Genomic DNA, 1,023,980 nt, shown 5'->3' with positions numbered 1-1,023,980 from the left:
CAGTTTCTGTGCTGTGTTGTTCTATGTTCTAAAATAGCAACAGCGAATAAATAGAAGTTACTCAACACCCACAAGCATACCTTTTCCAGGTAAAATCATTAAATGGCTGTCAGAATGGGAGCTCTCTAAGTGTTTTAACGTTTTCCTCTTTGTCCATTTGTTTGAAGCTATAATGGACTGTATTTGTTTCAGTTTCTCAGAAAGTCTTTGCCACGGTTTTGCATTGTAAACTGATGGCAAAGTAACAGAGTGGAACATAAAGGTGAAGCTGAATAAATAATTGGTAAAGAACTATACAGACACAATTCCAGGAAAATGAAGATTTGACCAGCTCTGCTGGTCCCAGCACACTGATGGAAGGGAGAGATAAAAGTAAGTCAGCCCTGTTGAACATTGCCTTGTTGGAAAGAACATGAATGGGCACTGGGTAAGTTCACACAAGCGCTGCTGGAAGAACTCAACAGGTCGAGAAGCATCACTGGGAGGAAAGAAGTTGTTGATGTTTCTGGGCTGAAACCCTGCAACAGGACCGACTAGAGAGGTGAGATGGTCAGCTCGGAGAGGAGGAAGGGAGTGGTATGAATGGACTCCAACCAATTGGGTTCAACCTGGAGTGTGAATCAGTGGTGAGAGCTGTAGTTTGTGCTGATGTCTGGAAGGTGGTCATTTTACTAGAGGAAGTTTTGAGTCTGCTAGATGATTAGAATGCAATAAAATCAGGCTACTCGACATTATAAATATGTGAGTGTGCTAAGCATAGATTTTCTTTTACTTTAGCAATATACTTTATACTTTATTGTCATCAAACAATTGGTACTAGAACGTACAATCATCACAGCGATATTTGAATCTGCACTTCACACTCCCTGGATTACAAATATTAAATATTAAAAATAGTTAAAATTAGTAAATATTAAAAATTTAAATTATAAATCATAAATAGAAAATAGAAAAATGGGAAGTAAGGTAGTGCAAAAAAAACCGAGAGGCAGGTCCGAATATTTGGATCTGTAATATGTCTGTATTCCTGAGACAATGTGACTTTAGCTTGTGGTTTGGAACATCAATTTTCCCAAGCAACGAGCTACCACACTTGTTCTTCCTAGGTGATTTCCAAATCAGCTACTGATCAGAATCTTCTTAACTAAATATCAGCGGAGGCCATGACAATAACACAGCTCCATCACTCCCCAACAAAGGTAAATTATTAAATATTTATGATATTGAAACAGACCATATCTTTGGAAATACTGCAGAATCTGCATTTTGGTATCAGAAAGTTGGTCAAGTTTATGTATGAGGCACATTTTAAATGGAAAATTGTTACTGAAAATGCATTATATTTTAAGTGATAAAAACATTGTTTTTTTTTACTAACTTCCTGTTCACAACATGTTCACAAATTTGTGGGGGAAAGTTTTAAATTTTGCCATTGCTTGACTCTTGTTTATTTCCAAATTGAAATTTGGGAAATGTTGGTTCAACAGGCCAATATGAGAAGCTTTCTTTGCTTAAGATATTGAACTCTGAATTCATTATTCCCTGAAGCATCTCCGGTGGAATGATTATAGAGCTATAGAGAAATGCAATGTGGATAAAGGTCCTTCGGCCCATCAAGTCCATGGTGTCCATCCAGCTAGTCTCAATTTTCTGTGTTTGGTTCCTATTTCTCAAAGTCCCACCCCTCCACGTACTTTTCAAAGTGGATACAATCGTACCTGCCTCAGCCACTTCTTCAGGCAACTTGTACCAGATACTCACCTGCCTCCGTGTGTGAAAAAGGTTGCCTCTCACGTCCCTTTTAAATCTTTTCCCTCTCACCCTAAACCTCTGCTCCCTAGTTTTGGACTCCCCTACCCTGGGGAAAAGACTGCTACCATCCACCTTATCTATGCCTCTCATCATTCTAAACACTCCTTTGAAGTCACCCCTCATGCTTCTACATTGCAAGTCTGGTGCGAGCTGTGGTCTCCGTCGAGGTCACAGATCAGATTTAGTTGTTTTTTAGGTTTGCAGGGATAGTTTAGGGTACAGAAAGGGGAGCTGGTGGTCAGGTTAGGGCTTGACGACTGGGTTATAGGGGGAATTAAAGATCAGGCCAGAGTCTAAGCCTCCACTCTGAGTTCAGAGGCCAGCAACATGGTCGTGGGATATCCATGGTCAGATGTTCTGCCAGTAGACTGTTAAGGATAAGAGCTGATGCACCACCCGCAGTCAACAATTTGTCAGTGGGTTCTGGTGTCTGAGTTCCACATGGCCAGGAGGAACAAGGTCTGATGACTCCCTGGGTTTGCAAATCAGTGAGACCGGAGTTTGAGGCCTAGTGTTTTGGGCCCCATCATTTGTGAGTACTGTACAGGGTTTAAGGTCTAGTGTTCATTAATTGGTGGGTCCTGGGGTCAAGGCCAGGTATGGAAGCTTGAATCAGAAGTTGAAGCCCATTTGCTGCAGCCCAAGTCTGTGACTCTCTGCAGGTCCACTGGTGAAACAGAAGCCCGATGTCTGCAAGTCCAAGTCTGTTGGAGCTTGAGGATGGCCTGTCCTGGAGTTGGAGGACTGTGCTTGTGCGTGGGAGGGAGGGAAGAACTGTTTTAGTCTTGTTGTTTTGCAGATCGTTGCACTGGAATGTGTGGCGACACTTGCGGGCTGCCCCCAGCACACCCTTGGGTGTGCTAGTTGTTAACACAGGTGAAGCATTTCATTGTACTACGTTTTGATGTACAGATGGTAAATAAATCTGAATTTGAATTTTGAATCTTGGCCAATCTCTAAGCAAAGAAGCTCAGGCCTTCTAATCCTGGCAACATCCTTATAAATCTCCTTTTGTATTCTTTCTAACTTAATCATTTCTTTTCTATAATAGGGCAACAAAAAACTGTCTGCAGTACTCCAAATGCAGCCTCACCAATGACTTATGCAAATGCAACTTAATCTCCCAAGTCCTCTTCTCAATACTGTACCCTGTCTATCTGTGATGCCACTTTTAACAAACAGTACACTTGTACCCTCTGCTCCAGCATCTTATCATTCTTAGTACAAGTCCTACACTTGTCTGACCTGCCAAAATGCATCACCTCACACGTTATCTGTATTGAAATGTATTTGCCACTTCTCGGTTCACTTCCCCAACTGATCAAGATCCTCCTGTAATTTTCAACTACCTTCTTCACTCTCAACAACACCTAATTTTCAGTCAAGTTTCAATCAGTGGAATTGTTGTGTCTGTACAACTACGTATCAAATAAATGAAAGCACTCACTTTGTGGAGATGTGGAGACCCGTATGTTCACATTAAAGGGAGAGAGAGATCAATGCGCATACATAGACAACAGATCAGAGCACACAGGTAAGTTATCAGCCCTTACGTAGTGGTAAGGGGACTCATTGCTCTAAAAGAAATAGATCCATACATTACATTGCACTCCCTCCCCTTTTAATGTAACATAAAACTGTATTTATAACAAAACATCCAATTTCCCTTTCACAAGCCATATTCAAATCAACATGCTTTCACAGTAACATTCCTTAACTATACTAAAGATTCGGTCTTTTGGGTGGAGCTCTGTTTCTTTCAGGATCTGTGGAGTGGTATCAGGTTTGACAGGTGTCCTGTCAAAGACAACCTTCTCTGTTGCAGGTGTCACGTTGCTGTTAGTGACATCGTCACTGAGAGGCAAGTCCGGGTGGATTTAATGTGTCCATCTTGTTGGATGCAGGTGACCCAGGTGTATTCTTCAGCTGAGCCTCCAGTATCTGGTCCACATGACATCTCCACATCTGATCTCCAACATCCATGGAGTACATCAGTGGTCCAGTTCTTGTAGCTACCCTACCGAGTGTCCACTTGTCTTCTCAGTAATCACGCGCTAGGACTTCCTGTCCAATCTCAAAGCTCCTTGCTGGTTCACTTGGCAACTGGATGAACTGTTTATTCTGTGCTTCCCTGTGTAGATCTGGTTTCAGGAGGTCTATGTGAGATCTCGGATTCCTGTTCATGAACAGCATTGCAGGTGTTTGATTTGTCGTCGCATGAACAGAGTTCTGATACGCAAAAAGGAAGTTGTCCACCTTGTGTTGTAGGGAAATGTTCTCCTTGTCCATTGCTTTACTGGACTACTCGAAGGTTTGGATAAACCTTTAAGCTAACCCATTTGTTCCTGGGTGGTAAGAAGCTGACTTAAAATGTCTGGTGCCATTTTTCTTTATGAACAGTCTGAATTCTTCTGACATCTATTGTGGTCTATTGTCAATCACAATTTGTTCAGGTAAGCCACTTCTGGTGAAGATAGTCCTCAGAGTGAAGACAGTTTTTTGAGGTGGTTGACTTCATTGGTATAACTTCTGGCCACTTTGAATGAGCATCCACAGCAAACAGAAACATGGAGTCCATGAATGGCCCAGCAAAGTCAATATGTACTCTTTGCCAAGGTGACAACAGCCACTCCCAGGGGTGTAACGGTGCCTGTGGGGATGCATTCTGAACTTTTTGGCATCCTGAATGGCTTTTGGCCAAGTCTTCAATCTGCCTGTCTATTCCCGGCCACCATATATAGCTCCGGGTGAGACTCTTCATCTTGACTGTACCCAGGTGTCCTTCATGCAGATTTTCTAACAACCAGAACACAAGATCCACACATCAGCATTATCTGATGTACAGACAGTTGCTCCTGTCTCACTGAGAACCCTGGAAACATCGGGTTACCATGATCTGGCCATCCTTGCATGGTGATTTAATAGACTTTTCACAAATCGGGTCATTCCTTATTTCCCCTTTTATTTTGGCTTTTGTAACTGGCAACTGTTCCACCAATGTGGCGTGGAACACTTCTGCTGGGTCACAATCTGAAGACTTTCCTCCTTCAGTTGCCAATGGTGGAAGATGTGACAAGCCATCAGCATTGCTGAGTTGTTTGGTACCCTTGAACTCCATGTCATAAGAGTGGGCTCCTAGGAAAGGTGCCCGATTTTGTAACCGGTTAGCAGTCATCACTGGGATTGAAAATGGACACAGGGTGCTGGTGATCTGTCATCAGTGTAAACTTCTGTCTGTGAGGGTAGTGGTGGAACTTCTTCATTCCCCATACTAAACTAAGGACCTCTCGGTTGATCTAGGTGTAGTTGCATTCAGTGCTTGTCAGCGATCTTGAAGCATATGCAATCGGGTGTTCAGATCCATCTTTCATAAAGTGTGAGAAAATGGGTCCAATGCCATGAGGGATGCCTCGCATGCTAGTCTGATGGGCAGAGATGGGTCATAATGGTGAACAGTCCATCTGATGTGATTCGTCTCTTTGTTTCCTCGAATACATTTTCACATCTTTCTGACCATTCCCACTTTGCTCCTGCCTGTAACAGAGTGTTCAATGGATGCAGCACTGTAGCAATGTTTGGGAGAAACCAGTGGAAGTAGTTTACAGGGCCCAAGTATGACCTGAGTTGTGACATGTTTTCTGGTTCGGATGCCTGTCGCACTGATTCAATCTTCTCTGTAAGCCATGCTTGTCAATGACATGTCCACAATATGAAATTTCATCCTTGGAAAAACTTACATTTCTCTCTCCTCGCACGCAGACCATACTCACTCAGCCTGGTAAGCACTTTACCAAGGTTCTGGAGGTGCTCTTCATCATTTTTACCAATCACGATGATGTCATCCAGGTAACATCGCTTTCCTGGGATATCTTGGAGCACTTGGTCCTATTGCTCTTTGTCAAATTGCTGGAGCTGATGTGACAGCAAGGACGAGACAATCATATTGGAACAGTGCCTTGTGAGAGTTGATTGTGAGGAACTCCCTGCTTGACTCCTCAATCTCCGTTTGCAGATAGACTTGTGACAAGTCAATCTTTGAAAACCTCTCCGTGCCAAAGGTGCAAAGTGTCTTCTATTCATGGCAGGGGATACTGCACAGTACTCAGGATAGGGTTGATTCTCACTTTGACGTCCCCGCATGTGCGAACAGCTCTGGCCTTCCCTTTCTTGATCACAAGGACAATGGGCATGGCCCAATCACACAACTCAGCTTTGGAGAGAATTCCAAACGTCTCCAAGCTCTGCAGTTCAGAATTCACTTTAGAATGTAGTATGTAAGCCACTGGACGTGCTTTATGGAACCTTGGTGTTGCTGCCTCATCCAGTTCATTTTGGCCTCGTGCCTTTGAGTTTACTGATCACCTTCTCAAACACTTTCTCACTAGCATTAAGCAGTGGTGACAGTCTCTGGTTAGTGCTACCATTTGGGCTGCAGTTGCCTATTAATAACACATTGAGAGCTTTGATTGTGTGCCAGTCTAGTTGGATATTTTTCAACCATTCATGTCCAAAAAGTGCTGGCTACCCGCTTTTCAATTCATAAACCTCCAACTGGTGTGTTTGGCCTCCATACGTCACATTCACTTTCAGTTTGCCTTTGGGAGACACTTCTTTGCCTGTGTAGGTCTTTAGCATTACCGAGGTCTTTTTAAATGGTAGCTTAGAAAACAGTCTGTTATAGTCGGCCTCCGAAATTATAGACAAAGCTTACCCTGTACCCAGCTCCATTTTCAGTTTTACACCTGACACATCTATGGTGATCCACATGATTTTGTGATCTGCCTTAGTAATGCTATGCAGTTCTAGGCATGACAGCTCACCGTTGTCAGATTCCTGTGTTGTCTGGTTCTGTTTCACGTTTCCTCACTTTATGCATTTGTTTAGTTTTGTGTTTGAAACTTTTCACTCTGTGTGGTTTTTCTGTTTGGTCTTGCTTTTTGTCTGACTTGCACATTCTCTCTGTGTGACCTTGTCTGTGACACTTTCTGCAAACTTTTTCTTTGAACCAACAGTCATTTGCATCATGGAAGGATTTGCCACATCGATAACATGTTTGGCTTTTTGGACCATTCAGGGATATTTTGTGCACATCACATTCTAAATTCTTTTCCTGCAGTTCTACTGCATCCTTTACTGCAGTCTCTAACTACATTGTAATGGACAATGCCCATTCCAAGTTTAGGTCCCTTTCTGACAGTAGCCTCGTTTGAGTGCTTTGACTATGCATGCCTGTCCCTTAGTGCATCAGAAAGTCCATCTCTAAAGTCATAGTATTGGGAAAGTTTGCGCAGCTCTGCAATGTGTTGAGAAGTACATTCATCCTTTGACTGGTTCCTTTTGTGAAATCTAAATCTCTCAGCTATTACCAAAAGTTTAGGGCTCAAGTGATTTTAAAAAATTGTAACAATTTTGTCAAACGTCTTGCATGTTGGTTTTTCAGGAGTTAATAAGTTACGTAAGAGGCTGTCGGTTTTAGCACCCATTAAGCTAAGAAGCACGGATACTTTCTTCATCAATGTCATTCACTTTACAATACAGTTCATCCCTCTGAATATATTATTCCTAGTCCTTATTAGGGCTATCAAATTTGTCAACTTTCCGGACTAAAGCCATCATCATGTTATTTTCACTTTAACTTTGCTAGCTGTGCGTCTTCCACTATGTATTATGCAGTTGCTCACGCGTCCTTTTGTTAGGATCCATGACCGCCTTCTCCGTACTGTTTAACTCTTTCCTCTCGCTGTCTCTTCCGAAAATTCTGTCGTCCCGTAACTGTCAATGCTGTTGGTGTTATTTGTTGACTCACAGATTCATACTCATTGCCAATTTGTTGTGTCTGTACAACTACATATAAAATAACTAAAAGCACGCATGCAGAGATGTGGCTTTAAGTGGTGCATTCACATTGCAGAGAGAGAGAGCGCATTGTGCATACACAGACAATAGAACAATGTGCATAGGTAAGTTATCAGTCCTTATGTAGAGCTAAAGGGAGTCATTGCTCAAAAAGAAATGAATCTATATATTACAGGAAGAATTGAACTTAATGATATATTAAAGTGTTTCAAAGGCTCATTTGCAGATGACTAGTAGTTGGAAGTCCGGCCTGCTTGTTTACTGGAACTAGGACAGGTGCAAAATTGAAAATACCACAGCGAGCTGTTGACTGCAAAATGAAACTTTGTAAAAATATCTCAGATTCAACAGAAAGATGTTTTCACCAATAACACAGCATTTTGAGATTTCCTTGAAATGGCCATGCCGCAATACTGGAGGCGGAGTCTCAATGAGATGCTGTGCCCATGGGGACATATTGTCATCAGAAGAATCTCAAGTGCATGAAACCCGTTCTGTGGGTCAAATCACAGTTGACTTTCTCAGCTGATTGCTCATACGTTCATTGCAAGTTATTCCACATTTCTGAACATCTAATCTATTTGGGTTTATATTTCATTTTCTAAATGTAACTCATTTTGGGAATAGATGTTCACCCCGGCAAAGAAACGTGACTCTCATTCTGGGGAATGGCTCACTCTCATGCCTAGTGGTTTTTCCAGATTTCTCCCTAACTGAGTTGCTGAATTTAATAGAAGACTGTAATAAATCTCATTCTTTGTGGTCATACTACTCCCCCTTGTGCACATTTAAAAATATATCGAGCTGTCTCATGCTGGTTGCTTAATTTTTGGCACATTAACTGTTGTTTTCAGAAACTTCGTGTGTGTAGTTAGATACAGCATTGCAGTTTTAAACTCACGAAGTTCCATGGTTTACAAATTTTTGCTGTAATACTATTGACTTTTGGAAAATCTGTCTTTGATTTGCAAAGCTATTTTTCACTATAATTGTGCACCACTCTCCTTGCATCAAAATACCCAAAATGCAAAGTTACGAAATGTCGATGAAAGAAGTATTTTCTCTGAGCATATTGCTTTTCATACAGAATTCCAGTACTAAGTCCGAAAAGTGGTATGTACTTGTAGGCATTCTCCTTTTGTATCTTATTACGTTCTATAGTCTACATTTTCTTTCCTGAAGGAAGTCTCCCTGTGAAAGAAATGTATCACCATTGCATGCTATCTGACAAACTCTAGGTAGTGGAACTCCAAAGGATCTGAAGATGGAGAGTCACCACTGGGCACAGAAGCATTCCACTCGTTTGGAAAACTTAGTACCATGTTAGAGATCCAGTGTCTCCTCTTGTCGTAGAAGAAATCCACCAGCTTTAACTGGATTTCAGCAACAAAAGCTTCAAAGTGACCGAAGGGTTCCTCAACACTGAGGCCATCATCTAGTTTATGGCCCCTGTTGAAAAGCAACTCTGTTCAATGTCCTAGGCAGACGGTGACTTTTGCTTTCAGTTTGCTGGTCAGGCTTCATCAGTGGGTCTTGTGTAGATTCTCAGTTAGAGGAGGTGCATGATGCTCCAGTTGAATGGGCTCTCCTCCTCTAGCAAGGAGTCCATTCATTACTGAAGAACTTTGCCCTCTTTTGATCCGTGTGGAAGATGCAGTTGAAAAGATTTGCTGGTCGGGGGGGATCTGTGAACATTGGCCTAAGCTGAGACAACAACCTTTGTGGCCAGCCATGCCAAACCAAACCTATCAATCTCCTCCAAAGGCTCAGGGATCTCCAGACATGGAGTATTCCTCAGATGCTTCTCTCCTAAAGCAAAGGGGCGCCATCAAGGAGATGCTAACTTTAACCAGGTGCTTTGTAGCAACATCAAACAGTTGGCCAAATGCAAAATGCAGTCCAAGTCCAGATACACAACAAAGTCCTCGAAAGACATTCATAATCTGCCCAGTTAATTGTCTTCTCCTGACCCTCTTGGAAAAAGGTGAACTAGGTCTCAGACTGAACGAACGTCCTGAACAGAGCACGATAAAAGGTGCTGGAGGAACTCAACAGGTCAAGTAGCATCTATGGAGGGAAACAGATAAGACAATGTTTTGGGTCGAGCCCTTCACCCAGACTGGAAGAAAAAGACAGAGAACCAGTAGAGAAAGGTGGGAAAAAAGGACGGAGTAAGAACTAGCAGGTGATAGGGAGGATCTGGAGGAGGTGTACGATCAGCAGACAAGGGGAAGAACGGTGTCAGCTGGGAGGTAATAAGTTCAAGTGACAAAGGGCTGAAGAAGATAGAATATGGTGGAGCATAGAATAGAGGGAGGGAGCTGGTGAGGGGAACTGGTGGGAAGATTTTGTGGGTGATGGGCAGATGTGAGGGTGGGGGAGGGAAAACAGGGTGATGGGGGCCAGTTGGATCAGAAGGAGTGAGGGGGGAAAAAAAAGAAAAAAGGGACAAGAAACAGAGGGGAGCAGTTAGTAGAAGTTTGAGTATCTGATGTTTGTGCTGTGAAGTTGCAAATATGCGAGATGTTGTTCCTCTAGCTTTTGTCTGACTGTGACCTGGTAACGGAAGAGGGCATGGACAGGTAGGTTGGAGTGGCAATGGGGAATGTAATTGAAATGGTTTGCCACCAGGAAATCCCAGCTGGCCTGGTTGACCGAGCGGAGGTGCTTGACGAAGCAGTTCCCCAATACATATCCTGCTTCACCAATGTAGAAAAGGCTGGGAGCATCTCCAAAGCCTTTTGTGTTGCTCTGGTTTCCAGCATCTGCAGTCTCTTGCATCTCTGTTGTCCTAACTGGACAGGCTCGGGATTAAATTGGTTTTAATCAGGTTGAATAATGGGGTCAGCACAGAGCCAAAGTGGTTAGATATGGCTCATTCAAAGATCTTGCAATCCATGCTCAGGAGAGAGACTTGGTACTGAACCAGTTTCTTAAGAGGTCGAAAGGGTCTTCATCTCTCCACGGTTTTGCCACAATCAAGATCTTATCTCATTAAATCTTTCACCACTGCTCAATGAATTGCCTTTAGACTGGTTTGCCTATTGGTCTAAAGTCAAGAGAAATTTCCCAATGCCGATGTGGTTCCTGTAAACAGACGTAAAAGCACATCTGAATGTAATTGCTTGAGGAGAGAGTAGTGGAATTGCAATATTTTGCACGTGGAAATGAGCAACATACACAGCATTTTTTTCTATTCTTGAGGATTTTTCTGTTGCAAAACTAGCAGAAAGCTGAGTGGTACATTAGGAAGGGTGGAAGTGCGATACTAAGCATATTTTGTTAATGCCCGAGCAGCATTCATTTCAAGTCACAGGGTCTCTTTCTTAAGTAGTTAGGACATAATTTTTCAGCATCATTTGCCAGGGAACGTTGCAAATTGAAATACAGTATGCTAGTCAGTTTGAGGAAAAGCATCAACTTTTTTTTTATCATCACGTTCTTTAGGAAGGAATAATGAACACAGGCTGTCCACGTTGTACTTCTCACGTCCAATTACTGTTTAGTCTTGCGTAGCCTGAATTAAAAAAAAATCGAGTCTGTTCCCTGTTGTACAAAGCATTGCATTATTCACTTGATGCTTCTTCATACTTGGAAAGGGTTCATCTGCTTCCTCAGCAGATTTTGTTTGTAAACTAGCAGACAGCATGCGCAATTGCTCACAGTTCATTAGAAATGTGGTAATTGAGGCTGAACTTCGAAAGGAAGTGGATATGCCATTGGTAGGCAGCATGCAGTGCCTGGGAATACGGGAAATCTTTGTCTGCAGATTGAACGTTCTCTACTTCAGAACAAAAGGGATTATAATCTGCTGGGTACGTGCTGCCCATTGTGTGGTTTACAATAAATAAAAACAAGCTTACTGGCACAGCTCATAGAGCACTTGCCTCATAGCACCACAGACAGGGTTTGAACCCGACCTCAACTGTGTGCATGCCCTTCCTGTATCTGTGTGAGTTTCCTCCAGTTACCCCCCACATCCCAAAGGTGTCTGGGTTGGTAGATTACTTGGCCACAGCAAAATGCCCTTACTGTAAAGGTAAGTTATAGATTCTAAGAAGAGTTGTTGAGAATATGGGGAGAATTTTTAAAAAATGGTTCAGTGGAGAATTAGCAGCGTATATCTTAAGCAGCCTCTGACAACCATGTCCAGCTCCTGGCCTTCATGTGTGGCTTAACTACTAAGCCCGGCAGAACCATTTCTACTGACAGGAGAAGGGGCAAAGGTGGGTTACTGGCACCTTAAAACCAGTTGCTTTAGGCAGATGGGGTTTGTCAGCCACAGTTGGCAGCTCATCTAGGAGAAGGAAAACTCTGATCTCAAACTTCCGCTGCCTTGCAGCTATACCCACTGATGGGGAGGGCTTCAGGGAGTAGACCCCGATGGAAAGATCTAGAGCTGGAGTCCCTAAAGCAGTCCTACATTGAGCTTAACGCTAACCGGCACTCCTGCGATGCTGCTGGTGCCAAACTGTATCGGTATCTCCCGTTCCATTGAATTCATCAGATTCCACAGCTTGTTCTGCATATTGTACTGCCCTGGCTTGCATATGACACAACAACCATTGTCGATCCTGACCAACGCAAATTCTCAGACAACATCCCATGGTTCCCCATGTTTTACTATAATGTATGAGGGAATTTTGCAAATTCAATTATAATTGTCAATTTTGTAAACAAGGCTAGCTATTTTACTTTATTGTGTCCGTCATGAACGCCTTGAGTTCCTGCCAGAAAACTGAAATGCCTACATGGACTGTGTACATCTTACATTAATGTTGGGGTTAAGTGACAGAACCACATGTTTTGGATGCAGTGAGGCAAATGCACAAAACATAACTTATAATCAGGCTCAGATATAAATTGATCATGTTTGTCAGAACTATCAAGTGAGTGTTAGTTCATTTCCATTGGTCATTTTATTCTGACTTGAAATATAGGAAACTTCCTTCAGTATCTGATATTTTTTAGATAGTCTCTTCCATGTGTCTCTTTGTGTCAATTGTTCCTGCAAAATAGAAAATTTAGATTACTTTGTTTATATGTTTTAGTTCAAAATTACTTTGTTTACTACTTTCTGTTCAGTGGGTATGAGGTATTTATCAGTTGGTTGATGGGTGGGGTATTGCTGGAATCTGGGAATATTGCAGAAGTGTTATGTCAAGCAATGTTTTGAAGAATTATCCTCTTTGCCCCTCCTGTCCACTAAAACACTGAACGAATTCTTCTGTAAGAACTGTACTGCCCACGGATAATGGAACCCCTCTGTCCTGGGGTTCACTTCAGGCCTCAGATTCCTCTGTCTCCGTACTTTTTGTGAGTCCATTTTGTGTCATTTCTGAAGTCAAACTGCTGACCTTCACTGCGCTTGAGGAAACCACCACGTGGCCACTTCTCACGTACTTGTAGGATATCCATTACATGAGAGTCTGTTCCAGGTCTTCCCATGGCTTGTCTGCACAAGCCCTAGGAAGTCCCTCTTAGTCCACAGTCTGAGGATGTATTAGAGGCTCCTTGGTATGCGCACAATGTTATAAACCTGACAGATCCCAGGGTGACAAGGACAGCCCTCATTTATCAGCAGTTCCTACCACTCAGCAAGCATGGCGTTCAACCATTTTGGGGGTGGGGGGGGTGCACAAAGAACTGAAAAAGCCATGCAGGAAGACAGTACCTGTAATTCCAATATCTGGTGCCAGTTCCTTAACACCAACCAGCAAGGAAAACTTACTTGTACAAAAATAATCAAATTAATTTGCCGATCAATTAGACTGTGCTTGGTAAACCAAGAGGCCAAGAGCTGGTGTGCTGCTTCTTTAGAATTAGCCTAGGGACATCATTCAAAGAAAAACTCTTGTCTCGACTGCCGTTTTAAAACTGTGAATGGAAACTCATCTCAAGTTGTCCCAGGTTCTGGCCGAGGTGTAGAAATCCTGTGTAACGTCCTGCCCTGTTTATCGCTTTCCTCCAAAGTCAACCGGCCTAGGTTTCCTACTGGTAGAAGGCTCTGTAGTCTCTCAACTGTGAGACCAAGCAGCAAAAAGGCATAGTCGATTAAACAACACAGGAAGCGTGCCTTTTTTCATCAGCTTCCAGTACTTCACTGTATTCTAAAATGCAAAACTGATTCTATCTAAGTTTTTTTTCAAAAAACTGTGAAGTCAAATTGGACATTGCTTAGACAAAGAGTTCAGAGTTGCGATATTTGTCTCAGAGGGAGAGTGGTCGATGGGGAGATGGTGCAGAATTAGAAAGGGGTAGGTGAAAAACTGTGGGTGGAAAGCAAAAGGAAAGATGAAAAAATAAGCATTTTGAATAGAGAAAAATCGAATGCAATAGTTGAACTGTGCATGAAGGCCTGGACATAAAGGGCTCATACCTGTACAGCTTCTGAGCCAACACACATAATTATAAATTTACACATATAAAAATCAGAGATTCTTTTTATAGAAAGTTTACAGCATAGAAGGAAGACTTTCAACCCATTGTTTCCAAGCTGAGCATCGTGTCTATTCCCATATGAAGTGTGATAATCTGTGGTTGTTGGCAGTTAATAACTATGAGCTCAGAAAATGTATTTTTCCAAATTAATTCAAGAAATAGAATGCTTTTTTGGCACAGGAGCAGGTATGCCCAAAATTAGTTAGCTAAATAAATATTTGCAGAACTCATTGGGGTTGGTCAATAGACATCCCAGTGTCTATATCCAAAAAAAATGAATGAGATAAACTGAGTGAAAAAATAATTAATATCAGAGCTCAGTGGTTTAAACAGTGCGTGTGTTCCGTCCACAATTCAAATAAATCTTTGGAATTCTCTCCTCTAGAGGGTTGTGGATGCCAAGTCATTAACTATATTCAAGGATGAAATAGACTTTTTGACTTTGGGGAAATGAGGGGGTTCTGGCAGGGAAGTGGAGTTGAAGCCAACAATCAGATGGGCCATGATATTTTTGAGTGGCTGGGTAGATTCAAGGGACTGAGCAGCCTGCTTCCTGCTCCTGAAAAAAAGACTGAGCAGGATAGTCCAGCTGTCCCAGAGTTAACAAACAAAATAATTGATATTGACATTGAATGGTTATTTGGATATGTTATAATGCTACCTAGAGCTAGAAGTTCTGAAAAGAATGTAATGGAAGTTTCTGCTGAAAAGCAGTTCCAGGCATGCCAAAACTGTGGCAGCTGAGCTGAGAAAATTATGACAGTTAAAAACAGACAGGCACATTTCATATGTTAGCATACTTCCTGTGCTTATGTTCACAGATAGTTGGAATAAATTATAGGAGGTATGTGTACCAAGGAGCTTTGTCAGGTTTGGGACCTTTTTAACTTTGAAGACTTTTTGCAGTCCGGTAGCACCGGGAGAGTGCCTGGTAAGGCTGAAGAGGGATCTTGGATTTATTGTACGATAAGGATGAACTCTTGAACTTGCAATCTACCTCACTGTGGCCTTGGTACCTTATTGTCCTGCATTGACTGTAACACCTTATTTGTGTTCTGCTTTTCCCTTTGTACTACCTTGACATACCTGTTGTTTGAATGACCTGTATGGATGGCATGCAAAACAAAGTTCTTCACTGTTTCTTGGCTACATTGGAGATATTATGACAATAATAAACCAATTACCAGTTACGAAATAAATTAATGGATCTGCTTCTCCAAACCCTTCCTACCGTGCACTCTAAAATGCGGCCAGTCACCATGTAAGAGAGTTTCATTTTGCCTCTTTTATTTTTAAGTTGGCTTTATCTTCTGCCATGCATTCTCCTGTGGGCAGTTTATCATTTTCACTTCTCAGTGAATAGGGGTTGCTGACTTTGGGGAGCAAGTCCAGAGAATGCATGCCAAGGCTGGTGAGACTAGGGGTTGAGTTTTGGAGCATGGCAGTGGGTACTGGAGAATTCTGACAGAATGAGCTGGGGAATTCCAGAATCTGGTAATATTGGAGTGACAAAGGGGTCCTGTAATGGATTGTGGAAGGAAAGAGAGTTTACTTGGGATAAGTGTGATGGGGCTTATAGGATTGAGTTTAAGAATAATAAGGTCTATTCTTTTGAGTTTTTTAAAAGAAAGATTGTGATGATTTGGAATGAAGTCATAGAATCAGAGCACTACAGCACAGAAACAGGCCCTTCAGCCCATCTAGTCCATGCCAACTTGATCTTCTGCCTAGTCCTGTCTATCCACACCCAGACCATATCCCTCCAATCCCCACCTAGCCACGTACATATCCAAACATCTCTTAAATGTTACACTTGCACCCACATCTGTCACTTCTGCTGGCATTTCGTTCCACACTTGCACCAATCTCTGAGTGAAGAGCTTTCTAAGTTGGGTCAAGAGGCCTCTTGCTAGGCTGCATCAACTAAGAATTCCATAACTTCCCCTCCTTGCCCATCCACCCACGATACACTGACATCAGATGTCCCAGGACCTGTGCAGTGTTCCCAAACACTCAGAGTCCTGAAATCTTATCCTTGAAAAAGAATTAGTGAAAACCCTTGGTCCTGCTGGACCAGTCACAAATGCAGATCCATCACTTTTATCCACCTGGCTGTATCTGGTTTGCCTGCCTCACTGGCCACAACTTTAGCAGCCTCGGGCACAAAGGGCCCATCTTGTACACACCTGACAGACATAGAAGAAGAAAGAAGAAAGCCCTTAACTCCGAATGGAGTCATCAGGATGCCGTCATGACGGCGTTTTTTTTAGCAAGCTTTCTTATTTTTACGAGGCTGAGTTGCTAGCTTGACGCTCAACCCAGCACGGATGGAAAGCGTGCAAGGGAGCCGGCTGGATTTGAACTCGGGAACCTTCGCTCCAAAGTCCGGCGCTGATGCCACTACGCCACCAGCCAGCTGACAGACATTGACATATGGCAAATCTAGGCGTGAGTCTTAATGAAGGTTTGTGGGCCAAAACGTCAAATGTTCATTTCCCTCCATAGATATTGCCTGGCCTCATGAGTTCCTCCAGCACTTTCTGAGTCTTGCTTAAGATTTTCAGCACCTGCAGAACCTCTTGTGTTTAAAACTAGGGGCGGAGCTTTGCCTCTTGTCAATGCTGTCAAGGATATAATGTTTTTAAATGTCACCGACATTTACAGTGAAAATTACACAGACTGAATTAATGACCGAACAATTAAATAACTAGATTTTAAAACATGGAAACAAAGAAAAAACTTAGAATGAATTAAAATATTAAACAAAAGAAATACTTTAAAAACACAATGGTTGAAGCTTGAGGTTTGCTGTAAGACGGCAATTGTATCCAGCAAGATTCACCTCTGTGCTTAGACATCGAAGTTAAAAGATAAATAATTTGTGCAAAGGCACTTCTTTGACTAGAATAGAAAGCGGATACCTCAACTACAGGTGCAGCAGATGTTATAGGTATCTGAGGAGCTCAGGACATAATTTATGATGAAAATGCTATTATTTGCCATAAATGTTTGGAATTCGGTCTCCCTTCAAGTTGGAAAGTCTTTTGGGGAAAATTCCAATTCAAGATTTTCATGAGCTCAAGGACCATCAGTTCATGGTGAGGAGCTGAATGTTCGCAGTTTGCTTGTATTTGGATTACAGCTGTGACTGAGCTGTCTGCTCAAACACAGAAACATCTCCCACCTTACCCATACTTGAGAACTGTAATGATGCAGTAATGTCACGGGTGTTATGAGATGGGAGAACAATTTGGGGATTTAGGGATTGGAAGCAAAATAATCATGCAATTGGTCCAGCAGTTCAGAGATTTGTTTTAAAGGCCTGGAGAGACGTGTTCAAATTCCAAAACAACAACAGAATTTCAATTCAGTTAGCTATGCAACTCTGAATTAAAAGATTAGTAATATAAACTTCAAAATAAATTTATTATCAATGTACATGCAAGAAACATAATAGAGTCAGTGAAAGACAACACCCAACAGGACCGAGGATTAACCAATCAGCAAAGGGCAACAAACTTCGCAAACACAAAATAAGTAACAATAATTAATAAATAAGCAATAAATCTCGAGAACATGAGATGAAGAGTCATTGAAAGTGAGTCGACAGATAGTGGGAAAAATTCAGTGATGGGGGCGAGTGAAGTTATCCCCACTGATTACAGATCCTAGTGGTGTAGGTGCTGAGGCTCCTGTACCTCCTTCCTGATGGCAGCAGCAATAAGAGAGTAGGGAAGGGTACGTGGCCTGGGTGGTGGGGGTCCTCGATGATGGATGCTGCTTTCCTGCGTCAGCACTTGTGTAGATGTGCTCTGTTATGGGGAAGGTTTTCCCTTCGATGCCATTGGTGATTTCATATTAGGCCAGGAGGCAACCAGTCGATGTACTCTACACCACACATCTATAAAAGTCTGTCAAAGTTTTAGATATTACGCCAAATCTTCACAAAATTCTAAGAAAGTATAGCCACTGCCGTGCTTTCTTCATAATTTCACTACGTGCCAGGTCCAGGGCAGAACTTCTGAAATGAGAAAACTGAGGAATTTAAAGCTGCTGACTCTTTCCTCCTCTGATGCCCCGATGAAGACTGCCTTGTGGACCTCTGGTTTCCTCCTCCTGTGATCAATAATCATCTCCTTGCTCTTGCTGACATTGAGTGAGAGGTTGTTAGTGTGGCACCACTCGGCCAGATTTTCAATCACCCTCCTGTATGCTGATTTGTCACCACCCTTGAATCAGCCAACGACAGTCATTAAAGTTAAATATGGCATTGGCGCTGTGCTCAGCCTCAGTTATAAGTAAAAAGCGAGTAGATTGGGGGCTAAGCACATAGGCTTGTGGTGCACTTGTGTGTGACGGAGAGTACTTGGTAAATGCACTCTGCAATGGAGGCTTGAGAAGTATACTGGTTCTCCTGCCTCTGTTGATGTTTGTACAGATGATGTACTCATTGATGAAGACTCAGAAGAGGTTGTGGAGGCCTGGAAGGAGCCTGGGAAGGTTGACCTCTCCCATCTCGATGACTGCCAACCAGTGGAGCTGCAGAGGGTGTTTGCTGGTTTTCCACAGAGACCAGGGCTGACAAAGGTCCTAAAGCCTTCCACCAGGGTTCAGTACGCCGACTACACAGTGCCAGAGCCAGTTAGTTTGAGGACTGCAGTGCGGCTTACGTAGATGACAAGGCCGTCCACAGTCAGACGTGGCCAGAGCACCTGGACCATCTGCGCAGGGTTCTGGGGAACATTCATGCTGCCGGTCTCACCCTCAGTCCACAAAGATGTGAGTGGGCAGAAAGGGGAACCAGGTACGTTGTCTGCCAGCTGGGACATGGAGAGGTTCGAGCACAGATGGACAAAGTGGAAGCGACCTTGATCCGAAAAGGAAGTGAAGTCCTTCCTAGGTCTGGGTAGGGTGGTATCGCAGGTTCATTCCCCAACTGCTACTGTGCTGCATCTCTGACTAGTCTTACTGGGAAGCTTGTAAGCAACCCAGTGACGTGGACAAGCCAGTGGGAGAACACTTATCAAGCCCTTAAGGCCCACGTGTGATCTCCACCTGTCCTTCAGAGCCCAGACTTTGACAAACGGTTCCTTGTCTAGGTGGAGTAGGCACTGGAGCTGTGCACAGAGAACCTGGACAGGAGTGACCTGTCCTTTACCTGAGCCAAGAACTCCCCCCAAGGGAAACAGTTAATCTACCATTGAAAAGCAGTATCTGGCCATTTAGTGGGCCCTTGGCAACCTCTGGTACTACCTCCTCAGCAGGGAGTTTGACCACAGAGCATTGACATGGATTCAGCCAATAAAAGACTGTCATACCAGGGAGCCATGGTGGTACCTGGAGTTCCAGCCCATCCAGTTCTGTGTCCACCATAAAGCAGGGCAAGGAAGTGTTACTGTGGACCACCTTTCTCAGATGCTGAGCATCCTTGCTGCAGGAGTAGAGGGTGGTAATGTGACGGAGAATAGTTGGTACACACACACGTTCGTTCTCTCACTCTCACTCTCACACACGCATTGTCTTGTCATTCTGCTGTTGTGATGAGTGAATGCACTTTGTCTTTCCCAGAATATTCTCATAATGGGCCCTAAACTGAGCTGATGTGCTCAGGCTGGTTTTCCCACCAAACACAGCAAAAAATACCATTTCTTTAGTAATGTGGCTATGTAAATGAGCATATATATTTTGTATACTGTATTTAATTAAGATACTTTTTTTGTAATATGATTCTGTATGTTATTCTAATTCACGTACAGTCTTAAGTTAACTTTATTGGTAATTTAAAATGGTATGTCCTAGTGTTTTTTTAAAAAAAGGAACTGATTGCCCTCAGTAGGGGAGAGAGATAAGGGCTGCTGGGAGTTCACACCGGACAAGAATAAGTAGACAGATATTATTATATTTTCTGGTAGGTATCTTTTTGTAAATATTGACAGTTTCCACTCTTTTCACTATTTTTTGTAAGCTTGATTTTTGACACATCTAATAAATGCACTGAAGGGCTAAGCGACTCCACCCATTTTTTTCTCTGGTCATAACCCACATGTCCAGCACTGTGTTAATGGAGATGTTGTTACCAATGCAAACTGACTGGGTTAGCAAGTGAGGAAATTGAGGTTCCAATTGCATAAAGAGCTATTGAGGTGAAGGTCTTAAAATTTATTGATTGGCTTTGAGCGGGTGATGGTATTAAATGCTGAGCTGTAGTCAATAAAGAGCATCCTGATATATGCATCTTTGCTGTCCAGACGTTCTGGTGTTGAGTGAAGAGCCAATGAAATGGCACCTACTGCGGACATGTTGTGCCGGTAGGCAAATGGGAGTAGATCCAAGTCACTTCTCAGGCAGGAGTTGATGTGTTTCATCAGCAACCTCTCAGAGCACTTCATCATAGTGGATGCAAGTGCTACTGGGTGATAATCTTTCAGGCAGGTCACCACACTCTTCTTAGACACCGGTGTGATTGAAGCCTGCTTGAAGCCGGTGGGGACCTTAGACTGCTGAAGCGAGAGGTTAAAGATGTTGATGAACCCTCCAGCACAGGCCTGTAGTACTTGGCCAGGTACCCCGTCTGAGCTGGATGCTTTCTGTGGGTTCACACTCCTGAAGGATGCTCTCACATCGGCCTCAGAGACTGAAGCCACTGTGTCATCGGGGCCTGTGGGAGTTTGTGAAGGTTTCTCTGTGGTTTGACGGTCAAAGCGAGCATAAGAGGCATTGAGCTCACCTGGGAGTGAACCTTTGTTGCTACTTCTGTCACTTGGTTTTGCTTTGTAAGAGATAATAGCATTCAAGCCCGGCCACAGCAGTGCAGCACCCTTCAGTGATTCAAGTTTGGTCCAGAACTGCCCCTTGGCAAGTGAGAAGGCTTTCCAGAGATCACACCTGGACCTCTTGTATCTTAAGTGGTCACTGATCTGGCCCTCAGCAGATTGTGTATCTCATGGTTTTTCCAGGGCTTCTGGCAGGGGAAGACTCTGAGTGGTTTTGTGGGGACATGCTCGCTTATGAGTCTTCAAAACGTCTGATCTGTGATATTAAAAAAAAGCAATATGAAGTGCCAACAGCAAATGCTGGAAACACTCAGCGAGTCTGGCAATGCCCATGGAAAGAGAAATAGCCATGACATTTCTAAAGGGATACCCTTCATCAGAACTGGAAAAGAGAGGAAACCAGTCGGAGTAGTTTTAAGTTACAGAGTGGGTGGCGTAGGGGAATGAAGCTAGGACAAATAAAGTGGCAACGAGACATCTGGTTGATAGATCAACGAGGAAACACACAAACATACGAGCTCTATGGGCAGTTAGAGAGAGAAACTATAAAGAAAAACAATGTTAAAACCGTAGGAAATGCCCAGCATTTCTGTAGGAAAACTATAGGGAATGCTGGTGGGGGAAAGGCAATGTTATATGTTGATAAACCACAGCAGAACCAACTAATTCTGAGTCAAATAGAGAATGAAAAAAAAATGCCTGCAATTGTGGAGTTCAGTGAGTGTGGAAAGCTGGAATGAAACTAGTTTATTTATGCCCCTTATTACTGTCAGCTGTATATGATTCCAGACTCTACATTGACTCTGAGCTGGTTAAATAGGTAACTGAACTATATCCTTGCCAACTGCACAGTCCGAGTATCTTCTCATATGGACTGCAGTGATTCAAGAAAGCAACTCACTACTGCCTCCTCAAGGGAAGATAGTGATGAGCTATAAATGCAACACACATAAAAGTTGCTGGTGAACGCAGCAGGCCAGGCAGCATCTCTAGGAAGAGGTACAGTTGACGTTTCTGGCCGAGACCCTTCGTCAGGACTAACTGAAGGAAGAGTGAGTAAGGGATTTGAAAGTTGGAAGGGGCGGGGGAGATCCAAAATGATAGGAGAAGACAGGAGGGGGAGGGATGGAGCCAAGAGCTGGACAGGTGATTGGCAAAAGGGATACGAGAGGATTATGGGACAGGAGGTCCGGGAAGAAAGACAAGGGGGGGGACCTAGAGGATGGGCAAGGGGTATATTCAGAGGGACAGAGGGAGAAAAAGGAGAGTGAGAGAAAGAATGTGTGTATAAAAATAAGTAACAGATGAAGTACGAGGGGGAGGTGGGCATTAGTGGAAGTTAGAGGTCGATGTTCATGCCATCAGGTTGGAGACTACCCAGACAGAATATAAGGTGTTGTTCCTCCAACCTGAGTGTGGCTTCATCTTTACAGTAGAGGAGGCCGTGGATAGACATATCAGAATGGCAATGGGATGTGGAATTAAAATGTGTGGCCACTGGGAGATCCTGCTTTCTCTGGCGGACAGAGCGTAGGTGTTCAGCAAAGCAGTCTCCCAGTCTGCATCGGGTCTCGCCTTTTATATATTGGCGAGACCCGACGCAGACTGGGAGACCGCTTTGCTGAAGCCTTTTATATATTGGCGAGACCCGACGCAGACTGGGAGACCGCTTTGCTGAACACCTACGCTCTGTCCGCCAAAGAAAGCAGGATCTCCCAGTGGCCACACATTTTAATTCCACATCCCATTCCCATTCTGACATGTCTATCCACGGCCTCCTCTACTGTAAAGATGAAGCCACACTCAGGTTGGAGGACCAACACCTTATATTCCGTCTGGTTAGCCTCCAACCTGATGGCATGAACATCGACTTCTATAACTTCCGCTAATGCCCACCTCCCCCTCGTACCCCATCTGTTACTTATTTTTATACACACATTCTTTCTCTCACTCTCCTTTTTCTCCCTCTGTCCCTCTGAATATACCCCTTGCCCATCCTCTGGGTCCCCCCCGCCTTGTCTTTCTTCCCGGACCTCCTGTCCCATGATTCTCTCGTACCCCTTTTGCCAATCACATGTCCAGCTCTTGGCTCCATCCCTCTCCCTCCTGTCTTCTCCTATCATTTTGGATCTCCCCCTCCCCCTCCCACTTTCAAATCCCTTACTCACTCTTCCTTCAGTTAGTCCTGACGAAGGGTCTCGGCCTGAAACGTCGACTGCACCTCTTCCTATAGATGCTGCCTGGCCTGCTGCGTTCACCAGCAACTTTGATGTGTGTTGCTTGAATTTCCAGCATCTGCAGAATTCCTGTTGATGAGCTATAAATGTTGTTGTAAATTATCGGCAATACCCATGGTCCATGAACTGTAATAATATCTTACGCTGCAAATTCTAATCAACCAATTGTCTTAAAGCAGACAAGCATCTATTAGGGTAACTTCAGAAGAGGTGCACTCAATCAGTAGCCAAGGCAGAGAGAACCATGCCTCCCCAGAGAACTAGTTTTATTTTGGTATGTCTTGGAAGGTAACAGCAAAGATAAAGAGAATGCAGTTATAAAGACAGATCATTAATGGAGCAATTACTTGTTAGAATGAAAAAGGAGTCTCTTTGAGAAGTGGCTGAAAGCAGTACTGACCTCCATAATAAACTGCAAATGTCCCAGCTTGCCTATTTTGATCCCTAAACAGTCTGTGAGAATGTGTTGTTTATGTATTGGCCTCTGCTGGAATACCTGCATGCTATCTCTATCTCTACCACTTGATGGCGATCTTGTGTCATTTTTACAGCAGGATTGCTGTCTCCATATTTCCCTTCTGCTGTGATTAATCCATTGACTGTGAGCAAATCCTCTGGCACCAATTTACCAAGTGTTACTGCCACAGTTTTATCAGACCCCTTTCTTCAATTTGGGGGATGACATTGCTGCAAATCTCTTAATGACAGAAACCATCAGGCCCATGCTATACTTTCTCAAAACCCCATTCCTGATTGTCTTGGTGTTGCTATTCATGATGATACTGTTTATAAAACACCTTCCTTTACACTGATTTATTTTCCCAAAGGTTGCATTGTCCGTAGGACAACATTCACAGAACTCTTTCCTGTTCAATGCCAGGCTACCCAAATCACAATCGAAGTTGTTTTCGCCTGAATTTGCACAGTTGTTTTATTTCATTGTCTCTTCCACTAGAGAAAATTCCATTGAAAGAACTTTGACCTTGAGCAATAATTTTGTTTCTCTTTCCATAGATGCTGCATTATCTTTTGTGTTTGCAGTTTTCATTGGTTTTATTTCCTATTGAACCTGGGTAATTCATTTCTGATTCCACCTATTTTCTAACCCTAATTCAAAAAGGCTAGTTTTCTATGTGTGGAGGTGTTGAGATGTTGCTGTGCTGATGGGGGCAAGTTGTGGCAGGGAGTTGTGAAAGAGTCCACCTTGTGTTAAATGTTGCACAAATACAATTGCTTTAAAAAAAAACCAATAATTTTGATTTCCTAGAAGTTAACCAACTTTTGGCTGAAGAATATTTGTTAACTCCTTCCCCAAATCTAATCTTGTCCTGGTTTTATTGAGTAGAAAAATTTACCATTTTTCACTTAATGCACTACAACTTTACACCGGACAATGAAGTTGTTTATCAGCACACCTTTGCACAGAATTAAATTTGTAATCAGTGTCGTTGAATTGGCACAAGATTGAAAAACATGTACTAAATAGTTTTTTGGAAACAAATAGCAGTACATATTTGTTTGAATCATCGTACATCCTGTTCACACAATATTTACGGGATGCACCATGATGCATTGCATTTTTGACATTTCACAAAGTCATCTAAGTATGTATAACAATAGGAGGACGAGACAGTTGGCTGTAGCAGCTGGGAAACTTTGTTCCACATTTCTTCTCATGATTTTAATATTTTCAGCATAAATCTGAACACAATAATGTTGTGGGAAATTTAGATGTTTATGTTTCAGAAATGTCAAGCAACACAATTTAAAACTGTTGCTGTGTTATTTCAGCATCCGCACCCCCCCCACCCCCGTAGCTTATTTTATTTGTTTTACTGTCTCATGGTTCATCAGCATCACCTGCTCTTCATTACAATGACAAAGCAGCCCGTCCTATAGTGGGACAGTGAATGTCAGTCAGCTATTCAGTCCTGGAGGACATCACCTACCACATCCAACCCTACTCTCATGTGACATTCAACCAAGTACATTTTTGGCATGACCCAGGAGATGACAGAATTCAGCGAACACTGGAATGAATTGCTGGTCCCTATCCATGTCTTGTTCACATTAACATGGACTAGATATTAAAGCTTCGCAGCACAGAAACGAGCCTTTGAGAAAAATTTTTCAGCAAAGTTGCTAGAGAATGGGAAAAGGGTTCAGTTTTTTTTGGGACACAGATACTGCCAGCAAGGCCAGCAATTAATACCCATTTATCACTGTACTTGAAAAGGCAGTGGTGAAACATCTTCTGAAATGCCTACAGTCCTTCTGTTGAAAATACTCCCACAACATACTTGATTAGGACAGATGAAGGAAAGCCAAGTTAGGCCAGCTCGTATTAACTAGTTAGTATTCAAGATGGCACCATGTATAGCAGCCATGTTGCGAACTCTGTTCCAAATCTACAGTATTCTTTAGATGGAGATGTAACGTAAAGATTTTTACTCCTCATGTATGTGAGGGATGTAGGAAATAAGGTCAATTCAATTCAATTCAAGTTAAGTTGGTTTGTGACTTGGAATGACATCTTCAGGTAGTGGTGTTCCCATATAGTTCCTACTCTTCTCCAAGACTGCAAAATGCTGTAAGGGTAACTTGACAAGTAAAACAATGCACTTTGTTGAGAGAACATATTGCAACTCTGGTGCACTGGAGGTGGAGGAATGTGTGATCAGGGCAGTAGGTTGTTTTAAACCAGGGCAGCGGCCACTCCGGTGAATGATATCTGTTATCTGTCAATTAGGGTGCTGTGCACAACCCTGATTTGATGGAGACAGATGTGAGAGCACGGAGGAACATCTGGTGAAACTTCTGAAATGCCTGTTTCGTTGCCGCTGCTACTGTGTGATCCAGAATCTCTGGAGGAGAAGGCCCCGAGTCCTTGGCTTTGCTTGTTGCTCGGCGGCCGGGGCGGGGTCAAAGCGCTCGGCAGAGATGGTGCTCGGTGTCGGAGGCTCGTAGTTTTTGAATGGACTCAGAGTCGGCTGTGGTCGGGTGCTTCCGATGGTGCTGTGGTGCTGGAGGTTCATGGCAGGGAGAGTTTCTCCCTTCTACCATCTGCGTGAATGATGGGCTATCGGGACTTTGAGACTTTTTTTTTCCGTGCCCATGGTCTGCTCTTTATCAAATTATGGTATGGCTTTGCACTGTTGTAACTATATGTTATAATTATGTGGTTTTTGTCAGTTTTAGTCTTGGTGTGTCCTGTGTTTCTGTGATATCATACTGGAGGAACATTGTATCATTTCTTAACGCATGCATTTCTAAATGACAATAAACGAGGACTGAGTGTCCTCAAAATCTAAGCTAATCTTTCCTGGGTTGTCTGGAACTACTTGAATAGTATTTAAGTGGTAGACAGTCCACACTTCTGACTTCCACAGATGATGAAAAGGACTGGAAGTATTATGGGGCAGGTCATGCACCATGGAGTACCAGTCCAAAGCTACTCTTAGAAGCATAGTATTATAATCACAGGTGTTAGATTTGGGAGCCAGTGGCAGATAGGTGGTAGGTGGTAGCAGACCAAGGGAAACAAAGGCAGATGGAGTCAAGTCTGGGAGGGCAGAGTGAAGGTGCAGACAGAGGCAGGAACATAAAGGGTACAAGTTCTGGAATCTTGTAATTAACGAAGGTGATAATGGTTCCATTTAAAAGTGAGATGAAGGGTGGATAGAATCACATTGGAGAGGGGATATGATGTGGATGGAATAAGGAGAGTGATCAAAATGGATGAATGGGAGGGAGGGGGTATTAGTGGGAAAGGGAACAAGAATAGGATAATCAAAGGTGGATCATGAGGGGGTGAATGCAGGGGTAAAGGTTACCTGAAACTGGAGAATTTAATGTTCATATTATTGGATTGTAGACTACCCAGGTAGAATGTTAAGCCGCCTTCTTGTTGTCCCACAGTCTGTGTTTCACTCTAGATTCCAGCATCTGTAGTCTCTTGTGGTCCAGTAACCTGGACCTACTTGTTGACCTGAAAATGCATTTGTACGTCAGTAGGGGTACTGACATTCTTTTGATTCAACTCAAGCTCTGTCCTGAAATGCCAACCGAGTAATGAAAGTGTTTGCCCAGACTGCACCTAGAGCTGAGAGTAAGATGTACTGGTCTAGATAGCAGGAAGGACAGCTGCCAGCACTGTGGGGTGAAGGAAATCACTAACATACACAGTGTAAGGATGGAAGTATTTCAAAGAGGAATAGAAGAGGCATGATTGAGCAGGCTGAATGATCCACTCTTCCTTGTACTTTTGTGTGTTTCCAGTTAGCCATGAATTCATTTAATAAACTAGTGCTGGCTTTGTCTAATCAATCAAACTTACTCAAGTGATGGCAATTCTGTCCACAATTCAACTTTTCCACACCACTGAGGTTAAACCAGCTGCTCTGGAGTTTTTGGGTTTATTTCTGAGCAAGGGTGTAAATGTCTGCAGTTTTGCAGTCCTCAAGCCTGTCTTTAATCTACAAATACTTGGAAGATCTCTACAATTTCCTCCTTCGTTCTCTCTGCAACATTAGACGTGTCAACCAGAGATTTTACGCACTTTAACGAAGTTATCCTCTTTATCAATTTTCATCCCATCCAGAATATCAGTAAAACCTTCTTTACTGAAGCTCCAGGAGCATTTTACTCTTTAATAAAGAATCCCTCATTTCCTTGCTTCCTTCCTCTCTGACCTTCCTCGCTCGGGTTAACAATGTGACATCCGCTATCGTGCTCTTTTTCTGCTCTTTTTTACTCACTATATTTTTGCTCATCCATGAATTTCTGGCTTTAATTTCCCAACCTTCCCCTTGCTGGAAATGTACGTAGATCTTAAAGGAAACATAATTGTTCTGATTCTTTTATGATTTCCAAGTTTTGATTCCAGTTTTCCAGGACATGATCTGTTCTTATCCCATTGAAAATGGTCCTTCTCCAGTTGATCAGTTTTACCTTGGGGATGGTCTGTATCCTTTTCCATAGCTATTTAAAATCTAACAATATTATGATCACTATTTCCTATGTTTCTCCACTGAGAGATTTTCCACTGAACATGTCTTATTTCCCAGAATTAAATTATACAATTCTACCTTCCTCCAGTTATATCCTCAAATTAAGCAACACACATCAAAGTTGCTGGTGAACGCAGCAGGCCAGGCAGCATCTCTAGGAAGAGGTACAGTCGACGTTTCAGGCCGAGACCCTTCGTCAGGACTAACTGAAGGAAGAGTTAGTAAGAGATTTGAAAGTGGGAGGGGGAGAGGGAGATCCAAAATGATAGGAGAAGACAGGAGGGGGAGGGATGGAGCCAAGAGCTGGACAGGTGATTGACAAAGGGGATATGAGAGGATCATGGGACAGGATGTCTAGGAAGAAGGAAAGGGGGAGGGGGGAAACCCAGAGGATGGGCAAGGGGTATAGTGAGAGGGACAGAGGGAGAAAAAGGAGAATGAGAGAAAGAATGTGTGTATAAAAATAAATAACGGATGGGGTACGAGGGGGAAGTGGGGCATTAGCGGAAGTTAGAGAAATCAATGTTCATGCCATCAGGTTGCCCATCCTCTGTTTCCCCCCCACCATGTCACCCTTGCCCATCCTCTGTCCCCCCCCCTTGTCTTTCTTCCCGGACCTCCTGTCCCATGATCCTCTCATATCCCCTTTGCCTATCACCTGTCCAGCTCTTGGCTCCATCCCTCCCCCTCCTGTCTTCTCCTATCATTTTGGATCTCCCCCTCCCCCTCCCACTTTCAAATCTCTTACTAGTTCTTCCTTCAGTTAGTCCTGATGAAGGGTCTCGGCCTGAAACGTCGACTGTACCTCTTCCTAGAGATGCTGCCTGGCCTGCTGCGTTCACCAGCAACTTTGATGTGTGTTGCTTGAATTTCCAGCATCTGCAGAATTCCTGTTGTTTGCGTTCCTCAAGTTAAAATTGGCTTTTAAATTATCCATGCCTATCCATGTTATTTTGCAAATTATATGAATAAATCTTCTTGCTTTTGGTATTTTCAACATCTAGAAAGCATTCTAATCAATCTTATTCAATCTTAAAATCCTTGTATATAGAGTATTATCCATTTGCCAATGTTGCCCATTGACTTAAACTCTTCAGAGTTTAGGGTTAATTATATTGACTGAAATGGTGAAATCGCAGATATTAAAATAAAAAGGGCGGTGAGATTGGAGTGACTAGTTTAAAATGCACATGATGTCCTGGACAAGAGGTTTATGAGTTGGCAGGACAATGACAGATGAAATTTCATGCAGATGAATGTAAAGTGTCGTAATAAGGATGGAAATAGGAATAAATTGTGTAATAATTACAACTGAGATATTATCCATACAACCCAACCACTCCATGATAATGTTTAAGTTTCTTCATCTAACTTGATTGAAATCATCCTCTTTGTTCTTCTTTCCCATAAAGGCATCCATATTATTCTCCTCAACACAGTCTGGTTTCTCTTCCCATTCGGAGACAGTTATTTCTGTAATTCTTGCCCTCCTTTCTTGTCTCTTCTATATGCTCTTTCTCGAGATCACCTGAAGCAACTCACACTGATAACTCTGTGCTCTACCTCACTATGACCTTTCCAGAGTATCTCAGATTTGTCCACCACTCCAATATTAGATAAACAGACACCTCCTACAGCTAAATACAGGGAAGAATGAAATCAATGGAGCTGGAACAGGAGGTTCCAGTACTGAAAATTGTACAATACTGGTCTGAAGAAACAGATGAAATTCTACACAACTATACTGAGCTGGTAGATTGGTCTATGTTCAAAGACTCAGCCACCAGCTGAGATGAGCATGTCACTACCATCACAGACTTTATCAGCAAGTATGTTGAGGATTCTGTACCACAGAGGACAATCTGGGTGTTCTGAAACCAGAAGCCATGAATGAACTTGAGACACACTCCCTACTAGCAGTGAAGCATTCAAATCAGTTGACCTTGACCTTTACAAGAGATCTGTAAAGCTATCAGAGATGCTAAGAGACAGTACTATTCCAAAATCAAGTCCTGCACTAGCCCTAAGTTGGCAACATTGCTGACAACCCACACCTTCCCAATTAGCCTAATGCATTCTATGCACATTTTGAACAGAAGGAAATGGACATACTGTATTACCATTCTCCCTGACAGCCTCCCAGACATCCTTAGTCACCACAGTTCACCTACTACTGATACAGGTTTAAGGTGGCTGCCGTCTCCTTGGCCCTACCCTCATAGCTGGAACATATGGACAGTGAAGAAACCTACATTAGACTATTGTCCATTGACCACAGCTCTGACTTCAATACCATGATTCCATGCAAACCCATCACCAAACTTCAACACCTGGGAGTCAACAGCTCCCTCTGCAGCTGGAAACTTCGACTTCCTGACCAATAGATCACAATCAGTAAGGATCTCTACAACAATTATTCTAAACGCTGGTGATCCACAAGGTTGCATCTCAGTGACCCTTCCCCCATGCAATCAATGTGTTCATCCAGAGTTACTGATTCCTGTGTGCCCAAATCCTGCTCTAACCCCAACTAGAAGTTTGCAGATGATAACTACCATAGCGTGTCGTATCTCAAATAACGATGAGTAGGAGTACAAGGAGGAGATAGAGAGCTTAGTAACATTTCCCTCAATATCAGCAAAATGAAAGACTTTATGAAGGGGGGGGGGAGTGCACATGTCCTTTTCTACATCAATGGTACTGAGGTTGGAAACTTCAAGTTCCTGGAGTGAACATCGCCGATAGGCTGCCCAGGTCCAATCATGTTGATGTCACGGCCAAGAAAGTTCACCTATACCTCTTCTTTCTCAGGAGACTGAAGAAATTTGGCATGTCCTATTGACCCTTACCAGTTTAATTAATGCTCCAAAGAAAGCATCGTGGCATTACACACCACGGTAATGCAGCAGTTAGTGCAATGCTGTTGCAGCTCAGGACATCGGAGTCTGGAGATCAGTCCCGGCGTCCTCTGTACGTCCTTCCACTGGAATGCTCGGGTTTTCTCCAGGTGCTCGGTTTCCTCCCATGGTCCAAAGCCATGCAGGAAGTTTAATTGGTCATTGTGAATTGTCTCCTGATTAGATTAGAGCTAAATCGAGGTTGTTGGGCGGTGCAGTTCGAAGGGCTAGAAGGGCCCATTCCGAGCTGTCTCTAAATAATTAAATACAAATCTACACATTACCACAAAAGACCGCAGCCAGTTGTGGACGCAGCTCAGCACACTATGAAAATTAGCCTTCCCACCATGGATTCTGTCTATAGCTCTCACTGCCTCAGTAAAGCAACCAGCATAATTAAATTAACACCCACCCTGAAAATTCTTTCTTCTCCCCCTTCAATCAGGCAGAAGGTACAAAAGCCTGAAAGTTTGTACCTCACCATTATATGTTACCTCGTACCATCAGATGGGGCCTGGACTTTACAGTCTACCTCACTGTGATCTTGCACCCTTATTGTTTACCTGCACTGCATTTTCTCTGAAGCTGTTACACTTTATCATGCATCGTTCTTGTTTTCCCTCATTTTGCTCTAAAGCACTGTTGTCTGTATGAACAGTATGCAAGGACAGCTTTTCACTGCATCTTGGTACATGTTGCAATAATAAACCATTTCCAATGTCCTTGATCCTCACCACAAATTCAATTTCATGCTCATGACTTCAATTGTAAAAAATGCTTGAAGATGAGCCTGATTATTTGTGGTATTTGTTGTGTTTGACACATAGTGGAGGTATGTCTATTTTATCATTAAGTCAGCTTTATTCCACCTCTGTGACGTTGTGTGGCTCACCCCTGCCTTAACTCATCTGCTCCTGAAATCATCATCCACGTCTTTGCTACTTCTAAAGTTAACTATTCCAGTGCACCTCTGGTAGCTTTCCATTTTCTACTCTGTACGGACATCTTCGTCGTTAGCCCATACCTTCACTGATTCCAGTTTTCATTTAGCCATTATGTCTACAGAGTCACAAAGTCATAGAAAAGTACAGCACAGAAACAGGCCCTTCAGCCCATCTAGTCCGTGCTGAACCATTTAAACTGCCTACTCCCATTGACCTGCACCAGGACCATAGCCCTCCATACCCCTACCATCCATGTACCTATCCAAACTTCTGTTAAACATTGAAATCGAGCTTGCACGCACCACTTGTGCTGGTAGCTCATTCCACACTATCACAACCCTCTGAGTGAAGAAGTTTCCCCTCATGTTCCCCTTCAATGCTTCACCTTTCACCCTTAACCCATGACCTCTGGTTATTGTCCCACCTAACCTCAGTGGAAAAAAGCCTGCTGTCACATACCCTATCTATGCCCCTCATAATTTTGTATACCCTTATTAAATCTCCTCTCAGTCTTCTACGTTTGAAGGAATAAAGTCCTAACTTATTAAATATTTCCTTATAACTCAGGTCCTCCAGTCCCAGCAACATCCTTGTAAATTTTCTCTGTATTCTTTCAACCTTATTTACATCTTTCCTGTAGGTAGGTGACCAAAGCTGCACACAAAACTCTAACAACACACATCAAAGTTGCTGGTGAACGCAGCAGGCCAGGCAGCATCTCTAGGAAGAGGTACAGTCGACGTTTCGGGCGGAGACCCTTCATCAGGACTGGTGCTGCCTGGCCTGCTGCGTTCACCAGCAACTTTGATGTGTGTTGCTTGAATTTCCAGCATCTATAGATTTCCTCATGTTTGCACACAAAGCTCTAAATTAGGCCTCACCAACATCTTAAACAACTTCAACATAACATCCCATCTGTACTTAATTCTTTGATTTATGAAGGCCATTGTGCTGAAACCTTATCTATCCTACCTACTTGTGATGCCACTTTCAATGAATTATGTACCTGTATTCCTAGATCCCTTTGTTCTAGCACACTCCTCAATGCCCTGCCATTCACTGTGTAAGACTTACCCTAGTTGGTCCTACTAAAGTGCAACACCGCGCACTTGTCTGGATTTAATTCCGTCTCCCATTTTTCAGCCCATTTTTCCAGCTGATGCAGATCCCTCTGCAAGCCATGGTAGCCTTCCTCACTGTTCAGTACACCCCCAGTCATGGTATCATTCACAAATCTGCTGATCCAGTAAACGACATTATCATCCAGATCGTTGATATAGATGACAAACAACAACAGACCCAGCACCAATCCCTGTGGCACACCATTAGTCACAGGCCTCCAGTCAGGGAGGCAACCATCTACTACCACTCTCTGGCTTCTCCCACAGAGCCAATGTCTAATCCCATTTACTACCTCGTCTTCAATGCTGAGCAACTGAACTATCCAGACAAACCTCCCATGTGGAACCTTATCAAATGCCTTGTTAAAGTCTATGTAGACAACATCCGCTGTCTTGCCTTTATCCACTTTCCTGATAACTTCCTTGACAAATTCTATAAGATTGGAAGATTGGTTAAACGTGACCTGCCACGCATGAAGCCATGCTGACAATCCTTAATCAGTCCATGTCTATCAAATACTTACATATCTGGTCCCTTAGAATAGCTTCCAGTAACTTTCTCACTACTGATTTCAGGCTCACCAGCCTATAATTTCCTTGTTTATTTTTAGAGCCTTTCTTAAACAGTGGAACAACATTGGCTATCTTCAGTCCTCTGGTACATCACCTGTTGCTAAGGATGATTTAAATATCACTGCTGGGGCCCCTGCAATTTCTGTACTTGCCCCTGGCAGGATCCGAGGGAACACCTTGTCGGGCCCTGTGGATTTGTCCACCCTGATTTGCCTCAGGATAACAAGTGCCTCCTCCTCTGTAATCAGTATAGGGTTCATGAAGTTGATGCCATCTTGCCTCACTTGGTGTCTGTCACCTGAGTAAATTCAAACAGAAAAAATTAATTTAAGGTCTCCCCCATTTCCTCTGGCTCCACACATGGATTATGATTCTGTTCTTCCAGAGGACCAGTTTTGTCCCTTTCAATCCTTTAGCTCTTACCATATCAGTAGAACCCCTTAGGAGTCACCTTTGTCTGTTAGGGCAACCTCATGCTTTCTTTTAGCCCTCCTGATTTTCCTCTTAAGTGTTGTCTTGTATTTCTTATCCTCCATAAGCACTTCATTTGTTCCCATCTGCCTATACTTGCAATGAACCTTTTATTTTTCTTAACCAAGGCCTCAATATCTCTCCAAAACCTTTTTTTTTGACAGGCACATATGAGCTTTGTACTCTCAGAATTTCACTTCTGAAGGCCTCTCACTTACCAGTTACACCTTTGCTGGAAAACAGCTTGTCCCAATTCACACTTGGCAGATCCTTTCTGATACCATTAAAATTGGCTTTCCTCCAATTTAGAATCTCAACCCACAGGCCAAGCCTATCTTTTTTGCATATTTCCCTTGAAACTGATATGGCATTGTGATCACTAGATGAAAAGTGTTCCCCTACACAAATTTCTGTCACTGGGCCTGTCTCATTCCCTAATAGCAGATCAAGTATTACACACTCTATTGCTGGGACTTCTGTTATTGCTGGGACTTCTGTGTACTGAATACGGAAACTTTCCTGAACACATTTGACAAACTCTATCCCATCTAGTCCTTTTACAATATGGGAGTCCCGGTTAATACATGGAAAGTTATAATCACCTACTATAACAATCTTATGTTCCTTGCAACAGTCTGCGATCTCTCTTCAAATTTGTTCTTCTACATCCCTAGGACTGTTGGGTGGTCTGTAATATAGCCCCATTAACGTGATCATACCTTTCTTATTTCTCAGTTCCACCCACAACGCCTCACTAGTTGAGTTTTCCAGTCTGTCCTGACAGAGCACTGCTGTGACATTTTCCCTGACTAATAATGCCACCCCTCCTCCTTTAATGCCTCCCATTCTATGGCGCCTAACACAACAGAAACATGGAGTATTGAGCTTTCAGTCCTGTCAGTCCTGTCAGCCCTGCCCCTCCTGCAACCGAGTCTCGCTGAATGCTACAATAGCATAATTTCAGGTTCCAGGTGTTGATCCATGTCCTGAGCTCATCTGCCTTTCCCACGATACTTCTTGCATTGAACACTAGTTGCACAATGCTCAACCTTTGGATTCCTGACTTTGTGTGAGGTCTTAACAACATCTGTCTACACAACCTCTGTTCTGGCACTCTGGTTCCCATCCCCTTGCAACTCCAGTTTAAACCCCACGGTACAGCATGATATATTTAGTAACCTGCACCAGTTCCTGCTCCAAATGCTTCAGTTTTAAGATCCTTGCCCTTGCTTTCATGTTTTTCTCATGGCCTTGTTACCTTCCTCCTTCAGCCCACCTCTTCAGTCTCTTCGAACCCTCAGATGTAGCCTGTTGCTGCCTTTAATCCCTCCGCTGGCCTTGACCCGAAGCTTGGAACTTCCCTGCCTAAAATTTCATTACTTTTTACACTTCGTCCCTCCTAAATTTTATACAGCTCAGGGAAATATTTGTTTTAGAATATACAAATTAATCGTACTAAGTCTTATCTTATTTTAAACGGCAGGCCGTGAATGCAAGTTGTTGCTGTTATTGTTGCTACAGTAAGTGAAACATTCTTATCATTCCCCACACCAATTGACGATTGTCTCATATTCGTGACCTGTCGTAGCCATTTTCAAACGGCATCAATACTTGCCCTGTGCTGACCATTTTATAATTTAAAGGATTCCATTTGTTAGACCCCCATTCTTCCATTTTGGAGAGAAGCATGACATAGTCTATTTATCATTTCCTGAAAGATATAATCTTTCAGTTCCAGTATCGTCCTTGTGAATCTTATTTTGTACCTTCTCCGTTGCTTCCATTTATAATGTGACAACGCGCACACCGCACCCGCACAAAGATAGCACCCAGGATGAGGATTGAATCCAGTCGTCCAACACCCTGAGGCACCAGCTCGACCAGTGGTGTCCTCTGATCATATCTATGCTGAATGTAATTTGTCAGTTATCTACACATTCTGCAAATTCATGGGAATTTAGAATTTGCTGTAATCAATGTGTAGATTAATTCCATTCCACACTGCTGCCACCCCCACATTCCTTAAGATGGGAGTGGAATTAGGTAATACAGATGGGGAAGGAAACTGCCACTGGCCATGGATGGACGAAGAGGGAAAAATGATAACAAGCAGTTTGCAACGTGGACATGTGTTAAGGTCAGGTAATGTAGACACAACAATGGAAATCAATTTGAATTGGTGAGTAACATTACGAGCACACAAATGATTAAAACCTATAAAAATAATGAATGTTGGACTTTATCAGAGACAGGTTTCAAAGGCAAGGATGTTGTATGATAAGCCTTTAGAGCCATTATTGGATCTCCCTGCTAGTACTGTATGTAGTTTTGAGCTCTTACATCAAGAAAGCACATGATTATTTTGGTTGGAATACAGGGCAGAGTCACTGGAATGATACCTGTCCCTAAAAGGTGCATAATGATGGAAGATGTTAAGAGTGTGAGTTCTTCCAAAGCTCTTCTGTTTGTACCATAACTCACAGTCACACTTTTTGGAAATGCTGGCCGACCTACAAGCTACTGTAGGTTCTCATATTTCATTCAACCCCTCCCAGTCCACCCCTCCCACCCCTCAACCCCAGTTCAATTATGGCTAATTTGCTATCTCAGAGCCATACTCTTTCTCTCTCTTTGTACCTCTCGCTCCTTTTTAAATACAGTCTGCAACCTGACCCCAGGACTCCTTTGTGGTAGTTGATAACACACGCTCATCATCCTTTGAGTGAAGAAGCTAGCTTGATAATTTTTGATGAAGTTACAGGAGGGCCCATGGGGGAAAATATAGTTGGAATGCCATATATGAACTTCCAAAATACGTTAGATAAGTCACCATATGGTATTCTTGTTATCAAAACTGAGGAGGATAGAATAAAATGGCCTGGATCTGCCTGATACAAAGTGATTAAGGAAGAACCAGTAGGAGTGAAAGGACTTGAGTAAAGATTTCCCAAGGATTACTGATTGAACCATTGCTTTTCTTACTTCGCATTCTATTAACCCCTTGGCCTTGGGTAGGGTAGGGACAATTTCACAATTTCCTAACTCGGAGATGTAGTGAGCTGTGAGGAGGATAGTCGTAGGCTTCAAAGGAATGTAGACAGGCTGGAGGGATAGATGGATAGGTGGCAGATGAAATTTGATAGTGAGAAGTTGGACACATTACCTTTTAATAATAAGAAATAGAAGACAGAAAATAGCTGAGGGCACAACTCTAAAAGGGATAGAAAGAATCTGGAGCTGTATGTCTGCAATTCATTGAAAGTAGTTAAGCTTTATAGATGCCTGGAGTGCAAGAGGAAGGAACTTAACGATGAACCTTTAAAATTATAGGTCATAGAACAGTAACATACTTTGGCCCATTTTGGAGAGAAGCATGACATGCTATGCTGTCAATGATGCCAATATTAACTAATCAGCTGTATACACATGATCTGTATCATTCTATTTCCTCCCTGTTTAAGGCTGTCTAGATGCCTCTTGAATGTTGCACCTAGCTTTCTCTGAGTAAAAAGATGCCTGCCTTGCAATGCTCTAAAACAATGAAATTGCCTCACTGGAGAACTGTGTACATTTCCGGACGTCACACTTCAGGGTGAGTATGAAGGCTTTGGAGAAAGTGTGGAAAAAACTGAAGGATTTCAGTTCTACGGTGAAATTGGATTTGTTCTCTATAGAATAGAATAGATTACAAGGGGATCGAATACAGGCTTTTAAAATCTATATGGGGACTAGATAGAAGGCAAATTCTTTTTGGAAGGGACAACAATCAGAGGACATACACAAACAAATTGAGGAAAATGATTTCCACACAAGGACTAGAAAGCACACTCCTGCAGAGCAGAGGAGACAGTTTCAATTGTAATGCTAGAAACATGAAAAGGGAAGAACTTGCAGGGTTGTGGGAGTGAGATAGCAGATTTGTTCTTACAGAGAGCTGGTATTGATTTATCCACCTCCTTCTGAGCTGTAACCATTTTGCAAATTGAATTCAAAACACCAGTCAGACCACATCCCTGGCACACATCTTACAAAGGTCGAAGGTGCCCAGCAGAGGATGGCGCTCAGGAGGTTGTATTGGAGGGGCTGGTTGGAGGTTCAAAGTTTTTGGACTGACGGACTCAGTGTCGGCTGTAGTCGGTTGCTCCCAAGGCATCGGCAAGTTGACGGTGCCTGGAGGTTTATGGCAGGGAGTTTCTCCCTTTTGCTGCCTGCTGTCGGGAACTTGGGAGTCGATCGACTCGGGACTTTGAGACTATTTTTACCATGCCCATGGTTTGTTCTTCATCAAATTATGGTATTGGTTTGCACTGCTGTAATGATATGTTATAATTATGAGGTTCTGTCAGTGTTAGTCTTTGGTCTGTCCTGTTTTCTGTGATAGCACTCTGGAGAAACATTGTATCATTTCTTAATGCATGTATGCATTTCTAAATGACAATAAAAGAGGACTGACTGTTCTCAAAATCTAATCTACATTGACATTTGCCAGAATAAATTTCAAAGGAACTATGTTAGAAAAGTCACTACACAACTCTTAATTAATCAAAGCTCACACTTTATTGTCTCTGCACAAACAACAACATAACCCTGCTGACCCCAAACCAACAACTTAAAACATGATTCCTACTGTTCTCGCCGTACCATTACTCACTCAGACCACTTTTCTGATTTATAACACTGAAATAGGAGAACTCCCTTTCTTCTCCCAGCCCATGGCATGGGTCTTCTTCCTTGCGATGGTGGGTCTCTGGAGAGATATTATATTCGAAAACCTCTGCTTGAATATTCATTCCTTACTAGTTCAAATGTTGCATTTCAGTGTTATTGGCTATGGATCATCTGTTTGATCTTTAATACCTTCTTATTGGCTCCTGTCCAAGCCAGCATTCATTTACTGCACTTCTTCCATAAGTGACAGCTGGTAATTTATGGCCCTTTGTTTTAAATCGGTTACCAAACCAGCAACCAGCTCAAACACGAGGAATTCTGCAGATGCTGGAAATTCAACCAACACACATCAAAGTTGCTGGTGAACGCAGCAGGCCAGGCAGCATCTGTAGGAAGAGGTGCAGTCAACGTTTCAGGCCGAGACCCTTCGTCAGGACTAACTGAAAGAAGAGCTAGTAAGAGATTTGAAAGTGGGAGGGGGAGGGCAGACACAGACCCCAACATTCACAAACCTGCATGTTATATCTAACCAAAGAACACCCCATAAATAACTTCTTACTGTATTTGGAAATTATCTCTAGTCCAGCAGATTACCTGGAACATTATTGTGTCTACTTTAAAACGTTGAAAGCCAAGCAACTCCAATTCACAAAAAGGAAGGCATAGAGCAGCTTCACAAAATGGCAGCCTCCATTCCTTAAACCCCATGGCAAGAACAAAGGCAACTGGTTTGTCTTCTTTCACTGTCCCCAACCCACTTGAGTTAAGCATTTTCCTTCATATTTTAATTCCTCCACAGCCCACTCAGATCTCTATCTAAAACTACTTTTGTTGATCGAAATTCCCAGGTTACCTTCTGATAATTGTGTCCATTATTTTACACTAGTTAGATATATGAAGAAAAAGAAATATTTAAAGGTTTAGTTATTATCTGCTGTTACTTTTTATAAATGTAGACACCATGTTAACCATTCTCTAATATGGCTGTACCACTCCAGCTTCTTTGTAATGTTTGTCAATGTCGAACAATATGTCTTCATCAGTTCCTGACAGAAATTATCCTATAGAAAGTGGATAACCATAGGCTTTTTGTTTTAAGTCACTGTTATCTTTCAAGAATTTTGTCCTCACTGAACCATTTTGTTTTCTGTCATACAGCACATTTTATAACATGATCATATTTTATATGCAATACACAAAATTATTTTGAAAAAAATAAGATGAATTCCTTGCATTTGCTCTAACCTATTCAGATTGCCCAGGTTGGACAAGTGTCTTACTGGAAACTGCCAAAATATGTGAAAGTTGCATGGAGCTTATAAGAAAGCACAATTTTAACACAATGTATGTCAACAATGGCAGAAAAAAATCAGGATAAAAGCTCTGTGGTTTAGGGACAGTCCAAAGGGATAACTACATTTAGCACTCTTCACGCTGTACCTCAAAAAGAAACTTTCAATTCTTAGGTTTGGATTTAATGTGAGTGATAAAAAGATAATTTTTCCCAAATGGATGCCTCTTTCCTAGGAGCGTGCAAATATGGTTTTGGCATGTTACTCTGGAATGTGGAGTATGGATGAAACTAACAAATTGCTCCCAGAAGAGTGGAGTCATGAAAATACAGAATAACATATTCATTACGTACTGTTCCAATTAATTCCTAAGTTAATAGCAATAAATGCATGGCAGCTAAATTAAAAAACTTTATTTGCACAGGTTGTAATTTTTTGTATCTCAGGGAAATATTGAGGCATTCATTTACAGAAGGCAATTTTCCATTTGTTGTGATAATTCAGTCAACAATATTGAAAATTAATTTCTATTTTTTGTGATTTTGACCTTTTACATGATTGCGTCGAGGTGTTGGTCCCAGGATGGACCCAATACCTTCAGCTGAGTTGTCCTTAATGAATATGAATAAAAGACCATGGATGACTTATTTTTTAAACTCCTTTCCACTCTTCTTAGCATTCTTGAGGAAGCTTAATTTAAAGACTGACTCAAGTCACACCTGGGATCCGCCTACCAAATGACTTGAGTATAGATATCACATCATAGCTCTGTGACCATATTTTGAGGCTATATTGCATTTAGGTATTATATTGCCTCTTTATTTTTACATTATTTAGACTCTTGCTGAGGAACCTAGTTGTATTTAAACCATTAATTCTAGGAAAATTGAATAGCGCATGTACTGCATAGTGTTGAAATTGCTTATAATTCCAATGATTCATGAAAATTTTCACCACATGAGTAGGCCATTTGGCCTACCATGTGAATGTCAGCAAAAAAATGACCTTTTGTTAATTAGCTTCCTATCTTTTGCTCTATAATCATGCAGGTTATGTGTGCCCAAATGCTCATCCAGGTAGTTTTTAAATGTGGCACAAGTTTCTGCCTCAGTCACCCTTTCAGGAAGTGAATTCCAGATCCCTGTCAATCATCGAATAACATTATTTTCTTCCCAGCTTCTCCCTCAAGCTTTACCAACTAGCCCAAACTCAGCCTCCTGGCTACAGACTTCCCTGCCAAAGGAAATAGCCTGCTCTACCCATAATTCCATACAACTTAGACAAATTTTTCATAATGATCATTCTCCAGCCTGGCACAGTCTTGTAAATCTTCTCTGTTCCCCATTTAATGCCATCAGATTCTTTTGGTAGTGTGCTGATCAGAAATGTGCATCATCCTCCAGCTGCAGCCTGACTAATGTTTTATACATTAAAAGAATGATCTCTCCACTCGTTTACATAATGCAAATACTACAAATGTTATTAATCTCTCCTGCTACTGTCAGCGATTTGTATGCTTTCCATGTCCCTCTATTCTCTAAGTTAGTGCTCTGCAATTTATCATGTGTCCCCTTGCCTAGTTTCACCTACCCACATTCATTACATCATCATTTTCCATACTAAAATCCATCTGTTATTTTTGTGCCCTCCTAATCTGAGCATAGGTAAATCACCTGGACCAGATGGACTATACCCCAGGGTTCTGAAAGTGGTGGCTGAAGAGATTGTGGAGGCATTAGCAGTGATTTTTCAAGAATAACTCGTTTCTGGATTGGTTCTGGAGGAATGGAAAATTGCACATGTCACTCCACTCTTTAAGAAAGGAGGGAGGCTAAAGAAAGGAAATTATAGGACAGTTAAATTGACACAGTGGTTGGGAAGATGATGGAGTTGATTGTTAAGGATGAGTTTTCAGGGTATCTTGAGTACCAAAGTCACATGGTTTCCTTAAGGGGAAATCTTTGCCTGACAAATCTGTTGGTGTTGGTTACTCGGATTTTCAGAAGGCCATTGGCAAGGTGTTGCACATGAGGGTCTTTAACAAGACAAGAGCACATGGTATTACAGGAAAGATACTGGTATGCAGTTCTTTAAGGTTGTCATAATGGTGGTGGGGAGGGGAAGGGTTGTGGGGTCAAACTTCCAATGGTGTACATCTCAAATAGCTTCTGACAACTAAGTCCGGCTCCTGGCCTTCACATGTGGCTTTGCTACTAAGCCTGGCAGAGCCATTTCTATTGACAGGAGAAGGGGCAAAGGTGGGTTAACTGGCACCTTAAAACCAGTAGCTTTGGAAGCTCATTTAGGAGAAGGAAAACTCTGTTCTCTATACCCACATATGGGGAAAACTTCTGGAGTAAACATAGAGGAAACAAATCTGAAGCTCGAGTCCCTAAGGCTGTCCTACGTTGAGTTCAATGCTGACTGACAACTCCTGAGATGCCACTGGTGCCAAATCGGTCTCTGCCTACTACCTGGGCAATAGCTCGCTCTCCATATCGTACTCCCCAGCCTGCATATGACAGCTAGGAAAGTCGACTCTGACCAACGGAGGGTCTCATATTACTAGCATGGATAGAAGTTTGGCTAAGTGGCAGGATGCAAAGGATGGGAATAAAGTGGGCCTTTTCTGGTTGGACTCTGGTGACTAGTAGTGCTGTGCAGGGGTCAGTTTTGGGACCACTTCCATTCACATCATATGTCAATGATTTGAATGACTGAGTTGATAATTTTGTGGCCAAGTTTGTGTGGAGAGGCAGGAAGTGTCGAGGAAGCAAAGCGGATGAGAAGGATTGGACAGATTAGGAGAATGGGCAAAGAAGTGGCAGATATATATAGTGTAGAGAAGGATATGGCCATGCACTTTGGTAGAAGGAATAAAGGCATAGACTATTTTCTAAACAGGGGGAAAATGCAAAGATCAGAGGTGCAAAGGGAATTGGGAGCCCTCGTGCAGGATTCCCTAATGGTTAATTTGCAGGTTGAGTGGTGAGAATGGCAAATTCAGTGTTAGCATTCATTTTAAGAGGAGTGGAATATAAAAGCAAGGATGTTACATTGAGGGTTTATAAGGCATTCGTCAGACTGCATTTGGAGTACTGTGAACAGTTTTGGGCCCCTTAGAAAGGACATGTTGGTGTTGGAGAGGGTCCAGAGAAGGTTCATGAGAATGATTTGGGGACTGAAAGGGCTAATGTATGAGGAGCGTTTGATGGCTTTGGGCCTGAACTCACTAGAGTTTAGAAGAACGAGGGGGAATCTCATTGAAACTTATTGAATATTGAAAGGTCTAGATAGAGTGGATGTGGAGAGGACGTTTCTTACAGTGGTGGAATCTAGGACCAGAGGCCACAGCCGCAGAATAGGGAGATGTCCCTTTAGAACAGAGATGCGGAGGAATTTCTTTAGTCAGAGGGTGGCGAATCTATGGAGTTCATTGCCTCAGATAGCAGTGGAGGCCAAGTCACTGGGTGTATTTAAAGCAGATGTTGAAAGGTTCTTGGTTAATAATGGCTTCAAGGCTTATGGAGAGTAGGCAGGAGAATGGGGTTGAGAAGGACAGTAGATCATCCATGAGTGAATGGTGGAGCAGACTCGATGGGCCAAATTCTGCTCCTATGTCTTATGGTCCTTTGATATTTTCCTATAGCCTTGAATTCTTTCTCTCACTGTCAACCATATTGTCAGATTGTTATTACCAAACGTTTCATTGTGGTGCCTATATTTATGTTTAAATCAATTACATTTAAATTAATAGACCAATTAGCCTGCAGCACCCCACCACATAAAGCCTTACAGGCGCTAACATTTCCTTCTATCATCATGCTTGTTTTCTGCCAAAGAACAAATTTTAATCCAGCTGTCTCTTTTACAACGTGACATTTCTTCAAACGCTTTATGAAATTCATGTATACTATACCCTACACTCATCAGGGCTTCAGGCGAAACTGACCTTCCCCTAACAACTCCATGCTGACTGTCCTTGATTAGCCCATGCTCCTTTAGATTCACTGTCTTCAGGAACTCTTCAGCCATCAGCTGTGGATAACTTCAATCACCTCAACTCTGAACCGATTCCAATAGCTATGGATTCACTTACAACTCCCGTTCTCAGTACTTTATATATACTTTTTTGCACATTGGTTGTTTGTCAGTATTTGTTTGCGTGTAGTTTTTCATTGATTCCATCATACTTTTTGTTCTATTGTGACTGCCTACAAGAAAATTAATCTCAGGGCAGTATATGGTGACATATACATACTTTAACAATAAATTTACTTTGAACTTTAGATAGTGATTTACTCTATCTTTTGGAACTTGTTTCCCAATAATTTCCCATTCACTAAGGAAACAGGTCTGAGTTTATTAAGTTTAACCCTTTCTGATTTTTGAACAATGATACCATAGATGAGCTTTGAAATCTTGCCTGTAGGCAAAGATCTTTGAAAAATGATGCTTCATTTATGAATCTGGGATACATTTTAGTTGACTTGATGAAACATCCACTTTTAAATATTCAAGCTCTGAGAAGTTATCTGCTTCCTCTGTGTTTACCATCTCCATTAATGTTACCCCAACCCCCACATGCAAAATCTTCACTCAATATTCTATATTGTGCCTTTTCCCTGCACACTCAGAGCTCTATTTTGGTCTCTAATATTCTTGGGTTTTTCACTGACTTTACCTCCTAATATTTTTTATACACTCTTAATTTTCATTTTTGGTTTCACCCTGCACATTCTATACGCCTTTACTTCCATTTCATCTTTGACGCAGGAAACGTGCATTCATAATGTCAAATCTTTGAAGTTAAAACCAAAAATGGTCAATTTTAAGAGCTTCCAATATGTTTTACGTAGATCTTCTCAGGAACATAAATGACTTTCCATTCATCATGCAAATGCTTGGCAGTTCACGCTTAGCCAAGTCTGCAGTGTTTCAACATATTTAAAGTATGCGTCTTCATGTCAAAGACAGGCCCATTCCTTCACATCAAATAATGAATGAAAAATATTGGATTAAATTTATTCATAATTTCTCACAGAACTTGAAATTCAATAATCTTTATTATATTTAAGAGTTATTTTTGTTATATATGATAATTTAAGTGTTGTTGATATCATTTAGCTGGATTGTACTACCAGCTGTCGTATGTCTTTAGGAAAATTTAATTACTAAAATTGAAGTTTCATTTTATAAATTATAAAATTTCTAAAACATTAACAGGACACTATTTCCATTTGGCAGTAAATCTTAACAATGTTCTTTCTCTAACGTTTCATTACCTTTAATAGATATAGTACTTGCTCAGTACATGGTGGAATTATGAAATCTTTAGAGGTGGGTTCTACACACAACGGTGATTTTTATTCGGTACCTCCTGTACCACTCTGGCCATTCTCCTCCAACCTCTGTCATTAGCAAGGCATTTTCACCCACAGAACTGCTGCTTACTGGATGTTTTTTGTTTTCAGAATTATTCTCTGTAAAGTCTGGAGACTGCTGTGCATGAAAATAGTTTCTGAGATACTCTCACCACCTTGTCTGGTACTAACAATCAGTCCATAGTGAAAGTCACTTGGATCACATTTCTTCCCCATTCTGATGTTTGGTCTGAAAAACAACGGAACCTCTTGACTATCTATGCATACATTTATGCATTGAGTTGTTGCCACATGATTGGCTGATTAGATATTTGCATTAATGAGTAGGTGTACTTAATAAAGTGGCCACTGATTGCATATTTCATTGCTTGAAAATCATATCTTGCACCTCTAAAATAATTTATTCTTGAAAGATTTTAATCAAGTTGTATCAACAACTTTAAGACTAAAAATTACTGCGGTAAAAATGTTGCCTCTTTGGTTGGAGGTTCACCTCTCAGTAGGTAGATAGTTTCTTTAAGTCCCGCTCAGGAAACTTTGAGCACAGACACTCCCACACTTTTCTGAACGTTCGCTGGACTGCCAAAGATGCAATCTTTCATTCCAGATGTTAAACAAAGCTCTGTGGATGTAAAAGATCTATTGCATCTCCTGAAGGGCATTGGAAGCATTCAAAAGATTACCTGGTTATTGTCACACTGCTGTCTCTGACTTTTGACTGAATGCAATTTGGTGTACCATTTTAGTAATAGAGACTGCAGTTACAAATGTGCTTTACTGTATAGTATTTGTGGTACTTGCAATCAATGTATCAAAGTACGTTTCTTTCTCGCTGAATGAAGCTGTCAGCCATACTTCACATGGACTTCAATTCATTTCACTGACATTTCAGCTCCAGCCTTGCATTATCATTTTGAAGGGCACCATTCCTTTCTTTCTGAAGGTGATGTCTTTCAAAAGCTTGTTGTCCACACTTTAATCTCAGAGAGCACTGACCTAAAGCAGGAAACCATATTTGCTCCTTGTCATCCTCCTCTGAATCTGTTTTTCATGTCTTTGTGCCCCTCCCCAATGGTAATGCCTGGCTGGGGTGACAATTCACAAAATTATTAGCCATTGTTCCCATTTAGACTCTTCAAAAGAGCTCTTTCGAGCTGTAGTTGTACCAACGAGAATCACGTGCAGACTGGCATTCAGTAGCCCTTGAGAGTCCAGCTGTAAAAAATCAGCTGTAGAGATGTTCTGCTCTATTGTTATTTAAATGCATATGATCAAAATATTTTATATTTGAAACGATAACCAAATTCCAATTCAGAGGCATTTAGGCAAATTCCGCAGAAACCATTTGCGTACTAACCAAGTTACAAAGCTTGGTTTGTCAAGGAAATTATTTCCTAATAGAACTGAGGCAGAAGCAGGAGAGGGAGAAGACTTCTCTCAAGTGCAGGATCCTATCGATTGTACCCGGTTAATCATCACAATCTGAGAACTAATCCCCTGTAAATAGGATTCCATCCATAGAGTGTACTAGTTCACCCTCAGCAGAACCTGCACCTATTCTAGATGACTATGGTTACTTTTATGACTTATCAGGGTCTCGTATATCTGTTAGTTGGATTGTAGTCTAATTCCACCCTTGCCTGTCAGAAGTGCAGGACCTTGGCTTAAAAATGAATGGGGTATAAAACTATAGCCATATCCACATCTCAATGGGTTCATGAGCTTTATCTGTGATTGGGCATAACTAAATAATGTTGTGCAGACATTTGTTCTAGAAAATCATTTAGTGAATGTGAAATAATTTTAGGATTGATTATTTTCAATTAGAATATTCTTCATTAGACTGAGACTGACATATGTATACAACAACTGGCTACCCAGTTATCCGGGAATCTTAAAGAGTCACCTTGGTTATTCATCAGCCACAAGAAAATCAACCTGCAGATATCTCAGATGTCGATGCTTAATGAATATTTAGAAATACATCCTAATCAAGTTTTATACAACTATTAAATGATTATAATTGCCTATATCCTATTCTTGTACTAAGGTTGTAGCCCTGAAACCCAAGCACTTTGGTAATACACCACACCACAACAACTGTTGTAATGGTGTAATCCCAATGTCTTGTGATATAAGGCACAGTGTGCTGATGGAGGACACCAGCAGTCTGTCTCCTGGTTAGGTTGGCTTCAAGCAGCATTCCCCCATGACATTTCGACACTCCTTCCAATTGTCACACCGACCTATCTCTCCTGTCCCTTTTCCATTCCTACAGTAAGACCAAATGCAAACAAGAAGAACAACACCACATTCCAATGGTGTGAACATAAATTTGCCAATTTTGGGTAACCAACTCTATTTACCTTTGTTCTCTTTGGTTCTCTCTCCCTTTGATCACCTTTTCCATTCCCACCTTCCCCCGACTCCAACATTTCCTAGATTTGTTACCTTGGCCCCTGGTCCCATCTGCTCATTACCTATCTACCTTGGTTTCTTCTCTTTATGCCGAACTTTCTAGTCCCTTCACCCAGTAGGTTTTATTTGCCCATTGTTCCTCCCTTATAAATTGCACATCACCTTCCAGCCTTTGTTTCTACTTTCATCCTCCCCTGCCACACCCTGGCTCCACTTTCTCATTTGTTCTTCTGTATCTGTTTCCACCTGCTTCAGTCTCAAGATTTCCCCTCCATTACTTGTTTCCGTCTGCCTATCAGCCTCCAATTCACTTGGATCTGCTTGTCACCTACCAGCACGTGTCTCTCCTGCCCCTCTCATCTCTCTATGCTGGGTATCTTGCCTCTACACTCTCAGTCCTGATGCCGGGTCTTGACTTGAAACATTGACCATCCCTTTGTATCCTCAGCTGTTGCTTGACTTGCTGTGTTCCTCCAGCAATTTACTGTTTTTCTCTTAAATCTAATCACTATGACTACATCAAGAAGCTTATCTAAAGAGTTTTGGCTTGATGTCAGAGAGGACCATATTTTTGCTTGAAAATTAAGGTTTAAATAGTTTTGCTTATTTACTTTGGGTATTAATCTTGTTTATTGTTCTACCTCTGCTCTGATAGTTGTTGAAACAGAACTTTTTCTGATATTTGTAAGTATGAGGAAATTAGTTTACAGAGTTCTATGAGGCTTCCATGGGTTAAACAACTGCTGTTCAGACCCTGCTGCTCAGCAGATTTAAATACAGTGGTGAGGGACAAATGTGGCAGTACCACCAAATAATGCCTGGTATTTCCTCCTGATGGCACGCTACAATTTGTTTTTGTGCAGTTAATTAATCAGCTGCTTTCTGGCATTGTAAAGAGATTTGGTATTTGGCACTGTCACTTTTTACAATGGATGTATTAATATATTGCTGAGTACTTGACATGGAATGACAGAACTACAGAAATCTAATGGGAGTAGAGTTTCTGAAGACTATTTGAAGAGTGTTTTATTAAAGTAGCACATTCCTGCTTCAGAGCTGCGAGAAACCTGATCCACATCAGTACAAGTGATAGCACAAGGCAATTATTTTCCTTGTACACCATCCATCCTAGAGAGAGATAATTCAATTATGATTAGAAATAGAGTGAAAACACTAACAATAATCTATTAGTGGAATTAAATACATTTCTTGTAAACAATGTAAAGAAGTGAATGTTAAGATTGACTAAATTTTTAGTCAGCATGTTCCAATTCAAGTATTGTGGTAAGCAACTTTTTAACTCTCATCCATTTTATTTAAGTAGAGCCATTTCATTATGTGGTATAATTCTTCCTTTGGACATCTTTTCACCCTTTCTAATTATGAACCTGCACCTCTCTTTCAGAATTCCTTATATGCTATTGGAAATCATGAGTCGGGAGTTGCCGAGGAAGGAGATGAACTTACATCCATTTGAAGCTGCCTTGAATTTTGTCCAAATTAAGGATGGATTTGGAAAGTAACTTCATCTGCTGTCCCAAACACAAGAAAGTCTGCGGATGCGGGAAATCCAAAGCAACACAGATAAAATACTGGAGGGGCTCAGCAGGTCAGGCAGCAACTATGGAAATGAATAAACAGTCAACATTTGGGCTGTGACCCTTCTTCAGAACTGAGAAGAAAAGGGGGAAAGTGCCAGAATAAAAAGGTGGGGGGAGGGGAAAGAAGCTCGCAGGAAGGTGATAGGTGAAGCCAGGTGGGTGGGAAAGGTCAAGGGCTGGAGAAGAAATAATCTGATAGGAGAGAAGAGTGGACCATAGGGGAAAGGGAAGGAGAAAGGACCCAGGGGAAGTAATAGCAGGTGAGAAGAAGTGAAAGGTCAGAGTGAGGAATAGAGGAGTGTTGGGAGCGGGGTGGACTTTGTTTACTGGAAGGAGAAATCAATATTTATGCCATCAGGTTGGAGGGTAACCAGACGGAATATTAGTTGTTGCTCCTCTACACTGAGGGTGGTCTCATCTTGGCGCAAGAGGAGGCCATGGAGTGACACATCAGAATGGGAATGGGAATGAAAATGTTAAGTGCTCAATGAAGCAGTCCTCCAATTTATGATGCCCTCACCAATGTAGAGGAGGCTGCATTGGGATCACTGGACACAATAGACAACCCCAGCAGGTTCACAGGTAAAGTGCTGCCTCACCTGGAAGGATTGTTTGTGGCCCTGAATGCAGGTAGGGGCAGGTGTAGCACTGAGGGAGGTTAGTGGGGAAGCTGAATGGACAAGGGAATCGTGGAGGGAGTGAACCCTGCGGAAAGCGGGGGATGGTAAGGTAAAGATACGTTTGGTAGTGGGATCCTTTTCGAGATGGCGGAAGTTGTGGAGGCTGATGGGATCGTAGGTAAGGGCAAGAGAAACTCTATCACTATCGAGGCAGAGGGAAGATGGGGTAAGTGTAGGTGTATGGGAAATTGAGAACATGGGGGCGAGGGCAGCATCAGTAGTAGAGGGAGGGAAACCTCGTTCTTTAAAGGAGGAGGACATCTCTGATGTCCTGGAATGGAAAGCCACATTATGAGAACAGATGCAGCAGAGGCGAAGAAGTTGGGCAAAGGGAATAGCATTTTTACTGGAGATAGTGTGAGAAAAGGTAGAGTCGCGATCTGCTGTCAGCAAGAGTGACTGTTATTCACTAGCTGCTCAGTTTTTACCTCTTTGCTTTGTCACTTTGTGATTGTTTAATTATTGTTCTGTGTTGGTATTAACCTACACTTTGGTAAATATGATAGATTCACCACATTAATATGCTCTGTTTGTTCATTTGCTAACCTTAAGATAATCCAGAAGAATGTGAATGTATAGATGACTAAACACAACCACATAGACAATATAAATCAAAATTAATTCTTGCATGTAAACAAGTTCAGTAATTCAGTACTATTCTTTGCAAGTCCAGTTAGAGTTGTGAAATTGGTAAGAAACTTCCAGCTCCTAACAATTTAAGCACGACAGATTTTATCAACTCAGCTGGTATTGATCATCAAAGAATTTAACAGACCAAACTTCCTATTTCATCCACACAATTAACCATAATATCTATGGTACTTTCTGTAATTGTGAAATAACTTTCAAAGAATACCATTTATGTTCACCACAGCAGCACCTCAACTATTTCCTTTGACAGCTCACATTTTTCTCAACCAATTGATTAATTTTAAGATGTATTCTTTATTGCTTTACAAACAAAAGCAGCAACCATTTTGCACCCGATAAACACATGACAGGGGTGACATATTAATCTCTTTTCAGGGGGTAACGCAGTATAGAAAAACGCAATTCCTGTTGGAGTCTCACAGCTCAAAGTCGACACAGGTGGCAGGCACTGCACCCTACCCATTCTCCTTCAATTGAAATCAATGGAAAAAAATACAGGGGAGATGCATGTGTCCATTTTGCTGCCTTCCTTTTTATATCTCCACTGGAATTGCTGTTTTTCTTTCTTCACCTAGTAGATACATAGCGTTAGAATAGAGGGCAAGAGATTTGGAGGAGATTTTATGAATAATTTTTTTCTCTGCTGGAGAGTGGTTAGCTTTTGGAACATGCTTTCTGAGGAAGTGATGGAGACAGGTACTCAAACAAAGTAGAAGTATCTGATGAACACTTGAATAGGACCAGCTACTGATAAATGGGATTAATATAGATGGGCATTTGACGGTCAGCATGGAAAGAACAGGCTACACGGTCTATTTCTGTGTTGTCTACGTTATTTGTCAGTAAAAATTCCATCTTTGCATCAATGCCAAGCCGTGTTTCAATTGCTGGAATGAGTCTTTAGATACATTATCAACTGTATGTGTAGTGTTAAAGCAAACTTAGATTAAGTTTCAAAATTAATTCAAAGTGACATGGGAAAATGTGTCCATTTTATCAAGTGAACTAAATAAAACATTTAACCCCTACCAGTGTTAAGAATGTTTTCTATTGACTTCCTAGAATATTATCAGAAAAGGCCCATTTGTAAAAAATCATCAAACATGAAAGCAGTGCCACTTTATGAAAAGCAACCAGCCTTACAAATCTCCTTTACACTTCCCTCTTTCACCTCTATGCCCTCTTGTATTTACATTTTCACACTGGGTAAAAGACTCTGGCATCCATGCAAACTATGCTTCTCATAATTTTATATGATACTAAAAAATCCAATCATTCTAAGCTCATCCAACCTCTTCTTAAAGCTGCTACTTTCCAGTTTAGGCAGCATGTTGGTGACCCTGCCTTGCAATTGTTCCAAAGACACCACATCCTTACTGTACCGCTGCGATCAGTATTCCATACAATGTTCCATATGTGACCTAATGTAAGTTTTACACAAATGCAACTGTATTTGCCAACTTTACTGCTCAGTGCCTCAACGGATGAATGCAAGAATGGTGTACACTACTGCTCTATCCACTCAGCTTGCCACTTTCAAGGAGCTATAGATTAGACCCCCCCCCCCACAAGATCCCTCTATACATCAATGCTCCTGAGGGTCTTTACATTTGCTATATTATGCTTTTTTCTTATATTTGACCCTCCAAAAGTGCAATATCTCACATTTGTCCAAGTGAACTCCATCTGCCATTTCTCCATCAATCTGATTTATATCCCGCTGAATCCTCTGACAATCATCCTCACTACCCACATCGGCCAATGTTTGTATTTCCTACAAACTTACTAACCAGCCCACCACCGTTTGCTATCGACCAACTGACCAAGTCACTATGGATCCCACACATCTTAATGTTCTGGACCAAGAAGGGAACTTGCTGAATGCTTTACTAAACCACGTAGGCAACATTCACTGCCCTATCCTCATCAAAAACTTTCATCACCCACCTCAAAAATCTCAATCATGTTTGTAAGACCTTGTCTGCCCCGCACAAAGCAATGGAGACGATCCCTAGCAAGACCTTGCTTTTCCAAATGAGAGTATGTACCATCCCTAAGAATATTTTCCATTAAGTTCCATATAATTGATGAAAGGCTTATGCCCTATACTTTCCTGGAGTGCCCTTCTTAAACAGAGGAAAACTCTGGCTCTTCTCCAGTCCTCTGGAACGTCACCTGTGTCTAAAGAGGGTATAAAGATCACTACCAAGGCTCCAGCAATCCCTTCTCTTATCTCTCTCAATGACATAGGATAGATCCCATTGGGAGATACAAGAGACTGCAAATGCTAGAACCTGGAGCAACAAGCAATCTGCTGGAGGAACTCAGTGGGTGGAAATGAGTTGTCGATGTTTCAGGTCAAAACCCTGCATCAGAACTCCTATGTTCTTAGAGAGAACCAACTCCTCAATGATAGCAACATGTCCTAGAGTAGTGATTCTCAACCTTTTTTTGGCCACTGCCCCCTTGGGAGCTCTTCTCAGGTTCCAGGGCTGCCCTTTCAAACAGGGATACACACGACCAGATAGACAGAAAATCATTTATTATTGAACACCAAGATGGTCCCCTTCAAATGTGCCAGGGCCCCCAAGGGGGCCATATGGCCCCCGTTGAGAATGGCTGCCCTAGAGTATCAGCATCCTCTTCCCTTTTCTCACGGTGTTCCGTGTCCTTCTCTTTGGTGAATACCGAAGCAAAGTGCTCATTTCGTACATCACGCTCTCCCTTTGGCATCAGGCATAAATTCCCTTCATTTCCAACCCTTAGCTCCCTAGCTACCACCTTGTTTTTAATGTATGTGTAAATGCCTTGGGACTTTTCTTAATCCTACTGTCCTTAGACATCTCATGTCTTGTTTTAGCTCTCCCGATCCGCTCTTCATGCTCTCTCTTACTTCTTTTATATTCCTCCTCCAATTTTATAGTCCTCCTCCAATTTCAATTTCCCAAACCTCACATATGCTTCCCTTTTCTTTTTGACCAAAATCTGCAACATCTCTCATCATCCAAGGATCCTCAACCTTGCATTCCTTCTTTTGCCTGCATATTAGTCCTGACTTCAGACTCGTTGGCCTTTAAATGACTCTCACAGGTTAGATGTGAATTTAACCAATAACAGCCACTCGCTGCTCTCTGCAGTTCCTGCCTAATACTACTGTATTGTAATTAGTCTTCCCCCAATTTAGCAGTTTCCCCTAAGTCCTTTTGATGTTAAACCAGCAAATCAGCTGTGTATATTGAAGATCTATGATTTTTTATTATTGTTTGGAATATCAACAAATCCTTACATCCTTTGTCAAAATTAAATACATTAACCAAAAAAAAAACCTCGCAATACACTGAACACTTGCTGTATTTAATATTCTGCATATTTGAGGTACAAAATGTCCTAAGCTTTATGTCAACATTTTTTTTCTTTTTAAGCCTCTTCACTTTCACAATCTACTCTAAAACAAAGAACATAAACCTGTGCAGCACAACAGGCCATTTGGCCCATGATGTTGTGCCAAACTAATTAAGCCAATGACATCTAATCTCTTCTCCTGGTCTATAGTTCACACCCCACCATCTGCTATGTGAAAAAACACTTGCCCCACACATCTCCTTCTGAACTTGTCCTCTCTCACCTTAAATGCATGCCCTCTAGCATTAGACATTTTGATCTTAGGAAAAATATACCAGCTGTCTATGTATGCCATGCATAATTTTGAACATGTCTCCCCCAAACTCCTGCTCAAGAGAAAACAACCCTTGTTAAAGACCATAAGACGTCGGAGCAGAATTAGGCCATTTGGCGCATTGAATCTCCTCTGCCATTTGATGATAGCTGATTTATTTTCCCTCTTATCCCCGTTGTCCAGCCTTATCCCTATAAACCTTCATGTCCTGACTAATCAAGAACCAATGAATCTCTACTTTAAATATACGCAATGACTTGGCCTCCACAGCCACCTGTAGCAATGAATTCCACAGATTCACCACCTTCTGGTTCACGAAATTCCTCCTCATCTCTGTTGTAAATGGACATCCCACTATTCTGAGGCTGTGCCCTTTGGTTCTAGACTCTCCCATTAAGTGAAACATTCTCTCCATGTCAATTCTAAAAGGCTTTTCAATATTTAGTTTTAATGAGATCCCCATCATTTTTCTAAACTGCAATGAGTACAGGCCTAGAGCCATTAAACACCTCTCACATGTTAATTCTTTCATTCCTGGCAACACACACCAAATGCTGTAGGAACTCAGCAGGCCAGGCAGCATCTACGGAAAAAAGTACAGTCGCTGTTTCAGGCCAAAACCCTTCAGCAGGGACTCGGATTTCCAGCACCTACAGATTTTCTCTTGTTTGTTCTTACATTCCTGGGATCATTCTTGTAAACCTCCCTTGTTAGATAAGGGACCCAAAACTGCTCATAATATTCCAAATGTGATCTGACCAATGCCTTATAAAGACACAGCATTACATTCTTGCTTTCATATTCTAGTTCTCTCAAAAGGAATGCTAACATTGCAATTGTCTTTCTTACTAGCAGCTGAACCAGCAAGTTAACCTTTGGGGAATCCTCCACTGGAACCCCCAAGTCCCTCTGCACCTCTGATTTATGACTTTACTCCCTATTTAGAAAATAATCTCTGCCTTTATTCCTTCTATCAAAGTGCATGACCACTTTGTCCAATCTCTCCTTATACCACATACCCTGTAATACGGGCAGCATCCTGGTAAACCCCTTACAGCACATACACTGTAGTACGGGCAGCACCTTGGTAAACCTCTTCTGCATCCCCTCCATAGCCTCCATGTCCTTCCTATAATGGGGCAATACTCCAGATGCAACTTGATGAAGGTTTTTTAAAGCTGCAACATAACTTCCTGACTCTTGACAACAGGAATTCTGCAGATGCTGGAAATTCAAGCAACACAGATCAAAGTTGCTGGTGAACGCAAACAATAGTCCTGACGAAGGGTCTCAGCCTGAAACGTCGACTGTACCTCTCCCTAGAGATGCTGCCTGGCCTGCTGCGACCACCAGCAACTTTGATGTGTGTTCCTGACTCTTGAACTCAATGTTTCGACCAATTGAGCATACCGTACACCTCTTACTGTCCTATCAATGTATGCGACTACTCCAAGGGGCTACAGACTTGGACCCCAAGATCCTTCAAGATAACCAGTTAATGAGTTCCACAGCTGCCATTTGGGATTTGACCTTATGCCTCTGGATTGATTGTTTAGATTACCAGTTTGATAACTTTACTGCTTCACCACCACCACAGCCTCTGCCACACAGTTCATGTTGTTATTTCTATCAGAGTATATTGCTTCACACAAACTTTATCTGGATCTTCTCTGGCATATTATTCCATGGTCTACTATCCACTCCTAAAATAACCCTTCTTCGGTCCTTTACCTCCTTAACCTATCATCTCTCATCCTCACTTTTCCCCTCACCTGATCTCCCCTCACCGATCATCTTGTATTCCCTTCCCTCCTCCCCCACCTTCTTATTTTGGCTTCTGTCCTGTTTCTTACCTGTCCCGATCGAGGGTCTCAACCCAAAACTTCGGCTGTTAATTTCCTTCTGTAGATGCTGCCTGACCTGCTGAGTTCCTCCAACATTTTTTGTGGGTATTGGTTAACTTGATCTAGCACTTGCCTGCAGCTTTTACTTGCGTCCTGTGGTCCCCTGCTGCTCACCTTACTGTTTATCCCACGATTGATATAGTTTGTAGATTTTGAAATTATCATAGAGTTGTAGAAAAGAACAGCACACCTTCAGCCCATTGCCTCCATGCCGAAACCATTTAAACTGCCTACTCCCATCAACCTGCACCAGGACCATAGTCCTGTATACCCTACCATCCATGTACATATCAAAACTTCTGTTAAATATTGAAATTGAACTCGCATGCACCAGTTGCGCTGGCAGCACATTCCACACTCTCACGATCTTCTGAGTGAAGAAGTTTTCCCTCATGTTTCTCTTAAACATTTCAACTTTCACCCTTAACCCATGACCTCTGGTTGTAGTCCCATCCAATCTCAGTGGAAAAAGCCTGCTTGCATTTACCCTGTCTATATCACTCATATTTTTGTATACCTCTATCATAGTCATACTTTATTGATCCCGAGGGAAATTGGTTTTCATTACAGTTGCACCATAAATAAATAGTAATAAAACCATAAATAATTAAATAGTAATATGTAAATTATGCCAGGAAATAAATCCAGAGCCAGCCTATTGGCTCAGGGTGTCTGACCCTCCAAGGGAGGAGTTGTAAAGTTTGATGGCCACAGGCGGGAATGACTTCCTATGACGCTCAGTGTTGCATCTCGGTGGAATGAGTCTCTGGCTGAATGTACTCCTGTGCCCAACCAGTACATTATGTAGTAGATGGGAGACATTGTCCAAGATGGCATTCAACTTGGACAACATCCTCTTTTCAGACACCACCGTCAGAAAGTCCAGTTCCATCCCCACAACATCACTGGCCTTACGAATGAGTTTGTTGATCCTGTTGGTGTCTGCTACCCTCAGCCTGCTGCCCCAGCACACAACAGCAAACATGATAGCACTGGCCACCACAGACTCGTAGAACATCCTCAGCATTGTCCGACAGATGTAAAAGGACCTCAGTCTCCTCAGGAAATAGAGACGGCTCTATCAAATCTCCTTTCAGTCTTCTATGTTCTAATGAAGGAAGTCATAACCTATTCAATCTTTCCTTATAACTCAGGTCCTCCAGACCCAGCAACATCCTTGCAAATTTCAACTTTATTTACATTTTTCCTGTAGGTCAGTGACCAAAACTGCACACAATACTCCAAATTAGGCCTCACCAATGTCTTATATAACTTCAACGTAACATCCCATCCCCTGGAATCAATAAACATCCCATTACCATTCTGACATGTCTATCCACGCATCCCATTCCCATTCTGACATGTCTATCCACGCATCCCATTCCCATTCTGACATGTCTTTCCACGGCCTCCTCTACTGTAAAGATGAAGCCACACTCAGGTTGGAGGAACAACACCTTATATTCCGTCTGGGTAGCCTCCAACCTGATGGCATGAACATTGACTTCTCTAACTTCCGCTAAGGCCCCACCTCCCCCTTGTACCCCATCTGTTACTTACTTTCATACACACATTCTTTCTCTCACTCTCCTTTTTCTCCCTCTGTCCCTCTGATTATACCCCTTTCCCATCCTCTGGATTCCACCCCCCCCCCCCGTCTTTCTTCCCGGACCTCCTGTCCCATGATCCTCTCATATCCCTTTTGCCTATCACCTGTCCAACTCTTGGCTCCATCCCTCCCCCTCCTGTCTTCTCCTATCATTTTGGATCTCCCCCTCCCCCTCCAACTTTCAAATCTCTTACTCACGCTTCCTTCAGTTAGTCCTGACGAAGGGCCTCGGCCTGAAACGTTGACTGCACCTCTTCCTAGAGATGCTGCCTGGCCTGCTGCGTTCACCAGCAACTTTGATGTGTGTTGCTTGAATTTCCAGCATCTGCAGAATTCCTATTGTTTGCCCTGTAATCAATACATTGATTTATGAAGGCCAAAGTGCCAAAAGCTTCCTTTATGGCCTATCTACCTGTGATACTACTTTCAATGAATTATGTACTTGTATGTCCAGATCCCTTTGTTCTACCACACTCCTCAGTGCCCTACTGTTCACTGTGTAAGACCGACTTTGGCTGGTCCTACCAAAGTGCAACACCTCACACATGTCTGCATTAAATTACATCTCCTATTTTTCATCCCATTTTTCCAGCTGACCTAGATCCCTCTAAAAGATATGATAGCCTTCCTTGCTGTCCACTACACCCCCAATCTTGGTGTCATCCACAAATTTGCTGATCCAGTTAACCACATTATCATCAGACCCAGCACCGATCCCTGTAGCGCACCACTAATCACAGGTTTCCAGTCAGATTACTGCCTCATTTTGAATGCCGAGTGATTGAACCTTCTTGACCAACCTTCCATATGGGACCTTGTGAAATGCCTTGCTAAAGTCCACGTAGACAACATTCACTGCCTTGACTTCACCTACTTTGCTGGCAACTCCTTCGAAAAAATTCTATAAATTTGGCTAGACATGATCTACCACGCATGACGCCATGCTGACTATCCTTAATCAGTCCATGTCTATCCAAATATTTCAAAGGTTTCAAAGGTACATTTAATGTCAGAGAAATGTATACAATATACATCCTGAAATTCTTTTTCTTTGCAAACATCCGCAAAACAGGGGGGTGCCCCAAAGAATGACAGTTTAATGCTAGAACCCCAAAGTCCTCCCCAGCTCCCCCCTCCCACACGTAAGCAGCAGCAAAGCAATGATCCCCCCTCCTGCACCAGTAAAAAAGCGTCGGCACCCCCTCCCATCAAGCACTCAAGTGTGCAGCAAAGCATGAGTAAAGACACAGACTTGCAGTACCCCAAAGACTACTCATTCACCAGGTAATTTGACATACCACAGGCTCTCTCTTTCCCTAAAAAGGGAAAAAGAGGTGTCCCCTTTTCACAGCAAGAGGAGGGACATAACAAAACAATTTGCTGATTTATGGTGTTAAAAGTCTGTTACATCGCTTTTTCTGAGCTCTGTGCCCAAAGAACTTGGGTCCAGCAGCCAGCTCTATGCTTTCACTGCTTTCGATCTTCTGTCTCCCACGACACAACATTTTCCTGCGGAGGCACCAACTTTGAGTCTGCCCGCCTCCAGAGACACGAACTCCCAGAACCTTGAAGGTACACTAGTCTTCTAGGCCATGTCCTTGGTATATTGAATAGTGGCCAGTTGTGAGATCCCCGAGAGTGAGTCCCATTCCTGTAAAGAACTGAAGTCAGCATGTAACTCCAGGACAGGGTCTTCAAAAGAACCTCGAAAAGGAAAAATAGATCTCATAAAGATAGAAATACAGCTGTTTCCGAAGATGCAAGCAAAAGAGTCGCCGTTAGGTGCCATTGTCCTCTTAAATATTTACATATCTGGTCCCTTAGAATACCTTCCAACAACTTTCCCACAACAAACATCAGACTCACTGGCCTATAATTTCCTCAGTTATGTTTAGAGCCTTTCTTAAAACAGCAGAACAACAGTGGCTATCCTCCAGTCCTCTGGTTCCTCACCTGTCACTAAGGATAATTTAAATATCTCTGCTAGGGCCCCGGCAATTTCTGCACTTGCCTCCTGTAGGGTCCGAGGGAACACCTGGTCAGGCCCTGGGGATTTATCCACCCTGATTTGCCTCAGGACAGCAAACACCTCTTCCTCTGTAACCTGTAAATGGTTATAGGGTCCATGAAGTTGATGCCGCTTTGCCTCACTTCTATAGACTCTGAATCTATCTCCCGAGTAAATACAGAGGCCAAAATAATCATTTAAGATCTCCCCCATCTGTTTCGGCTGCATACATGGATGACCACTCTGATCTTCCAGATGACCAATTTTGTCCCTTGCAATCCTTTTGGTCTTAACATAATCCTGGAATCCTTTCGGGTGCTCCTTCACCTTTGTCTGCTAAGGCAACTTCATGCCTTCTTTTAACCCTCCTGGTTTCTTGCTTGAGTGTCCTTAAACCCCAAGATCTAATTTATTAATATGTAGGTGGCCCTATGCTGACCTCAAGGAACACCACAGTCTGTTCATTACTATCTTACTATCTACCACTTTAACCAACCTTGTGATCATCTGCCCTAATGTTTCCTCCTTTAGGTCAATGTAAGGTTTTTCAGGGGGCGATAAAGCCCTCATGAAACTTCTTCAGTGTTTATTTTTAATGTTAAAGAGTGGTCTCCCTCACCTTTGCCCCTCTGACCCTCAACACAGGTGCCCCTAGGGCTATGTCCTAAGCGCCCTCCTTTACTCTCTGTATACTCATAACTGTGTCACCATCCACAGCTCCAATCTGCTAATTAAATTTGCTGACGATACTACACTGATTGGCCTAATCTCAAATAATAATGAGGCAGCCTACAGAGAAGTCATCACCCTGACACAGTGGTGTCAAGAAAAGAACTTCCCCATCGATGTCGCAAAAACAAAGGAGCTGGTTGTGGGTTACAGGAATGGAAATAGGCTATCCCTTATTTGACATCACTGGATCTGGGTTTGAGAGCGTGAACAGCTTTAAGTTCCTCAGCATACACATCACCGAGGATCTCGTGTGGTCTGTACATACCGGCTGTGTGGTGAAAAAGGCAAAACAGCACCTCTTTCACCTCAGACGGTTGAAGAAGGTCGGCATGAGTCCCCAAATCCTATGAACTTTCTATAGGGGCACAATTGAGAGCATCCTGATTGGCTGCATCACTGCCTGGTATGGGAACTGTACTTCCCTCAAACGCAAGAATCTGCAGTGAGTGGTGTGGACAGCCCAGCGCATCTGTAGATGTGAACTTTCCACTATTCAGGACATTTACAAGGACAGGTGTGTAAAAAGGGCCTGAAAGATCACTGGGGACCCAAGTCACCCCAACCACAAATTGTTCCAACTGCTACCCTCTGGGAAACAGTACTGCAGCATAAAAGCCAGGACTAACAGGCTCCGGGACAGCTTCTTCCACCAGGTCATCAGACTGGTTAATTCATATTGACACAACTGTATTTCTTTGTTATATTGTTGTACATACTATTTATTACAAATTTCTATAAATTGCACATTGCACATTTAGACAGAGACATAATGTAAGGATTTTTACTCCTCATGTATATGAAGGATGTAAAGTAATAATTTCAATTCAATTCAATTCTATGTTTTACGACATTAAAGTTGTATATAAATAATATGAAAACATCTCCCTTGCATCGTTTCAAAGGGCATTCTTAATTGCGGGAGAAGATCTGTAACCTAAGCATGTAGTCACTGGTTAATCAGTTATCTAACATTGGCAGGAAAATTCTGTCATTTGGAACATCATTCACTTAATCTTTTTGGAAAAGGCTATAACATTCAGAGTTTTATTGACCAAATTAAATCTCTTCTTTGAAAGTATCTAAGTGGCCCTATCTACTCTGGGATCTGGATTCCATTGGAGAGCAGCTGACGCAAAAGCATGAAGTTGTACAAAACAACAAATACTGTATTGAAGCAGTTACAGTTCCTCCTGATGACTGTGTTATGATAGGCATGATAGAGAGTGGTTACTTTACATCTGACATTGTTGTTCCTGACCTGTGGAGTTAACTGTGCAAACTGCACAGCAGAGATTGATAAGATTTAAATTTCCCAGCAGAGAAATTCACAAAAATTATAAAGTGATTTGAATTCATGGGGTTAAGTAAAGGATTATGTTAAAGTAAAAGTAGTTTTTATTAAGCATTTTTAGCTGAAAGCCGGCCTGAACTTTTACTATGGGTCAGCTGTCTTGATGAGTCATGCAGTTTTCATAAAGTTTAAGTAAAACAAAAGCAGTTTGTTGGACAATAACATAATCGTTCCATGGAAACCACTAGCGATTGTTTTATTTCTGACCAGCCAAGGGTGACTAATTCATCTGGCATCATGTTTCCACATTTACTGTAGTTTTAAGAAGGCAGCAGAAGTCTCAATAATATTAGTTTTGCTGACAGAATTGTTTCTAACATAATTTATTAATCTCATATTACCTGCCATAACTTGGGAGACACATAAACACGAGCAGTGGGTTTGTTGGTCATTGTAGCAACTGGTAAAGGGTCGAATTTTAAACTCTGATGTGATAATCCTGCAGTGGGAGATTCCTTGCTTGATAATAACCACCCTTTAAGTCCAACAGATGCCATATGTTTGATTTGTCATTTTGAACATCGGTCGCCAAAATTATAGTGCTTTTATTCCAAACCATTGGTCCTGACAGATACGGTACAAGCTCTGAAAGGGATGAGAGGTAGAAAAACAAGAGCTAGAAAATAGATTGAGGATAGTAAATCATTAGCACCAGACTATTTTGCAGCAATTTGGTTTAAGTTTTCTTGTTACTCTGAAACAGTAGTGAAAAGCCTTTGTGGTGTATTCTTCCAAAGAATCTTGAAGGTGAATTTGGAAACTTAGCAAAGTCAGAACTCTTAACCGGACAGACTGTGCTTCTCTGATCCAAGACATTACCCAGAGTTCCAAAGCATATTATAGATTCTGCACTGCAATGATGCCATGGAGTTTGCTTTTTCCTTTCTTTGCTTCTATGTTTTTTTTTCTGGGCGACCCGGAATCTTGTCACCCAGAATGATGTCATTGGAAAATGAATGACATCATTCTGTTCACAAAGGCTTGATGAGTGTACATAGAAACATAGAAAATCTACAGCATAATACAGGCCCTTCGGCCCACAATGCTGTACTTTGACAATAAAATGAACTTTGAACTTTGAGTGCTAGAATGTACGAGACTAGAAGGTCCATGGTTCAGTTTTTCAAATATTGTCATTCACAAAGCATGACTACATCTCAACTTGCTGTCTGTAAATATCTAAATTCAGATACCCAAATCTGGAAATAAGTGTTACATTATTCAATATCCAGGCATCTGGTCCCTCCTGTATACTAAATTGTTACTTATCCCTGTTCATGATTTGTGAATGACGCCTTACCTAAAATCCCAGCCACTTTACCCCAGCTTAAAAGATCTCAAATTTGTTACAAAATAATTTGCAAGTGAAAACCATATATTGTTGATCATAAACACGAGGAAATCAGATGCTGGAATTTGAAGCAACACATATAAAATTGCTGGTGAACGCAGCAGGCCAGGCAGCATCTATAGGAAGCGGTACAGTCGACGTTTCGGGCCGAGACCCTTCGTCAGGACATAGTCGACGTTTCGAGCCGAGACGTCAACTGTACCTCTTCCTATAGATGCTGCCTGGCCTGCTGCGTTCACCAGCAATTTTTATGTGTATTGTTGATCGTAATGAGTGCTGGAGAAGGGTAAGTGGGCCAAATATTTAGTGTTATACGACTAATTTTACACATCATGCACATTTCCAGTTTTGGATTAAACAGATACAAACTCTTCTGCTTGAAATGGATGTCAAGTTAATACTTAAGAGAGCTGTCATTACATCATTTAGAAAATGCATTTTCTGACACTGATTCATGGTGCTTCAAATTAAGAATTACATCAATGATTTGGGGAGTATGATATCTGAACATGAAGAGGGAGTATGATATTTATCCTTCCTTTATTTTATTTTTTATTTTGAAGATTTAGTATGGAATAGGACCTTCCAGCCACACGGCCCAGCACCCACCGATTTAACCCTAGCCTAATCACAGGACAATTTATAATCACCAGTAAACCTAGTAACTGGTGTGTCTTTGGACTGTGGGAGGAAACCAGAGCACCCAGAGGAAACCATGTGGTTACTGGGAGAACATACGAATTCCGTACAGACGGTGCTGGAATTGAACTCTGAACCCTGACACCCCAAGCTGTAATAGCATTGGACTAAGTGCTATGCTACCGTAGCACACACTTCTCTGCTGATGCAGGCTTCAGAGTTATTGTGGCATTTAACATGACACAGCTATTTTTTCATTAGTGGCATAGCTCACACCAATAGTGGATTTGCCTGTGGGACTCGTCCGTTGTGACTAATGAAGTAACAGCTGCATCGGGGATTTCTGTACCCACCCCCTGTAGCTGAGAACTTACACGGGTTGAGGTGCTCTTAACTTGATTTGCAGAGTCCACTTCCATCAGAATAGATCCAGTGACAAGAAGACAGCCTGTGAAGTCCTGTCAGTGGTACCATAATACCTCGCAGAGCAAATTTGCTTCATTCACCAAGATACGACTCATCATATCTGAAAGGTCCTGAGAACAAAGAGCTGGCTTTGTAGACTAAAGGCCATGATCGGACTTCCCCACACTGCCATCCACTTTTAAGTCTAAACGTTGTTTGATTTGAATCACAATTTTGAACTTTACCATTAAATAGCTGCACAAGATTAACTATATAGTATGGTACTGATTAATTATAATAATTGACTCTGACTACATGGTCTTCTCATTCCAGTGTGGCATGTGGCCAAGTGGTTAGGGCGTTGGGCTCACGATCTGAAGGTCATGGGTTCGGTTCTCGGCCAAGGCAGCATGTTGTGTCTTTGAGCAAGTCACGTAACCACACAATGCTCCAGTCCACCCAGCTGAAAATGGGTACCGGCAAAATGGAGAAAAGAAGATGAGGAGTCAGAGTTAAAAGGTGGGGGGAGGGGAGGAATAGAAGGTGGGAGGAGGGGAGGAATAGAAGGTGGGGGAGGGGAGGAAGAAACACAAGGTGAAGGGTGAAACCGGGGTTGGGGGGGGGGTGAAGTAAAGAGCTGGGAAGTTGATTGGTGAAAGAAGTACAGGGCTGGAGAAGGGGGAATCTGACAGGAGAGGACAGAAGACCATGGAAGAAAGAAGAGGGAGGAGCACTAGAGGGAGGTGATGGGCAAGTAAAGAAATAAGGTGAGACGGGAAAGGGATTGGGGAATGGTGAGGGGGGCATTACCAGAAGTTCAAGAAATCAATGTTCATGCCATTGGGTTGGAGGCTGGTGGAGCTTTCTGGTGGATAGAGCACAGGTGCTTGGCGAAGCTGTCTCCCAATCTGCGTCAGGTCTCCCTGATAGACAAGAGGTCACACTGGGAACACCGAATACAGTAGATGACCCCAAATGATTCACAGGTGAAGTGTCGCCTCACCTGGAAGGACTGTTTGAAGCCCTGAGTGCGAGTGAGGAAGGAGGTGTAGGGGAGGGTGTAGCACTTGTTCTGCTTACAAGGATAAGTGCCAGGAGAGAGATCAGTGGGGAGGGACAAATGGACAAGGGAGTCACGCAGGGAGCGATCCCTGTGGGAAGCAGAAATTAGGGGCGGGCAGGAGGGAAAGATGTGCTTGGTGGAGGGATCCTATTGGAGATGGTGGAAGTTACAGAGAATTATATGCTGGATGCAGAGGCTGGTGGGATAGTAGGAGGGGGCAAGAGGAAGCCTATCTCTGGTGGGGTTTTGCGAGGATGGGTGAGGGCAGATGTGCACAAAATGGAAGAGATGTGGTTGAGGGCAGTATTGATGGTGGAGGAAGGGAAGCCCCTTTCTTTGAAGAAGGAGGACATCGCCTTCGTTTTGGAATGAAAAGCTTCATGCTGACAGCAGATGCGGCGGAGATGGAGGGATTGAGAGAAGGGAAGTGCATTTTTACAAATTACAGGGTGGGAAGAGGTATAGTCCAGGTAGCTGTGAAAGTCAATTGGTTTATAATAGACATCAGTAGATAATCTGTCTCCAGAGATAGAGGCAGAGAGATTGAGAAAGGGGAGGGAGGTGAGGGAAATGGACCAGGTAAATTTGAGGGCAGGGTGGAAGTGTGTTGAGAAGCCTCTTCTCAATGACTGGTGTTCCAGAATGCCTAGTCAGAGACAATGGACCACATTTTGTGGCAGAACAGTTTCAGTCATTCTTCAAAATGAATGCAGTAAGACATACTACCTGCACCATACCACCGCTCCAGTCCACCCAGCTGAAAATGGGTACCGGCAAAATGCTGGGGGTTAACCTCGCGATAGAGTGGTGTCCTGTCTGGGGGGGGGGGCGGGGGGGAGTCTCATACTCTCAGTCGCTTCAGGCCACGGAAATTGGCCTGATGAGCCTTTAAGGCTCGGGACAGACAGGGCCCAAAAATGTCCTTCCAGATGAAGCAACACTTCACCTGCAAATCTGTTGGAATTGTCCACTGTAATCACTGCTCCCAATGCAGCCTCCTTTACATCAGTGAGACCCAACATATATTGGGACTGTTTTGTCAACCACCTCTGATCCAGAATTTCCCAGTAGCCAACTATTTTAATTCCATTCCCATTCCTGCTCTGACATGTCAAATTCAAAGCAAATTTATTGTCAAAGTGGATATACGTCACCATATGCAACCGAGATTCATTTTCTTGCGGGCATACTCAGTTAATCCAATAACTATAATAGAATCAATGAAAGACCACACCAATAGGGCAACAACCATTGTGCAAAAGATAACAAACTGTGCAAATACAAAAAAAGAGAAGAAATAATAATAATAGTAATAATTAATCAATAAATACTAAGAACATGAGTCCTTGAAAGCGAGTCCAAAGATTATGGGAACTGTTCAGTGATGGGGCAAGTGAAGTTATCCCCTCTAGTTCAGGAGCCTGATTGCTGAGAGGGAATAACTGTTCCTGAACCTGGTGGTCTGAGTACTGAGGCTCCTGAACATTTTTCCTGATGGCAGCAGCAAGAAGCCAGCATGTCCTGTGTGGTGGGGATCTGTGATGATGGATGTTACTTTCCTGCACCAACACTCCTTGTAGATGTGCTCAGTGGTGGGAAAGGCACTACCCTTGACGGACTGGGCCATATCCACTACTTTGGGTAGGATTTTCTATTCAAGGGCATCGGTGTTTCCATATCAGGCTGTGGTGCAGCCAGTCAATATACTCCCCACCATACATCTATAGAAGTTTGTCAGAATTTTAGATGTCATGTCAAACTTTCACAAACTTTGTAAGGAAGTAGTGGCACTGCTGTGCTTTCTTCATAATTGCACTTACATGCTGGACCCAGGTCAGGTCCTCCGAAATGATAACACTGAGGAATTTAAGCAATGCACACAAAATGCTGGAGGAACTCCGCAGGCCAGGCACCATCTATGGAAAAGAGTACAGTCAATTTTTTGGGCCGTGACCCAAACATTTTGTATGTGTTTCTCTGGATTTCCAGCATCTGCAGATTTTCTCTTGCTCAGGATGGAGGAATTTAACTTTGCCATATCTCTCCACCTCTGATCCCCCGATGATCATGGACCTCCTGTTTCCTCCTCCTGAAGTCAATAATCAGCTCCCTGGTCTTGTTCGCACTGAGTGAGAGGTTGTTGTTGTGGCACCACTCAGCTAGAGTTTCAATCTCTCCTGTATGCTGATTCACCACCACTTGTGATTCAGCCTACAAAAGAGGTGTCGCCAGCAAACTTAAATATGGCATTGGAGCTGTGCTTAGCTGCGCAATCATAGGTGTAAAGTGTAAGTGTATGTCAGTCCATGGCCTCCTCTTCCGCCACAACAAGGCCACTCTCAGGTTGGAAAAGCAACACCTCATATTCCATCTTGGTAGCCTCTAACCTAAAGGCACGAATATCGATTTCAACAACTTCCAGTAATCTTTTCCTCTCTCTGCTCTCTTCAATTCCCCTCTCTTTCCTCTTCTCCTGACCCAGGAGACCCCTCTTCCTTCCCTTTCTCCCTTTCCTATTCCTTCTCCAGGCATTTGCTTTTTCACCTATCATCTCCCAGCCTCTTATTGCATTCCCCCTCCCCAACCCACCTGGCATCTCCTATCACCTTCTAGCTTCTCCTCCCCTGCCCACCTTCTTATTCTGGCACATTCCCCTTCTTTTCCTGTCCTGATGAGGGGTGTCAGCCTGAAACGTCCATTTCCATAGATCCTGCTGAGTTCCTCTGGCATTTTGTGCCTGTTGCCCTGGATTTCCAGCATCTGCAGAATTTCTTCAGTTTATAATTTGCTATTCAGAGGTTCCTCTTGCCTATGGACTGCTGAGCCTAATTTACTTGCATTCATCCGTTATCTAGAAATGTTCTCGTAGCTGTAAAACAAATCAAACATTTGTCTTACAAGCCAGTCCAAACCACTATGATATATAAAATTGATATTATATGAAATAACAATTAAATTGTTAATACTGTCTCCTAACAACTGAAAACATTATGAAGGTGAACCCGCGACGTTTTACCATTGAGACTAATTGGCCAATTTGAACAAGGCTGTCCTTTACATGGGCTCCGTTCTGCCTTTCTGCGAGTTGGCAGCAGAAACTACTATTCCTCATTTCACCCCACCCATAATATTAAACACCTGTGCAGCCGGCGTTGTCTTTTAGCACTTGTGACAAACTGGTTGAGAGCAGCTGCAAGTAATGAAAAGAATCAGCTGCTGATTCTACAGAGCTTTAAGACACAATATCTCCACTTCTCCAACACGACTCAACTGTAACACGTACTGTATCTTCAGTCTCGTGAAGTGCTCCGGGTTACTTTGTTTCAAATTAACTGTCCAATAAATTTAGAGAGGGACCGATGAATTTGTAAGAACTCTTTTATTTACTGGGATTTACATAGAATGAACTGTTTTATCTGTTCGTCCATCACATTTCTTCCTCTTAAAAGCGACAGATTTCAGTATTACAAGGCAATAAATTTTTTTTGTGGGGGGGGTTTACTAGGGAGGCTGCAGGTTAACTCTGAAATTGCGGGCTTCGACAATCACGTCTGTTGAACTGTAGAATTTATTATAGAGTTTCAGAATGTTTTCGTATAGCTCATACTAAGGCAACGTTTATTTTCCAGGCTCAATGGTCCAGCATCAAAGGTAACTTTTGAAAATAAGAATAGCAAGTTAATGGATTTGGTAGTTTCAAGGTAAGCAAAACTCTACTATTTCATAGCTAAGGGTTATTTTGTTGCACCTTTATTTATGCATTTTGTATGCAGAGTGAGCGGGTGTTCAATTAAACAATTATCCTTGGAAAATCGGAATGCACTATTACTGTTTATCGGACTGAATGCAAATATCCCAGATAGTTACCGGATTTTAGGGGTTCGTTCACTTATCCACAGCTCTTCGATATTTCATATCATATCTTTGAGCACATGATACATCACATGAGCCACAAAATAATCTGAAATGTTTAATTTTAAACAAAAATGAGAGGATAATAAAACATTGCGAGCGTTTGTAGAGTAAACTGGTCTGCTCCTTTGGGTCACAAGGGTAGCGAACTTGCATAACCCAATTAATTGAATTTAAGCTGACACTGTCGCTGGTGACGCCTTGATGAATCGTGTTTATTTTGTAGCCGATGAACGATTGGTAAATCTTTTTAAACATGTGGCACGCGTTAAGGTTAATTTTCTATAGTGTGTTATATTTAGGACTCAGTTTCTACCTTCCGTGGCAATAGTAGCGACTTTGCCTTTCCTTCTGTTCTACGACTCTGGGATACGGAATTATTTGCCAGCTTCAATGATGATAGGAATTTTTCCCCGATTGGAGAACTGATGCAGAGTACTGATCTAGTATTTCTAGTGACAAATGTAGAAGGCAGATTAGGTTGTTTTAAACCGTTCTTGATTTTTGACTAGAATACGCTGCTTACCTAAAGTTCTTAAATTTACCGAGACGATCCTGGATTTCGGAGAGTGGTCATTCCGGTTACGTTTCACTATTCAATGGGCCCGGTCATGATACCCATTAATACGTTAGTCGGGGCCTGACACTAAAACGGAAGCGGGGCTGTTTACCAGTACCACGGGGTATCTGTATCCCTATGTTGTTACCATACTTCAGTGTAAAGACGCTGGGAACAGTTCCACGTGGCTATAATAGGAATGTTTGAGCCCGGATAAAACTAGCAGCAGGTGGGTGAGCGCAGTCCAGAATCCCTCTTTAAAAAAGGATTCCTAGAGGTTTTCCACAAATGAGATTACTTCCAGCTGACATCCCCATTGACAGCATTTTCTTTTTGAGCCTCAATTATTCTATTCTATTCGCCACATCTTCTCTCCAAATGCTTAGGATTTTTTAAGAGTAGCCTCGGCATTGAATAAAATGTAAATTAAAAGGAGTTGAGACATAAAATGCCCTCCTGCCCTGACCTTCTCTCATTCTTTCTCTGGTTTCGAGGGAACATTGTTGTGAGATTGCTAAAGATCTAAGTGGTGTGTAATGTTCCCTCTAATTTGTAATAACCAGTCTGTACAAAAATCTTGTGCTGTGTAGTGTTTTTTTGCCCGGTGACAACATGTGCGCACTGAATAAAGGCATCCGTTAGTCTTGCGAAACCATGGATCTGCGCCTGGAAATTCTTCACTCTCCAGGGCGCAGGCCTGGGCAAGGTTGTATGGAAGACCAGCAGTTGCCCATGCTGCAAGTCTCCCCTCTCCACGACACCGATGTTGTCCAAGGGAAGGGCATTAGGACCCATACAGCTTGGCACCGGTGTCGTCGCAGAGCAATGTGTGAGTAAGTGCCTTGCTCAAGGACACAACATGTTCCCTCTGCTGGGGCTCGAACTCACTGAATAATTTGTTCAAAAAAAACCCGGTATAAACCAGTTCTAAAATCTGTAAACAAATCAACATTAACTCCACATTGTCAACACTGTCCACAACAGAAATTGGAAAAGTAAATGTGATTGTGTACGATCATGAAAGATACTCGACAGGCCAATGAGGTAGAGGGTGACAACCTTTTGTGCGCAGTTTAAAATGCCTTTGTGCACTAGTAGCAAAAGATGTATTCGCACGCACCTTAGGGAACTTTGGCTTGTAGCTTTTGATTTACAGATCTCTAAAACCATCTGTACATGTCTCCAAGCATACCAAATGATGAAACAGATGGTAAAATTTACAACATAAATCCAAAGAGGCTACTTAGAAATCAGTTAAAAGTTGTACAGGTAATAGGCTTTCTTGTGTGGTTGAAGATTCTATGGATCTCTACACTCTGCTAATAATAAGTTTTCATTCCTTTCTTTCCCCAATGAAAATAGCAACTCCTTTTAGCTCAAACAACAGGAATTCTGCAGATGCTGGAAATTCAAGCAACACACATAAAAGTTGCTGGTGAACGCAGCAGGCCAGGCAGCATCTCTAGGAAGAGGTGCAGTCGACGTTTCAGGCTGAGACCCTTCGTCAGGACTAACTGAAGGAAGAGTGAGTAACGGATTTGAAAGGGGGAGGGGGAGATCAAAAATGATAGGAGAAGACAGGAGGGGGAGGGATGGAGCCAAGAGCTGGACAGGTGATAGGCAAAAGGGATACGAGAGGATCATGGGACAGGACGTCCGGGAAGAAAGACGGTGGGGGGGGGAGGGACCCAGAGGATGGGCAAGGGGTATAATCAGAGGGAGAAAAAGGAGAGTGAGAGAAAGAATATGTGTATAAAAATAAGTAACAGATGGGGTACGAGGGGGAGGTGGGGCATTAGCGGAAGTTAGAGAAGTTGATGTTCATGCCATCAGGTTGGAGGCTACCCAGACAGAATATAAGGTGTTGTTCCTCCAACCTGAGTGTGGCTTCATCTTTACAGGAGAGGAGGCCATGGATAGACATGTCAGAATGGGAATGGGATGTAGAATTAAAATGTGTGGCCACTGGGAGACTGCTTTGCTCCTTTTATATATTGGCGAGACCCGACGCAGACTGGGAGACCGCTTTGCTGAACATCTACGCTCTGTCCGCCAGAGAAAGCAGGATCTCCCAGTGGCCACACATTTTAATTCCACATCCCATTCCCATTCTGACATGTCTATCCACGGCCTCCTCTACTGTAAAGATGAAGCCACACTCAGGTTGGAGGAACAACACCTTATGTTCTGTCTGGGTAGCCTCCAACCTGATGGCATGAACATCGACTTCTCTAACTTCCGCTAGGCCCCACCTCCCCCTCGTACCCCATCTGTTACTTACTTTCATACACACATTCTTTCTCTCACTCTCCTTTTTCTCCCTCTGTCCCTCTGAATATACCTCTTGCCCATCCTCTGGGTCACCCCTCCTCGTCTTTCTTCCCGGACCTCCTGTCCCATAATCCTCTCGTATCCCTTTTGCCAATCACCTGTCCAGCTCTTGGCTCTATCCCTCCCCCTCCTGTCTTCTCCTATCATTTTGCATCTCCCCCTCCCCCTCCAGCTTTCAAATCCCTTACTCACTCTTCCTTCAGTTAGTCCTGACGAAGGGTCTCGGCCTGAAACGTCGACTGCACCTCTTCCTAGAGATGCTGCCTGGCCTGCTGCGTTCACCAGCAACTTTTATGTGTGTTACTCCTTTTAGCTGTAAATTTTGAAAGGGACTTTTCCTGGCTTGATAATCTTCCCAACTTGACACCACATTCCAAAGAACCACAGGTTTCTGGCAGAGAAAGAAGTGTTCAACTTGGTCCATTTTGGGTTTCTGCTAGGGATCCAAAAGTATTCACATTCTTTCACAAATATATCTGGTGTATCCAGTGGTCTGTGCATTTTCCACTATGTTGTGCCCACATTTATAATCTTAAGTGAAAGTTTTTTCCACTGATATTATCCCCACCCCCAAATCCTACAAGCATAGGTTCCCAAAAAGACAACAGATTTTCTTCCTTATTCAATCAAAATTTATCATGAATAAAAGCTATTGAATCTTACCGATGTTCTCTGTTCTATTCAAAATGCTTCCAATATTTCAAGCTGCTCGCTGCCCTTGGTTTTCATGATGCTAGTCCATTACAGTGAATGATCTTGGGAATACTACTATTCTGGTATGATTCAGTCAATGGCTCTTATTTTGTGTATTTGAACCATTTTCATGCCTGTGCACCCATTGTATTGAAGTCTTTCAATTGAGCAGTAATTCCATTCTTTCTCTAAAATATATAGGCAATTTATTTGCAGAGGATAGCTTTGCTTGTTCGATTGAAACCTACGTACCTTGCTAAATGTTACTTTACCTCTCCAAGCTATGTTACCCATAATTCCATCCAACCAGCCTTTGCTAATGTTTATGCCCCATCTTGTCATCTTCAAAACCTCAGTGTAACCAGCTTGCCATTGTCTGTAAGGAGTGTGTATGTTCTCCCTGTGACTGAGCAGCTTTCCTCCGGATACTCTGGTTTCCTCCCACATTCCAAACGATATATGGGTTGATTGGTCACATGGGTGTAATTGGGTGGCGTGGGCACATTGAGCTGGAAGGGCCTGTCACTGTTCTGTATGAATAAAAGGACATAAATTTAAGAATTTCCCTTTCAATATATTTGTGTACAATTCACTTCAGCTCCATATTGGCAAGTTTCTTCTGAACTTCATGTGGTGACCATCTTGCATCTTCTGTAGAGACCTGAGGGGTGCAAAATGTCTGGTTGGAAGGTGAGGTACTATTCCTCCAGCTCGCATTGGAGCAACGTAGGAGGCTGCAGGAGGAGTTCAGTGGGGGTTGAATGGGGAAGTGACGGGTGACCCCATGTTTGGTATCACTCACACCAATTTCTTTAGTATTGAGACCACGTTATGAACACTGAAAGCAACGCACTAAAATGTAAATGTACTATTAAATCCTGAGAGGGCTCTTTGGGTCCATTACTTTGTATTTTGGAACATTGTTGTCCTTGGGGCTCTTATTAAAGTCAACAACTTTGGGTGATCAGCGCTCTTTCCCCGTCTCCATAGGTGTCATCAAATGTTTCTGTTTCTACCTGCCAGTAACATAATGGTTCCACCTGCACTCTCACAGACTTGCAGAAACCCATGTGCGCCCCCTCCTTCTCAGCAGCTTTAAACATGCTCACTTCCTCACTGCATTTTCTGGGAAAGGGTTAATTGGAGGGTTATTGGCCCCTCGCTGGATGCCTCTGGAATTTTCCATGTTGTTTTTGACTTCCAATATCTGCAGCCTTTGCCTTCCATCTCTCGTGACCCTCCCCCCAACATACCTGATCACCTCCGCCTGCTAGGGACACTGTTCACAATCTGATTCAAAGTTAAAAGTGAATTTATTATCAAAGTACATATGTCACAGTATGCAACCCTGAGATTTGTTTGTTTCTTTTTTGTGGGCATACTCAGTAAATCCAAGACCCATAATAGAGTCAATGAAAGATCACAACCAACAGGGCAGACAAACAAACAATGTGCAAAAGACAGTCAACTGTGCAAATACAAAAGAGAAGAGATACATAAATATGCAATTAATATCGCAAACATGATATTAATTGCATATTAAGTGAGTCCATAGATTATGGGAATAGTTCAGTGATGGGCTAAGTAAAGTTATCCCCACTGGTTCAAGAACCTGATGGTAGATGGTAATACGTTTACTAAACCTGGTGGTGTGAATCTATCATTGAGCCCACTTGGGGATCAGCTACACTGGATTGGGTGTTATGCAATGAACTGGAGGTGATTAGGGGGCTGAGGGTAAAATAACCCTTGGGAGGCAGTGATCGCAATATGACTGAGTTCAATTTGAAATTTGATAGGAAGAAAGTAAAGTCTGACATAGCAGTATTCCAGTGGAGTAAAGGAAATTACAATGGTGTAAAAGGGGAGTTGGCCAAAGTAAATTGGAAGGAGATTCTGGCAGGGATGATAGCAGAGCAGCAATGGTGTGAGTTTCTGGGGCGGGGGGGGGGGGGAGAGGAAGGTGCAGTATTCCAAAGAGAAAGAAATACTCAAATGGCAAAATAGTATAACCATGGCTGACAAGGGAAGTCAAAACTAATAAAAGCAAAAGCGAGGGCATACAACAAAGCAAAAATTAGTGGGAAGACAGAGGACTGGGAAGATTTTAAAAACACAGAGGGAAGCTAAAAGAATCATTAGGAGGGAAAAGATGAAATATGAAAGCAAGCTAGCAAACAATATCAAAGTGGATAGTAAAAAGCTTCTTCAAGTTTGTTTATTTTATTTATTTTTAAAAGATGAAAGTAGACATAGGAGCACTAGAAAATGAGGCCAGAGAAATAATATTGGGGGACAAGGAGATGGCTGATGGACTAAATGAGTATTTTGTATCAGTCTTCACTGTGGAAGACGCTAGCTGTGTGCCAGATGTTGAAGGGTGTGAGGGAGGGAAGTGAGTGCAGTTACTATTACAAGGGAGGAGGTGCCCAAAAAGCTGAAAGACTTGAGGGTACATAAGTCACCCCGGCCAGATGAACTGCACCCTAGGGTTCTGAAAGAGTTAGTGTTCGAGATTGTGGAGGCTTCAGTAATGATCTTTCAAAAATCATTGTACTACTGCCAGAGGACTGGAAAATTGCAAATGTCAGTCCACTCTTTAAGAGGAAGGCAGCCGAAAGGAAATTATAGACCAGTTAGCCTGACCTCAGTGGTTGGGAAGATGTTGGAGTCAATTGTTGATGATGAGGTTATAGGGTACTTGGTGACACAGGACAAGATCGGACAAAGTCAGTATGATATCCTTAAGGGAAAACATGCCTAATGAATCTGTTGGAATTCTTTAAGGAGATTACAAGTAGATAAGGGAGATGTAGTGGATGTTGTATATCTGGACTTTCAGAAAGCCTTTGACAAGGTGCCACATATGAGGCTGCTTACCAAGTTAAGAGCCCATGGTATTACAAGAATGTTACTGGCATCATGGTTAGAGCATTGGCTGATTGGTAGGAGGCAGTGAGCGGGAATAAAAGGATCCCTTTCTGGTTGGCTGCCAGTGACTAGTGATGGTCCACTGGGGTCAGTGTTGGGACCGCTCATTTTTATGCTGTATATCAGTGAATTAGATGATGGAATAGTTAGCTTTGTTGCCAAGTTTGTAGATGATATCAAGTTTAGTGGAGGGGCAGGTAGTGTTGAGGAAATGGATAGTGTTGCAGAAGAACTTGGATTGGGAGAATGGGTAAGAGAGTGGCAAATTAAATAATGTTGGAAAATGCATGATCATGCACCTTGGTAATAGAAATAATTGTGCAGACTATTTTCTAAATGGAGAAAAATGAAAAATCTGAGACGCAAAGGAACTTGGGAGTCCTTGTGCAGAACAACCTGAAGGTAGAGTTGGTGGAGAGGAAGGCAAATGCAATGTTAGCGTTCATTTCAAGAGGTTTAGGAGACAAGCAGGGATGTGATATTGAGGCTCTATAAGGCACTGATGAGGCCTCACCCTAAGTATTGTGAACAGTTTTGGGCTCCTCATCTGAAAGATGTGCTGGCATTGGAGAGGGTTCAGAGGAGGATCACAAGAATGATCCCAGAAATGAAAGGGTTATCATATGAGGAGCATTTAATGGTTCTGGGTCTGTACTCGCTGGAATTTAGAAGGATGAGGTGGGATCTTAATGAAACCTTTTGAATGTTGAGAGGCCTAGAGAGAGTAGATGTGGAAAGGGGGTTTCCCATGGGGGGGAAATCTAGGACAAGAGGACACAGCTTCAGGATAGAGAGGTGTCCATTTAAAACAGAGCTGGGGAGAAATTTCTTTAGCCAGAGTATGGTGAATTTGTGGAATTTATTACCACAGGGAGCTGTGGTGGTCAGTTTGTTGGGTGTATTTAAGGCAGAGCTTGATAGGTTTTTATATGGACACAGCATCGAAGGTTATGTGGAGAAGGCCAGGGAGTGGGGCTGAGGAGGGGAAAAAAGAATCAGCCATGATTGAATGGCAGAGCAGACTTGATGGGCCAAATGGCTTAATTCTACTCCCATATCTTATGATCCCCAGCTGAAGACCTTTGGTTTCCTTCTAGCCTTGCTGACATTGAGAGAGAGGTTGTTGTTGTGGCACCACGCAGCTGATTTTCAATCTCCCTCTTGTATGCTGATTTGCCACTTTTGATTCTGCGAACAACAGTGATGTCATCAAACTTAAAAATGTCATTGGAGCTGTACTTAGCCTCACAGTCACAAGTATTATATGAGTAAAGCAGGGGGCTAAACTCAGCATTGTGGTGAACCTGTGCTGGTGGAGATTGTGGAGGAAATATTGCCAATCCAGATTAACTGGGGTCTACAAGTGAGGACATGGAGGATCCAATTACACAAGAAGATATTGAGGCCAAGGTCTTGAAGCTTATTGATTAGTTTTGAGGGGATGATAGTATTGAATGCTGAGCTGTAGTCGATGAAGAGCATCCTGATGTATGCATTTTTGCTGTCCGTGTGTCCCAGGCTTGAGTGAAGAGGCAACGAAATGGCATTTGCTGTGGACTGTTGTGCTGGTAGGCAAATTGGAGTAGTTCCAAGTCAATTTGGCTGGTATCTGCTGCAGAAGTGGTGTCAGCATCAGAAAAAGAAACAATTCTTTCCCACCTGCTTGTCAGCCACTGGTTAACTCTCCTGACATTTGGTTCTGTGTTGTAAGTATCTTGGGAAAAGATTCAGGGGTGATCAGGCTTGAGCTGCTTAAGTTTTGAGCCTATCTCCTGATGGTACTACTTCAGCAAGTCCTGCCCCTGCCCCTGCTTCTACCCATACCATTGTTGCAGCATAATTCATGACACTAGATTTATTCCCCTATCCTCCTCTCCTAGTTCCTCTCCTGCGTGTGGGATGTTGGATAGCTTGGCATCGGGTGTGCAACTTGCCCTTTGGGATTCTACCTATTTCCCTAATTTGAAGGGTCCACATTTTGTTCTATTTTGTTCTCTTTTCGGTATCAGTCTTTGTTTTAGCAACAACACCACCAAACCCTGGCACAAAGGCCAATAAAGAGATGTTAGGCTTTGCTAGCAGAGCATCAGTTGTGGAAGTAGCCGTTGTGTAAGTTGACTAGTCTTAGAATAGGGAGTTCAGGCTTTGGGTCGTACAGGCTTCGGCGAGGAGATACAGAGGCTGTTCGTAGTTTTTCTCATTTAATTTTTCTTTCTCTCTTTTTCTTTCTTTCTTATTCCACAGTTAGAGCAGTGGAGATACTAGGCAGGATAGTGGAATGTTCCCCTGTGGGGTGTGCGAAGACAGGGAGACTTCCAGTGTCCCTGGTGAGTACACCTGCAAGAAGTACATCCAGCTGCAGCTTCTTTCAGACCACATTAAGGAATTGGCCAAGTGGTTAAGGCTTTGGACTAGCTACCTGAAGGTCATGAGTTCGAGCCCCAGCCGAGGGAATGTGTTGTGTCCTTGAGCAAGGCACTTAATCACACGTTGCTCTGTGATGACACTGGTGCCAAGCTGTCTGGATCCTAATGCCCTTCCCTTGGACAACATTGGTGTGATAGAGAAGGGAGACTGGCAGCATGGGCAACTGCTGGTCTTCCATACAACCTTGCCTCGGCCTGCGCCCTGGATAGTGAAGTCTTTCCAGGCACAGATCCATGGTCTTGCAAGACTAACGGATGCCTTAAGGAATTGGAGCAGAAGCTAGATAAACTCTGGGTCATTTGGGAGGGTAACCAGTTGGTAGACAGGACATAGAGGGGGTAGTTACATCCAAGGTGCAGGACATGGGTATCTAGGTGACTGTCAGGAGAGGGAAAGGGGGTAAGTAGCCAGTGCTGAGTATCCCTGTGGCCATTTCCCTCAACAACTGGTACACTGCTTTGGATACTGGTTGGGGGTGATGGGATGATCTGGCACAGGAAAGTCACAGTGGCCAGGCTTCTAGCACTGAGTCTAGCTCTGTGGCTCAGGGAATAGGGAATTCAATGGTTAGCGGAATAGATAAGAAGTTATGTAGGTGTGAACAAGATTTTCAAATGGTCTGTTGTCTCCTAGGTGTCAGGGTCAGTGATCATTTTGGATAGAGTCCACAGCATTCTTAAGTGGGTGAGCAACCAGAGGTTGTGGTCCATGTTGCTACCACTGACATGGGTAGGACAGATGACAAGCTCTTTCCTGCAAAATGAGTTCAGGGAGTTGGGGTGCTAAGTTAAAGGACAGGACCTAAAAAAAGTTGTGATCTCAAGATTGCTACCTGTGTTGTGTGCCGGGGGGGCCAGAAATGGAAAGATTATATAGTTGAAATGTGGCTAAGGAGATGGTGCAGGAGCGAGGGCTTCAGACTTTTGGATCATTGGGCTTTCTTCCAGGGAAGGTGGGGCCTGTACCGAAGGGACCGTTTTCACCTGAGCTGGAGCGGGACTTGTATCTTTAGAAGTAGGTTTGCTAGTGCTGCATGGCATTGGAGGAGAGGGTTTCAAAGCTGGAGTTGCAGGGGGTTGGAACCAGAGCTGCAGAGCAAGTAGAGGAGTTGCTGTGGGGAAAGATGTTAAGCTTATGTACGAAAGGCAGGAATTGGAAGATGGAGCGTGATGGGACTAGTGTTCCGAGGAATGGAGGCTAATGTTCCGTTGTTTAGGAAAGGCACCAAAAATAAGCAGGAAATTATAGGCTGGTGAGTCTGGTATCAGTTGAATTGAGGGCCTCCATTGATCAGAGTTGACCATGGATATTGTGTCCTGGCTGTCCAGTTGCAAACTTGGGCAGTCTGATCTGGTAATTTAGCTGTTATCCATGTACCAAGCTTCCCTCTCCACCTCCCCCACGCTTCTAATGAACCCAAAGGAGTGGCAGAGACTGATACAGTTTGGTACCAGAAGCATTTCAGGAGTTGCTAGTCAGCATTGAACTCAATGTAGGATTGCCTTCAGGACTCCGCCTCCAGATTTTTCCTCAGGGTTTACTCCCAAAGCCTTCCCCAGGAATGGGTATAACCACAAGGCAGTGGAGATTGGAGATCAGAGCTTTCTTTCTCTTGGATGAGCTGCCCCATTTGCCTGAAGCGACTGGTTTAAGACACCAATAATCTGCCTTTGCCCCTTCTCCTGTCAGTAGAAACTGTTCTGGGCGTAGTAGCTCAGCCACACATGAAGGCCGGCAGCTGGACTTGGTTGTCAGAGGCTATTCGAGGTGCACGCCATTGGGAGCATTTAGTAGGCAGTGGAAGCTTGTCCCTATTACCACCCCTGTCTGTAACAACCTTAAGGAACCCTGGCATCAGCAGTGGTAAGTTATTGGAAGGGACCGGATATGTATATAAATATTTGAATGGGACGAGGCTGTGGAATGATTGTTCAATTTCAGCGTTTAAGAGTAACTTTGATAGGTGTATGGAAGAGAGGGATATGGAGGGTGAAGTTCTGGGTGCAGCTCGATGGAACTAGTCTGTTTATTAGTTTGGCATGGACTAGAAGGGATGAAGGATCTGTTTCTGTGGTGGTCTATGACTCTGAAAAACCATGGTTTTTCTCAACAACACTGAGGAACAATGCAGTGCTCTGTATGGTGGTTAACTTGTGCCTCCTCCCACCTTTTTCTGTTGGTGGATATATTGTAGTTGGACTACATCAGTGTCTATGGAACAACCTTCTCAACTTTGTTCCTTCATTGCTACCTTGTTTGCTAATGGGCACATTCTCCCCTTCCAGAAACGGAGCATTCTTCTGGAATGTGACTGTACCTTTGTTACAATTGTCCAGAAGTTTCTGCCTTTATGTTGGAATGCCACCCATTCCCAGTCCAGCTCAAATTACCCACAGCATGTTGGACAGTTTATCTGGAAGCTCCCACGTGCTGCAGTGCAGCCACAAACTAATCTGCAGTATCTTGGTTATTTAATGTACGAGTCCTTTAATTAAACTCAACCCATTATAGTTTATGGTTTTCTGATCTCAGTTAAAGAGAACCTTGTTTTGGCCAATTAACTTCCTGCTATCTTGTGATATTTTTGGAGCCTCTCTCTAACACTGAACCACCCACAGCTAATTGGAAGAAGTTTGATGACAATCACCATTTTCAATGATGGTGAAGCTCAGCAGACAAATGAAAAATTAAAGGCCATTTTCAGCTAGGAGAGATGAATGGATCATCTACTTTGGCTTCCCCTTGACATCTCATCATCATAGAAGCTGATCTTTAGTTCATTGTATTGATGTCTTTGCGATCAAGAAAAGGGTACTGGAGTTACCAAAGGCAAGGAATCTTGGCATATATTACTGAACACATGCTTGTACTAGCTAACATTGTTCCAAAACTGCAACAGTCCTCATGCTTGCCTAACCAAATGGAACTTGTCTTGGGTATGATCTGTCCATAAAGTCTGTCAACTAACCATTACAAACGCTTTGGTCTGGAAGGAATCAGCAAGTCAACAGCATCTTTTGAGGCAAATGGATGGTCGGTGTTTCGGTCGAGGCCCTGTATTAGGATGCTCCAGATTCCAGCAACTTCACTTTGCTGGTGAAGTAGATGAGTGGGATTGGAGATGCAAGAGACTGTAGATGATTTTGTCAGTGCTCTTGAGCAGCACACCGCCATCCTGCCGATGCTCAGTTTGGTTTCTAGCAATACCGCTCCACTCCAAACCTTGTGCTTGTTCCAAATTTTGGCGAAGCATAATACCAGAAGTGAGGTGATATCAGGTGGTGTTCGATTATGTGGCTTCAAATAGCCCCAGTAAATTTTATATCATGGAAAATCGAAGTGCGAGAATAGTATCTCAACTGCTAGGAGTGGTACCTAAACAAAATAGTCCAAATGCATCACTATAAGAGTTTCTATAAATAGTACTTTGGGCCCTGAAATCGTCCATGCTTTATCAACTGTTTCTCCTCATAATCTCAGATGTGAAAATATTCTAGTCCTTGTAATAAAGCTGCGTTCAGTTAGCAAAACCGAATTTTGGCTAATGAGTGATTTAAATTTGACACACAGCTCTCCAACTCCCAAAAAAAAAAGTAATTTGTCAGTATTGCCACCATACAGTGTACCCTAGTAACAACATCCTGATCAAGTCCCACGAATGTCTCAAAATTTGAACATTCAACCACCAGCGACTTAATTCCGAAAGCTTTTCTACATCAGGAGCGTAATAATTACTGAGAAGAGATGAAACAATCTGCTTGCTCATCTTGAGGAGCAATTTCTTCTATTTTTAAAAAAAATGTTTATCATGAGATATTAATATAATGTGAGCAATTTTGGGAAGAGAAATAATATAGTTGAGAACGTTTGACAAGTAATAAAACAAAGCACCTGGTTATGTATATGAATTTAAGCCACCAAACAAAATTAAATCAAAGGCGATGGAATGATGTAAAAGCCAGTTACTTGCCTTTTAAAATAGAGATGAAGTCTCAGATTTTCAAGTGATTAATGAGGTCTTTGCATAACACTTCAGTAATGGGAAGGAGCAATTTGTTCAGAAGTACAGTAAGGCTGAACACTGAATTCCTTTAGCTGTAAGTTATACATACCTGTATATGCAGGTAAATTTGCTTGCAACCAAATGGGAGTGAATTGGTAAAGAAGTCCATATGAAAAGTACAACCTGGCAAGATCATAAAGTGCAACTGGGAGATGTTAAGACTTTGTTTAGATATTCATGGTCCTGTTTACAAAAATGTTTAGTCAAATACAGTTATAAAATTTTACTTTTGCATTTCAAGTTGTTTCAAACAAGCTTGTAGACGACAATGAACAGCTGTTTTTATCCAGAACACATTCACATTTCCAAGATTTGTGTAACAGTATAAACAGGATGGAGTCCTGCTGTGATTATTTTCAGACCTATAATCAAATATTACTATCACATTCCTCTAGTGCTTTTAAGTGGATGATGTCAATAGAAAGACCAGTTGGGGCAGTCAGCAGATGAAGACACTGAAAACGTCTGCACTGCTGGCCAGCACCTTGTCTGATCTGGCTTAAGGTTGTATGTCCCTGGATTGTGTGTCTACTTTGTTTAATGTATGTTATCCAAATAACTTCATTGAATACATTTGTTCCAAAGCTTTCTGTTGTCAATTTGGCTTGTGTTGCACCTCACTGTAAAATTTAATAACATCTTCCGTAAAGTATATTACAAATAAAGAGCAGTACTCAACCAAAGCTCTGAGCCATAGCATCTAGAAGGATGAATGCAATGTGTATGTGAGGTTCCCTCTTGTTTCTTGCCAAGATGTGTATTAACTTCCTGCTTTAAAAAAAAATCTGGAAATCCCCATTTAATAACACTGATACAGTCAGCAACCTCCATAACTGACCACAAAATCTTCTCCACAACAATTGTAGACTGCACGTGTAACCCATTGTCCAAGAAAGAAAGAGAACAGGTTTGTTGCTGAAGGCTATTTAGTTGAGCATCTGCTATTGGCAAATTAGTGGGGCCATTATTAAGGAAATAGTATCAGAATATTATCACATACACCCAAGTGTTTTTAGAAGGGGAAGGTCACTTGACAAACGTAGTAATTCTTTGAGATTGTAATAAACAGATGGATTAGGGGGAAAGCAGTGGAAATATAGATTTCCAAAAGGCAACTCATAATGTGTCATAAGATTTCTACACAAATCTGGGCTCATGGCATTGAAAGTAGTATATCAGCATGGCAGAGAATTGATTAACTGACAGAAAAAAAAGAGTGAACATAAATAGCTCCCTTTCACCTTGGCAAACACACTGCTGAGCTATCACTGGAATTGGTGCTATGTCCGCCAGTTTATATTGATGACTCAAATGATGGTCAGAATGTTGTACTATTTCCTAACTATTCAAAGAGAAGAGGAAAAGTGAGCAGGTTTGTAATGGATATGAATTGATTTAGGCAAATGGGCAAAAAGATAAAGAGTATAAGAGTGTGAAAATATGAGAATTGACCAGGTCCTGCATGGGAGGTTGGTCAGGAAGGTTTAGTTGCTTGGCATTCAAGATGAGGTAGTATATTGGATTAGACATTGTCTTTTTGTGAGAAGCCAGAGTAGTAGTAGATGGTTGCCTCTCTGACTGGAGGCCTGTAACTCGTGGTATGCCGCAGGGATCGGTGCTGGGTCCTTTGTTATCTGTATCGATGATCTGGATGGTGTGGTTAACTGGATCAGCTAATTTTAGGGGTGTAGTGGACAGTGAGGAAGGCTATCATGGCTTGCAGAGGGATCTAGATCAGCTGGAAAAACAGGTTGAACAATGGCAGATGGAATTTAATGTAGACATGTGCAAGGTTTTGCACTTCATTAGGACCAACAGGGTAGGTCTTACAGTGAACAACAGGGCACTGAGAGGTGGTAGAACAAAGGGATCTGGGTATACAGGTACATAATTCATTGAAAGTGGCGTCACAGGTAGAGCCGCAAAGAAAGCTTTTGGCACTTTAGCCTTCATAAGTCAAAAGTATTGATTACAGGAAATGGGATGTTATATTGAAGTTGTGTAAGACGATGGTGATGCCTAATTTGGAGTATTGTGACCAAAACTGCACACCTACCTACAGGAAAGATGTAAGCAAGGTTGAAAGAGTACAGGGAAGATTTACAAAGATGTTACTGGGTCTGGAGTACCTGAGCTATAAGGAAAGATTGAATAGGTTAGGACTGTATTCCTTAGAGAGGAGATTTGATAGAGAGATACAAAATTATGAGGGGTATAAATTGGGTTAATGCAAGCAGGGTTTTTTCCACGGAGGTTGTATAGGACTGCAACCAGAGATCATGGGTTAAGGGTGAAAGGTGGGAAGTTTAAGGGGAACATGAGGGTAAATTTCTTCACTCAGAAGGTTGTGAGAGTGTGAAATGAGCTGCCAGCAGAAGTGGTGCATGTGAGCTCTATTTCAACATTTGAGGTTTGGGAAGGTATGTGGATGGTAGGGGTATGGAGGGCGATGGTCGATGGGAGTAGGCAGTTTAAGTGGTTTCGGCATAGACTAGATAGGCCAAAGGGCCTGTTTCTGTGCTGTATTTATCTATGACTAATATCCATTTTGGCAGGGAGAATAGAAAAGTGCAAAGATGTGATAATATCGGTTGCAGGATTATCAAACCTTTGATACCTGCTGAGCCACCTAGTACAGGTTGTGATTGAAATCTTTTCTCAGAGGCACTTTCCAGTTCCAACTCTTTGGAGGTGTGACTTCTGTTTCCTTATGTACAAGAGAAATACAAAGTTAACAGATCAGTATTGTAAATAATTAGGCAACTGAAATGGCACTTATTGAAAAAGCAATGGAGTTTAGAATTAATGAACTCTTGAAAATTTGTTCTCTATTTAAGGAATGCACTTGTATTGGAAGCATTGCAGAAATTTTGCTGGATGGTTTCCTGGGATAAAGCAGTTGCCTTGAAACAATCAAGTAAATTAGGCCCATGCTTAACCTTGGGAAAATGGGACAATATTATTAAAATGTAAGATTGAGTTTTTTTGACAGGGTGGATGCTGCTAAATTACGGGGCAAAATCTCAGGGTAAAAGGATGCCCATTTAAGATGGTGATGTGAAAATATCTCTTGATTGAGAATCTTGGAATTTTTTCCTTGGAGAATCATGGATGCTGAGTTATAAAGTAAATTTATGGCTGGGAAGGATTCTTGTTTTCCAAAAATCTAAAGTTATGGAACAGGAAGGAATGTACAGTCCATGCCAGCTATCAGATCAGCATGATCTTATTAAATAGTGGAGCTGCCTTAAGAGGCCCTATACTCTACTGCTGGTCCTATCATATTGTTGAGGTCTCCTGACAATTGTGTCCTTCCTCTCGTGTATAGGCTTTGCATGACTACATCCTATCATTACTTTGAAAACCTTAGAGAATCAATTGAAAGGCTATTTCACAAATTTTCCATGGATTCCTCCAAATTAGCAACAGTATATAATAGCTGTAGCAATGAAGTGAACTACACAGATGTTCCAGTTGTTTGTTCAAAGTTGTGATTTCAGCATTTGATTGCAAGCATACTGAAGTAATATGACCAGCAATGTCCTGTGTCTTCCTTGGCCTCATTTGAGCATATTAAATAGACCTCCATCTTCTCCATCCCTGCAAACAGAAACAGGTGAATTGATTATGGGGAGCAAGGACATGGCAGACCAATTGAATAATTACTTTGGTTCTGTCTTCACTAAGGAGGACATAAATAATCTTCCAGAAATAGTAAGGGACAGAGGGTCCAGTGAGATGGAGGAACTGAGAGAAATACATGTTAGTAGGGAAGTGGTGTTAGGTAAATTGAAGGGATTGAAGGCAGATAAATCCCCAGGGCCAGATGGTCTGCATCCCAGAGTGCTTAAGGAAGTAGCCCAAGAAATAGTGGATGCATTAGTGATAATTTTTCAAAACTCGTTAGATTCTGGACTAGTTCCTGAGGATTGGAGGGTGGCTAATGTAACCCCACTTTTTAAAAAAGGAGGGAGAGAGAAACCGGGGAATTATAGGCCGGTTAGCCTAACGTCGGTGGTGGGGAAACTGCTGGAGTCAGTTATCAAGGATGTGATAACAGCACATTTGGAAAGCGGTGAAATGATCGGACAAAGTCAGCATGGATTTGTGAAAGGAAAATCATGTCTGACGAATCTCATAGAATTTTTTGAGGATGTAACTAGTAGAGTGGATAGGGGAGAACCAGTGGATGTGGTATATTTGGATTTTCAAAAGGCTTTTGACAAGGTCCCACACAGGAGATTAGTGTGCAAACTTAAAGCGCACGGTATTGGGGGTAAGGTATTGGTGTGGGTGGAGAATTGGTTAGCAGACAGGAAGCAAAGAGTGGGAATAAACGGGACCTTTTCAGAATGGCAGGCGGTGACTAGTGGGGTACCACAAGGCTCAGTGCTGGGACCCCAGTTGTTTACAATATATATTAATGACTTGGATGAGGGAATTAAATGCAGCATCTCCAAGTTTGCGGATGACACGAAGCTGGGTGGCAGTGTTAGCAGTGAGGAGGATGCTAAGAGGATGCAGGGTGACTTGGATAGGTTGGGTGAGTGGGCAAACTCATGGCAGATGCAATTTAATGTGGATAAATGTGAAGTTATCCACTTTGGTGGCAAAAATAGGAAAACAGATTATTATCTGAATGGTGGCCAATTAGGAAAAGGGGAGGTGCAACGAGACCTGGGTGTCATTATACACCAGTCATTGAAAGTGGGCATGCAGGTACAGCAGGCGGTGAAAAAGGCGAACGGTATGCTGGCATTTATAGCGAGAGGATTCGAGTACAGGAGCAGGGAGGTACTACTGCAGTTGTACAAGGCCTTGGTGAGACCACACCTGGAGTATTGTGTGCAGTTTTGGTCCCCTAATCTGAGGAAAGACATCTTTGCCATAGAGGGAGTACAAAGAAGGTTCACCAGATTGATTCCTGGGATGGCAGGTCTTTCATATGAAGAAAGACTGGATGAACTGGGCTTGTACTCGTTGGAATTTAGAAGATTGAGGGGGGATCTGATTGAAACGTATAAGATCCTAAAGGGATTGGACAGGCTAGATGCGGGAAGATTGTTCCCGATGTTGGGGAGGTCCAGAACGAGGGGTCACAGTTTGAGGATAGAGGGGAAGCCTTTTAGGACCGAGATTAGGAAAAACTTCTTCACACAGAGAGTGGTGAATCTGTGGAATTCTCTGCCACAGCAAACTGTTGAGGCCAGTTCATTAGCTATGTTTAAAAGGAAGTTAGATATGGCCCTTGTGGCTACAGGGGTCAGGGGGTATGGAGGGAAGGCTGGGTTCTGAGTTGGATGATCAGCCATGATCATAATAAATGGCGGTGCAGGCTCGAAGGGCCGAATGGCCTACTCCTGCACCTATTTTCTATGTTTCTATGTTTCTCTATTGACCAAACCTGCAGAGCTGCCCTCCTACAATTCCAGTTTGTTAGTATAGTTTTTCCCAATTATGCTCATTCTTTAGTCATTCAGAACCCTTCAGTGATCTACGCTTCCCTTTCTTCATTTACATGTTTCTCTGAGACCAGGAAGAAATGTACAGTTCATGTCAGTTATCATATCATCATGATCTTATTAAATGGTGGATCTGACTTGAGGTCCTATGCCCTACATCATGTCCATGACAAAAAGTGAAATTTCCATTATTATTTCTTGCCACGTTCCTCAGTCCCGCAATCAGTTTTATGCTAACAGTGTGTTAGCTGAACATTTTGAATGATGAGCAGGTCAAAATTTAATCTTGAGTACTGCTGCCCAAATCTTTTTATCTCCTTTCCTACTATTTACTGCCATCTTCCCATCCCTTCCCACCACCATTTGGGATCAAGAGCCTAAACTCCACTAAATAGTATGAAATTTCAACTTTTTGTATAATTTGTGCGGAATTACAAATCCCATGTCCCCTCACCTCACCATCCACCAGAACTCTGATCATGTCACCACTTCTACTGGAATCACTTACTGGTGATCCCAGTAGAAGTATCTTTAACATCCTTGCCATTCTCTCAACATCCACTTCCTGCTCAGTGTGTAAATAGCAACTTGTTTTTTGTTGAAACAAGGGCATTATTTAATTCAAATTTTATTATATTTTCATTCCAAGAAATGTACTAAGGTGAAAATTGGTTGACTTGGGTCACAGCTCCAGCTCTGTTCTTGATTGGGTCACTTTGACTGTTTTCAATTCTTAAGTAAATATTTTAGAGTGACAATTATGTCTTCTGCAGATTTAATTCTTCCCCAGTATCCAATTTATCAGTAATTAATTATTCAAACAAGAATTGTCCAATCTGTTGAATAACCAGATTTCACCTTTTGAAGAATTCAAGCCATGAAGAAATGGTTTTTATTTAGTTCCTCTCGCTTCTGCATCTTAAACTATACACTGATTACAATTCACTGAACATCTCAATGCCTTCAAGAGGCCATACTTCCTTGGTACATTTCAGGGCAATGAGAATCAGTGTCTTCAGTTGTTAAGTTCCTTTCGAGCTTTTGTCAATGGAACAAACTCTTTCATCTCAAAGTTGATTTATAACATCTTAATCACTGTCCCCATTGAGAATAGACTAAATGATTGACCCAGCACAAAAACAAAAACTATTGGTGGATCAAACAGCATCTGTGGAGTCTCAGGAATAACTGTTTTGGGCCAAAACCCTGCATCACCCAAAATGTCTACTATGCCTCTGCCTCTGCCTTTACAGAGCCTGTCTGACCAACTCTTGTTCCTCCACCCAGTTTTCAAGTTTTGCTTCCGGTCTCCTAATCAAACCTAATACACCTTTAGTCAGTACATACAGTAACAATTACATACTTTGTAATGGAGTTACCATTAAAGCAGCATTGGTATCAATCAGTTCCTCAAAAAGAGCAACATAGAAAGAATTTTATGTGGCTATCTATGACAATAACAACAGCTTAATTGTGCATCTGACTGGAATACTTGGCAGCACATTAGGCTGTCATCATTGGAGTCCAAAGCAGCTGAAGAAATATCCAGTACGTTCAAACTGACAGCTTGTTAACGACAGTTCAGTTCTGAAGGATGAGCAACTTTCATTTTTCTGTTGGAAATCAGAAGCTTTCAAATAAATCTGTATCCTGAAATTTGCTTATTTGGAAAATTGACCATGTCTGAATTTGATCAATTAGTATATAAATCAATCTTGTTATAAAAGAAATAGAAACTCAAATAATAATGAAATTTGTTATCCTTTCTTTACAAAGCCAGAATTAATGAGAACACAATGTGAAGCGTCTGAGGTGGAAGCATACAAGCTAATGCTTTTAAACGATTGTGTTCTGATTGTCCCTATCAAATTCATTATCTTGGAATGACCTGTTTTTATTCTGGTTAAATGGCATGAATTAATAATTTTTTGGGATAAAGGTTACTGTATAATTAATAAAAGACAGGGTGACTTTGTATTCAGCATGCTTCAAGACTCCACACTGCCATTTGTTTTCATTTTATTGCTTCCACTCCTGCCCTCATCTGTTCTTGCATTTTTTAACATCTTTGTGTGGAATATGTTATCCAGAAAATATGCTTGAGTGGGTGGGTCGCACTAGAAAGAAGTAAATTGCTGCTTATATTTAAGTAATTTCATAAAGAAAAATTGGGAAGAGGAGAAAAAAGGCTTGTATCACTCTTGAGGACTGCAGCAGACTCTGCCAAATATACAGGAAATTAAAAGTGTCGAATTCCAAAAATATCTAGTGATCCAATTGCAAAACAAAAAAATGTGGCTTACATGCTTGGGTCACTAAAGGGACATTCTCAGTACTGTTAAGCCAATAATGGATGAAAGTTGGTGGGTGGATGGATAAGGAGCAGGTTGCATGGGGAAGGTCAAAGGGAGTGTAGTGGCTACCAAATTTGTTCATCCTTTGTGTGGCTTGATTCTTATTCTTGCCCAGGTCATTATAAAAATGCATAGAATTACATTCTTTCCTGGGAAGCTAGTATTGAATGAAAGTTTACACTTTATAGCATTTATTTATATTCAACAACTAAACATCAATATTTCAAAAGAGCATGTTGGAAATCTGAATTTAAAGCGAAATGCTGGAAACACTCATAGTTAGGCAGCGTCTGTGGAGAAACAATATCTCAGTCAAACATCCTTCGTCAGAACTGAAAGTGAGGAAGAAATTAGTTTTAATTTGCAGTGGGCATGGGAAAGAGATGGACAGGATAAAGGAAATGTCTCTAATAGTGTGATGCCAAGATTGCTGAGATGGTTATGGAGCTGTATCAGAGATAGATCATTAAAGTTTAGGAAGAGAGGGGGGAAAAAGAAACAAAAACGTGTCAGAGCTATTGCTAAAATTGGAAAGCACTAAGTAGAATGCTAGATATGCCCAATGCAACACACCAATGCTCTCATTTTTAGTGAGAAATGAAAATAAACTATTTCATATTACAGATAAAGAAACCCGGTCAATTCACAAGCAGAATTAGGTAAGTCTGTATCTGGGTAATAAGCAGGTTTTTTTTTCAGATATCCTTAATTCAGTTTTGTGGTATGTCAAAAAACAAACTATATCCTGCTTTTGATCAAGTTTTCCCCGTTTTCTCAAGCCAGTCCTGGCGTAGTTGTAGTTGAAGGTGGTTTTATTAATCTCCAACGCGTTACAGTACGCAAGGAGCTGGTGTGAAAAGACAGTACTTTTCAGCGTTGTAACAAAATGCAGATTCCTTGACTTCCAAATGGCTTCTAACTGACTGAAATGTACAAACGATATAAAATGGCTGCCCTGATGACGAATGCTAATTGCATAACAACATGATAATGAGCAATCAACAGCAGCTGTGAACCTACAATTAGTGAGATAAGGTAACAATCCAAATCAGGGAAGATGTACCATACTAAGATCACTGGATATGGTGACCATATCTCCACAGTACTGCAGTAAATTGCATCAAAAACACACACGATTGATAAGAAAGAGCAATGTGCAAAAGTAGAGCGAGAGAGAAACTAGTTCTGACTTTCATAGGAATGAATGCATGTACGTACTTCAGAATTTTGAATTTAATAATGAGTGCTGATGCACTATCAATTACCCCAAAAGACTGGAAGTAGAGTAAATACTGAAATGCTTTTATTAACAGTAAAATGGATCCACTTCCATGCTGTATGTATGTCTGTCCTGGACTGTGGGAGGAGCAGTGACACAACCACCTTTATTCAGGGAACTGTGGGAGGAGCCACAGGAGCAAGTCAGCAGAGGGGCATGTCCAGGCATGTCCAGACAGGTAACCCAGTTACAACCTATATACACGGTTTACCACAAGTGCTTATTCATGTGTTTTGGTACCTATGTCAGGCATTTGTAACCTGGATATGGCCTGTGTCTAAAATAGTTGAAACCAATATTGAGTCTTGAAGATCGCAAAATACCCGGACAGAAGGAGCGCTATTGTTCCCTCTTGAAACAGACCTTGTAACAATGCACAGACAGATAAGACAGAGCAAAATGAAGAATTAAAGTGACAGGCAATTGAATGATCAGGGTCACCCCCATGGACACAACTAGGTTGCTGCATAAAGCAGTCATCGAATCTACATTTGGTTTCTCTAATGAAGAAGTGGCCACATCTTGAATACAATGCAAGAAACTAGACTGTATGAAATGCAAAGGGATCGCTGTATAACCTGAAAGGACTGAACAGAAGGTATAAGGTAAGAGAACAGGTGTTGCATACTCAAGTGTTGTCAGAAGAGGAGGGACCAGTGGAGGTGGACTATGGCATTAGGAAGTCACAAAGTGAATTGTCTCTTTGAAATACTGAAATGAGAGTCTCATGGAAGGGGGGAAATTGCAAATGCTGGTTCAGTGAATGCAGAGGGTAAGGGGAACTCTTTGTTCCCCATTAATGTGGCAGACAGATACCTCTGTAAACTGTGGAATCAATGTTAGGCTCACCTTACTGGAAATATTTTTATTCATCCCTCATGACAATCTCATCTCTGCAACTTATTACAAACTTCCCTCATTTTCAGTTTAGATGAAGGGCATTTAGTTGAAATATGAATGTTGTTACCTCTTTCACAGATGCTGGCTGACCTGCTGAGTATTTCTAAGCTTTTAAAAATGCTGGGTGCAGTTCCTAATGAGTGTTGAAGAAATTTACACTGAATGATCCAAATTATTGTCTTATTTGTGTGTCATTAATTTTATGTTAGTTTTAAACAGATTATTTAAAAAATTTCTAGCATGTCAAGTCTATTGCCATTTAACTATATACATGCATATAATGTATATAGAAACGAGACAATGTTTCTTCAAACCACTGTGTAAAGCACAGTAGTACATATTACACACTATAACTTATGAAGATAAGAATAAAACCTACAGATGAATCTCACATAACAAACTAAAATGCATTAGTATTAAATATTGTACTGAAATGGATTAACCTGTGACACTTCAATTTATTACCCCATGAATTTCTGTATTTGGTAATAAATCCACACTCTGAGCAAATAATAGGCCAATAAACTTCTGAAACATCATTGTGTGGTAGTACCTTTGATAGGGAGAATTATTTTACTTGGAAGCTATGATCTTTGTACAACAGCAGATAACAGGGCTGACAACAAATACACAATTTAAACATTGTACCACAAATTAACAATAGTATTTTTTGAAAATAAAAAGCAAACAAAGGATAACACACCATTTCCAAAGGAATAAAATTGAAAAGTAAGAAAGTTGTCCTTGAACATGTATTGAATCTCAGCTAGAGTACTACACAGGGCAGCACTTGGCACAGCTTGTGGATATCACAGCATAAGAATCCAGGTTTAATCTTAAATCCCAATGTCATCTGCGTGCAATTTGCACACAAATCCCTGTTGCCATGTAGGTTTCCTCTGGGTACTTTGGTTTCTTCTCACATTCCAGAGATGTGAGAGTTGCGAGGTTAATTGCCCCGGTGCTGGGCTGAATTGATAGAAAGCAAGAAGAAAAGGTTTCAAGTAAAATTTAGTAGAGTAATGGGATTCTTCCATGAACCCATGACTCGATAGGCGCATTGCTCGCCTTCTATATCATAAAGAAATATGGTATATAACATGAGTTGCTGTATGAATTGTCTTTAAGAGCACTGAGAGGGGGCAGATAAGATTTACAAGAGTGGTACCAGAAATGTGAAGATGTATGAAGTAAGAAAAGGTGATCACATTGGCCAAAGGTGTTGAGGAGTGAACTGCTTTGATAGACTGGATACAGGGTGAATGTTTCTTCTGGGGAAGACCATCACTGGAGGATATCAGTACAAAATGTTTTTCATAAGCTTCTAATAGTCATTCAGCAGACACCTATTCACCCAAAGTTATGAAGCTGTGGAGTGAATGTGCAGCTGCATTTAAGAGGAGGCCAGATAAATCTGAGGGGGGGAGAGAAGAGAGAGTCACACTGGTAGGTACAAGTACCACACAGACTGATTGGGACTCAATGGCCTGTAGCATTACTTAAGACCAATGATGATATATTTTTAACAAAAGCTTGTGTAGGCTTTTTAATTAGACCTGAGAGAACATACAGTATTTCTTGCTGTATAAATAATTCTGTACCAGTCATGGCACAAAATAGTTTACAGAAAAATCACTTTCAATCTATTGATGACACTTGGGGAAGTGACAGGGAAGTGTTTTTTTTTCATTGAGATGTCCATCATACGAACAATGCTGGTAACATTTGATCTCGAGCATCACCCTCTTCTTAAGGGATGCATCAGTGGGCAGAATTATCTTCTAGTGTGCAGGTATAGAAACAATGAAAGGAATTAAAGATACAAGTGTCTGTGGAGGTAAAATCAGAGTTCATTATAAGTGGATAATCTCGCTGCAGAACTGATCAGTTCTTATATGGAGACAAATGAGATGGGCTATCTGAAATGTTGTAAGGAAGAGGAGTCTCTGTTCCCCAGGCTAAAATGGGGTGTCATTGGAATAGTGGAGGACAGAGCAGATATTCTACTTAAAACTTGTAATTCTATCCACTTAGTGGCTAAAGGGAAGGAAGCAAACTACACTGCATGGAAGCAGTTTGACAATGCAGAGTTAATTTTAATATTTAGTCTTTTTCAAGGAATAACCTTAGAATTCACTGAAAATTTCAATTTTGTATCAATGTAAAGTCTCAATAGTTAATTGTATTCTATAGCTTCAAGAGATGCTAAAGTTCTAAGTCATATTGCAGTTGTTCTTCTCCCCTACTTCCCCTCATTTTCCTTCAACTTCCACCTCCTCATTCCCCTCATTCTTTCTCAAAAGAAAATAATTTTCCTTTGAACTGTTTAATAAAACAGAGTTCCAATGTTCAAAGTGAGATTTAAAAACACAGATGCTGAAAATCTGAAATAAGAACAAAATGCAAGAAATATCATCAGATTCTGTAGAATCTGTGGACAGGGAAGCTGATTTTAAAATTTCAGGTCGATAACTCTAAGTTCATGTCTGTACCTGTTTATCAGGTCATTTATTTACCCTTTAATATTTTTAATCTTCCTAAATCTTAAACATTAACATTGAAGGAAAGCTACCTTTGAAAGTAGCTTTATTTCAGTGTGTGATTGAATTATATTTCTCATTACAAAAATTCCAAAGATTTATATGACCATATTCTATTTATTCTTTGCCTCTCTTTTGCTGTGAATTTCTGTCCTTAAACTCCTACGCTGGTGCAATGAACTTCAGTGGAAGCCCAAGGAACATTACTTTTCAATTAGGCATTTTATAGGTTTCCGGACTCTAAATTGAATCCAACAATTTTGGATCAGAATCTGTTTGTTTTTTAGACAGCAATTGCGAGTATTGAATTTCATGTTATCATTTTCAGTTCCTTAGTCCCAAAACTTCCCTACATTTTATCTTTGTATTAGAATATCTTTCCTTCATGTATTACGCCTCTTACTATTCTATCCAAGACCATCCCTTGCAAATCATTCCATACTCTTCCCTCTTCACTATGAATTCCATTTGAACATGTGTTCTTCACTATAATTTCATTAGTTGAGCACAGAGAAAGCTTGAAAGCTTGTCCATGATTCATTAATAATGGACATTAATTTGATTTCATATTTGACTCTTCAAAGCCATCCATCATTAAGGACTCTCACTATCTGGGACATGCTTTCTTTTTATTGTGCCCATCGGGGTAGGAGATACAGGAGTCTGAAGACCCATGCTCAATGTTTTAGGACAGCTTCTTTCCCTCGGCCATCAAATTTCTGAGTGGACGATGAACGCTACCTCACTTTCTGCTCTTTTTGCATCACTTATTTTTTTATTTTTCTTGTTGTAACTTGTAGTAATTTTTATGTATCGCTCTGTACTGCTGCCACAAAACACATGTCAGTGATAAACCTAGTTCTGATTCCAATTTAATTTTCTTTTCTGTTGCAATCCCCTGTGCTGTTGAAGCGCGTGCAGAGAAGTTTCTGTCCTTCTGTCTTTTCTCCCTGTCTGCCCCACTTGGCTTCAACCTGAGCCCGGATTTTGGATCCTGAATGTATGCGGTCAGCCATACATTGTTGGATTTGTACCTTTTGATTTGTGACTATTCTACTTAACAGGAGAGTTTTCCGCGATGATTCCAACTGCAGTTTACATACTGCCAGAGGTTGAGGTACTGAGTGCAGCCGTCACCAAACAAGCAGTCTACCCCGATGCCTTTCAAAAAGGCTTTTTTGAATAAACCTCTGCCCAATTATCATCAACATATCACCTGCAACACCAGGGGTTCCAACACACTTGACCATTGCTATACTACGATTAAGAATACTTACCGTTCCATGCCTAAACCGCATTTTGGGAAAGCTGATCACTTGGCTGTTCTCCTCCTACCTTCAGAGGCTAAAGAGCAGGCTCCAGAAGTAAGACAATGAAGTGGCTACCGGATTGCTTTGAATCAGTGGACTGAAACATGTTCAAGGGCTCCTTCAGAGGATCTGAATGAATATACAATGGAAGGCCTGTCTAGATTTGATATTCTATAACAATTAGGAGAGAATTCTGAGTATGAAACTTCTTGAGCCTTTAGGAACAAGTGATCAGAACATTGTTAGTCTCAAAGTTTTTTTTTAGGAGAGTCTATCAGTAAGAAACAAAGCCATTACCTTGAATTTCAGAAAGCCAAAGCCTGTGCAGATGCAGCAAAGACTTCAGTAGGTAAGCTGGAAGGAACTGCTTCTCATAGAGTCAGCTGAGGAACAATGGGGTCGATCTAAAGAGGTAATACACGCAGTGCAGGAAATGTTCATACCCAAGGTCGGGAGAAGCAATAAAATAGATCAACTACATGGATGAATAAAGATGTACATAAAATTACTGAAGAAAAGTCAGCTAGATAAGGAATACAGAAAAATAGTAATGATGTTAACTGTAGGGCATATGGAAATGAGAGCTAAAGTCCAGAGGGAAATTCTGACTGCCAGAAGATGGTTGAGAAGGATGCTAAGATTGACACAGATTTTCTTCAATATTTTACTAGTAAAAGAAAAGTCAACATGTTTATTAGGAATAACAGTGGGTGATAAGGCATGTGGAGAAGGACATAGCAGATGGTCTCAACTAATGTTTTGCTAAAGTATACGCCTGTGAAGATGTTAGCAATATGCCGGTTTGTGTAGAGAAAAATAAGGTTGTTTTAAGTGACTTGGAAATCTTAGAAAGTAGGTCCTGCTTCAGTTGAAAGTTAATAAATCCTGAAGGTCAGACAACATGTATCCAAGGGTACTTAGAGGTCGTGATTATATATTCAAACCCTTTTCGTGTATTTTTCATAAGTCAGTGAAGACTGGTGAAATCCACAAGGATGGAAATGGGCTAACATTGTCCTGGTACTGTATACAAGAAGGGTGACTGCACTGACCCTGGTAACGATAGACCAGTAAGCTTAAAGTGTATTGTAGGCAAGATGATGGAAACATTAGTAAAGAATGAGATGGGAAAGCAGTGGATAAGAACAGGCATGTTAGCAGAAAGCCAGCATGGGTTCAGAAAAGGGAAATAATGTTTTACTAATACGCTGGAGCTTTATGAAGGGGCAACTAAAATTTATAACAATAGAGCAGTTGATATTTACTTGGACTGTGAGAAAGCTTTTGACAGGGTACCGCACGAGGTTAATAATCAAATTACAGGAGGTAGGGATTCAGGGTAAGCTGTGTGAATGGGTGCAGAATTAGCTCAAAAACAGAAAACTATGAATTATGGAGAGAAGATCATTTTCAAACCTAGATGTTAAAAATGGGTTCCGCAGGGATCAGTTTTGGGGCTGCTGATATTTAATTTACAATGATGACTTGAATCAGTACATAACAAAAAGTAGTAAAGTCTGCAGATGGCACTAAATTTGGGGGGGGGGACTGATAACATTCAGGCAGCATAATCAGTATAGATCTAAACAAAATCCAGATGTCGTGTGGGCAGACAAATGGTGGATGAAATTTAATGTAAGTAAATGTAAACTACATATAGGAAGTTACAAGGGGGGGAGGGTCTTGAGTTAGAAAGTGCAGTGTATGAGAAGGATTTGGGCATCCAGGTTGACTCAACGCTATCAACATCTAGATAATACAAAGTGGTTAGGAAGGCTAATAAAATGTTGGGCTGTATAATGCACTCAGTGGAGTTCAAGACTAGAGATGTTCTCCTTAAGCTGTATAATGTGCTTGTGAGGCCACGCCTTGAGCACTGCGCACAATTTGGGTCGCCATATTTTGTGAGGGATGTGAAGGTACTGGATAGAGTTCAGAGAAGGGCTACGAGGCTCAATCCAGGTCTGCAGGGCGTAAGCTGTGAAGAAAGATTGAAATAATTAAATCTTTTTAGCCTAACTAGACGCAGAGTGAGAGGAGACATGATAGAAGTGTTAAAAATCATTAAGGGTATAAGTAAGGTGGATGCCAGTTGCTGCTTCAAAATTAATCCATCAACGAGGACACAGGGCCATAGATGGAGACTGGTTAATGGGAGATTTCAGACTAACATCAGGAAGCATTTCCTTGTGAACACATGGAACAAGCTACCTAGCTGTGTAGTTGAGAATCAGTACCTTGGACTTTCAAATCAATTTTTCTGATAATGACTTCTTTGAGATTCTGAAATACAAACTTTTTTATCTACAGATTCTGCTTAACCTGGACATTTTTTTTTTACTTTTATTGCCTTTTTGTTTGTGTTATTTCTCCTTGCATCCATCTTGTGTCAGATTTCTGACCTACATCATGGAAACAATAGCTTTTTCAATGTAATGTGGAAAAAAAAAGATCATGGTAAACTTTCTTTTTGTTCTTATTCAGTAGAACTTTCTCTAAACTCTTCAGTTTTACAATCCTCCTCCAGTTCTGGTCTTTAGCTGTCATGTTGCTTCACCATTGAATTATTTCTCTATGCCTTTGTTAAGTCAATGTGGTCCTTAAAATCTACTTTTTTGACAAAGTTTTTAATTATCACCTCTGGTATTTCATTAGGTGACTTGGTATTGGATTTTACTTGCAATGATCCATGAAACTTTTGTATGATGTTTAATCAATTTAAAAATTGTGTATGAATTAGCATTTTCTTTGTTGATTGGAAGTCTATCATTCAGAGACGTAATTCCATCTGTCTGTGCAGATGAGACTACTGTTTGTTGAAAGTGTAGTCATAGTCAATTCATTCACAAACTTTCTCATTCAACAAGCAGAGACATTGCTATTTCTATTACTCAAATGGATGTAACTACAGTAGCTGTTTAACAATTGATACTAAAGGGAAAAGCTGCCAACATTTTTGTGCAAATTTCAAAGATCTATGCTGGGGCTGCAACTACTTATGATATTTATAAACAACTTAGAGTTGATGACTTAGAAAGCTATATATCTGACAAGATGACACAAATGCAGCTAGCAGTGAAAACTGTTTATTAGAAAGCTTTAAAATTAAATTAAGTAAAGTAAAGGCATCCGTTAGTCTTGTGAGACTATGGATCTGCACCTGGAAAGTCTTCACTCTCCAGGGCGCAGGCCTGGGCAAGGTTGTATGGAAGACCAGCAGTTGCCCATGCTGCAAGTCTCCCCTCTCCACGACACCAATGTTGTCCAAGGGAAGAGCATTAGGACCCATACAGCTTGGCACCAGTGTCATCGCAGAGCAATGTGTGATTAAGTGCCTTGCTCAAGGACACAACACGCTGCCTCGGCTGGGGCTGGGGCTCGAACTCACAACCTTCAGATCGCTAGTCGAATGCCTTAATCACATGGTTAAATTAAGCAAGTAGATAAACATTGGCAAAGTAACTTAAAGGTTGAAGGTCCTTTCTTAACAGCATAAAGGTAACTGCATTGTTCATGTTTATAAATTAAAATATTACAAGAAATGATCAGCAAAATTTGCCTTTAAAAGACTTGAGTCTGAGGGTGGTATTAAGTTTTTACATTCATACCATGTCCTCTCAGCCCACATGTGGGACTCCTGTGTGCAATTATAGGGCCACATCTTAAGAAAGGAATGCAATGTGATAATATCAGAATGCTAATCAAAGAGCACTTAGAAACAGAGCTAAAAATAGAGTTAAGTTTTTCTTCTCTTTTCAGACATACTGCCTGACCTTTTGAACATCTCCCACAGTTTCTCTCCTTATAGCAGGTTACCTGGATTCCAAAGATTAAATTATGAGTTAATGCAAAAAAGGGATTATAGTTTTTGAAGTTCAAAAGGTTGTGGGTGCTTTGATGTTTTCACAATATCAATGAAGAGCAATATGAAAGAGTGAAACTAACTATGGTGGTTGAGGAATCTAGGAACGTGGACTTATCTGAACCAGTTTTTGGGGTTTCTGTAGGAAATGCTTCTGAATGCTCTGCAAAAGGCTATACTGATGTTGTATCAATTGAGATTGATATTAATCAGGTTTTAAAAAGTATGGGGGGGGGCGTGAGAGAAGGTGGACACATGACTTAAGTCGTAGATAATTTTTAAAAAAAGGAAAATGTTAGAGATACTCAGCCAGTCAGGCCACATCAGTGGAAAGAGAAAGTTAACTTGAAGACAAGTTGGTTTGAAGTTGCCAAAGAGTGTGAAGGAGGGATGGATAGGACAAAGTCCTATCCCGTCCTCCTAATTTGGACAAGCTCCAAGACCTGGGCCTTGATTTCCTTGTACACCACAGTCAGTTTGGATTGGCAACAACATCTACTCCACATTCGCCGTCAGTACAGGTGCACAACAAGCTGTGTGCTTGGCTCCCTGCTTTACTCACTTTATACTTGTGTCTAAGCTCCAATGCTGTATTTAAGTTTGCTGATGACACCACTGTTATTAACTGAATCAAAGATGGTGACAAATTGACATAAAGGAGGGAATTTGAAAATCTGGTTGAATGCTGCCAGAACAACCTCTCACTCAACATCAGCAAAGTCAAAGAACTGATTATTGACTCCAGGAGGAAGAAGCTGAAGGTCCATGGGTCAGTTCTCATTAGGGGATCAGAGGTGGAAAGGGTCAGTACCTTCAAATCCCTTACTGTTATCATATCAGAGGATCTGTCCTAGGAACAGCATGTAAATAGCATCACAAAGAAGGCACAACAGCACCTCTAGCTTCTTAGAAGTTTGTGTTGATTTAGTTTGTCACCAAAAGCTTTGACAAACTTGTGTATATGCACAGTGGAGAGTATCCCAGCTCCACTGCATCATGGCCTGATGTGGAACATAAATGCCCAGGAATGGAAAAAAAAACACTACGGAAAATGGTAGATACACCCCAGTCCATCACAGACAAACCCCTCCGCACCACTGAGTACATTTACATTGTGCAGGAAGTACTGATGGGTTGTAACCCTTGGGACCTTAACCACCCGGATCTGGAACAGTTACTACCCTACAACCATCACACTCCTGAGATGACATGGATAACTTCACTCACCACAACTGGATTGATTCCACAACCTACAGACTCACTCTCAAGGTATCTTTACAACTCATCTCCTCGGTATCTTTGTTTTGCGCAGTATGTCTTTTTCCACAATGGTTGTTTGTCAATCTTTACAGAGTTTTTCATAGGTTCTATTGTATTTCTTTACTTTCCCTGTAAATCCCAACAAAATATGTATCTCAAGGTAGTATATGGTAACACGTGTACTTTGATAAATTTACTTTGAATTTTGAAAGGGAATGACTGTAAAGTGAGTCCAGCATTGATGTAGGGAGAAGCTATAACTGGGTCATTAAGTGCAATTGGTGTGTACAGAAAGGAATATGAAGGTTGTGAAATGCAGAGGTGTAGGATGTGAACAGCAGGTCAGGCAGAGCAGTGCTGAGGCAATACCCTGGATGGACTGGCCTGTTCTGATACAAAGCAACAGAGTGAGTTACCTGAAGTTGTGAAATTCAATATTGAGTCCTGCAGGCTGTACAGTGCCCAGGTGGATGAAGAGTTGTTCCTCAAACTTCTGTTGGTGATTGTTACAACAGTGCTGGTGACTATAGTTAGGTCAAGATAAAGTATTAAAGTGGCAGGCAACAGGAAGCTCAGCATCTCTACTAAGCAGTCATTACCTTTGTACTAGGTTAGTCATGGTCTCATTAAATTGTGGAACAGACTTGGCCTGGACAGGTAAACAGCTGTCTCCTGATGAAATACTTTTTTCTGTGTCTCACTGGCAGTTCTGAAAGGAGATGTACAAACCAATTGGAACAGATCAGATTAAATTTGACCACTGACTGGATATAGAAATCTTCTGTTTGCAGTGCAATAATTTGACAAATTATTTGATTAATTGTGCAAGCTATCATAAAAGGAATTGCTACAGCATTTCGCAGCAAAGCCAAGCCTGGCATCATTTTCCACCTATACACTATATATATAAAAAAAATTCTATTGAGTAAGAGCTGGTTTAATAAAATTCCACACATTTGAATCATTACACAGGCAATGACAATACCAGTTGTCATACTTGTTACAAATTTTTAAAAAATGTATTTTAGCATATGGGCACCATGGGCAATGGCAGCATTTACTGCCCATCAAGTGCCCTTGAGCTGAGTCATGCGCTACAGGACTTTGAGCCTGGAGTCACATGTAGGTCAAGCTACGTGAGGATGGCTATTTTCCCCTCCGAGGTTTTTTTAAAATTACTATTTGATGGGTTTGTGGCCAACATTAGCATTGTAAAGCATTTGTTTTAAATGTCCAATCATTGACTGAATTCCGATGTCACAGCTGAATTAGGACCTCTTCACTGTTACTCCAATAATTTATCTGCTGCTCAACATCACACTCAGATGGAAGGTCAGGTTAAATGTTTGCCTTTCAACACACATGTGGCTCCCTACACTAAATGCCAATCCGCTCCAGTGCCCTTTGGACGTCACTCAAATATTTCCTTTTTCAGCCTGATCTTCTGATCCCAGCAGTGGCACTATCTCAGGCCGGTAGTCTAGTGTGGATCTTCAGCCCCTTCCATACCCAATCCCTTCATCTTTAGCCCTCAGTGTTTTGGAAAGGTTACTGCTGTCTGCTGACATCAGAAGGGTGCAGTTTCCTATCTGGGTGTGATGGCACATAGCAACTAAATTACTGTACTAAGAGGCAGAGACCAGTGTTCAGTCATGAAATTCAAATTTGGTTAATGATCAGGAATTTTAACACAAATCTAGTGAATAATAATGATGGGCACAAAACACCAGCCTATCATAAAACCTCCTGAGAGGAAAACGACCATCGCCACCATGTCTGATCTACATGCAACTCCACACCCACCAGCATGGTTGACTCCTAAATGGAAGGTTGACAGCTCAGAGGACATTTGGTCGAACGGGCTGATTCATCCCATCCAGGGAAGTGATTCATGTGCCTGCTTACAATCAGACTTTGCCTTGGTTTATCTATGTTGCTCTGCACCATGAGACCCAGACCATCTCTTCCTTTTCCTACTACCATGGAATCTCCATGCATGATAGAGCCATGACTACTCTGTCACAGAGTAGTAATTTCTATAAAAATGTATTGATGAATACTGAGTATCAACATGTTTAACATTAAGGACTCTTCCACCCCCACAGATGACCCCTTCTCCCATCTTCAACCCTCCTCTTCTTCATGGACACCCTGCTCTGGTCTTCTGCCTGCTCTGGATCTCTTTATCGCTAATTGCTGACGGGACATCAATCGTCTCGACTTCACCGCACCTTGTCCCCATTCCAACCTCACTCCTTCGGAACGCTGTGCTCTCCACTCCCTCTGCACTAATCCTAACCTTATTATTAAACCCGCCGATAAGGGGGGTGCTGTTGTAGTCTGGCGTACTGACCTCTACCTTGCCGAGGCACAGCAACAACTCGCGGATACCTCCTCTTATTTACCCCTCGATCGTGACCCCACTAAGGAGCATCAGGCCATTGTCTCCCACACCATCACCGACTTTATCCGCTCAGGGGATCTCCCATCCACTGCTACCAACCTTATAGTTCCCACACCCCGCACTTCCCGTTTCTACCTCCTACCCAAGATCCACAAACCTGCCTGTCCTGGCCGACCTATTGTCTCAGCTTGCTCCTGCCCCACCGAACTCGTTTCTGCATACCTCGACACGGTTTTATCCCCCCTTGTTCAATCCCTTCTGACCTATGTTCGTGACACCTCTCGCGCTCTTAAACTTTTCGATGATTTTAAGTTCCCTGGCCCCCACCGCTTTATTTTCACCATGGATGTCCAGTCCTTATATACTTCCATCCCCCATCAGGATGGTCTCAAAGCTCTACACTTTTTGGATTCCAGACCTAATCAGTTCCCCTCTACCACCACTCTGCTCCGTCTAGCGGAATTAGTCCTTACTCTTAATAATTTCTCCTTTGGCTCCTCCCACTTCCTCCAAACTAAAAGTGTAGGTATGGGCACCCGTATGGGTTCTAGCTATGCCTGCCTACCTTGTTGGGTTTGTGGAACAATCTATGTTCCGTGCCTATTCTGGTATCTGTCCCCCACTTTTCCTTCGCTACATCGACGACTGCATTGGCGCTGCTTCCTGCACGCATGCAGAACTCGTTGACTTTATTAACTTTGCCTCCAACTTTCACCCTGCCCTCAAGTTTACCTGGTCCATTTCCGACACTTCCCTCCCCTTTCTAGATCTTTCTGTCTCTGTCTCTGGAGACAGCTTATCCACTGATGTCTACTATAAGCCTACTGACTCTCACAGCTATCTGGACTATTCCTCTTCTCACCCTGTCTCTTGCAAAAACGCCATCCCCTTCTCGCAATTCCTCCGTCTCCGCCGCATCTGCTCTCAGGATGAGGCTTTTCATTTTAGGACGAGGGAGATGTCTTCCTTTTTTAAAGAAAGGGGCTTCCCTTCCTCCAGTATCAACTCTGCTCTGAAACGCATCTCCCCCATTTCACGTACATCTGCTCTCACTCCATCCTCCCGCCACCCCACTAGGAATAGGGTTCCCCTGGTCCTCACCTACCACCCCACCAGCCTCCGGGTCCAACATATTATTCTCCGTAACTTCCGCCACCTCCAGTGGGATCCCACCACTAAGCACATCTTTCCCTCCCCCCACTCTCTGCATTCCGCAGGGATCGCTCCCTACGCAACTCCCTTGTCCATTCGTTCCCCCCCCCCCATCCCTCCCCACTGATCTCCCTCCTGGCACTTATCCGTGTAAGTGGAACAAGTGCTACACATGCCCTTACACTTCCTCCGTTACCTCCATTCAGGGCCCCAAACAGTCCTTCCAGGTGAGGCAACACTTCACCTGTGAGTCGACTGGGGTGATATACTGCGTCCGGTGCTGCCGATGTGGCCTTTTATATATTGGTGAGACCCGACGCAGACTGGGAGACCGCTTTGCTGAACATCTACGCTCTGTCTGCCAGAGAAAGCAGGATCTCCCAGTGGCCACACATTTTAATTCCACATCCCATTCCCATTCTGACATGTCTATCCATGGCCTCCTCTACTGTAAAGATGAAGCCACACTCAGGTTGGAGGAACAACACCTTATATTCCGTCTGGGTAGCCTCCAACCTGATGGCATGAACATCGACTTCTCTAACTTCCGCTAATGCCCCACCTCCCCCTCGTACCCAATCTGTTACTTATTTTTATGCACACATTCTTTCTCTCACTCTCCTTTTTCTCCCTCTGTCCCTCTGAATATACCTCTTGCCCATCCTCTGGTTCCCCCCCCCCCTTGTCTTTCTTCCTGGACCTCCTGTCCCATGATCCTCTCATATCCCTTTTGCCTATCACCTGTCCAGCTCTTGGCTCCATCCCTCCCCCTCCTGTCTTCTATCATTTTGGATCTCCCCCTCCCCCTCCAACTTTCAAATCCCTTACTCACTCCTCCTTCAGTTAGTCCTGATGAAGGGTCTTGGCCTGAAGTGTCGACTGCACCTCTTCTTACAGATGCTGCCTGGCCTGCTGTGTTCACCAGCAACTTTGATGTGTGTTGCTAACATTATGCTTACCACTTTTATCTGTGTGTGTGTGTGTGTGTGTGTGTGTGTGTGTGTGTGTGTGTGTCTCTGTCTCTCTCTCTGTCTCCCCGCCCCCCCACCCATTGTTCTCTTTTGAAACTATTGCATTCATTGTTTTCAATAACTAGAAGCTTCTTCAGAAGAATGAGGTGTGATCTCATTGAAACCTATCGAATATTGAAAGACCTTGATAGTGTGGACGGGGAGAGGATGTTTCCTATGGTGGGAGAGTCTAGGACCAGGGGGGCAACCTTTTAGAATGGAGAGGAGGAATTTCTTTAGCCAGAATGGTGAACCTGTGGAATTTTTTTTTGCCACAGGTGGCTGTGGAGGCCAAATCAATGGGTTATTTTTAAGGCAGAGGTTGATAGATTCTTGATTAGTCAGGCCATGAAGGGATATGGGGAGAAGGCAGGGGCTGAAAGGGAAATTGGTGAGACTCATTGAGCCAAATGGCCTAATTCCGCTCCTATATTTTATGATTATCCATATTGTAAAGTCAATCCAAATACCCACTGAGTCACCCTATTGAGAAGGGAGAAGAGGGCATGTCAAGGGCTGAGTGCCTGATAGTAGACAAGTTTGGAGAACTGGGTCTCAACCTTTGCAAGTGTCTTTGATAATATACCATTCTTGAACAGGCTCAATGTCTGCTAAAAATAACAAGAAATCTGGAGCAAGTAAAATCTCTGCAGAGTATTATACACAAAATGTGGTAGAGCTACTAGGACTTGATGTTTCAGTCCCTATGGTAAGTTGGCACTCTCGATGTTGACAGTGGGTTTGGAGTGGTGACAAGGAGGGAGGGTAGGTATGTCATCGGGGTCATCAGGTGGGCGCCCTCCTTTGACGTCTTGTTGATAAGCCAGGAATAAATTTATAATCTCATCTCCGTAATCTATGGAAGCATATCACAATCAGGACAATTTTAAGAATAGGAGTAGTCATTGAAAGGGTCCAAGGATTCCACCCAATAAGATATGACAAGCAGGATTTATACCACACAGCAACTCCAGGGGAAAAAAAAATGCACTGAGCAGCATCAAAAATTGCATACGGCCTTTCTCAATCTTCCAGAAGCCTTTGAGTGGGGTAATGGAAAAACTTCCACAGAAGTAGGAGGCCTTTGGATTTCACTTCCCCTTTTTGCAACATAATAGAAACATAGAAACATAGAAAATAGGTGCAGGAGTAGGCCATTCGGCCCTTCGAGCCTGCACTGCCATTTATTATGATCATGGCTGATCATCCAACTCAGAACCCAGCCTTCCCTCCATACCCCCTGACCCCTGTAGCCACAAGGGCCATATCTAACTCCCTCTTAAACATAGCCAATGAACTGGCCTCAACAGTTTGCTGTGGCAGAGAATTCTACAGATTCACCACTCTCTGTGTGAAGAAGTTTTTCCTAATCTCGGTCCTAAAAGGCTTCCCCTCTATCCTCAAACTGTGACCCCTCGTTCTGGACCTCCCCAACATCGGGAACAATCTTCCCGCATCTAGCCTGTCCAATCCCTTTAGGATCTTATACGTTTCAATCAGATCCCCCCTCAATCTTCTAAATTCCAACGAGTACAAGCCCAGTTCATCCAGTCTTTCTTCATATGAAAGTCCTGCCATCCCAGGAATCAATCTGGTGAACCTTCTTTGTACTCCCTCTATGGCAAAGATGTCTTTCCTCAAATTAGGGGACCAAAACTGCACACAATACTCCAGGTGTGGTCTCACCAAGGCCTTGTACAACTGCAGTAGTACCTCCCTGCTCCTGTACTCGAATCCTCTCGCTATAAATGCCAGCATACCGTTCGCCTTTTTCACCGCCTGCTGTACCTGCATGCCCACTTTCAATGACTGGTGTATAATGACACCCAGGTCTTGTTGCACCTCCCCTTTTCCTAATCGGCCACCATTCAGATAATAAAGCAACATACATCAAAGTTGCTGGTGAACGCAGCAGGCCAGGCAGCATCTATAGGAAGAGGCGCAGTCGACGTTTCAGGCCGAGACCCTTCGTCAGGACTAGATTCAGATAATAATCTGTTTTCCTATTTTTGCCACCAAAGTGGATAACTTCACGTTTATCCACATTAAATTGCATCTGCCATGAGTTTGCCCACTCACCCAACCTATCCAAGTCACCCTGCATCCTCTTAGCATCCTCCTCACTGCTAACACTGCCACCCAGCTTCGTGTCATCCGCAAACTTGGAGATGCTGCATTTAATTCCCTCATCCAAGTCATTAATATATATTGTAAACAACTGGGGTCCCAGCACTGAGCCTTGCGGTACCCCACTAGTCACCGCCTGCCATTCTGAAAAGGTCCCGTTTATTCCCACTCTTTGCTTCCTGTCTGCTAACCAATTCTCCACCCACACCAATACCTTACCCCCAATACTGTGTGCTTTAAGTTTGCACACTAATCTCCTGTGTGGGACCTTGTCAAAAGCCTTTTGAAAATCCAAATATACCACATCCACTGGTTCTCCCCTATCCACTCTACTGGTTACATCCTCAAAAAATTCTATGAGATTCGTCAGACATGATTTTCCTTTCACAAATCCATGCTGACTTTGTCCGATGATTTCACCGCTTTCCAAATGTGCTGTTATCACATCCTTGATAACTGACTCCAGCAGTTTCCCCACCACCGACGTTAGGCTAACCGGCCTATAATTCCCCGGTTTCTCTCTCCCTCCTTTTTTAAAAAGTGGGGTTACATTAGCCACCCTCCAATCCTCAGGAACTAGTCCAGAATCTAACGAGTTTTGAAAAATTATCACTAATGCATCCACTATTTCTTGGGCTACCTCCTTAAGCACTCTGGGATGCAGACCATCTGGCCCTGGGGATTTATCTGCCTTCAATCCCTTCAATTTACCTAACACCACTTCCCTACTAACATGTATTTCACTCAGTTCCTCCATCTCACTGGACCCTCTGTCCCTTACTATTTCTGGAAGATTATTTATGTCCTCCTTAGTGAAGACAGAACCAAAGTAATTATTCAATTGGTCTGCCATGTCCTTGCTCCCCATAATCAATTCACCTGTTTCTGTCTGCAGGGGACCTACATTTGTCTTTACCAGTCTTTTCCTTTTTACATATCTATAAAAGCTTTTACAGTCCGTTTTTATGTTCTCTGCCAGTTTTCTCTCATAATCTTTTTTCCCCTTCCTAATTAAGCCCTTTGTCCTCCTCTGCTGAACTCTGAATTTCTCCCAGTCCTCAGGTGAGCCACTTTCTCTGGCTAATTTGTATGCTACTTCTTTGGAATTGATACTATCCCTAATTTTCTCTTGTCAGCCACGGGTGCACTACCTTCCTTGATTTATTCTTTTGCCAAAATGGGATGAACAATTGTTGTAGTTCATCCATGCAACCTTTAAATGCTTGCCATTGCATATCCACCGTCAATCCTTTAAGTGTCATTTGCCAGTCTATCTTAGCTAATTCACGTCTCATACCTTCAAAGTTACCCCTCTTTAAGTTCAGAACCTTTGTTTCTGAATTAACTATGTCACTCTCCATGTTAATGAAAAATTCCACCATATTATGGTCACTCTTACCCAAGGGGCCTCTCACGACAAGATCGCTAATTAACCCTTCCTCATTGCTCAAAACCCAGTCCAGAACAGCCTGCTCTCTAGTTGGTTCCTCGATATGTTGGTTCAAAAAACCATCCTGCATACATTCCAAGAAATCCTCTTCCTCAGCACCTTTACCAATTTGGTTCACCCAGTCTACATGTAGATTGAAGTCACCCATTATAACTGCTGTTCCTTTATTGCACACATTTCTAATTTCCTGTTTAATACCATCTCCGACCTCACTACTACTGTTAGGTGGCCTGTACACAACTCCCACCAGTGTCTTCTGCCCCTTAGTGTTACGCAGCTCTACCCATATCGATTCCACATCTTCCCGGCTTATGTCCTTCCTTTCTATTGCGTTAATCTCTTTTTTAACCAGCAACGCCACCCCACCTCCCCTTCCTTCATGTCTATCCCTCCTGAATATTGAATATCCCTGAACGTTGAGCTCCCATCCCTGGTCACCCTGGAGCCATGTCTCTGTGATCCCAACTATATCATAATCATTAATAACAACCTGCACTTTCAATTCATCCACCTTATTACGAATGCTCCTTGCATTGACACATAAAGCCTTCAGGCGCTCTTTTACAACTCTCTTAGCCCTTGTACAATTATGTTGAAAAGTGGCCCTTTTTAATGCTTGCCCTGGATTTGTCGGCCTGCCACTTTTACTTTTCTCCTTTGTACTTTTTGCTTCTACGCTCACTTTACACCCCTCTGTCTCTCTGCACTGGTTCCCATCCCTCTGTTGTGAACTAACCTCCTCACGCCTAGCCTCTTTAATTTGATTCCCACTCCCCAACCATTCTAGTTTAAAGTTACCTCAGTAGCCCCCGCTAATCTCCCTGCCAGGATATTGGTCCCCCTAGGATTCAAGTGTAACCCGTCCTTTTTGTACAGGTCACGCCTGTGCCAAAAGAGGTCCCAATGATCCAAAAACTTGAATCCCTGCCCCCTGCTCCAATCCCTCAGCCACGCATTTATCCTCCACCTCATCGCATTCCTACTCTCACTGTCGCGTGGCACAGGCAGTAATCCCGAGATTACTACCTTTGCGGTCCTTTTTCTCAACTCCCTTCCTAGCTCCCTATATTCTCCTTTCACATGACATTCTCCTTTTATAATGACATACAGGTTCTCATTCCAGCAAGCAGCTACACCATCGCTCAATGTCACTGCAGACCGGGGTCAAACTTTGTGTCGTTGCTCAAGCCCTCATCTCAAGCCTCACAATGTAGATTTCACTTCAAACAAATGGGGTGCAGTCATCTACAGGAACAATGGAAAATTGTTCAACCTTCACTGTATGGTCTTAGAACCAAGGTCACTGTCTGTAGCCATCAAAGATGTAAATGCTCTTGTCTGTGTACACTGAGCCACCATTGACTGGTTCACTGGTGCCTATGAGAGAATGATGTTGCACTGAACCACCACTGCAGCCAGCAATAAGATTCCACGAGAAAACCCAAGGAAAATATGTTTCACTTTACATATTTTGTGTGCTACTTCTCAGCACTTGGCTTCATATAAGCAGTATTCTCAAAAAAACCAGAAATTAATTATAAATTTTTGACAATTGTTATAAGAAAGCACAATTAGAACAAAATAAAAAATCCATTTTGGTGCAAGGTGGTCAAGCTGGTCATAGTGTTGCTAAACTATTGTAATTAGGATTTTGCTGATTGGTTCAAGAACAGAATGGTTGAAGGGAAGAAGCTATTCTTGAACCTGATGGTATAGGACTTCAGGCTTCTGTAGCTCCTGTCCAAAGATGCCATGTGAAAAGATACCATAGCCTGGATGGTGACAATGTTGCCATCCCGAGGTGCTGCTGTCTGAAAGGTTTATTTATTATCAAAGCATGTATCCATATACAACTCTGAAATTTGTATTTCTCCAGGTAGTCACGAAACCATAAAATATAGGAGCAGAATTAGGACATTTCTCAAATTTTCTCTGCCACTTCAATCATGCCTGATCCATTTCCCCCCCCCCCCACCCCCTCAGCCCCACTCCCTGTAACCTTTGATGCCGTGTCCAATCAAGAATCTATCTAGCTCTGCCTTAAATACACCCAACCAGAAAGTGTCCACAGATGGGTGACTGATAAGTTCGTGGCCTAAGGTGGAAGGAGATGAGTTGTACAGCTCTCGTTACATGCACATGCAGTTCAACTCTGAGTGATTATGCAGAAAGTTTGAAGTTAATAACTCATCTCCTTCTACCTTAGGCCACGAACTTACTAGTCACCCCTGCTGTGGACACTTTCTGGAGGTCCAAGATCCATTTGCTCCACAACCACAGGACTATGTGTAAATGTAGGAGGGGACTATGTTGGAAAAATAAATGTGTTGGGTTTTCTAAAATTGACTCCTTTTACCTTGGGCCACAAACTTACCAATCACACCTCATACAGCATAAAAAGAAGCGGTCCCAAAACTGATCCCCGTGGAACAAAGGAAGAACATGAAAGTCATTGAGACAAACAACAAACCCACCTGCCCCCCCACCCTACAAAGAAAATCCCGATTATCAATCCTCCCTCCAAACAGCCACCCCAACACAAAATGGAACAGAAACATCGGACTCCTCCCCCCCCCCCAAAAAAAACTAACAGAACATCGACCCTCAAACACCCTCCCCTTGCACAACAAAACGTAAAAGGAACGGGCAAGTTTTAAAAAAAACACAATACAAAAACTGTAATTGTGAAGAAGTCCACAGTCCATTAACGCAGAACCACGATACCATCTGATGATATTACCGCCAATCATTGAAAGCGAGGGACACCACACGATCGCAGAGAGGCCTACCCGCCTGCCACAGCAAGCCACATAGCAATAGGCCGCTCACAGATTCCTGCCCTGGCAGCGATCAAATAGCAGGCAGGCAGTCATTGCTGAAACTCGCGTTCGCATTTTTCATTCGCCTCAATGTCTTGGTCTTCCTCGCCACTTTAATTGGTGATTAACGGGTGTTTTAAATGGCGAAATGGAGTCAAACACTGGCTCGCACCCTGTCTTGAAGTTACTTCACATCAAGGCCATCAGCGTACAGGCTCACTTCCTGGAATTTTCTTGGAGTCAGTAAAGCACTGGATCAGTCAAACGATCTTCAAACTGTAAATCATGGACTTTAACAGTCCCAGAAACACATTTAAGATGGAAAAACATATGTAAAAGAAGTTTTAAGAAAAACTATTTTTGTTTGCTCTCTGGAAAATGTTGACTGAGGGAGTATTGTATGCTGGCCCCATCTTGACTGGATGTAGATACTCCATTGGTGGTGAGGGATATGCCCATGAATTATTGGGCAGCGTCAACGACTTTACAAACTTTTACATCCCTGTGCATTTGAATTGTTGTACTAGACCACGATGCAACCACTCAGGATAGGTCCAATAGTACATCTGTGGAGATATGTTAGCGTGTACAATGAGAAGACCCAAAACATCCCACCCTGCAAAAACTCATTTCAGGGAGGTAGCACCACCACCCCCGCCCCCTGCAACCCCCATATTCCTTGTTGGGTATTTTGTTGGCAGTCTCAATGCTAATTCAAACAGCTTTTCTATTTCTTTTCCAAACTTTCCTTGTACTGTTATGTGGCTTGCTTGGCAGATTTGAGCATTTTGCTGCAAGTCTGAACCTCATAGCACTCTGTGTCAATGAATTTGTTAATCTTGCAAGACATCAAATTCACAAAATTCACTATTATATTATCATGGAGTCGTTTTTTTTATTCTATGACAACTTTAAGCAAGTCTACAGGGAGTTTGGCCTCATCACATAAGACAGCAATAGAGTAGCTCCTTAGCAGCTAGCCAGCTAGTTTAAATAACGTTAGATATGCTAATGAATGAATGACACCTGTTAAACTCACCTCAACATGTCTTTTACAGTCATTTAACCCACCATGGGTGATAGAAAAGTCACTGTTGCAAACAGTGCAGCGAGCAACACTGTCATTATTTTTGACCCCTGTTAGGCAGGGGTACACTTTAGTGTAGTCCGGGGTGAAGTAAGTTTTATATTTTCTTTCTTTGGAACACTCTGCCATGGTTCCGCAGGACACGAAACTGAACTGATGGACAATGAAAGAGAGCAAGAGGTCGACTGTAAAGCCCGCCCACAGAGAAAACTGATTGGTCTCTCTTTGTGCTAAGCAGACCTATCGAGATCCCTATTTCACCCCCCCCCAAAAAGAAATCGATTTCCAGGATATTGTATATAATTTGCGGGTGTCAGTTTTCCCTCCCCCTCCCCCTCCCCCTCCCCCTCCTTCCCCCAGGGAGCCGCTATCAAAAAGCAGGAAACTCCCGGAACTTCTGGGAGAGGTGGGATGTCTGTCTTAAATGCATACTCTCATTATGATTGTGTATAAGTGTTGGACGTAGGATAGGTCATCTGATACAGGAAAACTGCAGCACAATACAGGCCCTTCAGCCCACAATGCTGTGCCGAACATGTACTTTAGAAATTACCTAAGGTTACCCATAGCCCTCGATGTTTCTAGGCTCCATGTACCAATCCAGGAGTCTCTTAAAAGACCCTATCATATTCACCTCCACCACCATCGCTGGCAGCTCGTTCCATGCATTCACCACTCTCTGCGTACTTAAAAAAAAAATTACCCCTGACATCTCCTCTGTATCTACTTCCAAGCACCTTAAAACTGTGCCCTCTCGTGATAGCCAATTCAGACCTGGGAAAAAGCCTCTGACTATCCGCATGACCAATGCCTCTCATCGTCTTATACACCTCTATCAGGTCACCTCTCATCCTCCATCGCTCCAAGGAGAAAAGGCCAAGTTCACTCAACCTATTCTCATAAGGCATGCTCCCCAATCCAGGCAACATCCTTGTAAACCTCCTCTGCACCCTTTCTATGGTTTCCACATTCTTCCTGTAGTGAAGTGACCAGAACTGAGCACAGGACTCCAAGTGGGGTCTGACCAGGATCCTATATAGCTGTAACATTACTTCTCGGCTCTTAAACTCAATCCCATGGTTGATGAAGGCCAATGCACCGTATGCCTTCTTAACCTGCACAGCGGCTTTGAGTGTCCTATGGACTTGGACTCCAAGATCCCTCTGATCCTCCACACTGCCAAGAGTCTTACCATTAATACTATATTCTGCCATTATATTTGACCTACCAAAATGAATCACCTCACACTTAACTGGGTTGAACTCCATCTGCCACTTCTCAGCCCAGTTTTGCATCCGATCAATGTCCTGCTGTAACCTCTGACAGCCCTCCACACTATCCACAACACCTCCAACATTTGTGTCATCAGCAAACTTACTAACCCATCCCTCCACTTCCTCATCCAGGTTATTTATAAAAATGATGAAGAGAAGGGGTCCCAGAACGGATCCCTGAGGCACACCACTGGTCACCGACCTCCATGCAGAACATGACCCATTTACAACCACTCTTTACCTTCTGTGGCAAGCCAGTTCTGGATCCACAAAACAATGTCCCCTTGGATCCCATGCCTCTTTACTTTCTCAATAAGCCTTACATGGGGTTCCTTATCAAATGCCTTGCTGAAATCCATATACACTACATCTACTGCTCTACCTTCATCAATATGTTTAGTCACATCTTCAAAAAATTCAATCAGGCTTGTAAGGCATGACCTGCCTTTGACAAAGCCATGCTGACTATTTCTAATCGTATTGTGGCTCTCCAAATGTTCATAAATCCTGCTTCTCAGGATCTTCTCCATCAACTTACCTACCACTGAACTAAGACTCACTGGTCCATAATTTCCTGGGCTATCTCTACTCCCTTTCTTGAATAAGAGAACAACATCTGCGACCCTCCAATCCTCCGGAACCTCCCCCATCCCCATTGATGATGCAAAGATCATCACCAGAGGCTCAGCAATCTCCTCCCTCGCCTCCCACATTAGCCTGGGGTACATCTCTTCCGGTCCCGGAGACATATCCAACTTGTTACTTTCCAAAAGCTCCAGCACATCCTGTTTCTTAATGTCTATATGCTCAAGCTTTTCAGTCCACTGTAAGTCATCCCTACAATCACAAGGTCCTTTTCTGTAGTGAATACTGAATCAAAGTATTCATTAAGTACCTCCGCCATCTCCTCTGGTTCCATACGTGCTTTTCCACTGTCACACTTGATTGGTCCTATTCTCTCATGTCTTAGCCTCTTGCTTTTCACATACTTCTACAATGCCTTGGGGTTTTCTTTAATCCTGCTCACTAAGGCCTTCTCATGGGGCCCTTCTGGCTCTCCTGATTTCATTCTTGAGCTCCTTCCTGCTGGTCTTATAATCTTCTAGATCTCTATCATTACCTAGTTTTTGAACCTTTCATAAGCTTTTATTTTCTTGACTAGATTTTCAACAGCCTTTGTACAACAGGTTCCTGTGCTCTACCATCCTTTCGCTGTTTCATTGGAATGTACCTATGCAGAACCCCATGCAAATATCCCCTGAACATTTGGCACATTTCTGCCGTACATCTCCCTGAGAACATCTGTTCCCAATTTATGCTTCTAAGTTCCTGCCTGATAGCTTCATATTTTCCCCTTACTCCAATTATACACTTTCCTAACTAGTCTGTTCCTATCCCTCTCCACTGCTATGGTAAAGGAGATAGAATTGTGATCACAATCTCCAAAATGCTCTCCCACTGAGAGACCTAACACCAATACCAGATCAAGTACAGCCTCACCTCTTGTAGGCTTATCCACATGTTGTGTCAGGAGATTCTGTAGATAATCCCTCCATATACTTAAAAGTTGCTGGTGAACGCAGCAGGCCAGGCAGCATCTCTAGGAAGAGGTCCAGTCGATGTTTCGGGCCGAGACCCTTCGTCAGAACTAACTGAAGGAAGAGTTAGTAAGAGATTTGAAAGGGGGAGGGGGAGATCCAAACTGATAGGAGAAGACAGGAGGGGGAGGGATGGAGCCAAGAGCTGGACAGGTGATTGGCAAAAGGGATATGAGAGGATCACGGGACAGGAGGCCCAGGGAGAAAGAAGGCCCTAGGGAGGAGGCCCTAGGCCTCCTGTCCCATGATCCTCTCATATCCCTTTTGCCAATCAACTGTCCAGCTCTTGGTTCCATCCCTCCCCCTCCTGTCTTCTCCTATCATTCTGGATCTCCCCCTCCCCCTCCCACTTTCAAATCTCTTACTGGCTTTTCTTTCAGTTAGTCCTGACGACGGGTCTCGGCCCGAAACGTGGACTGTATCTCTTCCTAGAGATGCTGCCTGGCCGGCTGCGTTCACCAGCAACTTTTATGTGTGTTGCTTGAAATTCTGGCATCTGCAGATTTCCTCGTGTTTGCCCTCCATATACTTCCTCCTTTTCTGCAGCCATAACATTATCTCTGATCAGCAGTGCCGTGCCCCCACTTCTTTTGCCTCCCTCCCCGTCCTTTCTGAAACATCTAAAGCCTGGCACTCTAAGTAACCATTCCTGCCCCCGAGCCATCCAAGTCTCTGTAATGGCCACAACATCATAGCTCCAAGTACTGATCCACGCTCTAAGCTCATCCTCTTTGTTCATGATGCTTCTTGCATTAAATAGACACATCTCAAACCATCGGTCTGAGCGTATTCCTTCTCTATCACCTGTCTATCCTCACTCTCACATTGTCTCTAAGCTTTCTCTATATGTGAGCCAACTACCCCTTCCTCCACCTCTTCAGTTCGGTTCCCACCCCACAGCAATTCTAGTTTAAACTCTCCCCAATAGCCTTAGCAAACCTCCCTGCCAGGATATCGGTCCCCCTTGGATTCAAGTGCAACCTGTCCTTTTTGTACAGGTCACGCCTGCCCCAAAAGAGGTCCCAATGATCCAGGATCTGAATCCCTTCCCCCTGCTCCAATCCCTCAGCCACGCAGTTATCCTCCACCTCACTCTATTCCTATACTCACCGTTGCATGGCATAGGCAGTAATCCTGAGATCACTATCTTTGAGGTCCTGCTTCTCAATTTCCTTCCTAACTCTGTAATATGTTTTCAGGACCTCCTCCCTTTTCCTACCCATATCGTTGGTACCAATATGTACCACGATCTCTGGCTGCTCGCTGCTCACATCCCACTTCAGGATATCGTGGATGCGATCAGAAACATCCTGGACCCTGGCACCTGGGAGGCAAACTACCACCCACGTTTCTTTCCTGCGTCCACAGAACTGCCTATCTGACCCCCTAACTATAGAGTCCCCTATCACTGCTGCCTTCTTCCTTTCCCTACCCTTCTGAGCCACAGGGCCAGAGTCTGTGCCAGAGGCGCGGCCACTGTTGCCCCCCCCCCCCCGCCCCGCAACAGTACTCAAACAGGAGTACTTATTGTTAAGGGGGACAGCCACAGGGGTACTCTTTGGTGTGTGACTCCTGCCCTTCCCTCTCCTGACTGTTACCCACTTATCCGACTCCCAAGGCCCCGGTGTGACCACCTGCCTATAGCTCCTCTCTATCTCCTCCTCACTTTCCCTGACCAGACGAAGGTCATCGAGCTGCATCTCCAGTTTCCTAACACGGTCCCTAAGGAGCTGCAGCTCAACATGTCTGGTGCAGATCTGGCCATCTGGGAGGCTGGGGGTCTCCTGGATTTCCCACATTTGACACCTAGTACAGAACATGACATGACATGAACAGACATCCTGTTTCTATTCCTCACAGGTAACTCGACCTGATATTGCCGAAGCCCGAATGAGCCAAAGCCCTACCAATCTGCCTCAGATCACTATGTCCATGACTGCTCCTTTGATGACTGCTCTGCTAGGCAGTGTCCTCCTTTTATGACTGAACCTTCCCTGCTCTTTAACTCACGATGGGTGCTCCAGTTATAGCTGCTGATAGGCCACGTACAATGGACTAACGCTCTCAAAGCTCCCTTTTTAAATAACCGCCACCAATCTGTGAGAAATCCCTCTTGGTAAAGCTCTGATGCTGCTGATAGGCCACGTACAATAAGTTATCATCCAGGAGTTATCATCCCACTCATCCCCCAAAATAGATGCAAGTTTGCTCTCCTTCCTTCCTCTTTCTGAAGTCAATAATCAGCTATTTAGTTTTATAGACATTGAGCAAGAGATCGTTTTGTGGCATTATTCAAGCAGATGACCTACCTGCATGATTGTTTTAGAATCCAAATCAGGTACTCTGCTCCCAGCTCCATTACAGCAAGAGGAAGGTAGGGGTGATTCATAGCCTCCTCCACGAACATGTACAACCTCACAAATTCAAGGTATTCCCTGACCTGTCTCCAATTGAAGTGGAAAAGGAATATTAGGAATGCAGTGATCACTTTTGAGTCTCTTCAGGAAAACATGGAGACAGAGGGGAAGTTGAGAAAGATGTGTGGAATCTTCCACACAATCCACTTGCCCCAGAGTTTGCAGATCCTGTGTAGGTCTCTTGGGCCAACTCAGAACCTGAATCCATAGGGACAGTGGAAGGAGCAGAGCAGCTTGTAGAATAGAATGGAATGTAGATTAACTTGCTAAAGAGTAAAGTTCAAAAATGTTTATATATGATTCATCGAATGAGTCACACTCATTCTTTTATCGCTAAATGATTACATATGATTTGGAATTTAGATGTTTTTTGCCACTCTGTCTCTCCTCCTCCCCCACCCCCCTCCCCACCCTACCCTCTCTCTCCTCCCCTCTCTCTCCTCCCCTTCCACCCCACCCATCTCCCGTTAGAGGATGGTGCCAGTGTTCTGGGTCTTGGGCAAGGTTTAATTGATGCTGTTTGTGGATCGGACTGTTCACGTTATGATGTGTTTCTGTTCACTCTTTTGTTGGTTGTTGCTATTTTGAGCAGTTTTGAATTGAGGTGGCCTGCAGATAACAAACACTGAACTGGACTCTTGTATATGTGTTCTATATTCTGTGTTTTCTTGCTTTTTTGAGTGTTGCCATTTGTGTGATTTGTTTTTCTCATGTGGTTTGATGTCCTTCTTTGAATGGATACCATAGTTTTCTTTGTTTCGTGGCTGCCTATGGGGAAGACAAACATTACATACAATCAAGCAGTGCTCTTTCAATTATAAAATTGCATGACCGGATGCTAGAGTAATGGTAAAGGGTGGGAGAAGTATAGAAGTATAGAATGCTCCTGGGTGAGGCGGGGTGGTGTGGGAGAGGAGTTTGCAGTATTTTGAACAGGCTGGTTAGGAGCATCGCCCACAGGAGGCCTGTTCCTTGTGAGGGGAAGCCATGAAGACCCTAAAGAGTACCAGTTTAGAGCTCCCGGGAGGAGGTTTTTAGGCAGATTTGGTAAATTGGTTTGTTTTTGTCATGTGCAGAGGTACAGTGGAAAAACCTATCTTGCATGCTGTTCATACAGATCAGCTGATGTCAACATTGCACTGAGGTAGTACAAGGTCAAACAACAACAGAGTGCAGAAGAAGAGCTGGAACTACAGAGTGCAGTGCAGATAGATAGTAAGAGGCAAAGAAATAAAGAGGTAGATTGGGGTCAAAGTCCACCTTGTTGTACTGGGGAAGTATTCAATACTCTTACAACAGTGGGATAGAAGCTGTCTTGTCAGAATCAGCATCAGGGTGAAGATCACCGGCATATGTTGTGAAATTTGTAAACTTTGTGGCAGCAGTACAATGAAATACATGATTTAAAAAAAACTGAATTACAGTAAGTATATATGTGTATGTATGTACTATATATGTATATATGTTTGTGTATATTTAATATATAGTTTAGTTTAAACACAGAAATTTTTTTAAAAGGTAGTGAGTGTTCATGGTTCAATGTCTGTTTAGAAATCGGATGAGCCTGTCGGTTTGTGCTTTCAGGCTTTTATATCTTCTGCTTGATTGGGGTGGGGGGGGAGAAGAGAATGTCTGGGGTGAGTGGAGTCTTTGATTTTTGTCTCTGTTACCAAGGCAACAAGTAGTGTAGACACAGTCCATAGAAGTTTCCATGATACTCTGAGCTGCGGCATGCATATATATAAGATGCTTTTTCTCAGTGCATTGATAAAACTTGAGGGCTGGAGGGAGCACGCCACATTTCTTGAGCCCGCTGAGGAAGTAGAGGCACTGCTGAGCTTTCACAGCTGTGGCATCTGCCTGGTTGGATCTCGACCCTCTCCACCTTGGCACCATTGATTTAAACAGAAGCATGTGCACCAGTCCCCTTTCTGAAGTGAATGGCCAGCGCTTTTGTTTTGCTGACATGTTGTTTTCATGACACCATGTCACCAGGCTCTCTATTTCCTTGCTGCATTCTGATTTGCTGTTATCTGAGATATAGCCCACTGTGGTGGTGTCATCTGCAAATTTATAGATAGTTTAGAATATGACCACACAGTCATAAGTGTACATGGAGAAGAGGAAGGGACTTAGAATATAATGTTATGGAGCACCAGTGTTGAGAATAATAATTCTGGAGGTGTTGTTGCTCCTTACTGATGTGCGGGAAGTCAGGTCTAAGCTATAAAGGATGGTGTTGAGTCCCAGGTCTAGGAGTTGAGTTTACTTGATAATATAGTATTGAAGGTGGAGCTACAGTGAATAAACATTTGTCTAATAGGTGTCTTTATTGTACAGAATCTCCATAGATGAGAGAAGGGCCAGGGGAATGGTGTCTACTGAAGACCTGTTTCAGTGCTAAGTGAATTGCAGTGGGTTGAGGTTATCTGGGAGGCTGGAGTTAATGTATGCTATAACCAGCAGGTCCGAACACTTAATGATGGAGAATGTCAGAGCCATTGGATGGTAGTAATTAAGATATGTTGCCTTGTTTCTGTAAGGACTTAACTACAGTCTGTGATGAGTGATCTGTGTCAGCAGAGAGCATCAGACTGAAATGTTACAATGATCTGCAGTAAAGGTCTAGAAATTTACTGAAGCTATGGCCCCAAGTGTGGATGTGTGAGGTTCTGTCGGTGGTTGTTCTAGGTCATAGACCTTGGTTGGGATGCAGATAGTTGGCCCCCTAAATAACATGGTTCTAAGAGAAGTGGCGTTAGAAAAACTTTGGTTGTTGTTTGAGTAATCAAGCATTATAATTTTTCGAGCCCCAGAGATTAAAAATCTCTCTGCAGGTATTTTTGTTGTTGTACTATTGATCTCAAGTGGGATCAAAAAATGCCTTTCAATTTTGCTTGCATCATTATGAATCAGATTTTTACTGTCTTGAGATTGTGGAAAAGGACGTAGAGGAATTGAAGACTGAAAATTCTGAGGCACTCAGCCCTATTGACAGCTACCAAAGCACATTTTTGGCTATTAGATTTTTGAAAAATGACCTGCTTTGTGGGGATTTTCTGGCCCAAAAACAGGATTGCATTGTGACACAAGATCTGATCTGGCCACCCATAGGGACTCACCATTTTGGATTGGGACAGCAAGTGAACACTGATGGATTTGAAAATATCTGTAGGTGGCAAAAGTAGACAGTTCACTGCTGCTAATAAGAATTGGCCTATAAAATCTTGCTTTGGTAATTCGAACGGTGACTCTGTTTATCTCATTCGTGCCTCAATAGACCAATAATATTTCTTGTTCATTTTCCAGCTTCTTCCATCATCTGTTGTTGTCACTTTGTCTGATGACTGGTCTTCAATCTTAAATATTAGCTGTGTTTCTCCTTTCATAGATCTGTCCATGTTGTATTTTGTTTTAGAATTTTCTTTGCCTTCAGATCATCTTGCTTAGACCTCTGTCATTGGTTTCCCAGGCAATAAAACACAAATGCATACTCGTGATGACTGATACCTAGTTGGGCATTTCCCGATTCAGCTCTGTAATCAACAATTTCTTATCATCGCTCGGTCACTTATATTCAGGCCTCTTTTAGGTCCACCTTTTGCTGTTTTGCATTTCACAGTCACCCGCTTTGCTGGAAACATCATTATTTTTATCACTGAGTCTCTGCTCTCTTGTACCGCATGCAGAATTTAACATTTAGCCTAGCCCCACTTTCGTGGGCATCTTTAGTTTTCAATGGAGATTATTGCTGCATGAATGAAGTCACCAGAGAAAATTACTAGTAGATACAAAGCAGCTTCTTTATTCAATAAAACAAGGTACAGCAGGCATCATATGGAGACCTTTCTGTTGAAAGGTCTGTTGGCATATCGTGGGGCTCGATATTTCATGTGCCAAACATCAGAGGACAATTCCGTATTTACAATGTATAGACAATGCTTTCTTTGAAACTACATACAACCTTCACACCTGATTCGTGTTCACAGCCCAGACATCCAAACGAATTTTAATCAGCATTGTTTGATCTAGGATTCACTGCCTTTAGGAATCCGTTATTCCGAGTTGCACTCCAAATTAAATCCACAATACATATTCAGATATGAATACTGGTAGCCAAAATCAATTGCTAAATGAAGATGTCCCAAACCCAGAGAGTCACTCTAACAGAGATCATCAGTCTGAAATGCTGCAGACAAATGTCCCTGGGCACACTATTTGTGGCATTTTAAAATTTTTGTGCATGTTTCACGCTTGACTCTCCTGGGTTGTAACATGACCTGCAGTATGCTTACAGCATTTTCTGTTTACAGATTCCAACACCTGCAGTTTTGTTTTGATATGCAATATCAAAAATGCTATTCATGAGTTTATTGAATATGACCTAGTAGATATCTATCATTGCTAATGCTTTATTTATAGGAAACTTTAAAACATTGAAAATAGTATCAATGATTTTGAAATAAACAAATCAACATTGGTCTTTTTAATGTGCTTTAACAAGAATAGGCAAATACATTCTTCATGGCACAGAAGAGATTACAAGTGCATTTGATGGAGACATTTGATATCGTGAAGGGTAGACAAAGTTGATAGAAGCTCTGCCCCCACTGGTCAAAAACCTGGGGAAAGAAATAGAGTGCAAATGATTGGCAAAAGTATTAAAACAAATGTGCAAACCTTTCAATGCATGGTTAGAGTCTGAAACATATTGCCAGGATAAGCAGAAGAGATACGTTTTATTGTAATGTTCTAATAAAGCCTGGATAAGTATCTGAAAGAATTTGCGGACTCATGGGGTGGCTGGAGCAGTAGGCTTCTCTGGATCGCCTCTTCCTTAAAGCCAGTGTGGATGCAACTGATAAAATGGCCTCATCTTGTTGGGTAGCTGTCCCTAGTTTCTGGAACTTTTTTTAAAAGTTGCCTTTATTATTTTCATGGTCGCGTAGCTGCACAACACCATCTGTAATATTTCGTTATAAAATGAGAACTGCAAATTTCTGTGCTAACTTGGACGAATTTCTGGAAAAAAAAACATGTACATCATTTTACAAATACCACAGAGAGCAATGTAATTCAGGATAATTTGCTTATACTTTCTGCAACTACAGTCCATTTAAGTGAAGAAGTGTGTGATTTTTTTTCATGTTTGTGGTAATCAGTGAATGCTTTTGCTTCGGAAAAGTTGTTTCTGTCCAGTTTTTCCATATTTTGCTGTTAAAATTTCATTTTCTTTTTCATAATTTCTACAGTAGTTCAATGACAGAAGGTTGATGGAATTGCTGAGGAAATGTCTCTTTCTGCTATTTCTCTGGAAGTTCCAAACGCCTTCAGCTAAAATATGGCAGAAGACAAGGGCAACCCTGTGGAAAAGTGTTCCTTGGAAACTATCTGGTAACTTTGTGCTAAAACAGAATTGACACTGAGGAATTCAAGCTGACAAGTTACATCATATTTTGGCAAAGAAGAAGAGGCTTCATGACAAGAAGATGAAAATAATATAAACTCTGTTATGAGAAGAGGTTTGGCTGTTGGAAATATCTTTCAAAAATTTCCAACATTTTAGCCCGTTTTTGTTTCTGTTACTCTCACTGTCAAATTGGGAACAAGTGGGCTGGGAATATGTTGAATTTGACAGTGTATTAAAGTATTTGAATCTGTAAAGTGAAATAAGTTAAGTGAGGAGGCAGAAACTTGTCAAACGGAGTAAAATGTGGGGAAATGCAAGGTTATATTAGTATAAAGGAAAAGTAAAAAGCACAATATTGTTTAAATGGAGTAAAACTACAGGTTGCTGTGATATAAGGACATCTGAGTTTTTATATGTAAAACAAATGGGTATATCAATTACTGAGGAGACAAATGGCATGTTAACCCTTAGTACAGGGGAGATTTAAATAGTAATTTAAGCAGAAGATGTAGGTAGTCAACAAGACAGGCAACATCTATGGAGAAAGAAACAAAGTTAACTTTTTTATTAGATTAGCTTTCAAATGAACTAGCAATAGTCAGAAAGCAATCATGTTTTAATTTGCAGGGAATGGGTACAGAGCCAACGTGGGGAATGCCTATGATTGGGTAGAGGGCATCTTCTCCTGGGAGAGAATGGGAAAGCCTTGTGCTAATCTGGATGAGTTTAGGTAAGAGATGAATGAGGACAAGGCGAGAGGGGGAGAAAAAGCAGTGCTACAATTTGGAAACATAAAATACAGAAGTGTAAGGTAAGTTGAAATATAAAAAACTGGAAATACTTAGCAGGACAGACTGAGGAAAGTGACAATGTGTGAGTCAAAGTAGGTGACCTTTCATCAGAACTAGTCAGTTAAGATGCTGCTTAGCTGAAATTGTTGAGTTTTGCATTGAGCCCTGAGAGCTCTAATATGGTTAGTCAGAAGATCTGTTTCTTGATTATGCATTGGTTTCGTTGGAAAAAGAGACCAAAGAAGTCAAAGTGGGATCAATGTGGAGATGGTGGTCAGCCCTGCAGGTTGACTGCTTGAGGTATAAAAGGAGGGGCATCTAGCTAATATTGCACTTGTAGTACTATGTACCTTTTTGGTTTCCCTAATGCACTGGCAGCAATTTAAAAAAGGTCTACCAGGTTGTTTTCTATGATAAAGGGATTGTCTTGCAAGGTATGTGTTTTGAATCTGGACATTGGAAATTTTAAACAACTGAGGAGATTTTATTGAAACGTATGAGGTTCTGAGGAGAAGTTTAGAAGTTAGATGCTGAGAGGCATTTCCCTTGCTGGAGGAATTTGGGGGTATAGTTTTAGCGCTAGTGGGTCATCCATGTCAGACAGATGAGAAAATTATTTTCTGAGAATTGTGAAGTTTTGGAATTCTTCACTCTTGAGCTGTGGAGGCTGAATCATTGAATATACTCAAAACTGAAACTGATGGATTTTTGGGTCTAGAGGGAGTTGAGTTATAAGTAACACACAAGGAATGGAGCTGAGGCAAAGGTTAGCCTTGATCTCATTTAATGATTGAACCTGCCTGAGAGGCCATAGGACCTATACATGTTCCTCTGTTCTTTATTTTCCACTTTTTGTGTCATGGAACTTGCAACTTACATTAGTGAACTGCATTTTTGAAGTAGCTTCAGCCTAGTTTCAGACTCCAGAAGGAATGTATCACTGAAAATTAACGAGTTGGCATATTTCAGGCTTATGTTTGTGAAATGCTCCTCGTGTCAGTTTAGACTGTTTTGTTAGTACTGTGGTGTTACTGTGCTTGAGTGATCAGATTCTTGTTGCATTCTGCAACAGGGATAAAACTCGGATAAAAATTCTGTCTGTGTAAACACATTACAGAAGTATGAATACTCTGTAAAGATTTCATTATCATTTGGTTCCTTGTAATGGAAAATATGGGGATGTTTTATCAAATATTTTGGCTTTCAGAGCAACATCTTGATTGTATTAGCTTCAATTATGAAATCGTTAATGACTCCAGTGAATCCAACAAAGTAAATAAAAAGACAAACATAAAAACTTGATCTTTTTTTCTAATGGTTTCCATAAGAACTCATGAAAATTTTTTTTAAATATGGATGCTGGAAATCTAATATAAATATAGAAATTGGTAGAAGCACTCAGCACGTCAGGCAGCAACTGGGAAAAAAGATCTGCTGTTAATAGTTCAGGTCAAAGGCACTTTATTCATTCTACTATTAATTCCGATTCTGTTTTCACAAATACTTTGTGCCCAACGCCGGCTCCCAAGGCCTGAGTCGACGTAGTAGTAGTTTCACAAATACTTCCTAATTTAAATGTTTCTTGCATTTTCTGTTCTTATTCTATGGAATATGTATTGGCTTCTCTAACTGACGCTTTGAGGATAGCATGCAATTTATGTGTTTTCTCTCAGCATCAAGTGATTTGAAAAGCAACACACACAAAATATTGGAGAAACTCAGCAGGCTAGGTAGCAGCTATGGAAAAGAGTAAACAGTCAATGTTTCAGGAGTCCCTTCAGCATTTTGTGTGTGTGTTGCTTTGGATTTCCAGCATCTGCAGGTTTTCTTGAGTTGAAAAGCAAAATGCTTAAATTATTGCAAGTTCATTACTCCAAGAGCTTAGTTTGGTTTGATGCATATTCTTCTCTGTTGCCCATCTCCCTTTCTAGAGATTTTATAATAACAAATATTGTCCTTAGTAACTAGTTCTGCCTCAGCTTTGCCCACATCTATCATGGTCTGTACATGATTTGATCTAAATAATTACTATCTAGCAATCCAAAGTGTGGAAAATTATATGCTGAATATCTCTCATTATTTCCAACCATTTATTTGTATATAGAGGTTATGATTGACATATTATGTGTTCTGTGGGGGAGAAATTAGAAAAGAGCTGAATAATCTGTTTATTTTTGCAGATATCTTTGTTTTTGAGAAAGCATCTTCCTTGCAATGGAGCCACTTTCGTATTCTGTCTCAGTCAGATTTTTCACCATGTTGCAGAGGCCTGGCAATGGAGAAGAAAGATATTTGAAGCTCTGTCAATGTTGTCAGAGATTAGAGGAAATGTAAGAGCAAATTTTTAAAATGTGTGTTTGATCATTTTGTATGTTACAATTTAACCCCCTTTGGCAAAGTTTGCAAGGGAGCAATCCTTGCTAATATTAAAATTATCAAATAAGTTGATGACAAAAATTACTCATAAGTTTAATGGAAATGCCCATTTTTTGTATCTTTATCTTAGGGGATGCATTTAATATACATTGGTAACTGCACTTGAAAAGTTAGCAGTGAGCCATGTTTCTGACTCACAGCAGTCCATGTGTTGAAGGGGACTCCAACTATGCTTGCAGATGGATTGGATCTAGGAACTTGACTGATATTAGGGAGAAGGTGCTTGGGAAACTGAGAGGTCTGAAGTTAGATAAGTCACCTAGACCAGATGAACTATACCCCAGGGATCTGAAAAAGGTAGCTGAAGAGATTGTGGATCTTTTAAGAAGATTCTGGCATAGTTCCAGAGGACTAGAAAACTGCAAATGTTACTCACTCTTCAAGAAGGGAGGGAGGTAGAAGAAAGGAAATTATAGACCAGTTAGCGACCTCAGTGGTTGGGAAAATATTGGACTCAATTGCTAAAAATGTGGTTTTGGAGTACTTGGAGGTACGTGATAAAATAGACCAAAGTCAGCATGGTTTCCTTAAGGGAAATCCTTGCCTGACAAATCTGTTGGATTTCTTTGGGGAAATAATCTATGCAGAATTATCTGCAGCTTAATGTGAAAAAGACTAAGGAGCTGGTGGTAGACCTGAGGAGAGCTAAGGTACCGGTGACCCCTGTTTCCATCCAGGGGGTCAGTGTGGATATGGTGGAGGATTACAAATACCTGGGGATACGAATTGACAATAAACTGGACTGGTCAAAGAACACTGAGGCTATCTACAAGAAGGGTCAGAGCCGTCTCTATTTCCTGAGGAGACTGAGGTCCTTTAACATCTGCCAGATGATGCTGAGGATGTTCTACGAGTCTGTGGTGGCCAGTGCTACTATGTTTGCTGTTGTGTGCTGGGGCAGCGGGCTGAGGGTGGCAGACACCAACAGAATCAACAAACTCATTTGTTAGTTGCATCATAAATAATAAATAGTAATAGAACCATAAATAGTTGTGGGGATGGAACTGGACTCTCTCACAGTGGTGTCTGAAAAGAGGATGCTGTCTAAGTTGCATGCCATCTTGGTCAATGTCTCCCATCCACTACATAATGTACTGGGTGGGCACAGGAGTACATTCAGCCAGAGACTCATTCCACCGAGATGCAACACAGAGCGTCATAGGAAGTCATTCCTTCCTGTGGCCATCAAACTTTACAACTCCTCCCTTGGAGGGTCAGACACCCTGAGCCAATAGGCTGGTCCTGGACTTATTTCATAATTTACTGGCATAATTTACATATTACTATTTAACTATTTATGGTTCTATTACTATTTATTATTTATGATGCAACTGTAACGAAAACCAATTTCCCCCGGGATCAATAAAGTATGACTATGACTAAATAACAAACAGGATAGACAAAAGAGAAACAATTGGATGTTCAGAAGGCATTTGACAAGGTGCTGCACATGAGGCTGCTTAACAAGAGCTCATGGTATTAATGGAAAGATTCTAGCATGGAGAGAGCATTGGCTGATTGGCAGGAAGCAAAAAGTGGGAATAAAGGGACCCTTTTCTGATTGGCGGCTGGTGACTAGTGGTGTTCCACAGGGGTCTGTGTTGGGGCTGCTTTTTACATTGTATGTCAATGATTTAGATGACGGAATTAATGGCCTTATGGTCAAGTTTGCGGATGATACAAAATAGGTGGAGAGGAAGTTAGTGTTGTGGAACCAGGGAAGTTGCAGAAAGGCAGACAGATTAGGAGAACAGGCAAAGAAGCAGAAGATGGAACACAGTGCTGGGAAGCATACGGCCATGCACTTTGGTAGAAGAAATAAAAGCATAGATTATTTTCTGAATGGAAAGGAAATGCAACAACCTGGGGTGCAAAGGGACTTGGAATTCCTCGTGCAGGATTCCCTAAAAAGTTAATTTGCAGGTTAAGTCGGTGGTGAAGAAGGCAAATGCAATGTTGGCATTCATTTCAAGAGGACTAGAATACTAATTTATTTGAGATGCAGGGTGGAATAGGCCTTTGAGCTATGGAATTCATTGCCTCACGTGGCTGTGAAGGCCAGGTCATTGGGTGTATTTAAGGTGGAGATTGATAGGTTCTGAATTAGTCAGGGTGTGAAAGGCTGCAGGGAGAATGCAGGAGAATGGGATTGAAGGGGAAATGGATCAGCCATGGTGAAATGGCAGAGCAGACTCGATGAGCCCAATGGCCTAAATCTCTGCCTATGTCTTATGGTGTTGACGGATTGATGGAGCAACTGGAGCAAACATTTTGGTAAGGAGTCTGATTCGAAGAAAAAACTGCAGGCAGCATTCCCATTGACCTGTTGCCGTTGTCATTCTGGGCAATAAGTATTTTGGGCCAACATGATCAATCAAAACATCTGAGTTGTGTTCATAACAGCTGCCTTTCCCCCAAAATACACTCTATTTATAAAATAGTCATTGATTCAAGGAGACGTGTTACTATTTTCATTTACTCTGCCAAACAATCTGTTGCATTATGTCAATGCTTCTAATGTCTTATCCCCAAATATCACACCAGGGAGAATTTGAGAGGCTCTTCTATGGAGCCGAGCTCCTCATTCCAGTAATATCATTCCTGGTCTGTGTCCTTTCCCGCGCAGCCTTTGCTGGGGCTGTACTGAACTCCACTGCTTCTGTCAGTCTGGCAGGAAGGTGCCAGCATTTGCTTGTGGGTGTCTCCCTGTACTGGAAGACCAACAACTTTTGGACAGAGCAAAGTGCATGTTTCACTGAGTTGATAATCTTCCAGCAGCAGTTGATATTTGTCTCAGTGTGTGTCCCATGGAATACATCACTGAGTACAGATACTCCATTAATTCAGTTGCTCAGGATGAGCCACAACAAAGACCACTGCATCCTTTTCCAAGCACTCTTGGCAAACACAGAAGTCCACAAGGAGATGCCTGACAGTCTTGTCAAAGTCAAAATAAATTTATTATCAAAGTACATATATATTACCCTTGAGATTCTTTTTGCAGGCATTTACAGGAAAAATAAAAATGGAATCTTAGAAAAAATCATGCATAAACAAAGGCTGACAAACAACCGATGAGTGACGAGCAAGAGAAGACAAACTGTGCAAATAATAAAATGAATCCTGAGAACATTAGTCCTCACGGAGTCCTTAAAAGTGAGTCATCGATCAGTTCGGAGTTATGGTCATTAATGTTACCCACACAGATTCAGGAGCCTGTGGATTGCAGCAAGGGTAATAACTGTTCCTGAACAAGATGGTGTGGGTCTCGGGCTTCTATACTTTATGCCTGATGGTAGTAATGAGAAGAGAGCGTGGCCAAGATGGTGGGGGTATTTGCTAGATGCTTTTTTTTCTCCTGTCAGTGCTCCATTTAAATGTACTTAATGGTGGGGAGTGCTTTGCCTGAGATGGACTGGGCTGCATCCACCACTTCCTCTTTGTTTCTGTTCCTGGGCACTGGCCTGTCCATACTAGGCCATCATGCAACTGGTTAGGATGCTCTCCACCATGCATCTATAGAAGTTTGTCAAAATTTTCTGGTGACATGTTGAATCTACACAAACTTCCAAGAAAGTAGAGGTGCAGTCGTGCCTTCTTTGTGATAGCATTTACATGTTTATCCCCAGGACTGATGCTTTGATATGTTAATGTCAATGAAATTAAAGTTACTGACCCTCTCCACTTCTGCTCCCAGGACTGGCTCATGGACCTCCAGCTTTCTCCTGCTGTAGTCAATAATCAGCTTTTTGGTTTTGCTGACGTTGAGTGGCAGGTTGTTGTGATGGCACCACTCAACCAGGTTTTCAGTCTCTCTCCTATACGTCGATTCATCACCACCTTTGACTCAGCTAGCAGCACTGGTGTTGTCTCTCATCACAGCAGTGTGTGGTGAAATCAACATTCCAGCATATGTGAAGAATCAAACAGAGAGAGCCCTTCTCATATCGGGCAAGAGAGCTCTTGGTCCTTGTTTGAGAATCCTGGTGACAAGGTATTCTACCAAGGTACTCATTGCCACAGGTGGCTATGGAGGCCAAGTCATTGGGTGTAGGTTGACAGTTTCTTGATTAGTCAGGGTGTGAAAGGGCCTCCTCCCTGATGGTAGTGATGAGAGAAGAAGGTATATTCCATATGGTGAGGGTCCTTAATGGTAGATACCACCTTCTTGGGGCACCACCTCTTGAAGATGCTTCCCCCCCCCCCCATATAGCTCTGCCCCACTCCCTTTTCTCTGGAGAACAGTACATTATATCTATAGATGCTGTTCCTTCATAGGGCTAATACAGTAGCTGTTTCATGTTGCAGCCATTGTACACCGCTGAAGGCAGTTAAGGCTGATTTATACTTCTGCGTCAACTTGACCCGTGAACCCTATACAGAGCCTACGCGGATCCCTACGCCGTAGCCTGGCGTGCACCTTTCCCAAAATGTAACTATGCGTCGCAGCAACGCAGACCGCAGTAACTGTGATTGGTCCACTTGGTAGCATCGCATTTCCTCCTATGCTGCAATAGCTTCCCATTGGGTGACTGAAGGGCAGGGAAGCAATTCGGGCTGCAATGTTTTCCATAAAGCTTTACAGACCTCCGAAATTATGGAGGACACATTTCGCTTTAACGAAAAAAGACGCTCGCTTTAAACTTGCTTATCCCGGAAAGACTACAATGACCATGAAGCCTTGAACGGGCAGGTGTGTACACATGCACGGCGTGCCCGAATTGCAGAGCGACGCAGACAAACCAACGCACAAGTATAAATGCTCACAACGCGCCTAGGTCACTTGAGTAGATTACGGCGTCGATTTGACACAGAAGTATAAATCCACCTTTACACATCACAATCATAGTGCACTGCAGTGAGAGAAGGAGATGTGTAGTTGATTGCTGGCAAAAGTTGGCAAACCGAAGGTCTTGTTGGCAAGCTGTACCTCTCTGTGACCCTTTGAGAGTGATACTCTTGTGGTGTAGTGTTGGAGGGAATGGTACAAGTCAATCATTGTGCTTTGATGTTGGGAAGAGTAGTCTACAATTGTCAGACTATACCAATTCAAACAGCAGATAGACCTATGACTAGTGTCTGGTGTTGCTCCATTGTTCCACATAGTCTCTATAGAACACTCCTTTGAAGCTAGAATTAAACCCCAAATATGAATTAGAAATTTTTAACAGTCCATTCAACATCTGCCATTGGCAGTTCACAGCAAAATATTCCTACTTTGCTTGGATGCTGATTGAAACGGAAATCAGGCAGTGAAGGATTACATGCCTGCAAATGAGATCACCTGATTTCCTGTACACGTTCTTCACAGATGGTGTTTATTTGTATTTCCTTTTATCATATAAGGAAGCCATTCAACCCATGTACACTGTGCATGCTTGCTGAACATCCTCATCAGTCCCAATCCCCCACCTCTTCCTTTGTCGTCTGTTCTCTTGAACGTGCCCATCAATTGCCCTGATATTCCCACCTCTCGCCTTCAACAGGGAAACATACAGCCTGTTGCATCTTTGGGATGTGAGGAGCAAACCACACAGTCAGATGGAGAAGACTGAAACAGGGGCAACATTGAGCTGGATGCTCGAGACTACGTAGCAACAGCTGCCATGGCACACTTATGGTTCGATATAAATTGAAAACAGTGTTGTTACCAAAAATAGATCAGAAATATGGGTTAGTGTTTTAAATTTTCAACCAAAGGAAAGAGTCCTTTGACGTACAATGCAATGATATGGTTAAATGAAAAATGCCCGTTTATGAATAAATAGAAAACTAATCAGTATCTTCACAATTTTGATTAATGTTAATATTTTGCACAATAATTTCTTCTAGAATTGTTCATCTTTTCCAACACAAACAAACTAACAGGAAGCCATGCCTTTATTCAAATTAATTATTTCTTGAATGGATGATTTATATTGCTGATAATTCAAAATGATTGTCAAAAAATTTTAACTCAATTGTACAATGCAGAAAGTCATGCAGATCACAATCAGCTGCATTGACTCTGGAAGCTGTCCACTGAATACTCTGGCACTTTGAGTAAGTGTTATTTTTGGAGATGGATTGTTTTAGATGTAATGGAAATTTATGATCTTTGCTCTCTCAGGTGAATATTTCATGGCACTAGTTCTAAAGAGGGATGTGTCCCAGATATCTCAGCCACATTATCCCTCAATCAATAGCCCTGCTTTCAGCTATTACATTGCTGCTTACAGGGGCTTGTCATACATAATTGTCATCTCTCCTACATGACAATAGTACCTATGCCCTAAATAATTGATTTTTCTTAGAGTTTTGGGACACCCCACAAACATCAAGAAATATGCTTCAGACATGCATCAGGATTACATAACTGCACATCTCTGCTTTGGCTGTTGTTATTCAAGATGCCGTTCTTTAAATTGAATCTTCATGATGATCTCAAACTTGATGTGGATAATGAAGGGCTCTTGGATTCATCCATCTATAACACAGCCTAATAAAACATTTGAGTATTTCTTATTATAAGAACGGAGTGGGGATATAATCATTTTAGATGACCATCTGTGAGATTACTGCTGACAAAACAATGAAAGAAATGCAGTAGTGATAACGTGTGTGCATTTTCTAATGATGTTCAGTGAGGTATTTCAAAGGAGCTTTGATCTGTTATTTCAGTCAGTTGTCTAAAGGAGTGCTTAATTGTACATTTATTTATCCACCAAATATGGACACAGCTGGAGAGGTAGGTATTTATTGCTCATCCTTAACTGCTCCCTGAACAGAGATTTGCCCAGCCACTTAAGGGAGCAATTAATTGTCATAGATAGGTCTGAAGTTACACAAGGGCTGAACTCAGAAAGATTGACAGATCACAGTTGATCAAACAACAACTCAGAATCTACAGGAGGTGCTGCCTTGAAGATTATTACCATCTGTGTCATGCTCTCTTATTGCTGCTGCCATCAGGCAGGAAGCACAGGAGTTTAAAGTTCCGCCTCACCGGCTTCAGGTAAAGTTACTCAGCTACAGCCATGAGGTTCTGGAACCAACCTGCGCAATCCTAACCCGACCTCAGTAATAGAATACCACCTCTTGTGCTACTGTGGACTTGTCCCTGATGTTGTCTTTTTTTTTGTGCTAGTTTTTTTTTTGCTTTTTTATCCCCTTCACTCTTGACTGCCTTGTATAATTTATATTTTGTGTGTTGTCTGAGTCACCATGCCTGTGATGCTATTTTCTGTTGCACCTGTACCTCACTGTACTTGTGCATATGGCAATAAAGTTGACCTTCCTTCTCAGTGGGACGTTAATGAGGCAGATGGATTTTTTAGAACAATCACTTATACTAGCATTGCACTATTTCAGTTTTGTTCTACTGTCAACCATTGGAGAAAGGAGAAAGGACCCTGGTGACATGGCTGAACTAATTCCATGACAAATTCTCTACAACAGCAAAGAAGGTCTCTCACAGGTTCATACGAGTATGCGATATGTATATTTTAATTTTTTTGTATATCATAATCAAAAACAGCTTGTAAAGAAATAGTTTATTTGGATTACTGTATTATCACAACAAAGCTTACAGGTAGGCCCGGCTGGTGGTGTAGTGGCCCCAGCACTGGACTTCCAAGTGAGTGGTCCTGGGTTTGAATTTGGCCTGCTTCTTGAACACTTTTCATCCGTGCTGGGTTGAGTGTCAAGCTAGCAACATGCCCTCATTTTTTAAAAAAAAGGCAAAATGCTAAAAAAAAATGGCAAGGTTGCCCCCTGATACGCTGCAAGACGCAGAGAGGAATAACATCAAAGCTTACACGCGCTCAAGATGTGGAAATTAGAATAGTGTTTACTTTATAACAGCAGTCATGTACCTCAAGAAAAAATGCATCAACCGTAAATGTACTGGAATATCCTGAATCAGTAGAAGACGGTATTTAAATCCTCGTTGCTTACTGTTTGACAAAGTGATTCTCTTTGTCAATTTAATACATATATCTACAAGGTCCCCTCTTGGCAATTTACATTCATGGTTATCAACTTCATGTTTTTTTTTCCGGTCAATCCTAAGTCTTTCAAAAACTCCATGTCTGTCCTTAGCACCTTCTCTTGAGATTGATGTCTGACATCTCAATGACCAAAACTGGCCTTGGTACAAGGCCTGATAAGAGTTTTGTGCAATATTAGCTTGCTTCATCTGTGTTTAGATCATCCATTTTGGCTATGAAATGTTGTACTTGTTGCTTTGAAAGTCATCTATTATATCACATCTATTATAAGCACACATGGCTTTCAGCTCCAGCGTCACACTTTCACCAAGTCATGGTGTATGAATGTTATCTAATTATCCACCTTGCTACTCATTTACACATTTTCATCAATTTAATTTTGTTGACAATTGTTCAACTCTTCAAATGTAACTATTCTCTCCTGCTGTCCTTTGTGCTAATTAGAGCAGTTTGGATGGAGTCTGAGAGGTCATTTGCGAACAATAATTTTGCCTCAGTTACTTCTAGTTCCTCTGTCTATAACCACATGTTTAACATTGCATGCTTTCTGCCTATTGCTTCCAGGAAATTTGTTGAACTGCATTTAAAGACGGGATGGACAATCCATCTGGTGATGTGAAACCAATTTGCTGCCTGCTGAGATAATTAACAGCTGTGGAATTACTGGAAAACTGGGACTGCCATGAGGTTCTGCCTGGTGGAGCATTACTACATGGCACCGTTCTGATTTTCCACGAGAGGTGCAGCTACTAAACCCACGCCAATATTGGCAGGCACACTGTTTGGATGTGTGTGTGTTTTTTTTTCTGTCAGATTGGCCAGGAACTTTGCTTCCCTAGTGGAATTGGGCTCCACAGACTTCAGGGTGAGCAGGAAAATCTTGCATTCTGGAAAGTGAATTGGACCCAGAGCTGGAAAGGTGCAACAGAATGGAGAAAGAAGATCTAACCTTTGACTGATTCCAACCACCCCTCCCCATTGAAAAATGTTACCAAAGGAATAACAGATATAATTTTGTGTTGTTCAGTTTCACTACCCAATTTTTGATGTAAGAGAATACTCTAAAACAATTATAAAAATATCTGGGATGTTAGTGGCAGAGAAACACAGCAGAAGCTGCTTCACTGAGCCAGTTGAAGCAGTGTGTAGCTGCGCACAGCAGGAACTACCCCTTCTTGGGAAATACCTCGGGATCAGCTTAGAATAAGGCAGAGAATAGGGTGCCCTAACTAAACAGTTTTCCCGAGACTGACAGATGTTTGAACCACAAAGAAATTGCAGGGTATGGGCCGAGCAGGGAATTGTGTGTGTGTGTGTGTATGTGGTCTTGGTTAAAGGCCCAACAGACTCGGAGGACTGGTTAGCCTACTTTTGTTCCTGTTTCTTATATTCTTGTGTGTTGTACTTTCTGCAGAAATTACCCACTCTCTAATAATTTAGATCCTTAAAATTGGGGTTGAGGTCCATATAAGATCCTCATACTCTGCCTCAGGTAGGGTACATGCTTGATGGTACAGGTGTCTTGGCTGTAGGGAAGGTGTCCTCCTCCTGCCACCTGTGTGTCACTGACAAAATGTATCAAAGATTCTTGGTGCCTTTCCAAATACTTCACTTCTATTCTGATCTGTCAAGGACCAGGAATACCTAGCGGGGGACATTGGTGCTCTGGACAACACACACGAAATGCTGGAGGAACTCAGCAGGCCAGGCAGCACCTATGGAAGTAAAGTATAGTCAACGTTTTGGGCCGAAACCCTTCAGCGGGACTGGATTAATGTTCTGGAGGTCAGTTCGTTAGCATTCTTGAAGCATGTTCTCTTTTGTCAAAGTAATTCTTTGCTGTGATGGAGTTTAGTTTAGAGTTTCTACTTTGTGACTCTGGTGTTGTATATGTGAACAATGTAGCATGCCAGTCAGAGCCCTGTGTAATTAAATCTTGATGTTGGCTTGGGAGAGGATGTTGACATTTGGGAAGTACAGAATATTTTGCTGTAAATGCGTCTGGTTTTACTTGATGTGCACTCACATTAGAACATTCCTTTGCAAATTAGTAGTATTAGAATGTTTTAGCAAAGGAACATGCCCAATGAATGTTCTCCTTGCTTTCTCTTGTCTTTTTGGCAGCTATATTGAGTCAGGCGTCCATCCCACAGGATTAGGACATGTTTACAGTGAGCTCAGGTTGAAAATGTGGAAAAGGTGGAAAGGGTAGCAAGGGGTGGGCATTTGGTCTTTTAGTTGAAGCTCCACTGAGTTTGAATATACAGTTCAGTGTCAACACTGCCTTTTTTATCTTCAATGTGTTCTTTTAACTTCTTTAATAAATACGGACCTGGTTATCACTTGTAACTAATCAGGTTATCTTAATTGCATTATCTGAAAGAGTAGTCATTTTCCTACACCTTGAGATCAAGCTTCAACCAAAATATAATTAAACCATCTTATTCCCAATAAATGGGTTTCATTCCAATCACAGCAAGATAATAAGTTTGTCAGTAGGATAAAATACCAATATTTGAAGTAAAGTGGGAGAAATGCACAACAGGAGATCATTAAAACTTGAGAAGAGAAAAGGTAGGTTAGCAGTTTAATACAATCCATTTACTGGATCACCTGGAGGGGACACGCCAAAAATGTTGATCTCCTCTCCCTTTGCAAATGGTAATAATTCTGCATGCCTAGAAATGTTATTTCAAAAAGTAGCTGATCCCTGTACACCCTGAATTCAATCAGACTGTGTTTAAATAGTACACATTGGAGCATTGCAGGACTAATATGTATGTTCATTCTGTGTTATGGTTTTCAATTTTAAAATGAAATCTGCTTTCTAATGCACACTGGTTCAGAGGTTCTTTAGAATAACAAGTTGTTTGGCAAATTACTAAGCCCACTTCACCTTGAGCAGATCATTCAACGACAACAACTGGAAGAACCCTCTAATTTATCAAATTCAGGACCTTGAGATTGTAACTCCTGTAGATATACTTTGAAGGCTAACTAAGCCGGGCTTAAACTCTTGAAAGTCACCTAACAGTTTTAAAAATAAGGGTATCTTTGACTTTCACTTGCATTCAAAATCTACTAGTATTAAAATTTTTTTTGAAAAAAATTTAAAGGATAATAACTTAAAATTGTGAAATATGCTTAACACAACCAAATAAATAAAATGTAAATGACTTGAAACTTGCTTCTCTCCCTTGCAATCATTTCTCTACTTTGAATAATTGGAGAGGTTGCACCTCTGACAGGCCTAATCTGATGGGCTGATCGTCTGAGCACAACAGTGATAAGTTGTGAGCAAGTTTGAACTTGTCTTTTTACATGGATAGAACTCTAACTTCCTCACAGTCATGAGATAAATGCTGCCAGTTGTGTGTGTTCAGCCATTACTTTGCCAGGCTAAGAAGTATCGCACCAGAGATTCTGGTTGGTGCTAATAAAAACTTCACTTCCAGGGACTGAAGTTATTTTAAAAAAAAAGTTAAGATTAATCGTTAATTTATTTCATTTGTGGGGCTGTCAGTAATTTTAGACGTAGGACTGCAAATAATTGTAATGACAACATTTCTCAGCTTGGGTACTGGGTCTATTTAAAATCTAACACATTTAATTTTTTTCAAATGATAATTGCTTACTACTTCAATGTAGTTCATAGTTGTGGTGATCCTTTTATCATTGCTGATTTGGTAGATTTCATCTGGTTCAAGAAAGTGGCATGCACCCCTCTTTCCCAGGATAAAAAAACCATTGAACCCCAGAAAGTGTGAATGATCCCAAACAAATCTTTGATATTTCCTTCCTTGTGGTCTCTAGGTTTCTGCAAACTTGCAATCAGGTTATGGTTTACCAATTATGGTAAAATAATTAAAACAGATAGCATAATATAATACTATCCCTGTTTACTATTGGTACTTGGAAATTACAGCATGGCAATATTGTCATGCTTGTAGGACCACATTTTCAACATTGTCAAGATTCAGCATGTCATTGAAAACTCTGATAAACTTCTGTAGATGTGTGGTGGAGAGTATACTAACTGGTTGCATCATGGCCTGGTACGGAAACACCAATGCCCTTGAACAGAAAGTCCTGCAAATAGTAGTGGAATAGGCCCAGTCCACCACAGGTAAAGCCCTCCCCACCATTGAGCACAACTGCACGGAGCGCTGAGCAGAATGCAAGTATGATGTTGAATGTGCACCAATGTTCAATGATGGAAGTCTTTAATTCCTATGGAAACTTTTAATTTCCAACAAGAGTCAACGGGAGGTATGTAGCATGTATTGTCTGTTACATGTTCACTAATACAGAGTAAAGGAAATTGTAACCAGAACCACAAGACAAAAAAATAGAAACTTGAAATAGAATTTGAAGTAGGAAATCCACAAAACATATGAAGATAATTTAAAGAAATTGTCTTTGTGGCTGTCCGCCTGCTGGAAATGTCAGTTGAAAGTCCTAAGGGGCCTATGTCCAGATCGTTCTCCTCTTCAGTGGAATTTAGTCCAAGAATCTTGCAACTTTGCTGACACTAGTTCATACCAACTAAATCAAAGTGCCAATGATTGTTCTGGTTTTGATCATTAATCATTGTACTGTAACACAAAATGCAAAAAATTAATCCTGTGGCGTAAACATGTTTGTATTCTTGCTTTTTGTAAGTCATTCATTTCAGTGCATCTTCTGTAAACATCTGTGTATGGTGATGTACTTGGGCTGCCTTAGCTATCTCAAGTTGCTAATCGTAAAATGTGCAAGATATTTTGTAGTAACGTAATCACTGAAAAATCCAATATATTACATACTTTCAACTGCTGGTTTAATTCTGCTGGTGTACATATGGCCAAGCAGCTTGGATTTATATTTGGCTAATGAGGAAGAAAATATAAAGCTATTGTGCCGCAAACAAAACAGATCACATTTTATTCTTTTTAGTAACAGATTTGGATCTGATCTTGGGTACTATCTGTGTTGACCCATGGGTTCTCTGAAGCCACGTTGCTTTTGTCCAGGCGCTCTGGTTTCCTCCAACACCCCAAAGATATGGGGATTAAGTTAATGAGTCAATAAAAAATGGTCCTATTGTGTCAGTGAGTGATGGAATCAGGGTTGTGTGCAGGTTGGGGGTGATTTTATTGGAATTTGGGGAGAATAGAAATGAGATTAATGTAAATGGTGATTTGTATTTGGTGTACTCGGGTCAGAGCCTTTTTCCATGCAGTATTGCTCTGTGATTCTGTTGAGATTATTGTTGTTGATTAAGTACTGCCTTTTCTTCTGACATGCACTGTAGATTTTTTATGCTTTGCATCTTTTTGTCACTGCCCTGCCAGGGGACTAGATTGGCAATGTGTGCTCTGGTGTTGCAGTTCATGTTACTAATTATTAGGAGGTGCACAAGATTGCCCCTGGGCCAGATGCCAGTGAAGTTCTTTCCCCATTACAGTGCAACCAATGTTTGATTTCTAATTGTCACCCCACAACCTCCATCTCCAAACCCATTCCCCTGGTTGAGTTTTAAAAAAAAAAGATTCAAAGCACACTTTTAAAGCAAACTACTATATTTATTTATGGACAGAAGCAGAAAGGGGTTGGTATGTCTAAAGAAAATGTTCTTTTGCTTTGGGTTCAGTTACTAGTGTTTTAGAATTGATAAGGAGAGGCATGGCATTTCTTTCATCTGAAAAGGAAGAAAATTTAACTCTGTTATTGAAAGCAGCTCACTTTTCACCATTTGGGAGTCATTATGCTTGTCTGATGATCTTATAGTATCTATCTATCACCTGTCAGACAGATTTTAATGATAGGTTGATAAATAAGGACTCTGACCCAGACCAATTGACAACATGAATTCTCAGACAACAAACATAGAGTTTTAATCGTCCTTCCAACTGCTACGCCCCTCAACTTTAATTCAAACTTTTCTATGTCTATGTTGCTAACACCCTCCTCACCTCTACCTCCTGTGACTGTTGGTTGGGATTTTCCTTCGCCTGTCTCCAGTTCGCCCTAGGGCTCTGTGCTACTATTTGCTCCATTAAGAAAATGAATGCCGTTGCACAGTGGGAGGAAATTCTGAGCACTTAATTGAATTCTTCTTCATGGCTACCACTTCAGTGGCCTCAATATCTTTAGAGCAGCAATAGGAAGAAGGGGATTGGCAAGAAACTAGATCTATTATTTTAATCTGCGTGGATATGTAAAGTAGCAGATAGTTGAAGGGATTATATTTGTGCAGATAGACATTAAAAGACGTTCGACAAAGTACCATGAATAGACGGAAGATTAAAAACCACAAGATAAAAGGGGAAATTATAGCACAGGTACAAAATTGACCAAAGGACAAAGAGCCAGCTGTCGTGTTGAGTGATCTGTTTTTTAGGCTGGAGGGTTAGTGTTGGGTCCATTGATTATATTAAGGTCCATTAATAGCCTGGACTTCTACAAGTTCTACAGGCATTATTTCTGGTTTGGCAATTGGCACAAACTAAATTTAAAAAGTAACACAATTTAAAAAGTAACAATTTAGAAATGTTCAAGGGGAGGAGGGCGTAAGAATGTGCATGCAAAAATATTTGAATGTAACAAGAAAAATGCGGGGAAACCATTAAAAATCACACATTTCCCTGGACATTACTGGAGGCAGAAGGCATCTGAGCTAAACATTAAATAGTGGTTGTCTAAGCTGAGGTATTGTGTTCATTTCTGAGCACCCGTTTTTGGGAAGAATGCCAAAACTTTGGCATGAATGCGAAATAAGGAGTTTGAAAGGTGTCATGAATGAAAGTCTTCATCTTATGGAGAGACTGCAAAGATTGGAGTGGTTTTCCTTTGAGTCGGAAGGGTTAAGAGGAGATTTTGTATGTATAGATGTTGAAAATTAAAGAATATTTTTGATGAAACTTGAGGCATCAGAAGGATTAGTGACCAGCACTCTCAGATTTAAATCGATGGGCCAAAGAAATAGTGGATTTTTCCACTAAAACAACTCTCAAATGCACAACCTAAATTAAAAACAGATTCAATAATAACATGAAGATAGAAGAAAGAGAAGAGTAGGGTATGAAACTAACTGGGAAATTTGGTGTTTACTAAAATGAATGGTTTCCCCCAGTGGTGGCTCGATCTGTGATGCCACCTGCTCATAATGCTGCTCATGGCAGAGGTGGTGAATGCCAGGTAGGATGATTTAACTTGAAAAGTTAGTTTTTTGATGTTACCTGCTCCATCCTTGTCTTTCATTCTAATGAGACGTACATGAAAGATATAGATGGAGTATCCAATGACCACCTTGTGTTTCTTCAGTGGCATCTGATTATTCTGTGATAGGGATCTCCTTTACATGGATCTGGTGCATTACAGGCCCTAGTGTAGCACCTAAAGGCAGCTTGCCAATTGGAAAGAGTATTCTTATGTTTGTTGACTCCATATAATAAACTGTAACCAAATATTGCACACTTTCCAAGCAGCCACCAAATTCCTACCAAATGTCAGTCGTCAGGAGGCTCATTCACCTACAAATACAGTGAAGTACGTTTGTATTTTTGGTGTGCATTTTCCCAGCTTATATTTTAGGGAATCCCAGAGTTGCAATTATGACCTAAATCAGGAGTGTGTTCCAGTTGCCCAACTCAGGAAGTAAGTGACTTGATATCTGTTTCTGCCACTATCAGCTCATTTCTATCAGCCACTTACTCTAAAATTTGGATTCTTGATTTGATTTAATTTTGATACCTGAGCCCTACAGTTAACCCTGAGCTTAAGGCATTAGTATACAACAAAAAAAAACAATTGCAGTTATATTTATAAAGTGGCTTAAAATCAGCAGAGTGGAGACACCTTCAGCTACTTTACTGCAGAGTCCACTAATCCTTGCAAAAATATATAAATGCATATGAACAAGTTTGGTCAAGCAGGTATGTTTAAGAAATGTATTGTAAGAACAAAGAAATATAGAATGAGAACTTGCACAGTTTGTCTAGAACAACAAAGTGTGGTTAGCATTGATCAGACAACTGCAGGTGATATATTTAAGAGATCAGTATTGAAAGAGTGCAAATAAACTGGAGGGTTGTGGGGGACTGCAGAAATGGAGATAGATAAAGATAAGATTAAATAAGACTTGAAAGTATGAGTACTAAATTTGAGATCTTACTTAGGCAGGAGCCAATGTATTTCAACGAGTAATGAGGAAGGATAAACAGAGAACGTAATGCAAGTTAAAACATGAGTGTCTTGGATGGTCTCAACTTCAGGAATGGTGAAATGACAGGCAGACGTGGGTGTAGTGGAATATTCTATGGATATTAATTTCTTTAACGTGATTGACTTGAATCTTTTCCTTGTTCACTCTCTGACTGACTGCTTCAATCACTTTTTGTTTTTGTTTCAAATTTCCAGGGTGTGTAGCATTTTTGCTTTTGTATCGAATTTTCATTAGGCGATGACTGATGCTGTTCACTGCTTAACTTTGAAACTGCGTGTTCTGAGCTAAACACAGGAATTCCACAGCAAGCGAGAGGTCAGGGCTTGATGTATCTGATCTCCCTCTCTGCTAATACACCTAATAGTGAGTCCCACTAAGGAACACACTCAAATCATGGCCATTTATTTGCCTGGCGTAGCTGAATCTAAATATTTTAATTATTTGTATTTAAAGGGCTCTAAATTAAAATGATTTAAACCCATCTGAATTGGGTGCTTTGTTTCTATAAGACAAAACGAGGTCAAAGGCAACGATACCACAGCAAACTTGCCGTAGCCTCTCGATATTTTTTTTTTAGTACAAAGATTTGTTTGATTCTAGCTGCAGGTGATGAGACTGCAGTAGTTCTGCACAATCCAGTCCAGTATTTTTAAGAACTATAATGAAAATGCAAAGGAAATAATATTTTTAAAAGTCAGAATAGAATTAAAAGATTGGACAAACAATTGTGTTTTGCGTCAGAAATGTGTAAAATGTAGTCCTTTTTATCTTTTGCAGGAGCCATAATGTTTCAACACACTAATGGCTTGTATTAAGAGTAAAATCTTATTTGCTGGTAATATTTTAGAAGGCATTGTAAATTAATAAGTTGCAAATGGATATGAGTGGGCAAAACTATGATGGGTGAAGTTCAGTAAGAAGAACTGTGTTTGATAAATTAAGTTAGAGACTGAAAGAGCAAATAGTTTCGATTACACAGTTGACAAAATGTAAGTGTAGAAGTGAAAAGAATCTGTAATCTATCTGACTGGTTCCAAAAATCCTGCAGATATTCATTCTTCCAATTTTCCTTCAAATTCTCCCTTCCCAAATGGATATTTCTTAATTCTAAGCACCCAAGGGAAGCCAGAATTGAGATTAATTTATTCTGCAAAACTTCATTTTAAGTGATTCAGTACATGTTTGGGATTTTTTTGCTAAATTGGAAAATCGATAATTCAAACAGCCAACCAATTGTCTTGTATCTAGACTAAGTTCAAAAAGCTGAAGCCATTTGCCCGGAGCTATGTTAAGATTAACAATGAAGAAGGGGGAATCATTCCAGCCAACCTCTCAATCTCCAGATGCTCATCTGCAGGTTTTTAATAAACTAAATTTTATTTATAAGTAATTTTGGGAGAGGATCCTGTTGGACTTGGGGATTTTATTTATTTTCTGAATGCTGTTTAAGATTCCCTCATAATATCAATAATTAACTGTTTTAAAGTGCAGTGCTCCATGTTCAGCTGTGTTTGAGTAAACTGGCACTCAGTCACATGCAGAATTTTATTGTAGGTGATGTTAACCAGTAAGCTCAGAAGTTAAAATTAACTATTGTAATTTCCAGATAAATGTATTGTTTCAGAAATTAACTGTGTGCACTTAGCCAGTTTCTTTCTTTTGTAATTAGCTCAGAGTTTGTCAGAGGGAAATAAAAAAGCAGACTTTGCCCATAATGACTTAGAAGTACCTGTATGGCAGCACATCATATAAATAGATTCTTCAGATGCTGAAAATCTTGGAAATACACACAAGATGCTGGAGGAACTCAGCAAGTTGGGCAGCATCTATGGAGGGGAATAAACAATCGAAGTTTCAGACCAAGACCCTTGATCAGGCCCAAAATGTTTATTGTTTATTCCCCTACATAAGAGCTGCCTGACTTGCTGAGTTCCTCCAGTATTCTGTGTGTATTGTTTTGGCTCCAGATCAACAAGAGTGCTATGGTGGATACAATAAAGCAATTACAAGCCTTATAAATGCCACTTTAACAAGTTTATAATTTAGCCTTTCTAGAATTGACAAGGGGCTGAACTGGTTGCTTTTCCAAAGGAAGGAAGGGATATTTTCAGATAAGCTACTTTGTTTTCTGTTCAGGTACCAATTATAAACATTCAGCAAGCTATTACATATGTTGAAATCTAAATACTGGCAGTTATGAAATATTTCTAACTGGTCCCACTCCTGTTGTAGTGAATTCATTGCGGCAACTGAAATACGAAAACACATAATAAGCAATAGTTTGCAAATCGTGGAAGGTTCTTCCCTCAGCAAACAGTATCTGAGATGCTCTTTGTAGAATTTTATTCTGGATCAAGAAAAACACACAAATATTTGCCAAATTTTGACCAAATTCTGATAAGTTAAACAGCTGTCTACTTGAAAGATTACACTGCTGAAACAGCTTGAGCATCAACTACCACATGTTGAAACCTGTATGAGAAATTTGCAAAATAACAGAACCCTGGCATTTATGAAATGTCAGAGAAGGAAGGTAAATGCATCTAATTAAAGTAATACTTTCTCCTTTTTTTTTCCTAGGAATTTAGTGACAAGAGGTACATTTGTGTAGACGGCATGAGCTTTATTGAAGCTCTGTTTTTAACTCATTTCCTTACTGTCACGTACATAGAATTTTTTTAAAAAAGCTACAGGAAGGAAAATCGAAAAAGAAAAAACATGATGGAAGTCAATGGAAGAAGGCCAATACCGAAAAGTTTAGAAGCTCACCCTGCACTGAACCTTAGGACAGAATGCTACACCAGTGACCCCATTCCAAACCCTGAGGCCGAGATCCTTCTCATCAATGGTCAAGCAGTGCTGCCTGGACGAATGCGATAAAGGGTAAACACAAGAAATTCTGCAGATACTGGAAAGCCAGAGTAACACACACACACACCAAATGCTGGAGGAAATCAACAGGTCAGGCAGCATCTATGGCAAGGAATAAAGAGTTGACGTTTCAAGCTGAGACTCTTCATTCGGGACTGAAGGGTCAATAAAGGGTCCAATCTTGTATATTGCCTCCACTGTTGGCTGTTTTTGTTTTAATTGGCCGGATGAATGTGTAACTAGCAAGATCAGCACTTATCTCTCTTGAACCGCACGGTCTGTTAAGTCATTTCAGAAGACAATTATAAATCAATCATCTTGTTTTGACCAGATCTTCAGATTACAATCGATGAATGGAGTAGTAACTTTTGTATATTTAATAAAAGGTCACCAAATGACATTTTAGTCCATTTTAATTAATGAATTAAATTCCCCTGTTACTGAGACTGGGGTTTAAATTCTTATCTCCATGTCTTAACACAGACCTTCAAGTTCCTAAACCAGTAACATGCTTACTGCTGCTACAGTCGTTCAGCGTGTCTCTGAATGACCACCACAGGATTCCTCTCCAAGATCCAGAAGTGTAGCCCTTTTTGTTTAGATCATAAGTACCAGAGAGAAAAAAGCATTTTCATTAATTGAAATGGCAAGGCAGTTTGTGACTGAGCTGATTGCAGCCATGTACCAGTGAATTCTAATGATCAATTTAATTTGCCAGCAAAAGCCACTGACATTATTTGTAGCCATCATTGTCTGACTGTGGCAATGTTTTTTCAGGCAAGGCCAGATCATCAGTAACTTCACCATTAAGTGGAATACTTGTAGATGACTATAGAGAGTGTTTGCTTCTGTTTTGATGGCTGTGTCAAGCAAGAACAATATTCGGCTGATAAATGTCAAATAGTTGTGATTAAAAAGAATGTGGGCATTGTCTATTTTCAATAAGAGAATCTAACTGTTCTTTCTTGATATTCAACATGAAGAATGTTACCAGCTCCTCCAGCTCCAACTATAACAACAATGAACCGCATTTGTATATGTCCCAGATTATGATACTTACAGCACAGTAAAATGTATGAGGGGTGATTGATAAGTTTGTGGCCTAAGGTAGAAGGAGTAAATTTTAGAAAACCTAGCACATTTATTTTTCCTACATTTACAAACTTAGTCCAGCAGCACTCAAGACCCTCAAAATCATTCAGAACAGTAGCTATCTGGGGCAACCACTCTGCTCAACACAGGCAGCCACTGGACGCACTATAGTGCTCCTTGAATCTGTGCACTAATTTTGCAGGATTTGGATCTATTGGCAAGGGCACTATTTATTCTCTGATTGACCCTGTGAAGTGGGAAGGGAAGCATCTTTAAGGGAGATACTCTGGCAGTAATGCTGGGAAGGAAACCCCAGATGATATAGGGTAGGCGATATATTTCCAAGATAATATTGTGTTTGACTTGAAGGATTGGGGTGTAGGTGGGAAATGGTGGCCGGTGCTGTTTCATTGTCCTTCCTGATAGTACACACGGGGGGTTTGGGCAGTGCTGTCGGAAATGACTAAGTGAGTAAATGCAATGCATTTTGTAGATTGCAAATGGTGTAGTCACGTTCTGCTGGTGCTGACAGGAATGAATGTTAAAGGTTATGGGTGGAGCGTCAACCTGTAGGGCTGCTTTACTTGGACATTCGTTAGGTTTTTGAGCATCATTGGAACTGTACTAATCCAGTCAAGTGGAGGGCATTCCAGCATAACACATAAAATTAAGTTACAATAAGAAATATTTTTTAAAAATTAAGTAGTGCAAAGAGAAAGCAAAATAGTGAGGTAGTGCATGGCAGAGGGAGAATAAGATGTTGAGTGTGTACCTTCAAGCTCCTGTATCTCATCCTTGGTGGTAGCAATGAGATGAGGGCATGTTCTGGGTGTTGGGGTCCCTTAATGTCGGGTGCTGTCTTTTTGAGGCATTGCCTTTTGGAAACGTCCTCAATGGTGAGGATACTTTTGCCCCTGGTGGTGCTGGCTGGGTTTACAATTCTGCTTTTCCAATCCTGTGTATTGGCCCCTCCACATCAAACAGTGAGGCAACCTGTTAGAAACTTACTAGAGTCTTTGATGACATACAAAATCTCTACAAACTCCTAGTTTATTTTAATGTTTTTGGGCTATATGTTACTATCTAACCATCTTGCTTTGATTTTCATTTACTTTAATCATTCTTATGTGTCTCTGGATGGCTGGTTTGCCTGGTGTCTCCTTACAGCACAACCCAGGCGCTATTACTACTCAGACAATGCAATGGGCTCCATGGTGTACGTGTCTGGTGAGACAGGTCCTCTACACCCTGTCACTATCAATGTAGTTTGAAGGGACCACAGTTGGTGATTGTGGGTGGGAAGACTAAACCAGCAATGTTTGTCTATTAATTCAACACCTAGTGGCTGAAGCAATGGAAAGCCAGACTTTGAAACACCCAACTATGCTAAGTTCAAAGTAACTTTATTATCAAAGTTCACATATGTTTCCGCATACTATCCTGAGATTCGTCTTCTTGCACTCAATCACAGTAAGTACAAAGAAACAATAGAGTCAATAAAAAATGACGGAGACAAACAACCAACGTGCAAATACAAAAGGAAAAGAAAAAATAATTAAAATAAGTAAATAAGCAATAAATATCAAAAACATGAGTTGTAGAGGTCTTTAAAAGTGAGTGCATAAGTTGTGGAATCAGTTCAGTGTTGGGAGTTCAAGAGCCTGACGATTGAGGGGTAATAACTGTTCCTGAACCTGGTGGTGTGAGACTTGAGGTTCCAGTGTACCTCCTTCCTGATGACAGCAGTGAGAAGAGAGTATGGCCTGGATGATGGGGCTCCTTGATGATGGATGCTGCTTTAATGCGACAGCGCTCAGTGGTGGGAGGGCTTTACCTGTAATGGACTGAGCTGTATTCATAGCTTTTTGTAGGCTTTTCTACTCAAGGGTGTGATGAAACCAGTCAATATACTCTCCACCACTCATCCATAGAAGTTTGTCAAAGTTTTAGATGATGTGCTGAATTTTTGTAAATTTCTAAGAAAGTAGAGGTGCTGCCATGATTTCTTCATCATGGCACTTGCATGCTAGACCCAGGACAAATCCTCTGAAATGTTAACAGAAGTTTTTAAAGTTGCTGACCCTCTGACAACTAGCTAATAGACTTGCAGTTTCCTCTTCCTGAAGTCAATAATCAACTCCTTGGTCTTGCTGACATTGAGTGAGAGATTGCTGTTGTGACACCACTCATGCAGGTTTTCAATTTCTTTCCTGTGTGCTGATTCGTCACCGCCTTTGATTCAGCCAAAGACAGTGGTGTTTTCAGCAAACTTAAATTGGAGATGTGCTGAGCCTCACAGTCATAAGTATAAAGCCAGTGAGGCAGAGGGCTCAGCTCACAACCTGGTGGTGCTCCTGTGCTGATGGGGAGATGTTGCTGCCAATCTGAACTGACTGGGTTAGCAAGTGAGGAAATCGAGGATCCAGTTGCTCAAGGAAGTATTGAGGCTTCGTTCCTCAGGCTTATTGATTAGTTTGAGGGGATGATAGCATTGAATTTGAGCTGCTGTCAATGAAAAGCATCATGATGTATGCATCTTCACTGTCCAGATGTTCCAGGGTTGAATGAAGACCTAATGAAATGGCATCTTCTGTTGCTCTGTTGTACTGGCAGGCAGATTGGAGTGGATCCAAGTCACTTCTCAGACAGGGATTGATATGTTTCATCCCTGGCCCCTCAAAGCACTACATCACAGTGGATGACAACCATTGAGGGAGGTTACCACATTCTCGTGGGCATGGGTATAATTGAAGCCTGGTTGAAGTAGGTGGGTACCTCAGACTACTGAAGCGAGAGGTTAGATATATCAGTGAACACTCCAGCCAGATGATCAGTATAGCTCTTTAGTACTTGGCCAGGTGACCCATCTGGGCCAGAGGCTTTCCGTGGGTTCACCTTCTGAAGGATGCTCTCACGTCAGTTCAGACTGACATCAGGGACTGTTGGAGTTCACGAAGGTGCATCCATCCTTTGATGGTCAAAACGAGCATAAAAGGCATTCAGTTCATTTAGGATCAAAACCAAGTGACATACTGTTGTCACCTACAGTATGTCCCTTGGTTTCACTTTGTAGGAGAAGATAGCATTCAAGTCCTGCCACAATTGTTGAGCATCCTTTAGTGATTCAAGCTGGGTCTGGAATTACCACTTTGCACATGAGATGTCTTTCCAGAGATTGTACTTGGACTTCTTGTATCTTACTTGGTTGCCAGACCTGAACAATACTGATCTAACCTTTTGCAGATCTCATGGTTCATTCAGGGCTTCTGGGGAGCACTGATCAAATGTGGGGACACATTCGTCTATTACAGTTTTTATAAAGTCCGTAACAGCCACGGTCCTCTGAGTTCTTGAAGACACTTTATCCACTGACTTGAAGCAATATCCAAAATTCAGTAGGGCATGGAGTACAAGAGTGAGTAAACCAATCACAAACAAGAGAAAATCTGCAGATGCTAGAAATGCAGTCCTGCCAAAGGGTCCCAGCCCAAAACGTTGACTGTACTCTTTTCTATAGATGCTGCCTGGTCTGCTGAGTTCCTCCAGCATTTTGTGTTAAAAGTATCACATTTTTCTGATCAATGAGACTTTGTGCTGTTCCAGAGTGACATATGGACCAATGAGCATAGTGACTAGTGCTATCTTAGAAGAGGAAAGCTATTAAGAAGGGCTATACTGCAGAAATATTATGAAATCTTCAGTAATGCACTCTAAATTAAGCTTATGCTCTTTAAAACTATGCAGCAACTAGACTTCACCACTCAGGCATGATCTGCTTTTGTCATCGAGAGCTGTGTTATTTATCAAACTATATTTGAAAATCACAAGGATTTCAATCATCCATAATACACTGTCACCCATCGAATGTGCCTAGTGATTTCAATGTGTTATTGCATCGTATGCTGGGGTGGCAATGTGATGACTTACTCCCCCTGAGGGCTCTGAATTTTCCGTTGGTGAAAGCAACCTGTTTTTAAGGTAACAAGGGAGAATGGGAGTTCAAGGTGGATGTTAAAATGTAATTGTTAAAACAGCATTCCTCAATCGAGGTGAAGACAGGTTGGAGGCTGAACTGGTTAATACATTACTGGCACTATACCTCATCCACTGGATTATAATTTGTTTTGTGCAAAGCTTCTCAATTTTATTTTTCTTAATGACTATTTCTCAGTATAAAGACTTAACACTGTAGGTCAACATTTTGCTCCATATGGGCATATTTTGTCTACATATGTTTGTTTTCCTTTAGTTTATCTCTCTAGGTTAACTTATTCAGTTTATATAATTTCTTTAAATCTGTGTGTGATCTTCCTCCTTTGCCTCAAACTTAATGCCAAATGCTATCATGTAATGGCCACTGTTTGCAATATGATTCTTCACAGTTAGATGCAATCTGGCTTGTGATAGATGACTGTTTCTAATATGACCTGTTCGCCTGCAGGTATTAGAGCTTTTTGCAACAACAGGAGGTGGATTTTGTACGTATTCTTGTTGATGTTAGTATAATTGAACAAGAGCTTGACCCTCATCATTTACAGTAAAGGTTATATCAATAACAGGAGCTGCCAATGGCAGAGATTCAGATTCTGAGTTCAATCCTATTTCATCATTGGACTAATTTATTGCTGGTCTGCTCTGCAGCCAAGTTTATTTCAGATATCATTCCTGTTTTTTTCCATAGACTCTGGGTTACTATTTGGATCACTGGGGTCATGTTACATCTGTCAGTCTCCAGTTCAAAACGACCTTTGCATATTTTCTGCAGTCGCACTGCTGCTTTACATGAACCCGTGACCTTCTGACTTTGAGGCAGATTGTGGAGGCAGTGACCTTAAGGATCAATGTATCAGGGAGATGTGTACTTAACTCCTGATTGACCATTATTGATCACTAGTTGATCAAAATCTTACCCAGAAGGCAATGAAAAGCCCCTGATAAGCAGCAGTTTATTTAAAGAATCTGTAAGGAGAAGTCTTTTTTTTCATAAACAAGATTGACCCAAGGACAAGTTAACTCATCTGTGTTTTTCCACAAGGAATTTGCAGTCTGTTTGTTTATGGAATTGTAGGAATAATTTTTCCAGGTGCAGATGGTCTCAGTGTTCTTCCCCATTTCAACTCTTCAGTGTAAATTGAGGACACAGGACTCGCTTGGTTCAACTTGGCTTGGGAGGCATAAAGTCAATACAGAAAGGACACTCTCACGGGGAGGAATTTGAGAGAATTAAATGCCACTGTTTTTTTTAATATAAAAGGAGGAATTTGGCTTTAAACCAGGCCAATTTTCTGAAGAAACTATGGGCAATTTGATTTATCTATGCAGACAGGGCCAAAATAAAACCATAAGAGAGAAGCAAGGTTAAGCCATAGTAGTCATAGTCATACTTTATTGATCCCAGGGGGAAATTGGTTTTCATTACAGTTGCACCATAAATAGTAATAAAACCATAAATAGTTAAATAATAATATGTAAATTATGCCAGGAAATAAGGCCAGGACCAGCCTACTGGCTCAGGGTGTCTGACCCTCCAAGGGAGGAGTTGTAAAGTTTGATGGCCACAGGCAGGAATGACTTCCTATGACGCTCTGTGTTGCATCTCAGTGGAATGAGTCTCTGGCTGAATGTACTCCTGTGCCCAACCAGTACATTATAGAAACATAGAAAATAGGTGCAGGAGTAGGCCATTCAGCCCTTCGAGCCTGCACCGCCATTTATTATGATCATGGCTGATCATCCAACTCAGAACCCCACCCCAGCCTTCCCTCCATACCCCCTGACACCCGTAGCCACAAGGGCCATATCTAACTCCCTCTTAAATATAGCCAATGAACTGGCCTCAACTGTTTCCTGTGGCAGAGAATTCGACAGATTCACCACGCTCTGTGTGAAGAAGTTTTTCCTAATCTCGGTCCTAAAAGGCTTCCCCTCTACCCTCAAACTGTGGCCCCTCGTTCTGGACTTCCCCAACATCGGGAACAATCTTCCTGCATCTAGCCTGTCCAATCCCTTTAGGATTTTATACGTTTCAATCAGATCCCCCCTCAATCTTCTAAATTCCAACGAGTACAAGCCCAGTTCATCCAGTCTTTCTTCATATGAAAGTCCTGCCATCCCAGGAATCAATCTGGTGAACCTTCTTTGTACTCCCTCTATGGCAAGGATGTCTTCCCTCAGATTAGGGGACCAAAACTGCACACAATACTCCAGGTGTGGTCTCACCAAGGCCTTGTACAACTGCAGTAGTACCTCCCTGCTCCTGTACTCGAATCCTCTCGCTATAAATGCCAGCATACCATTCGCCTTTTTCACCTCCTGCTGTACCTGCATGCCCACTTTCAATGACTGGTGTATAATGACACCCAGGTCTTGTTGCACCTCCCCTTTTCCTAATCGGCCACCATTCAGATAATAATCTGTTTTCCTATTTTTGCCACCAAAGTGGATAACTTCACATTTATCCACATTAAATTGCATCTGCCATGAATTTGCCCACTCACCCAACCTATCCAAGTCACCCTGCATCCTCTTAGCATCCTCCTCACAGCTAACACTGCCACCCAGCTTCGTGTCATCCGCAAACTTGGAGATGCTGCATTCAATTCCCTCATCTAAGTCATTAATATATATTGTAAACAACTGGGGTCCCAGCACTGAGCCTTGCGGTACCCCACTAGTCACCGCCTGCCATTCTGAAAAGGTCCCGTTTATTCCCATTCTTTGCTTCCTGTCTGCTAACCAATTCTCCACCCACACCAATACCTTACCCCCAATACCGTGTGCTTTAAGTTTGCACACTAATCTCCTGTGTGGGACCTTGTCAAAAGCCTTTTGAAAATCCAAATATACCACATCCACTGGTTCTCCCCTATCCACTCTACTGGTTACATCCTCAAAAAATTCTATGAGATTCGTCAGACATGATTTTCCTTTCACAAATCCATGCTGACTTTGTCCGATGATTTCACTGCTTTCCAAATGTGCTGTTATCACATCCTTGATAACTGACTCCAGCAGTTTCCCCACCACCGACGTTAGGCTAACTGGTCTATAATTCCCCGGTTTCTCTCTCCCTCCTTTTTTAAAAAGTGGGGTTACATTAGCCACCCTCCAATCCTCAGGAACTAGTCCAGAATAACGAGTTTTGAAAAATTATCACTAATGCATCCACTATTTCTTGGGCTACTTCCTTAAGCACTCTAGGATGCAGACCATCTGGCCCTGGGGATTTATCTGCCTTCAATCCCTTCAATTTACCTAACACCACTTCCCTACTAACATGTATTTCGCTCAGTTCCTCCATCTCACTGGACCCTCTGTCCCCTACTATTTCTGGAAGATTATTTATGTCCTCCTTAGTGAAGACAGAACCAAAGTAATTATTCAATTGGTCTGCCATGTCCTTGCTCCCCATAGTCAATTCACCTGTTTCTGTCTGCAGGGGACCTTCATTTGTCTTTACCAGTCTTTTCCTTTTTACATATCTATAAAAGCTTTTACAGTCCGTTTTTATGTTCCCTGCCAGTTTTCTCTCATAATCTTTTTTCCCCTTCCTAATTAAGCCCTTTGTCCTCCTCTGCTGAACTCTGAATTTCTCCCAGTCCTCAGGTGAGCCACTTTCTCTGGCTAATTTGTATGCTTCTTCTTTGAAATTGATACTATCCCTAATTTCTCTTGTCAGCCACGGGTGCACTACCTTCCTTGATTTATTCTTCCTTGATTTATGTAGTGGATGGGAGACATTGTCCAAGATGGCATGCAACTTGGACAGCATCCTCTTTTCAGACGCCACCGTGACAGCAAGTCTCTCCAGGGTCTTCATGATGTGGGAGGTCAATGCCACCAGTCTGTAGTCATTGAGGCTGCTGAGGCGCGGTGTCTTCAGCACAGGGAAGAGGCAGGACATCTTCCACAGCACAGGAACCCTCCGGAGCCTCAACCTCAGGTTGAAGACATGGCAAAGTACTCCACATAGCTGAAGGGCACCGGCTTTGAGCACCCTGGTACTGACACCATCCGGTCCTGCAGCCTTGCTTGGGTTGAGACGTTTCAGCTGTCTTCTCACCTGTTCAGCTGTGAAGCCCACTGTGGTGGTTTCATGTGGGGAAGGGGTATAGTCATGAGAGCAGGGTGAGGGATTGTGAGGAGGGGTAGGAGGGGAGAGTGGAATATGTGTTGGTTGGGGGCTGACAACAGATGACTCCTGTGGGGGATGGGCAGGGGCCATAATGTCAAATCTGTTAAAGAACAGGTTAAGTTCGTTGGCCCTGTCCACACTGCCTTCAGCTCCTCTGCTGCTAGTTTGCCGGAACCCAGTGATGGTCCTCATCCCCCTCCAGACCTCTCTCATGTTCTTCTGCTGGAGTTTCCACTCAAGCTTCCTCCTGTACCTGTCGTTAGCCTCCCTGATCCTGGCTTTCAGGTCCCTCTGTATTGCCCTCAGCTCCTCCCTATTTCCATCTCTAAATGCCCTCTTTTTAGTGTTCAGCATGTCCTTAATGTCCTTTGTTACCCATGGCTTGTTATTTGAATAACAAAGGACATTTCTTGTCAGAACATTGCAGATTTGGTCCATCGAGTCAGCTCTGCCATTCAAAAATGCTGTTATGGTTTCAACCCCTTTCTCCTGCCTTCTACACATAATCCTTAACCCTCTTACCAACTAAGAACATCAACTTCTATCTTGATATACCCAATGACTTGGGGTCCACAGCCCTCTGTGGCAACGAATTCCACAGGCTCAGCACCCTCCAGATGAAGAAATTCCTCTCCATCACAGTTTTAAAGGAACATTCCTTTATTCCGAGTTTTCCCTTTCTATCCTAGACTCTTCCTACTAATGAAAACATCTCCAGGTCCACACATTCCTTGCAGTATTCAATCGTTTTCAGTTGAGATAACCCCCCCCATCCTTCAACCCCACTGAGCACAAACCAAACACTCCTTAAATGATGACCCTTTTTTGTTCCTGAGGTAATTTTTGTGAATGCCCCCTGGACCCTCTCCAGAGCCAGTATATCTTTCCTTAGATATGGGGGCACAAAACTGATCACAGTATTCCAAATATGCTATGACTTATGCTTTGTCAGGCCTCAGCAGCACATCCTTATTTCTACATTTCTGGTCCTCTGGAAATGAAGGCTAACATTGCACTTGCCTTCCTTACTACTGACTCTACCTTACAATTAACCTTGAGAGAATTGGGATCTCCCCATTTAAAAAATAGTGTATTCTTCCTACTAAAGTGGATGACGCTTGCACTGTATTACATTTGCCACTCCTTTGCCCACATTCCTAATCTGTCAAGGTCCTTCTGCTGCCTCCCTACCTTTGCAACTACCTGTCTGTTCCACCTCCACCTGTCTGTTATACCTATCATCTCTATATGGCATTGGGGTGTATGGGGTGGCAGGGAGGGGTAGCACCTCTGGTGGGGGAACATGTCGTGTCCTTTTCAGGGTGGTTAGTCCACCTTTGGTCCCCACCTGGCACTCAGCTCTCACCTGTGGCTCCCCGTAGCTGTTTGCATGCGACAGTGGCCCCTCCCCGGGCAATGGCTTCTACAAGCTGGCTAAACCAGGTGAGGATAGCCGACGGGTCCCAAACCCTTGGTGAGATAGGGAGTTGTCTGTCCCAGCAAGTGAAGACAGACTCCGGCAGATTGAGCGGACAAGACCAATGGAAGGTCCAACGGTCAAGAAGGCGGTCTCTGCAAGCGTCATGGAACGTATAGAGCAGGACCTCCTAGTCATCCACTGCGCGTAGTCCCAACTCCAGCTGTCTCGACTCTGTCTTGCCACTGGATCCAGATGGGAATTGGGAAGAGAGAGTGAGGCTGACGCTGCACAACTCTCCCTCACTTAAATCCAAATCATGTGCTGGTCTCGACACCATCAGATGGTATCAAGGTCCTCATCGACGTCAACGATGGACAAGCACACATATGGCATAGGCTCCCAAACTTTTTTATGCCATTGATTGAGGGGGCAGTAGACCCCAGGCTGGAAACCCTGCTATATGGGAATAGTTATGTTCCAAATCAGAAGGTGGAACTAATTACAGAGAAGCTGTAGTTACAGCAAGAGATAAATTATGTGTAAGATCATGAGAATACTGTGATTTTTTTTAAAAACTAGAAAAGAATGGTTGATATTTTGGGTCAACCCCTGCATCAGGACTCAGAGCAAGACTGTGGCTGGTTAGCCAATGTAGGGGAGTGTTGAGGCAGTGGCTGGCAGGAGTTTGATGTTCCATGGTGGATTATAAGTAGGCTGAGCTAGTTGATGTTGAGGGCAGGGACTGTGAGTGAATGGTGGAAGCAAATAAAGAAAAATGAGCAGTAGGGACCAGGTGGGATGAAGGGAGAGTGAAGGTAGAGCCAGGCTGGAAGGTGGTGGATGGGTGCACAAGGGATGCAAGTCGTGGACACTAAAAAAATAAAGCACGGTGATAGGTCAGAGTGTCCTGGAGCACTACAAACCAGACATAGGCCCTTTGGCCCATCTAGACCATGCTGAAATGTTATCCTACTTAATCCCATCAACTCGCATCTGGACCATAGCCTTCATTATCCCTCCTAGTCATGTCACTATCCAAACTTTAATGTTACAGTCAAACCCATCTCCATTAACTCTGCTGGCAGCTTGTGAGGAAGTCCCACCTCAGGTTCCTCTAATGAACTAGAGCTCATGGGTTAAGGGTGAACCTTTTACCCTTAACCCATGACCTCTAGTTTTAGTCTCAACCAATACCAGTGGGAAAAGCCTGCTGGCATTTGCCCTGTCTATAATTGTTCATACCTCTATCAAATCTCCCCTCATTCTCCTACACTCCAGGGAATAAAGTCCTTACCTGTTCAACCTTTCCCTATCACTCAGGTCCTCAAGTGTGTCCTCAATAGTCTTGTAAATTTTCTCTGCACTCTTTCAAACTTAGCGATATAATTCCTGTAGTAGGTGAGCAGACCTGCACACAATACTCCAAATTAGGCCTCACCAAAATCTTATACAACTTCAACATGACATCCCAACTCGTATACTCAGTGCTCTGATTTATGAAGGCCAATGTGCCAAAATCACTCTTTACAACCCAATCTACCTGTGATGCCACTTTCAAGGAATTATGGATCTGTATTCCCAGGTCCCATTGTTCTACTGCACTCCTCAGTGCCCTCCCACTCACAGTTTACGTCCTACCCTTCTTTGTTCCCCCAAAGTGCCACAACTCACACTTACCTGCATTAAATTCCACCTGCATTTTATCAGCCCGTTTTTCCAGCTGGTCCCAGATCCCACTGCAAGCTTTTGTCGGCTTCTTCGCTGTCGACTACACTCCCAATCTTGGTGTCATCACAAAATTTGCAGATCCATTTCACCACATTATCATCCAAGTCATTAATAGAGATGACAAGCAGCAAACCAAGCATCGATCCTTGCAGCACACCACTAATCAGAGTCAATCATCTACCAGCACACAGAGGAGCTTGGTAAGAGAGGGTAGCATGCAGAGGGGAGAGGGGAGAGAGGACCTTGTGGGAAAAGGGTGAGAGTCCAATACAGCCAGGTTGCAGAGAGGATCGAAATTTGTGACTGGTGAGGAGGTTTGAAGGGGTATGTTGAAATTGTGGAGGACTTAAGGTGATCAGAAGAGGAGAGAGGGAGATGGCCACTGTGATCTGAGTGCAGGTGCCTTGCAGCCTGGTAACAACGTAGAGGAGGCCATATCGACAGTTTGAATGCAGTAGACAAAGCCGAGGAAGGTGCCCAGAATCTATACCTTGATGAATTTTGTGCATGAAACATGCTAGAGTCATTCTATGTGCTTAACAGAAGCCACAGCCCTTTACTTCTATTACGAACTAACCAAAAGCAGTCGCCTTACACTGATGTCATTACATCAGACCGTCTCTTAAAATGAACACAACAACTCAATGATGGTGTTTGGGAATTATGTAGAACAGTTTCTATTATGAACAATACGTGTCATCTACACTACACAGGACACCCAGAATTCACCAAAACTGGCATTGTGAATCTGGCTGGAGCCTGGCTTGGGTCCTACATTCCTTGGTTGGAGTAACAGCAGGAGCCTCTGGCTCATCAGGGCTGTGCTGATGTACATATCGTCATCTCATGATGCAGGGGGTTTGTTAATGGAACCACCCAGGTGTTGGTGGTCTGGTTTAAGGTGATCTACAGAAATACATTCAGGTTTATCCTTCCTATCTATGGCACAACAAAAGTCTTTTTGTCCCGTTCCAAAACACAGAATGGGCCATCATAAGGGGGGCTGCTGATGGCATCATGGTGGCCAGAAATGAACGAGGTAGAGCGTAGGTCAACTGGAACCCAAGAGTGCTGAACACTGTAACGGGAGCCAGGAACAGGTGTAAGAGAACTGAGTTTACTGCGGAGAGTGGAATGCTGCTGAAATGCTGACCAGGTAGTCATGGCATCAGGAATAAAATCACCCAGCACTCAATGCAGCTGCTCGTAGACCGGCTCAGCTGTGGAGGACTGCAGGACCTCTTTCAGAGCCATTCTAAACCCCAGCAGGACCCACGGGAGATGATGGTGTTGACAATCGTCTGTCCGGGAGTCCTCAGAGCAGCCTTCAAGGAGCGGCGAAACTGCTCATGTAGGCCATTGGACTGCAGGTGATATCCCATGATATGATGCAAATTAACACTGAGCTTCTAGAACATTGCGGCCCAGAGGTCTGATGTGAATTGATGTTAATTGTCACCTGCTGACAGACAACACAGGCTGCTCTCCAGTCTCTCATGTTTTTCCTATGGTTGTGCCTCACAAACTTTTAAAGCAAGCAGTTTCTGTGAAGCCTTCCCACCTGGATGCAAGAGGCTGTGAATAGAGTTTTAAACAATACATCTCCAGTTTGCAGGTGCTGTTGGGGGGGGTGCAATGGGTCGATACGTTGCACAGGGGAGAAACTCCTGCATCCTCAAGCTTAAAGCCAGTCAGCCATAAGCCCATGACTACTGTCCCATAAACCTGGACCTCTGGGTCAGTAGCTTAGTTGGTTGCCATGCCAGCATAGTCAACCCCATTGTGTATGGCATCAACAGCGGGCCATGAGAGGCAATCAGCCACAGCATTATTTTTCCCTTCGATGTGCTGTGTGGGTCATGAATTCTGAGATGTATGTGAGGTGGCATTGCTGCCGTGCAGATCAAGGGTCTGATGTCTTGGCCATTGAGCGCACGATAGGTTTGTGGTCAACAAACGTCGTGAAATGCTGACCCTTTAGTATAGTGGTCGCCAAACAGTCGATCGTGATACATTATGCCTGATAAACCTTTTGATGCAAAAGCAAATTTTACCCCTACAGCATTTTTAACCCACACTTACAATATTTATAATGAGTTTTAAAAAATATCTGTGAAAATGACATCCCCATTCATAAACTGGTGGCAATTACTACTGATGGGCCCTAGCAATGCGCGGCAACATCGAGGACATAGAGATCGTTAAGAGCACCAAATTTCTTGGTGTTCAACTGGCGGAGAATCTCACCTGGTCCCTCAACACCAGCTCCACAGCAAAGAAAACCCAGCAGCATCTCTACTTTCTGCGAAGGCCGAGAAAAGTCCATCTCCCACCCCCCCATCCTCACCACATTCTACCGAGAGCATCCTGAGCAGCTGCATCACTGCCTGGTTCGGAAATTTCACCATCTCGGATCGCAAGCCTCTGCAGCGGATAGTGAGGTCAGCTGAGAAGATCATCAGGGTCTCTCTTCCCGCCATTATAGACATTTACACCACACACTGCGCCCGCAAAGCAAACATCATTATGAAGGACCCCACACACCCCTCATACAAACTCTTCTCCCTCCTGCCATCTGGCAAAAGGCACTGAAGCTTTCGGGCTCTCACGACCAGACTGTGCAACAGTTTCTTCCCCCAAGCCATCAGACTCCTCAATACCCTGAGTCTGGACTGACACCAACCTACTGCCCTCTACTGTGCCTATTGTCTTGTTTATTATTTATTGTAAAGCCTGCACTGTTTTGTGCACTTTATGCAGTCCTGGGTAGGTCTATAGTCTCGTGTAGTTTTTATGTAGTTCAGTGTAGTTATTGTATCGTTTCATGTAGCACCATGGTCCTGAAAAACGTTGTCTCGTTTTTACTGTGTACTGTACCAACCAGCAGTTATGGTCAAAATGACAATTAAAAAGTGACTTGTCTTGGTTTTATAGCACTGTGCCATAATGACCCTGATTTTCTTGACTTCCTGAATTATCACTGTGTGATTCATCAGCAGGCCTTGGCTGGGAAGGTCATGGACTTTTCTCATGTAATGACACTGGTGGTCAAACTGATAAACTTGATACGCGCAAGAGCGCTCCAGCATTGCTTATTCAAGGCGTTATTGAATGAGCTCAATGCTGCTTATGGAGACCTACTTCTTCATGCTGATGTTCAGTGGTTGAGTGGTGGCAAAGGGCTGCAACGATTTGTTGACTTGCTGCCTGAGATAAAGACTTCTCTGTCGACAAGAAACGAGGAGCACGAGGAACTGTCAGATGATGCATGGCTACTGGATTTAGGGTTTCTGACAGACCTAACGGCTAAATTAAATGTACTTAGCAACGAGCTCATGGGGAAAGATTCACACCTAACCCACATGATAGGCGCAGTAAATGCATTTAAGGCCAAGCTCGGCATTTGGATTTCAAATTTAAGGAATGGGAGGCTGACACACTTTCCCAACTTGGAGAAATGTTACAGGCCATCAAGGAACAAAATGCTTGTTGTCCTAAGCAGTACCGTGCTTACCTAGACAAACTGGCAATAGAGTTCCATCGGCGTTTTGGGGAGTTAAACATCATGAAAGATATTGCTGCATTTATTTCAAACCCATTTCTGCCGATCGATATAGACAATAGACAATAGGTGCAGGAGTAGGCCATTCGGCCCTTCGAGCCAGCACCGCTATTCACTGTGATCATGGCTGATCATCCACAATCAGTACCCCGTTCCTGCCTTCTCCCCATATCCCTTCACTCCGCTATCTTTAAGAGCTCTATCTAACTCTTTTTTGAAAGAATCCAGAGAATTGGCCTCCACTGCTTTCTGAGGCAGAGCATTCCACAGAACCACAACCCTCTGTGTGAAAAAGTTTTTCCTTTACTCCGTTCTAAATTGTCTACCCCTTATTCTTAAACTGTGGCCTCTGGTTCTGGACTCCTCCAGCATCGGGAACATGTTTCCTGCCTCTAGCTTGTCCAATCCCCTAATAATCTTATATGTTTCAATCAGATCCCCTCTCATCCTTCTAAATTCCAGTGCATAAAACCCCAGTCGCTCCAATCTTTCAACATATGACAGTCCCGCCATCCCAGGAATTAACCTCATGAACCTCCGCTGAACTCCCTCAATAGCAAGAATGTCCTTCCTCATATTTGGAGACCAAAACTATACACAATATTCCAGGTGTGGTCTCACCAGGGCCCTGTACAACTGCAGAAGGGCCTCTTTGCTCTTATACTCAACTCCCCTTGTTATGAAGGCCAACATGCCATTAGCTTTCTTCACTGCCTGCTGTACCTGCATGCTTACTTTCAGTGAGTGATGAACAAGGACACATAGATCTCGTCATACTTCCACTTTTCCTAACTTGACACCATTCAAATAGGAATCTGCCTTCCTGTTCTTGCCACCAAAGTGGATAACCTCACATTTATCCACATTAAACTGCATCTGCCCACTGACCCAACCTGTCCAAGTCATCCTGCATTATCTCAACTCCTCCGCACATTTCACACTGCCACCTAGCTTTGTGTCATCTGCAAATTTGCGAATGTTACTTTTAATCCCTTCATCTAAATCATTAATGTATATTGTAAATAGCTGCGGTCCCAGCACCGAGCCTTGTGGTACCCCACTAGTCACCGCATACCATTCTGAAAGGGACCTGTTAATCCCTACTCTTTGTTTCCCGTCTGCCAAACAATTTTCTATCCATGTCAGTACCCTACCCCCAATACCATGTGCTCTAATTTTGCCCACTAATCTCCTATGTGGGACCTTATAAAAGGCTTTCTGAAAGTCCAGGTACATTATATCCACTGGCTCTCCCTTGTCCATTTTCATAGTTACATCCTCAAAAAATTCCAGAAGATTAGTCAAGCATGATTTCCCCTTCGTAAATCCATGCTGACTCAAACTGATCCTGTTACTGCTATCCAAATTTGCTGCTATTTCATCCTTTATAATTGACTCCAGCATCTTCCCCACCACTGATGTCAGGTTAACTGGTCTATAATTGCCTGTTTTCTCTCTCTTTCCTTTCTTAAAAAGTGGGATAACATTAGCTACCCTCCAGACCTCAGGTACTGATCCTGAAACTTATAGAACATTGGAAAATGATTACCAATGCGTCCACGATTTCTAGAGCCACCTCCTTAAGTACCCTGGGGTGCAGACCATCAGGCCCTGGGGATTTATCAACCTTCAGTCCCATCAGTCTATCCAACACCATTTTCTGCCTAATGTGAATCTCCTTCAGTTCCTCCGTTACCCTAGGTCCTCTGGCCACTATTACATCTGGGGGATTGTTTGTGTCTTCCTTTGTGAAGACAGATCCAAAGTACCTGTTCACCTCATCTGCCATTTCCTTGTTCCCCATAGTAAGTTCACCCGTTTCTGTCTTCAAGGGCCCAACTTTGGTCTTAACTAATTTTTCCTCTTCACGTACCTAAAGAAGCTTTTACTATCCTCCTTTATATTCTTGGCTAGCTTGCCTTCGTATCTCATCTTTTCTCCCCGTATTGCCTTTTTAGTTATTCTCTTTTGCTCTTTAAAAGTTTCCCAATCCTCTGGCTTTCTGCTCATCTTTGCTATGTTATACTTCTGTTTTATTTTTATACTGTCCTTGACTTCCCTTGTCATCCATGGTCGCCCCTTACTCCTCTTAGAATCTTTCTTCCTCTTTGGAATGAACTGATCCTGCACCTTCTGTATTATTCCCAGAAATACCTGCCATTTTTGTTCCACTGTCATCCCTGCTAGGGTATCTTTCCAGTCAACATTGGCCAGCTCCTCCCACATGGCTCCATAGTCCCCTTCGTTCAACTGCAATACTGACACTTCTGATTTTCCTTTCTCTCTCTCAAATTGTAGATTAAAACTTATCATATTATGGTCACTACCTCCTAATGGCTCCTTTACCTCGAGTTCCCTTTTCAAATCCGGTTCATTACACAACACTAAATCCAGAATTGCCTTCTGCCTGGTAGGTTCCAGTACAAGCTGTTCTAAGAATCCATTTCGGAGGCATTCCACAAACTCCTTTTCTTGGGGTCCAGTACCAACCTGATTTTCCCAGTCTACCTGCATTTTAAAATCTCCCGTAACAACCGTAGCATTACCTTTGCGACATGCCAATTTTAACTCTTGATTTAACTTGCACCTTATATCCAGACTACTGTTTGGGGGCCTGTAGATAACTCCCATTCGGGTCTTTTTGCCCTTACAGTTTCTCAGTTCTATCCATACTGATTCTACATGTCCTGATTCATTGTCACCCTTCGCAAGGGACTTAATTTCAATCCTCACCAACAGAGCCACCCCACCCCCTCGGCCCACCTGTCTGTCCTTTCGATAGGACGTATATCCTTGAATATTCATTTCCCAGCCCTGGTCCTCTTCCAGCCATGTCTCTGTTATTCCTACAACATCATACTTGCCAATTTCCAACTGAGCCTCCTCATCCACTTTATTTCTTATACTTCGTGCATTCATATACAGTACTTTTAATCCATTACTCCCCTCACCTTTCACATCGATTCCAATTGCACTTGGCCATACTCTCCGATCCCTTCCTGAGCTTTCTGCCCCGTTAATTCTGTCGTCTTTCTCAACTTCCCTTATTCTCTCTTTCCCTTTAACTCCATCCTTATATTTCCTCTCCTTCCCCCACCCCCCACTACTTAGTTTAAACATAGAACAGATATAGAACAGATAGCAGCCAAATTCCAGCAAGTATTTGGTATGCCAAGTGCTATTGAAATGGAAATAATTGATCTGCAAAATGACATTGAGCTTAAAGCAAGATCAAGGGACGGTGACCTTTTAAGTAATTCAAGTACAATTAGCCCAAATAAAAGGCCTCAAGTTGGAAGTACAATCTGAGCTGTTTTTTCTCTAAATGATTTAGTAGGTCAATCTTGACTTTCACTAAGGCCGAGGTAGGGGATCTTGGGCTTAAAAAGGTTGGCGACCACTACTTTAGTAGAAGATAAAAATGGCAGATGGCCAGATAGAGACTGAGAACCTTGCGGTCAAACGTGCTGTACTTCCTCTCATTTGGTTTGGTGGGGGGGGGGGGCGTGTGGGGTTTGAGGATGGAGCTGCTGGCTGAAGAAGGCAAATGGCTAACACATGCATCCAACCAACCATTCATACACAGCATAATGTGAGGCCTCAGTAGGGATGACTACATGTGCATTGGCGAGTGAGTGCAGCAGTAAAGTTGTGTTTGAAAGAGCTCATTTGATGTCATATCCGCTGACCAGTCAAGCATGTGATTAGAGGCAATGGCAGAGCTGAACCAGGAAAATTGGGACTACACATTTGTACAATGTTGCTGAATCTGTTGGCATCAGGATAAATGAATGACACGTAATGGCGGACACTTTCCAGCAAGATACTGACAAATAAAGAATCTTTCCAAGCAGATTTAAGGAGGGAATGTTTAATTTGACCATTAAGTTTTTGGAGTAACAAATGGTGGGCAGAACTGATGTTCATAAGGCCGCCAAGGACTTAGCAAAAGTTAAAAAAAAATGCTGGGGTTAATATGAACAGATCAGTTATCAAAGGTACATTTAATATCAGAGAAATGTATACAATATGCATCCTGAAATGCTTTTTCTTCGCAACCATCCATGAAAATAGGAGTGCCCCCAAATAATGAATGACAGTTAAATGTCAGAACCCCAAAGCCCCCCCCCAGTTCTCCTCCCTCCCACGTGTAAGCAGGAGCAAAGCAACGATCCCCCCTCCCCCACTAGCAAAAAAATAGCATCGGCACCCACCACCGGGTACTCAAGCATCCTGGTCCCATTGTTCAGTTTGTAAACAATAAAACTGCAGATACCGAAAATCCGAAATAAAACAGAAAATGCTAGAAGCAATCTGCAGGTTAGGTGCCAGCTGTGGAAAGAGAATAACAGAATTAGCGTTGTATGGTCTTGGATCTGCAAAATGTTTGCAATATTTTCTGTTTTGTCTCTGCTTTGTTTGTTTTTTTTTACTTGTGGTGAGGTTTATAACACAAAGGTTGTGTGCGCAGACCTTGATTTTTTTCAGAAATGCAAGGGCAACAATGTGGAATGGTCTTGGCTCAAAAGAACTGAATGAAGATTCAGTAAAAGTAGCCATAATCTTGTAATGACACAAGGACATGTTCAGCTCAACAAACAATCCGCTGGAGGAATTCAGTGGATTGCAGCATCCGTGGGGTGAAAGTAATTATTAATATATGTGGTTGTAGCCCTGACACACTAGGTCCTGATGACCCAAAATTTCAAAAATCATTTCCTCCCAAAACTGCTGCTTGACTCGCCAAATTCCTCTAATAGATTGTTGCTCCAGATTTCAGCATCTGCTTTCTCTTGTGTCCTTGGGATATTCAGCCCATTGGGTTATGCCAAGGATCAATCCCATTGGTCTCATCCCCTCTTCCCCCAGCTGCCCATTTTTTCTGCAAAGGGTTAACTTACAGTAGCCAATTAACCCGTGAGAACATCTTTGGAATGTACAGTACCGTGCAAAAGTCTTAGGCACATATATATAGCAAGGGCGTAGAAACATAGAAAATGTACAGCACAATACAGGCCCTTTGGCCCACAAACATGTCCCTACTTTAGAACTACCTAGGCTTTACCCATAGTCCTCTATTTTTCTAAGCTCCATGTAGCCATCCAGGAGTCTCTTAAAAGACCCTATCGTTTCCGCCTCCACCACCGTCGCTGGCAGCCCATTCCACGCACTCACCACTCTCTGCATAAAAAACTTACCCCTGATGTCTCCTCTGTACCTACTTCCAAGCACCTTAAAACTATGCCCTCTCATGCTAGCCATTTCACCCCCAAGGAAAAGCCTCTGACTGGCCACACAATCAATGCCTCTCATTATCTTGTACACCTCTATCAGGTCACCTCTCATCCTCTGTCGCTCCAAGGAGAAAAGGCCAAGTTCACTCAACCTTTTCTCATAAGGCATGCTCCCCAATCCAGGCAACGTCCTTGTAAATCTCCTCTGTACCCTTTCTATGATTTCCATGTCCTTCCTATAGTGAGGCGACCAGAATTGAGCACAGTACTCCAAGTGGGGTCTGACCAGGGTCCTATATAGCTGTAACATTACTTCTCGGCTCTTAAACTCAATCCCACGATTGATGAAGGTCAATGCACCATTTGCCTTCTAAGAATTTTGCACAGTATTGTAGTAATTTTATGTATTTTGTTATGTACCCCGTAACTGGGTTGCCAAACCGGCAGAAATGGAACACTCATTGGAGTCTGTGATTACTAGGAACTAATAAAGTTTTATTAAAGAAATAAGTAATACAGTACACTAACCGCAAGGTTATAAACGTAACAGGTTAGCAATGATAGTATACACATATACACAGAAATAGGGTAATAGGAATCAACCAAGCTCTATCGCAGTCTAGGGGTAAAATGATCAGTCTTAAGGTGAAGGAGAGTTCAGTTCAGTCTAGTGCAGTTCAAAGTAATCGCTGTTGTACCGTTGCAGAGAGAGAGATAGAGAGATAGAGAGATAGAGAGAGATGCAGTTGGTTTCAGGCAAACCTTTCGATGCCTTCTGATCCAGCTGTGGTTACCAACTGTGACCCCTCTGTTCCGGATGCGATCGTTCTTCTGTGGTGAACCCGGCACCCAGGCAACGGCGGACACACACCAGGTTTTCACTTATCGTATCTTTACACCCTGTGAGCCTCTGACCGATTCCCGTGAACTAGTCCTCCAAACTCCCACCAACTTGTGGGGCACAATGCTCTTTCCAAGGTCTCGTGGCGTGTGTCTTGTGCCTTAGCAAACCCGCTATTTTTATCCCCCTAATGGAGTATCACCTGTCCATCAAACTTCAAACAGTTCAGGTTCAAAGCAAACTGTCTGTGGCAGACTGCAACATCTGAATTATGTGTCTCTTTCTCGTTAATCTCTCTCTTCTCTCTTATTAGCATTTTGAATGGTTCTCCATTGTCTCTTGTTATCTCTCTAATTAGCATCATCCATTCTGCAGCTCTGCTTGGCTTCACACATGACAATTACACTGTACTGCTGCTGCAAAAAACACATTTCATGACATATGTGACTCTGAATTGGTCTCTATTGTGTACTGAGAGTGGGAAGAGGGCAGGGGGTGGTTGGGAAAGGGGAAGGAGCTAGAAGCACCAGAAAGACATTCAGTAATGATCAATAAACCAATTGCTTGGAATCAAATGACCTTGACTAGTCTCAGGGCTGGGTATGTTTGCACCCGTGCCAGCCCCTGCCAATGGCACTCCTTCTCTGCCACCTGCCCCTCACCCCTCCTTTGGCGCTTCACGTTCACCATTCCCAATATTCTCTGCTCCCGCCAGATTTACGAACTCACTCTCCATTCCACGTTGACAAATACAGTACTATACTGCAGGCTTAGGCACCCTAGCTGTATATTCGTGCTTAAGACTTTTGAACAGTATTACAGGTAGGTATGTGTCTTGTATGTAGAACGCACGTTAGAATATCGATACTAGAGGGAATGAGATAGGACGGGTGACAGAAGTCTGTGTAGTGGAACACGTTGTATCTGGTGAGCATAATGCCATTAGTTTCAAGATAATTATGAATTAGGATAGGCCTGGTCCTCGGGTTGCAATTCTAAATTGGAGAAAGGCCAATTCTGATGGTGTCAGAAGGGATCTAGCAAGTGTGGATTGGGACAGGTAGTTTTCTGGGAATGGTGTTCTTGGTAAGTAGGAGGCCTTCAAAAGTGAAATCTTGAGAGTACAGAGTTTGTAAGTTCCTGTCCGAATAAAAGGCGAGCTAACGAGTTTAGTAAACGTTAGTTTTTGAGAGATATTGAGACCTTGGTTACAAAGAAGAAGGTGGTGCAGAGCAGGTATAGGCTCGTGTGAGATACTTGTGCAGAATAAAACGTGCAAGAGAACACTTAAGAAGGAAATCAGGAGGGCTAAAAGAAGGCATGAGGTTGCTCTAGCAGACAAGTTGAAGAAAAATCTTAAGGGCTTCTACAGATAGATTAAGAGTAAAAGGATAGCAAGGGACAGAATAAGCTGGAAGATCAGAGCAATACTCTGTGCATGGAGCCAAAAGAGACGGGGAGATCTTAAATAGATTTTCTGCATCTATATTTACTCGGGAGGTGGACACAGAGTCTATAGATGTGAGGCAATGCAGCAGCGAGGTTATGGACCCATACAGATTACAGAGCTGGTGGTCTTTTCTGTCTTAAGGAAAATTAGGATGATTAAATCTCCAGTGGCTGCCAGTGTGTTCCCTCAGACCCTGTGTGGGGCTAAGTTCAAAAATTGCAGAGGCTCCAGCAGAGATAGCCACAGGTGAGGTGCTGGAGGATTAGGGGATAGCTAATGTTGTTCTGTTGTTTAAGAAAGGCTCTAAGAATAAGCCAGGCTAGTAGTGGGAAAGAAATTGGGCAGGTATTCTAAGCAACAGGATACAGTATATGAATATTTGGATAGACTGACTGAGTAGGGATAGTCATCATGGCTTTGTGCATGGTACGTCATGACTAACCAATCAAAACAGAGTTTTTTCAGGGAGGTTACCAGGAAAGTTTTTGAAGGCAAGGAAGTGGATATTGTCTATGTGGGCTTTAGCAAGGCTTTTGACAAGGTCCCACATGGGAGGCTGGTCAGGAAGGTTCAGTCGCTCAGCATTCAGGATGAGGTGGTAAACTGGAACAGACATTGACTTTGTGCGAGAAGCTAGAGGGTGGTAGTAGATGGCTGCCTCTCTGACTGTAGGCCTGTGACTGGTGGTGTGACACAGGGACTGGTGCTGGGTCTGGGTGCCGCTCGATAGGACAAGGCAGATTCATGGTCTGGCAGAGACTAAATGGTCTGAAGGGCCTGTTTCTGGGCTGTGGTGCTCTATGACTGTAGGAGGAAACCCAAGCAACTCTGGAGGATGACATACAGTAACAGGGAGAATGTGCAAATTCCACTAACTTGTGCACCACCAGGGACTGGGTTAACACCAGACACATGTGCTGCTGGAAGTAGTTTATGGGATTTGCAGCAGCCAGATCACTATTGGAAAGAGTATCACTCTATAAATAAGGGATTGTTAAATAGAAATAAACAATTGGTCAGAGTGAATTAAATTTGTAAATCTAATTGGAAAATTAGTTTATAATTTGCTTTCGGGATAATTTCCTGGAGTAATATGCTGTGGAAGAAATACTTACACCTTGGCCTGGTATAATGGGATAAGGTTAATTAGTAATCTCATAATAAATGAAAAGTGGCCTCATGAGTCTGGATTTTGCTGGGATTTGCTGGCATGTTTGGATCTCATGTGGATGAGGAAGGCTCCACTCAGCAGATTAAAGAAATGTCAGACATTTATTTCAATTCCTGAGGGATATAACTGAGTTCAAAATGAGTATCTTGAACTTGCAACTAATTACATAGGTATGAGGACTGAATTGGCTCTGTGGACGGGATAATTAAGCAGTTCACCAGTACATAAATGATGACAAACATTCATAGAAATATTTCAAAATCCCCATAGGAAGTACATCCATTGAAAGATGAAAGTTTGCCAAGGAAGTGATCCACCCGTGGCTCTGGAAGTTTAGGAACTAAGGAAGTTAAGGGTAGAAGTAGGCTGAAAGTAGCAGCTTATCATTTTGTCATGAGTCGTAAACGTGAAGACAGAGGAAAGGAAGGAATGAAGTACGATCAAAAATACTGACAGTAGCATAAGAGTAAATTTAGAAATATATAAATGATTATTTACACCTTCGCCTGGTACAATGGAATAGGGTTTCTCTACTGTTGTACAAAGGAAGAAGAGAGCAAAGATAAAGGTGTTGTTTGTCATCTATATTATTGATTTGGATAATAATGTGGTAATTGGATCAGCAGCTTTGCGTACGACACCAGGATTGGGGGCGTAGTGAAGAGCGAGGAAAACTATCAAAGCTTGGAGTGTGATCTGGACGAGTTGGAAAAATGGGCCAAAAAAATGGCAGATTGAATTTAATGCAGACAAGTGTGAGGTGTTACACTTTGGGAGGCAATCCAGGGTAGGGATTATACAGTGAATGGTAGATCAAAGGGGTCTGGGAATACAAATCTATAATTCCTTCAAAGTTGTGACACAGCTCGATAGGGTTGCAAAGAGTTTTTGGCACATTAGCCTTCATAAATCAGAGTACTGATCACTGGAGCTGGAATGCTATATTGAGACTTTGGTACGGCCAAATTTGGAGTATTGTGTGTAGTTCAGGTCAACTACCTACAGGAAGGATATCAATAAGATTGACAGAGTAAAAGAACATTAACAAGGATTTTGCCGGGTCTTGAGGGCCTGACTTATAGGGAAAAGTTGAATAGGTTAGGATGTTATTCCCTAGAGCATATGAGAATGAAGGGAAATGTGATACAAAATTATGAGGGGTACAGATAGAGTAAATGCAAGCAGGCTTTTTTCACTAAGGTTAGGTAAGGCTAGTACTACAGGTCATTGGGTTAAGGGTGAAAGGTGAAATGTTTAAGGCAAATATGGGGGGGGGGGGCGCTTCTTCATTTGGAAGGTGGAGCAAGTGTGGAGCGAGCTGCCAGCAGAAGAGGTGGACGTAGGATCAACTGGAAAATTTAAGAGAAGATTGGATAAGTACATGGATGGGGGGGTGGGGGGGGGTGGCTATTGAGGGCTATGGCCCAGTTGTAGGTTGATGGGATTAGGTGGAGTAACTGTTTGGCATGGAGTAGATGGGCTATGTAGTCCTCTATGACTACTTTAGAGGCAATCAAATGACAATGAAATTGGCAATAAAGAAATGTCAGAGTCATTAAATAAATACTTTGCTTTCACTCTGGTAGACAGATATGTACCAAAAGAAGTGAGAAGCCAACAGTCGAATGACTTAATGGAGTTTGAAATAATTAATATCATTAAAGAATACGCTGGAAAAATTAAGGGAGTGGGAGTCTAACATGTCCCTAGAACATAAGTGCCTTCATCCTAAGATTTTAACAGAAGTGGCAACGCTCATCACTAGGAAAGCCCACCAGAGATTGTTCTTCCTATGCTAGCGGATGAAACAACATTTCAGAGTGTATCCTGATGAATTTTCACTCAGCCATCATTGAGAGTGTTATAACCACCTCTAGCACCATTTGGTTTCCTGCCGCTTCCTCACTCTCCAAATCCAAGTTGCAGTGAGTGGTCTGCTCAGTGGAGAAGATCATTGGCTATCAGTTACCAATATTGAAAGACCTGTTCATTGCCAGAGCAAAGAAAAGAAGCTGAAAAAAATTACTGCTGTCTCCACCCACCCTATCAGTCAACGATTCACCAAATTGCCATTGGGGGATGCTACAAGTCCATCACCACCAGGACTACACATCATCGCCAAAGCTTCTTTCCTGTAGCTATCCAGCTTTTCAACAACACTCACTTGGGTGTAATACCCTCACTGTCCCTGTACAACATTGTTAAATGGTCTTTCCTGCTCTTCTTGTTCTGTTGATATTGTAGCCTGGGGAAAAGTACACACTCAGGACAACAAATACTTCTTCGGGTTTTAATTCCTTTATCTGTTTAGATGTTTAAGTGCCAGAAGAGGGTTGCAAAACAAAACGAACGAATTTACAACCAGTTCTTGCCCTTACAATCTCAGTTTAACTTTCGATCCACACTCTTGTGTATGAACGGAATTGCGTATGCAGTATAAAAAATACCAGAACTAATACGGTACTAATACGGTAGTGGCAATCCTGAAGGAACACAATACAAACAACATTAGAATCCCACCCACCCTGCATCTTATACATAACAATGAAAAATTAAAGTGAATACATCTCATCTAAGGCGTACACACATGCTGAACTTCTGAACAGAGACTAAACATTCACGTTACGCGGTTACATGCACAATCAGTCCTGATACAATAAAGTTAGACAAAAGGTACACTTTAGCACAACTTTTACTAGGTATTGCCTGGTAGTTAAATTACAGGAAGACTGACCTACTTGGATGGTGAAGAACTTTGCATAATCCACGCGATCCAGCGTCGATCCCTTTACTCGTGAAAATGTAAAGCATCCACATGTAAAACATGTCAAATTACTAATATTCTCAATTCGCCAACAAGCATAAACAAATTCACATAGATATCATCAACTAATGCTCACCTTTCCTCTCCATGCCTAGTCCCGGGGAGGAACTCAATTCCAACGCCCCATCAGTGTCTTCAGCAGAAAACAAAATGGTCTCCCCACCATCCCGCGCGTGCATAATCACATCACCGTCTCCCTTAAAGGCACAGATAACTATTCTAGCATTACCCGGATGGGTGCCTAAGTACACTTTTAACGATACTGAATAAGATCCGACGGTCACCCAGTTACAATATTATTGTGTCTGTTGAAATGTTCACATTTATTTAAGTTTGATTATTGACATTTGTGCATGTGACCATTCTGCTAATTGTTGATTGCTCAAGGCTGTTCGCACTATTGTCTTGTAAATTGTTGGTTACTTTGTGCCTTAAGAGTGACACAATGCAAAATGCATCAATCTGAGAGATGGAGGGAGAAAATTGATGATCAGAGGCCAAAATTAATGGGTAAAGATCGGGATTTATTCCTCCTCTTTCCAGCTCCTAATCATCAGTGACATAAATTGTCCCCATTCTGGAAAAGTATTATATAGAAATTCTTATCTTTGCTTTCAAATCCTTCTATTGTCCCTTCATTCCCCACATTTTGCAACCATCTCCAGACCTGTAACCCTGCAAGATTCCATCCAATTCAGGCCTCTCCGCTATTCCCAAATGTCTATCCAGCACCATTGGCTGACAGCCCTAGCTCTAAAGAGGCCTGCTATTCTCTCTTTTTAACAAGAACAGAGCACTGGAACAACTCAGTGGGTCAAGCAGCATCTGTGAAGGCAAAAAGTGTCAAATGTTTCTTGTCAAGACCCCATATCAGAAACAGAAATAACTGCCAGAATATAGGGGCTGTTAGGTCATAGGGGGAACCAGATAGAGAAGGGATGATGGGCAGATGGGAGGGTGGGTGAAGAGGATGAGAGGGATAAATAAGGAGAGAATAAGATTAGGCAGACAGGTGATAGTGTGTTAGTGGCAATTTAGCAAATCGTGATAAGAGGCAGAGAATCATTATTGAAGGTTTTGTGATTGGAAGCCTGATATACCATAGGGCTCTGTGCTGTTTTCTATATACATAAAGCTGATAAATTAAGAGTTGGTAAATTGGTTTATTATTGTCACATTAAGAATGTGCGGAACATCTGGTTTGAAATAATACCGAGCTGCGATGTCCGTCAAGGTTGTGGTTCAGACATATAGGTTCGTAGGGACAGTGCAGAGAGTTAGAAGTCAGATTAGGGTTTTGGGACAAGGATGAGGGTAATAGAATCAGAATCAGGTTTAATATCACTGGCAATGTGAAATTTGTTAACTTTGCGGAGTTAGAGATCAAGGGCAGTACAGGAAGAGTCAGAGGCAGGAGCTAGTAACTGGAGTCCGAATTGGAGCACTGCTCAGCTGAAGACCAGTGTTCCACAGAGGCTGAGTCGGCAGGCATTGAGTATGAAGACAAAGATCCCCTTGATCAAGAACTGTGACTGGAGGGCCCTGAGGTAGACAGTGACCTTCGATCAGCAAATCCTTGGGTTAGAGGTCTGTGCAGACAAGAGGCATGAGGGTTAGAGCTTAAAGTCCCATATCATTGCCTCTTCAGGTCAACACTGGGGATAGAGTCCAGAAGTTGAGGTCCGATGTCTGTAACTGAGTCCAGATCAAGGACTGGAGACGGAGGCCCATTTTCTGTGAGTCTAAGAGTCAGGGGCTAAGGACTCTTGAGGTAGCCGGTACTAAGGTTGGAGGCCTTGTCTTGTTTGTGTGAGTGAGAAGGTGAGAAAGGACTTTTTTGCTGTTAGTGTTGTTATGCTGAAGCTTGTGTGTATGTTAGTTTTGTGCCAGTGTGTGTGACAACAGCTGGCCCCACATCCTCAGGGTGAGTTGGTGTTAACGCAAACAACCCATTTCACTGTATGTTTTGATGTACATGAACCTGAAATCTAAAGCAGTCATTGAGCACGTAGAATATCATAACTGAGAGTGGATCTGATTGAAACATATAAGATTATTAAGGGATTGGACACGCTAGAGGCAGGAAACATGCCCCCAATGTTGGGGGGGGGGGGGGCTCCAGAACCAGAGGCCACAGTTTAAGAATAAGGGGTAGGTCATTTAGAACGGAATTGAGGAAAAACTTTTTCACACAGAGCATTGTGGATTTGTGGAATGCTCTGCCTCAGAGGACAGTGGAGGCCAATTCTCTGGATGCTTTCAAGAAAGAGTTAGATAGAGCTCCAGGGTTTTGTTTTTGTTTCTGTTTATTATCATCACCAAAATGAAGTAAAAAGCATGCCTTGCATACTGTTCATACAGATCAAGTCATTACACAGTGCATTGAGCTAAAACAAGGTACATAATAACAATGCAGTATAAAGTGTAAACTAACAAAAGTGTAGTGCTGGTAAAGGATAAAAGACATAACGAGGTATATTGTCAGGCTAAGAGTCCATTTTATCATACAAGAGGTTCATGCAAGAGTCTGATAAGTGAGATAGAAGTTGCTCTTGAGCCTGGTGGTAGCTTAAAAGACTATTAGAGGTAACACAATACTCCAGGTGTGGTCTGACGAGAGTTTTATAGAACTGCAACATTACCTTGTTGTTCTTGAGCTCAAACCCCAACTAATTAAGGCCAACACACTATATACCTTCTTAACCATCTTATCAACTTGCACAGGAACTTTGAGGGATCTATGGACATGGACCCTCAAGATCCCTCTGTTCCTCCACACCGCTAAGGATCCTACCATTAACCTTGTTCTCTGCCTTCAGGTTTAACCTTCATACTTCATAGATTGAACTCCATCTGCCACTTCACATCCTAACTCTGACTTCTGTCAATGTTCTGTTGTAACCTGTGACAACTCTGTATACAAGAGATTCCTAACCTTTTTGAAGCCATGGATCCCTATCTTTAACTGAAGGGTTTGTGGGCCCCAGGTTGTGAACCCCTGTTCTACACTATCCACAACACCACCACCCGTCATATCATCTGCATACTTACTAACCCACTTCAAAGTCACTGATAAAAATCACAAAGAGCAGAGGTCCCAGAACATATCCCTGTGGAATATCACTAGTCACAGACCTCCAAGGAGATTTGCTTCAGCTACTACCACCCTCTACCTCCCTCTACCTACTGTGGGCAAGCCAATTCTGAATCTATGCAGGGGAGGTTCCCTCGATCCCATGCCTAATGACTTTCTGAATGAGCCTAGTGTGGAGAACTTTGTCAAATGCCTGTTAAAATCCAGATACACCACATCCACTACTCTACCTTCATCAATTTGTTTTGTCACTTCCTCAAAGTCAATTGGGCTCGTGAGGCATGACACTCCCTTCGCAAAGTGCTAATCAGATCATGCTTCTCCAAATGCTCATAAGTCCTGTCTCTGAGAAGCTTGTCCAATAGCTTTCCCTCCATGATATAAGACTCACGGGTCTATAATTCACAGGGTTATCCTTACTACCTTTCTTGAACAAAGGGATAACATTTGCCACCCTCCAATCATCTGGTACTACTCTTGAGTCAGTGAGGACAGCACTGGCAGTGAGGATTGCACAGCAATCTTTTCCTGAGCTTCTCATAGTAAGCTAGGGTATATCCCACCCCGCTCCACAAATTTATCTATCTTAAAGTTTTTCAAAAACTCCAGCACATTCTCTTTCTTATCCTTGACATGTTCCAGCATATTTGTCACAACCACGGATTCGGCAGCACAACAGATTCGGTATTGCGCTTGTGAATATGCACGTTTCAGCTAATTATTATTTCATTGTGATAGTATTTAACTCCATTCATTCCGTCGTAGTGTTTGTTGAGACTTGGACACAGTACAGCAATGCTTCGCTACCTGTTTGCATTCGGGCTTGCCTGAGAAATTGGACTGTTGAGTCAACTGACTCTGAAGGCCAGCAGTATTCGTTTTATATTTAGCTACTCTTTTCAGCCGCAGTGTAGACTTCGTTTTCCATTTCAGAGTTTTAGTTAACGGCCCTGTTTGGCCTAGCGTTTATTGTATTTTTTTCCCCCTTTAACACTGTTCGCATTAAAGTCTGTGAACTAGCAACCCACTTCAATGCCTCTCACTCTGCATTTGGGCCATATCCAAACCGGGTGACAATATTAACATGTTCAGCACTGAGCTCAATTCATAAAGGTCCTGTTCACTGGGGAATATTGAAACAAAGTATTCATTAAGGCAGTGGTCCCAAACCTCTGGGCCGCGGACCGATACATTGCCGCGAAGAATGCAGCGGTACAGCAGTAGCCGGAATGCACCCAGCACATCTTTAAGAAAAAAGCTGAAATAATCAAGCTAATTAATTAAGTGCCGCCTGGCACATAAATGTCGGTCCAGATCAGAGGCGATTTCCAATTGCGTCACCTCTGATCTAGGCCAATATTTACGTGCCAGGCAGCACCTAATTAATTAGCTTGTCTATTTTGGCTTTTTTCTTGAAGATGTGCTAGGTGCATTCCGACTACTGCTGCACCACTGCATTCTTCGCGGCAATGTATCAGTCCGTGGCCTGGAGGTTGGGGACCACTGCATTAAGGACATCATCTACCTCCTGACTCCAGGCACATGTTTTATCCCTGAATGGTTCTATCCTCATTCTAGCCATCCTCTTGTTCTTCACCTACGTGGAGAATGCCTCGGGTTTCCTTAATCCTATTCACTAAAGCCTTCTCTTGTCCCCTTTTAGCTCTCTTAAATCCCATCATAAACTCTTTCCTGGCTATCTTATAACTCTCAAAAGTTCTGTCTGATCCCTGCTTCCTAAACCTTAAGGATGCTTTCTTTTTCCTCTTCCTTAGATGCCCCACTTCCTTTGTCAACCATGGTTCCTTCATTCTACATCTTTCCCCTGCCTCAATGGACTACCCAATCCAGAACCCCACCCAAGTGCTCCCTAATCAACCTCCACAATTCCATTGTCCATTTCCCTGAGCACATCTGTTCCCAATTTACTTTCCCAAGTTCCAGCCTGATAGCATCATTATTCACCGTCCCCCAGCTGAATACTTTCCCATAACATCTGCTCCTCTGTCCAAATCTGTGCTAGAGGTCAGGGAGTTGTAATCACTGTCTCTAAAATGCTCATCCACCAGGAAATCTTTCATCTAACACGGTTTATTGCCTAGTGCTGGAGCCAGTATGGCCTCTCCTCTAGTTGGCCTGTTCGCACATTGTGTCATGGATCCTTTCTTAACAAATTCTGTTCTATCTAAACATTTGAAACTGAGGAAATGACAATCAATATTCGGGAAATTGAAGTCACCCATGACAACAACCATATTATTTTTGTCCCTTTCTTGACTCTATGTCATGATCTACATCTCAATATCTCTGTTGCTGTTGTGGGGAGGGTCTATAGAATACTCCCAATAAAGTGATTATGCCCTTCCTTGTTTCTGACTTCTACTTACACTGACTCAGTACATGATCTCTGCACTATGTCCTCCCTTTCTATAGTTGTGATACCATCCCTCATTAGCAATGCCGTTCCCCCACCTCCATTCCTGTCCCTTCTAAAATATCTAAACACCGGATCATCCAGCAGCCATTCCTGCCCTTGTGACAGCCAAATCTCTGTAATGGTCACAATGTCATAATTCCATGTACTGATCCATGCTCGAAGTTCTTCACTCTTGTTCTTACAATTCTCCTTTCAGAGCAGGCACATTTCAACCCTCCAACTGCCTACATTTATACCTTATCCATTGCCTGTCCTTCCTCACTGTCTCTCTATACATTGCATCTCCCTTTGCACCAACTTCCTCATCCTCTGATCTATCAGTCTGGTTTCCATTCCCCTGCCAAACTAGTTTAAATCCTCCCCAGCACCCAGAGCTCCAGAAAATCTGCCTGCAAGGGCATTGATCCCCCTTAAGTTGAGGGTAACTCTCCCTTTTGTATCAGTCATATCTTCCCCTGAAGAGATCCCAATGATCCACAAAACTGAAACCATGGCCCCATGCACCAATTCTTCAGCCATATATTTATTTGTCTGCCATATCATCTTGGTTATACCTCACTGGCATGTGGCACAGGCAGCAATCTGAAGATTACTACCCTTGAGGTTGTGCTTTTTAGCTTCCTCGCTAGCTCCCTATATTAGCTCTTCAGGGCATCATCCCTTTTCCTACCCATGTCATTGGTACCAATATGTACCGTGACTTCTAGCTGCTCAACATCCCTTTTAAAATGTTGTGGATGTGATTTGAGACATCCCTGACCTTGGAACCTGGGAGGAAACATTATATCTAGGAGTCTCTTTCACATCCACAGAATCTCCTGTTTGTTCCCCAGACTATTGAATCATCTATCATCACCTCTTTCCTTTTCTCCCTCCTTCCTTTCTGAGCCACAGAACTAGACTCAGTGCCAGAGACCCAGTTGCTGTAGTTTTACCCTGGTAGGTCATATTTCCACTCCCCCCCCCAACAGTATTTGAGAGGAACGGGCACAGAAATGTTTAAAATTACAGAAGGCACAGATAAAGGGGTTGGTAACAGACTCTCTCCCCAAAACTAGAAGGGATGGATTTAGAGCGAGAAGGGAAAAAATCAAAAGGGGTCCTGAGGGGCAACTTTTTTGACCAAGAGGGTGGTGATTACGTGGCTTGAGCTATCAGGGGAAGTGGCTGAGGCAGGTACAATAGTATAGTTTAAGAGGCACTTGGATAGGTAACCTGAGGAGATGGGCTGAACATTGGAAATTGGCACTAGCTGGGTGAGCACTATTGTCGGTATTGGCTTTTAGAGCCAAGGGGCCCATATCCTTACTGTATTGCTCGATGGCTTCACCCGAACAAATTTCAGTTGTTTTAACTATACATGTTTGAAACATCCAACTTATCTGCAGCCTGTACCTATGGGTGAGCATTTGGGAGACTGTTGGGATGGGTGAGCATTTGGAAGACTGGTGGGATGGGTCTGCCAACTACTGCACAGCTGGGCCAAGCCAAGTAGGGCAGGGGGTGCTGAGCAAACTCACTGTTCTTCCTGTACCTACCCACTCTCCATCATAGCAATCTCTCTGATCTCTCCCATAATGTTTTTATTCCTTTTTGACTTACTGGGTTATGAACAGTTCTCAGGAATGGAAGTTTCTCATAACGTGGGGACCGCCCTGTAGTACATCTATCTGTTTTCACAACTCCCATTTCCCCTTGTACTCAACATTATTTCTGTCTACCTCATGAGAGGTAGAAGTAGATACGTTATGGACATTTAAGAGACTCTTAGGAGTACATGAATGAAAAGAAAACGGAGAGCTATGTGGGAGGGAAGGATTAGATTGATTTTGGATTATTTTAAAAGGTCAGCACAACATCGTGGGTGTAACAGCCTGTACTGTGCTGTACTCTTCTAAGGTCACTCTTCCTTCTATATTCCAGAGAATAAAGGCTGAGCCTGGCCAACCTCTCCTGAAAATTCAGCCACTATAGCTCTGGCAATGTCCTCATAAATCTTTTCTTCACTCTTTCTAGTTTAACTACATCTCTCCTATAACAGATGAACCAAAAATTGTACAAAATACAACAACTTACACAACTGCAACATAATATCCCAACTCCTACAATCAATGTTGAACACCAGTGTCCCAAATGCCCTTTTCAACGTTCAAAGTAAATTTATTATATACAGTGTATGTCACTATATACAACCAAGGGTAGTCATAGCCGAAGGGTGGTCGTGGGGACGAGCTCCCACTGCTAAACAAATGCTCTTCATGGCGTGCATCTCAAACAGCCTCTGACAACCAAGTCCAACTCCTGGCCTTCAAGTGTGGCATCGTTTTATGCCCGGCGGAGCTGTTCTCACTGACAGGAGAAGGGGCAAAGGCGAGCCACTGGCGCCTTAAAACCAGTTGCTCCAGGCAGATGGGGCTCGCTAACCACGGATGGTAGCTCTTCTACGAGAGGGAAAACTCCGATTTCAAACCTCCGCTGCCTTGCGGCTATACCCCCTCACGGGAAAGGCTTTGGGAGTAAACCCCGAGGAAAACTCCAGAGTCGGAGTCCCGAAGGCGGCTGACTGCTGTACCCAGCACCGGCACAGCACCTCCTACTTTCGTCATTCCTTTGGACCTGTCATCAGCATGGAGAGGGGGTCCCACTGCATGGACAACAGACGGATCTCCATATCAACTCTGCCCTGGCTTGCGCCCGGGAGAGGCCACTCCCAGTGACTACCAGAGGCGCAGTACTCATGGTCGACCACAACCGACGGAGGCCACACACATACACCTGAGATTCATTTTCTTGCCAGCATTCACAGTAAATACAAGAAACACAACTGAATCAATGTGAAAGAGTGTGTCCAACAAATCAAACAACCAATGTGCAAAAGACAACAAACTGCAAATACATAAGAAAAAAAAAGAAGAAATAATTATAATAATGTGCCAGCCGACGGTGTAGTGGCACCAGACTTTGAGGTGAGTGGTCCCAGGTTCAAAAATGGCCAGCTCCTTCCACGTTTTCCATCAGTGCTGGGTTAAGCGTCGAGCTTGTAACTTGGCCTTGTAAAAAACAGTCAAAATGCTACAGAAATGGCAAAAGTGCAACCCGATGTGTCACAAGGCGTGAATAGGAACGACAGCAATAATAATAAGTAAATCAACAAAAAATATCGAGAACATGAGATGCAGTGAGTACAAACATTGTGGGAACAGTTCATTGATGGGGCAATAAAGTAGAGTGAGTTTATCCCCTCTGGTCCAGTAGCCTACTGGTTGACAGGTAGTAACTGTTCCTGAGCCTGTTAGTGTGGGTCCTGAGGCTTCTATACCTTTTTCCTGACAGCAGCACTGGGTGGTGGAGGTCCCTGATGATGGATGCTACTTTCCTGCAACAATACTCCATGTAGATGAGCCCTATGCTGGGGAGGGCTTTGCCTGTGATGGACTGAGTTGTACCCACTACTGCTTGAGGTCTTTTCCATTCAAGGGCATTGGAGATTCCATACCAGGCTTTGAAGCAGCCAGGCAATATACCCTCCACAATACATATATATAGAAATTTGTCAATGTTCTAGGTGACATGCTGAATCTTCGCAAATTTCTAAGAAAGTAGAGATGCTACGGCGCTTTCCTCATAATCGTTCTTGTGTGCTGGACTCAGGACAGATCCTCTGAAATGGTAATACCAAGGAATTTAAAGTTGCTGATCTAATCTATTTCTGATCCCCCAATGAGAATTGACTCAAAGTCTTTCGGTTTCCTCCTCCTGAAGTCAATAATCAGCTCTTTGGTCTTCTCACATTGAGTATGCGATTGTTGTTGTGGCAATTTGATACCTGTGCCACAGCTATATTCTAGATTGGTAGAAAAATGTGGCTACATCACATAAAGACTTGCAGGGCTGGGGGTAATGAATTAGTATGTATATTGGATTGGTTAAAGTACGGGAACCTCATTTTCAGATTGCCAGTCTATTGCAAACATGGTGCCACAAGCATTATAATAGGGCACCAGCTACCATCAGCAAGCATCATAATGAGGCACCAGCTACCATCAGCAAGCATCATAATGGGGCACCAGCTACCATCAGCAAGCATCATAATGAGGCACCAGCTACCATCAGCAAGCATCATAATGAGGCACCAGCTACCATCAGCAAGCATCATAATGAGGCACCAGCTACCATCAGCAAGCATCATAATGAGGCACCAGCTACCATCAGCAAGCATCATAATGGGGCACCAGCTACCATCAGCAAGCATCATAATGAAGCATCAGCTACCATCAGCAAGCATCATAATGGGGCACCAGCTACCATCAGCAAGCATCATAATGGGGCACCAGCGGCAAGCATCATAATGGGGCACCAGCGGCAAGCATCATAATGCGGCATAAGTACAAAATAATCTGCAGATGCTGTGATCAAAGCAACACTTTCAGTACGCTGGATGAACTCAGCATGTCAGGCAGCATCAGTTAGAAATGATGAGTTGATATTTCCGGCCGGAACCCTTTGTCAGGACTGAAGAATGAAAGATGGGGAAGGATTTGAAGAATGCTTGTAGCTTCAGTTGAAAGACCAGTAATTTGAAAGACAAAGGGGTGGGGGAGGGGAAGCATTGATGTCATAGCCCTGAAAACTATGGGTAGTAGGAGGCAGAACCATGAGGGAGCTGGTGGAGGGGGCAGAGTGACATAGAGATAGGAGAAGGGAGGGGGAGGGAATTACTGGAAGTTGGAGAATTCTATGTTCATACCAAGGGGCTGGAGACTACCTAGCTGGTATATGAGGTGTTGCTCCTCCAACCTGAGTTTAGCCTCATCATGGCAGTAGAGGAGGCCATGTATGGACATATCTGAATGGGAATGGGAACCAGAGTTGAAGTTGGTGGCTACCGGGAGATCCTGTATGTTGTGGCGGACGGAGTGGAGGTGCTCGATGAAGCGGTCCCCCAATCTGTGTCGGGTTTCACCGATGTAGAGGAGGCCGCACCGGGAGCACCGGATGCAATAGATGACCCCAACAGACTCACAGGTGAAGTGTTGTCTCACCTAGAAGGACTGTTTGGGGTCCTGAATGGTTGCAAGAGATGAGGTGTAGGGACAGGTGTAGCACTTACACTTACTGGGATAAGTGCGGGGTGGGAGATCAGTGGGAATGGACATGCGGATAAGGGAGTCACGGAGGGACCGATCCCTGTGGAAAGTGGAGAGGGGTGGAGAGGGAAAGATGTGCTTAGTGGTGGGGTCCTGTTGAAGGTGGCGGAAGTTGCGGAGGATAATGTGCTGGATCCGGAGGCTGGTGGGGTGGTAGGTAAGGACAAGGGGAACTCTGTCCCTGTTGTGGTTGCAGGAGGATGGGGTGAGGGCGAAGTGTGGGAAGTGGAAGAGAACGGGTGAGGGCATCATTGATGATGGTAGAAGGGAAACCACGATCCTTAAAGAAAGAGGACATTTGAGATGTCCTGGAATGGAAATCCTCATCCTCGAAGCAGATGCGGCGGAGACGGAGGAACTGGGAATAGGGAATGGCATTTTTTCATGTGGCGGGGTGGGAAGAGGTATAGTTGAGGTAGTTACGAGAGTCAGTGGGCTTGTAGAAGATGTTAGTGGACAGTCTGTCTCCAGAGATGGAGACCGAGACATCGAGAAAGGGGAGAGAAGTGTCAGAGATAGACCAAGTGAATTTGAGGGCTGGGTGGAAGTTTGAAGTAAAGTCGATGAAATTGACGAACTCAGCATGGGTGCAGGAAGCAGCACCAATGTAGTCGTCAATGTACCAAAGGAAAAGTTGGGGAACAGTACCAGAATAGGTGTGGAGCACAGACTGTTCCACATAACCAACGAAGAGGCAGGCGTAGCTGGGTCCCATGCGAGTTCCCATAGTTACACCCTTAGTCTGAAGAAAGTGGGAAGAGCCAAAAGAGAAGTTATTGACTGCGAGAACCAGTTCCGCCAACCGGAGGAGGGTAGTGGTGGTGGGGAACTGGTGAGGTCTATTATCCAGGAAGTAGCGGAGGGCTTTGAGGCCTTCTTGATGGGGAATGGAGGTGTATAAGGATTGGACATCCTTATGATCCTCGACCACATCATAATGGGGCACCAGCTACCATCAGCAAGCATCAAAATGGGGCATGCAAAGAGATGCACACAGGCTAAGTGGGAAAAAAGTGGTAGAATACTCCGGTCACTGAGCAGCATCTGTGAAGAGAGAAGCAAAGTTAATGTTTCAAATTGTTTTGCTCTTCTTTTAGAGCTAGGAAAAATAAATAGAAAATAAGGATGTTTTAACCTGCAGAGAGAGGTGAGGGTGGATCACAGAGAACAAGGTGAATTACCATAAGCAGGAAATCAGGAGATACTAAATGATGGAAACTCAGGTGATGTTGGTTAAGAGAAGGTGGTAAAGACTTGTAGCTAATTTGTCTGGAAAGGCGTAAATAAACAATTGAATGAGGACGAAGGAAAAAGCATAACCTCGGATCTGTGAGATAGAGAGCGCGACAGCCAATGGAAATTGGTAAATGGAAATGAAATAAAATGCTAATAAATACCCAGTTGGTCAGACAGTATCTGTGGAAATTGAAAAACAGGCTTACATAATGTTTTATTGACCCCGAGGCATATCTGGACAGTCCTGGCACATTTATTATGTGAAATTATTGAACTTAACATTGAGCCATGAGGGTTTTGATGGATAAGATGCTAGTTCTCAAAGTTACATTAGGAACCATGTAAGAAGCCAAAAAGCATGTCTGGGTGGGAATGGGATGGAGAATTAATGTGAGAAGCAATTTGAAGCTCACCCCCATGGACTGATTGATCTGCAGATCAGTTATATATTTGTTTTTGGTTTCTCCAATGTAAGACCACATTATAATCACCAAAACCAGCGCAGTAATTTGGAGGATATGCAAGGGTATCATGACTGCATCTTGAAGAATTGTTGGGTCCTTGGATGATGAGAAGAAAAGTTAAAGTGCTAGTTCATCTACTGTTGCTTGGGAAGGAGAATGGGTTTTGATGGAGATGTAAAAGTGAATCTGGGAGTAGCAGAAGGAATGGTCCCTTTGGATGCGGAAAAGGGAGGAGAAGGTGTGTGTGGTGGTGGCACCTCGTCGAGTGTGACAGAAATCATGAAGGATCATCTATTGAATGTGGAGGCTAGTTGGATGGAAGGTGAGAACAAAGCAAACTTTATTTTTGTTCTGGTTGGAAGGAAACAGAAATTAAACAGATATGGTTGAGAGACCTGTCAACGATTGTGGAGAGAAAGCCACAGTTAAAGGAAAAGGACGAGATCTTAAAAGAAATGTAAATTATTCCTGAAATCTGGTTGATCTTCTTTTAAAAGCAATGCCTTCCTCAAAACGTGTACAATTACATTTTCATATAAATTCTAAAAGCAATATTACAGATCATTAGAAAAAAAACAGATAAAAACTAATTATTTTAAAAAGGCTAATTGTTCATACCTTCCTCCTGAAGGATTTATCATTACTTTTAATCAGGAAACTAGATACTTTTCATTCCAATTCACTCCCAACAATCTCCAACTGGTAGCATCAACTTTATCTGGAAATCCCATATTTATTTGTCTAACAAAAATAAAATGTGGAAGGGAGGACAGAGCAAAGTTAGTACTTTGAGGGAAGTTACCATCCACTGGAAGGGAAACAGTTCTTTAAATGAGCTTTTTGAAGTTCCTGATAATGCTACTGCAAAATCTGAATTTACCAGTAATAGACTGTCTGTTGTACAGAAATGAATCTATCCTCACCATCCGTATTTTATAGAAACAAAGAAACATAGAAAATCTACAGCACAATACAAGCCCTTCAGCCCACAAAGCTGTGCCCAACAAGTACTTACTTTAGAAATTACCTAGGGCTACCCATAGCCCTCTATTTTTCCAAGCTCCATGTACCTATCCAGGAGTCTTAAAAGACCTTATTGTATCCAACTCCACCACAGTCGCCGGCAGCCGATTTCACGTACTCACCACTCTCTGCAAAAAACTTACCCTTGACATCTCCTCTGTACCTACTTCAAAGCACCTTAAAACTGTGCCCTCTCATGATAGCCATTTCAGCCCTGGGAAAAAGCCTCTGACTATCCACTTGATCAATGCCTCTCATCATCTTATACACCTCTATCAGGTCATCTCTTATCCTCCATTGCACCAAGGTGAAAAGGCCAAGATCACTCAACCTATTTTCATAAGGCATGCTCCCCAATCCAGGCAACATCCTTGTAAATCTCCGCTGCACCCTTTCTATAGTTTCCACATCCTTCATGTAGTGAGGTGACCAGAACTGAGCACAGTACTCTGTGTGGTATGACCAGGGTCCTATACAGCTGTAACATTATCTCCCAGCTCTAGAACTCAATCCCACAGTTGATGAAGGTTTCATAAGCTTTTCTTTTCTTCTTGACTAGATTTTCAACAGCCTTTGTACACCAAGGTTCCTGTACCCTACCATCCTTTCCCTGTCTCATTGGAACGTACCTATGCAGAATGCCACACAAATATCCCCTGAACATTTGCCACATTTCTGCCGTACATTTCCTTGAGAGCATCTGTTTCCAATTTATGCTTCCAAGTTCCTGCCTGATAGCTTCATATTTCCCCTTACTCTAATTAAACACTTTACTAACTTGTCTGTTCCTATCCCTCTCCAATGCTGTGGTAAAGGAGATAGAATTGTGATATCTTATGATAACTCATCTGTATTGCACAGATGTACAGTGACAGATCTATACCGTACTATACCTATACAGTACTGTAATCCTGTGCTTAGCTGTTGTGGTTAATACCTCAAATATATCTTTAAATATCAGAAGTTGAAGGCGTTGGAGAGAGGGTGAAGAAGTGCACCAGCCGCATTGTTCCAATCTTTTTTTCAATAGGCTGTAATCATCGCGAAAGGTCATCAGTAGGTGAGCTTGTGTGAGGTTTAAAAAGAGCTTGGGGCCTTTCAGAACATTTTGGCGGGCTGCAATCATCGCAGTTTTAGGCCAATAAAAAGAAATGGGATATGTGGAATGGCCATTGTGGGAGCGGGCCAGTGTTAGAGTGCTCAACAGGCTTGGGCGAGAATAGATGCAGACTAGAATTTAACTTGAGCCGTAACGAATGTAGGCAAGATGGCAGTTCAGGCTCCTCCGGTGACATGTAGGATTTCAGGGTACTTAGTGGTCTCCGTGATGACTACATCTGCAGCAAGTGCACCCAACTTCAGCTTCTAACTGACAAGGTCAAGGAACTGGAGCTGGAGCTGGATGTACGCAGGACCATCTGGGAGGATGGAAACTTCATAGACGAGACTTTCACTCAGCTGGTAAAACCCAGAGTGCGGGCTTCAGATAGTAGATGGGTGACCACCAGGAGAAGAGATAGGAGCAAGCAGTCAGTGCAGGGTTGCCCTGTAGCCACTCCCTTCAGCAACAGGTATACCCCTTTGGATCTAGCGGCAGTCATATGTCAGCAGTGGGCTGAGTATACATCCCTGGGGAGTGCCAGTGCTCAGCATGATGGAGCTAGAGATGTTTCTGCCATCATGGACTGACCATGGCTTTTCTGTTAAGTTGTCCAGAATCCAGTTACAGAGAGAGGTACTGAGACACAACAAGGCAGCTTACCCACCAGCTGCTGAGCTATCATCATATGGAATGCTGGGCTGAAGTCAATAAACTGTACCCTGGCATATGAAGCACTATGCAGAGGCAATGGCATCAATGGTGGACCGATTTGCATGATAAACAGACTAGAAAGAGTCCAGTGTAGCAAGACTATGGCATTTAATGTGATCTCTAATCAGATGCTCAAAGCACTTCATTATTGTTGAGTTCAGTACCACTGGATAATAGTGGGTTGAGGCATGTAATTATTGCCCTCTTGGATGTCGGGATGATGATAGCTTTCTTGAAAGCTGAGGGGACAGTGTGGACTATTCCATAAAGATATTGAAGGTTAACTCAGGAACTTCAGTTATCTGAGCTGCACAATCCCTCAGCACTTGACCAGGTATTTATTCAGGCCCCACAGTTTCATATGGGTTGACCCTGGCTAGGGTCTTCCTCACATCAGCTCCGACCAGACACAGTGCCTGCTCCTAGAGTGGGGAAGGAAGGTGGGGGCGGGTGGAGCTTCCTTGCTGGCACACCATTCTGAGCATCAACCCAAGTGTAAAAGATATTCAGCCTATTAGGAATTGGTAGAGATTTGCACACCAGGACATTTTGTAGAGATTGCTAATTAGACTGTGGCCTAAATGGTGGACACCATGGTCGTCTGGATGAACTTGGTCAAAGAGTTTTTTTGTCCATACAATATTACTTATTGCTCAATATACTTAATTTTTTAAATTTGCATGCAGGACTGCAGATATTAACTTTGTTTTCATCTCCCTCTCAATGGAGAAAAACTATAAACAGATGTACAGAACAACTTCCCCCAATTTTACAAAGTAAAAATCAAGAGCAATGTAGTAATAGAATGAGGTGGAGGATAAATGCGTGGCTGAGGGATTGGAGCAGGGGGCAGGGATTCAGATTTCTGGATCACTGGGACCTCTTTTAAGGCAGGTGTGACCTGTACAGAAAGGGCAAGTTGCACTTGAATCTCAGGGGGATCAATATCCTGGTGGGGAGGTTTGGTAAGGCTTTTGGGGAGAGTTTAAACTAGAATTGCCGTGGGATAGGAACCAAACTGATGTGACGGAGGAAAGGGATGTTGGCTCACAAATAGAGAAAGTTTGGAGACAGTGTGAGAGGGAGGATAGGCAGGTGATAGAGAAGGGATGCGCTCAGACCGACGGTTTCAGATGTGTCTATTTTAATGCGAGGAGTATTATGAACAAAGCGGATGAGCTTAGAATGTGGATCAGTACTTGGAGCTATGATGTTGCGGTCATTACAGAGACTTGGATGGTGCAGGGGCAGGAATGGCTACTTCAAGTGCCAGGCTTTAGATGTTTCAGAAAGGACGGGGAGGGAGGCAAAAGAGGTGGAGGTGTGGCACTGTTGATCAGAGATAGTGTCATGGCTGCAGAAAAGGAGGACGTCATAGAGGGGTTGTCTACGGAGTCTCTGTGGGTGGAAGTTAGGAATAGGAAGTGGTCAATAACTCTACTGGGTGTTTTTTATAGAGCACCCAATAGTAACAGGGACATCGAGGAGCAGATAGGGAGACAGATTCTGGAAAGGTGTAATAATAACAGGGTTGTTGTGGTGGGAGATTTTAATTTCCCAAATATTGATTGGCATCTCCCTAGAGTGAGGGGTTTAGATGGAGCAGAGGTTGTTAGGTGTGTCCAGGAAGGTTTCTTGACACAATATGTAGATAAGCCTATAAGAGGAGAGGCTGTACTTGATCTGGTATTGGGAAATGAACCTGGTCAGGTGTCAGGTCTCTCAGTGGGAGAGCACTTTGGAGATAGTGATCACAATTCTATCTCCTTTACCATAGCATTGGAGAGGGATAGGAACAGACAAGTCAGGAAAGCGTTAATTGGAGTAAGGGGAAATACAAGGCCATCAGGCAGGAACTTGGAAGCATAAATTGGAAACAGATAATCTCAGAGATACGTACGGAAGAAATATGGCAAACGTTCAGGGGATATTTGCGTGGGTTCTGTGTAGGTACGTTCCAATGAGACAGGGAAAGAATGGTATGGTACAGGAAGGGCCTGTTTGTGCTGTAGGTTCTCTATGTTCTATGTTCTAATATTCTGTGTTCAAAAAGCATTAGGAAGATTAATGGTGCCAAGAAGATGTAATGGGGAGGTTCACAGGATAGGTAAAAGAGGTAAGAGGTACTAAAAGCACATATTACTGACAATTACAAACAGAAATAAGCAAATAAAATTCTATCTACCCTGTACTGCTAAAACTAGGGCCAATGGAGTTGACTAGATGTGCAGGCTGTGGTTGGTGTGAGCTGGAAGGTCCAAATACAAGACCTCTCTAGTGTCTTGGTTCAATAGTATATTAAACACACTTGGAGTTAAAGGTGAGGCTAGCTCATACTGTTGACCATTACATTGCAGCATATATGTGGTTTTTCTTAGTAGCTACTGGCTTCCTATGTAACATATTCTCGCCTAAAAGCTGAATATTTAGTTCCAGTTAGCAACATCAGTCAAAAACAAGCAGTTTTCCAAATGCAGCTATCAGTGCACAACAGAAAGAGAACAAAAAAGCAAATGTAATTTATTTTTTATAATCATTGTGTCTGACAATTCCAATATAATAGTGTGTATTGGTTAAACATTTGCTGCTGGGTTCATCCAAGTCCAGTCATTTATCATAGTCTACCGTCTCTTTCTATTGTGACATCAGGCTGTTTTGACACAAAACGTTTGCTCCAGCCAGCAGATTTAAAGCACAAGACATAATAATAAGGGTAGATGAAGATATCCCACAATATATAAAGTTCTGTTAAGTTTTATCTCAGCACAGAATCAAGGTTGATGTTTACACATTGTACATGTGCAGAAACAAGAGTATATGTCACTTTCTATCCAGTTGTTAAATCAGGAGCAGCAATCTTTGTTTTTTCCTTCCACCTCGTATTCCTCTTATACATACTTTGTAAAACAATGAGACATCAGCCACAACATTAAAAGAGGATCATATTTTGGGATTTCCTGGACTGCATGAAATAGTGCTATAGCAAATAGTCCACTTATATACTTGAGGCATGATTATATATTGAATTTATTTACTGCCCTGTGTTAACACAGTGATAGCGACTTGGAGAGTTTTTATGGTCATCTCACGTCTCACTTGGTTGGTCTGAAAGTATTTTGAATATTCTGTTTTTTTCTCTATTAAATAACATAATTGTTATGTGAATCCCAGATGTTAAATTTTAGTCTGAGAATATTAATGGCAATCTGGTGATTCACAAATTTTTGGATTTTAACTGGCTTGTCTGCAAAACAATGTGTTCTAGCTTGCTTCCTGATGCAAGTACTTTGCTTATATGACTTGTAAACAGCTTACCATAAGACATAGGAGCAGAATTAGGCCACTCAGTTCATCAAGTCTGCTCCAGAACTTGGTTCATTTTCAGTTTAAAATCCACGTTGCATGAATCTTGCATTGAGAATTTACTCCAGCATTACATTCCCTTCTCTCTCAATGCCAGTTTAAAACAGCCTGCCAAACGAAACAATATAAATGAAGCCCATGCTGCAGAAACAGTGGTAGCTCTTAAAATGTAGGAAAAAGCTCAAATTCTATCTCATGACTACAGAAAGAATAATATTTTCCCAAAAGTAGATCAAACAAGTTGTATGGATCGGAGTGCTCAGTTTGGACAGTTGACTTCCTAGCACGATGGCACAGTGGTGGAGCCAGTAAAGCTTCTGCCCTACAGCTCCAGCAGCCAGGGTTTGATCCTGGCCTCCAGTGCTTTTATTTATTTAGAGATACCGCACGGTCCACCGAGCCCGAGTTGGACAACCACACCCATGTGACCAATTGTCCTACTAACCCATACGTCTTTGGAATGTGGGAGGAAACCCACGCGGTCACGGGGAGAACATACAGACTCCTTACAGACAGAAGCAGGAATTGAACCTGGGTCACTAATGCTGTAATAGTGTAACGCTAATCACTACACCACCATGATGTTGGTGTTTCGTTTGAGCATTCTTCCTATCTCAAAGAGAGCAAAATATGAAATACATAAATACATAAAACAGTAGTACCTACAATGTACCCTGGGGATAAGAGTGCTATTGGAATTAGCATTATTTAAAGATAAATATTATATGGGACAGTCAGATGGTTTTGTGAGGGGCAGGATGTGCCACATGAGCCTAATTTTTTTTTCCCAGGAGATGGCAAAACAAATTGATGAAGGCAGAGTGGTGGATGTGGTGTATATGGACAGGGCTGCTTTGAATTGGTAGTCTGGACCGTATTCAGGGATTCATCTTCGAATCTGGATGAGTATGCTGCAGTTGTTAAAACTTGTGTGGATGAGTGCTGTACATTCCCAAACCAAAAGCCATGGATGAACCAGGAGGTACCTCATCTGCTGAAGGCCAGATCTGTGGCCTTCAAATCTGGCAACCCAGCTCTGTACCAGCAAACTAGGTATGACTTGCAGAGGGCTATTTCAAGGGTGAAGAGACAATTTTAAACGAGGCGACATCAGATGTACGACAACACTGGCAGGGTTTGCAAGACATTACTTCCTTCAAAGCAAAACTCAATAGCATGAATAAACACTCACAACAAGCTGGAGGAACTCAGCAGGTCGGGCAGCATTGGTGGAAAAGATCGGTCGACGTTTTGGGCCGGAACCCTTTGTCAGGACTGTAGAGGGAAGGGGCAGAGGCCCTATAAAGAAGGTGGGGGTGGGGTGGGAAGGAGAAGGCTGGTAGGTTCCAGGTGAAAAACCAGTAAGAGGGAAGATAAAGGGGTGGGGGAAGGGAAGCAGGGAGATGATAGACAGGAAAGGTGAAGAAAGAATAGGGGAAAACACAATGGGTAGTAGGAGGTGGAACCAAGAGGGAGGTGGTAGGCAGCTGGGGGAGGGGACAGAGTGACATAGGGATAGGGGAAGGGAGGGGGAGGGAATAACTGGGAGTTGGAGAATTCTATGTTCATAGCAAGGGGCTGGAGACTACCTAGACGGTATATGAGGTGTTGCTCCTCCAACCTGAGATTAGCCTCATCATGGTGGTAGAGGAGGCCATGTATGGACATATCTGAATGGGAGTGGGAAGCAGAGCTGCAGTGGGTGGCTACTGGTAGATCCTGTCTGTTTTGGCAGACAGAGCGGAGGTGCTCGACGAAGCGGTCCCCCAATCTGCGTCGGGTTTCACCGATGTAGAGGAGGCCGCACCGGGAGCACCGGATACAATAGATGACCCCAACAGACTTGAGTCTCCTCTACATCGGTGAAACCCGACGCAGGTTGGGGGACCGCTTCGTCGAGCACCTCCGCTCTGTCCGCCAAAACACACAGGATCTCCCAGTAGCCACCCACTTCAACTCTGCTTCCCACTCCCATTCGGATATGTCCATACATGGCCTCCTCTACTGCCATGATGAGGCTAAACTGAGGTTGGAGGAGCAACACCTCATATACCGTCTAGGTAGTCTCCAGCCCCTTGGTATGAACATAGAATTCTCCAACTCCCAGTAATTCCCTCCCCCTCCCTTCCCCTATCCCTATGTCACTCTGTCCCCTCCCCTAGCTGCCTACCACCTCCCTCTTGGTTCTACCTCCTACTACCCATTGTGTTTTCCCCTATTCTTTCTTCACCTTTCCTGCCTATCACCTCCCTGCTTCCCTTCCCCCACCCCTTTATCTTCCCTCTTACTGGTTTTTCACCTGGAACCTACCAGCCTTCTCCTTCCCACCCCACCCCCACCTTCTTTATAGGGCTTCTGCCCCTTCCCTCTACAATCCTGACAAAGGGTTCCGGCCCGAAACGTCGACCGATCTTTTCCACGAATGCTGCCCAACCTGCTGAGTTACTCCAGCTTGTTGTGAGTGTTGCTTTGGCCCCAGCATCTGCAGATTATTTTGTGTTTTCAACAGCATGAATGGCAGCAATGTTCCACTACCAGATGAACTCAATGCCTTCTATGCCCACTTTGAAAGGGAGAATACAACTGCAGCTGTGAAGATCCCTGCTGCACCCAGTGATCCTGTAATCTCTGTCTCGGAGACCGATGGTAGGCTGTCTTTAAAGAGGGTGAACCCTCGCAAGGTGGAAAGCCCCAACAGAGTACCTGGTACTGCTCTGAAAACTTGTGCCAACCAACTGGCAAGAGTATTCAAGGACATTTTCAACCTCTCACTGCTAAGGGCGGAACTTCTCACTTGCCTCAAAAAGGCAACAATTATACCAGTGCCTAAGAAGAATAATGTGAGCTGTCTTAATGACTATCGCCCAGTAGCACTCACATCTACAGTGATGAAGTTCTTTGAGAGGTTGGTCGTGACTAGTCTGAACTTCTGCCTCAGCAAGGACCTGGACCCACTGCAGTCTGCCTATTGCCACAATAGGTCAACAGCAGGTGCAATCTCAATGGCTCTTCACATGGCCTTAGACCACCTGGACAGTAGAAATACCTATGTCAGGATGCTGTTCATTGATTATAACTCAGCAATTAACACCATCATTCGCACAAACCTGATTGAGAAGTTGCAGAATCTGGACCTCTGTACCTGTCTCTGCAATTGGATCCTTCACTTCTTAACTGGAAGACCACAACCTATGTGGATTGGTGATAGTATCTCCTCCTCACTGATGATCAATACTGGTGCACCTCAGGGATGCATGCTTAGCCCACTGCTCTACTCCCTCTATACCCATGACTGTGTGGCTAAGCCCAGCTCAAATATCATCTATAAATTTGCTGATGATACAACTATTGTTGGTAGAATCTCAGGTGGTGTACAGGAGTGAGATATACCAACTAGTGGAGTGGTGTCCCAGCAACAACCTTGAACTCAATGCCAGTAGGATGAAAGAGCTGAATGTGGATTTCAGGAAGGGTAAGACGAAGGAACACATACCAATCCTCATAGAGATATCAGAAGTGGAGAGAGTGAGCAGCTTCAAGTTCCTGGGTGTCAAGATCTCTGAGGACCTAATCTGGTCCCAACAAATCGATGCAGCTATAAAGAAGGCAAAACAATGACAATACTTCATTAGGAGTTTGGAGAGATTTGGTATGTCAACAAAAACACTCAAAAACTTCTATACATGTACCATGGGGAGCATTCTGACAGGCTGCTTCACTGTCTGGCATGGGAGGTGGGGGCTGGAGCTACTGTACAGGACCAAATGAAGCTGCAGAGGGTTGTAAATTTAGTCAGCCCAGTCTTGGGTACTACCCTACAAAGTATCTCCCAGGACATCTTCATGGAGCGGTGTCTCAGAAAGGCAGCATCCATTATTAAGGACCCCTAACACCCACAGCATGCCCCTTACTCATTACCATCGAGTAGGAGGTACAGAAGCTTGAAGGCACACACTCAGCGATTCAGTAACTGCTTTTTCCCCCTGCCATCTGATTTTTAAAATATATATTATTTGTTTTCACATGATTTTTAATCTTCTCAATATACATATACCGCAACTGATAATTCATGACACATGCTGGTGATATTAAACCTCATTCTGATTCTTTAGTGAGGTATTTAACAGTGTTCCCCATAGTAGGCTCATCAGGAAGTTTATAAGGCATGGGATACATGGAAGCTTGGCTGCGTGGATTGAAATTTGGCTTGCGCACAGAATGCAGAGGATGGTGGTAGATGGATCATATTTTGCCTGGAGGTCAGTGATTTGTGGTGTTCCACAGGGATCTGGAAGAATAGAAGGACCTTGGGTTCCAAGTCCATAGGTGGCTCAAAGTTGTTGCACAAGTTGATAGGGCTTTTGAGAAGATGTATGGTATGCTGGCCTACATTATTCAGGGGCAGAGTTTAAGAGCCACAAGATCATGTTGCAGCTCTATAAAACTCTGATTAGACCACACTTGAAGTATTGTGCTCAGATCTGGTCATTTTATAGGAAGGACACAGAACTTTTCGAGAAATTGCAGAGGAGATTTATCAGAGTGCTGCCTGGGGTAGAGAACATTGCTAATATGGAAATGCTGAAAGAGCTAGAGCTTTTCTCTTTGGAGTGACGGAGTTTGAAAGGTGACTTGATAGAGGTGTATAAGGTTAATGAGAAGAATAGAGAGTGGACAGTCAGCACCTTCTCATGGAATGCACTGCCAGGGGAGCTTATAACAATTGCTCTAACAGGGATATTTAAGAGACTCTTATATAGGCACATAGAAGGTTATAGGCTGTGTAGAAGGGAATGTTCGGATTGAACGTGAAGTAGGTTTATATAGAGCAGACTGAAAGGCCTGTATTTTGCCATATAGTTCAATGTTCGAGAAATGATTTGTTTCCACATTCCAACAATAAATTGTCTACAGTTCACTGTGGAGATACTGAGAAGCAATACTAGGCTTCAAACTGGTTAACAGTCTAATATATTTAGAATTATACTGACATGTGATGCGAAATTTGTTGTTTTTTGCCAGTACAGTGCGAAGACATAAAATTAATAACAAATATAAATAGTGCAGTTAAAAGGCATAATTAGGTAGTGTTCATGGACTATTCTAACAACAAAGGGGAAGAACAAGTTCAGAGCTCTGGGGCCCAGGACTACACCCTGGCAGAGACTGAGTGGCTTCTTCATACAGTGGCAAGCAAAAGTTTAGGCACCACTGGTTGGAATTTCTGTTACTGTGAATAGTTAAGTGAGTAGAAGATGAACTGATCTCCAAAAGTCATAAAGTTAAAGATGAAACATTCTTTTCAACATTTTAAGCAAGATGAGTGTATTATTTTTGTTTTGTACAATTTTAGAGTGAAAAAAAGAAAAGGAGCACCATGCAAAAGTGTGAGCACCCCAAGAGATTTGAGCTCTCAGATAACTTTTAAGAAGTTCTCAGACCTTAATTAGCTTGTTAGGGCTATGGCTTGTTCGCAGACATCGTTAGGAAAGGCCAGGTGATGCAAATTTCAAAGCTTTATAAATACCCTGACTCCTCAAACCTTGTCCCAACAATCAGTAGCCATGGGCTCCTCTAAGCAGCTGCCTAGCACTCTGAAATTAAAATAAATGATGCCCACAAAGCAGGAAAAGGCTATAAGAAGATAGCAAAGCGTTTTCAGGTAGCTATTTCCTCAGTTCGTAATGTAATTAAGAAATGGCAGTTAACAGGAACGGTGAAGGTCAAGTTGAGGTGTGGAAGTCCAAGAAAACTTTCCGGGAGAACTGCTTGTAGGATTGCTAGAAAGGAAAATCAAAACCCCGTTTGACTGCAAAAGACTTCAGGAAGATTTAGCAGACTCTGGAGTGGTGGTGCACTGTTCTACTGTGCAGCGACACCTGCACAAATATGACCTTCATGGAAGAGTCATCAGAAGAAAACCTTTCCTGCGTCCTCACCACAAAATTCAGCGTCAGAAGTTCGCAAAGGAACATCTAAACAGGCCTGATGCATTTTGGAAACAAGTCCTGTGGACTGATGAAGTTAAAATAGAACTTTTTGGCTGCAATGAGCAAAGGTATGTTTGGAGAAAAAAGGGTACAGAATTTCATGAAATAAACACCTCTCCAACTGTTAAGCACGGGGGTGGATTGATCATGCTTTGGGCTTGTGTTCCAGAATGAATTCAATTAAATACCAGCAAGTTCAGGAAACAAACATCACACCATCTGTAAAAAAAAAAGCCAAAAATGAAAAGAGGACGGCTTCTACAACAGGATAATGATCCTAAACACACCTCAAAATCCACGATGGACTACCTCAAGAGGCACAAGCTGAAGTTTTTGCCATGGCCCTCACAGTCCCCCGACCTGAACATCATTGAAAATCTGTGGATAGACCTCAAAAGAGCAGTGCATGCAAGACAGCCCAAGAATCTCACAGAAGTAGAAGCCTTTTGCAAGGAAGAATGGGTGAAAATCCCCAAACAAGAACTGAAAGACTCTTAGCTGGCTACAGAAAGTGTTTACAAGCTGTGATACTTGTCAAAGGGGGTGTTACTAAGTACTGACCATGCAGGGTGCCCAAACTTTTGCTTTGGGCTCTTTTCCTTTTTTGTTATTTTGAAATTGTAAAAGATGGAAATAAAAAAGTAATCTTACTTAAAATATCAAGGAAATGTGTCATCTTTAACTTTATGCCTTTTGGAAATCAGGTCATCTTTTACTCGCTTAGCTATTCACAGTACCAGAAATTTTGACCGGGGTGCCCAAACTTTTGCATGCCACTGTAGATATTAGTGATGGTACCTGCTGTCTCCTCTCTTTGTTTAACTTCACAGCTCTTTCCCTGCCTGCAGATGCGCACTGATGAGCTTTTAACCATGGTGATGAGAGAGACTACCTGATGGGGCTGCTGGCAGACCCCAATAGTAGCCTCTTGGTACCAAGAAGTGGGTGCTTTCATTATTGAGAGAGCACCTGCAGAAGGCAGGGATCCATTCCCTCTTTTTTGCAGAGCAGAACATAGTGAGCCAATGCCTTAATTAGAGGGGGGAGATTACCAGTGACTGTTGGGATTGGAAATGAACAATACTCTGTGGAATAGCTCAGTACTGTCTATGTCAAACTAAATCAAAGCAGGTCTGAAGTGGTTATTGGTTAAATAGACTTATCACTTTATACACTAGATCTACATTAAAAAATAATTGCTACCAGAAATGATTTATAATTTTAGAATTCCAATAACAAAACATTATTGATTTGTGAGATTAATAATACAAGGCTTCAATATTGGGAATTAACTTTAGCAGTCTAATATATTTAGAAAAATAGAAACAGAAGGTACAGTAGGTAATGACTACTGATATGACCATCAGCAATCCAGAAATGAAATCAATGTGGAGAAGTAAAAGGCAGGGTTATATTTGATATAAATATGAAAATAATATAAAGAAATTGATTGGAGGAAAGTAAAAGTTCAATTGGATGGGATGAATACCTGGAGAACAAGCACAACACAACTTGAAAATGATGATTTAGATGATTTAAAGGGGGTGTTCTTTAATGACTGTGATGTAATATGTCCCTGGGGTCTCAACTTTCATTGTGTGTTACTAACAGCAAAAGGATAAATGAATGTCTAAAGAGGCACAGCCACATTTGTGGATGGGAAGACAAATACATAAAGGGATGTGGATGGATTTAAGTGTGTGGGATCATAAGATTCAAGGAGTAACAAATGCTCATACAATATACAAAGCCCTTTGGCTTTTATGCTTTTAAATCAACATCCATCTGCTCATTTCATACCCTTTAAATCTGCCTTCTCCCATCTACAATTCTTATTGTGTCTCATAGCTTAGTTACTAAAATTGAAGGTGAAAGCTCAGGTTCCTTGGAACACCATCTCTCTCACAATCCCCTACTATCATTCAATGTGTCATTCTAGTGAATTTACTCTAAATAATTTTCAAAGACATTCAACTTGGTCACCTTGGAGCAGCTTGTACTTTGTGTACTATCAATACGTATATTAAACTGACTAATTATTTGTAATATTGTGATCAATAATAATCTTTTGAGCAGGAAGAGGAAACCTGATTATAACCTGTAGTTTGAATTTTATCAAATGTAGGACACAAATCTGTTGCTGAGGCTTAACTGATATAAAGGCTTAACTTAAAAGTATTTTTACCATAATTTTACTTTCAATGCCTATATTTATAAAGTAAAAAATCCTTTCATGATATTTTAATGAGCCAGATGTATATCCTGCACTCCTTAAATTTATACTGATTTGTTCAAATATACAGGTTGATGTGATCAATGTACTAAAATATTTCTGCTTTTCCTTCAGTAAACTTGGTATGTGTCCCTGTTTTTCCCTCCAGCCCAAGTCTTCCTGAGTTCTATTCCTTCCCATCTTAGAGTCTATTACATTTCCAATTTTGTAGCATTGGCTTTGAAAGAAGAACTAGAAGGAGCAATTAAATAATATTAGTTGCATTCCCTTGCATTAACAGTACAGTACTTAAGTATTTAAAAATATCGTGAATCACAGAATATGCAGATGACTGGATCTAAATGTTAATGAACAGTCATGGACAAGTACTTGCAAATAGTATTTACTAACTAATTGAGTTTAGGCTTCCCGAGGATTCCTGACCCTTAATACAAAAGTGGAATGAAGAGCTTATTCAAGAATGACTGTCATTGACTTCAAAGTACGCTGAAATTGGCAAAGAAGGCTGATTATGTGTCTATATGAAACAGGTTCAATTTTCTATAAATAAATTCTTCCTTCTTTGTGAATGGTAATTTCTGCCCATATCGATTGTAAGTGATTAAGCGTTAGATCTTCAGATTATGAATAAACTTACATAAAAGTTTCCATACTAGGGGTAGTGGAGGTATAATTTGTCCATCTGTGCTGATCACCCCATCCTTGACTAAGCTGTTCCACCGTGAACATGATCTGTTATGAGTCAACGTGATGCTTTCAGATCAGGTCATGCAAAGCACATACCTCAGCCGCACTGCTCAGGTGTGTTTCTGGGGTACAGGGGCTAGCAACCCTTGTGCCCGTTATGTTCTATCGCTGAGCAGCAGTGAACCATCTGATTGGCCTATAAGAGTTCTCTTTGGGAACTAGTTGACTTGACCAGCATTTCTGATCTGGCTATTGTTCACGATGGCACTTAATTAAAAAAAATGTCTTCGGCAAGAGTTGAGCTTTAACCTCCAAGGTATTAAAAATCATGAGTGAAGCAACTTGTTCTAGATTTCAGTTTGTCAATGCAGACTTAATAGGAGAAAAATTGAGAGGAGCTCATGTGCTTCCAGTTTTTGTTGATATTTTCCTACAGTTGCTACTTTCTGTAAATTTCAGAATAAAGGATACGTGGACCCAGTTTCTGGAATCAAAAGGTTTACATTTTGTTTCCCCTCCAAATAAGCTCCTCATTTGGCTCATTTTGATATTGCTCAGACTGATCTCAGTTTCCTCTAGCCAATGCAAAAGAGTAAACATCTCATCCATCTTGCTATGGCTGGGACAATCCAAGGTCACAGATAAACTTGAATTGTTTGCATTGTTAAAATGGAATTTCTCCCTTCAGTTGTTTTAAAAGTTCCTTTGCCTGCCTTCAATTCAACCCTGTCATTAAAAGAATAAACATAGCCACATTGTACAAATTACAAAAAGTCACATTTAGCGCTCATTGTTTTATAAGCACTTTAGTATAAACAAGTCATAAAACTCAATGCCACACGAAGCAATATACATAGAGCTGTTGGTGGAAAAAATTAGTGACTTTGCATTTAATTCAACAAAGAACTACACAAGATCAGTATTTTACAAAGCAGATGAATGATATATACAGACTTTACAAATTAAATATGTGCAAATTGAGGCTACTATTTGTCAATCTTTAGCAAGGTCATAAGATGCAAATGGTGGAAACTGTTTGCCAATCTATCCATGCTAATAAGAAAATATGGACATTTTAGTTGATTTTAGCCTCCAGGAAATGCACACTTATTTTCTTTCCCTGTGCATGATAAATCTTTTGGTCCCATATGCAATGACTACTATGTGAAATGTATAATTTGCTAGTGCTCCTTAAAACAGTTAAAATTGGGCAGAGAATTGTAACCAAATTAAGCCATATATACACTTTTTTCAAAAATACAAAACGTAATAAACATATAAACATGCTATAAAGACACCACAGAAACATATCACAAGCTACATAAAAGTTAAAATTTTTCCACTAAATAATGTGAAAGTGTTAAAAGGTGGAATAAATTCTCCATTAGGTAACACAAACATTCTCCAAATGCTTTTTCAAAAATAAGTATGAACTGTAAAAAAAATAAGAAACCATTAAATTTTAGTGTGCAAAACCTCTTTAAATATCAAGGTAAGCTACCAAAAAACATTTATTTACATACTCTACAGAAATGCAACCGAAATGAACTGATCATTAATGACTACATTAATTGTGAGTGTACTGCACTCTCTGCCTCATAGCTTTAAGTGCAAACATTCCAATGCAGTTCTGATGTGGTATATTTTAAAAACTTGAGTACTGCTGAGATAGGTCTTTGTTTTACTTTAGATATTGATATACAATAAAATACAAAATGTTATGTTACAAATTAATTTTGAGGGTTGTAAAATCATGCTATCCAGAACATTTCAGGACTTAAAATGACTATAAGCTGCATGCAAATCTATGAAAGCAAAGATCTCATTTATATTACATTATATTAAGGTCTTTAGTGGTTGAAGTTTACATTTCACATTGTTAAAGAGCGATGCGATGTGTTAAGATGTCAGTGCAAGTTTCCCGTGCTGAAGCAGTTTCCCAGATCCTTCTGCTGAACAATTGGTGGTCTTTGTCTTAATTTACTGATGTATTCTTTTGACACCCTTATCTTTTTATTTTCTTAGAGGTTGTAGGGCTTTAATCTCCTGTGGCTGGTTTGATCCTTCATGATCCTTTTAAAATGTATCTTGTTAGGCATCTGAAATGCAGTTCTGGATTTTGTCCATCCACTGCTGTGCAATCTGCACATCTTGTGCACAGAAATTATAAACACGTTTATTTGTCTTTAGCTGTATTAGAAAGAGAAAAAAAACTTGTAATTCAACTGAAAACATCCTAAGCACTCAAATTTTTAAAAAAATGACTTGTTTTTTCCAAATTCTAGTTTGTATACATGCTTTTAGTGATTGCATACAGTAATATGACTGACATTCAACGCTTCTAGATTTAGGGAGATGCATTAAGGGACTAGTATAGCCAAAAGTATTGTCTAAGAAGAACAAGACTTATGATATCTCATAATTAGCTAAATTCTTTATCACAGTTTTACTCTTAATTACTTGATATCATTTCCATTTACCAAAAATAGAGCATATTGTAATAAATCTAATTTACCAATGAAGTTAAGTACAAATTATCTCACAGGTTAGCTTGAATTCGTAAATATAATTTAATGCTTTCCAAGTACAAGTATTTGAAGAGGTTTTTAATTGGTTGCTTTTAAAAAAGGTAATTATTTTATTTCAAAAACACATGAATACCAACACTAATAATGTGCAACTGAAGAACAGTAGTAAGCTTTATGTCAATATATCTTACAAATTAAATATATTTTGATTGACTGATTTGACCTTTAGATTTATTGTTCAATGCTCCTTTATAGTACTAATGAAACAAACTACACATTTAGAGAAGTGAGAGGTACCCAATAATTTGGCTTTAACTTTAAGTACACCCACAAAAATATAATACAAATAAATTATGCAATTTACTGGGATTCTAATTGTGTTTCATCCCTCTATAAAATAAAGGAATAATCTATGGTTGTAATACACACAAGATGCTGGAAGAACTCAGCAGGTCAGGCAGCATCCGTAGGAAGGAATAAAAAGTTGACATTTCAGGCTGAGACCATATGTTGACTGTTTATTCCTTTCCATAGATGCTGACTGACCTGTTGAGTTCCTCCAGCATTTTGTGTGTATAACTCAGGATTTCCAGCATTTGCAGAATATCCTGTGTTTATTATCTATGTACCTAATGAAAACCAGTCTGCAAGTATTTTAACTCCAGTAGTCAATCTTCTTAGCAAGTAGAACCCAAAAAGTTAGTGAACTTTTGCACTCTCAGAAACAATCACTTACTTAAAAGATAAATTTTTTATTGCTAGCCTAACTAAAAAAATAAAAGAACCTGTGATTTGTATGGAGAATTTTAATAACATCAGTTTAATGAGAAGGCATTAGGTATTTTCTACTCCCAGCAGTCACAATCAACAAAGAATGTCTCCTGATCGTGCAATGAAATCTGACTATGCATTAATAATGATATTTTACTAATGGTCAGAAGGAATAGACCTAATGGAAGTATAATTTTAGTTTTCTCATTGGCACATATTCTGGGAAACAGAGATGCTATTTAAAACAGAACTAAATGAGTCAAAGTTGATAACCTACACTACCAAGATTAATGCTCTAAACACCAAACAGACTTATCAACCAGATATCCAAAGTGAAGGGTAAATCTGACAATATTCAGGTTTGGAGATGCACCCTGTTTACTCTTATTGTTTACTTAAGAGGCTTTTCAGCTGTGCATAGCAGAAAGGTGATGTAACTTATTTTTCGCAGCAGCAATGTGTTCTGTATCCTTGCGGGATTTCAGCAGTGCATATTAGATTGATGATGTAATCTAATTCCATTTCAGATGTGAGATTTTAAAATGAATCTTGTTGGTTTTGTGGATTTAATGCCATGGTGGCTTTTTAACAAGATTACTGCTGAAAATTCATGACCATACTTCATAGGAGAACAAAGACAGACCAGAGAGGAAGAGAACAACAAATCTTGAATAGCTGTATAGCGAATGGTTCAGGATGTAAAGAACGAGCAGCAGAAAATAGTTTACTTAGGATAGGGAGAAAAATTAAGGGCGGAGTAACTGAAATGTTTACCTACACCACGCAGAGCCTCGAAATTATAAGCTTTTGGGACTTAATATTCAAGTGGGTAGCATTTGTGTAGTCACAAATCAAGAATCCTAGTATCACACACAAAATTCAAATTTGCTACTTCTCCAAGAAGAGTATTTTAAAGGAATTATGGGTCAAGATGGCATAATCAATTGTCATGAAACATGTCAGAACCAACAAAATGGCAAGTATGAAGGTTTTGCTGAGGGATCAGCAAGAGCTGGGAAGTAAATTAAAAGAAGATCTCACTGATGAAAACCTCAAGGCCCTGTACTAATTGAGACAGTGATAGACAGATAAGATGTGTAAACGTGGAATAGTAGTGTTAATATTGTGTCCCTGTAGTAAAAGTAAATTGGGCAGTGGAATGGATTTCAAACTAGGGAAAAGGAAGGGAGTCTGTTTCGACAATGGTAGATTGATCAGAAGGCAAAATCCAATGTAACAATAATTCAGTGGATTAAAAATTAGCCCAGGGCATAAACAAAGAGGTTAATAGGACCTCTTTGTTTAGTGACTGGGGCTTGTAGGGCTTAGGACTTAGCCCATTACTTTTTGTCATTTATATTAATAACTTGGATTTCAATATTAAGCCATGATTATATAGTTACCAAAATAATTTGTGAGAGTAGTTGCACAAAGTTAAAATGAGCTGATTTTGGGGAAGGACACCAAAGTGGCAAATGGGATTCAGTCCTGAAAAGTACAAGGTAATGCTTCTCAGGAGGGAAACCATGACAAGGCAATAGGGAATAAATAGAAGGTCACCATGAAAATGTATAGGAGTGCATGGCTAAAGATTCTGGAAGGTAGGACATCAGGAGGATTATTTAAGAAGGTGCATGGATATTTGCCTTTAGTATACCAGGCCACAGTTACAAGAGAAAAGAGAACATATTGGAACTGCATTAAACATTAACTAGGTCAACATTTATCATACTACTAGGATATAATAACACTAGAGATGGTACAGAGGAAATTTATGAGCACGTTACAAGCAATGAAGGGGAAATTTAATCGAATGCATAAAACTGAGAGGCAAAGACCAGGCGAAAAGGAATAACTCATTTCTTTTAGCTGCAATAACTCTGGAACTTGGATTTAAACTTGCTTATAGATTTACTAGAAGAGAATTGAAAAATATATTTTTTCACATAATGTCCTAAGTGGGCACTTTGGTATTTTTCATGGATTCAATCAGTCAACCCCTGCTTTAGTGCAGTTGCTGATCTGACAATGACTCAAAATCTTTCGGGTTTATATCAAGGAGATATTACAACATACTGATTTGGCAATTTCTACACGAAAATATACTCTAGAATTTATGTCCTGTATGTTTATAACACCAATGGCTCCTAAGTTACAGAAAGAATCAACTTAACTATGGCTTTTAGACTAAATGTATTTTTTAGACTTCAACATCAATGATAAGCACTGAATGTAAAAAGTGTAAGATATATTTACACAGAAACAGAGCTTGGCAGTTTTACTTGACTTTTATGGATGCGAACATAGTTTAAAAATTCTACAAGGTAGCAGCCAAAGTGCAAACACTTCAGGTTGGATTTCAAATTTGTTCTGTTGAAATAAAGAGTTTTATACTTTTAAACCATATAGTAAACTATTTTAACAAGAAGTGCTTGGTCCCAAGTCCTTCTCTCAAAGAGAGATTATGTTTCTACTTGTCCCAATAAACTAAAAATTAACAGCATTGCCTGGCACAGAAATACAATGTTATTTTGTTGTAAATTTCTAGTATTCTGAGTGGCATCGCAGCAACAATCTCAGTATGGAGAAGGATAGGAACTTACATCAAAGAATGCTCTTTCATTTGAATGCTTAGGCGCACCCAGAGTTGATGATGCTGGAAGAACTGACTCGACCTCAGCCAGATCAATGAATCCTCTGGGGTTCGTATCTTCACCACTATCATAGTACCGCAACTGGAGTAGAAAAACAAATAAATTAATGTTAAAATAGTGAGCATCAAAGTGAAAGCTCACCATCTTCAAGGAGCCAGTGAAACTTCCCTTGTGAAAACTTTTCTTTTTTCTGCTATTAGTTGTTCTGCAAGTGCTTTCTTTGTTTATCAACTGTAATGTCATCAAGCTGTCTAAGCAGCCAATGACATTAAGGAATTCTAATATTCACCAAGCCAAAAGAAAAACTTTAAAAAAACTTACACATTACAAAGCAAATATAACTGAGTGCAGCATATCATGCTTTTATTTTGCAATCTATTGGCCATTATAGTATTTGTGAGGGAATTAAAAATCAATAAGCAAAATAAGCTTTTTTTAAGTAGCAGTGAGTTTACAAAGTGGTGGGTGTCGAAGGCAAGTCCAACATTGGAGCAGTTAGAAAATCCCTGGTAAAAGTTGGCCAGCATGTTTGAGATTTCCTGTTTAGCCTAACTATCAATAACTTCATAGTGCTTAAGCTGAGAAACACCAAAAATTACAGCAAATTCTGGTACATTCACAATGGAATATTTACTCAAGTACAGGAAAACAGAAATCATGTTTAATTTATAATTTCCAATAAAAGATATCATAGAATAATACATAAAATTTTAAAGTTGCATTTACATCAATTGTCAATGCTGTACCTGATGTTTAGTTATATCTAGAACAAACCACCGAGGTTTCCATCCTTTTAGTAAAGCACCTCTCTTGTAAAGTACACCTTCAAATGATCTACAGAAATAGAAATAACAATGATTCAAAACCTGTACAAAAATCATTGCATATTTTTAAATAAGTTAAAGTAGCAGTTTAAAGAAGCATTTTTACATTTCCATCTCCTTTAGGTTAATACTTTATAGACTGGATAACTACATCGTTACTAATAAAGCCTTTTATGTGAAATGCTGATATATAGCTAATTATTCATTATTGGTGAAGGTCAACTAACTGAAGGTTAGTTTATAAAGAAGAGAACTGAGGGGATAGAATGTGACAAGTTCAAAATATTATCACACCTGTTCTCCACATCCTTTGAAGTAAATTGATTGTACAGAGTTGCTGCTCTCCTTGTATTTACTCCATTTGAGGGTGATGTAGTGGTGCTCCGATCATTCTCACCAATCCCACTGTCTGCCAAATGTAGCATGGACCTTCTTTGGAAGGACTGCACATTAGATGCCATGAGTGATGAAGTAACTCTCTGTTACAACAAAAAGTGAAAACTGAGTGTGAAAAGGAAAATCAGCATTCCAGAGCTTTTGGCAATACCTGGCCGATAGTCACCCTGTTACCTGACACAAATTCATATGGTTGCAAAGTAACCAAAGTTGGGAATTAAGTACTTTGTGGTGATCAGTATCCAGACAGGATAAATAAAATGAAAAATAAGGATACATGTCCTGATAACAAAGGATAGGATTAACACAGCAGAGGGGAAAAAGTCTTGACTCAGAAAATCAAAGAAATGAAATAAATTTGATCAGAAGTCAAAACAGCATGAAGTGGCAAATATTGGTGTATTAATTTAGTTCAATTACCTGATATCAGGAGCAGTGGGAATTAGGACTAGACAATCAAAGGGAAATCGTAATTGACAAATATGCATTAAGTTCTGTTTGAGCCAGTTGCCAGAAGAAAAAATAAGGGAACGTCAGTGGATGTGCTGTGCTTGGACCTTAAGAAGGTCTTTGATAAGGGCTCATGTTGAGACTATGCGGCTAATTTAGAGAACCTGTAATAGACAGATTATAAGAAATTGAAGGTTATAACGAGTTGGGTGCTACAGAGATTGGCTGTGGGGCTCCAGCTGCCCTCTGTCAATGATATAAATGATGACATAAAGCATAATGTGTCCAGGTTTGCTGATGATAATAAGTGGTAGTGAGTGTTGTGAGGAGTATACAGAGGGGCTTCACTGGAATAGAGACATGCTATATAAATGAGAGAGGACATGCAGATAGATTGTAAATTTGGCAAAAAATGTGAAACCATCCACATTGAAAAGCATGCAATGATGTTATTCAGTGAGACTTGGGTGTCTTAACCCATATATAATTTAATATTAACATGTTGATACTCAAGACAATTTGAAGGTTAGCAGCATACTGACCTTCCTTGCAGGTTTGATTACAAGTTTAAAACATCTTAAGCAATTATGGTGAACCCATGCTGGAGTATTACATCCAGACCAATTTTCCCTTCCAATGGAAGTACAGCGGATTCTGGTTAATTGGACCATTGCTTAATAGGGGCAGCCGTTTATCTGGGACAACTCTTAAAGTACAAAAAATAAATTGAGAAAATAACTGGGATTCCCTTAGTTATTTGGGATACTATGCCACTTAATTGGGATAAGAGATTTTGCAAAACAGTTTCTAACCAATGTCAGCCACTTGTATTTGCATGGCCGTTAGCTCAGATTGAACAGTTCTTAAATAGTATCATTTGCGTGTGTTAGTGTTCAAAGAACAGATATTTTTGTCATTGATACTTGGTGAGAAATAAGCAGTAAAAAAAATTGGAACTTTGTTGTTCACCACAGTTTCAAGCATTCAGGCTTGGAAGTATCAGAAACGGCCGGGAGTGAAAGTGAAATGATTTCATTACTTCAACAAGTTAGGAATTATGAAGAATTTGAAAGTATAGACAATCATCTTGAATGTTACAATGAAGATCGTAAAGATTTGGAAGATGCAATCGTCTAAAGCATTGTATGAAGGTAGTCCATTATCTGCACTGATTTTTATTCATTTACAGTTAATCATAAGAACATGGCAGATGAATTCCTCTGTCAATAACTATTAGGAACTAATGCACAGTTTTATAGCACGGTAGAGGTATTGGTAGCTTTCTAATTTGTTTTCTTTTAATTTCATTTAAATACATAACTTGTTACTCAAATAACTATTTAAAAAAATGCCGAAGAAGAGATAATGCCTAAGAAGAGTTGTGCGAGGTGCCTTAATGACTATCGCCCAGTAGCACTCACATCTACAGTGATGAAATGCTTTGAGAGATTGGTCATGGCCAGAATGAACTCCTGCCTCAGCAAGGACCCGGACTCACTGCAATTTTCCTAACACCACGAGAGATCTACGGCAGACGCAATCTCAATGGCTCTTCACATGGCCAGAGATCACCTGGACAATACAAACACCTATGTCAGGATGCTTTTCGTTGACTATAGGTCAGCGTTTAACACCATCATTCCCACAATTCCGACTGATAAGTTACAGAACCTGGGCCCCTGTACCTCCCTCTGCAATTAGATCCTTGGTTTCTTAACCGGAAGACCACAATCTGTGTGGATTAGTAATAATATCTCCTTCTTGCTGATGATCAACACTGGTGCACCTCAGGGGTGTGTGCTTAGCCCACTGCTCTACTCTTTATATGCACATGACTGTGTGACTAGGTATAGCTCAAGTTCCATCCGTAAATTTTCTGATAAAACAACCATTGTTGGTAGAATCTCAGATGGAGATGAGAGGATTTACAGGAGTGAAATGTACCAGCTAGTTGAGTGGTGTCACAACAACAACATGGCACTCAATATCAGTAGGGCGAAAGAGCTGATTGTGCACTCAAGAGGGCGAGACGAGGGAACATGTAGCAATCGTCATAGAGGGATCAGAAGCGTAATGAGCAAGTAATTTCAAGTTCCTGGGTGTCAAGGTAGCTGAGGACCTAACCTGATCCCAGAAAGAAGCTACAGAACGTTGCAAAATTAGACAGCTCCACCTTGGGTACTAGCCTCCATAGTTCCCAAGACATCTTCAAGGAATGGTGCCTCAGAAAGGCAACATCCATTATTAAGGATGCCCATCATCCAGGGAATGTCCTCCTCTCATTGTTATTGTCAGGAAGGAGGTACAGAGGCCTAAAGGCACACACTCAGCAATTCAGAAACAGCTTCTTCCCCTCTGCCATGATTCCTAAATAGACACTGAGCCCATGAACATTACCCCACTTTTTAAAAAATATATTATTATTTCTGTTTTTGCACTATTTTTAATCTATTCAGTATACACATGTATATACTTACAGTAAATTATTTACTTCTTCTTTCTATATTACTATGTATTGCATTGAACTGCTGCTGCTAAGTTAACAAATTTCATGACACATGCCGGTAATGATAAACCTGATTCCAATACTGATTATTTCCATGAAACTTCAGCTAATTGGAACAGCCATTTAATTGGGCCAAAATGTGCAGGTCCTGATGTATCCCAATTAATCTGAATCCACTCTATACACCTACTATAGTCACAGTGCAACAATGGTTCACCAGGTTGATTTTCTGGATGTTCTATGAGGAGAGGTTAAGTAGACTACGGCTATAATCTAGAGTACAGAGTAATAAAAGATCATCTCATGAAAACAGGGAAAGTTCTTATAGAGTTTACTGGGCAAGTCCAATGGTGCTGAGCTATCATAAAATGGTGGGAGTGAACAATTGGCCTCTAACTGTCTCTAGTTGCTATATTTTCAAACAACTGAACAGAAATATATAAAAGATGCAGACATGTCCATCATTCCAAATATGATTTACACTACAATATTTTAGGATTGAATTGACAAGTTCAATTTGCCAAGGATGCAAACGCAATAAAGCAATGGACCAACAAGGGTTATTTTCTTTCTCATATTTAGGTTTAGCCTACTTCACAATCAAGCTGCTTTCTATCAGGTCAATCACCATCAACCAAATCCACTGTTATTCCTTCGTCGCTGTACATGCATCAGTGGTTCATGGACTTCCACACTTGTGATCTTCAGTGTGAAAACTGGAACTAAGCAGGCCAAAAGAATTTGTATTCAATTGAGTGGTTCAACTTTGTTAAGAAGTTAAATTTAGTTAAGTCTTTTTAGTTTCATTTTTAAAATAATCTACAATATTTTAAATTGTGTATTTTTTTTCAAAAAATACTTAACTTTTCAGCATTTCTAAGTGGCAACTGTTACCTGTTGTAACTGCAAAACATAAAAATAATCGAAAGAAAAACAGGCCTGGGAAAAACATGTATACTTCATTCTTACTTTAGTGAGGCGTGCTCACATGACATTATGGCGTGATGACGTACGCCATTTATGCACTTGTACATATAACCCATAATCAATTATGTAAACAAAGAATGTTTAATCAAACAATATATCTCTACAATATTACTGAAATATTAAATTATACAACACTCCACCCTGCTGAGCTATAAACTCCAACTCAATATAGAATGTATCTCAACTTATAGACATATATACTGTATACAGTATACTATATATTACAGCTACTATATAGACATTCACAGTAAATTTTAAATTGTCCTATTCAGGCCTAAAGATTTAATTACTGTGAGGTTTTCTTACTCTTACGAGATAACGTCTTTCCTGATTGGGGGTGGGTCATTCTGCTTGGTAGGAGAAACCTGTGGCTGTGAAATAATCTTAGTTTCTAGGGTCTCCTCCATCGTGGTTGTGGAAGTTGACTCTGGGACTGCAAGAAATGGTTCTGACAGCTCTGGACACCTTTATTTTCTAACAATTGACTCTGCTCTTCTCAACTATTGATGTGTTGTCTCCAGATGACATTAGATGCAATCTCCACTGTGTAGGAGAGTGGTCCAGTTCTGTCCTTAATCTTTCCAAGTACCCACTTTTGATCACCTCTGTAGTCCCTCATCAGGATTGTTTGTCCAGGAGTCCGGAGTGAAACATCGAACCTCCTTGTTGGTGGAGACCTCAATTTGTCTCAGCTATTTGTCTTGCATACTCTTCCTGAGATTGAGTTTGAGGAGATCCAAGCATGAGCACAAGAGATGACCCAGAAACAGCATCTCATTTCTCCAAAAAAAAATATCATGACCTTATGAAGTAAGGAAGATGATCCTACAGCATTATGAACATCGACACCCCACACTTGCACAAAATATCCCACACCCTCCTAAAACCCTATTTCTACCTCCATCCCTCTCTAATATAGATTGTTTATACATGTATAATAAACTTAATTTGTATCTGTTTGCTCCACTGGCATAGACATTGCCCACATAGGGGCCAGATGGAAAGAAAGAACACCCTCTTAAGACACAGTGCCTCACTGGAATAAGAAGATGGTCAACTAAGGCACTTATTAAATGAGTTGCCCAATAGGAATACTCTCCAAAACACACTTTTGGCTAATTTGAGCACTTGATAGGTGTGTGAACGATCTCCAGAGAGTTCTGGAGCTCCCTTGTGATGAGTCTGTTGCAAATCAAAAGTAACATCTATTGGCATCTAAATGCAAAACTTAAGAACTTATTTTCTTGTGACTGGAATGACATATCATCTTAACTGAAACTACTCTAGTCCTCAAATAGGTGCTTTTCTTTTATAATCATCATCCTCAGAAACGTGCAAACAACATACAGGTTTCTCTCTCAACTATTTCTTTTGACTCTTTTGGTTTGTCAGACCCCTTGTCTGATATCCAAATTGAATAAACTGCAATTGAATGCTGAGAAGATTTAAACCAATAGGATTGTTTCCTGTTGCAAATTTCATTTTCTAACCACCTGCATGTCCACTGAGTAACTCTATTTGTGTTCAGCATATTGTTCATCAGATACTTTATGATTAGTATAGATTAGTTCAGCTCAAATAATACTGAACCCCAATCTAACAGCAGCTCCCAAACCCATAATCTCTACTTGGTTGCAGGATGGAGAAGGTTCAATATTACAGGGTTCTGTTGTTTTAGACATGATAGAGCTAGAGGGACCAGAGGCGGATGGCTGGCATTACTAGTCAGGGAAAATGTCACATCTGTGCTCAGATAGGACAACTAGTGGGCTTGTCCATTGGTAGATTTGAGGAATAAGAAAGGAATGACCACGTTAAATTGATTATATTATAGACTATCCAATAGCCAGTATGATTTAGAGGAGCAAATTTTTGAGAGACAGCTGACAGTTGCAAGAAACATAAGATTGTAATAGTCGTGATTTTAACTATCTACATATTGACCAGGACTTTCATAAAGGGCTGGATGGGATAGAGGTTATCACATATCTTCAGAAAAAATTTCCTTAATCAATATATAGAGGCCCTAACTAGAGAGAATGTGATGCTGTATCTCCTATTAGCGAATGAGACAGGTTGGGTGACTGAAGTGTTTGTACAGGAACACTTTGGATCTAATTCAATTAGTCGCAAGTTAATTCAGGAGAATGGGGTGGGGGGGATCTCATAGACACATTATGAATGGTAAAAGGCCTGAACAGATTAGACACGGCAAAGTTATTTCTCATGGTAAGAGAGTCCAGGACAAGAGGGCACGACTTCATGATTGAAGGAAGTCCATTAGAACAGAGAAACAGAGAAATTACTTTAGTCAGAGGGTGGTAAATCTGTGGAATTTGTTGCCATGAGTGGCTGTGGAGGCCAAGTCATTGGGTGCATTTAAGGCAGAGACAGATAGGTTCTTGATAAGCCAGGGCATCACAGGATGGGGGGAAGGCAGGGGAGTGGGGATGACTGGAAGAATTGGATCGGCCCATAATTGAATGGTGGAGCAAACTCAATGGGCCGAATGGCCTACCTCTGCTCCTATATCTTATGGTCTTATAATTATGGAGATGGATAGACCTGGTCCTCAGGCTGAGATTCTAAATTGGAGTAAGAACCTGCAAGTGGAATAGGTTGTTTTATGGCAAAGTGCTGCTTGGTAAGTCAGAGACCTTCAAAGGTTTATATGTTCCTGTCAGAATAAAAGGCAAGGCTAACAGCTTTGGGGAACTTTGGTTTTCAAGAGATACTGAGGCTCTGGTTAAGAAGGTGGTTCATAGCAGGTACAGGCAGCAAGGAACAAATATGGTACTTGATGAGTATGAGAAATATTGAAGAACACTTACGAAAGAAATCAGAATGGCTAAAAGAAGGCATGAGGTTGCTGCAGCAGACAAGGTGAAGGAGAATCCCAAGGGCTTCTATGGAGTATTGTATACACTTCTGGTCACCTGACTTGGAAAGACTCAATACCCAGAGCCGGGACTGACACCAACCTACTGCCTTCTACTGTGCCTATTGTCTTGTCTATTATTTATGGTAATGCCTGCACTGTCTTGTGCACTTTATGCAGTCCTGGATAGGTCTGTAGTCCAGTGTAGTTTTTGTGTTGTTTTACGTAGTTCAGTGTAGTTTTTGTATTGTCTCATGTAGCACCATAGTCCTGAAAAACATTGTCTTGTTTTTACTGTTTACTGTACCAGCAGTAATGGTCGAAAATACAAAAAAAAGTGACTTGACTTGACTTGATAGCAATAAGATTGAAAAAGTAAAGAAAAAAGTTGCAATTTGCCAGGACTTGAGGATTTGAGCAATGTTCCTTCTAATTTGTAATGACCAGTGTGCACAAAAATCTTGTGCTGTGCAATTTTTTTGCCCAGTGACAACAATATGTGTGCACTGAATTTTTAAGTGGAAGTAAATCTGAAGCTATTCTTCCCACTTGCAAATTCTCCAGCAACTTTTGCATCATGACAATACACACAGGTAACACCAATTTCTGTATTGTACATAAAAATTTCTCACAGCTGCATGTTCCTGACCTCATGAGCTTTCAGTGTACTAGTTTCTACCGTTTCATTAAGCCGTTCGACGTTAAATGAACTAGCAGTTCTTTTGCGCTTCATGCCCTTTGCTTCTTTGGAATTCCACATAGTGAATTAATACGTTCTTCAGCAAAAACAGTACAAGTAAGCCAGTTCTAAAATCTGCAGATAAATCATCACAAACCCCACGTTGTCAACACCATCTGCATCAGAAACCGGAAAAGTAGATGTGATTGTGTATAACCGTCAAATATACTTAATGCGCCAATAAGATAGAGGGTGACAACCTTTTGTGCGTAGGTTAAATTCCTTTGTGCGCTAGTAGCAAAAGACGTGTGCATATACACACCTGAGAGGGAGCACTGGATTTGAGTTATTGGGAAAGACTGAATAGGGTAGAACTTTATTTCCTGGTGCATAGGAGAATGAGGGGAGATTTGATAGTGATAAACAAAATTATGAAAGGCATAGATAGGGTAAATGCAAGCAAGCTTTTTCCACTGAGATTGGGTGAGCCTAGAACTAGAGGTCATAGGTTAAGGGTGCAAGATGAAATACTTATGGGGAACTTGAGAGGGAACTTCATCACTTGGAGGGTGGTGACAGTGTGGAACGAGCTGCTGGTGGAAGTGGTGGATGCAGGTTTTGTTTCAACATCTGAGGGAAATCTGAATAAGCAGTTAGTTGGGATGGGTGTGGAAGACTATGGTCCAAGTGCAGGTGGGTGGGACTAGACAGAACAATAGTTTGGCACATACTAGATGAGCCAAAGGGTATGCTTCTGTGTTGTAGTGTTCTATGACTCTACCGTCAGGAAGGACAAGTACTTCAGATGCATAAAGTATACTGAATAAGATTTACTTATTATTGTTATTTCTTCTATATTATGTATTGCATTGAACTGCTGCTACTAAGTTAACAAATTTCACGCCATATGCCGGTGATAATAAATCTGATTCTGATTCTGAACACCATCACTTGCAAGTACCCCTCCAAATCTTTAAATCCTTATCCAGTCATACATATCATTGGAACTCCTTTTAATAGCACTTGAATACTTAGGTCTTCTGAAAAAGCAGCACATAGTGATATTAGCACGTTAACTGCATGTACTTACAGTCTGTTCTGGTATAGCTTCCTCCTTATGGCCAACTTTTACACGATCCCAGGTTGGTTTCCACTGTTCTGGATTTTGATTCAGTTCATTCTCCAGCCTTTCAATCTCCTGTAATTACAAAATCCCACTGTAAAAACTACATCACAGATGCAGAATATTTAATTATGTGCACCAAAATTGAACTTCTAGGCAAGGAAACAAAGCTCATTTGGAATAATCAAGCAAACAAGTGACGTTAAGTTATATGTTTACCTTTAACTGACATGTAATTTTGGCACTGTTGTAGTTTATAGCAACACTATCTATTCCCTTCCTCCAGAGCACTATATAACTCCTGTAAATGTAAATTCAGCAGATATATGTTTAATATTGCACCAGAAGGTTGTCTTTAATTATATCATGATTAATCTGTATTTGAACTTCATTTACCTGCCTCTGTTGTGCACTTCTTGATGACATTACCTGATAAATATCAATTGATCATATTTCTGGAATTGATAGTTTACGGTGTACCTTTGGGAAAGTGTGCTCAATGTTTCTACATGAGGGAAACAACCTTCTTTATTTTATTCCTGAATGGCTTGTTTCAAATTTCAACACTATGCCCTGTACCCTTTTGCAGCCAATATTCTGGAATCCCACCCAAACAGCTTATTATAACTAATTCTATGAAATTATTTTTTGACAATTTAAAGATTTTGACTAAGTACCTTCAAATTTTTTAAAATTTAGCAAATAACTTCATAAGCTAACCTTTTTTTAAATCTTAGATCCACTTTATTGAATCTTTACATAGTTATCCAGATATGAAAACAATATACAGATGGAATATGGTCAATATATTGAAAATGATGCATTATTTTTCTGAGCAACACACATCAAAGTTGCTGGTGAATGCAGCAGGCCAGGCAGCATCTCTAGGAAGAGGTACAGTGGACGTTTCAGGCCGAGACCCTTCGTCAGGACTAACTGAAGGAAGAGTTAGTAAGAGATTTGGAAGTGGAGGGGGGGGGAGATCCAAAATGATAGGAGAAGACAGGAGGGGGAGGGATGGAGCCAAGAGCTGGACAGGTGATTGGCAAAGGGGATATAAGAGGATCATGGGACAGGAGGTCTGGGGAGAAAGACGGGGGGGGGGAACCCAATGGATGGGCAAGGGGTATAGTCAGAGGGACAGAAGGAGAAAAAGGAGAGTGAGAGAAAGAATGTGTGTATAAAAATAAATAACAGATGGGGGGGGGGGCATTAGCGGAAGTTAGAGAAGTCAATGTTCATGCCAGACGGAATATAAGGTGTTGTTCCTCCAACCTGAGTGTGGCTTTACAGTAGAGGAGGCCATGGATAGACATGTCAGAATGGGAATGGGATGTGGAATTAAAATGTGTGGCCACTGGGAGATTCTGCTTTCTCTGGCGGACAGAGCGTAGGTGTTCAGCAAAGTGGTCTCCCAGTCTGCGTCGGGTCTCGCCAATACATATAAGGCCACATCGGGAGCACTGGACGCAGTATATCACCCCAGCCGACTCACAGGTGAAGTGTCGCCTCACCTGGAAGGACTGTCTGGGGCCCTGAATGGTGGTAAGTGTAAGGGTATGTGTAGCACTTGTTCTGCTTACAAGGATAAGTGCCAGGAGGGAGATCGGTGGGGAGGGATGGGGGGACGAATGGACAAGGGAGTCGCATAGGGAGCGATCCCTGCGGAAAGCGGAAAAAGGGGGGAAGGGAAAGATGTGCTTAGTGGTGGGATCCCGTTGGAGGTGGCGGAAGTTACGGAGAATAATATGTTGGACCCGGAGGCTGGTGGGGTGGTAGGCGAGGACCAGGGGAACCCTATTCCTAGTGGGGTGGCGGGAGGATGGAGTGAGAGCAGATGTGCGTGAAATGGGGGAGATGCATTTGAGAGCAGAGTTGATGGTGGAGGAAGGGAAGCCCCTTTCTTTATAAAAGGAGGACATCTCTGTCGTCCTGGAATGAAAAGCCTCATCCTGAGCGCAGATGCGGCGGAGACAGAGGAATTGCAAGAAGGGGACGGCATTTTTGCAAGAGACGGGGTGAGAAGAGGAATAGTCCAGATAGCTGTGAGAGTCAGTAGGCTTATAGTAGACATCAGTGGACAAGCTGTCTCCAGAGATAGAGACAGAAAGATCTAGAAAGGGGAGGGAGGTATCAGAAATGGACCAGATAAACTTGAGGGCAGGGTGAAAGTTGGACGCAAAGTTAATAAAGTCAACGAGCTCAGCATGCGTGCAGGAAGCAGCGCCAATGCAGTCGTCGATGTAGCGAAGGAAAAGTGGGGGACAGATACCAGAATAGGCACGGAACAGAGATTGTTCCACAAAGCCAACAAAAAGGCAGGCATAGCCAGGACCCATACGGGTGCCCATAGCTACACCTTTAGTTTGGAGGAAGTGGGAGGAGCCAAAGGAGAAATTATTAAGAGTAAGGACTAATTCTGCTAGACGGAGCAGAGTGGTGGTAGAGGGGAACTGATTAGGTCTGGAATCCAAAAAGAAGCAGAGAGCTTTGAGACCTTCCTGATGGGGGATGGAAGTATATAGGGACTGGGCATACATTGTGAAAATAAAGCGGTGGGGGCCAGGGAACTTAAAATCATCGAAAAGTTTAAGAGCTTAAGAAGTGTCACGAACATAGGTAGGAAGGGATTGAACAAGGGGGGATAAAACCGTGTCGAGGTATGCAGAAACGAGTTTGGTGGGGCAGGAGCAAGCTGAGACAATAGGTCTGTCAGGACAGGCAGGTTTGTGGATCTTGGGTAGGAGGTAGAAACGGGAAGTGCAGGGTGTGGGAACTATAAGGTTGGTAGCAGTGGATGGGAGATCCCCAGAGTGGATAAAGTCGGTGATGGTGTGGGAGACAATGGCCTGGTGCTCCTTAGTGGGGTCACGATCGAGGGGTAAATAAGAGGAGGTATCCGCGAGTTGTCGCTGTGCCTCGGCAAGGTAGAGGTCAGTACGCCAGACTACAACAGCACCCTCCTTATCGGCGGGTTTAATAATAAGGTTAGGATTAGTGCGGAGGGAGAGGAGAGCAGAGCATTCTGAAGGAGTGAGGTTGGAATGGGAACAAGGTGCGGTGAAGTCGAGACGGTTGATGTCCCGTCGGCAGTTAGCAATAAAGAGATCCAGACCAGGCAGAAGACCAGAGCGGAGTGTCCATGAAGAAGAGGAGGGCTGAAGACGGGAGAAAGGGTCATCGGTGGGGGTGGAAGAGTCATTGCCGAAGAAGTAGGCTCGGAGACGGAGACGGCAGAAGAAGAGTTCCGCATCATGGCGAACACGGAACTCGCTGAGGTGTGGGTTCAAATCTCTTACTAACTCTTCCTTCAGTTAGTCCTGACGAAGGGTCTCGGCCTGAAACATCGACTGTACCTCTTCCTAGAGATGCTGCCTGCCCTGCTGCGTTCACCAGCAACTTTGATGTGTGTTGCTTGAATTTCCAGCATCTGCAGAATTCCTGTTGTTTGCATTATTTTTCTGATATTGCTTGCTCAGGGATAAGGAACACAATTACAAAGGCTAATAAAATTATGTTTTGTATTGACCCACCAGTGTTTTGGTAATTTTGTAACACAGATTTTGTACCTGTGTACATACACCTACTGATTCTTCTGGACACATCTCCAGTGATGTTCCTGGAATCATCGGGTGTTTCCGGTCTTTCAACATCATACAACCTCCTCCAGGTGACCCACCCGGGGCTGATCAGACCCCAGCTTGTGTCCAGATGGCTAGTTACTTTTGACTCCATGGCTCCCCTCTTTTCAGCCACAGCCATCTTGAGGCCCTCTCTGCCACACTGGTGGTACTGCGGATGGCTCTCCTCTTCCTCTCTCCCTCGATGCCCAAATTGCTGAAGGCTCTAACTAAGGAACAGGCTGCGAATCCCCTACAACCAACCTCCACTGGGAGACACCTCGCTCTCCGTCCAGCCTGCTGACAGTTGCTGACCAGTCCTGTGTACTTGGAGAGCTTCCTTTCAAAGGCCTCTTCCAAGCTATCTTCCCATGGGACTGTCAGCTCCAGCAGCACCACTTGCTTAGTCGACTCAGACACTAGGACAATGTCTGGTCGCAGGGTGGTGGCTGCGATATGGTTGGGGAACTTCAGCTGCCGTTCGAGGTCCATCAACAGCTGCCAATCCCTTGCAGAGGTCAGGATGTCTGCAGATGTTCTTTTGGCAAGTATTGGCTGCTCCCTCGCTCTGACAAAGGCAACGGTCTGCTTGGAGGGTCGGGACCGCTTCGCCCACTCAACTCCTGCGCCGACGGCTTCAGCAATGGTCTTCAGGACCTGATCATGCCTCCACCTGTACTGTCCTCACCAAGTGCCCTTGCGTAGCCGCTGAGGATGTGCTCCAGGGTTCCTTGCTTGGAGCACAGTGGGCACACAGATGACTCTGCCTTGCCCCCCATGTGTGCAGGTTTGATGGGCTTCGAAGCACATCGTACACTGCCTGGATGAGAAATTGGTCAAATTTCTCTTCTGCTCTGCTCTTGCTAGTTAATGACCAATGAGAAAACATCCTATTTTGTCTTTGAGCTCAAGTAGATAGACTCATACTTTCCCATATTATTTTCAATGTTCTCAGTTTTTAAATCTATGTTTTGTAATTCCCTGCTGCTATATGATTGTAGTATAGTCCTTACTAACTTGTAGGCAAGCGATTAATTTTGGGGAATGTGCAAGTTTTGATTACAGTCCCATGAAAATCCATCTCTTTAATTAAGTTAAGGGAACTTGCCTTGTTTTCTAGTATATGCCAGTTTTCTGATTTCTTCTTATACAGTCCTCTGGAACTCTAACATCAGTGATGAACATCAGGCTACCATTTCCCAGATTGTTATAGATCTCATCATTGGGGAATCTCCTATCCAGAGCCTTCAATTTCCTAATGCCCTGGCCCTACACTTCATGGTTCTAACCCTTATCTAAGATTCATATACAAAATTGCCTTGCTAGGCCCATTGTTTCTGCCACTACCTGCCCTGCAAAATTCATTTCTTCTGTGAAAGTGAAGTGAACTGTCCAAACCCTTCCAACTTTCATCTAGGAACCTTCTCATGTCAGTGAACATTTTAATTTTCTAACTCCCTGGTTCCAATCAGCTCATCTTTACCATGGAAGTGTAAGTCTCTGTAGACCCAAAACCATATCAGGAAGGTCACAGGAGCCCCTGATTCTGTCTTGAAGAAAGACCTAACCAATTCCTTTCCACAAACACCCTCATCTGACTGACTTTACACAACTTTTCTTTCCATTTGTCCCACTTTCTGCAGAAGAAAAGTATAGCCAAGCCTCTTCTGGTACACCTAGCCAGCTCTTTCACTGGTACATCAATGCTGCATTTGTACAGAACTCACCATTTTTTTCACCTTTGCCACTATTTTCTACCCTATCCTCAAATTCACTTTCTTTGGCATCCCTCTTTACTGGAACTCCATCTCAAGAGATAGAGATCTCACTGACATCTTCCATAAACCCACCAACTCCCACAGCTACCTCAACCATACTTCTTCCTTAAAGGGTGTTAATTCATTTTCTCCCTAAAGGATGCCATGTCATTTTCTCAATTTTTCCATCTTTGTTGCAATTGATCACAAGATGTGGGCTTCTGATCTACAGCTTCTGAAATATCCTCCTTCTGGAAGTGCAGCTTTCCCCCATCATTGTTAATGGAATCCTTGCACAATTTCCTTCATTTCCCAGATGTCCGCGATGACTCCTGCTCCCTTTTTAGGAGGTGCAACTACTATCCTTTTGCTCCTCCCTCACTGTCACCTAGAGATGTAAACAGTCTTTCTAGGTGAAGGAGAGGTCACTTGCACTTCTTCCAAACTGGATTTGGAGCTTAAAAAGTAGCCTCCTCCATACTGATGTAACCTAGCGTTCTCAAGATGACTATTTTATGAAGTATCTGTGCTGTGTCTATCATGAGCTTCCACTTGAATGTTATTTTACCTCTCTTCCATTTCCACACTGCATCTGTCCTTCAGCCTTCTCCATTGCTAAAGAGGCCAAATGCAAACCAAAAGAACAACATCTCGCATTCCAGTTGGGTAGCTTACAAACCATGGGTACAAATACTGAACTTTCCAATTGTGGGTAACCTACACCCTTGGTGCTTTCCTCCCACACACATTCGCTTGTCTGCCTAGTTTTTTTCTTTTATTCATTTCACCAACCCCTTTCCCTACCTGCTTCCATCTGCCCATCATCCTCTTCTCATCTGACTCCAACTATCAACTACCAGTTTCTGTCCCACTTCTCTCTGCCACCACTTGGTTCCATCTATCACATACCAGATTTATCTCACCCACCCCTCCGCCCCTTTAGTACTACTTTCTTGATGCAGGGTCTCGACCTGAAACATTGACTTGCACCTTTTAACCTCCTTAGACGCTGCTTGTGCTGCTGAGTTCTTCCACTGTTGTTTCTGAAAGGTAGGACAAGCTATGGCCAGTAGATGACATTTGGCCCATGCCATTTTTAATGGCCCCTATATGCTATTCAATACACATGTGGCAACAATTCTGGCTTGCGGCTTTTTGCTCTGATCTGGTACTCAGAATCCAAAAATTTGGGCATCCCAAGCCTAGGTATGTGTGAGATATCTATGCTTGCTCTTACTAATTGCATTGTACCACTTAAAAACATAATTATCATTTGGCTTAATTTGTTTATACCTCGAGGAGCTTGGTAATGGCATCCGGCTGCACTTTGCTGACATTGTCATAACATGGCCATACCACTTTTCGATGGGTTTGCGGCACTGAACCATCCATCTGCTCAAGTTCATCGGATGCACCTGCTTTTGTTGTGATCATGTCCCAGTCGTAGGACGGACCACTGGAAAGAGTCTCTCCCGTGTAGTAATCCCATTTCTTCAGAGCAGAGATATTTATGCAGGGCCTTAGTATATATTTCTACAAAGAATGATGTATATAAAAGTAAATAAAATTGAATTGCATGCATTTCGATTTTAAATTAATGGAAAAAGTGTTTAATTGCAATTATTTAAGTATCATACCTCCCCTTCTTCAGGACTATACAAATAGCTGAAAAAAACAGGTCCTTTCTTATGAATCCGCTCAATGCATTCCCAAATACAAATTCCTCTCTTTGCTTGTTTATCTATTTTATCTTCAAATAAAATTCCTAGAAAACAATGAACAATACCCACATTATGTATACACAGGTGTTAATTTGTGTGGGAAAAGATATACTCAGAAGAAACTTTTATTAATACAAATAGTCAAAGACAATGCTTAGAGTATTAATTAATTCATTACTTAAATCAGAAAGATTTCTGAATTTCTGATACACTATGCTATAAATTTAATTGTGATCCACTAAGAGTATTTTACCTATAGAAAATAAGAAGCTTCAATGGGTATTTTTATGGAGATGTTAGGATCATACTTAAAATGCAGAACTAAAATATTTTCATTGCTAATAATAAAGAACAAAATATAGACATAACAGATGCTACAACTAATATGATACCCTAAATTACGGAAGTACTCTCCTCTTCTTGGCTATCCCAACATCTGCCAACAAATAACTTTGGATTTATTTCTAATTTACAAATAAACAGTGAGCATTTGTAATTAATCTTGACAACCCATTCAATACTTTAAATGCAAGAGTGCATGTTCAGCTATTTAATCTTAAATGTTTAGAACACTTAATACAACTTGTAGTGATTTGTGTGTATATCTTGGATTTTCAATGTTAAAATATTTTTCAAAGTCAATCCTCCTGTCATAATGTGTAGTCTGTAGTCAGCAGTATAGTGAGATAATTTTAAAAAAATACATACCAGAACTCCCTCGTTAACAATCATTTTGACAAAAACTCATGTGCATTTTGGAGTTGGCTGGGATATCAAGTGGTAACCACTATGAACACCAATGTGATTTAAGATTAACACCAAATTTATAACACTTGCAAGCCATCAGATAGAGGTCAAGCATTTGTTTCTTTTGAAGTAGGAAAGAAGAAATAATGGGCAAGTAATTTTATGACATTTTTGTGCAGTCTTGAATTAGGAATAGTGGCTGAAAGTGCAAATCTCCAGTGTGTACTTTTTGGAAAAGATGCAGAGAAAATAATCTCAGAAGTAGGACAGAATATAAAGACATCCACATTCCCACAATCTTCATTTAAAGCTGAGTTTGAATTTAATTTAAAAAGACATCATCCTGTACTCTGGACCAAATAAATGCAGACTATTGTTACAACTTTATTAAGAACATACTTTCATATTTGGAATGCACATACTCATAAATTTTGCATAAATTATATAACTTTTCTGTAGACCCCACTTAATGATGCAGTAACAACTTCTTCCCCTCTGCCATCAGATTGCCAATTTTGTATAAATTACAAAAATAGTGTTAAATAAAAAGGAACAACACTCATTGTTCCTTTTTATTTAACACTATTTTTGTAATTTATACTAATTTTATGTCTTTGCACTGTACCACTGCTACAAAACAACATTCATGTCATCTAAGATCATAATAATAAACCTGGAGTCTACCCCACTAATCTAGTCCATAAAGCATTAACGTTGGCACGTGGTCAAGTGGTTAAGGTGTTCGTCTAGTGATCTGAAGGTCGCTAGTTTGAGCCTTGGCTAAGGCAGCGTGTGTGTCCTTGAGCAAAGCACTTAACCACATATTGCTGTGCAACAACACCTGTGCCAAGCTGTTTGGGTTCTAGTGCCCTTCCCTTGGACAACATCGGTGGCGTGGAGAGGGGAGACTTGCAGCATGGGCAACTGCCGGTCTTCCATACAACCTTGCTGAGGCCTGTGCCCTGGAAACCTTCCAAGGTGCAAATCCATGGTCTCATGAGACTAATGGATGCCTGTATAAAGTATTAGGTTAGATCAGGAGTCCCCAACCTTTTTCGCACCACGGACCGGTTTAATATTGACAATATTCTTGCGGACTGGCCGACTGCGGGTGGGGGGGATTGTTCAAGTAGGGTGAAACTCACCTCAACATGTCTTTTACAGTGAGGGTTGCCAACTTTCTCACTCCCCCAAATAAGGGACAAAAGCAGCAGTCAAATCCCGGGACACTTTACCCCAGGAAAGACTACCATGACCATGAAGCCTTGCGCGGGTACCTGTGTGCACATGTGTGATGTGCTCATGTGCGTACGTGCCGACTTTTTTCCCCACAAATCGGTTTTGGCTTAATCTTCCCGACTATACTGTACATACATTATTTCTTCTTTATATAGGCTGTGTATTTATCATATCATTCCTGCTTTTACTATATGTTAGTGTTATTTTCGGTTTTATGTGTCATTTGGTATGATTTGGTAGGTTATTTTTTGGGTCTGGGAACGCTCAAAATTTTTTCCCATATAAATGAATGGTAATTGCTTCTTCGCTTTACGCCATTTCCGCACGAAAGGTTTCATAGGAACGTTCTACCTTAGCGGGGGAAATACGGGACAAGGGCAGTCCCGTATGGGACAAACCAACTTGGCCCAATATATGGGATGTCCTGGCAAATACGGGATAGTTGGCAACCCTATGTTCAAGTTCAACAGTGCGTGACAGGGAATGAGGAAAGGTGCAGCTGACTCGTATCGTTTCCTTGCGGCCGGGTACCAGTCTGCGGCCCGGTGGTTGGGGACTGCTGGGTTAGATGGTAACACTTCTTCTTTTGTGGCAGATATTTGCAAGTTCCAGATTCACATTTGCAGTAATAGTTTCATATTAGGAACTCACTATTAATGAGATGGTAAAAATAAATTGCCTAACAGGCACAGTGTTAGTTTGATGAAATTCAGCAAGTTTTCTCATTGTCTGAGCCAATATTCCCCACAAGCTAAAATCATTAAAATGATCTGTTTTCATTCATTTGTTGTTTGAAGAATCTTGTTCTATGTAAATTTGTTGTTGTGTTTATCTTTTTAAAGAAAAGAGCCTGTACTTTAACAGTGTTGCTTGGTTGGGTATTGTTGAGGATGCAATATAATTCTTTATATATGCAGATTCATTCCATCTTGTCAAGAGATGATGTATTTACCCACATAAAGCACTAAACTACAAATCATAGAACAATGCTGTTTCATAAAATTAAAGAATACAACTCCTTTGAAACCTAATAGACATATTTTGATATTTGTAAAGTTTACCGTGTTCAATTCGTTCATAGTCAGAATCCAACAGGAAGGTTTTGAAACGATTGGACACATAATGGTAGGCTAGAAACTTCAAATAATATTGGTTGAACTCAAACTCCATTGGGTACTGATGGTGAATCTGTAAGGAAAATAGAAAGAAAGTAATAATACTATAAAAGAAAAACCTGAATTCCTGGTAGAAAGCGACAGGCAACGGAAACAAAGCTGGGCTAACTTAAGGGGTGATGATGACTACGTTAACTTCACAACAGACAACAGCTCCCAATGATTTATGTGGTGTCACCAAGTAGTTATCACTTTTATAGTCAAAGCACCATACAAAAAGTCTTGAGATTCATTTTCTGCGCACATACTCAATAAATCCAATAACCATAATAGAATCAGTGAAAGACCATACCAATTGGGTGCACAACCAGTGTGCAAATACAGAAAGAAAGAAGAAATAATACCAATAATAAAAAAATAAGCAATAAATATCAAGAACACAAGATGAAGAATCCTTGAAAGTGGTAATAGGTTGTGGTAACATTTCAGTGATGGGGCAACTGAAGTTAAGTGAACATCCCGTTTGGTTATAAACCCTGATGGCTGAGGGGTAATAACTGTTCCTGAACCTGGTGGTGTAGGTCCTGAGTCTCCTGCACCTTCTTCCTGATGACAGCAGCTGGAAGAGAACATGACCTGGATGGTGGGGGTCCCTGATGAGGGATGCTGCATTTCTGGGACAATGCTCCATGTAGAGCGGCTTTATCCGTGACAGACTGGGCCAAATCCACTAGTTTTTGTAAGATTTTCCACTCAAGGGCATCAGTATTTCCACAATAGGTCATAATGCAACCAGTCAATACACTCTCCATCACACATCTATAGAAGTTTGTCAAAGTTTTAGATGTCATGCTGAATCTTCACAAACTCCTAAGTAGAGGCCCTGTAATGCTTTCTTCATAATGGCACTTATGTGCTGGGCCCAGGACAGGTCCTCAGAAATGATAACACTGAGGAATTTAAAGCTGCTGACTCTCTCCATCTCTGATCTTCCAATGAAGACTGGTTCATGAATCTCCTGTTTCCTCTTCCTGAAGTCAATAATCAGCTGCTTGGTTTACTGACAATAAGTGAGAGGTCGTTTTTGAGGCACCACTCAGCCAGATTTTCCAGCTCCTTCCCATATGCTGATTCGTCACCATCTTTGATTTGACCAATGACAGTGGTATCATCAGCGAACTTAAATATAGCATTGGAACTGTGCTTAGACACTGTGACAAGTATAAAATGAGGTGAGCAGGGGGCTAAGCACACAGCCCTGTGGTGCACCTGTGTTGATAGAGATTGGCAAGTGAGGACATCGAGGATTTAACTGCACAAGGAGCTATTGAGGCCAAGGTCTTGAAGCATATTGATTAGTTTTGAGGGGATGATAGTATTGCATGCCGGGATGTAGTCAACAAGAGCATCCTCATGTATGCATCTTTGCTCCAGAGTTGAACGAAGAGTCATTACACCCCGTCATCTCATATGACATAGAGGCTGAGCCATAAAAAGGTCTCATGGAATCTCATCCAATGTCAAGCTTGTCAGTAGTAAGTCTTCGAGTGATGGGCACTCATCTAATTTTATTTGATTATGGAGGAAAACAACAAATCACATACGCACAATAAACTCATATTTAACCCCTATTAGAAGCAGAATCAACTTGGAATATACTTCTAATGTGCAGGCTGTACCACTCTCCTATAATAAGGGTTGCAACTTCACCTCACAGTAAGGGATTTCAAAGATTGAAAGGTTATTTATTATCGAAGTATGTATACAGAATACAGCTCTGAGCTTCGTCCTCCTGGAGACCGCCATGAAACAAAGAAACACAATGGAACATGTTCAAAGGAAAACATCAAACACCCAATGCACAAAGTAAAGAATAGCTTGAGCAAACAGCAGAAAGCAAGCGAACAATGCATAGAATATCAACATCAAACCAGGAGTCCAGGGGTATTCAGTTTAGCTCAGTTCAGCACCACGCTGATGGCCAACTGCAGGCTGCAGAGCCAGTATTCACTGAGCTGGCCCAATCCATATCAACTGCCTGCTTTAACCAGTCAAAAACAGTAAAAAGGAGTAACTAAAATCCAGAAACACGTGTACCATGGACCTCAAGGTCCCCAAAATGAGTCCACAGCCACAAGCCTCGCCAATTAATCCTTGCAACATGGATCCCAAGACGCCTGCACTTTCCTCCGACAGCAGCTAGCGAGAGGGAGCGGAAGACTGGTCAAATGCAGGCAGATGCCACTGAACACCCGCCTGTCCTCTGCTCTCGCCTTTGTTGACTTCAACCTTATTCAACACCTCAATCGGAAAGAAGCAATAAAGTGGATCATGGGCTCATGCTCTCAGCGCCTCTGTTGGACAGAAGCAATGGAGTCGAGCTCATGCTCTCAGAGCCTCAGTCGGAGAGGAGCAATGAGGTGGATCATGAGCTTGTGTCTTGTGTCCTGTGTCCAGGCTTCCTGGCTACCACAGCGCATACTCCACTCCCAACCTCACTGAATTCCCTCAAAGACAGGAAAGTACCAGATCCCTCAATTGGCCCAAAACACACCGTTAAAATGTAGTCTCTGGTTCAGTGGGCTCTCAATGTCTGGCCTGATTGTTTAAGCCACATTCAGAAAGAAAAGTGTCCAGGAAACATTGAGCTATTATATTGGGGTTCAACAAATATTTTGTAAAAATTGTAGATCTTTCCTCTTCTAGAGACAGAAAGATCTCACAGTATGCTTTATTTTCCTTCCTCTATCTTCTTTATTATTGTCTATAGTCATTGTTGCCCACAAGCTTCATCCATAAGCTATCTCATATTCTTGGGATACAAATGTTTTTAACCACAACACACCATAAAATAAAATCAATACTTTTTAAAAACGCAAACAACAGGAATTCTGCAGATGCTGGAAATTCAAGCAACACACATCAAAGTTGCTGGTGAATGCAGCAGGCCAGGCAGCATCTCTAGGAAGAGGTACAGTCGACGTTTCAGGCCGAGAGCCTTCGTCAGGACTCAGGACTCTTCCTAGAGATGCTGCCTGGCCTGCTGCGTTCAACAGTAACTTTGATGTGTGTTGCCTCAATACTTTTTAGCCCAGTGAAATTAACTGTACAAGGAGACAAAGGCCTGGTTATCCTTTTGACTGCCAGAGAAACAATCTTCAAAAATAAATTCAACCCAATATATTTTACTTTAACATATTAATAAAACAACAAGAGCATATAAGTGTGATACAGCAACTTCGTGATGCTATTTGAATTCTATATTACATCAACAAACTTCAGCTTGTGTTAATAGCTTGCTGGAGCCACATTTCTAATTTCTTTAAATGCTACCTACCACAAATAGCTCTCAGCCAGGGACAAGGTTTAATGTACTGACTGGCTCTTTGGGCTTTTCACTATTCTGAAATGAAGCTATAAAATCTCCTTACCTGATGTACACAATCCAGAAACTGCAGGAAAACTGGAGCAAAGCCACTCCCCTGGCTGTTAGGAGTTAAATTACTACGCTGGCTGAACTTGTGGCCAAAGGACAACCATTCTTTTTCAATAAGTATTTTAAAGCCTTCCAGTGTTCTGTAGAATGGGTCACATAGGAGTTGTGCAAGTGAAACAACCTGGGAAAATAACAGAGAAAGGCACGTGAAGTGGCCAGTCTAAGAATCCATAATGTCTTGTAAATTCACAGCAATCTGATAAATTATAAGGGTGTTATCACGCTATATTCTTTATTTTCATGTACCAACCAAAGGTGAAAACCTTTTAACCACTGAATTGCCTCATATCGATTATCCAGTTATAAAGACAATTTCCTGATTTTGGTCTTTCTGATTACTTCTGGAGGGAAACAGTTGTATTCAAGGCATTGAACAGTATATTGTGCATATTACATGTCAAAGTACGTTGTTATGCACTTATCCTTCCCACATTGCTTCTTAATGAATTCTGGAATTATTCATACAAGACTATTAAATGTATATGTTAGCACATTCCAAGAGCCTGATCTTTTCTTAATCTGATATTCCAAAGTAAGGGAGAAAGCCAGTTCAAGCTGGGGAATTAATTCCAGAAGTTGGAGCTAAGGCAGCTGAAGACTGGGCTTTGCTGGTAAATTAACTGGTATCAGGTACACGGGAGAGACCGGAATGGCAGAAGTGGGAGAGATACAAGCACAGTGGAGTTGCAGGTAACATAGTTTAACATCTATGCATCATAGCAGAATCCTGAGCCCTTGTAGTCAGTATATCAGAGAAGGACCAGCCAGACATTACCAAAATTACAAAATAGAAAGTAGAGTTATAAATAACCTTAGTTTAATACAGAATATTGCAATGATAAGGTCAAATCTAGAGATTGCAAAGACAAGGATGAGAGCTTAAACAGCAGATGTACTTTCAGATTGGAGAGTTGTGACTAGTGGTGTCCCACAGGGATCTGTTCTGGGACCTCTACTTTTCATCATTTTTATTAACAACCTGGATGTGGGGGTAGAAGGGTGGGTTGGCAAGATTGCAGACGACACAAAGGTTGGTGGTGTTGTAGATAGTGTAGAGGATTGTCGAAGATTGCAGAGAGACATTGATAGGATGCAGAAGTGGGCTGAGAAGTGGCAGATGGAGTTCAACCCGGAGAAGTGTGAGGTGGTACACTTTGGAAGGACAAACTCCAAGGCAGAGTACAAAGTAAATGGCATGATACTTGGTAGTGTGGAGGAGCAGAGGGATCTGGGGGTACATGTCCACAGATCCCTGAAAGTTGCCTCACAGGTAGATAGGGTAGTTAAGAAAGCTTATGGAGTGTTAGCTTTCATAAGTTGACGGATAGAGTTTAAGAGTCGTGATGTAATGATGCAGCTCTATAAAACTCTGGTTAGGCCACACTTGGAGTACTGTGTCCAGTTCTGGTCGCCTCACTATAGGAAGGATGTGGAAGCATTGGAAAGGGTACAGAGGAGATTTACCAGGATGCTGCCTGGTTAAGAGAGTATGCATTACGGTCAGAGATTAAGGGAGCTAGGGCTTTACTCTTTGGAGAGGAGGAGGATGAGAAGAGACATGATAGAGGTGTACAAGATATTAAGAGGAATAGATAGAGTGGATAGCCAGCACCTTTTCCCCAGGGCACCACTGCTCAATACAAGAGGACATGGCTTTAAGGTAAAGGGTGGGAAGTTCAAGGGGGATATTACAGGAAGGTTGTTTACTCAGAGAGTGGTTGGTGCGTGGAATGCACTGCCCAAGTCAGTGGTGGAGGCAGATACACTAGTGAAGTTTAAGAGACTACTAGAAAGGTATATGGAGGAATTTAAGGTGGGGGGTTATATGGGAGGCAGTGTTTGAGGGTTGGCACAACATTGTGGGCCGAAGGGCCTGTAATGTGCTGTACTATTCTATGTTCTATATAAAACAGAATCAGACAACATTTCAGAAGCATTAACAACAGGAATTCTACAGATGCTGGAAATTCAAGCAACACACATCAAAGTTGCTAGTGAATGCAGCAGGCCAGGCAGTACCTCTAGGAAGAGGGACAGTCGATGTTTCAGGCCGAGACCCTTCGTCAGGACTGATGAAGGGTCTTGGCCTGAAACGTCAACTGTACCTCTTCCTAGAGATGCTGCCTGGCCTGCTGCGTTCACCAGCAACTTTGATGTGTATTGCTTGCATTTCAGAAGCATATTGTCTTAGTGCTGGATAGGATTTGTTGTCAAGGAGTTAGCTCAGAACAAATATCACAGCAAATGTACAAATAAATTTATTCATCCAAAGGTTATTTGGATGGAAAATGGTGGCTTGAGAACAAAGATCATAAAGGGGATTAAAGCTAATGCTTATACTCTTTCTAACATTTAGCTGGAGAGAATGTGTCCTAATTTACTACTGGTGAGATGATGGATCTGGACAGACAGACAAGGTGACAAATCAGAAACCGTGGAAGGGCTCAAGAGAAAGTCTCACGCTTGGACTAGATGTGACATTATTTTGGATAAATTTGTGAGGAATAGCATAGGAAATAGGGTAGGGGTAACAGTCAATATTGAGGGGTGGGGCTCCAGATAGAAACCTGAGAAAGAAAAACATTTGCAGATAATCCTCAAGCTAAAAATGGGACAAAATAAAGGCAGTTCCACTTAGAGGTACTGCAGTAGGTCCAGGTATAGAGAGGGTATGGGTGGCGTTTTGGAGATAAAGGTGGAAAAGGGAGTACCTGTTCAGTTGGCTATATGAACAGAATAGCTCATGGACAAAATGAAGCCAAACTAAGAAATGTCATCGGGATGAGAAAGAATAATGGGCAGAAGGGTTCCAAATGCTCATGGGCTGACTGAGCAGATTTCACAGTTGCTCATTTTGATTCTGATTCTGATTATCCTAAATCTATCCACATCTGCTGGTGTTATAATAATTTCATTGCATCACCCGGCTTCAACTATTTGCAGCAATAAAGTAACTAAATTGTAAGACTTCTTTGGACAATATGGCATTCTAACCACTGAGAAATACAAGTTTTTTTTTTCTCCCACAGTCATCCTTAAAGCATCTCAGATAGTAAGGGCTATGAAATTATTAAAAAATTACTATATATAAAATCTTTATCTATAAGATTTTATATATTATAACATGAAATAAATATTCATTGAATATAAAAATAGTAAGCAACAATTTAAATAACCATCAAATACCTATATTAACTTTAGGAGGAAGAAACTGGAGGTACATGGACCAGTTCTCATCGGAGGATCAGCAACTTTAAATTCTTTGGTTACTAATTCAGAGAATCTGTCCTGGGCCCAGCACACAAGTGCAATTATGAAGAAAGCATTTCAGCACCTCTACTTCCTCAGAAGTTTGTAAAGATTGGAAAAACATCTAAACCCTTGACAGGCTTCTATAGATGTATGGTGGAGAGCACATTGACTGGTTGTATCAAGGCCTGGTATGGAAACACCAATGCCCTTGAATAGAAAATCCTGCAAAAAGTAGTGGATATGGTAGTCCATCATGGCTAAAGCCCTCCCTACCATTGAACAGATCTACACAAAGTGATGTCGCAAGAAGTAAGCATTCATTATGAAGGACTCCCATCACCCAGGCCATGCTCTCTTCACTCAACTTCACTCGCCCTATCACTGAACTGTTCCCATAAACTATGGATTCTTCATCTATGTTCCCGATATTCATTGTTTATTTATTATTATTATTACACTTTTTTTCTTTTGTATTTGAACAGTTTGTTGTCTTTTGTACATTAGTTATTTGTCCTTTTGGATGTGTTCTTTCATTGATTCCATTATGTTTCTTGGATTTACGGAGTATGCCTGCAAGAAAACAAATCTCAGTGCTGTGTATATGGTGACATATACTTCAATAATAAATTTATTTTGAACTTTGAAATACCTGCCTCCAAAATAGTAACTTAAAAATTTTTTGGACAGTTTATTAGGTAATCTGGTTTGAAATGAGCAGAATCCAAACATTACTTTGTTGGTTTAATATGATTTAGGATTGATAAAAGCAGTCTAATAATGTGCTAGAAGGCTGATTTATGATTTTGCAGTTTCTTTTTAAACTACTGATGAAGGGGAACTATTTAAATGATAATTATTTTATGGATTTGGCAAAGAATTATCCTGTCCTTATGACTTTATGCAGAAATAATTTTCAGAATTTAACATTAATGGAACAATTAATGTCTTGTTATATTTCGGTTACTTTCCTTTTTCACGTCTTAATTTTGCTACATAAAATCCTGAAATCTCCCTAATACACTTGAACTGGAATAAAACAAAGCAATAACATTTATGAATAAGTACCATATAGTAAATAATATCAGCATTATTGACAACTAAGGATTACGTGTGAGCACTTGCTGAGTGACATAATCTGCTAGGGAAAAGACAGAATTTGTAAATGGGGTCTCCTTGTTGCTAATGTGCATTGTAACTGGCACATAAAATAATGAAGTTTAAGATACTGGCTATGAATCCATCCCACTGAAATACCACTTCCGTGCAAAGCCCAATGGTAAAACAATGGGCAGTGCTCTACTAGACCCAATGTTTTGCAGTTGCAAAATTTTTTCTTTAATTGAAGGTGTTGCTAGTGTTACTGTTTTGGTTGTTCTGGACTGAAGACGGCCCATAAATCTTGCCAATAGAAGCCAGAACCCAACAATGTACAAGGTCTACTCAGGTTATAGCAGGTTTCCATTCCTGTGAACTGTTCATAGCCCAAATAATTCATAAATTGGAAATTCAGCCATGAACTGAGTTCCCACACAGCAGAAGATGCCTTCAGCCCCGCAGCATCTAGCAAATCTATACTGGTTTTCTCAGATTTATCCATATTTCACGGTTGTAGATTGGTTGGGTGTTTGTAAGATGGGGAAGACCTGTATGTTACTGATTATTAAGACATTGCTAAACATGTAAATAAAAAAAATAAGTTATTTCAAAGAAAGATAAAAGGATGAATTTGTTTAAAACATGATAAGCTGCTGTAATTAATAAAAATGTAAAAATGCGATGAAATAAGGAAAAACAAAAATCTTACTCAAACTTTCCTTCTATATTAATGGTAACCACCCATTCGAGTGCATGTGGCTGTACCTTTTCTAACATAGGACCTTGATTTAACAACTAATAGAATTCTCCTACAGGTGATGGTAAAATTGGGGTGCAGGAGAATGGTAGGTACACTAGTTTCTAGGCTTCAAAGTGCTCCAGTGTCAAGGTGTGGAATTCCAAAATGTGCTGTTGATCACATTGGGGCTAGTCAGTAGCTCTCTATGGAATTGCTGACTAGCTTCAGCATATTTAGGGTCAAAATTGCACATTTTCAGTTCCACAATGGAATTGCTATTTAAAAACCATTTGAACAGGGATCCGTATCCGCAAGTGCAGATGATGACAAATTGAATTTAATTTAGTGCTATATGGCAGCGACAATGAAGTCAGAAAGAGGAACAAATGCTTTCTATAAAAGAGTAAAAAGAATTTTAAAGTTAAGAAAATCTATAAGGAGGTTAACATCTGAATGCAGTTTGATAAAATACAGACTAAACAATTTCAAACATAAAGTAAGGTGACCTTAAAGGAGTACACCCCACAGTTTACTGATCTTAGACCACAAGACAAAGGAGCAGAAGTAGGCCATTCGGCCCATCGAGTCTGCTCCGCCATTTTATCATGAGCTGATCCATTTTATCCTATTTAGTCCCACTTTTTTTTTAAGTCCATAAGACCATCTTAATATTGAATGCTTACAACTGTATTCAACAAAAGCAGTAAAAATGATTTTCTGTCTATCATCTTGCTGGGAGGTAAACACTTGTTACTGAAGTCAGTTTGATATATCATTGACATATATACGACATGACTAATTCCTGTGGGATATCAATGCCTACTGGGCTCTGCAGCCAAACATTTCAAAAATAGTTTACAAAATAAATTCATAACTGAGAATAGGCAGCAAATACTTACTTACCTTGAGATATACACTCTATTCAAAGTTACTACAACGTATTTCCCTCTTTAAAACTGCTAAATGGGATCAACAATTTGATTTGGCAATGATTTATAACCAGTAACCATATAACCACTTAAAACTCCCATTGGGCATGAAAAGGTAAACGTTTGCTCAGGCCTGCAGGAGTATGTAATGCCAGTAAAGAATCAAGTGTCAATGGGATTTTAAAACTGTGTATTTAGTTCATTGCAGCTGATTTCAGCACTTAAATGGCAAAGCATAACCATCTAGTATTGCTTTACATGTTGTTGATACTGGATATTCTTTGAGGTAATTCCAGAAAAAAAAGCACTGACAGAAAAAAGCGAGATGTGTTACAAACTATTGGGTGGTCAGATTTCTTGCTTTCTCACTTAGGGACAGAGCTGAGGGCTTCATCGCCAGTAAAAGGCACAAACATATACCAGAGACCAATTTTCACTTCAGTGGGGTCACATCAGTGATTCCCAAGGCTAGGGCAAGTGTTATGCTGTCCTAATTTTCCAGAGAAAGAAATCATATTCACTGAGGTTAACGTCAGTTCAAAGGGATTATCCTGATAGAGAACCTACAGGTCTATAGCCAGGTAATTTAGGAAGGATGCTGCAAGGGAGCTCTAAGGGAGTCTTCTCTTAATGCTTGTATCCACTCTGACTGCCCATGATCCCAAAGGAGATGATGTAAAGAAAAGAGTTCCACTAATCTACCTAAAAGAGTAGCCATTAACAAACTGAGATGTAGTATTTATCAACAGAGGTGTGCTTAAAGGATTCCAAGGTCAGAAATTATAGGTGCCTTTATTCTTTTGCATCCCAATGTCATCCAAGAAGAGTAATGAAAATATCCAGACAAATTGTATGCCATTTTTGGTGCCAGTGAATTAATCGGAGAGTGCTAAGCTTGAGTATGTAGAATGGTGAGTAGTAATCTGCTGATGAACATTTATGGTGTCTGAAAGTGTAATTAACATTCAATTTGACTTCAGCATGAATAAAACCTAGTTCTTCTGTGATTTTGTTTTAGTATTCATTTTCTAGGGTTTATGATGCACCAGCAAAGCCAGCATATATCATCGCCCTGATTGCTCTGGAGAAATGGCAATGATTTTTGAACTGCTGCATTGCCTTGGTACCTTATTTTAGAATTGCCAAAATATGTCACTTCCAATAGTATGTAGCAAAGTAACAAGCCTTTGAGTGTAATTATACTCTCAATTTTCTGAATCAAGTATCATACTGAACAAATGCTGATGGCAAGGAAGAATGACATCTCCATAAGTAGGCTTGGCAAATTAAAAGCATCAAGTATTCTGAATGAATTCAACTTCCAAATATTCACAGGAGAAACATAAGATATCTTTGAATAAAAGTTTCAAGTATAAATGAAATGGAATTCTTAGAAACCACTGGTTCCTAGGGAAATGAATTTCCAAGGATAGATGTTATTTAATCTAGAGCTTTAAAAAACTACAAAGAGAATTGCCGAATAATGACAATCAAGACAGACACTAGGGAGACATAAAAAGACAGGAAACAGACTAATGCAGTGGCACATTCAAACACAGACCCATCAATCTTCTACTTCAAGGAAATTATACAATCAGAGTAAATGTGGATCAAATAAAAATGCTGCCTAACAAACCAATTGAATTTGCAAGGAAGTGACAAGGCAAGCTAGCTATGTAACCTGACTGATATAGCATATCTTTACTTCTAAAAGCTTGGTAAATTCCATATGAAGGGCTTTTAATTAAATTCGAAAGGCAGTAGAATTAAGAGGAATTCCTCTAAATGATTCAGGGTTAAAAAATGGATGCTTGTGAAAGGAAATAAATCAGTGGAAGGAAAAGTAATGGCTCAAAATGTCTGTAAAAATAGCTCCCAGTACGGGGCTGTACTTTCCTGTGGACACAGCAACCGCCTGATGGGTTTTTGCCTGTTGTGGACAAATCGCCTGAGTGATAGATCACAACAGCAGCATTTTTAAAAAAGTGCTTTCTCTAATGCAAATACAACAGCAAATTGAATATCATAAAGTCACCAAATAGGCAAAGATTTTACCTTGGGTATATAATTTCATTACGCATGCAACAGAGTTTTACTGCACCCATGTAAACTAAAATAATTAGAGTGTATGAGCAGACAATTTTCTGGGTAATTTACAGATGACCATGTGATATAATAATACAAATTACAGATGATAATGATAATATTTCTCCAACATTTTATACAGACTAAGTAATCAATAAAGATTCAGACATGACCACTGTCTGCAGTTGGTTGCTCATTAAGATCTTTCATCATAAGTTCAGGATCAATTAATCTACATTTGTTATCATAATCCTGTTTGAAGACTTGTCATTTATACAAATTCCTCTGGGTTATTTTACACCAACAATTTCTGCTAGAAATACAAATTCATCGTGGCTGAGAAAATACTGAAAGTATATTATCAGTGACATAACAGAAAAGACCATAAGACCTAGAAGCAGAATTAAGCCATTCAGCCCATCCATTACTCCACCATTCCATTATGGCTGATTTATTATCCCTTTCAACCCTGTTGTCCTGCCTTTTCCCAGTAACCTTTGACACCCTGATTAATCAAGAACATATCTACCTTAAATATACCCAATGACTTGGCCTGCACAACTGTCTGCGTAAAAGAACTCCACAGATTCACCACCCTCTGGCTAAAGAAATCTTTCCTCATCTTTGCTCTAAATGGACGTCCCTCAATTCTGAGGCTGTGCCTCCTAGTCTTAGACTCCCCACAATGGGAACCATCTTCTCCACATCCACTCTATCCAAACCTTTCAATATTCAATAGGTTTCAGTGAGACTGCTCCCCCCCCCCATTCTTCTAAACTCCAGTGAGTACAGGCCCATAACCATCAAATGCTCCTCATATGTTAACCCTTTCATTCCTGGGATCCTTCTCCTGAATCTCACCTCGACTCTCTCCAATGCCAGCTTGTCTTTTTTTAGATAATGGACCCAAAATTGCTCAGCAATGCCTTTTAAAACCTAGCATTATATCCTTGCTTTTGCATTCTAGTCCTCTTGAAATGAATGTTAACATTGCATTTTCTTTTCTTAATATCTATTCAACCTGCAAGTTAACATTTTGAGAATCGTGCACACGGACTCTCAAGTTCTTCTGCACCTCCGATTTATGAATTCCCCTCATTTAGAATATAGTTCACAATTTTATTCCTCTTGGTGAAGTACATGACTGTGCACTTCCCTGCATTATATTCCATTCTCCACTTCTTTGCCCATTCCCCCTACCTCTCTAAGTACTTCCACAGACACCCTGCTTCCTCAACATTGCCTGCCCTTCCACCTGTCTTCACATCGTCCAGAAACTTGGCCACAAAGCCATCAATTTCTTCATCCAAGTCATTAACAAAGAATGTAAAAAGAAGTGGTCCCAATACTGAACCTGTGGCACACCACTAGTCATGAGCAGCCAGCCAGAAAATGCCCCCTTTATTTCCCACTCTTTGCCTTCTGCCAACCAGCTAATTCTCTATCTAATCTAGTAACTTTTCTGTATTACCATGGGCTCTTATTTTGTTAAGCAGCCTCATGTGCAGCACCTTGCTAAAGGCCTTCTGAAGTTCCAAATAAACAACCTCCACTGACAACACACATCAAAGTTGCTGGTGAACGCAGCAGGCCAGGCAGCATCTCTAGGAAGAGGTGCAGTCGACGTTTCAGGCCGAGACCCTTCGTCAGAACCTCCACTGACTCTCCTTTGTCTATCCTTCTATTATTCCTCAAAGAATTCCAACAGATTTGTCAGACAAGATTTCTCCTTTAGAAAACCATGTTGACTTTGGTCTACTTAATCATGTTCCTACAAGTACCCCAAAACTTTATCCTTAATAATAGACTCCAACATCTTTTCAAGAACCAAATTCAAAGTAAATTTATTATAATTAGTATATATAAATCACAATATGCAACCCTGAGATTTGTTTTCATTTCAAGTTTGATTGTCATTCAACCAACAATGAATACCCATGAATACAACAAAACAAAATAGCGTTACTCCAGGCCAAGGTGCAAAACACAGTACCAACAGTCATACATAGCATAAGGTACATATAGCACATATAAGATAGCAAGCACATGTAAGATATCAATAAAATACAGTCACAAAATATATATATATATATAGTCTAACACCCTGAGTCCATGAATATTACAGCAGTTTGCAGTCGAATGCAATACAGCTTGCTTTTGCTGAGCGAACACCAGAGTACAGCAGTGTCTCCAACTTGGATGTCACACCATACTCCCCTCAAGATTCTGGTGGAGCGCATTGACTCCAATGCCGCCCTCCTGGGCGGCTGCAAACAGGTGACAGCTCGGCCTGAGGCCCAGTCCTCGCCATGACCAAGGCTATGAAGCTCCCCTGCTGTCTTTCCTCTCTTTATGGCTTTTTATTTGTCTTCTGTTGGTTTTTAAAAGCTTTCCAAATCTTTACCTTTCCACCAATTTTTGCTATATTGTATAACCTCTCTTTTGCTTTGATGCTGTCTTTGACTTCCTTTCTCAGCCAAGGTTGCCTTATCCTCCCTTTAGAATACTTCATCATCTTTGGAATGTATCTTTCCCGCATCTTCCCAATTTCTCCCAGAAGCACCACCGATTGCTGATCTGCCATCATCCCTGCTAGCGTTCCCTTCCTATCAACTTTGGCCAGCTCCTCACTCAGGTCTCTGTACTTCCTTTGACTCCACTCTTTTAATGATACATCCAATTTTAGTTCCTCCTCTTCAAAACTGCAGGGTGAATTCTATCATATTATATTCACTGCCTCCTTAGGGTTCCTTTACCTTAAGCTTCCTGATCAGATCAGTGTCATTATATAACACTCAATGCAGAAATGCCATTCCCCTAGTAGGTTCAACCACAAACTGCTCTAAACAGCCATCTTGTAGGCATTCTACAAATTACCCCTCTTGGGATCCAGCAACCACCAGATATTTCCAATCTAGCTGCATAGTGAAATCCCCCATGATTATTGCAACATTGCCGATATTACATAACCTTTCTATTTCCCATTGTATTTTGTAGCCCACATCTTAGCTACTTTTCAGAGGCCTATATATAACTCCCATCAGGGTCTTTTCACCCTTGCAGTTTCTTAACTCTACCTACAAGGATTCTACATCTTCAGATCCTATGTCATCTTTTCTAAGGATTTGATTTCATTTTTTTTTTAACCAATAAAGCCACCTCATCCCCTGCCTATCTGCCTGTTCTTTCGATAGAATATGTATCCTTGGATGTTAAGCTTTTGAGGATAGAAAAGTTTGAGCCGATGAATGAAATATTTGTATCTCCAATACATCATTTATGTTGCTAAAAAGTATTTCAACATATATATTTGTATATTTCACCTTAAGTAATTAACAGAATAACTTAAACCAATGTGGCTGTGTAATGAATACATTCTGTAACACGTGGATGGGCAAACTGCTGACATTGGCTTTCCACAGCAAAGCAATGGTAAATATCAGAAGCTATTGTCTAGATGTTGGAATATTCATTCTCAATACTTTGAAAAACATAATATGTAAATAAGTAAATTTAATTCAGTGCAGCACTAGAATGTAATTCGCTTAATTAGTCAGTCTTATTTTAATGAAATAGTCTCATTCAAAAAAGGCGAAGAGAAATACAAAATATCTAATTACTTTTTCAAATCTTGGGTGTCCAGACTTAAGAAAAGCTTCTTCCCCACTACTATTAAATGTCAAACCAATCATCTCTTTCACACCCTTTTCCTCATTCTCACACTCCTATTTCTACCCCTCTTGGATATTCCATTATTGTCACTTTAGCATTTCATTTTTCAATACTTCAGTCTGCACCCCAACCTTTGCGGTATTCTGCTCTGGTCCACTCATCAGTATGTACTGTTGCATTTATTACTACAATGTATACCATTTACCCTGAGCTTCACGTGAACAAGAAATTTCAATGTATATCATCTGTTGAATCAACGTTTTGATGGCGAGTTCTCCAAGATTTAAGCATAAAATAGAATTGATTCAATTTATAATGTATTGGAAATTTTAAAAATGCAACTGTTCCACAGGTTCACTGTAGATAATTATTTCATAGAATTACCTGTGTTGTAATGTCCATGCCATCTTCCAGGCTTACCATTACTGAGGAGCCACTTTCAAGCAGCTCTGCTATCACCACAGCCAGTTGCAGTATTCTATGTATCTGAGAAAAAAGAACAAATGCTACTAGAACTCTGGCAGAACGTCTTTGATTTACTAAACACTACACGTTATCAATATAATGCAACTGCAATTAGCTTACACATTTTGTTGCTTTATCAATATACTTGTATGATCTTGTTAATGTATTAGCTGACATTTGTCCATCAGTAACAAGCCTCTAATACTGTGACTCAGTAATAATAGTCACAGAGTTATAGTGCCTGGACACAGGCCCTTTGGCCCAACTCATCCCTGCCAACCAACAGGTCTAGATGAGCTAGTCTCATTTACCAGTGTTTGGGCCACATACCTTTCATAGTCTCTTATATCAAAATGGAGAAAAATACATAATATTGCTGTGTATATTCATAACTAAAAATTCACTCATTCATTAACGCAGCTTACCATCATTCTAATGAGCGCATTCAATTAAATGTATAAACTGAAAGAAAAGAACAAATAGCCTTGCTCGGATGAATGAATTTCTCAGGTATGCTTATACTCAACAGAGAACATTTTCCACCTTTTGTTTATAGTTCTTTAGAAACAGAAAACCTACAGCACAATACAGGCCCTTCGGCCCACAAAGCTGTGCTGAACATGTCCTTACCTTAGAACTACCTAGGCTTACCCATAGCCCTCTATTTTTCTAAGCTCCATGTATCCATCCAGGAGTCTCTTAAAAGACCCTATTATTTCCCCCTCCACCACTGCAGCTGGCAGCCCATTTCACGCACTCACCACTCTCTGCGTAAAAAGCTTACCCCTGACATCTCTGTACCTACTTCCAAGTACCTTAAAAACTATGCCTTCTCGTGCTAGCCATTTCAGCCCTGGGAAAAAGCCTCTGACTATCCACACAATCAATGCCTGTCATTATCTTGTACACCTCTATCAGGTCACCTCTCATCCTCCGTCGCTCCAATGAGAAAAGGCCGAGTTCACTCAACCTATTCTCATAAGGCATGCTCCCCGATTCAGGCAACATCCTTGTAAATCTCTTCTGCACCCTTTCTATGGTCTCCACGTCCTTCCTGTAGTGAAGTGACCAGAACTGAGCACAGTATTCCAAGTGGGGTCTGAGCAGGGTCCTAAATAGCTGCAATATTACCCCTCGGCTCCGAAACTCAATCCCATGATTGATGAAGGCGAATGCACCGTATGCCTTCTTTGGTATTGGATATTATATAAAAACATTAATGTCTTGATTTTAGTTAATATCTCAAAATGCAAATTACAAGAGCCTTTGCTGTTAGAGAACTAAAACAACATTTTCAATTACAGACATTATGTGGTAAGAACTGCAACATATAGTAACCAATGTGTACATAAAATGTAACATTTTCAGAACTTAAAAGAAGCAATTCCTACTTCTATATTATTTATTGAATTTTGTTCCTGTTATCTGTCCTCATTCCTGAGGAGGAAAAAAAATAGGAGAAAAAATTATTTTGCAAGTCATCCTTTTCTCAAAATGTGTATTGTTTCACTATAATCTTCACTGTCTTCAGTGCTAAGGAATTAAATAAAAACTAATTTTAAATAACTAGCACAACGTAAATTATATACCTGGAGCAGCCATTCTGATTCTCCGAGAAGCTTGTACAAGGTCATGTCTGTGTCAACAGGGACAGTACTGGGCACACATGCCCTCATTAGCTTTTTGAAACTAGCTTTCACCTGTCGAACATCGACATAATCCACAGGTATGAGCTCACAGTTAAGAGCAAGGTCAAGTTTAAAGCCCTGAAAATAAAAATCTTGTTAACATTGCTGAAAGTGTTGAAATAAACCTGATTCAATTATATACATGGTATAGGCATACTTTTACTTTTCTTAGTTGTTGCAGAGTACTAGACTGGGCAACTGTAAAAAGAGGAATGATAAAAGGAGCAAAGTAACATCAATAGAGAAGAATCTTTAAGAAATAATAGTCGAGATTTTTGGCAGTTTAGAGCTAGCTTGTAAGAAAGGTTTTGCATAACAAGTACTCGAATTTTCAAAAGCATTTCTTGAGAATCTTATGAGAAATTGATACTAGGTTTTTCATACATACATCTCATCACCCATTCTTTTTATTTATTCAAAATGAACTAGATTAAAACATTTTTTCAAATTGTTTTTGTTTTCTCTTTAGCAATTTGAAAATAATAGTCTATAAAATTCACACTAGCAGTATTTTAGTGTTTGCAATCTAATTCAAGAATAACATGAATACATAAATGTGACGAATTCTATAAATAATTTAAGCTAATAATGGATTAGGTTTTATGTTTGCAAATTACGTTTATAATTTTGCAGGTGATCTAATCAGAATGTAAAGTGAAATACAATATAAAATTAAATCCTGTATGGAAATAATTGAAAAATATGAATGGAATCCAGTTTCAACTTACTCTTAGCTGAGATTTTTCCCCGAACAGGTATAGTGCTGCTTGGTGCTTGAGGAGCTGGCTCTGCAGAGAATTGTCACAGCCTGCTGTCACAGGGGATTCCTTTCCAGCTAATCTGGCGCCTACATCAGTGGTTGAAAACTGGGCATTGAAGCGACTACTGGAGCGCAGGCTGGCCCACATGCCTAAAGAGAAAAAGGAAATTAACTTTGAGAGATACTAGGATTAAATACTGAGACAAAAGTAGTAAAGAGGCTACTCATGCGATCTTGGATAGAAGGTTATCATGCTGCACAATAGTTCATTTGGCACTAAACTTGCTGAGTGCAGCAAAGTAATCATACTTGCTAATGATCTCAATGAAAGATTATCACAAATATCCAATGATCTGAAGCAAGAACATTAATTTTTCCTAAAGTCCTATTCAATTCAATACAATGCAGTACAGATCATTACAAAACAAATTACATTTATAAAATTTCAGACAGCAAATCACAAAGAGTAAACCAAAATTATTAGTTACATTACAAACATGTTAATAATGATTTTTATATCATTAACGAAAGGCGAAATATCCAAGTCTTTGAAATAATAAAAAGGTAAAACCCATTATATTTTAAAATGTCTCAGAGAAAACTTATGCATTTCATAGTATTTTAATCACAGAATCAATTTATAAATGGGTTAATTTAATGTTATTTCAAATGATTTTTAATAATTTGGAGAAGACCAAACAATAAAGATGACCTAATTTTCTGGTAGCAAACACAGAATTTCTTTGCTAAAACATGTATGCATGTTAACTTTGGAGACAAATACATTAGGCTAGGCTTAACTCAACTTAATAGGCTAGGCTCAAAACCAATCAAATAGGTTAGTAACTATTAAACACATTTTACCAGTACAACCTCATTACTCAACATTCTTTTCAAAGTGGATTCTAGTTTTTTTTGTAAGCCAGTTATCCAGAAATACAAGAAATGAATATTATGGACGGGAAAAAAAGCTTCCAAAATCATAACAGCTGATTTCAAAAGGAACCATTATTTTTGGAAGAAATAATGTACTCCCCATTGCAAGTATTTAGAATCAAATCATCCAATGCTGCATAAAGCATGTAAGAAAAATATTTTTGTATTCCAGTAAAAAAAATTACTATCTAACGTCATTGCAGTTAATTAAATAAATACCAGAGTTGCATAAATAAATTATTCGAGTAATGGCCATTTTTGGTTTAGAATTACAAATAAATATTAATCGTCAGATCGTAATGAACAGTAGAAGTTATCTATTTTGTTTCTCTTTCCCATGCCATCTTTCAAGAAATTCATGCATGAGTTTTTACTTCTGGATCATTTTTCTCCACTGAACCCATCTCGCGTGATTTCCTTAGTATCTTAAAAAAACTGATCTCTATGTTGAATATTCTGAGCAACAGAGTCTCAGCAGCCTTCTTGGATAGATTTTTTCCATCTTTTCTTGAATGGCTAACCATTTATTTTGAGATTGTCACCCACAGTTCTCAGTGAAACAACTTGGGAAGCCATATAACCTCACAAGCCTTAGGAATTTTGGATGTCTCACCTCACTCTTTTTAAAATCAAGAGACTATAGATTGACTTTGCTTAATCTCTTTTCAAAATACAAAATACATTACTCCAAAAATCAATATGGAAATCTTCACCAAAATATATATCAATCCTTGGTGCAAGATGTCTCTCAACATATACTCAAGTCTGCTAGTAATAGAGGCCTAAACCTGTCTGTTTCCTCTATGGTCAGCTGGGCCTGGATAGATACTTTGCCCAGCCACTTAATCCCTTCATGCAAATCATTGATATGTATAGTTTCAAATGGGGCCCAATCCCTCTCCACATTTTGGCACATTCGTTACAACCACCCAACCCAATAGTGATCCATTTATCTCTAATTTGAATTTCTATATGTTAACAAATTCTCATTCTACAACATTGTTTTATTGCTGATACCATATGCACTAAATTCAGAAATTCAGATCCTATAATTCTCGTAAAAACTATGAACAATTTATGGGGGTTAAGTAGAACACCAACTTGCACATCTTTGGAATGTGAAAAGAAACTGGCGTACTGGGGTAGGGGAAAGATAGAACCAAATGATCCCAGACCTGCCAACTCCACACAGACAACATGAGATCAGGGTGAACATTGCAGCTGTGAGGTAGCAGCTCTTTTAGCTGCACCACTGTACCACCCCTGACAAACCTGGTTTGACTTTCATAAATCCACACACAAATCCAGCATGTAAGTGCCATTATGAAGAAAGCACTGCAGCAACTCTACTATTTAAGAATTTGTGAAGATTCGGCATGTCATCTGAAACTTTCACAAATTTCAATAGATGTATGGTGGGGAGTATATTGACTGGTTACATCACGGCCTGGCATGGAAACACCAATGACCTTGAAGAGAAAATCCTGGGATATAGCCCAGTCCATCATTGGTAAAGCCCTTCCCACCTTCGAACACATCTACATGGAGCGTTGTTACAGGAAAGCAGTATCCACCATCAAGGACCCCCACCACTCAGGCCATGCTTTCTTCTTGCTGCTGCTGCCATCAGGAAGGAGATACAGGAGCTTTAGGACCCACAGCACCAGGTTTAGGAACAGTTATTACCCCTCAACCATCAGGCTTCAGAACTAAAGGGGATAATTTTCTCAACTTTATTCAGCCCAACCCTGAACAATTCCCACAACCTATGGAATAACTTTCAAGGACTTTCCAAATCAAATTCTCGATATTCACAGTATTGCTTATTTATTTTTTATTTTAGTATTTGCTCAGTTTGTTGTCTTTTGCATATTGGTTGTCCGTCCATCTTGTTGTGCGAGGTCTTTCACTGATTCTATTTCTGAGGAAAGTTTCTGGAAACTATGCAAGTCTGGAAGATGACTACTTCTCCCATCTCAGTCTAAATATAGATTATCAAGAAACTTATCCCCTTACATCCAACTATTTTTAAAATAATTTTCTTTGAGCCATTTATTCCCTCCAAATTTGTAGTTCTACATAATTTACAAGACTTTTTTTCTGTCTTGTTCAATGATGATAAATCATTTGTTTAGGTTTTTTTGTCATTTCTCTATTTCTTTATCTCAGTCCTTAATTGAACCACATTAACCTCAACTAACCTTTTTGTATGTACAACTTCTATATTTCTTGCCAAACTCTCGTCTTTCATCCTAATGTCCTGCTCTCCTTTTGCTGAATTCTGAAATATTCCTACTCTTCAGTCTTTCTGCTACTTTGGGAATGTTAAAACATTTTGTTTTGATCAAATGTAACTTTAATCATCTTGAATTCAAGGATATTCTACTTCTCATGTTCAATTCTAGTTTTGTCTTAAAGTGACATGTAAATTATGTATTCTTTAAATGTTACCAAACCTTCTAATGTAATTTCCCAATCTATCATAGCCAACTCACACCTCATGCCTTTGAAGCTTAGACAGCTTAATATTTATTGGTTTCAGATTGAACATAATCATTTTTCTTTTTTCTCATAAGCACTTCAACATTGTAGTAACTGTTCTCTCAATGCTTCTCACCGACCAGATCAATGATGACTGGTTTTTCATGACATCATATTAGACCTCTGTAGCTTTTACCAATCCTGTGCACTGATGCCTCCTTACCAGATGGTAATTCAACCAGTTAGAATGCATTGCTGTGAAGATGATGAAGGAAAGCCAACAACCATATTTCATTAAGAGTTTGAGGAGACTTGGTATGTCACCAAAGAATCTAGCAAATTTCTACAGATGTACTAAAGAGATCATTCTGACTGGTTGCACCACAGTCTGGTATGGTGACGCTAATGAACAGGATTGGAAAAAGCTGAAGGGGATTGTACACTCAGCCAGCTGCATCATGGGTACCTTTCAAAGGCAATGCCTTATATAAGGCAGCATCCATCATTAAGGACCCCCACCACCCGGGACATGACCTCTACCCATTACTACATCAGGGAGGAGGTACAGGAGCCTGAAGGCACATACACAATGATTTTGGAACAGCTTCTTCCCCACTGCCACTATATTTCTGAATGGTTCATAAACATTACCTCACTCTTTCGCTCTCTTTTTGCCCAACTTAATTATTTTTTATATTTCTTATTGTAACTTATAGAAATGTTTATGTATTGCACTGTACCACTGCCACAAAACCACAAATGTCAGTGATAATAAAACTGATGCAGATCTGAAATAGCCTGCTTCTTCATCATACACATTAGTAGCAAGAGCAGGCTGCCGAAACCCATCAGTTGACTCCATCATTTAATAAGATTATGGCAAATCTGACTGTAAACTTAACTTATTTTTGTCTACCAATGGTCTATTATGTCTTTGCTTATTAACATTCCTGCTTTAAAAATATTGAAGGATATTGCTTCCACCACATTGTAGGAACAGTCCCAAAGTCTGACTATCATCTAAATGGAGACAGACTACAAGTGAGTCAAACTTGAAGGGATTAGGATATTCCAGTGCAATAATTACTAAAAGTTAACTACTTGTTGCAACTGCCTATTCAATTGTTAGCCCTTATAGCAAAGAGGTTTGAATAGAGAGGTTTTATTGTACTTGTATAGGATGCTGTTGAGGTTACATGTTGAATACTATGCCTGGTTTCGCCCCCTTTACCTAAAAAAATGATAGAGTAGCAGTGGAGGTAGTCCCAAGAACATTTATCAGGCTAATTCCTGGGAGGAGTAGGTTGTCCTTTCAAGAGAGACTATACAGTTCAACTGTCCTTCTTTGGAGTAAGTAAGAATTAGGGGGTGACCTCATTTAAATATACAAGATCCTAAGGGGGCTTGAGCATAGTTGTTGAAATGTGTCCACTCATGAGAGAGTCACAAACAAGGGAACAAGTCAACAAAATAAGGCAGGCCACTTCTCTGCCCAAGGTCGTTAGATATATTAAAGGTGGAATAAATAAACACTTCCAGTCAAGATGGCGTCAGCGAACAATGATTTCTCAGGCGTCATCTTTCAGATAGCCAACCTCTTCAATTATTTCATGTTTTCTATGCCTTCTGCTTGTTCTTTTTGTCTTAACTGTTTCAGAGATTGTTGGAGCCTGTGATGTTCAGTTTGGAGTTTGATCAAAAGACCTGGCACTCTGCTGTCTCTGAAGAGGACCGTGAGCACGGTTGCCTCGTGCAGAAGACCCAGGGCCATGATCGACTTTCAAAGCGTCGAGGAAGATTGAAGCATCCAGGTGAATGTGGAGGAGGTCAGCAGCTGCTCTCCATGAACGCCACGGGTCAATAGTGGTTGCAGCTGGGTCAATGGCGTTCGGAAGGCCACAGGTCAGTGGTACAGCATTCGCTCTTCGCAGAAAGACTGAATTCCAATGGCTGCTTTCCTTGGTTCTGGCAAGAGGATGTTTCTGAAATTTATGTAATTGTTGGACCTTAGTTTATATTGCTCTCCTTCAGTTTTCTTTCTTGGTGCTGATTGGCAGGTTGGGGTTCCAGTTGGGCGATGTGTTGGTTTTTTTTTGCAAGGGAGAGGTTGGGGATTTGGGGTCTGATGTTCTTGTCATTTTTTTTCCTGTGTGGGCAATCTGTTAGTTTTTATTGTGGGAAAGGGGATTGGGGGTTTGGTGCTGTTATCGCTGTACTTTTTTTTTGCGGGGATGGGGGTTTAGAGTATTTGGTGTTTCAGTTGCCATTTTTCATGTGGCGATCTTTTAGTTTTTTGTGCGAGGGAGGAAGTGGGGGTCTGGGATTTGCAAGTTGTTTCTTTTTCCTTTTCATTGGGGGGGCTGATGTCTTTTCTTTCAATGACTCTTGTGGTTATTCTGATTTTCATGGCTTTCTGGAGAAGACAAATATCAGAATTGTATTATACATGCATACTTTTGACAATAAAAATGAACATTTGAAAGATTGAAAATTGTGGGTAATGGGAAATTGGCACAGAAGAGGAGTTGAGGTCAGCACAAATCAGCCATGAGATTTAAGATTGAGATGAGTGTTCTTGTGTTCTTCACGTTACTTTACAAAGACCTCTCAGAATATGAGATGTTTCAATCAATTACCTTTTCAATGAATCAAAAAACTCTCTCTTCTATGGTCCATGCTATTACAGTGTCTGATGGGGTGCAGCTCAGATTATGGAGATATTGCTACATTAAATGTTGGAAGGCATGGCAACCCTAGGAAGGATACAGTGATGAAAATTATACATTAAAAAAAAGATTTGGCTCCTCTTAAGATTCTTGAGGTATAATTGCAGCAGTGCCCAGGTGGGGACGGGGTAAGTACATCACTGCATAATTTTTTTTATCCTCAATGAAACACTGTGAAGGTGAATGTTATCACATGTAGTTATGAACAGATTTAATAAGGCAACCTCCTGGGATGTGCATTCAAAATGGAAGCCCATTATTGTGCTTATATGAAATTTCTGACCAAAATTAGATAAAAATAAAGGATTATGTACATATTTAAACTATGTCAAATAATTAAATGCACTTAAGGATGTTGAGTCAGAATTTGTTTCCTGTGTCGATTTTCTTCCGTCCACTACAAGCATTTGTGGGAAGGGCAGATTCACTTTTTATTGACCTCTTACCTTGAACTTGCATTCTGCTCTGATATGCAAGACCCTGAGTGGCATCCAGATCTCATGTAAAATCATGCTGTCCTGTGAGTCATCATACCAAGTCCTGCCCAACAATGACTGAAAAACTGAGACTGGCTAACCATTACCAAAGGCTTAGCTGATAGTTAAACTAGTCAAAGACTAAGTGATTATGACATTTAGATATATATAAGACCAATTAAAATCAGAAACTATTCCATTTTTAAAAGATTAAAAAAATTAAATGCTCTTAAATAAACACAACTATTCAATTGCAATTTACTTAAAAATATAAATCACATTAAATTTTCCCTTGCAGCTCACAGCTATCTATCTTCATACAAATGGATGGGCTTACTGTTCCGGCACTGGTAAATTAAGCTGATACATGTTCAGTTGGTAGGTTCACCCATTTAAATTTGTGCTCCACCTCTGGATTCCATGAGAAAACCAATACCGGAGCTCTGCCAGAAAATTACCAACTGCTTGGCCAGCTAGCTTGTGACCGTCACGTTTGTAAGATTGTTTGTAGGATTTTTAAAGTTGCTGATAATTACGGGGTATATGGTGGAAGTTCAGACTGAAATTGCCAATATTCTGCAAGCTCCTGTTCAATATACTATTTGAAACAGTATACCACTTAATGCTCTAAACAATGTGTCAGCAAACAAATGTACACATTTTTCATTTCATCCAGTCACAAGATGCAAATTTCAAGCTAGCGATGGGAAAGTATCTGAAATAATTTAATGCATGCAATAAGTTTTGGATGTGGTTTGCTGATATTCATCTCCGGAAAATAATTCTGACTGAGAAACCACTGTTTATATTCTTGTCGCCTAACCACAATCTAAGACACATGTCTTGAACCATGACAGTTATTCTCATAATTGGAAGAGGTTATTGGAGATGGAAATGAATGACATGAATTCATAGTTGACATACTTGAATTAACCACTTATATTACTACCATCTGAATCTCTAACAATAAATTATAGGGACCATAATGGTTATAATGGTTAATTCAGTGGCTGTCTGAATAATTGTTGTTGTTCTTCTCAGTGTCTTGTGGCGCATTGGGTGGCAATCTTGCCGTTTCGTTTGCATTTGTCTGTTTTTTTATGAGGCCGAGTTGCGAGCTCCATACTCAACCCAGCATGGATGAAAAGCGTGCAAAGAGCTGGCCGGATTTGAATCTGGAACCACTCGCCTCGAAGTCCAGTGTGGATGCCACTACACCATCAGCCACCTATAGCCCCTGACTATCAAGCTTTTAATAATAGTCTCAATCAGTTGGCATGTCTGACCAATACAGAGACAGGAAAATAGGATCAGAATCATATAATGCAATGTAGTACCTTGGTTGAAGACTCTTCCTTTAACTGTGCTCTTTTGCTGAGACTGAGGAAACAGCTTATCTCTGTATCCAAGTACTGGTAGAGAAAGAATTTGGAGAAATTTTAGCATTAACATCAAATCAACTATTAAATTGCAACCAAAAGACATACAAATCAGGACTGTGCCAACAGATGTCCTTAAAATTCACTGGGAGATGATTATGCTGATAACACTGGTTTGCTTAGACTATTATTTATTAACTACAGCTCTGTCTTCATTACTATAATTCCAAGCAAATTCATCTCCAAACTCATAAACCTGGGATTCAAAAGCTATCTTTGTAACTGGATCTTGAGTTCCTGACCAACAGACCACAATCATTTAAGGATAGACAGCAAATCCACCACAATTATCTTTAACACTTCTGCCCCGTAAGACTGCACCCTCAGCCCCCTACTTAACTGGCTCTACATTCACAACCGTGTGGCCAAATTCTGCTTTAACTCCATCTACGAGTTTACAAATAGCACCACCATTGTGAACTAAATCTAAAATAACGAAGAGTCAGAGTGCAAAAGATAATAGCCTGATGGTATGGTATCATGACTACACCTTTCCTTCAATATCAATCAAACAAAATAGTTGGTTATTGATTTCAGAAAGGGGGTGGGGAGCTATTGTACATGCTCTCATTTACATCAATGGTGCTCAGGTCAAGACAGTTGAAAGCTTCAAGTTCCTAGAAATGAACATCACCAATAGCCTGCACTGGTCTAACCACATAGACACCATAGTCAAGAAAGCACATCAATGTCTATACTTCCTCAGGAGGCCACAAAATTTCAGCATACACTTATTGACCTTCACCAATTTTTACAGATGCATCCTTGAAAGCGTGATATCTCATCACAACTGCTATGCTCAAGACAAAAAAGTGAAGCAATTTGTGAATATAAGAACATAAGAAATAGGAGCAGGAATAGACCACCTGAACCTTCGAGACTGCTCTGCCATTTAATAAGGTCATGGCTGATCTGACTATAGACTCATCTCCACCTACCTGCCTTTTCCCCATAACCCTTAATTCCCCTACTATGCAAAAATCTATCTCACCTTGTCTTAAATATACTTACTGTGCTAGCCTCCATTACTCCACTGGGCAGAGAATTCACACAGATTCACCACTCTTTGGCAAAAGCAGTTCTTCCTCATCTCCATCCTAAATTTACTCCCCCGAAACTTGGGGCTATGTTCCCTAGTTCTAGTCTCATCTACCAGTGGAAACAACTTTCCTGCCTCTATCTTATCTATCCCTATCAAAATTTTATGTTTCTAAAAGATCTCCTCTCATCCTTCTGAATTCCAGTGAGTATAGTCCCAGGCAACTCAATTGCTCCTCATAGTCTAAACCCTCTCATCTCTGAAATCAACTGGTGAACCTCCTCTGCACTGCCTCCAAAGCCAGTATATTCTTCCTGAAGTAAGGAGAACAGAACTGCACACAGCACTCCAGATGCAACCTCGCCAATACCCTATATAGTTGCAGCATAACCTCCCTGCTCTTAAAATTCAATCCCTCTAGCAATGAAGGCCAACACTCCACTTGTCTTCTTGATAGCCTGCTGTACCTGCAAACCATCCTTTTGCAATTCTTGCACAAGCACTCCCAAGAAGAAACATACAAATTAACCAGAAAAAGCAGCACACCTGAGGACTGGGAGAAATTCAGAGTCCAGCAGAGGAGGACAAAGGCCTTAATTAGGAAAGGGAAAAAAGATTATGAGAGAAAGCTGGTAGGGAACAAAAAAACTGTAAAAGCTTTTATAGATATGTGAAAAGAAAAAGATTGGTTAAGACAAATGTAGGTCTTATAGTCAGAAACAGGTGAATTGATCATGGGGAACAAGGACATGGCAGACCAATTGAATAACTACTTTGGTTCTGTCTTCACTAAGGAGGACCATAAATAATCTTCTGGAAATAATAGGGGACCGTGGGTCTAGTGAGATGGAGGAACTGAGGGAAATACAAGTTAGTAGGAAAGTGGTGTTAGGTAAATTGAAGGGATTGAAGGCAGATAAATCCCCAGGGCCAGATGGTCTGCATCCCAGAATGCTTAAGGAAGTAGCCCAAGAAATAGTGGACGCATTAGTGATAATTTTCAAAACTCTTTAGATTCTGGATTAGTTCCTGAGGATTGGAGGGTGGCTAATGTAACCCCAGTTTTTAAAAAAGGAGGGAGAGAGAAACAGGGGAATTATAGACTAGTAAGCCTGACATCGGTGGTGGGGAAAATACTAGAGTCAGTTATCAAAGATGTGATAACAGCACATTTGGAAAGCGGTGAAATGATCGGACAAAGTCAGCATGGATTTGTGAAAGGAAAATCATGTCTGACGAATCTCATAGAATTTTTTGAGGATGTAACTAGTAGAGTGGATGGGGAGAACCAGCGGATGTGGTATATTTGGATTTTCAAAAGGCTTTTGACAAGGTCCCACACAGGAGATTAGTGTGCAAACTTAAAGCACACAGTATCGGGGGTATGGTATTGATGTGGGTAGAGAATTGGTTCACAGACAGGAAGCAAAGAGTGGGAATAAACGGGACCTTTTCAGAATGGCAGGCAGTGTCTAGTGGGGTACCGCAAGGCTCAGTGCTGGGACCCCAGTTGTTTACAATATATATTAATGACTTAGACGAGGAAATTAAACGCAGCATCTCCAAGTTTGCGGATGACATGAAGCTGGGCGGCAGTGTCAGCTGTGAGGAGGATGCTAAGAGTATGCAGGGTGACTTGGATAGGTTAGGTGAGTGGGCAAATTCATGGCAGCTGTAATTTAATGTGGATAAATGTGAGGTTATCCACTTTGGTGGCAAGAACAGGAAAACAGATTATTATCTGAATGGCGGCCAATTAGGAAAAGGGGAGGTGCAACGAGACCTGGGTGTCATTGTACACCAGTCATTGAAAGTGGGCATGCAGGTACAGCAGGCGGTGAAAAAGGCGAATGGAATGCTGGCATTCATAGCCATTAGAGTACAGGAGCAGGGAGGTACTACTGCAGTTGTACAAGGCCTTGGTGAGACCACACCTAGAGTATTTTGTGCAGTTTTGGTCCTCTAATCTGAGGAAAGACATTTTTGCCATAGAGATGGTACAAAGAAGGTTCACCAGATTGATTCCTGGGATGGCAGGACTTTCATATGATGAAAGACTGGATCGACTAGGCTTATACTCTCTGGAATTTAGAAGATTGAGGGGGGATCTGATTGAAATATATAAAATTCTAAAGGGATTGGACAGGCTAGATGCAGGAAGATTGTTCCCAATGTTGGGGAAGTCCCGAACAAGGGGTCACAGTTTGAGGATAAAGGGGAAGCCTTTTAGAACCGAGATGAGGAAAAACTACTTCACACAGAGAGTGGTGAATCTGTGGAATTCTCTGCCACAGGAAACAGTTGAGGCCGGTTCATTGACTATATTTAAGAGGGAGTTAGATAAGGCCCTTGTGGCTAAAGGGATCAGGGGGTATGGAGAGAAGGCAGGTACAGGGTTCTGAGTTGGATGATCAGCCATGATTGTACTGAACGGCAGTGCAGGCTCGAAGGGCCGAATGGCCTACTCCTGTACTTATTTTCTATGTTTCTAAGTCCTTCTGCACAGCAGCATACTGCAATCTTTTACCATTTAAATAATAATCTGATCTTCCATTTTTTCTTCCAAAGTGGATGACCTTGCAATTATCAATATTGTACACCATCTATCAGACCCTTGCTCACTCACTTAACCAATCTATCTCTCTGCAGGCTCTCCATATCCTCTGCACCATTTACTTTTCAACTCAACTTAGTGCCATCAGCAAACTTAGATGCTCTACATTCAGTCCCCTCTTCCAGATTGTTAATGTATATGGTGAACAGTTGCGGGCCTAGCACCGACCCCTGCGTCACACCACTCACCACTGATTGCCAACCAGAGAAACACCCATGTATCCCATCTCTTTGCTTTCTATCGGTTAACCAATTCTCTATCCATGCTAATACATCACCCCCCAACCTTACGCATCCTTATCTTACGTGGCACCTTAGTGAACGCTTTCAGGATATCCAAGTAAATAACGACCATCTGTCCCCTTCTATCCACTGTGCTTGTTATATCTTCAAAGAACTCCAGTAAGTTTGTCAAACAGGACCTGCCTTTGCTGAATCCATGCTGCATCTGCCTGATGGATCCATTTCTTTCCAGATGCCTCGCTATTTCTTCTTTAATGATCGCTTCAAGCATTTTCCCAACTACAGATGTTAAACTAACTGGCTTATCATTACCTGCCTTTTGCCTACATCCTATTTTGAACAGTGGCGTGACATTCGCCTTTTTCCAGTCTGCTGGGACCTGCCAGAGTCTAGAGAATTTTGATAAATTATCACCAAAGCCTCTACTACCTCTGCCGTTTCTTTCAGTATCCTGGGATGCATTTCATCAGGACCAGGGGACTTGTCTATCTTTTGGCCCACAAGTTTGCTCAGCACTGCTTCTTTAGTGATAGCTATTGTATCGAGGTCCTCACCTCCCATTGCATCCATATCATTTCTCTTTGACATGTTAGATGTGTCCTCCACCAGGAAATCGACAAAAAATAGTCATTCAAAGCTTTGGCCATTTCCTCATTACCCAATATCAATGCCCCCTTCTCATCCTCCCAGAGACCTAAGTTCACTTTGGCCACCTTTTCCACTTCATATAATTATAAAAAAATTTTACTATCCATTGTTATATTTTGTGTTAGTTTATTTTCATAATCTATCTTCCCTTTCTTTATTGCTCTTTTCGTGGTTCTTCGTTGCTTTTCAAAATTTTCCCAATCTTCCAATTTCCCATTACTCTTGGCGACTTTGTACACAAAAGTTTTTAGTTTGATGCCTTCCTTTATTTCCTTAGTTATCTATGGCTGGCTCACCCCACGCTTACTGTCCTTGCTTTTAACTGGAATATACTTTTGTTGAGCACCATGAAAAATCTTCTTGAAAGTCCTCCACTGTCCCTCAGCCATAGCTCAGTACGTCATAAAAAACAACACCTCCACCCCCCCCCACCCCAGAGATTCTGTTTACACTTCCCTCTGCCTTGGTAAAGCAGCCAACATAATTGAAGAGCCCACTTATCCCAACAGCCACTTTCTCCACCTCCATATGGCAGAATACAAAAACCTGAAAGTATTTATCATCAGGCTTAAGGACAGCTTATATCTTGCTTTTATATGACTATTGAATGTTTCCCTTGTATGATAAGATGGAATCTTGACCTCAGAATGTACCTTGCTATTGCCTTGCACCTTATTGTCTGCCTGCTCTGCACTTTCGCTGTAACAGAAACATTGTATTCTGCACTTTGTTAATGTTTTTCCCTTGTCCTACCATGATGGACTGACATGATGAAATGATTTGTATGGATGGCATGCAAAACAAAGTTTTTCATTGTACATCAGTACATGTGACAATAATAAACCCATTAACTAAATTAAGCCAATAGTCTTTGCAGTGCACTCGGCTTTATTTATGTGGTAGGGTTTGGTCAGAATAGTGATTGGGAGGATACCAGCACCACTTTTACAGATTAAATACATATACATTTGTGCTTTTGCTTTCCAGAATCATTGGTGCCCATTGACTTATAAAGCAAACTGGGATTCCAAATCACTCGCCTCACTTAAACCAAGAGCAAAATCTATTCATGCTCTTGAAAAGTCTACTTATCGGCACTATTTGGATTACAGCTCAAAACTACTATACCAGGCACACTCCAGCCTTGGAACTATATCTATGCTGGGCATCATCTATCAATTAAAATGTAAATAGGTTTCATCTCTACAGGACTCGGAGAAAACATCAAAATTTGTTGGACCAGACATACTCAAGTTTTTGCCAATTTCCTGGTGTTTTGGCAGGACATTGGCAGGAATCCAGCGGAATTTTGGATCAAAATCAATTTATCATATCCATAATTTACAATCTTCAAATAAAAACTCATGTTTGTCATATGGTAAATTGATTACATTAGTAATTAATATTCACAAATATGCAAACTGTTGGCACAGTTCTAAATGAATTGAGCACGCAAATAGGAACAAACTACCAAATAAAATTAACACAAGATATGCAAATCTAAAAGTACAATTTAATAAAGTGAATTGTTGCAATAATTTGCAATTACTATTAAGTTGACTCATTTTATGAAACAGAATTAGTGGAATGTAAATACCAAAGAAAGGGAACATAATGGAATGATTATAGTAACATTCCCGGTACTGATTGTTGAGAAGGCACCAACAAAATTACACAATTAAAATAAATTCAGCCAGCGCACATAATTTCTTCATGTTGCATGCAACTTTTAAAGAAATTACAAATTAACCACATACATTCCAAAAGCCAATATGTGCCAGCAGAAAATTTTTCATCCTGAAGTTGACCAAATTGTAGAATGCTCAGTCCATGATACAATATCAAATTATGGTAATATTGCACAGTTGTCAAGAGCAGCAAATGGTGAGATAGCAGAACACAGTAAAGTTGTGATCATCCAGTATCCAATTGTTTGGAAATACTGATGATTCAGCATCTAGAACACTCATTGATCCAGAACCAAAGCCAGAGACCAAGAGCAGAGGTGAGGGTGTGCAGCAAATGGGTTTGGCTGCATGGTCAACGCCAAGGTTGGGGTTCAGAACATCAGGGATCACAAACTTGACCAGGTTTTCAGCAGAAGGTGGGATCCAGTGCTCCTACATATTTTACATTATCTTTAAGTTAGCTGGGTTTATCGTCAAATTATTATAGCGTAACATGTTTAAAAAAAAAAGTGAAATCAAAGTGTGCTTGAGTTTTCCCAGAAATATCAACCAACAGTCTATAAAATCTGCTGGACTAGCATAACGAAAGACCCATGACTACAATTTAAGTGGTTTGCATGTACATATATCGGAAATATTTTAAATAAAATTTCAAGAGATATAGTAAAGTAGCTTCTATTATGTGGAAAATTGGAATTTGAGACACAAACCTAAAACTTAGATATTTCAGAATTATAACTATTCTAAAATACATTAATACAGAGAAAAATATCTCCCAAAACCTGTCATTTACTACAGACTTATACCCACTTTATTCTCAAGAAAAGGGATAAATTACCTATGCTTGTTGTAAGGAGAAATTAACACAAGGCAGGGATGGCTATGCTGCAATTACATTAGGCACTGATGAGATCCTATATGGTGTATTATGTACAATATCGCCTTATTTAAAAAGAGATGTTAATGTACTGGAAGCAGTTCAAGAAGGCTTACTAGTTGTCTTATGAGGAAGTGATGGACAAACAAGGCTTGTACTTGCAAGAATATGATTGATACATATAAGATAATTAAAGACCAAGAGAGCATGGGCACAAAGAGGATGTTTTCCCTTGTTGACAAATACAGGAATATGGGCCATATTTTAAAATAAAAGGGAATCACAAGTTTAAAGGCAGAGATGGGGTCAAATACTCTCTCTCAGAAGGTTATGAATCTTTGGAACACTTTTCCACAAATGGCAATGGAAGCAGGGTTTTTGAATATGTTTAAGACAGAAGAAGATAAATAAATGAAACCAAGAGGATGAAAGGTTACAATGAATGTGGAATTGAGATAATTATCAGAACAGCCATAACCTCATTAAATAATGCACCAGGCTTGAGAGGCTTCTGCTGATTTTAATTTGTATGCCCCGCGTCACAGCGTTTTTACTTCACAGCTTTAACTTTATGGTTAAAGTAAAAAGGAAAGATGCACTTAAGGGAAAAAAATAAGGGAGAAAGAAATTGAAAAATATGATTAGAGGAAAAGGGCTGAAGAACACGAGCAGATTAGTAAACTGTTGGGTCAAAGGGCCTTTTCCAGGATGTAAATGCACTACAAAATAAAATAAATAACTGAAGCAATTTTAATGTTGAAGGCAACATAATCATATAGAGTTTTTTCAAGGAAGTTACCAGGAAGGTTGATGAAAGAAAGGCAGTACACGGTATCTATATGGACTTCAGCAATGCCTTCTTGCATGAGCAGCTGACCCAGAGGTTCAGCCGGTTGGCATTCAGGATGAAGTAGTAAACTGGATTCAACTTTGGCTGAGTGGGAGAAGACAGAGAGCGGCAGTAGATGGTTGCCTCTCTGACTGAAGGTCTGTGACTAGTGGAGTGCCGCAAGAATAGGTGCTGGGTCCATTATTATTTGTAATCTATATGAATGATTTGGATGATTTGCAGAAAACTGGATCAGCAAATATGTGGGTGACACCACGATGGGGGGACCCACTGACCAGTGAGGAAGGCTAACAAAGATTGCAATGGCTTCTGGATCAGCTGGAAAAATGGGCAGAAAAAAATGGCAGATGCAATTTAATGCAGACAAGTCTGAGAATTCACACTTTGGGAGCACAAGGTAGGACATGCACATTCGATGGTAGGGCACTGAGGAATGCAGAACAATGGGATCTGGGAAAACAGATCCATAATTCCTTGAGAGTAGTGTCACAGGTAGATAGGTTTGTAAAGAGAGTTTTCACAAGTTGGCCTTCATAAAGAAAGTATTGAGTATAGGAGTTGGGATGTTATGTTGAAGTTGTATAAGACATTGTTGGGGCCTAATTTGGAGCATTTTGTGCAATTCTGGTCACCTACCTACAGGAACGATATCACTGAAAGCGTACGGAGGAAACTTACAAGGATGTTGTTGCGACTTGAGGACCTGAGTTATACAGAAAGGTTGAATAGGTTAGGATTTTATTTCCTGGAGCATAGGAGATTGAAGGAAGATTTGACAGAGGTATACAAAATTATAAGAGATATAGATAGGGTAAATGCAAGCAAGCTTTTTTCATTGACGGTGGGTGAGACTAGAACCAGAGGTCTTAGATTAAGGGTGAAATGTGAAACATTTAAGGGGCACTTCACTCAGAGATGTTTGGGTGTGGAATGAGCTGCCAGCAGAAGTGGTGGATGTGGGTTTGACTGCAATATTTAAGAGAAGTTTGGATAAGTACATTGATGGGAGAAGTATGGAGAGCTATGGCCAAGTGTGGGTCAATGGTACTAGGCACAATAACAGTTCAGCACGGACTAGGTGGGCTGAAGGACACCATGACTCTATGACAATCTCCTTTCTAGTTCTTGCAAATAGATACCATAAATACTAAACACTCCCTTCTTGCCTTTAATGTCATGTGAGTGCCAGTAAAGAATCTAGAGCAGATCAATGAGCTGAGGAAGTGAGAGAGAAGTGATTGAGGTAAACCGAATAAACTACCAGAGGAAATGCTGAAATAGTGGTACTTTCTCATCAGATTCTTCAATTTTGTCAATCTCACAGAGTAGATCTGCATAAGCTGCCATTATACTTTGGCAGCTAGGTACAGAAGGAACCTGTACAAAATTTCAAATATACTTTTAGGCTTCACAACAAAAGACAGACTTTATAGATAACTCTGGATATCAGGAGTGGTGATGATGCGAGGATAGGTGCTTGGGTGTGTAGAATTTGTGTGCATATGGATAGACAGCACGGTAAAGTTACCAAGTTTTAGTTTAGTCTACTTCCATCACATCCTATCTGCAGGCTGGGAATAAACGGGGAAGACATAAAACAAGTACAGAACCTTTGCTACTTAGGAAGCTGGGTGACATCAGATGGAAGGTGCGACATGGACATCAAAAGAAGAATAGGGATGGCAAAAGACACCTTTACAAGAATGAAGAGTATACTGACCAATACTAAACTAGGTATGACAACCTGCCTCAGAGTACTGAAATGTTACGTTTATCCAGTTATGTTATATAGCTCAGAATGTTGGACAATATCTAGTAACATGAGGAAACAAATTGAAGCAGCAGAAATGTGGTTTTTGAGGAGGATGCAAAGAATATCATGGACGAAACAAATATCTAACGAGGATGTCATGAACAGAGTAAACACAGAAAGAGAAATAATGTACGAGATTATGAAAAGGCAACATAACTTCATTGGACATGTGATTAGAATGCATGGTAATTATGGAAAAGATTGAAGGGAAGAAAGTAAGAGGAAGATAACGACAAATGATGGAGACAGCTGCCAGAGAACTGGAAATGAATACCAAATGAATCCACTTGACACGAAACAGGAGTGTGTGGACCATGGCAGTCAAAGCTCAAACTGGGCACAGCACCTAATGATGATGATGACTTCCATCACACTGGCCATTTGTAATATCTCAGTGTGTGTGTAAAAAAATAATTTCCCCCTTTGGTACTTCTGAAATTATTTTAAGATTGTGTTTTCTAATTTCTGACGCTCCCATGTCAAAAAAGATCCTTGTTATTTATTCTATTTAAAACTATACTTAAATTTCAAACTGACCTCTCCTTTAATTACGACAATGCTAGGTTCTCTAGTTTCTGCACATAACTGATCCTTAATCCTCGGTACCATTCTGGGGAGGTTCCTCTGGAACTTCAGCTAGACTTCAACACCCTTCCTGATAATGTGGTGCCAGAACACATTGTTCCTGCTAATGTTTAGCTATTGGTTTGAAATATTTTACTGTAAACTTTTTGTTTTTGTGCTCCATCACTATGTTCTTAAAGACAGAGCAACATGTGTTTTGTTTCTACATCTAGTCATGTATTTTAAGGTTACTAATTTAACTAAAACCATTAGTTATTCAACAAGAATAACTTGTTTATTGTTATTCAACAAGACGCATGTATACTGCCAAACAAAACAGTGTTCCTCCATTTCAAGGTGCACAACAGAGTCCATACAACTCACATACAAAACACAAAGTAATATAACTACAAATATATTAACAAATAATATGGTGCATTTAAGACACAAGTTAAAAAGTAGCAGCATAACACTGCTGGTGCTTCACACATGTTGAGATCTGGGTGGTGGCAGTGAGTTCAGCACATCTTTGGGTTGCAGGGCAAAACTGACCCAGGGAATAGCAATAGAACACAACAGAATCTTACAGGGAAGCCAGAATTGCAGCCAAGTCACTGTGGCAGTGAGGTAGCAGCTCGACTGCACTACCGTGCCACCAATTTCCTTCAAGTTAATTACAGCAATCTTAAAGGTAGTGTGTTAAGGAACCTGGAGACTCAAATACAAAATTATGTATTCAAAGATGAGAAAAGTTAAGGTGTTTTTAAATGAAGCATGGGTAAATAAATTTACATATAGCCACTCAATCAATGGGAAGTATTTAATGTTTGTCCATGTCCTTTTCCATATAACAATTTTAATCAAATTCAGAGAGTCCTCAGCTATGCGACTGTAACAACGAGGAACTGGTTTGGACTGCTAAATCCAAACCTTACTTCAAGTTATAATTCAAGTTCATTGCCATTCAACTGTACATGTATACGACCAAACGAGGCAATGTTCCTCTGGACCAAGGTGCACAACACCGAAAATGTAACTCATGCACATAACACATAAAGTAATATTACCACAAATAAACTAACAAATAATAAGGTGCATATACAATACAAGTTGAAAAGTAAACAGCATAACACTACAAACACTTCATACTTGATGAAACCTGGGTGGTAGCAGCGAGTTCAATAGACTTACGGCCTGGGGGAAGAAGCTGTTTCAGTTGTTGGATATATGGGAAGGATCACTGACAATGCCCTGCGTATGCAGCACCCTGATACAGTAAATGTCTCTAATGGGTGGAAGGGAGACTCTGATGATCCTCTCAGCAGTCCTCACAATTCTTTGTATGAGCTTGTGGTCAGAAGCGTTGAAACTCCTGTACCAGACGGTGATGCAGTGGGTCAGGACCCTCTTGATGGTGCTCCTGTAAAACTTAGTTAAAATGTGCGCGTTGGAGGTGGGGAATCTCACTTGCCTCGATCTCTTCAGGAAGTGGAGATGTTGCTGTGCTTTCTTCACTGAAAAGATGGTGTTAAAGGACCAGGTGAGATCGTCCATTATGTGCATTTCCAGAAACTTGGTGCTCCTTACTCTTTCCAAGGAGAAGCGGTGTACGTGCAGTGAGGAGTGGTCAGCCTGCACCTTCCTGAAGTCCACAATCAGCTCTTTGCTTTTGTCTACATTGAGACTCAAGTTGTTGTGCTCGCACCACTCTACCTCCTCTCTGTATGCAAGTAATATTGAATCAGCTTCGCAGTTCTGGCAAGTGAGACAGGAAATGCATTGACTTCGAATAGGTTTGTTCATCATTTATTTACGAACAATAAAAATCCGACCAAACACGTTCCCCAAGTTACAGACACTACAAGTCTGAATATTCAACAAACACACTTAGTTAAAAGTGCATGCAGAGCATACCTTCCCAATCTTCTTGCCTTAAACAAAGAAAGAAGAGAGCAATCCCCTTCCACGTGCTATTTTATATACTCAGGCTATTTGAAACTGGACATCAGGCAACTATCCAATGGTAAAAGCAGCTGCAGTTTCTAAACTAACCAATCACAACGGAACTGAATTTGGACAATCAGAATAAGGCACACCCCCACAGGACAATGCCATCTCATCATCACTGTTGATGAGGCCAACCACTGTCGTGTCATCAGCAAACTCGATAATTCGGTTTGAACTGGATCAAGCAGTGCAGTGATGCGTCAGCAGCAGGCTGAGCACACAGCCTTTGGGAAGTGCCGGTGCTCAGTGTGATGGAGGTAGAGATTATTCTGCCAACAAGGACTGACTGTAGTCTTTCTGTCAAGAAGTCCAAGATCCAGTCACAGAGAAGTGTTGAAACCCCATGAGGTCAGCTTACTCAGCAGCTTTTGAGGGATAATTGTATTAATCACCAAGCTGAAGTCGATAAAACAGCATCCTGGCATATGAGGCACCATTTTCCAGTGGTTCAATATGGAGTAAAGAGCAGAGGCTATGACATCATCAGTGTTCCGATTTGAGCGATAAGCGAACTGGAAAGGGTCCAATGTAGCAGGAAGATGGGATTTACTGTGATCCATAAACAGCTGCTCAAATAACTTCATTATTGCTGAGGCCAGTGCCACTGGACAGTAGTCGTTGATGCAGATTAATGTTGCCCTCTTGGGCACCGTGATGATGGTGGCTGCCTTGAAGCTTGAGGGAACAATGAGCTGTTCCAGACAGATATTGAAGATATCTGTTAGAAGCTCAGTTAACTGGGCTAGACAGCCCCCTCAGCACTTGACCAGGTATGTTACCAGGCCCCGCAGCTTTACATGGGTTGACCCTGGCGAGGGTCTTCCTCACTTTAGCTGAAGCCAGAGAGAGTTCCTGCTCCTCAGGGGGAAAGGGGCCTTCCTCACCAGCACATCATTCTGTGCATCAAACCTAGTGTAAAAGACATTCAGCCTACCAAGAAGAGAAGCGTCACTGTCATTGACACACAGAGTGGAATGTAGTCTGTTCTAGTCCGAATGCCCTGTTACATTAGCCTCATGCCTCTGGTGTCAAAGAAATGGCTGTATATTCTCTGTGAATAATCCCACTTTGCTCTTCTTGATGGTGTGGGAAAGTGCAGCTCTTGCTGACCTGAGAGCCGTCTTATCACCAGATCCAAAGGCAGCATCCCGTTCTCTCAGCTGTGCCTGGAACTCTGCTTTCAGCTATGGCTTTTGATTTACCCTCACGTGGATGTGTTTATTAATGGTGACATTCTCAGTGCAGTTCTCTAGCTATAGATCTCTCATATTCATCGATGTTAATGTGAAGGTCATGGGTAGCCACTTCCCTGACCACGTTACAGTCCGTATTTTCAACAGTCCCGCAATGCTGAGGTTGTTCCTTGGCCAGGTTATTATCTTCTTTTAACAACGCAAACACGAGGAAATCTGCAGATGCTGGAATTTCAAGCAACACACATAAAAATTGCTGGTGAACGCAGCAGGCCAGGCAGCATCTATGGGAAGAAGTACAGTCGACGTTTCAGGCCGAGACCCTTCGTCAGGATGAACTGAAAGAAGAGATAGCAAGAGATTTGAAAGTGGGAGGGGGAGGGGGAGATCCGAAATGATAGGAGAAGACAGGAGGGGGAGGGATGGAGCCAAGAGCTGGACAGTTGATTGGCAAAAGGGATATGAGAGGATCATGGGACAGGAGGCCTAGGGAGAAAGAAAGGGGAAGCGGGGAAGCCCAGGGGATGGGCAAGGAGTATAGTGAGAGGGACAGAGGGAGAAAAAGGAGAGAGGGAAAAAAATAAATAGATAATGGATGGGATACGAAGGGGAGGTGGGGCATTAACGGAAGTTAGAGGTCGATGTTCATGCTATCAGGTTGGAGGCTACCCAGACGGAATATAAGGTGTTGTTCCTTCAACCTGAGTGTGGCTTCATCTTGACAGTAGAGGAGGCTGTGGATAGACATATCAGAATGGGAATGGGACGTGGAATTAAAATGTGTGGCCACTGGGAGATCCTGCTTTCTCTGGCAGACAGAGTGTAGGTATTCACAAATGGTGTCTCAGCCTGCATCGGGTCTCGCCAATATATAGAAGGCCGCATCGGGAGCACCGGACGCAGTATATCACCCCAGCTGACTCACAGGTGAAGTGTTGCCTCACCTGGAAGGACTGTCTGGGGCCTTGAATGATGGTGAGGGAGGAAGTGTAAGGGCATATGTAGCACTTGTTCCGCTTACAAGGATAAGTGCCGGGAGGGAGATATAAAAAAAGATAAGGATCCTATTGAATGTTCATCTTATAGGCCTATATCTTTGCTGAATGTGGATTCTAAGATTTTTTCTAAAATATTGGCAACGAGACTGGAGAATGTATGTCCTCAAATAATTTCTGTTGATCAGACTGGATTTATTAAAAATCGTTACTCCTTCTTTAATATTAGATTAATGAATATTGTTTATACTTCTTTACCTAGAACTCCAGAATGCGTCATCTCATTGGACGCTGAGAAAGCTTTTGATAGAGTCGAATGGACATATTTGTTTAATATGCTTGAGAAATTTAATTTCAGTCCGATATTTATATCTTGGATTAAATTGATATACCTTACTCCTTTGGCTTCGGTATTTACCAGTAATCAAAGATCTCCCTTTTCTCAGTTATTCCGTGGTACTAGGCAGGGTTGCCCTCTTAGTCCATTATTATTTGATATTGCCCTGGAACCGTTAGCTATTGCTATTCGCGACTCTCCTAATATATTTGGTATTACCCGTGGAAATGAGATACATAAATTATCACTATATGCAGATGATTTACTATTATATATTTCTAACTTTGAGAAATCCATTCCGGCAGTATTATCTTTGCTTGCTCAGTTTAGTAGTTTTTCTAGTTACAAATTGAATCTTGGTAAGAACAAACTTTTTCCATTATAGGCAGGTTCCCATTTATAGACATTCAGATTGATTACTGACTATTTTACTTATTTGGGGGTTAAAATTGCTAAGAGACATAAGGACCTATTCAAGCTCCATTTTCCACCGTTAATTAGTCAGGTTAAACAATCGCTTAGTAAATAGTCCCCATTGTCTCTATCACTGATTGGCCAAATCAATGCTATTAAAATGATTATTTTACCTATATTTTTATATTTATTTCAAGTGGTACCAATTTTTATTCCTAAATTTTTTTTGGTACTATTGATTCTAAGATTTCCTCTTATATATGGCAGAATAAAAATCCCAGGTTAAGTAAAAAATATTTACAGAAGTCCAAGAAAAATGGTGGTTTAGCATTGCTGAATTTAAGGTTCTATTACTGGACACAAGATTGGGATATAATTCCAAGTCCACAATGGGTTAACCTTGAAGGATACTCTGTACAAGGGTTTTCATTGGTTTCTATTTGAGGAACTTCACTTCCCTTCGTATTTTCTGAATTGAATAAACAATTGGTTAATCCAATAATTAAACATACATTATAAATATGGTTCCAATTTTGTAAAATTTTTTGGTTTGAACAAATTCATATTATCAAGCCCTATTATATCTAATTTTTTTCAACCCTCGGTTATGGATCACATCTTTTTGATATGGAAAATGAAGGGTATAACATGTTACTGTGATTTATTTTTGAGTAACTGTTTCATGTCTTTTGAACAGTTATCTAATAAATATAACTTGCCCAGATCCCAATTTTTTAGGTATTTACAAATAAGAAACTTTTTAAATACCATGCTGCCTACCTTTCCGATTTCACACTCTACTGATATCATAGACCAAATTTTAGGTTTAAATTCTATCAGAAGGAATTAATAGCAATTATTTATGATACAATTATGAAAATACAGCCAGGTATATCTGATAAAATTAAAAGTGAATGGGAAAGGGAACTTCAACTTCACCTACCTATAGAGAAATGGGAACAAATCTTTCAATTAGTTAGTTCTTCCTCTATATGTGAGAAAAATACGCTGATAGAATTTAAGATAGTGTATAGGGCCCACATATCTAAAGGTAAACTAGCTTGTTTTTACTCCCATATAAATCCTATTTCTGACAGATGTCACTCTGAAGTGGCTTCTTTGACTCATATGTTCTGGTCCTGCCCTCTCTTGGAAAAATTTTGGAAAGATATTTTTGATATTATTTCAACAGTTTTGCGTTTTGATTTACAACCCCATCCTATTACAGCAATTTTTGGTTTGCCAATGACGGAACGTAGATCTCTATCCTCTTCAGCCTGTTGTATGATCGCATTTGTTTCCCAAACTATATCATGTTTAAATTTAGAAAAAAATCAGAAGTGTCATTTTTGATCCTTCGGTTAAATTTGAAGAGACTTGGAAGCCATTTATTCAACATTTTCATATGATGTAGTAATTTCGGAGCGTGAAAAATGTCACGAACATAGGTAGGAAGGGATTGAACAAGGGGGGATGAAACAGTGTCGAGGTATGCAGAAATGAGTTCGGTGGGGCAGGAGCAAGCTGAGACAATGGGTCTATCTAGACAGGCAGGTTTGTGGATCTTGGGTAGGAGGTAGAAATGGGAAATGCGGGGTGTGGGAACTATAAGGTTGGTAGCAGTGGATGGGAAATCCCCTGAACAGATAAAGTTCACCAGCAATTTTTGTGTGTGTTGCTTTTGTCTTCTTTTGAACTGCTTGATTGCTTTAATCAGTGGTCAGCACCAGTAATTAGCATAATAGATCAGTGGTGAGGGCGGGGAGCTGCTTTCTATGTAACAGGGATGTTGGTTTAAACTGGGGCTAATGTGTTCTCACCTCTGGTAGCAAAATCAGCATGCTGATAGAATTTAGTCAGGAATGTTTTTAAGTTAGTATGGCTGAAGTCGCCAGCAACCATGAAGTAAGCATAAAGTGTGGTTTGCATGTCACTGCTGGTGCCACAGAGCTCAAGTAGTGCTTCCCAAGCCTCATTACAGAGGGGATATATTCAGCCACACTCACAATAGCTGTGAAGTCCATCAGCAAACATAACGGCCTGCACTTCACTGTTAAGAATTCTACCAGAGGCGAACAGTGGGCCGTCACTACCGAAGCATTCACACAGCAGTCCTTATTAACATAGACACACACACTTTCACCATGGGTCTTGCCAGAGATGACAGGAATTCTATTGACCAGAAAAGAGATAAAATCCTCTTGCTGGATGGCCGCTTCAGGGGTGGTATTCCGTAGCCACATTTCCATCAGGATGAACGCACAGTATTCCTTCATCCCACACTGATTCAGTCTCAGATGCAGGTAATCTTGTTAATTTTCTAGTGACCAAACATCTGAAAGCAAAATTGCCTCTGTTTCCTCGTGCACCACTTCCAATGGTGTCTCCTGGGTGGCTGTAGCAGGCGACAACACAGTACACAATAAGCCCATACTGCGGAGCTCAACTGCTATCCAACAACTTGCTAGTAAGGTAGACTTGCGGTACTTGGTTTTCTTAAATAACTTATTTAAATGTTACGTCTTTATTAACAATATTTAGTAACTTTGTTTTATAACTTAACAGCTCAGTTCTGAGCAATCCTTTTGACTCTTTGCATTTATGATTATGTTTATCCCATTGCAACTACAACTGCATATCACGCTCTTTTCCATTGCGACTTCAGATGATTTAATAGCAGGGCTAGTGATCATTTGTCTCACTCATTAAAAAAAAATCTACTGAGCCCTGAGTTTCAAGGAGGATATCTAATTCTACACAATGCATGTGCCTATTTTTGATGGTATTTGGGACCAATAGCTCATTTCTCTTGCCTGTACGCATCTGAGAGCATGTTATTCTTCTTGGAGGTTTGCCATCAGTTTCTTCAGCTTGGCTTTCCTCCCTGCTGCTGTTACCTTTTTACTTTGGTATTATCATTGGTTCTTTGGTTCCAAATCCCACCGCAGGATTAGGTCTCAGCCTTTCCTAATATCTTACATTAATTCTGTATATAATTGCTAAATGCTATGAAGTCCCTACATCTGCCTCAGCCCTGTTGATACAATGCCTCAATCAGAATTTTGAGCCTTTATATTGCCTTGCTTATTTAAACTTACTCCTTATCCTTTTAGATCACATCCTTTTAAACTTGTGTTTTTTTCCCCAAAATGAACTTTAGCTATTTTCTGCGCATCACCCACACCCATGTCTGAAAATTCAAGACTTATTCTCAACACAAGAATCAAAAAGTTTTGCAGTCACCTTCTTGGGACACTAATTCAGTTTGACATTTTCTTGGTTGCCTTCTGGAACTTGGCAAGACCCTAGCAATGCTGGCTTCATGAGAAGTGTAGACCAAGACTTAAAGCCAAATGTTCAAAAGTTCAAGAATCAAACTCCTTCCTTCCATAATTATTGTTCCAATGGGTAGTTTAAAAAGTACAAATATTCCCTGATAGTAGGTAGAAAGGCAAAATTAACATTCAATTTCTAATCACCTCTGAAGGTAACCATATTAAAATACTTGAAAAGAATGCAAGCTGTTAATACCATTAATATCCTCCTGAAACAATTAACAATTTTTATATTTGCAAATTTGTTATTATTTCTACAGAGAAGTAAAGGCTTATACCATTACCCAGAAATAACAAATGTCATTGAAGGTGAAAATTTTAGGTCATTCCAACCAATTTTGGGGTCATAATTCCTGTTATAATATGTGCAAGAGTTGGGGCTCACATCCAATGTGCTTCCTTACTGTCAGTTTCCCCACAAAGCCAAGCAGGCTTATGTAACCATTAATTAGTCTTCTCTGACATCAGTACAAGCTTAAGTACAGCTGATTTTATCATAAAAGCCAGGTTAGCCAAGCTTGTGCTGAAGACAAACAACATTATCCACGTCATAGATAGGAGTCAAGGCATATTCCGCTGGCTTGTTTTCCTCATCGTCAAGATATATGGCTGATTAATACATCTAAAAACTGAGTTCAGAAGACACAATCAAATAAACTGATAAAAAGATAGCTGAAATATATACAATGCTACAATAAAGCATGTTGAGGCTTAAACTAACTCAGTAAATGATCACTTATTTTTGCTAATACTTCTTGCTTGTGTAAGAATCAATTTAATATTCTTGCTCCTCCTCCTGAGCTACATTCCATATATATCTTACTCAGTTCCAACCAAGGATTCTATGGACAAGATAACTGTTCTATTTGAAGTGGCACAAACATTGATTTTCTTGCCTTAACCAAATGCATACTATCCCTTGGCAATGATGCTGAAATCAACAATTCGCTACACAGTTAAGTCTCCTCTGCTAACATAATTAGCTTTATTTTCTGTCATCATATTTCATAATCTCATATTTAAGGCAATGAAACACAACAGGGAAGACTCTAAAAGTCTGTGAAGTCTTTGAACCTGAACTTTGAGAAAAGATTGGAATGTAATGTGACCAACCTCCACGTGTAAAACTGTTTGGAAGATGCACATCCAAATATGTCGGGACCACCTGCTTTACTACACTGGTTGCACGAGAAGATCGTTTGTCAATGGGCGTATCTAAAAAAAATTTTTAACAGTTTGCGTTTGATTCAGCCATTTACACGATTCCATAAAAAGGTAAACAAAATCTTTTTTGATGACTCAATTGGTTTGTCCAGTCAACAGATAAATCACATGACCAAGAAAGCCCCAGATACAACATTTGGAGTCATGGGGATAAACAGCACAGAAACAGGCCTTTCTGCCCAACTCGTCCATGGCAACCAATCTATCCCTTCCAGTGGAGGCAACATGTCCAATGCCTTCTTCACCACTGTCTACCTGGGTTGTCATTTACAGGGAACTATGTACTTGTACCTCTACGTCCCTCTGTTCTACAACGTTCCCCAGGGCCCTGTCATTCACTGTGTAAGATCTGTCCTGGTTTAACTTCCCAAAATGCTGTCCAAGTTAAATTACATCTGCTATTTTTTGGCCCACTGTCTCAGTTGCTCGAGCCCATTGTAACAACAAAATTCTTCACTGTCTTCACACCACCAATTTTGGTATCATCCACAAACTTACTAATCATGCCACCTACATATTTAGTATGTTGTTGTTATAACCACTGATCACTGGTGGCAAATCTGAAAAATAACCCTCCACTACAATCTGACATCTTCCATCAAGCCAATTCTGTACCTAACTGGCTAGCTCACTTGGGATGCCATGTGATGTCACCTCCTAGACCAATCTATCCTAAGGGATCTTGTCAAAAGTCTTGCAATGTCCATGTAGACAACATCTACCATTCTGCCATCATCAATGTTCTTGGTCACCTCTTCAAAAAGCTCAATCAAATTCATGAGACATGATTTCTCCTGTCCAAAGCCATGTTGATTATACCAAATCAGTCTTTATTTTTTCAAATGCAGATAGGTTGTCTTCCAGAATCCCCTCTAGTAATTTTGCCACCATTGAAGCTAGCCTCACCTGTCTGTAGCTCCCCGGCTTGTTGTTGTAGTCCTTTTTAAATAAAGTCACAATATTTGCCACCCTCCAGCATTCAGTACATCACCCACAGTTAAGGAAGATAGAGAAATCTCTGCCAGGAATGCAGCAATTTATTCTCCTGCTTCCACAACATCCTAGGATACACTTGGTCAAGCCCCAAGATTTATCCACCTTTATGTGCCTTGAGACTGCCAATTCTACTTCCTTTGTATTACTGATGTGGTTCAGTGCAATTCACTGATCTACCCTCCATGACAGTCTACAGAGTAAATAGAGATGAGAAATATTAATTTAGGATCTTGTCCATCACCCATGGCTCTACATACTGATCTTTACGGGGACCTTTTCTCTCCCTTGTTACTTTTTTGATCATAATATGCTTATAGAATCTCACACAGGATTCTCCTTTACCTTAACTGCCAAACAGATATCAAGTCCCCTTTTTGCTCTTCTAATTTCTTCTTCATTCTGACCAGTTGCATCACAGGCTGGTACGGAGGCTCCACAGCACAGGACTGTCAAGTGGTTGCAGAGGGTTGTAAACTCAGCTGGATCCATCACGCATCTAACCCTCCCCACCATCAAGGAAACCTCAAGAAGGTGGAATCCATCACTAAGCTCCTTCACCATCTGTGCCATGCCCTCTTCTTGTTACTAATACCCACACTCGATCATTCAGAAATAGTTTCTTCCCTTCCGGCATCAGGCTTTCAAATGGTTGGTGAACATTTCATCTTGTTATTCCTTCTTTTTTATACTGCATTATTTATTTGTACAATTTATAACTATTTTATGCATTAGCACTGCTGCAAACAAAAATGTTCACATCATAAATCAACGATAATAAATCTGATTTTGATTATCTCTACTTTTCTACAGCCTTGCTCTTCACTGTAACAAGAAGATGTTGGCCTTGAACAATCCCTATCAACACTTTTATGAGGCTCCTCCTTGCCAGATGTCCCTTTAACTAGTCAGCAGCCTCTCCCAATCAACCTCAGCAATCCCTGGGTAACACCATCAAAATGAGCTTTTTCCTAATTTAAGACTTGTACACTATATTGTGTTAACAAATTTAATTTCAGAAACGTTTGAATCTGACTCACATATGCTGGTGCTAGGAAGAAGGACATTTATCCAAGTTGCTAATCCTGATCAGTATTTAAAGTTCCATATAAACATAATAATACAAAAAAGGTCAGCTGATGTCTCACTAGATGTCTCAAAAATCACTTGAATAAAAATTGAAAAATTTTGGAACACTGGAAAAGTAGTTGAGTAGAAAATCAAATTCTGAAAAAAAAGAGAAAAACTGCAAGGCAAAATTTGTCTTTAAAATGCATTTTCATCCTTGATAAATCGCTTGTTACTTTACATGTCAAGACTGGAAATGAAGGGATCTATAAGTTCAGACAAAGTATACAAAGATATTCATAAGAACTGCAGCAAAATGTGTTTGATTATTTTGCATAAGAATGAAACATAGACTAAATGCTTGATTTGATTAGTTCAAAATAATGTGTCGAGCAGTCATGCTTTCCAAATCATATATGTTCATATTACAATTACATTAAATGACCCTGTTACTGGTAAATTCCACTGAGCAAATTACTATCTAAAATTCCCCTTTCACTAAACTGTTATTCAAAAATAAAACACAACAGGATGATTGTTCTAAAGAAAAATCTCACAATCATTTATGTTGCAACAAACATCTTAGATTATAATTCAAACACATTAAAATTTCTTATCCAAGCGAAGCTACATGGACATGTAGATGGGTGCACTGGACTGCCAATCAATGAGTCTCCAAATAATATTCTATAACAGTATAGAGCATTCCAAAGGCAGAGCATGTAACTTTCCAATATTCCTACAGAGAAAAAAAGCTGATTAACCCACCATAATCACAATTGCATCACTTATCATAACAAATAAGCATTTTTAATACTTTTAATGCACCTGGAGAAAGAATGATGTTGGGGTGACCAGTAAGTGTGCTGCACCCATTCATTTTGGACAAGCTGGGTATTGCATTCAGCAAGGCTTGTAGGTATTTTTCTTGTTCAATGCTACTTGACGATTCTGTGGATGCAGGAGCTAAATGGAAAGATAAGACCAATGTTACATGAAAAATATTAAGGAAATTCAAGATGACAAACAAACAATATGCCAAAGACAACAAACTGTACAAATACAAAAACAGAAACAGTCAAAATAATAGTAATATTAAATAAATAAGCAATAAGTATTAAGAACATGAGTTGTAGGGTCCTTGAAAATGAGTCTATAGGTGTAGAACCATTTTAATGTTTGCATGAATGAAGTTATCTCCTCTGATTCAAGAGCTGATGGTTGAGGGTAATAACTGTTCCTGAACCTGATTCACATATCTAACACCGTGTTGCATTATCTGCCTCATTGATCATCCTGCGCCTCATACCAAGTGACTGCTTCAGTGCAATGGAATGTGTAGATGTGGCGATACCTACTGAACCTTCCTTCACAATATTTGTCCTCAACTCTTTGGCAACCTTCTTTGTAGCTTGTCAGGGGTAGACCACATTGATGCTATTACGAGCGACAATATCTTAGCAGATCCAAAGGTCCAGGAAGTACAGGAATTTTCCCCCAGTGGAAGAATAGTTGGGTAATAGCATTTGCAATTGTGTTCAGTTGGCTATCTGAGGTAGTCCGATGGGATAGTGCAAAAATCATGGGAATGGGGAAAGAGAAAAATTAACTTTGAAAAGAAAATATTAATTAATTCTATTTAGAGCAGTGGATTCTAAAATGGGCAATATCGTACCCTAACCCCCATCACTGGGGTAGTGGAAGTTTGTAATAGGGTGATATAGATAAAGGGGGTGGTGGGGGGAGGGTGCTTGGTAGCAATGGGGGCAGTTGAGGGATTACAGACTTAATCTAAGAAATGAATTACTTATTATAAGCATTTTATCCTCAGTGCTTCATAATTGATTACAATGATATGCAATCACCTCATCTCTTGTTAGCGCACCATTCTCTTAATCTTTGATCAAAGAACATTACAGTTATTGAAAAATGAAGTGATACTTCTATATTTGGTATTTGAGAAATCTGGACTGAAGAAATCATATTATTTCTAGGCCCAACCTGTGCCAGAGAGCGGGGTATGAACCAATGTTTGGCCATTGCTGGAACTCACTTAAAGGCGATTTGATCTGGCAGAACTGAGGTGAGGCAAGGCAAGCCAAGCAGAGGTGAGGCAGAGTCTGGGCCTGAAAGTGAGGAAAGATCTGAAGTTTGATTGATTTAAGGACCAGGCCAAACTGGAGAGGTCGGGTACGGGCCCATCGAGGCAGCAGGGCCTAGGTCCAAGAGCGAGAAATGGCCCAAAGTTTGGATGATTTAAACAACGGGTCAGATTGAAGAAGTGCAGATGTTGGGGTCATTGGCTAGGGATGGGCCGGTTCAGCTCAGTGCTCTACGGGGTTTACTCTGCACTGAACTGAGGTTGCGGCCTGCAACTATTGAACTCCTGAATTGGCTGCAGTGATGCCTGGCTTCATGTCTGTGACTCACTTTCATGCACGTCTGTTCTGAATGCTATTTGTTTGCTTTTATTGCTTACACCATTTGTTCTTTTTCTCTGCACGTTGGTGTTCAACAATCTTATTTTTTTAAAAGGGTTCAATTGGGTTTCTTTGTTTAGTGGCTGCCTGTAAGGAGATGAATCATTCTTTGATCATATACTTTGAACTTTGAAATAAAATCAAGTGCCATGCTGTCAATTTTTGACTACTTTGAGAGCTTTGTATTGAGAATGATGAACAGCTTGAATGCTTGCTGCACACAGAAGTCAGATGGCTCTCAAAAGGAAACACCCCTTGATGCTTTTATGTGCTTTTTGAAACTGATCAAATTCTTTGAAGACTCAAAAGCAATGTTAGGCATGACATAAACATGAGAAAGTCTGCAAATGCTAGAAGTCCAAAGCTACACAAACAGAATGCCGGAGGAACTCAGCAGGTCAGGCAGCATCAATGGAAATGAATTGAAATTTTGGATTGGCATCTTTCTTCAGGCATTACATCACTTATTTGTCAGAATTATTTGCAGAGTTTAATAAAATCAATCTTCAGTTGCAAGGAAATAATGTGAATCTTGTTAAAGTCAAATCAGTCGTTCTCCACATTTCTGTCCAAGTTAACCTTACTTAAATGCAATATTGGCCATCGTGATCTTTTCCAGTTTCCGAGCCTTTCTGCCTTGGACGAGAAAGAAAGAACACCAGATGATGATCTTCAAGTATACTCTGCCCAGCAGGGTGAACTGCATAAAGGCATGACAGAGAAATTCCAGATTGGGTGATAAATCCATTCCTTAACACTTATAATGAGGAAATAACTAAGGATGGAGAAAGAACTGTTCTTGCTACCAAATTACTTTGTGTTGAAGTCAAGGTTCAAAAAATCATATCGAAGTATTTTGGTTGCAGAAAGAAATCTCTGAACGCTATACTGCATTCTGAAAAAAGGACAAGATGTTCTTTATTGTTTTTTCAACAAATTTAGAGAAGCGTGATTTCAGTGCAGTCACCCAACTTCTTTCCAAGCAATGAAACAGTTTGCAAATTACTGGACGTGGGGATCTGAGGCTCCTTCTGAATGACATTCAGCTTGATGTTGAGAAAGTACTCACTGAAAGGTGAAAAAGCAGCGAATAGTTAAACTACTAATGTACACACTAAAATTGCTCATGAAAATTGTTTTTTCTGTAATTAAATAAAGAAATACTTTTATTTGTAGCTTTAAATAGTTTTGAATAATTTTTGCAATTATTTATCACTGCTGTGAATTTGCAGTTCCTATTTTCTTTCACTGCGTCTCATAATGGTCAGAATGGCTTTTATGTAATGGTCAGAAGGGAAGAAAGGATGCTGGGAATGTGGTTTGGGATCCAAGGGGATGGTAACTCAAAAACGTGTGTGGGAACCACAGATGCAGAGATACAGTGTGGAACAGGCCTTTCCAGTCCAAAGAGCGCACCACACTGCAAACCACCTATTTAACCCTAACCTAATCACAGGACAATTTACAATGACCAATTAACTAACCAGTACATTTATGGTCTGAGAGGGGAAATTGGAGCACCTGGATGCTCAGGAAAAGGAGGTACAAACTTCTTACAGAGGACTCTGGAATTGAACTCCGAACTTTGAGGCCCTGAATTATAATAGTGGCGTACTAACCACTCTGCTATCGTGGAATTCTTCCAGGTTTCAGAATCAGAATCAGATTTATTATCACTGGTATTGTCGTGAAATTTGTTAACTTTGCAGCAGCAGTTCAATGCAATACATAATATAAAGAAGAAAATAAATAAATAAACAAACCACAGTATATGTATATTGAATAGATTAAAATCATGCTAAAACAGAAATAATATATATTAAAAAAGTGAGGTAGTGTTCACAGATTCAATGTCCATTTAGGAATCAAATAGCAGACGGGAAGAAGCTGTTCCTGAATCACTGAGTATGTGCCTTCAGGTTTCTGTACCTCCTACCTGACGGTAACAGTGAGAAAAGGGCATGCCCTGGGTGCTGGAGGTCCTTAATAATGGACACTGCCTCTCTGAGACACTGCTCCTTGAAGATGTCCTGGGTACTTTGTAGGCTAGCACCCAAGATGGAGCAGACTAAGCTTACGACCCTCTGCAGCTTCTTGTGTAGTAGCCCCCCATACCAGACAGTGATGCAGCCTGTCAGAATGCTCTCCATCTATAGAAATTTGAGGGTTTTCGTTGACAAACCAAATCTCTCCAAACTCCTAATGAAATATAGTCGCTGTCATACCTTCTTTATAGCTGCAGCAATATGTTGGGATCAGGTTAGCTCCTCAGAGATCTTGACACCTAGGAACTTGAAACTGCTCACTCTCTCCACTTCTGATCCCTCTATGAGGATTGGTGTGTGATCCTTCGTCTTAACCTTCCTGAAGTCCACAACCAGCTCTTTTGTCTTACTGACATTGAGTGCAAGGTTGTTGCTGCGACACCACTCCACTAGTTGGTATATCTCATTCCTGTATGCACTCTCGTCTTCATCTGAGATTCTACCAACAACAGTTGTATCATCGGCAAATTTATAGGTGGTAGTTGAGCTATGCCTAGCCACACAGTCATGAGTATAGAGAGAGTAGAGCAGTGGGCTAAGCACACACCCGTGAGGTGCACCAGCGTTGATCGTCAGTGAGGAGGAGATATCATCACTGATCCACACAGATTGTGGTCTTCCAGATAGGAAGTCGAGGATCCAATTGCAGAGGGAAGTACAGAGGCTCAGGTTCTGTAACTTATCTGATACAACCTACAGCACAATACAGGCCCTTCGGCCCTCAAAGTTGTGCCGAACACGTCCCTACCTTAGAAATTACTAGCTTACCCACAGCCTGCTATGTTTCTAAGATCCATGTACCTATCCAAAAGTCTCTTAGAAGACCCTGTTGTATCCAAATAAGTCAAGATTGTGGGAATAATGGTGTTAAATAGTGAGCTACATTTGAAGAACAGCATCCTGACATAGGTGTTTGTATTGTCCAGGTGGTCTAAGGCCAAGTGAGGAGCAATTGAGACTGCATCTGCCGTTGTGGTAATAGGCTAATTGCAATGGGTCCAGGTCCTTACTGAGGCAGGAGTTCCAGGACAAATAGAAGTTTTATTTCAATTAAATATAATTAGAAATGAAATAATTTGGACTTCCAATTAAATAATCAGAAGTTTTACTTAATGCTAACCAACAGACAGTCTTAGTTTTGCACTGACTGATCAAAAATAAAGAAATGGGTTGAAGCTACTTCGAAGTAATGAGATTAAGTGTGTTCTGTTTTTGAAGACGTCTTTTAAAGGTATATATGCATCAGCGAACGAATTAAGAACACATAGGGATCTTACCAGCAGAGTGTGGATTCTGTGATTTAAAGAGCCCCACAACTCCCTTTCCAAGGAACCCACCAGAACGCAACAAAATGGCTTTTGTTTTGCAGTGTTTCCAACACACCACTGGCAGTCTGTTGTGGCGATAACAACGTGCAACTTTCTGTAAGCTGCTATCTAGCACAGACTGAGGCACAACCAGAAGTCCAGGATAACTGTTAAAATAAAAGCACAATCATCTATTCAATGGAGCTTTAGTGATACAGAGCGTAATACCTGCTACTCAATAAAATTTCAAAGGACCCAAATGATACTTAAGTTGTGTGTTCTGCATGTAGAACTAGTCAGCACAGTTTACCTTTCTGGTGAGGGTTTCCTTGCTACTTCTGAATTGAAAACCCAGGAATAATTTGGTAAATTGTTTTTCTGGAGCAGAGTACAGCCAAACAGTGAGTATTGCTAAGCAATCTGAAAGTGGACAGAAATCTTACCTATTGAAGGTGGATTCTGAAATTAAAAGAGCACCACAGCTGTTTCCAGGAGGCTCTCACCTGATTTTAAAACTGCACAACTGCCCCAAGTCATTTATCAGAGTTAAAAGTGTTTCTTTATCCCTGATAAAAGATACAGTATTATTTTAGTTCCAACATCACATTTGGATCAGTTTCATTTGCCAGCTATCCATACTTCGCACACTTTCTGCAAGTCCAATGTGAAAAATAAAACATAAATCCACTAGATGGCAGCATCAGGCTATTTGCTCAAGTTCCCATAGCCCAACTTGGTAGAAAATACTAAGTCCTCAAATTTGTCAGCAGCAATGCTGATCTGTAAGTTATTTTAGATATCAGTGTTGCACCTAAATATTTAGCATGCTGATGCTGGAAGGCAATATCACACTATTAATGCTTTCTAGTATTGAAGGGATTCAGGTTTTCAGAAACCAGTCGCATATCTCCTTGCTTTTGTCAGTATTTGTATGTAACAAAAACATAAAACTAATTTTAAAAGTTCTGCTAGTACTATGGACATCTTGAATTTCAACTAATTGCAAATTACTGAATATTAGGTTTGTTTTTTTTAAAGTACATCTGAATTCTCATTAATGGTATTTGGATGAAATGCTTATCCTTTTGCCACCTTCACAGGCAGCTTCCGAACTTGTGAAGCAGGTCAGTTTACCAAGTTGGAATTTGCCCAAATGCATCGTGTGGGAGGGTATTATTGCAGCATTTTGGGGGAAAGGGATGAGTACAGGTGAAGACACTTTGTAAACTGGCAACAAGGAACATCATCCCAGTTTTCAAGGTGAAAATTTACACCTTGCTGCACCACACACACGTTTCTGTGCATTAATTTCATGAAGATAATAAGATGGTTAAGATTTAGCAAATTAAAATGTTTAGGCAAGAAAGAAGGCCTTCAGCGTACAAACAGTGTGAAACCGCCAATCAGAAAAGTTGAATCACATTTTGGAGTTTCAAGTTTGCCAAGTTTTACTCTGGAAATGTTTTATTTGTGCCTGTACTATGAAATAAGCAGACTCCCAAGAGACCATTGCAAATTACAAAATGTGCTATTTGTAGGTATCAATCTATTCCATTTTCTGTTACCAAAGCTAAATATCAACAGAATAGAAGTAGGTTTTAATGTGTGTGTGGCCACATGCACAGGGCAATTTCAAATCCTCAGCCAAGGAGCAGGTGACCTATTCCACAGGATTATTATATTTCAGCAACAGCTACAGCAGACTGAAGATCTATTTCCAAACTCAAAGTGAAATACACTATGACCATTTCTGGGATATTTAAAATCACTAAAGCAATTTGACAGGGCACTTCACAAATGATTTCTGTCTTCAAATGGTGCAAAGCTTGCAATACTGGGAAATGAATCCGTCTTGGGACAAGTCAGCTTTAATAGCACAGCGCTAGACAGGACACACTCAGCAGTCTCACTTACTTTCTGTTGTTTGGCAATAGAACCCTTAGATTACCTAACATGAGACACCCCCACCCTACAAAGTGCCAGCTTTAGAACAGTCAAATCAGTACGCCACTCCCCTTACAGCAGCACCCTGCAGGATACTAACTATAGGCAGTTTTCTGACGTTTGGTTTTGGATGCCATCTTGGAAAAGGTGCAATTGTTGTTTAGCTTCATTGTGAAGGACGAGTGAAACTGGTGTAATAGACTCAGATTGAACTGATTACATGTGCAATTTGCAATGACCATACACAGCATGCCTGTTACAGCACATTATAATATCTGGGCCAGATTTTGCTATGAGAGGATTATTGTTTCTTGTTTAAAGTCACTTTTTTAGATATAGTTTGCAGTAAACCATTCTGTATAATTCACTGATGTTGAAATTAGGAGTCAAAATCTCGAAAGAAAACATGTCTTTTTTGTATTATTGAGCAAAGTTGCGAGATATAAAGAAAATGTGACACTCTTAATCACTGAACAGATGTGAAAATAAATAAAAGACCATAATTATTTCACACTCTTGGCAGGCTAGTTGTTTTCCATTCTATTTTATACAACTTTAAAAAAACAATTTCAGTTATGTCATGTTTTTGGCCTACCTTATTTATGTCCAAGTTATTTTAAGGAAAGGTCATGCTACTTTCCATTACCAAACTTCCACTAGTTTGTCCCTAGACAATGAATGTCATGCACTTGCTAAAGGCAATATCCAAATAAATAAAATGCACATGTGGAGTATATTTGAGTACTGCAAAAGTGATGACCACATACAGCAATTATTTCAGCACAGGCTTTTTCTTATCAAACTCAAGCTTCCATTGCCAGGTTTCTCAATGCATTTTTTTCCCAGCATATAGATCGCTGGACTAATATTTCCAAATCAAATTAAAAGTAAAAAAAAACTTTGAAAATTTCATCTTCTCACTTCATCCCTCCTCCCCCACCCACCCACATTTCCTCTCTCTAGCTTTGCCGATCACCTGCCGGCTTGTACTCCTTCCCTCCTCCCTTTTCTTTTGCTGATGAAGGATCTCACCCCAAAACAGTGACTATTTATTTCTCTCCACCGATGCTGCCTGACCTGCTGAGTTCTTTGTGCATGTTACTCTTGCTCTCCTTGGTCAGGTGTATAGAATTAAAGTCAGTTGAAATGCTAACCCCGTCTCTCTTGCAGCTGATGTCACCTAACTGCTGAATACTTCCAGGATTTTAGAGTGATAGTACAGTGATAGGGTTGTAACAGAGTTACACTCATCCACAGCTGTGGATGAGTGTGTCCCCACGAATTCGTTCAAGGTTTACCCCAATCAGAAGCCCTGGTTGAACCATGAAATCCGGAAACTGCTGAGGGCCAGATCAGAGGCATTCAAGACTGAAGATCAAGAATGCTACAAGAGATGATCTCTGGAAAACCATCTCATGGGTGAAGTGGATATTCTGGACTAGATCGGAATCAATGAAGGATGCTTGACAGCTGTGGCCAGATTTGAATGCCATAACCTCCTACAAAGTTAAATCGTGTGACATAGTGGACAGCAGAGCTTCACTTCCAGGTGAGCTAAATAGCTTCTATGCTTATTTTGACCACCAGAACAGGGAGGAACCATCGCACACCCCCATGTCTCCCGATGATCCATTGGTCTCAGTATCTGAATATAATGTGCAGGCTACCTTCAAGAGAGTGAATCAAAGAAAGCATCCTGCCTGGATGGATTATCTGGCCAAGTACTGAAGACCTGTGCTGACCAACTGGCTAAGAAGAGAGGGAGGCAGAAGAAAGGAAATTTTAGGCCAGATAGCCTGACTTAAGTGGTTGGAAAGATGTTGGAGTCTATTATTAAGGATAAGGATTTGGGGTTCTTGGAGGCACATGACAAAATAGGCCCAAGTCAGCACGATTTCCTTCAGGGGAAATGTTGCCTGACATATAAACTGTAATTCTTTGAGGAAATAACAGGCAGGAAAGACAAAGGAAAGTCCATGGACACTGTTCATTTGGATTTTCAGAAAACCTTTGGTGTTCTGCCAGGTCAGTGTTGGGACTGATTCTTTTCATGTTATATATCAACAATTTGGATGAAGGAATTGATTGCTTTGTGGCCAAGTTTGTGGATGATATAACAATAAGTGGAGTGGCAGGTAGTATTGAGGAAGCAGGGTGTCTGCAGAAGATTTAGACAGATTGGGATAATGGGCAAATAAGTGGCAGATGGAATATAGTGTTGAGGTGTGCATAGTCATGTACTTCGGTAGAAGGAAGAAAGGCGTGGACTATTTTCTAAATGGATTTTAAAAAAACTCAAAAATCAGTGATACAAAGGGACTTGAGAATCTTCATGCAGGATTCCCTAAAGGTAACTTGCAGGTTAAGATGTTGGTAAGGAAGGCAAATGCAATGTTAGCATTGATTTTGAGAGGACTAGAATACAAATGTCAGTTTGTAATGCTGAGGCTTTATAAGACATTGGTCAGACAGCACTTGGACTACAGTGAGCAGTTTTGGGTCCATTGTCTAAGAAAAGATGTGCTGGCATTGGAAAGGGTCCAGAGGATGTTCATAAGAATGATGTCAGGAGTGAAAGGGTTAACGTATGAAGAGTGTTTGTTGGCTCTGGGCCTGTATTCAATGAGGGGGGATCTAACTGAAATCTATCAAATATTGAAAAGCATAGACAGAGTGGATGTGAAGAAGATGTTTCCTATAGTGGGGGAGTCTAACACCAGACAGGACGGCCTCAGAATAGAGATGAGACAAGATTTTGTAGCCAGAGGATGGTGAATCTGTGAAATTCTTCTTCACATATTGCTGTGCTGGTCAAGTCATTGGGTATATTTAAGGCAGAAGTATATTTAAGGTTAATTGGTCATTGTAAATTGTCCCGTGATTAGGCGAGGATTAAATCAGGGAATTGAATTAGAATTAGAATGTATTTAAATCTTATGTCCACCCCACATGTGAGGGAGTAAAAGTCTTTGCGATATCACTCTGTTGCAATGTACAGACATGTGAATTTAAAAGTCTAATGGCTTGTAGAAAGAAGCTGTCCTGTAGCCTGTTGGTTCTGGCTTTAATGCTGTGGTAAAGTTTACCAGACGGAAGCAGCTGAAACAGTTTATGGTCGGGGTGACTGGTATCTGCGATGATCTTCCAGGCCTTCTTTCTGCACCTGCTGCTGTACATGTCCTCAATGAAGGCACAACATATTCTGCAGATGCTGGGGTCAAAGCAACACTCACAACATGCTGGAGGAACTCAGCAGGTCGGGCAGCACCCGTGGAAACGATCAGTCAATGTTTCAGGCCGGAACCCTTCATCAAGACTGATCGTTTCCACGGATGCTGTCCGACTTGCTGAGTTCCTCTAGCGTGTTGTGAGTGTTCCTCAGTGGGAGGGAAGTTTTCATCCACAGATGCACTGGGCTGTCTGTACCACGCTCTGTAGCGTCCAGTGATCAAGGTTGGTACAGTTTCCTTACAGGCGGTGATACAGCCAGTCAGGATGCTCTCAGTGGTGCCCCTGTAGAAGGTCTAAGGATTTGGAGGCCTATGCTGAACTTCTTCAGTCACCTGAGGTGAAAGAGATGCTGTTGTGCATTTTTTTGCCAAAAAGCCAGTGTGTACAGTTCAGGTGAGATCATCGGTAATGTGCAAACCGAGGAACTTGAAACAAATCACCCTCTCAACTGCAGACTCATTGATGTTGATCGGGCCGAGCCTATCACCGTCCCTCCTGTAATCCACAATCAGCTCTTTTGTTTTGTGGACGTTCAGGGAGAGGTTGTTATCCTGGCACCACTGTGTCAGGGTATCAACCTCTCCTCTGTAGACTCTCTCATTTCCGTTAGAAATAAGGCCAATCAAAGTCATGTCATCTGCAAATTTGATCAGCAGATTGGAGCTGTGTGAGGCAGTACAGTTGTGGGTGTAAAGGGAGCAGAGGAGGGGACACAGGACACAACTCTGGGGGGGCACCTGTGTTGAGGGTCGGAGGGGCAGAGGTGAGGCAGCCCTGGGGGGGCACCTGTGTTGAGGGTCGGAGGGGCAGAGGTGAGGCAGCCCATCCTTATCACCTGTTGGCGATCCAATAGGAAATCTAGGATCCAGCTGCACAAGGTGGGATGCAGGCCGAAGTCTCCCTGTCAAGTCCGGAGGAAATTATGGTTTGAATGCTGAACTGTAGTTCAGGTAGCATGGTTTGAAGAGCAGGAAGTACCTACTCTTTGCTGTATCTCAATCAATCAATCAATCCAATGGTTCTGGGGAAAAGTATTTATCATTGTGAAAATGATTGCATATGATAGAATCCTGAACCAGTGTCATTTTGCCCTGAGGAGAACTGCTTTATTTAAAAGCTTTGGTTTCTAATACAATTTTTTCCTGATAAACATGTTGTAGTAGGTAAAGTCATTTAAGATGAAATGATTTTGGTACCTATATATGGGGTGAAAATGAAAGAAATCAAATGTATAAACTATTGGTGATGAAGTTGTAGCAAGCACATAATGCACATACACTAAGATGATGCCAGAAATGGACAGAGATATGAGGAAAGATATGTCAGGGGTCCCCAACCTTTTTTTTGCACTGCGGACCGGTTTAATATTGACAATATTCTTGCGGACCAGCCAAACCGGGGTGGGGGGGGGGGTGTTCAAGTAGGGTTAAGCTCACCTCAACATGTCTTTTACAGTTAGGGTTGCCAACTTTCTCACTCCCAGATAAGGGACAAAGGTAGCAGTCAAATCCCGGGACACTTTACCCCAGGAAAGACTACCATGATCATGATGCCTTGCGCGGGCACCTGTGCGCATGTGCGTACGTGCCGGTTTTTGTCCCACATATCGGTTTTGCCTTCATCTTCCCGACTATACTGTACATACATTATTTCTACTTTATATAGGCTGTGTATTTATCATATCATTCCTGCTTTTAATAAATGTTAGTGTTATTTATTTTCGGTCCTATTTGTTATTTGGTTTGATTTGTTAGGTTATTTTTTGCATCTGGGAATGCTCAAAAAATTTTCCCATATAAATTAATGGTAATTGCTTCTTCGCTTCACGCCATTTCGGCACAAAAGGTTTCATAGGAACGCTCTACCTGAGCGGGGTAAATACAGGACAAGGGCGGTCCTGTACGGGACAACGCAATTTAGCCCAATATACAGGATGTCCCGGCAAATACGGGACAGTTGGCAACCCTATGTTCAAGTTCAACAGTGCGTGACAGGGAATGAAGAAAGGTGCAGCTGACTCGTATCGTTTCCTCGCGGCCCGGTAGCACATGCTCTGTGGCCTGGTACCGGTCCGCGGCCTGGTGGTTGGGGACCGCTGAGATATGTGATATGAGAATTACTGCCACTGAATATTCTGAGGCAGATACTTCTATGACAGGTTTTAAACAGATGAAGTAGGGAATTATTTCTTCTTGCTTGCAAAATAATACTGTCAATTTAAATTACAATTACAAAAGCAATAGCAAGAAGTTAGAAAAAATCTGTCAGGGAAGAGTTGGAAAAAAAACACTTCACCAGAACGCAGTTGTGACAAGAAACTAATATACTTTTTTTAACAAGATAAATACATTAAATATGAAGAAAGAGTGAGAGAAAATAATAAATTTGGATTTGTCTGGAGACAACCTGCCACAAATAAATAAAATTCTATTCTGTTAGCATCTGTTTTCTGTCATTCAATAGAATTATAGTTTCAGCTGTGACAACCCCACATAAAAAAATAAATATCTAAGATCACTGATAGTCTCGGATAATATCCTAGAGGCAGTGATGTAGATTAGTGCTCCAGAATTACCCGCAGTACTAGTCAAACTCTTCCAGTAATGTCAATCTAATAATTCCCCTGCAAGGTTCTATAGAGACCTCTTTATAAAATTGCATTCAAGGCTAATACAGTTTTTGAAGTGTTCCTGTATGTCTAATAATACCCTTAATTCAGGATTGATTTAAAATAAATTAGTGAATTGAAGGGAAGACCAACAGGGTAACTAATGCTTTCTACATGTAGAAATCTGCATATATCAGAAAGCATATTTGATAAAAGCAAATCTTTTTATACACTTTTGAAATTTTAAATCCTGCCTTGAAATTAAGTTTTCAACTAGAAACTCAACTGAACCAACCATATAAATACCACAGAAGCATAAACAGGTGAGCGAGTCATCTATTTTACTCCCCAGATAAACATACTTCGGTGCATTGCAATTCAATGCTCTAAACCAGGGGTGTTACTAGTATAGCTTGTGCAGTCGGAGGCAGAAACAAGCAAATCTGGCCTCTAGCATTGGGAGGCTGATGGCAAGCCCTGGGAGTGAGTGAGTGAGTGAGAGAGTGAGCGGGTGAGAGAGAGAGATAGAGAGAGGGATAGATAGAGATAGAGATCAGAGACACTTAAGGCTGGAGCAGATAAACTAAACTGGCTTTGGCAGAACTTGAACTTTCCGCAATGTCTTATTTCAGACAGGCTTATAGCAGTGATATTCCCCAAAAGCAATCTCAAATGTGCTTTGCACATTAAGTTCACTGCTTTGTGCCCATTGGCTTTTGTGCAAAGGGAGTCAGCTTCATAATTTTTCTCATTGAAATCCTGTGCACATATAATAATGACAAGTTTTCTTAAAACAGAAGTGCTGGATGAACCAGGAGATTCAGGGTCTGTTGAGGGTTAGATTTGTGGCGTTGAAAACCACAAATCTAGAACTCTACCAGTCCTATGCAAGGACATCATGAGAGCGAAAAGGCAATTCGTGTGAAATTGGAGACTACTGGATGCATAACAGCTGTGGTAGGGTTTGCATGCCATTTCTTACTGTAAGGTGAAAGGTAAGAACATAATAGCAGTGAAGCATCCATCCGAGATGGGTTCAACACTCATGCTTTGAAAAGGAGAATAACACTACACCTATGTGAATCCCCAGAGCATCCAAGCACACCCGTGATACCTGTGCAGAGGCTAATGTCAGACCATCCAGAGGATAGGCCCTGAAGGTGTAGCTAGCTGGGTACTGAAAACCTGTGCCTGAGAAAGGGCTTGCACACATTGCAATTCATCTAATGCCGCAACAGGTTTACAGAGAACACAATCTCACTGGCTCTCCACTCTACTTTGGAGCAGCCAGATAACAACAAAATATACATCATACTAGTGTTTAATTACAGCTCAGTGTTCAATACCATCATCACTCAGTACTAATCAGCAAGCTCCTAAACCTAGGTCTCTATACATTTGTCTGAAAGTGGACTACTGATTTCCTTTTTAGGGAACAACAGTTAGTGAGGATCAGTGAAAATGTCTCCTCCTCACTGGCGATCAACACAGGCACAACTCAAGGATGTGTGCTTAGTGCACTGCTCTACTCTCTACACTCATGACTATGACACTACTGTCGGTAAAATCTCAGATGGCAATGAGGCGGCATTCAGGGGTCAGATGGATTGGCTGCCTAGGGAGCATTGCAACAGCAACCTTGCACTCATCATCAGCAAACCGAGGAATTGAGGAAGGGGAAAGGGGTTAGGGTTGGGAGAACATGCACCAGTCCTCGTTGAGGTCTCAGCAGTGGAAAGGGTGAGGAGCTTTTAGGCTACTGGGTGTCATTATCTTTGAGGATCTGTCCTGTGCCCAACAGATTGATGCAATCATGAAGAAGGCATGTCAACGCTTTGCTTCATTAGGAGTTTTATGAGATTTTGTAGTCAGACACTCTTGCAAATGTCTATATGTCTACAGCAGAGAGCACTCTGATTCTTGTGGTTTTAGGCCTTTGATAGCTTCGACATTGCTGAAGAATTAATAGACTTTTTTTTCAATGCCATACCAAAATCCCCTCCCTATTTTAGACAGGGCCAAGGTTTTCAACATGTTGGCAGGGATGTGAGTGAATATTTGTCCGTCTTTGTCCATCTCTTGCCATGATAGAGCTCAGGAAAGTGTGTTTCGAGTTATACGGGCATATGCTGCTGCTGTTTAGAGCTGTTTAAATGCAGTTAGTATCCCAATACTAGGAACGTTACTCTGGAAGAGATTATTAACATCTGTTCACCTCATTTTACAAAAGGATTTCTCAGAGACATTTGTTGTTTCTCCATTTCCTTTCTGTAGCTAATGGATGTCTCAGATATTCACAGGATGGCAGGGGTCAATGGTAGACCCAGAGCTTTCAACAGATAATGCTTCATAGAGATGTGGCTCTTGAAATATGGGGAACCTGTTTTCCAAGGTCTTGATGTAGAACTTTATTGTTGATGGGCAATATAATACAACAGAGGCGGTCTGGTAGAGGACTTGTTTTCAGGATGCTAGTGTAATGCCCTTTCTATTGTATGAAAGAGCTGATGATGAGCTGGAGTTGGCTTCCAGTCATGGTGAGGTACTAGTTTCAAGGTTACTACAGCAAAAAGACCAAAATTACAGTGAACTTGCTTCGGCAGCAAAGGCAAGATAGGTTGGACAGTTTTCAACTTATTAACTGCAAATATAATCTTGTAAAACTGCCAATGCAAAAGGTATAATGGGGAACAAAAATCCCAAATTCCATTCAAGAGAACTTTTTCAGCTAGCATGCAACTATAAAAATTGAAGCAATATAATTCTGGATCTAGTTTCGAGAAATGAAGCTGGAAGGGCAGCAGGAAAATCAGTGGGAAAGTACTTTAGTTGTAGTGACTGAAATTCAGTTAGACCACACAACTATGTAGATGGTCTCTAAAATGGGGAAAGGGCAATTTTCCTACCCTGAGAACTAGCTTAGCAAAAGTGAACCAAAATCAGCTATTTTATGACAAATCAGTCACAATTTGAAGAGGAGATTCAAAAGGACTTGGATAAACAATGCAAAAACAAAGCAAGTCTGTCAAAGCAAAAGACTCTTAACATGATAAAAATTGTCTACGAGTTGACTGGGATGAGAAAATCTCTCGATTTTGGGAGGATAAAGATAGGCTGCACAGTTGGGCATATGCCTAAAGGAAGAAAGATGAGAAACGTAGAGGTTCAATGGGACCTTGGAAGGCATGTCTACAGAACCTTAAAAGTAAAAGGCAGGCTGTTAAAAATATATTGAGTTTACTTTCTTTTACTGTCTGTGACACAGAATGAAATGATGCACTGGAATTGTATGCAGGAATTGATAGGCCAGAATTTGAGCACTGTGTACTGTTCTGGTCACTATATTACTACAGAGATATGACTGCACTAAAAGTGGTGTAGGAGAGATATATAAGGCTGTTATCAGGACTGGAGATTTTTAACTATAAAAGGAAAGACCGAGTAGACTGTGGCTGTTTCCAGTGGAGCAAAGGGGAGACAACTGAGCTATACAAGTTCATGCTGAGCTTAGCTATAGTAAATAAGAAGGCAAACAACAGGAATTCTGCAGATGCTGGAAATTTAAGCAACACAAATAAAAGTTGCTGGTGAACGCAGCAGGCCAGGCAGCATCTCTAGGAAGAGGTGCAGTCGACGTTTCAGGCCGAGACCCTTCGTCAGGACTAACTGAAGGAAGACTGAGTAAGGGATTTGAAAATTGGGAACTTTCAAATCCCTTACTCACTCTTCCTTCAGTTAGTCCTGACGAAGGGTCTCGGCCTGAAACGTAAATAAGAAGGGTCTATTTTCTTTATTTGCAGATTGAAGTCCAGCGAGCAAGGATTAGCAAAAGCTAATTTTTATGGTATTTATACCTTGGGTATGTATGCCTAGGACAATAAACTTGAAATCTTCAGACCATGCCACTTAGGAACTATTATTTTGTGACTGTATGTGTGATCATAACTATATGTGCTGTGTGTTTCTGTATGCATTTTGTTTTGCATCTTGGCCCCAGAGGAACAATGTTTTGCTTAGCTGTATACATGTGTGTAGTTGAACTGGAAATGAAACAGTTCTATTTACAATATGCACATATAAAATGGGACAATGACCTCCTTCAATAGCTAAAATTTTCAGAGCATTTGACTCACAATATAGCTTCCAAACATATGGCTGTTTGGCTAAGCACACCTCCAATTCAAGTTTGCTGACGACACTGTCATAGGCCAAATTAAACGTGGTGATGAATCAGCATATAGAAGGGAGAGTGAAAATCTGGCTGAGTGATACCATAACAACAACCTCTTACTCAATATAAGCGAGACCAATGAGCTGATTATTGACTTCAGGAGAAGGAAACCAGAGGTCCATAAGTTAGTCCTCATCAGAGAATTAGAGGTGGAGAGGGTAGGCAACTTTAAATTCCTTGTGTTATTATTTCGGCAGACTTGTCCTGGGATTAGCATGTAAGTGCAATTACAAAGCAAGTACAGCAGTGCCTCTACTTCCTTAGTTGTTTGCGGAGAATCAACAAACTTCTATAGATATGCAGTGGAGAGTATATTCAATGGCTACATCAGTCTGGTATGGAAACAGCAATGCCATTGAACAGAAAAATCCTACAAAAAGTAGTGGATGTGGCCCAGTCCATCACAGGTAAAGCCCTCCGCATCATTGAGCACATTTACATGAAACGCTGTCGCAGGAAAGCAGCATCCATCACCAGGGATTTCCACTACCCAGGACAGGCTCTCTTCTCTCCTGCTGCCATCAGGGAGGAGGTACAGGAGCCTCATGACTAGCACCACCAGGTTCAGTAACAGTTACCATCTCTTAGCCATCAGGCTTTGGAACGAAAGGGGATAGCTTCACTTTCCCCATTGTTGAAATGTTCCCACAACCAATGAACTCACTTTTAAAGACTCTTCATCGCATGTTCTCAATATTTGCTGCTGATTTATGATTATAATTTCTTACTTTTTGTGTTTGCACAGTTTGTTGCTTTCTGCACTCTGGTTGAAGGCCCAAGTTGAGCGATCTTTCATTGATTGTATTTTAGTTATTAGTCTATAGATTTACTAAGTATGCTAGCAGGAAGATGAATCTCAGGGTTGTATATGGTGACAATATACTTCGATAATAAATTTACCTTTGAATTTTGAAACAGATCTCTTAAGTTGTCCCTGAGCTTTTGCAAACACTGTTCCAATCAGTTATCACATTAATGTATTGCTCAGTGTGTAAGTGAAGAATAAACTTGTTTTTTATTTGTTGGACATCCTGTAAAGTGGACTTGACTCCAGTGAGATGGAGGAAAAAGATGTGTTCATAAAATCAACAGAATAAAAATCAATAAATTACCAAAATTAGTTGGCACTACTCATAAAAGCAAGGCATAAAGAGTATATAGGAAATCTGAATCCACTCCATACATTACAAAAACTAGCCTTTGAAATTAATCTAACAGCTGTACAAAACAGGACTATTAAAAAAGTTGAGGTACACTTGCTGGGAAACATTATTCCTATATTAGTGTTTAAAAACAAAAATACTGTTTATTCTAATGAACACAAGATACACAAAACTTTTAACAGGTAAATACTTAGCTATTTGATTTGTTTCTGTGTGATACCATCTGCAAAGATACATGCTACAAGTATCAAATAATCATGTTAAAGATGTTAAATGTGAAATATTTTTAATAGCTTGTGTTTGACAGAAGAATGTCCTAATTCTCCGACTCTGAATGTGAGGGCATCTTCTCACAACCAATATAAACCAAAAATTATTTTGTCATTTATATCATTGACTATGGTGGATGCTTATGTTTGCCTAAATAACAGCAGCAACTATTTCAAGAATACTTAATTGACTGTGGATGTATCAAGATTTGAAAGGTATCACAAAATAGATACTATAGACATAATAAATAGAAATTACTTTATTTTCCATCAGCTCTAATAATTATTTTCTTATCTCATTAATTCTCTAACCCAATTCCTGCTTTGATTCCCAAGTCTCATACTTCCTTATTCCACAAGTTATTGTTCCGCACTTTGTTCTCCAGCTGGTCTCTGCTAGAGGCGGCTTGGTCACTTGTTTTTCAGCCTCACCTGTCCTAGCCCAAGGTCTTCTCATACAACTGATAAATCATGGAAACCTAAAACAGGATCACCTGTGTTATTCAACCTCTTGCAATAAAAGAAGTACCGGAGAAAACATATCTTAACTTTATTTGTTTCAAGTTATTGTCCATTATCTAATTTGTGGTGACTAAGGTGATGAAGGTTCTCAAACAATGTCAGACCTGAAGAAACCTGACCTACATCATTAGCAATTAATAATTAAACACACTATCTTGAGTGGGAGTATGAAACAGCAGTTACAGGGGCTCTCAGAATTTTGAAAGACTGACTTACACAACCAGAGTTTACACAAATTTTCCCATAAATTTTAAAGCATTTTCCAAGATAGTAACACACACAAAATGCCGGAGTAACTCAGCAGGCCAGGAAGCATCTATGGAAAAGAACACAACCAACACAGTCAATTATGTGTCAAGCATATAGACATGGTGAAGCTATTCAATTGTTGTTCAGACCAAACATCAGAGTGTGGAAGAAGTTTGATCTAAGTGACTTTGACTGGGGAATAATTGTTGGTGCCAGACTGGGTGATTTGAGTATCTCAGAAACTGCTGATCTCCTGGGATTTTCATGCACAACAATCTCTAGAGTTTACGGAGGATGATGCAGACATCCCACCTCTCCCGGAAGTTCCGGGAGTCTCCCGCATATGAATAGTGGCTCCCTGATGCCCGCAAATTATACACAATATCACGGAAATCAATTTTTTTGAGAGCGACCGAGCGCCAGAGCAAGCAAGCAAGAGCACGCGAGCGAGAGAGAGCGTGCGAGGGAGAAAGCGAGAACACGCCATGGCAGAGTGTTCCAAAAAAAAAGAAAATATAAAACATACATCACCCCCAGACTACACTAAAGTGTACCCCTGCTTAATAGGGGTCAAAAATAATGACAGTGTTGCTCGCTGCACTGTTTGTAACAGTGACTTTTCTATTACCCATGGTGGGTTAAGACTGTAAAAGACATGTTGAGGTGAGTTTAACAGGTGTCATTTGTTCATTAGCATAGCTAACGTTATTTAAACTAGCTGGCTGGCTGCTAAGGAGCTACTCTATTGCAGGCATCCCACCTCTCCCGGAAGTCTCCCACAAATTGATGATGCTACCTCCCTGAAATCAGCTTTTGCAGGGTGGGATGTCTGGATGATGCACAAAACAAAAAACATCCAGTGAGCAGCAGTTCTGTGAGTAAAAATGCCTTGGTGACGAGAAAGGTCAGAGGAAAATAGCTACACTAATTAATGCTGACAGGAAATGACAGTAGCTCAAATAACCATGTATTAGAACAGTGGTACGCAGAACAGCATCTCTGAATACACAACACGTTGAACCTCGAAGCAGATGGGCTGCAGTGGCAGAAGATCATGAACATATACACTTAGTGACCATTCCACTAAAACATGATTAGTTTACTACCATCATTCTGATTAACCTACTTACTTGTTACTGAAAAGATAAACATTAATATACAAACCTTCTGCACAGTAAATACATCCTATTGGCAGCAGTTATCCTGAAGTGTTCTGTCTTTGATCGAGATGAGCCTGCACCAATAGTTCCAAGACCCAGGCGTTGGTAGTCCCGAAAACATGCTCGTTCTACTAGTTGTTCCATGGTTGACTTTTCTGAAGCTTTCAAAGTGCTGCTTGTGGGAAGTTCGCCATCATCTGAAGCTACAAGATGTGATAATACAAACAGTATTAATAACAACGTGATGATCACAATATATTTACCATAGGGTTGTTTAATATTTTATTAAACCAGTTGTGCAGATCATAATGGCATTTTAACCTTTTTTTTCTCAGAATGGTCTGCAAGTATCTTCCTCATTTCAATTTTTTGCATGCAATTAGAATCAAAAATGACTTAGAACATCTTTGAAGTTTCATATTTCAAGGTACTTTCATTACATTCAAATATTCACAGTTAACATTCTTAATAGTATTTTGTAACGCCTGTTCAAAAATGAAGAGTGGATATGAAAGTAAATGTAGCATTCAAATGTTGGTTGTAAATTGATTTTAAAATTCTTCATCACAACCACTTGATATGCTGGAAAATGGACAAGCTAATCCCTCACCTCAAATAGTGCATTCCTTGAAAAAAAGATCACCAAATTTGAGTGGAGGAATCTTGCTTGCTGCGGGGTAGTGGAAAGGCTGCGTGACATTACCAGCTCCAAGCTAGTATATGCGCATTCACATTGACATCAGGACATCAGGAAGAAAAACTACCAACCTTGTCCTCTGTCATTAATCCCAATGAATTATATTCTTAATTATACATTCTTTTCATATATAATCAGTACAACAATGGAAAAAGAGACAGAGTTGATGGAGGGAATGTAATACAATGGAAGGTCAGCTTTGCATTGTGATTAACATCCAGCTTGAGGATGGCTGGTTAGAGGGTCCATTCCAGTAATCTGAACACATGGTTTAAAATTGCAATAGAATGTCACAGAACACAATTCTCTTATATTGCTATTAAGTTGCCAACATACTGGGTAACTAGTTGTGGCAAAAACAGCATAAAAATTACTCCTCAAATAATTATTTTGATATCTATGCAGATCTTATTAAACATCATTTTACCTGAAACATCATCTTCCTCATTCCAGCCTGATCGATTACCTCTTTCATCTATTGCCAAAACCATTGGTTTCTTTTTCACTGTAGACTGACGACCTATGGTCATTTTTCCAGCCTTCTTTGCACTTCTTACAATATTCTTGGATAGTGTGCTAGAAATAAATCCCAGAAATGTTAATAAATATATTTTAAAGCACAGACTTTGAAGCCAGAATGGAAACAAATTATTTTTAGAAAACTTTGATAAGAAATGTTGTCCAATTTTGGATATTATACACTGTAATAATAAAAAGAACGCAGACTATCTACATTATATGGATAAGGCAGTTGATGATTAAGCAGAAGCAATTTTTGTTCTTAAGTACTGTTGACCTCAAACAATTTTAAATCTTTTTTTAAATGCAAGGACATGCAACAGCTTGGTGCCATATTTATCCCATGAAGACAGAAGATTGAGTCACAGCCTTTTCTCCGATAAGCAACACTTCTCATTGACCTAAGAACTTGGGAATATGAAAGCACAGGAGTTAAATTATTAGAACAGAAGTCCAGAGGTATATAGTGGCATGCAAAAGTTTGGGCACCCCTGGGTCAAAACTTCTGTTACTGTGAATAGCTAAGTAAAAGATGACCGGATTTCCAAAAGGCATAAAGTTAAAGATGACACATTTCTTTAATATTTTAAGCAAGATTACTTTTTTATTTCCATCTTTTGCAGTTTCAAAATAACTAAAAAGGAAAAGGGCCCGAAGCAAAAGTTTGGGCACCCTGCTTGGCAGTACTTAGTAACACCCCTGTTGGCAAGTATCACAGCTTGTAAACACTTTCTGTAGCCAGCTAAGAGTCTTTCAATTCTTGTTTGGGGGATTTTCACCCATTCTTCCTTGCAAAAGGCTTCTAGTTCTGTGAGATTCTTGGGCCATCTTGCATGCACTGCTCTTTTGAGGTCTATCCACAGATTCTCGATGATGTTTAGGTCAGGGGACTGTGAGGGCCATGGCAAAAACTTCAGCTTGCGCCTCTTGAGGTAGTCCATTGTGGAGTTTGAGGTGTGTTTGGGATCATTATCATGTTGTAGAAGCCATCCTCTTTTCATCTTCAGCTTTTTAACAGACGGTGTGATGTTTGCTTCCAGAATTTGCTGGTATTTAATTGAATTCATTCTTCCCTCTACCAGTGAAATGTTCCCCGTGTCACTGGTTGCAACACGAGCCCAAAGCATGATCGATCCACCCCCATGCTTAACAGTTGGAGAGGTGTTCTTTTCATGAAATTCTGCACCCTTTTTTCTTCCAAACTTACCTTTGCTCATTGCAGCCAAAAAGTTCTATTTTAACTTTATCAGTCTACAGGACTTGTTTCCAAATGCATCAGGCTTGCTTAGATGTTCCTTTGCAAACCTCTGACACTGAATTTTGTGGTGAGGACGCAGGAAAGGTTCTCTTCTGATGACTCTTCCATGAAGGTCATATTTGTGCAGGTGTCACTGCACAGTCGAACTGTGCACCACCACTCCAGAGTCTGCTAAATCTTCCTAAAGGTCTTTTGCAGTCAAATTGGGGTTTTGATTTGCCTTTCTAGCAATCCTTTAAGCAGTTCTCTCGGAAAGTTTTCTTGGTCTTCCAGACCTCAACTTGACCTCCACCGTTCCTGTTAACTGCCACTTCTTAATTACATTACGAACTGAGGAAACGGCTACCTGAAAACGCTTTGCTATCTTCTTATAGCCTTTTCCTGCTTTGTGGGCATCATTTATTTTAATTTTCAGAGTGCTAGGCAGCTGCTTAGAGGAGCTCATGGCTGCTGATTGTTGGGACAAAGTTTGAGGAGTCAGGGTATTTATTAAGTTTTGAAATTTGACATCACCTGGCCTTTCCTAACGATGACTGTGAACAAGCCATAGCCCTAACAAGCTAATTAAGGTCTGTTAAGGTCTGAGAACTTCTTAAAAGTTATCTGAGAGCTCAAATCTCTTGGGGTGCCCAAGCTTTTGCATGGTGCTTCCTTCCCTTTTCCCCCCCACTTTAAAATTGTACAAAACAAAAATAATACACTAATCTTGCTTGAAATGTTAAAAAACGTTATATCTTTAACTTTATGACTTTTGGAGATCAGTCCATCTTCTACTCACTTAACTATTCACAGTAACAGAAATTTTGACCAGGGGTGCCCAAACATCTGCATACCACTGTGTATTAATAATTGAGATATATGCATTCAAAGTAGATAATTTTAAAATTATATTCCAGAATTCTAAAAATACTATCAATGCAGCCCTTTCTGATTAAGAATTCATAAATTATGGATATTTTTTACATACAAATAAGCTCCTATAATGTTATTAAATTTAAAAATCCAATGTTCATACATTTGTTCCTATGAATGGCATAACTAGTTTCCTGTCTCCCTCTTCATCCTTACTAATTGATTTTTCTTATCCGGCTTGTGTGCTTGTCATGTCATTCATTACAATACTGTGAAAGTATCGCAACCTTATTGAGTACTTTTTGTGTGTTTTCTGACTTACGAATGAATGAATCAATCAAATTTATTTCAGTCAGTACAAACATAACAAAACACATCATTTTCAACGACGATTTCATAACTTATGGACAAAATTGACATAAAGATGTCTGTAAAAAAACAGCAACTTGTTTGTTGCCCAGGGTCAACTTATTATCGTAATTGGGAATTATCAAATAATTTGAAAGACCCATCACTGGTGTCTTTTAGGAATGGACAAAGATTGTCCTTACACCATTCAGATATACTGATGCCAGATTCACATCCATGCACCCTCAAGAAAAAGCCTAACCAGCAACACATTTCAAAGGCACAGTTTGATTTGAAGCAAATTGGTTTACCCATTTATTTATTTGCCCTATCACCATTTGAGAGCAAATCTGTGTTACAAAGTAAAGTGCATGTACAGTAACTTATAAAACAAAGGTTAAAAAAAGACCCAAATTTTTAAAAATGTAAGTTTTCTATCAGTTCTCATAATTATTACCATTCTGGATAGGATGCTAGGAAAAACAAAGGTTCGCAGGAAAATAAGCTTTCTAAGTCTTTTAAGAACTATCAAATCAGATCATAGGAAGTTAATAGACCTTTCTAGCTTTCAATATTTGCTACCAAACTCTCAGGATTACACAACTTTGAATGAAAGAAGCACCTTGCTTACTATTATCAGCTATTTAATGCATTTACTACAAACATCAATGGTCTCTCCAGCTACAATGTTTCCTTTTCTATTCTCTTTTTATCCCCTTATTTATTTTCCTGCAATTTCTAGGCTCTGCACAGTTGCTTTATTCCTCTTCATTCAAATCCTTCTACAAGGAGTCAGTGACATTTTCCTCTTCTATCCAAGTACTCTTATTTATTTGACACACTGAAGACTTTCATCAAAATGTTCCTGAAATTTGACAGTGCTCAAATGTTATACTAGCACATAATTATTTGAAGGAATGTTAAAACTTCCCCAATTATTTATTACTGCAGATTGTAAAACATATGCATTTTTTAAAGAACTTTGGCAAGACTAAACTTAGTACACTAAGTATCAGTAACATAGCACTTATATGTGTTTTTTTGTTTACTATGGCATTCACTTCCCAATTTTCACATTCTGACTTGTTTTAAATTACTATTGCTTCCAACTAGTAGCATAGTAATACAGAACCCATTGCAAAGTTTGGATGAACAGAGTAACCACCCCCTTATTATTAAAGCCATATTGTGAACAGAAAAAATCATTGTAACTGTTTACAACCAACTGGCCTCATAATCATCCACCTTTTCACACTTACCGAAATGAAGTGTTTTTTTCCTTTTGTTTTGGCAAAATTATCTGTGGTGCATTTTGACCTGCTGCAAAGGCAAAAGTGCTGAAGATTGATTGTGGATACCGAAACTTCATTATGTGCTTCTTAAAGATTTCCACCATCTCTGAGTTCACTTCTTCATCAAAGGCTACTTTAATTATCTGTAACAGTATATAACAAAATTTATCTAGCTGCGTTGATTCTAGTCTATTCGTATAACATAAATTTGCACTACTTTCCACAAATATAATGTTAATTAGTCTGAAAGAAAATCTGTGAATAAAATAGACCTGAAAAGTTGCTGATCGAATCTGCAGTCCCTCTTGCATATTTTGCTGCAGCTGATTTTGTATGCTTATTTTTTTCTCCTTTGTCATTGATGCAATAGGAAAGCTCCGAACTATAGTTTGTTCACCAACTATACAAAATACATAAACAAAATAGATATTAACAGCAAATTATCATTGTATAAAAAAATTTTATTACCCCAAAACGATAAAAGATAAACACCAAAATGAATAAGTGCCTATTTTTAATCTTTCATATTTACATGAATGTTCAGTGTCTTTATCCCAGATGCTAAAAATACAATGTAATATTTTGATACTATAACCAACCTATGTTTTTGTGCATTATTATGCACAATCAAAATTATATTTAATATAGTTTTTGAAAGGATCTCCAACATTTTTTATATTTCAAAGTGTAAGAAATTTCAAGCATAACAGCCTTCAAAATCTATGATAGAAATTTGATCTGCTCCAATTTGCCTACCAGCTCATTGGCTCATCACTCAACCCTGGAACATCTGGACAGCAAAGGTGATTTCATCAGGGTGCTCTTTATCAAGTACAGCTCGGCATTCAATATTATCATCCCTCAAAACTAATCAATAAGGTTCAAGACCTCAATATCTCCTTGTGCAATTAGATTTCCGAGTTCCTCACTTGCAGACCCCAGTTAGTTCGGATTATCAAAGACATCTCTCTCACAATCGTGATCAGCACAGCTCCAATACCATATTTAAATTTGCTGATGACACCACTGTTGTTGGCTAAATCAAAGGTGATGACTAATCAGCATATGGGAGGGAAACTGAAAATCTGACTGAGTGGTGTCACAAGAACAACCTCTCTCGCAATGTCAGCAAGACCAAGGAGCTGATTATTGATTCAGGAGGAGGAAATTGGGGGTCCATGAGTCAGTCCTCATCGGAGGATTGAAGCTGGAGAACATCAATTCCTTGGGTGTTATCGTTTCAGAAGAACTGTCCTGGGCCCAGCATGTAAGTGCCATTATGAAGAAAGCATGGCAGTGCCTCTACTTCCTTAGAAGTTTGCAAAGGTTTGGCATGACATCTAAAACTTTTACAAATTTCGATAGCTATGTGGTGGAGAGTATATTGAGTGGTTGCATTACCGCCTGGTATGGAAACACCAATGACATCAAACAAAAATCTTACAAGAAGTAGTAGATATGGCCCAGTCCATCACAGGTAAAGCCACCCCCCCCCCCCACATTGTACATCTAGCACATCTACGTGGAACACTGTTGCAGGAAAGCAGCATCAATCATCAAGGACCTCCAGCACGCAGATTCTGCTCTCTCACTGCTGCCATCAGGGTGGTACTGGAGCCTCAGGACTCTCACCACCAGGTTTAGGAACAGTTAATACCCCTCAACGATCATACTCTTGAACCAAAGGGGATAACATCACTAAGCTTCATTTGCCCCATCAGTGAGCTGTTCCCACAACCTATGGACTCACTTTCAAGGACTTTTCATCTCATGTTCTCAATATTTATTACTTAGTTAGTTATTATTATTATTTCTTCTCTCTTTTGTATTTGCAGTTTGTTTGCCTGCCCTATTGGGTGTTGTCTTTCATTGATTCTATTATGCTTTTTGTATTTACTGAGAAAGCCCCCAAGAAAATGAATCTCAGGATTGTATATGGTGACATACATGTACTTTGATAATAAACTTACTTTGAACTACACATAGGGCCATATATTAAGATCACTGTTAGCATAGGAAATCAGGCTATATTAACCAAAGAAATTAATCTGTCAATCCAATGGCTACAGATGCCAAGAAGTGTGGATCATTCCAAGTTTAAAAACTGACTGTGGTACAATATTAGTTATTTTATAATGTAGGAAGAGTATCAACATACCTCTCCCCATAATTTTTAACTGAATAAATGTATATTTTTGTGTGACAAAATGTGAGGTAGCAACATATAAACTGCTGTAAAATTGGTGGGATACAAAAAAAAACTTAGCATGTAACATTAAACTGAATAGGCACCTCCAAAGTATTGAAGAAATATAACTGACATTATTCTGTTCCTCAAAAGTTACCATACAAATATCAAAGCATCTCAGTCACAAGAATTGATGAAAATCTGCAAAATGTTTTGTTTCATCTTGACAGTTAAAAAGTTTACATTATAAAATTATTTTTTAATAAATTATACATGATTAGCTTTTAATGTCATAAATGTAAAGTTTTTAAAAGCCTACCCAAGGGATCATGTGGGGTGCCTTTGAAAATAATTCGATATGTTGTTAGAAATAAAGCCCCCTCTGCAGGAAGAATGTGTGGTCCACCCAGGGCTCCCCCTGTTGCTTCTTCTCGACCATCTGGGTCCAGAACAACACGCAACCCCTCTCCAACAAACTCTTCACCAGGTAATAGAGCTGGCCGTAAAATTTTGGGCTGTAAAAGTATGGGAAAAATAAATTGCAAGAATCATATAAATAACAAACTTCAAAGAGACCATATCCCTTCTGTTGATGAATACAAGGATAATAGAAAAACTTGATTCTAGTGAGCATGTAACATGCATTTGGTTGTAATTATGTTTTTATTTGCTGCTCAAATGAACTTAATTTATACTCAAAGCCCCAATTTGATGATAAACATTAGTTCAAAACTTTAATCCAGAAAAAAAATCATTGCAAAACAACCCAACAATAGAGATATGCTCTTCTTAATGAATGTAGGAAATAGTCATCCTCTTAAGTAAGAAGTTTGAAACAAATTGTAGTGGTACCTACTCATCAGTCCTTGTCTGTAGATCTTCAATGCCAGGTTGATTCGTCATTTCTGCCACAGAGTACTGTATATAAGATGTGGGAAATCTTCTACACAACCTCATCAGGTTGCCTAGCTGTAATTGTTTTAAGGTCTGGGAAGTAGTTGATGACCAATACCAAGCATTTCAAATTTCCTTTTTAAGTTAATGTCCTAGTCAGTTACCAATTAATGGCATTTCTTTGCATATTCTGGTTTTGCTTCATAAATACATGTACCATTAAATTTGTTGAATTTCTAAACCATTCATTTACATTTTTTATTTATTAAACTTTATATATACATGTGTTATTGCATCATTGTGTTCAAGTTTGAAAATAGATTTTCATCCAAGATATAAATAGTAGTTTACAGAATTCTTAAGTGGATGAAGATCTCTCTGGCTACGTGTCTGTAGTTGACAATTGCCAGGGCTTTTTGATGTTTAAATTCTCGTGTTAATAAAGGCACATTTCTGCACAGCATCCTAAAACGTTCACATATATGATTTCCATGATTTCTGACAGTTGCACCAAACATGATAAAAGCATTTTTGAATTACTGATTTGTTAATTAGTTACTGGTTGAAGGTGTCTCATGTTTTTTAAAGTTCAAATTAACTGTCATGTTTTGGATCCATTCAACGACCTTTATATTTTCTGCACGTTGTGAATGAAGACTCAAAAACTCTCATTCATCAGGTCCAACATTTCTTTAGTCTCTCTTTATTAACATGTTACACATAATTACTTTGGTATCTTCATGTAACTGGAACTACAGTTTCTTGAATTATATTATCTGGAACACGAATATTCTCTCAAAATTCTGTTGATCGTAATTTGTTTAGTTCCATTTACTATAGGTTTACAGATCACAGAGGTTTGGTCTTTCTGAACAGAACTGGATTCATAGGAAATTCTATATGGGGCAGCTGCCTTCAAATTGACCACATAGTCTTCAAGTTTTCCAAAAGTTTCTTTTCTGTCACTGGATTCTCAGTATATTAGCAAGTTTTTAGCAGCCCACAAACTAGACAATGACATGTCTAGTAATACATCCAAAATTGCATCTGGCTCCACAGTGTAATTCCTCTACTGTTTTGGGGGAAAAGAATCAGCCTCCTAAAAGCGAGAAAAAGTTTCGACTTAATGATGTAGGATTTTAAATCTGGACCCATTATTTGAATGAATCTAAGATGAAGGAAAACTGGTACGATTTTCTGCAGCGTGCAGAGTTGCCGATGTATGCCGGTGGCAACTTGAATGGATTTGGCCCAGTACATCTCAGATAAAACCCTCCTAGCCATTGAGCACATCTACATGAAACACTGCCGTAGAAAAGCAGCATCCATCAACAAAGATCCTCACCACCCAGACCATGCTGTTTTCTGGCTGCTGTCATCAGGTAGTAGGTACCAGAGCACCAGTACTCGCACCACCAGGTTCAAGAACAGTTACTACCCCTCAACCATCAGGTTCTTGAACAAAAGGGAATAAACCCCACTCATACTGCTCCTGGCATTCCATAATCAATATTCTCACTTGACTCTTTATCTTGCTATTTCATGCTTGTAATTTATTGCTATTTATTTATATTTTCATTTGCACAGTTCATTGTCCATTGATCCTGTTTACATTTATTGTTCTATAGACTGCTAACGATACCTGCTAAGCATGTATGTACTCCGATAATAAATCTTATTTTGAACTTGGAACTTCTTTTGAAATATTGCATTATGTTCTCTGATGAAAGATGTTTATGGGGAAGATCTGCTCATGTTATTAACATTTCACAGACTAGCTGCTGCTTTGGTTCTTGGTCACATACTGCAGGGTAGTCTCCATTCACAGATATGTTCATTGATCCCATTTACCAGGGTGCTACTGGGTATCCATAGATGGCGTTTCTGCACATTTCTGACTTTTTTGCTGTACATTTAATTTCTCTTGACAGCCCTGTTTATCTCAACATATCGATTACCTTTTTGAACTGATTTGCTTCCAGAGATCTCATGGCTCTGGAGATAGGCAGATCGAGGGTTGGTGTCCCGGCAGGAGATTGGTGTGTCGTGGGAGTTGGAAGATCTACGGCTGTGTGCCCAGAGACCTGAGATCTTCGGGCACAGACTCGGAAAAAGCGACACAATGGACTTTAACATCGTAAACCAGTGAGTTGTTTGTTATGTCTCCCCTCTCACTGTGAAACAGAGACATCCCTTTCTCCCTTACTAGGGAGGGAGGGAGGGAGGGAGGGAGGGAGGGGGAGAGGGAGAGAGAGAGAGAGAGCGAGAGAGCTTGTGGTAAATTGAACACCGGGTGAACAAGTAGTCCTTGGGGTACTGTAAGTCTCTGTCTTTGCTGTTGCCTTGCTGCACGCTTGAGTGCTCGGTGGTGGGGGCCGATGCTTTTTTTATGCTGGTGGGGGAGGGGGATCTTTGTTTGCTGTTGCTTATGCGCAGGAGGAAGGGGAGCTGGGGAGGACTTTGGGGTTCTAACATTTAACTGTTATTCATTCTTTGGAGGCACTCCTCTGTTTTCAGGGATGGCTACAAAGAAAAAGCATTTCAGGATGTATATTGTATACATTTCTCTGACATTAAATTAAGTCATATCCTTGGAGTTTTCTCGTGAGATTTTGATATCAATTTGAAATATCAATTAGCAATAGACACAAAATGCTGGAGGAATTCCTCCAGCATTTTGTGTGCTGTTCAAGATTGCCATCATCTGCAAGATCTCCTGTGTTTATGAGAAACCATTAGCCATTTTATATCAATCTCTGGTATACATTCTATGACTATTAATGAGGACCAAAGTTATTTGTTCATCTATATTCTATTAAGTACAAATCTGACTAAATTTATCCAAGTTCTTCCCAAGGGTCCTACTGAACATTATGTTCACTCCTCTTTGGATCTAGAAATGCTAGTTTCGCTTTCTACAATCTGAGGTTCATAATTTATTTGGTTCTTTGCTTAGCCTTTGACGTCTGACTCCTATGGTCAGTATTTTTCTTCAATATCATCTATTCTCTTTCAGGTATCTTGAGAACTTCAATTTCAATTTACATTGGAAATCCTGGAAGGGCACCATGGTAGCATAGTGGTTAGCATGACACTATTATAGCTTGGGGCATCGGAGCTCGGTGTTCAACTTCAGCTCTGTCTGTAAGGAGATTGTATGTTCTCCCTGTGACTGTGTGGGTTTCCTGCTAGTGCTCTGGTTTCCTCCCACAGTGCAAAGGCATACCAGTCAGTAGGTAATTGGTCATTGTAAGTTGGCCTGTGATGAGGTTGGGTTAATAAATAAGTGGGATGCTGGGCAGCCGCCTCGTTGGACTGGAAGGGCCTGTTCCACCCTGTTAATTCATTTTCCAGAAAAATTTGTATCCTTCTAGTTTCTGAAAACAACCGGAGTCTCTTGATATCTCAGATCAAAATAAAGGAAATATAATAAACTTTTAATCAATTATAGTTTGTATAAAGGCTGAGAGGCACACGATACACTACTGCAGCCTAAAAGTTACAGTTACCCAGCATCAATACTGAACTGCGATGCTATTTGTGTGGAGTCTGCATAAACCGCCCCCGCCCCCCCCCCCCGTGACCAGGTGCTCCTGCTCCTTTCACACCTTCAAGATTGGTGGATTAAATGATACAATATATTACCAAGAGTGAGTAGCTGGAAGGAGATTCAGAGTGAGGTTGAAGGACTTCAGAGACAGAATAGATCACAGTGTGGAAATGGCATTGCTGGGAATGCTGACAAATGGGACACACTGAAAGGGTTGAATGGTCTCCTATCTCAGAAGAAAATATGAGATAAATATGAAAATTTTCCTTTCAGTCAAATACACTGAAATGCTGCATCATTTTCCAACAATACCTTTTTTGTTGGAAAAGGAGTTTAATAAATCAACTAGCAGGTTCTTGAAATACATACTGGAGAAACATTTTTAGTGGTTATAATCAGTTCCTTCAGTAATGGCTGTTCTGCACTTTCTATGTGGCAATTACCAATAGCTATCTTAAGGCATCAGGCTAATTTGGCGTTTGATGATAATTCATTGCAAAGAATCAATTCTATACTGAAGATATAATGTCCAGGAAAATGTTGGCTTCATTTCCTTTCGAAACAAAAAAGAAGCGAGTACTGCTTTAAAGTTATCAATTATTCTCTGTCTATCTAGCCTGCACTTCATCAGTATGGCAGAAACCTGAACATGATGGAGTGTTGAGTTAAAATGTAAAATTCGAACATATAGAATAAAGCCTGTTTTCAAGACTTCATTTATTTTTAGGTTCTCCAGTTTTACCTACATTTTGAAAAATACTTGAGATTTGTTGTAGAACTAAACTAAGCTTTCTCTTTAGATATCTTTATGTTCATTTTTACATGTAATTTCAGCCGCTTCATTATTTTTGCAATAACTTATTGAAACATTTCTGCACTATTTCCAGTCAAACTGTAGATTCCTATTGCTTACAATTCTGCTCTGAAAGCTGCACTACTTTTAGTTTAAAAGGAAAAAGTATGTTTGTATTTTAAATAACAGCTGTTTTAAAGAATGTTGCTACACAGGGGGAATATAAAATACTAAGAACATAGTGGAGCCAAGTCAATTTTCAATGCCAAAAAAAAAAGCATTTTAAAGAAGCAGCCTGGAAAACATTTTGTTTGAAAAGAGGGAGAAGCTATGAGGAGATGCAATGAATAGTATTTTTACAAGTCTGTACAACCTTCATCAAAAAAAAGATTCAGTTGATCTGATCTCATCTGGATTCCCAGGCTTTCACCAATTCGAATAATTATCCTGTAATATTACAATTTACTTTTCATAAAATATTGGCAGTTCATTCAGCCAACATTTAAAGGAAATTATATTCATAATGTGATAACTTTTGGGACACTATATTGGTGATTCCCAAAGAGCATATCTTTTAAGATGTCCATAAAACTGAAACATTAAACAACATTATGTTGCTTTCCTGATTATGCACCAAAAACTTAAGAGTATCAGGTTCTAAAAATAGAACAGTTAACCATAGATATGAGACTGAAAAATTTAACACACTGCAAGAATATTAAAGAATTGCTTAAAAAATTGTTGAAATGCAATGGATAAGATCATTTTAGACTGAAACAATTTCTATGGTAAGCAATATCTGACAATGATATAGTGGCCAAAAATGGCCAACAACAAATAAAATCAAAAATTCCACTTGTCTAATTTTTGGACCAAGAATAACTGGAAGGTCTCTGCAGTCCAACAGACTAACTGTTGTGATACCAGATGCTTATCATTAGGTGGTGCTGCAGTGATTTAATACAAGTGTGGATTACCCTCCAGCCCTATTTACTTGCACCAATCTGAAAGAAGAAAGCAAAGAATAAGGAAGTTTAAGAAGCATGGAGTTAAAGTAAAACTACTACTATTAACATAAAACAGAGTAAATGAAATAAAGAAAACAAACCAAAATATAGAAATGGTAAAGAGAGATGATTATAGGAAATTAAAAGTCAATGATTATTAAAGCAAAAGGAATTAAATCTTATAACCAGTTCTATCAGGTATGAAGAGCAACTAATGAGAGGCCTAATCACCAGAGCAGATTTAGGTTATCTTACTTTCTTTTTGGAGTGTAGGGATACATGCTAAAATAAGTGATGTATTTGTTTACCTTCTGTATTGGTGGAAGCCTCCTGCTTTCCCGATGAACAGCCTCCAGTGTCTCAATATGCATTGCCACAATTCCTTAAACAGTAAAACCACAGTCAATTTAACTATTTGTTAAAAATAAATTATTCTGAAGCATAGCCTCTATAGCCTTTATTTCATGACATACATACATACATATATAATTAAATCTGGAAGGTTAGTTTTGGGGAATAATGAGATTAGACACATGGCAAGTACAAACGTTTGTAGAACAGACTATTAAGCCTATTATTAAAAAGTGATCATTGTATTTGTTTGCTGAAGAAAATTAAGCCTTCACATTTTGCTGCCCTGCTACATACCAGTCTAATTTGTACTATAAAAATGATAACAACATATTATAAAACACATTTTATTTGCTGCTTTCCCCATAGCATTATCTATTCCTTAGACCAGAATGGTCTGTGTGTCTCTGTGTGTCATTTCATCTGAGGAGAACTTCGTCTTCTAATGGCTTCAAGTAACCCAGGCAGTTTTTATTTTTCTCTCATATTAATGAATGAATTACAGGCATTCAGGTTATAGAATTTATACTTCTACAAGTCAGTGAAGCAAACAACTAAATCAAAAACAACATAAAACAGAAAACAAGAAAAACCTGCAAGGATGTTATCATGAAGAGTGTTAGACTCATTAACAAAAATCACTCTAAATTTAAAATGAATGATTACATTGCATAAAGAAAAAGTTACTGCAGTTTTTTCTTAATAAATTCACAGATATTCTTAAGTCAGTGAGTTCCAGAGAGTTAACTAAAATTGCACTGATTGTGCTGTTTTGTCTCTCACGGACCCCTAAGGTAACAGAACAAAATATTTCGGTCTAACCATAACTACATGCAGCCTAATCAGGATTTCTGAATCATCCATTTCTTTTTTATGTGCATAGAGCCCTATAGCATGGAACGAGGTCCTTTGGCCCAAGTCAACCATGTCCTGAGCTCCTCCCATTTCTTGTACCTGTCTTTTAAACATTGTAATTGTACAACCTCAACCACTTCCTCTGACAGTTGGCTCCATTATTACCCACTACCCCAATGAGAAAAACATCTCTTTTAAATCTTTTGTGTGTCATTTTAAACATGTCCCCTATAGTTTTAGACCAGTGTCCTGGCAACAAGATATTGACTATCCATATTACCTTTGTCCCTCATGATCTTATAAACCATTATAAAATCATCTTTCAGACTCCATCGCTGCAATACTAGTCTATCCAGTCTCTCCTTATAACTCACGCCCTCCGGCTGCTGCAAACTCCTTGCAAATATGTCCTATACCCACCCTTTTGTATCTCATCCTTCCTGTAGTATAGTTTCCAGAAATGTACAGAATATTCCGGTATTCTATACATTTGTAAAATAAATCCCAACTGTTGAATTCAGTACCCCATAATAAGTTTTCTTCACCACCCTGTCTATCTGTGTTGCCAGTTTCAGGACGTATGCACTGGAAATTTTGCCACATTTATGATTTTCAGAAGCCATACACTTAGATATTTCTTTCTATCAATTCCAGTGCTATGTCTGATTCTAAGGTCTGTAGAATTTGTAAACTTCATACATCTTTTATACCAATCTGAAATGGCTAGCTCCACAGAGGGTTTGGGAGATGATTATACCAGTTATGCAAGCCAAGGATTTGCATATACTATAGACTGTAGTAGTAGTAACACTTAAACCAATCTGAAATTCTGTAATGCATAAAAATTATGATTGCAGCTGTGAATAAAGCCAATTCCAGCTGAATATTGTGGCAGAGTACAAAAGTGTTAGTATTAGCTGCATCAACAAACCTAAACTTCTAAAATTCAACTATCAAACACTCATACGATAAGCATGAGCTAGAAGTTAATTAACAGAACCCTGAATGCTGCCAGTGATCCTTTTAAATAGCACTAATGTTAGGCTCCTTTCTACTGCTGAACAGTTTAGCTGTGGGGAGTAAGAAAGCTATGTATTCTAGTCTTCTGGTTTTCATGATTTGGCAGGTATGTCCCAAAATGGAATCAATGGCATAAAACAGGACAGATCCATCTACTCCAGTGACGTTGTCTTGCTGTTGGTTGAAACTGTGCCAACATGCCGCTCTTGGGGAGGGGTAGGGGGTGGGGGAGCAGAGGTGTGAATATCAGTATGAATGTATAAATCAACATAATTTTGGAACTGAAACAGCTACAGATTAAAATTTTTGTACTGCGCCCAATTCTGATGAATAGCAAGGACTCTGTACAATGATACTAATGGTAACATTTCTGCGCAATTGTGGTAAAAAAAAATGAAAACAGTAAGAATCAAAAACTTCTCTGCAAATCAGTGGACAAGTATCTATAAAACCACTCACTCTTAGATTTTTTAATGTAAAACACTTTATATCCCAACCTGGTATCATGCAATGCAAATTCTTGATATGGTCCTGTGTGACCCCGCTCTCAGTGCAAACTTTGTCAACAAATCTTGTTATAAAACGAACAACTGCATTGGCAACATCATTATTCTCTGCATCTTCAAACCCACTTTCGGTGTCGTAACTTTCAGCGACACTGCCAGCAATGCTGAAAAATAAACAGTAAAAGGTTTCAATAAACTGTGGAACTCACAGCATCATTACAAACATAACTTTCATTTTCAAGCTTTGAACAAAGATATGTGGCTTTGTGAGTGGATTGGTATAAGGGGTGCGAAAAGTAATTTGAGTTTTCAGAGTCAATGATCACTGCTATTTGTTCAGCACTGTTCTTGAGGCTAGAGCTTTATGCTCTGTCTGTAGCTACTTGAAAAACTTATAGTGCAGCCTAATTACAGAAATGGTTCTCAAAATTTTCTTTTAAGAAAGTGCTTCCTATTATTCTTTCAGCAGGATATTATTATAACAACTATCACCTACAAGAGTGTCCCCAAAGCAGCAAGCCATCTCCGTCTACAATGGCAATCAAAAACAGACTGGATGGTGGTGTGCTTCAACCAGTACAACTGACTGGATCCTATTAAGACCAATATGTTGAGCCTTCAGGGTTATTTCAGGAGGAAACACTGGTAAGATAGACATTGTAAATCACAGTGGAAATCTTGGCCTGATCCAGCATTCATTTGAGTGTTCATTTAAACATTCATGTGAGAAAGGTTTTAGAGCAGAATACCATAAGATATCGGAGGAAAATTAGGCCATTTGGCCCATCAAATCTGCTCAGCCATTTCATCATGGCTGATCCAATTTACCTCTCGGCCCCAGTCTCCTGTCTTCTCCCTGTATCCCTTCATGCCCTGACCAATCAAAAATCCATTGACCACTACCTTAAATATACATAAAGACTTGGCTTCCACAGCTGCCTGTGGCAAAGAATTCCACAGATTCACCACACTCTGGCTAAAGAAATTCCTCATCTCTGTTCTAAAAGGACACCCCTCTTTTCTGAGTCTGTGTCCTCTAGTCTTAGACTCTCCTCTCCACATCTACTCTATCAAGGCCTTTCACCATTCAATAGGTTTCAATGAGGTCACCCCTCACTCTTCTGAATTCCAGTGAATACACGCACAGAGTCGTCAAACTTTCTCATATGACAAGCCATTCAATCCGGGAATCACCTTTGTAAACCTCTTCTGAACCTTCTCTAGTATCAGCACATTCTTTCTAAGATAGGTGGCCCAAAACTGCTTACAATACTCCAAGTGAAGCCTCACCTGTGCTTTATAAAGTCTCAACATTACATCTTTGTTTTTATATTCTAGTCCTCTTGAAATGAATGCTAACAATGCATTTGCCTTTCTCACCACAGACTCAACCTGTAAATAAACCTTCAGGGAATCCTGCACTAGGATCCCCAAGTCCATTTGTGCCTCAGATTTTTGTATTTAATCTCCATTCAGAAAATAGTCAACCCTTTCATTACTTCTACCAAAGCTTCTGATCATACACTTCCCGACACCGTATTCCATCTGCCATTTCTTTGCCCATTCTCCTAATCAGTCTGAGTCCTTCTGTAGCCTCTCTACTTCCTCAGAACGAACTGCTCCTCTACCAATATCCTCTGCAAACATTGCAACAAAGTAATCAATTCCATCATCCAAATCATTGACATATAACGTAAAAAGAGTTGGTCCCAACACAGACTCCTGTAGAACAATATTAGTCACCGGCAGCCGGACAGAAAAAACTCCTTTTATTCTCTCTCTTTGTCTGCTGCCAATCATAGGCTTGTAGCTTGTGAAGCAGCCTCATGTGTGACATCTTGTCAAAGGCTTTCTGAAAATTCAAGTACACAACATCAACCAATTCTCCTTTATCTAATATTATTTCTTCAAAGAATTCCAACAGATTTATCAGGCAAGATTTTCCCTTGAGGAAACCATGCTGACTACTGCCTATTTCATCATGTGCCTCCAAATACTGTGAGACCCCATACTTAATAATCAACATTTTCCAAACCACTGAGGTCAATCCAACAGGCCTTTAGTTTAATTTCTTTTGCCTCTCTCCCTTCTTGAAGAGTGGAATGACATTTGCAGTTTTCCTGTCTTCCAGAACCATTCCAGAATCTAGTGATTCTTTAAAGATCATTACTAATGCCTCCAAGATCTCTTTAGCTACCTCTTTAAGGACTGTAGGGTGTACACCATCCTGTCCAGGTGACTTATCTACCTTCAGACCTTTCAGTTTCCCAAGAACCCTCTGTCTAATTTTGGTAACTTCACACATTCGTGCCCTGACACCTGGAACTTCTACCATACTGCTAGTTTCATCACAGTGAAGGTGATGCAAAATACTTACTCAGTTCATCCGCTATTTCCTTGTCCCCCATTACTACCTGTCCAGCGTCGTTTTCCAGCAGTCCGATATCCACTCTCGCCTCTCTTTTGAACTTTATGTATCTGGAGAACTTTTGGTATTCTCTTTAATATCATTGGTTAGCTTACTTTCGTATTCCATCTTTACCTAATGACTTCTTAAGTTGCCTTCTGATAGTTTTAAAAGTTTCCCAATCCCCTAACTTCCCACTAATCTTTGCTCTATTATATGCCCTCTCTTTGGCTCTTATGTTGGCTTTGACTTCTCGTTAGCCATGGTTGTGTCATCTTTCCTTTAGAATACTTTCTCCTCTTTGGGATGTATATATCCTGTACCTTCTGAATTGCTTCCAGAAATTTCAGCCATTGCTGCTCTGCCATCTTCCCTGCCAGTGTTCTTTTCCAATCAATTCTGACCAACTCCTTTCTTTTGTCTTGGTAATTCCCTTTACTCCACTGTAATACTGATATATCTAACTTTAGCTTCTCCTTCTCAAATTTCAGGGTGAATTCGACCAGACTATGATCACTTTCCCCCAAGGGTTCTTTTGCCTTAAGGTCTCTAATCAATTCTGGTTCATTGCACAATATCCAATTCAGAATAGCAGATGCTCTAGTGGGCTCAACCATGAGCTGCTCTATAACGGCACTCTAGAAACTCCCCGGAAGTTCTGCCCTTTAACTTAGCAGCTAACTCCCTGAACTCCCTTTGCAGAATCTTGTCACTCATCCTACCCATGTCATTGGTACCTACATGACCACGACTTCTGACTCCCACTTAAGAATGCTGAGGACTCTATTTGAGATATCCCAGACCCTGGCACCCAGGAGGCATCATAGCACCCAGAAAACTCGTTCTCACATACAGAACCTCCTGTTCATTCCCGTGACTAACGAATCACCAATCACCACAGCGTGCCTCTTCTTCCCCTTTCCCTTCTGAGCCACAGAGCCAGAATCAGTGCCAGAGGCCTGACCACTGTGACTTTACTCTCTCAAGTCATTCCACAACCATCCCCCCCCCCCCAGTATCGAAAGTGATATACCTGTTGTTGAGGAGGATGGCCACAGAGGTACTCTGCACTGGCTCCTTTCCCCTCTCTGACAGTCACCCAGTTTCTTGTGTCCTGCACCTTCAGTATAACTACCTCTCTATATGTCCTTATCTACCATCTCATCAGCCTCCTGAATGATTCGGAGCTCATCCAGTCCAGCTCCAACACCTTAATGCCGTTTGTTAGAAGCTACAGCTGGATGCACTTCTCACAATTGTAGTGGTCAGGAATACAGGAGATCTCCCTGCCTTCCCACATCCCACAAGAGGAATATTGCACTATCGTGCCTGTTATCTCTACCTAGCTGAACAGATGCGTAAGTATTCATTTTCTGCGAAAAGGAATATTGCCCATCAATCTACACTGCACATTGTAATAAAAATACATGTTGAAATGCACATGCCCCATTCAAGCCCACTTCACTTTCCTGCCAGTTGCCATTGTCATTCAAATTGTCGAATGTTGAAACATCTATTGATGTCAGATTTTAATATATGAGCAACTGAATACGAATACATTCTACAAAAAGAAATGGCTCATGATCTGATATTAATGGCTATTCTTGTGCCCTGATGTTATGAGCCCCATCCTAGACTTCTCAGGACGTAGAAGAGTCTTTTAGTCTACCCTCTAAGAGTCTTGAAGATCTCAATGCAATCACCTGAGCATTCTAAATTGAAGTGATAATTCAGCATTTTAGGATACAATCTGGAAAATCTGCAATGCACTGAGTCTAAAGCATGTATATTCTTCCTATGGTTTGGAGATCAAAATCTCACCAAGTTTTTCACAAGAGGTCTCACCAAAGTGTTCCGCACTTAAGTTTCTCATAGTTTCAAAACAGTTTCTCATTATTTAAAAGATTTTCTATTTTTCAACAAATAAGATATGATTACATTATGTTTTAAAATGTGATACTCCACATATCATCTTCTTGTTTACTGAGCTAATTGATCTACTTCAGTTGCAGACTGAATACTCACGGATCACTTTTTCATCTGGCTCTGAGCCATCAGCAATAAATTATCAGCATTTCAAACTATAAAATAATGCTGACAGTAATGAGAACATTACCTGAGTGTAATTATCATACCCCCTACCATATGACTATTTCTTCAAGTTTCAAATTAAATTATTTCTTACTGAACATGTTCTAATTTCATGCTATCTTGAAATGACTAATGGATTTCAAAACACCAATCTGAAAACTCAGTTTTTGAAAACATGCAAAGGATTTTATTTGAATGTTTCTTATTAATTGTTTACTTGGAGATGCTATCCCAGAGGTCTTTAAATAAAAGGAAAATATCTCAGATTTTGCTGCTTTTAATAAAATAATGTTGTCAATGCAATCACTTTCTTACTTAATATATATATGTATAGTTTATGAATTTGCTACATATACATGCATTTGCTACAAGAGCATATTGATTTTATTGAAATCCAGTTTATGTAATGCATTTGTTTATTATAGAGGATGTACAAGGTTGATATGAATATTGTTTAGTTGAATGGTAATGAAGTAACTGCCAGAACATCTTGATGATTTGCAAACCTTTCAGCAGCACTTCCAGAAGCAGTGATAAATTCCATTCCTAGCATTGTAAAAAGACCAAAAAGTTGACGTGACCAACCTCTGACCTTGAAAGACTTCAAGTTCAGTCACATTATGCGCAACATTCCAATTTAATCTTGTTCATGTACTGAATGCCAAGAAAAACATGCTACATAATGTAGCGGAAAAAAATATCTGTGAACAACCACTTCTCTTCCTTTCTCAGGAAGGTGAGATGTTGGAGACAAGATGGCCCAGTGAGTTTCACATTTAACCTTCAACTTTGGGAAATAGTTCAATCCAACTAATGTTGCACAACACAACGACTCGGCAGATAATTTTGAAGAAATGCCAACTCATTCCAACTTCCACTTTTTTGGCAAAATGCTAACTTAATAAAAAGTATTAAGTACAAGATATTATATTTACAATTAGATATGCAAATAGGTAAATATGAGAGATGATTTCAGTTTAGAAAGCTTAGTCACAAGAATTTGGGGAAAAAATCAGATCTGTTGAAGGGGAGAGATAGAAATGCTTTTCATGTTAAAGAGAATCAGCTTATAGTTCTATGAGACTGGCAAGCAAAAACTTAGAACTGTATGATACTTAAACAGCAAAAGTGTTACTGTATAAATCTAAACCATACTTTTGCAGAATCAGTAGCTGTTTTAAGATTAGATACAAGTCTTCAATCCATGAGATTTTCAAAGTTTAATTGAAAATGAAACTGTTTAATTCTGAAACTTACATTCAAAATAGAGACTTACAGATTTTGGATAGTAAGAGAATCAAGGGCTATGCACATAGTGCCAAAAAATTTAGCTGAGACAGAATATGAACAACAATCTTAATGAGGATGGCCTTCTCCTGCTTCTAATTCTGATGATCTTATGATCAACAGATCTTTATATTGATGCACTTCTTCTGGGCCTTATGGGCCAATATCTCACACAAGCTTATTATATATGCTACATACATGTTTCCATTTTCTGCAAACTTCTAACTAACCTGTAACATACCAAAGTCTCCTTCCTAGTTGCCTCCATCTTCACGTGTCACTGTCTCCCAATTCCATCCCTCTGGCTCCCATATCTGCTCATCTTCTTTGACCTATATACTGACCATTGTATCATCACTTCTCTTCCCCTTTACACTGGCTAGCTTTCCTCTCCACTCTTAATCCTGACCCAGAGTTTTAACCTGACACATCAACAATTTCTTTCCCCTCTCCACAGATGATGCTTGTCCCACTGAGTTCCTCCAACAGATCATCTTCTGTGCCAGATCCTAGCTCCTGCAGTTTCTTGTGTCTCTTGAGTTAAGCAAAATGAATAGCTTAAAAACAGTGTTTTGCTATTCTGACCAAACATAATCTACTTCAGGCAACCAGAGAGGAAATACATTTTCCAAGATTTTTATTTTAAACCACTATCATTAACTGCTCTTCAAAATTTTCAGAATTCTGACACAAAACTATGCAAAATGTATGTAAACAAAATATTTAACATGACTTTATACAAACCTGTTAGTGACAAAACTATTACTCCCACTCTCCCAATCTCCTGTTGTAGCATTTCGAAGCAACTTGTTTTTGCTTGTGTCCAAAGGAACCAGCAAGTATACCATGAGTTGGGAATAATGAATGGCTTGACTAAACACAGTGTTTTCTTCTCCTTTTTCCAGCTCCTGCTGTTTCTCTTTGTGCAGCGTTGGCCATAAACGCAACTGCTCTGCTGCAATGTCCATGACTGTTTTTTCTTGCTCTGTTGGTAGTGGATCTTTATCCTAAAATAAACAAAATGGAGATCCACATCTAGATACATTCTTTTCTCTTCCAGGTCTTATAGCTGTATGTATGTCTTTTGCAAAAGCTAAAGCACATGGATGAGCTACAGGTAGACAACAGATTGACTAGTGTTATAAGGCCATAAAATATGGAAGGGAAGGATAGGTTGAAGCACACTAGAGGTAGCAACAAAATAAGAAATATGTATGTGGAATATATTTCTCAATATATAGTACTGTACAAAATTCTTAGGCACCATATACAGAGCTAGGTTGCCTAAAACTTTTGCACAGTACTGTATTTGTCAACATGAAATGGAGAGTGAGTTTGTAAATCCTGCAGAAGCAAAGGATGTTGGGAATAGCGAAGGCGGAGCACCGTGGGAGGGTTGTGGGACAGTTGGCAGAGAAGGAGTGATAGGTGTGTGGAGTGGCGTATGTGCAGACACACCCAGCCCTGAGAACCAGGCAAAGTCATTTAATTCCAAACAAATGGTTTATTCATTATTACAGAATGTCTCTCTAGTGCTTCCCACTCCCTTCCCCTTTTCCCAACCATGATTTCCCTCTCCTTGCCCCCTTCCCACTGTCAGTCCACAATAGAGACCTATATCAGAATTAGGTTTATCATCACTCACATATGTCACGAAATGTTTTTTTTCTTGTGGCAGCAGTTCAGTGCAATACATTAAATTACAGGCACTCTTGCTAAAATATGTGCCTAAGACTTTTTCACAGTACTGTATACTCATCTTTTTTTCAAAAAATCCTTCTCAGGATAAACAAGTTATCATAGTGAAATATCTTTGCCTTATTTAACTTCCAACAAACCAAACTATTCTACTGCATGTTACAGAAAACTGACATTCTAGTGCACATTAGAAGCAATTAAAACACTTAGGTTCCAATGATATCCTTAAATCTAAACATTTGAACCTCAAATGTGATACTGCCTATATCAATGTTTTACGTAAACTAAAACTTAAAAGAGATTTGACTGATGCATAATGCAAGAGAAAAAGCACGTGTGGAAAGAGAAAGATCAATTTAAATCACTTGCCTGTACCCAAAGTGGAGTAAAACGTTGAGTTAGATAATAGTAAATAATTAACAGTTTTTATTCTGCATAAACATTCTATCACACTGTGAACAATGCATGCTACCCGGAGACAAATGTATGTCACACTCCTTTGTGTCGTATGGGACTACCATTGTGCTAAATGGGATAGATCTGAGAATAGATTTGGCAGCTCATAACTGGGGATTCTTGAGCTTATGTGGATAACCAGCAACAGCAGAAATGTACATCATGATAATCTCTAATGTCATAGACCACTCAAACATTTACAATAAAGTCAGGAGACCAGCCTTGTTCAATGAACAGTGTAGAAGGACATGCTAGAAAGCAGCACGAGGTAAAAAGAAAATTGCCAATATGGTGAAATCACACCACAGCACCATGTGCGTGCTAAACAAAAACAGCATGCTATAAACATATCTAAGCAATTCCACAACCAATGGATCAGATCAAAGCTCCACAGTCTTACCACATCTAGTCACAGATAATTAAACAATTAAAAGGAGCAGGTAGCTCCAAGAACATCCCCATCCTCAACGATGCAAGGTTCATCATTTGAGTGCTAAAAAACAAGGCAAAAAAAATCACAACCAATTTCAGCCAGAACTGCAGAATAGGTGATCCAGCTTGACTGCATTCTACAGTCGCCATTATCATAAAACCCTGTGTCAAGCCCATTCTAAACACTCCATGTAAAATCAAGAAATGCCTGAGCATACTGGATAGAGCAAAGGCAAGAAGAACCAAAAACATTAGGGGAATACTGAAAACCTGCAATCAAGGATTCTCTTGTCAAACTGTTATGGTATAGTTACATCTGCCTGACAATGTTGAAAATTGCACAGTTATAACTTGCTCACAAGAAAAAAAATCTGGATTAATTGCTACCCAACTCGTTAAACCTTAATTTATCTAAAATGGTGGTAGTGATATTGATAATACCAGCAGTTACTCACCAATAATGTGATGAGTATTCAGTTTGTTTTTTGCTTGGGCCACTTGGTTTCAGACCTCATTATATTGTCAATCCAAATGTGGACCAGAGTTGAATACCAGCACCGTGACAAAAGTGACTGTCTTTGTCATCAAGGTACCATTTAACTCTATTTTCCCTGAAGCGAATAGGTGTCAGGGAAAGAACACCAACATTTGGGTTTGTACCATGCAGTGAGGTCTTCAGCAATAACTTTTCATCTACCATTTGATCAAAATATTGTCAATTTTTTTTTTTAGTGGCAACACATAAAATGAAGCAGTATCACCTGCATTGCAGCAATACCTGGCCTATGTTCAGGTAAGGGTTTATAAGTGGCAAGTAACATTTGAGCCACAAAAATGACATTCAATGACCATTATCTATAAGCTTTTAATCACCTACTCATGAAATGGCTTTGTGATCCGCAATGACCAAAAACTCAATTGACCCAGCCACATAAATAAAAAGGGTAAAAGAACAGATCAAACCCTGGGTATTCTTTAGTTACTTGCCTTCAGTCATAGAAAAGCTTCTTCCACTGAACATAAAACCATCAACAATGCTGCAACTTCTATAAATCTAGACAATAAATTGTATCATTTCATCAAGTACAATCACCCTATGATCTCAACAACCATGAAGAACAAGAACACCAATTCTGTGGAGGAATTCTCATGTCACCCACAATCCTGGACATATTCTGATATTCTGATTCATAGAACCAGATAATTCCTAAAGAAAAGCCCAACAAAAAAAGGTGAATGTGGATGAAGAAAAAATCCTATTACTGCCCACACAAGGTCTATTGGTAATGAATGAACATTTTTTATCTACACTCGAAAAATAAAAATAATTGATGGACAGAATGTGAAGAAATATTTAAGAAATGCAAATTTGTTTTTCCTTTCCAGAGGGAAAAAACACTTTTGCTTCCTTTAATCTTAATGTGTTGTTATTTTCACTGATAGCCGGCTGGTGGTGTAGTGCATCAGCACCAAACTTCGAGGTGAATTGTCCTGGATTCGAATCCAGCCACTCCTTGCATGCTAGGTTGAGTGTCGAGCTAGCAACTCGGTTTCATAAAAACAGACAAACGCTAAAGAAACAGCAAGAAGAAATATGCTGCCTGATGCACCACTGATATTATAAAACAATGATTTAGGAAAATAGTTGTCTAAAAAATTGAAGTTTTAAAGTAAATGGGCTGGATTAGTAATAGTCTAGAAAAATAGTAAAAAGAATTTCAGTAGCGTAGTATTCAATATTTTTATTAAGCAAGGCCTTTCTTCTCTTGCTTCCGGTTTATAAAGTAATACTGTGATGCATAAACCGAAGGTGAGAAATATCTGTAATTACCTTTTGCTTGAAATTCGATACAAAATTTTCATTTCTAGAGGTGAGGTAGAGTGCTCGAATCTGATTCTGCACATCATTGTAGAATGTAGCTTCCCAAAACTGTTGGTTAGCCCAGATGTGATGGTCTTGGACACATGTGTAGGCAAACTGGTTGACACCCGTTGCTAATTTCTGAAATAACCATAGAAAAGTTTTAAATATTTACATTACATTTATCAAGCATCAGTATAAGAGTTGTTCTTATATTACTGATATACACAATATAGTTCAGTGGGTGTCATCATCTCAGTTAAATCAATAACTATTCTATTTTGTTTCTGCATCAATGTTTAAATTACAAGTCAAAATGGAAAGAACATGGCTGCTATGTTCCAAAATATCTGCTCTTGATTGCTGATGGATTTTTGTCACAACATCCCAAACTGACCAAGAGGACCTAAATGTACTATATATGTTTATTTTAGGCTACTGTTAATAAATTCTAAATTTTTGAATATGTGCTTCAGTAGTTTGACTTTCTCTGCTCAGTTATTGGTTAACCTATAACTACAATGATCAAGATCTCTGTAAATTAAGATAAAACATACTATTAAAGATCTGATTTCTTATGTAATTAACAAATAACATATTAGCTCAATAACACATTAAAACTAATGGATGTTATAAATAATATAGATATAAAAAGCTGAACCAAAATTTGCACTCTTCCATCAGAGGGCAGCAGATTTCCACACCATGTTGGAATTCAATCCTTCCATAACTAAAATATGCAACCATCCAAATAACAACTCCAAAATTTTTAAATTTTTCTCTGTGGTAAATACATGTATCTGACATTAAACATAATACTGATAAAAATAAAACACATAAACATCCTCACATATTGAGTATATAATCTAAAATAACAAACTAGGACAAAAACCCCCCACAGATATTGAGCATATAATGGTCCCTTTCAATTTTGAAATGTCATTTGATCTGTGAGAGTTTATGTTAATTATAAACACATATGACCAATTAATTTAACTGAACTCTTAAATGATGCAAAATCAACAATTTTATCATTTAAGATAAAACTATAGAGAAAACACCTGGTGCAGCAAAAGCTAGGCCAGTTCCACTGCTGATCTAGTCACTTATCATTTATGCTGAAATTTGCACAATATTTCTTATTCAAATTCATTCCATTGATAATACAGAAATATAGTTTGGCATAATACCAGCATAGAACTACTTACAAGTGAAAATCTGGAAGGAAACAAAATACACCACTCTAATTCTGTGCTTGGCCAAGACCTTCCAGGAAATTCCAATGGTGTTTCAAAAACCATTGGGTCAATAGGTGGTGCTAAAATCCATGCCGGTATAGTTCACAGGAAAACTGATTGTCTTAATGGTGTTGGGGTGGAATTAAGTTTTGCATTTTAAAAAAAAGATAAAGTAGATGACTTGCAGAAGAAATTAAACAGAACATACCACATGTTAGTGTATTTAGTCAGTATTTAAAGAGTTAAAATATCTTCAGTCATAGCAAATCAAACTTATCCTCTGGGCTGAAATTCCAATGCAACCAAAATGCCTGTTTGTTCGTTATGTGCCGTGCTGCAAGTGAAACAGCTAAAAATGTTAGCACTCAGAAAATGTGACTATGATATATTCCAGACACAATGTGAAGGTACCAGAATGTACTGCCAGTCAAGTTTGTGTAGAGCGCTGGGCTACTAACCAGCTATTCCAAAGTAACACTATAACTACTATAAGCAATGTTATAACCTGAACATGTATTAGAAATTATTAAAAAAACTGTTCTTTACTTATATGACTGATTCGATATGAGGCTATCAATAGTAATGAACTGGAAAAAGATAGCTTAATTTTTCTGAGCTAGTAGTATGCTTTTCAATTATCAGCATCATAACAACATCAAGACTTCTTCCTTTCGAAGTAAATTTGTGCTCCTCATTAGTTACAAAAATTAATAATACAACTACATTACTTCTACCCTGCTGAATACCAATTCATTACAACATTCCAACAAAAATAATTTTCTCGAGCTTCATGTTTACTAGGATCCTGGTATCCCACAGTAATAAACGGGATAGTACTGGCAGGCTGCTGTTCATTTCTGAGGTGTGAGCCATAGCACTACATTCTGGCCGGCACATCATCACTGAGGAGTGGGTAATAGTCCCTGCGCTGAGGACAGCTGTTTCGCCAAAGACAGAAAGACAGCAACTTGCATTACATTCAAGGGAAGGTGATCAAACAGAACACAAGATCGAGGGGTGAGGGCAGGAACTTGGTCCAGGTTCAGCCTGTAGCAGTGAAGAGAGCAGAAGTTCACATTAGCTTTGTGGCACAACCTCTCTCTCTATGTAATGCCCTCATACCTGGGAATATAAAATAGAAGATTCATTACGTACAAGATTTCTATTTTATTAGCCTTTCCTACCAAAACAAAATACCCCAGGAATACAGATCACACTTCACAGAAAAAAAGCCACAGAAAATTAACAATAAAGGAGGTGATTCAACCCATCAAGTCCATACTGATTGAAAAAGAACTGCCCGTTGTCAGGCACCTGATCCGTAGTTTTACAGGCCACAAGTGCTCAAATGAATATCCAGGCAGCTGCTAAATCTGTTCAAGGTTTCTACCCTTAATACACTTTCAGACTAAAAATTTTAAACCCTAATCATTCTGTAAGTGGTGTGCCTCAGGGATCTGTTCTGGGACCCCTACTCTTCATGATTTTTATAAATGACCTGGATAAGGAAGTGGAGGGATGGGTTAGTAAATTTGCTGATGACACAAAGGTTGGGGGTGTTGTGGATAGTGTGGAGGGCTGTCAGAGGTTACAGCAGGACATTGATAGGATGCAAAACTGGGCTGAGAAGTGGCAGATGGAGTTCAACCCAGATAAGTGTGAGGTGGTTCATTTTGGTAGGTCAAATACGACGGCAGAATATAGTATTAATGGCAAGACTCTTGGCAGTGTGGAGGATCAGAGGGATCAGAGGGATCTTGGGGTCCGAGTCCATAAGACACTCAAAGCTGCTGCACAGGTTGACTCTGTGGTTAAGAAGGCATATGGTGCCAATCATGGGATTGAGTTTAGGAGCTGAGAGGTAATGTTGCAGCTATATAGGACCCTGCTCAGACCCCCCTTGGAGTACTGTGCTCAGTTCCAGTCACCTCACTACAGGAAAGATGTGGAAACCATAGAAAGGGTGCAGAGGAGATTTACAAGGATGTTGCCTGGATTGGGGAGCATGCCTTATGAGAATAGGTTGAGTGAACTCGGCCTTTTAACTTGGAGGGATGGAGGATGAGAGGTGACCTGATAGAGGTGTATAAGATGATGAGAGGCATCGATCATGTGGATAAGTCAGAGGCTTTTTCCCAGGGCTGAAATGGTTAGCAGAAGGGGGCACAGTTTTAAGATGCTTGGAAGTAGGTACAGAGAAGATGTCAGGGGTAAGTTTTTTTTTACGCAGAGAGTGGTGAGTGCATGGAATGGGCTGCCAGCGACGGTGGTGGAGGCGGATATGATAGAGTCTTTTAAGAGACTCCTGGACAGGCACATGGAACTTAGAAAAATAAAGAGTTATGGGTAACCCTAGGTAATTTCTAAGGTAAGGACATGTTCCGCATAGCTTTGTGGGCCGAAGGGCCTGTATTGTGCTGTAGGTTTTCTATGTTTCTAAGTGAAAATTCTTTTTTTACCATCCTTTGTTTAAAACAGAGAAGGCTGAGGGAAGTTCTAAGTAAGATGGATAAAATGTATTAAGTGCTTAGATAGTATAAATATTTTCTTTAGCTACGAGAAAAGTAATTAGCTAAACATTAGCTAAATAAATTATTAATTAATTCTCCCCTCAGCCCCCTAAACATCCACAGCCCATCTGATCTTTCCTCACAATGAGATTCTTCAGTCTTGACAACATCCTCATAAATAAGTTTAGTGCAATTTCCAGCACAATCACTTCCTTCTGTAATTCAGGGAGCAGAAATGTATACAATGCTGAAAATAGAGCTGCAGGAGCATTCCTATCATAACTTCCTTGCTCTAATATTCGTACCACGGCTTAAGAAAGAAAGCTCCATCTGCTTTGTTTTAAATTCCCTTCTCTAGCTTTACTGCTGCCTTTGAGAATTCATTCAAAGTTCCTTATTTTCCTCCATAATTTCCACATAATGTACATTCCTTTCTTAGCCGTAGCTCTCCCTTACTTGAGGATCTATCAAACAGAAACCCTTCAATCTTTAGCTTCACAAATTATTAATTTGAATTTGTGCCCTGTGATTCACATAACAAGCTGGAAAATATATTACAGAATAATCCTGGTCTTATTAAATTTACAACAAGTAATGCTGTAAAATGTTTGCCACCTCATTCCAGTGTATGCATAAAATGTATGGCATAAAACAATCTCACAAATGCATAGTGCTTTTCAGCACCTTTCAAGTTGCAAAACTCTGCTCAAGCAATTACATTCTAAGTGACCTCAGAGTCGATATATTGCAGCATTGGGGCTTTAAGACAGTCCATTTTTGACATGTTGAAACTAATTGTCACGATGGTAGTCTAGAACTAAATTATTTTTATTCTGTAAAAATCAACTAGCTATCCACAATCTGCAGATTAGCATGTCCCAAGACTTCCACACACATGCAGCCAAATTTGAGATGAGCTGGAGGTCAGATGCTGACACATCTGACCTCCCGCTCAGCTGCTGGACTCACCAATAAGTTCAGCAGCAGGGCAGAAACACAAGCCAGGGCAGTACGATACGGAGAGCAAGCTGTTACCCGTGCAGCAGGCTCCCCCTCTGCACAAAGCTAATGTAGCCAAAGGAGCAACAGAGACTAATACAGTTCTACACCAGCAGCATTGTAGAAGTTGCCAGTCAGCATTGAATTTTAAGTAGGACTGCCTTAGAGACTCCAGCTCCAGACTTTCCCCCTGGATTTACTCCTGAAACCTTTCCCATAAATGGGTATAGCTTCAAGATAGCTGAGTTTTGAGATCAGCAGAGTTTTGAGATCAGCAATGTTTTAAGGCACCAGTAACCCACCTTCGTTCTTTCACCTGTCAGTAGAAACAGTTCCACCAGGCTTAGTAGCTAGGACACACGTGATGGCCTGGTTATCAGAGGCTATTTGAGATGCACGCCATTGGGAGCATTTAATAAGTAGTGGGAGTTTATTCACTCTACCACCCTAAGGCTATATTAGCCTTAATTTATTCAAAAACATGACTTTGATCTTTAGAAGTGTCAGCTACGATGTTTAGAAAGCTGAGCCTGGAAAAAACAAGACACCCCCTGGCCTTAAGGCAGTTAATATCCATCACACCCTCCTCTTGCTAAGCGAAGATTTCTATCCCAGCTTCTTCCTACAAATATCAGTTTCAAGATCAGACTCCAGCCAAAACTCCTCTTGCGAGCAGAATATTACTCCACCAGCTGTTCCAGTAGGTTACCAGTGCTAGAAGAGGTCTCCTCATCAGATGCTCAAAGAACTCGTTGAGTACTTCCCAATGTAGGTGTTTCTCTGTGACTCTCTCTTTAGAATATTCAATTCCTTAATCACAAATGCGCCAATATCTCAAAGGAATGCTCCCATTATAATTTTCTATAAATATGCAACAATGATGCCCAAGTTATAAGTCCATATTAGTCCATCTTTAAGATTATCTTCCTCACAAATAGATTTTGCTATTTCCTTGATGAAAGCTGGGATCACTGTCTTTGTCACCATTAATTCATCTAGTCAGCCGACAATGTCTTTCACTATGCTGAAAATAGTTCACTTCCTTCAAAGAGTTGTTCACATTGCTTTCAATGTGATGCATGACTTTTTTGGATTTTCTAAAAATGAGTCTTGTAAACAAGTTACTGATTGTATATTGTTGTCTTCTCTTGCCTAAGCATTAGTAATCTCACATTTTAGTTATAGAAAAATATATTCATTGATTACGTGGTTCACAATATATCGGAGGTTCCCATCCTTTGTTATGCCATGGCCCAATACCATTAAGCAAGCGATCAGTGGACTCCAGATATACATAGTGAAACATTTATAAAAGTAACCTGCCTCTATATGTGTAATGAGGTAAGAAGAGTACAGTTCTCCTGTTGAGGATTCTGTCTGTATTTTTAATTCTGAACTTTTAATTCTGGGTGACTAGAAAAAGAAGTCAGAACATAGGGACTGGTTATGTCCCTCCTACAGGAGTGAAGACTCATTGGTATGCTGTAACTTAGCATTCTGATACCATTCATACCATCTAAACAACTTTCTTCCCATTTTAATGGTTCTGGACTCTGGGTATAATTGTCCAGGCCTTCCCCTTTTCATTGGAGCTAACTGAGAAGAATTGACATATCTCTCAACTTTTATGTTTTCCCAGGAAACTTTAATTGAGCAAGGGCTCCCCAGTATGTTCTGTCAGACCATGAAATTTAGCCAACTAAATAAACAAACTGTTCTTTTACTATTAAATATAACACAAATAGCAGTATTTGTAAGCCTAGTGGTCCTACTTTTGCATTGTAAAAGTACAACATACGAAATATACTGTATATGCCTATAGTAAGTGAATAGCAAACACATTCAAACAGTTCTATATCTTGTGACAATATAATGCTTTATAAACCTTGGAGGCCCTAGGATTACATCGCTGTTTCCAAAAAAAAAATCCCAACAAATTAAGTTAAAAAGTTATCAGGAGTATAGCATTCCTCAAGAGGAGCTGCATTTCTCCTTGTCAGTCTTTTACCAGTGTACAATATAACACACAAGGCATAATAAGACTGGTTGGTTTGAATATAAAAATCAAAGGTGAAAACTATGATTGTATAATACCATCATTAACAGTGAACAACACATTTACAAGTACATTATATAAAGTTTTAAGAACGATATTATATTAAAAGTTACTCATGTTAGAAAGTAAATGTGAAATATCTAAATTGGTTAGTGAAAAATTGGACAAAGCTAAAGATGACGCCAGAGATGTCTCTCTTTCCCTTTTCAGGGTGGCTGGGGTCCGATTGGTATCTTTGATCTAAGGCAGCATTCAAAAACTGTGGTTCTGCATGACAGCGTGTTCTGGTTCTTGGAGCTCGCTGATTGGCCGGGTTTCGGTATGTCCAGATTCGGCATGAAGTCAGGTGACTTTGGGGCCTGCGTGGTCCTTTGGACATGAATTCTTGCCGGTGTCATGTACTGAAACACAGTGGGAACTGGAACATTGAAGACAGCAAGGGCTCTGCATTTGCTAACTGATTTGCTGATTATTGAACAGGGAACTCAAAATAAAAACACAACTCTTCAGACTGACTGTAACATCGAAATAGTAACTGTTGTCTCCTCTATCGCTGCAGAAGGAGCGTTATCTGTCTTTCCCTTGTTGGTGAGAGAGACAGCCTGTGGGATGTTGAAATATTGGAGTGAACTGTTAGTTTTTGATGGACTGTAGACCATGACCTCTCTTAGGGGGCTTTGCTGTTGCTTGCATGGTGAGTGTTGCTTTATGCTAGAATAATTTGGGGTGGGGGGAGGGTTGATGCTGGTTGCGCCGTGGGAGGAGGGCAGGGCATTTCGGGGTTCTTACACCTTTTTTCTGTCGTTTATTCTTGGGGGGGGGGAATTTCTTCTGTTTTGAGCTTGTCTGCGGCGAGTAAGAATTTCAGGTTGTGTATTATATACATTCTCTGGTATTAAAAGAAACTATTGAAATAATGTTTGCAGACTCGACATCTTTCTGTGGGATTGTGTCATTAGAGTAATTATTTGCAACAGACACATCTCAAGTCCCCTCAAGATGAGGTGAGAAACATACCTAGCCGTTTGCAACATTAATGATCAGGACTAGGAAAGAAGAGGAGTAAGGATAACATGATTAGGGCAGTCCCTGCTCTTCACACTTCCAGGGTTGAGGGCAAACCAGAGTAATAGGTAAAAGGCAAGTACAAGGCAAGGGATAGCAAAGCAGTCATAAGAGAGATAACCCATTGTAGTGCAGGTCAGGAACTGGAGTTCATGGAGTCTTAGAAGTGGAGCCATTATATAAAAAAAAGCAGAAGTCACCACACTTCAGTCCTTGCAGGCTTCAATGTTTCAACAGAAGAAACACTATAGAAACAATAATTCCAATGGCAAGGGAATGGTCCATTGGAAAACTTGCAAGAAAAATCTTCAACCCAATTTAAAGTAGTGCCAATGCACCTGTAAACTGTGTTCACTGCTGCGGAAGTTAAAAGTTGCAACAGCTAGAAAGGTTTTAGCTGTTGTTTCAGCTAGAGCATTAAGCTAATCAGGGGCTTATTATGGGTCTGCAAAGGAAACTTGTGAAAGAAAGTGCCCCGCTTGTCTGATTGTGTCCATCCAGTTACTCTCGCAGTGTATCGAGAAATATTCCTTTTTTTCCTTGCCTGCTGATGATAATACCATACGACTGAATACACAGCAATAATTGAAGGATTGTCTGTCTATGTAACATAGTCTATTCGGGGAGTAATGTTATCAGTTTAACCCCAAGATTTTAGCATTATCATAACACAAGATAGTCTGCAGATGCTGGAAAGCCAAAGCACCACACACAAAATGCAGGCAGCATCATTTGGAAATGAATAAACAGTCGATGTTTCAGGCCGAGACCCTTCTTTCAGGACTCTGCAATTGGTCTCCAAGAATAAAATCTGTTTTAAGCTTATTTACCCATTTTTCAACTTGTAGTTAAACTCCATTAGAAATATAGTTGAATTCATAAGAACACCAACAGTTTGGAACTAATTTTTCTTGTAAGGTATTATTTGCACCTCAGCACGAAGTAGTCCCAACTGTTTGATTAAGGGTGAATAGGAAATCTGGGTAGATAGAATAGTCTATAAGGACTAAAATCTCTAAAAAGCTTATTGGACTTCATCAATTTCAGTTGACCAGCGAGGAAAACGTTTTCTTTTTATCTTGCCTTCTGCTTCAGTTCCACCTTATCTTCCCATGCAAAAAAAAACAGATCAAGGGCTTCGTCAACCATTTAAAACATAACCAGTAATGCAGAAAATTGTCATATTACCTTGACATTTAACAATGGAGCGGAACAGTGGCCATAAATGGAGAAAAGGAAACATCAAAATTGTTTGGAGTAAGTGTGTTCATATACTTAGTGGCCATAAGGGGAGAGTGTATTAAGATATCTATCTAATGAAGAAGAGTCTTCATTACAAAATAAAATTGTTTTTCACAACAATCTAGTCTAACAGGTTCAATATCATATTCCTATGATGCTTTCCTTCAAGTATAGGGGGATCCATCTCAAGGGATTCCTCTATTATTTTACCTTCAATATCTGGGATAGAAGCTTTGTTTTGTTAGTGTGTCATCAATAATTTCTGCATGTAATTCTTTGCCTTCCCATGTATCTATGATCATTTCCTCTGCAATGCAGATAGAGTGAATGTTTAAGTGAATGGGAATAATCACTTTGCCAGAGCAAGGATTAGGAGTTCCAGTATGTTAGTTCACATATGACCAAAGGGCAAGGGCCATTTGGTGATATTTAACTTAAAATCATCATTGCTGGTAGAGATTCTTAATCTAAAATTCCCTGAGGTTTAAGTTTAGGGGTGTCTGAGCCAGATGAGATAATTTTCATATTAACCTCAACTTTGCCTGCTAAAAACCAAATGGTAAGTAAGGCAGCCTTGAATTATATTGTTACCAGTGCAAGTATGACAAGTATAACAAGAGCAACATTTCTCTCTGGAGCTTGAGTCTTACTCTGAAAATAACTTTGCATTTTGGATGTATTATCTCTGGACAATGTATCCATGAGATCTTCCTAAAGCGAAAAGAAATTTTACATTTCTTTTTAGACCTACGCATATATTTTTTTTCTTTTCAATACATCTCACTCCACTTCCCGTCAGGATATAGTGGTTTCGTGGTGGATCCATGTCTAATGTAAGGCTTCCACTCATATTGGGGTGATAAATTCTGCTGGGGCAGGTTTGATGTTACCTATGGAGAGATAGCTTTACTTACTCTCGTTTACACCACAGGAAATGGTGTCGCATCCATCATTAGGCCCCGCCACCCAGGTCATGCTCTCTACTCGCTGCTGTCATCAGGAAGAAGATACAGGAGCCTTACGACTCACATCACCAGGCTCAGGAACAGTTACTACCACTCACCATCAGGCTCTTGAAGTAATGGGGCTACCTTCACTCCGCTTCACCTGCCCAATCACTGAAATGTTCCCACAAACTATGCACTCCCTTTCAAGGACTCTGCATCTCATATTCTTGATATTTATTGCTTGTTTACTTGCTTATTTATTTATTCTCCTCTTTTATATTTGCACAGTTTGTTGTCCTTTGCATGCTGATTGTTTATCTGCCCTTTTGGTGTGGTCTTTCATCGAGTTTATTATGGTTCTTAGAATATGCTGACAAGAAAATGAAACTCAGGGTTGTATATGGTGATGTATATGTACTTCCATAATAAATTTACTTTGAACTTTATTTCTGCTAGATTATCAACACATTCATAATATCAACCTGCGCAACTACTAGAAAACAGGATGGCGACCATTTTATAACACAAGGTGCCTGAGCACTTGTTGCACACACTCAGAGTTGGACTACTGCTAAATAATACCTTTGGTATAACATGACAACATTGGGCATCAACTGTGATAGGACTGAGTTTATTGATTACGAAGAACTAAACCCAGATTAAGACCTTAATCCCGATCTGATATAAACTGCCACAAGTACCCTCACTAAAAGGTGGCTATACTATAACTACCCAATCTTCAAAGACTAGTTCACTACACTGCTTATCCACCATGGCAAGTTTAGCTGCCAAACCCACTATTTGAGCAGTGGGTCCCCCCCCCCGCCCCACAAAGGAGAAGTAACTTCCAGCTAACAAAATAGTTTAAACACAGTTCATTTATTTTCAGTAATACGTTTAAATTCAAACATTATTATAACACATTTACAACTCACGAAAGATTTCTATCATAAAAGACTTCCAAATTACAAATCATTTCTTACATACACAGGATCTGGATAGGTGAACCAGACATCCATTGCAGGAAGCGAAGGCAGAGGAATGGATTCCAATTCACCTTGTGTTTCTGTCATACTTGGACCATTCCTAATAAGCCTGAACTGCTGTGTAAATTCATACTGTTTCTTTGCCAATTGGGTGACTTCACACATGATTGTTTTCAAATACCTTTTAACAGAAATGGTCTAAAAGCTTCTGAAGATAGAGATCCAAGGTACCCACAATTAATGCTGTGAAGCTAACTCCATAAGTACAAAAACCTTCCAATTTATCAATCAGCTATTGATTTACCAAATGAAAATATCCATCTGGTCTGCAAGCTTCTTTGAACTAAACAACTTAGCCAGTGTTGTCTATTTTGAAACAAGCCCAATTAAATAATTAAAATTTCTACTGCACCTCTTCAGCAGTTAGAACCAGTGCTGTGGGGCCAGCACATCTGCTATAGACAGTGCTTATTTTCAAAGCTGTCTCTTAAACTTCAAACTAATTACTGCTTTCCATTTACATTATGAACTGAAGACTAGCTCTGGTTTATGGCAAGAAGATAATCAAAGACTATTGGTTGGAAGTTTAATTTATCCAAAATCAACAGTTTAATCTTTACAAGTGTCAGCTTCTATGTTTAGAAACCTGAACTTGGCCAGAAACAAGAGACCCCTGGCCCCAAGAGTGAATATCAATAACACAGCCATAAAAAGCATCCATCATTAAAGACCCCCACCAGCCATGCCTTCTTCTCATAACCACCATTGGGCAGGAGGTATAGTTGCCTTAGGTCCCATACCACCAGGTTCAGAAACAGTTAGAACCCTACAACCATCATGCTTCTGAATTGGCATGGATAACTTCTAGTGATTCTATGATCTATAACAACACACACAAAATGCTGGAGGAACTCGGCAGGCCAGGCATCATCTATGGAAAAAAAGTACAGTCGATGTTTCGGGCTGAGACCTTTCGGCAGTCCAGCATTTCGTGCATGTTGCTTTGATTTCCAGCATCTCCAGATTTTCTCTTGTCTATGATCTATAAACTCACTTTCAATGACCCTTTACAACTCATGTTCTTAATTTTATTTTTATTTCTAAAGGTAAGTTTTCTTATGCACATTGGTGTTTATCAGTCTTTGTCTACATATGGTTTTTCATAAAATTCTGTTTGTATTTCTTTGTTTCCTGTAATGCAAGAAAATGAATCTGAAGGTACTATATGGTACTTTGATAATAGATTTATTTTGAACTTTCAATATAAAATACAAACATTAATTAAAACTCAAAAATAGTAAATAATTTATTTGAAACAATACCTTATAGATTTTACTTTAAATTTAATTGAGAGTTGTTTGCAGCAATGAGTGAGCTTCAAATAAAGTACATATACTATACACACACACACACACACATATATATATATATATATATATATATATACATACACACATATATATATACATATACACACATATATACACACACACACAAACCCCATTTCCAGAAAAGTTGGGATATTTTCCAAAATGCAATAAAAACAAAAATCTGTGATATGTTAATTCACGTGAACTTTAACTGACAAAAGTACAAAGAAAAGATTTTCAATAGTTTTACTGACCAACTTAATTGTATTTTGTAAACATACACAAATTTAGAATTTGACGGCTGCAACACACTCAACAAAAGTTGGGACAGAGGCATGTTTACCATTGTGTTACATCTCCTTTCCTTTTAATAACACTTTTTAATCATTTTGGAACTGAGGATACTAATTGTTGTAGATTTGCAATTGGAAATTTTGTCCATTCTTGCTTGATGTAAGACTTCAGCTGCTCAACAGTCCATGATCTCCGCTGTCTGATTCTCCTCTTCATGATGCGCCATACATTTTCAATAGGAGATAGATCAGGACTGGCAGCAGGCCAGTCAAGCACACGCACTCTGTGTCTACAAAGCCACGCTGTTGTAGCCCATGCAGAATGTGGTCTGGCATTGTCCTGCTGAAATAAGCGTGAACGTCCCGGGAAGAGACGTCGCCTTGATGGCAACATATGTCTCTCTAAAATCCTAATTTACGCCTCAGAGTCAATTGTACCTTCACATACAAGCAACTCACCCATGCCATGGGCACTGATGCACCCCCATACCATCACAGATGCTGGCTTTTGCACCTTTCACTGGTAACAATCTGGATGGTCGTTTTCCTCTCTGGCACGGAGAACTCGACGCCTGTTTTTTCCAAAAACTAGCTGAAATGTGGACTCATCTGACCACAGCGCACGGTTCCACAGTCTTTCGGTCCATCTGAGATGAGCTGGGGCCCAGAGAACTCGCCGGTGTTTCTGCATAGAGTTGATGTATGGCTTCCTCCTTGCGTAATACAGTTTCAAGATGCATTTCTGGATGCAGCGACGGACTGTGTTGAGTGACAATGGTTTTCCGAAGTACTCCCGAGCCCAGGTGGCTATAATTGTCACAGTAGCATGACTGTTTCTTAGGCAGTGCCGCCTGAGAGCTCGAAGATCACGCGCATTCAACAGTTGTTTCCGACCTTGCCCTTTACGCACTGAGATGTCTCTGAATTCTCTGAATCTTTTCACAATATTATGTACTGTAGATGTTGAAAGACCTAAATTCTCTGCAATCTTGCGTTGAGAAATGTTCCTTTTGAACTGACTAACAATTCTCTCACGAATTTTGGCACAAAGGGGTGAGCCACAACCCATCCTTGCTTGCAAAGACTGAGCCTTTGATGGACGCTGCCTTTATACCCAGTCATGATACCTCACCTGCTACCAATTAGCCTGCTTAATGTGGAGTCTTCCAAACCGGTGTTACTTGAATATTCTGTGCACTTTTCAATCTTATTTTAACTCTGTCCCAACTTTCGTTGAGTGTGTTGCAGCCATCAAATTCTAAATTTGTGTATATTTACAAAATACAATTAAGTTAGTCAGTAAAACTACTGAAAATCTTTTCTTTGTACTTTTGTCAGTTAAATAAAGGTTCACGTGAATTAACATATCACAAATTTTTGTTTTTATTGCATTTTGGAAAATATCCCAACTTTTCTGGAAATGGGGTTTGTGTGTGTATATATATATACATACATACATACACACACACATTGGAAATACACAACAATAAACTTTATTAAGTTTTTTATTGTTTAAAAACAATTAATGTATCACAAAGGAATTTCAATTAAGGCAGATCAAGCTGCCATGTAATCATAGTGAAATAAAAGGTCAACATCCGAGGACCAACCAAGTTACATCATGAATGACATTCCTTCATATAGTTAAAAATGGAAAGTTCCTAATAATTGCACATTGCCAATTCCATTTGCAGTGTTTTGAAAAACAAAAGCTGCATGCACCAGGATCCAGTGAACATGAGGACTTAACTCATAATTGACAAGTAACATTAGTGCCACAACAAATGCCCCAAGCATGATCATATCCAAAATGAGAGCATCTAAAATATTGCCATCAGTGAAGGGAAGTCACCAATAGCCAGAAACTCGGCAAGACTAGTCACCTACATATTTTTAACCACAAACGCAGCTACGAAGCAGGATTCTTCAGCAAATGAATTATCTCCAAAGCACCAGCTACTGCTGCAGCTTCACTGCTCTAATGACTTAGGCCCCAGATCACTAGAGGGAAGGGTGCCCCCAGTCAGTTCAGATTGGCAACAACATCTCCTCCACAATCTCCATCAGCACAAGTGCATCATAAGGCAGTATGCTTAAGCCTGATTTATACTTCTGCGTTAACTCGACGCCGTAACCTACCCAAGTGACTTAACCGCGTTGTGAGCATTTAAACTTGTGCGTTGGTGTGGCTGCGTCGCTCTGCAATTTGCGCACGTCACGCATGCGCACACACCTACCCGTGCAAGGCTTCATGGTCATGGTAGTCTTTCTCGGGGTAAACAAGAAGCCAGTGTCTTTTTTCGTAAAAGCGAAATGTGTCCTCCATAATTTCGGAGGTCTGTAAAGCTTTATGGAAAGCATGGCAGCCAGAGTTCCTTCCCTGTCCTTCAGTCGCCCACTGGGATGCCACCAAGCGGACCAATCACAGTTCTTACTGTCTATGTTGCTGCGACGTGCAGTTACATTTTGGGAAAGGTGCGCGTCACAGCAATGCAGGCTCTGGCATAGGGATCCATGTCGGCTTTGCGTAGTGTTTGTGGCGACGCAGTATTTATGGCGTTGCCTTGACGCAGAAGTATAAATCAGGCTTTAGCCTCCTGCGCTACTTGCTTTACACTTATGACTGTGTGGTTGAACACAGCTCCAATGCCATATTCAAGTCTGCAGATGACACAGCTGTCGTTGGCTGAATCAATGGTGAGGATGAATCAGCATGAGGAAGGAGATTGAAAATCTGGTTAGGTGGTGCCATAACACCAACTTCTTATTCAGTATCAGCAAGACTAAGGAACTGATTATTGATTTCAGGAACAGGAAACTAGAGGTCCATGAGCCAGTCCTCATTGGAGGATCAGAGGTAGAGAAGACCAGCAACTTTAGATTCCTCAGTGTTATCATTTCAGAAGACCTGTCTTGGGCCCAGCACACATGTGCAATTACAAAGATAGTACAGCATTGCCTCTACTTAGGAGTTTGCAGAGATTTTTAAATGATATCTAAAACTTTGACAAACCTCCATAGATATGTGGTAAAGAGTATATTAACTAGTTGCATCACAGCCTGGTATGGAAACACCAATGCCCTTGAACGTAAAATCCTGCAAAAAGTAATGGATATGGCACAGTCCGTAACAGGTAGAGTCCTCCCCCACCACTGAGCACATCCACATGAAACGTTGTTGCAGGAAAGCAGCATCCATCATCTGGGACTCCCACCACCCAGGTCATACTCTCTTCTTGCTACTGCCATCAGGAAGGTGGTACAGGAACCTCTGACACACAGCACCAGGTTCAGGAATAGCTATTACTCCTCAACCACCAGGCTCTAGAGTAAAGTTATCCCCTTTCGTTCAACTTCACTTGCCCCAACATGGAAACGTTCTCATAACCTATGGACTCACTTTCAAGGACTCTTCATCTCATGTCCTTGATATTTATTGCTTATTTATTTATTTTTGTATTTGCACAGTTTGTTGCTTTTTACATTTTGGTGTGTTCCTTCACTGATTCTACGATGGTTATTGGATTTATTGAGAATGACTGCAAGAAAAAGAATCTCATGGTTCTTTCTGGTGACATACATGTACTCTGATAATACACTTATTTAAATTTTGATTTGGAAACCGACTATTGATGATGTTAGTATGGAGTTTGCACATTCTTCCCATGAACATGTGAATTCTTTCTGGGTGTTTCAATTCTCTCTGATGTGCTGAGAGATTAATTGGATTTGTATCCTGAGCAATAAGTGGGTGGGAGAAGAATCAGGGTGAAGTTGATAGCATGTATGAGAGGACTGACTACAGGGAAAGTGGGAGAATAGACTTACAGGGCTGCTTTGAGAGCCAGCATAAACTCAAATGGTTCAAATGTAAACTCTTCTATATTGTAATAAAACGTGAAAATATGAAATCAGAAGTGCGGTGGAATACTGGATGAGTGCAACTCCAATAAAGTAAAGTAGCTCAACACCATTGAAAACAAAGTGGACAACTGATTGTTTTTGTATCCACTATCTCAAGCATACCATCCACAATTGCACAACAGCTTTCTGCCTAACCTATTCTGAGTACATCTTCTACAAGCATGACCTCTACCATCAAGAAAGACAAGGGGAACAGATACATCGAGCCATCAGCATTGACAGACTTGCTTCCAAGTTGCAAACTATCCTGACTGGGAAATACATGAGTATTTTTGTAATGTTAATGGATTAAAATCCTGGAACTTTCTACTCAACAATGTTGTGGGAGTACCTTCACTGAAAGGATTTCAGTGGATCAAGGAGGTTGTTCACAATCACCTTCTCAAGGGTAACTGGAGATGAGCATTATATGCTGACTTGGCCAACAACAGCTATGTTCCTAAATATGAATAAATAATAACAGCAAATAAGTTCTTGTAGATTTAATTCATGTCAGATTATTAAAAACCTGAGAAATTTTAATGCTGAGAGATGTCACTGTAAATTAGTTGGGAATTACAAACATTGTCAGATGAAATAGAGGATGAACATTTAAAGCAAAAGCTGCTGGAAGAGCTCAGCAGTCAGGCAGTACACATGCAGGCAAAAGAATAGTCAATGTTTTGGCCGTGACCTTGCAAAAGATCTAAGAATGTAGAATGAAGATAGCCAACATGAAGAGGTGACAGGAAGCTTTGAGAAAAGAGTATTTAAATTTCAGTCCAATTGCTCCCAAAATGCCCATATCTTGCAAACTCATATCTCTATAACCTAAAACTGCACAAGAATTCCAAAGTAATTATGCTAAATAATTCATATGTTTAAAAAATCCTCTACAATACATGAGAACACATTTCACATGACATTTTTTTAATCAAAGCCAACTATATAAAAACAGCATGATAAAGTGAATCATCCAACTCCTGAAGCCTAGCCAAAAATGCATTAAAACTTATGGGAACTTGAAACAAGAGTGCAGATGTTTTTCTTAAAGTATATATTTATAAAGCATTGTATTTTCTTATAGTTAAGACATCCATTTTCCCATGTATACAGTCTCAAAATTAGATTTCTAACAGACAGCTTTGAACCTGTACCACAGAGTAATCACAGAAGAAACACAATGAGACCCAAAATGTTACACTGCAGAAGGAAATTCTCAATAGAGTCAAGCAGCATTGAAAAAGGCATTTCAGCCCACCATATCCATACCAAACATTTAGTATCTAACTATGTTAATCCTACTTTACAGCACTTAGCGCAATATCACTAAGTATTTATTTGAGAGAATACTCTCAGGCAGTATCTTCCAGACTTCTCCAAAATGAATAATTTTTTTCCTCAATCTCTTGTAAATCCAGACCTTACCTTTGACCAACAGCCAATCCGGACATCGGAAACTTGGAGAAGAGGGGACTTCAGACAGATCCACTGTCCGAGGATAAAAAACAGAAGCGGGTTGCAGCAGCATAATAAAAGCATTGACCAACAGCCAATTGGCATTTGGGATTGATTAGTCAAAGTAAATTAAAAGAAGGCAAGGGCATGTACAGTGAACGTCGTCTGAGTGGACATAGTAAGAGTGGTGACCTTAAGGCTTTAGCTCTTCAAGGCTTAAATGAAGAGAGGCTTCACTCAGAGAAAGCAAAGGAACAAAAAGCTCAAGTTTTTTCCTTTTCTTCTTCATGTCTGCACAGCTAGGACAGTAGAGATATGAGGCAGCATAGTGCAATGCTCCTCTTGTGGGAGGCAGGGAGACCTCCAGTGTCCCTAACCACACCGCTACAACTGCGAGAAGTGCATCCAGCTGCAGCTTCTAACAAACCACGTTAAGGATTCAAGCTGGAACTGGATTATCTCCAGATCATTTAGGAGGCTGAAGGGGTGATAAAGACATATAGCAATGTAGTGACACCCAAGATGCAGGACAGGACACAAGAAACTGGGTAACAGTCAGAAAGGGGAAAGGGGTTAAGCAGCCAGTGCATAGTACTCCTGTGGCTATCCTTCTCAACAACTGGAAATATCACTTCGGATACCGCTGGGGTGGGGAGGATGGGATACATTAGATAAGGGAACAGACAGGAGGTTCTGTGGGCAAGAACAAGAATCCTGGATGGTATATTGCCTTCCCAGTGCCAAGGTCCAGGATATCTTGGATAAAATCCTCAGCATTCTTAAGTGGGAGGTGAAGAGCCAGGAGTTGTGGTCACGTAGGATGAGTGACGAGATCTGCGTAGAGAGTTAGGTGCAAAGTTAAAGGGCAAAACTGCAGGGCTGTGATCTCAGGATTGCTACCCGTGCCAAGTGCTAGCGAGGCAAGAACTAGTAAGGATGTACAGTTTAATACATGGCTAAGGAGTTGGTGTAGGAGGGAGGGCACAAAACTTTTGGATCATTGGGCTTTCTTCCAGGGAAAGTGAGACTTGTACAGAAGAGATGGTTTACACCTGAACTGGAGGGGGAATAATATCCTAGTGAGAAGCTTTATTAATGCTGGATGGTGGGGTTTAAACTAGAGTTGGAGGGGGATGGAAACTAGAGTGCCGGAAAGTTAGGAATCAAAAGGTTGAACATGGTGTGACAAAATCGAAAAGGATGAATACAGGACTAAAAGTGTCGTATCTGAATACGCGCTGTATACGGAATAATGCAGATGAATGCAACACAGCTGCAGATTGGCAGGTATGATGTTATAGGCATCATTGAATCACGGCTGAAAGATTATAGCTGGGAACTTAATGTCCAACGATATACACTGTATTGACAGGACAGGCAGGAAGGCAGAGGGGCTGGCATTGCTCTGTTGGCAAAAATCGAAATCAGATCATTAGAAAAAGTGGCACAGGGTCAGAAGGTGTTGAATCATTATGGATAAAGCTAAGGAACTGCAAGGGTAAAAAGACCCTGATGGGAGTTTTATAGAGACCCCCCAAACCATAGTATCGGCTATGGCCTACAACTTACAATGGAAAATAGAAAATTAATGCTAAAAGGATAATGTCACAGTAGTCATGGGGGACTTCAACATGTAAATTGGGAAAATCAGGTTGGTGCTGGATTACAGGAGGGGGAATTTCTGAAGTGCCTACGAGATGGTTTTTTTTTTAAGAGTAGCTCATGGTTGAGCCCACTAGAGGATCAGCTATTCTGGATTGGGTGTTGTGTAATGCAGCGGAGCCCAACCACCGGGCCGCAAAGCATGTGCTACCGGGCTGCGAGGAAACAATATGATTTGGCGATATGAGTCAGCTTCGCCTTTCCTCATTCCCTGTCACGCACTGTTGAACTTGAACGCATGTGTCATCCGTGTCAGCGCGGGAAGGAGATCAACTCCTCGAGCTTGTAAATGATGGCGGGCTGAAAAGTATGTTTGACATAACATCTCTGCCAGCATTCTGGATCAAAGTCAAGGCTGAATATCCTGAGATAGCTACTAAAGCACTGAAAACGCTGCTTCCATTTCCAACATATCTCTGCAATGAACGCAACGAAAACCAAATTGTGGAATAGACTGGACATAAGGAACCCCCTTCGAGTATCGCTGTCTCCCATCACCCCTCGATGGGACCGTCTTGTTGCAGGAAAACAAGCCCAGGGCTCCCACTAATTCAGCGATATTGGTGTGTTGCAATGATTTCATACAAACGTATGTCCATACAGGGAAAATATGTGCTGTGTGTTTAATATCCAAACGTTACTTAAAATGTTATGATGCTATTGACTTACTTATATAACCATACAACAATCACAGCACGGAAACAGGCGATCTCGGCCCTTCTAGTCTGTGCCGAACGCTACCCTCACCTAGTCCCACAACCTGCACTCAGCCCGTAACCCTCCATTCCTTTCCTGTCCATATACCTAACCAATTTAACTTCAAATGACAACATCGAACCTACCTCGACCACTTCTACTGGAAGTTCGTTCAACACTTACTTCAAGCTCCCCTGTCCTCACCTGATAATTGACTTATCAGTATATTCATGCGAGGAAAATATGAGCTGTGTGTTTAACATTAAATTCGTTAGATAAACCCTTTTAGAAATGGAATTGAGTGTATTAGCCACTTATCATCTATATTCCGGTCGTGATTAACACCACCTCCCCGAACAGAATCCGCAAAGGCGATTTGTAGGGAAAAATCGGCACGTTCACGCATGCGCACTGGTGCCCGCGCAAGGCTTCATGGTCATTGTAGTTTTTCTCAGGGTAAACAACGTATTTGACTGCTACTCTTGTCCGTTGGCAATGCTACCCTCCACCTCCCGGTCGACCGGTCCACAAGAATATTGTCAATATTAAACCGGTCTGCAGTGCAAAAAAGGTTGGGGACCCCTGGTGTAATGAACCAGAATTGATTAGAGAGCTCAAGGTAAAAGAACCCTTAGGGGAAGTGATCATATTATGATTAAACTCACTCTGAAATTTGAGAAGGAGAAGCTAAAGTCAGATGTATCATTATTACAGTGGAATAAAGGGAATTACATAGGCATGATAGAAGAGTTGGCCAGAATTAGAAACACAGAAAACCTACAGCACAATACAGGCTCTCCGGCTCACAAAGCTGTGCCGAACATGTCCTTACCTTAGAAATTACCGAGGGTTGCCCAGAGCCCTCTAGTTTTCTGAGCTCCATATACGTGTCCAGGAGTCTCTTAAAAGACCCTATCGTATCTGCTTCCACCAACGTCGCCGGCAGCCCATCCCAGGCACTCACCACTCTCTGCGTAAAAAACTTACCCCTGATATCTCCTCTGTACCTACTTACAAGCACCTTAAAACTGTGTCCTCTCATGCTAGCTATTTCAGCCCTGGGAAAAATTGATTGGAAAATATCACTGGCTGGGATGACGGCAAAGCAGCAATGGCTGGAATTTCTGGAAGCAATTTGGAAGGCACAGGATAGTATAAAAACATCCCAAAGAGGAAGAAATATTCTAAAGGAAAGATGACACAACCGTGGCAAACGAGAAATCAAAGCCAACATAAAAGCCAAAGAGAGGACATATAATAGTGGAAAAATTAGTGGAAAGTTAGAGGATTGGGAAGCTTTTTAAAACCAACAGGAAGCAACAAATTATTAAGAATGTAATGATGGAATACGAAAGTAAACTAGCCAATATTATTAAAGAGGATACCAAAAGATTCTTCAGATACATTAAAGTGTAAAAGAGAGGCAACACACACAAAATGCTGGAGGAACTCAGCAGACTGGGCAGCACCTATGGAAAGGGATGCAGCTGACGTTTCAGGCTGAGACCCTTCAGCAGGACTGGAGAAAAAAAGATGAGGAGTAGAGTTAAAATGTAGGGAGAGGGGCAAGAGTGGATATTGGACAACTGGGAAATGACGGTGGTAAAGTAGTAATGGGGGACAATGAAATGATGTACAAACTGAATAATAGTTTGCATCAGTTGTCACTGTGGAAGACACGAGCAGTACAGTGGAAGTTCCAGGTATCAGGGGCATGAAGTGTGTGAAGTTACCATAACTAGACAGAGGGTTCTTGGGAAACTGAAAGGTCTTAAAGTAGTTAAGTGTCCTGGCCCAATTGATGTACACCCCAGAGTAAGGAAAGAGGTGGCTGAAGAGATCATGAAGGCATTAGTAATAACCTTTCAAGAATCACTAGATTCTGGAATGGTCCCAGAAGACTGGAAAACTGCAAATGTCACTCCACTCTTCAAAAAGGGTGACAGGCAGAAGTAAGCAAACTATAGGCCAGTTAGCCTGACCTCAATGGCGGGAAGACGCTGGCATCAATTATTTGGATGAGGCCTCAGGGTACTTGGAGACACGTGATATAATAGGCAGTGGTCAGCATGGTTTCCTCAAGGGAAAATCTTGCCTGATAAATCTGTTGGATTATTTGAAGAAATAGCAAGTAGGATAGACAAAGAAGAATAGCTTGATGTACTGTACTTGGATTTTCAGTAAGCCTTTGACAAGGTTCCACACATGAGGCTGTTGAACAAGCTACAAGCCCGTGGTATTACAGGCAAGGTTCTAAGGAACGATGTGCTGGCTTTGCTGGCAATGTGCTGCACCTTTGTTTTGTCTTTCACTCATGTTCTACTTTCACAATCCTTTTTAAAAGCCTTGATCCTGCTTTGCTGAATTCTGGAATGTTCCCAGTTCTCAAGCTTACTGTTTTCTAAAACATTTATACATTTTTTTCATCTGTGACTACAATGGATTTGTTAATCATACCATTGGTTATTCAGGGCAGTTGCTTATTCAGGACAACTATCAAGGACAAAAACTAATCAAGAAAATAGCCAGGATTTCCTTTATTTGTGACATTATGCCACTTAATTGGGGCTAGAGACTGTAGCCGAACAGGTTCTAGCTAACACCAGTCATGTTTACTTGTGCAACTGTCATGCTTAGAGTGATCTGTTTTTAAATCACATCAGAGACATGTATTTGTGTTTAAAAAGCCATAATTTTTGTCACTGATAGTTGGTGAGGGATGAGCAATAAGACAATTCAGAACTGCTTTGCTCACTGCGGTTTCAAGCGTTTAGCCCTGGAGATGCCATAAATGGCCAGAAGTGAAAATACAATGCTTTCACTACTTCAGCAAGCTAGGAAATAAAAGAATAATTTGATGGTATCGACAATCATCTTGAATATTACAATGAAAATGAAGATTTGGAGGATGTAATCGTCGATAGCATTGTATGAAAGCTGTCCATTATCTTCACTAGGTGTTCGCTCTGATTTTGCTCATTGTGTACATTGGATGAATTCCTCTGTCAATTACTATTAGGAAATAATAGTTTAATAATACTGTATTCATATTGATAGTGTTCTAATTTGTTGTGTGCTTCATTTAAATACATAATTTGTTTCCCAGTTAAATGGTAGTTTGCCTTTTTTATACCTTTTTACTATTTTCATGAATCTTCAGCTAATTGGGCACCCAGTTAATTGGGCAAAATGTACTGGTCCCAATGTGTCCCAATTAACTAGAATACTCTACATGGCTGGACAATTGTTTTTTTCTGCCATTTTGGATTAAAGAGATATATGAATTATGTATTTTTAGTACATCCAATGTTTCATCACAGTCATTTTTTAAATACAGCCAATTCACAATTCATGTTTTTGTAATTTGCTTTATTCATATTTATACCTTGTTTTCAGACAGATCTAAATCACTTCAATTTTTTTATCACACTTTTATCATGTTGGGCACGTGGCCAAATGGTTAAGGCATTCGTCTAGTGATCTGAAGGTCACCAGTCCAAGCCTCAGCTGTGGCAGCGTGCTTGTGTCTTTGAGCAAGGCCTTAATCACACACTGCTCTAGTGTCTGTGTGAGGAGTGGCGCCCCACACAGACTTCCAATCTGCGCCTTGTAGGGTATGAAAATGCCCGACGCAGGCCTCTCATGGTCTGAGTCCACGTTCCCTCCCCTTATCGTGTTATGAAGACCCCTTAGCGACATGAAGTAACCCTTTCTCATTAGACATGTTAAATCCAAGATAGCCTGTTCCCTTGTCAGTTTCAATCTATTCACCTCATCAAAATGCATCCGGATATTAATAAGCCATTTCTCTATGAATTCATCCTCCAGAATATTCTTGCTGATTTGGTGTGTCCAGTCTATATTCAGATTAAAATTCTTCTTGTCACACACACTTCTAATTGCTGTCCTGCATTATTACTACTGTATCTATTAGCTTTACTCAAACTGATTCTACTTTTTGATTTTCTGAGGTAACATCCTTCCCGTCTTCGGCCTTTATCCTTAGATTAATAATGGAGCAAGACCATTGTTTCCACTTCCCCCATTTCACTAAAAGTTCATTATTCTAAGAAATTTAATTCCCAGCTTTGGTCACTTTTGAAAACATGTTTTTGTAATGACTGTTAAGTCATACCCATCTATTTTTATTTGTACCATGAATGCATCATCTTCTCAGAAGTGCTGCATGCATTCATTTGAAGGACTTTCAAGTTTGTTTTTATTACCACATTTCTCTGTGCTGACTCCAGTGATTAATTCTCAAGGGAAATCGATTCCAATTCTGCCCAGGGAAGGAAGAATGAAAAATAACAGTCTACAGCATGTTTGGGAGAGGTGTCATGGAGCTGAGGGACAGAGGGTACAGACATGGTAGGGCGAATACAGCATTGGACAAGAAGGAAAAACTCTAGGGGGAAGTGGTAAATTGAATACACTCAGCTGTGATCCCGGCCAAGAGGAACTGGGAAGTCTGAGAGCGGAGCTAGAAGCCAAGCAGGACAATATGGCCCAGCCAAATATCGAGGAAGGACACGAGGCTGAGGTAGCAAGTTTAGTTGAGAACAGGATTGCAAAGCAGGAGAGCAGTAGAAATCACAATCACAATAAGGAGAGAGGGACTTACAGAACTCCTATTGAAGAAAGTCTAACTTCTTCAAAGTAAATATTTGGAATACTTTACTCCACAGAGCTGTGGAAGCAGAGTCAATACATATAATCAAGTAAGAAATAGACTTTCAGTCTAGAGCGATGTCGAGGATTTTGGGAAATGCAGGAAAGTGGCACAGAGGCTAAGGTCAGATGAGCCATGATTTTACCAAAGGAGAAGTGTAAGTAAGATTCATAGCTGCTCCTTCCCTTTTTTTAAAATGAGCTCATTAAAGTATTTTTGGTCGTTGCATTTGCCATGGCCAATAAATGGTCACAATTGGTAAACTGGTATGTTAATAAGCTGGCACTTATTCCTGGAAAAACATAACTATAGTCATGCTATCCAGGTAGGAAATGCATTCTGCAGAGACCTCACCTTAAGCACATTATATCGAATTGGACCACATCTACTTAAGTAGCTTGGGTCCAATGAAAGTTTCAATTGTTCGTCTTTTGCATCTTTTTCGCGATCGCAAGACACTGAAAGGACATCAAATACTGCAGGACAATCCCACAAGTGAGTTGCTGATTAGTGCTGGAGCTGGACTTGCTACCTGCTTCAGCCACCCAGGGAAGAAAGCGATCCAAAGGACATCGTGGGATATTTCTGTTGTGACCGCAATATCCTATTAGACATCGGCAGAATACTGCAAGTCCAATTAACTAGCTGGTTGGTGAGACCAATGGTGGGGGAGCTGCATGGCCTCAGTTGTGGCACAGACCAGGCCTTCATTTATGCATCATGGCCGCCTGTTGCGGCCACGTAGGAAGGAGACACCAGAGTTGGCTGCATGCCAATGGATTCCACTCTGGGTTGGAGGTTGGCCCCTTCTATCCGTGCTGCTCTCCAGTGAAAGCTCAGCGGAAGACACATTGGATTGACTTCATCTGTGGCTGCACTGCATGATATGAGGAATTGCTGTGGGTTGTTTTTCCAGAAACGTGGTTCCAGGAAAACATCCAAGCACCATCAATCTGCAGGCCATGCAACTCACAGACTTGGGCTATATAATTACTTGGATTGGAAACTATGATTTTCTGCTATCTTAATTATATTTGCTATATGTGCTATCTGTGATTGATGGTTTTGTGCTTTGCACCTTGGACCAAGAGGAACACAGTTTTGTTTGGCTATATTAATGCGTCAGTATATTCGATGAGTCAGTATGGGTGGAAGTCATGAACAGGAAGGGAGCAGTTACTCTATTGGGAGTTTTCTATAGGCCCCCTGGTAGCAGCAGAGATACCGAGGAGGAGATTGGGAGGCAGATTTTGGAATGGTGCAAAAATAACAGGGTTGTTATCATGGGTGACCTTAACTTCCCTAACATTGATTGGCATCTGATTAGTTCCAAGGGTTTGGACGGGGCAGAGTTTGTTAAATGTGTCCAGGACGGATCCCTGTCACAGTATGTTGACAGGCCGACTAGGGGGAATGCCATACTAGATCTAGTATTAGGTAACGAACTGGGTCAGGTCACAGGTCTCTCAGTGGGTGAGCATCTGGGGGACAGTGACCACCATTCCCTGGCCTTCAGCATTATCATGAAAAAGGATAGAATCAGAGAGGACAGGAAAATTTTTAATTGGGGAAGGGCAAATTATGAGGCTATAAGGCTAGAACTTGCAGGTGTGAATTGGGATGATGTTTTTGCAGGGAAATGTACTATGGATATGTGGTCGATGTTTAGAGATCTCTAGCAGGACGTTAGGGATAAATTTGTCCTGGTGAGGAAGATAAAGAATGGTAGGGTGAAGGAATCATGGGTGACAAGTCAGATGGAAAATCTAGACAGGTGGAAGAAGGCAGCATACATGAGGTTTAGGAAGCAAGGATCAGGTGGGTCTATTGAGGAATATAGGGAAGCAAGAAAGGAGCTTAAGAAGGGGCTGAGAAGAGCAAGAAGGGGGCATGAGAAGGCCTTGGCGAGTAGGGTAAAGGAAAACCCCAAGGCATTCTTCAATTATGTGATGAATAAGAAGGATGACAGGAGTGAAGGTAGGACTGATTAGAGATAAAGGTGGGAAGATGTGCCTGGAGGCTGTGGAAGTGAGCGAGGTCCTCAATGAATACTTCTCTTCGGTATTCACCAGTGAGAGGGAACTTGATGACGATGAGGACAACATGAGTGAGGTTGACGTTCTGGAGCATGTTGATAATAAGGGAGAGGAGGTGTTGGAGTTATTAAAATACATTAGGACGGATAAGTTCCCGGGGCCAGACGAAATATTCCCCAGGCTGCTCCACGAGGCGAGGGAAGAGATTGCTGAGCCTCTGGCTAGGATCTTTATGTCCTCGTTGTCTATGGGAATGGTCCCGGAGGATTGGAGGGAGGCAAATGTTGTCCCCTTGTTCAAAAAAGGTAGTAGGGATAGTCCGGGTAATTATAGATCAGTGAGCCTTACGTCTGTGGTGGGAAAGCTGCTGGAAAAGATTCTTAGAGATAGGATCTATGGGCATTTAGAGAATCATGGTCTGTTCAGGGACAGTCAGCATAGCTTTGTGAAGGGAAGATCGTGTCTAACAAGCCTGATTGAGTTCTTTGAGGAGGCAACCAGGCATATAGATGAGGGTAGCGCAGTGGATGTGATCTATATGGATTTTAGTAAGGCATTTGACAAGGTTCCACACGGTAGGCTTATTCAGAAAGTCATGGGATCCAGGGAAGTTTGGTCAGGTGGATTCAGAGTTGGCTTGCCTGCAGAAGGCAGAGGGTCGTGGTGGAGGGAGTACATTCGGATTGGAGGGTTGTGACTAGCGGTGTCCCACAAGGATCGGTTCTGGGACCTCTACTTTTCGTGATTTTTATTAACCACCTGGAATTGGGGGTAGAAGGGTGGGTTAGCAAGTTTGCAGACAACACAAACGTCGGTGGTGTTGTAGATAGTGTAGAGGATTGTTGAAGACTGCAGGGAGACATTGATAGGTTGCAGAAGTGGGCTGAGAAGTGGCAGATGGAGTTCAACCTGGAAAAGTGAGAGGTAATACACTTTGGAAGGACAAACTCCAAGGCAGAGTACAAAGTAAATGGCAGGATACTTGGTAGTGTGGAGGAGCAGAGGGATCTGGGGGTACATGTCCACAGATCCCTGAAAGTTGTCTCACAGGTAGATAAGGTAGTTAAGAAGGCTTATGGGGTGTTAGCTTTTATAAGTCGAGGGACAGAGTTTAAGAGTCGCGAGGTAATGATGCAGCTCTATAAAACTCTGGTTAGGCCGCACTTGGAGTACTGTGTCCAGTTCTAGTCGCCTCACTATAGGAAAGATGTGTAAGCATTGGAAAGGGTACAGAGGAGATTTACCAGGATGCTGCCTGGTTTACAGTGTATGGATTATGATCAGAGATTAAGGGAGCTAGGGGCTTTACTCTTTGGAGAGAAGGACGATAAGAGGAGACATGATAGAAGTATACAAGATATTAAAAGGAATACATAGAGTGGATAGCCAGCGCCTCTTCCTCAGGGCACCACTGCTCAATACAAGGGGACATGGCTTTAAGGTAAGGGGTGGGAAGTTCAAGAGGGATATTAGAGGAAGATTTTTTTTTTACTCAGAGTGTGGTTGGTGCGTGGAATACACTGCCTGAGTCAGTGGTGGAGGCAGATACACTAGTGAAATTTAAGAGACTACTAGACAGGTATGTGGAGGAATTTAAGCTGGGGTGTTATATGGGAGGCAGGGTTTGAGGGTCGGCACAACAATGTTATCTATGTTATGATAATTAAATTTGAACTTGAACTTGATAAGCTAAATAGTTTCTGGGCTCCTCACCAAAATTTACATTGCTATTTGTATTTATTAAAAAGAACTTATGTATACTTCTCATTTCACTGTCCCAAAGTTCCTAATTATCACCTTTGGCTTGATACTAATACAAAAGAATGCATTTTATAAAGCTTGTGCTCCAGATTTCTAAACTCCTAATGGTCACTGCCATTACACAGTGGAACAGAGAATGTTTTAGGGAATGTACATATTCTTTGATATTTCATTTACTTTCTCCACAAATTACACCCAATTACAGACCCGTCCTCCCTTTCATTCTCTCCCCTTCATTAACACTCAGCATCCATTAACTCTTTTCTCTGCATTTTAAAACTCTTATCTTTAAAGCTCTGTTCTGATGAAAGGTGCTTTGACTTACATTGTTGATTCAATTTCTCTCACAGAAATGTTGAACTTTTTCAATTGTTTTTTTAAAATTCAGATTGCTAGTATAAGTCATTTGCTTTTAGTAAGTATAAAATAACTGCCATTTTTAAATTATTGTCCAAACACATTTCCTCAGGCAGTAGGTGGATAAATAGTCACAAACCTGAGAAAATTTGCAGGTGCTGGAAATCCGAGGCAACAGAGCAGGTCAGGCAGCATCTATGGAAAGTAATAAACAGTCGATGTTTTGGACCCTTCATCAGGAAATTAGACTCTTTATTCTTTTCCATAGATGCTGCCTGGCTTGCTGAGATCCCCCAACATTTTGTGTGTGTTGCACTGGATAAATAGTGTTTTTTTTTAAATTAGAGGTCTGGGTTATCTGTTTCATGAAGATTTGAGCAATCATTGTTTGTGAGTATGAGATTAAAGTCTGCTACAAACATATTAGGTGCCATAAAAACAAAAACATTGGAAACTGGCCAGCTTACAGATGTACTTCATAAGATGGCACATTTATATTTCACACTATTAGGGTGCTTTAATTCATCTCAGTTTTAGATTACTAGTGTAACTTGGTGGGACACGATGGTACTTTTGCAAAATTCAACTGCTTTTGAAGAATAGCTGGATACTTATAGCAAACGTGGAGAAAAACAATAGGAGAGATTAATTTACAAAAGGGACAATGGAGCAAGATGAAAGAGGATGGAAACGACAAATATCAAGTCAATTTAGTAATTGTTCAAATTTGTGAGACAGAATCATTATCTATAATCTGAGGCAATATGCACTTCATTAAACAAAGATGATCATTTAGCTTAAAATTACAACAAACACTTCAATTTCCTGCATAAAACTGAAAAATATTACAACAAGCAAACAGACGAGAGTTTAACAATATTTCAGCACAATTATTTTCAAGGTGGTAATGCAGAATGCTCTTTCTGGGAATCATAAAACACTAAGCACCCTTTGATCTGTACTGAAAACAATGCCTTTTGGTTGCAATAGACAACATTGGAAAACTAAAAACACATTCTTACTTTCACTCATTGTTGCTATTTCACAAGCTACTATAACGCTAAACATAGTATAAATGAAAGGATGCTATAGTGAAAAGAGCTCTAGAAATTAGAGATCTTTGGATGTATATTGTGAAGGAGACAAATAAAATCAAAAAACAAGTTAAAAATGGAGCCATTGATTTTAATGCAAAGGCAGAATACAAAATAACAAGGAAGGTGTGCTAAACTTTTAATAAAATGTTGGTCACACCTCAGTTTACACACTGGCTTGCTCTGATCATCAAGAATTATCAAAAGCACCAAGACATTTGAGAAGTGCAAAAGACATTCAAAGGAGAACTAAAAAGAGTTGCTGGAATGGCACCAAGGATGAGGGATGAAGCTACATGAAAAGACTAGAGAAGTTGGAAATGGTGTCTTGGGAGCAGAGAAAAGCAGAAGAAATTATAAAGCTGTTCAAAATCATAAAGAGTAATTTAACACCAAAAGTACATAGATTTCAGATGACTGTGAATGCACCAAAGACATTATGAGGCCCCTTCTTAACCTCAGCAAAGTAATAGATCTGGATTACATGGGTGGAAAGAAAATGAAGGCAGGTTTATCAGTAATGATGAAAAAGGAACTAAATAAATATTTAAAGAAGGAAAATTGATCTCCTGGACAATAGGAATACCTACATCAGGCTGTTGTTTCATGATTACAGCTCAGTGTTAACACAATCATACATTCAGTTCTGATCAACAAACTCCAAAACCTGGGCCTCTGTACCTCCCTCTGTAACTGGATCCTTGATTTCCTCACTGGAACCATAGTCTGTGCAGATCAGAAAAAGCATCTCCTCCATGCTGATAATGAACACCAGCGCATCTCATGATCTGCGCTTCGCCCATTCTATATCCGTGACTGTGTGGCTAGGCACAGCTCAAACGTCATCTATAAATTTGCTGAAGAACTATTATTGGCAGAATTTCAGATGGTGATGACCAGATGTACAGGAGGAAGATTGTGGTTGAGGTTGAATAGTGTCACAACAACAACCTTGCACTCAATTCAGTACAATCAAGGAATTGATTGTGGACTTCAGCAATGTCAAGTCGAGGGAACACACACCTGCCCTTATTGAGGGATCAGGAGTGGAAAGGGTGAACAGTTTCCAGTTCCTCGTGTCAGCATCTCTGAAGATCTATCCTGGGCCCAACATATTAATGCAATTACAAAGAAGGCATGGCGATGGCTATATTTCATTAGGAGCTTGTGCAGATTTGGTAAGAAGGACTTTCCAGCTCTTTCCTTTTCCTACCCACCTCTCTTCACCTCTTTCTATTCCAGCATCTTCCCCATTCCTTCCCAGTCCTGATGAAGGGTCTCAGCCCAAAACATTAACTATTTATTCCTTTCCATTGATGCTACCTGGTCTGCTGAGTTCCTCCAGAATTTTGTGTGTTATTTTGGATTTCCAGCATCTGCAGAATTTCTTGTGTTCAGAATCAGAATTTATAGGAAGGTGATCAAGTCTCACAGACCATTTTAATTAGCCCCTAACCCATATTTTATGACACAACATGGCATCTTGGTCTCCTAAAATGAACACAGCCATATCTTCATGACTGTAATAAACCTTTTCATGTGAAATTTCACATACTAAATCAGATTGTTTCATGTCTTTTCTAGTACACAAGTGTAAAGGAGAATGAATTAATTGTTACTCTGGATCCGATGCAGCACATAAAAAAACACAGTAAGATAAAGAACACAATAAATATAAATTCATTCGAAAGCTTATATACGTAGACTAGACAACGGGGTGACCCGCTGGGGCACCCTTTGAGAGAAGGGTAGTGCAGTCTGATGTAACCAGAATGAACATTAAATGTTCCTGAATGCTATTGGTATCGCTTTGCTTTGAAACTGAAGTACAAAACTTCAATTTATTAAAGAAGAACTAAGCATAGCAAAGCAAATATAGCTCCTCCTCATTTAACGAAGGACACTTTTGATGGCATCATTTCTGGTTTATCTGCTATCCTTGTGCCTCTTGTTGTCATTCTGGAGATATGCAGTACTTTCATCCCCCATCCCTTCATCTCTTCTGCTGTTTGTTTCTGATCCTGGAGACATGCATGCCTCTCTTCCTCTGTCTCTTCTTCTCTCATCTTTTTTTGTCCTGACTCTTTGATCCCGGAGTCATGCGGCCCTGGCCTCATCCGATTCTTGCTCTCTCCCTCTCCTTGCCGCTTCCCGACGCTTGGCGTCATCTCTTGACCAAAGTGTCCCCCTTCCCTTTCCATGTGGCATAACTAGGCTGACCATTTTTTTTTTACCCTAATGCTGGATAGAAGATACGAAGCAGTAACACCAAAGGATGCTGATTATTGTTGATGATGTGGTTGGTGCTCTACTAAATGGATGTAATACAGTCACTGCTGTCCTTTGACTGCAGCAAAGGGTTTTATGGGTGTCTCAAAGTACGTCATTACAGTAAGATTTAATTAGCTCTTATTGATGGGTGGCAGTTAGATCTGTCCCAATCCTGCACACGCTGATGGCGATTAGCAGAATATGACCCCTCGAAATAGAGCCGCCCTGCCCTCTTGCTCCGGTAGATGTCGCTGCTGAGGCTGGCCGTGCGAATGCGTTGGGGCGACGCATCCCAATTTACATGATGTTGGATTGGCTTTTGGGTGAAAGAGAGCCTGTTGATTTTTGCAAATGAGCAATTTTATATGAATATATAACCCTGAACTTTGCCTGTATTCTGTAAGTTAGCACATTTTAATTCGATTTAGCCAAAAAGTGCCACTGTAATGCACCGTTTGTGCTAATTGGAGGTCACAAACAGACAGAGCATGAGAGTTTTAGTAGTATATAGATTGATTGTATGTCCAGAAAGTGATGCAAGGCATTGGAGTAATTGTACCTATGGTGACTGACAGGAAATGATAAAGTAGTGGTGGAGGGGTGGGTTAGTGGGTGGAAGTGTTTATCAACTTTACTGCCTGAGGAAAGTAACTGTTTTTGAGTCTGGTGGTCCTAGCATGGATGCCTCCTTCATAATTGAAGTGGAACAAACAGTCCATGAGCAGGGTGGGTGGGATTCTTCATGATGTTACGGGCCTTTATCTGTCATCTTTCTGTATATATGTCCTTGATGGCGAGTATGCTGGTGCTGGTGATACATTGGTGCAGTTTTGATTATCTATTGTAAAGCAGTCTTGTCAGCTGCACCATAGTGATGCAGCATGTTAGGATGCTCTCTAATGCGCATCTGTAGAATGACACGAGGATAGATGTGCAGAGTGCAGCTCTCTTCAGCCTCCTCAGAAAGTAGTGGCATTGGTGAGCTTTCCCAGAAGTGTGTTGTGGTACCATAAGAGGTTGTGCGATACATACTTCCAGGAGCTTGAAACTGCTTGCAGTTTCCACTGTTGTGTCGCTGATGTAAAGAGGGGAGTGAGTGGTGGGAGTTCTCCTGAAGTCGATAACCATCTACTTTATCTTGTTGACATTGAGGAAGGGGTTATTTGCCTAACATCAGGCCTCAAACTCTTCCACTTCCTCTCTGTCAGTTGTCTCATTGTTGTTGGTGATGAGCCCCACTACTCAGCGAACTTAAGAATACGATTACTCTGATATCTGTCCATGCAGTCATAAGTGAGTAGTTTACAGCAAATGGGCTCAGCACACAGCCCTGGGAGGCACCTACATTGAAGATGATTAAGAGGGACTGGCTGTGCATCATGACTATCTGAGGTCTGTTAGAAAATTGTATGGTTAGGAAGTTTTGTGTGCTACTGAAGGGCTTAAGACTATAAAATATAGGAAAAGAATGAGACCACTCTATCCATCAAGCCTGCTCCACCATTTAATGGTTGATTTATTTATCAATCCCATTCTCCTGCTTTCTCCTCAGAACCTTAATCCCTTTATTAATTAAGGAGCTGTCAATCACTGCCTTAAATACATCCAATGATGTGGCTTCCACAAGCTTCTATGGCAACGACCTCCATAGGTTCACCAACCAGTGGCTAAAGAAATTCCTAACTTAGCTCTAAAGGAACAACCCTTAATTACAAGGCTGTACCCTCAGGCCAAGGTCTATCTAGATACATCACACATTTCATTCTCAGGATCATTCTTGTGAATCTCATCCAAATCCTCTCCTGGTCCGGCATATCTTTCCTTAAATACAGGGAACAAAATTGCTTACAATTTTCCAAACGTGGCTTAATCAATGCCTTATAAAGTTTCAGCAATAAATCCACACCTTCATGTTCTCGTCCTCTGAAGTTCAAATCTAACTGTCATTCAACCGTACATGAATATCCATGAATACATCCAAACGAATCACTGTTACTCCAGGGACAAGGTGCAAAACACAGTACCAACAGTCATACACAGCACAAGGAACATATGAGATAGGAAGCACAATTAAGAAAGCAGTAAAATACAGTCACACAAAAAATATATATAGCCCAAACCCGGGTCAATGAATATTGTAGCAGTCTGCAATTGAACACAATATAGTTGGTCTTCTGCTGAGCGAACACTGGAGAGCATCACCAGCTGTAGCATGGACACTACTCCACACCATCTCCAGCACTCTGTGGAGCACACTGACTCCGATGCCTCTCTCCTGGATGGCTGCAAACAGGTAACACTGCCGCTTCAGGCCCAGTCCTCGCTGCGACTGAGACCACAAAGCTCTCCTGTTGTCTGCCCCTGCCTTTCCCCAATAAACCAATGAATCAGTCTTGCAGCATTCCACATTTTGAAATACAATCAGGGTTTTGTGATCACAAGAAAAGTGACTAAAACAATCACTCACTGTTAGAATGCACACTGCCTTAAAGTAACGACCCCAGCACCTCTCTGATGCAGGTAGCAGCACAAGTCCAGCTCCTTTAATTTCACCACCAATAAGCAACTCTCTGATGGAGTAGACCCACAGTACTTTTAAGTTCTTAATATCCAGCAGTATCTTGCGATCATAAAAAATGATTAAAAATAGACAATCACACTTTTGATTGGCCTTGTAGATGCCACAGTGTCTAAGTGCATTTGAACTCTCAAAATGGATGCTAACCTTCCATTTGCCTACCTTACTACTGAGGCAACTTGCAAGTTAACCTTGAGGGAATCCTGGACTAGGATTCTGTTGTCACTTTGAATGTCCAAGGTCTGAAATCTCTCCCAATTAAAAAAAAAGGTCTATCATTTTACTCTGCCTACTACAGTGCATAGCTTCACACTTCCCTATGCTGTTTTTCATCTACCACTTCTTTGCCCATTTTTAATCAGTCCAAGTTCTCCTACAGACTCCCTGCCTTTGCAATTTTCATTACCTATTCACTGTATCATCTGCAAACCTGGACAGAATGCCATCAGTTTTTTCGTCCATATCATTAACGCATGATATGACATGATAAGGTCCCAATATGGACTTACGCAACTTCACTAGACATCGGCAGCCATCCTGAAATGGCCTACTCTCTGCCTTCTGCCACTCAGCCAATCTTCTATCTATGCTGGTAGTTTGCCTCTCACACCTGGGCTCTTATCTTATTTAACAACTTTGAGTGCAACACCTTGTCAAAAGCCTTCTGAAAACCCAAGTACACAACAACCACTGACTCTCCTTTGTCTATCTTGCTTGTTACCTCCTCAAAAAATTCTTCACAGATTTGTCAAGCCCTTAAAGTCTGTCCTTAACAAATCTGTGCTGACTTCACCCTAGTTTCTCACATGCCTCCAGGCCAAAAGGAGTGTGCTAGAAGGCGGAGAAATGAGAAATACTGTCTCAGATGTTGCGACTGCAATAATTGCTAAACCATCAGTATTTACTTTCATTACCTGCGATGGCATAGAACAGAAGAAATTTGAGGAATTTCATTTAAGCAAAGCCCAATATAGAAGTTCAAATTTTCAAGCACTGGTTCAGTCCTCACCACGGACTGCTTTGTTTTAATGCTGCCCCAGTGGTAGAAAGAAAGTGGAGTTCAGCTGACAAGAACTTAGTTTATCAATAAGTAGTTTCATGGCAAAATACCTTGAAAACATTGCATATTTTGCCATAAGTAGCCTTTAAATAGTTCGTCGAGATGTAATTACTGTTTAGTATACTCTCTGAGACTGAAAGAATTATTTTTCCGTACTCCAGCTATAACAGATTCAAACATTACCCATGGGGCAGCACAGCAGCGTAAAGGGCAGCCTGATAGCATTGCAGCTAGCATAATGCTTTACAGCGGCAACTGTGAGACAGAGGTTCAATTCCAACTGCTGTCTGTAGGGAGTTTGCATTTTCTTCACATGCATATGTGGGTTTTCTATAGGTGCGCCAGTTTTCTCCTATATTCCAAAGATGGTTAGTAAGGTACGGGTTAGCATGGTATGTTGGTGGCAGACGCATGGCGACACATACAGCTGCCCCCAGCGTATCTTTGATGTTATCAACAGCTCATTGTGTGTTTTGATGTACGTGTGACAATAAAGCTAATCTTTAACATTAAGACTCTAGATTACAATGAATTCCATGCTTTAAATTTTTTTAAAAATCTCACTCGTGTATATTCTAACCTTTTTTTGAAAGTTGGTGGCTGCTTAGCCAACTTGATGAAGTACAGCTCCTGCACTTGACAGACTGCATGTAAAGGCACCCAATATCAAATAACATTGTAGGTGAAAAATAAAGATAGAAAAGCGACACAATGAAGACTGCTGGATCTTTGTGGGTGGCTTTCTTTGAAGACTGCACTGCACTGTGAATTCATCATTAACTGTAAGATCCTAGGCATCATGGCAAATGATCTAATCTAATAGTTCACAAATGGAAACCACTAGGACATTTGTTTATACTTGTATTAAAATCTTAAAGCAATCAATTTATATTTTAAAAATGCAAACAACAGGAATTCTGCAGATGCTGGAAATTCAAGCAACACACATCAAAGTTGCTGGTGAACACAGCAGGCCAGGCAGCATCTCTAAGAAGAGGTACAGTCGACGTTTCGACCCTCGGTCTCGGCCTGAAACGTCGACTATACCTCAATTTATATTTTGTTGTTTTTTTCAATTTATCAGAATATATCAGCATATTTTTGCCAAGAGCTAAACATTTCGGATAGTTCAATAATTACATATTTTCCCCCAAACACTCTTGTGCACTTCACAGAAAAAAGATTGGGGGATTGCTGCAACATCAAGTCCATGTATGGGCCACAACTTGAAATACACTAGCAACAGAAAACTAATTTTCTTTTCACAATAACCCGACTGGAAATAGACTCAGTGCAATGAAAATGCAGCGTCGTTGTAATAATTTATTCAGATGTAATTTGCGGTAAATATATAGCTGTAGAACCAAATTTCCTCAAAGTTCTTGCTTCTTCTTCATATCTATGATATGCAATATGCACAAACTGGTGAAATTTGTTAAAGAAACTGCAGTAAAGCTGCTTTTCTAGTCTCTTCCCCCACCCCCCAAATGTAACAAAGTTCAACTGTTCTTTCTGTCTAAAGAATTCCTAAGATGTTCTGCTGGTTATTCTAATGCATTCCTCAGCTCAAATCAGAATTTCCCCCAAGTCACTAAATTCTAGTCCAAAACCATCTTTGACCTCAAATATAGTGGTTAATTTGCTCAGCATGAGAGTAACAGCAAACCATTAACCTTACTTCAAAGTCAAATTCCAATGCTTAGCCAACTGACTCCACTCTAATAATTTTGAGTCACATAAACAAAAACAACGAAAAGCCTGTATTTTATCGAAAATGATTCAAGATGTGGTCTTATCCCTTTAAAATGCACCCAACAAGTTGCTATCTATGAAATTCAGCTATGCATGATTGTGCCAACATTTCCCATGTTAAAACAAAAAATGTATACTGTGAATTAAGATGCCAGATTGAAACTTCAGCTGATAGTTCAGTGATGTAACACAGTATTGACACTCGATCATGGTTGATTTTATTAGATTCAATGCAAGAGTATTCATGAACTTATCATAATAAATGAGGCAAATGATTTCCATGTCAATAAAATCATTAAAATGTACATCTAATCTGAAAGAAAATATAACATGTTCTATTGTTATTCCATAATCATTCTTTTTTCCACTCTCCTCATCTCTCAAACTATCACTTTGTTTCCTACTCCCTTAGTTCGCAGTCCCTAATCTTGCTATCAATGTTTACTTCTCAAAATAATCTCCAATCTCTAATCTTCCTCATCTCCAAAAATTTATTATTGCTTTCCAGTCTACAATAACATTTCATCCAAATTTCTTCAATCTAAGTTCTCTTGCAGAATCATCCAGATTAAAGACATAAAGGTATGAGTAACTGTGAGACAACTTATTTCTTTATATTTTTCAACCTGTCCTGAAGTTCTAACAGGCCTAATCACAGCATTATTTGGCTCTATACTTCTTGTGTTGCCCACTTCTACCTGCCATGCATATTTAGTGCTTCTCCAGCCGTAGTTTCTTTTCTGTCTGTCACACACACACACACACACACACACACACACACACAACCCCACAAGAAAATCAGAAGATTCTTTTTTTTTAATTTTATTCTTATTTGGATAAGGAATTCACAAGTATCATGTACTTTTTCCACACTTATAACCTTTTCCATTTTTTTATATGTATAAAACTATAATTATTTATACATTCTTAAGTACACATTGAGATGATATAAAAGGAAATTAGACACTTAAATAGATAATTATGTACAGTGGTAATTCTAATCTATTAGGCGAAGTAATGGTATTAGTTGTTAAGAAACATAGTAACAATAGTTTCCATATATCTCTTCTGGACCATTTCTTTCTGGTCCAAAATGTTGTATGTAAGCCTATGGAACAACCATTGTAGGTGTTTATATCCTAACTTGTTCATGCTTGCTCCTACCCCCAGACATAATTATCCAATCCCTATGTAGACATAATTATCCAATCCCTATGTAATTATTTACTTAATTTTACATTTTTTATACCTTTCCCAAATCTTTTCCTTTACTTGTATTAATTCTCTATTTTCCAAAAGAAAACAAAAACAGTAAACATTTAGACTAGGGGTGCTTACGTTAGCAATATTACTGTGTTGATGAGAAGAGCAGTATAAATCATTAGGAGAGTCATCTAAAGTCTGCTCGCATTGGGGTTATATATTCAATCCATTTATTCCAGGTTTGATAAAATTTTTCTTTTTGAATGCTCAGGGAGTAAGTCAACTTTTCCATTTTAAATATTTCCAAGATAATTTCGTGCCAATCTTCTAATGTAGGTGGTATTGGATTTAGCCACTTTCTAGTGATTGATTTCTTACTTGCCGCTAAGAGGGCCTGCAGCAACTTTATACCTTCCTTCTGTTCAAGAAACAATACATGCCCCAAACAGAGCGTCTCAAAGTTCAGAGGTATCTGGGATCTAAGTACCTTAACTAATGTTCTATGAATACCTTCCCAATATATACTTAATTTAGGGCAATCCCAGAAAATATGAAAATGATTTGCCTCCTTGGAGCCACACCTTCTCCAACACGTCACGTTTGTATCTCTATATTTTTCCTGATATGGGGTCTTGAAGTATCTTATAATATTTTTCCAACAATGTTCTCTCCAAGTCAAAGAATTAGTCGAGGACCACTAAAAGCTGCATATTTTCCCCCAAGCCTCCTCTGAAAGTATCAACCCCGCTTCTTTCTCCCACTTCTCTTTAATATACAATGTGTTTACATTTTAGCATGGGAGCGTGCATTATATAATCGAGAAACTGATTTACTAGGTATTGAACTGCAAGCCGAATTCAGGATCTTGAAAATTCTAATTCTACTGTTGATAGGTCTGTATATCTACAACTCTGGTTAACATAGTTTCGTACTTGAAGGTACCTAAAAAAGTCATTGTGTTCTAGGTCATGTTTGTCCTGCAGGATTTGGAAACTTTGTAATACTCTTTTATCTATAAATGAGAGGTAGGTTGTAAGACCTTTCTTTATCCATAATTCAAATCTTCTATCTCCTCTGTTGGGAAGGAATTCGGTATCATATGCACACCATCTGAAGAGTTTTAACATGTTATTAATTCCACATGAATTAATCACCTTCTGCCATACTTTTAATGTAAGATTTATCCAACTGTTTTTAAATTTTTCCAATTGGGCCATCAATCCTTTGTCAGCTATTGAGGCCTATAGAGGAAAACTGTCAACTAATCCAAATTCTATTTCCTTCCATCTAGCCTTATATTCCCTATTACACCAATATAATAGAGGGGTTATCTGTGAGGCATAAAAATAATTTCTCAGGCAAGGAAGAACCATACCTCCTTCCTTCCCTAACTGTAAGGTGTTATATCGAATTCTAGGTTTCTTTCCTTGCCAAATGAAGCGGGAAATCCATTTGTCCCATTCCCTGAATTGATTATCATCCACCTCCACAGGTAAAGTACGAAAAGATACAGTAACCGAGGAAGAATATTCATTTTTATAGTATTTATCCTTAAATTTAAACTTAAAAAGGGGATAAGATTCCATCCATGCATATCTGCTTTTATCTCTGAGATTAATGGCCCATAATTTACCTGTGACAGCGTTGAAATATCCTTCGGCAGGGTTATTCCTAAATATTTTAATGATTTAGCTTCCCACTTAAGATCGTATGTATCCTGCAATTTTTTGGATGGTGTATAATTTAGGGACATAACCTGCGTTTTCTTTACATTTATTTTATAACCTGATATTTTCCCAAAGTCATCCAACAGTGTAAACAATCCTATAAATGATTTTTCTGGTTCACTCAGATAGACCAAAACATCATCTGCGAATAACGCCACTTTCTGTTCAATCCCTGCCACCTTGATACCTTTTACGATTTCGCTCTGTCTTATAGTTGGGCAAGCGGTTCAATATATATCGCAAAAAGGAGAGGAGAAATTGGGCATCCCTGTCTAGTGCCTCTCTCTAAGATGAAGGAGTCAGAGAGGTCCCCATTTATCTTAATTCGGGCTGTAGGGCTATCATATAGAGTCTGAATTACTTTAATAAACTTTTCTTGAAAGCCGAATCTTCCTAACACTCTGTATAGGAATGCCCAACTAACCAAATCAATAGCTTTCTCAGTGTCTAATCCTACTACCATTGTTTCTGTCTCATTCTTATTAACCTGTTCTAATATGTGTAGAGTTCTCCTTAAATTGTCCTGTGTTTGTCTTTGTTGAATAAATCCAATCTGGTCTAAATGGATTAGGCCAGGTAAAAACATTTCCAATCTGCGCACTAATATAGATGTAAATAGTTTGTAATCTAAATTAAGAACACTAATTGGCCGATAATTGCCACATTCCAGTTTATCTTTACCCTCTTTAGGAATAACTGAAATAATCACTTCTCTCCAGGAAGGTGGAGTTTCTCCTCTCTGCAAGATCCAATTAAAGGTGTTAAGTAGTAATGGGGCTAACTGTGACTTCAGGGATTTGTTGCACTCTGAGGTAAATCCATCAGAACCCGGGGTCTTTCCGGCCTTTAACCTAGAGATGGCCACGTTCAGTTCTTTGGCAGTTACTGGTTCTAATAAACTTTCATTTTGTAAATCTGTAAGTTTAGGTGTAGATCTAAAGAATTCAGTAAACTGTCTATATAGGGCTCACTGGGGGCCCGGGGTTGGAAGTACAGCTCTTGATAATATGTTTCAAAACTCTCTTGAATTTTCCCTATTGTACTCTCCACAAGCTTTGTCTTTGGATTCTTTATTTTATGAATTGTATTGTCTGCTTGTTGTTTTCGTAATTTATATGCTAATAGAAAACATAGAAAATAGGTGCAGGAGTAGGCCATTCGGCCCTTCGAGCCTGCACCACCATTTCTTATGATCATGGCTGATCATCCAACTCAGAACCCTGCACCAGCCTTCCCTCCATACCCTCTGATCCCCCTAGCCACAAGGGCCATATCTAACTCCCTCTTAAATATAGCCAATGAACTGGCCTCAACTGTTTCCTGTGGCAGAGAATTCCACAGATTCACCACTCTGTGTGTGAAGAAGGTCTTCCTAATCTCAGTCCTAAAAGGCTTCGCCTTTATCCTCAAACTGTGACCCCTCGTTCTGGCTGATTTACCTCCTACTTCATAATTCTTTTGTCTCAGGTAAAGAAAATTTCTTTGAGTTTCCGATGTATAAATATCGTCAATTTCACTTTGCAATTTCTTAATTTCCTGTTTTAGATTTGAATTACTTTTGTTGCTATCTACAACTTGAAGTTGTTTTAATTTACCTTGAAGGTCTGCTAATTTTTGTGCATTGATTTTTTTTCATGTGAGTGGTAATGGAAATACTTTTCCCTCTCAGTACAGCTTTCAATGTATCCCATAAGATCACTGGTGATGTTTCTCCCGTGTCATTAAGGTCTAGATATTCTTTGATTTCTCCCCTTAATCTCTCCATTACTTTCAGGTTATTGAGTATATGTGAGTTTAGCCTCCATAGTGTTTTCCTCATTTTCCTTTCCAGGATTAGAGACATAGAGACTGGGCTATGATCCGACAGATCAATTGTTGCAAATATTACAGTTTTTTATCCTGAGTCTATCTGTATTAAAGATGAAGAAATAGTCTATCCTTGAATAGGCTGAATGAGGGAAAGAGTAATGTGTATAATCTTTACTAGTGGGGCGTAATTCCCTCCACACATCTATAATTCCCAACTCCTCCATCAATAAATTCATTTTCCGAGTCAGAGGTTTATTCTGAGTAACTATTCTTGAAGAATCTAATACAGGATTTAATCTAATATTAAAATCCCCTCCACAAATTACTACCCCTTGAGAACTGACCATTAGGTCAAAAATGTGTCTATATAATGACCATTCACAACCTGGAGGAGCATAAACATTCAGCAATGTTATTTCTGTACCTTCTATTCTTCCTGTAATTTTTACAAACCATCCATCTTTGTCTTTAGTCTCTGAAATATGTTCATAATTAAGAGTACTTGATATTAAATTAGCTACCCCTCTTTTGTGACTCAATTTATATGATGAATAAAATACATGCTTAAAGCCCATTCTTTTTAATTTTCCATGTTCAGATTGGCTCATATGTGTTTCCTGGAGGAAAGATATTTGTGCCCTCTCTTTTTTCAATTTAGACATAATCTTATTTCTTTTAATTGGATTCAAAACCCCACTAACATTATAGGAAATTATTTTTACCAATTCAGTTTGCATTTTTCTCTAGTAGAAAAAAACTCTCCTTTTCTAACCAACCAGTAAGCAATCCCTTCTCAACAGTAAACCAAGACATATAACCACACCCTAGACATTTTTGAACATTTAACATTTGAAAATTTTTCCCGACTTCCCACAGTGAGGCCTGAGCACCGACCTGCCTCAGTTCAGAGGGATAACCTCTATCTTCACTATGATAGAGGGCCCTCAAGCAGTTTGAATAGTCACAGAGAATTTTCTCCTATTTATGTCTCGACCATATTGCTATCATTCAAGTTATTCCGTCTAGTTTATTTTCAGTTACCAGCTTTCATTTCACCTTTAAGTCCGATTTACTCTTTTCAGTCATTTCTCTTAATTAGTCTGTATTCTCTGTACATTCGTGACTGAATATTTGCAGCTTTTCCTTGTAGTTTGACACTCTGGTTCGTGTGGAGCGTCCTCGCCACACTGGCTTCCACGACCTCTGCCGACTCCTCTCCAGTAGCGACTCCGGTTGGGTGATAACTTTAATAGGTAGACCCTGGTCCACCAGGTCCGACGTTGCCTCCTCTGCCGTAGCGTAAGTTTTTGTTCCTTCGTCGTAAAAGACTTTCAGCCGAGCTGGATACAGGGTCTGAAATCTGATGTTGTTTTCCTTCAGGACCCTCCGTGTTTCCGCATATTCCTTCTGTCTGGCAAGAATCCCCCGTGTGTAGTCGTGGTCTAAACTGATTTTACAGTTGCTCCACATGAAACCTTTCTTTTGCCATGCCCGTTTAAGCACCTCTTCCTTCGTTCTGTAACTAAGAAATCTGACCAGAATCAATCTGGGCTGGGCGCCTGCCGGAGGTTGTGGTGCCAACGTGCGGTGAGCCCTTTCTATCTGTAGGTCTTTTGCGACCGGTATATCAAGGTTCTCTCTAAGCAGCTTCTCCACGAAGGGAATCATCAACCCGGGTTTACCTTCAGTTCCTTTGGGAACTCCGTAAATCCTCACATTTTCCCTTCTTGAGCAATTTTCTTGATCTATGAGCTTCCACTGGAGCTGCTCTTGCAGCTTTAGCATTTCTGCTATCACTTCCTCTGTGTTTTGTAGCTTCTCTTCAATTCCAACAATCCTCGCTTCGGCTTCATCTATCCGCGAGTTAGTTTTTACTATTTCTCCTTTAATATCTTCCAGCTGTTTGCTGTTATCTTGTCGGAACTTGCGAATCTCTTCGAGAATCAAAGACAGAGTCACCGATTCCCCCTCATTCTCTCCGTCCTGGCTTGCCGTGGGGGAGCTAGGCCCGTCACCTTGCTGCGTCTCTTTATGTTTATCAGCCTTCGGAGCGGACTTTTTAATCTTGTTCTTAGACATCATCCTTGCCCCTTTTATTAATATAGTTATGCAATATTAAGTATTTGTCTAAATTCGATTTTGGGGCAGTTTACCTTCTTTTTTGTCGAGAGACCTTTTCCTTACGCCGCCATTCCCTTGATGACCCAGAAGTCGACCCCGAAAATCAGAAGATTCTAAACTTCCAACTGACTGTCACCCTTAATCTATTTATACATTCTGATTTACTACAAAGCCCTTCCCACTAACCTCCCCACTTCATTCTGTATAAGTTATAACTTAATCATGAAACATACTGTACCATGTTCATTTCTATACTCCTAGTAACTCAGGCTCTATATTCTACGATGACCTAAATTTAAAACCCCCATCAGTAAATCTCACCAAGGAATGCTATAAATCTGCATCAACTTCACTTTTAATAATTCTGGCCTTTCTGACCTTTGTTCCATGAATGTTGATAGATACTTCGGCATGCAGTCAAAATGTAACATTTTGATTAAGCTATCAATCATTAGCAATCATATATTCAAGCAGCCCACTGAGATATTAAACCAATTTTGTTCTCTATATCTGAGAAGATGGTGAAGGCAGGTACTTAAATGAACACTTCTACCATAATGGCAAAGAAGGCCAAGTGCTGATAGTTATAGTCATACTTTATTGATCCCGGGGGAAATTGGTTTTTGTTACAGTTGCACCATAAGTAATAAATAGTAACAGAACCACAAATAATTAAATAGTAATATGTAAATTATGCCAGTAAATTATGAAATAAGTCCAGGACCAGCCTATCGGCTCAGGTGTCTGACCCTCCAAGGGAGGAGTTGTAAAGTTTGATGGCCACAGGCAGGAATGACTTCCTATGACGCTCTGTGCTGCATCTCGGTGGAATGAGTCTCTGGCTGAATGTACTCCTGTGCCAAACCAGTACATTATGTAGTGGATGGGAGACATTGACCAAGATGGCATGCAACTTAGACAGCATCCTCTTTTCAGACACCACCGTGAGAGAGTCCAGTTCCATCCCCACAACATCACTGGCCTTACGAATGAATGAGATAAATCAGATAAGTACAGATAGGCACAGACATAGTGGACTGACGGGACTATTTCAAAGCTGTGATTTATCAATCACCTCAGTTACTTCCTCAGACAACTCAATCATGTTAGAAGGCAGGATTTTTCTTACACAAAGCCTTGCTGACTAACTCTGATCATCCCCAGCCCTGCTTTCCCCAATGTACATAAACCCTATCCCTTAGAACTTTTATAATATCCCTATTCTTAACCTAACACCCACCAGCCTGTAGTTAGCTATCCTAGGTGCCCTGGGGATTTATCAACCTTTATGTGTTCTGTGACATCTAACACTTCCCTTGCTTAATGCTTCAGACTTTCATATACCTCTCCCTGAATGTTAATTTAAGTTTATGTTAACTTATGATTGCAATGTTACTGCTGCAAAAAGCTAATTTTGTTGCATTTATACCCGGGGTATGTATACCTATGACAACAAACTTGAACTCACTATCTTCTACGTTTTACACACTGAATACAGGTGAGAATATTCATGCAAGATCTTGTTAACATCTCCTGACTCCACACAATAAAGGTACTGCATTTTTCAAAAACCCTTTGAAACTTCTCCTGTCCACCTAGTAATTACTTCCCAAGACAGAGCTCAGAATACACCACCAACACTTGCTTGGTGTTGACAGGTGAACCATGTACATGATTGATGCCTGGGCAGTGCTGGGTAAGGTGACAATCTGCCCTCAGCAAATGGCTGGAACAACATTCTAGCATGTGGGGGAACCATAAGTAGTGCAACAGTAACATCCTACAACATGCTTCAAGCATCGTCAGGCCTGCTTGGTACAAGGTAAAATGTAGATGGACATACGAAGTTTACATTAGAATTCCTCGACCATATCAGATGAAATGGCTTAGTGAACATTCTAATCCTTGGCAAAGATGTAGGTCATAGTTTAACTGAAAGAAGCAGGGTTAAAATATTTGCTTGACTTCAGCTAAAAAAAAAAGTCTAGTCATAGTCATACTTTATTAATCCCGGGGGAAATTGGTTTTCGTTACAGTTGCTCCATAAATAATAAATAGTAACAGAACCATAAATAGTTAAATAGTAATATGTAAATTATGCCAGTAAATTATGAAATAAGTCCAGGACCAGCCTATTGGCTCAGGGTGTCTGACCCTCCAAGGGAGGAGTTGTAAAGTTTGATGGCCACAGGCAGGAATGACTTCCTATGACGCTCAGTGCTGCATCTCGGTGGAATGAGTCCCTGGCTGAATGTACTCCTGTGCCCACCCAGTACATTATGTAGTGGATGGGAGACAATGACCAAGATGGCATGTAACTTAGACAGCATGCTCTTTTCAGACACCACCGTGAGAGAGTCCAGTTCCATCCCCACAACATCACTGGCCTTACGAATGAGTTTGTTCATTCTGTTGGTGTCTGCCACCCTCAGCCTGCTGCCCCAGCACACAACAGCAAACACGATAGCACTGGCTTTGGAACATCAATAATATGGCCTGGCATCACTATCTAATTTAGGCCTTAATACAAGGAATTGGCTGACATGTTGGTTGACATATACTGTCAATGCATTTGGAGGAAGTTTGCAGTTACAGCAATGATGGGCTTTCTCCTGTGCTGTAAGGTGCCTGCAATGCTTAGTCTAAATCTCAAAAGCATACATAGGGACAGAAATCAGAGGAAGATAATATGCTTCTTGCCAGACTTGAAATTTGAATCTTCATATACTTTCCCCCAACCCGAGGGCCAAAGGCTATGTATAATCAGAGGCAGTGCTTCAGGAGATCAATTATTCATGCACTGAGGCTCACAAGACAATGAGCATTGCACTTAATGTTCACATGACAATGCCCTCCATCAACATGTCTTTGCTATGTAACACTGCCTACCATCCAGAATGAGATGTTGGATTACATGAACCACATCTCAGGAGTCACCTCTCAGCATAGGTAGACGTTGATGAAATTCACCATCACGCATTCTAAATACATTCCCTAATGGAGGCAAATTTCAGGAGACACAGGTTTGTGCTTAAATCTATTGCTAATTCTGATGAAACTGGATTATTGCCACAGCTGCTACTTTTTAATCAGCAAAGCTTGTGTAATTACATGGAACTGGTAACTGTAAAACATTTATCTATTTCATAAATATAACAGATTTTGGGGATCTCTCTGCACATACCAACGATCTGACTGCTCACAAATATATTCACACACATAAGAGTTCTGTGTTATCTGTAACCTTGCTATTTCAATTTGCACCTCTGGTAGTGAATGCAGTGGTGGTGAGATTTAACCACTGAAGTCTGCAAAAGGCAGTAAGCTTACATTCACAGGAACCTAAGAGCAAGTATATTGAAGTGTTAAGCATCTTTAAGTGTCTGCACCTTAAAGAAAGAGAATACTAAAAGATTAAGGTAGCTGGGTGAGAATTTGAAAATAAGATGAGGAAGCAGACAAGGCTGAAAGAAATTTAGAAGGATAAATGGCACCGTATGAAATGATCATAGCTAGACTGTGAACATATAAAGCATTACAATAAAAGACTGGGAATTCAAGGTGAATACATGGCATCTATGGGGAAGGGGAGGGAGGACCAAGTGAATCCAACCGGATTAATTAAATATCATTCTTTAAGGGAAAGATTAAATACTGAGAGATATTTTGCATGTGCTCAGAATTCAATTGTCTTTGCACAATTCAACCTCAGTCTGTTCCTTTGGAAAAACAGCAGATATCCTAATGTTCTTCAACACCTGGAAATTAACTGATTGTAACTAACTATGAAAGTGAGTATTGCGCTTTTGTCAAAAGTACCTCCATCCATTAGCTTGAGATGGTAAGTGGACTTAAATTGTGCCTCATCACAAATCTTCTAAATATAATTTAAGCTCAATAATTTAGCTTTCATCATAGAAATTTGGGTCAGCAAATATGTTTGTTATTTTTCTCCCACATAGACAATAAATGGTATGATTAAGCTTGCAATTGTCATGAAATCTGATGGAATTGTCGTTAGTGAAGAAGGTTGCCAGAAATTACAATATGACATAGATCACTGAGTAGCGCAGTGGCAGATGGTATTTAAAACAGACAAGTGTGAGCCGATGTACTTAGGATGTCAAATTCTGATATTGCATACACACTCAATAGCCACTTTATTAGGTACATCCTGTATCTAATAGAGTGGCCACTGAGTGTATGTTTGCTCTCTTCTGCTGCGACCATCCACTTCAAGGTTCGAGATGTTGTCGTCAGATACGTTCCTCTGCACACCACTGTTATAACGCATGGATATTTAAGTTACCGTCTAGCCATTCTCCTCTGACCTCAGTGATTAACAAGGCATTTTCGCCCACAGAAGGGCTGCTCACTGGATTTTTTTTTGTTTTTCACATTATTCTCTGTGAACTCAAGACAGGTGTGCATGGAAATCCCAGGAGATCAGTAGTTTCTGATATAGTCAAACAGCCTGTCAGGCACCAACAATCATTTTACAGCCAACATCACTGAAATCACATTTCTTTCCCATTCTGATATTTGGTCAGAACAACTGAACCTTCTGGCCATGTCTACATAGTTCTATGCATTGAGTTGCTGCCGTATGATTAGCTGATTAGACATTTGCATTAATGAGCCAGTGTACCTAATAAAGCGGCCATCGAGTGTCGAGTAAATGGCAGAGACTTTAGGAGCATTGATAAACAGAGAGACATGGGGCTGTAAGTTAATAGTTTCCTGAAAGTGGCAACACAGGTGAATAGGTGACTGAAAAAGGCGTGAGGCCTGATTGTCTTCAGTGGCAGAGACAATCAGTATAAGAATTGGGACATCATCTTGCAGTTGTCCAAAACAATGGTTAGGCTACACTTAGAGAACATTGTGTACTCTTTTTGTCACCACACTACAGGAAGGATATTGTCACACAGAGAAAAATTACTAAAAAGATTCAATCAAAATATTTCCTGCAATGAAGAGTTATGGTTCCAAGCAGAGTCTGGAAAGGGTGACTTTATTTCCACTGGAAGCTCAGAGACTGCAGGATGACTTTAGAGAGATTTATAAAATTATATTGGACAGATAGATAGACAGTCAGAATCTTTTTCCCTGGAGAGAGAAGTTTACAACTGGTGGTTTAAGTTGAGAAAGGAGAAACTTAAAAGAGATTTGAAGGGTATGTTCCCCCACACAGAGGATGGAGAATGTTGAAAATGAGTAGCAGAAATAAAACCCTATTATCATGTTTAAAAGACATTTAGGCAGGTACTGGATAGAAAAGGAGTTAAGAATGTGGGTCCAATGCAGGCAAATAGGATTAGCACAGATGGACAACATGGACAAGGTAAGCTCTGAGGGCCCATTTTTGTGCTGTAGGTTTCTAATACTCTTTGATTCTATGTGCAAAAGTAAGCAATTTAAAAACTTCCACAAATTTGCCTATAAGCTATGTATGTCCAACTTTCACAACATGAAACTAAAAAAGAACCAAGCTCTAAAAAAATAAGTAAATATGGCTTAATTCCTGGAGTTACACCGTTAGTGGTGAATGATTTTGACAAATTTGTTTGCTTTCTTTTCCCCTTGTATTTTTTCTCCATATACCATAGGCCTTTTAAAAAAAACCTGGAAAGGAGTAAGAGTTTTTCCATGATAAACATAAGATCATGCTGCAAAAGAAGAAAATTTACAGAAGCAAAATAATGGATAAGAATTCTTTTTACTTTTTGTGACACTCTTGATACCAGTGTTCATTTTCTACAAGGAGAATGCCAAAAACTGAATAAAATTAACTACAGCTGAGGCCCAACAAACTATGCTGGACATTCCTGACATATAAATCTAAAATATTCTCTGTTGCTAGCATAAGTGTTAACCTCGATGAATTTTTTCTAACATATCAAGCCCATTCTCCCCACTCCCTAATAACAAAAAAACTCACATTATGTTTATATAATATTAGCAATAAATGAATTAGCTGCAATTGAATTCATGTACTTCACATTTTACTTTAGGTACAAGTCATAATCTATCAGATTTAACACTTCCCATGTGACAAATAATCAATCTAATTACTTATTTAACTAAATATGTTATTAACCAGAATAGATGACATCCTATGTATTTGCAAGATGTTCATCATAAAAATAGCCAATGGATAATAAAAAATCATTGTATTTTTTAAAGCCAGGTTCAGTTCACACTTGGATTCCCTGAGCAATGTCATGCTACTCTATCCAAAGTACTTCAGTATATTAAGTATAACTTTGCGAAGTCCACTGCCGATAATATGCATATTCTAAAGTGTCACATCATTCTAGAATCAGAAGATTATTCTAGAATCAGAAAGCTTGCTGCTTACAAGCTCTTTTTAATAAACTCAACAGCTACATTTTGTACCTAAACCCCCTTTTCTGCAATCAAATCCAGACAAGACTGAATTTACTCTCGGGAGTTGAGGCATGAAATCACATGGGCTTACCCGGTAAAATGCTGTTGTCAGTGGCAGCAATGTAGCAGCAACATAATATTCTTCAGAAGCTGAACAATCCTGGAGGAAAAAAAACAGGAAATCATAAATCTTGATACCTTACATTCCAGTCGCTCATAGTCAAATTATCTCAACTCAATTACCACCCACCTGTTTGATAAAGAGGCAATGCGTGGAAAAATATAATTAACTGGCCCCAACTATAATTTACTACAGACGATCTTTGGGGACCTATCACTTAATCTTTAGTGTACTATTGGGATACAAGCTGAGTTCTGAATGAATAACATGAAACAGAATCTGCAGCAAATTAAGAAAACTATTCCTTAAAAGGTCCTAGATTAATTTCTATACTACTATACCTTCTCCAGAAGATATGCAAATTTAATTAAGATTATTCTCTTACACTCAACATTAATTATTCAGACATTGATTAAGACCAACTGTCTATCCAAAATGGCTTGATACATCTGAGTTATTTTAACCAAAATGCCAAGCATGTTTCTGAATGCTGTCATGAGGCCCACAGCAATAAAGTTCACAAAAAATCAGGCTATAATCTTCTAGTTAGGAAATGTTTGGAATGCCAAGATGCACTCTGACTTTTAGACCACAGCAGGACTCCATTCATGCAGACTATGTCCAAATTTTAAATAACAACAGATGCACTTTAAAGTCATGGACACTTCTGAAGTCATTGTAGGGAGATTGTTTAATTAAAACTGCAACAGCAACTCTTATGTAATGGTAGGACTCGCACTGCAGAAAAGCATGTGTAGCACTACAAGTCCCTTTTCCCATTGAATTCCATCTCATAAGTGTAGCAGATGACTTGATGACAGAGTGAGGCCAACAGCGGTCTCGGGATGAACAAGGCTCATCCAAAAGAAACAAATAATTCAGTTAATCTTAATTTTTATTCAAAATACTTTGGGGCAATAAGATGTGAATATGATGTCACTGCATCGATTGGGTAGGCAGTCTTTCCTTAGTTATGAACATTCCAGTCTGAGGACATAGTAACTATGATCAAAGTGCAGTGCTACTAAGCTGTTGATTTGTGAAGCATTTGCTCTGACACACAACGCTCATGAATTACAAAAGGATTTTTCAACAGGAGATATCAAAGAAAGGGATGGGATTTGAAGATTGGGATTCATGGGGAAAAGGCAAAGGAGGAGTTCAGGGAGGTAATGGGTTAAAGGGTAGTGACAATGGAGGTGGAGTATTCTAAGGAGTTGACCATGACTGTTGTGGCATCTCACAATGCAGCAAGTCCATGTGTCCACAGATAGAAGAGAACATGACATAGGAGAGACTCTGCTGTGACTACCAACCCAACTGACGCAGTGACATTGTGAATATATTTTAGTGCCCCACAGTATTAAGTGATTAAAAATAAAAATGATAAAATTTATCTCTTTCACATCGTGTTTATTTTTTCACATACTGAATAAAATTTGTCTCTCAGAATATATCTTAACAATTCTTAAGCAGCAGTTTATGAGTGAATTTCTGTAACCTAAACAGCCATAACGAAGAAGTCACCTGTTCTTAAGTAAAAAGTGCTGACTTTACCAGCAGACCTATACCAATAGCTACGGAAAATTACAACAGGCTATAATTTTCAAAGTATTCCCAATGGGAAAACTTGCAGTTGATAATAAATTTTATTTCTGCTAATCAATTACTTATATTGTATTTCTGGAAGACACACACATTCATTATGTCCACATGCATATTAATAAACAAGCTTTAATAGGAATTCAATGTTAACATCTGAAATTGCCCTTTATTGCTGTTCCTTTGATGGGGTAAGGGTGAAAAGACACTTTGTCAAAATGTGATGCTGAAACTGTCCAATCGTTGTTTCATTTTCCTGGTTCAGAGTGATGGGCATGAAAAAATAGTGTTTCAGCTCTGAACGTTAATTGTGATAGATGGCAGCTACGAGCAACAGCATGTGGTGGAATTCTTCCCAGACAGCCCCCTGGGGTCAGGAATGACTTAATTGGATTTATTAACGGTTAAAAGGCCATCAACTGGAAAGACAACGGGGCAAAGTCTAACAACGTTTTGAAAAAAATCATAAAATATTAAGTATCATTTAAAGATTATAAAGATAAGGACACATGTCTTGATGTTACTATGATGTACAAGAGATTTTAATATTAAATTTAATAAGTGGGCAAATATCAGACTCCATCACACAATGCATTCAGAAATGATTAAACAATATCAGTTATATGACAATCTTCTGCTGTCTTAATGCTATTGTGGTGTTAGGGAAGAAATTATGGTGCAGAAAAGGGCAATGAATGAAGGGCTCACCTGAAACATAGAGCACAAACATCTTTGCAGAGGGAATAAATGTTCTGTATTTAATATTTGAGTCATATTGTGAATTTATTGTTTGATTAAGCATTCTTTCTTTGGTTACAAAATTTACTACGGGTTATATTTATAAAGTATGTGAATAACATACATCATTATGCCACCACGGCATATGAGAGCGCCTCACTAAACAAAAGAAACTAAGTACACTCTTATCTCCAGCTCCCATGATTTTCATTCAATTATTTTTATGTTGTGGAGTTACATATCATAATGGTGGCTACAAGAAAGATTTAAAACGGCCCCAAGATGACCACCTACCTGTTGAAGCGCAGCAAGACAGTTGAGTTTTTTACCTCAGATAAATATTATGTGGAGATTTGTGACAAATATGATTATATGATATATATGTACAGTATCTGAAATACATCTTATGGAAATGTTTGTTTGATGATGAAATTCAATAAAAAATAACTTACAAAAAAGCACAGCATGTTGATGCTCGAGTTAAAAAGGCAGAAAATAGACAAAATTTGCAGTCTCATAATCAGTGATAATAATCACAAATCATAAATAAAAGAACAAGCAGAAATAACTGGCTACATTGGAAATGTTTTCATTGCACAACAGAAAACTAGATGTTGCATACTGAACGAATTGAGCAGTATCTTGAAGCAAAAAATGCCTGTTTTGCCAAACATAATAGGTGGAAAAGCATACTTATTGCTTAGAAGTTTGACTGCTCCAACCAAACCAGAAAAAAATGAGCTTTGCTGATACCATGAAAGTAATGCTGGGATATTTAGAACTGAAATCAATATTGATTGCTTTAGGTTTCATAAGCAGAATGAAAAGGAAGAGGAGTCCCTATTACAAAAGATTTGAATCAAAGAGAATCCAGAAAAGACCCCACACTGTCTGAGGTCCACCTAAAATGGCTGGAATATGCAGAAGAAACTCTAGTTCCTCCATATTTATTAGCGCCAGGATGAACTTGACCTCGATGGGGGAGGAGGGTTTGCCTTATTTGGGGATTGAGAGTTGTTGTACCATCCAGCCTTTTTAAGTTTTAAGCAGCCACATGCCAGTTTTCTAGGCATGGTCAAAATGAAAGCATTGGCTTGAAGCTTTGCATGGTGACGTGGGATAGACCAACAGATCAAACAGCTTATCATGCACTATTCGGGTTGCCAACACATCCAGAAGATGCCAAGTGCAGTGCCTCTCCATCCCTGGGAATGGTTTGTATCGCCTGGCAGAGGATTCATCTGGATTTTGACAAAATATTCATAGGCACAAATTTCTTGGTAGTAGTACATGCAGCTACAAAGCAGCCAGAAGTGTTCCCAACAGCCTCCACTACAGTGTTGCACACTGTTGATGTGTTAGGAAGCCTCTTCTCAGGTTCTGGTGTAATGAACACTTAGTCAGCCACAAAGGACCACAGCTTCTTGTGGAACAGTTACAGCCATTCTGGAAAATGTATGGATTAAGACGCATTACATCTGCACTGTACCACCCAGCTAAAATTGGCCGGTCCAGAGTCTAAAGAACGCACTGTGAGCAATGTCAATGGAACACATTACACAGAGTGAATCAGAATCCAATTTCCTCTTTGCACATCACACTCCACAACCAACAACTCACCAGCTATGCCGTTCCTGGGTCATCCCTTGCATTCACACTTGGAATACCTCAAGCCCAATCTCAGAAGGAGAAGTATGCAGGACAAACAGCTAAGGCAAAATGAGGGCTTCTTAAGGAAGTTTGAAGTTTCACTCTTGGACAAGCAGTCCTGGCAAGGGATTACAGAGATGATCAAAAGTGGGTAATTGGAAAGATTAACAACGGAGCTGGATCACTGTCCTACACAATGGAAATTGCATCTGATATTATCTGGAGACAACATATTGATCAATTGTTAGAGAAGAAAGGTGTCCAGAACTGTCAGAACCATCTCCTGCAGTCCTGGATTTAATTCCTACAACCACCACAGAGGGGGCCCTAGATTGTTTCACAGCCCCAAGTCTTTCCTGCCAAGCACAATCATCCCCGCCCCTCATCAGAAAGATGCTATTCCACAAGAGTAAAAAATCCTCCACGACGATTAAATTTTTAGGCCTGAATAGGACTACTTAAAATTTACTATGCTGTGGATGTCTATATAGTAACTATATTTTATAGTATGCTGTGTATACAGCGGAGATGCATTCTATATTGAGATGGAGTTTATAGCTAAGCAGGGAGAAGTGTTCTGTATTTAATATTGCAGTAATACTTGAGTAACATTGTAATTATATTGTTTGATTAAGCATCTTGTTGTTTTCATAATTCATTATGTTATTTGTTAGTAGTACATGAATGGCATATGTCTTTAGGCCACCACGTCAAATTTGCATGCCTCAGTAATGTAAAACTAAATGTACATGAGTCATCCTTGGCTCCCATGTTTTTCTTTCAATTAGTTTTATGTTTTGCAGCTACAAAACATAAAATTAAACATGAGCAGCGAGGAACTATCTGAAGACCATAAGACACAGGAGCAGAATTAGTCCATTTAGCCCATCGACTCTGCTCCACCATTCCATCATATTATCACTCTCAAGTCCATTCTTCTGCCTTCTCCCTTTAACCACTGATGCCCTGATTAATCGAGAAACGATCAACTACTACTTTAAATATACCCATTAACTTGGCCTCCATGGCAATGAATTCCACAGATTCACCACCCTCTCGCAAAAGAGGTTCCTGCTCATCTCTGTACTAAATGTACGCCCTTCTATTCTGAGGCTGTGCCCTCCAGTCCAAGGACTTTTCACATCCACTTTATCTAGGCCCTTCAATATTTGATGGGTTTTCATAAGATCCCCCATAATTCATCTGAACTCCAGTGAGTACAGGCTCAGGGCTATCAAAAGCTCATCATACATTAACCCTTTCATTCCCAGAATAATTCTCATGAACCTCCTCTGAAACCGCACGTCTTTTCTCCAAGACCAACATATCTTTTCTAAGGTAAGGGGCCCAAATCTGCTCACACTACTCCCAGTGCGAGCTGACCAATGCCTTAGAAAGCCTCAGCATTACATACTTGCTTTTGTATGCTAGTCCTCCTGAAGTTAATGTTAACATTGCATTTGTCTTCCTTGCCACCGACTTAACCTGTAAGTTAACTCGTAGGGAATCCTACACAAGGACTCTCAAGTCACTTTGAATGTCTGAATATTGAATTTTCTTCCTGTTTAGAAATCAGTCCACACCTTTATTCCTTCTTCCAAATCGCATGACGACATTTCCCGACACTACATTCCACTGTCACTTCTTTGCCCATTCTCCCAATCTGTCTACATCCTTCTGCAGACTCTCTGCTTCCTCAACAACACCTGCCCTTCCACCTACCTTTGTATCAGCTGCAAATGTGGCCTCAAAGCTATCAAATCCATCATCCAAATTGTTGATTTATCATGAGAAAAGAAACAGTCCCAATACCAACCCCTGCGGAACACCACTACCCACCAGCAGACAACCCGAATATATCCCCTTCAGTCCGACTCTTTGGCTCGTGCCTGTAATACCATGGGCTCTTATCTTGTTAAGCAGCCTCATGTGTGGCACCTTGTCAAAAGGCTTTTGAAAGTATAAGTAAAGAATGTCCATTAACTCTCCTTCATCTATCCTGCCTGTTATTTCCTAAAAGAATTCCAAAATATTTGTCAGGCAGGATTTCCCCTTAAGGAAACTATGCTGACTTTAGCCTAATTTATCATGTGCCTCCAAGGACCCCGAAAATTCATCCTTAATTACGGACATCTTCCCAACCACTGAAGTCAGGCTAACTGGTCTATAATTTCCTTTCTTCTGCCTCTCCCACTCTTTAAAGAGAGTAGTGACATTTTATATTTTCCAGTCCTCCTGAACTATTCCAGAATTTAGTGACTCTTGAAAGATCATTACTAATGCCTCTACAATCTTTTCAGCTACTGCTTTCAGAACCCTGGGATGTAGTCCATTTGGTCCAGGTGACTTAACAAACTTCAAACCTTTCAGCTTCCAAAGCACCTTCAATTATAATTTCAACCATATTCACTCCTGTCCCCTGACATTCTCAAATTTCTGACAAAATGCCAGCGTCTTCCACTTAAAGACTGATGCAAAATACTTATCTAGTTTGTCCCTTATTTCTTTGTCCCAACATTGATACCTCTCCAGTATCATTTTCTAGTGCTCTGACATCCAATCCCGCCTCTCTTTTACTCTATAAATCTGAAAAACTTCAGGTATCTTCTTTTATATTATTGGTTAGCCTTACAGCTTTTGGTTGCCTTCTGCTGGTTTTTAAAAGTTTCCCAATCCTTTAACTTCTTGCTAATTTTTGCTTTATTATATGCTCTCTCTTTGCTTTTACACTGCCTTAGCTTCCCTTGTCAACCACGGTTGTCTCATCCACCCTTGAGAATACTTCTTCATCTTTGGGGTGTATCTATCTTGCGCCTTCCAAATTGCTCCCCAAAACTGTAGCCATTCCCGTTCTCTGCCGTCATCCCTGTTAGTGTTTCCTTCCGATGAACTTTGGCCAGCACCTCTCTCATGTCAGTATAATTCCCTTTACTCCACTGTAATACAAATAAACCTGACCATCTTCTCCCTCTCAAACTGTAGAGTGAATTCTATCATATTATGATCACTGTCCCCAAAAGGTTCCTTTACCTCAAGCTCCCTAATCAAATCTGGTTCATTACACAACACACAATCCAGAATTGCCTTTCGCCTCGAAGGCTCACCACAAACTGCTCTAAAAAAACATCCCATAGGCCAGGGCTTCCCAACCTAGGGTCCATGGACTCCTCGGTTAATGATAGGACTCCGTGGCTTAAAATAAGGTTGTGAACCCCTGCCACCGGAATTCAACAAATTCCTTCTCTTGGGATCCAGCACCAAATTGATTTTCCCAACCTACCTGCATAACAAAATCCCCCATGACTAATGTAACATTACGCATTTCACATGCCTTTTCTATCTCCTGTTGTACTGTGTATCCCACATCCTGACTCCTGTTCAGAGACCTTGTTATAATTCCTATCAAGGTCTTTTTACCCTCGCAGTTTCTTAACCCTACCAGTTTCTTATCTCTACCCAAAAGGATTCTGTTGTTTTCTGATCCTATGTCACCTTGAAGGATTTGATTCCATTTTTTACCAACAGAACCACCCCCATCCCCTCTGCCTACCTGCTTGTCCTTTCAATATAGTACAGTGGCATGCAAAAGTTTGGGCACCCCTGGTCAAAATTTCTGTTACTGTGAATAAGCGAGTAAAAGATGAACTGATTTCCAAAAGGTATAAAGTTAAAGATGACACATTTCTTTAATATTTTAAGAAAACATTTTTATTTCCATCTTTTACAGTTACAAAGTAACAAAAAAGGAAAAGGGCCTGAAGCAAAAGTTTGGGTACCCTGCATGGCAGTACTTAGTAACACCCCCTTTGACAAATTCGATTTTAACTTCGTCAGTCCACAGGACTTGTTTCCAAAATGCATGAGGCTTGTTTACATGTCCCTTTGAACCTTCTGAATAGAACTATTTGGCCACAATGAGCAAAGGTATGTTTGGAGAAAAAAGGGTGCCACTGTATGTACCCTTGGATGTTAAGCTCCCAACTATGATCTTCTTTCAAGCCAAGACACAGTGATACCCACAGTCATTCCTGCCAATCTCTAACTGCACTACAAGATCATCTACCTTATTCTATATACTACATGCATTCAAATATAACACGTTCAAGTCCTGTATTCATTACCCTTTTCAATTTTGCCCCCATGTTGCACATCAACTCAACGCACTGATAGCAATTTTGTCCTATTATCTGCCTGCCTTCCTCACAATTTCATTATACAATGCATTGACTTGTATACCAACTACACCATCTCAGCCTTTTCACTCCGGTTCACATAACCCTGTCAAATTAGTTTAAATGAAATTGTCAAACGTGGAGGAAAGGACCAGCAATATGTTTCACAACCTCAGGATATCACTTCACCTGTGAGTCTGCTGGTGTGATATACTGTGTCCGGTGCTCCCCGTGTGGCCGTCTATCTACAGTCGGCCCTCCTTATCCATGAGGGATTGGTTCCGGGACCCCTCATGGATACCAAAAAACTCAGATGCTCAAGTCCCTTATTCAACCTGTCTCAATGCGGTGGACCTTAGGATCCAGCGGAACCCTGGACCTTACTTAAACTGTCTCAGTGTGATGGGCATTACGACACAGTGGCGGAGCTCTGAATCCGCAGTGTTTCTGTTCACGAAAATAATCATGATCGCGATTTAAAATAAAGTGGAAATAATAAAGCGATCAGAAAGAGGTGAAATGCCATCGGTCATTGGAAAAACGTTAGGCTACAGTCGGTCAACGATCGGAACAATTTTAAAGGATAAAATGAGAAAGGCCCTGCCCAATGAAAGCCACAATTATTACGCAATGCAGTGGTTTAATTATTGGGTTTTGGGGTTTTGGGTTTTTGATCCTCCACATCAATCCGGCAGGGATGGACAGCGCACTCAGGAGCGATCTGTCACTGGATCGAACTCGGGAATTTCCGTTCCTGAGCCCAGTGCTGAAACATACGTGACTTAAGTATTCTATATGCATAGAAAGGTAAAATATATACTATATACTAAGATAAACGTTTGACTAATTGATGCTAAATAATACCGGATGTACCTGTTCTGACTTACTTAGAGAACTTCCGGTTTTTTTTTGGATCCTGATCCACGATAATCTACGCACATCCTCCCGTATACTTTAAATCATCTCTAGATTACTTATAATACCTAATACAATGTAAATGCGATGTAAAATAGTTGTTATCCTGCATTGTTTAGGGAATAGTGACAAGAAAAAAAAGTCTGTACATGTTCGAACAACAAGTGCTGGAAGAGCACTTCCGGGTTTTCTCGATTCGCAGTTGGTTGAATTCGCGCATGCTGAACTTGCAGATAAGGAGGGCTGACTGTATTGGTGAGACCTGATGCAGATTGGGAGACTGCTTTGCTGAACACCTACGTTCTGTCCGCCAGAGAAAGCAGGATCTCCCAGTGGCCACACATTTTAATTCCACGTCCCATTCCCATTCCGGTATGTCAATCCATGGCTTCCTCTACTGTCAAGATGAAGCCACACTCAAGTTGGAGGAACAACACTTTATATTCTGTCTGGGTAGCCTCCAACCTGATGGCATGAACATTGATTTCTCTAACTTCCGTTAATGTCCCTCCTCCCCTTCTTACCCCCCCATCCCTAATTATTTATTTATTTATTTTCTCTCTCTTTCCCTCTCACAATAACTCCTTGCCTGTTCTCCATCTTCCTCTGGTGCTCCCCTCCCCTTTTGTTCTAAGGCCTTCTGTCCCATAATACTCCCCCGTCTCCAGCCTCGTATCCCTTTTGCCAATCAACTATCCAGCTCTTAGCTTCATCCTTACCCCACCTGTCTTCTCCTATCATTTCGGGTCTCCCCTCCCCCTCTCAAATCTCCTACTATCTCTTTTTTTCGTTAGTCCTGACGAAGGATCTCGACCCGAAATGTCAGTTGTACTTCTGCCTATAGATGCCACCTGGCCTGCTGCGTTCCACCAGCATTTTGTGTGTTGCTTGAATTTCCAGCAACTGCAGATTTTCTCGTGTTCAGGATATCATAAATTACTTCACAACCAAAGTAATTGTTTTGAAAACGCAAACAACAGGAATTCTGCAGATGCTGGAAATTCAAACAACACACATAAAAGTTGCTGGTGAACGCAGCAGCCAGGCAGCATCTCTAGGAAGAGGTGCTGCCTGGCCTGCTGTGTTCACCAGCAACTTTTATGTGTGTTAATTGTTTTGAAAATAGTTCAGATGTACAACATATCTGATTAAAAAGTAAAGTTCAAACTTCAGTAGCTTCAATTGGAAACTCTGGAAAAGCAATGATTTCTTCAAGGTCAGAAAAATGGCAGGTCATTAAAACCAATTTAAAGTCGAGCATGGTGAGGATAATACAATGGTTGACAGAATTTTGGTGAGGCAAAAGCCAAAGTCCCCATTTATAGCATGTTACTTCACAAATTTAACATGTAACCTTTCTAGCTGCTTATTAACATTTGATATTAATCACCTTCCAATGACATTATGGTGTAGCTTATACATACAATATTGAAGTTAGAATAGAATTTTTCAGTGCAGGTCTTAAGAATTCTCAGGTACTGAAGAAAACCAGTTCTTCTTTACAATTTATTATAATCACAAATATTTGGAATAAATTTCCATAAAAAGTTAATCCTGCTTGAGAAGAAGCCAGTTGATTACACCCTATCCTCGTTATACGTGGGGGATACGTTCCTCGCAGTTGACACATAATGTGAAATCGCATAATGTGAGTAATTATTTAAGTGGAGAAAACAGGGATGCGTTCCAGAGGGCTTCCTAAATATGTTTTATCTGGAATTTATTCACATTTTCATGCCAATATGACACAAAAGCAGTACTACAAGACATTTGTATTATATTTCATCAATTTAAGGTAATATTCAATGTAGTAAATCATAGAAAGTTAATATCTCAGGGTGTACAGTACTCACCAACAGTGGCAGGTGTGTTCGCTCTGGGAGATGAATGGTTGTTGTGGTGTTGGGCAGCTTTACATGGATAAGGTGGATGGTTGTGGTCGTCAGGATAATATCAAGTACAGCAAGGGGTGAAGGAAGACTCACAGAACTCTTAGAACTGCTAGCAGAAGGTGTTACCGATTTGAATAAAGTAGTGAGGGTTGTTTGCTTGGCAGCATTTTGTTTTAAATTTGCTCGTAGTGAAGAAGGGTTGACGGCAGGGAACGACTGAAATGCTGACTCCGTTCTAAACTTGGGTCCATGTCCATTGCCATTTGTGCCAAATGTTCCAACTTCCACCATTCCCTCACTGTTCGTAAACTCCAGGGATTTTCAAAATCGTCTGTTGCTTGCAGCATCTGAGAAATAGTTTACGGTAAAAAACCACGCACACCTTGAATGTGGATCACACCGGAAGAGTGGTTGAATCAGCGATGTTGCATTAGGCGGCGGGAAACGCACTGTTATGTTAGGATGAATGCTGTCCAAATGTTTAGGATGGGCTGGTGCATTGTCAAGCAACAAAAGAACTTTAAAGGCAAGATTCTGTTCCAGCAGTAGCGTCCCAGAGCTGTGTTACCTTCAGCTGATGCCACGCTGTTTATAATTTCCAACCTTTTTTTCAAGTGTTAAAGCGGTTCTCTGCCGCTTGGCTGACGGCCCAAGACATGACATTGGACGCTTAGGAGGCATAGTTAAATATTTCAAGCACAAAATCACTGCACCGTAGGTAAAAAAACAACAGAAGTTTAAGACTGTGCATTCACACCTTGCCAAAACCAATGCGAGAGTGGCGGGAGAGAGATTGTGAGGCGCGCGCACCTGACTTGTATTGGCGGGAAAGTGGTGCTTCTTGTCCCAACAGTGAGACTGTGAGGTGTGCGCATGTGACTTGTATTGGCGGGAAAACAGTGCTCCTCGCATAACTGTAAGTTTTGGATGCATATAACAAGACGTTGGTAGAAATAGGTTCCTCGCATAACTGTGAATCTGCATTGTCTGAAGACGCATATAACGAGGACAGGATGTATTTGCTAATGTCTAAAGGCAAATATAAATATTCAGATGTTCATGTTAAAAAGAAGAAACCGAGTTTTAATCCCATGTACACAGTCTGTCATTTCTTTTTCAAACCAGTTAATTAATGGTCACACACTCTCAACTTGCATCTCCACCATGAGTAATACAATTCAAAAAAAAATGAAAACACAAGAGATTCTGCAGATGCTGGAAATCCAGAGTAACACATGCAAGATGCTGGAAGAACTCAGAAGACAGGCAGCACCCATGGAAAGGAATAAGCAGTCAATGCTTTGGATCGAGACCTTTCATCAGGACTGGAATGGAAGGGGGAAGAAGTCAGAAAAAGAAGGTAGGGGCTGGGGAAGAAGTATAAACTGGCAGGTGATATTTGAGATCTGGCAAGTGGTAAGGTGAGTGGGTGAATGGTGGTGACGGAGGAGAGGGAGATCATTGTGGATGGATGAATGGACAAGGGAGTCATACAGAGAGTAATCCCTGCAGAAAGCAGAGAGTGGGGGTGGGAAGGAGAGGTGCATTTAGTGGTAAAATCCTACTAAAGATGGCAGAAATTACGGAGAATGATATGCTTGATTCAGAGGCTCCTGGGGTCGTAGGTAAAGGCAAGGAGAATTCTCTCCCTATTATGGTGGTGCAGTGAGGGCCAATGTCCAGGAAATGGAGGAGATATGGTGAGGGCAGCATTGATGGTAGAGGAAAGGAAACCCCGTTTCTCTACCGTCAATGCTGCCCTCCCCACAATGAGGACATCTCACATGTTCTGGAATAGAAGCGTCATCCTGAGATGTGGCGAAGATAAAGGAACTTAGAACCATTAAAAAAATGTAACTGCTCTGTTCAAAATCTCTTACATTGATTTCTAAAGATAATGAGTCCTAGAGTTAAAGTGAATACAGCACAGAAACATGCCCTACAGCACACCAAGCCCATACTAATCACAAATCACCAATTTATACTAATCCCACATTCACCCCAGATTCCACCACTCTCCTTCATTTAATCTATTGTACTAATGGCATTTGCTATTGGTATCTGCAACATCCTGTAGAAATCCTTTCAATTTTCTCAACCCTTTTTCTATTGGTCCAATGCTGTGTCACATGTGATCCTGAGGGTTCATAAGCATTCACTATTACATCCCAAATCTTGAAAATACACAGAGTACTAGAGGAACGCAGCAACTCAAGCAGCTTTTATGGAGAAGAATAAATGGTTGATGTTTTGGACCAAGACTTCCATCAGTACAGGAAGGGAAGGGGACAGAAGCAAGAAGAAGGTGGGGGGGGGGGAGGGAAGGATTATAAACTGGCAGGTGATAGGTGGTGGAAAGTGGCAGGGTGGAGGAGGGGCTTGAAGCTAGAAGCTGTGTGGTGTTAGGTGGAAGAGATGAAGGGTTGAAGAATGAGGAATCTTATTGGAGAGCGGACCATGAAACAGAAGGAGGGAGGTGATGAGCAGGTGAGGAGGAGAAGTGAGAGGGAACCAGAATGGGGAATGGAAGAAGACAGAAGCGGGAGGGGGAAAATTCACCAGAAGTTAGAAACTGATGTTCATGCCATTAGGTTGGAGGCTACCTATTGGAAAATGAGGTTTTGTTCCTCCAACCTGAATGTGGCCTCATTGTGACAGTAGAGGAGACCATGGACTGGCAGGCCAGAAAGGGAAAGGGAAATGGGTAGCCACCAGGAGATTCTGCTTTTTGTTGTGGACGAAGAGATGGTGCTTGAAAAATTGGAGTCCCAGTTTATGTCGGGTCTCATTGAGGCAGGGGAGGCTGCACCAGGAGCACCAGATACAGAAGACCCCGACAGACTCTCAGTCTAAGTGTCATCTCACGTGCAAGGACTGTTTGAGGCCCTGAATGGTGGTGAGAGAAGAGGTAGGGGAGGTGTAGCACTTGTTCCATTTGCAGGGATAACTGCTAAGAGGAAGATCTGTAGGGATGGACAAGAAAGTCACACAAAGAGAGATCGCTACAACCCAAATCTTCCTTTTACCACAGTACTCAGTATTCCATTAAACTTATAACATGACCTATTAGTGTGTTACTTTTACACCTTTTAATTCCACAACAAGATATCATTTGAAGTACAATTTAAACTCTTCATTTTCTAACCAGCAGAGAATCTTTTTGCACATTTGCAGGCCCTAAATTCTAGTTACAATAGTCTTAGAATTAATTACTATTATTTGTAGGGAGAATAAACAAGGGTCCCCTACCTTCTGTGCCACATCTTTTTGATCCTGTTGTCAAAAGCACTAATACTACCCCAAACTATAGATCTTTCTCCTCTCACAATTAAAACTATGATTTTTAAAATTTTGTCTTACAAATTATGTACAATTTATGTTAATATAAGTTAATGTTAAGTTAGGTTTGTCATGTTTGCAATCTACTGAGCTGCTGCTGCAATAAACTAATTTTTCATGACTTTCCTACACTATATATACATGTCTATGACAATAAAACTGAACTCTTATTTTGTTATCGTCTGCAACTCATATATCATTCTCAAACATTACGCACAAAACTGTTAATCTTTACCATACATTAACTTAATTTTGGTCATCTTTTATAACCTGCCTCATTTAACTATTCTTTTGCAATACTTTTCATAATCAAAGTCAGATTTTATTCAATTCTTTCTGTGCGGTTAAGTTGCACAAGCCATAGTCAACGGATAAGTATGTATTCTGAATTCAAATTTTTGATGCATGACGATTTTTTTTGCCAATGCCGGCACTGGCAAAATTAGCAGTGTTAGCACATATTTGTGGCTAAATTCTTTTTTATCCCGTAACCTCATTTGCACTAAACTCCATATAGTGTTTTATGTTAATGTAGAATAAAATTGTTAAACTTTACCTAAACTGTTTCAGTCAAAGGCAGTTCAAACTATTAAGCTGTAAGTTAGATGATTTACTATCATTAAATTTCTTGGTTTACTGAGCATAAATGCATTTACTTATTTAATAACTTTAAAGAGGAAATTAAAGACCAAGGAAATCCTACTCGTAACAAAAAGTCAGTACACACCACTAACTCATGCACAAAGTATGAACTTCATTTCTGTTGGTTTGACTTTGTCAATGTGCACAACCACATTGGTGGATGTTCAGTGGGAAGAGATATTGACTTACCCACGTAAATGTAATGATGTGGTGGGAAGGGCTGCTCATTAAACATGAAGATGCATACATCAGGATACGCTTCATTGACTACAGCTCTACAAGCAACACTATCATCCCCTCAAAGCTAACAGTAAGCTCCAAGACCTGGACCTCAACACCACTTTGTCCATCTGGGTCCTCGATTTTCTCACTTGCAGACCCCGGTCAGTTCAGATTGGCAACATCTTTTCCACAATCACCATCTGCACAGGTCCACCACAAGGCTGTGTGCTTAGTCTCCTACTCTACTTGCCATAAACTTATGATTGAGAGGCTAAGTACAGCTCCAATGCCTTATTCAAGTTTGCTGACAACACCATTGTTGGCTGAATCAAACATTGTGACAAATTGGTATATAGAAGGGAGACTGAAATCTGGTTCTTACTCAAAACCAAAGAGCTGATTATTAACTACAGGAGGAAACCAAAGGTCCATGAGCCAGGCCTCAATCAGAGGAACGGAGGTATGGACACACCTTTGCCTATGAATGGAAAATCTTATTAAAAGCAGTGGATACAACCCAGTCCTTTACAGGAAAAGCAATCCCCACCATCAAGGCCATGCTGTCTTCTCGCTGCTGCCATCAAGGACAGGAGCCTTGGGAAATACAGGAATTAGGTTTACCATCAGGCTCCGGAACCAGCATGGATAACTTCACTCACCTCGACATGGAACTGATTCCACAACCTAAGGACTCACTTTTGACACCTCTACATTTTAAGTCAATACTATTTATTACTTACTTATCATTATTTGATTTTTTTTTTAATTGCAGTTTGTCTTGGACATTGGATGTTTGTCTACCTTTGTGTAGTTTTTCAATGATTCCATTGTATTTCTTTGTATTTACTGAGAATGCCCACATGAAAATGCATCTCATGGTTATATATAGAGACATTTATGTACTTTGATAATAAACTTACTATGAATAACTGCCTAAGCTTTTGTTTCTGGCTAACCTTAACCAACTGACAAACCTGTCAAAACATTACAATTTCAGGAAATTTTTCAGACAGTAAAATCGTTAAACAAAACCATATCTCAAAATATAAAAAGAGTTTTAAATAATTAAATACTGTTTAAAATTGTCAATTAATTCAAGCAACACAACTTTCCAAAATGCTGCCACACCAGCTTTCTAACCATTCTTTCCATTCATTAGAACGCAAAAAACTTGAGAAATAGCAGACCTAGATTATTCAATAATGAGCCTGCATCTCCCTCCTGGATTGTATAGAAAGGTGGGGGAGGGGGAGGGGGGAAACAGAAAGAACTGGCAGGTGATTGGTTGATGCAGGTGAGAGCAGGGCCATAGACAAGTGAGAGAGGGAGGAGAGAGGGAATAATGTTAGAAGTTTGAAAGTGATAGATCAAAGTGCCAAAAGACCCAGTCTATAGTTTACATGCTGTTACTCCATAAATGAATATTTATTCCACACTGGGATATTACCCCCGAACCGGATGTTTAGTTGTTTCAATAATTTCTTGTCTTCCGACTTAATAACAGCTTTCTGAACATCCAAATACACTATACCAACTGGTTCACACACAATCGTGTATCTTCAGAAACATCCATGTCTTCCCCAACTACAAGTCGTGGATATGCAGGAGATTTATAATCTGCTGAGGGCTTTATTTGTGGCACTTCAGTCTGGCAATCCACAATCACAAAATACCATTGTGAATGTATAGAGGCTGGAATCACAGATGAACACTCAATAGCACTCATAGGACTTGCACATTATCATTTCCTACAAGCTGAGCTCAGTTAGCACAAATGACAACAACCCATCACTCCTGGATGAATTCAATGACTTAAATGCATGCTTTGATAGACAGAACTATGACACTCCCACACCAGCCCTCATTTCGAGATGACCCTATAATATCAGTTCCTGAAGGTAACGTCTGTTCATCCTTTAAAAGAAGTGAATCCACCAAAGGTATCTGGTCCAGACAATGGACCTTTCTGAGTACTATATATCTGGGCAGGTCAACTGATGGAGATTTTGTGGATATAATTCAACCTTTTGCTTTTGGAGTTTGATGTTTCTACCTGCTTCTAAAAGGCATTTATTGTACAGAGCCCAAGCATGTAGTGACCGACTCAGTGATTACCACCTGGTAGTATTTACATCAACTGTAATGAAGTGCTTGGATAGCTTGATTCTGCTCGACAGCAGATGCAATTTTTCTGGCTCATCATTCTGCTCTGGACCATCTGAACAATAGGAACACATGTAGTTATTGAGTACAGGCAGGCATCCAGCATAATCATACCAGCCAAGCTTGTCAAGTTTCAAGACCAGGGCCTCTATACCTTCCTCTGCAACTGCAGTCCTGACTTCCTTAGTGGCAGACCTCTGTCAGTGAGGATTTCTAACATCATCTCCACCTTGCTAACCATCAACAAACATGCTGCGTGCTTAGCCCCATGCTCTAATCTCTATAAACATTTGACAGAACACAGCTCCAATGCCATATATAAATTCGCCAACACCAATTTTGTTGGAAAAATCACAGGTGGTGATGGATCAGTACACTGGAGCAATGTAGGGCACATACTTGAATGGTGCTGTGAAGCTAAAGAAATTATTGTTGACTTCAGGAAGGGGAAGGAGCACAAACATGCACCAGTCTACATTGGAGGATCAGCAGTGCACAGAGTCAGCAGCTTGGGTATCAAACACATCAGATGACCTGGCCTAGGGCCAGCACATAGATGCAATTACAAGGAAGGCATGCCAACACCTCTACTTTCTTAAAATATTAAGAAGGCTTGTTATGTCATCAAACATGGTAATGAGCTTCTACAGATGTACTCTTGGAAACAACCTGATTGGTTACATCATGGTCAGATACAGCAATTCAAAGATGCAGGAACAAAAGAAGTTGGGTGAGCAGTGGACTCAGCCTAATATATCAAAGCCACTTGCCTCCACACTATCAATAAGGCAGCATTTATCACAAATGATCCTCATCATTAAGGCAACGCTACCTTCTCACAGCTACCATTAAGCAGGAGGTTAAGAAGTCTAAAGTCCCACACCAGCAGGTTCAAAAACAGCTACTTCCTTTCAATCATTCAGTTCTTGAACCAATCCACAGAATCCTAATCACTACTGCAAAATGCTAACAATGTGACAACTCTGCACTACAATGGACTTTGTTTCTTGTAAAAACTGCATAATTTACAGTGGTGTGCAAAAGTTTGGGCACCCCTGGTCAAAATTTCCATTACTGTGAATAGCTAAGCGAGTAAAAGATGAACTAATTTCCAAAAGGCATTAAGATAAAGATGACACATCTCCTTAATATTTTAAGCAAGAAAACTTTTTTATTTCCATCTTTTACAGTTTCAAAATAACAAAAAAGGAAAAGGGCCCAAAGCAAAAGCTTGGGTACCCTGCATGGTCAGTACTTAGTAACACTCCCTTTGGCAAGTATCACAGCTTGTAAATGCTTTTTTTAACCAGCTAAGAGTCTTTCAATTCTTGCTTGGGGGATTTTCGCCCATTCTTCCTTGCAAAAGGCTTCTACTTCTGTGAGATTCTTGGGCTCTATTCAATGCACTGCTCTTTTGAGGTCTATCCACAGATTCTAGATGATGTTTAGGTCAGGGGACTGTGAGGGCTATGGCAAAAAGTTCTATTTTAACTTCATCAGTCCACAGGACTTGTTTCCAAAATGCATCAGGTTTGTTTAGATGTTCCTTTGAACCTTTTGAATAGAACGTTTTGGCTACAATGAGCAAAGGTATGTTTGGTGAAAAAAGGGTGCAGAATTTCATGAAAAGAACACCTCTCCAACTGTTCAGCACAGGGGTGGATTGATCATGCTTTGGGCTTGTGTTGCAGCCAGTGGCACGGGGAACATTTAATAGTAAATGGAAGAATGAATTTAATTAAATACCAGCAAATTCTGGAAGCAAACATCACACAGTCTGTAAAAAAGCCGAAGATGAAAAGAGGATGGCTTCTACAACAGGATAATGACCCTAAACACACTTCAAAATCCACAATGGACTACCTCAAGAGACGCAATCTGAAGGTTTTGCCATGGTCCTCACAGTCCCCTGACCTAAACATCATCCAGAATCTGTGGATAGACCTCAACAGAGCACTGCATTCACGACAGCCCAAGAATCTCACAGAACTAGAAGATTTTTGCAAGGAAGAATGGGCGAAAATCCCCTAAACAAGCTGTGACACTTGCCACAGGGGGTGTTACTAAGTACTGACCATGCAGGGTGCCCAAGCTTTTGCTTTGGGCCCTTTTCCTTCTGTTATTTTGAAACTGTAAAAGATGGAAATAAAAAAGTTTTCTTGCTTAAAATATTAAAGAAATGTGTCATCTTTAACTTTATGCCTTTTGGAAATCAGTTCATCTTTTACGCACTTAGCAATTCACAGTAACAGAAATTTTGACTAGGGGTGCCCAAAGTTTTGCATGCCACTGTATATTTAATTTGTTTTCTCATGAATGTTTCTTATATGATGCTATCTGCTTGTGATGCTGCTGCAAACACGTTTTTAAATTGCATCTATGCATACATGTATTTGTGCATATGACAATAAACTTGACTTTGACTTTATCCTTAGTTTGGAGGTTGGAACTAACAGAATAATTAACATAATTTGCCTTTCATATATTCATGCTCACTCTTCTCATTCCATTTGATAACATTTAATTAATTATAGATTGCAGCATTTTCCCAACAGCAGCTCTTAGCTTCTTAAATGATGGAATTACATTTTCTCTCTTCCAGACTGTTGGAACCATCCTCTAATCAATGGAATATTGAAAGATGACAACCAATGAATCCACTTCAGGTAGTTCTGCTGTAACACAATTACTTACTTAAGAAACTTCACATTACAGGAAGTCACATTATAGCAGAAAAGGCCACCATTACCTTCAAAGCACTGATATAAAAAAGTCTTCTCAATTGATCACTATTTAGCCAATGCAGCCTGTGTAATGCAAAATATTCTCTAATCCATCAATTATATTATAACCAATTTGCACCACAGAAACATGCAGTATAATAGAAATACAGGTATGCGCATACATACATCCTACAAAACGTTTGGATATAAATCATCATGTTCTGAGAATGTATTGCTTTTCTGCCCCATTAATTTCTTCAATACTTATGTCTTACGAAAATAAATCTCTTTGATAGTAGAGTAGTAGAGCTACTAGGACTTGATGTTTCACTCCCTATGGTAAGTTGGCACTCTCGATGTTGGCAGTGGGTTTGGAGTGGTGACAAGGAGGGAGGGTAGGTACGTCATAATTTAGTCTATACATATTTTTTGGAAGATTTCTTCTTCTTAAAAGATAATAAAATAATAATAATGGTTCTGTACATTCCCATTTTACACTATAATTTCTTTTCTCTCAGTCAGTAAGGAATTAACAGGCAGAACAGACAAAGGAGAGCCAGTGGAAATTGGTTACTTGGAATTTCAGAAGGCATTTGACATGATGCTACACATGAAATTACAGAAAATATACTTTTGACATTGAGCCAGGACCCCAAATTTGGGCCAGCGGTACCCTCTGGGGGAGAATAATTCTTATAGCAATTTTTGGCAAGGTGTACACCCCTAGTGCTAGAAAATATGTGATAGCATTGCAGCAGTAGTAGCTTTCTGTGTGTAATCACTCGATATATAACCCCATGCCAAAACACACTTTTCAAAACTATACATAGCACAGAATAAAGCATTCTACTTCACACTGATGGTTCTCTCTATTATTGACTCTTTGTCTTTGAAAATTGGTGGGCGTATAGCTCAGACTATATGTTTTTCAGAAAAGTTGTTAAAATTAGCATCTCTACAAATGTCATCTATTACTGGCAGTGACAACACAGTAACTATACATTATATAAGATGTACTTCTGTTTTCATGTTCTGTTTCACATTTATATCTTTATACCACCATTTATACATACATTTATATCACCTTTGCAGCAGGTGCTTTTTTCACCAGCAATGTTAATGTGATTTTTTTCTGTTTCAGGTACTGTGTTGGTGGGATAGTCCTGCACAATAGAGGAGAGAGAAGAGTAGAGTACATTTAGATCTGGAGTAGCTGAGTCACTTTGCTTCAGAATGGAGAGCCATAAGCACAAAGAATCTATTAAGAAGCATACACCAGAAAACATCAAAAGAAGATGATGACCATCTAGGTAGTCCTCAAGACTACAAATCCTGGAAAATATTACTTGAAGCAGCCAAAGTGAGAAACTATGCCCCTATTTTAGACGTTGTTAAAGAACTTGGAGAAAAAGAAGTCCCAAGAATCTACTATCATCGAAAATGCCGAAGTCTCTTCACCATGAAGAGAGACTTAGAGACTCTGAAAAGGAAAGCCAAGGAAAGCATTACTGATGAAGCTGGTGAGAATACCTGTACATCAAAAAGGCCAAGTAGGAGATCTTCATCAGAAGCAAGGGTGTAAGATCAAATCTGCATTTTTTGTAATAAGGTGAAATTTCTGAAGGGTTAGGGAAAAGCTTACACAAGCTGTACAACTCAGAACTGACCAAGTACTACGAGAATGTGCAACCCAAAAGGAAGATGAAAAGATTCTAGCAGTAACAAGCAGAGACATAGTTGCTGCAGAGGCCCACTAACATGTTTCATGCTATAAGGATTATACCAGAATCAAGAAAAAGGAATCTGAGTACAAAGAGAATGATGATGAAACAGATGGTGATGAACTGTATAAAAGGACTGAAAGGGAAGCCTATAAAGACCTTTTCTAGTATATCAGAACTGATATCATACCCAATAAGATGATTGTACAAGTCACTCCTCTGGTCACGAAACTTGAATCTTTCATGCTATCTGGTGGAGTTACACTCCTGCAAGATTCTACAAGGAAGCACATTTGTAGAAAACTGGAATCTGAGCTGAGCAATTAAATATATATACTTGCAGATGACAAAGGAAAATTGTTAATGGTTCATGAAAGGGTATCATTAGGGATGTTGCCTTGGAAAATCAAACTCTACAGGGGGAACTCAAAGTTTGGAGGGCCAAGGAAACCAATTTTGAGCATTAGAAGAGCAACTCCCAGGAAACTCTACTACAGTGGTTGATAGAATGAACTTGGTCCAGAGAGTGAAAGGTGATCAAGTTACTTTCAAAGGTGTTGCCACAACAGTTCTGGGTATGGCTCTGAGGGAAGGCAGCCAGAGTAGCAGAACAGATGTTGTGTTCGACACATACAAGGAGAACTCTATCAAGAACACTGAAAGATCTCTACGGGGTGAAGAGACTGGTCATGAGTTGCAAGGTATCACAGGCACACAGATGATAAGGCAGTGGAGGAGCTTCCTGACCACAGTCAGTAACAAAAATAGTCTCATTAACTTCATAGTCCATGAATGGAGGAAGGCGGAGTACAGGGCAAAGCTACAGGAGAAGATTCTGTATGCAGCTGTGAATGACAAATGTTACAGAATCACATCTCAAGACAATGAGGAGGTGTCAGCTCTTCAGTGTCAACAAGAAGCAGATGGCCGCCTACTTCTCCATGCTGCCCATGCCATAAGAGAGGGATACCAATCTATAGTGATCTGCTCAGAAGACACAGATGTCTTTAGCATTTTGTGACAAGATTGAGGCCCCATTGGTCCAGAAGTGTGGCACTAGAACCCGTACAAGGCTTGTAGACATCAGGAAGGTTGCTGCCACTGTTGGCATAGAGGTTTGTAGGACTCTCATCGGGTTGCACGCATATACAGGATGTGACACTGTAAGCGCTTTTGCAGAAAGGGAAGACAAGTGCCCTAAAACTTCTGACCAGCAACAGGGAAACTCAGGACACATTCTTAGAGTTGCGTCAGGAATAGGACCTCTCCTAACTGGAGGCATATACATGTCTTCTGTATGCCCCAAAAGTGTCGACCACCAAGGTCAATGAGCTCGGGTATCACCTTTTCTGTGCCAAAAAAGGTGAAATCGAAAGTCATCAACTCCCACCATGCAAGGACTGCTTAACAAAACATGCACAGCGAGTCAGCTACCAGGCTGGTATATACAGAAGATGTTTGAAGAAGGACCCACAAGTGCCAAGACCTGTTGGCAGAGGATGGAAGATGGAGAGTGAAGAGGAAGCTGAACAGTTGGTGGTGCACTGGATGGAAGTCCAGTCAGCATCCTGGATCTACTGGCCTGTAACTGTCCAAAAAAATGTTCACTCCCAAGATGTATGTGTGTGTTGCAAATGGCCTCAGGTGTACTGACATGTGTAGACTGGCAGATTGTGAGAACCAGGCATCCACTTCAGAGAGTGTGGAAAGTTCAGATGAAGATGTAGAAGACGTGGAAGACTTGGAAAATTATTATGATTATTAGTAGGTTATGAAAGTATGGAAAACAAAGTATGGAAAGCAGTCTTTGATTAAATATATTTGTTTTACAACAAAATGGGGCCCAGGTTATGGCCCTGTGGAACCCCACATTTGAATTAAAATGGTTTTGATTTGATACAACAATATGGAAAATATCATGACATTGATAAAACTCCAGAAATCTCTCTAAATGAAGTTTTCTTTTACCTTTTCGGGGTTGGGATAACATTTTCTGCTGTACTGATGTTAGTATGGAATATATACAAAAAGTGATTACTTATTTGAATTCCTGAACAAATTCTCTACAAATCCTATGGTTTTTATTGACTTTTCCAAAAGTAACAATGGACAAATATTTTTCTAAAAATGAAATGATTCACCCTACTGAAATTGGGCACTGTACTGTGAGTGTCACCAATGACAGTTTTCAATGTAGAATTTTATAACAACATTTGATGAAAAGTGCTTGAACTCAGCTATCGTTGTGATAAATTTCAATGTTGAGGGATCACTGATGACAAAATACCACTAGGTTAAATATATATGTTGTACTTTATATTGGCCACTTTTCAGAAATGCTTATTTTACGATAGTGTTATAAAATGCATGATAGCACACATAAAGCTACCACTGGTGCAATGTTATCACATATTTTCTGAATCTAGAGATGTATACCTTGCCAAAAATCATTATGAGCATTCTGCCCCTCAGATGGTATCGACCAACCCTACTGGCTCACGGACTACTAGCATTGACAGAAGAATGGCTGACTGGCAAGAAGCAAAGAGTAGGATTAAAAGTGGCCTCTTCTGGTTGGCTACCACTGACTAGCGGTGTTCTACGGGGGTCGATGTTAAGTCGGCTAATTTTCACGTTATATGATCTTGATGATGGAATTGATGGCTTTGTGGACAAGTTTGCAGATGATACAAAGATAGGTGGAAGGACAGGTACTGTTGAGTAAGCAGGGAGCTTGCAGAAGGACCTAGGGAGATTCAGAGAAAAGGCAAAAAAAAAAATGACAGATGGAATACAGTGTCAGGAAGTGTATGGTCATATATTTGGTAGAAGGAATAAAGACAGACTATTTTATAAATGGGGATCAAATTCAGAAATCAGAAGAGCAAAAGTGAAATGAGATTCCTAGTGTAGCATCCCCGTAAAGGTTAACTTGCTGGTTGATTCAATAATAAGGAAGGCAAATGTAATATTAGCAGTCATTTCAAGAGTACAAGAATATAACAGCAAGGATGTAATACTGAGGCTTTAAAAGACGTTGGTCAGGCCACATTTGTAGTACTGCGAGCAGTTTTGGACCCCCTAAGTAAACGTGCTGGTATGGATAAGGTCCAGAGGAGGCTTACAAGAAGAATCCCAGGAATGAAGGGGTTAGTGTATGAGGACTGTTTGATGGCTCTGGGCCTGTACTATCTGGAGTATAAAGGAGTGAGGGGTATCTCATTGAAACTTACTGAATATTGAAAGGCCTAGATAGAATAGACATAGAAAGGATGAGTTTCCAATACTGGAAGAGTCGAAAACCAGAGGGCACAGTCTCAGAATAGAATGACATCCTTCTAGAACAGAGATGAAGGGAAGCTTCTTTAGCCAGAGAATGGTGAATCTAGTCATAGTCATACTTTATTGATCCTGGGGAAATTGGTTTTTGTTAGTTGCACCATAAATAATAAATAGTAACAGAACCATAAATAGTTAAATAGTAATATGTAAATTACGCCAGTAAATTATGAAATAAGTCCAGGACCAGCCTATTGGCGCGGGGTGTCTGACCTTCCAAGGGAGGAGTTGCATAGTTTGATGGCCACAGGCAGGAATGACTTCCTATGACGCTCAGTGCTGCATCTCGGAGGAATGAGTCTCTGGCTGAATGTACTCCTGTGCCCACCTAGTACATTATGTAGTGGATGGGAGACATTGACCAAGATGACATGCAATTTAGACAATCTGTGGAATTAATCACCATGACAGCTGTGAAGGCCAAGTCGCTGGGAATATTTCGAGTGGCGATTGATAGGATCTTAATAAACCAGCGCATCAAAGGTGATAGGGAGAAGTCAGGAGAAAAGGGTTGAGTGGAAAAATATACCAGCCATGATCAAATGGTGGAGCCGACTTGATGGACCAAATGGCCTAAACCCACTTCTATCTTTATGGTCTTATAGGTTTGTAAAGTACAAGCTCCCTATTGGCTGAAGTAAGAGACAATAAGATGTGAGAGAGTGAGAAAATGGAAGATGTCTGCCATTGCTCAAAGATGGCTCACAAGATATAGAAAGCATTCCATTTTTACAGAGTCTTCCTATAAACCTTTGTTGTCATAAGTCTGTGTAACCAGCAGGGTCAAATTGTAGAGCACATGTCTTGCAGATATTGAGGTTAAAGTTCATACTTCAGTGAAACAATTCAGAATAGCTTGGTATTTAAGATTTCAGCATTCTCAATATTGCCCTCTATAAAATTTCTGCCCATTCAGAACTAGGCGTCAAAAGATTTTAGAGACAATGGAGAAATTGGATGGGGGAGGGGGAGGAAGAAGCAGAAAATACTGGAAGAACTCAGCCACTGAAGCAGTATCCGTGGAAAGAGAAATCAACAAATGCTTCAGGTCAGGCAGCCTACCCCAGTACAGGAACCAAGAGAAATGGTGGAAGGTTAGAACAGGGCTGTAGAACTAGGCAAGAGGCACTGCGTAAATTGCAAATAGCTATCAATAAGTAAGACTGCAAATTCATGGATATATTCTTACGGGACACCAGAAAATGAACTAGATCTTCTATTCCCATGCTGGACGCAGTTTCCAAAGACAGCACGGGAATAAAGCTGGCACCTCTGCTGTACTATCGGGCAAGCTGTTATAATGAACTTCACATGGAATCCAATGGGCAAGCTTTTTGGTTCTTAGGTTAAACTTGGCAAAAGCATATCGATTCCAATTAAGATGAATGGAGGACACTAGCTGTTGGCAGAATACCAAGTACAGCTCATGTTATTTATTTACAGTATTATAGGTTTAGCTCTTAAGTGTGCCCATGTTTTCAGCATGATAAATGAAATAAAGGCAATATTATCAATTTTGACAGGTCCAATGTATTATTGCATGCTTATAAATATATCAAAAACTGCTTGGGCCATGCTGGACTGAACAACCAAGCCCAGGGTTGAAATATAAAACAAATTAGAACACTACCAAAATTGCTACAGTACTATAAAACTATGTATTTGTTCCTAGCAGTTATCAATGAAGGTATTAATCCAGTGTATGCTGCTGTGTTCTTTTGATTAACTAAATGAACAAAACCAGCACAGTCACATAGTGCAGATAATGGACTACTTCCAAATAATGTTTTCGACGATCACATCTTCCAAGTCTTCATTTTCACTGTAACATTCAAGATAATTGTCTATACCTTCAAATTCTTCATAGTTCCTAACTTCTGGAAGTATGAAATCATTTAATTTTCATTTCTGGCTGTTTCTGGGATCTTCAAATTGAAAGCATGAAACTGTGGTGAGCAAAACAATTCTGAAATGTCTTATTGTTTATTTCTTGCCAACTATCAGTGACAAAAATCATTGCTTTTTGAACACAAACACATGCAAATGACCTTAAAACTATTTACTCTAAGCACAGTGTAGTGTCTTATGGCAACACAAGTGCATATGAATGACGCTAATTAGAAACTCTTCGGTAACAGTCTTCTGTTCCAGTGTTCCAAATGAACAAAGGGAATCCTGCTATTTTCTCAATTAGTTTTTGCTCTTTAAGAATTGTCTCAAATAAGTGGCTGCTCCATTAACTGATGGCCCACTTAATGGAATTCCACTGTAAATAGATCTTTACTGCCAATACCCATCCAAACCAGAAGACGGATATTCTTATTGATCATAAGCTCACACATTTCCAAAAATAATTCATGAACAAACCCTATTATTTTCTTTAAGTTCTTTGTCAACGAGAAAGTTGATTGAAAACTTTATATTTGAAATCTGTTTGATGGGATGGTGCAATAACCAAATTTTATATGACTGGAATCTTTCTGTTGCTGACTTGCAGGGAAGTTATAAATCAACTAAAAAGCTTTGGTGCAATCTACCACCGGAAATGTGCACAAATAGTTGTTCATTGATAAAATATGAAAAAGCTGACAAAAATTCAGTTTCTTAGTCCAAGTTCAATGAGGGAAAAAAAGTGTTTGTCCAGTGTGCTGCACAATATTTTTTAAATCATTCCACATGAGTCACATATTCCAGCACAGAACAGATAACAATAAAAAAATGAAAGCAAATAGAGGGAAAAATATTTTGAGAACTATTCACAAGAATGAATGTGCCGAAACAGAATTGTGTTTACATTTACAACTCACTAAAAACTGACCACTAAAGCATCTGTTTATTTAAAGCAATCGATCGTATACTTTACCATGGAGAGACCATTCTGTTGTCTTGTGATTAAAAGAAACACCTGTGTTATTTTAATATCCTTCTAAAGACATGAATGATAATAAAATGATTAGGCTTTGGCACACAGCAAATCCGTCATAAACACAAGAGAATTTGCAGATGAAAGTAATATTGAATAACAAACACAAAATACTGGAGGAACTCAGCAAGCCAGACAGCATCTATGGAGGGGAATAAACAGTCAATGTTTCAGGCTGAGATGCTTCATCAGAGCTCCCATCAGAATCCTTGAGTGGAATCCGTGATAAGCCAGTTCCTTGGCATTACTGGAAGTGTGAAGTAATGTGTCGACATGGTTATCCCTCAAGGTCAAGGATGATGATCTTTGTTCTGTTGATCTACTTATGGGTTCTCAAGTGGCTTATGAGTCTAATCTTGGCTTTGAAAGTTCTTCAGGACAGGTAGTTGCAGATGGCACATCGGGCTTTGGTTGTTGCTGTCTCTCTTTCCATTTTCTTTTCTTTTCTTCTACTTCTGCACATCTGTTGGCTTCGAAAGTTGCTGTTCCATCTTGGATGATGGCTTGCCAGAGTTTCCTGTCCTTGGCATTGGTTTCCCAATTGTTGATGTTGATGTTACACTTCTTCATGTTGGTTTTTAAGACGTAATTGAATCTCTTCTGTTGTCCGCCTCTTTTACGTTTGCCTTCTTTAAGTTGGGAGTAGAAGATTTGTTTCAGCAGACGTTCGTCCTTCATCCGAACAACATGACTGCTCCATCGTAGTTGGTTCTTGATGACGTAGGCTTTAATGCTTGTTGTTTTTGCTTCATTTAGCACGCTGACATTGGTTCTTCTATCTTCCCAGCTGATATTTAAGATGTTTCAAAGACAGCGTTGATGGAACTTTTCAAGTGCCTTCAGATGCCTTCGGTATGTTGTCCAGGTTTCTGATGCATACAGGAGCGTTGGGATTACCACTGCTTTGTACACTAACATTTTGGTGTCTGTTCGGATGTCAAGATCATGAAAGACTCTTGTTCAGAGACGTCTAAAGGCTGTTCCAGTGCATTTAAGACGATGTTGGGTCTCGTCATTAAGGTCAACATTGGAAGAGAGGTGACTTCCAAGATACGGAACGTGGTCCACATTTCCCAGGGTTATTTTGCCAAGTTGAATTAATGGTTCTATCCGATTTGTCTCAGTTGGTGACAGTTGATAGATGATCTGAGTCTTCTTGGAACTGATGGCAAGTCCAAGTTTCATGTATGCACAGTTGAAGACAATCAGAATCTGTTGTAGGTGGTTTTCTGAAAGAGCTGCAACACTGTTGTGATCTGTGCATTGGAACTTGATGAGGGCAGTCGTGGATGTCTTCGTTTTGGACTTGAGACAGGTAAGGTTGAAAAGTCTGCCATCTGTTCTGTAGACAATTTCGATTCCTGGGGGTAGGTCATTCTTGATAATGTGGATGATTGTCGCAATGAAGATGGTGAACAAAGTTGGTAATGTGTATGGTAAATAAAGAGGAACAAGTGGATAGACTGATCTATCCACTTACATTTCCTGAAGACATTTGATAAGGTGCCATATTAGAGGCTACTGTGAAAAAATAAAGCCTCTGGTCTAAGAGATACGAGATTAGCTTGGATAGATGATGAGCTGGGATACAGAAAACCGCACATACACAGGTTGTTTTCTTTTGACTAGCAAAATTATAATAAGTGATGAACGATAGGGATTGGTATTGGGTATGATTTTTTAATAAATAGGTTATAGAAATGACAGAACAAGGCACTGAAGATGTGATTGCTAAATCTTTCGACGTCACAAAGAGAATTAGTAAAGTTAGTTGTGATTCAGGCGCAAGGGCAATAAGGAAATACTGATGAACTAAGTGAGTGGGCAAAGATCTGACAAATAGAATAGAATATGGGAAAATGTGAAATTGGAAGGAAATGATATTGAAAGGAAAAGCATATGATTTAAATAGTGAAAAATTGAAAAAATCCAACATACATGAGATCTGGGTGACCTACTAATGACTAGGTGTATAAGGTGATAAGGCGCATAGGTTGCGTGGATAGCCAGAGGTTTCTTCCCAGGACTGAAATGGCTAACACGAGGGGGGCATAGTGTTAAGGTGCTTGGATATAGGTACTGAGGGGACGCCAGGGATAAGTTTTTCCACACAGAGAGTGGTGGGTGCATAGAATGCACTGCTGGCGGCGGTAGTGGAAGCAGACACAATAGGGTCTTTTAAGAGCCTCTTAGGTAGGTACATGGAGCTTAGAAAAATAGAGGGCCAAGTGCTAGGAAATCCTAGGCAGTTTCTAGAGTAGTTGCATGGTCGGCACAACATTGTGGGCCAAAGTGCTTGTAATGTGCTGTAGATTTCTACATTCTATGTATTGCATAATTTGTATGGCCAGTACATTGGTACAGCAATTAATTCAAAAAGCTAATAAAATGGTATTGTTTGATGCTGGAGGAATTGAATACAAAAAAGTAGGGAGGTTTTGTTTCAGATTTATAGACATAGACGTGGGTACGCTTTTTTCCATTCAGAGTAGGGGAGGACATGAGTTGAGAGTTAGGGGGCAAAAGTTTAGGGGTAACATGAGGGGGAACTTCTTTACTCAGAGGGTGGTAGCTGTGTGGAACAAGCTTTCAGCAGAAGTGGTAGAGGCAGATTCAATATTGTCATTTAAAGTAAAATTGGATAGCTATATGGACAGGAAAGGAATGGAGGGTTATGGGCTGAGTGCAGGTTGATGGGACTAGGTGAGAGTAGCGTTCGGCATGGACTAGAAGGGCAGAGATAGCCTGTTTCCGTGCTGTAATGGTTATATGGTTATTGGTAAGACTGTATCTGTATACAGAACATTAGTTCTTCAGATGTTTATCCACCTGATACCTGAAACAGGTAGATTATTTTATTGAGAAAGGTTGAGTAAGTTGGTTTATATCTGCAGGTATCTAGTAGTGTGAAAGGAAACTTGACTGAAACATAAAAGATGGCAATTGACCTTTACAAGGTAAATCTGGAGAGGATGTTTCCATGTGTTGGGAGAATTTAAACTAGGGGTCATTGTTTAAAAGATGGAGTGAAATATTTTTCTCTCAGAGTGGTATGAGTCACTGGGACTCTCTTTAAGTGGTGAAAGCAGAATTTTTGAATATTATTAATACAAAGGCAGACAGATTGCTGATATGTGGTGAAAGGTTACCTTAGGTGGACTGTAATACAAATGTAGGCCCACAATAAGAATGAACATGATTTTGTTTATGTTTTAAGAAGGCCATTTGACCTGTTCCCACTTCATATATACACACGTGCATAGGTTCTGCTCATTTTACAACCAAGTCAACATGCTCTCAAAAGTTTCAATTCAATCACCAACTATTTCTCTCTCATGAAAATATAAGCTTTGTTATTTCAATGCCAGCAACACCTTGGTGGAAGTGTTCCTGGTAACCAAATAACACTCAAGAACACTTGTGGCAAATGTAGTGCACCTCATCCTCTTCAACCTCTGAGTACCCTTTGATATATTTGATCACAAAATTGCCTTCCATTGCACTTCTTTAACAATATTCTTTCATAGTCAACAAAATCTAGAACATTTGACACAAAGACCGTGCTTCCCCGCCCAGCTTCACATCTTGTGGAGCCCATTCGATATATCCCTGTCCCGCCTGTTCTTTGTCGGCCTGTTGCCCTACTAAAGACCCATAATCAGCTGCCACATGAACATCTATGGTATATTTTCCTATCATCTTTCTACATCATGAATCTATAATTAAACAGCTAATTTACATATATAGAGAAGAAAAGACAAGGCATTTTTATCAAAATATCTTTCAGCAGAAATGCAAACTGAACCACCACGAAACTTGAACTTAAAAACATTCTATAGTTCATCTTTATTATAAGATTAAACAAACTTGGAGTAATCTGTTATCATCAATGGTTAGATATTCAGGACTGTTCATCTTCCTTCACTGCTGAATAGCTAATACCAATACAGCATAAGGATTTACCTGTAATGCACAATTCATCATTCTGACGATGTAGTCAAACTGCTGGTGATCCAGAATTGCTCGATTTTGTTGAACATGCAGACTTAATTCTTCAATGAGGCACTGCCGAGCTACTCGACCCTTCAAGGCACGCAGTGCAGCTGGTAGAGTCTAACAAAGCAAACATAATAATTGTAAATGTAAACTTTATATCAAAATCCTTTAAATATTATAAGACAGCTTCTAATGGACATTTCAGTATTAGAGTGCCACATACATACCATTAAAGGATTTTATTTCAAATTATTTATTTGAAACCACCCATGTACCACTGTCATATAATTTAATATCTCCATAAACTAAACTATGGAACCCCTTCTGGTTAGATTTATGTGTGATGGCATTCAAAAAATTATTTCATCTATTCTGTAGTATCAAATTACTGCTTTGTGGATCTCATAAAAATGTTTGTCATTGCAAAATTTAATTTCCAAAGTACCCACTCAAAATAAAAACCAAGAAAACCTTGTGTAATGAAAATGGAATTATAATTTATAAAGAGAATGTATGTGAAGAAATTCTCTTCTGAAGTGAGGTTTGGAATCATCACAACTGAAGTACAAAGACCATGAAATATTATTCATTATAAGCATTCTGATTTTACTAAAATAGGCTTAAATATATCCAACAGGCTTACCTAACATCATCTACATAAATACTGTGGTGTCATAACATTTGAGGCTCAATATCAGTGATTTCATGAAGCTAAGCCCTGAGCTGTGGTTTACTTTGGGGTACTGGACAAGACTGCTCCAATAGTTATCCAGCTGCTTCATCATAAATCACAGATTATTTGCAACATACATGCCAGCTTATTCTTGACTTCTATGCTGTGCCCTGCAGCGCTGATGTATAGAACACTGGAAAGTCAGGTGCGACTTAAGTGACCTTGCCCTCAACCCCAGTCATTGCTTAGGGATGTTCCATAACTTACTGGACAGGGAGGTTACTTATCTAGCACATCATTGTAACACTAATAGCCGACACATACAGCACGACCCTATTCTCTTGAATGTTTTATAACTCTAGTCAAAGAGTTATGTAGAACAGAAACAGGGCCTTTTTCCCACTGAGTTCATGATAACCGTAAAGCATTCATTTTTGCAACCCATTTTATTCATCCTGTATTCCCAAAGCTTCCGCGGATTGTGAAATTGCCATTTACGTACTTACTGATGGAGATTTACAGTGGCCAAAATAACAACTAATATGGACATTTTTAGAATGTAGGAGATAAACCACACACTCACAATCACAAAAAGAACTTGTATACTCCCACTAAATAACATTAGAGGCTGGGATGGAATCTAGGTTGATGGATCCATGAGGAAATGGCACCAGCTGTTCATTATTAAAAACGTTGAGTACAGGCAAGTGGTTTGCTTTCTTTTAAATTATATTTTAATTTATATTACTGTTTTTATTTACAGCAGATAAAAGCTTTTTGAACAAATTTATTTTCTAATTCACTCTTTTTTATTGTTTCAAAAATCTCTGATCAGAGGCCAACTGGAAACAGTGAAATAACCTGATGGGAGAACTGTGGGCCTTACCTCTCCCACCAACCATAGTCAGGATCAAAATCCAAACCAGAGTTTAATATTACTGGCATATGGCATGAAATTGTTGTTATGCAACAGCAGTAGATTGCAATGCATAATAAAAAAACTATAAATTACAAGTATTTATACATAAAGGAGAAAATTAAATTAAATAAGTGGTGTAAAGAGAGAGGGGGAAACACTGAGGTAGTGTTCGAAGTTTCATTGTCCATTCAGAAATCTGATGGTGGACATGAAGAAGCTGATCCTGAAACGTTGAGTGTATGTCTTCAGGCTCCTGTACCTCCTCCTTGATGGTAGCAACAAGAAGAGGGCATGTCCTGGGTGATGGGGATCATTAATGACGGCTGCCGTCTTTTTGAGGCCTCCCCTTTTGAAGGTGTCCACGACACTGGGAAGACTATGTCCACGATGGATCTGGACGAGTTTTTTGCAGCTTTTTCCCCGAACCTGTGCAGTAGTCCCTCCAAACCAGACAGTGATGCAACCAGTTAGAATGCTCTCCATGGTACATCTGTAGAAACTTGCAAGAGTCTTTGATGACATACCAAGTCTCCTCAAACTCCTAATGAAATATAGCCGCTGTTATGCCTTCTTTGTAATTGCATCAATATGTTAGGTCCATGATAGATCTTCAGAGATGTTGACAGCTATAAATTTGAACCTGCTCACCCTTTCCACTGCTGATCCCTCAATGAGGACTAGCGCATGTTCCCTCAACTTCCCATTCCTGAAGTCCATAATTCCTGTGACACCACTCAACTGGCACACCTATCTCACTCCTGTACTCCTCCTTGTCACCATTTGAAATTCTGCCAACAATAGCCGTCTTGTCAGCAAAATTACAGATGCGGCTTGAGCTGTGCCTAGCCATATAATCGCAGGGGTAGAGATAGAAAAGCAGTTGGATAATCATGCATCCTTGAGGTACACCAGTGTTGTTTGCCAGTGCAATGTTATTTCATATATGCATAGACTGTGGTCTCCAGGTGAGGAAGACAAGGGTCCAGTTGGAGAGGGAGGTACAGAGACACAGGTTTTCAAGCTTGTTGATTAGAACTGAGGGTATGATTGTGTTGAACACTGAGCTATAGTCAATAAAAAAACCGTTGACGCGGGTATTACTATTGTCCAGATGTTCGGGGAGCCAGTGAAATTGCATCAGCTGTAGACCCATTGTGGTGATCTGCAGTGGATCCAGATCCTTGCTCAGGCAAGAGTTGATTCTATCCATGACCAATCTCTCAGAGCAACTAATCACAATACATGTGAGTGCCACTGGGCAATAGTTGCTGAGGTATTTCCTTTGCCATTCTCCGCTGGGTACAATTGCCACCCTTCTGAAGCAGGTGCGGACCTTCGACTGCAGCAGTGAGAGATTGAAGATGTCCTGGAATACCTCTGCCAGTTGGATGGCACAGGTTTTCTGAACCCTATCAGAGCCTGGCGCTTTGCAAGAGTTCACCATAGGCATAATTGTGGCTGGCAGCGCGCAACACCTCAGATATCAACGAAAGCAGTGACACCAGCAGAAACACAAGAGCCTCAGGGCCACAAAATATAATAACAACTTTGGGGCTACAGTGGCAGGTAAGTGCAACTCTCTGGACAGGACAAAGGTAATCTGGCTCAATATCATTTAATCATACTTTGCTCCTTTCCTGAAACTCCTGAGTTTTTTTAAATACATAAATAGCAGAGAATATCACTTGCTTTTATTTTACTGTAACAGTAACTTTTGATGGAAATTGTAATAATTAAAATTTGGTTGCATCAGAACACTAGCTTGGTTGCTTCCTTGTGGTACTTTGATTTTTCACCTCTGGTCTCTGGTGATTACTTCAATGTCAGTGGTGTTGCCTACAAACTTTTATCAGTTTAACTGATCGATCACTGGGAATGCAGTCATTGGTGTATAGAGAAAATAGGAGAGGGGAGAGAACAAACCTCTGTGGCTGACTGAGCTGGATGTGGAAACGTGCTTGCCTAATGTCACTTATTGCCTCCTGTCAGAAAAGAAGTTTGTGATCAACCTGCAAAGAGGATTTGATACATTAAGATTGGAGAGTCTCTCTTAGGGATGACGGTATGAAGGCTGAACTGACATCGTAAGTGAGAATGCTGACACACGTATCAGGGGAGTTGAGGTGCTGTAGTATAACATCCAGACCAATAACAACTACATCATCTACAGACCTATCAGCTCTGTAGGCAAATTGCAGTGGTTCTCGAAAATTTTGAGTTATGGATTTAAGAAATGACACGACCAGCCGTTCAGAAGTTTTCGTTATGACTAATGTGAATGCAATTGGCCTGTAGTCATTGAGTCCAGTGATCTTTGATTTTTTTTGGGGGGATTGGAATGCTAACAGATTTCTTGAAACATGCTAGAACAGTACATAGTTTAAGAGACTGATTTAAAATGTCAGTGAAGACGACAGACAGCTGGTTAGCGCCATGTTTAGGCATGGCAGGAGAGACAGAATTAGGGGATGGCAGTGGAGCAGCCTTCTTGATATTTTGCTTCCAAAATATCTTTCTCACCTCCTCCCTGACACAAAGAGAGTGATAGTCTGGCTGAATGGGCATTTGAGGGGGTTTTTGAAGTGTGATATGCCAGTCAAATCGGCAGTGGAACTCGATTAACCAGTTTGGGAGGAAGGGGTCATTGGGGAGGGAGTGCCTTCTTTTTGTAGTTAGTAATGGGTTGAAGACTAATAACTGGACTAAAAAGTAAAATGGCAGCAATACATAACATGGGCTTTAAGTGAATCCAAATGCTTTCAGCTCAAAAATACATAATTTTGAGAATGCCTGGTCAACATGGAGTTAAATTTCTTTCAAAATGTGGTATTTAAAAAGGATAATCATTGCCTTCTGGGACAATAAGTTATAAATCAGTCAGGATTGTCAACCACATTCCAAGTAAGTTTAAGCTTAAAGTCCCAAGACGCATTTAATGCAAAAGTGAAATAAATGTGTGATAAAAATAACTCTAGTTATTTCCGTAGATGCTGCCTGACCCGCTGAGTTTCACCAGCGTTCTGTGTGTGCTACTCTGGATTTCCAGCATCTGCTGAATTTCTTCTGTTTATGATTTGCTGCTCCACTGCAAAATCTCTTTGATGGATGCCTACCCTGAAGAAACTTAAATCTCCTCTTCAACGGGAATTCAGTAAGATCCTGTCTCACTGCTCCCCTGTGATTTCTGGTGCTCTCTGACTCTTTGAACATGTACTCACCAAGACCCACTACCGCAGCACCTTCTGGTTAGTCCTCGTTGCCCTCCCCTCCCCTCCCCCTACATTTATTCTGGCATCTTCCTTTTCAGTCCTGAAGAAGGGTCTTGGCCCAAAACACAGCATCAAAAACACACCATCCCTACCATGAAGCATGGTGGTGGCTGCATCATGCTGTGGGGATGCTTCACTGCAGCAGGCCCTGGAAGGCTTGTGAAGGTAGAGGGTAAAATGAATGCAGCAAAATATAGGGAAATCCTGGAGGAAAACCTGATGCAGTCTGCAAGAGAACTGCTACTTGGGAGAAGATTGTTTTCCAGCAAGTCAATGACCCAAAGCCAAAGCTACACAGGAACGGCTTAAAAACAACAAAGTTAATGTCCTGGAGAAGCCAAGTCAGAGTCCAGGCCTCAATTCAATCCAGAATTTGTGGCTGGACTCGGAAGAGCTGTTCACTCATGATCCCCATGCAATCTGACAGAGCTTGAGCAGATTTGTAAAGAAGAATGGGGAAACCCTACAGTGTCCAGATGTGCAAAGCTGATAGAGACATATCTACACAGACTCAAGGCTGTAATTGCTGCCAAAGGAACAGCTACTAAATACTAACTTAAAGGGGGTGAGTAATTATGCAATTAATTATTTTGTGTTTAATAATTGTAATAAATTTAGACCAATTTGCAGAAATTTATTTTCAATGTCAAAAAAGCAAAATTAAATCCACTGTGAAACAATAAAACATGAAAATTTCCAAGCGGGGGGCATATACCCTTTATAGGCACTGTGCCTTCCAAAATGCCCCCAGAAACACCAGATCTTGCTGTTTTGCCACCATCACCTCTAATGTCCTCTTCCATCAACTTTAGCCACCTCCTCTCTCATGTCTCTGTAATTCTCATTTACTCCACTTTAATACTGATACATCCTATATTAGCTTCTCCTTCTCAAACTACAGGGTGGATTCTATTATATTATGATTACTGTCTCCTGATGCTTTCTTTATCTTAAGCTTCCTAATCCAGTCTGGGTCATTACTTTACATCCAAAGAATTGTCAGTCCCCTAGTGGGCTCAGCCAGAGACTGCTCAAAAAAGCCATCTCATAGCCATTCCTCAACTCCCTCCTGGGAAACAGCACCAATCTGATTTCCCCAATATACCTACATATTGAAATCCAACCACCCCCCCCATGATTATCACAACATTGCCCTTTTTACATGGCTTTTCTATCTCCCAATGTATATAACTCCCATCAGGATCTTTTTTACCCTTGTGGTTTCTTAACTCTACCCACAAGGATTCTACATCTTTTGATCCTAGTTCACCTAAGGATTTAATTTAATATTTTTTAAACCAACAGAGCCACCCACCCCCTCTGCTTACCTGCCTGATCTTTCAATACAATGTGCATACTTGGATGTTAAGCTCCCAACTATGATCTTCTTTCAGCCAAGACCCAGTAATGCCCACAATGTCATTCCTACTAATTTCTACCTGCACTACAAGATCACCTACCATATTCTGTACACTGGATGCTTTCAAAAATAACACCTTCAGACTTGTATTCATTACCCTTTTTGATTTTGGTCCCCCCCCCCACCATTACACATTAACTTATCCCATCAACTACAATTTTGCCCTATCATCAGTCTGTCCTTCCTCACAGTCTCACTAAACACTGCATATAGTTTTATACCAATTGCCCCATCCTCAGCCCAATCAACACACATCAAAGCTGCTGGTGAACGCAGCAGGCCAGGCAGCATCTCTAGGAGGAGGTACAGTCGACGTTTCAGGCCGAGACCCTTCGTCAGGACCCTTTGTCTTGGATGCTGCCTGGCCTGCTGCGTTCACCAGCAACTTTGATGTGTGTTGCTTGAATTTCCAGCATCTGCAGAATTCCTGTTTTCTCAGCCCAATCACATTGGTTCCTATTCCCCTGCGAAATTAGCTTAAACCCCTTCCATATCGTCTCACAAACCTGCACGAAGGATACTGGTATCCTTCAGGTTCAGCCGTAACCTATCCTTTTTGTGCAGGTCATACCTTCTCCAGAAGAATTCCCAATGAAACTGAAATGTGACATCCTGCCCCTTGCACCAGTTCTTCAGCCACGCATTCATCTGCAAATCATCCTATTTTGATCCTTACTGGCACAAGACACAGGCAGCAGTCCAGAGATTACTACCCTGGAGGTCCTGTTAGTCAGCCTTCTACGTAACTCCCTACATTCTCTCTTCAGTACCTCCCTGCTTTTCCTACCTATGTATTTATTACTGCTATGTACCACAACTTCCGGCTGTTCACCCTCCCCCTTTAGAATGCCAAGGACAAGATCTAAGACATCCCTGACCCTGTCACCAGGGAGACAACATACCATCTGAGTGCCCTTTCACATTTACTACTGCACTCCTCTTCTCCCTACTTCCCTTCTGAGCCGCAGAGTCAGACTCAGTGCCAGAGACCCAGTCGCTATAGCTTCCACCGGTAGGTTGTTCCACCTCCACCCACCCTCCCCAAACAGTATCCAAAGCTGGATACTTAGTACTGAGGGTCATGGCCACAGGGGTACACTGCACCAGCTGCCTATTTTTTCCCTCTCCTGATAGTCATCCAGGTACCTGCCTCCTGCAACTTAAAAGCTCCCTGCAGCTCCTATCCATCACCTCTTCATTTTCCCAGATGAGCCGAAGGTCATCGAGGTGCAGCTCTAGTTCCTTAACATGGTTTCTAAGTAGCTGAAGCTCGATGCACTTCATGCAGATGTAGTTATCAGGGAGACTGGAGATCTCCTAGAGTTCCCACATCTCACACAAAGAACATACCACTGCCTTCGGACCCATTCTCATCATAGTAACAGAAAAAAAACTTAGAACCTCAGCCTGTGCTTGTTCAAGTCTGTTCTTGCCCAAGCCTATTAAGCCAAGGCCTACCCATCCTAATACTGCCCCACTCCAACAATATCCATTCAATACACTTCCTTTATTTTTTTAGTAGTAATCTGCCGAAAATACAAGTCAACAGATTCAGGAGTAATGATTGAATCCACACTGCTACATGAGGCGCAACTTTTCAGCCACACCCCATCTTGAGACATAGTAACATTCTGAACCACATGACTATAATACATAACTTTTTTTAAAACCCACATTTTTTTTTAAGATCCACATTAAACTGTTGAATTTTTTGAGGATGTGACTTAAGACATTGATGAAGGTAGAGCAGTAGATGTAGTGCATATGGATTTCAGTGAGGCGTTTGACAAGGTACTCCATGCAAGGCTTATTTAGAAAGTAAGGAGGCATGGGATCCAAGGGGACATTGCTTTGTGGATCCAGAACTGGCTTGCCCACAGAAGGCAAAGAGTGGTTGTAGACAGGTCATATTCTGCATGGAGGTCAGTCACCAGCGGTGTGCCTCAGGGATCTGTTCTGGGACCCCCCTGCTCCAGGATTTTTATAAATGACCTGGATGAAGAAGTGGAGGGATGGGTTAGTAAACTTGCTGATGACACAAAGGTTGGGGGTGTTGTGGATAGTGTGGAGGGTTGTCAGAGATTACAGTGGGACATTGATAGGATACAAAACTGGGCTGAGAACCGGCAGATGGAGTTCAACCCAGATAAGTGTGCAGTGGTTCATTTTAGTAGGTCAAATATGATGGCAGAATACGTATAGTAATAATGATAAGACTCTTGGCAGCGTGGAGGATCAGAGGGCTCTTGGGATCTGAGTCCATAGGACACTCAAAGCTGCTGCGCAGGTTGACTCTGTGGCTAAGAAAGCATATGGTGCATTGGCCTTCATCAATCATGGGACTGAGTTCTGGAGCCAAGAGGTAATGTTGCATCAGAATAAAACCCTGGTCAGACCCCATTGGGAGTACTGTGCTCAGCTCTGGTCGCCTCACTACAGGAAGGATGTGGAAACCATAGAAAGGGCGCAGAGGAGATTTACAAGGATGTTGCCTGGATTGGGGAGCATGCCTTATGAGAACAGGTTGAGTGAACTCGGCCTTTTTTCCTTGGAGCAACGGAGGATGAAAGGTGACCTGACAGAGGTGTATAAGATTAGAGGCATTGATCGTGTGGATAGTCAGAGGCTTTTTCCCCTGGGCTGGAATGGCTAGCACGAGAGGGCACAGTTTTAAGGTGCTTGTAAGTAGGTACAGAGGAGATGTCGGGTAAGTTTTTTTTAAACGCAAAGAGTGGTGGGTGCGTGGAATGGGCTGCCAGCGACAGTGGTGGAGACGGATACGATAGGGTCTTTTAAGAGACTCCTGGACAGGTACATGGAGGTCAGAAAAATAGAGGGCTATGGGTAACCCTTGGTAATTTCTAAGTTAAGGAATTGTTCGGCACAGCTTTGTGGGCCGAAGGGCCTGTATTGTGCCGTAGGTTTTCTAAGTTTCTTTGTTTGCTTCTAACAAATTTCCTGTAGTGGCAGAGCCAATCTGAACAAATCAGAAACTGTTCTTCAACTGCACTCCAGAACCAAGTTGACAGCTACAGTTTTGTTGAGCTACAGTGAAGTACACACTTATCTGTGCACACCATTGGAGGTCAAAATTCAAGTCATCTTTGATTTATTTGTTGTTCCATGAGAGGATAAGCATAACTCTCAGCAGAGACATTACAAATGTCTCCCACTAACCTGCTCCTGTTGCATCTCATTTCCCTTTCAAAATAAGGTTCATGACCAGATCCTACAAAACATTAACATTTTTTCCCTCTCAGGAGCCACTTCTCGCTGAAGGCAGACTCGGATGATGAACTACACCGTCACCTTCTATGTCCTAGCAGAGTTTTGCACATGCACAAAATCAGAGAATGAGGTCCAAGAAATCAACTCATTCTCCATGCTACATGAGTAGATGAGCTTTACACTTAACATTTTCAAAGAAAAAAAAACTCTTAACTAATCTGCCCCTACTATACAACACCACCCTCCAAGAATAAAGATTTCAAAGGGACTGGACATGAACCATTTCCCATGCCAGAAGCTATTTCTCAAGCACTATCAATGATGATATTTACTACTTACTTCAATGCACCAACATAATCCATTGAAGAAAATGGTGTTTGAAGATCAAGCTTGATACCAAATTTATAATCTAGCAGGCAACATTGATCCATGTGCTTTTATTTGCTTCTAAAACAAGGACTATCTACAACACAGAGTGTATAGGGTGCCCAGGGAGGGAAAGCAGGTTTGTTGTGGTCCACCCAGGGGCAGCTCATCCCCCTTTGGTCCCCACCTGCTTCCCAGCTCTCACCTGTGGCTCCAGCTAACTGTTTGTATGCGATAGTGGCCACACCCCAGTATATTGCTTTGATGGGCGGGCTAAACCTGGTGAGGATAGCCAGGAACCTCCAATCCCAGTGAGATGGGGATATGCCCACCCCAGCAAGCGAAGCCAGTTCTGACAGGCTGGCTGGATGAAATCAACTACAAGATCCAGTAGCCAAAAAGGCGGTGGTTCGTGGCAAGCGAAAGGCATGACAAGGCAGAGAAGGCATCGGGGCTATCCACTGCAGCCGAGGAAGCCTCAGGTTGTGACAATTTTTCAAAACACTGGACCAAGATTTTTTGAGGCTGAGAGAGTGGAATTGCACCTGTGCAATGGCCTTTTCACTATAAAAATCCTCCCGCACAGGTTTTACTCCATGCAGCTCTTTAGTTGCACAGACAAACATCATCGCCAGGAATGACAGATAACCAACAATCTACAACACACTCATCAAGACACAAGAAGGATGCCATCAATATTCTCATCTTAAAATCCTCACAATCTACTAGAACCTCCAGTGCAACCAAGTTATCCTTAATTCTGCAGGGCTACCAAAGAAGAAAGTGCAAGGCCACAAACACGAGAAAATCTGCAGATACCGTAAATCCAAAGCAACACATACAAAATGCTGGAGGAACTCAGCAGGCCAGGCAACATCTATGGAAAAGAGTAAACAGTATATGTTTTGGGCCAAGACCCTTCACAAGAACTGGAATGAAAGAGGAGAAGATAGAATAAGAAGACCCCTCAGTTAATGGTAAGGGTCCATGACATAAAGAAGGTTGGGAACTCCTGATCTAGAGAGTATAAGTTTAAGGTGCAAGGGTAATTTACTGTATGCAGAATCAGCTGCCAGAGGAAGTGACTAAGGCAGGTATAATGAACACTTTTAAGAGATAGTTGGGCAGGTACATGGATTGGAAAGGTTCAGAAGCTTATATGCTAAATGCAGAGAAATGGAACTACCCTGGTTTTCTCTGGGTGCTCCAGTTTCCCCCCATCCCATAGCCCAAAGATATACCAGTTCGTAGATTAATTGCTCATCATAAATTGTCCCATGATTAGGCTAGATTTAAATGCACTCCTCGAAGGGCTAGAGGGGCCTATTCCAGACTGTATCTCAAAAAGAAGTAAATTCCAACTAAAAAAAGTCATGCATCTGCCCAGACCTCAAAGTGTCATGACAACAAGGCCACAGACAACAAATCAATTAACGGATGGTGTACATTTTCCAAAATTGACTAACAGCAGGTCTTTTGCCATCCGACTAATATAAATAACACAAACCAATGAAACTAATTTTTCCATTAAAGAATATTTTATTCAAAATTACAAAAAGTGTTTAAATGATTTAATAATTCTTCAAGGAAGCTAACTGAGCAATATGCACGACCTTTTAACAGCAGAAATTAATACAATATTTGACCTAACTATTTCACAACATAGGCTAGTGATATTAAACCTTATCCTATTACTTTTAAAAACATAATCATTTGTAGCTTCCTTATCTCCGACATTAGAGCATTAAAGGACATCACAAAATAAGTGGGGATTCAGGGGGATGGGTGTAAGACAGCAGTGTAATGGAAACTAGAATGAGGATGCAAGGAACTACCACGCAACATTGAGAAGTTGGATAAGTGGGTAAATGTGTGGCAGATACAGCTTTACACGGTTAAATGTGGTTCTCAAAGCAGATATATCATTACTGTCCATTGACAGACTGGGGAAAGGGAAGATGAACAAGACCTGGATGTCCTTTTACACATAACATAGAAAGCAAGTGTTCAGATACAGTTGGAAAGATATATACTATGCTTCAATGCAAGAGGGTTTGAGAACAGGAGCAAGGATGCCTTGCTGTAGTTATGTATGACCTCCATGAAACTTCACTGGGGTTTTCTTCTACTCTGAAGATATTGTTGTCAAGGACAGACGGCAACAAAGATTTTCTAGACTGATTCATGGGACACCAATTACGAGTTATGAGAGATTATGTCATTAGGCCTGAATTCACTGTAATACAGAACAAAAGGGAAATCTCACAGAAAACTATAAAAGTCGAACAGGACTAGATCGACTAGATACATAAAAGGACTCGCTGGAGAGTTCAGAATCACAACTCAAACCCTCAGTAAATGGGGTAATCAGTTAAAACCAAGATCAAAAGTTTCTTCATACAAGGGTCCATGATTACATTGAACTGTGGAGCAGGTCCAAAGGACCAGATGATTTTCCAATTCTCCTCTTTTTATAGCAAGTTTTTTTTGTATTTAGTTACAGTTAATGCAAGTGGTCTGTAGTAAGAAGCAGTTAATAGCAGAGGTATCAACCTATGTGGTAAAATCTGGACAGCAATTGGATAAATGTTAATAATGTCAAGCAATGACTATCTCATTCTCTGTTATATTCAATATCATCATTTTGCTCCCCAAACGTTATTATTTTGAGCTCACCAATGGCCCAGATACCAACCAGGAACACACACAGGTCAACTCATTCTGCATCAAGTGGACCACATACGAATTCCTTACAGTTTCTCTCTCCCCATCCATCCCCATAAAAAGCATTCCAAGTAAATGCAAAACAAAGTAGGGGGCATGACTCAGTATCATTTTTCCATGCAAGAGCAATTCCAATGCAATAAAATTCAGAATAACCTAACTCGCAATCTATCCACTTCCACAAAATTCAAACCATTCATCATTAAGAGCCGATGGTATTACAGGAAAGATACCAGCATGGACAGAAAATTAGCTGGCTGGCAAAAGATAAAGAGTGGACTGAAAAGAAGCCTTTTCTGTTTGGCTGCCAGTGACTAGTGGTGTTCCACAGGGGTTCGTGTTGGGCCAGCTACTTTTCATGTAATCTGTCAATGCTCTGGATGCAGGAATTGGTGGCTTTGTGACCGAGATCGTGCCCGACACAAATTTAGGTGGAGGAGCACATAGTGCTGAGGAAGCAGGGAGTTGCAAAGGAACATGTACAGATTCATTGAATGGGCAAAGAAGTGACAGATGGAATACAATATGGGGAAATGTATGGTCATGCATTTTATAGAAGGAACAAAGGTATAGATTATCTTCCAGACTGAGGGCAAATTCGGAAAGGTGCGAAGGGACTTGGGAATCTTCCTGCAGGATCCTCCAAACTTTATAGGGTCTCAAGCTTAACTTGCAGATAGCAACGAAGGCAAATGAAATGTTAGCATTCATTTCAAGAGGACTAGAGTATAAAAGCAAGGATGAAACACTAATGCTTTATAATGCACTGGTCAGATGATATTTTGTGTAGTCCTCTATGTAAGAAAGAAGGTGCTGGCAATGGAGAGGATCTAGACCAGGCTTATGGGAACGATCCCTGGAATGAGAGCGTTAATGAAGGGCTCTAAACCTGTACTCACTTGAGTTTAGACGAATGAGGAGGGATCTCATTGAAACTTATTGAATACTGATACTGAATATCCCCATAAAGTTCAGCTATGGTTAAAAATTCTTCCCACTTCTCACAAGTCACTCTGTGACTTCAAATGTGTTTGAATCTGGCTTTACTTAATTCTGAGTTCAAAGTCCAAAGTAAATTTATTATCAATGTACGTATATGTCCGTGGAAGAGATTAAAGCCTCACCACGTATCTACGAATCGTATGCTATGCACCTAGTTAGAAGAGATAAGATGAACTCGGGCGCTGCACCCTGTGCCTGAACCTACCCAAGGCCTCCGCCTAAGGAAGGGCCGAGATCGAAGAAGTGGTCGCGGCTGGAGGCTGACACGGCCTCGGGCTCGAGTTCGGCGGGGGCGGTGGCAGGCGGTGCCATGGCGGCCAGCGAGAACAAACTGGAGGAGAGAATGCACTCGGTGCTGTCGCAAGATCGAAGAAGATGGAGGTGCATAGCCACCAACCCCGGATTCGGGACAGCACCCACTGATTGACTGACTGACTGACATATATGTCACCATACATAACCCTGGGATTCATTTTCTTGTGGGCATACTCAGTAAATCTACAGAATAATAACCTTAATAGAATCAATGAACCACCTCACCAACCTGGGCTTTCAACTAGTTTGCAAACATCAACAAACTGCAAATACAAAAAGAAAGAAATAATAATAATAATAATTAACAAATATAGAGAATATTACATGAAGAGTCCGTGAAAGTGAGTCCATTGGTTGCAGGGACATTTCCATGATGGGGCAAGTGAAGTTGAGTGAAGTTATCCCCTTTGGGCTGAGGGGTAATAACTGTTCCTGAACCTGATGGCGTGAGGCCTGAGGCTCTTGTACTTACTTCCTGATAGCAGCATGAAGAGAGCATGTGAGTGGGGGGGGGGGGGGGAGGGCTGATGATGGTTGCTGCCTCCATGCGACAGCGTTTCATATAGGTGCACTCAATGGTGGGGAGGGCTTCACCTGTGATCAAGCGGACTGTATCCACTACTTTTTGAAGGATTTTCCTTTGGAGTGATGGAGGATGACAGATGACATAACAGAACTGTATAAGATTTATGAGAGGCATTACCCAGGGCAGCAATGGAACATCACAGTTTATGGGATTTGCTGGAGGAAGGGTTTATTTTTGAAACAGAAAAAAGATAGGGAAAGTGGTAATAAGCTGATACAACAAGGATATTTAAAATACCATTAGACAGGTACATGGATGTAAGGAAAATGGAGCTTTGTGGGCTTTGTTGGACTGAAGGGTTAGATAGATTGTGGCATGGGTTTATGTAGGTAGGTACCACATTGTGGGCTGAAAGACCAGTACTGTGCTGCACTATTTTATGTTCCATGTTCCAAGCTGCTGAACCATTTGTACATAAAGATGTCCAGCTGCTCTGACTGCAACTTTATCTGCTGATAACTTCATCTACAAGTGACACCAAATAACATTTTGACAATGATACGCATAGCTGATTGTAACTACTTGCCTCCCTATTGCTGACCATTACTGCCCACCATATAACATTTTTCTATTCAGGACAACCATAAGTGGTAATCAAACTGTTTAGTCCCACAGAACAGCTTAATTTGGAGTAGAAGAGTATAAGAAATAGTTGTTATAGTAAGAAATAGTAAGAAATATGTTGTATGACCACCAAATAAATTTGCGAGCTGATCTAATTTTGTCCTCAGTGTCAATTTCCTGGTTGTTCATTCATTTCCCTTCTAGATCATAAATATGGCTAGAGCACCAGATATTAGTTGTTTTCACATTATATGATTCTCATTATTTAACCATTCTTATAGTAAATAAAAGGTGTCACTTCAAAAAATCTTGGAAAGGAAATGTAAAGAAAAATATCATTTGAAAATTGCTTAGAATGTAATTAATTTCCAAAAAATGAAACTCCATACCTACCAATGTAAATTTTCAGTGTCAGAAAAGGCTGTTGGTAGCAGTTAACATACACAGCTGTCAAAATTTCAATTAAACTTAAATGGACAACCACAAGGTTTTCCTGATATATTAAGTTGGCACTTAATGGGCATGTATTTGACACTCATCTGGCACTTCAGCTTTCAGTTTCTCAGCAACCTAAGGAATACAGTGAACTTTCAGATTTCATTCTTTAACTGTGTTAGGCTGTTACAGCCAACAAGCAGTGAAACAGGCCCCTTCACCCAAGCGGTCCACACTAACCAAGATTTCCTTCTAAGCCCGACTTGGCTGCCCCTGTTCGGCTCATATCTCTGTAAACCTTTCCTATCCACGTACCTAATCTAGTAATTTGTATTCTAATTGCTCCTTAAAATTGTTTAATTTTGATTCCTAACAAAAAATCCACATCAGTGTTATCTCTTTGAAATTACAAGATGGGAACCATGATTTGGAAGTATCTTTAGAAACTTCATCAAATTTCTCAAGCAGCTACCCAAGCAGCTAGGTATGAAACCTAAACAAAAATATTGCAACAATACACATAGTTAAAAAGGAGTACAGTTTCTGTCAGTGTTAGTTTGCAAATATTTATATACATCGATAGAATTAATAAAGCCAAAATCAACTTAAATCTTAGAAAAGAATATTTTATTTCTAGAATAAAAGCTCCAATTCCTTCATTATCTGCTTAACTAGATTTTTTAAAAATGTGCTTCACAGCACCTAAAAATTATGTTAATGGACCACATTAGAGTTACTAAACTTGAGATGTTCATGATGGATATCAGACTGCCACAAAGCAAAACCCTTATTGTTACTTAAAGTCTCAATCACAGGACATCACTGACAGAACTCCACAGTGAAATGTTCAAAGCCGATCATCTTTAGCTGCTTCAACAGTGACCTTCCTTCCACTACAAAGTCAGAAATGAGGATGCTTATAAACAATTGTGCAAGATTCTATTCATAACTCCTCAGTAAATGAAGCAGTCCATGCATGTAAGCAGCAAGACGCAAGCATAGGCTTAAAAAAAATTGCAAAAAGGTCTCAGCCGATGATCACCTGCAAGGTAACACAGCCTAACCATATACCTTTGCCATTCAATATCATTATCATCAGCAAGTCCCCCACCATTAATATACTGGTGATTATCACTGAACAAAACTGATCTGGACCAGGCGTATAAAGAATAGATATTGAATATTCCGCAGTGTGTGACTTACTTCTTGACACCCGAAAGTTTTCTATAGTCTCCAAAGCACAAGAGTGCAGTGAAATACTCCCCACTGACTTGCACAAGAGCAGCTCCAATAACACACAAACTCCACAGAAACGTATCCTACTTGACTAGCACCCCGTCCAAAAACTTCAGCAATCTCTAAAACACCAATGCACCCTGCATATTTGACAAAATGCACTGCCAATAATTCACCTATATTTCTGTAACAGCACTTCACCTTTAAAATCCACAACTTTCATCACCAATAAGAGCAAAGGGACTGAGAAACCCACCATCTGCATTGTCCTTTCCAAGTTGCAAAACTATCTGACTTGAAAATATATGAATGCTCTTTCACTGTCAGTGGAATTAAATCCTGGAAGACCAACAATGCTGAAGCTACTCAATATCATGCTGGATTCATTCTGCAGAAGGACCGAGGTGATTCAAGAACATGGCTCATTATCCACTCGTTCAAATGGCAATTAGGGATTGGCAGTAAATGGTGACCATGCCCCACAATGTCCAGGTTAAGAAAAAAATTTTTTAAAAACATCAAGCTGTCACATCTAAAATACTGTACACCTTAAGGCATTTTACATAACTATACTGTATATATTAATAATTACAGAATATAACCAGCAGACTCAAGTTGATATACATGTTAACACCAGTGCATATCACACTCTCAAAGAGGCAAAGTAATGAAAGACAGTAGCATCAAGGTCCAGAAGGCATGACCCCTATAATGGAGTATATGTCTATTTCTCATCCTTAGCTCTTCCCTTACTTCCTGGCAGGTCAAAAGAACTCCATAATGAGTCAACAACATCCACCCACTGATCCTTCCAATACATAAATGCCCAGTGCAAGACTGAATGTGGAATACATACTGTAATAATGAAAAGTTATTTCACTGCATTTGTATCTGCAATAAGCAGACTTACACAAATGTATTTACTGGCATTTAATCTTGTGTATGGAGTTTGCCTCTTGCATTCCAAGAATATTATTTAGAATCTATTTTAAGTTCAATTAATATACAGTGGATCTGGTTCACTGGACACCTCAGGACTTCTATATTTTGGCCCAATTAAGGTGCAGTCCCAATTAAATGAAATTTCGTGGTAATTCTTCAAAAGGTATAAAAAAATGCAAACTACCATTTAACTGAGTAACAAATTATGTATTTAAATAAAAAGCAGAACAAATGAGAATACCACTAATACCTCTACAGTACAATAAAACTGTGCATCAGCTCCTAAGTTATTGACGGAGGAATTCATCCAATGTACGCAGCTATGTTCTTTTGATTGACTGTAAATGAACAAAATCAGCACAGACACCTAGTGTAGATAATGGACTAGCTTCAGACAATCCTTTTGAAAATTGCATCCTTAACTCCTCATTTTCATTCAAGATGATTATTGATACCTTCAAATTCTTCATAGTTCCTAACTTGCTGAAGGAGTGAAATCCTTTCACCTTCTCTCCCAGCCATTTAACGCATCTACACCGCCTGAATATTTAAAATTGCAGTGAGCCAAACAGTTGTGAATTGTCTTACAGCTTATTTCTCAGCATCTCTCAGTGACAAAGAACCACCAACACACGCAACTGACACTATTTAAAAACTGTCCACTCTAAACAAAGTGTTGTACCAAATGGCAGCACAAATGCCCATGAATGACACAAATTAGATACTGTTTGGCAACAGTCATGCCTCAATTAAACAGCATCTGGTGAGCGGGCTGTGCACTGGCTTCTACACCGCCAACCAGAGGTATTATTGTCTTTTGTAAATGTACTTTTGATGATCACAAGTCCCTGTTGGACATTGAGAACCTGGAGTGCTGCAGGACTACCTCATCAGTGGGTTGCTCGTTGGTGGAGGAGCTCAGCTTGGTGCAAATCGTGCTACTGCCTGCATCAGGGAGGCATCGAAGCAGTTGGAGCATGAAGGCAGGGTGCAGTCTGACAGCAGGTGATTTTCTTAAGTCACTTTTCTTGTGACTGAGACCTTCTGGTCATTGTTGGTATGGAATGCTGCAAGTCCAATTCACCGGTTTACTGGGGGGACAGTGAGGGAGCTGCATGCCTTTGGTCGTGGTAAGGACTGGGCCTCAGGCCAGTGTCACCTACTTGCAGCCGTGCAGAAGAATGCCAGGGGCAGTGTGTCACAGAGTCGGTGTTGCCCTCTAGTGTTTGCTGATGCAAGCTATACTGTGTTCGACTGCAGACTGCTGTAACATTCATGGATTCAGGGTCTTGCACTATATTTTGTTTGGTGTGACTATATTTCATTGATATCTTATATATGCTATATGTTCCTTGTGCTGCGTATGACTGTTGGTATTGTGCTTTGGACCTTGGCTCTGGAGTAGCACTGTTTCATTTGGCTGTATTCATGGATACTTGTGTATGGTTGAATGACAATTAAACCTGAATTGAATTGAATTAAGTATCCCAAACAAATGATGGAAATCCCAGCTATTTTTTTGATTAGCTTTTGTACTTTAAGGGTTGGTTCAAATCTTCTTTGACTTCCAAGTAAGATGACGATAGGTTAATCACTTAAAACTGTCTCTCCGTTTCATTTCTTCCCTCCGCACTTCTTATCTTTTTTCTACCCCAGGCTGCTAATTTTTTTTTTGTTCTTCTACCTGCCTGCGAATACACCTGTCCTACAATGGCTTTCAAGCCCTCTAAAGCTGGGAAAAAGGAAGTCTCTGCGACTGTCTCCAGCTCCTCTGCTGACATTATTGCCATTTTGGATCAACGTCGACAAGAGATTATATCTGAACTTAAGTCCAAATACAAGTTTCCTTTCAGTTCGTTGGAGTCAAAATTCCAAAGTGGAGAATCATGCTGTTCGTCTCTCTCATCTTGACTCAGAAACCGAAGATATAAAATGTCGTGTTCAGCAGCTGGAAGCCGTTGGCTCTAATTTGAATGAGTATAACACCAAGTTATCATCTAAAATAGCTGATCTCAAAGGTCAGAGCAGAAAGCATAATCTACGAATCCTCAGTCTGCCAGAGGCTATCAGAAGCGGAGCTCCTGTTGAATTTTTTTCTTCTTTACTTTGTGAGATTTTTGGGAAAGATACTCTTCTGAATTTACCCCAGTTAGAGAGAGCTCACCGTACATTTCAGGTCAAGCCCGAGTTGGGCTCTCGGCCATGCCCAGTTATACTGTTTTCATCGATATCAGGTGAAAAACCTTTTGATTATGGAAGCAAGTCGGACAGGAAAAATGCATTATGAGGGTCATTCCATTCATATTGTTGAAGATTATGCTCCTCAAGTTTTGAGGCTGCGGGCCAAATACAAAGTCATTATGAAAGAGTTCTACAATCGTGGATTCAGGCCCTCTCTGCGTTACCCTGCCCATCTCCGAATAACTCTCAGTACTAGGGACAAAAAATGGTTCAACTCAGTTACAGAAGCTCAGGGATTCATTGAAAGTCTCCCTGCCATTAAAACTTCTTCAGACTAGATCTGATTATTTAAAATGGCTGATTACTCCTTTTTTTTCTCTCTTTGGTTTTTAATTTTTTTTGTGTTTTCCTTTTAAATTAAATTTTTAAATTACTGAAAATGGTTTACCTCTGTTACAAGAAGTTCACAAAATTTGTTGAAAGTCTCTTTGCCAAGGTGACTCCTTCAGATTCGATTTGATTATGTAAAATGGCCGATTAGTACTTTTTCTCTTTCTTTTTTTTCCCTTTAAAATTAAATTTTTAATACTGAATTGTTTTTATAGTTTTTCATGGGTATGGTACTATGGATTATTATTTTCAGTTAAGTCTAATACTTTTTGATAGTACTGTTTCATTTTTTTCTTTATGTACAATTTTAATTTGAAGTGCATAAGCTCTCTGGTTTTTTTATGCACTGTTAATTAAACTGCAGTTATGAAGATATTCAGAAACTGGAAGTTGGGTTTAGTAGTAGTTTTTTTCCTGAAGAGCTTGCTGCTGTTCTTTCGTAGCTTTCTTGCTTTGGGATTGGAGGGCGGGGGAGGGTTTCCTAGTGCCAAGACTATTAATACAACCCTTAGTTATTTTTTTGTTACTCAGGACTTTTTTTGGTCCTGATTTTCTTGTCTTATACTTTTGCCCCAGAGCTGTTATTAGAATGTTTGTTCCTATTTATGCCTACTACCCTATATGCTTTTTTATAATGGTTAGCCCGTTGAATCTTATAAGCTGGAATGTTAAGGGATTGAACCATCCTGTTAAAAGAAGGAAGGTGTTTTCACATCTTAAGCAGCTTAAAGCTGACATTGCTTTTTTGCAAGAAACACATATTCGTAGTTTTGATAACTCTCGCCTTACGTCTAGGTGGGTGGGACAGCACTTCCATTCTGCTTTTCCGGCTAAAGCCAGATCAATCCTTATTAATCAGAATGTTCCCTTTGAGCTTCACAACAAAATTTCGGATACAAATGGTCGTTTTATTACTGTCTCTGGGAAATTGTATAATAATAGGGTAGTCTTGACTAACCTCTGTGCTCCCAACTCAGATGATGTAGACTTTTTTTGATCGATTTTTCTCTTTATTGCCTGATTTGAGTTTGTATTCTCTCATATTGGGTGGTGATTTTAATTGTTGGTTAGATCCAGTATTGGATCGATCCTCCTCTGTTCCTAGACTCCCTAGTAAATCTGCTTTATCTATTCACTCTTTTCTTTCTAATTATGGTATCTCTGACGTGTGGCGTTTTTTCCAACCTACTGAGAGAGATTATTCATTTTCTTTACATGTCCACCATACTTTTACTAGAATTGATTATTTCTTAATGGATAATCAGTTGATTACATCTGTTCGCTCTTGCGATTATCAGAGTATATTGATTTCGGATCATGCCCCAGTTACCCTGTCCATAAATTTCCCTGGTTTCCCTCAAATGAATAAACATTGGCGTTTTAACCCGACCGTGTTGTCGGATAATGATTTTGTAAAATTTATGAAGGACCAGATAACTTTTTTTTCAAGTACTAACATGTCATCTGAAATCTCATCCCAAGTTGTCTGGGATGCTATGAAAGCATATTTGGGGGGGGGGGGTCAAATAATTTCATATACTGCAAATCTGAAAAGAAAGACCTATTTAGAGTGATTAGACTTGATTGGTCAAAGTAAAGCAACAGACTAATTATATGCCCAGACCAAAAGTCGCGAACTGTATAAGAAGCCAATAGAACTTCAAACTAAGTTTGACCTCATCTCCACTCAGCCAGTTGAATGCCAACTTCCAGAAAGTAAGAGTCGATTTTATATTCATGGTGATAAGTCCGGTAAGTTTTTAGTTAACCAACTAAGATGGTCTAAAGCTAAACAACAAATAACAAAAATTCAAGTGGGAAATGGGAACATTGCTTCGAATCATTCTAATATTAATGATACATTTAAGAACTATTATTCTCGACTTTATACCTCTGAATCTTTAAATGATAGTATCACTGTTGAGCATTTTTAAAAATAGTTTAAATATTCCTTCGCTCTCCTCCAACTTTAAAGCAAAACTCAATGAACCATTATCATTAGAGGAAATATCATCTGCCAGTTCTGAATTACAATCAGGTAAATCTCCTGGACCTGATGGCTTTTCTGCAGAATTTTATAAATCATTTTCTTCACTGCTTTCGTCTCAATTATTTTTAGTTCTATCTGATTCGTTTAAGCATGGTAAATAGCCTGCTTCATTTAATGAGGCATGTACCATTCTTTTAGCTAAAAAAGGTAAAGATCCAACAGAGCGTTCTTCGTATAGGCCGATTTCTTTATTAAATGTCGATGTTAAAATTTTGGCTAAAGTTTTGGCTCGTGGATTAGAGAACATTATAAATTCTATTATTTCTGAAGATCAAACTGGTTTTATTAAAAATCGCCTTTTTTAATATACGGTGCTTATTTAATATCTTATATTCACCCTCAACTGGGACTCTTGAATGTGTTGTTTCTCTTGATGTGGAGAAAGCATTCGATCATGTGGAGTGGAATTACCTTTTTGCGGTTTTAGAAAAATTTGATTTTGGACAAAGTTTTATTGCATGGATTAAGTTGTTATATTCATGTCCCACTGCTTCGACCAACCCTCAGCAATCCCAGTCTTTCAGCCTTAAACGTGGCACTCGTCAAGGTTGCCCTTTAAGTCTCTTACTCCTCGATTTGGCTATAGGGCCACTGGCGATTGTGTTTCGTAGCTGTGCTGAATTGATGGGGATTTGGAGGGGAGGTGTTGAGCATAAAGTTTCCCTTCATGCTGATGATCTTTTACTTTTTATATCAAACCCAACTAGCTCCTTACCCCCAATGTTTTCACTTATTAATAAATTAGTCCGCTTTCTGGTTATAAACTTAATTTACATAACAGCGAACTCTTTCCAATTAATAGAAAAGCACAAGCTTTAGTATTCCATGACCTCCCTTTTAAAGTAGTTAACAATCAATTCACTTACCTTGGTATTACAGTAACAAGGAACTTAAAGAATCTTTTTCGAGAAAATTTTACCAATCTTCTAAACTCTACAAAACAGAGTTTGACACAGTGGTCACCCTTGTCTATGTCTCTCGTAGGTCGAATTAGTGTTATTAAAATGTATATCCTTCCTAAATTTTTGTATCTGTTTCAGTCTTTACCAATTTTTATTTCTAAAGCTTTTTTTTTGATGCATTAGATTCTATTATTTTGTCCTATCTATGGAAGGGTAAACGCTCTTGACTTAATAAAGTTCACCTTCAAAAATCTAAAAAGGAAGGTGGTATGGCCTTGCCTAATTTTCATCTATATTATTGGGCAGCCAATATTTGTCGTCTTATTTTTCGGTCTTTCTTCCATAATCAGTCTGACTGCCCAAAATGGGTGGCAATGAAGTTGAATTCTAGTAAGGATCTTTCCATTTCTGCACTTCTCCGTTCCGCACTTCCTTGTCATTTGCCTAGACTAATTGTTAATCCTCTTATTAGACATACTCTGAGAACATGGGCTTAGTTCAGAAAATTTAATGGTCTACATCCTTTTTCTCTCTAGCCCTATTTTACACAATCATCTTTTCCTACCTTCTATACAGGATTCAACATTTTACGATTGGAATAGAAAGGGTATTAGGCACTTTGAAGATCTTTTCATAGATAATAGATTTGCAACTTTTCAACAACTGTCTGTAAAGTTTAACCTACCTAATACTCATTTCTTTAGGCATCTTCAAATTAGACATTTCATTAACCCTTTAATATCAAACTTTCCTGAGATGCCTGAGAAAAATGCTCTGGATCTGTTTCTTTGTATCAATCCATTGGGTAAAAGTTTAATATCTGCTATTCAGGATAAAGTAGTGATTTTGAGACGTGCCCCCTTCAATAAAATTAGAACTGCCTGGGAACATGATCTAAATATCTCCTTATCTGATGCGGTTTGGGATTCAATTCTTAATTATTCAGTTAACTCAACCTCGTTATGTGCTCGCCATGGCCTTTTGCAGTTTAAGGTTGTACATAGGACTCACATGTCTAACACTAAATTATCGCAGATTTACCCTGACATTAGTCCCATTTGTGGTAAGTGTAAAGGGGCTGAGGCTTCTCTTATCCATATGTACTGGGCCTGTCCTAGTCTAGAGAAATTCTGGAGAGAAGTTTTTTCAACCCTATCTCATATTCTTAATTGCCATTTAGAACCTAACCCTCTGGTTGCTCTTTTTGGCACCGTGAGTCTGACTAAATCAAACATTATCTTTTGCCTCTCTCTTGGCTAGACAGTTAGTTCTCCTTAGGCAGAAAGATGCTGTCCCACCCACTCACACTCAATGGCTTAGTGATATTATGTCCTGTTTAAACCCTGAAAAGATTCATTATTCACTTCTTAATTCGGACATAAAGTTTCATAAGGTGTGGGGACTTTTTCTTGAATATTTTCACAACTCCTCTTCAGGTTAAGTTTATCCTTTTTTTTGTATGCTACAATCCCTTACTTTCAGCTTATTTTTTCCTGTAAGTTTTACAGTTTTTTGTTGTGAATTACATTATAGTTTTGGTAGTCGGCATTATACTTTCTTTTCTCTTATATATATTTACAGCTCTGAGGGGTTGAATGCTCTGATTAATTTTTTTTTCTTTTATACACAGAAATGGTTGGCCTAGGTTTTTTTTTCCCAGTGGGAAGTTGGGGTGGATACTAATCTTACATGATTTTACTTTGTTTGCTTTTTTTTATTGTTATCAATTATATATTGGACTTGTTTGTTTTGCACTGTATAAATCTCCATTTTGTTGATCGGTTTTTTTTCTGTAGCACCATCGTAGAAACACATAAAAAAATTAATTTTTAAAAAAAGAGCTGGCTCAAATAACAGCTCACCCAATTAACCAATGACACAATTAACTGGAATCCACTGTGCTTCTTTACTTAAAGATTCATACAAAATTTACTAGGATATTATGGATTTATCCAAAATTCCAAATAAGCAATTTTTTTTTGAAACCATATTCACTAAACATAGTATTTGCATTTATGAAACACTTCTCACAACCTAACATTCCAAATCATCGGTCAATGAATTACTTTAAAATTGATTAGCTTGGCAGCCGAAGTACATTTTACCCAAGACACCAAAAATTCTCTGAAGCTTTTTTTGCATCTTCCACTTAAAAATGTAGATGGGGTCATTAGCTTAACGTTTTTCCTCAAAGAAAATACTAAATCTCTGCGCATTTTAAACACCAAAGGAGACTGGAACTGTTGTTTTTCTTCAACACAGTATGCTGCTTACTCAAGATACAACTCAAGGAAAACATACCACTTTGTTTTAAACCGGGACAAATCTCTAATTATGCAATAAAGTTTTTTTTTGGCTGGGTCATTAAGATGGAAAATTCTTTAAATGTCAAATCAAATCCTTGGCTAAGTCTAGAACAGGTGTTCCCAACCTTTTTTATGGCATGGACCCTTACCATTAACTGAGAGGTCCATGGACCCCAGGTTGGGAATCCCTGGTCGAGAGGCAATTTTGCATTCATATTGTGCACGATTGAGACTGGTGTAAGAAACTGAGAGAATCATTATCTTCTTCTATTGATCCACAAATGATAAAATGCTATTCTTAACAGAAGGTCCTTCAGCCCACACAACAGGTCTGTTGTTCTACAAATAAGACCAATTCAAACATTACCATTATAAATATTGATTATAGACAGAATTCAGTAGACGACATGGGGCATGTGTGCAAAGGATGAATGAAACTGAAAATAATGTTGAAAATAAATCAATAACTATTAATAGTTGTACAATTAAAAGAAGCTGCAATGTTTACCAGTGAAATAATGACTCCACAGTTAGAACATTCAACCTATCAAAACTGAAGGCTGGTTAGCATGATAAAGTCTCAAAGTAAATCAATGAACACTGTGAATTATTTTTAAAATAATACACATCAATATTATAAATTAATCAATTCCAGCAAGAACAAACTTACCTTTTCAGTCTCTAGTACTTTATTTTCAAAAACGTAGGAGATGCAGTTTCGAACAACCTCCAGCCTGCGTGCACTGTTAAAAATTGATCCCATTCTATCCAATATTGAAACTGGAAATACGAACAATAAAATGAAATTCTGCAGTTTACTTTAGAGAGCAAAGCCAAGACTTTTGTAATGGTGAAAAGTTATGCAAAAATACATTTTTAAACTGGAGCATGCAATCCAAAATGGAATCCCAAGTACAGCATGAGAAGGTTTTCGGCAATCCCAAACACAAGAGTTCCTGATCAACACACACAAAATGCTAGTGGAACTCAGCAAGTCAAAAGGGTCTCTGCCCGAAACGTTGACTGTTTATTCATTTCCATAGATGCTGCTTGACCTGCTGAGTTTTGCCAGCAGTTTGTATGTTGCCTTGGGAGATTCCTCCAAGAAACGTTTCACAGGAGAATTGGTTTAGCTCGATGTAATCAAGATTTTTAAAAAATAAATGATCTGATCAGATTTGCTAGATACTTTATAAACTTAAAACCATTTTAAGCATTACATACAGAAAAAAGTGCATATGCACTTTTCAGTATGACTCAGACTCAAATAATCCCGTTTTAATAATGTGTACTCTCAGAGCACGAGTTAATTGCCTAATGTAAATAAAGGTAGAATATTTATGCCTTTATTCTAATTACAAAAGGCTATTAAAAGCTATAGAATATTCTTCCATACTTTTCTATATCCACCTAGGCAGGAAGGCATAGGCAGTGGAGTGGTTCTGTTGGTAAGAGATGGAATTGCATCTTTAGAAAGAGGTGACATAGGGTCAGAGAATGTTGAATCTTTGTAGGTGGAGTTAAGAAACTGCAAAGGTAAAAAAAACATGAGAATCATATATAGGCCTTCAAATAGAGCCAAGATGTGGGGTTGAGATTGCAAAGGAAGCTGGAAAAGCCATGTTATAAGGGTAATGATTCAACTATAATGGGAGACTTCAAGGAGGCTAGGAAAATCAGGTTGGTGTCGGATCGCAAAAGAGGGATTTGTTGAATGTCTACAAGATGGCTTGTTAGAGCAGCGTGCGCTTGAGTCTATGCGAGGAAAGGTCATCTTAGATTGGGTATTGTGTAATACCCCAGAACTTATTAGGAAGCCTAATGTAAAGGAACCCTTTGGAGGCAGTGATCATAATATGATTGAATTCATACTGCAATTTGAGAGGGAGAAGCATAAGTTCCATGCATCAGTACTGTAATGGAATAAAGGGAATTACAGAAGCATGAGAGAGGAGCTTGCCCAGGTGGATTGGAGGAGGATACTGGCAAGGATGACGGCAAAGCACAGATGGTTGAAGTTTCCAGGAATAGTTCACAAGGCACAGTCTAAATATGTCACACAGAAGAATAAGTTCTCAAATGGGAGACGCAGGCAACCGTGACTGACAAGGGAAGTTAAGGACTGCATAAAAGCCAAGGAAAGGGAATGCAAGGTAGCAAAAGAGAGTGGGAAGTTGGATGATTGCGGAGCTTTTTGAATCCAACAAAATGCAACTAAAAAAGGCTATAAGAATGAGAAAAACAAGGCAATAATATAAAGCAGGATTTTAAAAGCTTTTTCAGTTATATAAAGAGCAAAAGGGAGATGAGAGTTGATACTGGACGACTGGAAAATAATGCTGATGAGGGAGTAATGGAGGTCAAAGGCACATGAACTTAATGGGTACTTCGCATCAGTCTTCACAGTGGAAGGCACCAGCAGTGTGCCAGAGGTCTGTGAGCGTCAGGGAGCAGGAGTGAGTGCCACTGAATTTTGAATTGACTTTATTACTTACATCCTTCATATATATGAGGAGTAAAAATCTTTACCTTACATCTCCGTTTAAATGTGCAAGTTATAGTAATTTATAATAAATAGTATGTACAACAGGACAGTCAATATAACATAGAAATACAATTGTATCAGCATGAATTAATCAGCCTGATGGCTTGGTGGAAGAAGCTGTCCCGGAGCCTGTTGGTCCTGGCTTTTGTGCTGTTGTACTGTTTCCCAGATGGTGCAGCTGGAACAGTTTGTGGTTGGGGTGACTTGTGTCTCCAATGACCCTTCGGGCCCTTTTTACACACCTGTCTTTATAAATGTCCTGAATCGTGGGAAGTTCACGTCTACAGATGTGCTGGGCTGTCCGCACCACTCTCTGCTATAACAAAGGAAAAAGTGCAAGGCAAATTGAAAGGTCTTAAGGTGGATAAGTCATCTGGACTAGATGGACTACATCCCAGAGTCCTGACAGATATTTTTGAAGAGATAACGGATGCATCAGTCATGATCTTTCAAGAATCACTTGATCCTGGCATGTTCCCGGGGGACTGGAAGATTGCAAATGTCACTCCACTCTTGAAGAAGGGAGGAAGGCAAAAGAAAGGAAATTATAGGCTAGTTAGCCTAATCTCAGTGGTTGAGTGCTAGATTCAATTATTAAGGATGAGTTTGCAGAGTACCTGTAGACTAATGATAAAATAAGTCAAAGCATGGTTTCTGTACAGGGAAATCTTGCCTGTTCGCGTTCTTCAAGGAAATAACAAGCAGATGGACATCATTAACTTGGATTTTCAGAAGGCATTTGATAAGGTACCACACATGAGACTGCTTAACAAGATAAAATCCTATGGCGTTACAGGAAAGATACTGGCATGGATAGAGGAATGGCTGACACGCAGGAGGCAGCAAGTGGGAATAAAGGGAGCCTTTTCTGGTTGGCTGTCAGTAACTAGTGGTGTTCCTCAGAAGTCAGTATTGGGACCGCTACTTTTTACATTGTTTGTCAATGACTTGGATAATGGAATTGATGGCTTTGTGACAAAGTTTGTGGACGATACAAAGATAGATGGAGGGATAAGTAGTGCTGAGGAAGCAATGCGATTGCAGCAGGACTAAGACAAACTGGAAGAATGGGCAAAAATATGGCAGATGGAATACAGTCACAAACGAGAGAAAATCTGCAGATGCTGGAAATTCAAGCAACGCACACAAAACGTTGGAAGAACTCAGCAGGCCAGGCAGCATCTATGGAAAACGAGTACAGTCATGCTTCGGGCCAAGACCCTTCAGTGGGGTACGAGAGAAGAACAGGATTAATGCTTGATGGTCAATACACAGTTAATAGACCAAAGGGCCTGTTTTGTGCAGCTGGACTCTATGTATCAACAGTGCATGCATTAAATTGTTTATAAGCACAAATGCCAAAAAAAATGGGGAAAATAAGATAAAGGACCAATGATCACATTCTAAGGAATTCTCTCCTAGCTCAACAACATATTTCCATTGTACTCAAGCATGCAATTTTTTAAATCATAAATACATATGATACCTGAATGTCAAAGCTGTTCTTAAGGCAAAATATTGATACATACCAACTGCTGGGCCAGCAGGTACAATGCATTTTTTCTCAACCCGAACAGCAGGAGGTGAATTTAGGTGCTTAGCAAGGCCTTCTTGGAGAAGAGTCTCTACTTTGTCTTCATTTATCTTGGGGAATGGAAGTACATGTACTCTCATATGTGAACCTTCGGTTGGTTTAGGAACTTTCTGAAACGCCATGTGTGGATTTGGATTTTCCTAATTTAAATTTTAAATGGAAAATTTGATAAGCAATTTTTAATATGAATTGCATTTCTAATTCATAAAGGAGACTATCACCATGAAGGAATGAATTAAGCAGCATAACAAATATCCTTGCAATTTATCACATCAATGTCCCAGATTTTCATCAAATAAAAACTAATGCCTAGATTGGGGGAAGAGACAGGTTTTAGCATATCTTAATGCATGATATACCATCTGGAAAAAGACAAGGGAGAAAGATAATAGAGATTGAACAAGAGCACAAAACTACACAAGATGAGTTCAGTCTAGGAAAACAAAACATACCATTCACTTAGTGACAATAATGACAAATTAGAATTATTTTTTAATGGCAAGATACAAGGAACAATGAAAGATGGATCTAGGTATCTGTATAAACTATTCCCCCAAACTACTGCATAGTTACTAGCAGATTTCCTTACCTATAAAACAATGGCATCTTAAAATTTGTATTCATTTTGGGATAAAGAGCTGTGGGGTAGGAATACAGTGGGCAGGTTTGGGACTGAAAATAGTGGGATTCTCTTCTATGCCTGGAGAAGGTGCACTGAAGGAACTTGAAACAATTTCCTGCTTTAGATTTTGTTTCTGTTTCTGCTTTGTGAAAGCTCCTGGTGGAAAGGCTCAGCAATCCAGATTTACTTTTCATCCACAGTGGAGAGAAAACGTGCTGATCTAAAGATGATGCATAGCAAGTTCTTCTGGAGTACCCTAACAAATTCATTCCCACTGTTGCTGGCCAAATCAAAGACGGTGCTGCATCGGCATAAAGGAAGGAGATTGAAAATCTGGTAGAATAGTGTCGCTACAACAACCTCTCATCAACATCGGTAAAACTAAAAAGCAGATTATTGATTACACAAAGAAGGAACCAGAGGTCCATGAGTCAGTCCTCATTAGGGAATCTGAGGAGGACAGGATCTGTCCTGGGACCAGCATGCAAGTGCTATTAAAAAAAAGGAATGGCAGCGTCTCTACTTAGAAATTTGTGCAGATTCAGTATGTTATCTAAATCCTTGTCAAATTTCCATAGATGCTCAGTGGAGAATATCCTGACTGCATCATGGCCTGGTATGAAAACACCAATGCCCAGGAATGGAAAAGCCTACAAAAAGTGGTGGAAACAGCCCAGTCTATCACAAAAAAAGCTCTCCCACCATTAAGCACAACCACAAGGAGTGGTGCCACAAGAAAGCAGCATCATCATTCAGGACCCCCAATACATTGGCCATACTCTCTTCTCGCTGCTGCTATCGGGAAGGAGGTACTGGAGCCTTAGGTCCCACACCTGCAGGTTCAAGAAGTTATTTTCCTTCAACCATCAGGCTCCTGAACCAGTGTGGACAACTTCACTCAATAGTAAACTGATTTCACAATCTATAGTCTCACTTTCAAGGACTCTATAACTCATGTTCTTAGTACTTATTTACAAACGTATTTACTTGATTTTTCTCTCATCTTGTTGCATTTCCAAAGTTTGTCTTTTGCACACTGATTATTTGTTAGTCTTTGTGTGTAGTTTTTCAATGATTGTGTTGTATTTCTTTGTTCTATTGTGAATACCTGCAAGAAAGTGAATCTCAGGGTAGTATGTGCTGACATACATACTTAGATAATAAATTTACTTTGACCTTCAGACAATGTAATACATAATGAAATTTAGTTCAACCAATACATCCTTTGTTCTTTCTCTACATTGAGTAAATTGAGTTTTGTTCCTTTGTACAATCAGATGCCAAGATCTGGCAGTAGGAATCAACTGGGACACCAATGCTCATCACAATTTCACTGAACATATCAAGTCTTCTTCCCAAATCAATTTCTTCTTAAACTTTACGAACTTGTCAATTAACTTTTCACAAAATAATAATTGAAAAATAAATATTCTACCAAACAATAAATTATAGCATTTTAGTTATTTTTATTATTGTACTAAGTGGACATTTCTGGTAAGCTCAGGATTCATTGGCCATCCATAAATGAACTTATGCCTAATTATTCTATTTCAGGAGGCAACCTCACAATTCTGCAGTTACAAAAGCCTGAGTGGCTTAGGGTTGCAAGTTTTAGTCCTTGAAGGGCATAGCGAAACAAATGTTTTTAAAGGAAATGCGCAAAATTTAATTTTCTTCCCTTTATCCCATGATTTACTGTCCTCTCCTATTAAATTCCTCCTTCTCAGCCCTTTGCATCTATCACCTCCCAGCTTCTCAAATCATTCTACTTCCAACACAACCCATCTCCCACCTTCTCACATCATTCCTGCTTCCAACTCAGCCCGTCTCCTACCATCCCTTTCTGTCCTAGATTCACCTATCATCTGCCAGCTTGTGCTCCTTCCCCTCTTCCCACCCTTTGATTTGGCCTTCTGTCTTTTTCTTTCCAGTCCTGAGAAAGGTCTCAGCCCAAAACATTGACTGTTTCCCTCTATAGATGCTGCCTGAGCACCAATATTTTGAGTGTGTTGTTTCAGATTTCCAGCATTTGCATTCTTTCTTGTGTCTTCAAGGTACATTTATTATCAAAGTGTGTACCCAATATACAACCTTGAAATTCATTTCCTAACAAAACAAAGAAACCTAAAAACAAACCTCATATATATGCGTGCGTGTGTGTGTGTGTGTGTGTGTGTGTGTGTGTGTGTATTTATTTTTAAATACATATACACACAAACATAAAAGACTGTCCAACATCCAATGTACAGAGAATAAAAACCACATCAAGCCCAGAAAAAAATAAAATAACCATTAAAAAAGACTGTCAAACTGAAGTCCATAGAGAGTCCCATAACTCAGCGCAGAGTATAAACATCTTAAGAGTAGTGATCTGAACTGGCCCATACCCCACCTCGGGCCCCAACACCCTGACCTTTTCAATCTGGCCCAGCACTTAACTCTCTATCCGAACAACAGGTTCCGCCACTTCGAGCAATGATCTGAACTGGTTTGTACCTCACCTCAGACCCCTGACACCCTGACCTTTTCAATCTGCATAAAATTTTCAATATCAAAATTGCTTGAGGCCCATGGTCATGGATGTTGTGTCTCAGCTACCTACGTGAAACACAAGCCAGTATAGTATGCAAAAAAGAGCAGTGGGATATGGAGAGCAAGCTGTTGCCCATGTAGCAGGCTCCCCCTCTCCAAGCAGCTGACAAATCCAAAGGAACACGTTAGACTGATACAGCTTGGCACCAGCAGTGTCGGCAGAGCTGCCAGTCAGTGTTGAACTCAATGAAGAACTGCCCTAGGGACTCCAGCTCCAGATTTTTCCTTGGGATTTACTCCCAAAGCCTTCCCCACAAATGGGTACAGCCGCAAGGTAATGGAGGTTTGAGGTCAGTTTTCCTTCTCCTCGATGAGCTGCCAACATCCGCTGACCAGAGCTATTGGTATTAAGGTGTCAGTAGCCCACCTTTGCCCCTTCTCTTGTCAATAGAAACTGTTCCACGGGGCTTAGTAGCTAAACCACATTTGAAGTCTAGGGACTGGACTTCATTTTCAGAGGCTATTTGAGATGTTCTCCATTGTAAGCATTTAATAGGCAGTGGGAGCTTATCCCCACTACCACCCCTGGGTATAACAACCTCAGGCAAAAAGATTACTAAGATTTCTAATGGTAGCTTATTAAATCAGATTTATTTAACTGAAACTCACACTGAAATTTGAACGTGTCTCTAGATTAATGGCTCAAGTCTCTGGCTACCCATTAAAGTAGGTCTGTCTGTCTGTCTAGGTACCATATCCAATGCGGATTTTGGTGGCCATGGTTTTCCATATAGATCTATCCTTCGTTTTTTGGATGACTTCCATTTCCTTGATGTGTAGCCACCTGGCTAGGCTTTTGATGTACAGAAGCCGAGGTCTTCCTCTAGGTTTGCTCCCCTCAATCTTTCCAGAGAGTATGAGTTTTTCTAGTTCACCTTTCCACATGATGTGTCCTAGGAATCTGAGTTGTCTTTCTCTTATTGTTGGTTTGAGTGATCGAACTGCTTGGGCTTTTCTGAGAACTTCATTTGATATGTGTGTGGTCCATGATATTTTTAACATTCTCCTGTGGAACCATAATTCAGCTGCTTCTAGTATCCTTTCCATTGCTGGAGAAATGGTCCAGCATTCACTTTCATATGTCAGGATAGAATAAGTGTAGCACTGTAGTATTCTGTTTTTAGTGTACATGCTCATCTTTCTGTCTGTTAATATGGTCTTCATTTTTTGGAAAGCTTCTTTCACCATTGCTATTCTGTATTTGATATCTGTGTCGCACCTGCAATTACTTGTTATTAGGCTGCCAAGATATTTGAATTTGTTGACTTGTTTGCTGTTTGTATTTCTGATCTTGATCACACATTGTGGGATGTTTGTCTTTCTGGAGATGACCATGCTTTCTGTCTTCTTGGTGTTGATTGAGAGGCCTCTGCAATTACTTTCTGCTGCCACTATAGTGAGTAGTTCTTGAAGTTTTGTTTCTGAGTCAACTATTAGTACGATGTCAACAGCATATCTGATGTTATTTATATTATGGCCTCCAATTGTGAATCCTTTGATACTTCTCAAGATATTTTCACTATACAGGTTGAATAAGTCTGGCGAAAAGAAACAACCTGCCTGACTCCTCTCATGATATTCACATACTCACTCACTTCTCCTTCTACTCTGATTGATGCTGTCTGGTCCCAGTATAAGTTTCTTAAGAAACGTACATCTTTCCCATCTATGTCAAGATCTTGAAGCATTTCCAGAAGATCTTGCTGTCTGACAGTGTCAAAAGCTTTTCTATAGTCAATGAAATATAGGTAGATGTCTTTTTGTACCTGGATGGCTCGTTCACAGATCATCCATAGCATGACAATTGCATTTCTGGTTCCAGTGTTTTCCACAAAGCCGCATTATTCTTTACTGATTTCTGGTTTTATACAGCATCTTGCTCTCATCATGATTACTCTGAGAATAACTTTTGCCACGTGGCTCATCAGGCTTATTGTACAATGTAACTCACATCCTGTTGCTCCCTCTTTCTTTGGAAGTGTGATGAACACTGATTTACTTAAATCATCAGGTATGTCCCCATGATCATAGATTTCATTTGCTATTTCTGTTATTTCCTCTATTCCAAAATCGTTTAAGGCCAGTATCATTTCAACAGCGATGTTGTCTGGACCAGTTACTCTGTTATGTTCTGTTTTATTTATGGCAGGTTAAAGTAGGTAATGTAAATAAAAAGGCAGTGGTATGCTACAAAAATAAACTTCAGGCAATTTCTTCTGCCCATCGAGGGAAATCAGCATATAATTCTACAACGTGGACGACATTCAGATAAATATTCAAATTTTTATTAGGCAGGACCGTTATGTTCTATTACACCTGAAGACAACAGATGAGGCAGAGCTACGATTGCACTCAACAGCGACTTTTTCAAGCCCATCCATGGAAACAGGCTAATTTCTACCTTTGCCATGTCTCTGTTTCCCTTTCAAGGCGGAAGGGGTTCCGTCGAAGACCCTAACCAAGAGCTACACTCAAACTTCGGTTCTTTGTAGTGATGGGACCTGCTCCCAGGGCTCATCAATCGGCCAGTTTTCAATATCTCAAGCCTAGTAGCGAGCGTGCTTTTGGGGTTCCAAGGTTTTGCGACCCTGGAGACAAGCCGGTACTATGCCAATGCCACCGACTGAAGCATTGTGGGAGGAAGCAGAATATCAGGAACAGCAAGTCAGCTGTCAGAGGGGTCTGTGCTTGGATCGCGCTCCCTCCATCTTTCTCACAGTGGTGGGGGAGAGCTTGTTGCCAATTTTTGAGTCCGAAAACTTGGAGGTTTTGCTTTTGCTTGCTTAGTGGGTGGAGGGCACCAATACATTTTTTTTGCTGAAGTAAGTGGGAGGGGGTCATTGTTTTGCTGCTGCTTGTCTGTGGGAGAATGGGGGAGTAGAGGCACTTTAGGGTTCTAACATTTTTACTGTCACTATTTCTTTAGGGGATTCTTCTGTTTTGGTGGATGTCTGCAAAGAACACAAATTTCAGGTTGCATACGTATACACTCTCTGATAATAAATGGAACGTTTGAACTATTGAACAATTGAATTATACAGATATGAGAAAAATACATGTCACCAAGTCAGGTTTCCACAAGCTCTTAAAAATACATGGTGTTGGTGGTCAGAATTTATGGCAGCCAAATCTGTATCATAGGTGGATTCTGGAAATAAATGCAGCCTAGGTTAAGTTTTTTTTAATGCAGAGAGTGGTGAGTGCAAGGAATAGGCTGCCGGCGACGGTAGTGGAGGCGGATACAATAGGGTCTTTTAAGAGACTCCTGGATAGATACATGGAGTTTAGAAGAATAGAAGGCTATGGGTAACCCTAGATAATTTCTAAAGTACGTACATGTTCAGCACAGCTTTGTGGGCTGAAGGGCCTGTATTGTGCTGTAGATTGTTCTACGTTTCCAAGTACATTTGATATTTACAACAATCACCCAGAAAGAAAAACTCTTACAAAAATTAAAACTGGATTACATTTTTATATTAAACTTTACTTGTGAAGCGATTTGTGCAACGTTCTCCTAAAAACCAACTAATAAAAAAGAGACAGAAGTGACATTTTTGATATTGGTGCTGAAGTCCGTTGCAGTTGTTTAATACTGATGTATGGAAATACATCAGGTTTTCCATAATCAGTTCTTTTTATTACCTGTTCTTGAATTATTCACTTCAATATCTGTTTAATAATTTAAAGTGAGAAATAAGAACCAATATCCTTTTGATAAGATATATTAAAGAATTTAGGAATGGCTTTAAGAATGAATCCCTTTCAGCTCTTACAAATTATAGGATCACCATCAGCACAAGAACTGTAGTGGTACACTGCTATCTTGATATTGCATCCTTTTACAGAAGGCTTGTTTGTAGGAAATGCTTGGTCTACACCTTTCAAGGCCTGACATCCCAGGCATAACAACCATAGAAACATACTTTGAAATATCGCCTCTTTTAGACTTATTTAAAGGTCAAAGGTCGTAGTAACTGTGCATCACACCAAATAATAGTAACTGAGTACTGAAAGATATTTTATATCAAGACTCCATTAAAATCTTTTATAAATGAATGTTGGAACCGAATGACTAATGTTATTTCTGAAAAAAATTTATATTGAAGAACAAATAATACAGCCGTATGCTCTCAATTCTCAATCTATATAGTGAAATTAAGAGGTTGATCCATTTCCTTTTTCATTAATAAACATCCAATTAGCTTAAGCTCTCAGTTGTGATAAAATGAAGCATGGTGATAATTTAAGATTCAGTACTGTAGTCATTGTATACTTTTTCATAAATTCTATTGTATTTATTTTCCTCAAAAATGTCTGCAAGAAAATTAATCTTATATTAGGTGTATATAGTAACATACTTGCACCTACTTTGATAAAACATTTAGTTATATACTTACATGCTTACATGTTTCTATATTAGTTACAATATTATATTTCTTTAAAATTAATAGCTAATAAACACTTACATTCTTGTACAGCTGTTCTGCAAGCTCTCGTATGTGCTTCAACATTTTTGGTGGAATCCCCTCCTCACTTTTGATTCTTTCCACATCAAAGGCAACCAACTACAAAAAGGAGAGTTAAAACTGAAAAACAAAACAATTCTGCAAAGAATTACATGTACTTTCGAGCTAAATACATCTGCTTGCGATTTCCAATAAACTTCATATACTCCAAATAGGCTTTAAATAAGACCATAAGACATAGGAGAAGAATTAGGCCATTTTGCCCATCGAGTCTGCTCTGCCATTTGATCATAGCTGATCCATTTTCCTCTCAATCCTATTCCCCTGCCTTCTCTCTGCAACCTTTCATAACTTGACAACAAGAATCTATCAACCTTAATTGCACCCTATGACCTGGCCATCACAGCCACCTGTGGCAATGAATTTCACATATTCACCACCCTCTGTCTAAAGAAATTCCTCATTTCTGTTTTACATGGACATCCCTCTATTCTTAGGATGCGTCTGCTGCTCCTAGACTCCCCCACTATAGGAAACATCCTCTCCACATCCACTCAAATAGGCCTTTCAATATTAAAAACATTTCAATGAGATCCCTCCCTCATTCTTCTAAATTCCAGACAGTACAGGTCCAGAGCCACCAAACACTCCTCATACGATAAGACTTTCATTCCCCGCATCACTTTCATGAACCTCCTTTGAACCCTCCCCAATGTCAGCACATCCATCCTTAGATAAAGGGCCCAAAACTGCTTTCAATACTCCAAGTACAGTATGACCAGTGCCTTATAAAGCCTCAGCATTACATCCCTGTTTTTATATTCTTGTCCTCTCGAAATGAATGCTAACATTGCATTTGCCTTCCTCACCATCATCTCAACCTGCAAATTAACCTTTAGGGAGTACCTGCACAATAACTTCCAAGTTCCTCTGCATCTTGGATTTTTGAATTTTCTCCCTGTTTAGAAAACAGTCTGTTTTTGTTCCTTCTCCCAAAGTGCATGACCATACACTTCCTAACATGGTATTCTAACTGCCACTCATGCCTTATCTCCCCATCTGTCAAACACTTGCTACAGCCTCTCTGCTTCCTCAATACTACCTGCCCCTCCATCTTTGGATCATCCGCAAACTTAGCCAAAATGCCTTCAATTCCACGATCCAAATCATTGATACATAATGTAAGAAGAAATGGTTTCAACACCGACCTCTGTGCAATACCACTAGTCACCACAGTCAATCAGAAAAAGCTCTCTTTATTCCTACTCTTTGCCTCCTGTCAATCAGCCAATACCCTATTCATGCCGGCATCCTTCCTGTAACACCACGGGCTCTTATCTTGTAAAGCAGCCTGAGGTGCAGTACCTTGTCAAAGGCTTCTGAAAGTCCAAGTACACAACATCCACCAATTCTTCTTTGTCTATCCTATTTGTTATTTCCGCAAAAGAATTCCAACCGATTTGTCAGGCAGGATTTTCGCTTAAGAAAACCACACTGACTTTGGCCTATTTTACCATGTGCCTCCAAGTACCCTGAAACCTCATCCATAATAATCTGCTCCAAAATCTTCCTGTCATTGAGGTCAGGCTAACTGACCTATAATTTTCTTTCTTCTGCCTCCCTCCCTTTTTGAAGAGTGGAGTGACATTTGCAACTTTCCAGTCCTCCAGACTAACTTTTAAAAAGGTGTCCTCTAAATTGTATCTTTCGGACTAAAAAGTGAACACTTCATACTTCATTCTAACTGCCATGTATCTACCCATTCTCTGAGACTATCCTTAATTACATAATGTCTCCTACTATCCTCACAGTTCACAATACCTCCAAGTTTTTACCATCTGCAAATCTGGGAAGTGTGATTGTGCTGTTGTGACAGTAACTGAGATCAGGCTAAGAAAAAGCACAATAATGTCTAAATATTCCTAATACAAGATGTTGAAAAATGGTCTTGAAAGATAATGAAGGATTAGGATTGACAGCATGCAAAGCTAGAGAATTATTTAACAGCAACAATTACCACTCCTGCCTTCTTTCCAAATCTATACTAAGGCAATAACATAAATGATTCTTTGCATATTTGTAGTATCTATTTTATGGTTTTATCTGTCATATAACACATCACAATTTGGAGAAACAACCTAGATTCATATTACCAGGCAGCCTAGTTAACTTGAGCATCTGAACATTTGTTCAAATCAGAACCATATCTCACATGTGGCTTATTCTGCTGTCCTGTGAGGCCATCAAAATAGGAGCCCCTTTTAACCAACGGGTATCCTGTATTTAGTTCCAAATTGAATCAAGGTATGTCAGCCACAAATGATACTGGTAGTAAGAAAAATAATAGTATTTCAAATCAAGAAGCAAAGACGAACAGGAAACCAAAAACATAGTAAATTGTAAGGAAGTCTTATTTGACCAGCATCACTCTAATTCTTTACAGGCGTACTTACAAGTTAAGAGTCAATGCAACGTGGTTCAACTTTTGAACAACACAACTGTAAGGTGAAATATGTATAAAAAGTGGGAATTCAAGTCCTACAATATCAGTTCTGGGATAGGATAATATTCATACATTTTATTAAAAATTCCTAAATTTAAGTTAAGTGCAATAAGTAGCTTTGCATCTAATTCTTTGTCTTGTCAGCTTCACTTAAATGAATAAAGTTCAGGATCTTGCACTCGGTTTAATCCTATACGTTATCTGAGGTAATCTTTTAATTCAATCAGTGAAGTCCTATCATAAAAGGATACTGGATGTTTACAGCAGTCTAAACAGTTGAATTTAAATACACAACCATTTAAATGAGTAACAATTTATGTATTTAAATGAAATACAGAACAAATTAGAACATTACTACAGAACAATAAAATCATATTAGTTCCTAATAGTTATTGGAGGAATTCATCCAGCGTATGCTGCTTTTTTTTGATTGACTGTAAATGAACAAAATCAGTGCAGACCCCTATTGCAGGTAATGGACTACCTTCATACAATGCTTTTGATGATTGCATCCTCCAAATCTTCAGTTTCATTATAACATTCAAGATGATTGTTAATACCTTCAAATTCTTTGCAGTTTCCAACTTAAAGTAGGCCACTTCTCCCATCTCCAAGCCTGAATGCTTGAAACCACAGTGAGAAAAACAGTTCCGAATTGTCTTACTGCTCATTTCTCGCCAACTATGAATAACAAAAATCATTGCTTTTTGAACACAAATACATGCAACTGACACTATTTATAAACTGGTCGTTCCAAGCACTGTGTAGTGTCCAATGGCCACATAAGTGCATGTGACTGATGCAAGTTAGCAGCCTCGTGTCCCAATTAAGTAGCATGGTGACCCAAATAAACTAAGGAATTCCAGATACTTCCTCGATTAGTTTTTGTTCTTTAAGAGTTTTCCCAAGTAAGCGGCTGCACCTTCTCTAAGATTTGTCTCAAATAAGCAACTGCCCTGATGAACCAATGGCCCAATTGACTGTTATCCACTGTAGTGTGATATGGGCATATACATGCATACACAAATGTGGAACCGAAGTAGGCTACTAAGCACCTTCACCTTGATTTGTGCTGCAATATGGTCATAGCTGATCCAATATCGTCACCTTGCCACAATCATCTTAGATTCTTAATTTGCAAGAGGGTCTAACAAGGTGACCTTAACCACCTCGGACTTCCTAACAGTGCATTCTAATGAAAAGACACGCGTAATTAAGATGCAAAGTGACATAAATCATAAAACCAACAAAATGTACAGAGATGGGCTTTTATAACCCATTTTGTTAATGCCAACTGTGATGGCTAGCTGTGTTAATCCCATGTTCCTTATTCCTTTCCATGTCAAGCACTTGTCCAAATGTATTTTAAACCTTGTAATCAAATCTGTCTCCACTTCTTCTTTTGACAGTTTGTTATGCATATTTCACCTTTTGCATGGAGAACTTACTTCTCAGATCGCCTTTAAATTTTTACCCTCTCACGTTAAATCTGTGGCAAGTAGTTCTTGACTCTCTTACTCTGAGAAAAAGATTCTCATTATCTCTCCAACTAATGCCTTCCAATTTTATAAACCTCCATTAGGACACTCATCAAACTTATATGTTCCACTGAGAATAAAATCAGCGGAGCCAATCTCTGCTTATAACTATGCTCCTCTCCATTCTATCCTTAAAATGCATACATTTAATTAGAATACTGAAAATAATTACACAGATTTGTGGTATACTGGCCCTTGCATCAAGTGGACTGGAGTACTACGAGATGCATGAGATCAGACAGCAATAGCAATAGTTGGGTAAGTGATACTTTTAAATACTGTGAGTGTAGGAAGAACATATTGGCCTTGGAGGGACAGAGCTAGGGGGATTTACCTGAAAACTACCTGGGCTTTAAGGGTGACACTATGAGACTGCAAAAAAAATGGATGTACAGTATATTCATAGGAATTTGGAAACCTGGAGGGGTAACATTATCGAACCCTTAAAGTTCAGAAGGTGGAGGGGGGCCCAACAGCTCTGTGATAGCCAAGTGCAGGTTCTTCAGTACTGTAAAAACCATCCTGGGAACTTCTGATACACGGCAGGTCAAAGTGCCAAAGCAGCACCTGGGATGATATTGAGGATCTCAAGGCCTTGTCTGAAGAGGACACAGAAATTCTGAAGTAGCAGAAAATGCTCTGCTACTCACTAGGTACTTACCTGCCCATCCCAACAGTCACTTTCTACCACATCCACAGATAATTCTGCTCATCTTTCCTATTGATGCCCCTCATCATGTTATAAACTTCCATCAGGTCACCCTCAATCTTCTATGAACCACGGGATGGAGATAAATTGTTTCTGCTGGGAAATTCGGAAACACTCTATACAGTGGTTGGCAGGCATTCAGAGAATCTGTGGTTCATATATTAGCTCAGCCGTTTCAAAACCCACAAAAGTGGAATCGTCATCCTCAATCTTGTAGTATTGCTTGTTAAGATGAAAATTGGCCATGGAAGGTACGCTGCATGGATTTACAAGAATGTAACCTAGACCACTGTACTTTGGTCAGCCTTTATGAATTAAGCTGAAGGATCTACTTCCATGCCGTTTTGCTCTAACACTCATATCGATAAAACTATAACGTTGCATGAGACAGAATTTCAAAGCCTGAAGGTAATCCAATGGAAGTTCACAAGATTTTAAAGACAAGTGACAGAAAAAATGGAGATGAGCTATTTCTGTTTACCAGATGGTCTATGACCAGATGCTTGTGACTAAAAATCAGAGTACATTCTCTGGGAGTAAAATTGGGAAACACTCTATCCAGTGGTGGTAAGAACCTGCAAGACTCCAACAGGTGGCAACTGATAATAGATTTAATATCAGCAATCGATCAGAAACTAATAATTGTAAATTTATTTAAAATATTAAAACTCTCTGAGGATGGTGATGATATTAGTCAAACTTTTGGGACTAGATTGCTCAGGGACGTAAAGTCCTTGTGTGACACAGGACTGACAAAATAAACTAAGGACAATTCTAGGAAAGTTGCAAACAAGTAATGACTGGGTCATTAAAAAAAGCTGAAATTTTAGGAAAGGTTTTTTAAAAATTTATGTAAATGAGGGATTTATATTTGGGGAAAAAGATACCAGAAGAGGGGCACATGCAGCGCTAATTTTCAAAATAAGGCTTTCTGTTCTAGGATCTGTCTGGAACCACTAAAATTATTTAAACTGAGTGGCTCTTGGATGAGTTGGTATTAGCGACTAAAGTTGGAATACTATTGGCCCCTGGCAACACTCCACTGATGCTCCCTGGAATAACCCTGTGAGTTACAGTGTGATATGATTCTTCTCAGACAAGGTTCACTGAGGATCTTGGTTGCAGACCTGGCTGCAATGAACACAGTTTCTTAAAATCTTCATGACTCTTATAGTCTCCAGAGATAAATATACTGTGAAAGGTCTCCAAATGTACATCTGCTTTAATATATCCAGCTGGATGGATGGTGCCAGGACTGTCTAGCTATTCACGTGCACTTATCAATTAAAATGTTGCTTCTTTTATATTGAAAATTCCATTAGAAAGCTAATTTTTCACCTTTCATATACCAGCTCCATAATTGTTTTTACATGTAATGCTCTCCAAGGATTACTAGGAATGTAAATGAATACTTTCCAGGCATTTTTCTTTTTTTTCTCCCATTGAACTTGTAGTAAGACCTAAAGTTACCACAAGCAATCCCACTTAAGGCATTTCCTTTAAAAAGTACTTTAGTTTTGATGAATTGGTCTTGACAAAGTTGCATGGAAATGGAAAGTTTTAAAAAAGGCTGTATCATCCTCACACTCCATCATGCAAATCTGAATGGAAATTACTTTGGTGGCTTCTGCAGATGACACTCTGATGATACTGGATCTAGCCCTAGGAAATGGAACAGTAGAGGACAGGAGCAGGCCCCTTGGCCCATCATGTCTGCACCAACCAGGATGCCACCCTAAACTTGCCCCATCTGCCAGCTCATGGTCATCTCTCCTCCACATTTTTAACAGTTGCTCTTGTATTTGTTCCTACCATCTTCACTGGCAGTGCATTCCAAACACCTAACACTATGTGAAATTAACCTGCCTCACAAATCTCCTTTAAACTCTCTCTCTCTCTCAACTTAAATCCACCTGTTTTCTGTACATTGGGAAAAATCTTCCTTATGTATTTCATAATTTTATATTGGTAAATTGATTTATTATTGTCATATGTACCAAGGAACAGTTAAAGGCTAGCATACTGTCTAGGCAAATTGATTCTTTACAACAGTACATTGAGATAGTACAGTAACAGAGTGCAGAATAATGTACTATTAGGTTACCTCCTAGTCTCTGACAATTCAGAGAAAATGATCCGAATTCATCAAACCACTCCTCATACTTAATAAAGTCCAATCCAGACAACATTCTGGTGAACCTGTTTGGCACCCACTCAATATATCCTATTGTATCACAACCTGAACTGTACTCAATATTCAATATTCCAAAACTGGCCTAACCAAAGCCCTTTTAAGAAAAAGCTTTATAGAGCTACATGAAGCGTCAACCCTACAGTCAATGCCACAAAAGATGAAGGAAAGCATGTTGCACACTTGCTTTACCACACAACCCACTTACGTTGTCACTTTCAGGGAGCTATGGACTTGCACTCCTTTGTCATCAATAATCCAAAGGGTCCTGCCATTTACTGTGTACACTTCCTAATGCATTTGACTTCCAAAGTGCATCAACTCAAACTTTTCCAGATTATCTACCATTCTCCACCCAAATTTCCCACTGATCAAAGATTAAGGCCACAGTAGTCCCCTTCCTTTCCTTCTTCAGAATATCTTTGGATAAAGCTCATCAACCCAGAGGAGTTATCTGCCCGAATGCTTTTCAAGACACCCACCTACTTACTCCTTAATATCATTGCATCTTAGAGTATCAACAGATCCCTCTCTAATCTCACCATTATCCCTATCCTCCTTCATGAATACCAATATGAAGTACACCTTAAGGATATCGCCTACTTCCTTTGGTTCCACGCATAAATTCCTTCCTTCATCCTTGATCAAACTGAGCTTTTTCCTAGCAACCCTCTTGCTCCTAATACACATATAAAATGACTTGTAATTCTTCTTAATTCTATATGCAAAAGGCATTTTTAACCCTAACGTCTTGTTTAAATTCTTTCCAGCTTCATTTGCATTCCTGAAGGCCCTTGTCTGATTTCAGCTTTTACTTGTTGGCTAAACTTACAATATCCCTTCTCATCCAAGGTTCCCTTACTTTTATTTTTTTATCTTTCACCCTCACAGGCACATGCTGTTCCTGAACTGTAATCAACTGGCATTTGAAAGACTACCATATGTCAGATGAGGATTTACAGTGGTGCTAGAAAGTTTATGAACCCTGCATAAATATGACCTAAAGTGTGATCAGATCTTCTTACAAGTCCTAAAACTAGATAAAGAGAACACCCAATTAAATAAATAACACAAAACATCATACTTGTCCATTTATTTATTGAGAAAAATTATCCAATATTACAAGTATTTGTTGGACCAAGTATGTGAACCTTTGCTTTCAGTAACTGGTGTGACCCCCTTGTACAGCAATAACTTCAACTAAATGATCCCTCAACAACTGCAAGCTGTCCTGGCCCTGAGGCAGCACAGCAGCCCCTAACAATGATGCTCCTTCCACCAGGTTTCACAGTTGGTATGAGGATTTGGTATTGGTATGCAGTGTTCTTTTTCCTTCAAGCATAGCAATGTGCATTTTCCCCAAAAAGTTCAACTTTTGTCTCATCTGTCAACAGAACATTGTCCCAGAAGCGTTGTACAACAACTATATGGTCTTTGGCAAACTTGAGACATGCTACAATGATTTTTTTGGAGAGTAGTGATTTCCTCCGTGATGTCCTTCCTTGAACACCATTCTTGCCAGTGTTTTTCTTATAGTGGACACATGAACAGAGACTTCAGTAAGTTCTAGGGATTTCTGCAGGTCTTTTGTTGTTACCCTTGCGTCCTTTTTCACCTCCTTCAGCATGTTATGTTGTGCTCTTGGTATGATCTTTGCAGGATGCCCACTCCTAGGGACAGGAGCAACAGTACCGAGTTTCCTCCATTCGTAGACAATTTCTCTGTGGACTGACGAACACTCAGGTCTTTAGAAATGCTTTTGCATCACTGTTCACAAAATGCTCCCCCGAATGAAGTTGCCATCAATTAGCTCAGCCCACTCTCAAGTATAATGTCTAGTAAGATCCTAACCTAGCTGAACTGTCCATGAATTCCTAAGCCCCAAGATTCAAACAGAAAGTTGGAATTACCCCAACCTGGGAATTTTGATCCCCATGTGCCTTGAACAACTGTGAGAAAATAAAGTCAGCATTCAAGCTTATTTTGCAAGAATTCACTAACATAATGCCATTGTTGGCACAACATGAGCTCAGCTATGCCAAGAAATTTGGAAAAAATGCTTTCATTCATGTGGCATCTCACACATTCTCAGGATCTGCTGAGATCACACAATAAATTCTTGAGTGTAGCTTGAACATATTAGCTCCTGATATAAAAGTGGGAGATGCTGACAATACAAAGAACATGATTCAATAAGTTTTCAATGACAGCAAGAAAAAAATCATTTTTGCAAGTATATTAGAGTTTAGAAGACATCTAAAAGACGCCACGGAGTTGTCATCTATGAAGTATGTGCACATTGAAAGGTGAGCAAGTCTGGTTGTTAGAACCATCTAGTCTTTGTTTCCAGTGAAACATGTTATGATCTTGCTATGAATCAGACTCTTCAGGCTTCATCAGACTCAAAACAGCAGAGATTTTGAAAATAATTCCTGTGATGTTATATACTCTGACCATTTTATTCATGTTTTACGAAGAAATTAAAACACTAACATCTAAAATTCATCATTAATTCATGATACCTCCATTTCTGAAAGTCATAAGTCAACTAAACTGTATTTTAATAAAAGTGGAGTTTCCACTGCTAATGCACCTTGTCACATTAGCATTCCAATTTGCACTACATCAATTTATACAGCTCAACTTCGCATCATTCCATTGTTTTTGTGCTTGTTGCTGTACTTACTGTATTTATCATTACCATGTACATACTGAGTTTCACAAGAACATGGGATTTCATTGCACCTTGGTGAATATGAAAATAAATAAATCTAATCCTAAATTGCAACAAGACTGAAAAATATCACCCAAAATGCAAACAAAATTGTCCCACTATTAAACAGCTGCTGCATGCACAGAGCTGTGTAAAATAATTTTCCAGGCATCCAAAAGGTTTCTCTTCAACTAGTCTTGGGCCAATCAAACTACTTCAGGTCAAGGCAGAGTTGAGAGTAAGAAACATGCCACAAGAACAATTACAAGTTAATGTTACAGACTATTTCTTCGCATTGTCAAATTTGCATTTACCCATACAGAGAAAATATTCATTTTTATTAGCTGAACAAAATGATTGCCCCATTGCAAAAAACAATGCTTTCTTAAATTTAGACACCTTATGTTTCATAATTACTATCACTAATGTAAAAAATAAAACCTTAATAACAGGATTGAAAATAGTATTTCTCAAAATAGGTGAGAAGTAATTCTGAAATGCTCCAGAGTTTGGAAAAGTGCTATGCAAAACAACGTTGTTTACGTTCAAGACTTAAATCGTGAAGCATCTCATTCAACAATTAAGTAGTCGCTCTTTGCGCCAACTTGGAGAGAATCTAAACCACAATCAAAAGCAAAATGAGGTTTATTGGTCAAGATCAAGGCTAAATAGAAAACAATGATGCCAGAAGGGAACATTCCAAAATAGCATGTTATTATTGCCTGCATAACACTGAAAGCAATTCTTGGAAACCTAACTATCAAGTAAAGCTAATGGGACTAGGAGTAATTTATAACACATGCACAAAGCAATTATTCAAACCATTTTGATTGTTAAAATACTAGCACAAGTCATTTCAATAACATTCATAACGTAAAACACTCCTAAAACTATAATCATTGAAATATTTTAAAAAGAGAATAAAGGAATGCTAGAAAATTCTTACATCATCAAACAAATCGCAAGATCTGTAGGGAGGTCCCCTTTCTGACACAAATCCTGCAAATGCCATTCCATCAAGAACCTTTGTCAAAAAGTCATTTTCAATCAATCCACGTTGTCCCAGAAAGGCTGCCTGCAAAATGACCAAATATTTTCAAATAAATAACAATAGATTTGTTCGTCACTGAGCATCACTTTCCATTTCACACGTGAGCCTCAACTTTGAAAAATATCAGTGAATGATATTCAATTAATGTCCTTTTGAATGCATAACATAGTGGGAAATAAAAATAACAAAAATTGGATTTACGAAGCATACAACAGATGCTGGGATTCATGGTCAATGGCACCACAAGTCTTAGTTTTTGTTGGATGCTTAGTAAATACAATTACTCTTGGGGCTATTATGCAAATACATTCAATTACAACTTTATTTCCTCAAGGATTATTAATGAAAAGAATTTTGTAAATTTAAAATGTGTTACAACTGAAGGTGACAGGCCACACATGTTATTGGCATGCTGAGTAAGAAAAGCAACTAGGGTATTTTATAAGGTTGATTCCAAATGAGATTATTTCACATACAAAAAAATCCTGCACTCTCAACTATTACAACTGATTAGGATTTAAGCCAACAAGGTAGAAAACTATATTTTTGATGGCAGTGGAAAATAAAAAATGTAAGCCTTTAAATTTGTTGAAGATGATGAAAATGCAAACAGGTATAATTTTCCAATTTTATTACGGTCTATTTTTAAAATGTTTTATTTTATAAGGCTCTTTGTAAAATACAATCAACTCCTGTCATTTCTCCCCAACAAAAACTTGGCTGTTATTTTTGTAGTGGTTCTTGACATATGTGCATATTCAAACAGTTTATCAACACCTCTACTTCCTGAGAATGCTGAAGAGAGTTGGACTATGCACTTCCAATACTTGCATCCACCTAGAGATGCGCAGTAGAGAGCATCCTAACATGCTGTATCACTGTATGGTACCGAAACTGCACTGAAGTGGTCAGGAAGGCTTTACAGTTGGGTAGTCAAAACTCCCTCACGCATCAGCTGCACCAGCTTACCCACCATCAAGAAAATATATACAGAAAAGTGTTGGACAAAGACCAGCAATATCATAAAGGATGCTACCCACCAAGCTCATGGCCTGTTTGTCCCACTTCCATCAGGGAGAAAACTATGTAGTTTCCATGCCAGGACCATCAAATGAAAAATAGTTATTTTCCCCCAGACAGTACAGCTGATCAACACCTTCACCCACTAACCCACCCACCACAACTTTATCATTTACTGTCAGCATCACCTTTATGTATATACACTCCTTTACCTAGTATCACTTTATTTACATATAATCCATCTATGTATATAAATTATGCATATTGATAATTATTTCTGTTTTTATTATTATATTCTCTACCTTAATGTGCTTTTAAATTCTACACTGGATTTGGAGTAACAATTATTTTGTTTTCCTTTACACTTGTGTACTGGAAATGACCTTTAATAACCTCGGATCTTTCATCTTGATTCTTGAAATACTGGACTCATTTTAACCCAGGAGTGCAGAATTAAATTGTGCAGATACCTTTGTGCAACTCTAAACCTTTGACAAACTTTATTTCCAATGCAGAAACACGGGTAAGGTTTACTATGTTAAAAACTAAACAGCTAAATGTGGAAACATACAGAACAAAGTAAGTGTAAAAATGATATGTAATTCTATTGTCCATTTCAGACTTAGATACCTTCATTGTGCTTCTGACCATAATTTGTTCAAATACACTTCACTAAAAGCTACCAGGTTCTTATTCTGTTAAATCCCATGCTGCATATTTATACGCTGGCAGTATATTTTTTGTGTTCAGTTTAAAAAAAAAATCATTACATGCTGTCATAACAATACTTGCTGGTATGTAATTGAATATTAAAACATACCTTGTAAATTCTCTACCATGGAACTTTATTACAAACGTACAATGCCTGCCATACAACCATTAAGCTGTCTATGAGTATTATAGAGTTATAACACAAAAAAAAACAGGCCCTTTGGCCAACTCTTCCATGCCTATGATGCTCTTTTTCTGAGCTGGTCTAATTTGCCTGCATTTTACCCATAACACACTAAACCTCTGCTCTCCATGAACCTATCCAAATGTCCTCTAAATGTTTAATTCTACATGCCTCTATTACTTCATCTGACATCTCATTCCAAACATGCACCATCCACTATGTGAAACATTTGCACCTCATCTCCCTCAAATTCCTCTCCTTACACATATTCTCTCTAGATTTAGACTTCGCTACCCTCAGGAAAAGCCCATCCATCTATGCTCCTCATCATTTTATAAACCACTATAAACCATAAAACCATAAGATATAGGAGCAGAATTAGGCCATTTGGCCCACTGAGTCTGCTCCACAATTTCATCATGGTTGGTCCAATTTTTCTCCCAGCCCCAATGTTCTCCCTGTGTCCATTCATGCCCTGACCAATCAAGAATCTATCAACCTCTACCTTAAATATACATAAAGACTTAGCCTCCACAGCTGCTTGTGGCAAAGAAGTCCACAGGTTTACCACTCTCTGGCTAAAGAAATTCCTCCACATCTCCATTCTAAAAGGACACCCCTCTATTCTGAGGCTGTGTGCTCTGCTCCATGACCCTCTCACTATAGGAAACGTTCTTTCCACATCCACTCTATCAAGGCCTTTCACCATTCCATAGGCTTCAATAAGCTTACCCCTTATTCTTCTGAATTGCAGTGAATCTTGCAATCATTTTTGTGAACTACCTTTGAACCCCTTTCAGTTTCAGCAAAACTGCTCACAATAATCCAAGTAAGGCCTCGCCAGTGCCTTATAAAGTCTCAACATTACATCCTTGCTTTTATATTCTAGTCCTCCTGAAATGAAAGCTAACATTGCATTTGCCTTCCTCACCACAAACTCAACCTATAAATTAACCTTTAGGGAATCCTGCACAAGGACTCCCAAGCCCCTTTGCTACTCAAGTTTTTGTATTTTTTTCTCCATTTAGAAAAGTTAATCCTTTCATTTCTTCCACCAAAGTGCATGACGATGCACTTCCCAACACTATTTTCTATCTGCCATTTTTTTTACCCATTTTCCTTCTGTAGCTTACTTCCTCAAAACGACCTGCACCTCCATCTACCTTCATATCGTCTGCAAACTTTGCAACAAAGCCATCAATTCCATCATCCAAATCACTGACACATAATGTGAAAAGAAGCAATCCCAACACAAACCCCTATGGAACACCACTAGTCACTGACAGCTAACTAAAAATGCTTCCTTTATTCCTACTCCTTGCCTTCTCCCAATCAGGCATTGCTTTATCCATGCTAGAATGTTTCCGGTAATACCATGGGATCTTAGCTTATTAAGCAGCCTCACTTGGGGCACATTGTCAAAACCCTTATGAAAATCCAAGTACACAACATCAACCAATTCTCCCTTGTATATCCTGCTTGTTATTTCTTCAAAGAATTTCAACAGGTTTGTCAGGCAAGATTTTCTCTTGAGGAAATCATGCCGACTACAGCCAAGTACCCTGAGATCTCATCCTTAATAATTGACTTCAACATCTTCCCAACCACTGAGGTCAGAATAACTGGCCCATAACTTCCTTTCTTCTGCCTCTCCCCCTTCCTGAAGAATGGAATGACGTTTGCAATTTTCCATTCTTGCAGAACCATTCCAGAATCGAATGAAAAGATGACTACTAATTCTTGAAAGATCTTTATTTATGCCCCCACAATCTCTTCAGCCACCTCCTTCAGAACCCTGGGGTGTACATCATCTGTTCCAGATGACTTATCCACCTTCAAACCTTTCAGTTTCTCCAGTTATGGTAACTTCACAAACTCAGCCTACTTCACTCAGGGGAAAACAGTCCCAGCCTAGGCAGTGGCTTCATAGTCATAGTCATACTTTATTGATCCCGGGGGAAATTGGTTTTCGTTACAGTTGCACCATAAATAATAAATAGTAATAAAACCATAAATAGTTAAATAGTAATAAGTAAATTACGCCAGGAAATAAGTCCAGGACCAGCCTATTGGCTCAGAGTGTCTGACCCTCCAAGGGAGGAGTTGTAAAGTTTGATGGTCACAGGCAGGAATGACTTCCTATGAGGCGCTGTGTTGCATCTCGGTGGAATGGGTCTCCTTATAACTCAAGCCTCCAGTCATGGCAACATCCTTGTGAACCCTTTCTGTACTTTTTTCAGCTTAGTCACATCCTCCCTAGAGCACTGGGATCTGAACTGCACGTATTCCAGTACAGTTTTACCAACGATGTGACATCCCAACTCTAGTACTACCTCCCCAACTGCGAAGGTCTATCCTCACCATATTCCCCTTTCACTACCTTGTGTGATTTTGTCATCATTTTCAGGGAACTATGTACTTGTACTCTAGGTCTCTCTATTAAATAGCGTCCGCTAGGGCCCAACAATTCACATGAAATGTTAGCCCTGGTTTAAATCCCCAAAATACTATACTTCACATTTGTCTGAATTAAATTTCACATGCTTTTCCCTTCCCCAAGTTCTCAGTTCATTTTTGTGCTGACGTATGTAAACTTTGGAAACCTTCATCATTGTCCACCATAACATCAAATTTGGTGTCACCCATAAACGTACCAATCATGCCACCTACATTCTCATCTAACTCATTACATAGTGGCATGCAAAAGTTTGAGCACCCTTGGTCAAAATTTCTGTTACTGTGAATAGCTAAGTGAGTAAAAGATGACCTGATTTCCAAAAGGCATAAAGTTAAAGATGACACATTTCTTTAATATTTTCAGCAAGATTGCTTTTTTATTTCCATCTTTTACAGTTTCAAAATAACAAAAAAGGAAAAGGGCCCGAAGCAAAAGTTTGGGCACCCTGCATGGCAGTACTTAGTAACACCTCCTTTGGCAAGTATCACAGCTTGAAAACACTCCTTGTAGCCAGCTAAGAGTCTTGGGGGATTTTCCCCCATTCTTCCTTGCAAAAGGCTTCTAGTTCTGTGAGAGTCTTGGGCCATTTTGCATGCACTGCTCTTTTGAGGTCTATCCACAGATTCTCGATGATGTTTAGGTCAGGGGACTGTGAGGGCCATGGCAAAACCTTCAGCTTGTGCCTCTTGAGGTAGTCCATTGTGGATTTTGAGGTGTGTTTAGGTTCATTATCCTGTTGTAGAAGCCGTCCTCTTTTCGGCTTCAGCTTTTTTTTTTACATATGGTGTGATGTTTACTTCCAGGATTTGATGGTATTTAATTGCTCATTGCGGCCAAACAGTTCTATTCAAAAGGTTCAAAGGAACATCTAAACAAGCCTGATGCATTTTGGAAACAAGTCCTGTGGACTGATGAAGTTAAAATAGAACTTTTTGGCCGCAATGAACAAAGGTATGTTTGGAGAAAAAAGGGTGCAGAATTTCATGAAAAGAACACCTCTCCAACTGTTAAGCACGGGGGTGGATCGATCATGCTTTGGGCTTGTGTCGCAGCCAGTGGCACGGGGAACATTTATTGCTGGAGAGAAGAATAAATTCAATTCAATACCAGCAAATTCTGGAAGCAAACATCACACTGTCTGTAAAAAAGCTGAAGATGGAGAGGATGGCTTCTACAACAGGATAATGAACCTAAACACACCTCAAAATCCACAATGAACTACCTCAAGAGGCGCAAGCTGAAGGTTTTGCCGTGGCCCTCACAGTCCCGACCTAAGCATCATCATCGAGAATCTGTGGATAGACCTCAAAGGAGCAGTGCATGCAAGACGGCCCAAGAATCTCACAGAACTAGAAGCCTTTTACAAGGAAGAATGGGCGAAAATCCCACAAACAAGAATTGAAAGACTCTTAGCTGGCTACAAAGAGCATTTACAAGCTGTGATATTTGCCAAAGGAGGTGTTACTGAGTACTACCATGCAGGGTGCCCAAACCTTTGCTTTGGGCTCTTTTCCTTTTTGGTTATTTTAAAAATGTAAAAGATGGAAATAAAGAAGTTTTCTTGCTTAAAATGTTAAAGAAATGTGTCATCTTTAACTTAATGCCTTTTGGAAATCAGGTCATCTTTTACTCGCACAGCTATTCACAGTAACAGAAGTTTTGACCGGGGTGCCTAAACTTCTGCATGCCACTGTATATGCCAAACAACAGAAGGACTCAGCACCAATGCTCCGTCTAATACTTTTTCTTACAGCTCTGTGGACCAACCATTCCTCTGAGCAGGAAATGATTCCACGGCCTGAAAGTTGCAAGGCATTTAAAATATTTTTTGTAATAGGCATATTATGGTGTCAGCATTCACCAGGCTGGCAGTCTACTAACAATAAGCAACCGATTTACATTCTGTGTTTATTGTTACAATTTGTAACATCGTTGTAACTTGAATGGTTCCTTAAGGTTATTATAGCCAGAGGATGATAGCGAGGATAAACTACCGCTACCTATTAAGTGTTTCCTGAGGCATGCATCTCAAATAGCCTCTGACAATCAAGTCCAGCTCCTGGCCTTCACATGTGGCTTATCTCCTAAGCCTGGTGGAACCATTTCCACTGACAGGAGATGGGGCAAAGGCGAGTTACAGCTGCATTAAAAAAAGTCACTTCAAGCATATGGAGTTCATTAGCCATGTATGGTTCACATCTCATACAAAAGAAAAACTCTGATCTCAAACCTCCACTGCCTTGAGGCTATATCCACTCATGGGGAAGTCTTCACCAGCAAACCCCGAGGAAAAATCCAGAGCTGGAGTCCCTTACGTTGAGGTCAATACTGACTGGCACCTCCTGCAACACCACTGGCGCCAAACTGTATAAGTCTCTGATGTCTTTTGAATTAATCAGCTACATGGAGAGGGGGAGCCAGCTACCGGGAGAACAGCTTGCTTTCCAATACCTAGTGCCTTGCATATCAAGTAAGCAGCTGGTGACGCAACATCCAGGGTCGACCCAACCAACGGAAGGTCTCTGTAACTTGAAACACTGACAACATAAATAAGTTGAAGCTCTAAAATGTTACAAAGAAAATGGTGTGGTATATTTATTTTTAAAACTTTATGGTTTATTTTCATTAATATAATTACAGAGCATTTCACAATCATATCAGCATAATTTCAAAATTATATTAGCATTTTATAAAAGAAAATTCCAGCTGAACGGCAACAAAGGCAACGTGTGCAGGAGCATTTCAGTTACCGTGTGGCCGCGTGCAACTGAGGGGGAACCATGTCCAGCACCAATCCCTGTGGCACACCACTGGCACAGTCTTTTAAACTGGAAAGCAACCCACCACTACCAATCTGACTATTTTCACTAAGAATATATCAGGTGCTAGGAATTTTTAAAACTTATGTAACCAGGTGAGCGCTGAATATCTTTTTTTTAATTGTTAAAGTACACTTATGTATTCACCTTAGTAATGCTAAAATAGCTACCTGTGCCTTTAAGAGAAAATGGTGACGTCATTTTGCAGGTATGGAGTAGAACAAAGAGTTGCCATGTTCTAGAGAGAACAACATTCGAGTACTTTTCCCAGGTTTGGTGAGGAAAGATTTTTACGAGTAAATTGATCAGCGCAGGATTGCTTGATTGGGTGATGTTCCTTATCCGCCTAGAAAGTTAGTCTTTTTAGTACTTCAACTACAAGGCAATATATTGTAAAAGTTTATTTTTGTGTTATTGTTTCATGACTGAATGCGAATGTAACAGAATAGTGTGAATGTGTTAATCTCCGTACACACAGCATGAGTGAGAAGAATTCGTTTCAAGGTCTAGCCTACATGTGTTTGGAAGTTAAGCACGTATCTCTCTTAGTTAAGATGAGATGTACTTATTCATATTTTTGATGTTGTGTATAAGGTACATGGTTGGTGGGATTCTAATGTCGTTTCTAGTGTTCTTTTAGAATTGCCACTACCATATTGGTTTCGTATATTTTGTTTTAGTTATTTTCCATACTGAATATGTAACAAGGGTGTAGACCGAAATTAAGCCAAGATTGTAACAGCAGGAACTGTGTTTTTTTTCCAATTCATTTCGTTGTTTTTATTTCAATACCCTTGTTCTGCATTAAAACATCTAATATAAATAAAGGAATTATAAAACACAAGTATTTGTTGTCGTGCAAGTGTATCTTTCCCCAGGCTACAAGACTTATATTACAAAAACAATCAATGATGGACAGTGAAGATTAGAAATGAAAGCTATTCTGACTCTTCTGGAGGCTGGAAACATTGTTCTGCTGCAATGGATACTTACACTGTACTGACGTCCAAAATATACATGACAACCATATGGACTCTTGCATTGTTCCATCAGAACAGCAGTACTTTTTATTCAGTGCACTCTAATGAGATAAAACTTCAGAAATTTGCCTACATTAGTCACTAAGTGAACAAAATTTAGAAAGGATATCTTAATTTTTTTTTTTGTTTTACACACACACAGCAGTGGGTGTTTGGAATGTGCTGCCAAGTAAGTAGTAGCATTTAAGAGGTTTTAGGTAGACACATGAGTATGCAGACACTGGAGGGATAAAGACAATGTGAAGGCACATATCATGGGCAATAAGACCTGTTCCTGTACTATACTGATCTTTTTCTATACATAGCTATCACTGAAGATGGCAATAATGGTCATCATAATGCAACTCAGATAAACAGAAAGAAAATTTGCACAAAAGCATATTAAATCAAAATGAAAACTATACATATAGGATGGTGAAATCACCAATTGCCTAACCAAACTGATCTTCTTGTAATTCCTCACTATAACTTCCTTCAAAAGATCAAGACAAAATATTTTTGTTTTATATGATTTGGGGGATTGATGTGCTTGATCCGTTTTGCTCGATTTTTATGCAGGATGGTGGAATTTGGGGGTTGATGATGGTGCTGCCTTTCTTTTCTTGTTCTTTCTTGGTTTCGTGTCTACCCGGAGAACTGAAGAATATCAGAGTTGTATATTTTGATAATATATGAACCTTTGAATCAATGACTAAAAAATGCCCATGTCATTGATTCTACAATGTTCCTCACCATTTTAGACACACTGACGTACTAATCCCAGTTGGAAAGGAGATGAGTCTATATGAATTACTTTCAAACATAATGTCAAAGTTAAACATCTGAGTTGATCAGGCCTGTCTTTGAAAACAAGTCAACTAAATTTCTCTCCAATACTCAACTTCAGTCAGGTACCTGACTTCAAAATTGCTGTCCACTATTTTCAGCACAACTTAGTGCTCATGCGTATAAGAATGTTTCTCGCCTTTTGGACGCAATCACAACCGAAATTCTCACTTATAAAAAATGATTAACATAAAAACTGGAATAGTATTATTGCATTTAACAACAGTTCAATTAAATTGAAAATCATGGGAAATCTTTCCATAAGTTATCTCAAATATTTAAGAATGGGACAAATATTTTCAACACAATTAATCTTTCATCTATTACTGACTTACTTGAAGTCTGGTGAGACCTAAAATGTTTTTTGCAGCAACTTTCCTCTCATTGAACATTGTTGGGGAAACTAAATATGTAATACAGCAAAACTTTTTAAACTGCCAACATAACTCTTGATTCGATCACTCTGTTGGCAAAAGGAATAAATCTTAATTCAGCTCTTTAAGAAACCTAACTAAGATAGACCAGTGTCATATTCAACGGCACAAGAGATTCTGCAGATGCTGGAAATCTTGAGGACACATACACGGTGGGTGCTGAAAGAATTCATCAGGTCAGGCAGCATAAACAGAGAGGAATAAACAGTCAACATTTCAGGCTGAGACACTTCATCACGTGTGGCTGATAAAGGGCCTCGGCTTGAAACATCCATTGTTTATTGCATGCATTCCTCATATTCAATAGTTTTTTAAAAAATGATTTTAGACCTTTAGCTGCAATTCACTCCAAAAAATGATTACTTTGTGGGTTTGGAGGAATCATCTAAAATATGAATCCTAAATTTATCTTTCCCAAGTTTGACTTGCGCCTCAGTGGTAATTATACAAGTCTGGATTTTGGGTTTATCAATCAGTTCTTTTAACATTCTGAAACAGTCAATATGATAACCAGCTGATCCCTACAACGTAACCTACAAAAATCATATTTCAACTTTCTTTGACTCATTTGGATCTTTGCTAACAAGAATCTTAATTGTAATACTTAACTGCATTGTTTTCAGGTTAGCAAAACTAGGCATAGTATTATCACAGCTTAATACAACTTCCTTTTGGTCAAATCCATCAATTATACTTTGGGGTGTTGGCTATTGTCCTGTCGTAGTTAGGTTCACTGGCAAAGTTACAAAGACTTCTAGCTATCTTTTCATTTCATCACTGGATACCACAGCTTTTGTTTTAAAAAAATGATAGGTTTCGTCAGCATTTAATTTTACATACTATTACTCTTTTGACCTTCTTTTAAAAAATTTAAACCATTCAGCAATTTGAACTTTAATTCTACCAGCTCTCTTATTATGCAATATATACAAATTCAACTTTCTATTAACTTTTCATGTCCAGGCCATAACTGTCAATTTAAACAATCAGTGATTCCACACAAAGACCAAATATTTCACTCTCTACACCAAAGCAACACTGATAAATATACTTGCTATCCTATTATTCATTTTTAAATCCATTTTCAAATCATAACCAACAGCATTTGGTATGGAACTCTAACAAATGCCTTTTGTGTGTCTACATTCATGTAACATTGAAAAGCCTAGATAGAATGGACATGGAGAAGATGTTTCCTGTAGTGGGGGTGTCTCAGGTCAGAGGGTACAGCCTAAGAATAGAAGGATGTCTCTTTAGAGCAGAAATGAGGAGGAATTTCTTTAGCCAAGGTGTGGTGATTCTGTGGAATTAATTGCCACAGGTGGTTTTGGAGGCAAGGTCATTTGGTATATTTAAAGAAGTGGTTAATTTGTAAGGCTGTCGAAGGCTACATGGAGAAGGCAGGGGAATGGACTTGACAGTGATAATATCTAAGTCATGATGGAATGGCAGAGCAGACTTGATGTGCTGAATGGCTCAATTCTGTTCCTATGACTTACATTCTAATATAGAGGACGCCATTAAAGAATTAATGAAGGGTTGCCCAGGCAAGATCTCCAAATCCACCATGGGCAATTTGTGCAGGATTCTTACAGGAGAGCTCTTCACATTTAATATCTGAAATCCCCTTATTTTCAACATATTGTATATAAAGCAAATGAGTTTGTCATGCCCTGCATCTCATATCAGTTTCTGAACAGTGGCATAATTTTCAAAGCTAATGACATCCTAAATGCAATTGTTTGTGCCTCAGAAATTTTATCCTCAATGCCTTCCAAAACTATGGAAAGTACCTACTGTCCCAGGAGATTTATTTGCTTTGATCACTTTCAGCCTACAAAAGACTTCCATTAAATTTATATTTTACTGTAATCTTCAGCTTTTGCTGCAAATATTTGTTCTGTATTTTTGTTCAACTATGGTCTGTGTTTCTGTACTTCTTTAACATTCAGTCTTATGAGATCATTCCCCTTCTCCTCTACAGGATATTTAGACACTCTTACCTTGTCTATTTTGTCACCATTTGCCTTTAAATGTATTTAAGAATACATTTCTTTAGTTGCGTTTGCGGATTTTGAGTTTGTATTTGGCCCACTAATTTTCCAGAGCTCTTTTCAGAATTACTCCACATTCACTTTACATGGATTAACAGATAATTGTTTTAAGGCTGAAGTACCTAAATTATTAATACCAAACCATAAATATGTAAAGAATTCCTACAGTCAGCGTAATTAAACAAGCTTTCTGAAGGATGTTTAAGCTTTGGACAGACTGAATTTGGTATAAAATTATCACTACAACAAATAGGAAAATTCAAGCCTCTGTTTTCTTTTGGTTGTAAGAAAATACATTCCTCCAAAAGGAGTTAGGCCTGTCTGTAATTAGCATAAACCTACTTTCACCCTGAAATGATGCTTCTACAGTTATCTCAAAAATAACACTCCATTTGCATCATTTTCTAACCTTTCCAGTCAAAAGCAGAGTGAGCATTTCAACCACTCAAACACACTGGTGTCAAACTTCTACAAAGAATCACCAAGATCCACCAGTCAGTAAAAGAACCTCTGTCTCCTATTTCAGAGTTGCAACATCAATGAGGAAAATTCCACACCTCCAAGAAATTACTTGTTTTTTAGCATACAAATTCAACAATCATGTTAAAATAAAAATGAGTAAACTGCTGCCTTGTCACACAACCATGCACGCTCCAATAATGTCAGTAGTACATGACGAAAAACTCCCAGGATAGTACTAAATATTTCCAAGACCCAGTTACTGATGGTTTGTTACTGACCTTGTGAAAGTGTATCACAGGTTCAGGATGAATTCGAATCAGTTGCAAGCACGATCGATACCCCTGAAAGAGCTGTGCAAACAATCTAAGAAATACTGCCCTGATTTCCTTATCCTAGAGAGGAAAAAAAGTTAAAATTATTAGTTTCATACAACTTGAATGAAGGAAAAGAAATTTGGCGAATTTATTACACATACCAACATTCGAAGGTTAGAAGGAGCAGTACGAACAGGGGGAAAAGCATAATCAGCTACCTCCAGATCTGGATGAATAACCTAAAAAAAATAACAGTTCAGATGTTCATCACATTATTAAATAATCACAATCTCCTTAACCAGCATGGAATTTAGTGCTATTCAAACAATTAACCTCTAGCTCAAGTAAATCTGCTTTGGCGATATCAATGCATGATGAGAGATTGATAATTTATAACCTGAGAGATGAGAGTTTCTCATTTTTAATTACTGCTCACTAAATTACAAAGAAAACCAAAACTGAAAAATGATAAACAGCAATAATATTGGATTGAATTATATGTTCAAAATCAAAACTATCATAATTTAACAGATGTATATATATTAACACAATAAACAGTGACCATTGCCAAAGTTGCAGATGGAGCAAATGGACAAAAACGTGTTGCCATAATAACTGTGCTTGCAAGAGTTTTTGGCTCTGGAATATAGCAAGTGCTAAAAGGAATACCAGACAACAGACAAAAAGTGCAAAGAGATGAAAATGGAAACTAAGAAGCAGAATAATTAAAGGAGGTCACAAATGGCTTTGCCAGATCAGTGAGCTTTGATAAGCTTCTAAGAAGGGCAATCACATGATTGAATAAACAGCTGATACACAGATCAGAATCAGATTTATTATCACTGGCATGTGTTGTGAAATTTGTTAACTTAGCAGCAGCAGCTCAATGCAATACATAATATAGAAGAAAATAAATAAATTGCTGTATACATATATTGAACAGATTAAAATCGTGCAGAAACTGAAATAATATACATATTTAAAAAGTGAGGTAATGTTTTATGGGTTCAACGTCCCTTTAGGAATTGGATGGCAGAGGGGTAAAAGCTGTTCCTGAATCACTGAGTGGGTGCCTCAAGATGTGAGGAGAACTTATTTGAGATACTTATTAACAATAATGAAAATTCTGAATTTATTCTCGAAAGAACTGGAACATTAAGCCCATTAAGTTTGAGCAAGCTTTCAAAGAACAACACAGATAGTGCTATCCCTCTTACTCCTTCCCATTTCTATGTTTATTTACAATGATTTAAAGCTTAAATTGTTTATCTAATACCTTTGTGTTAGCTACCAATGCAGCCATACTGTCCATATTATCAGCTAATGCCATCCAAATCTCAACCACAGCACAGAAAAAAATTGTCTTCATGCTACAACTCGCTGTTTGCTCCTTTTTAATCTACATTCTGAGCAAGCAGATACAAATACTCTTTCCTTGATCCTGTAAAACACCATTCCTGGAAACATCCTTATAACTTCATTCTGCATTCATGTCAACAAGTCAGTTCAGAATTCAACGTAGTCAAATGGGAGCCAAACTACAGTAATAATATTCTGCGCTTTGCATTCTTTGGCACTTCATAAACTCAGTAATCCCAAATGCTTGATTAACTGTTCTATTCACTTAACATACTGTCTTCAATTATTCATGCACAAAACATCACCAGGCCTTCACGTTATCACACTGCCTTTCAAATTTTACCATTTACTTTGTATTCTTTCTTACATTCTTTTGCTGATTATATCACTTTCTACTTTCCATACTAAATTTATTTTCTCATATGTCCGACCATCCCATCAGTCTTTCTCTGCCCTCTCACAAGCCTACTATCATCTTCAAGTTTACTACATTTCTGTTTTATGCCATGCACACATTTTGAATCTGGCCTAATGACCACATTCAAATCATCAATGTACAGCAAAACCAGCAGCATTCCTAGCAATAAATTTGACAAATACCAATGCATAACATGCTCCGTACCAAACAATAGCCATTCACCACAACTCTATCCTTTGGCCAATTTTAAATTCTTTAATTTTCAAATTTGAAAAATAAATTGGAGAAATTAAGCCAGAGATATGAGAAACTTGTAGGGCAAAGGATAACTGGAGATAGGTAATGTTTATAAAAAGTATTGGTACTAGCTTTGACACAAAGATTAAAGTTAAATGGAACATCAATGATGTACAAAGTTGTGTCCAACATCAGCGACAATCTTGGGAAGGCTTTGCAATTGGGACTGGTGAAATCGAAGCTGAAAGAAAAGGCTTATGTCATTAAATCATTGTCAATTAAGATACATTTGCATTTGCTTTGACAGTAATAAAACCGGCTAAGAAGATTTTTTTAAATTCATTTTTCCATGGTCTCATTCAGAACTTGATTCACTGGTCTTGTTGAGAAGATACAAAACTGGAATGAAGCAGTGCTATAGAAATAAACACTGGTGGAGTAACTATAGCTGAGAAAAAAAGCCCCCATAACATCATGCCTTCATATAATTTTTAATCTAATTTCAAACAGAAAAATCCAGGACGGAGCACGACTTGTTGCAGGTTTCTCTGGCATAATTGTTCAGTAATGTGTGGTGGGCCACAGTGGTGTCCAACAATATACAGTCCATGTCTGGTTGCCATTTCTAGAATTTCTATTTACATTGGATGGGGCCATGCCTTCAACAAGCTATTTCATATACACAAAGTGTCTGCAGGAGCTGCTTTTGAGAGACCAAAAGAGACTTCCTCTGAGTAGGCCCTAGCTACTGCCCCTCATTCAACTTCAGTGGGATGCTTTAAGCTACTCACCCCGAGCACTTTATAATTCTTGCTTAACTTGAGCTTGAAGTTCACCAGGTTTCCAGAGTTCTGCCTCCACCCAACAACCTAATCAGCCAATTTCCTCTATGTATCTTTTCACTGACTACCCAAGACGACCACTGTAATACACGTTTCGATCTGCTCCGCCCCACGACTGCCCCCGCGCCACACCCTAAGCATACAAATTTTCAGGCCCATCATCAATACACTCATTAGCATCTATACACCACTGCAGTAGTTTAGAACATTCTAGGCTTTAGAAAAATAGTTAGATATTGTCAGGAGATTTGCAAGGACAAGGTAGACATGACTGATAAATGGTTATGGTACTAAATCTTACGGCATTATCTTATGATCTAAATGAGTTTTCAGTGGAAATGAATTCAAATTAAATTGCAAAATTCAATTCAAAGATGAAGTAATTGATGAAATGATGTAGGTCTACTAGAAAATCTAAACATGCAGCTATCTGCAAAGCTCCCTTGCAACTCCAACTGAGTCGCTATTACACATGCACTTCTCTGTTACCAAAGCATGCATAAGAGCTCACATGGAATCTCATGAAGATTCAATCCCTTTCATTGCTGAGCATTCAAAAACTATTAAAAATGAATAAATGATTTTTCAAAATAAAAATTTGAAAATAATCTAATATCACGCAGTCACTTGGATTTAAAAAACAATGCAAACACAGGCAAGTTAAAAAATGTAATTTTCCCATGTTCTTATCTATCTGCTGAAATCTGTAAAAATCATCGTTGAAGAGAATGGGCTGAAAGATCATGAGGGTAGGATCAAACCTGTTTGGGATCCATGTCTTCCATCAGAATTCTCAAATGCAGTGTGCAGTGGTGGAATGCACTGACACGCTCACTGTCAAGATTCTAAGTTCAAGACTTCTACATTTAGATATGTTTGCACAGTAAACTACCAACTGCATGCCATGAACAATTGGTATTTATCAACAAGATTTAGCCCAAATTTTCCTAATCACTGTTTTCTATCAGATGCCCAGAAAGAGAACAGTACATATATTCTTTACAGCAAACTACATATTGATTCACTCATTCACCATGGAAACACATGAAAATTAGACTAAAGAGATTCAAATATAAAGGGCATGATAATTGGTTAGGCAGGTAACCAAACTGATCCAGACTAAAAGTTGATAACAATAAACAACAAGTATGAGATTGTAGGTGAAGAACATGATTTTTTTTTGCTGTTATTGATACTGGCTATCATTGAAAATGTGTGAGATATTTGTGTAGCTAAAAACAAGAGAGCATCAACATACACACAGCATTTCTAGCTTGGCATTTCTAGCTTGGAGGTATAGTTGAAAATGCCAAAGACAGTAAAAAAATTATACAATTTGTAGAACAGTCAAAAGCTGAGGAAAAAGATAACAGAGATTCAGAATGAACTGGGAAAGAGTGGAAAAGATACTGAGTTTTTGATAAAAATCTGTTGGGATAAAAAAACAAAGGCATGGCTGATTCTATAACAATGACAACAACTGTAGAAAAGTAAACCATCACTACTCATGCCAGATGGCATCATTAAACTAAGAAGGGGGTGAGGAGGAACTGTTAAAATTATTGCCACAGCAATTACTGAGACAACAAAAGACCAGACTAAATCAACATTTTCATGAACTGAAATTACAAATGTAAATAATACTTTTTTTAAAACCATGTTTTTAATCAGAAATCCAACTTACAAGAGAAAGTGCTTCTTGTGTTTGATGTAATAGAGGCTCTGGCAACTGAGAGAGATGAATACATTCTGGTATTTTAATGGTACCTCCATCCAAATCAGCAATAATAACATCCAACTAGAAAAAGAAAACAGTTAAAAGAGGATCTCTGAGATCTAAAAAATTCATATTAAAAATTAATAATGACATCTAAAAATTAAGCCACTGGTGATAGATTATTTAAAAACTTAACAGGACTTTACAGGATTGCTTTAGTTGACAGCCAGCGTCTTTTCCCAAGGGTGAAAATGATTAATACAAGAGCGCATAATTTTAAGGTAACTGAGGGAAGTATGTGGAGAATATCAGAGGTAAGTTTTTTGAAGTAGAGAGCAGTTGGTCCATGGAACATTCTGTCAGGGTGGTGGTAGAGGCGCATACATTCAGAACATTTAACAGACTCTTAAAGATAGGCAGAGACTGGATTCTGCTGTACTGTTCTATGTTCTAACCACATAAGTATTACACTGTGGCATGGGAATTACCAAAGTTAGATAGACCTATCAGTCCAAACCATCCACAATGCCATTTATTCTCCACACAAGCATGAATATAATTCCTAAATGTCAATCTTCACCTCATATGCTTCATCCCCATTTTTCCTGATGTGTCCAAATTCTTTTTCAATACTTGTAGTTTTTACTATAGTGTCCATCTGTCAGTGTAGGTTTATCTAACTGTCTTAACGGACTTGTATTCAACTGTGTATAATGTCCCAAACCTGCCCCAATATCAATATCTGACTGAAATATACAATTTTATTAGTGTAATCCCAATCGTGAAGATTAATATTTTCAGAAAATTTCAAGGCTTTCAAATCTGCTTCCATATCCATTGTGGTGCTATAGTGTATCATCTTCACAATGTTTAGCTACTAGCTCTAGATCATGAAAATATTAGATCTCAAAATGGACTGAGACACCATTGGTAATGCTGGCTATAAAGGTATGATGGTTGAATTATTGGAACAGCAACAAGGATCTGGAAGATTGATCTAAAACAGCAGTTCCCAAAGTAGGAAATATTGTCCCCTTGGTGGCATGGGGATTTCTAATGGAATGATAAATATAAAGAGGCAGTGAAGGGGTAGCAAGGAGGGCAGCTGAGGGATTACAGGCTTAATTTAAGAAATGAATTACTTTTTATGAGCATTTGATCCTCAATGCCTCAATATTGATTACAATGATCAGGTAAAACAGATTATCTCTTGCTAACCCACCATTCTCTTAGACTTTTCCCAAAGTCTGTTATAGCTTTTGAAAAACAATGTGACACTTCTGTATTTGGCATATCACAAGAAATCTGGACCGAAAAAATTGTGTTATTTCTGGGCCCAGCCTCAGCATTATTGCTGTTCACTACTGCTGTATAGTGTAAGCTAGTACAATTCCCGTATCGTAATCATGCAGTGATGCAACTCCTGTGAATTAGGACATGGCGTTTAATGGGGTGAAGATCAGAATCAGCCCTTTAAAATATTCTTGACCACATTTATCTAGCCCACTGCCCAACAGGGATATTGCTGTCCTACTTGATGCACCTTCAGGCAGAGTCAGGTTTCGCCTCAGCTTTCACACCATAACCTTCCCCTTTATTGATTGCAGCACTTGAGGTTGGACTTAAACAATACATGATTGACAATGATCATTATTCCATAAAGAAAATAGCAGAAGCAGACCAAACAAAACGAAACGAAAAGTATAGACAGTATACTGTAGAGTATCTAAAATTTGGATTTACACCAGCACCAAGCAACAACAGCAGCCAACATGCCTGTTATGTAAAAAAGCTTTTTATCCCCCCCGCCCAATGAGGAAATGAAACTGTCCAGGCTTCTTGAACATTTGAAAAGAATACACACTGATAAAGAAAACAAGAACTTGGCTTATTTTCAGTCACTTTGTGAAAACATTTAGAAACAGAAAACATGCTGCGCATCATGGTAGCGTAACAGTTAGCCCGATGCTTTTACAGCTTGGGGTTTTCCGGAGTTCAGAGTTTAATTTCAGTACCCTTCTGTAGGGGATTCTATCCATTCTCCCCATGGAATGCGTGGCTTTTCTCAGGGGTCCTCTGGTTTGCTCTCACAGTCTAATGATGTAATGGGTAGGTTAGCTTGTCACTGTAAACTGTCACATGCTAGGGTTAATTGGGTTTGATGGGGCAGAATGGTTTGAAGGGCCAGAGGGGCCTATGCAACACTGTATTGCTAAACAAATAAATAAATGTTTGCCACCATTTCACAACAAAACACTGAAGGCTTGCATCCTTCATACACTTATTTGCTTATTACTGGAAAGCCCTATATAAATGGAGAAGAACTGATTCTGCAAGCAATCAGTACGGTCCTAAGTATGGTTTTGCAGAAGTCAGCAGATCAAATAATTAAAGTGATTCTGCTCAGCAGCAACGTTGTTTCAAGATGAATGGTTGAAATGTCTGAGAATGTGGAAAGCACGTTGTGCAACATACTTAGGACAGCAGAATTTGCTCTGCAGTTGGACGAGTCAACTTTGCCAGGCAATAAATCTTTGCTTCTTGGTTATGTTTCCTTCATAAAAGATAAAAGCATGGTCCAAGAGTTGTTACTTACAAGGGGACTACAACAGATATGAAAGAGGAATCAATATTTCAGGCTGTTGAGCAATTTTTCAAAAGAGAAGGATATTCCGCTCACCAATATTCTTGTACAACATCACTGACAGGATGCCACCGTGAGGTTATTATTACTCCCATGAAAAAAAGCTGTACCTAATGTATCTGCCATTCACTGCGTAATTCATAGATAACAACTTGTCGCAAGAAATTTAAATGATCAGCTGCAGAAATGATTATATACTGTTATCACAGCACTAAATAAAATCAAATAGCACGCTCTCAATTCTCAACTATTTTGAGAGCTTTGTATGAGAAATATGAAAAATGTGAATACTTGCTGTTGCACACAGAAGTCAGAAAGGCTCTCAAACTGAAACTGCAGGAGATGCTTGTATCACAGTTTCAAAAAAAGCATAAAATTCCTTGAAGACTTGAATACTTCATTCTTAATCAACTGAAGATTATTAGGCATGACATTGCTTATTTTTCAGAATTATTCGCAGAAGTTTAATGAAATCAATCTTCAATTACAAGGAAATTATATGAATCTTATCAAAGTCAAATCAATTAGACATCTCCTTATTTCTATCCAAGATACCCCTATTTAAGTACAACACTGGCCGTCACAACCTTTCTAGTTTCCAAGCCACTACGAGTTGGAAGAGACTGTTGCTGTGTACATACATCTACTGATGCTTCTGGACACATCTTCAGTGATGTTCCTGGAATCATCGGGTGTTTCGGGTCTTTCAACATCATACAACCTCCTCCAGGTGACCCCACCGGGGCTGATCAGACCCCAGCTTGTGTCCAGATGGCTAGCTACTTATGACTCCATGGCTCCCCTCTTTTGAGCCACAGCCATCTTGAGGCCCTCTCTGCTGCATCGGTGGTACTGCGGATGGGTCTCCTCTTCCTCTCTCCCTCGATGCCCAAAACGCTGAAGGCCTCTACTAAAGAACGGGCTACGAATCCCATACAACCAACCTCCACTGGGAGACACCTCGCTCTCCATCCAGCCTGCTGACAGTTGCTGACCAGTCCTGTGTACTTGGAGAGCTTCCTTTCAAAGGCCTCTTCCAAGCTATCTTCCCATGGGACTGTCAGCTCCAGCAGCACCACTTGCTTAGTAGACTCAGACACTAGGACAATGTCTGGTCGCAGGGTGGTGGCTGCGATATGGTTGGGGAACCTCAGCTCCCTTCGAGGTCCACCAACAGCTGCCAGTCCCTTGCACAGGTCAGAATGCCAGCAGATGTTCTTTTGGCAGGTATTGGCTGCTCCCTTGCTCTGACAAAGGCAATGGTCTGCTTGGAGGGTCGGGACCGCTTCGCCCACTCAACTCCTGCACTGATGGTCTTCAGGACCTGATCATGCCTCCACCTGTACTGTCCCTCACCAAGTGCCCTTGCACAGCCGCTGAGGATGTCCTCCAGGGTTCCTCGCTTGGAGCATAGTGGGCACGCAGATGACTCTGCCTTGCCCCATGTGTGCAGCTTTGATGGGCTTGGAAGCACACCGTACACTGCCAGGATGAGAAATTGGATACGGTGTGGTTCGGCTTTCCAAAGATCAGCCTAGGTCACTTTCCTCTCAACCACATTCTCCCATCTTGTCCAAACTCCCTGTTGCTTCATTCCCACTGCCTTGCAGGCTCTCATCTCCTCCACTACTGCTCTCACCTCCTCCTGAACTAGATGATGCCTTTCCTTCCCTCTGGTGTCCATTTGGGGAGTTGGAAAGGATCCTAGCCCAGCTCGGCCTCGTGTGACCACTCCCACCAGCCTCCTATGACGCAGCCTCGCCTCTGCCTCCTGAACAGCTTCCTCTGCCCTCCACTTCCTGCCAGTACTTACTTGGATCCCTGGTCTAGCCACCTTCAAGTCACTTGAGTCCCTATACTGTAGCACTTCTCTGGCTCTTGTTACCTTGAATTCTTCCTCCAAGGATTTGAAGGGCAGTTGCAGTTTGTTGTGGTGTCCATAGAGTGCGATGCTGCTCAGGCTCTTTGGCAGCCCCAGCCATCTCCTGAGGTGGTTGCTAACCCTCCTCTCTAAGGTTTCGACTGTCGAGATCGGAACTGCTTAGATGAGGAGGGCCAACAGGATTCTGGGAAGAATGCCATGCTGATACACCCAGGCTTTAAACTTCCCCGGTAGGCCAGACTTGTCTACAGATTTCAGCCAGCCAGCCATCCAACTCGGTGCAGGTTGCCTGAATGGATGTTGTGTCCCTTAAAGAGCTGTCAAAAACTTTGCCTAAGCTCTTGACTGGCTTTTCTGTGATGGTTGGGATGGCTGTGCCTGCGATGCTGAACCGGAACTTGTTCTCCACCTTCCCTTTCCTCAGCAGCATCGATCTTGATTTGGCAAAGAAACAATACCAGCTGATGATCTTCATGAATACTGTGCCCACCTGGGTAAGCTGAAAGACATGTCAGAGAGATTTCAGGATCTTCTCTCGATCCAAATTCCAGATTGGGAAATAAATCCATTTCTGAACACTTGCAATGAGAAATTAACAGGAAGGACAGAGGAAGAACTGGTGTCACTGCAAAATGACTTTGAACTGAAGCAGAGGTTCAAAAAGTCGTATCAAGACTTTGCTTGCAGAAAGAAAACTCTGAATTCTATCCGCCACCATAGAAAAAGGTCAAGATGTTCTTTATTGCCTTTCCAACATCATATTTAGAGAAGCATGGTTTCAATGTGGTTGTCCAACTTATTTCAGAGAAACTGAACAGACTACAAATGACTGAATATCGGAATCTGAGACTCCTGTTGAGAGACATTCAGCCTGAAGTTGAGAAGCTGGTATCACTGCTCTAAAACGTTGATGAAAATTATTTTTACTGTAATTTAAGAAATAATTTTATTTGTCATTTTAAATAGATTTGAATAACATTTGCAATTATTTGTCACTGCTTTGAATTTGCAGTGTCTATTTTCTTTCACTGTGCACTGCAAATCAAAATTCTTTATAGTTTTTATGTGATGGCCAGAAAGGGAGAGGGTGGCAATGGGGATGTGGTCTGGGAGCCAAAGGGGCAGCAACCCAAAAAAGTTTGGGAAGCACAGATCTGCAGCAATGATTCCGAATCTATGGCAACTGGGGAATATAAATTCAAGTAATTAAATAAAGTGCAATTCAAAAAAGAAGCTAATCTCAGATTGGTGAAATTAACGGCTTGGCTTTTGAAAGCTTATCTGGTTTGCCTAACTAGTAAATTATATGGTCAGGTCTCTAGACTTACTAAAGTGATTGAGACTTAACTACCCTGTTTAGGGGCAATTATCGTTGAACAGCAAAAGTCCACTTTCTGTGAACAAATAACAAAAAATCTCGCAGGCTGATGATCATCGTGATCCACTAACATCTTCCTCCAATTACTCAACCAAAGTTTCTGTTCGATTCCAGTTCCAACTTTTCCAGAGGAACTGCATTACTGTCATGTGATTTTATCAACTGCTGACTGAACCAAGTCCAATGGCATGTGGAGCATTCCAAGACAAAGATAACATATCAGTGAAAATATCTCTTTAATGAATGTTAAAAGCTCAAGGATCAAAAGTGCAAAATAATATAAATGAACGTAATTACACATCTAATAAATTTCCTAATAGTATGCAATTTAAATCCAGAAAGAAGTATCACACCACAAAGGTTTACTAACAACACATACTTGAGCTGTGTAAAATCTGACAAAAGCTAAACTGTTCTTCTAAACATACGAATGGGCTACACATACCAGTTCATGAATTTCACTGTGAAACATGGAGTGTACACCAATGATAAATGGAGTTGGTGAGCTTAGAACTTCCAAAAGCTGTGCAGGGAGAATCGGAATGTAAGGGTAACTGGGGAAAAACAAAAAGGAAACAGTAGTGGCAGCATTAATCACAACTTGCAGAAAAAAAAAATCTAGTCAATTTATTTTCCTCTGTGTACACTTAGTCAGTACCCCCAAGGGCTGTTCTATTGACAGATTTTAATAAATAACAGATCTAAAAATATAAGCTCAGCTCCTTCATGGAATTATGGCTAATAAAATGATTTGCCGACCTACAATTTTCATATTTAATTTTAAATACATGCAAATAAGAAAGCAACTGCAACATTCTTGGCTCAATTAGTTAAGCTTATAGCTTATAACTAAAATTAAAATGAAACCATTTAATAATGAAAACTAGAATTTAAGCTAAAGGAAATACTAGATTGCCTGACATTCTCCTATAATAACAGAAAAGTAAAAACATATCTCATTTAATTGACAGCCAGGACTGGAACAACTAATTTCTTTCTTTAAAGTTGGTAAAATACTACAGTGAAGTTTTTGAAATTAAACATTGCTTAATTCTTACAAAATTTGTATTTTACAACAAAACAGACTGCCTTCACTCTCTGTTTAACCTCAAGGAATTTCAGATATTTACCTGATCTAATTAGTATCAAGGCTGACTAGTTCCAATACAAGAATAGCAAATGGGGAAGCACTGCATGTCATGAGGCAACTGTGTTGCAGGATGAGAGTCAGAGGATTGGATGAGCACCTTTGGTGATATCTACTATGACCTTGCCCAATCACCCATGGCTCCACACACGAAGATATCCACAATGATCCGTAAGGGGATCTATTCTCTTCTGAGTTACCCCTTATACTTAACAAAACTTTTGGATTCTCCTTTACCTTATCTGCCAAGAATGTATTCTTTTGGCCCTCCTGACATCCTTCTTTGGTGTGCTCCTATATCCCTTAAATTTCACAAGGAATTTGCTTGATCACAGCTGCCTATCCCTTGACAGCTCCCTTTTTTTTTTCCTGACCATAGTCTCAATATCCCTTGTTAGGCAAGGTTCCCAAATCTTGATGAACCTTTCCCTTCACTCTGAGCAGAACATGTTGACCCAGAACTCTCCCTATCTCACTATTATAAGCCTGCCACTTATCAGATGTGATTTTACCTGCTAACAACCTCTCTCCCAATCTTAGCCTCATCCTAATTTAGTACTTCATCCTATCTTTTTTATAATTTTTAACGTATTTTTACTTAGAGATGCAGCATAGAAACAGGCCCTGAGCCCACACAAGCCAGTTACACCCATGCGACCAATTAATCTACTAACCCTCATGTCTTTGGAATGTGGGAGGAAACCAGACCACTTGAACAAAACCCAAAAGTCATGGTAAGAACATACAAACTCCTTACAAACAGTGGCAAACTGAACACAGCTCGTTGGTGCTGTTGTACAGTATTAAGGACTACACTGTCTTTACATAACTATTTAAGAAACAATAGAATTATGGTTACTGATCCCAAAGTGCTCCCTGATGACCCTTCAGCCACTTATCCAGCCTCACTTCCCAGAAGATGAAGATGATTGCTGCCCCTGCTCTGTTGATGGGAGCACTGGTTCCCCTCCGTACGACACTTTAGTTCAGTTCCCAGTTAAACATTTCAGCCCTAAATTCACTGCCTTGATAAATGCTGTAAACTAAATTATAGATAAACTGGATCTACAAATTATGTTTTAAGCATGTACAAGGACGTGTACAAAGACTAAATTGCATGCAATTTACAGATATAATAAGAATTAAGGTCTCACCTATACTTCAAAGGGAATATTAAAGCCTCTAGTGCTCTAGATGCTTCACCAAGCCTCTGATAGCTAGTTGAGTGAAAAATAATTTTGTTTTCTGTGAGCACGGCACAGAAAAGGCTGAACACTTGCTGGATTCCTTTAAATAGAAAAATAAGTCAATTAAAATGACATTGCAACCCAAAAACTTTTCATTGGTTTATGGCCTAACTTAGTATCAGGAATATTAAGTAAATTGAATACCAGTTAACTTTCATGAACCATTACACACTTATACATTAATAAGTATATTTTGTAGGTTCTTTAATGCAACCCATACAAGATTAACAATCAGCAGTTCATTTGTTCACTTTAGCTTTCCCAATTTCATATACTTCATAGAATATATAGTGTACTAATTATTATACTGTACTCCAACACTAACATTCACTTAACTCAACTGGTTCAGCAAATTCAATCTACTCAAAGCTTGTCTGGCCAACATATGACTATTTCTAAAATACATGTATTTTACTTAATACCCTTAAGTTGATTATGAATTAGCTTTAAATGTTGTCTTAGCACATTCACCCAGGTTCCAAGAGGGGGCATTTAGGAAGCAAAATAAATAATGCAGGGCAATAGCAGCGAAAGTGTATTGAAAATGGGTAGCGTGTACAAGCATAAGAGCGCACCAGCAAAGTGACAGAGTTAAGAACATTGTTAACATAAAACTAAAAACAAAAAAAAACAAGAAATGGCAAATACAGCTCACACAAAATTTGCTTTGTATAATAATTTTACTGAGGTGAGTGAAAATAGAAATAATTTAACTACGTTTATTGTATCATGTATGTATGTGAATGTTCAAGTACAGCAAGTTTCCCGCCTCTTCTGGGAAATTCTGACTCATAACTATGAAAAGCAAGAGTATTTATGATGAGAACCTCAACATCTTACATCAGCATGGTAGCAGCACACTACCTGACAAATTACCCCACACCCCGTCTGTGAAAGAATTTGTAGTTCTCACCTGGCCTCACTAGCAATGTCAGAACTCACAATTCTGAAGTGGAATTATCATCCTCTCTCCTGCAGGACTGGGCTAAAAGTTAAATAAAATTATTGCACCCTCATCCAAAGTAAAAGTGAAAGAGATAGTAGAGGAACTAAATTCATAAAAAAATGATAGCATGGAGTTAATAGAAAAGTTGGCTGCAGGTAAAGTAGTTGTATCATCAGGGCTCGTTGGAAACCATCCTAGAATTCTGAGGGAACAAAAGGGAAAACTGTGAGAGTACCAATTTCCCAATGCTCTTTAAATAGAGGTAGACTGGTGGATGATTAAAGTATGACAAATATTACTTTCTTGTTCAAAAAACAAGTGAGATTAAGCTCAACGATGCAGGCATGTTACCTTACTTTCAGCACTAGGAAAGGTGTTAAGAAGGAAGAAGCAAGAAGAAACAATGCGGAGAAAAAATGTTGCTCTAAATTGGCTACACAATTAGCAGCATCTGCTTGAATGAATGTAAAAGTTAATGAAACTGACAGGTGGTTGAGAAAAGAGTTAATGAAGTGTGCACAATTCTGGGCTTTATCAATAGAAACATGGTGTACAAAAACACAGTTGCACTAAAATTTCATAAAACACTAGTCCAGTCTCAAGTGAAGTATGATGTTCAATTCTGATTGCCCCATTCTAGAAAAGTTGCGAATACCTTAGATAGAGTACAGAAAAGATTTAAGGGAACAGTTCCTGCAAAGAGGGATCACAATTCCAAAGACAGAGCATCTGGGACTGTTTTATTTATAGAAGGCTGAACTGTAACATGAAATGATGAGGGATCTGAATAGAGTGAACAGTCTGAGGTCGTTCACATTGGTAGAGGAATCACAGACTAGAGGCCAAGATATAAACTAAAAGGGATGAGAATTAAAAGTAACATGAGTAATTTTTTAAATTTATATACACCATGCAGTTACGTCTGGAATGCACAGCCTCAGATTTCATCGTGGCCTTCAAAAAGGAACTGAGTAAATCATGGTAAGGAAACATTTGCAAAGCTAAGTGGGGGGGGGGGGGGGTAGTGGAAGAAACAGCCGGGGGTGGAATTGATGAGGTGCTTGAGAGGAGAACTAGTAAGACGATAAGACCTAATCAGATTTAGACCATTCAGCCGATTGAGTTTGCTCCACCATTCGGTCAGGACTCATTTATTTTTCCTCTCAAGCCCATAACATTTGATGCCCTTACTAATCAAGAACCTATGAACCTCAACTTATAATACACCCAATGTCTTGGCCTCCACAGCCGTCTGTGACAATGAATTCCACAGTTTTGTCATCCTCTGGCTAAAGAAATCCCTCCTCATCTCTGTTCTAAAGGGACTTCTTTTAGTATTGATATGATGAGCCAAATGGCCTCCTTCAGTGCTGTAAACATTCTATGGTTAGAGATGAACAGAGTTATATTTAGGGTGTTATTTCTACTTACAATACCAAAACCAACTGGATACAAATAAATAACACTAAGAAAAAACAAAACTGTGATACTAAACATAAATGATTTACTTTCAGAGAAAAAATAATATTTGCATTTTTGCATTAAAAGATGATCACTTTATTTAAAGGCACCTATTTTGTGCTTTTTAAATTTACCTCCATTCGAAAGCAAACTATCACGGAGCTCAGATTTGTCTATGCTGTAAATTGAAATGAATGCCAGAATTCATCATTACACACATTCCATTTAAAGTATGCAGAGAACTACCCACAGATCCCTTGAGGCAGCTTTTCCTATGTTTTGAATAGAATCCAATGTGTTTTTAATTATATTCTTAATAGTGAAAATACAAAATAAGCAATGCACAAAAACAAACCTGGCCAAAACAAAATATCATTGGGCTACCTTTTAAAGCCATTGTTCACAAATGTTATTTTGAAAAGTATTGATCACAGTGTCCTTAGTTCACATTTCCTGAAGCATATCATGTGATCTGGCATTGATCATGTGTGTTTCCTGTTTTGCTTGCTGCAGCTGACACAGTAGAGCAGCCCATTCCATGTTAAGTGAATAATACACCTAAAAATGATCCTCCTTACTGACCAGCAGCATTTTTTAATCACCCAATACAACATATTGGAGAATTTTCTAAAAGATTTATAATTTGGCATTCAAGTGCAGTATGAAAAAATACTATAAACCAAGTGATACTACACAATTACAATCATTCTTGTCAACAGAATCACCTTGATTGCCATTTGTTTTACCGTAACCCAAAACTGCTTGTGATAGAAGTGACAGCAATTATTTGAGACTTTTTCCAAATAGGAACAATGAGCAATTGTACATCAATTGCTATTCAATTTCTGTCAGAAATATTTACATTCGGCTCTGAGTATCAGTCATTCTCAGGTGTTGTGGTGTGTTGCCCAGTCTTATAACCCTAATTTATTGATCAGTGTCCCATTTCATATCAAACAAGACAGATCACCTTTTAATTAATTTCATTTTCAAAAAGGTTCCGAAGAGACCTATAACCAAATAACTTTTTCTGCACACATTAATTACTCTGGTATGCAAAACTCTTGATTTCGACTATTTCACAGTAACAGATTGTTTACCACTTGTGTTGATAAAGAAAATAAATCATGTTTTTAAGGTTATTAACTTTCCAATTTCCCTGTTGTCACAGTACTTTTAGCATATTGTACAATATGCAATTCTACATTGTACATTCTGCAAGAGTAATTATAAATATACAACTGCCAATATACAACACTACAATATAGAAATGTACTTTGATGCTATAAAGTTGGAATGTCTATTATTAATCATATTCTATTTTAAATAGTAATAGAGGGCCTATGGGTATACCTAACATTTTGAAGTCATGAGCCAACATTGCCATCAAACATGTTTGCTTCTTCAATGTTTACTCAACCTCTTCACGTTGCTGAAAGGGCAATTAATTTCCTGTACTAAATAACATTCATCCATAACAATCATCAACAAAACACTACAACCCATCAACAGATCGAATTTTTCATCTTTAAAAAAAGTAACCACATCCTGCTGATAACAGAGGCACACAGATATATCCACAAAAAATTTATTTGGAAATAACTTCCGTTTCCTGGCTTCAATGTTAAAAATCTACAGGACATGAAATAAATTTATAATTTGCCTGAACAATTTCAATCACTTTATGAAGTATTTTTATGTACCACATTTTAACATTATTTGTGAGCATAGAAATTGTTCCATCTTATTAATGTAACAAGTTATAAAAACATCTTAAAAGGAGATTTCTAAAGGCATAACTTCCAAAACCATAGCCTAGAATTAATAACTTTAAAGAAAAATTTGTGCAATCTTAAAAAGTTTCAAACTGAAGAATGTTCATCTGATAATTTAAGAAAAGCTTGAAGTGAGATAACAACATTCACCACAAAGCAATAAGAATCCAATCTAACCAACACAATTCCAAATCATATGAGCATCGCACTGCTCATGGCTGTAGTTGTCCTTATATGACAGAAAAGGAGCAAAAACGAAGTAAACAGCTTGAGCAGGAGAAATTAGCCTTTTCTACATATGTAACTTATCAAAAATGCTAGGAAATATCTCAAATAAGGCACATTCAATAGATGTGCAAACAATTATAAAAGGTTTGCCAAAACAATCTAAGAACAGTTCAAGATCTCAGAACAACTGACCTCTAAGAAGGAACTCAAACACATTGTATGAAACAACCAAGTATAATTTATGGTTCAACCACTGACACCATCCATCTCTCTGGCAGCTGCCTGAGGCAGATGCAGAATATTCACAGGTTTACTGCATTTTTTTTGTCTTGGTGTTGATCCCTTCTTATTCACTTCATCAGAAGACTGCCTGCTTCCATTTCAAAACATCCAACTTGTGTATCCTACTTTAGTTTGTGTTGGTAGTTAAAATTTGGGCAAAGTTTTCTAATCCCATTCACACATCACCTCTGCCTCACTAACCTCATCCCTCTCTTTCCGTATTATTCTGATCTTGCTAGCCTTCATAATATCTAGATTCAATTAACTCACAACTTGGCTTTCATTATTCTATCCTTAACAACCTTGGCTTCAGTCCTAAGGCCTAAAGCGCAATAATTCTGCTCCTAAGCTATCACCTTATTTTCCTTAAAAATGTATCTTTTAAATCAAATTGTAATTTGGTAAACCAGGAATATGAAACTAAAGAGCGCTCAGAATAAGAAATATATTTATTCTTGTTTAGTAGGCTTCTCATGAGAGGAGAAATTCACAAGGTTTAAACTTTATTTGAGTTTAAATGAATGATATATGACTGCATTGAAACATACAAATTTCCTGCAGGGCTTGACAAGATAGAAGTAAAGTTCTATTTCCCCAGCTGAGCTGTTAGGTACTAAGAGGTCATAGCAGCAAAATAAATGGATGGCTACTCTGTGCAGAGGTAGAAAGAAAATTGTTTTAATCCAGATTCACTAACCAAGTCAGTTGCAAAGCCTAAATTTGGAAATTAATAGAATCAGGATATATAGGGCTCGAGCAGGAAAGTGGCAGTGAGATAAGAAGAGATATAACCTCACTGTACAGTACAACCAGTACAGGTGGTCAAAAGGCCAACTTCTTTTTTCTTGAATTCTGATGTCACTGCAGTGCAAGCAGATAATAAGGTGCAAAGCCACAATGAGATAGACTGAGGTCAAGAGTCTATCCTGATCATACTACAGGACTTTTTATAGTCATGATAGTGAAATTGAAGCTTCATTTGAGCCAGGTAGACATAACTTTAAACCTTCGTATCTTCTCCTTGAGGTGAAGAGAGAACATCCAAGATAGGCTTGCTTATGTTGGTTGCTTTATCGAGGCAAAAGAAGTGAAGACAGAGTCCAATGATGGGAGGCTAGTTTTCTTGATATGCTGAGATGTGTCCACAACTCTGCAGCTTCTTGTGGTCTCGGGCAGAGGAATTGCCATACTAAGGCATAATGCATCTGGTTAGGATGTTTACGTAGAACACCACAGCATGGTACAGACCCTTTGGCGCACGATGTTGTTCCCACCACATAACATATATCACTGTCCGTTGGCACTATGTTTTCGTTATATAACCATATAACAAAAAGTTGGCACCAGCAGACAATACAACCTACAGCGATTTCCTGCAGACAGTTCACGAAACTACGTCATTTACTTCTTTTTCTTTTAAATACAATTCTACTATTAAGCTGTTTGTGGTTAGAAACTACAACTTAGATTTGATGGTGTGTTTTCGGGTCGATTGACTGATCTGGCGCTTTGCGGTCTCCAAGGGAGGTTGCTGAGGTTTGGAGCGGAGTGTGCAGCCTGGAGGACGGGAAGCCTGGAGGCGGGGCACGAGGCCATGATCAACTCCACTGCTTCTCTCTAATCAAAGCATCAAGCAAGGTTGAAGTCTATAAGACCATAAGACATAGGAACAGAATTAGGCCATCTGGCCCATCAAATCTGCTCTACCATTTAATCGTGGCCGATCATTTTTTCACTCTTTTCAGCCCTACTCTCAGGCCTTCTTTCCGTAACCTTTGATGTCGTGTCCAATCAAGAACCTATCAATCTCTGCCTTAAATACACCCAACGACCTGGCCTCCACAGCTACCTGTGGTAAGAAATTCCACAAATTCACCACACTCTGGCTAAAGAAATTTCTCTGCATCTGTTTTAAGTGGAAGCCCTTCTATCCTGAGCTTGTGCCCTCTTATCGCAGACGTCCCCCATCAGGGGAAATATCCTTTCCACATCTACTCTGTCTAGACTTTTCAACATAGAAGGAAACATAGAAAACTTACAGCACGATACAGGCCATTCGGCCCGCAAAGCTGTGCCGAACACGTCCCTACCTTAGAACTACCTAGGCTTTACCCATAGCCCTCTATTTTTCTAAGCTCCATGTAGCCACCCAGGAGTCTCTTAAAATACCCTATTGTTTCCACCTCCACCGGCAGCCCATTCCACGCACTCACCACTCTCTGCGTAAAAAAACTTACGCCTGACATCTCCTCTGTACCTACTTCCAAACACCTTAAAACTATGCCCTCTCCTGCTAGCCAATTCAGCCCTGGGGAAAAGCCTCTGACTATCCACACGAACATGCGAAAAGTTTCAATGAGCTCCCCCTTTATCCTTCTAAATTCCAATGAGTACAGACCAAGAGTCAAACTCGTATATGATGATCCTTTCATTCCCGGAATCATCCTTGTTAACCTCTTCTGAACCCTCTCCAATACCAGCACATCATCTTTTATGATGATGATCGGGGATCAAAAGTTCTACTGCTACTTTTTTCCAAACTAAGACATAACATTACTTGGGAAAACAACAGGAATTCTGCAGATGCTGGAAATTCAAGCAACACACATCAAAGTTGCTGGTGAACGCAGCAGGCCAGGCAGCATCTGTAGGAAGAGGTGCAGTCAACGTTTCAGGCCGAGACCCTTCGTCAGGACTAACTGAAGGAAGACTGAGTAAGGGATTTGAAAGTTGGAGGGGGAGGGGGAGATCCAAAATGATAGGAGAAGACAGGAGGGGGAGGGATAGAGCCAAGAGCTGGACAGGTGATAGGCAAAAGGGGATACGAGAGGATCACGCGACAAGAGGTCCGGGAAGAAAGACAAGGGGGGGGGAGGGGGACCCAGAGGATGGGCAAGAGGTATATTCAGAGGGACAGCGGGAGAAAAAGGAGAGTGAGAGAAAGAATGTGTGCATAAAAATATGTAACAGATGGGGTACGAGGGGGAGGTGGGGCCTTAGCGGAAGTTAGAGAAGTCGATGTTCATGCCATCAGGTTGGAGGCTACCCAAACGGAATATAAGGTGTTGTTCCTCCAACCTGAGTGTGGCTTCATCTTTACAGTAGAGGAGGCCGTGGATAGACATGTCAGAATGGGAATGGGATGTGGAATTAAAATGTGTGGCCACTGGGAGATCCTGCTTTCTCTGGCGGACAGAGCGTAGATGTTCAGCAAAGCGGTCTCCCAGTCTGCGTCAGGTCTCGCCAATATATAAAAGGCCACATCGGGAGCACCGGACGCAGTATATCACCCCAATCGACTCACAGGTGAAGTGTTGCCTCACCTGGAAGGACTGTTTGGGGCCCTGAATGGTGGTAAGGGAGGAAGTGTAAGGGCATGTGTAGCACTTGTTCCGCTTACACGGATAAGTGCCAGGAGGGAGATCAGTGGGGAGGGATGGGGGGGACGAATGGACAAGGGAGTTGCGTAGGGAGCGATCCCTGCGGAATGCAGGGGGGGGGGAGGGAAAGATGTGCTTAGTGGTGGGATCCCGTTGGAGATGGCGGAAGTTACGGAGAATAATATGTTGGACCCGGAGGCTGGTGGGGTGGTAGGTGAGGACCAGGGGAACCCTATTCCTAGTGGGGTGGCGGGAGGATGGAGTGAGAGTAGATGTACGTGAAATGGGGGAGAGTCAGTAGGCTTATAGTAGACATCAGTGGATAAGCTGTCTCCAGAGACAGAGACAGAAAGATCTAGAAAGGGGGGAGGTGTCGGAGATGGACCAGGTAAACTTGAGGGCAGGGTGAAAGTTGGAGGCAAAGTTAAGAAAGTCAACGAGTTCTGCATGCGTGCAGGAAGCAGCGCCAATGCAGTCGTCAATGTAGCGAAGGAAAAGTGGGGGACAGATACCAGAATAGGCACGGAACATAGATTGTTCCACAAACCCAACAAAAAGGCAGGCATAGCTAGGACCCATACGGGTGCCCATAGCTACACCTTTAGTTTGGTGGAAGTGGGAGGAGCCAAAGGAGAAATTATTAAGAGTAAGGACTAATTCCGCTAGAGGGAGCAGAGTGGTGGTAGAGGGGAACTGATTAGGTCTGGAATCCAAAAAGAAGCGTAGAGCTTTGAGACCTTCCTGATGGGGGATGGAAGTATATAAGGACTGGACATCCATGGTGAAAATAAAGCGGTGGGGGCCAGGGAACTTAAAATCATCGAAAAGTTTAAGAGCGTGAGAAGTGTCACGAACATAGGTCGGAAGGGATTGAACAAGGGGTGATAAACCCGTGTCGAGGTATGCAGAAACGAGTTTGGTGGGGCAGGAGCAAGCTGAGACAATAGGTCGGCCAGGACAAGCAGGTTTGTAGATCTTGGGTAGGAGGTAGAAACGGGAAGTGCGGGGTGTGGGAACTATAAGGTTGGTAGCAGTGGATGGGAGATCCCCTGAGCGGATAAAGTCGGTGATGGTGTGGGAGACAATGGCCTGATGCTCCTTAGTGGGGTCACGATCGAGGGGTAAATAAGAGGAGGTATCCGCGAGTTGTTGCTGTGCCTCGGCAAGGTAGAGGTCAGTACGCCAGACTACAACAGCACCCCCCTTATCGGCGGGTTTAATAATAAGGTTAGGATTAGTGCGGAGGGAGTGGAGAGCGCAGCGTTCCGAAGGAGTGAGGTTGGAATGGGGACAAGGTGCGGTGAAGTCGAAACGGTTGATGTTCCGTTGGCAATTAGCGATAAAGAGATCCAGAGCAGGCAGAAGACCAGAGCGGGGTGTCCATGAAGAAGAGGAGGGTTGAAGATGGGAGAAGGGGTCATCGGTGGGGGTGGAAGAGTCCTTGCCGAAGAAGTAGGCTCGGAGACGGAGACGGCGGAAGAAAAGTTCCGCATCATGGCGAACACGGAACTTGCTGAGGTGTGGGCGAAGGGGAACAAACGTGAGGCCCCTACTGAGAACAGAGCCTTCTGCCTCCGACAGTTGAAGGTCGGAGGGGATGGTAAAGACACCTTCCTGATGGTGTCCATCACAGCTATCTGGACTATTCCTCTTCTCACCCTGTCTCTTGCAAAAACGCCATCCCCTTCTCGCAATTCCTCCGTCTCCGCCGCATCTGCTCTCAGGATGAGGCTTTTCATTCTAGGACAAGGGAGATGTCTTCCTTTTTTAAAGAAAGGGGCTTCCTTTCCTCCACTATCAACTCTGCTCTTAAACGCATCTCCCCCATTTCACGTACATCTGCTCTCACTCCATCCTCCCACCACCCCACTAGGAATAGGGTTCCCCTGGATCTCACCTACCACCCCACCAGCCTCCGGGTCCAACATATTATTCTCCGTAACTTCCGCCACCTCCAACGGGATCCCACCAGTAAGCACATCTTTCCCTCCCCCCCCCCGCTTTCCGCAGGGATCGCTCCCTACGCAACTCCCTTGTCCATTCGTCCCCCCCATCCCTCCGCACTGATCTCCCTCCTGGCACTTATCCGTGTAAGCGGAACAAGTGCTACACATGCCCTTACACTTCCTCCCTTACCACCATTCAGGGCCCCAAAGAGTCCTTCCAGGTGAGGCGACACTTCACCTGTGAGTCGATTGGGGTGATATACTGCGTCCGGTGCTCCCGATGTGGCCTTTTATATATTGGTGAGACCCGACGCAGACTGGGAGACCGCTTTGCTGAACATCTACGTTCTGTCCGCCAGAGAAAGCAGGATCTCCCAGTGCCCACACATTTTAATTCCACATCCCATTCCCATTCTGACATGTCTATCCACGGCCTCCTCTACTGTAAAGATGAAGCCACACTCAGGTTGGAGGAACAACTCCTTATATTCTGTCTGGGTAGCCTCCAACCTGATGGCATGAACATCGACTTCTCTAACTTCCGCTAAGGCCCCACCTCCCCCTCGTACCCCATCTGTTACTTATTTTTATGCACACATTCTTTCTCTCACTCTCCTTTTTCTCCCTCTGTCCCTCTGAATATACCTCTTGCCCATCCTCTGGGTCGTTTCCCCCCCCCCATCTTTCTTCCCGGACCTCCTGTCCCATGATCCTCTCGTATCCCCTTTTGCCTATCACCTGTCCAGCTCTTGGCTCTATCCCTCCCCCTCCTGTCTTCTCCTATCATTTTGGATCTCCCCCTCCCCCTCCAACTTTCAAATCCCTTACTCACTCTTCCTTCAGTTAGTCCTGACGAAGGGTCTCGGCCTGAAACGTTGACTGCACCTCTTCCTACAGATGCTGCCTGGCCTGCTGCGTTCACCAGCAACTTTGATGTGTGTTACTTGGGAAAACCATTGAATTAGTGTAAGAGCAGAGGTATCTTTCCACTTCAATAAAATAGCCCTTCTTGCCAACAATGTAACGTATGCAATTACATGTTGGTTTGAAAATGAAATACCCTGAATATGATGCGGAACTATTCCAAATAGAACAGTCAATGTATTAGGTTGTAAATTAATTTTCAAAGCTTTAGAAATTGCAGAAAATAAAGATTTCCAAAAAGATTTCAATGAGGGACATGACGAGAACATACGTGACAAAGTAGCTACTTCATTTTTGCACCTATCATAATAATTATCTACATTAGGAAATATTTTGGATAGCCTCTCCTTTGTTAAATAATAACAGTGAACAATTTTAAATTGAATTAAACAATGATTGGCACATATCGAAGAAGAATTAACCAATTTCAGAACTCATAACCAATCTTCATTAACAAAAGTCATATTAAGTTCTCTCTCCCAATCTTGTTAATCTTTAGTGAGAGGTTATCTTTTTGTAGTAAACATCTTCTTTTAGATGAGGAGCCCAAGACTGTTCACAATACTTAAGGTGATTCCTCATCAATGCCTTATAAAGCCTCAGCATCACGTCCCTGCTCTTGTATTCCAGACCTATTGAAATGAATGCGAACATGGCATTTGCCTTCCTCACCACCAACTCAGTCTGCAAGTTAACCTTTAGAGTGTTCTGCACAAGGACTCCCAAGTCCCTTTGCATCTCTGATTTTTGGATTTTTTTTCCCCGTTTAGAAAATAGTCTGCACATTTATTTCTACCATCAAAGTACATGACCATGCATTTTCCAACATTGTACTTCATTTGCCACTTTCTCCCCCATTCTCCTAATCTAAGTCCTTCTGCAGTGTACCTGTTTCCTCAACACTACCAGCCCCTCCACCAATTTTCATATCAGGTGCAAACTTGGCAACAAAGCCATCTATTCCATCATCTAAGTCATTTATATACAGCATAAAAACAACACCAACCCCTGCTGAACACTGCTAGTCACTGGCAGCTAACCAAAAAAGAATCCTTTTATTCCCATTCACTGCCTCCTACCAATCAGTCAATGCTCTAACCTTGCCAAAACTCACCTTGTCAAAAGCCTTCTGAAAATCCAAATATACAACATCAACTGCATCCCCTTTTATCTATCCTACTTGTAATCTCCTCAAAGAATTCCCAAAGGTTCATCTGGCAAGATTCTCCATTAAGAAACCATGCTGACTTGGTCATATCTTGTCCTGTGTCACCAAGTACTCAATAATCTCATCTTTAACAATTGACTCCAACATCTTCCCAACCATTGAGGCCAGGCTAACTGCTCTATAATTTCCTTTCTGCTGCCTTCATCCTTTCTTAAAGGGAGTGGAGTGACATTTGCAATTTTCCAGTCCTTGGGCACCATGCCAGAGTCCAATGATTTTTGAAAGATCATTAGTAATGCCTCCACAATCTCTACCACTACCTCTTCAGAACTCCAGGGTGCAGTTCATCTGGTCCAGGTGACTTGGGTCTTTCAGCTTTTAGAGCAGCTTTTCCCTTGTAATAGTAACTGCACTCATTTCTCTTCCCTCACACCCTTCAACATCTTGCACACTGCTAGTGTCTACCACAGTGAAGTCAACAAGGACGAGGGTAAAGGACAGGCGGGTTTTCTGTGCTGCCAGACTGCGTTTCACCGGTCTTTCTTTCCTTTTCACTGGCTGCTCTCGGAGGAAAGTGCAGGAGTCTTAGGATCCACATTGCAAGGACTGATCGGCAAGGCTGTGGACTTTTTTTGGGGGACTTTGAGGTTTATGTTGCATGCGTTCCTGGATTCCGATTACTCCTTTTTTTTTGCTGTTTTTGAGTAGTTTGATTCAAACAATCAAAGTGGACTGGGGCGCTTTGGTGAAGAATGCCCATGCAGCAGCAGCAGACTAGCCACTGAATACTACTCGACTCCTGGTTTGATATTTGATATTCTATGTGTTGTTCAATTACTTTATGCCATTTGCACAATTTGTTCTTTATTCTTGCATTGGGTATTTGATAATTTTTTGAACGGGTTCCATGATGTTTCTTTCTTGCCTGCAGGAAGATGAATCTCAAGAGTTGTATTCTGTATACATACTTTGATAAGAAATGTACTTTGAATCTAAGATAAATCTATCCCTTCCCTCCTACATAGCCCTCCATTTTTCTATCATCCATGTGCCTACCTATCTAAAATACCCCAGATGTACCTGCCTCTACCACTTAGCAAGGCATTCCACACACCCACCACTCTCTACAAAACTTACCTCTGACATCTCCCCCTGTACTTTTCTCCAATTAATTCAACATTATGCCCCCTGGACTAGCCATTTCCACAGTGGAAAAAAGTCTCTGGTTATCCACTCGATCTAATTATCAAATCACCTCTCATCCTCCTTCACTCCAAAGAGAAAAGCCCTAGCTTGCTAAAACATCCTCACAAAATCCTCTCCAGGCAGCATCCTGATAAATCTCCTCTGCACCCTCTCTAAAGTTTCCATATTTTTATTATGAGGTGACCAGAACTGAACACAAACTAAGCTTCCAGTCAATCACTTGACAATTTTACAGATTGAATTCCATCTGCCACTTCTTAGCTCAGCCCTGCATCCAATCAATGTCCTGATGTAACCCACACCAACCTTCTACACGATCCACAACTCTTCCCATCTTTGTGTCATCTGCAAACTTACAAGCATACCATTCCACTGCTTCATGGAAGTTATTTATAAAAATCTGCAACAGTAGGGTTTCCAGAACAAATCCCTGTGGAACACCACTGCTCACCGACCTCCGGGCAGAAAATGTTTCATCTCCAACCATCCTCTGCTTTCTATGGGCAAACCAATTCTACATCTACACAGCCAAATTTCCATGAATCTTACTCTTCCTAACTTTCTGAATGAACCTACCACAAGAAGCCTTATCAATTGCCTTACTGAAATCCATTTACACCACATCTAGTGCTCTACATTCATCAATCTGCTCAAAGAATTCAATCAAGCTTCCGGTTAAGATGGTGTTAGCAAGCAACAATTCCTTATATATCTTGCAGATAGCCAATCTCTTAAATTATTTCACTTTTTCTATGCTTCTGCTTGCTCTTTTTGTCTTGATTACGCTTCAGACACTGTTGGACCTGTGACATGCAGTTTGGAGTTCGATCAAGTGATCTGGCGCTCTGCTGTTCCTGAAGAGGACTGCGAGTATGGCTGCCTCATGTAGAAGACCAGAAACAGGGCATGGAGCTATGATCAACTCCATTTCGAAGCTTCGAGGAAGATTGAAGCGTCAAGGCGAATGTGGAAGTGGTCAGCATTCATTCTCCATGGAGGTCACCGGTCGACAGCGTAATGGTTGGAAGACCGTAGGACAGGGTCACAGTGTTCATTCTTCGCAGAAGGACCGAGCTCGAGTGAGCATTCTCCTTGGTTCTGGTGGAAAGATGTTTTTGAAATTCTGAGACTTATACGATTATTGGACTGTAGTTTACATTGCTCTGCTTCAGTTTTTCTATGTTTTATTTCTTGTTGTCAATTGGCAGGTTGAGGTGGGTTTTTGTGTGAGGGAGAGGTTAGGGATTTGGGGTCTGATGTTCTTGTTGGCTTTTCTGTGTTGGTGATTGTTGGTTTTGGCGTGTGGGAGGAGGGTTAGGAGTTTAGTGCTGTTAGCACTGTTCTTTATTGCAGGGGAGAGGGTTGGGGGTTTGATGTTGCTTCTTTTTGCAAGGGAGGGGGTTGGGGGTTTGGGGTTTTTGATGTTCAGGCTACTATCTTCTGGGTGGGTGATCTGTTGGTTTTTGTGCGAGGGAAGAGTTGGGTGCAGGGTTGGTGTTCCAGCTGCCATTTTCCATGTGGGCAATCCATTAGTTTTTTGTGTGTGGGAGGGGGTAGGAGGTTTGTTTCTTTTTCCTTTTCTGTGGGAAGGGGTGTTGATACCTTTTCTTTCAATGACTCTCCTGGTTTTTCTGTATTTAATGGCTATCTGGAGAAGACGAATATCAGAGTTGGATTGTACATGCATCCTTTGACAATAAAATGAACCTTTGAAGCTTATGAGACATCACCTACCCCTCACTAAGCAATGCTGACGATATCTAATCGTGACTTTTGGCTGTTCACCCTTCCACTTTAGAATGCTGTGGACCCGATCAGAGATGACCCTGACCCTGAAACCTGAAGCAATAAAATACCCGACAGCCTCTTTCATGCCCACAGAATTTGCTCTCTGCTCCCCTAACTACTGAACTATTGACTACACTAGTGTTGCTTCATGCTTGTCAATTCCATCAACTTTGCCTCTAACTGCCACCCTACCCTGCACTTGATCCATTCCAGACACCTTCCTCCCCTTTCTCGATCTCTCTGTCTCCATCTCTGGAGACAAACTGTTGGTTAACATCTTTTATACACGTACTGATTCCCACATATTCTTGACTATACCTCTTTCCAGCCTGTCTCTTGTAAAAATGTTATTCCCTTTTCTCATTTCCTTTGTCTCCATCCCATCGCATCTGTTCCCAGGATGTAGCTTTCCTTTCCAGGACAGCAGAAATGTCCTCCTTCTTCAAAGAATGGGTTTTCCTTCCTCTACCATTGATGCTACACTCAACTACATCGCCACCATTTCCCGAACATCCACGCTCACCACCCCATCTTCCCACCCTCCTTAACAATGATATAGTTCCTCGTTTTTATCTACCATCCCATAAGCCTTTGCATTCAGCACATCATCTTCTGCCGTCCTACCATCAAACATATCTTTACCCCTCCCCCCACTGGCTCTCCGAATTTCCACAAGGATCGCTCCTTCCATGATTCCCTTGTCTATTCAACTCTCTCCACTTATCTCCCTCCTGGAATTTATCCCTGAAAGCAGCCAAAATGCTACACCTGCCCACTCACCTCCATTCAGTTATTCCACATGAGGCAACACTTCACCTGAGAATCTGCTGGGGTTGTCTATTGTGTCTGGTGCTCATGATTTGGCCTTATCCACAGTGCCAAGACCCATCATAAGTTGGGGTCCACCTCATCGAGCATCGCCGCTCCATCCACCAAAGATGGAACATCCCAGTGGCAAACATTTTAATTCTGACTCCTATTCCAGGTCCAACATACCAAGATGATGCTGTCCTCAGAGTGGAGGAGAAACACCTTCTATTCCATATTGGTAGCCTCCAATCTTAAAGCATGGATATTGATTTCTCCATGTGATAAAAAAAAACTGCCTCCCCCTCCCCTTTTCTTCTATTTCACACTCTGGCCTCTTACCTCTCCTCGCCTGCCTACCACCTCCCTCAGAGTTCCCTCCTCCTTCCTTTTCTTCTATTATCTGCTCTCCTCTCCTATCAGATTCCTTCTTCTCTAGCCCTTTATCTGTCGTACCCACCCAGATTCACCTATCACCTCCTTCCCCCACTCCTACCTTTTTTATTCTATATTTCCCCTTCCTTTCCAGTCCTGAAGAAGGGTCTTGACCCAAAACATCGACTGTTTATTCATTTCCACGAATGCTGCCTGACCTACTGATTTCCTCCAGCATTTTGAGTGTTCTGCTTCAGATTTCCAGACTTTCTCGTGTTACTGAATCCCCTATCACCACTGCACTCCTCTTCTGCCCCACTCCCTTCTGAGTCACTGAGTCAGACCCACTCACCCACCCCTTCCCTCACCTATCCTATGTGGAATACTTGTATCGAAGGAAATGGCCACAGAGATACCCTGCACTGTCTGCCTATTCCCTTTCCCTCTCCTGACAGTCATCCAGTTACCTGCCTCCTGCAGCTTAGGTGTGACTGCATGTTTTCACAAATAAAACAGCGTGGAGCTGTTGTAATGAGGGCAGTCTTCTTTGCTGCTTTATGTTGGTGGAGCAGCAGTGCTGGTGATGCAAAAAGACTAAATAAGCTTATAAAAAAAGGCTGGATCAGTCCTTGACTACAACCTAGACTCTTTTCAGTAAGTGGCAGAGAGGAGGTCACTGAACAGACTGTTATCCATTATGGACAATCTGTACACCCTCTCCATGACCTACTGAATAAGCAGCAGAGCACCCTTTTGAACAGGCTCATTCAGCTCCACTGTCACAAGGGTCATTACAGAAAATCTTTCCTACCAAATGCAATAAGCATATACAATAGTTCATCTCTGTGCGACAGGACAACACACATCATAGTACAATAGTCTCTGCTTTATTTCGTACATTATTATTGCACATTGGTACATTGTGTATATTATTATTCTGTACTTTATTATTAGTTAAGTCTACACACCGCTAAGTGTGTTTTTAAATGCTGCTGCTCTAACGAAAGAATTTCCTACTTGAGATCAATAAAGTACTTATTATTATGTTTCAAGAAAAACCTTCTCAACTCATTTATTGAAATCGAAACACTGAACATAAAGAGCGGTACCAGTATATAACGTAATTACATCATCACGGCAGACCAGCCTCTTAAAGTGAACCCCAGCTTAACGCCAATGGTTGTGAATTATGTATGTTTCCACCAATTAGATTACCCTACATGACCTCCCTGTAGCTCTTATCTATCATTTGCTCATTGTCCCATACGAGCCACAGTGCATCCAACTGCAGTTCCAGTTCCTAACATGGCTCGTAAGGAGCTGCAGCTGAATGCACTACATGCAGATATAGTTATCAGGGAGACTGGAGGTCTCCCAGATTTCCAACATCTGGCAAGATGAACGCACTACTAAACCTGGACTAATTCTCACTGTGCACTAATAGACAAAGAAAGAAAGAAAGAAACTTGCCTTCGACTTTGTGTCACCTTGCTGAAGTCTCTTGAGCCAAAGCCTGAACAGGCTTCAGCAAAACAAAATAGCTGGTCATTGACTACAGGAAGGGTTTTGTTTACATCAATGGTGCTAAGACCAAGAGCGTTGAGAGCTTTATATTCCTGCAAGTGGACATCACCAATAGCCTGACTTAGTCCAACCACTTGGACACCATGGCCAAGAACTCTCGTCATTGTAATAATGGCCCACTCACACAATGGCCGCTCTACTTAAACCTAACTTCTTTTTATAGGTCCTTGCCAAGTGTCTAAAAAAACCACAGTATCTCAAGCCCATTGAAAAGTTCCAGAAGGCTCCGATCACATTTTAATTCTCAGCTCATTCACCTCAAAAACAAGCAATTGTTCATTATATCTCAAGCCTGCCGAACAATTCCCAAAGGCCCCACTCTCGTTTTAAATCTCATACACAGCTCAATCATCTCAAAACAAGCAGCTACTGTCAATACTTCAAGTCCACCAAAACGTTCTGATAGGTCCGACTCGCGTTTTAAATCTCGCACACAGTTCACTCACCTCCAAGCACACAACTGCTTGTCATATCTCAAGCCCACAAAAAAGCTCAGAGAGGAATTCCATGGTGCAGAAATAAAAATATGTGACATGCCAAATTTCTTTAACCTCCAGAGGAAGTACAGGTGCTGGTGCACTTTCTTGGCCATGATGTCTAAGTGGTTGGACCAGGCCAGGCAATGTTTAATCATAGGAACTTAAAGCTCTCAATCTTCTTGACCCTCAGCACCACTGATATAAACAGGACCCTTCCTGTAATAAAATGACCAGCTTTTTTGTTTCACTGACATTGAGGGAAAGGTTGTTTTTGTGACACCATGCTATTTTCTCTACCTCTTTGCTGTACTCTGAGATATCATTATTTGAAATATGGCCCACTGTGATGTAAACTGCAAACTTAGAGATGCAATTAGAGCAAAATCCTGCTGCGTGATTGTGAATATACAGGCTATTCCTCTTGTTTTTTTACAATGAAGATTTTGAAATCAACTGGAGTCCAATTGTAGATCCGTGTCTCATACATTTCAAATTTTTAAGCCAGTCTTAACTTAATCTTCGCAAAGATTGAATTAGAAGTTTCAAACTATCATTTCTGAACTTTTGATGGAGAGTTTAATAAACGCTTTTTTCAAATAGAATTTTTAAAACCTTACCAGTTGAGCATATCAAGCATGGTATCTTTATACTGCTGCTCAATGCAAATTGCAAGGAAATTCAAGCAACACACATCAAAGTTGCTGGTGAACGCAGCATGCGTTCACCAGCAACTTTGATGTGTGTTGCTTGAATTTCCAGCATCTGCAGAATTCCTGTTGTTTGCAAGGAAATTCTAAGCCTTTTGCTAGGCTTTTCAGGGTTTTGTTCAAAAATTGGTTGAAACACTAATTCAGGACTTTTGAACACGATCATGTTGTTCCTTAAGTATTTGAATAAAACTTCCAAACTTACCTAAATTGGTCTAAGGCACTTCAGGATAACTTGACTAAGTAATAGACTCTATTAATACAATCCATTTCTTTGTAATCCTATTAACATGTTTGCATCGCAGTATAAAAAATGTTTACTTCAAAAAAGTCATCTGAATTCAAAAGAAATAGACAACAATGGAGAAAGATGCTCTAAATGAATTGATTTTCTCTGTATCAAGTCATTTTATGAAGTTCAACAAACTATTTTATTACAACTTAATTGCAAACACATTAAGTTACCCAAATCAGCATGACTCACAAGCATTCCTGAGTTACAATTTATGGTACCTTTAAAATCACAGCTCTATCTTTCTCCAATATTGGAAAAAAGTGTGTTTATTTTTAAAATTTTGGTTAACCAATAGAGCATATTCAAACATTCCAATAAAATCCCAGAACCTACAGAAAATAACTTTAATAGTGCTGGAGCCAGCCAACTCCACAAAATCACTACCTACATTGCCACTGTTCCCACCCAAGATTTAGTTTCTCTGGGTGTATAAATCAGGTTAACCCATTGCATCCAGCAAGAATCTAGTAAAGCAGAGCAGGCCTCAGGCAGCATACTGCTGATAGCCTGCACCTAGACAAATTTTGACAGCCTTTTGAACAAAGTTTAAACTATGAGACATTACACATGTTCACAGATGTAAATATTTAAAAACAAAGAAATTAAAATATAAAAAATAAATCACCATTAAAAAGCAATAAATAAATGGAAAAAGTAAAATCTCACACAAAATGCTGGAGGAACACACAGCAGGTCAGGCAGCATCTGTAGAAAAAGAGTAAACAGATTTTGTCTGAACTGCAGAGTTTCTCCAGCATTTTGTGTGTGTTGATTTGGACTTCCAGCATCTGCAGATTTTCTTGCGAAAGTAAAATCTCTTTTCTTCCCTCATAGGATCAGCTTTAATTTTCCCTACAAACTTATTACCATGCTCTATTCTTTCTCCTCTTAACTAAACTGCAGTTCCTCTTCTACTGCATTCCAGTCCTCATATCCATAGCCTTTTTGGACTAATTTCCTTGTCTTTTCCTACACACTATTACTATTCCTCATTTCCCTTGTTAACCACAATCGAGCCTCCTTTGCAGTTTTATTTTTGACCAGATAGGAGGAATATGTTGCTGTTATAGTTCACATACTTTCTCCTTCTCTTCTGGAGTATGGGTGACCTTTATATGGGAGATAGATTGCAACTTAACTGGAGGGGAGCCAAGGTCCTTGCCAGCAGGTTTGTTAGTACAGGTTTCCCCCGCCATCCGAAGGTAGAGCATTCCTATGAAACGGTTTGTAAGCCGGAATGTCGTAAAGCGAAGAAATAATTACCATTTATTTATATGGGAAAATTTTGTGAGCATTCGCAGACCCAAAAATAACCTACCAAATCATGCCAAATAACACATAAAACCTAAAATAACAGTAACATATAGCAAAAGCAGGAATGATATGATAAATACACAGCTTATATAAGTAGAAATACTTTTCCACAATCATTGCCTGAACTGTTCTCTGTGGCGAAAATCTCACGCAAGAGCCGTCGGCAAAAACACGGCGCAAGCGCTCTCCAGTAACCTTTAAGCTATGAAGCTGCCAAATCATACCAAATAACACGTAAAAATACACAGCTGATATAAAGTAGAAATAATGTACGTACAGTGTAGTATCACTTACCGGAATTGGAAAAGTGCGGAGCATACTGATGGTGGTGTGTTAGACTGAGTCGTCGGAGTTTGGGTGATGCAGTGGCCCCCACCCTCCGGGCAGCGAACTGATACCGATCCACGAAGCATACAATGGTTGCCGGGAGGCACACAGCACATCCTTAAGAAAAAAGCCCAAACAAACATGCTAATTAATTAGGTGCCGCCCAGCACATAATTAATTAGCATGTTTATTTCGGCTTTTTTCTTAAAGATGTGCTGTGTGTCTCCCGGCAACTGCTGCATTCTCCACGAATCGGTATCTGTCTGCGGCCTGGGTGTTGGGGTGGTGGGACACTGGGGTGTAATCTCGTCGTCTGTTCCCATTACAGCAGGCAGCTCATCGTCTCCTATGACTGCCCGCCTCAATGTCAAAGGTCTAGGTTCATCGTCTGCTGTGGCTGATGTGGAAGGCTTGCTTGACTGCTGAGCCTCGCACATTTTTCTATCATACAGTTCCTTGTAAGCACTCAAACCATCCTGCAAATATCCTCTATACCGACGTGCCCTTTCAAAATTGAAGTCGTACTTTATCATTACTCATTCAGTTTCGATTATTATCCTTTCCATCTCCAATTGCATCAGCTCTTCATCTATCAGTTCTTGGTCATGGGATGCCAAAACCTCTTCAACATCATCTTCGTCAGCTTCCACAAGCCAAACTCACTTAGCCCTTACTTCGTTCACCACGATCAAAATGCTTAATTATGTCTAGTTTTACACTAAGTGTAACACCCTTACGAGCTCTTTCAGGCTTTTCCGATACCATAGAACTCATCTTGCAAACAGCTACTCACAGACACGTGCTTAAGCAATGCCGCCTAGAATGCAGTTCCGAATCTGGGGGAGAGCGGTTGCTCGGGGCGCGCGCTGCCTTTTATCACGTGCTGATTTTTTCGTAGCAGTGAAAACACCTTCTATTAGCGAAAACAGGGTACTAATGTAGGTCTTTCGTAACAGTGAGGTTTCGTGAAGCGAACGTTCGAAAAGTGGGGGACACCTGTACTACTCAGGAGGGTTTAAATTAGTTTGACAAAGGAATAACAACTAAAGCATCAGGTCAGAGAGTGGAGAGATTCAGAGGAAGGTTCTTGCCATGATCAGTAAGAACAGACAGGAGCAAAGTAATAGGCACAATGGGATAGTCAGGTTGAAGTGTGTGTATTTTAATTTTGGGAGTATTATGATGAACTTAGATCATGGATCAGTACAGGGAATCATGATGTAGCCATATCGAAGACTTGGTAGAGAAAGGAGCAGTAATGCCAAAGGGGATTTGATAGTTTAGAAAAGATAGAGTAGATAAAAGAGGTGGTGGTAGGGTCACATTGTACTATTAATCAGTAACAACAGCACACCTCCACAAATTCAGCCTACTAGATGGCTCGCCTACAAATAGGACTCAAAAAGTAAGAAAGATGGAATTACTCTGATGAGGTTATACTACAAACACACCCCCCCCCCCCCACCACCTCCCCAAAAGCCACCGGGGCACTGAGCAACAGATAGACAGGCAGATTAGGGAAAGATGTAGAAACAACAGGGTTGGTATAATGGGTGATTTCAACGTCCCCAACATTGACTGGAACGTTCAGAGTGCAAAAGGCTGAGACAGAGCAGATTTTGTTTGAGTTTCTTAAATGAACATGTAGGTAGTCCAATAGAAGGACGGCTATACTGAACTTGATGTTCAGTAATGTGCTTGACCAGGTGACTGATCTTTCACTGGGAGAATAGCTAGGGAACAGGGATTACAACTCCTTAAGTTTTAAGATAACTATAGATAATTAAGGACCTTGCGGGAGAAAAGGTTTGCAGGATAAGACATGAGGATGTTCTAAGCAGGAAGGATGAAGGAAAGCTTGAGGGGGAAGATACAAAGTAGTGCTGCAAAAAGAAAAGGGTAAGACATAAATAGACTAAGACCTTGACATATGCAGAAGAGAAGGGCTGGAAAGACAGTGGGAGAGAAGTTCTGATGACAGGTCTTTTCTTTCACAATGAGTGCTCTTGACCTTCCAGGATTTTCAGATTTTGTTTCCCATAACTTTTCAAAAACACTGACTTAACTACTTAACTGCTAACATTCTCAAACTTCCATATCAAATTTGGTAACTTCAATCAATTGCCTGAGTGTACACTAGTTTCAATATAACTAATGACCTTTTAACTCTGCAACATACACTCAGTAGCCACTTTATTATGTAACGTACCCCTGCACATTAATTCAAATATCTAATCAACCCATCATGTGGCAGCAACTCAATACATAAAAGCATGTAGACATGGTATAAAGGTTCAGTTATTGCTCCGAACATCAGAACGGTGAAGAAATGTGATCTAAGTGACTTTGACTGTGGAATGATTGTTGATGCCTGATCGGGTAGTTCGACTATATCAGAAACTCCTGATCTCTTGGGATTCTCACACATAACAATCTCTAGAGCAGGGGTTCACAACTTTTTTAAATTGCCATGGACCAATACCATTAAGCAAGAGGTTCATGACACTAGGTTTGGAACCCCTACTCTAGCGTCTATAGAGAATAATGCGAAAGACAAAAAAAAAACACTCAGTGAGCTCCAGTTCTGTGGTCAAAGGAGAATGGCCAGATTTGTTCAAGCTGACAGGGAAGTGACAGTAACTCAAATAGCCATGTATTAGAACAGTGGTGTGTAGAAAAGCATCTCTGAACGTGCAACACATTGAGCCTTGAAGTGGATGGGTACAGCAGCAGAAGACCTCGAACATACAGAACATGTACAGAAGGTATCTACCAAGTTTATATCTATATGAACTAAAACAAGAGAAAAATATCATGGAATCAGTTAGACCTACCTAGTTGTTGAAAGAGAAGGGCTACACTTGTGCTCGTCACAGGAAGACCATCGTACAAAGGAGTTTGAATCAACTGTCTATCTCCAGCTCCCAATGAGAAAAGTTTCTACGGGTAAAATGTCATAAATATTCATAAACTTTTACAGCAAGTGATGCCAGTGGCTATTACCTAGCTTTTTTCCCCAACTTGGGACTGATCAACCTCTTGTGCTTGCATGAAATTTGTACTTTAAAATACCCCATCATTGCACAAGATCTCAGGGAGCAGATTCTCCCCACAATTTCCAACAGAGTGAACTACAGAAGGGATGTCCAAATTTAAGTTAGCTGCAAATGTAATTTTGGCACATTATTTCAGCAGGTGAACAATGAATCTATGGAACTAGCAGTCGGAGAAAATGCACCAATTCATTTAGTGTTAACTCTTTCAATCAACATAAAATGAATTCCACCCCCCACAAGTTTAAAAAAAGGGTACAGAACTTGAGTGTATTTGAGAGGTAACTTCAAATTAACAAATGCTTGATAAGATCAGATGACATGTGATTCACAATTCCAAAAGTTTTCATTATGTTTCAGTCTTTTAGACCATGGTACATTTACTCCCATAATTAGTAACAGTCATTATCGCAGTACACATCAAACAGAATAGTGTGGATGAACTGCATAGTCATTAACTAACATTGCCCAGCAAATTCTATGTTACTCTGAAAAATTGCTGTTTTCAACTGTTACCACCTAGTTAGGATGTAGATATTTCATGCATCCCTTTCAAGTGCACGAGACAATTTGTACATACAGACGAACCCTGTGTTAAAAGGGGATGATTAGCCTGTATCGTGACTTAATGACAGTTGGATCTGGCATAGAATCAGAGTATCCGTTTGTTTGAATAGGGATATTCAACCTATACTTTTGCAGGGCTTACGCTCATCATGAATCATGTCACTACCAAGCAGCATACAGATTTATTACTCTTCCCATTTTTTTTTTCGAAGTTTTAGATTTGATCAGAAAGTCTTTCTTTTATTTTTGGTCATATCCTCAGCATGGACTGCCAGTCCCTTTTTTTTTGGTTTTTCTTTGTATAGTGTTGTGGGGGTTTTTTCTTCTTCATTTAACCTTCAAAGTTTTTTCTTTCCTCTTCACGAACTGATAAGAAGAGAATTGCTGTTTTCTTTTTTATTATATATTATATACTAGCTTAACACTATGCATGATTTTGATAATGTCTATCTCAATCTCGGTTTGTATTGTTATTGATATATATATTTGAGATAATTCTCCTCTTGTTTGTATTTATGTTCCTTTTAAATCAATGAAAAGATTAATAAACAAAGATAGAAAGCAGTTCTTTAAGTATAAATGGCACCTGAGAAAATAACATTGGAAAACTTGGAAATCAACAATCACCACTGACTGAAATGGCGTGACTACAGTAACGGTAATTAACTGCTAGCAGCTTAGGTGAACTGATTAGTGAATAAAGAATAAATCCCTAGCAAATTTATGAGCAATGTAAATGAAACTTCATACATTATACTCTGGAAAATAGTAACACCATACCCTATTAATACATCATTGCTTTGTCTCAAAATCTCAGAAGCTTCAGGCCCACTTGCTAAGTCTCTAAACAGAATGCCACAGCAAAGAAAGAGTAATTTATTCATATTTTAAATTATCTGTAAGGTAAGATATTTGCCTTACCTGAGATCCTCCAGCAACAGGCACAAGGCACGTGAAAAGATTGGTAATCACATTTTCCAAGTTTACATTGAGACTGTCAACATACACAGTATAAATGAGGCCCAGGCATGCCTAAAATGTGAGGGAGATAATTATCATTCAGTTAATTTAACAAAATTCTCTGAAAGAACATCAATGGATTTCTCTCGTGTCCTGACCAATTTTATTCATCAATCAGCATTATAAAAAAAACTAACATTACTGTTTATGCTTGTTTTCTGTTTACGAATTAGCTGTCCAAATTAAAATACAACAAAAATGACAAATTTAAGAAGAATAGCTTTGTTATAAAACTGACCTTGTGCATTTACAAGGCTGCCTGCGTGTTCTCAGATTTACAGAGTCACATTGCATGGAATGGGCTTTTTGGCCCACTGCTTCTACACCAACCATAAAACACCCAGTTACACATGTCTTATTTTATTGGCCCACATTCTTACCAGTTCCCCTACCCTCCCCCAGAGCCTACCAACCAGTTAAACTTAGGGCCTAGCCAATTAACCCTCGAGTGTGCACATCTTTGAGACATAAGAGGAATTTGGAGCATCCCGAAAAAACCCTAATGAGCATAATAAGCACAGGCTATTACTGGGAGCTGGCAACAATAGTTCCATGAAATGACAGACCACCAGATCTTGCAGTCTCTCTCATCAACTCTGACCAAAGATCTCCAAGCTTGTTCCTATGGAGTAATCACCAGCCTACAGAGAATTCTGCAGCTAAAAGAAAGACAGCAGTTATCACAAGAAGGTAACAGGAGGAACTGCATAACATAGGTGGTCAACACAGGAAGTAGGTTGGGGGTGCAGGAATTCACATTAAAAGGGTTGCTGGGCATAGGTGAGAGAGCACTGGTCAGGGCATCTGTAGCTTTCTTAAGGGGTACCGGGTTTTTTTAATAGGATATGATGGGTAAGCAGGAATAGGGTACTAGGATGGCCAAAGATGGGAGAATAAAGTGTGGGTTAGGGTATGTGTGTGTGTGTGATTAGGTGAAGGGATTTAAAATGTCAGTCTATTGCACACTCCGGAGCAGAAGGTGGTGGTAATGCCCCATTAAGCTGGGTGCCAACCACCGTAAAACAAGACGGAGAAGAAGAGGAGGAAGTAGGTTATATCACTCCCCAACAATGAACACTAAAGTCCGGTATTGCAGCCAGTTTGCTCACCTGGGCCAGCCCAACATCAGCCTCTCCACACCGAGCTGTGCAATGATTCATTGTTGCCAGAACACCAGTTGAGGTTGGGGTGGGTGGGGTAGTGAATCTGCACCAGGTTCCCAGGAGAGCAGCGAGACACTCAAGTAGATATATTATTTAAATTTAAGGGAGAGGTACTTATTCAGATAGCTGGAAGTTTCAGCAGGAAGATCAAGAATGCTTTGGTGAATCAATGGTCTGTGAATTCCAGTGTACAGGTCTAAGGCTAACAATCCCAATATTCAGTGATTAGACATACTTTTACTATTAAATAAAGTTATAAAATTGATAACTCTGAGTTCCCATTTTTCATAACCCTAATGCTCTAATTTGACTTTCAACTTGCAGTGTTTCTTCAGAATACAATTCCTGCATTGCTTGTAGATTAACTCTATTTGCAAGTCAAGATGAAGATGGTGTGTGTTCCTATGTACCTGCTGCTCTTGACGCTTAGATGTCAGTGGATGCACATAGAGATGCAATCCTAGAAGCTGTGGTATGTTACTTGTACTCCAATCTCATACTTAGTACATATAAAATATATAATTTTATGAAAGGGATAGGTAAGATAGAGGGAAGAAAGTTGTTTCCACTGGAAACTAGAACAAGGGAATATAGACTCAAGATTCAGGAGAATCGATTTGGAATGGAGTTGAGGAGTTACTGCTTTTTCTAGTGTGATGAATTTGTGGAATTCTCTGCCAAGGCTATATATTGAAAACATACTCAGCCCCAGCAACTATTTTCATATTTTACTGTGTCATTTTCTAAATTTAAATATATATTGAAATAGGATTTTTGTGCTAATTTGCAAAACTATGTGCATCATGTCAAATCAAAAGGAAAATTCCAAAACTTGTCCACAGTTTACTAAACAATAAACACTAAAATTTTGAGACTAAAGAAGTATTCATCCCCTTTGTAATTAATACACTAACAATCCTCAGGTACAATTTACAGTATCATCATACCAACTCACCCAATTTGTTGATTTAGAAAATTGGAGGATCGCTTGTTTTCACTGCATGGTACAAAAACTGCTCTGCAACAGACAGGCAGGCTCTACAATGGGCAGGCAAAACTGCCCAATGCGAGACCGGTGCTAACCTACACACCATCAAGGGCATATATACAGAAAGGTGCCTGAAAAAGGCCAGTAACATCATGAAGGATCATACCCACCCTGCTCGAGGACTGTTTGTTCCATTCCCATCAGGAAGGAGGTAACGTAGCCTCCATGCCAGCACCACCAGACTCAAAAACAGTGACTCTCCCCAAGCAGAAAAAACTGTTCAACACCTCCACCCCTCCACACACACACATGCTATCTTATGCATATATAGTGTATTTTTTATTATTGAGTTTTTGAGACACAGTGGCAAGTTTTTTTTGTGCTGCAGTGGATCAGATTTAACAAATATTTCATACTCCTTTACACTGTGTACTGGAAATGACATTAAACAATCTTGAAACAATCTGAAATGTTATCAGCCCAAGTCTCTAAATAAGGCACATGTAATTAATAAGGCAAGTGAACACTTATTAGCTCAAACCTGAACATTGTTCAAGTCTTCCAACATGCAAGTGGAGAATGTCTATTTTTTGTGAGAAGTTGCAAACACTAAATACCTGCCAAGGTTGCTTTGCTGACTGTGGGCAATAAACAAGAAAAAAGTTTTATCCATAGGATAAAATCACACTCCTAAGAACTTTTACAGGTCTTGAAAGAAAGCAAGAAGTTATGATCCTGTAAGGTTAGCTTTCCTAGCCATTACTTAACTTGTCTGCGATCCAGCTAGCCCAATTCTGACCTGCCAAATAGTTGAGATGCATTTTCCCAACTTGATGATATTCTTTTGCAATATTTTTCAGTAACCTTTCAGAGAAGCTGCCTACTAGACAAAGACCAGTCTTTCATAAACAAGTAACACAATTATAGAGACACAAGAGACTGCAGATGCTGAAATCTAGAGCAATAAAGAACCTGCCAGAGGAACTCAGCTGTTACTGATTACTTTTCATTTCCACTTGATGCTGTGAACAATTTAAATTTCATATTCTACAAGTCATTAATTCAGCCCTCTAGGATACCAGTCCAGAGCACAGTTATTTCAACAGTGGAAAGCAAAATTATCACAGAATGTTATTTTTTTCATCCAGTACACATTGTGCAGATTTAATTCCATTTTACCTGAATTAGTTTGAGATTTGCAAGCTACTGTTCCTTTTTGCGCAGTCTCTTGAAATTGAAAATGATATATACTCTGATTCAACACACACAAAATACTGGACGAGCTCAGCAGGTCAAGTAGCATCTATGGAAATGAATAAATAGCCAATATTTCAGGCCGAGCTCCTTGTTCAGGACTGAGAAGGAAGGGGGACGATGCCAGAATAAAAAGGTGGGTGAAGGGAAAGAAACTAGTTGGAAAGTGATAATGTGAAGCCAGGAAGGTGGGAAAGATCAAAGGCTGGAATCTGATTGGACACGAGAGTGGAACAAAGGAGAAAGGGAAGGGGGGGGATCCGGGAGAAGTAATAGGCAAGTGAGATGAAGTAAAAGGAACAGGTATTGGAATTAAAATGTTTACCCACCGAGAAGTCCCACTTGTAGCGGATGGTGCGGAGGTGCTCGATGAAGGGTCCCCCAGATGGCCTACCCTTGTCCTTTTTTTTGTTTTTATGATGGGTCTCACCAATGTAGAGGAGGCCACATAGGAAGCACTGGACATAATAGACTGACTCTGTGGATTCCAAGGTGACTAATTATGTCAAAATGTGACTCCTCCTCAATAAAGTCAATGTGAAAGGGATGTTGTACTTTCTCAAGAAGGCTTTTGGAACACACTTGAATCTTTTCCATCTTTTCCTATGATAGGGTTCAGAACAGAATGTCCATTTGAGAAGTCCAGTGTCAGGACTGCGAACAACCAAGCTTGCTTAATGGAGGCAACAAAGTAAGTAATTAAGGCTCTAATCCTAGGAATACTGGCCTGGGAAAAGGCGCTAACATTGATTTACTATTTTCCAGTTGATGTGGAGGATTTTGCAGAGATAAGTGTACTGGAAAAGCTTCATGAAATTAAGTACTGCTGTATGTAGCACAAAACTCAGAAGGGCAGGAATCACTGTGGCCTGGTAGGTAACAAGCTTAATACTGGATTTGAAGACTTGTGCTTAATCTTCAAACATCCCTTTAAACAACCAGCTAAGATCTATGCTGGCACATAAAAGCAATAATGAATGTCATCACTAATCTCTGCCTTCGCTGAGAGGTAGCCCTTGAGATATTGAAAGTGGTCTAACTTTTCCAGAACTTCACCACGAACCTTTAAAGTTGAGAGTGGCATGCATAGCAGGCTCAGCTTACAAGAATTGCAGTCATTAAGGTCCATCTTTTTTTTTTTATGCAACTTGATGATGACATGGGGCAAAGCCTCCAAAAGACTGCAAGCACACATGCAATGTGCCAGTTCAACTTGGTTCTGGAGTGAAGGCATCACAGGCTGAACAGTTTCTAATATTAGTCCTTGGGTTAAACTCCAACAGGAAACTTGTTGGCGATTAGGTTCAGCACTGCAACAAAAAAAAGGTTTCAAGTGTGAGGGCAAAGAAGCAGCCTTGCTTGATGAGTCATCACTTACTCTCAAAGATATCATCAAATCTATGGTTTACATTGCTCTACATTTTGATTTCAGCCATAACCTTCTAGAGGTTTACAAAAGATGAAGGACTGCCAACATTCTCTCCAACACATAACGGTGTCAGGCCATAGAAAATATTGTCTCCACAGGAAATAAAATTGAATATCGTGGTCACCAGGTGGTTTGCAAGCTAGAATGCAATGGATGTGCTGAGCAACACTCACAACATGCTGGAGGAACTCAGCGGGTCAGGCAGCATCCATGGAAACGATCACTCAACGTTTTGGGCTGGAACCCTTCGTTAGGGCTGAAGAGGGAAGGGGCAGAGGCCCTATAAAGAAGGTTTATAAAGGGTTCCAGCCCGAAACGTTGACTGATCGTTTCCACTGATGCTGCCCGACCTGCTGAGTTCCTCCAGCGTGTTGTGAGTGTTGCTTTGACCCTAGCATCTGCAGATTATTTTGTGTTATGGGTGTGCTGAGCTTGGTCATCTCCATTTTTGGAAGTAATTGGGTTCCTTTCTATCCATTTTGTCTTACAGTTACTAGAGTGTCAAATATCCACTCAGTGGTCACTTTTCTTCTGCAGTTGTAGCCCATACACTTCAAGATTCAACATGATGTGCATTCAGAAATGCTTCTCCGCACACCACTGTTATAATGTGTGGTTAGTTGAGCTACTGTCATCTTTCTGTTAGTTTGAACCAGTTGGGCAATTCTCCTCTGACTTCTCTCCTTAGCAAGCTGTTTTCACATACAGAACTGCCATTCGCTGCATTTTTTTTTGTTGCTTTTCGCACCATCCACTGTAAACTCCATAGACTGTTGTGAGAATCCCAGGAGATCAGGAATTTCTGAGATATTCAAACCACCCTATCTGGCACACACAATCATTCCACGATCAAAGTCACATTTCTTCTCCAAACTGATGCTTGGTCTGAACAACAATTGAACATCTTGACCATGCCTGCATGTTTTTAGGCATTGTGTTGTTGTCACATGATTGGCTGATTAGATATTTGCATTATTAGGTACACCTGTACACCTTGTTAAAGTGGCCACTGAGTGTGTAATCCATTGTTTAAGTTGGGGATTTTAGCCACAATTCAGTCGTGACCTCCTTGTGTACTGTCAGCAAACCAAGCTTGATGGGCACTGCAGTTGTCATTTCTTTGGCAACAATATGATATTGATGGCAACTCGTCTTTCAGGTAATGTAAACTTAAAACTGAAGAACTATTTTACATTCTTAAATGGTGATTAAATAGTAAATTTTCAAACTCAACTAATTCTATAATTTTGACAATTACTACCTTTCATCATACACTGGGGTGCACTCTTCAGTTATCTGATGATGTAACAGTAGCTTTTGGCCAGAGGCAGATGTTGTCAGGTGGTGCCCAGCCTTCATAGAATGCTTCTGCCCATAACCACTACACTCTCCAGCTGGCAGGTCAGCAGTGGTGGTCAAGTCACTGCCCATCTGCTCCTGACTTCCTGCTCAGCGCCTCTCGCCTGCTCCAAATCCAGTAAGAGGCTCTTTCTGCTTCCTCCCCCATCCTGCGAGCTGCTTGGTTCTTGCACTTTTCATTAAGGCCCAGCACAGACAGCATCTTCCATCTACAGCTGATGTCTATGGGGAATAGCCATGTCTACTATCCTTTGACCCTGCTCTCCTGGACTTCCTCTTATAAGCCTCCTTGCGTCCTTCCTCCCATGGTACTGTGAGTTACACTAGGATGATTTTCTTGCCTTCGGTGGACCAGAGTATAATGTCAGGCTGAAGTGTGGTTGCCACCACCTCCGGGAAATGCAGCATCCTCCCCACATCGACCCTCATCTCCCATGATTTGACAGTTTGCAGCAGATTGGATTTAGGCCTCTTTTGTATGACTGGTGTGGTCCTCTCCTTGATGAAAATCAACCCCTCTTTGCCTCTCTGCCAGCTGGTCTCCTTTTAAACCTCTCCCGCTCCAGTGTGTCAGTTCCGTACCCCTGTCTGGACCACGTCTCCCCTATCCCTTGCACTTGCAGTCCTGCATCATTGGAAGTGTGCAGAGCTGAGGCCTTGCCATCTAAGGCACTGATTGCTGATGTTCTTCAGTCATAGGGAGCTCACTGCCAGGTCTATGGCCGAGATGGTGGCTCACTTTCAGTCTTATCTTGTTGTGACTCCTACTTGATTTATTAGCTTGTCATTGGAGACCCTTAGTGTTAATGCAACTCTACACTTTGCCACCTTGAAATCCACCACTACAAATGATAATGGGAGCCGGTATGACCTTATGTAGAGCCCCACTGAAGAAAAACTTGGGGGGGGGGGGGATCCCCAGTCACCTGCATAGGTGCTTGTTAACTTTCCTCCCGATGCCTTCTACAGTGGTCATGGGGAACTTGCACATCATGAAAAGCCAGAGCAGTCTTGGTAGAAGACCATGCTGGTACAACCATGTCTTAAATTTAACAGGTTGTCCAGTTTTGTCGATCGTCTTCAGTCTACATTAGTGTTGGTGATGTTGGCGCTGTCATTGCTGCATTAAACCACTTTCCAAGTCATTTGACTGGATTGTCCTCTATGGATGGAATGACTTCTCCCTGTACTTGAAGACTGAACTTGCTGGTAACCTTGCCCTTCTTGATGACTATGCATCTGGACTTCCTGGCCTTGAAGATCATCCTATCCCAGGTAGCTACATTGTCCAGGGTTTCCAATACCCATTTTGCTTGGTCATGGGTTACAGTAGTTACTGTGATGTCATCCGTGAACACCCGTATAGCAGGCTGTCAGATCCCGGGTTCCAACACTGGACCTCGGGTTACGTCTGCTGTTGCTGATATGAGGAGGTTCATACCCATGACAAACAAGGTGGAGGAGGTATCTATCAAGTTTCTTAATCCTGATAAATGAGAATTTTAGGATCTTGGCGAGCCCAACTTTTCAGCTTTACATTAGAGATACAATTTAAATGAACGGATACAAGAGGCTGAATCTGCCTCCCAACTAAAATGATTAAAATTTCTACTGTTCCATTATTAGCTTATTTCTGTTCTCAGTGCAATTGCTACCCTTTCAGAATTCAACTTTTGGTATTTGTTTTGCAGTGTTAAACTTATCTTTGTATTTAGCATTATGAATTTTGAATTATTCGCATTCTCATTAATATACAAGTAAATACAGAAATTATTGAAGCAAATAAATACTTCCCAAGCTCACAAAAGAGATAATATCAATCAGAATGAGGGTGGAAACTGAAGGTGAAGCAAGCAAAACTTCTACTTGAGAAGCTTTCTATAAGATTTTTGAGTAACAGGTTGCAACAACTTGCAGAGAACAGTTCAGTGTTGATCACAGGAAGTACTAACAGATCTACAGCAGATGCTACTGTATCTCTTTGGCTCCTCACACAACCCCAGAACATCTGGGCAGCAAAGATGCATACATCAGGATGCTCTTTATCAATTATAGTTCAGCATTTAACACTATCATCCCCTCAAAACTAGTCAATAATCTCCAAGACCTACGCCTCAATACCCCTTGTGCAATTGGATCCTGAACTTCCTCACTTGTAGCACTTGTAGATGTTTTTGGATTGGCAAAAACATCTCCTCCACAATCTCCATCAGCAATGGACCACCCCACGCCTCCTGCTCTAATCACCTTACACCTATGAATAGGTGGCTAGGTACAGTTCCAACACCATATACAAATTTGCTGACGACACCACTGTTGTGGACTGTATCAAAGGGGGTGATGAATCAGCATACAGGAGGGAGACTGAAAACTTGGCTGAGTGCTGTAATAACAATAACCTCTCACTCAATGTCACTAAGACCAAGGAACTGATAGTAGACTTCAGGAGAGGGAAACCAAAGGTCCATGAGCCAGTAATCATCTGAGGATCAGAGGTGGAGAGGGTCACTAATTTTAATTCCTGGGTGTTGCCATCTCAGATAACCTGTCCTGGACCCATCATATAAATATTACTGCAAAGAAAGCACAACAGTGCCTCTACTTCCTCCGTGGAGATTTGGCATGTCATTGAAAACCTTGGCAAACTTCTATAGACATGTGGTGGAAAGTGTGCTGACCGGCTGCATTACAGCCTGGTACAGGAACACCAATGCTTTTGAGTGAAAAATCCTACAAAAGGTAATGGATTCAGCCTAGTATATCACAGGTAAAACCCTGCCAACCATTGAGCATGTCTACATGAAATGTTGCACTAGAAAGCAGCATCAAAGATCCTCATCACCCAGGTCATGCTCTTTTCTCACTGCTGCCATCAAGTAGATTGTACAAGTGCCTCAGGACTCACACCACCAGGTTCAAGAACAGTTGCTACCCCTCAACCATGAGGCTGTTGAACAAAGGGGATAGCTACACTCATTTAGGACTGTTATCTTGTTATTTCATACTTGTTATTTATTGCTTTTTAGTTATAACTGCATTTGCACAGTTTGTTTACAGTTAACAGTTCTATAGAACAGAAAAATAATCTCCTGGTTGCATGTGGTGACAGGTATGTACTCTGACAATAAACTTTACTTTAAACTTTGAAGTGGAGCTCAGGTATAAAGTTAAAGCTCAAGATGAAGACAGCCAGTCTAACCAGATTTATAATTTTTCTCTATATTGAAAATGACAAGGCAATAAAAGTTAATATCAAGAGAATCACTTTTGGACATGCATCAATTGCCCAATATCTCCTGTATTTCAGACTGGGAAAACGCCTTGCTGAAAGATAACTGGTGTGTTTCAGCTTGGCAAAGTACTGAGCAGCCCCAGCCCTACCTGAATCTGATCCATATTTCCTTTCATGTCCAATTCAACATGAACCCCACATACGTAGTCAGTTTACAAGTAAGTATGAGAAGGTTTATGCTTCGCTTTCACATTTTTAATCTGACTTTATCACATTATAATCTGACTTTTTGGGACAACTTTTTTCTATTTGCATACATTACCCTTTTACCATGGTAACTCTAATGTCAAAAGTACAAGACATAGAACATTGAAATTTTTAGCCTCCCTACTTAAAAACAACCTACTTCAATCAACTTTAACCAGTTCCCATCTAATCCCATTAAAATCACCCATGCTCCAATTTAGAACGTTAAATAGTTATGAAAAAACTATAGAAATTGTCCACAAGTTAAAGACGAATAAAACTGTAGTCACTGGTCACAAAGTACTCCTCACTGACACCTCAGTCATTTCTCCTCCCCCATTTCCCAAGATTAGGTCAAGTTTTGCCATCTCAGTTGTAGGGTCTGCTGTATATACAGCCACAGGAAACTTTCTTCAACACACATAAATTCCATTTTACCAGAATCCTTTGTACAATGGTAACCCCAGTCTACATTTGGAAAGTTAAAATCCACTAATCTGACACCACCATTATTCTTGCAACTCTCCTCAAACTCACAATAAATTTGTTGCTCTAATTCACTATTTGAGGACAACCCAAAGGAGGTAATCACTGCCTTTATTTCTCAGCTTCAGCCATAAAGCTTCACTGGATTAACTATCAGAAACTATCTTGAATTTCCAGCATCTGCAGAATTCCTGTTGTTAACCATCAGAAATTTCATTTTTGTTTATTGCTATGATGATCTCGTTAATCAAAAGTGCAACTCTCCCTTTCTTTCGTCCACCCCTATTTTGCCTATAGCTGACAGTACTGTCCCTCCCTTAGCCATAATTCTGTAAGTGACTATAATAACCCACTCACACATATCTATCTCTGTCCTGAGCTTCTCCACCTTCCCTTTCATGCCTTTAGTACTGAAATAAACACACTTTAATCCAGCAGTCATTTGTCACTCCCTGCCTGTATGGTCAACTGAAATTGACTTTGAATCATTTACCACTTTACTCTCCTGTTAATCTAGTTTAAACCCTCCCTGGCAGCACTAGCAAATCTGCTTGCCAGGAAATCAGTCCTCCTCCAGTTCAAGTGCAACCAGTCCTTCTTTGTACAGGTCACTGCTGCCCCAGAAGAGATTCCACTGGTCCAAAATTCTGAATGTCTGCCCTCTTACACAAGCTCTTTGGCCACGTATTCATCTAGCCTATCCTTCTCTATTTCTGCTCTCACTAACACATGGCACTGGGAGTAACCTCAAGATTTCTAACCTTGAAATCCTGCTGATTAACTGTTTGCCTAACTTCCTATTTTCACTCCAGAGAATCTCAGCTCTTGGTTTAAACCTATGAAAAACTTTTAACTGCTCAGCTTTTCCCATTGAGAATGTTCTGTAACCGCTCAGTGGCATTCTCTACCTTGGCACTAGGGAGGAAACAGGTCATCCTGGAGTTTCATTTGGAGCCACCAAATCTCCTGTCTGTCCTCCTAACGCTCAATTCCCTATCATTACAGCCATGTCTAACTCTACCTTTTCCCATAGTGCCTAGAACCAGTCTTGGTGCCAAAGACTCTACTGCTGCTTTCTCATGGGCAATTCCTGCACTCATTTTACTTTTCCTTTCATCCAACAACTAATGATGTATACCTATTGTCATTGATCACATCAATGACACTTCTAGCATTCCAATGATGCACAGGATGTCCCGCTCCTTTGTATGGTCAGTCAGGAACCGCAACTGGACATACAGTGGCATGCAAAAGTTTGGGCACCCCTGGTCAAAATTTCTGTTACTGTGAATAGCTAAGCGAGTAAAAGATGAACTGATTTCCAAGAGGCATTAAGTTAAAGATGACACATTTCTTTAATATTTTAAGCAAGAAAACTTTTATTTCCATCTTTTACAGTTTCAAAATAACAAAAGAGGAAAAGGGCCCGAAGCAAAAGTTTGGACACCCTGCATGGTCAATACTTAGTAACACCCCCTTTGGCAAGTATCACAGCTTGTAAACACTTTTTGTAGCCAGCTATGGGTCCTTCAATTCTTGTTTGGAGGATTTTCGCCCATTCTTCCTTGCAAAAGGCTTCTAGTTCTGTAAGATTCTTGGGCTGTCTTGCATGCACTGCTCTTTTGAGGTCTATCCACAGATTATCGATGATGTTTAGGTCAGGGGACTGAGACTGCCATGGCAAAACCTTCAGCTTGCACCTCTTGAGGTAGTCCATTGTGGATTTTGAGGTGTGTTTAGGTTCATTATCCTGTTGTAGAAGCCATCCTCTTTTCATCTTCGGCTGTTTTACATACGGTGTGATGTTTGCTTCCAGAATTTGCTGGTATTTAATTGAATTCATTCTTCCCTCTACCATTAAATGTCCCCCGTGCCACTGGCTGCAACACAAGCCCAAAGCATGATCGATCCACCCCCATGCTGAACAGTTGGAGAGGTGTTTTTTTCATGAAATTCTGCACGCTTTTATCTCCAAACATACCTTTGCTCATTGCAGCCAAAAAGTTCTATTCAAAAGGTTCAAAGGAACATCTAAACAAGCCTGATGCATTTTGGAAACAAGTCCTGTGGACTGATGAAGTTAAAATAGAACTTTTTGGCTGCAATGAAACTGTAAAAGATGGAAATAAACAAGTTTTCTTGCTTAAAATATTAAAGAAATGTGTCATCTTTAACTTCATGCCTTTTGGAAATCAGTTCATCTTTTATTCACTTAGCTATTCACAGTAACAGGAATTTTGACCGGGGTGCCCAAACTTTTGCATGCCACTGTACTTCTTACAGGTGTAGGGCTCAGGGACACTGGACGTTTCCCTGATCTACTACATCCTGAAGGAGGTGCACACCACAGTCCTAACCGCCATTCTGACTACATTAAAGTTAAAGGAAGCTGAAAATAGCTTGCCCTGATGTTCCTCCTCACTGAAGCCCCTTGAGTGAAAGCCTCAGCACTTGCCCTCAATCATAGCACATAGATCTCAACAACAGTCACTCCCAAATATGGCTGTTCCAAAATGGCTTCAAAAGAGCCTTTGAGCATTTTCCCCCCAGTATTAAAGATGCTTTCTAACCACAACATATTAATGTTGTATAACTAGCCTAACAATTACAGTGAAATATTACTGGAGTTGACTATTTACATCAAGAATATTAAAGTTACATCAAACAAGAGATAACACAATCAATAAACTTCTATTAATGAACAAGTGCTGCCACAGTCTTTCCAGATAAAATGCTCTACAGGAAAAGAAAATACTTCAAAAATGTTGAATGGTTTCCATACGTGAAGGTTAATGTTAACAGTATGTTATCGTAGTTATTTTATAAAAGGAATGTGTGCTGAATGATCTAATGAAATCAATGCTGGCAATACTTTATCATCTTTATCACTAAGATTAATATCAACAACTTAATCAATTAGAGAGGCACAACACCAACAATCACTGATTGGAGTTTGTTTCCTGGAACTGTCTGTCAGGAGTTTATATGTTCTCCCCTTAACCGTGTGAGTTTCCTTTGGGTTCAATGGTTTCATCCCACATTCCAAAAGACGTACGGTTAGGGTTCATGAGTTTTGGGCATGCTATGTTGGCGCCAGAAGAATGTTGACTCTTGACGTGTGCTCCCAGCACATCACAAATTATACAGATGATGCATTTCACTTTATGTATGTAAGGTGGTTTTGATTTTTTTGTTACTGCGGAGGCTAATTAAAATGGCGTCTTTGTTATGTTAATCTGGGGAATGCGGCTTTGTTGTCTTAAACGCTGAGAAAGTTTGCGCTAGCAGCTTGTTGTGGTTTAGAGGGTGATAAGAATTACGTTATTAACCAATTGGGATAGTTGTTACGGTTTTGGTGTAATTGAAGATACTGTTTGCGAGGGGGTTTTGGGGGCAGAAGGCGGGAGAGCGAGACAGAGGATGGACGAGGAGCTGTGAGTCCGCTAACGGGGTCGGACCCCAAGCAGGACGTTCGGCAAGGAGACGGAGACTGATTCGTGTGGAGTGTCTGGTCGACCACCGTTGTTGGTCCCAGGCGGCCGGTCGAGGTGGTCCGAGGGGGTCGCAGGGTGAAGAAGAAGGTCCTTGAGCTCCAACGGGTTTGTTTGTGCACGAAGAGATTGAACTTTGATAAGTGTGGCGCCTTTTATTTTCCTTTTATATTTTATTCTCTTTTAATTATATAGTTCCAGTAATATCTATAAACTATAAATCATTTAATTGCATCTGGTGTATTGTCTGTTATTTGGGCGGGGTGGGGTACCTCACACAGCATCCACACAAACTAATTACCCAGTTTGGCGGGGCTGAGGCTGTTTCCCTAGACGACAGCGAGCCGAGCGGCCCTGAGAGTGGCCAGGGGGCTACATTGTGGGGGCTTTGTCCGGGATGCTTGAGTCTGTTGGTATGCTGTATGGGTGCCCTGTTTAAATCTGTAGCGTGTGTCTCTGTGGGTTATTTGCTGTTGATTGCTGTATGCGTTGTGGGTGCGGTCTTTGTTCGAGTTCAGGCTGGCATTGACGAGTTGGAGGTGGCACTCGGGGCTGTCCATGCAGTTGGGAGAGAGAGGAAAGAGTGGTCTGATTTGGAGGTAGAGTCTGCGAATAAATGTTCTAGCTCTGGCAGGCTCCGCCTGGCACTTGGGATAGTGTCCACCCCAAGGGGGCGGAGACTAGCAAGACGTGGGCGGAGCGGATCTCTCAGTTGTTAGTTGAGTGGCAGTGCTCGATTGAGGGAGAGCGACAGGGATTGGTTGAAAGTTTGAGTAGGCGGGCTGGTGATGGTATTAGAGCTGTCAGGTTCACTTACACCGTAGTGACAGCTGTCAGTTATTTGAAAGAGGGGGGAAAGTTTTCAGTGTGTCTTCTCTGGCGAGGAGGGCGGCTAAATTGCTTGCAGTGGCAGGGGGATCATTTCAGGGGATCAGTTGTTCAGCTGATCAGAGAGGTGTCGGGAAACTTAGTGGAGGCCCAGTGGGGGAACGGCCTGAGGTCTCTGGGGAAGCACGTTCCCAGCAATGTACCAATGAACTTCCGAAAGGAAAAGACCCTATTCCTGAAGGCTTAGAGGGGCCACGCCCCAGGGTGTCGCTATGGATAGAGGGAAGCGATGCTAAAGCTATCCTCGACCCCGGGGCACAGATCAAGTTGTTGTATAGTTCGTTTTACAACCGGTGTCTGAAGCATTTATCCTTGACAACCGCAAGGGCACCGGAGACTTTGGGTACTAGTGGCAGTAGTTATCCAGAAGACGATGATTGGTTAATGACCCTGGAGTTCATGGAGGCATTTTCTGGGCACCCAGCATGTCGAGTTGCTTCTGAGGACGTGTGTAGCAGCCTTGAGCCGGTACCGAATTTAAACCAGACCCAGCGGTGGTACGGCTTGGGGAAAGTAGTTGAGGGTGAGACCCTCTTAGTAGATGCTCCGAACTACCACGAGGGAGGGGAGTTGAGCGCTGAAGACACCTCAGTGAGAGAGAGGTCGCGGCAACTGGACCCTAGTGGCGTGGAAGATGAAGGCAGCGAGTGTGTGGATTATGCGATGTGGTTTAATGTGCTGCATCTGAGGAGTGGATGTTGCCAGATCCTGAGGAGTGCGGCTGTTGAGCTGAAGATGGCCTTTACTAGTTCCCTAGGATTCTTCCAATCCGAAAAGATGCCCAACGGCATATCCGGAGCCCCTGCATCCTTCCCGCGGGGCATGAGGAAGACCATGGGGGAAGTGAAGGTGTGTGGAGTTTTGACGTATGTGGATGACTGCCTAGAGCTTGGATTCGCCTGGGGGGACTATGAGGCGAGGCGAGTGGCTGAGCCTGGGCGACTGAAGCGAAGTGTCAAATGTGGAGGAGTTTTTGGCCGGAGGAGTTTGGTGCAATGTGAGGAAAATGACCCGACATACCAGTTGAACTTCCTGGTGTTGGGACAGACGGTGGTGGACCGGGGGATGGAAACCCAGGTCGTCAATCTGAATGAGACACAGGGAAGAGAGGAGATTTACACCGCACTGCGGTCATGTAATGATGAATTAATCCAGCGACAAGAAACGATGACCCACCTTCGAAGGGATCAGCAGAAACTCAAGACGTCGATTCGGAGCAGATTGGAAGATGTGCAAGTTGGGGAAGATCATGGAAGTGTTCTGACTAAGGTCAACAGAAAACCGAGAGCCCAGGGAGGGGAGTTTGACTATGCTCCCAAGGAGGTAAAGAAATGGAGGACAGATCTCGGAAAGCGGAGGCGGACGCTTGAAAGGAACCTGAAGATGACTATCGCGAGTTTAAATGCAGTGGAAAAACTGAACGTTGACCTGGAGGACACCCTCAGGAAGAAACAACCGGAGGCTGAACATTCTAAACTGCTGCTTTTCAGGTCAGGGCGGAAGAAGCTGGTGGGGTAACTGTGTCCCAGATTGAGATGGGCAGGAACCCTGAGTCAGAACTGCGGAGGCTGTGGCGAGAGTTGAAGGACTCCCCGAAGAAGCTGACGTCTTGACTGCAGGAGGCTGAAGGGGTAGCCCCGGCTAAATGTTTCAGTTTGGAGAAACTTAACCAGCAGCTATCGATCGAGGGAATGAGGAAGGATACGGATTCGAAGGATGATGTGCTGCACATGTGGAACATGCTGCCTTTCGCTAACTTCCCCGTGATTGAGGAAGAGATCTTTGGCCCTTCTCCCACTGAGTCAGGTGTAGTGGGGAGGGCTAGCTGTGGGCAGTCTGAGTTGTGGCAGGATTGGGAAGGAGGAGAGGCGGGGCCCTGGACACGGGACTGGGGGCTCCGAGCTGTAGTGGTGGCCTGAGTGAGAGAGGAGTTGGCAAGCAGGCCCGAGGTATCCCCAGTAGTGTCTGAGCCTTTTGGGTTTAGGTGAGGGGGTACGGAGGTCTCAGAGGGTTAAGAAGCTCCCAGATAGGTTGGCCTATTTAGCGCCCGTGGGACGGGAGTAAGGTCCACTGTTTGGGGAGCACTGTCACTGTGTGTATCTGTGTATGTGTGTGTTGTGTGTCTGTAGGATTGGGTGGCGAGTTATTTAGAAGTCATGAGGACATGACTTTATTTGGTGGGGGGAGAGTGTAAGGGGGTTTCGATTTTTATGTTACTGCGGAGGCTAATTAAAATGGCGTCTTTGTTATGTTAATCTGGGGAATGCGGCTTTGTTGTCTTAAACGCTGAGAAAGTTTGCGCTAGCAGCTTGTTGTGGTTTAGAGGGTGATAAGAATTACGTTATTAACCAATTGGGATAGTTGTTACGGTTTTGGTGTAATTGAAGATACTGTTTGCGAGGGGGTTTTGGGGGCAGAAGGCAGGAGGGCGAGACAGAGGATGGACGAGGTGCTGTGAGTCCGCAAATGGGGTCGGACCCCGAGCGGGACGTTCGGCAAGGAGATGGAGACGGATTCGTGTGGAGCGTCTGGTCGACCACCGTTGTTGGTCCCAGGCAGCCAGTCGAGGTGGTCCGAGGGGGTCGCAGGGTGAAGAAGAAGGTCCTTGAGCTCCAACGGGTTTGTTTGTGCACGAAGAGATTGAACTTTGATAAGTGTGGCGCCTTTTATTTTCCTTTTATATTTTATTCTCTTTTAATTATATAGTTCCAGTAATATCTATAAACTGTAAATCATTTAATTGCATCTGGTGTATTGTCTGTTATTTGGGCGGGGTGGGGTACCTCACACAGCATCCACACAAACTAATTACCCAATTTGGGCGGGGCCGAGGCTGTTTCCCTAGACGACAGCGAGCCGAGCGACCCTGAGGGTGGCCAGGGGGCTACATGTACATGTGACTAAAATATTTGCACAGTACTGTCATTTTATACATTGCATTGTACTGCTGCTGCAAGAGAAAAAGCACATTTCGTAGTATGTGAATGATGATAAACCTGGTCCTAATATGGGTCTCTACTGTGGAATGACAGTGGGAAACATCCTTTGCTCCCGTTAGAATTACAAACTCCCTTTATGCTTGAAGTTGACTAATACAGTACTGTGCAAAAGTGTTAGGTGCCCTAGCCATATATGTGTCCAAGACTTTTGCACAGAGCTGGCCTGAGCAACATTTGACAAAACTTAAGTTCTCCTAATAGTAGCAGCCTCCATGTGAAATTTTGGTATGTACAGATAACACTAATACAATGAAAATCTGCCGTGTTAAGATGTTTTACATTCAAACTGCAGTAGTGATTCTCAAATCACTTTATTTCTATGCCCAAATTCTGTGTTTGATGGAGAAGAAAGGGCATTTGTTTCTGTCCTACAGAATGGTCACTCGCAAATTTTTAAGCAACCTCCCGAGCATAAATTTAGTACAGGTTTCCCCCGCCATCCGAAAGTACAGCGTTCCTATGAAACGGTTCGTAAGCCGAAATGTCGTAAAGCAAAGAAGCAATTACCATTTATATGGGAAAATTTTGTGAGCGTCCGCAGGCCCAAAAATAACCTACCAAATCATGCCAAATAACACATAAAACCTAAAATAACAGTAACAAATAGTAAAAGCAGGAATGATATGATAAATACACAGCCTATATAAAGTAGAAATACTTTTCCACAATCATTACTGAACTGTTCTCCGGAGCGAAAATCTCACGCAAGCGCCGTCGGCAGAAAATCTCACGCAAGCGCTGTTGGCAAAAACACGCAAAAGTGCTGTTGGCAAGAACACTCTCTCCAGTAACCTTTAAGCTATGAAGCTGCCAAATCATACCAAATAACACGTAAAAATACACAGCCGATATATAGTAGAAATAATGTATGTACAGTGTAGTATCACTTACGGGAATTGGAACAGCGCCGAGCACACTGATGATGGTGTGTTAGACTGAGTCATCAGAGATTGGGTGGTGCAGTGGCCCCCCACCCTCCAGGCTACTGAGGGATACATTACCGCGAAGAACGCAGGGGTCCAGCGGTAGCCGGGAGGTACACAGCACATCTTTAAGAAAAAAGCCGAAACAAACATGCCAATTAATCAGGTGCCACCCGTAATTGTCGGCCCAGATCAGTGCCCATTTCCGATTGTGTTGTCTTTGATCTGGGCCGACAACTGCGTGTCGGCGGCACCTAATTAATTAGCATTTTTATTTCAGCTTTTTTCTTAAAGATGTGCTGTGTGCCTCCCGGCTACCTTTGCATTCTCCGCGAATCGGTATCTGTCCATGGCCTGGGGGTTGGGGTGATGGAACACTTGGGTGTCATCTCGTCGCCTGTTTCCATTAGAGCAGGCAGCTCATCTTCTCCTATGACTGCTCACCTCGATGTCAAAGGTCAAGGTTCGTCGTCTGCTTTGGCTGATGTGGAAGGCTTGCTTGACTGCTGAGCCTTGCGTATTTTTCTATCACACAGTTCTTTAATAAGGACTCAAACCATCCTGCAAATATCCCCTAAACCAACGTACCCTTTCAAAATTAAAGTCGTACTTTATCATTACTCATTCAGTTTCGATTGTTATCCTTTTTTCTTCCAATTGCATCAGCTCTTCATCTGTCAGTTCTTGGTGATGGGATGCCAAAATCTCTTCAACATCATCTTCGTCAACTTCCACAAGCCAAACTCACGTTGTCCTTACTTCGTTCACCATGATCAAAACGCTTAATTATGTCTAGTTTTATGCTAAGTGTAACACCCTTACAAGCTCTTTCAGGCTTTTCTGATACCATAGAACTCACCTTGCAAACGGCTGCTCACAGGCTCGTGTTTAAGCAATGCCGGTGAGAATCTGGGGGAGAGCAGCTGCTCGGAGCGCGCTGCCTTTTATCGCGCACTGATTTTTTTGCACGCTGATTTTTTATCGTGCGCTGAATTTTTTTTTCGTAACAGTGAAAACACCTTCTGAAAGCAAAAATAGGTCTTTCATAACAGTGAGGTTCTGTAAAGCGAATGTTCGAAAAGCGGGGGACACCTGTACACAGCACTTTGAATTTGGCGCCATCTGTAGGGAATCAATGTGAATAACAAAAATGTTTATTACCTTGTAGGGTACTCAACCAGTAATAATTTTTTTTTTGAAACAGGAATGAAGGAAGTTTTTAAATACAAGATAAAATTCACATTATTAAAGTGACATTACTAAATCAGTGAATTAGAACTTCTGTTTATACAACGTTTAACAAGACTAAGTTCCATGCAGTTTACATTAAAGCACTGCACATATCAAGCTTCCACAAACATCAATACGATAAATACATAATCTTCTTCTGTAACAATGATTCGAACATATTACATTGTAAATAATTATCCTATTTTTCAAAAAAGTGTTATAAGATCAGTTATCAACTGCACAAAAGGATCGGGTTATGTATATTGGATTAAAAGATCAGCATAAAGTTTTAAAAATATACAAGGTAATGTTTCTGCAGACCCAAACAACAGTGAAAAATTAGATATTCCAGGGCTAACTATTTGGCAATTTAAATATGACAGTGTGACATCATGACATTTGTGATATTAAAATCTCAGTTGCTCATAATTAATAAGACTCAATATGTTTATTTTGCTTTAAAAACAGCAAGCAAGCAAAAATAAGTTCATATTAAATGTGTCTTTAGTTGATTCCATTTATAACAGCACTAACTTTTGTGGAGGAATAGTATAATAACAGTAATTTGCAGATTTGCAAGCTTATCTATGCTTGTATGGAGACCAGAAGTTACTGGAAGTTATTGCGAGCTTCACAGAACTATAATTCTATAAAAGCACTATTATTAAAGACTGCTGAACGGATCCTGACCCGGATCTCGGCTGTACTCTTCAAATATCCGGACCTGCCTCTCAGTTTTTTTGCACTACCTTACTTTCCATTTTTCTATTTTCTATTTATGATTTACAATTTAAATTTTAATATTTACTTATTTTTACTATTTTTAATATTTAATATTTGTAATCCAGGGAGTGGGAAGCGCAGAATCAAATATCGCTGTGATGATTGTACGTTCTAGTATCAATTGTTTAGCGACAATAAAGTATTTTTGCACCTATCACAGAACCTGTAGTAAATTATGTAATACAGTTGAGTATGCATTAAGGATTGATTTTGACCACATGAATGAACAAAGGTTTCAGAGAAATTTACAGCAATAAAGGTTGAATTTTAAAGGCCCAGTGAAACGGCTCTTCAAGCCAGCTGGCATAAAGAGTCAGCAATTCACAACATATCCTACCCTGGTCTGTGACAGTAAAATAATATGGCTTAATTAAACACCTGCTAGTTCAAATATTATTAGCTGGACAACTTATGGCATTATATGAAAGAGATGGGAAGTTATCCCTTGCACTCTGAACTATTTCTCACATTCAGTATTGCAGAAATGGAATATTTAGGCCCACCTGTACTGGGCAAAATATTATGGGCATTATGTTTCCAAAATTGCAACGCTCACTACATTTCAAAAGCACCAAGCTGGTTATAAAATAATTCGGAACAACCTGAAAAGGGACATGAGAGATAGTATCAAAATGGTAATCTTCCTTATTCTTAATAAGACAGCATATTTATTGTGAATAAAAGAATATTAACAGAAATATTACAATGACGAACAAGCATAGATGGGCACAAAATACATGTCCAAATATACATAAAGCATAGTTGAATGATATGTTGGTGTAACACTTCATAATCATTGTATTAATTTATTCCTTGTATCTTAACTTTTCATGACAAGCAAGGAACACTCAAACAGCCAAGAAGAACTACACAGGAAACTGGGGACAGAAAGGCCATTTGGTCAAAAAGTCCATACCAACCTTTATAATTTGCTTTAACCTCCTCGTTTTTTCTCATCAAATTTATTGGCAAGGCAGTCGATTCCTAATACATTTCGAATCTCCTCAATATCTTTTTAATAATTATGGTGACCAAAATTGCACACAATACACCATGTGCAGATGAGGAAGGTCCAATACAAGTTTATTAAAAACCTTTCAAGTTCTCTATTCCATTCTTTTAAAAATAAACCACCGTGTTTAGTTTACTCTCTAAACAGCTCTACCTATAGTATAATCTTTAGGTTTTTTAAAATTTATTTTGAGATACAGCACAGACCCTTCCAGCCTAATGAGCCCATGCTGCCTAATTGCATCCATGTAACCAATTAACCTAATAACCAATACATCTTTGGAATGTGGGAGGAAACCCACATGGTCATGGGCTGAATGTACAAACTCAGACCAGACATTGACGGAATTGAACCCAGGTGACTGGCTCTGTACTGGCACTCATGCCACCCCCAAATTGACAATGAATTGTCCAATTTCAGATAGCCCTCATCCCCAGTATTCTCTTCCATACACACTCACTTGTCCACCTAGGTTTCTTTTTCCTTTGTTCACCTTTCCCTTCTCTTTCCTTAACTTACCTTGTTCTATGTTCTCATCATCTCCTTCCACCGCGCCCCCCCCACCCCAATCCATCTGGTTTCATGCATTACTTATAAGCCTCTGTCCCACCCCTCCTTAATACTGCTAATATAGTGGCAATTTTTCCTTTCAGTTATGATGTAGGATATTGACATTGGTTAATATCTTTTAGCTCCACAGATGTTACTTGACCCATTGAATACAAAAATCTGGGTTTTCCTTGTTTCAGATTCTAACATGTGCAGTCCCATTTGTATTCAACTTTGAGTGTTTGCTGCATAATGTACTCCAATATCCCTTTGTTTCTCTATTCTACTTGGATTCAAACATTCCTATTCTTCCCAGTGGTGCAGCCAGTAGAGGTTCACAACTCTAGCAATCTGACCTCAGATGTGGCATTTACACACATTTCTTGAGAGCATTTCATCTAATTGCTCTGGGGAATTATAGACCAGTAAGCCTGACATCGGTGGTGGGGAAAATGCTAGAGTCAGTTATCAAAGATGTGATAACAGCACATTTGGAAAGCGGTGAAATCATCTGACAAAGTCAGCATGGATTTGTGAAAGGAAAATCATGTCTGACGAATCTCATAGAATTTTTTGAGGATTTAACTAGTAGAGTGGATCGGGGAGAACCAGTGGATGTGGTATATTTGGATTTTCAAAAGGCTTTTGACAAGGTCCCACACAGGAGATTAGTGTGCAAACTTAAAGCACACGGTATTGTGGGTATGGTACTGATGTGGATAGAGAATTGGTTCGCAGACAGGAAGCAAAGAGTGGGAATAAACGAGACCTTTTCAGAATGGCAGGCAGTGACTAGTGGGGTACCACAAGGCTCAGTGATGGGACCCCAGTTGTTTACAATATATATTAATGACTTAGATGAGGGAATTAAATGCAGCATCTCCAAGTCTGTGGATGACTCGAAGCTGGGCGGCAGTGTTAGCTGTGAGGAGGATGCTAAGAGGATGCAGGGTGACTTGGATAGGTTAGGTGAGTGGGCAAATTCATGGCAGATGCAATTTAATGTGGATAAATGTGAGGTTATCCACTTTGGTGGCAAGAACAGGAAAACAGATCATTATCTGAATGGTGGCCGATTAGGAAAAGGGGAGGTGCAACGAGACCTGGGTGTCATTATACACCAGTCATTGAAAGTGGGCATGCAGGTACAGCAGGCGGTGAAAAAGGCAAATGGTATGCTGGCATTCATAGCAAGAGGATTCGAGTACAGGAGCAGGGAGGTACTACTGCATTTGTACAAGGCCTTGGTGAGACCACACCTAGAGTATTTTGTGCAGTTTTGGTCCCCTAATCTGAGGAAAGACATTCTTGCCATAGAGGGAGTACAAAGAAGGTTCACCAGATTGATTCCTGGGATGGCAGGACTTTCATATGATGAAAGACTGGATCGACTAGGCTTATACTCTCTGGAATTTAGAAGATTGAGGGGGGATCTGATTGAAACATATAAAATTCTAAAGGAATTAGACAGGCTAGATGCAGGAAGATTGCTCCCAATGTTGGGGAAGTCCAGAACGAGGGGTCACAATTTGAAGATAAAGGGGAAGCCTTTTTGGACCGAGATGAGGAAAAACTACTTCACACACAGAGTGGTGAATCTGTGGAATTCTCTGCCACAGGAAATAGTTGAGTCCAGTTCATTGGCTATATTTAAGAGGGAGTTAGATAAGGCCCTTGTGGCTAAAGGGATCGGGGGTATGGAGAGAAGGCAGGTATAGGGTTCTGAGTTGGATGATCAGCCATGATCGTACTGAATGGTGGTGCAGGTTCGAAGGGCCGAATGGCCTACTCCCGCACCTATTTTCTATGTTTCTATGTTTCCACCCTAAAATACCTATTGGCAACTGTAAAATTGTCCTAGGTGGAGGTGCTTGGTGGAATTGATGGGAATGTGGCGAAAATAAGTTACAGTGAAAATTCAGTAGGGGAATGGTACTGCTGTGAGCCAGCACAGACTGATTTGGCCAATTAGCCTCATGAATTGCCAAAACGAAATATAGGAATGTACTACTTAAATTTACCTATGTTAAGGTTCAACTGCAAGTTATTTGCCCATCTGCAGTTTATTAATACTCATTTCAGTTTAGTTGTTCTAAATATCAGCTTATGCACCCCTCCCCCCATTACTTGGTATTGGCAACATTTATAAATTGCATTCTTGATTCCAAACTGTAAACTACTAAGGCAACTTGCAAACTGGTCTTAGTGTTGATCCTTATGGAATACCTATTTCACACTGAACAGCTAACTCCTCATTCCATTTTACTTTATCTGTGGACAACAGCCAGCAATCCATCTGCTATTTGTCCTCTAACTCCCTGCTCTTTGGCAGAATTCATTTCTTTGCTATCTAGTACCTTGTAAAAGAATAAATAAGTGAAGTAAGTGAACAAAATATAGAGTATAACATGGAAAAGTGTGATATTTTCCATTTTCGCAGGAATTAATTTTAAAAAGCATACAAAGAAATGGCTGTTGTACAGAATGATCTGGGTGTCTTGATCTATGAAGCAGCTAAGATTGACATGCAGGTACAGCAAATAATTAAGGAAAAGGACTGCTGGCTTTATTGGAAAATGGGTCAAGAATAAAGTATGGAAGAGACAAAGAAAGACTAATTTGTGTAATGTGGGGGAGTAGGGTTACAGGGTGAATCACGAAAATTAAATTAACCCTCGATCAGATCAGCCACAATGTTACCAAAAGGAGGAATGGTTTAACATGTCTGCGAGTTTTCTTTTACTTTTTCATGTGTATTTCATGGCTATCTGGAGAAGACAAATAGAGTTGTACTGTACATGCATACTTTGACAATAAAATGAACCTTAAACGTGTCACAAGTTTAATACTCTTTTTCAATTATGTTTTTATGATAACTTATTTGCAAAGGAACATCTAACCAGGTGGGGTCTAATGACAACTGATATCACTGCATCCTGACTGGTTTGGTGGCACTCTTTATTTCAATTAAATTTAACTAGATTTTGTTTTCTCCATGCCATACTGGAGCAACAGGATCTGAAATGATAAGGGTAAAAAGGACATCAACATAAATAAATGCAGATTAAACTCTAGGAAATCTCAGGCAACATGTCCAATAGTTCACACAAAAAATGCTGATGAACGCAGCAACCCAGGCAGCATCTATAGGAAGAGGTACAGTCGACATTTCGGGCCGAGACCCTTCGTCAGGACTAACTGAAAGAAGAGATAGTAAGAGATTTGAAAGTGGGAGGGGGAGGGGGAGATCTGAAGTGATAGGAAAAGACAGGAGGGGGAGGGATGGAGCCAAGAGCTGGAAAGTTGATTGGCAAAAGGGATATGAGGCTGGAGAAGGGAGAGGATCATGGGACAGGACACCTAGGGAGAAGGAATGGGGGAAGGGGGGGATCCCAGAGGATGAACAAGGAGTTATAGTGAGAGGGACAGAGGGAGAAAAAAAGAGGGAAAAAAGGGGAAGGAAAGGTAAGTAAATAAATAAATAAGGGATGGGGTACGAATGGGAGGTGGGGCACAGTGCCCCACCTCCCCTTCGTACCCCATCCCTTATTTACTTATTTATTTTCTTTCCCCTTTTTTATCCCTCTGTCCCTCTCACTATAACTCCCTGCCCATCCTCTGGTACTCCCCCCCCCCATTCTTTCTCCCTAGGCGTCCCGCCCCATGATCCTCTCCCTTCTCCAGCCTCATATCCCTTTTGCCAATCAACTTTCCAGCTCTTGGCTCCATCCCTCCCCCTCCTATCTTCTCCTATCACTTCAGATCTCCCCCACCCCCTCCCACTTTCAAATCTCTTACTATCTCTTCTTTCAGTTAGTCCTGACGAAGGGTCTCGGCCCGAAATGTCGACTGTACCTCTTCCTAGAGATGCTGCCTGGCCTGCTGCGTTCACCAGCATTTTCTGTGTGTGTTGCTTGAATTTCCAGCATCTGCAGATTTCCTCGTGTTTGCGACGTCCAATAATTGTTAAGTGGGTCCACATTTCCCACGTATTGGTAAGGAAGAGACTGAGGAGTTGGAAAGTTCTCTCAAGATCTGCACTTAATTGGCAGGGAAATTTTTCTAATATTAACTTACCATGACGATGAAAGGCACTCAAGATGGAAGTCTGAGGAAGGCATTGTTTGAGACATACACATTCCAGGCAAACAATATCATCACTTCACAACACTTCCTACTTAAGAGATACTAAGATTTAATCTTTTTGAAGGTGAATAGCTATACTTATACTATATACTTTATTGTCGCCAAACAATTGATACTGGAACATACAATCATCACAGCGATATTTGATTCTGCGCTTCCTGCTCCCTGGATTACAAATCGATAGTAAGTATTAAAAATTTAAATTACAAATCATAAATAGAAAATAGAAAATGGAAAGTAAGGTAGTGCAAAAAAATCAAGAGGCAGGTCCGGATATTTGGAGGGTACGGCCCAGATCAGGGTCGTACTTGAGGATGCTAACGTTTTTTGATGAGAACAATAAGGAAACATTCTTGTCACAGCTGAATGGCAAGACTTTCATCCCTGTCCTTCAAATCCTGATGGATTGTATGTTCAATATGCACAGACCAGCTGTCGCAAGTGTCCTTGCCTTTTTCAGAGGTGTATTGAAAGGGTAAAAGGATGCACAGTCACCAGATTTTGTACGAATCTGGACAAATAAAAGTCAAGCTGAGAACAGGCATGTGTGCTGAAGTTGTCTACTAGCTATTATGTTTCTCCACTGTCATAAGTTGCAGCTAGTAATTAACCAGGGTAAACACAATGGGTGTCAAATTGTAGCAAACCTAGGTATAAGACAGCCTCCAGCAGAACTGTCTGCTAAAACTGCAGAAGGGTAGACAAGTAACTTAGAAGCAGAGGACAGCAGTTACCATTACACCAGCAATCTTCTACATCTAACATCATACCACACAACAAGCACCAAGTCAAGGAAAGAGAAGTAAAAATAGGAATCGCAGAGTAACAGAATATCATGGAAAAGTTATGATACAAGCCTCTAAAAACCAGAAATGAGCCAAGTCAAAAAGGCCACAGTCAAGTTTGAACGCAACCCAAAAGCAGGCCAGGTGGATCACTTAATGCAGGAAAATGAAAGCCGATAAAACTACAGGGATGCATGAGGGAGGCTGTCTGGGGGGTAATAGCTCCAAGGAATGAAGAATCAGCCCAGCCATCATTCGAGACAGTAAATTCATAGAAATCATTAACGCAGATGGCTGATCCATTAGAGACATCAGTACACAATGCTGCATCCAAAGTCCTGATTTGAAAGATAAAAGATCCAAAAGTTGTGTAATGTCTTCAGGAATCCTGTAGATGTCAACTGCAACTATACATAAAATATTGTTATATATTCTTAAATCTCACAACCACAACACCATGAATGTGTCCTCTGACCATGGCTTCCTGCTAGATGACTGCCACCTACAGGAAAATGCAAAAATAGGCAGAAGGATATGGAAACTGTTGTGCATTTAAAATTTTAACAATATTTAAGTAATCTTGTAAATATGTTGTTGATTATGCATTCTTTGTTTGCTTAAATAATTCATTATGGATTATAAGTAAAAAAAAATAAATGAGTTGTATACATCATGATACAACCACATGATATGTGAGCTTAAAGTAAAGAGTAAACTAAGTCTCACAATTATTGGCTTGCTTGTTTTCCTTTGAATTAATTTAACTTTTTTAAATTACAAAAGATTACAGTGGCGACGACATATTTTTAAAACGAACTCGAGATGACCACCTATCCATTGAAGCACAACGAGAGACGAGTTTTTTTTAAAGCAGCGCAAGTGTTTTTGGAGGGGAAGACACAATAGTTTTGAAAAAGGCAGTAAACAGAGGTGTCCCCAATGTGTGAGAAATTAAAGTCCTTGAAGGCAAATTTGTTACATAGTTATGCTTTATGTCCCAGGATATAAGAGTATTGGAAGCAAATATTTGAGGTCCTATCAAAGGTTGTAAAGGTTCAGATAATACCAGACCCCATTTTAATAATTTTTGGAACTTCTGCGAGGTCAAATAAATTCCAGGCTACCCAGCAACAACTCCTGACCTATGGCATACTTAATGGAAAGAAACTCATACTGATGTTCTGGAAAAAGGAGGAAACTCCATCACTCAGACAATGGCTGGCTGCATTAATGGATACTCTGCATCCAGCGAGGATAAGATACGTTATCAAGGACAGACTCAAGGAATTTGAAAAAATCTGGCAACCATTATTGTTGTATTTATAAAAGACTGACAGCTGAACTAAGTGTGGGGGGCCGTAGGACCTAAACAGCACATACGGGAGGGGTGAGAGGAGGGTAGGGCTGGGAAGGGGAAAGGAGACGGGGTGGTAGGGTTTCCTTTGCTTTTTGCTTGTTTACTATACATACATTCATTTGACTTTCATTATGCTGTTATAAGAAAGAAAAAAAGAAGCATTGTACTTTAGGATATTGTTGTTTGTGGTTAAGCTGATGTTGCTTCACACTAAAAACATTTGAAAACAGAAAAAAAAGGCAGTAAACAAAAGAGTCCACAGGTTCATTAACAATGAGTACCAGGAGATGATAATAACATTAAAAGAACAAATGTCTGGCTACATCAGAAAGATAGATGCGTTCGATTACTCAATGGGAAACTGGTTCATGTATAATAAGCAAATTGAGCAGTACTCTGAAGGAAATGAAATAGATAAGGAAAAACATGTACAAAATTTGCTGCCTGCATTAGGTTCAAAGGCATACAGTTTGTTTTGAATTTTGACTACACCAACCAAAAGAGCCAAAATGAATTTTGTTAATATAGCGAGAATAATACAGGATCATCTGGGACCAACACCATTGTAGACTGCAGAATGCTTTGGGTTTCATAAGTGAAATCATAAACGGACCATTTCAGCATACGTTGCCAAATTGAAACAGTTGTCTGAGCATTGTCTGTTCTGTAATGAGCTTAACAATGCACTGAGAAATTGTTTAGTTTGTGGAAATTTACAAGAAAGCATTCAAAAAAGGCTCATAACTAAAGCATAACCTACATTTAAAAGAGCAGTTGAAATAGCTGTATCAATGGAAACCACATCCAGAAACGTAACTGAGTTGCAGTCAGGAATGAATGCGAGCCTGAACAAATCTGCAAAGCCTAAACAGAAACTGGTCTGTTTGAACAAATCCTGTTACCGTTGTGGCAGGGACCCATATACACCACACCAATGCAGGTTTAAAGGTGAAATTTGTGGAAAATGCAACAAAATAGAATACATAGAGTATGTCGGGCAGACAAAAATAAATAGACTGCAAATGAAAGAGAAAAAGATAAAAAGTCAAGTTGCAGTTCCAAAAAGAGTGCTGAACTGCATGCTGTTGATGAAAACTCCGATAATGATGTAAGTGACACAGGACTGTGTAGCTTTGAGACTTACAATGTGAAAACTGACCATAGACAAGCAATATAGATTACACCAAAGGTTAACATCAAATTAATTAAAATGGAATTGGACAGTGGTCTGGTTCAATCATTCTACAAAATGAGTTTGAATAACATTTCCAAGATACTAAACTGAAGCCTGCAGATATCCAAATAAGAGCTAATAGTGTAAAAAAGATAACTCCTGTTTGAATGACATTCGTAACAGTAAAATACAACCACCAACAAGCCACAATAAGCTTGTACATGGTTAAAAATAGGAGGACCAGCATTGTGGGGGTGTGACTGCATGAGGCAACTATAACTTGATTGGAGATATATCCACTATTTGCATGCCACATCCCACGAAATGAAGCCAAGTGAAATAAGAAAGACATTGGATGATTCCACAAAAGTATTCAAGGATGGCATTGGAATACTCAAACATATCAAGGGTAAAATAGTGTTAAATGAAAATGCCACAACCTATCTACAGAAAGAGATTCTAAGAAGAATCCAAAGTGTTTCTCTTATATTCACAAGGTGCCCTAATGTTATAACAGGCATTTTTGGAGTTGCAGTTGCACCTGCACTCTCGTAGAAAGCTACGGTCCAGGTACTGCAAAGTTGCCAACGCACTCAGTGTTACCTGGATGACAATGAACATCTCCAAAATCTCAAGATAGTGTTAAAAAGGTTAACATATTATGGGCTCAGAGCATGATCCAATCAGTGTGAATTCTTTGCAGAAGCATCATTTACTATGGTCACACTACTGACGCACAAGGATTACACAAGTGTGTTGAGAAAAGGGTCCTTGCCAAACCTGGCTACTGTGCTCTACCCCTTGAACTTATTGTTGCAGATCAGGAAAAATAGTAATGGACACAGTAGTGCGAGGTGCCTTTCAAAAAGATAAAGGAAATAGTGACATCAGGCACTTTCACACAGTATGATCCATATCATCCAGTGCAACTTGCTTGCGTTGCCTTGCCTTATGGTGTAGGTGCAGTCATATCTTATGTTATGAGTGATGGAAGTGAACGCCCCAAAACCTCTGCGTCACATTCCCTTACCACTGCAGAGAAAAATTATGCACAAATTGACAGAAACTTTGCTTCTGGTTTGGCGTGTAAAGCATTTTAACCAGTACTTATATAGGAGAGAATTTACCCCCATTACTGATCATCGAGCATTAGTGTCCACTTCCAATTCAAAGAAGGGTGTACCACTAACAGCAGCACAAATGCAGAAACGAGCTCTTTCCTGGACGACACAATTACAAGATTGAATTCAAGACGATGACTAAGCATGGAAATGCTGAGGAATTGCACTATTTACCGTTGGAAAAAGAAATACCAAAAGAATTTACAAAAAGACACTCCCCTTGACATATTCTTCCTAACACAAATCGAAAGAGTCCTTATTACGGCAGAGAAATCTCCAAAAGGAAACCAGAAGACCCCACACTGTCTCAGATCTACATGGTCACCCAAAATGGTTGGAATGGGCCGCAGAAACTCCAGTTCCCCCAATTTTACTAACATAGAAACACAGAAATCTACAGGCCCTTCGGCCCACAATGTTGTGCCGACCATGTAACCTACTCTTAGAAACTGCCTAGAATTACCCTACTGCATAGTCCTCTGTTTTACTAAGCTCTTAAAAGACCCTATTGTATCTGCCTCTATCTCCTTCGCTGGCAGTGCATTCCACACACACACCACTCTCTGCGTCAAAAACTTAACTCTGACATCTCCCTTATACCTGCTTCTAAGAACCTTAAAACTATGCCCCTCGTGTTAGCCATTTCAGCCCTAGAAAAAAGCCTCTGGTTATCCACACAATCAAGGCCCCTCATCGTTTTATACACATCTATCAGGTCACCTCTCATCCTCCGTTGCTCCAAGTAGAAAAAGCCAAGTTAGTTCAACCTATTCTCATAAGGGCACACTCTCCAATTCAGGCAACTTCCTTGTAAATTTCCTCTGCACTCTCTCTATGGTATCCACATCCTTCCTGTAATGAAATGACCAGAATTGAATACAGTACTCCAGTTGGGGTCTAACTAAGGTTTTACATGGCTTTAACATTACCTCACGGCTCTTGAACTCAATCACACTGTTGATGAAGGCCAACACACCAACAAATCACAAAGAAGGCTCCCAGAACAGATCCCTGCAAGACACTACTGGTCATCGTCCTCCATGTAAGATACAAACCATCCACAACCACCCTTTGCCTTCTGTGGGCAAGCCAATTCTGGATCCACAAAGCAAGATCTCCTTGGATCCCATGCCTCATTACTTTCTGAATGAGTCCAACATGGGGAAACTTATCAAATGCCATACTGAAATATACACTACATCCACTGCTCTACCTTCATCAATGTGTTACTCCGAGATTAATTGGCCCTAGACTATGGTTGCCTTATGTAGGGATTGAGAGTTATCGTACCATCCAAGTTGAGAGATAACGTGTTCAAGGAGCTACATGCCAATCATCTAGGCATTATTAAAATAAAAACATTGGCTCAAATCTTTGTCTGGTGGCCTGGGATTGACCAGCATATCAAGCAGCTAGCCATGTATCATGCAGGATGGCAACACTTTCAGAAGACGCCAAGAGCAGCACCTCTCTGTTACTGTGAATGGCCTGCATTACCCTGACAGAAGATTCATGTGGATTTTGCCGGACCATCATGGGCACAAATTGCTTGGTAGTAGAGGATGCAGCTACAAAGTGGCCAAAAGTCTTCTCAAAAGCTTCCACTACAGCTTCACACACTGCTGATGTGTTGAGAAGCCTCTTCACAAGGACTGGTGTCCAATAAAACTTAGTCAGTAACAATGGATACGCAGTTTGTTGTGGAACAATTTCAGTCATTCCTGAAAATGAATGGAATAAGAAAAGTTTCATCTGTATTGTATCACCCAGCTGCAAATAGCTTGGAAGAAAGATTTGTCCAGAGTTTAAAGAACACATTGCGAACAAAGTCAGAGGAACGCACTAAACTGACACTGAATCAGAAGCTCGCCAATTTTCTCCTTGCATATCACAATGCAGAACACTTCCACAACCAACTACTCACCAGCTACTGTATGCTGATCCTGGGTTGTCCCTTGCCTTTACACTTGGATCTCCTCAAACCCAATCTCAGGAGTACGCAGTACAAACAGCTAAAACAAATTGAAGGCTCCTCAAACAAGGGTGTTCAATGTTTCACTCCTGAACAAGCAGTCCTGCCAGGGACCACAGAGATGATCAAAAGTAGGTACTCAGAAAGATTAAGGACAGAACTGGCCCACTCTCCCACACAGTGGAGATTACGTTTGATACCATCTGGAAGCCACACATCAATCAGTTGAGGAGAGTAGAGTCAATTGTTAGTGAAGAAATATGTCAGAACTACTTCCTGCAGTCTCAGAGTCAACTCCTACAACAACCACACAGGAGACCCCAGAACCTGAGATTGTTTCACAGCCACCTGTTTCACCTACCAAGCAGAATAAACCTCCTTGTCAGGAAAGACATTATTTCACAAGATTAAGTAATCTATCACAATAATTAAATCTTTAGACCTGGATGGAACAATTTAGAATTGACTATGCTGTGGATGCCTGTATACTAGTTGTATTATATTGTATGTTGTGTATACAGTCCAAGATGCATTCTATATTGAGTTGGAGTTTATAGCTAAGCTAGGTAGAGTGTTGTGTATTTAATATTTCTGTAATACTTGAGCAATCTTCAAAGGTTAATTTATTATCAAAGTATGCATTTAGTATACAACTCTGAGATACTCCTCCTCCAGACTGCCACGAAGCAAAGAAAACCATGGAAGTCAGTTCACAGAGAAATAGCAAACACACCCCCCCACCCAAAAAAAAGGACAGCAACACGATTATCACCACTGAAACCTTCCTCTCCCCCGAATGAAGCTCGAGAACATCGGCTCCCAAACCACCCCCCCCCCGCCTGCACGCAAGACAACAAGAACAATGGCCCCCAAATCCCCCTCCTCCTGCACAAAAAAAAACAAAACATAACATGAAACATTGAACTACTTCACCCTGCACAAAAACATGAGAAAGAATGGGTGACAACACAGAATATAAAAACCGTAAGACTTAAAAAGTCCATAAACACAGAACCTCAGAAACATCCTCCAACATCGTCAGAAAAGAGAGAGACTCTGCTCAAGTGCAGAGGCCTACCCTCTGGACACAGTGATAGGCTCCTTCTCTAGCAGCAGCTGCTTCACAGTGAATGGAGCCAAAAGAAACTGCAGATGCTGGAACTGGAGCAACAATGGTCTGCCAGAACTCCACAGTTCAGACTGCATCAGTAAAAGGAAAGAAACTGACAATGTAACAAAACCCTGTAACAGGATTCAGAATGGATAGGCAAGGTGACCAGTATAAAGAGCAGCAGGGGTGGCAAGAAAGGAAAGACACCCTCTGACCTGCGCAAAACTCACTGGCAGTCCAGAGGAAAGTAATGTTCATGATCTAGTTGATGAATTGTTTTTGCGCAGGGTGAGGAGGGTTTGGGGCTTGATGTTTTGGGTTTTTTTTGTGTGCAGGAGGAGGGGGATTTGGGGGCCATTGACAGTTGATCATGATAACTGGCAGTTCTGTGGTTCAGGCCTACTTTTTAAGCTGGGTTCAAAAAAAGGCTATTTTGGTCTAATGTGTCAGTAGGGACCATCAATGCCAAGACTCTGTTGAAGAAGGCCAATTTCAGGAATTCCCACCATTGCTCATTAATTTGTGTATTTGTGTTCAACCGGCATGAACTAATTTGGTTATGGGCTATATATAAATAATAACTAAAGTGGTGCAAATATAAAATAATTGTAATAACTTGATTTGCAATGAAAATACTAACTTGAATGTTCAGATGGGTGTGTGCGTGTATATACACACATACGTATACATACACACACGTGTGTGTGTATATATAAAATATTTAAATATGAATATATACATTAGAGTGTCAAAATGTTGTTGTGATGCGTCTAGTGGGTAGTGCTTACCACTCTCACTTTCAGCTTCCACCACTGGTTACAGTCTTGCGAAAAGGAAAGCTGAATGTATAAGTCTCTCCCTGCCAGTAATAGCCTCTCCAACAGCAAGCTTCATGTAGTGCCTCCTCACTGGCAACACATGGAAACTAAACTCCTTTTGGACTCGGGCTGCACTACAAAATATGGAGAGGATGTCTGGTCCCTGCATACGTGTCACACAGGCCCAGCCATGTGTAGACACACCCCGGTGCTTGTGAATCAGATTTCCAGCTATGGGTAAATAACCCCACTGCTTTGTGGGCAGCCTCGGCAGGGACGAAGGCTATGAGAGTAAACCCAGATAGCAAATCTGGAGTGGAGCCACGAAGGTGGCTGGACATCGTTGAACATCCTCCCAGCAGTTCCTGCAACCAAGCTGGTGCCAAACATACTGCTTCATAAGCTTTCCTTCAGAATACACTGGTGAGGTAGAGAGGGGAATTCTTGATGACTGGCCACCTAAGGATCTCCATACCTTCCACCCAGGCTTTTGATGATGATGCTGATGATCACCCATTGTCCTTCAAGACAGACTGATGCAAACTATAATCTTTTAATGAATAAAGTAACAACAAACAATTCACTTTCTTCAGCACAGTTCATGGATTCCGTACAATGCATATAAACATTGTGATGACATATTTCAGTCGCCAGGAATAAATTATATCCTTGTATTAATAACATGGATTAATATATTAATTTGTTCGTTTGTCCGTTTCCCACAGCAATGACTTCTGAACCACTTGTAATTATTCACATTGTCAAAACAAATCTTTGCCCTCTCCTTGTGACATCAAATACACTTTATTTCAATTTGAGAAAATGTCAGCCAAATATGACAATGTTATTAATGAACTGCCTCCAACAGATTTGCCAAATTAGACTCACTCTCTTCCAGAAAAACATAAATCTCTATCCCGATTTGGTATCCCCTGCTCCATGACTACAGTGTGAAAGAGTAAATGAGTATTCTTTATTCCCATTTCTCTTCACAATCCTTCAATAAGCCTGCCATGTAGTGGATGTACCTTTAATAAAATTTAAAATGTTAACTGCTTCTTTCAGTTACTGGCATAAAAATTAGAGGACATAGTATTGGATTGCCTTACAGTAAATAAAACAATAATTCCAGATATCACCAACAGCTACCTCAGACAGCTTAGTTACAAGTCCTCTACTTCTATTGTCAGAGAGTAATGGAACACAGAAAAAGGCCTTTTGCCCCCAGTCAGTACTGACCATCAAGCAACCTTCTACAGTAATCTATAACAATCTTATTCTTTTCCTAATTCTCCTACTCACTGACAATAGTAAGCCATCTTCAATGAGACCCTACAACCATACACATCTTTACCTCCACCCCACTTTCCACAGGGATTGCACGCTCTGTGATTCTATTGTCCATTTGTCCCTCCTCACTAAACCCCTGCTCATGTCACTTCCTCCCTCACATCCATTCAGTGTGCCCAAACAGCTCCTCTAGGTGAGGCAACACTTCACCTGTGAAACTGCTAGGATCATCTACTATATCCGGTGCTCCCGATGCTGCCTGCTCTACATAGGTGAAACCTGACTGGGGGACTGCTTTGTCAAGCATCTCAGCTCCATCAGTAAAAAGCAGAATCTCCCAGTGGCCTACTGCTAATCCCATTCCCGTTTTAACATGTCAGTCCATGGCCTCTTCTTCCTCCACAATGTGGCTACTCTCAGGCTGGAGGAACAACATACTGTACTCCACTTGGGTAGCCTCCAACCTGATGGTAGAACATCAATTTCTCCAACTTCCAGTAATTTTTTCGCTCCCCCTTCTTTATTTCCCCACTTTGGCTGCTTACCTCTTCTCCTCACCTACCAATCACCTCCCTCCGATGTCCCTCCTCCTTCCCTTTCTCCCATGATTCACTCTCCTCTATCAGATTCCTTGTTCTCCAGGCCTTTGCCTCTTCCACTTAACAGTTCCCAACTTCTTACTTCATCCTCATCCCCCTCCCCCACCCACCTGGCCTCATTTATCTCCTCTAGCTTGTCCTTCTTGCCACCTATTTCTTCTAGCATCTTTCCCTTTCCTTTCCAGTGCTGATGAAGGATGCTGGCCTGAAATGTTGACTGTTCATTTCCAAAGATGCTGCCTGACCTGCTGAGTTCCTCCAGCATTTTGTGTATGTTGCTCTGGATCTCCAGCACCTGCAGGAACTCAAGTTTAGCAAGTTACAGAGGCCAATTAACCTAGTAACCCACTTCATTAGGCTGTGGGAAGAAACCTAGGGGGAGTCACACATCCATGCAGATGAGGTATTCAGCGTTTGAGACTCACAAGGTCCCAAGGTTCCGTCTCTGGCCTGTCTGGTTTGGACTGGTTGTCAGTAATATTTGCTGAAGGCAGGCAGGTGGAAGTCAAGATCTGGCAAGAGAGAACCAATCACTCTGCAGCTGCATTGTTCCACAGCCCATGTCAACTCAAGTCACTGCTTCTATCAGCCATGATTATAGGTTCAATGCCTACTCCAAGAGTGCAAGATAAAAACCCCAGATGAACACAAACTATAGGGGTGCTGCACCGTTAGCAGTATCACCTTTCAATGCTCCTCTTGTTACTACTTGGCAATGAGCCCAGTTCAGTGTGTATTTTCCAACAAAGTCAATAAGAGTTTCAACTAACAGAGTCAATTACTGGTTTTTCAATTGAACCTACCAACCTTCTACTTCCAACCCTCCCCCACCTTCTTTATAGGGCCTCTGCCCTTTCCCTCTTCAGTCTTGACGAAGGGTTCCGGCCCGAAACATCGACTCATCATTTCCACGGATGCTGCCTGACCTGCTGAGTTCCTCCAGCGTGTTGTGAGTCATGCAGAATTTACAGGTAAAGTCAGTTTACACATAAAATTCTCCAATCATCTTTCATAGGCATCTCTATTAACTAAGAGCGTTGCACAATTTGAAATATCATTATTTGCTTTGTGGTAAAAACAAAATTTCTGAATATAACTACACTAATAGGTTGCTTTCAAATATTCTACATTTTCATTTACCAAAACACCATGTTATCACTCAGAGGAATATTTCCGAATTTTCTCATCTGCTTATAGAATTTGCATAAGACATTGGAAACAAACTACACTAATATGAAATATTCCAAAAACACTACAATGTCATGCCACCACAGTCAAGAAATCAGGGGAAGCTTGATTAGATGTAAAAAGTGCATTTTTCAAATCAGCTATACAAATCCCCAGTTTTTTAAAAAATATCGAAATGATCTGAAATGATAAATTAAGACTACCATTAATCTGAAATCAGTTCCACTTATTTGCCATTCATTACCATCTGAAATGTTTTTACAACAAAATGCTACTGGACTTCTACATATTAACCTCTCCATGTAACATCCCGCTCTCATTTCAAAATAATAGAGAATGTATCCTATAGGCTATTGTTTGTGACAGTTAAAGAGACACCCAGCTTAATCCCATCATCAAATTAGTTCAGAAGGAGCGTATGGCCAGGGCCCCGATTAGCTTAGAGGAACACAGGAAGAGGAGCACAGGAAAAGGAATCCTGGCAAAGTCAAAGGGAGAGAGGGGAACAACACCTTATGAGCCAGCACCAGATGCTGAACTATTAAGAATACTGACAGGAAATTATCAGGCTTTTAAATTACCAACCCTTCCAGTCACAAAAACACAGCAATTGTTACTCTTGACTTCTTATCACCAAACCAACTCTCCATTCCCTCTCACAACCCATAAGCTTTTACTTATTCAACCAAAGACATGCTGAGCACTGTAAGCATATTAAATAGCTGGGAAGGAACATCCAAACATAAAATAAATAGCACTGGAGTCTTCCTATTTTCTTTTAAAAATATCTTACTACAAATAAAATGTGAACAAGGCTAGAAAAAAATTAATCAACCTTATTGAACTCTGAGGAAATATTTTAGTTATCACTCATGAGAATCAGATTTGCATTTGCTGCACAACCATGAAAGATTCGATGTGCATTAATTCAATATTTAAACGCAGTAGCTTTCCATCAATATATAAAAAAAGGAATAATTATTTAATCATATTTAACTTACCTTGAAAATTTCAGGATAATCCAGTTGAGACACTAGCACCAAGCTTTTAGGTGCAAACACTTGTGCAGGTTGGATTAACCCTGTATCCTCCTCCTCGCCTTCTATTTCATCGCGTTTGCATCCCTAGAGCATGTTTCAGAGATTGAAAACAATTTGAGTCACACACAAAGAAGCTCTGTGATATAGAATACCAAATTGTATTTTCATGCATTTGAGAACTACAAATTCAAAATTTTAAGTTTAAATAAAAACAAAGAATATTACATGTTCTGACTCCTGAACTATAATGTAGACTGCATCAAAATTTCTATAGATGTCCATATAGCAACAACAGTCTTTTCAAATTAATTTCTAAAGCCAGAAATTTTGTGGTATTTCTGAGGACAGTGGTACAGTGCTTGCCACTGATCTCCCTTTTTTTTAAAAAAGGTTCCCAATTTTCTAGTGCCTGGTGCTGCAAACATCGATGGATTCAAAAGGATCCCTTGATGTCCAGAAGTTATAATGCATACTAATTAAATTAGTAATCAATCATAAGAATTCTTGTTCAGTATACTAAGCTTTTTGATTTTAATTAACTACTTTTCCATCAAACTGTGTACCTAATAACTATTAGAACCTGCACCTGTAATTAATTTGGAAAGTGAAATATTGAATGCCAGATTGCTTAAGTTAAAACGTTTCAGAATTGTGGCAAAACATGATGGACTTGCAATAGAATAATCAACTTCTCTTACATTTCATCTTCCATTAAATACTAATCAAACCATAAACAAACTAGTTGATAACCAGTTTAACTTTATACTTTTTCTGGTGGTTTGTCCCAATTTCAGTGGAAATAGCTGCAAACATTATCAATGGAAAATCGTAGCGATACTAATAACAACTTCAATATCGCCTTGGTTCATTAAGCAGGTGTAGAAATACTAAGTTCTGAATCAGTATCAGGTGAATTATCACCTTATATGACATGAAATTTGTTGTTGTGTGACGGCAGTAGAATATAAGCATAACATTACTACAACTTGCAAAATAAACAAACAGTGCAAAAAAAAATAATGAAGTAGCAACACACAAAACACTAGAGGAATTCAGCAAAGTCTGGCCAAAGGGTCTCAGCCCAAAATGTCACTGATACTTATTTCCATGGATGCTGCCCAGCCTGCTGAGTTCCTCCAGAATTCTGTGTTGCTTGTACTTCCAGCATTTGCAGATACGCTCGTTTGTAATGATGTAGTAGTATTCATGACCCATTCAGAAACCAGATGGTGGAGCGGAAATAAGCTATTTCTGAATAATTGAGTGTGGTCTTCAGGTACCTCCTCCATCATGGTGGAAATGAGAAGAGGGCACGTCCCAGATGATTGATGCCACCTTTTTGAGGCACCACCTCTTGAAGATATCCTTGATAGTGGGGATGATTACGCCCATGATAAAGTCAGCTGAGTCTACAACCCTCTGTAGCTTTTTATGTTCCTGTGCATGGAAACCTTCACAGCATGTGGTGATGTAACCAGTTAGAATACCCACCACCTTACATCAATAGACATTTGCAAGACCTCAACTTCAGGGTACAATGTCAGAGAATGATTTCACTGACCTTGTTGCTACCAAATCCACGCCAATATATTGGTTCTGCTGACAAGTGCAAAGTGTTTTCATATAGCAAAGCAGTTTGTTAGGCTAGCCAAAGGCCTATTAAAGAATCAACCACATTGCTAGTGACCTAGAATAACCCACCGCCAAAAGAAATTAGCAACATTAATTAACAGAGCTAAGCAATCCCATAACTGACAAAGGGTGCCACCACATCCCATTGTAAATGATGGGATAAATTAAAAATTCACAAAGGATGCAGAACACAAACATCAAAAGCTGAATAATTTGTAGCCAGATTCAGCCAGGAATGCTGACTACATTATACACCGTGGCTTTAACCTGAAGAACCCATCATCACCGTATTCTATTTTTAAGCAATGCAATTTGTTCTACCTCATATGTAAAGACACACAACAGCATCAAATATAGCAAAGGCTAACCATGACTAAATAATATTCTGGTCTTAATGTTTGAGAGACGCATGTTTCAGAACTAAAAATATCATCTGCTAAATTGCTTCAGTATAATTACAACATTGCCAAAAGTACCCAAAAATAAGCAAGGCCAATCTAGATTTCCCCACCAGACACTGACACTGCAATTAGCAAGCAACTACCCTCAGTAAAATTTCCTCATTCAATCACAGATATCTTGTGTTCCCCTAGTGGATGCTAAGGAACATTCTCCTTGTTTTTCTATAGCCATTTCAGAAAAATAAAGGAGGGCTTTGTTTTTAGCTCTCTGCTAAAGTCTAAGTTTTTAGCTTTCTATATTCAATACATGCAGCTGACAAAAGAAGAGTAAAGCTTTTTGGTCCCATCCTATGTCTGGTGCTCCCGGCGTGGACCCCAGTGATGAGACCCAATGTAGATTGGGAGACCGCTTCGTCGAACGCCTACACTCTGTCCACCAGATGTTTCACCACCAGACGAGCTCAACACCTTTTATGCTGCCTTGAAAGGGAGAATATAACTACAGCTGTGAGGATCCCTACTGCAGTCAGTGACCCTGTGACCTCTGACTCGGAGGCCAACGTGTCAGTTGGGTGAATCCTTGCAAGGTGGCAGGCCCTAATGGAGTACCTTGTAAAGCTCTGAAAACTTGTGCCAACCAACTAGCGGGTATATTCGAAGACATAATCATCCTTTCACTGCCACGGTCGGAAGTTCCCACCCGATTTAAAAGCGCATCAATTATACTAGAGTCCAAGAGGAATGTGAGCTGCTTCAATGACTATCATCCAGTAGCACTCATATCTATAGTGATGAAGTACTTTGAGAGGTGGTCATGACTAGAATCAACACCTACCTCAGTAAGGAAATGGACCCACTGCAATTTGCCTATTGCCACAATAGGTCTAAAGCAGACATAAATTCAATGGCTCTTCACATGGCCTTGAACAGCATCCGAACATGGGTGATTGTATTGTCCAGATGATCATTGACTATAGCTCAGTGTTTAACTCAATTATTCCTACAATCCTGATCAATTAGCTACAGAACCCGGACCTCTGCACCTCCCTCTGCAACTGGATCGACTTCCTAACCAGAAGACCACAATATGTGCAGATTGGAAATAACAATTCCACCCCGCTGACAATCAATACTGGCACACCTCAGGGATGTGTGCTTAGCCTACTGCTCCACTCTGTCCAAATCCATAATTTGTGGCTAGGCATAGCTCAAAATTGCTCTCTATAAATTTGCTGATGAATACAACCATTGGTGGCAGAATCTCAGATGGAGACGAGGGGGCGTACAGGAGCAAAATATATCAGCAAGTTGAGAGCTCTCACAGCAACAACCTTGCACTCAACGTCAGTAAGACTAAAGAGCTGATTGTACACTTTAGAAAGGATAAGACGAGGAACACGAACCAATCCTCAGAGGGATCAGAAGATGAGAGTGAGCAATTTCAAGTGCCTAGTATCAAGATCTCTGAAGATCTAACCTGGTCCCAACATATGAAAGTGAAAAAGAAGGGAGGACAGCAGCTACATATCATTAGGAGTTTGAAGAAATTTGGTTTGTCATCTAAAACACTCGAAAACTTCTACAGATGTACCATGGAGAGCATTCTGACAGGCTGCATCACAGTCTGGTATGGGGGACTTGGGGGACTACTGCATAGGATTGTAAGAAGCTGCAGAAAGTTGTAAAATTAGTCAGCTCCGTCATAGGTACTAACCCCCATAATATCCACATCTTCAAGGAGCGATGCTTCAGAAAGGCGGCATCCATTATTAAGGCCCCTCATCACTCAGGACATGCCCTTTTCTCATTGTTACCATCAGGAAAGAGTTACAGAAGCCTGAAGGCACACACTCAGTGATTCAGGAATAGTTTTTTCCCCTCTGCCATCCAATTTCTAAATGGACATTGAACCCATGAACACTACCTCACTTTTTTCCCGTTTTTGCACTATTTTTAATTTAACTATTTAATATACATATACACTTACTATAATTGATATATTGATTTTTCCTATATTTATCATGTATTGCACTATACTGCTGCCACTAAGTTAACAAATTTCATGACATATGCCAGTGGTATTAAACGTGATTCTGATATACAGATTGAGGATTTATTGTCTATATAAATAACAGCTTCAGGTTCTAGACCACTTGTCTTCTACACACTGTATTAATAGAGAGCTATCTTTGATTACAAGCCGACATAGCAATCTTCAAAATCAATCAATTCTGTTAAGTTTCGGTGTAATCAATAGAACTAGATTAGTAGCCATGACATTTTCTTTTCAGCATTTAACAATTTCAAATATATTTATCAATGTATAATAAATTAGAGTATGAGGTGAATGTGGAATGAGCTGCTAACAGAAGTGGTGGATACAGGTTTGATTACAGCATTTAAGAGGAGTTTGAATAAGTACTTGAGGGGAATGGTACAGAGGGCTGTGATCAGGTGCAGGTCAATGGGAGTAGACAGAGTAACTGCTCAGCATGGCCAAAGGGCCTGTTTCTGTGCTATAGTGCTCTATGACTAACACTGTGAAAGCCTGTGAAACATGGGGCAAACATGTGCTTATTCAGGATCAAGCGGAGAGGATCTTAGTTGCATCAACATTTTTGTTATCCACTGGAAGTTCATGCCCTTATCCTTCACTGATAATAAAGACTTGGTGTACTGCATTTGTTTTTGGACACATGTTGCTTAATTAATATAAACATGATTTGAGATAATCGAAAAGGTATGTTTAAGATGGAAGGAAAAGGAGCTATTGATCCACTGGGAGATTAAGGGATTTTCAAGTGAGGTTTCTATTAATGATCTCTATTCTTGAGCACCACCATTAGCACTACCATTCCTCTATGCTTTTCTTCTGAACCTGATCCATTTGCTGTTCCTTTTCCAAGTCATCCAGCTGTGAAAATTCCAGGGCTCGTGCCTTACAAAATGGTAAGTTAAATAACATGCAAATCTTGCAAATCGCTTTGCCATAATGAAGCGCATTCCAACAGTAAAACTATTTTTATTATCCCAACGGTCTGATTCCATTAGAGATCTGGTGGAAGCCTGGTTCCCAATGTAGTATACTTCTGAAGCTTTTCAAGTTCCTACCAGGTCAAAATGCAGATAATAACCAGATATTCCTCACTCCTAACAGCCAGCTTAATCTCCAATAGTCTGGATGAAGGAATGTTCAATATAGTTTATGAAATCTCAAAACTCACCAGATCTGCTACTAGGGATTACCTGAGCTGCTCATTCAAAGAATCTGTTACAGAAACTGCAATTCCTGCAGGTGGTTATTCAAAGAAAGAATGCAGGGATATGAGAGACCAGACTATGATCTCTACACCAGAAGAAAAGCTAACAATTCAGTCTAACTCCTCCATGTATCCTCCGTGATGGTAAAAGTAAGGAGAAAAGGAAAGACATCCTGCCATTCAGTAATACACTTATGATGGAAAGAAGCATGACTATGGCATTTGCAGAGTCTGAATTGAACCAGAAGAAAATTTGAGAGTAATAATGACATTAAGGGCAGCAAACTGACTATGAGCTGAAATTTACCCTCTTGGTACTTCCAAGTTCTCCTCAATCTTACACTGGCTACTTTTAGGTTATGCCTTTAAGTATTCAAAATATAGAACTTAAATACAGTATAAGAAATACGTTCTCACTAACTACAAGCAACTATTTATCTGATTGTTTTTTGAAGTACATTCCACTGTTCTGACAAGTTTCAATAAATTTGTATAGCTTCCTGTCTTTTTATATGGCCTGTCTTCAATGGAAGGTGACTCACAGCAAAAAAGTCGGAAATATTTTTCATTAATTCCCAGGTAAATAAACTAAATAATGGAAAATGTGCTTTTGGCAAATAACATCCATTGTATAATATATAAATAAATGACACTGCATTTGAACCCTGTCCTCCAAGCTCCACAATTTAACCTCCAGCTATAAGTTTTCTGTTATACTGGCTCAAATTTATGCAATGCTTCTAACTTAAAATTTCCGTCTATTAAGTTGATGTGTATTGCTTAAATAATTCATAAGTTTATTGTTTTCTTTTTATTAAGTCACAGTTCTGATTGCATACTTGCACATGTTCATCATTATGATTGTTGCTCATGTTTCATGTGAGATATTCTTTTCATGCAAATTAAGGACAACAATACAGCCTGCCAGGCCATTTGATTAATAGAATGGAATTCAGTACTTCTTCATTATCTATTAAATTCATAACTCTGGAGTCAGACTGGAGGAACCTTGAACTTTAACTGTTCAACAACTGATTTCCATAAGACTGATTGTCCAGCAAAAATAGGAAATGACAGCAATCTACAAAGGTTACCACAATGCCAAAATTCCTGGGCAACTGCACAAGGATAATCATACTGGGAATAATTTGTCAATTTCAAAATGCAACTTTGGCATTATATGGGTTTACATTTGAAAAACACTTTACATATAAAATCACTATATGAAGAAACATTCAGACATGATCATTTCAACCTTAGCATATTTTGCTTTTAATGCAATGTAATGAGTTATTAAATGGCTGTCAAAAGATGTATTATTGAACAATAATGAAAATGTATGGACATTTGGAACTTACTAACATTTGACTGACTGAAAAGCTATGTTGTGGCTAACCATCTGTAATTGTAGCGCCTTCAGTAACAGTGGGATTGTAGCCTCTGGGAATTCTATTTACTTTTCTCTATCTAAAGTGTACTATTTTTAATGGAGCTGAGTACTTTTCAACAGACAATGAGATCATTTTTTAAAGTTCTGTTGCTGTCTCCCAGTTACAAATGCCTGGTTTGTAGTTAGACTCTGGGCCAAGTGCTGTCATACTGGAATGATAAGGCACATCAGATTGTTCCTTAGCACCACATTTAGCAGCTTGATCATACTGTCCAGCCAAACACACACTCTCTCAGAGTAATAGCAGAACCACTGAAATTACTCCATGAAACTTCAGCTTGGAGGTCTTATCCAAGGCCATTTGGGTGAAATTCAGAAATAAGAAAGGTGCAAACACTATGATGGGGATTATACAGAAGGCCTCCCAATAATCAGTGGGGGACAGAGGAACAGACAAGCAGTCATATCATGGGAAGATGTCAAAACAACAGGGTTATTGAAATGGGTGATTTTTAACTTCCCCAATATTATCCAGGCTTCTGTTAATGCAGCAGACTTAGATGAGGCAGAATTTGTTAGAGGCAGAATTTGTTAGATGCATCCAATGAGATTTTTTGAAGCTATATGTAGACAACCCTACTATGGATGGGGCCACACTAGACCTTATATTAAGAAATGAGCTTAGCCAAAAGATCAAAGTGAGAAGGTATTTTGGGAGCAGTGACCAAAATTTCATGTTTTAAGATCATTATGGATAAGGATATGATTGGTCTTTGGATGTAATAGCTAAATTGGGGGAAGGTTAATTACAATATTATTAGGCAGGAACTAGAAAAAGTAGATTGAAAGTGGCTGTTGGAGGGTATATCAACACCTGACATGTAAGTGTCTTTTGAAGGCCACTTGATTAGAGATCATAACCAGCATGTTCCTAGGAGGATGAAAAATAATTGTAGAAAGTTTCAGGATCCACAGATAATTTAAAAAATTGAAAACAAGTCAAATTTAAAAAGGAAATATATGTGAGATTTCAGCTTTCTAAACTAGGCGAGGCCTCTGAGGAAGATTAAGGAAGCAGGAGTGAACAAGAAGTGCTAAATGAGGTTCACGCAAGAATAAAGGAGAGAAATAATGTCTAGTCCAGAGGACATGAATGAGGTCCTCAGTGAGTTTGTCGCACTGAGAATCATCGAGGACATAGATAATGTTGAAATTCTAGTGCACATTGATATTAAAAAGGGTAAGATATTTGGTAGCTTGAAAAATATTAAGGTAGTTACGTCCCAGGGCCCAGTGGAATCTTCCCACATTCTGGGGAGGAGATTGGTGGGACCTTGAAGCAATTTTGATCAGTGAAATAGCATACAGAGTTTAACCAGGCAAGAAAGAGGTATCACACACTGGGAGGTCAAACGCAAGCGGAAAGTATACAATGGAAGGAACTTTGGGAGTACTGATATATAGAGGGATACTGGGGTTCAAGTCAAAACTCCCTAAAAGTGGCAACACAAGTGGACAGGGTGATCAGGAAGGTGTATGGTATTCTGCGGCAGTGAGTACTGAGGGTAGTAATTTGTGCTGCAGCTGAATAACATTCTGCATATGCCATATTATCAGCATTGTGCGCCAAATTGATCTGACTCGCTGGCTGTCAGTTCTGGACTTATTTTTTGGGGACTCTGCAGCTTGACATTTAATACTCTGTGTGTTATTTGCTGTTGGCTTGATTTGCCCCCCACCACCCTGCATGCTGGATATTTACTTTAAATGGGTTCCAGGGTGTTTGTTTCATGACTGCCTGTGGAAGGACAAATCTAAGGGTTGTATATTATATACTTTGATAATGAATGTACTTTGAAACTTACAATTGGCACACAAACGGATGTGGAGGCTTTAGAAATGGTGCAACAGAGATTCACCAGGATGTTGCTGGATTGGAATGCATAAGCTATAAGGAGAGGTTGCATACCAGCCCCTGCGTCTCCTTCCTCACCAATATCTAGGAACCTAAAAAGCCCTTCAAGGTGAGACAGATGTACATGCATTTCTTCCACCTTTGTCCGTAGCATATGGCATTCACTATGTGACCTCATTTACATGGGTAAACCACAACCTTGCCAAGCACCTACACAATATATCTAGAATGGCCATTCTGAGCTCCCAGTTGTGTGCATTTGAATGCCCTTGCCCAATACCACACCAACTTGTTGTTGGCATTCTCCACTGCCAGAGTGAGAACAAAAGCAAATTAAAAGCCCGGGCAACAGCTTCGACAGGCCGGCTAAACCAGGTGGGGGTAGCCAACAAGTCTGAGACCCTTGGTGAGGTAGGAATTTGCTCATCCCAGCATGCGAAGACTGTTTCAGTAGATCAGGCGGAGGAAACCCCGGGGGGTTCAACGGCTGAGAAGGTGTTGCAGCAGCACATTGTGGAGTGTGTAGGGCGTGGCACAGCACTTAAGAATTTAAGAAGACGCGGCCATCCAATGCAGCCAAGGAAGTTGACAGACGTAACGATTCTTCGTGCCACTAGATCCTGACTTCTCAGGCTGAGAGAGTGGGATCGTCCCTGTGCAAGGCTTTTCCACTTTAATATCTTTCACGCACTGGTTACATTGTGCAACATTCATCTCCCAACTTTCAATTCCTACCAGTCTTCTACAAGTCCTACGGCGATGGGGGAGTGGTGAAGCAACAGGTGGAGGTGACCATTGGGAGTTGCAGTCACAAACCTGCACGTAGACAGCCTTTGGACAAGTGGTCGTTCTTCTCTGTACCCCGGGCAGCAGAGGAGTCAGTCAGCACCAATGGCGACTGAGCAGCCCTTTTCAGGATGGCACTGCTCACCCTTCGATAGGGAGGGGCCTAGAAAAGGTGGCATAAACATTGCCTACCCTACAGACAGATAACTGGCCAGCTTGCCTCAGCTGGCAGTTCATCTGCCAATGCGGTTACACTCAAAGGAGAAGAAAGAAACTTCTGTTAGGATCACGGAATGTCCACACACTCATGGACAGAGAGAACTCAGCAAGACCCCAAAGAAGAACAGCCCTTGTTGCCAAGGAACTTTCACACAACATCGACATCGCAGCCCTAAGTGAAACCAGGCTTGTGGAGGAAGGATCCCTGACCAAAACCACCAGCGGCTACACTTGCTTTTGGAAAGGAAAAGCGCAAGATGAAGAGAGGATTCATGGAGTTGGATTTGCAGTCAAGTCCAGCTTCCTGAAACAACTCTCCGACCTGCCCTTGGGGATCAACAAAAGGATTAAGTGGCTACGTCTGCCCCTCAGCCACAAACATCATGTAACAGTCATCAGCGCTTATGCCCCCCACCATGCCCAGCAAATACAAGACCATTGAACAGTTCTACACCGACCTTAGCTCTGTTCTGTGCTCAGTCCCTGCCAACGACAAACTAATCCTGCTCAGTAACTTCAATGCCTAAGTAGGCTGCGATCACAGTCTCTGGGAAGGGGTTCTAGGCAAACAAGGTATTGGCAATATGAACAGCAACGGCCTCTTGCTCCTTAGCAAATGTGCAGAATACAACCTGCTCATCACAAACACAGTGTTCAGGCTGGCGAACAAGACAACATGGATGCACTCAAGATCAAAACATTCGCACATGAACGACTACGTTATAGTACGTCGCCGAGACATCCAGGATGTCATCACCAGAGCCATTCAAGAAGCGGAGTGCTGGACTGACCACAGGTTTGTCTGCACCACACTGAAGCTACATATTGCTCCCACCATCCCAAGCGCTCTAAGTTCATCAGAACAGCTTTTAACACAGCCAGACTCCAAGAGCCGCTGCATCTTCACAAGTTTCAGACCACCCTTGATGAGAAGCTGTCTGCCAACGGACCACTAACTGGTGGGCCAACCCAGAAGTGGAATCAGTTTACAGAGATAGTGACGGAGACAGCAAAATCAGTCCTCGGCCCCAAGGGCCAGAACCACCAAGATTGGTTCGACGAGAATGACAGTGCCATCAAAGATCTCTGGCCAGGAAGAACAAAGCATTCATGGAGTGGCAAAATGACCCAAGCTCCATTCCCAAAGAAGAGCAGTTCAAGTCCCTTCAGGCCCATGCCCAACGGGAAATTCACAAGATGCACGACATGTGGTGGGATAGGAAAGCTGAAGAGCTGCAACGCTTCACCGATATGAGCTTCAACTCAAAGCTGCTCTTCAACTCCATCAAGATGATCTTCGGCCCCTCAAGATCTGGCTCATCTCCACTGTTGTCCGCTGATGGAACCACACTGCTAAAGGACAAAGAGAGCATCCAACGCAGATGGAAAGAGCATTTCAGCCAGCTCCTGAACCGCCCTTCATCGGTCAACCAGTCTGCTCTGGACCAAATCCCCCAACAGCGTATTCACGAGGAACTGGATGATCCTCCCTTGATAGATGAAGTCAAGAAGGCTATCACACAGATGAGCAGTGGCAAGGCGCCCGGCAAGGATGGAATAGCTGCTGAACTGTACAAGGCACTCAGCAAGGAATCATTTGAGGCTTTCCACAGCACCCTGACTAGCATTTGGGAAGAAGAAGAGATGCCCCCGACCTCAGAGACGCAATGATAATCGCCCTCTATAAAAATAAAGGTTCAAGGACCGACTGCGGGAACTTCAAAGGCATCTCACTACTTTCCATTGCCGGAAAACTCCTTGCCCGTATCATCCTCAACAGAATGATTCCAACAGTGTCAGAAGAGAACCTTCCCAAGTCGCAATATGATCTTCACAGTCAGACAGATACAGGAGAAGTGCCTGGAACAGAACATGACATTATACTCGTCTTCATTGATCTGACAAAGGCATTTGACACAGTCAACAGAAACGCACTGTGGATCATCCTTAGAAAGCTTGGCTGCCCGCAGAAATTCACTTCAATCATCCGCCTGCTCCACGATAGCATGATAGGAGAAGTGTTCTCAGACGGTTCCCTATCTGAGACTTTCAATATCTCAAATGGCGTGAAGCAAGAGCTTCTAGCACCTCTTCAACCTTTTCTTCACCCAAATGCTGAAGCATGCTGTTAAGGACCTAGATATCGCCTAGATGGATTGATGTTTGACCTGAGACACCTTGCTGCAAAGACCAAATATGTTAAGGAGGCTCATCACTGAAGCCCTGTTTGCTGATGACTCCTCATGGGCACAGTCATGAACCAGCTGGTCAGCCTGACAATCAGCCTCGGTGAGAGAGAAGTTGTCCTACAACTGCACCGAACAGTCACCCTCCTCAGCCATGCATCACCACCGACGGCACTATCCTGAAGAATGCGGAGAGCTTCAAGTATCTAGGAAGCATCATCTCCAGTGATGGACTCCTTGACAAAGAGATCATAGCAAGGATCCAGAAAGCCAGCCAGGCACTCGGGAAACTCTGTGACAAAGTTCTGGAGCACAAGGACATTCAGCTTTCAACCAAGCTCAAGGTGTACAAGGCTGTGGTCCTCACCTCTCTCTTGTACGGCTGTGAAACCTGGAACCTGTACCGCAGGCACATCAAACAGCTGGAGCAGTTTTACATGCGCTCTCTGCGGTCGATCATGAGGATTCGACGGCAGGACTGAATCACCAACAAGGAAGTCCTTAACAGAGCCAACATCACAAGCATTGAGGCAAGGATCTTCCAGGCCCAGCTACACTGGACTGGCCATGTAATCCTCATGGGTGAAACAAAAATCCCCAGGCAGCTGCTCTATGGTGAGCTTGAGCAAGGCAGACGCAATCAGGGCCGCCCAAAAAAAGGTTCAAAGACAATCTGAAATCGTACATCAAATGGGCAGACCTCCAGCCTCGACAACTTGAGGAGTCCGCAGCCGACAGGGCTGCGTGGCGTGCCCTGACCAGAAAAGCTGCATCCAACTTTGAGGATGACCAAAATCAGCACCTTGCAGCAGCACGAGACCAATGCCACAAAGCTGTATGTGCACCTGTTCCAACAACCGCCATTCTATGTCCAACCTGCAACCGCATGTGTGCTTCGGCCTTCGAAGCCACATGTGTATCCACAGATGACCGCACAATGTTTAGTCTTCCTCGGACCCCGAGAGACAACCACCATAACCTGAAATCATCCTCGTGAACCTCTTCTGGACTCTCTCCAATGACAATACATCCTTTCTGAGATAAGGGGCCCAAAACTGTTAATAATACTCCAAGTACAGCCTGACGTGTCTTATAAAGCTTCAACATTATCTCCTTGTTTATATATTCTATTCCCCTTGAAATAAACGCCAACATTGCAGTTGCCTTCTTTACCACACTCAACCTGTGAATTAACCTGCTGGTGTCTTGCACGAGTACTCCCAAATGCCTTTGCACCTCTAATGTTTAATTTTCTTCCTACTTAGATAATATTGTTCCTTTTACCAAAATGCATTATCATACATTTCCCAACACTGTATTCCATCTGCCACTTTTTTGTCCATTCTTCCAATTTGTCTACATCCTGCAGCAATCGCATTGCTTCCTCAGCACTACCTACTCCTCCACCTATCATTGTATCATCTGCAAACTTTGCTACAAAGCCATCAATTTCACTACTTAAATCACTGACAATGTGAAAAGTACAGTCCCAATACCGATCCAAGGAAGACCACTAGTCACTTGCAGCCAAGCAGAAAAGGCCCCCTTTATTCCTACTCACTGCCTCCTGCCCATCAGCCATTCCTCTATTCATGCAAGTATATTTCCTGTAACACCATAGGATTTTATCTTGTTAAGCAGCCTCATGTGTGGCACCTTATTAAATACCTTCTGAAAGTCCAAGTAAATGACTTCCACTGCCTCTCCTTTGTGCACCCTGCTTGTTACTTCCCCAAATAATTCTAACAGTTTTGTCAGGCAAGATTCCCCTTTGCAGAAACCATGCTGACATTAACTTATTTGATTAGTCTCCAAGAACCCCGAAACCTCGTCCTTAATATTGGACTCCAACACTACCTCAACCACTGAGGTTAGGCTAACTGGCCTGTAATTTCTTTTCTTTTGTAATTTCCTTCCTCACTTCTTAAAGAGTAGAGTGACATTTGTGATTTTCCAGTACTCCAGGACCATGCCAAAATTAAGAGATTCTTGAAAGATTATGACCAATGTATCTGTTATCTCTTCAGCAACCTCTCTCAGGACTCTGGGTTGTTTGTGGTCCATCTGGTCCAGGTGACTTACCCTCCTCAAGACCTTTCAGTTTCCCTTGCACTTTTTCTTTGGTAATAGCAATGACACTCACTCTTGCTCCCTGATGCTCTGGCATACAGCTAGTGTCTTCCAAGTGAAGACTGATGCAAAGTACTTATTAAGCTCATCTCAAACAACAGGAATTCTGCAGATGCTGGAAATTCAAGCAACATACATCAAAGTTGCTGGTGAACGCAGCAGGCCAAGCAGCATCTATAGGAAGAGGCGCAGTCGACGTTTCAGGCCGAGACCCTTCGTCAGGACTAACTGAAGGAAGAGTGAGTAAGGGATTTGAAAAATGGAGGGGGAGGGGGAGATGCAAATTGATAGGAGAAGACAGGAGGGGGAGGGATAGAGCCGAGAGCTGGACAGGTGATAGGCAAAAGGGGATACGAGAGGATCATGGGACAGGAGGTCCGGGAAGAAAGACAAGGGGGGGGGTGACCCAGAGTTTGGGCAAGAGGTATATTCAGAGGGACAGAGGGAGAAAAAGGAGAGTGAGAGAAAGAATGTGTGCATAAAAATGAGTAACAGATGGGGTACGAGGGGGAGGTGGGGCCTTAACGGATGTTAGAGAAGTCGATGTTCATGCCATCAGGTTGGAGGCTACCCAGACGGAATATAAGGTGTTGTTCCTCCAACCTGAGTGTGACTTCATCTTTACAGTAGAGGAGGCCGTGGATAGACATGTCAGAATGGGAATGGTATGTGGAATTAAAATGTGTGGCCACTGGGAGATCCTGCTTTCTCTGGTGGACAGAGCGTAGATGTTCAGCAAAGCGGTCTCCCAGTCTGCGTCGGGTCTCACCAATATATAAAAGGCCACATCGGGAGCACCGGACGCAGTATATCACCCCAGTCGACTCACAGGTGAAGTGATGCCTCACCTGGAAGGACTGTTTGGGGCCCTGAATGGTGGTAAGGGAGGAAGTGTAAGGGCATGTGTAACACTTGGTCCGCTTACACGGATAAGTGCCAGGAGGGAGATCAGTGGGGAGGGATGGGGGGGACGAATGGACAAGGGAGTTGTGTAGGGAGCGATCCCTGCGGAATGCAGAGAGAGGGGGGAGGGAAAGATGTGCTTAGTGGTGGGATCCCGTTGAAGGTGGCGGAAGTTACGGAGAATAATATGTTGGACCCGGAGGCTGGTGGGGTGGTAGGTGAGGACCAGGGGAACCCTATTCCTAGTGGGGTGGTGGGAGGATGGAGTGAGAGCAGATGTACGTGAAATGGGGGAGATGCGTTTAAGAGCAGAGTTGATAGTGGAGGAAGGGAAGCCCCTTTCTTTAAAAAAGGAAGACATCTCCCTCGTCCTAGAATGAAAAGCCTCATCCTGAGAGCAGATGCGGCGGAGACTGAGGAATTGCGAGAAGGGGATGGCGTTTTTGCAAGAGACAGGGTGAGAAGAGGAATAGTCCAGATAGCTGTGAGAGTCAGTAGGCTTATAGTAGACATCAGTGGATAAGCTGTCTCCAGAGACAGAGACAGAAAGATCTAGAAAGGGGAGGGAGGTGTCGGAAATGGACCAGGTAAACTTGAGGGCAGGGTGAAAGTTGGAGGCAAAGTTAATGAAGTCAACGAGTTCTGCATGCGTGCAGGAAGCAGCGCCAATGCAGTCGTCGATGTAGCAAAGGAAAAGTGGGGGACAGATACCAGAATAGGCACGGAACATAGATTGTTCCACAAACCCAACAAAAAGGCAGGCATAGTTAGGACCCATACGGGTGCCCATAGCTACACCTTTAGTTTGGAGGAAATGGGAGGAGCAAAAGGAGAAATCATTAAGAGTAAGGACTAATTCCGCTAGACGGAGCAGAGTGGTGGTAGAGGGGAACTGAATGGTCTGGAATCCAAAAAGAAGCGTAGAGCTTTGAGACCTTCCTGATGGGGGATGGAAGTATATAAGGACTGGACATCCATGGTGAAAATAAAGCGGTGGGGGCCAGGGAACTTAAAATCATCGAAAAGTTTAAGAGCATGAGAAGTGTCACGAACATAGGTCGGAAGGGATTGAACAAGGGGTGATAAAACAGTGTCGAGGTATGCAGAAACGAGTTCGGTGGGGCAGGAGCAAGCTGAGACAATAGGTCGGCCAGGACAGGCAGGTTTGTGGATCTTGGGTAGGAGGTAGAAACGGGAAGTGCGGGGTGTGGGAACTATAAGGTTGGTAGCAGTGGATGGGAGATCCCCAGAGCGGATAAAGTCGGTGATGGTGTGGGAGACAATGGCCTGGTGCTCCTTAGTGGGGTCACGATCGAGGGGTAAATAAGAGGAGGTATCCGCGAGTTGTCGCTGCGCCTCGGCAAGGTATTAAGTTCATCTGCCATTTCTTTGTTCCTGTTTACTACCTCACCAGCATCATTTTCCAATGGTCCAATATCAACTCTCACACCTCCCACTTTAATTACTTATATAAATGAAAAAACATTTAGAATCCTGCTTTATATTATCAGCTAGCTTACCCTCGTATTTCATCTATTCCCTTCTTATAGCTTTTTTAGTTGCCTTTTGTTGGATTTTAAAAGCTTTCTAATCATCCAACTTCCCACTCACTTTTGCTACCTTATATGCCCTTCCCTTGGCTTTTACGCAGTCCTCAACTTTCCTTGTCAGCCATGGTTGCCTACTCCTGCCATTTGAAAACAACTTCTCCTGTGGAACATATCTATCTTGCGCCTTGTAAACTATTCCGAGAAACTTCAGCCACCTGTGTTTTGCCTCCATCCCCACCAGTATCCCCCTCGAATCCACTTGAGCATGCTGCTCTCTCATGCCTCTAATTCCCCTTATTCCATTGGCTATTGATACATCTGACTTGGGCTTCTCCCTCTCTAATTACAGTATGAATTCAATCATATTATAATCACTGCTTCCTAAGGGTTCCTTTTAAGCTGACTAATAAAATCTAGGTTATTACACAACATCCAATCTGAGATAGCCTTCTCCCTAGTAGACTCAAGCACAAGCTGCTCTTAAAAGCCATCTCATAGACCTCCAACAAACTCCCTCACTTGCAATCCAAACCTGACTTTCCCAATCCCCTTGCATATTGAAGTCCCCATAATAGATGATTCCCATAATGTTTTCTTTTACCCTTGCAGTTTCTTAACTCCACCCACAAAGATTCAACATTCTCTGACCCTCTGCCACCTCTTTCTAAAGATGCAATTCCATCTCTTATCAAAAAGAACCACACCGCTGCCTATGCCATCCTGCACGTCCTTTCGATCCTTTGATGTTAAGCTCCCAACTATGACCTTCTTTCAGCCACGATTCAGTGATGCCAACGTCATACCGACCAATCTCTATTTGCGCCACAATTTCACCCACACTGTTCCAAATGCTACGTGCTTCTAAATACAGCACCTTCAGTGATGCACTCTTTGTCCTTATGAACTTTGCCTCTGTGGTACAACTTAACTCTTTGCTCCGTCTGCAGTTGTACCCAATCATTGGCTTGTCCTTCCTTGCATTCATATTACATCATCTACTTGAAGGCTCAACCTCAGCTCTATCATACTGGTTTCCATCCCTCTGCCATATTAGTTTAAACCATTACCAATAACTCTAGCAAACTTGCCTGCAAGGATATTGGTCCCCTTCGGATTTAAGTGCAACCTGTCCCTTTTGTACATTATCTGGTTTTCTGCATTAATTACTCAAAATATGGTCTGAAATTCATCTAAGCGACAATAATAGACAAACACTGCCTAAACTAATAACACACTGACAGTTGTGCTTTTTATACCTTTATTGAACACACCATTTAATCATTCACAGAACTAGCTGGACAAAGTATGTGAACCCTTGTAGAACCTCCTTTAGCAGCAATAATCTCCACCAAATGTTTCCTGCAGCTGCTGATCAGACTTGCACAACAGTGAGGAGGAATTTTAGACCAATCTTTTTCCATATAAAACTTCCAGTTAATCAATATTTCTGGGATAGCTTGCACAAACAGCCCTCTTCAGGTCATGCCACAGCATCTCATTTGGGTTAAGGTCTGGACTCTGACTTGACCATTCCAAAACAATGATTTTTTTTTAAACTATGCTGTTGTTGTTTTACTCGTGTTTCAGATCATTGTCTAGTTGCATCAACCAACTTCTAGTAAGCTTCAGGTGATGGACCGCTACCCTGACATTCTCTTGTAAAATGTCTTCATACAATTTTGCATTTATTATTCTCTCAATAATTGGCAGCTATCCAGGCCCTGAGCAGGCAAAGCAGTCCCAAGCCATGATCAACACACACAATGCTGGAGGAACTCAGCAGGCCAGGCAGCATCTCCTTCCACCATGCTTCACAGTTTGGGTTGAGGTTTGCTGTCAGTGTACAGTGCTCTTTTTCCTCCAAACACAGCAATGTGCATTTCTGCCAGAAAGTTCAACTTCGGTCTCATCTGTCCACAGAACATTATCCCAGCAGCACTCAGGTGGTCTTTTGCAAACTTGAGATATACAAATTTTATTTTGGAGAACAATGGTTTCCTTCCATTAACACCATTCTTGTTCACTGCTTTTCTTATAGTGGACAAATGAATTGAGACTTTAGCAAGTTCTAGAGATTTCTGCAGGTCTCTCGCTGTTACCCTTGGGTTCTTTTTCACCTCCTTCAGTATTGCACATTGTGCTCTTGATGTGATCTTTGCAGGAAGCCCATGCCGAGGGAGAGCAGCAACAGTACTGAGTTTTCTCCATTTCTAGACAATGTCTTTTACTGTGGCCTGATGAACACTCATGTCTTTAGAAATGCTTCTGTAGCCTTTTCAAGCTTCATGAACCTCTACAATTTTTCTTCTAACATGGTCGTAGCATGGCGCACATAAACAGATGTTTCTTGAGAAGAGCAAGCTCTGATAGTAGTCTGTTAGTATTAACCAAAAGTAGTACAATTGTTTCTCTATTATAGTGACTTAGATGAAGATCAGACTACATTTTATAAGCAATTAATGCAGAAAGCCAGGTAATCGCAAAGGGTTCACAAACTTTTTCATGGAACTGAACCTGTAGAAATTATAAAGGTAAGGCTTCTGAGCATTCAAGAGAATTGTCTTGCTCAGCATGTGGAGCAGCATGGTGGTGCACAGGTTAATGCAGCTGCCTCATGGCTCCAGGGACCTGGCTTTGAACCCATCTTGGGTAATCTCTGTGCAGTTTACATTCATACTCAGTAACTGCTTGCACTTTTTCCATGTTCTCTAATTAGCTTTCACATCCCAAAGACACACTGATAGATTCATTGGCTACCTTAATAACCCTTAAGAGTTAGTTCATGGCAAAAAAAATCAAAGGGCTGTGTAAGGACATGAATGAGAGAATAAGTTGTAGTGTCACAGGGAATTAAAGAGTGAGAATAGGACTATTGGAACTGTCATGTCTGCAGAGGCAAAGTTGACTCCTTTGACATCGTACATACAGGTCCTCCCTAGTTTGCGAATGCCCAACTTGTATACAGAACATGCAAATGAGCTTTTTGGAGACCATGTTATGGATTTGCCATCTGCGGCTGTCATCTTCTGTTATCTTGGAATTCACTGTCATCCTCCATCTCCTAAATCAGGGGTCCCCAACCTTTTTTGCACTGCAGACTGGTTTATTATTGACAATATTCTTGTGGACCGGCCAACCCCGCGGTGGGGGGGGGGGGGGGAGGAGGGGCAGGGCTGCCAACTGACAAGAGTAGCAGTCAAATACGTTGTGTTTACCCAGAGAAAGACTACAATGACCATGAAGCCTTGCGCAGGCACCTGTGTGCGCATGGGTGTACGTGCCGATTTTTTTCTACAAGTCGTTTTTGGTCATTCTGTTTGGGAGAGGGTGTTAATCACGACTGGAATATAGGTGATAAGTGGCTAATACATTCAATTTTGTTTCTAAAAGGGTTTATCTAACGAATTTAATATTAAACACACAGCGCATATTTTCCTCGCATGAATATAGTGATACTGTAATTATCAGGGGAGGACAGGGGAGCTTGAAGTAAGTGTTGAACGAACTTCCCGTAGAAGTGGTAGAGGCAGGTTCGATATTATCATTTAAAGAAAAATTGGATAGGTATATGGACAGAAAAGGAATGGAGGGTTATGAGCTGAGTGGAGGTCGGTGGGACTAGGTGAGAGTAGCGTTCGGCACGGACTAGCAGGGCAGAGATGGCCTGTTTCCATGCTGTAATTGTTATATGGTTATATAAGTCAATTATAAGTCAATAGCATCATAACATTTTAAGTAACGCTTGGATATTAAACACACAGCACATATTTTCCCCATGTGAACATATAAAATCATTGCAACACACCAATATCGCTGAATCAGTGGGAACCCTGGGCTTGTTTCCCTGCAACGAGACAGTCCCGTCGAGGGGTGACGGGAGACAACGATACTCGAAGGGGGTTCCTTATGTCCAGTCTATTCTGCAATTTAGTTTTCATTGCATTCGTTGCAGAGATATGTTGGAAATGGAAGCAACATTTTCAGTGCTTTCGTGGCTATCTCAGGATACTTAGCCTTGACTTTGATCTGGAATGCCGGCAGAGATGCTATGTCAAACTTACTTTTCAGCCCGCCATCATTTGCAAGCCCAAGGAGTTGATCTCCTTCCCGTGCTGACATGGATGACACGCAGGTAATGACCTCGCGTGCGTAATGGCTCAACGGTGAGTATGACAGGGAATGAGGAAGGGTTTCCTCGCGGCCCGGTAGCTCACGCTTTACGGCCTGGTACCGGTCCGCAGCCCGGTGGTTGGGGACTGCTGTCCTAAATGTACCCTCAGTGTTAACCATTCCTCCAGCACAAACACACGTCTCCCCACACCAGTGGCAGTGGTTGTATTTTCAGCTGTCTGTGCTTTTAAGTAAACTAAATCAGAAAATCTTTAAACGTACTTACCTGCAGATTAATTTCTGCTTCATAAAATGTTAGACATGCGCAGTAATGGCGATCTGAGTCAATGTCAGTCAGAACCACAACAAAATACGTGGGTTGTTTTCGTTCAGTAGACAGCTGCCAGCCAGCAGGTTGACAAAACTAGAGATAAAAATAATGTTACAATTAATTAGGATACAACTTTTTATTTCCTAACTACAAAAAAGTTTTAATATAAACTAAATATATTAAAACTTGTCAAGCAATTTATAATAAAAATTAAAAATATGAACACGTGGATAATGCAGCCATTTATAAACATAGTTAAACTTTCAGTGCAAGTCTTTGTTCATGTAGCAGTTACTTGAACATACTAAAACCACTTAGAGACTAAGCTGGGGGGCGGGAGAGGAGATTGATCCTGTAATCTACACTATCCAATCCAATCATGAAGTCCTAAAGTCAAAGAATATGTTCGAACTTTTATTGAGAAACCAGCAAAACAATCTTGAAACAATCATAAACAAGAGAAAATTTGCAGATGTTGGAAATCCAAGCAACACACACAAGACGCAGGTGGAACTCAGCAGGCTAGCCAGTATCTGTGGAAAAGGGTAGAATCGACATTTTGAGCTGAGACCCTGTATCAGGACTCGATGAAGGGTGCTGATAACATTTCGGCCTTGGATTAGAAACTGTGTGCTTAGCCCACTGCTCATACTCACTCTACAACTATTAACAATAAATTCACTGATGACGCAACTGCTGTTGGCAGAACTTCTAAAGATGACGAGCCTGCAAATAAAAGCGAGACAGATCTACTGGTTGAGTCATGTCACAATAGCAACTTTGCACTCCAAGTTAGTAAGACCAAGGAATTGATTGTGGACTTCAAGAAAGGTAAGTCGAAGGGTGAGTAGTTTTAAGTTCATGGGTGTCAACAGCTCTGAAGGCCTATCCTAGGCCCAACGTATCGATGCAATTACAGAGGGCCACCAGTGAGAAGCTTAAGGAGATTTGGTACGTCACCAAAGACTAGCAAATTGGGCAGCATTCTATCTGATTGTATCACCGCCTGTTATGGAAGGACCACTGCACAAGGATCAGAAAAGGTTTGAGGGGGCTATAAACACAGCCTGCTCCATCATGGACAAGAGCCCCATCATCATGGTCATCTTAAAAATGCAAAGCCTCAAAAAAAAAGCAACGTCCATTATTAAAGACCCCCACCACCCAAAACATGCCCTCTTCTCATTACCAACTTCAGGGAAGAGGTACAGGAGGCTGAAAACACATGCTCAACATTTCTTCCCCTCCACCATCAGATTCCTGAATTGTCCATGAATCTATGACACTACCTCGCTATTTTTGCTTCTTGGGCCCACAAGAGTAATATCGTGTTGATCATGCCAACCAGAACATCAACTATAACAGCCATGTAAATGTGGTTTTAAAAAAAAGGGTTAGAAGGCAGTAAAAAAAATTCCAAAATTTAACCATCATCTAAACAGCCCATATGAAATGCAACGGAATATTTTCAGCCTTGTCTGGATGAGTGAAGATTCAACATTCAAAGTGCTTAACACCAAAGACAAAGTATTCATCTCCTCCAACGTTGGTGCATAATAACTGCAGTATATGCCAGCTATAAAACAAACATGCAGTTACTTACATAGGTTTCTCTTTTTGGAAACTTTTGTCAGAGACGATAAGGGAAGAATATTGCCTTGAGGCTCTTTTCCAAGTCATGCACCATTCTGAGTCCAAAATATATTAACACTTCTTTCTTATTGCTGAGTTACAATTCTAGACTCCCTACCTGAAAACAATCTAAACTAATCCAAGAACTCAGCAACATATTTTCAAAGGCAAATATGAATGGACAATGTATGTTCCATTTCCAGTGATAATCATACCCCCAAAAATTAAGACGACTAGAGCTAGCTGTACATGGTTAATAGGCAAATACTCAAGTATTTTATGAAAAAGTTGGTCTTTTGGATTCCAATTCTATTGTTTTTATAAAGGCACAAAGCTGGGTTGATGCATATTAATCAAATAACTACATTTCAGATGCTTTTGACGATAAAATTGCTGTCTACTAATAGCTCACACAGGACACTGAAAGTAAATAACACTAAATTTCACAAGGAGCAAAAATTTAGAAATCTGACCACTCCTCCATAATAAATATATATTTTAAATTTCTATCCAGATTGACTGGCTGAATTGTACTAATTACAGTAAATAAACTATCAGCCAAATATTTATATCTATATCATTAAAATTTTAATTCAAGCATTTTGGTAATAAATATGCAAGATTTATCAAGATCCTACTAGTTTCATAAAAAAGTGTTTCATTATTGAGTTAAAAAGACATATAAGTATATATCCAAACTATTTATCAGGCACAAATGGAAACAATACATCATACATATAATTCATTAATAACAGTAGAGAGCATTTCGCATTAGTATTAAATCAATAAATCTTAAAGAACTGCACTGAAAAATAGCACAAAATGGACCTTAATATAGGTTATGTTTCCAAAAATAATAAACAAAAAATCTTCAATGTAAGATCACGTTTCATTTTGTTTTGTATTGGCTACTCCATAGAAACAAAATACTGTAATCATCTTGTACCAAATTGACATTTAAAAATATGCAAACAATGCAATGAGTTTACATGCTGGCAGATCTGGGAGAATGATAGGACCCAGGTTAAGATAAGAAGGTCTCAGTGTTTTCCTTATTTAACCAATGTTTGTAGCTTTTTGAAAAAGGTGGTTACACAATAACAGCAATGTGCATACATACATACATACATACTTAAAGGAAATAAAGCTCAACTTTTTTTTTAAAAATCCCTTAAAAATTTAGAAATAAGCAGCAGTAGCCTATTTTGCCTGTTTTGTTGAATGACATTTAATTAAATCACTGCTGCTCTTTAAAATTGTGCCACTTTCCTGCACTAGCCCCTCATTCTTGTTTCTCTTAATAATTCATAGGAAGTCCTGGAACGTGGACTGTTCTACATAGCCAACGGAAAGGCAGACAAGTAGGTGACCATGGCCACCCCTCAAGTCTAGAGAAAGTGGGAGAAGCCAAAGGAGAAACTGCTGGCAGTGAAGATCAGTTCTGACAGACAGAGGAGGGTGATTGTGGAGGGGAACTGGTTGGCTCTTCAATTGAGAAAGAAGTGGAGAGCTTTGCAGCCTCCTTGATGAGGGATAGAAATGTGAATGGACTGGACATCCATGGCAAAGGTGAGGCTATCAAGTCCAGGAATTCACTGGCTACATAGAACAGTCCATGTACCTCCCCCAGTAATGCTCCCCAACTCTTCCTTTAATACACTGATGACTGCATTGATGCTGCTTCATGCATCCATGCTGAGCTTGTCAACTATATTAACTTTGCCTCCAACGCACCCTGCCCTTGAATTCACTTGGTCCATTTCCGACACCTTCCTCTCCTTTCTCAGTCTCTCTGAATCCATCTCTGGAGACAAACTGTCGATTGACATCTACCAATTCCAAAGGCTATACTGACCCTGTCTCCTGCAAAAATGCTATTCCCTTTTCTCAGTTTCTTCGTCTCCATCACATCGCTTTCCAAGATGATGTTTTTCTTTCCAGGACATCAGAGATGACTTCCTTCTTCAAAGAACCGTGTTTCCCCTTCCTCCACCATTGATGCTGCCCTCACCCACATCTCCTCCATTTCCCGGGCAACAACGCTCACCACATCCTACCACCCCATAAGCACGCACATCCAGCACATCATTCTCTGCAACTTCTGCCATCCCCAAAGGGATCCTACCACCAAACTTTTTGGCCGCAATGAGCAAAGGTATGTTTGGAGAAAAAAGGGTGTAGATTTTCATGAAAAGAACACCTCTCCAACTGCTAAGCACGGGGGTGGATCGATCATGCTTTGGGCTGGTGTTGCAGCCAGTGGCACGGGGAATATTTCACTGGTAGAGGGAAGAATGAATTCAATTAAATACCAGAACATTCTGGAAGCAAACATCACACCGTCTGTAAAAAAGCCAAAGATGAAAAGAGAATAGCTTCTACAACAGGATAATGATCCTACACACACCTCAAAATCCATGATGGACTACCTCAAAAGGTGCAAGCTGAAGGTTTTGCCATGGCCCTCACAGTCCCCCGACCTCAACATCATCGAGAATCTGTGGATAGACCTCAAAAGAGCAGTGCATGCAAGACGGCGCAAGGATCTCACAGAACCAGAAGCCTTTTGCAAGGAAGAATGGGCAATAATTCCCCAAACAAGAATTGAAAGACTTTTAGCTGGCTACAAAATGCGTTTACAAGCTATACTTGCCAAATAGGGTGTTACTAAGTACTGCCACGCAGGGTGCCCAAATTCTTGTCTCCGGCCCTCTTCCTTTTTTGTTATTTTGAAAATGTAAAAGATGAAAATAAACAAGTTTTCTTGCTTAAGATATTAAAGAAATGTGTCATCTTTAACTTTATGCCTTTTGGAAATCAGGTCATCTTTTAGTCACTTAGCTATTCACAATAACAGAAATTTTGATCAGGGGTGCCCAAACTTTTGCATACCACTGTATCTTTTTGGATATCGCAGGGGGAGATGACCTACCAGGGCACAGCATCAGTAGCAGCAGCCAGATTAATCGCACTGTGGCCAGCTCTAACGCTCAGCAGGGAAGGGTAAAGTCAGACAGTCCAACAGTAACAGAAAGCCCAACAGTTCATGGAACAGACAAGAGATTCTTTGTCCATGTAAGAAATGCAAGATGCTGTATTGCCACCCAGGTGCTAAGATCGAGGATTTCTAAGAGCAGCTGTAGGGTGAGCAGCCAGAGTTTGTGGTGCACATTGGCACCAATCATAGGTAGTAAGGGAGAAAAGATCCTATGCATCGAGTATAGGGAGGAAGGAAAGAGGCTTAAAACCCGGATCTCGAAGATAGTAATCTGTGAATTACTCTTGATGCCATGAGCTATTCATGGCAGGAATAAAAAGAGAGAACAAATGAATATGTGGCTGAGGAACTGGTGCAATGGCAGGGTTTTAGGTTCTTGAGTCACTGTATCCTGTTGTGGGGCAGGAGTGACCTGTACAAGAGGGACAGGTTGAACCTTAACTGGAAGGGAACCAATACTCTGGCTAGAAGATTCACTTGGGTGGGTTTAAACTAGATTTGGTGGAGGATGGGAATCAGAGCACCAGGTCAGAAAGTGGAGAGATTGAGAAGCCAGCCAGAAAGAACAGGAAGAAGCAATGCAAGAGAAAATGAGAGAGACAAGTTGAGCTGTGGTTGAGAAAGGACAGGAATACATGCTTCATGATCCAGGTTTTCGATGTTTTAGAAAAGGTAGAGAAAAAGATAAATGGGAGAGCATAGGAGTTGCACTATTCATCAGGAATAATATCTTATAAATAAGAACAAGATACATGGAGTCAGAGGAAGTATATTGGCATGGATACTGGATTGGTTAACCAATAGAAGGCAGAGAGTTGGTATAAATGGGTGTTTCTCCGGTTGGCAGTCGATGGTGAGTGGGGTGCCGCAGGGGTCGGAGCTGGGCCTGCAGTTGCTTACCATTTACATTGATGATTTAGAACAGGGGACTGAGTGCAGCGTAACAAAATTTGCTGATGACACTAAACTGAGTGGAAAAGTAAATTGTACAGAGAATGTGGAGAGTCTGCAGAGGGATATAGATAGGTTAAATGAGTGGGCCAAGGTCAGGCAGATGGAATACAACATTGGTACATGTGAGATCATCCACTTTGGAAGGAATAATAGAAGAGCAGATTATTATTTATGTGGTGAAAGATTGCAGAATGCTGTTGTGCAGAGGAACTTGGGAGTGCTCGTGCATGAAACGCAAAAAGTTGGCTTGCAGGTACAACAGGTTATTAAGAAGGCAAACAGAATGTTGGCTTTCATTGCTAAAGGGATTGAAATCAAGAGCAGGGAGGTCTTGCTGCAACTATACAGGATACTGATGAGGCCGCACCTAGAGTACTATGTGCAGTTCTGGTCTCCATACTTGAGAAAGGATATACTGGATTTGGAAGGCAGTGCAGAGGAGGTTCACCAGGTTGATTCCAGGGATGAAGCGGTTAACCTATGAGGAGAGATTGAGTCACCTGGGACTATGGAATTCAGAAGAATGAGAGGGGATCTTATAGAAACATACAAAATTTTGGAAGGGATAAATAAGATAGAAGTAGTAAAGTTGTTTCCATAGGTAGGTGAGACTAGAACTAGGGGACATTACCTCAAGATTCAGGGCAGAAGATTTAGGACGGAGATAAGGAGAAACTGCTTTTCCCAGAGAGTGGCGACTCTGTGGAATTCTCCGCCCAGGGAAGCAGTTGAGGCTTCTTCACTAAGTATACCTAAGATACAGTTAGATAGATTTTTACATAGTAGGGGAATTAAGGGTTATGGGGAAAAGGCAGGTGGATGGAGTTGAGTTTACGGACAGATCAGCCGTGATCTTATTGAATGGCGGGGCAAGTTCGATGGGCCGGATTGCCTACTCCTGCTCCTATTTCTTACGTTCTTATCACAGCTGCATGCAGGGGTAACATAATAATGCATCCACTGAGCATATATTGGCCGAACTCAAAATTAAGAAAAGTGCAATCTTTCCGATGGGATTATACTATAACCACCTCCCTCACCCCTACTGTATATCAAAGAACAGAAAACCACTAGACCATACAGGAGCAGAATTTCAGATAGTGATGAAAGGGTATACAGGGTATACCAGGCGGAGATACGACCAGTCAGAATGCTCTCCATGGTATATTTGTAGAAGTTTGAGTGTTTTAGTTGACAAACCAAATCTCTTCAAACTGCTAATGAAGTATAGCCACTGTCTTGCCTCCTTTCTAGCTGCATCAATATGTTGCATCCAGGTTAGGTCCTCAAAGACACTGACACCCAGGAACTTGAAATTGCTCACTCTCTCCACTTCTGAACATCTATGAGGATTGGTTTGTGCTCCCTCATCTTAATCTTTCTGAGATTCAGAATCAGCTCTTGTTGACGTTGCATGCAATGTTGTTGCTTCAACACCACTCAACTAACTGTTATAGCTCGCTCCTGTACACCCTTTTGTCATCATCTGAAATTCTGCCAACAATGGTTGTATCATCAGCAAATTGATAGATGACATTTGAGCTATGCTTAGTCACACAGTTGTATGTGTATGGCGTGTCAGGGAGGGGTAGCACCTCTGGTGGGGGAACATGTCGCATCCTTTTCAGGGCAGTTAGTCCACCTTTGGTCCCCACCTGGCACTCAGCTCTCACCTGTGGCTCCCTGTAGCTGTTTGCATGCGACAGCGGCCACACCCCGAGCAACAGCTTTGACAAGCCGGCTAAACCAGGTGAGGGTAGCCGATGGGTCTCAAACCCTCAGTGAGATAGGGAGTTGTCTATCCCAGCATGTGAAGACAGACTCCGGCGGATTGAGCGGACGAGACCAATGGAAGGTCCAACGGTCAAGAAGGCAGTCTCTGCAAGTGTCGTGGAACGTGTAGAGCAGGACAAGACACAGAAGACGTCCTGGTCATCCACTGCGCCTAGTCCCATCTCCAGCCGTCTAGACTCTGTCTTGCCACTGGATCCAATGGGAATTGGGAAGAGAGAGTGAGGCTGATGCTGCGCAACTCTCCTTCACTTAAATCCAAATCACGCGCTAGTCTCGACACCATCATTATGGTGTCGAGGTCCTCATCAACGTCAATGATGAACAAACAACAGTCACACAGTTATAGATGTAGAGAGCGTACAGCAGTGGGCTAAGGACACATTCCTGTGGTGTGCCAGTGTTGATTGTCAGCTAGGTGGAATGGTTATTTCCAATCTGCACAAATTGTGATATTCCATTTAGGAAGTCGAGGATCCAGTTGCAGAGAGAGGTACAGAGGCCCAGGTCCTGTAGCTTTTAGATCAGGACTGTAGGAATGATTGTGTTAAATGTTGAGCTATAGTTAATAAACAGTATCCTGACATAGGTATTTGCATTGTCTAGGTGATCCAAGGCCACATGGAGAGCCATTGAGATATTGTCTGGCATAGATCTATTGTGGCAATAGGCAAATTGAAGTGGGTTCATGTCCTTCCCGAGACAGGTGTTGATTTTATCCATGACCAACCTCTCAAAGCGTTTCATCACCGTAGATGTGAGTGCTACTGGACGACAGCTGTTGAGGTAGCTCACACTGCTTGGGAACTGGTATAATTGTTGCCCTAAATCTACAACATAATTTGCTAACTATTGAACTCAGATTCTTGACTAACAAAGACAATTGTCCCATATGGCTTCTTAACCACCTTATCAACGTGTGTAGCCACATTTTGGAAGCTATGAATGTGGTCCCCAAATTTCTCTGGACATCACTGTAAAGGGTGCTGTCATAAACATGCGTTGTCCCTTTACATTTGATTTCTCAAAGTGAAGCACTTCATGTGGCTGTGTTAAACTCCATCTGCCATGTCTCCACCCTTATTGCTTACTGACCTAAATTAGTTTTGTTGAGCGAATCAGCAACAATCTTTCACTCAACATCAGCAAAACAAAAGACCTGATTATAAACTGCAGGAGAAGAAGCCAGAGGTCCATGAGCCAGTCCTCATTAGGGCATTGGAGGTGGAGAGGATTGATAACTTTAAATTCCTTTGATTTATCTTATCAGACATTCTTCCTTGGACCAGCACACAAGTGGCATCACGAGGAAGGTATGGCAGTGGCTCTATTTTCTTATTAATTTGTGTAGAATTGGAATGTCATCTAAAACTTAGACAAACTTCTATTGATACACAGTGGAGAGTATCATGACTAGTTGCATCACTGGCCTGGGAATACCAATGCTCAGGAACAAAAAGGTCCACAGAAAGTGGTCGATCCAGTCCATCACAGGTAAAGCCCTCCCCACCACAGAGCAAATTTACAAGGAGCACTGCCACAAGGAAGTAGCATCAAATACCCCCACTGTATAAGCATGTTCTCTTCTTGCTGCTTCCATCAGGCAGGAGATACCAAAGCCATGGGTCCCACACTCAACAGGTCCACCCCAGCATTAGGCTCCTGAATCAGCATGCATAACTTCACTCACCTGAAATCTGCCCTGATTCCACAACCGACAGACTTACTTTTTAAATATCCCACAATTCATGTTGTATTATTTATTTGTGTTTTTATTTTAATTTGCGCAATTTGTCTGCTCTTGTTGGTGGTTCATCAATCTTTGTTTACATATAGTTTTACATAAATTCTATTGTTTATTTTCCTTTAAATGCCCCCAAGAAAATTTATCTCAAGGTAATATATGGAGGCATATACATCCTTTGATAATAAATTTACTGAGTTTGATCTATATTCCACCCTATCTTCAGCCAGTCTTCTGTGTATGTGACGCGTGGGTTACTAAGTATGTAGACAATATGTACTTATTAACCCATACATCACATTTTCAACCAGTATGGATTCCTGTTCCACATCACCTGTTACAGGCCTCCAGCCAGAACAAGTTCCATCAATCACTACCCTCTATTTTCTCTGGATGAACCAATTCTGAATCTAAGCAGCCAAATCACACGGATCCCTTGCATCTAAAACTTTTAGACCAGCCTCCAATGAGAGACGACGTCATACACCTTGCTAAAATATCAGTCCTTGGTTAAATAAATCTTATCACTCATCCTCTCCAATAACTTGCCTACAACTGTCGTGAAGCTCAGCTGTCTATCATTTCCTGTCTGCCTTCTTGAACAAATACACCCCAGGTTACTGAGGGGCACAGGTGATGAGGCCTTTATCAACATCATCTTATCCCCTCCAGCCAAAGGAGAGGTCCCAGAGAACTGTTCTCCCTATCCGCCATGGCCTTTTCCTTCGTAGTCAGAAGTCAAGAAGGGATCAGCTTAGTTAGATATTTGATTTAATTAGCTTGGCACAACACTCTGGGCAGAGGGATCTGTCCATATGCTATACTGGTTTACGTTTTAACCATTCAGGGATAATTTGATCCTTTTCAAAACAGACTATCAGAGCTTGCTTACAAATTTTTAAAACTTCTTTTTTACCTGAGTCTGTCTCACAAGACACAAGAATTCAAATACAGTGGTATTGGAAAATTTGTGAACCCTGTACAATTTTCTCTATTTCTGTATAAATATGATGTAAAATGTGATCAGATTTTTCCTGCAAGTCCCAAAGCTAGGTAAAGAGAACCCAATTAAATAAATAACACAAATAACATTATACTTGTTCATTTATTTAGTTATTGGAAAAAAGATGCAATATTACATGTATTTGCTGGGAAAAGTATGTGATCCTCTGGGGTAATGCCTTATACAAAAGCTATTTGGAGTCAGGTGTTCCAATCAATGAGATGAGATTGTAGTGTGGGTTGTAGACATGACACACAAACTCAGGATACTGACTGAGCCTGCCCACCCTTCAAGAAACATCTGCTTATGTGAACCACGCCTTGATCAAAACAATTTTCAGAGGACCTTAGAAGAAGAATAGTACAGATGTATGAAGCTGAAAAAGGTTACAAAAACATTTTTAAGACCTGAGAGTTCATCAGTCCACAGTAAAAGAAATTGTCCACAAACGGAAGAAACATAGTACTGTTGCTACTCTCCCTAGGAGTGGGATCACACCAAGAGCACAACATGCAATGCTGAAACTGGTGAAAATGACCCTAGAGTAACAGCAAAAGAATTGGAGAACTCTAGAATTTGCTAAAGTCCTGTTTGCAAACTTACTGGAGTTCTTTGAGGACATAATGAGTGCAGTGGATAGAGGGAAACAGGTGGATGTCGTATACTTGGATTTCCAGAAAGCATTCCATAAGGTGACACACAAGAGACTTATAAATAAGATACGGATGCATGGAGTCGGAGGAAGTGTATTGGCATGGATAGTGGATTGGTTAACGAATAGAAGACAGAGAGTTGGTATAAATGGGTGTTTCTCCGGCTGGCAGTCAGTGGTAAGTGGGGTGCCGCAGGGGTCAGTGCTGGGCCCGCAGCTGTTTACCATTTACATTGATGATTTGGAAGAGGGGACTGAGCGCAGCATAGCAAAATTTGCTGATGACATAAACTAAGTGGAAAAGCAAATTGTACAGAGGATGTGGAGAGTCTGCAGAGGGATGTCGATAGGTTAAGTGAGTGGCCAAGGTCTGGCAGATGGAATGTGAGATCATCCACTTTGGAAGGAATAATAGAAGAGCAGATTATTATTTATGTGGTGAAAGATTGCAGAATGCTGTTGTGCAGAGGGACTTGGGAGTGCTTGTGCCTGAATCACAAAAAGTTGGCGTGCAGGTACAACAGGTTATTAAGAAGGCAAAAAAAATGTTGGCTTTCATTGCTAAAGGGATTGAATTCAAGAGCTGGGAGGTCTTGCTGCAACTATACAGGGTACTGGTGAGGCCGCACCTGGAGTACTGTGTGCAGTTCTGGTCTCCATACTTGATGAAGGATATTCTGGATTTGGAGGCAGTGCAGAGGAGGTTCACCAGGTTGATTCCAGGGATGAAGCGGTTAACCTATGAGGATAGATTGAGTCACCTGGGACTATGGAATTCAGAAGAATGAGAGGGGATCTTATAGAAACATACAAAATTTTGAAAGGGATAGATAAGATAGTAGTAAAGTTGTTTCCATTGGTAGGGGAGACTAGAACTAGAGGACATTGTCTCAAGTTTCAGGGGAGAAGATTTAGGACGGAGATCAGAAGAAACTGTTTTCCCAGAGAGTGAATCTGTGGAATTCTCTGCCCAGGGAAGCAGTTGAGGCTTCTTCACTAAATATATTTAAGATACAGTTGGATAGATTTTTACATAGTAGGGGAATTAAGGGTTATGGGGAAAATGCAGGTGGATGGAGCTGAGTTTACGGACAGATCAGCCATGATCTTGTTGAATGGCAGGGCAGGCTTGATGGGCCAAATGGCCTACTCCTGCTCCTAATGCTTATGTTCTTATGTCCATGTGTCCACTATAAGAAAAACGCTGAATAATAATGGTGTTCTTGGAAGGACACTACACAGGAAACTGCTGCTCTCCAAAAATAAGCATTGCTGCATGCCTTAAGTTTGCAAAACACAACCTGGATGTTCTACTACATTTCTGGGACAATGTTCTGTGGACAGATGAGGCAAGAGTTGAACTTTCTGGCAGAAATGCACATTGCTATGTTTGGAGGAAAAGGGGTAATGCACGTCAACAGCAAAATTTCACCCCAACTGTGAAGCTGGTGGAAGGAGTACATGGTCTGGGGGCTGCTACGAGCGCCCGCTAGCTTCAGCAGTGCCGCCTAGGAGAACGTCCGGAGCGAGTGGGTGCAAGAGCGTGCCAGCTAAACGCGCATTCGAGTAGCGGAGCTGAGCAGAGGAGCTGACGAGATGCAACACAGAGTGTCAGAGGAAGTCATTCCTGCCTGTGGCCATCAAACTTTACAACTCCTCCCTTGGAGGGTCAGACACCCTGAGCCAATAGGCTGGTCCTGGACTTACTTCCTGGCATAATTTACGTATTACTATTTAACTATTTATGGTTTTATTACTATTTATTATTTATGATGCAACTGTAACGAAAACCAATTTCCCCCGGGATCAGTAAAGTATGATTATGTCTATGATTATGACTTTGCTGCCTCAGGGCCTGGACAGCTTGCAATTGTTGAGGGAACAATAAATGCAAAATTGTACCAAGATATTTTACAGGAGAATGTCAAGGTAGCAGGCTGTCACCTGAAGCTTAATAGAAATTGGATAATGCAGCAACACAATGATCCAAAAGATAAGAGTAGATCAACAACAGAATGGTTTAAAAGGAAGAAAATTGGTGTTTTGGAATGACCGAGTCCAAGTCCTGACCTTAATCCTATAAAATGTTGTGGAAGGACCTGAAGCAAGTAGTTCATGCAAGGAAGCCCACCAACATTCCAGAATTGAAGCAGCTTTGAAAGTAAGAATGGCCAAAAATCCTTCTAAGCCAATGTGCAAGACTGATCAACAGTTACCGGAAATGTTTGAAGTTACTGCTGTACAAGAGCATCACACCAGTTACTGAAAGCAAAGATTCACATACTTTTTCCAAAAAATACATGTAATATTGGATCATTATTCTCAAAAAATAAATGAAGTATAATGTTCTTGTGTTATTTATTTAATTTGATTCTCTTTAACTGGTTTTAGATTTATGTGAAGATCTGATGACATTTTATGTCATCTTTATGGAAAAATAGAGAAAATTCTACAGGGTTCACAAACTTTCTAGCACTACTGTACACTCCAATGATATTATGACACCATTCACATTGTTAGTGACTTTATCAAATATGCTATTAGACTGCTGAGCACGAGTTCCTTCTTAAAGTGTATCTATGCTATTAACTAATTTACCTTTGATAGTCAATTTTAGAAATTTCCCTTGTGTCAACGTGAGACAACATATATTTCATGAACACGAAGAAATCTGAAGATGCTGGAAATTCAAGCAACACACATAAAAAATGCTGGTGAACGCAGCAGGCCAGGCAGCATCTCTAGGAAGAGATACAGTTGACGTTTCGGGCTGAGACCCTTCATCAGGAGGGTCCTGACGAAGGGTCTCGGCCCGAAATGTTAACTGTACCTCTTCCTAGAGATGCTGCCTGGCCTGCTGCGTTCACCAGCATTTTTTGTGCGTTACATATATTTCATGAATATTATTTTAAATAATGCCATGAGTTTGGCTTTACTTTGTCCTTCAACATTATGGTTTAATATCAGTCACTATTTGTTAAGAACACTAGTTTATAAATACAGGCAGCCCCACCACTACCTCCATTTGGCTTAAAGAAATTTGTCTTGCAGAATTCACCAAACGATAACTCAAAATTTGAGACACAGAATAAAATTTGCTCTCAGAATTTATATGGAAAACATAAATAAAAACAAGGTTTTTTTCACAACTTGGGGTCACCTGTGATATTCAAAGCAATGTACGTCTAGCTTTATTACTTAAAGGGCATTTATACCTACCAGAGACATATTAACTTCAGAATTGCCTGTTCCAATTCTCCTTTTAAAATTGCAAAAGGAGCTGCCAAACGAAGTTGTAGAGGCAGGTAAAATTAAGATATTTAAACAGAATTTGATTAGTTATTTGGATAGGAAAAGTTTAGAGCAATATGGGCCAAAAAGCAAGCAAATGGGACTAGCTCAAACAACTTAGTCCTGATGAATTAGGCTGAAGGACCTGTTTTTATGCAATTTTACGCAATATTTCTTTCAACAAAGCTTGCTCTATCCTGAATACAGGTTTCCCCTGCCATCCGAAGGTAGAGCGTTCCTATGAAACGGTTCGTAAGCCGAAATCTCGTAAAGCGAAGAAGCAATTACCATTTACATGGGAAAATTTTGTGAGCATTCGCAGGCCCAAAAATAACCTACCAAATCATGCCAAATAACACATAAAACCTAAAATAACAGCAACATAAAGTAAAAGCAGGAATGATATGATAAATACACAGCCTATATAAAGTAGAAATACTTTTCCACAATCATTACTGAACTGTTCTCTGTAGCGAAAATCTCACGCAAGCGCCATTGGCAGAAAATCTCACGTAAGAGCTGTTGGCAAAAACATGGCGCAAGCGCTCTCCAGTAACCTTCAAGCTGTGAAGCTGCCAAATCTTAACAAATAACACGTAAAAATACACAGCCTATATAAAGTAGAAATAATGTATGTACAGTGTAGTATCACTTACCGGAATTGGGAAAACAGCGCCGCACACACTGATGATGGTGTGTTAGACTGAGTCGTCACAGGTTAGGTGGTGCAGTGGCCCCCACCCTCCAGGCCACCAAGCGATACATTGCCACGAAGCATGCAGGGGTCCAGCGGTAGCCAGGAGGCATCCAGCGCATCTTTAAGAAAAAGGCCGAAATAAACATGCTAATTAATTAGGTGCTGCCCGGCACGTAATTGTTGGCCCAGATCAGTGCTGATTTCTGATTGCGTCGTCTCTGATCTGGGCTGACAATTACATGTCGGCTGCACCTAATTAATTAGCATGTTTATTTCAGCTTTTTCCTTAAAGATGTGCTGTGTGCCTCCCGGCTACTGCTGCATTCTCCGCGAATCAGTATCTGTCCGTGGCCTGGGGGTTGGGATAGTGGGACACTGGGGTGTCATCTCGTCATCGTCTGTTTCCATTAGAGCAGGCAGCTCATCTTCTCCTATGACTGCTCGCCTTGATGTCGAAGGTCAAGGTTCGTTGTCTGTACTTGCAGAGCTTTATTTTGTTAAAGATTTTAAGCATTTCCCATATTGTGAATTTTGGTGGAGAAGGCAAGGGAAGAAAAGCTCGATTTTACCCACAAAAATATGAAAAAGCGATGTTTCAAAAGTCTGTGTTTAGTACAGACTGCCCTAATGTATTGTGGGAGAATATTTAATAATTCCGGAATCTCTACAAGTAACTAGAATTATGTAAGATATAATTCAACTTGCAAGTCACAGAACCTATTTTCCATTGCTCTATAAATGAAAATGAATGGCAACATCAATGAGTGTTCAGGCACAAGATTCCAATGTGGACATTTATTAGAAAAAAATTACAGAATTTTACCACTACTTAGGGAAATTACAAGTACGCGTTTCATGTTCCTCTGAGCAAGTAATTATAGTTGCTGAATAGAATTCAAGAAAGCAACTGACAATATATTGCCACATAAGACCAATTAATATATGCAAGACTATTTAAAAAGCCAGTCATTTGCCACATTAGATAAATGCCAAATTCTTTGACATTATATCCAGTAACTATGGAATATCATGGAACAAGACCAGTTAAGTCATCTTGTTCTAGAAACTTGTATGGTCATGTCAAAAGCATCAGCCAAAGATGTAGCCCTGTTAAGATTAAGAGAAGACAAAACACTGGAAATTATTAAAATAATTGTGAGAAACAAAATGGTATTTCACTTGCACTGTACTTCAGGGTAGAAATAATTGGGATCTGCCATAATATGAATGCAATGTTTTCAGATTTGAGTTTATGATTTCATGAAGCAAGGGAAGCATAAAATCAACTATAAATTTACCTGCAGTAGCCTCTAACAGTTTTGTGCAAGTTTGTTAACAATGAAATTTTCTTGTTGAGAGAACTCAGAGCATAACAAAATTTGTAGAACAATATTCACATAAAGGCTTTTTGTCATGTCAATTTGGAGAGGGAACTTTCCAGCCTTGAGGTATTCATCAGGTCCCTTCAAATACATCTCAATGCTCCAGTTAAAACCTGCATCAATACAAGAGACTATAATACCATAAGAGAGAGGAGCAATATTAGGCCATTCTGCCCATCAGTCTGATCTCCATTCAATCATGACCATATTTTCCCTCTCATTACCACTCTTCTGACTTCATAACAGCCTCCATTTTAAATATACCCTCTGGCTTGGCCTCCAGTCATCCGTGGTAATGAATGCCAGATGCACCACACTCTGATGTGAGGAAATTCCTCAACTAAAGGGATATTCTTCTAGTCTGAGGCTGTGCCCTCCAGTCCTAGATTCTCCAACTACGAGGGGTGATTGATAAGTTCGTAGCCTAGGGTAGAAGGAGTCAATTTTAGAAAACCTAGCACATTTATTTTTCAACATAGTCGCCTCCTACATGAAGTTAATAACTCATCTCCTTCTAACTTAGGCCACAAACCTATCAATCACCCTTGATGAGTTAACTTCAAACTTTCTGCATAATCACTCAAAGAGGCGAACTGCATGTGCATGCAACGAGAGCTGTATAACTCATCCCCTTCTACCTGAGGCCATGAGCTTATCAATCAGCCCTGCTGTGGGCACTTTCTGGAGGTCCAAGATCCGTATGTTGCACGACTGCTGGACTAAGTGTGTAAATGTTGGAGGGGGCGATGTTAAAAAATAAATGTGCTAGGTTTTCTAAAATTGACTCCTTCTACCTTAGGTCACAAACTTATCAATCACCCCTCATAATAGAACATCCTCCCCAAGTCCACCCCATCTAGGCTTTGCAAAGCTCTCAGGAACACCACTAGTCACCGGCAGCCAAAAAGAAAGGGCCACCTTTATTTCCACTCTTCGCTTTGGCCAGACAGTTCATGCTAGTTTCTTTCCTGTAAAACCAAGAGCTATTATCTTGTTTAGCAAACTCATGTGCAACACTTCATCAAGGCCTTCTGAAAATCTAAGTAAACGACATTCACTGACTCCCCTTTGTCAATCTTGCCTGTTTATTTCTTCAAAGAATTCCAACAAATTAGTCATGCAAGATTTCCCCTTAAGGAAACCATGCTGTCTTCAGCTTATTTTATCATATGCCTCCAAGGATACGCATCCCCATAATAGTCTCTAACATCTTGACAACTACTAAGATCAGGCTAATTAGCCTATAATTTGCTGCCTTTTTCCTCTATCCCTTCTTATAGAGTGGGTTTACATTTGCAATTTTCCAGTCCTCTAAAATTACACTTACATTAAAATCCTATTTAGTGACTATAGCTCTGCCTTTAATGTCGTAATTCTAAACAGAATCATCTCCAATCTCTTAGACCTAGGATTCAGCACCTCCTGCTCCTGACTAACTGACGGTTATCAGTAGGGATAAGCAGCAACATCTCCCCCATAATTATTTTCAACACATGCCCTGCAAGGCTGTGTTCTCAGCCCCCTTACTTTACCCCCTAGTGATTGTGCTTTTACTGCATCTACAAGTTGACACCACCACAGTGGACTGGATTCAAATAACAACAAGGATAGAGTACAGCAAGGAGATAGGGGAGCTGATTGCATGGTGTCAAGACAACAACCTTTCCCTCAATGTCAGCAAAAGAGTTGGTCATTAATTTCAGGAACTGGAGCAGAGAACACACCCTTGTCTGTATCAATGGCAATAAGGTGGATAGCTTTATGTTCAAAAGTGTGTCACCTACAGCTTGTCCTGGTCCAAGAAAGCACACTAGCGACCATTTCCTCAAAAGGCAAAGGAAATATGGCATTTCTTCATTGACTCTCATCAAATTTACAGCACAGAAAGCCATCTGGATAGGTGTCTATATGTATCATAGTTTGGTATGGCAACTGTTCCGTTCAAGACTGCAAGAAATTGCTGAGCTGTGGACGCAGCTGAGTACATCACACAAAAAACAGCCTCCCTTCATTGAACACTGTCTATACCTCCTGCAGCCTCAAGAAAGCAGCCATCATAATCAAGAACTCCTCCCACTCCAGTAATTCTCTCTTCTCCCCTATTCCACTGGGCAGAAGAAACAAAAGCTTTAAACCATGTTGTAGACCTTACATCTTACAGTCAACCTGCACTGCAATTCCTCTGGAATCATAACATTTCATTCATTACATACAAACATTTGTATATATGTATGGCATAGGGTGGAAACAGCTGGAGGATTATCAAGTTTAAATAATTGAGCAGGTGGGATCAAAAGATTGGGGGCCCTTATTGCAAGAATAAACTCTAACCCCATAGCTGAATAGGGGGCTCTGCATACCTGAAAACAACCAGAATGTATTACAGCCCTGTTCGTGGTCAAACATGTATTCCTTGGGGAATTCACTGTCCTTGGCCATATCAAGCATCGAAAGGATGTGTTGGAGATGCAGGTTGACAAGGGAAGCTTTGACCTATGTACTACATTGATGTACTTGTGTTTTGAAATAATCTGAAATAACCTTTCTCACCATTTCAGCAAGACCAAGGAACTGATTATTTACTTCAGGAGGAGGAAACTAGAGGTCCATGAACCATTGTGGGATCAGAAGTGGTGAGGGTCAGCAACTTTAAATTCCTCAGTGTTATTATTTCAGAGGCCCTGTCCACAGAACAGCACACAAGTGCAATTACAAAGGAAGTTCAGCAGCACCTCTATTTCTTTAGGGGTTTGCTGAGATTCAGCGTGATATCTAAAACTTTGACAAACTTCTATAGATGTGTGGAGAGTATATTGACTGGTTGCATCATAGCCAGATATGGAAACACCAATGCCCTTGAACGGAAAAATCCTAAAAAGTAGTGAATGTGGCTCAGTCCATCCTGGGTAAAACCCTCCCTGCCATTGAGCACAATTATATGGAGCGCTGCCGCAAAAAAGCAACATCCAGCTTCAGGGACACCACCACCACCCAGGTCATTATCTCTTCTCATTGCTGCCATCAGGAAGATGATACAGCAGCCTCAGAACTCTCACCACCAGATTCAAGAAAGCTATTACACCTCAACCATCAGGCTCCTGAAACAGTACGGATAACTTCACTCAACCTCACATGCCCCTTCATTGAACTGTTCCCACAACCTATGGGCTCAATTTTCAAGAACTCTTCATCTCATGTTCTCGATTTTATTATTCAATTATTATTATTTCTTTTTTTCTTTTGTATTTGCAGAGATCTTTGTCTTTTGCACGTTGGTTGTTTGTCTGCCCCATTGGGTGTGGTTTTTCATTGATTCTACTGTCAGTGATGAATTGATTTAACCCATGGAGCTAAGAATACTTATTCAAATCCCATGACAATGCGTTGAAGACAAGTTACAGAGAAGAACTGAGGGTGAAACAGATGAAAGTAACTCTAATTTCTAAGTTAAACTGTGCACGGAAATTGCACAGTAGTGATTACATTTCTTCAGTAACGATGGTGATCCTGATCATTTCTCCATTACAAGCACCACAAAATCTGGGCCACACACTCAAAAAGAATTTGAAGGAAGTATTTTTTTAAATGGAAAACACTGTCTCTTGTGGATATGAAAAATAGAAAACTTGAGAGGCAGTAGATTCCCAAAATGGGAAAATCAGATTTGTTGTTATCACATAATCCTAATAGACAGAAAACAGCACTCATGCTCACAGTACATCTGGTGCAAGAAAATTGTTAGCTCCCTCAAGCATTGAAGCATGCATTTGTAAATTATGTTTTGTAAGCATTGCTAAATTGAAACAACAGCAACCTGGCAATGAAAGTAACTATGTAAATGTTTTGTACGATTACTCGCTGCTTTGGGATTAAGGAGGAATGCCAACATCTCTTAAACAGACAAAATACAGGACAGGAAGTAGGGAAATCTGGAATTGTACAAAAAATCTGAATTTGGACGCCAATTATCATAAATACTCGACTGAAGATGTGGTCAAATGTATTTATGACTCAAAATATGTTGATGACAGCACACTCCAAACTGGAAAATGAAATATTAGAAATGTAGGAGATCATGTCTCACAAGCTAGACTTACAGGGCTTAACTTATTTTTCACTGTTAATGCTGGACAATACCAGACAAGTACATGTCTGGAATGACTATCCACATTTGACATACTTTTAGGAATTGTCCAGGTCTGCCTTTATGGATAAAAATAAAAAAAATGGTGAACCCCCTTTGACACCCTCAACATTGTGGCTGGGATTTCACATACAAATCATAACAACAGACAAACCGGAAAGAGTTCAAGAACTATTTTTTTTGAAAGTAGCAAAGCCGAACATTTCGGCAGCAATTTGAGTAACAAATGTGAGTAAGGCAAGTTATTTTGTGTAGGCAAAGATGAATGAAGATGGTAATATACTGACAGAAGAAGGAAAAGAACAATACCACTCAAATTAGGTGAAAGCAAATCAAACAGAATTAATGAGCAAGCATTACTTAAGAAACACATAACAGCATTAGCCAGTGCAAAGGTGAAAAATTGTTAGGGGACAATACCACCTATTGAATACAAATGTACCTCCACAGATTTTCCTCCCATAAAACTTTATTTTTGACCAAGTTTTATTCTAATCACATAATCTGTGGTGTTTCTATATCCCATTTGACCCTAATCCAATATGCGCAGACCTTAGCAAAGGTCAGCATCAGTCCTTGAACTCACTGAACTCAATTACTTGGAGTTTTCCCCCACTACATTCTTTCAAATGTCCACACATCTTTTCCCACTGTTAGTCATTGAATACTGCAGCACAGAAACAGAACCTTTGGCCCAGCTAGTCCATGCTGAACTGTTATTCTGTGAGTTTCATCAATCCATAACTGGACTATAGCCATCCATACCTTTTCCATCCACGTACTTATCCATTCCTCTCTTAAATATCGCAATTGAACCCACTTCCACTGCCAGCTTATTCCACATTCACACTCCCCTCTGACTGAAGTTGTTCCTCTTAAAAATTTCACTTTTCACCCTTAACCAATGACCTCTAGCTCGAGGCTCAATCAGCCTCAGTGGAAAAAGCCTGCTTGCATTTACCCTATCTATATTCTTCACAATTTTGTATACACCTATCAAATCTCCTTTGATTCTCCTACACTCTAGGATAAAAGGTCCTAACCTATTCAACCTTTCCCTATACCTCAGGTCCTCAATTCACGACAACATCCTTGTAACATTGAAGAGGGGAGAACAGGGAAGGAAATATGTGGAGGAGCTTTCGGAGCAGTGTAGTGCATGACTCAAATGAATATGCATATCTATATTCCTATAGATCCACATCCTTATAAATGATTGAATTTACTGTGCATCATCCGGTTCCTTCCAACATCATAAAAGGCATGTGGATTTATAGGTTAATTGCCTTCTGTAAATTACCACTAACCTGCATGAGTGGTAGAATCGGCAGGGAGAGGGACGGTTGGTGGAGTCTCCATGGCCAATAAGTCAGTTTCTGTCCTGTAACATGCTACGCGTGCAGATCAGTTTTAAGTTCCCAATTCATCCTCAAGAGGTGGTATTATACCGCAACACTGTTTTCCAACCCTTTTCACCCTTCTTGCTCTAGGTGTCACTTTTCAAATAGAGCTGACTTTTTGATTCCATCCCTTTTGCTCACAGTTAAATCCAGCAATGCTGTTGTTTCTTTCCTTCCTCTGTCAATATCTATCATCCTGCAACCTTTCAAAAACTCCTCTATCTTCAGAATTCCCAATTCATATGACTAATCCCTCTAACTTTATACCCTTGCCATTCCTTTACACTGCCAACTACCAGCACAATACTGATATTCTCACTAACCTTCCCATTTTAAACTGGAACCACTCCTTTCACTAAAAACTAACCCCAGCATTATCAGTAAACCAGGTAATAAAGGTGATATTATTCCTTTTCGACAAAGTGCCTCCAACCTGCAGAAGCTGAATGCTAGCTTTAACACCTCATTATGTGCCATTAGACCATGACAATACCACTGAACATCAAGCAAATATTGCTCATATGACTAACAAGCTCATCTCTGCTGGAAATCTCTCCACAGTTTCCAATCTCGCCTAATTATACCACTTCTACCACCATGCTTAAGAATCACAGATGCAGCTAACCAGCCATTTTAATCATTTTAGTCTCTTTTGGCCCTACAGAATTTCAACAATTTCCATTTTCATGTTCCTGTCCCATTTTCACAATGGCTTCTGGCGTCTCTTCATTCTTAGTTGAAGAGGCACACAACTAAACCCCTGTGGGCAGAACAACCTTTTATTCACACTGAACAATGTAGCTCAGACCCATTACTGCATTTTTAACTCCGAGTTGATGAGAATTCCAGCTTTTATTTCATACCGCCAGCATGCAGACTACTTTCCTTTTAAAATTTCTGATAATGGCTCTATTTCTCCGATTTCCACCTCTTTTATATTTGCACATGTTAATACCTTCATAAACAGAGAGTACGCTCTCTAATATAGAATGTAGATATTCTGACTTTTCTAACCTTTTCCTCAGGCCCTCCTTTCACTTTCCCATAGGCTCCATACCTACAGAGAATTTCTCCTTCACCCCCCTGTTCCTTCCAGCTTCTTTCTCTTTCCCTCACCACCTTCTTGTTTTGTTATGCTCTATTTCATTCTCCTGTCCTCCATCTTCCCTACACTGAAAGCAAAAATGTAGTGGTAACTAATCATCAGTTTCTCACACATAAAATCACAGCCAGTCAATAATGTCCCCATTCTGTCAATACATTTTTATTTCAAAAAGGAGCATACTGAATTCCTAATTCATTTTCATTTCACAAGTTTGATATAAACCATTGGAGAATAAATTAGAAATGAAATATAATACTCATAAGACTAAGCCAAATTCTAAAATAGTTTTAAGCTTTACTTGAATAGAGTAAAATGAGGACAGCATGGAAACAGTCCCTTTAGCCTAAATGGTCTATAGTAACAAGTTGCCCCATCCAAGCTAGTCCTATTTGTTATCATTTGGCACGTAATTTTTTCTTTAATTTTCCAATCCATGTACTAACAAATGGGCTTTTAAAAGTTGTTCTGGTACATACGTCAACCACTACCTCTGGCAGTTTATTCCACATACATACTACTGTGTGTAAAAAAAACAAGTTGCCCCTCAAGTTCCTATTCAATCTGTCTCCTCTCACCTCAGATCTGTACTTTCTGATTCCTGATTCCCCAACCTTGGGAAAAAGATTGTGTGTATTCACGCCATCAATGTCCATCAATATTTTTTACATCTCAATAAGATGCTGAAAATTCCTGTGCAACAGATCCACAAAAGGCATCAGAGGTGCCAGGAGAGAGCAAAAGAATTTGAGAAATGATTAGGCAATATATGGCATGAAAATGAAATCTAATATTTAGGATTTAGAGTTCATTACGAGCAGGCTATAAACAATACAATTTCAAAACCAACTTCATAAACAAATAATATATACAAGCATTTGCTTATTCTTCATGCTTTTGATCATCTGATTATATTTAGCCAAACTTAACTTAGTACAAGATAACATCCATATGTTTATTATTGTAGTTCAGTTCATATGAAATCTGTGTTCAATACAAGAGAGAACGAAATTCTCAAAGCTTGAAACAATCAGAAACAGCTTTAATATCACTGGCATATGTCATGAAATTTGTTGTTTTGCAGCAGTAGTACACCATCTGAAAATCTGCCAACAATAGATGTGTCTTCGGGAAATTTATAGCTGGTGTTCAAGGTGTGGCTAGCAATATAGTGGTGGGAAGAGAAAGAACAGAGCAGTGGGTAAGCATGCATCCTTGAGGTGCACCAGTGTTGATTGTCAGCAAGGTGATGTTATTTCCGATCCACAAAGACTGTGATCTCTGGGTAAGGAAGTCAGAGATCCAGTTTCAAGATCAAGCACTCTATGCAAAAGCTACTGAAATTGCCTGGAAGCACAAAGAGTGCTTCTCCAACATTCTTCTCAGGATGGGGACATTCCGTACCATATGTAATGCCTTAGCCATTCTAGGAAAGCGATTTCAGGATGGTGGTCTAAAGGACGTATGCATAGAGGCTGGAATTGTTGCAGAGGGGTCCATCAATGGAGTCCTTGATGGTAAACACTACAACCATGCTGTCAGGGTCCACAAGTACATCTATGAAGCACTGATGAGACTCGCATGGGCAGAGTTCAAACCGTGGGTTGAGGACAATGTTCCAGAGAGGAGTGGGATGATCAAATCATTCTTAGACCATGTAAATGACATGGCCAGTGACTTGAACCAACAGAAGTTGAACAATCTGCTGCACAGGCCACTCTTAGCTGAGCTGATAACTCTGTGGACAGACTTTCTGGAACACCTCTGTCACAACGATGGAGAGCTATCCGCATTCTGGATATCACAGATTGACATGGTAGAGAATGTAGTACCTGGGCTTCTGTGCGCCTCTCGTGAGGGGGACTGGGAGTTGCAACTCCATTCTATAAGAACCATGATCCCATGGTGCTTTGCCTATGATCAGAGCTTTGTCATGCGGAGCTTCAGCGGCCAAGCATCCAGAAAGATGAGGAAGTAGTTTCAGCAGAGGTTAGCCTCATACATGAATGGGTCAACCCATTTGCAGAGAAGCGGAACCTCATTAGCATCTCTACGGCAAAGGCAGCCCCCAAGGACATTGCCTCCAACCTGATGAAGGCATATGAGATAGGTGAGCAATGCTATGCAACCTTCAAGGATGAGAGACTACAGGAAGACCCACCAGCAAAGAAATTCCATGACCCAATGAAAACCAATAAGTTGAAAACATTCAGTGATATGTGTAAGAAGAGAGAAGTGAAATCAAATGGGGAGGGGGGGGGAAGATCATCTTGAAAGCAGACAGGTCTATGTTTGGACGCATCATAGTGATGGCACAAGGGCTCAGAATACGTATGGACGATATCCTTTCTTATCCCCATGGACCATTGCCCTGGGCCCTGTCACACCAGAAGGATTGCTGAGAAAGACAAATAAAGCTACTTTAGCCACAACCTTACAGAAAAATGTAACAGTAGAAGAGCAACTCCCAGGAAACTCGACTACAGTGGCTGATGGAATGAACTTGGTTCAAAGAGTGAAAGGTAATCAAGTTACTTTCAGAGATGTTGCCACAACAATTCTGGGTATGGCTCTGAGGGATGGCAGTCAGAGTAGCAGAACAGATGTTGTGTTCGACATATACAAGGAGAACTCTATCAAGAATACTGAAAGATCTCTATGGGGTGAAGAAACTGGTCATGAGTTGCAAGGTATCACAGGCTCACAGGTGGTGAGGCAGTGGAGGAGCTTCCTGACCAAAGTCAGTAACTGAAATAGTCTCATTAGCTTCATAGTCCATGAATGGAGGAAGGCGGAGTACAGAGCAAAGCTACAAGAGAAGATTCTGTCTGCAACTGTGAATGACAAATGTTACAGAATCACATCTCAAGACAGTGAGGAGGTGTCAGCTCTTCAGTGTCAACAAGAAGCAGGTGGCCGCCTACTTCTCAATGCTGCCCATGCCACAAGAGAGGGATACCAATCTATAGTGATCTGCTCAGAAGACACAGATATCTTTATCATGTCTTTAGCATTTTGTGACAAGATTGAGGCCCCACTGTTCTAGAAGTGTGGCACTAGAACCCGTACAAGGCTTGTAGACATCAGGAAGGTTGCTGCCACTGTTGGCACAGAGGTTTGTAGAGCTCTCACCGGGCTGTACGCATATACAGGATGTGACACTGTAAGCACTTTTGCAGGCAAAGGGAAGACAAGTGCCCTAAAACTTCTGACCAGCAACAGGGAAACTCAGGACACATTCTTACAGTTGGGTCAGGAATGGGACCTCTCCCCAGAACTGATGGACAAACTGGGGGCTTTTACATATCTCCTGTATGCCCCAGAAGCATCGACCACCAAGGTCAATGAGCTCAGCTATCACCTTTTCTGTGCCAAAAAAAGGTGAAATCGAAAGTCATCAACTCCCACCATGCAAGGCCTACTTAACAGAACATACACAGTAAGCTAACTACAAGGCTAGTATATGGAGAGTGATGTTTAGAGAAGGATCCACAAGTGCCAAGCCCTATTGGCAGAGGATTGAAGATGGAGAGAGAAGAGGAAGCTGAACAGTCGGTGGTGCACTGGATGGAAGGTCAGCCAGCACCCAATGCCGTCCTGGATCTACTGGCCTGTAATTGTCCAAAACAATGTTCACTCCCAAGATGTATGTGGGTTGCAAATGGCCTCAGGTGTACTGACATGTATAGACTGGCAGACTGTGAGAACCAGGCATCCACCTCAGAGTGTGTGGAAAGTCAAATGAAGACATGGAAGACTTGAAAAATTATTATGATTATTAATAGGTTATGAAAGTATGGAAAGCAGACTTTGATTAAATATATTCATTTTACAACTAAATGGGGCCCAGGTTATGGCCATGTGGAACCCCACATTTGAATTACTGTACTGTAATTCTATATGCTGTGACAAAAGCTTAAGACTGTTTTGATTTGATATAACAATATGGAAAATATGACATTGATAAAACTCCAGAAATCTCTCCAAACAAGGTTTTTTACCTTTTGGGGGGTGGGATAACATTTTCTGCTGTACTGATGTTAATATGGAATATATACAAAAGTGATTACTTATTTGAAGTAATAAAGCTACCACTGGTGCAATGCTATCACATATTTTCTAACTCTAGAGATGTATACCTTGCCAAAAATCACTATGAGCATTAGTCCCCTCAGATAGTACCGACCAACCCTACTGTCTCACAGACTAAGGTTTTGGAGCTTGTTGATTAGAACTAACAGTGTGATGGTGTTGAACGCTGAACTGTAATCAGTAAACGTGACTATTCAATAAGTGTTCAAATGTCAAACCATAAACTCATCCATGTAAAGGATCACACAAGTCAGCACATTTTAGAAAACATAGATCCATTTGTTTTAAATTGATATATTTAAATTAATATTTTGATGCCAAGTTATGGATAGGTAATGCACATTTAGTATCTAACTTCATTGATGTTCTCTTTACTATCAGAGATGCAAACTAAAGGTAGCCAAGCATCATAAATCAGAGAAGTTCAATAACAGGAAGTGATTTATAAACTTATCATACTAAATGTTCTATTTACACAGGTGGCACCATATCCTCAAAACTGTTATGATTTCAACTTTGCAATTAGCTGATGAAGAGAATCGACATCAACAGAGCCAAGCAAATAAATATTGTTGGGACTAAAATTTGGATCAACAGGAGCCTGGTCTCTTCTGACCAAATTTTATCAAACCATAAAAAATATTTTTACTGATGTAATCGTTTTAAAAAGGAGATCCAAATATTTACTCATGATTAATCTAAGCAGGCAATCTGCAATACAGAACATTATTCACTAGGACTTTACCAAAAGCCAAAAGAAAACTAGTACAATTGACACAGCAGTGGTTGCATCTTTCCAGTGCACTGATAAGTCTCCTATGCTTCGTTGAGACATTAGAGGCAAATAGAAGGGCAGAGATCACTGCCACCAGTTAGACATGCTATCAAATTTATGATCTAAGGTACAGATCTTCAAACACCCTTCGCCTTAACATTTCTTCACAAAATCTTCCAAGGACAACTAAACAAATTTCAAGATCATCTACCAATTGAACTTTCCAGATCCTAATTACATTAAATCAGCTTGTTCAACAGGCCAAGTCAATACATGTTCAATACTGGACACATACAGTAGGCAGAAACTTGATTCTGAGCTCTGCAAGGGTAAGAGACTACTGGGCAGACAGACAAAGGCAAAAGTTCAAGGATGTGGGGACGGTGGGGGGAGGGGGCAGGGGGCAGGGGGACACGGCATCCCCACTTTCTCTTGGAAATCCTTGGCCCACAAGCACTCAAAATGCAGGAGGATGGAAAATGAGAATAAAATCTATGCATTTGGATCACACAGAAGCCCTGAAAAAAAAAATGCTGGAAGAGCCCAACACACAAAAGAGTCACCTAATTGTTAAGTCCATATAACCCATATAACAATTACAGCACGGAAACAGGCTATCTCGGCCCTTCTGGTCGTGCCAAACTCTTACTCTCACCTAGTCCCACCAACCTGCACTCAGCCCATAACCCTCCATTCCTTTTCTGTCCATATATCTATCCAATTTAACTTTAAATGACAACATCAAACCTGCCTCAACCACTTCTCCTGGAAGCTTGTTCCACACAGCTACCACACTCTGAGTAAAGAAGTTCCCCCTCATGTTACCCCTAAACTTTTGCCCTTTAACTCTCAACTCATGTCCTCTTGTTTGAATCTCCCCTACTCTCAATGGAAAAAGCCTATCCACATCAACTCTATCTATCTCCCTCATAATTTTAAGTACCTCTATCAAGTCCCCCCTCAACCTTCTACGCTCCAAAGAAGAAAGACCAAACTTGTTCAACCTTTCTCTGTAACTTAGGAGATGAAACCCAGGCAACATTCTAGTAAATCTCCGCTGTACTCTCTCAATTTTATTGACATCTTTCTTATAATTCCTATAATAGGTACTTTTGTTTCATATGTGGAAGATCGAGTGATTGCTACATTTGACTCAAAAACCTCTGTACCCACATACCCAGAGTAGAAGCAAGTTACTCTCCATGCCAAGGCAACAGGAAGAAGTACAATTAATGTGGACAAATTAAATACTTATATTATTTGTTCTCAGGATGTGAGCATCACTTAACGCCAGCCCTAATTGCCCTTGAGAAGCTAGGTGTGACTGGATTCTACAACAATTGCAGTTCTTCTGGTGAAAGCATACCCAGAATACTGATTGTTAGTGAGATCTAGGCTTTAGATCTGGCAATGATCAAAGTATGGCAATATACACTCAGAGGTCACTTTATTAGATACAGGAGTGGAACCTGGCATGGTCTATATTCTGCACACTAACTTCAAGATTCTACATGTTATGTGTTCAGGCATGCTAATCTGCACACCACTGTTGTAACACATGGTTATTTGAGTTAGTGTCACCTTCCTGTGAGCTTGAATCTGTCTGGCCACTGTTCTCTGACCTCTCTCATTAGCAAGGTGTTTTACCAACTTAGAGGAGTACACGGCATCAGTGACAAGCTACATCAGCAAGTGTTTTGATGATGTCACTGTGTCCAAGACCATCACTACACGCACTAACCCAGAAGCCATGGATGACCGTGGAGGTGCGTGCGCTGCTGAGGACCCGTGACTCTGCTTTCAGAGCAGGCGACAAGGCAGCCCTAACAACAGTGAGGGCCAAACTGTCCTGGGCCATCAGAGAGGCAAAGCGTGCACATGTTCAGTGAATCCACAGCCACTTCCAGGACAGTGGAGACACGTAAATGCATGTGAAAGGGCATTCAGGACATCACCAACTTCAGGACAACATCACCTGACTGTGCGGGTGATGCCTCCCTCCTAGATGCGTTGACCAACTTCTACGCTCGGTTTGAGGTGGATAATGATGTGGTGGCGAGGAAGACCACCCTTCCTCCAAATGACCAGGTGCTATGTCTTATTGTGTTCGATGTGAGGAGAACCCTGCACAGGGTCAACCCACGGAAGACTGCTGGACCAGACAATATTCCTGGCAGAGTGCTTAGAGGATGTGCAGACCAGCTAGCAAATATTCTCACTGACATCTTCAACATCTCCCTGAGCAGCACCGTCGTTCCTACGTGCTTCAAGGCCGCCACCATCGTCCCCGTGCCGAAGAAGTCTTCAGTGTCTTGGCTCAATGATTACCGTTCTATTGCACTCACATCCATCATCATGAAGAGTTTCGAGAGGCTTGTCGTGAGGCACATCAAGACCCTGCTGTCCCCCTCACTGGACCCCCTGCAGTTCACGTACCATCCCAACCGTACAACAGACGATGCCATTGCCATCACCCTCCACCTGGCCTTAACCCACCTGGACAAAAAAGACACGTATGTTCGAATGCTGTTCATAGACCTCAGTTCAGCATTCAACACAATCATTCCTCAGAAACTGATTGGAAAGCTGAACCTACTGGGCCCGAACACCTCCCTCTGCAACGGGAGACCTCAGTCAGTCCGGATTGGAAGCAGCATCTCCAACACCATCACACTGAGCACGGGGCCCCCCAGGGCTGTGTGCTCAGTCCACTGCTGTTCACTCTGCTGACTCACGACTGTGCTGCAACACACAGCTCGAACCACATCATCAAGTTAGCCAATGATACGACCGTGGTGGGTCTCATCAGCAAGAATGATGAGTCAGCATACAGAGAAGAGGTGCAGTGGCTAACGGACTGGTGCACAGCCAACAACCTGTCTCTGAATGTAAACAAAACAAAAGAGATGGTTGTTGACTTCAGGAAGACACGGAGCGACCACTCTCCGCTGAACATCGATGACTCCTCCGTAGAGATCATTAAGAGCACCAATTTTCTTGGTGTTCACCTGGCGGAGAATCTCACCTGGTCCCTCAACACCAGCTCCATAGCAGAGAAAGCCCAGCAGCATCTCTACTTTCTGCAAAGGCTGAGAAAACTCCACCTCCCATCCCCCATCCTCACCACATTCTATAGAGGTTGCATCCTGAGCAGCTGCATCACGGCGTGGTTCGGAAATTGTACCATCTCAGATCGCAAGACCCTGCAGCGGACAGTGAGGTCAGCTAAGAAGATCATCGGGGTCTCTCTTCCCACCATCACAGACATTTACACCACACGCTGTATCCGCAAAGCAAACAGCATTATGAAAGACCCCACGCGCCCCTCATATAAACTCTTCTCCCTCCTCCCATCTGGAAAAAGGCACCGAAGCATTCAGGCTCTCACGACCAGACTATGTAACAGTTTCTTCGCCCAAGCCATCAGACTCCTCAATACCCAGAGCCTGGCTTGACACCACGCTACCGCCCTCTACTGTGGCTACTGTCTTGTTTATTATTTATTGTAATGCCTGCACTGTTTTGTGCACTTTATGCAGTCCTGGATAGGTCTGTAGTCTAGCTTTTTTCTTGCATAGTTCAGTGTAGTTTTTGTATTGTTTCATGTAGCACCATGGTCCTGGAAAACATTGTCTCATTTTTACTATGTTCTGTACCAGCAGTTATGGTTGAAATGACAATAAAAAGTGACTTGTCTTGACTTGCCAACAGAACTGCCAATCACTGGATGTAATTTTGTTTTTTGCACCATTCTCTGTAACTCTAGAGACTGTTGTGCATGAAAATTCCAGGAAATCAGCAGTTTGAGATACTTATGCCATCCTGTTTGGCACCCACAATCATTCCAGTCTAAGTCACTTAGATCACATTTCTTCCTCGTTCTGATGTTTGGTCTGAACAACAACTGAACCTCGTGACCATGTTTGCAGGCTTTTATCCATTGAGTTGCTGCCACATGATTGGCTCAGTAGATATTTGCATTAACGAGGTGTGCTGATAAACCTAATAAAGGCCACTCTGAACTTCAAAGATGGTGCACGAAAGCTGAAGACTAAGGTCTTCTCAGGCAGATGGTGCATCTGGTCCTCTTGGTCAAAATCACAAATTTCAGAAATATTTTCTGGATGGATCATGCTGTGGAGTATTAAGTTGGAGCAGGGTAAATTATGAGTGCGTTAGGCAGCAGCTGGGGAAGAATCAAAGTACTACAGCACAGAAACGGGCTCTTTGGCCCATTCAATCTATATCAGCCTGATCACCTCCCTAATTCCATCTACCTACACTGAGACCATATCCCTACAAAACCCTACCATCCATGTACTTATCCAAACTTCTTTTAGATGTTACAGTTGAACATCCATCTACCACTTCTACTGGCAGCTCATTCCACACTCACACCACCTTGAGTGAAGACACTTCCCTTCAGATATTTCCCCTTTCAACCTAGATCTATGATCTCTAGTTCTCATCTCATTCAATCTGAGGGGAAAAACACTGCATGCATTTGCTCTATCTATATCCTTCATAACTTTGTTTCCCTCTACAAGATCTCCCCTCATTCTCCCGTGCTCCAGGAAATAAAGTCCTAATCTATTCCACAATCAGAGATGCTCTGCATGGATCCAGAGTAGGACCTCTGCTGTTGCGAAAGAGGCTGCACAAATTAATACAGCGGTGAAAGTCAGAATAGAGAATGCTGCCTTTACTGGTCAAGGCACTGAGTTCAAGAGTAAGGAAACTACGTGCCATTTTTATAAAAATCCGGCTAGGGCACATCTGGTACATCGCATTCACTTCTCGTCGCCCCATATTTGGAAGGATGTCAAGGTTTTGGGGTGGATGCAGAAGAGACTGACCCACATGCAGTCTGGCATATGCTATAAGAAGAGGTTGACAGCCTTAAGGGTTGATCATTGCCTCACACTTTAGTAGGTTGAACGTTACTTGTTACTTCTTAGCTCATATTTGAACATTGTCTTGCTGAATACAAATATGGAGGCAATAATGTACCTCAATTACGACTCCAAATTTACCATTCAACTGCACCACCAAATCTTCATATTTTCCATTACTTTGTACCTCACACCCTATCACACATTTTGCATACTTGCAGCAATTCAACAATGGGTATATAATCACACAGGTACAATTATTCATTGATTTGCCCTCTCTTACGATGTGGCATTCAATCAGTACTTGCAACATTCTAATTAAATGTGAAATATTTCTTTGCACGCTTGGCTTGTGGCTTTTGGATTATGAATGGAATCACTCTACTAATAAATATCCAGCTTCTGACCTGCTCCAGAAGGCACAGGTCCAACTAAATTTCTAGTCAATTGTAACTTTAGAATGTTTATGATGGGGATTTGTCAAAGAATGAGCTTCTGAATACAAAGGAGAAACGCTTACACTTTCTCTTATTGGAGATGGCCTCAATAATGGTTGCACCCCTCTTACGCGTCTGTTTCTAAATGTTGTCTGGAGTATTAATATTCTGCTCAAAAAGCTAAAATACAAGCTGAACCAAACTTGACCAGTCTTAAACATTCCAAACGTTTCATACACGCCTGCATCTTTCTAATGACAATTCCATTCAGATTTATCCTTAAAGCATAAGCCTGTAAGTCTATGTTTTTTAGTTTAGCCAATGAGTCCCTGACCATCCTTCAAATCCACATGTCTGCCCTGTATGTTGCTCTCCAGCCGAGGAAGAGATGGACTCTGTTCACAATAGACAATAGGTGCAGGAGTAGGCAATTCAGCCCTTCGAGCCAGCACCATCATTCACTGTGATCATGGCTGATCATCCACAATCAGTACCCTTTTCCTGCCTTCTCCCCATATCCCTTGACTCTGCTATCTTTAAGAGCTCTATCTAACTCTTTCTTGAAAGAATCCAGAGAATTGGCCTCCACTGCCTTCTGAGGCAGAGCATTCCACAGAACCACAACCTTCTGTGTGAAAAAGTTTTTCCTCAACTCCGTTCTAAATTGTTTACCCCTTATTCTTAAACTGTAGCCTCTGGTTCTGGACTCCCCCAACATCAGGAACATGTTTCCTGCCTCTAGCTTGTCCAATCCCTTAGTTCAATCAGATCCCCTCTCATCCTTCTAAATTCCAGTGTATACAACCCCAGTCACTCCAATCTTTCAACATATGACAGTCCCGCCATTCACATTGAGTAGCAATCATCAATGCACCACCGTACTGCAAGTTTAAAGTTTATGACACATCAGCCTTGATTGAAAGAGCCACAGACACGGAAGTTCAGAGCAATGCATACTTTACTTGTCTTTGGTAAACTGGTTCTGACCCTGAACTCTGGCTGCAGCAGATGGTAGAGCTCAAAAAGAAATTTCATTAGAGGAGGAAGGTCCTCCTCAGCAATTTTTCTCTCACTTCAATGTTAAAATGTTCCCCAAAAACCTTCTCAGGATATCCTCTCTTAACCTTGTATCTCCCCAATCACAACTTAGATGAAATATTATAAGTAAGTCAATCTATACTAACATCGACAAAACAAGGCCAAAGGGCCCAATTATGCATAGCTGTTATGTCTTACAATGTGTTACATAATCTTAAATTGTTGCTGAGCATTTCACTGGGGTATTGCGCAGATGCTTCCATACAAACTGGAAAAGGAAGAACACTATTGTATAATGTTGTAAACAACTGTATTATAGTAATTATTTTTCAAAATAATTTACTACATGTGAAGAATACAAGAACTTTTACAGGAATTGAAGGCAAGACCACTTTTAAAATTTTTATCCTATTTCTTGATACCATAACTGAAAATATGTTCATATTCCATGCTCAACTGGACACTTGTTTCCATGGTTGTATCAAAGCAGTTGTGAAGAATTTAGGGAATGTTTTGTCATAATAGTTTAATAGGCTGAACTTTGCTTGCTCTTACTGTAAACATTTCTCAAACACGCATGAGAAGGGGCCTTCCTTTGCTGTTCTCTATCAGTTATTCAGAATATTTATTGTTTGTTTAACTAAAACATCATATTACTGATAAATGAAGATTAAGAATAACTGCAAACATTCAAAAATAAGTCACCATTATTTCTAAGTAGCAATAAACAAAGAACATGATGTTCCTATCAAACAGGCATCACAGCAGAAGCCTGGGACCATTTATTTCCTCAAAGAAATAGTTTTGGAATATTAAATAACTTCAAAAATTTCATAACAAGAGATAGATTTTTCTAGTTTCTTTTTCATGACCTCAACAGACTCCTCTTGCTCCCATGTTAAATTACACTGTTGATGGTAACGACATCTCATGAACTACTATCTCCCCCCCCCCCACCAGAATAATACTTTAAAAAGAACTTCGTTCTTTCAAACTCCCAACCATTCTTTATCAACATACTTCACTGCTAAATGCTTTGGGGTGCTGTGGCCTCCCAACTCTGTACCCAATTAACAAATGCCATTGATCCCTTGTTGCCCTTCACAACCTTATTGCAAGTTGCTGACCCTCTCCACCTCTGATCCCTCAATGAGGACTGGCTTATGGACCTCCAGTTTCCACCTCCTAAAGTCAACAATCATCTCTTTGGTCTTGCTGACACTGAATAAAAGGATGTTGTTATGGCACCACTCAGACTCCCTCCTATACGCTGATTCATCAGCACCTTTGATTCGACAGTGGCGTCATCACCAAACTTAAATACAGAATTTGAGTTGTGCTAAGCCTCAATCGTAAGTATAAAGTGAGTAGAGCTGGTGGCTAATCACACAGCCTTGAGGTGCACCTGTGCTGATGGAGATTATGGTGGAGATGTTGCCAATCCAAACTGACAGAGGTCTGCATATGAGGAAATAGAGGATCTAATTGCACAAGGAGATATTGAAACATAGAGAACATACAGCACAATACAGGCCCACAAAGCTGTGCCGAACATGTCCCTACCATAGAACAACCTAGGCTTTACCCATAGCCCTCTATTTTTCTAAGCTCCATGTAGCCATCCAGGAGTCTCTTAAAAGACCCTATCGTTTCTGCTTCCACCACCGTCACCGGCAGCCCATTCCACGCACTCACCACTCTCTGCATTAAAAACTTACCACTGACATCTCCTCTGTACCTACTTCCAAGCACCTTAAAACTATGCCCTCTCATGCTTACCATTTCAGCCCTGGGGAAAAGCCTCTGACTATCCACATGATCAATGTCTCTCATTAATTGTACACCTCTATCAGGTCACCTCTCATCCTCCGTCATTCCAAGGAAAAGAAGACAAGTTCACTCAACCTATTCTCATAAGGCATGCTCCCCAATCCAGGAAGCATCTTTGTAAATCTCCTCTGCATCCTTTCTCTGGTTTCCATGTCCTTCCTATAGTGAGGTGACCAGAATTGAGCACAGTAGCCCAAGTGGGGTCTGACCAGGGTCGTATATAGCTGCAACATTACCTCACGGCTCTTAAACTCAATCCCACAATAGATGAAGGCCAATGCACCGTATGCCATCTTAACCACAGAGTCAACCTGTGTAGCAGCTTTGAGTGTCCTATGGACTCAGACCCCAAGATCCCTCTGATCCTTCACACTGCCAAGAGTCTTACTATTAATGCCATTTTGCCATCATATTTGACCTACCAAAATGAACCACCTCACATTTATCTGGGTTGAACTCCATCTGCAACTTCTCAGCCCAGTTTTGCATCCTATGAATGTCCTGTTGTAACCTCTGACAGCCCTCCACACTATCCACAACACCCCCAACTTGAGGCCAAAGTATTGAAGTTTATTCATCAGTTTTATGGAGATGATAGTATTGAATGCTGAGCTGCAGTTGATAAAGAGCATCTCTGCTATCCAGATCTCTTCAGGTTCAGTGAAGAGACAATGAAATGGCAAATGCTGTAGACCTATTGTGACTATAGGCATATTGGAATGGATCCAAGTCGCTTCTCAGGTTGAAGTTGATACGTTTCATCACCAACTTCTCAGAGCACTTGATCACAATGAATGCAAGTGAAACTAAATGATAGTCATTGAGGCAGGTTACCATGTTTTTCTTTAGCATCAGTATAATTGAAGCCTGCTTGAAGCAGATGGGTACTTCCAAAGTGAGAGTTTATAGATATTGGTGCCACCACGCCTCAGTTACCTCTAAATTAGGCTATTGAAGGAAGAAGTGAAAATACTCAGGGGTTGGTGCAATGCACCCATCTGATCTTTTTCCATTTTGCCCTACAGAAATTTAATTTAAGCTCACTACAAGCATTCACCTGCATTCACCTCATTCAAGATAACAAGTTTTTAAATTCTCATCCTCTTTGTCAAATATCTCAATGGTCTTTCACCTCTGCATCTCTATAACCTCCTCCAAGCTTATAATCCTCCAACTGGCAACTACTCATTCTGGCATGATATTTTGAAATGTAATCATCTGCCATTGGTGGCTGTGTATTCATTTGCCAAAGCCATAAACATTCTCTAGCTGAACCTCTTCATTTTCATTCCTTCCTTCAAGGAACACATTTTTCTCAACAAATGCTCAAATATCTCATGTGGAGTGATGTCATGTTCTATTTACTGACTCTCCTGGTTCATATGGACCATGAGGTTTTTATGTGCTACAAATGCTATGCACAAGGCCCTCGAGTCTAACTTTGCAAATCATTTTAGTGCAAAAAAAAATGCTGAAAGCTTTACTCATCAATTTAGGTAACATTTACAAAGGCACTTATACCTGCTAGTCATTATGGGAGACACAGGAAATTTACCCAGTTATCTTTCCAGACAAGACCATGGTACAGTCTTCCTTAATATATTTATAAGATGCATGATTATAAACTATCTTCTGCTGCCTCGTGAATAATTCTTGGTTGAATTAAGGATCTCATCCAGACAGAAATGCACATACAATGAAATAGTTAGCATCATTATCCAGGTAGCTTTGAAGTGCCAGCATGGTGGCTATTTACCAACTTAGTAAAAACTGCATTACAAGAATATGTAAATGCCAAAATGTTGAAACAACACAACAGACAAAGCATTGCATCTCAAGCCAACAAATCAGATTGGAGTTCTACTCCATCATTGTATGAATAGTTACGCACAATGAAACAGTGAAGAGTAAGCGCTCTGTCCTTTTTAATCACATGGGGCCCAGCATGTCAGTGCAGAAAAATGAATTGAAACATTTGCATCCATACTTAAACCAGATTTGCCAAATAGATAATTGAGTTAAAAATCATAAAACCTGGGAGCAGAATTAGGCCACTCGGATGATCCAGTCTACACCACCATTTCATCATGGCTGATTTATTATCCCTTTCAACCTCACTCTCCTGCCTTCTCCTCATTATCCTTCCACCAGCTGACTATCCAAGAACCTATCAACCTCCCCTCTAAATATACTGAATGACTTAGCCTCCACGGCTGCCGTGGCAATGAATTCCACAGATTCACCTGCTTTTCACTATAGAAATTCCTTCCTATCTCTGTTCTACCTGGATGTCCCTCTATTGAGGCAGTGCCTTCTTAATCTAGCCTCACCCACTATAGGAAACATACTCTCCACATCTACTCTGTCTAGGCTCTTCAATTCAACAGGTTTCAATAAGATCCAGCCCCCCACCACCCTTCTTCTAAACTCGAGTACAGGTCCAGAGCCATCAAACATTCCTCACATGTTAACCCTGTCATTCCCAGCCTCATTCTCTTGAACCTCCTCTGGACCCTCGGCAATGCCAGACCTCTTTTCTTAGATAAGAGGCTCAAAACTGCTCACAATACTCTAAGTGCTGTCTGACCAATGCCTTGTAGAGCGTCAGCAGTATACATCCTGGTGTTTATATTCCAGTCCTCTCAAAATGATTGCTAACAATACATTTGCCTTCCTTACCACCCTCTCAACCAGCAAGTTAAACTTCAGGGAATCCTGCAAAAGTACTGCCAAGTCCTTTGCGTATCTGATGTTTGAAATTTCTCCGCAGTTAACAATTAGTGAACACCTTGATTCCTTCTAGCCAAGTGCATAACCTTACACTTCTCTACACAAGATTCCATCTGCCACTTGATTGCCCAATTTGTCCAAATCCTGTAGACTCCCTGCTTCCTCACCACTGCCTGCCCCTCAACCTATCTTGTATGATCTGCAAACTTGTCCAAAAAGCCATCAATTCCAACATCCAAATCACTGACATATAACATAAAAGGCAGTTCCAATATCAACCCCTGCTGAACACCACTTCTCACTATTAGCCAACCCCGTTACTCCGACTCTTCGCCTCCTGCCAGTTAGCCAATCCTCTATCCGTGCTAGTATCTTTCCTGTAATACCACTGGCTCTTATCCACTGACTCTTTCTCTATTCTGCCTGTAATTTCCTCAAAGATTTCCAACAGATTTGTCAGGCAAGATTTCCCCTTAAGGAAACCACGCTGACTTTAGCCTAGTTTATCATGCACCTCCAAGAACCCCGAAACCTCAACTTTAATAATGGACTCCAACATCTTCCCAACCACTGAAGTCAGGCTAACTGGCTTATACTTTCCTTTCTTCTACCTTTCTCCCTTCTTAAAGAGTGGAGTATTATTATTAATTTCCAGTCCTCCGGAATCATTCCAGAATCTAGAGATTCTCGAGATATCTTTACACAATCTCTTCAGCTACCTCTTTCAGAACTGTAGGGTGTTGTCCACCTAGTGCACGTGACACATCAACCTTCAAACCTTTCAGCTTCCCAAGCACCTTTACCTTAGTAATATCAACTACACTCACTTCAGCCCGACACACTCAAATTTCTGGCATTACTGCTACTGTCTTCCACAGTGAAGACTAACATAAAACACAATAATTCATCTGCCATTTCTTTGTCCCTCATTACTACTTCTCCAGTATCATTTCCAGCAGTCCAATATGCACTCTCATCTCTCTTTTACTCTTTATGTATCTGAAAAAGAGTTTTGTATCCTCTTATATTATTGGCTAGCTAACCCTCATAGTTCATCTTTTTCTTTTCTTTTTTTTAAGTTTGCCTTCTGTTGGTTTTTTAAAGCTTCTCAATCCCCACTAATTTTTGTTTATATTATATGCCCTTTCTTTTGCTTTTATGCTGTCTTTGACTTCTCTTATCAGCCACAGTTGCCTCAATCTCCCTTTAGAATACTTCTTCATCTTTGAAATGTATCTATCCTGCACCTTCTGAATTGTGCCCAGAAACTTCAGACATTGGTGAAAAGTCATCCCTGCTAGTGTACCCTTCCAATCAACTTTGGCCATCTCCTCTCTCATGCCTCTGTAATTCCCTTTACTCCACTGTAACACTGATCCATTTGACTTTATCCTCTCCCTCTCAAACTGCATGGAGAATTCTATCTAATTACTGGATTCCTTGAAAACCCAAGGATTCCTTTACCTTAAACTCCCTAATCAAATCTGGTTCATTACACAACACCCAATCCTGAATCACCTTTCCCCTGGTGGGCTCAATCACAAGCTGCTCTAAAAAGCCCTCTTGTAGGCATTCTATAAATTCTCTCTTGGGATCCAACACCAACCTGATTGTCCCAATCTACCCACATATTGAAACCCCCCATCACTTTCGTAACATTGCCCTTTTTACATGCCCCTTTTATCTCCCATTGTTATTTGTATCCCACATCCTGACTACTATTTGAAAGCCTGTATATAATTCCCAGAGTCTTTTTACCACTGCAGTTTCTTACCAACAAGGATCCTACATCTTCCGATCCTATGTGATGTCTTTCTAAGAATTTGATTTTATTTGTTCTTACCAACAGAGCCACCTCACCCCCTCCGCATAACTACCTGTGCGTTTGATACAAGGTTTTATCTTTGAATGGTTGGCTCCCAACTATGATGTTCTCTCAGCCAGGACTCTGATGCCCATAACTACATGCCTGCCAATATCTAACTGCACTACAAGATCATACATCAGGATGCCCTTTAGCTATTTTTTTTTTAAATAGGCATCCATTAGTCTCATCAGACCATGGATTTGCGCCTTGGAAGGTTTCCAGGGCACAGCCCTGGGCAAAGTTGTATGGAAGACCAGCAGTTGCCTATGCTGTAAGTCTCCCCTCTCTACGCCACCAATGTTGTCCAAGGGAAGGGCATTAGGACCCATACAGCTTGGTACCGGTGTCGTCGTACAGCAATGTGTGGTTAAGTGCCTTGCTCAAGGATACACATGCTGCCTCAGGCAAGGCTCGAACTAGCAACCTTCAAATCACTAGACGAACGCCTTAACCACTTGGCCACTCGCCAACCCTATCTATTATAGCTCAGCATTTAATATCATCATCGCTTCAATACTAATCAGTACACTCCAAGATCTGGGCCTCAATACCCCCTCATGCAATTGATCCTGGATTGCCTCACTTGTAGACCCCACTCAGTTTGGATTAGCAAAAACATCTCCTCCACAATCTTCATCAGCATAGATACACCACAGGGGTATGTGCTTAGCCCCCCCCCCCCACCTCCCGCTCTACTTGCTTTGCACCTCTGACTGTGTGGCCAAGTACAGCTCCAAATCATATACAAGTTTGCTGATGACACCACTGTGTGGGCTTTATCAAAGATGGTGATGAGTCAGCATACAGGAGGGAGATTGAAAATTTGACTGACTGGTGTAATAACAACAACCTCTCACTTGATGTCAATAAGACCAAGAAGGTGATTGTAGATTTCAGGAGAGTGAAACCGGAGGTCATTAAGCCAGTACTCAGAGGATCAGAAGTGGAGAGGGTCAGTAACTTTAATTCCTGGGAGTTACTATCTCAGAGAACCTGTCCTGGACCCACCATATAAATATAATTGCAAAGAAAGCACAACAGCGCTTCTCCTTCCTCAGGAGGCTATGGAGATTCTGCATGCCATGGCCTTGGCAAATTACTATAGATGTGTAGAAGAAAATGTGCTGACTGGCTGCATTTCAGCATGGTACGGGAATACCAATGCCTTTGGTGGAAAATCCTACAGAAATAGTGGATTTGGCCCAGTACATCATAGGCAAAACCCTTCCAACCATTGAGCACATCTACATGAAACATTGCCATAGAAAAGCAGCATCCATCAAAGATCCTCACCACCCAGGCCATGCTCTTTTCCCCATTGCTGCCTTCAGGTAGAAGGTACAGTACCTTGGAAGTCACACTTGCAGGTTCAAGAACAGTTACTACCCCTCAACTATCAGGCTCTTGAACAAAAGGAAATAAACTACACTCATTCTACTTAAGATGTTCCCACAACCGATGGTCTCACTTTAAGGACTATCTTGCCATTTCATGCTCTCGTTATTTATTGCTATTTATTTATATTTGCATTTACACAGTTTGCTGTTCATTGATCCTGTTTACAGTTACTGCTAAGCATGCCTGCAGGGAAAAGAATCTCACTGTTGTATGTGGTGACAGTATGTACTTTAATACTAAGTTTGACTTGGAAACTTTGATCTACCTTGTTCAGTATACAGCATGCATTCAAATATAACACCTTAAGCTCTGCACTCACCCTTTTTGATTTTGCCCCCATATTACATTTCACCTCATCCCACTGATTGCAATTTTGCTCTATCATCTGCCTGTTCTTCCTCAGACCCTCACAACATATCACATCCACTTATCCTCACTGCCCCATCCTCAGCCCCATTACTTGGGTTCTGATTCCCCTGCTAACTTTGTTTAAACCCTCCACAACAACTCTATCACACCAGCCCACAAAAATATTGGTCCCATCAGGTTCAGTTGTAAGTCATCCTTTTTGTACAGGTTATATCTTCCCCAGAAGAAATCTTAATGATTCAGAAATGAGACATCCTAGACCCTAGCACCTGGGAAGCAACACATTATCCTGATTTCTTTTCTGCAGCCACATAATCTGCTGTCCGTCCCACTAACTATCAAGTCTCCTAACTATCACTCTGCCTGACTTTTAACCCTTCCCTGTTGAGCCTCAGAGGTGGCCACAGTGCCATTACCCTGGCTGCCACTGCTGTGTCTGATAGGTCATCTATAAAGAAAGAATTAAAGGTGATTCCTCCTTGGTATATGCTAAAATAAAATGGAAGTCTGTAAAACAAAATGGTGTTAGCTTGGAGTGGGATTGTTTTGAGAAAGCACAAGAGAACCAGTTCACAGCCTTAAACACATGTGCAGTGCCCCCTTTGTTTACAAATGTGTATGCAAATACCGAGCTGAATAAGAAAACAATGCAGAACCAATTTTAAAATAATTTTCATGACATCATCTTCCCCCCCTACACCCCCAGCAATATCCAAAGAATTTACTTGTTACTAAGGGGAATGGCTAACTGCTTACACCCCTTACCTCTTCTGGGGATCACCCATCTGCACTCTGGGTGCGACCACCTCAGTAAAAGACTCATCTATGAAGTTTTCAGCCTCCCGGATGATCCTGAGTGCATCCAACTCCAGTTCCAGGACCTTGTCAGTCAGGAGCTGAAGTTGGGTGCACTTCCTGCAAGTGTAGTCATCAGGGAGACTGTTAGGTACTCTGAAATCCCACATCTCACAGGAGCACTCCACTGCCTGAACTACCACCATGCCTTCACTTGTTTGGTCTCCTCACTGCTGCAGAAGCCTGCCATCAGCTAATTTGATTCAGATCATGTGACATCAAGAAACAGTTGAAAACAATGAATAAAGCAGTTTATGGAACAAGACAGTGTCTTAGATATAGAATTGAAAATGTCTGCTCCAAAACATAATGTAACTCTTGCCAAGTTATAACACTGGCATCCACCTGACAAAGTGGAAAACTGCCCATCTGTGACCTACTCATAAAAGCAGGATAAATCCAATCCACCTGATTAGTGCATAATCAGTCCACTCTCAATCAAAGTGATTGAAAGTAATGTGAACACTGCTGTCAAGTAGCACTTACTCACTAATAAACTCACTGATGCTCATTTGCTGTTTTAGCAAGTCTACTCAGCTCAAACTTGATTACAGCTTTGGTCGAATATGGCATATCAATTCACTATCCAGCAGCAGATATTCAACTAAATTTCAGGCAGCTTGCTCCCCACCTTCAAAAGACTGGGTAATCAAAGCTTGGAAGAAAATTGGAGAACTGACCAACTATTAATCAAGGTTTTGTATTTGAATTTTTAATCCATTTATGAGAAATCATTTGTGGTACATTATGGCTGTAGTAATTATTCACTGATGCTGAAAGTGTCCCCTGTTATTATTAACACAGTGATTACAATAATGTCTGCCTTAACTCCAGCTGCTGATAATCCACAGGAAAAATGCAACGAGATTCCACTTGACTTGTGGACTAAGAAGGATGTGAAGTTTGGAAGACACAAATAATAATGAAAACAATGATGCCCCAAATAAAACAACTAGATACAACAGGAGAGCGCCTAAAAATGACAGTTGAATATGTTTGCCTGACTTTGGAAGCAGGTATCGGACACAGAACTGTTCCAATGCTTTTGGCAAAGTCAACTTTTAAAGGAGACGTGCAGAACTGGAGCACACTCATTAAATTAAGATTACACTTAAGGTTAGAGGTAGGAAGTTGTTTTGAAAATCTATTGCATCTAAATCTAAAACATCTTTTGTTCTTGAATGTATTAATTTCATTTAAATTTTCTGACGTTGCAGTGGTTAATAATTTTCATAAATAGAGTAATTCTACATGTCAAGGAAATCTGTATTTTTTCCCCATGGTGTTAGCTTAAGAGATGCTGCTTTGCTAGTCTTGGAATTACTTGAAGACATTAAGAAATATTGCATTTTTGGCAGGGCTTTTTAGATAAATCATGTAAACTTACGTTCTATGAGACATTAATGAGGATTGAAAAGATTCATCATTCATTTCAGAGGAGCAGGGTTGATCTGAAGTCCACATTTACTTACCAGTATCAAAATAAAATTGGTTACTCATCAACTACTTTTATTTACATTAACACTTTTGGCTGACACTTCCACATAGAAAATAAGTAACTTAAAACTCTTCAAAAATCTTCAACAGCAAAGATGCTCTATATGTAATATATTGTTATTGTTCATGCCTGTAAGTTGAGAATCATCTTTGCTGCCCTGGTGACATTTTGAATCACTTCAAGAGTGATACTTGTTATAAATTTGCACATAATATATAACTATGACAGCAGGACTCCTGCAGGTAGGTATGAAACAAAATAGGCCAGAAGTAGATGAGAAAGCGTAAGTCCTAAGGTAGATTTAAGGTTTTTATGTAAAAATATACAAGAATATTAAATAACAAGGGCAAACTGTAGATACAGTTAACAATATAGGATTACAATATCATGACAAATGGCAAGAATAGCTTCTAGATGTTGCTGGACACATGGTGTTCCAGAAATAGGGAAAGGAAGAAAGAAGGGGGAAATGGCAGTATTGCTTAATAGAATACTGCACTGCTGGAAAGAGTGTATCTGGGAACATTTGACAAAATCTATCAGTTGTGAATTGTGGGACTGAGTATAAGAGCCAAGAGGTAACGTTACAGCTTTATAGGACCCTGGTCAGCCCCTACTTGGAGTATTGTGCTCAGTTTTGGTCACCTCACTACAGGAAGGATGCGGAAACAATAGAAAGTGTGCAGAGGACATTTACAAAGATGTTGCATGGATTGGGGAGCATGCCCCATGAGTATTGATTGGTTGAACTTGACCTTTTCTTCTTGGAATGATGGAGGATGAGAGGTGACCTGACTGAGGTGTATAAGATGATGAGAGGCATTGATTGTGTGGATAGTCAGTGGATAGTCAGAGGCTTTTTCCCAGGGCTAAAATGGCTAATACGAGAGGGCACAGTTTTAAGGTGTTTGGAAGTAGGTACAGAGGAGATGTCAAGGATAAGTTGTCGTTGTGTTTTTTTTTAAAAAACACAGAGAATGGTGATTGCATGGAATGGGCTGCCAGCGACAGTGGTGAAGGTGGATACGATACGGTCTTTTAAGAGACACATGGATAGGAACATGGAGATAGAAAAATAGAAGGCTATGGGTAATAGAAGGCTAGGTAATTTCTAAAGTAAGTACAAGTTCAGCACAGCATCATGAGCCGAAGGGCCTGTATTGTGCTGTAGGTTTTCTATGTTTCTAATTATTCTGTTGAATTTTAAATGTCCTATCTACTCACCCATGTCAACAGACAGCTTTTATTACTTCTTAATGAACAATATTTTTGTGGATATAACTGTTTTTATTCTGAAAAGTCTTAAGTAACTTCACACGATGAATTGTTTTGAAATAAACTGATTACAAATAGTTTCATTTGCTCTACAAATAATATTTTTAATATTGAAATGGCAGGATATGTTTCTTTGACACGTCTTAACAAAGAACAGCTCCAAGCTCTCTCAGCTTTCTAATCAGTTGCATTCCCTCACTCAATTCTCTGCAACCAATATTTTCTCACATACTCATCAACCCACTCCAATACTCCTGCTACCCAGCTGCACTAAGGGTGATTTACGATTACCAATTTAGTCACCTGCAGGACTTTAGAATGTGAACAGAAAACTAGAGCAGCTGGAGGAAACCCAAGCAGTCCCAGGGAGAATACGCAGAGACTGCACCCAAGTTCAGGATCAAAGTTCCTAGAGTTGTAAAGCAGCAGCAGCTCTCAACTGCTGTGCACAACTTTCAATAGATTCAAGATTGTTTCATGTAATTTCCAGTACATAAATGTAAAGGAGAACAAAATATTTGTGACTCCGGATCTAATGCAGAACAAAAAAAATCTAAGTTAAAGAACACTATAATAAATAAAATAATAAATATAAATACATAAGATTGCCTCTCTATGTAGATTGATCATATGTACGCCCATAAAGTGAGGCCAGTTACAGGAGCAGCTACAAATAAGGCGACTGACAGGATATGATAAAGTAGTGGTAGTGGGGGGCAGGGAGGGGTAGGTTACTGGGTGGAGGTTTTGATCATCCGTTTAACTTGGGGAAAGTAATTGTTTTTGAGTCTGGTGGTCCTGCTGTGGATGCAACATAGCCTCCTCTCTGATGGGAGTGGGACAAACAGTTCATGAACAGGTTGCGTGGGATCCTTCATGATATTACTGGTCCTTTCCATATACATGTCGGGTAGACTGGTGCTGGTGATGCATTGGGAAGTTTTGACTACCTGTTAAAGAGCCTTCCTTTCTGCCACAGTGATGCTGTGATGTAGCATGTTAGGACAGTCTCTCCTGTGCATCTCCAGAAGGATGCAAGTATAGATGTGTATAGTCCATCTCCTCAAGGTGTAGAGGCACTGATGAGCTTTCTTCTTTGTGTAAAATGTGTTCTGTCACCATGACAGGTTGTGCGAGATGTGCACTCCCAGGTAGTTTTACTTAAAACTACCTTAAGTAATGTCATTTTTCACTTTTTAAATCTTTTTTATTAATTATTAAAGATCAACAAAAAATACATTAAAGTAATCAAGTCAACATGTCAATATGTACAATAAGAATTAAATTATCAATTAACTAATTAACAAAGCTAAACAATATATCAATAAGAAGAAGAAAAAATAAAGTGTTAAAACTATTTTTTTGGAAAGAGAGAGGAAAAAAGAGCCCCTATTAACTAAAACAAAAAAAAAAGCCTACTAACTGAAAAGAAAACAAAAAAAACCATTGGGAGCACAACCCCGGAGCTATACGCCATACAAGCTTCCATAAAAGAAAAACATCAATCCGCCAACTCAAATCCATTTAAACAAGAATCAGAAGGGGACCACCTTTATTAACTCAAATCAAATGATAGTAGCGGGCAAAAGAACCCCATCTTTTCTCAAAGTCAAATCGAGGATCAAAAGTTCGACTTCTGATTTTCTCCAAACTAAGACATAACATCACCTGACAGAACCGTTGCATCAAAGTGGGAGCAGAGGCATCTTTCCATTTCAATAAAATAGCCCTCCTGGCCAATAATGTAACAAATGCAATTACATGTTGGTCTGATATAGAAATACCATGAATATATTGAGGGATTATACCGAACAAAACAGTCAATTTATCAGGTTGAAAGTTAATTTTTAAAGCTTTAGAAGTTGTGGAGAAAATAGATTTCCAAAACAGTTTCAGTACAGAACACGACTAAAACATATGTGTCAATGTAGCTGTCTCAGTTTTACATCTATCACTCTGACTATCAACATTAGGAAATATCTTAGACAGTCTCTCCTTTGTCCAATAGTAACGATGTACAATTTTAAATTGAATTAGAGAGTGACTGGCACAAATCGAAGAGTTAACCAACTTCAAAATTCGCAACCAATCCTCTGTTATCAAGGTCATGTTAAGCTCTCTTTCCCAATCTTGCTTAATCTTAAGTAAAGGGTAATTATATTATAATTTTACCAATAAAACCTTACACTAAAGGATTCATTTTTTAAAATAATGTCTAACAGGTCAGAATCTTGTATATATGGAAAATTATTTAAACATTCTTGTAAGAAATGTCTGACCTGAAGATATTGCAAGAAATGTGAGTACAAGAGAGAGTATTTTGTTACTAATTTCTCAAAAGACATCAATCGGCCTTCTGGGAACAGATCCATGAAGGAATAAACTCCTTTATTCCTCCAAAGAAAAAAGGTAGGATCACTAAGTGAAGGTTTAAATAAATAATTTCGGTAAATTAAACTAAGAAAGTTAAATTTTTTGAGATTAAAAAAATTACAAAACTGGCACCAAATTCGTAATGACTGCTCAATCATAGGATATAAATTTAGATTAGAAATTTTGGCTAGTTGTACAGGTAAAGAAGCTCCTAATAACGAAGTTAAGCAAAATTCTTTCACAGCTTTCAATTCCAAATCAACCCAAGGTGGTCGTTCATTTTCATCCGTCCAATATAACCAAGAACACACATAATGTATATTAACAGCCCAACAATACATTCTTAAATTAGGCAGAGCAAGACCTCCATCCCTTTTTAATTCTTGTAAATGATATTTTCCAATTCTTGGTCTTTTATTATTCCAAACAAAAGATGAAATAATAGAATCAAGCTGATCTAAAAACTTCTTAGTTTTTAAAAAAAAAGGAATATTTTGAAATACATATAAAAATTTTGGTAAAATCATCATTTTAACTGCATGAATTCGGCCAGCTAACGAAAGTGTAAGTGGATTCCATCTACAAAATAATTGCTTCATAAAATCCATTAAAGCAACCAAATTAGCTCTATAAAGGTCTCTATAATTTTTAGTGATAATAATACCTAAATATTTAAAAGAGTCCGTAACTTTAAAAGGAATGTCATCATATATAGAAGCAGAATCATTTAGAGGAAATAAATCACTTTGATAAAGGTTTAGTTTATATCCCGAAAACTTTCCAATTTCATTTAATAATTTCTATAAACTAGGAATGGATTCTTCAGGATTCGAAACATAAACTAAGAGATCATCAGCATAAAGGGAGATCTTATGAATAGGCCCATTTATGGAAATTCTATGAATATCTTTAGCTTCACAAAGTGCAATGGCCAAGGGTTCCAACACCAAATTACATAACAGGGGACTTAACGGATATTCTTGCCTTGTAGCCCATGAAAGTCGAGAAAAAGGAGATCTGTAATTATTAGTAATAACAGTAGCAATGGGGCTTTTATATATCATTCTAATCCACTTATTAAAATTAGTACCAAAGTTGAATTTCTCGAAAACATTAATTAAGTATTTCCATTCAACTCCATCAAATGCCTTTTCAGCATCAAGAGAAACAACACATTGGGGAGTCTTAGAAAGGGATGAGTATATAACATTTAACAGTCTCCAAGTATTAGAGAAGGAATAACTGCCTTTCATAAAACCTGTTTGGTCCTGAGAAATAATTTTAGCTAGCATATTCTCCAGTCCATAAGCCATTATTTTTGAAAGAATTTTAGCATCCACATTTAATAATGAAATAGGTCTATATGAAGCGCAGTCAGTAGGGTCTTTATCTTTCTTAAGAATTAAAGAAATAGAAGCTTCATAAAATATGGGAGGTAACTCTCCTAACAAAAAAAATCTTTAAGCATTTCCAACATGTATGGAGAAAGCAATTTTTCAATTTTTTTTTATAAAATCCTACAGAAAAACCATCCAATCCAGGAGCTTTACCAGATTGCATTGAGAGAATAGCTTTCTGAATTTCTTTTTCAGTAATAGGAGTATCAAGAGTTTGTTGATCTTCAACAGATACTCTGGGAAAATCAATCTTTTGTAAAAAGGCATTCATTTTAGAAGGATCAGCTAGAAACTGAGATTTATAAAGTTCACTGTAAAAGTCCTGAAAAATTTTATTAATGTCTTCATAATTACAAGCTAAACTACCGTCTCCTTTACAAATTTTAAAAATTTGTCTTTTAGCTCTAGCTGCTTTTAATTGGGATGCTAATAGCTTATTATTTTTATCTCCAAACACATAAAATTGACTTTTCAATTTAAGCAAATTTCTTTCAATCAGATAAGTTAATAGTAAATTATATTGTTTAAATAAATCAATGTTAGGAGAGACTGCATAAGTATTATCCAAGTCTTTAATTTGTTTTGAAATCTTATCTAACTCTATTTCTGTCTGTTTCTTAAGCTTAGCCAAATAGGAGATTATCTGACCTTGCAAATATGCTTTAAATGTATCCCATATAATCAATTTCGACATATCTGCCATATTGCTAAAAAGTCTCAATAAATTTGACAAAGTCCAAACTTCGTAATAAATTTTCTGGAAAACGCCAAGGCAAGTTTGCAATACCGACATCATTCAATTCAAAAGCTAAACTTAAAGGCGGATGATCCGAAACAACAATAGCGTCATATTCACATTTCTGGACTTTGAACAAAAATTGGAAATCAGCTATAACATAATCGATTCTCAAATTTTTTTATGAACATGTGAATAAAAGGAATATTCTCTATCATTAGGATGTAGATATCTCCAGATACCAATCAAACCATAATCAATTAAAAAAGAGTTAATAAGTGATGCTGAACAACTCGGAAGCCGCTGATTGGTTGAACTCTTGTCAATCAAAGGATTTAAACAACCGTTAAAATCACCACCCATTAACAACATATATTCACTTAAGTATGGCAATAAACCAACTACATTTTTTTAAAAAAGGATCATCTACATTAGGTCCATATAGATTAACCAGGACAATTTTTCTATTACAAATTATTCCTCTCACAATTAAAAATCTACTATTAGTATCTGACACAATGTCTTCTTGGATAAATAAAATATTAGATTTAATAAAAATAGATACTCCCTTTGTTTTATTTTGACAAGTGGCATGATATTGAAGGCCCTTCCATGTTTTAAAAAATCTATTTTGATCACCCGTTCTGATATGCATTTCTTGAGCAAAATTATATCGGGCTGGAATCGATTACTAATTTTAAAAGTCTTCTTTCACTTAATAAGGTGATTCCGGCCACGTAATAATGCCTATCTATTTAACTACCATAAAATATTTTTTTACCACATAAATACACGCATACCAATGTGGGCTAATCAAAAATGGCGGTGATAAGTATAACCATTTTGAAAACACGCATGCTCCAGAACTCAGTAATAGGAAAAAATAGAAGAAAAAACTGGAAAAAATTAAATTAATCCTACAATGTCCAGGTAAAAGCTTGTCAATGCAATGTGAGTTCATGAAAGTTCACTTTTTCATTACGTTTTCACAAGCCTAGTAAAAATGATAATCAAACTCAAAAATGCAGAAATTAAAAAGCCAAAAGAATGCAAGTTCTGAAGATGTAAAGTTAAAAACAGAAAATGATGGCTCAGCAAGTTTGGTATCAGAAAAAAAACAATTAATATTTCAAATGAAAGACATTTAAGAAAATAAAATAGTTTCAATATGCAGCAAAGGTGGTGGAGTGCACTGGATAACATAAATATCAGATACAGTGAGGCCAGATATGCTGAGGTGATTTTGCTGTTCATAGAGCTAAGATGATAGGTTGTTGAAGGAGAGAAGAAAAGAGGACATGCTAAATCTTTGCAACACAGAACAGAGGGGGAAAACTGAAAACATATTACAGATGAAAATGTTATGGCAGAACTATCCACTAATCATACAAGCTTTGAATGCAAATACTCTGAAATTGGTGAATTAACTATAAAGTTGCAAACTACACTGAGAAGGCTGCAATATCCCAGGACAGAAAATATGATGATTATTCCTCAAGCTAATATTGAGTTTTATTAGAGCAATGCAGATCACAATAAGGTAAGTCAGAATAGAGTGGAGAATTAAAATAAGAGACCACTGTGAGCACAGAGTCACACATTTGTCTTCAGCCATTTGCTTGACCTGCTGAGGATTTCAAGCATTTTATGGCTTTATCCCATGATAAAGAACTTGTTTTGGTAACCGCTAATTATCAAAAAGAATTCATAGAATGTTACAATGGAAACAAATCTGATCAATGTAAACACTGTTCTTTATTCCAGCACAATAAGGAACATCCATTTAGGATAAACATTTGTCACTGAATTCAATGACTGTACCCAAATGCTTTAAAGCACCCACCCACAGACACACATTGTTTTTTCTAGAAAAAAAGCATGGCCAAACATTCAAAATGTTTCAAGTACATTTGATTTAGTTACTTATTTATTCATAGTTACCTTAACAAAACTTGCTTTTAAAATTGTTTTTGTCATCCAAGGCTTTATGTTCATTACATATTCAAATGTTGTGGTTTTATGTACACACATTCATGAATTGAAGTAAAAGTTTTACATTTGTACACAAGGTATGTTGACGTAACATGTGTAGCCCCCGGCCAGCCTCAGGGTTGTTCGGCTTGCTGTCATCGAGGGAAACAGCCCTCGGCCCTGCCAAACTTCAGCCAGAGGGTGGTGAATCTATAGAATTTGTTGCCACAGGCGGCAGGGGACGCCAAGTCATTGGGTGTATTTAAGGCAGGGATTGATAGGTATCTGAGTAGCCAGGGCATCAAAGGTTATGGTGAGAAGGTGGGGGAGTGGGACTAAATGGGAGAATGGATCAGCTCATGATAAAATGGCGGAGAAGACTCAATGGGCCGAATGGCCGACTTCTGCTCTTTTGTCTTATGTGTCATCTTTAACTTCTATGCCTTTTGGAAATCAGGTCATCTTTTACTCGCTTAGCTATTCACAGTAACAGAAATTTTGACCAGGGTTGTCCAAACTTTTGCATGCCACTGTAAAAGTATTCAGCCCTCACCCCTTTGTTTACATAAATGAGTATTACAACCAGGGTTTTTCATCAACTTAACTGCGAATTTTTAGATTATGAGAACACCCCCCCCCCACAGTAGAACCTAAAATTCAGAGGAAATTGTAAGGCATGAAAATCTAACAATTCAAGAACTGAAATATCAGTAGTTTAAAAATATTCATCCCCCTTTGCTCAGTACTTAGTTGAACCACCTCTCGCAAGTAATACAGCTAGTAGTCTTTTTGGATATGTCTCTATTTGCTTTGTACAAGCAAGATTTGCCTATTCATCCTTGTAAAATTGCACAAACTGTGCCAGGTTAGTTGGGAAGCAATGGTGGACAGGAATCTTGGTCTTGCCAGAGGTGTTCAACCGGGTTAAGGGCAGGATTCTGACTGGGCCACTCAGATACCAATTTTCTTCATTTGAAGCCACTGGCAGTGTGATTCATTGTCGTGCTGAAAGACAAACTTCCTCCCCAGATTTCCAGTCTCTGCTGCTGAAAAGCACCCCTGCAGCATGATAAGACCTACACCAGTAGGGATGGTGTTACCTGGCTGATGTGCAGTATCAGATTTACGCCACATGTACTGCTTCATGTTGAGGCCAAAAAGTTCCTAGTAACATCTAACCGAAAAACCATAGAAACATAGAAAACCTACAGCACAATACAGGCCCTTCGGCCCACAAAGTTGTGCTGAACATGTGCCTACCTTAGAAATTTCTAGGCTTACCTATAGCCCTCTATTTTTTAAGTTCCATGTACCTCTTAAAAGACCCCATCGTATCCGCCTCTACCACCGTTGCCGGCAGCCCATTCCACACAATCACCACTCTATATAAAAAAAACTTACCCCTGACATCTCCTCTGTACCTACTCCCAAGCACCTTAAACCCGTGCCCTCTTGTGGCAGCCATTTTATTCCCTGGGGAAAAAGCCTCTGACTATCTACACGATCAATGTCTCTCATCATCTTATACACCTCTATCAGGTCATCTCTCATCCTCCATTGCACCAAGGTGAAAAGGCTAAGATCACTCAACCTATTCTCGTAAGGCATGCTCCCCAATCCAGGCAACAACCTTGTAAATCTCCTCTGCACCCTTTCTATGGCTTCCACATCCTTCCTGTAGTGAGGCAACCAGAACTGAGCACAGCACTCCAAGTGGGGTCTGATCAGGGTCCTACATAGCTGCAACATTACCTCTCGGCTCCTAAATTCAAATCCACAATTGACGAAGGCCAATACACCATACACTTTCTTAACCACGGAGTCAACCTGCGCAGCTGCTTTGAGCGTCCTATGGACTCGGACCCCAAGAACCCTCTGATCCTCCACACTGCCAAGAGTCTTACCATTAATACTATATTTTGCCATCATATTTGACCTACCAAAATGAACCACTTCACACTTATCTGGGTTAAACTCCATCTGCCACTTCTCAGTCCAGTTTTGCATCCTATCAGTGTCCCATTGTAGCCTCTGACAGCCCTCCACACTATCCACAACACCTCCAAACTTTATGTCATCAGCAAACTTACTAACCCATCCCTCCACTTCCTCATCCAGGTCATTTATAAAAATCACAAGGAGTAAGGGTCCCAGACAGATCCCTGAGGCACCCCACTGGTGACCGACCTCCATGCAGAATATGACCCATCTACAACCACTCTTTGCCTTCTGTGGGCAAGCCAGTTCTGGATCCACAAAGCAACGTCCCCTTGGATCCCATGCCTCCTTACTTTCTCAATAAGCCTTGCATGGGGTACCTTATCAAATGCCTTGCTGAAATCCATATACACCACATCTACTGCTCTTCCTTTATCAATGTGTTTGGTCACATCCACAAAAAATTCAATCAGGCTCGTAAGGCAAGACCTGCCCTAGACAAAGCCATGCTGACTATTCCTAACCATATTATACCTCTCCAAATGTTCATAAATCCTGCCTCTCAAGATCTTCTCCATCAGCTTACCAACCACTGAGGTAAGACTCACTGGTCTATAATTTCCTGGGCTATCTCTACTCCCTTTCTTGAATAAAGGAACAACATCCGCAACTCTCCAATCCTCCGGAACCTCTCCCGTCCCCATTGATGATGCAAAGATCCATCACCAGAGGCTCAGCAATCTCCTTCCTCACCTCCCACAGTAGCCTGGGGTACATCTCATCCAGTCCCGGCGACTTACCCAACTTGATGCTTTCCAAAATATCCAGCACATCCTCTTTTTTAATATCAACATGCTCAAGCTTTTCAGTCTGCTGCAAGTCATCACTACAATCACCAAGATCATTTTCCATAGTGAATACTTATGTAAAATATTCATTAAGTACCTCTGCTATTTCCTCCGGTTCCATACACACTTTCCCACTGTCACAGTTGATAGGTCGTATTCTTTCACGTCTTATCCTCTTGCCCTTCACATACATATAGAATGCCTTGGCGTTTTCCTTAATCCTGCCCGCCAAGGCCTTCTCACGGCCACTTCTGGCTCTCCTAATTTCATTCTTAAGCTCCTTCCTATTAGGTTTATGACCTTCTAGATCTCCAACATTACCTAGCTCTCTGAACCTTTTGTAAACATTTCTTTTCGTCTTGACTAGATATATTACAGCCATTGTACACCATCTTCCACATTATTACAGTATCTTCTACGTAACACTTTGCAAAGCCTTTATGGACAAGGATACACTTATTTTTAGCTAGAGCTTCTTACTTGCCAATGTTCCATAAATAGACTTTTCATGCAGCAAGACAGGGGAGAGGGGGTGGGGGGGGGAAGAGGAGCAAACATGGGCAAGAGAAGATAGAGCGAGCGAGAGCAGGGTGAGCGGGGGCGGGGATGGCAAGCTGGAAGGGGCCGGTTGAGTGAGGGGGGGCTGGGTGAGTGAGGGGGGGCAAGTGAGCGGAGGGGGTCGTGAGCGGAGGGGGGCCAAGTGAGTGAAAAGGGGCAAGTGAGTGAAGAGGCGGTGGAAAACAAGTGGGAGGGGGTGGAGAGCAAGAAGAGGAGGAAGAGGAGGAAAAAGAGCAAGAGAAGAAGAATGCAAAGTTAGAGCTCTTATTTTCACCCCTTTATTTTCTAGTACTGTTATAATACCATGAAATGTACTGACTACAATTGAAATTTTGGATTAGGTTATCAATGTAAAGGTAGATTGTTTGGTCTTTAACACTGCATGAAATGCTGGTTTTATTTATTCTTTAACACCGCAAACCATGCTGCATGTATTTTTCGTTGCCAACTTTCATTTTAGTTTTCCAATGGTACCATATATAGATACCGCACAAAACATATGTCAATTGGGTATTTTTCTCCGAAACAGTCCAAATAGATTCCATTCCACACATTCCAGTTTGAAAGCAGAGATGATGGAAGATGCTTAATTATTGTGCTTTGATCATTTTACTGGTCATTTAGTTCCCAACAGTACCTCAACAATTATACAATGTTTTAGCTAAGGAATGCTCACCACAAGGTAAAATATGTCATGAAGTATTGGTATTCATATGTGTTTTCACCACTTCCTAATTCTTTCTAGATTCCTTACATACTACAACACTAAATAAGCAACAAACAGAAATACTTTAAGCTTATCTGTGTAAATAAACTGGCGCAGCAATTATTATTGCAATAGAAAATTAGTTATTGTCAACTACAAAATAGATCTTGTCCAAAAATGCTATGGGGCCTTATATGAATGGATGTGGAAAATGTTGTAATGTTAAAGAGGGGAAAGGTGATGAATGGATTCAAAACACAGCGAACACAACTCGGCATTATAAGTCCTAAGTACAAGAGATTCTGCAGATGTTGGAAATCGGGAGTAATACAGACAAAATGCTGAAGGAATCAGCAGGTCAGGCAGCATCTATGGGAAAGGAATAAACAGTCGACGTTTTGGGCCGAGACTCGATGAAGGGTTTTGGCCAGAAATATCAATGGTTTATTCCTTTGCACAGATGCTGCCTGAACTCCTTGAGCTCCTCCAGCATTTTGTGTGTAGGCACTGTGAGAATGGACGCCAGCGGAGATTATATATAGTCAAGTTGTTAATGAGTTGAATTTTACAGAGCACAGAGGATGGAAAGGTAACAAGAGAGGAACTGGCAAGATTGCACCACAAAACAAATTACTTGGGATTGAAATCACAATACTGTTTTTGTGCATACCGTGAGCTCGCAACCAGAATGGGGATAGTACAATAACAAGTGGACACTTTATTAGTTGCCTCCTGTACCTTAATAATATGGTCACTGAAGGCATGTTCTGCAGCTGTAGCCTATGCAGTTCAACGTTCAACATGTTATGCATTCTGAGATACTTTTCCGTACACCACCACTGTTCTAATGTGCTGTTATTTGAGTTACTGTCATCCTCCTGTCAGCTTGAACCAGTCTGGACATTCTTCTCTGACCTCTCTCATTAACAAGACGTTTTCAGCCACAGAACTGCCACTCGCTGGACTTTCTTTTTGTTTTTCACACCACTCTCTGTAAACTCTAGAGATTGCCCGGTGTGAAAATCCCATTGGATCAGTAGTTTCTCAGATACTCAAACCACCCTGTCCACCACCAAAATCATACCACAGTCAAAGTCACTTAGATCGCATTTCCTCTCCTTTCTGATGTTTGGTCTAAACATCTTGAGCATGTTTGCACGCTTTTATGCTGCCACATGATTGGCTAATTAAAGGCATTAATGAGGTGTACAGGTGTACCTAATAAAGTGGCCACTCAGTAAATCGTGTTTGTTACGTAAAGAAACAAAGTTGACAGCTTCAGCCTCCTTTGTATTTAGCTACAGGAAAGTGAAATCAGAAAGTGTTTTTAAACTTGAAAGCAGGTCCACTGCAAGACAACTAGCAAGAAACTAAGCTATGAATTGAAGTGAGTAACTGCTGTTTAAATAGAATGCAAAAACATGGAGCTCATTCTGCTGCATACGTGAATGAAGAGCTCTTTGCTATTTAAGGGCAAGATCAGAATGGTAATCCATGTGTGGGGCCAAAACAGAATGGGGGAGATCTTCAATATATTTTTTTTGCGTCCATATTTACTCAAGAGTCGGACACAGGGTCTATAGAAATGGGGCAAAGCTGCATCAACTTCATGGATTCCTGTACAGATTACAGAGGAGGAGGTGTTTGCTGTCCTGGGGCACATCAGGCTGGATAAATCCCCAGGGCCCGGCAAGATGTTCCCTCAGACCTTATGGAATGCAAATGCAGAAGGGGCCCTAGCAGAGATATTTAAATCATCCTTAGCAACGGGAGAGGTACCAGAGGACTGAAGGATAGCCAGTGTTGTTCTGCTATTTAAAAAAGGCTCTAAACATAAACTGGGAAATTATAGTCCAATGAGTCTGACAACATTAGTGGGAAAGTTATTGGAAGGTATTCTAAGGGGCCAGATATACTACTATTTGGATAAACAAGGATAGTCAGTATCGCTTCGTGTATAGTAGATCATGTATAACCAATCTTAGCGAGATCTTTGAGGAAGTTACCAGGAAAGTGGACGAAAGACAGTGGACATTGTTGACATTGTCTTTAAAAAGGCACTTGACAAGGACCCACATGGGAGGTTGGTCAATAAGGTTCAATCACTCGGCATTCAAGATGAGGTAGTAAATTGGATTAGTCATTGCCTTTGTGGGAGAAGCCAGGGAGTGGTAGTAGATGGTTGCCTCTCTGACTGGAGGCTTGTGACTAGTGGTGTGCCACGGGATCAGCGCTGGATCCTTATTTGTTTGTCATCCATATGAATGATCTGGATGATAATGTGGTTAACTGGATCAGCAAATTTGTGGATGACACCATGATCGGGGGTGTAGTGGGCAGTAAGGAAGGCTACCATGGCTTTCAGAGGGATCTGCATCAGCTGGAAAAATGGCAGATGGAGCTTAATGCAGACAGGTGCAAGGTTTTGCACTTTGGTCAGGCCAACCAGGGCAAGTCTTACACCATGAATGTTTTGAAGTCTGAGAAGTGTGGTAGAACAAAGGGATCTTGGACTACAGGTACATAGTTTGTTGAAAGTGTCATCACAGGTAGATAGGGTTGTAAAGAAAGCTTTTGGCATACTGACCTTCATAAATCAATGTACTGAGTACCAGAGATGGGATGGTATGTTGAAGTTGTATTATAACTTGGTGAGGCCTAATTTCGAGTATTGTGTGCGGTTTTGGCCACCTACCTACAGGAAAGACACAAGCAAGGTTGAAAGAGTACAGAGAAAATTTACAAGGATGTTGTCAGGTTTTGAGGACCTGAGTTATAAGGAAAGATTGACTAGATTAGGCCTGTATTCCTTAGAAAGTAGAAAATCGAGAAGAGTTTTGATAGAGGTATACAAAATTATGAGGGGTACTGATAGGGTAAATGCAACCAAGCTTTTCTATTGAGATTGTGTGGGACTACAACCAGAGATCACAGGTTAAGGGTGCAACGTGTAAAGCAAGGGGAAGATCAGGGTCGTGAGAGTGTGGAACGAGCTCCAGCAGAAGTGGGGCATGCAAGCTCGATTTCAAAGTTTAAGAGAAGTCTGCATAGGTACATGGAGGATAGAGGTATGGAGGGCTATGGTCCCAGTGCAGGTCAATGGAAGTAGGCAGTTTGAAAGGTTTTGACGTGGACTAGATGGGCCAAAGGGCCTGTTTCTGTGCTGTATTTCTCTATCTTACAATAAATACATTTCAATGGTTATGGAGTGTTTGAGATGTCACCAAGTTTCTTATTAAATGCTGATTGAAAGTGACAACCTCCAGATAATCTGTCACCCCCGCAACAGCATTTTATAATCTTAGCCTTGATAATCAACTTAAGCAAGGGGTCCATATCGTCAGGGACCCCCACAACCTGGCCATGCTCTCTTCTCCCTGCTGCCATAAGCAAGAAGCTACGGAAGTCTCAGGACTCACACCCAAGAGAAAATCTGTAGATGCTGGAACACACATAAAGTGCTGGAGGAACTCAGCAGGCCAGGAAGCAAAACTGTACAGTCGACATTTCAAGCAGAGCCCTTCCATCAGGTTCAGGAACAATTATTACCCCTCAGCCATCAGGCTTTTGAACCAGTGGGATAACATCACTCAATATATTGTACTGCCTAGGCCTGCGTATTTAGACAGCTAAGACGCAACATCCATGGGCGACCCTGACTGACAGAGGCCTCATTTACACATATGTACTTTGATAATAAATTCATTCTATAACTGTCCAAGCTTCCAAATCAGGAGAGAAGAAAATGTACTATTAAATCAGCTAAACTGGCTGTCAGTTAGAAAGTAACTTAATTTTGTAAATTCTGGTAAACTTGAGTAATAAATCCAAAAAGCAAGGAAGCTGTAGTGAAAATGTGAACAATATGGAATTTCCAGTAACCCCACTTGACATTTCAAGGAATTTTAACAAAGCCTGAGAAATCCCAAAAGAGTGGGGAATTCCAGGACACTTGCAGTTAGTTTAAGTTTTATAAAGTTAACACAAGTAATTCACAGGATATTTTCCAATTTCAAATATTTCATTTCCCATGACAGATAAATCTTAATACAAATATCACTTTGGGAGGAAGTGATGTTATAGGTCAAAAATTTTCATTCTTAAATGCCCCTAGTTTAAGATCATTAAGGCAACTAACATCCCAACCATTCATGGTGGTAACGTGCAAATCCACATGTTAAACACAATGCAAACTACTTACTACAGCAAGTGCAGTCTCTCACCAGCTGTCTGCAAAACAAAAGAAACAAACAATCTCTCCACACTTCCTGCTCCATTTTCTTCCAACAATGTTTCACCTTCCCTTCCACCTCTTGATGGACACATGCCAAGAGTATGCTTTATCCGATGACAGGATCTTTGGGGACCGAGTCTCAAAGATCATATCAGACTCCTCTGTCAATATCTGACTTCTTTCCTATTTAAGAATATTTTAGTGATATTTATGTCCTTCCCGGAAATTTAAGAATGCATTTCTTATTTCATCAGGGACTACAGAATAACAAAACTCAAAAGAATCCAATTGAAATTAAATATTATATCTATAGGTGCACCAAGTTTTTTTGACTAAAGGAAATGAGTTCAATTATTCAAGGGGAGGAAGTCGAATGACTTTCTTCAAAAGTTATACATTGCTGTGTACCTAATAAATTAAAGCTAAAGTGCATCAGTAAAATCTTTTCTATTTTCACAAGCTGTCCATCATTCGTGGACAGCTAACCCAAACAAACATTTAATGCTTCACGTGCCATTCAGTTGTGCAAAGGAAAGCCCTGACTAGAACTCATGAAAAATTCATTGACAAAATCTCAAGGCAGCTATGAGAAGTCAAATAAGAATTTAGTAAATAAAAATTCAAGCAGATAATGCCAATGTCAGGAACAAATATTACAAAAAAAACCTCAGTGCCATAAAACTGAAATAAAAGCAGAAAATACTAGAAACACTCAGTAGGTCCAGCAACATCTACGGAAAGAGAAACAGTTAACATTTCCGGCATGATCCTTCATCAAACCTGGGAAAGGGAGACAATATTTAGTTATCTTTAAATTGACGATGCAGGAGAATGGAGAGAACAAAGTGCCCATCTCTAATTTGGTGAGACCAAATGAGTAAATATAGCTGTAGGAAAAGCAACACAAAATGCCTGAAGAACTCAGCAAGTCAGGCAGTATCTATGGGAGAGAGTAAACAGTCAATGTTTCGGGCCAAGACTCTTCATCAGGATTGGAAAGGTAAGGTGCAGAAGCCGGGGATGGGAAGTTGGAGAAGGGGATGGGAAGTTGGAGAAGGCGATAGCGGGTGAAGCGCAAGGTGGCTGGGTTTGGTGGGGGGGGGGGAGAAGAGAGATGAAGTAAGAAGCTGAGGGGAGTTCAGGTGAAGTGGTAAAGGGCCAAAGAAGGAATCTAAAAGGAGATGGCAGTGGGCCATGGACAAAAGGATATTAGGAGAGGAACCAGAGGGAGGTGATGGGCTGCTGATTATGCTGCATAATACATTGCTCATTGCAAGGCTGTAGAACATGCCCATTAGACACGAGATTATGCCAATAGAAACAGAAAAACTAAAACAGAAATGGCCTGCTCAGAATCAAACAGAAAGAGTCATGTACCCAACAGTGGAAAATTTGATACAAGACCTGAAGGCTGTAACCTGCCCCACATAACGTAAAGTTCATACTTAAACTTATTTGTATTGGGCATCAATACAGCAGCCCACGGAGAGGATTGTCAGAGTGAGAGATGAAAAGTGAATTTAAAAGGCAGGCAATCACAAATGCAGGCTCACTATCGCCAACTGAAGACAGGTAATCCACAATCAATCACCCAATTTGTGCTGTGTTTTTTGTGCAAAGGAAGCCACCATATGAAAACCACATACACCTAATAAACAAGAAGCTGCTTTAACTAACGGTTCTGCTAGTAATCAAAGAAAATTAAATAAATAGATAGAAGGTCCTGGGGAGAAAGCAATATTCTATATTTCAACATTTGCTTTAATTTCTTGTTTGTTTTTAATTTGCATTTTATTCCCTAGGTACTGCTTGAACAATAATAAAAATAAAAGGTATTACCCTCTGTTTTATGATCTGAGTGAACTCTTTAGCTTGATTGGGTGCTCACCCAATCTGATAGAAATTGCTAAGCAAAAACTGGGATCAACAGAATAAATGCAAACCAGCAATTAATGCATAATAAATGAATGTTAAACTCATTAGATTAGATTCAACTTTATTGTCATTGTGCAGAGTACAGATATAAAGCAAGTGAAATGCAGTTAGCATCTAACCAGAAAGACAGAGAATAGAGTTATTTACAAAATAACTGCAATTAAAAAGTAAGTGCTACAGCACACAAATATAAAAGTACTGGGACAGTACAATATGGGTGCAATACTGCTTAGCGCTGTGACGTGAGGTTCAGCAGGGTCACAGCCTCAGGGAAAAAGCTCTTCTTGTGCCAGCTGGTGCGGGAGTGGAGGCTCCTGTAGCACCTACCAGGTGGGAGGAGAGTAAAAAAAATCCATGGTTAGGGTGAGATGCATCCTTGATAATACTTTTTGCCATGCCCAGGCAGCATTTATGGTATATGTTCTCAGTGGTGGGTAATTAGGTGCCAATAATCCACTGGGCAGTTTTCACCACATGCTGTAGTGTTCTGAGGTCCGATAAGGGACAATTGCCATACCACATTAAGATGCAGTTGATGAGTATTCTCCCAATGGTACAGCGGTAAAAGCCCCTCAGTATCCTGGGGCAGAGGTGAGCTTTCTTGATGCTCCGCAGGAAATAAAGGCACTGTTGCGCCTTTTTGATCATTCTCCACAGATAGTCAATAGTAGTTAAGGGTGCATTTTAGACATATAACTTCCTGGACTAGCATTTAATTTGAATCCATAGCATAAATCTGGATCAGGGCCTGACAGACGACTCTCTGATCTATAAATTATTCCCAGAGACACACACACAGATGGACATCAAGTGTTGTTGGCAGATCATCAACTCTGTGAAAGATGCCCTTTTGTCTACCAGCACATTGAAATGTCCGTAGAGCAATGCTTTCAGCTGGCTCATTCCAAGTTGTGGGAATACATGCGGAGGGATGCACTGAAGCTTGGTGAAGCCAATGCAAGTGCTTGGTGGGGAAGGGCGACTTTGTAGGTTTCGTCCGCTACTAGACAGGAAGGGACCAGGTTAGGTGAGGAAGCCCTCAATTAGTTCAGTACTGTATCACCCCAGGAAGCTACACAAGTGGAAACTGTCCTATTGGTTTTAAGGGAAGTAAAAGAACTCTACTTAAAACATTGACTATGAATGTAATAATGAAAAGGCATTGCACGGTTTATTCTTGTAAATATTTTTTTATTATGAATAAACTATTCAAAATTAATTAAGATCTGCCATACCCTTCCATTGCAACTTTCACCATTTCAGCTGACAGTGTTTCTGACTTACTAACATAACTCTCAGGAATGGAACACTCATATAGTCTTTAAAAAACTTCTGTTCAGAGGATGATGATCGGGGCTATTTTGGACTCGTCAGGTCCAAGGGTGCTGGACTAAGTAGTTTCAGCCTGTATCAGATAATTAACCAATACACAAAAGCAGGCTATTTGGCCCATTATGTCTGTGCTGACCATGCCAATCTAACCCCACCTGTCTACACCTGGTCTGTAGACCTTTGTTGCTGCCTGTCAATGTGCCTGTCTAAACATAACTTCATTACTATTGCATATGCTTCTATCACCTCCTCTGTGTATAAAAAAACTTCGCATCGTACTTCCTTTAAACTTCCTCCTCTCACATTAATGCTATGTCCCTAGTACTTGACACTTGCACCTTGGAAAAAAAGACTGATCATTTACAGTATCTATGCCTTTCAGATTTTGTATACCTCTATCATGCTGCCTCACAGCCTCCAGTGCTTTAGAAGAAATAATCCAACTTTGTCCAGCCTCTAGTCCTTGCACTAGTTGAAATATCATGTCTCTTATAAATATTTAGGTACTGTGTACATACACCTACTGATTCTTCTGGACACATCTCCAGTGATGTTCCTGGAATCATCGGGTGTTTCCGGTCTTTCAACATCATACAACCTCCTCCAGGTGACCCAGCCGGGGCTGATCAGACCCCAGCTTGTGCCCAGATGGCTAGCTACTTATGACTCCATGGCTCCCCTCTTTTGAGCCACCGCCACCCTGATGCCCTCTCTGCCTCATCGGTGGTACTGCGGATGGCTCTCCTCTTCCTCTCTCCCTCGATGCCCAAATTGCTGAAGGCTCTAACTAAGGAACGGGCTGCAAATCCCCTACAAACAACCTCAACTGAGACGCACCTCGCTCTCCATCCAGGCTGCTGACAGTTGCTGACCAGTCCTGCGTACTTGGAGAGCTTCCTTTCAAAGGCCTCTTCCAAGCAATCTTCCCATGGGACTGTCAGCTCCAGCAGCACCACCTGCTTAGTAGACTCAGACACAAGGACAATGTCCAGTGGCAGGGTGGTGGCTGCGATATGGTTGGGGAACTTCAGCTACCTCACCTGGAGGAGGTTGTATGATGTTGAAAGACCGGAAACACCCGATGATTCCAGGAACATCACTGGAGCCTATACAAAGGCAATGGTCTGTTTGGAGGGTCGGGGCCACTTCGCCCACTCAAGTCCTGCACTGATGGCTTCAGCGATGGTCTTCAGGACCTGATCATGCCTCCATCAGTACCGTCCCTCACCAAGTGCCCTTGCGCAGCCACTGAGGATGTGCTCCAGGGTTCCTCGCTTGGAGCATAGTGGGCACACAGATGACTCTGCCTTGCCCCATGTGTGCAGCTTTGATGGGCTTGGAAGCACACCGTACACTGCCAGGATGAGAAATTGGATGCGGTGTGGTTCGGCTTTCCAAAGATCAGCCCAGGTCACTTTCCTCTCAACCACATTCTCCCATCTTGTCCAAGCTCCCAGTTGCTTCATTCCCACTGCCTTGCAGGCTCTCATCTCCTCCGCTACTGCCCTCACCTCCTCCTGAACTAAACGACACCTTTCCTTCCCTCTGATGTCCATTTGGGGAATTGGAAAGGATCCTAGCCCAGCTCAGCCTTGTGTGACCACTCCTACCAGCCTCCTGTGACGCAGCCTTACCTCTGCCTCCTGAACAGCTTCCTCTGCCCTCCACTTCCTGCCAGTTCTCACTTGGATCCTTGCTCTAGCCACCTTCGGATCACTTGAGTCCCTATACTGTATCACTTTTCTGGCTCTTGTTACCTTGAATTTTTCCTCCAAGGATTTGAAGGGCAGTTGCAGTTTGTTGTAGGGTCCATAGAGTGCGATGCTGCTCAGGCTCTTTGGCAGCCCCAGCCATCTCCTGAGGTGGTTGCTAACCCTCCTCTCTAAGGTTTCGACTGTCGAGATCAGAATTGCATAGACGAGGAGGGGCCACAGGATTCTGGGAAGAATGCCAAGCTAATACACCCAGGCTTTAAACTTCCCAGGTAGGCCAGACTTGTCCACAGATTTCAGCCAGCCATCCAGCTCAGTGCAGGACACATGGAGGATGTTGTGTCCCTTAAAGAGCTGTCAAAAGCCTTGCCTAAGCTCTTGACTGGCTTTTCTGTGATGGTTGGGATGGCTGTGCCTGCGATGCTGAATCAGAACTTGTTCTTCACCTTCCCTTTCCTCAGCACCATCGATCTTGATTTGGCTGGTTTGAAACGCATCCAGGCCCACTCCACCAGCTTTTCGAGCCCCTGCAGAAACCACCAGCAGCCTGGGACTGATTCTGTGGTGACTGTGAGGTTATCCATGAATGCCCTGATAGGTGGTTGCCGTTGAGCAGAATTCATTCTGGGCCCTCTGCGCTCTGGTTCAGCAAGACTTAGTCAGCATGTTCATGGCTAGGGAGAACAGTGTCACTGAGATTGTGCACCCTGTGATGATGCCGATCTCCACCTTGTACCAGGTTGCTGTAATTGCTCCTGAAGAGACCCTCATCCTGAAGTTGCTGTAATAGTCAGCAATAAGGTCTTTGATTCTGCTGGGGATGTGATAATTGGTCAGTGTGAACTGCACCAGCTTGTGCGGAATGGAGCCATATGCATTTGCCGGGTCGAACCACAACACTGACAGGTTGCCCTTGTTCTCTCTGGCCTCCCTGATGAGATGTGTCACCACACCGGTATGCTCCAGACAGCCCGGCATCCCTGAAATGCCGCCCTTCTAGACTGATGTATCAATATAAATGTTCTTTGCTAGGTAGGTGCACAGCAGATATGAAACGGCACTGAAGAAGATCTTCGCCTCGACACACAGCAGGGAGATGATGTGAAACTGGTCTATCTAGGTGGCATTTTCTCCTTCGGGATCCACACCCCTTCAGCCACTCCCCACTGTTCTGGGATCTTCCCCCTTCTCCAGAAGATTCTCAGGATCTTCCACAGGCACAGCAGGAGTTTGGGGCAGTCCTTGTACACTTTGTACGAGGTGCTGCTTGGTCCTGGAGCCGAGCTTGCCCTTGCTTTGCGGACGACCTCTCTGACTTCCTGTAGCTGCAGGTCTGACATGTCCAACTGCACATCCAGTTCAGGTGGGTCTATTAGGATGTTGCACTCTCCCAACTCCTGCTCTCTTTCAGGATCATTATATATCTTCTTCAGATGTTGGTCTATGTCTTTCTGCGAACAGGCCAATTTCCCACTGTGCTTCTCCCTCAGCAACTCCTTGGTGAACTTGAAGGGGTTGGTGATAAAGGCAGCACATTTTCGGGCCCTTTCACGAATATTATTGTATAACATTATCTGCTTATATTTCTTCCCATTGAATTGTTTGATTTCGTGCCATTATACAATTTTCTATTTCACAGTGTTTTCAAATGAAGTGCATTGTCTTGTCCTCATCTCTGGAATTATTGACAAGGAGTCCTGGAAGCATTGACTACTTATTCCCCTCTTTAGATGCTGCCTGACCTGCCAAGTTCCTCCAGCATTTTGTGTGCCTGCCTCTGGATTTTCAGTATTTGCAGAATCACACGTTCATGTACCTAAAGCTGTAGAATTCAATACGGAATCCAGAAAGATTCAACATGCCAGCTAGAAGATGAGGTGCTATCTCTCCAGCATGTATTGAGCCTGAATGTAATAGTGCAAGAGTCTGCAGACCAATTGGTCAGAGTGCACATGGGATGGAGAAGTAAAGTGACAGGCAACCAGAATCTCAGAGTTATTCCTGCAGACAACACAAGTTCTCAAAGTGGTCACATGATCTACGTTTCTGTAATCAAGTATAGAGGTGGCCACAAATATCCATTAGGCTTCTACCATACTTTATAAACTTTTTAAATAATCAAGCTGATAATTATACTCCAGTCAACCACATGATAATACTGAATCCAAATTGGTAGATTGGGTCTTAAAATTCTTGTGCCAAAGTCTACTGCAAGGAAAAAATAAATATCTAGTTCAGATTATTATATATAAAAGAACTGCTATTTACACAGATCTGACAATATGCCTACACCCTGTCTTACAATAATATATCCAATGCACCATCACAAACTTTCTCCTTCAGATAAGACTCATTTGTGCATAATCTCAAATATAAAAGCCAATATAAACCATCTAGAACAAAAATAGCAACAAAAGGGTCCCTCTTACACTTCTCCTTCATGTCCAAATGAACATTGTTTTCTTTCTATACAATAGATACCTTTTTCTAACTTTTTTTAATCTGTTCATTTTGCTACAAAACAGTATAAATTTACAGATGTACAAATCATCTGCTCCACTATTCAGCAAGATAAAGGGTGATCTGATTGTAACCTCAGCTCCACATCCTGATCTATCGGCATTAACCCTTTACCCCTTGCCTATCAAGTGTCTGTCTCCCACTGCCTTTAAAATATTTAGACTATGCCTTCAATGGCCTTTTTGAAAAAGAGACCCAAAGTTCATGATCCTTTGAGGAAACTATTTCACCTCATTTGTGTCTTACATGAGTGACCCATTGTTTTTAATTAATGACCCCTAGATCTAGATTATCACATAAGAGAAAGTATTTGCTCCATTTCCACCCTTGGCTGACCCCTCAAAATCTTGTGCTTCCACCTAAGCCCCTCTCGCTCTTCTAAACTCCAGCACATGAAGCATGATTAACTTTCCCTCATTAGGTAATATGACCATTCCAAATATTTGGAACAAAAAAATGCAGATGTTGAAAATTAGAAAGAAAACAGAATGCTGAAAATATTTAGCAAGTTAAGCAGTGTAATGGAGAAAGAAACAGTCAGTGTTTTGGGTTAAGGATACTATTCAGAACAGCACTTGCCATTTTTTTGGTGTTTGCATTCTCATTCCAGGCATTAATCTCATTACAAAATTAAACACTGCTGTTAAAACAAGCCATCCTTTTACAGTTCCATACTTACAGACATCACCTGATTTGTTAGAAACCACAGAAACCATAGAAACTACAGCACAGAAACAGGCCTTTTGGCCCTTCCTGGCTGTGCCAAACCATTTTCTGCCTAGTCCCACTGACCTGCACACGGACCATATCCCTCCATACACCTCCCATCCATGTATCTGTCCAATTTATTCTTAAATGTTAAAAAAGAACCCGCATTTACCACCTCGTCCAGCAGCTCATTCCATACTCCCATCACTCTCTGTGTGAAGAAGCCTCCCCTAAAGTTCCCTTTAACTTTTCCCCCCTCACCCTTAACCCATGTCCTCTGGTTTTTTTCTCCCCTTGCCTCAGTGGAAAAAGCCTGCTTGCATTCACTCTATCTATACCCATCATAATTTTATATACCTCTATCAAATCTCCCCTCATTCTTCTACGTTCCAGGGAATAAAGTCCTAACCTATTCAACCTTTCTCTGTAACTGAGTTTCTCAAGTCCCGGCAACATCCTTGTAAACCTTCTCTGCACTCTTTCAACCTTATTTACATCCTTCCTGTAATTTGGTGACCAAAACTGAACACAATACTCCAGATTCGGCCTCACCAATGCCTTATACAACCTCATCATAACATTCCAGCTCTTATACTCAATACTTTGATTAATAAAGGCCAATAATATAGGCTCTCTTTACGACCCTATCTACCTGTGACACCACTTTTAGGGAATTTTGTATCTGTATTCCCAGATCCCTCTGTTCCACTGCACTCCTCAGTGCCTTACCATTAACCCTGTATGTTCTACCTTAGTTTGTCCTTCCAACGTGCAATACCTCACACTTGTCTGTATTAAACTCCATCTGCCATTTTTCAGCCCATTTTTCCAGCTGGTCCAAGTCCCTCTGCAGGCTCTGAAAACCTTCCTCACCGTCCACTACACCTCCAATCTTTGTATCATCAGCAAATTTGCTGATCCAATTTACCACATTATCACCCAGATCATTGATATAGATGACAAATAACAATGGACCCAGCACTGATCCCTGTGGCATACCACTAGTCACAGGCCTCCACTCGGAGAAGCAATTCTCTACTGCCACCCTTTGGCTTCTTCCATTGAGCCAATGTCTAATTCAATTTACCACCTCTCCATGTATACCTAGCGACTGAATTTTCCTAACTAACCTCCCATGCGGGACCTTGTCAAAGGCCTTACTGAAGTCCATGTAGACAATATCCACTGCCTTCCCTTCATCCACTTTCCTGGTAACCTCCTCGAAAAACTCCAATAGATTGGTCAAACATGACCTACCATGCACAAAACCATGTTGACTCTCCCTAATAAGTCCCTGTCTATCCAAATGCTTGTAGATTCTGTCTCTTAGTACTCCCTCCAATAACTTACCTACTACTGACGTTAAACTTACTGGCCTATAATTTCCCGGATTACTTTTCGATCCTTTTTTAAACAACGGAACAACATGAGCCACTCTCCAATCCTCCGGCACCTCACCTGTAGATGGCGACATTTTAAATATTTCTGCCAGGGCCCCTGCAATTTCAACACTAGTCTCCTTCAAGGTCCGAGGGAACACCCTGTCAGGTCCTGGGGATTTATCCACTTTAATTTTCCTCAAGACAGCAAGGACCTCCTCCTTTTCGATCTGTACAGTTTCCATGATCTCACTACTTGTTTCCCTTAATTCCATAGACTTCATGCCAGTTTCCATAGTAAACACAGACGCAAAAAACCTATTTAAGATCTCCCCCATTTCCTTTGGTTCTGCACATAGCCGACCACTCTGATCTTCAAGAGGACTAATTTTATCCCTTACAATCCTTTTGCTCCTAATATACCTGTAAAAGGTCTTTGGATTATCCTTCACTTTGACTGCCAAGGCAACCTCATGTCTTCGCCCTCCTGATTTCTTTCTTAAGTATTTTCTTGCACTTCTTATACTCCTCAAGCACCTTATTTACTCCCTGCTTCCTACACATGTCATACAACTCCCTCTTCTTCTTTATCAGAGTTGCAATATCCCTTGAGAACCAAGGTTCCTTATTCCTATTCACTTTGCCTTTAATCCTGACAGGAACATACAAATTCTGCACTCTCAAAATTTCTCATTTGAAGGCTTCCCACCTACCGATCACATTCTTGCCAGAGAACATCCTGTCCCAATCCACACTTGATTACATCCACAAGTTGGAAAGTCCCAAAGGTAACCATAGCTCCATAGTATGAATGGTATCAAAAGCACACAAGAATAATAAAAAGAAACAATCACTGAAAGCAGAGGGAGCAAAACCTAGTTCTGCTGAATAAACCTATCTACATATGCCAGACTTTTCTGGTTCCATTCTTCTCTGACATAACTTTTTGTCCAAAGCTATTCCAATCTTGCATGAAAGGCCTTAGCCTGGCAGCTGGAGAACTGCGCATCAAAATACTGTCATCTGGATGGGGTACAACTAGCTCAGACTATGAAACTTCTTGACTGTAAGGAGTTTATATGGTCTCCCCGTGATCTCGAGGGTTTCCTCCAGGTGCTCCGGTTTCTTCCCACAGTCCAAAGGAGGGCGGGCTACCAGGTTAATTGGTCATTATAAACTGTCCCGTAGTTAGACTAGAGTTAAATTGGGGGTTGCTGGGCGTCTCAGCTTGAAGGGCTGGAAGGGCAGTTCTGCACGATAAATAAATAAATAAATTCCATTGCACTTTTCTTCATTTTGAGTACTCTAAAAGTCAGAGGGGCTTCAAATTAGATTTGCTAGATTTAATGGTGAGTCAGAGTATAGGAAGGAAGTAGAGATCCTAGTGGCAAGGTGTCACGGTGATATCAATTTCTTCCATCTCAGCAAAATAAAAGAGCTGGCTATTGATTTTCAGAAGGGGGTGGGAGCAGTATACATGCTCTTGTTCACATCAGTGGTGCTGAGATCAAGAAGGTTGATAGCTTCAAGTTCCTCAGAGTGAACTTCACTGTTAACCTGTCCTGGTCCAGCCACGTAGGTGCCATAGTCAAGAAAGCTCAGCAGTGCCTTTACTTATTCAGGAAGCTAAAGAAATCTGGCATGTCTTCGTTAACCCTTGCCAACTTTTACTGATGCACCATAGAAGGTATCCTATCCAGATTCTTCACAGCTTGGTATGGCAATTGATTTCCCAGAGATCACAAGAAACTGCAGAGTTGTGAACATAGCTTGGCACATAATGAAAATAAGTCTCCCCTCCATGGACTTCATCTATACTTAATGCTGCCTTGATAAAGCAGTCAACATAATCAGAGACTTCACCCTCCCCGAACATTTTCTCTTCTCCCCACTCCCATTGGGAGGAAGATACAACCACCTGAAACCAAGCTCAAGCTCAGCTTCTATCCCACTCTTATAAAAAACTACCTTACAGTCCCCTAGTATGATAAGGATGGACTACTTATCTCACATCTACCTCATTACAGACTTGCATCTGACTGTCTGACTGCACTTTCTCTACAACTTTAACACTTTATTCTGCATTATTTCCTGTGTAATGGCTCAGTCCACAGTTGAAATTATCTGACTGGATGACATGCAAAACAATTGTTCCACTTTACTTCAGTATGTTGACAATTTATCAGATTCTTTGAAAATATAATAGCAGGATGGATAAAGAAAAATCAGGTGACCTGAATTTCAAAAATGGCATGCATGACACAGAAGTCAACTGCACAAAAGCTCCTGGAACAGAGAGCTGTACATTAACATGAAAAGGGGACTAGCTAAAATACAGAAAACATGGAATTTCAGATTGTCAGGTTGTAATTAGTGGAGTGCCATAGGGATTACCAGTGGAATCTGAATTATTTACAATTTACAATGATGATTTAGCACAAAGGATTAAATACAGTGCAGCTAAATATAAAAAAGGCATGAAAGTGAAAGCAAAATGTCAGAGGGAGTGTAGTAAAGATACACTGGAATAATTCCAAATGTGACAGAATTGCCAAATGAAGAGAATAAATCAACCAGTCATATACAGGTCTCCCCCACCATCCGAAGGTACAGCGTTCCTATGAAACGGTTCGTAAACCGGAATGTCGTAAAGCGAAGAAGCAATTACCATTAATTTATATGGGAAAAATTTGTGAGCCTTCGCAGACCCCAAAAATAACCTACCAAATCATGCATAATAACACATAAAACCTAAAACAACAGTAACATATAGTAAAAGCAGGAATGATATGATAAATACACAGCCTATATAAAGAAGAAGTACTTCTCTACAATCATTGCCGCACTGTTCTCCATAGCAAAAATCTCACACAAGAGCTCTCAGCAGAAACACAGTGCAAGCGCGCTCGGCAGAACCACTCTCTCCAGTAACCTTTAAGCTACAAAGCTGCCAAATCATACCAAATAACGCATAAAAATACACACCCTATATAAAGTAGAAATAATGTACAGTGTAGTATCACTTACTGGAATGGAGAAGACAGCACTGAGCACACTGATGATGATGTGTTAGGCCGAGTCGTCGGAGGTTGGGGTGGTGCAGTGGACCCCACCCTCCAGGCAGCGAACCGATACTGATCTGTGAAGAATGCAGTGGTGCAGCAGTAGCTGGGATGCACCCAGCACATCTTCAAGAAAAAAGCCGAAATAAACAAGCTAATTAATTAGGTAACACACATCAAAATTGCTGGTGAACACAGCAGGCCAGGCAGCATCTCTAGGAAGAGGTACAGTCGACGTTTCAGGCCGAGACCCTTGGTCAGGACTAACTGAAGGAAGAGCTAGTAAGAGATTTGAAAGTGGGAGGGGGAGGGGGAGATCCAAAATGATAGGAGAAGACAGGAGGGGGAGGGATGGAGCCAAGTGCTGGACAGGTGATAGGCAAAAGGGATACGAGAGGATCATGGGACAGGAGGTCCGGGAAGAAAGACAGTGGGGGGGGGGGACCCAGAGGATGGGCAAGGGGTATATTCAGAGGGACAGAGGGAGAAAAAGGAGAGTGAGAGAAAGAATGTGTGTATAAAAATAAGTAACAGGTGGGGTACGAGGGGGGCATTAGCGGAAGTTAGACAAGTCGATGTTCATGCCATCAGGTTGGAGGCTACCCAGACGGAATATAAGGTGTTGTTCCTCCAACCTGAGTGTGGCTTCATCTTTACAGTAGAGGAGGCCGTGGATAGACATGTCAGAATGGGAATGGGATGTGGAATTAAAATGTGTGGCCACTGGGAGATCCTGCTTTCATTAGGTACCGCCCAGCACGTAGATGTCAGCCCAGATCAGAGGGAACTGCCGATTGCGTCACCTCTGATCTGGGCCAACATTTACGTGCCAGGCGGCCACCTAATTAATTAGCTTGTTTATTTCGGCTTTTTTCTTAAGGATGGGCTGGGTGCGTCCCAGCTACTGTTGCATTCTCCGCGGCAATGTATCGGTCCGTGGCCCAGGGGTTGGGGTGGTGAGACACTGGGGCGTCACCTCATCGTCGTCTGTTTCCATCAGGGCAGGCGGGTCATCTTCTTCTATGTCTGCCTGCCTCGATGTCAAAGATCGAGGTTCGTTGTCTGCTGTGAGTGATGTGGAAGGCTTGAGAAATGACAGTATGCTTGACTGCTCAGCCTCTCACATTTTTCTATCATACAGTTCTTTGTAAGCACTCAAGCCATCTTGCAAGTATGCCATAAAACGACGTACCCTTTCAAAATTAAAGTCGCACTTTTCTGCAATTATTGCAGCGAAAATCTCACGCAGTTGCTTCACGTTCAGGTCCTGGACAATTTCACTTTCGGTCCGTTCGCTACTCCATTCAGTCGCGATTGTTATCCTTTCCTCTTGCAATTGCATCAGCTCTTCATTTATCAGTTCTTGGGGATGGGACGCCAAAACCTCTTCAACATCATCTTCGTCAACTTCCACAAGCCAAACTCACTTTGTCCTTACTTCGTTCACCACGATCGAAATGCTTAATTATGTCTAGTTTTATGCTAAGTGTAACACCCTTACGAGCTCTTTCAGGCTTTTCTGATACCTTAGAACTCATCTCGCCAATGGCTGCTCACAGGCACGCATTTAAACAATGCCAGCTAGAATGCAGTTCCGGGGGAGGAGCTTGGCTGCTCGGGGCGTGTGCTGCCTTTTTCCGTAACAGTGAAAACACCTTCTGTTAGCGAAAACAGGTAACTAATGTAGGTCTTTCATAACAGCGAGGTTTCGTAAAGTGAATATTCAAAAAGCGGGGGACACCTGTATTATATAAAGTTTAGAAAATCGAGATCTCCCATTGAAACATACAAATTATAAAGGATATCTATTGGGCCCTTCAAACCTAATTTGCCTTTCATTAAGATCATAGATCCGCCTTTACCTCAGTGCCACTTTTCAGAACTATCAACATTTTTCTCAATATCTAAAAATCTATGAAACTTTGTTTTTAATGAATATAACAACCCTTATTTCCAAAGATTAGTCATTGGGACTAATTGGTCATTAGTCCCAAGTAGCCTTTCTTGTTATCAAAATGTGTCCAACTGGTGCAACAATCCCCAAATAGGGGAAACATCCTCTCTGCATTTAGCCTTTCAAACACCAAGAATGTTGTAAGTTTTGGTGAGATCTCTATTTATTCTTCCATTTTCTAGAGGAAAACAGTCCTGCTCTCTCCTCAAATGAACTGCCACTCCTGGGTCTAGTCTAGTTAACTTTCACTGCACTTCTTCTGTGGCAAGTACATTCTTTCTTAAATAAGAAACTGTTCACCATACTCCAGGTCTGGAGTTACCACAATAAAATATCCTTATTCTTGTAATCAAACACTTTTACAATTTGTTTCTCTAATTCTCTGCTGCAACTACATGCAGACATTAACTGACCTGTAGACAAGCATGGCCAGGTCCCAATGAACACTAACTCCAATCTCTCACCATTTAATAAACTCAGTTTTCCACCCCCTCCCCAGGTGACCAAACATGATGATCTCACAGTTTTCCACATAATGTTATATCAGCCATGTTTATATCCAGTCCCTCAGCTTGTCCATAATCCTCTACCACCACCTCCCTATTCACTATCCCACAAAGTTTATCAACCATGGAAATACAACATTTGTTCCCTCTGCTAAATCGTCATATAATTATGTATAAATGGGGCACACACCCAGATCCCTACTATAATCCAATCGACACAGCCTACAAACCAAAGGATCTGTTTATCTGAATTTTACTTTTGCTCTTAGCATTAATATGCTTTTATCCATATCAGCACGTTTTTTCCATTTCCACATGCTCTAAACTTACTGAGCAATTTTCTGTGTGAGATTTCCAGAAATATAAATACAACATAACCAGTGACTCCCCTTATAAACATCCTCAAATTCCAACAAACATGATTTTCCTTTCATAGATCCAGGCAGACTCAATGCAATCAATCTTTTCACATGGTTCCGCTATTACATCCTTTGAATCGACTCCAATGCTTTCCCGTCACTTATATTTGACTCACAAGTCAGTACTTCCCTCGTTACTTACTCCCTCATTTCTTAAATAGTGTGGTCACATTTGCAACTGCACAGGAAGAAAAGTCCCTGAATATTTACAACTGTGGGAAGATGAAACCAGAGCATCAAATTTCTAGAAAGCTACCTAGAATTTTGAAGGTGTATATACATTATTGAGCCCTTAGGATTTATCTATTTTCCAGTTCATCAGCTTCTTTTCCTTATTATTTGTGATTGCTTCACTTGGCTGAAGTGTCTAAGACCAGAAAACAGTTTCAGAATACTGTATGGGGGAGATTAGGGTAGGCTGCTTCGAGCCAAGATAAGAGAAATTATTTCAAAGGTCAGTGAACCCTTGAAATTCTGTGTAACAGACAACAACACAGGTGAACACCAGCAACATGATGGCATACCTGGCCATGTTCTTTCCAAGAAACTAACAGTCAGGGTTATTCTTTGTCTGTTCACTCCTAACCCAAATTCACATATCAAGAAAGCAAACAATGGAGAACTGGGGGTCTGCCCCTGCCTACTACATGCCTTTCAAGCTTTACATTCTCTGGGTGGTGGAGAATGGAGAATTTTTGTTTTAAAAGCACAAGATCTCAGCATGAAACTGAACAGGAACTTTACAACACTTTCAGCAAATGAAAACATAAATGGTGACATTTTTATACTACCATACATTGTTTCTGAAGCTACCACCAGATTCTCAATCACAACAGACTAACTAAGTAACTACCACTTTTCAATCATGGAAATACCAATAAAACAAATTGCCAAAATTTGTCTCTATCCTTTTGGCAGGGAATCATGCTGATTGTTTTTTTTTGTTTAATAGATGTCATTCACATGCTCATGACCATTTATCACAAACTTAAGCAACACACATCAAAGTTGCTGGTGAACGCAGCAGGCCAGGCAGCATCTCTAGGAAGAGGTACAGTCAACGTTTCAGGCCGAGACCCTTCGTCAGGACTAACTGAAGAAAGAGCTGGTAAGAGATTTAAAAGTGGGAGGGGGAGGGGGAGATCCAAAATGATAGGAGAAGACAGGAGGGGGAGGGATGGAGCCAAGAGTTGGACAGGTGATTGGCAAAAGGGATATGAGAGGACCATGGGACAGGAGGCCCAGGGAGAAGGAAAGGGGGGGGGGCCAGAGGATGGGCAAGGAGTATAGTCAGAGGGACAGCGGGAGAAAAAGGAGAGTGAGAGAAAGAATGTGTGTATATAAATAAATAACGGATGGGGTACAAGGGGGAGGTGGAACACTAGCAGAAGTTAGAGAAGTCAATGCTCATGCCATCAGGTTGGAGGCTACCCAGACGGAATATAAGGTGTTGTTCTTCCAACCTGAGTGTGGCTTCACCTTTACAGTAGAGGAGGCCATGGATAGACATGTCAGAATGGGAATGGGATGTGGAATTAAAATGTGTGGCCACTGGGAGATCCTGCTTTCTCTGGCGGACAGAGCGTAGGTGTTCAGTAAAATGATCTCCCAGTCTGCGTCTTTTACAGTCTTAACCCACCATGGGCAATAAAAAAGTCACTGTTGCGAACAGTGCAGCGAGCAACACTGTCATTATTTTGACCCCTATTATGCAGGGGTACAGTTTAGGGTAGTCTGAGGTGACGTACATTTTATATGTTTTTTGGAACACTCTGCCATGGCGCTCTCTCTCTCACGGTCACTCACGCACTCTCAAGCGCTCTCTCTCTCGCTCGCTTTCTCTCGCACTCTTTCTCGTGTGCCCTCACTTGCTTTCTCTCGCTCGCTCTCAAAAAAATTGATTTCCATGATATTGTATATAACTTGCGGGTATCAGGGAGCCACTTTTCATATGCGGGAGACTTATGAATAGTGAATTTCCAGCATCTGCAGAATTCCTCGTGTTTGTGATCACAAACTTAATTTGCTTTTCTTAAATCAATTATACCAAGAGATGCTTGCTTTATATATCCCTTTATCGAGTCAGTGAGTAACAGACCTCTTCATGCTAACTACACAGCAGCATTTTGCCCCACAAAATATGCCAAAGCTGTAAACTCTCAAAAACCCACAAGAACACCATTTACCATTACCTATTGGGAAACAAAATCCTGCATTCAATGCACTGTTGATTAACTGTATAGTGCAAGGTGCTGCACAAGAGCATCAAACAACATTTGACAGCATGTCACTATAGTTATTAAGTCTAACAATCAAAGCATAGTCAAAACGACAAGGAATGTTTTAAAAGGATAAAAAGCCAAAATACAGAGAAATTTAAAAGATGTAATTCCACACCAAAAATAATGGATTAATGAAATTAACATTATGCACACACCAAGATTGAGCAAAACAGCAACCTGAAAATTGTGGGGCTGAAGAATGAGGATTTAGAGATAGAACAGTCAATAGCACAAGGAAAAACAATGGCTATTCTGACATTATTAAATTCTAGCTCTCAATTTAAATTTTTCTAAAATTTGATCTTTTGGGTGACAACATTTTTTGACCCACCAGTACTACCTATGATAACTTGATGAGTATATTATCCTCACCTGCTTCAAAAGGCATCAATTAAACCAGTGCCCGAGAAGACCAGGGTGAACTACCATAAGTCTCACCCTGTAGTGCTCACATCTACTATGATTAAGTGCTTTGAGATGTTGGCCATGGCAAGAGTTAACTGAGCAAAGGACCTGGACTCACAGCAATTTGCAGACCACCACAATGGGTCTACAGTAGAGAGCTAGTGAGATATTGACCATATAGCCTTGATCCACCGGGACAAAAGCAATACCCATGTCCAGCTACAATTTATTAATTACAGCTTACTAATCAACACCATCATCTTCTTAGTACAAATCAACAAGCTTCAAAAAAGGGCCTACGTACTTCCCTCTGCAATTGAATTACTGATATCCTCATAAGAGTACAGTCAATGCAGATCAATAATATCTTATCACTGGCAATCAACACAGGCGTACCTCAAGAGTGTGTGCTTAGCTCACTGTTCTACTCACTCTACATTCATAACTATGTGGCTAGGCGCACCTCAAATGCCATCAATAAATTGACAACATTGATGTTGGCAGAATCTCAGACTGCATGAGGAGCTATATTGGAAATATATCAGCTGGCTGAGTGGTGTCACATCAACAATCCTGCACTGAACATCAGCAAGACCAAGGAATTGATTGTGGACTTCAAGAAGGGGAAGATGGGAGGGAACACACACAGGGATGAACAGCCTCAAATTCCTGGGCGTCAACATCTCAGAGGATCTATCCTGGGGCCAAAAAATTGATGCAATCATGAGAAAGTTGAACCTGCAGCTGCATTTCATAAGGAGTTTGAGCTTGAGGAGATTTAGTATGCCACCAAAAAGCCTCTAGAAAATTACTACAGATGTACCTTGGAGAGCATTCTGACCAGTTGCACCACCAACTTGCATGGAGTCATAATGCACAGCATCAGAAAAAGCCCCAGAGGATTGTAAAGTTAGCCAACTTCATCTTGGGCACTAGTCTCCCACCCAACTGAGATATCTTTTAAAGGTAGTGCCTCAAGAGGGTGGCATCCATCATGAAGGACTCTCATCATTTTGGACATGCCCTCTTTTTATTACTACCATCAGGTAGTTGGTACAGCAGCCTGAAGACGCAGACTCGACATTTTAAAAACAGCTTCTTCCCCTCCGCCATCAGATTTCTGAATTGTCCACGAACCCATAAAATCGACCTCTTTTACACTATTTTTTATATTGTAATTTGCAGTAATTTTTTAAAAAATATTTTGCACTGTATTGTTGCCATAAAACAGCAAATTTCATGACATATGTCAATGATAATGAACCTAAATGATTCTGAAGATAACAGCAGAGGACACATGATTGAAGAATGCATAGATGCAAAACTCTACTGAAAGATATTAGTATTTTTTTTCCTTTCACCGATAAATGCATTAACTGCTAACTGCATTGCTACACTTAATTAAGTTTAACAACAGACCAGCTGTTTACTCAGACCATTTTACAACTGATAACCTTAAATAACATGCAATGTACCACTGTTGTTACCATTTGAATCTCTACAGAGTCCATTTCATATTGTAGCACATATGGCTATGCTCAAAATGCTTTGGTATGAGAAAAGCTAAAGGTAGAGCAGATGACAGTATCAATGCCAGCTTCCTCAGTGAAAAGGCAACCTTAGTAAATATTTAGAGTCACGGAGTCAGAAAAGTACAGAACAGACAGGCCTTCGGTCCATCTAGTCCATGCCAAACTATTTAACCTGCCTACACCCAACCAACTGCTGCAGATCTTCACTCTAAAGTGCTCCGAATACCAACTGTTATAGTTCCAATCCTTACCTCCCAAGACCCCACCTTCCACCAATTCCCCAGTCATCGTGGCCTCACCTTCACTACTGAGCAGGTGAGAAGGGCTCTGAGGAAACTCAGACACGGCAAAGCATTGGGACTGGATGGTGTGGACCCCAAGGTCCAGAAGGAGTGTGCTGAGCAGTTGTGTGGAGTTCTCCAGCACATTTTCAATCTGAATCTCAACCCAGAAAGGGTCCCGACTGTATGGAAAACATCATACCTGGTCCTAGTACCCAAGAAGGGCTAACCAAAAGTCTTGAATGACTACCGTCCAGTGGCCCTGACCTCACACGTCGTGAAGACCCTACAGAGGCTGGTTCTGGCTCACCCTGATCCCTGGTCAGATCAGCCCTCGACCCTCTGCAGTTTGCCTACCAGGAGCACACTGGAGTCGACGATGCTGTCATATACCTGCTGGACTGAGCCTACTCCCATTTGGATCATGTTATTTGATTTCTCAAGTGCCTTCAATACCATACAGCCCTCATTGCTGGGGAGAAAAGCTCTGTTCAATGCAGATTGGCACTTCCATTGTATCCTGGATAACGGACTACCTGACTGGCAGACCACAGTACATGTGGCTTCAGAGCTGTGCGTCAGGCATGGCTACAATCAACACTGGGGCCCCACGGGGACTGTTTTGGGTCCCTTCCTGTTTACCCTGTATACCTCAGACTTTAGATACAACACTAGGTCATGCATCTGCAGAAATTCTCTGATGACTAAGCGACAGTTGGGTGTTTAAAGGGAGGATGGGGGGAGTGGAGAAATGAATACAGGGCCCTGGTAGAGGTTCTTGTCAAATGGTGCAAGCTAAATCATCTTCAGCTTAAAATTAGTAAAACAAAGGAGATGGTGATGGACTTCAGGAAGACTAATTCTGCTCTGTTCTGTTACTATTGATGGTGAGGACATGGATGTGGTGAGGACCTACAAGTACCTAGGGTGCATCTAGATGACAGACTTGAGTGGAGCACCAACACAGAGGCTGTGTACAAGAAGAGCCAGCGTCGCCTCTATTTCCTGAGGCAACTGAGGTTCCTTGGAGTAGCAGGCCTCTTCTTCAGATGTTCTACCAGTCTGTTGTCATTAGTACAATCTTCTATGCGATGGTGTGCTGGGGCAATTCTATCAACATAGATAATGCCAACAGGCTCAGTAAACTGAGTAGAAAGGCTGGCTCTGTTATAGGAGTCAAACTGGACACACTGGAGGCTGAAGTAGAACAAAGGACCCTACAGAAGATCCTGGGAACTCTGGACAATGTTTCTCACCCTCTGCATGCCACTTTGGCTGAACAGAGGAGCACTTTTAGTAGTAAACTAAGACAACTACGCTGCTCTAAAGAGCATTGGATGAGGTCATTCTTATTCTCGGCCATTAGGCTCTATAATGAGTCAACCTATAGCTGGGGAAGTAATAATCCCCTCCTGCTAGACTATGGTAACTTTTTTTTAAATTCTTACTACTTCTCATCTAATATTTATATCTGTGCACTTGTAATGCTACTGCGACACTGTAATTCCTTCTGGGATCAATAAACTATCTATTGTGGATACTGTCTCCCTTCTCTACATTCTCAAATGGCAACTACTCCTTTCCATTCCTGCTTCCTTTATGATTCCCATCCTCCAGCTCGAACATAACTTTGCAAGACCACCCATGACTACAATAGAACTATTTGAGGCAGCCAACAAGATAACACCAGCAAAATTGTGCTCTGTTTAGTTAAAGTGAACTTTCCAGAATGATAAAAAAACAAACAAAAATACACGGAGAAATTGATGAGCAGACTGAAATGATAAACTAGTAATTAGCCTGTATACACTGAAAGATCACTTTAAATAGAGCCAGTGAAGATTTCTTCCTGGCAGCTAATGTCAAATGGCAAGCTGTTCTGTAGGAACAGGAGGGCTTAATTCAGCTTCATATTCATTTATTTATCTCATATACAGTGAATCATACAATGAAAATGTGTCCTTTGGATTAACAAAACAACCCAAAGATGTGGGGGGGGGGGCAGCCTGCAAGCACTGTCTGACATTCCCATACCAACATAGCATGCCCACAATGTAATTGACAAACTGCAATATTTAATTTACAGACATTAGCATTTTAAATATTTCAAATAATTCATTACTAACCCAATTGCCTACATCAGTAAAAATCCCATCAACAAAAAAAATGAATAAGTCCAATCTAGTCAGCCAGCAAACAATTAGTAGGAAGAATAGGAAGTGCTACTGAGGCACTTAGATGTACCATTCAGTTAGGGTTTAAAGAACACTCTTAACAGGATGAAATTGTAATAATATTCATTCATTGTTCTTTGTTTTGCTTTTCCCCTATATATACACACCACTTGCCCAATTGCTGTCTTCATGTTTGTTTGATTGGCAAGTTGTTTTTGGTGCACACTATATTATACATTCAGTTTGCAAGGCAATCTCACACCTTTTCAGGTTGTATGGAGAGGTACTGAAACAGCATAAGGCATGCTAGCTCAATTTCATTTATTTTAATTTATACTTTGTATCTCAATAGAGCTGACTAAATACAGTCTGATTGAGTTTACACTTAAACATCACACACACAGACATCCCACCCTGCAAAAACTCATTTCAGGGAGGTAGCACCATCAATTTGCGGGAGACTTCCGGGAGAGGTGGGATGTCTGCAATAGAGTAGCTCCTTAGCAGCTAGCCAGCTAGTTTAAATAACGTTAGCTATGCTAATGAACGAATGACACCTGTTAAACACCTCAACACATCTTTTACAGTCTTAACCCACCATGGGCAATAGAAAAGTCACTGTTGCAAACAGTGCAGCGAGCAATGCTGTCATTATTTTGACCCCTATTAGGCAGGGGTACACTTTAGGGTAGTCTGGGCTGATGTACGTTTTAAGCAACACACATCAAAGTTGCCCACCGACCTCCTGTCCCATGATCCTCTCATATCCCCTTTGCCAATCACCTGTCCAGCTCTTGGCTCCATCCCTCCCCCTCCTGTCTTCTCCTATCATTTTGGAACTCCCCCTCCCACTTTCAAATCTCTTACTAACTCTTCCTTCAGTTAGTCCTGACGAAGGGTCTCGGCCTGAAACGTCAACTGTAACTCTTCTTAGAGATGCTGCCTGGCCTGCTGCGTTCACCAGCAACTTTGATGTGTGTTGCTTGACGTACGTTTTATATATTTTTTGGAACACTCTGCCATCTCCCTCTCCCTCTCCCTCTCCCTCTCACTCGCGCGCTCTCTCTCTCTCGCTTGCTTTCGCTCTCACTCACGCGCTCTCTCTCTCTTGCTTGCTTTCGCTCTCACTCGCGCGCTCTCTCTCTCTCGCACTCTCACGCTCTTTTTCTTGCGCGCTCTCGCTTTCTCTCGCTCTCTCTCGCTTGCTTGCTCTCGCACTCTCTCGCTTGCTTGCTTGCACGCGCACGCTGTCTCTCATAGTCGCTCTCGCTCTCTCTCTTGCTTTCTCTCGCTCGCTCTCAAAAAAATTGTTTTCCATGATATTGTATATAATTTGCGGGCATCAGGGAGCCACTATTCATATGCGGGAGACCCCGGAACTTCCCGGAGAGGTGGGATGTCTGCACACATTAAGAAACTGTAAATAAAAAGTGTACTGCATGCAGATGCATACTTTACACTTAAGAAATCTTACCCCCCCAATGTATTTTAATAACCCATGTGGCAGAGCATCAAATGTAATTTCCCAAGAACTAACCAATATCACATTTACTTAACTACAATTCTATATTTGTATTGCTCCAACTATTAATGAAACCTCACAATTAATTGTATGACAATATACTGTAGCAAATTGGGTAATATACTGGCCCAAAGAGTCCATGCCAGCCACGGCGGCCACTCAACTAGTTCCAATATCCTCCACTGGCCCATACTCCTCTGACAACAGTTTTAAATATATTTTGAAGTATCTAATAAACTAGTTGCCTAGCAACTTACACAGTGCATTGGATGAGCAGGCATTAATGCAAAGCCAATTTATTTCAAAACCACTTCTGTGAAATCAGTTTTTTCAAAAAAAAATCTTACATAATTGAAACACCATATTTAAAATTTTGCAAAACTGAACTAAATAAATACCACAGACACATTTAGGAACTTACTGAAATTTAGCAAAAATGTATCCATCATACACTTGAGGAAAATGAAGTACATCAACTTTTAACTGGAGATTTTTTTTGTCTATCCAAACATTTATATTGCTAGCCAAAATGCTTACTTTAACGTGGTTGATGACCTACCAGATCTCAAACTGGTCAGGCTATTCACTGCCTTGCCTTTTTACACTTGCAAGCTACAGGGGGAATTCACCTTTACAGCATTTATTTTATAATCCTTGACAACTTAACAATAAGTGCTCACTAATTCTAGATAAATGGATGTAAAAGGGAAAAACAGAATACAGTAAAAGGGAATAAATATGCAAGGGACTAAATGTTTCTATTGGAAATAATCAATAAAATTCAGTGTTGTTTGAGAAGAGCAATTTCTAGAGCTGGTATTAACAGCTCTAGTATAACTTTGTCTGGTCTTGACTACGCCAATGAATGATGCACATAAGTTTACAAATCCCTAGTCCACTTTCTTATACATGAAATAATGTTGTCTCTTCAAATTCCCATGCAACAGGTCAGTTCTACCTTAACACCCTGCATATGTTCACTTCCACATGCCTTTAATCAGTCCTTGTGTATATTTTACAAAAGTTATTTCTGGAAATCTCAAAGTTTTATTCTCAGATTTATTAACTTCTCTTATTTAGTATCATCACTGAGGTTGCAAATTGAGGACACTCGTATACATCCAAAGCCAGCTTTCAGCACTGGCCATTGCACCTGTAGAATACATTTTAACTAAACAGACCTTTCTTTTCAACTGGTCAATGTTGGTGTTTATACTTTAAAGATGCACTGCACACAAATCATTATTTCTGCAGACTGCCGAAGTTAACCATTTTCTTCTTATTCTTGTATGCATCACATTTCATTTTAAAGCAGCACATACCACACAGTAACTGAGTGTGTAAATTATGTTCTTTAATAAATTTGTCAAAGAGGCCAGAAAATATTTATGACTGCTTGTTCTATGGGTCAAACATAAACTGAGAAAACTGTTCCACAAGCACCCAAAGTTTTTAAGCATTTGATAAGCTTAATTTAAGAGAAAATAAAACAAAACCACAAATCAACCATGCCAGTGATAAAAAAAACTTGCATTGTTACCAACAGGTAGGAGGTACAGAAGCCTGAAGACACACACTCAGCGATTCAGCTTCTTCCCCTCTGCCATCCAATTCCTAAATGGACATTGAACCTGTGAACACTACCTCACTTTTTTTAATATATATTATTTCTGTTTTTGCACAGTTTTTAATCTATTCAATATACATATACTGTAAGTTATTTATTATTCTTCTATATTATACATTGCATCGAACGACTGCTGCTAAATTAACAGAGTTCACGACACATGCCAATGATAGTAAACCTGATTGTAACTCTGAAATAAATCAATTAGTAATAATAGTGTTGCCTGACTTACTGAATTAACATTTCAGGTTGAAACCCCTTACTCAGAACTGAGGATTCATTGAGACAAAAGATCTTTGACCTGAATTGTTACTCTGTCCCTCTTTCCACAAATGCTACCTGACCTGCAGTCTGTTTTCAAAATTTTCTCAAATAATTTCAGGATTTGCAGCAATTATATTTTCTTATTTCCTCATCCAATTAGTGAACTGAGGAGGCAAAAAGCTATAAAATATGCAAAGTTGTAGGAAAAATGGAAGCCAAAATGTGATTAGAAACTGCAATACCCAAGTCCTCAAAGAAGTTTTTTGTAAATAAAAGCATTCGGAGAAACAGTCTGTCTCTTACCATCTCCTCTTTCAGTTAGTCCTGATGAAGGGTCTCGGCCCGAAACGTCGACTGTACCTCTTCCTAGAGATACTGCCGGGCCTGCTGCGTTCACCAGCAACTTTTATGTGTGTTGCTTGAAATTCCAGCATCTGCAGATTTCCTCATGTTTGCGTTTTTAAATTCACTACTGCAAAGTCTCTTCCGGTGATGCCTACACTGAAGTAGTTTAAATCTTCTCTTCGACGGGAGTTCAGTGAAACCATCTCTCACTGCTCCCCATCTGTAATTTCTTCAGTTCTTCAACTTTGTGACCACATTTTGACTCAGACTCACTATCACAGCCATATATCCTTTCTTGGAACATGTCTCTGCCACCAACTTACTCCAGTTGGCTTTAGGATTCGTTTTTGAGCCTCTTAATTTGAACCTTCTGAGGATCCCAGGTACTCACAATCTGCAGACGCCAGAGCCTGCTGGCCCCAAAGCTGGCAGGCATGAACTTCAGATTGCCATTGATCTCGTCAGCTAAAACACCCCAGGGCATATTCAAAACCCAGACTCCAGCAACGACCATGGACACCTTCAAAGCGATTGCGCAACAACCAACTGTGACTCCAGCTTTGAACTCCAGGCCGGGTCTTTATGTGCTGCTATTGTGACTCCCGTCTCCCCTTCCCCCACCACCACTCTGCAACCCCATCTCCCTCAGATCCCACCGTCAGCTCCTGGGCCCTCAGAGGCTCCATCTTCCTCACACCCCAACCCTCCCCTCTCTACTGACACCCCCAGCCTCCCTCCCTCCCTCCCCCCCCCGATCCCACTTCTCATCCATGCCGGGTCTTTACCATCCCTTCTGACCTTCAACTCTCTGAGGCAGAGCGCTCTGTCCTCAGTAAGGGCCTCACCTTTGTCCCCCTTCGTCCACACCTCAGCGAGTTCCGCATTCGCCATAACGCAGAACTCTTCTTCCGCCAGCTGTCTTCGAGCCTACTTCTTCGGCAAGGACTCTCCCACCCCCACTGATGACCCCTTCTCCCGTCTTCAACCCTCCTCCTCTTCATGGACACCCCACTCTGGTCTTCTGCCTGCTCTGGATCTCTTTATTGCTAACTGCCGACGGGACATCAACCGTCTCGACTTCACCGCACCTTGTTCCCATTCCAACCTCACTCCTTCCGAACGCTCTGCTCTCCACTCCCTCCACACTAATCCTAACCTTACTATAATTCAGTCTCTTACTAGCTCTTCTTTCAGTTAGTCCTGACGGAGGGTCTCGGCCCAAAACATTGACTGTACCGCTTCCTAGAGATGCTGCCTGGCCTGCTGTGTTCACCAGCAACTTTTATGTGTGTTGTAAAGAAATGGAAGGGTGGGATGACACGAAGATCGGGGATAATGTGGAGGGTTGCTGTAGGTTGCAATGGGATATTGACAAGATACAGGGCTGGGCTGAGAAGTGGCAGAAGGAGTTCAACTCAGAGAAGTGGGAAGTGATTTCCTTTGGAAAGTCGAATTTGAAGATAAAATACAAAGTTAATACAGGATTCTCAACAGTGTGGAGGAACAAAACGATCTCTGGATTCACATCCGTAGATCTCTCAATGTTGCAGCACAAGTTGATAGGGTTGTTGACCTATGCTGTGTTGGCCCACATTTGGACCAGCTCAAGTACTCAAGGGCATGCTTTTACGCTGCATGTTTTATGTAGCCATTAAAATGTCCAGTGACTAAAATGTAAAGTATCCAGTATGTAAGGTTGGCTTCTATGCTGGAGAGTACCTCTCTGTATAGCAAATGATATTGAAAAAAAACTGTTACTGAGTCTTTCAGAAGTACACCAGACCTCTGCTGCCCCAAAACATTACCTCTAATTCATTTCAAGAAGATGCTGGCGAACCTTCTAGTTAGTACTCCTTCCCCTCCCCCCCACCCCCACAATCACCCTATTCTGGATGATTCCTTCTTTCTTTCTAACCCTGATGAAAGGTCTCAGTCCAAAACATTAACTCTATTCCTTTCCACAGATGCTGCCTGACCTACTGAGTTCTTCCATCATTTTGTGTTGAGTTTACTGGATTTCCAGTATCTGCAGTATCTCTAGTTTTATACTTTTTAACATTCTCAAATAATCTTGGCCTGATGTCACTGAAGATGGGAAATCATAAAAATTTAATTGTTCAACACTATTCGCAACTAAATGTGGCAGGCTTTGATACAATTTATTGACTTGGGATTACTTAGCTCTATTACATGGTAGTTTTTGCTGCTTAGTTTGCATGGCGACCTTTGCTGCAGATTCTTAAGTTAGCACATCAGACTGCTCATCTGTACTTCTCATTGAGCTGACAGGCTACAATTATGGCATTTATATCATTATCGCACCCAATAAAGTTTTCAAGTTTGCTTCTGTCCAGACTTCCAGAGGGCCATGGCAACAGTAGCAGCCAAATCAGGCTGCAAACTTCCTTAAACTGCACTGTGCTTACAGGTAGACAGACACACAATTGTTCAGACAGGAAGATCATGAATTTTTGAACAAATCATTGATCTATGGGCAGCACAAATCAGGGCACAGAGCCAAAAAGAATATAGGCATCAAAAATGCTGATTAAAAAGTCTTAAAAAGTGTAATCATCATAACTAATCTATTTCTCTCTTGTTTAAATATATTTACCAGGGAAATAAATAAGTCATTATGGACAGTCATTCTCTAATGTAACTGAACAGCAGCAGAGAAGTTGTAGGTCACAAGGGGCAAAATTAATGATCTGGAAACACTAAAGAGTGTCCAAACACTGCTATCAGAACACTGCGGCATGTGCTAATGGCAATGTGGAAGCTAGATAATAATGCTTTAAAAGTTTACATTAAAAACAGAGCATGACAGGTTACTGTAGCCTCGTGTATCCTCATACTCAATTAAAGTTGAAAATTTGAAATGACCACATATTACAATAATTAATGAATAAACATAATTATGCTCTTACAGACACAGGAAATACCAATGATAGTTTCCAATTAATGGACTGCACTAGTCCTCAAATAACTGACATACTTTCTAATGAAGCAATTTTGCTTTTATATCTGGCTATTCCATATTGTAAAATAGCAATTATAATTAAAGCATTTATATATTTGTATTTTGGACCATTTGCAACAGTTCATTTTCAAAATCTTAATTTTCAGTCAAAGTGTGATTTTTTAAATACATGAACTGTGCTATGAATAGGTGACCAAGTTAATTCTACAGAATGAAATATGTTCTTAATTATTTTAAGGTATTAAGGTTGAACATTTCCAGATTAAAATCTATCCATGTTTCAGGTCATTCTGATCAAAGGTCACTAGTTGGAAAATGTTAATTTAGTTTTTCTTCCAGAAATGTTGCTTGATGCTTTGAGACGTTCCAGCACTTTGTTCTGTTTCCTTCTAAATATTATCAGCTTATTACTTCCTAAAATATTACATCTTTACTTTTCCTCACTGTGCATTGTAAATTCACTGTAGATGCTTTTCTGAACAAGATTAAAGGATTTAACTCAAGTTCTTCTCCCAGTTGTGAAAACAATTGAAGTCTTCTTTCTGATCAATTCTGAATGTCAAAAGGGGCTTTCCTGTCAGAGAAAGAATTATACTAGAGGGTCAGATAAACTCTGCTGAGCCAAGTGGATAGGATAGCATATTTCCTTCCCCGAACATCAGAAAGTTCAAACTTCGCACCTCAGTATGATTAGATTACCCAGCATATATATATTACCTATATTAACTAGGAATGTAGAATTTCCTGCTTGCTATAGAGTTCTGTTTTCTGGGGGAAGGGCAAATATCAGCTGAACAGCACCACAGTGCCTTTCAAAGCATAGCTCCATCCCTGATGCCAATGAGCCTTCCCTCCAGCCTGCTACACAGTTATATCCCTAGGATTTGGCACCCAATCTTTTAGCATTTTGAGAGAACTATAATATAAAAGCAAGGATGTAATGCTGAGGCTTTATACAGCATTGGTTAGACCACACTTGCAGAACTGTGAGCATTTTTGGGCCCTTATCTAAGAAATGATTTGTTGGCATTGGAAAGGTTCCAAAGGAGGTTCACAAGAATGATCCTGGGAATAAAAGGGCTAATGTATAATGAGCATTTGATGGCTCAGGGCCTGTACTAGCTGGAATTTAGAAGAATGAGAGGGATCTCATTGAAACCTATTGCACATTGAAAGATCTAGATAGAGTTGATGTGGACAGGATGTTTCCTATAGTGGGGGAGTTTAGGACAAGAGGGCACAGCTTCAGAATAGAAGAATGTTCTAAAGGAACAGAGATGAGTAATTTCTTTAGTGAGAGGAAAATAAATATATTTATGGTGGAAGTTAATAGGTTCTTGATTAGTAAGGTTATCAAAGATTATGGGAAGAAGGCAGGAGAATGGGGTTGAGAAGGATAATAAATCACTAATGATGGAATTGACGAGAAGGGTCGATGGGCCAAGTTGCCCAATTCTACTCCCATGTCATATGTTTTTTTCTTCACTCTGGGTCATCCTCAAAATTACTTTCAGCATATCCCTTGTCAATTTCTCCAGGCAGTTTCTAAACAGATCACTCTCTCATCAGATCTTAGTCTCAACGGTTTGAACAGGTAACATGCCTAGCACCTTATTCCTTGAACATCTAGTTGCCTTCAACACGCCAGAAAATCCAAAGCAAAGAATGGTGGCTAGGTTGTTGAAAGGAGAGAAGATTCGAGCTCTCCCACTCAAGCCCAAACTCAGTTACCAGCCCCTCAAACTTTGTTTTCCTGCTCTTGGTTACAGTCAGAGAATTGGCCACAATCGGTCAGACCTAATTGTCTCTACAATATTTCTTGCCCTATACTTATTTGATAAATGGAATAGGAGAACAAGACAAGTCCATTATATATCAAGAAAGATGAATCTTGAATTTCAATTTGATCATTTTTCTTACTGGCCCCTTCTACAACTGGCCAAGTGTGTTTCCACCCATTCAGTTAGTCTAAAAGTATCCTCATTTGCTGTCAATAGAGGCCATCTGTCAATGCAAATATGGAAGATTCCACTGACGTTTTATCCCCCCATTCATTTACCGGATGTGGATGTCGCCAGCTAAGCCGGTATTTATTGCCCATCCCTATTTGCCCTTGAAAAGGAAGTGATGAGCTGCCTTCGTGAAACACTGCAGTCCCTGACGTGTAGGTACACCCACAGTGTTGTTAAGGAGGGAATTCCATGATTTCGACAATGAAGTAACAGAGGTATGTTTCCAAGTCAGGATGGTGAGTGACATGGAGGGGGATTTCCAAGTGGTGGCGTTCCCAGGTATTTGCAGTTCTTGTCCTTCTAGATGATGGTGGTCGTGGATCTGAAAGTTGCTGGCTTAGGAACTTTGGTGTGTTGTTGCAGTACATCTTGTTAATAGTACAACTGTTCGATGATGGTGAAGGATTTGGATTCTTGTGGAAGAGGTACCAATCAAGTGGGCTGCCTTGTATTGGATAGTATTAAACTCCTTGAGTATTGATGTTGTTGCACTCATCCAGGTGAATGGCGAGTTTTCCATTACACTCCTGCCCTGAGCCTTGCATATGGTGGACAGGCTTTGGGTAATCAGGAGGTCTATCCCAGCATGTGAAGACAGACTCCGGCGGATTGAGCGCATAAGACCAATGGAAGGTCCAACGGTCAAGAAGGCAGTCTCTGCAAGCGTCGTGGAAAGTGTAGAGCAGGACAAGACACAGAAGACATCCTGGTCATCCACTGCGCCTAGTCCCATCTCCAGCCATCATAATGGTGTCGAGGTCCTCATCGACGTCAATGATGGAACACAGTCGCAGGATTCCTAGCCTTTGACCTGCTCTGGTAGCCACAGTGTTTATAAGGCTAGACCAGTTCAGTTTCCTGTCAACAGTAACCCCCAGGATATTGATAGTAGGAGATTCAGTGATGGTGATGCTACTGAATATCAAGGGACAATGGTTAAGGCCTCTCTTGTTGGAGATAGTCATTGCCTGGCACTTGCATGGCTCAAACATTACTTGCCACTTGTCAACCCAAGTCCCAAATTCGAGGATAAGCTCTGACCCACAGCAGGGATCCTGCTGAATCAACCAGATAAAAGTTCAAAAAACAGATAAATAATCTCTCAAGGCTGCTTTCCTATCATCTGATGAGTAAACTGTAGTAGCTAGCAGATCTTCAAACAATTCTGCCCTGGAGGAGGATTAACAAATTGCATTGTTGTTTTGGTCTTCTGACAAACCAGGTACAAATGGCCAATCAGTTGATAAAATGCTGCAAACTGAGTAACTTGCAATTTCTAAAGGTAATTATATTTAGAAGATGACTACATGAACAATCATGTTTCATAAAGTAGTAGTGAAATTCTGGTACCTGATGCTGTTCATAGCATGGCTTCTAAATTATGCCGCTCCAAATGCCAGATAGTAGACCATAGGACACAGGAGTAGAATTAGGCTATTTGGCCCATCGACTATGCTCTGCCATTCCATCATGGCTGATTTATTAACCATCTCGACCTCATTTTCCTGCCTTTTCCCCATAACTGTTGACACCCTGCCTAATCAGGAACCTATCAATCTATGCTTTAAATATAATCAATGACTTGGCCTCAACAGTCATCCATGGCAATGAATTCCATAGATTCATTATCCTCTCACTAAAGAAATTACTCCTCATCTCTGTTCTAAAGAAATCCCCTCCAATTCTGAGGCTGTAACCACTGGTCCTAGAGACTCACCCACATCCACTCCATCTAGGCCTTTCAATGTTCAATAGGTTTCAGTAAGATCCCTCTCATTCTTTTAAACTCCAGCAAGTACAAGCCCAGAGCCATCAACCACTCATACATTAACCCTTTCATTCCCAGAATCATCCTTGTGAATCTCCTCTTGACTCTCTCCAATGCCAGCATACATTTTAGATAAGGGGCCCAACACTGCTCACAAGACTCCAAATACAATCTGACCAATGACATATAAATCCTCAGCATTACATCCTTGATCTTGTATTCTAGTCCTCTTGAAATTAATACTAATATTGCATTTCACTTCCTTACCACCGACTCAACCAGCAAGTTAACCTTTAGGGAATCCAGCACAGGGACTCACAAGTCCCTCTGCACTCTGGATTTTGAATTTTTCTCCAAGTCTACACCTTTATTCCTTCTACCAAAGTACATAACCATACATTTTCCTACACTATATTCCATCTACCACTTTGCCCATTCTCACTATTAACTTACTTTTGGGGTGTGGGGGCAAGTGGGTTATAAAGAAAGAGGAGAATTGCTTAAGCACAATGCAAATCATTAATTGCCACCCCCTAAATAACTAAGCAATGTATTTTGCCTTGATAACGCTGTAAAATATATAACTACATTTATCTTTCCACTGAATTAATAGATCACACTGGACTGCTCACTACACTTCAGACATAAAAAAAAATTGCTGCTAGAAAATCGAGGTGTTTCTCTAAATAACCAAAATTAACATAGCAGAACTAAGAATTCTATGAAACTAGGAAGTTAAAAGACTCAAGAAATCTTAAAAGTTTCATTGCCTGAAACTCCTCTGGAACCTTTCTGCACTGTCAAAAAGAGCACAAACAGAAAGTTGCATCTTTCAACTTGCTGCAGCGTCTGGAAAATTGGTAATGATAAATCACATGCTAATGACCCAGAGAAATCAGAGACGGCTTTATCAGAGGGGTATGAGTCGCTGCTGTGTACTCTGTTTCACAAAGACATAGCTCACTCAAAACTCCACTGACACAGCACTCTAGCCTGAGGGTTTTTCAATCAACCGCATGGACCAGACAACAGAATCAGGCAAGGGGGAAAAAATCAGCATACTCTGATTTATGATAAATTCTATCAACAATGTAATGGCACACTCCATTGCTTGTACATGGTGGCAGGAAACTTCAAATCAGATTAATTGAAGTCTCTGCCTAACTACTATCAACACAGCACCTGCAATACTAAAGGACTCAAACACACTACTACACCACCAGGAATGCCTACTGTTCCATCTCTCATTTGCACTCTGGTAAATCTGACTACTTGACTGTGCTTCTTCTGCGTATGTATACCCAGAGGGTCATGAGTGTGGCCTCAGTGAAGAGGACAATGAAGAGCTAAAGGGCAGAGGAAGAAATTCCAAATTGCTTTTGAGTCAGTGGACTGGACTACATTCGAGGATTTGCTTCAATTTGCCTACTGCTAGAATGAGTCAAGCAGATGCTGTTTCTTTTGCTCTTCACTCTGCTCTGCACCATTTGAACACATGAATTTGTACATCAGGCTGCTGTTCACAGACTACTGCTCAACATTTAACACAATCATCCCATCTAATCTCATCATCAAGCTTCATGACCTGGGATTTATACTTCCCTCTGCAACTGGATACTCAGCTTCTTCATTAGTAAACCTTAAACTGGAGGATTAGTAAAAACATCTCCTCTTCACTGACTATCAACACAGTGCACCTTAGAACAGTGTGCTTACCCCCCTGCTCCACTCTCTATTCACTCATGACTGTGTGGCTAAGCAGAGCTCCAATGTCATATACAAAGTTCACTGATGACAACACTTTTGTTGGACAAATCACAGGTGATAAGTCAGCTTACCGATGTGAGATAAAACATCTAGTTAAATAATACTGCAAAAACAAACCCTTGCTCAACATCAGTAAAAATAAAAAGCTAATTGCTGACTTTAGGAGGATAAAAGTGCACTAGTCCAGGTTGAGGGATCAGCAGGGAAAAAGCCAGAGCTTTAAATTCCTGGTGTTAACATATCAAATGACATGTCCTGGGTTTAGCACAGTGGTCTCCAACCACCGGGACGCAAAGCATGTGCTACCGGGCTGCAAGGAAACGATATGATTTGGCGACATGAAACGATATGAGTCAGCTGCACCTTTCCTCATTCCCTGTCACGCCCACTGTTGAACTTGAATGCACGCGAGGTCATTACGCACGTGAGGTCATCAGTGGGTCATTACTCATCAAGCAGTTGTAGGTTAAAAAACAAACGTCGCTTGAGAGTTTCTTTGGAAGAGGTGGTAAGGGACATCAAAAGCCTAACGATGATTACGCAGAGACAGCTGAGGTTGAGACTGCAAAAAAAAATGAAAGCTTCCTTCAACAGGAAATACGAGTTGTACATAAAATATGGCTTTATTGCTACTGGTGACTCGCACGCTCCAAGTCCCGTGTGTGATATGTGGAGACAAGCTATCTAATGAGGCAATGAAGCCCTTAAAACTGCTTCAGCACCTTGAGTCCAAACATCCTGCACTTAAAGACAAACCCGTTGAGTTTTTTGAGCGGAAAAACCGTGAGCAAGCGAGACAGAAGCAAGTGCTAAAAGCCACCACCTCCACAAACGCTGCTGCTCTGAGAGCGTCGTACTTAGTGGCTAGCCGTGTTGCTAAGGCTAAGAAGCCTTTCACTGTTGGTGAAGAATTGATTCTGCCTGCTGCCAAGGACATGTGCCGTGAACTGTTGGGAGAAGCTGCAGCTAACAAGGTGGCACAGGTTTCTCTTTCAGTTAGCACAGTTTCAAGGAGAATCGATGACATAGTGGAGGATATCGAAGCACAGCTGTTGGAACCGCTAACAAGTCACCATGGTATGTTATCCAGGTTGACAAGTCTACCGATGTTGACAACAAGGCAATACTACTGGTTTATGTGCGATATATATTTCAAGACCATGTGCACGAGGATATGTTGTGTGCACAACTGGGGCAGAACTATTCAAGTCTTTGAATGACTACATGTCAGGCAAACTAGACTCTGGTCATTCTGCGTTGGAATATGCACAGACAGGGCTGCAGTTATGACTGGACGGCTGTTTGGTTTCACTACCCGAGTCAAAGAGGTTGCTCCTGAATGCCAGTCTACACACTGCTAGTCGAAAAATGTCATCTGATCTTAACAGCGTATTAAGTGACATTGTTGAAGTTATCAATCACATCAAAGCAAAAGCCCTTAACTCACGTCTGTTTGAGCAGCTTTGCGAGGAAATGGATGCAGAGTACAAACGCCTTCTCTTACACACTGAAGTCAGGTGGCTATCAAGGGGGAAGAGCCCTAGCCAAGGTTTTTGCGTTAAGAAAGCAGCTACAGAGATTTCTTTCAGGAAAAGAGTCCACCACTGGCAGCACACTTCAGTGACGAGGAGTGGATAGCAAAACTCGCTTATCTATGTGACATCTTCAACATGCTCAATGAACTCAATTTGTCACTTCAGGGGAGAATGAAAACTGTCTTCAAGTTGGCAGATAAAGTGTCTGCTTTCAAAGCCAAGCTGGAACTGTGGGGACAGCAAGTGCACAGGGGTATATTTGACATGTTCCCAACATTAGCTGAGATTTTGGGAGAGACTGAGGCTGCACCGTCCTTCTCACAGCTGGTGCGTGATCACCTATCTTCACAGTCGATAGAATTCGAGCGTTACTTTCCAAATGCAAATGACCCAAGACGTGCAAAGGAATGGGTCCGTGACCCATTTGTGAATGTCCCCGGTGAATCACCCACATCAGCGCGGGAAGAAGATCAACTCCTCGAGCTCCTCAACGGTGGGTTGAAAAGTATGTTTGACATAACATCTCTGCCAGCATTCTGAATCAAAGTCAAAGTCAAGGCTGAATATTCTGAGATAGCCACAAAAGCACTGAAAACATTGCTTCCATTTCCAACATCATATCTCTGCGAAGCAGGGTTTTCTGCAATGACTGCAACGAAAACTAAACTGCAGAATTGACTGGACATAAGGAACCCCCTTTGAGTATCGCTGTCTCCCATCACCCCTCGACGGGACCATCTTGTTGCAGGAAAACAAGCCCAGGGCTCCCAATGATTCAGCGATATTGATGTGTTGCAATGATTTTATATGCTCATATGAGGAAAATATGTGCTGTGTGTTTAATATTAAATTCATTAAATAAGCCCTTTTAGTAACGAAACTGAGTGTATTAGCCACTTACAAGTGACTTATAGTTGACTTATCACCTATATTCCAGTCGTGATTAACACCATCCCCCCACCCCCCGTCAGCCAGTCTGCAAGAATATTGTCAATATTAAACCAGTCCACGGTTCAAAAAAGATTGGGGAACCCTGGTTTAGCATATAGATGCAATCATAGCAAAGGTGCACCAGTCTTTACTTTCTTAGGACATTGAAGAGGTTTGGTTTGTCATCGAACAATAACAAATTTCTAGAGATATGCTATTGTAAATTATGTTGAGTGATTGCATCATGGGCAGGAATAGCAATTCAAATGTAAGGAACACAAGAAGCTACAGAGGCAAGTGGTCTCTGCCCCCTACATCATGGGCACATCACTCCCCACCATTGGTAGCATCTATAGGAGGCACCATCTTAAGGTGGCAACATCTATCGTCAAAGACCCTCCACCACCCCAGCCATGTGGTTTCAAGTTATGAAGCATGGTGTTCACAAATATTTAGCAATTGTTCTATCAAGCTGCAGAATGCAAATTTTTTGGTGGCCCAATACGGCCTCCTCTCCATTGGTGAGCTTCCGATGCAGCCTCCTCTACACTACAGAGACCAGGCTTTGTGGAATATGTCCAATTCATCTGCAAAAAGCAGCGTTTCCTAGTGGACAACCATTCCCATTCCGAAATGTTGGTCTGTGACCTCTTCTGCCATGACCAGGCCGTTCTCAGGTTGGAAGAACAAGACCTCATATTCCGTCTAGGTAGCCTCCATCCTGATGGCATAAACATCGATTTCTCCAACTTCTGGTAATTTCTTTTCCCCCCTGCCCCTTCTGTCCTCTATTCTCCAATCTGGCCTCTTGCCTCTTCTCCTCATCTGCCTATCACATTCTCCTGGCACCCCTCCTCCTTTCCTTTCTCCCATGATCCACTCTCCTCTCCAATCAGATTCCTTCTTCTCTAGCCCTTTGCCATTACCACCTATCACCTCCCAGCTTCTTACTTCATTTCCCCCTTCCCCCACCCACCTGTCTTCACCCATCACCTAGCTTGTCTTCCTTCCCCTCCCCCCATCTTCTTATTCTGGCATCTCCCCTCTTTCTTTTCATTACTGATGAAGGGCATCTGCCCAAGCCATCGACTGTTTATTCATTTGCACAAATGCTCCCTGACCAGCTGAATTCATCCTACGTTTTAAAGTAAATTTATTATCAAAGTATATATATGTCACCATATGCAACCCTGAGAGTTTCTTGTAGGCAAACTCAATAAATCCATAGAATAATAACCATAACAGAATCAATGAAAGACCATGCCAACCTGGGTGTTCAACCAGTGTGTAAAAGACAACAAACTGTGCAAACGTGAAAATAAGTAAATAAATACAAACCAATAAATATCCAGAGTGTGGGATGTAGAGTCCTTGAAAGTGGGTCCATAAGTTGTAGGAACATTTCAATGATGATGGGGTAAATGAAGTTGAGTGAAGTTATCCCGTTTGGTTCCAGAGACTGATGGTTAAGGGGTAATAACTGTTTCTGAACCCAATGGTATGTATCCTAAGGCTCCTTTACCTTCTTCCTGATAGCAGCAGCAAGAAGACAGCATGTCCTGGTGGTAGAGGTCCCTGATGATGGATGCTGCTTTCCTGCGACAGTGTTTCGTGCAGATGTGCTCAATGGTGGGGAGGGCTTTACCCGAAAATCGAGGCACTGGTGTGGTTTCGCCATCATTGCAATTAGGTGCTGAGCCCAGGACAGGTCCTCCAAAATAAGCTGCTGACCCTCTCCACCTCTGATAAGGACTGGCTCATGGACGTCTGGTTTCCTTCTCCTGAAGTCAATAATCAGCTTCTTGGTTATGCTGACACTGGGTAAGAGGTTGTTGTTACAGCACCACTCAGCCAGGTACTCAATCTCCCTCCTCTGTGCCGTTTCATCACCACCTTTGATTCGGCCTACAACAGCGGTGTCATCAGCAAACTTGAAAATGGCATTGGAGCTGTGGTTAGCCACAGAGTAATAAGTGTAAAGCAAGTACAGCAGTGGGCTTAGCACCCAGCCTACTGGTGCACCTGTGCTGATGGAAATCATGAAGGAGATAATGTTGCCAATCCAAACTGACTGGAGTCTACAAGTGAGGAAATAGAGGATCCAATTGTACAAGGAGGTATTGAGCCCAAGATCTTGGAGCTTGTTGATTAGTATTGAGGGGATGCTGAGCTGTAGCCAATAGAGAGCATTCCGATGTATGCATCTTTGCTGTCCAGATGTTCCACGGTTGAGTGAAGAGCCAATGAAATGGCATCTGCTGTGGACCTGTTGCTCCAGTAGGCAAATTAGAGTGGAATCGAGTTACTTCTCAGGCAGGAGATGAATTTTTCATCACCACCCTCTCAAAGTACTTCATCACAGTGGAGGTAACTGCTACTAGATAACAGTCATTAAGGCAGGTTACCATGTTGTTCTCAGGCACCAGGATACCTTTCGAAGAAATCCTGAGGTGAAATCTGTGAGTACATTAACAAAGATTGGTGCACAGCTCATCTGTAGTTAGCAGTCAATGTTCTCAATCATGCTAATCTCAGCATACTGACTGCTGCTGAAAATGGAGAAACCAATCAAGAGAAGCATCACTGCACGAAGCAACTTCCATGCTTTAAGACTATCACAAACTTGTTTTAATCTATTCAATATACATATACTGTCACTGATTTACTTGTTTATTTATTATTATTTTTATATTTTTCTCTTCTAGATTATGCATTGCATTGAACTAAATTAACAAATTTCACATCACATGCCGGTGATAATAAAACCTGATTCTGATTCTGGGTGACGTGGGCAATGAAAAGTCCAATGTTCAACAATCAACATAATTCCTGACAAATACTCCCAGTAAAATGTGTTCCTTGGTCAGAGTCAATGTGACATGGCAATCCCTACCAAGCAATATAGTCCTCGAACAAAGGTTTGCTGCGTGTGGCAGTGGCTTTATTTGCTGGAAAAGCGTCCACCCATCTTGAAAACTTACCAGTAGATCTGAGTATCCTTGACATTTTGGTAAAGAAATGTAGTCCATTTGTAAGTGTAAAGATGGACCAGGTTGGGCAGGCACACTTAATTGTGGCAGCTTTTCATGCTCCAGGATTTGTTTTCTGGCATGTCATGCATTTTTCAAAAGTTTGCCATGCTTGTTGCTGAACTTTGGATTCCATCACCATTGGAAGAATCTGTTGACCACCTTTTGCACTCCAATGTGTCCTAGAGTGTGTATTTGCTGTGTCAGATAAGAAAGCAACATGGTTGGGGCTACCAGTCTATGACTATTGCCATATCTCCATACTCTTTCGCTGTTTAACTTCCTACCATTCTTCATCCAGAACTACTTTTCCTGTGGCGGGTATTGAGCTTGCATCTCTCTAATAACTTGCATGTCCGTCTATGATACAGAGTTCAACTTTGTTTCCATATTTCTAGATGTCGGGTTAACTGCACATGCTATTAGTAGTCATTTTATTTCTTTCACTCCTTCCTGTGCTGCCCTTATTGCAATTTTATTCACAACTGCATTTCTATGGTTTTCAATTGGAGTCATTCTAGAGTAACTTTTACATTTTAATACAGCAACTTCTGACAGCATGACACTGAAGTTCTTGTACTAGTTGGCCATCCTTGATCTGCTTTCCTACAGAAATCCTCTGTCGATAGCTTTCCAAAATCGTGAACAATTTCAAAAGCATATCAAGAATCAGGGTAGATATTAGCTGATCTTCCTTCTGCTTCCTTCAGTTAAAGCTTTCAGTTCTACCAGTTGCACAAGGGTACCAGGAGCCATGCTTCCTGCTGCCAGCACTTCAGTTCCTGACACAACCATTCTAATTCCTCGCTCAATCATTGAGGAGCCATTAGTGTACAGACCTTTGGCAGAGTAATAACTAACAATAACCACTGTTGTCTCCATGTTCTTGAGTTAAGACTACCATCATGTGTTTTTTGTTAACATACAGGACAAATAGTTTACATGTATCAGGAATTCTTGATGCTGGTGCAGTACAGAATGTCACCTTTAGAGTCCTGTTAACTCTTTCAGTTGCTCACACATTAGATCAAACCAACCACAGTCTTAACTCTAAACCAGTAGCAGGCATTTTCTGGAGCTTGTCCCATACTTTCACAATATCATCTAGCAGCCATGTTTCATTAGATTCAACATTAATAATGCATTTTTCCCCAGATTGTCTCATTAAACTGAAATGTTTTACTCAAATATATTTTATGACCTTGACCATGATCTCAAAATATTAATAATTTGCAGCTGAAATTTTAATAGGTTGTCCTGCAACCCAAGTTTAATTCATTCCACCCCCACTTCCACCAACTACTTCCCCCCACCCCCGCCATTCTCTGCTGAAGTGCATATATGTTTAAGCTTTCTCGTGCATTCTACTGGCTCAAGTGAATTTATCATCTTTGTATCTGTGCTACACTACTGGTATGAATTTAATTTAATTTAATTGGCACTCTACCAGCTTGTGCACACAATCCATACTCCACTAGTTTTCACTTGGCTCTACCAGGTTGCATTTCTTTTTTACAGATCTGTTTTTAAAATAGCAACGTAGCAGCTCCTCACTTGCAATTCCCATCTGATATTTGAAGAAAGAACACTTACTCTCAGACAGAGGAACAGGGAAATTCTTATCCCTTTTGTTTTGGTGCTGAAAATTCCCTCTTGGTCTTCGATTATTTCAAGTGACTTTGAAATCTTCACCAACTATGCCACTTATTAGATTCTGATGTTTTTGATCCAAGGTTCTTTTAGAAGTTAGGAAAGAGGCACAGAACTTGTTGTGCCATGACCATTTTACTAAGAGTTGACAGAACAGAGGAAAGTTGAACAGACACTGATAGTGGTCTATTAGCAAAGAGAAAGCCAAGATTAAAGATAGCCCCTAGCATAGAACAGCTTTTTAAAAAAAATATACCAAATGGTAAAGAAAGTTCCATTCAAATCTACAGACAAGAATTAAACAATTAGAAAGTGCTTATTCAATACTGTTGTACTATGTTAATCAATGAGAAAGCATTTACTCAAGTAATGCAGAACAAAACAAAGTGTTTTCCAGAATTATACTCCATATAACCACTAGAGGCAAATTAAAAATGTTACACATGTATAAAAATCACTTAAAATACAAGCACATAATTGTTAAACTACAAAGAAAATATCAATTAAACAGTCTAATCTAAGAATTCAATAGTCAGATCCAATAGCTTAAAAAACTCAATTCACGCAGCATTTTTATAATTTGTTGGGTTATAAAACAAGATAAAATCTTATAAAATAAGATATATTTTTAAAACACCCACAATGAACTTCCATTTGTCCTCTGAAGATGATTCTATATTAAAAAAATATACCTGAAATAATCCTGGACTGCAAGAGTCACCTTGTTCCATTTCCCACACTCCTTTGAGACTTACTTGGTTTATTTCCCCTACGCTCCCTTTAAAACTTACCCAAATGTCATTTCCTGAACTCTTAAGTTTATCAAATCATCTAGAAAATGTATTATTCTGAGTACCAACCAAAAAACTGAATTGAAATTGTATTTGAACATTAATACAGTAACATCAAACAGACCAGAATAACAGCCAGGTCAGCAAAGTCCCATGTAGCAAATTAGCACCATTTTATTGTAATTAAGAAAATTATTATGCACTTCCTTCAAAACTCTTTATTAATTAAATCCCAGACTTGAAGTTGTCTTGATATCATTGCTTTTTAAAAAAAATGGGATACATGCAACTTGATCATACGTTTTTACATTCTAGCACATCTACACAATGGCATTCTTCACTCTAACACATTCCCACAGGATCAAGTAAGAATTGATTCCACTCCAGTTGTATGGATTCTGACGTGGCTCATGGGGATCTATAAACTTTGCCATAAATACAGTAAAGCACAAGTGTGCATGTTAATGCAGGAGTTTGTGCTGAGTCTGTATACTCCTGAGAAACAGAGCCAATGTTCTCACCCCAAACGCTGCTTCACCCACTTTCAGGTGGCAAGTTCATGGAAATCTAGCACTTCTGCATTCTTCTGTTTTGCATAGTTAGATGCCTCTGAAACATTAAAAACTTAGTAATTATATCTGAAATATCTACCTTTCACATAAGTAAGTAATCCTGGACAATAAAACAGTAAGTCAGTTGCCATGGTTTTATAAGAATACATAACCCAACTGACCCAAACCGCATATACACACTAGGCAAAGACAAATTATGCTATGTGTTGAAGACCAAGGCATGGGCACAGTTGAAAGGACATCTGCTTGATTTCCTTTTGGGACCAATGCACAATATCAGCCCCAAAAGGAAATCAAGCAGAATTGACTGGCATGGTGTTTATAGGTTCTAAAAATAAGAAACATAGAAATGCCTGCATGCCTCTTACATTATTTGAGTACTATTTGTACAAGTATAAAAACAATAATGATGCATTGTATACACAAGGCCAGAAAATTACGGTAGAAAATATTTGTATATAAATAATATATTGTGCCCAATCTAGCAATGCTGTCACTGGTATAAACAAAGCATATTTCTTTGCACATTAGTTCAGAAGTCTATAAACCATGGAGAGTTGCTTAACTAGATCTTGCTACTGAGATTCAAAGCCAAATTTCCAACTTCATGTGCACATTTTGCTTTTAGAAACATAGAAAATCTACCGCACAATACAGGCCCTTCAGCCCACAATGCTGTGCTGAACATGTACTTACTTTAGAAATTACCTAGGATTACCCATAGCCCTTTATTTTTCTGAGCTCCATGTACCTATCCAGAAGTCTCTTAAAAGACCATATCATTTCCGCCTCCACCATCAACGCCAGCAGCCCATTCCGCACACTCACCACTCTGCATAAAAAACTGACCCCTGACATCCCCTCTGTACCTACTTCCAAGCACCTTTAAACTGGGCCCTCTCTCGTGTTAGCCATTTCAGCCCTGGGAAAAACCCGTCTTGTTTGTTATGCAACTATATCTAACTAGAACATGTATACAATCAGGCTAAATTTCTTCATATGTGTTAAGTGAAGACAATGATATGTGCAAGTTCATCAAATTTAGATATCCAACTTAAGTGTAAAGATTGAAACAGTAGAAAATACCATTTCAGATTATGCATAGTTGAAACATGAAGAATGTTTTACAGTTGCACTTTAGGGTGTCAGGAGTGAAAAAGTAATGGAACAAGGATGTCTTGTCTGAGGACAGAGGAACTGTTTTAAGTACTTAGCAATTATATTGAATTGGTGCTCAAAAAAGGAAGGAATGCTAGAATTAGACTCCTGCTTGAAGCTACATGTAGACAGCAAAGTCAAAATCCTCTACCTACCCATCCCATCCAATGATTAAAAGCATCAGCTTCAGATCATGCGTCTATTCTGGTGAAACTTAGATTCATGATATCCATGAAAGAATAAAATTGCTTAATATTATCAGAATGAGAATAGCATGCTTAACATTTTTCTATTTACAGCAATAGTAATGCTGATTCTTGAATAATTACAAGTAGTGATACCTAAAATAGTTCTCAGGGACAAACTTTCCATTCATAATATTTATGAGAACGTCTGCTATTAAATGAACAAAAGACATTTCACCACTTAAATTGGTTTCCATGTTAGTGAAAGAATGCTACACATTAAGGTAAAATATTGTATACTTTTTCCAAAGGTAGTACAGGTCGACCTTCACTAATCCAGCACCACCTCGTGTTTACCATTGGACCTGAGGAGTGCCAGATAAGTGAAAATGCCGAATTACAGAAGGATCAGATTAAGCATAATCAATGCCAGATTATCGAAGGAACCGGATTACAGGTAGTTGGATTAGTGAAGGTCGACCTGTACCTATAAATATGCACAAAATCGTATCAGGATCAATCTTAGTTAAATTAAAAATACATGGAATTGCCAGCTTGTACAGTTTACAGCTACACACTTCTGTATTACAACACAAAAATACTGATTCAAAGGGCAACCCCATCCAGAAAATGTAAGATTGGCCACTGTAGTCCCAGACATATTGCTTCCTTGTTAGCCTCCTGGTTTCAGTTTTTATTTGATGTTAGTTCAGTGCCCTCTTCAGCCAGAAGGATACAGTTATTATAAGCAGCTAAGTTCTGTGATATTTCTACTGAATAAACAAAATGCATACTCAAAGAGAAATATGCAACATCCTGCGATAGTAACACAGTAAGAAACAACACTGGAAACACCGGAAAGTATCAAAAGGTATCAAAGTATTAATAAACAATTGAATTCAACTGTTAAGAGAAGCTCGAATGAGTTTAAGCTTTACTACAGTCCAGAGAAATAACTACTTATTATTTACTGCTAATCCAGAAAGTATTTAGGTTTCATTCTCAGTTGCATCATCTTTAACAATATGTTCCCTACCAGGAAGATCTTTGGATTTCTCTGCAGTTATCAAAATATCTTTCATCTATCTGACATGCTAATTTATTCACAAAAAAACATGCTAATTTATTCACAAAAAAAGTGTTCGCCTGCTATCACAATATTGTAAAATGTTATCAGAGAGAATGGGTCGCCAGTGCAAAGTCAGCCATAAAAAAAAATGGAACCATTGCAAGGTTAGAAGATGGACCAATTCCAAAACCAAATGCAACAACTTGTATACCATACACCCCACAAAACACAGTGGGATTTACCAATAGCTAAACATAATGACGTGAATTTAATCCCTGGAAATAATTACTGTGAAACTAAAAGGATTACAAACCAAGCTAATAAAGTGTAATCCATTTCAAGTGATTAGAAGGGTTGACACCAAGATTATTCTTGCAGACAAGTTTATTAGTTACATTTTATTAATAACCTTGTCACAGGGTTTAACAGCGTCAATCATATTTCTAGAACTGTTTTCACTAATTTATATATTAATGTACAAAACTGCCTGAAATGCAGATAAAGCATTTTTAACTTCAGTTGGCTCCTACAAAATCATTAAAACAAGGGATCATTGCATAAAAACCTGAAGATCATTTATCCCCAGTTTTCTTTGTTAAATTAAGCCCAATACAAGCATCTTTCACCATAATATTATTTCCATTCCAGAACAGCTACAAAACTCAGTTCAAAAAAAGCCAGGAACAAATTCACCAATTAATATTTGACACAAAATATTGTCAGAAAACCTTAATTTCAATCATGAAAAGTAAAATAAAAGCTAGGATACTCACCAACTCTATTCCTTGTGGAAAGGGTGCATCATCCCAATCTTTTCGTGGAAAACGCTGAATTATTTTCCCTGAGCCTTCAACAGATCCTAAGCACAAACAAGGTTAACACATTACCACATACATATATATAGGACTACTACTTAGTACAGAAAAAATGTAGCAATGAACCTTGCACAACAAAACGTAACCACGAGTAAAATCGAAGAATTTAAAACCAGTCTCCACCTTCCAAAAAAAAATCTCATTTTAAGTTCCAGCAACAACAATACATCATCCAACTAGACACATTAGTTTTCTGGGCTCAACAGCAATTGCAACACAGATATTGCTTGACTAACTATTTTATATAATCCCAGATTAATTTCACTAATAAAAATCTGAAAACTATTTTCCCCATTTTCTCTGATATCTTTAATGAAGTTTTAAGGGAGCAAGTCATTGTGATCAGTCTGAAGTCTCCAGTTCAACTCTCAGTGCCATATCTATCCCTTCCTTTAGTTCACTTAGACACAACTCCTCTAACATTCACCCTCATGACAGCCTTGAAATTAGATCTCTCTTCAGTTTCAAATCCATGACGCTCATCACTTTCTCCCCCAACATGATTCATATAAACAGTTGACCACTTAGCTTCTCTTTCAGCCTCCACGTTTACTGATATTGCTGAAAAGAACCAACTGGCTTTCTTCAGGTCTGTCATTGTATCTTACTTCAAAATAAGAAGAGCAACATTTACAGCCTCCTTTACTTCCTCAATAAAACAAAATCACTGAATATGCCTCACCGCTAGCAGGTTTTCTCTGCTTGTATATTCCACCCATTTTGCAATGAAGCTAATGTTCTATTTGACTTGCTAATTATTGTTGTTGTACCTTCATACCAAGAATACCTTGATTTATAAATGCAAACACGAGGAAATCTGCAAATGCTGGAAGTTCAAGCAACATACACAAAATGCTGGTGGAACACGGCAGGCCAGGCAGCATCCATAGGAAGAAGCACATATATTCACATGTAATCTCTTTGTTTAAATAGTCTGCTTTTGTATTCTCCATATCAAAATGGATCAACTCACATTACCATTATAATCCACATAATTTTTTTGCCTGCTAACTTCAACATCTACATCAATTTGCAGACACTCTGCATCCTCCTCACAACCTGTGAGACTTCTCATCTTTGTGCATTCACCAAATCTGGCTACAATAAATCCACCTCTTCATTTAATTTAGTGATGTATATAGTTGAATATTCTACAAAAATCATGTTGCACACCATTACATCCAGTTTGGTAATCTGAAAATGACTACATACTGTACACTACATACACTATATCTATTGGACCACCTTTAAGCAATCTAGTTGTTACATATTCAAAGTTATCCAGTAAATTCATCAAACACAATTCCTTTTTGTGAAACCAAATTGACTTTCTCTGAAATTACAATTTTCTAAATATACAGGTACTCCTTCCTTCACAATGGATGCCAACATCTCCCCAATGATAGATGTGAAAAGACAAACTGAATTAACATTTGGAATCAATGACTCATTTTCTTTCCACAAATCTTTCCTTACTTGCTGAGAATTTGCAGCATTTTTTACTTTTATTTCCCATTTCAAACATCTACAGTTTTCTGTCTTTGATGCTGATAGTTTGTTTCAGTTCAGTGCTAAATATCACAAAATAGCGGAGATTAAATAGTTAGAAGCATTGGTAGAGAGAACAGTGAGTTAAGGCAAAGTTTACTTCAAGACTTACTGTTGACAGGATTAGTAGACCTCAGTCTACCTAGACTCCTTCACCACCCTTATTTTCTCAATCTTGTCTTCTTGCTGAAATCCTTTCCCTAAGTAACACCTATACTTTTGGTCAGTTGAGTGGTATTTCAATGTGCTCAATGAGGGATTCAGTAGACAAAGGCTTTCACTGTTTCTTATTTCAACATTTGTGTGGAAGCTCCTGGTGAGACTCACAAGGCTTTGTCCTCAACCAGCAAGTCCTTGCTCTCACAGTATGGAAAGAATTCAAGAATACTTGTAGGGTGAAGACACTACCACAATAGCTAGAATAACAGGAACAGATACAATTCAGTTCAGCCACTGAGTTCTTGCTGCATATTCAAAACTTCCTGAAATCTTATTCACATCTAAACCAAAATCTCTATATATCCAATATTGATTTGCTTTTGTCAATATACTTAGATGATTTTAGGCACAGCCAAAGGATTTATTTACTTGCTCCAAAACCTCCAAAAGGAAGATGAAGTCACTCATATGAGTAAAGTGCATCACAAGTATGCATGCCAAACTAAACTGTGTTACAGATAGCACTTGCTGTAAACCGGATTAATTCCAAAGCACAGAAATTCTGGGACACAGTCAGCATCCGAGACACATCAATGATTGAGAGCAACCTGAAGCAAGGCTGTTGCAGTACTGCAAACAAAATGTTTTCACTACATTTTCCCTCATGATACAATTTAGCCTTTAAGCTCCAGTCCTTCTTCCTAAAACTCCAGTTTGAGATTTTCTCCTCATTTAGCCACAGTCAGAAATGTGACAAATATGAAAGCCTGACAAATAAACAATGCACGACCTTGCACTCAAGTCAGGCAAATTCATGGTTGTATATTTTGATTAAAAGACAGTGGAAGGAAATACTGCAAATAGCCAGATTCAACATTACAGAAAACCAAACAGAAGCAACTATTTTGTTTATAGAGGCACTGAACTTAAATCAATGCAAGACATACAACAAAAGTGAACAGCAGTCCTGGGTAATGACACTGACCAAAGAGACCAAGAGCTACATGTACACAATTGCCTGAAAGTGTCAACACAAGCAACAAGGCACTGGAGTATCGCATACTTACCTTCACTGGTCAGGGCACTGACTAAAGGAGTTAGAGTATCAATGTTATAGCTAGACAAGACATTGGCTAGACCACACAGGAGTACTGAGTGTGGATCTGGTCATGCCAGTAATGAAAGTATGTAATTAAGATGGACAGGGTGCAAATTTGTAAGGATATTGTCAGGACTGGTGAGTCTTTATACCTGGGTAGGGAAGTCTAAAATTAAAGGGCATAGATTTAAGGGCAAAAGGTAGAGATTTCAAAGGGATCTGAACATCAAGATTTTCCACACACAAGGTGGTGGGTACACAGTGTGATTTGCCACAGCAAGTGGCAATAGCACGTACAATTATAACATTTTTTTTTAAATTTGGATAGGAACATGGATAAGAAAGGTTCAGAGGGATATGGGCAGAATACAAGCAAATGGGATAGCTAGTTTCCATAAAACACAATGCAATTATGCACCAGATTACGGCAACATCTTCAAAACTCAATGTTAGATCCTAAATGACAAGGATTTCAAGGATCACTACCATCTGTACAGTACTGTGCAAAAGTCTAAGGCACATGTTAAAAAAAATTGTAAAGCAAAAATGTTTTCAAAACTAATCAAAAGGTTTCAAATTATCAAAAAATTCAATAAAAAGCAGTAAACAGTATAAAAAAAATAAATCAAATCAATATTTAGCGTCACTCCTCCCTCCCTTTGCAGGAGGAGTACTGGTGAGCACAACATTTACAGAACAGGCAACCCAGGTTCAAATCCCGCTGCCGCTGCTTGTAAGGAGCTTGTACGTTCCCCCTGTGACCACGTGAGTTTCACCCGGGTGCTCCAGTTTCCTCCCACAATCCAAAGACGTAGGTTAACTGGTTACTGTAAGTTGTCCCACAATTAGGCTAGGGTTAAATCAGGGATTGCAGGATACTATGGCTCGAAGGTCTGGAAGAGCCTATTCCAAGCTCAATGAAAAAAATAAATATTTTAAAAACTGCATCAATTCTCTAAGATAAACTGCCGTGCAGTTTTATAAAAAGAAATTAGCTGATAGGTTGTTCCAAGCATCTTGGAGAACTGCCACAGTTCTTCTGCAGACTTTCACTCCCTTGCTTGCTTCTGTCTCTCCAGGTAGCCCCAGACAGCCTCGATGATGTTGAGATCAGGGATCTGTGGAGGCTATGCCATGTGGCCAAACTCCTTGTTCTTCTTTTCACTGAAGGTAGTTCTTTATGACTTTGGCCATGTGTTTTGGGTGATTGTCCTGATGGAAAATGAACCTGGGACTGATCAGACACTTCCCTGATGGTTTGCGTGATTGACGATAATCTGCTTGTACTTCTCATCATTCAGAATTCCATGATGAGAAGTCATCACCTGCCTCCTGTTTGAGCTAAAGGTTTCCCAATTTGACTCATCAGTCCAGAGCACTTGCTGCTGTTGTTCAGTACCCCAGTCCTTGTGCTTTCTGCATAGGTGAGTCTCTTGGCTTTGTTTCTACTTCAGTGGAATGGCTTTTTGGCAGCAACTCTTACATAAAGATCACTTCTGACACACCTTCTCCAGACTGTCGAAGAATGTACTTGGGTTCCAATGATTTCTGTGAACTCAGAGCAGATAGCAGTGGACTTCCTCCAATTTAAAGGTGACGTCAGTTTGATGTAACTCTCGTCTGCTGACGCTCCCAAGGACCACTCCATTTCTGGTCCTCAACCTTGCCCATTTCTTTCTGCTTCTTCAGAAGAATTTGAACAGCACATCTTGAAACTCCTGTCTGCCCATGAAGTTTCTGCTTGGGAGACACCTTGCTCATGTAGGATGACCACCTCCAGTCTTGTTGCTATACTCACTCTTGCCATGCCAATTGTTATATGTAACCATATAACAATTACAACACGGAAACAGGCCATCTCAGCCCTTCTAGTCCATGCCGAACTCTTACTCTCACCTAGTCCCACTGACCTGCATTCAGCCCATAACCCTCCATTCCTTTCCTGTCCATATATCTATCCAATTTTACTTTAAATGACAATATCGAACCTGCCTCTACCACTTCTGCTGGAAGCTCATTCCACACAGCTACCACTCTCTGAGTAAAGAAGTTCCCCCTCATGTTACCCCTAACTTTTGCCCCCTAACTCTCAACTCACGTCCAAGATAATATGAAGATCAAACTGTCATAACTGCCACACCTTAACCTTTTTGTTTGGTTGTCAAAGTAAAATTTATTATCAGAGTTCATAACGTCACCACATACAACCCCGAAATTCTTTTTCCTGTGGGCACACTCAGCAAATATATAGAACAGTAACAGTAAACAGAATCAGTGAACAACAAACTGTTCCAAAGCAAACATAAATAAATAGCAATAAATAACAAAAGTATGAAGTAACAAGATAAAGTGCTTAACGTGAGACCACCAGTAGAATGAGTGTTGTTATCCCCTTTTGTTCAAGAACCTAATGGTTGAGAAGTAATAACTGATCTTGAAATTTGTGGAGTCCTGAGAGTCTTGTACCTTCCACCTGATGGCAGCAGCGAGAAAAGAGCATGGCCTGATTGGTGAGGATCTTTGATGATGGATGCTGCTTTTCTCCGGTAACAGTTCATGTTGATATGCTCAATGGTTCGCAGGGCTTTACCCGTGATGTACTGGGCTGAATACACTACCTTTTGTAGGATTTTACACCCAAAGGTATTGGTGTTCCCGTACCAGGCTATATTGCGGCCAGTCAGCACACTTTCCACCACACACCTATAGAAGTTTGTCAAGGTTTTTAATGACATGTTGAATCTCCACAGACTCCTGAGGAAGTAGAGCACCGTCATGCTTTCTTTGCAAATATATTTATATGATGATCCAGGAGAGGTCCTCTGAGATACAGGATTCCCCCACTATCCGAAGGTAGAGCATTCCTATGAAACGGTTGGTAAGCCAGAATGTCATAAAGTGAATAAGCAATTACCATTTATTAATATGGGGAAAAAATTTTGAGCGTTCCCAGGCCCAAAAAATAACCTACAAAATCACGCCAAATAACACATAAAACCTAAAATAACAGTAACATATAGTAAAATCAGGAATGTTATGATAAGTACACAGCCTATATAAAGTAGAAATACTTTTCTGCAGCACTGTCTAGCGCAGTAAATATCTCGCGGAAGCGTTCTTGGCAGAAACACTCTCTCCAGTAACCTTTAAGCTATGAAGCTGCCAAATCATACCAAATAAAAATACACAGCCTATATAAAGTAGAAATAATGTATGTACAGTGTAGTTTCACTTACCGGAATCGGGAAGACTCCAATAAATTGCAGTTTCATCACAATTAAACACGTGCTTATACGAATAACTACCTGATGCAATCGGCAATCGCCTCTGATCTGGGCCGACATTTACATGCCGGGCGGCACCTAATTAATTAGCTTGTTTATTTCGGCTCTTTTCTTAAAGATGTGCTGGGTGCGTTCCGACTACCGCTGCATTCTTCACGATGATGTATCGGTCCGCGGCCCGGAGGTTGGGGACCACTGCTTAAACTATGAAGATCAAACCACCCATGACTACCTTTAAATTCCACTTTCGCAACACTTTTATCACCATCGTCCAGTGTTTTCTGTTTCAGCTTATTAAAAAGACTGACTGATTTCTCCTGAAGTATAAGAAAACTTAACGGAACACCACGCTTTGTACACCCATCAATCCACTCAAGCAATAGACTTTCCATCTTATCCATAATTGGATGCTGACTAAGAGAGACCACTTTGCCACAAGCAGAACCAACAGTAACATCGGCAGCTTTCAAAATTCTTTCTCTCTGTGTATAGATGGTGCGAATGATGGATGCAGGCAAGTTCAACATGCGGATAATGTCCTTACTTCATTTACCATGATCAAAACGCTTAATTATGTCTAGCTTTACGCTAAGTGTAACACCCTTATGAGCTCTTTCAGGCTTTTCCGATACCTTAGAACTCATCTTGCTAACTGATGCACAAAATAAATTGAGATAAAGCACATGTTTAAGCAATGGCAGCTAGAATGCAGTTCCGGTGGAGGAGCTTGGCTGCTCGGGCACGCACTGCCTTTACTTGTAACAGTGAAAACACCTTCTGTTAGCGAAAACAGGTAACTAATGTAGGTCTTTTGCAACAGCGAGGTGTTGTAAAGTGAATGTTCGGAAAACAGGGGCCACCTGTAGTGACACCCAGAGATAGTTACTGAGCCTCTCCATCTCTGATCCTCCAATTAGTATTGGTTCATGGACCTCTGGTTTCCCCCTCCTGAAACTTACAGTCAGTTCCTTGGTCATGTTCACATTGAGTGAGAGGTTATCATTAAATCACTGTCAAATTTTCAATCTCCCTCCTAAATGTTGATTCATCACCACCTTTGATATAGCCCAAAACAGCGGTGTTGGAGCTGTGCTGTAGGTGTAAACCCAGTCTGATTCCTTCTAAACCCGTTTTTGTTTCAGTTAATCAATGACAACTCATTAGGTCATTGATCATTAGCACCCTGTTTGTCATCCTTGTTTAATCACACACTGGGCTATATACCTGTAAAGTAATCAAAAAGTTTTATTTGAAAAGTGGTTTAATAGTGTTACTTTCTTGAACGAAATACAAAAAAAAACTAACATTTAATTTTTTTTGGAAAGTGAATGTTAGAAATCTAGAATTCGCTCTTTTCCACTGATACACTAATGCAGAAGACAAAATGTGATTTTGTTTAAACACAACAACATAGTAGAGAATGAATTTTCTGGGTGTTATACACAGTAGAGAAATGGGTCTTGTAACAGTAACATTAGGTTAGACATCAAACTGAAAACTATTCTTCTGTGTTATAAATGATTAGTTTTCACATATTTATGCAAGAAAAATGAATTTCACTTGGCATCCAGTTTAAGATGGCGCTGAAGTCCAATGACTACTTACTGACAGCAAGCAAAAAGAATACAACTACTTTATTAATAATACTTTTCCTTGTAAAATTTATGGTAAATGATCACCACAAGCAATGGAGAGATAAGCAAAGGCGAGGCAGAGCCAAGGGTTGAAGCGGGCAGGTGTGAGGTGAAGTCAAGGCATATTTGAACAAAGTCAGGGTGAGCAGAGCAGGAGAAGCAGACTCCAGGTCTATCCACCTAAACCTAGAGCAAGGTTTGATCAACTTAAGTGCTAGACAAAAGTGGGGTATAGGCCGAAAAATGGTGGTGGGGTCCAGGCCTAGAACATACTGATGCGATAAGGCCCAGGTTCTAATGCAAGAAACAACCTGATGTTTGGATGATTTAAATGCCGGGCCAGATGTATTAATAAGGGAAGGTGTTTGGACAAGAGGTGAGGTGGGGCCAGTTCTGCTTTCTGTCATATGACATTTATTCAGCTCTGCACTGAAGTGTGGCGGAGGCCTGCTCTGGGCTCCGTGTCTGAGTGCTCTGTGATGTTTATTCGGCTCCGGGCTCCACGTCTGACCGCTCTGTGATGTTTATTTGGCTCCGGGCTCCATGTCTGAGTGCTCTGTAATGTTTATTTGGCTTCGGGCTCCGTGTCTGAGGGCTCTGTGATGTTTATTTGGCTTCGGGCTCCGTGTCTGAGGGCTTTGTGATGTTTATTTGGCTCCGGGCTCCATGTCTGAGCGCTCTGTAATGTTTATTTGGCTTCGGGCTCCGTGTCTGAGCGCTCTGTAATGTTTATTTGGCTTCGGGCTCCGTGTCTGAGCGCTCTGTGATGCTTATTTGGCTCTGTGCTGAACTGAGGCTGAGGCCTGCTCCAGGCATCGTGCATAAGGACTCACTTTTGTTCTGAATGCCATTTGCTTGCTTTTATTGTTTGCATGATTTGCTTTTTTACCTCTGCACCTTCGGTGTTGACAGTGTATACATACCTTAATAATAAATGTACTTTGAACATCCAGACAGTATTGTTTTCTCTTTAAAAAAGCAGAAGCAATCTTAAAATAAAACTGAATAATACCCTTTAGCACACTCTAGTGATACTCTCAAACAGCAGACAGTAGACAAAATGACAATCCAATCTACATTCACTGGCCACTTTACTTGGTACACCTGCTCATAATGCAAATACAGGTGTCCCCCACTTTTCGAACGTTCGCTTTACGAAACCTCACTGTTACAAAAGACCTATATTAGTACCCTGTTTTCGCTTTCAGAAAGCGTTTTCACTGTTACAAAAAAAAAGCAGCGCGCAATAAAAAATCAGCGCACGATAAAAGGCAGCACGCACCCTGAGCAGCTGCTCTCCCTGGATTCGGAACTGCAATCCAGCCAGCACTGAAGAAAGAAAGAGATTTTCTCTGCAATGATAAAGTACGACTTTAATTTTGAAAGGGTACATAGGTTTAGAGGATATTTGCAAGATGGTTTGAGTCCTTACAAAGAACTGTATGATAGAAAAATGCGCGAGGCTCAGCAGTCAAGCAAGCCTTCCACATCAGTCACAGCAGACGATGAACCTCGACCTTCGACATCAAGACGGGCAGTCATAGGAGAAGATGAACTGCCTGCCCTAATGGAAACAGATAACGAGATGACACCCCAGTATCCCACCACCCCAACCCCCAGGCCACAGACAGATACCGATTCGTGGAGAATGCAGCAGTAGCCCAGAGGCACACAGCACATCTTTAAGAAAAAAGCTGAAATAAACATGCTAATTAATTAGGTGCCACCCGACACGTAATTGTCGGCCCAGATCAGAGACGACGCAATCGGAAATCGGCACTGAAATGGGCCAACAATTATGTGTCAGGCAGCACCTAATTAATTAGCATGTTTGTTTCGGTTTTTTTCTTAAAGATGTGCTGTGTGCCTCCCGGCTACCGCTGTACCCCTGCATGCTCCGCGGATCGGTATCGGGTTGGTGGCCCGGAGGGTGGGGGCCACTGCACCACCCCAACCTCTGACTCAGCCTAACACACCATCATCAGTGTGCTCGGCGCTGTCCCGATTCCGGTAAGTGATACTACACTGTACGTACATTATTTCTACTTTATATACGCTGTGTATTTTTACGTGTTATTTGGTAAGATTTGGCAGCTTCACAGCTTAAAGGTTACTGGAGGGAGCTTGCGCCGTGTTTTTGCCAACAGCGCTTGCGTGAGATTTTCGCTACGGAGAACAGTGCAGTAATGACTGTGGAAAGGTATTTCTACTTTATATAGGCTATGTATTTATCATACCATTCCTGCTTTTACTATATGTTACTCTTATTTTTGGTTTTATGTGTTATTTGGCATGATTTGGTAGGTTATTTTTGGGTCTGCGAACGCTCACAAAATTTTCCCATATAAATAAATGGCAATTGCTTCTTCACTTTACGACATTTCGGCTTACGAACCATTTCATAGGAATGCTCTACCTTCAGATGGCGGGGGAAATCTGTATCTAATCATCCAATCGTATGGCAGCAACTCAATGCACAAAAGCATTGTCAAGGAGGTTCAGTTGTTCAGAGTAAACATCAAAATGGGGAAAAAATGTGATCCAAGTGACTTTGACTATGGAATGATTGTTGGTGCCAGACAGTGTGGTTTTATCTGAGAAACTACTGTTCTCCTGGGATTTTCATGCACAAAAGTCTGTAGAATTTACAGAGAATGGTGTGGAAAAACAATAAACATTGCATGAGCTACAGTTCTGCGGGAGAACTTGTTAATGAGAGGTCAGAGGAGAATGACCGGATAGGTTCAAGCTGTCAGTAAGACAACGATGACTCAAATAACCACACGTTATGACAGTGGTGTGCAGAAGAACATCTCTGAATGCACAACACGTCACACCGTGAAGTAGATGGGCTACAGCATTAGAAGACCACGAACATGCAAAAACACACTCAGCCACTTTATTAGGTACCTCCTGACCCTAATAAAGTTGCCACTGAGTATTTAATGTAATAAAGGTTGAGTGTCCTTTAACTGAAATGCTTGAGGCCAAAGGTATTTTAGATTTCAGATATTGGAATATTTGCATCTATACAAAGAGATACCTTGGGGATAGGACCCAAGTCCAAACACAAAATCCATTTACATTACATGTACAGCTGGTGTGAGGCTCAGAGTGAACAGTCCACAGTCAGAGCACTGTCTGACATGATGAAGCAAGGTTCTCCACAGACTTGAATGACCACCCCCATCCATGTTATCAGATTTTGGAATTTTGGATAAGGGGTATTCAACTTGTACTAGTTGAAGTGACAAGGATTGTGTAACTCAGACAAAACCAATTGACTCAGTTGGGTCCGCACTGATACCTATGTGCAACTTGAGCTTTCTCCCTTCCTTGGTATAATCGTCTGCTCTTCTCCATCACTTGTTTATCTGGCTTCTCCTTAAAATGTATCTGTACTATAATCTCAACTATTACTGCAGTCTTGCAACATAAAGCATCTGCTAAATTCAGTTTCATCTTTTTGGTGATCTTTTCATAAACAGGAGTATGCATGAGGATCTCATGGAAATCTATCGTATGTTGAAAGGACTAGATAAGGTGGATGTGAAGAGAATGTTTCCTCTGTTGGGAGTATCCAAAACTAGAGGGCACAGCCTCAAATTTGAGGGGCAACCTTTTAGAACAGAAGGGGGATTTTTCTTTTTTAGCCAGTGGTGAATCTGTGGAATGCTCTGCCATGGACTGTGGTGGAGGCCAAGCTCATTGGTATACTCAAAGTAGAAGTTGACAGATTCCTGAATGGTTGGGCAATCAAGGGATATAGTGAAAGGGCAGGTGTGTAGGGTTGAATGGAACTCGGCATCAGCCATGATGAAATGGTGGAGTGGACTTGATTGGTTGAATGGCCTAATTCTGCTCCCATGTCTTACGCACATTATAGCACACTGAAAAAATGTGGCTGTACTCAAGTTGATTTCTATCTGTGTGTGTTCACTCTAGTAAAAAAAATTTACATGAGTTTTAAATACCAACAATGAAAATCTACAGATGCTGGAAATCCAAGCAACACACACAAAATGAAGAAAGAACTCAGAAGGGCAGGCAGCATCTATGGAAAGCAGTACAGTCGACATTTCAGGCTGAGACGTCTTCCTCAGGACTGGAGAAAAAAAAAGATCAAGAGTCAGGGTTAGAAGTGGTGGGGGGGGAGAAGAGAGGAAGAAAGAAACACAAGGTGATAGGTGAAACCGGAAGGGGGAGGGGATAAAGTAAAGAGATAAGAAGATAATCAGTGAAAAAGATACAGGGCTGGAGAAGGGGGAAATCTAATAGGAGAGGACAGAAGGCCATGGAAGAAAGGAGGAGCACCAGAGAGTGCATGCAAGAAGCTACAGTGAGAGGAGGAAAGGGGAATGGAGAATGGTGAGGGGAGGGGCTGGTGGCCATTACCCCAAGTTCAAGAAATCAACGTTCATGCCATCAGTTTGGAGGCCACTCAGACGGAATACAAGGTGTAGCTCCTCCAACCTGAATGCGGCCTCATCACAACAGAGGAGGCCATGAATAGACATGTCAGAAAGGGAATGGGAAGTGGAATTAAAATGGGAGGGCCACTGGAAGATCCCACTTTTTCTGGCAGATGGAGCATAGGTGCCTCAAGTACCTTAATTAAACATCTTTAGCCCTTGCTTTTCCAGGGGAAAGAATCTGAGTCTATTCATCCTTTAGTTACAAAATCATTTCTGCCTTATCCATGCAAACCTTTTTGTATCCCTTCTTGTACCTAAATTTCCTTTTTAAGACATAGCAACAAGAGTAATCCAAAGCACCCAAAAGTTTGGTCTTACTAAGATTATTAGTATCTTCTCTACTTTCCTATGCTACCTATGCAAATCACAACCACACATGCCCGATGCATTGCAAAGTGCTCTTCCAATTCCCATAAACAAGAGGTGACTGTGCATTTGCTACCAAAGTCCTTCTTCATCAAGATTGCGAACATTAGCAGGGTTACCTCCTTATTCTCAATTTTAGCAGGTAATGGCATATAAGGAAATAAGGTGAGATAGGAAAACAGGAATGAGGAAATGGTGAATGGTGAAGAGAGGAGGGGAGCCATTACCGGAAGCTCAAGCAGTCAATGCTCATGCCATAAGTTTGGAAGCATGAACATCGATTTCTCAAACTTACGGTAATGTCATCCCCCCGCTCCTTCATCATTCCCATTTCCCTCTCTCACCTTATCTCCTTACCTGCCCATCATCTCCCTCTGGTACTCCTCCTCCTTTTATTTCTTCAATGGCCTTCTGCTGTCTCTTATCAGACTCCCCCTTCCCAAGCCCTGTATCTCTTTCATCAAACAACTTCCCAGCTCATTGCATCACCCCTCCTGGTTTCACTTATCAACTTACGTTTCTTCCTACCTTCCCCCAATGTTCTAACTCTGACTCATCTTTTTTTCTCCAGTCCTAACAAAGAGTCTTGGTCCGAAACGTTGACCATACGTACTCTTTTCCATAGATGCTGCCTGGCCTACAGAGTTCCTCCAGCATTTTGTCTAAGCCTTTGATCATCTCAGTTTAAAAATGGAGCAAACAATCATTCAGATAGGAAATTACAACCAAATCATTTTCATTGCACACATCCAGAAAATTAAGAACCTGGGAAAAAGGAAATTGCAGAGCTTATATCAAGAATTTAGGGTTGTATAGATAGCTAATTCTAAACTTTTCTTGAACTATTTCAGTTACTCTGAACAAACAGTTCTCAAAGATTTTGTTTCTGCATGTGAGGAACTCTTCACAATACTCACTGTAAGCCACACGGTTAAAATTCTGATTGCCAACACAGACAAAGCTAAATATTTTTTTAAAAGTTAACAAACTAAATATTGCATTAGAATCTAGTACTGTATTTTTCACATTCAGAATACGGGAAATAAAGTTACATAAATGTTTTCTTAACTATGCTGCATGTTTTGAAAGGGCCAGATTTCTAGATAAGCACAGCTAATCTAACACTTTAAAGAATTCAGTGCATTCAGGATTGTTAGAATTTTGAAAATGTCATGTCAAAAGGTAAGAACTATCTATGCTATGTCACATGGAATGCAAAGTCAAGTAAATATTTAACGGTTCTTATTTTTACCTCTTTTTAGGGAAGGAAGGAAGATGACAGAAGCAACAGGAGTTCTCTTATAAATTAAATGTATTTGATAAAATTCAGAGCTAAATGCATATGGATCTATAAAAGGAATATACTTGACCTTAATCTTAGCTTCATGATTTTCGGTAACAGGCAAATTAGATATTCCTAGAGCAAACTCATTTCAGGAAATCAAACAAAAGTTAGCAATCATTGACCATAATAGAAACACCCATTCACACCACCCACTGCACAGCAGTTCAGCCATTAGTAAATTAAGCAGTCTTCCATTTTTAAAGATAATAAAAACATACTACTCCTATACAAAGATGTGACAAGTTTCAAATTAATAAAAGAGCTCTTTAAAAAAATGCAAAAGCAGACATCATAAATGAGCGGAAGAATCAACCACTGCAAACTTCTATGTGATTCTACAGCACTGTTGTCAATCATAGGGATAGGATTCTACAGCACTGCTGTCAAAGGATACAGGAGTTTTGCTGTGAAGAAAAGCTACTCTCCTCACCTAGCTTTTTTTAAAAAACTACCTTGTCAACTATCATGAAGTACAAATGAATGACAGTGCAAAAGTTCAAAGTAAATTTATTATCCAAGTATATATATGTCACTATATACAACCGAGATTAATTTTTGTGTGAACAATCACAATAACAAACACAACAGAACTAATTTACCAACCCAAGAGGATAGAAAGGACCAATGTGCAACAGATGACAAACTGTACAAATACAAAGGTGAAATAAAAGAAACGATAAGCAATACATATCAAGAACATGAGATGAGGAGTCCTTAAAAGTAAGTTCCTAGGTTGTGGGAACAGTTCAGTAATGAGGTGATGAAGTTGAATGAAGTTATCCCCCCTGATACAAGAGCCTGATGGTCGAGGGGCAATTACTATTCCTGAACCTGGTGCAGTGGGTCCTGGGGCTCCTGTACCTTCTTCCTTATAGCAGCAGCAAAAGGACAGCACGGTCTGGATGGTGGGGGTCTCTGATGATGGGTGCTGCTTTGCTGCAACAGCAGTCCATGCAGATGTGCTTAATGGTGGCGAGTACATTACTAGTGATAGACTGGGCCATATCCACTATTATATTTTATAAGCTGTCCAAGGTCATTGGTGTTTCCATACCAGGCTGTGATGCAACCAGACAACATTAGTCTCCACCACACATCTATAGAAGTTTGTCAATGTTTTAGATATCGTGCCAAATTGTTGCCACCTTCTAATTACAGGTGCTGTTGTACTTTCTTCGAAATGGCACGTGGACAGATCCCCTGTAATGATCACACTGAGGAATTTAAAGTTGCTCACCCTCTCCACCTCTAATACTCTGATGAGAACAGACTCATGGACACCTGGTTTCCTCTTCCTGAAATCAATAATCAGCTCCTTGGATTTGCTGACATTGAGTGAGAGATGTTGTTGTGGCACCATTCAGCCAGATTCTCAATCTCCCTCCCATATGCTGTTTCATCACTCACCTTTGATTCAGTCAGCAAACTTAAATGTGACACTGAAGCTGTGCTTAGCCTCACAGTTATAAGTACAAAGTGAGTAGAGCAGGGAGCAAAACACACAGCCTTTATGTTCCAGGGTGAGTGAAAAGATAATGAAAAAGCACCTGCTGTATACCTGCTGTGACGGTAGACAAATTGGAAAGGATCCAATTCACTTCCCAAGCAGGAGTTGATGTGTTTCATCACCAAGCTCTCAAAGCACTTCATCACAGTGGATGCGAGTGCTACTGGATTAAAGTCATTGAGGCATAGTCTTCTTAGGCACTGGTATAATTGAAGCCAGCTTGAAGCAGGTGGGGACCTCAGACTGCCGAAGTGAGAAGGTAAAAATATCAGTGAACACATCACTCAGCTGATCAGAACAGGTCTTTAGTACTCAGCATGTACCTGCCTGGGCTGTATGCATTCCATGGGTTCACCCTCCTGAAGGACGCTCTCACATTAGCCTCAGATACTGAAATCACATGGTCTTCAGGGGCTATGGTAGTCATGAAGGTGCCTTCATATTCTGACAGTTAAAACAAGCACAAGAGGCATTGAGCTCCTCTGGGAGCAAAGCCTTGGTTTCACTTTATAGGAGGTGACAATATTTAAAGCCTGTGACAGCTGTTGACAATTCTTCAGTAATTCAAGTTTCGTCCAGAATTTTCCAGAGATCTTATCTGGACCTCTTGTATTTAACTTGGTCGTCAGATCCGAATATCATTGATCTAGCCCTCAGTAGATTACTGATCTTACAGTTCATCCAGGCTTCTAGTTAGGAAAGATTTTGAGTGACTTTGTGGAAACACACTCATCTATGGCTGTTTTATAAAGTCTGTGGTATATTCATGCAGATCCTCTAAAAGTCCTTGAACACTGCCCTGTCCACTGACTCAAAGCAATCCTGTAGCCACTTCTCTGCCTCCTACAACCACCTCTTTGCTGTCCTCATCTCTAGAGTTTTGCTCTTTAGCCTCTGCCTGTTTTCAGGCAGGAGGACAGCCAAGTGATCAGATTCCCATGAAATGCTATCTAGGCATGGAACAGTGGGCATTCCTAATCGTAGTATAGCAGTAGTCAAGTGTGTTGGGAACCTGGTGCTGCAGGTGGTATGGTGATAATAACTGGGCAGAGATTTCTTCAAACAAGCCTAATTGAAGTCCCCGACAATGATTTGAAAGGTGTCGAGATAGGTTGTTTCTTGATTGCTGATGCCTTCTCTCAGTATCTCAAGTGTCTGCTTAACATCAGCCTTTGGCAGTATATTAAGTGTGGTTAAGATCACAGAGGAGAACTCTCTTGGTAACTAGAACAATGGCACACAATCATCACATGTTCCAGGTTGGGGAAACTGGAGTGCAACAAGACCGCGACATCCAAGTACTGCAAAGAGTTTATCAAGAAACACAAACCCCACCTTTTGCCTTTTCCGAATCAGCAGTCCTGTTCATTCAGTGTATTGGGTCTTACCAATGTATCCAGTATGTCCAGAGTGAGCCATGACTCCTTGAAACACAGGACAGAATAATCCCTCTTCTCCCTCTGATATAGCAATCTTGCCCTTAGGCCTTCAATCTTGTTCTCCAGCAACTGTACATTTGCTAACAAGATGCTGGGTAGAGCAAGTTTCATTCCTTGGTGTTTCAGTCTGACGTGGAGTCCTCTCCTCTTTCCTCTTTCAGCCACGGCAACGTACCTTCATCCGCTTTAAGGTACCATACCTGCACACTTGAGAGTTAAGTCAGCCAAATCATTAAGATTGTGAAATCACTAGCTCATGAAGGCAGTTAAAAAATCCATTACTTAAAGGGAAATTACAGGCTACAGATTGCAGTGAGAGTAGTTCCAAAGTACATTTGGAAATTTTGTAAGTTGCCCGCAACACATGTGTTTTACCAGTTTCTGAGTATTCATTTTCAAAGGAAAACAAATTGTTGAAATCCCAAAGTTCACATTAAAAAGTCCAAAATGAAAGTTTGAAAGATCATATCCCTAATGAAAGAATGTCAAACATTTGGTATCTGCAAAAGACATTGAACAGTTTCCAAAACATTGAGCTACTAATCTACTTCCAATACTTCCAAGAAAACTCAAAATAACATCGTCACTTCAGATCATCACCAATTTAATCTATAGTGACATCTTACGAAACAGAATCTATTAAAACTAAGAACAAATTCCAGGACCTAACCAATTTTATCCCTCATTAGCTTACAGTTCTTAAATTTCAAAAATCTTTTGATTTTTTACTCATCAGCACTTACTGTCTAAGAGCCATAGACAAATTACTCTGTCCCCTCTCTGCCCCAATGAATGTTAAAGCATTGATCGCAGTTGCAGAATTGCACTAAATATTTAAGAACTAGGTTACAATGGAAATCATTATGTATTTTGTTTTTCGAAGCATTTCTGAAAATTTAGAAGATCAGTGAATTTTGTCAGGATTCCAAACTAATAAGAAATACCTGTGCCTTCTTGGGGAAGAGGGAGAAAAGGCAAAAATGAAGTAGCTTTAAGTATCACCCAAATATGATAGCTCATGGAAGAAAAGCTTCCACACTTAGCTATGCAACTGCCTGGGCTATGCAAGATCTTCAAATGTTTTGACTCAGTTGAACCATGACCACTTTTTAAAAAATTTGTAAATAAGGTACAAGGTTACTGCCCAAAGAACAAAAGTGAAAAAGACGAAAAAGGAAAAAAAAAAGTGTTTAACGGGAAGCTCAGAGATGTACTTACAACAGTAACTGAAACAAAAAAGTCTTTGCATGATGGAAAAAAGAAAAAAAACTAAATGGTGAGTAAAGTCAATGTGGGAACACCTGAAAAGACTAGTCTGAAGGAGAGTGGTCAAGAAAGAATGTTGCAAAGAGGTTTTCTTATCACCATTCAATGGCAGAGTTAGAGCAGCAGTTTCTTGGAAACATTACGAAAAGGCAGATCTAGATTATAACATGCACTAAAAATTAGGAGAGAGAAAACAAAATGGAAAAAAGGAGAATTCCACAACAGTAGTAAAAAAAGAGGAAACTTAAGGATTGGGAAGGGAAATGGAACAAAATGCAACACACAATCTGCTGGAGGAACTCTGAGTCAAACAGCATGTTGGACAGAATGGAACAGTGAACATTTTCAGTCAAAACATTGCATTGGAAGAGGAAAGGCAGCCAGTATAAAGAGGAGAGGGAAGGTATTGAGACTGGAGCCATTATACAGAGTAGGTCAAGCAAAATCTAAGAGTTAAACTTAAATTGGCATTTTCTATGGCATCCGCACCCAATAGGTCTACACATCCTTTGAAAAGGGTAGGAAAAGAACTAGGAAATATAGTAAGTGTATATTAATGCCTGTGTGATATCCCAAACAAAATGAACCAAATAACCACAGGTGAAATCATCAGGCAACTCAATTCTATCATTAAGTTGAATTCATACCACACAACAAAAAAAAATTCAGCATTTCTATTACTACTATTCAAAGCTCAATAAGTTCAAATGCAATATTCAGCTACATTATTGTTTATTATGGACTTGATACCGAGAAGCGGTACATTTGGGAGTCAAAGTATGTACTTACTGGAAAGTTGCCATATACTGAAAATACAGACAAATGTATAACACAGTAATGACAGAATGCACACCAACAATCACAATGAATATAGAACATTATATTTAAGTTTGCCTTTTCAAAATCTTGCCCAGGGTAGGGGTAGGCTGTTGTGAGCCTAGTGCTGAATAGTGATTATTTAAAAAATCATTAGCAAAATGTTTGATTTAAAAAAAACTGCTTTTTGCTTCAGCAAAATTTTGCAGTCCATGCAAAATCAAAGTAGTGCAAGACTGCCTCCTTGAGATGGATTTTGTATCTGGCAATTTCTTGAAGGCCTTTTTGATACAAAAACTGAATTTTTCTTTTGAAATATTACTCAGCTAGATCCCAAAATACACCATTACACTTTTCTTTTAGAAATTAGAACTTATTCCATTATTTTTCAAAAAGTTCCACCATGCAACCAGTTCCAGAATAATACATAAAACATCTTTTATTTCACTACAGAATTATGAAATAGAATTCAAAACTAGCCCACAAAAGATATTAGGAGACATAACCAGAAATTAGGTGAAAAATGTTTTACAGAATCTTGAGAGGTATAAGACTTAAAGACTGCAGGGAACTCCACAATGTGTCACAGAACACAGAACAGTACAGCATAGTACAGACCCTTCAGTCTACAATGTTGTAATGACCTTTTAACCTACTCCAACATCAACCTCACATTTGCCTCCCACATAGCTCTCCATTTTTTTCTCATCCATGGGCCCATCTAAGAGTTTCTTAAATATCTCTAATTACCTGCCTCTACCACCATCCTTGGTAGTTTTTCCAAACACTCATCACTCTCTGTATAAAGAGCCTACCTCTCACATCCCACCTTCAAACACATTAAAATTATGCCCTCTCATTAGTTATTTCCACCCTGGGGAAAAATGGTGCTGGTTCTCTACTCTATCCATGTCTCTTATCATCTTGCACACCACTATCAAGTCCCCTCTCATCCTCCTTTGCTCCAAAGGGAAAAGCCCTAGCTCATATAACCTTTCTCCATAAGACCTATTTCTAATTCAGGCAGCATCCAGATAAATCTCCTCTGCACCTGGTCTAAAGCTTCCACATCCTTTCTATAATGAAATGACCAAAACAATACTCCAAGTGTGATCTAACCTTTGTGTTATAGAGCTGCAATATTACCTTATAGCTCTTAAACTCAATGCCCCAAACACTGGGCTTAAGATTGCATCAGACTAAACTCCATGCATATACAAACTTCCTCAAAAAAATCTTAAATTATCTTTGAAGTATCTTAATCAGCATGCGACACATTAGTGTTGTTTCACATCCCTCCATGTTAATAGATTACCAATTCAAATTGTTTGAAATAATTGACTCTCCGTCATTTCCGACGATGACAATTAGATTTGCTCAGTTCTGCTGTGTTCGTAGATGGCTGTTGAGTCCAAGTTGTGGGTGACATAGACATCCACAATAAAGACATGAAAACTGTGCTGGATCTAGAAGTGGAGCCATGCTATTGCTCTCCTCCTTTGTTGGGCAGCGATTAGTACCACTCATCGTCTCTCCTCCAGGTTGTTGTGAGAGATTCTAACTAAGGCTCACCAGCCACTCTGGTCTTGCGCACTCTGTTCCAACCCAGTGTGTGCAACGCTAGCTTCCATGCCATCTTTGAACCTCTTACGGAGCCTACCTTTACTCCCTTTGTCCAGCAAAAGCTCACCATATAGTTGCTGTTTGGGGATTCGGGGATCATTTATGTTTATGACATGCCCTATCCATTGAAGCTGTGCTTTTACAATCACGGCCTCAGTACTCGTCATCTCTGCCCTGTCGATGACCTCTATTTAGCACTAAACATTGATTTCATAAATGCTAAAATCTTACTTCAATTGCCAGCCCTGTGGTATAGGTAGCATTTTATTTAGTACATATATCACATATTTTTTCTCCTCTCTGATCTCTTTTCCAAAATAATCCCTTAATGTTGCACAGATAATCAGTCACACCTTGATCTTCTCTAATCAAAGTCACTCTCCAAAAGAAAAAAAACTTGATACTTGCATAAAGCTTCGATTGTGGCATAGTAACTAAGATTGAAAATTTTCACATGAACAAATCAAAGCAGCCAACTCATGCTTTATTACTCCATGACAGCACATTGGTATTTCAATTTATTAACCATGCTGCCTTGAGTATGTTTGTTCAACAGGCCATCCAAGAAAATTTTATGTGGTAGTATGTTGCTTTCCAGGTGGACTTTCATTAAAGATATAAGATTGTTAGAGCCAAGAAGTTTCTATAACCATCAGGAAAACACAATTAGAAGTTATTATTTGAGGGAATAACAACAAATTGCTTATATATACTGTACATTCTGCCAACTGGTTTACAGAACCATTTTAACAAAGCTATATCAAAAGACCTTTGCAAGATCCAAAAAAAAACAAGTAATAAAAATGTGCCTTGTTATTACAACTTCTGAACTACTTTTAAATGTTTTGCAAATGCCTGCATGGTGCATTATAGATTTGAGTTTGATTATCTGGTACAACTAAAATGGCTCCCTAGACAACCATCTCATGGCAAAACATCTATTGAAATATTCATGAAGCTATAGAAGAAAAATTGTTTTTGCAGAGCTATTTATGAAAAATCTGCTGCATCGTTTTGTCTCTACTTATATTAAGATTCAATATTGTTTTATGTCAATTCCTGTACACATGTAAAGAACAAAATAATTGATACACCAGTTCAGATGCAGCACAAAGAAAAAAGAACACAGATAAAGAATACAATAATTTTAAAAATCAGATACAAATTTAAGATAGCTTATATACATAGATTGATTATATGTCCACAAAGTGACACTAGGTTGTACACAGGAAATAAAAGTAGTAGTGGTGTTAGTGGGTGGAGGCAATTGTTTTTAAGTCAGGTGGTATTAATGTAGATGCTACTTGGCCTGCTCCCTGATGGGAGGGGGACAAACAATCCATGAGCAGGCCAAATGTGATAGTTGATGATGCTCCTGGCCCTTTTCCAGCACTGTTCCGTATATGCCATTCATGGCAGGTAGGTTGGTGCTGGTGATACATTGTGCAGTTTTGAACACCCGTTGTAGACCCTTCCTATCTACTACAGTGCAGTTTCTGTATCAAGTAGTGATGTAGCTTGTGAAAATGCTCTTGTCTGCACATCTGTCGAATGACACGAGTATGGATGTGCACAGTCCCGCTCTCTTCAGCCTCCTCAGAAAGTAGAGAGGTGCTGGTGAGCTTTCTTGGCTGTGCAGGATGTGTTCTGGCACCATCAGGTTCTGTGTGATGTGTATTTCCATGAGTTTGAAACAGCTTGCAGTTTGCACTGCTGTACCACGGTTGTTAAAAAAAGGGGGGCGGAAGGTATCTGAATGGTACACGTTCTCCAAAAATTAATAATCATCTTCAAGCCTCAAGCTCTTCCACTTCCTCTCTATAGGACGTCCCATTGTTCTTGGTGATAAGAATGTTCCTTCTAATTGTAATGAACAGTGCACACAAAAATCTTGTGCTATGCAATTTTTTGTCCAGTGACAACATGCGTGCACTGAATTTTCAAGTGGAAGTAAATCTGAAGCTATTCTACGGATAATAAACTACCAAGTTCAGTTTGTTATTCATTGTTTAAAAGAAATAAAATAACTATCAATAAGAACGATGATCTCCTTTGGGTTTGATCGTTTTCGCTATCGTTCATCTGCATTCACAAAGCATATATAGGTCTGATGTGGGTAAAAATATGAAGGGTTTTCTTGCCAGAGGTTTTGCACACTGTCCATAGGTTATTTGTCTGCTATATGACATTTTAAAAAGTAAAGTTTCAAAATATCACTCCACTTCTTCCCATTTGCAAATTCCCCAGCAACTTTTGCATCATGACACTACAAGATACATAAATATTTCTCGTAGCTACACATTCCTGACCTCATGCTTTTGGTGCAGTAGTCTGCACTGTTTCGTTAAGCTATTATACTTTAAATGAACTAGTTCTTTTGCACTTCACACCTTCTACTTCCTTGGAATTCGACATAGTTAATCAATATCTTCTTCAATTTAAAATAATGTATAAATAAGCCAGTTCTAAACTCTGAAGACAAAATCATCGCACATTCCATATTGTCAACATCATTTCTATCAGAAAAGGAAACTTGATTGCATACAATTGTGAAATATACTTAACATACCAATGCAGTAGAAGGTGACAAGCTTTTGTGCGCAGTTTAAATTCCTTTGTGTGCTAGTAGTAAAGGATGTGCGCACCTTAAGGGGAGCATTGGTGATGAGCCCTACTACTGTTGTGTCATTGGGGACCTTGACAACACAATTGCTCAGGTGTTTGGCTGTGCAGTCATGTGTGAGCAGTGTGTATTGCAATGGGCTTAGCACACAGCTCTGCAGGGGCATCTGTTTTGAGGTTGATAGGGAGGGAAGAGTGGTTGAGGTCTGCTCATTAAGAAGTCCAGAAATCTGTTCTTTCGCAGGTTAAATAGCGGTCTATTTAGACGAGGACTCCTACTCCTTGGAAAGATTACATATTGAACAATTCATCCAATTTATATACAAACTATTTTAACTGTAAATACACTATAGCCCCCCCAAAGGAAAAATTATCCCTGAATAATTCATACAAACTGACATACTTTCTCTAACTTAGTAGGATTTGTTCTACAGACAGAGTATTCATTTTGTTCACTTGATAATATCGAAGCAGTATTTGTATTAACAAACACAGTTAAAGATGGAAATAACAAATTTAAGAATGTCAATGCCTTTGTAGATGTCATACAACGTTTGGGACAAATTCCATCCCAAATCCACTTGTTTCTGGAATAATAGCTATGTTCCATAAAGTACCAAGACACTATTACAGATAATATGCATAGGTTAAAAAGTAGTTTTAAGTATTTTACTCTTCTGAAAATATCTTGTAATCTTTATAATTACATGTCTGGGTGTACAATTCATAAACATCAGAACATGAACCTTATTGATTATTGACTAATTATTACTGATCATTCCCACTTCTGACAAAAAAGGGAAAATATGTCACTGATATGAAAAGGGAAAAAGAGATATTGGGCCCTGAACTTCCTCAGCATTTCCTTAGGGCTGTGATTGTCTCTTCCAATAATCACGGCCGTTTTCTACTGGACTAGAGACACAGTGAAGAGGTTCACCCTCATTCTCACTTTATTAAAACTCCTTAATGTCAAGTCAAATACTGCCATATTGCAAAGGAGCAATTATTTCACTTTATCTTTAAAATTTAGTTATGGCTTGAACATAAAGTAAATTTAAGTGCTGAGATCCTGTGAAAATCATTGTTGGAAATGCCATCTATGAACAAATGTCACTTGATGGTACTTCCAATGAAAAAGAGGACAGAAGTGGGCAAAAATGTTTGTAAGATTGGGACTAGATTTATCCAGTGTCTTCTGAACAGCACTCACACGCTAATTTTCCCGGTTTTTTTTTATTGCCATTTGTGCAGCTGTACCAAAGCAACATGGCTGTGATGTCAGCAAGTTTGCCAGCACAAAAGCCAATATGTTATTAAGGCTTATAGCCTCCACGGCAGAGTGCACTTAGCCATTCCTTGTGAAGAACACCAATGGTTCTTTTGTGTCTGTTTTCCCATTCAATGAGATCATGGCAAAATTGTGACTCCACAAATATTTATTCTCATTTACCATTTAAGAAAAGTTTCAGACTTAAAGATAACAACTAACCATCAGCAACTGCCATTTACAAGAGCCAAGTTTTTAAGCATTATAAGACCATAAGACATAGGAGCAGAATTAGGCCATTCAGCCCACTGAGTCCGCTCCGCCATTCCATCATGGCTGATCCTGGATTCCAGTCAAACCCATACACCTGCCTTCTCACCATATCCTTTGATGCCCTGACCGATCACCGATCAACTTCCGCCTTAAATATATGCATGGACTTGGCCTCCACCACAGTCTGTGGCAGAGAATCCCACAGACCTGCTCCCTGGCTTAAAAAAATCCTCGGTTTAAAGGACCGCCCCTCAATTTTGAGGCTGTCCCCTCTAGTTCTGGATACCCCCCCACCATAGGAAACATCTTCTCCCACATCCATCCTCTCCAATCCTTTCAACATTCAGTAGGTTTCAATGAGATCGCCACACATTCTTCTAACTTCCAGTAAGTAAAGGCCCAAAGCTGTTCATATGTTAACCCCTTCATTCCTGGATTTATCCTCAAGAATCTCCTCTGGACCCTCTCCAATGACAACACATCCTTTCTAGTTTGAAATCACCAGTAGAGGGAAGCATTTTCCGATTTCTCATAGATAAGTGTAAATTACATTTGGCATGTGCCTTAAATTTAATAATATTTGGTGGCACGGTAGTGTAGTGGTGAGTGTAATGCTTTACAGCGCCAGCCACCCAGGTTCAATGTCCGTAACTATCTGAAAGGAGTTTGCATGTTCGCCCTGTGTCCATGTGGGATTGCTCCAGTTACTCCATTTTCTCCAATATTCAAAAGACGTAGATAGAGGTTAGTAGGTTTATTGGTCACATGAATGTTAATGGGTAGCACAGACTCATTGGTCTGGAAGGACCTGTTACTATGCTATATCTCTAAATAAAATAAACATAAGATAATATCAAAATGAACCTCATTTATTACAATTGTGCCAGCTAATGATTTGGAAAAACTGCTAACAATCATTCATTACATTTTCATTTCATTGGAATTACGTGAGTTAACAGCTCATGGAATGCAAAGAATCAAATTACACCATTGTGTTCTGCAATATCATAAGATTAAACAGGATCAATTTTGATACATCTATTAATTGTTTACAATATTCCTCAAGCAATATTAATTGCATAAAGATTATAGCAAAAATTTGCAACACACTGTATGGTTGCAAGCAAGCCAAAATATTTTGCTGGGCCTTTTTGCTAAGAACAGCTAACACAATGAAAATGAACTAAAAACATCTGCTGTTAATAATAAGTATAATAAAACAAATCGTGCATTTGACAAATAGCAGACAAAAGTTATTGACCACAATCTAGAAAAAAAAATGATGCAATAATCTGACTGGTAAAGGAGGTGTCTGATTGTAACACAGAGATATAGATCAGAATTGTTTTAGCAAGAAAAGCAACTACACTCAGTGCTACAGAAATGGCACATTCTAAGGCATCAAGCAATCTTAAAGTACTACTTCTTATTACTTCCCTTATTAGAGATTGCATACTGCACAGAAAGTTACCAAACAAACCTAGAGAATTAAGTCTGGCAAGATTGTAATTCCAATCTGCGTCCCAATTTGAGCAAACTACTTCTCAACTTGGAAATCCAAGAAGTTAACAACAGAATGCTGTGAGCTGCTGGCAGGCAGATACCATTATAATGTTCAAAAGTCATTTGGACAAGGACCTGGATAGGAAAGGCATAGAGGGATATAAGCCTAATGCAGACAAATGAAATCAGCAGAGTGAGGCAACATGACTGGCAGCAATAAGGTAGGCCAAAAGGGCCCATTTCTGTCATGAATAATGCAGAACATCCCCAGATTATGTAATCTGAATGGCGCATAAATCGGAATTGTGGCCACAAACCTCGTTTCCAGGCAGCATCTGGCAAATGAATACTGCCAGTCTCCCAAACCCTACTCAGATGTAGGGGCAATACACAGGTTAGGAGTTTATAATCTTGAAAGGATCTATAGTACTTTAATTCCTAAAGATGAAGGTGAAAACAAAATGTTTTCCATTTATAGTTTTGCATTACAGATATGAATTTTTAAAAAACTCAGTTAACTAGACAAATAATAATACTAAATTTTTTTTAAATTATTACAGATACTGGAAAACTGAAAATGCTTAATATCAGATCAATCTTAAACCAGTGACTGTGTTTCTCTCTACCCATCTTGCCTGATCTACTCAGCATTTCCAAAATATTCTTTGGTTAAATTTAAACTAAAGTAAAACTGATCATCTGGAATCCTTGGTACTCTGCCTTGTATATTTTCTGGACTATTTCATTTTATTATTTTATTTCATTCTTTTGATGTTACACAACAGAACAATAAATATTGCGGAGAACCAGCTAAGTTTAACTGGAACATGGGCCTGACAAGCCACACACTGAACTACTGGAATTTCCAAACAATGCAACAGCATTTTAATACAGCTTGTAAATTTGATAAATACATTCTTTAAAAAGTGCAGTTACTAATTTTTTTTGGCCAGTGGCAAAGAAATTCATGGACTATTTTGTCCCACTCCCATGGGGGAGGCAACATTCACGCCAGGACCACCACTCAATAACAGTTACTTTTCTCAAGCCAAAAAGGCTGATCAGCACCTCCATCCAGTAACTCCATCACTATTTTATTATTTGTCAGTCACCTTGTGTACAGCTTAGCATTATTTTACAAAAATACAATTAATCTGAGTACATATGCCATCTTATGTATTATTTATTGTGTTTTTTAAATTATTGTGTTTGTTACCTGTCCCGTGAGTATCTCGTGAATATGAAGTAAATTGTCTTATGCCATTGGAATGATGTAATTGTCTTGTGATAATTGTCTTGCGGCTTTTAGGTCCGGGGATACCAGTCGCTACACGGAATCCAGGGGTGAACTCCGGAAAGCCATTAAGGGCACCAAGAAGCAATATCGAGCCAAGTTGGAAGCCCAGGCTAACCAGAGGGATACCGGTAGACTATGGGGGTCTAAATGAGGTCACTGGGCGCAAAGAAAAGGCTGGGAATATCAATAACTGTGGCGCTTCTCTTCCTGACGAACTTAACATATTTTACACAAGATTCGAAGAGAAGAGGAGCGTCCCGCTCCCTCCAGATGAACCGGACCTGGTGGCGTCGAGATTCATTGTCACCGAGGAGGATGTTGGAAGGGCCTTCCTGAAGATAAATCCAAGGAAGGCGACGGGCCCAGATGGTGTCCCGGGACGGGTTCGCCAGGCCTGTGGAAGCAAGCTAGCTGGCGTGCTTGCTGACATCTTCAACTGCTCCTCGCTTCAGTCTAAGATCCCCTCGTGTTTTAAGAAGGCAACGATAATCCCGGTGCCAAAGAAGAGAAAGGTGGCATGCCTGAATGACTATCGACCTGTGGCTCTGACATCAATTGCTATGAAGTGCTTCAAGAGATTGGTTATGGCACACATCAACCACAGCCTACCAGTCAACCTCGGCACTTTGCAATTCGCCTACCGGAGCAATGGGTCAATGGCAGATGCCATCTCTCTGGCCCTACGTTCCTCCTTAGAACACCTGGAGAATAAAGACACATACGCAAGGCTCCTTTTCATTGACTACAGCTCTGCCCCTAATACCATCATTCAAAATATACTGATTCCTAAGCTCCGGAACCTGGGCCTTAGCACTCAGATCTGCGACTGGATCTTCAACTTCCTCACAGACAGGACCCAGGCTGTAAAAATAGGGGACAAGCTCTCCTCTACAATCACTCTGAGCACCAGTGCCCCACAAGGCTATGTACTCAGCCCCCTGCTGTACTCACTGTACACCCATGATCGTGTAGCCAAGTTTCCATCAAACTCAAAATATAAGTTTGCTGATGACACAACAATTGTAGGCCATATCTCAGGTAATGTTGAGTTTGAGTACAGAGAAGAAATTAAGAACCTGGTGGCATGGTGCGAAGACAATAACTTATCCCTTAATGTCAACAAGACAAAGGAATTGGTTGTTGAGTTCAGAAAGAGTAGCGGACCGCACGACCCAATTTACATTGGTGGTGCACAAGTGGAACAGGTCAGAAGCTTTAAGTTCCTTGGGGTCAATATCACAAATGACCTGACTTGGTCCAACCAAGCACAGTCCATTGCCAAGAAGGCCCACCAGCACCTTTACTTCCTGAGAAAGCTAAAGAAATTTGGCCTGTCCCCTAAAACCCTCACTAATTTTTATAGATGCACTGTAGAAAGCATTCTTTTAGGGTGCATCACAACCTGGTATGGAAGTTATCCTGTCTCCAAGACCGAAGAAGCTGCAGAAGATCATGAACACAGCCCAGCACATCACACAAACCAATCTTCCGACCTTGGACTCACTTTATACCACATGCTGTCGGAGCAGTGCTGCCAGGATAATCAAGGACACGACCCACCCAGCCAACACACTCTTCGCCCCTCTTCCCTCCGGGAGAAGGCTCAGGAGCTTGAAGACTCATACGGCCAGATTTGGGAACAGCTTCTTTCCAACTGTGATAAGACTGCTGAACGGATCCTGACCCGGATCTGGGCCGTACCCTCCAAATATCCAGACCTGCCTCTCGGGTTTTTTTTGCACTACCTTACTTTCCATTTTCTATTTATGATTTATAATTTAAATTTTTAATATTTACTATCCATTTGTGCTCCAGGGAGCAGGAAGCGCAGAATCAAATATCGCTGTGATGATTGTACATTCTAGTATCAATTGTTTGGTGACAATAAAGTATTAAGTATAAAGTATAGTGGGGTGATGTGATGTTATCTGATGGCATGTTCCAACTGGTATATCAGAGGAAACCGCAGTTGTTGCGTAGCTCGTTTTGTTGGGAGTCCACCGTTGGTAGTTATGCCATCAGAGAAGAGTGAGAGTGAAGAATCCCCAGCTCCGAACGAACCCCAAAAGGATTGGGGTTAACCAGTGGCATTCGGCGCATTACGGGTGTGACTGACATCTGGAACTGTCCATATGCGGCACGCACGTTTCGTTAACCCTGACACAGTTTGGGTATTATGTGATGATCACTTTGTTGAAAGGTCAGTTACTCTGAGAAATCGTATTCTGCGTCATAATTTTGAACAAGGCATTTTAGCTGGGAGCTGCATCAGCAGTGACGTCTTTACTTTGGGAACTGTTCCAAAGCTGGTTTGGGAAGTCTCTCCTCTCGAATATTTCTGGAATCATTTGAACTTATTAAATTACCACCTTAAGACTGGGCTTAAATAAGATCTGTTAAGAATTGTCAATTGTTTGATAACTATGCAGGTTTCCCCCACTATCCGAAGGCAGAGCGTTCCTCTGAAACTGTTCGTAAACCAAAATAGCTTAAAGCAAAGAAGCAATTACCATTAATTTATATGGGAAAAATTTTTGAGCATTCCCAGACCCAAAAAATAACCTACCAATCATACATAAAACCTAAAATAACACTAACATACAGTAAAAGCAGGAATGATATGATAAATATACAACCCATATAAAGTAGAAATAATGTACGTTAGTTTCACTTAACAGAATCCGGAAGATTGAGCCAAAACCGATTTGTAGAGAAAAAAAAAATTGGCACGTACACACATGCGCACACACCTGACTGTAAAAGGCTTCACGGTCGTGGTAGTCTTTCTCGGGGTAAACACAAGTTTAAAGAGGCAGCTTTTTTCGTAAAAGCGAAAATCCTCTTTCGGTTAGTGAAAACAGGTACTAAAGTAGGTCTTTCGTCAAAGCGAAATATCATAAAGTGAGCGCTCAGAAAGCAGGGGACACCCGTAGACGCATACGCTGCTAACATCCATTTAAGTTCATCGTTTGTTTACTGTCCTATGCTTATTTTTTAGTAGAGGTTAATAAATGTCATTTATTTTATAAAAACTCCACTCAAATTCATCTCTATTGCTACTGGTTCATAACATATGTAGGGGCTCGACCAGATTTGAACAAATTTAGAGCTTTATTGGTTGTTTAATTAACAATCTGATTGATAAAGGGGAAATAATCGAATCCTTTTTGTTTTTGGTTTGTGTGTGGTTATCAGCAGCAATGGATGTTGGGGACTTTCTGGAATCACCAATCCCTGCAGCATTAGTGAATGCGAAAAAGGGTGAGGTGTGGGAAATTGCTGAAAAACTGAAGTTTACAGGGATAACCACGGTCACGACAAAGTCAGTGATTCAGAGAATAGCAGCTGAATATTATGTAGCTATGAAAGTGTTTCATGATGAGGTGTTAGAGCAGTTTCCTATAAGCAAAGATATGATCCGGTTACAGCTGGAACAAATAGTGTTAGATAAATTTAAAATAGAGGCTGAGTTGGAACGAAGACGATTAGAAGCTGCAGAAAAACAGGAATTTGAGCTAAAAATAGAGAGGTTAAGGCTCAAGAAGCAAGATGGTTCGAGGAAACCAGGTATAAATTGCTAGTCAGGAAGTTAAACTGGTTCCTCCATTTAATGACGCAGATGTTGATAGATACTTCCAGCAGTTTGATAAGGTTGCTCTGAGTGCACCGTGGCCAAAAGAGCGCTGGCTTGTCCTGTTACAAAGTGTATCTAAAGGTAAAACACAACAAGTTTATATGGCTTTAACCAGTGAACAGGCAGCTGATTATGATACTGTGAAGCAGACTACATGAAGCTTATGAACTGGTTCCAGAAGCTTATAGACAGAGATTTAGAAATCTGAAGAAACATGTGAACCAGACTTATGTGGAATTTGCCTATGACAAATCTGTATGTTTTGAGCACTGGTGTACCTCTAAAAATGTGAATGAGGATTATGACACATTAAAGGAGCTGGTTTTGATTGAGGAATTTAAAAAGGTGCATCCCTGATGGCATAAAAGAATATTTGAATGAAAAGGACCCTGCCACATTGCCCGAGTCTGCTAAATTAGCAGATGAGTATGCTCTAACCTATAAGAGTAAGTTTACTCTGAGTAAAACTTTCCAAAGGAGTAGCCTAGATAGTCAGGGTAAACCAGAAATTAAATCAGAAGCTAGTGATAAAGGTAAGAATGAAGGGAAGCAAGTGAAGGAAAAACAGTTTGGTCTTATTTATCACTATTGTAAGAAACCGGTCATGTTATGGCCAACTGTTTCCATCTGAAGGAGGAAAAGCAGGCAGATCCAGATGCCTGCGTGAAACACTTTGAAACGCCCATAAAACCACAGGGTTTGGGACATTCAAAGGAAGCTCTGTCAAGGTCTGACCAGGTTAAGGGATACGATCCTTTTATGTTAGACGGATTTGTTTTGGTGAATGCAAGGACCACTTAAGTACCAATAAAAATTCTTCGGGATACTGGTGCTTCTCAGTCAGACAGTGTTCTAGAGTTTAATAATGAGACTGACACTGGTGAGGTAAATCTTATACGCAATATTGAGGGCAACCTTATGTCTGTACCTCTGCACAAAGTAGTTTTAAAGTCAGGGTTAGTTTCAGGAACTGTTACAAGTAGGACTGCAACCCAGTTTACCAGTGGCTGGTGTTTCCTTATTGTTAGAGAATGACCTAGCAGGAGGAAAAGTTGTTCCTGCAGTGCAGATGACAACTAAGCTAATTGTTGATGATCCAAAGATGGATTCTCACATATATACCTCCTGTGCAATAACCCGAGCTATGGAACAAAAGTCTGCCGAGGCAGAGGGTTCTGTGCAGCATGGGTCTGCACCCAAGACAGTTCAAATCAGGATTCAGATTTTGATGATTTTTCAGTAACTTTTCTACCTCCATTATTTGATCAGGATCCTTATAATAGTCCTGACCTTAAAGACTTGTCCTTGTCTAGGAAGGAGATTATAGTGGAGCAAAGCAGAGACCCTGAGATTGCCACCTTAAGAGAACAAGGTCTCCCAGGTAATGAGATTGCGAAGGTGCCTGTAAGGTATTATTTCAAGAGTGGAGTATTAATGAGGAAGTGGAGACAACCTAAGATTCCTACAAGCGAGGATTGGGCAGTTATTCACCAGGTAGTGGTTCCTAAAGTTTACTGGAATTAAATTTTAACTTTGGCTCATAATATACCCTTGGGTGGCCATTTTGGTGTGAGAAAAACTGTGAGCAAGGTTTTTAAACATTTTTATTGGCCTGGGTTGAGGAAATATGTGGCGACATTTTGCCAAACTTGTCAGGTTGTGTGTAAACCTAATCAAATCACCCCAGTGGCCCCATTACAACCTATTCCTGCATTTGGTGAGCCATTTTCTAAAGTTATTGTAGATTTTGTTAGTCCATTGCCAAAAATTAAAGCTGGCCACCAATATTTGTTGACTATCATGTATACCGCATCTAGGTTTCCAGAAGCGATACATCTTAGGAATATAAAAGCCAAAACTGTGATGAAGGCTCTCATAAAGTTCTTGACTTTATTTGGGTTACCTAAAGAAATACAGTCTGATTAAGGAAGTAATTTTATGTCTGGATTGTTCCAGCAGGTAGTTTATAACCTGGGAGCCAAAGAGATTACATCGTCTGCTTATCATCCAAATCACAAGGGGCCTCAGAAAGTAATAATACAGATATATAAAATTTGTAATGTCAATTATTAATGTAATCCCAATCTCTGTTCATCGATATTATGTCTATAATTTTGAAAATTAATAAAAAGATTGGAAAAGAAAGGTTCCATTCTACCCTTAAAACCATGATTAGGAAGTTTTGTGTTGAAAATGAGGATGATTGGGATGAGGGAGTTCATTTGTTTTTCTTTGCAGTACAGTGCAGGAGTCCCTCGGCTTTAGTCCGTTTGCACTTATGCCTGGGCACAGTGTCTGAGGACTTTTGGCATTATTAAAAGAACAGTGAGTTAATAAAGAAATACCAACTAACTTGCTGGATTATGTCTTAAAATTTAAGGAGAGATTGCATAAAGCTTGCAGCTTAGCAAGGGAAATTTTAAAATCTGCTCAGGAAAGGATGAAAACTTGGTATGACAAGGGAGCTACAATGAGGGTATTTAAGCCGGGAGATAAGGTATTGGTTCTATTCCCTGTGCAAACGATCCCTTTACAAGCTAGATTTCATGGTCCTTATGAGATTATATCTGAAGTTAATAATGCGGACTATGTGGTAAAAAACACTAGATCGACGAAGGCCAACACAACTTTGTCATGTAAATATGATAAAGCCTTATTATGGGAAACAGTCTGCCGGTATGACTGTTGTTGTCAGTGACAATGAGTCTGTCCTCCCTGGGAACTTGGTAGCTGATCCATCTGAGGCTTATTTTAAACCAAACATTATATCTGCCAGACTAACAAATTCGACAATTTTGGAAAATATTGATGAGAAATTGATTCATCTACAGCCACAGCAGTGACAGCAAATGAAACAGTTAATTATGAAATTTGGGGATGTTTTTCCAGACATTCCCAAAAGGACAATAGCCTCACATGATGTAGATGCTGGAAACGCCAACCATATCAAATGAATGCGGAAAAATGTACACTTGCCGAACAAGAAATTAAGTATATGTTACACCATGATGTTATTAGACCCTCTACTGCGGATTGCAGTTCACCTTGTGTCATGGTGCCTAAACCAGATGGTAGTATTCAGTTTTGTACTGATTACAGGATGGTGAATGCTATAACAAAAACTGATGCATATCCAATCTCTAGGGTAGATGATTGTGTGGATAAGGTTGGAAAAGCTAAATTTCTTACAAAGATTGATTTATTGAAAGGGTTCCATTAACGAATAGAGGTAGAGAAATGTCTGCATTTGTGACGCCATCTGGGTTATACGAGTACAAGGTTCTGCCATTTGGGATGAAGAATGCTCCAGGAACTTTCCAGAGAATGATTAATTCTGTAATTCGAGGGTTAAAACATTCAGATGCCTATATTGATGATTTAGTCACAGGGAATGACACTTGGGAGGCACATATTTCTTCAGTGGAAAAACTGTTTGACAGGCTTTCAAAAGCTAACCTAACTATTAACTTCACCAGAAGTGAATTTTGGCATGCCACTGTGACCCATCTTGGTTACGTTGTGGGTCAAGGCAGGTTGGCTCCTGTTCAGGCAACCTTTGGAGGTTCCCACTCCAACTGGTACAAAAGCTCTCAGAAGATTGTTGGGAATGGTAGGGTATTACTGTAAGTTTTGTAAGAACTTTGCCAAGATTGCCCTTCCATTAACTAACCCCCTGAAGAAAGGTGAGAAGTTTGTTTGGACAGAGCCTTGTCAGGAAGCATTTGATAAATTGAAAGCTATCCTACGTCACCAACCTGTGCTCAAATCACTTGATTTTGAAAAGGCATTCTCCCTAGCTGTAAATGCTAGTGACGAGGCTGCAGGAGCAGTGTTACTACAAAGGGATAATGATGGTGATGCTGACCATCATGTGGCTTATTGTTCCAAGAAATTTAATGGGCATCAAAGAAATTATTCAACCATAGAAAAGGAATTATCTCTTATTGTGGCTCTGCAACATTTTGATGTATATGTTGGCACAACTCAGAAACCACTCCTGGTTTACACCGATCATAATCCATTGGTATTTTTGAGTAAACTGAAAAACAAAAATAGAAGGTTACTGAATTGTTCAATTTTACAAGAATATGATCTCTTAATACGTGGCTGAAGACATGGTGCAGGAAGGAGGGCTTCAGATTTATAGATAATTGGGCAGTTTTCCAGGGAAGGTGGGACCTGTTCCGGCTGGACGGTTTACATCTGAACTGGAGGGGGACAAATATTCTTGCAGGTAGGTTTGCTAGAGAGGCACCGGTGGATTTTAACTAGATACGGGGGGGGGGGGGAACAGAGTGTAGGAACAGATGTAGGGGAGAAGGAAGAAAAAGAAAATAGTAAAGTTGTTTGCATCATTAGTGATAAACCGAGAGTAAGAGGTGGAAAATTTCTTAGATGCATTTATTTTAATGCTAGGAGCATAAGAAAGGTGGATGAGCTTAAAGCATGGATTGATACCTGGAAGTATGATGTGGTGGCTATTAGTGAACCATGGTTACAGGAGGGGTGTGATTGACAACTAAATATTCCTGAATTTAATTGCTTCAGATGTGATAGAATCAGAGGGACAAGAGGGGGAGGTGTTGCATTACTTGTCAGAGAAGATATTACAGCGGTGCTCTGGCAGGATAGATTAGAGGGCTCGTCTAGGGAGGCTATTTGGGTGGAATGGAGGAATGGGAAAGGTGTAGTAACACTTATGGGGGTGTATTGTAGTCCACCAAATGGTGAGCAAGAATTGGAGGAGCAAATTTGTAAGGAGATAGCAGACATTTGTAGTAAGCACAAGGTTGTGATTGTGGGAGATTTTAATTTTCCACACACAGACTGGGAAGCCCATATTGTAAAAGGGCTGGATGGTTTAGAGTTTGTAAAATGTGTGCAAGGTAGTTTTTTGCAGCAATACATAGAGGTACCAACTGGAGAAGGGGCAGTAGTGGATCTCCTGTTAGGGAATGAGATAGGTCAGGTGACGGAGGTTTGTGTTGGGGAGCACTTCCGGTCCAGTGATCACAATGCTATTAGTTTCAATATAATTATGGAGAAGGATAGGTCTGGACCCAGAGTTGAGATTTTTGATTGGAGAAAAGCTAACTTTGAGGAGATGCGAAAGGATTTAGGAGGAGTGGATTGGGACAATTTGTTTTATGGGACGGATGTAATAGAGAAATGGAGGTCATTTAAAGGTGAAATTTTGAGGGTACAGAATCTTTAGGTTCCTGTTAGGTTGAAAGGAAAGGTTAAAAGTTTGAGAGATCCATGTTTTCAAGGGATATTGGAAACTTAGTTTGGAAAAAGAGAGATATCTACAATAAATATAGGCAGCATGAAGTAAATGAGGTGCTCGAGGAATATAAAGAATGTAAAAAAAAACTTAAGAAAGAAATTAGAAAAGCTAAAAGATATGAGGTTGCTTTGGCAAGTAGGGTGAAAATGAATCACAAGGATTTCTACAGTTATATTAATAGCAAAAGGATAGTGAGGGATAAAATTGGTCCCTTAGAGAATCAGAGTGGATGGCTATGTGAGGAGCCAAAAGAGATGGGGGAGATTCTGAACAATTTCTTTTCTTCGGTATTCACTAAGGAGAAAGACATTGAATTGCATAAGATAAGGGTAACAGGTAGAGAAGTTATGGAAACTATGATGATTAAAGAAGAGGAAGTACTGGCGCTTTTAAGGAATACAGAAGTGGATAAGTCTCTGGGTCCTGACAGGATATTCCCTCGGACCTTGAGGGAAGTTAGTGTGGAAATAGCAGGGGCTCTGACAGAAATATTTCAAATGTCATTAGAAACAGAGGATTGGCGTATTGCTCATGTTATTCCATTGTTTATAAAGGGTTCTAAGAGTAAACCTAGCAATCATCAGCCTGTGAGTTTGACATCAGTGGTGGGTAAATTGATGGAAAGTATTCTTAGAGATGGTATATATAATTATCTGGATAGACAGGGTCTGATTAGGAACAGTCAATGTGGATTTGTACGTGGAAGGTCTTGTTTGACAAATCTTTTTGAATTTTTTTTGAAGAGGTTAATAGGAAAGTTGACGAAGGTAAAGCGGTGGATGTTGTCGAAATGGACTTCAGTAAGGCCTTTGACAAGGTTCCACATGGAAGGTTAGTTAGGAAGGTTCAATCATTAGGTATTAATATTGAAGTAGTAAAATGGATTCAGCAGTGGCTGGATGGGAGACGCCAGAGAGTAGTGGTGGATAACTGTTAGTCAGATTGGAGGCCGGTGACTAGTGGTGTGCCTCAGGGTTCTGTACTGGGACCAGTGTTGTTTGTCATATACATTAATGATCTGGATGATGGGGTGGTAAATTGGATGAGTAAGTATGCAGACGATACCAAGATAGGTGGAGTTGTGGATAATGAAGTAGATTTTCAAAGCTTGCAGAGAGATTCAGGCCAATTAGAAAAGTGGGCTGAAAGATGGCAAATGGAGTTTAATGCTAATAAATGTAGGTGCTACATTTTGGTAGGACTAATCAAAATAAGACATACATGGTAAATGGTAGGGCATTGAAGAATGCAGTAGAACAGAGGGATCTAGGAATAATGGTGCATAGTTCCCTGAAGGTGGAATCTCAGGTGGATAGGGTGGTGAAGAAAGCTTTTGGTATGCTGGCCTTTATTAATCAGAGCATTGAGTATAGGAGTTGGGATGTAATGTTAAAATTGTACAAGGCATTGGTGAGGCCAAATTTGGAGTATTGTGTACAGTTCTGGTCACCGAATTATAGGAAAGATGTCAACAAAATGGAGAGAGTACAAAAGAGATTTACTAGAATGTTACCTGGGTTTCATCACCTAAGTTACAGAGAAAGGTTGAACAAGCTGGGTCTTTATTCTTTGGAACGTAGAAGGTTGAAGGGGGACTTGATAGAGGTATTTAAAATTATGAGGGGGACAGGGTTGACGTGGATAGGCTTTTTCCATTGAGAGTGGGGGAGATTCAAACAAGAGGACATGAGTTGAGAGTTAAAGAGCAAAAGTTTAGGGGTAACTTGAAGGGGAACTTCTTTACTCAGAGAGTGGTAGCTGTGTGGAACCAGCTTCCAGCAGAAGTGTTTGAGGCAGGTTCGATGTTGTCGTTTAAAGTTAAATTGGACAGCTATATGGACAGGAAAGGAATGGAGGGTTATGGGCTGAGTTCAGGTCGGTGGGACTAGGTGAGAGTAAGAGTTCGGCACGGACTAGAAGGGCCGAGATGGCCTGTTTCCGTGCTGTAATTGTTATATGGTTATATAATAACTCACATTAAAGGCAAAGATAACGTAATTGCCGACTGTCTGTCCAGACGTTGAACTTACAACGTAATTCTGATATTTGCTTACACTCTTGTCATGTTATATTAGTTGTAGAGTACTGTATGATAATTGTATGTGTATTGTGCATTTTGTAAATTTTATACATTTGTATATTTTGTTAATTGTAGTTTTTTTTATATAATTTTTATTAAATTTTCAAAAAGAATACATGAAAAGATAAAATCTGAAAGATAAAACCCCCTCCCCTTAACCCACCCCCCCCCATATATAGTCCTACCTAAAAGAAAGAAAGAAAAAAAAAAGCCGCCTGGGTATTGGAAGGTTTCCACATGCTCCATGGGATTCAAAATAAATTTGGTATAATTATTCGTTACTTTCCCCAAGTAACCAAATTCTTTGTCGGAGCACTTATATATGACATCCTATCTTTTGTAAATAAGGGCGCCAAATATTCAAGAATGTTACATAACTATCTCTTAAATTATAAGTAATTTTTTCAAGTGGAACAGAACTAGCCATTTCATTATTCCAACGATCCATACTTAAATACGAATCAGATTTCCAAGTAACTGCTATAGTCTTCTTAGCTACTGCCAATGCAATTTTTATAAATTCTTTCTGATATTTATTCAATTTAAGTTTCGGTTTTATCCCTTCAATATCACCTAATAGAAATAATACAGGGTTATGTGGAAGTTGAATTCCAGTAATTTGTTCCAATAAGATTCTTAAATTTATCCAAAAGGGTTGAATTTTAAAACAAGACCAAGTAGAATGTAAAAAAGTACCAATTTCTTGATTACACCAAAAACATTTATCAGATAGATTTGAACTTAATCTATTTATTTTTTGTGGTGTAATATATAATTGGTGTAAAAAATTATATTGTACTAATCTAAGTCGAACATTTATTGTATTTGTCATACTGTCCAGACAAAGTCTTGACCAATTTATTTCATCAATATTAATATTCAGATCTGTTTCCCATTTTTGCTTTGACTTATGGGTTCCTTGTTTAATTGTCTGTTCTTGAATCAAATTATACATACAAGAAACAAATTTTTTAATTTTTCCTTTTTGAATTAAAATTTCAATTTCATTAGCTTTTGGCAAAAACATTGTTTGACCCAGCTTACCTATTAAGTAAGCCCTTAACTGAAAATAAAAAAAGAAATTATTAGATATTTTATATTTATCCTTTAATTGTTCAAATGACATCAATATACTTCGTTCATAACAATCTCCTATAAATTTAATCCCTTTTTGGTACCAATTATATAAATGTTGATTGTCCATTGTAAAAGGAATAAGTCTGTTTTGGAACAAAGGTCTCCTTGCTTATAAAGATTTCTGTATTTCATTATCAACATTTATCTTATTCCATAGGTCAATCAAATGTGTTAATATAGGAGATTCTTTCTTTTCCCGTATCCATTTAGATTCCCATTTATATATAAAATCTTCAGGTCTATTTTCTCCTATCTTGTCTAATTCTATTTTAATCCATGCTGGTTTTCGATCATCGAAGAAAGATGCAATAAATCTAAGTTGAATTGCTTTATAGTAATTCTTAAAGCTTGGAAGTTGTAACCCTCCTAACCTAAATTTACATGTCAGTTTTTCCAATGATATTCTTGACATTTTACCTTTCCAAAGAAATTTTCTCACAGATTTATTTAACTCTTGAAAAAATTTCTGTGGCAATTGTATTGGTAATGTTTGAAACAAATACTGTAATCTCGGAAATATATTCATTTTTACAACATTGACTCTACCTACTAATGTTATTGGTAGTATCATCCATTTGTCAAGATCTTCTTGAATTTTTTTCAATAGTGGTAAATAATTAAATTTATATAAATTCTTTACATCACTATCAAGTCTTATACCTAAATACTTTATACCATTTACGGCCATCTAAATTGGGTTACTAATCGACATTGACTATAGTCTCCTTTCGTAAGAGATAAAATTTCACTTTTATCCCAGTTTATTTTGTAACCTGATACCTTCCCATATTCATCCAATCTAAAAGATAATTTATGTAACGAATGTTGTGGGTTTGTTAAATAGATCAAAACATCATCGGTAAAAAGATTAATTTTATATTCCTCTTGGTTAACTCTAAAACCCATAATATCTGGATCCAATCTAATTAGTTCTGCTAATGGCTCTATCGCCAATACAAATAGAGCAGGTGATAATGGACAACCTTGTCTAGTTGACCTTTTTAGCTGGAATGGTGTTGAAATTTGAGAGTTTGTCACTACTTTAGCTTTAGGGTTAGAATTTAAAGTTTTAATCCAATTTATAAAAGATGTTCCTAACCCATATTTTTCTAATACTTTAAATAAAAAATCCCATTCTAATCTATCATCCCTTTTTTGTGCCAAATGAATTATACTGAGTAGCCGAGTTACATTATCTGCCAGTTGTCTATTTTTAATAAATCCTGTTTGATCCATATGTATTAATTTTGGTAAATATTTAGATAATCTATTCGATAAAATTTTTGCTATTATTTTATAATCCGTTTTCAATAAAGAAATAGGCCTGTATGATGTTGGTTTCATAGGATCTCTGTCCTTTTTTGGCAATACTATTACAATCGCTGTTGAAAAAGATTCTGGAAGTTTATGTATTTTTTCTGCTTGACGTATTAGTTCCATAAAAAAAGGAAATAATAAATCTTTAAATTTTTTTTATAAAATTCAGGTGGAAAACCATCTTCTCCTGGAGATTTATTACTTTGAAGTGATCCTAAAGCTTCTTCAACTTCTTTTAATGTAAAAGGCATATCTAATCCCCTCTGTTCTTCCAAATTCAATTTTGGAAGAGAAACTTGTGATAAAATCCTTTCTATCTCATTAACATTGTTTTGGGATTCTGATTGATGTAATTCAGAATAAAAATTTTTAAAGGTTTCATTTATTTCAAGAGGTTTATAAGATATTTTATTTGCCCTTGTTCTAATTGCATTTATTGTTTTGGAAGCTTGTTCTGTTTTCAACTGCCAGGCAAGAATTTTATGTGCTCTCTCACCTAACTCATAATACCTTTGTTTAGATCTCATAATTGCTTTTTCCGTTCTATATGTCTGAAGCGTATTATATTGTAACTTCTTATTGACAAGTTGTCTTCGTTTTTCTTTGTGATTCTTTTTCTATTCTTGTAATCTCTTTTTCCAATTGATCTAGTTCTGCCATATATTCTTTCTTAATTTTAGACGTATAACTTATTATCTGTCCCCTAAGATATGCTTTCATCGCATCCCATAATATAAATTTATCCTCCACTGAATGAAAATTTGTATCCAAAAAAACTTGAATCTGCTTTTTCATAAAATCACAAAAATCTTGATGTTTTAATAATGAACTAAATCTCCATCTATAAGCCACTTCTTCCTTATCAGCCATTATTATTGTCATTAATAAAGGAGAATGATCTGATAATATTCTTGCTTTATATTCCATATTTTTCACTCTGTTGAATATGCATTGATAATAGAAAAAAATCTATCCTTGAATAAGTTTTATGTCTATGGGAATAGAACGAACAGTCTCTTTCTTTAGGATTGATTCTTCTCCATATATCAATCAAATTTAAATCTTTCATCAATGATAAAGTTAGATTTACTACCTTCGATTTTATAACAGCCTTGGTTGATCTATCTACGACTGGGTCTAAGCAAAAATTAAAGTCTCCTCCAATTAATATTTTTTCATGTGCATCCGCCAAATTCAAAAATGTTTCTTGTATGAATTTTGCATCATTTTCATTTGGTGCATAAATATTCATAAAAGTCCATAGTTCGGAAAAAAGTTGACAATGTATAATCACATATCTCCCCGCAGAATCAGTTATTACATTTTGTATTCTAATTGGTAACGTTTTTTGATCAAAATTGCTACTCCCCTCACTTTTGAATTAAATGAGGCCGCAACAACATTACCCACCCAATCTCTCTTTAGTTTCTCATGTTCTGTTTCTGTTAGGTGTGTTTCCTGTAAAAAAGCTAAATCTATCTTCATTTTTTTAATATATGTTAAGATTCTTTTTCTTTTCACTGGTCCATTAAGCCCATTAACATTAAAACTCAAAAAATTCAATAAATTAGTCATTATTCTTAACAAAGTTACTCCAATCTAAAACATTACTCATCTTCTCAACTCTCATAGTTCCTTGGGGAATCTCTTTAAACTTCACCATGATGCTATGTGTTCCCCCCCCCCCCAACCTTCCAGGCAAAAAGAGAAAAAAATAGGAAAAAAAAAGAAAAAACAAAATACCCCCCCACTAATGTTGTGAATGAAAAGATACACAATCCATTTTACGGGTCGCGGCAAAAGCCACGCTTGCACACATGATTAACGTAGCAATCGATCAGTGCTTCTTCCAGCTCCCCCACAACAAAAAAAGTTATATATATATATAGACAAAATTAGTATTATTATTCCCAGCTAATTTCTTCCAGTATTAACCTTTCTTACCCCCCTCATATAATTAATACTATATTTATACATTCATCCAGCTTCAAAAAACCAACAAATCCATTCTTAAGCCCAATCTTCATCTTCAATCTATCTCGCCCTCCTGAGTTTGTTCTTGTATCTGGTGAATATTCAGAGAATCTTGCACAAACTGCTCTGCTTTCTGGTAGTCATCAAAAAATCTTTTTTCTCCACCAGGCAAAAAAATCTTCAAAAAGTTGCAGGATAACGCAGTATAAATTCATAACCATGCTCCCATAGGGTTTTTTTCACTGGATTAAACTTCTTCCTTTTCTTCAAAAGTTCGTAACTTATATCAGGGTAGAAAAAAACTCTTTTCCCTTTAATTATCAATGGCCCTTTTCTATCTTTGGCAGCTCGAACAGCTGCCTGAAGAATCCTTTCCTTATCTTGAAATCTTAAGAATTTTATTAAAATCGATCGTGGACATTGGTCATCTTTTGGTTTTGGTCTTAAAGCTCTATGTGCCCGCTCAATTTCAATTGGTCGAACCTCCTCTCCTATTTGCAAAACCTCCGGGATCCATCTTTGAAAAAATTCTATTGGTTTTTCTCCTTCCATACCTTCTGTAAGACCAACAATTTTAATATTATTACGTCTACTGAAATTTTCCAACATGTCCACTTTCTCCAAGAGTCGGTTTCTTTCCTAGTTCCAGACAAGCAAACCATTTTCTGTTTTTTCCACTCTATCATTCATAAGCCCCATTTCTCTTTCCATCTTCTGAAGCTTCTTTTCCATTTTGCCCTGTCTTTCCATAACTTTATTATAGCATCTCTTCGTATCTCTAAGCTCCTCTCTTACTTTCCTTAATTCAGCCGTTGATTGCAATACAGCCTCTCTTATGTCTCTATCATCTCCTTTACTTCCACTCGCTTCCAATTCTTCCTCCTCTTCTTCATCTATGTTCTCTGCAGAATCCAGTTCTGACTCTGAGTCACTTTCAATTGCAGTGGGTGTCGGTTCTTGTAGTTTGCGTTGTGTCGATTTGCGCATGCGGTCTTCTTTGCGCATGCGCAATTCCGTTGTCTTCTTCGGAGCAACCGTTGCCACCGCCATCGCTCCCTGTTCTACCGAAGGAGATCCAACCTGAGTCCGAGGCTCCATCGTTGCAGTAGGCCCTTTTTCCTTCCCGTCTCGCGGCTGCTTCGCAACAGCAGACTTCTTTTGTTGCGGTTTAGGAGGCATATCGTAAAGTGATCTTACAAAGTTTATAAATAGTTTTCAAAAAATATTTACCAACTTTGTTTTATTTAAACGGTACTTTACTGATTTGTTGCGGGAGAGCTGAATTTACACGTCTCAATCCCACGTCATCACGTGACACCCCCCCTTGTTAATTGTAGTTAAAATTTTGCTCTTGATAGATCAAAATTTTCTTTACTTGGGGTAAGGTGTTATCTGTCCCGTGAGTATCTCAAGAATATGATGTAAATTGTCTTATGCCATTGGAATGATGTAATTGTCTTGTGATAGTGGGGTGATGTGATGTCATGTGATGGCATGTTCCAACTGGTATACATGGGGAAACCACAGTTGTTGCGTAGTTCGTTTTGTTGGGAGTCCACCGTTGGTAGTTATGCCATCAGAGAAGAGTGAGAGTGAAGAATCCCCAGCTCCGAACGAACCCCAAAAGGATTGGGGTTAACCAGCAGCATTCGGCACATTACGGGTGTGACTGACATCTGGAACCATCCGTACTTAGCACGCACGTTTTGATAACCCTGACTCGGTTTGGGTATTGTGTGATGATCACTTTGTTGAAAGGTCAGTTACGTTGAGAAATCGTATTCTGCGTCATAACTTCGGACAAGGCATTTCGGCTGGGAGCTGCGTCAGCAGTGACGTCCTTACTTCGGGGACTGTTTCAAAGCTGGTTTGAGAAGTTGCTCCTCTCGAATATTTCAGGAATCATTTGGACTTAGTAAATTACCACCTTACGTAGTGTTCTCGTGCAGTGTGTTGAAACGCTGACTAAACACCAAGTTAGACTGGAGCCAATGAAGACAGAGTCGTAGTAAGGTTAATCATTTACTGTGCACTCTTCCACATTAACATCGTATGGTGAAAACTGTTGATAAAAAAATACAAACATATACAGTGTCTGTTTCATTCTGGAGACCACGCACGCTCTCTGCTTTTAGCGAGTGTCTCCAGCCGCCCCGAGTAGTGGGCGAGGGGGTCGCGTCAAGCCACCATCGGGCTTGAGCCGACCCGCATTTGAAATTGAAAAGCCAGCACGCGCGCCGCCCCAATCGCCACTTCTTTAACAGAAACCGTGTTAATATTCTTACTTCAAATACATTCTTACGAACTTACGGCGTTGCTTCTATAAATGTTTCTTTGTGGGTAGAAACAGAGCTCTTCACAATCGTGCCGCACGCATGGCACCCACCTTCACACCTTCTCCGAACCAGAGGTTACACATAAGACGCGGCGAAACCAGAGGTGACGTCATCGCATGCCGCGATATACCACAGACAATGAATTTACCTTTGTTATACTGCAACTTAATTATCAACCTTTAACTAGAAGATAGTTACAAACAAATCATTTAAAACGTAAACCCAAAGTCAAATAAATGCCTTAAGGGCAACACACTGGGCTTAAATAAGATCTGTTAAGAATTGTCTTTAAATTCAACTGTTTGATAGACGCGTAACGCTGTTAACATCTGTTTAAGTTAATCAAGTTAATCATTCATTTACTGTTCCACTTTTTTTTTAGCAGAGGTTAATAAATATCATTATTTATTTTATAAAAACTCAACTCAAATTCATCTCTATTGCTGCTGGTTGATAACATATTCCTTAAGTCATTTTTTTGTGCTGCATCGGATTAGGAGCAGTAATTATTTTTTTCTCCTTTACACTTCTGTACAGGAAATGACTTTAAACCAATTTGTATTTTTTTGACAATTTATGATGTCCACTAAAATATTGTAAAGTATAGAAACTGAATTTTAATTTGTAAGTATCCAATTCCAATAAAGGGATGCTATAGTTCTTCTCCAGGAGGCTAGGCATTAAAATAAATACAAAGATGCAAATCTGCAGTAATATTTATATGATCTTATAAAATTGTTGGCAAAAAATGAAACCAAATCCTCAGGAAGAGGAACAGGAGATGTAGAATCCTTATAGGTAGAGTTAAGAAGCTGAAAAGGTAAAAAGATCCTGATGGGAGTTATATACAGGCCCCCGAAAAGTAGCTAAGATGTGGGATACAAGTTATAATGGGGGTAGAAAAGGCATGTAAAAAGGGAAACGTTATGACGTTATGGGGAATTTCAATACACAGGTAGATTGGGGAAAATCAGATCGGTGCTAGATCCCAAGAGATTGAATTTGTAGAATGCCTGTGGGATGGCTTTTTAAAGCAGCTTGTGATTGGACCCTCTAGGGGAATGGCAATTCTGGATTGGGCATTGTGTAATGAATCAAATTTAATTAGGCACTTAACGTAAAGGAATCCGTAGGAGACAGTGATCATAATATGATGGAATTCACCATGTAGTTTGAGAGGGAGAAGATAAAGTCAGATGTATCAGTATTACATAGGAGTAAAGGGAATTACAGAGGCGTGAGAGGGGCGCTGGCCAAAGTTAATTAGAAGGGAACACTAGCAGGGATGATGCCAGAATAGCAATGGCTGGAGTTTCTGGAAACACGCAAATTAGGTACATCCCAAAGGTGAAGTAGTATTCTAAAGGGAGGATGACATAATCGTGGCTGACAACAGAAGTCAAACACAGCTTAAAAGCAAAGGACCACAAGACATAGGAACACAATTAGGCCATTTGGCCCATTGAGTCTGCTCCGCCATTCAATCATGGCTGATCCTATTTTCCCCTTCCTCAGCCCTACTTCCCAGCTTTCTCCCCGTAACCTTTCATGCCGTGTCCAATCAAGAACCTGTCAAGCTCGGCCTTAAATACACACAATGACCTGGCCCCCACCGCTACTTGTGATAACAAATTCACCACCCTCTCGCTAAAGAAATTTCTCCACATCGCTGTTTTAAATCGACACCCCTCTATCCTGAGCCTTTTCCCCCTTGTCCTAGACTCTCCCACCATGGGAAACATTCTTTTCACATCTACTCTGCCTAGGCCTTTCAACATTCAAAAGGTTTCAATGAGATCCCCCCCCCCCCATCGTTGACCCAGAGCCATCAAATGTTCCTCATATGATAAAACCTTCATTCCCAGAATCTCCTCTGAACCCTCTCCAATGCCAGTACATCTTTTCTTGGATGAGGAGCCCAAAATGGTTTACAATACTCAAGATGAGGCCTCACCAGTGCCTTATAAAGCCTCAGCTTTATATCCCTGCTATTTTATTCAAGATCTCTTGAAACGAATGCTGATATTGCATTTGCCTTCCTCACCACTGACTCTACCTGCAAGTTAACCTTTCAGTTGTTCTGCTCAAGGACTCCCAAATCCCCTCGCATCACAGACTTTTGGATGTTCTCCCCATTTAGAAAATAGTCTGCACATTTATTTCTACCACCAAAGTACATGATCATGCATTTCCAAGATTGCATTTCATTTGTCACTTTATTGCCCATTTTCCTAATCTATCTAAATCCTTCTGAAGCCTATCTGTTTTCTCAACACTCCCTGCCCCTCCACTAATCTTCATATCATCTGCAAACTTAGCAACAAAGCCATCTATTCCATCATCGGTAACATTGATATACAGCATAAAAAGAGTGGTCCCAACACCAACCCCTGTAGAACACCACTCGTCATTGGCAGCCAACCAGAAAAGATCCTTTTATTCCCACTCAGAGCCTCCTACCAAGCAGCCAAAACTGTAGCCATGCCAGTAACGTTCCCGTAATACCATGGGCTCTTAACTTGGTAAGCAGCGTCATATGTGGCACCTTCTGAAAATCCAAATATACAACATCCACTACATCCCCTTTATCTATCCTACTTGTAATCTCCTCAAAGAATTCCAACCGGTTCATTAGGCAAGACTTTCCCTTAAGGCACGGGTCCCCAACCTTTTGCGCACCGCAGACCGGTTTAATATCGATGATATTTTTGCGGACCAACCAACGGGGGGCGGTGTCCAAGTTCAACAGTGCATGACGGAATGAGAAAAGGTGCAGCTGACTCATTCGTTTCATATCGCCAAATCACATTGTTTCCATGTGGTCCAGTAGCACATGCTCGCAGCCCAGTGGTTGGGGACCACTGCCTTAAGGAAACCATGCTGACTTTGTCCTGACTTGTCCTGTATCACCAAGTACCCCATAACCTCATCATTAATAATTGACTCCAACATTTTCCCAACCACTGAGGTCAGGCTAACTGCTCTATAATTTCTTTTCTGCTGCCTTCCTCCTTTCTTGAAGAGTTGAGTGACATTTGCAACTTTCCTCTGGCACCAGGCATCATTACTAAAGCCTCCACAATCTCTACCACTGCCTCTTTCAGAACACTAGGGTGCAGTTCATTTGGTCCAGCTGACTTGGATCTTTCAGCTTTTTGAGCATCTTCTCCCTTGTAATAGTAACTGCACTCATTTCTCTTCCCTCACACCCTTCAACATCTGGCACACCGCCAGGGTCTCCCACAGTGAAGACTGATGCAAATTACTCATTCCGTTCATCTGCCATCTCCTTGCCCCTTGTTATTTCTCTGTCCTTATTTTCTAGTGGTCCTATATCCACTCACATCTCTTTTTTTTTCAAAAAAAACATACTTGAAAAAGCTTTTACTATCCACTTTGACATTGTTTGTTAGTTTGCTTTCATATTTCATCTTCTCCCTCCTAACAATTCTTTTAGTTGCCTTCTGTAGGTTTTTAAAAAGCTTCCCGATCATTTATCTGCCTGCTAATTTTTGCTTTGTTGTATGCCCCTTTTTTTGCTTTTACATTAGCTTTGACTTCCCTTCTCAGCCACGGATGTAATATTTTGTCATTTCAGTATTTCTTCGTTTTTAGAATACATCTATCCTGCACCTTCCTTATTTTCCTAGCAAGTCACAACATTACTGCTCTGCTGTCAACCCTACCAGCATCTCCTTCCAATTCACCTTGGCCAACTCCTCTCTCATACCACTAATCTCCTTTACTCCACTGAAATACCGCTACATCAGACTTTACTTTCTCCTTATCAAATTTCAAGATAAAATCAATCACATTGTGATCACTGCCTCCTAAGGGTTATTTCACCTTAAGCTCCCTAATCAACTCCAGTTCATTACATTAACACCCAATCCAGTATAGCTGATCCCCTAATAGGCTTAATGACAAACTGCTCTAAAAAGCCACCTCAGCAGCATTCAACAAACTCACTCTCGAGGTCCAGTAACAACCTGATTTTCCCTAATCTACCTGCTTATTAAAATCTCCCATGACTATCATCACATTGCTCTTTTAACATACCTTTTCGATTCCCCATTGTAACCTGTGGTTCACATCCAAGCAACTGTTAGGAGGCCTGTATATAAATGCCGTCAGGGTTCTTTTACCCTTGCAGTTTCTTAACTCAACCCACAAAGAGTTAACATCATCTAATCCAGTGTTGATCTTTCTACTGATTTGATGCCATTCTTTACCAGAAGAGCCATGCCACCTCCTCTGTCTACCTTCCTATCCCTCTGATACAATGTATAACCTTGGACATTCAGCTCCCAACTACAACCATCCTTCAGCCATGATTTAGTGATGGCCACAACATCATGCCTGACCATCTGCAATAGTGCAACAAGATCATCCAGCTTATTTCTTATACTCTGCGGGAGCTTGTCAAAAGCCTTTACTGAAGTCCATGTAAATTACAACTATTGCCCACAAACATTGCTCAATATATTGATACCTCTTCAAGTGCCACGATCTGGGTTCCAGTCTGCAACCTGGGTGGCAGAGTACAGACTACTGCTAGGGACCAGCAAAAACCATTTGTGTGTTAACAGGCCACCAGGATCCTATAGATTACCTTATCGCGTGTTAGCTCTAACTGGAACAGCTATTCCATCCCTCTCCTTATAACCATGAAGAAATCTCTGAGCTGGAGAGAGATATGCAGTCAAAGAGAGTAGAAAAGCATTTTCCAAAGCATTCAACAAGTGATGATGAGAGGGCTCATAAATTCCAGGTAACACAAAGAGCAGGTTGCTGGATCCCAGCGATAGCCTACATTTCTGCAGAGTGGCCATACTGCTCACACTAATCCAATGAACACTAGCCTATACAGGCAAGCTTCTTCGACAATACGTTCCTGAATTCAAAGCAGGATCTTAGAACAGCAGCAACAGGGAGGGAGGGGATCGTGACACTGTTGATGGACAAGGTAGACAGAATTAAAAGAGGTCCTGAGAGGTAAGCTTTTCCCACAATAGAGAATAATGGAAAACGCCATCACAGAAAGCGATGGTGTGGCAGGGGTAATCACACCATTTAAAAGACATTTGGACTGGTATGTGGATTGGAAAGGTTTAAAGTGATATGGGCCAAATGCAGCAAATTCGTTCAGAAAGATGCCTTAAGTCAGCAGAGACAAGCTGTGCCCTAGCACCTGATTCTGCGCTTTTCTTGTTATTTTGTCAGAAATGCTGTACTGATCCTTTCTAACCTTGATTCCATTAATGTTGTTCCTGGAAATTAATTTTAGGCACTAATCAAGCCACTTCAGCTCTGAAGTGATTCCACAAACTACAGGCTTACTTTCAAGGCCACTACAACTCATGTTCTCAGTATGTATTACTTACTTGAATATTGGTTGTTCGTCTTAATTTATATATAGTTCTTTAAATTATTTTGTAGTTATTTTACTGTAAATGCCTCCAAGAAAATGAATTTCAAGGTAGTATATGGTGACATACATGCTACAGAGATTGGTCCATTTCTGGCTATTAAGGGAATCAACAGATGTGAGGATAGTGCTGGAAAATGGCATTGAAGTAGATAAATCCCGACTTTGATGAATAAAGTAGGTTCAAAGGGCCATTTGCTCTAACCCTAATTCTTACAGTACGTCTTCTGAAGTTGACCAGAGGTTTGACAATGTAAGCAGGAAATTAAGTGCACCATTAATGTGTACATTTCTTCTGCAAAATTTCGAACCATATTCTGAAAATTAAGAACCAAGTTAACAAACATCCACATGTGATCAGAAAGAATACTAGATCAGACATGCTAATTACATTGTAGCTACATACCGCATTTAATAGGTGCATGGCATCGGGTGTCAAATACAGTCACTGCTCTGATGCACTACTTGAGAAATATATTGTGGAAATAATGTCACAATATAATCATATGCATGTAAACTTGGCTTTCTAAAGCAAAAAAATGCCAGCATTCTCCTCCCCAAATTTATGCTGGCATTACAGATCCCAAATGGCAAAAGATACCTGCAGCCCAACAGCAGGCAGCAATTTCATCCCACTGGTCTCCCAACCACGTGTTCATTATGTATGGGTGGTACAGATTGGGAATTCAGAACTGGTGAGGACCTGTAATAGCTTTCTTTTAAAGTGGTTACAAAAATGGATTAACCAATAAAATGCATTTTAAACCACAGGTTTAAAAATTTGCTTAGGGAAAAAAGTGCTTTGTAGAAATCATATTCTGTGGTGCCATGCTCACAAGTAAATATTGGGCTTTGGCACCAAAGTACCAAGATTTCATGGTTTAGACACTGAAACTCCTGAATTCACAACCATCTCAAGTGCAATTAATCCAGCTTGATCCTGTCAAGCCAAAAACTCCTTGGACAAGGTCACCCTGACTTGGAGACCATATTTACAAGCAGAAAAAGAAAATTTTCACAATATACTTAAATAGAAATGATTAATAATAATATTTCTCTTATAAAGCATTTGCATGTTGGAGGACTGGAAATGGCACCCAAAAATAACAACCAAATCATGCATCTCTTATCCATATCATGTTTCTTTAAGACACACGTGAACCTGTTCATCAATCTCACTTGTCCTGGCACATCACCAAACCTGAAAACAAAGAGTCTCCTCCCCAAGTTTATGCTGGCATTACAGACCAAGTTATTTATTTCACTAGTGGCAACTACTTCTAAGATTTTGAGCATAACATACTAGACTTTATGGAGAATTCAACATATTCTTTGTAATTCTTGGCATTTCCAAAGTGATGTCACTACCAGAGACAGATTTCCTTCTTTCCCAAAAAAGTTATGCAGTAATTCTAAAACTTCTACCAAAGTAGAAGGGCACAGCTACAATACTCTGTACAGTTCAAGTCACCATTCTACATTCAAGATAACTAAAGATAATGCAAAAGAGATTTACAAAGCTGAGCTAGACTTGGAGAACTTTAGTTATGAGGAGAGACGTGCTAACTTCAAGTTGTTATGTTTAGATCATAGCTCCCACAAATTGAAATGTGAAATAAAAATTCAATATCCCACAAATATTTAGGAGGTCAAGATTTCTGGGAAGGGAGGGGGAATCTGGTAGTGGAATCACTTTGGAAGTGCCAAGAATATGCTGAGTTCTCTATAAACTCTGGTGCTTGCAATATAATGACACCACCAGACATATCTTCCCCTCTCTTTTTGGCATTTCTAAAGGACTTCCCTAAGCGATGCTCTGAATCCTCTAAAGCAAAATACCCATTCTTTTACTCAATATGCCTATAATCAGCTTTTCAGTCTTGTATCCCACATTTCCAGCATTCTTTTCACCATTCCCTCGCAACTTCTGGTATTTCAGGTTTCTTTTGACTTAATTTTACCTCCTCTTATTTTTCACCAGTCTTTACAATACCCTTTCAGCTGGCACCACTGCCACCACACTACAATCAATTTCTCTCAATCTCTCTCACTAGTGATTTTTTTTTTTGTTTTCTCCATCACCTCTATTTCCACCAAAACTTCAAACCTATCCCTAACTTTAACAAACTCTGATGAAAGGTCATTAACCCAAAGCATTAATTCTATGTATATTTTTTCCTACAGATGCTACCTGATCCATTACACAATTCCACCATTTTCTACTTTTCACGAACTGGAATGTGTTATTATTGTCACATATACAGAAGTTTGTAAAAAGCGCGTCATTCATACTGTTCGCACAGATCAAATCATTACAAGATGCATTGGAGTGTAACAAGATAAATCAATAACACAACAGAAAACAACGATCAATAACAGCTACAGAGAAAGTGTAGTGCAGGTTAATAATAAGGTACAAAATCATAATGAAGTAGATGGACAGGTCAAGAATCCTTCTTTTCATATAGGGAGTCATTTAATAGTCATACCAGCAGGGTAGAAGCTGACCTTGAACTTGGTGGCAGGTTTTTAAATCTTCTGCCTGATAGGAACGGCTAGAGGACAGAATGTCCAGGGTGGGTGGGCGCTATGATTTTGCTGGCTAATTTACTGAACTAGCAAGAAGTATAGATCAACTGCATAGAGGGAAGGTTGGTTTTGGTGATGTACTGAGCTGTGTCCATCATAGGCAAATCAGTTGCCATATCAAACCATTATGCATCCAGATAGGACACTAAAGTGCATCAACTTAAAAAAAATAAAGATTTAAGTGGTTACAGAATGGGAGATTTGGTGACAATTTTGAAAATAAAAATAGTAGGAAGGAATTGGAATTCACGGCCTGAAAGTGGTTTTCTTCTTCTGCCGTCGTATCATTTTAAACAGTATTTGGCTTGAAGTATATAACCCACAAGATTATGGATCAAGATCCAGGATTTGGGGTTGCTGTTTTTAACCAATGATACAAAGTTCTATTGTCCTCCTAGACCCCAATTTTCCGATTCCAAAATTCTACAAGTCATCACAAAGGGTATTCGTTGGATATTCCTTACTCAGAGTGGTATGAATGCAGATCTCATTACTATAGGGAGCTATTGGAATGCATGATGTAGATACAGCAGTTAAGGGGAAGACAAGGACAAAATTCTGCTGAGAATCAACGAGGAATGTAAGCAGTAGTTAGAGAATATAGTGATATGGTCAAGTTAGGCCAAATGGCCCGCTTCTGTTCTTTTTCTAAAAAAAAAGTTCATAGTCATCCTAAATACTCATTTCTTCTATTGTCTTATTGTCTACTGTCAATTCCACTTGAAATGCTGGAGTACAAAAATGTGCCCAACTCTCCTGTGCAGCAATGGGAAGTGCTGCATTCAGTGATATTGTTCTGTTGAGAAATCAAACTTAAGGGCTCAAAGATTTTCTCAGGCAGATTAAAACACACCCATTATGGAGACTAGCTCCTTAACCTAGTTCCACCGAGACCAACTACATGTGTCAGGTTTTGGTTGGATCAAATATGTTCTTGGGCTAAGACTGGCTAGCAGGCAAGCTCCTTATAAACTATTTTTAAAGAAGCACACCATTCTATATGACAATAGAGATCTCTGTTGGCATCTTAATGTCTCCAGTTTTAAAGAGGCATACACAGTTCTATGCCCAATTCAAATTCAGCCCTATAGCCACAATCCAGGCCCAGCAATTGAGCTTCCGACCTCCTGGGTGCAGAACAAACTGACTACATAGAAATAGATAAAAACCAAAGGCTTTGCCCAGGTAAACTGGTTTTGGGCACCTGTCTATGGCAAGGAATTTCTGGGATGTGATTATTGTCTTAAATTGCACTTCAAATGGTTTATCAAAGTCAATACATAATAACGTTAACCACATTTTCCCTATCAACTCTCTCAGTTTCTTTATTACACAGTTTCATCAACATACAGATAATCTACTTTTAGCAAGTACATGCTAGCACTCTCTCTCACACACACACATCAGCTACACTACAAGTCACTAATAGTACCATCCTTCATTAGGTTTTCCAGAATTTTCCCTACCAACTATTTTAAACGACTGAACAAAATCAAAACCATTTAAAAATAAATCAAGGCATTATTCCAACTGTGGCTGCAACAGTCAAAAAGCAGCTCTCCCAAAGTAATCCCACCTTCCAGCACTTGTTCTGTAGCCCAACATGTTCTGGCTCTCCAATTACATTTCCAAATATTAAGTACAGCAAAGGCTTCAGCTTTACTATCCTTTCGCACAGCACATTCCAGACACCTAGCACCTTTTTTTTTACAACTTTCCCTATCATTTTGCTAACAATTACAGTAGCTACTCAATTTATGAATAAACTGATTTATCAAAATCTAACTTTGTGCAAATTCTACCATACAATTGTAAAGCATTTTCTAAGACAGTGACAATAAAGCATTTCATAGTGCTCAATAATGACTGGATACATTATATATCCCATTAATTTAATAAGCAGTGCTGGGGTGATTATTCGATGAAATGAAAGTATAATAGCAAGTGTCTGTAGAATAATATAAATTACTACTCAAAACAGGTATTTGACTTGTGGAGAAATTAGCGTATGGACAGTAAACAGGAATGGATCACTGCATTTCACAGGGATTTCTGTACTTTAAATCTTTGTCCCCTAGTTTTTAAAATCATACCACTCTTCTCCAGGTACACATGTAATACTTGTTAATTTTACAGTCCTTGGGCACCTCCATGAATCTTTAGATGGTTGGAAAAAGCACAGCCAGAGCCTTTTCAACAAAGGACAGTACTGTTGAAGGGTCTCAACCCAAAACATCAATGGTTTATTTACCTCCTTTTGAGTTCTTCCAACTCTTTCCAGCATCTTCAGTATCTTGTGTCCCAGTGCTCTTTCAATTTCCATCCTTACTCCTTTGTGGAATCTCAGATATTTTGCATCTGTTCTAGGAGCTCTTCTTCAACAATCCAAAATCTCCAGCATATTTTCCTTTGCCAAGACTCCAGCAGCAGTCTTCAACAAGCAGAATGAAGCACTCTTTTGGTACCTTAGCCATGGCTTCTGCCTCTTGAAAAGATTTTTCTTTGCTCTGATGTTGGACCCACCTCCCCTCTTACAATATTTTTCCTGTTTACATTCCATGAGAATATTTTTGGATTGCTTTTTATGCTTGTTGCCAAACGTTCTCATCTCTCTTTTTAAACTTCCTCTCTGATTTCTCTGCTCTAATTTATTCTCCTTTTGGTCATTCAGAGAGTTCTGGCTTTAACTCCTTTGCCCCTGTCCCTCACACAAATGTACCTAGACCAAGATGACAAACTGCAGCTAAAATATCTCTAAGACATCCCATTATTTAATTACATCTGATGCCCATTTACCAAGGCCAAATTTGTACTCATCTCATTGAAATTTGCCTTCTCAATGAATTATTTTTAATCTTGAAGGGATCCATATACTTTCCATAGCTATGCTAAATACTGCTGATATTAAAATTACTTTCTTAAATGTTCTCTCAATGAAAACTGCTCCAATTAACAAGGATGAAACACGAGCAGTCCCCTTGAACCCTACAACATGGCTCCACTCTTGAGAATTGTTTGTAATCTGAATGGTTTACGTCAGAAATGAGCAAAAACAATGCATAGCAGAAGATGACGGAAACAGTTCTGATTTAAGTGTGACCAAGCACAGGAGAAGGGGCTGCCAGCAGACCTCACTGAGTGAGAGTGTCTTCTCAATTATTACAGCTCTGCTCAACACATCCCTGATTACTGCGGTTTGACAGATACAGGGGGTATAGGAAATGCTGAAACACCAAATCTCAACTCCAAGTTGCATTTTTGTTTTGAGGAGGTAACTAAGAGAACTGATGAAGGCTGGGCATTAAGACAATTTACAACGACTTAGACCAAATTGCACAAGTTAGACTGTCCAGAATTACAGGTTCAGGGTGCGTTGGCAAATGAATCCAAAATTGGTTTTGGAATAAGAGCCAGTGAACAGTGGCTGTGAAAGAAGACAAAAGTATACTTCAGTTGTAGGCTTGGATGATAAACTGGTAGATGAAATTTAATCTAAACTAGTACAAAGTAAGGCATTTTGGGATATCGAAGGATACATTATAGTGATTGGAGGGATATCAGGAATGCTAATGTACATAGAACACATAACAGTACAAGTCCTATAGCCCACTATGTCTGTGCAGAACATGCTAAATAAAAACAAAATCACTGCTGCCTGCACACGATCCATGTTCTATTTCCTGCATACTCATTTGCTTATGTAAAAGCTTCACTTACATTCCTTCATAAGTCAAGGCACTGAGTATAACATTACAAAGTTTGGATGATGGAAATCTGTTCTTACAATATTCAGTAATTACAATAAAATATGAGATACGGAATAAAAATTTGCTCTTAAGGAATTCATGTGAAAAAATGGAGACCACTTAAGGGAATTTACTTTGAAAACTGATAAGGCTTTTTTCTATTAGTTCTACCTTATAAACAACGTAACGTCAATTTCCAGTTAATTAAAACAACAGAACTTTCTCTTCTACCTACAGTATAATCATAATTCCATTGCACACCCACAGAGACATTGCTTTTGGGGGAAAAATCTTCCTGCAGGAATACACCTCCACTTGCAGTACTGGGGGGCGGGGGGGGGTGGTTGTGTTAGATCATGACACAGCCTTTTTTTCTAGGAATGTGATCCTTTTGCAATATGGGGATAAACTAAACAAGAGGAGGAGTGTCACATTACAGCTGTACAAAATGCTGGTCAAGCCACATGGAGTTAGAGTAATACTGCACAGAAACAGGCTCTTTGGTCCAACTTGACCATACTGATCAAGATGCCTATCTAAGCTAGTCTTATTTACAAGTTGGAGATTTGTCTACAATTCTGATTGCCACATTACAGAAAGGATGTGACAGCATTAAAAGTGTGCAGAGAGATTAATCAAGATGTTGCCTGAAATACAGGGCTTTACTGACAAGGAGATTGGCCAGGCTGGGTTTATTCTCACTGGACTCAGGCAGACAGTGAGCACAAGTTGAATTCAGTATAATCCAGGCCAAGGAGAGACTAATTAATTTCAGATACTAGAATAGATGGTTACCTATTCCTTCTCCAAATCATTTATTTGGACACAGATGAAGCAAACACAACTGTGCATGTATTCATCAAAAAAAAACGGTTTCTAATCTGTTAGTTTGTTTAGAAATGCATTATTTCTAAATCTATTTTTGTTAACATCTTCACAAAACAGACAGGGTCATGGACATATTTAATCATGATGGCAAATGAGGGGTCATAGTACATAGCAGAACAATTGACATGCATTAGAACACTGTGTTAAGCAAGAATTCCAGTTTGCACCTCTAAACTAGTTAAATAATAAAAGTAAATTTTTCATTAAGGGTCCCTTATAAAAACAAGATATGAAAATATTTCCGACAGATTCATGCTCCTGTTCAGTACCTTTATAAACAGCAGGCTCATTTTCCCAGAACCTGAGCACATGCAGGCTCATTAATTTTATGAAACAGCGTGTGCGCGCACGCGCACACACACACACACACACTCTTGCCTCATTCCTGCCCCATCCAATACATACCTTTTCCCAACCTACACTAAAGGTTGCTGCCTACATACTGTAATCTCATCTTCCCCCAAAACCCTTCAACCATTTTCATAGAACATAGAATAGTATAGCACAGTACAGGCCTTTCGGCCCACAATGTTGTGCCAACCCTTAAACCCTGCCTCCCATATAACTCCCCACCTTAAATTCCTCCACATACCTGTCTAGTAGTCTCTTAAATTGCACTAGTGTATCTGCCTCCACCACGGACTCAGGCAGTGCATTCCACGCACCAACCACTCTGAGTAAAAAAACCTTCCTCTAATATCCCCCTTGAACTTCCCACCCCTTACCTTAAAGCCATGTCCTCTTGTACTAAGCAGTGGTGCCCTGGAGAAGAGGCGCTGGCAGTCCACTCTATCTATTCCTCTTAATATCTTGTATACCTCTATCATGTCTCCTCTCATCCTCCTTCTCTCCAAAGAGTAAAGCCCTAGCTCCCTTAATCTCTGATCATAATGCATACTCTCTAAATCAGGCAGCATCCTGGTAAATCTCCTCTGTACCCTTTCCAATGCTTCCACATCCTTCCTATAGTGAGGCAACCAGAACTGGACACAGTACTCCAAGGTGTGGCCTAACGAGAGTTTTATAGAGCTACATCATTACATCACGACTCTTAAACTCTACCCCTCGACTTATGAAAGCTAACACCCCATAAGCTTTCTTCACTACCCTATCTACCTGTGAGGGAACTTTCAGGGATCTGTGGACATGTACCCCCAGATCCCTCTGCTCCTCCACACTACCAAGTATCCTGCCATTTATTTTGTACTCTGCCTTAGAGTCTGTCCTTCCAAAGTATACCACCTCACACTTCTCCGGGTTGAACTCCATCTGCCACTTCTCAGCCCACTTCTGCATCCTATCAATGTCTCTCTGCAATCTTCGACAATCCTCTACACTACCCACAACAGCACCAACCTTTGTCCTGTCTGCAGACTTGACAACCCACCCTTCTATCCCCACATCCAGGTCGTTAATAAAAATAACAATCCTCCAATCTGAATGTACTCCCTCCACCATGACCCTCTGCTTTCTGCAGGCAAGCCAATACTGAATCCACCTGGCCAAACTTCCCTGGATCCCATGCCTTCTGACTTCCTGAATAAGCCTACCGTGTAGAACTTTGTCAAATACCTTACTAAAATCTACGTAGATCACATCCACTACACTACCCTCATCTATATGCCTGGTCACCTCCTCAAAGAACTCTATCAGGTTTGTTAGACATGATCTGCCCTTCACAAAGCCATGCTGACTGTCCCTGATCAGACCATGATTCTCTAAATGCTCATAGATCCTATTTCTAAGAATCTTTTCCAACAGCTTTCCCACCACAGACGTAAGGCTCACTGGTCTATAATTACACGGACTATCCCTACTACCTTTTTTGAACAAGGGTACAACACTCGCCTCCCTCCAATCCTCCGGGACCATTCCCATGGACAACGAGGACATAAAGATCCTAGCCAAAGGCTCAGCAATCTCTTCCCTCGCCTTGTGGAGCAGCCTGGGGAATATTCCATCAGGCCCCGGGGACTTAGCCGTCCTAATGTATTTTAACAACTCCAACACCTCCTCTCCCTTAATATCAACATGCTCCAGAACATCAACCTCACTCATATTGTCCTCACCATCATCAAGTTCCCTCTCATTGGTGAATGTTGAAGAGAAGTATTCATTGAGGACCTCGCTCACTTCCACAGCCTCCAGGCACATCTTCCCACCTTTATCTCTAATCTGTCCTATGCCTTGAGGTTTTCCTTTACCCTACTCGCCAAGGCCTTCTCATGCCCCCTTCTTGCTCTCCTCAGCCCCTTCTTAAGCTCCTTTCTTGCTTCTCTATATTCCTCAATAGACCCATCTGATCCTTGCTTCCTAAACCTCATGTATGCTGCCTTCTTCCACCTGACTAGATATTCCACCTCACTTGTCATCTATGGTTCCTTCACCCTACCATTCTTTATCTTTCTCACTGGGACAAATTTATCCCTAACTTAGGAGATCCCTAAACATCGACCACATGTCCATAGTACATTTCCCTGCAAAAACATCATCCCAATTCACACCCGCAAGTTCTAGCCTTATAGCCTCATAATTTGCCCTTCCCCAATTAAAAATTTTACTGTCCTCTCTGATTCTATCCTTTTTCATGATAATGCTGAAGGCCAGGGAGTGGTGGTCACTGTCCCCCAGATGCACACCTACTGAGAGATCTGTGACCTGACCCGGTTCGTTACCTAATACTAGATCTAATGTGGCATTCCCCCTAGTCGGCCTGTCAACGTACTGTGACAGGAATCAGTCCTGGACACACTTAACAAACTCTGTCCCACCCAAACCATTGGAACTAATCAGATGCCAATCAATATTAGGAAAGTTAAAGTCACCCATGATAACAACCTTGTTATTTTTGCACCTTTCCAAAATCTGCCTCCCAATCTGCTCCTCGGTATCTCTGCTGCTACCAAGTGGCCTACAGAATACTTCCAATAGAGTAACTGCTCCCTCCCTGCTCCTCACTTCCACCCATACTGACTCAAAAGGGGATCCTGCTACATTACCCACCCTTTCTGTAGCTGTAATAGTATCCCCGACCAGTAATGCCACCCCTCCTCCCTCTTCCTCCCTCTCTATCCCTTTTAAAGCACTGAAATCCAGGAATTTTGAGAATCCATTCCTGCCCTGGTGCCAGTCAAGTCTCTGTAATGGCCACTACATCATAATTCCATGTATGTATCCAAGCTCTCAGTTCATCACCTTTGTTCCTGATGCTTCTTGCATTGAAGTACACGCACTTTAGCCCCTCTACCTTACTATCTTTATACCCTTTATTCTGCTTCTCTTTCCTCAAAGCCTCTTTATATGTTAGATCTGGCTTTACTCCATGCACTTCTTCCACTGCTCTATTGCTCCGGGTCCCATCCCCCTTGCAAATTAGTTTAAACCCACCTGAACCATGTTAGGAAACCTACCTGCAAGGATGTTGCTCCCCCTCAAGTTCAGGTGCAACCCATCCAATCTGTACAGGTCCCATCTTCCCCAGAAGAGATCCCAATGATCCAGAAATCTAAAACCCTGCTCCCTGCACCAACTCCTCAGCCATGCATTCAACTGCCATCGCCTCCAATTCTTATCATCACTGTCACATAGAACTGGCAGCAATCCTGAGAATGCCGTCCTTGAGGTCCTGTTCTTCAGCCTTCTGCCCAGGTCCCAAAACTCACACTTCGGGACCTCATCGCTCTTCCTGCCTATGAGTTGGTGCCAACATGTATCAAAACTTCTGGTTGCTCTCCCTCTCATACCAGGATGTCATGCACCCGGTCAGAGACATCCCGGACCCTGGCACCCGGGAGGCAACAAACCATGCGGGTGTCCTTCTCACATCCACAAAATCTCCTGTCTGCTCCCCTGACTATAGAGTCCACAGTGATAACAGATCTCCTCTTCTCTGTCCCACCCTTCTGCACCACAAGGTCAGACTCAGTGCCGGAGGCCCTGCCACCGTGACTCACCCCTGGTCGGTCATCCCCGCCAACAGAATCTAGGATGGTAGACTTGTTATTCAGGGGAATGGTTACAGGGGTGCTCTGCACTACCTGTCTACTCACCTTCACTTCCGCCCTCTGACTGTCACCCAAAGACCTGCTTCCAGCAGCCTAGGTGTGACTACCTCCCTGTAGCTCTCATCTATGACTGCCTCATCCTCCCTTATGAATCGAAGGTCATCCAGCTGCTGCTCCAGATTCCTTACACGGTCTTCCAGATCGCCCAGCTGCATGCACTTCTGGTAGATGTGACTCTGCAGGAGAAGGAAGTTCCCCCAAGACTGCCACATCTCACATGAAAGGCACATCACCGTCTCAGGAGGCACTGTAAAGTCTAACTGGGAGCAAGCTCGTCCTCCGCCTCTTCTCGTCGAACCCTCTCGAGTCAAAGCCTCAAAGCTCCACTCCTTCACTGACCCACTCACTCACGGCCCTCCCTCACACTTTCCCACTATAACCTTTTCAAAGGCTGCTTCCTATCTGTTTACAGTAAGAATTTCCAACCTTTTTGCCATGGACCCCTACCATTAACCGAGGAGTTCATGGACCCCAGATTTGGAACCCCTACTCAAAAGAATTCTCTTCCTCAAATAGCCTGGTAACAGCACGAGAACAAGAGCTATCCTTCCCAACCACACACTCGTCCGCTGATCTTAATCTTCCTTCCAAGTCCCAACTACTGCTGCAAAAGTCAAAAGTCCTTTCAATTAGCCCTCTCCTGTACCCAAATAACCAGAACTCATAGTTAACAACCCACGAATGCAGCAAATGCATATGTCATTCCAAATAATGAAACCTGCCAGTTGTAACAATTGCAGGCATATCTTTTGTCCAGTGTACAGTTTCATAATTGCAGTTGTCTAAAATGGGATCCATTATAAAAATAATTAAAGGTCTGACCTGCATTATTTGTTCTCTTTCCTCTTCATAGATGCTGTCTTTCATGCCAAATAATACAGCATTCACTGTGTTGATTTCAGATTTCCAACAATTGCAGCATTTTATTTTTAGATCAGAGATCCAAGGTTCAGTGCTGCTGCTGTGTCCATGTGAATGACAGGTTCAAAAAAGTTGCTTCAACGTGATGCAGAGGGATGGAGACTGACACTTATTGCCTCAGTAAATTTAATAGAGTTCAGTTTTGTTGTGTTTCTAATTTATTTCTGGAATGTAGGAGTTGCTGGCATGATCAACATTTACTCCCTATCCCTGGTGTCTCTTGAAATGATAATGATCCTTTCACTCGAGCAGTTACAATCCACATGAAGATTCCCTCACAAAGATTTTGGGTAAGAAGTTCAAGATTTTAACTGGTAATGATGCAATGTATCACAATTTGTGTGCTATTCAATTTGGTATTTCCATGCACCACCTACAGTTGGGTGATGAGATTCACTTCACTACATCTTAGTTCAATTAAGAACACAGAAGAAATGCAACATATTCAAGAACAGATAGCAAAAGGTGACATGCAAACTAAAAACCAAAAACTAGCATACTTTTCCAAAAGCCAAGCAATCAATAACTGTTATATAATGCAATTACTAACACAAATGTATAGTTTAACAAATAGCAGAAATCTCCATGTCCAGAGGAGACAGCAAAAACACTTCAGTGTTTCTGACCATTTTCAGTACTTCTCAGTAACATATTTTCATTTGTTTCTTGATGAAGACCACAGGATAGTTTTCAAATGATTCGATTCATTCTTTTAGGATTTAGTTGCCTTCTTAAGGGAGGGTATGGAAAGCAAATCCCCCACAGTTGAGCCAAAATTATACAAGGCTGTTATATAAATATATTTCTACTTTAAAGTCAGCAGACCTTACAAAGCATCCAATTGAAATCTGCATCATAATTGCCTCTTAAGGAGAAATGTTTCTAACTAGAATGACGCAGAATATCTTTAATAATCAAATATACATTTATCATGATTTATGAATTAACAATAAAACCAAATAGGCTGCTGAATCTGCTTAGCTGATCATTCTGAAAAGATCTGTGTCCATTTCAAAATAGGAAACCTGTTGTACATTTATGTTGCAATATCCTAGTTATACATATATAAAGTTTATTGCTGTCTACATTTTATTATTAATAGCTCCTCATAAAAGTATGAAATATTCTTGTATGCCGTGGTGTACCCAAAACTGAAAGTGACTGGACTAAAAAAATCTGTGTCTTTCATGCCATTCCCAGTATAGTACAAAAAGAGACCCATATTGATATAATCACTGTTGGCTCCGAATGTTGCACCTGTATTAAACTCACAATTTGAGTACCCTTTGCTGTCAATTTCCATTTGGAAAATGTATGATAGTTAGGAAGGATCATACTTTGAACAGCCAAAGGAACAAAGTTGGGGAAACGTAGAAAACCTACAGCACAATACAGACCCTTTGACCCACAAAGCTGTGTTGAACATGTCTTTACCTTAGAAATTACCTAGGGTTACCCACAGCCCTCTATTTTTCTGAGCTCCATGTACCTGTCCAGGAGTCTCTTAAAAGACCCTAGTGTATCCGCCTCCACCACCGCCAGCAGTCCATTCCATGCACTCACCACCCTGCGTAAAAAACTTACCCCTGACATCTCCTCTGTATCTACTTACAAGCACCTTAAAACTGTGCCATCTTGTATTAGCCATTTCAGCCCTGGGGAAAAAGCCTCTGACTATCCACACGATCAATGCCTCTCATCTTATACACTTCTGTCAGGTCACCTCTCATCCTCCGTCGCTCCAAGGAAAAAAAGGCAGAGTTCACTCAAACTATTCTCAGAAGGCACGCTCCCCAATCCAGGCAACATCCTTGTAAATCTCCTCGGCACCTTTTCTATGGTTTCCAGACCCTTCCTATAGTGAGGTGACCAGAACTGAGCACAGTACTCCAAGTGGGTTCTGACCAGGGTCCTATATAGCTGCAACATTACCTCCTGGCTCCTAAACTCAGTTCCACGATTGATGAAGGCCAATGTACCATATGCTTTCTTAACCACAGAGTCAACCTGCGCAGCAGCTTTGAGTGTCTTATGGTCTCGGACCCCAAGATCCCTCTGATCACACTGCCAAGAGTCTTACCATTAATACTATATTCTGCCATCATATTTGACCTACCAAAATGAACCACCTTACACTTATCTGGGTTGAATTACATCTGCCACTTCTCAGCCCAGTTTTGCACCCTATCAATGTCCCACTGTAACCTCTGAATGCCCTCCACACTATCCACAACACCTCCAACCTTTGTGTCATCAGCAAATTTACTAACCCATCCTGCCACTTCCTCATCCAGGTCATTTATAGACATTTTGGATATTGCATAATATCTAAAATATCCTTGCATAATATCTCGGCGCTAGCCAGGCGTCAGAGAACATTTCGGGAGTGCAGTGTTATGTGTTTTACTGGAATGGGGCTGCATGAGGACATACCCGATCAAATCTTTCCCCTGGACGGCTTCCAGACTGTTCCGGCTGACCGGAAGTGCACTGAGAGCGGTAATCGTAAAGGAGTTGGGTGCTTACTGATCTGGTTAACAACAGATGGTGTAATCCGGGTCATATTACGATTGACGAACGTGTTTGTAGACCGGATATTGAACTTTCTGCTGTTGGACCCCGGCCATATTCCACTGAGATATAACACTGGGAGGTTGTTCCTGCCTGTAGCCATCGAACTTTGCAGCTCCTCCTGTGGAGGGTCAGACACCCTGTGCTAATAGGCTGGTCCTGGACTTATTTCCATCTGGCATAGTTTGCATTTTGTTGTTTGATTATTTGTGGTTTTTGTATTGCTATATTTATGCTCTATTCTTGGTTGGTGCGGCTGTAACGAAATCCAATTTCCCTCAGGATCAATAAAGTATATCTATCTATCTTTAACTGACTGCTCTTTCCACAGTAACTGCTTGACAGGCTGAGTTCTTCCAGAATTTCTGTTTTTGTTTCTTATTCTAGAATTTAATTTGTTTTCCCTTGATAAAGTTTAAGGGAATAGTGGATTCTCAGATCCCTGTAAACAATGAATTAAGTACTGACTATGTCTGTGACTGCCGTGTGTTTGAATAATGTCTCACAGCTGCCTTCATTAGAACAAGATGATTAAAGTTCGCCCAGATCCACACAAGATGTCTCTGGGCTTTTCACACCTTTTGATTTTGACAAAAAGCAGTACCTGATGGAAATTAGACATTCCTTTCTTAATTAAAGCATAAATTTGACAGATGTTCTTATCTTTATAATTAAGTTGTGGCTCCAGCAAACCAGGTAGGACATTCTTTTCTTTAATTAAGGTGGCTGGAGTGTCTAACAAATTGACTGTATTTTTGTATCAATTGTCCATTGATTTGACTGGAATAGTTATCAAACTCATTGTTCTCTGTATCAATAGTCCAGTGACTCTTCCGGAATGGTTATCAAACTGATTGTTCTTTCATATCGGTGGCCTTATAACTTCTGACAATTCTGACATCAGGCAGTGAACTTGTAGAACCACCAGGGAGATGAGAAAGGGTCTCTCCCTGATGTCGGGTCCAAGTTCACTCGTCGGCTGAGCTCAAAGAAATAAACAGGTGAAAAGATAAGTAACGATCTTTTTGTGCTGTCGTTATCTGATCCAGCAAAGTTACATTCACACCCTTATTCAAAATTTCATAGAGTTTCCACCACAAGACATTTCTTCGCCATCCTTCCCCCTTTCCTCATTCCAAAGGGACTATAAGCATGTTTGCTTCTCCACCATCATCCACATTTTCACGACATTTCCCCACGTAAACACGGGATAAAATCTTGCACATTTACTTCCCACTTTTCAGGGACACCACAACTCCTTTATGGTGAAGCAGCAATTCACCTACGCTTCCTTCAATTTAGCAAACTGCATTTAGTGCTCATGATACTACTGTCTCCTTTGAACTGGAAATACCAAAATACATTCCTCTGGATTCAATACTGAATTCAACAAGTTTAAAAAACCACTTTTCCTATTTGTCAGAACACACCAGTGACCTGAAAAGTAAATCCCACTTTACATCCCATTCCCATTCCGATATGTCTATCCACGGCCTCCTCTACTGTATAGATGAAGCCACACTCAGGTTGGAGGAACAACACCTTATATTCTGACTGGGTAGCCTCCAACCTGATGGCATGAATATTGACTTCTCTAACTTCTGCTAATGCCCCACCTCCCCCTCGTACCCCATCCGTTATTTATTTATATACACACACATTCTTTCTCTCTCTCCTTTTTTTCCCTCTAACTATACCCCTTGCCCATCCTCTGGGTTTTTCACCCCCCCCCCCTTTTCCTTCTCCCTGGGCCTCCTGTCCCATGATCCTCTCATATCTCTTTTGCCAATCACCTGTCCAGCTCTTGGCTCCATCCCTCCCCCTCCTGTCTTCTCCTATCATTTTGGATCTCCCCCTCCCCCTCTCAAATCTCTTACTAGCTCTTTCTTCAGTTAGTCCTGACGAAGGGTCTCGGCCCGAAACATCGACTGTACCTCTTCCTAGAGATGCTGCCTGGCCTGCTGCATTCACCAGCAACTTTGATGTGTGTTGCTTGAATTTCCAGCATCTGAATTCCTCATGTTTGCTTCTTAACCTGACCTGTTTCTATTTTAGATTTCCAGCATCCACAGATTTTCTCTGTTTTTCAGAATACTCTATAGCCCCAAGCCTACATCTACAAAATTAAATTTTCCCATATTCATTACCTTCAATGAGACTTCTCAATAAAACCCTTCACCTTCCTCCACTGTTCCCAGGGGACTGCAGACACAATTCCTCTTCTCTTACCTATTACTATTCTACCAGGTTCATATAACATGGAATTCACAGGACAGAAGGAAGTCCAATCAAATCAGGTTGATCCATGCCAGTACTTTCTTATCTGTATCATCTCCACTCTATTCCAATAAGCATATATATTTGCTACCTCTTGTACGTTATTTCACCCTAAATGCATATATACACGTTATTCTCTACAGCTGTTCCATGCAACACACATATCACATTCTAAACATAGGTGATGAAGTACAATGTTACAACTTTAAGGAAATTAAGACTGGGCAATAAATCTGCCATTACCAGCACTGCCCAAATCGTTAAAAGTAAACAAAACAAATCAATAGTCCAAGGCCCTATCATCTCTGTAATGAAGCTAAGCTCCATTTAAAGACAGTATGACAAAAGGTCTGCAAATATTTCTGAAGAACAGCCATACTCTGGAGATATCACATACAACAAAAAAAATCCCATTTAACTGACCAAGAATTTCAGGCATTTACAGCTTTAAAGATGAGGCTACTGCAGATGTGAGAAAATAACATTCTAGAAGAGAAAGTGAAGAACTGTGAATTTTGTGGTTAAAATGGGCGATATTCCCAAAATAAAGATTAAGCTAGATAAAAAAGGTAGATATAAGGATAAGATCCAAAGAATGGATTTTTCTCCTCTACTGTTTAACAAAACTATAGACCCCGAAACAAAATAATCTCATCAAAACTGAAGGATACAAAAATAGTTTCACAGATCCTGTGTAATGAGCAACATTAACAGGTTGTAAAGCAATCTCATTTATATTAGCACTAAAATCATTAAACTTTCAGAATCTAAAATAGTTTCTTTTGTTTGAGAGATGTTAAAATGGCAAAAATAACCTTAAGAAATAATTCCACAATCAAAATCTTTTTGAGGGACAAAGGAAATGATTTTGGGTAACCTTGTTTAGATCCTGATAGATGTGATATTTCTTCTATGATACTGATAGCTGAAAAACACAAATGTGCCTGAATGTTGCCATTTCTAAAAAACTTCCAAAACCTCGAATTACATTGAGATTTTCCAGAATATTCCTTCCATTCCTAGGTGACAGTATCAAATTATCATATTTCACAAAAAAAACTTGCTTGACTAGGTATTAGAAACATCTAATAATTTTAAAAAATATTCTGGTCCTCAAAGGAACAAAAATATTAAAAGGTCAATATTCCTGGTTATTGTCCTGTATTGTCAGAAAAAATGTTTGCTAACTCAGTGTTGCTACTTACTACACCTTAGAGAAACATACTGTATACTTGATGCGATTGAAAGAAATGAAAATACACTCCCAGCGATGTGATTAAATCCATGAGTTGCCAGAAGAGACAAATATATCAACTAATTACTAAGTATCCTCCCTTTGTAATTGAATCCTTGACTTACTGGCCAACAAACCAACATCAGTAAGGATAGACAGCAACATCTCTGTTACAATTACCCTCAACATTGTTGCCCCAGATGGCTGCATCCTCAAACCCATTCGATACACTCATGACAGCGTGGCTAAATTCTGCATTAACTCCACCTCTGCATTAACACCCCGCTCTGGTCTTCTGCCTGCTCTGGATCTCTTTATCGCTAACTGCCGATGGGACATCAATCATCTCGACTTCACCGCACCTTGTCCCCATTCCAACCTCACTCCTTCGGAACGCTCTGCTCTCCACTCCCTCCGCACTAATCCTAACCTTATTATTAAACCCGCTGATAAGGGGGGTGCTGTTGTAGTCTGGCGTACTGACCTCTACCTTGCCGAGGCACAGCGACAACTCGCGGATACCTCCTCTTATTTACCCCTCGATCGTGACCCCACTAAGGAGCACCAGGCCATTGTCTCCCACACCATCACCGACTTTATCCGCTCAGGGGATCTCCCATCCACTGCTACCAACCTTATAGTTCCCACACCTCGCGCTTCCCGTTTCTACCTCCTACCCAAGATCCACAAACCTGCCTGTCCTGGCCGACCTATTGTCTCAGCTTGTTCCTGCCCCACCGAACTCGTTTCTGCATACCTCGACACGGTTTTATCCCCCCCTTGTTCAATCCCTTCCGACCTATGTTCGTGACACTTCTCACGCTCTTAAACTTTTCGATGATTTTAAGTTCCCTGGCCCCCACCGCTTTATTTTCACCATGGATGTCCAGTCCCTATATACTTCCATCCCCCATCAGGAAGGTCTCAAAGCTCTACGCTTCTTTTTGGATTCCAGACCTAATCAGTTCCCCTCTACCACCACTCTGCTCCGTCTAGCGGAATTAGTCCTTACTCTTAATAATTTCTCCTTTGGCTCCTCCCACTTCCTCCAAACTAAAGGTGTAGCTATGGGCACCCGTATGGGTCCTAGCTATGCCTGCCTTTTTGTTGGCTTTGTGGAACAATCTATGTTCCGTGCCTATTCTGGTATCTGTCCCCCACTTTTCCTTCGCTACATCGACAACTGCATTGGCGCTGCTTCTTGCACGCATGCAGAACTCGTTGACTTTATTAACTTTGCCTCCAACTTTCACCCTGCCCTCAAGTTTACTTGGTCCATTTCCGACACCTCCCTCCCCTTTCTAGATCTTTCTGTCTCTGTCTCTGGAGACAGCTTATCCACTGATGTCTACTATAAGCCTACTGACTCTCACAGCTATCTGGACTATTCCTCTTCTCACCCTGTCTCTTGCAAAAATGCCATCCCCTTCTCGCAATTCCTCCGTCTCCACCGCATCTGCTCTCAGGATGAGGCTTTTCATTCTAGGACGAGGGAGATGTCTTCCTTTTTTAAAGAAAGGGGCTTCCCTTCCTCCACTATCAACTCTGCTCTTAAACGCATCTCCCCCATTTCACGTACATCTGCTCTCACTCCATCCTCCCGCCACTAGGAATAGGGTTCCCCTGGTCCTCACCTACCACCCCACCAGCCTCCAGGTCCAACATATTATTCTCCGTAACTTCCGCCACCTCCAACGGGATCCAACCACTAAGCACATCTTTCCCACCCCAGCCCCCCCTGCATTCCGCAGGGATCGCTCCCTACGCAACTCCCTTGTCCATTCGTCTCCCCCATCCTTCCCCACTGGTCTCCCTCCTGGCACTTATCCGTGTAAGCGGAACAAGTGCTACACATGCCCTTACACTTCCTCCCTAACCACCATTCAGGGCCCCAAACAGTCCTTCCAGGTGAGGCAACACTTCACCTGTGAGTCGACTGGGGTGATATACTGCGTCTGGTGCTCCCGATGTGGCCTTTTATATATTGGCGAGACCCGACGCAGACTGGGAGACCGCTTTGCTGAACATCTACGCTCTGTCCGCCAGAGAAAGCAGGATCTCCCAGTGGCCACACATTTTAATTCCGCATCCCATTCCCATTCTGACATGTCTATCCACAGCCTCCTCTACTGTAAAGATGAAGCCACACTCAGGTTGGAGGAACAACACCTTATATTCCGTCTGGGTAGCCTCCAACCTGATGGCATGAACACCGACTTCTCTAACTTCTGCTAATGCCCCAAGCTCCCCCTCGTACCCCATCTGTTACTTATTTTTATACACATATTCTTTCTCTCACTCTCCTTTTTCTCCCTCTGTCCCTCTGAATATACCCATTGCCCATCCTCTGGGTTCCCCCCCCCCCCGCCTTGTCTTTCTTCCCGGACCTCCTGTCCCATGATCCTGTCGTATCCCTTTTGCCTATCACCTGTCCAGCTCTTGGCTTCATCCCTCCCCCTCCTGTCTTCTCCTATCATTTTGGATCTCCCCCTCCCACTTTCAAATCCCTTACTCACTCTTCCTTCAGTTAGTCCTGACGAAGGGTCTCGGCCTGAAACGTTGACTGTACCTCTTTCTAGAGATGCTGCCTGGCCTGCTGCGTTCACCAGCAACTTTTATGTGTGTTTCTTGAATTTCCAGCATCTGCAGAATTCCTTGTTTGCATTTAAATTAACTCCACCTACAAGTTTTAGATTATGAGAACACTCAGTCCTCTTTTATTGTCATTTAGAAATGCATAAAAACATTAAGAAATGATACAATGTTTCTCTGGAGTGATATCACAGAAAACAAGACAGACCAAAGACTAACACTGACAAAACCACATAATTATAACATACAGTTACAGCAGTGCAAAGCAATACCATAATTTGATAAAGAACAGACCATAGGCACAGTAAAAAAAAAAGTTCTCAAAGTCCCGAGTCGATCGACTCCCGAGTCCCCGACAGCAGGCGGCAAAATGGAGAAACTCCCTGCCATAAACCTCCAGGTACTGACAACTTGCCAATACCTTGGAAGCAGCCGACCGAGTCCATCCGTCCGAAAACTCCGAGCTTCCGAGCAGATGATACTAAGACATAGAGGCCAGTATTTCAAATAAGTGAGCCAGAGTACAGTAAAGAGAGAGCCTCATGACATGGTGTCATGACAACAACCTTTCCCTGTGTCAGTAAAACACTGACAGAGCACATGCTCCTGTTTACATGAATGACACTGTGAATCGAATTGACTTATTACTGGCATCCTTCACATACATGAGTAAAAATCTTTACATTACATCTGTCTAAATGTGCAATGTATAGCAAATTATAATAAATAGTACGTACAACAGGACAGTCATTTTCAACCTCTCACTGCTAAGAATGGAAGTTACCACTTGCTTCAAAAAGACAATTATACCAGTGCCTAAGAAGAATAACGCGAACTGCCTTGATGACTGTCGCCCGGTAGCATTCACTTCTACAGTGATGAAATGCTTTGAGAGGTTGGTCATGACTGGACTGAACTCCTGCCTCAGCAAGGACCTGGACCCATTGCAATTTGCCTATCGCCACAATAGATCAATGGCCAACACAATCTCAATGGCTCTCCAAGCAGCTTTAGACCACCTGGACAACACAAACATCTATGTCAGGATGCTGCTCATCAACTATAGCTGAGCATTAAACACCATCATTCCCACAATCCTGATTGAGAAGTTGCAGAACCTGGGCTTCTGTATCTCCCACTGCAATTGGATCCTCAACTTCCTAACCGGAAGACCACTATCTGTGCAGATTAGTGATAACACATCCTCCTTGCTGATGATCAACACTGGCACACCTCAGGGGTGTGTGCTTAGCCCACTGCTCTACTCTCTATATACACATGACTGTGTGGCTAGGCATAGTTCAAATATCATCTATAAATTTGCTGCCGGTACAACGATTGTTGGTAGAATCTCAGGTGGTGACGAGGGGGCGTACAGGAGTGAGATATGCCAACTAGTGGAGTGGTGCCACATCAACAACCTGGCACTAAGTCGAAAGAGCTGATTGTAGACTTTCGGAAGGGTAAGACAAAGGAACACATACCAAACCTCAGAGGGATCAGAAGTGGAGACAGTGAGCAGTTTCAAGTTCCTGGGTGTCAAGATCTCTAAGGATCTAACCTGGTCCCAACATATTGATGTAGTTATAAAGAAGCAACACCGTGGCTGTACTTCATCAAGAGTTTGAAGAGATTTGGTATGTCAACAAATACACTCAAAAACTTTGAGAGATATACCATGGAGAGAATTCTGACAGGCTGCATCACTGCCTGGTATGGGGGGGTGGGGGGCAGCTACTGCACAGGACCAAAAGAAGCTGCAGAGGGTTGTAAATTTAGTCAGCTCCATCTTGGGTACTAGCCTACAAAGTGCCCAGGACATCTTCAAAGAGCGGTGTCTCAGAAAGGCAGCGTCCATTATTAAGGAACTCCAGCACCCAGGGCATGCCCTTTTCTCACTACTACATCAGGTAGGATGGTACATAAGCCAGAAGCCTGAAGGCACACACTCAGCAATTCAGGAACAGCTTCTTCCCCTCTGCCATCCGATTCCTAAATGGACGTTGAACCCTTGGACATTACCTCACTTTTTTTAAAAATATATAGTATTTCCATTTTCTTGCACGATTTTTAATCCATTCAACATACATATACTGTATAAAGTACACTGAATAAGATTTACTTACTTTTTTCCCTTCTATATTATGTATTGCATTGAACTGCTGCTACTAAGTTAACAAATTTCACATCACATGCTAGTAATAGTAAACCTGATTCTGGTTACATAGAAATATCAGCATGATTTAATCAGACTGCTAGCCTGTGGAAGAAGCTGTCCCAGAGCCTGTCGGTTCTGGCTTTTATGCTGTGGTACCACTTCCTGGATGGTAGCAGCTGGAACAGTTTGTGCATGGGGTAACTCGGGTCCCCAATGATCCTTCGGGCCCTTTTTACACACCTGTCTTGGTAAACGTCCTGAATAGTAGGAAGTTCACATCTACAGCTGTGCTGGGCTGTCCGCACCATTCTCTGCAGAGTCCTGCAATTGAGGGAAGTAGTTCCCACACCAGGCGGTGATGCAGCCAGTCAGGATGCTCTCAATTGTACTCCTGTAGAAAGTTCTTAGGATTTGGGGGCCCATACCAAACTTCTTCAACCGTTGACAACTTCAAATTCCTGAGAGCGAACATCACCAATATAGCCTGTACTGGTCAAACCACATTGACACCACAGCCAAGAAAACTCACTAGCTTCCTCAGGAAGCTAAAGAAATTTGACATGTACCCTTTGAACCTCCCAAACTACTATCAGTACATCATTGAGAACATTCAGATGCATCATGGAGTAGGAGAGAACATCACTAATAGTCTGTCTGGTCCAATCATCAATTCCTCCAGTTCCTCTGGTAGGTGGTTAAAGAAATTTGGCACGTCCTATTAACCCTTACCAATTTCTAAACCAATACAGAATGGAAAGCATCCTACTTAGATGCAGCACAACTTGGTATGGCAATTGTTCTGTACTTGACTGCAAAAACACTGCACAGAATCAGGAAAACAAACCAGAAGTCCAGAGTTCCAAGTAAATCTATTATCAAAGAACCCTAATGCCACTATATACAACCCTGAGATTCATTTTCTTGTGGGCATACTCAATAACAGATAATAACCATAATAGAATCAATGAAAGACCACAGCACAACTTGGGCATTTAACCAGTGTGCAAAAGACAACAACCTGTGCAAATACTAAAGAGAAAATAAAAATAGTAATAATAATAAATGCACAATAAATACAGAGAACATGAGATGAAGAGTCCTTGAAATGTTCCTACAATTCACTTTCAATGATGAGGCAAGTGAAGTTATCGCTGGTTCCAGAACCTAATGGTTGAGCGGTAATAACTGTTCCTCAACCTGGTGGTGTGATTTCTGAGGTTCCTGTACTTTCTTCCTGATGGCAGCAGTGAGTAGAGAGCATGACCTAGGTGGTAGGGATCCTTGATGACAGATGCTGCTTCCAACAACAAAGCTTCATGTAAATGTGCTCAATGGTGGGGAGTGCTTTAACCGTGATAGAGTGGGCCATATCCACAACTTTTTGTAGGGTTTTCCATTCAAGAGCAATCATGTTTCCATAGCAGTCTGTGATGCGTCCAGTCAACGTACTCTCCACCACACATCTATAGAAGTTTGTCAAAGTTTCAGATGTCATCATGCTGAATCTCAGCAAACTCCTAAATAGAGGCACTGCCATACTTTCTTCATAACCGCACTACATGCTCAGCCCACGACACTTCCTCCGAAATGACAACACAGAGGAATTTAACGTTGCTAACACTCTCCATTCTGATCTTCTAAAAAGGACTAGCTCATGGACCACTGGTTTCCTCCTCCTGAAGTTAATAATCAGCTCCTTGGTCTTGTTGGCATTTTGAGTAAAAGGTTGTTGCTGTGGCACCACTCAGCGAGATTTTCAATCTCCCTCCTATATGCTGATTTATCACCACCTTTGATTCAGCTTATCAAAGTGGCGCCATCAGCAAACTTGAATACCGCATTGGAGCTACGCTTAGCCACACAGTCATAGGTGAAAGTGAGAACAGGATATGGGAAGGCAGGGAGAGCTCCAGTGTCCCTGACCACTACAACTGTAAAAGTGTATCCAGCTGCAGCTTCCAGCAAACCATGTTAAGAGTTGGAGCTGGAACTGGATGAACTCTGGATCATTCGGGAAGCTGAAGGGGTGATAAGACATATATAGAGGTAGCTACACCCAAGGTTCAGGAGAGAGGGAACTGGGTGACAGGAAAGGGAAAGGGGTGAAAGCAGCCAGTGCAGAGTACCGCTGTGACCATCCTTCTCAACAGCAGGTATATTTCTTTGGACACTGTCAGGAGGAGTGGGGGGGGGCAGGGGGGAGGGAGACTTAACTCAGGAAAGTCAGTGGTTGGGTCTCTGGCACCAAGTCTGCTTCTAACTCTGACAGAAAGGGGGAAAGAAGAGACATGCTAAGGTGACGGTGATTCGTTAGGGGAACGGACAGGAGGTTCTGTGGTCAAGAACAAGATTCCTGGATGGCATGTTGCCTCCCAGGTGCCAGGGTCCAGGATATCTCAGATCAAGTCCTCAGCATTCTTAAGTGGGAGGTGAAGAGCCAGAAGTCACAATCCATAGTCCAATGACATGGGTAGGATGAGTGACAAGGTTCTGCAAAGGAAGTTAGCTGCTAAGTTAAAGGGTAGGACCTCCAGGGTTGTGATCACAGGATTGCTAACCCTGCCATATGCTCATGAGGATAGAAATAGGAAGATTATACAGTTTACTATGTGGCTAAAGATTTGGTGTAGGAGGAAGGGCATAAGATTTTTGGATTATTGGTCTCTCTTCCAGGGAAGGTGGGACCTGTACAGAAGGGACGGTTTGCACCTGAACTGGAGGGGGACTAACACCCTAGTGGTAAAAGTTTGTAAATACTTCACAGTGGGGTTTAAACTGGAGTTGCAGGGGGATGGGACCCAGAATGCCAGAACAGTTAGGGGAGAGGTTATGGAGGCAGATGTTGGTAAAACCTCAAAAGTTAGGAACCAAAAGGTTGAACATGGTGTGACAAAATCGAAAGAGATGAATACAGATCGGAAGTGCTACATCTGAATGTGTGCAGTATATGGAATAAGATAGATAAATTTACAGCACAGTTGCAGATTGGCAGGCATGATTTCGTAGGCATCACCGAATCATGGCAGAAAGATTATAGCTGGGAATATCCAAAGATACACATTGTATCAAAAGGATAGGCAAGAAGGCAGCGAGGGTGGTGTTGCTCTATTGGTAAAAAATTAAATCAAATCATTAGAAAGAATGACATAGGGTTGGAAGGTATTGAATCATTGTGGATAGAGCTAATGAACTGCAGGGAGTTGTATACAGACCCCCAAATAGTACGGATGTTGCCTACAAACCACAACACGAGGTAGAAAATGCATGTCAAAAGGACAATATTACAACAGTCATGGGGGACTTCAAAATGCAAGTATATTGGGAAAAATCAGGTTGGTGCTAGATTACAAGAGGGGGAATTTCTAGAATGCCTATGAGATGGCTTTTCAGAGCAGTTCTGGATCAAACCCACTAAAGTATCAGCTATTCTGGATTGCGTGTTGTGCAATGAACCAGAATTAATGATAGCTTAAGATAAAAGAACCCTACTGGGAAAGTGATCACAATATGATTGAATACAACCTGAAATTTGAGAAGATGCTGAAGTCAGATGTATCAGTACTCTAGTGGAGTAAAGGGAATTACAGAGACATGAGAAAGGAGTTAGCCAGAATTGACTGGAAAAGAATACTGGCAGGGATGACGCCGCAGCAGCAAAGGCTGGAATTTCTGGAAGCAATTCAGAAGGTACAGAATATATACATCCCAAAGAGGAAGTATTCTAAAGGAAAGATGACACAACCATGCTGACAAGAGAAGTCAAAACCAACATAAAAGCCAAAGAGAGGGCATATAATAGAGCAAAGGTTAGTGGGAAGTTAGAGCATTGGGAAGCTTTTAAAAACCAACAGAGATAAAACTAAAAAAGTCATTAGGAAGTTAAAGACAGAATATGAAAGTAAGTTAGCCAAAAATATTGAAATCTCTAAATTTTATGGGGACACACTTGTCTACAACTGTTTTAACAAACCATGGAGACAACCATGGTGTATTCATTCAGATTCACAGATGAGTACTTGAACATGGCCCAGTCCACCGACTCGAAGCAATCCCACTGTCACTCCCCTGCCTCCCTGCAACCACCCCTTTGTTACCCTAATCTCTGGAATGTTGCTTTTTAGCCTCTGCCTGTATACAGCTAGGAGAAGAATAGCCAGGTGATCAGATTTACCAAAATGCAGTCTGGGCATGGAACAGTCGGCATTCCTTTTCTTAGTATAACAGTGGTCCAGTGTGTTGGGACCTCTGGTGCTACAGGGTTATATACCAATGTGTTCAAACAAGCCTGACTGAAGACCCTGTCCATGATTTGAAATGTGTGGGGATGGACTGTGTCTTGTTCGAAAACATCACGCAGTGTTTCAAGTAGTATCTCAACCAACCTCCTCTCTCTCTGCTCCATTTAATTTTTCTCGGCCTCTGTAAAGCAAGCAGCATAACCAAAGTCCCGACCTAATCATGGACATACTTTTTTTCTCCATTCCAAACCTCCAGACACAAATCAGGTAGAATTTACAAAAGCCTGAAAGCATGTGCCACCAGGCTCAGGGACAGCTTCTATCCTGCTGCTATAAGACTACAAAACTTACCTCAGTACAATAAATTGGATTCAACTTCACAATCTAACTCGACGTTACACCTTACTGTCTACCTTCAATGCACTCGCTGTAACACTTCATTCTGCACTCTTGTAATAAAACTACCAACTTAGTTTACCTCTACTACTTCAAGCATTCACCATTTGAACGGTACTCAATACATTCCAACTGTAATATAGTCCAATTCTGCATTACAGGGGGCTTGTTAGGTGTTTCTTGAAAACAGACTGTATTGCGATTTTCATCTGTAGCACTAAGCTGCATCACCTGCGCATGTGTAAAGAAATGCAAATTGAAAACAAAATATGCTATGTTGATTTATTCTCTCAACACACACACAAATTATACTCTGCATCTCAAAATTCTGGATGGTCGTTTGTGAATTCTGTTCACATGAATTTCCATAATCTAAACAGTCTGACACAGAAGTTACCGCTAAGGTGAATAACTGTGCTCTCAACACAGACCCTTGAATGCCTTTGCCACTTCCTTTACCACAGAAATTATTTCTCCCAGCAAAGAGGTCAACAACTAAGTGACACAAGTTTACACTAACTGTGGGAAGCAGTGGAAGGAAAACGTCACAGGAGACCAGAACATCGAGACAGCAGGTGCAGCTGTCAGAAGCCTCTGCACGAGCGATCGCTCTCTCCGATGGGGAGAGAGTTCGCCGTCAATTCTCAAGTCAGAGACACTCAAAACATAGGGACGCTGCAGACTGTAACATCAAAACAGCCAGCTGTTGGTCTCCTCTCTTGCTATGGCAGGGGTGATACCACTCTCTCTCCCTTGTTAGAGAGAGAGCCTATGGCATGTCAAACTGCTGGGATGAACAGTGGTTTTTTAGTGGACTCTAGATCATATTTTTGAGGCCTTGGTTATTGCTTGCATGCAGGGTGGTGGGGGAGGAGCTGATTTTGCAGGTGAGGAAGGGGGCTGATGCTTGTTGCTGTGTGTATGTGGGAGAGGGGAAGGGAGGGCTTTGGGGTTCTACTATTTTTTCCTGTCATTCATTCTTTGGGTTTTTTCTTCTGTTTCGTGGATGTCTGCAGAGAAGAATAATTTCAGGTTGCATACTGAACACATTTTCTGATATTAAAATGGAACCATTGAAAGCTTCTTGCTCAAAGAATGGAGAGATCTAGAACTGGACAGAGACATTATGTATCTTGAGGAATCATAATTTAGGATTACAAGCTAAGAGCTGGGAAATAGGATTAATCAAAATAGTGGTTTTGCAGCTGACATGGATATAATGACCCAAATAACTTCAAGATGACAGCACTACAATACCCAATTTGGATTAGTTTCCTGGTCATCATTTCTGTACAGGAATTGCTGGTTTCAGTAGGAACATTGTTCCCCAAATAGCAAATGATTTTAAGATACTTTACTTTTTAAGTATAGTATAGCTATGATGCTCAAAATTTAGATCTTATACGAGCCTGTTTTTGGTGATTATGCAAAATGCACTGACTACTGCAGGATATTTTCAAGAAACTTCAACTTTCAATGTATTTTAAAGAGCTAGTATTCTGCTTTTCTCTCCTAGCCTAACTCTAATGGGAATTTCCTACCAATTTTCATTGCAGCTGTTTATACAGATACTCTTAATTCCAACTCAAACTTTAATTTTAAAACAATAAGAGTGGAACTTAACAATTATAGCAATTGGCTGGAAACCCACTTCGTTATTATAAATATATTATAACATCATTATGAACTATTGGTTTATAACATTATTATAAACCAAGCAGAGTCCACTGCCAAGAAGGTCCACCAGCGCCTTTACTTCCTGAGAAAACTAAAGAAATTTGGCCTGTCCCCTAAAACCCTCACTAATTTTTATAGATGCACCGTAGAAAGCATTCTTCTAGAGTGCATCACAACCTCATATGGAAGCTGTCCTGTCCAAAGACCGGAAGAAACTGCAGAAGATCGTGAACACAGCACAGCACATCACACAAACCAATCTTCCGTTCTTGGACTCACTTTACACTGCACGCTGTCGGAGCAGTGCTGCTCAAGGATAATCAAGGACACAACCCACCCAGCCAACACACTTTTCATCCTTCTTCCCTCCGGGAGAAGGTTCAAGAGCTTGAAGACTCGTATGGCCAGATTTGGGAACAGCTTCTTTCCAACTGCAACAAGACTGCTGAACGGATCCTGACCTGGACTGGGGCCGTACCCTCCAAATATCCGGACCTGCCTCTCGGTTTTTTTGCACTACCTTACTTTCCATTTTTCTATTTTCTATTTATGATTTATAATTTAAATTTTTAATATTTACTATCGATTTGTAATCCAGGAAGCGGGAAGCACAGAATCAAATATCGCTGTGATGATTGTATGCTCAAGTATCAATTGTTTGGCGGCAATAAAGTTTAAAGTATATTAGGAAGGCCAAAAGAATGGAATATGGGTAATTTAAAACTAAATATGAACATCATTCTCTCATTTTATTCAAGTTACTAATTAATTTGGTCTCCTCTCTCTTAGCACGTCCTAACCATTGTGTCAGCAGCTCTTTGATAAATTTCATTAAACATTAAATCAACATATTTATCACACTATTTCTTGTTGACAAGTTGGTTTGGGTGTACCTGGTTTTCTAGACCATGCTGATGGAATCAGTTTTTCAGTCCATACTGTCACTTCCCTTTGTCACATGGATTTTCTATCTTGCCTTACTTCATCTCATCTCATTGTGCAATTTTCTTTACTCAATTGAAAAGCAAGCTTTTGGGTCACACAGATTGCTACATGCTGCCACAAAATATATACAAGGCGGCTAACATTCATAGGATGCACACTGACTTGCTGTTTGGATCCAGAATTGGCATGCCAATTGAAAAAAAAGGTTATTGGTCAATGGGTCCTATTCTTGTCAGAGTTGCATGTCTACTGGTGCTCCCCAAGGATCCATACTGGGACCTACGCTGTTTGCAGTATGTATAAATGATCTGGATGAAAATGTGGATGGGTAGGTTATTAAGTTCATTGACCATATAAAGATTGAAGATGCTGCAAAAGATTGCCAAGGGATACAGTGGGATAATGATCAGTTGCGAGTATGGCAGAGAAACAGCAGAAAGGAATTTGACACAGCCACATGTGAGGTGTGGCACTTTGGAGATCAAATGTAAAGGGACAGTACATTGTTAATGACAGGCAACAGGGAAGTAAAAGAATTTGTCATATGCACAAGTACATATATGCACAGGTGTAATGAAAACTGACTTCAGGATTCAGGATTGTACATTTATAACAGAGATACGGAGAAATTACTTCAGTCAGAGGGTGGTAAACCTGTGGAATTTGTTGCCACAAGCGGCTGTGGAGGTCAACTCACTAGGTGCATTTAAGGCAGAGATAGATAAGTTCTTGATAAGCCGGGGCATCAAAGGGTATGGGGAGAAGGCAGGGGAGTGGGGATGACTGGAAGAATTGGATCAGCCCATGATTGAATAGTGGAGCAGACCCAATGGGCCGAATGGCTTACTTCTGCTTCTATATCTCATGGTCTTATGGGCTTGTAGCAGCATTGTAGGAATACACCATAAGCAGCATTCACATGAAAAACAGATTAAACAAAGTATATCAATTACAAACAAGAGAAAATCTGCAGATACTGAGTTCCACCAGCATTTTGTATGTTGCTTATAAAGTGTACTTTTTTAAAAAAGAAAAACACAAGAACAGAAAAAAAAAGTCCACTGTAATGTGAAGTGACCATAGAAACTAAACTGTAGTGATGAAGGTTGTGCCAGTAGCTTCCAAATAGTTGAAAGGAAGTAGCTGTTCTTGAATCTGGTAGTGTGACACTTCAGGATTCTATACCTTCTCTCTGGTAAATGCATGAGTGGCCCAGACCATGTATAATACTGATGATGGGCGTTGCCTTGTTGAGGGAGAATCTGCTGTTGATACTACCTATGATGGGGAGGGACATACCCACGATGTATCCAGCAGAGTCCACAACTCTGCAGCTATTTATATTCCTGCACATTTCAACAGCTATACCAGACCAGGATGCGACCAGAGGGATCCAAGTCCATAGCTCACTGAAAGTGGCTGCACAGGTTAATTGGGTGGCAAGGAAGGGATACTGCATGCTTGCCTTTATTCGTCAAAGAATTGAGTTTGAGTCAGGAAATTATATTGTACGTAATTCTGAAGTATTGCATTCTAGTCACTCCATTATCGGAAGGTTATGGGGCTTTGGAGGGGCTGCAGAAAAGGTTTACAGGATGCTGCTTGGATTAGAGGGCATGAGCAATGAGTAGAATATGGAGAAACTTGGGTTGTTTTCTCTGGCATAGCAGAGACCAAGGAGAAACCTGATACAGAAGCTTACAAAATTGAGTGGCATAGGTAGAGTAGATAACTGGCATCCTTTTTCCCAGTGTTGAAATGACTAATATTAGAGGACATACTTTTAAGACAAGAGAGGACATTTTCAAAATGAATGAGAAACATAGAAAACCTACAGCACAATACAGGCCCTTCAGCCCACGAAGTTGTGCCGAACATGTCCTTACCTTAGAAATTACTAGGGTTACCCATAGCCCTCTATTTTTCTAAGCTCCGTGTACCTATCCAAAAGTCTCTTAAGACCCAATCATATTCATCTCCACCACCGCTGCCGGCAGCCCATTCCACACACTCACCAGTTTGCGTAAAAAACTTACCCGACGCCTCCTTTATACCTACTCCCAAGCACCTTAAACCTGTGCCCCTTTGTGGCAGCCATTTTGTTCCCTGGGAAAAAGCCTCTGACTATCCACACAATCAATGCCTCTCATCATCTTATACACCTTTATCAGGTCACCACTCATCCTGTTTTCATAAGGCAAGCTCCCCAATCCAGGCAACATCCTTGTAAATCTCCTCTGCACCCTTTCTATGGTTTCCACATCCTTCCTGTAGTGAGGTGACCAGAACTGAGCACAGTACTCCAAGTGGGGTCTGACCAGGGTCCTACATAACTGCAACATTACCTCTCGGCTCCTAAATTCAATTCCACGATTGATGAAGGCCAATAGACTGTATGCCTTCTTAACCACAGTCAACCTGCACAGCCTACGGACTCGGACCCCAAGATCCCTCTGATCCTCTACAGTGCCAAGGGTCTTGCCATTAATACTATATTCTGCCATATTGACCTACCAAAATGAACTACTGCATACTTATCTGGGTTGAACTCCATCTGCCACGTCTCAGCCCAGTTTTGCATCCTATCAATGTCCCGTTGTAACCTCTGACAGCCCTCCACCCTATCCACAACACCCCCAACCTTTGTCATCAGCAAACTTACTAACCCATCCCTCCACTTCCTCATCCAGGTTATTTATAAAAATCACAAAGAGTAAGGGACCCAGAACAGATCTCTGAGGCACTCCACTAGACACCAACCTCCATGTAGAATATGGCCTGTCTACAACCACGCTTTGCCTTCTGTGGGTAAGCCAGTTCTGGATCCACAAAGCAATGTTCCCTTGGATCCCACGCCTCCTTACTCTCTCAATAAGCCTTGCATGGGGTACCTTATCAAATGCCTTGCTGAAATCTATATACAGTACATCTACTGCTCTTCCTTCATCAATGTGTTTAGTCACATCCTCAAAAAATTCAATCAGGCTCGTAAGGCATGACCTGCTCTTGACAAAGCCATTCTGACTATTCCGAATCATATTATACCTCTCCAAATGTTCATAAATCCTGCCCCTCAGGATCTTCTCCATCAAGTTACCAACCACTGAAGTAAGACTCACCGGTCTATAATTTCCTGGGCTATCTCTACTCTCTTTCTTGAGCAAGGAAACAACATCCACAACCCTCCAATCCTCCGGAACCTCTCCCATCCCTGTTGATGATGCAAAGATCCATCACCAGAGGCTCAGCAATCTCCTCCCTCGCCTCCTACAGTAGCCTGGGGTACATTTCATCCAGTCCCGGCGACTTATCCAACATGATGCTTTCCAAAAGCTCCAGCACATCCTCTTTAATATCTACATACTCAAGCTTTCCAATCCACTGCAAGTCATCACTAAGATCATTTTCCACAGAGAATACTAAAGCAAAGTATTCATTAAGTTCCTCCGTTATTTCCTCCAGTTCCATACACACTTTCCCACTGTCACACCTGATAGATCCTATTCTTTCACGTCTTATCCTCTTGCTCTTTACATACTTGTAGAATGCCTTGGGGTTTTCCTTAATCTTGCCCGCCAAGGCCTTCTCATGGCCCCTTCTGGCTCTCCTAATTTCCTTCTTAAGCTCCTTCCTGTTAGCCTTATAATCTTCTAGATCTCTAACATTACCTAGCTCTCTGAACCTTTCGTAAGCTTTTCTTTTCTTCTTGACTAGATTTACTACAGCCTTTGTACACCACGGTTCCTGTACCCTACCATAACTTCCCTGTTTCATTGGAACGTACCTATGCAGAACTCCACACAAATATCCCATGAACATTTGCCAGATTTCTTCCATACCTTTCCCTGAGAACATCTGTTCCCAATTAAAGCTTCCAAGTTCCTGCCTGATTTTACTTTATTTTATTGTCACCAAACGATTGATACTAGAGCGTGCAATCATCACAGCGATATTTGATTTTGCGCTTCCCGCTCCCTGGATTACAAATCGATAGTAAATATTAAAAATTTAAATTATAAATCATAAATAGAAACGATGAGTCTTAAATGAGAAGTGTTATATTTGGTAAACGTCAAAGACTGCATTCTAGCACAAGGACCTCATTCCATCTGTGAAACATGGTGGTGGCAGTGTCATGGTTTGGGCCTGCTTTGCTGCCTCAGGACCAGGACAGCTTGCATCATAGACGGAACTATGAATTCTGAATTGTACCAGCAAATTCTATAAGAAAATGTCAGGGTACCTGTCTGTGAACTGAAGCTCAAGAGAAAGTGAGTCTTGCAGCAGGACAACAACCCTAAACACACAAATCAGTCTACCAAGGAGTGGTTAAAGCAGAAGAAATCTCACGTTTTGGAATGGCCGAGTCAAAGTCCTGACCTTAAGCCTATAGAAATGTTGTGGAATGACCGGAAGCAAGTAGTTCATGCAAGGAAGCCTAGCAACATCCCTGAGTTGAAGCAGTTTTGTAAGGAGGAATGGCCTAAAATTTCTCCAAGCCGAAGTGCAGGACAGATTAACAGTGGCTAAAAACATTCGGATGAAGTTATTGCTATACAAGAGAGTCACACTGGTTACTGAAAGCATAGGTTCACATACCTTTTTCCAACAAATACATGTAATATTGTATCATTTTCCTCAATAAATAAGTATAAAGTTCTGTGTTATTTGTTTAATTAGGTTCACATTTGAGGTCATATCTATGCAGGAATAGATAAAATTCTAAAGGGTTCACAACCTTTCTAGCACCACTATATGTTCAGCCAGAAGAGTAATCCATGTTCCATCTGAGGTTCCTCTTGAGAACTGAAACAAATCTTCAGTTAGATTGATTCATTCAATATGATAAAAATGTCTGACAGCCCTGAATGCAGCAAAGGCATTTCTTCCAGCTGAATCTTTAACTGGGCAAGTTTTGTAAACCATTTGCAATTGGTCATGAAGTCATTATTAAAGTAATGATAAAAGCTCTTTGGGCCTGAAACATCAACTTTGATTTCCTTTCCACAGTTCTTACCTAACCTACTGAGTGTTCTCAATATGTTCTCAATATTTTCTGTATTTTACTTCAGACTTCCAGTACATGCAGTTCTTTTCTTCCAATTCTCAGTCATCATTAAAGTGTGCTACCTAGTTTAACTGCAATTTCAGTTTCTACACAGGATACAATTTTAATTGCTAGAACTGGCAAGACAAATGCAGCAATGAAATTTGTTCATTGGGTTCCTTTTCAAGTTGGAGCTGCAATGTTGTCTTGTACACTGTTGTAGAAGCAAGGATGCTGATGCTTTCTGTTTAAAGAGAGCTTGGTTTAATTCGTTGCCAAGAACAGTATGCAACTTTTTTTTGTGGACCAAGGCTCTTCTAAACTGGAGTCTATAAATTCTTTTAAAAATGAATCATTGTGGCTAGATGATTGGGTGCTTTCAGGGGAAAAGCACTAATATAGATAGAATTTAAATGACTGGTTCTATATTGCTGGCTTCTGAAATACATTAATGTATTCTGTGGGGAGAATAGCAAAGTATTGTTATTAAGTTTAAGTTCATTTATATCAACTTCAGTTTTACTGATTATATAGCAATTGGACAAATTGCACAGTATTTTTAAAATTTTGTCGGCAGTACTGAAAAGCCTTGATTTTACGAACCATGAAGTTATAATCTTGAAATGTTTTGACCACAGCTTTCTTTTTTTAAAACAAGCTGTACAAGACTGATCATGTAATTTATATACTTGGATTACTTTGAGTAAATTGGCAGTTTTCCATTCCTACATTTAAAAAAAAGTTCCAGCAAACCTTTGTATCTACATCTAAAGGTTGTTATCTAGCCAAGCTTGGAGATGAACTGGCTTGTTCAGAATTTAATATCTAAAGTATATTTTGTGGTTATGATTTGTCATGTTCATAATTACCTTAGTGCTATGTCTAATCAAGACTACCAAATGCACTATTCTCTTCATATTCATATAGTATTAATGGTAAGACTCTTGGCAGTGTGGTGGATCAGAGGGATCTTGGGGTCCGAGTTCATAGGACACGCAAAGCCACTGCGCAGGTTGACTCTGTGGTTAATAAGGTGTATGGTGCATTGGCCTTCATCAATCGTGCGATTGAGTTTAGGAGGAGAGAGGTAATGTTGCAAACCTTTGTATCTACATCTAAAGGTCAGACCCCACTTAGAGTACTGTGCTCAGTTCTGGTCGCCTCACTATAGGAAGGATGTGAAAACCATAGAAAGGGTGCAGAGGAGTTACAAGGATGTTGCCTGGATTGGGAGCGTGCCTTATGAGAATAGGTTGAGTGAACTCCGCCATTTTCCCTTGGAGCGACGAAGGATGAGAAGTGACCCGATAGAGGTATATAAGATGATGAGAGGCATTGATCATGTGGATAGTCAGAGGCTTTTTCCCAGGACTGGAATGGCTATCATGAGAGGGCACAGTTTTAAGGTGCTTGGGAGTAGGTACAGAGGAGACATCAGGGGTAAGTATTTTTTTTATATAAACACAGAGTGGTGAGTGCGTGGAACGGGCTGCTGGCAACAATGGTGGAGGCAGATACGAAAGGGTCTTTTAAGACAGCGGTCCTCAACCACCGGGCTGTGGACCAGTACCGGGCCGCAAAGTATGTGCTACCAGGCCGCGAGGGAACGATATGATTTGGCGATATAAGTCAGCTGCATCTTTCCTCATTCCCTGTCACGCCCACTGTTGAGCTTGAACGCACGCGAGGTCATTACCCGCGCGTCATCCACGTCAGCGCAGGAAGGAGATCAACTCCTCAAGCTTGCAAATGATGGCGGGTTGAAAAGTATGTTTGACATAACATCTCTGCCGGCATTCTGGATCAAAGTCTAGGCTAAATATCCTAAGATAGCCACGAAAGCACTGAAAACGTTGCTTCCATTTCCAACATATCTCTGCAATGAATGCAACGAAAACTAAGTTGCAGAATAGACTGGACATAAGGAACCCCCTTCGAGTATCACTGTCTCCCATCACCCCTCGATGGCACCGTCTTGTTGCAGGAAACAAGCCCAGGACTCCCACTGATTCAGCGATATTGGTGTGTTGCAATGATTTCATATGTCCATACGGGGAAAACATGTGCTGTGCATTTAATATCCGAATGTTACTTAAAGTGTTATGATGCTGTTGACTTATAAGTGACTTACATAACCATATAACAATTACAGCACGGAAACAAGTCACCTCTGCCCTTCTAGTCCGTGCTGAACGCTACTCTCACTTAGTCCCACCGACCTGCACTCAGCCCATAACCCTCCATTCCTTTCATATCCATATACCTATCCAATTTTTCTTTAAATGATAATATCGAACCTGCCTCTACCACTTCTACCGGATGTTCGTTCAACACTTACTCCAAGCTCCCCTGTCCTTCCCTGATAATTGACTTATCACTATATTCATGCAAGGAAAATGTGCGCTGTGTGTTTAATATTAAATTCGTTAGATAAACCCTTTTAGAAATGAAATTGAGTGTATTAGCCACTTATCACCTATATTCCGGTCATGATTAACACCGCCCCATCCCCCAAACCGAATCACCAAAAACGATTTGTAGAGAGAAAAAAAAAATCGGCACGTACATGCATGTACACGTCACGCATGCGCACACAGGTGCCCGGGCAAGGCTTCATGGTCATGGTAGTCTTTCTTGGGGTAAACACAACATAATTGACTGCTACTCTTGTTCGTTGGCAACTCTACCCCCTCCCCACCCCAGGCCGGCCGGTCCGCAAGAATATTGTCAATAATAAACCGGACCGCGGTGCAAAAAAGGTTGGGGACCCCTGATTTAGGAGACTCCTGGACAGGTACATGGAGCTCAAAAAAAAGAGGGCTACGGGTAACCCTAGATAATTTCTAAGGCAAGGATGTTCGGGTCGGCTTTGTGGGCCAAAGTGTGAGGTGCTACATTTTGGTAGGACTAATCAAAATAGGATATACATGGTAAATGGTAGGGCACTGAGGAATGCAGTAGAACAGAGGGATCTAGGATAATGGTGCATAATTCCCTGAAGGTGGAATCTCATGTGGATAGGGGGGTGAAGAAAGCTTTTGGTATGCTGGCCTTTATAAATCAGAGCATGGAGTATAGGAGTTGGGATGTAATGTTAAAATTGTACAAGGCATTGGTGAGGCCAAATTTGGAGTATTGTGTACAGTTCTGGTCACCGAATTATAAGAAAGATGTCAACAAAATGGAGAGAGTACAAAAGAGATTTACTAGAATGTTACCTGGGTTTCAGCATCTAAGTTACAGAGAAAGGTTGAACAAGTTAGGTCTTTATTCTTTGGTTGGGGGGGGGGACTTGATACAGGTATTTAAAATTATGAGGGAGATAGATAGAGTTGACGTGGATAGGCTTTTTCGATTGAGAGTAGGGGAGATTCAAACAAGAGGACATGAGTTGAGAGTTAAGGGGCAAAAGTTTAGGGGTAACACGAGGGGAAACTTCTTTACTCAGAGAGTGGTAGCTGTGTGGAACAAGCTTCCAGTAGAAGTAGTAGAGGCAGGTTCAATTTTGTCATTTAAAAAACAATTGGATAGGTATATGGACAGGAAAGGAATGGAGTGTTATGGGCTGAGTGCAGGTAGATGGGACTAGGTGAGAGTAAGCGTTCGGCATGGACTAGAAGGGCCGAGATAGCCTGTTTACGTGCTGTAATTGTTATATGGTTATATATGGCCTGTATTGTGCTGTAGGTTTTCTATGTTTCCCCAACTTCGTTCCTTTGGCTGTTCAAAGTATGATCCTTCCTAACTATCATACATTTTCCAAATTTGTTGAAGACTCCATTTAGTTTCCTTATATTAACATTTTCAAATAATTCTGAACAATGACTGAAACACCATAAACCCTTAATTTGCCCTGTGCTTTTTGAGGAACTAAAATCTTTAGTTTTTTTTTTAAACCTCAGTTTTAAATGAGCTGTGAAGTGAAACAGTTCGCCACTTGAATTTATTGCTTCAACTAACTTCAGAGCAACATTCCTTTGACTTTAATTTTTTTTGACTGAGCTGGCTTATTTGTCATATGATTGCACAAGTTAATCCTTATTAAGCTTAGAAAGCTAGTTTCTGACTTGGTAACTCAGGGGCCAGACAGCATCTATGGAGAGGAATAAACAGTCAACTTTCAGGCAAGACCCTTCATCAGGATTGGAAAGTAAGAAAGCAGAAGCCATACTACAAAGTGGAGGAAAAGGTGGTCGGTGATGGGTGAAACCAAGTGGAGGGGGAGGGATGGGTGGGGAGGTGGGATGAAGAAAGAATTTGGGAGGTGATAGGTGGTAGAGGTAAAGGGCTGAAGGAGGATGAATCTGATAGGAGAGGACAGAGGACAGTAGAACATGGAAGGGAAGCAGCAGCCACCCTTTTCAATTCAGCATTTCAAAATGTCAGTCCATGGCCTCCGCTACTGCCATGATAAAACAACTTGCAGGTTGGAAGAGTAATGCCTCATTTTCTGACTGGGTAGCCTCCAAGCTAATGACATGAGCATTAATTTCTCAAACACAGCAATTTCTCTTTCCCATCTCACCCCCCCCGCCATTTTTCCATTCCCATGATTCCCATTCCAGCTCACCTATTACCTCTTCTCCTCACCTACCCACGACCTCCCGCCGGTGTCCCTCCTACTATCCCTACTCCCAATCAGATTCCTCCTTCTTCAACTTTGTCTCTTACACCTATCACACCTATCACTTCCCAGCTACTTACTACGTTCCCCTCACTTACCAATCTCCCCCCTCACCTGGTTTCACTTACCACCCACCAGCTTATACTCCCACCAACTTATTTCTGGCTTCCCCCGCCCCCTTCCTCTCCAGTCCTGATGAAGTATCTCAGCCCGAAACGTTTATTCCTCTCCATGGATGCTGTCTGACCTGCTGAGTTTCTCTAGCACCTTGTGTGTTCAAGATTTTAAGCATCTGCAGAATCCTTTATACCCATGAGAAACCAATGGATTTAATATTGTTTGTTTTACTTGCCACTGAATGTATTATAAACATCAGAGCTTTGTAGAAAGCCATATAGTGCAGAAAATTATATAATCCAAAAATGAAGTAGTAAATAGTGCAGAAATTGAATTTTTCAATACTATATTACTTATGCATTGGATGGAAGCTGATGCAACAAATTGCATGGCTGCCTCTCAACTTCAGAGGTTTAGATTACAACTCACATACCATCCCTTCAGGAAGTGGATGCAAGAAGGAAACTCAATGGCTCTTCCACAATAATTCACAACTAAACGGGGCTGGACTACTGATCTTTGAGAAGATTGATTGATTATTGACTCAATTATGTTTACTGCACAGCATTTTTCCTGTTAGCATACATGTAGTCTTGTATCAAGCAGTGTCAAGTACACCCAGCGTGCCGGGAGCAGCAGGGTTGATCCCTGGCTTGACTGTAACAACAAAGTGGGGAAACTGTGCGGACACAAGGATGTGGTGGCCCACGTGTGATTCTGAGGACAGCCATATGAAATTTCTGCTTGATTCATCTGCGGGATTTCACTCCCAATTTGGACATGGAGGACCTGCAAGATCAACTCACTTGAAAGTTACTCTGCTGTGTCCAATTCAGTGCAAACTTTATTGCTGAATAGTCTGAGTGGGGGAGGCCAATTAAGAGTCAATCACAATTCTGTGGATCTGCATCAGGATCCCAGATCTCCTCCTCAAAAGACATTTAGTAAATTGGATGTATTTTAACAGTGTTTTTTATCACTATTTTTATGATTTAAAAAATACAGGAACTGAAATACTTAGTTAATGGTCATGGTTAACTTCTGCCTGATTATCCAGTATCAAATTGACTGAACAAAACAGAATGAGTTTAAACACAAACTGACTGGCAAACATTAATATAGCTTTTATTGAAGGCCAAAAAATTACTACTTTTGTTGAAATAAATTCCTGTTAGTACCACTCACACTTCTTTTTCCTGTACCTCTGCCATTAAACCCACCTACAGATACTCATGAAGTTCCTATTGATTCTTCTGCCACTCACCTACACTAAAAGCACACTTTACGCTAATTAATTAGCTTTCTATCAACTATTTAGGATGTGTGAGGAAACCCATGTGGTTAAAAGAATGTGCAAACCCTAGAGACAGCATTCAAGATCAGCATTGAATCTCTATCCCTGAAACCATGAGGCAGAGCTAACTGCTGAACTACACTGCTATTTTATTTTTTGTTCCTGTTTAACACTTACATATCATACATTGTCTACATTTTTTTCTCAATTTACTGCTCCTATCAAATGTAAACATTACCTTCCACCAAATCAAAACATTGTATAATGCAACATGAAAACCAAATCAAGGAGGTTGCTAAAAAGGGCTCATGATGTAGTCGGCTTTAAAGTAATATCAATGGTCCCACAAGGAAACTCCAAGAGGCTAGCCACAATATTGTTGATTTTTGCTTCTCACTATCTACAAATTTTACAATCAGGAAAACATGATAGGTTGAAGACCTTTGTGATTATTTGTACAAATTGCACCAGCCTATCCCCCTTTCTACAGTTGTCAACTCAACAACCAGCATCACTGACATCCAAACTACACCAGTTAAAACCAGGCTTATTCGTTTCTAAAGCAAAAACAAATGCAGATCTACTTCAACTGGACGACAGTCAGAGTCTAGACTCAAGTGAAAATAAGAAAAGAATGAGAATTTCTCAAAGCATGGTTCGATTTAGAAGGATCCATCAACAAAAACATCGACATAGATCTGGTATATGAACCCTTACGGAGAAAAGCGGAGAAAAGAGAAAACAACGTCAACAATTAACAAATCACCAGTAATCTCAGGATCTAGACAGCAAAGCAAACACTTCCAATGGACCTCCCTCGAAGCTAGCCAATCAGGATCTTCTACTGCTAAACAGCTCAGTGTTTTGAACCAGACAACCAGATCATGACATCTAATCAATTTCCATTCGGACCCTGGAGTATACAAGCCAGCATTCTGAGGAGACAACATCAACTGCACACTGATCAAGGCTTCTCAACTGGAGCCAAAATGGCTGCAAACATTTTGCCAAGCTCGGCAATCAACCAAACTTCCAAATGCGGATCTAGGTTAAGAAAGAAGCTGTGGCAATGGAGTAACACCGAACGAGCTCAGTTTGCTGGGCTGAGTGGTTCCCTGAACTAGTGTTCAAGCTTTAAGATCAGTATGGTTTAAAAACAGAACAGAATTGCATCAATTCTACAACATCAAAAAATAGCAAAGGAAACCACTGGAGCCAAGCCACAGATGTAATCTGGTGCCCAATACCACATAATTATCTAAAACCATATTTTTGAAGAGTAGCATCAGAAGAGTATATTTCTGTTTAATCTTTCCCAACATTATCCATTCCATTGATTAAAGCCATTTTTCCTGAACCTGAAAATCTTAGAATACTTAATGCAGAGAGAGAGAGATGTGCCTCAACGAAAGAAAGAATCATTAAAGCACTGTTTTATATTTCCTCAAAAGAAAACGGTTATGATTCCAGAATTCGCTTTTGGAACCCTTATTTACAGAAAGGTTGCTATTTCTATTGCAACCCTACCTGGTAACTGATTGAAAGTATGCATTACCAATTGAAGCAAATGCTGTTCCAACCACAAAACAAGATTGTCCTTGGACAGTCATACACTTGTTCAAGTTGAACTCAATATATTTCATGTCAATTATGACTAAAATACATAATGAAGTTGGATTCTGCACAAATAGCCAATCTCAACTATACCAAGAATGCTTCTTCAAATGTTGAGCCCAACTGTAAGCAAAAAAATTGCTCAATGCTTGTTTCCTTACCAGCAATGCATGCTGGAAGTCCATAAAAATAATTAGGCAGTAGCTGCTGATATCCACCTTCAGAGTTCATATAAATCAATAACAAGGAAAAGAACAAGGATATAATCAATTATGATACAAAAACACAGAAACACGAAAACTCTTAAAGATGGGCATGGGGGAATAGGTTAGAAAAAAGCAAAAATTCCAATGATACTGCAAGATTAGGTACACCCAAAAATAATTCAGAGTACGGTCATGCAGAGTACATTAGCTGGTCTTCATGGATCTAAAAGTATTAACAGATTTAAAACGCTGAATGCATTATTCTCCACCAGGCATTTAAACTAAATGAAGGACCAATAGTTAAAATTAGACTTAAACCATAGAAAACACAAGTTTACAGATAATATAAAAAATTACCTGGTTTTCTGCATTAATTAGTCATAAAATGTGTGGTCTGAGCTTCATCTAAGTCACAATAATAGACAAACACAACCTGTCTAAACTTATAATACACAAACTATACTTCTTCTTGACATTAGAGTACACCATTTAAACAATCACAGTCCAGGCTGGAAAAAAATATGTGAAGTGAACTCTAATATAAATTAATTGGTAGAACCTTATTTGGCAGCAATAACCTTCACCAAACATATCCTGTAGCTGCTGATCAGACTTACTCAATGGCGAGGAGGAACTTTAGACCATTCCTCCATACAAACCTGTTTCAGTTCATCAATATTTCTGGGATACCTTGCATGAACAGCCCTCTTCAGTTCATGCCACAGCATCTCAATTGGGTTAAGGTCCAGATTCTGCCTTGGCCATTCCAAAACACAGGTTTGCTTCTTTTTAAACTATTCCGTTGTTGATCTACTCTTCTGTTTTGGATTATTGTCTTGTTGCACCATCTGCTTTTGATTAAGCTTCAGGTGAAGAACTGCTACCCTGACATTCTCTGGTAAAATGTCAGCCCCAAAACATGACACTCCTTCCACCACGCTTCACAGTTAGGATGAGGTTTTGGTGTTGGTGCGCAGTGTCCTTTTTCCCCCAAACATAGTGGTGTGTATTTTTGCCAAGAAGTTCCACTTTTGTCTCATCTGTCCACAGAACATTGTCCCAGAAGCACTGTGGAACATCCAGGTGGTCTTTTGCAAACTTGAGACTTGCAGCAATGTTTCTGTTTTGGAGAGCAGTGGTTTCCTCTGTGGTGTCCTTCCAAGAACACCATTCTTGTTCAGTGTTTTTCTTATAGTGGACAAATGAACAGTAATTTTAGTAGGCTCTAGAGATTTCTGCAGATCTATTGCCTTTAGAAATGTTTTTGTAGCCTTTTCCAGCTTCATGCATCTCTACAATTCTTCTTCCAAGTTCCTCTGAGAGTCTGATTGAGGCATGGTGCACATAAACAGATCTTTCTTGAGAAGAGCAAGTTCTCTCAGTAACCTGGCTTTGCGTTATACATCAGAACACCTCAACAACCCATACCTCAATTCTCATCTCATTCATTGAAACACCTGACTCCAAACTGCTTTTGTGGAGGCATTACCCCAGAGGTTCACATATTTGAACCTAAACTGTGATTGTTTAAATGGTGTACTGTACTTAGTATTGACGAGAAGTACAATAGTGTGCAGTTTGTTTAGGTAGATAGTGCTTGTCTACTATTATGACTTGGAAGAAGATCAGAGCACATTTTATGAGTAATTAATGCAGAAATGTAGGTAATTGCAAAGGGATCACAAACTTTTTCTTGCAATTGTATATAAATGATGAAATTGCAGATGATACGAAGATTGATAGTGTATGGCATGCTTGCCTTTATGAATTGAGGCATTAAGTCAGGAAATTATGTTGCAGCTTTATAAAAATCTAGTCAGGTTGCATCAGGAATATTGTGAACAGTTCTGGTTGCACTTTTATAGTAAGGATATCAAGGCTTTGGAGAAGATGCAGAAAAGGTTTGGTAGGATGCTGCCTGGATTAGAGGGCATGTGTTATAGCGAAAGGTTGGACAAACTTGAGTTGTTTTCTCTGGAGCAGCAGAGGTTAAGGGGAGAACTTATAGAGGTTAATAAGATTATGAGAGGCCTAAATACAGTAGACAGGAAATATCTCTTTTCCATGGTGTGAAATGTCTTCTACCAGAGGACACTTAAGATGAGGGGGTAATTCCAAAGGAGATATGAGGGGCAAGTCCCCCCCCCTTCAATACACAGGCACAGGGAGTGGTGGGTGCCTGGAATACATTGTTTGGGGTGGTGGTAGAGGCAGAAACATTAGTGACATTTAGATAGACACGTAAATGTGAAGAAAGTGGAAGAATATGGACATTGTGTAGGCAGAAGAGATTAGTTTAGTCGTTTGATTAGCAATTTAGTTAGTTTAGCACAAGGGCCTGTTCCTGTGCTGCATTGTTTTATGTTCTAAAACTGTAGATCTTTGAGAAAAATTTAAAAGCACAAAATGATCCTGGTCTTCATAAACAGGAGAACACGAGCAAGTTACAAGCAAGTTTTATAAAACACCTTTGCAAATTGTCAGTTTGGCCATAACTAGAGTATTGGGGCCACACTTGTGAAAAGGTGCTAAGGCCAAAGAGAGCATGAAGAAAAAAATATTGAAGTATCCCTGGGACAAGGAACTTCAGTTTGCATAGAGAGAGAAGATACAATTGTTCCTCAAAGAGGAGTTACGGAGAGATCTAAATTAATAAGACAACACAAATAGAAGAAACTGATCCCACTTGTGGGTGCGTCAAGAACTAGAGGATAGGATGAAGGAAACAGGCAAAAGAATCTAAAAAGGATTAGTATTTTCTAACATATAAATAACAAGATCTGGAATGTACTACCAGCCAGAAAGCTGGTGGAAACAGATTCAATAACATTCAAAGAAAACAAGATAAATAAAACTACTCAAGGTGCAAACATTTGCAAATTATGAGGAAAGGGCAGGGAAGTGGGATAAACTGGACTGCTATTACACAAAGCCAGCTCAGAATCAAAGACAGAAGCATTCATTGCATACTATACAGTCTTCGATTCCACAATAATCCAATTAACACAACTCATCTGTAGCAGTTTTAGCATTTGTTTTTCCTTTCGATTATGCTATCCCACCAAAAGGGCTCACCACTAATAGCCTCCATAACTTTGTTAACCAAATGTTAATGTGACAGCTCATTCAAGAAACTTCCTTAGCTTGCCTGCATACCATCAATAATTTTACCAAATACAATTTCAATGTCACCAGTCACTTTGTCAATCTGTAGACATGCTATCTCTTATGTAAAAGAACAAATCACGGAGCAAAAATAAAGATAATTTGCCTCACTGTGCCCATTTTTTGGAGTAAAATGTTTTCAAAGCATCATTACGACGGTTATGCCCTGAAACATAAACTGTTTCCTTTTCCACAGCTACAGCCCAGACCTAAGTATTGAAAATCACACTCAACTGCAATTTTTAAAAATGATACAGGTAAAATGTCCAAAAGATAGTTAAATCATCTTTCATACAAAAATAATTTAACCAAAATTATGAAAAGTCACAAATTTCATTTTTCTACCTTGATTAATATATCCCCACTTCAGTGATCTTACAGATTCAAATTGAAAAATATACATATCATTGACGGGAAAAAGAATATACAACATCATTCCAGCATTGATTTTAAGAAAATAATGCAAGAACAGGACAATGGAAAGTGGTGTAATAGGATTAATAGTCAAAATTTTTTACAAAGCAAGGAAGAATTAAAAGCTTTTCTTCATTTAACAGGTTTACTCAATGCTAAATTTTGAATTCTCAATCTTAAAGATTTTCTGAAGCTAATTGCAGAAAAATGAATTCAAAACAATCTCAAAGATGTACTAAAAATTATATCTACTGTATTTGTTGCCATGGAGATTGAGCTCGAGTAGCAACCACAAGTCTACAACTATGAATTGTAGCTTTCATTGACCAGGCTGCACCAAAACCCTCCAGATCTTCCGGAAGTAGTCAGTGACAACCTAAAGGGAACGGAAGCAAAGGCTTTCCTTTGGGTGTTGTGGTGGCATTGATGATCAAGGTATGACAGGAAGAATACCAGTCACTCAACCACAATTGACGGCAAAACACCAGAGCGAACAAATCACAATTGCTCAATTAGTTTTATTTGCCACACCTTTTCTCTGCATAGATTTTGATGTCAAAACAATGAGTGAACAAATCACACAGGTGTTTAATTAGTTTCACTGGCAGCACACATGGTGGTTGTTACCGTTTTCACTCTGAATATAGATGTTAAAAATATGATTCCTAAAGCAGCACGGAAAGAAATAATATATTTTGTAGAGCAGAGTATAGAAATCAGTGCATCAGCTATTTTCCAAAAATTCAAAATATAATAGATGTACAATTTAAATTATAATTAACTTTCTTGTTAATTTATAGTTGTTGTATCAGATGCGTACTCCATTAACTTCCTAACCAATATTTCAGCCGTTAGTGAACAAACACTACAAAGAGCTCAAACAGAAGATTACATAGTAAAATAAGATAAAGTCAAGCCTTGTCTTGGAACTATTCAATACGATCAAGATAAAAATATATACACATGCCCAAAACTGTCCCTTTTAAACACAGCCAAATGCATTAAGGTTAATTTGAAGAAGTTTATCCCCCCAAGTGAATCTCATTTAATTTAAAAACTGTACAGTTAATCTTCAAAATACTTTCAAGTAATCTCCAAAATGATGGAATATTTTAAATTGATGAAAGGAGTGGTTTAATCTGTACACTTCCATCAATTCAAGAAAGATAGTAAAAAGGAACACAACAATTTGGGCTGCATAACGTAACTTCTGTTTTCAAATGCTGGAATCAGCAGAATTTTTTTTTAATAAGTCTAGTCATTCAAACTGATTAAAAATGTAGATGGCCCACATCCACTCAGAAAATGCTCCACAATTTAAGCTTTCTTAGAAACAAAAGTACAAAGCATCATAAGATAGTGGGAAAAGTTTGGAGGTTACAGTATTTATCAGTTTCTTGTTCTGTTCAGAGCAGAATGCTGTTGCTGTGGGAAATTTCACCAGCTAACTATGTAATAAAAAAAATCAATGAAATACTGGAGTCTCTGGATTATGCAGAGGGAAGTGTGTTATTTTATGATGCTAACACAAGACCATATTTCAGTTGTATTCGTTGAAGAGAATATATTCAGGCTGGTGTTTTTTGGGAACTACACCGTTTCTTACCCTGTAATTTATTGTATAGATAAATAAATTGTACGAACAATTTTTACTGATTACTCACGTAAACTGTTGAGAAAAGTGTAACTCAAGACTCTGACGTAGTTACAAAACACAAATATGCTTTTGTTTTTCCAAAGCTACTCTACGCGTGAATAATTAGTCATTGAGAACTGGATAGCAGATGTTTCTTTCGCTGTTGTGAATGACTCAATCACCAACGTAATAAAAACAAACATCAACATCTAGCGTATAGAGAACGTCTGAATAAAGTTTATATTAAGCATTTGTAATTTATTAACAACGAAGTTCAGTATACACCCTCTGCCCACTGAATCAACTCAGCTGCTCTGGAACCACTCACGGCCTAAAGGATTCTCGCCGACAGAAACGAGATGGACACGCATGGTTAAAGTCATCCTTTTCAATTTTATTCTTTGCTCACCCGTCTTTTCGGAGTCGTAACCGACCACCACGAAGTAATCAGCCAATCTCGTCATTCCTCGTGAATATCAGAGCTCCAAACAGAGAAGCTTAACATTTTCCTCCATAGCAAGCCTCAGCCATGTTTTATCCCAGCCAGCGCAGTACGCGTGCGCCAACACAGATAACTGGGCGGCGTCCAGGTTCGCCAACAACGCCAGTCCCTGGGCGGAGAGCCCAAGTGGCGAGTGGCTGTGGGATTCTGCAAATCATGTAAACACGGCCAGCCAGCGCTTTCTTATACACGTAATCCATACTTCTACAAGTTTATGATTTGTTCAGCTGTTTTTGCTGTAGTTTCCGTGCGACATTTTCCAATCTGGGCACTGTACTGCTATGTGTAATGTTCACAATTATTGGTCAACGCTCCCGCTGCAACTCAAAATAAATTGGATGTTGCAGTTTATGCTGATCGAAACAGGACACTTGCCATGGAGATTTTCGGCAAAGTAGAATGTTGTAAGTCCAAGGAATGAGGACCTAGACCTTAAACTCACTTCAAGACAATCAAGCACTCCTTCTACCTTAATAGGAACAGGTGAACTGATATGGAATATCGATTCCAACGATGAAGATTAGTCGCATTTCAAGCTGGCGGTGAAATCACCCGATTACCCTGCGAGAATTAACATTGCAACGGGACTCCAACATGGGGCAATGGAGAAACTCCTACAACTCAATTTAGTAATTCAGAGACGAAAGAGAGAAAGAGTTGATGGTATTTTTCCAGTGTCCCAAGATACCTGTTGTAGGTAGCCCAAGCTGTAGAGGTATATGCAACATTCCCTCTTTTTTTTACAGCTACTCGGACCTACCATTGCTCTGAACAGGAAATTTTTACACGTTCTGAAATCCGTGCAGCACTTCTAATTTTTTTTGTGATATGTATATTATAAACTTATTCTCACACGTTAATTACAAATCCATTATCAATAAACAGTGTTCAGATTAATTTTTCATCCAGAAGAAAGATGTGTCTTAATCCTCATTAGATCATCCAAATGCTTGTTCCTCTTCTAGTCTGTTTCTGGATTTACATTTGATTGAATCCATACAACTGAATTCACATTTGCAGTCAGCACTGGAAGCTTGAAATGTTCCAAAGATGTCAATAAGAAATTGACAAAAATGAAATTTTTTGACTAGACGTCAGTGTTCAGCAGACCAGTACTTTATTAACCATGAGCTACTGAATTCCATTCTGTGTTTATTGTTGCAATTTGTAACAGTTACATAACTTGAAATGCTGACAATGTAAATACATTAAAGCTCTAAAATCTTCCAAAGTAATGGCTGTGGCATGATTATTATTTAGAAAAAGTATAGATTATATTCATTAACACATAATTATAAGTATTTCACAATTATATTAACAGATTTCAAAATTATAAAAGTAAATTCCAGCTGCGTGGCAACAAAGGCTATGTGTGCAGAAGCTGTTCAGTTACTGCGCAGCCATGCACCCAGACAACTGAGAGGGAACAGTGCATATAGGAGGTAAAAGATTATTGTTGCCAAGAAAAAAATCAGTTTTGAGCCAGGTCTGAGGCCTTGACATTCAGGCATTTTGTTGTCAATTGATCACAATCCATGATGACATTAATGAAGGGTAGTTTCTGAGATATGGGAAGTAATCTTTGCCTCCCAGGTTCTTCCCATGGAGTTTTATTATTAGAGAGCAGTCCTGTGTAGTAGGAGCAGGTTGATAGAGAACCTATATGTTCCAGTTGTTCAGTACTTTTGGAGTATGGGTCAACGATGGTTTGAAGGGTTTCCTGAAGTATCAGAAACAATTTCACTAATTTAAACTCATTTTCCATATATTTTCAAATCATTAATTGTACTGTAGTGATGCAGGAATGCTTCGAAGCTGATATAGAGGCCTAGACAAGAGACCAAGATCTCACCAGCAATAGCAGACAGAATGGTGGCCACATTCTGAACAGCAACTACAGGTCTGGGTTTGTGGCAGCTAGCAGGTGAACCATTACAAGGAATAAACCTACTTAAAATCACGCAAAGTCATCTATCAGTAGCTGATTCATCTACACATAATAGCATTGTATACAACTGCTATACAGTCTTGATGAAGGCTAATCTCAGCTCCACACTAAGGATACCTTCTATCATGATGTGTTTCACTAGAATCATGTTCAGAACGGATCTGGCAGCTCAAAGCTGGACATTTGCAAGGCATTTTAGACCATCTGTAATAACGCAAGGGTCTGCCTGCACAATATGAAACCTTATGCCTGGCATATTCCTGAATCTAACATTAGTATCACGCTGGTGATCCAATCATAAATGAGTGAGCAGTGCAGAAGGGCATATCTAATAATAAGTTGTCAATGAGTGAAGATGCATTACATCAGTACTAAATGGAGGAAACAGCAAACATAAGAGCTAAATAATTTCACAATCAAAAGAGTGGATAAATAATTTTCAGTCCTACCCCATCTAGGCATGAATGAAGGTAGTCCAATTACACAGCCAACAAGAGGTTTAAGCTCAAAGAACATCCACAATGTCAACAATGGGAGGACTGAGTTGAGCACAAGACTGGCATATTCTCAATCATCTTTTGTCACTTCCACCTATCACCTCTCCCCTTCCCCACATGCCTATCACCCCCCTCACATGGACTCATTTCTTGCCAGCCAGTTGTTGCTTCACCCATTCCTTCTATCTTTTCACCTGGCTACAGTATTTCCGCTCTATGGGCTGCGCGGTTGTGTAGTGGTTAGCACAATGCTTTGCAGTACCAGTAACCTGGGTTCAATTGCTACCACTGTCCATAAGGCATTTGTACGTTCTCCCCATGACTGCATGGGTTTCCTCCGGGTGCTCCAGTTTCCTCCCATAGTCCAAAGACACACTGGTTGATAGGTTAATTGGTCATTGTAAATTGAGGGGCAGTGTGGCCTTAAGGGCCTATTCTGTACTGTATCTCAATAAATAAATAATTTCAGTCCAGATAAAGGGCCTGAGCCTAAAAATGTCAACTGTCCATACCCCTGCAAAGATGCTGCCTAAAATTCTGAGTTCCTGCAGTTCTTTCTGTGTTGCTCCAGATTCAAGCATCTGCAGTCTCTTCACACTTAGTCAGAAGCTGCTGACTGAATGAGCCATATCAGTTTCTCCTGACATTCCCAACATATGGAAGCTAGACAACACAGACAAAATGCTGGAGGAATTCATTAGGGTTGGCAGCATTTATGGAAAAGAATACAGTCGACATATTAGGCCAAGGACCCTTCATCAGGACTGATGAAGCATTTTGTGTGTGTTGCTTGGATCTCCAGTATCTGCAGGTTTTCTCTTGTTTGTGGTAAGGAAGCTAGCTTGCAGCGAATTTGACTTGCTCCTTACAACACAAAGAAATGGCTGAAAGCATAGGATATAACAAAAGCTTATAAAACAGACAATATCCCACTTACAGTGCTGAACTAGCCATGTCTCAATCCAAGCAATTTCAGTACAGATATAACATTGTCGTCTACTAGATAACGAGCAAAATTGTCCAGATATGAATCATTCACAAAAAACAACACTAACCCAGTGCCATTCATTACCACTCAAGCAGTCAGGTCACCATCATTAAAGTGAATCATTTTTTTACCAAGTGGCACTTACCAAGAAGCTGCCACCCAATATTCACTTGCCAGGACCTTTGGCCTCTAGACTCATCACAACCTTGATCTAAATACAGATGAAAGAGCTAAACCAGACAGGAGGTAAATATGACTGCTTTAGGTTTCAAGGCAACATTTGTCTAGGACATCAAATCAATTGGTATCAAGAGGAAATCACTCCAGTAAATGGAGTCATACCTCATACAAAGGAAGATAGTTGTGGTTGTGGACTTTAAAATAGTCTCAGTTCCACAATACTACTTCAGGACAATATCCTTGGCCTAGCCACCTAAAGTGGTTTCATCAAAGACTTTCCTTGCTTCCATCATCAGGACAGAAGTGGAGATGTTTGCCAATTATTGTAAACTGTTAAAGTCCATTTGCAATTTTTCACCAAACTCAGCAGTTCACACCTGCATGCAACAAGACCTAGACAACGTTCAGGCTAAACTGAGAATTGGAAAGCAACATTCAAGCCATAAAAGTGCCACACTCTGGCCATCTCCAACAACTAGCCACTCATTCTTGATACGTGTCACAGTCAAAATCCTTGGAGCTTACCACTGACCACAAACTTCAGAAAATCAGCTGCATAAATACTGTGACTACAAAGTAATTAAATATCCTGTAGCTAATATTTCACCTCTTGACACCTCAAAGCATTTCTACTACCAACAAGGCACACCAGGAAACAAATGGAATAAACTTCAGTTGCACGGTTAAGTGCAGCGTCAACAGCGCTCGACAGCTTCCAGGATGAAACTTGAACGGCACCTCATCTACCACCCTAAATATAGACTGCAGCCTATGTCATCTACAATATCCTTACGCTCTGCACTTACTTCCTTAAGCTACTCCTACAGCACTCCCAAATCCATGGCTTCTACACTAGGCGAGGAAGGACAGTAAGAATATGGGAACACCACTACCGTATGTGCAGCCCCCAACTGTCTAGCTAAGTTGCTAGAGGGGATTCTGAGGGATAAGATAGACATGCATTTGGAAAGATGGGGATTGTTCAGCAATAGTCAGCCTGACTTTGTGCCTAGGAAATCATGCCTCACAAATATGACTGAGTTTTTTTGAAAAAGTAAGCCAGAAGGTCAATGTTAGCAGGATGGTAGATATAGTTAATATGGACTTCAAAAAGGCTTTTGACAAGGTTCCGCATGTTAAGCTGCTACAGAAAGTTAGATCTCATGGAATCGAGGGTGAGTTAACTAATTAGATATACAATTGGCTTGAAGGGAGGAAGCAGAGGGTGATAGTGAAAGGCTGTTTTTTAGACAGGAGGCCCATGACTACTGGAATTTCCCAGGGGTCAGTTTTAGGCCCATTGCTATTTGTCATCTATATCAATGATTTGGGTGAGAATATACAAGGCATAGTTAGTAAGTTTGCGGATGATATTAAAATAGGAGTTGTCATTGACCATAAAGATGGTTATCAGGATTCGCAGAGGGGTCTTGACCACCTGGGTATATGTGAGCTGAAGAATAGTAAATTGAGTATAATTTGGATGAGTGTGAGCTGTTGAATTTTAGGATGAAAAATCAAGTGAGGCATTCATGGTCATTGGTCTGGCCCTTGTGAGTGTTGTAGAACAAAAGGATTTAGGGTTACAAGTACACTGTTCCGTGAAAGTGTAGTCAAAGGAGACAAGATGGCTTTTGGCCTTCATCGTTCAGTGTAGAAGTTGGGATGCAATGCTGCAGATGTACAAGAGATTGATGAGGACATATTTGGAATGTTGTGTTCACCTTTCTGTAGAAAAGATGTCATTAAGCTAGAAAGAATACAGAAGCAATTCAGGAGAGTGTTCCTGAGACCCAAGGACTGAGTTATGAAGAGAGGTTGAGTAGAAAAGACTATTTTCATTGGAGCATAGGAAACTAATAGGAGATGTTTTTCAGGTATATAAAATCACAAGGGGCATAACTAAGATTATTGAACATAGTCGTTTTCTCAGTGAAGGAGAAACAAGTCCTAAAAGACACAGTTTTAAGGTGAGGGGAGAAATTTACTAGGAATCTGAGGGGAAAAAATTTCATCCAGAGGGTGATCAATATATCGAATGTGCTAGCTGAGTAAGTAGATGATGTAGGTACATTAACAACATTAAAATATACTTGAACAGGTACATGTATAGGAAAGATTTAAAGGAATATGACCAAACATGGGCAAGTGTGATGAGCTTAGATGGGAATCCTGGTTGGCGTGGACCATTTGAGCTGAAGGACCCCTTTTCTGTGCTGTTATGACTCTATAACTCTATTGCTCTAGATGACAGCTATCTTGATGGAACTATATTGCTGTTTCTACACCATTATCAAGTCCAATTCCTGGAACTCCATACCTACCAGTACAGTTGGAGTACCTTCATCCAGAAGAACTACAGAATTCCACCTTTTCAAGGATAATTCAGTTTTGGCGATAAATGCTGTCTTTGCCAACTACGCCCATATCCTAAAGCGAATGAATGCAAAAAAAGTGGAAACAAAATTAAGAATTATTCAGAATTATTGGGACACATATCTTGGTATCTTAAACTAGGATTTCAAATGACAAAACCAATTTTGCAGCATAATTTCCACTGTCTCACAAATCCGCTGAATCCCCATAGTTGTACCATTCAATGACATGTTTATAGAATTCAAGAAACTAAACTTCTAGTACATGACTAAAACCAGCACCGATCACTCAGTTATAAGGAAATTGATGAGTCAGGTGACCATACAGAAGAATCTATCCATAAAATTCAGAACTGCCTCACTGAAAATGTGCTCTCTTAGACAAGTGTGTTGAAATCCAATTCTTGTGAATAAACTGGCTTTCTTTAAATATGGATATTAAGAATTTCTGCAAAAATGTAAGATGTATTGAAAAGCTGTGAGTTATAATAGAATCACCAAGTAGATTAGATTACAATCAAGTACAGTTCCAAAAATGTGACTGCCTAGGGCTTTCAAGCTACAAACGTCTGTTAATGCAACCTTTAGCCAACCAATGTCATCTCTTCTTCCACACAGCAGTCACATGTAAGGATTAGATTAGATGTTAGATAGTACAAACAATGTACCAAAACAAAAGGGAAATAATTTTGATGAAGACAAGAAGTAGAAACATCTCACACAAGTGATTCAGTAAATAAACTGAACTCCTTTGGAAATTTGTGATAAGTATTTATGTCCAGCAATTCCAAATAGAACCACCAATTTTTGGCCAATTAAGTAACAGTATAAATAAAACAAGTACACAGATTTAACTTTCCAGCACGGGAATTCCTTCTTGGATCTAGTTTAGATCTCACACACTCCATGATTTTACCGGGAGTAGTATGGCTGCAGATTAGATAGCAAGGAGGAAGGAAGTTCACTTTATTAAAAATAATTCTGTATTGGTTTAATTTTTAAAATTTTTTTTGAAGTTTTCAATGGTTTAAGTCAGGGGTCCCCAACCGTTTTTTGCACTGCGGGCCAGCCGACCTGGGGGGGGGGGCGGTGGTGGAGGGTAGGGTTGCCAATGGACAAGAGTAGCAGTCAAATACGTTGTGTTTACCCCGAGAAGGACTACCGTGACCATGAAGCCTTGTGCGGGCACCTGTGCGCATGCGTGTATGTGCCAATTTTTTTCCCTCTCTACAAATTGTTTTTGGCAATTCTGTTCGGAGGGGGGGTGTTACTCATGACCAGAATATAGGTGATAAGTGGCTAATACACTCAATTTCATTTCTAAAAGGGTTTATCTAATGGATTTAATATTAAACACACAGCACATATTTTCCTCGCATGAATATAGTGATAAGTCAATTATCAGAGGAGGACAGGGGAGCTTGAAGTAAGTGTTGAACGAACTTCCAGAAGAAGTGGTAGATGCAGGTTCGATAATATCATTTAAAGAAAAATTGGATAGGTATATGGACAGGAAAGGAATGGAGGGTTATGGGCTGAGTGCAGGTCGGTGGGACTAGGTGAGAGCAGCGTTCGGCATGGACTAGAGGGGCAGAGATGGCCTGTTTCCGTGCTGTAATTGTTATATGGTTATAAATAGTCACTTATAAGTCAATAGCATCATAACATACTAAGTAACGTTTGGATATTAAACACACAGCACTTATTTTCCCCGTATGAACATATAAAATCATTGCAACACACCAATATCGCTGAATCAGTGGGAGCCCTGGGCTTGTTTCCCTGCAACAAGACGGCCCCATCGAGGGGTGATGGGAGACAACGATACTCGAAGGGGGTTCCTTATGTCCAGTCTATTCTGCAATTTAGTTTTCGTTGCATTCATTGCAGAAAAGCTTGCTTCGCAGAGATATGATGTTGGAAATGGAAGCAAAGTTTTCAGTGCTTTCGTGGCTACCTCAGGATATTCAGCCTTGACTTTGATCCAGAATGCTGGCAGAGATGTTATGTCAAACATAGTTTTCAGCCCGCCATCATTTGCAAGCTTGAGGAGTTGATCTCCTTCCCGCGCTGACATGGATGATGCGCGTGTAATGACCTCGCATGCGTTCAAGCTCAACAGTGGGCATGACAGGGAATGAGAAAAGGTGCAGCTTACTCATATCGCCAAATCATATTGTTTCCTCGCAGCCCGGTGGTTGGGGACCACTGGTTTAAATAATTCTTCAAATTTAATTATTATAAATTTAAATGCCTGCTGAGAAAATTACATCTATCAAGTTAACATCATAACTGAAACAACAATGGGACTGAGTACAGGAAGGAAATGCATGGACAGAGTGGATGTGGCAAAGTTGTTTCCCATGATGGGGGAGTCTAGTACGAGAGGGCATGACTTAAGGATTGAAGGGCGCCCATTCAGAACAGAGATGCAAAGAATTTTTTTTAGCCAGAGGGTGGTGAATCTATGGAATTTGTTGCCACGGGCGGCAGTGGAGGCCAAGTCATTATGTGTATTTAAGGCAGAGATTGATAGGTATCTGAGTAGCCGGGACATCAAAGGTCATGGTGAGAAGGCGGAGGAGTGGGACTAAATGGGAGAATGGATCAGCTCATGATAAAATTACTGAGCAGACTTGGTGGGCCGAATGGCCGACTTCTGCTCCTTTGTCTTATGTTTTTATGGTCTTCTAGAAATAGAGAACCTGGTGACATGATGTCAAGACAACAACCTTTCCCTCAACATAAGCAGAAGAGCTTATCATTTTAGCATCATGCAGTGGGGTAGATTACACACCTTGTCTGTATCAGTAGTTCTGAGGTGGAAATGATTGAGAGTTTGAATTTTTGGGTGTAAATAATGCCAACAATTTGTCCTGGCCCAGCCAATAGATGCTGTGGCCAAGAAAGCACACCAGTACTTCTACTTTCTCAGAAAGCAAACAAAATTAAGAATAACTCCAATGACCATCGTCCACTTTTACAGATGCAGCATAAAAAGCATCCTATCCAGGTGTATCACAGCCTGTTATGGCTACTGGTCTGCTAAAGATCATAAGAAATTGCAGTGAGTTGTGAACACTGATCAATCTATCATAAAAATATGCTCCTCTTCCCTTGACTCTGTCTATACTTTCCACTGCCTCAGGAAAGCATCCAATAAAGGACCTGCTTCCACCCTAGCCATTTTCCCTTCTCCCCTCTTTCATTGATCAGATGACACAAGAGTTTGAGAACGTGTACCACCAGGCTAAAGGGCAACTTCTATCCTGCTGTTATAAGACTCTTGAATGCACATTTTAAATGAAAAAGATCAATTCTTGATCTCTCAGCTTACCTCATCACCATGGTAGCGTAATGGTTTGTGCGATGCTATTACAGCTCAGGGCATCGGAGTTCAGAGTTCAATTCTGGCACCCATTTTTAGGAATTTGTACATTCCCCCATGAACGTGTGGGTTTCCTCTGGATGCTCTGGTTTCCTCCCACATTCCAAAGATGTACTGTTTAGTAAGCCAATTGATCATTGTAAACTGTCCTGTAGTTATGCTAGGGTTAAATAGGGGTGGTTGCAGGGTGATGCGGCTCATTAAAAAAGAAGGGCCTGTTCCATGATATATCTCTAGATGAAATAAAACTAAACCATAGTGCTTGGTTTCTATTTGTTAATTGGCACTGCACTTTCTCTGTAACTGTAACACTACCTTCTCCATTCTGATTTGCCTTCCTGTTGTACTACAGCCCACTATCCACAACAGATGCATCTGTCTATGATAGCATTGTAGTCAGCACTGCAGAGTCCTTACGAAAAAGCTTCTCTTCAAATAAGCTTTAAAATCTACTCATCCAAACCTTAGTTTAATGTATCCCCTCATGAGAAGTTTCCCACCATTTATCCTATCTGTGTCCCTCACAATTTTGTATACATCTCTTCGGTCTTGCCTCAGCCTCTCTGCTCCAAGGAAAGTCCAGTTTATTCTTGTAACTGAAATGTTCCATCATAGACAATATCCTGGTGAATCTTCTGTGTACCTTCACTGGAGGAATAATGCCTTTCCTATAGTGTGGCTAACAGAGTCATCCACATTATTAAAGCTATGGCCTATCCAATGCTTTCTAAAACTGTACCATGACTTCCTTGCTCTTATGTGCTATACCATCGTGAATGAAGGCCAACTCCCAATGCCTTCATCTACCAGTGCTGCCACCTGCAGGGATCCTTTGGCTCGCACACCAAGGATCTTCTGCTCCTCAATACTCTCTGGGGCCATACCTTTCATTATATGTCTCACCCTTATTTGTCCTCGCAAAGTGCTTCACTTTATACCTTCTTCTTCTTCATGTGCCTTGCGCGTTACATGCTTGGGTGATCATGGCTTTCCACATCAAACGATCCCACGCAGCGTCAATGATATCTCCCACACTTAGATCTGTTAGTTCTTTAACGGTGTCCATATATTTTCTTCTTTGTCTTCCTCTTCCGCGTTTCCCAGTCACAGGGCCTTGTAATGTAAGGCATTCTATTTCTCCCTTTCTGATGACATGGCCCAGGAATTTACGTTTCCTCTCATTTAATGTTCTCATTAAAGATCTTTTTGTATGGGCACGTTGGAGTACTGTCTCATTAGTTACCCTATCTCTATATGATATTTTCAGCATTCTTCTAAGAAGCCACATTTCTGTTGCTTCTAAGTTTCTCTGGAGCTCTGGTGTTACAGTCCATGTTTCGGAAGCATACAGCAAGATTGACCAGATGTAACATTTTAGCAGACGAAGCCTTGTTGTCATAGAAATGTGTTATAGAAACTTTATACCTATCGGGATTAAGTTCCATCTGTCATCATTCTGCCTAGTTTAACAATTATTAATATCATCCTGAAGCTAATGACTCTATATCCTCCTCACTAATAACAACACTACTGCTTTCTTTGCAATCTACAAATGACAATCGAATTTCCATTTGAGGACTCTGATTAATTCTCTTTCTACAGCTCCCTTGGTCAGCAAATTCTCAATACTAACAACTCAGAGTTAAAAAAAAATCTTTACATCAACCTTGTCCCTTTTATCCAAAACTTTCAACTTGTTTCTATTGGTCCCTAAACCATTCAATAATGGAAACAATTTCCCTTACTTTATTCTTTCTAAACCAGTCACCTCCATGAAATCTCTTCTTCTCCTTCTTTACCCCAACTCCAGTGTGGAAACAAAATGCTGATTGTAGTCAGCAATTCAGGCAACATCTTTGGAGAGGGAAGCAGTCAATGTTTTTGGAGACCTCTCACTTGAGATGTGACCTGGCCTACTGAATATTGTCAGCATTTTCAGTTGTCTGTGTGTTTTTCATCTTCTCAGCTGATTCCAACATCCCTTGATTCCCTCAGAGTACAAAATGCTGATCTTAGTCCTGAATGTAACAACATAAAACCATAAGACGTAGGAACAGAATTAGACCATTTGGCCCATTGAGTCTGCTCCACCATTTCATCGTGGCTGATCCATTTCCCTCTCAGCCCCAATCTTCTACCTTCTCCCCGTTATCCCTCATGTCCTGACTAATTAAGAATCTATCAACTTCTGCTTTAAATATGCCTAATGACTTGGCTTGCACAGCTGCCTGTGGTAATGAAGTCCATGGATTCACCTCTCTCTGGCTTCTTCTTTATCTCCATTCCAGTGGATGCTGCTCTACTCTGAGGCTATGTCCTCTGGTCTTAGAATACCCACCACAGGAAATATCCAGTCCACATCCTTTCGAAAGAGGCCTTTCAACATTTGATAGATTTCAATGAGATCCACCACCACCACCCCATTCCTCTAAATTCCAGTGAGTACAAAGCCTTCAAGGGCTCCTCGTATGATAAGCCTTTCAATCCTGGAACCACTTACATGAACCTCCTTTGAACATCTCCAATGTCAGCCCAAAACCACTCACCATACTCCAAGTGAGGTCTTCCCAGTGGCTTAAAAAACTTCAACATTACATCCTTGCTTTCATATTCTAGTAATCTTGAAATGAATGCTAACATTCCATTTACCTTCCTGTCCACCCACTCAACCTGCAAATTAACCTTTAGGAAATCCTGCACATGGTCTCCCAAGTCCCTTTGCAACTCTGATTTTATCATTTTCCCTCCATTTAGAAGATAGTCTACAATTTTATTTCTTCTACCAAAGTGCATGACCATACACTTCCCAACACTATATTCCATCTGTCACTTCTTTGTCCATTCTCTTAATCTGTCTCAATCCTTCTATAGACTCTCTACTTCCTCAGCACTAACTGCCCCGCCAAATATCTTCGAATGGTCCACAAACTTGGCCACAAAACCATCAATTCCCACATCTGACACCCAGACCAGAATACTGGCTCTTTAGACACGCTCCCTATACTCTCAAGAAAAAAAGAAATAAGGAATGAGTTCACCTACCTACCTTGCCTCCATCTTTTCTCACTGAAGCTCTGTTGAGCCAAGCCTTACTACTCTGCCTCAGACTGCTCCCATGATGACTGCTCTGCAAGGTGGTACCTCTTACTTATAGAGACTGGGTTTTTAAGGTTCTTTGCCAGACCTGCATAGGAATGCTTCTGTTAAGTAGCCTCACGTATGGCATCTTGTCAAAGGCCTTCTGAAAATCCAAGTACACAACATCCACTGATTTTCCTTTGTCCATCCTGCTTCTTATTTCTTCAAAAAAATTCCAACAGATTTGCCAGGCAAGATTTTCCCTTGAGGAAACCATGCTGACTACTGCCTATTTTATCATATGCCTCCAAGTACCCTCAGACCTAATCCTTAATAATCGACTCCAACATCTTCCCAACCACTGAGGTCAGACTAACTGTCCTATAGTTTTCTTTCTTCTGCCTCTCGTGATTCTTGAAAGATCATTACTAATGCTGGGGTGTAGACCATCTGGTCCAGATGACTTATCTACCTTCAGAACTTTCAGTTTCCCAAGAACCTTCTCTCTAATTATGGTAACTTCACACACTTCATGCCCGCGACACCTAGAACTTCCATTATACTGCTAGTGTCTTCCACAGTGAAAAAAGATGCGGAATATTTATTTAGTCTATCCGCTATTTCCTTTCCTCCATTACTACCTCTCCAGCATCATTTTCCAGTATTCCAATATCTACTCTCGCCTCTATTTTACACTGTATATATGTGAAATTTTTGGTACCCTCTTTAATATTATTGGCCAACTTATCTTCATAGCCCATCTTTTCCCTCTTTATGACTTTTTTTTTTACAAACAAGAGAAAATCTGCAGATGCTCAGAATCCGAGTAACACACAAAATGCTGGAGCAACTCAGCAGGCCAGGCAGCATCTACAGAAAAAAAATACATTTGACGTTTCGGGCCGAAACCTTGTGTATGACTTTATTTGTTGCCTTCTGTCAGTGCTTAAAAGCTTCCCAATCCACTAACTTCCCACTAATTTTTGCTCTATTATATGCGCTCTGTTTGGCTTTTATGTTGGCTTTGACTTCTCTTGTTAATCACAGTTGTGTCATCCTGCCTTTAGAATACTTCTTCTTTCAGACGCATCTTTCCTGTGCCTTCTGAATTGCTCCCAGAATCTCAAGCCATTGCTCCTCGGCCATCATTGCTACTTGTGATATCTTCCAATCAATTTTGACCAGTTCCTCTCCCCTTTACTCCACTGTAATGCTGATAGATTCAACTTTAACTTCTCAATTTTCAGAGTGAATTCTATCATATTATGATCACTAAGGGTTCCTTTACCTTAAGCTTTCTAATCAATTCCAGTTCATTGCTCAACACCCAATCCAGAATAGCTGATTCCCTTATAGATTCAAATACAAGCTGCTGAAAAAGCCATCTCATTGGAATTCTACAAATCCTCTCTCTCTTGGGATCCAGCACCAAATTGATTTTCCCAATATATCTGCATATTGAAATCCCCCATGATTATTGTAACATTGCCCTTTTGACATGTGTTTTCTACTTCCCATTGTAATTTGTAGACCACATCCTTACTACTGTTTAGTGGTCTGAATATAATTCCCAACAGGGTGTTTTTACCCTTGCAGTTCCTTAGTTCTACCCACAACATTTCTACACCTTCCGATCCTATATCACCTCTTTTTAATGGTTTGATTTAATTTTTTATCAACAGATCCACCCCACCTCCTCTGCCTACCTGCCTGTCCTACCAATACAATGTATTGTATCCTATAATTTTCTTTCAGCCACAATTCAGTGATGCCCACAATGTCATACATGCCAATCTGTAACTGTAAGTTCATCTACCTTATTCCATATACTGCATGTATTCAAATATAAGGGTTAATAGATTCTTGGTTGGTCAGGGCATGAAGGGATACAGGGAGAAGGCAGGAGATGGAGGCTGAGAGGAAAATTGGATCAGCCATGATGAAATGGTGGAGCAGACTCAATGGGCCAAATGGCCTAATTCTGCTCCTATATTTTATGGTTTTTATAACTCCATCAGTCCTGTATTCATTATCCTTTTCAATTGTGTCTCCCTTTCACATTGTAACACATTCTGTTGACTGTAATTTTACTCTATCATCCTCCTTTCTGTCCTAGCAGTCTCACCACACACTGCCTCGGTTTGTAAACCAAACACAACATCCTGGGCCCTATCACTCTGGTTCCCATCCCCCTGCCAAGTTAGTTTAAGTGGTTGTACATCCTACCCTTAAAAAATTTTCCCCTTCTATATTGGTCCAAATTGGTTACAGGTAAAAATGGGCAAATGGGATTGCTTTGAGAGCAGGCATACACTCAATAGGCCAAATAGTTTTTCTATGTCATGAGCAATATGAAAATTTAATACATGAGATTGGATGACTGCATTGTAGAACACATTAATTCACTCTGCAAGGCTGACCTGAACTCACGGTTACCTGTCATTTTAATTCTCCTTCCCACATCCACTGTGGCTTTTTTGAATGTGGCCTCCTATCTTGCTCCAGTGAAGCATGCTGTATGCTTGAGAAGCAGCACTTCATCCAATGCTTAGACATGTTGCAACATACAAGACTCAATGCTGAATGAATAAGACAACTCACTATCTCATTTGTTCATAACTGGCCAGTTCTGCTGTAATGATTATACATCTGTAAGGTTTTTCTCTCTCTGTGAACACAGCCCTTTTGTGCTGGGTATTTCCAGTATTTATCTTTGGGTTTCATAACTTAGCAACATCTTTGACCTGCATCTCACAGCTTTTAACATGCCTGTTTAACTCTGCAATTTAAGACTACCTTGTTTTTCCACTTTCTCAATTCTGTTCAAGGGTCTTCAATATGAAGCATTAGCTCAGTTTCTCTTTCTCACAGATGCTGCATGACTTGATGAGTTTCTCTTTCAAATATTTTGTGCTTTGTCTTTTCGTGGGACAGGACCCCAAAGGGCAAACAATTCTCCAACTGTAGACTCAAGAAAAGCCCATACGATAGCAACAAGAGTACCATAATAAATACATACTTCTTTCCAACATTGAAAAGTATACTTAGTCTATATTCTAATGCCAATTTCTTGCCTGACCAACTAGGTTGCCTTCGGTGACTCTCTGCATCCCTTCTCAATTCTGATTTGATGGAGACAGACGTGAGAGTACGGAGGAACATCAAGAAAACTTCTGAAATGTCTGCTTCGCTGCTACTGTGTGGTAACCGGAATCTCCGGAGCTGAAGACCCCGAAATCCTCGGCTTTGCGTGTTTCAGCGGCCGGGGCGAGGTCGAAGGCGCTCGGCAGAGGATGGAGCTCAGGAGGCTGTATCGGAGAGGCTGGTCGGAAGCTTGAAGTTTTCGGACGGTTGGACACAGTGTCGGCTGTTTCCAAGGCATCAGCAAGTTGATGGTGCCTGGAGGTTTATGGCAGGGAGTTTCTCCCTTTTGCCGCCTGCTATCGGGGACTTGGGGACTTTTGAGACTTTATTTACCGTGCCCATGGTTTGTTCTTCATCAATTTATGGTATTGCTTTGCACTGCTGTAACTATATGTTATAATTATGTGGTTCTGTCAGTGCTAGTCTTTGGTTTGTCCTGTTATCTGTGATATCATTCTGGAGAAACATTGTGTCATTTCTTAATGCATGTATGCATTTTTAAATGACAATAAAAAGAGGACTGAGTGTTCTCATAATCTAATCACTTTGCCAACACACATTGCAGCAAACTTGAATGTATTAGAGTCTGCATTTTTATCTTTTAGTAATAGTAATTGTAAATTGCTGTGGACCTAGTATTGATCTTTATAGTGGAAGTGGTCTGCCAATTTTAAAATGATCCATTTATTCCAACTTTCTTTCCTTCAATCACAGTGGTGAAATGAGTAGGACTACTGCCCCAGTATCAGAGATCTATTTTCAACCCTGACCTCCAATGCAGAATACATAATGTTTAAACATTTTCTGGTGGTTGCATGGTGGGTTTTCTCTAAGCGCTTTTGTTTCCTCTCACATCCCAAAATGTGCAGGCTGGTAAGTAATCCTTAGTGTGCAGATGAGTGATAGAATCTCGGGGAATTCACAGGAATGTGTGGGTAATAAAATGGGATTATTGTCAATTGGTGCTTGATGCTCAGTTCACAACAGATCAGCCAAAAGTGCTTATTTTCATGTTGTGTGGCTCTCTATCTAATTGTGCTAAGTATTACCCCAATCGCAATGAGCACATGTTTCATGTGAGAAGTTAAATTTTTTTTTTAAAGAGGTGAAAATGCAAAATAACAACCAATGTACAGTTTGGTAAATTGTCCAGGGTAAATACCTATGGATGCAACAATAGGGTCTTTTAAGAGACTCCTGGATAGGTACATGGAGCTTAGAAAAATAGAGGGCTATGGGTAACCAGAGGTAAATTCTAAAGTAAGTAAACATTTGGCACAGCATTGTGGGCCGAAGGGCCTGTATTGTGCTGTAGGTTTTCTATGTTACTATGAAGCAGTGACTATATACTAAACTGGGATAATTTGCAAAAGGGAACAATGATCTTTAATTTTTGAGGAATGTGATTAATGTTCTGAATTATTGCTTTCCATCAATTTTTATGTTAGGTGATGACAACCCAATACCCAATCATAGATAACTAATGAGGGGAAACAGGAAAGTAATGGACCAGCTATTCTAACATCTGTTATTGGGAAATAAAGGAATGCATAATTATGAACTGAATCCTGAACCTTTTTGGGTTATCAGAAAGTACCGACTCAGATTTGTGAAGGGTAGATCATATCTGACATAACTAATTGAATTTTGGAGGGACTTCTAAAGTAGGGGTTAGGATTTTATTTTCATGGCCTCCTGGAAAGTATTTGATAAAGTTCTATCACAAAAACTGAACTAGTAGTAAAGCTGGTGAATTTGAAGGTAAGGAAATTGACTGAACAGCAGGAGACAGAACAGGAAATGTGGGAAAATAGTTTATGAACAGAATTGTCAACCATATTGGGAAACTGAAGACTAAGTTGATGAAGAGAAATCTGACGGGGGTCGGGGGAGTTAACAGCTAAGGGGAAGTAAAACACTACTGGCAGTCAGCTGAGAAGAATTCTGAATTGTCAGAATAAAATTAAATGAATTGGTGGGGCAGTGGATCTTTCAGAGTTATGGGGATGGTGAAAGTGAAACGCAGCAGGTGAAAACGTGTTCCCAAAAACTTAACACCATGTTACATGTCAGTGTCACTTATCAGTAAGCATTGATTAACGGAATGATTAAACAGCGAAATATCAGTGGAAATGCGGGGGACGAGAAGCACTTTATTGTGTGAAATTTTCAGCAATTCTCTTCACCTGATGATCAGTAGAAACTTCACCGACTTATGACGACAGAGAAAGCGGATATTCGGCCCATCGGACCCATACCTGCTTCCAGGGCCGCTACTCCTTCAGTCCCATATCCCCACTACTTATTTCACCGCAACTTTAACAGAAACGCTGGTAAAGTACTAATGTACTCCAGCCGCGGAACGTTTGGAATTTTCGCGTTATTATGTCTATAAAGGTTTTATTTACTTTAGTGAAATAAGTAATGACAAGGACGTGTCTCTGTGCACAATGATCACGGAACCCAGTCTTTCCGCTGAATAGATCGGAAGGCTTTGGGCAACTGTAATCCGTTCTCGCTGATTAACAGAATATTCAGTAAACACTGTAGTATGTTACAATGATACATACTACAATAGTGCATATCTTGAACATTACTAATCCATGCTATTTGGCAATCGATGTTGACTCAGTTGACCGGATTTAATGGTCTAAACGCAGAATTACACAACTCTTTCTTAAACCGTTATCATTTTAAATGGCTTTAATCCATATCATAGAGTCGTGACACACGGGGTACGCGGCGGGGGGGGGGCATCTCGGCCCGAAACGTGAAATTTTAATTCCTCTCCATAGACGCTGCCTTACCTGCTGAGTTCCTCCTGTATTTTGTATGTGTGTTGGTCTGCTTTTCCAGCATCTACAGGATCTTTTGTGTACAACAATAACGCCGCTTCTTTATTTTTTCGTGTATTTATTTAAACAAATATGTAGTGTGCAAAGTATTCCACTTCAGACACAGTTACCCATTCGGTTAAAGTGGAAGGGCCCAACGCAAACTCAAATTGTTAGTAGTTTGAAACGTTCCCTTTGCATTAAAATTGAATTCTTGCAATAGTACCAGACTGAAGTTATATTGTGGCTGCAGAAAATACTCCAATAGCCTTGTATTAAACAAAAATGCGACTGTAGTCACGCGTATTAAGCCGTATGTTTAATAGTTTGCTCAAAACGAAACTTGTAGTAAGCATTTTATACAGCCAAAGAAGGATTGGAAAGTAGAGAGGATTCCATAATTAAGTGCGTTGACCCCGAACGCAACCCCGCCAATGGTGGATAATATCATTGGAGAGCAAGAGTTTAATAAAACAGGATCAAAAAGCTCGCAGATTGGTGTGATTGTGACTGGCCTGCCCCAAGCTCACCTCGTCCCTGTGGTCCTCAACTCCATTTACTTATGGTCCTCAAACGCAGGTCATCATTAGATGACGGGTAGATAGGGCTTGATGCAGGTTAGGACCGGAGAAGAAACGCTCCGGATTTACTGAAGGCAGAGCAGAGAAAGTCAGTCAAGAGTGAATCTAAATAGAGAGGTTCAGAAATCAATGAAACACGGTTGCGATTTCCAGCACCCGCAGTGGGCTTAAATAGCTTCACAGAGATAGGGACAGATAGAGTTCATCATGGCATAGTTATCTTTGAGTCAAATATAACGCCAAGTTTAGGAGGAACCTAGTTGCATTAATAGCGATAGCTCCATCACTATTGGTGCTGGGGACTAGAATTTCTGTGGGGAAATGAATAATCAGTTCGAGGAATAATCATCAAACGTTTAAAATTCTGAGAGGAATAGATAAGGTAGACGGTAAAAGTATATTCCCCGGGATGAGAGAGTCCAAAACTAGAGGGCGCAGGTTTAGGGTGAAAAGGGAAAGATTTCAAAAATAAAGATTAAAAAACAGCGGAATAAGCTACTGGGGAAGTGGTTGGAGCGGGTGCAATAGTATGATTCAAGGAGCACTTGGATAGGTACATGGATGGGTAGGGCTTATATGGACCTAACACATGAAATTGGTCCCAGCAGGATGGGCTGGTTGGGCGGAATGACCTTTATCCACACTGTATCGTTCTGTAACTCTCTCTCTCGATCAGCCATACCCGGACAGAGAGATTCCTGCCAGGTGACGATCTTTATTTATGAGAGCAAATAATTTCAAAATGCAAGTTATTGCAACGAGTTAATCAATCGTTAAGTCAACAAAGAAGTGCTAGTTTAGTCATTACTACTGATGGCTCAAAGGACAATAATCTATTCGAAGCCGGTACTGGACTGACAGCCCAGAAGAAATCGGATCATAATCAAATAGTAAAAGCCAGCAGATAATTAGCAGGTGACTGCAACTGTTAATGATGACAGTTCAAAACAGAAAGTATCATTTATTTTGGGAAAAGATTGTACTGAAGCCTGGAATTGTTTCAGAACAACGCGGCATTCAATGAAGGAACCGCGGCGTTACAAAGGCTTCAACAAAAAAAACTTCCTTGAAGTAGTCAGGGAAATGTTTATCAAGTTGTCCATTTCAAAACTATGAAGGATGTACGTGACAATCACCCCCCATGCATTCCAATGATTGAGTAATGAATGATGGCTAGAGATACCAGAGGCATTGTCTAAGCACTACAAGCGGCTGTGTAGAGTCTCTGAGGGACAGAGAAGCTAAAATATTCATCACTTGATTACACACGGCCAATTCACCTCATATGTATTCAGAAAATGTAATTATTTTTCTAGAATTAATTCACTTTCTATTACAGAATAAAGAGTGCTTATTGCCCTATCATTAATATCACATACTTCTGATATAATTCATCATTCTTATTTTGAGATATTTATATCATTTAATAAATCGCAGCTCCTTCAAATATAAAATACCCCTCACAAGTAGAATTTTAAAAGCGACATAGGTTGCCTAAGAAATGCATTTTTCCTAAGGTATGGTATACCGTAAACTGCAATATTGAACTATATGATGAATCCTGTTTTGCATGCTTAATCTGAGTTTTATATGGGTTAAGTTATAAATTTTAGTGGGAAAATTCCCATATTTGGTAGATTTATGGACTAAAAACATATTGGCAGTTGATTGCATTTATCATACCCATCAAATGACTGTATTAGTTTTACAGGATGTACAAGTGTCACGTCTTGTCTAAGAGCTGTCCATCAATCGAATCTCCGCCCCATATGGAATCCTATAAAGAGAGGCTCCGCTGTGAGTCCGTCAATGCGAATCGAGAATAACAGTTTCGGCTGGATCTCTCTGCGAAAAGCTCTATAAGGATACAACACGGAGATACAGAATTGAAGAATTTTGGGAAACTCCTTTCAGTAGGGTTTCTAGGTATGTGTAAATTGGTATGACTGTGAAACATCGTAACGTTTATTAAGTCTACTACTATGGTTGTAAATATTTCTAGTAATTTGCGAAGTTACCGGAATTAAATGAGACTCGGGATAACAACAGGCGCTCAGCAGGTTGCACTCGCCGTGGTTTATATGTCATGCTTTTAATTACTTACTTGAAATAACTGGCTAGATTAGAAAGCGATTTTGTGATGTTCATCACTGTAGAAACATCCTCAGAAAGGAAATTGCCACATGTAGAAACATACTAACTCGACGGGGGTTTCTGCCGAACGGAGATTAAAAAATAATAATAATATATACATCTCGCATGTGAGGGGAAAATTAACCGTTAACGCGCTGCTGACACAGAGCCAGGGCAGAAAAACGCGTCAGCGGCATGGCCACCATTTCAAAACAAACAGCACTTGTCAGAAAATAGAGCCTAATGCCGGCGTGGATTTTGTTTTGTCTGGCAGGGCTTCACAATGAGGCTGCTTCAGGTAGCTCTTCTGTATTGCTGCTTCGTCTGCTCTACCTTCGTCAACGTGGATGCCAAATTGGACGTAGCATCGGAATTTAAAAAGAGGCAAGTATAACAGGACGCCTTTCGCCAGTATTAAGCGAGTTCATTGATAATACGATCAGGTCTTTACCAAGTGTGTCTGTGCGTGTACATTTAATTTATCGGGCTTGTGCATTTATTCGCAGGTTGAACGCGTGGACTTTAAGCCGAGCGAAAAGGGATTTGAAAAATTCCAAGCTGAAGACTCAGGGGGTGCCAGCGAGTAGCCAACAGTTTGTGAGGACAGAAGACGTGAAAGAAAACTTTCACGCACACTCCAGGTAATTAAGCAAATACTCGCATTGCAGACCTGAAAAATGAGATCATGTAAGTGTTTCTTTATGGAAGTAAACGGGAGCGGTCTCAGTGTACGATATACAATAGTCAAATGATTTTTGGATTAGATTCTGCTCCATAACTCTCAATAAATATGAAAGATGAGAAGAGTTTATCAAGTTTGAGATATAGGGTTGTTGGGTTGAAGAATTGGAAGAAATTTCAATCCAGATGGACACGACTCGCTTTTGCTTGTTAATTGATACAAAATTATAGGGACTCCACAGCAATGCTAATGTGTCCTATTGCAAGACCGGGGTTCGGGATTCATGACAATCACTGTAGAGTGACTTCGAACTTGGGCAGGCTCCTAAAGTACTTGCGATAAATTTTGATAGCTGTGATCAAAGACCCAAGTAAGCTCTGCCGAATATTTGAATTTTGTCACAATGTGCAGTATAACTCTTTTGGTTATTATTTACAACCTAGGTTGATTTCATGTCCATGTTTTGCTTAAACGCAAACATTTGCAAACTTAACAGATAAAGCGATTCATACAACGTACATCACGTTAGCTGAGGAATGGAGTCTATTACGTAGATTTTAGAGACCCAATCGTGTATAGTGCGGATTTCTAAACCTGTTAGTGGGATTTTGCTCTTATCATTTCTTCTTTCACCAGCTCAGATGTGCATATTCGGATGAAGCGCAACCGACACGCGTTGCCACATTTTTCACAGCTCCAGCTGAACCGGCCCAGCTGCCAACTCGGGACATGCCAGGTCCAGCAACTAAGCCACCGCTTAAATCAACTCCTCAATAACCCGGAGAAGGACAGCATGGCTCGGTGGAGCACGTGGAGTCCCAACGGCTACGGCAGGAAACGGCGGTCCGTGCGATCCAAAATAGCGCTAACTCTGCCTCGACAGCAGGACTCACTGGCAAGGACGTGATGGGTTGTCCTCTGACAGGCGCACACAGACATGCAGGACTTACAACTGCGGAACTACTGCCATCGGCTACAATAAATGTTGGATGTAGTTGGACATAGGAGGTCCGATCGTAAATTCCGCCTTGCCTTCATAACTCTTATAAGCTGCCAAATTTACCAGATTTCTGTTTGGCGAAGTTTCAGAGTGAACTGAATGGAAGAAAAGGGCGCCATCTCGGAGCATACGCTTGGGAATTAAGGGTTCATACCTTCATAGCGCCAAATTCCAGCCCATAATCTGAAGTCTGCATTTGAACCGTTGTTTTTCTTTTCTGTTTGGATTACAGGGAGTCTAAAATCCTGCTAGTAGAAAAAAGATTGCATCATACTTGAAAGCAACTTCTAATACAGAAAGTGCAATTGATGTTTAATGTATGAACTGCATTGTATATAAAATGGATTAAACTATTTAAATGTAACTTTTTATTTCCTGTACTTGTACATCTGGAAATTGAATTATTTTTATACGTGATAAAAATGTATAAGGGCATTGTAGTATCAACAATCTTTGAATCGTCTGTCCATATCTTGGAGATTAAAATGTTCACTAGTTACCCGACTTCTCTTGTACGTTTCAGACTTACAATGATTGTATATGTAGTACAATTTATTTTTTATCATAATTATTGAAAACAATAAATACCTGTCTTAATGAAGATGTTTGTGGTTATTGTATGCACCATTCTTAAGAAAAGATAGAATGAGTTTCTTAGCGAGTTCTTTTTTTCTGTTTATAGTTTTGTGTGCGATAGGTGATCCTTAAATAGTCCAAGCGCATCATTCAACGAATATACAGTATATATTGGGCATCCAGCCGCGGAGCATCACACCTGCAAGGATGTTACATATCCCGTACAGTCATGGCCAGTGCACAGAATGTCCCCAAACTCCTTTCCGAAAACGAACAGCGTGAACACAATACAAATTCCTTCTGGGATATTCCAAGTAATCTAATTCATCCTAAATACCGTAAATATTAACAACCTTGCACTAGATTAACCACTTAATCAAGATTAATGTTTAGGGATTAAAATAAACGGAACAGCCCTTTGAGACTGGGAGCGGGCAGTAAATAGGACAACTTTTTTCCTCAGAGGTGGGAGCATGGATCAGAAACCAGGAATGTGGTCAAGTCCGTCATTTTTTTACTCGTGCAGCGCCGCCTGAGACAAAATCCAGGCATGACAAGAGAAAATAAAGAGCCCCCGATTTCCACCCGAACTCCCTAATGGTTTTACACCTTCTGTCAGTCTATGCATTGGAGCATTGTTCTCAACAGTGAAATTAAACTTAGTGTTTAAAATAAAATCACTGATGCATATTATTTTACAATTAGCCCTGTACTGAAAAATGATCACCCGCAAAGGTCACCGAGTCACGGAGTGCGTAGAGTGCTACAGCGCTGAAACAAGACTTTCGGTCAACCATATTAACGTCAATGAAAATCGGTCAATGATCAAAGTCGCGTAACACACCAATCCTTCATAACTAATTTGTACAGACCAAGCACTTGGGTTTGTTAAAATGCTTCCCATTGGTTTGAATTTAAGTTTGCATAGACTTAATTAAACTATTTCCAAAATGCAAGATTTTATTTTGATAACTTTTTAATTAAATGCTTCATACATTAATCGTATTCTATTCTTTTTTGATTTCAAAGCAGCAAAATTCAGAAATATAACAACTATAAACATTTGGAACAAAAATATGAGGACTCTATGGATGCGATATAACCATGGGCTGGTACAGTTTATGGATAGTTCACAGATCATGGATGGAGTTATTCTGCCATCTAGAGTCTACAAACATGAAGTATGAATTTATCACATGGGCTGAGAAGAGGACTCAACAATATTCCAATGTTTTGTTCAATGGTATCTCCACACTTCTCAAAAGTGAAACATTCTTTATAGTTACAAAAAGTATAAGATGGAGGAAGAGAATGAAACTTTTAAATATTCCATAAAATGACTATATTGACTAAACGTTCTAAAATTCCATTAAACAACAATGAACTCAAGATTCACTCTCAAAAATCAGGGACCTCATTCATTATCTTGGATGTCAATGAAGTGGGTTACTACATATAGTATTAGAAAAGTTATAAAGTAAAACCCACGTTATTGGAAATCTGGAAGTTGAAATACATTTCCAGATATAATCAAATAATCCATTATTTCAGGTTGAAAGAAATGCTGCATATTCTCATAACAAGAAAGTCAGGTTCTTAAATCTAAGCAAACCTTCATCTTCCAAGTAATTGGCCAAATCTGATTGTGCTTTGTCATAGTTTATCACCAACATATATCAACATTTGACTAAAGCTAGCAAAAACATGAAAGTCAATGCTTAAGAGTGGCCTTCATTTTTCTCACTTATTTTTCAAGCTTGCAGAGCAATTGGAAAATCTGAATTAAAAATTAGAATTCTTATTGCTTTATAGAGATTATGATAGCACATTATATACTGTTCCTTAAAGTTGTTATAGTTGGGGTGGTAGTGGGGATAAGGTCCCACTACCTATTACATGCTCCCAATAGCATTCATTCTAAATAGCCTCTGACAACCAAGCCCAGGTCCTGGACTTCACATGTTGATTAGCTACTAATCTGGGTGGAACCATTTCTACTGACAGGAGAAGGGGAAGTTGGGCTACTGGTGTCTTAAAACTAATTGATTTGGACAGATGGGGCTTGTCAGCCATGGTTGGCAGTTCATCTAGGAAAAGGAAAACTCTGATCTCAAACCTCCACTGCCTTGCAGCTATATGCATTCATGGGGAAGACTTCGGGAGTAAACCCAGATGAAAAACGCAGAGCTGGAGTCCCTAAGGTAGCTCTACATTAAGTTCAATGCTGACTAGCAACTCCTGCGGTACCACTGGCTCCAAACTGGTTGGGTCTCTGCTGTTCCTTTGGATTCATCAGTTGCATGGGGGGAGTGGGGGGGGGGGTTGCAGCCTGCTACCTGGGCAACAGCTCGCTCTCATTAGCTCCACTGCCCTAGCTCGTATAGTTGATTGCATATCACATAGACAACAAGGATGCAACGTCCATGGATGACCCTGACCGATGGAGGGCCTCATTATAAATTAAAGTTCTTTAATTTACCTGACTCATTTAAGATAATTCAATGAAGAATAGTAAAGGAGAGGCATAGTTCAGGTGAATTTCCAGGGATGGGGAATCAAGAACTAGAGGCTTTAGGGTGAGAGCGGAGAGATTTAATAGGAACCCGAGGGGCAACTTTTTCATCCAAAGGGTGTTGCATATGAAATGAGCTGCCAGAGGAAGGATACATTAACAACATTTAAAATGAAAGTGGACAGATAAATAGATAGGAAAGGTTTAGAGAGATAAGGGTCAAACATGGGCAAATGGGATCAGCTTAGATGGGAATTTTGGTTGGCATAGATGAGTTGGACCGAAGAATCTGTTTCTGTCTCACATGACACAATAACTCTAAATAACAATCTAAAAAATAAACTGTGGATGAAAAACAGATAATGATGGGAATGTTTTTCCAGGCAAATCAGCAGTTGTGGAAAAGGAAATCGATTTCTGAGTAATTCCAAACATGCTGCCCAACCTGCTGAATTTTTCCAGCATTACCTGGTTTTGCTGCAAGGATAGCACGAGTTCAGTTGGGGTTTAATTTTCTCTTTCAACTCAAATGTCACTGTGTTAATGGCATAGTCCAGAATGATTGCATAAGGATTTGCATCCTATTCATGTCTTCAAAAACAAAAGCTTTGTACATGCACTGAAATGAACAATCAATCACAGCTGCCTTTAAAGATGCCAAATATTCTATGAAAGAACATTAGGATAGTGATTTTCATGGTTATTAGGCAAATTTGGCATCAAAGAGTGAGGTTCACTTGAATCTAAGGTGAAATAAATAAATATATGAATGACACATAAAAGTTGCTGGTGAACGCAGCAGGCCAGGCAGCATCTCTAGGAAGAGGTACAGTCGACGCTTCGGGCCGAGACCCTTCGTCAGGACTAACTGAAAGAACAGCTAGTAAGAAATTTGAAAGTGGGAGGGGGAGGGGGAGATCTGAAATGATAGGAGAAGACAGGAGGGGGAGGGATGGAGCCTAGAGCTGGACAGGTGATTGGCAAAAGGAATATGAGAGGATCATGGGACAGGAGGCCTAGGGAGAAAGAAAAGGGGGAGGGGGGAAGCCCAGAGGATGGGCAAGGGGTATAGTGAGAGGGACAGAGGGAGAAAAAGGAGAGAGAGAGAAAAAGAATGTGTGTATATAAATAAATAACGGATGGGGTATGAGGGGGAGGTGGGGCATTAGCGGAAGTTTGAGAAGTCGATGTTCATGCCATCAGGTTGGAGGCTACCCAGACAGAATATAAGGTCTTGTTCCTCCAACCTGCGTGTGGCTTCATCTTTACAGTAGAGGAGGCCGTGGGTAGACTTATCAGAATGGGAATGGGACATGGAATTAAAATGTGTGGCCACTGGGAGATCCTGGTTTCCCTGGCGGACAGAGCGTAGATGTTCAGTGAAATGATCTCTCAGTCTGCGTCGGGTCTTGCCATTATATAGAAGGCCGCATCGGGAGCACCGGATGCAGTATACCACCCAAGCCAACTCACAGGTGAAGTGTCGCCTCACCTGGAAGGACTGACTTGCCTTCCTTGCTATGTCTATCAAGCAGCATCTCCCAGTGGCCCCACATTTTAATTCCACGTCCCATTCCCATTCTGATATGTCTATCCACGGCCTCCTCTACTGTAAAGATGAAGCTACACTCAGTTTGGAGGAACAACACGTTATATTCCGTCTGGGTAGCCTCCAACCTGATGGCATGAACATTGACTTCTCAAACTTCTGCTAATGCCCCACCTCCCCCTCGTACCCATTCGTTATTTATTTATTATTATATACAAACATTCTTTCTCTCGCTCCTTTTTCTCCCTCTGTCCCTCTCACTATACCCCTTGCTCATCCTCTGGGCTCCCCTCCCCCTTTTTCTTTCTCCCTAGGCCTCCTGTCCCATGATCCTCTCATATCCCTTTTGCCAATCAACTGTCCAGCTCTTGGCTTCATCCCTCCCCCTCCTGTCTTCTCCTATCATTTCGGATCTCCCCCACCCCATCCCACTTTCAAATCTCTTACTAGCTCTTCTTTCAGTTAGACCTGACGAAGGGTCTTGGCCTGAAGCGTCAACTGTACCTCTTCCTAGAGATGCTGCCTGGCCTGCTGCGTTCACCAGCAACGTTTACGTGTGTTGCTTGAAACTCCAGCATCTGCAGATTTCCTCGTGTTTGCATTTTTAAATATATGAATGAGGTATGGTGATTAACCTAATGATCAAAACTATCCTCTACTTTAATCTGTTGGTCAACAAGGAGATAAGGAACATCCAACATGGAGTCTTGTTTGAGTCTGTGTGTGCTGGGAGTCATCCTGTTGTGCAAGAACTGCATCCCAAATTGGTTAAGAAGTTTCAAATTATTTGTAATTATACAAAACGTAGACTATACAGACTTACAAAATTTCTCATGTTTACAGATAGGTTATTCACAACATTTTGTGATATTTCCTGATTTTTTAAATTCTCTTGCATAGATTTTGATCATAGAATTGTTGGAATTAACTCAATTTCAAAATTAAATCTTACCAAGAGCAAGATCACTGGGATGATTTTAACCTCCAGTTTACGGAGTACTTAAAAATGTGTTTATTTCTCATAAACGATGTAGTTGAAGCTGATAATAACCTGCAAATTTACAACTATATGAAATGAAGTATAGGCTGTGACCACAATGGCCATCAAGCTCAACCATTCCAGCTTTTGAATAACTATGTATAGCAATGTAACATCCTCAACAGTGAAGTCTCCTGTGACAAAACAAAACAACAGAGGAAAAAAAATGTCGATAGAGCAAAATTCCTCTGACTCCCTAAGGCATTCAGCAAAGCTCCAGAAGTCTGTGGTTGCCATAAATCTTTAGAAATGCAACCAGTAACATATTCATTGCAACTGCAAATTCTCTTTTAAAGGAGAGCAGTGAATCCTACACGTTCAGATAATCTGTTCGAGAGACTAATAATACTCTGAAAAATATTTATAACTTAACAGTGCAAAAAGCAACATATCTAGCTGCCCTAAATTTGACCTAGGATTGTTTTGTGCTGACAAAGAGCACAAAAGGCATTTTAAAAAGTCATTAAGTACTTTATAAAACTAGTTGACAAATGTTAAGAACACGAAGGAGCTGTAAAACTGCATAGCTACCCAAACAGGAAGTTCATTCTTGTGTCATCTTTAATGAAGTAAGATATACTGATTTATAATAAATGAGCTCCATTGTTGGTTAGTGACAATATCAAGTGAAAAGAAGTGCCCTACACAAGCGCACTTTTAAAAAATGATATATAAAACCAACAATAAGATACAAACAATTATGAAGTTTGCAAAAAAAAGTATATAAATAAAAATTGCAGGGAATATCAAATTATTAAATATTTTATAAATATATTAATTTAGTTTGATGAAAGGAAAGCAGTTTTATCAAAAGCAAATCTAGATGAAGTTAGAATGATCAATAAGGAAGTATTCTTGTTGAATATGGACTTGGTATCCTCTTTCATGGTGGTGAGAGACCAGAACACCAGTGGCACATGGGGCATAAATAACTCAAGGAAAAGAGCTCAGGGGATTAAATATAAGTGGATTGTTAAAACTATGCAGACGTAATTTTATCAGGGATGTCTGAAATTGTTTCCTTTTGTTACAAGAAGGACAAATCAAAGTACTGTCTTAATAGTAAAAAACTTGAAGAAGAGAAAGATTCAGAAGTCCACATTTACAAGCACCTATAAACTAGTACACAGGTACAAAAAACAGTGAAAAAGATGAAAACACGAGGAAATCTGCAGATGCTGGGATTTCAAGCAACACACACATAAAATGCTGGTGAACGCAGCAGGCCAGGCAGCATCTATAGGAAGAGATACAGTGAACGTTTCGGGCCGAGACCCTTCGTCACGACTAACTGAAAGAAGAGCTAGTAAGAGATTTGAAAGTGGGAGGGGGAGGGGGAGATCCAAAATGATAGGAGAAGACAGGAGGGGGAGGGATGGAGCCAAGAGCTGGACAGGTGATAGGCAAAAGGGATATGAGGCTGGAGAAGGGAGGGGATCTTGGGATGGGAGGCCTAGGGAGAAGGAAAGGGGGAGGGGGGAAGCCCAGAGAATGGGCAATGAGTATAGTGAGAGGGACAGAGGGAGAAAAAGGAGAGAGAGGAAAATTAATAAAAAATAAATGAATAATGGATGGGGTCAAAAGGGGAGGTGGGGCATTAATGGAAGTTTGAGAAGGCAATGTTCATGCCATCAGGTTGGAGGCTACCCAGACGGAATATAAGGTGTTGTTCCTCCAACCTGAGTGTGGCTTCAGAGGAGGCCGTGGATAGACATATCAGAATGGGAATGGGACGTGGAATTAAAATGTGTGGCCACTGGGATATCCTGCTTTCTCTGGCGGACAGAGCGTAGGTGCTCAGCGAAATGGTCTCCCAGCCTGCATTGGGTCTCGCCAATATATAGAAGGCCATATCGGGAGCACCGGACGCGGTATATCACCCCAGCTGACTCACAGGTGAAGTGTCGCCTCACCTGGAAGGACTGTCTGGGGCCCTGAATGGTGGTGAGGGCGGAAGTATAAGGGCATGTGTAGCGCTTGTTCCGCTTACAAGGATAAATGCTGGGAGGGAGATCGGTGGGAAGGGATGGGGAGGACGAATGGACAAGGGAGTTGCGTAGGGAGCGATCCCTGTGGAAAGCGGGGGGTGGGGGAGGGAAAGATGTGCTTAGTGGTGGGATCCTGTTGGAGGTGGCGGAAATTACGGAGAATTATATGTTGGACCTGGAGGCTGGTGGGTTGGTAGGTGAGGACAAGGGGAACCCTATTCCTAGTGGGGTAGCGGGAGGATGGAGTGAGAGCAGTTGTGTGTGAAATGGGGGAGATGTGTTTGAGAGCAGAGTTGATGGTGGAGGAAGGGAAGCCCCTTTCTTTAAAAAAGGAGGACATCTCCTTCATCCTGGAATGAAAAGCATCATCCTGAGAGCAGATGCGGCAGAGACGGAGGAATTGTGAGAAATAGATGGCATTTTTGCAAGAGACAGGGTGGGAAGAGGAATAGTCCAGATAGCTGTGAGAGTCAGTAGGCTTATAGTAGACATCAGTAGATAAGCTGTCTCCAGAGACAGAGACAGAAAGTTCAAGAAAGGGGAGGGAGGTGTCGGAAATGGACCAGGTAAACTTGAGGGCAGGGTTAAAGTTGGAGGCAAAGTTAATGAAGTCAATGAGCTCAGCAAGTGTGCAGGAAGCAGCGCCAATGCAGTCGTCGATGTAGCGAAGGAAAAGTGGGGGACAGATACCAGAATAGGCTTGGAACATGGACTGTTCCACAAAGCCAACAAAAAGGCAGGCATAGCTGGAACCCATACGGGTGCCCATGGCTACACCTTTAGTTTGGAGGAAGTGGGAAGAGCCAAAGGAGAAATTATTGGGAGTAAGGACTAATTCCGCTAGATGGAGCAGAGAGGTGGTAGAGGGGAACTGATTAGGTCAGGGACCCAGACAGTCCTTCCAGGTGAGGCGACACTTCACCTGTAAGTCGGCTGGTGTGATATACTACGTCTGGTGCTCCTGATGCGGCCTTCTATATATTGGCAAGACCCAACACAGGCTGGGAGACTGTTTCACTAAACACCTACGCTCTGTCCGCCAGAGAAAGCAGGATCTCCCAGTGGCCACACATTTTAATTCCACGTCCCATTCCCATTCTGATATGTCTATCCACGGCCTCCTCTACTGTAAAGATGAAGCCACATTCAGGTTGGAGGAACAACACTTATTATTCCGTCTGGGTAGCTTTCAACCTGATAGCATGAACACTGACTTCTCTAACTTCCGTTAATGCCCCATCCCCCCTTCGTACCCCATCAGTTATTTATTTATTTATTATTTTTTCTCTCACCTTTTTCTCCCTCTGTCCCTCTCACTATACTCATTGCCCATTCTCTGGGCTTCCCCCCTCCCCCTTTCCTTCTCTCTCGGCCTCCCATCCCATGATCCTCTCCCTTCTCCAGCCTCATATCCCTTTTACCAATCAACTTTCCAGCTCTTAGTTCCATCCCTCCCCCTCCTGTCTCCTCCTATCATTTTGGATCTCCCCCTCCCCCTCCCACTTTCAAATCTCTTACTAGCTCTTCTTTCAGTTAGTCCTGACGAAGGGTCTTGGCCCGAAAAGTCGACTGTACCTCTTCCTATAGATGCTGCCTGGCCTGCTGCGTTCACCAGCATTTTTTGAAAAAGATGAATGAAGTATTTGTCTACATTTCTTGTTAGGAATGCAAAGGAAGGCATTTCAACAATTCAGCTGTACAAAGATTTGGAACCCCGACTTACTTTTGGGCACTACATCTCAGAAGATGCAAGTAGTTTTTGCAGATATACAATGCTGAGTCACTGGAAAGTTGGTGCAATAATTTTTCATAATAAGGCCATAAGACATGGGAGCAGAATTAGGCTATTTGGCCCAGCAAGCCTGCTCCGCAATTTCATCATAGCCAATTTATTATCCCTCTCAACCCTATTCACTTCCTCATTATCTTCAATGCCCTTACTAATCAAGAACATAGCAACCTCTGTTTTAAATATACCCAATGATTTAGCCTCCACCACTATCTGTGGCAATGAATTCCACAGACTCACCACACCCTAGCTAAAGAAATACATCCTCATCTCCGTTCTAAAGGGATGTCTTGTATTCTGAGACTATGCCCTCTGGTTCTGCATAACCCCAACCATGGGAGACATCCTCTCCATGTCTACTCTATATAGGCCATTTCAATATTCAGTAGATTTCAATGAGATCTTCTGCATTTTTCTAAACAGCTGAGTATAGGTCCAGAGCTACAAAATGGTCCTCATACATTAGTCCTTTCATTCCTAGGATCATTCTTGTGAAACTACTCTGGACCCTCCCCACTACCAGCATGTACTTTTTAAGATAAGGAGCCCAAAACTGCTCACAATATTCCAAATGTGGTCTGATCCCTCAGTATTACATCTTTGTTATTATATTTTAGTCCTCCCGAAATGAATGCTAACATTGCTTTAGCTTTTCTTACTACTGACTCAATCTGCAAGTTAATGTTTAGGGAATCCAGCACTGGGACTCCCAAGTCTGTTTGCAGCTCTGATTTCTGAATTTGCTCCCTGTCTGGAAAGCAGTGTATACCTTTATTCTTCTATCAAAGTGCATGACCATACACTTCCCTAAACTATATTCCCTCCACCATTTCTTTGCCTATTCCTCTAATCTGTCCACGTCTTTCTGCTTCTTCAACGCTGCCTGCCTTTCTACCCATCTTTGTATCATCTGCCATCTTGACCACAAAACCACCAACTCCATCATTCAGATCATTAACATATAATATAAAAAGAAGTGATCCCAAAACCGACCCCTGAGGAAAACATCTAGCCAATGGTAACCAATCAAAAAAGGCCCCCTTTATTCTCACTTGTCTTCCTGCTAGTCAGCCAATCTTCTGTCCATGCTAGTATCTTTCTTGCAATAACACGGGTTCTTATTTTGTTTAACATCCCGATGTGTGGTACCTTGTTAATGGCCTTCTGAAAATCCAAGTCAACATTATCTACTGTATCTTGCCTGCCATTCCCAAAAATAATTCCAACAGATTTGTCAGGCGAGATTTCCCCTTAAGGAAACCATGCTGACTTTGGCCTATTATTTTTATATGCACCAAGTACACCAAAGCTTCATCCTTAATAATGGACTCTAACATTTCGCCAACCACTTTATTCTGGCTAACTGGCCTATAATTGCCTGTCTTTTGCCTCCCTCCCTTCTTAAAGAATGGAGCTACATTGTAATTTTCTAGTGCTCCAGAAGCATTAAGAATCGAATGTTTCTTGAAAGATCATTACTAATGTCTCCACAATTTCTTCATCTACTTCTTTCAGAACCTTGGGGAGCAGCCTATCTGGTCCAGGTGACATCCACCTTCAGACCTTTTAGCTTCCCAAGCACCTATTCTTTAGTAATAGCAAATGAACTCACTTCTGATGTCACTCCTCTGTTTCTGACATAATGTTAGTGTCTTCCACAGTGATGACTGATGTAAAATACTTACTGAGTTCATCCACTATTTCTTTGCACCCCAATACTATCTCTCTGGTTTTATTTCCCAGCAGTTTGATATTACCAGGGGGCATTGGGAGTGGACCCAAATGCAAGACACAGACACTGAAGTACTAGGAACAGGACAAGGTTTATCAAGAAAGCAAGGGGCGTCAGGAAGAAACGACACTGGACATGGAGACAGGCCCTGGTCGAGACAAGGACACCGAGCCTGGGCTAGGCCTAAGACTAGGAAAGCGGGACCAGGACAAGGAACTTGGAACTAGGAGCCTGGGCTAGGACTCTGAACCAGAGACTGGACAAGGACCCAGAATCCTGGGTCTTGACACGGGCTTGGACCCCGGATCTAGGCAAGGACAAGACATGGCTACAGGACTGGACGTGGAACTCCTGCACAGGACAAGGCACATGGACAGGACGAGAACACAAAGCCTTGATTTGGACAGGATGAGGTTCTTGGACTAGGCTTAGACAAGATAAGGGCTGGGCGAAGGAACTCCAGGGCCGAATGTGGCTCTTGAACTAGATTTGGCTTGGCTCTGGGACTTGGCTGGGTTAGGCTCTGGGATACGGAGCCAGGACTTGGGCTCGGAGCCACTGGGACCTTTCCAGGACACAGGTCTGGGACCCTTTTTAGGACACAGGGCCGGGATGACTGCCAAGGATATTTGCCGAGGTAACTGCCGAGGATACTTGATGAGGATTCTGATGAAGAGGCAGACGAAGGTTGCAGGCGAGGTAACCGTCGGGGATTCAGAAGGGAGGGGAAGGGAACAGTCCAGCAGGGAATCCTTGGTTTGAGAGGTATTTATGTGCCAGCCCAAAACAAGAATCAGGTGCCTCAATTAAGGCACCCAATGGAACAAGGGAAAACAGGAAAACCCAGAATAAGGAATCGATGGAACGGACCGTGAGCCCGAGTGTGGATTTCATGGACCAGACCATGACATTTGATACCCTCTCTTGCCTCTCTTTTACTCTTTATATACCAAAAAACCTTTGATATCCTCTTTTATATTATTGGCTAACTTACCTTAATATTTCATCTATTCTCCCATGACAGTGTTTTTAATTGCCTTCTATTAGTTTTTAAAAGCTTGCTAGTCCTCCAGTTTACCGCTAATTTTGACTGTATTGTATGCCCTTTCTTTTACTTTTATGCTGTCTTTGACTTTCCTTGTCAGCCACCATTGCCTCATCCTTCCTTTGGAATACTACTTCTTTTTTGGGATGAACAGATCCTTTGTTTTCCGAATTACTCTCAGAAAATGCAGCTATTGCTGCTCTGCTGTCATTCTGCTGGTGCGCCCTTCCAATTAATTTTAGCAAGCTTCTCTCTCATGCCTCTGTAGTTCTTTATACTCCACTCTAATACCAATACATCTGATTTTAGCTTCTCCCCCTCAAAATGTAGGGTGAATTTTATCATTTTATGATCATTACCTCCTAAGGATTCCTTTATCTTAAGCTCCCTAATAAAATCTGGTTCAATACACAAAACCCATGCAAATTTGTTCCTCTACCTCACAAGAGGCAGCAGATGCTGAGTCTATTATGGTTTTCCTCGGTGAGGTCAGTAAATTTTGACCTGGTAAGAATAAAAGGCAGTTAAGAAACAAAACAGGTAAAAAGAGTTAAGAGGGATCTAACTGAGTGGTAGAGGTGACTCAACACCTAATGACCCACTGTTATTCATTATGATTCAAGGCACAGAAAAAATATTTAAAGAATCTTCCTGGAATTACCATCGTGCAAACATATAAATTCTTCAAGTCTAGCAACTCCTTCAAGCCTGCAACTTGATGTAATAATGTAATCAGCAGGAACCAAGCAATGTGAAAATTGCTAGGTATGTCTGATATATAGAAAGTTTGACAAATCCATTCCAGTTTCTTTTGCACATTGGTTATTTGTCAGTCTTTGTTTATCTCTTTATTTTCCTGTAAGTGCCTGCAAGAAAATGAATCTCAAGATAACTGTCATACGAGGGCACTGGGAGTGGACCTAAATGCAAGACACAGACACTAAGGTACTAGGAACAGGACTAGGTGAATCAAGCAAGCAAGTAAGTGGAGAAGAAACGACGCTGGACAAGACACAGGCCCTGGACGGGTCTAGGATACAGGGCCTGGGCTAGGACTAGACTAGGAAAGCGGGACCTGGACGAGGAACTAGGAACCTGGACAAGGACTCCAAGCCAGAGGCTGGACAGAGACCTGGAACCTGGGTCTTGACTCGGGCTCAGACCCTAGATCTAGGTGAGGACAGGATGTGGCTACAGGACTGGATGTGAGACTCCTGGACAGGATGAGGGAACCCCAGCACTGGGCTTGGCGAGGTACTCCTGGGCGGGGCGAGGCACATGGACAGGATGAGAACACAAATCCTTCACTTGATCGAGGGAGAACAGGAACGCAGAGCCTTGGTCGAGGAAGAACAGGAACATGGGACACAGAGCCGGGACTCCTCCTTGGGAACAGGATTTAGGGCCGGGGCTCTACACAGAGTCAGGACCCCTTCTAGGGAGCAGGATGCACTGCCGGGACTCATACACAGAACACTGAGAGACAGATCTCCACTCAAGGTAGCAGCAAACGGCCGGACCTACCCAGCGGAAGCAAGGGCACAAAGAGACGGTTCCCAACACAAGGTAACGGCAATTGGCCAGACCTACCTAGTGAAGGCATGGACACAGAGACAGTTCTCAACTCAAGGTAGCGGCAAACGGCCGGACCTACCTGGCGAAGGTGTGGACACAGAGACAGTTCCCAACTCAAGGTAGCGGCAAACAGCCGGACCTACCGAGCGAAGGTGAGGACACAAAGAGACAGTTCCAGACTACAAAAGACAATTCCTTATCTAGACACAGCAAGGCCCCGATCTTGCCCTGGCAGTTGAACCTGACAGCGTTACAGGCAAGGACACAGGCGAAGGTAGCAGGCGAGGCTTCAGGTGAAGGTAGCAGGCCAGGCTTCAGGCAAAGGTAGCAGGTGAGGCTTCAGAAGGAAGGGGAAGGGGAGAAAACAGTCCAGCAACTGAAGCTGAACCAAGGTGCTGTTTATATAGCCAGCCCAAAACGAGAATCATGTGCCTCAATTAAGGCACACAACAGGACAAGGGAAAACTGGAAAACCTGGAATAAGGAACGATGGACCGGACCGTGAACCAGAATGCGGACTTCACAGACCGAACCATGACAATAACATATGGTAACATATGCATAATAAATGTTATTCTGACTTTAACTAAGACTACTGTATCACCCTACACTCATTCATCTGCAAAGTGACAGGAATTATCTTTGCCAGTGCAGTGAAGCACCACTTTCCAATAATACCCAGTTTAAGCTCTGTCATGACTCCGCAGCTCCAGATCTTGTTGGGCAAAATGTGGACCAAAGAAGCAGATTTCAGAGGTGAGATGAAAGTGACTGCTTAACATCAAGGTAACATTTGACCAAATGTGACCTCAAGGAACCTCAGTAAAATTATGTCAATGTCTATAAAGAAGGAAGTTCTCCAATGATTATAGTCATACCTCACACAAAGAAAGATGATTTTTGTTGTTGAAATTCTGTTATTCCAAATCCAGAATATTACTAAGTCCTGAAGAGGGGTCTTGGCCCAAAATGTTGATTATCTATTCATTTCCATAGATGTTGTCTGACCTGCTGAGTTCCTCCAGCATTTTTGTGTGTGTTGCCCAGAATATTATTGCAGAAATTCTTTGGTGCATTGTTTATTAGTCAAGGTCATCCATATTAAAATGGTTTATCAGTGACCTCTCTTTCATCATTATGTCAAAAGCATGGGAGATAATTGCACAAGTTTTAACTCCACTTCCAGTTCTTTAGAAAATAAAGTAATGCAAGTCTTCATGTAGCAAATTCTAAATCACATTCAGACAAGGCTGAAACTAAGATTAGTGACACAAAATGCAATAACCATCCCCAACAAAAGTAAACCTTGCCCTCAATAAGCCCTTGAACAAAAACATTCTTGGAGGCACTTATGACAAGAAACTTAATTAGTCTAGCCACATAAACCAGAATCAGGGTATCCTATAGCAAATGATTCACTTCAGAAACTCTTCAAGCTGTTCCTCCGTTTACAAGGTAGAAACCGTGAGCTCCAACAGAACTCATAAATCAAAATACCATTCAGGAATCACTGCTTATTTGACTAATACCCAATTCTTCACCCTAAATATTGCCCCAGGGGTGGAGATTGTAAGTGCTTACTCATCTAGACTACTCTGACAATACCTCCCAAAGTATTTGATCTCTAAACACCAAGAAAAACAAGGGTAGCAAAAAAAATGGGAATAACCAATACCTGTAGTCCCCTTCCAATTCAAACCATTCTTATGTCAAAAATATGTTGTCATTTCTTCATCATCACTGATTTTAAATCCCTGAATCTCTCTACTAAACAAACTCCAGCATACTTTCACCAGAAGAACTCAAACTTTAAAATCTGCATAACACATTCACTTGGGCACAACTTTAGAAATTGTTGTCACAGAAAGCTGTGGAGGGTATGTCATTACGTGTGATTGAGGCAGACTGATAAGGAGGTTAAGGGTTGTGAGAAGGTGGCTGGAGAATAAGGCTAAGAAAATAACTGCCATGACTGAATGGCAGAGTAGTCTTGATGGACTGAACGTCCTAATTTTGCTTCTATATTGTATGGTCTTATGGTCTAATGATAAGTTGGGATGGGTCATAAATCATGACCTGAATTATTCTCACATTCCATAAATGGGAAAAAATTATTACTAAAGTATTTTAGGAATCCCAAGATTTATAACTAATCATATCACTAAAATTACCAGAGAGGCTCTTTGTAAAACAGCTGCATTTCATATCATAATTTAAAAACATATACAGACATTGCAATTAATTCAAATTCTTTTTGAATAAATATACACACAAAATCCTGAAACTCTTCTGACCACTAGAACAGTATCATAAAAGCAGTACTAGTCAGTCCAAAAGAAAAAATATTAAAAGATCTGCTATACATCACTAAATATGTATGAATACATGGAAGATATACATTAAATGAATCAAATCCTGTAAAACCCGAGTTTTTTGTGTGTACTTGGGGAGCTTGTACTAGAAGAACATTCTGAAAGTCTAATTCTAGCCATTCAATGGGGTAAGAAGAAGTAAGGGGATGCAAAAGTCAAAAAAACAGATGAAAGGGGTGAAATAAATAGAGGTGGTTAAAAGATAATGAGATAAATATAAAATAAATATCCAATTATATGTAAAACCTGTTTTGCTTTCTCTCCTTGGTCACCTTGAAAAGAATTCATAAGGGTCCCTAAAAGTTCGATTGTGGTTGAAGACCCAACTTTCTAACTCCACTTTTCTTTATTTTTTGAAAATTTTACCTCTTCCAGGGCAAGTCTGTAAAATTCACACATACATGAATTCCATCAACCTGGTCAGAGTGAAGCTCCACAGAGAAAACAGCTGCAGCTCCTCCGAAGCGGCTATTGATTCTCTTGGAAATTTATATACTCTGACCTTTATGAGCTTCTGTTTTATAAGACCATAAGCAACTTGGGAGAGAACATTCCTTGGAAGCTTGCCTGCCTTTTCCCCCATTTTTGAGATTGGCTTAATTCCTGCAATATGCAACGCTAATGTATTTTTTAGAGCAAAAAAAATGGTGTTGCTGCTGTAGGCCTAGCTTAGGCATTAGAAGCCATAACAATTAAACATAGCTCTTAACTTGAGAAAGAAAGGCAACATAACCAAACTATTTCACAAAGACATTAAAGTGTAAAATATTTTTTTCAGAGAGTATAGTTGACTTCTAAAAAAAATACCAGAATCGAGGTTGCAGAAATAATATAAGTACTGAATAAGTTGTTCATTTTTATAAAGGAGATTGGTGGAGTTACAAAATACACGTGGACTAAGATGTTAACTGTCCTGTGCTATCACCAGTGGGATCATCAGTTGATCTGCCACCTGTCTTCAGGAGTTTCGGCCCACTTATGATCAAGACTCCCTCGAGGTGGTGGGCCAGCAGTGCTAAAGCACCACCTCCCACTGGTGAGCTTAAAAACTTGGCATCTGCCTCTATCACTTGGTCACTTCCATCCAACAGATAGTCTGCTGTTCAGGTGTCTTTGCAACTACTGAAGGGTTTGCAAAAGATGTATACACTGTCTGACTATCTGCCCCTCTAGACATACTTGGTCCACACCCATGCTGATCCTTTCTCTGCTGCCTCAGCTACAGCCCTGCTGGTTGACTTGATCTCTCTTCTAGTGAATGATAAATATAAAATATATATCTAGTTATATGTAAAAACTGTTTTTCTTTCTCTTCTTGGTCACCCTGAAAAGAATTCATAAGTGTTCCTAAAAGTTCGATTGTGGTTGAAGACCCAACCTACTATGAATGAATGATAGGGGAATAAATGGTGGGGTAATAAATGTACTAACTAGATAATATTACAAGAAAGTCCATTAGAACTGGAAAGGTGGCATTTAGATCTAATGGCATAAATTTCAGAATACAGCAAACACTCAGCAGCAAAGTATCTGATTATAGAGGACTTCAAGTTTGCTAGGATGTGGAGGGAAACACGTAGACATGTTCAGTTTTATGGGACGAATAATTATAGTACATGTATCCATAATTGCATGGCTGATTATCTTTTGGGATTTTTTTTGTTGGGATTTATTGGGGAAAGATGTGCTATCTTACTCCCCCTTGCGTGTGTCTCCACTCTGCATATGATATTTCTCAGTCCTTCAACATACTAGTTGACTAACACTTGATAAGCCAAGTACTGAGGAGACCCCATCTTAAGGTAACAACTGCAGAATACTAAACAAAAAAAAAGGAAAGGTTAGCTCTCTGTTTCACCTCGACTAGAGGAAGTATTTGTGAAGGAAAATGGAACAAAGGTAGCTGTTGCATTGCTTTCGCTCACATGGGAAGGTGGGATACTTGCAACAGGACCTAAGAGGAATGATCCTTTTACATAACAGATAGACAATATAAGGGAATATGTGTTTGGCTGTGGACTTCTGCTGAAGTCAACCATAAAGGTGAAACATAGTATGGTGACTGTAGAAGACGATAGGATGGAAGGTGCTAACACAAGAAAGCTGATCACATTTCCGAAAAAAAAAAGGATGGGTGAGATTAGAAGTTGAAAGTTGTAACAGGTGTGATTAGAAGTCCTGCCAACATGGTGAAGAGGAATCTTCACTTAAGGACAAGGGAAGACATTGGCCTGGAAAGTGACACCATCAAGATAGAAACAATGGGTAAAAAGTTTTACCGTAGAATTCCAAGAAGTGCACTGGCTGGAGGAATAACCAAGACAGTTGTAGGAATCTGTGGGATTATAGTACACATTGGTTGACAGTATTTCCCCAGATATGAAAATATTAAGAAAATACAGTGAAAAGATTACCATGTGAGGGTGAGGAATGGGTGAAATTTTAAAATCAAGTTGGCAATTTCAGAATAAGAGCAATCAAGTTAACTATCAACATACTAGAAAAATAAATGAGGGAAGGTATTGTAACCTGCTATGTCTTACCTTGTAAATAAACAGTAACATAGAGCAAGCTGAAGAACAGTGTAAATTGGCCATGAGATGTCCCCACAACTACTTGTTTATTCAGCAAAAGCCTTGATAAAAGTTTAGTTACATTCTTGGACAATATAATGCATAACGGCATATCTCCACCATTACTAGAAAACAAAATGTTGTATTGCTTTACATGGATACAAATGAATACTGGCCAGACTAGAGTGCAGTCACACAGAGTACCAGTAAATGCTATTGTTTTCAGTTCATCCACCACTGAACTGCTCAGATGAGCTTACTTCAGTGCTTTCCTGTCATAATCTTGATTTTTGGATCTAGATGTAAATTTCATTTCATAATATTCATGTGAAGCACCTACAGTATAAATGAAAGCTTTTCTTGCTGAAGTGTTGCTTTGTTCATGCACTTCTTACTCATGCATGTCTTGAAAATGTTCTTCCACACGTTGTGTACAACTTTTGGTCAAAGGGTTTATTAAGAATAGGCCTTTCAGTTATGACCTTACATTGGGTAAGTATGTACAGCATAGAGCCATTTACACATTACAATATAGAAGAAAGCTAGAGAGTCCATGATTTTTATCTTAGCTACCAAAAGAGAAATTCTAATCTCTTCTGATTGCTTTGTAGCCCTGCAATTTATTCCCATACCTGATATTCTCTCACCTTTGCTTCTCCTGTTATTTTAATTGCACTAAGAGGCAATTTATGGCAGCCAATTAACCTATCAGCACAATTTCAGGATTTGGGAGGAAACCAGTCACTGATATGTCTCAGCAAGTGTATGCAAATTTCACACAGGAAGAACCTGTATATAGGACCCAACCTGCAGTGTAATGAGGGGCAGAGAAACATCTGGAAATTAGAGGTAGATGTATCAAGAGTAACAAAGGAATCATGGGGGAGATTAATCTATCTATAGATTCTGCAGTCAACAAGGAAACAAACGATTACACATCCAGTATAATAAAACAAGGATGAGCTTATTAATAATGTGGCAGATAAGGGGCCCTTAAAGAGGAGAAATCACACTTTTATATAAACACCGATAGAGATTTAGTTAAATTTGAAACCAGGGTCTTAAATCTAAACAAATCAAAATAAAAATGTATATGATATATGTAGAGTATGCCAGTTTGGGAACTGCAATAAATGGCATGATAGTGACTAGACCATGGCCAGCATTTAAAGAAGTAATACATAGTATATAACAAATAATATATACCCTTAAGGCAGAATTAAACAGGAATAGTAGCTCGGTTGTGGCTAACAAGTTAGAGGTAGTAGGGTTTAAAGAATAAGGCTTATAATGCAGCCAAAAACAGCAGAAAGCCAGAAGATTGGGAAAAGTTTAGAATTCAGCAAAGGATAACTAAAAACTTGATACAAGAGAGAGTAATTTATGAGAGTAATCTCGCAAGAAACATAAAAGCAAACATTATATAGATATGTAAACTGAAAAAGATTGGAAAAATAACATGCATCTATTATAGATTGAGATATGCTAAATTATGCTGAAGAATAAAGAAATAGCAGGGAAATATAACAACACACATAAAAGTTGCTGGTGAACGCATCAGGCCAGGCAGCACCCTTCGTCAGTCCTGAAACGTCGACTGTACCTCTTCCTAGAGATGCTGCCTAGCCTGCTGCGTTCACCAGCAACTTTTATGTGTGTGCTTGAAATTCCAGCATCTGCAGATTTCCTTGTGTTTGCGAGGGAAATATAACAAATATTTTCTGTCTTCACCAAAGAAGAAACAGAAGCCTTCTTGGAAATAATGAAAAATTATAGGTCTGGAGCAACTGAAAAGGTAAAACAAATTAGCATTAATGAAAAAATTATTCAGAGAAATGAATGGTACTGATAGCCAATAGATTTCCAAGACTTCACAAACTGTATTCTACTGTTTTGAAGCAGAGAGCTATGAAAATAGCAACACTTAACATATTTCAAAATTCCATAGCAGGTCAGCAATAGACTAAAATCAAAATGCTAGAAGCTATTCTGGGAAGTAGTAACATAAAATGATGTAATTTTGTTGAGTTAGCATGGGCTTCTGAAAGGAAAATTATATTTGACAAATTGGTAAGAATTCTTTGAGACGGTAACTATCAGAATTGGAGCTGCAGCTTGATGACCAATGATGGCACTGGGTTTGCTGACCGAGAAGTTCTAAACTCAAATAAAGACCTTAAGCCTTATTAATATAAATAGCCATGAGTACTTTCACTAAAGGGAGTTACACTGTAATTATCCAAACTTCAAAGATTAGTTCATAGAAATCTACAACCAATTACAGGCCCTTCAACTCACAATGTTGAGCTGACAATGTAACCTACTCTAGAAACTGCCTAGAATTCCCCCACCACATAGCCCTCTATTTTTTTTAAGCTCCATGTACCTATCTAAGAGGCTCTTAAAAGACCCTATTGTATCTGACTCTACCACCTTCACTGGCAGTGCATTCCATGCATCCACCACTCTCTGTGTGAAAAACTTACCTCTGACATCCCCCTGTACCTACTTCCAAGCACCTTAAAACTATGCCCCCTCATGTTAGCCATTTTAGCCCTGGGAAAAAGCCTCATCCTCTGTTGGTCCAGGGAGAAAAGGACAAGTTCACTCAACCTATTCACATGAGGCATGCTCTCCAATCCAGGCAACATCCTTGTAAATCTCCTCTGCACTCTCTCTGTGGTATCCACATGCTTCCTGTAGTGAGGCGACCAGAACTGAGCACAGTACTGGAAATGGGGTCTAACTGAGGTCTTGTATAGCTTTAAACATTACCTCATGGCTCTTGAACTCAATCCCACAGTTGATGAAGGCCATCACATCATATGGCTTCTTAACAACACTGTCAACCTGCATAGCAGCTTTGAGTGTCCCATGGACACAGACTCCAAGATCTCACTGATCCTCCACACTGCCAAGCATCTTCCACTAATATTACATTCTGTCTTCAAATTTGACCTAGCAAAATGAACTACTTCAGACTTATCTGGGTTGAACTCCACTTACCACTTCTCAGCCCAGTTCTGCATCCTACTGATGCCCCGCTGTAACCTCTGACTACCCTCCAGACTATCCATAACACCCCCAATTTGTGTCACCAGAAAACTTACTAACCCACCCTTCTATTTGCTCATCGAGGTCATTTATAAAAATCACAAAGAGGAGGGGTCCCAGAACAGATCCCTGTGGAACACCACTGGTCACCGGCCTCCATGCCGAATGCGAACCATCTACAACCACTCTTTGCCTTCTGTGGGCAAGCCAATTCAGGATCCACAAATCAAGGTCTCCTTGGATCCCAAGTCTCATTCCTTTCTGAATAAGTCTTACCAAATGCCTTACTGAAATCCATATACACTACATCTACTGCTCTACCACCATCAATGTGTTTTGTTACATCCTCAAAGAATTTAATCAGGCTCGTAAGGCACAACCTGCCCTTGACAAAGCCATGCTGCAATCCATAATCAGATTATGTCTCTCCAAATGTTCATAAATCCTACCTCTCAAGATCTTCTCCAACGACTTGCCCACCAGTGAAGTAAGACTCACTGGTCTATAATTTCCTGGGTTATCTCTACTCCCTTTCTAGAATAAAGGAAGAACATTTGCAACCTTCCAGTACTCTGGTACGTCTCTCATCCCTATTGATGATGCAAAGATCATCACCAGAGGCTCAGAAATCTCCTCCCTTGCTTCTCACAGTTGCCTGGGGTATACCTCATCCAGTCTGGGTGACTTATCTAACTTAATATCTTTCAACAGCTCTAGCACATCCTCTTTCTTAATGTCTATACACTCAAGCATTTCAGTCAACTGTAAGTCATTCCCAGAATTGCCCAGGTCCTTTTCACTAGTGAATACAGAAGCAAAATATTCAATACGTGCCTCTGTTACCTCCTCTGGCTCCATGCTCATGTTTCCACTATTACACCTGATTGGTCCTATTCTCACACAGCTCATCCTCTTGCACTTCACATACTTGTAGAATGCCTAGGGGTTTTCCTTAATCCTGCTCACCAAGGCCTTCTCGTGGCCCCTTCTAGCTCTTCTACTTTCATTCTTGAGTTCCTTCCTGGCATGCTTGTAATTTTCTAGAGCTCCAACGTACCTAGTTTCTTGAACCTTTCATAAACTTTTCTTTTCTTCTTAACTAGATTTTCTACATCTTTTGTACATCATGGTTCTTTTACCCTACCGTCCTTTCCCTGCCTCAATGGAACATAGCTATGCAGAATGCCATGCAAATGTTCCCTGAACATTTGCCATATTTCTGCCCTGCATTTCCCTGAGAACATCTGCTCACAATTTATGTTCTCAAGTTCCTGCCTAATAGCATCATATTTTCCTCTACCCAATTAAATGTTTTCCCAAATTGTCTGCTCCTATCCCTCTCCAGCGCTGTGGTAAAGGAGACAGAGTTGGGAGCACCACCTCCAAAATGGTCTCCCACCGAGATCAGACACCTGACCGGGTTCATTTCCCAATACCAGATCAAGTACAGCCTCTCCTCTAGTTGGCTTATCTACATATTGCGTCAGGAAACCTTCCTGAACACACCTAACAAACTCCACCCTATCTAAACCCCTTGCTCTAAGGAGATGCCAGTCAATATTAGAAGAATTATAATTACCCATCACAACCCTATTATTATTGCACCGCTCCAGAACGTGCCTCCTTATCTGCTCCTTGATGTCTCTCTTACTATTTGGGGGTCTATAAAAAACACCCAGTAGAGTTATTGCCCCCTTCCCGTTTCTGACTTCCACCCACAAAGACTGAGTAGACAATCCTTCCATGACTTCCTCCTTTTCTGCAGCTGTGATACTATCCCTGACTAGCAATGCTACACCCCCCACCAACCTCTTTTGCCTCCCTCCCTGTCCTTTTTGAAACATCTAAAGGCCTAGCACACTCAGCAGCCATTCCTGCCCCTGAGATATCCAAGTCTCTGTAATGGCCACAATATCATAGTTCCATGCATTGATCCACGCTCTAAGTTCATCCACCTTGCTTATGATACTCCTTGCATTAAAATAGACACATCCCAAACCACTTAGCTGAGTGCATCTTTGCTCTATCATCTGCTTACCCTTCTTCACAAACTCCCTACAGGTTGTCTCTACTCGTGCTCCAACCTCTCCATCCTCCACTTCTTCACTTTGGTTCCCACCCCCTGCAAATCTAGTTTAAACCCTGCATTAGCAAATCTCCCTCCCCGGATATTGGTTCCCCTCTAGTCCAGGTGCAACCCGTCCCACTTGTACAGGTCATCCCTTCCCCAGAAAAGGTTCCAATGGTTCAAGAACCTGGAAACCCTGCCCTCTCTGCACCATCTCCTCAGCCACTCACTCACCTGCACTATCTTCCTGTTCTGAGCTTCCCTGGCTTGTGGCATCGGGAGTAATCCAGAGATGAATGCCTTGGAGAGTCTGCTCTTCAGTCTCCTTCCTAACTCCCTAAACTTACTGTGCAAGACCTCTACCCCTCTCCTGCCTATGTCATTGGTGCCAACATGTACCATGACCTCCAGCTGCTCACCCTCCTGCAACTGCTCAGAGATGTCCTGAACCCTAGCACTCAGGAGGCAACACAGTATCCTGGCATCTCTTTTGCTGCCACAGAATCTCCTATCTGTCCCCCTAACTATTGACTATTGCTCTGCCTGACTTCACCCTACCCTTCTGAGGCTCAGAGCGGATCACAGTGCTATTGATCTGGCTGCTGCTGCTGCCTTGTTCAGATAGGTCATTCCACTCAGCAGTATCCAACTGGGTATACCTGTTGCTGAGGGGAAAGGCCACAGGGTGACCCTGCACTGACTTCTTTTTCCCTTTACCTCTCTCGGTGTTCACCCATCTACTCCCTGAATTCTGCACTCTGGGTGTAACCATCTGCTCAAAAGTTGTATCTATCAACTGCTCTGCCTCCTGGATGATCCTAAGTTCATCCATCTCCAGCTCCTTAATGTGGTCTTTCATGAGCTGGAGTTGGCTGCACTTCCCGCAGGTGTAGACATCGGGGAGACTATCAGTTTCCATGAATTCCCACATCCTACAGAAGCATTTCACTGCCAAATCTGCCATCCTGCCTGCACTGTACAGTGGGCAACCAAGATCAATTCTTCTAATCTGTTTCTTTGGCCTCAGCCTCTTCTTGTTGAAGCATCTTGAGTCAAAGCCTGATGCTTCTAATCTCACCACTGGCATACTCCTAACAATGGCTGTCCCTTCTGTACTTTTATTTACTTTGCAGTGCTCTGTTCCTGCTGCTGATTGGACCTCTGCAATGTCCGAACGCCCGCCAAACTCTCCTTTAATACAAGCTTCGCCGATCTGTGAGTAACTTCCTCGAAGTGCTCTGGTTGGGTCTCTTGGTTCACTTCCCTGTTTATTCTCCATAGTGAGCTTAGCTGCCTTGTTACAACACCTGTTAGGGTGCATTCTCCAGTTACCTTATAAGGTAACCGTAGCCTCAGCCAGGAGTGGACATCATCAGGTGGTTCCCAACCTTCACCGAGTGTTTCAACCCTTAACCACGACACTCTGCAGTTGGTGGGCTGGCAGTGGTGGCCAAATCACTGCCCATCTGCTCCTGGCTTCCAGCTCTCCTCCTCTCGCCTACTCCAAATCCAACAAGAGGCTCATTCTGCCTCTTCCCCCATCCTACGAGCTGCTTGTTTTTTGCTCCTTTCATCCAGGCCCAGATCTGACAACAACCACCATGCTGATTTGGCTGGGAAACCTCTCCAGCCGATCTCCACAGGGAACAACCATGCCTGCCATCCCTTGTCTTTACACTCCTGCACTAAGGGCTGGTACTTCAAGGCCTTTCTCTCGTGGGCCTCTTCCCATCCCTCCTCCCACGGCACAGTCAGCTCAACCAGAATTACTTTCCTGTCTTCAGTTGACCACAGTACAATGTCCGGGCGTAGGGTTGTGTGCACCACATCCGGGAACTGCAACCTCCTTCCCACATCGACTCTCATCTCCCAGGACCTGGCTGTTAGCAGCAGATCGGGCTTTGGTTGTTTGGTTACGAAAGGCCTAGCTCCCTCTTTGGCCTTCCTCAAATCTGTGCCAGCCGTTCTCTTCTTGCATCTCTCCGGCTCTAGTGTGTCAGCAAGAGCCAGAAGCACCTTATCATAGTGCCACCTATATCGTCCTTGAGTTAGAGCTGTTTTACACCCAGACAGTATATGAGCCAGTGTCCCCTTTTGACCACAGAGATTACAGTACAGGTCCTCTCTCATCCCCCATGTGTACAGATGTAATGGCGAAGGAAGGGTGTCATACACGGATCGCAAGACGAAGGAAATACGGAAGGGCTCCAGTCTCCATAACTCTGCCCATGAGATCTTGCGCTTAGGCAGATCCCATCTTGTCCAGGCACCCTGGGACCCTTGTTCCACTGCTTTTGAAATCCGCTTCTCTTCCTCACGGATCCATACTTCTGCCTGTATCATGTCTCGCCCATTCCTTATGCTTGTGTTTCCCCACTTCTGGAAGTGAACTGAGCCGATGCAGGGGTTGCCGATGATATCTCGCAGCTTCAGAGAACACACTGCCTCCTCCACAGCTGTGTTGGCTGCCCACTTGCGCCCAGATCTGGTTGTAACGCCTGCTTGCTTTACCAAGACATCATTGGGATCTCTCAAGCTTAATAAGGCTCTGCATTTTGCCACCTTGAATTCCTCCACAACAGATGACAGGGGAAGCTGCAGTTGCCCAGAACGGATGTAGAAGCCCACTGAAGAGAAGCTTGGGGGAACTCCCAACTATCTCCGCAGGTGCTTGTCAGTTTTCCTCTTGATGCCCTCTACAGCAGTCATGGGGAACTCATAAAGTGTGAAGAGCCAGAGAAGCCTGGGCAGAATGCCGTATTGGTACAGCCAGGTCTTGAATTTACCCAGAAGTCTGGATTTGTCGATCTTCTTCAGCCATTCGTCTGTCTGCTTCACACTATTCGAATGGTGGGTCCCTTCTACCCTACCAAAAAGAAGGTAATTCCATCTAACAAATGAACACAGTTAATTTATTTTTGGTGATACATGTTTAAATCCAAACACCACTCTTAAAATACAATTAAAACTTGGAGGATTTCTGTCTTATAAAACATTTACACATTTCAAACCATTTCTAAAAACAAAGCATTTCTAAGACACATAGGTCAAAGGATTTCCAAAACATAGGTATAATCCCTATAAACTAATAAATGACATACCAGGTGTTCTTTAATCATCCCAAATAAGCTTGAACAGCTCTATACATTCATAAACGTTTTCTACCACTAGTGTGACTTCACAAGTATGTGATATTTCCTCAGATACCCTTTAAACACAAAAGGTCTAAAAGCACACTGGAGACAACTTATGCTGTGAAGCTAACTTCCTTGAGTGCATAAAAACTTCCAACATTAATAGATCAATTATTTGATATGCTAATGATATTTTCAATCTGATCTGTAAGCTTCCTTGAACCAAGCAACTTAAGAGTCAGCTTTGTCAGTTTTAAACAAGTCAAATTAACTTATACTGCATCTCTCAAGCAGCAATAAAGCAGGTGCAGTGACCTAACATCTGCTTCTATAGAAAGAGCTTCTTCAGAGTTGCTCTATGGAGAGCACTTTGTTTTAACTTCAAACTGATTACTGCATGCCACTGACATTTAAAGAACTGAAGATTGTCTTGCACTTATGACTAGAGGTTAAACAATACATAGAGTTAGAATTACCCTTCACTTAAGATTAAGCAAGATTGGGAAACAGAGTAACATGACCTTGATAACAGAGGATTGGTTGTGAATTTTGAAGTTGGTTAACTCTTCTTCGATTTGTGCCAGTCACTCTTTAATTCAATTTAAAATTGTACATCATTACTATTTGACAAAGGAGAGACTGTCTAAAATGTTTCCTAATGTTGATAGTCAGTGTGATAGATGTAAAACCGAGACAGCAATACTGACATATATGTTTTGGTCGTGTTCTGTATTGAAACAGTTTTGGAAATCTATTTTCTCTACAATTTCTAAAGCTTTAAAAATTAATTTACAACTTAATAAATTGACAGTTTTGTTCGGTATAACCCCTCAATATATTCATGGTATTTCTATATCAGACCAACATGTAATTGTTGAGGAGGATGCTAAGAGGATGCAGGGTAACTTGGATAGGTTAGGTGAGTGGGCAAATTCATGGCAGATGCAATTTAATGTGGATAAATGTGAGGTTATCCACTTTGGTGGCAAAAACAGGAAAACAGATTATTATCTGAATAGTGGCTGATTAGGAAGAGGGGAGGTGCAACGAGACCTGGGTGTCATTGTACACCAGTCTTTGAAAGTGGGCAAGCAGGTACAGCAGGCGGTGAAAAAGGCGAATGGTATGCTGGCATTCATAGCAAGAGGATTCGAGTACAGGAGCAGGGAGGTACTACTGCAGTTGTACAAGGCCTTGGTGAGACCACACCTGGAGTATTGTGTGCAGTTTTGGTCCCCTAATCTGAGGAAAGACATTTTTGCCATAGAAGGAGTACAAAGAAGGTTCACCAGATTGATTCCTGGGATGGCAGGACTTTCATATGATGAAAGACTGGATCGACTAGGCTTATACTCATTGGAATTTAGAAGATTGAGGGGGGATCTTATTGAAACATATAAAGTCCTAAAGGGATTGGACAGGCTAGATGCAGGAAGGTTGTTCCCGATGTTGGGGAAGTCCAGAACGAGGGGTCACAGTTTGAGGATAAAGGGGAAGCCTTTTAGGACTGAGATTAGGAAAAACTTCTTCACACAGAGAGTGGTGAATCTGTGGAATTCTCTGCCACAGGAAACAGTTGAGGCCAGTTCATTGACTATATTTAAGAAGGAGTTAGAAATGACCTTTGTGGCTAAAGGGATCGGGGGTATGGAGGGAAGGCTGGTACAGGGTTCTGAGTTGGATGATCAGCCATGATCATGCTGAATGGTGGTGCAGGCTTGAAGGGCTGAATGGCTTACTCCTGCACCTATTTTCTATGTTTCTATGCATTTGTTACATTATTGGCCAGAAGGGCTATTTTATTGAAATGGAAAGATGTCTCTGCTCCCACTTCGATACAATGGTTCTCTCAGGTGATTTTATGTCTTAGTTTGGAGAAAATCAGAAGTTGAACTTTTGATCCTTGATTTGACTTTGAGAAAAGGTGGGGTTCTTTTCCCCGCTACCATCATCTGATTTGAGTTAATTAAGATGGTTTCCTTCTGATTCTTGTTTAAATGGATTTGAGTGGGGGATTGATGTTTTTCTTTTATGGAAGCTTGTATGGCATATAGCTCCCGGATTGTGCTCCCAATTGGTTTTTTTTTTCTCTTTTCGGTTTTTTTTGTTAGCAGTGTTTTTTTTTTGTTTTAGTTAGTAGGGGTTCTCTTTTTCCTTCTTTCTTTTTTCCAAAAAAAATACTCTTAACACTTCATTTTTTCTTCTTATTATTGATATATTATTTAGCTTTGTTAATCAGTTATTTGGTAATTTAATTCCTCATTGTACATACTGACATGTTGACTTGATTACTTTAATGTATTTTTTTGTTGATCTCAATAATAATCAATAAAAAAGATTTAAAAATGAAATGAAAATGGAAGTTTACTTATAGCTGCTTGTGGTCTTATTAGTGGCAGCTGCTGTGTTTAGAAAATAAGATTATCAAACATGATTAAGGGGCCTAGTAATCGAATATCCTTCACACCGTCTCATATGGGAGAATGGGGAGGTACTTGATGGGAGCCACAGGGAAGTGGTTACACCTAATTTATGGACTGCATGTAGTTGGGTGGCTGTCAGGAGATGGATATGATTGTGCACAATATCCCTGTGGTCATTTCTTCTCAAAAAACGGGAATGCAGCTTTGAATGCTCTTGAGGAGGGAGAGGTACCGGGGAAAACTGCAGTGACCAGGTCTCTGGCATTGAGTCTGGCTCTGTGGTTCATAAATGAAGGGGGAAGAAGAGGTGTGCATTGGTGATAGGGGATTCAATCGTTAGTGGACTACACAGGAGATTCTGTGGATGTGAAAGAAATACCCAGATGGTATGTTGCCACCCAGGTGCCAGGGTCAGGGTTGTCTTGGTTTGGGTGCACAGCATTCTAAAAGGGAAAGCTGGAAGCTAAAAAACAGGACCTCAAGAATAATAATCTCAGGACTGCTGCCTGTGTCACACACCAGTCAGGGTAAGAATAGGATGATTTGGCAAATGAATGTGTGGCTGAAGGATTAGTGCAGGAGACAGGGTTTCATATTTCTGGACCAGTGGGATCTTTTCTGGGGAAGGTATAATCCATACAAAAAGGGCAGAATTCACCTGAATTCAAGGGGGACAAATATTCTTGCTGGTCAGTTTGCCAGACCTGTTGGAGAGGGTATAAAATAATTTGCAGGTGGATGGGTACCAGAGTGATAGGGCAGAGGATGGAGCAATTGGTATATAAATAGATGCAGCATGTAGTGAGAATGTGAGGAATAAAAGGCGGTTGATAAAGCAAAATTGCATTCATTGTAATGTGTTGAAGTGTGTCTATTTTAATGCAAGAAGTATCAGGAACAAGGATGATGAACTTATAGCATGTGTCAGTATATGAAACTATGACTGACACAAGGGGAGGAAAGACTGCTGAATGTTCCAGCCTTTAGATGTTTCAAAAGGGACAGAAAGTGAGGCCAAAGAGGTGGGGGAGTAGCACTGATAATCAGGGATAGTAGCACAGCTGCAGAAGGGGGAATGTTGTGGAGGGATTATTTACTGAGTCTGTGTGGGTGGAAGTCAAAAACAGGAAGGGAGCAATCACTTTATTGGGACTATTCCACAGGCCCTCGATAGCAACAGAGACACTGAGAAACAGACCGGGAGGCATATTTTGGTAAGGTGCAAAAATAACAGAGTTGTTGTCATGGGTGACTTCAACTTCCCTAATAGTGCTTGCACCTCCTAGTGCAAAATGTTTAGATGGGGCAGAATTTGTTTGGTGCATCCAGGAAGCATACCTGACACAATCTGTAGACTGAATGACTAGAAGAGAGGCTCATATGGAGTATAAGCACTGATACAAGTGGGTTAGATTGAAACGGATATTTCCCTGCTGTAAATTCTATATAATTCCCTTCAGTGCCAGATCAGATTGAAGGTTAATTTGCAGGTAGATGCCGTTGCCATTGAACTTCAGGAACATAAAGGATTCTTATCTTACTGCATTATGGCCTCCATGCAGATTTGAAAAAAAGGATTATTTAATAGGCTTAAGAAATCAATATATCAAAAAAAGACTAACTGTCTCATTTTGGAATGTGTTACTGACGACAATTGTCAGAATTAATGACTGACCACTTATTGGAAGAGAGCATTAAAATATCATTTAAATTGAAGAAGCTGTAAGAGAAAAAAGTAATTGTTCCCTGAGGAGATTAGAAGCAGATTTTACAGGCTGTCTGCATTATCTTAAACTAAAATTCCCTTCGAATTTATAGACTGCTTCAGCTCTCTTTGTTGTTATTGTTGGTTGTGACTTGACAAGGATAATCTTTAAAATTATTGAACCCTAGTACTGATCAGTAAGCTGGCTTACTTTCGTTTCTGAGCCTGACACAGGTTGCATAGGAAGACCAGTAGTAAATTTAGTTAGATTGACAGATCATTTAAGTATTCTGAATACACAATTCTAAATGTACCAAATCAATCTCACTCATAGTAATTCACGTATTTCCTTGCCAAGATCCATTGACGTCTTAAAAGCATAAAAGCATCATATTCAAGGAAATAATTCAAAAAAATCCCTTCTTCAATATTAATAATTATTATTTTTTTCTCATAACTCTTGATATCAGTGACATTTCTGCTTATTTCTATTTCTGTTATTGAAAGTTTAGCCAGATTGCACATAATTTGCCAAAGTGCAGTTCTGAGCAGATGCAAGATGAAAAATAGTTAGTTAATGGTAAAATACTATGCATTTGATCACTGGTACAAAATGTCTGTGATTCTGCCTGCAGTAACAGGTGAAAATATATGCTTTGCAAAGGGAAAGTAAATATCTGAGAATAACAGGCTGCTGCACTGTATCTTCTAATTGTTGACTTGTTAATGAACCTTAGACACATCCTTTCTGATGTGTGACCAGCATTATGATTAGATTAATATTTCAAGTAATTTTTCCACTATTAGAAACTTATAATCATACAAATCTGATGTGTCGATGTGAATCATGTAAATGGAATCTAGAGCAAAAAGCAACAGTTGAAGGAACTTAGTGAGTCAGGTGGCATTTATGGAGGGGAATGGACAGTTGACTAGAAATGTGAACAGTCTATTTCCTTCCATGGATGCTGCCTGACCTACTGAGTTCCTCCAGAGATTTCTGTTTTATATGTGGATGGAAAACTTTTTTGTCCAAGTAATTATAGGGTATAGGGAGGAGGCCCAAGTGGGTGATAAATTTTGAAATGGAGAATTGAACAGCAGAATTTTCATATCTTTTTAAAATTTTATTTCTTGACTGGAGATGAAAGTACTGTAAGTGTGAAAAGCAGACAATTGGGAAGAAGGACAGACAGTAAGATGCAAGCTGTAGTTGGGGCAACAGCCAGGAAGGAAAAGATAGTGGGATAGAATTAGCATGGAGAGAAGTTACAGAAAAGAATACATGGTCAGTTGATCACAGTGGAAAAGGCTTGATGGTGGCCACATAGAGCATTCGTCTTCCACCCTGGTCACACAAATGATAGAGAAACACAGAGTGGCACTGTAAGTCTCAGTCTGTCTTCACACTGAGGCCAGGCTTCCTGAGCCCTGGTTAACAAGAATTATGACTTTGCAGATGAAAGTGAAGTTGAAGATAGGCTATTGGCTTGGTGGGGGAGTGTGTGGCTCTGTTTTAGTTATTACAGTGGAAAAGTCTGCCTCTCATGAGAAGAACATGGACATTCTGCTCTGAAAATTATGGAAGGCACACAAAATGATAGATTGTGGTTGCATTACATAAATGTTAGTATTTAGTTCCTTCTCTCACCCATTCTGGGAGAGTTATTAAGTGCCCCAATGGGAATAAATCACCACACAAAGCAATCTTACATTTTTAACAAAATTTGACTCTGCACAATTTTAAGATTCATTAACTAAGATAATTAATGCAAGCTCATAGCCTCTTTGCATGTATCTGTAATAACTATCTCCAATAATGTTTCAATAGTTTCAGGTATATAAATTTTTTGCCTCCCATTTCCCTGTTCTGCAATAAAGGTTTCATTTAAAGCAAGTCCATCTCGATCCATATAATGGAGACAGAATAGGAACTGAAGGGAAAGAAACAATGAGATATGGGCAAATTAAGGGAAAAGACATTCATTAAGAAGTTACATTCTACCAAAGTCTAACATAATAAGACCATAAGACATAGGAGCAGAATTAAGCTATTCAGCCCATCGAGTCTGCTCTGACATTCCATCATTGCTGATCCCAGATCCCACTCAACCCTATATACCTGCCTTCTCGCCATATCCTTTGATGCCCTGACTGATCAGGAAATGAACAATTTCCGCCTTAAATATATGCACGGACTTGACCTCCATCGCAATCTGTGGCAGAGCATTTCACAGATTTACTATTCTATGGCTAAAAAAATACCTCCTTACCTCTGTTATAAATGGTTGCCCCTCAATTTTGAGGCTGTGCCCTCTAGTTCTGCTAAATGCTCCTCATGTGTAAACCTCTTATATGACATTATATTTTATTTGATAATAACTCAAAAGATAAACTTGTGAAGACAATATCCCAGATGGCACAGAATGCTGCTGACACCTGTTGCTGAATGATGTCCTAACAAGCTTCCAGTCCTAAGCAATGAAGAATCAACAAGTCTCAAAGTACTGTATTTTATATCTAAAAGTAGTTACATAATCCACATACACTCAGTGCCAAGTTTATTAGATTCCTCCTGTACCTCACTGAGTGTCCATCCACTTCAAGTTTTGACGTGTTCTGCATTCAGAGTTGCTCTTTGGCACACTACTGTTGCAACACATGATTTGTTGAGTTACTATCACCTTCTACCAGACTGACCCTGTCTGGCGATTCTCCTTTGACCTCTCTCATTAACAAGGTACCATTGCCAACAGAATTGCCACTCACTGGATTTTTTTTTTTGTTTATTGCACCATTCTCTGTAAACTCTACTGACTGTTGTGTGTGAAACCTCCAGATCAGCAGTTTCTGAGATACTTAAACCACCCCAGCAGGCATACACAATCATTCCCCGATCAAAGTAATTTCTTCCCCATTCTGACGATTGGTCTGAACAGCAACTGAACTCCTTGACCATGTCAAAGTTTAAAGTTCAAATTAAGTTTATTATTACAATCACTATATACTACCCTCAGATTCATTTTCTTGTGGACATTCACAGTAAACGCAATAGAAGGAATGAAAAACTGCACCCAACAAGGACAGACCACCGATGTGCAAAAGACAACCAAATGCACAAATGCAAAAATAAAACTAATAATCATAAGTAAATAAGTAATAAATATTGAGAACGAGTTGTAGAGTCTTAGAAAGCGAGTCCGTCGGATGTGGAATCAGTTCGGTGTTGGGGTGAGTTAAGTTATCCAGTCTGGTCCAGAGCCTGATGGTTGAAGGGCAATAACTATTCCTGAACCTGGGGTTGTGGGATCTAAAGCTTTGGTACCTCCTTCCTGAGAAGCAGTGAGAAGAGAGCATGGCCTGGATTGTAGGGGTTTTTGATGATGGATGTGCAGAGCTCCTTGTAGATGTGCTCAATGATAGGGAGGGCTTTACTTTTAATGGACTGGGCTGTATCCACTATTTTTTGTAGGCTTTTTCATTCAAGGGCATTGGCATTTCCATACCAGGTCATAATGCAACCAGTCAGTATACTTTCCACAGTAGACCTATAGAGGTTTGTCAAAGTTTTAGATGACATGTCAAATCTATGCAAACTTCTAAGACAGTAGGGGCGCTGTTGTGCCTTCTCTGTAATAGCACCTATATGCTGGATAAGGGATAGTTCCTCTGAAATGATAATGCTGAGGAATTTAAGGTTGCCGATGCTCTGATCCTCTAATGATAATGAGGACTGGCTCATGGACCTCTGATTACCTCCTCCTATAGTTAATAATCAGTTCTTTTGTTTTTTCTGATATTGAGTAAGAGATTGTTGTGGCATAATTCAGCCAAAATTTCAATCTCCCTCCTATATGCTCCATTGCCACCTTTAATGCAGCCAATAGCAGTGGTCTCCCAGACAAAGGCATGTATTGGCTTGCTGCCATATTAATGTTGGATTAGATATTTGCACTAAAGAGCAGGTGTACAGGTGTACCTATTAAAGTGGCCACTGTATGAATTTTTGACTCTTTGGAGGCCTTCTAGTAGAGGCTGATGCAGATGATAAAGATATCCTTGAATACTTCCAGGAGTACCAACTTAACTTGCAGATTTCTCTATAATGCAATTGCCTCACAGCTATGAATTGGTTTTGACTTGATGCGACTGATATCCATTCACATTCACCAGTTTACGGCAGTTTTCCAGAACTTGAATGGATTGCATTCTTGGTAGATTCTTTCCCTCTTCTCATTACAACTGTGCTACAAAAGGTATGTGGAAATTGACAATTTATGTTTTTGAAAACACTTTATAATATGCTCATTGTTGAGAAGGGAGGCAGGAAATGTTAGACCTTCTCCTGCTGACACCTCCCAGTCTCTATCCAGCTAACAGGATTCACCTATTGCCTGTTTCCAGATCCATCATCTGTAGACTATTAACTCCAGTGCTTATCCACTGTCCTGGTTCACTCAACGAATCAGCTGGCCTCAACCAGTTGCCCATTGCCTTCACTCTCCCTGCCTAAGGTTTAGCTTGTTGCCTGTTTTGTTTAGTTTCTGTTCTCTCCTGTCTTGTAGCCCCTCTTGACTTGTTATTTTGTGGTCTATTATTAAAGTTATTGTTCACTGTTACATTGTCTCCACTGCTCTGCTTTTGGGTCAAGCTCCACTTCATTTCCAAACTGGAAATAAATGAAAAATGAAGTACAATAGGAGAAGATACCTAAGAGTTGGAATTTTGGAACTGGGTGGCAAGAGACTTGCCAAACACAGAAGTCCAGATCCCCATGAAGGAATCACAAAAAAAAAGCCAAATCTGGTAATCTGAAATAAGAACAGAAAGCGTCAGAAGCATTCAGCAGATCCAGCAGCATCTGTGGAGGAGAGAAAAAGCTTTTGGTCAATAATCCTTTATCAAAATTGGAGACGTAAGAAAATAAAATTTTTAAAATGTTTATTTGTTTCTCTTCACAGATGCTGCCTGATCTGTTGAGAATTTCTGCTATTTTCTGGTTTTGTTCTAGGTGAAGGAAATGGCACAGACAATTGAGTGATGGTAGATACAGAATATCATTCTATGGCTAATGTAAAACACCTTTTGTTTAGTGATCGAAGAGTTATTTATTGAAAAAGTGTTTGAATGCTAGGTATCCTACTCATAGGTAAACACAGCAAAATCTATCCAAAATATACAACAGTTGAAAACTCAGTGGCAAAGTCCAGATCACCTCCGCATCAACAAAATTACAAAATCATTATCAGCAATGGCTCAAAAGGTCACAGTCTTTAAGGGAAATCAATATTTCAACATGTGGGCTTTGACTGGCTTTGGTTACAGAAAAGTGTGACAGAAAATCTCCATGACAGCATTTCAAATTGTTTTCAAAATCAGTTATAATTTTAAAAGCTGTTAGCTTTCAGAAATGTGGCAACTGGCTGAATGGTGTATCAACAACAACCTCTCTTTCAATGTCAGCAAGACCAAGCAGCTGATTATTGACCTCGGGAGGAGGAAACTGGAGGTTCATGAGCCAGTCCTCTTTGGGGGATCAGAGGTGAAGAGGGTTAGCAACTTCAAATTCCTCAGTGTTTTCATTTCATTGGATCAGTCCTGGGCCCAGCACATATGTGCAATTACAAAGAAAGCATAGCAGCACCTCTACTTCCTTAGAAGTTTGTTAAAATTTGGCATCACATCTACAATTTTGACAAGCTTCTACAGAGTATATTGACTGGTTGCATCATAGCTTGGCATGGAAACACCAATGCCTTTGAATGGAAAATCTTACAAAAAGTGGTGGATACTGCCCAGTCCATCACTGGTAAAGCCTTCCCACAATTGAGCACATCTGTATGGAGTACTCTCTCAGAAAAGTAGTGACTATCATCATGGAGCATACAGCAGGGAGAATAAAAATTTGGCTGAGTGGTGTCATAACAACCACCCCTCACTCAATGTCAGCAAGACCAAGGAACTAACTGTAGACTTCAAAGAAGGAAACCAGAGGTCCATGAGCCAGTTCTCATTGGAGGATCAAAGATGGAGAGGGTTAGCAACTTTCAAATTACTGGATGTTTCTATTTCAGATGATCTGTCCTGGACCCAGCAAATGAATACAATTGCGAAGAAAGCACAGCAGTGCCTCTACTTCCTTAGGAGTCTTTGGAGATTTGGCATGACATCAAAAACTTTGACAAACTTATATAGATGTGTAGTGGCCAGTGCATCAACTGGCTGCATCACTGCCTGGTTTGGAAACACCAATACCTTTGAATAGAAAATCCTATAAAAAGTAGTGGATTTGGCTCAGTACATCACAGGTAAAACCCTCCCAACCATTGAACACATCTACATGAAACTCTTGTCATAGGAAAATAGCATCCATCATCAGAAATCAACCACCTAGGTAATACCCTTTTCTTGCTGCTGCCATCAGGTAGAAGGTACAAAAGCCTTAGGACTCACACCACTAGGTTTGAGAACAGTTACTACCCTCAATCATCAGGCTCTTGAACAAAAGGGGATAACGACCCTCAGTAGCCTATCCATTGAGATGTTTCCACAACCAATGATTTCACTTTAAGGACTCTTTATCTTGTTATAGTCATAGTCATCGTCATACTTTATTGATCCCAGGGGGGAAATTGGTTTTTGTTACAGTTGCAGCATAAATAATAAATAGGCATAGAACCATAAATAGTTAAATAGTAATATGTAAATTATGCCAGTAAATTATGAAATAAATCCAGGACCAGCCTATCGGCACAGGGTGTCTGACCCTCCAAGGGAGGAGTTGTAAAGTTTGATGGCCACAGGCAGGAATGACTTCCTATGACGCCCTGTGCTGCATCTTGGAGGAATGAGTCTCTGGCTGAATGTACTCCTGTGCCCAACCAGTACATTATGTAGTGGATGGGAGACATTGACCAAGGTAGCAATCAGAATAATACAAATTATTATGTTTACAGATTGACAAAGATAATAGTGTGCGAGATTTCAGTCATTTTCAAAGATTCCACTTCATCAAAATGGTTGAACAACAAAGAAATTTTATTAGTTCACAAAGCAAGGACCATTATCATGATATGAGAATTAAATTGCATAAAATAGACATACAAACAATGACAGGTGGCTAACAAATGGCAGGGCACCTCAGTTCTGACTGTTCACTGTAACCTCTTGGTTATTTTCTTGAGATACTCAAGATATGCCAAGGCATGTTCAAGTCTCATATGGATTTACCTCAAAAAAGGTAATAATAACCTTGAAATTTGTCAATGTGGAAATGACTGGACTTTGCCACTGAGTTTTCAACTGCTGGTGGAAACAAAGGGTATACTAAACATTGTGTGAAAAGATATACAGTAACGATTGACAAACATTCCCATAATCACTCCTTTTATTTGGAGGAATTGAATGGATGATCAATGTTCAATCAGATGGAAAATAGTGGTTGTAAACTGAGACTCCGTGACTCTCCAGAAGATTTATGGGGAATGCATTTTTGGAGCAGTTTGAAAATTTGAAGATGCTTAGGATCAGGAAAATTGTTAGATCAGTTCTGGATGAAAATGGAAAGGTATCGTATTAATCAGAGAAAATTATAAATTTTGTTGGGCATAAAGGCTAAGTGATAAGTTTATCAGGGCAATCTTGGGAAGGAAAGATGTATTTGTAGTTGTGAGATCATGAAGTTACTGTCCACAAAAACCTTCAGAGGAGATTTGTTTAGTGACAGCATGGGGAATGATGCCTGGTGTTTGGTGGTGTAATCATTATCCAGGAGTTATGAGTAAGTGCAAGAGAATCAATGTTTAACCTCCAAGGTAGAAGCTGGTTTGTATAAACAACATTATATTTGTCAGTAAGTATCATGACAATGTCTGTGTTGGACTTTATTGAATAAATTGTTGAAAGGATTGGCTAGAGCAAGTGTCATGAACAGAAAAAACACAAAATGGTTGATATTATGATAGTAGTTTGCAATAAAAAGATTAGAAGATGTACAAGGAAAGAGAAGTAGTTCAGGTTGAGAATTCTGAAGAAACATTTTATTGTGCATAACCATTATCCCTTTCTGTTGATTGCATTAAGATAGTCCACGGCAAAGCCCTCTGTAGTGAAGCTTGTGTGAAACCTTATCTTCCAAGAAGACACTTTAACTCTTCTGCCTGACTGCTGGTGCCTCCATTTGTACATCATTCCTGCAAGAAACCTTTACAAGACACTATGTCAATATCTTATCTGGAGCCTGTAATATTCAGATCAGCTAATGCAGGAGGCTTTATCATTATTTTCTTGTTTCTGAGCTGCCATCATCCAACCATGTGGGTATTCTTGGTATTGATGTCGGGGAGCTATTTATCAAAAAAAAACAGTGGGATGAAGTAGTCTGTCAGATGAGTTAAGTATGAACACACTACTATCTTCAAAGATCTTTTCAATGTTGTTGGTCATAGATTTTGTTTTGGTTGTTCCAATTATGGCAAGAATTCTTCTAAAGGAGTGTACTGTTGGAGTTATGCATAGGGAGTTCCAGGATTTAGACCCAGTAATAAAGGAGCTGAGATATATTTACAATTCAGGATGTTGTGTATCTTGGAAGAGAAGCTTCAATTTATGTTTCCATTCTTCTTGCTGGAGTAATTTAGGCAATTTAGTAGCCTGGAAGCAACTTTTGCATATGCTGAGCTAGTGTGAATTGATACCACAGAGAAAGAATGTTTGGGGTAATGGATGGAATGACAATCACAGGAGCTGCTTTGTTCTGGATACAATGGAGCTTTTAGAGGGATCATCTTCTGCAAAACAAAAATTGAAGTATGTCAGTGAGAATGTATTTGAGTAATGAACTTGTCATGTTTGAATAGATGGAAGTTTGACTAAGATGCAAGGTAGTGCTTTGGAGGTTAGATAAATGGCTTGGAATTGCATATAAATATTGGAGAATGGAGGCAAAGAATCCAATTTATAGAGATTGCAGGTATTTGAATGAAAGGGATACACTGAAGTGAGCAAAATATGAGGTTGGAGAGCAAATGTGAGATGAAATCTGAAGATGTATTTCTTGAGCCTGACCATGGATGTGAGGTCCATGAAATATTTCCTGCATAGTATCCATGTCCTTGAAAAGTGATGTTTTTGATTCAGTTGTTGCTTACTTCCCTAAGCCAATCACTGTGCACCATATGATAATCAATGTAAGCCAGGCAGACTTCCAAACCCTCAATTTCTTAAGTTTAGCAAAGCCTCCATTTCTGGTTAGGAAAATCTGGGTGTCCTCACTCTTTACTTCTAGCAGATTCCAAAGACGATTGCATCAATAAAGGACTTCTTTAATATGTGCAGGCTGTTTTTAAATCAACATAAATTGGTCTGAAATGAATTTAGCCCCACAAGAAACAGGGTCTGCTAATGATACTAGAAGGTGAACAGTTAGCATTGGCTGGTCACCAAAATTGTGTTAATGAAGTTGTAACAAAAAGTCAAAGTGCATCTGGTGCTGTGCCACAAGGATGGAATTTAATAATGGATGGTACTACTAGAAATGTGTTTTTCACTGCTATGCAGTGTAGTCACTTACAAATCTTAACAGCCTAATCAAAGTTAATAGATTAAAAAAGCACATTTCCTAACATTGATAAAATTCTTACTCATATTTGGATACAGCTCCTTGAATTCCTTTGGCCTTATAATTGTTTTAGCTCAGTGTCCTCTCTTCCTTTTTAAACGCAGACAATAGATATTGCAAAAAAAATTAATTGTGATGGTCATCAGAAAGGAATTTGATTCTATTGTCACCCAACAATAGGTTACAAGAGGCAAATGTTCTAGTACCTTGTAAGACTAAACTTAGTTCTATTTTACTTTAAGACTGATCAAGAGCTGAGTCACATCCTTTCTTTCATCTCTTTGTCTAGTCTTTTTAATACTTCGAATTTTTTTGTTTGAAATATTTATTTAATTATCCGAAGTCACCAGAGTAATTAAATATGAATTTAAACAAATCCTGGAAATAAAAGTTAACAATATACCAAACATAAAAGAGTACCGTATACAGTATGTGGTGTAACATTTCCTTCAATTTCTTCACACCAGTCATTCAGTTCCTTCTCCCCTCCCCCCCCCCTTCCCTACTACATACCTTGAGCTGTAGATGAAGGGGATTTCCTTTGGTACTTGGCTTCCTGTTTCTGTCTATTCAACAAGAACTTTGAAGCAGGTTTAGAACTGTATGTTGGTTTCAATGCACACTGTCATTAAGTGGCACATTCCAAAAAACAAACAGGAAAAGGATAAGGCCATGTAATATAAGAATTCTGCAATCTTGGCCTGTTCAAATGTTACTGAATCATTACATTGTTGAAATCATTTAACTATTTTTCTGAGCATCTCTGACAAGATTTCTGGATCTTGTGATCACATTACATAAAATAATAAGAGAAATAAGTGCTTTATATTTATAAAGTGAAACAGTAATAATTTGGTTGGTTGGATTACAACAACGATGAGTAAAATTCACTGAGGAGACTGTACCACATATTGCAACTAAACGCAACTCACATTAAATTATTTAAATGAATTGGTTCACTTCAATCTGAATCTGCATTATGAATACATAACTGCATGAACATTGTCTTAATGTTTTTATACTGCATTTTGTCTTTCTTTAACATTCTCTGCTTTTTCCCTATACAGTCATAGTCATAGTCATACTTTATTGATCCCGAGGGAAATTGATGTCCTTTTGTAGCTTTCAAATGTATTCTTGATTTTCAATTATTGTTTTCTATTAAATTCTAGTAAATTCATTTCTCTAAATCACAGGTTGATAAAATGATTTCTTTTGAGAAGTAGATTAGATTACTTGACAATTATTTTGAAACCGTTTTTGTCATAAAAATGAAATAGATGAAGGATTAAATAGAGATATGACTTGAGGGAAATTTCTTTTTCCCCAGTGCAAACAATAAAGAAAAACAAATTAGTGGAGCCAAAGTTTGGTAGCCTTTCTCCACTGATCTTTCAGCATAACTGGAAGCAGCAGAGGTGTAAACTGCTTGGCAGGCTGGAACACATCTAAAATACACATTTTGAAGTGGTGCAGTACAAAGGTGCCTGTGACAGCTTTGTATGAAGTTCCCAGCTTAGGTGTGCCTTTATGTATGAGACCAAAGGTGTGCTTCCATAATTTTTCCTCTATGATCTTCAGCAGTGGAATGAAAATCAAAGGCAGATGGGAAGAGATTGCAGGGAAGAGGTAAAATAGGCAAAGGGCTGTGGAAGGTTGAGAGAAGGTACCTAGGGATAGGGTGAGGAGATAATTTGGAGGTAGAGTCTGGGAAGTTGACTAAAGAAAGTAAAGAGCGGGTAAGGCAGCATCCAAGGAGAATTGATTGAGGGTTATAAGCAGCTATTAAAATTTAAAGGAAGCTCCTATTAGGAAGAAGATGGATTCTGTAGATTCCCTGCAATAGTTCAGTTAAAGTTAGTAATAATGCGGATATACATTTTAATAGTCCAATGCTTGATGCCTATGTTATAGGCAGGCCAGATCTGCACAGACTAAGTGCAGGCCAATGACATCAATGTCATTATGCTACACAGTGTAAGGCCACTATGTGTACCCTGTAATCTCTGTTCTTATGAGCCCATATCAGGAAGTGCACTCTCAGTGCAAAACATACTTGATAATACCTGGTTTTAAAGAAGTTCCATCACATAGCAGACAATCGAACTTCCTGGTGCCAACAAATAATGTGCTTCAACTCAGCCTACAAAGAAAACTTTGAAACCTACCACACATGGCCTTTCTGTCTTCAGATCTGCTCCTGCTTTGTGAAAAAGGAGGTTAGTTAGTTATTCCGTTCCAATGTTACTTAAAATTATTTGGAGTCTAATTGCTCAAGATTTAAGTGGATTACTCATTTGCCTGCAATGCCATACAATTTGGAATTGGAAATAGTTGGGATTTGAGCGGTAATTTTTTAACTAGCCACTATCCTGGTTTCTGCCAGGTGTGTAGTTAAAACCATACCCTTTTGTCTATGTGTATAGCTTGACTTTTAACTAAAATGTACACAAGACAGGAGTATATTTTTATGAAATCATATTTTCACCACATTAAATTTAGGATACAAATTACAATGCAACACATCAAAATGTTCATAAAGCTTTGTTTACAATATTGTTGGTGCTTAGAAACAATGTAAATCATGACACAAAATAATGTTTCCACACTATTCAAATTAATTTGCCTGTTCCTAATGAAAGAACAGAAAATGTGGCTAAAGTAAAAGCCCTGCAGAAGTAAATTTACACTATTAAACAAGTAGAGCAATATTATGTTCATGTTATCAATCCATCATTGAAACTGTAAAACTTTTTAAAGAAAATGTGGCGTGCCTGTCCATAACGGATACAGAAAGTGCAAAATTAAGAACAGACTATACAAAAAAAATACTATGTACATCACACATCAGTTAAATATTCCCATTCAGTTCTCAGGGTTATTATTTCTTCCATTAGAACACATTTTACACAACTAACAATTTTTGTGCTGAGCACCATTTTTGTCCTCTTTTGGTTGCTGCAAATACTTACTACTTGCAGGTGGTCACCAAGCAAGAATACTGTATTCCTGAGTTGATGTCATATAATAATAGCTTCTCAATTCTGACCAAAAAGTTACATTGATCATCGCTACAGGCAAGGCAAGTGCCAGGGAATGGCTTCAAATATTTTCCCCTCACAAAAAAAAGTGATTACAGGCTTAGCTTCAACACTGTTTTGCCAAAGTTTCTTTCTAAAAGTTATAGTAAACATCAACAACTACTTCTCTGACCCTTGAACATCACAACACAGATATTTATATTATTTTTCCACATCATTAAAAACTGTAGTTACAGGAGACTAAAAATCATGTCAGAAATTCCCAGCACTTATTTACACAAATATTGTTGTAACATATGCAAATTATGTACTCTTTTAAGTACATATTGTACAAGGAATACTCCAAAGACTTAAAAAAATTCATTTGTGTGCAATGTTATCATTTTTTACTGAAGAATTAGTTTCATTGCAATTCCTGTATTATACATATCAAAATCAAATAAGGCAGAAAAATTGCATGAAAAATCCAATTAGCATTGGCTGCTATTAATATGATGGTAAAATATCAGTCCACCTGGGAAAACAATGTCAAACTTCCTTGTGTGAAAGTGTGCTACAGTATTTGCCATTTTGTGAGCCTGCTCACTTGTTTCATGCATTTGAAGGTGATTATGCACTGGGATAAACAAAATGTGGTGTGACTTACAATTATATAGACCACAATACAATAAACATTTAATGAAATGTTTAAGGGTATTTATCTGTATCCATCTTTTCTATGTGATTTGCAGAATGAAGGACCTTACAATATCTTTGTTAGATATGTAAATTTATGAAATGAGACAATTTGCATAGATTTTTTTGTATCAATTAATCACCATACAGGTCTCCTTAAAGCATAGTTAAACAATTATTTAAATGAGTGGAAAATGTATGGCTGCCTTTATCATATAAAATGCTTGCAATACATTAAACATTTGATCAATGTGAAGTGCATAATAGTAAAATTGAATGACTTGTCATAATGTAACAACGTCATGATCTTGGTACTCTGGAGATACTGCTAAACACTCCTCTGAGCCTACATTTGAAGTTTCGTCTGTGGCATTTTCTTGTTGTATAGTTGTATCAGTATAGGAAGGATGAGCTGGTATTTTTAACAGACTTACAGTTTCATCCAAGTTTATGTTGCTAACTGGAATAATAGCTTCAGGGAAGTCAATCTCTTTTACTGTGCAAGTCCCTTTTTCATCACATGTTGCAATCAACTGCAAGTCATCCTGTGGAGGCAGTGCCATGTGCCTGAAATTTATAAGATTCTGCTCAGCTGCATGTGCCATGTGAACTGAAGTCATTGACCTTACTACTTTACAAGAGCTACTTAAACACTGCCTGATAGGTGAGGTCTGAGTGTTAGCTGTCAGTTGCTCCGGACTCTGTACATTCTGATTTCTTATAGGATCCTGCTTGTGCACTGGTGGTGAATATTTGGAAGGACTCTGGTGAGCAGAAGAGATGACATAGCTTTCAGGCTCATAAGTGTTGCAAGACCATTGGTAAAATGTTGAGGATTGTTCAACAGGTTGTGGCTTATCTATCAAATCTAATGTCAATGATGAATTAGCTACTGTCGCAGTCACGTCCATTGATTCTGATCCCACTAGTTCCTTCTGAGGAAGTGCACATACTTCATCATAATGAATAACTGGTTCTGAAATAATCTGATCATACTGATATTCATATTGCGAAACACTGGAATTGTCGTACAGAGAAACATTTGAAACTCTTTTTCCACTTTGCAACTCACTCATATCTTCTATTGTTCTGCTGCTCAAATCAACTGCAGTTTCATGCGTTAAAGTAAAGAATAATTCCTCTTCCTCTGGAGATGAAAGTTTCATTGTCGATATAGAATGTGGCTCTTCAATAAGGTTATGTACTTCCAGCTGATGAGGGACATTCATATCAGAAAGAGTTTGTTGTGGATATTGAACCAATAAATGTGTTTCTTGAGACAACAGCGCTGCTGATGAAGACTCTCCTAAAAGTAAAGGAATATTCTCACTGTTTTCTGTTTCCTTAAGTTCATTATTTCTCTGCAGAGCCGCCTCAGTACTGCTATATTCTTTATCTAGTGACTCCTCATTCACTGACTCTGATGCAAATGTCTCGAATCTTTGTGGGAACTCAGTAGCTGTGTTTATGAGTTCTAAAGAGCATGCAGATTGTTCTTGCAAAGGTTCAGTTACAATTACTTCATTAGTTCCTGTACGTTCTGCTTTGCTCATATCTTGACAATTTATTGTAGTTTCTTCTGGAGAGTTGGTGGTCTCTTTTTCTGGAACTATAAGGTTAACTTCTAAACCTGGGACTGCATTATCTTCTGCAGTACAAGTCTCAATACTTTCAACAGGTAAAATATTTTCCTTCTTTGGTGATTGTTCTGTAACCTCTAGACTGGATGGTTGACTCGCTTCTGAAAGCTGTGCTTCACTTTCTTTTGGTAATTGAGTTTGGTCTTCTGAGGAAGATTTGGAACTGTCATGAACTGGAGCTTGAGATTTACCTATTTCCAAATCAGTAATGCTTTTCCCCACAGCAGTTTGACATTCTTCTGGAGAAGGAATCTCGGTCTCAGAGAAAGGAGGCTGCAGGTAATTTTCTTCTGGTGATTTTCCATTTACCTCATCATCACGCTCAAAGGCACTGGGTGGAGCATTAATATTTTCATTCTTGCCATTGGCCATGATGTTAGTCTTCTCTGGTGCTAAAGTAACAGAAACTTCCTGTCCTAATGGTTTGCAGGGAAACTCATCAGGTCTCGCTAAAATGGATAAAAAAAGATACCATTTAATCTGAAGCTTGAAGTATATTACAAAAAAAGCAACAGGAACAAAAGCAAAGAGTATGAGACTGCCTTATTTTCTTAGGCTGGCACATTTAATAACATTGGTGTGATTATGAATCCTTGTAATTGCCTCTCAGTCAGCTAGCCAACTTGCATTAGCTAATGCTAAACATTTGCTCTTTTCTGTGAGAGAACTGTGGAGTCATATTTCACAGTTAACAACATTGATCTGGAAAGATTAAGCAGTGGATCTATACCCTCCTGAATTTAGAAAATTGAGAAATAATATTATCGAAACATACAAGTCTATAATTAGGCTTGATACGATACATGCAAAGTCAATGTTTCTCCAAGCTCAAATGTCTGGACCATGAGTTTACAGTCTTGGGTGGCTGGCTGTTTAGTCAAAAGTGGAGGAGAAATTACTTCACCTAGAGGAGTGAATCTTTGGGATTCCCTACCCAAGAGGGATATGGAGTTGCAGTGCTCAGAAGGTTTATGACAGAAATCAAGAGTGTATTAGATATTATAGGAATAAGGCAAAACAGGAAAGTGGCACTGATATAAAACATCAGCCATGATTGTAGTGAATGACCAAATTGCCTATTAACCTTTCATTCTGTGCTATTAAAAATATTGCCAGAAATGAATTCTGTGTGAGATGCTGCTATTGAATTTGTTTAGGTGACCTGGTACTAGGATTTATGAATCTCTTGCACCTAAAACTTTATTATTTTTAATTACTGAAATCAGCTCACAAAGAAGCCTTCACAAAATTAGTTAAATACTGCATGATTTTTGTTTGGATCTTTGAGCCTTTGAGTGAAGAACATCTGGGTCATGAAGAAAACATTAAAGTAGCACAAGAAGGAAAGAAACGTGTTTTGGGCAAATCTGGAACAAATACTCTTCCTATTAATTGAAGCACAAGGTAGAAATTTGGAAAGTAAACTAGAAATACCAGAAAATTAAAATATGCCAGTTCAGAAATGGGCACCAGGATGTTGAGGTACAAAATGGTAAGAGGGAGGTTTACTCCAATAATTTCCTGTTTGATGAAGGCATCTGACATAATCTGAGTATCCACTAAGTGGAAGGAAAATAAGGGAAGGTAAAATGCATATTGATAATTTGAGAGATTGTGAATAGATGCAGGTCCGTCCATCACTTGCAGAACGGTTTCAAACTGATAATCAGTGTGTTTAACTCTTAATCAGAGGTGGAGAACTTAATAGAAAAAGATAGCTATTCATCTTTAGAAGCATTTGGAATTCAATTCAGGTTAAATTTTCAAATACTGAACAACCAAAATGAAACAATTCTCCAATTAACTCATTAAAATTACAACTGATAAATTATAGACCATATTATTTCCTCAAAAGATATTAACCTGTGTAAGATTCTTCATTATATGTTAGCAATTGCTTATAATTAAACAACTGCACAGAGGTTCATAAAATATCTGACTATATCAAACAGGAAATTATTGGAGTAAACCTGTCTCTTACCATCCTGCCATGGATGTGTTAGTGATTTTACACCTTTACTAATACGATGAAAGAGATCACATTTACTATTTTAAAACAAACAGGACAATCTAACTTTAAATCTTCAGCTATCAGTGATTTTCTTTATTTAAAAAAGGTTCAAGACTGCAATATTTTTTTCTAATGATGTGCACACCAAAATTAGAGTTGCCTGTCACAGTGAATGAATTCTTGTAATTTTAAGTATGATGTCATTTTGCAGAAATAGCTGGGAGTAAAAATGAAACTATTTCACTACTTCAACAAGTTAGATACTACAAAGAATTTGAAGCTATCATCAATTATCTTGAATGTTACAATGAAAATGAAGATTATCCATTATCTGCGCAAAGTGTCTACGCTGATTTTGTTCGTTTACAGTCCATCAAAAGAACACAACAGTGTATATTGGATGAATTATTCCATCAATAACTAGAAGGAACTAATACATAGTTTTATAGCACTATAGTAGCATTGGTGTGTTTGAATTTATTATGTATATCATTTAAATATATAAGTTCTTGCTTAGTTTGTCTATTTTATACCTTTTTGACTATTTCCATGAAATTCTGGCTAATTGGGGCAGCTACATAATTGAGCTAAAAGGTACCGGCCCTGATGTATCCCAATTAACCAGAATCCACTATACTAAATTCAGCAATGATAAAGGGATGACAATAGCTTTGCAGGTCTGAAGAGTAAGTGACATCAGATTAGCATCAAGATTGCAGAGTATTGTTTGAGTTGCATTTGTTCAAACGATAGAGTAATCCATGAGTCCAATTATAAATTCTAAACAGCTCAATAGTCACTTGATTGATTTCCTAAATATATGCCTATCCGGACCAATCCAGTATTTGTACTCTAAAAATATAATGCTGCAGATGACACTCTGTATATTTAAGTATAGCAAGATTAGCTGAAATGAGATACGATTTCCACCGAACAGAAATCAGTATTATATTCCGTGTACTTAATCTCTGAAAGTACAAATGATTTTCTCAAAACATCCTTTGGAAAGGATGTAATGTCCTTTGTAAACTTCTGCCTCAATTGATTACCAAGATTAGAAGTGAAAGGATCAGACATTCAATTCTAAAAATCAGGAATGGGTTGATTGACCTATTGACTCTTTAAGTGTTATGTGATTAACTACTAAACAGGATTATAAATAAAAGAAAAAAATTCAGCAAATAAAGTAGAATTCACAAAATCAGACATTGCTGAGGCAGATAGGGTTTAGAATATGCCCCAAGTTGTAGTTTTTCACCGAACACTCTGAAGCAGCATCTTTATATTGTACTATTCTCTGATTAACACATCTTCCCTCATTTGGTCATAAGATTGTTTTTTATTCACTTATGTACCTTTTATCCATTTGCACCGCAATTTTCAGTTCTCCAGTGAAGAACTTGGGATACAAAGTAAACTAGTTTCTGTTGAGATATTAGTTATGTAACCATTAATTATAGTTTATAGACGATTAGAAGAAGTATATTATAGAAAAGATATTTAGGGAAGTAGTTTTCACTTCTCTAAGTTTTTTTCCCCTTGGTATACAATCCAAGGAATAAAAGAGGAGTGAAGATTTATCTTCAATAAAAATAGTCAATTGTTCTGGATGTTACCTAGGCACATGGTAGCAGCCAACCTTACTCAAATCCAGGCAGGATTCTTGCTATAAGAAGTTGTTGTCTTGTTTTTCCTTTAATGGTTTAAAGGAATGGAATGGTTGGTAGTAAGCGTCAAAGAATGGTAGGATATGTGACTAAATTTAAGAATCCTCTCACTGTAAATATTTTCAGTGTGACAATGGTTTCAGATGGAGAAAATGTTCCAAGTTTCACAAAATGACTAATATCTGGCACTAAAACACAGATCAGCAAAAGAGCCTGTTATCTGAATAAAGGAAAATGCAATAGAAATGGGGTTGAACAAATGACCTCCAGGTCTCTTACACTCATGCAGTCTCCAGCCCCATCTGTCTATCCCTCTAGCTACTTACATGATTTTAATGAAACTGACCCATCTACCAGCATGGGTTTTGCTTGCAGTTCCACTCCCCATGCTAATTTTACTTGCGGGGAAAATCCAGCTTCGAATTGGAGATTCATGTGCAATCCAAATCACTTCTGTAAACATATTCCCCTGTACATCCACCCTGAATTTAGCTTGCAGAAGCCCATGCACTCGTTTGTGGATTCATTCTACTTGCAGAGCTCAAATTCTCATCTTATTCCTCAACCTCAGCTCTCAGTCTTTAGCTGCAGGCCCTAACTGCCCCAGCAACCTTGTTTCAGCATTGTGAGGTACAAATGCAGTAATATCTGAGAGATTCTGAGACTTGCAATAACACACACATACACACATCCAATTTGGTCGTTTGTGGACTACAGTAACAAAAAATTCTTGATACATTTCCACATTCTTTGATTTTAACTGTTTTTTGGGGTTTCAAATAACTATAATATACAATATGTTCTCATATTTAGAATTCATTTTAATTATCAATGAAGTAATAATATTAAACTCTTTTGGGTACCATGGGATCAAAATTAATATCTCTTTGCTAAATTAACAGCTGCTTATAGTTATGCCATTAATCTTTTATTCTTTTCACTTTGCTAGCAGTCAAAGACATATTTCCATTCCATGATTTATATATTATTGTTAATTTGTTAAAACAATTGGAACACTGTTATTTCATGGACATTTACTAAACTTTCGAAGCATTACAAAGAAATATAATTTATAACAATGCACTCATTCTGTATAATAAATGACAACAGCAACAGAAATAGGCCTTCTAAAGATTCCAACGGAAGTGAATTTTCTATTGCAAATTTTGATTGAGCTATGACCTCAGTTGCAAAATAATTCTTGCAGCATGCCGTAGACTAGCAGAAAAAAAACATTACTCTCCTGTTCTCTAAAGGGTAATGTGATCAATAGGAAAGTAAACTACTGAGATAGGTTAACTGGCACCTGTAAATTACTCTTATTGTGTCAGTGGGAGAATCCTGTAGGTAGGGGGCTGTTAGGAATGTGGGAGAGTATTTTATCTGAAAAATTAGTGGAGAATATGATTGTTCTGTGACCTGGCATAGATCCAGAGAGCTGAAATGGAGTTTTAGGCTGAAAGGAAATATAAGTATATGATGACAATGCTGCAAGTTGAACATTGAGCATTAAGCCTGCCCTATATACAGTTGAAGTCAGAAGTTTACATACACCTCAGCCAAATACATTTAAACTCAGTTTTTCACAATTCCTGACATTTAATCCTAGTATACATTCTTTGTCTTGGGTCAGTTAGGATCACTATTTTAAGAATGTGAAATGTCAGAATAACAGTAGAGAGAATAAATGTCTTGGAATAAATGTCAGGAATTGTGAAAAACTGAGTTTAAATGTATTTGGCTAAGGTGTATGTAAACTTCTGATTTCAACTGTATAAGCCTCAATTTAGTCCATTTGGAATCTGCTCTGTTTGCTGAGAGATTCATACCTGGTAGGTGACCCTACCTGCACAACATAATTGTGCCACATTGTCTTACTCAAGCTTTGAAATTCAATTTAGTATTACCAATGCATCATTTATCATTACATGGACCTTTAGCCCTCCATAGAAAGCGAACAGACAGATAACAAATCCAGACTTCTGAACAAGAGAAAATAATGTACAGCAGGCTTGGGTTTCTCTCCTTTATGGTGCACTTTCTTCCCAATGGAGAAAAGCTTTGTTCTTCCTCTTGAATCCTAATAATGGCAAGGCTAAGGTACATTACTGACTTGACAGTGGTTTAAGTTAGGAATTGCATTTTATTCTACATTGTCTGAAATTAGAATGCTTAACATGAATAGTACCAATGATGCAGGTTTTAATTTTTAAATTATATCATCTACTTTTCGTAGTGGGCAGGTTACATAAGGTAAATCTGTGATGGATACCGGTGAGAACAAGGAGGTATAAAAGAAAAAGTGCAGCAAGGGGGAGGATGGCAAAGGAAAAAGCTGAAGATGTGATATTGAAGAATCACTGCAAAGTAAGTACATAAAGTTCACTAAAAAGATAGAAGAAAGAAAGATTTGTCTTATGTAAAGCATTTCACAAACTCATGAGATTGCAAAATGCTCTGGAAGCAGTTTGATTCATTTAATATGTTGTTATTTTTGCAAAGTCAAAAAGTAGAATGTGGCATAGAAATGTCCAAATAGTATTGCAAGTTGTTCCATCATGCAAAAGCTCTGAAGGGCTATAAGACAAATGTAGATTCTTACATTTATGGTTTCGTGATTAATCTATAGAATATTGACAAACTTGGCTAAACACTCTAGAAAGACCTTGGGTTCAATTTCACATTTATGTTATGTCACCTCTATCAATGTAGCAGTCAGAGCCTCAATATTCTTAAGTTATAAAAAGAACAAAATATGAGCTGCAACTCCTAACTTGTATCTTGTGAACTGTTTTAGGAAGTGCACATGTGCAGATCAGGAAAGAGCGACTCCTTAATGTTCCATAGCCAAAATATCGGTTAATACTTGCTAAATAGCGACACGCATGCAATTGTGTTGAAATCAGAGGGGTCTAATTGCCTTTGGAACAATTCAGCCTTAACAAACTCATTACCTTTCCAGCTGAAGAGAAAATGAAACTTGAGAGGCTTTTCCAGCTGAAGAGAAGAGAGAAGGGGGAAACCACCAACAGCAAATAACTCAACAGGATCTTTGGAAACAAATGACTGATGATATTATAATAAAACAGATGAACAAGACTGAAATTGTAAACATGTTAAAATAGACACATGCCCTTTATGTCCCCTTACTGGCTTTTTGTGATGAAACTCTTTCCCAGTTCTAACGAAGGATCTCAAATTAGAAATGCCACTTTAACTCTCCATCCTTCTCTGACTCTGACCGTGGCTTCCTACGCTGTTACAAGACATAATACACACTAAGGAGAGTAGATAGGGAGCAGCTGTTATTAGGTAAGTCCACATCTGACATGTGGGAGTCATTTAAAGGCCAGCTGGTGAGAATTCAGGACCAGCATATTCATGTCAGGAAGAAAGCCAAGGATGGCAAAGTTCAGGCATATTAAATGATGCCTGAAGGCAGCTTCTTCAAGCTCATCTACAGAAACAGCTTAATTTCTACCTACAATGTCTCTTTTTTTTTCTTTTCAAGGTGGATGGGTTCTGTCAGTGTCCTTGACCTGCAGCTGCATTTAAACTGCGGTTCTTTATGATGATGGTTCCTACTGACTGGCTGTTTTTCAATATCCCAAGGGCGCAACCTGGGAGACGAGCACCCCTCTGGGGTGCTGAGGCTTTGCGGCCCTGTGAGTGAGCAGATTCTTGGCCGGTGTCGTTGGCTGAAGTGTTGTGGAAGAAAATGGAATATGGTGAACAGTGGATTGGCTGTTGGCGTTCTCTGTACTTGGCAAATCGTTTTCTTGGTGGGGGAGAGTTTGCTGCTGGTTCTCAAGCCAGAGAACTCAGAAAAAAATAGTGACATAGCAGATTTTAACATCGTAATCAGTGAGTTGATCTTTTTTGTTTTGTTAGTCTCCCCTCTCACTGTGCGACACCTCTAGCCTGTGGCATGTCAAATTGTCAGGTGAATTATTAGCTTTTGTTGTACTGCTGATCATGGTCTCTCTCTCAGGGACTTGGCTATTGCTTCCTTGGTGTGTGCTGGGTGATGCTTTTGTTATAGTAAGTGGGGAAGGGTTGATGCTTGCTGCTGCTTGTACGTGGGAGAGAGGATTTTGGGGCTTTGGGGTTCTAACATTTTTACTGTCACGCATTCTTTGGGTGACTCTTCTGTTTTTGAAGACCAAGAATTTCAGGCTGTGTATTGTATACATCCTCTGATAGTAAATGTAACTATTGAACTACTGAATTATTGAAGAGATGTTGCAAATTTAGTCAAAACGAAAAAAGAAGCAAATATAGCATTTAGGAAGCTGAGATTGGTTAAGGTCTTTGAAGAATATAAAGGAAGCAGGAGAGAACAGACACATAGGAAATCAGGAGGATCAAGCAAATTGCTGCAACCTCTTGTTCCATATTACTAATAACATAGTCATAATAAAGCCAACAACTGGAACTACCAAAATATTCCCTACAAGAGCAATTCAAAATTCCAGATAATTATATTTAACTTGATGTGTATCTCTGATAATACAAGAACACAAAAAAAGATGAAGTCATTTAAGTTTGTTAAAGGGTGATCCAGGATTATGGATCTCTCCTGTATTGACTTTCTGGTTAAGTAGTTACTTTCAAAAGCAGCTTGGAATAACTTGAATGATTTTAAAGGCATTGTGCGCTGTTGTTGGTGGTATAGTGGTGCACCATAAATCTACATTTGCATGTGAGACAATTCAAAGATTTAAGAGTGCGCAGTAATGTGAACTGAAAATATTTTCCTTCAATTTCTCTTACTTTTTATGGTTACTTTTCTTCAGGAGCCATTCATTATAATGTCACTTATTTTTGTTAAGATAACCTGTAGAAGACTAAATTCCTTTAAGTTTCTTTTTTATGATTTCAATCCACAGTACTATTTAAAACAATTTTTCTTCCCTTCTAATTCCACAGTTAACTGTTAGTTGGTACACAAAATAAAATTCTATTCCCATTTACAACTGTTGGATGGTTTCAGGCCCCATTTTCATAATTTTGATAATATAGTTACATACTGGAAAACTAACTTTTGTGTGAATGTTCTCTTTGATTAACTTAATTAATTCATTCTATGGTATCTGGACAGAAAGTATTGAAAAGGTGGTTATAATTCACCTTTATGAACTATTGCAATCCATCTGGCAAAGATGCTCTTGAAATGCAGTTGGGTAGCAAGCTCCAGGGTTTAGACAGAGTGTTAAGTTGGAGGAGAACATGAGGAAGGTGGCATTCCCCTGCATCTGATACCCTTTCTCCCGTGATACTAGAGATTTTGATTTTGGAAGGTGTTCTAAGCAAGTAACTGCAGTGCATTTTAAAGATACACATAAGAGGGGTGATTGATATGTTCGTGGCCTAAGGTAGGAGGAGTTAATTTTAGAAAACTTAGCACATTTATTTTTCTAAATAGTCCCCTCCTACATTTACACACTTAGTCCAGCGGTCGTGGAGCATACGGATCTTGGACCTCCAGAAAGTGTCCACAGTTGGGTGATTGATAAGTTCATGGCCTAAGGTAGAAGGAGATGAGTTATACAGCTGTCGTTACATGCGCATACTGTTCAACTCTTTGAGTGATTATGCAGAAAGTTTGAAGTTAATAACTCATCTCCTTCTACCTTAGGCCACGAACTTATCAATCACCCCTGATGAGTTATTAATTGATGAGTTATTAACCAAACTTTCTGCATAATCACTCAGAGTTGAACTGCATGTACATGTAACGAGAGCTGTATAACTCATCCCCTTCTACCTTAGGCCACAAACTTATCAATCACCCTTGATGAGTTATTAATTGATGAGTTACGGTATTATCTTCAAACTTTCTGCATAATCATTCAAAGAATTGAACTGTATGTGCATGAAATGACAGCTGTATAACTCATCTCCTTCTACCTTAGGCCACGAACTTATTAATCACCCCTGCTGTGGACTCTTTCTGGACGTCCAAGATCTGTATGCTCCACGACCGCTGGACTAAGTGTGTAAATGTAGGAGGGGACTATGTTGAAAAATAAATGTGCTAGGTTTTCTAAAATTGACTCCTTCTACCTTAGGCCACGAACTTATCAATCACCCTTCGAATTATAGAATAGTATGTCCGTGGTGGAGGTCTAGAGTGGTTGATCGGGTACCAATCAAGTGGGTTGCTTTGTTCTGGATAATGTTGATATTCCTCACTGTTGTTGGAGATGTACTCATCAGGCATTAAGTTCCTGACTTGTGCCTTCCAAAGGCAGAGAGGGCTTTGATATGTCAAAAAATAAATCAGTCACTGTAGGATATTCATCTATTGACTTGTCCTGTATGTAGCTGATAGAGGCAGATGCTGAATACGCGGGGAATGGAGGGATATGGATCATGTACAGACAGAAGAGATTTAGTTTAATTTGGCATCATGTTCATTGCAGACATTGTGGACCAATGGGCCAATTTCTTTGCTGTACTGTTCTATGTTTTAGGTTCTGATCAGCTGTGTTCCTGATCAACTAGCTCCCCCTGCAGGATGTTATGATTTAGGACTCACCTACGGTCACACTGTTTAAAGAATAGACGGATTGACTCCTTGTTGGAGTTGGTTATTCCTTGGCTCCTGCATGGGGCAAATGTCAGTTGCAACTTAACAGCCCATGCCTGAATGTTGGCTAGGTCTTGATGTAGAAAGATACAGACTTTTCTTTTTTATGGAGGAGTCCCAAATGGATTTGAACTCTGCAATCATTGACAGTTCTCACTATGATGAAAGGATAGGCATTAATGAAACATCTGAAGATGGTTCTTTAGGGACTGAGGAACTGCTTTGGTGATGACCTGGGAATGGCAAATTGACAGTCCTACTTCTCAATTTGAGGTACAAATCTAACCATCGGAGTGTTTTCTCCTTGATGTTATTGACTTCAGTTTTACTTGGATTGATGATGATGGTTTTAACGTCTTTTACAATAAAACGTGTTTAACATCATTATTTTCTTCCTAGCAAACTGAACCTGGTTTTAATATTGCACATTGGAATGAAAATGATTAACCTGAATTAGAATAAAATAAGAAGAAGAAATTTACATTATTTATTTACTGGCTTAAATCAAACATGATATTTTGCAACTTGGTTGGACTTATTAAGTCAATTTGTCAACTATTCCCTTTTAATATTTTAGGAAAAGTAAATACAACTTTCCAAAATCAATGATCAACAAGGAAGAAAGTTAATTTACTGTAAAGAGCAAACTGGTCATCTTTACTGGATGCACAGAATAACAAAGTTTTATGCTTGCTAAGCATCTCAATAGCAAAGTGCAACTCTCTCTTCTTTATGACGTCATTTTCGTCTTTAAGTGCTTATTTTTCATGCTGCAATTAGGATTAAATGAGTTCTATGATAGAAACAATGTTTTCACCCTTTCATACCACATTGTACAGTATATTGTATGGGATAATCTTTTACATGACATAAAGCCAGAGCAGTTTGCATCAGCAGTGCTCCTATAAGCTTGGAAAAAGTGCATGAAGCAGGAATGTAAAATTGAACTTCAATTGAACTTTATTGCCTCCTTCCTTCAAATGTAAAGACAACCAATCTGTACAATAAATCATTAAGTCACCATAACTCTCATCTATTTGTTCTCCTCTCGTTAAATTTTCATTTAATGAAAACATTATTCTTCAAGAGGGAGTGTGCAAAGGCCGTATCTTCGGTTTGGGTTCTATAAGAACAACTTTAAGTAATAAATGCATAGTTTGAAAGTCGAGCACAATTACAGATTTAATTATCATAATATTCAAGCCAATTTAAAAATTGCTTAATTGCCACTTGGAACTGCAGAGCTCAAATACTGTTTATTTCCTCAAGGTAAAATTGAGAGGTGAAACTCATGATAAGGTAATTAAAACGAAAACAGCAGGTGCTGACATCGGAAATGAAAACAGAAAATTCCAGAAACACTCCATATTGCCTACTGGACTATGCTTTCTCTTGTCCTGCCTCCTGTAAAGACTTCATTGTCTCAGCTCCTCTGTCTTTATCGTATTTTCTCCAAAGATAATAATTTCCACACAGGTGCCTTTAAGATGTCTTCCTTCTTCCTGAACCGTGGCTGCACTTCTCCCATCGTTGATGGAGCCCTTGAACATATCTCAGTTCTCATCTCTTCTCTCCTGAACAGAGGAAGGATAGAATTCCATTGACTTCATCTTCTAATCCACTGCATCTATATGCATGCCATGCAATTTCCATCAGCTTCAACAACTTCATGCACATCTTCCCATCTCCTCCCCATTCAATATTCCAAAGGAACTCCCTGTTCAGCTTTTCTGTACCCACTGTACCAACTACTTCCCTACAGCACTTTCATATTCAACCACAGGAGATGCTATATCTGTCCTTTTAACACTTTCGTTCCAACCATAAAAGGACCTAAAAATTCCTTCCAAGTAAATGAGCAATTCACTAATCCAGTGTACTGCATTTGGTGCTCATCATGAGGTTTCCTCTACACTGGAGAAATCAAATGCAGATTGGGTGACTACTGAAAACCACACTCAATCTAAAGGAGTGACTTGGAACACCCGGTTGCTTGCTACTTTAATTCTGCATGCCATACCAACTCAGTATTATTCCTGTGGTCTCCTACGCTGTAATAATGATGTCCAATTTAAGCTTGCAGAATGGCAATTTTCCATTTGGACATATTATAGCTCAGAAACAAAGTCTATAACTTTAGGTAATTTGCCTTCCAAATCTGTCTCAGAACTGCCCATTTCTACTATAAGTCATCCATCAGTTGGTTCAACTCTTCTCATAGCCCAACCTCCTGGGCATGACCTATAGCCTTGCATCTTATACCTCTGTGTGTTCCTTTGTATTCTCACTCTCTAACTATCCTCACTTTTTTTCCTGGTTGCTTCACTAACCATGCGATTTTTTACCACTTATCCGTACAGCAACTCTGGCCTTCCCCTACCAGATTTATCTTGTTTGCTTTATCCATCCCTCTCCCATGTCTGCAATGCAATTCTTTTTCCACTTTTTCTGACAAAGTGTTTTCAATCTGAAACTAATGTGTCCACAGATGACCTATTGAGTGCTTCCAGCACTTTCTACTTTTGTCCATTATATTCTCTCCTTTTATTCATAGTTAGGTAAATTGTACTTGGATAATTTGGATGATTTGCAATTAATGCAGTCAAAATGCTGCCAGCTTTACCCATGGGAAATGAGATGTGATGTCATTTTGAGAGAAAATAATGTGAAATTTCAGGTCAGATTTAATAACATTGCTACTTTATTGATTTTTATTCAATTTTATTCAACTGGCCACCTGGTTAGAGGGAGAAGCATTACGGTAAAAGGAATGTTGGTCTCTATCAAATGGCAAGTATTAGGATGGTGGGGGAAATATTACACAGACAACTAGGTTGAACTAAGAGTACTAAAGGTCTTGGTAATGAGCAGCAGAATACAACTGGAAAAAGCAGAGTGAGGAGACATAATGGAGTTAGAAGCAAAACACATCCAAATTACTTTCATTCTTTATTAGAGATAATTGATTTGGATGTTTGACTTCTGAATCCATTATGTCTTCTCATTCTCCTTATACTAAATTCCTCATGAGAGATTGGGACAGGGTATATTATATTTCAGCTGCCCAAGTCCTTCTAGCTACCAGAAGGTGTTCATTTTAAGTGCTGTGAGAGTATTAGGGTTATGGAACCAATCATTCCAGAATAGGTTTTCATACATGATAGGTTTGGTATGGAATCAGATGCATTCAGCTTCAAAACTGGCAAATATCATACTTTTGATAGGTCAATCCACTACCCTCACACCTTACCCTGCAAATTTACATCGTGGGTGATTTAATATTCCACTTATAGCATCACTATATGATTTTTTGTGTCCTCTTTAAAATCTTATTCAAAATATTGTCCTATGTATTGCCCCAGGAATTTTGTTTACTTGCCAATAAGGCTGAGTAGTTTGCGAAGATTACAAAATCTAACCACCACAGAAGCTGTGTAATCCTGCCATTTTTATTAAGGACTATCGGCATGACCCACAAACTATCCGTATTGGAGACCCAAGGGAAGTAAATTCTGATCGAAAACACAAGAAATTTTATAGATGTTAGAAATCTGAAGCAACATGCACAAATTGCTGGAGGCAATCAGCAAGTAGGCAGCATCTATGGAGAGGAATAGATCCTTCATCAGGACTGGAAAGTAAGGCTGCTGATGCCAGAATAAGAAGGTGGGAGTAAGGAAGAGCAAAAGTTGACAAGTGATAGGTGTTACCAGGATACCAGGTGGGTGCGTGACGGGGTTGGGAGAAATGGAAGGAAAAGGGGAACCAGAGGAAGTGATGGGCAAGTGAGGAGGAGAGAATGGTGAGAAGGTAACCAGAAAGGGGAATGGAAAAAGAGAAGGAGGGAGGAGGGAGGGGGGAGAAATTACCAGAAATTAGAGAAATTGATGTTCATATCAACAGGTTGGAGGCTATGCAGATGGAATATGAGGTTAACACAAAATACTCTGCAGATGCTGGGGTCAAAGCAACATTCACAACACGCTGGAGGAACTCAGCAGGTCGGGCAGCATCTGTGGAAATGATCAGTCAACGTTTCAGGCTGGAACCCTTCATCAGGACTGAAGAGGGAAGGGGCAGAGGCCCTATAAAGAAGGAGGGGGGAGGGTGGGAAGGAGAAGGCTGGTAGGTTCCAGGTGAAAAACCAGTAAGGGGAAAGATAAAAGGGTGAGGGAGGGGAAGCAGGGAGGTGATAGGCAGGAAAGGTGAAGAAGGAATAGAGGAAAACACAATGGGTAGTAGAAGGAGGCGGAACCATGAGGGAGGTGATAGGCAGCTGGGAGAGGGGCAGAGTGAAATAGGAATAGGGGAAGGGAGGGGGAGGAAATTACCGGAAGTTGGAGAATTCTATGTTCATACCAAGGGGCTGGAGACTACCTAGACGGTATATGAGGTGTTGCTCCTCCAACCTGAGTTTAGCCTCATCATGGCAGTACAGGAGGCCATGTATGGACATATCCGAATGGGAATGTGAAGCAGAAATTGAGAAGTTGAGAAATTATATGAGATGTTATTCTTCCAACCTGAGTTTGTTTCATCAAGTCAGTAAAGAAGGCTGAAGACAGACGTGTCAGAATGGGAATGGAAAGTCAAATTGAAATCGAAAGTAAATTCTGCTCCTTGGGTTGGGATGGCACTTCCACGATAAACTAACTCCTCAGGAATAGCTTCTCTTTATCTTAAATTGGAGAACACAGTTTTGAGGAACGTGCCAAAATCAATAACAAAAATTAATGAGAAAATTATAAGGAAGTACAGAAATTGTTTGATTTCTAGTAATTGGCACACACAAGAGTTAAATCATCATAGTACGTTTTCAATTGCTGTATGTGTAGAAATTTTAGAAATACTATTTTCAAGTGTTTAACCACCTCCATACATTATGCTATTGAAAAATAGTGCAGTTACCCCTGATGCCAATGGAATGTTTGTTCTGTTGTTTTGCTGGTCTGGTGTATGGTATCAAGGAACATGGAGCAGCAAACCTCATTTTGTGTTAAGGCAAGCTGAAGCCAATGTTCCTGCTAACTTCTTCGGTCTATTAAAATCAAAAATGTTCTTGAAGTAATTTTAAAAGAATTTGTACCTCAGATCCAATTTGTGGACCAATGCATTTTTTCTAATATAATTTACTGAAGAAGCTCAACGGACAACAGCCAATTTCATTCAAAAAGATCAAAGCAATTTGTACTGCACATATCTATCTTTCTAATTAATTATCAATTATCCTGATTCTTCCAGTCTTTGAAGCCAGAGTTAATCAATGTAAATCAATGTAGAGATTACTTGAAAAACTATCATTAAATGCTGTGAATCTTCAACAGATGTTTGTGCAGAGGGCCTGGGGAAAATAATTACTGCAATGAGGATCAACAGGCCAACAGGTCAAATCCCAGCACAAAGTTTATGGTATACCAGATAGTTGTAATCCTTTGGCCATTTAAGGAAAGGTATGAAGAGCACCACCTCAAAAACTAGCACAAAACTGATGGTGTACCAGAGATTAGTCATCACTGCTCACCTGTACTTTTTTGAGTCATTATCTAGGCATCTCAAAGCACCAGAGAATTTCCACGGCATCTCCCCAAAATCCTCCAAATCTACTAGCAGAATATGTAAACCAATGTTAGTACCCCTTTTCTACCCAATATTCCCAAAACTGTGTTCTCCACTCAGTCAGCTCTGATGATCTTTATCAATGTTTAAAGCTCCTAAATATGTTGCAGTTTGCTTGTAACTAAGTAGGACACTTTACAAAATAACGAATGTGTTTTTGAGTGCATAATCAAATGACCAGAATGATCAGTGTGAGACTTAAATGTGGAATTTGCTACTACTTGAATAGTTTAACCCAATGGCACAGAAGAGAGAAGTTAGCAAGAAAGGAGCTATAAAGGAGGGGGATGGGGTGGGGGTGTAGCAAATGAAATAAGGTTCAACTGGACTGAATGGCTTGCTTCTGTGATTTAAATTATCTGCCATACCAATCTGATGAAAAATCACTACTTATTTCACCTTATACTGGAAATATGATTTGGTGCGCGCGTGCGCGCGCGCGCGCACACACACACACACACACACACAATATCAGCTGAACCTGTCACCAATGTCATCTCCTGACTTCCTGAATGCCCCTCTCCCAACTTCTCATTCAGCCCTGGTGCTATTTTTCTATTTTCTCAGGACCTGATAGTCCAGACCAGCAAATTTCTGATCACCCTAAGATCTAAACTCTAAATGTCTGAATGTCCTGACTCAGCTCCATCCAGGCTCCAATCTAATTTTCCTTCTTTCCCCTGAGCCTTACCCATTCACTGTGAACCAACATCCTTCTCCAAGACACTGATTGAATCTATAATGATTTGGGGTTCTCTCCACAACTGCCTTGGCTTTAGTCCTAGCATCTTGTCTATTACTCAAATTGCCATTGTCATGCTGTGTAACCACACAATGCAGATTAACAAATATGCTTCAATTACATGGTCTCAACTTTACGTTACTGGTGCAAACATGAGACAATCTGCAGATGCTGGAAATTCAAGCAACACACATAAAATGCTGGTGGAATGCAGCAGGCCAGGCAACATCTATAGGAAGAAGTACAGTTGATGTTTTGGGTCGAGACCCTTCGTCAGGACTAATGGAAAAAATAGATAGTAAGAGATTTGAAAGTGGGAGGGGGAGGGGGAGACTCAAAATGTGAAAAGTTGAAGGGCGGAAGAAATTACAGATGGGGAGCAGTGACAGAGGGTTTCACTAAACTCCTGTCGAAGAGAAGATTTAAACTTCTTCAGTGTAGGCATCCCTGGAAGAGGCTTCACAGTAGTGAATTTAAAAACGCAAACACGAGACTATCTGCAGATGCTGGAAATTCAAGCAACACACACAAAATGCTGGTGGAACGCAACAGGCCAGGCAACGTCTATAGGAAGAAGTACAGTCGACGTTTCGGGTCGAGATCCCTCGTCAGGACTAACGGAAAAAAGAGATAGTAAGAGATTTGAAAGTGGGGGGGGGGAGATGGGGAGACCCAAAAACGTCGACTGTACTTCCTATTGATGCTGCCTGGCCGGCTGCATTCCACCAGCATTTTGTTTACATTCCTGGTTACATTTGAAATGCAATACTTCAAATGGACACAAGGTGGCACATAAAACCTAAAAATCAGATGGTGAACTAACAGGAAATGGATCAAAAGTCTAAAGTGACTTCTGCTATTTGACAAACAGAAATATAAAAACTGTTACCACCTGATATTTTCAACCCATTAGTATTAATTGTTTTTCACAAAATAAAACTTAATTATCCTGGAGAAAAATAATCAGGTAATTTTATTTTATGAAGCGATAATTTTGTCAGCGTAAATAGAAGGTGGAAGAGAAAAAAACTTCCAACTGAGAAGTGAGATGGCATTTGAAAATCAAGATCATGCGATTAAATGTCATGAATAATGTCCAATCAGAGCTGGCGACTCTGTACAAATAGGGATTTGTCAAAATCAAAATCATAGATATTGTTATGCAAACAACAGGAATTCTGCAGATGCTGGAAATTCAAGCAACACACATCAAAGTTGCTGGTGAATGCAGCAGGCCAGGCAGCATCTCTAGGAAGAGATACAGTCGACGTTTCAGGCCGAGACCATTCGTCAGGACTAACTGAAGGAAGAGTGAGTAAGAGATTTGAAAGTTGGAGGGGGAGGGGGAGATCCAAAATGATAGAAGAAGACAGGAGGGGGAGGGATGACCCTCCCCCTCCTGTCTTCTTCTATCATTTTGGATCTCCCCCTCCCCCTCCAACTTTCAAATCTCTTACTCACTCTTCCTTCAGTTAGTCCTGACGAAGGGTCTCGGCCTGAAACGTCGACTGCACCTCTTCCCAGAGATGCTGCCTGGCCTGCCGCATTCACCAGCAACTTTGATGTGTGTTGCATAGATATTGTTAAACTAGTATAAAATATATAATAAAAAAATGAAAATAGCAGTTCTCCTCTTATCAGTTTATGAAGAGAAAAGAAAAAAAATTGGGTTTGAAATGAAAAGAGAAAAAAACCCCACTACACTATAGGAAAAAAACCAAAAAAAAACACCAAAAAGAAAGGGACTGGTCAGTCCATTTTGAGGATACGAACAAAAAAAAGGAAGACTTTCTGATCAAATCTAAAACTTCAGAAAAAAAAATTGAAAGAGTAATAAATCAAATTAAATGAAAATATTGGATAAAAGATCACCAGATTTGCTCAAATTTAAAGGATGTATCAAATGTCCGACTTCTTATTTTCTTTAAACTTAAACAGGATATAATGGAAGAGAGCCAATAAAAGACCGTAGGTGGATTAGAATCCTTCCACTTCAATGAAATGGCTCTCCTAGCCAGTAACGTCGAAAAGGCTATCATACGTTGAGCGGAAACAGAAATATTTCCTGCTTCCAATGGGATAATCTCAAAAATTGCCGTAAGTAAATTAGGTTGTAGATCCAGATCCAAAACTTTTGATAGTATTTTAAAAACATCTCTCCAAAATTTATCTAGCTTTATACAAGACCAATACATATGAGTTAAAGTGGCCAGCTCAGTATTACATCTGTCACAAGTAGAATTGATATTGGAGAAAATACGCACTAGTTTATCCTTTGACATATGGGCCCGATGCACTACCTTGAACTGTACCAAGGAATGATGGGCACAAATAGATGAGTTGTTAACCAAATGAAAAATTTTACTCCATTAATGATCTGAAAATGACTCTTGAAATTCTGATTCCCAAGCGCATTTAATTTTATCATTAGACATCATTCGTGAGTTCAATAACCGTTTATAGATTATAGCTATCAACCCTTTTTGAAATGGTTTAAACTGAAAGAGAGTGTCTGTCATATTAGGTGGATAAGCAGAAGGGTAATTTGGCAACAAACCACGTAAAAAATTCCTAATTTGTAAATATCTAAAAAAGTGTACATTAGGTAAATCATATTTATCTACTAACTGAGAAAAAGACATTAAACAGTCCAGGATTTGTCTTTAGAAATTATGGTTGGTACTGGTTTGTACCAAACAAAAATCTATATTTGCTGAAGTGCTATGTAGAAATCGTGGTTACATGGACTAAATTACAGAGTACTATTCCCCAAAACTCAACACACAAATTATAAAACATGTCAATATCAAAGCAACCACTACTTATATTAATACCTTTACTTTGGCAATTCACAGACATGATGATAATTGAAGACTTTTTCTTCTATTTCAGAGAATAAACCAATGTTGGAAATTCACTACTGGCCAAAAGTTCATACCTTTACAATATGAACATTCCTCTGCGGCTTACAAGCTGGGTATGGCAGAGTGAAGACAAGGGAAGATGGGTGGTGACAAAAAGCTCATAACAGGTAGGAAGGAGCAGAATAGTGAAGTTATTTAAAATAATGGAAATTAAAATATAATAGTTATTGAAAAATATATTTCTGCATTCAATAACATTCAACAAGAGTTGTTAAAAGTTGTCTGTTTGGATTTGCTACATACCTGGTGGAGGAAGTTCAAGCTTCAGTTTTCTAAGCTCATTTATTGACTTTTCCAGTTGATCAATAACAAAATCATCTTCATAATGAAAGTTTTTGGACATAATTTCTTGAAGAAATTCTCGGAGGTCTTCCAATGACATCTTCACAAGGTGCTCTGATTCGAAAACACACTCATTAATACATGCTACAAGTCAACAATTGTGATTTTATATTTGAGAAATACCAGTGAAATGTGTCGTACTGACGTGCGCAATTGTGGTCTTAACCATGACCATGATTGCTCTTGGCAAATTTTTCTACCCATGGCTTCATGTAACCCTGATTAGGGGGCTAAGCAGGTCCTTAAACCCCTGTCTCGAGTAGAAGACAGATCTTGGTTGTAGACCCGTCCAGACAGCTGGTTTTGGTCTTGATGCACACCTGCCCCACAAATGTTCTTCTGTCTGGAAAGACCTGAATGACTATTCCCACTATGAATAAGTTCCGAGGCACTGTATTGTCAACTATAAGCACAATGTATCTTGGGAGGAAATTGTGTTTTATACCTGACCATACCTTATGTTCCTGTAACTGTGGTAAATACTACTTGACTCACCATTTCCAAAACAAGTTTGATATGTATTGGACCTGCTTTCATCTACAATGAGCATAAATGTCTTCCTTCTGGAATTTTCCTGGTGGTAAGGATGGCGAGGTCTTCAGAAGCAACAGATGGCTGGGTGTCAGTGATTCCAAATCATTGGGATCAGAGGATGCTTTAGTAATTGGATGACTATTGATAATAGCCTCTACTTCACCTTCATGGTGGAGCTGAGAACCTTTTGTACAGACCTGATCAATCTCTCCCATGTTCCTCTATGATTAGATTATGAGGACACTCAGTCCTCGTTTATTGTCATTTAGAAATGCATGCATTAAAAATGATAAAATGTTCCTCCAGAGTGATATCACAGAAACACAGGACAAACCAAGACTAAAACTGACAAAACCACATAATTATAACATATAGTTACAACAGTGCAAAGCAATACCGTAATTTGATAAAGAGCAGACCATGGGCACGGTAAAAAAAAGTCTCAAGACCCGATAGCCCCATCATCTCACGCAGACCGTAGAAGGGAGAAACCCTCTCTGCCATGAACCTCCAAGCGCCGCAAACTTGCCGATGCCGCACTATTGGAAGCATCTGAGCGCAGAGGACTCTGAGTCGGTCTGAAAACTTCGAGCCTCGAACCAGCCCTCCGACACCGAGCACCGAGCACCATCCTCTGCCAAACTCTTCGACCCTGCCCCGTCCGCCGAGCAACAAGCAAAGCCGAGGACTCGGGGCCTTCCCTTCCAGAGATTCTGGATCACACAGTAGCCAGCAGCAGCGAAGCAGGCATTTCAGAAGTTTCACCAGATGTTCCTCCGTGCTCTCACATCTGTTTCCATCAAATCAAGATTGACTCTACTTGACAGATAACAGATATCACCACTGGAGTGGCCACTGCGAGCTGCGTTGCGCCGCCATCTTCTCCGGCCTTTGTAAACCAGCTGGGGGATTAAAATCCATTTAATTCCTTTTTGAAGAAGGACATCACTGATCCAAGAATGATTCCACTTCTCAGTGGCTTCCCGCAATTCGTGCTTAGCTCCAATAAATATGTTGCATTATGAGAGCACTGTTCACGAACCTGTCCTCATCTTGCTATAAAGTGTCTAAGTGCATTAACAAATGGAACCCATGTCTCAAGAAGATGCTACTTCAATGTGAACAGTTCAAGTAGCTAGACATGTAAGTATGACCCCATACTTCTTCACTGTGTTCCTTCAGTACTTCACCTCAAAAGGTAAAAGGTAGTCCACTCCTACATGTGTAAACAGAGGTTCATATAGAGAGACTCTGTCCAAGAGGCAGATCCGCCATATGCTAGCATACTGGAGCTGCGTGCAACTATTGAAAACAACACCCTTATACAGAATTCTTCTTATAGCTGTACTAGTACTGGGAATCCAGTTGTCTTGGTACAAAATGGATAACATGTGGTTACGGCCACCTTGTCCCAACTCTTGATGTACACGAATCAGAATGAAGTCTGAGATATGAAGATCCTTTGACAGTACAGCAGGATGTTCAGACTCTTCAGGCATGGCTGCCCTACTAAGCTGTTCACCATCACTCTCAAGACACCATCTTCAAGTACTGAGATGAGCTTGAAATATGGCTGTTCCTTTTCATACTTTCTCCCCTTTACAAACTTGAGAAATCATTTGGAAATGTCTTTCTTTGGCAAAACCCAATGATCTCCATTTCAGCCTTTTTGATTCCTCCCCTGAGAGACAATCTCAACAGATCTGACCTTTAGTCTTCTCAATCTCCCCCTCTCTCCAAAGAATACCCTTACTGTTCTTCATCCAAGTCAGACTGAGTAAGACCCAAGTTCAATTGCCTTCTCTTCTGACTAAGAAACAAGAGCAGGTTCTTAAATCTAAAAATCCAGGTCACTATCTTCCTCAAATGGGCCCAAGACAAGATGCGATGAATTATAAGTGTTACCGCGTCCACCTCCTCTTCAACCAGCATGGCATTCATTGTAACACTCTTCTTGACTTCCGGAACACACAAGCTGGAAATTCTGGAATTTCATGCTGAAGAAGGTACTGAGGACTTGACACCCATGCCTCATTCCTCAGAAATGCTTTCACCTTCAACACTCTAGAGATCACATCTGCCAGGTAGCTTGAAGTGTTTTGATACCTCTATTGAGAGGCTTGCGAGACCTTAAGAGTTTCTGAAACTCTGCTTACAATGAAGATTTGGAACCTGGGAAGTTTCATTCTTGAAATACTTCAGCACAGAAGTCCTATCAGTATCAGTCCAAAACACTGAATCATGAAGCTGCATGTGCAACCCTTTCTTCCACAATGTGTCCATATGGCTTGCCATTGTAGCAGCAGTGAGTTCCATATGAGCGATGGAAAATGACTTCAACAGGGCTACCCTAGATTTTCCCATGATAAAACTGCTACATCTGACAGGATGTGTTGTGCAACATTAGGTAGGTCACTGCTTCATAGCCGCCTTTGCGTGCATCTGTAAAGTGGTGTAACTGTGCAGCAGTAACTTCTCCTAAATCCAAGGGTTTCAAACATTTAACAACCTTCTTACATACAGTGGATCTTGTAGGATCTTCTTAGCAGACAGCACTATTGGACTTAGGATTCCTAAAGTATCATAGATGGAACTAACCATGGAGAAGATCCCCTTTCTGGTGAGTGGTCTATCTTCGATCATGACCTTAAACTTGAAAGTAGCAGACTGAATGCACTATTACACATCCAGTACTCTTTCCACTGAAGGTATATCTTGATCCAAATCCAAATCTTTCATGTCTTTTGCTCTTTGCTCTTCTGATATCAGCTAGCTCGCTATGTCTGTTGCTTATCCACTTTGTAAGTCGAAAGCCACCTTTAGCACAAATGGAAACAAGGTCATGATACAGAGACACCACTTCTTCCTCACAGGGCATTGACATAAGGCAGTCATCAACATAGAAACAATGCAAAACCTTGTCCAGTCTCATAGCTGAACTGTTCTTCATTGTGTTCTGTTGTGAATTTGGCACACCATATCTTGGCCGAGGTCACCATCAGGCCACCAGAGTAACCTCAGCAGATCTGCATCTTCTACTGGTACCTTAACCTGATGAAACATTGATTCAATATCTTCTATGATCACCACTGGTTCTTTTCTGAATCTGGTTATGACTCCAAACAGTGAGCTAAGTAGATCTGGCCCCTGTAAAAGCTGAGCATTAAGTGGTTTTCTCTGAAAAATTGCACCACAAGCAATCACAACATAAAGATCCCTTTTTCTGGGGTGATAAACACCATGGCGTGGAATATACCACTTTCCCATCACCGTGTTTCAGATCCTCTGCTGACACTCTTTTGGCATAATCTTTGGAGCTGACATACTTCATGAAAGCTGTGTAGTCAGTGTGAAATGACAAATCCTTCTTAAACCTCTTCCTTAGATTTAGAGCATGCTGTTCAGCAATCTTTCTATTATTTGGCATGTTGACCTCCGTCTTTCTCAAGAGTAAACTAATCTTGTTGTGGCCATCTATCAGTTTTGTGGAATTTGTAACCAGCTCCATAAACGTGGTTTTCTCTTGACAAACCAGGTTGTTCATCTTGACTGCATTCAGAGAAGTCTGCCTTGAACTGCTGCTGTCAAAGCTCATCCAAGTTCAAAACTGAGATCCTGTTAACTGTCAGCTCTGGCTGTACACAGTCTCACCCATCACCATAGTCCCCCTTCAGTGGTCTATTCATAGTCCAACCCAATATTGTTCTAATTGCATAAGATCCACCATTTGCAAGAGCTCCAATGCCTTAGGCATACTTGTCTCTATCAAAAGCTCAATTTCTGAAGCAATCTCTGGCAAATGGACGTGTCTCAGGTGAGACCATCCCTGGAAATCCCTCTGTTGTGGTATGTTCCATTTGTGGACAGGCACATTTTTCTGTGTATATTTGTTAGGTAGTTCACAATAGTTTTCACTATCTGAGCCAGCCACTTCCAATCCTGAAACAATATAGCTACTCATGATCTTCTCTTAACCCATGGTGTGTAAGAGAATACACGTCCTTTTCCCTCTGAGCTTGTTCATGAGGCCCATTATACAGAACACTTGATCTAGGAAGGCATAAGTAACCAGTGTATTGTTGCCCTTCTTAGACTTCACTTGTATTGGAACAATAGAAAGATTACAATCATGATCATTAGCCCCTGTAAGGCCATTAGATACCAGGTCACTACTCATTGCTGTGTCTGATTCTTTCACAGCTTGTTTTGAATCTGTGCTCTTTTTGTTAGAGTAAATATGAAGTGTGCTGGGATGCTTGCCACTGAATGCCTTGCACAAAAGATGCTTCCTGCAAACCTTGCTAATGTATCATGTACACAAACAGCCAGAGCAGACACCATATTCTTTTAGGAAGGCAATCTTCTCACCATAAGCCCTTTTCTCCAGCAGAGGGCATGAATCCAATCGATGATCACCCTTGCAGAACAGAAAAACCTTTTTGGCTGACAAGACTGCAACACCCTGGGAAAGGTTTCACTGCTAACGTAATGGTCTTTCTGTAGAAGTAATGTTTGGGTTATGGTTAGAGAAAATGGGTGTTTTGGAATGCGAGCCATCCAATGATGGGAGGCTGTGTTGTGCCGTGTGCCTGACACCACAGTGATCTGGGTCTTTTGTTCGGCGGGAGATGAAGCGAGAAGATGCCATGATCTGATGAAAGCCAGGGAGATCGAAGGAGGATTGACGAAGGGCTCCATGAGCTCCAATGTAACATATGCACATTAGACTATTTCATTAAAATGGGCTCTTCTTTTTTCGCTTTTTCTTCACTAACCCTTAAGTCAAATTAAGAATAATAAAGCTAAAGCATTTAGTTGTATGCAGTGCACTATCTGTTATCACATGGTACTGATTTGTAACAGGGTAACAAATCACGCAGCATCCACACAAGCAGGAAGGGTTTAGGGGTGGACTCGCATCTCAATCTCATCCATTTGGCAGGGCTAGAGATTGTCTTCCCCAGACACACAGCTGACAGAACCTGAGGATTACAAGACCATTTCCCTTCCATTAGTAGTTCCAGGTTCAGATTTAGCTGTACTTCTCACAGCGGCCACAGCAGTGGCACAGCTGCTTCCATTTGCCTCAGGACAAAATTGTCACTTAATTTTGTTTACATCTTTCCTTATTGCCAGTGATGTAACATCTTGTATATTCCCAAACACTGGGCATGTAACAATCTTTACTTGCCTTTCTATAAAATTAACAACACCAGTGGAAGTAATCTTATGGTTGTGCCTTTCTTGCAGTTTACAGACCACTGTTCTTCATTTATCCTTACGCATATAGGGCAATTTCTTTACGACAATCTACATATTAGCAGGCACATCCAGTTCACGCAAGTGCTCTGCTGCAGTTCTTCCATGGTATTACAACAGACTGTAAGCATGAAGAGCTTTCATGTCTTCAGATTTGATAGGTACCGAAGAAAGAGCTTTTTGCATGTAGGCAGATACAATTTTCTGTTCATTACCAAAGTGTTCCTGTAGCAAAGCCTTAGCTTTAGGTATCCTTTTTTAGGGTCAACATGTTGGTAACTTCTGACAAATTCTCTAGGACGACCTCTAGTGTACTGTTCAAGGAAATAAGAAGCAGTCACTACAGCTGTCAGTCTTGCCTTCAACACTGTTTTCAAAAACCTTTCATGAATACATGATAATGCTATGGATCTCCATCGAAGATTTGAATCTCTCTTTTAGGCAAAGATAAAACGCATTGCTTTTGTACCAATAAGGCTGTTATTTCATTTTGCTTCCTCATAATATCAATAGTACTATTTTGACCTCTATCATCTAAAACAAGAGTGTTTCCATGCTGTAAGTTAGTGTTTCCATGAGCACGTTGAATTGTAGGATATGACATAGGTTCAAAGTGCCTCAATAATGCAGGCTGAGAGTAAACACCCTGAACTACCTCTTGGGCGTTTTGTTCACGCATCCCAAACACTTGAGAAACAAATTAATCAACTTTGATATGGAGTGCTTCAGTTTTTCTTTGTGCTTGTCAATATAAGAATTCATACCATAGGACTGTCCTGCCAGGGCACTTTTAGCACTCGCTACACTTGAAGCCCTAAGCACAATAACTCCAGCCATATGTGCAGGTATTTCTTCCCCCAACTTAAACTGTTCCTTCCTTTCTCGAGGCTCTTCCTCTTGCTCTTCCAGCACACATTTGTCCTTCAATAATTGTTGATATGCCATTAAGGCAGCAAAATCAGTCTCTGTTTTAATGAATGCAGAGAAGATGGTAGAGACAGGAGATTTTTTTTACTGACATTAGACACACCGTCATTCAGTTTCACACCATCCTGTGGGTCACCTATTCTATTCACAGTCAAAATATGCCCTGAAATTTGAGAAACATTGTCTGATGGAAGGTGAGACACATATTCACTTGTTGCAGCTACATGACCATTCAATATAACATGTTTGGGTCAACCATTGTTTCATATCCTCTATGAATGTATTGGATTAGTAATCAATATTTGAAAAAAAATTGTTCTTTTTTTTAGTTCAGCCTTGGGAAGTGATGAGATTAGCATGTGATGTTGCTTAGCAACAGCTTCACAGAGATTAGTCAAGTCCTCAAGATGAGATAGCACTTGTAAGGTATTTAATTTTCATAAGATCATTCATTAATGGTATTAAACCTTTAATTTTGTGAGGTTTATTTCATACTCCTTTTGAAGACTTAGCTTTTGTTTCAGCTTTAATTTCTTTTTTGCAAGCCCCCAACTGCAGGGTCGTTGGCACAAATTCCATGCTTCAATACACTCATGGTATTTTCCCTTGTAGCGCAACTTGCAACTAACTCTTTGTTTGCCTGCATCATTGGCAGTATTTGATTCAATAAAAGTAGTCAACAAACTGTCCACTTATCCGCAGCGCTTAAAACAGAGTGAACAAACAGTCTTCAATTCAAATGTCAACAACCAGAATATTTAGTACTTCAATAAAACAAAGCAACAAACCCTCAGGCAAACCCCACATGATCAAGCAATGGTCCCCAAAGGACAGGCAGCGCTGACCATTCAAAGCTATGTTCAAACCACAAATACACAGCGTGAATCACCAAAAGGTCACTGATAACCCTACCACAACCTGCTGGAGTTTCTGACAGGTTGTTCTCAGTGTAGCAATTCCAATTTTGCCAACGGGTCCGAGACAATCCTTGGTTGTAGACTGGTGTTCGCTTGGTAAAACTATTTTATTTTTGTTGACAAAATGTATAGGTTACTTTAAAACAAACCAAAACCACTGAGAGACTAAGATAGGAGATCGACACTGTATGAAACTCTTCCAAATAACGAAGTTCCAAAGTCGAGGAAGGTACTTTCGATTCTTTATTATGAAACCAGCAAAGACGAATGATCTTATAATGATATAAAACTAACAAAGCTAAATTAGCAATATAGTGATCTTAGCTTTCAAATCAGCATAGATAAGTCTCATTAGAAAAAGTTAGCATATTTAAGCATTCTAATTAGCGATATCAGAATTAGCATTCTATAAGTATTTAAGAGATAATCAGAATAAGTGTTATAAACATATCGAAGTGGTTGAGTAGCATTCCAATTAGTGGTCAACAAAAAATATCATTATCCATGGCTCAACCCCTCTCCATTAGACTAAACAAAACTATCTATACGGTTGAATACATAACTATACTCATTTGTTCTACCATGCTCTAACCCACGTGACAGATTACCATAATAAATGCGCCACAACATACAGACAGAAAATAGATGCGTGGCTCCTACAGTGGCTGTGAATGAAGTCACCAGACAAGCATTGAAGCTGGTGATGTAAAAGCCTTTATTCATCACAACAATCAGACATTCTTCTGGAGACCCTCTCATAAAAGAATCTCATAAAATCAAATTACATCATATTTTTATACCCTTAAGATCAATAGGTGATTCAATATAGTATCAATAGTTACAATGACATTGATTACTTCAATAATTTGGGTCGACAATGCTTCCTTTGAATTACATACATATCTAGAGTGGGAGGCACCTCTGAATTTACAAATAGCGTTGCAGGGACAAGCACTTATTTATATTTACAATAGTGCAATTTCCTTAAATGCACATTTGTTGCGATCAATTAACCCAACCCTATTGTTTTAATGTTTGGCTGATGCATATTCAATCTCTTAATCTGTGGATTGCTTGTGCTTTTAATTTCAATTTACTGTTTGCAATTTACAATAAAAAACTGAAGACTGGTTCTTGCTTGAGTTAATGTCTGCTATATTCACATAACTCCAGAATACTCCCTAACAACCTCACTCTCCCAGATTGAATTCCTTTTCTGAAGTCTTTGTCTAATCACTCAATCTATCTAGATTCCATTGAAGGATTACACTTTCCTCATCATCATATACTGTTTCACCTATTTTTATGTAATTGGCAAAATTAGATACTTCACATTATGCCCCTCCTTGAAGTCATTAATATTAATAGTAAATAATTGAGCACCAAGAATTGATCCCTGGTCTATTCCAATGATTTCATTTTCCAACCTGCAAGAATACCATTTATTCCAATTCTTTGTTTCTATGTGATAGCCGGTGTCCATTTCTTGCTGACACACTTTCTTCAATACCATAAACATCTTAATTTACGAGGTCACCCTCAACATCCACAATCTTCTACCAATCTACCCCTACTGCATCACATTTTCCTTGACAAGTGAGGCCACGGGGGGGGGGGGGGGAACTTGTAAAACATGGACTTCTTTCCATATGAATGGCCCCATCTCATGATGAAGGCAGATATTTTGATAAAGTTGATTGCTGCCTTGATTGTACCATCAACACCTTTGATCAATTGAGGAAAAGGGATTTGAAAATCAAGTTGTGAGACCTAGCAAAAAACTCATGCTCTGATGAGCAGTGGTGATTTTTGTCCTTTTCTCTGCTTTTAACACCTGGATTACCTTCAACAGACACATAAGGACACTGGAAAAATACCACGAATAGAACCTCAAGTCTTCCAAATTCATTGTAAAGATAAAGATACCAAAGTCATTGTCCTTTCCCTGTTCAGCATTCCCAGGAACAAGATATACTCAGTCAACTACATTGAGCAGACCAGGTTTACATATCTAACACGAATCTCCTGAAAGAAATGCACTGTTCCAATCCCTATCATTCAAAAAGATTACTGGGCAAACAGAGGAAAATATTAAATAATGTTCTCAAAGCCTTCTTGAAGAATTGCAGCTTTTCCACTGACTCCTGGAAATCTCTGGTGCCTGACTGCTCAAAATGGGAAAAAAGGATTTAGGATGCTATTGAGAACCCCCACAGCATGCACTGGATGCTTATCGATGCCCTGCATAAACTATTTTCCTCACAATCAACTCCTTTTGACTCTGACTGCATTTGACAGTCTGTTACTCAGACTTTAAGCACTGTGTTAATAATATTGAATTTACACAATATATTTTAAGTTAATGTGAAAGGGAAAGTATGATTTAACAGACTAACTTAGAGACCACTGCAGACAACAAATATATTATTATTGTAACTTGAAACTCCAGACTGCCAAATGCTTTCTAACAGAAGTTTCCTGCTATTCAAATAACACAGCTTATTTGTCAGATTTCCTGTAGGAAGAAGTATTTTTGTTATTCATAATTCAGATCTAAGACTTGTATTACATATAATGTCACACAGGGGAGAAAATGATAGGTAAAAGCTGAAAGTTTAGTCCATGGCTTCCAGTTCCTCAAGTGCCTCAAGTATAAATGGAAAGATATTTAGTTTTCCATAAGTTCTAACCTCTCTTTATAGAACATGTACGAAAAGTACAGCGCAGTCCTTTGCCCATGATGTTGTGCTGACCTATATAAACCTACTACACAATCATCACTCTAACCCTTCCCATCTATACGGCCCATAAACCTGCATTTTTCTTACTTCCATGTGCCTATTGTTTATCTCTAAAGTGTCCCTGTTGTTTTTGCCTCTACCACCAGCCAGCAGTGTGCTCCAAACACAAACCACTTTCTGTGTGAAAAACCTACCTCTGACAAATCCCCTAAACTTTCCTCCACTCACCTTAAACAGATGTCCTCTAGTATTGGCTATTGATACCCTGGGAAAAATGAACAGGATGCCCATTCCAACTATGCCTCTCATAATCTTACACACCTCTATCAAGTTGTCTTAATTCTCCTTCACTCCAAAGAGAAAAACACAAACTTGCTCAACCTCACAAGACATATTCTCTAATCAAGGCAGCATCCTGGTAAATCTCCTCTGCACCTTCTCTAAAGCCTTCAGTTGTCAGCTTACCCAAAGAATATAAAATATATGGCTGCGCCAACCACTTTACCAATTGAAAACGCATATCTGCCAGCACGTAATCCAAAACTATCAATTCCCTACCTGCTTATACATAGTTTTCTCTGAATGCCTCTTAAAACTACTTGTTTCTTGTTTCACCAACTCCCCTAGAAGCATGTTCCAGACACCTATCACTTTCCGTGTAGAAAACTTGTCATGTAACTCTCCTTTAGAAATCTCCTCTCTTACTTTAAACCTAGGCCTTCTTGTGTTTGACATATGCATCCTTGGTAAAAGTGTCTGATACCTTTCCCTTCCATGCCTGACATAATTTTATATATCTCAATTAGATCATCTGTCAGCCTCTGACTCCCCTGGCAAACCCCTTCTGCACACTCTGCAAAGCTACCACATCCTTCCTGAAACATGGTAAACAGAATTGCATACAATATTTGAATGTGGCCTGTCTAAGGTTTTATACACCTGCAACATGACTTCCTGAGTTTTATACTCAACACCCAAGTATGCTTTATACCTTTCTTACCTCCTTATCTACTTACATCGCCACTTTTAATGACTTGTACATCAAGATCTCTCTGTACATAATTCTCCTCAGGATCTTACCATTTACTATATAATTTCCTCTTAAATTTGACCTCCCAAAGTGAAACACCTTACATTTTTCTAGATTAAAATCTATCTGCCCAATTTTTGATCAGTGTATATCGCACTGAATCCTTTGACAGTTTTCCAGCCTCCCCATAAGTCTGCCTATTTTCACGTTGCCTGCAAACATAATAATCATCCCACCTACACTTTTGTCCAGATCATTTATATACATCACTAATAATAGAGGTCCCAGCACGAATCCTTGTAGAACAACACTGGTCACAGACTTCCAATCAGAAGAACATCTATCCACCACTACCCTCTGTCTTCCAGGGTCAGATTAATTTTTAATCCAATCTACTAAGTCTCCAGGGACCCATGTAACTTAATCTTCTAGTTAACCCTACCATGATGGACATTGTCAAAAGCTATTCAAAAGTCCCAGAAGTCTAGCATTAAAGTGGACAAGAGACAACATTTGATAACTTCAGCAAAATATTATAGTAGAAATTAAATGTGTGGGAGCAAGTTGATTACTTGACACCTGTGCAATAACTGTTGAAACTGAAAGTTTCTGTTTGTGACTTTCAGTAATTTAGTACATCACTCAAATCCAACCCACATGTTCTTAAGGGATAAAATGCTCTTTTGTCTTCATGTCGAGGACTAAAGTTCAAGAATGAGGGTGATGCTCCCACTGTGCAGCTATGCAGTGCGGTATTTAGTTTTGGATTTCAAACCTCATTAGCATCAAGTTAACTAACTATGCAGAGGCTCCCTCACTCACGAATGACTTGATTTATGAAAGTTCATCTTTACTTGGTAACTTTACCCTTGTAGTTTTAAAACATTTTTCAAACTGGGAATAACAAAACGTTTCAAGGGTATTCATTAATTCTACTAGTTGATTGATGAGTAGTGTTAAGATAATATTTCAATGAAATGAAAGAATTAAGTAAGTGTATGTAGAATAATATGATATAGGCAGCTATATCATATTCCTAACATTCTCATGAACAGTGCTCTGACATAACCTGAGGACTGCATGTACAAGGAATTAAAGGGGTAAATTAAGATGCCAGGTTGCACAAATTTGGTCTGGATTCTCTTGGATTTAGATATCTGAGGGATAAACTAACATAATTAAAGCAATGAAATGATTGCACAAGATAAATAGATAAAAGGAATGAATCGTAATATGCTGATAATCTGGCTTGGGTTGTTATTTGTGGGAAATGAAGAATCCTGATTGCGATAAGAATGTAGTTTTAATCTAACTGTTGTCTTTTATGGAGTTGTAGCCAATTCAAGCACAGGAAACCAGCTGGCACTTTAAATCCATACTGGCAGCAGCTAATTTGCTTTATTTTTGACGTTTGAACAGGCTCCCACTGGTTTATCATACCTGTGTTAGTTTTGTGAAAATAAGAAAAGATGGGTAGATTTAAAGGCAGTACTTACTCACAGTGGTCATTTTATTAGATACATCTTGTACCTAATAAAGTTGCCACTGAGTGTACGTTCATGGGCTTCTACTGCCCATGTACCACTTCAAGAATCGATGAGTTGTGCATTCCGAGATGCTCTTCTGCGCACAGTTGTTACACTGTGTGGCTTTTTGAATTACTGTTGCCTCACTGGATATTCTATGTTTTTCACATCATTCTCTGTCAACTCTACAGACTGTTGTGTGTGAAAATCCCAAGAGATCAGCAGTTGCTGAGATACTCAAACCAGCCCATCTGGCACCAAAAATCATTCCACTGCCAAAGTCACTTAGATCACATTTCTCCCCCAGTCTGATGTCTGGTATGAATAACAACTGAACCTCTTGCCCATGTCTGCATTGGGTTACTGCTACATAATGGGCTGATTAAATATTTGCATTGATGAGCAGACATACAGGTGTACCTAAAATAATGACCACTGAGTGTAGTTCTGCATTATGAAAAAGTGCTTTTGACTTTAAAAACAAACATATTCCTAAAGCAATTCAGTGGAATGATCCTTCAATTTATCAGAAATGTGTGTTGAAACAATCTAACACTTCAAAATTATTTTAATTATATAAAGTGGTTTAGGGGTGGGTGGCTTACTTTATTCAATACTTTTGAAAAATCAATTTAGTAAATTTTATTCAGAAAACGTCACATTATGATGTTACATATTTTAAATTATAATTAGGTAAATGTCTCAAACCATTTATTAAACATTCATTAAAAACAGTAAATATTCATTAAAAATGTAGTGTTAGCTACTGACATTTATTGCTCTAGGCTGATAATTCAAATGAGGCAAAATCTATGGAGCAGTTATAAAGTGCTTGAGCTGTCAACTCCTACTTGCAGAATATATCATGAAGTATTACTCTGCATTTAGTAAAATAAATGCCTTTGTGGCATAGGGAAAATAAGGCAATATATTTCAAGAGAGGGGAATGGGTATGAGGAAAGGAAGAGAGTCCTAATGCATTTGTATTTTTTGAATTCACTGAAATTTAATTTAATTTTCAATTAAAAGTTTATGCATTTCACTTTCTTTAAAAAGGTAATTCAAAATTAGATGTATTTTTAAAAATAGGTTTGAATATTTTATAATGTCATAGTCAAAGTCCATGACAACGTTAGGCAGACATCCCACCCTGCAAAAACTCATTTCAGGGAGGTAGCACCCCCGCCTCCCCGTATACCACCCCCCCACACCGTCAACCTCCAAGGGTGTATGTAATACTTTGTTTAGTGATTTTGTCTAATCTGTAAACCAAGTTGGGTATATGCAGCAAATGTGACATTAAAATATGTACTTATATTATCATGTTTATTCTATTACAACTTTAAGCAAGTCTACAAGGAGTTTGGAGTCATCACGTAGGACATCAATAGCACAGCTCCTTGGCAGCTAGCCAGCTAGTTTAAATCAGGGGACAAAATTCTTGCAGACCGGCCGACGGGGTGGGTGGGGGGGGGGCGCGTGTTAAACACAACCAGAATATAAGTGATAAGCCAACTACAAGTCACTTGCAAGTGGCTAATACACTCAATTTAATTTCTAAAGGGGTTTATCTAACAAATTTAATATTAAACACACAGCGCATATTTTCCTCGCATGAATGTAGTGACAAGTCAATTATAACAGTGGTCCCAAACCTCCGGGCCACGAAGAATGCAGCGGTACAGCAGTAGCCAGAACGCACCCGGCGCATCTTTAAGAAAAAAGCCGAAATAAACAAGCTAATTGATTAGGTACTGCCCGGCACGTAACTGTCGGCCCAGATCAGAGGTGATGCAATCGACAATCATCTCTGATCCGGGTCCACATTTATGTGCTGGGCGGTACCTAATTAATTAGCTTGTTTATTTCGGCCTTTTTCTTAAACATGTGCTGGGTGCGTTCCGGCCACCGCTGTATTCTTCGCGGCCCAGAGGTTGGGGACCACTGATAAGTCACTTATAAGTCAATAGCATCATAACATTTTAAGTAACGTTTGGATATTAAACACACAACGCATATTTTCCTCGTATGAACATATAAAGTCAGTGTAACACACCAATATCGCTGAATCAGTGGGAGCCCTGGGCTTGTTTTCCTGCAACAACATGGTCCTATCGAGGGGTGATGGGAGACAGCAATACTCAAAGGGGGTTCCTTATGTCCAGTCTATTCCGCAATTTAGTTTTCGTTGCATTCATTGCAGAAAACTCCACTTCGCAGAAATATGTTGGAAATGGAAGTGTTTTCAGTGCTTTCGTGGCTATCTCAGGATATTCAGTCTTGACTTTGATCCAGATTGCCAGTAGAGATGTTATGTCAAACATACTTTTCAGCCCACCATCATTAGCAAGCTCGAGGAGTTATCTTTTTCCCGCACTGACATGGATGATTCATAAATGGGTCACAGACCCATTCCTTTGCACCTCTTGGGTCACTGATGACCTCGTGTGCATTAAAATTCAACAGTGTGTGACAGTGAATGAGGAAAGGTGCAGCTGACTCATATTGCCAAATCATATTGTTTCCTCGCGGCCCGGTGGTTGGGGACCACTCTTAGCATGAAGAGAGACCAATCAGGATGCTCGCTCTCCCTCTCCCTCTCAAAAAAATCTATTTCCGGGATATTGTATATAATTTCCGGGCTTCAGGGAGCCACTATCGATATGCGGGAGACTCCTAGAACTTCCGGGAGAGGTGGGATGTCTGGTTAGGTGTTGAGGCTTTGCTATCTATCAAAGTTCTTTGCTGCTACCTCCTGGGCAGGTTTAGTTCCAGATTGTTGGTAGCTTTATGCAAGGCCCTGTCATCATTTTAGATTAAGGCAGTAAATCAAAAATGACAAATCTGGTAAATGCAAGTGTGCACTTAGCTCATAGGTCAGCAACAAGCATAGTGGCCCATCACTGACAAGAGGTTCTGGCCAAGTATTGTAATTATACCTTTAATACAGCAGGCTTGTTTGTAGGTAGGCCCGAAACGTCGACTGTACCTCTCCCTATAGATGCTGCCTGGCCTGCTGTGTTCTACCAGCATTTTGTGTGTGTTGCTTGAACTTCCAGCATCTGCAGATTTTCTTGTGTTTGCGTTTTTAAGGTCATGGACCATACACAGATTACAAAGAAGGAGGTGTTTGCTGTCTTGAGTAAAATTACGATGGATAAAACCGTGGGGCCTGACGCAATGTTACCTCGGACCCTGACATCAGTAATGGGAAAATTACTGAGAGTTTTTTGAAGGGACCAGTTATATAAGTATTTGGATTGATAAAGACTGATTAAGAATAGTCAATATGGCTTTGTGTGTGGTAGGTCATGTCTAACCAATCTTTGTGTGTTTCTTCTGGATGCTCTGGTTTCCTCCTTCATTCCAAAGATGTTCCAGTTAGTAGGTTAAGTGGTTATTGTAAATTGTCCTGTGATCAGGCTAAGGGTTAAATCAGTGGGTTGCTAGTGGCATGTGTCAAAGTGCTGGAAGGGCTGAATCCGCGCTGTATCTCTAAATAAATAAATGAACAAATGCACAGTGATATTTATAATTTTAGGAAAGGGGCTAATTATTAAACATTTTGGTGCACGTATAAATTCAGCATTCAGTTATTTTCCACTGAACCAAAGGTTGTAATACCTGTTTTCTTTCACTAGACAAAAGCTGTGCAGCCCAGATCTAAATATCAAATAATTGATGCGCTCTATTTCTGGCGTGCATCCCATTTAATTCTACTTTAATTTATTTATGTGAAAATTTCAATAGTAAAATCTTACTTTTGTGCAGTTTCATGATGGTATATGCCATTGCAGAAAGTACTTTCTCTCCCTCCAGAATGTAGATATCCCATAATCGGAGCGTGAGTGTAAATGGTGTCTGACAATTAAACAAAAATAGTCAACAATCTCCAAAAACATAATCATTCTGAAACAATGTTCTACTGTTGACTGAGAGATACAATCACTTAAACTGCAGATTTAAGCAAGCTACTTAGCTGAGAAAATTATAGATCATTATAAATAAACCAAATGTGCATTTGTATGAAGAACTGAAACTGGTATGTATTGTGTATAATGTGATTTGAATCACTGTCACAGCTAATTGTATAACTTAAGCCTATCATACAAACTTGTTTGTTATGATCTGTTATGAAAATTTGACATCCTATTCAAATATAGTTTCAGAAATTTGCACAATAAGTCTGTCCATATATGTCCATTCAATAAATCCAGTTTCTCAATGCCATTAATCCAGTTTCTCAATGCCATTACCAAAATGTGACTTCTGGAAATGATACCTTGTGATCCACTCAACTATCGTACTACTTCAGCTTCTATACTTTTACTTGGGAATTATTTAGGACAAATTTTAGAAATGCAGTTTAGACTATTAAACAATTTGACCATTCAAATCAGGAGCAGAAGTAGACAGCATGGCCACTTGAGCCTGTCCTATCTTCTAATAAGTTTATGGTTGATCTCATTTTCATATTCCTTACTCTAAAGACTCACAAATTTTTGGGAGAAGGAATTTTGCTTATCTGAAATGGTGACTACTTTTTAATAGTCACCCCTAGTTTTAGATTTTGCCATAAGAGGAACATTCTCTTTTCATCCATTCTGTCAAAATCCCTCAGGACTGGATTTATTTCAATCATGTCTTCTTTCACTTTTCTAAACTCAAGCTACAAGTATAGCTGGTTCAATTTTTTTCATAAGACAACCCATCCATTTTAGCTATCAATCCTGGCAACCTTCTCTGAGTGGGTTTCAATACATTTACCTTCTACCTTAAGTAAGGAGATCAAGAATGTACAGTGTTCCAGATCTGGTCCACAATTTCCATATAACCAAACATTTCCTTTGCTTTTACCTCACATCTGGAATCTTCACAAATAATCTGATAAATTTATCAAATATATATTGGACTTTGAAGGCTACTGATTCGCATAATTTTCACATGATCGCATAATGATTGCATGGATGAACTACAACAATTGTTCATCCCAGTTTGGCAAAAGAATAAATCAAGGAAGGTAGTGCACCCGTGGCTGACAAGAGAAATTAGGGATAGTATCAATTCCAAAGAAGTAGCATACAAATTAGCCAGAGAAAGTGGCTCACCTGAGAACTGGGAGAAATTCAGAGTTCAGCAGAGGAGGACAAAGGGCTTAATTAGGAAGGGGAAAAAAGATTATGAGAGAAAACTGGCGGGGAACATAAAAACGGACTGTAAAAGCTTTTATAGATATGTAAAAAGGAAAAGACTGGTAAAGACAAATGTAGGTCCCCTGCAGACAGAAACAGGTGAATTGATTATGGGGAGCAAGGACATGGCAGACCAATTGAATAATTACTTTGGTTCTGTCTTCACTAAGGAGGACATAAATAATCTTCCAGAAATAGTAAGGGACAGAGGGTCCAGTGAGATGGAGGAACTGAGTGAAATACATGTTAGTAGGGAAGTGGTGTTAGGTAAATTGAAGGGATTGAAGGCAGATAAATCCCCAGGGCCAGATGGTCTGCATCCCAGAGTGCTTAAGGAAGTAGCCCAAGAAATAGTGGATGCATTAGTGATAATTTTTCAAAACTCGTTAGATTCTGGACTAGTTCCTGAGGATTGGAGGGTGGCTAATGTAACCCCACTTTTTAAAAAAGGAGGGAGAGAGAAACCGGGGAATTATAGACCGGTTAGCCTAACGTCGGTGGTGGGGAAACTGCTGGAGTCAGTTATCAAGGATGTGATAACAGCACATTTGGAAAGCGGTGAAATGATCGAACAAAGTCAGCATGGATTTGTGAAAGGAAAATCATGTCTGACGAATCTCATAGAATTTTTTGAGGATGTAACTAGTAGAGTGGATAGGGGAGAACCAGTGGATGTGGTATATTTGGATTTTCAAAAGGCTTTTGACAAGGTCCCACACAGGAGATTAGTGTGCAAACTTAAAGCACACGGTATTGGGGGTAAGGTATTGGTGTGGGTGGAGAATTGGTTAGCAGACAGGAAGTAAAGAGTGGGAATAAACGGGACCTTTTCAGAATGGCAGGCGGTGACTAGTGGGGTACCGCAAGGCTCAGTGCTGGGACTCCAGTTGTTTACAATATATATTAATGACTTGGATGAGGGAATTAAATGCAGCATCTCCAAGTTTGCAGATGACATGAAGCTGGGTGGCAGTGTTAGCAGTGAGGAGGATGCTAAGAGGATGCAGGGTGACTTGGATAGGTTGGGTGAGTGGGCAAACTCATGGCAGATGCAATTTAATGTGGATAAATGTGAAGTTATCCACTTTGGTGGCAAAAATAGGAAAACAGATTATTATCTGAATGGTGGCCGATTAGGAAAAGGGGAGGTGCAACGAGACCTGGGTGTCATTATACACCAGTCATTGAAAGTGGGCATGCAGGTACAGCAGGCGGTGAAAAAGGCGAATGGTATGCTGGCATTTATAGCGAGAGGATTCGAGTACAGGAGCAGGGAGGCACTACTGCAGTTGTACAAGGCCTTGGTGAGACCACACCTGGAGTATTGTGTGCAGTTTTGGTCCCCTAATCTGAGGAAAGACATCTTTGCCATAGAGGGAGTACAAAGAAGGTTCACCAGATTGATTCCTGGGATGGCAGGACTTTCATATGAAGAAAGACTGGATGAACTGGGCTTGTACTCGTTGGAATTTAGAAGATTGAGGGGGGATCTGATTGAAACGTATAAGATCCTAAAGGGATTGGACAGGCTAGATGCAGGAAGATTGTTCCCGATGTTGGGGAAGTCCAGAACGAGGGGTCACAGTTTGAGGATAGAAGGGAAGCCTTTTAGGACCGAGATTAGGAAAAACTTCTTCACACAGAGAGTGGTGAATCTGTGGAATTCTCTGCCACAGGAAACTGTTGAGGCCAGTTCATTGGCTATGTTTAAGAGGGAGTTAGATATGGCCCTTGTGGCTACAGGGGTCAGGGGGTATGGAGGGAAGGCTGGGGCGGGGTTCTGAGTTGGATGATCAGCCATGATCATAATAAATGGCGGTGCAGGCTCGAAGGGCCGAATGGCCTACTCCTGCACCTATTTTCTATGTTTCTATGTTTCTATAATAGTTTTACCAGTTAACCTGTTTACCTTCTTTCATCAGATACTGAGGCATTTAACAAAGCTATGTAAATCTCTTACATTTGCAACTTAAGTCTTGCTCCTGGTTTCAGTCGACTCTCTCCCACATATTATGAAGCTCTGAAGCATTGTTCTATGCTCGTGTTATAAAAAAACTTACTCTTTCTATAAAGCACTGCAGAAACCATTTGGTGGTGTATATTCCTGTAGACATCTGTTCTTTATCCTGTAATATAAAAGTTACAACATAAACTAGAAAACTAGTATACCTGCTACTCTATGTTGGAACAAATGGAAAACAATTCTCAATTAATTAACAAAATTTGCTTTTATTTTAGGAGAAATGAAAAAAAAACTACAAGTAACATTAACACATGAATTAGTCTTTGAAATGATAACATTGTGCTGATTAGTACGTATACTCATACATATAACGATAAAATGCCTCCAAATGATGATTGATTTATTTATTGATATACAGTGCAGAATAGGCCCTTCCAGCCCTTCAAACTATTCTATTCAGCAACCCCGATTTAACCCTAGCCTAATCAGAGGACATTTTACAAAGTCCAATTAACCTATCAACCAGTACGTCTTTGGACTGAGGGAGGAACCCAGAGGAAACTCACACGGTCACAGGGAGAATGTAGAAACTCCTTACAGACAGCAAAGGGAAAATATGACACATCCATATTAATAAATAAGTTATTTGAACAATTCCAAATTTCATGCATTTTTTTTTACAAACAGTAAATTTTGAATTGGAATTAAGTGAAACTGTTCAGTATTTTGTAATAAGATAAACTGCACAGTGGTTCAAGGCTAAGGAACTAGACCAGCAATCCAAGACACATATGTTCGAAAGATTGAAAGAAGTGAAATGTTCAACCACTGAGAAATCCTACCTACTGTGGATAGAGTGAAGGTGCTCTAGTATACTTGCTTATATTTTAGGAGAAATGAAATGACCCCAGTCTCTGTCGGGTCTCACCAATATAGAAGAGGATGGGATTTCCCGGTGGCTGACAATTTTAATTCTACCTCCCCATTCCCATTCCGACATGTCAATTCATGGCCTCCTCTACTGCCATGAGGAGGCCACTCTAAGCTTGGAGGAGCAACCCCACATATTACATTTGAGTAGCCTCCAATCTGACATCATGAACATCGATTTCTCTAATTTCCAGTAATTTCTCCCCTCCTTTCCCTTCTATCTTTTTCTATATCTCATTCTGGCACCCTTATCATCTCTTCTCTTCTCCTCACCTACATATCACCCCCATCTGGCATCCCTCTTCCTAATTTTTCTCTAGTAGTCTATTCCCCTCTCCTATCAGATTCCTTCTTCTTTTAACATTTACCTTTTCCAGCCATCATCTCCCAGCTTCTTTCTTCCTCAATATTCTTCTCCCTCACCTGGGTTCACCTGTCATCTGTCAATGTACTCCTTCCCCTCCCCGCACCTTCTTATTCTGACTTCTTCCCCTTTTCTGTCCAGTCCTGATGAAGGATCTTGGCCAAATTCCTCTCCATATACGCTGCCTGTCCTGCTGAGATCCTCCGGAATTTCGTGCATTACTCTATTACTTTTCTTGCACAAAGTTAGGTGAAACCCTATCCCTACAGTGTATCAACATTTCAAGGCTGCCTTGCCTGTGCTCCTCACAGTATGTATTCCTTTTTCTTTAAATACTGATTTAACTCTGAGCTAGTATGTATTCTTATCTAGGGCAAGAGAGTTGCAAAGCTCTTCTAGTTCAGGACAAGTATAACAGTCTGGATCTTAATGAATTGCAACTATGTTATGATCAAGCCAATGTCTATTTTTACTCTATTCCTTCCCGTTGACCTATCATTTCTCATGTGATATGATGTTTCAAATTAGCAACTAAATACATTTGTTTACAAACTATCTCTTACAATCTGATATTCAATAGAATATTGAACTACATTAGAAAGCATACTCCTTTTCAAATTTTATGAATATGAAAATAATAAATTAATAAAATATAAATTGCATCTATAACATTGATACGCATCTACTGGGCCTCTGGCCAAGCTATTCCAGTGCATTAGCTGTTTCAGTGTTGGCAATGTACCAGCTGTTGCAGTGTTGGCAACCACCTCAATAATGTGGAAAATCTCCCAGATTCATCCCATCCAGAAAAAAACAAGACAATTCCAATTTAACTAATTGCCACCACCGAAGTGTTAACTTGCATCATCATTAAAAGAATTGTAGGGGCTTACAAACAGGACTTACTCATCAATAACCTGCTCACTGAAGCTTACTAGAGTATATCCTGGAATAGACTTCATTTTGGCTTTTGTACAACAATGAACAGTTAACTCCAGAGGTGAGATTGACTGCCTCTGACATTAAAGCAGTATTTTACATTAATGTACATTAATGAAATTGATGATAACAAGAATCACGGGAATACTCTTCAATTGTTTCATGAAGGACGTTAATAATTGGTATTGCAAGTTAGTTATCTCAGCCCAAAAGGACATTGCTGCAGCTATGCAGGTCTGTGTCCAAAGTTCAACCATCTTCACCTGCTTCATCAATGGCTCAGATCTTCCAGGTTGACATCTACTTGGCAATGATAAGTTGAAGTGGCAATAGTAAGTTGAAGTTGCAATAGGTACTGCTTGGCATTCTTTAATGATCTGGCCAGCTCCTGGCTGAGTTGGGCACAATGATCTCCATCGTGGATCTTCTACAACTTGGCAATTATTGGTACATGGAAAATGCCACTGACAATTTCTCATGAGTGCTAATGATGTCAGCATTAAAGCAATCCTACAAAAGCCTATTTCTTCAGTCATCCAAAGCTTATGTGAAAAGATCACAGATCTGCTCTAGCAACAAGCACATGAAATTAATGTTTGAGTCAGAGTGCTATGACATGGAAAAAGACCCTTAAACCAACCACATTCACATCAACTATCAACCAGCCACTTTACACTAATCTAATCTTAATCTTGCTAGCTTTTCTCTTTACATTCTAGTAGTTAACAGCCTTCAAGATATTTTCACCCTTTCAATTGATCATTATGAACGTACAGTATCTAGAGAATATGAAATTATACTTGCCCACTGCCTTTAGTTGTTAAAATCACTTTCAGCAATTGTCCATTACATTTAGCAGATTACAAAGATTTGTGACCTGGTAAATAGAAATGCTTATATTAAAAGCATTTGAACATCTCAGTATTGGAAGATCACGTGCCCTAATTCTAACTTTCTTTGAGAGCTCACTTCCCTACAGGTGAAAACTGTTGGAACATTCCACAAGCAACCAAGATGTGCTAACAGGTCCTCCCCAGCTAACAAATACCTCATTTATGCACACTTTATGCATAGGAATCTGGGAGACTAGCAGAATGGATTTGTTGGCTGCTGTGGGGCAGCAGGAATCTTTATGGACACATTTCTGACTTTCAAACTATTCAGGTTGTAACAGCCTTCAGGAAGTATAAGAGCCTGAAGACCCGCACTCAACAATTCAGAAGCAGCTTCTTCCACTTTGCCATCGGATTTCTGAACATCCATGTACCCATTCTTGCCTCTTTATTCCTTTTGTGTGTTATTTATTTATTTTTGTAAGTTATAGTAATTTTATGATTTTGCACCATATTGCTGCCACAAGACAATAAATTTCATGTCATATAAGTCAGTGATAATAAATTTGATTCTAATTCTGTTGTAACCTGAGGAGGAACTGTGTACGTTTGTGATGTACCATTGGTAGTGAAAACTATAAAAATGGCAAGTGTAAAATGAATTTAAGGCAGTTCATGCATATTATTCACATAATGTATATTCTCAGATGGGCTTAAATTGGTTCTCTCATCAACCATTATCTAATTGCCAGCACTCAATCCCTAGAATTCCAGACTAAGCCTGAGATTTTATGCCTTTTTGCAAGTTGACTCAATCTCAGGCTTTCTGATATTCAGTGTACCAAAAGGTTTCTTAGTGAAATCTTGGATTATCTGTATAGGAGGCCGCTCTCCACTGCAGCTGCCAGAAGATTCAGCTCCCAGTGAAATAGTGAGGGATCAATGAGGGCCCTTGGTATCTGGTGACCAGGTGGGTAGAAGGTCAATGGTTCAGTAATTGCCAAAGAACAACTCTGACCTACTCACCTTCCAATCTGAAAAGACAATCAGGGACTAGTATCCTGCATCAAATATATTCCCTCAATCTTTTCAAACAACAGCAAGACACATGTCAAGAATGTGATGATACCTTTGTTGGCCATCCAGAACATAGCCATGCAATGTTAAGGAATATAGAGAAATCCAGCACCGACCCAATAGAGGGCTTCATACTGAGTATGCAGCTATGGAAATGATAGGTCATTTGTCTATTGTCACACTCTTAAATTGAACCATAATGCTGGATCATATGGCTGATACTGCAGCAGAGGCCAATAATGTTGAGTGCTATAATGAAAGGTCAGTAATCTGAAAGTTCATCTTATTGCATGTAAGCTCAGATCATTGTCATCTTGGCTGTGGCTATCAATATTCAAAGGGGATACTGCAGCAGGCTTGCAGTCTGTCTCCAATATCTGAAGGATCCCGAGTCAGCATCACAGAGGAATGGCAGTAGTTTCCTGAAGCACAGAATATGTAAACCTTCTTCATGTTCCTGGCACATGTGAATGTACCATTACCACAGCACAACCTAATGTACCAGCTTAAATTTCAATGTTGACTGTTTCAGTATTCCTTGAGTCATTCTGGCAAATTCCCAGATCCCTCTTAACATTGAACTTCATTTTGAACCAACATATCCAGATACAGATTACATATTTTGCCATGCTGGACATGTAGAATTAGACTGGAAAGGCATTGGATTTTCATGTTCCACTAATTCCTTAAGAAAGTAGTAAGCCAAATAAAGAGAAAAACAATAAAGAATAAAAGAATGAACTGAGAGGCATGCATTTATGTAGATAATTGATGGTAATAATCGATCTCCTTACCAAATGTTTTTTGAGCTTTGGCATAAGTTTACTTAAAATCTGATCATGGTGTCCTTGAAACCTCTGGAGCTTTGGAAATCCAGGAATGAAAAAACCTGTAGATAAAAAAAGATAGATTCTGAAACAAAGTAGGTCTATATGAACAAGAATGCACTCATTTGCAGCTCACTTGACCTGCAACGAACTTGATCCCAAACATTACCCAACCCACTTCCAAAAAAGACAGTCTACTATCCTCTGCTATTTACCCAAGAAACATTACTGGCAAGGTTAGTAGCCCCTTACCTGTTTCTCTGAAAAGAACAAGGAGCTCACAATATCAACAGCAGCTCCACATTATCTGTATGCATTGGCTCTATTTCAGAAAGACCTTGGTAATCTTGGCTTAGGCACACACAGGTAAATCAGCACCCAGTCTCAATTTCCATATCATATGAATTCATGCCATGAACAAAGAGAATTGAATAGAGCTGGACTATGCACATTTATACTCATATCCTTCTACAGATGTGCAATAGAGAGCATCCTAACATGTTGCATCACTGCGTGGTAGAGAAACTGCACTGAGATGGACAGGAAGGCTCTACAATGGGTAGTCAAAACTCCCCAAAACATCCCTAGCACTAGACTATGCCCATCCCCCTGCCAAATCAAGGGCATGTATACAGAAAGGTACAGTACCGGAAAAGGGCCAGTAACAGCATGAAGGAACCTGCTCATGGACTGTTTGTCCCACTCCCAACAGGGAATAGGCTACGTAGCATCCATGTGCCAGGACCACCAGACTCAAAAACAGTTACTTTCCCGAAGCAGTAAGGCTAATCAACACCTCCACCCAACTAACCCACCCCAACACCACTACTTTATCATTTCCTGATAGCTTATGTAGACATTCCTGTGCCTAATGTCACTCTATGGACATACAATTAACGTACTGCATATAAGCTATATCATGTATTTATATTTATTGTGTTTTTTATTATTGTGTTCTTTATGTAATTGGGCTTTTTATTTGTGCTACATCAGATCCGGAGTAACAATCATTTTGTCCTCCTCTACACTTGTATACTGGGGATGATATTAAGGAATCTTGATGATCAGTCCCCACTTTAAAAGCTACATTAATTCATTATTTGGAAAATATCTGACAACTGGTGTATAATTTTTGACCAGTAATTATCTTTCCTTGGTTTATTTGGACAGCCAGGTAATTAATTTGATGCAACTAATTTAACCTTTATTCATTGCTCATAGATTGTTTTAAACTAAAATGGAATACGTGAGTATCATGAGAAACATCAAGATAATTAAATGAAATAAACAATTGGTAAATACTGTTCTGGATGGTCAATATCCTCCATATAAACCAACAGAGAAATGATTCAAATGGAATGCACAGTATACTGTAAAGCAAATGTGATTAAATATTTTAAAACTTATTTTTTAAAAATGGAGTGGTACATCTCATATAAAACACAAGTAGGGGAAGAATATTTTATTTATTCATTTATTTATCTTTATTTAGAGATATAGCACAGTAACAGACCCTTCTGGGCCAATGAGCCCACACTTCCCAGTTACACCTTTGTGACCAATTAACTAACTAATTTATACGTCTTTGGAATGTCGGAGGAAACCCAAGTGGCTCCAGGGCGAATGTACAAACTCCTTACTGATAGCACTAGAATTGAACCCAGGTCACTGGTGCCATAATTGCTTTATGCTAACTGCTGCTTTTGTTTACATGATTAGTAAAGCACTTCTCTTAATTTGGGGTACGGTGGTGCAAATAAGAAGGAGCACTAACATTCTTGTTGGTGCAGAAATAATATTCTTCTTCTAAGTCCAAGCTGAGGATGACTTACTTCATCTCCAATTCTGTGGGCTCTTTGCTGGCTGAAGTGGCTGATGTGGGGTCTACAGACTCTGTCACAGGTGGAGCAGGAGGTGCTTAATAAGCAGGGTTGGTATTTGGACAGTGGTGTGCACTTTGGCTGCTTTCACTGGACTTTCAAATGCTTCAGACAACTTCTTCCCTAATTTGAATGTCATTGGGCGTGAGATTTCTAAGACTTGGTGATGTTACACTTTATTAAGGAAGTTTTGAGAACATACTTGAATTATTTTTTCGAAGCTTTGCTGCGCTGGAGGTGGAAACAGAGTGCCTGATTCAGGAGTCCAGTGGTAGGCCCACAAAGAGCGTGACCCATACCGCAGAGCACCAGAAACTCAATGCTGGGAATGGTGGCCTGAGAGTGAACGCTGAAACTTGTTTCCAGTCTCACTTTAGAGAATTTTGCGGGGACAGCGCTGGAGTAACACTCTAGTTCTTTGAGATGCCTGGTGTAGACTGCCCATGTCTCAGAAGCATACGCAACAGTAGGAATCACTCCTGCTCTGGAATTTTGTGCCAGTTATATTAATTTATGGGATGACGGCATTATTGCTGAGACAGCATTTCATTACCTATCTTAGGTTATGCATGAAAAGGTGATGGTGAACTGCCTTTTTTAAGTTTTGAAGTTCTTGTGGAGTGGGTACGCCAATAGGATTTTGATGCAGCAACTATGAAAGAACAACATTTTGTCAGAATGGTGTGTGCTTGGAGGGTAGCATACCCAAGGGACATACCTTTGTCCTTCTAGCTTGCAGAAGTTGTTGGCTGAGTTGCTGCAATGCACCTTGTAGATGGAGAAGTTGCTGTGACTGTGTGTTAGGGTGGAGTGAGTGAATGAAAGGTTGTGGATAGGGGTGCCTTATCAAATAGGCCGCTATGTCTAATGGTGTCAAGCTTCCTAAGTGCTGCTGAAGCTGCATATACCCAGGCAAGTGGAGAGTATTCCATTATCCTCCTGACTTCAGCCATGTGGATGGTGGACAAGCTTTGAGGGATTAGGTGATGAGTTACTTGCTGCAGGATTCCTAGCCTCTGACTTGCTTTTGTAGTCATGTATATATACGGCTACTCCACTTCAGTTTCTGGTCAATACCCTCCCCTCACCCCACCTGCAGGATACTGATAGTGGTGGGGAGGGGGGGAGATTTAGTGATAGCAATGGTAACATCCAGAAGTAATAGCTGGATTTTCTGTTGTTGGGTATTGCCGTGGCCTTATGTGTGGTGCATATGTTACTTACCATCTACCATCCCAGGCCTGGATATTATCAGGTGCTCTGTATTTGGTTGTAGGCTGCTTCATTATCTGAAGAGTCACAAATGGGGATGTGTATTGCACAGTCATTATTTTCTGAGATATGCCAGCATGCAGAAGGCATTGGTTAATTTCATAATTAATGCCTACTTTGCTGAGAGGTAGTTCTTGACATATGCAAAATAGCCCAGATTTGAGGGTATTATCATCCATGTTTATTGTTGGAGCAATGATGTGCAGCGGGAGACATTTGGTAAAGGACCTCTGTTCAATTGAACGTTTAGTGTTTGGGGCACTCTGTGGTTGATGACTTCGTGTTTAGCCTCTGACAATGTACGTGCACAAGTCTCAAAGGGGTAATGCAACTTGATGATTGTAGTTGCAGCAACATTAAGGCTATGTCCACACTATGCCAGATAATTCCGAAAACACTGGTTTCGAGTAAAAACGACAGGCGTACACACTAAGCGTTTTTCAAAATATCTCTGTCCACACTAACACGGATATTTGGGCGAATCTCCTCCTACTGGGCATGCGCAAGACACACAAAAAACAAGCGAAGAGGAAACGGTATACTTAGTGCGCGTTTGTCCAGTTACAGAGTAGAAAAACTTAAAAGGAATTGCTCCCGGCTCTCACACAGGAGGACTTAAAACTAAAGCAACAGCAAATACTGGAGCATATGGAGGCAACTGACAGGGAGTTCACAGACAGTATGACCCGGCTGACGACGAACATTGAAAAACTGACTAACTCTGTTGCATTAATAAAGCACCTTGTTAAATATATAAAACATGTCTGCGTCAGTGTTATCTTGTATTTCCATACAACGTTACATTAGCCTGTTACACATCTATTGTCAGAGAAGTACTTGCATAAATAGGTAACCCACCTTCATATAAGCAAGGACAGAAAACAGGGCAAAGTGAGTATACTTATTTATTCAGTTAGCTATGGGTCAAAGTATTTGGTGAATACATTTCTAACTCTTCTGGCTTCAGTCTCGTTGCCGTCTGTTCTGAAATTGTTAGGTTCTGCGAAGCGCAGAATCAAATATCGCTGTGACGATTGCATGCTCTAGTATCAATTGTTTGGCGACAATAAAGTGGTAATAATAATAATAAGAAAACAATGAAATGCCGCGCTGCCGCCATCTGTTCCAGCACGTCATGACAACGGTTTTAAAAAGCTCTGGTTACCCCATACACACTGCAACAGATATTAGGCGTTTTCAGATTTATTCACTCTGGAGACCGTTACTAAAAATCTCCGTTTTCAGGGGATGAAAATGCTGTTTCAGTGTGGACAGAAGGTCAAAACGAAGAGAAAAAGCTTCGTTTTCGAAATTATCCAGAATAGTGTGGACGTACCCTAAGTGTCTGGCTGGGTTGGAGACAACACAGTTTGAACAGTTTTCTATTTGTCTTGTAAATTAGTTCCAGTAGAAAGCTTGTTGAAAGTGAGATGCAGCATTGTGTGGAGAAAAATTACTGGCAAAGCTTCAGCCTTCCTTGACATGAGTCTACATTTCAGCATGTAAAAGTAAACATGCTTTCAGAGTTCAAAGTAAATTTATTACCTGAGATTTATCTTCTTGCAGGCATTCACAGTAAATACCAGAAACACAATAGAACCGATGAAAGACCGCACCCAGCAGGATGGACAAACACTCAATGTGCAAAGGTCAACAAGGTGTGCAAATACAAAAATAAATTAAAAAGGAAATAATAATAATAGTAAATTAAACAATAAATATTGAGAATATGAGATGAGGAGTCCATGAAAGTGAGTCCATAGGTTGTGAGAGCAGTTCAGTGATGGGGTGAGTGAAGATGAGTGAAGTTATCCCCTCTGGTTCAAGAGCCTGATTTTTGAGAGGTAATAACTGTTAAGAGTCTAAGAGTGGATAATAAGAGTCTCTTTTTGCATGCTGGTTACGAAATAATCATTGTGGTCTCTAGTTGCTGTTACCCTTACACTCTAACATAGATGTAAGATCACCCATAAAAATGTATCTTAATCACACCTGATACTAAATTTTCAAAAGAAAATGCTGAGACAAGTTTACTCCATACACATTAGTATGATGATCTATATAAATGCTATGGTCACAGAATATATTTTACACTACATGCAAAAACCATCTTCATTTTTCTGTCAAGTTGAAAAAAGCTGACATTGACTATAAATCACTGAGGATGTTCTTAATAAAGAGTAATATTATAAAAAGTTTTCCCACCCATTTTATTCAAATACATTGTCAGCACTGAGGAATAACAAATACTAGAAAATCTAAGAAACAGATTAAGACTTGCTAAATCCCTGGTGTTAACAGCTGAGAGTATTTTAATGTTTATCTCTACTTCATCAGCAAGGACAAATTTAATGCCATAATTTTACTCCAACTTGAGATCGTATCATGCTGCTGTTTAATAGTAATTTCCTCTTCACGTCCTTTATTATTGGCTAAGACTGTAACTCGTTATCACCTAGGTTTTATTAGCAGAAGGGCATTCAATAGTCTACATTTTATAAGACCAATTTGTTGTACCTTTTGGATATTTATCACACATCGGTCAATTGATAAAATACTCATTTACAGCTCATTGTAGAATGGTTACTTTGAACAACAATGTTACCATGATTAGTGGAATTATTTTCCACGTTATCCCTTTACTGCAACACCAAACATGGTAAAGAATGGAAACAGCTAATGTTGGCACCAATGTTGGAAAACAGGCACACTTCAAAGTAGTCCTCTTGGCTTAACTTATTTTGCTGAATTGACGCCACAGTTTAAATCTCTAAAATCGCCTGATAAGCATCTTTAAACAACTAATCATCATGCTTTTCTTCTCCCCAAATTTCCAATACTCACAGTAAATCAAAGAATGTTCCTTTTTGAGCGGTATTATAAATTAAGTGTTCTAGAGAAACGCTGGCAACTGAAATGAAACATGCACATAATTGTTCGTTTGTTATGTGCTGTGTCGTAGAACAATCATAACTATGATTGCTCTTGACAAATTCTTCTAGGCAGTGTCTCTACAAGACAGATGACCCCAGCTATTACCAACATTCTTCAGAGATTGTCTACCTGGCGTCAGTGATTGCATTATCAGGACGTGATATGCACCAGTTGCTCATATGACTATCCATCACCTGCTCCCATGGCTTCACGTGACCCTGGTCAGGAGGCTAAGCAAGTGCTACACCTTGCCCAAGGGTGACCTACAGGCCAGCAGAGGGAAGGAGTGCCTTACACCTCCTTTGGTAGAGACTTATCTCTACCCCGCCACCCAACGCATGGTAATGCACATAATAGAATTGTAAAAATTGAGGATGAATAGAAAAAAGAAACAGATTTCCTCATTATTGTTTTTTCTTATTATTTATTCTTAATACTCCTTCCTTTAACAATAGTTATTTTATACTTTTGCAAATTTCAGTGTTTTACTTCCACCAAATATCTGTATTTAATTTTGATTCTATTTCTACCATTTTACTCTCCAACATCTCTGCTTTTGTATGTTGTGCAAGCTATGCTTTAGCTACCATCCCTGTTTGACAATGCAACTTGTGATTTTCTGTCATGACTTAAATTTAGCAAACTCTTTGTTTCAAATTGCTGTGCTTAAAATCATGGAACTCTTATGGCCACTTGACATTATGCCAATTCTAAACAGAACAATCTTGTTCATCTCGTTCCCTCATTCTTTTCCAATGGTCATACACACTATTCTCCTCTGGGAAACATGTTTCCACCACACCTACAGGCAGCTAGTTCCAGTTCATAATTGCTCCCTGCATAAAAGCTTTTCCTCACATCGCCAGTACTTCTGTCTCAGATTTTAAATATATTCTTGTTGATCCTTGAATCACCCGTTAATAGGAACAGTTAACATGAGAAAGTCTGCAGTTGTCAGAGATCCAGAGAAACACACACAAAATGCTGGAAGAACTCAGCAGGTCAGGAAGCATCTACGGAAAAGAGTAAACAACTAGGCTGAGATCCTTCTTCAGGAATAGTTTCTCTGATTCATATAAATCAATCATGATTTAATTTTATTTGCTTGAAATAAACAACCATAGCATTTCCAATCTAACCTTACACTAAAAACATCTCATGATGTACACTTAGGATTCTTACAATTTACAATAATACTGTGATAAACAAATGAAAATGTGAGTTTGCATAAATTAATACTTGATCAGGAAGTTCAGGCACTGATAAATATTTAACATCCTCTCTGGATGCTGAGGCACTTACCATGCATTGCATGCTTCTGATCAGTCAGTAGTTGAGAAAGAGCCCAGAATGCATCTTCTTCATTCAAATACATTAGCAGAATGGCTGCAAGCTGGCTCATTCCTTGACAGTAGCTCACCTCCTTGAAAAACATGTTCATTTTAAAATATAACAGAAAGAAGAAAAGAATTTGTAATAAATTGGATCGTAATAACACTATCCCTTACAGAAAAATTGCCTTGGAATTTATCACAAATATTTAATGTGTACTGTTTTACTCAGAAAAGGAATACTGCTTCATTGTTTTAGATTACGTTACATAGTTATGGCTTTAGCTGTTTTTTGTTTCCTGTTCACCTTCTAGCTTGTACTCCTTCCTCTCACCCAACTTCTTAATCTGGCTTCTTCCCCTCTCCCTTCCAGTCCTGATGAAGAGTTCCAGCCTCTAACACAGAATGAGCTTTGTAACATTGGATTATTTGTATAACATTACTATAAAGAATCTGTAAACTAAATATTCTTACCGTATTGTATACAGAATAGGCGATGAGTACATGAAATAAAGCTTGCTGTCTGTTTAAAGAAAATTAACTATAATTAGAGGTGATGCAATTTAGATGATACAGCTGAACAACATTCTCTGTTCTTGATTATTTGTCTCTATTACATTAAACAACTGTTGTATGATTGCAGGTAAGTCCCAAATCAAAGCTGAATCCCACTAGTTTGGCAGAATGGTCACTATTACACAGAAAGGATGACTGGAACATGAAAAATATTAACAATGGTACAGTATATGTGTTCTTCCAAAGCAATGGATCAGGGATGTTGTTTGAGCATATCAAATGAGACATTTGAATACAAATATTGCAATTAACTTGTGCACAGAAATCCTGGAACTTTTTTCTAACATATACCAAACATCAACCAGACCAACTCAACATTCTTATTCTTACCCTAGCACAGCAGAGGAGATAAGGAATACTATGGATGAACCGCACATATTATTCTATGTATCTGTAGACTGCATATTATACTATTATTTATAGGAAGTTATATTTGTTTTTGATTATTTTATGTGCTGTTCAAATGTTTGTTAAACAGTGTGCAATAAAGGTTGTATTCAATAAAGAATTGATTTTAGCCATTTAGGGACTTAGCAAGGCTTAATTTAGATACCTATAAGATTTCAAAAGAAAGGAAGTAGCAATCTGAACAAAATTTTTTAAATGCAGAGAATGTGCTATGATACTAGAGAATTTGAAACCCTTGACCTTGATGACCCTGAAAAAGTGGTAGGCTGAATATTAGGTTCCACTGCTCTGACCTTTTGTTAACGGTTCTGAACATTGTACTCACTGCTGAAAATGGACACTCTTTAAATATGAATTTGATTGAAATTGCCAAATTGCCAAATTTCAGATGAGAATCAACGAGCAGCAGAAAAATTAAAACACTGCAAACATATGATGCTTGCACAGCAGTTTCTTTAGTCTGACTTGAAAATGGAAGTTGAGAAACTTGAGAAGCCTGATGAACTCTCCGGTCTGGAATTTAGCCAGTGCTTGGTTGTTAGTAGCAGAGCCATGATGCACTGCAAGTTTTGCTATGTGAAAAGACACAGGCCAAAACAAAAAGAACAGCCATGATAATCAGATAAAGAGTCAAAGTCAAGCTTATTGTCATATGCACAAGTACAAGTATGTACTGGTGCAATTAAAAACCTGCTTGCAGCATCTTCATAGGCAGCAATATATAGGCAACATTCACAAGAAAAACAATCATAAATAATATACAATTTTTAACAGAAAACAATTAGAGCAAAAAAATCCATTTAAGTGCAACGTGGTCAAAGTGGTCATAATGTTGCTAAACTGTAGTGACTGCCATTTTGCTAGTTGGTTAAAAAACCAGAAATCTGAAGGGAAGTAGCTGTACTTGAACCTTGTGATTTGTGACTTCAGGCTTCTGTACCTCCTGCCCTATCGTAACTATGAAAAGATGGCATGGCCCAGATTGTGGGGCTCTTCGATGATAAATCTTGCCTTCTTGATGCAGTGCCTCCTGAAGATATGACCAATGGTGAGGAGGGATGTGCCCATTATGTACAGGGTAGAGTCTACTACTCTCTGGAGCTTCTTACATACAATTTGAATTGTTGTACCTGAACACAATGCAACCAGTCACAATAATCTCGACAGTACATCTCCTTCACCTCCTGAGAAAGCAAAGATGCTGGTACAGTTCCATTATGATCATATATGATCATATCTATGTGCTGGGCTCAGGAGTGCACGTTTGCCCTCCTATATTGATGGTCAGTACAAAGGAGATGATGTTACGGGGGGGTGGTGGGGGGAATCAGATTTCAGACAAGAGAAAAAAAGCAAGGAGAGCAGAGTAGAGAGAGGGGGAGGGGGAGAGAGAGAGGAGGGAGAGGGAAAGGGAGAGGGAAGGGGAGGGGGAGGGGAGAGGGAGAGGCAGAGGCAGACAGAGAGAAAAAAGGGGGGGCTAGAGTGCAAGGGGGAGAGAGGGGAAGGGAAGGGGGATAGGGAGTGGAGAGGGGGAGAGGGAGTGGAAACGGGGAGAGGGAGGTGGAGAGGGAAGAGGGAGTGAAAACGGGGAGAGGGAGGTGGAGAGAGGGGGAGAGGGAGTGGAAACGGGGAGAGGGAGTGGAGAGAGGGGAGAGGGAGTGGAGGAGGGAAAGGGAGTGGAGAGAGGGGAAAGGGAGGGGAGAGGGGGAGACGGAGGGGAGACAGGGAGAGGGAATGGAGACAGGGAGAGGGAGTGGAGACAGGGGGAGAGGGAGTGGAGAGAGGGGAGAGGGAGTGGAGACGGGGAGAGGGAGTGGAGACGTGGAGAGGGAGTGGAGACAGTGGGAGAGGGAGTGGAGAAAGGGGAGAGGGAGTGCAGAAAGGGGAGAGGGAGTGGATGGGGGAAAGGGAGGGAGAGAGGGAGTGGAGGGGGGAGAGGGAGTGGAGAGAGGGGAGAGGGATTGTTTATATAGTTGATGAATTATTCATTACTTTCTCAGTGGAAGATTGTACCATTTCTTAAGATTCTGTACTTTCCCCAAATCCATCATGTTAATGATAAGATACTTTGTATGTGGGCCTAAGGGTAGTTGCACAAAATGCTGTGGACTCATATTTTCCAAAACCAATTACTCAAACAACGTGTGGTTCATTCGTGGACATAAAGAAAGATTGGCAAGTACATACCAGGTTTCAGGCAGTAATAATGATACCCTATTTTAAAGTAACTGATTGAGCCAGAATGATTTACTAAAGGAAAAATACTATAAGCATAGACCACAAGACTATAAGGCAAAAGTGGAATTAGACCATTTGGCCAATTGAGTCTGCTCTGTCATTCAATCTTGACCGATTTAGTTTTCCCTCTCACCCCATTCTCCCTCAGTCTCTCCAAAACCACTGATGTTCTTACTGATCAAAAACCTATCAACCTCTGTTTTAAACACACCCAATAATTTGGCCTCCACAGCTGTCTGTGGCAATTGATTCCACTAGTTAAAGAAATTCCTCCTTATCTATTTATTATTTATTTATGTTCTCACTTATCCTCATCTCTGCTCTAAAGTGATGTCATTTTATTCTAAGGCTGTGCCCTCTGATCCCAGACCCCCACAATTGGAAGCATCCTCTCCAACTCCTCTCCATTTAGGCATATAAATATTTGGTAGGTTTCAATGAGATTCCCTCTCATTCCACTAAACTTCAGTGAGTACTGGCCAAGAGCCATCAAATGTTCCTCATACGTTAATCCTCTTATCCCTGGAATACTTATAAACCTCTTCTGGATCTTGTTCAATGCCAGCATATCTTTCCTTAGATACTGCTCCCAATATAGTCTGACCAATGTCTTATAAAGCCTCAGTATTCCATCTTTGCTCTTATATTCTAGGCCTCCCAAAATGAATGCTGACATTGCATTTGCCTTGCTTACTACTAATAACCTTTGGGGAACCCTGCACAAGGACTCCTAAGTCCCTTTGCACTTCTGATTTTTGAATTCTCTCTTCATTTAGAAAATAAGCTATGCCTTTATTCCTTCTACCGGATGCTTGACCAAACATATTCACTATATTTCATCTGCAAAATGTTTGCCCATTCTCCCAATCTGTCCAAGTACTTTCTACAGCTATCTTGGTTCCTAGCAGCACCTCCACTCATCTTTGTGTTGTCCACATAATTGGCCACAAAGTCAATAATTCAATTATCCAAATTATTTAGCATATAACATGAAAAGTAACAGTCCCAACACCAATCCCTATAGACAACACTAGTCCAGGCAGCCAACTAGAAGAGGCTTCCTTTATTCCTACTCTTTGCCTGCTGCTAGTCAGCCAATACCCTATCCATGCTAGTACCTGTCTTATGGGCTCCTGTCTTGTTCAGCAGCATCATACGTGGCATCTTGTTAAAGGCATGAAAATCCAATTTAACAACATTTGTTGACTGTCTATTTTGCTTGCTATTTCCTAAAAAAATTGCTACAATTATCAGGCGAGCACACCCCTTAAGGAAACAAAGCTGACTTTAGGATATTTTACCATGTGTTTCCAAGTACCCCAAAACCTCATCCTTAATAATGGATTCCAACATCTTCCCAAGCACTTAAGTTAGGCTAACTGGCCAATAATTTCCTTTCTTTTTCCTGCCTCACTTTTTAAAGAGAGGAGGTCCTCTGGAACCATCCATATCGTGATCTCTTATATTATATCTTTCAGAACCCTACTTATCACCTTATCCATCTTCAGTTCTTTCAGTTTCTCAAGTACTTTCTCCTTAGTAATAGCAACTAGAAAAAGTATCAATCCATATTCAAGAATTAAAGCAATGACAAAGACTCTGATGTTTCCACATAACTATAACTGCACTCAACAAGAACTAACGGCGATGCACTTTATGGCATTTCAAGTATTTCATTTATCTTCAATAATTCATTCCTCTGATGTTCACAGTCCAGAGAGCAATGCCTAATCATAAAACTGACCCTGATATTAACTCATTTACCATGAGCCTCATTTTTTTTTATCTACTTCGACTTAATTCTAAACCATTCCAATTAAACGACATTGAAAATGGAATTAAATATTTAAATTCTTACTTTATGGCAACCTTGTATGTCTTTCAACCAGAGCCCCACCCCCTTCTCTCTTCTCCATAGCTCCATCTGCCCATTATCCTCTCCATCTCTCCCTCACTTCCTATGGTATTCCTATTGTCTACCAGCTGATGTTTCATCTCTCCTCACTTCTACATACTAACATTCTTTTCTCTACATTCCCATTTCTGATGCAGGAACTTGACCTAAAATGATGCCTATTCCTTCTTTTGCCTCCACATATGCTGCTTGAGCTGTTGAGGTTTTTTCCAATAGGTTATTTTTTTCTCCAGACTCCAGCAACTGCAGGTTCTTGTGCCTATATATGGCTGTCCAGTATATTGAAATGGGTAAGCTTTTAACTTGGCCTAGCTGGTACAAAATTAATGGGCCTAGATTGGCTGCCAATTTTATATTCCCGGTTTCCCACCATCAAAATTTACTTTCTATTGACTAGTTGAATCTGTGTTCTGTGCTCCCTTTGTATTCCCAGTTTAGTCCACTCAGGCCTGATTAGCACTTGAACAGGCCACAACTTGGATAGTAGACTTATTAACAGTAGACTTATTGCTTTGGCAAACATGGTCAAATCAGCAGACTTGAAGCTAGTCCCGCCTTGAATTTCAGTCACACGGTTAACACTTCAAAAACGTAAATCATGCAATTTATTTCAATGCTTTTTATGTTCACCTTGACTGTCAAAACATGGAGGAATCATCAAACTCCCACATCCTCGATTTCAGTCTCTGAGGCTGATGTGCATGCAGACTTCAAGAGGGTGAACCCAGGAAAGGCATGTAACCCAGACTGGATAATTGAACAAGTACTCAAGACCTGTGTTGATCACCTGGCTGGAGTGTTTACTGAGATCTTTAACCTCTTGCTTTGGCAGTCTGAGGTATCTAGCAGCTTCCAAGCAGGCTTCAATTATACTGCTGCCCAAGAAGAATGTGGTGACCTTTTTGCTGCCATAAGTAAGAAAGTAGAGGAGACTTAGGACTCACACCACCAAGTTCAGGGACAGCAACTACCCCTCAACCATCAGGCTCTGGAACCAAAGAGGATAACTCCATTCAACTTCACTTGCCCCATCATTAAAATGTTCCCATAACCTATGGACTGAATTTCAAGGACTTTGTATCTCATGTTCTTGATATTTATTGGTTAGTTATATATTAGTATTACTTCTTTCTTTTTGTATTTGCACAGTTCATTGTCTTTTGCACACTGGTTGAATGCCCATCCAAGTTGGTGTGGTCTTTCATTGATTCTGTTATGGTTATTATTCTATGGATTTATTGAGTATGTTTGCAAGAATTTGAATCTTAAGGTTGTATATGGTGACTTTGATAATAAATTTACTTTGAACATTGAACTATCTAGTTCTGTCATTTTTGAATCATGCTAAAATTTCTTGCAAGATTTCTGTAACACTTGACTAGCATGAGACCTGTGCTATAGAAATCCCCACATGCACATGATTAAAGCAGCCACAGATTTAATACTTGGTTTTGGCTTTACATTAAGCTGGCATGCAAGCTACAAAAATTAAGACTTAGAATTTCTGCATTTCTGGTCTGCTCATATTGTCTAGGTGGTTATAAAACACTTGTAAGTTTGACAACTGCATCAAAATGTAGCATCTAAGAGCCATATTATACATTGTTAACAATGTATAATCATACTATATGTGCATTCCAATTGGATTACACAAATAGATTTAATTTGACGTAAGAGTAAGAAAGAGTTGTTTGCTTTTGTATGTGAAAATAAAGCCTGTAAAGAGGAGAGCCTGGAAGTTCACCGGTGCAACAGCAATAATAAAGTTTAAAATAATTATAGACAGAAAGAAGAGTAGCAGTAGCAGTAGGCTATTCAGGATTTTGAGCCAGCTCCACCACTCAATATGATCACGGCTGATTATATAAATTGAGTAACCAGTAAAACGCAAGCCATTAGAATCATATTAATTTAAACTTGAATATAATTAATAATTTTGTCTCAATTCGCCTCTGTGGCTGAAAATTCCACAGGTTTATTACTCTTTGTATGAAGAAATTTCTCATCTTAGTTTCAAATGCCCAAATCTACATCCTAATTCTCAACTTTGCTACCACCAGGAACATTTTTCCTGCCTCCAGTTTGTCCAGTCCAGTCAGGATTCTGTAAGCTTCAATTGGCCAATCATCCCAATTTCTCTTCCTTTTTTGGGCCTGCTAACCCAGGAAGTAGTATAGTGAAAATTTGATACACTCCATCCATAGCAAATGCATTTGTTCCTAAATGAGGCAAGAAACACTACACAAAATACCCAATATGTGGTCTTACAAGCCCTTGTACAATTCCAGTTAGACTTTGTTCCTGTACTCAAATCCTCTCACTAAGAAAATAATTTTCCTTCTTAGCAGCCCGCTGCACCTGTAAGTTTATTTTCATCAATTGTATATGGACTAATATACAGTTCTTAATATACTACTGTTCAAATAATGTTATCTTCCTGTTTTCATCACCAAAATAAATTATCTCTCTGTAACTATGTGGGTTACCTCTGGGTTAGCCTTCAAAAACTGGAGGTTAATTAACTCTTATCAAGTTCTCCCACTCTTCTACACAGTAAGGGCAACTTACAGTACCTAATGAAGCTACCAATCCAGACATCTTTTGGATGTGGAATGAAACTCAAGCACTGGGAGGAAATCCACATGACTACAGTGAGAATGTGCAAACTCCACACAGGATGCATCTGCGGTCAAGACTCAGTAGAAATCTCTCGTGCTGTGAGAATCATCTCTCACTACACCACTGTCATTCAACCCCAGTCTACCCCTACCAAATATACAATGTTATTCTAGACTTCGTTGAACAGGCTCAATTTCCAAATCTGTAGATATGAGGAGGACAGTAATAAATTTAAGGAGATATAGAGAGGGTAGTGGAATGAGCAGATAGGTGGTAGATCAAATTTAATACTAAAAAATTATTCTACTGTAACAGTCTAGAGGGAGCTGTTGGGAGGGTTGGGGTGTACAAGAGCCCTGTGCAGAGCCTTATTCATTAGGTTAATATGTTCATTGCAATTCTTTGATTATTTGGGAATTATATCAATTTAACAAATTTGGGCATGATTTTGAGAAAGTTATTCAGTTTTGGTGTGAAATTTTCCTGTACCTTTAAGTATACTGATCTAAGCAATAACTGGCATTGTTCACTCTCTTAGGAAGCAGTCTTTATTAATGTTGAATGCTCCAAAGTACTTAAAGGGCCAGTCTCAATTCACCCGCAATTTTGACAAATCTTTCTGAAAAACAAATTGAACCAAATTGAGTTTCCAGTTACCACATCACTGGTGGTTTTGAGTGTTTTTTTCTGCAAAAGTTTAGAGGACAGAAATGCTAAAAATAAAAATAGAGAAACAATACTATGATTATCAGGTGAGAACTGAGTAAAAACATGTAAAAATGTGTCACTCTCTTATTACCACCTCTTGCCAGAATACAGGCTACTTTCCCATGATTTCTAGGGCTAATCATTCATCCAGATTCAGTTCGAGCAACAAAATAAAAGGAAACTGTTTTATAGACGTACATACTTTGTCCATTTAGTTGATGTAGTGAAATTCTAGATAGGTTGATCTTGGCCAATTTGCTGAGGTGATTACCCTCGTTTTGATCTTTTGACGTCTGAGACTGAATTGACTCATGCAGCTACTTCCTGCTTAGCAGACTGGCTGTTGCTTCTGTGCAGAAAATGCTCCAGGATGGCAAAATATTTAAAGTGCCTAGTCATTCATTATTTCTCATTTATAAATATTTAAGATACACAGCCATGTATCATTTCTCATTCTGTTGATGGAAAATATAAGCAGGCATAATAGCAATAGCAACCAGAGTTCACGGTGCAGAAAGATGCCAATCTCAAAGCAGTCACAACATTTGGTCAATGTTTTGTCTTTAATATCCATTTACCGATGTTATTATACACCAGCTTACAAACACCCACCTTATGTACAGGCTGTACATATGAACAAGCATTTGGGAAATAATTAATATGTATTCAGAAACAATTAACCTATATCTGGAACTCTGAGTTCAGCTTAAGTCCTAGACCATAAGATATAGGAGCAGAATTAAGCCATGTGGCCCATCAAGTCTGCTCCAAATTTTTTAATTGTATTATAGCAAGAGTACTGTGCCACTGAAGGGTAATGTTAGCATTACTTCATATTTTTCCCCTCTGGTACAAAGGATTCCTGAAGTAACTTCATGAACTTTTACATGATGTAATAGTAAAATCCACAAATACTACCTTTCATTACCAGTCTAAGCTCTTTCATTTGCTCAGAAAGTATTGAGTATGACTTTCGTCCATTTAATATACTCTTTGAGTCATTCTTTTCCCACACGCTGTGTACTTATTAATGGCTTCAAATGTACACACATATTGCATTTTGCAGCAAGTATTGTGGTAGACGTGTGCACTTTAACCAGTACAAATAACGGATGTTGTGGTTACATTCAAAGCTGTAATTCAAAAAAGGGATTCCAATGACATTGTGAGAGAAGTGCTTATCGTTGGTTTATGAGTTCAAGGTGTAAGCTCTTTTTAATTTATTATATGATTCTCCCTCAGTAGTTGGTAGTTACGGTCATGATATATAAAAATTATATTTGCGATTTTATTCTAGTCAGTCAATAAAAATTGTAGATTTCATTCCAAAATTTGCAGGTTTTAAGAATAAAATTTTACTTACAATTCAAATTTTAAGTTAACAAACAAATCAACTGTCAACTTTTCATTTTACATTGATCCACAAACTTCATAGATTTTGCTGAGCTTGTTATAACACTAAGCTATCTATAAATTTTACAATGACACCATTGGCAAGGAGGCTTACAGCAGTGAGACAGATTGGCTAGTTGAGTGGTTCTGCAACAACAACCTCACACTCAACAAGATCAAGGAACTAATTGTGAACTTCAGAAAGGGGAAGTCAGGAGAACACATGCTAATCCTCATTGTGGGGTCAGCAGTGAAATGGGTGAAAAGCTGTAAGTTCCTGGATGTTAATATCTCAGGGGATCTACCCTGGGTCTAACACATCAATACAATCACAAAGTGGCCTATATTGCAGGAGGCTGCAGAGGGTTATGGAGTTAGCCAGTTCCCTCGTGAGCACAACACTTTCCATCATCGAGGACATTTCAAGAGGCAATGCTCCAAGATGGCCATATCCATTATTAAGGATCAAAACTATCTGGGACAAACCCTTTTCTTGTTACTACCATCAGGGAGGAAGTACAAGAATGAAGACCCATAGTCCAAGAATTAGGAACAGCTTCTGCCCCACCACAATCAGATTTCTGAATAGTTATGAATATCACCTAATTATTCCATTTTTGCATGATTTATTTTTGTAATTTATAGATTTGTATATTTTTGCACTGTACTGCTGCTACAAAAAACAAATTCAACATCCTAGGTCGGTGATTATAAATCTCTTCTGGCTCTGAAATATTGCTGTTCATATCCTAAATTACATCCCAAGTCCTGGTTAACAATGTGCCTGATGACCTATCTTGTCTTCATCTGCCACCAAAATCACTCTTAAAATTTTCATTGGAATATTTCCATTACCTAATACCTCTCTATTACTGTAACATTTTTCATTAAGGAGAGAGCTTAAGCAGGTTGGGAACATGGAGAATAAAGGGTGATATTATAGAGGTGCAAAAAGATCACGAGGGGTATAAATAGGATGAACGCACACACTTTCACCCAGGGTGGGGTATTATGAACTGGTGGGGATAGATTTAGAGTGCAAAGGGAGAGACTTAATACAGATGAGGGGGCAATTTTCTCATCCAGAAGGTAGCCTGTACATGGAATAATCTGTCATAGAGAGTAGTTCACAACATCTAAAGGCACTTGTGCAGGTACATGGATAGGAAAGGTGCAGAGTGATATGGGCCAATTGCAGGGAAATCAGACTAGCTTATATAGACGAGCTTGGTCAGCATGGGCCAGTTGGGCTGAAGGACCAAAGGTTTATGCATCATAACCATATGACTATGATCAACATCCCCTAAAGCTAATTACATCTACAACCACTACGTCCTGACCTCAATCATTTATCAACTCAAACAGGATCCTGATGCTCCTCCTACTCCTAACAGCCGTTCACTGTCCCATGACCTGAACTCAACCCTTGAGTTCTTGATCCATCCTCCTTGATGCCCTCACGCTGTTCACTCGTGTGCATCTTTGCAAGTCATTATCCATGTATTACCCAGCTTCTCCCACAATCTACGGTAATGATGTATGCATTTTTGTAATGGCATTCCCTCACGCAAAACATGTATTTGTCAATCACACACTGCTGCTCCAATGAAGCTTTGCTGATGTAAAAGACTTCCTAAGCTTTTGTCTTTTATAATTTACTCTTGCACTTTCATTTGATAGTTCCTAAACAACTACTTGTGGTGCAGCGGGCAGCAACCTTGCCGTTTTTTTAGCATTTTTGTCTGTTTTTTCACGAGGCTGAGTTGCTAGCTTGATGCTAAACCCAGCATGGATGCAAAGCTTGCAAGGAGCCAGCTGGATTCGAACCCAAGACAACTTGCCTCCAAGTCTGGTGTGGATGCCAGTACACCACTAACTGGTTCACTTTGCACTGATATCAAATGTACTTCGTTTTTACCTACACTGCTTGAGTTCTGCTGCACTGAAGCAAGAATAACAGTGGTAGCTTATGAACTTTTGCCTGCATCTTCTATATTAGCAAATTATTAAAAAGGAATCCCTTTGTCTGTATCACAAACAAGAGAAAATCTGCAGATACTGGAAATCCAAGCAACAGACACAAAATGATGGAGGAGCTCAGCAGGCCAGGCAACACCTATAGAAAAAAGTAAAGTCGATGTTTTGGGCTGAAATGTCAGTTGTACTTTTTTCTATAGATGTTGCCTGGCTTGCTGAGTTCTTCCAGCATTTTGTCTGATCTTTGTGAGCAATGATTGGAATATTTCTGTGATATTTTACAATTAAACACATTACTTCATTAATTTAAAATGTCTTTAAAAGTTTTTCTCCTTTAGACAATTGGTATTAAAATGGTTAAGATTGTATTATCAGCAATTTACAAACCACAAAGATTTAACTTAATTTGTAGATCAGTCTTAGTAACACAGCAGAGTACACCACATACTCGAGATAGTAAACTGGAACTGTAATTAGAACAAAGAAAAATTCATTTCCTTTAAAAGTTAGTGCTATTTGTAAACCTTCATACAATTCTTGAGATGTGAAAGAGCATTTAGGTTTTTTATGGTTCACTCCTAGATCTTCACAAATTTATTCTGTTATTTTAATTTTGTTTTTCTGCCATTATATACCTTAATGTGATTTTTTCTGTCTTTATCTGTAAGAGACCCATATTAACTTAGTTAATCTGTAAAAGCAATTCAATCATATTCATAATTCATCTGCCTTGTTACAAATGCTGTATGTATTCAGATAAGAAGTTTTCAGTTTTGTCTTCTTACTACTTTACTTAATTTCACTCTACCTGGAGGTATACCCTTACATTTATATACAGGTACTTTGCTGTTTTAATAGGGGAGTTCTGTAGGAAAATGATATTGAGACAAAAGATCAGCCAGGATCTTGTGGAATGGCAGAAGAGGTTCAAAGTAACAATTAGCCAGTCCTGCCTCTTATTTATTATCCTTTTTCAATGCAGCCTTATCTTCATTCTTGACATATTTCTGTTATCATTCTCCTATGCTTGATATTTTTAGATTGCCTCTCACTGGAATCTCTTCCCTAACTATTTAGTTTCAAATTTTTTCCTACAGAACCAGGTATTCAATTTGCTGTGCCATCGAAACTCAAATGAAATTCATCCTCATGAAACAGCTTTCTGGTTTCCCAATACTGGTGCCAGTATCCCATATACTAAAACCATTGCACCCAGATAAATCTCTGAACTACTCATCCAACCCTCTAATCATATTGACCTGGTCAATGCCAAATGCACATAGCTTAGGTTGAAATCCAGAGGATATTAGTTTTGTGTTCTTTTTAATTCGTACCTTAGTTTTCATACTCCCTCAGCATCACCTTCTTCACTGTATCTATGTTGCTGGTTTTGACAATAGATGACAACAAATGGTCTTTCTTCTTCCACTCCGTCTCTAGCTCTGACAAAATGTCCTTAGCCTTGACACTGAGAAATTCTGGATGGAAGTTTCAGTGAACAGAACTAGCAAACATCAGAATGCTTTTTCTGGATTTCAGTTCAGCATTCAACTCTACTGTCCCACAGACCTTGGTGAACACACTCCTGCTCCTTGGTCTAAATACACGACAGTGCGGCTAGGTGTTGGACTTCCCTGGTGCCCCCCAGGAATATGTGCTGAGTCCATTGCTGTACACACTGCTCATACACAACTGCATGGCCAAACACCAGAGTAATCAGATTGTCAAGTTCATTCATCACACGACAGTGGTGGGGCTCATCACCAACAACAATGAGATGATCGACAGAGAAGTGGAAGAGCTCGAGGCCTGGTGCGAGGCAAATAACTTCCTCCTCAATGTCAAAAAGACAAAGGAGATAGTTATTGACTTCAGGAAAACTCTTTGCACCAATGCCACAGCAGTGGAAGTTGTGAGCAGTTTCAGTCTCCTTGGAGTGCACATTTTCACAAACTTTCATGATCTCAGAACCTACGTACAGACAAACCTGTGCATAGCATCACTTTAAGAACATACAAAAATCTATGTATTTGAGCTATTATACATATTTATATTTATTGTGTTTATTATTATTATTGTGTTCTTTATCTTTATTGTCGCAAACATGAGGAAATCTGCAGATGCTGGAAATTCAAGCAACACACACAAAATGCTGGTGGAACGCAGCAGGCCAGGCAGCATCTATACGAAGAAGTACAGTCGATGTTTCGGGCCGAGACCCTTCATCAGGACTGACTGAAAGAAGAGATAGTAAGAGATTTGAAAGTGGGAGGGGGAGGGGGAGATCCGAAATGATAGGAGAAGACAGGAGGGGGAGGGATGAAGCTAAGAGCTGGAAAGTTGATTGGCAAAAGGGATACAGAGCTGGAGAAGGGGGAGGATCATGGGATGGGAGCCCTGGGGAGAAGAAAGGGGGAAGGGAGCATCAGAGGAAATGGAGAGAAGGCAAGGAGTTATTGTGAGAATAGGGTTGCCAACTTTCTCACTCCCAAATGAGGGTCAAAAGTAGCAGTCTAATACGGGACACTTGTGTTTACCCCGAGAAAGACTACCATGACCATGAAGCCTTGCATGGGCACCTATGTTCGCATGCATGACGTGTGCATACATGACGTGCCGGTTTTTTTTCTATAAATTGGTTTTGGAGATTCTGTTCAGTGAAACTACACAGTACATACATTATTTCTACTTTATATAAGGCTGTGTATTTATCATATCATTCCTGCTTTTACTATATGTTAGTGTTATTTTAGGTTTTATGTGTTATTTGGTATGATTTGGTAGGTTATTTTTTGGGTCTGGGAATGTTCAAAAATTTTTCCCATATAAATTAATGGTAATTGCTTCTTTACTTCATGTCATTTCGGCACGAAAGGTTTCATAAGAACACTCTACCTCAGCAGGGGAAATACGGGACAAGGGCGGTTCCGTATGGGACAAACCAATTTAGCCCAATATACGGGATGTCCCGGCTAATACAGAACAGTTGGCAACCCTATGTGAGAGGGACTGAGAGAGAAAAAAAAGGGTGGGTGGGTAAATAAATAAATAAATAAATAAATAAATAAGGGATGGGGTAAGATGGGGTAAGAAGGGGAGGAGGGGCATTAATGGAAGTTAGAGAAATCAGTGTTCATGCCATTAGGTTGGAGGCTACCCAGGCGGAATATAAGGTGTTGTTCCTCCAACCTGAGTGTGGCTTCATCTTGACAGTAGAGGAGGCCATGGATTGACATATCAGAATGAGAATGGGACGTGGAATTAAAATGTGTGGGCACTGGGAGATCCAGCTTTCTCTGGCGAACAGTGCATAGGTGTTCAGCGAAATGGTCTCCCAGTCTGCATCGGGTCTCACCAATACATAGAAGGCCGCACCAGGAGCACTGGATGCAGTATATCACACCAGCTGACTCACAGGTGAAGTTTCGCCTCACCTGGAAGGACTGTCTGGGGCCCTGAATGGTGGTGAAGGAGGAAGTGTAAGGGCAAGGTGTAGCACTTGTTCCGCTTACAGGGATAAGTGCCGGGAGGGAGATCGGTGGGAAGGGATGGGGGGGGACGAATGGACAAGGGAATTGCGTAGGGAGCGATCCCTGAGGAAAGCAGGAAGTGGGGGGGGAGAGAAAGATGTGCTTGGTGGTGGGATCCCATTGGAGGTGGCGGAAGTTACGGAGAATTATATGTTGGACCCGGAGGCTGGTGGGGAGGTAGGTGAGGACAAGGGGAACCCTATCTCTAGTGGGGTGGCAGGAGGATGGGGTGAGAGCAGATGTGCGTGAAACGGAGAGATGCATTTGAGAGCAGAGTTGATGGTGGAGGAAGGGAAGTCTCTTTCTTTAAAAAAGGAAGACACCTCCTTCATTCTGGAATGAAAAGCCTCATTCTGAGAGCAGATGTGGCGGAGATGGATGACTTGCGAGAAGGGGATGGCATTTTTGCAAGAGACAGGGTGGGAAGAGGAATAGTCCAGGTAGCTGTGAGAGTCCGTAGGCTTATAATAGACATCAGTAGATAAGCTGTCTCCAGAGATAGAGACAGAAAGATCAAGAAAGGGGAGGGAGGTGTTGGAAATGGACCAGGCAAATTTGAGGGCAGGATGAAAGTTGGAGGCAAAGTTAATGAAGTCAACGAGCTCAGCATGCGTGCAGGAAGCAGCGCCAATGCAGTCGTCGATGTAGTGAAGGAAAAGAGGGGAACGGATACCAGTATAGGCTTGGAACATGGATTGTTCCACAAAGCCAACAAAAAGGCAGGCATAGCTGGGACCCATACGGGTGCCCATGGCTATACCTTTAGTTTGGAGGAAGTGGGAGAAGCCAAAGGAGAAATTATTAAGAGAAAGGATTAGTTCTGCTAGACGGAGGAGAGTGGTGGTAGAGGGGAACTGGGTAGGTCTGGAATCCAAAGAGAAGCGGAGAGCTTTGAGACCTTCCTGGTGGGGGATGGAGGTGTATAGGGACTGGACATCGATGGTGAAAATAAAGCAGTGGGGGCCAGGGAACTTAAAATCATCGAAAAAATTCAGAGCGTGAGAAGTGTCACAAACATAGGTGGGAAGGGATTGAAGAAGGAGGAATAAAACAGTTTCGAGGTATGCAGAAATGAGTTCGGTGGGGCAGGAGCAAGCTGAGACAATGGGTCTACCCGGACAGGCAGGTTTGTGGATCTTGGGTAGGAGGTAGAAACGGGAAGTGCGGGGTGTGGGAACTATGAGGTTGGTGGCAGTGGATGGGAGATCCCCAGAGCTGATAAGGTTGGTGATGGTGTGGGAGACAATGGCCTGGTGCTCCTTAGTGGGGTCATGATTGAGGGGTAAATAAGAGGAGGTATCATCGAGTTGTTGCTGTGCCTTGGCGAGGTAGAGGTCAGTATGCCAGACTACAACAGCGCCTCCCTTATCAGCGGGTCTTATAGTAAGGTTAGGACTGGTGCAGAGGGAGTGGAGAGCAGAGTGTTCGGAAGGGGTGAGGTTGGAGTTGGAACAAGGTGTGGTGAAGTCGAGATGGTTGATGTCCCGTCGGCAGTTAGCAAATAAGAGATCCGGAGCAGGCAGAAGACCAGAGCAGGGTGTTCATAAAGAGGAGGAGGGTTGAAGACGGGAGAAGTGGTTATCAGTGGGGGTGGGAGAGTCCTGGTTGAAGAAGTAGGCTCGAAGATGGAGCCGGCGGAAGAAGAGTTCAGCGTCATGGCTCACGCGGACAAAGGTAAGGCCCTTACTGAGGACAAAGCGCTCTGCCTCAGAGAGTTGAAGGTTGGAGGAGCTGGTAAAGACCTGCAAGGATGAGAGCTGGGATCAGAGGGGGGAGGGAGGCTGGTAGTGTTAGTGGAGAGGGGAGGGTTGGGGTGAGAGGAAGATGGAGCCTCTGAGGGACCAGGAGCTGACGATGGGATCTGAGGGAGTATTGTGTTTGTTTCGTGCTGCATCGGATCTGGAGTAACAATTATTTCATTCTCCTTTACCCCTGTGTACTGGAAATGCCATTAAACAATCTTGAATCCTGAATCTTGAAACCTGAACTACACTGCCCCCTTTCACTGCTAATTCTTTTTTCACTGACATTGGCTACAAGAATTGCACACCTGTTGGCCAAGTGCGAGGCTGACTTCCTCTAGTCTTAGCCTCACTATTACATACATCATGATAAATAAATTCCACAGTAATGGCAACACACATCAAAGTTGCTGGTGAACGCAGCAGGCCAGGCAGCATCTCTAGGAAGAGGTACAGTCGACGTTTCGGCCCTAGAGATGCTGCCTGGCCTGCTGCGTTCACCAGCAACTTTGATGTGTGTTGCTTGAATTTCCAGCCTCTGCAGAATTCCTCGTGTCCACAGTAATGGGTTTGAAATTCTCCTGGAACAAAATAACTTGGTAATTTTTCGTCTCCTTGTTGAATTGCATATATTAGTCAGGAATTCCAAATCTCAACTGAAATTCCTTGAACAACATACTCAATGTTGTATATTCAATATAAATATGTTTATCATGGATCATAAAATTTTCATCAGTTCCTATAATACCACAGTTGGAACACATCACTTGTCCTGCCTTGTCTGTTCTAACTGAATTTGTTTAACCATCACAATTGATCATGAATTTGAAATGCCATATTTAAGTTTGCTGACTGTTGTGGACCGAATCAAAGCTGGTGATGAATCAACGTATTGGAGGGAGGTTGAAAATCTGGCGTATTATTAACTACACGAGGAAGAAATTAGAGGTCCATGAGTCAGTCTTCATCAGGGGTTAAGAGGTGAAGAGGGTCCAGCAACTTAGAATTCCTCGATGTTATCATTTCAAAGGATCTGTCCTGGGTCCAGCAGGTAAGTGCCATTGTATATAAGGCACAGCACGCCTCTAATTCCTTAGAAATTTGCACAGATTTGACATGTCATCTAAAACTTTGACAAACTTATATACATTCGTGGTGGAGAGTATACTGACTGGTTGCATCGTGACCATGGGAACACCAATGCCCTTGAACTGAAAAACCTACAAAAAGTAGTGGATACACCCAGTCCATCTCAGATAAAGCCCTCCCCACCACTGAGCACATTTACTAGGAGTGCTGTTGCAAGAAAGCAGCATCCATCATCAAGGACCCCCACCATCCAGCCCATGCTCTCTTCTCACTGTTACAATCAGGCAAAAGGTACAGGAGCTTCAAGTCCCACACCACCAGGTTCAGGAACAGTTATTACCCCACAACCATTAGGAATTAGAGGGGATAACTTCACTCACCCCAACACGGAACTGATTACACAACCTATGGACACACTTTTAAGGACTCTATAACTTGTTTTCTCAATATTTAGTGCTTATTTATGCATTTATTAATTATAATATTACTAGTATGTATTTGCACAATTTATTGTCTTTTGTACATTGGCTGTTCGTCCATCTTTGTTGTGTGTGGTTTTTCAATGATTCTATTGTTTTCCTTTGTATTTTCTGTGAATGACTGCAAGAATATGTATCTCAGGGTAGTATATCGTGACAAATATGTACTTTGATAATAAATTTACTTTGAACTTTGAACTACTCACAAATGATTGATTGAATTAATAGCCTTTAAACAGTTCTATTGATAAGTAACAACAGACACAAAATGCCAAAGGAGCTCAGTGGTTCAGGCAGCATCTATGGAGGAAAATGAACAGTTGACGTTTCTGGCAGAGACCATTCATCAGGACTGATGCTGCCTGACCCGCTGAATACCTTCAACATTTTGTGTGTGTTGATCCAGATTTCCAGCATCAGGAGTCTCTCGTCACCCTATTGAGATGTAATAGGGGAGAAAAGACAAAAGAATGTGGTTCTCTTGCAGGCAAACAGCAGAATACATCTTGTGGATTGTGAATCTGTTCATTACCCATTCATAAATCTGTTGGCAGAGGGGGAAGAAGATGTACCTAAAACATTGAGTGTTTTTCATCTTCAGGCTGTTGTACCAGCTCCTTGATAGTAGTAGTGAGAAAAGGGCATATCCTAGGTAATGGGGATCCATAATAAAGGATGCAGAGTTCTTGAGGCATCGCTTTTAGAAGATGCCCTTAATGCTGGGGAGGCTAGTGAGCAAGATGGAGCTGGCTGAGTTTGCAACTTTCTGCAGCATTTTCAGATCCTGTGCAGTTGCCGCTCCATACCAGATGGCGATGCAACCTGTTAAGATGCTCTCTACAGTACATCTGTAGAAATCTGCTGGAGTCTTTGGCTTCTTCAGACGCCTAATGAAATATAATGCAGTCATGCCACCTTTATAATTGCATCAATATGTTGGGCCCAGGATAGATCTTCAAAGAAGTTGACACCCGGTACTTGAAACTGCTCACCCTTTCCACAGTTGATCCCTCAATGAGGACTGCTGCATGTTCCCTCAACTTCCCCCTTCCGAAGTCCACAATTCCTTAGTCTTACTGACGTTGAGTGCAAGGTTGTTGTTGTGAGACCACTCTACCAACTGACCTACCTCACTCCTGTACCCTCTGAAACGTGATTTCAACAGTTTTCTGTAAATTGTTCCTTGAAGACAGCTGTAAAGTATTTAATTTCTGTATCTTTCCTTAATTCACAAGATGTATTCTGCTGTTTGCCTGCAAGAGAACCACATTCTTTTGTGTTTTCTCCCCTTCTTACATCTCAATAGGGTGACAAGAGAGACTCCTGATGCAGGAAATCTGGATCAACACACGCAAAATGTTGAAGGAATTCAGTGGGTCAGGCAGCATCAGTCCTGATGAAGGGTCTCTGCCAATGTCCATTACCTCACTATTTTTTTCCTTGTTTTGCTCTCTTTTTGCACTAATTCAATTTTATATGCAGTATATTTGTTCTTATTGTAATTTATAGTTTTTATTAATATATTCCTGCTGCAAAACAGGAATATGCCAGTGATATTAAACCCGATTCTGATTCTGTGGTTTAAAATGAATGAAGATGAAAGAAATTTGTAATGTGTGGGGAAAAAAGCATTGCTGGAATTAAAGAGACTGAGAACCCTATTATCTGTTGACCTGCATTTTAAAGAGTTAGCACTGATTATCATCTTGCAAAATTCCTTAGTTTCCAGAATTATTGCACTAATTGGGTGGTAGCAAATATAACCTAAGTTTTAAGAGAGGAAGAAAGAAAAATGGAAACTAGTGTTAGCCTGACATCAGTTGTGGAGAACCTATGCATTATTATTAAGGAATCGCTAGATAAGCATTTACAAAATACAACAGGATTGGGAAGAGCCATTGTGGATTAATGAAATTAAATTTGTTAGAGTACAATTACTAAAGTTGCAGAAAGCAGATTAGCTGATGATGAACCAATCTATGTGTTGTATCTGGACTTCCAATAATCCTTCAATAACCTCTTAACCACCTTTTATACTTGGACCAAAAGAATGGGGCTATACATTGGCATTAATGTAAATAGGTAGAAAGTGGAGTAGAAATAAACAAATCATTTTCAGGTGTGCAGGTTGTGTTTAGTGTGCTGCTGCTGGGAATGGTGCCACTGTTGTTTATAATATATATCAATGATTTTAATGAACAGAACAAAGGGAATATATGAAAGTTTATTGATAATACAAAGCTGAGTGCCCATGCAGGTGGTGAGGAAGATGCAGAGAAACTTCAAGAGTACATACTTTTCTCCTCCCTGTTCTTACACAATCTTAACCAATTGTCATGTCTTTTTGCTTTCATATATCCAAGTCCAAATTTCTTTGTATAGTCAAATCAGTACAGGAGGCCTCATGCCTTAGCAAAGGCAAATAAAAATAAGGCAGGGACAAGTGGAGTGGACATTGTTGAAGTGGGCCAGTGTTAAGAGTGAGGAGGCTTTGGATCATCAGGCTTGGGTGAGGTAAGTATCTTCTTCATTCTTCGCCCGTAAATTTATAATTAGAGATTGGCTGTAGGGGCTGTGTTGTGTTCTTTGTGTGAGACGTGGGAATTCTGGAAGACCTCAAGCATCCCAGATAACCACATCTGCACCAGGCGCACAGAGCTGGAGGTCCACAGAGAACATCTTAAGGAACTGGAGCTGCTAGTGCAGTGGCTCAGAAGGGAAGGGGGGGAGGACTATTTAAGTGATAGGGGAATCCATAATTAGAGGAGCAGACACAAGATTCTATGGACGCAATAGAGACACTCGGATGGTATGTTGCCTCCTAAGTGGCAGGATCAGGGACATACCGAATCTGGTCCACAGCATTCTTAAAGTGGAGGGTAAGCAGCCAGAGGTCTTGGTACATATTGGCAGCAATAACATAGGTAGGAAAAGCACGGAGGTCCTGAGGAAAGGATTTAGAGAGTGAGGTAGAAAGCTGAAAAGCAGGACACCTAGGGTAGCAATTTCACACCAGTGAGGGTAAGAATAGGATGATTTGGCAGATGAATGCATAGCTGAGAACCTGGTGCAAGGAGTAGGGTTTCAGATTTCTGGATCATTGGGATCTCTTCTGGACAACGTATCATCTGTTCAAAAGGGATGAGTTACACCTGAACCTGAGGGTGATGAGTATCACTGAAGGGAGGTTTTCTAGAGTTGTTGGGGAGGGTTTGGTAGGGGATGGGAACGAAGTGATATGATTACAAGGAGAGGCAGTGTGCAGTGAGACTGTCACGAAGGACAGGCAGATGACAGTGCAAAATTGCAGTCAGTGGGATCGTGAACACGGCGCAGCACATGACACAAACCAACCTTCAGTCCGTGGACTCACTTTACACCGCACACTGTCGGAGCAGTGCTGCCAGGATAATCAAGGACATGACCCACCCAGCCAACACACTTTTCGTCCCAATTCCCTCCGGGAGAAGGCTCAGGAGCTTAAAGACTCGTATGGCCAGATTTGGGAACAGCTTCTTTCCAACTGTGATAAGACTGCTGAACAGATCCTGACCCGGATCTGGGCCATACCCTCCAAATATTCGGACCTGCCTCTCGGTTTTTTTGCACTACCTTACTTTCCATTTTCCTATTTTTCTATTTATGATTTATAATTTAAAATTTTAATATTTACTAATTTTTACTATTTTTAATATTTAATATTTATAATCCAGGGAGTGGGAAGCGCAGAATCAAATATCGCTGTGATGATTGTACGTTCCAGTACCAATTGTTTGGCGACAATAAAGTATAAAGTATAAAGTAAAAGGGAGACAATATCAAAAAGGGTGTAGTACACAGGACTGAAAGTTTTATATTTGAATGCATGCAGTATACAGAATAAAGTCAATGACCTTGTAGCACAGGTAGAGATTGACAGGTATGACGTTGTGGGCAACACCAAGTCGTGGCTTGAAGAAGATTATAATTGAGAACTTAATTTCCAATTTTACACATTATATTGAAAGGACAGCCAGGTAGGCAGAGGGGGTGAGGTGGCTCTCTTGGTTAAAATTGAAATCAAATAATTTGAAAATGGTGACACAGGATTAGAAGATATATAATCCTTGTGGGTAGAGTTAAGAAACAGCAAGGATTAAAAGATCCTGATTGGAGTTATATACAGGCCTCCTTTAAAGAGCAACAGAAGATAACTAAAAAGGCAACACGCGGAGAAGAAGTGAGGTACGAAGATAAACTAGCCAAGAATATAAAGGAGAATAGTAAAAGCTTCCTTAGGTATGTGAAAAGGAAAAAAATAGTTAAGACCAAAATTGGGCCCTTGAAGACAGAAACGGGTGAATTTATTATGGGGAACAAGGAAATGGCAGACAAGTTGAACAGGTACTTTGGATCTGTCTTCACTAGCTAAGACACAAACAGTCTCCCAGATGTAATAGTGGCCAAAGGACCTAGGGTAATGGATGAACTGAAGGAAATTTATATTAGGCAGGAAATGGTGTTGGAGAGACTGTTGGATCTGAAGGCTGATAAGTCCCCGGAACCTGATGGTCTGCATCCCAGGGTACTTAAGGAGGTGGCTTTAGAAATCGTGGGCGGATTGGTAATCATTTTCCAATGTTCTATAGATTCAGGATCAGTTCCTGTGGATTGGAGGGTGGCTAATGTTGTCCCACTTTTCAAGAAAGGAGGGAGAGAAAACAGGGAACTATAGACCAGTTAGCCTGACGTCAGTGGTGGGAAAGATGCTGGAGTCAATTATAAAAGATGAAATTACAACATATTTGGATAGCAGTAACAGGATAGGTCTGAGTCAGCATGGATTTACGAAGGGGAAATCGTACTTGACTAATCTTCTGGAATTTTTTGAGGATGTAACTATGAAAGTGGACAAGGGAGAGCCAGTGGATGTAGTGTACCTGGACTTTCATAAAGTCTTTGATAAAGTTCCACATAGGAGATCAGTGGGCAATATTAGGGCACATGGTATTGGGGGCAGAGTACTGACATGGATTGAAAATTGGCTGGCTGACAGGAAACAAAGAGTAGCGATTAATAGGTCCCTTTCAGAATGGTAGGCGGTGACCAGTGAGGTACCTCAGGGTTCAGTGCTGGGACTGCAGCTGTTTACAATATACATTAATGATTTAGATGAAGGGACTAAAGGTAACATTCGCAAATTTGAAGATGACACAAAGCTGGGTGGCAGTGTGAAATGTGAGGAGGATGTTATGAGAATGCAGGGTGATCTGGACAGACTGGGTGAGTGGGCGGATGCATGGCAGATGCAGTTTAATGTGGATAAATGTGAGGTTATCCACTTTGGTGGTAAGAACAGGAAGGCAGATTATTATCTAAATGGAGTCAAGTTAGGAAAAGGGGAAGTACAACGAGATCTAGGTGTTCTTGTACATCAGTCACTGAAAGCAAGCATGCAGGTACAGCAGGCAGTGAAGAAAACTAATGGCATGCTGGCCTTCATAACAAGGGAAATTGAGTATAGGAGCAAAGAGGTCCTTCTGCAGCTGTACAGGGCCCTGGTGAGACCACACCTGGAGTATTGTGTGCAGTTTTGGTCTCCAAATTTGAGGAAGGACATTCTCACTATTGAGGGAGTGCAGCGTAGGTTCACAAGGTTAATTCATGGGATGGCGGGACTGTCATATGTTGAAAGATTGGAGTGACTGGGCTTGTATACACTGGAATTTAGAAGGATGAGAAGGGATCTGATTGAAACATATAAGATTATTAAGGGATTGAACACGCTGGAGGCAGGACGCATGTTCCCACTGATGGGTGAGTCCAGAACCAGAGGCCACAGTTTAAGAATAAGGGGTAGGCTATTTAGAACGGCTCTGAGGAAAAACTTTTTCATCCAGAGAGTGGTGGATATGTGGAATGCTCTGCCCCAGTAGGCAGTGGAGGCTAAGTCTCTGGATGCTTTCAAGAAAGAGATGGATAGAGCTCTTAAAGATAGCAGAATCAAAGGTTATGGGGATAAGGCAGGAACTGGATACTGATTGTAGATGATCAGCCATGATCACAGTGAATGGTGGCGCTGGCTCAAAGGGCTGAATGGCCTACTCCTGCACCTACTGTCTATTTTCTATTGTCCTAACAGTGGCCAAGATCTTGTCAAAAGGGCAATGTTATGATAGTCATTGGGGATTTCAATATGCAGATAGGTAGGGAAAATCAGGTTGGTGCTAGACTTCAAGAGAGAAAGAATTTGTAGAATGCCTACAAGATGGCGTTTTACAGCAGCTTGTGGTTGAGTCCATTAGGAGAAAGCAAGTTTGGATTGGGTGTTGTGTAATGAACTGGATTTGATTAGGGAGCTTAAGGTGAGATCATAATATGAGCAATTTCACTCTGTAATTTCAGAAGGAGAAGCTAAAGTCAGATGTATCATTATTTCAGTGGAGTAAAGGGAATTATTGAGGCAGGAGAGAGGAGTTGGCCAGAATTGATAGGAAAAGAACACTAGCAGGGATGACAGCAGAGTAGCAATGGCGGGAATTTCTGGAAGTAACTTGGATGGCACAGGATATATACATCCCAAAGAGGAAGAAGTATTCTAAAGGCAAGTTGACGCAACCGTGGCTAACAAGTCAAAGCCAACACAAAAACCCAAGAGAGGGCACATAAGAAAACAAAAATTACTGGGAAGTTAGAGCATTGGGAAGCTTTTAAAAACCAACACGATTCAACTAAAAACTAATTAAGGAAAAGATGGAATATGAAAGTAAGCTAGCCAATAATTTTTAATATTAACCCAAAAGTTTCCCCAGATGCATAAAGTGTAAAAGAGAGGTGAAAGTAGATACTGAACCACTGGAAAACAATGCTGGAGAGATAGTAATGGGATCAAAGAAATGGTGGATGAATTGAATAAGTATTTTACATCAGTCTTCACTGTGGAAGACACCAGTAGTAGCCTGAAGTTTGAGAGTGTCAGGGGTCATGAAGTGAGTGAAGTTACCATTACTAAAGAAAAGGTTCTTGGGAAACTGAAAGGTCGGAAGGAAGATAAGATCAGATGGTGTACATCTCAGAATTCTGAAAGAGGTGGCTGAAGAGATTGTGGGGGCATTAGAAACAATCTTTTAAGAATCACTAGATTCTGCAAGACTGGAAAATTGCAAGTGCCACTCCACTCTTCAAGAAGGGAGAGAGGCAGAAGAAAGGAAACAATAGGCCAGTTAGTTTGACCTCAGTGGTTGGGAAAATGTTAGAGTTGATTATTAAGGACGAGGTCTCAAGGTACTTGGAGGCACATGACAAAATAGGCTGTAGTCAGCATGGTTTCCTCAAGGGACTATCTTGCTTGACAATTCTGTTGGAATTCTTGAAGAAATAACAAGCAAGATAGACAAAGAGGAATTGGTTGATGTTGTGTACTTGGATTTTCAGAAGGCCTTTGACAAGGTGCCACACATGAGGCTGCTTAACAAGCTACGAGCCATTGGTATTGCAGGAAAGATTCTAGCATGGATAAAACAGTGGTTGATTGGCGGGAGGCAAAGAGTAGGAATAAAGGGAGCCTTTTCTGACTGACTGCTGGTGACTCACATTGTTTCACAGGGGTCTGTGCTGGGACCAATTCTTTTTACATGATATGTCAATGATTTGGCTGATGGAATTGATGGCTTTGTTACAAGGTTCGCAGGTGATATGAAAATATCTGGAGAGGCAGGTAGCTCTGAGGAAGTAGAGAGGCTACAGAAGGACTCAGACAGATTAGGAGAATGGGCAAAGAAAGGTCAGATGGAATATAGTGTCGGGAAGTGCACCTTAACAGAAGAAATGAAATGATTGACTAATTTCTAAATGGAGAGAAAATACAAGAAACTGAGGCACAAAGGGACTTGGGAGTCCTTGTGCAGGATCCCCTAAAGGTTAATTTGTAGGTTGAAGCTGTGGTAAGGAAGGAAACTCTGATGTTAGCGTTCATTTCAAGAAGACTAGAATTTAAAAGCAAGGATGTAATGTTTTGACTTTATAAAGCACAGGTGAGGCCTTACATGGAGTATTATGAGCAGTTTTGGGCACCTTATCTTAGAAAGTATGTTCTGAAACTGCAGATGGTTCAAAGGAAGTTCACAAAAATGATTCCAGGATTGAAGGGCTTGTCATATGAAGAGCGTTTGATCACTCTGGGCTTGTATTCACTTGAATTCAGAAGATTGAGGGGTGACCTCATTGAAACCTATCAAATGGTGAAAGGCCTCAATAGATGGATGTGGAGAGGATTTTTACTATGGTGGGGTAATCTAGGGTCAGAGGGCACAGCCTCAAAATAGAGATGAGGAGGAATTTCTTTAGCCGGAGGGTGGTGAATCTGTGGAATTCATTGCCACAGGCATTTTTGGAGGCCAGGTCACTGGATGCACTTAAGGCAGAAATTGACAGTTTCTTTATTATCATTGCATGAAAGGTTAAGGGGAGAAGGCAGCTGACTGGAATTGGGAGTAAATGGATCAGTCATGATGAAATGGCAGAACAGATCTGATGGGCTGAATGTCCTAATACTGCTACTATATCATATGGTCTTATGTTCTTAAGATGAAAATGTTGCTTCACTAAATCTGGCATTAACTGTTAAAAGCATTGAAAATGACCTTTGCATACCACAGAGGCCAGATTAGAGCTGATATCTACTTGTGGTGAGTCACTGTGCATCTGCAGACTGTATTCAATATAGAGGAACCTATAGCCACAAATCTACTGTAATGAGGGGCAAGCAAGAATGTGCAAAAATTCTGCTGTAAAACTAACAGATAATGTTGAAACATATGCACAATGAAATATCTGTTATATCAGAAAGCATGCATACAGTGTCAAAGATTGAGGGTGAGGTCAGAAGCAATCTTGTTCTCAATTTTGTGAAGTAGTGAGCAACTTTCATACCATAGAGTGTGGTGCTAAGTGACCAAATAAATGGATCTTTTTTTAGGTAACTCATTGTGATGACATTCTGCTGGCAACCCAATCTGCCTCGCAACCAAACATGACCATCCACCTACCATCAATCTGCCTATTTATTCCTCTCACCCCATCATGATCTTCACCACCAAATAGTGACTCAATTATCATCCACTAACACTATTAATCTTCCACCAAATACAACCCTTCTCCAATGCTTGTCACCTTGTGTACAACTCAATTTTACAGACATCATGCACCAACAAATTAATGGGTTTTTACCAAAACCGATCAATTTCTAGCCACAGCCATGAAAGGATGAAGTGAGACCTTGGTATGCATTTTCAGAAATTAAAGTTGGAGAAACATGTTATTGAAGTGATTTGAAAGACAAATAGGCTATTTAAATTTATAAATATAAAATATTAAATAAATCAGTCTGGAACATTATAAATCACTGATTGAGTCTCAGATACAGTATTATTCCTGAATGGTTACATTGATTCAGGGTGGTCTGTTGTCCTTGCACCATAGGAAGTAACAGGTGATTCAGTAAAGACTTTCAATTGATGAAATGTTTTGATCGGGTCGGGAGACCAACTGTTCTCATTAACATGATTCAACAATTAAAGGTTATACATTCATAACCTCCAGCAAAATAGCAAGAAATGACGCCATACAGTTTCAATCAGGAAGACATCAGCATCTGTAGTATTATCTGAAAAGGCGATGGAATCTGATTTCAGAAATAGTTCAGATGCGAGTTGGACAGGGATTTAAACGTAACTGTATAAACCACCTATGACTGCTGGTTTAAAGAGCTAGTGGGGGCAGAAATGTTTGAATGGCTTTCTTCTGTGCTGCACGTCTTTAAGATTACCATGTTTACTGTGATAAATTATGCCCCAAAAATTACATCTGAAGAACGACATGAAAATGCTTAACTGGAAATGGGCTGGGTGGTAGTGACAATACTGTTAAAATAGTAATACATGCCCAAATGCTTTTACATTAACATTCTATAACATAATTCTGAGTTACAAGTTGAGGAGAAGAACTAAGACACTTCCATCTAATGATTCTATCATATGGGTTCTTCCCCTAAAATCTTGCTGGGTAGATGAAGTAAAGTCAGCAGCCATGCAAGAAGGAAGACTAGAAGAAAATAATGGATAAAAGAGGCACAGCTGCATTCGATGAAAAATTAAATCACTTACTTCACACCATATCGATCTCGAAACATGATATGGTTTCTAAAAGTGCGATTTACATCAAGATCTATTTGTTTAATTTCTGATGAAAACTTCTGTCCTTGTATTTTCATTTTCTGCAATAGAAATGGACAACAATGTTGAAGTTTCACAAAATAGTTTTTATTTCATTTTGAGATATAACATGGAATAGGCCCTTCAGGCCCTTCAAGCCATCCGAGCCAGGAACCTCCCCCCGCCCCCCGCCACTGACAACCTGAATTTAACCCTAACCTAATCGCAGGATAATTTACAATGACAAATTAACCTGTGGATCTTTGGACTGTAGGAGGAAACCGGAGCACCCAGAGAAAACTCATGCATTCGGTGGGGAGACTCCTTACAGAGCACACCCGGACTGAACTCCAAACTCTGACGTCCTGAGCTGTAATAGTATTGCGCTAACTGCTATGCTACCATGGCACCCATATAAACTATCTAAATCTCAAACACACCACTGGCCTGAGTTTATGCCTTTTTAAATATTTAAACACCCTCCGTTTTATCATCTACCCATCAGTAAATTCTTGTCAGCTGTTTCACATGAATTGCCTAATGGCGATCTCTCCTGGAGATTTATCTGTTACAAGAAACTCAATGGCCAAAGGCACTGTTTGTCATTGCAAAGTCCCCATATGTTGAGAGCTGAAAAATGAATGAAGACAAAAATATAAAAATGATAAACATTATGCCTATTTCTAACTCAGTAAATGTCTTAAATGATTTACCTCATATTTCCCTTCATTTTCAGATTTTAACTTTTCCAAATCTAACAGTAGTGACCAAATCTGACCACGAAGCTGCAGTGGGATTCCTTTGTAAACTCGACGGATCATCTGAAATAGAACACAGGGCAGTTAATCTTATCCATGAATGCATAACTTGCTTGAATACCAAGTTTTATAGAAAACCTAATCGTGTACTTAATTTTTCAAAGAATGCTATACATGCTAGAAATCTGAAATGAAGGAAAAACTCAGCAGGATGGGCAACATCTATAGCGCCAAAACAGAGTTAATATTTCAAATCGACATCTTTCAGGTTGAAGATCTCAAAAGTTAATTCTGTTTTCATTTCACAAGTGCTGCCAGATGTATGAAATATTTCTAGGTCGTTCTGTTCTGATTGCATATTTTTGATTAGAAATAGAGTGGATTCCATTAATTCAGACACTTCGGCACCAATACATTTTGGCCCAATTAAGTGGCTGCCCCCTAAATAGCTGAAGTTTCATGGAAATAGTTAAAAGGGTGCAAAAAACATCAATAAGTTTCAAGACCTTAGCCTCAATACATCCCTGTGCAACTGGATCCTCAATTTCCTCACTTGCAGACCCGTCAGTTTGGATTGGCAACAACATCTCTTGCATAATCTCCATCAGCACAGGTGCACAATAAAGCTGTGTGTTTAGCCATGGTCCACTCACTTTATACTGTGAGGCTAAGCACGACTCCTATGGCATATTTAAGTTTGATGAAGACGCCACTGTTGCTGATCGAATCAGAGGTGATGACAAATCAGCATATAGGAGGGAGATGAAAAATCTGGCTGAGTGGTGCCACAACAACAACCTCTCACTCAATGTCAGCAAGACCAAAGAGCTGATTTTTGACTTCAGGAGGAGGAAAATGGAGGTCCATGAGCTCACTGAGGATCAGACGTGGAGAGGGTCAGCAACTTTAAATTCCTCAGTGTTACCATTTCAGAGGATTTGTCTTGGGTCTAGCACGCAAGTACTATTACAAAGTCAATATACTCTTCACTACACATTCATAGAAGTTTGTCAGTGTTTCAGATGACATGCATGTCATTTAAAGCACTGACAAACTGCTATAGATGTGTGGTGAACGCTATATTGACTTGCTGCATCACAGCTTGGCATGGAAACACCCTTGTATGGAAAATTCTACAAAAAGTAATGGATATACACTAGTCCATCAATGAACACATTTATACGAAGTACTGTTGCAGGAAAGTAGCATCCATCATCAAGGACCCCCATCACCCAGGCCATGCTCTCTTCTTGCTACTGCCATCAAGAAGGTGGTACAGGAGCCTCAAGACACACACCACCAGGTTCAGGAACAGATGTTACCTCTCAATCAACAGGCTCTTGAGCCCCAGGGGATAACTTCACTCAAGATCACTCACCCCATCACTGAACTGTTCTCACAACCAATGGACTCACTTTAGCAGTGCCTTGTAAAAGTATTCAGCCCAAACGTTTGTTACCAAACCTTTGTTTATATAAATGAGTTTTACTGAAGGGATTTTGATCAATTTAACTGAGAATTTTTATTTGTGGATCATATGCTCCCTTTTTTCCCCACAGTAGAGCCCAAAAAACAGGGAAAATTGTAAAGCATGAGAAACTAAAGACTTCAAAACCAAAATATCAGCAGTTCAAAAGTATTTATCCCCATTTGCTCAGTACTTAGTTGAACCACCTCCTGCAGCTATTGCAGCCAGTAGTGTTTTTTGACAAGTCTCTATTAATTTGGCACAATGTGATGGAGCAAACTTGCCCAATCCTTCAGACAAAATTGCTCAAACTGTGCCAGGTTAGCTGGGGAGTGGCGGTGGACAGCAATCCTGAGGTCTTGCCAGAAATGTTCGATCGGGTTAAGGTCAGGACTCAGACTGGGCTACTCAAGGACATCAATTTTCTTCATTTGAAGCCACTCCATGATTGTTCTGGCAGTGTGCGTTGGGTTGTTGTCCTCCTGAAAGATTAACTTCCTCTCCAGTTTATGCTTTCTGACAGAGGCTAGCAGGTTTTTAATCCAGGATCTCTCTATTTAGCAGCATTCATCTTCCCATCAATTCTGGCCGGATTTTCAGTCCCTGCAAATGAAAAACATCTCCATAGCATGATGCTACCTCTACCAGACTTTATAGTAGGGGTGGTTGATGCACCCTATTAGATTAATGTTACATGTACTGCTTAGTATTGGAGCCAAAAATTTCCACTTCAGTCTCATCCAACCATAAACAAGCCCTTCAAGGTCATAAAGATTGTGGAGCCATGAACTTTGTCTCCAGTTACAGCCACTGACTTCTGCAGCTCAGAGTGACTATTAGTGTCACGGCAGCCTCTTCTCTGGCAACAAGTTTGGAGGTGCAACCTGACCTAGGCCATGAGGTTTCAGATTTTTCCCACTTTTTCATGATGGACTGCACTGAGATCCAAGGTATGTTCAGTGCCTTTGAGATGGTCTTGTACTCTTCACCAGATTTGTGCTTCTATTATTATTTCCCTGACCTGCCCAGAATGCTCTTTTGTCTTCATTTTGTTTGGTCAGTTGAAAATCTATCCTACTGTTGGTCCTTACAGAGAGAGGGGGCATTTATTCTTATTAATACATTGAAAATTAGGTGATCTTCCAATTTTGTACTTCAACAAATTGGTTGAGTTTGTAAGGAGATATGTAATGTTGCATCTGTGGGAAGTTAGCGTAGTAATCACAAAGGGGATGAATTCTTTTTCAGCCTCACAAGTTTGGTTTTTAATTTTTTAGCAAACTGTTGATAGGCTTTGGATTTTTTCTTTTGATTAACCATGATGTTCATCATTTTGTAGGTTACCTCAAAAAATCCTACTTTAATATATTTTAAATTTAAAAAATGAAACAGTAAAATGTGAAAATAGTTGTGAGGGCTGAATACTTTTTCAAGACACTGTAAAGACTCCTCAGCTCATGTTCTCAATATTTATTGGTTATTCAATTTTTTTTTCTTGTTATATTTTCACAGTTTGACGTCTTTTGCATATTGGTTGTTTATCTGTCCAGTTGCGGGCAGTTTTCCATCGATTCTATTGTGTTTCTTGTATTTACAGTGAATGCCCACAAGAAAATTAATCTCAGCATTGTATATGGTGACATATATGCACTTCGATATTAAATTTACTTTGAACTTTGAAGCACAGTGTTATTTCTAATAACACGTGACTGATGCTACTTAAAAACTGTTCAACAAGTCTCCTGCCCCAATTAAGCAGCATAGTGTTCCAAATAAAAAAATGGTTCAGGTCCTGTCAATGCACACTTCTTCCACAACAGATTATTAATGTAAAAATGGTATACAGGTGATATTTGGAAATATCTCTTGTATACCATTTTTGCATATGTAAAGCAGCACACATTTGATAGGAATTTGCTCTTATAGAATTCAAATATTTCAATATGTTGCAGGAATTCTCAATACTGTCTGTTTTCTAGGATCCTGCTGGAGGGCTTTGGTCCAATACGTCGACTGTACTTTTTTTTCCACAGATACTGCTCGGCCTGCTCAGTTCCTCCAGCATTTTATGTGTGTTACTCTGTTTTCTAGGAACAGAAGCCTGACATCCCTTGTGGTCATCTGTATTTTAATCCAGTGCAAAGGGAAGTTCAGTACATTTTCAGGATCTAACAGAACTAATAGTACCTGAGGCACAACTAATGGATAATATTGGAAAAATCTTCTTTTATTTAACTTTTAATTCTAGAAGTCTCCAGGACAATGCATAAGAGTCAATAACTACTTAAAACTAGTCCGATTTAAAGAACAATGGTAACTCCTACTCATCACAAATTTTACCCCTGATGTTGATAAATCTTTAAAAAAAATTAATTTGCATGCCATTTTAACTCTTGCTTATGTCTTTTCAAGCATAATCTCTACTTTGACTTTTTCCACAAACTATTTCAAAATTGTATTTAATCATCTGCATCAAATTCATTCAGCACTTTTAAAACTATAGCATACCATCACTAGGGAAATACAACTGAGCAAATTGTTAAATCTGGAGCATTGGGGGCGGGGGGGGGATGTTTGTGTAAGAGGTGGCAGTGAGATAACTGTTCCTGTTTTGGAAACATTCCTGAATAGTTCCTACAATGCCAAAAACAGGCTTAAGGAATAGTCTAGAACTAAGGAGATGTCTTCCATCTTCAAAAAAGAGGCTTCCCTTCTTCCACCATCAACACTGCCCTCAACCGCATCTCTTCCATTTCCCGCATGTCCGACCTCAACCCATCTTCCACCACCCCACCAGGGATAAGGTTCCTCTTGTCCTTATCTACCACACCACCAGCCTCCACATCCAGTACAGGATTCTCTGTAACTTCCACTCCAGCATGCAGGGATCGCTCCCTACACAACTCCCCTGTTCGTTTGTCCTTCCTGGCACTTATCCTTGCAAGTGGAACAAATCCTGTCCTATACCTCTTCCCACCCTTCCTTTCAGGGCCCCAAACAGTCCTTCCAGGTGAGGCAACACTTCACCTGTGAGTCTGTTCGAGTCATGTACTGTATCGAGTGCTCCCAGCGTGGCCTCCTGTATATCGGTGAGACCCAACGCAGATTGGGAGACTGCTTTGCTGCTATGCTCCACTCGCCAGAAAAAGCAGAATCTCCCAGTGGCCACCCATTTTAATTCCACTTCCCATTCCCATTCTGACATGTCAGTCCATGGCCTCCTCTACCCTCGCAATAAGGCCACACTCAGGTTGGAGGAGTAACACCTTATATTCTGTTTGGATAGCCTCCAACCTGAAGACATGAACATCGATTTCTCGAACTTTCAGTCATACCCCCTTGCCTCTTTCACCATTCCCCATTCCCATTTCTCTTTCTCACCTTATCTCCTTAACTGCTTATCATCTCCATTTGGTGCTCCTATTCACTTCATTCATCCATGGAATTCTGTTCTCTCCTATCAGATTCCCCCTTCTCCGGCCCTGTATCTCTTTCACAAATCAACTTCCCAGCTCTTTGGTTCACCCCTCCTGGTTTCACCCATCACCTGGCGGTTCTTCCTCCCCATCTCCCCACTTTCTTACTCTGACCACTCATCTTTTTTTCCACTCCTGATGAAGGGTCTCAGGCTAAAACATCAACTGTACTCTTTTCCAAAGATGCTCCCTGGCCTGCTGAGTTCCTTCAGCATTTTGTGTGTGTTGCTTGGATTTCCAGCATCTACAGATTTTCCCTTGTTTGTTAACTGATCATGTTGCCAATTGTTAAGGCTGTATATTTTCATTGGGAATTACAGTCTTAAATAGTCCTTTTATTTCCTGAAATAAACAGGAGCAGGGAGGTTCTACTGCAGTTGTACAAGGCCTTGGTGAGACCACACCTGGAGTATTGTGTGCAGTTTTGGTCCCCTAATCTAAGGAAAGACAATCTTGCCATAGAGGGAGTACAAAGAAGGTTCACCAGATTGATTCCTGGGATGGCAGGACTTTCATATGATGAAAGACTGGATCGACTAGGCTTATACTCTCTGGAATTTAGAAGATTTGAGGGGGGATCTTATTGAAACGTATAAAATCCTAAAGGGATTGGACAGGCTAGATGCAGGAAGATTGTTCCCAATGTTGGGGAAGTCCAGAACGAGGGGTCACAGTCTGAGGATAAAGGGGAAGCCTTTTAGGACCGAGATTAGGAAAATCTTCTTCACACAGAGAGTGGAGAATCTGTGGAATTCTCTGCCACAGGAAACAGTTGACACCAGTTCATTGGCTATATTTAAGAGGGAGTTAGATATGGCCCTTGTGGCGAAAGGGATCGGGGGTATGGTGGGAAGGCTGGTACAGGGTTCTGAGTTGGATGATCAGCCATGATCATACTGAATGGCAGTGCAGGCTTGAAGGGCCGAATGGCCTACTCCTGCACCTATTTTCTAAGTTTCTATGTTTCCTTTCTCTTCGATCTCTAACTGCTGGTATTTAATATTACAATTAAATTGACCGCTCTGATCTGCACCTCATCATAAGTATTCCCTTTGCTCTACTGCAATTTGAAATATGCTTGTTTTCTCATATTTCAACAGTTTTGTTGAAGGATCATCGACCTGAAACATGTACTGTTTTTTTCTCTCTTTGTGGATATGCCCTGACTTGCTGAGTGCATCCAATATTTTTGGTGCTTGTTCGAGATAGGTAACACATTGATTTGATTTTCCAAAGATCCCTGGATTCAAGGAAGGCTTGAGAATGGTTCCATCAGAGATTGCAAAGTAGCAAACACTTTGTTTTTAAAGGGCAAGGAGACTGCACAAAGCATGACATTACAAGCTAGTTAGCTTAACATCATTAAAGATATTGTAGCAGGGTTTTTAGGAAAATACAAGGTAATCAAGCAACATGATTTAGGGGATAGGACCTATTTACTACAGTTCCTTAAAAAAGTAAGGAGGAATCAGTGGAGATACCATATTTCTCCTCCGCGGCTCAGCGGGAGGAGAAGATGGCAGCGCGCCTGCGTGTGCGCAGCCCTCTGGTGAAAAATAATATTGTATCTGTTAAATAGCAGCCGTGGACAATTTTGATTTGATAGAGAATGGACGTGAAAGCACAGAGGAACATCTGGAGAAATTTCTGAAATGTCCGTCCGCTGCTGTCGTTATTGTGTGGTCAGGAATCTTTCGGAGGGTAGGCCTCAAAATCCCCGGCCTTGCCTGCTTTTGGCGACCGAGAAGGAGCTTGAATCGTTCCGACAGAGATGGCACTCAGTACTTGGTGTCGGAGAGCTGATCAGAGCTCGAAGTTTTCGGATGACTCAGAGTCGGATTGTGGTCGGTATGGCAGGGAGAGTTTCTTCTTCCTTCTCCCGTCTGCATTAGATGTGGGACATTTGAGAAACTTTGAACTTTACAATGCTCACGGACTTCTTCATCAAGTTATGGTATTGTTACACTATTTGTAACTATATGTTATAATTATGTGGTTTTGTCAGTTTTTTTCAGTCTTGGTTTGTCCTGTGTTTTGTGATATCACACTGGAGGAAATAATGTATCATTTCTTAATGCATGCATTACTAAATGACAATAAAAGAGGACTACGTGTCTTCATAATCATATTTAGATTGGATTAGGTGTTATGTCAAAGGTTGTTGTAAAATAAAAGTTCATGATATACGAAGGAACATAAAAGCATGGATAGAAGATTGGCTGGCTAATAGAAAACAAAGAGTAGTGTTTTGCTGTTGGTGAGGTATAACAAGCAATGCCATTAAAGTCAGTCCTAGAACCTCAACATTTTACAATTTGTATAATGACTTGGATGAAGGCACTTCTGTCACCTTCAACAAGATTCAGCTCCCAGAATTACTTTCCCTTTTCTTTTTGGCATTTGGAAGGTACTGATCCGTTCTTGACTCACTAGTTAACTCTTCCACCTTCCCTAAACACATGGCATCAACACTTTCTCTTTTATCTCACCCATCCCCATCAGGACCAAAATAGTCCTTCCAAGTAAAACAGTAATTCATTCGTGCTTCTTCAGATGAGAGCATTGCTCACAATTTGTTCTCCTCTGCACCAGAGAAAACAAATTCAGACTGGGTGCTCACTTTGCAGTGCAGCTACATTCAGTCTATAGGAACAACATTGTGCTTCCAGTTGCCTGCCTCTTTAATTCTCCATCCCACTCACATTCTGACTTATCTCAGTGTGGTCTCTTGCAATGTTCTACTGAGGTGCAATGTATCAGCATCTCATCTTCCATTTAATTTGTAATTGAGTCCTCTGGGTTCAATAACAAATACAGCAATTCAGTCAGCTTGCTTTTTCTGCTCATATCAAAACTGGCCCGTTCTTCAGTAAGATTATCTAACTGTAATATCAATTAAGTTTTTTTTTCTCTCCACAGACATTGTCAGATCTGATAAGTGCTTTCAGCATCTTCCTTTTGGTTTTAATTTTGTGTAAAAGTCCCAAAACCAAATAGGCCTGTATAAAACAGGAGACCTTTAGTAACCCTGGTCTCGCCCCATAAGGGACACCTCCATTGTCCAACTTCTTAGCACATTAAAACTAACTTTTTTTCTAATTATCTCAGTTCTGATGAAAGGTCTTTGACCTAAAATGATAACTCTCATTCTCTTTCCACAGATGTAACCTGATCCACTCATTTTTTCCAACACTTTCAGTTACTATTTCTCATTTCTTCAATATATGTAATATTAGTCTCAATTGTTCTCAATGGGTTTGAAATTTGGTTTTACCCTGGTCATGAATCTCTGTATCTTATTCAAAGATAAAATTTCCTCCATCATATTTGGGACTCAAGGAGAACACAGTGCAGAAATATGCCATTAGTCACTCAAGATCCACATGCAAAGACACAGCTTCTGTTTGATGTACCTCACCTTTGAAATTTGGTTCTATTAACAGAAATAGAAAGAAATTTCACAGTAGTGTATAAAAAGCAGCCAAGAATACATTGCAAGTTGAATGCTGGAAACTGAGACTACACATCTGCCCTAATAATGATTTTTAAATAGCCCAAAGCCTTCAATGGTTTAAGCACCTTCCTAAACTAGCAACATAGGCCCAAAATGTACAGCTATTGACTCTGGTTGTTGAAAGGGGCATGTGGATGCAGTGAAATGGCATGTTGGGGTAACTTAAGAGGTGGACACGGGAGGGAAAGGGGTGGTTTCAGGAATGTTTTGAGTTGGTGGACAGGGCCATGTTCAAGGACTCCCAGAGTATATAAATGAATAAACCATGGTGTCACCAAGTTCATAAATACAGTCATAGACAAGCCTCTCCCCACAAAATTATTTGGTCTTCCCCAACCAGAAGCCCTTAATGAATGATGAAATCCACAACTAGCTGAGGACCAGATCAGTGGTATTCATGTCTGGCGAACAAGATAGATACAAGAGGTCTAGGTATGATCTCTGGAAATCCATCTCACATACAAAGTGGCAATTTTGGACCAGATTTGAAGGACTGAAGGATGCTCAACAACTGTGGAAGGGCTTGAATGCACGGCCAAACACCTGAGTAATCACAAGGTCAAAGTGAAACCAAGCGACTTAGGTGACAACTCCCAGATGAACTCAATGACCTCGATGCTCTTTTTGGCCATCAAAACGTGGAGGAAGCTTCATAAACTCCCATAGCCCCTGATGATTTTGTGATTTCAGTCTTTGAAGCTGACAAGAGAGGATGCTCCAGGAGGGTGAACCCACGTAAAGCATCTGTCCCTGATGGGGTACCTGGCCAAGTACTAAAGACCTGTACTAATCAACTGGATGGAGTGTTCACTGACATCTTTAACCACTCGCTTTGGCAGTCTGAGATACCCAGCTGCTTTAAGGTTGTTTCAATTATGCCAGTGCCTAAGAAGAACATTGTAACCTGCCTCAATGACTATCACCCAGTAGCACTTACATCCACTGTCATAAGGTGCTTTGAGAGGTGGGTGATGAAACATATCAACTCCTGCCTGAGAATTGACATGGATCCATTCCAATTTGCCTACTGTCACCACAGATCAACAGCAGACGCCATTTCACTGGCTCTTCACCCAGCCCTGAAACATCTGGATAATGAAGGATACATCAGGATATTTGTTGTCAACTACAGCACAGCACTCAATACTATCATCTCCTCCAAACCAGTCAACAAGCTTCAAGACCTTGCCCTTAATACATCATTGTGCAACTGGATCCTCAATTTCCTCATTTGCAGACCGCAGTCAGTTCAGATTTGCAAAAACATCTCCTCCACAATCTTCATCAGCACAGATGAACCACAAGCCTGTGCACTTAGTCCCCTCCTCTACTCCAAAGCCATATTTAAGTTTGCAGACAACATCACTGTCATGGGCAGAATCAAAAATGGTGACAAATCAGCATTAAGGACAGAGATTGAAAAGCAAAGACATTGGATTTGTGGGAGAAGCCAGAGAATGGTAGTAAATTGAATTGAATTGAATTGACTTTATTTCTTACATCCTTCACATACACGAGAAGTAAAAATCTTTACGTTACATCTCCATCTAAATGTGGCCTCTCTGTCTGGAGGCCTGTGACCATTTGCTTTTGGGTGTCACAGGGTTAGGTGTTGGGTTTATTGTTGTTTGTTATCTACATCAATGATCTAGATGATAATGTGGTTAACTGTATCAGCAAATTTACAGACACGAAAACTCTGGGTGTGGCAGACAGCGAGGAAGACTATCAGAGCTTACAGTGGAATCTGGATCAGCTGGAAAAATGGGCTAAAAAATGGCAGACGGAATTTAATGCAGGCGAATGTGAGGTGTTGCACTTTGGGAGGATCAACCAAGGTAGGTCTTACACAGTGAATGGTAGGGCACTGAGGAGTGTGGTAGACCAGTTAGGTTTTTGGTTCTGCAACTGTACTAGAAGGCTCAGTAATGCAAATAAGAAAAAGAAAGCCTATTAGAGAGCTTTTAAGTCACTCTCTCTTCAGTGGAGGTCACAGAATTATAGCAGACTTTGTCGTAATTCCATTTCAATCAGAGCCGAAAGCAATACAAGGACACTCAAGTAGTACAAATCAGATGGAGGTATACTAGGAAAAAAAATGGCTCGTTGTGACTTGTCCATTGCCCATCTATCTCAAGATGAAGGGATAAAAAAAGCAAGCCATAAACTTTTTCACAATGTAATTTCCAGGGAGGGGTGACAAGTCTGTTGAACATAAGTGGACATAAGAGGAAATGTGATGGCTATAAAAGACATACTGATTACAACTGATCTTGGGAGACATGTGTTTAATAAATAAGCATAGATTGTTTACATGAATCAATATTATGTTTTGTTATGATCAGAAACTGACCAGAGGCAGGAGTCTTATGATATATGAGATTAAATCAGTATGTGCATTTTAAAGCATGAAATCTGGACTCTAAATAGTGATAGTACTTTACCAGATATATTTGAATTGTTGCTTACTTTATTGCAATATAAGTCAGTGAATTTTGGATAAATTTGACAATTTTGATTTCAAAATTCACTGTCTCATAAAAATGCAAATTCTGATTTATTGCTCCTGACCTTCAAGTTATTAATTTTACCTTGTCACTGTTTCTGTATTTGTCCCACTTCTTAACCATTTTTACCCATTTGGGTATTCTCTCAATTTCCACATGTTTTTGCTGTAAGACAAAAGTAAAAGTGTTACACAACAAATGTGTGCATGGTTTAGTTACAATTAGCTTTCAGGGCAGTGGCTATATATTTTTTGTATTTTAAATCATTGCAATAATCAATGCCAAATAATACTGGGTTCAACTTTCTGGACAATGTTGTTATGAATAACAAAAACCATTAATAGTTCATTTTATCCCTTCACAAAATTGTGCTTTTTCCTTACAGTATCAAAAGTTTAATAAAATATTCCAGATTCATACATCCAATTTATGCATCAGTTACTATTAAAATCTATATCTTACTCTTCTAAAGCATACAGTATATTAACTAGCTCTGCAACTACTTTTTAGATTTCTCTTTACCATTTCCAAAACTTATACCTCCCATAAAGTAGCTTACCAGGCTGAAAAATAAACACTCATAATTCATACTTTTAATTGCCTATGGCTTCTCTCTACATTACTTCCATCATGTGAGCATCATGCTATATCCCGGTAATCGCATGTCAATATATATTCAACTTGACTAGAGTTTTTCTCATGATTTTCTGTTTTTAAGTCTCTTCTTTATACATATACACAACTTCAGCTATATGTTTTGACATTTTCATAGCTTTGTAACTGCTATGCATTGATTGAATATGTTATGTTTAATAAAATATCAGTATCTTTTAACTTCATCAAAAGCTTTTTCAAAACCACGTACAGTAACTGTATATATCAAGAGCCACGTTGTCTACTTACCTCCTAAGCTGCAAAAAAAATCAAAAACACCACTACAGTACAAATATGATTAGAAGAAAACTGCAGAAATCTGCAGCACATTTATTTATTTTTCTAATTGTGTGTAAGAAAAATAACATAGTAGAAACAAAGTTTGCAGTGACTAATATATCGATGTATTAAAGCAGTACATCAGAATTTATTCTAATGCTATTAAAGACATGTCATAATTGTTTAATCCTTTTTTGTCTTGATCTGGACAAAAACTATTGAAATTCAGAAGAAATTAAAAAGGAATGTTTTGAAACATTTTTTAAAACTTAGATCACTTCAACATTCTGCGAGCGAAGATGCATTTAGAGAAATATCCATAGTTGATCCTAGCATGGTTTTTAAAATTTACAAACTACTACCAAATTTTATATTTAAATGAAATCTCCCCTCCATGCTCCATTGTTCCATTCAACATTCTTGACTATCTTTATGCAGCATTAGTCAATAGATCATCTTGCTTGTTCTGGAGACATTGTGCAAACTTGTATAGACATGCTTCCTGTAGCTTATGATAAAATGGGTAGAATACATGTTCCTGAATACCCTGTAACTAGTTGTTAGGTACATGCCAAAGGGTTGTTCAAGTCAATCAACCTCTAATTTTCCCTTCCATACCTGCAGCAAGGTACTTAGTTCTTATTTAGAAAATTTTGAAATAACAGCAGAAAGCAAAAATCCAAGTTATGGGAAAGGTTAATTTACTATTCCAAAGAACTGATCAATAAATCACAATTTTCAACCAAGCTTTGTTTACAGTATTTCAGCAATTAATTTGTGGAAGAGCACAATATACTATTATTACTGCATAGCACATTTAATTCTACTAAATGGGAACAAAACTGGGCAGAAATGTCTTTCCCTATGTGGCAAAAGGAGCAGTTTTATTAATGGATCAATGCAGATTTGAGCAATAATAGTTAACTAATTGTGCTGCAACTGTGCTACATATCTTACCTTCTCCTCCAGTGCAGTTGGCGTGGGTAGTTCATATTCACTGAAAATATATAATAACATTGTCATTCTTTTAATAATAGTGAAACAGAAACAATTAACATGTAAGATGTATCTGACATTTCTAAAACACAAACCTATCTTCAAGTAATCAGTTTGTAATGGAAAAAAACTCTACCACTTACTGCAGAAAGCCAAATCTGTCTACAGCTTTATACATATTGAAGTCTTCTGAATCAATTGCTGCTCCATCTTGCCTGCCCTGTGAAAAGCAATAAAATATATTTAGTCACAGAAACTATCAGAGGCATAACAAGGCTGATAAAAATAACAAATAATGAAAGAAATTGTAACTGCTTCCAACTCAGAACAAACCAATGGAATGAAATCCTTCTTTAGCAGATGGTGCAAAGTAATTACTGAATCTCAATCCACTACCCTGGAAGACCCCCTTGGGGGCGCCACGGTAGCATAGTGGTAAGCACAACGCTATGACAGCTTGGGGCATTGGACTTCAACTCCAGTACACTCTGCAAGGAGTTTGTATGTTCTCCTCGTGACTGTATTGGTGTCCTCCAGATGATCCAATTTCCTCCCACGGGTCGAAAGACATACCAGTTAGTAGGTTAACTGGACATTGTAAATTGTCCTGTGATTAGGCTGGTGTTAAATAGGTGGGTTGTTGGGTGGTGCAGCTCATTGGACAAGAAGGTCCTGGTCCACAGTAAATCTAAATAAATAAAAAATAAAGCATGCACGAACAGCCTTCTCAATTTAATTTTCCTGTTTCACCTTGGTGTTCCCAGAAGTCTGAACATTCTTGGATACTTAATTCAATTAAAGACAGCATAAATACAAACAGAGAAGTTATTCAACATGAGCCTTCAGATTCAACTCAAGATAGATATTTGCATCCATGAACTTTGAGAAACTTAGACTTTTTCTAGTTTTAGGTGCTCATCCAGGCCAATAGTTGCTCTCAAATGTAGAGTTCTGCAGTCATTTCTTCCCATTTACGGGTATACACATATTAATTCCGTGTCAATTTTATTTATTAACTTAAAAATTGTAGTGAATTGTGCTATCTATCTGTTCTTTTGTAAAAGTGAGATGCCTTGTGACTAGAACTGGTGTGGAGGTTAGCAGCTGTTGGAAGCATGGCTGAAAACAGCACCCATATAGAGTGGATTCCAGTTACTTGGGACACATCAGGACCAGTACATTCTGACCCAATTAAGTGGCTACCCCAACTAGCTGAAGTTTCATGGAAATAGTTAAAAAGGTATAAAAAAAAGACAAACCGAGTGACGAATTTACTTTGAACTTTGAAATTATCCATTTAAATGAACCACAGAACAAATTAGAACACTATTAAAACTACCATAGTTTTAAAAAACTGTGCATTATTTCCTAACAGTTATCAACAGCGGAATTCATCCAGTGTACCGGCATGTTCTTTTGATTGACTGTAAGTGAACAAAATCTGTGCAGACACCTAGTGCAGATAATAGACTGCCTTCATAAAATGCTTTCGACAATTGCCTCATCCAAATCTTCACAGTTCCAAACTTGCTGAAGGAGTGAAAACATTTCATTTTCATTCTGGCATCTCCAAGCCTGAATGCTTGAAACTGAAGTGAGCAAAACAGTTCTGAATTGTCTTACTGCGTATTTCTTGCAATATTCAGTGACAAAAAATTCACTGGTTTTTGAACACAAACACACACAAGTGATGCTATTTAAAAACTGTTTGCTTTAAGCACACAAGTGCATGTGACTGACACTAGTTAGAAACTGTTCAGCAACAGTGTCTTTAAACAACATAGTCTCCCAAATAAAGGAAGGGAATCCTGGCTATTTTCTCAATTAGCTTTTGTTCTTTAAGAGTTGTCCCAAATAAACAGCTGCCCCGATTAACCAATGGCCCATTTAACTGGAATCCACTGTACTGACAACATCGAACGGTTGGGGAGCTGGAGAAATGATTACCTGCACACGCTAAAGTAAAAGTGTATTCATGAATACTCAGGTCTCTAGGATATGGATGCAAAGTTTTAAAAAAATTCTATGAATGAGCACTATGCTCAAGGTCAATTAATATATTTATAAACCTGTTGACAGTGTAGTGCTCTTGCTTGGGAGTTATGAGTGCCAACTTCCTGGCAGATTGTTACATTATGTACCCATGAACATCTGTAGTGTAATTTCTGCCTGAAACAGTTTGAAAAGGATGCAGCGAAGTACAATATCCAGACATACTTAAGTATGTTGGATAAGCAGATAATAACCTCAGAGTACAAACATGATTTAGCATCACTGTTACTAAATTTGAACTCAACGATGAAGTTAGAGCTATGTGCTAAATTCATACAATGGAGCTTGCATTCAGTAACAGGAAGGACCCCACCAGCCGGAGCTATTCAAAGAAAGTATCAACTGCTTGCAGGCTTATTGCTGATTAGATTAGGGAATGTTGATTGGAGAAAGTTTTTATTTACTTCTTTTCATGGACTGACATGTTTTGATGGCCTACACTGATTATGTAAAAAATGTTTCAGTTTCAAACCAGTGAAAGTCTGTGGCTCTCATATTTGAGTGGCCTGACGATAATTCTACAGCAGCACAGCAGATCCGAGAGCATGAGCAGTGTGTACAGAGAAACAATCTACTTGACAAGAGAGCAGAAGCAGGTGGAAGGGCATAAGCCACATACACTGAGGATGCTTCAGAACATTTAACTTATGTTCCTCCTTGAGGAATATATGCTTTATTTAGCTGCAATTAATGCAACATATGAGCACATTTCCAGAGATTATAGGAGTCATGATAACTATCAAAGTCTAAGCTCCTAAAATTTTATAGGCTGTTGTTCGGGCATCTGCAAATTGCTGAATCTGCAACCCTTTCCTGTATTTAAGAAGCATACAGATGATGTCCCATCTAGGAATGAATCTAGCAAAGTTCCTCACCTCCCTTGACAGAGAAGCATGTGAATTCTAACAGCGCAGTGTACCACTGACAGCATACATTTGACCACAATTTGGATTGCACCCATATGTTAAAATATTTCAGCTAATGCTAATATGGGTCCTTTTCAAAATAAAAATCCAAAAATAGACCAAAATCCAGTATGAAACTTAAATAGGGGGTTTTACATCCAAAACCCAGTAAAAAAAAAAGTCTAAAAGATTCACTGTAATGTCTAACACTTTGCTGTGTACTATTCACAGAAGGGTCTCTGGTAGTCATATAGAACTAGTTCATGTTATGACTGCATTAGATGCCACAAAAGCTGTAGATGAGAGGAAGGCGGTGTGCATTGGGAACTATTATTAGAAGGCTGGTTTTAAAGTTGCTTGTATATTATGCATTCAGTGCCTGCTTCCTCCATGCAGCTGGGGTAGAAGAGTGGATGCTGAACAGGGAGATTTCCTGGTAGCATTCTTCCTCCTGATCCTCTTACAACTGGAGGTTTTAGAGCTCTGCTTCTCAGCCCCAACATTCTGTGGTTGCTAATGTCTCTGTTTGCCTTCAACTGGCAAGGTTGTGTTTTCTGCAGCTCAAGACAAGTAAGTCTCTACATCTACACTGCATGAACTACAAGCTGCTCTGGATTGATCCGGGCAACAAAATCTTATCTTCACATGTTGGAGTATTTCCATTGTTACCCTGTTACAGTTAAACTCCAATAATTCAACAAAGAGAGAGTACTTAGGTTATGACCTCACAAAAGTATGCAAAAATTAGTTTTTTTAATCATGGAATACAGTATAAAATTAAAGCATATCAGTTTCCCAGTTCTCATTCTCAGTTCTTGGGCTACTTAGTTCTTATTCATTTATTTGTGAGCTGTGAATTCATTGCCTTTGAACTTAGTTTGGAAAGGCATTTCAAATGGGAACTAAAAGTTAACCACATATGGCATTATACCTAAACTATATTAGGTAAGCTTAGATACCTAATGAATCTTAGATACGCAGATCTCATTCCCTAAACGATATTTGTCTATCAGATGAGCTTTTAAAACCATCTAATGTTTACATCCATATCATTACTGATAGGGACATTTTAAAATTCACATGTATTTAATTAGCCGAATACAAGTTCACCAGCTGCTCTCGCATGATTTGAGCTCATATTGCTAAATCAAAATTCCAGTAATGACTACAACACCAGTAATTTAGCCAGTGGACTCGTGGATTAAATTGGTCCAATGTCTTGATCTGATGGGTTCTAAGAGTATAGTTTAGAACAACAGATTCAAATTTAACATTCTGAAAAGAATCTAATTTAATACAATTAATATTTTTTTTACAAGTGGACCCGAATTTGATAAAGACTCTGATGCTCTGAATTGTTAAAGCCTGTAAATTTTGTTAATATAGAAATGTTCAGTACAAAAAATTCACATCAATGGAACAACCTGTCAAATGGTAATGAAAATATTGAAAAGCAAGATATGAACCAGCTGGAAGAAGTGAATTTCTGAAAGGACTGTACAGTTTATTCATGTGCTTTAATCATACCTTATTTGGAAGTAAGTGTATACAACACTGGTATGAAATATTTGGATTGGTCCAACTTCTATTTGCAGCAAGCTTGATTTCAACTTTTAAATATAACTTATACTGCTTCCATATACCATTCAGTATTTTATTAGAAATTTCCTTTAAACAAGATTACTCATATTTTGCTTTAATAAGATTTTTTTAAGCATTAATTTTTGGAATGATGATCTGTGTGAGGACAGCAAATTAGATTCTGTCTTTTTATGCTTCAGTACTGACTGTGGAATGCAGGACTTAAATCATTCATGGCAGCTGTTTTAGCTAATACATTTCAACAAATTTGAGAATACAATAGCTTTTATATTAATAAAAATACTATATGCTTGTCACTGAAGTAATCTAACCACGCCCACAAATGTTTTGGACAACAGCTTCACATTGATGAACATTTTTCAATTGCTTCATGTGATTATACAGTGCACTGGAAAGTAGTCTTGTCAATTATTGTAGAGATGGTGAAAACTGAACTAAATAAACTTTAGAAGACACCAGATGTTTTAGAGCTTGTGTTAATTCTTCACTGAAGACAAGCAATAACTTTCACATGTATTCACTGAGGCAAGTATTTACATCTTTACCTCAGATGCACATGTAGTTACACAGAGATATTCCACTGTATTTTCCATCTTTGAAGAACAATTTGTGTAAGCGAGGCTTAGTTAATTGACTTTCTCTGACTCTTTGGACTTCTTAATTATGTTGAGTCTTAGGTATTCTAGTCATTTCTTGATCTGAATAAATGTGTGACATCCCGACTCAACTTGATTTTGAATCACAAATACAAGAAGGCTGGAAGTACAAGGTGGTAGATAATTGAACCTCCCCCCCCTTCATCATTACATTCCTATTTCCCTCTCGAAACTTTTTCCTTACTTACCCATCACCCCTCTCTGGTGCTCCTCCTCCTTCCCTTACATGGTCTTCTACCCTCTCCTATCAGATTCTCCCTCCTCCAGCCCAATATCTCTTTCACCAACTAACTTACCAGCTCTTTACTTCACCCTCCTCCCCTCTCCCAGTTTCACCTACCACCCACCACCTTGTACTTTTTCCTCCCGTCCCCCCCCCCCCACCTTCTTATCCTGACTTGTCATCTTTTTTTCCAGTCCCGATGAAGGGTCTCAGCCCAAAACATTGCCTGTTTATTCCTTTCCATAGATGCTGCCTGACCTGCTGTGTTCCTCCAGCATTTTGTGTATGTCAATTGCTTTTGACGTGTGTTTCCTCTTCAGTGATTAGTCTTCTAGAATATACTTATCGACACTAATGTCTTCAATATACCCTGGTATGCCTCTTGCTGCAAATATTTCAATAACGTGGGTATCCTGACCTTTCTTCGGATTTGTGCAGGATATCACTTAGTGCTGCACACTAATGCCATTTAATTGACATTCTGCATATCATGCTTGCTTGTCATTCTCGGCGGTGTCATATTCCTTTGCCTTTTCCCAATGAGTTGTTAGCATGAGAGTCACGATTTTGCTTTTGTTTCAGATGTTGTCCCTTCATCCTTTTCTAAGTTGAGATGCAGTAAACTGAAACATATTTGGAGTCTGTGATGTAGCTTCAGCTCTGCTGACATGTATCCTGTGGTTTTATACAATACTTTAATTGGAAATTAACTAAACAATGATTCATGCAAAATTCAAACAACCTTGGAAAACTTAACTCAAAGTTTTTTCTCAGGATGAGTGGATTAGCTACACTGCAAGGGGCTGGATGGTATGCAGGAGTTAACATATTAATATTGTTCTCTGCATAAAGCTTTCAAACAGATATATTCTGAAGAAGCCAATCATCAGACACTAATTCATTTGATCGATCATGAATTGCAAAATCAACCTCAACTTTCCAATATACATTTTGTGTAGTTTGCGATCCCATGGGTCAAATTTAGAATGAGCATCAAGTCAAGTCAAGTTGCTTTTTATTGTCATTTTGACCATAAACTGCTGGTACAGTACACAGTAAAAACGAAATAACGTTCCTCCAGGACCCTGGTGCTACATGAAACAACACAAAACTACACTAGACTAAGTGAGACAACACAAGGCTACACTAAACTACGCAAGACAACACAAAAACTACACTAGACTACAGACCTACACAGGACTACATAAAGTGCACAAAACAGTGCAGGGCAGTACAATAAATAATAAACAAGACAACAGGCACAGTAGAGGATAAATTACAATATAATAATAAATGATGTAGATGTCAGTCTAGACTCTGGGTATTAAGGAGTCTGACGGCTTGGGGGAAGAAACTGTTGCACAGTCTGGTCGTGAGAGCCCGAATGCTTCAGTACCTTTTGCCAGATGGCAGGAGGGAGAAGAGTTTGTATGAGGGGTGCGTGGGGTCCTTCACAGTGCTGTTGGCTTTACAGGTGCAGGGTGTAGTGTAAATGTCTGTAATAGCGGGAAGAGAGACCCCGATGATCTTCTCAGCTGACCTCACTATCCGCTGCAGGATCTTGCGATCCAAGACGGTGCAATTTCCGAACCAGGGAGTGATGCAGCTGCTCAGGATGTTTTCGATACATCCTCTGTAGAATGTGGTGAGGATGGGGGGTGGGAGATGGACTTTTCTCAGCCTTCGCAGAAAGCAGAGACGCTGCTGTGCTTTCTTGGCTATGGAGCTGGTGTTGAGGGACCAGGTGAGATTCTCTGCCAGGTGAACACCAAGAAATTTGGTGCTCTTAACGATCTCAACGGCGGAGCCGTTAATGTTTAGCAGAGAGTGGTCACTCCATGCTCTCCTGGTCAACAACCATCTCTTTTGTTTTGTTCACATTCAGAGACAGGTTGTTGGCTCTGCACTGTTCGTTAGTGGCTGCACCTCCTCTCTGTATGCTGACTCGTCGTTCTTACTGATGAGACCCACCACGGTCGTGTCATCAGTGAACTTGATGATGTGATTCAAATAGCATCAAATAGGACTAAGAAATAGTCATGACCTTTCTGTCAGAAACTTGACATGATTTCTCTGAAATGATCATGCAAGCAACTCCCATGCTTGTAGGACAGTGGTGGATGGTTCTGCTTGCACTCTTGATAGATTATATGTACCAACGCTAAATATTTCAGCAGTACATCAACAACAGTGCAGCTATTGAAGTTTCTGGCAATTACCTACATAATCACTATACAGTAAGTTAGGAGTGTGATTCTTCAAAGATTTGATTTCTCAGACTTTGGGTATAAGTATTCCATGCTGTAACTTCATACATCCCTAGACAAGTCAAATGTACTTAAAATTATTGTCTATCCATATTTAGACATTTATCTAAATTAGTTCAATCTCTGAAGAGTATTATTTCTATACAAACAGAATATGTTGGGAACATTCAATAGGTCTGGCGGCATCTGGGCAGGAGAAACAAAATTGAAGTTTCAAGTCTGATACTCTTCTTCGGATTCGTCTCTGACCTTAAATATTAACAGTTTCGCAAACCACAGATTTAGCTGACCTGCTGAGTATCTCAAATATTTTCTGTTTTTATTCTGGATTTCTAGCAAATGCAGCTTTACTAACTTTCAACTACCTTTCTTTGTTGTATCACCTGTTTTGGTAGCCATGACTAGAAAACTCATAACTTACTATTAAGTGTAAGGTAAATATTCTTTTCTCAGTGCCCATGTCAGAGTCACCATTTCATATTCTGGATAAAAAAATCAGTGATTAATATTTTTATGGGAGAACAATATCCAATGTTGTGGTTTACTGACACAATAAAATCACTTCTAAACATTCTGGAAACAGAAGGACTTACTAATTTTAGATTTGGAATTGTTAATAAGAGTTTGTGATCTTTGATTAAATGAAATATCTTTCTAGTGGAAACTAATGAAACATTAATTTATTTTAAAACTGATGCCTTGAGGATTTTTATTTTATATATGTGCACTTTTATTTAAAATCTGCAATACAAATGCTATTGGCTTATCTTGGATGTGATTTGACTAACATGCGCACCTAATTTGAGGTGTCAAAAATAAGATTCAATGTCCTGCTTGTGTCAAATTTCACCAATGATATTTTCATGCTTATGCTCTACCCGTGCAATTCATATGGTCCATGTTATCCTCTTCCCATCTACTGGATATTTTTTCTTAAGTACCTGATACAATGGTGTAAGCATCGTTGTTAAATCTGATAAAAAATCATGAGAAATACTGAAGCAAACACAATAGTGATCAGAATCAGGTTTATCATCACCACCGTGTGTCGTGAAATTTGTTAACTTAGCAGCAGCAGTTCAATGCAATACATAATATAGAAAAAAGTAAAAATAAATAAGCAAGTCAAATACAGTATATGTATATTGAATATATTAAAATTCACGCAAAAACAGAAATGATATATATTTTAAAAAGTGAGGTAGTGTTCAGGGGTTCAATGTCCATTTAGGAATTGGATGGCAGAGGGGAAGAAGCTGTTCCTGAATTGTTGAGGGTGTGCCTTCAGGCTTCTGTACCTCCTGCCTGACGGTAACAATGAGAAAAGGGCAAGCCCTGGGTGTTGGGGATTCTTAACAACGGACGCTGCCTTTCTGAAACACCGCTCCTTGTAGGTGTCCCGGGTACTTTGTAGGCTAGTACCTAAAATGGAGCTAACTAAATTTACAACCCTCTGCAGCTTCTTTCAGTCCTGTACAGAAGCCCCTCCCCCATACCAGACAGTAATGCAGCCTGTCAGAATGCTCTCCACAGTACATCTACAGAAGTTTTTGTGTGTTTTTGTTGACATACCAAATCTCTTCAAACTCCCAATGAAGTATAATCACTATTTTGCCTTCTTTATAGTTGCATTGATATGTTGGGACCAGGTTAGGTCCTCAGAGATCTTGACACCTAGGAACTTGAAACTGCTCACCCTCTCCACTTCTGATCCCTCTATGAGGATTGGTGTGTGTTCCTTTGTCTTAATCTTCCTGAAGTCCACACTCAGCACTTTCGTCTTAATGACATCGAGTGCAAGGTTGTTGCTGTGACACCACTCCACTAGTTGGTATATCTCATTCCTGTATGCACTCTCGTCACCACCTGAGATTCTACCAACAATGGTTGTATCATCAGCAAATTTATAGATGGTACTTGAGCTATGCGTAGCCACAAAGTCACGGGTATAGAGAGAGTAGAGCAGTGGGCTAACCACACACCCCTGAGATGCACCAGTGTTGATCATCAGCGAGGAAATATTATCAACAATCCACACAGATTGTGGTCTTCCGGTTAGGAAGTCAAGGATCCAATTGCAGAGGGAGGTACAGAGCCCCAGGTTCTGTAACTTATCAATCTGGATTGTGGGAATGATAGTATTAAATGCTGAGCTATAGTCGATGAACAGCATCCTGACTTAGGTGTTTGTATTGTCCAGGTGGTCTAAGGCCGTGTGAAGAGCAACTGAGATTGCGTCTGCCATTGACCTATTATGGCAATAGGCAAATTGCAGTGTGTCTAGGTCCTTGCTGAGGTTGACCAACCTCTCAAAGCATTTCATCACTGTAGATGTGAGTGCTACTGGGCAAAAGTTATTAAGGCAGCTCACATTATTCTTCTTAGGCACTGGAAAAATGTTGCCTTTTTGAGGCAAGTGGGAACTTCCACCCATAGCAGTGAAAGGTTGAAATTGTCCTTGAATATTCCTGCTAGTTGATTAGCAATAGGGATCATAGATATGCTAAATTTGGTCTCTTTACCTTTGTACTTACTTGGGTTTTGTTCTTGACAATTTGCTGCCGCCCACTTTGAAAAAGAAATTATTTGTTTGCACAAAAGTACATTTACCTTATTTGATTCATATTGCAATAACTTATTCATTTGAGAAAATCAAAATTCAAAAACTCTCTCTATCATGTAGTAGTAGTAGTAGTAGTAGTAATAACAAGGCAATGACTCATGTTTGTGGAATCTTGCCAGATGTCAACTGGAAAAAATGTTGATGAGGAATTAACCACATGCAGTAATCTTATGTAAAAATAAATATTTTATGCACATTTAGGGTGAAGTAATGCTGATTCTATTCATCTGCATTTAACTATGCAGAGGCCTGCAGGATGTCCAAGTGAAGGCACTGGCTCCTACAAATGATCAAACAACAGAACTCAGAAACTGACCTTTCACCCCTGTCCCCCCACACCCTTGATCATACTGGCTTATTCAGTACCTATGAATACTAATTCCTCTTTCTTGCACTCAGCCTTCTATCCATGTTGTTTTAGGTGTTCATCTAAATACTTCTTAAATGTTATGACAGTAACTTCTTCCACCATATTTTCCCTGGTGTATTCTGCATTTCAATCAGTCTTTAATGGTGGAGTGAGTAAATATTTAAGGTGGATGGTGTTCCAGTCAAATGGGTTGCTTTATCTTGAATAGTACTGAGCTTCTTCAGTGTTGTTTGAGCTGCATGCATCCAGGTATATGAAGAATATTCCATCATGCTCCTGACTTGCAGATGCCAGAAAAGCTCTGATGTGTCAGGATGTGCATCACTTACAGGATATTTAATCATTGATATACTCTTGAAGTCATCATAGTATTTATGTGGCTGGTCCTGCTGAATTTCTGATCAATGGTAACTTCCAGGATATTGATAAATTGGTTTTGTGAAGTTCATATTAATGAAAACCAATTACAGACTGGACGACTGTTTTGCAGACGAACAACACTGTTTATCTTCAGGCATGATTCCAAACTTCTATATGTGCACCACTTTAATTTCCTATCCAGCGATCATGCTCCATTTTTGTTCTCAGAAACCATTCCAACATTACCTAAAGTGGGTTTGAAGAAAATTACATCACCTTACAAACCATAGACTCTGTTACAAAGAAGAACAAAGCATGATACAGCCTTCGTAACATGAAGATGACCAGATTCAAAGAACCTCTTTGTCATACTTTGTAAGCCACATTTTTGGCATTCAGTTTTTTTTTATCTCTACTGGTAATTGCAGACAAAAAATAGTCTGCCAGACCTACTGTATCACAGATTATATACCAATGTCTACACCACTACTTTTCATCCTGTTTCATCACTTTTTCTGTTAGTTAATCACTCCTGCCATGCACCCTGTACTCGCCATTTCTTTAGATTCCGTCTGCTTCTTTCCCTGCATCTAAAACTTCATTTTATTTCTATTTTTTTCTGAGAGGCCATTGACTTGATACCTAAATATTGATTCTCTCTCCACAGGTGCATTGTAACATAGTGATAACATATCAATTATTGGTTTATATCATAAGAAAATCAATTTTGGCCTCAACGAACATCTGGTTTTAAAATCCCAGCTGCAAGATCTATCGATTCACAGAATTTGGGTATTAATTTGAGTTTAAAATGTGGAGCAACATTAAGTACAGAACATGGCCAACTCGGTGAAAGCCTACTCAAGAGGGCAGTCCACAACTGTAGCAGCCATATAAGTGGACACACTGAGACCTGCATCAAATCAACAAGATAAACCTGTGACGTGATGACACTTAAACTGCAATGATATGCAGGCTCTGAATGCAACTCAAAAAATGAAAGCACCTTTAAGAACACCTAGCTCACTTCTGCCTATTATAGGTGGACTTGGCATCACTGCAGTAAAGCATTCTTATGTTTAATTGGCAAAACAAGAGAACATTGTGGATTTAAGCAAACTGCGAACGCAGTATGATAGCAACTTTATAAAAACCAGTAATTTTTTTTCTATTTAGTCACAATGAGCTTGCATTCTGTTTGTCTTTTAAATGGCTCCAAATAAGCTGCACTTGCTGTCTTCAAAAAAAGGAATGCCTGAAAGGACCACTTCATCCCAAACTAAATTTTATAAGTATGTTGCAAACATTCTTATTCCCTAAGATCAGGGAGGCCAGCCTATGTTACAAACACCAAATGATTATTTAAAAGTAATATCATTATGGAATTCCTTCATGGTAGACTGCCAAAGGACATCCTCTACGGAGAACTAGCAACAGGCAAGAGGAACATTGGTAGACCCCAGTTTCGCTTCAAGAACCTCTGCAAGCGTGACATGAAAGCCTTAAAAATCAACACAGAGTGCTGGGAGGATACAGCAGATGACTGCAACAAATGGCGAGGTACTCTTCAGCAACACCTAGAGCAAGGCGAAAGAGTGATCCTGAGTCAGTTTGAGGAGCAGAGAGCACAGCAGACAGTGGGCAACAATTCCATGACGCCTAACACATGCGGCAACTATGGCAGACCCTGTCGTTCCAAGATTAGGCTCAATAGCCACAGTCAACGCTGCTCGACAAACCAGTGACTACCAGAGGCGCAGTACCCATGGTCGACCATGACAAACGGAGGCCACATGCATACATATGAAATTAAATCAGCAATTTGCTTTTATGTGCAATATACAAATGGGCTGTTCATTTATCAACTAAACACAGTGGTTACACTTTAAAACTTAAAATATTTGCAAGTGTTATAATTTGTAGCCTGGGGGAAAAACACACGCAGGAGAACAAATACTTCTTCGGGTCTTATATTCCTTTATCTGTTTTAGGTATTTTGTTGCAGAAAGAGGGTATCAAAATAAATTTTAAAAACAGTTCCTGCTATTACAATCTCAGTTTAAGTTTGGAACACACCCTTATTACGTATGCAGTATGAAAATAATTAAAACAAAGTATACAAAACTAATACTGTAGTGGCAATTATTTGGCACACACGTGCTTAACTTCCAAACACATATAGGCTAGACCTTGAATTGAGTTCTCCTCACTCACACCAGTAGGCCGATTAAGGAGCTTCGCAATCACACAATCCAGTGCTGATCAATATACTCGCAAAAATCTTTCCTACCCAAACCTGGGAAAAACATTTGAACATCGTCCTTTCTAGAACATGGCAACTCTTCGTTCTATTCCACCCATGTAAAATGACATCACCGTTTTCTCTTAAAGGCACAGGCAGCTATTTTAGCATTTCCAAGATGAATACATAGTGCACATTAACTATTAAAAATGATATTCAACCGTCACCTGGTTACATGTACTTCTCCTTTCACAGCAAACGCACAGTGCCAAGGGAGCACTGGCCTTGCTAACAGAGCTCTGGAATTGTAAAAACAGGTGGACTTCAGGCAAGTACATGCCTTATTTTTCTACATCATTTAATTTCTCCCTGACAATGTCTTTCATCTCTTTGAGGTTTACATCAAGACTCATTTGTCCCTGCACATCCACATCAAGCACAGCTCCCAACAGTTCCCACTGTTGTATGCTGACATAGTATATTGACAGTAAGATGGGTGGAAGTGAATAAGCACTCTATAATACATTTTTTTCTGATTTTAAGGAACTTAAAATACAGGAGATTCAAATAACTGTGATTTTCCTGGTATTAAACATATACCAATTTGCAAATATCTGTTTTACACAAAGACAATATTAACTTGTAGAGGAGCAATTTCCTTTGTCCAAATACCTGAATTGTACAGTACCTTGTTATAATTAGAAATGATTTCAGCCCGTTCTTCTGCAATTAATGCCTCCAAATCTTTCTTCATGTCAAAAGCTGTAAAGAAATTAAAAACTCTTAGTAACTTGCATGTTTATCAATATGCAACTACTTATTCTAGTTCTTTCATTTGTCATAAGAGAAATCATTTAAATGGACAGATCAAATGTACACTAACCTCAAAGTTCTAGATTATTTCTGTTATGGGGAAAGAGTGCCTTGTAAAAGTATTCAGCCTCCCAACTCTTGATTCACATAAATGAATATTAAACCAGGGATTGCTCAATTTAACTAAGAAGTTTTATTTGGGAATCACATGTTCCTTCCCCCACCCCACAACAGACCCCAAAAACAGGGAAAATTATAAAGCATGAAAAACTAGGAATTCAAAATTCAGCGGTTCAAAAGTATTCATTGCCCCTTGCTCAGTACTTAGTGGAACCACCTCTCACAATTATTAGAGCCAGTAGGCTTTTTGGATATGTCTCTTTTAGCTTTGCACAACATGATGGAGCAAGATTTACTTGTTCCTCCTTGTCGGAGCATTGCATGTCTGAGGAGAAGTGGCCAGGACTCTGACTAGGCTACTCAAGGACATCAATCTTCTTCATTTGAAGCCACTCCACAATTGCTCTGGCAGTGTGCTTTGGGTCATTGTCCTGATGAGAGATGAACTTTCTCCGCAAGTTATGCTTTCTGGCGGAGGGTAGCAGGTTTTTATCCAGGATCTCTTGGTATTAAGTAGCATCCACCTTCCCATCAATCCTTCCAAATTTCCAGTCCCCATCTCCACCACACTTTACAGTTAGGACAGTGTAACCTGGTTAATGCATAGTATTAGATTTATGCCACAAATACTGTTTGGTGTTGAGGGCAAAAGGTTCCACAAGACCTTCTTCCACATCTTTATAGTATCTTCTAAGTGATGCTTTGCAATGCCTTTACAGGCAAGGATATGCATTTTTTTTTTAACAAGGGCTGCTTCCTTCCTACTCTTCCATAAATACCCTTTTTGTCAAGGCCTTAAAGATTGTATAGCCATGAACTTCATCTCCAGTTACAGGCACTGACTTCTGCAACTCACTCAGAGTGACTATTGGTGTCACAGTAGCCTCTCTTACAAGCATCATTGTTCTCCTGTGACCAAGTTTAGAAGGGCAGCCTGACCTAGGAAGCATGGCTGTGGTTTCATTTTTTTTTCCACTTTCAAAATGGACTACACTGAACTCCAAGCTATGTTCAGTGCTTTTGAAATGGACTTATACCCTTCCCCAGATTTGTGTTCCTCTATTATATTTTCCCTGACCTGTCTTGAATGCTCTTTTGTCTTCATTTTGGTTTGAATTGTTGGAAATCTACTATACTGTTAAGCCTTACTGAGAGAGGGGATATTTATTCTATGAATTCATATTTATTCTATGAATTCATTGAAAACAGGTTACCTGCCAATTTTCTACATCAACAAATTGGGTGAGTTGGTAAGGTAATACATTGCACCTGAGAAAGGGTAGGATAGTAATTACAAAGGAGATGAATACTTTTTCAGCCTCACAATTTTTGACAGGTTTTGGATTTTTTTCTTTTGATTTGATATGATGCACAATGTTTTGTAGATTAGCTCAAAAAATCCTACTTCAATATATTTTAAATTTAGAAAATGAGACAATAAAATGTGAAAATGATTTTGGGGCTGAGTACTTTTACAAGGTACTGTATTATTTCCCACTGCAATGTACTTCAAATAAGTCTTTAAAATACAATATTAATTGCAAACAATGGACAATGAGATAACCTTTAAATTATCAGTGCTATCATAGCAAACTAGTTGATAAGGATTCTGCATTAATTATTTAAATTATTACAATGATTTTGATTATTTGGTGTTTATTATTTTGCGGTACACAGATACCAATAAGCAATGAAGTAAACAATAAGCCCACAAAAAGCGTAAACTTTTCTGAAAGATGTAATAATATTATACTCATGGTAAGCACAAGTGCTCTTTTTGCTTTAATACATAATATACTCTAACATTACTTTCATATTTTTAAAATGTTACTGATAAGACAGAACCATCACTAGTTACATAAAATTCATCACCATAGTAATTTCATCAAATTGCTTGGGGCTTCCGAATAAAATCCTTTACAAATACCTTATCTGTCCCCTTCTCATTTTATTCATTTCCATTCTGTTGCAGACTATGTTAGACACATTTATGTAAGCCCTCTTATTTCATCTGTTATGATTTTGGTCACTCGTCGTATAAACTAGCTGATTTTCAGACTCAATTCCTTTTAAAAAAGATACTTCGTGGCCCATTCATACCACATACTTGAGCCATGAATCATTTATAGACCAGTCTGACTTCTTTCAGCCCTTTAACAGTCTGTAATTGAGCAGAGCAGCAGTCTGATGCATCTACATCAAAAAATCTGTGTCTCCTGAGGAAACAATTTAATCATTGTTCTTGACCAGGATCTGAATTCTGTGAGCTATTGAAACAGAAAACTACAAGCCCCAAATCCACACTGCCAAGTTCTGCTCAGTTGCACTACCAAGTCTATTAATATGTATCATATATTACTAATCAGCCAGTTTCTACTCCAAAGGTTTGCAGTTTTCTTTTCAATTTCAATAAACTGTGCTTTTGAGCAAACTGGTTTGGAAGACGAACTGTCATTTGGAAAATGTGTGTTCAAGTGCAATTTTAGATCTTAATATGTATTCTGGGTTAATTAGTGTACTAATAGGGGAATTAAGCGGTATTGGAGGTCTCACCTTCTGCTAATTTAGGTGGCCGAATCTAAGACAAAATTAATTACTCAACCAAATTCAGTGAAGTGATCATCTTGCTATTCATTCTTTTATTGTCTGAGAAGCTCGTGGCTTTGAAAGGATCTCACTGTAACAAAGGTGAGATCCCCTCGAAAGTAGCCCACTGACAATACAGTTCTTTAGATTGTATTGAGGATATAAATTAATACTGTCGAGAAATGTAATTCCCAAAAGCAGCGGCACATGACATTTTGCATTCAAAATTAAATTCTGTTGTGGTATTTTGAAAATATATTGCCACGATGTACTTCTTTCTTCTTCAATGGTTCCTCAGAATGGAGGATGACATGTTTTCTCTCTAGTTTTGTGGGTCTTTGTGCTACTGATCAGGAGTAAATTAATCAGTAATCATAAACATAATTTCTGGATTTTGGCTTATATTGCCATACATTTGCATCATAAGGACAATGTGATTTTGCCAGTGATATCCCTGTACCAAGTTCTTGAACTCTAATGTCTTTGGACAGCCTTGAATCAATTCCTATGACATAATTCTACAGTAATATATTCAGCTATAGCTAACATTAAATTAGTCATCAGTTATGAATAGCTGCAACAGTGGCTACTTAAAAGTCAAAAAGAAACATACAGTACAGTTCATATAGAGAGTTGTGCTCCATACAAACCTCTTCCCACCTTTACATATCTACTTCGATAGCATGACCTCATATTCCCTTCACCTTAAAATTCTTATCCACCTTTCTCTTTACACTTGCATTAATGATTCAACACACTAACTACTTTCACATTCTAATGCTAACTAGGTTGAAGTGTTTCAAGTTAGCTTAGTGAATTGTAGTCTCAAAAGCTGTTAAGCTGAACTTTCATGTATTGTACTTCATAACCATAAGACTATAAGACCATGACATAATTGGTCCTGACATCCAACGCCAACTGGATGTGTTTAATTTATATAAATTTTTATTAAAGATTAAAATGCTTTCAAAATGAACCTGATTTCATGGCATTCAGCATTGAATCAACTTGTTTTGAAAGATCACGTTTTTGTTTATATATTGAAAATATCACAATTTAACTATTTGGGATTTTGAAGTCATAGCAAAAAGGCTGGGATTTATCTGTGAGATTAATTTGTGGGATTGGGCCTGCTGCCCAGAGTTACTATTTGTAACCTCCCACTTGCTTGGTTTACCTGGGGTGGATGATGGACAACCTAACGTATATCACTGGCGTAGCCATGGGCAATCAATTACAGAATTCCATCGCCGACAGAAGACAAAAGATGAGGGCACAGTTTTGTCTTCTGTCAAAGTTTTCAATAACTTTAAATGTCTCTGACCTACAGAGACTTTTACAAATTATTAAAGTAAAAATAACTAATGGGAAAATTAGAATGATAAAAATATTTAAGATAAAATTAATGTAAACACACAAAATTACTTAGAAATTATTATAAACATTAAGCTAATGCAAAATAATTGAAAAACAACTTAGTTTACCTAAATCTTCCTAATACTTAGGTCCTGAATCTCACTGAAATAAATGGGGTTTCAGATCCTGCAGTAAGTTTTTTCTATCATGTGCTCACCATTGGATCCTAGTGGGAGATTTGTTCATAAGCCCTGGACTTATTGCACATACTGCATGTACAAGCCCAGTACTTAGTTCAGAGTGACTGTCTAAATACCAGTAGATCTGAACTACAACAATGTATAGAGCCCAATATTTTTAAATAGCCGAGCTTTTACCTCATATTTACTCTTCATTCCTTCTATTGATATTCCACATGTTGCACAATTAATTTTCTTGAGATGACCAGAATCTTTAGTGCTAAATATGTTTAGAGTTAAATATGTGCTAAAAATTAAGAGATAAAGATATGTATTTCTCACCCTTACATTAATAAAACAAAATACACAGTAAAGAAAGGTGTTTTCATAATTCAAGATTCTAAAAAATGTGAGGAAGTTTGCAAGACTATACATAAAGTCCAAAAGAGGTTTAATTCAGTTCTGAAATAGTGTTTCAATTACAATTGAAAGGTGTAGTGTACGAGAATATGGCAGTATGCTATCCAATTTTTTGCCCATTAAAACAAATGCAGATTGTATTATGAATCAGACACCTCTGCCCTTCTGACCCTCAAAACAGGAGCTCCTCAGGGCTGTGTCCTAAGCCCCCTTCTTTACTCTCAGTATACCATGACTGTGTCGCCATCCACAGCTCCAATCTGCAAAGTAAATTTGCTGACGATACTACGTTGATTGGCCTTATCTGAAATAATAACGAGGAAGAAGTCATCACCTTGACACAGTGTGTCAAGAAGACAACCTCTCCATCAATGTCACAAAAACAAAGGAACTGGTTGTGGACTACAGGAGGAATGGAGATAGGCTAACTCTTATTAATACCAATGGATCTCAGGTTGAGAGGGTGAACAGTTTTAAGTTGCTCAGCATATTCATCACCAAGGATCTCACGTAGTCTGTACATTCTGGTTGTGTGTCTTTTATCTCAGATAGTTGAAGAAGTTTGACACGAGTCCCCATGTGCTATGGACTTTCTACAACTGCCTGGTATGGGAACTGTACTTCCTTCAATTGCAGGACTCTGCAGAGAGTGGTGCAGGCAGCCCAGCACATCTGTAGATGTGAACTTCCCACTATTCAGGACTTATATCGAGACAGGTGTGTAAAAAGAACCCGAAGGATCATTGAGGACCCGAGTCACCCCAACCACAAACTGTTCAAGCAGCTACCATCCAGGATTTTTACTCCTCATGTATGTGAAGGATGTAAAAAATAAAGTGAATTCAACGATTAGTTCAGTAGTGCATGGAGCAAAATCCATGCAAGATTTTAAGGTAAGAAAACATTGCAACTGCATTTTCTAATTAAACAGGAGTCCAGTGGAATTTAACAAAAATTAAACTGTAAAGTAAAAATGAAGGTTAGTTTCCAACGACATTCTGTCACACATCTGCTGTACCCTGGGCAGAAAAGCTCTTAGTAACAACAAACAGTGGAATTGGAAAGGGGATGAGTTTTTTTCTTTCTCTTATTTATTTAGAGATACAATATGTTAACAGGCCCTTCCAGCCCAAAGAACCCGTGCTGCCCATTACATATGTGACCAATTAACATAGCAATCTATGCATCTTTGGAAAGTGGAAACTGGAGCACTCAGAGGAAACTCACACCATTACTGTGAGAACGTACAAACTCCCTACAGTGGTGGAGTTAAACTGATGTTACTGGCACTGCAATAGCGTGACGCTAACTACTACAGTACTGTGTGATCTTTCCCCCCTCACTCTCAGAAAATCAGGGCCATGAAGGCTTTGGAGAGTTGGAATTATCAGATAGTAATCTATATTTGTTTTCTTCAAAGTAAAGAATACCATATCATGAACACTGAATGAAATACATTAATTTGGAAGTACAAACATACATGTGAATTTCTACTTCACCTGGAAGTACTGTTTGAGTTGCTAAATAGTGCATAAGAAAAAGTAAAAGGTCAAGGGTTGCATCTCCTGTGATTGTATGGGAGGGTGCCTTGATAAAGGATCTGATTTTTGAAGGAAATGGTTGGATTACTTTGCAGTAACACCTTCTTTCAATCGAGAAAGATGATCTTGAGCTTCTAATTGCCTGTCACTTCAAATCTTCATCCCAATCCCATTATGACTTCTCTGCTCTTGGCCTTCTACGCTGTCTATTGCAGTCTAATATACACTTGAGGAACAGCACCTCATCTATCTTCGAGGAAACTCGCAGGCCTTGGGACTCAATGGTGAATTGAACAATTTCACACTCACATCCTGATTTATCCCCCCTCCTCCATCCTAGTTCATCTCAATCTATTTATATCTGGAGATCCAGCTATGAGCATTTCTCTTCAGGCAGTACCAACAGCATTTATGTCATCTTGATAATCTCGGTCTCCATCCTACAACAGTTATTCCCCTTGGTCTTGCCACCGTTTTCTGGAACTTGAAACCAGTTCATGTTCTCACTTTTCCTATTCTGATGAAAGGTTATTGACTTGAAATGTTCTAGAGTACAGAGCATAGAGCAATTTAGCATGGATACAGGCCCTTTTGCTCAACAAGTCCATACTGACCATAGTGTCCACCAAGCTAGTCGCAATTTGCTGTGTTTGGACCATATCCCTCTAAGCCTTACAACCCTGTCCCCATGTACTTGGCCAAGTGCCTCTTAACTGATATTATTTTTATCTGCCTCAACCACTTTCTCTGGCAGCTTGTTCCATATATTCACCACCTTCTGCTTGATAAAAGTTACCCCTTAATAATCTTTCCCATCTCACACTAAAATTATGCCCCTTAGTTTTGGACTCCTTTCCTCTGGGGCAAAGATTGTTACCATCCACTTTATCTATGACTCATAATTTTAAACATTTCTATAAGGTCACCCCACATTCTTCTATTTTCCAAGGAATAAAAACCTATCTGGCCAACTTATCCCTATAACTCAAGCCCTTTAGCCCTTGCAGCATCCTTGTAAACCTTCTCTGCATTCTTTCCAGTCTAACCATGTATTTCCTATAACAGGGTGATCAGAACAGTACACAGTACTCCAAGTGCGGTCTCACCAACTACATAATACAATTGCATCACCATGTCCCAACTCATATACTTACTGCTGTGACAGATGAAGGCCAGTATGCTTAAGACCTTTTTTTCACTATCCTGTCAACCTGTGATGCTGCTTTCAACATATTACTTATTTGTATTCCTATATGCCTGTATTCCATTACACACCCTAATGTCCTACCAAGTCATATGTTGGTCTGACTTTCCAAATGTGATGGCTCCATAGCCATCTTAAGCTGAGAACTCCAAAGATTTGTTAGGACCTGAGTGAAAATATTTCAGATTTCTAGCACCCACTGTGTTCTGCATATTCTGATTTTTCTCCTCCTCTCCATCCTTGTTCATCTACTTATATTTATATCTCCTTTGGACAGACCAGTTGTGATTAACAAGCATTCCTCTCAGAGAGTACGAACAGCATTTGTGTCATCTTCATCATCTCGGTGTCCATACCACCACAATCATTCCTTAGGTGGGTGTAGGCTTAATCTGTCTTCATATAATCAACCCACCATCCCAGGACTTAAACCTTCATTAAACTCCCTCTTCTGCAAATCATGGCAAACTCTACATTACAGAGGGAATATGTTCCTAGAAAACTGTCTATAACTTGATTTTTGGTTAAAAAAAAACATTTTTCTCATTGAATCATGTATTACAAGCGGAGATGCATTCTTATCGGATGGTTTTCTCACAACAGTAATGAGAGTACAGCAGTTGTTGATTCACAGTTAATTCTGTTTTGCTCTCTTTACAGTTGCTGCTTGATTCGAGTATTTCCATTGTTTCTATTTTTATTAATTTTTGATGCTTGCTACAGCCCATTGAAGATTTAATGATCATGTTCAAAATGCTGGTTACATTAGGACCAGAGTTAAAATCCGGTAGTAATTTAAACCAGGACTTTGAACTCCCTTGTCTAATGTGATTCACCAGTAATTTTCCATGAAACACAATGCTGTCTGTGCTATGTGATTATTTACAAATATATATGTATATATACACGTCAGAATTGTTAGAGAAGTCTCACACATACAGACATTCAAGGTTTAACTACAACCTGTGCGACTGCAATTAGGCAATATAGCTCTCCAGTGTTGTCATTCTGGAATAGGTGTATAAGCTTCTGGACTGGACTGAGATGGCAAAAGTAACCTTCTTAGAAATGACATTACTTCTGTTGAGTAAGCATGTGATGGTCTCTGAGTTATTTGAGAGAAGTGATCTACTTAAATTTAAATGTCTGACTTTTTTTTGCACACAGGAAATGGAGGCTCCATTTATAGGACAGCTGTTTTTAAATGCAGTTCTTGTACATTTACAAAAAGCAAATAATTATTTATCATTAAGAAAATCCTGTTCGTAGATACTAAACAAAAAAAAGTGAATCTTTAGACTATCAGAACCAAAAAAAGCTGGTCCAGTGGTGAGCAACTTTTATTTAACACTTAGGTTTGCAAAATATTACTCCTTATTATGCCAAATGGGTGTCAAGTTATGTATTATCTTGCTACTGATATGTCACAGTGAAGTATACTTCATTTACTTAATTCTTACATTTAAAAGAAGTTTGTAATAAGGAATTAAATGAACCAAAATAAAATTCACAATTTGAAGAAAGTCTGCATCTTGTCTCCAGATTCCAGGAGTCCTATGTCAGAACAAAATGTATTTGACAAATGGAAATCAGCTACATAGAAAATTGATCTTTTGTTTCAGTAGAGACTTACAGAGGAGCGACTAACTTTCTCATATTAAGAGAGGCAAATGCTGTGAATTTTGCATGAAACATTACGGCTTTATTTTTACAGAATATTTTTTGGTAGATTTGTGGAAAATGCCAGTATAAGTCAATGTGAAGTCTCCCATTTTGTATAATGGTACTTGTGCAGTATCACATTAGCACCAGTTGATGCAATTTCTTCTGAAGAATACACTCTATCATAAGATTATATTGCTTCAAATTCTACATATGAGTTAAACATCAGAAGTTTATTTAATATAATTTATTTCTAAACTCCACTTTCTGATTTTAAAAGCCAAATGTGTTTAAATAAACAACAGTTACAATAATTCCTCAATACAAATTGCCACAAAGTAATCCCTCAGCAGCAAGTCAAACATGATTTAATACTACTTGCTATAGTCCTTGGGCTCTCATATGGCAATGACAAAAAAGTTTTAAAATATATTAACTAAACATTACTTAAACTCTAACAGGCTTCTTTAATTAAACTACTAATTCTGAAATCAGAAGAAAAACTATGCAACGAAACAATGAAGTTAAGAAAATTGAATAGCCACAGAAAACAGACAAAAACATCAAAAGAGGATGACCTCTATTAGCTCTTGGCCTAGAATAGTTGCTGGCTTTGAACCTAAATGTCTCTGCATGAAAGGCAGAATTTCATGGTGACTGGTTAATAGGCAGCAGCAAGGAATGGCTGATAGAAAAAGGCATACCATCTTTCCAAGAAAGGAAATAGGTTGGCGCTTCACAGACACAGACATCCCACCCTGCAAAACCTCATTTCAGGGAGGTAGAACCACCATTTCAGGAAGGTAGCACCCCCACCCCCCCCCCCCCCCCGGTCAACCTCCAAGGGTGTATGTAATACTTTGTTTAGTGATTTTGTCTAATCCGTAAACCAAGTTGGGTATATGCAGAAAATGTGACATTAAAATATGTACTTACATTATATTATCATGTTTATTGTATTACAACTTTAAGCAAGCCTACGGGGAGTTTGGCCTCATCACGCAGGACATCAATAGAGTAGCTCCTTAGCAGCCAGCCAGCTAGTTTAAATAACGTTAAAGACGCTAATGAACGAATGACACCTGTTAAACTCACCTCAACCTGTCTTTTACAGTCATCTGGGCAATAGAAAAGTCACTGTTGCAAACAGTGCAGCGAGCAACACTGTCATTATTTTTGACCCCTATTAGGCAGGGGTACACTTTAGTGTAGTTTGGGGTGAATTGCGTTTTATATACTTTTTTGAAACACTCTGCCATGGCGGTGCAGGACACGAAACTGAACTGATGGAGAGACAGAGGTTGACTGTAAAGCCTGCCCACAGAGAAAACTGATAGGTCTACAGAGAACCAATCAGGATGCTCGCTCTCGTTCTTGATCTCGCTCCAGCTCCTGCTCTCCCTCTCAAAAAAATCAATTTCCAGGATATTGTATATAACTTGCTGGTGTCAGGGAGCTGCTATCAATATGCGGGAGACTCCCGGAACTTCCGGGAGAGGTGGGATGTCTGCAGACATACAGTGGCATGCAAAAGTTTGGGCATCTCTGGTCAAAATTTCTGTTACTGTGAATAGCTAAGCGAGTAAAAGTTGAACTGATTTCCAAAAGGCATAAAGTTAAAGATGACACATTTCTTTAATATTTTAAGCAAAAAAACTTTATTTCCATCATTTACAGTTTCAAAATAACAAAAAAGGAAAAGGGCCCGAAGCAAAAGTTTGGGCACCCTGCATGGTCAGTACTTAGTAACACCCCCTTTGGCAAGTATTACAGCTTGTAAACGCTTTTTATAGCCAGCTAAGAGTCTTTTAATTCTTGTTTGGGGGATTTTCACCCATTCTTCCTTGCAAAAGGATTCTAGTTCTGTAAGATTCTTGGGCTGTCTTACATGCAGTGCTCTTTTGAGGTCTGTCCACAGATTCTCGATGATGTTTGGGTCAGGAGACTATGAGGGCCATGGCAAAACCTTCAGCTTGCGCCTTTTGAGGTAGTCCACTGTGGATTTTGAGGTGTGTTTACGATCATTATCCTGTTGTAGAAGCCATCCTCTTTTCATCTTCGGCTTTTTTACAGATGGTGTGATGTTTGCTTCCAGAATTTGCTGGTATTTAATTGAATTCATTCTTCCTTCTACCAGTAAATGTTCCCCGTGCCACTGGCTGCAACATAAGCCCAAAGCATGATCAATCCACCCCCCCCCGTGCTTAACAGTTGGAGAGGGGTTCCTTTCATGAAATTCTGCACCCTTTTTTCTCCAAACATACCTTTGCTCACTGCGGCCAAAAAGTTCCATTCAAAAGGTTCAAAGGAACATCTAAACAAGCATTTTGGAAACAAGTCCTGTGGACAATGCCGCAAATATTAAAGAAATGTGTCATCTTTAACTTTATGCCTTTTGGATTTATGCGATCGGCAATCATCTCTGATCTGAGCCGACATTTACGTGCCAGGCGGCACCTAATTAATTAGCTTGTTTATTTTGGCTTTTTTCTTAAAGATGTGCTGGGTGCATCCCGGTTACTGCTGCATTCTCCACGGATCGGTATCTGTCCGCAGCCTGGGGGTTAGGCTGGTGGGACACTGGGGTGTCATCTCATCGTCTGTTTTCATGAGGGTAGGCAGGTCATCTTCTTCTATGTCTGCCTGCCTCGATGTCAAAGGTCGAGGTTCATCGTCTGCTGTGGCTGATGTGGAAGGCTTGCTTGACTGCTTAGCCTCACGTATTCTTAGATCATACAGTTCTTTGTAAGCACTCAAATCATCCTGCAAATATGCCCTAAACCGACATACCCTTTCAAAATTAAAGTCATACTTTATCATTGCAGCGGAAATCTCACATAGTTGCCTCACGTTCAGTTTCTGGACGACTTCACTTTCGTCACTGCATTCGGTTTTGATTGTTATCCTTTCCTCTTCCAATTGCATCAGCTCTTCATCTATCAGTTCTTGGTCACGGGATGCCAAAACCTCTTCAACATCATCTTCGTCAACTTCCATAAGCCAAACTCACTTAGTCCTTACTTTGTTCACCACGATCGAAACGCTTAATTATGTCTAGTTTTACGCTAAGTGTAACACCCTTACGAGCTCTTTCAGGCTTTTCCGATACCTTAGAACTCATCTTGCAAACCACTGCTCACAGGCAAGTGTTTAAGCAATGCCGGCTAGAATGCTGTTCCCGGGGCTGTCCCGGGGAGAGTGGCTGCTCGGGGTGCGTGGCGCGCTGCCTTTTTTTTCACGCGCTGCTTTTTCCGTGCGCTGCCTTTTTATCGTACTAGTGAAAACATCTTCTGTTAGCGAAAACAGGTAACTAATGTAGGTCTTTTGTAACAGTGAGGTTTCGTAAAGCAAACATTCGAAAAGCGGGGGACACCTGTATATTGAAAAGACTTAAAAATGTGCAAAAACAGAAATACAGGCCATAAAGACCATACGACAAAGAAGCAGAAGTTGGCCATTCGGCCCATCGAGTCAGCTCCGCCATTTTATCATGAGCTGATCCATTCTCCTATTTAGTCCCACTCCCCCACCTTCTCACCATAACCTTTGATGCCCTGACTACTCAGATACCTATCAATCTCTTCCTTAAATACACCCAATGACTTGGCCTCCACTGCTGCCCATGGCAACAAATTCCATAGATTCACCACCCTCTGACTAAAAAAATTTCTCTGCATTTCTGTTCTGAATGGGCGCCCTTCAGTCCTTAAATCATGCCCTCTCGTACTAGACTCCCCCATCATGGGAAACAACTTTGCCACATCCACTCTGTCCATGCCTTTCAACATTCGAAATGTTTCTATGAGGTCTCCCCTCATTCTTCTAAACTCCAAGGAATACAGTCCAAGAGTGGACAAACGTTCCTCATATGTTAACCCTCTCATTCCCGGAATCATTCTAGTGAATCTTCTCTGCACCCTCTCCAACGTCAGCACATCCTTTATTAAATAAGGAGACCAAAACTGCCCACAGTACTCCAAGTGAGGTCTCACCAGCGCCTTATAGAGCCTCAACATCACATCCCTGCTCCTATACTCTATTCCTCTAGAAATGAATGCCAACATTGCATTCGCCTTCTTCACTACCGACTCAACCTGGAGGTTAACCTTAAGGGTATCCTGTACGAGGACTCCCAAGTCCCGTTGCATCTCCGAACTTTGAATTCTTTCCCCATTTAGATAATAGTCTGCCTGTTTATTTCTTCTGCCAAAGTGCATAACCATACACTTTCCAATATTGTATTTCATTTGCCACTTCTTTGCCTATTCTTCCAATCTATCCAAGTCTCTCTGCAGACTCTCCATTTCCTCAGCACTACCAGCCCCTCCACCTATCTTCGTATCGTCAGCAAACTTAGCCACAAAGCCATCTATTCCATAATCCAAATCGTTGAGGTACAATGTAAAAAGAAGCGGCCCCAACACGGACCCCTGTGGAACACCACTGGTAACCGGCAGCCAACCAGAATAGGATCCCTTTATTCCCACTCTCTGTTTCCTGCCAATCAGCCAACACTCTATCCACGTATGTAACTTTCCCGTAATTCCATGGGCTCTTATCTTGTTATGTAGCCTCATGTGTGGCACCTTGTCAAAGGCCTTCTGAAAATCCAAATATACAACATCCACTGCATCTCCCTTGTCTAGTCTACTGGTAATTTCCTCAAATAGGTTTGTCAGGCAGGATTTTCCTTTAAGGAATCCATGCTGAGTTCTGCCTATCTTGTCATATGCCTCCAGGTACTCTGTAACCTCATCCTTGACTATCGACTCCAACAACTTCCCAACCACCGATGTCAAGCTAACAGGTCTATAATTTCCTTTTTGCTTCCTTGCCCCCTTCTTAAATAGTGGAGTGACATTTGCAATCTTCCAGTCCTCCGGAACCATGCCAGAATCTATCGACTTTTGAAAGATCATTGCTAATGCCTCCGCAATCTCCACAGCTACTTCCTTCAGAACACGCGGGTGCATTCCACCTGGTCTGGGAGATTTATTTATCTTTAGACTATTCAGTTTCCTGAGTACTTTCTCTGTCGTAATTGTGACTGTGCACACTTCTCTTCCCTGCCACCCTTGAGTGTCCGGTATACTGCTGATGTCTTCCTCAGTGAAGACTGATGCAAAATACTCATTCAGTTCCTCTGCCATCTCCTTATCTCCCTTTACAATTTCTCCAGCATCATTTTCTATCGGTACTCTCACCTGTCTTTTACTCTTTATATACTTGAAAAAGCTTTTAATATCCTCTTTGATATTATTTGCTAGCTTCCTTTCATAGTTAATCTTTTCCCTCTTAATGACCTTCTTAGTTTCCTTTTGTAAGGTTTTAAAAACTTCCCAATCCTCTGTCTTCCCACTAATTTTTGCTTCCTTGTATGCCCTCCCCTTTGCTTTAACTTTGGCTTTGACTTCTCTCGTCAACCACGGTTGCATCTTTTTTCCATTCGAAAATTTCTTCTTTTTTGGAATATACCTGTCTTGCACCTTCCTCACTTCTCGCATAAACTCCAGCCATTTCTGCTCTGCCGTCTTTCCCGCCAGTGTCCCTTTCCAGTCAAATTTGGCCAGTTCCTCTCTCATGCCACTGTAATTTCCTTTACTCCATTGAAATACCGACACATCAGATTGCGGTTTCTCTTTTTCAAATTTCACAGTGAACTCAATCATGTTATGATCACTGTCTCCTAAGGGTTCCTACACCTCAATCTCTCTAATCACCTCCGGTTCATTACACAATACCCAATCCAGTACAGTCGATCCCCTAGTGGGCTCAACAACAAGCTGTTCTAAAAAGCCATCTCACAGACATTCTACAAATTCTCTCTCTTGAGATCCAGTGCTGACCTGATTTTCCCAATCCACTCACATGTTAAAGAATCCACTCGCATATTCATACAGATGTTAAGATAAGTTTGATAAGCACAGTGATCTAATGGAGAATGGTTACATTCCTTTAGTCAAACAACCTTAATAAATTTCCTCACATTCACTATATGCGAATACTATTCGAACCATAACAAATATTTCAAAGTAGTTGTGAAGATGAAGCATTTCAGTGACTTGAATAGAAACTGTTTTCACCAATTTAAGTGAAAATTGATGAAAACTTCCTGCTTAAATTGGCACGGCAGTTAGTAGGGCACTATTACAGTTCAAGGCATTCTGGAGTTTGGATTTCAACTGGAACGTGTGGGTTTTCCCTGGGTGCTCTGGTTTCTTTCCACAATTCAAAGACGTACTGGTCAGTAGGTAAACTGGTCATTGTAAATTCTCTTGTGATTAGATTAGGGTTAAATTGGGTTAACCATATAACCATATAACAATTACAGCATGGAAACAGGCCATCTCGGCCCTTCTAGTCCGTGCCGAACACCTAGTCCCATCGACCTGCACTCAGCCCATAACTGTCTATTCCTTTCCTGTCCATATACCTATCCAATTTGCTTTAATTGACAAAATCGAACCTGCCTCTACCACTTCTACTGGAAGCTCGTTCCACAACAGCCCCGACAGCCCTTGTTTGTCGGGGGCTGTTCGGGTGGTGTGGCTTGAAGGGTCTCTGTGCTGTATCACTAAATACAATTTTTTAAAAATAATAAATTCCACCAAAAGAAGAAACACTTGAATGAATTCCACACTTGCATACGAACAGCTTATTTCCTTTGTTATGTATTTGGCTTGGGAAAAATACCGATGTTGTACGAATATTTAACAATCTTCTAAATATAGTATGAAATTCAGCATTAAAGTATAAAATGAAAGTAGAAGATAAATGGCAACCATACTGGTGTGATCTGTTGTGATTGGCGAGAACCTTTATCAGTAAACAATTTACTTCTCCTTTTGCTTCAGAAAATAGTGGATCTTAGGTAGGGCTCTAATACATTTTTAGACACTGAAACTTTTTCCAATCCATTTCTGATGCAAGATTAATTTTCAACATTTCTTCCTGATTACTTGATGAACAATATTTGAAATATGTTATAATCATGGTATATCGCATAAACGAAAAATAATTTGTGACTGAACATTAAGTAACCACTCAATCAGGAACTACATCTATTAAAAATAAAACTAAAATGGATCCCACTAAACAAAGCATTCCAAAAATAAAGTCATGAAGACAAAATGGTAATACCTGAAACAGAGTAATCTCTTCAGTAATGTGCACTTTACATAAGGCATGGTAAATATTTACCGCAAAGCTCTGCCAAATCAAGCATGCTTGGAATTTTCATTATGCCAGACTAGAAAGCTTTCTGGGCTACCAGAAATTGTTCTTTTACTACTCTAACACACATTTTATTCAATTTTGTTCAGATGTAATCTGGTAGAATGAATAACTTTTTAGTGAATGTAGTAAATTTAAAAAGACTGTGGAAACAAGGTTCTGGTAATTTAAAGGGTGCGCAGGAAACAGACCGTGCTATGGTTAAAGGGAGCACGGGAACCAGAGCTGGTTGGAAAGAAAACATGGAAAATAGGCCCCAATGAGTGGAGACTAAGGCTGTGTGAGTAGATGGGAAACAAGGGAATTGGAGCCTAGTGAGTTGACAGGGAACATGGCAAACGTCACTCGGTGAGCCAGTTGCAGAACTATTAATTTTCTGAATAGTCAGATGGCAGATTGTCAGAGGTGCACTGTGACTAGAGAAATTGCTTATACCAGTCAGTCCTTAAACAAATAGGACTATACAACTTTTAAACAATTCCAGACTGGTTCGAATTATGGCTATTGCCTATCTTATTCAAGCTAAAACTTGATCTACTGAGATTAAATTATGAATTCACTCAACATTTCAAATTTTCAGTCAACAGTTAAACTGTTTGAAGTTCACAGATTAAAACCTTCCTGAAAGGGTTTTATTGTAACTCATTAACCAAACTATAAATTTTCGTACACATCATGATGTGCAAAAGCAGCCAGTGTATTGGCAAAAGGCCAGCTATTACATAATCATGTCTTGGTGTAGGAACTGCATCAACCATGTCCTTCAATTGCATTAAATCTGAGTAATCTATTTTTTTATCACTTTAAATGACAAAATATATGTCAAATAATGTAATGTGATTTCAAGGACATATATCATGGGATTGACATAACTCATGGATTGAATGTAAACCTACTGAGTGACGAAATGTTGCTCAGAAAATTGAATCTTTGTACAAGCAGTAACAACTACAGTTGGGTTTTGTTGTTCTCGGATCTTGGCAATCCATTTGCAAACGTTTTGAAGAGAATTGAATTGACATTATTTCTTACATCCTTCACATACATGAGGAGTAAGAATCTTTAGGTTACGTCTCCATTTAAATGTGCAATGTGCAATCAATTAAAAACTTATAATAAATAGAACAGTCAATATTATAGAGTACAGTCAAATCAACATGCCTTTATCAGTCTGATGGCCTGGCAGAAGAAGCTGTCTCGAGCCGGTTGGTCCTGGCTTTTATGCTGCGGTATCACTCCCTGGATGGTAGCAGCTAGAATAGGTTATGGTTGGGATGGCTTGGGTCTCCAATGATCCTACGGGCTCTTTTTACACACTTGTCCTTGCAAATGTCCTGAGTCCTGGGAAGTTCACAACTACAGATGCGCTGGACTGTCCGCACCACTCTCTGTAGAGTCCTGCGATTAAGGGAGGTACAGTTCCCATACCAGGCAGTGATGCAGCCAGTCAGGATGCTCTCAATTGTGCCCCTGTAGAAGATTCTTAGGATTTGGGGGCCCATACCAAACTTCCTCAACTGTCTGAGGTGAAAGAGGCACTCTTGTGCCTTTTTCACCACACAGATGGGTATGTACAGACCATCTAAGGTCTTCGGTGATGTGAATGCTGAGGAACGAAGCTGTTTATCCTCTCAACCCCAGATCCATTGATGTCACTAGGGGTTAGCCAGTCTCCATTCCTCCTGTAATCCACAACCAGCTCCTTTATTTTTGTGACATTGAGGGAGAGGTTGTCTTCTTGACACCACCGTGTCAGAGAGATGACTTCTTCCCTGTAGGCCACCTCGTTATTGTTTGAGATAAAGCCGATCAATGTCACCATATGAGCAAACATTATTAGTGTGCTGTTCATGTGGTGTGTCCTCTGAATGCTTGGCTTTTATATACCTTTCTATCAGTTGATTGGTCATCATTATAGAATCTCAATTGTAACATAGGGAGGGGGTCTCGTCACTAATTGGTTGCGTGGCGAACGCTGTGCGCTGTCTGGAATTTTGTCCACATTGGCTTATAAATGGGATGGAGGTCTATATGTTTATAGAAATGTTTGCAGAAAACCAGGCTTCTAGGAATTCTCTTGCATGCCGAGTGTCTGCTTGCACCATGACTTTCACTGATGCCCTTTTGAATTTGTGCCCCTCTCGATCTTCATGGGTAGAGACTAGGGAGAGTTGTGTTGACTATGGCGAATTTAAAATACAGAACAACACATTGAACTCAATTGGGTCAAGGACAGTGGAAGTAGACAACTCAATTTTCTTTGTTCTTGCCCATATGCTTGAGGGAGATAGAGACTTTCATTTTGTGAGACTCTCCTGATTGTTCTCCCCCCACTCCCCCCCCCACCCCCCGATTTTGTGGACTCTGAAATGATGCTTGCTTTGGGATAAATTAATCAGAGAAATTGAATGTGGACACAAGGAGCTTCAACTAATGACCTGCTAAACCTGAGACCATTCTCAGACAAGTAGCTATTCATTATGTGAAGACCTACCAGAGAAGCAATCTGTAATCTCATTAGACTCAGTGTCTGGGTCACTTAGTTTAACCATTCAGAGTTGAAAGGAACAAAGGCATGAGGCTGGGGAAGGAGGTGGTGGTGGGGGGAGGGGGCAAGGATCAGAAACCATGGAACAATGTTGGTTGTAGCCCTGGACCAGAGTCAATAAAAAAAGAGGTGTTAAGGTTAAGGTTCAATCAGGTGATATATAGCCAATGGCACTGGAATGCAACATTTGAATTAATAGGGACTGAACATAAAAGTGACACTTTCAAATAGCTTGTCCAATAGCTTGGTTTGTTCTTTAGGTCTGCAGAGTACTCTCCTCTATGTTGCTGTTGGTTTACGCGCAACCAAAATTCTATGTTCTTGAAACAGTCAGGCTGCCATTTCTGAGCTATTTTAAATGCAAGGAAGGACAACCCGTTTGGTCACTTCTTGGTTGGTGCATTGTCAACCTCGTAGGCATCTTCTATGAAGTTATGTGGGTGTCTGTTTTGTGAGAGGTATTGTAGTGGTCAGGACATGAAGAGCATCTTTATAGAGTTTTGTATTGCTTCAAGATCATTTGCACCTTTTTAAATAACAAATCTCAAGGTCTCAGTGCGAAATGTTGATTTTTTTTATTCCTCTTCATAGTTGCTGCCTGACCTGCTGAGTTCCTCCAGCATTGTGTGTTGCACAGTATTTCCAGCACCTGCAGAACCTCTTGTGTTTATAACATTAAAGCTGATCTTTAGTCTGATATGAAAGGATGTTGCTTTGCTGATGCTAGATCTTTTGAAATCAGATAAAAATCAAAGGATGATGCAAATCCCAGACAACTCTTATGCAAAGTAAATGCATCATCCATGACCAAGGCTAGAACTGGGGAGGTGGCCGATATTACAGATGGAAAGTTGGTGAACCACTGAGAGCTGTAGGTAGGAGGTAGGTTTGGTTCAATCAGAGATTTGGTACTATCATTAATAGCAGTAAAGTCACTGGGATCCTAAATTGTCAGGGCCTAGGGTGATCAGGGATCATGGCTGGTGATCGGACGGGGGGAGGGGTGGTGAGAGAAGTCCACAGATAATGGAGAAGGGGCGTGCTGATGTCATGGGGTGGGATATTTGAACAACATAATTTAAATAATAGCTTTCTAAAGTTACTCAATTATATATAATTATTATTCAGAAATTTGAAATTGATAGACTTATTGGCAGAAGATATTAAAGTGTGCACAACAATGCTGATAAACATAGAAAAATAGAAAATAGGTGCAGGAGCAGGCCATTCGGCCCTTCGAGCCTGCATCGCCATTCAGTATGATCATGGCTGATCATCCAACTCAGAACCCTGTACTGGCTTTCTCTACATACCCCCTGATCCCTTTAGCCACAAGGGCCATATCTAACTCCCTCTTAAATATAGCCAATGAACTGGCCTCAACTGTTTCCTGTGGCAGAGAATTCCACAGATTCACCACTCTCTGTGTGAAGAAGTTTTTCCTAATCTTGGTCTTAAAAGGCTTCTCCTTTATCTTTAAACTGTGAACCCTCATTCTGGACTTCCCCAACATCCGGAACAATCTTCCTGCATCTAGCCTGTCTAATCCCTTTAGAATTTTATATGTTTCAATAAGATCCCCCCTCAATCTTCTAAATTCCAGCGAGTATAAGCCTAGTCGATCCAGTCTTTCACCATATGAAAGTAGCGCCATCGCAGGAATCAATCTGGTGAACCTTCTTTGTACTCCCTCTATGGCAAGAATGTCTTTCCTCAGACTAGGGGACCAAAACTGCACACAATACTCCAGACATGGTCTCACTAAGCCCTTGTACAACTGCAGTAGAACCTCCTTGCTCCTGTACCTGAATCCTCTTGCTATGAATGCCAACATACCATTTGCCTTTTTCACCGCCTGCTGTACCTGCATGCCCACTTTCAATGACTGGTGTACAATGACGCCCAGGTCTCGTGCACCTCCCCTTTTCCTAATCGGCCACCATTCAGATAATGATCTGTTTTCCTGTTCTTGCCACCAAAGTGGATAACCTCACATTTATCCACATTAAATTGCATCTGCCATGAAACTGCCCACTCACCCAACCTATCCAAGTCACCCTGCATCCTCTTAGCATCCTCCTCACAGCCAACACTGCCACCCAGCTTCGTGTCATCTGCAAACTTCGAGATGCTGCATTTAATTCCCCCATCTAAATCATTAATATACAAACCCCATTTCCAGAAAAGTTGGGATATTTTCCAAAATGCAATAAAAACAAAAATCTATGATATGTTAATTCACGTGAACCTTTATCTAACTGACAAAAGTACAAAGAAAAGACTTTCAATAGTTTTACTGACCAACTTAATTGTATTCTGTAAACATACACAAATTTAGAATTTGATGGCTGCAACACACTCAGCAAAAGTTGGGACAGAGGCATGTTTACCATTGTGTTACATCACCTTTCCTTTTAATAACACTTTTTAATCATTTTGGAACTGAGGATACTAATTGTAGTAGATCTGCAATTGGAAATTTTGTCCATTCTTGCTTGATATAAGACTCCAGCTGCTCAACAGTCCGTGGTCTCCGTTGTCTGATTCTCCTCTTCATGATGCGCCATAATTTTCAATAGGAGATAGATCTGGACTGGCAGCAGGCCAGTCAAGCATACGCACTCTGTGTCTACAAAGCCACGCTGTTGTAGCCGTGCAGAATGTGGTCTGGCATTGTCCTGCTGAAATAAGTATGGGTGTCCCGGGAAGAGACGTCGCCTTGATGGCAACACATGTCTCTCCTAATATTGAAATCCTAATATACACCTCAGAGTCAATGGTACCTTCACATACATGCAACTCACCCATGTCGTGGGCACTGATGCACCCCCATACCATCACAGGTGCTTTTGCACCTTTCGCTGATAACAATCTGGATGGTCGTTTTCATCTTTGGCACAGAGAACTCGACACCCGTTTTTTCCGAAAACTAGCTGAAATGTGGACTTATCTGACCACAGCACACGGTTCCACAGTCTTTCAGTCCCTCTGAGATGAGCTCGGGCCCAGAGAACTCACCGGCATTTCTACATAGGGTTGATGTATGGCTTCCTCCTTGCGTAATACAGTTTCAAGTTGCATTTCTGGATGCAGCGGCGGACTGTATTGAGTGACAATGGTTTTCCGAAGTACTCCCGAGCCCAGGTGGTTATAATTGTCACAGTAGCATGACGGTTTCTCAGGTAGTGCCGCCTGAGGGCTCGATGATCACGCGCATTCAACAGTGGTTTCCAACTTTGTCCTTTACGCACTGAGATGTCTCTGAATTCTCTGAATCTTTTCACAATATTATGTACTGTAGATGTTGAAAGACCTAAATTCTCTGCAATCTTGCGTTGAGAAATGTTCCTTTTGAACTGACTAACAATTCTCTCACGAATTTTGGCACAAAGGGGTGAGCCACGACCCATCCTTGCTTGCAAAGACTGAGCCTTTGATGGACACTACTTTTATACCCAGTCATGATACCTCACCTGCTACCAATTAGCCTGCTTAATGTGGAGTCTTCCAAACCGGTGTTACTTAAATATTCTGTGCACTTTTCAATCTTATTTTAACTCTGTCCCAACTTTTGTTGTGTGTGTTGCAGCCATCAAATTCTAAATTTGTGTATGTTTGCAAAATACAATTAAGTTGGTCAGTAAAACTATTGAAAATCTTTTCTTTGTACTTTTGTCAGTTAAATAAAGGTTCACGGGAACTAATATATCACAGATTTTCGTTTTTATTGCATTTTGGAAAATATCCCAACTTTTCTGGAAATGGGGTTTGTATATTGTAAACAACTGGGGTCCCAGCACTGAGCCTTGCAGTACCCCACTAGTGAATGCCTGCCATTCTGAAAAGGTCCCGTTTATTCCCACTCTTTGCTTCCTGTCCGCCAACCAATTCTCTATCCACATCAATACCATACCCCCAATACTGTGTGCTTTAAGTTTGCACACTAATCTCCTGTGTGGGACCTTGTCAAAAGCTTTTTGAAAATCAAAATATATCCACTGGTTTTCCCCATCCACTCTACTAGTTACATCCTCAAAAAATTCTATAAGATTCGTCAGACATGATATTCCTTTCACAAATCCATGCTGACTTTGTTCAATGATTTCACCGCTTTCCAAATATGCTGTTATCACATCTTTGATAACTGACTCTAGCATTTTCCCCACCACTGATGTCAGGCTAACTGGTCTATAATTCCCCAGTTTCTCTCTCCCTCCTTTTTTAAAAAGCGGGGTTACATTAGCCACCCTCCAATCCTCAGGAACTAATCCAGAATCTAAAGAGTTTTGAAAAATTATCACTAATGCGTCCACTATTTCTTGGGCTACTTCCTTAAGCACTCTGGGGTGCAGACCATCTGGCCCTGGTGATTTATCTGCCTTTAATCCCTTCAGTTTATCTAACACCACTTCCCTACTAACATGTATTTCCCTCAGTTCCTCCATCTCACTGGACCCTCGGTCCCCTTCTATATTTTATATAGAATATGGAATTAAGTAACAGTTTAACAAAGATCTAAATGAGAGGAGAAATTTACTTAAGGGAATAAATAGACTTCTTCTATCCCAATGCCTTCTATGATCCAGAAATTTGTAAAAGATTGTAGATAATTTAAGAGAATAAATAAATTTATTGTGAATTATCATTAGCCAGAATGATACCAAGAATGAACAGAGCAAAAATATAGCAAAAATACATTCAACGTGGAAGCACCATTTTGGTTAGTATTGCACTAACGGCAACTCCTTTGCTTGTATCTTTGGAAATAGCACTATTTCTATCTCTAATAGCTCTATTTTTCCCTTTCAGGGTTCTTTTGAAGACCCTGACCTGGAGTTACAAGCTGACTTCAGTTCTTTGTGGGAATGGGACCCGCTCTCAGGGTCTCATGACTGGCTGTTATTCAATATAACAAGGAAGTCGCCTAGAAGATTAGTTTGCCTTTGGAGTTACGGGATTTTGTGGCTCTGGAGCCGGGCAGACTCGAGTTTGATTCCTCTGCAGGAATCCAGCGTGCTGTGGGAGACGGAAGATCTCTGGCCATGTGCCCAGAGACCCAAGTTCTTTGGGCACAGAGCTCGGAAATGGCGACGCAACGGACTTCTAACATCGTAAATCAGCGAGTTGTTTGTTATATCTCCCCTCTCACTGTGAAACAGAGATTTCTCCTTTTCCCTTATTAGGGAGAGAGAGAGCCCGTGGTATGTTGAATTACCGGGTGAGTGAGTGGTCTTTGGGTACTGCAAGTCTGTGTCTTTACTGTTGCTTTGCTGCACACTTGAGTGTTTGGTGGGGGCAGGGGGTTGGTGCCGATGCTTTTTTTTTAGCTGGTGGGGAAGGGGGGATTGTAACTTTGCTGCTGCTTACATGTGTGAGGGGGGAGCTGGGGAGGGCTTCGGGGTTCTAACATTTATCTGTCATTCATTCTTTGGGCCACACCTCTGTTTTCGTGGATGATTGTGAAGAAAAAGAATTTCGGGATGTATATTGTATACGTTTCTCTGACATTAAATGTACCTTGAAACCTCTGAAACTTAGTAACAAGAATCTGAACTGTACGGAGCTGTTTTTAAGAGAGTGAAACACAGTCCATTTTGCATTGCCCCAGAAATTCACCTGGTATTCTGGGCATGATTATCATGTTCCCTGACATATTTTTCATCATTACTCAAACTATATACCCCTTTTGTTTATTATAGGGGAACTTGGACAAACTAGTCCTGGAGGCACCTATCATTGCGCACTCCTTAAACAACTATTAAGGACACCTACCAGTAATTAATTACTTATATTCAACCTTTGCCTTGCCCTCCCTCCTCTCCACATTAACTCCACATTCTTGCATTGTCTTTGCTATTTTCAGTCCCAGTCTGATCTCAATCCTACTTTCCCTTGCCGCTCCCACCACAAGGACTTGCATTATATTTTGTGATGTGCTGGTAGGACTGGGATAGTGGTCAGCATGATATTGAAGGGAGTGTTCGAGGTTCAGGATTGGAAATGGCATAAAATTGTGAAGCGTTCTGCACTGATGGAGGCCAGGATCTGTAATTGGTAATCAGCTCTCTGGTTTTGCTGACATTGAGTGTGAGGTTGTTGTGGTGGCACTACTCAAACAGATTTTCAATCTCTCTCCTATGTGCTGATTTGTCACCACCTTTGATTCAGTGAACAACAAGGGAGTCATCAGCAAATATGGCATTGGGGCTATACATACATAGAATGATAGGCATAAAGTGAGTAGAGCAAGAAGCTAAGGAGACAGCATTCGCAGGAGGAAAACTATACTTCATTAACTTCTATATATTTCTGGGCATTGTATTTATACATTCTTAACAAAGACAAACGGAGCAATCACTAAATCAACATTCTCATCACATTCCCCTTGAGTTCTTAATTAAACAAACTCCTGCTTGCTTTGTATTTTAAGCGGATATTTTCTGGGAATATCAAGCATAATTGGTATGGGTAAATTCATAAGCCAATCAGCAGGCTGTATTCAGTAAGGATATCTACAAACTAACACTGCAACGTTGAGGAGACTTTTTCCATATTATCATCAAAATAATGCCAATAACCCTGTCAAAGTTTTTGTGAATACATAAAATTAATGGTCAAATCTGTATCCATAAAATGCCAGTAACTCCAAAAATATAAAATTCAATGTAGTTTGGCATAGCAAACACTTTATTAAGGCTATAAGGTGACAATTTTACACAATGGAAGTCAAATGTGGTAGCTTAATTCATGTCATAGGAACAACACTACACTACATTAAGCTACCACAGCAACTTCCTTTGTGTAAATGGAAGAAAACTACAAGCAAAATGCAGGGCATAAAAAGGCATAAATGTAGTTTTATTGACGTTCTTAGAAAACAAGAATGGGCCAAACCTGTGGCTAAGCTTTGAATGTAGATGTAATCCAAGAAATTGGTCATTATGTTACCCTGGCTTTCAACTTCACATTTGGCTATATATACTGAACGAATGTTGCATTATTTAATCTCTCTGGCAACAGACTGAAAAATTACAATATTATCAATTGAACTTGTCCTTCTGGCTTAGCTTCGCAACTAACATACCGAAGGAAGATGTCCAACTCAGCATCCTATCAATGTCCCTTTGTAATCCACAATGACCTTCTATACTATCCAAAAATCCAGCAACCTTCATGTAATCTGCAAATCTACTAACCCACTCTTCCACTTCCTCATCCAAGTCATTTATTAAATTCACAAATAGCAGCGTTCCAAGATTAGATTTCTGGAGAACATCACTAGTCACCAACCTCCAGGCAGAATACACTCCCATCTCCTACCACCCTCTGCCTTCTGTGAGCAAGCCAATTCTGAATCTATGCCTCTTAACTTTCTGAATGAGCCTACTATGGAGAACCGAATTAAATGCTTATTAAAATTCATATACACTACATCCACTGCTCTACCTTCAATTTGTTCTCACTTCTTCAAAGAATTCAATCAGGCTTGTGAGGCACAACCTCCATGTCACAAAGCCATGCTGACTATTCCTAATCAGATTATGCTTCTCCAAATGCTCATAAATCCTGTTTCTACGAATCCATGTGATCTAACAATTTATCCAGTCAAGAAAGTACTGTGTTGTGATAATTCCATCCTGATTCGTGATCAGACTTAGGTTTTTTTAGGTGTTTTTTGATAATACATTTACTTTGACATTATGTAGTTAAATGAAATGCAGAACAAATTAGAACACTATCAATATTACTACAGTACAATAATACTGTGTATTATTTCTTAATAGTTATCGGCAGTGGAGTTCATCCAGTTGACGCTGACGTGTGCTTTTGATTAACTGTAAATGAAAAAAAATCAGCGCAGACATCTAATGTAGATAATAGACTATATTCATACAATGCTGTCAATGACTGCATCTTCCCAATCTTCATTTTCATTGTAACATTCAAGATGATTGTCGATACCTTCAAATTCTTCATAGTTCCTAACTTAAAGTAGTGGAATTGTTTCATTTTCATTCCCGGCTGTTTCTGGCATCTCCAAGCCTGAATGCTTGAAACTGCAGTGAGTAAAACAGTTATGAATTGTCTTACTGCTTATTTCTTGCCGATTATTAGTGACAAAAATCACTGAATTTTGAACACAAGCACACACAACTGACGGTATTTAAAAACTGCTTGTTCTAAGCACAGCATAGTGTCTAGCAGCCACACAAGTGTACTTGACTGATGCTAGTTAGAAACTTTGGTAAATTTCCTGTCCCAATTAAGTTGGCACGGTATCTCACATAAACTAAGGAAATCTAAGCTATTTTCTCCATTAGTTTTTATTCTTTAAAAGTTGACCCAAATGAGTGGCTGCCCTGATGAACTGATGGCCCAATTAACCAGAATCCATTCTATCTTTAAAAAAATTAAGTAGTGCAAAAAGAGATCAAAAGAAGAAAACAATAGTGAGGTAGTGTACATGGGATCACTGTCCATTGAGACATCTGATGGGGGAGGGGACGAAGCAATATGTCTTCAGACTCTGTATCTCATCCTTGACTGTAGCAATGAGAAGAGGGCATGAACTGTGTGATGATGATCCTTAACGATCAATGGAGCCTTCTTGAGTTATCACCTTTTGAAGATTTCCTGAATGCTGGGGAAGGAAATGCCTATGATGTTTCAACTTTCTGCAGCTTTTTCTGATCCTTTGCAGTTGCCCCTCCATACCCGAAGGTGACGCAACCAGTTAGAATGCTCTCCATGGTATATCTGTAGAAATTTGCTGATATTTGGTAACATACTAAGTCTCTTCAAACTCCAAAGGTTCAAGGTTCAAATGAAATATAGCTGCTGTATCAATATGTAATTGCATTAATATGTTGGGCCCACGATAGATCTTCAGAGATGTTGACACCCTGGAACTTGAAACTGTTTACCTTGTCCACACCTCAATGAGGATTAGTGTGTGTTCCCTTGACTTGCCTTTCCTAAAGTCCATAATCAATTCCTTAGTCTAATTGACGTTGAGTGCAAGATTGTTGTTGCAACACCGCTCAACCAGCTGATCTGTCTCACTCCAGTATGCCGCTTTGTCATCATCTGAAATTTTGCCAACAATGATAAGCTAATCTATAAGCTTCCTTGTGCAACTTGATCTTTGATCTTTCTCACTTGCAGACCCCAGTCTATTTAGATTGGCAATAACATCTCCTTCTCAATCTCCATCAGCACAGGTGCACCACAAGGGTGCATGCATAGCTCTCTGCTCTACTCGCTTTATACTTATGACTAAGGGCCTAAAGCCAAATCCAATGCCATATTTAAGTTTGCTGACAACAGCACTGTCGTAACGAATCAGCATATAGGAGAGAGAGTGAAAATCTGACTGAGTAGACCAAGGAGTTGATTATTGACTGGAGGAGGAGGAAACCAGCTGTCTATAAGCCAGTCTTCATTGGGGGATCAGAGACGGACAGGATCAGCAACTTCATTGAATTGAATTGACTTTATTTCTTACATCCTTCACATACATGAGGAGTAAACATTTTTACGTTAGGTCTACATCTAAATGTGCAATGTGCAATCAATTAATAATAACATAATAAATAGAACAGTCAATGTAATATAGAGTACACTCAAGTCAGCGTGAGTTCATCAGTCTGATGGCCTGGTGGAAGAAGCTGTCCTGGAGCCTGTTGGTCTTGGCTTTTATGCTGCGGTACCGCTTCCTGGATGGTAGCAGCTGGAACAGATTGTGGTTGGGATGGCTTGAGTCCCCAGTGATCCTATGGGCCCTTTTCACAAACCTGTCCTGAGTCCTGGGAAGTTCACAACAACAGATGCGCTGGACTGTCCGCACCACTCTCTGCAGAGTCCTGCGATTAAGGGAGGTAGAGTTTCCAATACCAGGCAGTGATGCAGCCAGTCAGGATACTCTCAGCTGTGCCCCTGTAGAAAGTTGTTAGGATTTGGGGGCCCATACTAAACTTCCTCAACCGTCTGAGGTGAAAGAGGCACTGTTGTGCCTTTTTCACCACACAACTGGTGTGTACAGACCACGTGAGGTCCTTGGTGATGTGGATACCGAGGAGCTTGAAGCTGTTTACCCTCAACCCCAGATCCATTGATGTCAATAGGGGTTAACCCGTCTCCATTCCTCCTATAATCCACAACCAGCTCCTTTGTATTTGCGACATTGAGGGAGAGGTTGTTTTCTTGACACCACCTTGTCAGAGAGATGACTTCTTCCCTATAGGCCACCTCATTATTGTTTGAGATAAGGCCAATCAATGTAGTGTCATCGGCAAATTTAATTAGCAGATTCGAACTGTGGGTGGCGATACAGTCATGGGTATACAGGGAGTAAAGGAGGGGACTCAGTACACAGCCCTGAGGGGCTCCTGTATTGAGAGTCAGAGGGTTGGAAGTGAGGGAGCCCACTCTTACAACCTGCTGGCGATCTGACAGGAAGTCCAGGATCCAGCTGCACAAGGCAGGGTCAAGGCCGAGGTCTCTGAGCTTCTTGTCGAGTCTGGATGGAACTATGGTGTTGAATGCTGAACTGTAGTCCAAGAACAGCATTCTCACATAAGCATCATTCTTCTCTAGATGTGCAAGGACGGTATGTAGAGCAGTGGCTATTGTGTCATCTGTTGATCGGTTGTGTCGGTAGGCAAAATGTAGGGGTCCAGTTTGGCTGGTAGCAAGCTGCAGATGTAATCCTTTAAATTTCTCAGTGTTATCATTTCAGAGGATCTGCCTGGGCTCAGCATACAAGTGGAATTACAATGAAAGCATGGCAGTGCCTTTACTACTTTAGAAGTTTGCAAAGATTTGGCATGACACCTAAAATATTGACAAATTTCTATAGGTGTTTGGTGGAGAGTATATTTTCCGGTTGCACCATCGCCTGGTATGGAAACGCCAAATCTCTTGAATGGAAAATCCTATAAAAAGTTGTGGATGTGGCCCAGTCCATCACAGGTGGAGTCTTCCCCACCATTGAACAGATATACATGGAGGGCTGTCACAGGAAAGCTAGATCCATCATCAAGGACCCCCACCATCCAGGCCATGTTCTCCTGTCACCGCTGCCAAGAGTAAAATAGTATTAAATGACAATGCCACACCCAAGTTTTGCAAAGCTCATCTGGTTCCTTATACCATCCATGATAAAGTACTGTAGCCAGTGAGTTAGATCACATGGAGGCTGAAGGAATTTTTTCCAAGGTTGATTGGAGCTCATAGGCAATGCTACTGAATCCCAGTAGCAAAGAAGATTGGGTCTATCAGGCTCTGTGGTGACACTAAGGTCACCATTAACCCAGTATCGAAAGTAGATCAGTACCGTCTGCCCAGGATATAGGATAACTTTGTAAACCTTTCTGGAGGGAACACTTCAGCAACGTTCACTTAGCTGAGGTCTAACTACAGATGGAGATGGAAGAAAATTCCAAAGTGTTTCTCACCATAAATACTCTTAAAGGGCTTTATCGCTATCATAGGCTTATTTTTGGAGTAGCAGCTGCACCTGCACTCTGGCAGAAAGCTATGGAATAGGTGCTGCAAGGCTGCCCAGGCTCTCAATGTTACCTGGATGACATTATTGTTACCTGTGTGGATGAAAATGAACATCTTCAAAATCTCATGACAGTGTTAGAAGTGATTGGAAGATCATGGGCTCAGAGCACTACGCAACAAGTATAATTTATTTAAACTAAGCATCACTTACTGTGGTTACATCCACTGATGCACAAGATTACACAAGTGAGAAAATTCAAGCAGTGGCAGATTTCTCAAGGGCAAAAGATATGCCATAGTCATGGTCCTGCTCAGGAATGATCAAATACTGTAATGAGTTTCCGCCAAACCTGGCTACTGTACTCCACCCCTTGAACTCATTACTATTGATAGGGAAAAAAAGGCAATGGACAAAGCAGTGTGAAGTGGCTTTCCAAAAGACAAAGGAAATGACGACTTCAGACACTGTACGTACACATTATCATTCACATCGTTCACTGAAGCTTCCCATGTACTGTTTGAGATGCCAAAAGATCCGGAACACAGCTGTCCAGAGCTTTAAAACCACTTCCTGCAGTCCCAGGGTCAACTCCTACAACCACCATGGAGGAGACTCCAGAACCTGAGATTGTTTCACAGCCACAAGCCTCTCCTACCAAGCAGAGTGACCACCCCCCCCACCACGCCAAAATCAGGAAGACATTATCCAACAAGAATAAGAAAGCCTCCACAGAGATTAAATCTTTATGCCTGAATAGGACTATTTAAAATATATATACAATGGCACAACCAAGTTGCAGAAACTGTTACAGGAAATCTGTGCTGTATGGATTGGACACTCCCATGTCCAAATAGGAAATACCTTAGAAGATAGTGGAGAATGACGGAGATAAGATCCTGTGGAGTTTCCAAATATAGGCTGATAAGCAGGTACCGGTCAACCAAAAGACATAGTAATATTAGACAAGGAACAGAAGAAAGCGATAGTAATAGATGTGGTAATCCTGAATGACAGTAACATTAGAAGAAAGAATATGAGAAACTGGAGAAATACCAAGGCTTGAAAGAGCAGATAGAAAGGCCGTGGAAGGTTAAAGGCAAAGAAAACCCGGTGGTGATAGGAGCACTTGGAGCTGTGACACCTGGGCTGGTAGAGTGGCTCCAACAAATCCCAGTAACAATATCTGGGATCTCGGTCCAGAAGAGTGCACTACCAGGAACAGCGCAGAAACTGCGCTGAACCCTCAAATTCCCAGGCTGAGATGGAGGGAAAAATACACATACATACATATAAGTAAAGAGGTACCTGACATGAGCATATTAGCCACATTGACTAGCAGGTCAATGTTTACAAGTAAATTGCACCTCATTGTGTATATAGCAAAACTACATACAAGAAACTCTGGAGCAAATATATGCATGAGCAAAACATCTAGCTATTCTACACAAGCACACGTCAACAGATGGTTTTCCTTGCATGAACAAAGAAACGGCATGCATGAACAGATCATATTTAGGACATCTGTTCAGACACAAAAGTGAAACAAAAAAGCATTCCAGCGGTCATAGTGCAAAGGACACTGACATATAGTATTTGACACATAAATCAATGTATAGAAAAAGAAAAAAACACCAGGGTCTGTCATACATTTTCTATGATTGTTCATATTGATTTGACATTGCTAAAAAATACACTTCCATTTTTGAAAACTATTGTCATTTACTGTCAATAACATGTTTATTGAAAATATATAAATCTCACTAGTGAGGCAAATGCTATCATGTACACCATACCATTTTTCACTTTAAAATGTTTCTAATATCATGCAAGTCATGTAAACATGCTGAAGCAGAATCTTAACTGTTTTGACACATCTAGTGATGCTTTTTCCTCTTGAAAAATCAAAGACTTGCTACAGGACAACAAATAATTTTGAAATATTTAAACCTATTTCTACTGCCCTTGCAGTGAGCATCTACACAGCTCTGTAGAGAAGTTAAACAAATTCTCAAAAATCACCCAAGACAGACGCCTTCAAGGTTTTTAATGAGATTTTTTACTTGTCAAAAAAAATTGCTATTTCGAGGGCAAATAAAGAGAGGGTGGAGATATGAGTCTTCTCACTGTGTGCTTCAAACTGAATCAAAACTGACCTGCACAGGAAATTATATAAAAAAACAGCTTACATAGAAAGCAATGTTCATAGAAAATGAACCGTGTCTCTCAAGGCCAAAACATTCCCAGCCTGGCATACACAGAATGTCAAACTTAACAACTGAAACTAAAAGTCAAGTAAGCACTCCACAAAGGCTTTGGTAAAAGAAGGACAGTATCAGACACTGGTCTTGAAGGCAGTCTTACTACATAGTATTTAACCATTCTCACATTGAAAATTCCATCCTTAATGACATACTTGCTTGTGGTAATGTCTAATGAACACAGAGGTGACATGATGCTTACCCGGAATGATAATCGCGTGATTTTCCTTTGAAGCGAGTTGTGGCTTCTTAATACATTCTCAAACTTGCAGTAGCTCCTCAGAGCCAAGAAAAAGACAATTTACTAAGGGAACATTGTTTTGGTAAAGATTCTTGCTTTGAGATGTACTGCACTTCCTTACAGTTTGAACAAGAAACATTCCTTTGGCCAACAAGGAAGATTCCAATTCGGTTGCTCTGTACTGAGGTTGCTTAGAGATATGCCAACCACTGCAAATACTGCCTTTGTCTACTCCTATAATGGAATGGGTAATATGTGAAAGCTGGGAAATTGTTCTGGTAAATGTCTTCCAGTTGGAAAAATGCTCAAAGCATGCACTGCCGAGTTGGAGCGGTGATAAATAAGTGATGTTGGTCGACACTTGAGGACATATTTCTACATCTGCCTCAAAGTCAGCTCAGTCAAAAGTTTCCTGCTGACTATGCTCCTGTTGAGGATCAGCAAGAAATGTTGGGACAGTTAACCGTAAAAAGAGGGTAAGGTGATAGCCTAGAGTCCCCTTTGGCATGATCAGCCAGGTTGAGATCAGTAGGAACATAGTTCCACTGGCCTCTCTGAGTTGATCGCCTGTTACATTGGATCCAATCATCTACAGAAACAGAATCTCCTTGTTTCACAAAATATATAACCAAGCACAACTTTGCTGTCAATAAATAAACTTGATATCATTTAATTCTGTGTCCAGCTTGTTGTTTATCATCTCTGTCACTTCAAATGCTAGAAAAGCAGCATCTAGTTCAAGCCTTGGTAAGGTGAGATCTGGTTTCAGAGTAAGTTTTGCCTTGCCCAGGATGAATCCAACTTCACTATTTGAAGTGACCTTCAAGTATGCAACAGCAGGAATAGCTCTAATTGATGCATTAGAAGATGCAGACCTCCTTCTTTTGAGCTGTAGATAGTGAAATTGTTATGTTGGTTCGAAGAATTTTCAAGCCTATAAGATCCTGAAGGGAAGTACATCCACAGGTGTCAGAGGTCAACTCTCTTAATATGAAGAGTCCCTGGATATTGACTTCAGCAGTAAATCCAAGAAGGTCAAACAGGCTGTTGATAGTCAATAGCACACCTCTACAGTAAAGGGTATTTCAGTATCAGCGCCCTGGAAAGTAAGGGTGTCAGTAACAAGGTCCCATCCAAAGCTAAGACTACACTGAAAAGGTAGGTGCTGTCCAAGATCAAGATTCTGTAGACCTCTGGCCAGATCTTCAATGAGAAATGTTGCATGACCTCAGCACTGTTGGATACGGTCTTATGCAGAATGAAATTAGACTGCGCCAACAAGTCTTTCCGCACGACGACTGCTTCATATACACTAAAAATGATTCAAGACCATCATCAGCATAGAAAGGTCTTTCTATGTACTTCTGAGCTTCAGTCCTGAACTCCTTCTCTCCCTCGATAGCTGCCCTCTTAAGGTCAAGGATTGTCACAGCTGATGAGGGACAGTAACTAAATACAGGAACTTTCATGCAGTACTCTCGAGTCTCATTGTACAGTTGGTAGGCATGAAACCAGAAGAATATGAGGTAGCCTTGATGATCTTCTCTCACTAGGAAGCTATGGAACATTTGTTTGATGTCCATCATCATTGCGAAGGACTCAGTTCCAAAACAAATGCGGATCCTCAGCAGACTGTTATTGAGGTTTGGACCCTGCAAGGAGAGCGTTATACAGTGATATGTCTTTGAACTGTGCAATTGAATCAAAGGCAATTCATATTTGTGCAGGTTTCTGGGGGTGGTAAACACCAAAGTTGAGCAAATACCAGTTTTCTTTGTTGGGATTTGGTGGAGGAGCTACCCAACTGTTTATCTCATCTGTGCTAAACTCTTTGTTCATGATTTGAAGGAAGACCTCATCTTCAATAGAATGTGCCAACTTATAATCATTTTCCAAGTGACAGAAGATCAGCTTGCCTAAACCTTGTTGCAGAGGTACAGTAAGTATGTCGGGGGCTTGGTTTACTTACCTACAATCTTCTCTTTCTTACAGATTTTACTTTCACAGGGTCTGAAAGTACTTGGTCACTCATTCTCTGGGTTATTAGTTTAAAATGTGCTGAAAGTGGGCTGTTGAGCACCATCGAGGCATACTTCAACCACTATGATCAAACCCAGATCCAGTCATTGGGCATAAGGTGCATTGTGCTGACCATTGCGCTGTTCATCAACCTTATCTGTACAAATGTTGTCTCTGCCAAGCAATAGAAGAATCTCAACTGAAGAATCATGTAGGGAAACCTGTCAGCAAAGGTCTTAAGACTTGAATGACCAGTGCAGCTTTAGGAGTTGGGATTTCATCCCTATTGTTGGGAATATGGCCATGCTCAATGAGGGTTGGCAAGGGTAAGCAGAATCCCCCCCCCCCCCCCACCAAATTGACTCTATGTCAAATTCATTGGCTCTTCTTCCGGCCAATTCTGATTTGACTGAACATGTCTTTAGAGTGTATGGGAAAAGAGAACTTTGAATACTGAATGTATCAAAGAATGTTAATTTTGCCAATAACACATTGCTCTGGTCATTCAAATCACATAAGCCTTTATTTTTTGCTTAGGATGTCCTTTTGGGTATATTTTAGAGAAGGATTTACAATACCTTAGAAGCCTTTCCCACATATCTCTGTGCATGAGGAAGTAGCTACATCTGATGCATGCTCAGCTGGTTCCCTGCCGTGCTCTGTTGTGGGTGTGCAAACTAGAAGCAGCCCAAGCTACTGGCCCTGAATGAAGTGCAGATATGTGTTGGTCACTGTTGCATTCAGTGTGATAGTTTTACAGTCTTTTACTTCGTGTGCTGTTGAAGCACAACATTTGAAACATATTGAGTGCTTTTTTGGAAAGCATCTCTGAACTACAAGCCTCTGTATTTCCTTCAGGGGTGAAGTTTCTTATGGACAGGGCATTAACTATCAGGGTTCATAAAAGAGTTTTCTACTTCAGTTTCGTTGACTGTGATAGTGGTTCTAGTTTTCCATGCTTTTGCTGGAGACCTTTCTTTTAATGAGATGTTACTGGAAATTGAGAGCACAAACCTAGGGTAATTTCTGATTTCTGCATGGGAGCAGACAAATTCCATGGAGCGAAAATGGCAGATGGAAGCATGATGCTTCTTTTTATACTTGAATTCTTCAGTTTTCCGCTGTTCTTGTATATTGTTCAGTAGTTACTCCACTTTAGGGTTTATTCCTCTTGCTGTGTCCAAGAAATTCAGTCCTAGTAAGTAACTCTCTTTTATAGCCCTTTTTGGTTCTCCTAATTTCTTAAGTGCTTTCCTGCTTCCTTTTTATTTCTCCACAGCCTTGTCCGATTTCAGTTTATCAAAAGTTACATATGCTTCCTTTCTCTTTTTGACAAAACTTACAATACAATGCCTTATAAGTATTCAGCCCACAACCCTTTGTTAACATAAATGAGTATTACGACCAGGGATATTGATCAATTTAACTGAGAAGTTTTATTTGTGAATTACGGGCTCCATTTTTCATAGTACAGCCCAAAAAAATTAATAACTAAAAACTCAAAAACTGAAATGTCAGCAGTTCAAAAGTATTCATCCCCCTTTATTCAGTACTTAGTTGAACCACCTCTCACAGCTATTACAGACAGCAGTCTTTTTGGATACTTCTCTACTAGCTTTGCACAACGTGATGGACAGCAAGATTTTTCCATTCCTCCTTGCAAAATTGCTCAAGCTGTGCCAGGTTAGTTGGGGAGTGGCATTGGACAGCAATCTTGAGGTCTTGCCAGAGATGTTTGATTGGGTTAATGTCAGGACTCTAACTGGGCCAATTAAGTACATCAATTTTAGTCATTTGAAGCCACTCCATGGTTGCTCTGGCCGTGTGCTTTGGGTTGCTGACTTGCTGAAAGACAAACTTCCTAACCAGTTTAAGCTTCCTGGCAGAGGCTAGCAAGTTTTTATCCAGGATCTCTCTGTATTTAGCAACATCCACCTTCCCATATATCCTGACCAGGTTTTCAGTCCCTGCTGATGAAAAGCGTTCTCATAGCATGATGCTACCTCCACTATGCTTTACAGTAAAATTGTGTTACCTGACCATTGTGCAGCATTAGAATTACGCCACACATCACTTAGTGTTGAGGCCAAAAAGAGCCACCTTAGTCTCATTCGACCACAAGACCATCTTCCATATCTTTACAGTATCTTCTTCGTGACACTTTGCAAAGTCTTTATGGGCAAGTATATGCTTTTTCTCTGCCAGGACTTCTTCCTTGGCACTCTTCCATAACTACCCATTTTGTGCATGGCCTTAGAGATTGTGGAGCCATGAACTTCATCTCCAGTTGCAGTCACTGATTTCAGAATGATTGTTGACCTCTCTTGCATTTTTTCCACCTTTTCATAATGAACTGCACTGAGCTTCGAGGTATGTTCAGTGCCTTTGAGATTGCCTTGTACCCTTCTCCAGATTTGTGCTTCTCTATTATTATTACCCTGCTATGTCTTGAAAGCTCTTGCTCTTTTGTCCTCCAATTTTCTACATCAACAAATTGGGTGAGTTGGTAAGGTAATATATAGTACTGCACCTGAGGAAAGTTAGTACTGTATAATAATTACAAAGGGGATGAATATATTTTCAAGGCACTGTATAGGATCAGGGAAAGATTCGCTGACATGTATATATAATCCAGGTCCCCAATGTCGAAAGAGCTCTCCATAAAATAATGAAAAAATAAACAACAGGACAGTGTGATGTTTTACTTGTAGGACAGGTTCTACCGTTCAATAACAAACACAGGTTGCACCAAAAAGCTTCAATTTATACTAGCAAGGATGGAAATGAACATTTTGTAAATAGCGATATTATTAGTTGTAATGTCTGATACTGGTAAAAGATCACATAGTCTGAGGTGAACTGCATGCAGAAATGATTGCTGGCATTACTTAACTTAGGTTAAATTGCTTTCTACACAATTTGACAATAGAAATGGAAGTAAATAAATCCAATTTCTTGGCTAATATTCCTCTGAAGAGCATTTTAGCAGCATGCTGAGGACACCTATTATTCTAACAATTTGCTTGTTTTTCCAATCAGTTGTACTTCCTGACTAACATAAAGAGGGATGATAACACTTTAATTTCATCCACTGCTGAGACAATCCAACATTACTAATCCTTAAGATTGCTTATTACTTCAAGATTCTGTGCTTGAGATATTACTACAAATACGTAACCATTCTTGCAATATTTTTTGTAATGTTTGCTATGGTTCAACTATTTTCAATTTAACAAATTATGATTAAGCATACAAAAACTTGTCATCTCCAAACAAAGAGACTAGAGGCCAAAGTGAAATATCAGGATTCCCAGATTACAAATGACCTGATTTATGGAAATCCCATTTTACGAAAATTCTCCCGCATATTTTTGAAGCACTTTAAAGCTGATAATAGTAATGATAAAAAGAAGTAGAAGACAAACAAGAAGAATAATTAAATACTGGATAAAATATATACTGTTTAATTAGGGAAAGTGTTCAGGAAATTATAGTACGTGCATGCAGAGTGATATAATATGGATTATCATCAAAATCGGACAATTCTGACACGGAGAAATCAGCTTACAGATAGATCTCAGGAACAGAATCCTTACGTAATTTGAGGACTAATTGTACATTATTTAAGATCTTTACTTCACCCACTAAGGACAAGGCTCCTGGTGACACTTGTGCCAATTGTAACAACCTTCTTTGTATCATTATACGTTCAAAAAACCTAACAGCCAATATCAACTCTGTTCACATGTATGAGCAATATGATACATCAATTTATTTTGTACAGATGGGAAATTAAATTTATTGTACACATTCTGGACAGTGAAAGCAATGCAGTACAAAAGAGGGAGGCTAACAGAGAGAAAATTTTCAAATAGCAATCTGCATAATAGTTGTTAGAAACAAAGCCAAGACAAAACAACATATAGTTAACAATTGTAATTAAACTTATTGTGTTTTCTATTTGGCTGACAGTGTTAACAAGTGATCACACATGGTCCTCTGCATCCCCAAGCATCAGTTACATCATTTCTCCTATTGTTTAAATCAAGTCGTCACTTTTTAATGTCATTTCAACCATAACTGCTGGTACAGTACACAGTAAAAACGAGACAACATTTTTCAGGACCATGGTGTACAGAACAACACAAAAAATACACTGAACTACATAAAACAACACAAAAACTACACTAGACTACAGACCTACCCAGGACTGCATAAAGTGCACAAAACAGTGCAGGCATTATAATAAATAATGAACAAGACAGTAGGCACAGTAGAGGGCAGTAGGTTGGTGTCAGTCCAGGCTCTGGGTATTGAGGAGTCTGACAGCTTGGGGGAAGAAACTGTTTCATAGTCTGGTCATGACAGCCCGAATGCATTGGTGCCTATTGCCAGATGGCAGGAGGGAGAAAAGTTCGTATGAGGGGTGCGTGGGGTCCTTCATAATGCTGTTTGCTTTACGGATGCAGCATGTGGTGCAAATGTCTGTAATAGCAAGAAGAGAGACCCCAAAGATCTTCTCAGCTGATTTCACTATCCGCTGCAGGTCTTGCGATCCGAGATGGTGCAATTTCCAAACCAGGCAGTGATGCAGATGCTCAGGATACTCTCAATACGACCTCTGTAGAATCTGGTGAGGATGGGGGGTGGGAGATGGACTTTTCTCAGCCTTCACAGAAAGTAGAGCCACTGCTGGGCTTTCTTTGCTACGGAGCTGGTGTTGAGGGACCAGATGAGATTCTCTGCCAGGTGAACACCAAGAATTTTGGTGCTCTTAACAATCTCCAAATTTCTTGGTGTTCACCTGGCGGAGAATCTCACCTGTTCCCTCAACACTACAGCTCAGCCTTCAATACTATAATTCCAAGCAAACTCTTTTCCAAGCTCCTAAACCTGGAGCACAATAGCTCTCTCTTTACAAAGTAAGGATGGGCAGCAATACCTCCACCATGATTATCCTCAACATTGGTAGCCAATAAGGCTAAGTTCTCAGCCCCATACTCTGATCTGTATGGGTAGATTCTGCTCTAGAATCAGAATCAGGTTTATTATCACTGACATATGTTGTGAAATATGTTGTTTTGTAGCAGCAGCAGTACCATGCGAAGCATGAATGTTATTATAAGTTACAAAATAAATAGTGCAAAGGACAACTATCAAGGCATAGTTCATGGACTGTTCAGAAATCTGATGGCAGAAGGGAATAAGTTGTTCTGAAAACGTTGAGTGTGGGTCTTCAGACTGCTGTACCTGTTCCCCTATAGTTCTAATGAGAATAGGGCATTCCCTGGATGATGAGGTCTTTGAAATTATGGATACTGCCTTCCTGAGGCACCACCTCTAGAAAATGACCATGATGGCAGGGGGGATTATATCCATGATGGAGCTGGCCGACTCTATAACACTCCGTAACCTTTTGCAATCCTGTGCATTGGAGGCTCTATACCAGGCAGCAATGCAACCTGTGTAAATGCTCTCCATCATGCATCTGCAGAAACCTGCAGAAGTCTTTGGTGGCATACAAAATCTCCTCAACTCCCAATGACACTATGCCACCGGCATATTTTTGGAGACTGCATCAATGTTTTGAACTCAGGATTTATCGTCTGAGATACTGACACCCAGGAACTTGGAGCTGCTCATCCTTTCCACACTAACTCCCTCAATGAGGTCTGGTATGTCTTCTCCTGGCTTCCCCTTCTTGAAGTCCACAATCAATTCCCTGGTCTTGCTGACGTTGAGTGTGAGATTGTGTCACAGCCATACTCAACAGCCTGTCCATCTCACCCCTGTATGCGCCCTCATCCCTATCTGAGATTCTACAAACAGTACAGTCATTGGAGAAATTATAGGTGGCATTTGAGCTGCACCTAGCCACACAACTATAAATACACAGAGGAAAGCAGAAGACTGAGCACACATCCCTGAGGTGCACTTGTGCTGATGGTCAGTGAGGAGGAGATGTTACTACCTAACTGCACTGACTGTAGTCTCCTGATAAGGAAGTCAAGGATCCAGTCTCAGAGGGACGTACAGAGGCCCAGCTTTTAAAGCTTGTTGATCAGTAATGAAGGGATAATGATGTTGAATGCCAAACTGTAATCAATAAGCAGCATCCTGACATATATATTGCTGTTGTTCTAAAGCTGAGTGGAGAGCCAGTGAAACTGCATTAGCAGTCGAACCGTTGTGGTTTTAGGTAAATTATAACAGTTCCAGGTCCTTGCTCTGGAGGAAGTTATTCCTAGTCATAACCAACCTCTCAAAGCACTTAATTATAGTAGAGGTGAGTGCTACTGCTCAATATCGTTAGGACAGCTCACCCTGGTGTTCTTGGGCACTAGTATAACTGATGCCCTTTTGGAACAGGTGAGAACCTCCGACTGCATCAGTGGCAGGTTGAAAATGTCCTTGAACATTACAGCCAGTTTGTCAGCACCGTCTTTCAGTACTTTGCCACAAACACCATTGGTACCTCATGCCTTGCAAAGGTTCACCCTCTTGAAATATTATTCTCCCTTTCAAAGTGTTCACTGAGCTCATCAGGGAATAATATATCACAGCCATTTATTCTATTAGGTTTTGCCTTATAGCAGTAAATAGCATGCAAACCCTGTCATTCATCTGATTGTTTCTCCAACTTTTTGCTTTCACAATAATTTTCCGTAGGCTATACCTGGATTTCTTGTAAGATATTGGATCGCTGATCTTAAATACCACAATCCTAGTCTTCAACAGATTGTGAATCATCTGCTTCAACCAGAACTTGGTGGAAAAAAAAAGCTTGGCAGAATTTCAGATGGTGCCAAGGAGGCATACAGGAACGAGATAGTTTGAGTGGTGCCAGGACAACAACTTTGCACTCAATGTCAGTAAGACTAGGGAACTGATTGTGGAATTCAGGAAGGGGAAGTCAAGAGAACATACACCAGTCCTCACGAGGATCAGCAGTGGAAAGGGTGAGCAGTTTCTGATTCCTAGGTGTCAACATCTCTGAGGATCTATCCTGCGCCCAACATATTGATTTGATTACAAAGAAGGCAAGACAGTGGCTATATTTTATTAGAAGGTTGCGGAAACATGGTATAGCACCAAAGACATTTGCAAATTTCTACAGAAGTACTATGGAGAGCATTCTAACTGATTGCATTAATGTCTGGAATGGAATGGCCACTGCACAGGATCAGAAAAAGCTGCATAAAGTTGTAAACTCAGCCAGCTCCATCATGGGCACTAGCCTCCCCAGCACAGAAGATACCAAAGCCTGAAAGCCCATACCACGAGGCTCAAGAACAACTTCTATCCTACTATTCAGACTATTGAAGGATTCCCTTGTACAATAAACTGGTCTTTTAACCTCACATACAACTTTCTCTGTATGTAACATTTTATTCTGCATCCTTATTATTTTACTTTGTACTGCCTCGATCCACCACTGTAATGAATTGATTGACATTGACGCTATATGAGACAAATTGTTCACTGTACTTTGATACTTGTGACAATAAGCTAATTTACCAATTTATTCTTTTCAAGAATAAAACAAACCACTTTTGCTTTTATTTTAATAATTTTTAAATAAGCAAGAAAATAAAGTATGTATAAAAATACTTGTGCACTACACTAATGAATGTGGATGTATGGCCTTAAGAATTATTGTAAGAAAACAGTTGAAGGTAAAATTATACTTGTTTACTGTCTACATTGTATGACGTTATCTACTGCAATTGTAAACTATTAGGACTCAAAAGCTGAATGATCATTGATTATCTCAATACATAAAGAAAATTAGGGCAATACCCTTAATCAATAAAACTGAGAGGTTAATAAGCAACCTTCCAAGAGAGATCATGGCAATTTTATGGAAGACCCTAATTTGTGAAATTCTGCTGCACACAGGTCCATAAGACCATAAAAAAGGAGCAGAATTAGGTCATTTGGATTCTGCTCCACCGTTCCACCATGGCTGTTTAATTATTCCTCTCAACCCAATTCTCCTGCCTTTGCCCTGTAATGCTTGATGCCCTGACTAATCAAGAACATATCAACATCTGCTTTAAATATTCCTAATGACTTGGCCTCCACAGCCATCTGTGGCAATGAATTCAAAAGATTCACTACTCCATGGCTGAAGAAATTCCTTCTCATCTCTGTTGTAAATGGATGTCTCCCTGTTCTCGAGCTGTGTCCTCTGGTCTTAGACAACTCAACTATAGGAAACACCCTCTCTACATTCATTCTATCTAGGCCTTTTAATATTCAATAGGTTTCATTGAGATCTCCCCTTATCCTTCTAAACTCCAGTGAATACAGGCCCAGAGACAAATGTTTCTCATATGTTAACCCTTTCATTCCTGGGATCATCCTCATGAACCTCCTCTGGACCCTCTCCAATGCCATCACATCTTTTCTTAAATAAAAGGCCCAAAACTGCTCACAATACTCCAAATGCAGTCTAACCATGCCTTATATAACCTCAGCATTGCATCCTTCCTCTTATATTCTGGTCCTCTCGAAATGAATGTTAACATCGCATTTGCCTTCCTTACCACCAACCCAACCTGTAGATTAACCTTTAGGGAATCCATAATGTCATATGCAATAAAATAGGCCATGCACAACAAAACTCGCACCATGGTCTTTTCTCAGCGACCTCTTGCAATTGTGGAATGATAATTTTGAGTAAATGTGTTGGAGTTCTGATGGAGAAATGGGATGGGTAAGAGGATCAGGAAGACCAGGACTAATTGGTATTTAGGAGGATCTCAGGTATGAGTACAAGTTGGGAAAAATTTCCAAGGTGGCAATAAGGACCTTTTTTGGGGACAGGAATGTGGAATGTTTTAACGATGGTGGAAAACAGCCAGGCAACTGTAGAATTTATTTTGGCATTCTGGCAGCTCTCATCATCTCCGTATGTCTTAAGCAAGTATCTATACTACAGCAGTCTTACATACAGGCAGAACATTTCAATGAATCCACAAAATCTGAAATCAAGACAGCAACCTGTTATGTTTACTCTTCCTGCAGTTTTCCAAATAGTCTGGAGTGAAATGGGTGACACAAAGCTGGGTGGCAGTGTGAAATGTGAGGAGGATGTTATGAGAATGCAGGGTGACTTGGACAGGCTGGGTGATTGGGCAGATGCATGGCAGATGCAGTTTAATGTGGGTAAATGTGAGGGTATCCACTTTGATGGTAAGAACCGGAAACAGAATATTATCTAAATGGAGTCAAGTTAGGAAAAGGGGAAGCACAATGAGATCTAGGTGTTCTTGTACATCAGTCACTGAAAACAAGTATGCAAGTACAGCAGACAGTGAAGAAAGCTAATGGCATGCTGGCCTTCATAACAAGGGGAATTGAGTATAAGAGCAAACAGGTCCTTCTGCAGCTGTACAAGGCCCTGGTGAGACCACACCTGGAGTACTGTGTGCAGTTTTGGTCTCCAAATTTGAGGAAGGACATTCTTGCTACTGAGGGAGGGCAGTGTAGGTTCACAAGGTTAATTCCTGGGATGGCGGGACTGTCATATGTTGAAAGATTGGAGCGACTGGGCTTGTATACTCTGGAATTTAGAAGGCTGAGAGGGGATCTTATTGAAACATATAAGATTATTAAGGGATTGGACACGCTGCAGGCAAGAAGCATGTTCCCACTGATGGGTGAGTCCAGAACCAGGGGCCACAGTTTAAGAATTAGGGGTAGGCCATTTAGAACGGAGTTGAGGAAAAACTTTTTCACCCAGAGAGTTGTGGATATATGGAATGCTCTGCCCCAGAAGGCTGTGGAGGCCAAGTCTCTGGATGCTTTCAAAAAAGAGATGGATAGAGCTCTTAAAGATAGCGGAATCAAAGGTTATGGAGATAAGACAGGAACTGGATACTGATAGTGGATGATCAGCCATGATCACAGTGAATGGCGGTGCTGGCTTAAAGGGCCGAATGGCCTACTCCTGCACCTATTGTCTATTGTCTATTGTCTATTGAAATTTGTATGTTGACTTGACTGCCAGTCTTGCTGTTTTACTGATAGGAACAAATGTCTTTCTGGTTGAGAGCTGAATTTAATGTTGTCTAAAAGTGTTGTAAATTCAGCCTGGAAACTTCCAACATGGCTCTGTAAGTAAGAGGCAAAATAAATAATCATAAACAAGAGAACTTATATTTATGTAACACACACAAAATACTGGAGAAATTCAGCAGGTCAGGCAGCATCTATGGAGAGAAATAAATAGTCAATGTTTCAGGCTGAGACCTTGACTTGCAGAGTTCCTCCAGCATTTAATGTACTGTATGTTGCTCAAGATTTGCAGCACCAACAGAATCCCTTCAGTTTTAACTTTACATTAAATATTTTCACAATGTACCAGATATCTTCAATTCAAGAAGATTGCTTGAACTGTTGTAACTTGTCTTGTAGGCAAAACTGACAACTAATGTTCACACTGCAAAGAAACACATTACCAATTCACCTTATGTACACAGTATTAGCTGAGGGATGTTTCTGGACTTGAAAAAGTGTCTCATGATTGTTAATGATTATTGGAGTATGTACACTGAGCCTCAGGTTTTTGCCTGATAGATCACTACTGAGAAAATGCCCAGGGATTGGGAATGTCACAAACAGGCACTGGGGATGCAGACCTGGAGATCAAGTGTGTGAAATACGGTGGGAGATTGGAGGACTGCTTTGATGAGAATTATTTCAAAATAAGATCTACCTGAGACAGAATCCCAGTGATAGATTCCATGATGTGGGACTTAGTCATGTGCATCCCCTTTAGCTAACAATGAAGACTTTACATGAAGGGCTCCTTTCTCATGAACGACCAGGTGTGCAAGGGCCAAAAAGACAGTAGGAGCAAGCAGGCATGTGTTACTTGCCAATGGACACCACTCTGTATGTGTGGATTCCATGAATGGAATAATAGCTGTTACAGCACTGAAGGATGATATTCATAAACTATTGCAACACACTCAGAATGCTGCAGGAACTCAGCAGGCCAGGCAGCATCTATGGAAAAGAGTAAACAGTCAATGTTTCAAGCCAAGGAGTTGTGCATTTTGCTTTGGATTTCCAGCATCTGCAGATTTTCTCATGTTTGTATTCATAAACTGTGCCTACATCAGTTCCTTTTGCAGTAATTAATTCAGCACTCTTCTGCCACAGTTGTCTATCTCATTCCTTTCTGAAACTTCTGAGTAATTCTGCATCCATCATTTAACAGCTAGTGACATGTACGTTGTCATACAGAGTTTCAACCTGAATCATTGACAATTCTTTTCCCCCACAGATGCTACTTGATCTGCTTAGTTCTTCCTGTCTGTTGCTCAGCATCATTAAACTGAATAGTGTTAAATGCATGTTGTACTGTATGGTGCATTTTCTGCTCCAATAAGATGGATCACAATACTACAATCAATTTTTAATGCAGAGTGCATATTCAAGTGCTGGATTGGAGTTTGTGTGCAGCCTCAGACTCAAGAGAGACTGCACTTGTCTTAGATCTGCAATATTAATTATAATCAGTTCCAGTTTGCGTATTTAATTGGATCATGGTACTAATTGCTTCTTTAAGGTTGTTATAGTCATGGGTGGTAATGGGCACAAGTTCCCACGATCTATTAAATGCTCCCAAAGGCATGGATCTCAAGTAGCCTTCGACAATCAAATTTAGCTCCTGCCTTCATATGTGGCTTAGCTACTAAACCCAATGGAACTGTTTCTACTGACAGGAGAATGGGGCAAATGTGAGTTACTGATGCCTTAAAAGCAGTCACTTCAGACAGATGGGGCTGGTCTGCCGTGGTTGGCAACTTATGTAGGAGAAGGAAAACTCTGATCTTTAACCTCTGTGTTTTGCGGCTATACCAACTCATGGGGAAGACTTTGGGAGTACACCCCAAAGAAAAATCTTGAACTGGAGTCCCTAAGTATTATGTTGAGTTCAATGCTGATTGGCAACTCATGCAACATGGCTATATCGGTCTCTAAAGTTCCTTTGGATTCATCAGCTGCATGCAGAGGGGAAGCCTGCTACATAGGTCACAGCTTGCTCTCCATATCCTATTGCCCTTGCTTGGGTATCATGTAGACAGCTGGGCTGCAACATCATGGTTGACCATGCCCACAGAGGGTCTGGCATTAATCCAATGAATACATGTCATTGCTCCACATTGCTTTTAGAGTTTTCCCATCTATATCACATTTGTTGGCCATTTAATTTTGCTTCTTTTTCTCATCTATCTTTTTATTTATATTTGATGTTCTTCGATATTACAAATGGAGAACTCTTCTTTCAACACCATTGAAACTAGATAAAAACAACCATTTTGTCATCTTTTTCCTCAATATATACTCACCCCTTTAAGCAGTGAGTATGTATGTATTCTGAGGGATAAGGGTACTATTAGAATTGAAACTAAAATAGGTGTCATGGTAGTGTAATGGTTAGTGTGATACTGGGGTGTTCTAGAGCTCAAGAGTTCAATGCTAGCACTGTTCTGTACATCCTCCCCTTGGAATGTGTGGGTTTTCTCCGGGTGCTCCGATTTCTTCCCACAGTCCAAGGGTGTACCAGGTAGGTGAACTGGTCATTGTAAATTGTCCTGTGATTAAGTTAGAGTTAATCGAAGTTGTGGGGTTGCTGAGGTGGCGTTGCTCGAAGAGACAAAATTGGGCCTTCTTCGAACTGCACTGTATCGATAAATAAATAAATAGATAAAGTGGATTGTTCTAACATTGTGCATTTAGAGATACATTACTGAAAGAGCTGCAATACAAAGGACCTTGCATGAACGCCTGCCTTTCCTGTCACGGTTCATCGCTGTTTCAGAAACAAGGATACTTGGAATCTGGCACAAATCTAGAAATGAATTGCCCTTGGCTTGAAGTAGAAAGCATGTCTCTGAGTGTTGGTGTTGGCAGCCCAGAGCATGGGATGCAGCTGCTCAGCACTGGGATGTGGACATAGCTAATGACTGGCAGCAAATACTGACAGAATGCTAGATCCTCTCAAGCTTCTCTTGGCACTATCTGCTGGATGTGATAGAAGCTGCCCATTTCTTTATTTGGTTGGACAATTCACCCCAGCCCAAGATTCCTCAGTGATGACAACCTTTAAAGTGATCTCTGCGTTTGAGAAGGGTTGGATGGGGAGGAGAATGGAGGAGGAGCAGCAGCTTCCATAACATTTAATAGGAGATAATCAAAGAGATGCTAGGATCTGAACAGACTCCCAACACACCGGGTTAGTGCTGCTAAGTCCCTACCAATAGCCTGAACTCATTATACCAAAATAGACTGCAGCTTCTTCTTCTTCTTTTTTTGTTTTATGGCAGTTGGCAACCAGCTTTCAGTGCATTACCGCCACCTGCTAGACTTCTTGTGTTCCAACCAAATATGTCCTGGAGTTCTCTACTTTAGACAATCTAGTTCAACCTGCAGTTCTCGATTAGCATCACTCTAGTTGCAATTCCTTGTGAATGCTTAATGCGCTCATCAGATAATGCCGCAAACTGCTATTCTTCCCTAATTGTCACATGATTACGTGTAGTTGCATTACCTCAATTACATTGATTTCATCTACATCACTTGTAAGACTAAAATCGTCTTGTTAAAGAATAGTAATTATCACACGTTATACTTTTAAAATTGCTGTTTTTCCAAGTCTATCTGCTTTTTCAGGTTTTCCTTTTCTTGGATCGTAGCCTGCAGTTGTTCACTGAGACCTCGGAGTTCCTCTTCATTTGCTTCCATGTTTTCATTTTATAATCTGAATGTAGATAATACACTTCGCAACAAATTCCTTTTCCTTTTGTATACTTGTAATAATTTCCTCCATTTTCCAATCTCTTTCCAACTCACCATTGTTCTTGTCGGGTACTTCTATTTGTTGTTGGAGTTCTGCACATTTACCCTGGGCTTCAACCATAAAATCTGAGGATTTTCCTTAAGTTCTGAAACATTTCTTAAATTCTTGACCACTTGCGATAAATATACTGCCATTAAGATTCTATCTCCCCTGCCTGTGAACTGTTGGATCCTCCATTCAGCGTTTCTTTGACTTCTTCCCATCTAATCCCTTTAATACCAAGATACTTTTCGGCAGACTTGACGATAATTTTAACTTTCTCAGTTCTTTTACTTGTTTGTGCTGAGCAATTAATTGCATCCACCATAAAAAGCACGAAATCCTTTCTACTCATTAATAGTGTATCCTTATTTTTCATATTAAGCTCTCACAATTCACCAGTTTTATTATTCTCTGTATTTCTTTGCTTGACAGCCTTTTTTTCATCAAATTCTTTCACTGCCTCTGCATAACTGATTCCTTGAGTTACTTTTACATGTTGTATCTCAGCCGCCTTCTTGCTATAAATGCACCCTCGATAAGCTATGCTTATCAACTACAGCATTTCAGCCAAGCTCCCGCTTCACATTTCCCATATTCATTTTCTCCAGTGCATCCCCCACATCTTTGTTTTCCTCTGCAGACCACCGCAATGTGCCCGAATTTCTGACATTTATAGCATCTTAAAGGTGGTGGTATATATATTCTAACCGCATAACACATATACCCTAAGAAAACGTTAGTCGGCAATCTCTCTTCATCAAAGTTAATCATTACCGATAAACTATCACACTTTTTCCCGTTTCTTGTAACTTTCAAACGTTTGGCCTCAATAATTTTTGCTCCTTTTATGTTCTGTTTAATCTCATCCATCGTAAATTTTGTTGGTATCCCCGAAATAACTCCTCTGGTCCACTTTCTATTGTTGGGTATTGAGCATCGTACTTCTTTGCCATCTATTTTACATAATCTTATCACTTTACCTTGCTGAGCACTATCCCGACAAATCACTAATAGCAATCCATTTTGTAAAATCTTTGCTCCTTTAATCTCGCCTATAATATTGTTGAGCATCTTCGTCAAATGAATCGGGTTCCAATCACCAAATGACGCCCCGTCTTCACTTAGTTTTATAATTGCTTTAATCTCATCTTCTTTCCATTGTTTTGCTGTCCTGCTTTGATCATCTGCTGATTCCTCAGAGTTTGATATCCCGTACCTCTGCTTTCTTCCTCTTTCCATTCTGTTCCTCTTTCCTGCCAACCTCCATCTCTAGTTCACTTCCACTCTCGCCAAAAACTTCCTTGAACAGCTTGGCTCTTTCCTTGATGTCCTCTCTCTCCACCATTTTCTAGTCACAACTCGACTCCCCTGGGTCCTCACTGTTTCCCATAGGCTGCAGCGGAAATATTTTTATTGCTAAGGAGCTGCACCAATCACCCAGCCCAGCCACCCAACACTCTCACAATCAACTCCTTCATCGAGCCGTGGACAACTCATCATTCTACAAGCACCAACAGAAGGCAAGGATTCTTGCCAAGTTTCTGTACAACATCCAGAAACCTGAGCAGCTGTCTTTCTTAATTACACTACATATATACCTGCGAGTGTATAGACTGGACAACTAAGAGCTATAACAAATCAATGTTCTGTGGGGCAGCACTAAGTGGGATACAGGTGTAATCAGAACTTGACGCATATTTCACCAAGACCAATTGTATCAGTAATCTTTGAGAGTTGCTGATGAACGCAGCAGGTCAGGCAGCATCTATAGGAAGAGGTACAGTCGACGTTTTGGGCCGAGACCCTTCGTCAGGACTAACTGAAAGAAGAGCTAGTAAGAGATTTGGAAGTGGGAGGGGTGGGGGGGATCCAAAATGATAGGAGAAGACAGGAGGGGGAGGAATGGAGCCAAGAGCTGGACAGTTGATTGGCAAAAGGGATATGAGAGGATCATGGGACAGGAGGCCTAGGGAGAAGGAAAGGGGGAGGGGGAAGACCAGAGGATGGGCAAGGGAATGTTTATGCCATCAGGTTGGAAACTACCCAGACGGAATATAAGGTGTTGTTCCTCCAGCCTGAGTGTGGCTTCATCTTGACAGTAGAGGAAATCGTGGATAGACATATCAGAATGGGAATGGAACGTGGAATTAAAATGTGTGGCCACTGGCGGACACAGCATAGGTGTTCAGCAAAATCGTCTCCCAGTCTGTGTCGGGTCTCACCAATACATAGAAGGCCACATCGGGAGCACTGGACGCAGTAACAACACCTTATATTCCGTCTGGGTAGCCTCCAACCTGATGGCACGAACATTGACTTCTCCAACTTCTGTTAATGCCCCACCTCCCCCTCATACCCCATCCATTATTTATTTTATATATATATATATATATTCTTTCTCTCTCTCTCTCCTTTTTCTCCCTCTGTCCCTCTCACTATACCCCTTGCTCATCCCCCCTTCCCCTTTCCTTCTCCCTAAGGCCTCCCGTCTCATGATCCTCTCATATCCCTTTTGCCAATCACCTGTCCAGCTCTTGGCTCCATCCCTCCCCCTCCTGTCTTCTCCTATCATTTTGGATCTTCCGCTCCCCCTCCCACTTCCAAATCTCTTACTAGCTCTTCTTTCAGTTAGTCCTGACGAAGGGTCTCAGCCCCAAACGTCGACTGTACCTCTTCCTATAGATGCTGCCTGGCCTGCTGCATTCACCAGCAACTTTTATGTGTGTTGCTTGAAATTCCAGCATCTGCAGATTTCCTCGTGTTTGAGTAATCCTTGAGAACTGTGTTTAAAAACTGAAATTTTAATTGAGAAGGTTTTTCTATTTCCGTGGTGTTTTGCAGGTACATCAAACTCTCTGAATTACTTTCAGAATATGTGATACTTAATGCAATTTGCAGAATATAGTAGTATTGTGCAATTCTCTCTGGGTTAACATCAAACAACTGTGACAAAAATCTTATTCTTATCTAATTCAAATTTTTAATAATATAATTTCAGTGCTGCTCTTATTCATGTTTATTTCACTTTCATTATTCACACTTTTCATTAAAAAGCATAGGGAAAATATAAATTGTGGTACCCTATATTCTTACACTCATTTGAACTTTCAACATCTATAGAGTGACAACAAAAGATTTGAGGCTGCAAATGAGTCCAATAAAAAAACTCACATTAGACAGAAACCTATCAAATATTGAGAGGCCTAGATATTGTTACATACCTCAAAGAGATCCCTGATTTTTTTCTTTGTGAGAGTGATGTAATGGTCTTTTGGAGGTCACCTGATGTAATTTTCCCGCCGATGTCAGGTCACGTGATGACATATGCACCACGGGTATATAAGGGAAGACCTCAGATGACGCAGTTAGTTTTTAGTTTTTAGTTTTCAAGCTATAACGTGCGTCTGTGTCCACATTTCTGTTGTGTATTTATTTTATGACGCAGTTTCATTTTTAAAATGGAGTGTTACATTCTGTTGCAAGGTACAATAATGCTGGATTGGCAATTTTTGCTAGATTTGTTGATGTACCTTTTTCCAGTAGTATGGGAGAGTGAAGACTTTATCGAAGTACAGGACCTGAAGGATTAAGAGAAGTTGGTATCGTTCAGCAGTTTAACAAAGGATCGACCTTATTGAGTCTTCGTTGAAGAAGTAGCAACCTGCATCAAAGATAACTGTTACCAAAAGAGAAAGGAAGTTCATGCGGGATTTGCTGTCTAGAAACTAAGGTCAGTTATTTTAAACCATTTAGTTCCTGCATCGTGAATCCTTTGGATAGAACCAACAGGAAAGTCGTGTCTATGAAGAAATCCTTCTCCAGAGGAGTCTCTTCCAATTGAACGTATAAATCTGTTCAAATTTACCATTTTAAGAACTGTATTTGACTTTACCGCTTTAAGAACTGTTTTCGCATTTAACGCTTTAAGCACCAGTGCCGAGTGATGATTTGTTGAACGGCTGCATAGCGGTTAACTTCCGTTTAAGGTTTTCATTTGTTTTTGTATTGTTTATCCGTGTTTAATAAATGTTTGGTTGCTTTTATACAACCTGTCTCGATTGATATTCATTGTTGCCGGTTATGTAACAAAATCAGAATCAAAATTAGGTCAGGTTTAATATCACAGGTAAACGTCATGAAATCAGTGCTTTTGCAGCAACAGGACAGTGCAACACAATTTTAATAACTATACATTCTAATAAATAAATAAAGCATATTATATATGTATTAAATTAGTGCAGAAAGAGAAAAAAAGTGAGGTATTGGACTCCTTGTCTGTTCAGAAATCCAATGGTGGGCGGGAAGAAACTGTTCCTAAAACATTGAATGTGTGTCTTCAGGCTCCTGTGCCTCTTCCTTGATGGTAGCAAAGAGAAGGAAGCATGTCCTGGGTGATAGGAGTCCATAATGCCATCTTTTTGAGGCATTGCCTCTTGAAGATTTCCTTGATGTTGGGGAGATGGAGTGGACTTGGAAAGGATGTTTCCATAAGTGGTGGTGTCAAGGATCAGAAGGCGATCTCAGAATAGAAGGACGTCCCTTTTGAACAGAGCTGAGGAGGAATTTCTTTAGACAGAGTGTGGTGAACCTGTGGAATTCACTGCCACAGACAACTGTGGAGATCAAGTTATTGGGTATATTCAAAATGGAGGTTGATAGATTCTTGATTAGTAAGAGCATCAAAGGTTATAGGGAGAATGGGGTTGAAAGGGGTAATAAAATCAGCCATTATGAGTTGGTGGAACAAACTCAATGGGCGAAATAGTCTACTTCTACTCCTATGTCTTGTGGTTTTATAGAACGATAGACTCTCAGATAAAAGGCTTTAATTAGCTGCAGCAACACACACAATGCTGGAGAGACACAACATATTAAAGTTCAAAGTAAATTTAGGTTAGGCAGCATCGATAGATGGAAAAAAACAGTTGACACTTTGGGCTAAGACCCTTCATTAGGACTGGAAAGAATGGGTGGGAGGAAGGGGGAGAAGCATGAGCTGGTGAGTGATAGGTGAATCCACGTGTGCAGAAGAAGATAGGTAGGTGGGGAGGAGAGAGAGAAGAGTTGGAATGTTGTGAGAAGCTGAAAAGTGATAGTTGGAAGAGGCAAAAGGCTAAACAGGTGGGAGTCTAAATGGAAAGGACAGTAGACCATAGAATAAAAGGAAGAGGTAGGGAACGTAAGGAAGGAAGGTTTGGGTGATGAGCAGGTCTTGAGGGTGGGGGAAGAGAAAGACAAGAGATAAAGGGGTCAGACAGACTCTATAATCAACAAATTAGATTTACATTAAAACCATCATAAGATCATCCAAAGAGAATAGCTTTACTGCTCTGAAATTGAGAACGGAAATGCAAGATATCAGAGGTGTGGTCAAAGAGCCAAAGTGCTATCAGGCATTTTTAACCACTGATAATGATCCATATATAGACAGTACCAATATTTCATGATGGAGCTTCTGTTTCCACAGCTAAAAAAAATGAAAAAGTAATTCACAATTATATCCATCTTCAATGAGAATAAAAAGCATCAATTGATCTCAATTTTGAGAATGATCTAAATATGTGTAAGTTCTCCCATGAGAGAGCAGCTGATTTAACACACACCATGCAGGTATTTGTAACCTGTGAACAATAAACAGCAAGGTATATCAGCATCTGGTAAACATAGCACATAACACTTCAAGTATTTTTTGAAGTCAAGATAAATGTTGAAATGTCCGATAGTAACTTTCATTAATTAAATTCACCACAAACTTACATCCAAATCTTTTGATAATTAGAACCACGATCATTCCTTTAATTACACTTGCAACTGTTATTTTCTCAAGTAGATTTCTTTTCATCTCACCACCACAGCAGAAGATGGAATATCCCCTTTCACATTTTTTACTAAGGGGATGAATTTAACAATGAACACAATCATGACAATTCACATACTTATTTAGAATTTTTACCCTGTTGATGGGTATAAGCAATTGAAACTTTCACCCCCACTTTTAACTACCATCTGGTAAGGTGATCTGGGACAAATTGTTACTCTATCAAGTTACATGGGGAAGGGGGGGAAGAGGGAATTTCCAACTGTGAATTCAAATCTGAGTTAGTATTACGAATCTATTCCTGACTATTTTCACAGCAAGCAACTATCTTGGTCTGGGATGATTTTTTCTCCATTCACTGGTATTTATGTTAAATCAGTTTGACATTACAAATTTATCTATCTTTTTATTTTGCCAGTAACAATCATATATTGATTACCATCCATCACATGGAACAAAATCCATTTTACAACTGAAGCCTGTTTATTTACGTTCATTCTCCTAAAAACATGCATGCGCATGAACAGAATGGAATGATTCCAGATTCAGATCCATCCATCTCATGATTGAAAGATCTCTAATAATTAATTTCAAGAAACTTGTAACAGTGAAAAAAAGAGGAATCTTTTTATCTGACCCAGAACGATACATCTTTCTATCTGACCCAGAAAGACAAGCCAGACCTTTCTGGCTTGCTCCCATGACAGCATTTGATTAACAGAAGAAAACAATTGAAAGTGGAGTTTCCATGTTCAAGAAAGCTAAAAGAACAAAAGTGTTGATTTGTTTTGTTTATTAGTAGTCTTGATATTAAATAAGGAGAAACTATTCACATGGCATGCCCGCTTTGTAATTACATCAATACGTTGGGCTCAATATGGACCTTTGGAGATGTTCACTCCCAGGGTGTTGAAACTGCTCAACACTTTCTTCATGACAAATCTAATGACAAAGCAATGGTAAACTGATGGGTTTTGGGAAATTTGTGGATAGTTTAACTTGTAGTCTCTTTTCTCTAAATCAAGGCTACATTCAAATTAGTCTGCATTACATAAGTGTTATAACAAACTGCTGACTTGATCAATCTACAAACGTATATTAAGTATCAAACGGCATGAAGGTAATGCTTCTTTGGCTACATATGGTAACAATATATTTTATAGTGACTATACTAACTATGAGTAATGAAAAATAATTTGAGAATGACAGCAATATTCTCCATGTAATTGCCACTTCCTTCAAACACACTGGTATCCCATTTGATGCTATTCCAGAAAACACTGCTATAGCACTCTTGTCCTATAGTTCAAACACCACAGGTATGAAACCCATTGTACTTTAGAAAAGATATCTCCTTGGGCTATGTGTGGCTATGTCAGTTTCTTGCTGTGCATCCCTGCTATTCCACTCAGCTGTGCCAGAGAGCTGGTGCAAAAACTGACTACTACTAGTAATCTCACAGCAACAACTAATTTATGACTCAGCATGGGGAAGGCTGCATGGATGTACTGGTATTGGGTTGGGCTGGGGCAAGCAGTGGAGCCACTTTCTGCTGAGGTATGAGACTCAGAGTTCACCCGGGAAGGTATGATGAGTGCAGGCCCCTGCTGTGAAATGACTATGAACACATGGAATAGCTGCAGTCTGTTGGATCCTATAGTTTCTCTCTACGCCTCCTGATAGATGTAAAGGAAGCTGCTGTCTGCTTCCCTCTTTGGCTGGACAACATTCCTCAACCTAGAGATTTTCTTCAGATAAAAAGCCTAATAGTAGTCACTCATATAACTCACTCCTGACTTCCTTTAACACTTGTGCTCTAGTTCCCTCAAACACATTCTGATCACCAATTCATGGAAGTTTGAAATACAACATCTCCATGAAATAAAATGGAAAATGTTGAAATTACTCAGCAAGTCAGGCAGCATCTGTGGTTAGAGAAACAGAATTAATGTTTCAGTTGATAACTATTCATCTTTTCTCAGTCTAGCTGGGAAAAACTGTCAGGGAGTCTCCTCCCTCCGTTTCCTTCTCCTTCAAGCATTCAAAAGGAATTCTTTCCTCCTAGATTCTCCAATTCTCCATTCTTTCTTCACCAATACTTGCTTCACTTTATGTGGGACCTTCCCATGCCAAAGGATAGTTGCAACACCTATCCTATTGCCTTCTTCCTTCTCAATGACCAGGTTTCAAACTGTCTTTCCAGGTAAAGTAGCAAATGCATTCCCTCAAATTTAGTGTAATGTGTTTGGTGCTCAAAGCAAAGTATGGTCTCCTCTGCTGTCTGGCGACACCAAACACAGATTGAGTGGCCTTTTTGGAAAACACTCCTGTTTAGTCAGCAAGTTGGCCCTAGCCTTCCAATAAATCTCCTACTCATGTTTGACTTCCTGTTTCTGGCCTCCTAAACTGTTCAAACAAAACTCAACATGTACTTGAGGAAAAGCATCTCATCGTCCAAGTTGACACCTTAGAAACTTCTGGATTTAATTACTAGTTCAATAATTTCTGATAACAGCCATTCCAGTTTAATATTTCACATTTCCAGCATTTGATTTTTGATTAAACCTGGGTAGCCACATCCATATTCCTTTAATTTCTTCAGATTTATTTATTGTTATTCATTCTGTTAGCCAACACCATCACGACTTGTCGATGCAAGAGATTGCAGGTGCTGGCACCAGGAGCACTCGCCAGTTCTTGCCTCACATTCCTGCTTATCTCTTTATACTAGCTCTTTATATTACCTCTTTTACACTCTCAGCACCACCACCACTTGCATAAGTCAACCTCTCTGGATCTCCACCCTGTAATAAATATGTCTTTAACTTTTCACCTTTCTCTGCCCAACTCAAAGATACGAGTCATTAAAAGATGTCAGCTTAGTTTCTTTTGCCAACATTATTATCTGATCTGCTGAGTATTGCAAACAATTTCCGTTGTTATTATTTATACACAATAACTGGAATTCAAATTCATGGCTAGGTAATTAGCAAGACAAGCAAGTTTTCATTTTGTTAACTATTGATCCAATTGGCACATTTGCAAAATTTGCAAAATTCACAACTCATTTCACCATCTTGAATGTATCAGTTGAATGTATTCTAATCAGATTAGTCTGTGGAAAAGGAAGTAGCTGGTGATATGCAGTTCTTTTAAAGCGATTTTAAGTTCAGGACTTCAATCAATCTAGCACAATATTATTAAGTAAGAATCCTCCACTCAGTGGACAAACACTGGAAGAGAAGGACAGTGTCTCTCATCTTAAAGTTAATTCGTATTTTACTATTTTCAGGTTATAAAATGAAGATAGCACTGAAAAAGTGTGGGAGGAAGTGGGACAGCAAAGAATGAAACCATACCATGTTCACACATTGGTCAGGTGCAAAAGTACAAACATACTTGAAGCAAGTTCTTTGCTGCAGCTAGCTAAGAAAGGAAGGAAAAACTTCAATGAAGCAATTGTAATGATCACGGAACTGTTGACCAGATCTGTTGACTGGATGAAAGCATATGGCTCACACGTACATGTGACAGTGGCACTGTCAGGAAGAAAATCCTGCAAACACAGCTGGTGAATGAAACTGTACTAAGAATTTCTGAGCATGTTTTTAACTGTTTGATTTCACTGACAGCATTTATTGTAACTGATGGTACTCTTATCAGTTGCAATTCTGTCACAATGCATGCAATTTCAATGCTGCTTTAAGGGATACAGGCCTACTCTAACCTCAGTAGGGCAGGGTTAAGTTGCACTGTAATTAGAATATTTGCAATTTTTTGAATGGCAATCATTAGTTAACTGTCTCACAACTATAGATCTGTGCTCTTGGAATTCACCTATATGACTCATAAGGTAGAAAGTACATTTTCAAGCTTCTTTTTCAAACACAATACATTAAAATTGGATACCAAATTTGAGTTGTGTCTGAATTGAGAACTATTGAATTGACTACTAGTGATTAAATACAGAAATTCACTTCAAATATTTGCATGAGTTTCTTCATTACTAACTATGTCCAATTCACATTCATCCCCTAATCATACTATCTAAAGTTAAATAATTCATCATCATCAGGTACCACGCCCAGTTTGAGCTTTGACTGCCAATGGCCCACACACTCCTGTTTCGGGTCAAGTAGATCAAATCATTGGTATTCATTTCCAGTTCTCTGGCTGCTGTCTCCATCATCATTTGTCTTTGTCTTCCTCTTGCTTTCTTCCCTTCAATCTTTCCCATAATTACCGTGCATCCTAACTCCTCTTTCCTAATCACATGTCCAATGAAGTTACGTTGCTTTTTCATGATCTCATACATTATTTCTCTTTTCGTGCTTGCTCTGTTCATGACATCCTCATTAGTTACTCATTTCATTCATGATATTCTTTGCATCCTCCTCAAAAACCACGTCTCTGCTGCTTCAATTCGTTTCCTCATGTTACTAGATATTGTCCAACATTCTGAGCCATATAACATAACTGGATAAACGTAACACTTCAGTACTCTGAGGCGGGTTGTCATTCCTAGTTTAGTATTGGTCAGTATACTCTTCAATCTCATTAAGGTATCTTTTGTCATTCCTATTCTTCTTTTGATGTCCACCTGCCATCTGATGTCACCCAGCTTCCTAAGTAGCAAAAGTTCTGTACTTGTTTTATGTCTTCCCCATTTATTCTCAGCCTGCAGATAGGATTCTCCTTCTTTTTGGATATCACCATACATTCTGTCTTTTTGCAATTGATAGATAGATAATTGATAATTAGCTGTATCTAATATTTAAATTACCAGATATTTTGATTATTTTCACAGTTAACTTCACACTTAAGCTTCTCTGGTTGATGATGATGCTTAGCAAATGACTGGAAATCATTATGTAAAAGGTATTTTGGAAACAGTACAGTGTCAATGATTTCAGCAAACAGAAAACAGTACAGCACAGGAACAGGCCCTTCAGCCCATAATAGTGTGCTAAACTAATTAAATTAGAACCCAGCTAAACTAGTTCCTTCTGCCCATACAACGGCCATATCCTTCCATTTTCTTCACATTCATGTGCCTCTCCAAAAGTCTGTTTCTACCTCTAGCACCACCCCAGGCAGTGCATTCCAAGCATCCACCACTCTGTGTGAAAAAACTTGCCCCATTCATCTCCTTTGAACTATACCTCCCTTTCCCGAAAATGCATGCCCTTTGCTACTACAGCATTTCAACCCTGGGAAAAAGACTGTGTGGAATAAGCCCTTCTGGCCCTTTGAGCTATGACACCCAGCGAACCACCTCCCCCCATTTAACTCCAGACTAATCACAGGACAATTTACAATGGCCTATGAACCATTTCTTCTTTGGAGTGTGGGAGGAAAGCAGAGCACCTGGAGAAAAGCCACACACTCCACAGAGAGGATATGCAAACTCCTTACAGAGGACACCAGTACTGAACTCCAAACTCCAACACACCATGCTGTAATAGCATTGCGCTAAGCACTACACTACCGTGGTGCCCAAAGATGTGAGGACTACCAAACAATAGTGGTTGAAGCAGCTCATCCTTTTTGGGCACTGGTATAATTGATGACAGACTAAATCCACCATCTCTTTCAGCACCCAAGATTCCCTTACCTTGTCCTTCCTTTTTACTGGAAAATGCCTGTCCTGTACTTTAAACACCCTCCACATGTCAGATATGAACTTGCCCAAAAATGTTGTTCTCAATTAACTCTCCCTAATTTCAGTGTAATATTTCAATTAAATTGAACACTTGTATATTTGTAGACTGTTTCAGAATTAGGAGAAGGACAAAAGATAAAAATATTGTTAGAAACAGTACTTAAAATTTAAGGATTGGTTCCATTACCGTAAATCAAGTACACATGGCATGACTCATTTATTTGGACAATTCCCACCTCTAGCTCACCATTACCTCTCTTATCAACTACTTGCTCTGTTTTATTAAGTTGTTTCTCAGATTTCCAGTGATAAATAAGCAAACATTTCCTTCAAATGGGAAAACTTAAATTATCATTTATTTTCACTACCAAAAACTCTATTCTCTAGTTATTGGTCCAAAGCTAAAGTCAAAGACGAGTTTATTGTCAGCTGTTTTCTGACCCTTGCCAATTTAAGCATCTTATGTGAACTTGCGCTGTACTTCTAATACCATATTCTCCACAAGACAGATGGACATATTAAAATCCACAAATTAATGGACTCAATCCTGGTGGCTCAGAGAACAATTCAGAAGGAAAACTTGGGATTTGGGGCATTCAAAGTGGAACAGAGCAGTAGAAATTTCCTCAAGTTCATGTGACTGCACTTTAAACTGTCAACTCCATTGCCAGTGGTAAAACAGTGATTCGTTCGAAAGTAAGTTTGGGTGTACTGTGCATCTGACCATCAGTTTTGCGCCAGCAGGATGCAGATTTTCTCATGTTTAAGTATACAATGGTGTTTTACTTATTTTACTTTTTTCTAACATTAATATAATCAAGAGATTCTGCAGATGCTGGAAATCCAGAGTTACAATTGCAAGATGCTGGAATAATTCAGCAGGTCAGGCAGCATCTATGGAAAGGAACTGAGACACTTCATCAGGGCAGTTGTAGCCGTAAACAACTGTAGGCACAAGGTCCTATTCAGCTGTAGTGAGATCTTCCAAGTTTTGTATTCCATCACCTCTGTAAAGTTGAACATTCCAATTACTAACTGTACCTTCGTGCACACTTTATATATCTTGTTAAATGACACCCAGAATTCTCTGCATTGTACTTATTCGTCCCATAATTTTAAATAATATCCTACTTTTCTGTTCTTCCCAATAAAGCAGGTGACATTATACTTTCCTTCATATACTTTTTTTAAGCTTGTTTATAGTCTTATGCTCTCCTCACAATTTACTTTCCCCACCTTCCCAACCATCTTTAGCAAACATGGTTACATGACATCCGGTCACTTCATAAATAGCTGAGGCACCCCGCTAGATATAGTCTGCTAATTAAAAATTGTTTGTTTGCCTCTACTTTCTGGTTTCAATCAGTTACCAATTCAATGCTAATCAATATACTACCTTTAAAACAATGAGTCTGCAACTTGTGTAATAATCCTTTGAGCTTCACCCTATTTAATCTTTTTCGTAAATTAAATACACTACATCCACAGGTTTTACTTTATTCGTCATGCTGTTAATACCTTTGTCAAGCACAATTTGCTTTTCATAAAATATGTTTATATCACCAAATGTGATTTTCTAAATCTTTTGTTATGAATTCCCTAGAAGTATCAAATCCAACTTAGTTGAAATGGGAAGATATCCCAGTAGTTATGTGAGGTGTAGAGAGGATGAAAGGGATGTGGAAGGTAGTTTACATTGATTTTTATATGGGCCTGTTACAGCCAGTGGTGAGGCCAGGGAGGGCAATGAAGCTGGGTGTTCAAACACACATCAAACACAGAAAAGAATTACATGAATTTGGGAAGGGACAATGTATTCATGAATATCAAAAAGAATGGGAGAGAAAAGTTGATGATGTAGTAGTAGTTTGCAAGGGCATAGGAAGTCAAGCATGGCGTTTAATTGGGATAGAAATAGTACCTGAGGCGAAGAACCTATTAACAGTATTCACTAACATGAAGACCAAGAAGAGAAATTTAATGATTAAATGTTAATAAGAATAGAAGGATGAAGGAAGTGAGTCTCAAGATCAAGATGAGCTCAGAATGTTATAAGAGGAGATAAGTGGAAAATTAAAGATGACAATTCAAAGCTGGAGATAGGAAAATTTTCCAGATTACTTGGCTTGCTGGGTTAGGGAAAACTGTAAGGACAAGTAGATGAATAGCTCATACCTTAAAGAAAAAGTTTATCGAAGGCAGAGACAAGGTGTAATTGAGAAGATTAAGGAGTACAAAAATATCTATGCAAATGAATCATCAAAAACATAGCAATTGGAAATTTGCAATTCAAACAGTAGAGTTAATGCTTCAGTTCACTGACGTATCATAATACCGGATATGACCATTTTTTGTCAAGTTTTGGGTCATAGAAAAGAGTTGCCACGGGGTGATGAGAAGTGATTAAACCATTAAAAGCATAAAAGCATAATGGGGTGAGGCCAAAGAGAATAGTGAATGCATGTGTGCACAAAGAAAAAAAAATGGACCTTCAGGAGTTATAAATGGCAACAGAGATAAAGAGATTGGCTTTATACTGTACATCACATGTGCATCAAAACATACATACTGTGCTGTTTTGCATCAACAACCAACACTTGAGGGAGCAGCCCTCAAGTGTCTACATGCTTCCAGCGCTAACATGGTATGCCAACAACTTACTAACCCTAGCCCGTACGTCTTTTGGAATGTGGGAGGAAACTGGAGCACCCAGAAGAATCTCACATGGTCAAAGGGAGAACAGTGGCAGAAATTGAACAAAGATCTTTCAATCGCTGACACTGTAAAGCACTGTTATTAGCATTGACTGTCTGAAAAATAGTAGTTTGAAGGCACCATGTAAATGACAAAGAGGACATTGTTTTTTTACATAAGCAAATGAGGCTTTAGGAGAGGGAATGCAGAGTAGAATCAGGGAAGGTCTTGTTTGCAATTAACAAGATGTGAATTTTTAATTTTTTTTTATTTAGAGATACAGCACAGAACAGATCCTTCCGGCCCAATGAACCACACTTCCCAGCAACTCACCTATTTAACACTAGCCTAATCACAAGGCAATTTACAATGACCAATTAAACTACTAACCGGTACATCTTTGGACTGTGGGAAAAAACTGGAAGACCCAGAGGAAACCCACATAGTGACAGGGAGAATGTAGAAGCTCCTTACAGATAGTGCCAGAATTGAACTCCAAGAGCATTGCACTAATCACTATACTACAATAGGTAACAAAATTGAAATTGATTAGAAAGACAATAAACACAAAATAATGGAGTTTAATAAGTCAAAGAGGTTGAAGCCAAAGATAAAATAGCTGAGAATATTTTGATAAAAACTTGATGTAGTATGTGCATGGACAGTAGGAAAGGAGAGTGGGTGGGAGGGAGAGGGAGGGTAGAAATAAGCAAATCAGTTAAAAGTGGAAAATGGATTTTAGGCAAATAATAGAATACGAGTACATCTCAAAACAAATAACAATCACTTGAATTTCAAGGGAGCTGAGAAGAAACTTTAGATATAGAACTTATATAAAGTAATCCCTTATAATGTTTCTTAAAGTGTGGAGTCATACAGAACAGAAACAGTCCCTTCACCACAAATGGTTCATGCTAATCAAGATTCTCATTTTAACTTGTGTTTGGCTCGTATCCCTCTAAATATTTCCTATCCATGTACTTGACCAAGTGCATTTTAAATGTTATTAATGTACTTGCCTCAACTACATCCCCTGGTAGCTCGTTCAATACACTGACCACCCCCGGATGAAAATGTGCCTTTCAGATTCATATAAAATCTTTCCCCACTTACTTAAACATATGATTGTGCATATTTGTGCTGTCTATGCACCTCATGATTTTATATACCTCTATATCACCTATCATTCTTGTACACTCCAATGAATAATACTCCAACCTGCTCATCCTCTCTACACACCTCAGTCCCTTGAGTATTGATGACATCCTCCTAAATCTCCTCTGCATTCTTTCTAGCTTAATGGTGTATTTTCTACAGCAGGGTGACCAAAACAGAACACAATATTCCAACTGCAACCTCACCAGCTACAACAGAACATTCTAATTCCTCTACTCAGTGTCCTGATTAATGAAGATTAGTGTGCCAAATGCCTTCTTCACCATCATGTCTACCTGGAATGTAATTTTTTGGGAACAATGTACTTGTACCCCTAGATCCCACTGTTCTATAAAACTTCTTAGGCCCCTACTGTTCATTGTGAGAGTCCTTGGCTAATTTGTCTTCCCAAAATGCAACACCTCACACTTACCCAAATTATGGTCCTTTTTGCCTATTCTAAGCCCATTTACCCAGCTGATCAGATCCCTCTGCAAATCTTGGTAATTATCTTCACTTGCTACGATACCACCTATTTCATTGCCATCTTCAAACATACTAACCATTGTATTTCCCAACCAGATCACTGATATAGATGACAACTGGCAATAGGCTTATCACTGATCCCTGGGGAACCCCATTAGGAACAGAGCTCCAGAAAAACAATCTTCCATCATCACCCTCAACTTCCTATCACCAATCCAATTGTGTATCCAATTAGCTAGCTCTCCCTGGACTTCATACTATCTAACTTTCCTTGGCACCCTACCACACAGAACCTTATCAAAGTTCTTAATGAAGTCCATATAGATTACAGCCCTGCCCTCGTCAACTTCTCAGCTAACTCTTCAAAAAACTCAGTCAAATTTTTGAGACACGATTTCCCATTCACAAAACCACGCTGTCTATTCCTAATCAACTCATGTCTTTCCAAAAGCATATATATCTTACCCGTCAGAATCTCAAGGAACTTACCTATCAGAGATGTTAGGATTACTGGCCTATAGATCCCAGGTTTTTCTTTTCTTTTTCTTTAAAATGATTCAATTGTTTTCCACCCAATGATTTCACATTCACACAACTGTATGATATCAAACCATGAAGAAACTTGATCTTCATGACTGGCTCATCATGACTGAATCAAGTTCATTCTAGACATGAAACTAATTCTTCACCTTGGTGAAGGGTGTATTATATCACTGGCAATGGAACAAAGAACAAGACAAAGTAATTTGATTGTCTATGCTCTTTTGGCTTACATTACAATGTATGAATTTTAACAGGATATTTTGTGTCCAGTAAAATGAATGAACTCATTATAACATAGTGTTTTAACTTTTGTTTATGCATTTGTAAAACAATACCCCAGTCAGTAAAACAGAAAACAAATGTTCCAATGTTAAGAATGGAACCAATGTTTTCACTATGTGCAGTATGAAGGAGAAGCCTCTGTTGCATGTATGGCGTACCTCTACGGTCTCGTCACTGCAACAAGCTATTCTAGTTTGAGGGGGTTTCTAAGAAAACAACATTTTACTACTGATCTCATTAAGTTTAGATAAAAAATGTTCCAGTTCCTGGAATCACCTGTTTGCATTATCATCACAACTTATCAAAATCATATAACATTTAGACTGCACTAAACTACCACAGGAAGAAAAGCAATTGAGTACATTTTCAGACACTCCAAATTGAAAGTTAAATGAATCACAACACAGAGTCCTTAAGTTGTACAGTACAGATTTGGGTCTAGGGCCCATCATATCCATGCCAGCCTTTCTACCCACCTACACTAATCCCAATTGCCTACATCAGGTTTGTATCCTTCCATGCCTTGTCTATTTAGACGTCCACCTTAATATTCATTAAACATTGTAATTGTATATGATACTAATACATCCTCTGGCAGCATTCCAGATATCAATTACAATCCATTAAAAAATGTACCCCTTAAATCTCCTTTAAAATTCCTCCCTCTCACCTTGAATCTATTTCCTTTTGCTTTCAGTGCTCCAGTCATGGGGAAAAAATTTACTACCTACCCTATCCTTTCCATCTCCAAACACATCACACTATCATCGTCAAGATTAAACTCCATCTGTAAAATACTCCACCTAACTTTCCATCTGAACTGTATCACACTGTAGCCTTAAACAACATTTCTTGCTATCCATAATGCCATTATTTTTGTGTCATCCACATACATACTAATCATGCCTCCCACATTCACATCCAGGTAATTAATATACATCACAAACAGCAAAGGTACCAGCACTGATCCCATGGTACACCATCTGTCACAGGCTTTCAATCAGAAAAGCACCCTTCCACTCTTTGCCTCCTATCACCATGCTAATTTTTGGATCCAAGTACCCAGTTTGTCTTGGATCCCAAGTGCTTCAACTGTCTGGCAGGATTTTGTCAAATACCTTACTGAAGTCTACATAGATAAGAATCACCATCCCGCCCTGATCAATTCCCTTTGTTTCCTCCTCAAAAGATACAATCAAATTAGTGAGACTGAAATCCCCTTGTACAAAGCAATGCTGACTTTCCCTAATCAGTCCCTGACTTTCCTAATTCATATAAATCTTGTCTCTGAGAATTTTCTTCAATAATTTGTTTACCACTAACAGAAGACTCATTGCCTGTATTATTTGCCCACTGCCCTTTTTAAGTAAAGAAACAACATTAGCTACTCCCCCAGTCTTTTGGTATCTCTCCTTGGGCTAACAAAGATGCAAAAAATTTGTTAGGACCCCAGCAATCTCTTGTCTACGGAAGTCTCTTCCATAGAATTGAAATCGGAATATTATTGTCACATGTACCAAAGTACAGAGAAAAGCCTGTTTTGCACACTGTCTTTATAGATCAATTCATTACACAGTGAGTTGAGGTACTGCAGTACAAAGTAAAATAACAGGAGAATGCATATTAAAGTGTAACAGCTACAGAGAAAGTGCAGTGCAGATAAACAGTAAGGTGCAAAATCATAATGAGGTAGACTGTGAGGTCAAGAATCTATCTTACTGTACTAGGGAACCATTCAATGGTCTTATAACAACAGGATAGAAGCTGTCCTGGAGCCTGGCGGTATGATTTTCAAGCTTTTGTACCTTCTGCCCAATAGGAAAGAAAAGAGAGTCTGGGGTGAGCGAGGTCTTTGCTTATGCTGGCAACTTTACTGAGGCAGTAAGAAATACAGACAGAATCCACGGCGGGGCGGGGGGGGGGAGGTTGGGCGGGGTGGTTTCCCTGAATGCTGAACTGTGTCCACAACTCTCTGCAGTTTCTTGTGGTCACAGGCAGACCAATTGTCATACCAGGCCAAGATACATCCAGATAGAATGTTTTCTATAATGCATCGATAAAAATTGGTATGGGTTGATGGGTACATGCGAAAGTTCTTTAGCCTGCTGAGGAAGTAGAGGCGTTGGTGAGCTTTCTTGGCGTGGCATCTACGTGGTTGATCCAGGACAAGAGACTGGTGATGTTCACTCCTCGGAACATGAAGCTCTCAACTCTCTCGACCTGAGCACCGCTGATGAAAATGGGGGCAGGTGCACTGCCCCACTTCGGGTGAAACTAATGAGCAACTCTTTTGTTCGCTGACAATGAGGAAAAGTTGTTGTCATGACACCGAATTACTAAACTCTGTATTTCCTTCTTGTACTCTGACTCATCTTTACTTGACATAGGCCCACTACACTGGTATGGTATGCAAACTTGAAGATGGAATTAGAAAGGAAACTGGCCACGAGTGTACACAGGTAGAGTAGGGTTAGGATTCTGGGATAGATCTCATCTGGCCCTAGGGACTTATCAACCAAGCATTCCAAGAATCTAACACTCCTATCTTTCTAATATTGATATATTTCATTCCATCGACTGATCTTCCCTGAACTCACTATCCTCCTTCACCCACATCCCCAAGCTCCACACATAGATACCCTTTTGATTTATAAAGGGGGGGGGGAGAGACATTCTTTCTCTGATAGTGAATTAGATAGCAAAAAAAGTAACAAGATCAATCATGATTCAAAAACTGTCAAAATTTGAACCCAATTAAAACCAACATTCAATGTGAACTTGTTCCATCCTAAATTTTTTCCTCCTTTAATATGAATGGTTAATAGCTGGATGTTATCATGTTCTGAAATAACACATGTTTTTTGGGGGGACGCAATCAAATAAAATCACAGAACATTTCTGACAAGGAAGGATTGCAATAAACTACATCTGCAAACGAGTTGAAAATTAGCTACTTAACCCATGTGCAGACACAACATCTGTGTCACTGCAGGCCAAGGCTCTTAAGTGCACATACAATTTTTACCTGTGTGAAGGAAATGAAACAATGGCACATAATAATCAGAATGCCACTAGCACATCAAATTGTGGCAAATTTCCTTAGATATAGAGGAGTGAGTTTCTGCACTGAAAGGTCAAAGCAGTTGTATTGATGAAAGAGGAAAAGGGGAAAATGTGATTATGAGAAAATTAGGAAGATTCCATCAGAAGAGGTTTGAGTAGAGAGTACTATAATAAAAATATGGATCAGCTAGCTAGCCAATTGCTGCAATGTGTTTCTTCAGTTCCATTTCTGGTATTTCTTTCAACAGTTAAATGTTCTCTACACCTTGCTTATGATGATAGACAAGCTCATTATGAATTGTTGCAAAAAAGTCTTATATTCTGAGTATTAAACAAAATTTCCCATAAATTTGTTAAATCAACTATTAGCTGCAATATTTAAGTAAATACACACTCCGTTGTTGTATTATTGCTACTATTTGCTACTATTATTGCTACACACGTACTATACTGTCAGATTAGGATGTTCCTCTTCAGGACAAGATATATTGAAATATTTTCTGAGCAATTTATATACGTTTGATTACATCCACAAGAGAACACGTGAGAGCTTTAAAATATTTCAGTTGTTCATTATTTATAAAGTGACGTGAAATAAAATGGGGTTTCTAAGCAACACAATATCCGATTTCCAATTGAGGGGGAAAAAACAGCAATTCTCCCGAGATTAGTGTCGATAATCACCGTTCTCAGTTTCTGTTACCTTAGTTTAAAGTACTACGCCGGATGCATTGCTATGTTGTACTATACAGGCAGTTTCAAATCATTCCGTGTAGCGCGTTCTTCTTTTAGCTCAACGCTTTGAAATGTGTACCGCTAACAGTTTCCAATTATCACAGCAGGGCGGTCCAACCTCTCAGCCCGAGAATCAAAACCATTAAAATTATTAGCGACACCCCCTCTCCCAAACAGCCTTAACATTCATCCAGTTTTAACGAATACTACAAGATTAATCCACATCGACAATGATTTGTCGTCTCGTTAAATAAAAGACTGCGGCTACAGCTTGATGTCTGTCAGAACAAAAACAACCAGCAGACCAAGTAACTGCGAGCCAGCCACACTCAGATACGGATCCCTCCGACGTTACTACCCCTTGCCTTCAGTTCAAAAAGCGGTACCGTAAGTGAGAGTCCATGGACTGTTCGATCGACAAAGGCAGACAAGCTCGACCGCTTTGTTACCTTGTGTAGGGTCTGATTCGCTGGTCGCTGACAGTTCGCTGGTGCGGCTCTCTCTTCATTCTTCCTGACACCGAGATGCTGCACTGCCTCTGCCCGTTTCCCCGCGCGCTATCGCAGCCCGCGCTCCTCGGCCGCGTTCGCGCGCTATTGCAGCCCGCGTTCATGCGACATCGCAGAGGGCGCTCCCCGGCCGCGCGCTTTCCCCCGGCTGACACACCGCGAGCGGCGCGAGCGTGGCCCGCCTTCCTTCCGTCGCCTCGCCAATCACGGGCGGCTCGTGCTGATGATCGGCGGCGGCCCATGGAGGTCGCGAGCTGCATTTGCAGGGTGCAAGGTTGGGAGCGAGTTGCGATTTCGTTTGAATGTTTCTGCCTCATCCGTTGTCCCGGTTGTTGTTTTTCTCCAATTGCCTTCCTGTCTTCCGATAAAAATGAGAATGCATGCCAGTTGGAAGAAAATGCACCATATATCACAACAAAACTTCGGTTTGCGTCATATTTAAAATAGGTTAACCCAGCCATTACACTGTCTTTTGCTGAAAGCAGCACATTCACCATATTGATAAGATGAGAGGCATGTGTGTCTGATTTGATGTTAGGTTAAAAAGTGCAGAAAGTTTCGAGTTGAAGGCTAATTTATCAATTCAATCTTCAGGAAGCTATGATCTGATACTACAAAATGACTTCAATAATAGATAACTATCATAAAATGATTTCGTGCAGTTCATGTACGAAATCAAAGAGAGAAACTTCGGTAGATGTAGCAATTTAACACGGGGAATTAGCTCAAATGGTAGAGCGCTCGCTTAGCATGCGAGAGGTAGCGGGATCGATGCCCGCATTCTCCAGCTAACCTTTTGGTTGCATTTCCCTAAAATTTTCTATTATTTGTTTATAAATTAATAATTAACAAATATTCAATGACCTGTTATAGATAACTGTTAGTTTCCAAATAACATTAATAATCATTATTTTTAAAATTTATTATAATGTACAATTGGTATTAATTGCAAATTTAGAAATTTGTTAGAAATTTTGCTTGATAAGCTTTCCTCCAGCAATATATGTCAATGTTAACCTAACTGCTCCAAAGACAGGTAGACAGGGTGGTGAAAAGGCATTAAGCATGCTAGACTTCATCAGCCACTGAATTCAGGAGTTGGGACATAATGTTGCCGTGGTGTAAGTCGTTGACAAGACTGTGTTTGGAATACTTTAGGAAAGATGTTGTTAAACTGGTAAGAGTACAGAAAAGATTTACCAGGGTGTTGCCAGGATAGCAGGTCTGGTTATAGGGTTGAGGTTAGCCAGGCCAGCAAACCAATTATTCCTTTACTCCTTGGAACATAGGAGAATTCCAGGTGATGTTATATAATTTTTTTTAAATTTTGAGAGGCATAGATAAAGTGGATGATAATAGACTAGGGGAGACTAAAACGAGGGGCGATAGATTTGGGATGAGAAGGGAAGATATAAAAGGAATCTGAGAGGTAACCTCTTCACATAGAGGAAGATAACTATATGAATGAGCTGCCAGAGAAAGTGGTTGTGTGGCAGGTGCGATAGTAGCATTTAAGAAGCACTTTGATAGGTACAGGGAGGGGAGAGGCTTTTGGACTGAATGCAGGAAATTGGGATCAGCTTGATGTTGTCATGGGCCAAAGGACCTGCATCCTTGCTGTATTGCTCTACGGCAAGATCGAACTCAGATGCTTGCAGCAACTGTCTGTTATGGATTGTACATTTGTCTACATCAATCTCAGTGGACTGTTTGCCTGTAGATATTGTACTGTGAGATTGGCTGCAGGTTAGCAGCCTTAACAGTTTTGGACAGCAGACAAAGCTGGGTGCATATCTTAACGACCTGGCATATCTATGAGATTTTTTCCCTCACTTTTATACTTATTGATATTCAGGAACATATACAATGATTAAGAATGGTATAATTAATTTAAAACAATGTAAAATAGTATCAAATACTTACAAATCACTTGACACATAGAAATTTTAAAAAAGAGAAATCATTTAACTTTGCTATTCTTCAGACCAAAATTCTCTATTCAAATCTGGTCTCCAACACCACACCAGCTTTGCTCTGGCTTAGAGATGGAACGGCAATTTTCCAGGGTAAGAATCACAGCAAGAATGAATTACATAGCTGGACTCCATGTGGAATCTAATGACAAATTGGTGCAACAAATCCAGTTCTTCATCCCACAAGGAATAGCATCTGTCTCTCAGTAAGTCCTAGACACAGTGTAGCCCATAATTTCATGGGGGGGAGCTGAATCTCAAGGGTCTTTTTCCAAACCTGCAACCAGATAAGAGCATAAGAAAAAGTAGCAACTCCAAACGAGTTGGGGCTATTTGGTTCCTTGAGCCTGCTCCAACTTTCAACAAGTCCATGATTGATCTTCTACATCAACATAATTTTCTTTCCTTATCTCCATATTCATTGATCACTATAATATCCTGGAATCTATTAATCTTCATTTTGAATGATCAATAAATGAGCTTCCACAACCCTACAGCTAAAGTATGCCAAGGATTCAGAACCCTCTCAGTGAAGAAATGTACAGTATCTTCATTTCAGCTTTATATTGTCTCTTCTTTATTTTCTTACTGTGATCTTAAGTTCTAGAGTACTTGGGTGGGAGAAACATTTTCCCCATATCTATCCTGTCAAGCCTTGTAATAACTTTGTGTGTCTATGAAGCTACCCTATAAATACTAGAGATTATAAACCTGATTTATTTTATATGACAGACCTGACATCCAAGAGACTGGTCTACAATATGTTATTGTGCTCCCTGAATAGTAAGAATGTCTTTTTTTTAAACAAAATCTGAATAAAATCCTTCAAATGTGGTATCTGCAAGAGTTATTGTGTATCATTGTAATAAGACACCTTTACACTTGTACTCAAACACTGCTTACAATAAAAGCGAACTGACACTTGTCTTCCTAATTGTATTTTGAACATACTGTACATACAACAGTGCTGGAGGAACTCAGCAGGTCAGTAATTATAAAAGAACTTGGCCTGAAATATTGGCAGTCTGACCTTCTGAGATCTCCGCATTTTGTATATGTTGCTCCAGATTTCCATGATCTCAGTGTCTTTTCTGCCTTCCACTGTACTGTACTGTTAGTGACTTACAGGCATCAAAATTTCCAAATTTAGAAAATAAACACCCATTTCAATTTGTTCTGCTGAAGTAAATGACTTTTTTTTGTGTGTGTGCCATACTCTGCCAGAGCCTCGGAGACCACTTTTTCAAGTGGTTGTCTTGGAGGAAAGATTCTGTGAGTGGTCCTTCTCACAACGCAGCTTTTTTTTAACGAGGCCGAGTAGCGAGCTGGACACTCAACCCGGCATGGATGGAAAGTGTGCCCGGGAGCGGCCCGACTGGATTCGAACTCTGGAACCTTCGCTCCGGAGTCCAGCGTTGATGTCACTGCGCCACCAGCCGTCGCTTTACATTTGTATATTCCACCTATTGCACTCTTGCCCACTACACTTGCCCATGGGCCATTGAAACCATTTTGCATGCTCATCATTATAAACATCCTCAGTTTCTTGTCAGAGTTCAAGCCCAAGCATTGTGGTACTGCAACCAGCAAGATGCGTTCTTTAGTCCACCAGACATACACTTTAGTGAGAAAAGGGCTTTGTTGCTATTTGCTGCTTCATGTTTAAGGGGGAGTGATTGCTTTCAAGTCTTCAAAATCCCTTTTGAATACAGCGTTGTCTTCATGAAGATTTGCTTGGGCAACACTTGTTTAAACAAACATGATGTAATGAAATTACTACAAGAGCATATTGTTTCAATTGCATGTGACAAAAATAACAGATAGATTCACTTTCTTGTCAAGGCAAAAGTAATTCTGATACATGGCATTTAAAACATTCTGGCAAGAATACTTTATCCTGTCAAACTTGTACGTATCTATAGTCTACTTCCTTGCTAGCGGCACAAGGGACTTATTTGGTCACTTTTTCAAATTAGGCTTTTTATTTGATTTGGACTGACTCCAAAGAAGTACTGTATTTCATGCACTGGGATCCTGAGACGAAAGATTGTTATCTATATTTTGGAATCTGTGTCAATGTTGTTTTGAGAAAAGTGCTGTTTTGTCTCCTGTTGACTCTTTTAACTGGAATTTTAAAATGCTGCAGTTTCTAAAGATGCAGTGACATACATTTTAAAGTGAGGTAATCATGGAAACAAACTCAATCTTTTTGGTCTGCTTCACATGAAATAAATATCGAAGAGGCCCAGTGGCATAGAAAAATGCAGAGTAATTGATGTATATGGTACGTACATAGAACGAGTGGGCTTACAAGAGCAAGGTATACCAGCTAGTTAAGCGCTGTCACAGCAACAACCTGGCACTCAAATTCAGTAAGACCAAAGAGCTGATTGTGGACTTCAGAAAGGGTATGATGAGGAAACATAAACCAATCCTCATGCAGGGATCAGGAGTGGAGAAAGCGAGCAGTTTTAAGTTCCTGGGAATCAGTATCTGTGAGGATCTAACATTGATACAGCTTTAAAGAAGGCAGGACAGCAGCTATATTTCATGAGGAGCTTGAGGAGATTTGGTTTGTCATCTAAAGCACTCAAAAACTTCTATAGATGTACTGTGGAGAGTATTCTGACAGACTGAGTCACTGTCTGGTATTGGGGGAGGGAACTACACAAGATCAAAAGAAGCTACAGAAAGTTGTAAAATTAGTCATCTCCATCATGCGTCCCAGCCTCTGTAGTATCCAAAACATCTTCCAGGAGCAGTGCCCCAGAAAGGGGGCGCCTATTATTAACGACCCCCATCACCCAGGACATGCCTTCTTCTCACTGTTACCATCAGGTAGGAGGTACAGAAGCCTGAAGGCACACACTCAGCAATTCAGAAACAGCTTCTTCCCCTCTGCCATACAACTTCTAACTAGACATTGTACCCATGAACATGACCTCACTTTTTTATTGCTTCTGTTTTTGCACTACTATTTTTAATTTAACTATTTAATATATATACATATATGTAT

At 40.4% G+C, this 1,023,980-nt stretch overlaps 3 protein-coding genes, 1 long non-coding RNA gene and 1 other non-coding gene across 6 annotated transcripts; 3 read left to right on the top strand and 2 right to left on the bottom strand.

The window, feature by feature from the left end:
- The first annotated feature begins 120,024 nt into the window (after nt 1–120,024).
- On the top strand, nt 120,025–130,690 carry LOC134353660 (uncharacterized). Its single transcript, XR_010019648.1, has 4 exons — nt 120,025–120,210; nt 124,040–124,309; nt 127,169–127,318; nt 130,429–130,690. It is a non-coding gene; the product is annotated as an uncharacterized LOC134353660 (long non-coding RNA).
- A 71,479-nt stretch (nt 130,691–202,169) lies between these two features.
- sbf2 (SET binding factor 2) lies at nt 202,170–771,628 on the bottom strand. Of its 2 annotated transcripts, XM_063061848.1 has the most exons (42): nt 771,283–771,628; nt 671,640–671,725; nt 564,810–564,947; nt 544,003–544,125; nt 505,310–505,420; nt 503,603–503,708; nt 479,684–479,816; nt 477,828–477,936; nt 471,446–471,559; nt 467,067–467,144; nt 466,870–466,983; nt 454,480–454,608; nt 443,880–443,978; nt 436,135–436,339; nt 432,731–432,840; nt 406,520–406,669; nt 374,486–374,554; nt 323,109–323,279; nt 319,436–319,698; nt 312,898–313,070; nt 310,483–310,556; nt 304,250–304,445; nt 302,015–302,142; nt 301,710–301,885; nt 297,901–298,049; nt 296,781–296,979; nt 281,370–281,566; nt 276,396–276,533; nt 273,396–273,497; nt 253,565–253,639; nt 245,577–245,758; nt 244,750–244,926; nt 243,080–243,181; nt 230,859–231,044; nt 227,374–227,500; nt 224,243–224,370; nt 223,899–224,138; nt 217,196–217,303; nt 208,504–208,688; nt 208,132–208,219; nt 207,335–207,466; nt 202,170–203,622 (listed from the first exon to the last, which is right to left on the bottom strand). In XM_063061848.1, the coding sequence occupies exons 1-42, from the start codon at nt 771,335–771,337 to the stop codon at nt 203,524–203,526; spliced, it is 5,724 nt and encodes a 1,907-aa protein (XP_062917918.1). In that variant the 5' UTR covers nt 771,338–771,628; the 3' UTR covers nt 202,170–203,523. The 2 variants fall into 2 exon arrangements, with proteins under 2 accessions (XP_062917918.1, XP_062917919.1); XM_063061849.1 differs by lacking the exon at nt 273,396–273,497 and having other exon boundaries at nt 202,171–203,622.
- Nucleotides 771,629–792,203: 20,575 nt separating this feature from the next.
- Nucleotides 792,204–794,798, top strand: LOC134354262 (pro-adrenomedullin-like). Its single transcript, XM_063063166.1, has 4 exons — nt 792,204–792,314; nt 792,796–792,905; nt 793,028–793,162; nt 793,840–794,798. The coding sequence occupies exons 2-4, from the start codon at nt 792,805–792,807 to the stop codon at nt 794,108–794,110; spliced, it is 507 nt and encodes a 168-aa protein (XP_062919236.1). The 5' UTR covers nt 792,204–792,314; nt 792,796–792,804; the 3' UTR covers nt 794,111–794,798.
- A 42,610-nt stretch (nt 794,799–837,408) lies between these two features.
- LOC134354261 (USP6 N-terminal-like protein) lies at nt 837,409–1,019,150 on the bottom strand. The gene is made up of 14 exons (XM_063063165.1): nt 1,018,932–1,019,150; nt 949,186–949,259; nt 935,341–935,417; nt 935,159–935,198; nt 933,353–933,433; nt 922,259–922,366; nt 921,498–921,607; nt 893,157–893,205; nt 892,654–892,774; nt 885,233–885,327; nt 880,393–880,458; nt 876,902–877,001; nt 860,108–860,260; nt 837,409–840,761 (listed from the first exon to the last, which is right to left on the bottom strand). The coding sequence occupies exons 2-14, from the start codon at nt 949,249–949,251 to the stop codon at nt 838,957–838,959; spliced, it is 2,871 nt and encodes a 956-aa protein (XP_062919235.1). The 5' UTR covers nt 949,252–949,259; nt 1,018,932–1,019,150; the 3' UTR covers nt 837,409–838,956.
- A 555-nt stretch (nt 1,019,151–1,019,705) lies between these two features.
- On the top strand, nt 1,019,706–1,019,778 carry trnaa-agc (transfer RNA alanine (anticodon AGC)). Its single transcript has one exon. It is a non-coding gene; the product is annotated as a tRNA-Ala (tRNA).
- Nucleotides 1,019,779–1,023,980: the final 4,202 nt, after the last annotated feature.

Source organism: Mobula hypostoma, chromosome 11 (assembly GCF_963921235.1).
Source record: "Mobula hypostoma chromosome 11, sMobHyp1.1, whole genome shotgun sequence".
Classification (NCBI taxonomy): domain Eukaryota; kingdom Metazoa; phylum Chordata; class Chondrichthyes; order Myliobatiformes; family Myliobatidae; genus Mobula; species Mobula hypostoma.
The sequence above is the reverse complement of the archived record's forward strand: the minus strand, read 5'-3'. Positions and strand labels throughout refer to the sequence as shown.

What these genes read in the sequence shown, in the direction of transcription:
- sbf2 (XM_063061848.1), bottom strand. Translation starts at nt 771,337, where the DNA reads ATGACGAGATTGGCTGATTACTTCGTGGTGGTCGGTTACGACTCCGAA. An exon ending in CTTCTAACCTTCGAATGTTG is followed by an intron (nt 466,984 to 467,066) that starts GTATGTGTAATA and finishes TTTCCTCTCTAG; the next exon opens with GATAAGGAAATCAGGGCAGT. An exon ending in CAGAACAGCTGTACAAGAAT is followed by an intron (nt 436,340 to 443,879) that starts GTAAGTGTTTAT and finishes AATTTAAATTAG; the next exon opens with GAAAATCCAAATCCACACAT.
- LOC134354262 (XM_063063166.1), top strand. Translation starts at nt 792,805, where the DNA reads ATGAGGCTGCTTCAGGTAGCTCTTCTGTATTGCTGCTTCGTCTGCTCT. An exon ending in GCATCGGAATTTAAAAAGAG is followed by an intron (nt 792,906 to 793,027) that starts GCAAGTATAACA and finishes ATTTATTCGCAG; the next exon opens with GTTGAACGCGTGGACTTTAA. An exon ending in AACTTTCACGCACACTCCAG is followed by an intron (nt 793,163 to 793,839) that starts GTAATTAAGCAA and finishes TTCTTTCACCAG; the next exon opens with CTCAGATGTGCATATTCGGA.
- LOC134354261 (XM_063063165.1), bottom strand. Translation starts at nt 949,251, where the DNA reads ATGAAGAAAGATTTGGAGGCATTAATTGCAGAAGAACGGGCTGAAATC. An exon ending in CCTATTCTGTATACAATACG is followed by an intron (nt 892,775 to 893,156) that starts GTAAGAATATTT and finishes ATGTTTTTCAAG; the next exon opens with GAGGTGAGCTACTGTCAAGG. An exon ending in CAAAGCTCAAAAAACATTTG is followed by an intron (nt 880,459 to 885,232) that starts GTAAGGAGATCG and finishes TTTATATTACAG; the next exon opens with GATAAAGAACAGATGTCTAC.